Source organism: Xiphophorus maculatus, chromosome 1, assembly GCF_002775205.1.
Source record: "Xiphophorus maculatus strain JP 163 A chromosome 1, X_maculatus-5.0-male, whole genome shotgun sequence".
Classification (NCBI taxonomy): domain Eukaryota; kingdom Metazoa; phylum Chordata; class Actinopteri; order Cyprinodontiformes; family Poeciliidae; genus Xiphophorus; species Xiphophorus maculatus.
The window spans coordinates 9,592,432-10,737,853 of NC_036443.1; the positions used below are offsets into that span (position 1 = coordinate 9,592,432).

At 38.5% G+C, this 1,145,422-nt stretch overlaps 65 protein-coding genes, 1 long non-coding RNA gene, 1 other non-coding gene and 2 pseudogenes across 114 annotated transcripts; 24 read left to right on the plus strand and 45 right to left on the minus strand.

Moving 5' to 3' along the window:
- Positions 1-1,526: 1,526 nt before the first annotated feature.
- sema3g (semaphorin 3G) lies at positions 1,527-66,008 on the minus strand. The gene is made up of 16 exons (XM_014469164.2): positions 65,689-66,008; positions 45,298-45,458; positions 37,894-37,953; positions 31,166-31,285; positions 21,582-21,672; positions 18,388-18,504; positions 18,023-18,165; positions 15,910-16,024; positions 15,669-15,738; positions 14,921-15,065; positions 10,844-11,075; positions 10,123-10,214; positions 9,834-9,875; positions 9,513-9,738; positions 5,969-6,096; positions 1,527-4,926 (listed from the first exon to the last, which is right to left on the minus strand). Exons 1-16 carry the CDS (start codon positions 65,792-65,794, stop codon positions 4,420-4,422), a joined length of 2,355 nt encoding a protein of 784 aa, XP_014324650.1. The 5' UTR covers positions 65,795-66,008; the 3' UTR covers positions 1,527-4,419.
- A 31,338-nt stretch (positions 66,009-97,346) lies between these two features.
- On the minus strand, positions 97,347-128,695 carry LOC111609863. 3 transcript variants are annotated; one of them, XM_023340693.1, is made up of 20 exons: positions 128,466-128,695; positions 126,623-126,718; positions 124,849-124,944; positions 123,745-123,840; positions 122,871-122,966; positions 121,194-121,289; positions 119,507-119,602; positions 117,409-117,455; positions 116,139-116,807; positions 114,401-115,039; positions 112,550-113,185; positions 109,271-109,906; positions 107,815-108,429; positions 106,979-107,698; positions 103,534-105,340; positions 102,014-102,190; positions 101,102-101,278; positions 100,536-100,712; positions 100,166-100,212; positions 97,347-99,215 (listed from the first exon to the last, which is right to left on the minus strand). In XM_023340693.1, the coding sequence occupies exons 1-20, from the start codon at positions 128,501-128,503 to the stop codon at positions 98,698-98,700; spliced, it is 7,479 nt and encodes a 2,492-aa protein (XP_023196461.1). In that variant the 5' UTR covers positions 128,504-128,695; the 3' UTR covers positions 97,347-98,697. The 3 variants fall into 3 exon arrangements, with proteins under 3 accessions (XP_023196461.1, XP_023196467.1, XP_023196475.1); XM_023340699.1 differs by lacking the exon at positions 101,102-101,278; XM_023340707.1 differs by lacking the exons at positions 97,347-99,215; positions 100,166-100,212; positions 100,536-100,712 and having other exon boundaries at positions 101,170-101,294.
- Positions 128,696-135,705: 7,010 nt separating this feature from the next.
- On the minus strand, positions 135,706-152,651 carry LOC102235212. Its single transcript, XM_023340719.1, is given in 12 exon segments — positions 135,706-136,821; positions 137,133-137,179; positions 137,495-137,671; positions 138,533-138,709; positions 138,926-139,406; positions 139,409-140,656; positions 142,339-143,058; positions 143,174-143,815; positions 144,520-144,566; positions 148,946-149,041; positions 150,672-150,767; positions 152,405-152,651. Coding segments are annotated over 12 exon segments (4,287 nt in total). The 5' UTR covers positions 152,443-152,651; the 3' UTR covers positions 135,706-136,303.
- Positions 152,652-162,465: 9,814 nt separating this feature from the next.
- selenok (selenoprotein K) lies at positions 162,466-164,880 on the plus strand. Of its 2 annotated transcripts, XM_014469162.2 has the most exons (5): positions 162,466-162,572; positions 163,011-163,101; positions 163,792-163,866; positions 164,095-164,190; positions 164,419-164,880. In XM_014469162.2, exons 1-5 carry the CDS (start codon positions 162,554-162,556, stop codon positions 164,420-164,422), a joined length of 285 nt encoding a protein of 94 aa, XP_014324648.1. In that variant the 5' UTR covers positions 162,466-162,553; the 3' UTR covers positions 164,423-164,880. The 2 variants fall into 2 exon arrangements, with proteins under 2 accessions (XP_014324648.1, XP_005800180.2); XM_005800123.2 differs by lacking the exon at positions 164,419-164,880 and having other exon boundaries at positions 164,095-164,194.
- Positions 164,881-164,945: 65 nt separating this feature from the next.
- Positions 164,946-169,715, minus strand: actr8 (ARP8 actin related protein 8 homolog). Its single transcript, XM_005800122.2, has 13 exons — positions 169,442-169,715; positions 168,694-168,864; positions 168,493-168,603; positions 168,246-168,350; positions 167,968-168,141; positions 167,638-167,731; positions 167,110-167,242; positions 166,857-167,010; positions 166,597-166,692; positions 166,386-166,526; positions 165,964-166,276; positions 165,610-165,773; positions 164,946-165,319 (listed from the first exon to the last, which is right to left on the minus strand). The coding sequence occupies exons 1-13, from the start codon at positions 169,574-169,576 to the stop codon at positions 165,176-165,178; spliced, it is 1,935 nt and encodes a 644-aa protein (XP_005800179.1). The 5' UTR covers positions 169,577-169,715; the 3' UTR covers positions 164,946-165,175.
- Positions 169,716-171,537: 1,822 nt separating this feature from the next.
- On the minus strand, positions 171,538-176,978 carry il17rb (interleukin 17 receptor B). The gene is made up of 10 exons (XM_023327055.1): positions 176,819-176,978; positions 176,716-176,740; positions 175,799-175,915; positions 175,155-175,261; positions 174,877-175,009; positions 174,597-174,632; positions 173,929-173,958; positions 173,158-173,244; positions 172,500-172,771; positions 171,538-172,409 (listed from the first exon to the last, which is right to left on the minus strand). Exons 1-10 carry the CDS (start codon positions 176,909-176,911, stop codon positions 171,990-171,992), a joined length of 1,320 nt encoding a protein of 439 aa, XP_023182823.1. The 5' UTR covers positions 176,912-176,978; the 3' UTR covers positions 171,538-171,989.
- Positions 176,979-177,037: 59 nt separating this feature from the next.
- Positions 177,038-191,243, plus strand: chdh (choline dehydrogenase). The gene is made up of 11 exons (XM_005800166.3): positions 177,038-177,097; positions 179,331-179,437; positions 179,517-179,771; positions 179,914-180,144; positions 181,431-181,597; positions 182,231-182,382; positions 182,526-182,655; positions 183,804-183,938; positions 185,187-185,329; positions 187,513-187,615; positions 187,699-191,243. The coding sequence occupies exons 2-11, from the start codon at positions 179,355-179,357 to the stop codon at positions 188,115-188,117; spliced, it is 1,818 nt and encodes a 605-aa protein (XP_005800223.1). The 5' UTR covers positions 177,038-177,097; positions 179,331-179,354; the 3' UTR covers positions 188,118-191,243.
- On the minus strand, positions 190,920-263,015 carry cacna1d (calcium voltage-gated channel subunit alpha1 D). 14 transcript variants are annotated; one of them, XM_023330393.1, is made up of 50 exons: positions 261,381-263,015; positions 257,391-257,853; positions 256,737-256,842; positions 230,076-230,215; positions 229,225-229,367; positions 227,828-227,980; positions 226,634-226,830; positions 224,731-224,834; positions 224,450-224,619; positions 222,483-222,557; positions 220,722-220,809; positions 219,961-220,121; positions 219,617-219,842; positions 219,096-219,303; positions 218,807-218,927; positions 218,356-218,470; positions 218,187-218,241; positions 217,992-218,052; positions 217,183-217,330; positions 216,901-217,030; positions 215,439-215,498; positions 215,291-215,350; positions 212,574-212,680; positions 212,235-212,322; positions 211,967-212,074; positions 211,828-211,880; positions 210,899-211,045; positions 210,500-210,701; positions 210,228-210,386; positions 209,475-209,585; positions 209,223-209,300; positions 208,564-208,647; positions 207,109-207,150; positions 206,203-206,331; positions 205,475-205,540; positions 205,241-205,332; positions 204,984-205,143; positions 204,726-204,853; positions 204,518-204,614; positions 204,313-204,415; positions 203,934-204,035; positions 200,716-200,846; positions 199,270-199,386; positions 198,536-198,975; positions 198,163-198,189; positions 197,546-197,841; positions 197,127-197,239; positions 196,898-197,032; positions 196,056-196,241; positions 190,920-195,405 (listed from the first exon to the last, which is right to left on the minus strand). In XM_023330393.1, exons 1-50 carry the CDS (start codon positions 261,412-261,414, stop codon positions 195,112-195,114), a joined length of 6,813 nt encoding a protein of 2,270 aa, XP_023186161.1. In that variant the 5' UTR covers positions 261,415-263,015; the 3' UTR covers positions 190,920-195,111. The 14 variants fall into 14 exon arrangements, with proteins under 14 accessions (XP_023186161.1, XP_023186166.1, XP_023186183.1 ...); XM_023330398.1 differs by having other exon boundaries at positions 260,736-263,015; XM_023330415.1 differs by lacking the exon at positions 222,483-222,557.
- An 11-nt stretch (positions 263,016-263,026) lies between these two features.
- dcp1a (decapping mRNA 1A) lies at positions 263,027-272,609 on the plus strand. Its single transcript, XM_014469159.2, has 9 exons — positions 263,027-263,208; positions 263,542-263,582; positions 264,631-264,758; positions 266,874-266,940; positions 268,175-268,313; positions 268,985-269,083; positions 269,917-270,486; positions 270,584-270,802; positions 271,845-272,609. The coding sequence occupies exons 1-9, from the start codon at positions 263,077-263,079 to the stop codon at positions 271,923-271,925; spliced, it is 1,476 nt and encodes a 491-aa protein (XP_014324645.1). The 5' UTR covers positions 263,027-263,076; the 3' UTR covers positions 271,926-272,609.
- Positions 272,610-275,021: 2,412 nt separating this feature from the next.
- Positions 275,022-286,935, plus strand: tkt (transketolase). The gene is made up of 14 exons (XM_005800121.3): positions 275,022-275,128; positions 276,012-276,129; positions 276,496-276,609; positions 277,091-277,188; positions 280,105-280,296; positions 281,040-281,158; positions 281,807-282,003; positions 282,103-282,267; positions 283,237-283,393; positions 283,479-283,609; positions 283,691-283,774; positions 284,257-284,350; positions 284,453-284,575; positions 286,193-286,935. Exons 1-14 carry the CDS (start codon positions 275,022-275,024, stop codon positions 286,378-286,380), a joined length of 1,887 nt encoding a protein of 628 aa, XP_005800178.1. The 3' UTR covers positions 286,381-286,935.
- Positions 286,936-289,683: 2,748 nt separating this feature from the next.
- LOC102233907 (uncharacterized oxidoreductase At1g06690, chloroplastic-like) lies at positions 289,684-294,002 on the minus strand. 2 transcript variants are annotated; one of them, XM_023341493.1, is made up of 8 exons: positions 293,823-294,002; positions 293,589-293,681; positions 292,702-292,802; positions 291,922-292,002; positions 291,300-291,447; positions 291,018-291,097; positions 290,849-290,942; positions 289,684-290,681 (listed from the first exon to the last, which is right to left on the minus strand). In XM_023341493.1, the coding sequence occupies exons 2-8, from the start codon at positions 293,635-293,637 to the stop codon at positions 290,272-290,274; spliced, it is 963 nt and encodes a 320-aa protein (XP_023197261.1). In that variant the 5' UTR covers positions 293,638-293,681; positions 293,823-294,002; the 3' UTR covers positions 289,684-290,271. The 2 variants fall into 2 exon arrangements, with proteins under 2 accessions (XP_023197261.1, XP_005800220.1); XM_005800163.2 differs by having other exon boundaries at positions 293,589-293,727.
- Positions 294,003-294,083: 81 nt separating this feature from the next.
- On the minus strand, positions 294,084-296,954 carry nsun5 (NOP2/Sun RNA methyltransferase family member 5). Its single transcript, XM_005800162.3, has 4 exons — positions 295,803-296,954; positions 295,507-295,714; positions 294,636-294,800; positions 294,084-294,325 (listed from the first exon to the last, which is right to left on the minus strand). Exons 1-4 carry the CDS (start codon positions 296,716-296,718, stop codon positions 294,136-294,138), a joined length of 1,479 nt encoding a protein of 492 aa, XP_005800219.1. The 5' UTR covers positions 296,719-296,954; the 3' UTR covers positions 294,084-294,135.
- Positions 296,955-297,622: 668 nt separating this feature from the next.
- On the minus strand, positions 297,623-305,051 carry LOC102233398. 2 transcript variants are annotated; one of them, XM_014469147.2, is made up of 12 exons: positions 304,744-305,051; positions 303,828-303,930; positions 303,665-303,736; positions 303,466-303,558; positions 302,778-302,998; positions 302,545-302,665; positions 302,358-302,414; positions 301,986-302,239; positions 301,191-301,893; positions 299,991-300,233; positions 299,191-299,391; positions 297,623-299,012 (listed from the first exon to the last, which is right to left on the minus strand). In XM_014469147.2, exons 2-12 carry the CDS (start codon positions 303,927-303,929, stop codon positions 298,401-298,403), a joined length of 2,679 nt encoding a protein of 892 aa, XP_014324633.1. In that variant the 5' UTR covers position 303,930; positions 304,744-305,051; the 3' UTR covers positions 297,623-298,400. The 2 variants fall into 2 exon arrangements, with proteins under 2 accessions (XP_014324633.1, XP_023202451.1); XM_023346683.1 differs by lacking the exon at positions 304,744-305,051 and adding an exon at positions 304,256-304,729.
- A 1,453-nt stretch (positions 305,052-306,504) lies between these two features.
- Positions 306,505-323,296, minus strand: sgk2 (SGK2, serine/threonine kinase 2). Its single transcript, XM_005800120.2, has 14 exons — positions 323,032-323,296; positions 317,509-317,621; positions 317,348-317,401; positions 316,363-316,424; positions 315,247-315,304; positions 313,485-313,568; positions 311,092-311,223; positions 310,526-310,638; positions 310,406-310,442; positions 310,235-310,321; positions 309,935-310,030; positions 309,454-309,609; positions 309,071-309,160; positions 306,505-307,703 (listed from the first exon to the last, which is right to left on the minus strand). The coding sequence occupies exons 3-14, from the start codon at positions 317,360-317,362 to the stop codon at positions 307,548-307,550; spliced, it is 1,086 nt and encodes a 361-aa protein (XP_005800177.1). The 5' UTR covers positions 317,363-317,401; positions 317,509-317,621; positions 323,032-323,296; the 3' UTR covers positions 306,505-307,547.
- A 1,797-nt stretch (positions 323,297-325,093) lies between these two features.
- On the minus strand, positions 325,094-339,933 carry LOC102221907 (lethal(3)malignant brain tumor-like protein 1). Of its 4 annotated transcripts, none has more exons than XM_023331828.1 (22): positions 339,844-339,933; positions 338,218-338,415; positions 337,459-337,643; positions 337,047-337,173; positions 335,815-335,986; positions 335,376-335,514; positions 335,169-335,217; positions 334,794-334,882; positions 333,388-333,492; positions 333,085-333,223; positions 332,464-332,555; positions 332,009-332,160; positions 330,774-330,850; positions 330,327-330,430; positions 330,116-330,226; positions 329,818-329,959; positions 328,588-328,690; positions 328,002-328,190; positions 327,867-327,916; positions 326,077-326,234; positions 325,923-325,985; positions 325,094-325,819 (listed from the first exon to the last, which is right to left on the minus strand). In XM_023331828.1, the coding sequence occupies exons 2-22, from the start codon at positions 338,363-338,365 to the stop codon at positions 325,685-325,687; spliced, it is 2,529 nt and encodes an 842-aa protein (XP_023187596.1). In that variant the 5' UTR covers positions 338,366-338,415; positions 339,844-339,933; the 3' UTR covers positions 325,094-325,684. The 4 variants fall into 4 exon arrangements, with proteins under 4 accessions (XP_023187596.1, XP_023187592.1, XP_014324632.1 ...); XM_023331824.1 differs by having other exon boundaries at positions 339,855-339,892; XM_014469146.2 differs by lacking the exon at positions 339,844-339,933 and adding an exon at positions 339,525-339,543 and having other exon boundaries at positions 330,327-330,412.
- Positions 339,934-340,545: 612 nt separating this feature from the next.
- Positions 340,546-344,594, minus strand: LOC102221465 (serine/arginine-rich splicing factor 6). Its single transcript, XM_023331839.1, has 6 exons — positions 344,488-344,594; positions 343,950-344,110; positions 342,261-342,391; positions 341,965-342,167; positions 341,767-341,838; positions 340,546-341,666 (listed from the first exon to the last, which is right to left on the minus strand). The coding sequence occupies exons 1-6, from the start codon at positions 344,592-344,594 to the stop codon at positions 341,195-341,197; spliced, it is 1,146 nt and encodes a 381-aa protein (XP_023187607.1). The 3' UTR covers positions 340,546-341,194.
- A 799-nt stretch (positions 344,595-345,393) lies between these two features.
- Positions 345,394-350,710, minus strand: eif2s2 (eukaryotic translation initiation factor 2 subunit beta). Its single transcript, XM_005800116.3, has 9 exons — positions 350,571-350,710; positions 349,388-349,571; positions 349,156-349,262; positions 348,901-349,030; positions 348,715-348,815; positions 347,426-347,574; positions 347,272-347,328; positions 347,093-347,178; positions 345,394-346,683 (listed from the first exon to the last, which is right to left on the minus strand). Exons 1-9 carry the CDS (start codon positions 350,583-350,585, stop codon positions 346,508-346,510), a joined length of 1,005 nt encoding a protein of 334 aa, XP_005800173.1. The 5' UTR covers positions 350,586-350,710; the 3' UTR covers positions 345,394-346,507.
- Positions 350,711-352,572: 1,862 nt separating this feature from the next.
- On the minus strand, positions 352,573-359,193 carry LOC102220940 (charged multivesicular body protein 4b). The gene is made up of 5 exons (XM_005800115.2): positions 358,849-359,193; positions 355,210-355,387; positions 354,923-355,037; positions 354,374-354,500; positions 352,573-353,962 (listed from the first exon to the last, which is right to left on the minus strand). The coding sequence occupies exons 1-5, from the start codon at positions 359,030-359,032 to the stop codon at positions 353,901-353,903; spliced, it is 666 nt and encodes a 221-aa protein (XP_005800172.1). The 5' UTR covers positions 359,033-359,193; the 3' UTR covers positions 352,573-353,900.
- Positions 359,194-360,757: 1,564 nt separating this feature from the next.
- On the minus strand, positions 360,758-369,680 carry LOC102220519 (vesicle-associated membrane protein-associated protein B). Of its 2 annotated transcripts, none has more exons than XM_005800114.2 (6): positions 369,419-369,680; positions 367,758-367,910; positions 366,615-366,718; positions 366,328-366,408; positions 365,790-365,921; positions 360,758-364,974 (listed from the first exon to the last, which is right to left on the minus strand). In XM_005800114.2, the coding sequence occupies exons 1-6, from the start codon at positions 369,474-369,476 to the stop codon at positions 364,807-364,809; spliced, it is 696 nt and encodes a 231-aa protein (XP_005800171.1). In that variant the 5' UTR covers positions 369,477-369,680; the 3' UTR covers positions 360,758-364,806. The 2 variants fall into 2 exon arrangements, with proteins under 2 accessions (XP_005800171.1, XP_005800170.1); XM_005800113.2 differs by having other exon boundaries at positions 365,790-365,969; positions 369,419-369,679.
- Positions 369,681-373,239: 3,559 nt separating this feature from the next.
- On the minus strand, positions 373,240-405,272 carry gnas (GNAS complex locus). 2 transcript variants are annotated; one of them, XM_023331401.1, is made up of 13 exons: positions 404,288-405,272; positions 403,447-404,180; positions 397,274-397,346; positions 391,153-391,207; positions 390,912-391,031; positions 384,240-384,337; positions 378,543-378,597; positions 378,143-378,216; positions 377,930-377,988; positions 377,705-377,825; positions 377,007-377,137; positions 376,142-376,209; positions 373,240-375,189 (listed from the first exon to the last, which is right to left on the minus strand). In XM_023331401.1, the coding sequence occupies exons 2-13, from the start codon at positions 403,583-403,585 to the stop codon at positions 375,043-375,045; spliced, it is 1,140 nt and encodes a 379-aa protein (XP_023187169.1). In that variant the 5' UTR covers positions 403,586-404,180; positions 404,288-405,272; the 3' UTR covers positions 373,240-375,042. The 2 variants fall into 2 exon arrangements, with proteins under 2 accessions (XP_023187169.1, XP_005800168.1); XM_005800111.3 differs by having other exon boundaries at positions 403,447-405,272.
- Positions 405,273-408,549: 3,277 nt separating this feature from the next.
- LOC102232869 (piezo-type mechanosensitive ion channel component 2-like) lies at positions 408,550-450,502 on the plus strand. Its single transcript, XM_014469174.2, has 56 exons — positions 408,550-408,613; positions 409,516-409,611; positions 412,894-412,995; positions 413,182-413,227; positions 414,703-414,862; positions 414,950-415,163; positions 415,476-415,689; positions 416,778-416,955; positions 417,166-417,264; positions 417,434-417,475; positions 418,486-418,618; positions 418,867-419,021; positions 420,160-420,426; positions 420,869-420,977; positions 421,134-421,255; positions 421,651-421,710; positions 426,878-427,026; positions 427,116-427,280; positions 427,884-427,925; positions 428,635-428,667; positions 428,882-429,009; positions 429,327-429,502; positions 430,015-430,191; positions 430,679-430,843; positions 431,277-431,477; positions 431,556-431,760; positions 432,417-432,518; positions 432,603-432,768; positions 433,758-434,001; positions 434,141-434,237; positions 434,783-434,942; positions 435,426-435,515; positions 435,663-435,751; positions 436,134-436,199; positions 437,024-437,136; positions 437,269-437,389; positions 437,470-437,544; positions 437,660-437,826; positions 437,955-438,151; positions 438,272-438,430; positions 439,197-439,508; positions 439,629-439,887; positions 440,500-440,688; positions 440,779-440,986; positions 441,093-441,225; positions 442,220-442,367; positions 442,459-442,673; positions 443,317-443,475; positions 443,597-443,744; positions 445,174-445,362; positions 445,526-445,618; positions 446,035-446,204; positions 447,314-447,430; positions 447,996-448,075; positions 448,245-448,470; positions 448,800-450,502. The coding sequence occupies exons 1-56, from the start codon at positions 408,550-408,552 to the stop codon at positions 449,053-449,055; spliced, it is 8,250 nt and encodes a 2,749-aa protein (XP_014324660.1). The 3' UTR covers positions 449,056-450,502.
- atp5f1e (ATP synthase F1 subunit epsilon) lies at positions 450,342-451,996 on the minus strand. Its single transcript, XM_005800110.2, has 3 exons — positions 451,887-451,996; positions 451,427-451,548; positions 450,342-450,531 (listed from the first exon to the last, which is right to left on the minus strand). Coding segments are annotated over exons 1-3 (156 nt in total). The 5' UTR covers positions 451,919-451,996; the 3' UTR covers positions 450,342-450,529.
- A 957-nt stretch (positions 451,997-452,953) lies between these two features.
- On the plus strand, positions 452,954-457,992 carry LOC102219386 (PRELI domain containing protein 3B-like). Its single transcript, XM_014469172.2, has 6 exons — positions 452,954-453,076; positions 454,623-454,791; positions 454,884-454,973; positions 455,685-455,755; positions 455,917-456,019; positions 456,142-457,992. The coding sequence occupies exons 1-6, from the start codon at positions 453,045-453,047 to the stop codon at positions 456,256-456,258; spliced, it is 582 nt and encodes a 193-aa protein (XP_014324658.2). The 5' UTR covers positions 452,954-453,044; the 3' UTR covers positions 456,259-457,992.
- Positions 457,993-458,528: 536 nt separating this feature from the next.
- On the minus strand, positions 458,529-463,130 carry LOC102219125 (lipopolysaccharide-binding protein-like). Its single transcript, XM_005800107.3, has 16 exons — positions 463,019-463,130; positions 462,794-462,921; positions 462,395-462,506; positions 462,130-462,258; positions 460,955-461,110; positions 460,792-460,855; positions 460,617-460,677; positions 460,429-460,520; positions 460,150-460,326; positions 459,989-460,048; positions 459,716-459,883; positions 459,442-459,509; positions 459,313-459,355; positions 459,183-459,243; positions 458,948-459,024; positions 458,529-458,858 (listed from the first exon to the last, which is right to left on the minus strand). The coding sequence occupies exons 2-16, from the start codon at positions 462,891-462,893 to the stop codon at positions 458,781-458,783; spliced, it is 1,446 nt and encodes a 481-aa protein (XP_005800164.1). The 5' UTR covers positions 462,894-462,921; positions 463,019-463,130; the 3' UTR covers positions 458,529-458,780.
- Positions 463,131-463,637: 507 nt separating this feature from the next.
- Positions 463,638-469,178, minus strand: LOC102218865 (vesicular inhibitory amino acid transporter-like). The gene is made up of 2 exons (XM_005800106.2): positions 468,242-469,178; positions 463,638-466,485 (listed from the first exon to the last, which is right to left on the minus strand). The coding sequence occupies exons 1-2, from the start codon at positions 468,623-468,625 to the stop codon at positions 465,298-465,300; spliced, it is 1,572 nt and encodes a 523-aa protein (XP_005800163.1). The 5' UTR covers positions 468,626-469,178; the 3' UTR covers positions 463,638-465,297.
- A 6,452-nt stretch (positions 469,179-475,630) lies between these two features.
- actr5 (ARP5 actin related protein 5 homolog) lies at positions 475,631-482,191 on the plus strand. The gene is made up of 9 exons (XM_005800158.2): positions 475,631-476,020; positions 476,270-476,508; positions 476,624-476,793; positions 476,869-477,086; positions 477,359-477,523; positions 480,568-480,672; positions 480,865-481,004; positions 481,183-481,315; positions 481,467-482,191. Exons 1-9 carry the CDS (start codon positions 475,637-475,639, stop codon positions 481,788-481,790), a joined length of 1,878 nt encoding a protein of 625 aa, XP_005800215.1. The 5' UTR covers positions 475,631-475,636; the 3' UTR covers positions 481,791-482,191.
- A 3,416-nt stretch (positions 482,192-485,607) lies between these two features.
- Positions 485,608-491,206, plus strand: LOC102218605 (NADH dehydrogenase [ubiquinone] 1 alpha subcomplex subunit 4-like 2). The gene is made up of 4 exons (XM_005800105.3): positions 485,608-485,775; positions 489,116-489,201; positions 490,267-490,327; positions 490,446-491,206. Exons 1-4 carry the CDS (start codon positions 485,734-485,736, stop codon positions 490,500-490,502), a joined length of 246 nt encoding a protein of 81 aa, XP_005800162.1. The 5' UTR covers positions 485,608-485,733; the 3' UTR covers positions 490,503-491,206.
- Positions 491,207-494,389: 3,183 nt separating this feature from the next.
- LOC102232347 (serine hydroxymethyltransferase, mitochondrial) lies at positions 494,390-504,052 on the minus strand. Its single transcript, XM_005800157.3, has 12 exons — positions 503,905-504,052; positions 502,921-503,112; positions 500,793-500,872; positions 499,167-499,367; positions 497,198-497,279; positions 497,000-497,122; positions 496,765-496,904; positions 496,513-496,675; positions 496,230-496,329; positions 495,689-495,844; positions 495,410-495,517; positions 494,390-495,126 (listed from the first exon to the last, which is right to left on the minus strand). Exons 1-12 carry the CDS (start codon positions 504,025-504,027, stop codon positions 494,999-495,001), a joined length of 1,596 nt encoding a protein of 531 aa, XP_005800214.1. The 5' UTR covers positions 504,028-504,052; the 3' UTR covers positions 494,390-494,998.
- A 275-nt stretch (positions 504,053-504,327) lies between these two features.
- LOC102232093 (neurexophilin-2) lies at positions 504,328-509,867 on the minus strand. The gene is made up of 2 exons (XM_023341507.1): positions 509,674-509,867; positions 504,328-505,353 (listed from the first exon to the last, which is right to left on the minus strand). Exons 1-2 carry the CDS (start codon positions 509,755-509,757, stop codon positions 504,529-504,531), a joined length of 909 nt encoding a protein of 302 aa, XP_023197275.1. The 5' UTR covers positions 509,758-509,867; the 3' UTR covers positions 504,328-504,528.
- Positions 509,868-512,533: 2,666 nt separating this feature from the next.
- LOC111610054 lies at positions 512,534-512,647 on the plus strand. Its single transcript, XR_002753479.1, has one exon. It is a non-coding gene; the product is annotated as a U5 spliceosomal RNA (small nuclear RNA).
- Positions 512,648-512,984: 337 nt separating this feature from the next.
- On the minus strand, positions 512,985-519,695 carry stac3 (SH3 and cysteine rich domain 3). The gene is made up of 13 exons (XM_005800155.2): positions 519,358-519,695; positions 518,205-518,245; positions 517,434-517,512; positions 516,985-517,141; positions 516,778-516,875; positions 516,600-516,660; positions 516,349-516,446; positions 516,035-516,101; positions 515,795-515,844; positions 515,618-515,700; positions 515,444-515,495; positions 515,225-515,362; positions 512,985-515,122 (listed from the first exon to the last, which is right to left on the minus strand). Exons 2-13 carry the CDS (start codon positions 518,210-518,212, stop codon positions 515,015-515,017), a joined length of 999 nt encoding a protein of 332 aa, XP_005800212.1. The 5' UTR covers positions 518,213-518,245; positions 519,358-519,695; the 3' UTR covers positions 512,985-515,014.
- Positions 519,696-521,211: 1,516 nt separating this feature from the next.
- LOC111608611 (methyl-CpG-binding domain protein 5-like) lies at positions 521,212-538,062 on the plus strand. 3 transcript variants are annotated; one of them, XM_023333657.1, is made up of 13 exons: positions 521,212-521,440; positions 522,325-522,550; positions 524,274-524,413; positions 525,489-525,591; positions 525,948-526,119; positions 526,643-529,009; positions 530,471-531,438; positions 532,633-532,741; positions 532,869-533,008; positions 534,283-535,047; positions 535,240-535,292; positions 535,401-535,467; positions 536,423-538,062. In XM_023333657.1, exons 3-13 carry the CDS (start codon positions 524,298-524,300, stop codon positions 536,492-536,494), a joined length of 4,932 nt encoding a protein of 1,643 aa, XP_023189425.1. In that variant the 5' UTR covers positions 521,212-521,440; positions 522,325-522,550; positions 524,274-524,297; the 3' UTR covers positions 536,495-538,062. The 3 variants fall into 3 exon arrangements, with proteins under 3 accessions (XP_023189425.1, XP_023189440.1, XP_023189432.1); XM_023333672.1 differs by lacking the exon at positions 521,212-521,440 and adding an exon at positions 521,448-521,796; XM_023333664.1 differs by lacking the exon at positions 521,212-521,440 and adding an exon at positions 521,448-521,792.
- Positions 538,063-540,134: 2,072 nt separating this feature from the next.
- Positions 540,135-561,589, plus strand: LOC102231314 (kinesin heavy chain-like). Its single transcript, XM_005800153.2, has 29 exons — positions 540,135-540,766; positions 544,100-544,187; positions 544,308-544,381; positions 544,970-545,074; positions 545,206-545,254; positions 545,399-545,454; positions 545,571-545,658; positions 548,336-548,460; positions 548,561-548,665; positions 549,220-549,368; positions 550,294-550,442; positions 550,543-550,721; positions 551,097-551,165; positions 551,260-551,466; positions 552,038-552,184; positions 552,992-553,180; positions 553,314-553,431; positions 553,541-553,602; positions 553,986-554,095; positions 554,237-554,338; positions 554,554-554,614; positions 554,999-555,070; positions 555,713-555,817; positions 556,078-556,294; positions 556,390-556,564; positions 557,269-557,348; positions 557,440-557,479; positions 557,644-557,735; positions 558,810-561,589. Coding segments are annotated over exons 1-29 (3,144 nt in total). The 5' UTR covers positions 540,135-540,637; the 3' UTR covers positions 558,812-561,589.
- Positions 561,590-564,092: 2,503 nt separating this feature from the next.
- LOC102231058 lies at positions 564,093-598,081 on the plus strand (the record flags this gene model as incomplete). The annotated part of the gene is made up of 25 exons (XM_023339672.1): positions 564,093-564,248; positions 582,175-582,372; positions 582,463-584,545; positions 584,647-584,841; positions 585,131-585,251; positions 585,648-585,741; positions 586,119-586,205; positions 586,387-586,500; positions 587,173-587,271; positions 587,379-587,530; positions 587,809-587,947; positions 588,669-588,791; positions 588,878-589,075; positions 589,539-590,212; positions 591,064-591,498; positions 592,129-592,378; positions 592,485-592,574; positions 592,979-593,281; positions 593,365-593,535; positions 593,896-594,073; positions 594,165-594,293; positions 595,249-595,515; positions 595,642-595,874; positions 596,184-596,233; positions 597,022-598,081. Coding segments are annotated over 24 exons (6,519 nt in total), but the record flags the coding sequence as incomplete, so codon positions are not given.
- Positions 598,082-599,928: 1,847 nt separating this feature from the next.
- On the minus strand, positions 599,929-602,554 carry LOC102230795 (DELTA-sagatoxin-Srs1a-like). 2 transcript variants are annotated; one of them, XM_023340145.1, is made up of 4 exons: positions 602,518-602,554; positions 601,956-602,027; positions 601,640-601,742; positions 599,929-600,671 (listed from the first exon to the last, which is right to left on the minus strand). In XM_023340145.1, the coding sequence occupies exons 3-4, from the start codon at positions 601,705-601,707 to the stop codon at positions 600,245-600,247; spliced, it is 495 nt and encodes a 164-aa protein (XP_023195913.1). In that variant the 5' UTR covers positions 601,708-601,742; positions 601,956-602,027; positions 602,518-602,554; the 3' UTR covers positions 599,929-600,244. The 2 variants fall into 2 exon arrangements, with proteins under 2 accessions (XP_023195913.1, XP_005800208.1); XM_005800151.2 differs by lacking the exon at positions 602,518-602,554 and having other exon boundaries at positions 601,956-602,159.
- A 1,277-nt stretch (positions 602,555-603,831) lies between these two features.
- LOC102230536 (kelch-like protein 10) lies at positions 603,832-609,679 on the minus strand. The gene is made up of 5 exons (XM_005800150.2): positions 609,561-609,679; positions 608,842-609,328; positions 607,368-607,985; positions 605,672-605,821; positions 603,832-604,191 (listed from the first exon to the last, which is right to left on the minus strand). Exons 1-5 carry the CDS (start codon positions 609,677-609,679, stop codon positions 603,832-603,834), a joined length of 1,734 nt encoding a protein of 577 aa, XP_005800207.2.
- Positions 609,680-610,982: 1,303 nt separating this feature from the next.
- On the minus strand, positions 610,983-618,683 carry rprd1b (regulation of nuclear pre-mRNA domain containing 1B). The gene is made up of 7 exons (XM_023341092.1): positions 618,015-618,683; positions 615,360-615,489; positions 614,429-614,562; positions 614,189-614,307; positions 613,955-614,081; positions 613,152-613,327; positions 610,983-612,954 (listed from the first exon to the last, which is right to left on the minus strand). Exons 1-7 carry the CDS (start codon positions 618,163-618,165, stop codon positions 612,805-612,807), a joined length of 987 nt encoding a protein of 328 aa, XP_023196860.1. The 5' UTR covers positions 618,166-618,683; the 3' UTR covers positions 610,983-612,804.
- Positions 618,684-620,914: 2,231 nt separating this feature from the next.
- On the plus strand, positions 620,915-626,010 carry tas1r2 (taste 1 receptor member 2). Its single transcript, XM_005800149.1, has 6 exons — positions 620,915-621,099; positions 621,200-621,488; positions 622,581-623,345; positions 623,425-623,643; positions 624,335-624,455; positions 625,085-626,010. Exons 1-6 carry the CDS (start codon positions 620,915-620,917, stop codon positions 626,008-626,010), a joined length of 2,505 nt encoding a protein of 834 aa, XP_005800206.1.
- Positions 626,011-629,641: 3,631 nt separating this feature from the next.
- Positions 629,642-630,735, minus strand: LOC102230007 (transcription factor HES-5-like). Its single transcript, XM_023338914.1, has 2 exons — positions 630,597-630,735; positions 629,642-630,506 (listed from the first exon to the last, which is right to left on the minus strand). The coding sequence occupies exons 1-2, from the start codon at positions 630,663-630,665 to the stop codon at positions 630,096-630,098; spliced, it is 480 nt and encodes a 159-aa protein (XP_023194682.1). The 5' UTR covers positions 630,666-630,735; the 3' UTR covers positions 629,642-630,095.
- Positions 630,736-634,894: 4,159 nt separating this feature from the next.
- LOC102218095 (transcription factor HES-5-like) lies at positions 634,895-638,722 on the minus strand. Its single transcript, XM_005800103.2, has 2 exons — positions 636,444-638,722; positions 634,895-635,985 (listed from the first exon to the last, which is right to left on the minus strand). Exons 1-2 carry the CDS (start codon positions 636,498-636,500, stop codon positions 635,563-635,565), a joined length of 480 nt encoding a protein of 159 aa, XP_005800160.1. The 5' UTR covers positions 636,501-638,722; the 3' UTR covers positions 634,895-635,562.
- A 4,704-nt stretch (positions 638,723-643,426) lies between these two features.
- ubr4 (ubiquitin protein ligase E3 component n-recognin 4) lies at positions 643,427-694,649 on the minus strand. 4 transcript variants are annotated; one of them, XM_014469186.2, is made up of 106 exons: positions 694,520-694,649; positions 691,651-691,748; positions 691,424-691,527; positions 691,103-691,232; positions 690,820-690,965; positions 690,563-690,662; positions 690,328-690,469; positions 690,078-690,202; positions 689,494-689,618; positions 688,520-688,579; positions 688,189-688,379; positions 687,549-687,648; positions 686,234-686,371; positions 685,889-686,006; positions 685,361-685,402; positions 682,300-682,487; positions 682,023-682,179; positions 681,859-681,944; positions 681,573-681,742; positions 680,218-680,497; positions 679,532-679,655; positions 679,318-679,397; positions 679,077-679,205; positions 678,739-678,921; positions 678,338-678,460; positions 678,023-678,252; positions 677,797-677,915; positions 677,597-677,694; positions 676,877-677,034; positions 676,558-676,764; positions 676,349-676,450; positions 676,174-676,274; positions 675,543-675,930; positions 675,342-675,405; positions 674,982-675,173; positions 674,644-674,714; positions 672,990-673,182; positions 670,510-670,743; positions 670,206-670,376; positions 669,910-670,092; positions 669,306-669,464; positions 669,044-669,196; positions 668,739-668,966; positions 668,378-668,535; positions 668,087-668,261; positions 667,580-667,781; positions 667,262-667,425; positions 666,849-667,065; positions 666,486-666,699; positions 665,940-665,972; positions 665,603-665,666; positions 665,343-665,477; positions 664,978-665,152; positions 664,697-664,828; positions 664,078-664,199; positions 663,770-663,881; positions 663,487-663,617; positions 663,051-663,228; positions 662,340-662,444; positions 661,841-661,978; positions 661,290-661,458; positions 660,887-661,091; positions 660,275-660,388; positions 659,814-660,023; positions 659,573-659,722; positions 659,259-659,486; positions 659,090-659,168; positions 658,735-658,983; positions 658,459-658,627; positions 658,233-658,377; positions 658,000-658,085; positions 657,827-657,914; positions 657,369-657,562; positions 657,037-657,276; positions 656,816-656,954; positions 656,592-656,717; positions 655,854-655,982; positions 655,410-655,759; positions 655,154-655,244; positions 654,956-655,040; positions 654,506-654,633; positions 653,936-654,065; positions 653,679-653,839; positions 653,482-653,591; positions 652,762-652,903; positions 652,435-652,516; positions 652,179-652,352; positions 651,810-651,931; positions 651,094-651,291; positions 650,921-651,001; positions 650,709-650,796; positions 650,324-650,451; positions 650,024-650,131; positions 649,794-649,910; positions 649,187-649,377; positions 648,889-649,062; positions 648,678-648,777; positions 648,357-648,575; positions 648,166-648,279; positions 647,267-647,409; positions 647,061-647,186; positions 646,773-646,967; positions 646,450-646,674; positions 645,487-645,577; positions 644,964-645,126; positions 643,427-644,852 (listed from the first exon to the last, which is right to left on the minus strand). In XM_014469186.2, exons 1-106 carry the CDS (start codon positions 694,642-694,644, stop codon positions 644,788-644,790), a joined length of 15,591 nt encoding a protein of 5,196 aa, XP_014324672.1. In that variant the 5' UTR covers positions 694,645-694,649; the 3' UTR covers positions 643,427-644,787. The 4 variants fall into 4 exon arrangements, with proteins under 4 accessions (XP_014324672.1, XP_023193136.1, XP_023193134.1 ...); XM_023337368.1 differs by lacking the exon at positions 685,361-685,402 and having other exon boundaries at positions 673,035-673,182; XM_023337366.1 differs by lacking the exon at positions 665,940-665,972.
- A 1,155-nt stretch (positions 694,650-695,804) lies between these two features.
- emc1 (ER membrane protein complex subunit 1) lies at positions 695,805-706,626 on the plus strand. 2 transcript variants are annotated; one of them, XM_023332285.1, is made up of 23 exons: positions 695,805-695,951; positions 696,360-696,487; positions 696,591-696,656; positions 696,756-696,849; positions 696,937-697,065; positions 697,153-697,279; positions 697,385-697,534; positions 697,670-697,837; positions 698,156-698,227; positions 698,389-698,487; positions 698,644-698,740; positions 700,270-700,386; positions 700,558-700,566; positions 701,538-701,737; positions 701,894-702,043; positions 702,201-702,362; positions 702,522-702,641; positions 702,731-702,868; positions 703,461-703,634; positions 703,781-703,991; positions 704,098-704,182; positions 704,549-704,678; positions 705,730-706,626. In XM_023332285.1, exons 1-23 carry the CDS (start codon positions 695,860-695,862, stop codon positions 705,907-705,909), a joined length of 2,898 nt encoding a protein of 965 aa, XP_023188053.1. In that variant the 5' UTR covers positions 695,805-695,859; the 3' UTR covers positions 705,910-706,626. The 2 variants fall into 2 exon arrangements, with proteins under 2 accessions (XP_023188053.1, XP_014324653.1); XM_014469167.2 differs by lacking the exon at positions 700,558-700,566.
- A 212-nt stretch (positions 706,627-706,838) lies between these two features.
- On the minus strand, positions 706,839-717,899 carry LOC111608384 (ERBB receptor feedback inhibitor 1-like). Its single transcript, XM_023332303.1, has 4 exons — positions 717,712-717,899; positions 711,902-712,063; positions 711,464-711,543; positions 706,839-709,761 (listed from the first exon to the last, which is right to left on the minus strand). Exons 2-4 carry the CDS (start codon positions 711,946-711,948, stop codon positions 708,779-708,781), a joined length of 1,110 nt encoding a protein of 369 aa, XP_023188071.1. The 5' UTR covers positions 711,949-712,063; positions 717,712-717,899; the 3' UTR covers positions 706,839-708,778.
- Positions 717,900-726,605: 8,706 nt separating this feature from the next.
- LOC102217593 (putative oxidoreductase YteT) lies at positions 726,606-733,042 on the minus strand. Its single transcript, XM_023340108.1, has 14 exons — positions 732,899-733,042; positions 732,328-732,436; positions 731,338-731,422; positions 731,176-731,249; positions 731,032-731,091; positions 730,753-730,860; positions 730,549-730,605; positions 730,158-730,288; positions 729,893-729,947; positions 729,383-729,475; positions 729,142-729,276; positions 728,111-728,212; positions 727,461-727,622; positions 726,606-727,327 (listed from the first exon to the last, which is right to left on the minus strand). The coding sequence occupies exons 1-14, from the start codon at positions 732,910-732,912 to the stop codon at positions 727,199-727,201; spliced, it is 1,314 nt and encodes a 437-aa protein (XP_023195876.1). The 5' UTR covers positions 732,913-733,042; the 3' UTR covers positions 726,606-727,198.
- A 265-nt stretch (positions 733,043-733,307) lies between these two features.
- taf10 (TATA-box binding protein associated factor 10) lies at positions 733,308-736,627 on the plus strand. The gene is made up of 5 exons (XM_005800100.3): positions 733,308-733,704; positions 735,030-735,187; positions 735,420-735,484; positions 736,097-736,211; positions 736,326-736,627. The coding sequence occupies exons 1-5, from the start codon at positions 733,572-733,574 to the stop codon at positions 736,413-736,415; spliced, it is 561 nt and encodes a 186-aa protein (XP_005800157.1). The 5' UTR covers positions 733,308-733,571; the 3' UTR covers positions 736,416-736,627.
- Positions 736,628-737,283: 656 nt separating this feature from the next.
- Positions 737,284-752,300, plus strand: ppih (peptidylprolyl isomerase H). Its single transcript, XM_005800099.3, has 9 exons — positions 737,284-737,457; positions 748,258-748,322; positions 748,455-748,478; positions 749,496-749,540; positions 749,860-749,902; positions 750,621-750,713; positions 750,827-750,914; positions 751,018-751,058; positions 752,128-752,300. Exons 1-9 carry the CDS (start codon positions 737,392-737,394, stop codon positions 752,194-752,196), a joined length of 534 nt encoding a protein of 177 aa, XP_005800156.1. The 5' UTR covers positions 737,284-737,391; the 3' UTR covers positions 752,197-752,300.
- Positions 740,231-748,244, minus strand: LOC106699658. Of its 2 annotated transcripts, none has more exons than XM_023339284.1 (4): positions 745,131-748,244; positions 744,875-745,027; positions 744,396-744,551; positions 740,231-741,800 (listed from the first exon to the last, which is right to left on the minus strand). In XM_023339284.1, the coding sequence occupies exon 4, from the start codon at positions 741,759-741,761 to the stop codon at positions 740,652-740,654; it is 1,110 nt and encodes a 369-aa protein (XP_023195052.1). In that variant the 5' UTR covers positions 741,762-741,800; positions 744,396-744,551; positions 744,875-745,027; positions 745,131-748,244; the 3' UTR covers positions 740,231-740,651. The 2 variants fall into 2 exon arrangements, with proteins under 2 accessions (XP_023195052.1, XP_014324657.1); XM_014469171.2 differs by having other exon boundaries at positions 744,875-745,030.
- Positions 752,301-754,540: 2,240 nt separating the features above from the next.
- ybx1 (Y-box binding protein 1) lies at positions 754,541-759,520 on the plus strand. 4 transcript variants are annotated; one of them, XM_014469184.2, is made up of 8 exons: positions 754,541-754,813; positions 757,055-757,118; positions 757,401-757,434; positions 757,537-757,626; positions 757,739-758,077; positions 758,365-758,462; positions 758,751-759,037; positions 759,162-759,520. In XM_014469184.2, exons 1-7 carry the CDS (start codon positions 754,705-754,707, stop codon positions 758,989-758,991), a joined length of 975 nt encoding a protein of 324 aa, XP_014324670.1. In that variant the 5' UTR covers positions 754,541-754,704; the 3' UTR covers positions 758,992-759,037; positions 759,162-759,520. The 4 variants fall into 4 exon arrangements, with proteins under 4 accessions (XP_014324670.1, XP_005800153.1, XP_005800154.1 ...); XM_005800096.2 differs by having other exon boundaries at positions 758,365-758,450; XM_005800097.2 differs by having other exon boundaries at positions 757,739-758,014.
- Positions 759,519-772,092, minus strand: arhgef16 (Rho guanine nucleotide exchange factor 16). 3 transcript variants are annotated; one of them, XM_014469181.2, is made up of 15 exons: positions 771,960-772,092; positions 770,682-771,357; positions 769,949-769,994; positions 769,183-769,346; positions 768,879-768,935; positions 767,126-767,286; positions 764,547-764,699; positions 764,317-764,446; positions 763,623-763,697; positions 763,427-763,519; positions 763,198-763,349; positions 761,611-761,793; positions 761,232-761,302; positions 760,114-760,215; positions 759,519-760,027 (listed from the first exon to the last, which is right to left on the minus strand). In XM_014469181.2, the coding sequence occupies exons 2-15, from the start codon at positions 771,300-771,302 to the stop codon at positions 759,888-759,890; spliced, it is 2,148 nt and encodes a 715-aa protein (XP_014324667.2). In that variant the 5' UTR covers positions 771,303-771,357; positions 771,960-772,092; the 3' UTR covers positions 759,519-759,887. The 3 variants fall into 3 exon arrangements, with proteins under 3 accessions (XP_014324667.2, XP_023187438.1, XP_023187439.1); XM_023331670.1 differs by lacking the exon at positions 771,960-772,092 and adding an exon at positions 771,836-771,942; XM_023331671.1 differs by lacking the exon at positions 771,960-772,092 and adding an exon at positions 771,698-771,800.
- A 1,091-nt stretch (positions 772,093-773,183) lies between these two features.
- espn (espin) lies at positions 773,184-823,960 on the minus strand. 4 transcript variants are annotated; one of them, XM_023342160.1, is made up of 15 exons: positions 823,040-823,960; positions 817,576-817,769; positions 809,901-810,087; positions 809,564-809,746; positions 807,689-807,820; positions 804,668-804,923; positions 804,049-804,332; positions 799,623-799,784; positions 796,870-797,119; positions 796,136-796,189; positions 788,662-788,807; positions 788,168-788,530; positions 779,225-779,304; positions 777,768-777,779; positions 773,184-776,039 (listed from the first exon to the last, which is right to left on the minus strand). In XM_023342160.1, exons 1-15 carry the CDS (start codon positions 823,337-823,339, stop codon positions 775,892-775,894), a joined length of 2,751 nt encoding a protein of 916 aa, XP_023197928.1. In that variant the 5' UTR covers positions 823,340-823,960; the 3' UTR covers positions 773,184-775,891. The 4 variants fall into 4 exon arrangements, with proteins under 4 accessions (XP_023197928.1, XP_023197922.1, XP_023197938.1 ...); XM_023342154.1 differs by having other exon boundaries at positions 777,768-777,788; XM_023342170.1 differs by lacking the exon at positions 796,136-796,189.
- An 11,462-nt stretch (positions 823,961-835,422) lies between these two features.
- hes2 (hes family bHLH transcription factor 2) lies at positions 835,423-836,667 on the plus strand. Its single transcript, XM_005800145.2, has 3 exons — positions 835,423-835,549; positions 835,646-835,829; positions 835,943-836,667. The coding sequence occupies exons 1-3, from the start codon at positions 835,460-835,462 to the stop codon at positions 836,272-836,274; spliced, it is 606 nt and encodes a 201-aa protein (XP_005800202.1). The 5' UTR covers positions 835,423-835,459; the 3' UTR covers positions 836,275-836,667.
- Positions 836,668-843,259: 6,592 nt separating this feature from the next.
- Positions 843,260-844,299, plus strand: LOC102228967 (transcription factor HES-2-like). Its single transcript, XM_005800144.2, has 4 exons — positions 843,260-843,379; positions 843,466-843,561; positions 843,676-843,763; positions 843,862-844,299. The coding sequence occupies exons 1-4, from the start codon at positions 843,290-843,292 to the stop codon at positions 844,176-844,178; spliced, it is 591 nt and encodes a 196-aa protein (XP_005800201.1). The 5' UTR covers positions 843,260-843,289; the 3' UTR covers positions 844,179-844,299.
- Positions 844,300-845,355: 1,056 nt separating this feature from the next.
- Positions 845,356-906,677, plus strand: acot7 (acyl-CoA thioesterase 7). 5 transcript variants are annotated; one of them, XM_005800093.3, is made up of 10 exons: positions 845,356-845,679; positions 850,192-850,309; positions 851,388-851,544; positions 872,478-872,569; positions 873,674-873,788; positions 874,622-874,636; positions 874,814-874,900; positions 885,636-885,752; positions 891,561-891,745; positions 905,176-906,677. In XM_005800093.3, the coding sequence occupies exons 1-10, from the start codon at positions 845,633-845,635 to the stop codon at positions 905,272-905,274; spliced, it is 1,032 nt and encodes a 343-aa protein (XP_005800150.1). In that variant the 5' UTR covers positions 845,356-845,632; the 3' UTR covers positions 905,275-906,677. The 5 variants fall into 5 exon arrangements, with proteins under 5 accessions (XP_005800150.1, XP_023195855.1, XP_023195860.1 ...); XM_023340092.1 differs by having other exon boundaries at positions 845,662-845,719; XM_023340072.1 differs by lacking the exon at positions 845,356-845,679 and adding an exon at positions 847,935-848,340.
- A 5,420-nt stretch (positions 906,678-912,097) lies between these two features.
- On the plus strand, positions 912,098-947,213 carry gpr153 (G protein-coupled receptor 153). The gene is made up of 6 exons (XM_005800092.2): positions 912,098-912,816; positions 928,647-929,277; positions 935,914-936,343; positions 939,080-939,269; positions 941,322-941,506; positions 943,402-947,213. Exons 2-6 carry the CDS (start codon positions 928,904-928,906, stop codon positions 944,248-944,250), a joined length of 2,028 nt encoding a protein of 675 aa, XP_005800149.1. The 5' UTR covers positions 912,098-912,816; positions 928,647-928,903; the 3' UTR covers positions 944,251-947,213.
- Positions 947,214-951,118: 3,905 nt separating this feature from the next.
- LOC102228708 (transcription factor HES-4) lies at positions 951,119-952,246 on the minus strand. The gene is made up of 4 exons (XM_005800143.2): positions 952,149-952,246; positions 951,961-952,056; positions 951,786-951,867; positions 951,119-951,693 (listed from the first exon to the last, which is right to left on the minus strand). The coding sequence occupies exons 1-4, from the start codon at positions 952,194-952,196 to the stop codon at positions 951,188-951,190; spliced, it is 732 nt and encodes a 243-aa protein (XP_005800200.1). The 5' UTR covers positions 952,197-952,246; the 3' UTR covers positions 951,119-951,187.
- Positions 952,247-960,038: 7,792 nt separating this feature from the next.
- LOC102237349 (taste receptor type 1 member 1-like) lies at positions 960,039-964,410 on the minus strand. Its single transcript, XM_005800091.1, has 6 exons — positions 964,226-964,410; positions 963,674-963,971; positions 962,819-963,541; positions 961,629-961,835; positions 961,176-961,296; positions 960,039-960,967 (listed from the first exon to the last, which is right to left on the minus strand). The coding sequence occupies exons 1-6, from the start codon at positions 964,408-964,410 to the stop codon at positions 960,039-960,041; spliced, it is 2,463 nt and encodes an 820-aa protein (XP_005800148.1).
- Positions 964,411-966,750: 2,340 nt separating this feature from the next.
- LOC102228445 (taste receptor type 1 member 1-like) lies at positions 966,751-971,122 on the minus strand. Its single transcript, XM_023339814.1, has 6 exons — positions 970,941-971,122; positions 970,499-970,796; positions 969,682-970,404; positions 968,766-968,972; positions 968,526-968,646; positions 966,751-967,679 (listed from the first exon to the last, which is right to left on the minus strand). The coding sequence occupies exons 1-6, from the start codon at positions 971,120-971,122 to the stop codon at positions 966,751-966,753; spliced, it is 2,460 nt and encodes an 819-aa protein (XP_023195582.1).
- Positions 971,123-973,729: 2,607 nt separating this feature from the next.
- Positions 973,730-976,255, minus strand: LOC106699655 (annotated as a pseudogene).
- A 1,446-nt stretch (positions 976,256-977,701) lies between these two features.
- On the minus strand, positions 977,702-981,634 carry LOC106699587 (taste receptor type 1 member 1-like). Its single transcript, XM_023339694.1, has 6 exons — positions 981,450-981,634; positions 981,065-981,362; positions 980,237-980,962; positions 979,392-979,598; positions 979,002-979,122; positions 977,702-978,630 (listed from the first exon to the last, which is right to left on the minus strand). The coding sequence occupies exons 1-6, from the start codon at positions 981,632-981,634 to the stop codon at positions 977,702-977,704; spliced, it is 2,466 nt and encodes an 821-aa protein (XP_023195462.1).
- A 9,619-nt stretch (positions 981,635-991,253) lies between these two features.
- LOC111609930 (taste receptor type 1 member 2-like) lies at positions 991,254-994,402 on the minus strand. The gene is given in 4 exon segments (XM_023341410.1): positions 991,254-991,544; positions 991,546-992,154; positions 992,810-993,248; positions 994,365-994,402. Coding segments are annotated over 4 exon segments (1,377 nt in total).
- A 281-nt stretch (positions 994,403-994,683) lies between these two features.
- Positions 994,684-999,147, minus strand: LOC102224889 (annotated as a pseudogene).
- Positions 999,148-1,000,281: 1,134 nt separating this feature from the next.
- rer1 (retention in endoplasmic reticulum sorting receptor 1) lies at positions 1,000,282-1,006,650 on the minus strand. 2 transcript variants are annotated; one of them, XM_023340242.1, is made up of 8 exons: positions 1,006,563-1,006,650; positions 1,004,905-1,004,986; positions 1,004,709-1,004,813; positions 1,004,312-1,004,408; positions 1,003,992-1,004,070; positions 1,002,619-1,002,754; positions 1,002,079-1,002,133; positions 1,000,282-1,000,809 (listed from the first exon to the last, which is right to left on the minus strand). In XM_023340242.1, exons 2-8 carry the CDS (start codon positions 1,004,983-1,004,985, stop codon positions 1,000,799-1,000,801), a joined length of 564 nt encoding a protein of 187 aa, XP_023196010.1. In that variant the 5' UTR covers position 1,004,986; positions 1,006,563-1,006,650; the 3' UTR covers positions 1,000,282-1,000,798. The 2 variants fall into 2 exon arrangements, with proteins under 2 accessions (XP_023196010.1, XP_005815957.1); XM_005815900.3 differs by having other exon boundaries at positions 1,000,290-1,002,133.
- Positions 1,006,651-1,007,117: 467 nt separating this feature from the next.
- tp73 (tumor protein p73) lies at positions 1,007,118-1,032,466 on the minus strand. Of its 2 annotated transcripts, XM_023335366.1 has the most exons (13): positions 1,032,393-1,032,466; positions 1,031,410-1,031,560; positions 1,024,323-1,024,571; positions 1,013,932-1,014,118; positions 1,013,599-1,013,714; positions 1,012,750-1,012,859; positions 1,012,342-1,012,484; positions 1,012,137-1,012,225; positions 1,011,504-1,011,631; positions 1,011,061-1,011,215; positions 1,010,815-1,010,944; positions 1,009,290-1,009,383; positions 1,007,118-1,009,019 (listed from the first exon to the last, which is right to left on the minus strand). In XM_023335366.1, the coding sequence occupies exons 1-13, from the start codon at positions 1,032,449-1,032,451 to the stop codon at positions 1,008,618-1,008,620; spliced, it is 2,013 nt and encodes a 670-aa protein (XP_023191134.1). In that variant the 5' UTR covers positions 1,032,452-1,032,466; the 3' UTR covers positions 1,007,118-1,008,617. The 2 variants fall into 2 exon arrangements, with proteins under 2 accessions (XP_023191134.1, XP_023191127.1); XM_023335359.1 differs by lacking the exons at positions 1,031,410-1,031,560; positions 1,032,393-1,032,466 and adding an exon at positions 1,025,282-1,025,547.
- A 4,137-nt stretch (positions 1,032,467-1,036,603) lies between these two features.
- On the plus strand, positions 1,036,604-1,050,879 carry wrap73 (WD repeat containing, antisense to TP73). Its single transcript, XM_014475263.2, has 13 exons — positions 1,036,604-1,036,729; positions 1,037,277-1,037,364; positions 1,037,918-1,038,070; positions 1,039,542-1,039,658; positions 1,046,796-1,046,868; positions 1,048,121-1,048,224; positions 1,048,422-1,048,508; positions 1,049,109-1,049,243; positions 1,049,331-1,049,408; positions 1,049,488-1,049,590; positions 1,049,705-1,049,830; positions 1,050,059-1,050,250; positions 1,050,472-1,050,879. Exons 2-13 carry the CDS (start codon positions 1,037,296-1,037,298, stop codon positions 1,050,582-1,050,584), a joined length of 1,350 nt encoding a protein of 449 aa, XP_014330749.1. The 5' UTR covers positions 1,036,604-1,036,729; positions 1,037,277-1,037,295; the 3' UTR covers positions 1,050,585-1,050,879.
- A 385-nt stretch (positions 1,050,880-1,051,264) lies between these two features.
- tprg1l (tumor protein p63 regulated 1 like) lies at positions 1,051,265-1,056,595 on the minus strand. Its single transcript, XM_023341450.1, has 6 exons — positions 1,056,205-1,056,595; positions 1,055,936-1,056,027; positions 1,055,756-1,055,806; positions 1,055,504-1,055,629; positions 1,053,782-1,053,935; positions 1,051,265-1,053,277 (listed from the first exon to the last, which is right to left on the minus strand). Exons 1-6 carry the CDS (start codon positions 1,056,433-1,056,435, stop codon positions 1,053,083-1,053,085), a joined length of 849 nt encoding a protein of 282 aa, XP_023197218.1. The 5' UTR covers positions 1,056,436-1,056,595; the 3' UTR covers positions 1,051,265-1,053,082.
- A 2,502-nt stretch (positions 1,056,596-1,059,097) lies between these two features.
- Positions 1,059,098-1,062,361, plus strand: LOC106700244 (multimerin-2-like). Its single transcript, XM_023339398.1, has 7 exons — positions 1,059,098-1,059,358; positions 1,059,471-1,059,533; positions 1,059,624-1,059,707; positions 1,060,199-1,060,261; positions 1,060,865-1,060,948; positions 1,061,152-1,061,286; positions 1,061,366-1,062,361. Exons 1-7 carry the CDS (start codon positions 1,059,109-1,059,111, stop codon positions 1,061,647-1,061,649), a joined length of 963 nt encoding a protein of 320 aa, XP_023195166.1. The 5' UTR covers positions 1,059,098-1,059,108; the 3' UTR covers positions 1,061,650-1,062,361.
- A 736-nt stretch (positions 1,062,362-1,063,097) lies between these two features.
- LOC106700243 (complement C1q-like protein 2) lies at positions 1,063,098-1,069,096 on the plus strand. 3 transcript variants are annotated; one of them, XM_023330995.1, is made up of 12 exons: positions 1,063,098-1,063,420; positions 1,063,530-1,063,592; positions 1,063,987-1,064,433; positions 1,064,630-1,064,761; positions 1,064,839-1,065,777; positions 1,066,639-1,066,775; positions 1,066,868-1,066,909; positions 1,067,023-1,067,064; positions 1,067,181-1,067,222; positions 1,067,907-1,067,990; positions 1,068,223-1,068,354; positions 1,068,480-1,069,096. In XM_023330995.1, the coding sequence occupies exons 6-12, from the start codon at positions 1,066,715-1,066,717 to the stop codon at positions 1,068,761-1,068,763; spliced, it is 687 nt and encodes a 228-aa protein (XP_023186763.1). In that variant the 5' UTR covers positions 1,063,098-1,063,420; positions 1,063,530-1,063,592; positions 1,063,987-1,064,433; positions 1,064,630-1,064,761; positions 1,064,839-1,065,777; positions 1,066,639-1,066,714; the 3' UTR covers positions 1,068,764-1,069,096. The 3 variants fall into 3 exon arrangements, with proteins under 3 accessions (XP_023186763.1, XP_023186759.1, XP_023186751.1); XM_023330991.1 differs by having other exon boundaries at positions 1,064,839-1,066,775; positions 1,068,480-1,068,560; positions 1,069,016-1,069,095; XM_023330983.1 differs by having other exon boundaries at positions 1,064,839-1,066,775.
- A 43,263-nt stretch (positions 1,069,097-1,112,359) lies between these two features.
- Positions 1,112,360-1,116,373, minus strand: LOC102238016 (O-acetyl-ADP-ribose deacetylase 1-like). The gene is made up of 5 exons (XM_023341497.1): positions 1,116,187-1,116,373; positions 1,115,984-1,116,042; positions 1,115,783-1,115,895; positions 1,115,576-1,115,677; positions 1,112,360-1,112,399 (listed from the first exon to the last, which is right to left on the minus strand). Exons 1-5 carry the CDS (start codon positions 1,116,371-1,116,373, stop codon positions 1,112,360-1,112,362), a joined length of 501 nt encoding a protein of 166 aa, XP_023197265.1.
- A 14,705-nt stretch (positions 1,116,374-1,131,078) lies between these two features.
- On the minus strand, positions 1,131,079-1,134,601 carry LOC111608813. The gene is made up of 3 exons (XR_002752866.1): positions 1,134,501-1,134,601; positions 1,131,192-1,131,260; positions 1,131,079-1,131,098 (listed from the first exon to the last, which is right to left on the minus strand). It is a non-coding gene; the product is annotated as an uncharacterized LOC111608813 (long non-coding RNA).
- Between the last annotated feature and the right edge of the window lie 10,821 nt (positions 1,134,602-1,145,422).

A 1,145,422-nucleotide genomic window follows, 5' to 3' on the forward strand; every position in this document is an offset into this window, starting at 1 on the left:
CATGGACAGATAAGAAACTACAAAGGAAAGTTTTAAATCCATAACTTTTCAGGGTGGATTCTAGAGATTCCCTGCTGAACTAATCCCTCCGACCGTGAAGCCGTTTTTCTTCACACCTTTGGATTTCAACACCTCAGAGCCTAGAACTGATGCATTTTGCTGTACCATCTGGGTTGGTCAAATCGGTTTGTTTCTGGGCCTTTGGAGATACATTATGGTTAGCAAGGATTTTTCCACGGAGACTTCGTTCCAATTACTCTGCAGACACTTTGTGACTGCTTTGCCCTGCATATGATGAGCTGTCTTACTTTTTGAAGAATAAATGCTGGAAAGACAACACCTATGTAAAACTTATGAGTAACCATCTTGTGATGACACATTTGTGCTTACAAATTCATTTTTTATATCTATGAAATCCATTTATATTGACTCTTAAAGTCAATATAAAGGCTTGGCAATAATGGAAAAAATGAAACCATGATAATTTACTTCAGAACTTTTTCCACCTTTAAAAAATGTTAATAAAACACAAAATAAAACATCCTGTAACATGGTTGCATAGGCATCCACACCAGTAGACAATTTTTAAAGCAACTTTTGTCTTGAACACACATCCAACATTGATTATAGTGAGTCTAATTAACCAGAAATAAAATTTTACTGTCCTAATAAAACCTTTCAGACATTTTCATTAGCATCTTTTAGCTTCCCATTACTACACTCTGTAATTATGTAATTATGTTGATTTTTGAACTATTGAAGAAGAGCAGACAGTGTGAGGTAAAAATGAGTCAAGTCTGAGATTTTTAGAAGCTCACATTCTGTGTTTGAAGCCATTGGCAAGATGTGAATTGTAGTTTTATATATATATATATATATATATATATATATATATATATATATATATATATATATATATATACAGTATATATGATGGTGTTTGCTGAAGTGACAAGCTGCCATTGTCGGCTCTGTTTTCAACAGATGTTACAGCCCAATTAGCCTTCAATCACTCGTATGGGCAGACTCGGTGACTGGGTAACGTCATGGGTCAGCACTGGGGTCATATCTCTCCAATCACTTGCACACATGTCTGTTTGAAAGTCTTTTGAAGCTGCACACGTGAGATCTGGCATAACTATGACTCGAATCCTTGTACTGAAATATGCGTGCATGGTAATAACCAACATGTGTCAACCCACTTCAGTGTTACGTTACCTTTGCAGTAACCTAAAGATGATACTACAACTCTGCATGCAGATAACATCAGAAAAATGGAGGGTTCATTTTCTTTAATCTTTAGGTTTTCAGTCAACTGACTCTTAATACTTAGCCTAATGCAGGCGTACATCTTCTTAATTCAGTTCTTCTTAACTGAATTAAGACTTGTCTTGTAACTTGTCTTCTAACTAGAGTTAGAAGACAAGTTGTGTCTTTGTGTGGTTTTGTTCTCATTAAAACTCAACACCAGGAGGATGTTTATGATTTCTCATGAAATCATAAACAAATACAGGGTCAGCTTTTGATTTAAAAACAATCAACCTTTAATTGTTTTAAACAGTATACAAGTTTGTAGCATGCATGGTAGAAACAGACTTAAATAAAACATAAATACATATTTAATTTTCCTTTTCCACCCGTTGACCAGCTTACAAAGTTGTTCACAAAGTTCATTTTAAGACGAGTTTTTCTTTTCTTTATTAAAACTCTGCATTCAGTTTTAAATACAGACTTTCTATGAACTTCTAACTCTGGAAAAGAACACAAGCTTAAAAGTAAAACATCAAAAATAAAACTGCTTATTGAACTGTAAAAAAAATCACTGTTAAATAAAGACAACTAGATTTGTTCATGTCAACGACTGCATGACTTGACTATCAGAGCTAAGTGTTGATTTAGTCAAGTTCTGTTTTAAAATAGATAATTCAGTTTAAACATGTTCAGACATTATTTTAATGGTTACAAATTGAGCAGGTATTAGGTTATTAGATGGCAATAAATCTCGGCTAAAAGAAACAAAAAATCCAACAAATACATAAACTAAACTTATTCAATATTTAATTTAAATTTTTCTTTTTTCTTTGTAGTTTAGGAACACACTGATCGATATTTAGAACAAGCCTAAAGGTATTTTATGTGCTTTGTTGTGCTCTACATATCAGAATACAAAGTGTCAATACAAAGGAATAATTTGTAGGTAATTCAGAATATAAAAATGTACGAATTTTAGAAGTTTCAAAAAGAGTTGCATTAGATGCTTTCAGTACCTTTTTAAAGAAACCATTTTAACACTTTCCTCTGTTACCTAGCATTTTTTTCTGTTTCACCTTGAAAAACCATTCACTCAGTGAAGCCACAAAGCTAATCAGTATTACCTTTTTTTCTAATAATAAAAGTAACACAATTAGTACAGCATCTTCTTTATATTTACAGTAATGTGATGTTTGTTATCTTCATGCCATGGAGTTCTCCAGGGTTTTGCACTCGAGTCAAACAGTTTTCTGAATCATGGTTTTAATATGAAACATACATACTTGTAATTAATGTTATTCATGTATTAATGTATAATAAAGTGTTGTTTTTAAAAACATCATATCTAAGTAATTTTAAAGGATTGAGCATTTTTATTCTTTAATGCATTTTTAAGTCATAATCTCCTTTTCATGTATGTATTTTTATCATATCAAAGATATTTTTTTATTTTCATTTTCCATCCCTGCTACTCCACTTTTAACATATGCTTACTTTATAGTGGTGGATCCGAGCTAATTCCAGTCAAAAATCATATTTAAAAAAAAAAATTACACAACAGTAAATACATAAAGAATTGTTCTAAAAGTAACATTTTAAAATAGTATTTACAAAATAAAAAGCACAAAAACCTTGAGAGTTATGGTTTCTTGTCACGTCTCTGAGGACCTCAACAGAAAGGTGGAAAACAAATGACCTGACCTAAGAAACCATCGTTCTAAGGAAAAAGTCCCTTAAAATATTACCTCATGATGGACAAGATTAAACTATCACTGCATAAAATGGCAAAAAAAGCAAAAATTGTGAAAACAGATTTTTCAAAAATGCAATTAGAGAAAAAAAACCCCAAACAATTTCATTGTGATGAAAAGGGGTTCCTATGCATGCGAAATGATCTTATGATCTTATGCCAAAACCCTTAGTGATTTATAAATAACACTGCCCCATGTGTAATGCAATAAAGCAGCAAAACACAATGTAACGTCCATCTAAACACTGGAGCCGACTGGCAACAACTGTGTTCCAAGAGCTCCATGCAACTGGACAATGAGCTGGTCACGAAGTCATTTAAAAACCAAAAGAACGACTTGGGCTTCAACCCCCTTCTATCTGCCCCAAACTGGATCCATATCACTGTAGGCCAGCAAAGCCAGGTCCAAAGCTGACGATCGCTTCCAAAGGAACCAAAAGATATGCAGAACATCTCCATGCCGGATGCCACGGTTTGCTCGGTGGGATCCGTTTTTGGCCGCACATCCACAACGTTCACACACTTTTTGGTCTTCCTGTGTCTCCTACAGTCTGTAACCAAACAGTTGCCACAGAGAAGTTTCCATCTCTGTGTCGGCAAGTTGGGTTTTTTGATCTTTATCTTGTGTTTAAAGAAAAGTTCAGCCCACGGCAGTAAGAATGAAAGCATGCGTCTTTGATCCGTTGAACCATCAACAGTCGTCTCAGAAAATGTCATCTTTAGATACTTGAAGTTATGCATTCAGTGTTGTAGCTGAGTGAAATTTCAGATAATCTGAGTTTGTGAAGAGTATAGAATATCAAGCATTACATATATAACAGAACAAAATTCACTCAAGGATTAAACGTTTAGAGGAGATATGCTAATGTAAGAGTGTGTGCAGGAGAATTTCAGATGTTCTTCCAAATTACAACGAAAAGCTTGATATCAGCAAAACAATAAGTCATAAGAGTCACTAAGGATAAATACCAAACATGAAACAAGGTCCACGCTAAGCAAAATCACACCGACATGCACATATCTTAGAAATCTCAAGTTTGCAGTTTTCTTGGCGTAGAGGGTTGTGACAAAATTTGTCACTGTAACATAAAAACAGAATGATGCGAGTGAAGAAATTCTTGACGACTCTCACTTGAAAAAACATTCTAGGAATATACTGTAATATATAGTTCAGTATAAAGGTCTCTTGTTACCGTGTGCTTCACTGTCAAACACTCGAATGAATGAATTCATCTTTTTTCTTTGTTTTAAAATGAAAACATTCCATTTATTTTATGGCAAAAACAGACTAATCCACCAGATTCTCATACGCCGGTTGATTAGGTCAGGCTTTTAATTGGCTCCCAAAACCATCCTGACCCGAACCAAAAAGATCTTTTTTTTTCTCTTTGATTTCAAATTGTTCATTCTCTCCGGTGTTACTCTGGCCGTCCTCTGAGATCTCGTGGCGTCCGGTTGCGTTCTCCGGAGCCTTTACTGCGCGCCTTCCTGGCACTCTCCTGAGCTTGGCGGTATTTCTCCAACATGCTCTTGTGCTTCCTCCGGAGCTTGTCGTTGCACCACATCCTCTCGCAGTACTCCTCAACGTGAGGCAGGTTAGACGGCCCGATGAGCTGCATGATGTCCTTGAACCACGTGCGCGACTGGCCGATTTGACCCCTGCTGTAAGGCCCCGTGCTGCAAGGCATCCAGGGCCTGTGGTTCCCTGGAGACCGATCTTTGAACCCGTCAGAGATGCCCGCAATGTCACGGGCAATGAGCTCATCCACCGTGTCCGCCTGGAGGACCTGGAGGGAGATGCGGGCCAGGGTTTGGCTGAAGCTGTGCTCTCGGGAGCGGCAGATGTACACACCTTCGTCCTGACGGAAGAGATGACGAAACAGCAAACCCTGATCTGTTGACATCACACGATCATCCAGCTTCACCTAAATGGGACAGAGAGAAAATAATTGTTTGTGCATGTTAATCATCATATGAACAATATATTCTGCCTAATGTATGTTAAATTTGAATTTGAACCTTGATTTAATTTTAACAAAGAGCCAAAACACATGTTTGCTCTGCCTCCTGTCTGGCCTATACAATTCTTTGAAAAGTGTTGGTTTAAAGTAAAACATTGAAGATTGCAGGCAAAGCCCAACACTTCCTATTAATGCAAGCTGAGAAAATGTTTCATCTTACATTGAATGAGAACAAAAACAAGAACGTCGGCTGCTTCTCTTTCCGCAGAACAACTTGTAACAACAAGATCTCCAGAGATTTTTTTTCCATGTTTGTTTTCTCCTATTGTCCCTTTTATGTTTTTCAGATAACAAGTGAAACACTCCCTGCTGCCCCTATATAATTCACGCTTCCCGTCTCCCACATCTTCTCATTCTACCCTTCTGTTTCTCTAGCAGTAACCTGTTGCCAACTAAAACATGCAGTCTTGTCAGCTAGTGGCAGCTAAATGTTTATTTGCAGGGAACTGGAGAGGGGTAGTAATGCCTTAATACTTGAATGGCTGTGCGAGACATTCACTTGAGCTCAGAGGAGCAGAACCTCAAACGAACGAAAGGTTTCTGTGGGTGTGCTTCCACCCAGCAACATCATTTTCTAAATACAGCTTTGGAGGACTTTACAGTTTTGTGTTTAAGTCACAGTGGCCAGTAAAGACATTTAAGTGACACTTGATCCGTCGGCAGCATGTGGCTGTGGAGGGCAGAGGAGAATTCACTGTTTATCCAAGCGACGAGGCAATTGAGCATTTCTCTTTGAAATATAACTGCTTAATTTGAACCACATGTCAAATGGCTGTCAAATGTGCCAGCCACATTACTAATCTCACTTTTACAGGCAGTTGTTCAAACCACACAAAGGTTTCACCACGCTCTAACACTTTTTCTCTTCACCACCATCGCACGTGCATTTCATTTTGACACCTCTAACGTGTGATTTTGACCGGCTTGTTTATGCAAAGCGTCGCACCTCTTCCTTGCGGTCATCACGTTGGACAAGCCAGGTGACGGAAGCTTGCGGCGAGCGAGGGACACACTCTAGGAAGGTGCTGTTTTTCTCCGTCCCATACACAACTTTGTCCTCAGTCACGTCCAAGTCTTCTCAAAAAAGAAAAAAAATATAGAGTTAGAGAAAACTTAGACTGTCAGAAGAAGCATGACAATAAAATCACTTATGATTGAGAACTAAATTTCAATGAAAAAACATATTATTCTTGAAATTGGTTAGGCTTATGTCATGCAAATATGCTGGTGTTTCAGAAAAAAAGCCCATTATTTGGACTATAAACATAAAGAAATATGGGAAAATATTCAATATTTAAAAATGTTGAAGTATAAAAATGAAATCGGGGGCTATACAAAAAATTTTAAGCATTTAATCTCTGACTAAATTAAATTATTTTGTGACCAATTTTTAAAAATACTTACCTGAAAGAATTATACTGTGATTTAAGTACATGTATATGAAGTGATTTTATTTTGTAAGCATCAAATTTAAGTCAACAAAGGGACAAAATGGTAATGAAGCGGCTGCAGGAATTTGGAAAGGGATGAATTCACACAAAGCCTCTATAAAATCTCTCCTTTCACACTTTAACAAAAGTCTTCAGCAAGACAACTTGTCCACTAAGGTTCACTGAAAGGCTTAGAAAGAGGCGTCTTTCATCGCTCCACCACCAGACACTCAGGTGTGTGAACAAATACAGACATGTCTCTTTCTGCTAATTCTTAAATCACCATCATGTCTTTCCATCTGTTTTGAACCCTCTTATTAAAATTATAAACATTTCACTTGAATCCATTTTTATTGTTTTTTGGCTGTGGAAGGATTTAACAAGTGGAATCAGTGCTTCTGCCTCTTTTATCCTGTCAACTTTCAATAATCGTCAGTTGTTACATGAAGTAACATGTTTGACTTGGTTCAATCTCTAACTGTAAGTTGTTTCTCTCCACCTTTTCAGCTACAAATCTTTGCTGAAATACTTACACCTTGATTTTTTTTAAACAAAGAAGCAGGGAACACCAGCAGTTTGATGCACCAAAATACATTCAAGATCTGTAGTTGTGGTATCAGGTCTTCTTGTGTCTGATTTGCACCACAAAACCAGAACAACCAGCTTCTATGCAGTTTGTTTCGAATCTGCAACAAACTGCTGAAACACTGAGTTTCTTTAAATCCATCCATTTTCTGTTCACCCTTGTCCCTAATGGGGTCGGGAGGGATGCTGGTGTCTATCTCCAGCTACGTTCCGGGCGAGAGGCGGGGTACACCCTGGACAGGTCGCCAGTCTGTCGCAGGGCAACACAGAGACATACAGGACAAACAACCATGCACACACACACTCACACCTAGGGAGAATTTAGAGAAACCAATTGACCTGACAGTCATGTTTTTGGACTGTGGGAGGAAGCCGGAGTACCCGGAGAGAACCCACGCATGCACAGGGAGAACATGCAAACTCCATGCAGAAAGACCCCGGCCGGGAATCGAACCCAGGACCTTCTTGCTGCAAGGCAACAGTGCTACCAACTGTGCCACTGTGCAGCTGGTATGCTTTATTGTGTGCTTTATTTCTTTAAATAAAGGCAAAAACACCACATCTTTAAAGATGCCTTTAATTAGTAGTTGTCTGATTTAACACTGTCTGATTTATCATGAAAACGTGCCAATAAACATGACATGACTGAATGCTGTCAGCAATACTCTAAATGTCACTCAATTTTGAGGGTGTAATCTAGTGTGTTTTCAGGTGTAGAGGGGTGCAGTGAAAGATATGGGTGGATGCAGACATTACAGTCACACAGGAGTCTAACATTTACGTATATGGATAGAAATTCCTTTTGAAGTTTAATTTGCTTTCCAGAGGACAGGAAGATTGATGCAGCATCTTCTCTGCAACCTTTCATATCAGTACTACATTAATCGGAGCGCGGTCATGGAATGAGGTCAAAGGTTGGAATACTCCACTTAAGTACGAGTGGTTTTCCCTCAAATTTCTGTTTACACAAGTTAAATAACACATTCTCAAAGGCTTCCAAGTTTATCCTGAGAAATGTGGACTACATAAAACAGTCTGTGGTCTTCTTTTTATGAGCAAGTAAACAGTTTAGACTTGTGGCAAAGGAACACCGAAGAGATACGAGTCTGTTTAGAACTACCTAAGCAACACGTGGATTCTCGCTATGAGCAGAAGTCCAGACTGGTTTTTCTCTCTTTCGCCTGCCGTTCTGGAGCTTAGCTTAACTTTCCATAGATACGAGTGCGAACCCGATCGACCGGGGTTATGAGAGAGAACTATCTTTGTATAAACAAGTGTTTAAATACCCACATTACAATTAGCATAAAACTACCTACCATTTTCAATTTAGCTTGTTTCATTTTAAAAACAATTACTAAGATGAGACACATTTTGACTATTTCATCCAAAACTATTCCTAACCTGAGGAGATTTTAAATTATATTATTAAAACAGGAATTTTGTTTCTGGTACTTATCTAGTATTCAAGAAAAAAAATACAAACATTTAAAGCCGTCTCAATAATCATAAGAAATATATTTAATGGCTTTACAGCTGTCAAACTCTTCTTACATTTGTTAGCCAGCTTTGTAAATGTTTCCACTGATATTGTACGAGTGCCTGCAGTCATGCAATTCTGTATCTCTCTCCATAGATTCTCTGACAGATTCAATTTGGGAGTGTCGTTGGGCTATTTTACAATTTTTGCTTTGATTAAAACCAGGAGAAACACAATGGGCTTTTAAAAGATTACTTATAATCAATCAATCAATCACATTTTATTTGTATAGCACATTTCAGCAGCAAGGCATTTCAAAGTGCTTTACATCATTACAAACACAGAAACACAATGCAACATAGAATCAATCATTAAGTCAAGTTCCATCAATAAATTTGTAATTGATTACATTTCAAATACAATTCTAAACAGGTGGGTTTTTAGTCGAGATTTAAAAGAAGTCAGTGTTTCAGCTGTTTTACAGTTTTCTGGAAGTTTGTTCCAAATTTGTGGTGCATAGATGCTGAAAGCTGCTTCTCCTCGTTTGGTTCTGGTTCTGGGGATACAGAGCAGACCAGAACCAGAAGACCTGAGAGGTCTGGAAGGTTGATACAACAACAGCAGATCTTTAATGTATTGTGGTGCTAAGCCGTTCAGTGATTTATAAACTAACAACAGTATTTTAAAGTCTATTCTTTGAGCTACAGGGAGCCAGTGTAGGGACTTTAAAACTGGTGTTATGTGCTCTATCTTCCTGGTTTTAGTGAGAACTCGAGCAGCAGCATTCTGGATCAGCTGCAGCTGTTTGATTGATTTGTTGGACAGACCTGTGAAGACGCTGTTGCAATAATCAATGCAACTGGAGATGAACGCATGGATGAGTTTCTCTAGATTTGATGATTTCTCATAAATAAATAATTTTTGGTTTGAACTGTATCCAGGTCCAATAACAAAACCATTTTCATTAAAATCCACAAAGAGGAGGAATGCACACTTACCGCTAACGTTCTGATCCACACACTGCAGCACCGCGTTTCCATGTTTGACGTCTTGCCTGCGGAAGCGACGTTTGCTGTTTGGAACGAATCGTGCACAGGAGGATCCATCCCATGCACAGTAAGGATCTCTGGCAAGGCAGCACTCAGCACAGGCTTTCCCATACGTCTCACAGCGATGCAGCTTCACCTGCGCCACGCCTGCTGCAGAGCCCACATACAAGGCTTGCTGTGTGGAGGCGAGAGAAAAAGAATGAGGGGAAACACAATATGAGAACAGTTTCTGGAAGGTGACAGAGGTAAGAGATTAGTGTATCAACGCACCCTTTTCACAGATATATCCAGTGAAGTGATTGGGATTGGTATCTGAAAAAAATATATTGATTTGCAATTAAATTTGGTGGAAACAAAAAAACTATGTTGTAAGCTTTTGAAACATTTCATGAACGGCTGGTTCCATCCCCTATTTGTGCTCACATTTCCTACAGCATACATGACATTATAACTTAACATTAACCTTTGGAAATCTGGATATTTTTTTAATACAAAGCAAAGTAAGGTGCATACTATCTAAACGTAGAATCATTTGTATAGTTGTAGAAGTAAAACTTACTTTAAAGACCTGTAGCTCCTCCAGTGTGACCTCCTCTGCCTCCAGACTGTTTCCACCATGTAGGGAAATTACCTTCAAAACCGTTCCAACATCTTCAATAAAAACAGAAATATATTAATGTTCATACTGCAGGCGACAGAGCAGTTTTTCCCCATATATGGCCAATATCAGATTTTTTCAAAGCAGATTAGGTTCACTTTCATATCTGACACATATCGAACATGGAAACAGTTTTGCCCATTAAGTTACACTTGTTGAGCTAGTAATAATTTCACTTAGAAACTTTTGAATTGATTTGCACATGTTGACAGTGTAACATCAGTAGTTACTTCCATAAACGCAGCACATTGCATCTCTTTCTTCGTAACTTTCGTTCTTTAGTTTATTCAGGCCAGTTGACTGTTCACACTGAAGTCTGAGATCACCACACTTAAATTCTAATGCTAAAAATCATGCCAATACATCAGATCTTAGAAAAAAAAAATCCAAATGTATCTTAAGAATCTGTAGTGCGATGATAATGATGTCTGATCCTGTGTGCTACTTGTACAAGTAAGTATTTTAAAATTAAACAGATTCACAGCATAACTCAACTAAACAAGTAAAATCTGATGTCTGAAAACCAAACGTGCAATAAATAACCATATGCAAGTCTGCATTTTGAAAAAGCAGAAATTGCTTTTTAAAAATGCAGAACCTACATTCTGCATTTTGAGCCTACCTGTACCAATAAACATGACATCATACTGCCCATCCTCTGCCTCCACTCTGTCAACCACAATTTGTTTCAGCTTGTAAGGAATGTTGGCCTTCACCAGCACAGGCTGGCGAAGTGCCGGGAGCACCGGGCGCCACATCAGAGGGTGGCTGCGGGCGAACTGCAGAACAGAGTCAGGGAAGTCCTTTGTGCTGCCAAACTCTTTGCCGGGCTGGTTGGTGATTTTACTTGGGCACTGGACAGACGGGAAGAAGGGTGAGAAACAGACGATGAGCAAGAAGAGGGTAAAAGTGTTTATGTTGTTCAGGTTTTACTGGCTAACCTAAAGCATGCTGCAAGTGAGAAAGAAATGGACATGTCAAAGAAAAACCAACAGATGGAAGAGATTACCATGTTCTACTCCAATTACAAATTCCCACCATTTTACACCACACTGTAAGTGTTTTCCAAACAAACTGTAGCCTAATTATGGTCTTAAATTCAACTCAAAGAACCCTCATTACGAGTTTTATTTCATTGCAAAACTGGATAAAAGTTCATGACCACTATTATGGCTTTGTAGAAGCTCCAGCTTATGCCACTGTAGGGATAGGAAATCTAATGAACAAAGAATTTGGCAAAGATACTGTATCACTAAAATAATCAGGAAGGCTGAAAATGGTCCAAAAGTGAACATTTACGCAAGCTATTGGAGTTCTAGGTTTGCTCATATTGCAGATCTGGATTTCTGATGGGAGCGGCCAAAGCCTTTGTCATGCACTGCTACATTTTCATTAATCTTCCAGACAACTGGCTTGCATTATGCTTAGAGTAAAGGGTAATAATACTGGAATCATGGCAGACAGCTGGATATATTTATTCTGCAGGTGGCAAAAGCCATCAAAAGTGATGCCTCATTTGTCTTTTCTAAAGTTTCCATAATTTCACTCATTCAAGGAGCGCTATCTTTCCAAAAGCATTATGCTTTCCCACATTATTTTGTATTTCAGTCAAGTTTTACCATCATTTCAATGACTTGGTTTATTGTCAGAATCGTTTGTCAATTTCACATTAGAATGTTCTGGATGTAAAGGACATCAGGAATGCTGCGACCTGCCTCTCTAAGACGAGTTGTGCACCTTAAAATGCATCATGTCAACATGCAACAAAAAAAGACCAATTACTGCCGCCTGGCCTTGTAAACACATCTGACAAGAAGAGGCTTGAAAAAGGATTTCTATATGCTGCTTGGAGTTCAGGCCACTAAGCAGGCTTAACGCTTTTGGGTTGCATCACCAAAAATAATAGGTGCGGTTATTTTTTGGTACACATTTGACCCAAAAAGAAAAACTAGGATAAGAAAATTGCACTCATTACTTTTAAATCTGCGATTCCCAGCTTAAAATTTACTCCAGCACAAGTCTACTTTACAGTGAGACAATATTTTGTCTTGTGGGTGACATCTGGACATATGAGAGTGAGACTGGTGTTTTGGAAATTTGGTTTATATGTCAGAAATAGCACTTTCCAAATTCAAATCCCTAAAAGTGACAGCCTGGGGGTATAGTTGATTTTAAATAAATCCTTAAATGTGATTTTTATGTCAGAAATTGATTTCCAGGCTAAGTGAATCACCCATCAAACCTAACGGCTCTACATAGATTCAGGTCACTACAATGAAGGACTTTGGGGGAAGCAGAGGACAGTTTGTGGTTAAGAAGTTTCTACATCTAAAGCTCTAGCAGGTGTGCAGTAAAATCTATCCCAGCATATTGTCAACTAAAGGATGAGCTCTGACACATATTTAAACAATGTGCTATAAGCCAAAAAGCAGATGCAAATATCTCAGGAGGAAAAAAGACCTTAACTGCACTGGAATTTAAATTTTTAGGAGGGGCATAAAATGTATCTTTTACTTTTCATAAGCCTCAGAGATAAGAGCTACACATTTTTTAAAGTTTTAGTAAGATAAAATACTAACTTAGGCATACGTAATAGTTCTCTAGGATTAGATTTTTAAGATTGATTTAAAATGTTAGATACATATTTGAAAGCCAGGTTTCAAAGATGTCAAACCTTGGATACAAAACAATAAATCTCTTTTCTACCTCCTGCACCTCCTCACTATTTTACTCTGATTTACAGTTTTTTTTTCTTTCAATGTCTTCCTTCAAGTTTTTCCTCTTCATTTGAAGCCAAGACATTCCTGTTAATCAGGGAGTCGGTGGAGGAAAACCACAGAGGTGTCCACTCCGTTCTCACATTATTCATCTTCTTCCTCCATGCTCTTTCATTCACTCAGGTAATGAAGCAGAATAGCTCATGCGACATCGTTCTACGCATGCATGCCCGACGTACATGCGTGTGTGTCTGTGTGTGCAACAAGGCTGAGTTACAGCGATGTGGTTGAGAGCTCCACTCAGAGTCAGGATGTAATCCAGGACAGGGGGTCTGTGCCGTGTACAGTCACAACAGCTGCACTTCCACTTACAGTAGTTTACTTTACCGATATGGAAACTTTCCACACCTCATATATAATGTTTTTTATACCCCTTTCCATCACATAATATTTTTCTTCCTTAGTTTTTGTACATACTGTGAACCTAATAAACTATTCCTAGAGTTTTAGGCTACTTACTCAGAACTGGAAAAACAGCTTTGTGTAACTTGCACACGACTGTAGATTCATCAAAATCTGTCAGCATTTAGTTGCACCAGTGGTGGTGAAGCTTAAAGTGGATGTTTGAATAGGCGGGCTACCTGAACCGACTTGGATTTGTTTAACATTCCAAGAGGAAAAACTGGAGTAGGTTATTTAACTATTTATGACTGTCAATGCTTTGTTGTTATCCAGTTTAAGATACAAAGATTGTATTCAAAACCCCAATCTCAGAGTTTCGAAGCCAAATGAAGTGAAATTGTCATTTTTAGAAAATTTGAGCATGTGCGTATTTATCTGTGAACTTACTGTCAGTAGTTAAGAAAAAAAAGTCGATGATTGACTAAAGTGTATGTTGTGATGTAGCAGATGAAAGATATAAATAATTGAATTTTAATAATGTCTTAATTTCAAAAATTCTGATTTTTAACCTGAGTGTAAAAAAAAAAAAAAAAAAAAACAGTCGAAACACTAAGTATCTTTAAATCTAGACTGAAACCTAAAGACTAAGAGTTGCTTTTGAATGGTAAATAATGAAACATTAATCAACAATATCTGATGCGTAACAGCAAAATGTTTTGTTTCAATTGTTGACTGTATGTTCTATGACTTAGTATTTTTGTGATATGAAGCACTTTGAAAGGCCTTGTCGCTGAAATGCGCCAAACAAATAAAATTTGATTTTAATGTTTGTTTAATGAAGCAAACATACAAATTTAGTATAGAAAAATATTTCTATACTCAATCTTCCTTTTTCCATAATTAGTGACACAAACATCAAACCCCAGACTCTCCAACATTAGACAATAACCCTGTTCATCTCTCATAGTTTTGCATCTACAAAAGGCTTAAAGCTGACTCTGTCTTGCATTGGAAACTAATAAGGCCGCCACAATAATGCAGTAAACATGTTTAATAAATTAGAAAACTACAGGTCAATCTCTGCTGTATAAAACTTAATGCATTCATATGCACACATGCTTTTCCAACACAATCAATGCTCCATGCATAAACAATCTTTAAACCTGAAACTTGGAATGGCTTTTACAAGCTTTTAACTGAGATTTATGGGCATTGAGGTGCTTTCAGTTTATTGGATCACTGCTTTGCTTTAAAATGAGTTCCAACTTTACTCTTGATTATCAAACAAAACATCACAGTGTTTATAGTGATTGAACTGAGCAGTTTCTCACCAATTTAAATCCCCACCTTTCTACATACAGTTTACAAACATAAATCTTTAAACATTTAGATTACTGAAATTATCAAAGTAAATATAAAGGCATGTCACCCTAATGGTGCAAAACCCTTTACACTTTAAACACGTCAACTGTTGTGTATATATGTTTTAGTTAGGACTATAAATACTTGAAAAAGCAAGGTTTACTAAATATGAGCAAATCTTTACTTTCAAGTAATATGACTGTTGATCTATCACTTACAACTCCTGGTCTTGGATAAGGCATCCTGCCTTCATAGGGGCCCCACTGATAGTTAGGGCCCTCTTTGTGAGCAAAGGGCCCATTGAAAGCTTCTCTGATGTCAGCCATACGGTAAACACATACAGCAAAACCCTGGAAAACATTACTGTAGACAAAAGAAAATAAATACGTAGATTATTTGTATCATGTGTGGTTACAATCTAATATCAAATCTACACCAGTTTATAATGGTTAGATGATAAACCAACAGATACATGGGAAAAAATAAAGTCTGACATAATGGAAGGAGAAATCAAACCTATAAACAGCTGAACTCAAGTCATGGTGCAGTCATACTTATTTAAGATGTTCAAAATAATCTACAACTTAGTCTGGGCAGAGTTATTGACTCTTACAATAAATCACTCAGAGCAGTTTTGTCCAGCTGCAGTTCTCAAAGGGAGATATCCTGCAGAGGTCAGGTGTGTTTCTGCTCCAACTCAGCTGATTCAAATGGCTGAACTGCTTCCCCAGCATGTCCTGGCGCTGTAGAGGCTTGTTAATGACCCATTTATTTAACTCAGCTGTGCTGAATCAGGGCAACATCAAAGACATGCAGGGCAGCACAAAATGAAGACTGACTTTGGTCACCACTGAGTTAAGAGTCACAATCAGGATAAAACATTGTTTAGTTTTCAACCAAACTACCTAAGTGATCTAATGTCATTCAGTGGATGATAAAAACACATTTTGCTGCAGATGTGTTTACCTGATAGTGCTGAAAATTGCATAGATGTCCGGGTTTCTCTCATCCTTGGTCCGCAGCAGGAAAACATCCTCTGGTTCAAATTAGAAAGGAAAATGAGTGCGATGTGAGTTTGATAAGGCATCACCACTAAATATTTAGCTTGTTAAAAAAGTGGTGGGGCTAATGAAGGTACCAATCAAAGTTTCCAAATGTGTCAATGGAACTTTTGGTGCCTCTTATTTGTCTGTGCTTTTTTTCTCACCGAGCTGGTTGAAGTGTGTGTCGATGCCATGAGGTCCAGGAACAGAACAGACCAGCCTGGCTTTTATGAACGTGCTCCACTTATTGACAAGAACTCGTTGTCCTCCAACATCGTTCTGGTGAAAAATGCAGACAAACAACCAAATAAACACAGCTGGGCATTTATTTCCAAACAGACATTATTCGTCCTTTTGGTTTTAATTAAAGACCAACATGTTAGATTAAAGAATGACACATGTGGACTCAGTCTATAATTTCAGGGTTCCTCATAGAGGAATGCAAGGTAGGGATTTATCGGCATAAGAGACCCAATTTTAAAGCTGGAGATCCTGGTCAATCTCATGCACATGGTTTGATTAATGAGATTTTATAAAAAGTCAAACAAATTATGTGTCCTCAAACCAACTAAACAACATTTTCACAGATAAGTGCTGGAATGGAGAGAAAAGTCCAGAAATGAACAATTTCCAGATTACAAGCCGCTACTTTTTTCACATACTTTGAACACTGACAATGACAATGATCCGGCCAATAAAAGAATTTTCACCCACGGATTTCTAAAAGCTGGAGTGCGTGATGAAGAGGACAGCTCAAGCTCAAGTGCAGGATTGTCTCGAGACAAAAGAGACATCGACACCAACAACGAAAGACGGACTGATGAACAGTGTGACGAAGTAATTCTGAGGCTCTTCAATTCAGACTCAGAAAATGACTAAATTAGAGGTTGTATGACCTGATCTTCAAAAGGTTTGCATATATAAAAACAGATTATACTTCATATGCATCACACACTTTGAAAAACAACATGCAAACAGGATTGCGACAGCAAAATGACGAGATTAGCAGGCACAACGAATGCCTTCATGACTATGTGAAACACTTGCTGGTCATCACAAAACAGAAAATAATGGGAGAAGGGCAGGCAAATGACTCAACACCCACAATGCAATTTAAACCTGAACCAGACTGTTAATTGCTGTTTTTGCATCTAAATGCACCAAGCTTTATTCACAATAGAAGCACTGATGTATGCAGAGTTGTAAAATTTCCCTAGAAAGGTGTAAAACTTGAACTTCTATCTGTGATAAACAAAAAATAGCCCACAGTATTAGTGTGTTCAGTTTTATTTCCCTGACACACATGCAATTCAGATCATTTTGTCACAATCAGAATAACAGAAGATGTTCATGTTTACATTCACGGCATTTGCATTATTGATCTGCTTCCACCACCCGTCTCATTCGGATTACAAATTCATTCCTATCAAACTGAAACTGATCAGAATATTCTGATTGGAATATTATATGATGCATTTTTATTCCGATTGGTCATTTTTTTCTGATTACTGTACCTATGTCCATGTAAACGTACCTACTGCATAGTAGCTCTATAATAATTTGAATGCTCTTCAATTTAAAGCTTAAATGAATTTACTGTGTTGTAGTTCCAAAAACAGAAAATTACAAGAGGAAAGGAAAGAGAGGAAGATACAGAGATAAAAGTTTTCAAAGGAAGTTAAAAGTAGGATTTTATGAATATATTTTTCTTCTGACACAATATACCACTCTTCAGCCCTGCAGCTGTGTGCATAAGTGAATAAAAAAATATGGCTTTATGTATACTTTTTATGCTGACTTCTCAAGGCACATATGGTTTTGTAAGACAAATCAATGCGTGAAAGAATGTTGCAGGACTTGGAATGCGTTTCGAGTCTCTGGTTGGGAAATTTGACAGCTGCATGTAGTTTGGGAGAAGAAAACATTTATCTTAGTCTGAATATAATGACACTTTCACACTCCTGTAGGGAAATGTAAATATTTTGGGATAAATTTGTCCTTTCAACACAAAAGTTTTCAAGTATCATAATAAAAAGACTTAAGCATTAAGCACATTATCCCCTGTCCTGTAACATTATTTGTGAAGTAAATGCCGTTGTCGGGTTTTTAGATCTAATCACTGGCTCTTCAGCTCTGCTGAGGTATTCATTGGTAAATCCCAGAAGGACTTAACTGCTGGAAGAGAAAGCAAACTCACAGCAAAGCTCCTCTAAAGCTCAGAGCTGGAAACATAATCATTGACTGTCTCAAAAATAAGAAGCGATTATGATATCTCACCACACACACTCGTCCAACTCGTGTATGGATGGCCTCCTCCTTGTCCCCTCCCTCTGAGGCCTTCTCAGTGAAAAAAAAATACACTTTATCATCGTCCCTGTCATCGTTATCCGGGATGATGTGGGCAGCGATGAACCGAGGGTCTGAAAGGTGTAAACAGGAGGTTGAAAAAAGTCACAACCTAAAAGGAGAATCCTAATTTTAAATAGACTTTTTGACTTTCTATTGACATCTGCCACTACTTTATAGGGGGGAAAACCCCCTCAAAGTTAGCTGTTTTCAGTATCAGAGATACATTTCCATTGTCTTACTCCTAGATCACACCATTTGTGCAAGTTTTCAAAATAGATAAGTGACATTTTTACCATGAAGAAGCTTCTGGTCAGTCTCAGTTCTCATGGTGGTGCGACCTCCCATGCTCCTGAAGATCACAGAGTCTCTTCCAAGAAAATCTGCAGTCAGTCCTGTGTATAACTCACCACCTGTAGGCAGGCAGAGTCAGAGGTGGAGAGAGAAAGAAAAAAACATTTAAACAGCCAGTTTAATTTCTTTGTGTCTGAAAACCAAAACAATAATAGTTTGATATGAATCAAATCATGGATGACAGGAAGATTGTGCCCGGTGCAGTTAACCAGGACATGTGGACTGCACAGACCGTCACAACACCTCCAGAGAGTTTTGAGCCCTGACAAATAAACATGTCTGATACAGGATATAAAACAACATATTTCCTTCAAGTGAAAACCCAAACATCAAGTAAACATGGGTGAGGGGCTTGGAAGTAAACTACAGAGGCAAGGAGATGGATAAAATGGAAAAACTTAGACATGCAATTTTGAATGCATTCCTGGCCAATATAAAGTAGGCTATTGAGGTTACAGTCATTTAAAGAAACATGCAGTTGCAGACCTTTGCACATCAGAGTGACAATGCAGGTCAGAGTAGAAGCAGAAATTACAAGGTGAACATCACCAAATTTTTGCATTTTCCGATTACATATCTTAGTCATAAGCCCTCATCTTCTACTGCGGTGAAATTAAGGCACACTGTATTCACAACAGAGGAACTTCAGAGGACTGTTGTAGACATTGTTTTATGAATTAATGTTGTAGTTTGGCTTACTCGGTACCATCATCACTCTTCAGCAGCTTTATACTGTAATCAGTGGCCTTGTTCTCACCTTTTTTTCCCCTGTCACAGCTGTTCTCATGTTCCTCGATTTCTGATACTGAGATTAATATAAGAATGTTTAGCCACAAGCCTGAACACAATTGACTGAAAATATGAGAGCAATTATTTGAGCAAGTCTGTGTACAACTCTGTCTCTGACCTGTGAACATAAACATATTAAATAATTATGTCATTAGCAAATCTTCTGCCTAAACTGTTAAAATCACTTTTTAGATAATAAATTGTCATCACAGAGTTTTTCTCAAGAACTTCCAGCTGAAATCTCAGCTGTTCTTAATTTTTTATTTTTTTTCCCCCCCGGATAATGTTGAAACTGAATCTGGCCCACAGATTGCTTTTGTACAACATGGTGAAGAAAAAAAAACAAACATTTATTTTCTTTGGCAGTACTAATGCTATCAGAAACACACCCATTCTTCTTAAAATCGCAGAGACAAATACAATGTCTCCGTATAGCTTTGTTCTGTGATGTTATCTTATGAGCAAATATAGAAAGATAGACAAACTGATTAGTGCTGACCATACCACATTGTTGTTTTTTTTTAGAAAGGATCAAGAAATGTATCAGCTGAGAACTGATACAAATGAGTTTAACAGTTTAAAAAAAGATCAGAAAAAGATAAATAGTTGAAAGTATTGCACTTTGAAGCAATGCAAGCAATTTTAGTTATTAGTGGCACTGATTGCAATTGTTGAAAATCTTAAAGAAATCAATTTTCCGAGATAAAAAAATGGAACAAGAAATTAATTTTATTGAACACAACTTTGCTAGGAGGGCAAAAAAATAAATAAAATTCACTGCATCAGTTTTTTAGTCTTTCAATGAGTAATCTGAACACATCACCGTCTTCACCCTGCATTTATAGTTCGCATTATCAAACGACTCTGGATATATATGGACCGCTCTAAATCTCTCACTATTTCTGCAGTGAGCTTGAACATTTGTGTGCCCATGTGGCCACTGTATATGATAGCTGGGGTCCACACTACCAAATATTTGGCTCGGGTTTTAACATTTTCCTGCCAAAGACAAAGCATTGCTGGATGATTTCTGATGCTGGAATCACCCAGCTGTGCAGATGTATGCACACCCCGTACACACGCACACACACTATGCAAGCCTCCACCCTAAAAAGATCCCAGGATCATCTGTCACTGGCATAAATCAGTGTTCCTTCACAAGGTGCAATAAATACTTAATGACGTTTCAAGAGAAACACCCAGAATTGTTTATTCTAGTGGGGACAGTTTCAAAATGTGTGCGTTTCACCACATGTTAAAGCCAAGAAAGGTTTGCTTTTAATAAGGTTTGGTCTCATTGATATGACAAAGCACCTACATACAACATACGTAGGTTTATTGTAGGTGTACAATATGGTCATAAGTACAAATCTTTTACCTGTAAGTTCTGTCCTTAAATGGAACAAATCTTAAAGGTTTAAAGATATGACAAATGCAGGATATAAAGGTGCAAATGACTTGTATTTGGAAGTTGCATTTTCTGGTTTCAAACACAGGAAAATCTAATATGATGCCTACCAAAGTCAAAAAGATGGCACTCCACAGTCATCCCGAGTTCAGTATGCAGTTCAGTGCAGCACATACAAAACCTAGTGGTGTTGCAAGATGGTAGAAATCAACTATTTGCCTGGCCACTCAGATTAAGCTTACCTATAACACCATCCACTTTCCTTTAAATGTGAAACTATATAAATAGAGGTTTTAAGTCTAAATGATTTAATCTGCAATAGTTTCTCCAAACAGATGTCACCTGACACACTACCTAAATATTATTCAAGCAGTGTGTTCTGCTGTTTGAATGCCATTCAAGTAGCATATTTAATTTCCCTTTGGGATCAATAAAGTATTTTTAGTTGAATTTGACTTTAGTGGTTGCTGCAATGGAAAACATATCAATGTCACATGTCTAAATCCTGAAACCCTTTTTGCTTTCCAACAGCTACATCATGAACATTAAGTGAATGAGAACAGATCCAAACTAAAGTACAGTTAACTTTAAAGTAAAGCGAACAGGTGCAGATCATCAAGTCAGGCCCAGATTGCAAAAGTTACGTCAAGTCAATATGCTGACCAATTATATCATCATGTGTCTGTTATTAAAGGCTGCCTTTTAGAATACTTTAAACTTAGTTCAGACTGTTTATGTGCTGAAATATGAACAAGAGTTATTTATTTATAACGGGGTGGACTGGACTCACAGTTATAGTTGCATTAGTTTGCATCTCAATAAACCAGAGTCAGATATCACACCCCATATGGTCTACAGACACAGTTAACATTCCGCTATTGGTTCCATAAACAAAATAATAAGGTGATAAACACATATGGAAAATGAACTGTGACTTACCGCTAAAGGTGCTTGTAAACGGAAAGCTGGGGTCATGTGGAACCTTTCCTCGCCCACTCTCCACATTCAGTGGGTTCATGGTGAACACGTGCTGGGGAAGAAAAGGCACAGTTACAAGTGTGTAAATTAAGTCCAGCAGGTGGGCCCTGAGGAGAACTCTATCAAGCTGATATTTATCACAGCTCCAGCAACGCATGAGAAATACAGATTTACTTCATATGATTCAGATTACAGAGTTGAAATATTAACTGAGTCGTATATTCCTCACCAGCTCTTCCAAATGGAAAATCTTTTTATTGACCATCTACAAACAAGGTCAGCCCGTTGCACCACCTGAAACTGATTATCTTGTTAAGTAAAAGTTCAGCAGGTACAGCCGCAAAGCAGACAAAACGTATTCTTTTAAGACGGTACTGTAATTTTATTGTGGGGGAGGAGAGATTCTTCATCTTTGTCTCAACGTTCAGATTAGTCCAAATGGGACGTTTTGCAGTTTCACACAGTTTTTCACGTTTACTCGTCCTTTCATCGAACCCTCGCCTGTCTGAGAACGAAGGAGTCGTCTGAGATAAGAGGAAATTTAGGATTAGCGGAGCTGCCAGAGTCCAGACAAATTTCCCACTCAGTTCCCAGTGCAGTTCAGTCCTGGGAGACCTGACTGCAGAAGAGCCAGCTGGGTAATAAAATAAAATACTGCTATCAAATGAAATCTGCTGTTAAATTTTGAACTTTATCAACAGTAAAACATTTGTTGACAGTTGCAGATTTCATTGTTACACTTGAAAGGCTGCAATGGTGGTAAAATGTATTCTTGTAAACCCCCGAAAAACCAACAATAAGGCAAAATCATCTATTTCTGCTATGCTATGCTAGCAAGGTAGCTAATTCTTTTCTGTTTACAACAGAAAATTTTCCATTGGAAATATTCTCTTGTCGATCATGTAGAGTAGTTTTCAACAAATATAGAATTTACATTTTGAAATAAAATATCTAAAGATACATTTTAAATCTGGCCTTTCAAAATGCGCAGAAGGAAAATTAACCGGTAAGAGTAGATGAACTTCTGTAGGCGAGATCCTAAAATTGAGCAGATCAACAAAAACATTTACTACTTTTTACTACTTTTAAAAAGGCCAACATTAAGGAATAGCATAGATATAAACCCTGTTGAACATTTATACACTTTTGTTAAAAGTAAATAGATAAATAAATACAAAATACAATGGTATTTTACCATAGAGATTTCTTTTACAGTGTGGGCCAAGAAGTTAAATAATTTTTAAGAGCTCTACCATTTCTACCAAGAAAAGTGGTGAAGTAACCAGTGGTACTAATACCAGAAGCTTCTTATTCACTGATTTGCATTGTCCAGGTTATGGACATTGATCCATATAAGAAAGAGGTATCTATACTTGAGACTTTATGTATCATTTTGAAACTGAACGGATGGAAAGCCTGTGTTGAATTCAAACTTCTCTATTCAGCTCTTGGTTTCCACTGAAGTAGTATGTTGTGTGATTTTTCAATCCTGGAGAATAAAGATTGAAGTGCATCATTAACATAATATTCATGTTAATATTAGATCTAAACAGATTTGTATTTAAACATAAACGATCCATCAGTGCCTCCTTACGCAATGCTTGGAAAATTTAGGCAGATGCTAGCAACAAAAGCTTAAGTTTATTAATAAAAACAGAACCAAACACAAAGACCTGGGGAGTACTGGTTCTATTTTTTATTATTAATTTATCATTCTAGTTTTTCTGGTTATATATCTACATGTTTAAAACATTTTATTCTATTCCAAAAAAAATACAGATGCAACATTTTGCAAAAATACTCCTCCTTCTTCCTGATTGGTCCCTCCTCACCGCAGCTAACAGATGCAAAACCTCGACAGGGTTTTTAATTTCAAAGCCGTAACTCATGCTGCCCACTGCAGTAAATTATGTGGCACAAAGCTCAGCAAATCAGCGCACGATGAAAGGGGCAGAAAGGGAAACCTCAATGAATACATCCACAACAGGGCCAGGTGCAAAATCCAATGTGTTCGTGTCTGTCGACGTCACCCTCCCATTACACCTCATTAGGACCAACACTTACTCTTTATCCTGAACAGGATCTGTACTAGTCTCCTAGTGAAAATAAATCTGCCCACATCTTTTGTTCTGACTGCGGAAATGAAACAAACTTAATAAAATACTGAAGTGGTGGTGGGGGGAGGGGGGTAGACAGGGTCTTTTTGACTTAACTCACTGGTTGGTCAAACTGACTTAATGAACTCAGTCCACATCCTCAGACTGTGTGACTTTTTAGGTCAAGAAAGGGTCACTTTGAATAAAAGCCCTTTTGTTTCCAGTCTTTCTTCCTCCACTTCAATGCCACCAGAGTACCAGGCTGTCTGTACCAGAAACGTCTCGGTGCGATCAAACGCGGTCTACTTCCAGGAGAAAAGTAGGAATGGAAGGTGACAGGAGCAACTATAAAACTCTGACTTTGATTCAAACCCATGTGACAAATTAAAGTGCCCTGGCCGTGAACTCTGTTTCTCAGTCCATGTTCCTCTCATAAACAATAGAGCATTGTTACACGGTGGGCGAGTCCTTCACTGAGCAGAGATCACAGGGGAGATGATGACATTGAAGTCAGCTGCTTAAAAAAAGGTCTGTCAGAATCGGCGAACAATACGCGCAAAACCTATTTAGTTTTAGATGTGCAGCAACACACACACACACACTCGTGCACCCCAGCAGTACGTGTTGAGGAACATGAATGAGTCAAAGCGATCCGGCGCAGGAAAATTCCCTGGCAGTCTCAGGATGTTTAACTTTTTTTATTTGAGACATGTATAGCTTTTTAAGTGCTCGTCAAGAGGTTTGAACGACTTTTACAGGTAGTGAAGTGAATATGCAGAGCCCACCAGCACGCACAACGCTGAAACACAAGCTCGCACTGATTAATCTCTGAACTTGCGGTGCCTTGCAAAAGCGTCTAGGTCCAGACCTAAATAAACATACGAATCTGAACTCCAAAACAAGCCTCAAAATTGCTGCTCACAGACACACACCAGTAAAACAAAATGATTTGAAGTCATTTTGCAACATAAGCAGGTTCTGAAAAAATATTAGCTCAAGAAGACTGAATACAAATTTTCACCACACATTTTAGATTTTATTGGAAGAACATTTAAAAACAATTAAATGTTTACTTTTCATTTCACAATTATGTATTACTCTTTTGGTCTTTCACATAAAAACCACATAACATGCATTATTAGTGAAAAACAATCAAGAAAAACTTTGTATTTTGTCATCATAATCTTATTAGTCATTCTGATTCTTTTTTGTGTATTCAAAGATTTTATTATTATTATTATGGAAAAATATCTTGTCTTCCCATATGTATTTCTCCTTTTAAGCGTGTAGGGGTGCACGTGTGTGTGTGTGTGTTGGCTGTGTTTTGCTCTTTCGTATGTTTTTACACTGCTTATTTGCTCATCCCAGATGAGCAAGAGTCAAGTTTTCTAAGCATTGCTGCGTGTGAATGTCTGTGTCTGAATGTGTTTTCTCACGATGTTCCACGGGAATCGAGCAGCTCATTAGTGTGTCAGAGTCACTCGGGCCACACTCTGTCAAAACAAATACACACAAGTTCTGTGATACGTAGAAGGAAACATTCAGAGCTCGTTGTATTCAGTTCTGCCAAGCATAATACAACACAATACTGTTGAACCCCAACAGCAAAACTATTGAGAAAGGTCACAATAGACACAAACAGATGGTAAAAGGTAAGTGGAATGAACTTGTATAGTGGCTTTTCCACTCATTAATCCTGTTATTGCTAATTCCCTAATCTCTGCCTTACAAAACATCCTCTAGCTATACAAATTTAACACTTTTTAGTTATGTTAACTCTCTGTTAAAGTCAAATTCAGACGCCGCTCTCCACTCTGCTGACCCGTCGATTCATTAAGGTTCACTAGGACTCTATTCAGACGTGCATGCAGCCCAGATGTTTGAGTGCTAAAAGAGAGAAAACCTCCCAGTAGAAGTTTTACTATCGCAGTCTGCTGGACTTTGAATTCAGCTCAGTGAATCATGTTTTTTTTTTCAGCCATTTATGCTAATTCTGATGCTATGTTCTGCTGATTTTCTCTTTCCAGATTTACCCTGCCCATTCCCTCTCTGCTTTACTTTCTTAGTCCCCCACAGCAGTTTCTCATCTGTTCATTTACTCAACTTTGTGCCACTACAAATACCCCAGGTTTAAGTTACTCCAGAGTCAGATGATCTTTTGTTCTTGCTTCATCGACTGGCCTATGACGATTCAACCGCTATAGAAATGAACCCAATATGGCCAATTTGAACAACTCTCTATGTGCAAAAAAAAAGATGTGGCGTTCCACTTCTGTTCAAAGTGTTTATGGACACCGTGACAAAAAAAGGGCAAAAGGTCGTACAATCTGAGGCAAACAATGAGTTACAGAGAATAAGATACCTTTAAAAATATGAATTTCGAAAAAGCTAATTGTTTCCCTTAGAAAAAGATGCACCTCTTCTGAACTTTGATATTGGTTATCCTCAACAGATCTGATCTCTGAACCTTTTCAAAGCAGGATTTGAACAAACTTGAGATTTTTTTATAAGATGAAGTCTCACTAAAGCACATTTACCAAGCACATCATCCAAGAACAATGGGGGCACCAAGTCCATCAACACAGACCCTAATATATTTGTTTTTTTTTACCATGTCTAAAGAATGAATGTAGACACTCTTGGACTGACTCTTGTGATGATATTCACCTTTAGACATTGAACTCAATCAAACAAAGATCAGCCCCCAAAATACTGAAGACCAAAAACAGCAAAATATTAAAGGGAGGACAACCCGTCCAATTTCCAGTTTAGGATCAGAGAAAAAAAATAAAAGGCTGCTGTGGTGCGTGTCGCAGTAGAGTAGACACTACATGTCAGGATAGTCCTCGATGCAGCCATCAAGGGTTCAATTTACATTAGTCTTTAACCTGCTTTAACAATGTTAGAAATAACTTTTAGAAATATTGTTTGCATTTTTCCCTTCAGAATTTGAGCCGAGAAAAAGTTTTCAACAAGGAAACATTGAGCTTCAACTTCAGGAATTCTGAGTATGCAAACATTTACAGTATATTTCCCAACTCTTGACAGCTATTGTTTGTTGCAAAAATGTAACTCTTCTTTGTTCTTCTTTGTGGGGTTTAACACACAGCTCATTTCTTCTTATTTGTGTTTCAACGTCCATGTCTTTCATCATGTTTGTGTATGTTTCTGTCGGCTTCTCAGCATATTTATGTGCTCAGTTTGGTGCCATTTGTTTTGTTTGACCGGCTGTTTGTGTATGTGCGTGTGGTCTTGTCCTCCTCATGTCGTCACTGTGCGACGGAGGTTTATTTGTACGTCTGTGACTCTCCTCAGGCAGTCGTGTCGCTCACTGTGGGGACTCTAGCCTATGTCCATCTATAAGTGTCAGGTTGTGGTTAAGATCCCCAGAGGAAGGCCCTCACAGACTCACAGATGAATACCATATGATCATAATTAATTAAGACACTAGTTTTACAAAGACCTTTTGTAAATAACGGCATTTTTTTATTAAGATTTTAATTTAGTCTCATAACACAACCGTTACAAAAAAAACAAACTTTCTATGGCTTTGAAATCCCTTTTCTCTGTAGCCAGAAATTACTCTTGTCCATCATGTGGGTGTTTAGTGTTTAATGGACCAGAATGCTGTCAAACACACTCTTTTGTTTTTATCCCATAAAGATTCTGTGGGATTAGATAATACGGAATAACAACAACAAAGTCTCCAATACTAACAGATTTTGACTAAGCCGTGTGAAGAAAGGCCTTGTTCTTCACTTCTCACAGTTTTATAGATTTTTATGTGAAATTTTGTAGCATTAGACAACGTTGCAACAACACTGATTGCACCAGTGGGCTGATGTGAGAGCATTAGAAAGTGAATGGGTACATCTGCCCCTAACAGAGATGAAACGCCTACGAGGTTAAAGGTCATCCCACCCAGTGTCCAGTCGGAGTGCCTTGGAGACTCATTTCCTGGGAGAGGTCACACAAACAGGCAGTTGTGTGTTCGCCAGTAAACGATTGGTTCAATAAATGGACAGGCTACCTTTGGTGCTCTTCTGTCAAACAGCACAGTGCGTTTAACCCCTACCCTTTACTTTGTACACCACTGATTTCAACTACAACTGTAATATCTCATGGAAGAAATTCTCAGACAATACGGCAAGTTAGGGATTGGAGGAGGAGTACAGAAGACTGGTGGAGGGCTTTATGGAGTGGTGCAGGAAGAATAAATGTCAGCTCAAAATCACTAAAACAAAGGAGCTGTTACTTTCAGAGGGTAACGCCCTCATTACTTCTCATTTCCACAGATGGTAAGGATGCAGAAGTGGTCAGCACACACAAGTACCTGTGTGTACATCTGGACAAAAGGTTGAGCTGGTTAGCAAATACAGACAATACTTTTGCATGCGGTGGTATGTTGGAGGGGTGAGGAAAAGGGGACACTCAGAGGCTGGACCGTCTCATCAGGAGAGCTGGCTCTGTGGTTGGTATGAGCCTGGAGTCTTTTGAGAAGGTGGTGGAAAAGAGGAATTGAAGATAGTTCAGGAAATTACCACCCGCCTCTTGAACACTTTTTTTCTCCCAGTAGAGGAGTTCTCTCAGATTCCTGTCAGTGGGCTGTACAACTAAGAGGTTCAGGAATGTATTTATGCCAGTGGCCATTAGACTCCACAATGCTCTCCTGGAGGAATGGTGGGAAATGGGGAAATTCACTTCTTGATTTTTTTTTTGAGGAGATTTTATATGCTTATTGGCCACTTTATCATGTTTTTAATGCTTTTATGGATAATTACGAATGTGTGTGAGCAAAAGACTACCTCACAATTTCCTCTAGATTAATAAAGTACCACAAATTGACAGAATCCACTACCTGAGAGGACTAGACTTACTGTTGGAGTAACACACACACGCCCACACACAAGCTCGAGAGAGAGATAGTTAGCCCAGCCGAAGAAGTGTGAGATTCAAGTCTTTTTATGCACACTCTGATGGACAGAGCTAGAAAAATGGAAAGAACTTGTGTCAGAAATCTGCATAATATGTACATCATCCAAGAACAATGGGGGCAATATTTGAAACAAATACTTGTTATGTGTCTTTCATTCCCCATATAATTAAACAAGCCTATACATTTTTAAAATGTAGAAGCTTTCACTCATGTTTCCATTCAACTGTAATGCAAATTTTGACAAAATGTTTAAAACTTTAAAGGTTCTGAACAGATAACCAACCTTTACATGAAAGCCCTACCAGTCTTACAGGGATTCTGCTGATTTGTTTTTCTTCTACTATTCCTTGAAATCCACAAAGTAGAAACCACAATGAAAATGACAGATTGGAAGTGAAAAGGAAAACTGTACCAGAAAGGGAACACACACATGGATGACTAACTGAATACTTAAGAAAAAAATAATTTCCCTTACACAGCTCTACCAATGTCAGCCAGCCCTTCTCTGAATCCAGATTTTGGCCCCCTCCTGCTGGGTTGTAACAGGAGTGAAAAACTGAATTGAAACAACAAAATGCAGAATTGCTTTAATAGCTTCATTCATAGGTTCTTGTCCTTTATATGGCTTTGACTGTGAGTCGAGTGGATACGAGGAGGGACAGCCGGTGCAGTTAAAAAGATGTATAGAGAGGGTTATGCTGTGGCTGAGTCGCCCTTAAACAAAACTCATGCCAGAGCTGCCTGTTGAGACCCCAGTGATTTGTTCCCAGACCCCCAGTCTGTCTCAGTTTATTTTTCTTTTTCCTTTTGGAAACTGGAAGCAAAACACACTTCTTTCAAGAGCATTTCCCTAACAGAAGCACTTCAGTGCCACCCAGTAATTCTTCAGACTGTCCAAATATCTCACTTAGAAATCCTTTGTGTTTTATTATATTTCTATTCCATTATTTGATCCAACACACAATGCAGCATTGTACTTGACTTTGCTATGCTAGCCTAGAGTTTCCAAGAGTAAAACATCATCTCATATGCACCAATCAGCTGCTGCCCTTAAGATGGGTCATTTTCAGTCTAAATATTTCACAGTTGATGAAAAAGACAAAAAATTCACATTCAGGTTTCATTAATTCTTCCTCAGCTTTGCATATATTTGTAGGACACTTTCGTACTGTCAACGAAAGAGTCCTTTCATTCTGAAGCCTCTGTTTTTATGAAACACTCTGAAACTGAAATGATGTTCAACCCTAAACCTTATGAATTGCTGCATGTAATATTTGTTGTACTCTTTCTTACTCACCACCACATACAATAGCAGATAGTTTTGCATCCACAGACCACATAAAACATCACCACTTTCTTTAGTCACCCAGCAACCTGCGCACTAGCACAATGCACATAGCAGCTGTGGTGCCAAGAATGTAACAATAATTTTGTTGATGTTGCAACTTTGGGTTATATGAAGCAACCAATCTAGCCTCAAATTCTCTGATCAACATTTCATGCTGTGCCATGCTTATTCTCCCTTTCCCACTTCCAAGTGTCCCCAGGTTGCACCACCAAAACCGTTCTATAAATACTTCATGCGTAGCAAAAAAAAAAAAAAAAATAAACCTCTCACATCCTTCTGAGTATTATAGGAAACTCATTGTATGCTTGATGAGCCAGGAAGACCTTGTCTATTCCTGCAAAGGTCCTCCATATTCTGTTCACTTTTGAATTTTGGGATGTGGTTTTGGTACGATTTAGTTTTAATGAAATATTTCTACATGTCTATAAAATTACGTGATGTTACAATGTACTCCCTCTCTCATATAAAAACATGACACCATGAAAAAAACCTTTCCCTACCTTATGTGATACATTTCCCATTCAACTGAAGTGAGAAAAAAATAAAGCTACAATTATTTTATATAAATACTTTTGTTGATGCGTCTTTGAGTTAAAGATATTTGTTCTCTTTGCCAAAGTTAATTAAGTCCATCAGATCCTGAGGTGATCTCTACTCTACAGTTCTCTTCACATTACAACACAGATTTTATTTCCAAAAATGTAAAAAAAAAAAGACAAACCAAAAAAAGGTCAAACTATAATTTTTATTCTTAGCTGTCCACTCTTGCAGTACCTTGTATGTATTGTCCCTGAATAGAGAACCTGCACTGTGAAAAGTGTGTAAATAAAAGAGGCTGATTTAATCAAAAAGGAAGCAAATCTTTGACCTTTTAGTGTAAAAATGTGTTAAAAGCCCTATCCTTCACCCCAAAAATCATGATTGCTATTTTTGTGGAAATGTTGGTGCTTTTATCTTCTCTATTGAAGCTAACATTTAAAGTTCATTTGGATAATGTGATGTAGTACAGCTTAGCATGCATTCACCTAAACATGATTGTGTGTTTAGGTCATAGGCTTCCTCAAAAGTCCTGTTATTTGTTGCTCCATGTGTGTGCAAAGTTGTTTTGATTATATCCATCCAGACAAAGAACAGATGCACAACGTTCCTCCACTCCTCCACTTACCTCTCCTCTGTGGCCCACATAGATAAAGGCACACATGGGCTGGAATGCGCCGGTACCACAGGCCAATAGGTGAGTGCGATTGTACGGCTGCAGGAGGCGAACAAAGTTGGCACACTCCGTCTGCAAAAGAAATCCACACAGACTAATTAAAGCTCTTTTTTTTTTTTACATCTCTGACATGAGTATGTCATTAAAGCGTCTGAGTGCAGAAAGCCCTTAAGTGCTCGCAACATATAAAAAAGGAGGCTAAATGTTTATGGTATATCAACAGGAAACTTCTGCCCAAAAGCATGATGAAAGAGTGCTTTGTTGTGCACACAAACACATCTGGGAGAATAAAGGGAGAACCAGACAATAAATCAAATCATAGTGACTGTCATCAAAATGCAGATAAGCTGATTTCCATGGCCTAAATGATTTTTTTTTTTAATGAGGCTTATTGATCGCATATGTTTGCAGTGAAGGCCAAGAAGAATGTCATCTGATAAAATCTAAAAGTTTTCCAACTACTCATATTTTGGATTGAATTTTGGATGGCAGCCATGACTGGCAAAAAAAACAAAAAACAAAAATCTATGAAAATATCAAAAGAACTTCAGAAACAGAATGGATGCCTGTGTGCAAGCGTAAATATGTCCATACTTTTCCTCATAAAATATGACCAATGAAAACAATCAATCCAGCCTGCAGAATATTTTAGTTTCCTGTAAAGGTTTTTGGAAAAGCAAAAATGCCACATAAACACAGAAAATGACAGAAGTCTAAATCACAAAAGATTCAAAAGTTAATATTTTCCTGAAACGGCTAAAAAAAAAAAAGTGATGGACAAAAGGCTCAGATAAAAAAAATAAAAAATCAGTGACACAGCAGAACAGAACCTAAAGGCTTTCTGTCTAAGGATATAAGTACCATGATATTTCTACAAGGATTCAGATGAATGTGTAAGTATGGAGGAGCTATAAAAACAGCAGCTGACCAAAGGTTGTTTTCTACTGAGCAGAAATTGAATTGCCAGTTGTCATTTCTTGAGGTTAAGCAGATTAAACTCATTTGAGCACAACTGCTCAAGTATGCGCTTCGTGTGTGTGTGTGTGTGTTCCAAAATATTTATAATCAAAATACGTTTAAACAGTAAACACAATGAACTTGTGTTCTCCATACTGAAAATAATTACATTTGAGTAAAAACAGATTTTCATGTTTAAAAGTTCCCTTTGAAACACAACTGGTTACAATTACAGTTTATTCCATTTTTAATGTAATTATGTATAAAAGTACTATCATTACATTTAGCTTATTTTTACTTTTTCTTTGGATAAAAAGAGATCCATTCTGACTGTGGCTTTCAACTAATTTTAGATATTTTAAATAAAACATGTGCAGAGAAAAAATGCAAAGGAGACATTTGAGATTCTACCTTTGACTTGTTGATTTGGAAATCTTCAGGAACATTTCTCTAGTACATGAGGAAATTGATGCTTACAATTAGTAATGCAACCATGCATTTCAAAATGCACAATAAGCCGTTTAGGTTGAGTGTCAAAAAAGCTTTGACACTGATGGTCTGTCAACCAAAGAAGAAAACATTGGATTTCACTTTGTGTTTTGCAACAGGATGCACAAAATCCCACTGAGCTGAGTGGACCCAACATGCGTAAATCTGCCTCATGTTCAGCAAGAAAGTTGTCTTAGAAATCTTAGGTGCCTTGGAGACCAAAACGTGGAATGAAATGTTGAAAAGCTGAAATATGTCTCCAGCCTTCCACTCAGGGATTTGGGGTATTACAATTCTGTGTGGTCTTTCAGAGAAGAAGTGGCAGCAGAGGAAGGGTGGTTCAGCAAAAAATGAAGTGGTTTGATTTCTAACACACTCAACTCTCAACTCTTCTGGCCAGAATTGAAAATTACAGCATAAATATCTGGTGAAGACAAAGGCCAGCAATGTTCCTTTTATTTAGCTCTGATTATTAGGAAAGATTTGGGTGACCACAAATATTCCTGCACAGACATACATGCTACATTTTTTTTATGTTGCCCACAAAAACCACATTGGCATGAATAATAGTTCTAACAAGAACAATGTTGTATCCAAGACATTGTTTTATTCCTTTTTTGCCATTTCAATCATTATCATAAATAAATATGAATAATATCATATTGTCAAGTAGGTTTCCCCAGGCCTTTGCAATTTACAGCATGAAAAAGGAAGAAAATGTGTTTCCATCAATCACTCAAAAGTGCAGTTACATGTGAACACAATAAAAGTTCATCCCCTGATGTCTAAAAACAGTAAAACAATTGCTGTACATTTATTTTTTTTTACTGTAATTCCATCTTACTCTGGTAGAAGTGTAGATCCGTATGAGTTCACAGTGCTGCGTGGAGATCCAGATATAAAACGGCAGTGAAGCAATAGTGAGCTTAATTGTTTTGGATGGCAAAGAGCAGGCAAAGAGTCAGTGTGTAGTGAGGTTACATGGCAACCTCATTGCTGACGAAACCCAACTGTCTGGCCACATTCAATCATTTTGTGGAAGTTTGACTAACTAATCCAGTGATCTTGCAAACAGTGTTACAGTACTAAAGTCAAACAAGAAAAAAAAACAAACAAAGACTAAACCAAGATTCAATTTGCATACATGACAGCACATTGACAATTAAGGTGCATGTCTTTAAAGACTTTGTGGCAACTATGAGAAACGGCAGAGGTTGTTCCATGCTGAACTCTTGCTCAATAGACACTATGTTATCTTTTTTTTTTTACAAACTTCCACAGAAAGAACAGAGTGCTTTAGAAAATATACCAAAATCCGTCACCGAAACTGTATAGCCAGTTACCTGGGCTGTAATTTAATGATATAACACTCAATTCAACATCTGAAATCTGCATCTTTGGTTGCATTTCATCCTATCCTTTACCAATGTTTAGAACATTTCAGCATATTAATGTAAAACCAAGAAATATTTTAATCATTTACTTTAATCCAGTTTACTTATATACTATCAACAATTCCCACCAAAGTAATTTGAAGGCAAATGAGTTTAAGTTCAACACTTAGCTACATAGCATCCAATCATATAGTTATATTCACATCCAATTAAAAACTGTTCAAATCAGTCGTAGTTGTAACACAATATAGACTAATTCAGTTGATCAATTATTGCTAATTAATAGGAGGTTTTCTATCGAGCAAATCTCTCATTCTGGGCAACCTTATGGTTTTTTATTGGCAAAACAGTTTTGCAAGCAACAATGCTGTGCTCATTTTCAAAATGTCAATGCAACAGGAAAAATGCTGAAATTTTTTTAATCGCCGCTGCGAGGTAAAACTGTTCCTTTTTCGTCATTAATGAAATTCTTAGTCCCAGAGGTTCTGGCTGCCTGAAAAACGTACGAATAGTAAACAAGTCAATGAGAGAGAATTTTATCCACATACACATACAGAGTGATTTGGAGTGTAAACAACATGGGATAGAAAATAAGATTGATTCTGTAATGCTAACAAGAAGCATAAAAACAAATACATAAAAGTTATACATGTGTGAGTAAGGCTTGGACAGCAACATTGCTGGATGAACTAGACCATCCAGTTGTTTGGTTTCTACAGCTATTTAAGTCTGAAATGATGCATTTCCAGAGAGGGCTGGAGTCATGGCAGGAAAGTCTCTCAACATAGAATGAGATCATTTTTTCCAACATTCATAACTATCCCTATTGTGTTACCATACAAATAGTAATTTTAGTAAAGAAAAACTCAGTTGAGCAGGCTAAAGAGTTTTATTTACCATTTGTAATAATAGCTACAATCTTGTTTTCTAGTAACTCTAAAGAGAGAAACAATGAGAAAAGCTTCTGCAAAGACCACAGGTCAGCTTTTTCAGCATTAGTTTGTAAACAGACTTTAGAATTTGTGCGTCTAAAATTCAACATTTTATTTGTACATATCTAAATGTACTGTATAAAACTACCTGAGGACATTTCTTAAAAGTCACTACCATGGTCCACCTCTCCTTATGAAAGGCCTGCTGGTAAGAATTTGACTCGTACAACAGTAAGGTACTCACACACAACTTGGAACATGGGTAACCGCTGGGCTTTGCTAACGGTTTCGCTCAATGACCAGGATAACTACTGTTGGCAACACAAGTCAACGATTATGTATTTTTCTGCATTTTTGGATCTGAAGAAATATTGCACTGAATTGACCAGCTGTGCACAACTGATTCTTTGAGATACAAACAAACACATAGACAAATAAACAGTTTATGACCACAGCCATCACCAAATCTTAACGTTCATATTTCTGCAGTGTGGGAAGAAGCTGGAGTAGCTGGAGAGAGAACACATGCATCCATGCAGAACGCAAGGTTCTTGTTATTATGATACATATTTCTTATCATAATAATCGCTCCTGCCCCCAATAACATGAATATGAATATTATAATTGCCAACTTCTAACTCCGGTGAAGAGGCATTTACCCAAAAGACATTTTTCTACCACACATCACCCAAAGAGGGAACACAATGTAGCAGCTTTTCTGTGATGTTTTACCATAGAAATGATTGGATTACAGACAACAATAGTGTTTTCACTAAAAGATTTTATTATATATAAGCAATAACAGACTTTCTCTAATGTTTTTGTTTTTTTAATTAAATGTCATGGCTTATAAACATTGCAATATTACATTTGGGTAGGTACTACATTGCATTACGTGTCTAATTTTCTCCGCTAGGGAAAGGAATATGTGCCCAACACATTTTCAGTCAGCTTCCAAGAGTAACATGCAAATCAATGAAATGGAAAGAAATGGAACAGGGAGAACAAGGCAGAACAAGTTTAGCTGAAGTCACCAAATGCCTTCCCTCTGCCCGGTATTTATTTGTCTCAGCAGTGATTAATGATTGTGGCAGCTGTGAGGTTTTGACTTGGATGCCAAAGCCACGCCCCTGCTTTTTATGCCGCTGACTTTTTTTATGTACATAAATGCATGTACATGTTTTAAATATTTTAAATATATGTTTAAACCTACTATTAGCACTCAGACCAACGTTTTGTATACTCTTAGTGCCATGTAAGACTCCAAATATCTCTTTTACATCACAAAACACAAACGTAAAACAGAACAAGGTGAAGACCTTTCACCTTTCAACCTTCCTTCTGTCTGTATTAGACGTGCACAGCCAACAGACGGGCCATAACACAAGTAGACCAGCGTGAATCTGTCAGTGTTTGGTGTCTGAAACCCTTTCACTCAGTTTAAAACCAAACAACTGACAAAAACAGCATTTGTGAAGGAATGCAGAAAGACATCGACATGCACAGCCTTTTGACTTCTCTGATAAAGTGTTGCACCTCCTCTGCACACATACGCATCTTCTCCTACATGAGTCCTGTGAACAGCATATGAGAAATGCACAATAAAACTGCTGTAAGACACCCTAGACACCTGCCACTTCAAACAAAGCTTATAACTTATATGTGAAAGCACAGAGGACACACAAAGTCTAACTCGTTCCAGATGCGATGCCCGTCACACTTCTTGTTTGAGAGCAAGAAGTTGCAAAAATTTCATTATTTTTATAACTCATTCAGCGTGCATTCACTGTGCGACTAAAAAAAATAAAATAAAATAGTTGTAAGAATTTTGTTTCCAAAACAATTCTGAAACTTACTCTGGATTTTATTTGCACCAATATTTTTTTGCAGCTCCACAAGTTAATGGAGTTCAGATTTTTTACATTTTAGCATGTTTCCCATTACATTCATTTGTTTTATTTAATGTTTATGACATAACAACCGCACAGAGCTTTACTCTGCAGAGGAGCAACACATGACACTAGATATTGCAACACTTTGATGGCTTTCACAAAAGTCTGCCTAGCAGTTATCGAGTTCCATACATAATTATACCAGAGGTCACCGACGTTTGGGTCATGTTCTAGATCTAACCTAGTTTTGAAACGCTTAGTTTGAGAATTGTGAAATATTCACCCTGTGTCAACCTAAAAACTTAAACTTTCCTAAATAGTATTGCTGAAATCTTGTCTTGTTCTTGCGAGCGTCATCTACCATTACTTCCTAGTTGAAATAGTGCACATCATGCTGCCATGAGAAGGTCCAAGTACGGAGCAGTAATTTAGTGAAAAATCTGTGAAATGTGAAAATAAATAGCAATACTGTTAACAAAAAAGGTTGTTAAAAATCTTAGGAGAATCTGGGAACTACTGGGAACATTCCAATAAAGTATGCATGTTGGAAATCAAAGTAAAGAAAGTAGAGGTGGTTCAAATCTTTTACACATAATTACAGCACATTTGCAAGATATAGCATTGGGAGATACTGGAGACCTTACAATAATTGTTAAGCCCCAAGTTTGTTTTCTCTATTAGGTAAACTAGTTTCTTAAATATAACTGTTCCTTAGGAATACTTTAGAGGCCAGAAAGCTGTAGTTTTAGATTAACAGAAAATTAAACACTTATTTGTAATCTGGGTGAAGTTAAAACCTTGAATGCTTGACTGGGATATTGAAGACTCATTATGTTTAAATGTTTTACTCAAGACAATTACACACCACTTTGTGTTGTTTTTTTCCACATTAAACCTAATAAAATCCATTGACCATGTGGTTGTGACATGGAAAGATGTGGAAAAGCTCCAGGTGTTTTAATACTTTTACAACCTGCAATTTTTTAAAAGAAGTTGAAAAGAGAAGAAGTGCTTACCTGTTCCTTCCCTGTCTGAACGCAGTCTTCTCTGTTTCCAGGTAACGGGGGCCAGTAGATCTGTGAAGGAAGACAAACCAAAGGGACATTTAGGATGAAAGTAAGAGAAAAACAGAATTGGATAATTAGTAGCCTCCATCCATCCATCCATTTTCTGTTCATCCTTTGTCCCTAATGGGGTCGGGAGGGTTGCCGGTGTCTATCTCCAGCTACGTTCCGGGCGAGAGGCGGGGTACACCCTGGACAGGTCGCCAGTCTGTCACAGGGCAACACAGAGACATACAGGACAAACAACCATGCACACACACACACCTAGGGAGAATTTAGAGAGACCAATTAACCTGACAGTCATGTTTTTGGACTGTGGGAGGAAGCTGGAGTACCCGGAGAGAACCCACGCAGAAAGACCCCGGCCGGGAATCGAACCCAGGACCTTCTTGCTGCAAGGCAACAGTGCTACCAACTGCGCCACTGTGCAGCCCAATTAGTAGCCTCATAACAGTGAAATTATATTTCATTTCATTTTATTTGACAATATAGCAAAATGTAATTGCTTTGGGGAAGCAATTTCTAATTGATGGTAAATCAATCAATTACCATCAATTGACTGCTTCACCGCAACTTTCTGGTAAACAAAACAAACATGTACTCAGCGTTAGTATCATTAAATGGAAATTATTATCCAAAAAGATTAAACTTCAGATAAATCAAGAGCAATTTACTAAGTATGTCACATACATAAGATTTTTAATGAGCAAAGGGGGAACTTCATGGCAGACAAGCCAAAGCTTTATAGTACTACTGAGGTAATATTTGAAAATGGTACATAAAATTTGCAGGCTTGAAACTGATGTAATTTCAGACGAAGCAATAAAGTTTTTTAAGGGTCTTATTAAATTCTGTTCGGTTTTCACACCCATCTTTAGTAATACGGGGTTCTTTTCAAACAAACATTAAACCTGTATTATGATCTCATGTCCAGGATTTTTTTCTGTTGACAAATGCTGTTGCTCCCTGGTATGTGAAGATTATTGAATTTCCCTTTTTTTGTTCAAGAGTATGGATAAGGTTGAGAAACTGTGTAACAAGAATCAAAACTATTCTCAAAATACACTAAATATGACAAATCTGTTTAAAAAAAACCATGCAGATATAAAGCAGGATTTTCTATTCTTTTTTCATTTAGATTCCCACTGTAACGGTCCAAGAGGCATGAATGAGAAAATCTGTTGGATTCTCGGTGACGTGTGTGAAATGAAAACTGTACCCAAGACACTGAGACTATTCTTTCCACTGCTGTCTGCAAATGTTGTATTAATACTTGCTGTTTCTAAAAAGAAACGTCCAGGCCTGCCTCTGTTGATGTTCAGTGACGTGGGTAAAACTGTTGTTTTGTACCGACTTCTAAAGACAATAAGCATTGGTCTGGTCTAGTAGGAAACTGCCTTTGTTTTGGCTAGCTGAGATAAAAGCAACCAGAGGGGAAAAAACAAATGATCCAGACTTGCGTTAGGTTGGCTCACTGACTCCAGAATATGCATGGAGAACATGTGCATGTGTTTAGGGCTCCTGCCGTAGCTATAGGGACAGAGTGAGAATGAATCAGAAGCAGTAAAGTGCCTTGCTGGCCTCAAAGCTGAACCACATTCTCTTCTTGTACCAATTACACATGGATTTCATGTCAGCAGTAAAACTGTAAAGCACACTGTATATATTCTGACATAAACTTCAAAATCACCAAAATCCTCCCAGTGGACTTGGTGTAAATCAGAATAACTAAAAGCATCCACCCAAAATGGCATAAATCATTTATACTTTATGTTTTATTTGTATTAATAATGTGAAAACTGAAAAGCAAGAGGAACCTCACTGACCCAGCCTGGCAAGAATCAATAGCCCAGTCCAGAGGATCTGGACTATTGAGAAACGATTGCTTCCTGGAGGTGTGGACTGTGTTGAGGTTTTATATTTTATCCATTCGGCCGTGACGTATGTAATGTGCTAGTTCAACGTTAAGAGGCTTTCCACAAATTGCCTGCAATGTAAGCAACTGTCCTCCACTGCAAAGAGAGCAGTGCTGACCCGAACAAGGCGACTGTTAAATGTTAATTCAACATTTGGAAAAGTGGCCGACACGGACCGAACGGCTTCCTCCGCTTCCTCTGCTGTCATTGTTAAAACTACAGGCAAACTAAAACGTCACAGAAAATTGATGCTGTTGTTCACACTTCTCTTTCTGTTCACTGATTGGTCAGGTCAAAAATCGTCCAGAGACAATCTGAGTTAAGGAGTGCGAGTCCAGATTGTGATGAAAGCGAGAACTTTTTCCAAGAGGAATTGCACAGGAAGGTCATGGCCAGGATAATATCTACCATATCCGTTTAACAAAGTGGTGTCCTTAAAAACATGTTTCTGGTAGTCAGTCTCAACTATCAATAATTTAGAAATCTTTGTCTAAAAAAATAATTTTATATAAAACTAAACAGAGAAAATGTACATGGTTTTCCAAATGATTGTTTCAGTAATTTTATGACAATGCTTAGCGGCCTCAGCTGCAGTGATATTGCAAATTTGTGAAACTGTAAAAATTATTTTATGGTGAGAAATGTAAAAAAAAAAAAGATTTAGACTGAGCTGAGGTTAGGTTTATGTAATTTAATAATTACAAATTTAACCAAAAATTGCACAGTGGCGCAGTTGGTAGCACTGTTGCCTTGCAGCAAGAAGGTCCTGGGTTTGATTCCCGGCCGGGGTCTTTCTGCATGGAGTTTGCATGTTCTCCCTGTGCATGCGTGGGTTCTCTCCGGGTACTCCGGCTTCCTCCCACAGTCCAAAAACATGACTGTTAGGTTAATTGGTCTATCTAAATTCTCCCTAGGGGTGAGTGTGAGTGTGCATGGTTGTTTGTCCTGTATGTCTCTGTGTTGCCCTGCGACAGACTGGTGACCTGTCCATGGTGAACCCCGCCTCTCGCCCGGAACGTAGCTGGAGATAGGCACCAGCATCCATCCCGACCCCATTAGGGACAAGGGTGAACAGAAAATGGATGGGTTTATTTAAGCTGGACAGACCCATCCATCCTTATGGAGAAAGTGAAGAAATCATTATTTTTGGTTTCAAAATACATCGTTAAAGATCAAGGCTCAATTAAACTGAACGAGGCTGACAAACCTGAAAGTATGCAAGACATGTATCATTATCAAGACAAAATTAAATTTGATATTCTCATAAAGTTTAATCCTTAAACAGAATACACTTTAATCTTACACTTAAAACATTGACAGAATTTAGGGTTTTCAATAGAACCCTTAGATTAGATTACAGTGATGGCGTCTTTACAGGCAGCTGCAGTTCATCCAAAATACTGCTGACAGAAAATGGGTCACACCACACTAGTCTTCAAAAACCTCTGTTTCTCTAATTTTCTGTAAATCAGTCTGAATTATAATATTTGAATTGTAATATTTGAATGGTGCAGCATATCTCCATGCTTTACTTTATCATACATCTCTTTGAACGTGAAACATATTTGGCAAATGTCAACTTTCACTCAAATTCTGTATAGAAACTGGGAGATCTTGATTATGCTGTAATCTAATATGGCAAAGTTAACATAACCTTGGTCAGACAGTTCCATCTTATTATTAAAGGATTGGATATTCTCTTAAACATCCAATCTTCCTTTATGAGCAGATGCTTTTTTTTCTAAAACTGAACCATCATTAGGGATGATATGTTTTATGTTGAATGAAATGAAGTTAAAAATTGAGGTGGAACCAAATGAGTCAGCTCTCTAAAGATCTTTATTTGGCATGATCCAGAATATTCCATACTAATGTGTGTGTACGTCATTGCATCACTACAAGCTCTGACCTGGCACGATTTACTGATACTGTTATACTGCTAAAATACACCCGGCCCCAATTTTAGGTCCCAGGGGTCCAAGTCATTGTGTTGCAATATTCAATCCATTGTCTAAATCTCTGGGTTTGCACGCTTCAGGAGGCCAGCCACCCTTCACCTGCTGCTCTAGCTCTCATCATGCTTTGCTTCTGGCTCCAAAGCATGCCGTTTGATTTCAAGTAGTTCTTTAATCTTTAAAATGTATAAATAAAAGACAATCTTTTTAAACTACTGGCAACTTTCCAGGGTGAGACACAAACAAGTCATGAAAACACGCGGTCCTTTGACTTTAATCTGCTGCTGTAAATAAATTACCCAAAGATCAGTAGATCCAGAAACAATACTTTAACTTTCAGCCAAGATTAGAGCCATGATAATTGGCAATGCTTTAATGAACTCCATTTGCAAATAAGATACAACAAAGTAGGCATAAATCTCATCCCAAGAAAAAGAAAACTGACATTAAGTTTTGTCAAAAGCTGGGACCAAATTGCACAAACTAAGCATATCCTTTTCCTTTGGGTTAAAACCAAACCCAAATCTGTAATGAACAAAGTTCCAACAGTGGTACGATGTTGTTTGTTTTAAATATTGGACTGGAAGACTAAGACCATTAAAACTCACTCAAGAAATAAGAAATGCGGTCCTCCAAGGAGAGACTTTAACTTTCAACACGCCCTCTGCTTTTATCAACACACCAGTTCCAGCTCTGTATTGCTTTCACACCGAAAGGATTCCTGTTGAGTTGAGCAACGCTAAGTGAGCCAGAACAGATGCCATCACGAGAATCACCAAGGTAGCACAGTTCACACTATTCAGCACACGTAACCAAACACTGGGCAAAATAAACGAGTTGTCTGAACGTGGAAACATATAAAACGTCTGTGACAGCCAGTCCCGATTCCAGGCCCATGCAGGAAAGAAAGACTGAACATGTTATTTATGCTGCAATAACCAAAGGTATTATATTAAATACCACTGTGTACATTATAACACTGATGAAATGGACTATATCAAATAAACATTTTCATTGATTTACATGATATATTTTGGTTTTCATGGAAATTATGATATGGGAATTTAGTGACTTTGAATTAGTGAATAATTTTCTTTTTCCACATTTTTGCCATTGTTAAAGCAACATCTTTATGTATAACAATGAAAGTACCAAACATTAACTAGCTCCTGAAATGACAGCCACATGACAAAAGTCAATAAATGGATAACAACACAATAACTTTTGAAGCAGTTACATACGGTGGTTTTAAAATGTTACTATGTTGTGGTTCTAACTTCTCGTAACAGGCAAGAAGTGGCAGCAAGTGGAAATTTGATATCTCCTAGCAACATTGCTGAACATCTTGGATTATGAAAAAACAATGTTTCATTGGTAGTAATGCTTTGATATTACTTAAAGTACAAGTAGATTATAGGCCAGCTCCCCAACTGATTATAAATTTCCTTTTTTAGAAGGTAATGTTGATAACTTTTAAAACATGAGTGTTTTCTAATATTTGTGAATTCACTGTGGACTGAGAGACAAATCAGGAGGCAGACATAAGTACGTGATATATACTTTTCAGTGTATTTCACTTCTCTACTCACACATTCGGTTTGTGTCAGTCAAGACGTTTTTTTACTTGTCAAAAAGTGAACATTCACGCTCATGCATCTGTTGTTTCTGCTGCTTTCAGGAGCGCAGTGGGGATATCCGTTTTAAAAAGTTACCTTTGTTCACCACAAACCATTTATGGAACATATGTAAAGGCTGCACTATTGTAAGGTACAGTATGAAGACATGTAACATATGCAGCACATTTTCCCTTCAACCAGTCTGGAAGCACATGCTGGTGAAATTAAATCTTGTTTTACACTGAACTCATCAATTTCCCTGAGGACTTAGTCTTCCAATAAAAATAAAAAAGACTTGCATGCTATTCAGTACAAGTTTCAGGACTCCACCAGTAGTACCTCAGCACAGTTTTATTTACTCATCCATGAAATAAATTATATTAGATAAAGAAAACCATCTAACATGGGTTTTGAATCACTTACTGCAGTATTTGTATAACATGTGTCATAATATACATGATTCATAAATTTTATTATTTTAAAAAGTTTGAAAAACTTAAACTCTGATCTGACAGAGTTTAATCCACTAATCTTCACCTCTTGAGGGCTTTTTACAAGTAGGACATCTGTGGCTTGTTACTTGATTTTCATTTTCTTGCATACATACAAAATTTCTACATGAAATTTGTCATAATTTGTCACGTTACAACCACAGGTTTTAAGGTATTTTTATGGGATTTTGTGTGACAGACGAATGAAGCTGAAAGAAAAGGATACATGGTTTTCCCAATGAGTTCAATAATTTCAGAAATTTGAAAAATTTGAAAAGTGCTGCATGCATTTTGTATTCAGGATCTCTGAGTCAACAATTCAGATCCACCTACACCTGCAACTACAGCACCACATCTTTTCGGTTTTGGTGTAAAAAGAGCATTCATAGAACATTATCCCTGCTTACTCTTTATCCAATGTCAAGTGTGGTTAAACTTGATGTTACTTCTCCACTTCCTATTATGCAATACTTTGCACTGAGCTATCAGATACAATTTCAGTAAAATACATTAAAGTTTTTCTTGACGTTCAAGGAATTTGAAAACATTTCAAAAGTTTTTTGTTGGAAAACTTTTCACATTCATGCAAAAATGTTACATTACTGTACGGCTTTGACTTTAGGATTGGCTTGACAACAGTTTGTTAGTTTGAATACATGATTATGTAATATATGATGAATATTTAAACATCCAGACTCTTTTTAGAAGAAGATCTGCTACATAGTTTAACCTTCCTTGTATCTTTGCTGTTAGTATATAACAATAATAACTACTGAAATGATTTATGAGGAGCTTCCCCTTTACAGGTGTTCAGGCATCAGGAGAAAACATAAAATTTGACATAGAATTGGCTAGAAGGTAACTATTCATAGAGTAAAATAACATAATGCTAAGATATACAATGTTTATATGGTAAACAGAGCAAAGGAGGGATTGATGGACAACAATAAATTTACCATGAATCTGGGATTCTGCCATCCTTTGCTGTTTATCTGTAAAGTGATCTTTTGTTGAATTATGTTTAATATTTTCCACATTTTACCTATGATGCAACTGCACTAATATTAAATGATATGTCTGCTCGGGGTTGACCCACCACTCCCTATTTGTGCATGATTTATAGCAGAGTTCACTTAAACAGATGTTCTGTATAGAAGAACAGTTCTGGGGGGGAAAAAATACTAAACCCACAGTGTCTCATTACCCTTATATCATCATTCTACAGAGTGAGACCAGTTGCAGAATGACTGCAACTTTTATAAATAAGTGACTCAATGTGTATTAAATATGCAATACTATGTCAATCTTTACAACAGAAAACTTGATATGAACAAAAATATTCTCAACACAAACTGTCTAAAGCATACTGAAACCTCACCTCTTTGGATTCACTGCTGACGGGACTCAGCATGAGAGAGTACAGGACATCTTTACCTCCCAGAAAGAGCCGATCACGGTACTCATCAAGAAGGACAGCGCTGAGTGAGAGCTGGCCGTCATGGCCGCTAAAGATGGACGACCTGTTGGTGGACAGCAGGTCTGTAGAGAGAGCAGAGAAGAAAATAAGTTAGCTGGAGTGACACGGTTTGTTGTTTTGTTGTCCCTGTTGAAGGACAGAGGGACACATTTCACCACATGAAGAGTTTTCCCAAGCATCAGTTCCTGCTCTCATCACAGTGTTTGGAACACAAACATGCTCTCAGCTTTTGCAAGGAAACATGGATGCAATTATCTAACAGTTCAGCATATGATGCATCTTAGTTTTGGGGTTAAGAAGTTAAGTATCAAGCACTGAAACAATTTCCAGATGGTCCTCTTATATCATGTCTTATTTTTTTCATATTTCCCCATTTATTTTTATACTACCTTTATACTTCAACTACCAAATGTAACATATTTCCCTTGGTCCTACCACAATCAAACACTCTTTTTTCAGAGCCATCAAAATAGTCTAATTTAAATCCTAAGACAAAAAGTGTGCATTAAATAAAAATAGATACTTATCAGGTGACTGTTTCCATTAAATATGTAAGTGCTGTTGCTTTGCAAACCAAATCCCAGCTTTCTGTATAGAGTTTGCATTTTCTTCCCAAGTATGCAAGTTCAGTCAGGGTACTGCAACTTCATTTTTCAGTTGTCATGTTCCAGAGTGTGAGAGTAGACATATACAATGCCAACATGTAGTGTCAGTAAAACAACATCTTCCAATCATCCACAAGTCTTTTTGTTTTAAAGTTAATATCTGTCATTTATGTACAACACAAATAATAATTTAAAATCTAGCATTTCATATTGCATCAACCATACAGTGAAGCCCTTAAACACTTTTTAACACATGTTTCACATCTGTGTCTATCTCATCTTTTCGGCTTGCCTCTTCTCCTTAACATTTTGACTCCTTCTCTTTTTGTCAAGGTGAAGACATGAGGAGAAAAAAGTTGCGCGTGAGAAGATGTCAAGTGACTGTCAAAGCCCCGCTGACGGAGATGCGGGTCTGAATCGACTTTCTGCCCATCTCTCATCACTCATCTGTACCACTCGCTCGCTCAACCCAATACACCCAGGCAAACATGCTCATGCAAACACGGGGATTGTGAAAATGGGGCTCGAGTCACTCAGCACTCAGCAAAGCATATTGACAGAGAGAAGCTCGAAGACCCCGTCACACCTTGTCCGTCACTGCGGATCTGTTTTTAGTAGAGATCTCCATTTCTCAGCCTCACAAAGGTCCAGAGACATCAAACCTTCGCTGTAGGCTCATATTATTTTATTTATTTATTTCCCATCAATTAGCTTGTTTTAAAACATTTGATTTAGTGCATTAGCAGTCTGCCTTGTACCTCTGTGCAAGCGGCTCATTTGGAAGAGTCTCTCCAGCCACCACCAATTATCACAAGGTAAATGCAGGTATAGAGACTTGTAAAAGTAAACATTGCACAAAAAGTAGAGAAAGTTGTTTGGTCAATGTTATCTTTGTTATATTGCTTCTTAGCATCAAATCTGTTACCACTGTTTAATTTCCCTTGAAATGGGGCAACATTAGGGAAAGCATATCTGCGAGCTGCGTGGAAGAGTTGATTACACAAGTTGCTCCCATTAAAAAAAAAATCCAAATCCTGCTTACCATTGCAAAACAGCTTATTCTGTAATTTACTTGATAGGTGTTATTTATTGGTTTGGATGAAGACATGATAAGACATGAAAACAGTAAAGATGTATAAATATTTCAGCAAAACACTGCAACTGTTGGCAAAGAGAACCTTCTGGTGTAAAAAAAACAAAAGAAACAAAACTTGAGGTTTTAAATGGATAAAAGTAAACATTCAGCATTTGGTTAAAACTTATATTAGGGTGTGATGTGATAAATCAAATCAGCCAAAAAAGACACAAAAAAAAAACAACAGAAAAGCTAGTGCAAACATGAGGAAGTGGTTGCTATTATGTTGTGATAATGGCATTTCACACATTTCTAATATGTTTCTTATATATATATATATATACAGTATACTGTATATGTAGTTCAAAGCAGCTCAATTAAAATTGCTATCCAAATACCAAAAACTCTAGAAACGTCCTATCCTATGTAATTGGATACCAATTACAAAGACATACATTATAATAATTATTTCTTTATTAATAATTATATTAATATAATAATATATTATGTAATTATTGTATATATAAAATATATATCTAAATTCTTTTAGCTATTTTTTTGTGATTTGCATAGCAGTGCATAACTTGCTATGGACTATTTAACTTATTTATGATCCTGTGAAAAAAAAGTATAAGCTACATTGGTAATTTGTGTCCATACTGTATTTATCAAGTATGATGAAGCAACAGATCTTTATTATTTTATGTTTAAATTATGATCGCCATTATTAATATGCATAAAGTGGAGTGTATGTTCTTTTCACAGTTATATATATCTTGTTTTTCGCCTACAAAGACATAAATTATAATAATTATTTCTACAAAAACACCCTCGTTAGCCAGCAGTGAGAGGACGGCTTTATAGCTGCTGGCAACATAATAATGAGGATAAAGGAAGTAGGGAGGCAACAGGGATTTTCACAGTAGGAACAAAGCGAGTTAGAACAAGGACAGGAAAATTGGGAAGAACAGAACGATAACGTGGCTTTTGAGAGCAGCAGAAAGTCAGACAATAATGAGCAGAACGATAAAGACGTAGAGGAAATCCGAAAACAGAGAACTGTCTAAAGGATTTATTGGAACTCACAACATGAATCATACAGAAAGACAGAAAAGGAAAGCAATATTGACCTTACTTTGCCTCTGATGATTTGTCACTGCCCTTTTATCAGTCATTGAGTTTGTTTCACATATAGTTTTAGGGCTTACATTTTTATAATTCATATAAAATGTAATTGTGCTGAAGGAAAAAATTACCGTATGCCTTCACAATATCAGATGTGTACGAATTTTAGGTATGCCCAAGTATCAATAAAACCTCAGTGTTCTTTTAAAGACCGATTCAACATCTTAGATGTCTATGAATCTCTTCTTTGTGATCACACACGAGAGACCTCAAATAAAGGACCATAAGTTATGTGGCACATGAGTGGAGTTCAGTATTTTAAAGATTGAAGACAGTATTGCTGTTGGCATTTTAATGATCTGGATCCACAACCTTCCTCTGTTCTTGGAAAAGACATGCGATTACCTCAGAACGTTGAACATTTTCCATCCATCTTTCTGGTGGTTGTTTTGGATTGCTACACATCAGTCCGTTGTCATGTCATCTTAAATGTTTATGCCAGATTCTGACATAATGCAAAATCCCAAGTCTTAATGCAGAAGATTTTAGAAACATATGAAAAACCCCAAACCGTTTATGTGCTAAGCAGGCAGGTTTATTACTTCTATATAGATAAACTGCTGGTAGCATATCTTTTAGATTTAACTATGTTCAAAGGAAGTATTTTTGTTTAACAGTAACACTTTGCCTAAAGTAACACACTGTGAATGTTGTCTGCAAATAAAAAAAAAAAATACATGTGAGCACTTTATGTACTGGATTTATAGAAGATTAGGCTTCATTGCTAAATGTTTTGGATGATCCATCTATTTACCTCAGTGCTTAATTAAATGCTGTGTCTCTATGTAAACATTTCCCTGCAGATATACAGTTGTTGTCAGTCAAAACAATACAAAGACTGTCAGGTATGTGTGGCATGTTTCAGAAGATTGTGAGAAACAGTTTTTTTCACCAAAAACACAAACACTGTTGCCCATTTTCCAGCTGATGAAACATCCAGAAGATTAGCCATGGAATGTTAATATCCTCATCCCACTGTGTATCTGCTGTGTATTTCCGAGGCATAGGAGGATATGGTGCCTTATGTGAAAAACACTCCAAAAATCACCTCCGTATGCATCTGACACCACAGCATATGCAATTTGAGCTCAGTCTAAAACAGGCTGCCATGCATTTTCTGCAGGATTAATGTCCTGAGAAGCCATATGTACTGCACATATTTTCATAGTTTCCTATTATCTCATCTCACAAATATTTGACCACTTGGGAGCAATCAAAATGCATTGAACTTTTATTCCTAGATGGTTGTTTGGTCTTTAAATATGAAAACAAAGAAATGACACTGTCACAGATAAAGTCATTTGATGGTTGAAGCTACAATATGTAACTTTTATTTAAAAAAATACAGTTTCAACATGTTTGTTTTACTGTTACTGTCATGATGGCGAGGTTCTTGCTGAGTTAACTCCACTTCCAGTACTGTTTCCCTCAAAAATGTCTCATACTACACATACAGTGTCGTATGAGACACTGCAGGTGTGTCATACTAGAAGTATGAGACACATGTTTTGCTGCTCTTACTTCTCCCAGAGCTCCCAGTGCTAACTAGAAACACTTAGTGCTGTCAGTCGTGCCTGTGTGAGTTGCTTCTTTCCCTCCCTGCTGCCTTCTCTCTCTGTTATGATACAGCTTCTGCCTTTCAGCAGAGCCTGTCATGAATGCTAAAGCTAGTTAGCATTGCCACCGATGACGGCGGATGAAAAGTTTTTCTGTAATGGTGACGTGTCTTGCCGCAATTTCCACATTTAGGAGCACGTTCATGAGGTTGATTGACAGCGCCAAGTCCCTCCTCCTGTCTCTGATTGGTTGTTTTTGACCGGGAGTGATGCATTTCTTCAGATAGCAGTAGTACCACTTGGAGGAGAAGGAGAAGATTGATCTTTTCACAGATTATCTGTATCATATTATACTGTCACAATATGGTGATAGTTTTAGCACAGGCAAACCTTAAGGCAAAGAGAAACTTGTGGTTTGCACAAACCCACTACTTGTATAAACATTTGGTTAGTATGTTATTTACAACTTCCTTAAAACATCCAGTTACCTCCTCTTGAATGCCTTATAGGAGAGGACATTAAGTGGCTCCTTAATCAAACTCATGATGTGTAACTTTCATCTTTGTGGCATTTGTATTTATCCTAAACTCATTTGGAAGCATAAGCAAAATCCTCTTTAAAGTCTCCTTCTCTCCGGCTCCACCTGTAAATTTCACAAATCACTGATATATACATGTCCCTTTCTAACCAAAGCAAAAAATGTAAGCACATAAAAGTACATTACACACACACTAACACAGGATAAAAGGTGAGTTAACAGCTTCCATCTGTGGCTTGTTATCACTCCAGCAGCTCATCACTTCCCTGCTGAAGTCACACCATCGTCTAACATCTCACAAGCCATATTTCAACTCCTGCTGACTTTTCTTCTGCGCCTCTCTTCCTTCAACAATTCCCTCTTTCTCGTCTCCATCACGCTCACATTCATCCTTAATTCCCTCTCGTTATTTCTTGTCTCTTGAAGTTGCTTTAAATGCCATATCTGTAGTTTCATCTCTCCTGCCTGTCTAGATGTCGCCCCAACTTTCTGCCCTTTGCAACCTGATCTCTTTTCCTCCATTGTGCCATTTTTTTTTCTTCAACCATCTTTTGCCTATAGACCATATATAGCTGCAAAGTTCTGACAGCATCCAAGGTGAAACATCTGTCTTCAATGTGTATCGTTTCCCCGCAGGCAGCGGGCCAACCCTGCATCCACAAACAGCAGACGTGCCAAACCGAAGCGACAGGCGAGGCAGCATCTGGTTTCACTGTGTCCAACCTAAGCTTTTGCATCACCCCGTTGTGAGATCTGCGGAGATGTTTATGCAGTAATTTATGCAGCGTTCTGCTTAGTCAGCCTGGCCTGGTGAGATGCCTGTCAGAACTGGCGGAGGGACATGTGGACGTCTTAGTCACTTCTGCGGTCTGCGGTTTTTCTTTGATGTGGGAGCTTACATGATTTCACCATTACGCAAAGAACAATGAAATGTAATCAAACTTCTGAATGAGGATTAGAAGAAATGAGTTGTGATGAAAATGACACCAGCAAACATTTGAGTTTTCCTTTAAAATGAGTTGGAAATGTTTTCTCTGGAAACTCTTAGCCGCAGCTGATTTTTTTTTCCATCCTTCCTGTGTTTGTATAATCATTTTTCTCTGTGTAGGTGTCCCAGCGCTGTTATAAATGATTTGACAGTCCAAAAACATGCAGCTTAGCATCTCTGCTGACACTAGAGTTGGTTGTTTTGTATCCTGGATTCCTATATGTTGGATGACAACCAAATGCATTTAATATTAGTAATATTGGAAACTGATTAAATGTCTTCCCTTCAACTGTTTAGAGGTTTTCCAAAGCTTTCCCATATACAGAAAAGCTGCATCATTTTCAGAATGACAAATTTAAAAATGTTAACGATCAAACAATACTCCTGGCTTTTGAATTAGCTTTTTTATTATGACAATAAATAAACTGTTACAAACATTACCCTGACATCTGGTAAATGACTGTATTCTTCGTGTCATTGTTTGTCATGCTTGGGGTTTTAGCTTCTTGTTTCGATCTTATGTGATTTATTCTGAGTATGGAAACTTGGCTCCAGATTTCTCAATCTCCACATTGACTCTAGCTCCTTGTTTTCCTCACCTTCTGCATTCCCAATCAATTCAGCGTCATCCACTTTATTTTATTTTATCTCATCTTCCAGTATATACTGCATGTACTTTGGATTTTATTGTCATATTTTTGAATTTCCCTATTTTTTTCTCTTTTTTTTGTACCATCGAAGATACAGCATCTTTCCATGTTCCTGCACACGGGTCCAAAACTATTTATTTAAGCTGTGACACTTTAATGAATTCTAAAAAAAACAGCAAATAGGTATTTATGAGTCCATTTTATAGGTTGTGTCTAATTTGATTTAAACGCAATTAAAGTAATTGTCTTTAAAAACGTCTCAATGTCCAAGGAGGAAATTCTGTAATGCCAAAAAAAAAACAGTCTAAGAAATACTTACTTATTCTAAAAGCAAAAAGGTAACACAAAACTCTTAATCGTGCGCTGAAATCTCCAAAATACAAATTGTTCAGAGGCACAGTATAAGCTGTATTAAACCTCAGACAGGTTTACACCCATGCATATCTACACCTGCGTGATTGCTATCGGTGTTATCGTTGGCTTAGAAAGAGAAAGAGAGGGGGACACATCTGAAGCCTATTAGACCCCCTGCATTTCAAAATGTAAGCCAGACCCATGCCTCGCATGAATAAATAGGTCCCTGGTTCAGCCACATCTTTCCACATCAGAGCTGACAAAATTGGCTGTTTCTCTAAATATTACTCCTCTACGTTTAATAGTCTTGAGCTCTGACATGCAAACACACTCACGAAGTTTCATTAGACTCATTACACTGCTGACTGACTTCCCAGGGTATCATTAGATCTCGGTTGTATATTATTGCAGAGTGTCAAATATTTCTGGAATCTGCTGTGTGGACTAAAAACACTGCACACCCTTCCACTCCTTTTCATTCTTCTCTCCCAGGTTTTGTATTACCTTCCATCCGATACTTGCCCTGCTTGCATTATGTTAAGGTGTGTTTCGCAGAAGAAAAAAGTAAAGCATGCAATACTTTTTTGCTAGTTCTAGTGTTCCTAAATATACATGTGCAGTGCATTCTACAAAAATATTTCTTGATTAAGCTCCTCCTGCATTGTTTTCTTGCCATGTACCAACAAGGTTATATAGAAAATAATTTCTATATAACACTAAATGAGACAAAATTAAGCATTTTCCATAAAAAAAAGGCCCCGTCACATTGATAAAGTGTGGGTCACTTATGCTGCACCCCATTTTGTATGAGGCATGCTTATTGGGATGAAGGGTGTAAAAATGTGCAGTCAGCCACGGTATAGAAAATGTTACTGAACTAATGTTGGAATTATTGTTATGTTGAAATAATCAAAAATATTTCAGTTTCAATGATAAGTTAATGTCTGAGCTGTCTGTGGCATCAAATAGTACAGAGTTTTTTTTTATGTTAGATTACAGCTTCAGACATACAACTTTCTTTTTGAGCTGCAGTTGTTTCCAGAGAAAATACTTTTGTATTCAATGAGAACCAGAAGAACACTGGACTTAGATCATTCTGCACTGATAACGGATTCTTCAATACACAATTTTGAGATTTGAAAACTTTATTTATAAAAACTAAAAACTAGAGCTCGTTCTCTTTGTTTAGCCCACAAGAGCCAGAACGTGCCTTGTGACAGCTGTCAAATATATAGAATCAAACCTCCAAACAACAGAAGTCAATGGGCTTTCTTATGTGGTCATTTAAGGTCGGCTAGCCTTGTTCCTCATTCAACCCAGAAAGTAGCCATTAAAATAGATCTGTTAAGTCTACAACTGCTGACAACATTTAGCATAAACAATTACATCAAATTTCAACCTGTACGTCTCCATCTTTCATACACATTTTTATATGAGCAAATTTGTAACTTTTTAACCACATTTTTATCTTGTTTGTTTGGATGGAAGTCTTTGCTGCATCGATTCGGTGAAGACTGAATCAATAGACGATTCGGTATGTGTGTCTGTTCAACAATAATGCTAACATTGCAAAATATGGTGAATATGGTGATGAGCATATTTTACTCTGACATTTTACTCCTTAAAGTACATTGTCTTTAGTTTTTTTTTTTTTTTTTAAATGATGTCAGATGTCATTGTTAAGACTTGTGCAGTTGGCATAAACAGCTGTAAAACTTCAGCAAACAATTAGTCATTAAGATTTCAGGGAATTGAACTGGCAAGAAAACAGCAGCACATATAACTGATGACAGATTTAATTAGGAGATACCGTGCCAAGTTGCTCCTGCTCCTTGCAGGAGATGTCGCATGTCATTATTCATCTTAACCAGACACATGAGATCGTTTAACAACAACAACCATAACCACAAAGAGAACCATAACCACAAATGAAAAGAAGAGTTGAGGTTCTTGTCTTTTCTGACTTTTAATGTCATAATCGCCTGCTATTCTTATTACTCCCTCCGTCTATCTTTTTCTATATTTTTCTATCAGAAATCCTATATTTCTTTCCCCTTCTCTCACACACAAAAGACGTGCTGATGAATCCCTCTGTCCTCTAAAGATGCTTGCTGTTATTTGATCTTCTCTATCTCAGGCGAATTGACACACAGCATAGGATGTTGCCTCATCCTCCTCTAGAGTCAACCCCACCATCCCACACAGATTTACCATTCTCTCTTCCCTGATTTCATCATCATCATAATCAATCTTCCTTTTTCTCTCTCCTCTCTGGATTTGGTTCTACCCATCCCTCTCCTTAACCCAATCTAATCCATTTTCCTGCTCTTTATATCTCCTGCCTCTGCCTTTATTCAACCACTCTTCCTACCTCTCTTTCAAAATGATTTAAATTCCAGTCATTATAACCTCATCCTCACTCTATCACTGTCTTTGAACACCAGACATTTTATCCCCCATGTCCTTGCTCTCAATTTCCCTATGAAATATACCTCCTAACCTCTACATCACTCTCTTCATAATCCACTCTTAAAAGCAACCAATCCTCCATTGTTTCCTGATTTTCTTCTTGGACTTCAGTCTTCTAATTAACAACTTTACTCACATCCTTCACTGCCGCTTGATCTGAAGCCTTTATTCTGTCAGTGAAATCTGCTTTCATGTGCTCAGCCAAATCACCACCGGCCTCATATACACACACACACACACACACACTCACGCCAACTCAAAACAGCTCAAAGCAGATGCATGTGATATTCCACTTTCTCACTTCTTAGGTTTGGCTAACTCTTAACTATAAAACTTGAAACACACTTTTAATTGCAACCAAATCTGAAATCTGGTGTTAGCTTTTATTTCAATTTATTATGATCATAAATCATTTTTAATTTCCTGGCCAGCAACATATTCCCTATTATTGACATCTATTTTGCTTGCTCACTTGTATCTCTGTGTTTTCTGTGAAGGACTTGCAACCTGTCCAAGCGACATTTGACTGTGGTTTTATTTCTGGCCATTATTCAAGACACTGAAGAGGATTTTGTTTTTGATGTTTAGAGGGGACGGTGGTTCAATTGTTGCAGAGAAGGCAAAATGGATTCTTTAGAGATTAGCTTAAATCAAATAAAGGCTTGAAAAAGGAACAGTCTGTGTAATTAATCTATATCATGAGTTTTACTTACTGAAATAAATTAACATAATGCATGTTGTATTATATTAATTGAACATGTCTATGTACTAGTTTGACTTGCTCTTTCACATTAAACATCAGAAAAATTCATCTATCCTTCAAAACCTCAACAGAAAGGAGTGTCTAGAACACGTGTCAAACTCCAGTCCTCAAGGGCCGCCGTCCTGCAACTTTTAGATGTGCCTCTGCTGCACCACACCTGAACAGAATAATTAGGTCATTAGCAAGGCTCTGGAGAACTGATCTACACAAGGAGGAGGCAATTAAACCATTTCATGCCAGTGTTTTGTACCTGTGGCACATCTAAAAACTGCAGGACAGCGGCCCTTGAGGACTGGAGTTTGACACCCCTGAATATAAAAGTTTTGATTAATGGTTCAGTTCCTCACTTTGTGCTTTATGTAATTGAAAAAGTAGTACACCATGATAATCATGGTACAGTACAGTCCCTTTTCAGATGCCTCTGCAGAACCAATTGATTGCTAACTAAAAGAATGTTTTTGTTTCCGTGTTTGTAACTTTCTCCATCATCATTCTGTTTTTCATCACTTCACACTGGCTCTGTGCCAAAATGCTAAATGGCTACATAGGACTACAAAACGACATGAGACAGAAAGCCCCACTCTGTTTTGGTTTATCTGTCTGACCTTTAGCGTATGTCATGGATAAATTAATGCTACAATTATGGTTAACAAAAAAATCCCTTATTTTGACCAATATTAAACTAGTTGCATAACGTAATTCTGTTTGGAAACAGAGTGCACTTGTTGCACGTTAAAAAAAATTGAGTGTTCAGATTGTAGCCGTTAAACGTAATAGTCATATTTTATTGTCCATTACATTTTAACCTGAAATTAAAACACAGATTTGGGTAATTTAACATTTCTACACTCCATTGGCACAAGTCTTTGATATGGCTTCTGTCAATTTACTGACATTTTGTGGGGAAGCTAGGGATGATCCAGCCAACAGATTTATTTCAATCTGGGGACCATATGGTCTCTCTGTGAGTCACTAAAGAATTACACTTTGGTTTGAAAGCATTCCAGGTTTTTCGTTTGCACATGGACATGTCAGATTCAAAAGAGAACATTGTTTTATTTTATAAACTGATTTGGGTAAATTGCCTAATTTTCCTCCATTCTGAGATTTGACTTTTATGTCTGACACAAGCCTTTACTTAAACTGTGGGCTGATTTGTTATGTCAGTGATTATTGGAAAATAGTGAAAAAGTTCTGGAGGTTCTAGATAGGCTGGGCTATGTTGTGTTTTTTTAACTTTGGCTAAGAAAAGTTGTTTCCCATTTGACATTGGCTATTATTTTGGATTGTTTTTCAAGGCGCTTAATTATATTCCAAGAATATGATGACAGTAAATAACATGACTTTTTTTGACAGATATTTGAAAACAGACACTGAAAAACTTAAAGTAAAAAAAATAAATCCAATTAAACAGCTAATGTCACTTTTGTTGAGGACGGCAGACGCATTTGGTAAACCAAATCAGCATTGGCTTTGCAAATAGTTATATCATTATAAACGTCTGATCCTATCCTGTTTTGAATGTTTAAGAGATTTTAATTTTTGCACAACAAAATATAACTAACACTGTAACACTAGAGTATCTGATTTTTTAGTGCCTTAAAGACATGATGCAATGAAAAAGTAATGCTCCCAAAATGCCTTAACCATTTATCAAAGTAGCTTGATCATCTTGAATGCCAGATGCCACAGATTCTTTTGGAAATATAGAAAAATGTGTCCATATGGATACCACAGCTCTCATATGGCATGCTGCTGCACATGTGCACCAATGCTACAGAATTAATGTAACTGTGACTCAAACATCACAAATGTTGCACAGCAATAAGGTCATGCTGCCTTGTTAAAGTGAAACTTAAGAAATCCCTTATTGTATGAATAGCTCACTAATTATCTAGCACTTCAACCACTCAAAGAGCATAAAAAAAATTCTACATAGTTGATTGGGTAATGTGAAAAATTAAAGCAAAATGGTGATGTTATGTTATTTTTTCAGCTATGTATACATTTCATATCTGTATTTCAACGCTCTGAAACTGATCTGAAACAAATCCACAGTAAGAGTCAACAAGAGGGTCTTAACAGCATGATGTACTACACCGGCAAGCATGTGCAGAAACTGAAGAACTTTCTAACAACTCAAAACCTCCAACATTTGAAGACAGATAGTTATCAGGGAGCTTTTGAGAGCAGCTGAGAGTGAAGCTGGTGTGTTTCTTTAACTTTAAGGGTGGGGTAGAGTTTAGGGAGATTAGATAAATACTTTTTTTTAAGTTTTGAACCCTCCTTGCTCAAGGTCTACTACTGTGATGTGTATGGTTCGTGTTAAATTCACCACCAAGCTGAGGACATTTAGGTTGTTGTTGGCTACATGTGCAGCTGAACTATGTACACCCTTTTTTTCTTTTTAAATAGCAACTGAATCACAGTGGACAGCCATACATATTTACCAATGAAAAGAGATGGAAGGACTAGTGGGACTGAATGTACACATACACATACACACATGCACGTTTCACAGAGTGTTTTACGTTTACTTGGGGTCCTTAGTAATCTGCATGACAGATGGTCAATGCCACATTGTTGGGACATGAACTCTCAACCTTTGCCTGTCAAAGGGACCAGTGTTCCTCAGCATTCAGGTTGGCTCTTCTTTCCTCTGTTACTGTCTTTCCTACTCTTTCAATCTCCTACATTTTCCCTCCTTTTTATAAAACCTTATCTGCAGCTCGCTATTCATTTAGTCTTTGTTCTGTAAACTGCTTCATTTTTGCACCTCTCTCAACTATTTATTTTAGATGTTGTTATACAGTGTTGTTTGAAATGTAAAACAAAAAGATTTTCTTCCAGACTCAGAAATAGCCTAAACTAATATCAGCTTTTATCTGCCTTTATTCCTCACTGGGCATAAAAATAAACCATAACGCAGCAACATTTTGATGAACTGACAAAGTTAATGAAGTTAATGGGCGACAGTGGCTCTATGGTAGAGTAATCGTCTTGTGATCGCGAGGTTGTAGGTTCGATTCCAGCTTCCTCCTACCACATGTCGATGTGCCTCTCGGCAAGGTACTTAACCCCAAATTGCCTACCAATCTGCGTATCGGTGTATAAATGCGACTGGGTGATTGTGACTGTAGTGTAAATTGCTTTGAGTGGTCAAAAATGACTGGAAAAGCGCTATATAAGTTCAGTCCATTTAATGAAGGTATTTATGCTGTATCCAGCATCAAGAAAGCAGTCAGTTTTTTTTTTGTTTTGTTTTGTTTTGTTTTTAAGGAATGAAAACGGAGAATAATGAAATACCTGGAACTTGATGAGCAGGAACGTTCCATAGTTAAGGACAGAGATTTTAGAAGTTCAGAAGGTCAACATGCACAAGGAAAGTTATTCAAAACCGGCCAAACTGAAATCAACCAGTACATCTCTGCATTTAGAAAATTAACCAATTACACAGTCTAAATGGTTGTTAAAATCCAAGGCCGATTAAGTTTCATGGTCATAGTTCATTATAAGTGCTGCAATAAATAAATGCTGCATTGTCTGCGTTTTGGCATTGCTGTGTTCACATAAAGTTTGTTTAAGATTCATTTTCTGAAAATTTCTCCCAACATGAAATAAACCAACACATGCCATCTAAAATTAATCATTTTGGTTATGGAAGAAAAATAACTTGGAACAACTGACCAGGATTTTAAGGTGAGTTAAGGTTTTCTTTGCCAAGTTATGGGCTTCATCTAATTTTCTTTATAAACAAAAAGAAGTTGTCAGCAGTGATGTTTATTTTTGGTAAGCGTTGTAATTATGTCCCCAAATAATACAGAAAAAGAAAAGATAATCAGTTTCTGAGGATTCTGTAGTTCTTTTTATGCAGATCTCCTTGTTGTGATTTATTATTATGTTCTCCCACCTTTTCTTCTCAGCTTCAGATACAATACTTAAGCTGTTTTCACTCCAACTCCCTTTCCATCTGTCATCTCTGATCTGACTGTGTTTGTCCTCAGCTCTCTCCCACATTCGGTGTCGATGTTGTTGTCTTCAGTCGCCAGGCTGCCATCTGAGAGCCGTAACAGGAGAAATACTGCTGACACTCCACACAACTGACACTCAGATGTCTACATCAGATGCGTAAACCCTGAGTGACTGCAACAGTGTCACGGAAACTTTAAACAAACACATTCAGCAGCTCAGTAGACACAGATGTCAGTCTGCAAAGTCTTAAATAAAAAGGATCAGGAACACAATTAATGAGGCTCATCAGCAACAGCAGCACACAAACCAGAGCTTGGCTGATTCAGAAGCAGTAAACCAGCAAACCTAAATTCCCTGACAAGTTATATTCTGCTTTCTCTATACTTTCAACACTCTTTTCTTCACCACACAAATTATCTCATCTCACCACACCAAGTACATATTGCATATTACTGTCACCAGCAGATCCACAGACCAGATGAGTGAGACATCTCATGAAACCTGCATGGTTCTGTAATAGGAAACTAATAACAATGGTGTGTTTACAGTTTTTAAATAAATGGCCAGCACTAATAATTTGAGCGCTTTGAGCTCAGCTATGTCTCAGTTATGCACCGTCTTTTAATTTAGAATAGGATAGAATAGAATTCAACTTTATTGTCATTGCACTGTCACAAGTACAAGCAACGAGATGTAGTTTGCATCTATCCAGAAGTGCTCTACGAGATATAAATATTTATTTACAGATGTACCAGACTATGTATGTATGGACTATAAGGGGTTATAGCAAGAGATATGGGAGCTATATGCACAGATTATACAGAATATACAAGAATGTTAGGGAATAATTTAGCGCAGGTATCATGAGTCACATGTATTTACCAAGTATATAAATCAGTCTTACTTCAGTGTAACTTACAAAAATGAGCATATATTTTGTATCTTCTAGGAAAACCCTGTGAATCTGTTCAGTCAAACAGTGAGTTTGTTGTGATGTATCATGTTAAATGTCAGTGTGTGTTTGCAACACCAGATGAGCAATTTGGGCTCATTTCCACAAGAAAATACAGAAAGTCTGGGAAAGATGTGTAAAATAAACTTAATTCAAAGATGTAGGTATGTCCTAGTCTGTCAGTTTCCTGATGTATGAAAATCAACACAGATTTATTTTACTTTCAAGGCATGTTTTCTTGCCTTTCTGATTTTGAAAAGTTTTTCACAACAGACTTGTTGTAGCATTACTCTAAAATTAAATTTAGCATACAGTATAATGTTTCTAGTTTCATTTAATTTGATACAAATCTTTGGGGTGTGAATATCTGCAGCGCTAGGGATTTTGTGAAGCATAATTAATTCTTAACATTGGATTTTTTTCTTCACTATAGTGGGGTTTATGTAAATTTTTAACAGGAGGCAATGCAAATACATATAACTGTACATATTTTACTGTGCATATTTTCAATGCCTGCCACTAAATGTCAAAGTTTCTGCATTTGTACATTCAAGAAAATGCTTTGCCAAATATATCAAGCCAACCTTTAAACAAGCTCTCATTTTGCCTTTACTATCGCTCTGATGATAAACCTGATCACTATTTATTGGGGTAACTTTCTGCTTACCTGATACTGGCCTGATGTTTGGTCTGCCACCTGCTGTAAAAAGCAGGAATTGCATCATCATTACAGTTTGATGTGAGGACAGACCTCTGTACTGTCTAAATTATATTCAGACCTGGCAATTCTTTCGTTCTGCTTCTGCAGAACATAAACTGGTGTAGTTCCATGTATGACGATGCCAAAAAGAGGTTAAGAAAAGACAATGGATCAAAATTAGAATTAAACAATATATTTTACAAACAATAAGTTCATTTGAAAATTCAAAAAACAATGAACTTATTTTTCAAAATAGGACACCTGGCTTTAAATCAAGGAATAAAACTATACCACACATCAGGTTTCTTTACAATTCTGTTTTCTTTTTATGTATTTAGATTTTTAGTAATTATATTGTCTAATTTAGGTTTTTATGCACTTGACCAGCCCCCCTAATGTTTTATTTTAAGCAAGCAGGTTCAAGACCTAGAATCTTTCCTCACAAAATTTCTTACAGCTGAGACATCAAAAAAGAAAAAGATTGAACCAAGCCAGTTGGCCCCTGGATTTGGCTGTCGACTCTCCCAGCTTTTTCTCACCATTTTTCTTCTTTTTTGTTTTTTATTCTTTCATATCAGGTCTAAGACAGTACAAGGTTTGGAAGCACAAGTCAGCTGAACTTGAGAATTGCAGACAGACAGACACTGCAATGAATGATTGCAGAGAATGAGCTGTTACATTATTCACGGCGTAAAAGAGATGGATGAAGACGGATGGCGAACGGACAAAGAAAAGAGCAGAAAGATGACAGGGCAAGAGACGCCCTGCATTCCAGCAGGTCTGGGGTCTCCGTCTGACTCCTGGTGACGGTTTTCCCAGCCCTGCTGCCGAACAACTCATGCCCAGCGGTAACGGCGTTCGAACAAGGCCAACTGAGAAAGCACACTCATTAATTCAAAGGGTGCAAAAACAAACAGACCCCTTCCTTTTGAAAACCAGCGCAGTTGGATTAAAACAGGACACTGATGTGAGCCTTTGAGTTTTCAAGTACGCCCCCCTGTCTCCCCCCGCCTTCAGTGAGACAAAGTGAATATTGTATTGGACAGAATGTGTGTGTTTAAGACCGTGGGTGAGCTAAAAAGTAGACACAGACACTGTTTGAATGAACAAAAAAGGGAAAAAATAGAAAAAGTGAAACTGAAAGATGCATTATTACAGTGAGATAATCAAATATGAACTCATGAAATGCATAGAGAGGTCCGGTTATGTGCTTGACATATAAAAACTATGTAATTAATATTGAAATTGTACATAATCAGCTTTAAATTGAGTTAAAAGATATTTACCATCTTTATGGGATGACAGAAACAATTTTATGTAAACAGACCTCCAAACTAACTTTTTTTTTCAGAAAAGTCCAGCTTTACTAAAAGTGAAGGTGTCAAAAATGTAAATCACAACAAAGGAGGCACAAAGCACATGCACTCATACGGCTAAGTGGAAAAAACACTCGTCTTCCTGGTTCAACCTCAAACCACTAATTGATTGAAATGAGATAATGATGCCTTTTCCTTCCACTAAATTACTTCCACATCCTCCTGGCAGCGCAAACACCCCGAGTGTTTCTGAGAATTAAAACTGAGAGCGAGGCAACTAGTTGAATTCACAGTCAAACATATGCAAAATGATAAAGGTTTGAAAACAGGAAAAAGGCATTCATTAAACAGACAAGGAATACTGGAAGATAGGAGGAGATTTACGCATAAAGGCTACAAAAGAAGAGAGCTAACGCTAGGGGGAATAATGCATGGGAGGGCAAACTGAGAGGTCAAAGTAAAGGTCAATGAGACAGGAAGCAAAGAGCTGTGTGGTCACTAATGAGAATCTTCAATGCAAGAGCTCTTCCCACACTCCTCGAGGGGAACAAGTGGAGAGTTCTCTTTCATATGTAAGGCAGTTAGAAATTACATATGAAGTTGTTTAATTCATTAAAAAGCCATTTTAGTGTGAAGAGGATTTGTGTTTGTGAACGCAGTGCCTCAAAGTGCTGGCACAGAGGTTTGAACTTATTGTGCCTTAACTGGACCTGGTTGCTTAAGATAAAAAATCTCACTAGAGCTTCTGTTAATAAAAATGTTGTGTATATTTCAGTCCTGAGAAGGCAACCTTTAGTTGGAATTTTGAAAAAAATTAATCACATTTAATTTTTCAAAAAAACCCTATTTTTCATATGTCTGATTTTGGTCAGTCGTAGCTCGTCCAGGTGGGGTAACCACTGGAAGCTGGATGTTAAGTGCTCCAAGATAAACAGCTGGTGGCGCCAGTCAGTAACCACACCACAAAAAGTAGGTGTGATGAGGTTAGATGATTTAACAAGCGAGCAGCAGTGAAAGCCCAAGCAGTGGAAATTACTTTGATTTGGTGATAAAAATGTCATGTTTATGAATTGCATAAACAGAAATGATTGGTATCTATTTGCAGTGTTTGTTACAATCTGAATAGGTAAAAATGTCAAGACTTATTAGTGTAGTTATGCATTATACAGTGTTAAAAATGATTTACTTTACACTGTTACATCTTTTAACTTCAGTCTACAGAACTTCAGACCAGTTCTTCAATACATTGAAAATGTACAAAACAACTACAAACATGTTGAATGAACCATAACAAACATGCACTGATAGACTTTATACCAAAGGCAAAAAAATCCTGAACAAAAGCTCATACTAACCCATTCTCTAAGTTGGCCTTTGAGGATATCAACTTATTTTTTCAAACTCAATTGTATTTCCATATCAAAGATTTCCTCTGATGTAAATGTAAACAAATACTGAGTCCAGGATTTTGCAAAGGCCAAAGGAGATAGGATTTACCAAGACACTATTGTAACTTTGAAATGAGCAATTGTTGTTTTATTCACAAAAATCTAAGTTACCTTCCTACACTTAAGTCTTCTATTCATTCCTTGCCAACCCACTGAGCTGTTTATTTGCAGTGCGGGAAGACCAATAAGCTCAGATGGTGGCTTTTCTCCTGAAAATTGAACAGGAGGAAATCCTGCGAGATATCTTGGGCCAATGATAATTGCAGAACTGCTTCGGGTGAAACTGGATGAAACAATGAGCCAGACTTGGCAACAACAGTCAACAGTACTTACGCACTCTTAAACCAGCTCATTATCTATGAATGACTCATGGACAACAACTGTGTCAGATTAGAGGGAAGGAAACGATGTAAACTGTCCAAAAACAGACTGCATAGGCATCTATACCCCAGACATTAAGAATAAGGCTTATATTATATGGGTCGAACGATGACTTGAAACTGCCTAGAAAAAGTTAAGAACTGTCAAGACATGTAACTAAGCAATTTTCTGCATTAAAGCAAGATGGCATTTATAGGCTTTCAAAAAAGGTATTGAGGTATTAAAATGTGTCTACTTATTATAAAGATAATCAATAAGCACTAGATATTGGTACCATATGGTCAATATGCCTGCATCACTGACCCAACTTTAATCCCCAAGAACATCAGACGTGCCAGGTGACATTAAACACAAGCTTCACCTGTCCCGGTATATGTTTGCACTGTTGAAGTGACTATAATCACCACATTATGGTCAATGGAAATTCTAAAAATATGCTTCTAGAAATTATAATTTGTTTATAGGTAAGTTTCAAGGAAAGTGAATACAAACAAAGTTTAGTTTGACAGATAAAAACCTCGAGGTTGATCTTTTGTCATCAGTCTATAGCAGTCTGCAAGTGTACAAGTAAGTGGGTAGGGCACCAAAACTGGCTGCAGCCAAAGGCCCCCATCCTCCTACATACGTCCCTGATATGGTATTAATTACACCACCTCGTCAGAATGCATTTTAAAAAGTTACTCATTCAGCAACATTTCTAAGCTTGTTAAAAAAATCTTTTTTTTAGTTTATACTTTAGTTGATAAAGTAGACTTTTAAAATCGCTTCACCTTCAACAGATTTATTTATTACTCCCTATTGGGCAAACATATCGTCTTCTCATAAATTCCGACTAAAATCTAGCCAGACCAGTTTTATTCATAAAATTGTAAGAGCCGAATGAGCTGTGCGCAATAACCATTACGGCCAGTGCTTCTCCCCTCAGTGCTTGAAGCAGTTTAAATGTCAGTAAAGTTACTTGCTTCCGAATTCCGACGCGGTTGCCGTTCCTAATAAACTCTTTTAATAAGATGGTCGCACCCCGGTGGCTCTCACCGCAGAGAGGTGAAGCTCCGCCAAAAGCGCCTCCTCTGACTGCGCTGCAGAGCATGTGCTCCTCCTAAAGCGCGTAAACCTCCGAAACAGTAGCCAAATGAGCGACCCGGATTAAATGCTTCCAGCTTGAACCACCACAAGGAGAGGAGGAAAAAAAAAACGAAAACACGAGCAGGACATTTACAGAAAACTACAATGCAGAAATATTCCTTATCTGATGGACAGTTCTACCAATTAGTGTCACCTGCAGGAAAGCGCGCAAGCAAGTCAGGATAAAGAGCGTCTCTGTAATGAAAAAGCTTTACCTTTATGGGAGAGTCTCAGGCGCGGCACGTTTATTTTGGTCGCGCAGATGCTGGTGACGAGCAGCGCAACCACAACTTTGTTGAAGACGAAAGGTGTAAATCCCATAATTACTAACAGATGCACCTCTCCTTCTCACTGGGATTTTCTTAGACTAAACGTCAAAAGTCCGAAGGGAATTTTAGCTTGACCCTTCTCATCAAGGTGTTTGATCTTGAGGGTGTGTTAATTCCCGGAGCGTCAAAACTAAAGACGCACGCTGTCCTCTGTGTGGAGTGACTGCCGCCCACCAGAGCTGCCGAGCAGATTCACCGACTCTGCTCTGAATGCTTCCGCAGCTCAGTTCCCACAGCAGAGAGAGAGAGAGAGAGAGAGAGAGAGAGAGAGAGAGAGAGAGAGAGAGAGAGAGAGAGAGAGAGAGAGAGAGAGAGAGAGAGAGAGAGAGAGAGAGAGAGAGAGAGAGAGAGAGAGATGAGAGAGAGAGAGAGAGAGAGAGAGAGAGAGAGAGAGAGAGAGAGAGAGAGAGAGAGAGAGAGAGAGAGAGAGAGAGAGAGAGAGAGAGAGAGAGAGAGAGATTACATCAAATAGGCGAAAGGTGACTTACTTTGAAACGTTTAAAATGATTTGAAACAACACGTTTCACTGATTTTTTAAGAGGTTATATTGGCTCTAGTGTTTTTTATTTGATAGTGAATTGACTGGAAAATGGGTAGTGAGAGAAGGGGAGGACATGTTTCAAAGGTTGCCAGGCCGGGAATCGAACCTGCGACGGCGTCGAGGACCTAAGTCTCTATATGTGGTTTGTGCTTAACCCCTCCACCACCACAGCACCCCACAGTTCACCGTTTTAATAGTTTCCCTTCTCATTGATGCCGACTGCAACTTTTGGTTTCAATTTGACATTTTTATTGGTTTCAAAGAAGACATTTGTCTGTTCATAGCAAATTAATTAGCCATCTGATCGCTATGTGATAAATGAATGTAGAGCTTTCGTTGTAGCATCATAACCCCAATTACCTTAAAATTCCTAACCATTTCCTAACAAAGAGCTTTAGAGATATTAGTTTCATTTTCCTTCTATCACCTTGCCATGTCTGGTATTCATTTAACCTTTGGTGATTGTCCAGCCTTGTTTATTTCTTTTCCAATTGTTTTACACTTTTATATAAAAATCTAGACTACTGAAATGCACTGAAATTATTGGTTGGATATTTTTATTACATGTTCCAGTTGGAGATGTGGCATAGCAATAAGAGATGCTATTTACTCTTTACTAGAGTCTTTACTAGAGTTGCCAATAATAAAATAAAATAGAAATACACATTTACAGTTGTTGGATATTCATGTAAAATTTCTACACTTTTACTTTACTTTTCAGTGTTGAGACAAAATTAAATGCCATTGAGTTTATGGCAAAAAAATCACAACTTCTCGTGTGTTGCATGATGGTCAAGGAACCAAACACAGGCAGTGTTGAGTGTTGAAAACAAACTTTTCACATGGATGCCTTATGCTCAACTGGGACATGAAGCGTCCAGATAAAGTGAACTAAAGTAATGTGAAGCAAACAGGGCTCATATTATGTGAACGAGGGAAGTCCCACCTTCTAGCTTAGCTAAGTTAATAACAATCCCATAAATTCATGAGTTGTGCTTGAACAAAAAGGACAAAAAGACATCCATCTCGACATTACTCTCTCCTCCAAAATCTCTGAACAAGTGACCTTCTTTAACCCCTTCCTAGCCATTGTCACCATCTCAGGGGTTTAATTAAGTTGTCCCGTACCTTTTAAACACTCCCCCCCCTCATACATGCATCCCATTCACATGCAAGTCTATAAGTGCACACAGGGGTCACGGCAGAATGAGACTGAGCTATTCAAGGTATCAATGCTGTTGTGGCCCTGCTTCTTCTGGGAGCACTTGTTTGCAGCAGGAAAGAAACTCCCATACATGGTTTATACGGGCCGAAAGGCCAAGGGTGGGAAACGAGACGGGTGTGGCGATTTGCTGGGGACCCTCGGGGCTTCAAGTACCAAAGTGCTCTGCGCTTTTTTTGGGCTAACTTAAATGTCATTGGTTGTTGATGTGAGCTGTTATCATTTTTGAGAATTTGCCATGACATAGAGGACCTCTAGAGCCACAGAAAAGTAAGTTGTAGTTTCGAAGCAGCATCCAACAGGGCAACAAGATATCGGATGTCTTCTTAAAGGAGACCTTCCAAAACCTCTTGATGTAAATATTTATGTATCACTGAAGAAAATAGCTTCCTCCAGTCAAAAGAGACCACAAGTCTTCTTGACAATGGGTAGTAGCGCTTTACCCGCTGAAGTGATCCTTTTCTCCTTGAAGATAAGATTGTATTTCATCTAAACACCGTGCTTGCTGATGGATAAAAGATGTTGTTTCCTTCCAATTTCATCTTTTTTTTTGCATCTTTTGTGGAAAGACATGTTTGAAAGATTTTTTCCCATTTGAAATTCTTTGGTTTTAGGTTGCCAGAAACTCTTAAACATGATCTGTCTTGTCGTCTCTGGTTTTGACCCATGAAGCGATATAACTGATACAGAACAAAATGAGATGCAACTGAGAGGAAAGCCACTGCTTTGGAATAATAAACCCATATTCAAGATCGAAGAGGTATCAAGTGATGGAAATTAATACTTTTCACCTCTGATATTGTGACAAATATAAGTTCATAAGATGCAGTGCTCCTTTGACATCATGTGTCTTTATAAAGAAACACATTTCACCGTAATACCAGCTTAAAGTCTTTTCAGGTATGTGTCTTCCAGCTTTGAATATCCAGAGAATGCCCTTTCCTCTCTACAAAATTCTTCCGATTGGATAAAGATTTTCTATAAACACTTACATTTTACTGCCTTCTCAGCTGGTTTCCTATCTGGACGTTGAGAAAAACATCTTCAGCACTAATGTAGGTTTTGTTTCAAGGCCATAATTTAGCAGATTTGCAGTAGCTTTGTGTCGCTTTAAATTTTTTCATGATGGTTTTTACAATGCAATGTGAAATGTTCCAGGGTGCTATAAACAAGCTTTGTTGAAAACCAGATATATTTTTTTTCTCCTACTTGAGAATTGTGCACCACTTTTGTGTCGGCTCTTCAATTAAGCACTAGTAAAAATAAACTGAAGTCTTGTTGTTACATGAAAACATTTAAAAATGGTGAAAGTGTATGAATACCTTTGCCAGGCACCATCTATTAAAAGCATTTACTGAGGTACGTTTTGACTTTTCGAAGTAAAGGGCTCTCATTCCTCAGAAGCACAAAACTTGTTTGTAGAACAAACAGACGTGGGAACCCAGCAGAAGAGACCACAAACGGGGCAAGTGTTCAAGAGCTAAATAATTGATTGTAAAAGCAGCAGCCTTCTTGCCATCACTGTGAAGTGTTCCCTGCATTTAACAAAGGAGCTGCTGACTTTAAACGACGATGGTTGCCTCTTTCACCACAGCCAAGCTAGCTGGAGGAACATGAGCAGTCGGGATGATTAAGCAAAGTGAATTTACTTTGCTCTGATTTGCTCTTTACTTTCCTAACCCCGTATCTGACTTCCTCTATGTCATTTCTAATCACTGACAGCACTCATGTGGTTTCCTAACCTGCATGGTGCTTTCTCTTAAAAATCCCACAAAGGATCGTCTTGTGTCTCAGGCTCGGCTTCCAAGGCCTTGAACGACGAAATTCATTCTGAAAGGTGCGCCAGACTTTTTAGGAAATGCACTGAGTGCCTGAAGGACTTTCTTTGCACCTCTCTAAATTCTCCCAGAATTAAATTATGCTCTCCAAGCTGTCAGTAGTCATGAAACGTGAAACTCTTTACAGCATTTTGACGCAGTGTCATTCCGAAAAATCCAGCTGAAACATCTGGAGTGGTGATTGGAAATGGCAGCGTAGAAGTTCATGAATTCACAATGTGGGAGGTAGGGCAGAAATAATGAATGGAGAACAAATTTGAGCCACAATGCACCAAGACAGCTGGTTTGTTTGTGCAAGTGCCTCAGGATTCATAAATGTTTAAACATTCTTAGGACAGACAGGAAGAAAGCCATGTACAGTAACAGAGTTTTCCTGCAGACAAAGTAGAATGAAGTGATTCAGGGCAGGCATTGTGAGAAGAGGAGAAAGGCGGCGCCCTGGCACCCTGGACAGGTTACCAGGGCAGCACAGCACAGAGACACAAGGGTCAAATAACAATGGGCACACACAACACACACTAATACCTGAGGTCAATTAGAGAGACCAGTTAACCAAACAGTCTGGTTTTTTTAACTGTAGGACAGAGTAAGTCAGATTTCAACATTTTCTGTAAATGGCCCCAGATAAATAAACACAAAATAAAAAAAGCTATATTATAAATGTGTTATTTTTGCCCACTGCAGAAGAAACGAAGCAGTGGTTGAAGGAACAACTGTTTCAACTGATTGCAGCAATATCCAGCTAGGAAACAAGGACTGGGCAGTGGGAAAGATTGTATCGTCCAACTTCTCCCTACCTGGTGAGAAAAAAGTGACCCCACACAGAAAATGGAAATATTGACTTTCATGTGATGCTAAATGAAATGGAGCAAAAAATATTTTCATCTCAAAAGGTTTTGTTTAATTTAAATTATGTAAATTAAGAAATCATTTTAAAAGCCTGAACCTAAAAAACAAAATACAAAAGTTTTTCTAAAGACTCCTAATCCAATTAATCAAATAAATAGTCATGATTAGTTATCAGAAAACAGAAATAGTAAAAATTCTTGTTACTGGTCATATTACTCGTGCTTTAATTGTCATCACTCAGTTAATACTACTCGCTCTGCAAGAGTCTGTTGCAGCCTCATATGTTATATATTACGTAGCAACAAGGTTTACTGACTGGTGCTTTGACTTCTACAGCTTATTCAGTGTATGGAAAGTTAGTTAAATATCAAACAAAGATTCACTGTTTTTAAAACTGGATTAATCTAAAAATGCAAAATCAAGTTTTAAAAAAAATTCAAGCAGATCGATTTGCTGAAGTCTTGAAAATATTTACCCTGTTTGCTGCGATTCTTCTCAGAAAGAGAGAAGTAAAGTAATCGCTCGCCTCATTCTGCAGTGCCATGAAACTGTGCCAACCCATAAAAAAAGGGCATTATTTGATTGTATCAAGGAAACTTTGACAAAGAACAAAAACACACATTAATGGATGAATCACTGCCGTGAGCCAGCTCCCCCGGCTCACAGTAATGCCAGCCTGGGAAGCTGTCCCAGGCTGGCATTTGGCAAGAGATGGGATACACCCAGAAAGGCTACAATCTGATATGCTGAGGCCCATTAGACCCCCACACGCACCACCATAAATGAACCACACACAAATGTTCCAGCCAGTTAGCATGATTATACCAGTAACATTCTTTCTCTGCTGCAACAAATTTCAGCCATGTCCGAAAGCTGCTGGACACAAATTGCTGAAGGAAAATCAAATTCTCCAGCGTTAACACAACATTTTATTGAACTAGTGGTTTTAGTTAGTTATTTTGGCACTGAAATACTAAAATACATTCTTTACCAAAGACACAAAGGTGCAGAGTTTTTTTTATCTATTAATCGATTGCAGGTTTTTTTATTATTATTTTAATGCACAAGGAAATAAGTAAAGAAAATAAATGGCACAAGACCAATTTTGCTGTCATGGCTTGAGTCTGCAGTGGCTGTGTGCTTTTATTTTTCTTCTCTGCTGTCTCGTTTCCTCCCTCCCCCTCTTTGCAGCTGATATGTACCAAAGGCGAGGATGTTCCTGCTGGGCTGCTCTGCCACCTGTAAACCATCCTCTAATCAAGCCACTGTAGGAAGACCAGCAGGGTTTCCATTCAGTGCCAGATTGTTCCTGTTAGTTGGGGCAGTCCAACTGGGATAGCTGCTCTGCTCTTAGTGAGAATCTAAAAGTTACTGACCTTTTTTTTTTCTTATGCTGTGGTGTGTAAAGGAATGTCCTCAAAATTTTGGAGCCATTTATGTTTTGTAAAATAGAATGGCGTGCTTTTCTCCCCTCAATGTTCAGGTCTTGGCTCATAAACTGTGTTTCCATTACAAATTTGCGTAAAGCTCTGTCAATATTCCCCTAATGTAGAAAAAACTAAATTTAGCAATTGCTGTGTTTTCAGTAAATAAGAAAAGCGATTAAAATCACACATGAATAAGTTTGTTCACACAATAAGTCATTAAAAAAACCCACTGCACCATCATTCTCCTTCTACTTCTTGTCATCTTTAACCTTCCCTCGTAACATCTGACAGTTATTGTCTCATTTAGATTTAGTTCTGGACTTTCACTGGGCCTTTCTAAAACATTAGACTTAATCACATTTTGAGTGGAACCACCCACCGACATCCAAGCAAGGCATTTTGCAAGTAGACAAAAAAACCCTCAGTTTTAGTCTCCCCTGACTAGAGCAACTTCTTCACACGCCTGCTGTGTCCTATCTGTGGCTTTTCTATGGCTTTTCTTTCAGCAATTGTTTTCTTCTTACCAGTCTTCCATGAAGGCCAGATTTCTGGAAACCACAACAAAGCTGTCCTACTGAAAGATCCTCGCAGCTGTGGGACCAGCAATTGAACTGCATCACAGTGTGTAGCCAAAGTAGATTGTGTGTCTCCTCGAATATCATACAAACATTATCACGTTTGATATTTTTCAGTATTTTCAGATAAAAAAAAACAACAACTTGAAATTACATTACTCTTACATTTTGCAATGTTTTCCAGACAGGTTTTATTTAGCAGGGATTGTAGACTGTAGACTTTACTTTTACCCATAGCCAAAACGAACAAAAAAGCATCAGTCAACAAGGAACTGCTGTAATCCACAATTCACAATCACTGCAAGTAACTGTGCACATCCTTCATGTGATGGCACATTATGGAGAAAGCATCATGCTATAGGGATGCTCCTCTTTCTTAGGATCAAAAAATGATTCACGTGTTAGAACGATTAAATCGCAGTCGAAACCTAAATCCAATTAATGGATTGTAGCAGAACTTTGAACACTGACTTTCACAGATGTTTTTTCTTCCAAGCTAACAACTGCAAAGAACAATTTCCAAAAATTTCAGTCACCAGTCAAAGGCTGGCAGACTGTATTTCAGCAGCAATCACGACCTGCGACAAAATTTGGTTTCACAAAGAATCTTCTCATGTTATCTAAATAGACTGACATTTCACACTTTTCAGATTCCGTATTTTGGTTAAAATAAGCAATCATTTATTTTTTCTTTTCATTTCTTTAACTATATGTTGCTCTGTGTTGGTCAGTGATATAAATACCAAATAAAGTACAGTGGCGTTTATAGCAGTAATGTTAAAGCACGCTGACATTACTCAAATACTCTACATGGTGCTATATGACGTATAAGGAGAAACAAATTTTGATGAATGAAAGTAACAGCAAAGCCAATAGAATATGGGATCACAAAACAATAATGGTAAACATAATGCATAATGAAAAAACAAAGAAAGTGAACAGAATATGGTACAGGGAATGGTAATGTGGAAGGTCTCCAGAAGTGGAGAGAAACAGCAGAAGAAAGGAAACAAGTGAAGGAAAAATGTGGTTGGAAGATCAAAGAAGAATAAGGAAACAGGAGCGGGTTGATGGAGCCAAAAAAAAAGAAGAGAGAGAGAGAGGCTGAAATAAAAGTGTGGATGCAACCACTCACTCAAAGGCCTTTTACCATGTATGGTGCAAAGACGACCAGCATTTGGGGACTCGCTGCTTTTCCACACACAAAAACACACAAAGAAAAACTCACACAACATGCACCCTGTCAGGACCTTTAGGTGCCCCAAGTCTCAATTTAGACTGATTAGAGGTTGACCTTAGCAGTGAACTCCCACGTTTACACACAGTGAGGACTCCTTGCTGTCCTGATTAAGCTGTGACCCTGCCACTGACCACTGGATGCTAAACACTCCCAGACCAGGATGAAACACAGCTGACATACTTAAAAGACCACATGGGGGCTTCCATTCTGGGGAAAGAAAATGGAAACCCTGAGCTGTGGATCTGCATGAGGAAGTCATTTAAAGCTCCTTGTTATCCTCAAAATGGCCGTGAGCTCACTTAAGGTTTAGGAAAAATGAAATGATGAATGTTCTTGTGTTTTGAGGTGAGGAGTTTGATTTGGAATATAATTTTATTTACCACTATCTACTTCAAAATGATGTACTTGTTGAGTCAATAAATATTCAAATGCTTTTTTGTATGTCAGTAAAAGTAAACATGTTTTAAAACAAGCAGTTTTGACATTTATCGTGTTAAAACTGCACGTTAGAACACAAAGTAACAGAACGGTGACGTGGAAGGAGAATCTGACATGCTTTTAAAAGACTTCTACAAATAATAACCTCAAAAGTGCGGCATGCGTATTTAATACTTTGTTGTCTTTTTTGACAACAAAGTCAGAAAAGCTGTGAAGTATATGTAACACAGTAAACATAGAAGAAGGTATTCTTGTCAGATAACTTTTTGACCTACATGTGAAACAATGTGTGGCAGAAAAGTAGAACTTCAAATCACCCTGAACAGATCATCCCAAATTTGAAACATGTCAAACATAAAGTATTCCACAAGATTGCTGTCACAATTATATTAAAATATGGCCTAGTGAAACATTATGAATTGAACTATTAGTATTATGAAGTTTACATACTTCATACTATGAACTATGTAAACTGGTAATACTTTTGTAAAAAGTATTCATGTCAGTCATAGATGCATATTGTTTTTTTAATTATGCAGATTAGTAGCAATATACCACTTCAGAAGGATTGCGTCATGTCAACATGTGATAGGTTCTGTTATATATGTTGCAGTATGCACACAATCATCTTACTTTTCATTGGCGCAGCAGTTAAAATTCAGAACACGACAACTTGTTTGTTTCAAAATCCTTAAAAGTTTTTGTTGTCATGCTTTAATTATACTAAAGTAAATAAAAAGGTGAGCATGGGGAAGGTCATGCAACACATGTATTTTTCCATCCTGTTGTCAACATTTATTTCCTTCTGAGCTGAAACTTTAAATCCAGCCTCAATGAAGGATCTGAAAGCACTGACCCCGCTGCAGATAAGAAGAGATAACAGTGGCGAAATCTCAAATCAGAAACTTCTCCTGTCGTAACTTTCGTTTCCTTCGTCTAAATCATCCACTTTTTATCCCAGCCTTTTCCATCATGGTGCACATTTCTTCGGCTTCCAGCTAAATTCCTGCAAGGAGACGGACTACCAGTGGCTTCCTTATCACAAGAAATGTCGACATAAATTGCCCTTAATAGTGTGTTAGGACAACGTTTGCTGTTGCTAGCATTCCTCTGTGTGCAGCAATGTAAATCTATCCTCCAACAGAGATATACAAATGGGTTATCACTGTAATTCACAGAAATGTTTACTTTCAGCTTATCTTCATATTTGAATGTTAGAGATAATTATTTTCAGCTCTTGGATTTTCACATTTTGATCACCTTTAGTGTTATTTTTAAAGGTGGTAAACCATGTAATTGCTCTTTCATGTTTAATAAAGCTCCTGCTGTTTGTCAAAGCCTATTTGATCAATGCAAAATGTGTACAAACTAATTTAAAAAATCCCTTCTAATCATTGCTGTGAGTTGAGAACTCTTCCAGTTTGTATCCTCAGTATCCTCCCTGCTGTTCCCCTCCAATCTTATCACTCATCACTGTTTACTGTCTAGTCGAGCAGAAAAGAGTTAAACAATTATCAGCAAATTAAAGAAAAACACGCCGGTCGTGTGCGTCCACTCTGTCGAGACAAAGTGATGACTGTTGTGAGGTTCCCACAGCACGCCAAGGTCAGGACCCTAAAGTGGCTGATCAGTGTGATTGTGTCATGAACACACAGACCCACACACAAACACACACCGGCCACGGTCTGTGACCTGCGTGACCTCGGGATCACAGTGGCAGATGTTTTTCTGCTGATTTCTTCCATCCTTAACGGCATCCATCATCAGTGTCAGGGTGGAGGAGGAGGAAGAGGAGGAGGAATGCACGTGTTGGGGTGTGCGATTGTGCACATGCTGCGTCACTGGTGCTGAGTGATATGTGGTTTGTCAATATTTGGCTCTATTAAAATTTAGGAGGTGACCTGGGTGGTCGGAGTGAGGCCGCGCTCGTCCGCAAACGCTGGAGGATTAGACTCAAGAGGGAGGATAATGCTGGGATGAGTCATTCAATTTGAGAGATGTTGCATCACATGGAAAGTTTGAAAGAGGGTTTTTTCCAAAGAAGATCTTATAAAAGATTAGAACTAACAGTGTGGATCCATATTGCTTGGATCCACACATCTCTGAAATGAAACACCATCTTTACTAATCACTCAGTAAAGATGGCATCTGACCACGAGTGGTTCAACTTGCCAAAACAGAAATTATGTTGGAACGCTTTTCCTAAACTTGTAGAGACAAGTTCTTCAATATACAGTTCTTGTGAGATGAACATGGCTATTATCAGACATGTTTACTTTAACAGTCAAGTGATGCACTTGACCTGTACTTCTTTCAGGCAAGAAGTCAGGCACGCGCAAACACAAAGATTACACCATATTGTAGCCATGGTAACACAACACAACAACTATCAAGATGATTCTTTAAACTTCTACAAAGTAAACATCCTAATTAAATCCTAAATGCACACAAAAAAAATCTCAGCTGAATGCATTAAATAACATGTAATAACATTGTCATTCTCTATGAATGATGCTACAGGTTTAGATCTATGGTCTGTGTTACAATTAAACCATTTCTAGGGGCCCCTGAATGTCTGGAGGCCCCTGAATGTCTGGAGGCCCCTACCAGCAGCTACTGAGTTTTCTGCAATCTTACAATTCTAGATCTCAGAGATGCTAACATCAAAACATTATATAGAGTATTATAACCCCTTTGAGCTTTTTTTTTTTATCTATACAGCATACTGCAGCCAAGTTGTTCTAGAGGTTAAATAGATATTATTTGGGCTTAATTAGTAAAATGGCAGCAAATTTGCTTATTTCATAACTTCATAACCAGCAACCTTCTCTCCTCTGGTCTGTTTAACAGCTACAGTCTCAGATCAACTCAGACCTCCAGGACTGTCAGCAGCAGAAACAGAAACTTTCTGTTGCTATATTTTATATTTTATATTGAAGGCTCAATGACGAATGCACATGCTGGTGCATGAGAGAAATTGGACTACAGAAGTTGCAAATTGCACTAGCTAAATAGTAAAAGACTCATGCAGGGCGCCTTGTGTTGTAATACATAGTTCAGTTACAAATCACTCTTACAAGGCAAAAAATATATTAACATAATATATAATTATGACATATGTTAATATTTTATTGTTAATGTTGAATTGTTATCTTGATATAAGTCATTGTAAGATGTTATAAGTGTAGCTCCTGTTCTTTGGTGCCACAGAAACGTTGCCACATCTATGATCTAGTAATGCCCAGCATATGGAGATTAAAAACAGCCACCATCCTCCTGCTGTGGCTTCACCACAGGATTCAAAAGACTCTGTTTAATGTCTCTTAACCCTGAAACTGTACTGCCTTTCAAACCTCTGAATCAAACAGGAAAAGAAAACGTGTCACCATAAAATGTATGAGACATTATATTTCTTTCCATCAAACCTCCTTCAATTTATCACCATTAAGACTTATGAAAATAAGCCTGAAAATGATCTAAGTCTTTAAAACACTAACTGGTAGCTCGGCTGGGGCACAGGAAAGGGCTACGTGTGAGAGAGAGCTTTTACAGTTGATCATCTGTCACTTCCCTTTTCTACAGTTGGGGTGTGTGTGTATGAGAGTTTGCATGTGTATCTTTTTCCCTTACAGGAGTTCAAATTTCTCCTATGATGAAGATGAAAACATCACACCACCTGGGCTCCACCATCTGTGTTCTGAATACACCTAATCAGTTATTGGCATCATGACATAATAGAAGTGAGATTATGATTTATTTTTTTTATCCACTACAGCTCGACTCATCAGAGGATGCATTTAGATTTCCCCCATGCAGCTAACCAAAATTTTTGCAAAAAAAAAAGCTATCATTGCTTTATGGTAAAATATAGTGGGATGAGCCGACAGAGTGCAGCGCCAGACAGAAAGAGGATGTAAACTAAAACAGAAGGTCTAGTACAAGAAAACAGAAAAAAAAACATGAATTATTTAGGATTTTCCCAATTTGATTTTTTTGAAATAAAGAGATATAAGAAAAAACGTATACTCAAACCCAACATAGTTCAAGCTTTTTACTGTGGGTGACCCTTAAATGCCCGGTTCTTTAGGTTAAAACTGAGCAATGAGAAATAATTGCTTATATTTTTATAACAAATGACTGAATCCATTTTTGATTAATAATTTAAAAAGCGTATCGGACCTATTGTGTTCTCATTAATTTAATTAGGACACAATTTTGCTTATGCAGCAAAAAAAAACTCCTCTGAAGAAAAAAAAAGAGAAACTGATTCCTCAATAAATACTGTTTTGATAGTCTGATGGAATTGCTTCAATTCAAAATGACCTTTTCCCCTTCTTTTGCACAAATGACTTATAAAGCAACGACATCTGCTCCTACCCATTTGTTTCTCATATTTTTGTTGTGTATTGCATATTTTGTATAGCATGCTGCTTTTCGTTTTCTGTCCAGAGGCTTTGAAGGCCACTTGGGTCCTCTTGGCTATTTTACAGCTTTCACGTTTTGTTTGTAGCTGCTCCAAATTTCACTGACATTTAACTGGGGAAGACAAAAAAGAAATCGTTTACTGTGTGCTGCACTGAATTACCAACTTGAAAGAATCTCATTCTTCTTTATGTTGCTACAAAGGACAGTTCCTTTGGTGCATCGACCCACCATGTTTCTCATCACTCAGCCAGGTGCAACAGCTTGAAGTCGGCAATTTCTTTCTTTTAACAACACGTGGCTAGACAAATGATCTGGCCACCATTCTACCATGGAGAGGTCAAAAAGCTCTAAAACAAAATCTGTCATTTGCACCATCATCAGATTTTAGTGCAACTAAAGTGTAAGCATTCTAGCTAAACACCTGTTTTGACATTCCTATTTGTTGCAAAGTTAAATGGTTTCAAAATGGTTTTATCCTTGGTTTTGAAGGAACACTACTTGCCTGAATGACTTATTCTGCACTGAACAGAAAGTCTTATGGTCTGAGTTTGGAACTTATGAAGACTTAATTGTTTTTATGAAACTACAAAGAATTTTTCTTGTATTTTTTTGCATCAGCACAGCACAGATTTTGAATAAAACAAACTGTACTTTATAGATTGGTCAAACCTGGGCTGAAATATTTCACATTGATCTAACCTAATTCATTAATAATTTTGTTTTGTGCAGCTTGTTTGCAAAAACAATATGAAAAAGTATTCTCTTTCTAAAAATATATTTGGTTCCAACACCTTGGGTACTCATGAACTCAATCTTGGATAGCATTCATCCAAAAACACCTACTGGAAAGTATCTTCACATGCAAGTAAGACATTCTTAATTAAACCATTTAAATCCCCCCGGTTTATTATAGATAATACTTACTTAATAGTTACAGAAGCAAAAAAAGAATAAACAGACTTTTCAGGCAAACTTCAAGAGTTAATGTCGTCTACTCAGACACTGATTGTGTGTCCCTAAAGTTAATACCAGCTATCAATGACCTTCATGATTTACTTTCCCGCCCTTCACCATTTCCTTTCACTTCCACTTCCAAGCTCTTTTATAAAAGTCTTTCTGCTTCGCTGATGCCCAGCCGAGCAGCTACATCTTTCCTCTTCCCTTAATAGCCGACTCCGCCTTTCGCTGACCACAGACCAAACCAGCAGATGCTACTGAGCGTGCCCAGTGGAGGGTGATTTCAGGTTCCAATGGTTTCATGCTGGCAGATCACAGTTTGGTCAAAATAATAAAGCCAAAGAATTTGCTTCTTTGAGTTCAGCAAAAGTTTGAATTTCTTTAAGGAGTAAAGAAATCTGTCTGTTAGGACAATGTTATAAATTCCTTCTTCTGACACGTGTTGAATATTAATGATGTGGAGGAACTGAGTTTCTCTAGAACAGAAACTGTTTCTTATTAAATTATTTTTAAAAAGTCAGAAATGAGGGTAAAGACAGACAGACAGCAATCGTTTTCTAATTGGCTCAAAAATATTACTATGTCAGATGACTAAAGAGCAACTATTTTGTTTTGCTACATGGTTATGATGGCTTGTCTATGAACCCATTTTATAGCAAAATTACTCTATTAATCATGCAGCATACAAATTTGGCCTTTATGGAAAAGTGGCAAGAAGAAAAACACTGTTGGGTAAAAAAAAGCCAGATGAAGTTCCATTTAAAGGTTTTGTCACCAAATAAGTGGATGAAAGTCAGATGTGCCCAAAACTGAACTTTAATGCAAAGCTCTATGTTCACAGATACTTTACGTCCAATCTGACTGAAGTTGAGTGATTTGCAAAGAGGGATGGGCATCAAAATTCTCAATGTACATGTGCAAAGCAGGTTGAGACTTGTTTTGTATGCTTTTTCTGTGAATAGATATTGATTTTTTTTAAAAATGACAGAAAATGGTTGAATGCAAATGCACTCCACTGATTATTTTCAAGGAAAAGAAACCATGTAGCTGCTTTCTTCCTTCCACTTCACAGTTACTGTATATGCTACATTATGATGATCTGCAGCATGAAATATTTTCACGTTTGTGTTTGTAATGTGAGGGAGTCAAAAGTTCAAAGGATATGAATACCTTTGCAAACTGAGTACAGACTGACTGCAAACCAACTGTTACAAAAACCAAAAAAAATGTTATTTGATTTTCTGCAAAATAATTTCTTGTCAGGCTTGCTAAACAATTTTAACTTTCAGCCTGAAATTAACTCACTCTGAGCTGTGGTTTCACTTAAATGATAATTCTGGCATGTATCATACGTACATATATATACATAGAGTCGTCTTTTTTGCTAACATCAGCTGTAATAAAAAAAAAATGTAAACACACTCTCTTGATCTGTGACATGGCACTATATAGCACATCGTCAAGCATTCGCTGCACATTATATATTCTCTCATTTGTGGCTCCTGACAGCTGCCAGCTTTTCTCTCACAGCTCCATTACAGCCAAGATGTGTCACATTTGCTCAACGAAACTGTGAGCAAAAACATGTACAGTACCTTCAGACTGAAAGCCAGCAGGTAAGACTGTGAGCCAGAAGCAAATCACTGTGTAAACACGGCAGTCAGTGAACAAAGAGGAGCTTCAGTCACGAAGAGGGACGAGAATGAAAGCAAGCAGCTAAATTCTCAGTGACCATTTCAGTGACCTCTGCCGTAGTTTGATGTTTTGCTCTCCTGCTTCCATGAAGCTGCAGAGACTAATCTCCATAACATCAAACATAAACTAAACATTGTGTGCTGGATTGAAATTTTCTGCAGGGATCTAATCAAATGATTTATATGAAGTTGGACCATTCTGGGAAGTTTGGGTGGGTTAGAGTTTGAGGATTGTATTTTTCTTTGTCTTGTCTTGTGTCGCTTTGGTTTTTGTGAATTTGAACTTTCTATTTTGGGTCATACTGACATTTCCTTCTCAGAGTTTGTTCCCTGCTTTTAAACTGCAACACCTGTTTTGTGTTAGTCGTTCACCTTCCTCAGTTCATTCAGCTTCTGCCTTTCAGTTGTTCTTCTTCAGTTTTCAAGTCAAATGTTATAGAGCAGTACTTTCTGGCTTGAATGTTTTTGCTTGTGCTGAACCTTTTAGTCTATTATTATTATTATTATTATTATTATTGACCCCATTAGGGACAAGGGTGAACAGAAAATGGATGGATGGATGGATTATTATTATTATTATTATTATTATTTAAAATGTACAGAAACCTGGTTTAGATTTGAATCTTAATCGCTAACATCAGTGCACTGTTGTCAGATTCTTTCACAGGTTCAACTGTTTTCTGAAAATTGTTTTATTTTCAGAGTTGAAAACTTGAAGGCTTTCATAAAGTTAATTTGTCTTTTTGCATCTTCTTCCTTATTTCTTTATCCAGTTCACTATTTCACACTATCGTCTATTCTGGTAAATGGCTTTACAATAAATATGAATTAAACTAAAAGGACAACAATATTTTCATGTTTTTGTACAATTACAATTAGACTTTGAGTTTCCAGAGCCACATTGTTACACTGCAAGGCAGCGCATTTCATACCAGCATGAATAAAATCAACAATTCATTTGTCTGTCTCCTTTTTATTTTTCACTTGTTGCTTATTTACGCACTTGTTTTTGTTTTTCTTTTACCCTCATTTCTTTTTTACATCAAGCTTTCGGCAGAGTAGCATTTTCTTTTTGAAGGTTCAAAGTGTCTTTTTTTATGTCTTTGTCAATAGCTGGCTCTGTGACCCCTATTTATCTCACACCCCCTCTTTTCTTTAATCACAGAGTCACTGTCACTGATGTCTTCAGAGTTTCCTTCCTCTCTGTGTGTCTGCTCCTCTTTTTTGTTAATCCCCGCATCCCTTTCATCCTCCACATTTTCCTTTTTTCTGTGCTCATTAGTCTGTCTCAGTAAATTTCTCTCCCACATGCGACATCCACCAGACGCACACACCCGCAGACCTCTATCCACTTCTTGACATCCTTGTGCACACAGAGAACATTTAAAGGCCTCATAAACCTAAACATGTCCACATAGCAGTCTCCATAAAAACTGATGCTGGGCTACATATTTTAAAGAATGTGTCCGTTTAGATGCATTTGCTCTGTGTCCTGCATATAATGATTTTTTTGGTTTACATCTGTCAATTTTGTTACCTTGACTTTCAACACTTTACAATGTATTCATACCTCCTAAACCTTTTCAAAGTCAGACTCCTACAAAGTGTAATCTGATATTTTAATTGGGATGTTCACTTTTTTTTAAAATAATTGTTGTTGCAGTTATTTTTTTGATTTCTTATTTCTGATGTCTACTCACTGGTAACCAGCAGTACCAACTGCATGCTCCAGACTGTACAGATCCGCTGACATATTCAGATTTATTTCACCTGAGCGTCTGTTCACATGCATGCGAGCTTATAAAAAAAAGAAAACACTCTTGTTAAAACAACCTAAGCCTTCCATGATTTACGATTCATGTCTAAATCAATTATGTCTCCCATATCCCCGCGTCGCTCGTCTTTTACACTCTCAGTCATTCTCTTCTCTGACTTCACTGCACCCCTCATTACACCTAAAAAGCAGAGGTCAGAAGGTAAACGGGAAAGGCAAAATGAGTTTTCAAAGAAAAGAGCGTAGACAGGAAGCAGAGAATGGAGCTGAGAGAGACACATCACACTTGATACTGCAGAGGTAACAAAAACCAATATCAGTGTCTGGCAAAAGAAAGATGTTAATAGGGGAAAAAAATGTGGAAATGTTAGAAGTACAACTCTGCAAAACAAAAAGTTGGAATGCATGAAGTGTGATTTTTCTCCTGCTTTCCAAGAGAAACTAAACGTAGTGCTGCTGTTGACCTAAAACAATCTCTCCATAGATTTGCTATTCTGTTAGCGTCTGTACTGTTGCTAACAAAAGAATAACAAAGAAAATCAAGCAATTAATAGACAAAACAGCGAGACCTATTAAACACGCTCCAGTTCTTTTAGCTTTTTGCATTTAATAACTGTAATCAGACCAGATAGATTTACATCAAATTTTGAGTTGAAGTTTCTCCCAAAAGTAGTTTATAAACTAGTCATTCACTTTACTGATTTTATCAATTTAAAATAAGTACAGTTGAAAATGTTAAGGTTATGCAGCATTAAATTATCTGACATTACAATTTCACTACAATTTCACACAAAATGTAGGCTTACTTGGTATAAAGTCAGGCTATCTATAATCAATATCAATGTCACCCATAAAATCATAAGCGTGGAGAAAATGTTTGCAACAGGGGATACGAGATAACAAGATGGTATGTTCCCAGCTTTCCCAGGTCTTCAAAGTGTTGGTTAGTAATTCTGGTTGCTTCATGTTCAGCTAATAAAGCTGATTAATTTAGTCAACAGTCTCTGCCAACCTTATTGTACATATTATACTGTTTAGACTGTATGCAAAGATGTTGTTCAGCTGAGAAAACATCAAAATCTCAATATCACTCCTGTCAAATTCCAGTCTGTCAGCTTTTAGACGTCTCTCTGTTTCAACAAACCTGAATAAAATTATTTAGTCATTAAATGATTTAGTCATCAGCAGGATTCTGATACCTTCACTGAACTTCACTACAAAAGATTCAAACTGCTTGAAACGGCTCGTTTGTGTTTACCCCCTCTCCTTTTTTTATTTATTTCTTTCATTTGGTATAACCTTCTCCTTTCTCCCCCACAGTTTGTGAAATCTTTTAAGACATTTGTTTTGCACAAAGAAAAATACGTTTTTTATTGTGGTTCTCATGTTACTGTCTCTCTTTTCATCTGGCAGTTTTATCCAAAGTGTTTCTCTTAATCACTTTAATATTTTTGCACAATTAGAAGGAAAAATTGTCCTCATTTACATAAATAAAGTTAAACCAATAACAAAAAAACATTTCTATCGTTGTATTGTGAAATACATGATAATGTTGAATTGGTTCTATACCTTCCCACAAGCTGATTTTTATCTTAAGAAAAACCTGAACTGACAAGAAAATCCTGGTTTAATATACAGGCGGCCGTTTTAAAAAACGTTATCAAACACACTGTTCTCTGAACTTTGCAATAAAACTTGGCTGAGAAACAACTTGGACACACATCTGGAATAACTGTCCTTTTGAAGTCTAGATCTGATACAGAGTAGCTTAAAGCTTTAATTTATGGCTCCGAGGTTCCATAAACACAAACGAAGGTGTTCCAATAAGTGGTTTAAGCTCCAGCGTTATATTTAACGACAGCGGTTGAACCTCCTAAACATGAGTGTGCAATTTAATGAGCCGCTTTAGCCGCAAAAACATAAATCTGCTCTTATAGAAGGTTCTAATTGTGTAAATATGCATTTGTTTTCTCTGACGATGCGATGATTCCTATTATTCTGCCACTGTTGATGAAGCACAGACCACCTCTTTAATCCCCCTTACGGCCTCCACCCGCCCACCTCCACCCAGCTTTAAGTCTGGCTTTTTTTATTACATCTACCGTAACTCACCACCCAACCTGGCCTGTAACATCTTCCTCTTGTAAATGAAGCTTATTTAATCCCCTCTCTGAAGCCTGAGTGATTAATTAAATGCCACAGGACTAAAAAATGACATAGTTTGCATAGTTTACAGCCACTTGCTCTCACTGAGGCACACAAATCAAAGGTGCCTGCAACCACGAAATGCTCTCCATCTGCTCAACTTTTACTCACGTCTGTTACAAATTAAGCTTAAGTGCAGAGATGGAGATAAGGTGCTCATGTGGAAAAACAAACATAAATTCATCGTACATTAATCTTATTATATCATCTTTAAATAATGCAAGTTTTGGATAAAGATGTGGATTTGTTGATTTATTGCTGCGACATAAATTCAGTGTGTAACAAAGTAAAGACTAAACACAGAAACGTTGAAGGAGCTCACAGGTTCATGCTCGAGTTCTGTGGAGTCCCATTAAAGTCATTATTAGCAAATTTTACATCTAAGAATAAAATTACTTTCAATATTTGTGTGGCAAACATAACAGCTAGCTGTTAATAGCATTCCATCAGAGTCACAGTACAATCTGAAGCTGGACTCATTCCTTGGACTAGCAGACGAGACGAACGCTGAGTAGCCATGATGTTGCAGTGGAATGCTTCAAACTTAAAATGCGCATTTATCTCACCTTCTAACTCTTCTGGTCAGAAATAATTTTTAAGTCTTATTATCACTGAGAAAACCTGTGGCTTGCTGATCACACAAACCATGGATCTCTTCTTCCACCCTACGAGGAGGCTAACGCTGTAGAAGGCAGCTGATTCAGGCCTGTGACTTCTTCACTTTCCGAGGTTTCTACTCTTCCATCTGTTTTCTAACTTGTTGGGTTGGATTTTATCTGAAAGACAAGAGTCAGTTTGAGTTAATGAACATCAAAATAAATTAAATTCCAAAAAATACACACTTTTTGAATTGTAAAAACCTAAATAAAAACAGAGAGAGACATTTTTATGAAGCTAAATGTGGCAGAGAAATTATGCAGGACTTATGTTGGTCCTTTGACCAGCCTTGCCTGAGTGTTTTGTTATTCAGCATTTAATATGACCAATGTTGTGCTGTAATAACCTGGGCAAGTTCAAATCATGGCTTGCAGCAAGATTGTCTTTTAAAGAGGCATCTTTGCTATCTATCCATAGCTGGTCTATATACAAAGAGAATCCTGTGGTGAACATGCGCTTAGCCAAAGGCAAAGGCTCTTCAACACAGAGGGAGCTGAACTAACACTCATAAGATCTTCAAACTATATGGTAAAAGGAACAGTACACAAAAATATTCTAAGAAACTAAACAGGAAGAATTTTAGTCACTTGGCACTATTCTTTGCTCACTATTCTGACAATAGTGAACACAGGGAAATGAAGTGAAGATGACGAGACCTGCTGACTGCCGATACACCACAAGGAAATTATCGAAGCATAAACACAAAAGAAAAACAACAAAAACGAAATCTCATGCTCCATAAAATAATTCAGAAAGAGTGTATAATATATCTCCTAAACATGCCAAATAACTATTTTCAAAATGTCTAAATGTAAAACATCATGCACTGCTAATGAACCCTTCACAGTCAACGATTGCTTAGTTTAAAAAGCACCAAAATAGGAATAATAATGACTTTGTTAAACACTGACTTTGTTATAAACTGAATCATTTTCAGAAGTTGGATATACACAGCAAAAAAAATAAATAACTTCATTTGCTAAGAGAATAAAACACTTGAGGAAAAAACAATCTCTATGCAATGAGATAAAATGACTGAGGATTTTTCTTTGAGCCTCTGCCAGGGGTTTGCAGCTTGTTGCTGATCCTTAATATGTGTGACTACATCAAAACTTTTCCTATTTTACGCAGGAGAACAACGACTCTGCTTTAATCTTTCATTTTCCTTTTTCATTTTTTTAACATACCAATTGAATTGAGTGCCCTCCCTCACACTTGAACTACATTATTTTCGCTGCACTTATACACACTCACAGACAAACACACACACTAAAACCCGTCTTCGACCCTCAGGCTAATTTCCTATTTCCATGCGGCGCCTTGTCCTAATCCTTGGTTTGGCTTTGCAAAAATGGCTCCCTGAAGCTGAACCAAACATACACAAACACAGTCTTCAATACACAAACACCATCTTTAATACACAAACACACACAGAGATGGAGAGCAACCTTCCCATCAGCAGCCCTGAGGGAGCCCTAAAGGCCTTTATAACTTCTAGACACACATTAAATAAGAATAAATTAATAATATTCTACAAGAAAAGGAATTAGGATTCACTTGTTGGTCATTTTTGCATTAACTATGTACTGTTTTAAAGTGATTTTGAAATGATAGAAAAACTCAGTCCTGGAATGTTGGTATTTTGCAGTAATGTAAGCAAAGTTACAGGATCCATGTTTTTATATAAACATTTTTTGCATATAGTGATTGTTTATATTTTCTAGCTTACTCAGGTCTTATTTGATTAAAAACACTTTGATAATACATCTTCTTGAGTTAAGTTAGCCTTTATCATTTGCTTATAAATAATTCATTTTGAATTATATTTCACTTTTATAATTGAGTTTGTTTTGTCTAATCCTGGTGAGTTTTCACCAGGTATGTACAGTCAGGGTAGGCAGTCACCGGGTTAGTACCAAAAAGTAAGTACTTGTTTTCTCTCAGTCACCTTACAGACATTTTATCCCTTTAAGACGCCATGGAAACCACCGAGTTAAGTATTCCTTAATACAGATAAAACAACATCACTCTCTGATCAGGCATGTGGCTGCTTACGTGTGAATAAGCAAAGCATTTTGAATGTTTTTATGTTGATTGAACATTTTTATTGCCCAAATTATATAGTAAAGTTCAGGCAATACATTTGCTATGTCTAGTGATGGATTTATAAAAAGCCATTTTACAATAGATTTCTCTTCTACTGGTGCAATCTTCATACACAACCAAAAGTTCAAATATGCCATTGTTTGCAGCCTAAACAGCCTTTTATGCCATACCTAAGCCAGTTTGAGAATTAAAGGTTTTACTGCGCTGCGGTGTTTTTAAAGCAGTTTAATCATAAAAACATCCCGCAACATTTAACATCAATATATGAAGGGCCAACCCAGGTTGCCAAAGATTAATATCTCTCACTCGCTAACGCGATGAAATGGTTGTATGAAAACGGGGTCAGCAGGAAAAAGCCTCGCAAGTAACAGAAAACCAAAATTATTCAATAATCACATTTTATTTTATGCTAACAATACCACCATGCTATGTTTAATAAGGCAGACACGCAGTTGTTGACCCTGGAAAAGAGCCACACCTGCACAAAATTACGGACATGTGAAAACACTCATCCACACTGACGGTTTTTAACTCTCCGGTTATAAGTCTTAATCATAAGTCAATGGAGCAAGCAAAGAGGCAGCTGGGCTTGGCTGCAGCACATACACACACATTTAGTGTGTACAACTCATTCCACAAATGCAGACCAGTGGTGGGCTCCACAGACTCCCCGGGGACTCACAGATTAGCCTTGGCTGAAGCAGCTAATCCTCTCACATACCTACAAACGCATTTCCCTTTATTTCCCCTTTTCTTTCTTTTTTTTCTGAATGCACCTGGGAGTGGAGTGTGCTGAAAGCAGCAAAGATCGCACAATGATAGTGAAATTTATCATGTAATATTTTTAAAAATGTACACTCCAACAGTAAAAAAAATAAAAAGACACAAGCATATGTAATTTTTTACTAAAGTTTTGGTTTTTTATGTTAAATCGTGAAAATCAGAAACAGCATCTGAGATGGTAAGAGTCCAGTTTTAAAATCAGATGAGTTTATTTCTATACAAGAACGACTGAAATATTCTTTTTCAACACTGGAAAGCAGTCCAGAAATTGCTCCATTTCTTTACTGAAAGCAAAGTGAGGCATTTTGACAGCTACTTTTTTTTTTGTTCTGTACAAAAAAATGCATTTATTTATCTGCATTTTTAACAAGTAAATAAAAGCACCAAAGTTCATTAGGAAAGCTAGCGGTGAGTCCTAACCGCATACACCCCCACTCGCAGTAAATTCAGAAGAAGATGTCAGGAATGAACGCTTCTGACATTTGCACTCTCTGATGTCGACCCAGAGGAACATCTGTGGAAAATTCATGGCTGCAGCACATGTGTGAGGGCCGTTCAAACTTCTGTTGCTTTCAAACCCAGGAAATAATCATGTCCTTGACTTAATCACCCAAGAGCATTGAAAGTCTATGTTATTGAGCAGGGTATAAATCAAAAATTTAAAAACATCCTTTATTCACTTTTTTTTGTTGTTTATAGAGAGTTTTGTTACAGTATATGTATAAAATGTTTACCCATAATCTCCAGACTTGCTAAAAATGTTAACATGCAGGTGACAAACAGGTGATGTGTGTTTTTTTTTCATTCAAATAGCTGATTTCAAAATGTAGTGAAACTCTGCTCACCTATAATGAAATAAGGACTCAGAGCGCAACATGAGTTTCGGCCAGTATGTGTGCTTTGCAAAGAGCAGAGAAAATCAATCTCTGAGCAGGCATACAAAGAAAGACGGAGCAGTGGAAGAAGTCAGAGAGGTGAAGGGGTTTGTCTCAAGAGGATTCACTGAAACCACTCTGCTTTACCCTTAACCTCTCTGTTCCTGCTGCCAATTTATTGAAACCTACGTCAATAAGAAAAGAAAACTCTGCATGCTCATACGCAGATGTTTATTCATATGAGGAAAACTTCAATAACACAAAAAAGTTTAACGTTATAGATAGCCTTATATTTGATCATTTGGAACATAAATGTCAGAAGGATGGGATCTTTGCTGTTGTCACTTGGAAATTTGTAAGTTTTCCCTTCTGTAAAATCCAAAACTTTATTGCAATGTGATAGACCATTACAAATATTTACAAAACAGCAGAAACTCTGATATATTAAATGGAAAATCTCTGTGAATAGTTTATTTCAAGCTACAGACTCTAAATTAGATTTAGCTGTAGACTGAGTCATTAATTGTAGCAGGCTGAATGTTTGGGGTCAGACTGCTGGAAGATTAATCTTCTACAGTCAGAAATTCATGCAGCCGTCACACATATTTCCCCAAAGACTCTCATGTATTTAACTCCATTCATCTTACAACCAACTCTGACCCTGTCCCCGATGAAGAAAAACATTCCCACAAGCATGATGCTGCCATCACCATGTTTCACTGCAGAGAACACAGAATTTTCTTTCTCTTTTTTTGCCATTTCAGTCAATTTTTGTTTCTTCTGACCATAAGACCTACTGACAAATTCAAGAGACACTGTTTTCCCTACAATGCTCACTTTAGATAGGTTTTCTTCAAATAATTTTGTTCTTCCTTAGGTGAACAGCTATGTTATTCTCACTTATATTTGGAAAACACTTTATATACCATGTATAATTATCCCTCCACTTTACAATTACACACTGATTTCTGTTAGACCATCATGTAAAATCCTAAGAAAATGCTGTTATTTTGTGTTTGTCGTGTGACAAGATGTAAATACACGTAGGAGGTGTGAATACTTTTGCAAGGCACTATCAATCAACTCTTTTTAAGGATATAATCAATAATCATTCTTTTATAATATACTGGCCCATTTTATAAACTAGTCTTAAAAACAGCAATCTTGTTGATTTCATGTTCTGAAAGTGTAATTATTTTGTCAGACATATTTTATTTCAAATAATGAATAAATAGGTAGAAACTAGGATAAAATTTAACACGTTACAGTAATATTTATCTATTAACTGATAACTGTTTTTTCTTTAGAGAAATAAGCAAAAGGAGAATCATTGGATCCATACATACTTAACGGGACCTTTACCTGTTAGAAAATGACTGACTGCATTGTGCGTCTCACACTGGACAAAGCCCAAATAGATGAGCACCTGCAAAATTTCCATTAGTCCCAGAAGAGTGATAATACAAAAATAAATTCAGTTTAAAATGTGACGCTACTGTTGTGAAAAGTTTACAACAACCACACTTAATTCAGGCAGAAAGCTTGACAACACATAATCACTCCCCTGCTACAACTTTACCACAAGTATCCGATGGTTTTGCAGCAACTAAGCCTTCTGCAAAGTAACTAAGACGGGGTCACAAAGTCAGAGGTTAAAACCACTTTGGCTCCTAGTGGGAGATTTGCTTTCCTGAGGTTTGTATGTGTGTGTGAGCATGTCTTATTTAGCCACTTCAGCTCTCCATAAAAATCCTCTCCTCCTGCCGACCACTGGCTTAATATCCTGTGCGGTTTGGTATGTCGGTTCACACATGCTTCTTCTTTCATTTCTCTTTCTATCCCCAAGCTTTTTTATTCCCTGTCATGTTTGGGTTACTTACAATGTATTCCTTGTATTTCATTATGAACCAAAAAAAAACTTAATTTCCTTCTGTGTTCACCTAAATTCTTCTTCTGTGCTTCTATTGGTTAAAAAAAGACATTTTCATTCAGTCACTTAAATTCACTCTGTCCATTATTTACAAACTCCTGGGTCTACTTACAATGACTATGAAAACCCTGTGGCAAAATAAAAGCAGATTACAGTAGACTTTCTAAATTGAACAGAGAGAAAGGGAACTGGAGAAGGTCTACTTTTAAAGGATTATCTATCACTTTTAAACCCCTAAAGAAAGAAAAGGATACTCTTTTCATTTAAAGGGATTACCATTCTGTCCTCACAAATGGACAGTGGCCAGCAAGAAAAAGACCTCTAGCCACCCAGTGGGTTTGGTTCTGCTAACAACAATCTGTCCATTTGGCTTCAGGATTAACTCTCAACTCTTTCATTACCTATTTAGGCATTTTTGGAAAATCTTTTGTCAATCAAAACAAGGCTTACATTAAGATATTGATCCTCAAATGCATTATAAAGAGAACCTTTTCATTGATCAGTCTCATTAAATTTGGACACAACAGTTAAGCAACTTCATTTTGTAGCATTAGGCAGAATCCTGCACATCATTTCTAACAAAAATGTCTAAAACTGGCTACTAAGTAGTTTGAGATACTTTGTTACTGGTTCAGCAATTTCTAAAACAGTTACAAAACAAAAACAAAAACAGTAACAAACACTCATAAGATCCAAACTATTTGCATTATTTGGATCTCATATAATCCAAGTAATAGAGATAGTTATGCTCTTATTTTAGCTTCAGTGGCACACTGTTATTTTCAACTAAAACTTACAAATCTAAACATCAGTTTGTTTAATCTTACATATTTTTGTTCGTTAAATGGATGTTTTCTTTTTAAAGCGCACATGTTCTGACAAATAAGGAGTGAGAATAGGTTGCGAGATGACATGCATTGTGAGTTGATGCGTTTCAAATAAACTTAATGAAACCCATGATGCTGATTACTGGAATAGTTTATATATATATATATATATATATAAACAAAATTTCTCACAGAGCAAATACAGATAAGACATTGAAAAGCTAAAATTTCCAAAACAGCACCTTTATTTTTCAAAGACTGAGTGTAAAAATCTAAAATGTTCTGAGGCATATCAGTACTTACACAGTGGTTTACCTTTCTTGAAGGATGTCAAACTCCATCTCATGCACCTCAAAGCAGAAGTGGAATCCAGCCAGAGCTTTAACTCAACACATCAACAGGCTTAATCACCAGTGACGTCGTCGGGTTGAATACAGACAGTTGAGCGCTCCTGAGGCTTTGGATGAGTCTGACAGCTGCTTTTTATGAGGATTATTGAGAATGTGTTCAAGGATAGAAAGAGTGGGATGTCATCCACCGGGGCGATGGTGGAGGGAAAAACTATTATTTATCACTTAAATCATACCTGATCTGCTATCAGCAGAAACATTTTCACATGGCAGCATTTCTACACGAGTTAATGATTTTCCTCTGTCTGAGAAAAAGACAAAGTAGAAGAAACCAACATACATGGTTTTCGGTTGTCACGTCCAGTGCAGATGCATCTGCCTCATTCTTATTGGTTTATCATTTGTTGCTAAAAGATTGATCCCATTTCATTCCGGGTGCAAGTTCAACACATGCTAGTTGAAGCCACATCTGCCTTTTGTTGTTGCAAGCAAGGCCACAAACGGAGCAACAACAAAAGTCCTGTCTGAGTGTTGGGTGTGCTGTCTGTAGGTGTATTATTATCAAAACAGCCAAAGAAAATGAAACGTTGCTTAACTGCAAACAAGTTATCCGAAAAATACAGTTTGCAACATATGATGAGCAATCAAAATAAACAGCTTCTGCTCTCTTGTTGAATGTTGGGAGTGCTTGTAGTAATGTAGAAAAAATATTTTAAATTCAGAGGAGCTTTTTAAACTAAGCCTCCAAAACTAAGCGTCCGTTATTTTCGATGCGGCACAGATCTCTGTGTGAAACTATTAAAACCAAGATTGGGCTATCTTAAAAAAAAAATCACTTTTTAAACTTAACAAAGCACTACGAGTGAATCTGCTCTTTGTTGTCACAGCTACTTAAAGCATGAGACCTGTCAGAGAGAGCAAAGACAGAGAGGGGCAGATAAAAAGCAGAAATAGACAGGAGCGACGTGGTGGGGACAAAGACCAGCAGATTCCCAGGGAGGAGACAGGTGGAGATGGGGGAGCGGACACATGAGACGGGAGGAAAAGCTGGAGAGGACTCCTGACGCAGAAAGAGGTCGGCTGGGAGGAAAGCCTTGAAGGATCAGTCTGAAGCAGCACCTTCCTCATTAATCACTGCTGGAGGATACACAAGGGAGGGAGCTATAAATATAAAGTAGAAAATCCAGCGCTATGACAGGGTGTAAAGACTCTGCTTGAAAGCAAAAGAAAGGAATACTTATTACTTACATCAAAACGTTTCCTTCAATAGCTGCAGTGTAAAACTAAAGTGTAAGAGGTGAAATAAAAGCAGGAGAAAGGTCTGAAACTCGGGGAGAAAAGATCAGAGGACGAGGATGCATAGTGAAAGGAGAGAGGAGAATAAAGCTATAGAGGGAAATTGCAAAGGGGTAAAAGGATTAAAAGTAGGAGAACATAAATAAAGATGGAGGCCTCTTGGTATCCATGGAGGTAAATATGGAGAATCTCGTAATATGAGGCCTTCAGTAAAGGGTTCCACTTTTTTCTGCCCTCTTTCCTTCATTTCGTTTCTACTCTTCTCTCCCTCTACCCCACTTCCTCTTATCCTTTTGCTGGTCTTCTCATCTGTGCCCCTCTTTAGCACAACCTCTTTTGTCCTTTTAAGATCCTTTCCCCCACCCCTTCAACCCGCCGCACACATACAGGAATTAATCTGAGAAATTTACATGAGAAAAGGCTTTTTCAGAAGTTCTTATAGAGCCGATCAGAGGCAGAACAGAACTTATTGCCATGTCTGCCTTTTGACTCTTTCTTGCCTGGAAAACCATCAACAGGAAGATAATATGTGAAACAAATTAGTGTTGCAAATATATATGACGAGGCATGTACAGTATTAACTGTGACTGTCATTGATTTACCGCTGCCTTATTGGATGCTGACACGTCTAACCAGCTCCTTTGTTGATTACAACATCTCAGATTTACCACACAAATGCGGATTAGAATAAAAAATTCAATCAGATAAGAAATAATATATTTTACTGTTATTAGATTAATTAGTTAAGAAGAAAAGGAAGATATTTGCTTTGGTTATTTAAGTTGAATTACATTATTCACCAGAAGAGGGCAGAAAAGACTGTCTTTTGTAAAAACACAAAACTAAAAGAGAATATAATAGTCTTCCAACAACATTGAACAGTGAACTTTAAACAGACTTTACTGCTTTATTATTGTCCACTAGATATGAAGGTAAAACTGTCTGATTGGACTTTGATCTAAGGGTTCATGAATAGGTGTTGGTTTCAAAACTGATTGGAATATAAACAGTATGCTCAGTGATTTTAAATGCAGTTTTTGACTTAGCTGGTTGTTTTATCTTACTTTTAAAAATAAAAAAGACATGATACAAATGATAAGGGTTCACAATTTTATTCCTTCCCAAAAAATTAGGCATAATTTTATGAGTTTGAATCATAGTTGTGCAATTTGAAAACCCTGGGTTAATTTCTCACATTAACCCTCTCTTCCTCTTTTTGAAAATCTCATTTAAAAAAGAAAAACATCTTGGAAACCTTATTTGCTCATCCCATTCGCAGTATAAAATTAATTAATTTGGTTTGGTTTAAAGATAATGACCTGCCCCATCTCTTAGTTTGTGCTCACTGATTTTATGTGTAAGAAGATGAGATCATTTGAGGATTTAAAAGAGTTAATATGATTAGCAAACTTTAGAGATAAGTGAGTAACAGATGGGCTACTGTATGTGTTTGTAAAAAAAATTAACTTTGCAATCAGTAGGAACAATATGTGGGTTTAGAATAAGAATAATCAGAGAAGCTACTTCAGGTCAATACTATATCTAACCTTGTTTTGAGTGACTGCTACACTAATGGTGTTCTTGTCATGTTTACAAATGGCTGCCTTTTTTCAATAAATCGATAGCAAAACAGCCAGGGTTCATGTTAGTGTTTAGGGATTGGATTATCAATTTCATTTTGGATGTTATATGTTCATGACATGACCAATATAGTTTTCACTTCAGAAGATTTTTCAAGCCATTGAATTTATGGTAGGATAATCTAGTCAGATGAGCCAAAGGTGAACTATTGGGAGGTCATTACAAGAACCATGTTTGGAGGAAGAATGATTCTCCATTTCAGATAAAGGAAGTTAAACAGTAAATCAATTGTCTTGTGGCCATTTAAACATCTATGGAAATAACTGAAGGTCAGAGTGTGTAGGCAGGAAACTAAAACCTCTAAGATTTGAAGGCAGTTTGAGTGGAAGAATGGATCAAAATCACATCTTAATGATGCATGTGACAAAGAAAATGTCTTTTTATTGCCAGAAATGCTTCTCCACAAGGGATTTACCACTTTTCCTGAAGTATAAATACTTCTAATGGTTCCAATGTTTTACCCATAACTTAATTTGTGGACTAATTAGCTTTGATTTATTTGTATGTTTGGATTATTTCATGTTCATGTCAATAAAAATATTAGAAATGTATTTACATTTTTAACCTCAGTATTTCCTTACCTACTGTATTTTCACCTATCTATCTATCTATCTATCTATCTATCTATACAAACATTGAAGTGCTCATTCCCTACATCTTGTTTGAAACATTAGCAAGATATTGCTAGGCATTGAGTTATTATCTTTTCTTGAACAATTTTGGCTTTAACTCAGACACACAGACTCTTGGCTGTTAAAGGTTTTTGTTGTGTGTTTAATCTTGTCATTCCACAATATAACATTGTCACTAAACATTAGAAACCACACTTAGGCACATTCATATGCAAACAAACGCATTGTGATGTGTTCTCACACTCCTTCATTTTCAATTCAGACATTCAACCTTTCTCATCATATCAACAACCCAAACACTCTTCCGTTAAGTACATGCTATCTATAACCTGCAGCACACACTCTTTGTCCCATTTTTTTCATTTTTCTTGCCATCACAACTGAACTTGCCTTAATTTGGTGTGTCAGTGTGTTTTAACCATGCTCTCTCCTGCTGAGTGACAAATCTTTTCACTAAAGAGGCAATCAGTCAAGCGCAGAAACACACAAACACTCAGAGGTCGTGCATTCAATGAAGATTAAACGTCACAGTTGCCTAATAGGTCCAAATTCATTCTCCTCTGGGTTCCTTTTTGAACCTGAAGTCGATACTTGGATGGTAGCTGCAAAGTATGTGGGAAGTGATCTGAGCCAGACTAATGAGTTCGTGTGTGGATGCTACACACATAGCATTTCACATTTAAATGCAAACATTTGCTATAGTTAGAAGGGCAATCTGTGATTTGGTTTGATCTGCAGGGAGTCTGTTGTCACAGTGAGGTTTCCCATGGCTGGAGACTGAAGGGAAAATTCAGCATAGACCCAGTTTCAAGTCTGACATAGCAGCTGCTGAGAAACTTTAATACCTACTGACTAGATGTCATTCAGTATTTCACAATAAAATGAAATTAATATCACATTATTGTCACATCGGTGTGGGGCTATTTGTTGGCAATACAGAAAATACATAGATCAATGCACGTTGGTGCAATGATCCTCTCTTCAAGAAAAATGGATATAAAGAGAAAGAATCAATCCAAACTTTAAGAAAAGAACACAAATTTGTGTACATTTATAGTACAACTGCATATATGCTGCAGGGACTAATCAGACTACAACACCAAACACATCCATTTGTGAGCATAAAGACAATTAGATTACAAAATGTTCTCTTTTAAGATTTTAAATCTTTATGTGTTTTTGTGATACAGATTTTGTAATTGTTTTTGTTACCAACTCTAATATAAGTGACTGGTATGTTTAAAGACAACAAAAATCCTGGATCTGTTTTAACAAAATATATTTATTTTAAAAGCACAGTTCATTTTGGCAACTAAATCCAACTCGCAATGCTTTGTGTAAAGAAATTCCATTAACTATCAAATGCACAAAAAATTACACATTATTAACACATTTTTTAACAGATTATGAACATTGATGCCTGTAAAATTCTTCAGCTATGAAAGAATCGTGCAGCTTGATCCAAACTTAGGCTCTTCTTCTCTTGAATTGTGACATGGTCAATCTCAATATAGTTACCCCCTGCTGGCACAGCAGATGCATTACAGAAACTTGACTGGAATCCCAGACAGTACAAACAATATAAGAACAATGCACACAAAAAAATTTAATATCAGAATGTTCCACACAAAAAAAGACTATTTTTGTTAACGTGTACCCGTAGCTCCATAATGCAACATTAAAAAGAAAATGTATTGATTTATTACCAAATCCAAAATTTTTTAGATCAAACACATAGTAAAGGATTTATGTTGTATAAAACTAAATGTTTTCAGTGTTTTTCTGTTCCTCCTTGAACAAAGATCAGTCATATTACCAATATCTGGATCCAACTATTCAACTTTCCAGTTTTCCATGATTAGAAAATGTTTTCATTTAGACAGTTAAATATTTGAGGTATCCAGCGCCTGGAAAATGTTATTGTTCCAAAATACACAAACACAAACACACATACACAGTGCCTTGTAGAAAATTGCTATTTACTAACTACACATAGCACATGCTTGTATTTTCAAATATTTTAAACACAAAAAGATAGTAAAAATATTGTTTTGATCTCTGAACAAGTTAAATAAAATATATTAAACGTCTTAAAATTTTTTTAAATACATGTTTTCTTAAGGAAAGGAAAAAAGTTAAATGTCAGTTTTATCAATCAGCAAATTTGTTTTCAATACAGAATACAAAATATAATAAAAATATTCTGGATTTCATCAAATAGTTTAAATAACAGGCTTGTATATGAAATATAAAATACATAGGCGGATAAAACATAAAATTTCTTAAAATGCGTAAAAGAATTAAATTAAAAATTTGAATTGCATGATATCAATAACATGTATTTTGAGGAATACCTGGAATATGAAGTGATGAAAACTTTTCATTACAAATATATTGCAAAAAGATGACCTCACTGGGTCCAAATAATAAACATGCATTTTAAAACTCCATTTTGCGTTTAACTGTGTTGTCTTTGACTGATATGTATTTTTTTAATGTTCTGAAACCCTGAAGTGTAACAAATATGCAAAAAATTTAAACCAGGAAGGGGCCACACAGCTTTTCATATCGCTCTAAGTGCTTACAGTCTTTCTAACTTGTGCACTCATAAATCTACAGGTCACACAAAGTCACAGAACCTTTCTCAAACCAGAAGGCTGGAAATAGCTCTGCTGTGAATTTTGTTTTGAAAGTATGAATTAAGCTCCGCTTCTCTGATGATATACTGTAATAACTTAGAGTTCCTCCTTCCCAGTCAAGAAACACACCTATTTTTTTGCATGTAGGGACTTTGATTTCTTCTTTTTTGTTTTTATGCATGGCTTTGTATCCAGTCTTGGAGCAGAGCAGACTCCAGGACTTCTCATTGCATCCCAGACCACCATCACGGTTCCAGCTTCTACCCACATCTTTATATGCCACAGCAATTCCCACCACACCTTTCCATTCCACTTCCCAGTAACAAAGTTGGTTCAGGCCTTTATCACAAAATACCTGGGTCCTCTTGAACCTTTCATCACTTGTATTTCGCTGCTTCTTGACATCATCATCAGTTTTCACTTTTTTGTTGTTTTCAGCCAGAACAAGTCGTCTGCTTGCTGAGTTCTTATCAAACATAAGATCTGCACCATCTGAAAGTGTTCAAGAAGAAAATAAAGTAAGCCTTGTGAAAATTTAAACAATGACAGTTTCAGAATGTGTACTGTTTTTACCATAATGAATCCATAAATTTAAACATTAAATCTGGTAAATTTAGAGAATTATGAATCATTAAGTATTTTCCATCCATCCATCCATCTTCTTCCGCTTATCCGAGGTCGGGTCGCGGGGGTAGAAGCTTCAGAAGGGAGGCCCAGACTTCCCTCTCCCCAGCCACTTCTTCTAGCTCTTCCGGGGGAATCCCGAGGCGTTCCCAGGCCAGCTGAGAGACATAGTCCCTCCAGCGTGTCCTGGGTCTTCCCCAGGGCCTCCTCCCGGTGGGACATGCCCAGAACACCTCACCAGGGAGGCGTCCAGGAGGCATCCTGACCAGATGTCCGAGCCACCTCAACTGGCTCCTCTCGATGTGAAGGAGCAGCGGCTCTAGTCCTCCCGGGTGACTGAGCTTCTCACCCTATCTCTAAGGGAGAGCCCAGACACCCTACGGAGAAAACCCATTTCGGCCGCTTGTATCCGCGATCTCGTTCTTTCGGTCATGACCCAAAGCTCATGACCGTAGATGAAGGTGGGAACGTAGATCGATCAGTAAATCAAGAGCTTTGCTTTTTGGCTCAGCTCTCTCTTCACCACGACGGACCGGTACATCGCCCGCTTGATGGCAGACGCTGTGCCAATCCGCCTGTCGATCTCCCGCTCCCTTCTTCCCCCATTCGTGAACAAGATCCCGAGATACTTGAACTCCTCCACTCCAAGTATTTTGTGATTTCCTTATATATGAAGTCATATGCTATTTTTAGTATGCCCATTATTGCCTGTTAAATACCCTTCAGATGAAGAAGTTCTAACTTTCACTTTCAGATAAACTTGATTCATCTTGTAATACAAAAATGTAAAAGTGTTGAGGGGGAAAAAAACAGCTTACATTTACTCCAACCAGGTTTTAGTCGATGTTTTCCTTCATAGTCAAAGCTGTTGTAAGACAAGAAAGATTCATTTTATTTTCGAAAAAAAATCAGAAAGTCATTAGATAATATTTCATTTCTATTTTTTCCCAGTTATGAAAGCTTATTATTACGTTATTACACAATGTGTGTATTAAGTTTAATTCACCAGCTCTTGGACTATAACATTTATTTGCATATTTAGCCAAGCCTAGCAAGACAAGTTTCAGTGAGATCCCTCATAAATACCTGATTGCTGTTAAAAGGCTCTACTCAGACATGGTGCATCATTAGATTAAGTTATTTTTCTACAAGTTGCAGTACTAAGTAATGTCTGATTTATTTACTCACTTCACTGTCTCAAGTTTCTTGTTTGGATCCTCAACTATTGCATTGAGAGCCCTCATCCCATTGTCTCCAGGATGATTGTAACTCAGGTCCAAGTGTTTAAGAGATGAGAGTCTATTGGACTCAATAGCTTCAGCCAGAGAAATGCAGCCTTTCTCTGTCACCTGACATCCTGCCAGCCTGCACAAAGACACAATTTTGGATTAGAAATAGAGCTCAGCAAACATTTACAGTGATACAACAAAGAATAACAATTATTTATCTTAACCACAACACAATGGTGTTCAAACTGGAACCCTACTGGTTCCAGAATAGGAACCGGTAGGTTGAGCCACCGTCACCCTTAAGGAAAGACTTTCAAATTATTTAATTTATCCATGGGCTGCTAATCTCTCAACTTTAGTTTTATCCTTCTCAGTACTATTTTCATAGGACCGTTGTATTATATTGACACTTTACACAAACAAGAATTGTGAACAAATAGAATAACTTAAATCTTGGGACAAGCCAGTTTATAAACTCAAAATAGTAGCTAACTATAACACTGGTTGATATATTAAAAAACCTACTTGAGAGTCTCTAGTTTACAGTTCACATGTTTCAACCCATCAGCAAGTCGCTTCACTCCAGCATCCAGCAAATCATTATGACTCAGGTCCAACAATGTGAGATTTGAGGATGGTTTGGTTAGCACTGATGATGTCAGACCTTTGCAAGATTCTTCAGAGAGCTCACACCAACTCAGTCTGTAAAAAGATAAAGCTGTATTTAGGTTAATTACATTTGTCGAATGAGCAGGGAATGTTTGTGGTCTCTGCGATAACTTGAGTTTTTTAAAGACCTATACAAATGTTAGCTTTCTGGCCAGCTGCGTCCTGTGCTACATTTCTTATTACTGAGTGGCTATAACCACAATGTTTGTGTACAATGTTCAGCACTCAGTATGTGACAATGTAATGTTTAAAACTGCTCTTGAAATAACATAATAACACTGGAAGCGAAAGGAGTAACGTCGTGTCCGTGTCGTGTCTGCTTTCGTTCTTCCCCTTTACAAGGTTATCAGTAGCGAGCTACTAGATTGTAGCCACAGCCTCCCTGAAACAGACTGACAGAGGAAAAGCTGCCATGCACCAGGGCCACCAGGTCCTCTGACCACCACCAGTAGACAAGTCAGGTGATGTGTCTTAACCACAACCACAACACAATGGTGTTCAAACTGGAAACCTACTGGTTCCAGAAAAGGAAATGTCATCCTTAAGGAAAGACTTTCAAATTATTTAATTTATCCATTGGGCTGCTCATCTCTCAACTTTAGTTTTATCCTTCTCAGTACTATTTTCATAAGACTGTTGTATTATATTGACACTTAACACTAATAAGAATTGTGAACAAATAGAATAACTTAAATCTTGGGACAAGCCAGTTTATAAACTCAAAATAGTGGCTAACTATAACACTGGTTGATATATTAAAAAACCTACTTGAGAGTCTCTAGTTTACAGTTCACATGTTTCAATCCATCAGCAAGTCGCTTCACTCCAGCATCCAGCAAATCATTATGACTCAGGTCCAACACTGTGAGATTTGAGGATGGTTTGGTTAGCACTGATGATGTCAGACCTTTGCAAGATTCTTCAGAGAGCTCACACCAACTCAGTCTGTAAAAAGATCCATGAAAACAGTCAAGTTATTTTGACAAACCATGTGTGATTTTCTTCTAAAATAACAAAGGATCACAGTAAAGGAACAAAGTGTGAGTCTTGTTTTTTAAAACAGTAAAAGACAAGTTATCATGTTTGTGTTGTCAAACTAGACAAAGGCAAAAGCCCAAACTCTAATGTATAACATTAATAGTTTGTTCACAATGAAGAAAGTAACATGAAGTAATATTCTGAAGTAGTGAGGTATAGTAGACACTACTTGGAAGCAACTTAAATAGTATTTTTACAATAATATTTTACAGCTTTCTTTTATTGAAGAGGTGAAGATTATGATTGAGTGAGTTTGTTTCATCAAGGTTCAAACTGATGGAAGTATGGAAATTGTGTCATAAAGTGCGGGGTGTGGTGGTGAGGCAGACGCTGTAGACCCAGGTTGAAGTGAAAGATGGTATTTTAATAATAAATCATGCTCCAAACAGTCCACAAGGTTCTGGCGGCACGGCTGAGCAGAAGCCAGGGCTCACACAGGTAGCAACAGAAAATATCCGTGGCAAACAAACAGGCAGACAGAAATGACACGACGAGGACCCGACAAAACATAGAGACACAGGTGAGACTAAATACACAGGAGGTAATTAGGGAATGAGAAACACCTGGGAGTAATCAAAGGGAGACAGGACAACATAGAGACTCGGAGACACAGGAAACTCAAAATAAACACACAGAAAAGCACGGAACATGACAATTTGTATGAAGGTAAAAGTAAAAAGTTAATAACACTTTTTATATGAAACAAACCAAATGGATTATTGTGATTATTATTTCATTGTGAAATTTTTTTCCAACTAAATGACACAACTTGTCAAAGACCAATTTGACTGAATACCAGGTAGCTTTCAATTCTTTACCAAAGTCAGGATGAGTATCTGTTGTTGTGGCTTCAAATAGTCATTCTATTGAACATCATCTCATGCTTACATTTTGCTTTGGTCGCTATTTGACCGTAACTTTAATAATGTTGCTGCCCCTAATGAAAAAGTGCCTGCTAGTTTAGAGCTCTAGTTGTGATGCATTACTGTTACCACAAGAGAACAGAACTATAAAAAGCAAAAGGGACCTGCTAAAACAGTGTATGGCCTTGAACTTTTGTATATTTGTGAATTAGTTTTCAAATAAGCAGTGCAACATTTGCATGTTTTGTTTCCTGATGGGAGATTTTTAAAGCAGCTTCTGGAATAGTTATGAACTGTTTTTTGCATCAAAATCCTTAAACACTGAATAAATATGACAAGTGATAACTCACCAAAGGGGCATTTAACAGTTTTTATAAAAATACTTACAAAGTAGTGTTTGAGACTTTGACCACTGGCATCATTCCCAGAAGAACTTTCTCTGATTTCAGGTATTTCTTAAGATCAAACACTTCAAGGTTTTCATCTGATGTCAGCAGCACAAAGGTTAAAGCTGACCACTGAGAAGCAGTGAAAGTTTCAAAATGTTTTTCTTCTGATTTAAGATATTTTTTGATTTCTTTAACAAGGCTGTCGTCATTCAGCTCATTAAGACAGTAGAAAAGATTAAGGTTTTTCTCTGTGTCACTGTTCTCTCTGATCTTCTTTTTGATGTACTCTGCTGCTTCCTTACTAGTGACTTTGTGTTTTTCAGTCTTATCCATCAGATCTTGAAGTAGATCCTGATTAGATTCCAGAGAGAGACCCACTAGGAACCGAAGGAACATGTCCCAGTCCCCATGTTCACTCTCAAAAGCCTTGTCCACTGCTTTCTTATAAAACTCTGAGGCTGCTGAGCTGGGTTCTACAAACACATTTTCTCCTTTGTTATTAAATGAGTAGAAGACATGGAGAGCTGCCATGTACTCTTGAATGCTTTGATGGACAAAGCAAAACAATTTCTGAGGGTACAGCTCGAGATTTTCTCGTTTGATCTGAGTGAACAACCCAGAGAAAACAGCAGCTTTGGTTACATCAGTCCCACAATTGGTCAAGTCTTCTTCAGTAAAGAGAAGGTTTTTCTCCTCTAGGCCTTTGAAAGCAAGTTTTCCCAAAGATAGGATTGTTTCATCAATAGTTTTATCACAGAATGTCTCCGTTCCAGAGGTTTCAGAGGTTGATTGATCTGTATTATATTTTACTTTTGTCTGTCTGCGCTGGAGCAAAAGGAAATGTGTGTACATGTCAGTCAGAGTTTTTGGCAGTTCATCATCTTGATTTCTTTCAACAAAGTCCTCCAAAACCTTTGATGTGATGAAACAGAAAATAGGGATGTGACACATTATGTTTAGAGTTCTTGATTTCTTCACATATGACAAGACCTTTTTAGCCACATTCTCATCACTGAATCGCTTCATGAAATACTTTTCCTTTTGCTCATCATTAAATCCTCTCACTTCTGTCATTCGATCAACGTTTTCTGGAGGAATGTTGTTGGATGCTGCAGGTCGGGAGGTGATCCAGATTTGAGCATTAGGGAGCAAATTTCCCAGGATGAGATTTGACAACAGACCATTTATTGAGGTTGGTGTTGTGACATCACTCAATTTATTTGTTTCACTGAACTTAAGATCAAAACGACATTCATCAAAACCATCCAGAACAATCAGAATCTTGTACTTGTCATAGTCAGTTATTTCAGATGTCCTCATTGCTGGGAAGAACTGATGAATCAGATCTTGTAAACTGTGATCTTCATCTGCTCTCAGATTTAGCTCTCGGAATGGAAGTGGAAAAATGAAATAAAAGTTTTCTGTTGCTTTGCCCTCTGCCCAGTCAAGTACGTTTTCTGTTGCTTTGCTCTCTGCCCAGTCAAGCATGTATTTCATTGAGGCAAATGTTTTTCCTATGCCTGCCACTCCAACGGTAAGGACAGTCTTAATGTTTTGATTATTATCTGCAGATTTAAAGATGTCGCAGTATTTAATAGATGTTTCTTCATCTGTGGTTTTAAACTTTGCATCCTGAACCTGCATGGCTTCATTCTGAGCACGCTCTCCTTCTGTGATGTAGAGGTCAGTGAAGACCTCGTTGAGAAGAGCTGAGGTCTTCTCTGCATCAATCCCTTCAGACACACTGGTAAATTGATCTTTTAGTTCACTTTTGAGTTTTCTGTGACTTGTGATATCAGGCTTCTCTGAAAAAATAAAATGTAGGTAAACAAAAAAATATAGATTAGATACTTTTGAAACAATTTCATATATTCTTTTGACAAAGAATAAAACACACACAATAAAAGACTACTAATCGCAAACATTGGCCTGTTTCTGTGTGACAAACGAATATGTTGCAAAAACTAAACATGTGCAGTTTTCTGTTTATAGGGTTTTTATGTTGTGTTAATGCTAAAAATCCAACCACACTGCAGATGTAAACTTAAAACTACAGATGTTGCTACAGATCACTCAAAATCTATTTGGGATCATAGATTTTTGTCAAAGTTCTTGCTGTCATGGGTTGAATTAAAAATATGAGTTGCATAAAGCACTGCTTGCACATTTTATGGTGCAGATTGTCAGTGAATGCACCAAGAATGACTGAGTACCTGATATGCAAAATGTGCATGCATGATGTATGGACCAATAAACATCTGGAGATGGATTGTAACTCAATATAAATGTATGAGAAGTGTGTCATGAGATTCGACTAGTAAAGCAACGTCGATTGCTGAATGAAGTAACAGCGCTGCCTTTCAGCTTCCAACCTTGAAGAAACATCGATCTAAAGTTGTTGGTCCAACTCAATCAGCCTAGCTTAGAGATAGGCGTTGAAAATTACTTATTTACCTTTGTGATACAAAATTATTCATGAGTATTTGTGAATGAATATGTTGTGGTCTTTCAATTTGTAGTTGTTTAGTGATTTCTTGAATGATTTGTTGAAGTGGTTTGCACTTCAGGGCCACCATATTAAAGCAAAAAATAAAAAATGAAAAAAAGAAATACGCAGATATCGCCCAGCAATGCAATGTTTACTAATTAATGAATCGATCTTTGAATGGACTTGATGAGCAGTGGAAAACAATAGTATTGTCACAAGATCATAAGATAAATGAAGCTGAGAAAAAAAACAATTGATAGCCATGGCTTCAATTATATTCTTTCACAATTATATTTTTTTTATCTGATTTTCCTATTTTGTGGACATAGTTTTAATTATTGTTTCATTAATCTGTCATACGTAGAGTGAAATTTGTACTTTTTTAACATGTTTTTTGTGTCTGTTGGTTTTTATCAACTTGCTTTATTTTTAATAAATGAAACTTAACTAGCAGTGTCTTTTACATCCTAAAACCTAATCAATACACAGTAATTTCATTGAGATTTATTTTACATTCATAGCTCTCTGGAATGGAAAAGATTCAACCTTGAAACTCAGTTTGAAAAGTAACATGGCTAATTAGTTTATAAATGTTAATATAATTTGATATAGTTTTTACAAAAAGTCAAAAGTTTGTAATTTTACTGCTGAAAAACAAAACAGTTTAAATGTCAGAAAATACATGTAAGTTCAATCTAATTGTAAGAAATTTGCATCTGTTTTAATATATTTTAGATTTTTATATATGTGCAATTTCATACATGTTTTGATTGCTTTGTCACTTTGTTGCTGTTACACTGAAATTTCCCCACTGTGGGTCAATGAAAGATATTTATATTGTATTTTATCAAGTTACACTCACAGATACAGAATCAAGGACAAGCCAGAACAAAATGGAGAAAACATGTATTAGATGTAAAAGCACATGCTGCATATTCAGGAAATACGATCTTACCTCGTATTTCTGTCAGTCTGTCAATAAAGCCATCAGGGATTTTCTCAGCAGCTGGAGGCTGAGAGGTTATCCAGATCTGGGCCTCTGGCAGCAGGTTTCCTCTGATAAGGTTTGTTAGTAACATGTTGACTGAGGTTGGTTCTCTGACATCAGTCAAAGTTTTACTGTTTTCAAAGTCTAAACAATGTTGGTATGCATTGAGTCCATCCAAAATAAATACAGTATTTAACTGGGAATAGTCAGAGATGATGATATTTTTGGTTTCCTCAAAGAAGCGATTAAGAAGCTCAAACAAACTGATATTTTTATTTTTTATCAAGTTGAGTTTTGAGAAGTCAATAAGAAACAAAAGTTCTGCAGGTTTTGACTGGCTAGAAAATGGTCTTCTGATCCAGGTGAAAAATGACCAGGTATCATCCTTTTTAGCCCATTCTTTTATAAACTTTTTCATGTGAAAAGATTTTCCTATATCAGCTTCTCCAATGGTCAGCACTGTTCTAGTTTTCTCTTCTTTCACATCTTTGAAGATCTCAGAAGGTTGATTCACTTTTCTAAAGTTGTCCTGTTTACTTTTCTCTTCTTCAGAGCCATTTTCTCTTCTGATGACATGTTCTGTTGTTTTCTGGTTTGGATGACTGGTTTCATCTTTTTCGTCAGTGATTTCTTTCAGAAATCTATTTTTCAGACATGATTCTAACTTCTTTTGTTGCTCAGAGGTTTCTAATCAGACAAAGCAAAGTTATACAATGATGTAAAATCATATAAGTCTTGAATAAAGTCAACAAAAATGCATAGAAGCTAAATTAAGAGTAATTGATTTAGACGGATATTCTTACCTTGACAGACAACAGTTTTGTTGATATATTCAGAAGGAATCTTATCAAGTCCTTTTGGTTGAGAAATTATCCAAATACGAGCATCAGGAAGCAGATTTTCTTTCATCAGATTCGTTAGCAGCACATCCATTGATGCTGCTTCCTTCAAGTCTTTAACTTCGTTGTTCTTTATAAAGTCAAGGGGAAGTTCACATTTTTCCAGTCCATCAAGAATGAAACATATCTTTTTCTTGTCATCTTTGTAAACAAAATTCTTTTTGTTGAAGAAATCATTCAGCAGAGATTCCATGCTTTTTACTTCATCCTTCTTTTTATTCAACTCAGTGAAATCAAGGGTCACTAAAGCCTTTATGTCTTTGTTGGAGTTTCCTTTTGCCCAGTCGATCATGAACATTTTTGTTTGGAATGTTTTACCAATTCCAGGGACTCCTTTCATCAGTACAGTTCGCACATTTTTGGACATACCAGGAACATATGAAAACAGGGATTTGAGCGAGACTGGTTTCTTTTCCCCACTTTCAAACGTCACTATCTCAGAGAGTTTTGGGTCACTTTCATGTCGACCCACCTCCTCAAGAATTACTTTCTTCAGGTATTTTTCTTCTGTGGCATCTCCTATCATTGAAAAAATGTGATATGTGAATAAGAGAAATAACAATAACTTCATTTCTTCCTGACAAGTTAAACTCAGCTAAATAACAATAAGTTGCACTGAACTCACCCAGTAAATTAATATGTTTGTTGTGCACCTCCAAATTTATGTAACTCGCTGTGGATTGTGCACACTACCTTTCACTCAAAATGGTGTATTTGGAAGGTGCTCTTGGAAAGCTGGTTTACCAGTACCAGCATGTTTGTGATCTTTATAGGAAGGCTATCTTTTTGGAGACTATTGGAGCAACGTATGCATCAGGTATTAAAACTCCACTGCTTGCTCAGCCCAAATACACTCAACTCAAATCTCTAAGAGCGACTGCATTCAGGGTGAGTTATAGTCAATATTATAGAGATTCACATTGAGCACAGTGACGCTCATGTGAGTGCAAATATCTTTGTGAACAAAGAATATGCAGCATGTGATTTTACATCTAATACATGATTATCTCAGGATTATTTCCATTACTTTGAATTTGTTCTTCTGGTACTTTAGTTTTAAATTAAACAGAGTAAATCAAATCAATCAATCCTATTTATTCAGACACAAATATGGTCCATAAAAATAAAAAATAGAACAACCACAAAAAAAGTGAAAATAAAAAAATCATACCCTGCCATATAAAACTAAGGCGCCAGTGATTCAACAAACCAAAGAACCTCACTGAGCTTTGAACAAGATTGGTCAAAAATGATGTAAAGTTATAAAATGAAGTAAAATCATACAACTCTTGAATAAAGTCAACAAAATTATTATTTTGTATACAAGCTAAGTGTTATTGATTTAGACAAATATTCTTACCTTGACAGAGAACAGTTTTGTTGATATATTTAGAAGGAATCTTATCAAGTCCTTTTGGTTGAGAAATTATCCAAATATGAGCTTCAGGAAGCAGATTTCCTTTGATCAGATTCGTTAGCAGCACATCCATTGATGCTGCTTCCTTCAAGTCTTTCACTTCTTTGTTCTTTACAAAGTCAAGAGGAAGTTTGCATTTTTCCAGACAATCAAGAATGAAACATATCTTTTTCTTGTCATCTTTGTAAACAAAATTTTTTTTGTTGAAGAAATCATCAAGCAGAGATTCCATGCTTTTTACTTCATCCTTCTTTCTTTTCAGCTCAGTGAAATCAAGGTCCACTAAAGCCTTTATGTCTTTGTTGGAGTTTCCTTTTGCCCAGTCGATCTTGAACATTTTTGTTTGGAAAGTTTTACCAACACCAGGGACTCCTTTCATCAGTACAGTTCGCACATTTTTGGACAGACCAGGAAGATTGGAAATCAGAGATTTATTGTCTGTAAATAAATCTTTGGGCGAGACTGGTTTCTTTTCCCCAGTTTCAAACGTCACTATCTCAGAGAGTTTTGGGTCACTTTCATGTCGACCCACCTCCTCAAGAATAACTTTCTTCAGGTATTTTTCTTCTGTGGCATCTCCTATCATTGAAAAAATGTGATATGTGAGTAACAGGAATAACAATAACTTGATATTTGAAACACTGTTAAAAACACAATCATAAGAATTATTGTCAGAATTATTATAGTTATAGTCAATATTATAGAGATTCACACTGAGCACAGTGAGGCTTATGTGAGTGCAAATATCTTTGTGAACGAAGAATATGCAGCTTGTGATTTTACATCTAATACATGTTGGCTCCATTTTGTTCTGGCTTGTCCTTGATTCTGTATCTGTTAGTGTAACTTGATAAAATAGAATAGAAAAATCTTTCATTGTCCCACAGTGGGAAAATTTCAGTGTAACAGCAACAAAGTGACAAAGCAATCAAAACATGTATAGAGTTGAACATATATAAAAATCTAAAATATATTAAAACCGAATTAAGAATAAGATACAGAATGGGCAAAAATACAACATAAAATACTATGAATTATAAAGACCACCTAATCACAACCAGCAAAATGCAGCAAGCTGCAGAAATTATTAAACCAAATGGTAGAAGTAAAGAAAATACAAAAACACAATAAAATTGACAGTAAATTGATGAATTTTGTAACCTAAGAATATTTAGTTAAAAATACAAATTCGATTTTATCATTGTCAATTTTACAAACTATTTCTTTTCCCTTTCCTTACTTTTAAATGGATCAGCATTATATATCGTGTTTTAAGATACAATGACGGATTACTTAATTATTATTTAACTGCAAAGAACATATTTACCGTATTTTCCACATTATAAGGCGCAACTTCAATGAATGGCCTAGTTTAAAACCTTTTGATATATAAGGCGCACCTCATTATAAGGCACATAGAATAGACGCTACAGTAGAGGCTGGGTTTATGTTATGCATCCATTAGATGGAATTGCGCTAAAGGGAATGTCGACAAAAAGGTCAGTCAAACTTTATTAATAGATTACAAACCAGCGTTCTGAAAACTCCGTTCATTCCCAAAATGATTAACAGCTGTTTTATTATTTTCCCAGAGGTAAAGTCAGTGACGTGGTATTTTTGTGACAGTTTATCTTTTAACAACAGCAAGGTATAACATATAGTGTAGGGGAACTTTTCCTCGATTCAATAAACACGTAAAAAACAGTCTGATACTGTTACGGTAAATCAATCGTTAGTGCAATCACAATATATATCCACTTCCGCACCATTGATTCGTTCATGTTAAATTCTCTCGCTGCTGCTCTATTCCCGTGTTCTACTGCGTGACTGATCGCCTTGAGTTTAAACTCTGCGTCGTAAGCGTGTCTCTTAATAGGAGACATTTTGGGGTCTTTACACAAAGCCCAGCGAGCACCGCACACTTCTTCTTCTACGGGGGAAAATGAAGTCGGTGGCTGCTTACCGTAGTTGCAAGACCTGTTGTGGCTCAATATTGGTCCATATATAAGGCGCACCAGATTATAAGGCGCACTGTTGGCTTTTGAGAAAATTGAAGGTTTTTAGGTGCGCCTTATAGTGCAGAAAATACGGTAATTGCATTTTTTGTTAACCTTTCTTAGCTGGTGCTTAAGTATTAGCAATAATGTCTTCAAAATTTTCTGTCAACTTTTTTAGCATTTTTTAATACAAAAGCAGAGTGGGTCAATGATGAGCTGCTCAAGCACCCCATGTATAAAAATATTTATGAGGCTTTACCAGTTTAATTTAAGGGAGAAAATAACCTGGTCTACTTAGAAGATGTTTGCTTTACCATGATAATTCTTTCCTTATTTTACATCAAAAGGATTATTTCTATTACTTTTAATTTGTTTATTTCTAACATCTTCTGGTACTTAGGTTTCTAATTAAACAGAGTAAACCAAGTCAATCCTATTTATTCAGACACAAATATGGCCCATAAAAAACAAAAACAGAACATCCACAAAAACAGTGAAAATAAAATAATCATCCTGTGTTGTTGGGGATTTTTGTGGGTGTGTCTGTGTGGGGGCTTTCCCTTTAAGAGGTCCAGCCCAGCTGCATGTCATGTGGCTTTGGCCAGAAAGGCAGGCTAAGAATTAGATTTCACGTCACCCATGTGTTCAGGCAATCCAGTTTCATCTGCCTACATCTTTGCCCTGACCAAGCATTATGGGTAGGTTATGTTTAATATATTATTGTACATCATAATTTCTTACATAATCTCTGGTTTGTTGAGGTTGATAAATATTTTTGAATGTTTATTGTAAGTTTACGCTACTTTGCTAATTCATTTGGAACAGTATTTAATTTATTTACACTAAACTTACGTACATGTTTATAAAAAAGAATGTAAATGTGATGTATCCTCTTTTGTGTGTTTTAGTTTCACACTTCCTTGGATTCAATAAACCTGTGGACAAAAGGTCAACTTTCCTCAGAGTCTTTGTATCAGGGAAGAGTTTAGCTGTACGGTCTAGTTGCATTTCATGTGTTGAAGGCAGTGTATATACACTGCCATATAAAACTAAGGCGCCAGTGATTCAACAAACCAAAGAACCTCACTGAGCTTTGAACAGGATTGGTCAAAAATGATGTAAAGTTACAAAATGATGTAAAATCATATAACTCTTGTTTAAAGTCAACAAAAATTATTATTTTGTGTACAAGCTAAGTGTAACTGATTTAGACGGATATTCTTACCTTGACAGAGAACAGTTTTGTTGATATATTTAGAAGGAATCTTATAAACTCCTTTTGGTTGAGAAATTATCCAAATATGAGCTTCAGGAAGCAGATTTCCTTTGATCAGATTCGTTAGCAGCACATCCATTGATGCTTTTCCCTTCAAGTCTTTAACTTTTTTGTTGTTTACAAAGTCGAGAGGAAGTTCACATTTTTCCAGTCCATCAATAATGAAACATATCTTTTTCTTGTCATCTTTGTAAATAAGATTTTTTTTGTTGAAGAAATCATCCAGCAGAGATTCCATGCTTTTTACTTCATCCTTCTTTGTTTTCAACTCAGTGAAATCAAGGGTCACTAAAGCCTTTATGTCTTTGTTGGAGTTTCCTTTTGCCCAGTCGATCATGAACATTGTTGTTTGGAATGTTTTTCCAACACCAGGGACTCCTTTCATCAGTACAGTTCGCACATTTTTGGACTTATCAGAAAGTCCAGAATTCAGAGATTTATTGTTGGTAAATAAATCTTTGAGCGAGACTGGTTTCTTTTCCCCACTTTCAAACGTCACTATCTCAGAGAGTTTTGGGTCACTTTCATGTTGACCCACCTCCTCAAGAATTACTTTCTTCAGGTATTCTTCTTCCTCGGCATCTCCTATCATTGAAAATAATGTGATATGTGAATAACAAGAATAACAATAACTTCCATTTCTTCCTGACAACAAGTTAAACTCAGCTAAATAACAATAAGTTGCACTGAACTCACCCAGTAAATTAATATGTTTGTTGTGCACCTCCAAATGTTTGTAACTCGTTGTGCATTGTGCACACACCCTTTCACTCAAAATGGTGTATTTGGAAGGTGCTCTTGCAAAGGGTGAGTTATAGTCTAACTTTTAGAGGTTCACACTGAGCACAGTGAGGCTTATGTGAGTGCAAATATCTTTGTGAACGATGAATATGCAGCATATGATTTTACATTGAATACATGTTGGCTCCATTTTGTTCTGGCTTGTCCTTGATTCTGTATCTGTGAGTGTAACTTGATAAAATACAATAGAAATATCTTTCATTGTCCCACAGTGGGGAAATTTCAGTGTAATATTTATTTTCCTTTCCATTACTTTTAAATGGATCAGCATTGTATACCTTGTTTTAAGATACAATAGCAGATTACTTAATCAGGATTTAACTGCAAAGAACATATTTAATTGCATTTTTTGTTAGCCTTTTTTAGCTGTTGTTTAAGTTATAGCAATAATGTCTTAAAGGTTTACATGTTTTAAAATTTTCACACACTTTTGGACGTACCAGAAAGTTCGGAAATCAGGGATTTATTGTAATACAAAAGCAGAGTGGGTCAATGATGAGCTGCCCAAGCACCCCATGTATAAAAAATATTATGAGGATTTACTAGCTTAATTAAAGGGAGAAAATGATCTGGTCTACTTAGAAGCTCTTTGCTTTACTGTGATAATTATTTCCTTATTTTACAAATTGCGTCAGCTGTATTATTTTTATTACTTTTAATTTGTTTAATTCTAACATCTTCTGATACTTAGGTTTCTAATTAAACAGAGCAAATGAAATCAATCAATCCTATTTATTCAGAAACAAATATGGCCCATAAAAAACAAAAACAGAAAGACCACAAAAAGAGTGAAAATAAAATAATCATCCACTGCCATATAAAACTAAGGCGCCAGTGATTCCACCAACCAAAGAACCTCACTGAGCTTTGAACAGGATTGGTCAAAAATGATGTAAAGTTACAAAATGATGTAAAATCATACAACTCTTGAATAAAGTCAACAAAAATTATTATTTTGTATACAAGCTAAGTGTAATTGACTTAGACGGATATTCTTACCTTGACAGAGAACAGTTTTGTTGATACATTCAGAAGGAATCTTATCAACTCCTTTTGGTTGAGAAATTATCCAAATATGAGCTTCAGGAAGCAGCTTTCCTTTGATCAGATTCGTTAGCAGCACATCCATTGATGCTGCTTCCTTCAAGTCTTTCACTTCTTTGTTCTTTCCAAAGTCAAGAGGAAGTTTGCATTTTTCCAGACCATCGAGAATGAAACATATCTTTTTCTTGTCATCTTCGGAAACGATAACATTTTTTTTGTTGAAGAAATCATCCAGCAGAGATTCCATGCTTTTTACTTCATCCTTCTTTGTTTTCAACTCAGTGAAATCAAGGGTCACTAAAGCCTTTATGTCTTTGTTGGAGTTTCCTTTTGCCCAGTCGATCATGAACATTTTTGTTTGGAATGTTTTTCCAACACCAGGGACTCCTTTCATCAGTACAGTTCGCACATTTTTGGACTTATCAGAAAGTCCAGAATTCAGAGATTTATTGTTGGTAAATAAATCTTTGGGCGAGACTGGTTTCTTTCCCCCACTTTCAAACATCACTATCTCAGAGAGTTGTGGGTCACTTTCATGTTGACCCACCTCCTCAAGAATTACTTTCTTCAGGTATTCTTCTTCTTTGGCATCTCCTATCATTGAAAATAATGTGATATGTGAATAACAAGAATAACAATAACTTCATTTCTTCCTGACAACAAGTTAAACTCGGCTAAATAACAATAAGTTGCACTGAACTCACCCAGTAAATTAATATGTTTGTTGTGCACCTCCAAATGTTTGTAACTCGTTGTGCATTGTGCACACACCCTTTCACTCAAAATGGTGTATTTGGAAGGTGCTCTTGCAAAGGGTGAGTTATAGTCTAACTTTTAGAGGTTCACACTGAGCACAGTGAGGCTTATGTGAGTGCAAATATCTTTGTGAATGAAGAATATATGTGCGTTTTCATCTAATACATGTTAATATTTATTTTCCTTTCCATTACTTTTAAATGGATCAGCATTGTATACCTTGTTTTAGGATACAATAGCAGATTACTTAATTAGGATTTAACTGCAAAGAACATATTTAATTGCATTTTTTGTTAACCCTTTTTAGCTGTTGTTTAAGTTATAGCAATAATGTCTTAAAGGTTTACATGTTTTAAAATTTTCGCACATTTTGTGGACATACCAGAAAGTTTGGAATTCAGGGATTTATTGTAATACAAAAGCAGAGTGGGTCAATGATGAGCTGCCCAAGCACCCCATGTATAAAAAATATTATGAGGATTTACTAGTTTAATTAAAGGGAGAAAATGATCTGGTCTACTTAGAAGATGTTTGCTTTACTGTGATAATTCTTTCCTTATTTTACAAATTGCATCAGCTCCATTATTTCCATTACTTTTAATTTGTTTAATTCTAACATCTTCTGATACTTAGGTTTCTAATTAAACAGAGTAAATCAAATCAATCAATCCTATTTATTCAGAAACAAATATGGCCCATAAAAAACAAAAACAGAAAGACCACAAAAAGAGTGAAAATAAAATAATTATCCACTGCCATATAATCGGTGACGGTGATTCCACCAACCAAAGAACCTCACTGAGCTTTGAACAGGTGTGGTCAAAAATGATGTAAAGTTACAAAATGATGTAAAATCATACAACTCTTGAATAAAGTCAACAAAAATTATTATTTTGTGTACAAGCTAAGTGTAATTGATTTAGACAAATATTCTTACCTTGACAGAGAACAGTTTTGTTGATATATTTAGAAGGAATCTTATAAACTCCTTTTGGTTGAGAAATTATCCAAATATGAGCTTCAGGAAGCAGATTTCCTTTGATCAGATTCGTTAGCAGCACATCCATTGATGCTTTTCCCTTCAAGTCTTTAACTTTTTTGTTGTTTACAAAGTCAAGAGGAAGTTCACATTTTTCCAGACCATCAAGAATAAAACATATTTTTTTCATGTCAACTTTGGAAACGTTAACATTTTTTTTATTGAAGAAATCATCCAACAGAGATTCCATGCTTTTTACTTCATCCTTCTTTTTATTCAACTCAGTGAAATCAAGGGTCACTAAAGCCTTTATGTCTTTGTTGGAGTTTCCTTTTGCCCAGTCGTTCATGAACATTGTTGTTTGGAAAGTTTTACCAACACCAGGGACTCCTTCCATTAGTACAGTTCGCACATATTTGGACAGACCAGGAATTTTTGCAAACCAAGATTTATTAGTAAATAAATCTTTGAGCAAGACTGGTTTCTTTTCCCCACTTTCAAACGTTACTATCTGAGAGAGTTTTGGGTCATTTTTATGTCGATCCACCTTCTTAGTAATTTCTTCCTTCAGGTGTCTTTCTTCCTTGTCATCTCCTATCGTTGAAAATGATCCTTTGGTATTTTCACCTGTAATTTTTTAATTAAATATATGTGAGCAACAGAAATAACCATAACATTTTTGAAACACATGATTGACAACACTCTTCAGAATATATTTCCAGCAATAATCTGCTCTAATTAGTCATATTTCCTCCTGGCATCCAGCTGTTATCAACATCAAGCATTCAGAATTATAGAAAAAATCTGTATTTCTTCCCGGCAACAATTTAAACTCAGCTGAAAACTAATAAATGTCATCTGAGCAAATTATTATTAGTTTACACCATTGATATTATTGTCTTGAAACATCAACTATTGTAAGGGGCAGTAATCATAAGACCTGACAAATACTGAGTTAAGATTCACAAGATTTGATTTTTTTAGAATTTAAGAAGAGAAAAAACAACTTGGTTTTCTTAGAAGCATTAAATTTTACTTTCCAGTGGCAATTTTCTCCTTAATGTACAAATAGAAACAACACCAACAGAAACACAAGTAAAAACAAAATTTTACAATTAAAAAATATAATTTGACATATAACTTATCTCTTAAAAGTATGTATTCATTAGTCTCTAAAGCAAATGGACAGTTGGACTTAAAAAACCTTTTCTTTTTAAGTCATGCTCACCTGTGTCACCTGGTCCAGATGTTTCAGGTTGGTTGTCATTAGAAACACTGCAGACACAGACAAGACATTTAACTGTTTTGATTTACATTTATTTATATTGTTACGACTGGCTCAAGGTCATAACAATAACGGGAGACAATGCTGGGATTAAATTGCATAAAAAGGAATGTTTATTAACACAAACAACAATGGATTGAGGATGTCAGTATCAGTGGTGTAATGCAAATGCTTGGATGTGGTGTATGAGTGCATATGGAATTGTTGAAGTGCAAAAACAAAGACAAACTCAAATGTGCAAAAGGAGGGGAGCTGAGGCCTGGCAACAAAACACCACAAGCATCAAGGCAGAGCGGACGCTGAAGGCGACCCAGAAGGTGGAGACAGCCAGGTTTAAATGCTCTGTGCTCCAAATGAATAAAATCAGCAGCACCTGTAAAGGGGAGGAGCATAAAGACAGACAACAAGACACCTGCAACCCAACCCATAAGGCCCAGGGCCGTAACAATATGAACATGTGTTTAGTGATCATGTTTAAGTTAAAAGACTGGACTAATAATTTATTTTCACTGCCAGGGGCCAGGACTTTATCACATTAATTTTAATCAATTAATTACATACATTTTAATGTGTTAAAAAATTCAATGCAATTAATCACAGTTTTTTTTGTGTGTTGTTTTTTTTTTTTTTTACAAACAAAGTTTGCGACTGGAACATGAAGATATTGAAACCTAAAATACCATCTCAGTGCCAAACATGTTGCAGTAACCACAGATGTCCCCAATGCTAATGTCAGCATTCATAGTCCATATTTGTAAAGAAGTATATCTTCAAAGATGTGAAATAAATGATAAGAAGGATCCTAAAATACTTGAAAACTAAATGGGTATAATAGCACTTTGTAAGAATCTGGATAGGTTAATCTAAATAACGGATTAAAACAATATTATATAATTGATTTTGAGTTCATATGTCTGATCAAGAATTTAGCAACAAAAACAGTTTTTGTATTTAAAATATTTATTTTGGGGCGTGCCGTGGTGGCGTAGGGGTTAGCGCGACCCATTTTGGAGGCCTTGAGTCCTCGACGCGGCCGTCGCAAGTTCGACTCCCGAACCCGACGATATTTGCCGCATGTCTTCCCCCCTCTCCTTCCCAGTTTCCTGTCAGCCTACTGTCGTATAAGGGACACTAGAGCCCACAAAAAACTCATTGAAGAAGAGATTGGAGTTTGGTGCTCAGGCAAGCTAGAGCACAATAAGCAAAATGCTTTTTCTAAGACAAGCTCTAACAAATTGAAATCAGTTTTCCCATTATACATTTTTACAAAATGATTTAGATGGTTGAAGTCATCCTCAATCTGAAAATGTTTGAGAAAAACTGCAAAAACTAAATTGGTCAGTGTTTAATAAAACCAACAACAAAACAAAAACAGCTGGGAAAATAAGGTTCAGGATTAAAGATTTTCCTTTCAAAAACAGCAAATTGGACAGAATTAAATAAAAAACTCCTATTATTCAGTAACTTTATTCTGTGTTACTATATATTCTTTAATCTGTCAATTTGTTTCTGTAAAACTTACCAAGAAGATAAAATTAAATCAAATTAAGAAATAATTATGTCTTCAAAGAAAAGCCCTTGACCAGTCAGTTTATCTCAAAGCAGAAAAAGTGCAGACTGCAACAAACATCATCTATCAGTATTGGCCTTGATCACCTCAAGGAACAAGAAGCAGTCTGGAAAATTCATCACTGAATGAACTGCTGAATTTATTTTCTTCTAACACCATCACTCTCTTAAAGACTGACATGTTTTTCTGCTTTATTTAAAGTGTTCATACAAACTCATAAAGAACAGGTCATACGTTTTGAATTGAAGCTATCTACTTGATTTTTATTTAAATTATGTTCTGTTATCTTTTCTATTTTTGATTATTTTACAATGAACATAAAGCTCTTTGGATTAAAATAATTTTCAAAATCTCAAAGCTATGAACTATGTTTTGAGCAGAATTCACTGTATCACCATAACTATTGTACATTGTACTGTTTTTATTGTGTTTTACTAAGAAAATACATGAAATATTACCAAAGTGTCTTACCTTTGATCTTCACTGTCAAAGTTTGAAGATTCATCCTCGGATCTGTCACTTTTCAAACTCACTGAAGAAGAGTTCGAGGGTTGGTGCCAACGTGAGCTAGAAGACAAATAAAATGTCTTTTATACGACAAGCTCTAACAAATATAATGCTTTGCTCACCCGTGAAATGCTATTGTTGTTTCTATTTAATTAAAAATTATTGAATGAAAGTAATTAAATACTAGAGATAAATTAATAATAGAGTGGATAATTTTTATATTTAATCGTGCAGAAAAGGATTTTTGCTTTGTGCCAAATCAATTCAGGTCTGTTTTTTTTTTTATTGTGCTTCTAAATTACAAAGAGATCTAAATGTTTTTAATGCACACAACACTTGGTGGTAAAGAACAACGTCTTTTTTATTTCCATGTGTTTGACATCATTGGAAAACTTTACAGACTCTTTCAGAATCTGTAAACAACTCAAATATCAACTTGTTCATGGCTTGTTGTGGCCGTTCTCATTTTCTAAACAGCATCAGCTTTATCATTAGGATAAACAAAGAAAACAACAATAAGAACATTAAGAGACGAATATTTTTGCTTCAGGTTGTATATATTAACATCTTGTGTTATTGTCGGGGTATTTTCAAATTAGGTGTTCAGTGAGTGTTTGGGTTAATTCATCCTCAGTCTGAAAATTACTGACATAAGTAAATTGGGCAGTGTTCAATAAAACCAACAACAAAACAAAAACAGCTGGGAAAATAAGGTTCAGGATTAAAGATTGTCCTTTCTAAAACAGCAAATTGGACAGAATTAAAAAACTCCTATTATTCAGTAACGTTATTCTGTGTTACTATATATTCTTCAATCTGTCAATTTGTTTCTGTAAAACTTACCAAGTAGATTAATTTAAATTAAATTAAGAAATAATTATGTCTTCAAAGAAAAGCCCTTGACCAGTCAGTTTATCTCAAAGCAGAAAAAGTGCAGACTGCAACAAACATCATCCATCAGTATTGGCCTTGTTCACCTCAAGGAACAAGAAGCAGGCTGGAAAATTCATCACTGAATGAACTGCTGAATTTATTTTCTTCTAACACACCATGACTCTCTTAAAAACATGACCTGTACATGTTTATTGAATTACTTAATACATCAATTTGTGCCACTTATTTTATTAACCTTAAATGCACTGTTGTGTCTTGTAAGCTGTACATTTTTTGCATTCACAAAATTTATCTATATTTTATATAAATTTTTTAGTTTTTGTAAATGATTTTTCTACTTTTTTTCCCTCCTACAGCTTGAGAGACAACGCTGTCAAGAGTCAAACTCCTTGTGTATTTTACAAACTTGGCCAATAAACCAGATTGTGATTCTGATTTATTTCCAGTGCAACTTGTTTTATGCATGTTTTTCTGCTTTATTTAAAGTGTTCATACAAACTCATAAAGAACAGGACATACCTGTTGAATTGAAGCTATCTACTTGATTTTTATTTAAATTATGTTCTGTTATCTTTTTTATTTTTGATTATTTTACAATGAACATAAAGCTCTTTGGATTAAAATAATTTTCAAAATCTCAAAGCTATGAACTATGTTTTGAGCAGAATTCACTGTATCACCGTAACTATTGTACATTGTGCTGCTTTTTATTGTGTTTTACTAAGAAAATACATGAAATATTACCAAAGTGTCTTACCTTTGATCTTCACTGTCAAAGTTTGAAGATTCATCCTTGGATCTGTCACTTTCCAAACTCACTGAAGAAGAGTTCGAGGGTTGGTGCCAACGTGAGCTAGAAGACAAATAAAATGTCTTTTATACGACAAGCTCTAACAAATATAATGCTTTGCTCATCCGTAAAATGCTATTGTTGTTTTTATTTAATTAAAAATTATTGAATGAAAGTAATTAAATACTACAGATAAATTAATGATAGAGTGGATAATTTTTTATATTGTGCAGAAAAGGATTTTTGCTTTGTGCCAAATCAATTCAGGTCTGTTTTTCTTTTATTGTGCTTCTAATTTACAAAAAGACCTAAATGTTATTAATGCACACAACACTTGGTGGTAAAGAACAACGTCTTTTTATTTCCATGTGTTTGACATCATTGGAAAACTTGGTATCCACTCTTTCAGAATCTGTAAACAACTCAAATATCAACTTGTTCATGGCTTGTTGTGGCCGTTCTCATTTTCTAAACAGCATCAGCTTTATCATTAGGATAAACAAAGAAAACAACAATAAGTACATTAAAAGACTAATATTTTTGCTTCAGGTTGTATGTATTAACATCTTGTGTTTTTGTCAAGTGATTTTCAAATTAGTTGTTCAGTGAATGTTTGGGTTAAGTCGTCCTCATTCTGAAAATTACTGCAATAATTAAATTTCGCAGTGTTTAATAAAACCAACAACAAAACAAAAACAGCTGGGAAAATAAGGTTCAGGATTAAAGATTGTCCTTTCTAAAACAGCAAATTGGACAGAATTAAAAAACTCCTATTATTCAGTAACGTTATTCTGTGTTACTATATATTCTTCAATCTGTCAATTTGTTTCTGTAAAACTTACCAAGTAGATTAATTTAAATTAAATTAAGAAATAATTATGTCTTCAAAGAAAAGCCCTTGACCAGTCAGTTTATCTCAAAGCAGAAAAAGTGCAGACTGCAACAAACATCATCCATCAGTATTGGCCTTGTTCACCTCAAGGAACAAGAAGCAGGCTGGAAAATTCATCACTGAATGAACTGCTGAATTTATTTTCTTCTAACACACCATGACTCTCTTAAAAACCTGACCTGTACATGTTTATTGAATTCATTAATACACCAATTTGTGCCACATATGGTATTAACCTTAAATGCACTGTTGTGTCTTGTAAGCTGTACATTTTTTGCATTCACAAAATTTATCTATATTTTATATAAATTTTTTAGTTTTTGTAAATGATTTTTCTACATTTTTCCCTCCTACTGCTTGAGAGACAATGCTGTCCAGAGTCAAACTCCTTGTGTATTTTACAAACTGGGCCAATAAACCAGATTGTGATTCTGATTTATTTTCAGTGAAACTTGTTTGATGCATGTTTTTCTGCTTTATTTAAAGTGTTCATACAAACACATAAAAAAAGACATTACTTTCAAATTGAATCTATCTACTTGGTTTTAATTTAAATTATGTCCCGATATTGTTTCCATTTTTCTATTTTTGATAATTTCACATTGAACATAATGCTCTTTGCATTAAAATATTTTCAAATGTCTCAAAACTATGAACTATCAATCCAGCAGAATTCACTATGTTACTATAGCTATTGGACATTTAGCTGTTTTTATTATAAAAATACATGAAACATTACCAAAATGTCTTACCTTTGACCTTGACTATCAGAGCTTAAAGGTTCATCCTTGGATCCGTCACTTTTCAAACTCACTGAAGAATAGATTAGAGTTTGGTGCTGAGGTGAGCTAGAAATCAAACAGCAAATGTTATTTTTATAAGACAAGCTCTAACAAATCGAAATCAGTTTTCTTACACATATTTACAACATGATTTAGATGGGTTAAGTCGTCCTCAGTCTGAAAATTACTGCCATAAGTAAATTATGCAATGTTTAACAAAACCAACAACAAAACAAAAACAGCTGGGAAAATAAGGTAAAAACCTGACCTGTACATGTTTATTGAATTAATTAACACACCAATTTGTGCCACTTATTTTATTAACCTTAAATGCACTGTTGTGTCTTGTAAGCTGTACATTTTTGCACTCAAAAAATGTATCTATATTTTATATCATTTTTTTAGTTTTTTAAATGATTTATCTACGTTTTTCCCTCCTACTGCTTGAGAGACAATGCTGTCCAGAGTCAAACTCCTTGTGTATTTTACAAACTTGGCCAATAAACCAGATTGTGATTCTGATTTATTTCCAGTGCAACTTGTTTGATTCATGTTTTTCTGCTTTATTTAAAGTGTTCATACAAACTCATAAAGAACAGGACATACCTGTTGAATTGAAGCTATCTACTTGATTTATATTTAAATTATGACCTGTTATATTTTCTATTTTTGATTATTTTACAATGAACATAAAGCTCTTTGGATTAAAATAATTTTCAAAATCTCAAAGCTATGAACTATGTTTTGAGCAGAATTCACTGCATCACCATAACTATTGTACATTGTATTGCTTTTTATTGTATTTTACTAAGAAAATACATGAAATATTACCAAAGTGTCTTACCTTTGATCTTCACTGTCAAAGTTTGAAGATTCATCCTTGGATCTGTCACTTTTCAAACTCACTGAAGAAGAGTTCGAGGGTTGGTGCCAACGTGAGCTAGAAGACAAATACAATGTCTTTTATATGACAAGCTCTAACAAATATAATGCTTTGCTCACCCGTGAAATGCTATTGTTGTTTCTATTTAATTAAAAATTATTGAATGAAAGTAATTAAATACTACAGATAAATTAATAATAGAGTGGATAATTTTTATATTTAATCGTGAAGAAAAGGATTTTTGCTTTGTGCCAAATCAATTCAGGTCTGTTTTTCTTTTATTGTGCTTGTAATTTACAAAGAAACCTAAATCTTATTAATGCACACAACTTGGTGGTAAAGAACAACGTCTTTTTTTATTTCCATTTGTTTGACATCATTGGAAAACTTTACAGACTCTTTCAGAATCTGTAAACAACTCAAATATCAACTTGTTCATGGCTTGTTGTGGCCGTTCTCACTTTCTAAACAGCATCAGCTTTATTATTAGGATAAACAAAGAAAACAACAATAAGTACATTAAAAGACTAATATTTTTGTTTAACGTTGTATATATTAACATCTTGTGTTTTTGTCAAGTGATTTTCAAATTAGTTGTTCAGTGAGTGTTTGGGTTAAGTCGTCCTCAGTCTGAAAATTACCGCCATAACTAAATTGGTCAGTGTTTAATAAAACCAACAACAAAACAAAAACAGCTGGGAAAATAAGGTTCAGGATTAAAGATTGTCCTTTCAAAAACAGCAAATTGGACAGAAATAAAAAAAACTCCTATTATTCAGTAACTTTATTCTGTGTTACTATATATTCCTCAATATGTCACAAAATTTATCTAAATTTTATTATTTTTTTAATCTTTGTAAATGATTTTTCTACTTTTTTCCCTCCTACAGCTTCAGAGACAATGCTGTCCAGAGTCAAATTCCTTGTGTATTTTACAAACTTGGCCAAAAGCTATGAACTATGTTTTGAGCAGAATTCACTGTATCACCATAACTATTGTACATTGTACTGCTTTTTATTGTGTTTTACTAAGAAAATACATGAAATATTACCAAAGTGTCTTACCTTTGATCTTCACTGTCAAAGTTTGAAGATTCATCCTTGGATCTGTCACTTTCCAAACTCACTGAAGAAGAGTTCGAGGGTTGGTGCCAACGTGAGCTAGAAGACAAATAAAATGTCTTTTATACGACAAGCTCTAACAAATATAATGCTTTGCTCACCCGTGAAATGCTATTGTTGTTTTTATTTAATACAATATTATTGAAATTAAAGTAATTAAATACAATAGATAAATTAATAATAGAGTGGATAATTTTTATATTTAATCGTGCTGAAAATGATTTTTGCTTTGTGAAAAAGCAATTCAGGTCTGTTTTTCTTTTATGTGCTTCTAAATTACAAGAAGTTGTAAATCTTATTAATGCACACAACACTTGGTAATAAAGAACGTCTTTTTTATTTCCATGTGTTTGACATCATTGGAAAACTTGGTATCCACTCTTTCAGAATCTGTAAACAACTCAAATATCAACTTGTTCATGGCTTGTTGTGGCCGTTCTCATTTTCTAAACAGCATCAGCTTTATCATTAGGATAAACAAAGAAAACAACAATAAGTACATTAAGAGACTAATATTTTTGCTTCAGGTTGTATATATTAACATCTTGTGTTAATGTCGGCGGATTTTCAAATTAGGTGGTCAGTGAGTGTTTCAGTTAAGTCGTCCTCAGTCTGAAAATTACTGCCATAACTAAATTGGTCAGTGTTTAATAAAACCAACAACAAAACAAAAACAGCTGGGAAAATAAAGTTCAGGATTAAAGATTGTCCTTTCAAAAATAGCAAATTGGACAGAAATAAAAAAACTCCTATTATTCAGTAACTTTATTCTGTGTTACTAAATATTCTTCAATCTGTCAATTTGTTTCTGTAAAACTTACCAAGAAGATCAATTTACATTAAATTAAGAAATAAATATGTCTTCAAAGAAAAGCCCTTGACCAGTCAGTTTATCTCAAAGCAGAAAAAGTGCAGACTGCAACAAACATCATCCATCAGTATTGGCCTTGTTCACCTCAAGGAACAAGAAGCAGTCTGGAAAATTCATCACTGAACGAACTGCTGAATTTATTTTCTTCTAACACCATCACTCTCTTAAAAACCTGACCTGTACATGTTTATTGAATTAGTTAAATAAACATATAATTAATGTTAAATTAATTAATGTAAAGACAATTAATTTGTCTTTACAAACTACAAACTGGTGTGCACAAATTGGTGGCACATCAATTTCTGCCACTTATTTTATTAACCTTAAATGCACTGTTGTGTCTTGTAAGCTGTACATTTTTTGCATTCACAAAATGTATCTATATTTTATATAGGTTTTTTAGGTTTTGTAAATGATTTTTCTACTTTTTTTCCCTCCTACTGCTTGACAGACAATGCTGTCAAGAGTCAAACTCCTTGTGTATTTTACAAACTTGGCTAATAAACCAGATTGTGATTCTGATTTATTTCCAGTGCAACTTGTTTTATGCATGTTTTTCTGCGTTATTTAAAGTGTTCATACAAACTCATAAAGAACAGGACATACCTGTTGAACTGAAGCTATCTACTTGATTTATATTTAAATTATGTTCTGTTATCTTTTCTATTTTTGATTATTTTACAATGAACATAAAGCTCTTTGGATTAAAATAATTTTCAAAAGTCTCAAATGTTATGAACTATGTTTTGAGCAGAAATCACTATGTCACTATATCTATTGTACATTGTATTGCTTTTTATTGTGTTTTACTAAGAAAATACATGAAATATTACCAAAGTGTCTTACCTTTGATCTTCACTGTCAAAGCGTAAAGGTTCATCCTTGGATCTGTCACTTTTCAAACTCACTGAAGAAGAGTTCGAGGGTTGGTGCCAACGTGAGCTAGAAGACAAATAAAATGTCTTTTATATAAATGAAGAGGTTTGGTTAAATATATGCAATTCTGTGATTCACACGTCAAGTTCTGGCCTGTGGAAGGAATTTTCCTGGAAATGTATGGTGCGTTTTTTTGCTACACCTAACATTAAAAGTAAACATTGTAATGATACTGAAAAGGCAAAATGTTGGAAAAACTGTGGGAATGTATCTCCAGGACATTTTCATATTTTTTGGGAATGTATTAAGATTGCACCCTATTGGTCGGAAGTGATAAAAGAAAGCAATACTAAAATGGACTTAAATTTATGTTGTGATATTACTGTGGTTTTCCTGGGTAATTTACCTCAGGAACTGAAGAAGTCTGATAGATATCTCCTACTAATATTATTAGCAGGTGCAAAGAAAGCTATAACTCGCCGGTGGCTTGATGTGGAACCACCGTCATGTTTGGACTGGAAGGACATAATTGAGGAAATTCACGCAATGGAGAGACAGACTTTTTCATTAAGGCTTGCCACTTATAAATACAATAAATACTGGAAGAAATGGATTACTCGTCAGAGCTTGACACCAACTGTATAATTTATGTAATTACCTATTTTCTTATTTTTGTCTTTTCCTTGATATCACTCAACTGCTCCTGTCAAACTAGCTGCTCTGTAATTTTTTGTTAGAGGGGGGTCTAACTGTTCAATGTATGTATGTGTGTCTCTAAAACTGCAAAAATAACAAAAAATAAAGTTTAAAAAAAAATAAAATGTCTTTTATATCACAAGCTCTAACAAATATAATGCTTTGCTCACCCGTGAAATGCTATTGTTGTTTTTATTTAATGAAATATTATTTAATTAAAGTAATTAAATACAACAGATAAATTAATAATAGAGTGGATAATTTTTATATTTAATCGTGCCGAAAATGATTTTTGCTTTGTGCCAAAGCAATTCAGGTCTGTTCTCTTTTATTGTGCTTCTAAATTACAAAGAGACATAAATCTTATTAATGCACACAACACTTGGTGGTAAAGAACAACGGTTTTTTAATTTCCATGTGTTTGACATCATTGGAAAACTTGGTATCCACTCTTTCAGAATCTGTAAACAACTCAAATATCAACTTGTTCATGGCTTGTTGTGGCCGTTCTCATTTTCTAAACAGTATCAGCTTTATCATTAGGATAAACAAAGAAAACAACAATAAGTACATTAAGTTTAATAAAACCAACAACAAAACAAAAACAGCTTTGAAAATAAGATTCAAGGTGAATGATATTCCTTTCAAAAACAGCAAATTGGACAGAATTAAATAAATATCACTTATTATTCATTAACATTAATCTGTATTGCTGTATATTCTTCAATCTGTAATTTGTTTCTGCAAAAGTTAACAGACGATCAATTTAGACTAGGTGACAAAATCATTATGTAATCTCTTTTTTAACTTGTGTCACACAGTGTCTACAAACAAACTATGGAATTTGTGGGTTTTTTCCAAACATGACACATTAATATTGCTAAAATTATGTGTAATTTAAAACAACTTTTAGACAAATTGCTGCACATGGAAACAAAGTATGCAGACACAGATAATGGAATTGCTTTGCTAATTAGTCTTTCAACTAAACAGTCTTTAAGTTTTAAGATGTTATTTTTGAAAATCCAGAATAATAATGATGAGTTTATCATTATTACTTATTACTTTTTTGAGGACCTTTTTCAGAAAAGACTTAAAACAAAAAAGCTTCACTTACTTCCCACCTGATAAGATCCCATCGTCTTCCTCAGACATTTTGTTTTGGATCTCCTCACTTTTCAGTAGGTTTCTATTCTATCTTCATCCGTTACTTCATACTCAACATCTTGCTTCAATATCTTTCATTTTCTTCAAGCAAAAACACAGTTATAGATGCCTGAAAAGCAGCCATCTCTATGAAAAAGGAAAACATCTGAACTGTATGAAAGTCTTCTGACTTATGTTCAAAGTCGGTTCCAACAGTCACAAGATGTCTGCAAAAGAGAAAAGTTAATATTTAACAGCATTAGAGCTGTACAAGTAAGAACTTTGGTCTTGATATCAAAATCCAGGAACATTTCCTGTCATAAATCTTTCAGTATCAGAGTCAATGATGATTGTAAGCCTATAAACCACATTTAAGCTCAAAACTTCATTAACAAACTTCTTACAGGTCATGTCTTCTATAATCTCTTCCTAAGTATTTAATACATTTTAGTTCATGTTAAATTCACATCAAAGTGTGTTATTCTGAACTACCCTTGTATCAAAAATCTATATTATTTTCTGCTTTGCATTGTCTTAATGTTATTTTTCAGTGCCACATAAAGGATGATCAATAAACTTTGTTCTATTTCTTTAATACCTAAATGTGTAATATCTAGCTAATACAGGAATAATAACAACACATGTGCATAGTGGGTCTATGTTTCCTATGTCTTCCAGAAACATATAGAGACTGCAGTTTCAGGAGACAAAATAATACATTTAATTTTTTTATTTATTTATTTATTTTGTTCCAGTAACAATGGGACATCAATAATAAAATTAAAACCTTGGACTTGAAAGTCTCTTATAATTCTGGAGTAAAATGTAAATATGGAAGAAAGAAGTAAACAATTAATATGTAAGCACATTCTTTAAAAGTATTTTACTTTTCGGTATTCATACTTTTAAAAATAATCTAAAACAATGTAAAGAATACCAACACATCCATATCAGGCTGTATCTTTAAATTTACATCAAAAGCTCACACCTTCATTCTTGTGAAATGTGACCAACTCTGATCCTGGCAACTTTTATCATCTAAAAACTGATTCTGTCCACATTTTCTCCCTCCATCTTGACATGATTCTACACTCCTTCCTATAACCTGAAATGGATTTAGCAGCTCTAAACATAGCTGCTTTTGAAACATTATAAATGAAACATTAATAAACATTCTGAATTAAATTCTGCCACAAGACAAAATGTTATGCTTCAATTGTTGCCTTTGTCTTCTATGACTGTTTTTTTGTGTTTTTATGATGTAAAGCACTTTGAACTGCCTTGTTGTTGAAATGTGCTATACTAATAAACTTGATTAATTTATTGATTGATAGTATTCAGCAGGTTGTTTTCCTCTCAGCACAAAGACAGCACTCTTATCTTTATGGAAAGAGAGATCATGGTTCATGATAAGTGTCAATAAAATTATAGTATTAGAAAATACTGGGACAATAAATCCCTACAGATGTGTTAATCATTTCATTAGTAAATCACTACAATGATTTACTTATGAAATGATTTATAACAAAATGCAATAAGAAAATAAGTTAGCAGTACAGACACTTTTTATTACAGTTTAGATTGTGATGATTTTATTCTTTTGTGTTGAGCTTGTATGCATTTCTAGACTGTGTTACATTACCTTGTCCTCTATAATCCTATGTCCTAATTTATTACTTGAGAAGAATTATCAGAAAAAACTGCAGCAGGTTTTACATCCAGTAAATAAAATTTTATTTTGATTAAGTATGGAGTGCAAATGTAAGGTAAATTGTGATTATCTTTATGGTGATTGTTGTGTTTATGATATACTATTTGGAAGCTTGTTTTTTCACCAGGTTCCAGCTTTGTCTCAGACTTACTGTGGTTGACACTAGATTTGGTGTGAATTATATACATGACTGCCTCATAAGTTTTAGACAAATCTATGAAATGTTTGCAAGCTACTAGTTCAGTGGCTAATTAAGATGCACACCTATGTGCACGTCAATATGAACAAGCTCGAAATTTCACATGCACAAATTTTGCTGATGGCTTAGCTGGATGAGCGCAGTTGAGTTTCGAATGGATGGAATGAATGGAGAGGGAGTGACATCGCCTCCTGTGTCTCAAGCCTCTAATGCATTTCTGGCTTCCTGAAATTTTACGATCTGGCATCAGCATGATTTTTTCTAATCATGCTAATGTACTCGATGCTCACACCCTGCCTCTTGCTCTCTGCTATTTTCAAACTATCTTTGAGTGTGATGAGTGGCAGGGAAGGGGTGGGGTAGGGTTTAGTTAGTTGTTATTAGTCGCAGGGCAGTGGTACATGAGGAGAAGGATTGAGAAGAACTGGTCTAAGGTCTAAGAGCAAGTTTTCAGAACTCAGAGTTGACACTGTTTTGCTTGTCACACTGTGTCTCATTTTGCACAAGATTCCCAATAAACCTGAGTACTTTTCATTAAAACAGTGGCTGGATGATATTGTTCCAAAATACACAAAAACATGCACACACACAGGGCTTTGTAGAAAATAGTTATTTATTGACTAGATATACCACATGTTTATATTTTCAAAGATTTTAAATGATTTCAGATTTTAAAAAATAGTAAAAATACATTTATTGAACTCTCAACAAGTTAAACAAAATATATTAACAAATGTCTTTGAAAAAATATTTTTTTAAGGAAAAAGCCAGTTTTATCAATCAGCTATCAGCAAATTTGTTTTCAACACAGAATAAAAGGGTACAATTAAAAATGTTCTGGATTTCATCAAATAGCTTAAATATTCATTTTTGTTAAAATTGAAAATTTTCATGGCAAATTCAGAAGTAATAAAAACAGTCAGTTACCTTTTAATGTTACTGGTTTAAAGTAAAAACACAGAGGTCTGTCTTAACAGCAATATCAAACTCAGAGGAGAAAATATTAGTCACCCATTAAAGTCAGTAAAACACTCGATACCAATAGTTTTGTCATTGGCAATACTGTCAGAATCTGGAAACAGATACAAACATTTATAAAAGCTCCAGAGGTTTACTTTGATACTCCGATCTGTGAAAATCACTCCTTTGCACCAGGTCTCAGTGACGCCGTCTTTCGGGTGTGGAGAATGAAGGGCATCAGTGTGATTGGTGACCTATATATTAGTGGAACTTTTGCATCTTTTGCACAGTTATGTTCCGAGTATAATCTTCCTCCGTCAAGTTTTTTCCGTTATCTGCAGGTTCGGGACTATGTTAGGAAAAATGTATCAGATTTTGGAACTTTAATGAAACATGATACCCTGGAGGAAATAAATAAATTTGATCCTGTCAATCGAGGGGCAGTGTCACACTTTTATAGGATCTTTAATGGTATGCGTGTAGACACAACCAGGATTAAGAAGGCATGGGAGGATGAGTTAGGGCAACAGCGATCTGAAGTACTGTGGGAGGAGGGTTTGAAAAGTACACAAGAATGTTCTGTCAACGCCAGACACAATCTCATACAGTTCAAAACTATACATAGGCTCCATTATTCGAGGGAGAAGCTGAGCACTTTCTTTACTAGTGTGTCTCCAATTTGTAATCGTTGTCGGACTGCTATTGGTAACTTGACACACTCCTTCTGGTCATGTGTTCAGCTTCACTCATTCTGGAAGAAAATTTTAAATTTTTTTTCAACAACTTTTGGGAAAAAATGGGATCCAGAACTTCTTATTGCCATCATCGGGGTCTCCAGTGCTTTGCGACCAGCCACTAAAAATGAGAAAATGGCAGTTTTGTTTGGTACGGTGATTGCTAAAAGGTTGATTTTGAGATTTTGGAAAAAGGACTCCGTGCCCACATTTGATTTGTGGTTGGGAGAACTAGCAAATACTCTGCATCTGGAAAGACTGAGATATTACAACGAAGATAAAGTCAAATATGGGACCCCGTACTAAAATTCCTTCAATGAAAAAGTGTCTATTACAGACCTGTCACTGCTTAATACCCTGTATAACTGTCTTTTTTTTTTTTCACGCTTGTGGAAAGGTTTGGATCAATTCGTGATGTTTTTGCCATGTTGTCTTGATGGTGTAAGTGTTTAATGATGTGCTGTTTTGTGCGGGTAAGGAATGGGTGGGGATTTGATCTGTTATGTTAATTTAGGTATGTCCATGTATGGAAAATTTATGTATGCAAAATTTAATAAAAAAAATATATATATATATTAGTCAAAGACATCACAATTAAACACAAAAGTTTTTAAACAAATGTGTTTATTAAGGGAGAAAAACATCCAAACCTACATGGTCCTATGTAAAAAAGTGTTTGTCCCCTAAAGTTAATAACTGATTGAGCCACCCAAAGCAGCAACAATTAACCATTTACAATAACTTAACCCCTTCAGACCTGGATTTTTTCTAGTGGACCAAAACATTTTTACTGAGCTGATTTTTATTCCTCTTAAGCGTAGAAATAAAAGGGAAAGGAGATATTTTTCCTATCTCATATTTTAATATGTTTTTTTGATGTCCATTGTAATGGACATCTCGACCAAATGAGTGTAGAATGTCTTGAAAACTTCTATACTTTTTCCCATAGCGTTTCATCTAATTCGGCATGATCTGAACCTTTTAAACTGGATGTCTGCTTTTTTGTTTCACTTTGCATGTCTGAATAGAGAATATATAATACAAAATGTAGTTTAGATTTCAGTAATGTGTTATTGAACTTTCAAATGCATTGGCATGTTATTATTTGTAGTAATGTAAACGGATTGCACAGTTACCAAACCGTTGACAAAGCATCAGCTTGCTGGGGATTTTCATGTAATCTCTCATTTTTGATGAACACCCTTGAAGTAGTTTCAGTGTGGCACAAAGCACAGCTGGATTTTACATGCGTTACAGTAGAAGTGTGTTTTTTCCTGTGTATTATGTTTTTCTTGTATCTGGTAGACATTGACTTTTTTCCCAAATTTTTGTGTGGTACAGACAGACAATTTCATATATCAGGACAACAGCACCCTTTGACTCACCGTATAGCTTGAACACCTCTGGATGAGACACTGAAAAATTAGGACCGCTTTACTTCTCAATTTATCAACTAATTTCTGTTCTCACATGACTTATTTTCTATATCCAAGCACTCAAGATCAGATATCTCTCGATGTACCTTTATTTCAAGAAAGCCTGGGAGTTAATACTCCATTTCAATCTGGAGAGACTCACACAGAGAAGAAAATAGCAGTTAAAAAGATTTAATGGTACAATTTCTTTGGCGCTCGGACCCGGCAGAAGACCGTGAGCCGAGGATCACCGTGAGCAGGCGGTCTGCTCGGCGAGCTCGGGATAGTCTTCCCCCGGGACCGAAACTGGTGGTGGAGCGGAGCTCGGAGAGCACAAGGGATCCTGGAGGACGACCCTCATGGTGAAGGTGGAGATGGGGAGGAGGTGGGTCGAAGCACGGCTGACGAGCAGGAAGACCCCAGGGTAGCTTGGACTTTTGAAGGCGTCTTTGGACGATGATTGGCTGGAGCGGCGTGAAGCTCCGGTCCGGATTGGCTGCGGTCGGGCGTCGTGATTAGATGATGTGGTGAAGCTGGTCGAGTCTCCCAATTTGAATTTTCGCCAAGGCTCCATTATTGAAAAAATAAAATAACATAAAATCATTAACAAATCACAGACTGGCTATGAAATGCTCAGACATGCTTCTTTCTTTGCATAACACTGAATAATTAGATGTTGTACAACATACACAAACTTCTGATGTCCATTCAGCTTTTAAAATATCCTACGATTTCATGACAGAAAAAAAAATCAAAATACCTTCAAATACTATGACTGGAAATATTTAAAATTATACTGAGAGTATTTTTTTAGACTGCCATGAATATAAATTTATATTTTTGATGGAAACAGATGCTTACTCCTCCCCGTCTCTTGTTTAATACACATGCTCGTCTTGTCTGATGCCTGAAACACACTGGCATCAAGTTAAGAGTCTAAACTTCATTGTTTTTGTTTAACAAGAAACCAATCTGTAAGATCCATCATGCAAATAACAAATTCCTCATTTGTTATTGGTTTAATCCCAGAAAAATATCATGTCCATCCCAGTGGACAAGGGGTCTGAAAGAGTGAAAGTTTTACAATTGTGTAGGAATTTTGGCCCACTCATCTTTGCTGAATTGTTATAATTCTGCTGCAGTGGAAGATTTTTCACCATGACCAGTTTTTTTTAAGTCATAAATCCAAAAAAAGAAACAAAAGAGTGCCAGGATGTATATGCATAGTGAAATAATGAGCCGATCTGACTTTATAATTATGTTTGGACCAGCAATGAATTTCTATAAGACAAAATAAAATATCTGGGATCATTTGAGTTAATCAGAACCAGAATCTCGAGGTTCTCCATTTGCTGCAAACATCATTAGAGAGTTGACCACAGTTGTGCTCACGTCCCGCCCACAATAGTGAGGAACAGAGCAGATAATGGAAAAACTACCTGGGGTGAAACTGAACCACACATTAATCGGTTAATGCTTAAATTGCCAGTGGAAAAACACTTTTGATGAGTCGTCGCTATACTGATAGGGTAATTTTGTTCAGCCAGCCATTCCTGGGAAGCTTCACAGCTGTTCCATGTTTTCGCCATGTGAGGGTAATGGCTCTCACTGTGGTTCACTGGAGATTCACTGGAGTCCCAAAGCTTTAGAAATGGCTTTGTAAGCCTTTCCTGATTGGAAGATCTCAATTACTGTCTTTGTCATTTGTTCCTTAATTTCTCTGCATGTCGGCATGATATCCAGCTTTTAATTATATTTTTGTTTACTTCACTTTGTCAGGAAGGTCCTGTTTAAGTGATGTCTTGATTGGGAGTAGGTGTGTCATTAAACAGCCCCAGATGTGACAAGAGACAGTGAACTCAGGTGTATTGGAAATATTTAGTAAGGGTGGATGGCAATCACTTTCATGCAGGGCCACGTAGGTTTGGATTTTTGTGCATTTTGTGTTCACTTGTGTTGTGTTTGACTAATATGCAAATTGTATTGATGTTGTGAAACACTGAAGTGTAACAAATTATGCAAAAAAAGGAAGTCAGGAAGAGGTCAAACACCACACCACTATAGCTTCCACTAATTCATAATAAAAATTGAACTTGGATCCTTTTGCTTCATGCACATTCTTCATCCCAATTAGGGTTACAAGGTGGATGGAAAGAGTCCCAGCAGTAAGTGAATAAAAGAAAGTACTGTTGTTCTACTTAAAATAATGACTTTATTTTTTGTATTACATACAGTGTTAAGGTTGAATAGGTTCACAGGCATGAAGTACCTGACCACACAGTCAGAATTTTTTTATGTATACATTGATGGCTATGCAGACTGCCACAGAACTACAATATATGTCAAGTAGCTCAAACATATAATATAATTATCAGCCAATAAATATTGTGCACTCCTAATTAATACAATTTAACATTATTGTAATTTATGCCACAGTTTCCGATTGTATGCTACTCCAATCTATCAAAATTGCTTTGCACCTCAAAGACAAATCTAATGACTCGAGCAAAGAGAACAAAACTAAGACTTCTATATAATATGCTTTATATAATATGTTTTATGTTTGTGGTTAATGGGAGTTGTGAACTAAAATAAAAGTAGATTCTAAAGCATCTCTAAAGGCTAAGTAAATTTAGACTGCATATTTTGTATTATGTGAAATATGTAAATTGTTTAAATGTTGCGAAACACAGAAATGTAACAAAGAAATAAAAATGAAATCATGAAGGGGGACACCTTTTCATATCGCTCTAAGTGCTTACAGTCTTTCTAACTTGTGCACTCATAAATCTACAGGTCACACAAAGTCACAGAACCTTTCTCAAACCAGAAGGCTGGAAATAGCTCTGCTGTGAATTTTGTTTTGAAAGTATGAATCAAGCTCCGCTTCTCTGATGATATATTGTAATAACTTAGAGTTCCTCATTCCCAGTCAAGAAACACACCTATTTTGTTGCATGTAGGGACTTTGATTTCTTCTTCTGTGTTTTTATGCATGGCTTTGTATCCAGTCTTGGAGCAGAGCAGACTCCAGGACTTGTCATTGCATCCCAGACCACCATCACGGTCCCAGTTTCTACCCACATCTTTATATGCCACAGCAATTCCCACCACACCTTTCCATTCCACTTCCCAGTAACAAAGTTGGTTCAGGCCTTTATCACAAAATACCTGGGTCCTCTTGAACCTTTCATCACTTGTATTTCGCTGCTTCTTGACATCATCATCAGTTTTCGCTTTTTTGTTGTTTTCAACCAGAACAAGCCGTCTGCTTGCTGAGTTCTTATCAAACATAAGATCTGCACCATCTGAAAGTGTTCAACAAGAAAATAAAGTAAGCTTTGTGAGAATTTAAACAATGACAGTTTCAGAATGTGTACTGTTTTTACCATAATGAATCCATGAATTTAAACATTAAATCTACTAGATTTGAAGAATTTGGAGTAATTAAGTATTTTGTGATTTCCTTAGATATGAAGTCATGTGTTATTTTTAGTATGATCGTTATTGCCTGTTAAATACCCTTCAGATGATCAAGTTCTAACTTCCACTTTCAAATAAACATGATGCATCTTGTAATACAAAAATGTAAAAATTCTGAGGGAAAAAAACAGCTTACATTTACTCCAACTGGGTTTTAGTCGATGTTTTCCTTCATAGTCAAAGCTGTGCACAGTAAGACAAGAAAGATTCATTTTATTTTAGAAATATTGGAAAGTCTTTACATATTATTTCATTCCTATTTTTATTGCTATGAAAGCTTATTATTATGTTATTTACTACACAATGTGTAGTTTAATTCACCAGCTCTTGGACTATAACATTTATTATTTAGCCAAGCCTAGCAAGACAAGTTTCAGTGAGATCCCTCATAAATACCTGATTGCTGTTAAAAGGCTCTACTCAGACATGGTGCATCATTAGATTAAGTTATTTTTCTACAAGTTGCAGAACTAAATAATGTCTGATTTATTTACTCACTTCACTGTCTCAAGTTTCTTGTTTGGATCCTCAACTATTGCATTGAGAGCCCTCATCCCATTGTCTCCAGGATGATTGTAACTCAGGTCCAAGTGTTTAAGTGAGGAGAGTCTATTGGACTTAATAGCTTCAGCCAGAGAAATGCAGCCTGTCTTTGTCACCTGACATCCTGCCAGCCTGCACAAAGACACAGTTGTGGACTAGAAAGAGCTCAGCAAAATTTGACAGTTTTATATATATATATATATATATATATATATATATATATATATATATATATATATATATATATATATATACTGTATATATACAGTATGTACTATACATGGTTTAAATTGTAAATGGCCTGAACTTGCCTAGCACTTTTTCAAGTCCATTGGACCCCAAAGTGCTTGATGCCACATTTGGTCATTCACCCATTCACACACACATTCCACACCGATGGTAGCGAGCTACTAGATTGTAGCCACAGCCTACCTGAAATAGTCTGACAGAGGAGAAGCTGCTATGCACCAGGGCCACCAGGTCCTCTGACCACCACTAGTAGACTGTTGTATTATATTGACACAACATTTGACAGTGATACAAAAGTTCAGTATTTTATATTATATAGATTTATTACAAGGAATAGAATTTGTAATTTTGAATGGTATGGCCAACAAATAATGAGAGTCCGAAATATGGCTTCTCAAAACATTAGAATATTCCAGATTATTTTTTGATAATAAGTCATTTATTTACATTTACATCTATTTTTATCAAAAAACATAATCTGCAATAGTCTAATGTTTTGACACACCATATTTTGGACTCAGTATTTGTAGGCCATAATCTTTAAAATTACACTAAACAACTTTTATTGAACTTTAGTTTTATCACTTTCAGTACTATTTTCATAGGACTGTTGTATTATATTGACACTTAACACTAACAAAGAATTGTGAACACATAGAATAACCTTAAATCTTGGAATAAAACAGTTTATAAACTCAAAATAGTGGCTAACTATAACACTGGTTGATATATTAAAAAACCTACTTGAGAGTCTCTAGTTTACAGTTCACATGTTTCAACCCATCAGCAAGTCGCTTCACTCCAGCATCCAGCAAATCATTATGACTCAGGTCCAACAATGTGAGATTAGAGGATGGATTGGTTAGCACTGATGATGTCAGACCTTTGCAAGATTCTTCAGAGAGCTCACACCAACTCAGTCTGTAAAAAGATCCATGAAAACAATCAAGTTAATTAGACAAACCATGTGTGAAATTCCACGTTTGTCTTGTCAAACTACAATACCACCACTAACGGCAAAAGCCCTAACTCTCATATACAACATTAATAGTTTGTTCAAAATGAAGAAATTATTAAAAAGGATTATTCTGAACCAGTGAGGTATTGTAGACACTATATGATATAAAAAATACTTACAAAGTAGTGTTTGAGACTTTGACCACTGGCATCATTCCCAGAAGGACTTTCTCTGATTTCAGGTATTTCTTAAGATCAAACACTTCAAGGTTTTCATCTGATGTCAGCAGCACAAAGGTTAAAGCTGACCACTGAGAAGCAGTGAAAGTTTCAAAAGGTTTTTCTTCTGATTTAAGATAATTTTTGATTTCTTGAACAAGGGTGTCGTCATTCAGCTCATTAAGACAGTAGAAAAGATTAAGCTTTTTCTCTGTGTCACTGTTGTTCTCTCTGATCTTCTTTTTGATGCACTCTGCTGTTTCCTTATTAGTGTCTTTGTGTTTTTCAGTCTTATCTATCAGATCCTGAAGTAGATTCTGATTAGATTCCAGAGAGAGACCCACTAGGAACCGAAGGAACATGTCCCAGTCCCCATGTTCACTCTCAAAAGCCTTGTCCACTGCTTTCTTATAAAACTCTGAGGCTGCTGAGCTGGATTCTGGAGAGCTGCCATGTACTCTTGAATGCTTTTATGGACAAAGCAAAACAGTTTCTGAGGGTACAGCTCATTATTTTCTCTTTTGATCTGAGTGAACAACCCAGAGAAAACAGCAGCTTTGGTTACATCAGTCCCACAACTGGTCAAGTCTTCTTCAGTAAAGAGAAGGTTTTTCTCCTCTAGGCCTTTGAAAGCAAGTTTTCCCAAAGATAGGATTGTTTCATCATTAGTTTTATCACAGAATGTCTCCGTTCCAGAGGTTTCAGAGGTTGACTGATCTGTATTATATTTTACTTTTGTCTGTCTGCGCTGGAGCAAAAGGAAATGTGTGTACATGTCAGTCAGAGTTTTTGGCAGTTCATCATCTTGATTTCTTTCAACAAAGTCCTCCAAAACCTTTGATGTGATGAAACAGAAAACAGGGATGTGACACATTATGTAAAGAGCTACTGATTTCTTCACATATGACAAGACTTTTTCAGCCACATTCTCATCACTGAATCGCTTCATGAAATACTTTTCCTTTTGCTCATCATTAAATCCTCTCACTTCTGTCATTCGATCAACGTTTTCTGGAGGAATGTTGTTGGATGCTGCAGGTCGGGAGGTGATCCAGATTTGAGCTTTAGGGAGCAAATTTCCCAGGATGAGATTTGACAGCAGACCATTCATTGAGGTTGGTGTTGTGACATCACTCAATTTATTTGTTTCACTGAACTTAAGATCAAGACGACATTCATCAAAACCATCCAGAACAATCAGAATGTTGTATTTGTCATAGTCAGTTATTTCAGATGTCCTCATTGCTGGGAAGAACTGATGAATCAGATCTTGTAAACTGTGCTCTTTATCTGCTCTCAGATTTAGCTCTCGGAAAGGAAGTGGAAAAATGAAAAAAATGTTTTCTGTTGCTTTGCTCTCTGCCCAGTCAAGTATGTATTTCATTGAGGCAAATGTTTTTCCTATTCCTGCCACTCCAACGGTAAGGACAGTCTTAATGTTTTGATTACTATCAGCAGGTTTAAAGATGTCACAGTATTTAATAGATGTTTCTTCATTTGTTGTTTTGAACCTTGCATTCTGAACCTGCATGGCTTCATTCTGAGCACGCTCTCCTTCTGTGATGTAGAGGTCAGTGAAGACCTCGTTAAGAAGAGCTGAGGTCTTCTGTCCTTCAATCCCTTCAGACACGCTGGTGAATTGATCTTTTAGTTCACTTTTGAGTTTTCTTTGACTTGTGATATCAGGTCTCTCTGAAAAAATACAATGGAAATAGACAAAAAACATAGATTAAATACTTTTGAAAAAAATTATGTTATATATTTTTTTGACAAAATATAAAAACACACACAATAAAAGACTACTAATTGCAAACTTTGACCTAGGGATCAAAGTAGTTTTAAATACTTGAAGTGTACTATGACGAAAATCGTCAGTGGCTGATTGTGCAAACCAAAACAAATAAAAACATTAGTAATTTTACTATACTATAGATTCCCAGAAAGGATAACACAGAAAGTAGAAGCACTTCACAATGTGAGTACCACTTGTATTTTGCCATATGGGGTGGGACGTAATTAGTTACATTTACATCTATTGTTGTAATTACAGTTTGCCTAATTTGTCCTTTAAGTTGTTTACAAAACTTGAACTTTTACTTTTACTTGAGTTTGTTTTGAGTAAAGACACTCAGTTACATTTGAAATCATATATATTAATGAGTAAATATAGACAATAAGAAAACACCAGAAAAAACTGAAAGCTACGAGCTCCAGGAGGGGAGAGATCCGAACTTTTTCATGGCGCTTCGTTTTCTCAGTAAAACAACTTATATAATCATGTCAAGGTTGTAACTTTCAGTTTAGAAAGCTGGGTCATCTGGGTTTTCCTCTGAGCCTCGTGTTTTTATCCTGTTTTTATCCTATTCTGCCCTCTGAATAAGTATAAGCTAAACCTGCAGGCTTTGCTCTCCGATTATAATGAGACATTGAGTAATTACAAATAATTTCAGATTAAGTGTTATATGTCTGGTATTTTGATACTCTGCCCTCCTCATATGTTTCTGTTAGCGGTAGCTAATGTTAATGTGAGCTATGCTACTTTAGTTGTTCACAGCTAAGTCCGTGTATTTTTAGTGTCACAAATATTATTATTATAATATATAATAATATTATTTGTGTGTATTTGTGAATGAATATGTTGTTGTCTTTCAATTTTGTAGTTGTGTTTAGTGATTTGTTGAAGTGATTTGCATTTCAGGGCCACCATACTAAAGCAACCCGCATGAAAAGAAGAACAACGTAGATGTCACACCACAATGCACCATTTACAGAATAATGGAGGCACCATCTTTGGATTGACTTTGAAGTTGTTGAGCAAAGGGAAAAAATAGTATCGTCACAAGATCATAAGACAAATGAAGCTGAGAAAAAAAAATACAACTGATAGCAGTGGCTTCTTGTGGAGCACTGAGTACATAGATCTCTTTCAGAATTATATTTTTACCAGATTTGCCTGTTGTGTGAATGTAGCCTTAGTTATTGTTTCTTTAGTCACTTCTGTGTATAGTGGAATTGGTGATTTTTTAATATATTTTTGTCTCTATCTTACTTTTTATCAGCTTGCTTCATTTTTAATAAATGAAACTTAAGTGTCAGTTTCACGGTTACTTTTACAACCTGAAACCTAAGCAATACAAAGTAATTTCATTTTGACTTATTTAAAGTACATACATAGCTCTCTGGAATAGAAAAGATTCATCCTTGAAACTCATTCTGAAAAGTTGCATGGTTCATCAGTTTATAAATATTAGTATACTTTAAAGTAGTTTAAACTAAAAGTCAAAATTTTGTAATTTTACAGCTAACAGTTTAAATATTAGAAAATACATTTAAGTTCAATCTAATTGTAAGAAATTTGTATTTGCAGATCTTACCTCGTATTTCTGTCAGTCTGTCAATAAAGCCATCAGGGATTTTCTTAGCAGCTGGAGGCTGAGAGGTTATCCAGATCTGGGCCTCTGGCAGCAGGTTTCCTCTGATAAGGTTTGTTAGTAACAAGTTGACTGAGGTTGGTTCTCTGACATCAGTCAAAGTTTTACTGTTTTCAAAGTCTAAACAATCTTGATATGCATTGAGTCCATCCAAAATAAATAAAATATTTAACTGGGAATAGTCAGAGATGATGATATTTTTGGTTTCCTCAAAGAAGTGATTAAGAAGCTCAAACAAACTGATATTTTTATTTTTTATCAAGTTGAGTTTTGAGAAGTCAATAAGAAACAAAAGTTCTGCAGGTTTTGCCTGGCTAGAAAATGGTCTTCTGATCCTGGTGAAAAATGACTTGTTCTCATCCTTTTTAGCCCATTCTTTTATAAACTTTTTCATGTGAAAAGATTTTCCTATACCAGCTTCTCCAATGGTCAGCACTGTTCTAGTTTCCTTTCCTTTCACATCTTTGAAGATCTCAGAAGTGGATTTCACTTTTGTAAAATCTTTCTGCTCACTTTCCCCTTCTTCAGAGCCATTTTCTCTTCTGATGACATGTTCTGTTGTTTTCTGGTTTGGATGACTGATTTCATCTTTTTCGTCAGTGATTTCTTTCAGAAATCTATTTTTCAGACATGATTCTAACTTCTTCTGTTGCTCAGAGGTTTCTAAATATACAAAGCAAAGTTGTACAATGATGTAAAATGTGAATAAAGTCAACAAAAATGGTTACTTTGCATTGAAGATAAATTATAAATAATTTATTCAGACAGATATTCTTACCTTGACATTGAACAGTTCTGTTGATACATTCAGAAGGAATCTTATCAAGTCCTTTAGGTTGAGAAATTATCCAAATATGAGCTTCAGGAAGCAGATTTCCTTTGATCAGATTCGTTAGCAGCACATCCATTGATGCTGCTTCCTTCAAGTCTTTAACTTCTTTGTTGTTTACAAAGTCAAGAGGAAGTTCGCATTTTTCCAGTCCATCAAGAATGAAACATAAATTTTTCTTGTCATCTTTGGAAACTTTAACATTTTTTTTGTTGAAGAAATCATCCAGCAGAGATTCCATGCTTTTTACTTCATCTTTCTTTGTATTCAGCTCAGTAAAATCAAGGGTCACTAAAGCCTTTATGTGTTTATTGGATTTTCCTTTTGCCCAGTCGATCATGAATATTTTTATTTGGAAAGTTTTACCAATTCCAGGGGCTCCTTTCATCAGGACAGTTCGCACATTTTTGGACACACCAGGAAGTTTGGAAATCAGAAATTTATTGCTGGAAAATAAATCTTTGAGAGTGATTAACTTCTTTTTCCCACTTTCAACCATCACTATCTCAGAGAGTTTTGGGTCAATTTTATGTCTTCCCACCTCCTTAAGAATTACTTTCTTCAGGTCATGTTTTCCCTTGGCATCTCCTCCTGTAATTTTTAAATTAATGATATGTGAACAACAGAAATAAGCATAACATATTTGATACACATGATTGCCAACACTCTTCGAAATATATTTTCAGCAATAATCTGCAGTAATATCTCATATTTCCTCCTGGCATCCAGCTTTCATCAATAATCAACATCAAGCATTCAGAATTAATGAATAAAAACAATCTGTATTTCTTCTGGGCAACAATTTAAACTCAGCAAAAAGCAATAATATTCACTAAGTGTCACCCCAGCAAATTATTATTAGTTTACACCATTGACATTTTTGTCTTGAAACATTAACTATTGTCAGGGAAAGTAATAATAAGACCTGACAAATACGGGTTTAAGATTCATAAGATTTGAGGCTTTATAATTTAGGGAGAGAAAAAACAACTTGGTCTTCTTAGAAACAATTAGTTTTACTTTCCGGTGGCAATTTTTTTGTTAATGTTCAAATAGAAAGAACAGGAATATTTTGACAAAAGCAGGTAAGACATTAATCATTACCACATCAGACAACACCTCATTAAAATAACACCAACAAAAAAAACAAATAAAAACTACATTTTACAATTACAAAATATAATCTGACACAGAGTTTATCTCTGAAAAATATTAATTAGTATTCATTAGTAAACAATTTAAAGCAAATGGACAGTTAGACTTAAAAAAAACTTTTCTTTTTAAGTCATGCTCACCTGTGTCAGCTGGTCCAGATGTTTCAGGTTGGTTGTCATTAGAATCACTGCAGGCAAAGACAAAACATTTAACTGTTTTGATTTATATTTACTTAAACAGACATATGTTTACTAATTTTGAAGTTGAAAGACTGTTTTCGTAATTTATTTTTGCTAGAGCCGGGACTTCGTCACATTTATTTTAATTAATGAATTCTATACATTTTAATGCACTAAAATTTTAATGTAATTAATCACTTTTTCTTCCATGGAAAGGTAGCAAAGCTATTCAAACCTAAAATACCATTTTAATGCAAAACATGTTGCAGTATGCACAGATGTCCACAACGCTAATGTCAGCATTCACAGTTCATATTTCTAAAGAAGTATATTTTCAAAGAAGTGAAATGAATGATAAGGAGGTTCCTGAAACACTTGAAAGCTGAATTGATATAATAGCACTATGTAAAAATATGAATAGGTTAAATAACCTAAATAACAGATTCATATATCTATTCATTCAATAATTTAGAAACAAAAGCAGTTTTTGTGTTGAACATATTTACTTTGCCAATACATGGTTTTCAACAGACAAAATCGCAATGATGTACTTCTGTTTGGCAAAACACTTGCTGGCATCTATACGTTCATTGCAGAGTAATGATAACAATTGCATAAAACAGTGAAATGCCAGTCAGAAGATCCTGATAATGGCTCAACTATCTTTGATGTCCAACACCAGATAAAAGCAGAAATTTCTTGAATGAGATGAAAACGAAAAACAAGGAGACTAGAACAGAATCACTGGATAGATGCTTGAAGTGTGATGCAACACAGGAAGACATTTACAACACAAAACAGTGCTATTATTCAGTAACTTTATTCTGTATTAACATACAGTATATTCTCCAATCTGTCAATTTGTTTCTGTAAAACTTACCAAGAAGATACATTTTAAATTAATTTAAGAAATAATTATGTCTTCAAAGAAAAGCCCTTGACCAGTCAGTTTATCTCAAAGCAGAAAAAGTGCAGACTGCAACAAATATCATCCATCAGTATTGGCCTTGTTCACCTCAAGGAACAAGAAGCAGTCTGGAAAATTCATCACTGAATGAACTGCTGAATTTATTTTCTTCTAACACACCATCACTCTCTTAAGAACCTGACCTGTACATGTTTATTTAATTAATTAATACACCAATTTGTGCCACTTATGGTATTAACCTTAATCACACTCTTGTGTCTTGTATGATGCACTTTTTTTTGCATTAATAAAATTTGTCCATGTTTCATATTATTTTTTATAAATGATTTTTCTACTTTTTCCCTCCTACTACTAGAGAGAAAATGCTATTTAAAGCCAATCTCCTTTTTTTCTTCTCTCTTGCTCTCTGTGAAGGTGGACGTTTTTTTTCTCTGCTCCCTCCTTGCCCATGCCTGCCCTGCTTGCTTTGTTTTAGTTCTCTCTTTTCCTATATTTTTGGAGCCTTTCTTTGCACATCCTCCGCATCTACAAATTATGGATCTGGTCAACGGGTCTCTCAATGCAATTGATCAAATTATCTCAACGAGAAGACTGAGCACAGGAGAGCCCTCTTTGTCCTTCGGGGACACACCCAGCGGGATTCACCCTGGATTTATTCATGATAATAGGCTTTCTGCTGTTTGGAGCTTGCAGATACCTGGATTATAGACAAATTTGTGACGGAGTTGGCCGAACTAGTGAACACTCAGACTGTGAACAAAGACGTAGGTTGGATGTGAGTCTTGCTGAGATTTGCAGCCCAGCTGAGGACTTCAAAACTCACTAACGGGATGGAATCGATCTTGGAGAAGTTGGTAGTTTCTGTTCAGTGGAACGACCAAACTAATTTGGATAATTGAGAACTGAGATGTATTGGAGAAACTTTAGGGAAGATTGAAATTTATAATCTACATGACCTAAGACATTCTGTATCTGAATTGACTTTCCCCGTTTTGCCTTGGAAGGGCTGCATATTTCCAATCTCCTTGAAGATATGTAAACATAATGCTCCTTCTCAGTTCACCCCCTCCTGTTATCCATGCACCTGTGGAGCTGGGCGCTCCCAAGGACATGCCTTGATAATAACATCTTATCGGACATCTGCCGGGAGGCTGAGCAACGTGGTTTCATGGCCCCGTCATGTCACCGCCTTCACTCATGTTTTTGTTTTGACCATTATTTTGTCTGAATGTTGCCATGTGCCCTCATGTGTCCTTTCCTCTTTTTTATTTTATTTTGTTAGAAACTGCAGAGTACTCACTTTAACCAAGAAAAGGAATTAGAGCAAACTTGGAATCCAGAGACTCTAGTTTATTAGTCACTTTTTAGCTTATATTTTAGAAACTATCGAGTACTCACTGTTTAGATCAATATTAGATTAATTTTTAGATTATTATGCAGATAGACTCCTATTATTGCAACCCAGAAAAGGAGTTAGAACGAACTTAGAATCCAGAAAAAATCTTCCAGAACAGGAACATTTAGTTTTTATTATTACTTAGAAACTGTGGAGTACTCATTACTTTTACAAATTTAGAGCACACTTAGAAAGTCCAGAGATTATTTACTTAGATTTAAGTTAAGTTAGCAACCCAGAACATAGATTAGAACAAACTCAGAATCCAGAAAAACCACCTTAGCAACTACGTTTTAGACTCCTGTTCTTCCAACCCAGAAATGAAATTAGACCAGAGGATATTTATCTAGCAACCCTGAAGAGGAGCACCTAGTTTACATATTTTGGATCAACATTAGATTATTTTTACTTCTTTTGCTTTTTCCTTTGGTTTGTTATTTTGTTTGTATTTCATTTTAAGTCCTGTAAAGCACTGTGTATTGCCTTGTTGCTGAAAATGTGCTATATAAATAAAATGACCTTACCTTATCTTGTGTATTTTATAAACTTGGCCAATAAACCAGATTGTGATTCTGATCTTTTTCAGTGCAAGTTGTTTGATGCATGTTTTCCTATATTATTTATTGTGTTCATATAAGCTCATAAAAATCAGGTCATAATATCTGGCATTGACAAATATCTCACATCTATGATGGAGTTTTAGTGCCAGGCTAAGAATTTACTTTTTAAATTACGAGAATAAAGTGATAATATCATGAGAACAACGTCATAATATTGCAATAACATAATGCTCTGATCACCCGTCAACATCTGTTATTTTTATTTAATTAAAAATTATTGAATTAAAATAATTAAATACAACAGATAAATAAATGATAGAGTGGGTAATTTTTATATTAAATGGTACAGAAGAGGATTTTTGTTTCTGCCAAAGCAAATCAAGTCTATTTTTCTTTATTATGGTTTTAAATTACAAATAGCCCAAAATGTTATTAATGTACACAATACTTGGTGGAAAAGAACAATGTCTTTTTGATTTCCATGTGTTTGACATCATTGGAAAACTTAAAATCAGCTTTTTCAGAATCTGTGAATAACTCAAAAAGTCTCCTGGTCGACTTGTTCATGGCTTGTCGTGGCAGTTCTAATTTTCCAAACAGCATCAGCTTTATTATTAGGATAAACAAAGAAAACAACAATAAGTACATTAAGAGACTAATATTTTCGTTTCAGGTTGTATTTATTAATATTAATTGTTATGTTATTGTAGGGGCATTTTCAAATTAGATGGTCCTTGAGTGGTCCTGAGGTTAAGTGATCCTCAGTCTGAAAATTTTGAGAAACACTGACAGTAAATTGGGCAGTGTTTAATAAAACCAACAACAAAACAAAACAGCTGGGAAAATAAGGTTCAGGGTGAAAGATTTTCCTTTGAAAAACAGCAGATTGGACATCATAAAACAAAAACATCTATTATTCAGTAACCTTATTCTCTATTATTATATAATCTGTCCATTTGTTTCTTCACAACTTAATAAGAAGGTCCATTTACATTAAATTAAGAAATAAATATATCTTCAAAGAAAAGGCCTTGACCAGTCAGTTTATCTCAAAGCAGAAGAAGTGCAGACTGCAACAAACATCATCCATCAGTATTGGCCTTGTTCACCTCAAGGAACAAGAAGCAGTCTGGAAAATTCATCACTGAATGAACTGCTGAATTTATTTTCTTCTAACACATATTTTGTTATTTTTTTTATATAAATGATTTCTCTATTTTTTTCCTCTTACGGCTTGAAAGACAATGCTATCCAGAGTCAAACTCCTTGTGTGTGTACAAATGTGGCCATTTTTTCAGTGCAAGTAGTTTCATCCATGATTTCCTGCATTATCTAAAATGTTCATATAAATAACATAACAAGGCATTTCTTTCAAATTGAAGCTATCTACTTGATTTTTATAGTCTTGACTATATCAAGACTGTGATATAGTCTTGATGTCTACATCACAATAACTTCTGTATATGGTACATGTGTTATTGTGTTTTACTAAGAAAAGGTTACCTTTGATCTTCACTGTCAAAGTTCAAAGGTTCACCTTTGGATCTGTCACTTTCCAAGCTCACTGAAGAAGAGATTGGAGTTTGGTGATGAGGTAAGCTAGAAGACAAATATCAAAATGTTTTATTAGACAAGCTCTAACAAATTGAAACCAGCTTTCCCCTTAAATTTTAAAATATCAAGTTTAATAATCTGATTAAATAAAATATCTGGCATTGACAAATATCTCAAATCTACAATGAAGTTTTAGGGCTAGGCTAAGAATTTATTTTTTAAATTCTGAGAATAGGGTCATAATGTCATGAGAACAAAGTCAGAATATTAGAAAAATATAATGCTCTGCTCATATAAAAAAATGTTTTAATAGTACCTTTCTTTTGAAATTTAGGGTTTGCATCCCTTAGGATAATTGCCCATTTGGGCTATAAAAATGTCACTTTTGCATGAAACAAATGTTAAATTAATGTAAGTAATGAATCTACCATGTTTTTGCATGTTTTGCTTTTTTTTAAAAAATACCACAAGTCAGTATCAATTAAATTTATGTAGCAGTAATTAACAAATGTATTAAGTCAGTTTACAAAAAATTTATTTCAACCCAGTCATTCATACTAAGCGTGCATGTAGTGAGAGTGGATTCCTTTAACAGGAAGAAATCTCCTGCAGAACCAGAACCTGACTCAGTACAAGCAACAATCCGCCACTACCCTGAGAAACTCTGCTCTGAAATACTCTGAATTAATATATAATACACAGTAAAGTAAAATAATCCACTTTTGAGGGTAAAATAAGCTTCAACAAAATTTTAATAGGGAACATTTATAAATTTATTGACTCAAAATAAAAGAAAATTTGAGTGTAACTATTCCTCTTTTATCCCCCAGGATACAGACATTTTATGTCTGCTGGTTAAATGTAATTCATATTCTTTTCAAAAATATATATTAAATCACTCTTAAAGAACATCATGTTACAAATTCAAGTCCTTTCACATCAGTATGTATAGGAAAAAGAACAACTCATACATCACAATGTATATCTTTGTCCATGCGGTCTGCCATTTTGAACTTTATATATCCATATAAGTTTGTTTTTGAATGCTGGCATAGGGTCACATGACCTCAATATTCGCCCATTCCCCCTTTACATGTATAAAATGATGTGAAGTGCAAGTGGTTGATAGCCTTCATGTCTATAGCTTGTGAAATGTCTGTATCCCCCAGGACACACAATCTACAACAGATATTGTTATTGTTTTATTTTTTATGAATGATTTTTCAATTTTTACCTCCTTCACAGACAACACTATCCAGAGTCAAACTCCTTGTATAGATAACAAACTTGGCCAATAAAACAGATTGTGATTCTGATTTTTCTGAGTGCAAGTTGTTTGATGCATGTTTCCCTACATTATTTAATGTGTTCATATTAAATAATGAACTCATAAAGAACAGGGCATTACTTTTGAATTGAAGCTATCTACTTGATTTTTATTTAAATTATGTCCTGTTATGTTTTATATTATTTTTTTTTTATTTCTGATCATTTTAAAATGAACATAATGCTCTTTGGATTAAAATAATTTTCAAAAGCCTCAAAATCCTCAAAATCTGCTCAAAAGACACAGACAGTGTTTTTTGAGCAGAATTCACTGGTATATTACTATAACTAGTATACATTCTGCTGCTTTTTATTGTGTTTTACATGAACTATTACCAAAGTGTTTTACCTTTGATCTTCACTTTCAAAGTTCAAAGGTTCACCTTTGGATCTGTCACTTTCCAAGCTCACTGAAGAAGAGATTGGAGTTTGGTGATGAGGTAAGCTAGAAGACAAATATCAAAATGTTTTATTAGACAAGCTCCAACAAATATAAATAAATTTTCCCCTTAAAATACTAAGTCTCTGCAGAGCCCTGCAAACAACATCAGCTTTATTATTAGGATAAATGAAGAGAACAATAATAAGTACATTAAGAGACTAATATTTTTGTTTCAGATTGTATATATTTAAGTATTGTGTTACTGTGCGGGCATTTTCAAAATAGGTGGTCCGGGAGTGTTTGTTAGATGGGATAAGTGATCCATCCATCCATTTTCTTTACACTCTTGTCCCTATAGTGTGTTCGGGAGGGGTGCTGGTGCCCATCACCAGCGAGATATTTCGGGCAAGAGGTGGGGTATGTTGAGTCTATTTTAGTTCCTAACCTGCAAGGAATCAACCAAAAACACAAATTGCTTTTCTGCAGAAGAGGGGAGCAGAGCCAGACGCGGAAAACCTGCCATCAAACACTGTCTGTGATCAACTCTTAGTCCCCAACTGCCTTTTATTATGATTACAAGGAAGGAGGTTGGGCTTTTTCACACAAAGAATGGATCAAAGACCTTTACTACATGATGTTCTGGACCCTTCTGTGGACATGCACTTATAAAGCACGAGGCTGACCGTTACCAATCAGTTTCACAGGCAGCTGATAACCAAAGCAGCTGATAACACAGAGCTGTGTAAACGTTTCTAGCCTCCAGGCAAACATCCTAAAAACAGTTAATAGTGTATCACAAAAGAAAGGAGCCAAGTAAACAAACGGAATAATAATATGAAAACATAGCCTTTCAAATAAACTCATAAGTAAATTAACTCTGATAATTTTTCTAACAGGGTATACCCTGGACAGGTCTCCAGTCTGTCACAGGGGTTAAGTGATCCTCAGTATGAAAAAGTTTGAGAAATACTTGTGAGGATGTGGAATTTTGTGTGTGTTTTTAGTTTAGTTCTCTGTGTCTTCTTGTTTACCCCATGATTGTCCCCAGTTTTCTTCTGTTTTCCTTGATTACTCCATTTTGTGTTTTACTCCACCTGTGTCACCTGCCCCCTGGATCCTAGTCGTGAGTCGTGTGTGTCTCCAGCGCTACCAGTGTCAGAGTTTCTTGCCTCATTGCTCACCTGTGCTGCCTGGACTTCTGTACTGTTTGTGAACATTATTAAAACCATAATTTTTGCACTTCTACCTAGGTCCAGCCGCGTCTATCCTCATCACCAAAAACCACAATCCAGACAACACTGACATAAGTAAATTGGGCAGTGTTTATTAAAACCAACAACAAAACAAAACAGCTGGGAAAGTAAGTTTTAGGGTGAAAGATTTTCCTTTGAAAAATCTTTCAAAGATTAGACAGAATTAAACAAACACCACGTATTATTCAGTAACTTTTTTTCTGTATTACTATATATACTTTAATCTGTCCATGTGTTTCTGCAAAACTTAAGGTCAATTTAGATTAAATTGATAAATAATTACTTTTGGAACTAGGGTTACACTCTGTCAACAAACAAAATGCAGAACTTGTGGTGGGGTGGAGGGGATTCCAAGCATGCCGACAAATCCAAATGATCAGTTTACCATTCTATTTTCTCTTGAGAAAGTTTTTCAGAAAAGACTGAAAACAAAAAAGCTACACTTACCTCTCACCTGATTTCATCCCATCCTCTTCCTGAGACATTTTGCTTGGGATCTCCTCAATTTTCAGTAGGCTTCCATTTTATCTTTATCTGTTACTTCATGCTCAACATCTTGCTTCAATCTTTTTATTCTTGCAAAAGCACAGTCAGATACCTAAAAAGTTGCAATCTCTATGAAAAGGAAAACATCTGAACTGTGTGAAGGTATTCTGACTGAGTCAAAGTCGGTTCAAACAATCTGCAAAACAAGGCAAAACAAGTTAATATTTAATGGTGACAGAGCTCTTTGACCTTGGCAAGCAGGGCAATCTCTTAATGATTGTAAACCTATAAACCACAGATAATCTCAAAACGGCAATAGCAAACTTCTTATGATAGCCTACACGCCTTCTTCTGTCAGAGAGCTGCTTAGTACAGAGGATCGTAATTGTAAGTTTAATGACGGGGAGCGACAGGAGCACAGCAATGAGTTTAACGGAATGACCGTGACTTAGCAGCGCTGCTCCTCTGAAGGACTCACAATAATAAAGAGAAAAGCAGAAAAAGTCAGAGATCTGAGCTGCCGTTTTGCGCCGACAGTGTAAAACACCGGAACTACACAATATTAGCTTGGTGTGAAGTGAATTTGATTTTTCGTTTGAATTTAAAAGGATAATAAAGTTTATGATCAAAGTCTTTATAATTATGTTTTGGGCCATCAATATTTTTTTCATAAGACAAAATAAAATATCTGAGTTAATTTAGTCCATCACAACCAGAACCTCGAGGTTCTTTGTTGCTGAGTGACGCTGAAAATCAGCGGAGAAATAACCGCAGCTGCTGCACTCCAGACCGTAATACGGAGAATCTCCCCACTGGATTAGAACCGAACCGAACCGAATATATTCAGGCTATATCAGGCTGTATCTTTAGATTTACATCAAAAGCTCACACCTTCATTCTTGTGAAATGTGACCAACTCATATCCTGACAACTTTTATCATCTAAAAACTGATTCTGTCCACATTTTCTCCCTCCATCTTGACATGGTTGTACACTCCTCCCTATAACCTTCATAGTCTGAAATGATTTAGCAGCTCTAAACAGAGCTGCTTTTGAAACATTATAAATGAAACATTAATAAACATTCTGATGTGCAAGGCGACCACAATTCAAAATGTTATGCTTCAATTGTTGCCTTTGTCTTCTGTTTTTTTGTGTTTTTCTGATGTAAAGCACTTTGAACTTCCTTGTTGCTGAAATGTGCTACACAAATAAACTTGATTGATTTATTGATTGATAGTATTCAGCAGGTTGTTTTCTTGTCAGCACAAACACAGCACTCTTATCGTTATGGAAAGAGAGAACATGTTTCGTGATAAGTGTCAATAAAATTATAGTATTAGAAAAATAGCTGTGGACAAAACATTCCCACAAATGTGTTAATCATTTCATAAATAAATCATTACAATAACCATAAAATATTAAATTGCCTACAAGTGCAGGATTTACAAATAAGTTACCAGTTCACACACTGCTGGATCCTTTCTTGCAGAACTGATTGTGGTGATTTCTAGAATGAGTAACATTGCCTTGTCTTCTATAATCCTATGTCCTATTTTATTACTTGAGAAGAATTATCAGACAAAATTGTAGCAAGTTTTACAATCAATGAATAAAAATTTAATTTTAATTAAGTATGGAGTGCAAATGTAAGGTAAGTTGTGCCCATCTTTATAGTGATTATTGTGTTCATGATATTCTATTTGAAAGGTTTATTTCTTCACAAGGTTCCAGCTTTGTCTCAGACTACCTGTGGTTGACACTAGATTTGGTGTGAATTTTATACATGACTGCCTCATAAGTTTTAGATAAATCAGAGAAATATTTGTAAGCTACTAGTTCAGTGGCTAATTAAGACACAAACCACTTTATTTTATGTCTGGAATTTACAGGGTACGTAGTAGAGACACTTAACTGCAGATATTTAGACAAACCACATCCACAATAGAATAGAATAGAAGTACTTTATTCATCCCAGCAGGGAAATTACTTCGCAGTTACAGCATAGAGACAAGACACAATAACAACTACCACTGAGTAGTAGTTGTAGATAAAATAAAAAATAAAATATAACATGCTGTTAATATAAAAAGCAACTTAGAGCAGTCCTTGCAAAGATTCAAAAATGCAGATACAGTATGTATATGTAAATATATGTACAGCAAGTGTGCCACAGTGCAGTTGTGCAAAATTGGATTGATTAGTGCAGAACAATGATTTAGGTTTTATTGTACAGTGAGATGGCATGTGGCAGGAAGGATTTCCTGTATCTGTCCCTACGACAGCGGAGCTGGAGCAGTCTATGTGAGAAGGTGCTCCGCTGTCTGTCCACTATGTTGTGGAGAGGGTGCTGTTTATTGTCCATAATAGACAGAACCTTCTTCAGTGTCCTCCTCTCCACCACAGTTTCCAGGGACTCCAGCCTTAGTCCCAGTACAGAGCTTTCCTGATGATTTTGTCTAGTCTATTAGAGTCACTGGCTCTGATGCTGCTTCCCCAACACACAGCAGCAAAGAAGATGGCACCGGCAACAACACTGTGATAAAAGGTCTCCAACATCTTGCTGCACACATTGAAGGATCTCAGCTTCCTTAAAAAATAGAGTCTGCTCATCCCCTTCTTGCACACAGCGTCAGTGTTAGATGCCCAGTCCAGTCTGTTGCCGATTACAAGATAAAAACAATTTGTCCTCCCTTCAATTTGAAAGGCACATTCACATTTTTTATTGTGCTCATCACCACTTCCAGCTTTTTTGTAGACATGACATTGCCTGTTTTGGTTTTACTTTCACACTGAAGCTTATATCCATTTTTTTAGCTTCAATATTTCAATATAATCTATTTATTTTTGCTTCGATTTAATGCTAGACTAAAACCCATTCAGTTTCCTAAGTACAAAAACAGAATACTGCATCTTTCTTGGTCTTAAGATTGTTTTTCTCAATGTTGCATATTGGAGTTAGTTGTGTGTTTGAAAGCATCTCTTTCTTTATCATTAATAAGTTTTAACAAATCTCACAAATTATTTTTTCAATTAGTAAAGTAACATAAAGCAAAAACACAACATAGAAAACATGTGCTCTTAATGTAAAATAATACAGCATACACTGACATAAGTTATTAAAACAAGAGCTAAAATAAAAAGGGCTTGCATTTTTTTTAAAAAAATGCATATAAAAATTATATTTCACACAAAGTTACAGAGCCTTTCTGAAACCAGAAACCTGCAAAAATCTCCTTTGTGAATTTTGCATAGAAGGTGTGAATCAGACTCAGCCCTCCAGAAGACACATTAAAATAAAATAACTCAGCGTACCAACCTTCAAGTCAAGCAATACTGCTATTTTTTGGCACGGTTTAATCCTAACATTGAGTCGATCCGTCCCATGTAAGGCAATGCATTCAGTCTTGGAACATAGCAAACTCCAGGACCAGTCATTGCAGCCCAGACCACCAGTGCTGTCCCTTTCTCTACCCACAGTTTTATACGCCACTGCAATGCCAACCTTGCCTGTCCATTTCACTTCCCAGTAGGAGATGCATTTTAGGCTCTCCTCACAAAGTACCTGGGTTCTCTTAAATCTGCCCTCATTTTCTTGTTGTGAAACCCCATTACTAATATTGAGTATAGTTTTTGCTTCTTTGTTGTTTTCAGACAGAAGAAGCCGTCTGCCTGCGGTTTTTCCATCAAGTTTTAGCTCTGTAGCATCTGACAAAAATAAAAAAAATTAATTATTAGTCACTGAAGAGCAAATTGAACAAAATATCAAATAAAATCAAGATAAGTCAGGAAGATTGTTGAAAACATATGAAGGTCTGTAAAACAAAATAAAGCTAAAATTGTGGTGCAGCTGCAGTTATCAGGTTGTTGGACTGAAAGTGAAACTCTCCTTGCATTTCTTACTTCTATATAATTCTCTGGCCAGTTTATTATATCTACAGGATATCTGAGAGCTGCTTGGGATCATGTTAGTCTTAGACTTTGTTCTTGTAATTAATCTGGCTTTTCCTGCATCAGTAACAGGGTTGGAGTTTGTTACATCTAAATCTAAAAGGGTTTGAAGCCATGTCTTGGGTCTAAGAACTGTCTTGATTTGGACTTTTAAATTGGATTAGAAATGTTTTAGAGAATAGACTTACATTTCATCATCCCAGGCTTTAACCGATGTGGTCCATTATAGTCAAAGCTGTTAATAAAAAAAGAAGAAGAAAAAAGAAACACTCGGGGTGTGACAAATGATGCAAATGATGAAAGGTGGAAGTTTTCCACTGACTGGTACATTTTTGCAGGTGATAGAAATCCATATCTACAAGAGTAGCTCCTCCCAGAGCTGCTTATAATCTATATAATCTGAGATTTCACAGATTATCTCACTGCTTTACTGTCACGACATGCCGACAGTTTTAACAAAAATGTTGGAAACATTTGTATGTGTGACCCAGCTTTAAAGAGTTGTGTTGGTTATTCAGGAAGAGGGTATAAAAAGATGTGTAAAGACTGTGCATTAAATTGCTTGGGCTCATGTTAAAGGCAGAAAAATAATTGAATGAATTAATTTTGCTCTCATTGGTTCATGTCACAAAAACCTGGCATTTTTTACTGAGTATTTAAACTGTTGGGGCCCACAGTAATTCAGTTTTACACTACTGTATGTCGTTTTACACACCCCATCTGAACTGCTTTGTTTTGCATACCTTTCACTGCCCTTCTTCCGTCTCTGTCATCGCTGCACAGTAAGTTCTCAGCTTCCAGCACCTCCTCCTTTCTAGCATCAAGACTGAGAGACAACAATCAGAAGAGCAGCAGCTGCAGTGAAACAGGACAGCTGAGTGGCGCCACAGAGATATGTGCTTCATCTTCCACATGAAAGCTATTAATGTCTCACTAAAATACATTGAAGCTCTTAATGTCAGTTTTTGTTTTTTGTTGTTTTTTTTTAACGAAAAACCTCATTTTTTTTTAGATCTTCATGTATCATTGTAGACTGTTAATAAAAAAAAATGTTTAGGAAAATAATTTGGATATTTTTAACTCCTCATATCTTTACATTTTCAAGCAAATCTCAAAATGAAAAAACTAAAATTAATTTGAGTCTCACAATTAACATTTACAACTGGCCTCTTTATCCTTCAAATCGAATTTGAGGTAAATTTTTTCCATTAATGGATCCATGCAAGTAGAAATGTGATCAGTTTGACAGCGCTCATAGTTCTTACTGTACATGATTCCTTCAATCAATCAATCAAATTTTATTTGTATAGCACATTTCAGCAGCAAGGCATTTCAAAGTGCTTTACATCATATCAAACACAGAAACACAATGCAACATAGAATCAACAATCAAAATAGGACATTAAGTCAGGTTCCATCAATAAATTTGTAATTGATTACGTTTCAAATACAATCCTAAACAGGTGGGTTTTTAGTCGAGTTTGCATCCATAAAAGGTTTACCTGTTACACTCTTACTGTGTTATATGGAACAAAATACCTGTTGCTATTTTTATTCCCACTCACAATCACACAGTTTAAAACGATGTAGACAGCATTTTAATGGGCTTCCGGCACGAGGCTCCGTACTCCTCGTTCACAGAATTTCGAGCAGGGACTCCGCCGTCCCTCACGCTCCCGTCCCTCCCTTCATGCTACTGCTGGTTCTAATGTCCCTTACTCTTTGCAGTTGATGCATTTTTGCACGTCTGCGTGAGTGCTTCTGCTGCAGCTGATGTCTCTAGGCGTCTGAAAGTGACTGAGGTGTTTCTTGCGGAAGAATTTCACCTCGGAACCCCAAAGAAACCCTCTGCCCATTCATCATGAAGAATCAGGAACACACACTCATTCAAACATACAGTCAGGAGAAAAGAGACCAGAGGGAACATGTTGGAATGAATACACTTCATTTAGGTTTTCCACCATGATTCATGAGATCATGATGCGAATCAGTCTCCTAGAGCCTGAACCTTTGACCCCTGCAGCTGGAAGCAGCACATTTGGTTCTTGTTCTGAGTGATTATGTCTGAACAGTCTTTTCTTCCTTCACAGTACTCCATATCCTCAAATCTTCCTCGCCACCCCCTAAAATTTTCCTCAAACATTACAAGAATGTTGCTGTATCTGACATATGTCTTTCACTATGTGAATTATCTCCTTCTTAAAACAACCAATCAGAAATTATGCTAAGAAATCCCATTTTTCCCTTTTCTTAGTTTGTCCGGTTGCCTTTCCTGATCAAAGTTTGTTTACTTTCTATCATTGCCCACCGTATATCCTCAACACACAGCTGGGGTTCCGGTGATTGTTGTTTTCCTCCTCTAAACTAGAGGTGCCATGATGACTGAATTTAGATAACAGGTTTCAAACCAAAGTGATCAAAGGCGGCAGCTTTTAGACGCGTCTCTGCTTTAGCACACCTGAATCAAATAATAAGGTAATCAGCAGGAATCTGTAGACCACAAGAAGCTGCAAACTGTGGCTGGTAAGTGAACATTTCCATCTATTTATAATTACAGTCAGTACTTAAATACCAAACCACTAAAAATATTCAAATTCTCACCAACGGATGTCCACACTAAGGCTCCATATCTGTAGACACGGCTAATGTCACTGAGGAAGAGTGATCGCTTCAGGAGGAGGAAACTTAAAGGTTCTTTGTGTGATTGAAGAACTCTGGTGTCTGGACTGCATTTGGCCAAATTCTGTAACTTTTTTTTTTCTTTTTTGTGGAATATACTTTGACATAATAACAAGTGAGTTCTGGGGGGAGGGGGTTCGTGTGAGGTGTTAGAACCACCACTGTGTAGATTATATATGCTCTGTTGGTAAGAGACTGAAGGGATAAGACAGATGAGGGAGACAGAGAGTGTGTGAACTTCATGTTAATCATGTGAAGTGATGAGAGCGTTGAAAGTTTTTATTGTCAAAGAGCTGGCCCACTTTTTTTGAAAAGTCAGAGTGTGAAAAATACCTGACCCCGCTACTTAAAACTAATGGACTCATCCATTAAAGCCTTGTGAAAACACAGCCTAAGTGGAGGAGCATTAACTTCAGAGCAGGTTGGAATGCAGGGGTGTGTGTGTGTGTGTGTGTGTGTGTGTGTCTGTGTGCGTGTGCGTGTGTGTGTGTGTGTGTGTGTGTGTGTGTGTGTGTGTGTGTGTGTGCGTGTGTGTGTGTGTGCGCGTGTGTGTGTGTGTGTTTGAGCAGCAACTGATTGTCAAAGTGATAGATGAGTGTTTGTGTATTGTATGTGTACAGTCATGAGTGAAGGCCTGTGTGTGGATGGGTAAGGCTGTGTGTCTTTGGAGTTCAGTCTGTGGCAAAAAGATGAATTAGCCCACAAGTTATTCAGTTATTTCCTGTTTTAATAAATCAGAGAGCAGTGTGGGGTCTTTCACAGGCCCACTGTGGAGCTACTGCACTCGCATACAAACACTCACAGCGACATCAGTTGCTGTGGACAGCAAGAAAAGTTTTTCAGTTCACATGTTACTTAGTTAAATTAAACATTTGAACCACAATTTATTATTTGGGCAACATGGAATGTCATGAAAACAAAAGTTGAAAACCAGCCAAAGTAGAAAAGACGCACAAAGAATTAAAAAAAATAACTTGAAAATTAAATGTGATTGGCAATAAAAACAAGGGAAACAATTGATCCCTTCTCTATTTTCTCTTTAGAGTACTTAAATTACCTATAGGAGGAATTATGTAAGAATAAACTCATCATTTTAATTTGTGTTCTTCATGATCTTCCTTTCTTCCTGACCCTGGATGTTCTCCAGGACTCCTCTGTTCCTCACCCCTCCTGAGTTTCTACAACCTTTGCTACAGATGTGGGAGTCATTGGTTAAAACCACAACAGTTGCGAGATGTGGAGAGGAGCAACTGCAGGCCTAAAATCCCATAGATTTTACCGCTTAATTAAATGTTATCATACGTGACTGTGGTAATAAGGAGAAGAACCACAAAACAAATGCCAGAACCCGAACTGTAGACGCGAGAGTTTGCTTTGGAACAGATTTGAGCTTAATGAGAAGCACACTCTGGTTGAGATTGTGTTTTTCAGTCTTCAGATTAATTATATATAATTGCAGGTCATGCTTCTCTGTGGAGATGGATATCTGGTGCAGAATTTAGCTTTATGTGTGAGTTGGACTGTGATGGTCAAACAATCTGTGCTTATTTAAAGCAGAGCAACATCTGTGGCCTTCGATGACCTTTGGTTGATGTGATCCAGCCTTGTTGGCTTGTGTTTTACCACTATGTCAGTAGGACTTTGGAAAATAGCTCTTGTCTTAAGTATTTTAAAATCTATGAACTAAACATTGGCATGGAAAATTTTGCATGGATGTTACTGTTATTTCTTTTCTTTTTCTTTTTTTTTTCCAAAACAGAATTATACCAAAGGTTACAGACAGATTAGCATGAAACTTTTACCAGAGGTGGGACACGGCCCAACGTATATCTGGAGGTTGGCCCAGATCCGGAGTTCAGATCATTTTATTAACTTATGTATTTATTTTTCTACTGCCTTTGTTATCCATTGTCCTTAACCTTAAACAAAAACCAAATCGAATAAAATCTTGAGCTTTTTCCAAAATAAAACTTGGGCAATGGAAATGTCTAACTGATAAGGGATTCTAAATGCCTTATTGTGGAGCTTTATGAAGGGTTTCTACTTTAATAGTTTGCTTTAAGATGTGTATCAGTGCATTGCTGCTTTGTGTATCACTTAAACAGTATGTTCTGTGTTTGAATCAAGAATCATTTAGGACCAACCATAGGAGCCTCATTCAGCCAGTCATGATGGATAAATAAACAACTGAAGAATATATTTTTACCCTAAAGTCAGTTACACATAGAAAGCAGGGTACAAAAATACTAATAAATAAGGAGAAGAGTGCTCCACCCCTTTCTTGGCCCCATGTCCCTTTTCATTTTCTGAAAGTGATACCTCAGTCTGAGATGATGATCAAAACACTAAAATGCTGAGCTGTCAGTCTGGCATTACGCACATCAAAGAGAAAATATATCCAAGATGTGGAGTTGTTTCTTTTAGATTTATTCTTTCCCAAAGAGATTTCTGGAGAAGTCTGAAGAGGTCACAGAGTTCTTTTAAAATATAAGCACAGCTTCTTATTTTCATTAGTTTGTTATTTCAAAGCTGGACACTTTGGACAAAACATAAGATTCTCTTCAAAATTTATGATTTTTAAGTCGATCAAGCAGTGAATTGGTGCAGTGAATATTTGTACCTGTTTACAGTATCTGCTGCCCTCTCGTGGATGAAAGAGGAAACATTTGCAGACGGTCACAAGAAACGGGATTGGTAATTTGACTGTGTTTAATGTTTATCCCGGTGCCTATGCTGAAAGGAAACGCCAGAATGCTCTTTCACAAAAAACCAAAACACCCTCAGTCTGGAGTGGAGACCAGCCCTCATGTTGATTAGTGAGTGCTACCAAAATAACCACGGCACCATTCAGATGCACCATTAATTTAAAGTATTATATATAGTGTGTTGAATATGTTCCTATGAATGTTTTGCTGCCTGCACTTACAACCTAGAAGGAAATATGTATATGAGAATTACTTACTATTTAATTCGGCATTAGAAATGACTGTGTATGTGACAGTAGAAGAGGTAACAGATGTAACATTTAAGAATAGCACTGTCCACAACAAGGCCCATTTGATGCAGCTACTATGTATCTAAAGTGTTCTGACCAAATGTGTCACAATTAGTCAAGCAAGCGAGCCAGGGACTTAAAGGGGAAAGCACTGTGATGAAGAAAGCTGGCCCTGTTCTGTAAGAATATGAAAATAATACTAATAATATATATATATATATATATATATATATATATATAAGAAAATCAAGAATATAACAGACAACCGTGAGCATCTTCTTCAATAGATCGTATACAAAAGAGCTTCTTCTTTCAGAAAAATTGTGTAATAAGATGGAGAACAATTTTTGTTCTGCATAAGCTCCTCCCTTGCAGCTGGTGAAGGTTTTCCAACCGCCTAGTGCGACGTTGAACAGAAAGGAGCAGACCCGGAAGCACAACGCTAACCGTAAACACAGCTGTAAGGCTGTTTTGCCTTCTGAAAGATGGTGTACGTGTCCAACGGTGAGTGGATTGTACTTTCTTCACCACTCTTTTGTTAAAATAGAAGGATATGTGCAGCTTTGTATTGAAATCAAAACGTATACAGACATTTTGAAGGTTACGTAAAGGTTTGTTTTGGGACCATTAAGCTATTATTAGCTATGTAGTTCGTTAGCTTAGCCTGGCTGAGTTAGCTTAGCAGCTGTCAACTGACAACATGTTTGTATCTTTTATGTCACTTTCACATAATGAACCTCAAAATAACAAGAATTAAAAGACGTGTTGTGATTTTGCGTCTGTCATACTCCAAGTTCATTTTATGTAGAAAACACTTTAAGAGAAGTCTAGTTAGTGAGCTCCTCAGAGGCAGATAAAAGAGTAGTGAACATTTGCTGTTTTCGATCAAAAGTAATATTAAACTGTTTTTGTTTCATACTTTATTCTTTGTGTCACCTTCAGGCCAGGTCCTGGACAGCAGGTCCCAGTCCCCCTGGAGCCTGTCGTTCCTGACTGATATGTTCTGGGGGGCTGTGGAGTTCATCAGCCTCTTGTGAGTTAACCAGTCCAGAGATTTGAAAAGTTGGATATTATGTGAGCTTGATGTCTATCAGGTGTTTATTGCTGTTAATTTGTTTACAGCTAATAAAACTTAAGATTTTGTTTCTCAGAAAAATTTAACATTTTGAAAACACCAAATGCTATGTATCTTGAAACGGCAGATATAAGATGCAGAAGGTCATGTTCAAAGAACCTGGGTTTTTTTAGAGTACTGTATTCAGGGATATAGATAGAAAATTTGGTGGAAGAAAAAAGTGTCATTACCAGAACTTATTTTCTGCATTTGGCATTTCTGTCAGAAATTAATTTTTTATTTGGCTGTATGTCCAGGAGAACATATTTTCACTAGTGTTTTCTCTTTAGATGCAAGTCATAGCCATGAAAGTGCTTGAAATGCATCAATATGTGTTTATTGCAGGCACATACTTTTTGAGGTTAAATTAGTCTGTTGAGTTATGTACATAAATTAACTTTTTATATTTCGTGGGGATGCCCCTGTAAATGTAAAGATGAAATCTGGCCTTGTTCTTCCCAGTCAGTTATACCCAACTTGGTGCAGTATTGTCTTAATGAGGCACATACTGATAGCAAAATCTGTATAACACAGGTGTTGTGTTATAAGCAACTATCATACAAAGGTGTTATTTCATGTGGTCTGTTCTGACTTTTTGTTTTCTGCCAGTTTTAGGACAATACTTCACCCTGACTTGTCAAAGAAAGGAAATGTGGCTTCATCACGCTTCAGTGATGGCAGAGGGTAAGTCCCAGTAGTACTGTCATCTCACCACTGAAGCATGGAAACTGAGAATGGAACATCTGAGAATAGCTCTGCCACAAGAGAGGGGATTGCCAACATTTATTAAGCCAGTTATTACTTTTTCATTTGAAATGCTTTGAAACCTTACTAATTTACTATATACATGCAGAGATTGTGTTGATCACTTTTACACCCATGGATTTATGTCACATCTACTTGATTCTGCAGACCTCCAGGTCCTCCTGGTGGCAGAAGGCGGATGGGTCGAATAACTCACGGAGCGGGTCCCAACCCTCCACCAATGGGTGGAGGAGGATGAGGAAGGTGAGTAATAGTTTTTTCCTTAATAAAACTCAACACAATTGATGGTTAATTTGTACATTAATTTATGTAGTTTGTTGCTTTCTTTGCTTATTCATTAAGTTCTGGTAGCCACTGCAGAAATAAGTTGCTTTTAGCCTAGTGGAGTTTAATGTCCACTGTCTCCAAAAAACCTACGTGACATTTTAAGGAATATAAATAACGTCGTTCCTGTACATTTCTTCACTTTAGGTAAACGCCTGCACATACAGTGTGGGCGTGGGGCCCAGCACAGTGTCTGTCCTCTGAGAGCACACAGACGGTAACGGCACCGTGCTGAAGCCCTTCTTCATCAGCTGCCACTGCTGTTAGCAGTTTCTTGACGCCTTTCTGGGAATACCTACACATAGGAGCCGGATTGGTCGATTCAGCAGCTGTCTGCATCCCTCCTTCCCGTTTATGTTTTTCCTCTGCTTCTGTCCTTCCAGGTCACATCAATGTCTTACTCATTTAGGTTCTGGTCATCCTCTGGAATCACCATCATTTAGTTTCTTTCTTTTACTTTGTGTTTAAATAAATGATCTATACTGAGACCAAAACACACAAATGGCGTAAACTGTATAAAGCAAGGACGATTGTTTCTATTGTTTTGACTAAGATTTTACAATGTAGTTATTTTGTGAGTGGAAAAATAAAATAAATAAAGTAAAAATAGTTACGAGTTGTCATGTAGACACCAAGAGTTAAATTAAGAAATGATTTTCTTCCAAATGCAGTTATCATTTTTCTTCAAATGAGAGACAGAGTTTATTTACACTTCCTGCATTAAAATGGGAAAACAGGAATCTTTACAGAACAATGAAAACTCTATAAAAGACATTATACATCCTGGGTTATAAACATCAACCAGAGCAACTATACATACCAAATGATATTCAATTTGTCCCTTTCCTTGTCTGCCTTCTCATGTATAAACGGTGCGTTTTATCTTCAGGACCTCGGTTGGGTTTCACCAGACGAATGCAGCTCTTTCTCGGAGCATTCTGACACCGAAACGCTGCCACTCTCTCTGGTGAATCCACATCTCCTGCGTGGTGTCCAGGCACGCAAGCACTGCTCCGCCCTTCCATGAAATCAGCCTGGGGTCCATGTCCTTCGGCACAAACACACCAGTATATATAATATGCCATGAAACATGTTATATATTTCAGCAGCACTTCATAAAGTTTGTAAAGCGTTAAGTAAAAACAAAAGTCCGTTTTTGTACCATTATCTATTAAAATTTCAAGCAATAACTTAAAGTAGATATAGAATTTTAATAAGTTTAGAACAATCTATAATTATGACTGAATTTATCAGTGAATCATGGTTTGATAAGCACTTCAATGGAACTTTTAGGGTAAAGTAGAAAAAAGAAAAAAAGCTACATGTGGAGGTTATTACCTTTGGTCGTGTGATGACTTCCACGTTATCGACCAGCCTTCTGAAGGACGGCGGCATCTTGTTGATGATGCGATGAAGCAGGAATTCCTGAGCTCCGTGAAACATGAGCCCCCCGCCCACCACCAGGATGGAGCTGTACATCTTCCGTTTGGTTTCATCCGACGCTTCAGTCACAAAAATAAAAGCGTTTATTGCCTCTGGGGTATACTTTTTATATTCTATTTCAAGATGTTTTAAACGGTTTCCCTACAGCATTTATTTATGTTTTGTGATCTCATCCTACTCCCTTATTATTCAATCTTTCTACTAAAACATGTCATTCGCTTCATTTCACTCCTCCCACCACTTTCTCACCACAGCAGTCGATGCTATGCAGGATGGCCTTGTCCAGGCCCAAAGCCTTGCTTTCGAACTGGCTAATGATGGCCGTCTTCCTGGAGAGGTGAGTGGACAGCGACTCTTCCGCCTCTCCTGGACTCATCAGACACTCGCCCTGGTTTGGCCCCAGCTCCATTTCTCCAAGCATCCCTCCTCCTGCTGCACTCCCGCTCCCACAGCCTCTGGGCATGTCGGACATCTCCCCCATCCTCCCCTGACAGTTCAGGTCACCATCCAAACCTCCGCCTGGCCTGGAAACGGCCTTACGCTCAGCTGCAGATTTAGAGGACTGTTGGGGAAGGAAAAAATAAAAATCATACAATAAACAAAACAAAAGAACCAGCAATTATTTATCTGAATAAATGTAATTTCAACCAGTGTGTGGTAATGTGCGTTACCTGCTCCCCTTTGCTCTGTGTGGAGAGCAGGTAGTGTTCATCATGGGGATCTTCTGAGTTGCCTTGGGAACGGTGCTGTAGTGATGTCATTTTCTGACCAACGATGCCAAATGTGCTTGGGTAGAACAGACCCATTGGCGCCTACAGAGGACACCGACATGTTTTTCATGGCAAAATTACAGACTCATTCATCAACTTCTTATAACTGTACCTGTAATTTTTCATCCCCGAGTCGAATTTGGTATAAAAGAGCCGGGGCTTCTGGGAAACGTGTCTGAAATTCATGATCCTGTAACCCTGATATGTCCTGTTACGAACAGACAAAGATTGTTTTGAAAATGACTTCAAAATCCTCCATTAAAAAAGCTCAAGATAACAGACAGTACCATTTGAAAAGGCGACCCTGGAAGAAGAAACCGTTTCCCTCAAACTCTTAATCACTCATAAATTCTCCTCTCAACTAACACAGACCTGATCCAGATGACAGAATGTCTCCTTTAGATGCTGCAAGAGCTGACAGTCCAGCCTGTTGGTCAGCTGGCAGTCTCTGTAGGGAAACCCTGCCCTCTGCAGGAGCCAGAAGAAAGTGCGGGTCACGTCTGAACCGCCATAGGCCAAACAAAGCCTGTGGAGTGGAGGAGCAAACACACACACACGCATGAAATGCATGAAATCAACTATTTTCTGTTGTTTATAAGTTTGTGATTTGCAGCGCTTCCCCCACCTTGAGTTTCGATGGGACACTCCATCCTCAACACAGCAGATGCTGGTCTTCTGATCGCCCACATCCACAACACAAGCGCTGCTCAACCCGCTGCCGAATGTAGCGCACACCGACTCCTGGTGCGCAATGATGGCTGCAAATTACACATATTTTCACTCCATAAAGCAGAAACTATGAAGAAACAAACAGTTTATTAACATGTGTGCCTTGAGATAATACTCATACCTTTTCATATTTTGTCGCAGTTTTGTAAAAAATAAACAAATAAAAATATCAAGAATGGGTTAAAGGGAACATTATTCTATATTTGAAAAGCTCATCAAAACATACCCAAAAAGATTTGGTTAAAATCGAAATTTAGAAAAACCAACACAGTTTTTCCTGTCTTCACAGCTCTGTACTGCTTTGTATTGGTCGACTACACCAAATTCCAACAAGGCAACAGATTGTGTGACTGCAATGTGTCAATATGAAAAGGATTAAGGAGTGTGAAGACTTTTGCAACAGTAAATGCCCGGTGGTCAATACCTGAAAAGCCCATGTTATGTAGCAATATGTTGACAATTTCCTTTACATGCTGTCTGTTGTAGATGTCGGGGACCAACAGGATGCATCTGTAATACTAGAAGTCATGAACAAATAAAAAACAAAATCAAATGCTGATGCAGCAAAAGGAAGTTTTTCATCCCACTTTGCAAGGTTCATTGAGGTTAAAGCTTCTTACATTGAAGAACTACAGCAAAAATGGTACAAATTCCATCAATAGAAACCTTTCCTTATCAAATTTTCGTGTATTTCTTTCTAGTGTGAAAAGAATGCAAAGAAGAAAGGCATAAAGAGCTGAAATGAGAGTTTCACCTTCAACTCTTTTAGGGGAATCTCCAGATGCTTCTGAATGACGTAACTCCACAGCGTCTCCAGATCGGCCAGCACTGCGGTCAGAGACCCTCCAGAGCCAGAATGCACATTGAGCTGACCTCTGATCACAGGCCAGTGGAGGTTGTAACAGTCTGATGGATTCACATACAGAGCCTGTAACAAGACATGATCAAGATGGCTGAACAATAAATAAACCACCCAGAATTTATCAAACATTATACAGACACTGTATATTGTTTTTTTTGTGTCTATTTTACCTCCTCTCCCACCAGATAATTGGGATGGTGGCTTGTGTTTGTCCACTTCACTCTTGAACTGCTGTCTAGAACTGCTGGACGGATCTGACAGTTATAAGCCCTGGCCTGAAAACACAGACAGGAAGCTGAATCAAGTGACTGCCTCCCCAAACACCACATAATACAACCAACCCGTGTTGCTACGGCATCAATAGCCATTTCAAAACTTCTACCATTTCCGCACCAGTTGTACCTTTTGTAAACAAACCTGTTCAGCAGACACAGGAGTCCTTCTCACGCCGTTGGACATCTTCTTGGACCAGATGGCCTGGTCCACCATTTTCAGTCCATTCTGCCTCTGCTCGCTGCTCTCTGCCTTCTGTTGGCCATGAAGACAAATCGATCATATCAAAAACAGCCAGGTACGACAGGTGGGCGTTAGAATCATACCGGTTTAATGGTGACTTACATTCAGACCGTCTCTCAGCAGCCAAGCATCTTCATGCCTGGCCTGTCCACCCTGCTTATGTCGCCGCGCGATTACGTGAGGGATAATGACAGGAAGGGTGTCTGTGGCTCGGCCAATGCGAAGCGTTCTTGATCCAGGGTGGATCACAATGACAAAATTGCTCTGTATTTGCTATGAGACATAAAGGTGATACATTTTAATGTAAAATATAAACAATGAATGGTTGTGCACACAAAAACATTATTAGAAAAGTCACAAAGTCTCTGGTGCTTCATGGTCAGAAATCCATCCTAGCACATGTTGCATAACATATAGCTCAGTGTTAGAGCATTAAATAAGATTTAATTTGCCACTTATGGAAAAAAAAGAAATTTAAAATTATAAGTGTTCAGGGAATTTATTTTAAGTTTTAAAAACACTATTTACTTTTTTAAAGAAAATCTAAATTTGTTTGGATGACAGTGTTCTTCAGGACAAAGTTCTGAAGAGCTAGCTACATTTAAATCAGATGTCAAAACACACCTTCACCTTTCTTTTCTTTTAATTTTATTCTTAAACTAAGCTTTTACACACAACCCAAAACCAGAACAAAAAATAAATAAATATAGCTATTGTATTATAGCGTTATAAAAATTAATTGTTTTCAAAATGAAAAGTTATTTTTACTACTTAATAAAAGAAAACCAAACAGATAAAGTTTAGTGAAGTAAAATATTTTGATGACATAAAAAGAAATAAAGATAAATACTTCCTGAGCGGCTTCAGGGATCGCTGCAGGAGCGATGGGTCTCTTCACTCCGCGCTGCTGCTCCTTCTCTTTCTCCTTGTCCCGCTCCTTCTCCTTCTCCTTCCCGCTGTCCTGCTCTTTCTCGGCCTGCGTCATGGTCACGTTTTACATTTTAGGAAAAATGTATCTGGAAAAAGATAGACTGGTGTTTCACAAAGCGACTCAAAATGTAAAAACAAATTTCCAGTCTCGCTTCGGTCAGTGTAGGTTTTACTTCCGTGTTTTATCACGTGACTCTTCTTCTTCGCGGGGAGTTTTAGTGGTCACAGAGTTGCATTATCGCCATCAACTGGTAGAAAGCGTTGATTGCAATGACAGTTCTGCAAAAAGTGATGCACTTACCATTGGTTTTACTCTGATTACCATTTTCTGGAGCCTTCCTGTAATTCTCTCAGCTTTAAATTTGGAAAGTAAAAGTGGGACGCCTTATTCAACTGCATCCTTCATGTATTCTGTTAATTTATTTTTGTAACAGAATACAAAATACAACAAAAAAAAGTCTAAACTCTATTAAATAGTCGTTTTCTTAAGATGTTTGTCAGTATGGTGGTACTTTGAAAGTAAATACTGAGGTTGTTTGAAAAGGTTTGAAAATCATTGGATCAACCCAAACAAGCTAAACAATACCAAGAAGAAACATAAAAATATCTATCACTTGGTGACAAATAATGGAAATTATCTAGTGACATATATATATGTCTGCTTCAACCTTTTTATATCTTATGTTCTCTGCTTTTTCCAACACTCATGCACTATGTTTTCTGAAACAAAAAAACAAACTTTTTTTTTGTCTTCCTCTTATGGTTTTGATATTTTCTTCAGCTTTCCTTTGAAGATATGAATCTATACTAGTGTCTTACATTTCCTTTTGTCTGTCTTTTGTGCAGTTTCATTTCCGGTCTCTCTGGTACCCAAGCAAATGTGACTGCTTGTTCCTTCATCTACATTCTGTGTGATGGTGGCTGGTTCTCTAAAAAATATCAGATCTTATGTTAAAAAAGAAAAACGGGGGGGGGGGGGGGGGGGGGGGGGGGGAACTGTAAACTGGTTATTAATGAACTTGTGTCAAAACTGTTTCTTACATGGAAACTAAGAGGGTGTGTGCAGTTTTCATGCAATCTTACAACGCAATGGCCATCTGTCATCTGCTTTTACATAATGCATTCTACTGCTAATCGTGCTTTTCAATTTTCCATAAGTGCTAAACATCCTGACCTGGATGAACCTGAGGGCTTTTGAATGATTTCCACTTGTGAATAACTGATTTTGATATAGAATGAATCACCCCAAATAGTTTGGAAATGGCCCGGAGCCATTCAATTGTGTTGAATTTAATTCCTTCAGATTACAAACTGTTAAGCTCTCAAGTTTTACGGAGAACACACACTCCTGCTGACGAACAGCTTTTTAAAAATTAAACTACTTTAATCAAAAAACATACAAATATTCTTATTCCTACTTTTTCACATGTTGTAATACAACCACAAACTTCAAAGTACTGTATTATTGTCCTGTGCTGGTCTCTTTAAGAGTCAGGGTTGCCAATAGCTACAAACTATCAAGTTTTATTTCTACGTAGGATCTTGGCTCCATCCTCTGACTTCAAATGAAATTTAAGAACTGGAGATATTTTCTTGAGGATTCCTTTGGGTCCTCAAGATAGGTTACAGCAAAAAAATACAGCATGGATTTGTCTTCAACCCTCTTAGTTATTTTTACATTTGATTTCAATTCAAACTTTCAAATATTGTCACAGATTCTTGATTATAATTAGGGCTGCACTTTTACAGGGCTAACACACAGACATGCTCTGATCAAAACCCTTTTAATGAAGAAAAGGCATTCGCCATGTCAACATGTTACGTTGTATGCTGTGTTCAGGATCATGTGCAGTTAGTTTGCTGTCATACGTTCATTTTGGACATAGACCTACTACAAAATACTTCTTTTAGCAATGTCTTTTCTTCTCAAAAATCAGAAACCGTTAAGGATCTCTGGGGTGATAAGACTTTAGTATTTAGAGGTATCAAAGCAAAGTTAAATACTGATACAGAACTGTCTTTTCAATGTTTTTATTTGCAAAATGTTTGACAAACATACAATTCCTCTTCTGCTCCAAAATTATGCACCACCTGGTGTTGCTCCATCACATAAGTCCCAGTAAAACACAGAGTCTAGATGCTTAGAAAGGCCGTATGTTAAGAATTTCACAAAATATAACTTTGAGACAACTGACAATGACCAGCTCCTAAAATACTTTACACTATTTAGTAAATAAAAGTCAAGGATATATTTGCTACAATAACAATGACAGCAATATACCTGAAGGTCATGTTCAAAGTACATTCTTTTGGAAATTAACCCATTCGATTATATAAAATAGTGCTATTCTAACATTGAATAAAATGCTAACTAGGAGGTTGATATGCTAAAGATAGAAAAACAGTAACACAGACAGACAAACTGCAATATGAATCCTATCTTCATCTGCAGCTCGCCCTCAACCCTTTCAACAAATATCTTTTTTTAGGGTTCTGTCAAATATACCTGACTTCTTTGCACTGAGCATTTCTACAGCTTCCCTCAATTTCGTTGTGCTGCTTTGGCTATACAAAATCTTCTGTTTGAACAACAGCGATGATATCTTCTTCCCAACCGTCTTCTGAGAATGAAGGCTCTTGCAGAGTCCGTTCAAATCTTTCATCAGGCAGAAAGCCCTGCACGTCTGCAGCTCTGGCAGCAGCACACAAGAGTTCTTGTCCTTCTTCGCATGCAGCTGCACCACCCAGAACTTGGCCAGCTCAGTGGAACTCCTGGCGTGACTGGCCACCATGTTGAGAATCAGAGGGTAAAGGTCACCAGTTGCAGCTGGGATGGAATGTCTTGGGAGGCTGCTAGTGGGGGTGCAGGGTGCCGTTATAGAAGAGGGCTACAAGGACATAAAAACATATTTTATTATTTTTTTTACAAGAAGCAGAAGTGATGAGAGTTAAGGAATGAAAAGAAAAACACAACTCACAGTTTCCACCTGAGGGGAGACGATCAGGACACGGTCTGCACTCTTTACTTGTTCAGCTAACCAGCGCAGTGGACCAAGTTCTGCAATTTTTCCCTGCTGCCAGATATCAATCGTCACTCTGCAGCCACCGTGCCACTGCAGAAACTCAGCCAGCGCCACCACCGCCCGCTGAAAGGCCGGCGTCACCGAAGGATACACCACAACCACCGATACTGGAGTCATGGGGGCCTCGGGAAGGATTTCAAAAGCGGAGTACGACGAAAACATCTTATCTGGAGACGGACAGAAAGGGGCATTTACTTAGAGCACTGATGTAGTCAAAGCACACGTTTGGTGCCGATGCATGCCATTAATCAGTACTTTATGAAATTTTAAATCCAAGCAGCAGAAGTACGCTTTCGTGGTGAACCAAACAGGACAGACAAAGCAAGTCTGCTGAAAAAGGCTGCAGAAAGACTGACGTACTTTAGGTGGAAAGTGTTTTACAGTTTTAAAAGATACTGATATCTGATACTCTTTAAGGGAAGAGCATGTTTGCAAACTCAGACTTATCAGTGATTAAAACTGGGATGAAGACATTCAACATCTATATAGCTGTTTATTACTTCCAGTGCTTTTATCCCAACTCAGATTAGGTATAAATATACATTGTACTTACATATAACAAAGCAGGAAATCAAAATTATCAACGAGGCCACAACTCCAAAAACAATTCTACTGACAGTCTTAATTTCTTCATTTTGTGCTGCAAAAGAAGGAGAAGATATTTAATAATTTAGACAGAATGGCATTACAAACACTATAACACTTGAAATATCCACATAGCTGGGATTAAAACACTTGACATGGTGTTATTTGAGCTCAGTTATGCATTTGATATAGCTCATTATAACACACCAATTGATAGATTTGAAAATTTGTTTTTGGAATTGTCTGGTTCTGTGCTAAACCCGTTCAGATCACATTTAGCAGAGGAAACTACCTTGTGTTGGTAATTATAAATGTGGATGAACAAAAATCACCTTTGGCGTTCAGAGGTCACTGTTTATTTTATTATTATTTCCCCCTAAAAATGCAAGAAAATGATGCAAGAAGAATTTATGTTGTCTTGAACTCATATCTAACTTTTAACGATTGCTTAACGCTTGATATTGAGCCTACTATTACCTTAGAAACGTCACCAAAATGACTGTGTCCAGTCAAAACAGGACACAGAAAATGGTTCTTTGATTTTCAGTCGGTCAAGCTGCTGTAACAGTCTGGGGTTTGGTGTTATTAGCCAACTATTGAATGATGTCTTTTTCTGATGGTCATTTTTAAAGACATGTTTGAAAGAATAGTGATGCTTGCCAAGCAATTAAAAAAAACAACAAAGAAAAAAAACACACACAATTTTGAATTGCACTGATAAACAATACATTTTTCTTACCTTCATTATTCGGTGTTGTTTGAAAAGACTCTGCAACAGAAAGCAAAAAACATTCTCACTGTCTCCAGATTTCAAAACAATACTTTAAATCAATGTTTTCCTAACACTAATCCTCAAGGCATCTGCCCGGCACGCTTCAGATGTTTCCCTGCTTCAGCACACCTGATTTCAATTGATGGCTGATGAACAGGTCTCTGTTGAAAACCAATCATCTGCATCAAGTGTGTTAAAGATATTATTTGTATAGCTATTAGAGTCCTGATCCACACTCCAATTGGTGGCTGTGATGCACCATTACGTTACTTAGCAACCGCCAATAAATACTACAAGAAGAACGAGAAGAAGAAAAAGAAGGAGCGTTAAAGCAGGGAAACGTGCAACACAGAGAAGACAGTCTGCCTTGAAGATCAGGGTTGGGAAACACTGCTATAAATAAAATGCTTTTCAAAGGTAGGGGTATTATTTTATACATTGCAAAATGCCTAGCTATTATTTACCCTTATACAGTAAAGTTTCAAATTGTATATAAAATGTGTATTTAACATGCTGTGTTGTCAGCCAGGTATAGAATGGGGTCTTCCTGGCTGTAAGGATGATTTATCATTTAAAATGCTGCTGCTGACAACAAAGATTCAACTTTTGCTGAGCTTGACACTTGATTTGCTTACCCAAAGTTGCCTTTGTAGTACTCGGTGTAACAGTTACTGCAAAAAGAGAGAACGGTTTAAACATTCATTGGTTTAGATTTTTTAATATGGTAATTATTTTGTTTTTGTTTGCAGAATTACAGACAAAGTACCTCTTTCTCAGTATTTTATCTAATGAATCAGTGACATGTTAAAGGTTTTTTTTTTTTTTTTTAAAAAAAGATTCTCTTTGTTTCATTTATTCTTCACATCCAAATAAAGTTAAAGTTGCTGATATACATTCTTGAGAAGATTTGCTTACTTGCTGGTTGACGAGGTACCCAAATAGACTCTGATAGAGTTGTGGGGCCACTTCCCACTGGAGGTAATGGCTCATTATAAACGGTGGTAAGGAATGAACCATAACTTACGCCAACTAAAAAAGAAAACCATTCCTACAGAAGATATTTTATTTTAGTATGGACATTTTGGACTTTTTTTTAATTATGTAAAAAAAAATAAAAATAGTTGGACCATCATTGCAGTGTGTGATCATGCTGTTTGAAATAAACATCAGCTAGTTTAGTAAGTCATTTGTACCTTCTCCGACCCAGTAAGGTTCGCTTCAGTCAAAGGGGGATTATATTTACAGATGTGGGTCCATTGTCCACAAATGACCCATGTGCCCTCCAGGTGAATAATACTAGCTGCAGAGAAGAAAAAAAACTGTTTATAAACATGGTTAGAATTGATGGTTCACATTATTATTTCTTCATACGGATAAAAAAAAAAAAGCATCTGTAATTGAGAGTCATTTTTAATTCCCGTCTTGTCTTTATGGCATTACAAAGTTTGATAGACATGGGCCTCATTGACTTTAAGGTGACAGCATAGGCAGTTAGGCAAATAATTTATTTTATAAATTCAATAATTTATCAATTTTACATCTCCAAGTAACGCAAAAAACATCAGCATAAAACAAAACCCTACATGCATGCATCCATTCTGACATGTTCTTATAGGCTAAGAAGCCCATAGAAACTTAATATAACAACCTGTACAGATTCAACGTTAAAATAGTGAAATAAAATAAAATGCATTAACAATATACAGTGTACATAGTGGAGTGGGCAGTCCTGTAATTTGGAATTTAAAATGTTGAATCAATTCATCTTTACCTACATCTTAAAATCTGTCTTGAGGTAACGGTTTGTAACATCAAGAACAAGAATGTTTTTACCTACCATCAATGTTGATCGCCCAGCTTATGTTCAGCTTTCTTTCCTGTCCGACCGTCACCAGTTTCACTTTTAGGCCTGCCACCTGAGATGGACTGCCATTTAGCTCTGTTTTGGGAAAATCTAGAACATAGTGGAGTTCACAATAATCATGAAGGTTTCTAATACATTTACAGAAATCTCTGTGACAAAATATGTGCCAGCAATTTGACATTATTTTTATGTCTACAGTTTTTTTTTCCAAAGCTGGTCATCTGGGTAGACTGTGCTGGGGAATTAAAAACTTTTTTGTTTCATAATATAATGTGAAATCAGTGACACCTAACTGCTTTTGTTTTTATGATGAGCCAGCGATGTTTACTGTTCTTTGTACTGGTGATAATTATTATCAATGGGATTTAGCAAAATAAAAGGTAGATTATTTTTTTTTTTGTATGTGTAACTTTTATTAGAAACTAGATTGCGGTAGCTAGATTTCAGAGTGGATATCAACTATTTAACTTTGCATATAAAACCGACATTTAAATTATTGTTATTTGTTAATTATTGTCATTTATTTCACAATGGGATTAAAAAGTTGTTGTTTTTTTCCCCTTAATAAATCAAATCCATGGTTAAGCACCACATTTTGTATTCCATCAAGTTTCACATATGTGTGATATCAGATCGTCACAGGTTATATGACAATCAGTCTGGCCAATTGAGCAAAATCAAACATGAAAAGAAGTAATAATAATAATAATAATAATAATAATAATAATAATACTGCTAATAATAAGGATGATAATAATAATAATAAAATTACTACTACTACTACTACTAATAATAATAATATATACACAAATACGTGGAAATAAACACTGTGGGACAAAAGGACATTTATTTTCTAATTGTAATATGGCAGATGAATAACACAGGCTTACCGTAATGCTCCTCACACACAACTTTCTGTAACAAAATTCCAGAAACAATGTTATCAGACAATATCAAATTGATCAACAGTGAGTATAATGATGGAGAACTTACTATGTCGTGGGCTGCCCCCCTTGAAACGACGAGGCAGAGAAAAAACAATATGCTTTGCCACATGATGAGCGTCTGATCTAGAACATAAAACATAAAAACATACAAACATAAAAAATTAAATGAAGATTTTAGGAGCAGCAGTGTTGATGCCCCCAGCGGACTGCAAAGAGCTCTGTGATAAAACTGTCCAGAACAAGAGAGAAAACCAGCAGACTTAACCACGCCCACTCACATTTGTTGATTTTTTTCCCTCATGAACGGCTGCAGTGGAAAGCCAAGGTAAGGGCAAAATACAAAAAAAACTACTTAGCATGACGGACAATGATGCATTTTCATGTAGGTTGGTAGGAAGCGCCTCTGACTCTGGGTCAGCTTGATTAAACGTAGTTTCTGAATTCACATGCAGCGGTTTTCCCCTAACATCGAGCAGAAGCAGCTAACTAGCTGTTTCACAGTTTTTCTAAGCAAAGTTAGGAGTTTAATCTGTAAAACTGTCACCAGTGCTTTACACACTACTCAGGATTTGTAAAGCACTTTATTCGACTTTCAAAAACGTTTTAATCCTTAAAAAAAATGTACGTTTAATCAAATACATGATGTAGACCTATCGATTGTGTAGGAATAAAGACTGATAATAAATGTCGTGAAAGTAGCCTTTAGGAGCAAAAGTAGAAAATGGAAACTTTAAACAGTGGAGTTTGAATCTTAGGAAAGAAGTGTTTTTGCACATTCATGTTATCGGTGGATCTAGCGTGCTGTCATTGAGTGCCAAGCAAGCAGTTTTTACAATAAAGCACACTAGTCCTCTGTTCCGCGTTTCACCGCCACCTTTGAACTGAAAGCTGTAAATAGAAGCAGTCAGTCTGTGTTGCCATGTCTGAACAGAGGAACAGGTCTGCGCACAGTAATGACGCTCTTAGCACAATGCATTGAACTTGTGCAATTACAATTGTTAATTATGTGCTTAAATTAAAAAGACAAACAAAAAGTAACCCTTGGTCAGTTATTTAACTTGCGCTGAATATTAGTGGTGATTGTTGTTTATATTTTTATTATGGAAGAGGAACTGCTAGAGATGCTCCGACTTGAATTATCCAATTTTACCTTGATTGGTAGTCAGCAGGTCATGCGCTGAACAATCAAAGATATTTATTAAATGCATCAAAACTAACAGCTTCTACGATTTTCAGTCAAAATGATGTCTACCATTGAAATGGGAATTAAATGAAGATATTTATGAATGGTTCAAATATACTTCTACATTGGACTGATCTGAATCTAACCAAATGCATAGACATTGCACTTGAATTTCATCAAGGTTTGCTTTGGTACCTTTTGAGGAATCATTTTTTAAAGCCTCATTTTATTCTTATTCTAAACTTTTAAATCACCTAAAGAAGCTGCAGCACCTTTCCCCCCCTTAAAGTTTGACTATTTAGAAAAAGACAAAACTGGAATCAGTAAGAGTCAGCTGACCTAAAGAAAAACCAGACGTGGTAAATTCTGAGCAAGGCTTCATTGTGAAGGGAAGTATTTACAATAGTAGCGCTTTAAAATTTTCCTCACGTCTATGACCAAATCAGATAACACTAAGATTTGCTGATAAAGGAGTTTTGCACTGACGGTTAGCTCTTACGTCAAACATGTGAAACCCTTGGGTTTTAAAAATAATACATAATGGGAAAGTACTCCCATTACGTATCATTTGACCACTGTACATTCATTGGTCAAAATAACAGTGTTTTTCCCGTGTTAAAAGGCCCATATGATCAGCTCACACAAAGTGCAGTTATTTGATTTATAACTGCACTATATTTTCTGTAAATTCTGACATTGTTATGTCACATGTACAAAAACGCAATGGCCCAGACAGAGTAATCCTGCAAGACGTCAAAGTCTAATTTTCTTTTCTTTAATGGCAGAGTAAGTAAAAACTAACTGGAGGCTCACACAATGTACCGGAGGCAGCTACTGTACTTGAAACATGTCCAAAATTGCATAACGTGCTTCTGTATTTGTTTGCTTTAAGGTCCTTGGTACTTGGGATAAGCAGACCTGGCAACTACTTTCTGCAGTTAAATATTTGCAAGACCAGACAGTTTATTGCAGGTGCTGTAAAATTTTAGTGCAGAGTAAGCCTGTTTGCAGCAGAGTATCACACATGGTGAAATAATTGTCAGAACCTGTTTGACAGAAAAGGCAAAATGAGAACCACAATGATAAATCCATTGCTCAGCATTAGTCACAAATGTGTGAAGCTTGAGGTTTGTCATGCATCAATATTTTAGCCGGTACTAATACTAGAACAACAGGTATAGGAATTAAAGACAAAACAAGTGAGTTCACTGACCTTTGACAAATGCTGACTGTTGGGAAAAACCTATATGCTTCACTTGGGTTTTCCATTTGGCAGGTCTGTACTTGAAGAAACCCTCATCCCGTGTTTCAATTCTGCTTCAGTTTTACACTCACCTTGTGTCCTCTGCTAAATAATCATCGTTGTAATGTACAGTTCATAAAGGAAGCATCCCCCAAAATGCCGTCTTTGGCCATGATGGGTCAAGCAGGAGCTCAGAGACTTGCGACAAGAACCTGGAGAAGATTCATGAAGGACGGCAGGTGCTTTCTTGACGCACTTTTTCAAAAGAAATGGCCAAACATACGGGACTTCTTTTTAACCTCTCCCGCTCGATTGCAGATGTTTCACTACCTCAGCTTCTCACCAGAATGCTTCATCCTCACCTGCATCCAATCAGAAAACTCCATCCTATAGCTATGTGGTTATTGGGGCAGGGTCAGCAGGTTGCGTCCTCGCCAATCGCCTGACAGAAGACGCCCAGGAGTCCGTGTGTCTGTTGGAGGCCGGACCCAAGGACAAGTGGCTGGGAAGCTCCCGACTCTCGTGGAAGATCCACATGCCAGCCGCGCTGACCTACAACCTCTGTGATGACAAGTACGGTGATTGAGTATAAATTTAAGCAATTAGATCATCCTCAGTTTACGCCAGTGACTGATAAACCTTTGTTTTGATAATAATTCAGAGCTCAGAATTTTCTTTTAATTGTCCTGCTGTGTTTCTTTTCACGCCTCTTCAGGTATAACTGGTTCTACCACACATTACCCCAGGCCCAAATGGACAACAGGGTGCTGTACTGGCCCAGGGGTCGAGTCTGGGGAGGATCCTCCTCACTTAATGCCATGGTTTACATCCGTGGGCATGCAGAGGACTACAACCGCTGGCAGAGAGAGGGTGCAGAGGGATGGGACTATGAGCATTGTCTGCCTTACTTCAGAAAAGCTCAGTGCCATGAACTGGGAGAAAACAGGTACTATCTTCAAATGGCTTTATTTATTTGGTCAATTACTTTTTATTTGCATCCGTTTGACAGAATCTAAAAATGGGCGATATGATCTTTTATCATAAAGTGACAATGCATTTAATAAAATCTTTTTTTTTTATTGGCTGTAAATCTTTACCCTTATGCAATCAAAGCCACACAATCATGAGACTACTTTAAAAATAAAACTTACCCTTTATCAAAAAGACAACTCCACTACAGAGGTTCTATCAAGTATTGGAGCTGTGATAGTAGACGGTATGAAATAATAGTGTTTATTCATAATTGGCAGACATTAATTGAACATTTACTTTTGCTGTCATAGAACCAGCAATGGGAAAATAGTTTGAGCAAAAACAGTCTGAACATTACTATCAGTCTTAGAAAACATCATCAGGTTCATCAGTCTGATAGTATGAATACAGTATAATACATTTCAAACCCTCATAGAAAGTTCAACACCAGAAGCCAAGCAACTTCAGTCAATGGAAAAAAGTTTTCCTGCATGTATTTCATATATTCTAGGTACAAGAGGACACTTTAGATGTAATAGGCTTACTTTAATTGAATGACAACAAAGTCTGTCTATGTCTCTTTTAAGATGAACAGAAATGTGTCCAGAGTGTCAATGTGTCTTTGCTAACGGAAATTTGAAACTCCGCTTCTTGTTTTATCACGATTCACGTTTTTTCCCAGACGCTAATTACATAAGTTGTGGCAACACTGTTGCCACCTGTACTGGTGAGTGTGAAAATAAATTTTACGGGGGTGCAAATGAAAAGAAATGTGAGGCACTTCCTGAAGCAACAGCTCTTGTCCTGTGTGCTGTTTCTGATGCGCCCTTTATTCTTGAGATAACGCGTTTAGCCTGGACTGAGTAGGTTATCTTTTGTGAGTCACAGTTTGGTTTAGTTATTGTATTCTTAATATTCTCTCTTTGGCTGAAATGACAGGGCTTTATTCACAGCCATAGAGGGACTCAGGACTGTGCATAAACTACTAATTGAACTAATTAGTAAACATGTCCAACTTAAAGCAATTATCATTCTGAGATGAGGGAATCTTCCTTAGTATAGACATAGTGTCTGGTCTACATAACGTATGCTAAGTAGCTTTGTTATTATCAACATTAATAAGACAATTGTCTAACATTAATGAACATTTTTGTAGGAGAGGTGCTTATATGATACTCCCACACTTCCTGCTGGAGTTTGAAACCTACTAAGCATTTGTGAGATATTGTAATATTGTGTTTTTCCATCTTTGTATTGCAGGTACAGAGGTGGCAGCGGACCTCTTCACGTGTCCAGAGGAAAGACCAACCATCCCCTGCACAAGGCTTTTATCGAAGCAGGCCAGCAGGCAGGATACCCCTTCACTGATGACATGAATGGATACCAACAGGAAGGCGTTGGCTGGATGGACATGACCGTCTACAAAGGTAACAGAAACAGAGAGCAAAACACTTGAGGTTTAATAAAAATGATGGAAAGAGGAGTTAAAGACTGCATTGGTGGTACTGAGATCAGGTTAGGCTTAATACAGAAGATGCTTTAATTAACTAACCAATGAGCCTAATAACTTTATTTTTTGTAATTTTATTACAGGTGCTTGATTATTTAATAATCGCCCCAAATGTCCGAACATCTCATCCAATATGGTGCTTATGTAGTACGAGTACATTAGTAAGAGGGAAAACTTGCTAATGCTAACGAGATTCTAAGTGCTGTGAAAACCTTCAAGATCATCAGAAAACTGAATTGAAATGCTGAAATGATGTGTTCTCAGTGAGAAAAGAAACTTCATGATTGTTGCAAAATGTGAAATATGATCCTATATTTCATCTTATGTATGTTTTGGTTTAATTGCCATCACTGAAATGTTCGAAAATATCAGTAAATTGGCCACTAGTGAAAACCAAACTTCTAATCTAGAGCTAAAGCAAAATCTTTAGAACTGGGGATTGTATCATCTCAAAAATGGAGCGCTGAGCTGGGTGGAAAAAGTAAATACCACTAATCTCCAGGATTTTACTGCACAAATAAATCTTGTCCGAATGAACACATGTTTCCAGGGAAGAGATGGAGCTCTGCCAGCGCCTACCTCAGACCTGCATTGGGTCGGCCCAATCTGAAGACGGAGGTGCACTGCATGACCACCAAGATCTTGTTTGATGGCAAGCGTGCTGTAGGGGTGGAGTACGTGCAGAACGGAGAGAAAAAGAGAGTAAGAAGCACAACTATCTCACGTAATACAGTAGATTAAAAAAACCGATTAAAGATGTATTTTTATTTAAATCACGGTTACCATTTTTCATGCTTTTCTTCTTTACAACAGCTCACAGACTCAGTTTTTCCATTATTGTTCAGGTGTTTGCAGATAAAGAAGTGATCTTGAGTGGAGGAGCTATCAATTCCCCTCAGCTACTCATGCTGTCTGGTGTGGGAAATGCAGATGAACTGAAAGACCTGGGTATTCCTGTCATTCAGCACTTGCCAGGTGCGTGAAGTTTAAAGACTCTGTTGACTTTGCGATGGATGCATTCTCTGCTGGAGATTAGATCTTGATGCGTGTAGGATTTTGAGTCACTTTTTGACCTTTCCGTGCTTTGGTAACTGGCTCTAGTAAAGCTGAAGGAGGCAGCTGTTGCACAACCACTGTAACTTTACAAGCATGTTGTTTTCTTTCTCTAATAGAAAATGTTTTTCAAGTAGGTGGCTCAACAATTACTTGGATTGATTACCTTACAAAGAAACTACGGACTACGAGACTAAAATGTTTTGTTTGATAAAGTCAGCAATAGTGGAGCACCACAGGGGATTGTACTCTCGCCATTCATTTTCACCGCGTACACCTCCAACTTAGCCTGGCTATCGCCTTCCCGTGTAACTTCACTCAAAAAAAGATGTTGCTTACGTCACAGTCTGGGCTTTCTCTCACTCGCTTGGATTCCCTCTGCTAGATGTTGTACCAGACCAATCAGGGAACAGAAGAAGTGAATGATGACGTTGATTTTCTGCGCTGTTTTAGAATTGTAGTCTGCCTGTAGTTTTAGCAATGGCAGCGGAGACAGTCTGTGATGGCCTCGCTTCCACATATTGAATAAACATTAACAGTTGCCTCGTTCGGATCAGCACGTCTCTCTTCGTAGCGGAGGATGGTTGTTTACAGAGCAGACAATTTCCGGTAAGCATCGTAGCCTTGAATTGGCGTAATTCATACGTCAATTCAAGGCAAAGACGTTTGCCAATTCAAGGCAAACGTTAACTATTGGAAATTTAAAACGGGAAGCAATCGTTTCTCAATAGTCGAGATCCCAGACTATCTGCACAAGACAAACAGGCCTGGTTTTTACCAGGCTACCTCAGGCTTCAAGTTAGAGTCCTGCCAACTGCAGAAATGCTCAGAATACGTTTACTGAATGAATGAATAAGAAGCTTCTTCAGATTCACCGCAATACAAACCACTACTGAGAATCCTTTCTGTCCCCTGTCATCACTGTCAACTGCATAATAACTCTTTGAACAAACTTGCATATTCTGCCTTTCAGCAAAAACGTAATAAGATTATATTTATTGAAGTATTTCTTTAATTGGATTTGGATTAAACTGAACAAAAGCTTCTGTCTTTTTCACCCTGTTGTTCAGGCGTTGGCAATAATCTGCAGGACCACTTGGAGCTGTACGTCCAGCAGCAGTGCACTCAGCCCATCACCTTGTACAAGGCGCAGAAACCTTTCCACATGATCAAGATTGGCCTCGAGTGGCTCACTCTTTTCACCGGTAACCAAATTCACCTTGCAAATGTATTTATACCCCCTGACGTTTTTACTGTTTTATCACATTACAATTATGCAAAACTTTGATGCACTTTATTGCAGTCGTATGTTAGACGAAACACAAGTAGTTCTTACTGCTGAAGTGGAATTAAAATGATGCATGACTTTCAGCATTTTGCATTTTGTGCTGATCAGAATCTGAAAAATGACATTTCTACTTCACGTGACCAGTTTGCTTTTCTGTGTTTTCCATATGGCTTATGGCAAACCTCTAATGTGACTTGTGCATCAGCAGATTCATGTTTCGCCACCGTGCCTCATAACTGCTCAGAAATAAACAACGAGGAGAGCAAACAGCTCAACCGCTTGAGAGAAAATTATGGCTAAAACAGAATTATAATTGGCAGTATTTTAAGTATTTAAAACAAAAAAAAAAACCCTAACCAATACTTTACTTTACCGGATATGAAATGCTCGTATCGTTCTTCAGCCATATCGCCCAGACGTGGTGAAAACAAATGTAGGTCACACATTTCAAACTTTTATTTGTAAATGGTTTTGAAAAGTTCTTCATTATTTTGTCATTTTCTTTCCACATTAGCGCGGCGCACTACTTTGTGCTTTTATGTCACAAATAATTTCCAATGCCCTGCAGAAATATATGTGAGAGCATAATAATCTTGTGAAATGTACATATTTTATGGAAGTGTTTCCCGACCCTGGCCGTTTCAGATGTCCCACCTGTTTCAGATGTGCTCCTGCTTGAAACAAACCCTGAGTCAGATGTCAGGTGTATCAGAAACCTAAATTGGCCTCCGGTTAAAATCAGGCGTGCTGAAGCGAAGCACCTTTATTATACAAGGCAGTGTGCCTTGAGGACCACGGTTGGGAAACGTTGTTCTATGTTGTTTCCCAACATTATAATATTTTTGTTATTTTACCTAAATGTTTTGTTTATTTATAAAACTAAGACACATACAGTATATACCCTATAGGAATTTTTTTTTTTCAATTTTTACTCAATGCAATTCGCAGAATTTGCCTCAAATATAACTCGGTGTTTCTGTGAAATGTTCTGCGTGGTGACGAAATGCACTGATTGACAATTGATTACTGCAGGAAACCACCTTGTGGTTTGGCAATTAGGAACATTAGCTGTGCCAGACATACAGTTGGCAGACTTACTTTTTTTATCAGCTTTGTGATTGTGTGTTTGTTTTTTTTTTTTATTGTCTCAATCTTCTTCCCCCAGGCTACGGAGCTACAGCCCACTTGGAGAGCGGAGGGTTTATCCGCAGTCGACCTCACGTCACACACCCTGACATTCAGTTTCATTTTCTGCCTTCACAAGTTATTGACCACGGCCGGGTTCCTTCAAAGATAGAAGCATATCAGGTGCGACAAATAACAAATACTGTATGCTCTTTTCTTTTTCTTCCTCCTGACTGTGGGCAGTCCGGGCGGCCAAATTTATTCATTACTTTCATTTAGACTGCTATTAATAAACTTTATGCTAACAAGAGGTTGAAGAGACAAAGGATTAGATACAGAGTTCCCTTTACTGTTCCATGGAAACTCACATTAAAATCACAAACTTGGCTCGTCACAGTAATTTCTCGGGAAATGATTCTCTCTTCCAGAGAATTGAACCTCCCCACTAATAAGTGCCTTATACAAAGGAAAATAGCTGTGGGTTAACTCCGTCTTTCCCTGCAGATAGATCATTTAAGAGGAGACTTATAAAAATAAACAAATTCTACAGTGCAAAAGTACCTAAAATGAGTGAAGTTGTTTAAGTAGGGTTGGGCGCATTGATTCAAATAGATACCAAGGTGAGCATTGGTATTACTGTTGTTGTCAATACTGGTGTCTCTTCCAAATGTCCTGCAAATTTCAGAAATTTCCCCAGAGTTCATGCCAAATGCCAAACATTAAGAGCTTACTTTTTTAATATGACTCCAAGATGTCATACCTTTGTAATGTTTATACTAAAAACATCTGCTCTCTTTCAAATACACTTGTTTAATTTCCTCATAAGTGCAGCTTCTCTCCAACACTGTCAGTGCAGACGGCGCGTCCTCCCGCACCCCTCGACTCCTCGATCATGCAGGCTCACTTCACCCTCCCTTTGCAGAAGAGAGAATTTATCACTGTGGTAACACCATAAATTTACATAAACATATCAAAGCAGTTCACCCTCTGGTGAACTCCAAGATAAAACGTTGGTAAAAGTTGATCAGAGATGCAGACTGATTAAACTATTATCATCTACTCAGGCAGCTGAATAAAATCATACTGGAACTCAAAAATAATATATGTACCACAAACTTCAAATGTGAATATAGGATGAATATGCTCATCCTTTTGTGTTAATTAAAGGAAAAATGGTATTCCTATAGAGGTTACAGACAAACAGTATCCCAATAGTTTTGCATTGCTACGATGACCATGAAGGACCTACAAGCTCTCTCAACAAAACGGTTTTAAGAGTTTACTGAAGGCACTTCTCCGATCTCTGGGAAAAAAATCCTAGTAGTAAAGTTTCCTTATGAGAAAAAAACCCACTTACTTTGTATTTGTCTCTCAAAAGTAAAAAAAAAAAAAAAAGTTGCTGATATTTAGACACAAGTGGGAATCAAGATATCTTCAAATTGAAAAGAATCACTGAAGAACAGGACAGAACTACCAGAACTCAGGGAGTTGTCTCAGATATTGGTGCCAACATGGTCGCAGCTGTTTCACAAAGTAGGTCGGGCACGTTATCCATGCTTTGCACATCCAGAAACGTTTTAAGTTTCCAGAGCACAAACTCATCCAATCAGTTGAAGCACACTGGAACTGCGTATTCTACAAGTTTAAGAGACAATTGAGAAAAAGGAAGCAGTTGTACTTTGCTTTCTTGGGTACAGCTCACTATGCGTGGTCAGTGGTGGGGCTCTCCCTTGACACCCAGAGACCATTTGAAGAAGCAGCAAGAGAGAGATAATCTGAAAAACATTTGTCTGTCTCAAAGGTGATCTTCCTGATGGTAACATTACTTGGAAGCTTGACTGCATCTCATAAGGCTCCAAGGCAGCAAGCTAGCAGGTGTGCTGTTAGTAGAGTGATTCAGGAGCATTGAAGCCTTTTGGGGTCTCAGTAGCAGCCCCTACCTGGACACAAGATTTAAAAACTTTGGATCCAGGGACATGGCAAATGTCAGACATCAGAGATATGGTCAGAGTTTGACTCTCAGGTCCTTAGATGACAGCACCATCGCACAGTAACTCAGACAAGGAGTGTAACAAAAGTAAATATGTTGCTGTTCCTAAAATGAAAACATCTGTTCTCGACAGGGCCAACAGAGGTGACTCAAAAAATACTTTCTTAAGGGCTTTATGCACAATTTTCTTAAAAGAAATTAATTTAAAAAATCCCAGTATCACTTACCATTGTTGTGAAGTCCTATTTTCTTAATTGACTGGTTTTTATCTGAGTAAAGTATTTATTAAGCTTAATCTGCTGGAGCCTCTGCTATCCTGCCAACATCTCTAAAAGTGTAAAAGTCTTCAAAAATAAAGAATGTTCTCATGTCCTAGGTTCATGTTGGACCAATGAGAAGCACTAGCATTGGCTGGATGAAGCTGAAAAGTGCCAATCCCACCGATCACCCAATTCTCCAGCCAAACTATCTCTCCACTGGTAAGAACCGAAGAGGGTTGCTTGACTGAAATAGAGCAGAAGATAAAACAGAATCATGTGTGTTTTCTATCTGATCTTTGCAGATATTGATGTGTGGGAATTCAGGGAGTGCGTCAAACTGTCCAGAGAAATTTTCGCTCAGAGTGCCTTCGACCAGTTCCGCGGTCCCGAGGTCCAGCCCGGTCTCCAGGTCCAGTCGGACGCCGACATCGACGCTTTCGTCCGCCAGAAGGCCGACAGCGCCTACCATCCCTCCTGCACCTGCAAAATGGGGTCCGCCTCCGATCCGACGGCGGTGGTGGACTCGAGCGCACGCGTCCTGGGTCTGGAGCGACTGCGGGTAGTCGACGCTTCCATCATGCCCAGCATCGTGAGCGGGAACCTGAACGCCCCTACGATCATGATGGCGGAGAAGGCAGCCGACATGATCAGAGGCCGGCCTCCTCTGGTGGAACCCGGGGTTCCCGTGTACCAGCCCACGACGCTCGAAACGCAGAGATGATCGGCCGATTCGGTGATTTAACTATAACGATCTCTGAGGTGGGAGCAGCAGGGAATTTAATCAACAAAAATCAAAAAAATGTGACTTAGTTTTGTTTAACCTTTTACACTCTTTTTGAACTCCACAAATAACCCGTTGCGTTGACGTGAAGGATTTAGCGTGAAGTTCGATATGCAGGGCAGTCTGTCGGTTGGGACCAACACACTAAGATACATCATTCTAAAAGTAGACATTATTACAGCCTGCCGCGTAGCAGCTGTGCAGTAAATGCAAATTGCTCTTTGCAGAATCTAAACAGTACCTGGAAGAGCCTTATCAACTGAACACTTGCTCAGTGTTTTTGTTTAAATCTACTAATACATGAGGACGTAAGGGGAATGCTGTTTGCACCAACAACATGGTTCATCTCAACTTCACTGTATCCACAGCTTGAATTGTTTTAAGTTGAAGTATTAGGGAGCAACATGTGAAACACTAACAAAACAAAAAGCAGACTCTAAGCCATTTGGTTCAGCTTGAAATATTATTGTCATTATGATGTAATGCCTCTCCGATATGATGGTTCAGCTTAAGTGCAAGGTTCTGCCTTTCCTTTCTACCGATCAGCTTCCTCCCTGCAAACCTGCAGCTGTTCTGTTTAGCTCATTTCCTTAGGTCTGTTGCACACTGTTCAAGATAACAGGAAGGCAATCGCTTCTTAGTTTCTGTTCGAGTTAACCTTATCTCAAAAAAGGGATGTTTTTAGTGCAAGACATTCGCCAGTGTGCTCGCACGGTTGCTTTTGTGTTTAGAAAAAGATTGGTGCTGATTAGATTGGCCTGCGAAGCTGCCTACATCAGCATTTTTTATTTGAGAAAAGCTGGAACGACACTTGTTTTCTGGCATAAGTCGTAAAGGCATCATCTTTTTTTTAACCAAAAAAACCAAAAGCTTTAAAACATATGTAAAAGTGAAAAAGGAAGCGACTTAAGATTTTGTGAGCAAAAATAACTGCCTTTTTCAGTCTCTAACACTAGTAGATCTGTTTACACTAACGTGCAATAGTTGTTTTTTTTGTTTCTTTTTTTCTAGATTGCAGATGTTGCATTTTAGGGCAAAGAAGCATTTAAAGGGCAAACACCATTTTTACATATTTTCCTTCTCAATTGTGTTCAATTAATTTCAACGCATTTTTATACCGCTTGCTCACAACAGATTTGGTCTCAAGGCTTTTGCTTTTAATAGTTAATTTCATTTAAAAAAAATTATGTGGAGAAAAAAGTGAAGAAAATGCACCTGAAAGTTACAGAAGAGTAGTTTTGACACTTTTAGAGCACAGAACTGTTGCATTAATGCATGCCATAATATGCATCCAAGACAAAAGTAGAAAAGTGCAACTCTAGCTCCAAGATCAAGTTAAAAAGTGATTAAGATTTGTGTCATACAAGTCTCATTTTTTTCCCCACATAATCAGTTCGTGTCCTACTGTTCAGGAGTTCACCTACGCTGCTTAAGGTGCCTGTCACAACAAGCACACTGTAGACAGTAAATGACTGCAGGCTGATTGCAGTTACGGTAATTTTCTCAAATGTTATTTGGCCCCAACAAGTTACTCCTCTTTAATGCAGCACGTATCGTGGGAAATCCGGGGCAGATTAGCATAAATTGTCTATATTTAGGACTACAGCTACTTAACTCACTCTGTAAGCTTTCTGCACATAAACAACACGCGGTCACCTCTGTTGTCTGGCTGTCTAGAAAAAACTAAGTTGGAGCTGTGTCGGATCTTTATCCATCAGCTTTCAGTTGTTTCCTTGAGTTCGAGTCAACTTTGTGGCCCCGCTCCGTGACCCTGGGGAAAAGTCGAAACGCTGTTCGCTTCCGTAGAGTTCGCTCGCATTTCCTGCACTGCAACAAAAATGCCGACTGCGTTGTTATTCTGAGTCTCCAAAAAGTGGAAACGCATCCATTCCACGTTTTTATTTCAGGCCAGAAAAAAATATTTCCTCTGCGATTGCCTTGAGAGATTTCCATAATGGTTGTGCCTGTTTTACTGATCATGACTCAAAAGGTCCTTTGTATGTTTCGGGAAAATGTTTCGACATTCCTGATCCACTTAGGAAAACAATGGAAAATCCATTTGCGATTTAATGCCGGTAGACCTCATGTAGTTTTTTTTTTGCTCCCAAATGGCTCAGGCTAAACCTAAGATGTTTTCAAACTATGCAGTAATATTAACAGCTAATCATCAAACATGGTGAATTATGTTAAAATACACCTTGTTTCTCTACACTAAAAAACTTAAAAAACCCAAGTATACATTAAATAAAATCTATTTTTTGTATTGTTTTTGTGAATGATTACGTAGATCATCTTGTTAAAATTTATAAATGACTAATAAGGAAAATTAACGTTTTTAAACAATAGAAATATAATAAAAGAAATAGTTCCTATATTGCCATCAGTGTTGGTATCAAAGAATTTGTGATTGAAGTTGATGCATATTTGTTGTGATTTTTTTAATATCTTCACTAATATCTGAAGTATTGAATGAAATCAATTAATCCGTATTATAATCTACAATGGACCTTATTTACTACAATGACCTTAACTGTGTTAAATTGTGTGTCTTTGTTAATAATGCGTACTGTGACAGCTATTGTTTACACTATAATGCACCGTTGTGCAATGATGCATTAATCATCTTTTTTATGTTTTTTAATGACGGAATAAACATGTGAATCAGGAAAGGATATTTTATGTTAATATATCAAAGCTCTTCTTTATTATTATTTTTTTTCTGCATTGATTGTCAACAAGCCGTCCTGACCTTGTCCTCTTTATTTAGCAATTATTACAAAAATCAGCAGGTGCATCGTCATTTCAGGCAAAAAAATTCAAATGTACAAAACAAGGATGTTGCTTCTGTTGGTACAAAATCTAGAAGGTACTAATTATTATGCTACAAAGTAGATAAAGACAACTTTTAGAGTGTTTTATACACAAATAGGTAGAAAGCAGAAATCTTCAAGTTAGTTCTTACAAACACTATACAAATTGTTTTGTTGTTTTTTTTTTTACAACCTTTTACAGACTTCTGTAAAGCAGTGGCAAAGTAGAAAAAATAAAGCTAAGTTGCACAACCAAGCCTTGTGTTCTTTGTCACTTTATCTCCTGATAAAACTAAATTGTTGATGTATTCAGATACCTGTAATATAAATTGTGTTCTTCTGTAAGTGGATGACATTTGACAATTGGACTGTGGCAGCATCATGCAGCGTCGGCTAATATTTTGGCTTTTTTATAAAGTTATTTCTAGAAGCAGCAATTGATTAAAAAACTGAATAAGGTAAATGTTTGGTACAAAACAGCTGCTAACGTCCTGTGATAGGCTGGTAACCCAAGACACCTCACTACTGTAGGACAGGTTTGGAAAGAGAATGAATGAACTGCAGCTATTTAAGTAAATGTTTTCCTTTTACCCTCGATTATCTTAGTTCTTGAAAGTTTTCTGTTTCGCTAGGAACTTAAGCTTTCAAATGTCAGGGTTATTTTCCTGTTGGTGTAAGACAAACTGTGACTCACGGTCTTTAAACTCTTACTGCGTCTATCCAACCTCAGATAAGCAACGACACAATATTTGTTTTTCCAAACAGTTTGCTTGTCTCTACTGTTCAAGAATGTGCTAATACAATCCTGAAAAATGAAAGACATCAGCCAGTTCTCATGAATAAGTTGTAGTTTCTGCCCAATGATTCAAGAAGGGATTATTTTTGCACTTAAAAGAACTCAATATTGTATATTAGGTAAGTAAAGTTGCCTTTAAAAAGGTATTTTTGTAGAAAGATGTCGTAATATTCAATGGTAACAGTAAAACATTCCCACTATCAGTATAGTGGTGTAAGGGTAATGATTTGGGCATTTTTGTAGCCTCAGTACTTGGATACTGAAGTCACTGCTAAATCTTGGATGATTCTGAATACAACTGAATATGTTAAAAAAAAAAAGTGAGACGATCAGGAGGATGACTCCAGTGAATCAATTAGTATAAATAGATTAGTCAAAGTCTGGACCTCAAGCTGATTGAAATGCTTTCAGGACCTTATAAAAGTTATTGCATGATTTGATTTCTGCAAATATTGATGGGCTTAATTAATTATGTAATGGGAGAGTGGCCAAAACTCCTATAAAACAGCTTTAAAAGAAGATACAAGTTATTACAGCTACATGCCATCCTATTTGTTTCACACTGACTTTTGCGGCATGGTAAAAGTTTTTGTTAGATAATGTTAAGTTTTATTGTGACGTGTGTTGCTTTCATCTGAGGTTTTAACTGAAACATGTGGACCAGGTGAGGTCACTAAGTATTAAATTAATTTTTAATTTCAACTGTTTCTGTGTTGTTTCCCCCATTACTGCTATCCAATCGTAGGAAAAAGAACAAATCATATTCTAATCCAGCAAAATATTTTTATAATTAGTTTCAATTTTAATGTGGTTATAAAATACGTAAGTGCCTGTTGTTTACGCATGTGTGTGTCTACTGTAGTGAAGTGTGTGTAGCTGCGCACAGCAATCCCTTTGTTTTGGTCGCATCAGTAAAGAAGCCCTTTGATTGCACACATTGCTATTCCACAGCCCAGAGCCGATATCCGCAAGTTATTATAGCTTGGCGGTGCGTAGCGGAACATGCTGTCCGAAGTTGGAGCAAATATTCAGAAAGCCGAGCCTCACGTCATCCTGGAGCTGCGTGGTTCTCTTCTCTCTTCACAGAAGTGTTTGTTTTTGAAACTGCTTTCAGGGAAAAGCTTCACAGAAAACATGCCAGGGCTGAGATAGATGGATGAGCTCACCCCCGGAAAATGTTCAGCATGGAGATTTGTTATACGTGTCCTTCATCACATGTGAGAGCTATTCCACCTGATTTCACATCTGGTCAAAAAGAAAAAAACGTTACAGTGTGTGAAACAGCGTTGAAGTAAAACTCTTGCAGCTGTGGAGGCGATCCTGAATTGTTTCCGGTTAAAAATGGGTGAGAGTAAAAGAGTCGCATGCCTCAAGATCTGGTCAAACGGTTTACATTTAAGCCTTTTCTCATAATAAACTCAACTCCATCCTTTTGGGATGATTTCTGGGAAAGTGACAAATTGCATATTTTAGGATGCAGGAGACAGCGAAAGCAGTTTTCTTAAACTGTTTTATGATTTTTTTGTTTGGTTTTCAACACAAATAAGTATAAAGGTCAGGCAGGAAAGCACATAGAGTGGAAGGATATGCCTGAGGACAAAGTCTTTAATTATTGATATGTAATTTCCTCTTCAAATAAAAAATAAGAGAACAACGTTTAACCCTGAACGTTTCAACCTCAGCAGCTTGATTTGAATATAGAGCCCTTTGCAAAAGTATACATGCCCCTTGAACCTTTTCACAATTTGTCACATTACAACCACAAGCTTTGACAGGTTTTACAGGGATATTATATAAAGTAACGCATAATAATGAATGAAAACTGTGAGGCCAATATTCTGGAGAATCTGTTTCTCCTGTAAATACAGCTGCGGTTTGCTTCTGTCGAGTTTGTACATGTAGAAACTGAAATACGCCTTTTGTCTTTACCTGCAAGATACCTCAAGTTCATTAAAACTGGATAGAGAGAAACTCTGAACATGGATATTTACGTCACTGTAGCACATAAATATGCTTTGATCTAAGTCATTGCTTATTTAGTGGGTTTAATTGTATTATTATGGCGTCATTAACTTGATGTCCATGTCATGTTCTCATTTTATGTCTCTGTCAGAGGGAAATTTGTGCCAACACACTGACGTTTTTGTCCAGAGTAATGACTCTCAGTTCCGCAAAACGATTTCACATTCATATCCTCCTCACGATTCTTTTTCCATCCTGCGGTTTCTTCTGCCTTTTGGCAGAGCCTTGACCCTGACCTGTTCATTAGCTATTGTCTTATAAGATCTCATTGTACGCAAGATATATATAAACCTGACTGATTTTCACCTAACAGTGCTTGACAAATACATTTTTTCCACAACTGGAAACCCATTAACTGACTTCTGGAGGCAACCTGTTTTACTTGATTTTATTTAGGGTGTGTATGTAAAAGGGGTGGAAATCAAATGCACAACATACTTGTAAATGACGAAAACAAATGTATTTTATTCCTTCCTGTTCAAAAATGTGCATGGTTTTGTTGGTCTATCAAATGAAATCACAGTAAACTACACCGTGGTGTGTGGTTCTAATGTGACCAAATGTGGAAAAGGTGAAAGAGGCGTGTCTGCTTTTACAAGGCACCGTCTCAGCTGCTCCTGCTTTGTTTCCATCTAATTCAGATAAGCAAACAAAAATATATGTTTTCATCAATCTTGACCAATAAGGGGTAAAATCACACTTTTTATACACATAAAACGCAACGAATTGCAGGAATCCTCGGAAAAGCAAAGGCCCGATCAGTTTTTGACATCTATACTGCGAACCAGGCAGAAAGATTTAGAAATGCTTAGCCGCCTGAAACTATTTACACAACAATAGAATAGAAGTCTATTTCATTTTCCTGCTTGCGTGTGCAGGTGGTGAGTGGTGGCACATTTGCTTTTGTTGTGTTGGCTCTTCATGGAGTAAACAATGTGATTTACGGCCTTGTGTAATCCTCACTAAAGCCGAGTTATATCATCCTCAGAATCTAAAACCAAAAGTTTTGAAGTTTTATCCAACTGATGTCAATTAGGAAAACGGAAAACAAGTTTTAACGACTGGCCTGCCTTCCTGGAGGCTGGCGTGTAGATTCATGTCTCCTGATTTCAATTGCAGCAGTTTTTTGTTGTTGTTTTTGTTTCTCTATAACCATGTGTCCGCTTTAGCTGCAATCTACTAAGCAGGAAAAGAAAACAAGGCACTTTGCTCTCACGTTTATCCCCGTTTCTAATTTTCTGTTCTCCGCAGGGCCTGCTGAGATATACGCTAAATAAAACTAGACAGAGTCCGCTGCGAGTTGCTGCTATAGAGAAGTGATGCATATCATCTCGTCCGTTAGGTCCTCCTCACACTTCACAGCCACGTACTGCTCCTCGTCGCTGTAGTCCCTCTGGTGCGCGTCGGCGAGTCGCGAGTCTGAGCTGACGCTTTCCGTCCCCGCCACGTCGCCGTTACCCATGCTGCCGTTCAGCAGATTGCTGGCAGCGCTCTCCATCTCGTCGATGGTCATCTCGCAGGCGTCTGCGATCTCGTGTTTGGCCGCTGTCACAAACTTGGGGTCCCTGGCGTATTTCCCGAGACCTTCAGAGATGAGGACCTGAGTGGGATGCAAGAGAAACGGAAGATTATGATAATATTAAAAGACAGATAAAAAAAATAAATAATAATAATCTGATCAGAAGGCGAGAATGTGTGAAAGCAGTAAAGGTAAACCAAGATGGTGGAACTAATTAAATAGCTGAATTATCAAGCTTACTGAGGACGACAGCTGATTGTTAGATGGACAGTCATTTTCGCCATTTTATGTAATAAATTATCCTTCAGTAACGATTAAACCATGAGTGGATGATGATAGTAACTGTGCTTTAAGGTGTAGATAGAAAAAAACCTGTATGTTTTCATAACTACATGGTCCAAATTGACATTTTTAGTCATTTTATAATCTATATGTAGGTGTGAGATTTGACTGGGCCATTCTAAGACATGGATATGGTTTTATGTCTTTCGTCAATCTGGATGGATGTCTAGTGTTTCTGTAATGCTGGAAGGTGGACCAGACTGATAGATTTTAGACTTTGATAGATTTTTTTCCAGCACTGTCATGAATTTAGCTCCATCCATTTTTCAGTCAACTCAAGAAAGACATGTTGCTGCCACCACTGTCCTTCACTATAAGAAAAGTGTCTTTTCAAGTCACCTGCTGACCTGCCCCGAAGCTGAGCAACATTAAGTTACTGGTTTACTCACAGCCTCCACCAGACTGCTAGCGCTGCCTCTGTTTTGCAGGAAGTGTGAGCAGCTTTCTGCGGGTAGCTGCAGCCGTGACGGTGAGTGGCTACGGCTGGGCAGGCCGTCCTGGCAGTCGGTGTACCAAGAACTCCTCTTCACGGCCCCAGGGATGCTGCCCACACTGCCAGTACTGCGCCAGTCCACCTGAACACACACCTTACACACTTTAGCCTTTACAAAAACCGTAAGGCAACAGCAGAGATTGAGTTTTAATTTTAACAACAGCCAAAAACACAAGTTAATAATATTATTTGGTTTCAATGTATGAATAAAGATTTTTTGTTACAGTTTAAATTTCTAAACCCACACACATTTTCAATTTCTAAAACTCATGAGTTCCCTGGCTGTTTTTAGGACATTGTTTTCAGGGTATCCACAGGTTTAAGTATGTCAAATTTAAGACTTTTAAAGACCTTTTTAACGCCAGCTTAAATTCAATTTAAGACCTAATAGAACTGCAAACCCAGGGACTGGTCAAGCATAGCAAAAAATTTGGAATTTCCTGGGTTTGTTTGTGGCTCTTGGCAGCACTGTTTGTGCTTCTCACACTGCATACGGCTCTATACAAAAATTCACAATAGACGGAAAAAAGCTAGCTAGCTAGCCAGAGTACATTAGCAGCTAGATACTGGTAGCCTCATCCACCTCAAATCACAAAACGCAATATGGATGACACAAGTCTGACAGGAAATTCCATGTCTGAGATGAAAAAGTCCCAGACTTTTTAGACATGTGTGGACCCCCTGATTTTACATTTCACTTCTACAGCAATGCAGACGGTCGATCGGCGTCGACCAGACCTGTATGAGTGGGGTGTAGCAGGGGCCACAGTCACGGCTGATGGGGGAGGCGGGAGGTGTGGCCCACGAGCGTAGCGACCTGGTGGGAGACAGACGTGCGATCCTGGCGGCGTCCAGACCGGCTACCGCCATCACCTGAACGGGAGAGAGGAGACGAAACAGGTTTCTATCGGGGCATCAGCCACATTTCACTCGTTTCCAACTCCTCACAGTACAGGCGAAGGTGTACCTGCTGCTGCACCAGGTGCAGTGGAAGAGCTGTGCATGATGGAGATGGAGGAGCTTCATCTATGCTACTTCTTCTGCGAAGACACTCAAAGCTGAAGGTTGGTGTGTTGCAGGCTTAGAGGAAGCAAGAAGTGAAACTCTTTCAAACTCAGGGTTTTTGAGGCTGACATAGTCAAAGAACATATTATTTATTTTATAATGTCAAATAAAAAAGAGGAAACAATTAAGATTTTATACACAGAATAGTCAAATCAAATATAACATATGCACTGCAATTTACTATAAATTATTTTAAAATATATCAATTCTATAATATTAAGGTACTTGGAGTCAAATGTTTAAGTATTTGCAGATCTAAAAAATGTCAATCACTCAAACAGCTTAATGATAAAAGCAATATTAAAGTGAAAGCAGCTGAACCTTGGGGGGATGGTAAAAACCATCTCCTGGGCGACCGCCGGTCATCCTGGCATATAGGCTGCTTGTCGTCGTCACAGTAACCTTCAGACCCACAGTCGTCCCTGAAATGGTCCAAATCTCCGTCTGCAGCATCATGGAAGTCCGACTTGGATAACCTGTCCTTGGTAAGCATGATGTCGTCTTCGTGAAATTCCTCCCCACTGAAGTATTCCCCAGACGCCCGCTCTTCATCGCTGTCCCTGCCACCTGGCTCCTCTCGGCGAATGGTCGGGTGAAGCGCTCCGCCATTTTTTGACCTGTTAGTAAAATCGCACAGACGTACTGTAATTTGGGTTATTTTAAATTCCACTCATTGTACTGGACCCAGTTTGTTATTTGATTAAAGTTTCTTAGAATCTTTCATCTAGATTGAGTGGAGCCTGGCCAATTCTGGCTTACAGCCCCTCTGCACAAAGCAAATACTGTAGAACAAGAGGCCGATTTTTACCAGGCTAGATTGAGAGCAAAGATGTCAGATTTTATCAGCATGACTCCAAATTGAACCAAAACAGATTTGGCATCAAAAGTTGTGAAGTTGTAAGTTGTATGTCATTTCAGTGGCTGCACTGGTTACATACCTAATATAGGCCTCATAGTAGCGCGTCCTGATCCGTGTAAAGAAGGACGAGGCGATTCAGGCAGAGAAGAATGGTATAAGCAGAGCAATGGAAACGAGAAAATGTGAAAGTTTTACATTTTTTTCAACAGATTCAATTCTGGATTTTTACACAAGAACTGCAATCCGTCTTTGGTAGGTACCTTGACGATTGCACGATCAGAAGAATTCACTCTACAGAATAAACTGGTCATAATAATTTACCTCTTAGATGTATTTTTTAGTTGAGGTCAAAATAATAGTTTTATAAGTCTTAATGATGTTGGACTGCTACTATTTTGACCAAAGCTGTGAATACAGGTCAACTAAAACATAATGCTGTTTCTGTAACCCACCTTGTGGAGTGGGACTTCCACTGCTTGTTGTGCAATCCCCTGCTGTAAGACGTTGATGACTTATTTCTTGCTGAAGACGGGCGACATCTCTGCAATAAACACTTCTGCTGCCTCCCAGAGGACATCGAGAGAAGCGAGGGCACGTTGGCGTTGTTGAGGTTGGCGTTGGAGGGTATTGGGGACTGAGGGGAGGTGGAGTTACAGTGAGGGTAATCGTACAGATGAGGGGAATGATGATGGTTGTAGTGGATGGGTGAGGAGTTCATCTCCGTCTCTCCTTCCTTGTCGCTGCTGCTGGCTCTCCTGCAAATCTGAGTGGGCGCGGCAGAGGGAGTGCAGTAGATGGGCAGGATCTGTAGGGGGCGCTGCGTGACGGTAGTGGGCTGGGGATGATCCATGCCAACGTGGTTAACGTGATTCCCAAAAAGGCCGCCATTGCGCTTTGAGAAAATAACAGACATTAACAACAAAAAACAAAGACCAACAAACCAGATTACTTGATTGTAAATTGACTAATCCACTTTCTCTATTTTGAACAGTCTCAACCAACCATCTTATTTTTTACAATCAGACAAAGCGTACATTAAAACATTAAAGGAGACCTATTATGCTTCCTTAAACAGGTTAGCATATGGGCTGTACAAAACATATTCATTACATTTTTTGCAAACAGACAATATTTTGAATAACAGGCCTCCTTTAGAATACACATGATTTTTATTTGTGTTTTTTACCCGATAAATCTCCTCCTCTTCCTCTGCCGTTCCATCTACAAGCCCCTCCTCCTGTAGGTCACATGATATGGCTCGGCGAATTTCTGGTCCAATGTCGTGAAGGGTGCGCAAGCCGGCCTGCAAAGTACGAACAACTCTGAGATGTGAGAATTATGAATGTAGAGGCTAAAAAGTGGATTTAAATAAAGTTTAAGGAATAGTTTTATAGTAGGTGTGAGTACTATAACTTTAAGGCTACAGTAAAAGTTAAGCCTGACTTTACAGAATCACTTTAGAAGATTAGGAGATAACAAGCCAAAGAATTACTTTGACAAAAAAGACATTCCTGTGTGGGTGTGTTTGTTCGTCATGGAAAATACTGAGTGTTGATATTTGGAAACCTGCTTGTTTCCTCAGATCTGGCTATGTATTTATTGAGATACTTTATTTTTATTGCCACCATCTCCAACAATTAATCTGATTTAAGTAATCAGAGGCATTCAGTCGTTTCCATGGCTCAGCATTACTATTCCACAGTACAACCATATAAACTATTTTAATTGAAAGATTTTATTTCTTCTCTCCTTTTAAGGATAGCATAAAATGTTATGCATTAATAAAAAAAATCAATACAAAAAATTTTGAAAATTGTATGCCTTTAAAAAAAAAAATAATAATAATAATGCAAAGATTTGTGACTGTTTACGTTTTGGCTGTACAAAGATTTTTTTTTTAATGAATGAATTTTCATTAAAATAGTTCATGTTTAGTTTATCATTAAGCAAATAAAAATACCAACAAACCAAAAAAAATCACAATAAGTATGTTTTTGTGTAATTAAAAAAATAATAACTTTGTGACCCACGAGAAAAAGCACCAAACTAAACGCACCAAAACTACCAAACAGGCCACATGATTGTCAGTCATTATACGGTTTTTTAGCCCATTGTTCCAAGGAATCCCAAATCTGTGCAGCTGATCACTGACAGGGAAAGAGTTTCTCCATCGTGAGAATGGGACATGGTGGTGATTGAGGTTCCTCAGAATCTGTCAGATTTTTTTTCTCGTTGTCACGCTATGTTCAAAAGTTCCTTCTCATCCGCATCAGCCCAAGGCAAAAACAAACAAATCTTGTTATAAGACCTAGCCTTCATCATAGTCAGTCAATCATATCCTAGTTACCATGGAATAAGTTTAATGTAGAGTATTGTTTTCTATTTGAGAAAATAAATGTAAGAAATTATTTAATGCCCTAAAAATGTTTGTTTCACCTGAGCAATTAAAACAAAATGGAAAATTATTAAAACAAAAATGTATAACTCCACATTTAAATGTACAAAATGTTCTTAAGTGGGACATTTAAAAAGACACTACATTTAGGAATTCAATTAAATAACGTCATTTTTTTAATTATTTGATTTCTTTAGTCCCCATTTGCAAAAAGTTTGCAAAACTGTTTTTACTCACCTGCAAGGCCAGAGTGGTGTTCTCCCAAGACCTCCTTCCCACCAGACCTTGCTCTTTGCGCCTCTTGAATTTTCTGAAGTAGTCCTGTATCAGGAAGGTGGCATAGAACTTCCCCACTGTTACCTCGTCATCTAAGTGCACAGACAAAACACACCAGAAGCCTCCCACATCAGGACCCAAACACCTCAGCGCTGATATTCTGCTGTAAGCCGAGCCGATTCCAAACACACGACCTTCAAAAATACCCTGGAGTCTGAGAGGGACCAGAAATACAGAAATACAGCCTGAATGTGCCTAATGATAGTCGAAGCCACAGAGTGACGGATGCCAAATACAGAAAGTGTGTGTCTAAAGTTAGAGCCATGTGTTGGGGAATGCCAAGTATGGTCGTGGGTTGGTTCTGACTGGAATCCCATAAAAGAGTTTGTGTTTAAAGATCAACAGGGATTCTTAAACATTTAGCGTAAGATCAGTGCAGGGGTCTGTCATTTTTTTTAAATATGTGACCAGTTGAAGTAAAATCCCACTTTGAGAAGTTTGTGTCCACAGTCTTAATGTGACGCATTCTTACATTGTCGGTTTGAAGCAGACAAACCCATCATACACGCAAAGCTGGTCAAACATTGATCTTATTTTAAATCCACCAATTCTCCCCGAACATTTTGCATGACCAACGACACGCTTCGCTCGGAAGTGTCTCCACAGGAGATACGTAGGTAGCTATTTCTAGTTGTGTCCGGCTGACACTAAAGACGGGGTTTGTCTGTTGTGTTTGTTTCTTATGCTTACAATCTGTGTCTGTAATGAAATATGATGCATTCAGAAATATTAGCAGATTTTAGGCAAAGTTAAATTTAAAATGAGAATTCAGGCACAATGAAGAATGCACCTGGATACTGATGTTTACAATTAGTAATGCTAACATTAAGCAATAAATCAGTTTTTTTTTCAGAACAGCTAAAAAATCCCAATTTAGTAATCGTTTTGTGTTTGTTTAAAAATATCAGTAAAAGCTGGTGTGACTGCTCTCGCACACAGTTGTCCTGTTAATTGCAGTTCTTAAAAATAAATTCGAATCAATTAAATCCTCTACCAGTAGGCGAGAGCTTTATGAAAAACTTAAGACTAGAGGCCAATTAACAGAAATTGCCCGTAAATTGCCCTTTATGCACAAATACACTTAATCATCTCTGAACTATTTAATATTATTAAACACCGAAACGGGGAAACATTTTAGATCCATTCAAATTGTTTTGTACGACTTTCTCCAGTTTTTGTCTTCAAATATATTTGCACTCTAAAGTACTGTCTGTTTGCCATTTAGTTTGGTGGATCCACATTTGCCATTTGTCAGACTCATGCAACCTTTTCAAATTTTTTCAGAACATTTGGGGTTGTACCAAAATGTTTAAACCCGTCTCCAATGTACTGAACTTATTCTTTGTGTACAAAACACTCCAGGAGGATAAGAAAACCAATCGTTGTGGACAATTTCACCAGTCAATCAAGAAATCATGCCTGGAACATTCTACTGCCAAATAATGTACTGTGTTTATACAAAGAAAGATCTAATCATTTGCAAATGCATTTTAAAACTCTCCTGTTGCTTCATGTCATAGAAAAAGACAATTTGTCCGTCATGAATTTAAGAGAAAAAAAAGTTGATGTTTTTTTGGTTTTTTTACATTTCTTGGAGCAACATAATCTGCAGCAGGAAGCGCATGCAACAGCAGAGCACGGGGAAATCAGAGTCGGATCTACACTATCAATCATGACGGTTTGCTGAATGAACAAAGGATGTTCACCCCGGAGGAAGCTGTGACTACAAGCTTGTTCTATTTGCCATGCAGGGAGGCTCATCAGGTATGAGTCTGATTCCTCAGATAAGCTGTTGCTGAAGCAGAATGGGGAGCAGAGCGGAAAAACAAAACGCAGCTGAATCACGGTGGGTGGTAGAGTTCCCTTCAAAGGTTGTTGCCACCTTTCTTTGACCCTCTTATTGCCAGAATGGGGTCAAGCAAAGGTGACACATGGAAGTGGACGCTTTAGGATGGAAGTGTTTGTTACTTGAATAGCTTGAGAAGAAAAAGCGTCTCTACCTCACCTGAAACAACCAGAAAGAAACTTCAAGAGGCTCTGCTCAGAAAAAGAACCAATAACTACTGCAGAAATTAGTATGAGTCCTGTATTTTTAATTTACACTTAAGATAAGCCTTATCTTAAGAAAAAAATATCAGTAGTATTTCAATTAGATATTTTAGTGTAATATGTGCCTTAAAGTTTTAAAGTTACTCATTAAATTCATAGTGAGAAGAGTACATAAGCGACCATTGGTTCTTTTTCTGTACAGAACTTGTTGAAGTTTTTTTTTTTTTTTTTAAAGAGGTATCACTAGTTTCATGCCACCAGACCAAAGCAGAACTACTCCAGAGAGCTCAGGACGGCAGAAAGAGAAGAAAAACAATGCCAGCAACTGAAAGCAGAGAAAGCTGTGGAAGAGAGACACTTTGCAAAAAAAAAAAAACAAGCATAAGCAAAAGAAAAGAGAAAAAAGAGAAAAGGATTCATAAATTAAAGCACAAAAACATGCAGCATAACTGATTCTGACTAACTAAAGCAAACAAAGTGTGGAAGCCGCAAAAACTACTCAGACACAGGAAATCACTTTTAAGCAGAATAACAAACATGGAGAAGTTCCAGACACAGCAGATTTCTAACAGTAAACATTTAAGAGACGAGCTACAATAACCAACAATAAATATATCCAAGTAATTTGGAGCTTTTGATCAATTAAATGAACCCTTGTTTTTTTTATACAGAATTGTAAATGCCCAGAATTGATAAGGCGAGCGGTCAAACAGACTATTAGGATTGTGGGTTTAAAAATGTGTGGTTTCTCTGCAACACGCAGAGCTGTTAAATAATTATTACTGAAGGTATGTTTCTTGAGCATGTATTGAGAAAATTACAGAATCAACAATTAATTTTAACTAGTGACCCACATTTTATTTAAAAAATAACATATGAAAGTTGTTTGCTTCTGTTTCCTTTAATCATATTGCGTTATATTTGTTACTCCCCATTCAATGAATGTCATTATTGTTCCTAACAAATGCCCTGTCTATTTAAAATTTCTTTCAGCCCACATTTCACACATTTGTATGTTTTTACTTGACTGGGTCTCAGAAAGCGTTTTCCTGAGTGTAATGACCACTGACCGCCTGCAGGAGGCACTACTTGATCCAGCAGCTTCATGCTGGTCCTCTTCCAGATCTTCTTGATTACAGCTCTCAGCTCCTCGTTGGCTTGCTCCAAGTTACCTTCAGAGATAGTGAAAATGTTACAGTGGTAATAAATGAGTTAAAGTTACGAACACCGTCTGATGACAGACTCCCAGCTATTGAATTGGGTGGAACTGAACTCCCTCTGGTGGCATAACATGGATCATGCATCTTTCTAAATGAACAACATCATGACCTCTAACCCAACAGTTTTTATATTTGTTGTTATTGTTCTGCCATGCAGCAATAATCAATGAGAAAATAAAATAATAATAATAATTTTGCAGGATTTTGACAACCTGAGCTGTAGACTCACCCTCAGTCTTGATCTTAAGGGCGGTGCGGACTAAAGCAAACAAGGTGGCGTTAAACATGACGGTCCCGTCACTGTTGAGCGGCATGTTCATTGCCACCAGTCGCTGCAGCAGAATTCAAACTTCATATTAATTTAGACGCATCAGTGTAAAGGGAGGAGGGTTTTTTTTCCTGCAAATATGAGATTGTGAGTTGTATAAACCCACCTTACAGGCGACTCTGTGAGGACAGAGTTTGCCAAAGCCCAACGGAGGCTGGATCCTCCTCAACAGGGTAACCACATCAAGATGTTTAATCCTACCCCTAAGAACACATTACGTGAAAAGGAAAGGCTTTAACAGGTTCCAAGAATTATCAAAAAAATAAACATTCAGGAAAAAATTTTAATCAAAATGTTGGTTTTTTTGCCCTTACTTGGCTTCAGGATCATATTCAGACCATATCCTTTTAAATTCATCCAGATGGTGAGGGCCAAGAATGGACCAATCACGAGTCAGATAATCAAAGTTATCCATAATGACCGCAACAAAGAGGTTGATAATCTGAAACAAGAACATCCAGTATTTTTTTAACCATTTCATCAATTGCTTTGCTGTGAAATCTGGATGACTGTTTAGGTCTGTGGTAAACACATGACGGGCAATGGAAATGGTGAGACGTCCAGAGGAGTACCAGGAAGGCGCAGAGCATGTAGAAACTGATGAAGTAGATTATAGCAAAGTTGCTGCCGCAGGTTTTCTCCTCTCCCGGGTTGTAGTCGGACTCCGAGTCGCACAGCTTCCCCGGCAGACAGGCCAGCATGATCTCCTGCCACGCCTCCCCCGTAGCACATCTGACACAGGATAAGAAAAGTGACTTACACAGCTGCTACACATATTTACTTAGCATTGATAATGATTGTGCCAACCAAAGTTGCAAAATGTGCAAACCTGAACAGCATCAGGACGGCTTGGGGAAAGGTTTGGAAGTTGTTGTTGCGGTTGATTTGGGTTCCGTCCACCATTGCTATTTTTCCAAACACCTAAAAGCAGAATCTGCTTAAGTAAGATTCAAAAGCTACAGTAACAGATAGGATCTTTAAAAAAAATAGGGTATTTGGAACTAGCCATGTAGAGGATGAGAAAGTTTTTCCAAACATCTGTCTACATGTCAGACAAGGTTACCTGCATCCCGATGACAGCATAGATGAAGAACAGCATGGCTATCAGGAGGGCAACATATGGAAGAGCCTATTGTGGAATAAAAACAATAAAAAGTATTATTGAGTTTCTTTTCTGCAGCATTGTTAGAGTTTTTGGCTAAGCAAACAAACAAAATACTATGAAGTTACGAATTTAGACACAAATTGCAGAGATATTTTGCATGGCTGGACACATGATAACAGCTTTGTAGCAATAAGCATTCCTGCTAATCTGCGTAGATATGTTTGACTTTTACAAGATCCTAATGGTTTTTCAGAAAATAACTCCTTTTAATTATTTGTATAACCTAGGAAAAATTATTGACTTCCTTTTGCATTCACCTGAGGATTGTTGTAATTTCAGTCTACTGGAGCTGAGGGAGGGTTTAGATAAGAATACAGCGCTCCTCCATTTTCAATGTGTCAAAGGTTTTTGGTCTTAATCTTAAAGCTGAACCAGAAACATTGGTTTCCAGACTGCAGGTGAGAAACTCTGTGACAGTCTAACTCTGTCTAATTAGCACAGAGCAGACTAAGCATACACTGAGCTTCGTTTGATTGCAGGATATTTTTTTTGTTTCTGCGATAGCAGCTCATGTCCACGATTTTCTCTTCTGCTACATTTGCATTATATTGTTTCTACGTCACAAACAGCACTGATTGTGAGATTGCAAATACTTTTTCACAACTCTGCATGCTCTGAGACTTCACCTGGAAAGACTTGATGAAGGTCCACAGCAGAGTCCTGATTCCTTCCCCTCTGCTCAGGAGTTTGACCAGTCGCATCACCCTGAACAGGCGGAAGAAGGTGATGGAGATGCGAGCGCTGTCCTCTGTGTTCTGGATGTGAAGAGGAACCAAGACACCAATAAGCAAACGGCACTAGCTTGTGCCGCAGTATTTGGGGCTTCGCATTACTCATTCATTCATGCAGTCAGTGACACATGCACCCATTCAATATGCATGAATGAACTAAAAATGAGCAAAAAACCAACAAGGAGGTGGATCCAAAAGCTGTTAAGTATTATTGTCCTGCTTTATGACAACAACCAACCTGCATGCAGTCTTACTGAGAGTTACACCGCATAGCATTAACAGACCTGAATGACTTACACACAATGGCTGATTAAAACAGACAGAATATCCCAAAAAATACAGGCTAAACAAACCATGTCTTAAAACTACAACATGAGGATTGGCCTGGCTTTGAACTAGACAACCATGTCACACTTAAACAGAAATGGTTGGCAATCTGTCTTTAAGGACTTTAGTCAAACATTTGTAATGTATAACAAAAACCATCTCTGTGTTATCCTGTGTGCCATCATGCCATGCGCCCGGACAAGATGAGATGCAGGGTCGAAGTGGAACTTATGCCAAAATGCAACAAACCAGAAAGAGCCATAACAAGACTGTGACAGTGAGGAATACCGACAATTCAAACACAAACTGTAATACTTAACTTACAACAATTTCTATAATTCATAAAAGCATCTTGTTGATTTTTAAACAATCTCTTGACAAAAACTGTCACAACAGAACGATGTGGATGCTTTTGCTTTCAGATGACAACAGAGGGATGATGTTCTTGACAAAAGAGGTGGGGCTTATTCTTACCCCTGGATCCTCTATCACCTTGACAACAGGAATGGCTGCCGACTTGAAACCAGAAGTCTAACGTTAATTCGAGTTGCAGCTGCACAGCTTCAAACCATTCTTCACATTTTTACGCTACTTTTGTTTTCTGCAACATCTTTTCACATACATGACAGGCAGAAAACTTTTACAATTTATCTGAGAGAACTTAATCAGCAATGTAGAGCTTCTCATGCAAAAGCTTTGACACATCTAGAGGAACACCGAATATGTAAAAATGCCTTGTAAACACTTTTATTCCCCTTAAACCTTTTCATACTTTGTCTTTATGCACTTAAGTATACTTCACTGGAATCTTAGACCAACACAAAATAATGCCGTGAGGTGGAAGAAAAATAATACATAGTCATTATTGTTTGTTTGTTTTTACAAATTATGTATTATTTATCTGTATGTAGGGGACACAACAATAGTGTGGAAGAATTTGTTCTGTTAAGATTAAACTAAAATGTAACTTTTTTTGTCACTATTTGTGCCATAAGACTTAAACTGCACATGATCCCCATGGAGAAGCATGATGGTGTCAATATCATGATGTTGGGATGCTTTTCTTCAGGATGCAGGTCAGAGTTGGTAAGAGGATGGATGGAGCTATTTTCCTTCTAATTAATAATTATACAGCACTTGTAGTTTATTATGTCAGATTCTATTAAAATCCTATTAAAAGGTCTGAGGTTGTAATGTGGCAAAAGGTGAAAACGTTAATGAGGTGTGAGCAACCTTTACAAGGAATGGATTAAAAAAAAAACCACATGCATATCACAACTTATGAGTAAAAACATTTCATGGGGTAAAAAATGTGAAACAAGACCCAAATTGTGTCCTAGCTTTTGGTCAATAACTAACCCTGCTCTATGTGTCATGAAAGGCAGGCATGCTCTGGTGAAACATTCACAATTCTTTCTGTAGAATTTGTATTTCTACGCTAAATATCGTCTGCAGTGTGTTTATTCCCCCCAACCACTCACTCAGGATAAACCAACATTTAGCTGCGGACAAGCTGGAAGGAAGCATGAAACCAGCGCTAACATGAGTCACAGACCAGGACGTGGAGCGACCTTGCAGCAGCAGCAGCGCTGAACGTTGTTGCTTTTTGAAGGGAATGCAAACAAAAATGCTGATAGCAAGTAAGACAGTTGAGCTCAGCTGCATTCTAAGACAACTGTTCAAAAGAAAAACAACATGGAGTTTGAACAGATGCGCCAACTACTTATTATCGCCTCTCTTTTTAAAAAAAACAAACAACTGAAGTGGATATCTACTGTACGTGTATGTGTGTAGAATCTGTTGCTAACGTTGTGAAAATCCAATGAAAACAAGAAGAAGGTCGTGTTCTTGAATGCAACCCTGATGCTTAAACAAGGCGCTCCTGCAGGGAAACGACACAGAAAAGACGTGTGAGAGATGATTACTTACATTGATCTCAGTGATGGCAATGTCAACCACGCTACCCACAACAATTAAGGCATCAAACGTGTTCCATGCATCAGCAAAATAGTTCTGCAAGCACAGGCAACAGAGACACACAGAAAAGAGGATAGACAGAGACAAAAAGCAGGTTGGAAGAAAAGGTAAGAAAGGAAAGACGTTTGACAGATAGAAAGTACATCAAAAAGTTGAGCTTCAATAAAACAGGATGAAAGTCAGAGTCCTCCTGTCAGAGTTTGTGGGAGCCTTTAAAGTTCAGACAGCAGTTATTGTCAAAAATCCTTTTTTGTTTGTTTACATGAATGCTGAAGCTAAAAGAAGGAAACAGGAACATAGAATAAATCAAAAACATTTTTGGTTTCATAAGTATGGTTTCTGTCACTGAAACTTTTGCTTTTTACAGTGACCGACAATCACTGTAAAAAATATTCAGTGTCAGTAACACACTGAATATTCACGTGAAGGTTAAAGATTCTGACACACAAAAAGCCTTTATGTTTACATACTGGCCCACACAAAGATAGGACAGGAAGGAAAGGACAGGAACAAGGAAACAGGTTTAGGAAGGATTCAAAGGAGAAAAGCAGTAACATCTGGAGGAGCAGGAAGAAGGGCTGACAGAGCTGCGCAGTCTGACGTCTTTCTACCTGGCTGAGTATGATGTCGACTACACTGCCAATCACCACTAGAGCATCGAAGACATTCCAGGCGTCCCCGACATAACCCTGAATATTTGACATACACACCCAGCAGGGGGAGGGGGGGCGGAGCACAAGGGGAGGGAGCATGAGGTACGAGGAAAAGGCAAAGTAAGGGTTGAACATCAGACTATGGGGGGGGGGTGATTATAAAATGTTTTCTAACGGGAGGAAGCAGAGGGGACAAGATGAGACACTTACTCTGGGTTTGAAGGCAACGAGCTTCAGGATCATCTCCACTGTGAAGACTCCTGTGAAGACCATGTTGAGGATGTCCATGGCGTAGTTAAACAGATGAGACTGGCCATGGTGCTGAGGGGAGATAAGCTGACCATTAGAAGCATTCATTTGACATAGTTACAATCACAAACTGACCAATGCAAACGCAAGCACTGAATTTTTTAGGAAATGGTTTTTGTTTTTATAAATTTCACAAAATGTAGAATGTTCTTTTTTTTTTTCAGCCTAAAACAGAAAAGTATATTCTTCTGTTAAAATGGACCAGTAAAAGTCCAGATCTTGTTTTTGTCTCAAGACATAGAAAGCTGCTGGTAAAGACATCATCCAAAAGACTTGCAGCTTTGATTACAGCGAGAAGTGGCTCTACAAAATGTAACTCCTGCATGATGAATACAAATGCATGTTGGAACAAACAACTGCATTTATATGGAGATTAAACATAAAATGACTGTCCACCAATTGGATTACTTCTAAAGTCAACAGGGTGCACTGGAGTTTTATTTATGAGAATCACAATAACCGGGGCAGCATTGTGAAAATCATGTAACTTTTCCTTTTCTGGTTCATAATGTGTTATTTTGTGTTGGTGTGGCACAATGAAACCCCAACGACAAATAATAATTCTTATGGTGGCAATGTGACAAAATGTGAAGAAGTTCAATATTAATTCAAGTGTTTTAAATTAGGATGATAAATCCTACCAGGAGAACTTACCTGAATAGCCAGACACAGCGTGTTGAGAATGATCAGGACAAACATGACGTACTCAAAGCCAGTGGAGTTGACCACGTACCAGAACTTGTACTGGTAGGGATTTTTGGGAATGTAGCGGCGCAGAGGACGAGCTTTCAGTGCGTATTCCACACACTGGCGCTGTAGCGGTGTTCAGGGTGTTGCCAAGGAACAGACAGACAAACAGACTCGTGAGCGAAAACTAAAAGAGTTACCGATTCCTCTGAAGCCGATCTTCTTCAGCAGCCACCGACCTGGTTCTTGTCCAGCTCGCAGTTCTTGTACTCCTTCTCTCCCTGCTCCTGGAAGGTAACGATGACGAAACCAACGAAGATGTTCATCATGAAGAAGGCGATGATGATGATGTAGATGATGAAGAAGATGGAGATCTCGATGCGGTAGTTGTAGATGGGGCCCATGTTCTCCCTGTTAGAGTCGATGGCCTTGTACAGCAGACTGTGGGGACAAACATGATCCAGTTACAACACAGAACACAACCTGCTTTATTCACATAGATATTCCCCTGTGACACATCAGCAGTAACTAGATGAATACACGTATTTAAGAGTGCTTTAACAGTCACCATTAGCTTTGATAGAGCTGTAAATATCACTTTGCTTAGGTTTTTGAACCGACAGTGGACCAATACTCACGTGGGCCAACCCTCAAAGGTGGAGACGGTGAACAGGGCCATCATGGCCATGAGGACGTTGTCAAAGTTGAAGTCACTGTTGTACCAGATCCTCTCCTTCACCATGGGCAGAGCCGTGTCCCCATTGTTGTAAAGAATGTATGTCCCCCTATTTTAAAAACCATCTTTAGACACTTAATGTACAAGCACAACACTGTCCAAATCTTTTAAACTTCTCCTTGTTTTTTACTATTTGCTTCCAGGCAGCAAGATATTCTTAGAATATTTTACGATGGCTTTGATAGTTTTTAAGCTTTCTGAAGGTCTTTCATCATACTTGTTTCAACTTTGGCTGCTTGTCTATTCATTTCCTCTATTTTCCTTTGACCTGAATGTCACCACATGTCCACGGTCTGCACAGACAAGTGTGAGGGTAGATAAGCAGAGGACAAGTAAAAAAAAAAGTCAAGCTTAAAAAACAACTACAGCACTTAAATGATCTTATCTTCAAAATCATAACAATTTTCAAATAACAAAATTTGAGCAAAGACCTGAGACCTGAACGATTCATTAGTCCAGCTGATAATCTAATACAATTGTCAGCTGTTCAGGAACACTGACACTGACAGCCTGTATTATTTAAGGACTTCACAATAAGACGTTTAAAGGTCCAATTTAAAATCGATTCTTTGCCAAGTTCCCTTGACCATGTACCAGGACAGACCTTGACTTTAGCTGCCTTTTATGCCTGAATACTTAATATGTAAGAGTTTTTTGTGTGCTTTTTTTTATTTTTCAAACAAAAAACATTAAAACTGTTTCTAATAAAACACAAAATTATTATGCTAACAATTAGGCAGGAAAAGAGCCAAAAGCAAAATCATATCTTGCTCCTTGGAAGCAAAAGCGAAGTTAGAAGCTGCGACCCAGAAAGAGATGAGAAGAACTAACTTGCACTCATCTGGGCTGGACTTTGCATCATCTGTGCACCGGTAGAATTTACCCTAAAAACAACAAGGGTAACACATCAGGGTTTTACGTAAAATAATATTATGGCACAAATTTCATGCCTGGCTTTGTGCTCTTGTACCTTGAAGAGCTGCACTCCGATGCAAGCAAACATGAACTGCAGGAGGGTGGTGACAATCATGATGTTGCCGATGGTTCTGATGGCCACAAATACACACTGCACCACGTGCTGCAGAGGGACCAAGTTATGAACTGTCAGTTCAAATACACAGCTGCATCAGAAGCAGGGCCACAGGCATTCACAGAGACACTAAGAACACAGGGAGAACCAGACACACTCATGTGGAGAAACACACAGGCGTCAGGCCTCACTGAGTGTTTGTTTTTACTTTCAGGCCTTTGGCTCTGTTGATGGCCCTGAGCGGACGGAGGACCCGCAAAACACGGAGGATCTTCACCACTGAGATAGCAGAGGACCTGGGGAGGGCGGTAAAAACACAACAAAATGAGATAATCTGAAATACTACTCGGCAAATCAAGTAACCTTATTATAATCTATTCTGATTTTCAGGACCAACATGAGAGAAGACACGTTCATGTTCAGCTACAAGAAATATCTTTAGCTAAAACTCAAACTACTCAAATAAACCTACTGACAACATAGGCAAAAATGTGATTTTCACCAAGAAAAGCAAATCATTCATGCAGAGAGATGGGAGGATACATACTGAATACCAAAGGAGACGAGAGACACGCCGACGACCAGCAGGTCTAATAGGTTGAAGTAGTTCCTGCAGAACGCCCCTTTATGCAGGAACGCTCCAAATGCCGTCATCTAAACAAGTAAGAGAGAAAAATTACACCAAAATTTACACACAAAGACACAAACACAAAGCAGAGAAAACAACAGCTTGACCCAGGCTCATTTTTAAACTTAAGAAACAGTAAACAACTTTTTAAAAAATTCTTACATGTTTTATCTGCTGTTGGATAAAGCTGTAGTATGTAACTTTTATAAATAATATATTTTTTACATATTTGTCGAAACTGTCACAATGTCTTGACAGTATGGTTTGAGACAGATAACTCAGCTCCTTTGCCTTCTCCCTGTGCTCCCAGTGCTAACTAAAAATAACCAGTCAGAGCCAGGAAGCAGGTCTTAGCGCTGTCAATCACTGTGTTGTGTGGTGCTACTCATCCTCCCTTTCCTCCAGTTACATAATATTATTTTTAAAGCACATTTAGTATATTCCACTTTTTTTCTTATTAGATTTATTCCAAACTGAATGTGAAACTGAGTAACTGATTTTTTTTGTCACCACTCATTGTATTTAGAATAATCTAAATGAATGTATCGTTGATTATTACAATTTTATAATTAATCCTGTAACCAATTGCAGCAAGCAAGATATACCAAGTTAATAAAAAGTTATACTATTATACTACAGTCTAATAGTTTTAAGTTGTTTTATAGGGAACTTTTTAACAAGAAGCCACATAAAGTTCAAAAGATCCACTCTGCTGATTTCTGCAGGTTTTTGAAGCATAGAGTGAACACAGCACAGTGTTGCTACAGCTGTTGCTACACACTGCTGGTCAGCTGAGCCAATGAGGGATACTACACTTTAAAAAAAAAAGAAATTTGGCTATTGGAAATTGTTTCTGGTTGGGAAACTACAGTTCTGTGAAATAACATTTGCAGCCTCAAAGACTTCCTTGTTTTAGCTTTTTTGAAACCCTGATGTGTTTCACATCATACAAATTCTATTATCAGACTGAGATAATTTCAATAAATAATAAAACAGTTTTCAAATTATGATTTTTTTCTATTTATTGAGGATAATTTCCCTCGTTGTTGAATCTTGAGTTAACTGTGATTAAGAGTTGGGGTCAACCCCTGTGTTATCTGTAATATCACTGTTTCTGTAGCAGCATTTTTTCCCCATAAAGTTAATCAGATCATGTTGTACGTTTTTCGCACTTTTGTGTAAATACTGTGAAGCCTTGAAATTTTTGAACAGGTTTAACATACAGTGAAAATTTCATTCTGGTCCATGCTTTATCCACTTGGCTAAACAAATGCATTTAAATTGAAAACATACAGATATGCATGCATGTGCAGTTCTGCACACACACTCTGACAGACACATGTGAGCTACAAACAATGCAGAATATTGACACATGACAAGCAGAGCAGAAGTCCTTACATTTATTCACTACACAGATTAATCCTAACACTGCAACACACACATCCTGTTTTGGGCTATTAATCTAAAGCCTTTGCAAAGGAGAGTTACCTGACATGCAGCGAGGAACGAGATGGGGGAAAGGACTGAACAGTAACTGTGATTACCGTAGATTATCTCTGAATGTTGAATCATTAATTTTATTATCTGGAGAAATGCTAAGCAAAAAAAACCAAAAAAACATTGACTCTAATATTTAGTCAGGCGGTAAAGTAATTCAGTGCTACTTCATTGTTACAAAAAGTAAAAAACTACTATAATTTACATTTTTTTTGTTTGTTTTTTTTAAACGTTGAAAACTGTAATGTTGAATTACTGAAGCGATTTTATTCTGGAGATCTTTACTTACTTCTACACTTACGGCTACCCCTGATAAAGATGTAAAAATCCTGAAAATAAATGTATTTTCCTTCAGATATTCTCATAGTCATTCATTTTTCTTAATAATGTTTAAAATTAAATCTTAATTTGAGACAATAATTAGAAAAAATACCACATAAATGTTTACTTTTTTTTTTGCAACAGTGGGAAAATGAATCAGACTCTCAACAATTTATCCTGTGGGGAGCATATACTGGAAAATAAATGTATCTGTTATCATTTTCGTAGCATATCATGTCATTTTTAGACAGAGTATCTGGAAACTTTTAATTAAATCTAAAATTTTCTGATATGTATGATGCAACAAAAAAGTATTTTTGGCCATTTTTCTTTTCCATTAAAAAATAGCTACTTGTTTAAACGTGTGCTATTGTCACAGTGATTTTGTTCTGACATTAACAGGCTAATAACTGGAAATGCTCAAGATATCGCTGTGACATATCGAGCTATCACAGAGAGGTCGGTGTAAGGAAGACAAATTAATCTCTAGAACTGCAGCAAAAAAAAATCTTGCAGTCACCCAGTCTCTATTACTATTAACTTAGTTCAGTGATTTTGTGCACATCTTAATCAGGGGTGTTAATAATTGTGGACAGCGCTGTGGATAGAGATGATTAGGAAACATTGGCCATAAAGCAAATCATGTTTTTGACAAACAAAGGGACAAAAACTGACATAAAACGTGTCGTAGTGCTGTGACGACAAAACGAGCAGGCAGCCATTACTTTCCTAACATAAAAATAAAACGACGGGAGGAAGGACATTTGCAGCAAGCTGAGAGGTGCTGTTGAGGCGGCACGACAGTCGCCGTTGTTTACCTTAATAAGGATCTCAAATGTAAACATACTAGTGAAGACATAGTCTGCATAGCCTAGGATCTGAGAAGGCAATCAGAGTGACATAAGCACGCAGGGTTACTGAAGCTCTACCCAACACAGCACAGCACAGCACACACAGGACATTTACCTTCAACAGGATCTCAACAGTAAAGATTGCGGTGAAAGCATAGTCAAAATAACCAAGTATCTGCAAAAAGCAATGCACAAGTTCAAGTCATTGCAGGTCAACACACAAAGTGGTCTATTAAACACTTGTTGCTGAAAGATAATGTTGTTTAGACACATACAAAACAGAAGCAAATCCCCACAGAGTGAAACTGAACTGGGTAACATTTGAATGTAGAAGCTGTTTTTGTGATCAGTCACTTCATCGGTCATAGTGTAAAGGATATTTGAAATGTCTTGCTGCTGAAATGTGCTATACAAATAAAATTTGATTGATTGATTGATTGATTTTGATAAAGTTTGGAGGTAGCAGTTTGATTTTAGTTCCCGTCTGGAATTAATGTTGGGAGGAAAGGTCTGTGCAGTGATTTCAGGAGAGACAGATTTACTTTCTCCAATGCACAGCACAAAACCCCCAATGTTATTCATGACGTGTTCCTGTCACAAACCACCTGACAGCTCCTCAGAGAGTCCGTCATGGTGGAATCGGCTAATAATACCTGTCAGGTCCAATCACACCTCACTTTCCTCTCTATTCTGGCTTTTTAGGATCAAATTAAATTCTTGTTTTTAAGAGTTTTAAAGCCACTATCTCTATCAAAATGTTTACACTATCCAACTATTTTCTTTATACTTATATTTTTCACCCCTTTTGTAGAAAATAAAAAAACATCTGCGTTTTTGGGGTTTGTCAGGTTCCAATCAGAAACTCTGCATTATCTGTGCTGCACTAGCAGGTGGTGATGATATTTACTAGTTACTATGGTAACTAGTAAATAGAGTAGTTACTACTACTCTATTGCAGTGAGAAATCTTTTCATTCATCTCTTTTTTTCCCCGTTATCATGATGTTTCTGTCATTCTCGGAGAGCTTTCACATTTTCAACCATTACCATCTGTTTCAGATGTGTTAATCAAGGGCAGGAAAAAGTCTATTCAACGAGCAACCTTGCCCTGAAAAGTGTGAATGCATGACTGTGGATGTTTCACAGCTAACTAATGATTGTAGTCCTGTGATATTTTGATAATATGCTAATATTTTCCTGAAGGTTCCAGGTGTCATTGGGATCTTCCCACATTCAGGATCACCAAGTGCAGCTTGCTGCGGTTTAGAGAAATACAAAAACCTATCATCGCACCACTGATTGAAATTCAGAAGTGACTTCAATCAGTTTAATAAGGAAGGAAGCAAGACAAGCAATCTGGCCGTGTACATTGTTTTGAGAATATATAACATATTTTTGCTGCCAGTCTTCTCAACTGAAGCATTCACGTCAATGTAATAAACAACAGTCTAAAGACAGGCTTCATCCCCAGCTGTGCTTCTCCTGGCGTGTGGGAAAGTCCTCTGTGGAAAAGACTCTTCATTAGCTACAGTTAGCATGTCAAGCTTCCCTCACACAGCTCAATGTGGCTTTACGTACAATGTTGCGAGCGGAGAAGTTGCGGATGGGGTCCTCGGCCGCCAGGGAAACGGAGCTGAGCATGATGAAGACCAGGATCAGGTTGGTGAAGATCTGATGGTTGATGAGCTTATGGCAGAGCACACGAAACCTGCAGAAACAGAGGAGACAGAGGGAGGAAAATGTCAGATTGCTACATTTTAGGTTTTCTTTTTCTCTGTAGCACCTAAAATAATGGACTTCAGATTTGTTAGTTTTTTGAACAGAGAAAGTGCCTGTTCTGATTCCAAGCATCGGACTCACGGGTTGGTGCTGCTGAAGATGAAAAACGCACTGCCCTCCGGGATGGGTGGGGTCTTCTCCTTCATGGTGAGTTCAGAGAGTCGCTGGGGCCGGGGGCCCGGCGGGGCTTCAGGGAGGTTCCTATTATCATCATTATCTTCATCATCACCTGTAAAACAGTAGCTCAGTATCATAATGCTGTCTATTGCTTGCACCATAATAAAACTGCCTAACTAAAAAATATAGACATGGTTAATCACAAAAGTAAATATCTAGATTATTTCTTTGCTATATTGATTATATTGCTGACAAACTCTGTAAAAAGAAAGGAAAATCTGCATTTCCTGCTGTTTTTTTTCTTAATTTAATTATGTTTTCCATTTTATTTGCATTATTGATTACAAACGTTTATTTGTTTTTCGTCATTTCATTCCCTCGCAATTATTTTGTTATATATTTTCTGAGTTTCTTCTTCCTTTATCTTATATTTCCTGGTGCATTTTGTCAAATAGGTGTAATAGAAGTTACATGTCTAGACGATACCAGTGGATAACTCCTTTGAAAGTATATTAAAAATTATAAATTCTTTTTTGCTTAAACTTGATTAAAGTGACATTTAAGAAACTGGTACATCTTAACATTTAAAGCTGCCCGGTAAATAAAACATAAACCATTCTACTGAGGTTATTCGTTGAAAGCAGTTTTTTGATTTCAAAATGGTTGTTTCTAAAAAAATTTAAAAAGTACAGAGATTTGTGGTTTAAATATTATTCCCATTTATTGTTAAACTCAAACCAGTTAAGTCTCATCTGTCAAACGAGGTTCTTCACCTGGTGAGTCGACGGTCGTAAACGATTCTTTGTCCCCCTCTAACAAGGCCTCCGTTGGCATCTAGAAGATGTTTAGAATAATTTTTTTTACAGATTTCTTAATACAAAAAAGAAAAATATCTAACAGTAACAGATTAGTGCTGGGATTTGGTCATCTAAATTATGTGTGAGGGCTCAAGCTAATTTGCATTTTACCATTGTTTTCCCGTCTTCTGTTATTTCAATCCTCTTCTTCTCTGTGTTTGAGTCCCTGTTGGCAATGAATAAAGTTTAAAACCTCCAATGTATCTTTTTTTTTTTTGTAGATGGAAATAAAATTAAAAAAACTGTCAAATGAAGTAAAATATGTCAAATGAAGCCATACTTAACACTATTCTTTCTCTTTTTGGCCTCCTCCTCCTCTTTCTGTGCTGTGTTGAGGCTCTCTGCGTCAGCCAGGTTATCAACAGCGATGGCCAAGAACACATTCAGCAGGATGTCTGATCAAGTGAGTTACAGAAAAAACAAAAACACTTACCAACATTTTAAAAAAATCAAATGAAAATCTCCACAGGCTTCACGTAAATTGATCAGATCAGTTACATGAGCTTTTTTCAATTTGGTAAAGTTGTAATTTCAGCTAAATGTATGTGACCGAATATAAAAACATGCCACACTTATCAGATTTATATTTGTAAGAAATTCAACAATCATTCGTCATTTTCCTTCCACCTCATAGTTATGCTTTACTTTGTGTTGGTCAAAGTAAGTCCTAATTTCAAACAATGTGTGTTAATGGGCGATGTGAGTGTGTGTGATTGCATTGAGTAGGATACAGTTTCCACAGATGAAGAGGATGATGAAGTAAATGCAGACCACCATGCCAGAGGACGCCGGTCCACCGTACGCCATGATGCCGTCATACATCACGGTGTTCCAGTCCTCGCCTGTCAGGATCTGGTGAACAGCGTAAACAATATTAGGAGAATAACACTGAAGCAGCTGATTCTGGTCAAACGGCATTATTCGCAGTAATTATTCCCAGATATTGAAAACGAATGTCACAAGACATGCTTGACGTGTGATAAAGCCCTCGGTTCGTCTCTGATTTTCGCAAACACAAACCTGAAACACGGTGAGGAGGGCCTGGGGGAAATTATCAAATGTGCTTCTCTTGGTCACCGTCTCATCAAAGTTGAATTTGCCTCCGAAGAGTTGCATGCCCAGCAGGGAGAAAATAATGATGAAGAGGAAGAGCAGCAGCAGCAGGGAGGCGATGGACTTCATGGAGTTGAGCAGGGAGGCCACCAGGTTACTAAGAGACGCCCAGTGACTGAAGAAGACAGAGATGGATTTTAACTTCTTTCTTTTCCCCTTTTTTAATTTCTCTATTCCTTTTTTCTTATAGAGAAAAATAAAGTGTAGTAAATGGGGAAAAATTGCAGTTTGTGTACTGTGTCTTCAATCTTAAGCAGCTAAAACTGAAGCACGCTCTTACCATAAAACACTATTTGGTTTCCCTTATTTGAGTCTCTTTTCATAGCTCCATATGCCATTTTTTTTTGTTTTTTTTATTTCTACTTTTATTTGTACAGCAGATTTTAGCCTTCATGACATGAACAAATATTAGTGTAAAATATGCTTACCGCGTAACTTTGAAGATCCTGAGGAGGCGCACGCAGCGCAAAACCGAGATCCCCAGTGGAGACATGATGGCCAGCTCCACCAGGATGGTCTCCACGATTCCTCCACACACCACAAAACAGTCAAAGCGGTTGAACAGCGACACAAAGTAGGCCTGGAGCCCCAAACTGTACATCTTCACGAGCATCTCCAGAGTGAACAAAGCCAAAAGAACCTTATTGGCTACATCTGTAGGAGAGAGAGATAGAAAAGGGAATGCTTTTCGTAGAAATATAACGGTTGTAGTATGTTGAATTTCATCATGGTGAAAGTAAAGCAAGCAGAATTTAAAATGTAAAACTGACACCTTGCACTTCTGTTAGCCATTCGGGTTGGTTGTAGTGCTCTGACGCGATGGTGAGGGTGTTGAGGAACACCAGGATGATGACGAGCCAATAAAACGTTACGGATTTCACGGCCGCCCGGCACTTCCTGCGGCAGAAGCGGTTCCACCGTCGCCACTGCCGACTGACAGAGAATCAGTTTGAAATATTCTCTCCGTCAGCTTAGAAAACCTAAAGGGAAACGTTACGATCTACGCAACATGCAAAAGGATCATTTGTTAAAATCAAGGAATTCTATCAAATGCAAATACGAGTGGATCAGAACCGATCAGGAGCAGACGGCTGGATTTTAGGTCAACATGGAACAGCGTTGAATTGCTGGTGCCATCAGGGAAAGAAACGTACGGATGAAAACAGCAGGGATCAGAATGATTCAAATACGTGACCAGAATTGATCATGCACGATGAGAAGAAGAGCATAGCTGCCATGCAGCACCACAGCACAGTACTAACCTGCACTTTGATTTAGTTATTTTCTGACTGGTGGAAATAGAAGACAGGACAGTTTTAAAATAAAAATGGGAAGCACTGTAAATCTCTAAAACGCAAACTCGGCAGCGGAATCTTCTTCGTGACTTGATTTCCGACCGACTCGTGCTGCGTTTCAGAACTTGCTACCTTGGTGACCATTTTCCCTCTAAAGGGAAACTTCTGCGTCAGCTGTGAGCTACTTGATGAAAAACCTTTCGCAAAACTGATTTGAGGTGTGATGTGTCAAACTCACCATAGCGGTCCACAGCACAGAGATTTGTCCTCTTCTCCATTATGGTTGTCTGTGGTCGCCGACTCTGTCTCACTCGTGGGCATGCTGGCTGCAGAGTCACACACATACAAATGTAAAAAAAAAAAAAAAAAAAAAGAATTGCATGAAAAAGCTTATAAATTTTACGTGACTTACAATTTTATTTCATCAGCATTTTTTTTTTTTAAATAAAGCATTTTTCTTTTTGGCATTAATTCCTCCGTTGTTTAGCTGAGCAATAAGCTTATAAAAGATTTACTTTTTTTCAGATCCATTACTTTTCTGAAAACCAACATAAAATGAAACATTAGAAGCAAAAAACTGAGAAACACCAATTTCTTTTTAGACGTTGCAAGTCTCTTACTTGCATCTTCTCTGCATTTTGCATGTGGTATGCAGAGCCAGTATTGTGGTTTCTCTGACGGTCGTAAATTATTTGAAAAAAATAGGGGGGAAAAAAAGCTAAACTATCTGTGTGACGTCTTCACAACGTTAACAGGGAGGACAAATGGATCTAGCCTAGAATAGAATGTGCTGACTGTTATCAATTATTATAGATTATTACCAAATCAGATTAGCAGATTTTCAAAGCCAGATACTATATATCAGTTTATCACAAATTAGGCTGATCTCTAATTCCCTGGAATTGCATCAGAGTAGAAAAGTTATTGTTGCAGAAAATTTGTTTTAAATTATCATTGTCATAACAAATGCATCAGAGTGAAATAAGCTCATTAGCTATAAACCAAACATCTGAACGTCTAAACGCACTGTTGAATTGTAATGCTTTATTATATTTCTATTCTATATTGCGATATATGGTCTCTGCACTGCAGTAAGTGTTGGTTTTAATAGACATGGGAACAAAACATTTATAAAATACTGAAAATGATTCATGCATTCAGAAAAACAACCTTACTGATAAATAATGAACACGTTCGATACGACAATGAATGATGAGCAACCTTTACACTGACACGTCTGATACAATCCAAGTTAAATATAATTTGCTAAGTAAAATATTGGGGCAACATTCCAAAGACACATTTATGCCCATATAAAAAATATCTCACGCTAAATTTGTTTTTGTTTTCAACAAAATCACCACTTTTCTCTTAGAAACCCTTTAAAACAGGAAAATTGGAAGAAAATGCAGATGAGATAAGGAAGATCTCCATTTAATCCTCATTAGCCAGGACAGAACATAACTCCAGATATAATTGGGGTAAATTGTTCTGTTTCAAATAATTATATTTGCAGTTAATTATAACTGCTGAACCTATTTGAAGACTATTACACCTTTGACTGTGTACTCAAAACCAGTATGGCGGCTTTTATCTGTCTTTTATTGTAACTTTTCACCAGTGCTTGTACAATGCTTATAGAAGAGTTTACTTTGGAAGATTATCCACCTCTCAATAGACATTTCTTTTGCATCTGGTAGTTTATAATCACTTCAGTTCATTTATTTTATTTGCTTTTTTTGCTTAAAATATATTCTTCTTACACTAGAATATGACTTTAGCATTAAAGAAAATGATTATAGATGGTGATGATGATGATAGGGACCATGCACAATAAAACAGCATAAAGAAACAAAGTGCACAAAGCATCCAGCAAACCATGCCCATCAATGCAAAGACACTGTTCAGGACGAAGGTGAAATGTCTTCAAGAACACGCACAGGGGACAGATGAAGTCTTCCCGACGCTCCCGCGCTCAAGTGCACACAAATACATTTACCCTGTGTCTCTGTGGACTGAGAGAACCAGCCAAACTTTCCTTTCTTCTTCTCAGTGAGGTCAGCCAGCGTGACCCCTTGGTGTTATCAACATGCAGTTCACACAGCCAGACAGCAGAGGAAGCAGTGAGTCAACACAAAGCAGAACAAGAGAGAGGAATGAACAGCTAGAGGCAACTTCAGAACAAACTACTGATGCAGCTACAGTATCCAGAAAATCACTGGTAAACTACAGAAAAAAATACTGATGATTTAAATCTGTCCATTCTGTGGAGTATAATAATACAAATAATGACATTCCTTCACCAGTAACTGATCCACAGGTTATTTATGAGATTATTAGTTATTAAACAGTATTAGCTATAATGAAAGTCAATAAACCTAACTAGCCAGATCTTTCCGCTCATGATTTCTGGACACAATAACCACATATGACATTCTAAAACTGAGGATGATTAGCTGTAAACGAAACTTAAGTGAGAATGTGAAATACAGGAGTTGGGGAAGTAAACAGTTGTTAAAAACAAGAAAGATGGGAGTAAGAGGGGAGGAAGAGAGGGAACATCTGATGTTAGCGGCATTCTACACGCAGCATGATTGACAGCACAAAAACTCTCCTGCCACTGATTGGTTGTTTCTAGATAGTAGATAGTAGACTGGGAGAAGACGGATGAAATACATTTTTTACAGATTATTTCTATACCATACTGTCACAACATAATGACAGTTTGAACAAATATGTAAAAAAATATTTCTTATAAAAGTGACATACTGCAGCGTTAATTTCACTCAGGAGAGGACGGGTCAGGAGGGACTAGAGCTGCTGCTGCTGAGTCATCTGTTGTTAAGTGTGGTAAGAGATACAGGTACAAGTTAAATATATGAATATGTTGGTAATTTGTTTTCCTTCGTTCATAGAATGCTGGTGAAATGGAGGCAAAGCTGAGCTAATTATGCTAAATGGTTGATAATCTCACACAGTCTACCCACCTCTCTTGGAGAAAAACTGGGTTACACATTGACAGTCTTGTATTTTTCTCTCTCCATTTCTCTATTTTTTTATTTTTTTATTTTTTTGAAAACCTGACTTTATTATTTTTCTTGGCAGCATAGTAACCGGCACAGTCGTTCTTGTTTTCTGCTGAAAACTTCACTGTCAAGCACGCTAAGCAGAAACGAACCATTTCATGCAGTTCAGTGCAAATATGGATGTCTGCTTTTTGGTCTGTTGATTTTTACTGCTAAAAACTATTTTTGAAAACACAATATGATTAATTTTGTAATTGACAGGGCCCCAATTTTTTTTTATTTCTATGAAAATAAGTAAATAAATGAATAAATTGCAGAGGGCCCCCTGTTGGTCAGGGGCCCTTAGAATTGTCATAGCTTTTCCCCCCTATAAGGCGTCCCTGCAAGACACACACACACACATGCACCCCCACACACACACACTGCAGGAATCAAGGAGAGAACGTTAGTGTGTAATCACCACAACAACAACAGCAGCAGCAGCAGCAGCAGTGGTAAAAGCAGTGCAGATACTGGAGAACATGAACACTGACAGGTGAACAGACTGCAAAGCGCGGTAGGGCCATCAGTGCACAGAAGATGAGATTTGTATGACTTTTTTGCAAAAGAAAAAGATGGTTCCTGCACCATCCCAAGTTTATTATGTAACCGCATAATTACTGATTATATAAACAGGGCTCTTCCTTCATCTGTCTTTCAGATGTCCACAAAACAATACAACAAACGTGAAATTATCCAAAGTTAAGGTTTTAGACGTATTTTTGAATCCTCCAATTTAAACTTAACATGCGTTTGTTGAGTGGTGAATTGATGGTGAAAATTCACAAGCATTCAGTGACTTTGAAAGACTGAAGAAGAAAATTATGCCACAGTCCTGGGCGGATTCCCTTTGCTGTAACACACGGAGCAAACAGCAATCAAAAAGATCCTGGTAACTCACGATTGCGCTTGCCCTCCTCGTCCCCCTCCTCCTCGTTCTCGGGGTCGATGTCCTCGGCTTGCGTGATCCAGTCCAGGTAGCCCTTAAGGTCCTCCTCCAGCTGCTGCTTCTCGCGCAGCTTCTGGAAGTCGCCGCGAGCTTTGGCCTTTTCACGCTCTTTGGAAAACTCTCTGCAAGGAGAAAAAGAGACAACACACACGCCTGATTAAGATTAAGAAAGGTTTTGTTGTTTTTTTTTCACTTTTCTGTTTGAAAAGTGGAAAGTAAAAATGTAAACGTACCCACTCAACACTCCCAAGACCAGGTTCAGAACAAAGAACGATCCAAAGATGACCAGACTGACAAAGTAGACCCACGGCAGCTCAAAGCCCATCGCATCATTCATCTGCATTGGAAAATGTTTAATCAATGTTAGCTCACTTAGGAAAATCTTTGCCTAAGTATCTACTTGAGATTTTAGAAAAAAGAAATACACATAAGTAAAAATACTGATTTGGGATGATGTGTTATGATCTGAAGGTGTTTAGATTTCTGTGTTTCCGGTTTTGATCATTTCCTTATTATTTATTCAGATCTGGCTTCAGTTTATTCCTCTGTGTTGTTTCTGTTGTGCCTTTTCCTTTGTACATTACTTTAATGTTCCTTACATTGGTGCTTCTTTAATGTATTGTTTATGTTGGTTACAGGTTTTCATAACATTTTATTATATTTTATAGGCATGTCATATTATTCACTGTGTAATATTCGTCCTTCATGGAAATTGCTCAACTACTTACAGAGGAACGCAAAAATCCCTTTAAATCCAAAAATGAAGCAGTGATCAAAAATGTAATGGGACATCAAAGATTTTAGAAAAGTTACATAAAAGATAAATACAAAATATAAATAAACCTATTTATATTGTATTGAAGTAGTAACGTGTCTCTCTAATACATTTTAGTAAAAATCCAAACTTTAGTTTGATTACATTTATTTAATATTGAAAAAAGAATTTGCATATTAGGAAATAATTAACAGTTTTTTTTTATTGTTTTACATTTTTGAACAAAACTTACTGGCACCCCTAAAGAAATGTAGCTTTTTTTAATCAAAATCTACTTTTTCAAATTGATCAAAGAAATTAGGAACTTTTCATTAGTGATCTATGACCCTTTTCTCTCAGGCATAAGCATGAGATAAAATAAAATCTGATTTAATTTGGTCAGTGTTCATGTCATTATACACACAGATATGCTTTGGTCTTCGTAACTCAGTAAACTGCTTCAAGAAACCATCTACTAACCATAAAGCCTTAGCTTATAAAGCCATTGTTTTATTTTACACTATTAAACATGCATTTTTAATTAATGCAAGTTGTTAAAAAATGTTTTGTGATTTATAGTTCTAAAAGAAAATTCAGAAGTTGGAATCAGCAGGTCAGAGCTTTACAAAGTATGGCAGTGGAAATTATTTCTGATCAGTGCATCCTTGCTCCTGAACACACGGAAAATGTGCTTTTTTTTCCTTTTTCTTTTTTTTTTGTTTCTATTATTCACTCACAAAGTACCAAATACCCACCCACCATGTACAAACTGTTAAAGTTGGCCAACTCAAGTAGAACAGGTCGCATGGCACATGTAACATAAATGACCATCTATCCATAAATCAATTCTTTATTGTTTTAGGTTTGTCAGACCTTGTTCTCTCCAGCAACACAACACCAGCACTGAGATGAAATTGCCATGGCAACGCATACATGGAAAGAGCAGTAAAATGTGTGGAAAGGAAGAAAAAAGGACTATAGGAAGACAGCAGAGGAAAAGAAAGAGGGAGAAGTTCATTATTTCACAGATGAGGGTCGTCATGGGTAAATGAGTGGGAGGACTGAGATGAAGCTCATAGTGTTTTGGCTAATTAAAAGCCATTGCTGGTTTTTGCTAATGAGAAGCTGAGAGTTTTCAAGGGAGGCTAGCTTTTTAAATCGATGACACTTGTTAATTCAAAGGAAAGCCACTGTCCAGGCTGCAGCTCTGAAAGAAATCATTGTCATGTGAGTGTGACCCATGTGAGGTTGCTTAATGAGATTTTATATCGCATAGGCTTCAGATATATTTCAGTACAAACATTGTGATCATGCTTTAAATAAAAAGTCAAAAATTGGTGGCAGATTCAGGCTTCTGAGTCATTTTTGTAACATTCGATTACCCAGTAGAGAACGTCGGTCCAGCCTTCCATGGTGATACACTGGAAAACGGTGAGCATGGCGAACAGAAAGTTGTCAAAGTTGGTGATGCCGTTGTTGGGGCCTTGCCAACCCTCTCTGCAAATGGTGCCATTGACCAGGCAGCGGCGGCCGTGCCCTGAGACAGCGCACGGCGCGGGCTCCTCCTCTGCCAGGGCTCCTGCAGGCGAGAACACAAACACGTAGAGAGCACACCAAACGCTAAAGACAAGCCAAAACTGAGTCACTGTTTTACCTTTACAGCAGATGATTGGAGTGTAACACAGAGAGAAATGCAATCAGCATGAAAAAACTCCAAATCTCAGCCATTTTATTCATGTTCACCTTACATCATTGTACATCTGCATGTGTCTTAATGATTAAAGTTGACTTCATTCTTACTGTAAAAAAATAATTCGTACATCTAATTCAGGCTACTGCATATTTTTTGATGGAAACTTCTACAGATTTTTTTTTTCAGTTTCATTTTTAGCGATTATTGCTTAGCCTCATACAAATTACATATAACGTCATTAAAACTAACAAATTTGAGAGCAATATCAACGCCAAATAGCACATTGACAATAACATACCCATCTGACTATGAACATATTTTACATTTTGCATTAGGATAAAATACAACACTGTCCTGCAAAAGCAGACATATTGTTCAATCGGAAAAGCTTGGTCAGTTAATATTTTTCTTTTTTTAAAACAACTGATGCAATAACTTCATGAAAAATGTTCTCTGGTTTCACTCCCAGCTAAATAAAATAGATCACACATATGGCCAGATACTGTTTTGACTCATTTCAACTTTCCAACAGCAAGAATCTCTCTTACTCTGCTTTTTTTTTTTTTACATTTACACTTATTTATCTTTAAACATGAGCACATTTCTTGAATGATTGTGCTATTTTGTAAGCAATACTAAGTCAAAGAGTGAGCTTGTTTACATAATAGCTAGATATCTGTCATTTAATCACAGGATTTAATCCACCATCTGCTGTTGTGTCCTGTTCTCAGCTGCTTGTCACCATTCACATACAAGGTGCATTATTCCATTCATTCCCAGGGATTAAATCCTGTATCTGTGGTAATCTCATATCCTCACTATGTCTGTTTAGGGTGAAAGAAAGATAGAAGCTAACAGAATAATGAAATAAAGACCAGTTTACCTGATTTTATGACGAAGCAGGTGGCGTGCATCTTTCCAATGAAGAGCTCCAGGCCGATGATGGCGTAGATGATGATTACAAAGAGGACCAGCAGAGCAATGTGAAGGAGGGGAACCATGGCTTTAATTATGGAGTTTAAAACCACCTGTAAACCTGTAAACACACACATTAGTCAAAGTCTCAGCAAATCACAACTTTTATTTATTTCCTGATAATAAAAGTGTATGTCCGTTACATTTTTGACGGTTGGACGCTGTCATTATTAAAGTTCAGGCTACAGCAAAATTGCAATTTTATAAATGATTAATCTCAGAAAAGTTTTATATTGAAGAAAAAAAAAGAAAAAATAATTTCAAAATTGCACATCTAATACATTTTTAACATTCAATTTCTGAATCAAACAAATTTTCTGCTTTTTTCAAATACAAAAGCAAAAACAAAACAGTAAAACACAACAATAAAACATATGAAGTATTGGATCTAAATTACAAAAAAATGATCTGTGAATGAAATCAAAACACTAACTGTTGGAGCTCAAGTAAAATGTAAGACACACTACTGGGGAAATAATGATCATCCAAATATCAATTAGTGTATGAAAAACATCCTGCATGTAAAGCAGCTGAACACACATGAAAACTAACAGCCTGTTAAATTCCTCTACTTGCTCTCACAATGACATGATGTACACAAAAGCCCAGACGTTGTTTTCTGTGTCTAATTAAACTGCACAAACAAACCCACATAGACAAATATCAGACAAAAGCAGAGCTGAAAAACACATTTTCAGTCTAACTTTGTGTTTCCCAGCCATCCTTTCCTGCCTCAGAGAGTCAAATGATCCGCTGCCATGGAAACTAAAATAATGCAAACAAATCAGTGCACGTGCAAATGTACGGTCATACGTTTTGGAAACAGAAGCAGGGAAGAAAGCACCATCTTCTCAGGTTCCCAATGGGAACTGTAGAGATGCTATCTGTGCAAAATAACCTTCTTTTAAATACTGTATAAATAAATACATTGCGGAGATTTTATATTTGCATTTTTCTATTTTGGTAAGTATGTTGTCTTTTAATCCACTTTTATTGATTAAATTGTTTTATTGTTTGAGGTCAACAATGTGCTCCAGAAATGAAAAGTGTAACAAAGTTAGACTGACTAAGCTATTTCTTTTAACAATACTTTTTTTATGCTGATGAAGCTGAAGGCAACAGCACCTTTAGTTTTGAGTCTGTCAGGTCAACACAAACCACCCAGGTTACATTAGTCTGTTTACAAATCACAGTAAGATAGAAGGTGTCTTAAACCAAGCTTATGAAACACACTGAACTGTGTGAATATTTACACACAGTTCAGTGAACATTAAGGGCTGACTGAAGATTTCTGAATTTACTCACTGGGAACTCCAGAAACAAGGCGAAGAGGTCGAAGCACGCGAAAGGCTCTGAGGGCCTTCACGTCAAAGCCCCCTGGTTTGCCTCCAGTCTGCCCACCAGAGTCAGCGTCTTTGGTTATCATTTCCAGGACAACACTGAACAACCTGAGCATAAAGTTAAAGTAAATTAAATTAAACAAGGGATGGAGAGGTCAAAAGGGTAAAATGGCTATGATACAAAAGAGCTGTACATGTATGGCCAATTCATATCAGGTGTGTGATTGCTGTCAGACATTTTATTGTAATTTGAGAGAAACTTGTGTGGAGGGAAAAAACCCTTCTGGGTTTAAAGAAAACATTTTAAGTCTTAATCTAACAGGGCCATTGATCAGTTTATTTATCTGTTATGTACGTCATTACTTATTTACCTTTTTGATTCACAAATCAGCTGAATTTACACTTAAATCCCACATGAGCCAGGTGGTTTACCCACAACCTGTAACTCTGTTCAAAGCTGTGTGTGTGGATCTGCATCTGTGCACATTTATGTAACTGTACATGTGCCCAACGATTGCTGCCATCTGGAATTTGTTGGAATCATAAATGTCTAAAATGTACTTTGAAAACCACCTCTTGCTCCGGGTCTTTTGGTGTGTTTTTCTGCCAGCTTTGTATAACTAGAGATTTTTGGCTTAAACTCAGGCTGATTGAATGGGGAGAATTTGAGCATCCGCATTAAATTTCAGGTTCTGGTTGGAGGTTTGGGGTTATAATTGTTTGTGTTATAGTTAAGGATGGAGTAATTTAGAGAGAATGTGCATGCTGAAGGCTCTATGGATAACATATCCATAGAGTAAATGGCAGGGATCTTACCCCACAATGACGATGACAAAGTCCAACATGTTCCATCCGTTTCTGACGTAGGAGTTTTGGTGCATGACTAAGCCATAGGCAATAATCTTCAGAAATGTTTCTATTGTAAAAATGATCAGGAAGGCATATTCTACTGTTTCCTGCAGGGAGAGAGAGAGAAAAGAAACGGGAACAGGAGAAACATGGGTTAGGGTACTTTCTGAACATTAGTGTTGTTTTCATTAATAATGACAACAACAAAATTATTTAGCTGACGACCCTTTTTTTCATGAGGATAACGAGACGATGACAAAAAACAACATGGCTCTGTGATGACTTAAAATTGACAAGACGAAAATGTTTGTGCATAATCTGACAGACTTCAGGAAGAGAGGAAGCAAGGAAACAAGGAAAAACACAATTAGACAATGTCAAAGGGAATAAAGTCTAGAAATATAAATATTTTCCAATCTTTTCCAAACCTAAAAATATGTAATCAAATACAGACTCTTCCATGTATCTCAAAGTTGTGTGGGAACAACATTTTACTGTCTCACCTTCCCTTTATCATTGTCCTGTTTCTTACATCAGTGCTTTTTTTTTCACTTTCTCAAATATTAACTATCTGTTTCAAACCAGAAAGTTAGCAAGCTGGCAGGTAAAATGTACAACAAGACAAATGCATTGTTGATCTGAAGGACACAAAGCTGGCACAAAGAAGCCCAGTTACAGAAAGACACTGATGACTTCAGTGACACGCACACTAACTTCACACCCACTCTCACAGGCTGAGAGTCTTGCTATGGTTTGGAAACTCAAAGCTTCTATCAGAAAGGCATTGAGCCAACAACACAAACACATTCACAGAAGGACTGTAGCTGCATCGCAGAAAGTGTTTTTCAAGTTTCAGATGCATAACCATCAATTTCTGTAGTTTACCCAGATGTTCACGTTCCTCTTCTGATCTAGTACCTAATTCCTGTAATGAACATAAAGATAAAGAGCCACTTGCAGGCACTAAATACTCCTTCATTAAACCATATCCATTGGCCCTTTACTCAAAGTCATAAAGAGCAGCACTTAAATGGTAAATGAGTGAGTTTATTTTCAAGAAGCTGATAAGGCATCAGTTAATGACAAAACCTTTTAATGGAAATAGTGTTGTTGTTGATTATAACCGGGTAAATAAAGTTTGTCACTAAATATAACTGAATTAGGCAAAACAGCCATGAATCCAAAGGTATAAACAGAAAAAAGAAAAAAATCATTTGATTGAAAAAAAAAAAATAATAATAATAAATAAATAGATAAATAAATATAAGCATTTTGTTCTAAAATTAAATAAAAGTTTTTCTGTTACAGGTAATCTATCCATGCATTAGATCTGAAAAGTGTTCTGGCTTAAATAGCATTTTCACATCCAGTCACGTCAATTCAGTTTGTACTTTTTGTAATAAAAGAGGCTTTCAGGCACACTTTTATTTAGTCTGTATATACTCTGTGAGAGATATTTCAACATTTTTTATTATTATTACTTTCATAGAAATAAAAAAAAAGTAACAAGTAATAATCTTCAAGAATGTGAAACATCTTTTTTCTGTAGTGACAGCCATGAAAATGTGCAAAACCCATTATTCATCCTTCTTTCAGTCTGGATCATTCAGAAGAACAACTCAGTGGCTGTTTAATAATTGATTTCTCATGGGTGACTGTGTGTTTGACTCCTAAACGTTTACTAGCATTAACTGAGTGTGGCGCCACTGCAGCGGCTGGGTGATGACCTGTGAAGAACAACATAATTCAGAGCTGCTTCACACTGATAAGAGCCTTCACCGTCTGCCTCCTTTCGGCTTAACATTCTCGCTCCATCCGCTTGTTGTTTACAGAAGACTGAAATGTCCATTCTTCTGCTTGTTGAGCAGCTGACGGTCAGTGCTTGTGTGTGTGCGTGCGTGTGGGCGTGTGTGCGTGCGTGTGTGCGCGTGCCTCTTGAATTTGTAAAGCTGTGGAGACAAATGTGACAATGCAGCTAGATTGCATTATTGCAAAACTGTTTGGTTTGTATTTCAGTTTTTCATTACTCTTGTTTCTCACTGCTGAACTAGATCAAGTGACGATATATTTATTGAGGGGAGCGGGGGAATCCCACATTGAGAAATTGATTTTTTATTTTTTTTTTCATGGGATCATGTGTACCACTATCGCTGGCATCGTTGCCGATCAGACTTTGAATGATCCCCTTTGAGCAAGAGAGCAGCATTTGTCATTTTAGCTTTTATTTTAAGTTATTTACTGTAATTACATGCAGATAAATAAAATCCATGGAGTAAAATATGTAAGTCACACTTTTTCACCCTCAAACTTTACACTTTTAATTCTGTGACCCATCTTTTCAGGAACTGAACAAAAGAAGTAATTTTGTTTCTAACTTCTCAGCTCAGGAATCTTCATACTGTGCTGAGGGATCATTAAATCCATGGCATGGATTTTATAGGTGTAGGCAGAGACATGATAGGTTTTTTTCCCCTCTTTGTGTGTTACAAACCTCATGATGGGATTAACATGCATGACATGATATTATATAATATTATTAAAACCTTTACTCTTCACAACGCCATGGGGATATCAGGATGGCAGCGTGAGAGAAGCGCAGGCCTGAAGCTCTTTGATTATGTGTTCATTTAAGTCGACATGATGAATAAATGAACAGAGAGACAGATTGACGGAGCTCCTGCTTTCTGTGCGTTTCTGTTTCCTGTGAACTATGCGTCGACAAAAGAACGATACCCACTGTTTTTGTTTCCTGTGTCCTGGATCAGTGACGACCGTTCCCTCTGAGGTTGTAGTAAAAATAACGTTGCCATGGAAATCAGGCTTGTCTTGTATGTGGGCAGAGAAACAGACTTGAAATAATCAAGTGAGAGAAACTCAAGACAACTGCCCTTAATACAGCAAACTCCTTCAGTTAAACGCATGAGCGTCTCTCCCATTGAATGACGAGTCCTCTCATCTCGGGGATTTATTAGTCTTTTGTGGGAACGATCAATCTGACTGCAGTTTTGACAACTCTTCTTGGTAGAAGTGTTAAATACAGATGAAAATGGTTTGTTTTCTGGCAGACACCTTTACCTTCTGTAAATTATCACCAAGACTTAAGTCCATTATGAACTGGAAGATGCTGAAACATCAATGTGTGAAATGAAGAAAGGAGCACTTGCTCCAATATTATCGACAACAAGCGCAAATGAGATTTGCAGCTCAACATACTAACAAGCCAAATAGCTTCTGGAGCAAAGTTTGTAGTGAGGTGTGATAAAGACTCAGCTGTTTGGTCTCAATATGAATAAGTATATGTGGAGGAGTCAAGGCGAGGCTCTTTAAACCCAGGATCGCTGTTCCATCTGTCAAGCATGGTGGTGGCAGCATCATGCTTACGGTCTGCTTTTTTTTATCAATAAGAAAACTACCAATGTGTTCTTCAGCCTCACCTCAAATCAGCAGCTGGATGACTGAAACGTGAAAACTGAACACTGAAACAGGACAGTGATCGCAAACATATCAGAAGAGGTTGGGAGAGGATAAAGCAACTCAAGTTATTATCTTCTGGAACAAAACATGACCAAACTCTTTAGAAGTTACATAAACTATTTTAAATGAAACATATTATTTCTAATACAAAATAGATTCTTGCTGCAAATAGATGTCAGATTTTCAGATAGATTCATGCCAAATGCTCATAAGAAGTGTGAGGTTTCTCTACAACTTAAGTGACATTTAATCAAATAAAAATGGAAAATCCACAATGATTTCAAACTTGTGCATCCAATTGTTGCCTTCAAAATTAATTAAAGTGGCATGTTGCTAAAGAAAATGTTCCACAATGGAAAGATAAAATTAGACTGTCTTTCAGGGCAAAGAGGACCCCACGGAAAATTCAAATCAGTGCTCTACCTTTAAGCCTGGTGACTGCTGGCATACTGTTAACGCATTGCCACAAAAAATATCACAAAATTATGCTAGCAGAATGTTTTTGGCTTATTTTGTTTCATTAAAAACTGTAGCTTGTGCTGATATCTGTCTGTGTCATGAATTGTGGTTGAAGAATGATGAGGATGGAAGGGGAGGAAGCAGGTTGGTGCAATAATGATGATGGTTTTAATGATGAAATACAAAATCCAGGCAGCACAGGTGAGCAGAAGGCTAGGAGCTCAGAACTGGGGACAACTAGAATAACCCAAATTAACAGGGGAGACACTGGCTGACACGACAACAGTATTGGCAAGGAGCAGGGAACACAGGTGGGATTAAATACACAAGGGGTAATCAGGGTACACGAGACACAGCTGGGAGCAATCAAGGGGTAGACGGGACAACAGAGACTCAACTGAACACAGAAACCTAAATTAATACACAGAAAAACCAAAACATTACAGTCTGCGCTGCAGTTTCTCATCTACTCAGTTATTTTGAGCCAGATGCCACCGATAACAGAATAAGACTCAGACAATAGATTAGACACAGCTTAATTAATTTAAGGCAGAACAGTGTATCCTGCGAGCTCGAAAGTCCTCTGGTTTAGAGGTGGGACAAGATTGTTGGGTTGACCAAGATTGACAAATCCATCTTTAAAATGAATAACTTTCTAGGTAATAAACTGTCTACTGATAACTACTTCACAGAAAAACCACTTAAAATTGTCCAATATATCCCTTGGAAATTATTACAGGGGCCTACACGAATGTTAAAAAAATTAGTTTGGTTCATTATAGACCAAGTTACAGAGAAATATATTCCTACAGATGACTGTCTGTTATTAGAACCAAAAAACATTGATATGATTTTCACTCTTTATTGCCCCTCAACACTAAGAGGAACAGTTTTCGTCAGTTCGATGGAGACAGAGTTAGATGGTACGTTTCACCCAGAACATCATGTGTGTGCATCCAGAACGCAGTACGTAAACCCAGTCATTAAATCTCAAAATGGTAATTAAACTCTATCACTGTCGTCTCCAATAAAGACATGATGATAGCAGCAGTAGTGAGTTGCTTGTACTCTGCAAGTGTCACATTATGGTGTGTGAATCTTTGCAGTTTTACAAACAAGTGAATCTTTTTGCGCTCCCCAGGCACTTATGACTAATTAATTATTCAAAAGAAGGTTTTATTGTACATTTTTCCTTCACTTTTCTAAAGCTACAATTATGTTGTGTGTACAAACAGCTTGATCAATTAGAAACCTTCCTGTAATAAGATCAAGATCAACAGCACTGAAAACATGGTAAAGCCGAGCGTTTCAAAATGTGTTTTTTATTTAGTTTTAAAAAATCCATAAAGTTATCAGCGATGTTTATGTGCGCTCAAATGTTTCTCAGCGCTAAGCTGAACAAGATAGATTTTGTTTTTCTTTTTAAATCAGATACAAGGACAAAAGCTCTTGGTCAACTTCAGTCCTTTTAGTTTATGAGACGATCTTCCATAAGATTTATGCTAACATGCAGACATGTGTAATTGCCATGTAGCTCTGTATTTGAATAATGAATTATGCTACAGCAAAATGCCTAATTTAGAGACTTATGTAAAATTTATGAGCAGTTCTATTAAAACCAGTTTAAAAAACATGCCAGACAAATCCATACGGGAAGAAAATGAGCTCAATTTAGCAGATTTAAAGCGTTTAAGTAAAATTAACACGATACGATATGCCCAGCTTCCTCTCTGAAGAAATAATAATCAGTGTCTTCATTTTGTTAATTAGATCCAATTTCATGAAATCAAACATTAAGCGACACAAATCCGGACTCCTAGTTACATAAGGCTTCATACAACCTGACAGCACTACTTTCAGAAGTAGAAAGTGTGTGAGAAAGAGTGATTGGAGGAGACAAGGGTGGATGTGTTAACTGTACAGCTGCTGGTCTGCAGAATTTTATTTCTTTTTATAAAATTTTATTCTCTCTGGGTTTGCAGAAGATGGCAGTACATGAACATTTAGACTGCAATGTGAAAAATGGTCACAATGTCATTTTAAAGCAGACCAACTAATCAAGTAAGAGCAGAGCTTCAGATATTTTTAGCCATCTGCATCCATCCATCCATCAATCCATCCATCCATCCATCCATCCATCCATCCATCCATCCATCCATCAGAAGGCATCCTAACCAGAGCAGTTTTCATTTCTCTTTAGTAACTATAAATGACAGCCAAATACCTTTTCTAAATAAACAGAAAAAGTATCTACAGTAACGACACATTTTTGCAGTAAAATATAACAATGATTTTTCAAAAACACTTCAAAATTCCTAACTATTCAGGGCATGTGGTACAAACATTCATACGCAGCATGTCATTCATGATTGAAGTTATACCGTTACGCCTGGGTGACCTGGGTCTAAAGCCCAATAAACGAGGCGAAGATGATATTTGTCTGCTGCATGTTCCACAGACTGTGCACTCAGAAGATGTCTGCGTGGGATAGATTAGTGGAGCCAGAGACTGCTGACAATATTTATGCAATAAAACCAAAAACACCATGATTGAACTTTAATATAGTGCCATGTTGCTTAACAAACAAAAATGAACACCGACAGTCACCAGAGAGAGAAAACCAGAGTCAAAGGAATATTGAAGATAAATCACAAAGCAGCGCTCCGCCCCCTCAAAGATCCTTTACATTAATTTTATAAAACACATACATTTAACGCTCTTTATTTGTAATATTTTAAGATTGGGCTTTTACATCAGATTCTCTGTGGATTCCCGCTAATAACGTCACAAGCCTGATTATAAACATGCCGTTAAAAAAACAGCAAAACTTCTGCTGTAGTCAAAACTTATATGAGCGTGACTGTGCATTTGTGTACAATCAATCCAGAAGAAAAGCTGCTGCAGCCCCATGATCATCATGTCTGACCTACCTAACAAATCAGCTGGGAGCATCACATACACACACACACACACACACACACCCGCACACACCCCAATGCACACACACCTGCGCACACCCACACACACACACACAGAGCAGTCACACGCTCAGTCGATGTCACCTCCCTGGCTGATGGTAACATGAGCTGACATGATGCTCGATGCGATGAGGCTCCAGTGTGTCTGGTTTGTGTGTGTGCTCAGTCTAACCTTCATCAGCCTCACCCAACCCAACAGGTACTGCAACACAACATAACGTAGTGACGACATCAGTCCAGGTCACATGATGTAAACAAGACGTTATTACAAATGAACACAGTTTTAAGGTATCAATAAAAACTTGAATTTTATCACTGAATGCAAGGAAATAGGGGGGGTGGGAGGGGAATGTTGATAATCAATAATAAACAGCATGGTTGAGTCCGATAGTGCCTAACTTAGCTTTGACGACCAGAAATTATTTAGGTCCATTTCTTTGTGGAGAAAACTTCAAAGCTCCGGTTCTCTGAGAAGAACAACATCTCAGCTCAGCATCACCTTTAAAATAACATTAGTTGGCAAAACTGCTCATCTTCTGATAATAATCATAAGGGTTTTTATAGAAAAAGCAGTTCAGCATTTGTGCATGTCGTTATGAGGATGCAGAAGTGAGAGTGTTGGTGTGTGTGTTGGCGTCTGCACGGTTGTGTGAGCCATGAAGGTGAATCAGCCAGGCAGCCAGAAGCAGGCTAATCAGCCCCTATTATCCTGTGTTGCCTTTGGTTTTAATGAGATTAATGGGGGCAAGAAAGGCTCAGGATGGACTGCTCAGTGCTTCACAACACTGCCAGCAAATGATTCACTGATATCACCATTATGGAAGACATATTACACCCCTACTTCACAAGATGACACCATTTCCTGAGGTCCTAATGTAATCTCAGTGACATGGTCAAAATGTGACAGGTTTGCATTATCTAAGCTGTTTTAATATGTTTTAATATGGTCTGATCAGTTAATACACTGATCAGACCGACTGGATGCTGTAATTCTCTACAAAAAGGGAGCTACCTTGAGAGATTTCTGTAAGTTTAATTGTTTTACTGGCTATAATTTTTTTTAAAAAAAACAGCTGCTTATAGGGATAACATTTATTCTATAAAAAATGTTTAATTACCATTTAAGAAAAAATGATAAGTTCTTAAAAAAAGATAAATAAATACTTGAGAAATTAAATTTTGGAGTTACTACCAAAGTATTCAGCATTTCTAAAAACGGTTGTAAATGGCATAAGGAGAAGCATTGTAGCAATGAAGATAGTAGGTGCTTCTTAAAGAGACGGAGGCCAAATTTTATGGTGTCAAATTACGAGGTCAAATTTGATATGTGAAGCATTTTTATAACAAGTGAAAGTAACAGTTAGTGGATTGTGCTTTAATCAAGTAACTATAATTACAGCATTATGAAACTGTGCCTGAAAAATACACAACACTGCTTCTTTAAAAATTGTTTGTTGAAGATAGAATAGAATAGAATAAATTTTAATTTTATTGTCATTGCACATGCCACAAGAACAAAGCAAGAAAATGCTATTTCCATCCACCCAGAAGTGCTTTTTAGCAAGAGAATAAAAATATATATTACAAATGTACAGAGATAACAATGAGAGAAAGATATTCCTTCCACTATAAACTAATAGAACGACGTTTCTTATTTCAAACTTTGGAACCAACCTACCTGAATGTTTTCAAGCCTAAAGGCTAAAACCTATTTGCTTTTGAGTTTGTGGGATGTCTTCAGACACCCTGACATTAGCTTTTATTTTTAATTATGTCAGTTTTGGTATCCCTACTTTATTCTGTGTTTTTGTGAATAACTGTAGTACATGGGGTCAATTTAGCTACACAAGTGACATTCATTATCACAGCCTCTCTGTAAATTGCATCAATAACACCCCCAAATTAATTTATTGAAGCTTTTCTAAACAGCCAGTGGTGTTGTGAATGCATCACAATCCTGATCAGCTGATCTCCAAAACAAGAAGTAAGCATGAAGGTTTAGGGGCAATATTTAACAAAACCACCTGCTGATGTTAAAATACAAACAGTGACTAACAAAACCAAATGGGAAATAAACTTTATGAATCCAGCGACAAATACACAACTGTGAGTACAGCAGTGAGCGAAGCATTGATCTACTTAAACTCTGTAACGAGTGATTTCAGAATACACCGTGGGAAGATCCCAGATAAAGAGTCTTTGTTGTTCTGACACTCAGATGTTTCATCATTTTTTAAGTGTACTTATTGCTTTTTTTATTCTATTTGTTGGAGCAAGTTTTTTCCAAGACATTCTTTCTTCTGTTGCCATTGAAACAGAGGGTGGATATAATATTTATCAAACCTAAACTGAATAATTATACATTTGTAAGATATCTGCTAAAACGCACTTTGACAAAATATTTATCCTATAGGATGACTTGCAGAAAAGAGGCCATTTTGATCACTTTTTCCAGACATTATGGCCTCCACTTTAGACTGAGAAAAAAAACCTAATGAAGCCTGTTTATGTCAGATGAGACTTTTCACAGCTGATCTGCAAACACCTTAACCAGTATGTTAAGAACAAGAACTGTGAATTCTCCATAATCTTTAACGTAATCCACTGTGCCATTTGTTTTTTAAGCTCTGGAATAAAGAAGAAACAGAGAGAATAGAAAGATGTGATTAACAGTGTCAGTTCCTCATCTTGGTTCTCTTAATGTTTCTTTTTTTATTCTTTTTATCTCTCACAGATATCTCCTCTGCAAAACAAGATCTGTCCTCAGATTAACGGTTGCTGTAACATGAGCAGACAGAGATTCGTTCCCACTTGATAATTATCAAACCACCGAGTCATGGCTGAGAATCCCTTAATGCACATCGCAGGAAACGGCCGCGTAATGTGCAGAACAGTACATGCCGTGTAATAAGGAAAATGCGTTGTCAAGTCTATTTTATCAGCACGACTCTTTGAGTCAGACTGAATCTTTTAATTGAAATTAAATCAGCAGCTTCGTGTTCTTGAACTTTCCAGCTAGTTAATCTGCTTTTCCAGCTTCTTGTTTTTTTTTTTGTTTTTTTTTAAATCATAGTAGCAACACATGAAATAAATCCCCTTAAGAACGCTCGTGTTTGGTTTCAGGGAGTATCTGGAAAACTACTGTCTGTCAGTATTGAGATGGTGCATCAGTTGAGCTGGTTTGTAGCAAAAATGTAGTATGTAAAGAATATGAAGGAGAAAACAAAGAAAAAAATTAAATATCCTCTTTCTCATTGTCTACGGATAAACACTCAGTACTGAGTTGGTCTGGCTGCATATTAATAAGTAAGTCTTGGAAGATATTTACTGGATATGATGATTTTAGTCAACTTTTCAGGCACAACCTGTTCCAGCTCTCTAAGACATGATGAAGTTTGAGAAAAACTTTTTATTTACCACTTCCAAAAACAGCAGAAGAGATTTAGTTTGCCAAAACCTATGTAACGCAGTCCAAGACTTGTTGTCTCTGTGGCAGCATAAAGCCCATTTGAGTCACATGAGCTTGTCCACAGAAGAAGATGCCGCCATCACACCATTCCTTAGGAATACAAACATCATGAGCTTTTCACTATCAGGGCTTTTATAAGAAAACAAGAGAAGCTTAAGCAGTCATAAGACCAAGAAATACGTCTCAGGGTACAGAGAAACCGAGAACAAAATCACGTCATTCTGTTCTTGCACATCATCTTGACACATCATTTGGCCGTTTTTGTGCAGTGGGAGAGATGCACTGTACAATTAAGCACAACTTTGGGTTGATTTTTTCACATAAAGTCCCAAGAAAGAAATGTGTAAAAGTTAAAACAGCATGAATAGTTTTGCAAGACACTCTAGCTTGGTGATTTTAAAGCTTTAAATCTATGTGGTCACTGTCGTTGAGTTTTATCTTTCTTGAATGGACGGATGGATACTAAATTCATCTGAATAATTTAAATATTCAGAAGCAGCACACAGAAATGCATCTACAGACATATAAAGTAGACCAATTAGCACACTATAAATGTGGTATTTGAGGGAGTTAAAAGCCTAATTGACCAGAGAACAAAATATATTCTCAATCTACTCTAACAACAACCACTTGTCTAATCCACTTCCCTGTCTAACCAATGTAGTAACAAATGCAGAGTCATTTCCACAGAAGACAACAACTACCAACAGGTTTGAGTCAATAGAAGAGAGGGGGAAAAACATCAAGCTAGTGGGCCATCAGAGAAAAGATTAACTCTGACACTGGCCATGCAACTGTCAGATAAGGTCAGGATCAGACGTAATGCTGCACTGCTCAGTAGTAGTGATTAAAGCATGTACACGTTGCACGATGAAATGTTTACAGCAGCACTGCAGTCCACAATTATTTGAATGCTGTTTCTTCCCATAATAAAATGCAGAATATTGAAAGTTCATAAGAATATGCTTTGATGCTTTGCAGCAGCCATATTTCAGTGACTACAACTGCCTCACATTAAAATGTCTCCACCAAACAAAGATAAATTCTTCCCTAATGTTGGAGGAGACTTTGATCAACTTCTGTTATTACACTAACCTGATAACCTCATTCAACTAAGTAATTTCATTTCTAGTATTTACTTATCAACTTCTGTCCACATTTGTATGAACTCAGCCTCTATCCTATGTTATTATTTTCCAATAAACCCTATACAGTTGTAGGTGGAATCTATTTTTAGTCGAGGATGTTCATAATCTGAATTTCTGAAGAGTGAGCACGGCTACAGATACAGTCAAAAACAGTCAGCAGCAGCAACACTGACCACCAAAACCTAATCCAGAGCTGGAATTAGGACGAGCGCAGCAGCATCGGCATAATTCTTCACTATGACACATAAACAGTCTCAGATGTTTGACATAGTTTTACAAGACCTTGTGTTTAGGTAAGAACGCAAATTCAAAATTGAATGGCTTGAAACAGAGCACAGACCCTCTCAACTTGAAAATACACACACAAATGTGAACATTTTACATCATAGATTTTCTTTGTGATGCAAATCTCAACTTTAAAGTGTCTAAATGCATCTCACTATGTATTATTGTTATACTTATTGATTATACAAAATAACAAATACATTTATTAATCAAAAGAAATGTCATTAATAATTCCTACATCAAATTAGGAATTATTTGATGTAGGAGCCACAATCAAAAACCACTATATTCCGTCATGATTTTATTTTATTTTATATTTTTACTTAATTTCTACTGTACACTCCGGGAATCCAGCCTATATGTAAAAGTGGCAAAAAGAAAGCTATAGTCACATATATATACTGCATATAAACAAACCATGTAGAAGACAAAGCAGGTATGTGGAAGAAATGACCAAACTTACTAAACTTTGCAAAAACTTCAATAAATAAACATTTTGGCTTACATGTAAAATGCAGTGTGGAGGAAAAACTAACATTTCACATCATCTTAAAGAAACCAACACCAGGTTAAAACATGGTGACAGCAAGAAGTCATTGAGTCATTGAGATTGGTGGCAATGAAATGACAGAATGTAAAGCCTTCTAGTGGATTCTGTATTTAGGGAATAATGATATTGCAACTTTCAGCTGAACATCCTTATATTCCCCTTTACTTTATTTCTGTAGCTTCACACCTACAGCCCTACCTACATCCTCCAACACGCTAGCTAATATTTTCACTCCGTTTTACGATCACAGAACAGTTCAGGGGCTCTTTCCACCCTTCTACCTTCTTCAAGCTACTCTCCAGTCCAGTTTGACCACTGTCCAGTCCTTTGCGCTCTTTTCTTAATATTCAGTTGCTGTCAGTAAGCCTCTCCGCACCTTTATCTCCCCTGTTGAGAGCTTGCTCCGTGGACACTCCACTAGTCTCCATGGCCACAGTTGTCACAGCAGCAGGCTGTGCTGTATGTAAAACTAGGTAAAGGAGGAACATAATGAATATAAAGATGCAGGTTTTCCTCCAGACAAAAAAAAAATACAAGGTCCTAAAAAAATCCAAATTGAATGCTGTGATTTATCAGCTGAAGCTGCCGTCATAAGAACATAAACAAAGTGTCGTATAGATTTACGACAGTGAAACAAATGTGCTGCACTGTCATATATGACAAACAAATGTGCTGCAGTGAAGTAAGTACTTTGTTTGTACAGCAAGGCATCCTGATATTAAGAAGGAAACTGGTTTACGCTGGAGATTTAACTTCTCATTTATCCCACGAGCCATAAACCTGCTTAGCTGTAACAGATAATCTCCTCATCACATTTCCTGACCCTCCAATCTACGGGCTACTTTTATTTTTCATTTTTGACAGCTTTGTTTGCATTATGTCCTGTTTTCATTTCAGACGGGACATAAAAATCTCCTTCCAAGAAGGTGAAAGGACTGAAAAGGAGCCAATAAAACATGTTAGCCATGATGTAGTTAATATTCTGTGTGCAATATATATTAGTTATTCTGAAACAGTGACTGAAAGCTTGCATTATAGTGTTACACAATCAACAAAAATGTAGGTTTTGGTCATCATTTCTAAAAAAATAATAAAAATAGGCAGTTGTGCTGAGGTTGGTTGGGACTGTAATCTTTTTGGTCCTAAAATATTTTTTAATGTATGATCTTTTTTTTTCTTTTTAGGCCTTTAATCTTTCACTGAAATTCAATATGAAGAGCTTGTAGTCTGCACAAATCAATTTGGGTCAAGTCCAACAGGAGACTGATTCCGTCACTTTTTTCTGGTGCACAATGCCTATAATGCTTAGTGGCTGATTTCGAGAAAAATAAAAGTGACCTATTAAAATATCAGGTGTTCAAACTACAGTATGTGCTTGTAAGGCTATATATTTGTGTGGCTCGGAGAGTGTGTTTATGTTTGTGGCCCATATTTCCTCCAGAGGCTGCAGTCTCTTGGCAGTTGCTAAGCAGTAAGTCCTGCAGGCCTCCTGACATCTGGGCATCTGTCACCCTGCAGCCTTAAAACCTGCAAAGCCCCTGGGCTCCATTTGCAAAACGCAAACACTTGCGTAACATTAAAACATGCTCTCTGGAGCTGTGCTGTGTGTGCGTGGGCGTGTGTGGGGGTGTGTGTCCATGCTGTTTATTGAAAAATGCTCTCAAATAAAATCCAAACATGTTTAGTGTTTTATGGCCACTAATTGATTCAAAATGTGGCCTTTTGCTCCTCAAGCTGCAGATACAGAAATTAGTATTTTAATCACTAACCTCTGTATGTTACTTCCTGTTCTTTAAGGTCAAATGAACTGTTTTCTTATTTGCATGGAGCCTATGTTTAATACGCCACAATGATGAAGAGGAGTGACAGCTCAGAGAAGGAAGAAGATGACTCACAGTGATGGTAATGAAGCTGTATTATCATAAATGTCCAGAAGCTGCTTTACAGTAGCTACATACACACTCACACACAGAGAAATTCACATTCACCCACACACCTAGTTGTAAATCTGTCTCTCTGAGGACAGTAATTACAAAATTGATCCCTGTAGTCTACTGTCTTTACCTTAAGTATGAAACACAGAGCTCTGCAATCTGAAAAAAACCCAGAATTTTTCATTGTCTTGCCAAAAGTAGCAGGTCACTGACCTTCACACACATAAACTTCAGTGACATCCCATTCTTAATCCATGGGGCTTAATATGATGCTGGCCCAGACTTTGCCATTATAACAGCTTCAACTCCTCTGGGAAAGCTTTTCACAAGGTTCATGAGTTTGTTTTAAAGAATGTCAGCCATGCTTCCAGAAGGACATTTGTGAGATCAGACACTGATGTTGGATGAGAATCCAATTCATGTCAAAGGTGTTTTGTCAGGTTGAGCTCAGAACTCAAGCTAGTTCAAGTTCTTCCCCAGAAAGCTCACTCATTCATAGCTTCATGGACAATGTTGGAACAGAAAGATGATTTACACAAAATGTTCTTGTAAAATCTGAAGACAGTGTCTTCCTAGAACCTCAAACTACTCCTTCAAGAGGAAAATGATAGATAGGCAATGCATCTCCACATCATGTTTTTTGCTATGCTCAAAAGGCTAAACTTCAGATTTCATAGACATTTTATATGGTGGCTGCACAGTGGCGCAGTTGGTAGAGCTGTTGCCTTGCAGCAAGAAGGTCCTGGGTTTGATTCCAGGCCCGGGGTTTTCTGCATGGAATTTGCATGTTCTCCCTGTGCATGCGTGGGTTCTCTCTGGGTTCTTCCCACAGTCCAAAAACATGACTCTCAAGTTAATTGGTCTCTCTAAATTCTACCTAGGTGTGAGTGTGTGTGTGCATGGTTGTTTGTCCTGTCTGTCTTTGTGTCTCTGTGACCTGTCCAGGGTGTACCCCGCCTCTCGCCTGGAACGTAAGCTGGAGATAGGACTAAGAATGAACAGGAAAATCCGGACTGTAATGAGCGACGAGGTTGTTATGGGGCTCTACCAGAGCAGTGAGCAAACATCAACTCAGTCTCACAACAAAATGTGCAAACCTGCATGAAAGCCAAGAAAATATATAAGACCATAATCTTGGTTGAACAGTTTTAGACAACAAGACTTGATTAGGGGCTAAACATAAAAAAAAATAAAAAATAGATATATGTAAAGTATTAAATTACTTGGTTTGCGTTGAACAAAAACAATAAAATGTGACCTTCATAACAGGAACCAAACTTTCTACTGAAATATTGAATATTAAATATGGATCAGCACAAAAAAAAGTTTTGTTGTTCTTTTCAAATTATTGTAAAAAATATGTGTTTTATATATATATATATATATATATATATATATATTATCTGTAAATTTCCAACAAGCCAATTGTGACAGTTCTATAGCAGTGAGCTTAGGATTTGTTTGTTTTTTGCTTCACTTAACATCCTTGTCACTGTCACTAAAATTGTTTATGATACAGCCAACAAGAATTAATACACACTTTACATAAATGGCATGTACCCTTATCTTTTCCATTTCGAAGCGCGGCACAGGCTATTCATATCCCAAGAAAACAGAAAGCCATGAATTAGTAATAAAAAGTTCCCAATACCAGTATTTAGTTTAAAAAGTATGTTCTTATTTCTTATTTCATGCATATTCCTATTATAAGGGACCAAAGCTGGAGTGATCTTTTCCATTACCTCTGTGTCCAGACTGCTAGCTCATTGTTATTTTCCAGTTTTAATAAATCAGCCCTGATGTAGTCAGTGCTTTCTGTAACAGGACTTTATGGTTACTTAACTGGTGGCATAAACAATCTATTTTTAGTGTTTCACTTATGTTTACAAAGTTAATTTGTTATTCAGTACTATTACTCTCAAAGACAGAGGTTTACCAAACAGATAAACCTGAGATTACCTAATATATTTACACAAGATTCATGCATGAACCTTTTCCCCTGCCTGTTGTGTGGTAACTCAGTAAACATCTCTTTCTTTCTGCCTAACAATCCAAACACAAACCCTCTCTCACACACACTCTTTCCCCCACAAACATAACGTGACACATGGGCAGTGAGTGATCTTTAGCAGAGCAAACCAGCAGGGTAAATGAAGCCTTAAGAAATCAGATGATCTCCTTGTAACGTAACTGTGATGCAGTATGGGCTTCAACAGTGGAAATATTTATTTATTAATTCAGCAGTTTTTATGAGAAATATTGAAACAAATGAGAAAAATGATTACTTATCTCAACTGCAACAATTTAGCTCTACCAGTATTCATTAGAACCCTTTGGCACATCTTATACTCACTCACATATTTAAATTTCTTGTATTTATAGTGTAGAAAATACAAATTATGAAACATATCGTGTTCCGTCTGAATTCAGATTGTTGTAACTCTGATAAGATCAGTTTCTGCACTGAAAATGAAGAGGAGTGAAGACGGGGAACCAAAATAAACTGAGGTAGTGTCTGTGTGAGTAGACTCAAATTGAACAAGACTTTGTGGAGACAGCAATTGGTCTTCAGTTTATGGAAAATACATATAAAAAATTGATAATGAAAAAAAAAAACTTGTTCAAGATTTGACATAAAGGACAGAATCCTACCCAATGTCTGCCATTTCTAAAAATGTGCAAAAATCCAACATTTAATTGTTTTACTTTCCTTTAGTGAAAAAAATCCTACGTTATGAAAAACATGTTTTTAACATAATTATAAGGTCATAATGAATAGCAACCCTGACTAGTCCTATAAGTTACATGCAACTGAAGTACTTTAGGTTATCCAGAGCTTTAAAAATATTTTCTTTAGTAATCCATGATTCCTTTTTTCCCTGCTGTAAGAATGCAATAAGACAAAAAAAACTTCTTCTCTGTCACAAAATGTGAAAGACAAGAGAAGACAGTTAAATAAGGCTAATGTGTCTCCAACTTCAAAAGTAAGACAAAAAGTGGAGACTCTCATAAGCGTGCCTACATCTAGAGTTAAAATAAAATAACAGCTGTTTTATAAGTGACATACCCATTAGACGAGCATTTCATTCTAGGCACACAATGACAGAAGAATCACAAATACATATTACATTTTGCAAAAAAATAAAATCTCTCCTTCATTAAGGTTCTGAGTAGTAACTGTTTAGAACAACACAACCATGCAGAAGTGACTGTATTACAAAGTCCCATGTAAGCACAAGGATATTTATATGTGTCCTATTTTATAATTTGCAGCTTAGGGAAGATTTAGCCTAAATATGACACAATTCACACTCTGTCATCTACATAAACACATCCTTAGTTACATCCACCTACACACATACTTCATATAGACGCAAACACATAATCATGGCACAGTATGTTACCAAAGGTATCCTCTCGTCCCTTCAAACCATTGAACACAGACGTTTTAATCTCTTCCTTGGCCACAGATGTATAAAATCCAGCACATATGCATGCTTCTCAGGAGCTCCGTGAAGCTCAGCATGGTGATAAGATAGGACACGTCCTGTTTCATGAGGCAAGCTGTACATATTTGAGACAACTCTTAGTGGTATTAAAACAAAGTGGAAGTGATTGAGAATGACAGCAACTCAGCCACACTGTTGAGAGTCAAGTAAAATCAGAGAGTGGATTTCAGGTGTGTGGTGTAAAAATAATTTCTGATTGTGTTTCAAGATGTTTGTAGAGTAAAAAAATATAATTTATTGGCTTCACTGTGCTAATGGCAATACTATCCGATCCACAGGGAATTTAATCTCCCAACCTTATTATTGGGAAGTAAAAGGTTTTACTGTTACTGCACAAAAAATAGTGCTTTACAGAATATGTAACTATTTTGTTTTTTGCTTTAAAATATGTATTTATTCATTATCCATATTTTTATAGCAGAATTTTAAATTTAAAAACTTCATTTTTTCTTACCAATGCAGATTATTCTAATACAAGATGGAAAACATCATTTTATTTTAGCACCAACTGCTCACACCCACCCCTTTTTCTCATATTTATTCACAGGTTTATAGCACTTGACAAAAATAATTTAGCATCACATCCTGTGCAATGTTTCCCACACCAATGTGGAAAAGAAAAAAAGAAAACACTGGTGTCTTTTTCCTCTGCATTCTTTCACAAAGAACACTTTTAGTCCTAAAACTGCATTCTACTGTGAGGAAGAAAAGAAAACAGCAGAAAGAAACTAATAATCATCTAGTCAGCTGCAATGACCTTTGCTGGGATTCTTAAATATGTGGTTCAGAGTGAAGTATGATCTTATTGCAGAATTGAAGATAGAAATAAATGCAACAACTTGGAAGTCGCTATGCAGTCTGTGATGATCCATAATTGCTCAGGCCTCACAAATCAAATCTCTCCATCGTTCTTTACAACACATTCAGCCTCTTTCACCCACTCTGTCTCTCACACACACACACCAACACACGCCGAAACGCCACATGATCAAAAAACTGTGCTGCTTTACTCTCATTTCCCCTACTCTCTAAACCTTTAATCCCTCATGGAAAAAAAGAGTGATGCAACCTGACTTTCAACCCTCAGATTTACAATAAAACAGACAAAATTTGAACTTTGGGCAAATGCACAACAGTGTGTGTAGACTTGGGCTTTCTGTTATATATAAAAGAGGCAAACAAGCTCCAAAAGACAGAAAACCTACACATGATCCAAATCTGTGTGGGCAGATATTGAAAAAAACAAAAAGACACAGTTTTCTACTTGTTTTTTTCTTTTTTGTACGAATGGAAACCTCAAACATACAGTGCGTTGCCTATTTTATGCACATATACACACATGGTAGAGGAACTACTGTTTGAGAATAAGAAATCTACCCCACAGAATGAGAATTTATTCGTTAATCACAATCAAGAAATGTAAAAAAGTGACATAAAGTGAATCTTTAAAAATTTTTTTAGGATGTACATCTGAAAATTATACAAGTGCACAATTAATTAACAGCTATGACAGAGGTTATAGATGCACCCTGAACTTTTGCTTTACATTGTCTTACAACCACAAAGTTATTTGTAGGTTATTAATTACTCTTATTATTTTTTTTTTTTTATAGAACACCATATGAAAAATAATTGCAAAGTAGAAGGAAAATGACACAGGCTTTTCAAAAATAATTTTTATCTGTGAATTTGTATTCAGCCTGGTTTACTTTAGCCTTAAATCTAGTGAAACCACACGATACAGCTTAGAAATCACCTAATTAATTAAAAGAGTCCACCTTTTGGTAATTTGATCTCAGTGTAAATAGTGCTGTTCTATTACAGTCTCAGAGGTTTGCTGAAGAACATTAGCTAACAAACAAAATCATAAAGACCAAGAACAGAGCAGATTAAAGTTCAAAAGGAAAGATATGAACCTTTAAAGCAGAGTTAGGTTATTAAAAAACAATCTCAAGTTTTGAACATTTCACAGAGCTCTGTTCAATCCATCTCCTAACAACACAAATAGTATGACACGGTTGCAAACCTACTAGAATATGTCTGCCTACCGACTCTGAGACCCTGAACAAGGAGGGCATTAAATAGACGCAGCAAAGAAGCCCATAGTGACTGTGGAGGAGCTGTAAGCACAGTTCAGGAGGAAAGATTGTGCTAACAGGATAGCGCTGAGATATGTGCTCCTCAATTCTGCCCTTTATGGGTAAGTCGCAAAAAGAAAGCTGTTGTTGAAAGGAAGCCAAAATAATTGTCATTTGAAGTTTGCCACAAGCTACAAAGAGACAAACATGTTCAAGAAGACTGCAGATGAAAACTAATCTTTATGTTTATCTCTGGCATATTATGTGATGTGCATTGTCCCTTTTGAAATAAATAAACAACAAGAGGCTCTGGCCAGATGAGATGAAAATTTAACTTTTTGATCAACATCCATACCAAAGTGGTAGCATCCTGAACACACAACCCCTTGGTGGTATATGGTGGTGGCAGCAACATACTGTGTAGCTGTTTTCTACAGCAGGGGCAAGGAAGCTGTTCAGAATTGATGGGTAGATGGAGGAAGTTAAATGCAGGACAACACCAATAATAAAAAAAACCTGTCTGAGTCTGAAAAAGACTCTAAACTAGGAGAGAGGTCCTTCTTTCAGGACAACAGCCCTAAACAGCCCTGAGTCGCTCTGTTGGAATGACTCAGTCAAAGTCTAGAGCTAAGCCAAACAGAGGATCTTTGAACCACTGGTAGCAAACACTCTCCATCCAATCTTACGGGGTTATGGCTACTTTGCAAAGAGCAATAGAAAAAGTCAATCCACTCTCCAAGTTGGTAGAGACAAACCCTGAAAGATTTTCAGCCGTCACTGTAAAAATATTGAGTCAATAGAGATGAAGACAAAAGCACCACACACGTTTAAAACCATGTCATTTTAATTATCCTTTACTATATATGGTGACCTAATGTTAAACTGGCTTGAACTCTGAAATATATCCGAATTCACCCAAAAGCATGCCAGTAATAGTCTAATTTTCAGGTATTTTTCATACTAGATACACTTGAAGAAAGTCCATTTAAACTCAATTCTGTTACATCAAACATTCATCCTGCCCTTACTTTTAATATTTTTAAGTAAGCTTGTTACCATGGTTTTAACTTTATACTCTAAATTACCCAAAACATTATTTATCCTTTGATCCATGACTCATGCTGTTCACAGAAAGGCTCTCCCACATGCAGTTCAAATGAACTCTAATAATCAGCACAGACTCCAAACATGGATGACACATTTGGATACTTCACTCTATGACTTACTAACGATCTGATGAAACTCAGAATCAACCGGTCTTCCAACTGGTCAAACCCAGTAGATGACCCGTTCGTATGACCCGTTCGTATGACCCGTTCGTATGACCTAACCGTCATCAACACAGCAGTCAGTAATTTTAGTATCTAAAATACCAACATTTCTATATAACTTTACATTTTGTCCTTCTGACAAAGACAAAATGTTGGTTTAAATGTTTAGATATCAAATCAGATTATCTGATCGGTTACTCTGCACTTCACTTACGTTTTTATGAATCTGGTTTATTCGTATTCATGGGCAAATAATTTTATAAAGTTTCATCCTTGTTTGTTGTTGTTGTTGCTTTTCTTTGAAATTTTCAGTTGTTAAGTAAAATCCTGAAAACTAGTCAGCAGCAGCTCTACAGTCAAACCAAACAACCTCTACACACCAACCAGCCATGATAACACCATTCTACTGGCATATGTGCTTGATTTGACCTTTATTTAAAAAACAAAATCAGCCTGTTAGTCCTACGAAAAAAGAAATTAAGTCAAATAGACGGCAGAGTGAAAAACATAAAATATAGGATGTAGGTGAATTTGTCTATTTTCACATCCATCCATCCATCCATCCATCCCTCCTTCTATCAATCATCCCGCTTTTCCTCTCTGCCTCAGCAACCTCCACTCATTTAGGGACTACTAATCCACTGCCCAGCTTAATCCCTCAAACTGCTCACACGCACAGTTTCTCTGCCCTCCTGCACACTCTCTTTCTCCCTCACACTCAAAAACCCGATCACATTCATCAGGTATAAACACACTCCAGGAGAAGATCAGAATCGATCCACTGCAAACAGTTAAATATTATCTCTGTGTCGGCTTTTTTATAAGCCTAATGCTAACTGTATCTAATTAAAAAACCCTCATCATCTTCACCCATTACCAGAAGAACAATGCTGTAGAAAGAGCTCCGCTCTCAAATTATCTTGAAAGCAGATATCTGACACCTGATAGTTTAAACAGGTTTATCTACTATAAATAGATAGTGTATATAACTACACACACTGAATACTTAGGATCAGAGCTGTATGGGCAATCAGTCAAAATGTGCTAAGAACATGCAACATTATTGCTACATCTAGCAACTTTTCAGACTAGTCGAGTGAAGGTTTTTTTGGGGAGGAGGGTTTTAAATCAACTATCTGCAAATGTAGAAACTTGTTTTTGTGTTATTGGAAACTTGACAACATTGGCTAACAGTGAGAACTGCCGTGAACCCCTCCGTCCCCCGCACCTCCAACATGCTTACAGGTGGTCGGTCTGACAGCAGACCCAGCCTGCAGTCAGGGCAGAAAGGAGACCCACTTCACTCTGTTTCCACACTGCAATTGAATCATGAATGCACAAAGCTGCCAGTGATCCAGCTCTGGATTACAAAGGATGTAAATATAATATGAAAATCATTTCTCATGTTGCGGTGGCACTAAAATAAATCCCTAAATTTGATTCACACAGCCTCAGTCACTGATTCTCCTCCTCCAATGTGTGTGCCTCTGATAACTACTTTAGATTATATTTGATATTCTGCAAAATTGATCCTTGTAGCTTAAGGAAATATTTACATTATTAAATTATTTGTAGTTCTAAACATATTCAGAGTCTTCTTAATCACTTTTTGACTCATCAAGAGTGATAGTACTTTCTTCTACTGCACAAATCACACAAATCTGCAAATTAGGCAGTGATGTCATAGCAACTTCTAGCGACTTTTAGGACAGCCAAGAGCTATTTTCCATATTGAGTAGTTGGCAACAGTGGGATTTGATGGCGCCATGAATCATATGGTGCATTCAGTTTAGAAGAATGTCGGAATTTCCAACCACCTGGGTGGTAACATCAAATTGGAAATCTGCTGAAATTGAAACTCCAACTTGGATAGTTGTCATTCTAGGAGCAACCCCGAGTTAAACATCCAACATGGCTGCTGCATGTATAAACACAGTCAATGTTCCATGAAACAGTTTATTTGGTTCTCTTCCTGACTTGAACTCTCGGGTTTAAAAAACAAACAACTTTTAGATTATTTTTTGGGAAACAATTAGTGGATTAAATAATGAATCTAAAATTAAGTAAGAAGAGAAAAATGTTTAGCCTTCCAGTTGAAAAACTTAAATAATCTTACCAAAGTGCAGTCCCATCCCATTGGTAATAAATTCTAAGTAACGCTGTATATTTTGAAGAGAAGAAATTAATTATTGCTTTGACATCCAAACAGAAAAAAGACTATATAGCATATGTCTCTTACGTTTCATTAGACAAAGAACGTATTGCAAAATGATTATTGTTTTCCTCAGCTACACATACTGCAAATTGGGTAGTAAGAGATGAGTGTAGACTTGGGCAGCGTGAATAATCCCCATCTGTTGACAGACCATGAAACTGTGTCCGTCTCACTGCTTTATACACACACAATTCCCTCTGAGCCTAAGAAGGTTGCTTGCCAGATACAGTGAGGAAAAAAAAGGCATTGTATGTATTGTCTGTATGAAAAAAGCCTTCTGATGCTAATGTGAATGTTTGTATTAACTAATATCAGAAATTCATATTGCTCTTTCAGCAGGCTTAAATGAAAATTGTTCAGTCCAGTAAACATTTCCGAACCTGAGTTGTTTTTTTTGTTGTGGTTTGTTTTTTGTACTACCAATTTGTTGCGTGGCTAAAATGCCTTGAATTGACGTTTTCTGTAAACTGGGCTAAAAGTGATAGTTGTGAATGTCATCAGGACAAATGTTTTATGTTTGTTGATTACGTAAGATATTAAACATATCCTTTTTAGCCTGTCATCATTTAAATATCACATTCAAGATAGTCAGGCATCTACAAATATTGCAAATGATCTTTAAGCAAGATGGAAAAGAAAAGGCCTGAGGTCAACCACATCACAACAAATGTGTCTTAGTAAGTAGAGTGAACGTGACAACAGCAGCTGGCTAGTGCTACAAACATTGACGTTTTTCCTACCAAAGTAGTTCTAGTCTTTGGTTCAGGTACATGATGCATGTCAAACAACACAGCTACACTAATTTAAATTACAGAACAGAGATCTAAATTTTTGGAATAGCCACTGCCTCTGAAAAAAAAAACTACCAAAAATCATGTTCTCGCAGCAAGTTTTATGGCAACACTTCCAATACTTTTTATGGTGATAGTTTATGACAAGCATGCTGACTTAGTAAGAAAACAATTGAGAGAAAGTTTTAGATATTTTAGTGGCAGTGTATAAGGACATCGTTCTCCTTTAGCCTCATCCTAAATACCTTTGTGCTAATGAAGATGATGTGCTAGTGATGAGCACATGGAGGGGATACCTCTTCATTTGAAAAACTTTGTTACAAAAGTTGAAACGTGCAGCAGAAATCAAAAAGATACTGTCATATTACCTACTATCTTTTTTATTTCTGCTGCAAGTTTCATTTTTGTAAAAATGTACTGTTTCAGCTGGAAACAGTATAATAACCTGGCAATCCGTGATCTGGGGATTATGTAAATCTTGGTTGGAAAATAGACAAAAGAATAATAGCATAAAGAATCAGTAATTATTATTATTAATGCCCCAAGTAGATTTACATGTAAAAAATTATTTTATGCAACTATGAAGTTTGTTTCTCACAGAAAATTAGATGGGCATCACTCAAAAAATAATATAGCAATCTCAAAGGACAATGCATTTTGAAACAAAAAAAAAAATTTTTTTTCTTAATGCTGTAATAAAAAGTAAGTACAGGTCATTTTTACCTCTACTTAGTAATCAGAAAAAATATATATATTTGCACTCTTTTTATAACTGCAAACTAGCCTTTTATACATATTCACTGGTATTTTGATGATTTATCTTTAGTGATGAAAAAGTCATTGAGGTTGAAAGGACTACTTGCAATCGCCCAAATTATTTACTTGCTCAATAGTTTCTCTATGTAATTAAATTTCTGTCTGTCTGGATCACAACATTACTTCCAGTCAGAAGAAATGTGTCTTATTTCCAGAAGTATGAATAACTTTGGGTTAACTGTACATATGTTTCAAGTTTCAAAGATGATGATGACATATTGGTAAACTAATAGATTCAATAGACTTGCATGGTATTGTGTTGGTCTTTAAATCAAGTGCAATCTGTTTACTTCCACACATTCCTTGGAAGATGTACTCCGGCATTACATATACTGTGGCTTCAATACATTCCAGCTTTGTTCAGGGGATCTAAGGAAGGTGCAGCATCAGTCCAACCAGAATGTTCTGCTCAGTTCATTCAGCTGTGACACTGTCAACAACTCCCATCTATCTCCATCAAAAGTTCTTCCCTGAGAGACCCTTTGCATCTTTTATGAACAACAAGATGTGGACATTTCCCCATACAAATAGCCTCAACAGACTTTGAAAGTCAAAGCAGAGAGAGCTCATGGGTAAATAATAACAAGGCTTGATCCAATTTTAATGACCCAGTTTCAGGGACCTGGTTCAGACACCCGTGTCAGTGACCGTCATTGCAGAGACACTAATCCAGACCGAGCCTGTTAATGTTATTAGTCGCACCGGTGCTTTTTGCTACTACAACAGACAAGGAGGACCATCTTGGGATTTCTGTCCATAGGAAATTATTGTTTTGGATACGTGGGTATGGATAAGGAAAGCAATAAGAAATGCTGCTTCAGATACAGCTTAATTTCGAATCAGGATGTAACTTTAGCGTGTTACAAACTCTGAAACCAAGTCATCCATATTCATTTGAAAAGTAATAAAATCTATTTATTTGTAGTTTGAGGTTATAAAATTGCTATATGGTGGATAAAACATATAACGTTATTTCCATCTCTGATTTCCTCTTTGTCATGACACATAAACCACTTAGTATGTGTGTGTAAGCACATGCATGCAGGCGACACCTGTCTCAAGTGAACAATGAAACCAGACACATTTATTCAAGTATTTCCGGGAAATGTTCTGATGAAGTTCACACACTAGACCTATCACTTTCATATAAAAGCCAACAACCAGCATCAGGAATGCAGCTAATGAAACAAGGTGACACAAACAACAAGCAACCAATGTGTGTACAACATAAAATGGAAGATTTGCCATTTCAGTTGCACAGTCAACTCTGGCAGAGTCTACTTTTTCACGTCTGTGTCTTTGATAAAAAGACACAGACGTGTCTGACATGACGTGTCTAGCAAATCTGACACCTAACATCCTAAGAATGTGTAATGTCAAATTTGCTTCTGCATGGTCTCATAGTAGTTTGATTTAAAAGAATGCTCAAAAAGAATAAATCCATTTTATCACGTTATCTCCAACATTCCAGTATTCCTGTATATTCCAAATTGACATATCATTTTTTTATTACTATCTCCAACATAACAGCTTAGTAATTGGCAAAGATCTGTTTTCTGTACATTGGACTAATAACTAGTCTAATAATGGACTAATAATGCACAGCTGAAATCAGCTTTGTGATATACCTAGCATCTATAATACTACTCACCAGTTCTTGGTTTGTAGAGTTGGAGTCATCTCCAGGAAAGGGAATGTAGATGGCTAAGGCCACGCAGTTGGCGAAAATAGACAGGAGTATAAATATATCAAATGGTCTGAAAGGAAAATGTTAAGGAAAGAAATATTCACATTCACAGTGTCACATTCTCAGCTTCAGTAAGAAGTTATTTTTGAAGTCATACTTTTGGTGCTGCAAACCTATCGGTTTTATTGTCTTTACCAACTTTTTCTTCAATTCAAATAGCAATGGGGTAAAATAACTTTCAAAAGATAATAGGAGAAATTTTTACTTCAAAAAGTACTCAGTGTATGCAGCAGTAATAACCACCTGTCTCTTGGATATCTTTTTTATCTGTTGTTGGATATTTTGCTGTGCTTTGTTGCAGTGCTTCCTCTTCTCATTAACTGATATTGCAATGCCAGTCTATTCCCTATGTCATTGACTCCATTCACCGCAGTATTCTTTATTAGTCACTGCAAACAAAGCAACAGCGGCACACATAGTATATCCTGCAAAGTTATTATGTTCAAAGGAAAGACACCCACGGCTTCCATGCATTTTCCGGTTGAAATTCATTCAAATTCTAGATCATCTCTAAAGGTCAGTCTTTAGTGAATGTGACAATTCCTGACAAAAAGATACTTCCATTCCACCAGGCTGATGCAGGCCCTTCGGATCGGGTTATTGAGGGTGAGGCAGAACAACGCTCTGGGTGGCCGACTGTTGGTGGATCCTCCTTGCTTTTTGCTTTTGGCATACTGCTGTCTCTTCCTCTGTGCGAGTGAGCCAACAGGAGCCGGTCCAGAAGCGCAAGCCGAGGGACGTGAGTCCTTTTCAGGCGTTTCGACGTCATCTTGCGCTTGTCGAGCAGCAGTAATGGCGGCATGCCACGCAAGCACTGGGCTGACACCAGAACCAGAGCCACCCTGACTACTACTACTCGCCCCAAGGAGCCCACAAGAGGAGCCGATAGGCTTGCCAGTGCTGGCCGGAGCCTGAATGGGCTCTGGAGAAGGGAGCTGGTGGAGGCTGGTACGGCTGTCAGACCAGATCGCGGGAGTGTCACTGGAAGGAGTGGTCTTTCTGTTGCTGGCATATTGTGCCCCTGGAAAGACAGGGTGGAAAACAGACGAGAATGTTATGAGACAATTTGCAGGACAAAAATATAATAACTGATCTATTTGGCCACAAAGGACAGGACTATGTTTGGAAAAGTCAAGTGAAATTTTTAAAACCAATACACAAAGGGTCCAACACTGTGATGATTGTATCATGTTGTGGTGCTTTCTCACAGCCAACTGGATGGAAAATACAGAAGATTTCTTTGTTTCATCTCATATTAACAGCCTGACATTAAAAACTTGGAAAGGTAGGAGTTTTGGAACAAAAATCCCAAAACGCACCTAAAACTGGTCTTGACATGGCTGACTGACATTAAGCTTTTGAACCAAATCTCCCTCAAATCATACAAATAATATAAATGAGATCTGAAAAACGTTTTTTTTTAAAGAATTACCCTGACAGATTGTTGATGGCTACATAGAGTCAAGAACTTGCTTAGCCATACCTAGTTTATATATATATATATATATATATATATATATATATATATATATATATATATATATATATATATATATATATATATATATTTAGCTATTATTTTTCACTCTGTATGGATAATGTAAAAAGATTTATGATAAACAAGCTATTCTATTTGAAATTCATTAAAGCTTTTTATGAAATAAATTGATTACTGTAAATCGTTAAAGCCTCCAAATCAATGACAGTCAAGTATTAAGCTTTGAATGCCTCAGTAAAAAAGAAATCCAGTCAACGGAAAACAAACAAAAATCATCCAACATACCTTATTGTTTTTTTTTTATAAGACAAGAGCAAAATAAATGTTTGTGGCTTTGACGTTCTTGATGCGGACCAGTCACTTTGTGCGGCTTAAGGGATTATCTATACTTGAGTTTCCACATAAAGAAAGATGCCAGAATTTAAAATGGAAGGTAAAAAAATAAAATATAATTTAAAAAAACTGTCATCCCATAAACAACTAAATTCAACTTCTACACTGTGGAACAATTCTGTCTTGCACTACTATTTGCTAGAAATGTGCCCAAGCATCCAACAGGAAACAGTCCAGAAATAAGTTGGCAGAAAAGGGAGCAGAGGAGGAATGGTTCAAAAGGATTACAGAAGAGTAGGAGAGTGGGACAGCCGGCGTGACTGAGGGAGGCAGTCGTTAAAATCAATGCAGGCCACGGGTGAAAAAAGACAGTGCCCTTGACAGTTTGGTACACTCCACAAGAGAATTACACCCCATTCCTACTGTACAACACTGCATGTCACCAAAAGACAACATTCCTGGAAGAATATCTGTGTTCCCATCTGATAATCTGACCTATGCCAAAGGAAAGAGAGAAGGGTCAAAAAATGGATTTCTGAAAGTTTTATTAAGAATTTAAATTTGTTGTGTGAATAGTTGCAAATTCTTTGAAACTGTTCATTGAGAGTTGAGAGGTGTAGATATGGGCTATTTGATATGAAGTTCTATCAACGTTTAAAAATATTTTGGTTCCAGAATCCCAAAATGGTTTCTTTCATCCAGCGTTGTTCCCACTGGCATCTCATTAATGTCTTTTTAATGAGATGCCAGTGTAAAGTCTGGAGAAACTAGAGTTGATCCATACTTGACACGTAATCAAAATGAAACTGTTTTTGGAACTCACACTCAGCGTTAGGGAAAGTGAAAGCAATTTTAACACAAAAATAGTTTATAGATGAGGTAAAGCATGCCTAATGTGTATTTCTGACCAAAGATTTTAGTACCTGGAGACTTTAGGAATTGAAAGAACATTAAAAATGAGGAGAATCAACTCATATGGCCATGCAAAGAAAACAGATGTTACAATATAAGAATGCTGGCCAAGCAACATTCTTATATAATTTGCTAGCATGCATGATATATCACTATTGTCAATTATTGATTAAAAAAATTTTTGCATGCATGAATTTTTTTTTCTTACACTAAATGTAAGCATTTGTTTCTAAAGTAACATTTTTTATTAACCAAGAGGTTTTGTGTAACGTCAAAGTGATACCAACTCAAAAAAATATACATGTACATATTCCTTGATTTTGAAAATGACATAATTTTACTTTTATCTAAATTGCATGCATATGTATGAACTTTTTTTGAACACTTTTTTTGAACATCCGGTGCAGATGAGGATGTTGCGAAGGATGAATCAAACACATAAAAATCCAAACAGCAATAAGCCCATGGTAGAAATAGCAGTAATGATCAATATGTTATATTATTTTTTAAAGAAGAACTGTCACTGTTTTAAATAAAAGCAGATTATGCTACCTATTTTGTCTAAAATCTTTTTTTATCCCTTAAAATAATGTATTTTTACTCAACTTTGCACTGCTCTGAGAATCTCATTATATAAAAAGTCTTGACATATGTTTCCTTACATGATCATGTAGCACTGGAACAAACATACTGGAAAATGAGGAACAAACATGACTTCATCATGTTAGCTCAATTGAAAATATTTGATTTCTGGTTTGCAGCACTTTTACATTGCTTTATTAATTTAAAAAAAATAGAACTTGCTTAAAAAGTTTATTTAGCATCTCTGAGTTTGTTCTGCGTTGCATACAACTTTCAATTGATCATGGCATTACAACTAATAGAGTCAACCATTTTTTTCCCCGCTTCAATGGAGCTGAAATGTTAGAGCAACACTGAAGAAAATACTATTATATGCAAATAAATATTCTCAGAAATTCATGCTAGGAACCTATGAGCATCCTCTCAACAGGAGGCACGACTCGGATAAAAATCTGATAGGTAATGGGGACAGCCAGGGAATAAAACCAAACGAGCGCTCTCGCCCCCTCAGCGCTCCAACTCTCCTCCTGCTCTCAGCGCGCAGCAGCTTTTTTTTTTTTTTTTTTTTTCTTTTTTACCTTCAGACTGTTCATCCGCCTCTTGCATCCTCGAATCCACATCGGAAAAAATCCGTTTCAAATCCAACTCATCGTTGGAAGGAACCCCCCTGAAGACGACGAAGCGAACCCGCAGCGGAGGCGCTAACCTGAACTATAAAAGAAGATTTTCCGAGCGCAGAACCCTGAGAGGAGCGCCGAACATTTTCGCCACACATCCGGGTGCCTGCCTGGCTGCACACACTCGACGGCGCATCCGAGAGGACTGGCTGGCTGGCTGGCAGCAGCAGCGGCGGCCAGTCAATCCGCTGCTGTCAATTATTCTCACTGCGAGGCTGGGCGAGAGGGGAGACCTGTGGAAAGTTGGAGCGACCAGAACAGTGTGTGCGCAGAAAACGCGCAAGGGTGCAAGCCTGAGAGACTCATCTACATAAAAAAAAAAAAAAAACCACTAATTGTTTTAGACACTTTTTGTAACCTGAAGGAAAATACAAAGTTTACTCCTATACGTGTAAGAGTAGAGTTTTGGTGAAGGAGGAGGAGGAGGGGGGGAGGCATTGATGGCACTGGAAAACCAATATCTGGTGATCGTGGCTGAATTACGTCATCTACTATTTTTGTCTTTCCTTTGTAAATACGCACTTTGTTCCAGGTTCATAAACTTACCCCTCAGGGGTTTCCCCCTTATAATGAACGGCATTCTGTCACCTCGCTCTTCTCCCGGGCCTCATTGCGCCGTTTTCTGTGCTCACTCGACGGCGATGCAGAGGGAAATGAAATGTCCAGAGGCTCTGGTGGAAGGTTAGCAGTGATTGGATTACCTGTGCCTGCATTGAGGATAAAACAGTTTCACCGCAGAGGCGTAATCCTGCGATTATAATCCCTGCTCCAATGTTCCCCAGACTAGAGAAGCAGGGCCAAGCCAGTGGGCCTGGCAGTCACAATTTAATGACACTATACCTATTTTATCCCTCAAGGTCCTGCACTGTCACTGTTGTTGGAATTTCATTTCCAGTAAGAGGCATGGAATTTGGCTTATATTTTAAACAGCACTAACAATCTTTGGCTTGCTTTTTTATGTTTTATTGTTGAATAAGATGTAGCACTTCTTCTTAAAGATCTTTGGTGTAATAATAGAAAAAAGTGGTATGTTTTTTGTTTTTTTTAAAATCTTGCATTTACATTTTAGTGTTAAAGTAATTGAATTGAATATATTTTATGTGGACTACATAATCATTGAACAGCAACAGTGATATCAAAGCACTTCACAAGACAATATATCAAGTTCGTATCCAGTCCTGTCCTAATCAGTACAATCAAATTCAATAAATGGTTAAGTTCAGTCCAATTATGGTACATTTGGAACATCAATGGTACAATTACAATCAATAAAAGTAAGCAGTGATAAGCCAGTAAGATGAAATTTTTGGGGGGGTTCTCCATATGTTGCAATGCACTGAATAAGAATCATATTTAATGGCCAAGTTTGTGCTTAAACAGGAAAGTTGACTTCAGTTAGATAAGCTCAGCGTACATATGTTACATATACCGCTAAATATAAAAACTTTAGAGGAAATTTTAAAAAATTAAAACAGTATTTACATATATTATTATGTATGTTCAATATTTTTGGTTACAACTATGCAAATATGCACCTCTTGTTTTACAATAGAGGTTTCTACACTTAATCCATAGTTGTTCATTGTGTTCAATGGAGAGACAGTCTGGGGAAAGAAGCTACTCAGGAATGCTGGAACTTTTTACACCTACAAGGTGGAGCTTGTTTGTTTAATCATCATGAACAGATCATCCCTCTGTGTAGAAATTCATTTTTGTTGGGATTTGCAACATGCCAACAAAATCCACTGATAAGACTGAACTTGATTTGTTGTTTTAAAATACACTTGTATTAACAAGTACACTATGATACTTGCATGAGCTATCAATATATGTAACATATGCTTCAATAAATAATTCTGCCTCCCTGACTGCGCTGATTTATTTACATTATTGTTGTTTTTTTTAAAGTGCAGCAACATTACCCCATCATCGTCCTGGAATACTGAATGACCTTAAAGCAAGCAAACATGATGTCAAAAATCACGCTTTTTTTTTCTTACAAGATTAACTAAAAATAATCATCTACATACCCGATCAAATTACTTATTAATTTATATTTTCGTGTTATTTACGAGCTATGGAAAAAATAATAAGAAGGCATAAAACTTCGTAACAAACTCTGAAATTAAAAGTTATACTCATCTTTTGTGATTAGATAAAGGATTCTTCGGGGACATTTCTGGACGCCACTATTTCCGGTTGCGGCGGAAGCTACAAGTGTTTGCAGAAAATCCGTCCGAAGATGGAGACTTTAACTGCGGGACATATGATGAGCTTAGCTGCTCTACAGAGACAAGACCCGTACATAAACAAGCTGCTGGATGTTACCGGTCAGGTAGCTCTCTACAACTTCAACTCCAAAGTGAACGAATGGGTAAGTTTGGGAAGAATGGGCAAAGCTAGCTACATGTTTATGTAGCATAGTAGCTGTTCTCTCTAAAATTAAAATTGCGTAAAGACGTTTTAATAAATCATGTTAAAGTTTATCCAGGCAGCACTGGTAGACGTCGGATTCGACCCAGGTTCTTTTTCTTGTACTCTATGGGAAATACGTAGATTATCGGCGTTGTTAAGCTAACCGAGTCTCGCTAGCAGCGGCTAGCTTTAGCCGCTGCTTTTTTGTTTTGTTTGTTGTTGTTTTTTTAAGTCACCCGCTTTGGGTTTGCAATTATTGTTCCTGACTGAGACTGCATGTTTTCTATTTTAGGAGAAGACTGAAATCGAAGGAACACTATTTGTTTATTCGAGGTAAGAACACAAGATGTAAAAATGGTGTTTAAATGGAGAATCACGAAGGTTGTTTACTGGTGTTTGTTACGTCGCCTCAAGCTGTCATTTGACGTGTTTAGCAAACGTGTGCAGGCCGCGGTTCTTGTAAACAACAGGGACATGTGATGGAGTCGCCTACTCCTTCAACATATAGTCATTTGGAAAAATATACATGATAAAAAAAGGCATTTTCCTGCTTCAAGTGTACACAGACAGCATATTCCATGGTGTTATAACTTTTAGAACAAAGATGAGATCTACGGTGTCCCATTTGATACTTTTTTTGTTTTTCTTTGGCTTTGGAATAAATTTGTTGGAAAATCTCTTGTAAAGATTGACAATTAGTTGGTTTCCACATGCATAGAGTATCTCTGTGTGAAGCGATTTACTTCATATTATTTGGAAACATAAGGTTGTACTTAGATATTTGCATAAATTTTTGTTTTCATTTCATTCAATAAAAGCTAGATCGTTGAAAGCTAAATTATTTTTTTCCAGAACCTGGTAAACACGTTTATAGTGACATGATACATAAAACCTGCGAACTGAAACGCATTGTAAGTTTTGTCATGTCTTTAGATGTTTATTTTGTATAGACGTTAAATATAAAAAATAAACTTGCAAATAAAACGACTTGTAAATTTCCTGAGAAAATATTAGGAGTTCAACAGTGCACAAATTCAAACCAAGAGTTTTTGGTACAACTTTTTCTGTTTTGCACACATGTGTACCAAACAAACGCAGTGTTGATTTTGCAGTGTTGATTTAAAGCTGACAACACAGAGAAAGTGACTACAGCTGTCATTATAACTTTGCTGAATGATAAATTATCCCTGTAGTCATTGCGGTAAACAGAATATTGTTGTTTTGATATCATATTCAGATCATATATTTATATCTATGATAGCATAGTAATGCAAGTTTTAATTCTCAAAGACCAATTAGCTAATTTTGTAAGTAATACTTAACACTGAAACTGGAAAATATTCAACATGAGTGATTTGTATACCATCTGTCCTTTTTGAAGGTCTGCCTCACCTCACCATGGCTTCACCATCATGAATCGACTGAGTACAGAGAACCTCGTGGAGCCGATAAACAAAGATCTGGAGTTCCAGCTCCAGGATCCCTTCCTGCTCTACAGGAATGGCAACTGTGAGTGTTTTGAGGAAGAAAATATATACTAAGAGATTTCTCAGCTCGAACAGATCTCAAAGGTTCTAGTCAGTTTTAGTTTTTCAGTCGTCAGACGCACTTCTTGTTTCTTGAAGGGTCATATTGCACCTGATTTAAACTTCTTTTACTGAGATAACAGGTGTTGGAGTGACCAAAGTTGCTCAATAAAAGTGATTGCACAGTTCTGCTACTTGCAAGAAAAAAAATTTGCTTGTTTTGAAATATTTCCAGTTATAAAAACCGAGACTCCTGATGTGTGGACAATAAAGAAGCACTCATGTCTGACTGCAGACTTTAGAAAGCCTTTAGCTCAAATAATTAATTAGCCATCAAATATCAGCTTATTATTTTGTTACTATAAAAAGCAAACCAATAATACTTGAAAATTATGACTAACGTTTGTGTTTTTTCATTGTTTTGCTTAAGTCGGTCTCATAAAAAAAAAGACAATAAACAAATGTTATAATTTTGATTAGAACTGCGATAATGTTAGCAGCAGGACGAATATTTGTTTGTTTTTCTGTTAATAAAAACTATTGGATATTTGTTTTAAATTTCCTCTTAAATACAATGAAAAATGAATTTTTTGTCATCGTTACCATGCATTGATAACAATGTAAAAGATGAAGAGTCTTTTACATTTGTGTGTTTCTGTCAGAGATAATTTGTACCTAAAAGCATACACAGTCGCAGTCACTGGTGTTAATGGTTTACCTCTGAAAAGGCTAGACAAACATCTTCCCACCGTCCGGTGGAACATCTCTCGTCCGTTCTGCATGAAGTCATCTTTGAGTCTCCTTGAAGCATTGAGGAGGAAGACCTTGTTATTCATGGCCGTGGCTCGCCATGCAGCAACTCCAGCTTAGCTTGGCTGCTGCTGTCTTCCTGCATTTGGGAAAGAATCAAACCCACCAAACTCTGACTGCGGCACCAGACTGCTACTTGGTATTTATCTTACTGTAAGTTAGAGTCAGATCAGGGAAATGGAAAGTAAGAAAGTCCCTCAGATCTTCAGAAAGTAGCTGACAGCGCTGCCGCCAAGGTAATCTATGAGAAGTCTGAAGAGAAGTTTCATCAAGGCAACGAACAAAGAGTTGGATTGCTTCCCCATTTGTTTGCTTATGAGAAAAAATAGCATAGCCAAGGTGAGGGTTAAAGTAGACTGCTCCCCCTTTGGACTCGGTTTTCCCATCAGCCTCGCTGGAATGGACGACATGATGCAGGAACTCGCCGGGTTTCCAAATCTGCAGCTCCTCTTATCGCCTTACTAGAGAGTGAGGGTTGTTTTTGTAATTCCTCCTTGGTTTTGATCCATCAGTTTGCCTTGGCTCCAGATGTAGGTCTCTCACTCTGGTCTGCTGTTCATCTGCTGCTGTAAATGTGTAGCTGTTAGAACAGATTCCTGGGTTGTGATCTTAAGATGAATTGTACAAAGTAAAAAGTTTGCAGAAGGATAGTTATAAAAGAGCAGAGTCTCGAGAAGACAGAAGGTGAATTCCTCACAGAGATGGTGATTATTTGAGTCTACATTCAGTCCCTTTTGAGCGCCATTGAACTAAGTGCTGCAGGCTGTGGTGTGTGTTCAGAATTGAAGTATGCTGTTGGAGAGAAACATGGACTTTAAGACACTTGTTTACATCTTTTCAAATTCCCTCTGCTAGCAGGAGGGACCGCCGGGAGGCAAACACTTGGGTTGCTAGGCTAGCTCAGCCTCAGCAGGGTCCCTGAGTACATCAGCATTTTGTCACACACAAATAACAAGATTGTTCGGTTAACTAATTATTATTACTTTGGTGAAAGCAGGAAAACCTTCAGTTTCCTTTCAAGTGAAGTTTCTTACTTTTTTTGATGATTTTTTTGGAGTTTGGAAACTTATTCCCTTAAACAAATCTGAATGTTCATTTAGTCTTTAAATTATTAATTAATATGTTACTGATATGAAACAAAATATATGTCTAGATTTATGGCTCCACAGATGTTCTCTTCCGTTTGTCTGGTATTTTAAAGTGCAGAGCTTTGTCTAGTGTAACTCTTCTCCTGATATTCAGTCATAGTAAACATTCTCTAAAAGGAAGTGTTTGTGTTGTCTGACAGTGGGTATCTATAGCATTTGGTTCTACGACAAACGGGACTGTCACCGCATCGCCCAGCTGATGGTCAAGTAAGTAAGAATATTCATTTGTGTCTAATTATAAATAATATGAAACATTTTCCTCTTTGGTTGGATTTATTCAAGCAGTATTAACTCCTCCAGGTGACAAAAAAAACTTTTCTGTTAATTAGAATATCTTTGATATAGTTTTGGTGGGGTGCTGTGGTGGCGCAGGGGCGGAGCGCGACCCACGTGTTGAGGCCTTGTTCCTCGTGGCGGTGGTTGCAGGCTCGATTCCCGGCTTGGCGACTTTTGCCGCATGTCTTCCCCCTCTCTCATTGCCCTGTTTCCTGTCGAACTACTTTCAAATAAAGGCCACTGGAGCCAATAAAACCTTTAAAGAAAAAGAAATACTTTTGGAAATTTATCTGTATTGCATACAGAGTAAAACATTTGAAGCATTTATTTCTGTCAATTATGGCTGACAGCTAATGAAAACCCCAAATTCAGGTCTCCAGAAAAGGATTTTTAAAAAGTTACTCTGTTATTTTATGGCCGAAACAATCACAAGGAAGACTTCGTACTTGACAGATGTCCAGGAAACATCAACAACCTCCACAGAGATGGTAAACCACAAAAAGTTATTGTTAAAGACACTGGTTGTTCACAGTGCCCTGTCCACAAGCTTTATAGAAATGTTGATTTACTGGAGCTCTTGGCACTTGCCCGCACTTGCAAAAGTACCAATTCCAGCTATAATACCTGTTGTATCTTAGTGCTTAACCTGCCAGTAAACTTCCTGACCTGAATGTTATAGAGAATCTAAGCAGTTTTTTCACAAAGACAGTATGACATAACAAACGCAGCAATGCAGAGAAGATGAAGGCCAGCATGTAGCCATTCCATAGACCTGAGGCAGTAATTCATGCAAACCCTAACCAATTATTGAGTCTGTATACTAGAGCAGATGGGTGTACTTTTGAGCAGGATGACATTACTGTGTATCCCTGTTATGACGTATTGATCTGATGTAGTCATCTAAGTTTCTTAGAAACTGAGTTTTGTGTTTTAGTTCTTGTTCGTAACTGGAAATTAAAATGTAATTGAATCGCAGTGTCTAATGAAACTATTCAAGTTTGACATTTTCAACATAATTACTTGTAGAAAAGAGTGGAATCTTCCTTTATTTGCCCTTCAGTAGGACAATTAACATTCATCAGCAGCAAATTGACAGGCTAGTGTCAATAATAATAATAAATCATCAAAGTCATTCTGATTTGAAATGAATCTACCTATTCTCCAGGATTGTGAAACAAGAAGCCAATCACGCCCTGAGAAAGACCCCAGAGAGGGTGGATCCAGGGAGAACCAATGGAGTCGCAGAATCCCGACCCATCGACATCCTGGAGCTGCTCAGCAAAGCCAAGGAGGAATACCAGAGGGTGAGGGAGCACAGCATGTTACCTCATTGTTTCTGTTCGTCTTTACAGGATAACATTTTTACTGTAAAACTTATAAAATATATAGCAGTGGATGTCTTGCTTCTCCTCACTGAAACATCAACACAGACTTTTAAAAATATGTTTTCATGTTACTTAATATTCTGTGACATGGAAAAAAGTAGATTATTTTAGGCATAGCAGCTCCTGGACACTCTACTAAGGAGAGTGTTTTTTTTTTTTTTTTTTTTAATTTCTGAAAAAAAGAAATTGTCCTATTCTGTCAAAATGGATATAATGTCCAAATGCTGCCAGTAGGTGGCAACAACATTCATATCAATCTAAATAGTTTCTAAAGGTCTGAAAACTATTTAATTGAATTTAAACATTTCCCAGGTCTGGAAAAGCATCACAAAGAAAATGGAAAATATTAGAAAAATCAAAACAAAATTCTACAAATTATTTTTCTTTGTTCCATTTTCAACATTTTACATCTGGTACCAAATATATGTATATAAATGTAGCTTTTCAGCTGGTTATTTTTCCAGGTTTTAAATTCTGAACCCTATCCCATCCTTCTCAAACCTTCCTTTATTTTGTATGTGTTCCCCATGTTGGTTTTTGATAAACTAAACTTAAGTTTGTTAATTCTACATGTCTTGTGTGCTTTGAAGGCCCAGAGTGGAGAAACAGACGTGTCTGCAGAGTTAAATGTGAAAACAAGCATCAACAAGGCTTCAGAACCTGCACACAGTACACATCCAGCTGAAAAGGTAGCTCGTTTATTTATTTATTTTCCAACATTTGCATTTGGAAACACCAAAGTTATCTACCAGAGCTGGTTATGGTGCAGACTAAAGCCAGCCTTCTTGAGAAGTAATTCAATAACTGTGATCAAGATGGAGCAATTCTAATTCTTGAAAACATTTATTTAAATGAAAATAGCAGAAGTGGGCATGGCGTAGTGGTTAGCGCGACCCGTATTTGGAGACTTTGAGTACTCGACGCGGCTGTCGCGGGTTCGACTCCCGGACCCGACGACATTTGCCGCATGTCTTCCCCCCTCTCCTTCCCCGTTTCCTGTCAGCCTCCTGTCATATAAGGGACACTAGAGCCCACAAAAGACCCCCTGGAGGGGTAAAAAAAAAAAGAAAGAAAATAGCAGAAGTGACAAAAGACAAAAATGTCATCATCCAAATGGTGCATAAAGATCTGTTGTTTTTTATTCTACATATTTTTTCAATCTTATGTTAAAGTAATTCAAATTAAAAATAAAACAAATATGAAGTTATTTGAGCAGTGGCTCTTCAGATGTCAAGGTTGGATTTACACTGAGGTTAAATTAGATGCTGTTTAGATGACTTCTGGACATTCAATTTTTTGTAAAGGCTGCTGAATACAAGCACTCCACACTTTTCAGCATTGTATTTGCAAAAAAATATTTTGAAGCCCTTCATAATTTTCCTTTCACTTCACAGTTTCTCCTTGGTCTTTATCTATGAGATAAAATCTGAAAATCTGCGATTGTATTGTATTAATGCGAGTTTTGTTTATCTTGCACCGGTCACTGATTTAAGCTAATCACTTTGCACTGTCTACCACCCAGAGCTCTCACACCATGGTGAAGCAGATCACTGTTGAGGAGCTCTTTGGTTCTCCGCTCCCTAAAGAACATTCCGCGCAGAACGCCGCCTCATCCTCCTCCTCTGGCGACCTCCCTAGCGCCTACGTGCAGAAGCAGCCGTATCCTGCTGCAGCTCACCAGGCTCCTCTCCTCACCCAGCAGTTCTCAACCCACGACCCCAGCTCTAGCCAGCAGCCACACAGACCCACTCCCATCCCCGCTCCCTACACACTCAATCCCAGTCCTGTCTTCAAACCCATGGTCCCCATGCCAGACCCCCAGCCTCACTGCTCCGTCTCCCCTCTGCTGATGGCTCCAGCTGGATCGGAGCATCAGAATAACCTCACCGCACCCGCAGCACCTTCAGCTGCCTTTCTGGGACAGGACATTGTTAGCTCTCTCAAGCCAGCAGCTTCATCTGTGAATTCCGGCATCCACAAACCGATCCTGGCTCCCAGCTTCCTGCCGAGTACGCTGTTCCCCCCTCACAGCTTCCAAGAGCCCAAGAAGGACGTTTTCTCTCAGCCTCCCAAACTGATTGCGCCAATGTCTGTGAGTTCAGCTTTTTGCTGTTTGCCTCTGGTAACTGATGCTCTGTCAGTATTTGTTCTTAAACCACCCTATTTCTTTCTTTCTTTTTTCCTCTCAGGCTATTCCTATGAGCCCTGGTCTTGCTGTTCCAGGCTCAGATGCTTCAGTGCTGCTCTCCCCAAGCGCTTTCCAGCAGACTACAAATAAAACCACAACAGTACCGGTCATCCAGTCCGCCCCTCCGGATCCATCCTCTGCTTCTGGAAGAGCTGCAGAGATTCTGCAGGCCCCCTGCAGTAAAACACAGCTGCAGGACATTTTGATACACCTCATTGAGGTACTGGTCATCTGGAATGGGTCAAACGATCAAATTAAGAACAGTTTCTAGACAAGCTTATGATAACTGTCTGTTTATTGGTGCCTCTAGTAGCCAATAAACAATGTATTTTATTGCATTAGCATGTCCTCATTCTGAAAATACAAAATATGACTTTACATTTATTCAGCTGTGAAAAACAGGTTAAACAATTTTTAAGCAAAATCATTACAGCTACAGTTGTTTTTATTCTCACAAATCCATTTGAAACAATTGGACTTGAAACTTTTTTTTTGTTTTAATTTATGCTTTTTAAGGTTGATCAGAGTTTCTTGGAGCTTTTATTCGATAATTCACCTCTTCCTATTGCTTTGAATTATAACTTTGACACAGAGGTCTTCTTCCAGCCATATTTATCCCTCCATTTCACACAGTGAGCAGCACTGAAGAGAAGGTACAAATAATAATAAAAAAATGTCTTCAAAGCCTTGCTGTCAGTGACCTGCAGTAAAGAATTACCATCACAAAAATAAACAGTTGGAGTTTAATAAACCGGGATGGTCAGATGAAACTATTTGTTTTTGCATGTGTGTTCTATGTTTCTCAAAGGCACTGGGGACCTTAGAGTATGTTGCATTATGAACTCTTTAAAGATGAGATTTTTTTGGGGGAAATAGCCAGAAAACTGAAAAAAAAGAATTGCTACTGTTTCCATGGACACTGATCAAAACACATGACCACATCGGCTCAGTTTTCCCTTCTTCCATTGCCGTCTAAGAGAAGCCCACTGGACTCGATGGTCCAACCTTGTGAAAATTTGAAGTAAAAGATGAATTGCTTGTTGTTGGCAAACGAAAGGTTGTACACGGTATTAATAAATAAAATTTAATGTAGAATTTTGATGTTGCAAGTAATAGAGCTCAAATAAAAAGGAGGATTCGAAGAAAAGTTAGTGTAACATTATGCTACTGCATAAACTTTCAATGTAAGGCTTTTTAAAAGGGCTGCCACATTTTTTACACATTTTAATCATTTTACTTTTTTTTTTTGCTTCCTCCTCCAGAATGACTCGGACTTCCTCAGTGCCATCCATGACGCTTACCTGCAGAGCGTATCCAAGGACTTCAGCAGCATGAAGCTGTAGTCCGACTTCAAGCGGACATGATTTCAGTGTTAGGGCTTCTTTCTGGCCACAGAAGAGGACACATGATTTTGGGAGAAAACAAAGGATGAGCAGGCAGGTTTGTGACGCACGGCACACCACATTGTCATTGTCTTTTTTGGCAATGGTTTGTGTGCCAAGGATTGTTACAGGAAAGCCGCGCAATCTAACCCTGGAATCTTCTGTTACCCTGGATCAGTCGGCGGGTAACCGAGGCAACACGAAGGGGAGAATATTTCTTCTCTACGTCCCTCAGCCATACTTTCCAAATAAGGTGAATCTGGTTAAACTAATGGCCACTTCTTGAGGAAATCTGATTACTTACAGGAAAGGGAGGAATACAATGGATGTTTATTTACAAAAGTTTTTTTTTAATTTTTTTAGAATAAATACCTTCCTTTTCTTCCAAGATGCAGTCAAAGCAAAAAAAAACATAGATTATGAATTATTCTTTGAGCTGTTTTTTTGTTGTTTTTTTTTTATTCACGTTCAGTGGTAGAATATGTTTATAACTCCTAATCGCACAAAGCCCCATCTTTGCATCCTTTCTTTCCTCCATTTGTTCCTGTATTCTTTTGTTTTCATCCTTATTTGCTGTTGCCTCTCCTCCACCAGCTGAGCTCTCAGTGCTTGACCTTTGACCTTCTTGAGGGGGGGGGGGGGAGGGGGGGGACTTGCGCAATACACAAGAGATTCAGACCAGCACTGTGGGATGCTTAAGGAAGGTACTACAGAACTAGATTTATATGAATTTAAATATCTTATGCAAAAAAAGGGGGAAAAAAGTCATGTTGTTTGGATTCCTGTTTACATTCATCCTCCTATAATCAAAACACATAAGGAAAAGTTGGAGCTGAATTTTTTTTTTTTAACAACTTCATTCTCATTTCTACACGGGAGGCAAGTCGTTAAAGTTGGGATTGGACGAAATAAACTACTTTCATTTTTTGCTTACAGTTTGATTTCAAGTAGAGAAAAATCAGTTGAACTTCAATTAAATTGTTCTCTTTGCAGTACGAGACTACTGCACTAAATCTAGTGGTGAATCCTGACAGGAATAGTACATCCAGAGCGTCTAAGGCCCAAAAAAAGTTTATTATTCCAGAAAAACTTTCTTCACATCTGTAGTCACAACATAACGGGCATACTGGATCTTTTCCCCTCTAAAACTATGGATGTTAGTTTGCAGGCTCTGATTTATTTACCAAAACAAACAGTGAAACAATGTATTTTTGTAAGCAATATGAAAGTCTGCCATATTCTTTTTTTTTTTTTTGAAAAATCACAAACGTCCTTGGATAAATTGAGATTATATTAACTGCTACATACAGCACTCCTAATAAAAATAAAAATTAAAAATCTCTAAAATAAAATCATCTCTTACTGTATTGGCTTACCCTCACTGAAAAATGAAGAAACTTTTATTTTTATTTATTTATTTTTTAACAAAATTACAAGTGCCACACTTATTGACACCCCTAATAATTACAATTCTGACCAACTAAAGCTTTTTTAAATGTATGTCTTTGCTTTTTTTAATTGATCAGAGTGCCTAGGAAATATTCGTAGTAATAAGTACCTTCCTATTCCAAGACCCAAATTTTCTTAGTCACTGTTCAAAATGGGAACTAAGAGAAAATGCCTTTAAAGACAGAAAGAGTTGCAACTGACTGCAATAAATTCTCTGTTCTCCTAAACCCACCTGTGTCTGAAACATTTTGAAAATTTGAAAGCTGGATAAGGACCAGCTTTCAAATTTTGCAGGTAAAAGAAATCTAAAGTTCAAATTTGGATAACTGCAAGAAATTGGTGTAATAAATTACTAATTTAAAAAGAAAAAAAACAAACAATTCCCACTCCACTGTGTTCCTCGGTCTGTTACTACTGCAAACTGTTTTTAATACTTTTTTTTGCTCATCTTTACCAATAATTGTGGCGTAAATCCTTTGACTGTGACATCATGACTTGAATGCGTTTGCTATCGACATCAGCTCTGTACTTCGGTGCCGTTTCTTTTCTTTTTTTCATTTCTTTCTTTTTTTTAATTAAGCTCAGAGATACAAAGTTAAATATGTGCAGCCTTGAACAAACCAGATGTCAGTCGATGTTTCCGGTACGAAGTGGAAATCTTGATTAAATGAGTGCTTTTTTTTTTCCAGTCCATCTGTTCTAGGATTTCTAAATAAGGAACAAATATATGAACCAAGTGTCATATTTAAGATTTTATGATCATTATTTATCATTCTGGCCACAGTTGTGTTTCTTGGGTAAGTCATTGCAAATTAAATATTTTTTTAGGTTTGTCATTGCGCATAAGTGGACATTATACATATTTTGTGATAATAAAGTTCTGAACTCAAAATGTGTGCATATGTGCTGCTTTTTGTCTCCTTTAAGACATTACAAAGCTGAAGTCATACTGGGATTAGCCTTTGTACAAGGAAACATGTTAAGAAAAAAAAAACTGTTTTTTTGTTGTCTTTGTTTTTTACATGTTTTGATTGAAACATGATTAAGTCATGCTTGTCTTCATTGCTTTAATAAACGTTACACTTCTCCGTATTGTCCACCAGGTGTCACTATCGGCTTTCAGTAAACATCTGGATGGATGATGGCGCTTTTGATCTTTCGTCATGTTGTTAATAACTGAGAATCACAATATAGACTTCAGTGTAGTTTGAATCTCTGTAACTATTGAACGAGCTACATTTGAAGATCCGAGAAACACACTGGCGGATTTATGATTTCATTCCTGGCGCCCATATGAGTTGCGCCGCGTTTGGATAAACTACAGACCCATATGAGCCGCATTCATAGGCTTTGCTTACAAACACACCCCCTCCCTCCTCCGTACTCCCTCTGTGACTTTCTCACGCCGCACATCGCTGCCTCCTCTTAACCCCTGCCATCGTCCTATGCGCACCCATCATCTTCCATGTTTCATTCTCCTGAACTGAACATCTGACCTGCGGCTTTTTAACTCTTTGCTTGAGTTTTGTCCCGCTTGTGTGTCGCCGCTCTGCCTCTGCTCTTTCCCCCCCCCCTCCACCCCTGCCTCTCTTTTACTGCATCGGACAGATGGAGGACTACCACAAGCCGGACCAGCAGACGGTGCAGGCGCTCAGGAACATCGCCGCCCGGCTCCGAATCAACTCCATCAAGGCGACAACTGCAGCGGGCAGCGGGTGAGACGAGACGGCGGGGAGATTAAATACCGACCTGCTGATTGGAGCTGCGCTTTAAGTTGTTGTCACTTAATCAGAAATCACTGCGAAAGGCTTCGTGTTTTCATGTCGGAAATGTAATTTCTAAGTAATATTGCTGCTATTTCTCTGACTCTTTTAGTTGTTGTGCGCAAATTGACAAAAATGACAATTATTTCCTATGGATTTTGAGAACAAACACATGCTACTTTAGTGAGATTTTTTTTTCTTCTTCAACCAATTGAAGTCGTACATTTATAATATCAGATGGATTTGGGGGATTGGTCAAGCGTTTCGGAGGAATATTTGTGTATTTGCTTGCGTGTGTGTTTGTGGATGGGGGAAGAGGAGGGAGGACCTTGAGAAAATTTAATTGGTTTAATGAAAATGTGACATTCCAATTTGTTTGCAAAATTACCACAAGTCACTTATTATTTTTTATTTTTGGTGATCTTCAGCTACTTTTATTTAGTTTACTTTTTAAACATATAAAAACAGGAAAAATGCCTGTTTGGATTGCTAAGTTCGGTATAACTGGGATGATTTGCAAACAAAAGCCTAGTTTTTGTTGAACTATTATAGCTCTCCCATATCTTGGCATCATATAATGTACAGAAACTGTTCAGTTTCTCTGGATGTATAATATACAAAATGTATCAGGTGTATTTATTCCAGAAACCAATGGTGTGTCGTTGCATCATGACATAACAGGTAGCCTGGAAGGACGTAACCCTGTTGGTTATCTTCCTGCTCATTCTCATCTCCATGTCTGCATTTGCACAGAACATGTTTGTAGATTTAAACAGAATTGCTTTTATCTTTTTGGATAAAAGCCACATGTCTGAGTTTCCTCTTGTTTTTGCAGCCATCCCACATCATGCTGCAGCGCGGCAGAGATCATGTCTGTGCTCTTTTTTCATTCCATGAAGTATCGACCCGAAGACCCCCGTAACCCCAACAATGATCGCTTCATCCTCTCCAAGGTAAAACCAGAACGCCCATCTGCATGTAGGCTTTGCCCTGGTCTCCTGTGTAGAAACTGAAAGAAATGGCTCATCAAAGTACGTTTGCATCTCTTCATGTTAACCCTTTTCATAACTCCGTTTCAGATTTAACTATCAACATATTTGTATCCATTTTATTTCTTCATGTGCTGCTACGCCACACAGCACTGTTCACTTTCTGCGGATCCATGGTTCCCTAAACCAGACAGGAAACAAACACACTGAGCCATGTTTTAAACATCTGAGCCATGTTTTAAACATCTGTACCATGTCCACATATTTATTAATGATTACCAAGTTTAACGAGTGTATTTAGACGCTAACGTTTTCCCTTTGCCTCTCCAGGGTCATGCAGCTCCTGTGCTGTATGCTGTCTGGGCGGAGGTCGGCTACCTGAAGGAGAACGAGCTTCTGAACCTCCGTAAAGTCGACTCAATCCTGGAGGGCCACCCTGTGCCGGTGAGGTGACACCGAGTCCTGCAGGAAGAAAAAAAATCCATCCAATTAATGCAACATATCACTTACTTTCACCTCAAATTATCTGCAAACTGCTTTTTGTAATTACTTAGACTATCTTTTATTTTCACTTCTTTTTTTATGATGACGATCAGAAGCATTTAAGTGTGGCAAGTAAAGATTTTTAAAAAATCTGCAAGGGAGTAAATAATTTTTCTCTGTAGTGTATTTCCACTGATAACACTGCAGGCAGTAACAAATCTCTTTCTGTTTGGCAAACAAAGTTTGTTCTCTGCTGCAGACATTGTCAACACTGTTTACGTCGAGTCCAGACACTACAGCACCCAAACTCATCTACAGCACAGATTGGACCTCTGTCTCATGCTCTTGTTCGCTTGGAAAAGACAAAACAATCCATCCTCTGTCTCACTGAGCTCAGACTGCGGTACAGTCTAACTGTTTGTGTCGCCGTTCTTCCCAACAGAAGCAGCAGTTCGTGGATGTGGCCACTGGATCTCTGGGTCAGGGCCTTGGAGCCGCCTGTGGAATGGCCTACACTGGAAAATACTTTGACAAGGCCAGGTAACATCCGCAGCAACATGCACAGACGGAACAAGCTCACCTTGGCAACATTAAAACAGGAGTTTAGCAACTGGAGGTATAAAATATGAAGATATCCTGAAAGTATTAGAAGACGACTCATAAATCTAACAGATAAGTAAATGTTACACGAGATGCAGGAAAATATGCTGATATGCTGATGATGTGTTGCTATTTGAATTAAAAACTGCTGAATAACTTTATCAGAGTTTATTGTTCTATGTTTTGATCAGATGTAAGGACACACAAATTACTTTTACAATATACAATATTTTCTTTTGTGCAGACAGATATATTTATACATGTATGTAATACATGTAATGTATTTATACATTTCAAGCAGGTATTGAAATGTACCACAGCTTGTTCAATATATCCAACAAGCTGTGGTTGCAAATGTTTTATTTACTTTAATGAAATCCTAAAAACCCCTTAAAATCATTGAATGATTTGATTTGAATGCGACTTTAGTTCTTCTTTAAACATTTAACTACAAAAAAACCCCACAATATTCAACATTTTAAGAAAAAAACAAAACCAAAACGATGTCCAGCACTTGAATCTGCTCGCATGAAATTATGCATGACATCACACCCACTGCAGGGAGCTGTGCTGATGTGACATTTCAGCAAGATTTGCATCAAATGCTCCCTGACAGACCTGAGTCTATGGTGACATTTAGACCAGTGCAAAACTTCCTTTTGGTTCACTTTTAGGTCTTAAACTGGAAGAAAATGAATGATCAAAAAGGGGCGTGCAAGTGACAAAACATATTGATTCCTTGTAAGCTGTTAATGTACAAAGCTGCAATTATAATTCACATTAATTGATTTGCTGGAGTTTAAATGTATATTGCTCTTTGACTCCATGTAAAACGCCTTACAGAGCAGTTTTATTTAAACACTTACTCAGCTGATTGGTAACTGGTTTGGGTCGCTCCACGTGTGTCTCCTTTGTTCTGCTGCGATCTAGAAAGAATCGTGGATTTCTCTCCAACAATAGACTGCCGTCGCTTTACGGCCTCTAAAGGGACAAAACAAAAAAACAAGAAAAACAACCAAAAAACATGAAAATCTTTCACTTTCAATGATTTAAACCAGACTTAATCATTTCAGTCTGAACAGAACTGAAGGAGACCGTCGGTCTCCTGAGCACAACGGAGAGCCAAACGGTCGTTAAAGGAATGCCGAATGTCCTGCATGTTGCATTCTGTGTGCGCTCGATTGTTTCCGCTCTAATAATCACACACACAAAAAAAAAAAAAAACTCACACACACACAGTAGCTCCTTCGTCGCTCTGCCTCACCAATGTGCCACGTGTCCTCTCAAAAAAACACTACAGTAAAATCCTGAAGCTGTGCTCAGAAATAAATGATAGGTTTTTATTATAAGTTCGTTTTTTGTGTTTATATCTCATATGTGATGGTGAGAAACAAATGCTCTGTAGGGCACAAGACATACTTTTAATTCTCAAATATGTTACCACTTTATTGATGGTTTTTCTGAACATACTCTATACAATTTTTACTTGAAATTTGTCATTTTTATGATTACTATGCTTATGGTGGGTTTTTGCAGCCTGATTTTTATTTTGGTGCCTTATGAACTGTGCTTGATGCGCGTGGGCGAAGAGCCGGCACTGTGTGGACAAAACCTAATAAAAGAATAAATGACAGAAACACTGGGTTTGATTACTAAATTTAAAATGAAAACTTCTGAATGGGGACATCTACCAATAAACTGCACACCGTTCTTTGCAAACCTACCAGATAACGCATCACTCCGTAAGTTTTTGTACACCGTGTGAACTTTTCCACATTTTTGTCACAGTACTTTAGTTCAAACTTCTGTGTGTTTAATTGGGATTTTATGCAATACGGTCCGATTTTTAAAGAGTAAAAATATTTTCAAGCATCAGCGTTTCTTGTATTCAAAACTGAAAAAGCTAAATGTTTTTGTCTGTCTACATATTTTGTAGAATGACCTTGTGGTGCAAGTTCTGCTTCAGGGACTTTTCTCAAATCACTTTTGCACATCCAGGGATTCAATTTTTGTTTCTTGTTTTTTTAATAGCTTTACATGCCACACTTTTCAGATTTTTATCTATTTGAAAATTAAGAAATGAATGCTGTGCTTTTGTTGTGTTGGTTTGTGACATCATGTGAACCAGATCAAGGAATGAATATACTTTGATAATAAAGCGTCACAGAATGTTTTCACTAGAGGCGTCACTCTTCATCTCCTCTGTGGTTTTGTTTAGACAGCATGCGATGCAACACAACTCAGAGACGTCGCCACTGGCTGAGTTTGGGTTGTTTACAATAATTGCTTTCACCTTGTCTAAATCTGTTGTTCTCACCTCACAGAACCTGTGAGTAATTGATTTTTTTCTTTCTTAGTTTTAATTGTTGGAGGTGTCCAGAATGCATTTCAAATGCACTTGAAAATGCTCCAGTGTAAAAATAAATATGCTTTAATACATATAAATATTCACCGACTGTAAGACTTGTATTTATTTTAGATCTTGTTTCAGAAGCTGGCAGGTTTTCTCACTCTGCTGTCGGTTTCTCTCTCTCTTCCTCTCATCTCTTTCCACTCGTCCTCCCCTCTGTGCCACGCGTTATTTTTCTTGGAGCCCGTGGCTGGAATGCGTGCGTTAAAGCTGCATGTCTCAGCTAGACTTTTAAACAACAACTTATCCGTCTGACTGGAAATCTGTCAGAAGACGTTACGCCACAGAAACAACTACTGAGGAGGATCAGACAGTGTTGGAAGGGCGGGTGAAACACGGATGAACGTGTCTCACCCAACGTGTTTTTAGGGTCAGGAACAGGATTATGTGGAGATGTGACAGAAGTGATGATGATGATACTTCTCTGCATCTCTCCCTGTGTGTAGCTATCGGGTGTTCTGCCTGCTGGGTGATGGAGAGGCGTCGGAGGGTGCGGTGTGGGAGGGCATGGCGTTCGCCTCCTACTATCAGCTGGACAACCTGGTGGCCATAATGGACATCAATCGCCTGGGCCAGAGCGACCCGGCTCCACTGCAGCACCATGTGGAGAAATATCAGCGACGCTGTGAGGCCTTTGGGTGAGCGAAGCGTGAAGTGTCTAGGGACGCACAGCAGAAGAGAAATAAGCAATGTGCAGTTACATTGGTGACTTCATGCAATGTTGATGACTAACAATTATAAACTGTTTTTTTCTGTCTGCCGTGGATTCGTAACAAACCCGAACCCCAGATATTGAAACGTCTATACAGTTACTGGAAAAAGAACGTCATTATTTCCATCGTGGCAACAAGATTTTCTTGAAAAAGTTGCTTTTGGCAAATGCCTGATGTTCTGCTATTATGCTCATGCTGCCATAAACAACTAATTTCACAGAATATGTTGCAGATATAGAGATTTAATGCTTGGTTCTTAAATAAGTAGCCAACATTCATTGCAGTCCAAAAGGTTCTTCACAGTATGGAAATTCCCCCCTTTTTGATTGCAATAACAATAAAGTTGCAAAATAATATATAGCTATGAAAGCAAAAATATGATTTCAAATGAATATACTCTGGCTTTAAGAATCCAGAAAGACTCATGCAAGAAAATTGCATGAGTCCTCGTTGTTCCCCTTTAGGAAGCTTGACTTAATTTATGGACTTATTTGTTTTGGATTTTTTTTTTTTTTTTGTATGTCTGGATTACTTGGGCTGTTGCGTATTCGCATAGTGTCAAATTCATGTCAATAACCCCATTAGAAACTCATATTCTGAAGAATATCTGCATGAGTAATGCTTACCTTCTCTAATATAAACAGAGTTTATTTTCTCTCTCTGTCCAGCTGGCATGCCATCATTGTGGACGGTCACAGTGTGGAGGAGCTGTGTAAGGTGCTGAGTCAGCCCCGCCACCAGCCCCTCGCCATCATAGCCAAAACCATCAAGGGCAAAGGCATCCCAGGTACCGCCAAGATGTATACCAACGAGGAGGAGAATTACAATGTGAACTTGAAGTTACCGGAATGATTCAGTGATTTGATAAGGGGTAAAACTTACCTGGTTAAAGAGGTGGAAACTGAGCCTGATGGGGTTCGACGCGCCATCAGTGCCTTTAGCCTCCAATAATCCAGGCAGCTCTGTACGGCTTTAGCTGCTGCAGCTCAGTAATCCTCCAGAATGTGTAAGATACACTCCCAGCAGCCGCCCATTGTGCTCTTGTTGTGATAATAAGGCCAAAAGTGCGTGACCACATGTGTGTGAGCGAGAAAGCAGCATAAGAGTTATTTTAACGGCATAGTTTGCATTGAGAAGCTTTTAAGTCTTTACTAAGAAAGCTAAAAGTCTTCTGACCTCTTATTTTAACCCCTCAAGTTTGAAACGGACTGTCGTAACTTTGTGAAGTGGAAAATTGTTATCATTTGGACATCTGGACAGGCTTATTCCTGTCTGAACTTGGATAAATGTAAAGATGATTAGGGCGTTTTGGTTGCAGAGGATGCATGAAGGCATCCTTAAGGCCACACCATGCAAATATCTGACCTCTGGAAGCCTGCAGGCTAACTCCACGGGTCAGTCCTTTGTAATAAATCAGTGTTTATGTGTCTGTCAGCGGCTGAGGATAAGATGGGCTGGCATGGAAAGCCTCTGCCCAAAGACATGTCGGAGAGCGTGATCAGGGAGCTGCAGAGTCGCATCGTCAGCTGCAGCAAACGCCTCTATCCTGCGCCGCCCAATGAGGACACATCGCCCGTCAGCCTGCGCAACATCCGCATGCCAAGCGCACCCAACTACAAACCTGGAGAAAAGGTGAGATCTGTGATGAAGACCGTCTGACATTTGATTGGTGGTATTTTCAAGTTCCTCTCCACTGATTTGTGTGTTTTTTGTTGGGTTTTTTTTCACCAGATTGCTACGAGGAAGGCGTACGGCGTGGCTCTGGCCAAGCTGGGCCGCTACAACGAACGAGTGGTGGTCCTCGATGGAGACACGAAAAACTCCACGTTCTCTGAGCTCTTCAAAAATGAGCACCCCAACCGCTATGTGGAGTGCTACATTGCAGAGCAGAACCTGGTGAGAAATTTGAGGCACTTCCAGGTTTTAGAGGGGGGAGACTGGAGAACGGACCCCAAACAGTAACGCTGAACTTTCTACCACATTGGGAAGCGTTCCCACTGAACAATGCCTTCAGTGATGCAAGCATGGAAATTTTTTTAGTAAAATTGAAAGGACTGAAGACGATCCAGCCGAACTGAAAACACAGATTTTGTCTTCAGTTTGTTTTTTGTTCCAAAAACTGACAGAAACAAAATGAATTTCCTGCTCATGAAATCTTTTTTCACAAAAGAAATGATCTTTGATTTGGGGGAAAGGCCAATTTAGTCCGACTTTATTGAAAATCAAAGATAAGAATAAAGGAGTGTTCTTATCTACATTACAAAAATTAATTAGTTTAATCGAAAGACGAGGTAGTTTTTGTGCTTCGGTTCAGTCAATTCCTTTTAGATATCACAAAACTAACTAAAACTATTCCTGTGATTTAGAAAATTAATACACATTGTGTGCTGGTTTAAGACTTTTGCACAGTTTTACATGACAACTGTCTATGTAATTAAAGATTATGCAGAGGTAGTGCACATTTATGCAATATTGTATGCACACAAAGTAGTGCATGACTACGAAAAGGAAATGAAATGAAACATGACTTTTAATATATTTTTGTCGATGCAGTCGGGAGGAATTAACCCTGGGGGAATTAAAACAGTGATTCAAAGCTCTGGTTGAAAAGTCCATGCAGCAAAACAGCCATTATTTATACACTTTACAAATCTGGCCTACATAGAAGAGCAGGGCAAAGAAACGTGTGGACTGAGGTGCTCTGGTCAGATGAGAATAATTTAGAAACTGTCTGACAAAAACGCAAAACATTTCCTGAGAGTCTTTGTGTTGCTCTATAGATAAAATCCGCAACACGTCGTCACATTCTTTGCGTCTCCCCACCTCATTGCCTTTACCGCTGCCTCTCCCTTCTCTCTCATGCAGGTGAGCGTGGCGATCGGCTGCGCTGTGCGCGACCGTAACGTGGTGTTCGCCAGCACCTTCGCCACATTCTTCACCCGAGCCTACGACCAGCTCCGCATGGCCGCCATCTCCGAGAGCAACATCAACCTCTGCGGCTCCCACTGTGGCGTTTCCATCGGTCAGTTCCTCTCGTGCTGATTTGATTTTCTTTCCTTTTACAACGTGCCGCACCTTGTTTGAGAAGAAGCTTGTTGTTGAATTAGGGGAAGACGGGCCGTCTCAGATGGGCCTGGAGGACCTGGCCATGTTTAGAGCCATTCCCACTTCGACCATCTTCTACCCGAGCGACGGGGTCTCCACGGAGAAGGCTGTGGAGCTCGCAGCCATTACAAAGGTACTCGGATTTCACTTTTAATCAGTGGCAACTTAAAAACGGCGACATTGCCACAGGACAATGTTTTCTGGTTTGTTACAGGGTTTGTGCTTCATACGAACAAGTCGCCCAGAAAACAACGTCATTTACAACTGCAACGAGGACTTCCATGTTGGTCAGGCTAAGGTCTGGAGCAGCGCTTCCTCATCTCCGTTTCGTCTTCATTTTGTTTTCAATTCTTTTCTAAATACAGTGGAAACTGCATATTTACACACCTGGTGTAAAAAGACCGCCATTTATTTTCATATAATCTGCCACAAAATCAGATTACAGTGTGTCCTGCTACACGAAAATCATTTGTATTTGCTAAATGCTAACATAATCAGAGAAGAATACGTTTAAACTATTTTGTATTCTTTTTTTAACTTCAGTAGTTTACCTACACAAAGTTTACTATCCCTGTAAACAATCTGAGAAAGTCCAGATGATGATGACCTCAAACCTTTTGTAAGGTTCTGATTTCACAACATTTGGACTGAAAACATTTTCAGGCGAGGCGTCAGGAAGAGAACTGTGGACTTACCCTTGCTACTTTCCAGATTCCTTTGCACTTTGTGATCATTGGGAGCAGGTGACACTACAGAGTTGTGTTTTATGTTCGACTTCAGGTCGTGTATAAAACCAGTGATGACCACGTGACCGTGGTTGGAGCAGGAGTGACCCTCCAGGAGGCTCTGGCTGCAGCAGAAATGCTAAAGAAAGGTCGGGAACGGAAAACACGGACAGAGACCAACCAAAGGCAGCAGAAAATGCTAGATGACCTTCTGCACTTTGAAAAGCTTTTCTTCTTCTCCTTTTCATTAGAGAGAATCAACATTCGCGTGATCGACCCGTTCACCATCAAACCCCTGGACTCCAAGACCATCATCGACAGTGCCAGAGCCACCAGAGGACGCATCATCACAGTGGAAGACCACTACTACGAAGGTACACCATTTGTTTTGCTAGACACAAATGAAGCATTCTGGCTAAATAACATGTAATGCTGTATAATGTCAAATGTTTAACTTATCTTGATTGGCTGCTGTCATAATAAGGTAGATAAATACCCCCGTTTTTTTTTAAATGAGCTCATTTAATTAATGAAGTTCAGTATCTAGTTATATTACTGTGTACTTACAATTGTGTTCTGAATATTAAACAATGTTTACCTTTTTCTTTTTTTTTGCACATTTGACTAAAGTACAAACACAGTGAACGCCTCTGCATAGATATGGTGACTTTTCGTGTTTTTGTCTCCATCATGTTCAGTTCAAGTCAGAGGAGGAATATCTCTGGGTATTTGTGTTATTTGCGATACCCTTTGTGGTTTTACAGAAAACAAACTGAAAGTAGAGAAGAGAATGAAGGGGATAGTTCTTGTGGTAGGATGAGCGGAGGAACCAGGGTTGTCGCTGCTTCTTAATTTCAACTCTGGCCTTTGGGCTCCTGCCGACCTAGATAACAGCTGCAGCCCGACAGATACAATCTTTGAGAAACTGCTTCCCTTCCAGTCTCATTTTGTCTTCGTCGTCGTATACGTTTTCAGTTATCTTGATTAAACTGCTGTTCTTATCATTTATTTTATCTGTTTAGCTGTTAATGAATGGCGAGCAGAAACACGCATGTATAGCGTCTTGCAAAGCTACACACAAACCTATTTTTCTACCACAAACTTTGCAGATGTTTTTAGCATTTTAGCATTTTATGTGATTGACCAACACAAAATACCACGTAATTGAGAAGTGGGGGGGGGAATGATACACAATTTAGATCTTTTATTTTAAACAAAAATCTGAAAAGTGTGTCACGGGTTTGAGTTTAGCACCCCTGACTCGATACTAAGATTTTAAGGTTTTGTTATTCTCCCATAACATGAACAGAGCTGTGCTCCTTATTTGTGTTTTATGGTTTTTCTAACTTAACCCAGCTTTAGAAGTTTTCACATCTTATTTTTTTCTTTTGTGTCACAATAGAATGAGTGAGGTGAATCCATACACACACCACACTTTTCAGATTTCTATCTTGGAAGAAATGTGGAAATGATGCATATTTCTTTTACGTCACAGTTATTCCACTGCACTGTGTTGGTCTGTCATATGAAATCACAATAAAATACATGCAAGTCTGTGGTTGTAATCACAAAATGTGAAAAAGGTCAATGTTTCGCAAGCCACTGTAAACAGGCTGATATGGGTGTAGCTGGAAATAACGTTGCCTGTCAGGCTGAAGATGTTGCCTCTTTTCAAATCCATTAACTTTTTCTTTTCCAAGTATTAACAATATCTCTGAACAGGAGCAATAAATACAAGGAGTCAAACCAATTTTATTTATTTTATTTTATTTATTTTTTGCTTTGAGCACACACCCTTCTTTAACCTTAAAAGTGCGAGAACAAGAGTGAAAAAGTCCCAGGAGGGTGGTGTCACGCCTGTCACTCCGCCTCACATCCCTCCGACAGAGAAGTCGAGTTGAATTCAGGAGGATTTGTTGGACGACTGGAGCACAGAGAAAGCGATTTTGGGCGCAAACCGTCACTTTCAACTGGCTCTGCTCTGCATTCAGGTGGGCTCGGCGAGGCCGTGTGCTCGGCGGTGGTGAACGAACCCGGATTCACCGTTCACCGCCTGGCGGTCTCCCAGGTGCCCCGCAGCGGCAAGCCCCACGAGCTGCTGCGGCTCTTCGGCATCGACCGCGACGCCATCGCCCAGGCGGTGCGCAAGACGCTCAGCAGCTCTGCCAACGCCAAATAAGGACATCCGGAAGAGCGACATGGTAACTGCCGCTATTTAACCTGTGATCACCATGGAAACAAACAATAAACCCCTCACAGATAGATAGATAGAAAGAAAGACGGTGGGGCCCGTCCGGGTCTCTCTCACTCTCTAAAGAGCAAACAGAAGATTTTTGTCGGTAATTTGATCCGCTGCAGAGTTTTACCACCATCAGTCGGAGTTCAGTAAACATTCCTCCTCCTCTTTACTCACAGATATTCACTCCTTCACCCCGTAGTTCCCCTTCTGCCTCTACATTGAAAGTGCTGGTGCTGCTGTAGTGTTTCAGTAAAAAAAGCAGTAAACGTAGTTTGGAGTCGTGTATTTTTATACCGTATGTCACGTCTGTGGAGCCTCTCTCACGCCTCGGCCTCGGTGTGCTCTCCACCTGGTGTGAACGTGTAGATCTCACCCCACAGCCGGGTGGAGGAAACCTCGGGCTCGGTCTGTTTTGAGCACTGACTGTTTTTAACTCTTTCGACTCTGACTTTGGTTTGGACTGATCCACACAAATAAAGGGATGGTTTCTTCACACTCCGTCTGTCTGGTGTCGTCCTTGAGGCTTTCTTTCAAAGAAAAGGAAGAATGAGTGAGGTTTGCCAACCTTAACCGTTTCGGTAAAATAATGTATTCATCTGTTCTATTTGGTGGGAGGTGGGAATGTAGGTAAATAAAACCCAGGTTTTAAAATCGTCATGTTCTGATTTTTGCTTCTTGGAATTACTTAAATCTGATTCAAAGTGGTGAAAGAGGCAGAATGTGCCTGAAACATCTGATTAGCTCTCAAAATAGACTTTGTTTTATTTTCACACCTTTTGCTGTTACTAAATGATAAGGTTGTGAAATAAACGTCAGATGAAAATGTAAACATGCAGGAAGACACCAAAAAAAAAAAAACAAAAGCAGAAACGGAGCCACTATTTATGTCACCATCTGAGGTATCATAATTATTTTTTGGCAAAAGCTTTTCTGAAATAATGGGGTTTTTTAAAATCCTATAAATGCCTTGGAAAGAAACAAAATAATACCTGAAGAAGTTGTTGGGAGTGTTTTTATCCTCGAGTACTGAAGGCTGTAAAAAGTTATCAAAGTATTTTTATGCACTTGTTTTGTTCAGAGACCTGCTGACTGGCTGATATCTGCCCGATCATAAAAGCTCAAAGTTGCTCTGTTTCCTCTATATTTAATGCTAGTTAATAATTAAAAAGCATGCTAAAAGATTTACGCAGGCTGCAGCCGGTACCTGTGCATCCAAAAATAAGACGCGTGTCAAATGCTGTTGGTTCATTTTATTTACCAACAAATCAAATTTTGATGGCATCAAACTGTGAACACTAACATAAAATAGAGTGTATATAAAGTACTGATCCTGGTCTGGCTCCATATAAAAATAGGTAATGTCTGTGAAATTTCTTTGCAATTTATTTTTACACCAATATATTAGTATTAGCATAAAGTATTCAAAAACATTCTCTTACAGAGACGTTGAAAATCTTGTAATCTTCTGGTGCAGACAGAAAACTGCAACATATCATTTGCACTGATGACCCACCTGCTTCAACATGGATAATAGAAGAGCTGAGAGAAACTAGATTCCCTAAATTTGGAAAGAAACAAAAGAAAAAAAAATCATCTTGTATTTTGGAAATACAAACATTTTAGCTGAAATGAGCCCGTTTTAGCCAACCTGTGATAACATGTGTTGTTATACCTTAGAGTCTTTCTGCTCTCAACTCCAGACGCCAAGAGAGGACCTCAGGAGATGTGATGTGCAGGATAACCTTTGACCTCTGCTCCTACAGCTCAGCGGGGAGGGCGGTTGTCTGCAGTGTCAGCTGTGGGTGTGGGAGCAAAGGAAATAAAGCGGTCTGACAGATTGCGTGCGTGGATGTAAGAGTCTACCCACGTGGACTTGTGTTGCACCGACTGCACCTGCTGGGTGTTTCAGTCCGACTCCCATCTAAGCATCTGTCAGTCTGAATCCTCTGTATCGATGCAGAACACACACACACACACACGCACGACGATCCTACTGTCAAATTCACTTACATCTAAAATACATATTGGGCACATAAACTGATCACCTTAAAACATGACACTGTATCCTAACGCATCGATTTTGTGCTTAATGAACTTGAAAAGTTTTTAATCACAAAATCCACTTCATCAGTCAGGAATGTCTAAGTCTATAGATTTAATATCTACAGTCAAAAAAACCTAAAATACACAAACATGTCAGGTAAGACGATCAAAATAATCCAGAACATCTAAAGCTGCTTCCCCCATTCACGAATGGGGGAAGAAGGGAGCGGGAGATCGACAGGCGGATTGGCGCAGCGTCTGCTGTCAAGCAGGCGCTGTACCGGTCCGTCGTGGTGAAGAGAGAGCTGAGCCAAAAAGCGAAGCTCTCGATTTACCGGTCGATCTACGTTCCCACCCTCATCTATGGTCATGGGCTTTGGGTCATGACCGAAAGAACGAGATCGCGGATACAAGCGGCTGAAATGGGTTTTCTCCGTAGGGTGGCTGGGCTCTCCCTTAGAGATAGGGTGAGAAGCTCAGTCATCCGGGAGGGACTCAGAGTAGATCCGCTGCTCCTTCACATCGAGAGGAGCCAGTTGAGGTGGCTTGGGCATCTGGTCAGGATGCCTTCTGGACGCCTCCCTGGTGAGGTGTTCTGGGCCTGTCCCACTGGGAGGAGGCCCCGGGGAAGACCCAGGACACACTGGAGGGACTATGTCTCTCGGCTGGCCTGGGAACGCCTCGGGATTCCCCCGGAAGAGCTGGAAGAAGTGGCCGGGGAGAGGGAAGTCTGGGCCTCCCTTCTGAAGCTGCTACCCCCGCGACCCGACCTCGGATAAGCGGAAGAAGATGGATGGATGGATGGATGGATGGATGGATGGATCTAAAGCTGTTCACGATTTAACAATAAGAGGAAGGCTGAGCAAAAAAAAAAAAAGGCAGAGGAAGGCCGTCCAAGATATACATCACCTCTGATCAAAAAGAACAGAGGTCTGTCTCGTATTTGTAAAAAGTAAAATATCTTAATGATTCCTAAGACTTATGGAAAAATATATTATTTAAAGTAATAAATATGGATGATTTTAGTAAGCGCGTTACATCTGGGAGAAAGGCAGCAGGATACCAGAAAACAACCACTAAATTGATCAAACTTGGTCTGAGTCTGTTGAGTCCATGAAGTAAACCGTGTTTTACTGGTACAGTCGTATGTCACTATAGAGAAAAAAAAAAAAAAAAAAACAGTGATCATGCTTGGAATAAAATATTCCTTTATTACACATCATTAACAAACACATTTGGACATTTCTTATGAGAGTAATTTTTTGTCATGATCAATGTAAGATAAAGAGAGACAATAAAACTGACTTAAATGTAAAAAAAATAATATTCTATCACACAAGTTGAACATTTAATTTAATCCTGGACTTTTATTTTTTGTGATGGTGTAACTAAATAAGAGGCTTTTAAAAACATTTACATTATGCAGACATCAAAAAAAGCAAATGGAAAACCTTTTTATTATTTAGCATCCTTAGAAACTTGGGTTCATAGTGCTGTACATGAATTATCGCCAAAGAAAGAGGATAAAAAAAATACATCATGAGCAAAGAAAATAAAAGAGGGAAAACGCTCCGCTTTGAACAGGACAAAGTCTTGAAGAAGGAAAAAGAAACAAAATATTATGGTGAAATTTAAATATTGCAAAGCAAGTAAATAGTTGTACTTTTAAACAAATTCAACAACTTTATTCCCTGAGAAGTTTTTTTTTAATTCTTTTCTCCTCCTCCTCCTCCTCCTCCTCCTCACTGACCTGCCAGATCCAGTCTGTCATCCCGTCCCTCCCCCCCCTCATCTCCTGTACTCATCCCCACAGTCTCCTATGAGCGCCATCAGGTCGGTGGAGCGCCGCGTGATGCCCTCTATGGCTGCGTGATCCTCTGCCGTCAGCTGCAGCTCGGGGCTGCAGCTGCGCAGGCTGTCGCCGATGTGCTGCCCCGCCCCGGCGACGCCAAACCGACACCCGACAATGACTCCGCCTACGGCCGGGCGGTCCAGCACGTAGCGTGTGGCCACGCTGGCCACTGAGCAGCCGTGCCTCTTCGCCACTGTCTCCAAGGCGACGAGGAGGTCCTGGAAGAGAGTCCATCCACCCCAGGAGTCAATCATGTTCTTGTACTTGGAGAGGGAGGCGGTGTGGAGTTCCGCCCGCGAGCTGGGCTCCGCCTTCCCCGAGTAACGCTCAGAGAGGAGGCCGCCGGCTGAAGAGGGAGGAGGAGGAAACGGAGACAACTGAGCATGTTGAGTGTGAGGAGGCGGAGGCAGGTCGACATAAGAAGCAGCGACGGAGGACTGACTCCATTTTGGAAAAACACCATTTTACCATCGGCTGTTTTAAATAATTTACATCCTGTAAGTTGTGCCTCACCCAGCGTTCCATATGTGAGGAGCTTTATGTTGTTGGCCATGCAGAGCTGCTCCATCCTGGCTGCAGGTCGCTGGTCGATCAGAGAGTACTGCACCTACAGGCAACAGCAGCAGAGATGTGAACGAAGGAGAGGAAGGAGAAAAAGAAAATATGCAGGCCAGTGTGGTACCTGGTTGCTGGAGATGCAGATGCCTTTCTGAGTGATCTCCTCCAGTCTCTGTGTGTCAAAGTTAGTGAGGGCAAGCTCCCCTTGTAAATAAAGAGGAAACACAATTTGAAAAGGAAACTTATATAAAGAGAAACAAAAAAGCTGAAATTTTACCAATAAAAAAATAATTTTTTTATTCTCCAAATTCTGCTTTTCATCCAGCTCAGTTAGAAACTACATTAGTGCCATCATTATTAATTTATCTGTGTGATGAGCGCATAGGGAGAATGAGAGCTCTCATACGTAGGACTCCCTCCTTCTGCAGGTCAGACAGGTGTCCAAGAGCATCCAGGTATCGCTTGTCTTTGTAGTCCCACCAGTGAAACTGAACACAGTCCAGGGCGTTCACCTGCATGCGGCTCATGGAGCGCTGCAGCGCCTTCTCCACCACCTGCAAACAGAGCAGCACGAATGAATATTTAGCTGTAGCAATCAATCAATGCCCAGATCTAGACCCAAACAGGAATATGAGGCAGATGTAACTGCAGTGATTCTGGAGTGTAGTGCGAATGCACTCCACATTTTGAAAACAAATATTTTCAAAGTGTGAAAACCATAAATAATGTGTCATTCACCTCACAATTACCCACTACTTTATATTGGTCTACTATTTAATCCCAATTAAATTGCATAAAGTATGGTATTGTAATGTGACAAAATATGGAAAAAGTTCAAAGATCATGACTACAGCATCTATATGGGGTACAGACCCATATGGGTCAGTCTGTACCCCATATAGATGCTGTGCTTTGGACGGTACATTTTCGAAATTGTAAAATAGGCAGATAAAGATTTTCGAAAGATTTACACTGCCCCCTGGTGGATAACACTTGCATCACAGTGAAAAACAAGACAGACGGCTCACCCTGCGGTCCATCGGTCCTGGTCGGGGGACAAATTTCGTTAGACCCTGCAGAGCTGGAGCTGCACTTCCTGAGGATTTCAGCTGGAGATCAGAAGAAGAAACTTGAAATTACAATCGATGTTTGCACGTCAATTAGTTTTAATCCATTATAACCTTTTAGCTAATCTGATCCTGACAAACTCTTGACATATTTAAAATCATCCCAAAAGGGGAATATAAATGTTGGCAAATTTCTTATGAATAGCTGTAGGCTGTTCAATTACGTTCACCATGACCATGCTTCAGGTTAAAGGTCACTAATGGTCACTTTATGTTTACGTTGAGTGACTGTTTCTTTGATAGTGAGCAGTTACAAAATTATTAGGGGATCAAATACTTTCTCGCCCGTGTTCAAAAGACAAAGTTTGAAAATCTAACACAGATCTCCCACAGAAATTCCCACCATGAATCCATATTTTAATAATGCTAATTGAAGACTGTAACAGAAAAACATTTCTGGGAACACACACATCGAAGGGCAACAGCTTCATTCTGCAGGATCAGGATTTAACCTTATGGTAAAATTTGGACCAAAGCAAAAGTAGGAGCCTGTTACACTTCCATTTAGTAACTCTGTGATTAATTAAAATGTTTAAAACCTGCATAAACATCTCAGTTAGGTGCACGTTTTATGTATCTGATGAGATTACTCTATACTTATTTATTTATCCATTAAAGGAAGAAAGCTGGTGAAATTATACTGAAGTGGGATCATAAATTATTTGAAACGTCTGTGTCCACCTGGTTATTAAACAGTCCATATATCTCTTCAGCCGGCCCATAAATGTCTGCCATGTCGAATGTGGTCAGTCCAGCGTCCACATAGGCCTGCATGGCCTCAACTGGAGGAGGGAGGGCAGAAACAGACAGTTACCATCACAGCCACGTGTCCTTCAGAGATAAGCACAGAGCATGTCGCTACTGAAATTTGATCAAATTCATCAACACCTGAGCATGGCTTTAGTGTTACCGTGAGTCTCAAAAACACAATTACTGCTAAAATCGGATTTCAAAATGAGATTTACCAAACTTTACTAAAGATTTTTGGAGCTCTTTCAAGTCAAAGTGTGTCCTAAATCCATTCTAGCAATTAAAAACTAACTAAATAATTCATTTTTACTTGAAAGGTGGCCCAGAAGTCTTCAGCATATACACATACACACACATACACACACACACACACACACACACACATATATATATATATATATATATAAGTCTGAAAGCTTTATTATGCTTCTGAGATGCAGAAATATCTTTGGATAATTCATTGATTTTACTGCCAATGTTTAAGAAGTACACAAAATTTTATTTTTTGCCTTTCTAGAATGCAATAACACTCAACACTATATTAAAATTTTCTTTAAATAAGCGCATAGTGTATATATTTGTTTTAATGTAGATTGTTGGCGATAAATCAAATGGCACTAAATGCCCTTCTGGCATCTCAGAACTACGGTAATCGAAAACGACTCACCCTTAACGGCACCCATACTCTCTTTTACCTTAAGACCTGATGTATGTGCGCAGCTAATTTTCATACCGCATTCCTCAACTTCTCAAAAAATAATAATAAAAATAAATAAATAAACCAATGCAAGCTGAACATTATTAAATGCTGCGTTTACCTGCTTTGGTTTTGTCCACGGTTCCGTGAGCTCCGGACACCTGCCACATCCCGTTCAGGACTCGGCATATCTCCAGACCACCGGCCAGCCTCACTTTGGGAACCGAGGAGGACATGCTGTTGTCGGGACAGGTTTTTAACTTCTCACCGCGGTGAGAATAAAAACAACACAATTAAACCGAATTCCCATTGCAGCGACGTTAAAGGACTTTAACTTATAGTATATGTTACTTACATGATATGCTCTTGAAGTCCAGCTACACCCATTAAATCTCACTGCTCATGTACGACAAGCTCAATGTTCATTTATATATTACAAAAGACTTTGAGTAAGCGTTACAAAACATGCGGCTCTGTTAACCACTAGGTGGCGCCCTTTTGCTGGAAATATGGCTGCTATCCCCTGCTGGACAAAGTTAAACATATCTAAAGCCCTTCATTACATTAATAAAACTAACATTTTAAAGCATTAAATAACGAGTCAAAGAGCGATAACTTGAGTAAGAAATTATCTTTACTTCACATTTACACAAAATTTACTTCGAATGTCACTCTGCTTTGGTTGCTTTCTTCTTCTTCCTTTTTCTTTTTCTCCTCCTTTTCTTGTTGGATGAATCATTGATTTCTCCCACTACAGATGTCAGCATCCCCTCTGCATCCGAGCAGTCAGAGTTTTCCTCTGTAGCATCAGGTATTTTTGCATCAGAAGAGGGAGCAGGAGGAACACTCTCAGCCTCACTGTGACAGGAAGAACATCAAGTCAGGTTGTACGATTATCTTAAAGAGAAGCCAGCTTCCTGCCTTTTGATACCAAGAAATTAATGCAGCAGCTTATTATGACTTTTGTAACGTGTGATAAACGCATGTAGCTTATTTTGTTTCATAAACACAAATAAATATATAGAGAAGCAAATTTGTGATAATTTTCCACAATTCATTTGTGGCTATTACCAGATTAGTGAGAGGAAAGTTATGAAGAAAAACAACTTTTTCCTCAAAGACTATTTAAAAAAAAAAAGATCTTAAAAGCTTAATGCGTAATATTCACCTTACTGGAACTGCAGGTTTCTCCTTTATGCCCCTAGCATTACTAACTTTTTCCAGCAGGGCCACAAAAAAGCCATGTGTGAGAGTCTTGGTGGTACTGGCCCGTAAACACTGCGAGAGCGGCTCCAGTCCTCGTTCAGGCCACTGAGCCAGCAGCGGCACCAACCTGGAGAGAAAACACAAAAGCTGTTTTGTAAGGTTTAGCCCCAAATCCTTTATAGATTTATTTGGTTACACAAAATGCCAGATTCCATGTAGGATGGTATCAGTGTACCAGATCCAGGAATAACTGTATTCATTTCTGTGCAAGTCTCCTATACAATTTAAACAGTAGTCTATGGCTCATTGTTGCAATCACCCTCTCTAGAGTAAGTTACCGTAAAAAAGAAAAATAATAAAATTAATTCCACAATAAACATGCCAAACATTATTCGGAATCGGATTTGGGCGTATCTTCAGACTCTAACAAAACCATATGCTGAAAAAAACCAACATAATACAGTTTGGGTTAGCCAAAATGGTATTAAAAATATATAAATTTTGCATTCAAGATACAAAAGAAATATGCCAATATGTTCTACTCAGAACTCCTCGAGTCATGCTTTAGCTTCACCTGGTTCAAACTCTGTAAAGAAAATCTTTTATTAAGACCATTTCACGTCCAACTTTTAATCAGTTAATCCAATTCTCTCTTTTAAACCCACTTAAAATGACTGTTGCGACCTACTTACTTATTCCTTGAGAACTTTTAACAAAGAAGACGCATAAATTAAAGGAAAAATGTCAATACAAAGTAAGCAATGTTGTGGGGGAAAAAAAGCCCATTAAAAGGTGTTGGTGGAGACGGCCGCTCGAGAAGAGGGTAAAAATACCTGAAGTTGGGGTTCTGCTGCAGACAGGCGGCGACGACTTCCTCGTTCTCCTGGCTGTGGATGGAGCAGGTGGAGTAGACCAGGCGCTTCAGGCTGGGGAACCTGAGGCTGAGATTCAGGCAGCGCAGCTGGAAGGAGGCCAGCGCCGCCAGGCGAGCCTTTACCTCCTCCTGATTGGCAGGAGAGCCGTCCCGCAGACACACCATACCTGGACACCACAGAGAAACGTTTTGATTTGTATCGGTCAAGTTAGGATCTCGCCACATGATCGCTTCTACACAGAGACATCTGGGTACCTGAACCGCTGCAGGATGGATCCAGCAGGATGTACTCTACATCTTTATACTGTGGATCATCAGGGTCCACCGTTAGGAAGTCCCGATTGGCCAGCTGGTGACAGCTGACCCCAGCTCTGAGCAGCAGAGTGGACATGGTGCTCAACCGCTTCCCGTCCAGGTCAAATGCAAACAGCCTTCCTCTGTTCTTCATGATGGCTGCCAGGTGGCTGGTTTTGTTGCCAGGGGCAGCACAGGCGTCGATGACGTGACTGCCCGGCGGGGGGTGGAGCAGATAAGCTGGGAGGCAGCTGGCTTTGTCCTGCAGGATGATGTGACCTGCTTTGTACAGGAAGTGGTCATGGAAGTCTGTGTTAGGGGGGAACGCCAGGACCTCTGGGAGGTGCAGGTCCAACACAAACTCCTTATTCTTCAGGGTTAAGTTATCCAGCCTCACAGCCTGACCCAGGTAGGAGAAGCCCTCCCTCTTCAGGTAGTCCACAGTATCCCCCACGGTGGTCTTCAGTGTGTTCACACGCACATACCTGGGCAGCTGTTCCGCGGGGGTCCCAGCAGGGAGGAGGTCTTCGTTCCTGCTGACCTTCCTCCTCACCTTCATTCGGGCCAGCTCCGCCTGCAGGCGGGGCCGGTGCTTCATCATATTGGCCTTCCAGGTGCCGCCGCACTTCAGGCCCTGGCCAATCAGCAGGTCGTACAGCAGCACCTTAGCCAGGGGCATTTTCAGCTTGGTGAGCTTCAGCAGCTTGGTTGACTCGATGATCTCCTGCAGGACGGAGGAAAACTTCTGCGCCTCGCAAACCAGCGCGAAGAGCTGCTTGATGTTCGGAAACTTGCTGTCGTAAACCAGAGTCTTCAGGGCGCCCTGCTTCCGCTCGGCTTTCTCTAGGATCTCTGCGGCGGTCACGTACAGAGCCATGATGGTGAAAGGTCCTGTTACCAACACGCTGCACAACTTTGAGAACCTTTTAACAAGCTGTTGCTTATTATTATTATTATATATATTTTTTTTAGAAACCTGTCGCCTGGTTGTTCCTCCCTCTTTGCTTCTATGCCGCTGACATTAGGAGAAAACTGGTTTATTTTTCTCACGGGCTCGCAGCGAGCTCCTCCATGTTTTCACCACGCGAGGGGAAGGATCCTGACTCCGGAAGTAAAATGTGACGCATTGTTTCTATGCGACGTCACGCCACGCACAGCCAATCACAGGTGGCAGCTGAAAAAAAAAAAGTATTGTAAATAGAAGTTGCTTTAAAGCTGTAGTGTTAACTTTTGTAAAAAAAAATAAATAAATAAAAACAGTCACCGTGTCGTGACAGTATAAGACAGATAATCTGTGAAAAAATCTCCTTGAGCTACTACTGCTGTCTGAAGAAATGTACTGAGATAAAAAAAAACAATCGGAGCCAATAGGAGTGCATGCATGATTGACAGCTGTAAGACCCTCCTCCTGGTTCTGATTGGTTGTTTCTAATTAGCATTGGGAGAAGGCAGAGGAACTTGATTTTTTTCATATTATTTCTCATTCCATATTGTTACTGCGGCGACATTGTAAACTAATATGTACAAAAATATCTGTTTATTTTTGTAGTTTTTGTACTTTTGTAGCTACATGTTGTAGCTTTAAATGTAAATTATTATACATTTATAGCACTGATGGTTTATAGTTGACCAAAACTCCAAATTGGAATATTACAGTGGGAGGTATTACAAATATATATTTCTACTACAGAAATGTTACATTATTCCCGTGTTATGGACAGCCACTGTAGAATTGGAATATTACACAGTAAAAGTTATTGTCAAACAGAAATTTTTGTTTAACATTGCTTTATTTCCTACAAATACATTGTCACACATTTCCATACAGAGGCAAGGTCACTTTGCTGCTTGTTTACACAAAATGATTAAATGTCATTAAATTTGCAAACATCGCAGTCAGCTTGCATGACCACTGAACTTAATATAAAAACTATAAACAATAAAATTCTAATATCACCCAGACTGCTTTACAAAGGCTTGTACACATTTATTACAAAACACTATCTGGATTTTGCATACAGGCTACATCGACATTTCATAAATGAAGGCAGGGAAATGTAAGACCTTGAAAAGCCAAACATGTAAACATGAAAATATGAAACAGTAATGCATATCAGATATTTTTTTCAAAGTTCTTCCAGGCCTAATATGTTTATTTTATTACACCCATCCATGTCTCTCTATTTAATATTGCAACACAGTAACTGCTGTTTATTTGAGCAGTAACATGTTTCCTTTGTGTTTTCTAAAGAAAAACAGAAACAATTTAATCTAAACTGAATCTGGTTCTTACTATGGTGTCTAGTCTGCATATTCTCAGGTTGGAAATCTAAAATCATATTTCTGTCAGATAGAAATGGTGCTACTGAAAATGTGCACCAAAACTACATACAGATCTGAACAATGAATACTTGCAATAAAAAAATAAACTATTACTATTTCATTGATAATAACTTTACAGTAACTGAACACATCTACAGAATTCAAGCACATTTGATGTCTGCTTACTGCAATGTGGCAACTTTGGTGGTTTTTGGTGTTAAAACATCTGACAAAGCATCACTTCATCTTTGCCGGTATGGGAACTCCACTGACCCGACTGGCCGTCCTGACCTTCATAGAGTTCTTGTACAGCAGCAGCCTCTCAGTGGTGTGGGATGGGAGGCGGTTCCTCCTGGCCCTAACAATGCAGGTTGCCATTGGATACAGCCGGTCGAAGCCCCCGGAGGAGGCAGGAGCAGCCAGCAGCTTCTTAGCAATATCCTGCAGCTGGGGGAACTGAGAGGCCGACTTCCAGTACGCAAGACTGGAGCCGCTTTCACACATGGGTTCAGACAAATACACGTCGAGCTCGGAAACCTTCATAGTCTTTGCTGGAGGCTGCAGGTAGCTGAAGATGGCCTTGCGCTTGAGGTTGTTTTCACTGACTCCATCGCAGTTCTTATTAGAGCTGCCAGCAGAGGCCTCTGTTTTAACGTCAGCATGGCTTCCTTTTGCTCCGTCTTGCTTCTTCACTGGCTGATTACCGGTCTGCTCCTTGGTTTCCGTCACAGGAACAGGTGCTGATGCAGTCTTGTTGTCTAATAATGATGCTAAGATTCTGTGAGCCTCTGACTTTGAAGGAGGAGTTAGGAACCCTGTTTGAGTTTTAGCAGCGTCGTCAGAAAATGGCTGAAACAATGAAGGAGATGAAGCTGGTGTGAGTTTGCTATGTGAAAGTTACTACTAGATTTCACAAAAGTGCCTTTTAATACATCATTCATTCTTACTATAAAGAACTTCATTCATCCCAGGTCACCAAAAAGCAAATTATATAACGTCTGCTGGGTTGCCTGGACATAACGAGTACCTGTAGTTTCATTCTGGGGTCGAGCACAGTAGCGAGTATAATCTCCTTCTGGTAAATCACAGACTGGAAATATCCATGAAGGCTCGTCCGCAGGGCCTTGCAGAAGTGATTGTAGTTGGTCACTCTGTTTTCCAGCTTCTTATCCAGGCCAATGAGGGAGGGGATGATGAAAGACATGGTCACTCCGTTTCCTTGAAGAACCTGAGTTTAACAAGGATGAGAAGAATGTCAATGTTCTACATTTGGATTTTACGTGCTCGGCCAACACAAAGGTTACAGGCATACCGCTAAAAATCCAGAGCAACCAATTATGTTCAGCAGTTGCCTGACTGGTAATATTAATAAACAAAAACATTAATGGCAAGGTCAAAACATGTCGAGCACAATTACTGGGTAATTAACTCTTTATTATATTGCTGCTAAAAGAATTGTGTTCAATTCACCAGACATCACCTGTTTGACACAATGGATGAGTGAAATTCTGTCTCTCTTCAATTAATGTATTAATTTATTTAACATTTTTTGGAAAGGAGGCCAACATAACTTAAAGAAAGATCATTCTCCTCTGGACAAATGCTGGCAGAATTTGCAATAAAAAGATTGGGCAATAATTACCAGATGCTTCTACCTGAGATTCAAAATGTTAGGAAAGGTTTCATGACATTGCTATTGTACAAAGTTTTGCTGTAAGAGAGAACTTTGTAAAAAAAAAAAAGTAAACAATGTTTTCTGTTCCATCTCTTCACAAATACCTACTTGCACATTGTTACTAAGTAGAAAACAAAAACAAAAAAGATTACCTGCAAAGCCTCTTCAAAAGGCTCTAGGAGTCCCAGAATATCAACCACTTGCTCCCTCTTCACCATGATCAGAGGGGGGGCGGTGGAGGTGTCGGTGGCCTCTATGCGGGCCTGGGCCAGGATTGTCATGACGATGCTCCACGTCGTCTCATGCACCATACGCCGCAACGATAACATCATAGAGTTCCAGCGACAGTTGGTGGAGGAAGGACATAGCGACACGTTGCCCTCCTTCAATAAAAGCTGGGGGAAAAAATGCAAAGTAGCAGATTTGCTTTTGTAAAACAGTTTGAGATAAACATGAAAGACTTGCCAAAAATTCAAGATGGGGCAAATAACCTGACATAAAGTTTTGAGTGCTTCGTGGATTGATAGAAACTCTTCACAAAAAAACAACAACAATCAGACTCTTCTAAACTCTGGCAGCTCTTTCCAGGCACTTTAAATGAATATGCAGGTCCTGACCGCTGATCATTACTTTCAGCGAGGGCTGCTATTGATTATTTTAGTAATCAATTATTCTATTGATTAATCAAATCAAAGAAATGGGCACATTCTGCAGATTTTTTATTTAACCACTTAAGCCTTTATTACACATTAAAAGATTCAAATATACATATAATTTTTCTTTTTAAATACGAAAATAAACATTTTATTGCCTCAAATGACAAAGCATTTAACATAGCATTCCATTATTTTGCGCTGGATCGTTTGTAGCAAAGGATGCATGTGCCGCTAAAAACATGTGAAAAGCTCGCCCCTTCCTGCTTGAATTACATCAATACAGTGCATGGCTGATCTGTTGATTATTTTTGGATTTACCAATTAATAAGTAGATTTTTTTAAGGTGCTTAATATGAGATTTTTATTTACAGAATTCGAACCAGGTGAAGCTACAACTGTACCACCTGAGGAGTTTTGGGTAGAACATATTTATAGATGGGATTTTGTTTTATTCTAAATGCAAAATATATTTTTTGTGCAGTTTTGGTGTAATTACTACTCTGAGGTTGATGTTCTTTCAGTAAGTGGTCTTTTTTGAGTCTGTATTCTCAATTATTTGAGTACTAAATCAAAATGAACTGTTTCCGCCCTGCTTCAAGTGTAATTGTCCAAATATGAATGCATCAGTTAAGCTTGCAGTTGCATTAAATGCAGAAGAAAAATATCTACAAAATGTAATCCATGTAGCTCTCCTACCTCGCTCCAACAGGCACTGCTCCTGAAGAAAGCAACCACATTGTGAATCTGTGACAGCAGATTCTCCACCACTCTGGAATTTTTCAGGGCGTCCCGGATCACGGCCTGCAAAGATCTGACAACGCACGTGTTCCTGGTCCCGATCTGCAGCTTTGAAAACGGGGCCTCTGACTCAGACATCTTCTCTGACAGAAAGGCCAGGATGTCATCTCCATCTGGCTCTCGCCGGTTCGAGGAGCACACAATCTTGTAGTCACAAAACAAATTATTTCCAGCTAGGATTTCTTTGGCCTGGTTGGCAAGGACATAGCCGATGTGACGAGGGAAGATGCCGTAGCTCAGCAGAACGCCCTCAAGCTCGCTGGCCACCGCCATGCTGAGGTTTGTGTGGTTGAGGTGGCGGAAGGCGACGACTGGACGGCGAATTTGCCAAGACTCGCTAAAGTAGTGGAGTTGGACAACAAGGATAGGATCCTCCGCTTGTTTCGACTGGTCCCCTGCCCACAGGTCACAGGTCACATGAATGGTACTTTCACTGTTCTTGGTTTTGGCGAGGGAGAGCTTGAGGTCACGGATGAGCTGCGGCTTGATGGTTCTTTCCACGTCCTCGTAGAGCTGAAGGCCGATGATGCGCTGGGAGAGTTTGTTGTATTCAGGGCAGATGGTGCCCATTAACGACCTGAAGCCTGCGCCTTCAACAAAACTATGGACACAAGACAGAAAATTTTTCTTTTCCTCAAAGAAATGCATAGATCCGATTTAATCCAACGTTGTGTCATCTGCAGATGAACTTACCTGAGTGGCAGCATGTCTTCAGCAATCATCCTCAGTGCCGCCTTGACAAACTTCTTCTGGTCCACCTGCGTGGCTGAAGGAGCGACAACAGAGCTGGGACTAGAGCTGGAACTGCGGGACAGAGAAGGACAGGGGGAGGACACGTCTCTTCTTGGAGCTGAAGTAGGTTGAGTTTTAACAGCTGCCTTTGGTTTCACTTTGTCAGACTCCTTCTGCTCCTTCGCAACATCTGAGTTCTCTGTTCCCGTTTTGATCTGTACACAAGCGACGATAGTAAATCAAGCTGTATATTTTTAACACACAAAACCTTGAAATAGAACTTATACTTCTACATGACTCTTGACATAAAGACATGTTTTAAATAAAGCTTACCACAAGCTCAGGCGTCACTGGATCAGCATCTATTACAACGTCACATTTGAAGTCCACCTAGGGCACAACACACATCACAAATGAAGAATTAAGAAGCTTTTTCACAATCACAAACAATATTTTTATTATGAGCTGAAATGAACATGAATAGCTCAGTGAAGCATTTACTGATTTTAAAGTGTTTTACCTCTCCGTCCGTAAAATGCTGAATGTCAATGGAAATTGTTTCAGATACTCCTTTGTAAAAGCCCATGTCGGCTTTTCGTCTGATGGTGCCGTTCCAATGATTCTTGATGGCGTTTTCAGATCTGTTTGTAAATATAAATTAGCTTCTGAGTCTGCATTCGTAAAAAATACTACTGACAACTAAATCACAACATAAATTTTAAGCTGCTAACCAGTGTCAACTAAGTGACTCACCTTCCAGGGAGCAGCTTGGAGATCTCAGCCCACCGGTTACCCAGAATGCAGTGGGCTTTGTAGATGATGAGGTCTTCTTCTGCAGACCAGATACCCTTAGTAATTAGTGGGTCGAGGTGGTTAATCCAGCGTTCCCGACACTGTTTCCCCTGCCTGCCGTTTAAATGCTTGGCAATCGTCGTCCAGTTTTTAGTTCCGTACTTATCCACCAGCTCCAATATCTGCATGACGTGAGCAAAAAACAAAAAGCAGGAGCAAAGTTAAATCACGGTAGGATTTTTTTTTTAAATATAGAATTGTAGATAGAACTAGATTCTGCACACACAGACTGCAAGTCAAACACTTTATACCAAATCTATCCTGTTCCAAATTATAGTGATCTGCATTTTTACTGTCCTGTTTCACGATTCTGTTTGAATTTTCCACAAGGAATAAATAATGAACCCCAACAGAAAGATAACTGTTGTGTTTTTACATTCAACTTCAATATGAATCTGTCTGAAATAACTGATAAAGGATTGATAAACTAAACTAAAATGTGTGCTTAGAAGACTTTTAAACATGGGTTAAGAACATGAACTTTATTTAAGTTTCTAGAAGAGAAATCCAATCCATCTCTTTGGTGTGGAAGCTCAAGAACCTCATTAATATTTCCAGTTTCTAACAAATTCCATGTTCACTTTCCCACCTTTTCATCTTCCTCTTTAGACCAAGGTCCCTTCACTAATTCAGGATCCAGATGTTTATTCCAGCGAAGAATACACTGCAGTTCTGTTCGACCCTGTCAGGAAATATCAGGAAATATTATGGAGTTTGCAACATGACAAAACCTGGCTGACATTAAGATATTTGTTTTACTCTCTGATTTTGCTTCTAGGTGCACATACTGGTAAAAAACTAGCAATGGTTTTCCAGTCCTTTTTTCCAAAGTTCGTGACAAGGATTTTGAGGTTTTCATCCTGCATATCAGAGAGAACACATTTAATACACATCGTCTCATAGAGTCGAGAATAAAAGTGACGTTTACACCAACAAGACATTTTTACTTACTTCTTCTTGGGTCCATTTTATCTTACACTCAACGTCATTCTTCTTTTCCACTCTATCCAGACTAGTAACAAAAGACGACTTGCTGTCACCCTCCTCTTCCATTCTGCAAATATTTAGAATCAATAAAATAAACAAGATGTCTAAGCTAAAATGTCTTAGAATGAACAATATGCTGTGGGTGATATGAGGAACATATCATGCTTTATAATGTAATGCTTTATGAGCTGCTTTGTTGCCAAAGCAATTTGGCAACTTATTTCAGCTAGTTTTCGAGCAGCTACTAATTAGCTAAGTAACAAAGATTATGTTCGGTAAAACGACTTCGAGATAGAAAAGACAACAAATGCAAATATGCGCCAAAGACTACACTGCATGATTTATCAAATAAAACCTCTGGTGGATAATAATTACAAACGAAAAACACTTACGTCCCAACTCTGCTGTATTATTCGGCTGGAAAGACTCACTAACACATTGGTAAGAACGTTCAGTAGTTAGCTGAGAAACTTGAGCACCCCCAGCGGCGCGAGTCCGTTACTGCAATTAGCCTCAGCGCTACTAGTTTTATGAGCGAAAATTGAGCGTTTAGGATAATTTCGTTTAAACTTTTAAATGTAATTTGCATACACGATTGTAGAGCGCAAGCAGCGATCTTTCCACGTCTATAAAGACTACAACGGTGTTTAACATGCACAGCTTTCTACTGTGACACAAAAGAGCTCCGCCGTTTTCATTGGACGTGCCGTGGTGGGAGAAAACCACAACACTCACGCTGCTGGACGAAACGAGGCGACAATTACTCCAGTTTCCAATGAACAGACGAAAAAGTCATAACAATGTATGTGAAAACGCGGCTACCTAAATATTTAGCTCTAAAATAGCGTATATCAACATAAACTACAGTTTTCACACTTACCCGCGGGACGTGTCCCCTGTCTCTGTGTGTGTGTGTGGAGCTCGCTGCTACTTGAGCTGCAGTTCAGAGGCAGCTCGAAATGTTGTATATGCAGATACGGAGCAAACCCTTAGAGAAAATACGGAACAGCCCAACTATGCATGGCAAGTGGGAACTGTGCCAGATAACCGAAAGACAGACGAATCGAGACGCAACCTTAAAAGAGTGAAGATTTGCCCGCGAGTGAAAAACGAAGGTCTGTTCAAGAGCGCAGCTGCTGCACAGCTAACACAGGCGCCGGAAACAACCCACGTGACCAGCAGCTCGAAGCCATGCTAGCGGCTAGCTCATGTTGGTGTTCTGAATGTTAGGGATTTCACTGTGAAATAACGTAAAAGAAAAAAGTTAATAAGGGATTATTTTATTTAAAAGTGTTCTAAATGTAACATTTACTCTTTTGTAGCTGTAGAGCAACATTTGAACTGAATTATCTTTATTTATTTACTACAGGCTTTAATGTCTATTAAAAGCTACACATCGAACAGCTAAGCTAGCTCACTACTGCTACTGAATTTAGCAGTAAACCTTTTCAGTTAAAAGTGGGGGGACAGAAATAAGTACATAACAAAAGAAACAAAACCATTATCCAATACATTATAATTAATAATGAATTCCTATACTTTTAATTAGTGTTTGTATCTCGTTATAACAAAATGTAATGCTCTTTAGTTATAGGCTTATTAACAGTCCAACGTGTCCTCACCTTCATTATTTACCAAAAGTTATGTTTTTACCTAAAGCATCTTTTGAAAAAAAAAAAAGAGAGATAGTGTTTATTTACTTATTTATTTATCCAAAATCACTTATGGCAAAAAATAACTTAAGCCATTACTTAACGAAGGTGACAATTTAGTATCGTATAATTTTACTGCCCCCTGCCTGCCGTTCAACGGCACAGTACTTCAGATTTGGTATACATATACTTGACCACGTGCAAAATGTCTATGTGAATTAAGTATGCAATGCAGTGTTCTGTAGTGCGACTTTAAAAAGTAAAGTTACATCAGCTGGCGTCCAAATCTAGATGCCCGCTGGTCCAAAATGCTGTACAGCAAATAAATTGGGACAAAACACTGTTACTGTCATGATATAAACCTTTTTTTAATTCTCATCAGTAAAAAATGTAAACATTTACTATTTTCAAATAGTTTTATTGTTGTATAATCCATCCAAAGTATATAGAAGCTATACCGAGTGGCCAGTGGTCCTTCAATGATAATAAAAATCTACAAAGCTACAGTCAGTCACATAGTAGCTACTTTTTATGATTCTCTTTATTAAAGCAAGCCATAAATCTTGACTTAATATTGAGAGTATACTTCAAACCGTGATTTTTGTGTACCATTATGTCCTGGTAATGGTACACAAAAATGTTCATGTTTAAAGAACATTTTGTTTAAATGACTTAGGACTAACAACAACTTTAGGCCAAAAAATATTAACATATTGGCTTCCCTGTAGAATAATATTGGATTTCTTTTATTGTCTTGTCGTCAACACCAACTAAGAGCTCCTGGAAGTGTGGCCCACTTGTTTATAATGTTGGCTTCTCTGTTTACAACTATAGCTAAGGAAGAGCCAATTGGCACACAGAGTTACAGATTTAAACGTCATAGCAACACGTGTGCCTTGTGATTACTTAGCCATTTAAAGGAGGTAATAAAAGAGATATGTAGTTACTTCACCAAGAGCATATGGGTAGACAGAAAAACGTCTGACATGTGAATTTAAATACATATTTTTATTTTACATGTACAAATTAGATGGTTTATTTCACTTGGAATTATACATTAAATCCAAAACCTAGCCCCAATGATCACTAAAATAGTTATGGGAGAAGCACTTCACGTGTTTACACTGATCCATCAATTTTAACACATTGCACAATTATTTTTGCAAAGCAGTTACTGTACATTTACAGTATTCAGGAGTTACAATACATAAATATAAAAACCAGCTTTAATATTAATACTTCAGTGTAGGTGACTGCTACATCAAGTATGTTTTTGCTTGCAAATTAATGTAGACATTCAAGCCCGCGAACATAACCGTCTATTTTTGTGCATAAAAATATTTGTGATTATTACAGAAAAGAAGCACATTTACAATTGCTTCATTAACCTCACCAAACTCATTTCTTTTCAATAAAAGTTCACATCTTTGTTTTATAAAGTAACTAGCGAAAAGCCTGGAAACAGACTTCAGAAGACTGGTGCTGTGCATAAGTTTACCTTTGTTCCACTGTGCAATTAACCCATTTATCTGTAAATAAAAATCATACAATTTACAAAAAATATTTTTAAAAAAGTAGATTAAAAAAAACCCTTTTAGCCCACCAATCACACCAGAAATGAGATTTAAATTATACAAGCAAGAGTTGAGTTTCCTTTTTGATTTTCAGATATTTCTTGTCTTATATGATTATTTCTTATTTTTGTCTGTGTCCATTCAGTTTCTGGACATACTTAAGGAAATGCAGTGCTTTACTTTTTACCATAACATCTAAATATATATATATAAAACTAATCATTAGTCTACATCCAGCCTCAAGTGTTCCTTACGCTTCTTCATATGAAATGAACAAGGAAACATTTGCTGTCCGGATGCTCTGAACATCTCCATTTCCTGCATGCTCCACCTCTGAGCTATGCCAGCCTGGATTCTGTTACATCTCTGAGATGAAAACACAGAACAGCGATCGTCCCCTTTCTTTGACAGAACATATCATTTTCACTGGTTTTTCTGACAGTTTGAACCTTTTGGCCTCACAGGAAACTGTCCTCTGTGCCGACGAAGGAGAACCCATTGAAAGCGTTGTTGGAGCTGGTGCTGGCGTTAAACTCCGGGGTCCGACTCACCGAGCTGGGAACCATTTCCCTGGTGAACTCTGGATCAATGTGTTGGGTGTCGGCCGGGCCTCTCTGGGAAACAGTTTGATTGTATCTGATTATTATTTGCTTGATTTTTCTTCAATTTTCATTTCACTATAACAGATACAACCAAAGGCACGTTTTGGTTTAAGAAACAAATGTCCAAACAAGCCAGGCCCTTTGCAAATACACTAGTAAAATCTGTTATAAATTTAAAGAATCACTCAATTAATACTTGTCTGACAACATAATGTTGGCTGAAGGATTTCTAAGAGTAACATATCATGTTCTAATCGAAATAAATTCTAAAACTGATTTAAGAAACAGTCTTTGATTTGTCTGGATGTCAGGACTCTGGGTTTTTTGGGTTTGGTTTTGATCTTATTTATCATTATGTTTTAGTTCTCTTTAGGTTAGCCCTTCACGGTCATTTCAGTTTTATTATTTGAGGTTATTTAGTGTGATTAGAAATGCCTTGTTGTTTTTCTTATCTACAGCCCTTCTTAGTGTTTCTAGTTAGGTTTATTCTTTAGTTAGGTTCTGTTTTTCTTGTATGTCTGAGTCTGTGTCGAGCTTCTTTAGTGATTATAGTTAATTTTTATTTAATCGTTCTAGTTTCCCCCGTAGTGTTTCTAGATCTTATTTTGTCAGGTTAGGTTCATTTAGTCTTTCTTTAGTAATTCTAGTTAGGTTATCTCTTTGTTCAGATCTTCTAGTTTCTCTAGCTCTACATCCCCTAGTTCTTATTATTGATAGATCAGCCTTCCTTCTGTTTAGGTTTGTTTATGTTTTTCCCTCATGTCTTTTTGTCTTCTAGTTTATCAGGTTTTCTTTAGTATTAGTGTTTTTCTTTCGTTTTAGAGGTGTTTTCAGCTCTCTGGTGTTTCCTCTCAGTTTTTCCCCAGTATATCTCCGTAGCTTCCCTGTGCCACCTTCTCCCCGCCCCTCAGCTAGCTCCTGTGCCAACTACTCACACCTGCAACTAGTTATCTCATCTTGTTAGGTCCATTGTTCCATTTATTACCTCCCACTATTTAAGCTCCTCTATCCCAGTCACAACTCGCCAGTCCATCTCGTCACCCTGATCGTTACTACCCAGGTTTCCCTCACTGGATTACCTTTTGTCCCTCATGTTTCCAGTTTGTTTTGTTTTTGGATTTTCTTGTACCCCTGAATTTTGGATTTTTTTGTTGGTTGATTTTCTTCATTAAAACATCCACTTATTTCTACGTCTACTGCCTGCTATGTTTGGGTCAATCGCCACACCATGACACTGGAAAGGGTTTCAAAGCCTTTTAGGACCAACCATCAACAGATGGATAAAACATGATGGAACAGTGGAGAACCTTCCCAAGTCAGCCTACTAAAATTACTCCAGGAACACATAAACAATAGAAGTTTTACAGAACATAACTTACCACATTGGGGTTGTAAGGAGGAGTGATCCTCTTGTGATACAGGTCGTCCCAGTTGATTGGAGCAAAGAAGGGATGGTTCTTTATTTCTAACTGCAAAAAAACCCAAATGACAACAATGAAAAGATTAGCGGAAAAGTTATTTGTTCACATTTTTTTGAAATATATCTTTTATTGGAACTCGTTGACTTGACAAAATTTATCGGATACTCCATTAGGAGCATTTTTGGAGTCATTTAAGACTTTTTTCTCCAGAAGGAGCTGCTCCAGCTATGTCAGCTCTACTTCTGCTGGTCCTCAATTAACAAAGTATTGAACATAACTCCTTTTACAAAATCAAGACATATTTATTGCCTGCAGTTTTTTTAGGACAAACACACACTTACAAAGTCAGCAATCACTCCGAGTCGTCTGTGTGGGTCTTTCTGCAGAAGACCGACCAGCAGAGAGCAGACGACCTCAGACTTCCCCGGAGGGAGCGGCAGCGTCTTGTGGAGAATCCCATCGTACATTTCACCAACGTCCCGACTGTAGAAAGGAGGCTAAAATGGAGTGAGAGCTTTGATTAATATAATATATAATATTGAGGGTACAGAAGCTAAAGATGCATGAGCCACAGTAACAGAAACCTTTTCTTCTGCATTAATCACAGAAATAATCTAAGTTATGAAGGATACTTGAATACATCAAAAGTGAGTGATACCACAAAGGATACAATTCAAATTTTATTTTTCTGTAAATCATCTACCAGATGTTCAATACACACCGTGATGCAGGTAATAAGAGTTTGACACTATGGTCAAATAGATATGGTAAAAACAAACAAAAAAGTAAATATTTGGATCAGCCACTCATGAACACACATACCAAGCTATAGATCATCTCATAGAGAACGGCTCCCAGACACCACCAGTCCACTGTCCTGTCGTATGGTTCCTTACGCAGAATCTCCGGTGCCAAGTACTTCAGAGAAAGAGAAGAAATTCAAGAACAGGTAGAGGTAATCATAAAAGGAAGGAAAAGAAATCGTGCTGCTTCTGACATTACACAAGTTTCAGTCAAAACAACAACAAAAAAACTTGTTTTAAAAAGGAGTACGTTAACTTCTTTGGTACATTAGTCCTTCAATGTGAAATTATTATAGCTTTTCATGTTCTTGCCACTCACCTCTGGGGTGCCACAGAAAGTGGAGGTGGTTCCTTCTGGCTCAACGCCTTCTTTGCACAGCCCGAAGTCTGTCAGCACCACATGACCCTGCAGACACGAGGTACATGCAATCCTGAACTGCACTGAATATAACAGTCAAATGACATGAGCAAGGATCCGTTAGTGGCTTACCTGGGAGTCTAAAAGGATATTCTCTGGTTTTAAGTCTCTGTCAGATACAAGAGCAAAAGCCATGGTTACCAGACAGTTGCATTTCAAGACGACTAAGCTAACACGTCCAGTATGTCTGACCTGTAGACAATGTTAAGAGAGTGGAGGTAGCCGATAGCGCTCGCCACTTCGGCAGCGTAGAACCTCGCCCTCGGCTCCGAGAAACACCTCTCCCTCTGGAGGTGGAAGAAGAGCTGTAGAGGAAGATTAAATGTTTATTATGTAGTAAAAAAATACAGGAAGTGGTGCGGGATTACAAATGTGACGAGGAAAGGGAGAGGAATGGTAAAGAAATTTGGGAGGAACAGAGAGAGACGTCTTTAAACAAAAAATGGTGCAACACTTAGCGGAAAAACACCTGATAGGACTGTAACATTTCAGACAAAAGTAAAGATTTTGTTAAAAATGCTACTTGAATATAATAATTGAACATAAAATGAAAACATTGAGGAAAAGAAAGAAAATGGCTGGGGTCATATTGAGTGACAATATGAAATTTTCATAAAAGCAGAATATTGATGGGTTCTCTGCATAAGAGTGAAATGTCATTTAAAAAAATATAGATTCATTTTAGGACCTTTCTAAATCAGTCTCTACCTGAGTTCATCTAAGTTCAGTTTTGTTGTATTTGGCCGTCAAACATGTACCTCTCCTCCGTTTACATAGTCAAGCACAAAGTAGAGTTTTTCTGCGGTCTGAAAGGAGTAGTGGAGCCGGACCAGAAACGGGTGTTTCAGGCTCTTCAGCAGCACGTTCCTCTCTGCCATGATGTTCTTTTGCTAAAAGAGGAAGAACAAAATGACTGACATCTTCTGTCACAGTGAAAGAACGTCAGTATCTGCGAAAGTCAGACATTACTTTCACAAAATGCACAACAGTAACACAACAGAGAGCGATAAAATCAGTTTTATCTCTGCGTTTCCCTGCATGACGGCGCGGATGTTTCCAAATACGACCTGCATCTCATGAAGCCGTTGACCCTTCACGTCCTGTATTTAGGACACGGCTCATGACTCGGCCTCACAGTGTAGCAAAATGCAAAGTCATCGGTCTTTTCCTGTTTCCTGCTTATCACCGTGCTGTGTACTGTAACTAACGCGTCCAAGAACACAGCAAACGCCGTCGTCCAAAAGAATGCTTATGTCCTTCTCTTTCCTGGTCAGATTCATTAACCGATGAACTATTAATGGTCCTTGTTTTTCTTCTGCTCTTGTAGTTTTGTCTTTGTTAGTGGCAGATGTCAGTCGCAAGAATCCATGCTGAGCTGGATTCTTCTGGGAGTTGCTTCCCGTTATGAGGAGGCGTTTCCCCTCCACTGTTGCCACATGCTTACTCAGGAAAGCAGATTACTTGAAAGTCAGTGACTCGACGCGATCAGCTGAGCTTTGCATGGATTTCAGCATTATTGTGACTGACTGCATTGCTTTATTAATTTGGCGTGAATCTAAACAAATGATTGCATTAGTAGCATGTTGAATTAACTTTGTGATATATTGCTAAACAATTAGATGTAAATTAAATACTTTTATCTTGATATTTTTATATTTCTTGTAAAACAAAAGAAAAATGTTTAGTTTTTTTCTTCCAAGTTGATTTATTAATGAAAACGTGATCTTCTGGCTAAAGATCTATGAGTGATTTATTAGTTAATGATAATGTTTGTTTAATTTGCAACATAAACTGTTCATATTTTCAATTATTTATGATGTAATTTGACATTAGTAACACATAATGATGTATATGTTAGAGTGTCCAGAAAAGTCAGGTATATTTTTGTTTTAAAATGGAAAAATGAAGAATAATAAAACTATTTTTATAGTGGCATAAACTCTACCAGCTAGTAATGGCAAAATTACGTTTTACTCAGTATAAAAGAGTTTGCTTTGTGTAGCTCGTGTTTTATGTCATTTACGACAAGGCACAGGATTTAAATGAAACACTTTGTAAATTTGAATGACTACATTTTCTTTATTTGATGTAGATAAAGTTATTACATGTAATTATAAGCAAAGAGAGACATCTCCAAAAATGGCCTTTTGAAGATAAATGTTACCGCAGAGTTCTCAGAAAATGAGTTTAAGCCCTGAGAGAAGCACACAAACACTTCTATTACCAAAAAGACAATGTATCAGTTTAACTAGAGTCAAGCTGAGCACTCTGAGTGACAGGAGGATCTGGTTCTCTTTACTCGGATATTTTCACCGTGTTGTTCGACAAACACCGAAGAGTCCTGGTTTATTTTCTGTGGGCTGTAAAATGTGTCCTTTGTACGGAACAAGCTGCAGATTAGATTAGATACAGATCAGATCTTGCCGGGTCAGAACTCTGTTTACTAATAACTCTCACAGATACTCATCCACCCACAGACAGAGATTCCCATCTATGTTTGGTTTCCAACAGTCCTCAGCATTATTTGCTTTTACTGTTTAAATATAGTTCGTCTGCAATAGTAGCAAAAAATATCTGATTTAATTACAGCTTGAAGCTCTATCATGGGATATACAGTACAGACCAAAAGTTTGGACACACCTTTCTAATTCAATGGGTTTTCTTTATTTTCATGACTATTTATAAGGCAAGAAATCCCACTTATTAACCTGACAGGGCACACCTATGAAGTGAAAACCATTTCAGGTGACGACCTCTTGAAGCTCATCAAGAAAATGCAGAGTGTGTGCAAAGCAGTAATCACAGCAAAGGTTGCTACTTTGAAGAAACTAGAATATAAGGGGTATTTTCAGTTGTTTTACACTTTTTTGTTTAGTGCATATTTCCACTTGTGTTATTCATAGTTTTGATGCCTTCAGTGTGAATCTACAATGTCAATAGTCCTGAAAATAAAGGAAACTCATTGAATTAAAAGGTGTGTCCAAACTTTTGGTCTGTACTGTATTTATTTGAAAAGTGTATGATAACTTGATGTTCAACTTATATAAAGATGCTGTGCCTTTGGGTGTATTTGACGGTTGATTTGTCAGGATCAAGCTCAGTTTTAATAGCCAAACATACCAAGAGAAACATATTCAAATGGCTAAATTACCTCTTTTTTCTTGAGGATGATCTTCTTCTGCAGAACTTTGACTGCGTAGAACTTGTTGTCGGCTTTCAGCTTTGCAAGCAGGACCTGCATGATGGTTGGCTTATTAGTGGTTTGTTTAGTAAATACTTTGCACCAGCATCTCAGCACAATGACGTCAGGACATTTCATCAAACGTGTGCACCCAACACAGACAGCTGGGAACGCACAATGCTGAGAAATGTCGGGAGGGTTGATGCAAAGGAAGAAAACAAAAAGTCACTTATCTTATTTTTGCGTGATAAAAGAAACTGAAAATTATTAATTGGCTGAAATATTATATGACTAAATGAAAATAGGATAAAATAAAACAATAGCAAAAAAAAACGTAAAATCAAATAATATTAAAAATAAGAATAAAAATAATTTGTTTTGAAGTGATGAAGCAATAAAAATGAAGTTCAGGATGGGAATTTCAAAAATACAGAGTTGGGTGTTTTTCGTCTGCTCCTGGGTATCGATATGATCTTCTTAACCAGGGACTTCAAAGTGTGTGAAGTTGAAAGATCTGAGCAGAAACAATGCCTAACCCATTTATCATGTTTACTTGAAACTAAGCAAGGGTCCAGAGTGGGTGGAAAATATGCTTTGCCAGCCACAGGTTGAGTAAAGCATATTTTAAAGAGTCTAGTAGGGCAAAAAAAAATGGTAAGTTACTAAAATAATACTTTTTTATTTTTATTTAGATTAAAACATTTTAGTTTTAAGGTTAAATCGTAACGGCTTTGGTGTAGAAACAAATTTGGAAATCTTTCACCTACTGCACAGCAAGAGATTAAACCTCACTAAAGAAGAAAATTTGACAAAATGATTTAGAAAAATAAAAAATAAAAATCGGGGGTGAAAAATGAGCATCAGAGAACCCCAAATGTGAGAAAAGATAATAGAGGATGAAAAGTTTGAAGAACTCAGTCCTTCAAACTTTTTGTTTGAAGGACAGATGGGTCAAAATCTGTTAATTTAAAAACTAGTTTCATCGGTGCTTTCTTAAAATGACCAGCTCTTACAGGGCCAGTCAGAGGACAGGCGGTCCTGACAGAAACAGCTGAGATTTAAATCCAGCTGGGATTTTCAGTTAAGAAGAGATAAACCCAAAGTGGAAGTTTTACTGAAATACAGCCATGAACCAGAGGGGATGATCGTGGTATTTACTAGCTGTAGGAAACTTTTCCATTAGCAGATGATGCAAAAGCTAAAGAAGTGCAAAATAGGTTCTGACTGAGTGACGTGTGACGTCCATTAGATTTTATATTTCAAAACCTAATGAATGGCATTTGGCAAATGGATTGATAAGAACTGTGAGATTTGACAGTTCATGTTCAAATCTCCAAGGACTGAAAAGGTAAATTTCAGTAACAAATTTCAGATCGCTGCATTTCAGCTAGTTAATAAGTGAGGAGGCAGGAAGCACACTTTAAGTTTGAAGGCTCAAACACTCTGACTGTGGCTTGGATGTCAGTAGTTGGACACAATCTTACAAAATTAATTTCTCTCTCTCTCTCTCTCTCTGTTTCTTTTATATAAGTAGGTCAGGGTAAAATCTGTGCTCCCTCACAGATCATAAAACTATAAAATGTATTCATTTATCAGAACAATCAATAATTCCTGCAGCATGGCTTGTATTATGACCAAGAAAACATACCTGAAGGTTTGTGAAGAACAAAAAACCCCCAAAAACAATAGATCAGTTTAATAGTGCAGACATAAATAAGTGTTTTAGAGTTACCTTCCCAAAGGTTCCTTTACCAATGACAGCCAGGAAGTCAAAGTCAGTCGGTCTGGCACTAAAACAACAGGAAAGTCAACTATTAAATGATCTGCATTGCTTTGCACATCAGATTACACAACTTATTCTGAGGCTCATAATATGACTATTTCACAAAAGAGAAAGCACATGTAAAAATTAAAAAAAAAAACTCAATGTCAAACGATGTCAGTGGTGACTGTCATTCAAAAAGATCCAGTGTGAATCATTTATGAGGAACAAATGCATGTGAACTTCTGGAAGCAAATCTGAAGAGAGCAACTTTTTGGTTTTTTTACATTATGGGATACGTTTAGCACCGCAGCAGAGAGGTCATCGAAGAACGGCAGTCAAGTTTGATCTTGAAAGTACATGTTTATGACTCCTTCGAACGTAATTGTATAATAAAATAAAAAGCTCTGATAATATCAGAATTAAAAAAGAGATGAGTTGATCTGCAGGCGGCTGCCAAAAGTTACCACACCATGTTTTGTCAAAAGTTTCCACAGTGAGACTGAATGCGAGGAGTGGCCAGAAAACAAACGGACAAGCTAAGCAAAGATTCCTGAGGTCATGGAGGGTTATGTGAGCGCAACCAGAGGCTAGTCTCACATTGTTAAATGTTAATCTTGAGAAATAAATACCCACGGCACGGCCTCTCCTCCACAGTTTGTTAAAGATTACATTAAGAAGTCAAAAGGTTGCTGGAAAAACAATATCTTGACTTATGAGGTGGAAGCAGAACTGTTGTGGTAACATTTGACAAACTTTTTCTGTAAAACTTAATAAGGTTTGTTTGCTGCATTCTTCTCTTAAAGGTTTGAAATTCGTACATTAGTCATGAAATGAGACTCTTGCAGAATGCTGTATTGCTGATAGAGTTATTCTTTCAAAGAGAGGATCAGGTGAGACACTCAAAACAAAGTTTCACACACTTTTGCTGCCTGTAGGTAAGTAATATTGGATCACTTTCACCAAGATCATTTCACCAGCCTTGGTTTGTTTTAGTTGATCTAGTATTACAATTCCTATGGGTTAATTTGCAACTTAAAAAAAATAAAGGGCAACAGATGGTTTAATAAAAGCAGGGTTACTGACTGTGGGTTTGCTGAAGGTCCCAAATTGACATCATCAAGAGGAGAGGAGGGGGTCGACCGCAGCTGGAAAAATATAGAGAAAAATGCACATGATGCTTAAAATGATCAAAGCAAGTCAACAGATTATAAATAAAAAATTTAAAGAAATAAATTTTTGGGTCTCTTTTAAGGATTCTACATTACAACGTTAACTGTGCACTTCACAGAAAAGCAAATAATTTTAACCGCAACATGTAAACTGTCCATTTTCAGATGATCTTAGAAAAGTTTTACATTCACTTTCAAAGCTTTGTTTGATAGGAATAAGAGGAAGAAGAATATTTTTGTTCCACCTGTTTGGTTTGGTAAACACCACTGTGCTTTACAGCAAACAGACGACGGAGAATGAAACTAACACAGACTTGTTTGATTATCTACGTCTGTCAGATGACTCCAGACGGAAATCTTCTCAAGAGTTTGACAGGACAAACAATCTCCTCCGTTCTGTCGAACATTCTTTAAAAACAAAGTCATCTAACGGTCTAACATACCGAACAGATCATATACAAAATAACATAACCATATATTGATCAGGTCATTTCGAGACAAAATCAGTGCAACAAAATGATCTAAAACAAAGATAAGTTGTTAGATGCAAACACAAAGAACTCAGTCAACTTATTAATTCAAATATTAAAAAAAAAAAAAAAAATTTCGGTCAAATCTTCTCCATCATCAGAGACATGTTTCAATCATTGCTTTTGTGTTTCTTTCAACTAGGCATTTTCCAACAGTAGCCACAAGCTAAATAATTAACAACACAGCCAACAGATAATCCAGACCTTAAAAATGTGCGTCCTGAAACAGTTTGGTCTCGAGACATCTTGTTGAACAAAGCGGTTATTCTGAATGCTGATGTCTAAACCAACCTGCAGACATACTTCCAATGTCACATGCTCCAACAGCCTGCTGGTTAAAATAAAAATAAAAGCATTTGGCTAACTCACGTTGCAGTGTGCCATGGCTGATGTGTTCTCAGTCCACCTGGAGAATCCAAACCTGTCGGAGGACAGGACGGGTTCAGTCAACAGTCAACATGCCTTCCACCGTTTCTCCCTTCATAAATGTCCTTTCCTCCGCTTCCACTCTAACTTAGATGAACCTTGCCTTTTTTTTTCCTCGGCTGTCTGAGTGTGTTTTGTGCGGATGACCAGCTGCTGACTCCTGTGTGACAGCCTAAGGATCCAGATGAGCTGGAAGTTCTTGTTTCCCAGGAATGAGCTGGTGGAAAAACAGGAAGACAATGAGGGACATAGTCTGTATAATGGGTAAGCGTGTCCATTTTGCTGTTGTTGTGAGGACATCAGGGTTTATGCTGCAATACTGATTTTCCATTCTGAGCACATAATGTTGAAGATTACATCTTAACAATAATGACATTTTAACAATAATAAAATGAGGCAAGGCTTTTTCTGCTATTTGTTATTTTGTTTGTGTGTTTTTATCAGATTGGATAATTAAAGTTTAAATCATGACTCCTATTCTTGAGTATTTGCCATAAATCTGCCAGTTTGTTTCCATTGGTCACCCTTGTATTAACAATAACCTAAAGCTCAATTGTCAGATTCCATATTGTAGAGGAAGTCTCTGATGAATCTCTCTCTGTGATGACAAACATTGGCATCTTGGAGCATAGAGTTCAGTGCCAAACATATGCACGCCCACACACACACAGACACACACACATTAAATAAACTAGATTGATGTATGAATTGAACTTGTATTTGACCTGCAACTGCAGCTAACTCCTCACATCACACAAGCTCCCAAACACAACAAAAAAACAATCTCATACATAATAAAAACTAATTCTGTATAGTGTATCGACATAGCAGTAAATAAATGCCATAGATAACACTATTTTGACTTTGATAACCAGTATGCTCTCTTATTTTAGTAGATTTAAGAATAATTTTGCTTTTCCCTTTCTACTAAAGGCAGCCAGAAAATATTCTACATTTTTGTGTTGTGTTTGTAAACAGCATGTTACTGTGGTAGTTTAAACATGCCTAACTGGTCAACTGATTAGTGCGTCAGTCATTATTAGAAGAGTAGTGGTGAGATTTCGTCAGCTTTGCATTCTGAGAATTGGGGTTGGACAAACACTATTAAAAAAAATACAAAAAATTCAATTTCAACACCTTTACTAGAAAAATACTAATTAAAAACAGAATAGGTTACCATATCAAGCTACAAAATGTGTTATATATATATATATATATATATATATATATATATATATATATATATATATATATATATATATATATATATATATATATATATATATATATATATATATATATATATATATATATATATATATATATATATATATATATATATATATATATAGTACAGATCAAAGTTTGGACACACCTTTTAATTCAATGAGTTTCCTTTATTTTCATGACTATTGACATTGTAGATTCACACTGAAGGCATCAAAACTATGAATAACACATGTGGAAATATGCACTAAACAAAAAAGTGTAAAACAACTGAAAATACCCCTTATATTCTAGTTTCTTCAAAGTAGCAACCTTTTGCTGTGATTACTGCTTTGCACACACTCTGCATTTTCTTGATGAGCTTCAAGAGGTCGTCACCTGAAATGGTTTTCACTTCATAGGTGTTGCCCTGTCAGGTTAATAAGTGGGATTTCTTGCCTTATAAATAGTCATGAAAATAAAGAAAACCCATTGAATTAGAAAGGTGTGTCCAAACATTTGGTCTGTACTATATATATATATATATATATATATACACACACACATTTGGTGCTTGCTTCTCATAAATATAAACAAATCCCCTTTTGTAAATATCTTCTTTGCAGTAGCCACCTGCAATCGTAATATGGTCGTCATCAGCCTTAAACATCCGTTGTCCAAGCATCAGATATGTATAGAAGTGGATCAGCTCATGATCACAGCAGATGATGGAGGAAAGACTGTACAGCTGATTCCCCCTTTGTCCAGCAACGTCAATAGTTGCATTTGGAATCACTGTTGGATTCCAAGACCTGGGCGACCGTGGCAGAAACAAAACTATCACTTCATTATTACCGAGGAAGTTTTTTTCTCCTAAACACTGACTTGCAGCGTGAACAGCGAGTTTCCCTACAATAATCCACCCAACAGCTAAACAAAGAGGCAGTGCTGACGAGAGCTCTTACAGGCAGGACAACGAGGGGACTGATCTTCAAGAGGCCTATAAAATCTCCCTTACGCATTTCACAAGTTTTCTCACTGTTCGTTAACATATCCATGTTTTCATCACACAAACTTAGCCAGTGTAAAACAGCTTCCAGTAAATATGAAATTTGATAGTCGTTCCTCATGTCTGACGACAGCTCACTCTGTCTCAGTTCCACCTGAACCCGGGACATTTCCGGTGGGGAAAAATAATTCCCCGGATTGTGTACTGCTGTATGGATCAGACTGGCACATAATGGAGTGGCTGATGACAATTCAAAGAACTTTTGGGGATTCTGAGAAAGGCACTTTCTAATAAAACTCAAGTTTATTGATTACTGCCAGCTTTGAATACTGGCAGTAATCCAAAACTTTTGAATGAGTTGGAAAACATACAAAAACTGTCAACGTTGCTTTCTTCATTTCCGCTGATTTCATTCTTTACGACTGCAGAGCAAACTTCGCCAGCTGGAAAAGTTTGCTCTTTTGGAAGATTGGCGAAATCATTCCCTAGTACAGTGGTCTGGACAGCTCTCTCTTCCTGGCTACTGTCTTCTAGTGCCGTCTTCTTCAAAACAAAACCTGAGCTTTCGGACTCAACTGTTGTGGAAGTGTGCTTCCCAGCCGGGGAAGGCTCACATCGCACACCTGGTTGGGGATCATAGACAGTGGTATTTACAAAAGTTGGAAATAGCTGGCTTAGAAACCCATACCTCCTCCCTCCTAATGTGTTGATCAAATTACCGACTTTGCCTGAATTCACACCACAACTGTCATATGTAAATAGAGTTTCCCCTTCCACAAGAGCAATATTAAAAAGACGAAATGCTAAACAGCTTACTGAAAATTTAAAAATAAAGGCCTAAATATTCCTCTCAGGGCAGCCTTAAATATCTTTTTCTCTCAGGTCACATTAACCTAAGCACAAACATTGGCTGTGAACTGCCCCCCACTAGTGCATTAGCCTTTTCCCTAAAAAAGCTTTTAGCTATTTTTCTAATTTATTATCAGCACACTGAATGGAGGAAGCCAATGTAAGACAACATGCTAGTGATGCCCCACATGCCACTGACAGCATTTAGGCTAACATTAGCATTTTGGATAATTTTAGCTTATACACTAAGTCCATGTTAGTCAACAAACCTTTGATTATCCAGATGCTATTGACTATACTTTAGCTAAACTTAGCATTGATGCTAATTCTTAGCATCAGAACAATGGGTTCCACGCTTTGGCAGGCCTCGTTTAAATTTCTTTAGAAATTTTCTAGTTTGTGAATATGAGGCTTCTTCTTATTTCAATTTTTTTCCCCTCCAGATCCTACAACACTGCTGATGTTATAAAGACTAAACTGGTTCTTCATTTTTAACAAAAGCATGTGGAAACATGGCATGTTTATTATTTGGATTAATGGAGAAAATCTTGCAGCCAAATGAACATTTCAGACAGTTAAAAGTTTCAACATTAATTTCCCATTAAATATTATATTACATTGTCAGGCCAACCTACGGTGATTGATCATAATCCTTAATTGTCCTTAATTATAAATCTTTTGTTGCTTCCGTTAGGGAGAGATGCTATCCTGAGGAGGCAGTGATAGCAGTAATATGTGTAAGTATCTGCATTGAGTGCAAATACATAGTAGATGGCAAACTAATCTGCTGTAAGAAACAAGGCACAAACAGATTTACTCTGTTTTTGTTTTCTTTATCAGCCTTAAATACTTTTGATAAATTTTAATATCTGACAATGTGCAAATATAAAAATCACTTTTCAAATGATGAGTTTATTCACTAAGAAAAAAAAGCTATCCCAACCAACCTAGCCTGTGAAAAGTAATTTCTGCCACAAACCTAACTACATGCTCTATCGGTTTAGGAGGCCATCAAGTTTTTGACATAATAGCCAATCGTTTTTAACATCAGTGCGGAAAAGGTTTGACCCACCCTGTTAGTGGTGAATTCATCTATTTTTAAATCTTCATCTTGGAGTAATTGCCGGGAACTCCTGTGAAAAACCACCTAACTTTTCCAGACTGACAACTGTTAATGACTTTCTTTCTCCTTTGTTTATTTAAGGCTGGAAATGCAGGTGAGGTTCTGCTGAAGAGATTTCTTGATTTTACAAATTGGGCAAAAGTCAAGCTAGAGTGAAACTAAACAAAGCTGTCCAAAAAAGAAACATTCATTTCTGGCTTAACAAGTGAGGGATTAACTTTTTCTCATGCGGTTAGCTGATTGGTTTGAATGGTTTTCATTTTAACAAAATGAAATTGTCTGAAATGTTCTTTTTGTCTATTTACTCAGCCTGATATCAAAATGTCTTTTATAACCTTAAGTATTTCGGTCTGACAAAAAAAAAAAACCTAAAACAAAAGCAATATTTAAGGAGGCATATTTCCCAGCACTATAAATATCTATTCACCGATGACTTTAGTTGCTGCTGAAGCAAAAACAATGAAGGTGGCGCAGGCGAGTGAAGCAAAGTCAAATCTGTTTGGCTCCGTTTCAGGGGCCCCTCAATGGAGGCTCTGCAAATACCTCCAGCTACATGGCAACACGGTACACGGTGTTCTGGCAAGCAGATAAATAACGTAAATAAGGAAGGCTGAGCTTGATCCAATGACACGGGTGTTGCTGTTGATAATAAAATATGTTTATGTGTTATTAGGAACTCATCGGGACATGTGACGGCCATGTTAAGCAGCAATATATTCTTAGGGAGTTAATAAATAACTTTGGTGTGGACCTTTGCAACGTTGCAGGTTTTGCATGCGGATAAAAAACTGTAACACACACTAAAATCAATACGAAACATGCGCAAAAATATGGTCTCTTAGTGCATTTTGTGCACAATTTGCACAAAATGCAAATTTTGCATATTGTGCATAAGTGAATTGAGCAGTTAAACAACAGCATATTATGATATTACAATAGTGAGACTGGCTATTAGCTGCGATAGGAGTTTTTTAATCTTTCAATGATAAGCTGCACTTGGTCAAAACAACTCATCTGTAAAAATAAAATAAAATAAAAAACTAACGGGGAATCTCGTTGAAATAAGACATGAATATCGAGATCAAACTTTGTCGTAAAACATATAAGTAAAATATGAACCCGCGATTTTATTGCTACATCAGCTTCAAAACTGTCCATCAGACTTGTAATAAAAATATAATTAAAGGTGTGACAAGACTCTCTCAGGTGCATAAAGAGGAAAATGTGTAACAGCTTAAATTATGTCAAACATTACTAACACAAAAATATATTATTATTTTTAAAACTTCTAGGTAAAAACACAGATAATTAAGTACCATAATGTAAAATCTAAAAAAAAGGGTTTATCCTGTAGTCCCCAAAACAAAACAAACAATTCTTATTAGTCTTACAGGAACATAATAGACATTTATTATAAAGCGTAACTTTAAGTTTGCCTACCTGCGGTGTAGCGGAGCAGATGAGTGTGTTGGCCCTCTGCTCTTCAGCTCAGGAGTCTGGGGAGACTGAACGCACAACTCGGCCTGAGGCTCATCTGAGCGTGTCTTTTTGTTTTAAAAACATAAGGGAAGGTCAGCAGGTCGAGTCCGACGCAGTGAATCATTGATGAAAAGTTACAGAGTTTAGAAAGGGGCGAGGCGAAGTCTTCAGAGAAAACAGACCAACGCTTCCTAAGGCTGCGGGTGGATTTCAAAATAAAAGGACCGCGGCGCCGTAGCCTGATTGTCAACAACAACAACAACAACAAAATCTAAACAATGCTATTTGTTTGTTTTTAAGGGGGGAAAAAATCTAATTAAAGGAAATCTAAAATTCAAAGCACCCTGTAAACGTTCTATTATCAAAAAAAAAAACTTATGTAGCTATTTAACTGTTTTTAAAATGATCCAAATCTACGCATTAAGTAGTTTTGAAATAACAAAATTAAATCTATAAAAAAAATGCCCAAAACACTTTTTAGGTGCTGACGAAAGCTGTATTAATTCCAGCAAAGACTTAGCTATTTTAAAAGAATGTAAAATTGACATTATTAAAATAATAAGGTTGCATCTTGAGACAACACTTATCGATTCCAGATGTTCTTTAGCATTCTTGGTATATTTAAATTGCTGACTCTGAAAGAAATAACAAAATTTTTTTTATAAAATACAATTTTATAAATATATATTTTCTTAATTTTTAATTTTATCTTCTTGAATTTTAATGTTCCAGGAAACCATGACAGACACAATCTCTGATATCTGCTAATTGAAAAATAATAACTTGAGGGGAGAACAGTTTCTTGCCTTGTAAGCGGTATAACTTTTAAAAGGTAATCAATGAAATAAAGTCACACTCTATAAGACGAAAATCTACGCATTTATCTGGGAGCCTTTTCGTTTGGCCCTCTTCCTGCGTGAAGCGCCTGGCCCGCCGGCAGACAGCATTTGGTCTGGCTGGTTTATCAGCAAACGTCCTGGAACAAAACGATAAGCGGTGAAGACCAAAAGGGCGTGGAAGGAGTTGTCACCAACCACAGCCAACTGTTGACGACAACACGGCCAATAGGGGGAGATGATGCACGCAAACTCAGTTTATAGTCAATAGTATTCTGAAAGGAAGTGCTATTCCGAACGAGACAAGAAAGGGAGATTAGACAAAACAGGGTTGGATGTTTATTATTTTGGATGTATTGAATGGCGTCTGTGACTCAAGATTATCTTCATTTGCTCCCACACACACATACACACACGCCGCCCCCCCCCCCCCCCCCCCCCGCCACGCTCACGCACACATACACAAAGAAATCCCACCAGAGAGACAAACAGATATTCCGAAAGCCCTTAAAACATAAAACTCTTTTCACACAATTTCAACCTCATACAGTGTTTCAGCCAATCTCTGACACAAAATGTAAACATATGCGCACTCTAAACGGAGTGCCAACCACAAGTAAACCAAACATATGTTTATAGTGCTAAATGTGGATTTTTGCACTCTCTAGTGACGGCTTGTGGTGCTGTTATACCGTCCAGATTTTACAATTGTGCTCAAACGCGGATTTGTTTTTCGTTTTTCCATTAGGAAAAAAATAGGTTCAGATTTTTTTTTTTTTTTTCAAGTAGAGACAACAAGTCAAAGCCTGTGCTGTTTTCTAACTCTCAATGGAGACATTTAAGTACAAACAACTTGAACTTCTGATTACAAGTAATACTTGAGTTTCTCTGTGCATGAAACAGACTGACTAAAGTAGCTTATTTGTATGCGTTTAATTATTTTTATACTGTTACCAAGCAACAGCTAGGCATCTGTTTCTAAGCAGACCCCTTTGAATTTATTATTGCACAAAATGTGAAGCTCGCAGAGTCCTCACTATCCGGCCTCATTTACTGCAATTAACACCTCCTTCTTACTTTTTCTACCCACGTTTTAGACTGTCCACTTCTCCCTTCTCTTTCATTTATATACATTTATATTTCATTTTTATACAAGTGTAACAATTCAGGTGTTTTATCTGCGTTGTTGTATTTTATTTTAAATCGTGCCCCCTTTTTCTCGCCTCTGTTCAAATCTGGATTCCACGTAAACGTTTCGTTTACAATACTTTCTGCTAAACCCAGCTATTGTGTCGAATTTGATCTCTCGTACAGGAAGTCACTGTTTTTTCAAGTGCTGGCTTAACAATACTGCCATCAAAACACTTCAGCTTTGTTTTTCTTCCATTCATAGCCAAAACTGAGGTTCAGCTTGCACAGCTGTGCAGACTTCAGGTTTTAGTCAAACGCGTTACAGACGACAACTCTGTGACGCAGATGTCTTAGTGTTTGGCAACAACCGACCAAAGAAACATAGCAAACCGACCTTTTTCAACCATTTTTTTAAAACATCTCAGGATTCCTCCGTCAGCTGTACAAATGATCTCCATTTATCCAACCTTCTCAGCTTTGTTTCTATCCGATCTACTCCAGTCTCCCCCTTTTTCCCATCCCTCTCTCTGATGGGCACAAGACACCAAACACATGGAAAAACGTATTCAGGGTTCCTTTCTGACCCTGCTACAGAATGGATTTGGCACACGATGATCGACGCCTCGCTCCGGTGAGCGGAGGTGATATCACTTGAGCCCCTCGTCTGTGGTTTTGAACATGAGGATGGCGTTGGAGATCTTGAGGGCGGGCCCCAGCTTGATGCTCATTATCTTCACAATGTCGGTCTGGGTGAGCAGCAGCAAAGCTTCCCCGTCAATCATCTGGAGAAACACGGGCAGAGGTTAACGACAGGTTTTGTTTGTTGACAGTAGAGATCGGTGCGTTTTTTTGTTGTTTTTTTTTATAATCATTTGGTGGTCGTACCTCCTCTTTGAAGAGACGAGCCTGTTCTTCACAGCCAATCAAATTCTGGACGAACCTGAAGACCTGCAGAGATCCACCGAAGACATTCCGAACGATCAAAACAGAGACAGTAATGACTCCATGAAAAGAAAGGTGAGCCGTAACGTTTGCCGACCTCATCGACACTCCATGCTGCCACCTGGCTGGCATGGATGCCCTGAACGCCCGGGAGCAGCTTACAGTGCTGCTCCCAGCAGAGAGACAGAGTCCGGTCGGACTGACCGGTCAGAGCCGACATGAACAGGGACGGGTACACTCCCTCTGCGGACATGTCTGGACAAAAAGAACAAGAAATGGACTGAGGACTAAAACAAGCCTACATGGGTAAAAAAGGGCTCAACAGGAACAAGGTTAAAGATTTTAAAAATAAACATAAACCCTTTGACAAAAGGGTTTGCCCCACTAACATCTGAATGGTCTAATGTCACTTCGTCATTATTTTTGTTTCTTATAAGTCAATATTTATTATATGATTTAAGCTTTTTAAAATACCGCATTTGCTATGCAGTCTATATGCAAATGCATAGATATTAAATAACCAAATGCAGCTGTGAAGGAAAAAATAATTAACAATATTTAATTTCTTTGAATGTACACTTTATGATGTTTTTATTAAAGGTTTGCATTCAGTTGCAGCTCAGCAGAACATTTGCTCTTCTGACCCTCCACAAATAAGTGAAGAACAGGGTGTTCAGCGGTTAGAGATGTTAGACATGGCTAAGGTGACAAGCCTAATTTGTAGAAGTTCAGTTACTAGTATCTGTGCAGCCATCTGCAGAAAGGCCTTTTTGGAGAAACACATGTTTGGACACAGAAAGAAAGTAGAAGTTATCTATTACGTTTCGTTAGATAAACCTAAAAGGGTGTCTTATCCACAAGAAGCACAGAGAATATGTCCAAAGTTGAGCTGTGAATGTGTATGCAACCCTGCTCAACTGAAACTTACAGATAAGTAACTTATAGATTTTTGCCTGAGACTTGAGCCAGGGGGTGTGGCTACGTAATGTGTGATGTATCCTATGTAGATGAGGGGACGTTCAGCCCCAAGTCAGAACTCATCCGATTCTCACTGAGATGTGAGCTTTGTGTGTTTTCTCCAGATGCAAATGTTAATTAACGCTGTGTTTGTTTTCTCCTAAAGCTGAAGTTTGGTCTCAAATTTTGTGCAACTTAACACAGCCAGGTGAACAAATGAGAAAACCTAATGTAATATATTGAGTTCAAATGTTCACATGTCGCTGTCTAATCTTAATTTATGTATCTCTGGAAATTAATGTGATTTAATGACTATTAAAAACAAAAACTGACTTGGATTCCCTTTAATAAAAGATCAACAAAATTGTAGTTTCTTGATGAGAACAAAGTTAGGACACCCCACCACTGTTACTTGTTTTAGTTAAAATAACTTCACCAGTCTTTGACATCAGTGTGAGGAAGGTTTTCCTTTCAGCTGCGAGATGTTTGAGGAGGAGTTTCTTAACATGTACAGATTGTTTCAATTCACCCCACACCATCTCAGTGAGATGAAGATCAGGGCTTTGACTATACCCAGGATTTTCCATTACTTATTTCTAAGCCAGTCTTTGTGGATTTCCTAGTATGTTCTACGTCATTGTCATGTTTCTTTACAGGCGTTCTCACATTTTCCTCTGGGACTCTCTGGGTGTTTGGTGCGTTCTATGATGCTGACTTAGTTCCTGCTGCATCAAAGATTCCCCAAACCATCACACTTCCACCGCCGTGCTTCACAGTTGGCAGGAGGTTGATGACCTAGAATGCTGTCTTTGGTTTATCCCCCCAAAAATGTCCCCTGTTCTGGTGTCTAATTAATTCAGTTTTAGACACATCTGTCCAATGAATGCTTATACTGCTTAAATGTGGAAATAACAACAGACAAAACCTTACTCTGGTAGTCCCTCTGTTGGTTCTTTCTGTATTTGGGCGGACGGCCAATCCTTAAAACAAGAAAATATCTTTGTGACACTTGAATAAAACTTCCAGTCATTAGAAGCACACATATTTATGCGTACGGGTTTCTACCTGCCACGGTAATGAGTTTTCTTAGTCCTCTGGCTGATGAAGAGGTTTCTCTTGCACTCGGAGTCCGACAGGTCGGCCTTCAGCCTTCCCTGGTTGCGCTCGGCCAACGGGCAGCCGGATATGCAGTGATGGGCTGTGAACCGACCGGTCACATGACCTGAACCATCACAACCCGGGGTTGGGCACTTCCTGTTTCAAAGACAGAGCCCCAAATGAAAATCTGCATCCAGAGAAGTAAAAGGACTTGCTACATAATTTACTTTTTTTTTTTTTATCATTTCAGTTTCCACATCTAGACACTTAATGTTTGGTTATGAATCAATTTTTCAGATGTTGACATTTTTTAGATTTTAGAATAGAAAGAAATGGTTCCAGTGACAGCTATAGATATAATAAATATATTTACGTTTCAATTTTAATTGGTAGCATTCAAACAGATCAATTCTTACATTTATCAGCTCAACAATTTGCTCCAGATTCTTTTTTTTTTCAGTGATGTGTTATTATGCTTCAGCTCAAAGCAAAAAGTGTTTAAAAATGTGCAGTTTTTTATATCACTAGATGAGCAGGTTAGCTCATTTCTGACCTGTTGTGGAAACTATACTTGTTGGTTCTGGGGTGGCTGATGGGTTTGCAAGGGACCGTGGTGGGGTAGGTGTTCTGACCCATAGCAGGAGGCTCTCTCACACCTAAATGTTTACAAAAAAACATGGTGAATAACCACATAAACAGTGAACAAACGTGGTATTATCCTAAATCCTGAATGTGGCCCAGTCCTGTAAAGATCAATTTGTATCACTGAAGAGTTCTTCTGTCTTTGCCTTTTTTTTTTAACTCGAAAATGTTTCAGGTCATCAATTTAATATTCTAAAAATAGAAGCTGGGTGAAAACAAAATGCAGTTTTTACATATGAAAACGTAAATCTAAATATACTAACTGGTGACAAATATGTATGAGACCTCGCAATAAGGTATTTACATCACTGAGGAGGAGTTTTGGCCCACTCTGTTTTCCAGATTTGGTTTAATTCAGCCACGTCGCAGGACTCCGGATGACCTTCTTAGTTCACAGTAATGCATCTAAGTCAGTCTTGCAGATGTGGTTTGGATAACTACCCTGCTGCATAACCAAATCTCACTGGACCTTTAAGATCATGAACCAATAGCTGAACTTTCTGCTTCGGGGTTTTATGCTTCAAAGTTTCAGTTCCAGCAAATAATGCAAGAAAGCAACTCCAAACCATCATACTGTCATCACCGTGTTAAACTGACTTTAACAGGTCCCTTTGTCTAAAATTCTGTAGTTAGATTTTCACTAACTGTTCCATATGTTTTCTATGTACAGCTCTCACTATAGTTCACTGGAGACCCGGAGCCTTAGAAACGGCTTTGTAACACTTCACAAAATGACAATCTAAATTCCTTTGTTTCTCATCCCCGACTGAGACCTTATGTGTTGCTTTTGAGATGTTTTGGTCTGCTTCATCTTGTCAGACAGGTTATTTTTAAGTTGCATCTTCATTTTACAAGTCTGGCTGTAATCAAACTTTTGATTTGAAACCAAATCAAATATACGTGGTGAATTTATCACAGTTACATCAAGACTTAAAAAGGAGGAGTGGTTTGGGATGCTATTTCTCTTAATAAATGTAGTCATTATTTGAGAAATACTTTTTGTATTTACCAGATTACCTTTACCTAATTCCCTCAAATAGCCATTTTAGAGACAAAAAAGGTGAAAAGGGGAGACATCTGGTACTAGATAGAAACGAACATGCTTTCGAAGCAACACAGAGTCATAAGTTCCTGTTGTTACCATGCGGCTGCTGACTTTTAGCGTCCCGAGGAGGAACTTTCAGAGGGTGGCCAGTCGCTTCGCACCACCCTGCTGGGTGGATGTCTGGGTGATCTGAGTCCATCCACTCGTCATAGATGTGACTCCAACCATCATAATGCACCTGGGAAAGGAGAAACAAACGAAGTGAAGTCATGAGACAAACATTCAAAATGAACACGGCTGAGCCTGAAACGTCGACTGCAAAATGTGATGTCAAGTAGATCAATCAGGGTTTTATAAAATCACACAGGTGCGCTACTCAGATGAAGAGTGCTACCTTAATGCGATGAGTCTCCACTTCTTCCACTGTCGCCACTCTGATCAGACCAGGACTTCTCTTGTCCACGGCCTCCAGTTTCATCTGAGGCTGGAAGCTGTGAGGCGGCCTCTGCAAAACGAGTAAACGTATAGCAAACATGTCAAACGTATTCTAAAAAATAGAGAAGAAAAATAAGAAAAACAGTTGTTGCTTATCATTATATTCTCACCACTCTAAAGGCGTCGGCAGCCACAGCCTTGGAGCCGGTCTCCTCCAGGTACCGAGACCAGGAAAACTGTCCGGGATCGGGATAATCTGGTGCCGCAGAAAACACTTTTTATGGTGTGAATATGTACTTTTTACTTCCTGTCAACAACAACTGTTCAACAATTGTGAACAAAGCATGTCCAAAATTCATATTAAGACCTTGTGATATTTTAACTAGAACTTCTTAGAGCATACAGGGGGAAAAAAAAAAAAAACATAAGAAAATAATGTCTAGATGTAAAACGGATTTAAACCACATTTTCAGAAATCAGATCAGGTGCTTCATTTATGAAAGTAAAAGGTGAACAAAAAAATTGCAAAGAACATGAAGGATGGGTAAATGTGATTATTTTGGGTATTTGAAATTAGTTATAGATGTAATTATTACTGGTAATATTGTGCTGGTCACCTTGGGGCGGCGTTAGCGGAAGGTTCCTCTCCTGGCACCAACCAACAGGATGGATGTACGGGCTGCTGGCATCACACCTGCACAGGTTAAAATCAGAATGAACTGAAGTGCGGAAAAAAACAAAACTGCGTTGCTAGTGTAAGACAAGAAATTGTACTTTAAACAATTATCCACTGGCAGTCCATGTATTCTGTGTGTTGAAGATTCTGGTGGTTATTTCATGCCCTTAAATGAACCAATTCTTACCAAAGTATCTAAAATATGATGTGTACGTTTATTTTTTTGGTTGTATTTCTACAACCCATAGAAATGAGTAAAGAAATCTATAAGTGGACGGTCATTTGTCACCATATTTCCTTATAAACAAATCAAACAGGTTTCAATAATCAGTTGATAAAGCGTCACCTGGTGGGTATGAATTCATGCATGGTACAAACTGTCAATATAGAAAATTTTAAAAATGTCAGATATGGGATAGCATGAGGCCCTTTGAACCTTTTGCTGCATGTCTTTTCTACTCTCTCTGCCCACTCCCTTTCTGATTACACCGAGTTACAAAAAATATTTTTTGGAAGTTGTCTATTTTTTTTAACTGAATTAGGACTATTTTGCACCGCTGAATCAAAATAGTTACATCCATCTTTCTCAATCAGGTCAAGTTTTTATTCTAATTTGATTTAGAGAAACCCGATCCTCTGACTAAGTTGATTAAATTTTTGTGACATAATCAGTTCATTTCCGTTAATATTTCTCATCCAGAAAAGGCTTTAGGAGAAAAAAAGAGTGTGTTAATTAAATGTTGCAAACTTGGATTTCTGTAAACTGAATAGTAAACACTGATAAGGGTAAGTATATGTGAATTTAAAATTACGTCTTCATTGTGCAAAATTCTCCGTCTCTTTTATGTCCTGATTGATCATCAATCATTGATCCCAGATTCTCAGGAAACCGATTAATATGTGAGATCAAGTCATGCTTCTGACGCTCATGTTGCATCCATAGTTCAGAAAGTCGACCTGATTGAGAACAAACAATGTGATTTTTGGATTCAGCACATCAAAATGACTCTAAAACAGTTGAAAAACCCCAGGCATATTTTTTGGCTGTTGATCAGAGTTATGAATAAAAAGCCAATAGCGCCAATAAAAAAATCTTCAAAGGAAAAATGCAGATATAAAATAACCAAATGAGAAGACAAAAAAGGCCAAAATGACCTGCAGAGTCCAAGAGCTTACCAGTAGTCGTACGTGTCATCCCAGTTGTCAAAATGAACCAGAAAACGGTCGTCGACCACGTCTGTGACGGTTGCCACGCAGATGAGCGAGGGATTCATCCGGTCGACGGCTTCCAGCTTCATTCCTGTCTCAAAACCACACTTTACATCCGTCTGAGCAACGAGCACAAAGAACAGGAAGGTATCGGTAAGTGTTGTTCAACTTACAGACAAACACGTCGGGATTAACTAAGACAAATAAAAACAGCAAAGTAAAGGCAATTGATATAGAGATTTCTTTCTTATTTCAAGCACCACCATCTCTCTAAATTTCACAAACATTTAGTAACTATATCTTAATCCAAGTAAAAAATGCACAAGAAAAACAGAATTCAGTTTCCTGGCGCTGAACCTGTCAGCTCCTGGTGTTTGCAGCTCATATGCGCAGCATGAATCATACTGTGGAGTGGCACTTACCCTCCCAGGACTGGCAAAAAGTTCTTTGGGAGCAACTTGAGCTTTAGTCATCCTCAGATAGTTGGTCCACGTGAACTCCTCCTCCTTACAACCTGCAGAAACAACAGGGAGACAGGGACGGCACATGGAGCGTCAGCTTCCAAATCTTTAGAGGTAATTATCCTGTTTTTATATTTGCTTACACTGTAGCATGGCACTGCTTCTTTATACAAATTACTTTAAAACCTTATTTTTATACATTTAAGATGAAGGAATTGACAAATGCCAACATAGAAATATCAGCTACTACTTTGCTAACACTCACACAAAAGTATATTTATTCCCTGCCTTTAATTACTGGAAAAAAACTATTTCCTTATGTATCCATTTCAGCTGGTAAACTTTTTAATTTTTTTATTAGTTGAGTAAACCCCAAATATGGCTCCAATATGAAAAAATAAATAAATATTGACAGAAGGCTGCACATTTTGGCTAAATGTTTGAAAAAATGAGAAAACGCTTTTTTTTTTACAGCTGAATTATTTGGTCAAAATACAAAAGAAACAAAATAAAAAGAGTCGTGAAATTTCTGTGACCCTTTTTGGTGGACTGGTAAGGTTTACAGATGCCATGACCTCTGACCTTTTGGAGTGTGCAGCTTGTGCTCTCCCGTGCTCTCGCACCAGCCTGCCGGGTGGATGTCGGGAGAGTTGGCGTTCACCCAGAAGTCGTGGCAGTCAGAGTAACCGTCAAAATGGAGCCGCAGCCGGTAACCGCACACCTGCAGCGCGACACACACGTGAGAGCGGCAAAACCCGGAGGAGGCCGCCTGACCCCCATCCTGCTCTGACCGCTCCGTGAATGAGCCGCGATTTGTCAATCAACGTTGCTCATCGTGGACTTTGTGAGCGACAGTCTGAATGTATGATTGCACGTGTGGCTCACCTCAGCCACGGTCAGGACGAAGTACATGGAAGGATGCTGCGGGTCGATGCCTTCCAGCTTCATCCCCTGCTTGAAGCCGTTCTTCACAGTGGGGACGCTCTGCGCCTGAACGCACGGCGAGAACAAACTCGTCACTCACTTCAGCACAGATAAAAGATACACAGATAAAGACGAAATTGTTGGTTCCCCTGAGAAAATGGCATAGAAACCTTTAAATATGTTTTTTTTTTCTCACACAGAACAGTTTAGAAAGATGCAACCTGCCCCCTTTTTTCGGCAGGAGGAAAAAATCGGAGCAATCCCATTAAAAAAACCCGCAACTAAAGCATTTTAATTATTGTGAGTTAATTTTTCTAGGAGCTTTGGATTAGAAATCTATGACTTTCTGTTTCCCAGTGGTTGAAATAAGAGACGATTCAGAGGTCAAATTTCTCCAAGCTGTCGGCCGCTCGGCTGAAAGAGGAACTAAATTATCTTCCCATCAGACACAATGAAGGGGATAGCAAAGGAAGTAAAGAAAAGTCTCTACAAGCTTCTGACAATTTAAATGTCAAACTTTTTCAAATTCTTACATTTAACACTAAAGTTCTTCTTATTTAATATTTTAATATGATTTTCATTCAAAGAACAAATGTATTTCTGAAAGGGAATGACACAGACCGCCTCATAAAATGTCAAAAGATTATTAGTTTTCTAAAAACAACACACAAAAAAACTGAAAATGTTTTTCATTTATTCCCACTGACATTTTGTTGGTTTATCTTTAGTGATGACCTCATACTCCTATGTATGTAGAAGTCTTTACCTGCAGAACTAAAACTCAACGTTCATAATTTTACATCAAACCAGAGGCAGTTTCTAAAGGAGCGTTAACTATGAACACTATGTTTATTCAAGTTGATTGTTTTGTAGGGTTTTATTTAAACATAATTGTTTTTTAATATGCATTTTAATGTGACTTAGAACTATAAATGTTACAGTTCATGGCACTTAATAATAGCTTATATTTTTTTTCTATACAATTAAAGTCATAAGAAATAAAGAAACAAAACTGACTGCTGGAGAACTGCAGGAAAGAGTGAATCAGATTGGATTACATTAGATGCTATCTACATGCCAGCTGGCTGTTTAGCAGCTGCAGGGTAAGAACTCTGCATCTTCCTTGCCCAAACACACACATATGGACAGACACTTACACACACCCTCCACACCAGGACATTTAAAAACAGATTAAAAACACAAAATGCAAACACATTCTCTTTAAAAATAAACCCCCTCAAACTCCACAGAAATATGACGTAAGATACATCTAAAAGGTAAATATTTTTCCTGTATTTCCTCTTATTCTTGGATGAGTTGCTATATTATATTTATGCTACAAGTTATAAAAAGAAAGGGAAGGATACCTCATGGAAGAGCTTGTTGGGAGCAGCAACAGATTTGGTTTCCTCCAGATACTGAGTCCAGGTCCATTGTTCAGTTTTACTGTCTCCACCTTCTCAAAACAATATAAATCAGAGTATTTCTTTATGAGATGCATATCTGAAGATTTTGTTATAAGACTAAAATGAAACTACAGATAGAGAAGAATAATGGACATAGTTAAATATTGACTGGAATGGAAGAAGGCAGGAAAAGCGAAGGAGTCGGCTCTAAAAATCTTGAGTAAATCGCCAGATTAACAAATTATTATCCGCTATTTTATTCATCGTGTCATTTTGCAAATTTGAAACTTAAATCCAGCATTTTCAAGCACAAGAATGGGAAAAGGAAACAATAACCTCCTCTGATGAGTCGACCATCTGCTTTAGAATAATCCATCTTCTCATCCTAGAAAATATGTTTGAAATGAATTAAACACAGAAATTCTCTTACAGAAAAAAAAAGATATTTTATCTGAAAGAACATCTTGAAACCGAAACCTATAAATTCCCACAGGAAGCTTCACACTAAATGAAGAGTAAATAGAGAGCGAACTGCTGTCCCACCGTTCCCTCCATGTCAGAGTCTTCCTCGGACGGACTCAAGTACTCCTTCCTCTTCCTCTTCCTCATGGGTTTCAGGTGGTCTGGGTTCAGAGAGGAGACCCTTCCACCTGCAGGCACCTTCTCCACGCTGACACTTCTCCTAAGGCAAGTGAGAAATGTGATGCAAAAAATCAAACTTCCCTTCAGGAAACGAGATGAAGTCGTGATGAATTGCGCTGTTTTGTATTGAATTCAAATTTGACTAAAACGTGCTGAACTCATTAATCGAATGCGATACACTGGAAGAAAATTCATTAGAACTGATTTAACTGGGTTAGAATGAAGTAAATTTGATTAAATATGAATTTGATTCATGTGACCAGAATTAATTGCGTTGAATTTGCTTGCACAAAAAAAAAAAAAAAAAGAAAAAATCTCAAAGCTTGTTTTGTAAGCATACTTGTCCGAGACAGGGTCCCTGCGGAGCTCCTCCGCGTAGCTCCTTTGTGCTCTTGGATCGTGGTTCTGTTGCTCCGGCCCCACCTGGGCCTCGGGTTTGACAGGAACCAGCCTCTCTGGCTCCACAGCGGCAGCGGCTCTCACGGTACCGACAGGGACAGACACTTCTGGGGCTGAGAGGAATTAAAGATTCATATCCAGTTCATGGAAAACCGCATTTGTCTTGTTATTGCCGAACGACGTTGTGGACATGCAGCTGCAGCCTCTTGACTTCTCCACAGGAGCTCTGCTGCAGCTCGTGTAATTGTTGCTCATCTGCGCTTCATTCAGTGCGCACACGGTAGGATCACTGAATGGAGAAAATATTATACGTATACAGGAAATAGCAGCGTTTCAGTGTAACCAGTGTAACCGGCAGCAAAATGAAATACACTTAGCATTACGGAACAGTATTTAATGCTGGTTGGTTCAGTGACATAAGCCCATATTTAAATTATTTTGCAGCTCATTTTCTGCTGTTTGGCTCCAGACACCAGTCAGAACTATCTTTAGAAGCACTAAAAAATAAAATTAGTCAACTATAAGCAACATGAAATCTATTCAGTTTTATGGTTCAATCAGCTAGTTTTAACAATAATGCTGAGGCAGCATCCTGTTCACAGCAACCAGCTGGACGAATCACTAAATGGCTATTTTATTGCTTTATAAGCATTTAGACAATATTTACCAAATTCAGTTCAAATGTAAAATGCCTAGACTGGGCTTACCTCCAGCTGGAATATCCAACACAGGTTAAACTACATTTATGATCTGTGAAAGCTGTAATGCATTTGTAAAAATATAAAAAAGTGAACAATTCCCCTGGTATTTTTGATATTTACACCAATGAAAACTTTATTTCATACACTGAATAAATTTCAACTAGATTATTCTTCATGCATTACAGGCCTTTTAATGGTCTGCGAAATTGTAAAATATCTTTTTGAGCATTTATGTCGTTTTGACTGGCTGGGTTCGCACTCTGGATTAGTCTAACACAATAAAGAGTTTCCATTATTGTTGGCACAGCCAAATATTTACTGTTTCCATCCTTCCTATAAATATAAATACATCCCAATTTAAATCCTGGTTGTAATATCTGGTACATTTGTATTTTTATACGGTGTAAAAAGTGAAACATTTTCATTAAAATGCTGTATTTTGTCTTTGTTTCCAGTGGTTTAGTGACTCTACCTGGTTTGTCCGGAGGGCTTTCTGCCTCGATGGATCGTCCAGAAGTCCCTGCTGCTGGGTCAGTGGGGCCGCTGGTGGTCCCTGGGGTTATCAGCGTGCTCAGCGTGCCTACATCACTCACACAGAACTGCAGTGTGCACAGACGAGGGACCGTTTGTGAAAATGAGTCCGACTTTTGGCCTCTGACGCAGTCACAGGATGCGTAAAACTATTTCTGATATAATTCTGGCTCTTTCTGCTCCACAAAAAGATTCGATGAATCGCATTATGTAGAAAAGCAACTAACTAAACATGTAGAAGAACCTGCTTTTATTATCATAACTCCCTAAAAGCTAACATGCACCGGTCCTTCTGTTTCTGTTTCTCTGTGCACTGAACACTTCAAAGCATCAGATCAGAAACAGGATCTCACCTTGAGGTTGCTACTGGGCAGAATGGCCATCCCCTCCTTCCACTCGAGGACATGGACGATGCTACAAGCCCCCCCAACCTGTGCTGTCAGGGTGGGAGCAGCTATCTCATTTGGTCTGCTGCCTTTACCTGGGTTTGCCACAGCGAGGGCTTGAGTGAGTTCCACTTTCTGGTGACCAGGAGGAGCTGCAGGAAACACAACATGCATCCCTGTAAGTGCGTCGTTTCTTACTGCGATCAACGAAAGTAACCGCTTGGCGTCATGTCAGAGAAAGGATATCGCTATTAGCTAAAATAGAGATAATTGCGTCATGTGACCTAAATGTAAATTTACAGAACGTGGTGCGCAACCATGTAAACTCAACGTACAGAGCACAATATCAATTACTCTCAAAATGCAATCTTCTTCCCTGAAGATTAATTTTTCCGTTCATCTCAGTTTTCCATCGCCATGTGAAAACAAAAATAAAACTCTGTTCATTTTACATCACAAACAGGTATAATTTAAATCCAATTGAGTCCACTTTAATTTTATTTCATATATTTCAGTAACAACAGTAATAGTGGTCTAATAGTGCAATAGTGTTCGTTTCAAGAACTTTTCACAAACTGAAGGAAGAGCGGGTGGCGGCTAACGCTGCGTTTTCCTTTAACATTTTCCATAAAATGGCTGTTGTGCTTCTTTAACAATGTAAGAACCCAGCAGCATGAGTTAGATGAACTAAAACACTAACTGCAGCTCATTGACGTATCACTATACCTGGCAAGAGGAGAGCTGTGGTGGTGGTGGCGTGGGGCATGGCTCGTGCTTTCTTGGCGACATTGTCGCAGATGAGGATGGTCTCGCCGGCAGGGGAGGGCGATGGGTCAGTAGTTGTGCCGTCAGCTTCTTTGGATTGAGTGTCCATGTTTACTTTGCCACTCGTATTGGTGGCTCCCTGTTTCCTGTGTTGGACCGCTGGAAAGCCAATAAACAAAACAAAACAAGCACAACAAAAAATGTGTTAAAAGACTAAGAGGTTTATAATGACTTGCAAATTTTTATTATTATTATTATTATTATTATTATTATTATTACTATGAAAAAGTTTCAAAGCACTCAGGTTTCCAAAGGTTCAGTCTGACTGGAAGTCTCTGAGAATCAGATTCCAAGTCCTTTGTGGTAATGGATTGAACTGTAGGGTAATAATTTTACCTAACCATATCACTGATCAATTAACTTTGTTCTTTGGTTCTTGCGATGTTGTTTGTCCACTAGTGTTCTCAAACAAACCTCAAAAAACTTCGCAGAGCAAATCTGTCTCATTACACACAACTAGGTGACTTCTGAAGTGAGTTGGCTTCACTGGATTGCATTTAGGGGCATCAGAGCAAAAAAGGGCTGCATTCAAATGCATGCCACACTTTTTAGATTTATGTGAAACATGCCTTAGTGATCATTTTCCCTTACACTTCCCAAATTATCCACTACTTTATGTTGGGTCTTTGTCAAAATTTTAAAAAGGTCAAGGAGTATTGATATGGAATATCATGTTTAACCAAAAGAAAATCTATAATTTTTGTTCCCTGTTTTACTTTTTAAGGATTTGTTGACCTTAATCCATGTTGCAGACTGTGACAGATTTGATGCCAAAACTGTCTTTGAATGGTAGTCTGTTTACAGAAGCAACACTTATTAAAAAATAAAAATGAACCCAGAAATAACGGTTCAATAAAAATAATAATAATAAAAAATAACATAGTCAGTCCTAGAGGAACGCTGAATTTACTTTCATAAAACTACAAAACAGCCACGGCCATAATGACTTCCAAACAACCATCCATTACATCCAATAAAATAAGGCAACCATGGTGACACGCCAATATTTACGCGCAAGCTTTCAAGTTCACACACACACATACACAAAAATACAGCATTTCAGTTAAAATGGCGGAGGTTCTGAAATCCACAAACCAAAAAATTGTGGAAAACCAAAACACTAAGTCCTTTAAAACCCACAATTGTATACAAAAAAAGAACCTACCAATTTCGCCATAAGCATCTTTAATGAATTAGTATTATCTTACCCATACAACGTTAAGCATGTCGGACACCGTAGTAACAAAAATGCAGCAGCCTAGTTTTATTATTTTAAAGATTAAGTCTTCAGCCATAATTAATCAGATAATTGTTTCCCCCCCCTCTTATATCGAAAAGGCTTCTGGTTGAATACATCCACACCGTAAAAAAAAAAGGATGTACCTAATGGACATTTTAAAAATAAAGCAAACAAGCGCACAAACCGGAGCCTTTTCTTGTGAGGCGAGGTGAATAGTATTTCCTTGTCCGCTTTAAAATAGTTATAAATGTGAAAGTAAAGGCGTTGGCAACATTTAGGAAACTGACATTTGGCTTACCAGCGCTGCTTTCCTGCGGCTCCGGGGCTCAATTTGCGCATGCGCGCAGCTACAACACAGTAGCTGATCGCTTATTTATTTTCCTAACGACAGAAGGACTTCTTTAGCAAGCTCTCCATTTTTAACACTTCAGTGAACATATTCGGGTTTATCACGTAAACTGCTTACCAGTCTGGATAGTCTTATCATTTTTAAATAGACATTTGTTCATAGAACAGGATATTTTCACAGCCAGAGCCACTTTCAAGACAGACCACTTATATAATTAGCACGATATAGGTCACGTCAATACTGCAGTCAATTCTTTTTTTTCCAATAAAGCACGTCACATGTTCTTTTTAAGATCTTTAATTGAACATACAATTTAAAAAAAACATTTTATTTAGTCATTGAGGGGAAAGATAAACTGTTGGGACAAAATCACGATGCTGAATTCAGCTCGTCATTTCCGACACCAACAGAAATGCATAATATCCGAATTCAATTGTTTTAACCTGAAGAACTCCTGTACGAGAATCACACCTCAAACCAGGGCAAAGAAAGGAACAAGCGTGGAAAATAAAATGAAAAGGGCAGCACCCAGAGCAGCTATTGTCAGGAAAGTATATCAGCATTATTGTCTACTCTCACTCAATTTAACCATTGCCTCAATATTTCTAAGAATTTAGAGAAAAAAAAAAATACACCCTAGCAGAGCTTATGAACAATTTTATTAAGAAAAGGATAACCAACTACAATAACTACAACGCAAGATGTTCAAAAGTACAACAAACTTTTCACAATGCAATTATGAAGTTTAATGGTACACGCTCTTGTGTCCTCCCGCAAAAAAACAAACATGAAAAGGCCCATCAGAGCAGAAACTGCATCAGTATCCAACAATTCACTCATAACTGTGCACTTCATAAAACTTGAACATAAAAATGTCTTTATATAATCCGGGAAAGTAAGAATGATGGTAAATTGTACACAGTGTGCCACAAGCAAATTTACTGGTAACAGTGACCAAAGAATATTAAACGTTGTTCGTATAAAGCCAGAAAAGATTTTATTGAAAACAGACTTAAAATAATAATAAAAAAAATTAATCTGTGGGCTAGAAAATGAGTCTCAAACGGAAGACTACTCAAAACTTGGGATCAGAAATCTTTTACATAGGCAGGTTTCCAAAAACAGCCCTGACAATGTGCATTTATTGATGGCATGTCAAAACAGCACACTCTGAAGAGCAAAGGTAAGGAAGCAGAAGCCTGTGACACTGCTCGCTATTTACAGCATTATAATAAAACTCAAAAAAGACAACAAAAAAAAAAGGAGGAAGGGGAAAATGTTTTCCACATCTAATCTTGAGAGGCTGATCTAGATCGTGAACGAGACCTTGAGCGGGAGACTGAGCGGGATGCTGAACGCTTCTCTCTAGATTTAGATCGGCGTTCGTCTTCCTGTGGGGACGGGGAGCGGGACGCTGATTTGGCAGTGCGCTCCTCTTTACCGTTCTCTACAGGGGAAGCTGAACGGCTGCGGGACTTCTTGCTGTTGTCTTCACCAGCACCAACATCCATCTCCTTGGATCTGCTACGAGAATCCTGCTCCGACTTGACCTTAGAACGGCTCTTAGAGCGGGACTTTGATTTCCGGTCGGCTGAACGGGAACGAGATTTCTGTGAGCGCGAGCGAGATTTGGACTTATGGGATCCAGAACGAGATCTGTTGGTGCGAGAGCGCGATTTCCGTTCTCCCGACTTGGAACGAGACTTTCTCTCAGACCTCGAGCGAGAATGATGCCTTCTCTTGTCGCTACGGGAACGAGACCTAATGGGGAGAAAGAAATCATTTTGGTGAAGTTTTGTAGATTTGCTCAGATTGACAAAGACTCTTACAGCTGACTCAAAACATTTCAATGTGAACTTACCTCGAGTGAGATCTGGAGTGACTCCTTGAGCTCCTGTGGCTTCTGCTGCGGGAGCGGCGGTGACTTCGAGATCTGACGACAGACAAGAAATCAAAACACATGACATCTCAAGTGAAGTTTACTTATTTATTTTAAATCAGAAGCTTGTTTTCCAGAGAAAAAAAATTTAATTTTTTTGAAATCCACAGGTAATCCCACCTGGAGCGGCTGCCAGAGTAAGACCTTCGTTTACGAGGTCTGTCCTCCACCAATCGAATCTTTCGCCCATTGATGTCTGTGCCGTCTAACTTGTCCATGGCCCGTTTCATGTCAGAGTGAGTCCGGAACTCTATCACCCCTTCGTTGGTCCGCTCCTTGTGGGCGTCGGCATACGTCACCTCGCCTGCCTGACGCATGAAGTCCTTCACGAGAAAGAGACAAATGTAACGATGTGCTCACAGTTTCAGCATTCAACGCTTGACGAAGTAAATGAGAGAAGAAGAAAAAAGACTTACCTTGAGGTCTTGCCAGCTGCAGCGGCTTGACAGGTTTTCCACAATGAGGCGGTACTCTGTACGGACTGGAGGGCCATACTTGTCCCTTCCAGAGCGGCTCCTGCTGCTGCTGCTGCTGCTGTAACCACTACCTTTAGAGACGACAGCACACACAAACATGCTTTAGAACAAACTAAAAGTGATACGGTCAAGAAAACTACTGGTCTGGACTACCGATTGAAAACAGGCCAGATCAAACTGGGGAATATATTCAAATAGGAGTCCCTGAGATCCCTATCTCCTTCACAGAGCTTCAGATAAGAGATTTTAACAGCCACTGCAAAGACTCTTTAAAAGTCTGTAGCATTCAGATTATAAAGATGCTTGCTGCTGCAAAGAACACCACTGATTCTAGTACCAGCAAAGCAAAAGCTTTTAACTAAAGTGTATATCTTATAAAAATGCTTTGGCTGGACAGTGATGTTCTTTCAGACCATCTGAACCCTGTAACAAAAAGAGAGGAGGCATCCACATGGTGTTTAGTCAAGGAGGCTGGCGAATTCAATTGAGTCTAAATGATACAATGACTTTTCTAAGCATTTCAAACTGGTACCTTACCAGATGCTAGTCTGGTGCACCCTTCTTCCCAGTTTTGCACTTACATATTTTCTTTAGATTGTAAGTTGTTCAACTACAGCCGATCCAGTCATGTTTGCGGTCAACATAGAAACCAATGGCAATCCTCACCATCACCCCTGGTCTATTGGCAAAAGGCTGCTGTCATCATGGCTTCCGGTTAGGTCAGCCAAGGATCAAGGGGGCAAAGGTCACACACACATTGTAAGGTGAAAGCCAAGGCCAAACGGGACAGGCAGTCATCTTAGCCAGTCATCTTTAGCCTCAATGGACTCTCAGCCTCAGCCCGCAGCTGGACTCTTTCAAATTGAAACATCAAGGACTTTTGTTAATGTTTAATATATAGAAAAATATAGAGAAATGCCAAAGTTAGCAAATACACAAATTAACGAAAAAGTGTTAGTTAAGTCCTAACCTCCAAGCACAATGTACACAAGCTATATTGGTTTAAATAATGTAAATATGAAGTAAATGAGTCAAAGAAATATTAGAAAGAATTTTAACTTACAAAATGGATTCAGTTTACACTATGAAGAGCACTATGGATCACCATACACCCTGACCTGCAGTTATTTGCTCGTTCCCATCAAGGAGCCGCTGTTTAACGCAGAGCGGCCCATGATCAGGGGGAGCAAAAACTCACAGGTCAGCGACTATTAATGGAACTGAAAACAACTTTAGAGTGGGGTGGGATTTGACCTAAATAAAAAAATAATAAATAAAAAAAGCCAAAGAAAACTGTAATATGACCACAGATGAGTTTGGGAAAACAAAGTACTTCCTTTAGTCAAACTACTGCTTACATACGTGAAGAAACTAAATCTAAAAACTACAAAAAGTTCTAGATAATTTTTTCAGAGAAGCATGCACGAAATGCGTGTATCCCAGGGCTCTCAGTCAAAATTATTTACCTGGGAGAAAACATAAAATTAACAAATACGAGTCAACCAGACAACAAATGTTCAACAAATTTGATTGATCTATTGCTAAAAACTGTTCTCTTCGTACTCTACACTGGAACCTCACCCTGAAGGGAAGGGGGAAAGAGAATATGATGTAATAGATGGCACTTACTGCGCCCTCCGCCCCAGTAACCCCCACCGTAGCTATCTCGGTCTCGCCGTGGGCCCCGGGCATGCTCAACGATCACCCGTTCTCCGCACAAATCCTTTCCGTTCAGCTCATACACGGCATCGTCGGCATCCCGGTTGTCTTCAAACTCCACGAATCCATAGCTGCAGGAAAGAATGCAGTTCAACGTTAGGCCAGAGAACAACACTCCATCAAATAAGAGCAATTCAAAAACACACGACCAACATCAAGCGGCTAGCTCGGCTACCAAGGCCCACGCTAGCTCTCCAATGTAGAAAATACAAAGCCGCCATGTTGGCCATGCGACATTTGCTACACGGAGTCGCAAATCAGTTGATAAACTTAAGTTTAACAATGTCTTTTCGGTCAAAATCAGCACATAACCTTTTAGGAAGCTAAATTTACCAACTGAAACAAAGAAATTTCGCGTTACAGCATTAGCACTTCCTGCACTTAACGTCGTTCAACATTAGCGGTTCCAAAGCTACGAGCAACGTTCGCCTATTCAGCCAAAACTCACCCATTTTTCAAGTCGATTTCCATTAGTTTTCCATATCCGCTGAAAAACCGCTGAATGTCCTTTTCGCGGACGTGATAACTTAGTCGTCCGATGTATACTCGAGGCATGTTTATTTGCTATTTCAGGCAACTCTGTTCTAGACTGTTCCTCAGACCTCCTAGCGTCGATTCAGTTGCTTCTGTCACAACCTCCGTTACGACGGTCTTGCTCGAGGCCAAAGCCAGCCAATTAGAGGGAAGCTAAAGACTGTGGTACTTCCTGTATGGCATTTTCAAAATAAATGACCCGATATTTTCCCGATGTATTTGGTAGAAATGTATGCGATTCTCTCATTTTAAACCTTAAATGTTTTTAAAATGTGTTCCTTGCAGTGAATATCCAAACTTTAGAGATGTTAGAACAAGACAGTCAAGGTTAAGACCTAAATTCAATTGACATTCTCTAGCAACAGTTGAAGCCAGCTGTTCAGGCTTTGTTCTGACAAATCTATTAAGAACGGAAGGAAATGTTAGTCCTATTATGTGCAAAGTTAGGAGATTTAAATCCCCAAAAATCTCAAGTACACCGGTCCTTCTCAAAAATCTTGCAGTTGTAATTACAGCAAATTACAACAAATTGTCAACATTTTGTGTTGACAAAATGGTGAAGACAAAGGCAGATCACATTTTGGACTTACAGCATTCATAATTTTCTCCCTGCTCCCAGTTACAGTGTTGATTTATAACAGAAAATTCGAATAAGGTGTTATGAACACTGAAGCAATGGCTTGTTCCTGGATTTCTGGTCTTTATATTGGTGTCATTCACACCCCAATGCCAATATGTTAAATGTTACCCCAAAGAAGCAAGTTGCCCTCTTTTGATTTGCAGCCCTTTTAAATACATACAACACAATTAAAAAAAGTAATGACGAGGAGAGAGAGAACATTTTATTTCTGTAAAAACCCGGCTTTAAATTGACTAGTCGGACCTAATCCACATTAGGCTTATAGAAAAGCAGAACCAACATCACGTGGTCTGCAGTACACAAACTGACTTTATATTCTGGCTAAATTATGGAGTAAAACTCTGAACCAATTCTTAAAATATCAAGCAGAAAGAAGAAACCTTGACATTCTTTTTATTTTGCTACAAACCCAAGTAAGCCAGCTTTTTTTTCTCAAAATTTTAATTTCAAATTGCTCAAATCAGGTTGATAAAAACATAGATGTAATCTTTAGAAATCCTCAATGCAACAGAAGTACTGTTTTAGCTTCTTTGTTGCAACCTCAAAACAGTCATGTTCATCAGTTTGTTTGTTTTTTAGCCCAAACGTGTTAATTTTTCACTTTTGACAGTAAAGCCATCAGGAAGCCAGATTAAGAAAATTTTTCACAAGTTTGGCGTAAACTATAAATTAATTATAGTCCTGTCGCTTAGGTCATTTGTTAAATTGGGAAGCTGCACAGAAACCTAAACGATTTTGTGACTTGGGGCCAAAATACAAACTGCAATGGCTTTCAGTCTAGCTATGAGCCAAAGAATATATAGAAAGACATCAAAACTCTTATGTGGATCAGTGTAGTTTTAACACAATGCGACTGGCTGTGGTGTAAATGTAACCTTTTGTCTTCCTCTCTGGTATGTGTGAAGTGGGAGAGAAAAGAAAGAATTCAAGCTGTGGTCAATCAGGCTTTTCTTGAACAAAAAGAAATCACAGCAAATGGGTGGGAAAAAAAAGTTCTAAGAGCCAGAGGATTCATGGGCTAAACAACAAAACAAATTCATTCAACCCAATGATGTTTCCTGGTGAACATCACCCGTTTTACAGCACCTGAACCTTTTTCTGTTGCTTTTAGATGCATCTCTCACTCTCCCACCGGCCTGTACAGGCAAATGACAACTAAACAACAGCCAAACTCCCGCAGTTCGATTCAGAGAGTTCTTTAAGCAAATCAATGAGGGCGTCTCGACCCCAGATTCGGGGGAAAAGAGGTCATTAGAAGAGGGAGGATGGGAGTGGGCCCAGGTTTCTTGGCCTTTTAGTTGGCTTTGGCGCGGAGCTGCGCCCTCTTGCCCGTCACAGCCTGGAAGCCAGTCTTGATGCTAGCGACGGAGCAGCGGGAGTGGCACGTCTCGCACTGCAGAAAGTAAAGACGAGTGTCCTTCTGCAAGATGGTCTCTGGGGAGCGGCAGGTGTGACATGTCACGTATTCCTCTGCAGGAAGGAAAACAATAATGAAGAAAAAAACCCAACAACATTTAGAACTTCAGGTCACATAGCGCTTCATTAAACAAGATAAGAAACTGACTAGAAGGTAAATCCTAAGGGGTGCTGTGGTGGCGCAGAGGTTAAGCACAACCCACATAAGGAGGCTTTAGTTCTCGATGCGGCCGTCCCAGGTTCGATTCCCGGCCTGGCGACCTGTGCTGCATGTCTTCTCTCTCTCTTTACCTACTTTACTGTCTTAGCACTTTCAAATAAAGGCCACTAGAGCCAAAAACAGACAACCTTGAGACTACATTACCCATAATCCAATACCACTGTAGCTTCACAGTTGCTTACATTTGTAAATGAAATACAATTCAAGTTAGTTCAATAGTAAATAGAGGCGCTTCTGACTTACTGATATATCTTCTCAAAACATTTTCTATCTGTTTCTGTTGAAATCTGCCTTTGATCACAAGTTGGTTGTTTCCATCTATAGAGCCGCTGTTAACAGACAAAAAGATACAAATGGTTATTAAGTCCACACAAACACACCAGTGTCTGTTAAGAATTTTTAACAAGATGAACACCACATGCCTTGTTCCCAGCTCAGCCAGCAGAAAAGCGAGGAGATGTTTAGGCTGACGATGCAACCTGGGAGGAAGAAGGAAGAAGCATGAGGCCTCTCATGGGATGTTCACCAGCCTGGGTCAGTGAGGTAAAAACGACGAGGACGGTTGTTGTGACTCACAGTTTACAGATATCTGTGAAGTTGACAAAGGACGTTTTCTTGGTTCCCACTCGAACCACCTGAGGGGGCTTCATCACAAACTTCCTCTTCTCCCCAGCCACCATGTCAGGGTTTTTCTCCCTCATGATGTTGAAAACTCTGTTTAGGAGCTGGGATAAAAAAACAAAGCAAAAAAAAAACCCCACCTCAAACATTTGTTCATAAGCATCACAACAGCTATTGTTTAACTTGGAGTAGAGAACTGGTTTCTGGGTTTAGTTCCGTCCTTTTCCTAGAAAATAAACCCACCGATTGAGTGAGAGGTTGCAGTCATTAAGACTGCGTAATTTGACTTGGTTTTCTCCATGGAAAGCATTTCAAATACTTCTGCTTTTATTTGTGTCTCTTTCTTAGACATTACTCAGAAAGAAGCTGAAGGAAATAATGTTGCTACTGACTGTGCGTACCCCTCATGTTCATCTTTCCAGTAGAAGGTATTCGATAGGAAGTGTTTCTGCACAGGCCTGTCACGGTAACAAATTTTGTCAGACGATAAATCGTCCCAAAAGTTACTGCGGTAAAGGATAATATTGTTGTTTTGAGACTATTTTAATGGAATAGTGATGCAGAATCACCCTCTCAAAGATTAATAAGCTTTAAATTCTAATTAACATTTAACCACTGGAACTGGAAGACATTTCAAATAGCCGAAATAAGCAAAACAATTATTATAAAGTCTCTGTAGATAAAATTGTCTGTCCAAAAAAAAAAAAAAAAAAAAAAAAAAAAAAAAAAGAGCTAGATGGGCCCAACGCAAAAAACTGAAGTCTTGTCATCAAATGTTTGGTAGAAAGACAGAAAAAAAAATACTTTTAATAAATTTATTCCTTATTGTGACATGCCTCTTTCTGCACGTCTTTCATGGAATGATTATGTGTACCCAGGTTATTTTTCTTTTCTGAAGGAAGGCCTCCTCGCTCAGCACTTTTACCTTCAGCTGCGTTTTTCTTTTCTAGGCGGTGCTGCGTGTACTCAACTTCTTTTTTGTGTCTCTTAGAAAGTACGGCACATCCGGCGCTTCTGCTTTAAGCTGGGAGCTGATGCTGCCATCATCTAGCCACACTATTTGATTGTCCTGCCACGCTCTTCTGCGTTTCATCTCAGCGTTCAGTTGTCTGCAGCGTTCATACTGAGCCTGATTTGGGAGGCGCTCCTCCCCGCTGCTGCAACATGTTTGCTTTGAAGGAAGGGATTGATGCTAAGCCCACTGAAGCAATCGCCTGTGTCGTCTAGCTCCTGTGCCGTCTTACCTCGTCATACGTGTAGTCTCTTTCCGTGCCAGCCCACGCTGGACCCGTGGAGGAAATGAACGAAATTCCGTCATTATTCTTGCTCTCGTCGTCTTCCAGAGCTGCAGACACAATGTGCAAACCTTGTAACACCGAGCAGCCTGCTTTAAGTCTTCATAATTGGAGGAAAGCTGCTGTCGTCTGTACCATCGTCTTTTTCCAAAGCCTCTCCCTCGTCGAAGTCGACTTTCTTCGACTTCTTTTTTTTGCTGGGAAGCATCAAATCTAGGTTGTCCTCCTCCGGCGCCTCAGTTTGCTCCCCTTCAATTTTCAGCTCCTGGTTTTTAAATCAGTGAGAAGTAAAACTTAAGTTAAATGCAGAGCGAAAATAAGTAAAAAATTATTTTAAAAAAAGAAGGAAAGAAAAGGGAGGAGGTAAAAAGCAGTTTATTAGTGACTGACCTTTAATCCTTCTTCTATATCGTTCTCCACCCCAAAATTCTTCTTCGGTTTCTTCTTCTTTTTCTTCTGGTTGAAGAAGTTCAGGTCGTTCAAATCATCGGATAGTTCTAGAATGAGAAACAAACCGAGCTAAAAAAAAACCAAACAAACAAAAAAAAACCAGCCAAATCTATGTTTCGTGAAGAGAACTGTTGCATACAGCTGTGAAACGTAAAGCAACCTTCTTTCAAACCTTTTTTCCTGCCTTCATCTTCATCTATATCCACCTCCTTGTCCTCCCCGACCTCTGGCTCGGCCTCCTTGACTTCCACCTCTTTCGCCTCTTCTCCTCCCACGCCCTCTCCTCCTTCCTCGTCCAGCATGAAGGGCTTCTTCTTTTTCTTCTTCTTCTTGGTCATGTTGGGGTCGAAAATCATCTGAAAAGTGGAGGGGACCCAAATTAGGCACAAAAAAAATCTTGGGATTTCGAGTTTTCATGCCTTTGACTATCAATGTGAAAGTGAGCGGGGCTACACGCATCATTACCTTGTTACATGTCACTTTATTTCAAATATCCTTAGTATTTCAGACTTTAATTTCCAAAGCTCATTTTTTAAAGAACATTTTTATGGCATAAATAATGAAGTTGAGTATTTATAACCGGCAGATATTTCTGGTCAGTCTTAAAAGTACAGACTCTACAAAAACAAAAGAGACGAACAGACGTTTGAATGAATTGAAAGATGGACAGGCAGTTAGCTGCTGGATGGAGGGACGTATGAATAGAACAATAAATGACGAACAGATGGGCGGATGGAGAGATGAATAAACAGGTAGACGAGTCATCAGAGGGATGGCTGACAAAACGAACAGGTAAAAGTTTTAAGACTGTGTCACAATCTAGAGCTAAAGGCAACAAGAAAGCGTTAAGCGGCAAGAATGTAAAGGCAACATGTTACTGACTCAGTTTGGACCCAGTGGATTAACAGCTGGTTCATTGATTTTGTCTGTTTCAGTCGAGCCAAACTGAGCTACATCTGTGTAGCTGTTAGAAATGAACGGCTAGCAGCGCCGCTTCTGCTTAGCTAGCCTCTTTACCCGCTCAGTTTGAGCGACACAGTGGCAACGACACGGCGGATTCATTAGCTAAAACTAATACTAGTCACCCACTCGGTGCGATAAACACCAGCGCAGCATCGCATTTCGCTGCTTTTTCTCTTTTTTATTATTATTTTTTAAGGCAAACACGAGTCTGACTAGCAGGCCCTCTGCTAGCCCACTTTGCACCAGCCATGTGTGAGCTGCCGCGGACAGGGAGGGGAGCAACATTGCCGAGGCCCAAAGTCATCGATAAGGACCGATAAATCAACCATCTGATTCCTGCGAGGCTCCCGCCCCGACACTGACTGCAGACCGAGCGGTCTGGGCTCTCTTACCTCGTCTCCCGACATGTTTGCGGTCTGAACGACAGAAAATGTAGTCAACTTTTCTTATCCCTTGATCACTTCCACACGTCTGCTCAGGGATATTTCTTGCATCAGCGCTGGGCATCGATGCGCATGTGCGAAGTCGCCAAACCCTGACGTCACGGCAAGAGAGCGAGAACGCGAGAGGAGCGTTCAAGATCAAAACGTTACTCCGCACTCCTGTGTGTTTAGGATTTGATCGTTGTCGGGTCAGCAGAGCTATGTGTAAAAAAGATAAATAGATAAATAGATTTATGGACGGATGGGATTGATTTACCTTCCGTTTCCCTGTGGTGACTATTGGCATTTCCAGACAATTACTTTGTGTATGCATCTGTCCATCAGTTCACACACACAAAAAAAATCCCATCCGTCCATCTTTGCAGTCGCTGGGTCAGCAGCCTAAGAAGGGAGGCCCAGGCTTCCCTCTCCCAGCCACTTGTTCCAGCTCCTCTGGGGAAATCCCAAGGCGTTCCCAGGCCAGCGGTCCCCAGCGTGTCCTGGGTCTTCCCCAGGGCCTCCTCCTGGTTGGACGTGGTGCCCAGAACACCTCACCTCAGAGGCGTCCAGGAAACATCCTAACCAGTTCCCTGAGCCACCTCAACTTTCTCCTTACGACATGAAGGAGCAGCGGCTCTACTCTGAGTCCGTGCCGGATGACTGAGCTCCTCACCCTATCTCTAAGAGAGAGCCCAGACACCCTACGGTTAAAACTATTTCCGGCTGATTGTAGCCTTGACCCCATTCTTTCGGTCATGACCCAAAACTCATGATCATAAATAAGGGTAGAAACATAGACCGACTGATAAATCGACTGCTTTGCTTTTTGGCTCAGCTCTCTCTTCACCACGACAGACCGGTATAGCGCCCGCTGCACTGCAGACGCTGTGCCAATCCGCCTGTGGATGAAAGAGAAAAAAATATATTTTTCTTTTTTTTTAAATCAATGTTTGCTTTCCAAACATTGTACTTCATATAAAACTCAATAGGCCCAAATCATGTGAGTTGTATTATATTAATATTTTTATGAATATAAGCAATATTCAAGTATTTGAAAGACATGACATTACAGTCGACTTCCTTGGCCTTAATATAGAGTCATTGGCTCAAGGAAATATTAAACCCACAATGCATCAGTTCTTACCCACTGACAAATAAGACTACCTATTAATGTACTATAATTCACATTAGTAAAATAATTTCTCTTTAGTGATCGGGCACCAAAACTGGCTCCAGCCCAGGACCCACATCCTTGTAAATCCGGCCCTGAGTTTGACACGGTGATCTGGTTAACAGTAAAAACTAAAATTAAGTTAATTTCTGTTACTGTGTACAAATACTTCTTCCCTCTAATTTTCCAAACAGGATCCAATAGTACAAATTTGTTAAAGTAGTGCCAGCACAGGTGTGGGGAACATATGGCACTTAATAAAAGCAATAAATTATGGCATAAAATCAGTAAGTTTTTGGTGTCAAAAATTTCCAAAGAACCCAATAAACTGATCATTTCTTTTAGAAACAATAAATCATGAAACGCTCTAAAGTGTTTGTATAAGTGATGTTCCATTAAAGAGGCATTCATTCAGTTACCCAAGAACAAACTATGTGTAATCATTTTAAATACCAAAAACAAAATGACTTAAGTTCAGGTAAACCCTAAAATATTATCGCTACTTGCACAAGAGGTTGATTTTAGACTTTTCTTGCACTTTGACAATCTTCAGGTCTTTTCCAGTTCGCACAGAGTTGACCTCTGGTTGCCTCACGTGGGCGGAAACATTCCTTTATTCAAGCTTCAAAATGACAGGCAAAAAAAGGGGTGACAGCGGGAAGAGATGTAGCCTTACAATTGGAAAGTTTCAGGTTTGATTCCAACTTCCTCCTGCTATGCACATAGTGCCACTGGGCAAGACACTCAATCCCGAGCTTACCACTGATTTATATAAATGTGTGTGTGAATAAATTTGGTCCATTAACCATTCAGTGGTGTTTATTTAGCCATATTCTGCAACCGGAGAGATTTATTTCTTCTCTATTTTAGGTATTAGATGACTGTGACAATTGACAGAGATTAATCTTCCACAACAGTGAAGGAATTGTAAACTTTTAATGATTCTGCAAATAATATTTTCATCTGGATAAATAAAACATAGAAATGCAAACATGCTTTCCCATCTGTCCTTGTGTTTTTTTATTATTTTGTATGTAAAAAGAAAAAAAAAAAGAAGTTGTGACTAAAAAAAAAGAGATTCCTTTAAGCTCCAAAATGCAGATGTTGTGGATCGACTAATCAGAACTTCCATCTCGATGCAACCAATAACGTGTGACAATAGTTTATTATAACTACTATTATTATTATTTTTAACAATATACAATTTGAAACAAAACCCTTATGAGAAGGACAAAGACAGACAGAGCAGGATGAAAAGTGTTAGGTTTAACATCTCTCGTCTCAAGCCGTGCGGTGTGATCTGTATCGTGACTTCCCTTCTCTCTGCATGCTTCACACGACCTCAGCCGAAACCTCGCGACACAGTATATGAAAAAGAGGTACATTTGAGATATTTACACCAAATAACGAGAACCACTGGCGAGGACGCCTTCTGGGGCTAAAAACGATGACAGGAGGTAAAGAGGAGGGTCAGAGCCCCGCAGCTTCAGACAAAATAAAGAGGTTACGGTTCTTGCAAACCCACACACAGATTCTGGAGAATCCTTGCCCACTGCATGCTTCTAGTTTAGGAGTAATAATAATAGTAATAAAAAAAAAAAACCCAAAACAAAGCAAAGGGAGTTAAGGAAACTAAACATAATCAGGGAGTGAGCAACACAAATACAAACGTTGGAACAAGATCTTAATGGATTTAGCTTATGTGAAAATTCTCCTATCAGCCTGAGATGTTCTGAACATCTTGGCACGCCAATCAAACGCTGCTTCCAATGAAATGGTTCCACATGGTTGCGGGACAGTTACGTTTTTTTTTGTTGTTGTTTCTTAAATCAAGGGTAAAAACAACCAGGTGACACTGAGAGCCGACCTTCTCAGTAGGAACCAAGCGGCCCCGGGTTTTCACGTACCTTTAGGGGTCAAAATAATAATAATAAAAAAAAAAAAAAAAGAGAGGGGAAAAAAAAAAAAGTACAGCATTGTTGCTTAATTGTAGTGTTACACAACGTCAACTCTCCTCAGACACACAGAAAACACTCAACATCCGATCAGTTCATTCTATCCAATTCCTCGTTGTTCCTTCCTCTTCCCCCACCAATCAGACGCAGGTTCGATGTGATGGGATGCTGCGTTTACATCGCTTCTGCCCAGCGCTGCAGGTCCTCCATGTCGTCCTCGTCTTCTTCTTTCTTGGCTACAAGGTAAAATAAAAAAATAATAAAAAAAAAAAAATTAGGCATATGAAAACCAGCTCTATTGTTCAAAGTCGCAGCTTGAGACGTGACTGCAACAATTCTGTACGGTCTCTGGAAGTTTTCAATTCTTTCCAGATTTTCTTGCATTGGAATCAGCATTTTATCCCGTCATTGGGATCTTAATACGAAAGAACAACGATGAGTCCTGTGATGGCTTTTGAATATTTGAAAAGGGTACACGGACTCAGCCCCCCCTTTAACACTGACACCCCTAAATAAAATCCAGTGCAATGATAAACGACGGGAGACATCAGACGAACAGAAATGGTTTCCTTTCTAGATTTGAAGCCAGACGAACAAGCCTGAATCATAACCGTATTTAACTAAAGATTAAATGAAAGAAGCCTCACCAGGTTTAGAAGGTAATGAAGTAGAAGGCACGTTGGGGAGGGGCGCGTTCTCCGGTCCACCAATCTCCAGCAGGTTTTTGTCCAGCTCCTCTTGTTCCAGCTCGTCCAGCTCCGCCAGCAGCTCATCCTTACAAACGGGATCAACAGCAAAGATTAAAACCAACGCCGCCTCCCGCCAAGTCGCATGAGATTTAATCCAAAAGTTAAATCAAACATGGAAAAAGGGTGAAAGTGAGCGCAACGGCAGCGTTTCAAAAAACAGAGCATCAAACTGAGATTCAACCTGGTTCTCAAACAGGGAAATCTTGAATGAAAATCCTGAATCAGGATTCTTCGGGTCAGCTCACTGAGAAAGAACCCATTCAGAGCATCCTGGTGACTGAATACCATCAGCTATGTTGAATTACTCTATGAATCAGCGCGTTTATATTCAAGGCCAAACCGAGACAGAGCAATGCCACAAGAAACAGGGTTCAACTCCGTTCGGCGCCGTGTTGGCTGGTGAAACGGTTCCCTCCGAGTTCTGCTTCACCGGATGAACCGACTCACCTCGTCAAACTCCTCTCCGAACCCAACGGGTTTAGAAATGGCGTCGGAGATCTCCTGAGCCAGCTCCTGCTGCTCGGTAATGTCCTGCATCAGGTCGTCCACCTTGTCGATGTCCCTGATGCGACGACAAGAAAAGGAGGTCCGTTCACAAAAAAGGTAAAAGAAAAAAAGAGAAAAAACCCACAAAATAACATTTTGATTTGGTGGGAATAACAATAACAGCTCATCTCATTTCATCTCAGAAGTAATTCATTAATTAGGCCATGAATCGCTGCGTGTTCTCTTACATGTTTTCATGGGCAGACTTCATGGCCTTGGCGGCAAAGCCCATGTTTTTGAGCACTTCCGTGTTGGTGTTGGCGTTTTCCAGCGCCTCCCTCTGGAACTCGATGGTTGACAGCGTGCCGTCGATCTGGGCCAGCTGCTTCTCGTACCGCTTCTTCCTTTTCAAAGCCTGCAGCGCCGCTGAGGGCAAACAGAGCGCACAGAGGCGTCAGGATTGACAGAGGCACACACACGGATACACAACCAATTCTCGGGTGGTAGAATCAGAAATCATTTATTCCCAGAGAAGTTTTGCTTAGACAACCTAAAAAGGCATTTTAATTTAATTTTTTTTTATGAAGCAGCCTCTGATTGGACTTCTGTTTTTTTTTAAAATATCAATATATACGATTCTTTGCAATTCTGGCAAATTTGTGACTAATTATTGCTATCTGTGCTAAGGATCTGTTCAAAAGTGAGTTTATTTTATTCCCATCATTGCTTGTCACACCTCTACTTGTTATGAACTTTTTCATGCCTGTTCTGACTGTAAATAGAAGCAACTTCTCATTTATTAAGAGCAACTCATGATCTACCTTCCTTGACCGGGATGTTCTCTTGTCTTTTCCGATTTTGACAAGAGCTACAGAGAAATAGGTCTTTATTTTGCCACATTAGATCTACGTCCAGATTACTAATTATATGTTTTCAGATGCTGTGATTTAATTTTGTGCAAAGTATAAATTTCCTTTAGAAGATTTTTTTTTTCTAAATGTGGAAGTTCCCACATGTAGTAAATGCATTGAAATGTTGACCTTTTTCAATATTTCCAGTGTGAAATATACTTAAAACATAATGTCATTTTTAGAAGGTTTGTGTGGCACTTGTGGCCTTTCTTCGCAGTATTCAAACAAGAAATGGCCATTGCCTATAAATTGGGCGCAGTACCTCACCATGCCATTCTGGTATTATTATTTTCTGATTGTTGGCTTATAGTCAGTGTACACTTTATCTGGTCTATCAATAAAAAAAAACAACACCCTACCGAAGCTGTACCTGAAGCCAAATGTACCCAATTAGAATAGAAAGGACATCTTGAAGAAATCGAGACAGATATTTGTGTAGTAAAATTGAAGTCAGCTTCTACTTTAGACTTCATGGAAAAGTACCATAAAAAAAAAAGAAACTTAATCTCTTCCTGCCAACAGACACGTACTTAATGAAAGATTTTCCTTCATCTGGTTACAGATTAGTTCTCGCTGGCTTTTCTTCTTTTGTGGATTTCCCTCAAAGTAAGGTAAGTACATCTTGTACTTACTCACGATGGGTGGATTTTACTTTAGTACATGGACTGAGGTCAGTTTTGGTGTGAACTTGTATACTGCTTTGGTCGGTGTTTAACATCATGCCGAGTCATTATTTTAGACGATAAGGTGAGTCAACAACACATGAAACCTCCGTAACTCTTGTGATGATGATCTCACCTGACACTTTATACATTAGACATTCTTTGTTCACCACTATTGACAGGATTTTTCTTTATTGTAGAGTTCAGTTCCAGTGAAGGTTTTAAAATCTAGATAATAAATGTTAAATCATCATGTTACACATCTTTGTTCTAAACACAGAGAAACTGTGGTGTTTTCATTCAAGAGAGTAATACCAGTCGGTTCCTAGAGGTGATGCTCTATAGCCTGCTTCATGACCCAAACTCTTAGGATTACTAGAACCTAAATGAGTCAGAATCTAAAATTATAGTGTGTTCCTATGTTTAGCCCGGAGTCGTAAAAAGGATAAACAGGAAAATATGAAGTACTCTCACACACAGCATTACAACACCTGTACGTCATCCTGGGCTGAGTCATGGTGTCAACCTTTGTTGAGCCGGAGCAGGAAATAATTACAATGGAGGCCAAGCACTGAAAGTACTCAGGCCGGCCGCAGGTACCTTTTCATTTCACTCAGAACAAATGTTAACCCGCTACAACTCCTCCTATTGTCAGGTAGAAACATCAGGATGAACAACTGTGCTGTTTCTATTATGCATTTCTCCCAAATGCGAGCTTTCCTTTAACAATCATCTTGACAATAAAATGTTAATGAGCCAGTGGAATTCAGCATGATGAGAGACAAATAAATCCGTCAGCCAGATATTAGAATCAGTCAGTTTTAGCTGGATAAATTTTGATCAGTGATGCGCAGCTAGAATGCTGAAAAAATTTATTTTATTTAATTTATTTTATTTATTTATTAAATTTATTTTATCCCAGTTATTTATTTTAGTGCAGTTTAATTAATGCACTAAAATCTTTTCTTGGTTGCACTAACCAACAGGATGTTATTTAATGCACTAGTTTGTTAAATAAAAATCTGATTCAGATTCGATACATTACATCTGAATACTTAAAAAGGGGTAAGATGACCATCTCCAACGTATAACTACATTTCACAATAGAGTAGAAACAGCATGTATCGTCTTGCAAAGGAAAAATTGAGGTGTAACAGCATGATCATGATCAAATGTGAACCTTGAAGACGATGGTAAAAGTTTTTGGTTTATTAAGTTTTTTGCGCCAAGCCTCCTGTGGGTTAGCAACAGAAGTGAGCCAGTGGTGAAGACGAACGTCGTCCAGCCAACTCGCGATAAATTTGTACTTACCCATGATAGACGAAAAAAATAAATAATAATAAAAAAATAACTAGCTAGCTAACAAAGCTATATTAGCTGTTAGCTAAGAAGTTAGCGCTAGCTTCTACCGCCTCGAGAACTCGCAGAACGCAGCGCAGATGTGCGCGCGCACAAACTCAAACTTAATGTCCCACGAGACAAAAAAAAAAAAAAAAACCGACATATATGAAATTAAATAGTCAAAATGTAAGACCTGGAATTCATGTAAAGGCCAGCTCACATTTTCTCCACATTCATGCTTTAATTAAAGATACATGAATTTCAGACTTTTAAAGTTCCTGGTTCACGCAAGAGTTCTTAAGATAAAACAAATCTATAAACAAACCAATAACAACAGTAATAATACCATAATGCATAAGGCTAACATGAAAGCACATGTGTTTCTGTTGCTAAAAATCTTTGACGCAAGTGTGACTTAATGTTACACAATATTGCCATCATTATTATTTTTCAATAGTCGGATTTTTGTCCTTGCTTTCCGATACTTTCAAGGTTACCTATGTCAAAATAAAATGAGAGGGTCTTTATAACAGTGTGCGTAGAAGGTAGAGGTGTTGATCCGGGTGGAAACACGCCCACCTCCCTGACAGCTCTCGACCTTTGCCCTTAGATTTCGTGTCCTCATGAGCAATCTTTAAGGAACACCTTTGACCATTTTTTCCGGATTTTAAAAAGCCACTCGCTAATTCACCGCAAATATCATCACAGGGTTATGTTGAGAGATGAGTCTACATGGATGTTAAGTGGAAAAAAAAATGAACTCAACATAAATAAATAAAAAATACCAGCCTGTCAGTTAACCAGCTTTCCTGGGTGTCGACCTCAGAAAATAAAGCCAGCCAACATTTACGATGGCGACGTATAAGTTAGCCAATAATGCTAACGTGCTGGCTAACGTTTGACTTGTGTTGGTTGACCTGATATTTCACCACGAGAAGTCAGATAGTAGACGGAAATGACACCGTTGTCTCACCTCTCTTGTTTTTCGTGCCGTTTTTCTTTGCGATCTGCAGCTCCTGTTCGATCTTTTTCTCCAAAAATTCCTGTTTCTTCGTTAGCATCTCCTCCGTCTCACGGAGTTTCTGGATCGCCTCCTGTGCGCTCGGTCCCTTTCCCCCTTTTCCACCTCCTCCAAATATCTTGCCGAACAACGACATGTCTAGGCTGCTGCAGGTCCCTCGCTGTAAAAATGGCTAAATAAAGCAGAGCGTAGGAGAAACCCGGGCTCTGGAAAGGCCACCTCGCTAAAACCTACCCCGACACTTCGCCCAACCTGGAAGGATTGTTGATGTTTTTCTACTTCCTGGATAAGGCCCGATGACGTCTGTTGCTAGACAACAGTAGTGGGCGTCGCCTCTGGTCTCTCTTGCTCCCTCTGCTGGATAATTATCGCAACTGCTAAACAGACAAAAAGGTACACACGGTACCTTGAAAACGCATTCACAGTAGAAAAGTGAAATGAAACGTTTATTCACGTTAAACATTTCATGCGGAGAAGACACAGTGACGCTTCCGTGAAAAAATAAATAAATAAAACATAAAGAGTTTAAATGAAAAGAAAAAAATATCTTTATATAAATATACATCTGCAAGACAACACAAATTTAAGAAATATAAGCTTAATTGGGATACTATATGACAGATTTAAGCAAAGTACAGCATAATTGTTAAGAGAAAGATACATGGTGTTAAACAGTTTTGTACATCTATATTGGTTTGAAGGCATGTGAACATCTATTCCTACGTGAATTCATATTCAGACTGTGACTGGACCATTCCAACGCATGAATCTGGTTTCATCTAAACTGTGTCATTATAACTGTGATTGTTTGTTTAGGATTTCTGTCATTGCTAAAAGGTAAACCACTGCTTCCGTTGTTGGTTTATTTCAGCTTCTAACAGCTTTTCTTCCAGCATTAGTCGCATCAATGATCGAAGCATGTGAAGAACTTCACTTTTCTTTGTTAAGGTCAGTATTTCTGAATCACTAGACAGAAAAATGGCCTCCATGGGAGATTTCCCAAACCCAAACCACTGCTGACCAGAGAACAAAAAGCATAAATATATACAAAAAGCATATATATATATATATATATATATATATATATATATATATATATATATATATATATATATATATATATATATATATATATATATATTACCGTTATGATCTCCAAGACCTTAGAGAAAGTACTCTATGAAAAGCAAAAGGGGAACACTTTGAAAGGTGTGCATTCTGTTATACAAAATTAACATAGCATCTCATTAAAAAAGAACATTATACTGCCAAGCACAGTAGAGTAGAGTGTCAATCTAGGGCTGTCTTTCTGCTTCAGAGGCTGCATGATTTGTTGTGTCGGATGGGACCACAAATTCTGCTCTAGCAGAATGCAGAAAATCCTGAATGAGAACATTAGCGCTTCAGTTCAAGCAAACCTGAGTTATGCAACAGAACAGTGATCCAAAAACACTTGCAAGTCTGATTGGCTGAACTAAAAACACAATGAAGGACTTGGGAGTTCTTCCACAGTGCTGCCAAAAACGTGACAGCAGCTGCACTTCTTAGAATTTCTTTCATTAGGTAATTACTTCTGTCACACACAGAGCAGGGTTGGTATGAGTAGCTCCTTTCCCCTTAATTAATTAATAACTTAATATCTGTATTTACTCAGGTTATCAGTTGTTTCAAGATCTGAAACATCTGTTTGAGAGAAAACAATCACAGTTTCTACAAGTGGGCAAATCATTTTAAAGCACTAAAAGTTTACGACCCATTTATGACCCAAGTTTAAATTTATGACTTCACACACAGACTGGAATCCACAGTCCATTAGGGTAAACACACTCACACAAAAAAGAATCAGCTGGGGATGAGGGGAGTTTATGTACTGTAATTTATTATGATGCTACATGATCCATGGTTGCTCTTCAGTTCTTTTCTTGCTTTACTACATGTTTGATTATTTATATATACATACAAAAGAGTATCAGATGACTGTGTGATTACACTGCTGTGACTGCACCAATGCAGGAGTGGTCTTAAGCGCAAATACCTTTTATTATCATTTCCTTTAATGTAGTGCGTATTAACAGGTCAGTCCCCACAGACGGCCACGCCCCAAATATCGCAGCACCTACATCTTTTAAAAATAAAAAATTAAAAGAAAGACACATTTCTCTTTATTCTTCCTGAAACAGAACTGATTTATAAAGGTGGGTGCATGATGGTCGACATGAAGCAGCGGTTACCACCAACCGGAGCCGGATGGGAAACAGAAACAAGGAGATGAAGAAAACAAAACAGTTCAACCGATAAAACCCCAAGACTAAACTGGTCCCTTTTGAAAACACAGGCCGTGCTTGAATTTCCAAACTTAATAAATAACTATAAAACAGCAATCGTGATTCAGCCATTTCATGCAGGCTGCAGTATATTTGAAGATCATAAAATAACTTCTATAACAACACAAAAAACAAAGCAAAGGTGGACGAAACTGATTTTCTTAACTCTGGATTTCCTAGAAGTGAATCGGCCGAGTCTGCAGGACCTGCTGTGGATTGAAACCGTTTCAGAACTGATTCTAGACATCAAAGTAATTTATAGCTTTGCTTTTTTTTTTTTTTTTTTTTAAATAGATCACCGTGCATCTTAAGTTATTCATCACAATCCTTTATTAAGTAATAACTTTATTAGTGGCCCAAAGATTTAATTCGATTGAGCAGATTTCTTGGTCTGGACAGAGAGTAACATGATTAATAATTGTAATCTTTTTTTTGTTTTTTTTCAGTGAACATTCCCCATTTTCTGTTACAAACAGGAAACTCTTTGCAGCCCCATCACATTAAAACATCCACACACACACACAGCTTCTACTGGCTCATACATACAGTATACATATACTTATATATTTATATATATCATTTTTTTTCACTTCACTCTTTAGAATACAAGATACAAAGTTTGCATTCAGGAAAAAGAACAAAAAGTCTTTCAATGATTAATTTTGTTCTTCTGTCCTGCCAGATCATTAACAACGAGTGGAAGACACGTGATAACGGAGGTAAAGACACGAAAGTGAGAAACTTTCAGAATCAATGAAAGACTTTAAACATTCAGCCAGCATGAAGCCACTTCCACACACCGCTGCAAGATGGGGAAGATCCTTTAGGAAGCAGAGATGGACGGAGAGAAAAGATCAAATGCAGGGAACAAAAAAAATAATAAACCAAAAAGAAAACAATAAAGCCTGGGACAAAAAACGCTGAGCCTTGTGGTTTAACCGGGCCTGCCTTCCTTTGTTGACCTTCTACATTTAACTCCCTTAGATACAAACTTTATAGTTTGTCACTAATAACGTCGTTCTTTCTAATCATTTGGAGATCATGTACGACAACATTCTTCCTCTGCTGGTGACATCACAACAGGCAGAAGTTACCTGGTTGGAGTACATCCCTTTGTGATTTTCATCTAGTTTTTAACAAATTTACCCTCGAGGGCCCCGTTTCAGAAAGCAGGGTTAAAGAGCCCTGAGCAGAAGGTAGGTACTCTGAATAAACCTACCCAGATCGGTGATACTCTGGGTTTTCGGTTTCGGAGCAGGAGATATCAACTAGGCAACTCAATTCTGAGTCAAGTTACCCCTGAGTTAAGCGTCGAGCGCGGCCAAACGACGAAGACCTCATCAATGGAAGGCAAAGAATGCAATTCCCCATGGCAACGGGAGAGAAAAACAATAATGAAAGTCTGTATTTCTCACCAACAGAATTAAAAGTTTTACTGACGGTATAGAAAGAATATAAAAACTTTTTTTTTTTTTTTTTTAAATGGCAATGCTGTTGCAAAATTGCATTAGTTAGTGGGCAGAGAGTCAATGTGCGAGGTTCAGCAGAAAATATTCTTGATGTTATTTAAGTCACAAGAGGAGGATAATTTTATTTTTCTTAACAAAATATCAATATCTACTGTACTTTGAACACCTAAAACTACATGAATAGAATATGCTTAAAGTGTTTCTACAGTCTACATTTTTGCTTGTAGACTGTAGACTTTTTGCTACATTCTGCAATTCTGTTCTTTGTGTTGTGAGAACCCCACCCACCTGGGCTGCACATGGTTTTCAGATAGCGAGCAACTAAGTGTTCAAGTCACAATGATCTACAGTCCGGTAGTGGGAGAGCTCTTGTCTAAAAAGCTTCTTTATAAAACATCAAATTCATCTTAAACCTTTATTGATGCCAATAGCACAAAAGAGAAAAAAAGCTTATGTTTTATCAAGCGGCCCTGCCAGGGACTGAACTGCTGTGTCACCTGACAGGTGAAGACACACACCTCTTAAATTAGAAATCTATCTGAGGTGACTTCTGCTATATAACAGTTTAGATGCTATAGTAACATTTCGGACTGAATCCCGCTGGCACTAATAAGAATAATTAATGCCAATACTGAGCGGGGTTGCTTCAAGAAGTAAGCTGCGGTGGCAAGTTGACTCGGGACAACACCTATCTGGCTTTCTGAAATCAAAAACCCAGAATATGCTCATAGTTACTCCAGAACTTCATCAAGATTTCCACTTATCCTGCTTTCTGAAATGAGGCCCAGATGTAGTTACTTGCATTCTACTGCAAAACTTCCAAGATGTTTGGAGACAAACACACACATGTCCACACACACACACAAAGGGATGACTGGAGCGATCGAGGATTAAAAATACTTTTGAGCCAAATACCTTAAAAACACAACACAAACAAATATGTGGTAAGGATAATGCATTTTGTTAGGAAATTAGAACTTAAAAGACAGAATTCAAGTGCAAGCACCGATTTACAGAATTGCTTCATTGTCCACCTCTCCTGCTGAAGTCGCAGTAAAGAGCTGTTGCAAGGAGGTGTGGAAAACAAACCCAGGCTGAGCTTAACCAGTAAGGATTTTACCACCAGAACTGGAGCCGCCAAATTCATTTAGATTCTTCAAAAGCTGGGAGAAAGTTAGCTACTGAATCGGATGCAAACATCACGGTGAGTACCGTAGAGATGAATCACCAGGAAGACAGATTATAATCAGCCTGGTTCTACTAGTAAATCCCATTATGATTGTTAAAGTGCAGCCTAACACCATAATTTCAATAAACAGCAGAGGGAAGAAAGGGGGGAAAAAATGTAAATTAAATTACAGCCAGTTAAGAGCTTATGCGAGTTTACTTGTCTGTAAACTATGTTGGGTTGGCATGTGTTTTCAGATACTGCATGCTCTGCCACAGCATGTCATGATACTAGTCGAGGCATTGATTCTTTTTACAAATGGCTGACATGCACTGAAGTCAATCGATTGGAAAAATGTGAACAATATAAATAGATCCGTACCAATTAAGCCGCATTAACCGCCACCAACCTCTAAAGACGATCGATGGATCGCCATCAACAGGAGCGTCCATCATGGAAACCATGGGAACTCCGTCTGCCCCAGTCTAACCTTCAATTTAGTTTTCTTATCTTGTTTGTATTCCTCAGGGAGAACGTTACTATGAGTCTGAATTTACACCTAAAACCTGCTAAATGTTGCCCGATCACCACAGCGTTCACTAAAGCCAGCGGCTCTAACGTCAACCCTTATTGCCTGGTGTTAGGTCAGTCGCATCGTTAAAAAAAAAACAACAAAAAAAACCCCCATAAATTGTGAAGTCCAGCAGTGGAAAGTTATACTTTTTTTTTGTTTTTCCTCAGCTGTATTTTTATCATCATTGCACAGCTGTTGTTGAAGGAAGATAAACCTCTGGCTAGTAGCTTAAAATGTTAAGAAAAACAAGAAAACAGATCAACATAAACCCAGAAGAGATCCCCGTTGCCGTCATTGGTACGTGCCCTTTAAGACACGCTGTCCGTCCCTTCGTTCCTGCGTCCGTCCGTCCGTCACTGTGCTCAGTCTGTGTTTCTAAAGGACCAGCTTGCCAATGATGGCTCCAATCACAAAGAAGAGCAAGCACAATGCGAGGACGCGGGTGCTCAAGCCTTCATCCTTCGTCATGGCCGTGCTAGCCACGGTGTTGGATTGAGAAGCAGCAATTGGTGAAATCTTTCTCTTCCGCACACCGTCGTCCTCCTGAAGCAAAGAAGAAACACACAAGCTTACCTGGAGGCTGCAAAACCCAGAGACTGGAGGGGAAAAAACAAACACCACAAGAAAGGAAGGAGGACTGAAGAACATACAATAGGAAGAAAGGAACAAAAGTAGGAAAGACACAAGCAAGGAGGCACAGAAAAAAGGAGAGAAGACAGACAATTTGGTAGAAAGTAAGGAAAATGGAAAGAAGGAAAAAAAAGGAGGATATTAGGGAGATAAGAAAAATAAAGACCCAAGAACAAAGGAAACTGGGTAGAGTGGGAAAAAGGAAAAACATGAAAGATCCAAGAAAGAAAGGAAGGGCATAAGTAAAAACAGAATAAAGCACAAGGGGAAGAAAGGAGGGAAAGCACAATGGACAAAAGGAAATAAGGAAAGAAAAGAGGACAAAGAACATTTGAAAAAAAGTCAGGCAAGATGGAAATGAAGAGAGAGAAAGAAAGAAAGAAAAAAAATACAGAATACTGAAGAAGGGGGGGGGGGCAGAAGAAAATACAATAGGAAGAAAAGAATGAAAAAAATGTAATAATGAAACAAGGAAGGAAAGGAGGACTTGAAGGGAGAAGACCAATAATGAAGGACTTAACATTTAGACAATCGAATAGGGATTAAATACCAGCATTCCACCTATACTCTCATTGATATTTATTGTATAAATATGCATTTTCCTCTCAATTAAACTTGACCAAATATTTACTTTAGCCTTGCTGAGGCTGAGAAATATATTTTCCCTAAAGGGAGAGAGGATGGAATCGGCCTGAAACTGTTGAAGCCACCGTTTCAGCGCGTCTCACCCGGATCTGTTTGTTTTCTTCTCGTAGCCTCTGCACCTCCATCTGCAGCTGCCTGCACTCCTCCATGATCTTCTTCACCTCCCCGTCATCCAGGGAGGCGCTGGATGACTTGGGCAGCGCAGAGTGCTCATTCTTAACAGAGGTAGAGGAAGACACAGGTTTGATGCTTTCACTCTCATGCTGCGGAGAGAGAACGGGTGGGGGCGGCCGGGTGGAATGGCGGTGAGGGAGGAAGAAGGGAAAGTGGAATAAGGAAAAAAAGAAAACATGCCGACGCGGCGGGGAGTGAGATCCAGGCACAAGACGTGTATGAATACAAACATCATGTAATGAATGACTCGGGACACTGGAACAATACTGAAAACATGACAAAAATCTATTTCACTGACGTGTGACATTTATTGTTGAACTCATTAGAGAAACATCAGTTCCTCTCAGTATAGTGTGAATGACACTTATCTGTGTTTGAAAGAAATGTATGCAATGGCGAGCAAAAATATCTGAATGTGGAAAAAAACAACAACTAACTCTTACTTACAGTTTTGTCATTTCCTATAGGCATCTCAAACGCACATCTTAACTTTGAGTCCATCAGCTCCTCAGGTTTGGCCTCCTTCCACTGCAAACACAAACAAAGAGGATTCACTTGTCATTCAGTCAGACTTCTTTGATAGCAGCTAAACTGTTGTCCTCAACTCTAAATAACATCAACAGAACTACATTTCTGCACATTTTTATTTCAGGTGAATGTACAGACCGAAAGAGACAGAGACACGCTTAAATCCATCTTTAGGTTCGTGAATCAACTTCCAGCTTAATACTCACAACTCCTTCCATGTCGGTCATGTCTCTGGGAGCCAGAATGGACTGCACCATGAATTTATGCTTACTCTTCTCGTTGGGGTCGTACTCAAATGGCTGCAGCATGACTGTGGAGCAGAGGAGATGATGAAATACAATCAAAACTGCTCATATTCTACAGCTTGGAAATATATAGATGCCTTGTAAGGAAAGATTTTGAAATCTACACCACAGTGTAGCCAGACTTTTAAGACTTTTATAATAACAAACCCTAAATCTAACAGGAAGAGGACAACTTGAGGACACTGGAAACATGGGCTTAAAAGAAAAAAACAAACACAAATGAAAGCTCTAAACACAATTTTAAAAAAGAACTAACTTGTACTTTCTATTTTTTAGCCATTTGTAATCATCTTGTTGATATAAAATACTTAGTTTGTGTTAAAGTGGTCTAGCCTTTTATAGAGCTAAAGACTCTGGAGGAAAGTGCATCTTTATAAAAGGAGGCTAGCAAGAAGGTGTCTACAAAATACATTTAAAATGGTTTCTTTCTTATATTTTACACATAGATACTGTAACCCTGGTTTAGCCATTAGGTGTAGGAGGCTTTATGTCTGAATAATTCATAGGTTTGAGTTAAGCTGCTTAAAACACACACAAACACTATAAGTTCTAAAGTGATGAGATGAAGCTGAGAGAAAAAGCAATCACAGTAAACACAGCAACAGCTTTGAAACACATTCCAAACTGTTGCTGAATGTGAAACCATATTTCAGAAGATCATAAAAAATATTAAAATAAATATGGATCAAGACTTTTATACTTCCTGACGAGCTCTGCCATTTTATGTAAAAAAAGTTCCTGACAAAAAAGGATTTATCATTTCAAGACTTCAACGTAAAAGTTGTATTGTGCTAGTGCCTTTTCTTGTACCTTTGCACATTAGGTAGAAATCATATAGATATTTTAGTACTGTTGCAGGATGAAATGATCAATAAATACAACATTGTGTACTCTCAGTAGACTCAAATGTTTCTTTAGATAGCAAATGTCGCGTTACAAATCAGGTTAAAGCTCCATTCAGAACATTAAAACTTGTTACTAGTATGAGGCGTTGGCACAATTTTTCCACGTAAATGAAAAATTCAACCAAATATGTTTACAAACCAGAAACATTTATGGAGGTCCCAGAGTCAATGACGCCGCTGTTTGGACGCACACAGTATCTGCGAGGTGCAGTTGTCTTAACTTTGAAACAAACATTTCTGTCTGTGGGGTTAGTGAGCTTCAGCGTGGCGGTGACAACATCTGTAAATGGGCCTGCAGGGGGGATAGAAAAAACAAAACAAACCTTGGTGACTTGAGGGTATGTTTGTTAAATGTCATTGAAATGTAAAAGTTGGATTTTAACTATTGTGAAAAACTTAATGTAAACAATGAAGAAGATAGTATTTGAATGTCCATTAACTTGTAGTTATTCTTTCTCAAAGAAACCAATCAATTTGCTAGAAAAGGAAATCAGCAAGTAAGATATGAGAAATTAAGATTTTTCTCCATCCATATAACAACACAGAGAACCCCAGCATTTTCAGTCTATAAAATGCATTCAATAGAATGTAATGTGACGCAATAAATAAGACATGGAAACGCAGTTTACACACAGATGAGAAAGATCTAGTAAAACAACTTTGTTCTCAGTTTATTTTAAGCTACAACCAATATAAAAAAAAAACAAACTCCAGCACGATATTTTTTTATTCAAGTTGTATTATTATTATTATTATTGACCAAAAAAAAGACATCAGTATGTGTAGGAAAAAAACAAAATCACACTTTAATGATAAAGCCAAAACAGCAGCATCTTTAATATTTATGTTTAATGCCCCACCCCTAGTTGCAAATTGAATGCAGCAGAAAACAAACACGGAGCGAATCAAACACCTTCTGCTTTCTCTTGGCCTTTAAAGTCTGCTTCTGCTTCATAACTCTTGTTTAAAACTTCAGGTCATCTGGTGCTAACAACACTGACTGTGCAGAAAGCACTGCAGAAAGTTAGTGATGCTTTGTTAATACAAAGCATCACTAACTGTGTGTGTGTGTGTGTGTGTGTGTGCGTCCTCTCTAGGCTCATCTTAGCATTCAAGGATCTGCAACAATCAATCAGAGAGCGCACCCCCCCATTATACTGATCCAATGAAGCTAGTCCAACAATTTCCAGAGCAACAGGAGACAACGACAACCATCTGGGAAAACAATGATCATTAGTAAAACACACGCAACGTCTGATTTTACAACAAGCCCGATTAAATGCAGCAAATCAGGGAAGGAAATCGGGTTACTTAGAAATTAAGAGTGAACGATAAAGCTTTCAGTCTGGGCTTTCAAGCTTAGGTCATTGAGCAATAAGCATGGTAATGTGGCTAGGCAATGACAAACTCTTTGTAGAAAATGCTAGAATACCCGCTTCTTGGTGCGCATGTGTTCACAGCAAAGCCTGTTTAAACAACTGTGCTACACATTAGCCAACTTGTGAGTGTTTCACAGCATCGGAACATGAATGGTAAAGTAAAAGAAGCGTATAAGATTATTGTAGTAATGGTGTGGACGGCCTGTCCTGACGCTGCAATGACAGCTAGCAATTTACCCGGCTAGTCAGAGCAAATAAACGCCAACAGGTTAACCGTTTCATCCGTCACCAACTAAGAACAAATTTCAGCCATCTTGTGAAGACACAATGAGAAAACAAAACAATAAAATCTGACATAGATACTGGCTAACGTCTAGAGCTAGCTGCCTAACATCGGCCCTGCCCTCCGCCTTAGCGTTACCTCTGAATTTGAGTTCCTGTTGCGGCTCTAGCACCAGGACTTGTTCTTGTCTGGCCATGTCCCAGGACTTCTGTCTATTGTGACGGCGAGGACAACAATATAATACCACAGAAAACCTTTAGGAAAGAAAAACAACGGACTCCTGGAGATAACACAGCGGTCCTCTAAAGGAAGCACAATCACTCAGACTGATAGGCTTGCTGACTGAGTGCCACCGACAGCTGCTGGGGAGCTAACTATGCTAGCGGCGGCGGCGACTAGAGGAAGGAGGAGCCTAGCGTGGTGACGTAGCACGACGTTACGCTAACAGGAAGTCAGCTGTTTTTTTTAAAATTAAAATCTTTATTGAAACAAATATTACAGAACAATACAATAAAATACAGTGTAATATATTGACAGCCGCCACTGTGCAAGTTTTAGTACTGGTGGAATTTCCAATAGTTTTGATATATTGTTTGACCTCATTTTCTGTACTTCTAAGTAAAAATAACTACCCCAGCAGGGATTGCATAATTACAGTATTAAATCCTGTTTATTGGAATTATATTGCCGTATTTTGTGACAAAATCTTGATATGTCTTTAAATATCCATCAAGGTTGAGCAGTTGGGTGATTCTCTGAATTCGGTACATTTTGGGGTCTCAGGTTACTAAAACATATAGTACCACAAAAAAATGTGTTTTTGAACTATTCTATTGAAGTAATCTTGGAACCTCCAAGAAAATATGTCTCCCCAACTTATGCATAAAATCCCAAACATTAATACGAATTTCTTTGTCACTTAGGTTGCTTTAAGTTCAACCCCGTAACGGGACAATTTCATTCCTCTATCAGTATAACTCAATAACATGATTAAACTAATTCTTCCAATTCCTTTGAGATCACCTGTCCCTTGATTAAAATAAGTAATTGTAAATCATAGTAATTAGACTGATAAGTAGAATATGGCAACTTGATGTAAAAGCGCCTTTCATAAATCACAAAAATACACTTTAAAATAAATATTAAATCAGGCTTTTTTATATTTTTGACTCATTCTTTAAACTTTGCATACAGTCCAACAATTATTAGTCTAATATTTGCTGTTACTATATATATAAAAAACAAACATAACGTTTCACGTTACGGGGATGAACCCAGTGTAAAAGTTGACCAGACTGTAACGGGGTTGAACACACCGGCTGGCTTAAGAACAGTCCAAAGTTCAACCCCATAACTTTCTTTTGCTGTATTATGTTGCTTGTTTTCAGAAGGTCTGTTCATTTTCACAACATCTTGTGAGTCAGTATTATTGGGCTGCTACTAGGAGCTGCATAGTCGTTTTTCTTGTGGTTCAAGATTTTTGTAAACCTAATTCTGCCATGAAGTGCGAATAATTTTGGTCTCAGGTGCCAATGCTGACACTTGACGTGATAGAAACGTAGAAATCACGGTGCAAATGTCTGAGATTAACTCCACAAAAACTTACATTTCACTGAGGGCTCCAGGGGAGAGTTGTTGAGTCCAGTGTGTTGATGAACTGCATCTCAGCGCAGTTTATCAGCTGCAATATGGCAGACATGAGGGCCTTGCAGAGGACAGTGAGGGGAGCCAAGAAGGTCACTTGAGTTAAAATCCTCGGATTTCCAAGTTTAAACATCACATCACCTGCTTCACTGAGACATTGTACAGATTTCTCTGTGTAAAATCCTCATCAAGTTAAGGGTCACAAGACCAGCCATAAAAATGTAAATTGCAAACTTCTAAATCACATACCCAGACTCCCAGATCCCAAAGGAATCTGGGATTCCCTTTGTGTAGCTATATTTTCAAAACTTGAAAAGTATTAAATGCACTAGGGATGTTGAGCATAAAAAAAGGAAAAGATGTAAGCACTAATCTGAAACACTAATTCGAATAATTCGCAACATGAATCTTATTTGACTCGACTGTATATAACTGGAGGGAACTCTGCCTATTTGACTCAAATGTGTTGGGAGAAATTGGAGCTAATTGGAAATGATCAAATTTAAGGAACTGACTTTTTTCATTGTTTTAGTGTCTCAAAAAAAGAGATTTCTCCCAGATTAGATCTCATTTCAGTAAATTCAACAAGTTGAAGTCAGACTATCTACTCTCAGAATGATAGTTATATAGTGTATACATATCCCATTTTATACTTATAACCAATGAAAGCCTTCAAGGCAGTTTTTAACAAAAAAAAAAAAGAGAGAGGGAAGCATAAACACTATAAAACTACCTGGTAGACCGCTTTACCTTTACCTTGATAAAATCATCAACCTCTGGAAACTTCACAATGCATATCAAGCAACTTGGTCTCTCTTCTTCTCCATCCAGATTCTGGGGCCTTGATGAAATACAAAGTTTATTTTCAGCTGTAAAAAAGAACTTTGAATCACTGAATAACAATCCTGCCATTGTTTTCAGTCCAAGCGGAAGCTTCCGACTTTGTCTCTGATTCAGTAGAGTCTTACAGACTCCAGCAGCTGACGTTTATTCTTCCACACTTTTTCCTTCCACTTACCTTTCCACGATTAAACTTAGTTACAACACTCTGATTCTTGAGCAATACATTTTTGCTGCTTACCCGATTTGTGAAAGTTGTCTATTCTTTCATAAAACAAAAGTATTCTCAGAAACTACAAATCAAAAGAAAGTGAAATAAAACATAGAAATATATCTCTGTGTAATTAATCTATAATAGTTCCACTTTCTGAATTGAATTATCAGAATAAATGTACTTTGATTTTTTTTAATTTCTTGAGATGCACCTAAATATTATCCACCACTCTCCCATAGAACAAATTCAAAAATATGAAAGTTGTGAAATATGTTACACAGGTTTATGCTGCTGTGGTTCAAGAAAATCTGCTGAAATACTTGAATTTTTCTTTGCGGACTCCACCAGTGAAACCTTCGAGCGCCATTATTGGGGATAGCGCTGTGCTCCACAACTGGAGGCTCTCCCGTCAGAGTTGCACTTTGCATCGATGCTGGCTGAAATAAACAGATTCTGTATCTGAAGAGGAAACGTCGGCTAAACGAACGGGAAACTTCACTTCCCCGGGCACGGATTTACAGCACCCCTCCCCACTGAGCAAAATGAAGCGATAACGGCAAAAACGACAAATCCAGGTGGTGAGAGCAGAAAATAGCGGCGTGTGCTTCTTAGGTTAAATGACCGGCCTGAAGCCGTCTACAGCTGCAGGACAATATTTCTTAGAATTTTATTTATTAGAGCTCTTTGTCCTTAAAGTGAAATCAGGTTTAACGTGTACATTCAACAAAGACGAGGACACAGATTAACCAATAACGTACAGGCTGCATCTGCTTTGCAAAAACAAACTAAACCGATTTATTTTTGTCATATTTTTTTTTCTCTTTTTTTTTTATCATTTAAGTATTGTGAATCGGGTATCAGTCACCTCCAGTGCATTCTTTGGAAAAAAAAAAAGAAAAGAAAAAAAAATTCATTCTCTGCAATAGAAGACAAACAAAAGAAACCCGAACACAACTTCAGTTGAAAGGATTTAAGTTATAGCAATACGCACACTATCAAGTGTACAATTTGTCAAGGTTCATTTGATTCTAATAAAATACTTTTATTTTTTTTTAAACCCATATACATTTCATATATTTATCTTTTTGGGGTATATGGATCCAAAAATAGACATTTAAATCATAACGGGGGAACTGGGGGAGGAGGTGGGAAGGAGAGAAAGAGGGGAAGGGGGGGGAGAAAAGAACAAAACAAAACAAAAAAAAACTACAAAAGCTACACATGGTTTTTTCGTCGTCTCTGAGGAGGAAAAGCGAGGACAGAAAGAGCAAGATGGGGAAGATACGGAAAGGGGCGGTTTTAAAGAAAGACGAGGGGGAGAGAAAAGCGAGGATGGTGAGGAGTCAGGAGGAGGATTGGCCAAGCTATACAGCGCAGTATGACACCCACTTTAGCTCATTACACACGTACAGTCGTGATCAAGGCACAGGGATCTTCTAAAAGTTAATTCTTGTTTTTTTCTTTTTTCTTCAATAAAGTTGTACAAAATAATACATTTTACAGTCTGTACAAGAATAATAGTTCAGCAGTAAAGTAAAGACGTACGTACAAAGAAGCAGGAGGTGAGCGGGAGGAATGATGGGAGAGGAATGGCAGGGAGGCGCCGGGCGGGCGGGCGGGGCGTTGAACCACATGAATACAAAAAAACAAAACAAAACAAAAAAAAAAAACAGGGTGAAAGGGAGGGCAGGGGGGGTTTGCTGTCTTCTTTTTCCAAAGTTCTGGGTTGTTGTAACATTTCAGTTTTCACTTAAAACAAAAAACACTTTGAGGAAGGTGCAAATGGGAAGAGGTGAGGAACAAAAGAGGGGGTGAGAAACAAACAAAAAAAAAAGAAAAGAGAGTAGGCAAAACAGATAAAGAATGAGCACACAGGGCACAATGGCACTAAGTCTACACAGACAAAAACAGCTGTGGAGACAGTAAAACAGGATGAGAGTTCTTGTTAATTTATACGGTACTGTACTGTTTGGAGGATGCAGCCTCATCCTCTTTGATTCCACAAAAGTTGGCAATATTTTTTTATTTCTCTTTTCTCTCTCTCTTTTAAATTCAACATGTTCTCCTTAGTTTGGCTCCGCTGCCGACGAGGCAGAGTCGACTGGTGAAACGGCTCCGAAAGAGTCAGCGAGCCCCGAGCCCGGCGTCGTCTCATCAACAGCTCCTTCCCCAGCCGCCCGTCTCCTTCCTGAGCGTCTGTTCTAGTCGATCGTTTAAAACTCAAAATCTCACTCGGGATGAAGGAGTTGGCACCTCGACAGAGCCCAGCGGCCTGAGGACAGAACGGAGGATCCGCCTTCCTGAGGGCTTGCTGTCCAGAAAGCAGGACCGATGAGCCGGATCCCAAGATGTCTGTGAGCGACGGGAAGGTTTGGTGTTACACGGTTCAAGTTAAGTCCTGAGCACAGTGCTTGTGTGTGTGTTTTCTTAAAGTTTTTTTTTGTTTGTTTGTTTTTTTAAAATTCCATTTAGTTTTCTTTTTTTTTTTTATTTATCTCATTAGATACAGTGTTCTGCTGATCTACTGGTGACACATTTATTCTCTATTTGCAGTATTTCAACAGTTCTCTTCCCAGTCATTTTTTTTCTTTTTCTTTTTTAGCTCTCTTGGTTTTTGTCGACGCAGATGTAACAAAATCTCTAAGCTGTCCAGACTAGGCCGCTCTCAGGAGGGTGACGGGGGACAATACTTGACTTTTAAAAAAAAACAACAAAAAAACAAAACAAACAACAAAAAAAGGTGAGGAGCTCAGGATATGGCTGAAGCTGGAGGTTTGAGTCTTTATTTTACTTATATTTTCATCCCTTGAAACCCCTTCATCAAATCCCACATCCCATGGGGACGTTGCATCAGGGGTAAGCTCTGGGTTTATGGTGTGTTTACTGCACGGGTGGGTGTGTGTGTGTGTGTGCGTGTGTGTACTTTGGCCTCATTTTTTTGCAGCAGGCACTAACACACATCGGTGGAAGAGGGGAGTTCAGAGACCCAGTGTTCAGTGTCTTTTTTTTTTTTCTTTCTTTCTTTCCTGTTTTTAAATGGAGACGATGTTTTTTGGCGTTCCCATCACAACAGCTCGTACTGCCGCAGGTGCATCCGCTGGATGATGTCTCGACAGTCGTTGAAGACCCTGCGGATGTTTTCCGTGTCGACGGCGCAGGTGAAGTGGGGGTAGCAGTAGTGCCTCCCGTCCGCGCTCGCTGTGCTGATCCTCTGCAGGCGGTGCGAGAAAAACAATACAAAATCACTGACCTCTACTTGTACGCGCGCGGGGCTCGTTTCACATTTTCGAAATTCAAAATAAAGCTGATGTATCCAAAAAAAAAGAAAAAGAAAAGGATGAGCCGATTACAGAAATCAGAAAACTCTGGAGTGGAATAAATTAAGAGTGCTGTCCTTCGCTATACGCATCAGCAAGCGACTTCATATGTCTGGATATTCATAAAAAAAATAGAAATATTGTTCAGCTTAACGGTGGGCGTTTATCGTTTTGTGTCGTTTATTGTTTACCGTAATAAATTTCTCATCATAAATCAAATCGTTACTTATTTCAAACAAGTAAAATGTCAGAGAAAAATAAAATAATTAGGAAGAAAGAAAAAATATGTCATAATAATAATCAAACACAACAATTCAAAACTTTCATATGCAGTTCAAAGAAGTAGGAAGAAGACAACTCTTATTAAATCATATCCCCAGTAGACTCAGGAAAATATGTCCCACGTTATACATATTTACACATCTGATCTGATTTTATTATTACACAGCCTACACCATGCTCGTCTCCTGTATAAAGATTTTGATTTATCACCGTCATAATAAATTCCAAAAAACTGCCTGTGCTGTAGTTAATGTCACTTTTACTATTTCCTCCGCTGTTTGTTCAATGAGAGCAGAAATAAATACCATACGATTAAATGCAACTACGGTTTGCTGTTTAGTGATACAAATTCCTCTTTTTTTATGCGAGAAGTCTCCTAAAGAAGCATTTTACAAAGGGGAATGTTTTTCAAGAGCAGAACTTATGTTTGTGGAGATATGATTTCTCTACCATACAGTTTGCTAAAAAAAGAAGCAATACATAGTTCTCATCACTTTTATCGTTGGCACATAGGAACTCAAAATATCAGTTCAAGCGCAACACAAGTTCAGCACAAGGACTTACTAGGAACTCATCTCTTATGAAGTACTTTGCTCTTGTAACACGAGGATCTTCTCCAGGTTCTGGTGTCGCTGTCAGACAAAAGAGAAATCACAGATTATCTGAGGTTTCCACCTTGCGGGGATTAGGAGTGTGCACGACAGTGTGGAAGAACATCTTTTGACACATTGTACATAATGTGTTCATTATGTGCAACGAACGCATCTCCAAGTGTTTCGCTATAGCAGAAGTTTAAATTACAAGGTAACTTGAAAACTACATTTGCATAGTTGGTCAGTGACTGGGACACTCCTGAGCTCTCGACCGTTTCTGTCATGCAAAACACTTTCCAGAGTCAAATTCCTAATCCTGCCGTAACTATTTTACCAAAGGTTTTGGCATTTATACCAACTTTAACTACACAACATTGAAAATTCATAATATTTCAATTTAAACTACCAAATATTCAGGTTATGATATCTCTTTGCTTTTTTGCATTTTTTTTTCAGGCTGCAAGTAAAGACTATTTCTCTAATCGATTGATTAATCTATTGGTTATTCTGACAATTATTGGATAAATAAATAGGCACATTCTGTAGATTCTCTATTAAACCACCTAAGCCTTACAATATCAGAAATACAATCATTCACATCCTTTTTTGTAAAATAAGAATATAAACGTTTTATTGCATAACTGGAATAACAAAGCATTCCTTTAATCAATTTGAACTGGGTTAATATAAAAAAAATGCCAGCTAAGGAGTTTTGGGTAAAATATATTGACAGACAAAAGTGTTTTATATTTTATATTTGTATAGGTCTTTATATTTATTTGTTCAGGTGTCATTGTGCAGGCAGTCAAAGTCTGTGTCTGTTTCTGACCCCTTACCGTCATCAGGTGTAGTGTAGCGAGCAAATTCAGGGAAGTATTCCTCGATTTTAGATTTCCCTGCGATTACTTTCTCCGCGAGCAGGTCCTGTTTATTTAGGAACAAAATGACAGAAATGGTCCGCAGCCACCTGCAACAGCAAAACAGACCCGAGCGTTAAGACCGGAGTCCTACACAACCTCCGCTTTAAAACTCAGAGCTATTCCAGATGAAAATGTATAGCTTTTCCCAGGTCATTTTATTGTGACTGTGTGCCAACATTTCCTGCATACCTTCAATTTTATTCCAAATAAGTCTGCAGCATTAATCACAAGGTTCAAATCCAGTTCATAATCAGCTGACTGATCCCTGAATATTGATCTTGAGAAAGATATTAAAAGGCCAAAACGCTGCTGCGTAGTCAAATATTTCAAATCATACATTGAGTGACTCTTTAGTGTAAGAAAGATGAATCTTTGCCAATCTTTTCCCACCTGTACTGTGGCATTTTTCATATACAATTCAACTAAATAAATGCTCAGATATGTTGGAGAAAGAAATGTAAAAAGGAATAAAAAAAAGAGTTTGAACATTTTGAATCCTCCAAATTAAAACATGGACATAACGTGGCTCTCCTATAAATATGTAGCTAAAATATTTCACTAAAGTTGTGGTTCCTCTTTTGCAAAAGATAAAGTGAACTTTCTGTTGCCGTCACCTGTTGTTCCAGATGTTCTTGAAGAGGTTGAGGGCCTCTTGTAGTCGATTGGTCTGATTGTCCTCTCTGATCACCATGTTGTAACTGCTACTGGCCACTACAAAGATGATGGCCGTCACATCTGTGGACCAAAAAAAAAAAAGAAAGAAAAAAAAAAGTTGATTTACACATGCACTATAAAATAAAAAAGTAAGGCAAGAAGAAGGAGAAATTAACATATCTTACCATTAAAGCACTGAATCCATTTCCTGCGCTCGTCTCTCTGACCTCCAACATCGAACATACTGTGGAGATCAAACAAGACGCATCGAGACTTCAAAACATGCGCAACACTGCCATCATCTGGAGAAAGTGGTGTTTTTATCCTGATGTTCACCATGATGCAGCAAGAAAGTGTCTAGAAAGATAAATCTAGATCTTCTTGTTACTTTTACTTACTGGAAATTGACTTTGTCTACTTGAAATCTTGTTTCGAAGATCCCAGAAGTCAAAACTCTGCATCGAAGCAAATCCTGGGGGAGAAAAACAAAACACAAAATATTAAAAAGGCTTTGCTGCAAGAGGAGCTATTGCTGCCAATGGCTTCATGTTCTCCCTCTACGGATGATACAATGTTGTCGAATATGACAATTTAATTGAGTGCAACTGCCTATATAACTGGACTGGTGCGATTATACATTTCTGCAAATAAATTGGTGATCCTCAACTTGAAAATATATATTTTTAAATGGAGCTATATGTATAAGCTCACTGACACAGATTTCAGTTGCTTGGCAGCAACACTACATTTTTGTTGTTGAAATATGGAACAGCATTTAGAAAAGCGTTAATAACCCACCTGATCTGTTGGAGTGTAGTCATTCTGTTTCACAATCTCGATCTTGTCTAGAAAGCTGGAAGGAAACACGGACAGCAGGGTAAGGAAAATGATATTTATTTATGGCACAAAAATACATGTGTAATGATGAGGTTAGAAACTGTTCCAGTTGAACTGAAAATAAGGGCTGTATCCCAACAGTGTTCCCTCAAAGGCTTAGAGTTGGAAATTTGACATCTGCCTTATTTAGTTGTAGATAAATTTGGAGGTCCCAACTTAATTGACTTAAATACACCTTATATTTGCATATGTCTCCACTACATATACAAGCTAAACTCTCCTAGGTGCCTTGAGATTTTTGTTTGCGTTTTTCAAATCTTTTTTTAAATTGCATTAATGCAAGTCGGTGTAATGTTTTCCTTAGATTAAGTCAGCCATTTTGGATATCCATTTCATTATTGCATTTTTTTCTTAAACTCTTTAATGTTCCTTTTATACTAAAACTAGAGCTCCCCTTTGCATATTTACCATCACCGATTTTGATTCTAAATAATACACTGTAAACCAATTTAATTCATATGTTAGCTTATTTCTCCCACTTCACCAAGTGAAAGTACTTTTTGAATGCTGTAATTCTACCAAATTGGAAATATAAGATGACACATTTTTTTTATTTTGATGTGTTTTTTCTTATGCAAAAATTAGCAAACTAACCTTCAAGGTAGACATTACTACCGTAAAGGTAGTAATGAGTTAGACCTCAAATCTGTAATGCGAGGTCTAACTTAACAAAGACAAATCCGAAATTAGACTATTCCATATTTCTACGGGATCTATTTGATATCTTTTGTGAAGGTAAGCATTGCAGCTCAGCTTTATATTGGTCCATCACTTATCGTCCGTATAAAAAGCAAAGCAGCTTGTGGTTGTAATTTGACGATGTGGAGAAGTTCAAGGGGTTTGAGTGGTTTTGCACAGCACTGCAAACACAACTGGCAGTAGTTCTTATTTCACAGAAATTTGGTGGAATTAGGAAAAAAATACATAATCAACAAAAAAACCCAACAACTTCATGCTAATTTTAAAAGTAACAAAAAATAAAGAAAAAAAAGTGAGATTCTTTTATTTTCCAAATGTGGATCAGCAAGAAAAAAAAAAGGCAGGATGGAAGCGTAGTGGCGTCTGATTGACATTACGGAGCACATTTCAAAAATAGCTCCCTGCCACCCGGGCCTGCAGCGCCATAACCATGGAGACGCAACTACAGGAGCTATTAATAGTCTACCAGCTCCCAATCTTGTTCAGCTGGAGCTGCTCCAGAGAAAAGACAGACAGACGAATGAAGAGACGGAAGATGGAGGAGGAGCAAAAAGAAAATAAGAGCAGGGATCAGGATCAGTTTGTGTTTTTGTGCTGGACGTGTGAGCAAGAAGGGGGAGGGAACAAAACGCCGGACTGGACTATCTCAAACATGTGAGGGGAGATAAGAGAGAAGGAATATTGTCTTGCTCTTCAAGTCTTTTTTTTTTTTTTAAACAGAGGACAGCATATAAATCCAATACATGTTAGACTGAAGATGAATGACTTCATGCTGCAAGGCAGAAAAGGTGGAAAGCTGGTAGTCTTGAGCGGAGCAGTAAGGTATCCTCCCCGCCTCCTCCTTCTCTAGACATCCTCTTATCTGTAGATGACTCGGTCTCAGCCGTGCTTGCTCCCAAACACTAAAAACTGCTGCAGTTTCACCGCCACTAAAAACTGCTGCAGTTTCACCGCCACTAAAAACTGCTGCAGTTTCACCGCCACGCTCCCATTTCTGGAAGAGGCTTTGGAAAAACAGCTGAGAGGAAATGTCAGCAGCCGATACATTTTTACATTGGAGCTCAAGTTTCCCCCTCGCTTTGCGATGCTCCACGGTGTGAGAGACAAAACATTGGCAAAAATGGAAATTCACCAGTGTGGCTTCTGATATGAAGTAAATATTTGTGATTTCTGAATGAGGTCAGCGATATTTCAGGACCAACTCAATGCCGGACTCTCATATTTTAAAACAGAGTGTGAAATGTAATGAACAGAGGTGCCGACCTGAAACATCGCCCTCGTCTTTTGTCACTTCGATGTGTTTAAATGGGATTTTCAGACAAAATTACTGCAGAATTTTGATGTCTATGGGAACGTCAAAATACATTTTAATGGGGGTCGGTGCCTCATTTTGCCTTAAAAAAAAATCTAAATATTGTGTTCTTCTGTATTCAGCCAACTGGATCTTTTGGGCTCTTTCTATACTAACTTTGTGAAATAACTCAAGCTCAGTCAAATGGCCTGAAAAGTATCTGCAAACATTTACAAAGTCTTGCCACAGACTTTCAAATGGAATTAGGTTTGGACTTGGACTATACCACAAACAAGCTTTGATCCAAAGTAGTCATGTGAGTGCTTTGAGTCATTTTCCTGCCAAAGGATTGACCCCAGTAATTTGTGGAAGACTTCAAATAATGTTTTATAATCTAATTTAGCTTTAAACCTCTCCACAACTTCCTCCCTGACCAGTCTGCGGTATTCCTCGGTCTTCATGATGCCGTTTGTTCTCTAATAAACCTCAGACCATCACAAAACAGCTGGATTTACACTGGGATTAAACTAAACACCACTTACCAGGTGACTTCTGAAGGAGAGTGGTGGGCCAGGATTTTATTAAGAGTATCAGCGTAAAGGAGGCCGAATGCAAATGCCTGTAGCACTTTTCAGATTTGTATTTTTCTTTATTTTTGGAAACCATGTGTTATGTTCCTTCCACTTCACAATGATGCACTGCTTTGTGTTGTAATGACATTAAGTCTCAATGAAATATGTTAAGGTTTGTGGTCAGCATGGAAAGACACACACAACACTGTGTGTGTCGTCAGAGTGAAGCTGTGTCGATTTCTGGGGTTTTTCAATATAGTTTAGTTTTATTTCTTTGTGACTTTTCATCTGAATAAATTAGTTTTCAGTAGTTTTTAAGAGCGAGTTTGCTAGTTTTGATTAGTTAGTTACTGTTTGGTTTTAGCTTAGTTTTTATTAGTTTTAGTAGTAGCTTCAGTTTTTTCATATTTTTGTTAATATTTGGGTGCAGAATTCAAAAACGCCAATGTATTGTACTGTGATTATGTATAAATTGATTGCATAATGAATACTCAACAAGATTTTCAAATTTATTTTAAATTATTGTGGGACAACCAGCTGACTGGTGTTTTCTCCCAACTTTTGATGTCACCATTTTGCGGACTAGCACACGTTCTGCTAGGAATCGTATGGAGTATGGTAATGTGCCGACACTTGTGTGGGAAAAAAAAAATATATATATATATATATATATATACTGTATATTTCACATCAGTTCGAAAGGCTAATAAGTTGATTCATAAACATGTAAACAAAGTGTATTTTATCTATAATTTCAGTATTTTTGCTAGTTTTATAAATGTACAATACAGTTTCAGTTAGCTATAGCTAATTAATGACCATTTCTATTTATTTCAGTTAATAAAAATGATTTCTCAATTTCACTTTTTGTTATTTTGTTAGTTTGAGTTAACTGTAATAACCGTGGCTTCTACTAGATGCCACTGGAGGGTCGGATCTTTTAGCACCTTCATGTAAAAACTGAATAAATTCCACATTCAGCCTGAATGTTTCCTGTAGATTTAATTCATGTTTATCAAGAGGACTTCGGAGAAACACTGCGGACTGCTAATAGTGCAAAACAGGGTCACAGCTGTCTCAACAAAACATCCGACTGGGGTCAAAAGCACATCGAGAGAGCCAAGAAATTACAGAATCTTTCACAACTGGGTTATAAAATACACAGTACGCTTTATGTATTTTTATGCCTAATTATTCTTTGACAATTGAAGAGGGCATTGAAATAAACAAAGGGGACAAAGCAAAGATGCATCAAGCTTCTAGAGTCCGAACTCCAAGCCGGAATTTTTTTTTTTTTTTAAATACAGAAATTATGTTATTATCTATTCATGTCAGGAAAAATGAAGGAGCAGCACTACATCACATAGATATTCAGTCCACCATTAATATACCTCTGTCTTAGCCACAGTAATTGTTCCCATGATGTGTCAGGACTTGACTCACTCACATTAAACAGATTATTTTATTCTCTTTACGGTAATGGATCTGAGAAGTGAGTCAGCACATAAAGTCTGGTCTCTGCGGCGAGATTCGTCTCTAAAGTCAAAACTTAGCTGGTTTGGGTTAAAATTGGACAGGAACTGTGGCGAATAGTTTACAGGCAGTTGTTGATATTTGAAGATCAGATGACAGTATTAAGAGCTTCTGTGTTTGAAAAATATGAATATCATCCAAAAAGCTCAAACAGTAAGTCCCAGAGTTGATGAATCTGATATGAAAAAAATACAAAATACCTTAATAACTAAATATGTAAGAAAAATATTCAACCAGTCACTTGTTTTTTTGTTTTTTTAAATACTGCTGTGTCAATTTCATAGCTGCTTGCCAGATTAACATTTTTGTTTTCGCTTTAGCAATACAAAATTTAAAACAGGGCTTAAACAAGTTCATTTTGAGTAATTAATTAATGAATTTTAACACATATAGATCACTTTTTTCTTCTTCTTTTACATGTCCTGAGCGGAATGACTAAGGTTAGAAGATAAATGTAAACCAAATGAACTCGGTTTTAGAACAATATCTACAGCAATGAAATGAACAAAAACGTTTGGAGCAGCAGGGTCCACTTCCAGTCCCCAGGGGACCGGTCGCTCATCCTCCTCCTCACCACATCTTCAAATTTCACAAAACTCTCAGTACTGACCTTTTCACTACAGTTACTGCATGTCTGATGAATCCTAGCATTTAAAGATTCCAGATGTCTGAGCTTGATAACTGGAATAAGACACCACTGGTTACAGTAATTAGTGAGAAAAAACAACAAAAAAACCCAAACATTTTCCATAAAAACACAATCCTGACCATTAATGTTTTATCAGAGCATCTGTATAATTCTGTGACACAGAAATAAAATCCACTTCCAACGACGGTAAGCATACATAAAGTATGAATTTTCACCTCTGTATTTTGGAAGAGATGATAAAAGGATGTCTACACATTTAAATCAGCCAGAAAAACATTGAAATTTGTAATATTTGAATTATTGTCTGTGTTTATTTAAAAATGTAGAAAGAAGGAAGTGCTAGAAAGTTAAAAATGAACTCAAATGTGAAGGATGAACCATAATTATAATGTCCTGAACCTGGTGTCCTTTATAGCTTGCTCTAAATTGATATTTTTTTTATCTAAGTGAACATGAGCAGCAGTTTTTTTTTAGACTGTGACAACCTTTTAGAAATTTTCTACATTTTTATTTTTTGATTTTTAGTCAAGTTGGATTTCAATGATATGACTGAAATTTAAGAGTAACCGTAAATCAACCAAATGAATAAATATATTGTAGAAAAATATTTTTATTGATTTATTTATTTTTAATTAATCTCCGGGGACTTCATCCTGAATCAGTTCAAAGAACCACATAGATTTTTCTTAATGACGAGCAGCAGAATATGACTCTGAATGTATCAATACTGGTTTGTTCCTTTTAAATCCCTGCACTTAAGGGCCATTTCATTGCATTTTAAATAACTGCAGCAATCTATTAAAAATATTTGCAAAGTGGACGGCTGAAAAGTTGCGTCGCTCAAAGTTACTCACTATTGTGCGCAGTCGATTAGCTGATACTCGTTGGATCTCTCAAAGCACGCCCGGACGCCGTCATCCTGCCACAACGTCTTTGCGTGATCGTAAAACTCCTGAGGGGGAAGAGCGAAACGTGATGAGAGTCAGAAAAGGTTTCACCGTTTCTGATGAACAGATTTACTTGAACTACTCCATGCACTGAAAAATAATAAGAAGGAAAAAAAGCAAGCAGTCAATAACGGATATTTTTATGTTGGTTTAACGCAGGTGAACAAACAGGCTTGATCTGCGTGATTAATCGATGGCTCGCGTCGGACAGAAACGCTTCCTGTTTTAGGTCGTTGTGTTATGGTACAATTTGACAGATATGAAAGGAGACAGAAAAGGCGACAAGGTTGTCTGTTGTCCATGACGTGTGACTGAGATCAGTGGGTGCGCAGCGACTTTGTTGACACCACATGCAATGTACGTTGTGCCTGGGCGACGCCCCTGTACGTGCTTGTGAAGGTAAATAGTGGTGAAGGGGGAACAAAGTAAATAATAAACAGTATGAAAACAATAGGCCTTCGCAGCGCTTTGCTGCTCGGGCCTAATAAAAGGAACACCTCACATCTCTTAGAGTTACTGACAAACTGGCATCGCATATACACGTCAATTAAAAACATAATGGGCGTTCTGACGACACTGGCGTACCTTTTGAGAAAAAAAAAAAAAAAAAAGAAACCTTTGAGCAGGTATTGAACATACCTTTCATTAAGTTTTTTATTGGTCTGATTTGATAATGCTATATTAAGTGGTTTATTTCCATCAGCTGTGAGCAGAAAATCATCAAGAGAAATAAAAGATTTGAAATATTAAGATTTACAATATGCTTCAGTTCGTGTTTGAGTTAATGAAATTAATTACCCTTTTCGAGATAATTTAACCCATAGAATGGACATAACTAACATTTTATTTTGAGTTTCAGAAACTGCCTGAAAAGTCACAAAATTTGTTTTTATTTAGTCTTTTACCATTTCCAATATGATATCAGAAGTCCTGTTTACTCACTTGTCTTTTTACACTAACAGACATGTTTGAGCAAGGATAATTGAGGTCTTGTTTATCAAAGTCATGAATTAAGTTAAAGTCCCTCCTTTGAGCCAGATCAACAAATCAGCTTTTCTTCCAGTGAAGTCTAACCCGAATGAATGCAGCACAGAACTTTGTCTTGTACGTAAAGTTGGAAAAATATTACAAGGCCGGACATCATTTTCTAGCAAACTACTAGCACTCCCTGTCTTCTCCTTAAGCATTTATTTTCTTTGTGAAGAAACAAAAAGCATTTTTAAACATTGCTTTTTAGAATTTGTGACAATGTGCTACTAAGCTCTCGGAAACAGACTTCTTGGTTGACTTAAACTGATTTTGAATTGAAATTTGCCAGGACTTCGTGAAGGATTTCAGGCTCCACAATGCTGATGGCTACTAATATATATATAATACTAACATGTAAAAAAAAACAACTATTTTGTCTTTTGTGCAATAATTCACTTTTAGGGTTCTACAACAGAATAAATCAAAGAAATAGCAATCTGTATACTGTTTTTGTTCCTTACATGATAGATTAAATAAGAAAAAGTCAAAAAATATTTCCTATTTCTATTTCATGCCACAGTGACACAAATCTATTGACAATATATCATAATTTAACATCTCAAATGGTGCAATAGTACTAATACATTTCTGATTGGGCTATGGTACAGAATATAAAACAGTATATTTAGCCTGTTAGTACTGAATCTGCTGGAGGCAGGACATTGAAATATTCAACAAAAATATAGCAAATCCCAAATCTTACTAATTTTGTGAAACCCTAGGTAAAAAAAAAGTGCAAAAAAAAGTTAATAAATAAAAATAGTGGTTTACATTATTATGGTGCTTCTCATCATAAATATTTTGTATAATGTGACAAGCAGATGATCCCATGTATCACTCTGCCAGTAATCAGTTAAAAAAGCAATCAAAGAACAACAGAAAACAAAGGGACTTCATGTCTGTCCAAGTTATTTAAAGCTCTATCTGTTGTTCAGCAATCTGGTTCAAGGTTAAATCATCTCAGATTTACAAATAAAATGAATGCATCAGTAAACATGTTGCTCTCATAGCCCCATTAGCAACCACATCTAAACTGCCCTGTAATGATTAGTTTCTGTACAAAAAGTCTTGATTGTATCAATGAATCAATCAATCAATCAAATTTTATTTGCATAGCACATTTCAGCAGCAAGGCATTTCAAAGTGCTTTGCATCATATCAAACACAGAAACACAATGCAACATAGAATCAACAATCAAAATATGGCATTAAGTCAAGTTCCATCATTAAATGTGTAATTGATTACATTTCAAATACAATCCTAAACAGGTGGGTTTTTAGTCGAGATTTAAAAGAGGTCAGTGTTTCAGCTATTATACAGTTTTCTGGAAGTTTGGTCCAAATTTGTGGTGCATAGATGCTAAATGCTGCTTCTCCTCGTTTGGTTCTGGTTCTGGGGATGCAGAGCAGACCAGAACCAGAAGACCTGAGAGGTCTGGAAGGTTGATACAATAACAACAGCAGATCTTCAATGTATTGTGGTGCTAAGCTGTTCAGTGATTTATAAACTAACAACAGTATTTTAAAGTCTATTCTTTGAGCTACAGGGAGCCAGTGTAGGGACTTTAAAACTGGTGTTATGTGCTCTACCTTCCTGGTTTTTGTTTCTGTTCAGCTGGAGAAAGTTTTGGCACATCCACACATTTATCTGTTCTAAGCATCTGTTCAGTGATTGGATGGGTTCTGAGTCACACAGCTCTACATTGTAACGTAGAGCTGTGTGTCATCTGCATAGTTATGGTAGCTAATATTATTTCCTTTTATAACCTGAGCTGGTAGGAGCATATAAATATTGAATAAAAGGGTCCTAGGATTGAACCTTGGGGTACCTAAACATGTGACCTTTGACCTCTTTGATGAAAAGTTTTCAATTGAAACAAAGAAATCCCTGTTCTTTATGTAGGATTCAAACCAGTTTAGCACTGGACCGGAGAGTCCGACCCAACTCTCCAGTCGATTCAGTAATATGTCATGGTCAACAGTGTCAAAAGCTGCACTGAGGTCCAACAGAACCAGCACTGTGGTTCTGCCACAGTCCGTATTTATATGGATGTCATTGAACACTTTTACGAGGGCGGTCTCTGTGCTGTGGTAACCATGGAAACCAGACTGGAAGGAGTCAAAGAGGTTGGTTATAGTTAGGAAGCTAGTTAATTGTTTACACACAGCTTTTTCAATAACTTTGCTGATGAATGGGAGGTCAGAGGTCAGCCTGTAATTCTGCATTAGTGATTTGTCCAGATTGTTCTTTTTTATAAGTGGTTTGATTACTGCTGTTTTCAAAGCCTGGGGGAAAACGCCTGACGAGAGCGATGAGTTTACTATTTGGATCAGATCAGAAGCAACGACAGGCAGGACTTTCTTAAAGAAATGTGTGGGTAAAACATCCAGACAGCAGGAACTGGAGCTTAGTTGACTTATTATTTCCTGTAGGGTTTTATAATTAAGTATTTGAAATTGGGTCATTTTTCCTGCATTCGTTTTGTTTGGGCACAGCATTGGTACTGACTTTATAGTGGATGTACAGATTAATCCTCTGATTTTTTTGAATTTTCTCTGAAAATTGTAGAATATAATCTGATGGAACCAGGCTGCTACGTAATCCCAGCTCTTATGATTCAACCAATCCAAGCTGAAGCGCCGAAAATTCAAACATTTCCCCCTATACCTACACTACTGAACTATGACAATAAGTAACTCAATGGGATCATGTTACACACACATAACTCTCTCAGCGTGCCCACACACAATCCTCAATATGAATTCCAGTGGAATGCAAAACACACTTTCGCCATCCTGTTTTCTAAGTTGGAAACTATGCAATGCTCGTCAAAAACAAGTCAACCGACCAAACAAGTAACGCCAAACGACAACTGATGATGAACGGCAATAAATGATTGCCTCCCAACTGCTCAGCGTAGCAGCAACAGATGGGGAAGTGGAGGGCATCTTGTGGGCAAACAGAAAAAAAAAAAAACACAATCGGCCTATCAGCTCTATATCACCCAGTATCAGCGCAAGAACTCAATGCCTTCATGTCGATGAAGATCAGAAATCATAATGTCTGGTGAACATAGTTTTGACTTGAATATGATTTACTGGAATAACAATTTTGTAAACCGCAGCACAAAAACTCAAAGGAGGAACATGAACGAGGAAATGTTTAACCTTCAGCAGTTTGAAGGAGCTTAAGAATCAAGAAATCCCAAAGGTCCTCGCTGGCAACATGAAGTAGGCTTAACAATCTCGACAAGCAACAAACATATGGACAGATTTTTAACTACCTGTGGGGTTGACATCTATTAGATTGGAAGATGTTATAAACCTACTTCTAAAACTACGAGATCCCAGTAAACGGTAAAGACAATTATCCACAAATGGAGAAAGCATGGAACATTGGTGAACCTTCCCAGGAGTGGCTCACCTACCAAAACTACTCTAAAAGCACATCAACAAACTCATCCAATAAGAAACCAAACTAACATCTGAAGCTCTGCAGGCCTCACTTGTCTGGTTTATGGTCAGCATTTATGATTCAACAATAATATTTAGTCTCAGCTAAAATGGCTGGCTTAAGGTTAAACCACCGCCGACCAAACAGACCAAAAAGAACCATCTCATATTTACCAATAAGTATGAGATGGTCAAAAGTCAACCTAAGACTTTTGGAAAAATATTTTGTGAGCTGAGGGTGGGGAAAAGGGGAAATTTTCAGAAGGCATCCTTCCTGTAGCATCTTGATTAAACCTAAAATCAATTCAGAAGAGCAAGAGCAGTCAAACACGGTGGTGGTGAAAGTCCGACCATCAGTTTGTGATCCCAAGCTCAAATGCAGTTGGGTTTTGCAGCAAGACAATTATCCAAACCACAGTGGTAAGTCCGTGTCCTAATGGCTAAAAAAACCCCAACAAAACAAAACGAAAAAGAATTACATAAACATAAAGAATGAAATCTTATTCAATTGCTATAAAAATCAACTAAAGATTGTTAGAATAGAACATTTCACAGTTTCATGTTTTCTTAATTTGACGACTGTAACAAATGTGAACAGATAAGCGTCAGCTTCAGTGTGTGGCAGCATAATCATTTTGAATTTCAACAGTTGCAATTCACCAAAATATTTGGAGTGAGTTGCATTTCAATAATACATTTGGCTGTTTGCAGTTACTTTCAGTGTCTTTGATGCACATCTGATGTAGATTTTAGTGGCTGAGATGCTAAAGATCCTGAAGAAACGATTGGACACTATGATGATGGGGAAAAACAAAACTGCCAAGAGAATGTGACTTAATCACAATACTGTTAATGCTGTATTCAGCAGAAACAAAACATGCAGATGGTTTCCTAATGTTATGAAGCCCTGCTTCAGTCCACTCCTGCAGGGTGATATTGTACACAATGCTTTCTTTTTAACCAAAATAAAACAAAGTTGTACATTCACTCAAGGTCTGTGGTTAAATTACAGAACAGAATGAATACATAAAAACACGAGGGTGTCTTTTGTTCAGACAGTCAAGATCAGAACATGCATGTACCCAAAAGGTTAATGGAAACTCTACAATCCTCTTTGCACCAATTTCACAGCGGACTCTTATATTAAATTTAAATATCCTATGAGCCCTTGAAAGTATTAATACTGTAAAAAAAAACAACTAAACAACAATAAACAAGATGGGGATGAAAACAACAAGGCTTGTCTGCTGACAGGCTGCAAACAAATTCCAAGTAACCCACATGCTGCAGTGCTCTGACACTATAAAACTTCAGGTTTGACAACAAAAAGGTTTGCAGACACATCTCTCCAGTGGTTGTAACACAAACACTCCTATTTCACTGAGAGGTGAGACTGTATATTGAATTAGGTTTGGCCCCAAAGGCGGCTCAAGTTAGGCCTTTAGGCTGAATAATTAGTTAAAATCCCACTGGGAATACTGAGCCCACACAGAAACTACCCATGGGGTTGACCTCAGGGGACAGTGACTACTCAACACCTGGGCTGTGGGACTGTCAGCTGGGGAACTGGGACTAAAACACAAACACAGCTGATACCTGTGGCTTCTACAAAAAGAAGTTCACTACTAATCTCCGGAGATGAAATATTCGATAAAATTGTAGGTGAATTGATCAGCTGCACGACGACTAAAGCTGCAGAATCTTTATATATATATATATTTTTTTTACATCACAACACCGCAGTACTAAAAAGCTAACAATAAGAGCCGTTAACAAAAATGCAATGAATAATTAAAATTGTTTATCCTAGGGTTGACCCAGACCAGTTAATTCTAAAACATAGACTGAATTTCCAAATCAGCAGTAAGGAGACATTCATTTGATCCAGGTGTGAAGAAGGAGGACAGCACTATGTAATAGAAGCTCAATAATCCAATATTTCCCCGACAAGTGAATGCACCGTATAAGCAACAGACCTGCTACCATGTAAAACATGTTTCAATATCAATACAGCCGACACAAGAGGGAGATAAATAGAAGATATTTGTATCAGGAGTATATCCCGGTAGTGGGTGCAAAAGTTATTGTGCAACTCACCGATGGAAAGTCAAAGTCTTTCTGGTTGACGAGGTTGAGAACATATTCGATTCTGTACTGGTTCTCTGGACAGGCCAGCTGCACTGGTGGCGTCAGTGTGCTCATGGCTGTTACTATGGTCTGTCACAAGCACACAAATCCAGAATGAAAACACAAATAGAAAACAAAACATCAGATTATAACAAGACTTTTAAATGCTGAAGAGAAGACAGACAGAAAAGTTGTTCAACGAGTCACTTACCTCAATAGCCTCCTTAATATTGTTCTTGATGTCCTGAATTTTCTGCTTCTTTTCTCTGAAACAAACAAAACAGACATTTGTGTTAGAAATTGTGAGACAAAAACCATTAGAAGTTTCATATCATCACTTTCCTAAAATAATGAAAGTCATTGGTTTGGCTAAAAGTGATTTTTTTTTTTTTTTTGGCAAAAAAAACAAAACAAAATAAAACCTGCATGCCATTATTTTTCTTTTTAGAAAGATGACAATATGAAATAAAGCAATTCATTAAATTTTAAAACTAAGACTCCCAATTGGTCCATACTATAAAACTGGCATTCAAAAGTAATGTTAGAAGTTAGGAAATCTGAAAGTTTTACATTAAATCAAAGATTTAAAAAAAAAGGCGAATTACCTCATTACAGGCTGACAACCTGAGCAGACAACTTAACTAACTAACGTCAGCTTGTTGTACCAGTGTTGCTATTTGTTTTAGAACTTTTATGCAAATACAAAACAGTTTTTACTTAGTTGCAACATGAAAAACGTACGTAGCACATTCTCCGAGAGCATACATTTTTTTTTTGTCTTGCAAGCAATTCACTTGATATGTCAATATTTTAAACATTTTATGTCTTCAACAGAAAAATCCCACACGCAAAATTATTGAGGTAAAACATTGATTGGAAATATACGGTGCGACAGGAAAACTAACTCAAGTCTTTTCTCTTGTACTTTAATCCGGCGAATTTCAGCAGCATGTATGAAAAGTGCAGCAAAGGGAGTTGACAGGGCTCACTTCATCGCATCGCAAAAGAGTTTGTTTTTGATCTGGAAGGGTAAACAGACCTTCATCGCCACGCGCGGTGCAGGAATTATGTCTGTGCAATGTGAATGATAGCTGTGTGTACAAGACATTTGGGACTCTCTGTGATAGGAATGTTTCTAATAAAGGCAACCAATGAGCCAGTTTGTCCATCTTTCACCTTGAGCCTGCCAAGACAACAGGGCATTGTGTTTATGATGGCTCCACGTCAGTGAAAAGGGGCGAACGCTGCCTATTTCTTTCTTTAAACTTATGCGCTACTTTTACTGTTAATGTCAGATTTATGTGCAGAGTCAACGTGAACATAAAAAGGACAATTTAAAAAAAAAAGAGCAAAAACCAGTCAAACTAAAATGTCTGATGAATGTATACCACCAGAACAATTACTCTGCATTTAATCTAAAAGAAGGGATTATATATCAGGCCCAGTTTGCTTGTTCTTTATTGGCAATGCGCGATAAATCAACTAAAAAACCCGCCAAAAGAAATCCAAATGGAAAAGCCTAGACTGACCCTGTAATGACTGCTACTCTACTTTTTGAAAGCGTTGGTCACTCACACATACCAGACATTCAATATTTTGTTCAAGGCTCCTCTGGCATCAGCTCAATGAGGGACAAAAAATAAAGATGATTTCCATTTTCTAAGACAAGCCACCTGTGAGGTCACTGTGCGCCAATATGGGGAAACAGTGAAGGAGGGGACGCAGGACGATTTATCGGGTTAGAAGGGAGATTGAGAAGGCCCTGTTTACATTTTCAACCTGATAGTCATTATAAATCACATGATTGTGTGTGTTGTGTGTGTGCTCACTGTGCAGTGTTGAGTGTGAGGCTCTTAGCCTCTGTGTCTCTGCTTCTTGTTCTTTTTGTTGTTTTTGTTAAGATGTTTTAGGTTTGGTTTGTTTTGTGTTGGGATTCATCTGATCAGCTGCAGCAGCAAACTGCCCATATTCTTCTTATATTTCAGCATTATGAGTTTATGTCAGCTACTATGTGGAAAGCAATTTAGTTTTTGTATCACATCAAAGTATCACAATTTCAGTTAAGCATACTACTTTAAAGATTTTAATTTGATTGTGAAACGTCGACAACTTCTGTCGACATTTCATTGAAACATTTAACAGCTAAGATTTGACCCAATCACAGACCTTTGTAGCCAAACTTGAAAACTCAACAGTCAAGTAAAATTTTACGAATCTAAAGGAAATGAAAGAAAATTAAATTTATACAGTAGTAGAGCAGTAAACAGCACAACCAAGAAAGACAAACACCAATTTATAAAGAAATACCGCATTACAAATACTTCCTGTATACAAACTTATGCATAATCACTTTGAAATCAGTGTGTTCAGGAGTACTGTTGGCTTTCTTGAAGAACCCCAGCAACACTTGAAAGTCTAGAAGATAACTTGATTAGAGTTTCGCCCTGCGCCCTTCACCAGGGTCATAAAGGCCACAAGTTGAATGTATCAGTCCACTAATAAAGTTGTTCCCGACTATTTCAAGTATTTCAAAGCACTTTGGGGGTAGGAGAATTTTTGCCAGAATATTTTTGAACCCAGAAGTTACTTGAAGCTTCATCTGCCATAAATGAACAGAGCTGTATTTAGCAATTATCTCTACAATCTGAGAAACTTAAGAGAAAGTTTAAAAACTAGAAAATTTTTATTTTCCCTCAAAGGTAAGTGCGTGGTGACTGTTGTGTTTTTGTGCAGGTGCAGTTAAAGGCTCCCCTTGTTAAAACTTTTAGTATTTGCATATATATTGTGCCAGGGTCCCATTATTATGTTTACTGCTCTGAAGTCTGCTGGAATGAATCTGCATTTCCACATCTTACTTTTCGGTATTTTACACATTTAGATTTTTCTAATTGTCTCAGATGACATTTCAGACTCGTTTTGTTTCATGTGACCGAGGCAGACAAAATCTCAATGTGGTCAACTTATTAACAATTCACATGAATTAAATTATGCTTCTACGGAAGAGGATTAGGGCCACCGAAAAAAAAAAAAAAGAAACAGAATTCTGAGATTAAAGTCTCAGAATTCTGAGATTAAAGTCAGAATAATTTTTTTTAATTTTTCAGTTGCCCTAATCCTCTTCCGTATGCTTCTTTGTGTGAAAAGAACAAAACTTTTTTTTTTTTTTTATCTGATTTATGTTAACAAGTATTAAAATGTTTTTGGAGAATGATTCTATGACTTAACCTTTATTTCATACAAAATAATATATATAAAAAAAATCTAGACCATGATTTAAGACATTTTGAGTAGTGACTTGTGAATTAGTTTGGTTCTAACTTATGAAAATAGAATTTAAAACTGGCCCTTGCTAAGAGTAAACTTGCACAGTACTGCGAGTGTGAAATTCGACTGAAATAGAAACCCCCAATTCAACAATGTGAAAAAACCCCTCAAAGGCTGAACTTTGAGCAGTACATCTTCTTTCAACTTTTATTTTAATCTTTTGGGGCATGAAATGTATTGTTCATAGTCAGCTTTTGGATTCAAAAGAGGGTTTTTTTTTTAGCCCAAAAAGTTTCACACAGTTTTATTCCTTTGTTTTGACCACTTGAAAGCTCCAGTGGTGAATGCCTTGGCCAAAAACAGTGCAGTCATCACAGTTAAAAGGAACATGGAGATCTAAGTGGGTGTTTCATTCATTATCCCAAATCTGACCAACAGCAGATAGCAGCAATCTTCCAGTGACAAGCTAATTACTCTGACTTTACCACAACACTTCTTCCATTCACCTCAAATCTTTCATCGCTAGCACCACTCAACATTTGAGGTCCTAAATCAGCATATTTACGTCGTGCTGGAAGATCTGTGGAAATTAAAACCCATTACTATGCCTGACATGTGAACCCCCACTAGCAACCAGTCTGCTGTTTTGGTCTCAACAGATCTTCACTGACAAAAGTTATTTAATGTCACACATCTCACCCACACAGTCAGACACACTCATGCGTCAACAAACTTAGATGATGGTACTCCAGTTTATTGAATGTGGGGAAAGTTAGCTATTGTCTGCTGTCCAATTTGTGGTGTAGTCAAGTTTGCTGGACAGACACATCCATCCCTACGCAGGATGTGGACAGACATGTACGCTTTGTATAAAAACAGTGTTATGCGCACACAAACACTGTTCAGTGTTGTGGAGTCACACACTGGGTCATATGCTCTAGTCTGCCTAAGGTGCTGATTTTCTAGTCAAGCCTTGCAAAGATTCTTCTGTCCCGTCCAATACATGACCACCACCAGACCAAACCACGCTTAGTCAATGACACACAATAACTCACACACAAATTCCTTTTTGGCTCACTAAAATAAGCAAGACTCAAGAATGTGGTCTAGAAACAAACAAAGACGGGAAGAGATCAGCTTTCTGGAGAGATGTGGAAAAAAAAAGTGACTATCGGTTTGTGTCCAGAACTTTACAAAAAAGGAAAGATCACATTGTACAATCAGTGCGTCAGACTTCCCACAAGGTTTCTCAAAGCTGGGTTACAACCCATGTGGTAAAACACAAGTTAATCAGCAGTCATGGCAACTAAACATGAACCAATCCAACCAGAGCTATCACAGCATCAGCTCTAAAAACTGGCGATACAATTAGCCAGGGTCATCCAACATCAGTGTCTGACCTCCCAAATGTCCTCTTGGAAGAATGGTCCAAAATTTCCCAAAAGCACAAAAAAAGCCTTCCCATAGAAGATGCAAAGGTTGGACCAACAACATATGAAAGCCTATGGATAAACAATGGGACACCCATCAAGTTAATTTGAGTGAAGACAAACAAGTCAATATTTTCTGTACTATAGAACAGGGTACCTCAGAGTTTACCAAAGCATATAATTTTAGTGTTTTCTTGTTCTCTCTTTGCATTCCCTGTTTTGTTTTTATTGTAGAGGTCTCACTTACTTCAACTTCCTGTCAGGTTTTGGTTCTTCTTTTCAGGAGCTTGTACACTTTCCAAATGAAAACCGGTTCCAAGATGTGCATATTTTTATTGACTCTAAACTATATCAGCAGTTTATATTGTCACATATGAAGTGAAAATGTATTTGCCCTCTTAGAGATTTTTTCTGATTTTGCTTTTTTGTCATCCGACAAGACAGAGAAGAATTTAAAAAAACATACATATAAATATTTGAAAATGGAGTGAATACAAAATGTAATGTTTAAATTTGGATATTTTTTTTTATTTTTTGGAGGGGAGAACAACCTGGCCAAGCCGACTTACTCCTACATGAACTGTCCTACCGTTTGTGTCACCATCGGCATCAAAAACTGGAATAAAATTTCCATTAAAAAATGTAACACCACTGCAAAATATTATATAATTCAGGACGTTTAAGGTAATACTCCTGCATCACAATGGAAGCTAACTCTGGACTTTGACTGGACCAATTGTGATTCTTTTTAGCCAATTAGAGGTGGCTAGGATTATGGACCGGTGCCTGGGCGTTGTCCTTGAGGAGTTTCTGCTAAACAAAATTCACAGCGTCATTTTCCACTTCTTTCGTGTCACTCCACAGAACATTTTCTCTAAAGTCTTAGCGATCATCAAAGGAAGCTAATTTCGCCCCGACTCCTTCTTATTGTTGAATCATGAACACTGGCCTTATCTGAAGCAAGTGAGACCTGCAGTGCTTCAGCTGTTGTTGTTTTGTTTTTTTTATGATCTCCTGCATGAGTCAACAGTGCACCACAAAGTGAATTTGATGGGCGGTTTGTAAATTTTTTTTTTCCCCCACAAAGGACCACGCTGGTTTGGAAAGCTATTTTCATAACAAATAAAATTATCACTTACAAATAACAGCTTTTTGTATTTACCCAAGCTATCTGTATGTTATTAAAGTCTGTGTTATAATCTGAAACATTTAAGTGTGAGGATAAAGTAGCGCCTCAACCAAAGAAATTCCTCGCTGGTAGTGAAAATGCAGCTCATTGAGAGGAGCTGCCCACCTGTAGCTCACCTGGAATGCACATCAGACAGAAATTAGAAGAGCTTACAATTACTTAAAATAGCTGTTTATATAACGTGTAACTGTGCATAATCAGCTCTACTTTCTGGCATGTTACATGAGTTTTGTTGACTTAGGAGGCCACTTAAAAACTGAGGTGTGTTACTCAAAAATCCAAAAAAAGTTGATAGTTTTTATACATATAAAAAACTAATTTATTTATGTATTTATGTTTAGGTTGTTTTGTAATTTTGAACAAAAAGAGAGAATATTCAGCCCAGACATCTCGATGCACCGTGAGCTTTAGTGAACAGCAGGTATGGCTCGATTGTGAATCGTACTCACTCTGCATTGAAGCCGTTGACATGTAGGATCCTCATCTGTTTCACAATGGTGCTCTTTCCTGACTCGCCAGCTCCTGAGGAAAAAAAAGGTATTTTGTTTTAAAAAGAAACCAAAAAACCCTGTACATCTAAAAAAGCCACTTTCTAAAGATCAGCACAGATGTTTGAATTGTTTAAGCTTTTCATTTTATTAAAGGAAAATGCACCGTCAACTATAATTTTTTGGGACTAGTCCTGCCTTAAGTCCACATATTCAAATATTTCTGTGTTCAGACTGAATCGTGACTTTGGACTTTTCAAGAAAAATAACCAGGAGTCACAAAATGGTATGCAAAAATTAAAAAAAAAAACAGACCAAACCCAAGAGCGGACCACTGTAGGTTGATGAGAATCCAGTAGAATTGCGTAGGAAGGCAACTGGCCAGGCTAGAGACTGGGAAACCCAAAATCCTGAACCACTGATCTGCTAAAAGTATATTTAAAGTGGGGTAAAGGTGGTGAATGGCCACAGTGAACAGTTAAATTATTGATAATATAACAAAGTATTCCTGTCAATACACGAGTCTTACAGACAAGTTAAAGTCTTGCTGGAGTGAGTATTGGCTTGAGTGTTTTGTGTCTGTTTGACCACAAACTAAAATTAACGCTACGTGGTCCTGCTGGGACGTTGACTGTGCATCGGCAGGTCCCTACTCACTGTCTGCTGTCAGAACGAAACTCACATCTCCTGCTCTGTAATGTCGGCCCTGCAGAAAGCACAGCTAGGTGAGGAATGAGCTGCATACTGTACAGAAGAACCAGGTTGCAGCTCTTCTTGGGCTGACCAATGTTTTTCCTGCGTGTTGCTTTTTGTAAATGTCCTCGATGATGGATTAACTCCAGATTTTCAGAGTTTTCAGGCCTAAACCGTCTTTGATTTTGTTTAACAAAACCAGAATCACAGAAGTTATCACAGAGGTTTATTCTGCCGAGGTAGACTGCTTCAGACCAGGCTACAACAGCTAGGATTAGCTACGTGTTTTTAGCTCACTAAAATTACTAACTGTAAGTAAAACACTAATAAATATCAGGTTAATAATAAAGGATTTCTGACGGGGTGGCAATGTGTTTGAGGCGCACCTCGCCTCTCACCACCTGACCAGACGGGTGGAGGGAGGAGGGATGGTTCAACTTGAAACTCATGGGATGCATACACTCATAAATCAAGGCTAAAATAATTCAGCACTAAAGAATGGTGTATTTTGAGTGCAGAGGGCCGGGTCGCAATAATCCAAATCTCAAATGTTGAGATGAAACATGCTCTTTAAAAACAGGGATTAAAATCCTGCTAATGGTTTAATCAGCTCCAGCCAATCCCTGGATACTGACTACTTCACAAATGGGCAAATTAAAAACCAAACTACCTAAACAGAAGGGGAAAAAAACCCACCACAGACTGTTGGCTGCACTACATGTAACTGTAGAGAGACCCTTATATTCTCTGTTTTTATAGACCACAGTAAAGCCATATCCATGTATAAATTTATATATGCACAAAAGGTAAGCTAATAACGCCATGGATGTGTACGAAGTTACAATAAAAAGAAAAAAAGGGAACCAACTTTAATGGCACACATCATTGTTTTGGGTCTTGTCCCACTGTTCTAACGTCGCCACAACTTCCTCCATGAGAAAAATATCAGCTTGTCAAACGTGATCCCTTCTCACTGGAAACAAACTAATCAAACACTATGATTTTTAGATCAATCTACACAACATGATCAATTTTATAAAATAAGTAAAAACTCACACATACATGAACATATAACAATTGAATACTACATACTGACCTATTTAGGTTGTGGTAGTGTAACTTTCAAACTCAATCTTTACCCAACGGGTAAAAACTTCCTGGGAAAAAACAAAACAATAACCTGCCAAATTATGTCCATTGGGCATTTCTCATTTTAAAATTCTATACTTTGCATTCTACACTCACATTTCAATAATCTTTCCAACCACATTCTGGATATTTGATGAGAAAACATATACTTATAATTCAGATGTATTGTACATTCCTCAAATCATGAAAAAAAGCCTTTTGTCTTCTGATTAGAAAGAAAAAGGAGCAATTTTCCTACTTATTTGTTCCAATTTAGAGTCTCTATATGTCAAAATCAAGGCATAAATTATCCAAATAAATACAGATTCTTCTATACACAGTTTTAATTTTCTTTATTTCATTAGCTGATATTAAAAATCACTAATGTCTATACTTTTTTTAGGATGTAGACAGGTTCTGGCTGGAACAGCATGGATCCAGTTTAAGTTCCGATCTGAAAGGGAAATGGTCCTTTTTGGTTTCTGAAGTCTTATTTTTGGGCTCTGGAAATCAGCTAAAAAAGCAACTGAGCCATGTAAAAACATTAGTAATCATGTTGGAAGTCAGATTTAAAGGACATCATCTACATGGAAACAAATAAACATTTATTTTTCAAAAATTCACATATTTCTATTTTCAAAAACCAAAAAAAGAAAAAAAAAAAAATCTAAGTCTATTTTTCCCCACATACGTATTCTGACTAGGAAAATCACCACACCTGATTCTAGACTTTCTGAGGTAGCTTTTATGGTGGGATTTTTGGCCTAAGTGCTAAAATAATCATTTTTTCCACTCTAAACCAATAAATCTAAATATTCTGTAACAAAAAGTGCACACATCAACTCTAAAAAGTACACAAAATTGCTTTAATTAGGATCAGAAGCTACTTAATAATACAATAAAACACAATTGCAGCATGTTTTCATGCTGGCAGGCCTTCAGACTGAGAGCAACGGGCTAAAAAGTCCATCACAGTGCTGCCTTTTTGGCCTTATGCAATGGCAGTCACACTGTTGACAATGGTTCCTAAAACAATATCCCAGAAGGCCATGCAGGGAGGAAGCAGCGTCTCAACTGTGAAAACTATGAGGCCTGAAGAACAACCGCAAAATGAGAAAGAGATCAATAAATCAAAGGCTGGATCTCATTTCCCCCAAACTCCTCCTCTCTCCCCATTACTTGGTACTTCACACTTCTGGGTATATTCATGTAAAGTGAAATTAAATTAACCATTACCTCAATTAAAAATGATCAGCTGTCAATATACAATACTATTCTATGCTTGTTAAAGAGCAAAAATATGTCAGCAACTGCACACTTGAAACAAATCTGCTGTAATGCAACTAAATGCATTTAGAATGTACTGCTAGCACTAACAACGATATAGGCATTACAAAAACTATACAGCATAATTGTTCCAAAAATAGTAGACCTTTAATTGTTAAACATAATCGGGTATGTTTAACATATTGATTGACAGAATGTGAGTCAACAAGTAATAGACTTAATAAATGCATTTCTCCCAAAAGTGAAGCATCAGAACAGATGGAGTTTTTTTTTCTGTTATTTTAAACAAAAGAAATATGACACCTTTCACCCCCTTGTACTTTTTCCCCATTTAAGATGAAATGCTATCTCAGAAATTAATAGTTGCATGAATTCGGCTACACATTTTAGTCATTCTCATGATGATTAAATGCTTCAAATCGACAAATCCCTTTCTTGCTTTTTCCAGAAAGGATTAGGGTTTCTTCTGTTCTTTAAAAATTGAGATAAGCATCATTTTGACAATGATAGACCCGTGCCATTCCTTTTTACAATTTTTAAGGACCTTTACATGGTTAAAAAAAAAGAAAGAAATTAGGCAGTTTCAATCTGGATTTTCAATAAGTTTTTAGAACAATTTTCAAAAAGGTGTGTAAAACTAAATGATTGGCTGATTGGATTATAGGCACTAAAAATGGTTGACAAATAAAGCTGGGTGTCTGGGTTAACAAACACAATTCAATATAGAGTCCTGCAAGGTTTAGTGTTGGCACCTAAACCTTTTCAAGTCGATATTATTGAGAAGTGTGAAGTATCTAGTAAACCACAAGTTATTTTCTTTGCAGGTGAAAAACATTATTGTTCTGGGATTAAATCAAAAGATGTTGTAGAAATTAAGGTTTATGATTGGGTTAAACTCGAATTGTTTCATAATTTAGCACACTTAAAGGTATAAAGTATGATTTTTGTAAAGTGAAAAGAAGACTTGATTACCAAGAAAATATATGGAAATTCAGAGGGAACTATATTTGAAATCAGGTTTGTAGGAATAGTGCGAGATCATTAATTTATTAATCTTAAAGTAGACAAACACATAGCAGATTTGTTGTCTTTGCATTAAAACCTTGTTTTTTGCAAGAGTAAGTTCTTTGTAACACAAAACAGCAATTAAATGTTATATAATATCGATGAAGGGGATAATACCAACAGTGCATTCAGTCAAATATTGTGGAATTTAAATATTTTAATATTTTTACTAAATATAATGCTTGTAGTAAGTTATTCCCAAATAACTTGCAATAATTCTTAACAAACACGTCACATTAAAGATGTGTGAGCGCGTTTGAGAACACAGAATGTATTTCACTGAATAATCACTAATGTGAGGTAATTTGAGGCAGTTTGTCAATTCACCGCGCAAAACACAGAAAACAAAATAAAATGTTAATGCTCGGTACGCATCATAAACGAGAACATTTTTAACTTTTTCCATTCATAACCGTCTTTTTTGCTAGAGAACATAGAAACCCCCCCACCCAGAGAATATGTCCCCAAACCATATTCTGGACATGCTTATTCATATTTCAAGTTTGCTCTTTGTGAAAGCACCAACTTGGCATAAAAGCAATAAACATTCTCTGTATCAAAAAATGTTGCAAAAATGTTACAGTTTGCTACATGTGAAGCTAAATGCAAGAAACATATGAACTGCATTCAGCTGCCATATAAATGATGTGCAACAGATTCATGTTTCAGCAGGGGTAAAATTGGACTGAACTGACTGTCAAGTAGGTCTTATCTGTACAAAAGTGATAAACTGGATATCCTGTGGCCAAAAACTATTTCATGATGATGTTGCATGGATAACACTTTATCTTTATTGAAATTATAGGTTGCACGTGTTTATAGAAATCTGACTAAATATAGAGCTTCCGTCTGATAATGTTTCAGTGTGGAGTTGTAAAATGTGGGAGCATTTTATATTTATCAGCTAACTGGTTCATACATCGCAGTAGTTTTGCAAAGTCCAGACTTGCATAAAACCATTTCAGGCGTGAAAACACTTGCAGGGTTCCAGAACGTTTACGAACCTTTCCAGACTCGGCTGGAGTTCATAGCTCCTTTCAGTCTATTCTTAACGTATACATAAAAATGTTCACCAAAAATTTACAGCGGCTGTTTTTACAGGGATCAGACTCTAAAGGTGGAACTTGAAACTACAGGCATCGTGGAAAAAAAGAGGTATGGATGGAATATCAATACCAAGCTTGGGGATGCAAAGGACTACTTGGACGCAATAAATGGTAAGCTACAACACTTCAAGTGCCATGAATCAAAACTCAACTTTCCAAATACATATTTGGCAAATTGGATGGACATTCAGAACTGAAACAGATTCTAATTACAAAGACCAGAAGACCCTGGCAGAGGAAAAATTAGATGTTGGGGGTGAGGGGGAAAGCAGTAGGTTAATTGTAACTGATATCAGTGAAGTATTATTGATTTTGAAATGTAGTATTTTCCCAATATCTTGTTTCTTTTGATGGATAAATGATGGGCAGATAGATGGATGGATGGATAGACAAAAGGACAGAGAAGAATGGATGACAGAAAAGTAGATAGATGATGAATGAATGAATTACATGGGAGGACAGATGATGACATGATGGATAAAAATTGGTGGATAAGAGGACTTGATGGAAAAACTGGTGGATCTATGTATGGATCCAACTTTTTAGTGCAGTAGGATATAAAATATGTAGGGGTACAAATATGCTCTCCCCCCCCCCAACACTAATTTTTCTGACAGGTACAGCAAAGTAATATTGTGGCAAAAAGGCTTAAAAAGTTAAAAGTTTACAGCTGAAGGCTGTGAGTATGTGAAACCAAAGTCAAATTTCTTGTTTGTGCACAAAATCTTTGCCAATAAAGTTGGTTCTGATTTGGAAAGGCAATGGATGAAATAATAAAGAATAAATCAAATATCCATAGAGCTAATAAACAGGGATAGGAGGTAAAAAAAACCAAAAGGTGTCAGCCAAACTCACCTAAAAGTAGTAGTCTGTGTGTTGCTCTGTAGATTTGTTTGTCCTTTTGGAGCTGCTTCTCAATCTTTTTGTTTGCTTCTCTTTGTGCCTTCTCCTCATTTCTCTGGTCTTCGGTCTTACTGTTGCCCAAACAACCCATCTTCCCGCAAGACAAAAAAAAGAAAAAAAATGGGGGTCCAGGGAGGAGGAGGAAGAGGAGTGGAAGAAGTAGAAGTGGAGGGAGGGGGGAGTATGTAGAAACGAAAATAAATAAGTAAAAATTGTCTAGGTCCCTCGCTTGACCCTCGGATTTGGCAACAATGTAACACACATTTACGCAGCTATAGTTCTGAAAACTGTCCGTGGTTTAATTCTTGGATAGGTAATGTCTGCATAAAGCGTATTTTGCTGTCAGAAAAAGGGCAGGATACTGCTGCTGACGACACGGAGGCCGCCTTCTCAGTTAGCTTTCAATCCTCCTTTTTCCCCCCCCACCCCTCCTTACATTCACTTTAGCGTTTGTTTTTCTTCTTATTAACTCCCCCTCTCGACAAATTGGTGGGTAATTATAATCCACAGCCTCCGTTACGACGCCAAAGAGCGAGATTTCACCTCGAAAGGAGGCAGCGAGAAGAGCCTAATTTGCATCTCCGAAAGCCGGGGTCTTGCGTCTCACTGCTGCCCGTGACAAGGAGCTGAACTCGGCGCGTCCGAAAGGCTCGGCCGGGCTGAGGCGCTGCTCGTCTCCGCGTCGCCTTTGACAAGAAACATGTCCAAAGGTGTACACTTACACTGTTCTTTTTTTGTGTGTGTGTGTGGATTTTTCTCGCTCCCCGATGGCTGTCTTTGGTCGGGTACCCACCTAGTAGAGCAGCAGGAAGGGAAATAATATGTAGAGCCAAACGAGCTACATGTATGATATTCTTCTTCCTTCCGTCGTCATCCGGCTCCTTATCAAATCGAGCTCCCAACTCGCTGCGGTTGTCTTTCCGTCGCCACCTCTCACTCCGAAACGAGACCCCCAAATTTGTCCTCCTTATTTGTGATGGCTGTTCCTTGCTGTATTTTCTCCTCCAAAGGGCCTTCTCTCTCTCTCTCTCTCTCTCTCTCTCTCTCTCTCTCTCTCTCTCTCTCCCTCCCTCTCTTTTGTTGCAGAAATGTGTTATCAGTCCTTCACATCACCACCGAGTCTCTAAAACTGCGCACCGATATACTGTTTATTTTTTGAGAACCCAGATGAATCCCCCAATGAGAAAACCCCGATTTCAGAAAAAGGGTGGGTTAAGGACAAGAAAGAGGAAAAACGTGACCAAGATCCGAGAATCATTCGAAATGCATCCACGTTTCTTGCAGGTGAAAAAAAAAAAAAAAATCAACCCCCGCTGTCAGGCTTCAGTTTTTACACGGCCTCTAAATGTTTACACACCTACAGACTGTCACACAAACAGATATTTACAGATCGTCCTCCCCCCCCCCTTTCAATCCGAGGAGGGTAAACACGCCACAGGCTTGACACTCTTACATGTGCATTTACATTCAGAAAAAATAGGACGCGGGGCTCTTGTAGCAGCACATTCCCACCGTGAAAGGCCGCTCCTCTCCGCGGGGGTGCGCGCTGGACGAGGAAGGTGAAACGCGGTCCCAAGAAGCGAGTCTTCGGGGGTTGTTATTATTATTTTCTCCCTTTCTCTTCCTCCGAGAATAGTAGGCTACACTGAAGAGGCAGACGGCGCTGAAGAGACGCGGGGTGGGGCCACACGGCGCTCATTTGAACCCTGGGAAGGAAGGACCGACAAGAGGCGGAGAGGAGAGGCCGCTGCGCGTCGTCACATGGCCGGGGCGCGGAGCTGCGTCAGTGGCACGACCGTGCGCAGAAAACGGCGCCCTCTTCGAAGAAAAAAAAGGACAGCAACAGGGTGGGATCCCTGCTGACCAAGGGTCAGCGGCCTGAAGCGGATTTACATCCAAACAGCGGGTAATTAAATGCTGCGATCTTACAGGAATAAACTGGGAATAATGATGTGTTAAGGCTACTAATGCGACTTTTCTGTAAAATTGATTTAAAAAAAGAAATCCCTTATCATGTAGTTTGCCACCTACAGAACATGTTGTAGCCACTTTTTCTGGATCTTTTACTGTCATTCCTTATGTAATCGACATTTAAAAAAAAAAAAAACAACTAGTTTTCCCAAAACAGGCTCCCAGGAGCACATCCCTTTGATGACATCACATAAGGCATAAGAAGAGACTGACCACTCTTTCAGTGGTGTTGCAGCTGCAGCTGGTACTCACACTTCAGCAAAAAATTATCGTTCTGTTTTTCTTTTTGAATTGGGAGAATGTGTGTTACTTCCCAGATATTAACAAAGTCTAAACAAACGATTTTAATTCATGTAAATAGATTTGAGGCACAGAAGTTGAACAACTCCCTTTGCAAGGGGGGGGATCACTGGGCAGACTCACAAAAAAGACCCAAACCTTACCCGTTTGTCTGGCCATGCAGACGGTTTGACTGAAATGTCACTTCCTCCTTCCTCAAACCGCCACACCCCACTTTGCTTTAAGCATCCTCTGCTATTTGAATGGGAATAAATGCAAATGCCGGGCGATTGGCATCGTAAAAGCACAATAAACAAACTGTGCAACCTCAACCACCACGCCAGACAACCACAACCACAACTACATCAAATCACTGCTGATTGGGAAGATTATATAGAAAAATCACAGACGTAAGAACTAAAGTCTGTCACTTTAAATCTGTCTCCACTGAGCTGCATAAATAACTTCAGAAAAGGGAAATAAACTTCATGTCTGTGCTTACATAGCTTGTTGTTATTGTTGTTTTTATTAATTAAAAAAAAGTTGTGTCCTCTTTTTATTATTTATTTCCATTAAGTGGAGTTTAGCCTTGTGTTAGGCCTTTGTTATGTTTTTTTGTGTGCCATTGATACACCAATTTGGACAGGTCATGATTAATAAGTTTCACAGTGACTCCTATAACTTTTATGCAGATAACATTCAACTGCACTGCCCCTTTAATTCTGTAACCCCTTTCTGATGAACTTTCAGACAGACTAAGTTGTCCAATCATTGCTCCAGAGAGCATGATTCCCATCATCAGGCAACAGATTGGACATTTGAACTCTGCCATCAAGCCACACTTAAGGAATGTAGCTGTTTTTGACCAATTAATACATATTGAAAGGTCACTCAAAAAAACTTATCTGAAATTGTTTAGCAATTCAAAAATATTTCTATAAGAAGGCAGGTGGGAAAACAGGAACCTGAGATGGATATTCATGCTTAATTTTCTATCATCTAGACTATTTTAATTCAATTTCACATGTATAAATAAAAATAGCTCTTGGTTTTCTTCAGTTGAGCGCAAACTTTGCTGCAAGGCTCTTGATAAGAACAAAGAGCTCACATGAAAATCCTGGCTCAAACTGTCACGATGGTCAAGCTTCAAATAGTTGAGGCCACAGACTCCAACTCGAGCTCCTAAGTCTTCAAATTAAAATCTCTTCTTTTCTCCCAATAACCAGATTTAAATAATAAAAAAAAAAGTAAAAGGAATTTCTCTGTGCAGACCTGATGCACCTTGACTGGCAAACAAGCTTCCTCTGTTTCTTTGCTGCCTTCAGAGTCTGGACTCTGGATTTAAAAAGCAATTGATAACATTCCTATTCAAACTTTGTTTGAACATGATAATAGGGATTCGTTTTTAAGCATCTGCAGTTATTAGACAACAGATATAATCAGACACTGTTTTTTAAACATGGGGACGAATGAAGTCACACCTTCACAATTTTTTTGATCATTTCAGTTACGCTATCTCACTTTATTTTAATTTTTAATAAGATGTATTTGTCTGTAAATGAAACGTATTCTGAATAAAAACCGCAAAGATCAATAGTGTTCATGCTGTGAGGCCTATTGGACACTAGAGGGCAGCCTTTTACTTACTCCAAGATGGAGGGTCACAGATAATTTCCAGTGTTTTCCAAGGACACCTCAAAATCTTCTAAGCAAGTTTAATTCTTCATTTTAAGTTCAATCTGATAGATTATTTTTTTCTTTTTAGAAAATAACTTCTAAAAGTAAAATTGCCCTAAGATGCAGTTTAAAGACTTAAATATAAAACAATGAATAGTACATTGATTGTTTTCCCAGGGAAAGTCATAGATTACTCACTAAAAGTCTCTTTACATTGTTAAACTAACAAAAAAAAAACAAAACAAAACAAAAAAGTATGGTAAAAATGCTTCAGTTAAATGTTTGGCACCAATCAGTTTGCTAAAAAAACAAATCAACTAGAAAATGTGCTACATTTACTAGACAAAAACATACATATTTTAAGGCGACATGATCTTGTGATATGTATTTTATACTTGACATAAAATTTATGTTATTGATTGTCTCAGCCTGCATACAGTGATTATTCCTCTGTAGTCACACCAGTGCTTTAATGGCCTCACAGCCATGAATATTAGATACACTTCCCTTCAACCTATAGAGCAAATATGATGAGGCAGCGCGAGGGTCCATAAGAAAACAAATACAGCTGTTTGTCAATGTCTGTCTGGCCAGAAACATCGTTTTCAACGGAAATGAAAGCAGGAACACCCGCTTTGTGTACAAACAACATTTCTATAAAAGGTGCCCACGATGGATGTTCAATAAGTACGCTGTTTTAGGTGCTTTTATTTAACCGTGGAAGCAGACCTTTTCTGTCTGGTGAAAACGGAGGCTATCCTGTGTGAGAATATCTGCAATATGAGTTTAAGAGATGCAGCACATAATATGAGAGAGGTGAGGGAGGGAGTGGAGGGTGTGACAGAGATACGGGCAAAGAGCAAAAGGGAGTCACCATCAGCACCAGCATCATAAAGTCAAGGTTTTCTTCTCTGAGTCCTGCCTATTTCTGGGCTCCCGTTTTACCATTCCTGATACTGTCTGAGGGCGTCGCACTTTTAAAAGCGGTTTCAGAGGACGCTTTGACGGAGGTTCATTTTCTTCTTCAAAATGAGTGAGACGGTTGGATTTTTCCGTCCACCTTCCTGAAGCACTTATTTGCCAAGCGTTTTGTGTCTGAAGGAATCTACAGGAATCTCAGGAAGCAGCATGGCAGGGGAGCTTGTGGTTGGGATACTTTATAACTTATTACTACCTCTGCTTCTGCTGACTGGTGAGTGTTTATTTTTTGTTGTTGTTTTGCTTAAATTACTGCATTTTTGGCTGTTTAAGGTTTTAACTTCCAACCTGAGACGCTAGTTAATGGTGTAAACTTGATCAAATAAAGATCTCTCCGAGGTGAGCTGATAAAGAATGAGGCATTGAGAAAACACAAAAAGAAAGAGCGAAAGTTTGCAATGGAAAAGTCTAACGGCCATAAACTGATGGCTCTGGAAAAGCAATAACTTTATACTACAATCTGAGTGATTTTAGTGCGTAGCTTCATCTTCAGCTCTCCTTCTATGAACATCAAACTTTTTTGGGCTTCTTTTATATCGTGAGGTGCTTTAGATTACTTTTATTTTACTTATTGTTTCATTGGAAATAACTTAGCTTTTATTATGGTTTTTGAAAAGTAAATATTTTAACCAGTTCAGAAATGGTAGGCTTGTAATTGTTTTACTTCATCCTCTGCCATTGGCTCTTTTTGAAGAGTATCAGTATTCCTCCAGCCAGAAATGACTCAGGATCACACACAGCATCCGGACTTTTCTTACTCTTACTTTTAGCTGAAGAATGAGCATATGGAGACGCTAAAATGTTTGGGTTAGTCTGTTTTTGTGATTTACTCATTCTTTGGACATGCATTTCTTTCACATTTCTGCTTGTTATTTCTTGACTAAATTCCAGAGCCCTTTGGTCAATTTAGGTGTTTTTAAATGTGCTATGCAAACAAATTAGTCTTTTAAACACATATAAAATAATGAAAATAGGAAACTCCAGAGGAGGGATCATTTCAGGTATTTTCTTTTTTTATTCTAAAAGGAGTTTCCACTCCTTTTAAAAAGCTGCTCTGATAGGCCTAGCTGGACCATTTCTATCCAACTCGTTGGTTCTGTTTCCTTTTCTCCTCAGCTTCTTCGTTTCGCTATAATGGCCTCTCTGTGGTGTACTTTGTGTTTCTGCTCATCGTACCACTGCTGCCGAACCCGAGCCCGGTCTCCCTAAAAGGTGAGAGAAGCTCCTCTGACTCAGGTTGTATTTGAGATGTGGTGCATCTTTTCCCCAGTTTCAATTATTCATGTCTGAATTAGAAATTTCATCAAAACAAGTCTAGTTCTTCCACAGACACCCATGGTCATTTTAATCAAGAATGGCTTCAAATGCAGCATTTGGATTAAAATATGGGATTCCAAGCAGGTCCTATGTTTCATCTGACATATTCAATGGCATGCTTTAACGCTGATTCAAAGTAGACTCTGTCCAGCTTCAGGACTGTACACAGATTTTTGAATAGTTTGGATCATTTTCTCCATCATTTATTCTCTGAAAGCGTCAGATGAGACGCTCTTACCGCCTTCACACCATTTAAAATGTTGTTTTTTTTAGTCATTTGGTTTAACACGGCTGGCGGCTTTCAACATGGGTGTGTCCAGAAGCTCATAAAATGAGGACATGTACAAAATTATGTAAACATGTCATTTTGTACGTAATGCTTCTATGTACAAAGTTATTATTTGAAGCTTTTGTGTTTTGTGTCCATTTAAGATAAGTTATTTTAAAGCGCTCTCTTTTAATGGCCTTCGTTTTATGAGGTCTGTAGTGTTATATCTCCTTCATTAAATATCCATCTTTATGCTTTGTGTAAGCTTTTACAGGCTAATGATTAAAAATTTGTAGTTTTATGGAGTTTTATAATGCTATAGGTTAGTCATGATGCAGTCAATGAAAAATAGTACAAATAAGAAGTGTGACTTCTTTTTCTGAAACATCTGAAATTTGTGCTAAGCAATATGTGAATTCCTGTCCCACCGTCTAACGAGAACAAATTATTGTGTTATGTGATTTTTTTTTTCTTTTTTCATTGTTTGTCTGTTAATCACAGACTGTTAATCACAGACAAACCTTAAATTTCCGTCCATCCGTCAGTCATCGTTTCTTCTAATCCCACAGGGTTGAGTTAAAGGTTTGGACAAACATGCTAAGTTTTCAGCCCAAAAGATGAGTTAAATAATTGATGTCTGATTTCTAAAGGTGAGTCAGAATTTTTTTGAAGTGAGGATCTGTGAGGTTATTATCCCGCGTCTCCCTTACTTGTTGTACAGTGAGGCTATTGAACGTCTGATAATCTGACTGGACCTGTGCTGACTCAGTCTGCCATCACACACTGATTTGGGAGAACTCAGGTAATCTTCAAACAACTCTGACATCTGGAAAGTCCAGGAATAGACCATCTTTGCAGCTGCTGCACGATTGATATCTAACACTTTCAGAAGAGATGGAGCGGCTGAACAGATACGGCCTTCAGGCTCAACTGGGTTAGACAACATGGACGTACAGCACCAAAAATAACAATGAGATTGTAAGCTGTTAGTATCTGTCGGCATCTATTATCCTACTGGTGAGAACAGATTCAGTTTGAGTGCTTTTAATCTAATAAAGTCAACTAAATGGTGTGCATTTAAATAGTTTATTAGGCTTGTGCTGCCAACTTACCAGCTAAGATTATTTGAGGAAAACAAACTCTTTTGAGAGCATCAGCTAAAGTTATTAACACAACCCATTGATGGTAGCATTATATGCCATACATACAGTTTACCATCTAACGTCTTATTTCATTTTGTGATAAAGTTTCAGAGATCAGATTGTTGTGGAGCTAAAATAAAAATTGCTCTGTGAAAAATGACCTGGTAGACTGGGTCACAGTTTTCGGCCCAATATTTGATCAATTTTTTTTTTTTAACTTTTTTCCTAACAGGAGAAACCCAACACTTAGGTTAAAAGAAAAACACTCTGCAGCATAAAATCCTCAATGCACAGTGAGCGTATGCAAAAATACAACAATCCAGCACAGTTACTGGTTTGAACTTTAACACTTGCTCCCTCATAACTGTGTTATAATAAACTTTATACATGGACTTGTCTTATGAAGCAGATTTAATAGGTCAGACATGAGTGAGTAGGTCATGCATGTTCCTCATATCGATCGCTGCAAACAGATGAATTAAAGCACCGTTGCCCCTCCTTCAAAGTACTTTGTAAAGGGGTGAGGGGGAAGTGGTAGGAGTGACCGAATCAATTATGTATAGCCTCGTAATTACAGCAAAGAATTAAAAGATGTGATGTCAGCGATCTTCTATCTCCACCGTCACTGAAAAAAACAAACAAAAAAAACTGATTGCCTTTCAGCTCCACAGATCCCATATATTTTGCTCTCCATAATTCGATCCTGGACTAAGTGATGAAATGTGTGTTCATCCCGTGTGTGCGCAATGTGTTTTATTTGCGGGCCCACCTATAATTCACGGAGCGTGCGTGTGTATCTGTGTAAGCAGAGAGGTTTAAGTGAAACAATGCTTTTAGTAAAAATGGTGAACATCAACAACACATCTGCTGGCTCAGCTGCAGTTGAGCTGCGTCAGCGATTTGTCTTCTCTAACGTTCTGATCGCAAGAGTGAAACTCCAGAAAATCGATAAGGAAGGGTTTCATTTATCTGGATTTTCAACCAAAATCTATTCCGCCACTACTTGTTTTTTGACATGTAATGTGGTCTTAAATGAGGTTGTTTCACAAAGTCAAAATCACAGTGAGGAATGGTTCAACTATAAAGGTTTATTTTAAAATTTTATATTTGGATTTGATAGCTTAAAGCAAAAATCGACTTACCACAAATAACTGAGTATGATCGTAGACACTTTCTGAGAAATGCTTTAGTTAGTCAAAAAAAGGCACTCAGTTCCATAATGAAACATACAGTAATCACAAAAATATTCACACCCCTCAAACCTTTTCACATTTGGTCACAACTAAAAGCTTTAATGTATTTTAGAGGGATGTAAGTCTAAACAAATCTAAAAAGAGTGGGATTCTTAAGTCCCTTAATTAGTAATAATCATTTACCTGTGTGTGTAATTTAAAGGGCCGGTTTTATGTATTTTCCAGGCACGTAGCGCCATTTTATAGCACAATCATGTTACCGTCAGTTGTTGTATGCTGCTATGGTTATGACACCAACTTTGATCTTTTGTTTTTAATCTGCATTCAAATACTCTGCAGCATGTGGCAGAACACAGCACATCACCTTGAATACACCATCCAGACATTGAAGCATGGCGGTGGCAGCATCATGTTGTGGAGATGCTTTTGTGTTACACCGAAGGCGGTCAAAGTTGATGTGAAGATGGACTGAACTAAACACAGAATAGCATAAGTAGAAAATATTTTAATACTTTGCAAAGCACTGAGATAAAATAAAACAAAACATGTGTTCTTCTTCTTTTGCTCTCCTTAGGCAAAACGGGCCAGTTTATTCGGTTAATAATCTACGTCAGTGTAACCTTCCTGACCCTGCAGTGCTTCATGCAGATCCCTTTCAGCTACTTCCCTCCACATGGTAAAAAAACAACTTGTTACTTGTCTTAGTACATTTTTAAAACGCCACATATGCTGGAGATGATACTAAAACACAAGAACAACAAAAATAGGCAAACACATGGATCCCATGCTGTTATTACTGACCTTTAGATGAAACAGTTTTCCTAAGTTCTGCTCTTTCCACCATTTCCTTTGTTTTTAACAGTTGCTGGGATCTGGGAAGATGTCCTTTACCACTTAGGAATTGTGAGGTATGAAATACTTGACACTTGTAATTTCAAAGCGGTTGTGTCTTTTATTTTATATCGTTTACTCTCGTGAACTTCATGTTTTTCTATGTTACATTAAAGGTGAAGCAGCAGAACATGAATATTAAGTAGAGCAGCAAATCTGACAACAAAATGACAAACTACTACAGATTCTCTAACTTCTTTTCCTCACATTTTTGTCTGCAGCTGTGTTGCGCCTGTTGCATGTGATCTATTTTTGAATGTGGAAATATTGACGTTTAAACTTTTATGAATTTTATTTGTAGATAATTTTGTTCTTTGGTTACGCTAGCTGTAGGACTTGCAGTCGTCCATTTTCCTTTATGTCTTGCCCAATGACACAACAATTGAAACAAACTGAATGGGGATTTGAACCAGCAACCCACCGGTTATAAGATGAACTCCTACCAACATTGCCACCTTCACCCTTATGATATGATGTTTGGATTGGGGAGTTGCGAATAAAAATGAGAAGAATGGCATAATGGACTGATGAAGCCAGAATGCCTCTGCTTTTGCTATTTTAAAACAAACAAGTAAAACAAAACAAAACACACAAAATAATTAGATTAATTAATTGCCAGGTGTAGTTAAAATGCCTCAGCTGTTCATCAGAGTCTTGAGGTTACACGTGAAACTCTGTAATTGTTTGCGATGATTTTCTGAGGCCGAAATAAACCCACATACGTTCAAGCTTCTCTATGTGCTGCATCACTGGACTTTATGTGAAAATTGTCATTCTAGCAAATAGAGGATACAAAAGGTCATAAAGGTCACAGATACCGAAACAAAAAAATTTAACTGGTCATTACGGTTTTTTATGGTACTTGTATTTCCAAGGAGTGCTTATTGCGTACAATACACTTAATGCTTACATCAGCTTGTCTTGCTGCACTACAGCTTTTATTTTATGTTGACCTTTATTTAATCTGGATATAAGGCTCTGGAGATTTAGAGTGTCCCAGTGAAAACAGACAGCAGCTCAATACAGCAATAGTCACAACACACACACACACACACACACACACACACCCACCCACACACACACACACACACACACACACACACACACACACACACACACACTATACCCAGGACACGTAAGCAAGAGCAGCATAGTTGATCAACAGAAAGGCATAAAATCAGAAGCTTTGCAAATGACAAGTCATTCCTCGCTCGTCTGTTAGTGCTGTTTACACACCAGAGGAAAAAACAGAGGGTGCTTCTTCACCACACTAGTTAAGCGAGTCATAAGATTTTATTTTTGTATGAACCTGGATGGATGTATTTTCAGAATGGCCGCTTCCTCCAAAGTCTGAGACTTTACCATAAATCCAAACTCTCATTTTATTTTCGAAAACCTCGCAGTCTTGCCCATACACTTACAGTCCGTTGCGGTGAGATAGCTTCAATAGCCAGCTGTGTGTTTGCTGTGATTTATTTATTTCTTTTTTCAGATTCAGTTCGGTTGACACAGCAAACATCGTGCGACTCTTGGCTCCAGATATCGGCCTCTGCCTCTCTATCCTGTTCCTTCTGAGGCTGTGTCGAAAACTGCTGCGCCCCGGGCCCCAAGTCAACCTCCATGAAAATGGGATCCCTTCTTTACCCTCAGAGGTGTCAGCAGATCTACTTTCTTAATGACGCAATTGTATCAAAGTACCATGCAGTAATATTAGACTTTTTTTTTTTTTGGTCTTACAGGATGTGGAAACCTCTGACACAGAATCAGAGGGCGAATATGAGACAGAGGCCTCATCATTTGACAGCTCTGAGGAGACCACTCTGCCGGTTCAGTCCAGCCCGCCGCAGTTTGTTCAGAAGCTGATCATGTTTGCAGCAGGATTGAGGTTGCTGCTGTCAGCGATCATGAACACGGCGGGGAAAGTGGTGGTCACTCTGCTGCTGGGGCTGGCAGGTACATTACAGAGAAGACTTTAGGTTGTCTGAACGTGATGGATGGATGGATGGATAGATAGATTTCCAAATCTAATAGATTATAAGACCCTTTAAAGAATTAAATATCATTATTTTCAGTGTTTTTTAAGGATTTTTTTGGCTCTAGTGGTCTTTACTTGGTACCGGGTTGTGAGAGAGGGAGGCAGCAGTCAACGGCCCCGGACACAAACCCGTGACCTGTTCCCAAATTTCTAGTTTTTCACACATGGGCGTTTTGTCTAATTCCCCTCTTTTCTGTTTGCTTCCCCACTCTGTGTCCATGTGTCTGCAGGCATCGTACTGCCTTCCCTCACCTCAGGAGTGTACTTTGGGGTGTTTTTAGGACTGGTATGGTGGTGGATATTCAGTCGCTCCATTAGCATGCTGCTTTTCAGCTCCCTGTGTGTGATGATGGCCATCTTCAGCGGAGGACACCTGCTGGCTCTGTACCTCTACCAGCTTCCCCTGTCCCAGCAGTTTATCCCACCAGATGATGTTTACGCGAGGTAAACGTGATTAAAAAAGAATACACAAATGTGAGGTTGAGGATAAAATCAGGGGGAAATGTTTCTTTTTTGTATGTCAAGGTGCATTTGTCATTCAACCTTGTCTTTAGTAACTGAGCATAGGGGGAAAAAAACCCCACTTAAGAAAGATAAAATAATTACTTTGATTGATTTCATACACTGAAAAAAAGAAAACAGGTGACCCAACTTTTAAAACAATTAGTTCATTTGTTACAAGTACTCAACTGAAGTTTATCCAAACAAATATATTGAGTTTATTAAGTTGTCGTGTTAAACAAGCATAACTAATGTAAGTCTGACAAATGTATTTCAATTACATGTAACAAACTGTTTTAAGTTGGAACTCCGTTCTCTCAGAGGGTACTTACTCTCACCAGGTCAGAAAATAAAAATATCAATCAGATACAACGTTTTCTCTTGTGCCAATGTTATTAAACAATGTCTTATTGCTTTTACTGGAGTTTAACTTGTCATCAGCAGGCATTAAGAACTAAAAATAGCCTTCTCAACATTTATTGGCACCCCTGGTAAATAAGTTTAAAAATATGCAAAATAAATTCACATTTTACCGCAGCAGGAATAATCGCACACAAAAATATTTAGGAAGATCTGAGCTTTAATTTGCAGAGATCAAGAAATGACTGCTTTCTACAAACAAAGAGAGCTTTGGGGTGAAAGGGAAACAGGCCCACAGCATCACACATCCTTTTAATCTTTTTGCATATTTTTCTGCATTGAGACTTAACCCCCCCCCTCTCCCTTTCATAACAACATGGTGTAAAATCTGTAGCTGTTTTACTTCATTTTAATATTGGATTTAAAAAAAAAAGAAGAAGTGTCTTTATCCACGATTTAGAATTTAAACAGAGGATGAACCTTTTAACTCTGTTTGTTTGGATTAATCCACACTTCTTTCGAATTGCTTTAAGTCCTCCTCTGTCATAAATATTCACCTTGTCTAATTCCCCCCCCCCATATTTTGTTAATTCAACTGAACAAGTCACAAGATTTCCCCTCATTCTTTAACTTGGTTTCCTTCATCCTGTCGTTCTTCCGTCTCCATCCAGGTTGTTCGGTATGACTGGAGTTATCCGAACCAACAGTTCAACGCCCCACAGTCTTGGTCTGCATCCACACGTCTGCTGGCCTGACTTCGTCAACCCCTTCGTTCTTCTGCTGCTCTACTACACGCTGGTGGCTCTGCTGCACAAATGGGTCCAAATCACAGCGGAGGACTGTGACGATGTGAGGGATAGCTGTGGTTAAGTTCCAGGTTTATGCATGCATGCATGCGTTGCTGCTTTCCAAGCCTCTTTCCTCTGTCGTTCAATTTCCTGTTTGCTCGTTATCAATATTACATATTGAGTATTGTTTTTTTAACCACTGCTGGATCATAAACAATATTTACATCATATCAGTAGTTTATTAGCTTTTAATAGCTTCTTTCCATGTCAGGATACTGCTGACGTTGACAAATCTGACAACCCATTAGAAAGCCCTGAAGTCCCTCCGAGCTTTTCCAGAGTCATCTACATCGCAGGAGATAGGCAAGAGGTGACATGTAAACATCATTATTTGCCTTTTAAGTAACACTGTGTTGTAAAATAAAAAAAGTCAGCATTTCAGCCTGTAATGGTAGTTGTTCTTTATGGAAATGTATGACAAGCAGAATCATGCTCATACAGCGAATGTCACTCCAATAACTCACAAATGTCTCTTTTAGCTCTTGAGCAGCACAGATGAAGAAACCTATCTGCCTGACGAGGTAAACAGTTCTGTTATGTGTTTACTATATAGGCTTTATTGCCAAAGTATGTGGAGGTTTGCCTTCATACACACGATACATACTAGTATTTTATTCTTTACTCTTATACAGTATTAGCTCACTTATTCCAACTAAAAAGGCATCTTCAATCCTGTTGTTAAGGTATTCCACAAGGATTTGTGAGGTCAGACACTGATGCTGGATAACACAGCCTGCCTCGAAGGCTCAGGTCTCATTCAGTCCCAAGGTGTTAATCGGGTTGACGTCAGGGCAGTTCAGTCTCATGTTCATTTCATCCAGGAGCATGAAATTGCCCAAATTGTCTTTGAATCCTGCAGCATTAAGAGTTTCTTTCACTAGAGCTAAGAGGTCAAGCCCTGATAAACAACCGCACAATGTCAGGCTCCCACCATTAACCTGAATGCTTAACACAATGCAGTCAGGCAAGTATCATTCTCCTGACAGCCACAAAATCCATACTCCTGTATCGGACTGCCTGACAGAGGAACATGATTTATCACCCCAAAGAACTAGTTTCCATTTGTTTAATATTACAGCAGAACGCTTTAGACCAGTGGATTTGATACTTTGCGTTACACATTGTGATGTAATGTTTAGATGCAGCTGCTTTTAAATGAAGACCCATTTCAGGAAGCTTTGCTGCAGAAAGTGGTGGCGTTTGTTTTTATAGAGCAAACAGTATCCTCTGTGATTTCAGAGCCCAACACACTGTTCTTCCCAAGTACGTTTAAGCCATTTTTAAATACCAATAACACTGACTGTGTAACTTTCAGTGGCAAGAAAATGTTCATAAATAGAAACATTGTAGAGGTGGCATCCTGTTGCTGTCCCAATGGAAGAGACTGGTTCACCTGAACTCTTGTCAATTGGAGACATTTCAATATGTTTAAAAGTAAGCTGTACTGATCAATAATTTGATTACACTGCACAGTTGTTTAAAACTGTGTTTTTTATTAATCTCATAGGAGAATCTCCTTTTGTTCTTTCAGTCGATGGTTTTGATGACTAGAGGTTCCTGGCAGAACGTCCACAGCAACAATCTTGGGTGTCTGGTGGAGGAAGCCGGATACGTAAACTGTTACTCTCCGTCTCTTCACAAAGAAAACGACTCTCCTCTACCGGGTAATCACAGCTCAAGAAATACACTGCCTCAGGAAGAAGGGACGCGTTCAGGACGGTGCAAAGAAACATTTTCTGATAAACTTTTTGCTATTTTTTTAATTCTCTTAACTCTAGCCTACTTTTCATTCAGTCATGGAAAGACCTCCAACCTCGAGAGATGAAACAAGATGCGCAAACATAACACCTGAAAAGCCATTAAATTCGAATTTTTAAGTTTTATTGTTTTTCCTCTTTCTCTTTCACATTAGAGGCAGAAAATGACGAAGGAATGGCGGACAAGAGTGAGGAAGTCTCCAGGAGTCTGACGGAGACCTCGCCTGCCCCTTCGGGCCCCAGTGGCCTCGTTGTCTTCGGGCGTCTGCTGCAGAAACACAGCTACGTTAGCGCCCTCGTCATCATGATGGTAAAGTAGAGTCAACATGTGACACTTTACGCATCTATGGCTGTGATACACAACTACTGTTTCTCAGCAGTAGTGGAAACGTATCTGCAGCCATAGTAAGACAACCTGTGGTAATTACAGAGCTGTAATTGTTTTAGTGGCCCCACAGTGGGACTCACACAGATCAGTGGAAATGGAACTGGAAAGCCACTGGGAGAAATTGTGAATTAATTGCGTGAGCGCTTTGCATTAGACCACTCAGTCCGTAATGAGTAAGCAAACTACTCCACTACCAGAGCTGCAGAGAATGGCATTAGAGAAAATAAATGCAAACAAACTTATATTTCTGTAAGGACTAATAATTAATCACTCTTGTTCTCTTCATCTTTGCATTTCATTGCTCTTAACTAACCATAATGTAGCAAAGAAACACTACAAAGGTCTGAGCAAATAAGGTTTGGTTCAAAATCAATGAAGGGCAGAAAAAACAACTTTTAAAGAGTAAAATAAAAAAATCACATTTTGTCCTGTTGATGGATTGCTATGGCTTAACTAATAAGCTAGGCTACATGATTTGGGTCATTTAATCATGTTTAATTTCCACGTTAAGAAATTATTGTTTTTCACAAAATCCCGCGTTCACCAATATTTTCTACCTGTAAGACATTCAAATGAAAACAATATGACAGACAATGTTTTATAATCCTTTTCCAGTTGATCAGAGTGTCTAGAGACATTCAGGTAGTTATCTATGATTTCCAGTTTTTTTATGGTTTAAATATCACTGTGTTTTAGACACTCTTCAATTTTAATCAGGCAGATGTGTGTTGATCTTCATAAGTTAGGAAATGACTATAAGAAAATAGCTGCTTTCCAGAACTTGATCATAAGTTATGGTGTGTTTAATTTGTGTCTGGAGTCTGAGCATGTTCTCAATGTAAATAAGAGAACCAGTGGGATTTGCTAATTGTCTCAGATATAATCAATAATATCTTATTATTGATTATATAATAAGGTAGAATTTCTCTCTCTTTTTAATGTGTTCAAACGCTAAAAGAACATGCTCACAATTAGAAGTTGCATAGTAACCTGAGGTAAACCTGAGGGGGAAAAAAAACTGATGTAAAACTGTCAAACAACCTGATTCCTTTACATCTAGGTGTGGAGTATAACTTACAACAACTGGCTGACCTTCGCCCTGCTGGTGTGGTCCTGCTTCATCTGGATGATGCGAGACCGCCGGCGGTACGCCATGATGTCCGCCCCTTTCCTTGCCGCCTACAGCACTGTCCTGGTGGTGCTGGGCTTCCTGAGCGGGCTGCGTTTGAGCCGAGCCGAGCTGTATCCAGGGCTGCCCCCAGCAGTGATAGTGGACTTTGACCTGAGCAGCTACCATCCTGCACCTTGTGTCCACCTGGGAGCCAAGGTGAGTCATGACTCATGAGATCCATCAGTCTAAAATGGAAAAACTATGACAAACATGTATATTTATTTTGTTGAAGTTTTGCAGAAAAGACGAGACTTCCTTCAGTATTAGATGAACTTACTCTACGTTGCAGAACAATCCAAGACTTTTGCTAATATATTTTTGTAGTAAAGATGAAATACAAAAACAAAAATGTGATAAAAATGTGTCTGAAGTTTTGGCAACATCCTAATGTGAAGTTGGACATTTAAGCTCCCTTAATCCAGCATAATCAAACTTTTAATCGAACATTGTTCTAAATACTCTTGTAAAATTAAAAGTATTAACAGGTCGGTTCTGACCTCTCAGCTTTTCTGCCGCGGATGTCTGAAAAATATCTGAACCCAGTCAATAAATCCTAGAGTTTCTGCTCATGATTCGCTGCCTTCTTCTTCTTCTGCAGGTCTTCTACACCTTCAGCTTCTGGGTGATGTTTCGCCAGCAGCTGAAAGAAAGAAAAGAGGAACAGAAAATGAAGAAGGAATCTCTTGAAGACATTACAGTCGTCCCACGTAAATGAGCTTAAATTGCTCCTCTCAGTGTCTTTTTTGGACAGAAATGAGACATATAAAAAAAATTCATCCTCACATCATTCTGTTTAGTTTGTTGTAGTTCTCGCAAATATTCATCCTTTTTCTTTCACTTCTTTTTGATTTCCTTCGTCGCAGCGGAGGAAAGCCAGCCGTCACCACTGGTAGGGATGCTGATCTCAGGGGTCAAAGGGCTTCTCGTCAAATACTGGATCCTGTTCTGCTGCTCCATGTTCTTCATAGTAAGCTTCTCTGGAAAGGTGGGTAATTAGGTCATTATTATATAATAATTAATTTATATAATTAATTTGATGAAAGATGCAAAGGATTTTTTGATCCTATATTTTTTTCCTGGCAACGAAGTGTCTAAATAATTCTCTGAAGTAAAACGTAGATATGCCGTATTTTTTCAATGCTGTGCTCTATAATCTATAAACAAATTAATAGATGTTGCAGAGTAGCAGATGAATGCCCTATCTATCTATCTATCTATCTATCTATCTATCTATCTATCTATCTATCTATCTATCTATCTATCTGTCTGTCTGTCTGTCTGTCTGTCTGTCTGTCTGTCTGTGTATATATATATATATATATATACAGTATATGTGTGTGTGTCCAGTTAAACTTATTTGATTATTTTTCACTTGATCAGGTAGTTGTGTACAAAATCCTCTACATCGTCCTCTTCCTCCTGTGTGTGGTTCTATACCAGGTTAGTATATTTTATTATTTGGTGAATCATTATCATTATTATTTAATTCAGTATATTAATGTCATTGTTTAATTTAGCAGCCTGTTCTAATTTATAAGACACTGTACTGTAAAAATACATAGAAATAATCCTGAACAGTATCCTATTGTTGGCCTGAAGTGCTTTGCATTTAAATATAGTGTTGTTGAAGTGGTTGAATTAAAAGTATTTGTCTAATGATTACACATATTGATTTATAATGTGGCAGTGTAAATGAATAGAGATTGAAACTGAAGTATTTGTTGTTTATTTTGCAAACCTATGCAACAGTAGTTTGGTGGCACCCCTAAACGGACAAATAATCCTTGCTTTGTAGTCATGGTTCAAACCAAATGTTTAACCTTAAGCGCTTTCAAGGGTTTCATCAGACTTTAAACCTGTTCAGAAGGAACTTCCATGTGTGTTAACATGTTAACCAGCAGGTTAAGTGGATGTATTGGAGGGATATGTTGTGAAACATCACATCCTGTCACATCTTTGGAGTTTTTCTACCTGTCAGATTAAATTAATCGGTACAGAATGACCCTGCGTCCTGAAGTGAAGGGATCTTCATCAGTGGAGACAAAACATTTGCATTGTGTTGCATTAAATTACATATTTTGATATAGTCATTCCTGTGCTGTTTGAGTAGGACTTGCATAAATGTAAATGCTGCAGCACTGGTTCACTTGCTGCATTTATTGTGTGTGGGCAGCTGTGGCAGTCTTACTGCTGCAGATCAAATTATAGTTAGCACAGTGTGATCTCCTGTCAGGTTTATGTTCAGGTCAGGACATTTCCGAAAGCTAGTGTGGAGATGCCAGCTTGAGCAGGTTCTTTGGGAACACTGGGCCAAAGTGCCTGTTGGCAGATCCAAATGTCTTATTGTAAAGTAGAGCAATCAATTGTTGGCAGTGGTTTCTGCGAAATTTGCTGTCTCAAATTTTACCTGATGGGTTGCATCCTTTTTCTTTTTTCTTTTGTCAATGTCATTTTTATTTGTTTATCTATATAAAATATTCAGCTAAATAAAATATCTATATAAAATATTCAGCTGAATCAGTAATTAAATGCCAAATCTGCCGTCTGCTTGATATGGAATAAACAGTAAAGAACTTCATTAAACTATGTCTGCGTATAAATGATGTACAGCATTTTCTTTTGTTGTTGTTTTATGACTACCTAATTTTTCTATTGTGTTTAAAAGGAAGTGTGGGAAAACCTGCTCATTGTACAGCATCTGAGTTAAATAGACTACTACATCTGGACAGACTAATTGAATCTACACAAAATGGATTAGATAAAAGATGGACATTCTGCATTAAGGGAATGTGAACCTATAGCGGCCAATAAAGACATAAAGTCATGGTGCTTTTAGTTTTAAACTTAAACAGACATTTGAACTAGCATCAGTGAATCATCTAGCTTTGATTCTGCTTGAACCCCTGAAGAAACGCACACACACACACACACACACACACACACACCAACGCACACACAGAGCCACCGCACCAATCTTCTCTGCTGTTTTTCAGCTAAAAGTATCGATTATGACTGTCAAGCTCGTACGCAACCATTTATTTTTTTTTGCCATAGTTTTACTGGTTTTCCTCCCCCCTATTATGTTTCTGCTGACCTTTTAGAGAGACAGCGGGCACTTACTGGAAGGCCTTAATGGCTGTGGAGATTACATGAGACAATGTTATTTCTCTATTTGAACAACATCAGCAACAACCTGGTGTTTTACATACTCACACAGAGGGGGAGGCACCGGCAGAACAATCCGTTATGATGTTCTCATGTGTTTCCTCACAGGAAGCCCGTGAGCTCTGCACTTATATTCACTTACGGTGCTTTCTGTCATGTGGTGTGGTGCGGGTTGGTGAGGCAGACGCTGTAGACCCAGGTGGGATGAAAATGATGATTTTAATGGTGAAAATAAGTCCAGTAACAAGAAGCAGGCACAAGGAAACACTGACGAAACATAGACGAGGACCCGACGAGGAACAAAGAACACAGGTGGAGTTAAATACACGGGAGGGTAATCACAGAGACGAGACACACCTGGGAACAATCAAGGGGAGGACAGGACAACGAAGAGACTAAAGGACACAGAAAACTCTAAATAAACACAGAAAAACACAGATCCTGACAGTACCCCCCCCTCAAGGGCGGCTACCAGACGCCCACAAAACAAAAACACAACAAGGGTGGGCGGAGGGGCGCTGGACGGGGGGCCAGAGTCCAGAAAAACAAAAAAACAACCCACCATCGTGGGCGGAAACACAGGGAGGGCCAAGAGTCCAAAAACAACAAAAAACTACCCACAGGGTGGGCGGAGGCAAAGGAGGCGGGAACCACAGAGGCGGTCCGGCGGCCGTCCGCGGCGCTGGAGGCGGGAACCACGGAGGCGGTCCGGCGGTCGACCGCGGCGGCGGGAACCACGGAGGCGGTCCGGCGGCCGTCCGCGGCGCTGGAGGCGGGAACCACGGAGGCGGTCCGGCGGCCGTCCGCGGCGCTGGAGGCGGGAACCACAGAGGCGGTCCGGCGGCCGTCCGCGGCGCTGGAGGCGGGAACCACGGAGGCGGTCCGGCGGTCGACCGCGGCGCTGGAGGCGGGAACCACAGAGGCGGTCCGGCGGCCGACCGCGACGCTGGAGGCGGGAACCACGGAGGCGGTCCGGCGGCCGTCCGTGGCGCTGGAGGCGGGAACCATGGAGGCGGGAACCACGGAGGCGGTCCGGCGGCCGTCCGCGGCGCTGGAGGCGGGAACCACGGAGGCGGGAACCACGGAGGCGGTCCGGCGGCCGTCCGCGGCGCTGGAGGCGGGAACCACGGAGGCGGTCCGGCAGCCGTCGGCGGCGCTGGAGGCGGGAATGATGAGTCCCTGGGGCCGCCCACAGACGGCGACGACGAGCCCCCCGAGGCAGGCTCTCTGGTGGAGCACAGAGAGTCGGGGTCTCGGTCAGAGCACAGGGGGTCTCAATCGGAACACATGGGGTCTGGGTCTCAGGTGGAACACTGGGGGTCAGGGTCTCGGGTGGAACACTGGGGGTCAGGGTCTCGGGTGGAACACTGGGGGTCAGGGTCTCGGGTGGAACGCAGAAGGTCAGGGTCTCGGGTGGAACGCAGAAGGTCAGGGTCTCGGGTGGAACGCAGAAGGTCAGGGTCTCGGGTGGAACGCAGAAGGTCAGGGTCTCGGGTGGAACGCTGGAGGTCAGGGTCTCGGGTGGAACGCTGGAGGTCAGGGTCTCGGGTGGAACGCTGGAGGTCAGGGTCTCGGGAGGAACGCTGGAGGTCAGGGTCTCAGGAGGAACGCTGGAGGTCAGGGTCTCAGGAGGAACACTGGAGGTCAGGGTCTCAGGAGGAACGCTGGAGGTCAGGGTCGGAACGCAGGGAGTCTCGGAAGGAACGCTGGGGGTCTGGGTCTCGGAAGGAACACTGGGAGTCTCGGAAGGAACACTGGGAGTCTCGGAAGGTGCGCCGGCTGGAACGCCGGCTGATTCGGCCTCGGGTGCGCCGGCTGGAACGCCGGCTGATTCGGCCTCGGGTGCGCCGGCTGGAACGCCGGCTGATTCGGCCTCGGGTGCGCCGGCTGGAACGCCGGCTGATTCGGCCTCGGGTGCGCCGGCTGGAGGTGAGCCGGAGCGGAGCCTCGGGGCCGGCTGCGGGGGCGAGCCGGAGCGGAGCCTGGGAACCGGCCGCGGGGGCGAGCCGCAGCGAAGCCTGGGAACCGGCCGCGGGGGCGAGCCGCAGCGAAGCCTTGGAACCGGCCGCGGGGGCGAGCCGCAGCGAAGCCTTGGAACCGGCCGCGGGGGCGAGCCGCAGCGAAGCCTTGGAACCGGCCGCGGGGGCGAGCCGCAGCGAAGCCTTGGAACCGGCCGCGGGGGCGAGCCGCAGCGAAACCTTGGAACCGGCCGCGGGGGCGAGCCGCAGCGAAGCCTTGGAAACGGCTGCGGGGGCGAGCCGCAGCGAAGCCTTGGAAACGGCTGCGGAGGTGACAGCTCCGGAAGGCGACGAGGGGCCGGGTCCACCGGCGGCTCACGTCGCTGTCTCCGGGCTGACCGTGGAGGTGGCGGCTCCGGAAAGCGACGAGGGGCCGGGTCTGCCGGCAGCTCACGTCGCTGTCTCCGAACGGGCAGCGGAGGTGACAGCTCCGGAAGGCGACGAGGGGCCGGGTCCACCGGCGGCTCACGTCGCTGTCTCCGGGCAGACAGCGGGGGAGGTGTCTCCGGAAAGCGACGAGGGGCCGGCTCCACCGGCGGCTCAGGTCGCTGGCTTCCCGGACGAAGGAATCTACGGGGGCCATATCCTGGGGGTGCCAACACCAGTCTTGTCCCCCGGAATAGCTCCCGCTGCAGGTCGGCGAGGGCTTCAGCTAGCTCCCTCTCCTCCCTGCCAGATCTCCGCCTCCCTCCGCTCTGCCTTTTTGGAGGGAACCTCACTCCAGCTGGGTCCATGATGTAAAAATAGCGTGCCTCACCGTACTTTCTGGTCGGGTCCTACTGTCATGTGGTGTGGTGCGGGTTGGTGAGGCAGACGCTGTAGACCCAGGTGGGATGAAAATGATGATTTTAATGGTGAAAATAAGTCCAGTAACAAGAAGCAGGCACAAGGAAACACTGACGAAACATAGACGAGGACCCGACGAGGAACAAAGAACACAGGTGGAGTTAAATACACGGGAGGGTAATCACAGAGACGAGACACACCTGGGAACAATCAAGGGGAGGACAGGACAACGAAGAGACTAAAGGACACAGAAAACTCTAAATAAACACAGAAAAACACAGATCCTGACACTTTCAAAATAACAATCACCCCTTGAACTATTTTCACACTTTTGCGACATTAAGGCCACAAACTTTAATGTGTTTTATTGGTATTTTTATGGACCTACACAAAGTAAAGGAGGAGGAAAGTAATACATGGTTTTTATTTTCACTTATAAATCTGAGACTTCTACTCCTTGGTATTGAGAGCCTCCACTTAGGGAAACTGCAGCTGCAAACTCTGCATGCCACACTTCTGAGGTTTTATTTGCAAGCCCCCACCCCCCAAAAAACAGAAAAACTTTGTATTATGTCCTTTCCTTCAAGAAAACAAATGTTTTTCTTTCTTTGTTTACTTTTCATATTCTCTTCCCTCAGATCCGGTATGATATTTGGCGTCGGGTTCTGAAGACGTTCTGGGCGGTGGTGGTGGGTTACTCCATGCTGGTGCTGATAGCCGTCTACATGTATCAGTTTAGGAGCGTTTCTGCCCTGTTCAGACAGATCATGGGCATGTCAGAGGAAGGGTGAGTCTCACTTTTTTTTTTAAAAGTGTCACTTGTATGGGAGCCTGGATAATTAAAAAAATAAATTCATCTCCCTCTTTCCTCCCCAGACTGCGTGACCTGGGTCTGGAGAGGTACAGCACAGTGGAGCTGTTTGCTCGTATTCTGCTTCCTGCTGTCTTCCTGTTGGCTTGCATCCTCCAGCTGCATTACTTCAACTCTGACTTCCTCGCTCTAACTGACCTGGAAAACGTACCTGTTCGGGAGACTAGCAGGTGAGACTGGAATGAGACGCAGTTTAAACCAGGACGGCGCAAATGCTTTGAAACCATTAAAGAACCAGACCCACTTCTAATCTTGAGCAATCATTCACCGAGCTTTATGAGGGTTTTCCAAATGTTTTTCTTGGATATTGGCTTCCTCCTTTGCTCTTTTAACTCAGGTTGGTGGCTGCTTTATGAGATAGCAGTAATAATAATAATAGTAATAATAATAAAAACACTTCTGAAATGGTCAGGATTTAAAACTGGTCCAAAACTAAACTATGGAAGACATGCTGATCTGGACCGTTTTACAAAATTACAAGACTAAGTGGTTCTTTGCAAGTCTATGACGTCAAATGTTGTTTTACATTTGCCATGTAAAATATGGCAATGTGCATGTAACTGTACGCTGCGCACAGTTACACTAACCAAACCAGCATGAAAACATTTTAAACGTGCTTCTATAGCCATTGCTTTTTGAATTTACCATCTCGAGGTGACCAGGGACCCATAAAATGTAACACATGTAACCAGTTAAGCCTAGCCATATTTTTTGATCAGTCTGACCGCCTCATGCCTGTGGGTTCATCTAACGTCCTGTTATCTCTCCTCCAGACAGGAAGAACTCAAGAATTCAGTCAATATGATTGCAGACTTGTAAGAACCTTCTTAATTTCCTCCTAAATGTCTTGCTGTACTTAAGAATCACAGTTTGCATGACGTATTTCATGTCTAGCATAAAAGCCGGTGGAGCTGCTGGTGAAGCGGTAGAGCAGGCTGCCCTTACTGTACATGGAGGCTATTAACACTCAACGACGACGTCCAGAGTTTGATTCCCAACCTGAAGTCGTTTGCTGCTTTGACAGCTCCTCCTTTTCTCTCTGCCCATTTCCTGTCTGATTACTGCAAATAAAAGCCATAAGTTCACAAAACCTCTGAAAAATAATGTGTAGGAGTAAATTTCTTTATGATCAGACAAGTCAAACAAAGGTTGCTGTCTTTCAAGTCTACAACTTTAAAATGTTTGTGGCAGTAATGTGTTTTAAATTGACACCATGTTTACAATTTCACCCATACCCCCCTTTTTTAAAATAATGTTTATTTATTACTTGCCCCTTTTGTTTTACACTTTCAATCTCTTAAAGCTGCGTTGTAAAGGGACGTCCTTTGAAAAAAAATTGTTCCGACGAGAGACTTTTGAGAAAATGTGGTTCAGTTCTGAATCCATTGATTAGAACCTGTTTGTGACTGTAGAGTGTAACATGAATACTGCATAATTTTCAGAAATGAGTCGTGAAATAAACAAAAACAATGAGGTCATTTTGCACAGGCATCATTTAATGAGATGCTGTCATTTCCTTCCCAGCATTAAAGAAAACATCGAAAAGTTACAGAAAAGGTACGACTTTCCTTCAGATCCTGACTTTTGACTTCTGGATTAATTTATCTTTTAAATCGTTTTTGATATACAATATTTCATTTTGTCAGTTATTACCAAGGAGTCACTACTGTTTAATTACCTAAATAAATGCATTATTGAATACATTTAGCCAGACCCAATGTGTTGAGAAGAAATGTGTTTCTCTAAGTGCACATGCTCTGGGTTTTGACAGACTTGTGAAGGAGCAGACAGATAATAGTAGAAGTCAGGAAACTCTGGACAACATCGGAGTCCAGACACCCTCTGAGAAAGCAGAGGGTGTCTGGACTGCAGAGGAGCAGCAGGAGGCAGCAGAAGAAGGTAAATACTGTCCTGTATTCAAAAAAATCAACTTAAAACTCATTTTTGTGAAGTTTCGGGTCGGAGATTCCAGCAGCATTCTTTTCTTTAAGCATATATCAGCTGCCAGAGCTGCAGTCTGTTTAATTTATCAGTCGTACACAAGTCTCTCTGAACTCCTTAGTAGCTGGCTGCTGCGGTTTAATACGGTAATTTATTTTAATTCAGATTTTATTGGCTGAACGAGAGCCAGGACAAAATGCCTCTCATAGCGTTTTGGACTTAATGCATACGAATTGTCTCCAACGACTCCGTCTGCGATCCGTTTCTCCATTTAGAAACTGTGCCAAGCAGCCCGGAGGACAAGTGGGTCACGATCGTGGACCGGGCGAGCCTGCTCATCATCCAGGCGGCGTCTTTACTCCACCGGGTCCAGGAGCTGAGCTGGAGACTCATGGAGCTCCACAGCCTGAAAATCGTGTCTTCTGGCATCATCTGGGTGTCACTTCAAGAGGTTGAATGGATGTTAAGCTCGTCAATGTGAATTGCTTCCAGTTTTGGTCAGACTGTATCTGCTCAGTTCAGAAACAGCGTTATACAGAGCACCTGGCTGTAATATTTTAATGTCTTCACATTTTATAATTTTATCCCGTGTCAATTATAAGTCTTAATGTTCCACATTGAGATTTTACATGACAGGCCAACAAAAGTAGTGAATAATTGTGACATGGATGGAAAATGATGCATGGCCTTCGACAGCTGTAATCATACTGAGATTCAAAGTAACACAAATGGTTCCTCTGAATTTCAGTTTGGATCATCTTCACAAAGGAGGCTAGATTCAAATGCACTCCACACTTTTCAGATTTAAATTTGTGGAAAAAGCTTTACTTAATCTTCATTTACCCGACTCTGTAGACTTACTGTATATGCACCACTTTTTCTTGATCTATCACATAAAATCTAAACGAAATCAAAGTTCGTAGCTGTGAAAAAGGATTGATTTGACGGATTTCATCTTCATAGGTGTCCCTGATGAACTTCCTGTTCCTGGTCCTGTGGGTGTTTGCGCTTCCGTTCCCACGACTGCGCCCGCTGGCCTCCAGCATCTCGGCGGTGTGGGCCTGCGTCATGGTGGTCTGCAAGATGTTTTACCAGCTCAAAGTGATCAAACCTGTGGATTACTCCTCCAACTGCACCGCTGTGAGTTCACCTCACGTCAGTTTTCAAGTTCATTTCGGTCTTTCCGTCCTTCTCTCGTCCACTTTCTTGGCTTTCAGTTGGGCACGGATCAGAATCCCATTTTGTGAGGATTTAATATTAAGATTAAATTGTTTTATTTAATCTGTGTATTCTCAAGGAAAACATGGACCTCCAGAAAGCCCGGAGATGTGACGATTGAGTCAAATTTTCACAACCAGTTTAAAACCGCTTCCCTTTTGATGTTTTCTGCATTTTTCAATTTTTTAAAAATGTATTTATTTGATCTGTTTACTAAATTGTAATACATGATAGTGATAATCAGGACAAGAATACATAAAACTGCAAGTATGCGTCGAACCAAAATAGTTTTTATAAATCGTTATTCTTGTAAAAAAAAAAGTCAAGGTAAACTCCTTCAAAAATCAGCTTTTTTGTGTCTTAATATTTCTCTTGCTTTACTTTTTTGAACTCGATGTTGGGGTTTTAGGGCTTACTGGCCTCAAACGGTTCTGGACTGGACGATGGAGCAGATTTGAGGGGAAACCTGATGGAGCTGCTCAGGAGGTCCGTTCTCTACATCGAACCTGTTGACCCGGTCTACTGGTGCGGAGCTCTGCGGAAGTGCGAGGGGAGAATCCTGCCCTGTCTCAGGGTACAATCAATCAATCAATCAATCAATCAATCAAATTTTATTTGTATAGCACATTTCAGCAGCAAGGCATTTCAAAGTGCTTTACATCATTACAAACACAGAAACACAATGCAACATAGAATCAACAATCAACACACAGCATTAAGTCACTTTCCATCAATAAATTTGGAATTGATTACATTTCAAATACAATCCTAAACAGGTGGGTTTTTAGTCGAGATTTAAAAGAAGTCAGTGTTTCAGCTGTTTTACAGTTTTCTGGAAGTTACGATGAAATCTGCTTTCTGCTAAATTCCTTAATGTTTTTCTACCTTAAAGTTAAACAAACAAACAAAACAATATTAATGCCAATATGTTTTCAAAAGCAGAAAGGATGAACTTTGAAACTTGAAGTTTCTTTTGACGGACGTGGGTTGTTTTGTCCACGTTGTAGAACCATTTGATGGTACTCGGGTTGCTTGTTTTCGAGGCGACTGTCCATCGCCACCAGCTCTACTTTCGTCTCCGCAACGACCTGAAGCCTCCTCCCTTCAGCATCATCTTCCAGTTCATCACAAGGCAGCACCTGGACCACGGCGTCCTGCCCTGCGTCAAATACTTCATCAACTTTGGCTTCTACAAATTTGGACTGGAGGTGCTGCTTTTAAAGTTTCTAAAGTGCCCTTCACTTACCTGAATATGTCTGACTTCTTTCACTGTACTTGTTCCGTAGATCAGTTTGATCATAGCGGTGAACGTGATCGGTCAGAGGATGGACTTCTACGCTTTGCTTCACTCCGGCGCTTTGATAGCCGTGTTGTCTCGCCGCCGCAGGAAGGCCATAGGAGAGGTTTGGCCCAAATACTGCTGCTTTACAGCCGGGCTCATGGTGTTCCAGTATCTGCTCTGCATCGGCATCCCTCCTGCTCTCTGCGCCGGTACGCAAATGTGTTCAGTTTGATTTGAATTAGCGTTGGTTTGAATCCAGCTCTTGGACACCTGCTTTCAAACATGACAGAGTAAAAAGCATGTCTGCTGTGGTTTTATTGACAAAAATGTAATAAAATGATCTGAATTTGAAAGTGCAAAAATATCCATTGCTTTATTTAAAGGAGACAGTGTGTATTACACAACTTTAGTTGTTCATCATATAAATATGCTGGATTTAGCCAAACAGCTTGATTTTATCTCTATTTTTGGTCAGGTCAAATAATTAAAGAAATCAAGCACTATACTGCTTATATGTCTAAAATGCAAACTTTAAAACACATGTTTAAAAAGTAAACTGTGAACCCTTTATTGCACCTACATGTTTCTAATTCTTAACGCTGACCCTGGGTTTCTATTTACAGACTTTTAAAACAGCGTCGAGTTTTATAAACTTTAGTTGCACACATAAATCAAGAAGCTGTACACCTATAACATAACATGAAGTGGAAAAACTAAGAAACTCAGTGATACACAGACTGAAACACAGAGGACCCTGAAACATTTCAGGAAATTTGTCATCGGTTTTCTTTTACTTTGATATAATTTCATGCATGTCATTACATCAGCCATAATCGAATTAATTTCTTCTTGGATGTTCTGGCAGATTACCCCTGGAGAACTGCAGCTCACCCTTTGAACTCTAACGTCATAAAGTGGTTTTACCTGCCAGACTTTGCAATGAGACCCAATCCTTCCTTTATCTTCTGTGAGTGGATCTTTGCTTCTCGTTTCTTTATTTCCTCCTGTGTTTCTACGCACCAACTTCTGACCTCCATCTCTGTCCCTGCAGACGACCACCTTCTGCTGCTCTGCTCATCTCTGCAGTGGCAGGTTTTTGTGGAGGAGAACCGAGCCGCTGTGCGACTTCTGGCTGGAGACAACGTGGAGATCAGCCGCAATTTGGATCCGTGTTCCTTCAACCAGTTCGTACCAGTCGACAACTTCCTTCACTGCAGGTCGGCGTTGTTATTTTATGACGTTTTGTGAATCTTTTAAGAATGACGTCTCATCCTGTATCCATGATGTCAGTTATTAGCTAAAGCAAAATCAAGTTGGAATAATTTTAATATATTTTGTGTGTTTTTTCTGATCTTTGACATTGTGTTTTGCCACCAATATTGAATCAAAGTGTTGCTTTGCAATCTTCTTCTTCGCCTTACTTGACAACATCTGGTTAGCAGACAGTATCTAGTGGTTGAATCTGAGACCTTCTAACTACTCCTTGCTGTAGCTTAGTAATATTTTTCAGTTTGCTGAATGAGCATGGAGCTCAGAGGCTTCAGACTTGTTTACACACCGTTACCAGGGTGATAATAAATATTATTATCTGGCACTGTAGGCTGACAACTTTATTTGCAGAAAGTTGCCTTCACTGCTTCACTTAAGAGTGTGCAGATTTCGATTTTCTTCTTCTTTTATATGCTTTATGCACAGCAGTACATAAACAGCATTGAACTGAAATAGTTACTAATTACAGTGACTGGCGAAAATACAAAAATTGACATGGTATATTATGCGTTTCCATTCTTGTACTTTATTTTTATGCTCTGACTATTCTAGTCAGAAAACATTTTATATTCTATAAAATGTTTTTTTATGTTTTGCATTTGACAATGATCCTGTCGTTTTGGCTAAACTTTTTCAAACACTTTTAGTAGTATTGCATTATTTAATTATTTGTCCATGTAGTTTTTTTTTGTGGTAATTTTTATCCTGTTTGGTTGTAGAGATTTTCTCCTAGGAGCTTATCAAAATTCAGGTGATGCATCCTGGCCGATTTATGCAGTAACTTAACTGACGTTTGGATGTGTGACATTAAACATGAGCATTTTACTTTTTAGGATATTTGTGATCAATTTTAGATAATCTAATGACAACTTTCTAGCTTTTTTCAAATGGAAAACATGCAGGGGTGTGTGTGTGTGTGTGTGTGTTTTGTCTCCAGGTCCTACCTGGACATGGTGAAGGTGTTTGTTTACAGCTACTTCTTCTGGCTGGTCCTCTGCCTCATCTTCATCACAGGCACCACGCGGATCAACATCTTCTGCCTCGGCTACCTGGTGGCCTGTTTTTACTTCATGCTGTTTGGCGGCAGCGTCCTGATGCAGCCTGTCAGATACATCCTTCGCCTGTGGGACTGGCTCATCGCCTACACCTGCTTCGTGATCGCCATGAAGAACCTCCTGTCTGTAAGTGGCAACACGGCACAAACACAAGGTTCCCATCTTTGAAAGACAGAAACGGTACGGCACCGAATAATTTCAGACATGCAGCTTCTTGTTCTCAGATTCGTCAACCGGCTTTGACCCATTTATTTGTTTCCTTCAGCTTGGCGCTTGTGCGTATCTGGACAGCCTGTTGAAGAACAGCTGCTGGTTAATTCAGGCCTTCAGCATGTTCTGCACCATCAAAGGCTACGATGTTCGTAAGTGTTTGCCGTAATTACAAGTACAGTGGCCTGCTCACATTTTCATAGCCGTTTCCCTCCCACCCCCACACTTTTTTATGTTGCAAACTGTATTTTAATGAGATTTATTTTTGATGTGTTAGACAAGCAGAAAGTGGTGCATCACATTCCCTACTGGTGTGTTGGTGGTATTCGGCGTTGGGGGGCTGGGTACTCGGGTGTGTGTCAGGTCACTTTCCTTTTGGAAAGTAAACCTTCACCCCGGTGTTAAGTCTGAGCCGTATAAATATATCAGACATCTTTGTTAAGTAATTCCTTTACCATGTTTAACACAAAAATAGTTTGGGATATTTTAACTTTTAAAATAAAACAGACTTTTAATGAAAAGCTTGAATGTTGCTCTTTTAAAAATGTGCTTCTAGTCCAACAAACCAGCCTCAAATATTCCACTTCATTAAATACAACTGTGCTTAACACACATTTGGTTATGAATTGAGTCTGTTTGTGCCTTGAGACGACATTCATAGTCTGTATAAAATGATTTCCGTCTCTGTGCGTCTCAGCTGAGCCTACTGATGAGTGCGAGCTGCCGGAGGGCGAGGCCGGCATCGTCTGGGATGCGATATGCTTCACCGTGCTGCTGGCACAGAGGAGGGTCTTCCTCAGCTACTATTTCCTCTACGTGGTGTCGGATCTCAAGTCCGCTAAGATATTGGCATCGAGGTCTGAGTTTCAGTTATTTATGAAACTTTTATGGAGACATTTGCAACGTTTAAGCACACGAGAGGCGCTTGATACTTTAATAGGTTCATTATAATGTTTGTTATAAAAAAGCCCGCCTTTCCGTTTTTTAAGCAGCCTGTTAATATATAAGTAATTACTACAGTTTGCTGGCCCCCATTGTGAGATACAACTAAATAATTACTGATAATGTAACACTGGGTTTTACTACAACCTGCTGAAAAAAAGTGAAACAAACAAAAAATAATTAACTGTGTGTGTTAACTTTATCTAAAGTCATCTAAATCAGAAATATGATTCATCAATGTGTGAACCTCAGAAAACCAGATATTTTCCTCTAACAAGGTTTAGTAAAGAACTATTAAGAATCCACAATAATCTTCCAAGCTAGTAAAATAAACACACACACAGGAAAATGACGCCAGCAACAGTTAATTGGTGTTAATTTCTGTTTATCTCTCTAAGGGGCGCTGAGCTGTTTGAGGCCAAAGTGAAAAAACTGGTTGCAGCCAGATTGGAGATGGAGAAGAAATCTGTCGAGGCACTCAAGAGACAGTAAGCCTGAATAGGAAACGTCTATCAATCAGTTAATGGATGTAGTATATGATGATGACTGGCTTATTTCCTCTCCACTTCCATCTTTATCTTCTCGTGAACGAGTAACGAGGGGGTATAAACTTCTTTTTCCCACTCTCTCTGTAGGATGGAGAAGATTAAATCCAAACAGAAGCCAACTCCTGCTGCGTCGGACAGAGCGGAAGCGCCAGCGGATCCGGAGCAGACGGCATCAGGTGCTGCTTGCTTACATATTTTAGCCTGTAAAAGGGTAGCTGTCTATGTTACCATGGGGATAAGGTCTACTGGAAATATCTATATCCATATTAGATCCAGTTTCAGATAAGTCAATTAAGTAGATAATTTTTTTTTTAGCTGAATCCAAAAAGAAATTTTAAAAACCGATCAGCAAAATCTTCTATATTGGTTCTGAACTGGACTTTTTTAAATTGCTTGGTTGTTCCCATGATTCATTGCAGGCGACGCAAATGCAGCAAAATCTGAGTGTGTTACTCAGGTTTAAAGTCGGGGGATTCGCTGCGTTTCATTTTGACCATCTGTCTTTACTTTTACCGGTAAAATATAAGCAAATAACCAGAATGGACTGTTTATTTGCAGGTGACGAGGAGAACGAAAAGAAAGATGCAGGAAAATGGTGGAAGCCTTGGGTCTCTCGGCCTGGAGGTGAGCGGCGAAATCCATCTGAAACCTCCTGAACCTTTCCACATTTGGTCACTTTACAGCCACAGACTTCACCATCATTTCAGTAAATTGAACATTTTTTTTTTTTTGCGGTTTTATGTGAGACACCAACACAATGTAATAAAACTTGCTAAGTGTAAGGAAAGTTTGATACCACTAAACAAAATTCAATGCAACATTCAAAAGTCACCTAACTGGTAAGCAGAATGACCTTTACTGATGAGTGAGAAGCAGAAAGTTACTGTTCAAAGAAGTTCTCTTTTTAAAATTTAGATCAAAATCTTACTTTCTGGTCAACATTTAAAACACTGTGGTGTGAAATGCTGCACATCATCCCGCAGGCGGCATATTCCCACAGTGAAGCATGACGGTGGCAGCATCATGTTGTGGGGTGCCTTTCTTCAGGAGGGAGAAGGGAAGCCAGTCAGAGTTCATAGGGAGATTCTGGAAGAAAACATGTCAGATGCAGCAAAAATATGAAGTTTTTTTTTCCCAGCTTCATAATTATCTTCTACTTTGTATTGGTCTCTCATATAAAACTCTAACAAAATCTATATAAAAAAACATTGAAGGATGTCACAAAATGTGCACAAAATGAAAGGGTATGCATATGTTTTGTAAAATACATAGTCAAATTCTCAAATATCTTTACTTTTTTTTCCTTCTTAGCCTGAATCTTAAAATAAAACATGTATATGGAGTTTTGTTTTTGTCTGGTTGCAGAGGTTGTTTTTTTTCGTTAGGCTTCTTTATTCAGAGGGGTTTCCCCTGCTTAATGACAGTTCTGACTTTGGTACTGAACACAGTGGAGAACAACTGTGGCTACCACCTGTTTGAGAGCGACAGCGAGGAGGAAGAAGAAGAAGCTACAGAGATGAAAGACGGAGAGGAACCACCAAAGAAGAAATCAGCTTTTCAGGTAAACAGATGAAGCAAAACAATATGTTAAATTTTATTTTTTTAGGCCGTCACACACTGACAGATAAGCGGATAATTTTTCTGATGAAAGGAAACATAGAGTATCTCAGCAACCTACATGTTTATGTTCCAGTGGGCGTATAATGCCTGGACTACCAGCTCCAAATCGGCTCTGAAGGATTTAAAGAAAGAAAAGAAAAATATAAAGAAAGAGGAGAAGAAGAGGGCCAAGACAGAACTACAGAAGCAGCAGGGTGAGACAAAAAAAGTGACAATAACCAAAAGACTGGATAAAAAATAAAAAAAATAGAGATACAAACTGAATATTTTTCAGGCATAGACAGAGTCGATTCCAGTGAGGATGAAATTGATGAAAGCACTGTGGCGGAAGAGGGAGAAGAAGAAAGAGGTGAGCAGACCTGAGGGGGGCGTTGGTGTTGTATTTCTATATAACTCTGTTGTTAAATTAAAACAACGAATAGTCAAACACCGAATCATGTCCACGTCTCGTTCGCATCCTGCAGAAAACATCCTGCAGCGTGTCCTGAACACGCTGAAGTTCAGCTGGCTGTTTCTGCAGTCTCTGCTTGACGATTTGACGGACAGTCTGAACGACTTCTGCAAAGACAGCCTGGACATTTCCAAAGTGCTGCGTTTGGAGCGAGCGTTGCTCAACCAGCAGCAAAAGAAGGTGAGATGACAAAACATCAACCAGATGACTGTTAGAGTGAGAAAACACTTTTGCCCCACCTGGATGTTATCTAACTTCAAACTTTGTGCTGCAGAAGGGAAGAACAAACTCTATCGGTGTCTTTGCAGGGAAAAGAAGTGAGTCAGGAGAGCGTGAAGCAGTTTTACGAAACCTGGATATCCCGTCAAAACACGTTGTCATCTGAGGAAGGTCTGGACGCGCTCTCTCCTCCTCCGACCCCACCTCCCGTTCTCTCCTCACGTCACGCCTATGTGAAACTGAAGAGCCAGGCCTCCAAAATGTCCGCGGGAAGCAGCTTTGACAGGTAGACCTCTGGACACAGTCTTAATTTTATACATCTGCTTCTCTTGTATTTAAAAAAAACAACAAAAAGAATAAGAGGAAAGCCTCTGTCTAACCCCACTCGGTTCCTGATCATCTTCAGCTGTACGACAGATGAGACGATGCTGGGCTCCCGACAGCCAACGCAAGAGGAGCTGGATGAGCCTCCCGTTGCCCCGCCCGCTTCCCTGCTCCGACGGAGGCTGATAAAAGAGGCAAACATCGACCAGAGCTCCTTTGAGAACGACGTCCTACCACAGAGGTGAAGGAACGGGGATGTTGGACTCGCACTTTGGTCGAAGTACAACTACGATTCAAACTGTAGCCAAAAATAGTGCAGAAGCATCATTTCACCTCTCAATTTAGCAAGAGTTAAGGGAAGCATAAGCTAATATATTTGGGAGATCTCAAATTTTATGTATGATTTCATCAGCATTTCAAAGTCTAGCTACACTAAAAAACTTTAAAAGAGTGTCACTTGTGTTTAAAGCGTTGCCACAGGGTAAATTATAATAAAGCAAAAAATCAATAATCATAATCAGAATTCATTTTATTGTCATTGTGCACGAAAGAAAGCAGTACACAAAAATAAAAAAGCAGCTCTGGGTAATTAGTCCATAAGTAAATTTTTGGTTGGTTTGTTGGTTTGTCAGTTATATAGTACTTCTTATTTTTATTCATAACTAACTTATGAACATAAGTATGACAGAGTATTAGGGACATGCTAAGAAAATAAAAAAAATGAAATTACAAGAGTAAAGTCATAGTATTACAACTTTATTCTTGTAATATTACGATTTTGGTCTCATGTTGTTATGGCTTCATTCTCTTACTACTTTATTCTCCTAATACTATGACTTTATTTTCAAATTCTATAGCTTTATTTCCGTAATATTTCTTAATTGAATCAATTTAGTCTTGTAATTTTATTTATTTATTTATATTTTCTTTGTATAGCCGTAATACTCCGTTGTATTGTTGTGACTTGGTGGAAAGTTTGGGGGTTTTTTTGTTATTTTTTTGTAAAGCCAAGAAGATGACGACCATCAGCACGACGACCCAAAACAAGATGAGGACGTTGAGAAGGACGAAGAGATTAGTGAAAAATCGGATCAGGACCAAAAGGTAGAAGATGGAGACGACCAACAAGATCATCCAGACCTGGAGAAAGATGAGGTGGATGAAAAACTGCAGCAGAGAGAAGAGGGCGAATACCCCAGATATGTGGAGTGTGCCTCAATGACTAACCAACAGAGTGAGGAAGAAAAAAGTCTCGAGTCTCCTGCACCTCTGACTCAGGAAACCAGGAACCTCACAGCCAGCGAGCTGCTGCTGAACAAGTCAGTACACACAACAACCAGTCAAAAGCAAAATTAGAGGCGAAATCCAACCTTTAGCTTGTCTGTTACATAACATGAAGACTTTCTCTTCTTCCTGCCTCCTTTTCTCTGGCCCCGCAGCATGTTTGAAAACGAAGAGATCTCAGAGTCTGATAAGTTTTTCAAGACGTTGCCGCGGCCGGTGAAGCTGCTCTTCGCTCTCTACAACACCATGGTGTCCAAGTCAGAGATGCTGTGCTACTTTGTCATCATCCTCAACCACATCGTGTCGGCATCGTTCCTCTCACTCATCCTGCCCATTCTGATATTCCTCTGGGCCATGCTGTCTGTGCCGCGGCCGACCAAACGCTTCTGGATGACGGCTATAATCTACACTGAGGTAGGTCGCTGCATCGGCTGCCAACATGTTCATGTAATAAATAGCTTTTGTTCCATGCTCTCTAATTAAAGTGAGTACTGTGACCTTCATGATATATTAGTCAATTTGATTTTAAAATGAGCATAGAGGGCCTTTTTTCACTTTATCACAAACTTCCATGTGTTTTATTGGGATTTCAGGTGATAAACCCGCACAAATTAGAGCGTAATTGTGACATCAATTTGAATTGAGATTGATACTTGATTGTATTTCTTGATTATCTTTGTGCTGTATGTTCTATAATGTTCTCGATCAAACTTCTGAGGTCTTTACACACCAGCTGGATTTATGCTGTGATTAAATGACACACAGGCAGACTCTTATTCACTTCAAATGTTTCTTCTGAAGACAATTTTTGCTCCTAAGTTTTATTTGGTTTAAAACAAATAACTTCTATACCACAATTATGCTCTGCTTTGTGTTACTCTCTCAAATATTGAAGGTGGTCGCTACTTAGCACAACATGAAAGTTGAAATGCTTTCTCAAAGCACTGTTTGTTTGTCAGTATTCCCGAAATTCTGCCTTTAATAGGCCAATAACCTGTTTGGATTTGTCTCTTTTTTCTGTCCCAGCTTACAGTCGTAGTGAAGTACTTTTTCCAGTTTGGTTTCTTCCCCTGGACCACGTCTGCTTACAGAGGAATCAACGCAGACCGGCCCTTTGCCCTGCCAAACATCATCGGGGTGGAAAAGAAAGATGGCTACGTCCTGTTTGACCTCATCCAGCTGCTTGCTCTGTTCTTCCACCGATCTATTCTGAAGGTAAGTCCTTCTTTTTGCTTAAATAGCCCCGTCTGACAGCGTCGACGGCAGTGAGCTGGGTAGTTCTCATGCCTCTCCGCAAACCCGCAGTGCCATGGGCTGTGGGATAACAAGGAGGTGGAGATGCCTGACTTCTTCAAGAAGCTGAAGAAGAAAGTGGACAAGAAGAAGATGACCGGAGTGGATAAGACGGGGTGCAAGGAGAAATCGTTGCGGCGGCTGAAGTTCCTCCCCATTCAGGCCTCCACCACCTCCATATTCTGCAGACAAAAGCAAAGTAATTCTGAAGAATCTGTTGGTGAGAAAACATACATTTTGCCTGTGAGCTGCCTTTTACCACAAACGCATCTAAAAGTTTATTAATGTAAGTTTTCTTTGATTGTTGTTTTTTTTTTGCATTGAAGAGGAGAAACCAAAGAGGCAGCGCAGCAAGAAGAAGAGGGCGCAGCATCGCACCGCTCCTCTGTCCAGGAAGCAGCGGATCAGACAGCATATCAGAGAGACGATGCTGCAAGCCAAAACCGCCTGCATAGAAGTGTACGTTGTTTCTCTATGGGGCTTTTCAAAAGATATTCTCACTTTGTTCACTATTTATAGTCCGGAGGTTTAGTCGCATTGAATTACTGCTTTTATTTTACGAACTGCTCAGAATTTGGTGACTTTACGACAACATATCTTAATGCATGTTAGTAGAACCTTATGTGATTGCAGGGTTTCCCCCACTGTATTATAAGCCTGGCGGGCCACCAGGCTTTACTTGTGCCCCCACCAGGCTAAGCATTGCTTATTTATTTAAGTCTTTTTAAAATGTTTGCCTTTTTTAAGACTTTATAGTTGGTGTCCTGGTATTAATCTTTCAATAACACATAATTATCGAGTGATATTTTAAAATTTTCTGTCAACCTTAAACATTTTTTAACTCAAAAACACAACGGGCCGCTGGATGACTGACTGACCCAGGGCCCAGCCACCGGGCTTAGCAAGTTTTCTGGGGGAAACCTTGGATCGGCCAAAACAAAGTATTATTCAGTCTATGAAAATTAATATCTAAGCATTTGCATTAATTTGTTACCCGTACACAGAGTGTACCGGTTCCAAATGTGAATTTTTACATGAAGAATAGGGCGCCATGATTAGATCTGACCTTTTTTTTTCTTTCAATGCATGGATGAAAACTAACACGGGACCTGACCATGAAGACACAATCCTCCTTACCAAACTTAGTGATGGCAGCAGCATGCTGTGGGTATCAAGATGGACGGGGAAGCTGAGATCACAGTTAGATGAATAGGGATGAAAACAGATGCGTGCCACACTTTTCAGATTTTCATTTGGAAAATATTTGAAAACTATATTTCTCCTTCCTACTCACAATCTTGGTCTGTCATTTGAAACCCACCAAAGTACATTTGTAGTTGTACTGAGACTGAGGTGTGCGAGTTTACCTAAATATGTACTTATTTTTGTGAGGCAGTGTTTTGGAGCAGAGCGAAGTGTGACATCTCTCTCTCTCTCTCTCTCTCTATTTCAGAGCTCTTCACATCTATCTCCCCATCAGGCAGTTCTTCTATGACATCATCCACCCTGACTACAGCCCCGTGTGTGACGTCTACGCCCTCATGTTTCTTATTGATGTCGTCAATTTCATCGTGACTATATATGGATACGGGGCCTTTGGGGTACACACATAAGCACAATTTTCTACCATATGCGGTTAGGATTACACAGGATTCTGTGTGGAACATCACCCAGTTTTTGTCTCCTCTTTAGAAATACTCTTCCTCAGTGGACATCTCAGAGACTCTGTCAGAAGACCAGGTTCCCGAGGCCTTTCTGGTCATGCTGCTCATCCAGTTCGGCACCATGATTGTCGACCGCGCCCTGTACCTGAAGAAGTCTCTGCTGGGGAAATGTGTTTTCCAGGTTGTGCTGGTGTTCGGCATACACTTCTGGATGTTCTTCATCCTCCCCGGAGTCACAGAGAGGTTAAAGCTTTGTTTTTCTTCAGACTAATTTACTGGGATAAAGCCGATTAACCTTCGCCATAAACTTAGACTTGGCGTAAAGTTGTGGGCTATGTTTAAAAGCTGGAAATCAACCAATTTTAAACCTAATATGTATTCAGAGTTATGAAAGAAACTTGATAGCAAACAGACAAGCGATACGCTTCACTAAGGAACATTTCACCAAATATTAGAGGGTGTGTGTGTGTATATTAGATATTGTATTTATAATGCCAAACTTGAGAGGACAAGAGGAAATCCACAGTACATTCCAACTCGTGCTTCCAACTTTTATTTTGTTGAAGATAAGGTGCCCAAATTCCGCCACGCCGAAAAAAAAATTAATTCAGTAATTTTAAGCACTATAGTCATGCCTGTAAGCTAATCACCTGGGACGTGTAGATTGGGTTTGTATTGCTTTAAGAATGTATAAACTCCTGAGAAAGACACAACTTTAAAAGCAAAGAAAGGAAGGGACTGGACTGACATAAATATCACTTTCTTTATGACAACCTGAGTCTGTTTATTTTCTGTCATAATAACCTCAGACAGTGAATCTGTCGCTTGGTAATAAAAAGACGCCGTTCAGATGGTTGATGTCTCTGCTTATCTCTGTCTGCTCCAGGAGGTTCAACAGCAACCCGATTGCTCAGCTTTGGTATTTTGTGAAGTGCATCTACTTTGGACTGTCTGCCTATCAGATCAAATGCGGCTACCCAAACCGCATCCTGGGCAACTTCCTCACCAAGAACTACAACTACCTCAACCTCTTTCTCTTTCAGGGGTACGATTTCCTTCAGCAGTTACCTCAAGCATAAGTAGAAACATGGTAGCTTTTAAAATATATCTGCTTTTTTGTTTGTCTGTTTGTTTTTTTAAATGGCTGCCTGACCCTCTCCTTTCAGCTTTCGGATGGTCCCTTTCCTTACTGAGCTGAGGGCCGTGATGGACTGGGTTTGGACCGACACCACTCTGTCTCTCTCCAGCTGGATTTGTGTTGAAGATATCTATGCTAACATATTCATCCTCAAATGCTGGAGAGAGTCTGAAAAAGTAAGAGAGTGTGCCTTGCAACAGCATCCATAAGCATCCCCAAATTTACATGAAATTTATTTGGATTTTGTGTGACAGAACAACAGGAAGTAGTGCATTGCTGTACTAATTTTGCAAAGAATGATGGATAAAACTTTCAGCCTCTAAATGTCCAAACCTGATCGACACACATTAAAAGATTTGCAGTTGTAGTGAATGCATGCAACTGCATTCACTGCAATACATTTACTTACAGGATATACAGTATGTACACCGTGTTCCAGATTATTATGCAAATTGGATTTAAGTGTCATAAACATAATTTTTATTGTTGTGCTATTAAATTTATAGATGGTATTGTGCGTCATGGCTCTTTGAATCACTATAATTAATTTCAGAGAGCTGGTTGATTAGTTTGTCTGGTGAGCTCAATTAAAGGAAATCTACTTAAGAAGGATGTTCCACATTACTAAGCAGGCCACAGGTTTCAAGCAGTATGGGAAAGAGAAAGGATCTCTGCTGACGAAAATCATCAGATAGTGTAGTGCCGTATGACAAGGTATGAAAACATTAGATATTTAACAAAAACTGAAGCGCCATCATTGTACTGTGAAGAGATTTGTGGCTGATTCAGAACAAAGATGGGTTTGTACAGATAAAGGCAGAATGAGAAAGGTTTCTGTTAGACAAATTCATCAGATTAAGAGAGCAGCTGTTAAAATGCCCTTACAAAGCAGCAAACAGTTATTTGAAGCTGCTGGTTCCTCTGGAACCTCAAGGTGGAGGATCCTCCAGAGGCTTGTGGTGCATGAACCTACTATTGGGCCCCTAACCAGAGATCACAAGCAGAAACAATGTGCATAATAATTTGGAACAGTGCATTTTGAGTTTTTTATTTTTGAAAAAAATACTGTTCTCATGAGGAGCTTTGTTCAGTAAAATTTGATCTATACTGTAATAGTTCATGACTTGAAAATCATCATTTGCATTGACCATTTAAGAAAATCTGAGAAAATATCCCTTGCATAATAATTTGGAACACGGTGTAAAGGGACTTCATATGTATCAGGTTTTTATTGTTAAAAATGAAAAATAACTTTCTATTCACAATCACACTCTGCTTTTCGTTGCTCTATCAGACGAATCCTAACAAAATTCATTGAAATTTGCCATTAAAATGCCAGAAAATGAAAAAGTTCCTGTGGTATGAATACTTTTTCAGGCACTGTAGGTCACAGTTGCTATGGTAGCACTAATTTAAACTTATATGAAGTTATGAGTAAAAGTGCATAAAGCAATTAATTGGAGTGAATAGACATTGTTTGTCTCTTTAAAGAAACATCAAATACATTCTAGTAGATTCATATAATGTGATGAATTTTTAAATGTATTAGTCTGTAGGAGTTTTAATCTACATAAGGAGAAGCTAAACAGCTGCACAATTTTCCAGAAATTTCCACACCCTCCAGGACAGAAGAAGAAGAAAGTTGTCAAATATGGGATGGGTGGCTTCATAATCTTTGCCCTGATCAGCATCATCTGGTTCCCACTCCTCTTCATGTCTCTGGTCCAGTCAGCGGTCGGAGTGACCAATCAGCCGGTAGATGTCTCCATCCAGCTCAGCATCGCAGGATATGAGGTCAGCACCAGCTGCGTCTGCTAAGACTCTTCCTGCGACACAGAAAAACTTAGAAGCTGTTGTTTTACTGCCTCATTTGAAGCGTGACTCGGCTTTCACGCACTGCGCACGTTCGTATGTTGGTAGATAAACGTCTTTCTCTGTCTGGTGTGTCTTTTTGCAGCCTCTGTTCTCCATGACCGCTCAGGAGCAGAACCTGGTCGCCTACACTGAAGCCAGATTCAACCGACTCACAAAAGTTTATGCTACTCATCCAGTGAGACATGTTCACTTCACTGCAAAATCAAACAAATCCCCTGCATGGGATGACGAGCAGAGGAAAATTCCACAAACCAGTAGAAAACTGACTATACCAACTAGGAAGTACCATACGTTTTTACTTTTTTGTGATCAACATTGAAAAAAAATTTATTTTAAACAATAAAAAAGCAGATCTAATATTTATTTAAATATTCAGCACATCTGTCCAAACAATATTAATCCTGTTTGAGAAAAGATGCACAAATCACACCATAAATGCATTTGAAGGATGTAGATGAGGATTTGATTGTCTACGTTGAAAATTAACAGTGGCTGATTTATTTTTTGAAATAAAATTTGACATTTCGCATCTGACATTTATTGAGACAATTTAGAAGGTGTAAGTCTGTTCTCTCTCACTATGCGTTCCAGGGTGCCATGCAGTTCCTGATGAACTATGAAGCCAAGGACATTGTTGCCGCTAAAATCAAGAGCGATGCCAGTCTGCTTTGGACCATCAGCCCAGCCAGTCGAGCAGCAATGATCGAGGAACTGAGCAACTCTTCTCACATATACATGAGCTTACGCTGGACACTGCTCAGGTTCGACTGCGCAAATACACACAGTTGCTTTTCCCACTGTGCGTACTTGTATTTCATTTGCAAACGCCTGGATTTACCAAAGGAGAGCTTACGGTGGCAATACACCTCAGAGATGACCTTCTATATTAAACACATAGCATAGTTTTGCATCAGTTCTGTTTTGATCAGTGTTGTAGTTTGACTCAAATTTCTCATTTTGTAGCATCACCTTTCTATTCCAGTCTTTCTACAAAAAATTAAACCAGTTTAAAATTGGTATTGCCAGCAATGGTGTACAGCAACTCTCTCTTACACAAATACTTTTCAGTCCAGATCAAACTACTTTTAACCCTTTAATGTCAATACAACAACAAATGTCATATCACACTGTAAAAATGAAATTGTTTAGTGGATGCATTTAACTCCCCATCATCATATCCCCCAAAAATTTTTTTTGCATAGATTTGACATTTTTATACAGAACTTTGTTAAAGAACATGCATAATATTCAAGTAAACTTAACTACATGCAAAACTCATAATTTGCACTTAAACATCATGATTAATGTTTGATTGTCTAGAAGAAGAAGAATTACTTTATTCATCCCAGCAGGGAAATTATTTCGCAGTTACAGCAAGAATTTTTTATACACAGATTAACACACACGACAGGAGCTGTGTCTGCAGGCCGCCAGCTGAGCCGGCGCCATATTTGAAGGAGGACATGTGGCAAAGGTCGTCGGGACCGGGAGTCGAACCCGCGACTCTATGGCCTCCAAATGTGGGGCGTGCTAACCCCCTGCGCCACCACAGCACGCCCCATGTCTATATTTTTGTTTTGTTGCTGTTTCTGTGCCTTTAATTACCACTGCAAAGCAAATTTTCCCTCTGAGTGTACTATTAGTTTTACAGTAAAATCAAAATAAACTAATTAATGTTGTTTGTTCACGTCTTCTATAGGCTCAGTCTGAGTAGACACTGGTGTGATTTAAAGGAGACAAGTGGGGCTGTGTGAATTAAAATCAACATCAATTGGTATTAAAGGTGTTCAGAAAAGTGACATCTTATGTTACCAAACTGCATACCTTACAGATAATTGTTGTTTGTTGCTTGTGTTGCTCTCCTCCTCAGGAATGCGTCCATATCAATGAATGTCGAGGCGGTGGGAGAACACACGGTGAAGTTTGACGATGTGGCGTTGAGGGACGGGATTGTCCAAATGCTCAAAGGCAACAGCAACAAACCTGTGTGAGTCCCTCTGTCTGCACAACCGGCTGGACTTCACTTGCTTTTTACCCTCTTCACTGCTGTTCTGAAGTGAAACTTTACAAGCTGAGGTGCTTTTATATTATCCCGACACTCCAGCATTACCGTTTCTTCAATAACCACCAAAACTCCCTTTCATTTCACTACTTTGGATGTTTTTCTCACTGTAGTTAGATGGCAAAAAAAATGGTCACAACCAGATTGGATTGGTTATGTACAGCCCTAAACTTCTTTACATCATGATAATTTATTATACCGACTTATCTGCAAAAAGCCAAATTCCATACATCATAATATAATATCTATAAGTACAGGCATACAAAGACAGTTCATGTGAGTAAAACAGTCTTTTTTTTTTGTGGCAAGAAAAAGGTAAAGGTAATTTTATTTATATAGCACATTTTCAGCAACAAGGCAACACAAAGTGCTTTACAGGAATTAAAAGAAAATACAAACAAAATAACAAACCAAAGGAAGGTGTTGATCCAAAGTAAATAAGCTCGATGCTTATTAATAAAGGTGTTTATTTGTGTCTTCTTTCCTGAAGGATGATTCATTCTCTTCTGCCAAAATACATACGAGGTCCCAAAGGACAAGAATCTAAAATGGCAACCAGGATGTCAGTAGGTAAGCAACTGTGCACTGAGAGGGGTAGTGGTCATTTTGGAATGATACCTCGCCCCGGAGAATGTTGCTTAAGTTTACGATTTAGGCCAACACATGGTGCAATACTTTATTTGATAGTTATCTGGTATGGATCTAGAACCTCACTTTCTCCTCGGCACGTCTCCCTCAGACTCATCCGAGCGCTCGGACCTCCGTGGACTCGCCTTCTTCCGGCCCATGTCCATCAAGCTCCAGCAGGTCAACGGCACGTCAGACAAAGAGGCGGGCCAGTGGTGGGTGGTGGAGGAGTGCTCCTCGGTTCTCACCTCCAGCGAACAGAAATGCCACAACATAGAGATTGTGGTGTTCAATGATAAGGTCAGCCCTTCAAGTCTGGGCTTTCTGGCCGGACATGGGTAGGTAGCAAAAAAAAAAAAAGATGTGGGACTTGCTGAAAAATACACTGACACTTTTGCTCCCATTTGCTGAGAAATAATGATCTGTTGAATCAGACTTCACACATTCAATAGTATAATCTGGTCAATGTTTATTTGTATTATTAATCAGGTAGCACATTAACAACTAATCAAATTCCTTGGTTTGGCTGTGTTTATTAGATTGGATGATTGAATAATTCAAACTATTTTTGATAAATAATATTGCAGTTATTTTGATTTAGAACAAACACAATGACATATGATTCTTAATTTGAAGCTGTTTTTTTGCCTTTCTTTGTTGGCTGCAGAATTGTCGGCCTGTACATGTCGGTGGTTCTCGTCATCGGTAAGTTCGTCCGGGAGTTCTTCAACGGGATCTCTCGCTCCATCATGTTTGAGGAGCTGCCCTGCGTGGACAGAGTCCTGAAACTGTGCACGGACATCTTCGTGGTGCGGGAGACCGGAGAGATGGAGCTGGAGGAGACGCTGTTCGAGAAACTCATCTTCCTCTACCGATCGCCAGAGACCATGATCAAGATGACCAGAGAGAAGAAAGACAGCTAGGACTCAGGACGCCCACCCTCTGTTACTAGGGTTGAAAGTGCTCACTTTTTAGTGTCTTAGGGTAAAGCAAAGACATTAGTTGTAGTAGTTAGTAAGAACCGCCAAGCGCACTATGCAGCAAGACTATCTTTTCTTCAGATTTTCCAACTTGTACATGTCAAAAGCAAAAATAGCACTTAATACAGAAAAGATTGATCTCAAAGTTCTGAATATTTTTTTATAAGGACTTCAATCCTTTCCCAACAAAAAGACTAACAATCCAAAATATTGTAGTCTTGTATTGTGGGATACTCTTTGCTCTAATATTTAGGTCTTTGTTAAATTTCAGCTGAACTGGTGTAGAAGTTTTTGAAGTAGGCTAAAGCAAAAAAAAAAAAACAAAAAACGTTTTGTGTTTCAATCTATTATCAGTGTAATAGACACAAGCATGGATGAATGTAGGCCATGATTGCTGCACTTATCCTCCTGATTCACACAAAATTAAATTTACATTTGTTTTATTTTAGTAAGATTAAAAATACCCCTTCTATATGAAAGTGGTATATGGAGTAAATTATAGAATTTTAGATACATGAACCATACCAGGTAAGGGCAGATGTTTTAATCTTATGTCCGGTTAACCCGAGTTGTAATGGTGCATCTACACCAATACAACTTCCATGGAATAAAATTATCTAGTTTGAATGTTAAGATTCAACTGACTTTACTGGCAAAACTCTAACAAACTGATGCAAAGTGTGAACAAAGATTTCAAATTTTGACTTGAAACCTCCAATAGCTGGATTTTCCAACTTCTTAATTTTCTTCTCGTCCATGCTTAATAAAACTCTGGAGAAAGTTAGACCTACTGGAAGAGAAGGGAAAAATGGTCACTGATGTTACAGAACAAATCAGACTTTAACCATGCAGGAGGCATTCACAACAGAACCAAATGTCTAAGGTAGCCACTTAGAAATTATGTATTTAACAATTGTCTGTGCAACTTAATAATTGGTCAAGAGTCCCTGTCTACTGACAGTTTACTTTGCAGTGCATGTGTGTCTGATGGTTTTGGGTTCAGGACTTGATGGTATTTATTACAGGATATTACAGATCCTTAAACTCCAAACTTGGACAAGTGAATGGATTAGAGCACTCATGCCTCTGTAAATACCACATTTCTGTACATGTCCATATACACTCATTAAATATTAAATACCAAAACTTGTTACACAAAAATCTCTCAGCATCTTATTCTGCACCTCTTGACTACATGCACCAACTGAAAATCAAAGAGGCAAACAGGATTCAAGGTACTCATTTTTAATTACAAATGAAAACGAACAATTTCATTCAGGTCCCAGTCTTTAATGTGACATCTAGATGTTTTCGTACTCTTCTTCTCCCTTTCTTCTCCGTGTTTTGAAGGACAGGAGGGCAGCAGGGCCTCGCAACCCAGGAAAAAAAACAAAACTATTTACACCACAGTTTCACATCCTGGGAGGAAACAAAGGAGAAAGAAACATTAATACGTATCCCCTTGAAAATCTACTTGACAGACGAGCCTTTATTTCAAAGATGAGCAATGTATTAGTTGTGCACCTTCAATCAATAAAAAGGGCTAGATATTGCTTTTGAACATCCACTCAAGTATAATAAGTTTCCAATAATAACCTTTTTCACAGAATTCAAGTTTTCTGAGACACTAAACTTGGGAATTTTCTTTACTTGTAAGCCACAATAATTAAATGTGCAAAAAATTGAAAGCTTAAAATATATTACTATGTGTGATTAATCTATCAAACCACCGTTCTGAGAGACTACTGGAATCAAATACTGCCCTTTTACACAATAATTTTTTAAAATATGTACTAGTAAGTATTTCACCCTGTCGGTATAATGAGAAAAGATCCTATTTTTTGCTTTATTTATAATTGCAGGTCAATTAACTGACTAAAATATTTCTAAAAATTTAGTTTCCTTGACATTTTGTAGCACAAATATATTTTAAAAAATCTATTGAAGGACTTTTTAGCAATTATGGGTCAAGTTTTCAGATTAAATTTAAAGAGAAATTACAAGACAATTTCAGATCTTAAAACATACTTTTAGCCTACACACAGGAATTTGGCATCATTTTAATGTTATATTTGTCAAGCAAATCTGAAAGTTTTGCTCACTACCAACAGACAGCCCATGAATAATACTAATAATTGCAATTAAAAGACTTGGGTGGGTAGAATGCATCGTTGAATGATGTGGATTTCACGATGACTTCAAATTCTGCTGTTAGAACCTGAATAAAAGCTGCTCGTTGTTACCCTGCTGGACCTAAACCTAACATAAGGATGAAAAGAACTACTCTCCAGCAGGTCGTTTTTTATGAACTTACATGCTGTTTTTGGCTTGATGACTTTGACGTTGGCTTCTGCGGCCTTCAGTGCCTCGACTTTGAACTGCGGCTTCAGCGCAGCCCGCACAGCGTTGGCGCAGATAGCGGAGAAGCGGATGTAGCTGCATGAAGGACACACCGGTTAGCTTAATGCTAAACAACATATGCTAGGTCTAATTATGACCGGAAAAGTAGTTCCATCTGATTCAAGTCACAAATGCACCTAAAAGAGCCAGTCAACATTTTCGTTGACAGTCTAACTCTAATTAGAACCCGTGCAAATCGGAAGGTTAAGCATCAAAGCTAACTGAGGCTAATAGCATGGAGCTGAACTACAGAAAAAAATTAAAGGCGAAACAACAACTCTTAAAAATACTCTTACTTGTACGAACAAGTTTATGGTACATATCACGGTTTCTAAAGAAGCATCCACTAGATAAATTTAACATAGTCTTATTACCTCAGGCCTGCCTGTCTCCAGTATGCAACCATTTTGACTGCTCCGTAACTTCAAGGACAGGTCGGGAAGGTGCGTGATGACGTCATATTATATACGTCAGGACTTCTTTGTCCAATCGGGAGCGATTCGGGAAGGGATTGACAGAGATGGCAGCCACACGTCCCTAAACAGAAGCTCTCTCAAACGCAGACAAGACAAAGATCTCTTACAGAACTAATGCCGCTTCATGCAGTCCACTGACTGACTGTAAAATATTACCTTAACACATTTATTAATGTGCAGTGTTACGGGCCGCCCCATACAGTCATACTACTGTTTTTTTCTGCTATGATGTGAACCAACAGTTTGTAATTTAAATCGCATATTCTATTCTATTCTATTCTATTCTATTCTATTCTATTCTATTCTATTCTATTCTCATAGTATTTCATTTTATTTTTCAATGCTTAATTTTATTTTTAGTATTATTGATTAATATTATTTTAAAAATGCATAATTTGATTATGTATTCATTTTTTTTTTTAAAATATGGCTTGTGTACATTCGTGCTTGTGTATATCACTGCTAGATGTAAAAAAAAAAAAAAAAGTTTACTTCATTTTTAACTTGAACCCATTCTTTTTTATTTACAAACCCTTTGCACTGTTGTATATATAAATGAGGTTAATTTTGTTTTGACTGATTGAGATTGTAAATACATTTAAAAAAAAATCCAGACTTAATTTTATTTTAGAATGTCGCTACATAAAGAGTGTTTATAAACGCCCAGTTTTCATTTGAGAGATATTGAGATTTCTTTTTCATAATTTAGAGCAAAACTACTTAGCTATGCTATGACCCTTATATTGAAGACACATAGAATTTATTTTTGGCAGAAATCTTGAATTTAGACTGGATTTGTATAAAACCACATAGTGAATAACTATAGCCTAATTATTTTTAATCCGTTAGAGGAAAAAAAATGGGAAATTTATTAAATAAATTGTAGATTGTTCTAGATAACGCTGTGAAGTATGCAGTTCTACCACCAGGGGGCAGTATCGCTGTTCAGCTAAAATCACCCAAAGCAGCGCTTTAGTCGCCTGTCGTCCTTCCTCCTCTCGGTCACGCTGTCACTAGTCACCGGCTCCTGAGCTTCTGACGGAAAAGCCTGTAAAAATGAAGATCTGGGCGTCAGAGCACATTTTCAAGTAGGTGCTTCTCTTCCTGCCAAGATATTTGACCAGCCGTACGGGTTGCGGAGCTACGTTTTTGTCTATTGTGTAACCAGTTTGAGTTGTTCCGTCTTCTTTTTAACCGCTACCGTTGTTAGCTTCTTCAGCTAAGGTTGCGGAGAAGTTAAGTAACTCGAATGAAAGCGGTTTAAAGTGCCAGTCGTTTGTCAGTCATGTATGTTGCCGCTTATAATGGCTAGCATGACATACTTTAAGCTTTTTAGCGTATGAAGTGTTTCTTGAGTGGGACTAAACCGATAGTTAGCCGAATTAACACACCGACAGCTTTAGTTTTCTATTCTAAGCTCTTTTTTCCCCAGTTTTTGTTAAGTTTCGTCACATTGTTTAACATTAGCTGATGTTTTTGTGCATTTTGCTTGAATTCGGGTGGTTTTCACATAGCGTTTTTTTAATTTTTACTTCCCCCACGGCGGCCAGCTTAACATTATGTACAGCATTATCAGTGTTGCATAACTGTTGGCGTGATGCAGTGTTTGCAGCAGAGGCGCATCCATCAAATAAGCAAGGATTAAATTACACTCTGATCCATTCAGGAGGCTGAACTGATTTAGATGCAGAACAATGGTCTTGTTTGTGTTATTTTCCATTTCTAGAAGTTTCTGGGTGAGCTGCTACGTAGTGATGCTGTGAGTCTGCGCAGTGCGCAGGAACGCCGCCCTGCTGCCTGGAAACGGCCAGTCGGGCTGCGATTGATTCAGTCCTGTGTTAATGTGACATAACTATCTTTTAGTAGACACCTTTTTTTTCCAGAGCAAAACAAAAATACTATTAGTGGATATTGATAGTTTTAGATGTGTGCTCTTATGTTATCCAGTAAATATAATGTCAAACTGAATTATTATTTGACCGATTAGAAAATATTCAGAAAATGTTCAGAAAAAAATATATATAAAAAAGGAAAAACAGCAATGCAGAGAAGAAGAAAATAACATCCTGCAAGTTCTGAAAAAAAAAAACAGTGCAACATAAGCATGGCACAAATTACAATTGTTGATATTTAAATATATTGTTTAAAATACATACCCTTTGGGTCAATTTGTACCCACACATTGCAAATGTTTTCCTTCCATTTTTCTTTTTACTCATTCACAATATGCAATTATCTTCCCCTCTATATAATTTAATTCTGATCTCTGCTTGGACCTGTCATTTCTCTTATGAAATATGGCCGATATGGTCAAGCTAGACAGGGAGTCAGCTTCCGGTCGATGTTGTTTAATTGGACAAACACAATCACATTTTCAGACATTAGGTTATTGAAAATCTTATATTGGTTTTCAAATCAGTTACAAAAATTACCCCTTGCTGGTATGAATTAATGTATAAATGCTGTTTAAAAAAACCCTCCCAAACTCTGTTTCATACCCATTTGTTTAATCATGGTGTAAATTCTTTGCTTATTTTAAAATAGTTTAGAAAACTGGATAGTGGACAACAACTCAAGTCTTTTTGAACACGTTGAACTGTAATAAACATAATCTCTTTCTTTCCATATTACCAGCCACCCATGGGAGACGGTGACCAAGGCAGCGATGCAGAAGTACCCCAACCCGATGAACCCCAGTGTGTTTGGTGTTGATGTTCTGGACAGAAATGTTGACTCAGATGGACGGTTACACAGCACCAGACTCCTTAGCACAGAGTGGGGGCTTCCCGCCATAGCAAAATCTGTATGTCTATTCATCTATGAGACACTTTTGACTTAAATCACATTCCAAGTTCTTCGGTCTGCATCAGGCTTGACAGGTGGCTTTGCTTTCAGATCATTGGAGTAACAAGAACATGCACGTATGTTCAAGAGCATTCGGTCGTGGACCCCAAGCAGAAAACATTTGAGCTGCAGTCAACAAATGTAAGTAGTACTGATATGAATGTTAGAGGAACAAATTAATGTATTCAAGCTTGAGTCCAAAGTGGGATTAGATGAAAAATAACTCAAAGGACCTCAGTTTTTGTTGGCTGCTGGTCATTTAAACCCTTCACCAGTTTGCAGCCATGTTCCCTTTCTTAATATTAACAGTATTTTAGTCATTTGTGTGTACTTTTTCTCCAAGTTGACCGTTTTGGTGCATTATGGAATTTTATTTATTTATTTTTTGAGAAAATTGGAAAATAGTAATAAAGAAAACCCTAATTACTGCAGTTGTTCTACTGGAAGATGCTTGACATATTGTTGTAAAAACATTTCTTAGTTTAAAATTATAACATAGTATGTTTTTGTTGCAAATAGTTGGCTATTTGAGTAGATTTAGGCATTCAGGCAATATTCAAGTGATACAAAAAGTTTACTGCACAGGTTTGACATTTCTAATGTCGATCTGAAGTGACGCATAGTTGGAGGTATTGGCACTTCCAAAAGAGTCGGGAGCAAAACTGCAAAGGTAAAAAATGATCAAGGGGAATAAAGACCAGCATCTGTTTTGTTTCTAAGACTTTTGGGGGTAGGAGCAAGCGATGTTAGAAAATGACTCTTTCCAGGCTCTCTCGGATGTAAATTTAATTGAGATGTGTTTCAACGTTTTGCTTTTTAAAACCATTAATTGCATCTGTTACATCTGCCTAGATCTCCTTCACTAACCTCGTATCTGTCGATGAGAAGTTGACATACAAGCCGCACCCAGAAGACCCTGGAAAGTAAGTGACTTAGACTTACTTGTGTATACCGTAGCCAGAAGCAGTACATCTGTCCAAAATATGTTATTTCTCACATGTTTGTCTTAATGTATATAATCTTTATAACAGGACAAGCAGTGATGGTTGTGTTTTTTATACAGTGGTTTGCTTTGTGCTTTCAGAACAGTGTTAACTCAGGAGGCGCTGATCAGTGTAAAAGGTGTCAGTCTGAGCAGCTATCTAGAGGGACTCATGGCTAATACTATATCTGTTAATGCCAATAAGGTGAGTCTGCTTTTATTTGATCTTTTTAAACAAAACACCAAAACAAAGTTGTCTTAATGTTTCTTTTGCATCAAAAGTCTTTGTTTCCTGTTGTTTGTGACTTGGGTGAACATCTGTTTCAGGGTCGGGAGGCAATGGAGTGGGTCATCAGACGGCTGAACACTGAGATCGAGGAGCTAGCAGCCACTGCTCGTGGCTCTATGCGTGTTCCCATGGCAGCTGCTGTCACAGAAAAATGACCTCTGGATTTCTTTTTAGTTTATTTTCTGCTTACTTCAGCACCATTAACTGACAGACTGAAACATGTCCTCTTACCCCCTCTAATCTGCCAAAACAGCCTAAAACCGACCGTCCAGTCCTCTGGTCCCACACACGCTTGTCTGGATTTTCCACTAGAACTTGGTCTGTTTTTCCTCAGCAAGTCTGCCCCGACCGTCTCCACTCGTTTCTGAGGAGAATACCAGGGAACCCTGAGATGGTTTAGAAAAACAGGGTTGATTCAGACTGAACTTGAAGCTCACAGGACTGTTGTTTTGTAGACGTGGAAGTGTTTTTAAAAATGATTCACACTGTGCCTACACATCCACCCAGCAACGCCAACTTTACCGTCCCCCTCGTTTTTCTTCGGCTGCAACATTTTATTGTTATTTCAAGGCATTTTTAGACCTGACCACTTCATCCAGTTCTAAAAGCAGACAGGTTGAAGGAGTAACTGGAAGTTAAAAGTCTCAACAGCTGTTCATATTTTGAGGTTACATTTCTCTGTTTCCTGTGTTTTGTAACAGTGTGTTTAAATTGCATCTGGTCTTGTTGTGGTACTTAAGAGGTGGAGTTGGTGATAGAAAAGGCAGGTTCTCTATGTACTTGTAGAAATCTGACACTGCAGATGTGCTCTGATCCAAAGCCAACCATGAGCAGAATGTGGCACTGAAACTTTGTTTCTTAGGAACAAAGCTGCTTGTTCCTAAGAAACAAGTAGCTTTGAGCTTCTCTAAATGATTACAATGTGATGCAGATGCTAGTTTATCAGCATAGTTGATTGGTCTCCTCTTTTACAGTCTTTCTGATCTATTTAAAAAAAAGATTTCCTTCCATTTTACAGTGAGGATATGCTGTTTGGTTTACATGTTACAATTTAAGAATGTTCATATTTGAATGTTTAACTTATTTTCAGTATGTAAACTTTATAAGTGGAAGAAGGTCCCAGAAGCCTACAAATGTAAAATCGAACGAGTGGATTCAGTGTTTTGCTAATTCTCACTAATGTCACAGGAGGATCTCTGCACTGACTGTGCCAACATCAGTTAAAATGAACTTTACTAATTTAATACCAGCTTATGCTTGAACTTTGTGACATTAACCTCTCTGTATGCTTTGACCACTTCATCTTCCTGTTTGTAAATGTCAGTATTTTTATTCGTTGCGTTGAATACTTGTTAAGACTGTTGAACTGCTCATTTATAATATGAAGCGGGTATTTTATTCCGTTTTGGTTCTGACTGAATGGAGGAGACTCGTATAAACTAAGTGGATGTTATGTCCGTCTACTTTAGCACTCTTTATGGACTTCCTTCCTCTTCTCACTGTAAAATTTTAATTTGTACAAATGGAAGTTTGTTTAGACTAAGGCTCTTACAGAATTCAGGTGAGAAACATTACCAGTCTACAGTTGGTCCGATCTCATTATCGAACGCATTCTGGGCTTTTTCACTCCAGTTACCAATTCAAAACACCTTTTTTTTTCATATTTTACAAACTGTTTCCATCATGTTATTCTCCTCTGAATACAGTATCTTGTTTCATAAAAGTAGTGGGGGTTTTTTCTATGGGAACATTTTAACATCGGCTGTAAATACTCATAGACTCATATTTATATTTTCATGGTGCTACATTCCAAGAATGTAAATGTGTACCAGAAACAAGAGTGAGCACTGGATTGTTTCAAAATAAAAGGGATGTCATTGTTTCATCAATGCTGTGGAATCTACTTTTTTGAATTGTCTCTGTACTATTTTAAATAGATGATTTGTAATGGTTTCTTTTTAGCTTGTAAGAAAATGTTTTTAAATTTGTATTTAAGTGGAATTTTAAAATTAATCCACTCTAATAAATTATTTCTTCACAAAAAGCAGTCCTAAAAAATGACAAACGTTAGGAAATACAGAAAAAAAGCTGCAAGTAATGCAGCAAGTAGGTTTCTAATAGTTACTGTGGAGACTTGTTTACCCAAACAATGATTTTTGTTTGGGTAAATTTTGCAATGATTTTCTAACAAGATTAATAAGATTTGGAGATTTATTTTCTTCTATCTCAGTCCAGCATATTGGCTAAAAGAATCGAGCTCTATGTCATATTTATACCCTGGGAAAATGGAACATTATATAACATTTTTAATTACAGTATTTTAGCATTTATGAATGAAAATAAAACAGTGTAAATGGGTTTTTGATAAACTTAACCAAGAATGTGAAAGTTGCTGTGTTTGGACAAAAACCATGAAGAAACTATGTCTGAAGCATATTAATATTTATTGCTAAACAAATACAGGCAGCATTCTTCCAGTTGTTGGTCAGTTGTTTTGCTGAGCACCAGACAAATGGGCATATTTTGTACATGTGTTAATTTTCTGTTTATGTGTTAGTATGCATTGGGTAGCAAGGTGTGGCAGATTCAGGTTTATATTCCAGTCAAAGATACATTTCTCTCATGGAGAGAGAATAATTTAGATTTTGAGTGTGAGCCAAGAACAAAAAAGAATGTTTCACAAGTATGATGTTGATAAGTAGGAGCTTCTGTCTGTTTGCAGAATCTCCACATCTGAATAAATGGCTACAAACCCCTGTTTGGAAAAACAGACAATGATCAGTCAGACAAAAGACTTTTGTGCTAATCAAAGAAGCATGAATGTGTGTTGGATAAGTTGGTTACCTTCTGCATTTTCAGGACTGTGTTGACCAGTTGTGCGTGTTTCATTCTTGGTAAAATGGTCCCTTCTCTCAGTTTTGCTGAAAAAAAAAAAAATTTTATGACACAAATGCTTAACGGCATCTAATCTAAATATTTAAAATACATTTATTTACATCTATCGCATGTAAGACTTAATGAAGTTGAAATCAGTCATGAGATCATGAGCTGTGAGCAAAGTGTCATAATTAAAACTTACCATTCAGTTTACTTAAGGCCATACCCATCCCACTCCTTATTCCATTTTCCAAAGCATCAGTCTGCAAGCAGAAACATGGCATATTGCATTATAACCAAAAACAAATGACCTACTTTTTCTTGCCACTTACCTTAAAGACTCCAATTTCGCTTGGCCCCAGTGTCAAGGTAACACTAAAAGGGAGCAGTGTTGTTAATTTTGAGAGACGCTAAAACTTTGGGTGTCAAATATTTCATTCTGATACATATTTAAGGCGTACTTATTCAACTTCACGGAGCCCTTCAGCTTTCCGTCAGCAATCATCATTTCACTGGTGAAACTTGAGTCCTTGGAAGGAAAAAAAATATGGGATGATTAAATTATTTATTTCTTTTGAGTTAATCTAGCTGATTGGCATGCGAAATATCAGCAGACTGAAAGCAGAAATCAGTTCATATTTGAGTAACCAACACTATTGTGTAAAATTAGAAGGCAAAGGTGCATAAAAGAATTCATTTGGTCATTCTCTCAAGTAAAACAGCACAGGTACTTACAATGTAGAGTGTGAACAGAGGGACCTGTGTACCATTGGCTTCAATGGCAGTGGCCTTTACACCAACGTGGACATCCAGAATACCAGAGCCTGGCTGGAAGGAAAACATTGGAGCCTGTCTGGCATACACCTGAAGATTCATCAGCAAACCTGGATACATCTTGGGAAGCTGGACAGAGAGAGAGAGAGAGAGAAACGTTTCAGAGTACTTAGTTTAAAGGAAGAAAACTTAATTGATACTCCTATGCGACTAAGTCGGAACAGACAAACCTACCTGAGGGATGAACGCTCCCATTGATGAGGTATTCAGGTGGAAAGGAATACATGGCGGTATCTGAAACCATAAACCATGAAGCATCGGCAAACCAAGAAATCTGTGACTACAAATTCACAATATTTTCCTCCTCTGCTCTCTCTCCTTATGGCAGCACCTACCATGCTGTCATTGATGAGGGCCTGAAGCTCCCCTGCTGAGAAGTACCCAAATGAGGCAGAGTTCAGCGTGAACTCTGATATGCCCACTGACAGCATATAACCTGGCAGCTCAGGCAAGATGAACTCCTGGGCCACAAATGGAGGCTCCTTGTGAGTTTTGATGCTGTTGAACTCCCCCTTCAAATGAAAAGATCACACAATGTGTCATAAAACATGAATACATGTTCACAATGCCACACAGAAACAGATCCTGAAGGTAAGCTGGTTGCCCTAGCTTACCTTTAACCCTAACTTCATATTCGAAGGTTCAATGTCAGGGACGCCAGTGAGGGGGACGTCAAAGTTAAGAACTTCATTTACGTCAAAGGAAACTGACACAACATAAAATGTATTGTTTTAATTCAGTCAATAATCTTGAATCGTTCAATTAAATTTGAAGAGATTCTATTTAAAGGATGTTGCAGTACCGTTCATTGCCTGTAGATGGTGGTCTAAGTCCATGATGGAGTTCTCAACTTCAGGACAGACCTGAGTACGAAACAAGCCACTGTTCAACACGACAAACAAGCTAATGTTTACAGTGTGGTCAGGTTATATACATAATATCAATAATATGCTTAAATGGCTTGCTGAAATACATACTTGACTTTGTATCCTCCCAATGATATGTCCTTTGAAATGCTTGACAAATGGCTGGAAAATCCAACTGTTGACATAAAAGAAGACAGATTTGACACCCTGGCATCTTAGTGGGGTAGATAAATCCCTTTGTTTTGTTTTTTTTTTCATTTTTTTTTCTCTGTACCTGGCTCCACCGTAGAACTGCATGGCCACATCTCCGACCGAAGCTTTACAGTAGATGCTGCTGACAGACAGATGCCCCCCAGCATCACTCCCAAGCTGCACTGCAGAGGTCACGTCGATGTTAAATATAGCCATGTCAAATGATCCGCCGTCATGTCTGGAGATTTAAAAGATGAAGATCAGTGGTGCTGCTGCATAACTCACCAAGGTCTAGTGAAATACTAATGCTGTTTAGCAGGTTTTTATATAAAATAATTAACGTATATTTGATTTTGAGCATGTGTATGTAAATAACTTATGTCTCTCCCCCTGAGAAAAAGCATGATGCTTCAACGTGTGGCTAGCCTGTTCAGGGTAATGTGCAGTGTTGGTTTTTCACCAAGGTCAAGAAGTTGCATTCTGGTGCCATCTGAGCAGAGATCCTTCTTCCATTTTTGGCTGCGTTCACTAATTGGATTGCAGGAAGCTGCAAACAGGGATTTTTATGATAGTCATGTTTTTTTTTCCTTTCTCTTGAATGAGGGAAGAGATCTGTGACCAGATGGATACATCTCCGTCTCAGGAGTCTCATAAGGTCATCAGATTTTATTAAGGTGTGCGATGCACACACACACACACGCACACACACACACACACACACACACACACACACACACACACACACACACACATGGAGGCCACACTTTTCAACTTTTGTTTTGCGAATTTGATAACTACTCACAATATGCTCACAATAATGCACTTCATTTTCTCAGTGCTATAATTTTGCTACTTGAGGCCATTCAAAATCTAAATCTTGCCAAGGCTGTGTTGAATGTTATTTTCTGTTCTAATTTTTTTGTGCTGAGCTTGATATGAAAGAATGAGGTGGAAACAAGAAGTAAAAGAAATCACAGGCTTCCTCATTAGAGCGAAAAGGAAACATAAGATATTCCTCAATTGTTTTAAGATGCCACTGTGATAAAATAATTTCCTGGTAGAGTTACAAAAGCAATGAAGACTGCCTTCCTTTAAACCAATCTGGCTAACTAATTGGAAAAAATAGATTTATTTGGAAGGTCAGGATGTCTTGAAAACTGTATCCTATGGAAGCACCAATGCAACGGGTGTTAGGGAACGATGGGACATTCGTGTTCTAATCAAAGCGTTGAAGGTTAAAAAGGAATCAGAACTTACATCGCACCAAAACTAGTCCTCCACTCTCCAGTAAGAGCAAAACTGAGACCTGCTATTGATGTCGTCAAGCCTTTCTGCTGGACAAACTCTACGTTGGGCTCTGGAAGATCACACTGTTTTATAGTCACACTAAAACACAAGAGGAAAAGAAAAAGGAGTGGAAATGTACATTGAAGTCAGGGATATCTGCAGGTTATATGGACGAAACATGGCAAACCAGTAGACATATGAGCTGTTTCTTGTTACTGTGAAAACATGATCCTACCCTGATAGTGTGTAGTATACATTTCCGATGTAGATGTTAACGCTGCCACTGATGTCAGGAAAGGTTATTTGCTCCAACTCCTTCTGAACCCATCCTGTGCCCTCATGTTTTCCTGCAACAACAGCACATGAATAGGATGGTGAACAAACTAAGCTGCTCCATCCAACCATCCATCCATCCATCCATCCATCCATCCATCCATCCATCCGTCTCGTACCATTTCGAGTCAAAGGGTGTCGTGACAAATTTAAAGAAATATTTGAATAATTGGAAAGATTTTAGGCCTTTCCCAGAAAAGCAGCGGATGTTTTGTTATAAAGTCAATGATTGTGATGTAGTCAATGGCTGACAGCAATTGCAAGCATATGGGTGGTTTAAGAGCATCTCACATCCCCTTACCGTACTGAAGCCCTTTGTTTGTCAGGATGACTTGTACTGCAGGGTTCTCTCCACAGGCACACGACAGGAGCACAAAAACTACCATCACACATGGAAGCATTTTTTTTCTTCTTCTGTGCCTCCCTTACCTGTAAAATGACAAAAGAAAATCACTTTGAACAACAGCTCAGCCTTTCCGGCATATTTCGAAGCCTCCGGAAAGCAAATGTGACATGAATAACATACCTGAAACGAGGAACAGATGGCGGACGAAGTTCTTGCAGAAGGATTTTGATTTCTGTTCGTACTGTGGCTGCAGACAAGTGAAGACATGCGACTTGTACTTCCTGCTCTGCACTAATGAGAAGTGAAACTGGCTGACACCTAACAATAGCAGGGGGATAGTTGTCTATGACGGTATGAGGAACTGAAAGTAACAAATTTACTTTTCTTGTGTAGCTTCTAAGCTAAGGGGTGTAGGTAATCTCATCAAAGGTACCTTAACTGTTCAAGACTTAAACATAAACTAACAGAAAATTATATTTTTCCCATTCCCGGTTTTTACACCGTCAGGAACAGTAGGTACGATAATAATTTGGAAGAGTTCTTTATTATCCTTCAGATGAAAATAGTGATTGTTGTTTGACTTAAAATGTCTGTGTTGTAAAGCGATGGGGATGTTTTGCTTCAATGCAGTAGATTAAACTATTAGGAGTTTATTGAACTAGAACACACTAAAACTGTATTCTTTGAGTGCTAACACTACAAAAAGAGGAAACTTAATTAATTAACCATTCAAAACAGAATTTCAAAAGTGTTCTGTGGAAACGTGAATGACTCTAAGCAATGAAACATTAGAGTCACCAGCCATAAAATATTTCATTTATTTACCTCTTAATTCAACAAATACTCTTAATCTCACACACCATGAGTAGTTCCAATAAATCACAATGAACACGTTCAACAGGAACAGAATATTATCAGACACGCATTTTTTTTGTTGTTTGTTTTGTAATATTACACAATTAGGATCCACTTGCCTGCACTTGATTTCACTCCATCCAGAATGACACTTGAAAGCACAGAGGAAACAAACGAGGACTTCAGAACATAAAAAAAGAAGAAGGAGAAACTACGAATCTTGACAGAAATGTATTCATTCTGTTTAGACCACTACACAGAAGATATTCATGGTTTATAGAGCACCATCTGATCTGATGAGTGCCTGTTGTTTTCTCTGATTATTGATACCTATAGCAGCTCAAAAACCAACAATAACATATTGACTTCATTGTTTTTCCACATATTTCATTCCTCGGGTACGAACACTGACACACTTACTGACATTTTCACTGAATCTTTGCATAAAGATCGACACATGGACAGAGTCTTTAATGCCCTCTTCTTCTGGTGCGGAGGTTGTGTCCTCTGAATGAAACTCTTTTTTTTCTGGAATGAGCAAACTACTTTACACAACACCGATTAGGAATAACATTATGACCCCCTGACTAATAGTGTGTTGGTCCTGATTTTTACTGCCAAAACATCCCTGACCTATAAAGCCATGGAGCCTTGAAAGTGAACTGTGGTATCTGGCACCAAAATGTAGACCGTGGGGCTTCCACGACTTGGACTTGTTTGTCCATCACATCACACAAACGCTGGACTGGATTTAGATCTGCTGAATTCAGAGGCCAAGTCAACATCTCACAGGACATTACCTATAGCATCGCATTGTCTTTGCTTGCCTTCTTTCATTATGTTAAACTTTGCTAACTGTGGTACAAGTACTACTGCTGGTTAAAAAAAAAAACAGTTAGCATTAGCGATTGACAAAGTAAAGACCAAGCGAGTTCAGTTAATGTAGAGCCAATAAGTCAAAAGGGTAGTTAGAACACACTGACCTTTGCTTTGTTAAAAGGGAAGTACAGTGGAGGAAATTTCAATAAGCCTAAAGCAGAAGGGAATGAACTGAACACTGAAATATAAGATTGGGTTTCAAAGGCAACAAAATCGACTTAAATGTGTTGTAGTTTCAAATTAGAAAATCAGTACATGTTCAAATGCTGGCATTGAAACATTTGAACCAGGCTACACCTAATCAACACACAGGGTTGTCGAATCTCCAATGACTGCAAATGTATAAAGGCAATTAGGATACAACTGACTGATAAGCTATTTATTTTAATTTAGTGCCTGTGCTGCCCCATTTCTAAAACCGCCCTGGGCAGCTATACATATAGATGACGTCAAATCTAACTCCAGCTGAAAGCTGGAAACACCTCACCAGAATTTGGCCCACCTTGAGGGACATATCCCACCCACAAACAGGAACAAAGGCAATGAGCTGATCAGTGTCTTTCACCTCACTTCTCAGTGGTCATAATGTTGTGCCTGATTGGCGAATAGAGTTCTTTATTGCACATTATCACGAAGGCAAAAATAAAAAGATAATACATTTCACACAAATTATTCTCTTTTTAATGTCCAGATGGTCAACCGTGTGTTTTGAGCGCTTTCCACTCTCAGTCATGTATGTCGTACTTGTAGGCCTCTATGAGCCCTTCAATGGAGTGGATGAAGCCTGATATGGCACATATGCCTCCAATAACAAAAATGGAGACATCAAAGAAGACGTGGTGCCACAGAAGGTTTCTCCACTGGAGCTTCAGGTGGAAGAGGCTCGGTAGGAGGAAGCACAGGCCTGCACCCGTCAGGCTTCCAGTTAGACCCATCAGCAGGGCAAAATGCGGAACAAAGACGGCCATGAGCAGGGTAAAGACCACCAGGCCTACTCTTAAGCCAAGACCCCAGGTTTTTAGCTGCCCACCGGGGCCATAGCAGTCAGGAAAGAGGGCTCTGCCGCCGTCCTGGAACAGTGACTTCTCCAGGACTTCTACAGCTGCAAAGAACGGCAGAGGGTAGGACAGGAGCGCCTTAGCGACAAGGAAGAGGTTCACCACAGCCCGGATGGTCGAGGGCAGGTTATCTGTGATGACCTCTTTGGTGGCGTCCGCCCAGGTCAGGTAGGCCACCAGGGCGAAGAGGCCCTTGAGGACGCAGGCTGCGATGTGGGTCCAGTCCATCATGCAGTGGAACTCGCTGGGCTTCTGCATGTTCCCCTCCAGGGAGGGCAGGAAGATCTGGGAGGTGTAGCTGAACACAATGATGCCGATGGAAATGGGGAACTTCTTCACGTCGATGTAGAACTTGACCTTCTCCCACGCCCACTCGCGTGCCCTGGACAGACAATAGGCGATCACGAGGACGTTGATGACGAAGTGCGCCAGCGTGCACAGGAGGCTGAACTTGGAGACGGCCTTGAGGTTCTTCAGGAACGCGCAGGGCAGCAGCGCGGCCGTGGCCAGCACCGACCAGGCCTTCTGGGAAACTGGGAAGCCGGGGAAGCTGTTGTACATCAGGTTGCCGCTGACCACCACGTACAGGATGCACGTCATGACCAGCTCGATGATCTGCGCCACGTTCACCACGTGGCCGCCGAGTGCGGGGAAGCGGGGCGCGCAGCAGGCGTTGGCGATGTCCACGTACGAGTCTCTGACGCGCACCTTGATGCCGTCCTCGTTGTCCTCGTACAGGCACGCGATGAGGATTTTGCCCGTGTAGCAACACACCACTGCCGCGAAGATAATGAGGAAGAGGCCGAGGTATCCGCCGTGGAGGATGGCGTACGGCAGGCCGAGGACGAACATGCCCTGCGGACAGAGAAGCGCAGCTCAGCGATAATAAGCGAGGCCCCGCATCGCAGTGACAGGCCGATCAGCCCGGGCAGGCGGCGGCGGGCTTATTCACTCAGCTCCCATGTTACATAATAACGATTAAAGGCATTCATCGAATGGGCTTTAGAATAATAATAATAATAATAATAATAATAATAATAATAATAATAATAATAATAATAATAATAATAATAATAATAATAATAAATGCAATCTGTTAATGAACAATGCTTTTCCACATCCCATTCGGCCAGCGCCACGTCGAATCGTTCAAATGTTATTATTATTTTTTATTTCTTTGACTGTGATTGTAATTTGATGGAGACGCCGATAAGCGCGCCTCGTGGCAATCGATGTCAGCCAGGCCCTGCCTGAAGCTCCGCTGATAAAAAGATTTGAATAAATAAACCGCGAGAGCCGCTCACCGCAGTGGGTTCACGCACAAAGCGCGAATGCAGCGTGAAATTGTTCTGCATTTAATTAGGACCAAAATCCACCCCCAGTTTTCTTTTTTTTTTCTCTCTCCCTGCTTCAGTCCTACAAAAACAACGTATTTCAATCTTACATTTCCGACTGTCTGAGAATGTTTCAAAAGTAAAAATGTCAAATCAAGGTGACTTCTTTTGTCCCGTGGCAGGCCTTAAGCCGCTGCGTGCAGAGACGATCCTAGTAGGTTTGGGGCCCTAATCAGATTTTGATGTGTGTGTGTGTGTGTGTGTGTGTTTTGCTTTATGCTTTATGAATCTAACATAACCACTATTAAGGAAAGCATATACCAGTCAAAGTATATAACACTTTTATTCAACAAAAATATAACAGCACTTGATGTCTCAGTGAATTTGATTCTGTACATTTCAATTTTTTATTTATTTTTTTGTTAATTGTAAATGATCTGAAATAAATACTCATCGCTGTAAATTTGCTTACAAAAACTTAAAAAGGAGTGACAAAAATCATTCATGTAATTGCAGTCTTGCAATAAGAAGATGTAAAAAAGGAGAGATAATAAAATAAAAGACAACATAGTTTCACCCATTAGTGTACTGTTATTGAAGAGATTTTTTTTTTGCTGTAACTAAATATGTTATTTGAAAGTACAGGGTTGTGTGATCATTTATTGCACATGGTTTTATTTTTCAGTCATGTTATCTTAAATTAATATTTTGGAACATCTTATCTACCTATAGACACTGTAAAAAATACTCAATGGTAAGTTAATGTATGTACAGTTGTCTTTGATTTGTTTCGTTCACAGCCTTTTATGTGAACTTTACATTTTAAATTGTTTTGCTTGAATTGAGTTGCAAGTTATAGAGGCCTACTCATAGGATAAAGTATATCTGTATTTTTGATGTTTGTTACCTTAATTCTGTTTTTTTTATTTTTAATACCATCCCAAAATGTTTAATAGAGAAATCCAAACATTGTATTTCGCTGACGTTGTAATTTTATATTTTCTTTTCTATAGGCAGCAGAAGACTAAACACCTAAATAATTTACTCAGAGAAACTGATGAGACCAACTAACATTTAACATTCTGAACGCCAGGATTACCTCTGCTTCACTCATAAAACGTTTTTAACTCTACACCTGACCTGTGGGATGAAGCCCCTGCACTGTTGTAGTGGGAGCTGCCTGCCTCGCCTATTCCTCGGGCTGGCTGTGAGCACATGTAACCCCCTCCCCATCCTCTCCAACCCCCCGCCGACTCACACATGGGTGATAAAAGCACCTGAATGGCATTGGTGACGTTCCATCCAGCTTCCCATGACGTGATTTTGGGCTTGTCCTCCTCCAGGGAGCCGCCGCTCTTCAGGGTCGACTGCCTCGGACCGGTACCATCCCTCTGGTAGCGGGTGTCCCCCTCCACGTCCCCCTCTCCCTCCATGTCTCCTCCTTCCTCCTCTTCCCCCCGGAGGACATCCATCTGCATCCCTTGCCTGTAGTCGTAGTCCAGGTCGTCGCACTCTGCAAAGCCCAGACCCTCTTCGTCCGTGGCGGCCTGGAAGCCCAGCCGGGCGAACACCCCGCTGACCTTGGCCTGGGATTTGTTGGACACCGTGTGGGCCGCATTGGTCAGTTTGTTGCTGATCTTGTGTCGGATTAGATGAGCCATTTTTTTTTAAATTTTTATTACTACTTATCCAAGATCAATTTGTTCTTCACTTCAAGAAATCTGACAGATTACCCCCCTCCAAAAGAACATGGAGATCGATGTTTTCGCTCCTACATAAAAATCATGCCTGTTGGCCTTTGAATGTCGTCGCAGCTGCTGTTCCCTCCAAATCGTTAGAAAAATCCTCATCCGCTTCTCTTTGCTTGTCCATCCATGTTACTCCATCAGAAATCACCTTCCCTCATAAAGGAAGAAAAAAAGAAGAAGAAGAAGAGAAGAAGAAGAAGAAGAAGAGAAGAAGAAGAAGAAGAAGAAGAAGAAGAAGAAGAAGAAGAAGAAGAAGAAGAAGAAGAAGAAGAAGAAGAAGAAGAAGAAGAAGAAGAAACCAACACGCGTCCCGGATGCTCGTTAATTGTAGCGCTATTTTTCCAAAGAGTCTTTTCAGTTTAGAATCCAGCGTCTGATGCTGGAATCAGAAAGATGCTGGATTCTCAGCATCAGCACCAGAGAGAGAAAGAGAGGAGGGGGGTTGGGGGGGCGAGGAGCGTGCACGTGTCCGCAAAGAGTGCCACAGCCCTCGCGCTCCCGACTCGCGCGGGTGGCAGAGAGAGAGACGTTTATTCCCTCGGCGAGAGTTTAACGACAGAGTGATCACGACCTAAAATAAATAAATAAATAAATGAATTATATATTTATATATATGTTAAAAAAAAAAGAAGATCCGGCCTGTTGGAGGCAGAGCTTCTGAATTCCCTCTGAAATGATGCATGAATAATAAAAAACAACAACAACAACAACAACAAAAAACACCTGCTACCACAATGTGATCTGGCGGAATGGCAAAGACACCTGCCACCAAAAACCAGCAGGTGACTTCTTTCTAAAAATGTAATTCGGGGGAAAAAAATTAAAAAAAGCTTACAAATGTCCTAAAAATTATTTAAGACGATAGCCTATAAGACAAAAAGAAGGGAAAACCTCAACGTATCCAGTTATTTATTTTTTATTTGTTACGAGTAAAAGCAACATTTTCTCTCTCTTCCTCCCCTCTGACCCGCGGAGCTGCAGCCTAACATGTGAAACCAATCTGAAATTTGTGAAACGAAGCGCGCACCACCCGACAGCCGACACACACGGGCCTCGGTATTATCAAGCAGGTTCGTGTAGCGGGCCACATTTTTGTGCAGAAAAACAAACAAACAAACAAACAAAAAAAAAAAACAACCCCAAAAACAATAGATTAAAGGCATGGCGTTTTGGTCAGGAAGACTTGTTTTTACATTTGCAAATTGCGGAAGAAAGCAAAGCAGAAGCAGGATTGTTGATTCAAATGGGAACCATTTCCCATTTGAATGGGAATGAACCATTTATGTATTAGATTTTATGTTACCCATATATATATATTATATATATATATTTGCGTTTAAAAGGCAAACGGATCAAAAAATGTTTTAGCGCTTTGAGAATTTTTTTAAATCTAATTATTTTTTATTTTTCTGCCTTATGACTTTCCTGCCCCTGGTCAGACCAGATGAGCTCTCTCTCTTCGGGCTGTGAGGGGAAGCAACTCGTTGCTGACATGATGAGCCTCCTGCAGCTGGCCAGATGCGGAGCTCCGGCAGCACCGCGGACAGCTCCACTCTCACATCCGACTCGTCTGTCTTTTAGCGCTCTTAAACCGCTAATTCAATAAGCATTCCGTGTCATTTGTGTAGGTTTTCGTGTTGTGGGCTATATTTTTCTGAATGTGCACACAGAAAACAAGTCAGAGAGGAGGAATGCGGTTTCTCCCCCACCTCAGCTCTAATCCTTGCAAGTAGGAAGCACCTCGTCTTTGCCTCCCTAATCTGCTGTGACAGGGCTGAGCAAAAACTGTCATCCGGTCTTTGCAGTCGGCTTGCAGAAATGTACCCGACTGTGGCAGGGAGCCAAGAAAAAACAAGGGGCTCGTCTTTCCGTTGCTAGTTGAACAAAATAAAAATAAAATCAAATAAAGATGCAGGACGTCTTTATAAACCAACAAAATTTCTGTTTCTGACTGAGCCTTTGTTTTAGGTCAAAATTGTTCTGGCACCAAGAGAACGGAGTAAAAAAAAAAAAAAGGCTAGTCAGTGCGGCGGGAGAAACACTGCAAGACAAAACAAAAAACAAAAAAACACGCAGCATGGATGAGAGGTCTAAATTTAGCAAGAGGCCGGAGGACAGAGAAAGTTCCGCATATTTTCATGCTTGGCTTGGGCTGCTCTGGCAAGCTGCTGTTCGCGCTCGTGTTTGTTAGTTTGTGTGGGTCATTCGTGTGTTTGAGGATATGAGCGGATACGCGTGCGTGGGACGGCGGAGGAACCAGGGAGAGTCCTCGAGGCGTGTCTCCTCCCCCGTCCCCCCCGCGCATAACGCGCAGAGTCCCCGGGCCCACGCCGCACGGGACAGAGGAAATGTCACACACATGCAAACACGCAGAAAATAAATAAATAAAAACGTGCAGATCAATCTTATTTATGAGCATGTAATGCGACAAGGGACTGGAACATATAAAATACAGACATTTGAACATAATATACAAAAAAATTAGCCTCACTGCTGAAAAACACTTCCTTTCAAGAATTTCTGACAAAGGCCTTTGGGGTTAGTTTGGTGACTGTGGCTACAAACAGGAGGATTAATTCACACTCCGCGTATGCAAAGAAGAAGGAGTCTTCAGTGGGTGTGCGTTAAGTGTTACCGTGTGCGCGCGCGCGCGTGTGTGTGTGTGTGTATGTGTGTGTGTGCAGAGGCTTACAGCCTCCACTGACAGCCGTGCAGCGCTGACTGAGAGCAATAATCTCTGATAGTTGCCATGGCCACTGTAATTGGACTGTGTGTGTGTGCACGTTCAGATTTAAGGGGGGGGGGGGGGGGGGGGGGGGGGGTGATGCGTGGAGGGAGGAGATTTTCACACTACAAGGTCTTTTTTGTGAAGAAGCTAGAATTAGCCATTTCAGTGAGTTTTGCTAATTTTTCACAATTACATTTTAAAATTTTAGTGATTGCCTCCCACACACACACACACACACCCAGGTGAGTGTGTGTGTGTGTGTGTGTGTGCAAGATGCAATGTTTGCCTTACTTTCTCACTGGATTCCATTGTTTTAAACTTTTACACATGTGCATGTGAATCAAAGCAGTTTCACAGATTACTTGGAACAGACGACATTTGATTCAAGTGGCCTGTAGTTATTCAGCGCTTTACTGTGATGCACAAAGAACCAGTGTAAAATTGACTGAAAATTGTGCTTGAAACACACACGCAAAATATGCACAAATACTTCAACTCCTATAAGTCAAGGCTCATGATCCTTCGGCTCCTGTGTGAGCTCTGGATGGGATTTTTCTTCTTCTTGGTTCTTAAAGACGTAACTTTCAGATACTGTCCTGCTGTGGACTTTTAATGGACCTGGCAGTTCTTGTCCTGCACATTTCCTCTTTTCTTGGACTTTACTTGCACTGTGTCAACAATATAAGACCTAAGCTAAGATGTAATTAACAAAAAAAAAAAAGAAAAGTGAAAGAGCATCAAAAACCTTTTGTTCTTTAGAAGAACAAAAACCTGTTCTTCTAAATGTGATAATATTTATATTCATTCAAAGGAATTGCTTCTTTTTTTTTTGCTGCCTTCCTTCAGTTTGAGTGTCTCTCCGTCAATACATTTTCCAATAAATCAGATACTGCACAATTCTTTTACTCAGTTTTCTGAAACCAAAATGCTCTATGTGAAAAAAACACTTGAGTGTTAAAGTAGGTTGTCTTTCTGCATCATGATGTTTGTTTTGAAGTCAAAACTGCTTCACTGATTTAAAATAACTGGCTCTAAAATATAAACATGGCTACCAAGAATGATGTTTCTCTCTGAAAAATGAAAATAAAAAGTCACAAGGCTTTTTTTACTTCTGCTTCCTCTTTTTGATTTAACTGCTGAAAGGGAAACCTTTCATGCTTGTGGAGTGCGTTGGCAGACTTTGTGTGACCTTTACACAAAGTTGCACAGGAATTTATTCAGTAACTCAGACAGCTACCCTTTATTTTTGTTTATAAAAGCAGTTTATTTGTTACTGGCTCTAATTAGTTGTTAGTTGCTACCTGGTAATGCAAATTCACAGTGGATTATTATGACAGGCGCATATTTGTAGATGGGATTAAACTCCCATCTACACGGGTGACTGAATACAAATGCATGCCACACTTTGCAGATTTTGACGTCATCATTCCTCCATTTCACAGATATGTGCTGCTTTGTTTAGGACCAAATCAAATCCTACTAAAATGCAAGAAAACCTTGTTCTAATGTGGAAACAATGTTTTTGCAAGGTAGTGTAAGTCTGAGAAAATTTCATAATACAGATTTCTCTTCTGTATTCATGATTCTATTACAAAAGAATCGAACGACATGCATGATTATCCCTGTCAGCTCTTCATCTCTGTAAGAGGACTCTTTCTATGTGGGAGAGAGGACAGAGAAAGGTGGAAGGGGGTGTTGGAATCAAAATGGTGTACCGTCAAAACCGTAAAATTTGAATAAATACAAATAGTTTTACTGAATACTTTGAACTGGAGTAACGGGTAGAAGCTTCTGAGTCATTTCATCAGAACTGAGCCTGACATGATCCCCTCTCTCTCTCTCTCTCTCTCTCCTCTTCCTTGTCAGAGAGAACCAGCGGTCTGCTCATTCCTCCACAAAATGGAGGCTGCTTGGCATCATGCGTGGCAGTCCCCCAGTGCTTGTAGGCTGTTTGTTCCCTCGTGCCTCATCACCGCTGCCTGGATGACAAGCACAACAAGCAGAGAGCTGCGAGCGCTGTACGCAGACAGCAGCACCATGTCACGTCCTGCCGCCCCGGAGGAATCAGAGCCTCCATATGTGTGTGTGTGTGTGTGTGTGTGTGTGAGTTTAAATAGAAAGTAGACAGGGTGTTTTCTTTTTTTTTTTTTAGTTTATGTCTGCATGCATGTATGTGTGTGTCTGTGGGTGGGTGGAGGGTAAGATTGCAGTTGTGAGTGTATGTGCATCCATGCACGTGTGTCTAAGAGGGTTAGGTGACCCAGATCTGCTTATTAGCATCAGGAGGAGAGGGACGCAGTCACTTAGAGCTTTGTGCCTGAGCAGTGAACTGTGCACGGGCTTCAGTGACACAACATCATGCCTCATACTGTAACCGCCCACAACACACAGGCACCCACCCACGCATAAACACACACACACACACACACACACACACACACACACACACACACACACACACACACACACACACACACACACACACACCTACACACACACACACACACACACACACACACACACTCTTCTTCCTTTTCATCTTGCCTCTCAATATCTGTGCTATCTAGGAAATAAATCCATCCAGAAAACAGAAACAAACATTCATTTCTTGCCATCTTACTTTTATCACGTTCATCTAATAACACATTTCTAGATAATTCAATGGTTAAAAATTCAGAAAAGATTAGGGATGTGTGTAGTTATTGTTAAGTTTGTGATAAATGGAAGTGAAACAGTGTGTGAACGCACAACAGTTCTCTTCAGAAACATCTGAAGCTTCAGCCCTTTACAGCCGAGACCAACAGTAATTCACTATTTGAAAGTATTGGTAAAACATGTAATTACTGCTACTTGCAATCTATAACCTAAATGCAAAGGCTGTTGTGAGATAGTCTGCACTATCTCACAACCACAAATCCCCAAAGTCTTGTACAGGATTTAATCTGTAACTTCAGTTTTTGCAGTCAAGATGACAATGGAAGTGGAAAGTAAGGGAAAAAAACGTGTAAGAAAAAAATCTGAGTTTTAAGAAAGAAATATCTAACTTGAATATGGTTGTCCATATGAACTGTAGAACTGTAGACTTCCTTACTGAAGCAGACCTCTCTAGTACCAAAAAATAATCAGTTTCTCTGAGTCAAATCTAATTCAAAAAGGTTTGGTGCGACCTCTGGTGGTCAAATTTAATCATTACTGTTCCAGGCCACATTATGAGTGAGAAAAAGTAAAAAGTGACCTAAAACCCTGGAAACAAATGCATTTTACATTGCAGTGACATATTCTCATGATGGAAAAGAAATTGCAGCCTTCAGTTTAAGTACATTTACTTAAACTACTATCCTGTTGAAATACAAAGTGCTGGCAGATTTCACCAGGTTCGTTTAGAATATATCTGGTATTTCAAAGAGCTTAAACAGGCCCACAGCATCACAGATCTTTCACCCTAACAAATATTCTGTTTTTTTTCATTCCAAATTCACCCAGTGATTTTGATTAAAAAACCTAAATAACACCAAACACGCACCTCCACTTACAATCATTGAATTTAATGAATTGAGGAGGGTTTTTTAATCTACCTTACCCTCCTCTTCCTGAGGAAAATATCATATAATAGTTTTGTGTCATATCACATTAATTTCCCAGAGAATCTACGAATTATTGGAAAAGTAATTAGACTCTCCTAGAATTTCTGCTTTAAAAAGCATAAATGAAAAGCAGATTAATTTAACATTACGCTCTTAGACTCATCCCATGAAGTGATAAAAGATACTTTTTTGAAATTTTTGTCGACAGAATTAAACGTGAGTTTATTGTTTCAGGTAAAACAATTTTATATATATATATATATATATATATATATATATATATATATATATATATATATATATATATATATATATATATATATATATATATATATATATATATAGAAAACATTTAAGCTAATTTAATACATGGAAGTCAAACATTTTGTACAGAGCCCGACTGGTGAGGTGGGAGAAAAAAAATACAAATAAAAATCGTGGCCACGACCTAACATAACTCGTGGGAACGACTTCATATTTCGTGGCCACGATTTTTATTATTTTTATTATTTTTCCCCCCATGTCACCAGGCGGGCTGGAAGCAACTGGGAACTAATGGTTGGCAACATTTGGTTTTAACACGGGTGTATTTTGCTGTGACACATTTCAAACATGGCTTCTAAAGATCAACCGGTGTGTCAAATCTTCTCCTTCCAGGACTGTAAAATGTCCCCAGACCCAGTCTTCGAGCTCCCGGCCCAGTGCGTGACCCCCACGGCGGCCCCGATAGTGATAGACAACGGCTCCTTTCAGACTCGGGCCGGCTGGGCGGCTCCGGCGGCGGAGTTCGACTCTCCGCGGCTGCTTTTCAGGTCGGTGGCGGCTCGCAGCAGAGGGGCCGCCCGCAGCGAAACCCAGATAGGGAACGACATCCCGAATCTGGAGCCGCTGCGGTGGCTGCTCAAGAGCCAGTTCGACCGCAACGTGGTGGTGAACTTCGAGATCCAGGAGCTCATCTTGGACTATGTTTTCACACACCTGGGGCTCAGCTCGGAGGTCAGGGAAACACAATGAAACTCAGTGAAAATGGACGAACTGATTAATTGGTTGCAATTCCAGGAAACATTTTGTGAATACTTGTCATTTCAGAATAACTGAAATTTTCAAATAATATTTGCATTCAAACTCACACTTTTTAAAAAAAATTAAAACATGCCATTTAGATTTTATTAATACCTTTATTTCTTCTGCATAAATTGTAAAAATGAGTTTAGCTGAATTTGTTTCTGATTCTCTCACATCTAGGGCAGTGTGGAGCATCCCATCCTGATGACAGAGGCCCCCTGCAACCCACTGCACTGCCGGCAGATGATGTCAGAGCTGCTGTTTGAGTGCTACCGCGTCCCGTTTGTGTCTTATGGCGTGGACGGCTTGTACAGCTTCTACCACAACAACAATCAGAGGAACCTGCAGCGACCAAACACCGGCATCATTCTGTCCTCTGGCTACCACTGCTCTCACATCCTGCCTGTCGTCAACGGCAGGTGAGCCTCAACACACGCAGACATCATCCTGAGTACTTCCACCGTATTTTGACTGTATTATACTTACACTTAATGCAGCCTTCCCTGTTTCACCTGATGCGATTTTTGATTTCAGATTGGACGCTCTGAACTCTAAACGTGTGAACGTGGCTGGAAGTCAGGCGGCTTCCTACCTGCAGCGCCTCCTGCAGCTGAAATATCCAGGTCACCTCGCCGCCATCACACTGAGCCGCATGGAGGAACTGCTGCATGGGCACAGCTACGCTGCCGTGGATTATCACGAAGGTACAACACAGATTGACGTACCCACATCTTATTCTTATGTATTTATTTAATCCCTTTGTTGTTTCTGGTCCACAGAGCTGGAGAAGTGGCGCTGCCCGGAGTTTTATGAGCGGGAGGTTCACCGGATACAGCTTCCCTTCTCTGGGAAGGTGCCAGGAGGCTGCGTGAGTGCGGAGGAGCGGCAAGAGAGGCGAGCTCAGCAGCTCCGAAGACTTCAGGAGATCAACACTCGGCGGCGGGAAGAGAAGCTGCAGCAGGATCAAGAGAGGCTGGACCGATTTTTGGCCATACAAGTAATTGTTACTCTAAATATGTAAAAAAAAAAAAAGTTTTCCAACTCTTTAAACATATTTTAAAACTACTTTCATTTATCACTAACAAAATATGTGGCTCCTCGTCTGTTTTATTGTTATTATTATGATTTAATAAAATCAGTGTAAACATACTTTGCTTACTCCATGGTTTCAGCACTGCAACAAGCAAAAGTCAAACAAACTGTGATAATAAAAGCAGCCATTGTTGAGTCACTGTGCAGCACAGAGATCATAGGGCACTGTGTGTGCAGGAGCTGCTGGAGGACGGCCTGTTGGATCAGTTCCACAAAAGCCTCATGGAGCTCAACATGGATTCAGCTGAGGAGCTGCAGTCGTACATCAACAAGCTGCAGCTTGCGGTGGAGCAGGGGAGGCTGAAGCTGCTGCAGAGCGACGGAGGGGAGGGGAAGATGGAGGTACGGCCTTTTCTGTTCAACTACTGATTTATCATTTTAAGTCTAGTTTGTACACAGTAAAAACACACCGAAAATTCAACTAATTTAGGAAATAAACATTTTATTGACACTGATAAAGCGTTAGTATAGCTTTCTCAATGTATGTGTGATCTGTTGTGGCAAAGCAAAAAAATATATACTTATGAAGTTAACATGTGAAAAGCTAAGCCCTTTCTGTTTGGCTTAACATCAATGCAGTATATGGATAATCTGGTGACTATTTATTGGATCAACCAATTAATACTTGGATAGAAAAGGTGGTTAGTAAAACTTCAACCAGCTAAAGTCATGCCACTTGAGGAGTGTGGATTACAGGGGCGCCGCCAGGACTCTTGAGCCCCATGACAAAACATTAGATTGGGCCCTCTCCCCCTGTGAAACTACTGTTACAGTTTCTTGAGTCTATCTGACCCATCAAAAGCATCACAATTTTAAAGGCCTGCAACTGCCTCGCTTTCTTTGGTTCAATGCTGATACTAGCACAATATTTACTGCTAATGAGTTTTACATGCCACAGTCCACATACTGCATGTAAATAGGTTGCTTAAATTTTTTATTATTTAGTTTTATCTCATTGAAATGTCTCTTCCCACTTGCAACAGTCACAGACAACGTGCAAAATATACATAAAACAATCCAGACTTCTCAAAAAAAAAATGCTGTGTAGTTGCATTTTATTCAAGCTGCAGTATGTAACTTTAATAAAAATAGGTTTTCTCTATATTTGTTAAAGTTGTCACCATATCGTGACAGTTTGTTACAAGACAGATAATCTGTGAAAAGATCAATCTCCTCCACCTCCTCCCTGAACTACTGTTGCTAGCTAAAGTAATGCACCGTTCTGACCAGAAACAACCAATCAGAACCAGGAGGAGGGTTTAGTGTTGTTAAGCAACTTCATTCACTCACTGCTAAATGTGTTAATGGAGGAGAAACAACTTATTGTTACAGGAAAACTGTTTATCTGCCGTCACTGGTAGCTTTGCTAACTAAACTGAGCATTCACAATTTGAATCTGCATAGCTCTGTGCTATGCTAGCTGCAGCATAGCACAAAGCAAGGGGGAAGGAGGATGAGCAGCCAAATGAGATTGTGATTGACAGCGCTAAAACCCGCCTCCTGCCTCTGATTGGTTGTTTCTAAATAGCACTTGGAGAAGGCAGAGGAAATAATTTTTTCACAGATTATCTCTCATGCCATTCTGTCATAACACAATGACAGTTCAAACAAATATGTAAAAAATAATATTTTTTATAAGAATTACATGCTGCAGCTTTAATTTCACTTAGGAGAGGACGGGTCAGGAGGTGACGATATGTATCTGTAATTTAAATGCAAGCTAAAGTAAAACTGTTTGGACTGACTGCAGTCCAGACAGGAGGCTGTTTTTTTTTTAATCATTTTATAAAGATTGTTTGAATTTCCGTCAGCAGCAAATATATTGTTTTGTTGTGTAATTGTAAAAAGAGCAAAGACACAGAGAAATCCCTATAGATTCCCTGGAATGATGCTAACTAGGTTGTCATTGGATACAGTGTTGCTCACCTTTTTCACTAGGACAGAGGTAAGGAGTTTATGTTGGTATCGGGGATTAGAGCTGCTGCTGACTGATTCACCTGTTGTCAAGTGTGGTAAAAGGTACAGGGACAAGTTAAATATATGAATATCTTGGTATTTATTTTCCTTAATTCATTAAATGCTAGTGAAATGGAGGCAAACAGTAGTCTGTAGCTAAGCTAACTATGCTAAATGGTTGATAATTTCACACAGTCTTCTCACCTCTCTTGGAGGAAAACTGTTACAAATAGACACTCTTGTCTTTTTCTCTCTCTAATGTATTTTTTTTTTTTTTTGAAAACTTGACTTTATTATTTTTCTAGGCAGCATAGTAACTACCACAGTCGTACTTGTGTCTTCTACTAACTGCTGCCTATATATATTTAAATATATATATATATATATATATATATTGTGGGGGGGCCCCCTGTGGTCCAGGGACCTTAGAATTGTCATAACTTTTCCCCCCTATATGGAGCCACTGTATGGATATATTTATAGACAAAGGTTTCTATTTTTTATAAATGCAAAATGTTTGTATTTTTGTACAGTTCTGGCTTACTTACCTCTCTGAGGGTGTTGCTCTTTCAGCAAATTGCCATTTTTTCAGTCCCTATTCTCCAATTAACAATTATTCGATTTGGAAATTAGTTGATGATTATTTCAGTAATCAAATAATTACAATCCTAGTATGTTTTCTCTTTGTTTGGATGTGATTTATTGAATACTCAACCTTAACAAGATCAACAGAAAAAGTCGTCTGCTTCATAAGCTTTAAATTTTGCTTTGAACATCATAAAGGTTTATGCCTGGTGTTTCAGCTGCTCTCTTAACATGAGCTGGACACACGTCAAAGACAGACAGGAGTCACCAGAAACGGATGCAGTTCACTCTATGTTTCAATGTGAACATCCTTCTAATGGGTGGAAAACCCCTTAGATTTTAGGGAGAATCCAACTTTGTTAGCTTTGTAAGATAAACATGATACAGTTTTGAACATGTAGATGAAGCTGGGCCTTGATTTTTCTTAAAGTTTTGAGTAACTTTACTTCCTTTCTTTAATAAATGAAATAGTAATGTAAAAACTGAATTATGTATTCACTCAGGTTATCTTTGTCTGATTAGTTTGATAAACTGAAACAGAGATGAAGCACTTTTTCTTTGCACTGTAGATAAATAATCGAACCATGTTTTTGTAAAATGAGCAAATTCCATATTTCCACTGCTTTGCGTTACAGTGAGTATGCAAATGCTTGGATAGGTAAAAGTCAGGAGCACTCTTAGTGATCAAGCTTCATCTGTAGTCTAAAAATGTAGATGATCCAGTCTTTTTTTTATTTTTATTTTGTTAAGACTCCTAATGAATGTGCAGAATTTGTTCCCGCCTGCTGCAGTGGATTATCTGCGGCTGACATGACGCCTGAGGCTGTTCTCTCGCTCTCTGCCAGGTGTCGGAGTTAGAGCAGCCGGTGGATGAAGGAGACGGAGTGGCACTGATGGATTCAGACTTCCCCGAGGACCCGCTGTCAGAAAAATCCGCCGGCGTCGTTCAGGTAGTGGCACACCGACACTGTAGATTCTCTAATAAATACATGGGAGCCTCATTAACGCTGTGCTGACGGGCCGGAGAGTGTGGAGGAGTATCTGCAAGTAAACTTTTAGTCAAGTTTTCTGCTCATGCTCTGGACTTTGCTCCGGAAAAACAGATGTTGGGGCGAGACTTAAAAGAATGAGCTGTTTTCCAGCCCGCCTTCAACATGGCCGAGTACCACCAGCTGTTTGTGGGGACGGAGCGGCTGCGCTGTCCGGAAATCCTGTTCCAGCCTTCTCTGATCGGAGAAGACCAGATGGGACTGATGGAGACATTGCAGTATGTCCTAGCAAGGTAAAAACACAATATTACAGATCCACTGCAGTAATAAAACACTCCACTGCTTTGCATTGCAAACGGGTGGCCAATAAGAACAATTTCTTTTAAAACAATGCACAACAGGGTTTTATTTTATGGAAATGCATACAGTTTTATTGGAACTTCACATATAAATTTGTTTTACCACAAACAGATACACCCCGGAGCAGCAGGAGGCGCTGGTGAGCAATGTGTTTCTGACGGGAGGGAACATGCAGCACCCTGGCATGAAGGAGCGGGTGGAGAGGGAGCTGCTGGCACTGAGGCCATTCCAGTCTCATTTCAAGGTTAACATTTCAAAATGTCTTTTTAAAATAATGCAAATCATGTTGTGACACATAATGCAGATTTTGATGAGCATAATTGTTTTGAATTGAAACCGGGTGAGAAAAAAAATCTACCGTATATATAATAATCTAATTTTACCTGCCTACACAGGTAACCATGGCAACCCGGCCAGGCTTGGACGCGTGGTACGGAGCGCGGGACTGGGCGTTGGAGCATCCAGCCGCAGCAGGAGCAGAAGGCTGGATTAGCCGGCAGGACTACGAGGAGAAAGGAGGCGAATATCTGAGCGAACACTGCGCCTCTAACGTCTTCGTTCCCATGAAGCTCGCCAAACCGGTTCCTGTTCGTCCCGCCGAGCCCCCTGCGGCTCTTCAGACCCTGACAGGAGCCTCAGCCGCCTCGGCAACCGTTACAGTCGCCCCAGCTCCATCCTTATCCTCAGATTCTGCTGACGTCAACATGGCTGCCTCCTGAAATGAGAAATATTCACTGAGTGCAGTTTGGACTGACGTGATGCATTTATTTTTTATTTTGGTTTGATTTGGTAATCCCAACCTTTGAGTCCTTTGCGGTTGGACTATTGCATTATATGACAAATGTTACTCCATATGTTTTGCAGCTGTAGTTTCAACCAAACATTGCTACATCTTTTTCCAGCGTTATAATTTTAGAGTTTTCCACAACGACGTCTCTCATTCAGACTTTCCTTTTTGAGTCTTTTGTAAATTTGTAATTAACGTCTGTAGAAATGCTGATCGAAACCTTTCATATTGAATGGTGATCACCTTTTAAGGTCTAGTTGAAACATGTATTTCAATATTTTGTAAACAAAAAAACATGAGCTTTCTTTGTTTATTTGAATACAGATTTTTTTAAGTAAAGTTGAGTCTGTTTCATCACTACATTTTTTTCTCTAATCTAACCTCTTTTCCTTAGGTTTTCCTTTTGTCCATTCATCATGTCTGTTTTGTGTTTAGTGTAAACAAATCCTTTCATCAGAAACCCAATTACTTTATGTTGCAGTATATTCTTGTTTCCACTAGATGGCGAAAAGAAACATACAATGTTATGTCTTTCCTTGTTGATATATGTAAACTATTGTATAACACTGACCTTTATGTTTGCATTATAGAGATCACTAAATGTCGCATTTCTACTTTTCCCTATAGTGTAAAACTTATTAAACTGTCTGATTTCAATGTCATGATGTGCACAAGCTACAGAGCTTAGACTGGTCTTCCTGGCCAGCGTGTGAGCAGTCCGGTAAGTGCGTGGATTTTATTGCTCCTTGGTGACCGCGCAGTGCAGCAGGCCTGAGTAGTTTAATAGTATTATGTGGGAAGCCGTGTCGGGGATCAAGGTTCAAACCAGCGCTCGGCCTGCTCTGTTTCTCCTCAAGTAACAACATGGCAGCGGGCGGCGCGCATGCATTCAGAAAGGCCCCGTTCCCACAGCAGGGGCTGATAGGAGCCACGGCGTGCCTGCGACTTCCACAGGATTGGTTGAAGATTAGCACAAGGGTTAAAATGGGAGAAAAAAAAAATATAGGAACATGTTGAAATCAAACTGTATAACTGCATCTCTAAAAAAAAAAAAAAACCCACCCTGATGATGTGTAACAGGTCTCCGCATTTTTATTTCTCCCTACTAAAGGATGATGACGTGCAAGATGTCCTGTCAAACAGCATATTTCCTGCTAGGGCCAATCAGCACCATCATTATGTGTTTCTGGACCATGTTTACCTCACGGCGCAGGGGGGAAATACCTCACTGACTGGGGGCTTGTGTTTCCAAACAAGCCTGCTGCCACCGCGTTGGCTGGTGTCCAATTAGGAGGATTTGTTTGTGAGCTGCAGTGTTGTAGGTCAGCAGGAGCAGCAGACGGGATGAGCCAATGTCCCGCAGACCTGTGGCGGAGGAGAGGGAAAATAAAAGTCCAAACTCTGAATCTGTGACAGATACCACTAAGCTTTTTCTTAAAATAGCCAAAAACTCAAATTTGGTTTGTTATGGGAAACCTTGTCATTGTCGTGAGTCTATTCACATGTTTGCGTGCACAGACTGTGTGCATACATTTGACTCTTCAACTGGTTGTCTTATTGGCGGGAAAGAACAGTAGTGTTTCAAATACTGGAATATGCAGTCGTGCCTTGCGGTTTTCTACATTTTGCAGTGTATATTGTAGTCACAATATACATTTTTGTGATAGTCCAAAACCAGAGGTGGGTAGTTACATTCACTTAAGTAAATTTTTGAAATAAATGTGCAATTAGGAGTAGGTTTACACTTTGAGGTATTGCCTCTTTTACTTGAGTAAAATTTCTGGATTACACACCTGCAATTTGTTAAAGTGAAACTTCTCGTTTCTACACAAGCTTAGTTTTTCTAATGTCATTTTGCACATATTTGCACTTATCTTTATATTTTTGTCTGTCTGATTAGATCATTTTAAAAAACATTAAACCACATGTTACTCAGTAATTGAGTAGTCTCTTTACCAAATACTTTTTTACTCTTACTTGAGTACTTTCTTAGATGGCTCCTTTATACTCTTACTAATTTCTTGCATTTTTGGGCCCTATGCCGACCTCTGTTCAAAACAGTCATACTTAATTTGCAAAGCAGAAGAAAACAACACATTTTTCTATATGTTTTCTACACATACAAACCTGAAAATCATCGTGCCTGTGGGTACACTATCACTAGAGATAGTCAGGTATCACTATCTTAAAGTGATACCCCAAAGAAAAACCCTGTTCATCTTAGTAACACAGGAGATAGGTCACGGAGAAAGTTGCAAAGATTTCTAAAAGCATTTAGGCTAAAGTTAGAAACCACAAGAACTCCTGTGTAAAGTTCTCCACAAGCCATGTGAGGACAAACTTGCACTAAGCATCAACCTGAACACGTAATTGCGCGCCATGTCGAAACATGGTGGCGGCAGCATCATGATTTTCTTCGGCAGGGACAGAGCTGATGCCAAGTCAAAGGAAAGCCTTTAAGAGGTTGCAAAACGCTTGAGACTGATTAAAGTGATAATCAGTCACTTTAATCAGTCTGGAAGGTTCACCTGCAAGACATTTTATTGTGAACATGATCCTCTGTATGTGTGAATAAACTAAACTGGAAAATAAGAAAGTTATAATATTTGGCAAAAACAATTGCCAGATTCTTCTTTCTGCATAACAAAACTTTGCTGATATTGATTGATTATGTTCCTCACATGATCAAAGCTGCTGCTTTATTTTCCAGATCAGTCCTCTGTGGACGCTGTGGGACGTCACAGGCTGGGATGAAACATCTCTAAGGGGCATTTATGAGACAAATTGGATTGCATTTGTCTTCACATCCAATTAAACTGATGCACAATGAATCGTAGACACTGGTCCATTACGCAGACTGGGAGGACAAAGCGTGTCTCTGTCTCTGAGCTTTTGGTCCGATGGGCTCGTTTGGCTTCTCCTTTGTTTTTAAACACTGCATGCAATAAATTCATATAAAGTATGATTTCCTTTTACATATGTTTCTTTTTATTTTAATAGATGCTCTGCATCTTTTCTTGACAAGCTAGGCTATAGCTGAAGCACCTGTTGGGAAAATTTAAATTTCAAATGCACGAGAGCTGCAAATCCTGTGTTGCGTCCCCCGCCCCTCTCTTCTTCCTTGAAATAATGGTTACTAAGCTGTGTTGCTATGTTACCAAACACTCAGAGTTTGAGTAGGTCTGCGGTGGCGCTGACTGGCTGTCTGAGAAGCCTGAAAAGGCGCAGAGACGGTGACCGAGTGTCCAAGACGACAGCTGCAAACATGGAGCATCCAGACTCAATTAGGAGGAGGGCTTCTGGGGAGGATGCAACAATATCTGACCAGCCTGTATTTTTATATTTTATCAGAGAAATTCTCATTTAAAAAAAAATAATGTGTTGCTTAATTCCTATGAGAAGCTCTTGTTTTTGTATCTGATAAGATTTCAGACATACATTAATTCCCCCCTGGCCTTTGAAAGGAAACTCAATCCTGTTTCATTTCCTCTACTCGTCTCCCACAAGACCACAAGCAAAGAGATGGATAAAGTCTCTCTGTGCTTCCTCGCTAAAGCCAGCTGAGCATCTGCCTTTTGCTGGAATAACAAATCATCATGTTCCAGGGAGATGTTCATCTTCAAACACGTACAGCGTTTAGAAGGGTTGAATCACCCAACAGTAGCTGTAATTAGATGAAAAAGGCCTCTTTCTCATACCCCTGTTTCCTCCTCCTCTTCCTCCTCCCCCTTGTCTCGCTCCATATGTAGAAAGCAACAGATCTTAATCCCGCCTGTGCACGGCCACGAGAAGCTGGTGGTTGGCCCGAACTGTCGACTCTGAAAAACTTTTATTTTATCCTCTGTACATATAGAGACCTGTAAACTGGAGCACTGATGTTCCGGGCCGTGGCTGAGCACGCAAAGAGGCACCCTGGGGTGAGTAAGCCTAATTTCTTCCTGGTTTGACTTTAATGTTCTTATGATGTGTGGCGATTTAAAAAAAAAAAAAAAGAAGCTATTTTTCTCTTTCTAAATTTCATTGGATGACCCTTGTTTTGAAAAACTGTGAAAGGAAATTCAGCCACACGATGTTTATCACATGAGTTTAATGAATATAATTAGCATTTTGTTGTAATAATTTTGATTACAAAAGTAAATGTGATTGTGGTATAATTTTAATTTGTTTTTGGCTTAGATACACATCCATTCTCTTTTTTTTTATTAGATTACCATGTCCAAATCATAAGTAGGTCAACTTTTAGATCGTTTCTACTGGCCTTTTCTGCTTATTGATTTTCAGCAAAAATACTGCAAAATTTGATTTACCTTAGTAAATTTGCAGTCAAATGTCACTCCCTACTGTCCTTATTCCTGTACTTAGCCTGCTTATGTAATCACTTGCAATGCCACTCATTCATTAATAGGTTAAAGCAGGAAAGATAAAGAGAAGACTAATTCTGTCTCTTCTAATCTGGAGCTCTCATTCAGTCAGTTACGTCATTCCTGCAGCCCGTTTTAAAATCAACTCAAAATTAGAGAGGATTAAGGCACCAGTCATACATAACACATGAAAAAAAATTATTCAATCTCCCTAATTATCTGACAAAATCAGATCAGCTACTGGTGTAAAACCTTTCCTCAAAGACATACGTTGCTTCCCCCACAGGGGAGGGGATTATTTCAGTCTTTTTTATCCATTTCCACAAGGGCTGACAGAGTGTTAACTTTTTGTCTCTGGTCTCCTTGGAGAGAGAGAGAGAGACAGAAAGAGCTACAGAAGCTGCAGAGATGAAAACCTGAGCTACCAGAGCTCCTCAGCACCGTCTATCATCTTGGAAAACTGACAAGCACCAAGACAGAAACCGCAGAGAGTAAAATCCCTTTGAGACTCCGTAAACCTGCCTCATCAACTTCACACAGACGGACGGAAAGAGACAGACGGTTAGAGTCCAAAAGTTTCAGTCAGGGAGACAAATAAAGACATCAGTCAGACAAATACACAGATGGAAAGAGTGAAAGATAAGCAGAGCAATATCATTATGAGAGTGGTGCATTTTAAGAAATCTCTGTCACAAAATGTCTGCAATTCAGAAAATTGCAGGATGAAAGTATAAGTAAAGAGGAATGAAGACAATCTGAGTTAATAATATAAAGTACATAATAATCATCATTGGGTCGGTCACCCAATTGATGATTTTTTTTAAAATCGTAAAAATCTTTATATTTCCGCCATTGTACATTGAAAAACCCATTGAAGTTTGACCTTTCATGACCAAAGACTCTTCGCTCTCCTGTCCAGGTCAGCCAACCTGCTGGAGTTCATTATTTTATTAAACTAAACTCCTGGTGTAACTTCCTCAAATCAACTTTCCGTCTGCATTGAACTGTCTTACATTGTGGGGTCGTTAGTGGCTCTAATCCTCCTTCAGGATCCATTTGGCTCACATTGAGATCATGTCGGATTGACGTGAGTCAAGCTTTAACTTGTGGTCAGACTTCCTGGAGGGGTTAACAAGCTACCTGACGTCTAGCTGATGGTGTCTTCCATCCAATTTGTGGACATTTCTTTCTTTTTTAGTACATATTGACTGGAAGATGTTTCCATTTCACGTTAAAGAGACCAACTAGACCAGCTGTTGCCAAACCTTTTCAGATCCTCATCCCCGAAACTACAGCAGACTTTGGAATCCAAGCTAATGTAACTAGACAAGACTATAAGACAATTAAAATTTAAATACATGTTGTTTTTTTTAATCTATTTCTAAATTGACAAATTAAAAAACGTAGATTAAAAAAATGTAAAGACAAATGTATAAGTATAGTAAATACATTTCTATTTTTGTTGTCTATTAAGTAATAAGAGTGTTTAAATACATTTAAAATCAAAATGTATACCTGACATTTATTTTATAGCATATCATTAATGTTATTCATTAAATAAATGATAGAGTAATACATATTGTTTGTATTCTATGGTACTAACATTTGTTATCATTATTAATTATTCATAACATTTTCATTTTAATATTATTGACGTGTATGTTAATATGTAATGCAACATTTTTTATATGAAAAAGTAAAGCAAATGGAAAAATAAAATCGATCCTTTTATCTTAAGATTAATGATTAAAAAAAACAGTTGTGGGAGCCAATGGGCTAGTGTTCCCATTGCATTCTGGGTAGAAAACAGAGATGGCTTTTGGTGTGATTTGAAGAAGTCCGCCTGTCCAATTGAGGAGCTAGCCGTAACAAGAACAACTGCAAATAAAAGAAACAAAAGTATTAAAATACCCTCGGTCTTCTGGAAACATTATTTTTCACATTAAAATGCAGCACAGGCGAAAATTGTATGACAAAGAAGTTCTTGTTCTTTGGGTTTGTTGTTTTCCCACAGACCGTCATTCAGAGTCTTACATAACTTCGTTCACTGGGATGACAGGAGGCGATGGAGCAGAAGCGGGTCACTAATTAATCAGCAGAGCTGTGATTGGTCCGCTGCCCACATCACCTGTCTTACAGTTCCTGTTGTCCTCACCTGGAAAGGAGCAAACCGGCTGCGATTTTCTGATGAACCTGGAAGGAAATGACTGGAGGATATAATCAGATTTTTGATTGGAAAAAACTTGCCATTAATTGGACTGTCAAATTAAGGGTTTAGATGACTGAGCTGAGTCACTGCAGTATTTCCTTCTCTTAAAAAGATATTTGTGTGGCTTAAATTGACAAATGTGATTTTGCTCTTCACATGAGATCGCAGCTGAAAGGACTTGCTGCTTTTCATCACATCTAAATTTATTGAACACGCTGTTTTGAAATGACTTGTTTTTTGACAATTTTTTTAAAAATTGAAACAAAACTGTTTGAATGAACTCTTTTTGACTCCCCCCCACATTTTACAATGTTACAACCACAAATCTGAATGTGTGCCAGAGTTTCAGAAAAATAAGTAATTCACAGCTATGCCAGAAACCTAGAACACTTAGGCTTCTTTGTATGTACATGTTTAATTATTTGAAATTGCAATAACATAATACATACACCACATATAGCTCATAGTACATATTTATGGTTTCACATCCATAAATATTAACTTTTCACAGCCAGTACACATTCAGGTTTCAGGGGTGGGTTCTGATCCGATGTGTTCCAATGTCTAACTGTATGAGCCTTTTGTCAGGTTATGCTTTGTCATCGATAAAATAACTTTTTTTACTTCTTATATTAATTTTTAATAGCAAAGAAATAATAATTGTTGGTTTTATCTGTTTGTCTCCAGCTAATCCCCCAGTTCTTCTTTATCTGCCTGGGAATGGGTGGCGCATCCTTATATCTTATCCGGCTGGCCAGAGGACCACATGTCACGTAAGACTTTATGAACTTTTGCAGCAGTGTTGGATAAAAATAATAATTAAAAAAACAGCCTGCAATCCTCACTCGCACTCACACTTCGAAGTAACCAACACAAGTTTTGTATAGTTGTGAAGTAGAAGGGAAATAATATGAGGTTTGCAAAGATTTTCGCAAATAAAAGAGTTTAAGGTTTGTCGGAATGATAAGAAATGTAAGTTTCTGTTTCAAGTTCTAATTTGGATTTAGGTTTGGACTTTAACTAGGCCATTTTCAACTGTTCCATTAGCTCTGTCTGTCTATGGTTGTTCTCCTTCTTCCTAACTTTCTCCCTTACCTCTCCTGCTGTGTTCCTTGATTTTTTTGATGCTATTTATTCACAAATTTTTGATAACAAATCTTGAAGCATTCACAGAATGTTTCATTTTCATGATTTAGAAACACAATTAAATTACACACAGGAGAACCACTTAGCAATTGCATCCTAGCAACATCCATGGTAATCGGTTGCTCCAGATTTTATTTAGGGGTATGGAAGAATAGAAAGGACATTTCATGGCACTGTTAATCTGTTTCATTAAACCTAATGTACAGTAATACGTTAATGTTTGTGACTGTGGAGTTTAAAATAACAACAACAACAACACATGCCGTGTCTGTAACAGTCAAGCTGACACCAATCAGACTGCATTAGCTTCAGGCCTTTTTCTGGACACTTTGTCAGATTGCGCACCTTCTTAATCGGTGATCATTATTTATGTTTTCTGAGTAAAATCTATTCATTTTCAACCAACTCGATCAGCTTCAGTGTCATCCTGAGACTCTGCTCTGGTATTAGCTCTAAACCTTTTAAGAAATAGCTTGACTTATTGCTTGCTTTTGATGAATATATTTGTTCCCCTTGATCCAAGTCTTGCTGGATTTGCTTTTAGTAAGCATTTGGCTTAATGTCTGGTCTTAGCAGGTCTTGCAACATGTTTGCACACCACTGTTTATTTAGTTATTTTTATGGTTTCTTTAAAAACAATGGCGGTAAAGATTTAAAGAGGATAAAACAATTCCTTGTTTTTCTGGATTTAGCTGGAACAAGACAGATAATCCTGAACCATGGAATAACCTCGACCCCACATACCAGTACAAGGTAATCCAGATCACACACAAACATTAGCTACTACTTAGTCCACACAAGTTACAGGGTAATTATTTTGCTGCAGCAGCAATCTTCTGTTTCATTTCATGTTTATGTTCTTCTTCTGCAGTTTGTGGCAATCACCACAGACTATAAAAACTTGAAGAAGGAGGGTCCTGATTTCTGAACCGTACAGCTCAGAGTCAAACAGGAAGAAACGAAGATCCGGATCTGGACTCAAATTTCTTTCTCTCTTTGTCTTTTCTGACATCAGCACTGCGGGTTTTGGGTGAACCCAACTCTTAAATTCAGATGTTCGGTTTTAAATAGCAGCTGCCTGGTAAATGTAACAGCAAACTATTGAAACTGCTTACTGTAAGATGTAACACACACAGACCTTCTGCCTGTGTTCGTCCCATTTTACATTACGGCTTATTTTTCATAGTCATACTTACTTCTAATTTTCATCACTGACCGTAATTATCTCAAGAACATAGCCTTGTTTTGGAAATATTGTTTCCACTTTAATTTTCACCACATTACATTGAAAACAACCAGGAAAAAGAAAACATGCATTAATCTAATTACTTTGTAGGTTTCCAGATATTCATCCTAAATGTAAATAGCATGTAAAATATGCAAAGGAAAAAATGCACCGAAACAACCCTGCCTCGTTTTTCCTCTTTATTATCCCAGCGTTTTATAGAGCAATGCCGTCCTGCCCTCCAGCAGCAGTCATTGTGAGCAGAGTGTTTGCACTTCATAACCAACACATGACTGTAAGTTCAGCTGTCACTAAATTTACCAGTGATTGCGTCAGTTATGAAAGCATCGGGTGCTTTAACCACATAATTATATTCTTTCAATAAATGAACCTTTGATTGATGGTTGCCGAAGTGTTTATTTTGTCGTGAGTCGTCTCCACATAGTGGGCAGGTGATTGTTGTTGTGCGCCTGGATGGAAGTGAGAGAGATACGGATCTTTTTCCACACACTGCACTGTCGGCAGTACGGCTGTCACTTTGCAGGTGAATGATGCTTATTCAGTGGAGCCACCTTCAGACTGTGTGTGCGCGTGTGCATGCGTGTGGGCGTGTGCATGCGTGTGTGCGTGTGTGTGAGAGGGAGACATGTAACAGCAGCCCAGTGTCTTTGATCAGTGACAGGATTTTAAACAGTCCACCCCTGTGTGGCATCCTAAGCTCAATACTGTAAATGTAACCTGAGCTCACATACATAATAACACAAGCACACAAGTACACATACATAATAATGATGATAATAAATCCTAATGAGGGCTCAGTGTTTGACGAAGCTATCATCATTGGTACTTCCTGAAAAGGGGAAACTTGAACGTAAGGAAAGATGATCATGTTAGTAAACCTATTTTTTAAAATCAAGCTCCAAATATCAGTTTTTTTGCTGTTTAATACTCACATCCAATGTCATTTCATCCTTTACTTTCAGGATTTTCATCTGGCATGGGATGTTTCGTTGTGTCTCTTTTCACTGAATATGATGTTCACATCTGACTATTTACAGTCAGATGTGAACATCACTTCATCCATGTGATCCCACTGAATATGATGGATTCAGGTTTCTTCTCAGGTGAATTGAAGGTTAAGCAAAACAAAGAATGCTAGAACTTAAAGGGACAGTATTATGTATTTTCCAGCCATACAGTGGCATCTTATAGCATGATCCAGTATCTATGTTACCTTCAGTTGTTATAAAAAAAAAAGTTGTATATATCAAAGATGACTTAAAATAAATTTGACCTTGTAATTTAACACCTTGAAATTGGGCTTCTGTCTCTTTAAGAAGCTTTTGCTGTTCCTGACACTCCTGACAACCTTTCTTGCACTGATAAGTAGTCCCTCTGATGAGCTCAGTTCCACCAGGTGTTTGCTAATTGCTGCTGCCGCTAGTTTTAAGGAGCTGAATGGAGGAGGTGCAGGAGAAGGATGTTCTGTGGGACGGGAGCTTGACTTGGACACTGCAGCTGTGAGGAGGAGCTTTGTGGAAAGAGGAAGCGTTTTGTAAGAGCATACGTTTAGGCATCCCTGAGTGGTTGCCATGGGAGAGTCAAGGATTTCTCAAACACGCGTGAAAAAAACACTCCAAATATATTTTTGATGAGGGAATAACATTATCACATGACATAAAACTAAAAAAAAAAGTTGAAATAACATAACACCTCCACCACTCCTCCGCCTTTAAAGGTTTAGATTATGAACAAAATTAAAACCACCTCACCTCACAACAAACCCTGTTTCAATAATAGTAAGCCTAATACCTTGAATTGAGCAGACACATGGTTTCCCTGACGTTTTAAATGCATTCAAAATCTCACAAAGACAAGTTGTCAGGTCATGAGAAAAAATTCAGCGAGACGAGGCGGGTCCTCATTTATTTGTGCTGTGATGCTGCTTGTGCGACGGTCAGAGTGTTTGGGGGTTTTCTGACGACACAGCTGAGAACTCGACCCAACCTCGCCGACCCTGAGTTCAGCCATAAATCTCTGGAGACGATACACATTCCTCTGGCAAAAATCTTCAGCTGGAAAAAAAACAAAACTGGAGAACAGACAAAAAAGCGAGTTGGAGACGTCCGACTCAGAACAAAAGTCCTTTCAGTGTTTTGCTGAGTGAGTGCTCAAATATTTAGCATCAGAAGTTCATGTTGTTGGCTGGTTTTGTGCCACTTGGTCAACCTCTTTGTGTGTGAAATAAAGTTCCTAATTTTATCAGAAGGGGGATAAAATTAGAACATCTTAAGTGTTAGAGCGAATAAAGATCTGAGGAACAGTGGGAATCAAATGTATAAATAAGCAATTGTTGAAAGTTTAGTGAGGACAATGAAGGACTGATGTCCCATAGGACTCTCATCTTCTCATTTTTACAACAGTCTGTTTAATCTACAAATGATTGTCAGTGTCATGAGTAGAACATAAAATAAGCATCAATGTTCTCTGTCACATAAAGTCTTCGACTGTTTCTGTTCATAGCAAAGCATTTGACCTCATATTTTTTATTCAGAGTTTTCCAAATCGGGACATTCATGAAGTCTGAATGTTGGTACTTCTTGATGAACCAGAAAAGGAACAAACTAAAACATAAAGGTATTTTAAACAAACAAAAAAAAATTAAAAATGGTTTCTTTCATCTTGAGAAGTTTATTCAGCAACTGTCTGACACTATCACTCCTTCGCCCGGAGGCTCTTTAGAGTTTGTGTTTGTTCGAATAACAGATTTTGGCTTCCCAAAGGCTCTGGGTGAGGATCAGCTGAAGTCTGACTGCAGTAAAGTTGTGTTTTTGTTCCTGCTGTTTTAAATTGACTTTGTTCTGTGACTTTAGTCTCATTTGTGCTTAAAGACTCAGACATAGTTTGATACAGTAACACAGTTAGCTCTAAAGTTTTCGTTGTTCTCCTTGCAATATGCTGTAAAGCAAATCCACAGCATGATACAACCTCCACCGTTTTTTAACCATGGATGGGACCGCTAGCATAGCATGTTGTCATAGTTACCAAGAGATTCTGGTTTTAATTACACCATTATGTCCTCACACAGTTATGACAAGGGATTCTGGGATTTGGGGAAATTGCATTTTAGCCTCTAGACATATTTTTTAGCTTTTTTCATTTTTGATATATTCACAACTTGTGATTCAAAAAAAGCAACTCTAAATACCCTTAATTTTTATTACTTTTTCTGGCAAATTATTATTATATTTTTATGTCTAAATATGTTGTCAAATCCATACTGACAATTTGTGGTGGACACTTCCTTTGATTTGAAAAAAACACACCAAACAAAACAGGCATGTACAAAGCAGATAAAAAGGTTGATAAAAACCTTCTGAAACAGTGACTCCAACCTTTCCGACACATTTCTCATCTTGTTCAGAAATCACCTTTTTTATTTTTTCATTTTTTCCTACTATATTCCCTGAACACCAGGCGGAAATGATGGCAGGAAATGCCAGCTGTTTCATTCAGATCATTGTTTTTAAGCCACAGGAGACGCTCCCTTCTTAAATTACAAACTATTATCCTCATATCTAACCCAGAAATCCACATTTACCCTTGTTTATTTTCTTTTTGCAATCACACATAATTTCCTTCAGACGTCGCTTAGTAACAATTAAGACTGGAATTACTATGTTACTCACAAAATCAAGCCAGACAAAAACAAATAACACAAATTGTTGACACAACCTACTGTCTGGAAAGACAGTAGCTCCTTGGAGCTGTTTCTACTGAATCCAATACATCTGATTTTAGGTCCAACCAAATGTAACACGAAAGCTTTCATTTCTTATTATTTAATTTGGTCATCAGAATGTCTTAAGAAAACAGTTCAAAACGCAACGTTGTGCAAACTTGATTTCTTGCTTTATTCATGTCTGACTTTGATCAACAATTATACTGAAATGCTTTTCTTCACAGCTGTACATCAATATTCAATGCATCGTTTTGTACACCAGCCATTAATTACCAAGGCCTCAGATGAAACTCTTTCATTAAAAAGATTGTGTTTACATTTTTCCATCATGAGCAGAAAACTCATCAACAATGCGGCGTTGATCAAAATAAAATGGTGACATTCGTATGTTACAGCTCCACAGGAAGTCGACAGAAGGTGACGTCGCTGGAGAGAAGCCCGCTTTGCGTGTCCTCTTTTAGTGATCTGTGAATCCTGGCATGGGGAAGGGTCTGGCAAATAGCTCCACCCGATGGCGGAGCTCTGCAATGAGCTTTACTGTGTCAGGGTCCTTTAGCAGGAAGGACTTGAAGCTGGCTAAGTTTCCTGATGGGAGGAAAAAAGAAATGTGTAAAAAAGTGCCAAAAAGAAATGTTACGGTACTCTACAATATGTCAACAAGTTGGTCTTCTTAGTCTTCTTCAGTTCAAGATGAAGTAAAAGAAAATTCAGGAACTGAGCTCAAAAAGTAAATCCCATGATTCATGACACAGAGTGATGTGTTTTGATCGTTTTTTGGGTTTTTTTGCTCTTAAATTAGATTTTTCTTTTTCATTTACGAAGCATAAAGTCTCTTGCCCAATTAATTATCACAGCAAAACTGTCTCACCAGTTTTCTGCTTCACACTCAGAGCGATCCGAATCCCTTCATCTATGAAATCCACAACCTTCTCAAAGTCTCCCTCCTTAAACTGTCGAGAAGTCAGAGCTGGAGCTCCTTTAGCAAAAAATATTAAGATAGTAAGCAAAGTGAAGAAAAACAAACAAAAACAACAGCAGAAAATAACCCAGTATGCATTAGAATAAATGTACACAAACTTCTTTACTAAACAGGAGATGCATTTTCTACATCCTCAATATTAAAATGAATAATCATGAGTTTGTTTACCGAGTCTGAGTCCTCCTGGAGTGAGGGCGCTCTTGTCACCCGGACAGGTGTTTTTGTTGGCTGTGATGGACACCAGCTCTAGGACCCTCTCTGCTCGGGCTCCATCTATCCCGCGAGGTCGAAGGTCAACCAATACCAGGTGGTTGTCGGTTCCGCCTAGGAGGAGGAAGATGAGAGCGAAGTAGGGTAAGTGCAAGTCAAAGCTTCATTAAGTCGATTTTTACAGAACACGTCTGACTGAATAAAATGAGCCGATTCTTCTCACTTCATCCGAACCCTTTTTTGCTGACGCTGGAAAACACTAACTCTGCCTTGTTAAAAATTCCTTTTCAGTGACGCTTCTTATGCATTCAACAGTAAAGTGAAAGCTCACTTTAAGAAGTCAGCAAAACAAAAAAAAGCAAATTAGTGGGCTGTGAATGACAAAAGGGGGCGAGTGCATGAAGTACCTTCAAAGTGCTTATGCTATGTTATGAGAGGCATGGAAGCAGCCAGTTTCATGTTTCTTTTACACGTCTGTTAATGTGTATGAAGCGTTCACCTGACACCAGGGTGTAGCCTTTCTTCAGTAGAGCGCCGGCCATGGCTTTGGCATTCAGAAGGACCTGAGCGATGTACTGTTTGAACATGGGAGTGGAAGCCTGCAGAGACATGAAATTATGCTGCGTGAAAAAAGGAAAATACTGCACTTTAATGTTTTATTCATGAGCTGCTGAAATTCTGCCGGTTCTTAGGTTTGTTTTCTCCCAAGGATTTTCCTCTCTAATTATTACGTTTATTACTGGACATGACTGAATATCGGCGACTAAAACAACCATCTGGACCTGTCTGAGGGCCACAGCCACTCCGGCTATGGCGTGGTTGTGCGGTCCTCCTTGAAGTGATGGGAACACCGCAAAGTTCACCCTGTCCTGGAGGTCATAGGGCACCTCTCGACCTTTGGCGTCCACCGACCGCAAACCTTTCCGGAAGAAGATCAGACCAGCCCTGCAGAGCGGAGACAGGAAGCCGTCTGACTGTTCGTCTTGATTCGTCATAATGCTGTTTGAAAGCTGCATTAGATGGAAATTTGGTACCTCGCTCCTCTCAGGGACTTATGGGTAGTGGTTGTGACCAGGTCAGCGTATTTAAAGGGAGTAGGAACGGCGCCAGCTGCCACCAGACCGCTGATATGAGCCATGTCAGCCAGCAGGTAGGCGTTCAGCTCCTCACACAGCTGAAACACACACAGAGACCGTAACAAAACGTTTCTCAAAAACCTGGTAAGTTACTACAAAGATTTTCGTTGAAAGACATACAATTAGGTCGGACCTTCTTCATGCGAGCGTAGTCGATAAGGCGAGAGTAGGCGCTGGTTCCTGCGATGATGAGTTTGGGTCTGAAGAGGCGGGCTGTCTTCTCCAGCTGGTCATAATCAATCAGACCCGTTTGAGGCTGAGGTCGTAGCACAACACTTTGTTATTAAAAATCCTTCACAAATTTACTGTCTGAAGTCTACCAAGCACTCACATTCAGCTTGTAAGGCATGGACTCGAAGTAGATAGAGGTGGCAGAGATTCTCTTGTTGTCAGTCATGTAGCCATGGGTCAAGCTGAAACACAGCGGAATAAGATTACAACACAGACTGCAGCAGTAAATGTTTTCTCACCAGTCTGAATCGTCACATATCCTCAGAATGATAAATATTATTCATATGTTATTTCAGTTTATGGAAAGTCTCTTTTTCAGATGTTGCTTTGGGATTAGTGTATCTGTTTTATAGAAAGCTACAGAAACGCCCAGAATGGCCAACTGCAATTCTCCGCAAGGAGAGACAATAAAGATGGTGCTTTAGTCAGATAAAGCCAAAATTAAGCTACACTGTCTACAATAAAACGCTACATATGGCCGAAAACAGACGTTGCACGTCACCCTGAAAACCCCGTACCCATAGTGAAACATGGTGGTGGCACCATCATGCTTTTGTCAGCAGGGACAGGGAAGCTGGTCAGAGTTGACAGTGAAGTGAAAGGAAAAAGCTAAAAGAAAAGCTGATAGAAGCTAAAAAGCATTCCACTGCGGAGCAGGTTCAGAATAACAACAACCCCACACATACGTACGGCCAGAGCTCCAACGAAATGGTTTACATCAAAACATACTATTTAGTTAAAAGGGTTTAGTCAAAGTCTAAACTAAAATCCAAATGAAAACATTTAGTTAGAAAAATATCAGACATTCTCCAAAATGCTTTCAGTGGAAGATGGTTCTGCAAGGTATGGATTTAGGAGGGTTGAATAATAATCGCTCTTTTACGATTTGTTTTTGTGAAAAAAATGCAAGTGAGTATTGTTATCTGTCAAGCTCACAATTTTACACTGATCTGTCTTGGTCTGTCACATAAAATCCTAATAAAATATGTTGATAGACTAAGACTTTGTGAGACGATCTAAGCAAAAAAAGGACTGATCCATGAGAGGAGCAAATTTGTTTATTAAAACAAAATCTGCTACAGTAGGCTTATTATTTGCTACCACCAAAGATCTTCAAGCATTGACCCCAGGTGGGGGTAACTAAATGTAAAACAGGTATTTATGTTTCTATGGGTGGGAGGTTTTCACCAGAATCTTCCACTGGGCTTTAAAAAGTGGGCATTATATCACAGTATTATAAGTTGATGCTTTCATTACAATTAACTAAGAGCATGAAAAATATACGTCTGGTACATTTACGGAAAAGTTAATTAGTGTGTATTCTGCCAAATACATTAAACTGGATATATTTAATGTAATAGCAGAAATCTATTACTGTGCCTTAATAGCAAATATATAGAACATTATATAGAACTGTCTCTTCTGTCTTTCTGTTCTTCAACGCCCGGCCAGCAATGGTATTAACTTTACGTGGAGCGCCTTCATTTCCTTCTGTTCCGTGAGTGTCTGTGAAATTAAAATGAGCCCATTTCAAAGAGAGTGTCACCGTGTGACAGCTCCAGTCTATGAGACCAAAAACTTTAATCACACTCAACCTCTTCTTGACGTTAAGTCCAAAAAACAACGTTCACTTTCTTGTAGGAAATACCCGCTGGGCCAAGTGACGCTCTTTTGTGATACTAATAACTAAAATGTGGGAACTAATAATTGCAGAATCTGTCAGACTGGTGAGAGAGTCTGAAGCATGAAATGAAAAAACTGAGATATTTGAATAAATAGCTGTAAATTGTGTTTTAATGGGAGATTTGCATGTCTCAGGGATTCATTTGGGAGTTTTTTACATGATTGCACATCATCTAAACAGGTAAATATTTGTGTAATGACATTGTTTTAGCACATAAAATATTGATGTTGCAGATTCCTTTCTGTCAAATTGTTTAAATAAAATGTATTTCTTCTCAACGGGATTTTAACGTGACAGCAGGATTACAGGCGTTGCTACTTTTTCACAAGTAACCAAATCTCCTTTTAGCGGAATATCATTATGATCAGGGAGCACATTTACTCACTGTCCACCGTCCGGTAGGTCCAGGCCCATGATTCGGTCATGAGGCTTCAGCACAGAGGTGTAGGCTGCAAAGTTAGCTGGGGACCCCGAGTAGGGCTGGACGTTGACGCCCCACAGGTTTGGGTCCAGACCGAAGGCGGCGAGCGCTCGTCGCTGGCAAAGCAGCTCAATCTGGTCAACAATCTCTGCACCGCCGTAGTACCTGAAAGAGACACACATTCACATGCATTGACTTAAGTGTTTTTTTTAATTAACTTCTATCATTACTTATTAAACCAGCTTGTATAATTTATTAATTATATTGTTGCATTCAACTTATCTACTTATCTGTATCACCATGTTGTACAATATTGCATCATAAGACACAATCTAAGTAGCATCAAATGACTCCCCAGTGTAGTGAGTGATAGTTTGTTATGTATTGCCATAAAGTGACAGTTTATATTTAATCTTCCTGCATTGCACAAATAATCATATGTCATATTAGTCATGCAGATAATGCTAAGTGTAGCATTTTTAATGTAATAGAAATACATGACAGGAAAGGAAGTGTTGCTATAAATGCGCACAGAGGTTGAAGAATGTCACACCTAAAGGTTGCCATAATGTGTACCTGCTCTATTTATAGTTGAATAAGAATGTTGGAGATGAAATGTTTAAATTAAATAATTATATCAGCTATAGTCGATAGCGCAACCTCTATAAAGCAAAGATCCATATTCTGGGTCAAACAGGAACACTCCTGTCTACACCAGAAAACGATCGCTTGACTAAATGAAGATGCTTTAAAAGCCACATCAGAGTCTGTGCAACATCAATTGAACAACATAGTGTTGACTAAAGTAAAAAAAAATTACTTCTTTGTGTTAATGTACTTCTCTCTGTCTACTGTAAAACCTTAGACCCACTCTTCTGACGTCAGGGGCCTGACGCTGAGCAGAAACATCATGTTTGTTTAACGTACTTTTGAAAACTTTGTTTTTTAGTAAAATCTTCCATTGGTAGTTCATAAATTTGCAGTGGTTAGAAAGAGAACGCCCTCCTGAACATTTACTTTAAATTTGATAATAATGATTAGGGTTGAGTTTTTTTTTATTTGGCAAGTTGGGGGTTCACTATTTGAACATGTGAACATTTGTGTTTATCCTTTGTGTTTTCTGGGAAGAATCCAACTCTATCCTCTCGCATCCGTTTTACGTAGCAAATGTACAAAGTTTATTGTTGGAAGATAAACTTGAGAAAACCTAAACAGGTGGTTGGATACCTGCACAGTACAGTGTGCTGCATTGCACGATGTTGCAGTGCACAGTGTTGTTCCTCGTAGCAGCGCCGCATGATATTACACCATACAGTTGTCTTCGAGATGGTGTCGTGTCAAAAACCGTATTGCCTTCTCCACAAACGATTGCATTACATCACTGCTGTATAATTTAACAGCATCTCGGACCGGTGAGGGTTTGTCAGGTATTCAGAATGACTCTTCAGCAAAAAGCAGTCCACTCTATTCCACTTTCAAACTTCATCCCAATAAGAAAAACTGAAAACTCGACCTGACAAAATGACGTGTATGTATGTTTTTAGATGATGATTGCAACATATTATAATTGAGTTGTGTTTTGGTGCTTACCGTTGCCCAGGGTATCCCTCAGAGTATTTATTGTTCAGACAGGAACCCTGTGCCTCCAGGGCTGCACGGCTGCAGAAATTCTGACAGGACAACCAAGCACAGTGTCGGCATCCGCACATATGCCTTAAAAAAAAAATCTGAACAGACTATCCAAATATAGCTTTATTTACCCAGAGAAGGCTTTACTGCCAGAGACTGTGACCACTATATAAATTTAGCTCCTTCATGCTTTTGGATTGGCTTTCCTTTCACATGCAAGCTAAAATAATCCCCCAAAAAACAATGACTTTCTGTGTTGCAAAATATAATGGATGATAAAATCTTACTTTGTGAATTCTTTTGTGGGCCTCCCATAAATGGCTGTCTGAAGCTTTTTTATATATATAAGAGGAGAGAAAGCTGCAGAAACAGAACTGAATGCAAATGATTTTTCCTCCTTCTGTCAGTTTTTTCTCTTCTCCCACTCTCACTCCGGCTTATTTTTTTTACTTTTTTTTTTTTTACCTCTTCCTCTCCCGCATCCTCACCTCCTCCCCCCCCTCCTCCTCCCCCCTCATCCCTCTCTGTAAGTCTTATTATACTAAACCTGTCACTGTTCAGGGATCCCTCAATCATCCCAGAGAGGTTTAAAACAAGCTCCCTGTCTGACACAGAACTCTTTCTGTGACATTTTTGAAACACTATCCTGACACACAAAAATACACACTCATACTCGACTTCCCTTCCTCCTCTTCTTCGCCTCTCAAAATGTGGAGATCAATAAAGAACACACATGGGAAAGCTAATGGGATAATATGGCATTGATCTAAAAAACACAGGAAGTTCTCCTCTGGGACTCGTCCTACACTGGTGAATGACTGACATCACTCGCTCATTAAGATGACAATCTTTGAGATATCAATGTGGATAATAAATGTTTGGGCTCATAACTAGTCCATAACGCAAGAAACGAGACTTGGTTAATTTTCTACAACTTCAATTTGGATTAAATAATTTTGAAGAGAAAATTGTTTCAGTTTTAGAGTTAGCAGTTCCCAGCTTAAGTTGGACGTTGCAGATACATTTAGTTTTTCTGCTTTTTGTTTCACAGCTTCTAGTTCAGACTTCAGTTTTCCAGGTAAAATCTTTGTCATTAGTTTTACTGACAGGTGACAGTCAAATTCAAGATGAGGAAAATGAGTAGATTTTTTCAGTATTGTTTAAAATTGATATTAGACATCCATATGTCCAATTTTGTTACAAAAAAAAACAATCTAAAAAACTCACAAGGTTTTCAGTGTTCGGTGGTCAGTTTTCTTTGCTGGGAGAGAAGCCAAAATGAATCGAACTGAAAGGAGAAAAACTGTATGGTGATTTTCTAAATGTTGTTCTGTGTGGAGTTCAGCTGTCAAACCCAGTTGCTTCTCCAGCACAGCTTTCACACACACACCCCCAGACCCCCAAACACCCACACACCCCCGCACGCACACACACACACTTACTGGATTCCAAGCAAAGAGCAAATATTTAAACAGTTCTGCAACAGACTGACGTCCATCACGTTTTACGTAAAAAAAAAAATCGATAGTGAATGAGTTCTTGTCGTTTTTCTGATGTTAGTCCTTGTCAACTCCAGATTCATAACTTCTAAAGATCTATATGAGTTTCTGTCATTTCGCTTTTTTGTTTGTTTGTCTAAACCCTGGCATTTCTCTTAATTTTGCTTTTGTAACCCCATCAAAACTGTTTTCTGTCATCTTGTGTCTGGCCCCAGAGTACCGTGTGTTACTATTCTAATATGTAGCATTTATCTGTATTTGAAAGGAATTTACTACGGTAAGGCAACATGAATTTGTGCATAACTGTGAACTGAAGTTCACAGTTCAGCTTGTACTGTACTGTGGACTCCAAATGCACATTTAAGTGCATATGTGTTCAGCCCCTTTCACTGTGAGACCACTAAATAAAATCTATTCCCTTTCTTAATTCATGTGTAAAATTTGATTGTAGTATAAATTGTTATTGAACCAACGTAAAAACCCCACTAAAGTACAATAAAGCGTATGTTTTCTTTGTGGTCACTGTAGATGCACTCCTAGCTATTAGTTGTCTCTTTGTTTTTGCTCCTCCCTTCTCTCTGCACTCTCACCTCTGACGCGATGAGCTCCAGTCCCCGACACTGCCTGTCCTTCTCCTGCTGCAGGAGACTCCACATCTCTGGGTCATCCTGGGCCAAACCTTCCTGCCCCGTCCATCCGCCGCCGCTGTGCTTCAGCCTGCATGGCTCTGAGGCGACCTGCCCCTCTCTCCCCAAACAGCCCGAGACTCTGAGGAAGAGGGGCTTCAGCATGACACAAAGGAAAAAGAACAAAATTAACTTTGTCACTCACTAAGAAAACATGTGCTTCTTAAATAATGAACGTTAAATGTTACTAAGACCTTCAGCAGAAAGTCACAACGATCCTTTGTGTTTGTGCTGCTAAAACGGAGTGTTGTTTTTTTTTTTTTTTAAAGAAGTGATTTTGGCATCTTTTGAAATGCTCTTGAAGGCTGAGCTTAGGTGAAAAATGCTTTCATCACTTGAAATTATGATACGCTGCAGGAAGGGTTTGAAAGAATGACTTAATAATGTGTCTTTTGATGTTCTGAGCAAAAGCCATTAAGTGAAAGGCTGTGCAAAAACAAATGCGCTATTCAGCAGGGCAGTTATGGAAATCCTTGGACTGGAAAAGTCTACGTAGACTGACCACCAGGATCTTGTTTGTTAAAGCAGGTATGCATACATGACACTTTTGGAACCAGGAGCTACTTCGCCCTTATAGCTAGTTCAGTGCTAAACCAGAAATACGCACAAAAATAGGATTCTTATATCTATTCGTTTGGCATACGCTTTGCAAAATAAAACAGACTTCGCTGCTTTTTGTCACTTCTTATGACAGACAATGAAACCATGCATGTTGCATGAAGAGAGCTCTGGCAGGGTTGAGATGAACTACAATGGCATGCTGACCTAGTTTGCAATATTTAAGTTATTTAGTAACAACCGCTCCAATGTGCAGAGAGGAAAATAAGTCCTTTAGATAATATACATTTGCATCGTTGTGCAATGAATCCATCAGACAAAATTACTCACCCTCAGTGTCTGCCGCAATGACAGGGAGAGCATGTTTGTGACAGCAGAGCTCCGGGGAAAACTGGAAACTTTGAAGGTGCAAAGGGTGAACGCGCAATCATTCTGGACCGACGCCAGGTACATGCGTAGTCTGTCACTGATAACATGAAAAGTGCATTAAATCTGCCTCTGAATTGGTTCTCTTTAGTCTAGATGACAAATGGAGTCAACAGATGCTTCTTAACACGAATCAGTAAAGAACATAGTTTCCAGATTAGAGAAAACACAAACATCCATCGGTGTAATTGAAGACAATCTTAGATTTATAAATATATACATTGTATAGAATAATGAAATCCAAAGTTTGACTTATCAAACTTAGGAGCTGTAGAAAATGGGAGAATCAAGTATATCACTAACTTTTCTTTTAGGAAAGACATGTGGAATAATGGGAGCAGTTTCATGTTAAAACTATTTACAAAGTCACACTGCTCTCTTAAACCGCTTCAGTGGGCATTTCTAGTCAGAAATGATTCCAAAAGCTTTCAATTTCAGAATCCCAGGATTTCTTTTTTCTTTTTTTTTTGTGGTTGTATGATGAATATACAGTATAAACAGTAAATGTTCCAGCTGTGGAGTCTCTGCTCATCCGAGGTGCTGCTGGTTCTGCTCTGCCTGAAAGTTGTGATCCGGACAGACCTTCTGCACCAGCCTGTAGTCCGTGCCAGTGAAGGCGATGAAGATGCATATGACCTTGAAGGGTTTGGCGCAGATCCATGCTGCCTGGGACTGTGTGTTTTCCGAGTAGCAGGTCTGCCCTGGATCGTACATGCACGGCTTGGTCTTCTTGGACCGGTTGGTTCGCTGGTACTCGATGCGGCAGTTGAGCTCAGTCACCATCATCATGTCCCGCTGATATTTCTGATGCTCAGTAGGAGCGGAGCTGGTGGACGACGGGGGAATCAGATCTGGGAACAGGACAGAGTTTTTATTGGGGCTGCTGTCGACCGCACCATCGAGAACCTCCCAGCCCACTGCTTTGGATGGCGGGACGATGCTGACGGATATGTTCCCCAGACGGGAAGAGTTGTGCCGGAAGTAGACGCTGAACGTTCCATTGATGTGGTCCACGATTTTTCCAGTCACCAGGAGGCTGAACTTCACGGTTTTCACGTTGAAGTAGAAATCCCCCCAGCCCAGGATCTTCTTGGCCTTTGTGGAGGTTTTGGCAGGAGGCTTGGATTTGGGAGGAGCGCCGTACAGATACTGGTCTGGAGCTTGTGAAAAGTTCTGCGGCCAGCCGTAGGGGCTCAGCGCGCCGTATGTTTGGGTTTTGTGTTTGGTGGAGATGATTTGTAAGTCTTTGGATACATGTTTAACCTTCAGTGCTGCTCCCTCGGGTTCTTCTCCTGCGCCAGCGGCCCTCCATTGTTTGCTCTTTAGGCTTAGAGGACCAGATGACTCCTGTACCTGCAGAAAAATATATTAGATGGATTATTTGCTCAACAGTTGACTGACCCTATCAAAAAGCTGTAGTTGAAACAGTTAATGTTTAAGTCGAGCTTTTCCGCATTTTGCCATGCTACAACCGGAAACTTCACTGGAATTCATTTGGATTTCATGCAATTTGTCAATACAAAGTAGTGCATTAAGGTGAAGTGGAAACATGGTTTGGGTGTGTATCATGCAGGTACAGTAAAATGTGCAGTAATACCTGATCATTAAGAATATCACGGAAACGTTTATTTATTTCAGTAACTCAATTCACTAAGTGAAACACCGTATGCAGATGAATTATTTATATTTTTAAGCCTTGTTTCTGTTAATCGTGATGATTTTCATCTGACAGCTAATGAAAATGTGACATTTAAGATTGAAATTTATGACATTTAAGATTGAAATTTTACATAAACCAACAAAACTATGTATTTTTTTATACATGAAAAGCATGCTTGATAGTCATGTAAGAATTATTCATTTAAGGGCACTTTTAATTTGACAAATGTGCCTCAGTGGAAAGCATAACTAATTTATTCAGGCATATGCCACATGCTTGCTGCACTTTGGTACATGAACTGAAATCAAGTGAAATAGATTTCAACTCATTTTCCATAATAAACTACCTTGAAATAATATAAAAATGATACAATACAGACTTACCCATCAGGGTGACCACAAAAGAAGAACAATTTCACTGTAAGTACACTAAACACTATCAAATAATCGATTAAAATAATTATTTCAGTCTCCTCTAAAACTGCTGCTGATCAATAAGTTATTTCCTTCAGGCAAACTGGCATGTCACAATCAAACTGCCATTAACAAATTATAATCTGTTTTCAGTTGTCCTTCAGCTGGGCCCCCTGTTAAAACTGTCAGTCATCCTTTCTGTGCAACCTTGATGATAGGCTACATCCAGTAATTTATTTATTTGTTTGAGAAGGACCTTTTTAAAACCAAATAAATAACTAAATAAGAACGATGAAGCTACTTCAGCATATCTTTAGTCAGAAGCGACGCAATATGTTGAAGAGCTCCTTCTCTCCTGTCCCCTATTCATCTTCCTCTCAATCATTCATTCTTATATTCTAACATGCTCATGAATGGTATACTTGGAATCATTAGGGGACTAAGTATAGCTTTATTATATTAAATTTCCCCATCCCTGTCCACATCATCCTCTTCATCTACTTTTTGAGGTTTATTAGTAAATCCTGTTTAGATCACAAACTCTTTTCTTATTTTTCCTCCAAGGAGAAGAAGAATTTACTTACACGGGAAAGGCGTATTTCTAAACTTATCTCTTCGCAGCTGTGTATTTCTTAGAATAGCAGGCGCCTCAAATGTCAGAAGCTATGCTTATTGATCAAATTAATATGTCAATAACTATTTGACAAACAATAGCAAAACGATCTGTGGCGGAGGCACGGGGAGAATTCAGATCAGCGTGTTCTTCCAAACAATAAACGTGATTTTGTTTCGTGTCACCCGTTATTTAAAACACGTAGGCTGTTTAATGTCGCGGCCCTGTTTTCGGGAAGCAGTGTTTACTTCAGGGACGCTCAGAGAGTGTTGGACTAAAACCAGTCCTGAATAACATGGCAACAGAGAGAAGTAGTTTTGTGATCTTCTGTTTTCACACGAAACAAACATGTAGTGTTTTTTTATTTTTTATTTTAACTAAACAGCTAAAAATTATTAAACACTGAGCACATCCTATTGATAAACCAGCTTGGTTTGAAGTAGGCAATCTCCTGCTATAGGGTCTAATTAACACACAAAATCCTCCAAAAATAATCCCTTAGTGAGGGTGTTACTGTGAGTAGAGTCCCTGATACTGACCACACAGCAGCTACGCAAAACATGACATGTTAGATACCACAAATGTACATCAAGGGTATAACTTGGGCTGAAGGACCTTAAGTCTTAAGTCTTTGTGGATCCAAAGCTCAGTTAGAATATATAGTGCCTGCTTTGTCACAGAACAATAACAGGCTTCAGTCTATTTTATAAGAATTTTGTATGAAGGATAGGGATTAAGATTCAGTTTTACCCAATAAAAATGTGAAAACTGCACGTATAGTCACTGTGAGTTCATACTTTGCAGAGCCATTCTTTTCTGAAAGGAGATGTCAGTCTCTGCCTGCTTCGCACATCCAGAGACTGACGTTCCTCTTCATTCTTCTTCCTAAAGGACTCAAGCTGAGTCTGATTGGATAAAGATCCGTTTTCAGGGTCTGGATGTTTTCAGGGTCTGTTTTCAATTTGTTAAAATTGAAATCGTCACAGAGAGGCCTCAAAACTTCTGCTGCTCTGAGTAGAAGTCGCTGCAAGTCAGTGGATCCATTTACAACAAAATTAAGATGAATGCAGGAACCTGGTTGATGAATGAGAAATGATAAGTGGTTTTTTTTATTATTTTAAGAAGATTGAAAATTTTACACTTAAAGATATAAAAGATATAAAAGTGTCCATATGCACTAAAATCATTCAGAGGGCTGCAAATGGCCACCGTGCCTCACTTTGGACACTCCTGATGTAATTTATTCCACGTTCAGCATGGCTGTGAGTTCACAGTAATCTGAATCTTTGGTTTTTTTGCTAGTGAATTTTCTGTTCTTGTAGGCCAGAAAATGTTTAGTTACCATCTGAGCAGGACACATTCTTCCACATATTTGCTCCGTGATTCGTAGAAAGGCTTTTAACGAGACTTCTTATGATTTTATTTGAACAATTATGAGATTTTTCTTGCCACTCTTCCTAGATTAGATCATTGAACAACCAATATTCATCCTGTCAACAGATTCGCCTACCTGAGCTCTTCCTTTGTGCAGCTGCTCCACGAACTTTGTATCTACTTCTCTAATTAAAGCTCTCTTTGTTATGCTTTCTGGTGGACGGCAAGTTGCACAACACTGAACAGTGAGATGTCCAGAACTTGGAATATTGCTGGTCAATCACATAAAATCCCAACAATATAGATTCAAGTTAATGGGATATAAATACTTTTGCATTTGGTATTTAACAAGAGGTGCAGAAGGTTCTGCTCAGCTTGTTTACATCGAAGTGAAGAAGGAAAAAAAAAAAAAAAAAACGAACGAAAGTTTTTGGCTCTTTGCGCCTCTACTTGAGCCCGCACCTACACCTGAGTGTGCTCCGGCTGTGCCTATTGTTGCAAGCCTAAAACCTATGTGCTGTTCTCACCTAGCCTAATTGGAGCTCACAATGTGACAGCCGTGTCACCGGCTCAGTGTCAAGATGCCAGCACAATGACTGCGACTGAGCAATGGTGGAGAGGAGAGGATGCAAGCACAACACTTGCAAGGAGGCACCAGCAAAGGTAAAAAAATAAAATAAAATAAAAATAAATAGCATTGAATTAAATTGCTAAAGAATAAAAAAATAGTGAGCTGAAGGCATTGTTTTATCTAAGGACGGGGAGAATATTCTTGCCGCTGGCAGGAAAATCCTTAATGTGACAGTTTTATAAGCATAAAGAAAACATAAAAACAACAGCCTTCAAACCCTGAGGAGCTTAAACTCTTTCAAAACCGAGAGACCCTCTGAAGTCATTTGCTTCACCTTTTACAGCTCAAAATGACGTTGCTTTGAGCTTTTTGCTTTTTTTTTTTTTTTTTTTTTTACTTAGCAAGTTCGCCGGTGAAGTTAGGTGTTACAAATTATTTGTTTGGGCAGAAAAATAAATTCAGGAGTGCATAATAAATTACAGCTGCACCTGGAAGAAAATCACAAACAAGAGAGCAGGAGCTGCTCAGAGGAACTGTGCTGTTTCACAGAATAATGAACCATGCCCTATGTGACAAAAACATGTTTATGTTTTTACTTCATTCTGTCAAAACAGCATTTTGAATTTTGCAGCAAAAAAATAAGAAATAGAACAGAGGATTGCCACAAAATCTGAAAGTTAAATGCTACGAATAAAGCAATTTAAATATAAAATTTGGCAGACTGACCAGATTTATGAATCTCTATTCAATACATATCATGTTGTATAAATACACATATATTAAAGAGATCATAAAGGTTATGATTTCAGCTTTCAGCACAAAAACAATCCCTAAGGAGAGAGAGAGAGAAAAAAAAGAAATCTATGGAAATTAATTCATTTTTGGAGGCAAGAAGATGAGGAAACACATTTGCTGGCAAGAGATGATTTATGACCTCCTGCTTGTTTTCCCCAACGAGGAGAACTTCAAATTTGAGTTACACTGCAAACAACAGCACTTTGAGCAAATAACAAGCTCAGCCTCAGCTGCAGAGTGGACTCACCGCGCAGGGAAGGAGCCACAGACAGGTGATGGCAAAGTTCAAACAAAGAGCCCTCATCCTGCAGCAGCAGCACCAATCGTCCATCCACAGAGCCGCGGCGTGTCTGTCTGAGTGATTTCCTGAATTAAAGCCTGCACTCTCACTTCCTGGCTGGAGGAGACTCTAGAAATCCTCCAGATTTGAAGTGAATCCGCTTCAGCTCTCCCCCTCTCCAGCGCTGTGCCTCTTTCTCTCTCACTCCTCTTCAGCGCATACACACACACACACACACACACACGCCCACGCATGCCTGCACACACACATGCAAGTCAAACTTAGCAAAAAAATCTTCTCCCAAAAGAAAAGCATTGCCTAAGCAACATTTTACCCAGTAAGTATAAACCTACTGCCGAGTGGTTCCACACACACACACACACACACACACCCACACACACCAACACACACACACACACACACACACGCACACACACACCCTTCACCTGCCTCCATGCTCATTTTCAGCACCTGGCCGGCCCTCATTATGACTCATCAACCCGAGGAAAGGCTCTTTGAGGCAGGCACAGTTTGACAGCCATCCCTGCTGTCCCCACGTACTTTAGCCGCAGGGAGGCTGACAAAATGACAAGGGCTTTCTTCAGGAAAAAATATATATATGTGCTGACAACTGGTGAGCGTCACTCCTTCAGTTTTTCGCTGGCAATTCAAGCCAACAGATCGCCCACCAGTACTAACCGAACCGAGGTCCTAAAGAAAGATCCGTAATGAACGTGTGTGATAACGCTAAGTAGCTCAACGTTTTCTGGCCAGTTTGACACTCTTCATGTGCCCTCCTTATGTATTTACTATGGATTTAAAGATGCAAAACAATGCAAAAAAAAAAGTACATGAATCTCAAGCGGAAGAAACTTCTTGGTTTTCAAGGATTTTTTTCTACAAATTTCAAACTTGTGGCGGTTATTTGCACGGCTCTTCCAGCTTTGCACATCAAGACCCTTAAAACTGTACTTATTTTTTACTGCATAACTTAGCCTAAGCTAAGTCACACTAGATGAAGAGAGTCTATGGACACCAGTTTTCATGTTTTGCCACAATATGAAAGCTGAATTGGATTCAGGTCTCTACTTTGACTGGACCGTCCTTCCACATGAAAATGTGCTGATCTAAACCCTTCCAGTATAACTCTGGCTGTTTGTTTAGGTACTGTTGCCCTGCTAGGAGATGAATCAGCCTGATTTCCAGGATTGCTCTGTATTTAACCCCCATTCTTACTCAATCAACCCTGACCAGCTGCCCTTGTGGTATCAGGGGCGTTGGGGTAAAATGAACAAATGCCCACTTCACTTTTCCAATTTTCATTTCCAGAACTTCAAAAGAACAACTACTGGTATCCATTTTCTTCCACTGTGCTGCTGTGTGTTGGTCTATCAACTAAAAATATCAGTCAAATACATTGAATCTGTGCTTGGAATCCTACAAAAGATTGAAATGTTCAGGAGAAATTAATACTTCTGCAGGTAGATATGATCCAATGTCGAAACTATTTTTTATGAAAGTTTTTTAAATGATTCAACTTGCAGTTTGAAAATGATTTATCTAATCACCTCATAAATATTTTTGAAGTTTCAAGCCTGTATTAAGCAACAGTAGGCAGTGGTGCTGTAGTCATTTGGCTCGTGCTGTTAAGAAGAAATTTCACATTAATTTAATTTCTTCAATGAATTATTTTCCCGTTATATTATAAACATTTTATTATTTTCACAGCAAAACTTATTGCTTGTTGTCTCATTGGTCTGATTGTCCTGTAGAATATAAGAGTAAGGATTAAAGATTGTCACAATGAAAAAGAAAATAGGATTAAACATGCAGTAACTTGGAATCTATGTACTTTTTAACTAAGCTTTTAGAAAGTGTCTATAATAGCAGAAAAGTTACTACAGTATAATAACTAACCATTTAGTAAGAAATTGCTGTCTGATTTCACTCTTTAGGGAGCTTAAAAAACAAGCTAAACTTCAAAAGACCCTCCTGGGAAAGTCATTTTAATAAATGTTTACAGAATTTAAAAATGAAAACGGAAGGCGACGAAGAGATCACAGCATATTGCCACTAGCAGATGTCGCTTTTTTTTTTCCATATGTAAATAAACAGAAACTTCAAGTTCTGTCGGATTTCCACTTGGTTTGTGGGCTTTAGGTCTCGTGCAGCCGTCGAAACAAAACACAACAAAAATAGTGTGGTGATATTATGGCTGTTTGTAACACACCACAGTCCAGTGTGTTACAAATAGTCTTTATAATACTTTTTCATATTTTCACTAAACTACATATGTTTTTTTTTTTTGTTTGTTTTTTTTTTTAGAAAGACAAAGGGCAGTGTTTTTTCTTATTTGACATGAAGATCAGAGACATTACAAATATATCCCCAAATTGTTACTTGGTTACTACGGAGTCGCTTGCGCATGCGTACCAGCGTATGCAGGTTACATATAAAGCGGGAAGACAGTAACATGATGATACTATATCTAGAACACCACGGCGTTCAAAAGTTAGGCCACGTTGTGCCTAGTGGAAATCCCAACCAAACTTTCATTATGCTATGAATAAGAGTAAACAGAATTAGCCTTACGTCACTCTTTACCCACAATGCAAAGCGCCCGCAAGATTATTTACATCGTTCTATTTTACTTTACTTTGCTTTTAATTCCTTTTTACTATTTTCAACGTAGCGATCAAAGCTGAGAAAGTGAAGTGTGTGTATACATTTTCGCAGTGTTTACATTTGCTCAGGTTGTTTTAGGAAAACCGTCAGTGAAAAGGCTGTGTCAAAGAATGCCGTCCCGTTCCGGCGCTTCACTCGGCATGCACTCTTGTTTCTCTTCAGATCGTATAAATCTTTCGCCTTTTACTAAAGATTTCCGTGGAGAGGAACAACAAGAGTTTATCCCAATTTTTTGACGCCCTGCGAAAGCGGGGCACTCTTTGCTTGTGACAATAAAACTACTGAAACTTGGATATTTCTGACTTTAGTTGTCAGTGACCACCATCTTTGTGTGATTAAAATATTATATACATGTTGTAATGACTGCAAGTGACCGCTAGATGTCACAAGTTCACTGGTTCTTTGTGGTCAATCTGTGATACCGAAAACAATTAGCTGAGAAATCTCAGTTTTAAGAATAACTTAAAACTGTAACAACAGTGACCGTCAATATCAGGGTTTAGTGGTGTAAAAAAAATGAGGAAATTAAATATAGCAGCCAAGAAGTGCATTTGCTTTCCGACTGCTGCACAATTAATCAGAAAAACAGGACACAAAATGGCAAAACTTTATTTAACATACAAAGCTTTTTAAAGTCTGCTAAGGGAAAAGGTAGAGTCATTAGGATCGACAGCTACGTTTTAGACAGTTAATCACAAATTACAACACAATACTTGAATGGTATTGGAAAAAAATATATAGGGTTTTACTATATGTGAAATTAGTATCTTTGGTCTTGCCCTGTTTGATAAAACATTTTTCTAGTCTTAATCTGACATGTCTTTCACAATTCAACTGAAAACAAACAAAAGAATGACTGAAAAATATACAAATTAAAAACACTATGTTGCACCCCTTGAAGAACTTTTTATTCAAAATCAGCATTTAGTTTTCTTTGCAATGAGTCGATCAGTAAAGCACCTATTGACTTGGCAATATTTGCATAGTAAATCTCTTCTCATCACCACTAGCATGGGCACACTGACTGGTTTACAGGGATGTAGCTCCAAACTCAGCAAGTTTCAATGGACTGCATTTTTCTGTCAGAACCAGCATTAAATATTCAGTAACTACCATAACTCGACTGTTGGATCTGACTGAATTAACGGTCTTGATCTCGTCCCACGTACATCAATAAGCTTGCAGGGTCTAGATTAGGATGCACAGAGCTTTATTAATCCCCCAGGAACGTTCCTGTGGAAATCACATTCAGTCAAAACATTAGACTCCAAAATAAACAATGAAGCGTTAAGCTGAATTTGGCTTTGCCCAAAACTTGCTTTAGTGAATAAGTTTTTAGGTGTTTTTATGTTCATAAAATCTGAAAAGTGCGTTCTTAGATAATCAGTAACAAATGAAGACATTTACAACAAATTTGAGCACCACTTTTTACTTTTTCAACCTCCTACTGGTTGTCCATGCACACACCTTCATCTCCTATATTATTTATGGAAAACTACAATGGTACTCTGCTTTTTTTCTACGGCAACACTGGTGCACCAAAGCCTTGAAATGAAATATTTAAACAGAGACTTGGTGATCCTCAAATAATACTCTTTGCTGGAGTTTCCCAACAGTGATAAAAAATCAAATTTTTTTACGTCTCTGACCATTCCTTCTCTGTGTGATGACAATATCAACGTAGGTTTAATAAACCCACCAATTGTAGCTCTTTCATAGTAACCTTGTTTTGTGGTAGCCTTATTTTTAGTGGATCAAATGACGGGGATAAGATTCCAGTCAGAATAGGAAATTTTAAGAGGCGATGCTAATAACTTGTTTGACCTGGACATGGATTAAATATTTTTATGGCAAATATTATACTTTATCCCTATGCGTCAGTGTTTTCTTTGGCTTTTTTCTTTTTGAGCCACTATTGTAAATGTATCAGTTAGACTACAGTGTAAAAAGTGAAAACTCTCTTGATTTTCCCATTTTGAAGAAAAATACACGTCGGTAGCACTACATAGTAAACACCCTAAAGAAAGAGAAAGTCATGAATAAATAAAAAAAAACTTCATAAATTTATTCAAAATAAAGTTAACGTTTTCCTAAAATAATTCAATGTGAAATTATGTTAACTCAAACAAAAAATGTATTTCTTTTAAGTCTTATTGAACACCTTTATCAGTCAGTTTTATAGGATACAGTATGTGCAGCTATAAGGTTCCTGAACAACCCTGTATACAACATGAAATATGTCTACATGTTTTTAATGCAATAATTTAGATTTAACTGAGACTTGGTGCCTATTAAATGTATCTAAAAGGAAAAAAATAAAATATATTTATTTAATCTCATAGACAATCATGGACAGGCTATCTGCATTAGCTTCTTCATCTCTAGAAAGGTAGTTCCATTCTTCTACTTGTTATTAAAACTTGAGCTTACACAATATCAGCAGGCAACGCTTAAATGCAAGTCTGTTCTTAACACAACAGTCTAAAATGCTGTCGAAGAAAATAATGAAAGGTTGTTCAAATAATCAGCATGTCAGCAACAGAAATAGATCACAGCAAACACAGTGAAAGAAAACTTAAAATTTTTTTGTAGATCTTTTTTTTTTCTTGCATGTTGTTGCACCTTATGTGAAGGTGATCTCCTGAAGAAGATCTGCAGGGAAGTAGCCCAGCTTGCGTCCTGTGCTGACCTTCAGGTAGCCAGCTTTCTCATCTCCTTTCTTCACTACGATCTAAAAGACAATTATCTTCTTTTATCATTTTGTGTCTTTCTTTTTATTTTAAAGATGTGTCACGTTGTTTGAGTGTGCACCCGCTAAATTCTGGAAACTTACCTGATCCTTCTTGAGTGTAATTTGTCCCATTTCTCTGTTGCCCACAAAGGAGCGGGTCACCTTGAAAACCCTTTCAGACGCGCGCACTTTAATGAGGTAGTCGGCAGGGAAGTAGCCGGTCTTCTCTCCCATCTTTCCCTGATGACATAAGGAAGAATGTCAGAGTTCATCTTGACAGCAGCAGAGTGTTATAAATCTACATGTAGGATTGAAACCCACCCTCCACCACTCTTCATTGGAATCGTCCAGAACTATGATCCGATCACCAGGGCTGATCAAGTCAAAATGGAGTTTTGAGCAATTAGGGTTGATTTATCAAATTCCGTCAACGGAAAGTGTCTCATTACTTATAAAATGAATGCATTAAGACTCATTTAGATCTCTCAAACATACTGAAAGTCAAGGTCGTCTTTCTCGATGGCTTTGAAGCGGTAGAGAGCCAGGTAGTAGTGGGACCCAGTGAAGGTACCTTTGGCCTTTTGACGAAAAGCACAGACGATGCAGCAGGAGAGAAACGATGAAATTATTTACCTCCAGCTGCAGGTTGAAGAACACGGAGTTTGCTCTCACCTTGTCATCTGCTTTGTCTCCACCTTTTTCTTTTTTATCTTCAGGCTTCCCTGCATGAACACCAGAAACAGTAACTCCGAAACAGGGGTTGATTTATTTTTTTCTTTGACATCTACCCTGTGTGTCTCTGAACATTACCAAAGTAATCTATTGTTAATTGTTTGAACAAGTTATGATTGATGTCCTCTAAATTATCTGTGGTATTCACTATGTTAATTGACATCATAATTTTAGTTTTACCTTCTCCTTCTTCGTTTTCTTTGGGTTGTTGGTTTTCTTCTTCCTCCTCTTCCATCATCATCATCATCTAGATGATACAGTAAGTGAAAATCAGCATGCTAAACAAAAATGATCATTTATTGATGTTTCAAATTTATGTTTAAATCACTTAAATGTTAGTGCACCATTTACATCTTTAACAGTGCACTGAATGTGGAGGGTTCTGTAAATTACAAAGAAACGTAAAAAAAAAAAAAAACTACCTCTGCTCTTGTTTTTTTTTTTTCTTCTGTGCTTTTGATTTTTTTTGATTGAAATATGGCCAAATTACTCACATTCTTTTTGTCGTTTTCATTCTTTTTGCGCTCCTTGTTGGCCATGATGACACCAACCCTCAAGGTATCAAAGACGGGGTCGTTCCGGTTCGGGTTGTCTGGTATCAGCACATTATTTTTAAACCAAGTTACAATCATTTACGGTAGTCATTTCACCAATCAGTTTTCAGTGTGAGGGTTCCTTTCCCCAAGTCTAGAAAATGTATAATCTTAGGAATGAACAAGTGCAACTTAAGCTTTGAAGGACTCACTTGGGTCTGGTTGGTCACTGCTGTACAGAGGGGAGCTATAGGCCCGTCTGAAGCCTGGTGGCTGCAGAAAAACACATTGCTTGATTTTTTTACACAACTCTGTCTTCACTGGTGCAAAGAAATTAGATATTTGAATTTGCTGTGTAAAAGGCATGCTGGATAGTGAAGAAAAACCCACAATTTTTCCAAAGCATTTCTGGAAATCGACGTAGTGCTGACACGAATGATGGATGTTGGTCTTGCAGTTCTTGCACCTCAGACAGAATTTGTTGTTCACTAGGTGATGTGCAAAGGCATATCAGTGAGGAGAACCTGACAGCATGTGGTTGTAGCAGTGGTTCAGGTGCAGAATGTATTATGAGTTCGTCTCCTGCATAATACATACAAACAATCATGCGAGCACAGACGTCACAGAACTTGGGCTTCTTGCAGTAATGGTCCTTAAACTTGTGGGGTTTGTCATTGATCCGAATAACAGGCTCTGGAGGAGGCTCTGGTTCCTTCTCCTCTACCTCCACCTCCTCATCATAGATGAAATAGACCTGGAGAAACAAATAAAATCCTGAGGTAAGTTTTTATGTCCCTTATTTCAGGCTGGGTTTGGATGTGCAGTGACATTTGGAAAGATGGCTTTATTTTTAAAACTCCCCATTTCTGGTTTGGTTATTAGAAGATTTTTTTCCCATCAAAGAGACAGAAAAGACACGATGAGTTCAAAATCTTAATGTTAAAAATGCCGTCGAACTGTAGTCCTGCCTCGAGGTTGGGGCTATTTTAAACACCCTGGGAATGCCCCTGCTAACATTGGTTGGTTAGCATGGTGCTACGACTCACAGTGTCTCCATCTTCCCTCACTACGTTGTCAGGAGCTGGAGGATTGTCATGAATATCCACAGAGTTTTTGTCATCCTCCCTAACACACAGACACACACGTGCACACACCCCCACAAACCCCCCCGCACACCCCCCCCACACACACGCACGCACACACACAAAGGAAAAGAAAGGAAAAAACAAAAAAGGTTCAGATAGTAAAGAAAAGTTTGTTCAGCTTGTCAGAAAACAAATGCAAACATCAAACTGCCTAAAGTAAGACATTAATGTAAAATATGACTTAAGTCAGTGCTATTTTGTCATACATGCAGGCAAAGAAATACCATTGCTAACTTGGCTTAATTTTAATGGCTATTTACTCCATTTCTGAACCAATTTTGATATTTTTATTTGTAAAAAAATTTTGTTAAAAAATGTGTCATCTTCCATCCCTTTTGACAGTTGTACCCTACGTTGTGATGGTCACTCCCAATAAAATACATTGAAGTTTGTGGTCCTAAGGGGGCATGCATGTGAACCTAACCCACCGCTAACACTGTTGAAAGTTTGTCCAATGTCACATTCAAGAAATCAATGTATGTTACTTTGTACAAGCTCCACACCTTTTCAAAATAAAATCTTACATAATATGTCTCTTCATCTAAACATGGAGTTGCTTTATCTGTTATTGTGTAGAAGAAGACTAGGAGAACTGAACTGAGTGTTTAGCTGTTGATGAATATGGATATTAAACGGCGTGCAGGAGGAGAAGCATGCAGGAACTGTACTCACTGGTCCATGGTGCAACGCTAAACTTGTCAGTACACCAAAGTCTAAAAGAAATCAGAACGATTTTATTGCTGCACTACTGGCCGTCCCATTCAGGATGCATGTTGATTAATTAAGCAACCACAGTTTTGATCACGGCTTCTAAATGCTGTGCGTCTCATGTTTTGCTATGAATGATTATATTTGTTGCATGAGCCGTAGACATATACTGTATATCAGGGGTGGGCACTCCTGGTCCTCGAGGGCCGGTGTCCTGCAACTCTTAGATGTCTCCCTGGTCCAACACACCTGAATCCAACAGCTGAATCTCCTCCTAAGTGCAGTCAAGTTCTCCAGAGTCCTGTTAACGACCTCATTATTTGACTCAGGTGTGTTGAAGTAGAGATGCATCTAAAAGTTGCAGGACACCGGCCCTCGAGGACCAGGAGTGCCCACCCCTGCTGTATATAGTCAATGCATGGAAGAACCAGCTGCCGATTGACTGCCCATATGCATAAAAGCAATAGAAAATATGACCAGGACACAACTGACAGACATTATTATTACTATTTTCATTTTGTTCCTGTTCACCCCCATTTCTAATGCTGCCCAGGGAATCTGCCTTCATACTTCATATAAAAAACACTACTATATACAACTTAAATGTGATGAATGTTATTTAAAGAGGATGACGTAGTGGAAACCAAATGTAAGCCCATGAAAAATATCACTTAACTACACATGAACGCATAATTTGGTCAAATAATATTAAAAACAGTTAAAAGGAAAAACCAAAGAACCACTTTTACCATAAAGTGAATACTCCAACTCAAACGCAGAAGCACCAAACTGCAATGCACCGTTTACAGTATTTATAGCAATCACCTGAAGGACACAAAGTGTTTGGGGGCATTGGTCTGCTTAAACTGAACTATTCTTGGTTGGTGAAATTTGATCTCATCTCAACTAAATTTGGAAGTTGCTGGCAGTCAAAAAAGAAGAAGAAAAATTACATTTTGAAATCCAGCACTGGAGAAATACTGCTTCTATGATCGATAGGTGTCAGCTGGACTTTCTCATGGAAACCAAGGCAAACAAACCAAAAGATCAGAGCCTCTTTTGGTCTGTAGAGAGATATTTTAATAAAAGAATACGACATTTAAGCTGAAACACTTACCTTTAGTTCAAAGTTGTACAGATCACACAGAAGTCTTCACCAGCTGGTAATGAGTCGTATTATTAGTTCGGTGTGGTTGAGTCTAAGAAGGAAGTTGACCAAAATGTTTCCTCTCTACTCAGGGACTCAGGATTCAGTCTCTGTCTGTAGTCCCTCTGATGTTTTCTTCATGTAATTTCTTCTCTGATTCTCGGCTCCCTCTGTGACTCAAACTCTCGTAGATTTGGGAAGGTCTTTGTGATGTGTATCCATGATTTTCTGGGTGTAATTGTATGCACGGCAGGTCTGAGCCCTGCTATGTGAAGTTGATGGGTCGGAACAGCTGAGGACCTCAGACTGAGCACCAGCGACGATGGAAATCAGATACATTCTCTCCGAGTGGCGACATTACATGCACGCACACACACACACACACACACACGCACACAGCTCTTTTATCATTCGTTCACAGGCCAAAGAAATACACACAGAGGCAAGTTCAGGTATTTATACATAATTATGTTTACAAGCCGTGCAGTCATAAATGATTTGAACGTTCCGTAAGAAATTAAAATAGAAGTAATGCTCAGAGAAATTAGATTTATATTTTTTATGACACCACAACAAAGAATATGCAATCTTTTCTAAACTATCCCCATATCTGGATTTCATATTTATTAATTTCATTTTTTTAATCATTATTATTTCATATATGTACTTATGTACTTATTTGTCTATTTAAGTTTTTTTTTTTTTACCCAGTTGTTTATGGTGCTCACCCAATTCTAAATACAAAAATAAATCTTTATTGCTTGAGGGTTTTTTTATTTGAGCATTTCAACAATTAAACCATTAGTCAATGCAAATAGGTTGGGAGTCCCACAGTGATTTAAAGACCATTTTCTTGAATTTTACCAAAGCTGTCTCAGTGAGTTTAGCAATTCCCACAAAGTTAGTAATTGTATTGTGCTAATTCACAGCAATGAAATCCAAAACCTATTTCTAAAAAGCCTAACTGCGGATTAGGCCTGACAGTTAGCCTCAAAGACAGAACGGTTTCTTTTGTAGCAATATTCCATGTCTTGCACCTGATCAAATAAATTTGAACTAATAAAATAAATATTGTTTTTCATCCATCTTTACACTTCTGTGTAAGACAGAAAAAATTTGACTTTGTTAGACATTCAAGTCCTGATGAGATAACATTTTAACATGGCCAGTTTACCAGTTTTAACATGATGTGTAAACACTTTTAAAGTGGGAAAGATTGGCTTCCACTCAAATCTTTAAAAGCCAATGTAATTTTAAAGTGTTTGACCAAAAAACCAAACAAAAAAAAAACAACAACAAAAACTTACAGATGCCATCCCCCAGTGAACAATGAAAATAGTGAAAGTTACACAAATGAACAAAATCTTATATAACACACAAATATTACCCAATAAACCATAGTCTTAGTGTACCTCTTAAATATTGCTTTATGAGGATACATATCATTGATTTTGGCATAACTTCATGCTTATGTTAAAAGGTTCTGGTCTGATATGTGTCAAAATCTAAATGTCTGTATATTTTGTGAATTCTTGATACTTCTATAATGCGTCCACTTAATTTAATGTATTTTTTTATTCTTTGATGCCGACTGTACTTTTTAAAACTGCATTCAATAAGGGTAGTTTTTTTTTCTTCTTCTTCTTCTGAGGAAAATCAAAAGCGACACAATGAGCGAAGCGCTGTTTAGGAGCCAAAAGAGCCGGTTCTCTTTGATGAGAACCGGCCAAATGATTCGGATCTCAGAACAGAGCCACAATTCACATCCCTGTTCGCAACACTACAAAGGTCCCGTTGCATGTTGGGTACAATATTCCTGAAGCACTGAATGCGCATGCTCAAAAGAAAACTCCATTATTTTTGCTCGGAATTTGTAAGAAAAAAAATATACAGTGGGTAACTGTGAATTGGGGATTACATGGGTCGTTATGTTTTGTCGAAATAGGTTTGAATGCACCGAGAATTAGCAGAAGGGGAGACCAAAGTAAGGATTTTATAACTGTGGAGCGGGAGCGGGACATCCCTCTGTCTTGCTGGGACACTCCAGAAACAAGTAAATTTCACTCTGTTAGCTCCTACAGCTAGCCTTAGCAGGGAGCGTTAGGCGCAGTAAAATGAACCGTTATTGCCCTTTGTTTTTTTCTTAAGCCGGACTGGCTGACTAAATCCTGAGAGCTGATTCACCGCGCCAATACGTGGTTTGGGTTATGTAATCATCTAAATTTACAATTATTTAATAAAAGTATTAATCGTTTTTTGAAACATACTCTCTCCAGTTCTGTGGCTAACTGGCTAAGTCTTAATTTGAGCCCAAAAAAGAGGCAAGACTTCAAAACTTGGCCAACACACAGCTTGAAGCAAAGAAATGTTGTTCAGCAAATATTGACGTTAGCGGACAAATGCCTGTAAGTAAGTGTAATATAATGTCCAAATTATTCTTGTTCTTATTGTGAGGCAGTTTTGTAAGCGGGTCAGTTCATGTATCCGTAGCTAAGAAGCAGGAGTTACGCATCGGGAGTGTTTTGTGCTCCTGACAGCTGTCACGACAACAGAAGTGGATTTAGCCTGTTAGCTTAGCCGTTAGCTTACACGCTAGCTGCCGTGCATTTACTGCAATATTACAAATTTATATATAGTTATAGTGCGAATTTAGGTAAAGTTTAGTCTTCGTGCCAGGTTTTGTCTTATCGTTCAAGTTTGTTGTTGGTAAGGCAAATGTTCACACTGTAGGCAACCATTCAATAAACTAAGGGCCTAGCAAAACACGCCCTCATACTTCAAAATAGCCACAGCTCGCTCTAAACTTGTACAATAAGTTCAGTAAATTAGATTTAATAATTTTTCAGCCATGGCTGGACGAGGAAATATTTACTGCACCATTTACTTTACCCCCTCCCCCTGCCTGATTACATAATCCACCTCCACCTTTTTTTGCAGGCTCTTCTTCTTCCTCTAAGACCCAAAAACTCTCATGTGAGTTGAACAGATTGATTTGTTGGAAACAACCCAGAAGTTAAGGATCAGCCTCACAGTGGTGGAAATTCCAGTTGTTTTGGACAAGTCAGGTTTTACGGGCAGAGTGAGTGCTTCTCACCCACCAGCATGTACATTGGACAACGGATACCTTAGCCAAAATAGATCCTGGCTTCCCGAAGATGACAAGGTATTGAGCATCTTATTATTTTGTTCTTTATTTGTCTTGCAGTTTTTAATAGATAGTTTACTGTCATTTGTGTGATATCTATATTTTCTTTGGTGTGGCCACACCCACTAAATAGGGAACACACTGGGTTCTACTCAGTCTAGACTGTTTTTAAGAAAGACTGTACTTCTTGAAAAACAATAAGCAAATAATTAAATGTTGGAAGCTTTTGTTTTGGTGTGTGGAAATGTCTAACTGATAAAAATAAAACCCACAGAATTGCGCATACTTTTGTGCTGTTTGTATTTACAGTCCTCCCGACTGGACATGGTCAGGGACGAGACTCTCGAGATATTTTAGCCTTGTGTAAAAATAACACGGTTGCACTTAATTAAAATAATGCAGAACATATTCTAACTTCTTTCTTTAAAACTGAAAAGCAACACACTGCTTCTAAAATGTCACTATACATTTTAATATGATTATCTATTGGCATAGGACACAGAAGAAACATGCAATATGTAAAGGTTTTCTTGTAAATGTGCTTATTGGTTTGAACATTACACTTCCTTGCTGTTCCGCTCCTTATTTGCTGGTTAGTTAGGCCGCTTGGCTAGCCGGTCTGCAGTTGAATGCTTAACAGACTTGCAGCTTGTAGAGTACTAGCTGTAGTTTTAAAAGTGTTATCCTTCTCTTTTCCGCATCCGAAGTCTGCTAGCTGTCTTTCAGCCAGCAGTGCACAGCAACAGCTGGGGAGGGGCATCACTGGGTTTGAACTATGCTCTTTACAGATGGACAAAATCTGTTCATTTTGACATTTCAGTGGTGTTGAAATCATAACAATTTCTAACCTTAGTTTACCTTTAACCTATGCCTGCTTACGATTCAGTTGATCCAGGGTTTTTGTGTCAAGGAGCTAGTTTAATATTTTCAAGAATAATCACATTGTAACTTCATTGTATGTTCTTGAAACCTTGTATTACAGCCTTTCGATTTAATTTAGTTCTGATTTTCATTTGACTCTTATGAACCATGAAAAATTAGTTCCACAGATGCACCAAGATGGCTCGATGTTACTTCCTGTTTGTAGATATTACTAATTGGAGCCACAAAACAAAATTTCAGAGTTGTAGAAGGCAGAAAATTACTTTGGTTGTTTCAGGAAGCACAACATTTTGAACTGACTGCTATAAATAGACGTTTGGTCGACACAAGAAATGCTGCAGTAGACGGCTTGATTTTGTGCTCTTAAAAGTTGTGTGTGAAATGAAAATAGTGAAAAGACTTGTACCTTTAGCTTGTACATACTGTGTTTATTTTGGGAATGTGGCTGAAATGTATTTACCTGTACCTGTGCATATGAAATAACGCCATACGAATATAATATTTAACATAGTTCAGCCATGGCGTAATTTTTAATGGCTGTAAAACATCAAAATGAGTTTGAACTGACTCTTTAAACCGAATTGTTTAATTTAAAACAATTCACTCTTGCTTAACTAGTAGCTGGTTCTGAAGGCCAGTTACTTCAGAACTGGCCTAAAATGTTGTGAAGTAAAAGTGAAATACAAGAATAAGAAAATGAAACTGTCAAAAAAAATTAAACTCAGGTGACTTTAAATTGACAAATTTCTAGCAATGTTTTTAGTTTGCGGTAATTAGATTTCTAGACATTTAAAATTTCATCCGTTTAAACTGCCATTCGTCTTAACGGCTTGTGGTAACTCTTTGCTGCTTTTACAAGGTGCTGGCAGGACGCAGCTACAAAATGATGGGAGGCAGTGAGATCGCCAGCAGAGACAAGGATGCGGTCCACGTTGCTGCAATACATGTCCCCATTGGCTGGCTTCGGAGAGCGGAGAGAGGGCAGGTGACCTATGTCAGGTGCGTTGGGTCATTTGAAGACATGTAGAACAGAAGGGTATGCTTATTTATTGATGGAATGCAACATTTTTGAGACGCTGCTAATAGACTCTGGAAATCTGTACTGTATGAACTTTAAGCAGTTAGCTTGCAATGTCATTGATTTGTATGTAGTTTATTCTGAAAAATTATCTTTTGTTTCTTATTGTAAGCTGGGGGGAATTTGAATGGTTGAAGTTTTACAAAAGAAACCATGTATCAATGTTTCTGTTACTTTCTCCAGTTTCTTTTAACCCACATTCCTAAATTAACAACGGTTTTCATTGTGTTTCTGAATCCTTGAACAGGCCTAAATCTGTTTCTGTTTCTCATTCATTAAGTTAATAATCAAACACAATAAATTTTATTGGCATTTTAGGTTCCACATTACCATGACTGTGTCCCATACTGACTCACCGATGACGCTCAGACGTGGCTCAGTCTGTCACTCCTGTGTGTTTTATGACAGTGGTTGGTTTTTCTGCCTGCAGGGTAGTCTGCTCCAGCGTGGCGATGGCCAGGTTTCACAAAGCTGCTGTAATGCTCTAAAACACTTCAATTAAAAATCTAAGAACTCTTCTGTAAACCTGCATCTTGCCTCTTCTGAGGACATTTTTATAGAAGGAAATTAGCGTAGCAGGCCAATGCTAGCTTCCCTCACTTTTGTAGTGACTCTTGTGATTTGACTTGCAAAACGTACTCCTGTGTTTTCAGGTAATTATCGTTAGCTAAACTTACCAAAAGACGTTTCTTTTCCTTCATACATTTTATCACTAAAATAAATATGACCAGAAGTTTTTTTTGGAAAATGTGGTGGATACTCTGGAAGAGTCAACAAATTCCTTGATGTTGCCTGTTTTGAAGCTGATTTCTTCCTTTTTTTCTGCTTTGCAGCTTTTACAAGAAAAAAGACGAAAATGGCAAAGTTAACTTAACCTCATTTGCATTGATTCTGGAATCGCGTTGAGTCTAAAATTGAAATAAGGCTAAAAGAAAACTCTTCAGCGCAAGTCAGTCTCTCGTTGACTACTAACATTCTTTGCCTTCCTCGCTGTAGTCCCAGTGGCACCACCCTGTCCACACTGGATGAGGTCAAAGCCTACCTGCTGACTGATGGCACCTGCAAATGTGGTCTGGAGTGCCCACTCATCATTCATAAGGTAGAACTATTATTTTAGAGTCAGTTTAATGCATTCAATGCAAGAAGGTTTGGCAATTTTTTTGGTCTTTTGGCCTTTCGAATGTTACAAAATGATTTTTGATTCTCTGCGTTCAACTCTGAGGGTGTATCTAAAATACCAAGACATTTATATCTACATATAAAGCAAAAGAACCACAAATACCTTTTTAATTTTCTTCCAATTTATCTGACTGGTGCAAAAACAAAATAAAAATGTTCCTGAGCAGGAATGAAAAATGCCTGCTATACTTCCCTCAGCTGTGATTATATTCCATGCATGATGTTTGTCTTTAACTTATTAATCATTTCATCCTCCTTTTAACTTGTGTCATGCAGGTTTTCAACTTCAGTGTGGGTGTGAAAGTGGAACAGAACAGTCAGCCGTCATGTAAAGCAGAGCAGGACATGACCAAATTGTGCAATCACCGCAGGAAAGTGGTGGCGATGGCTGCTCTGTGTCGGAGTATGCAGGCCTCACAGCTTCCATTCACCAACTTTCATCATCCAGGTAAACTTTAAAGCCCTAGAACGTCACACCTGGGACAAGCTGCTATTTTAAGGAGACAGACAAACCTACTAAGTTTTGACTCACAGGGACAGATGTTTTTTTCTGTATAAAAAAAAACAAGCTACAATTGTTTTCCTTCCAATAGAACTCCTTAGAATTAAAAAGCTAACAAAACTTTGAAGGATTGTAGGAAAGTTATAGGAGTACAAATATAAAAACTTCCCCCATGTGTCATTATATCTGAAATGTGAATTCAGGGAATGACTCTTCCAGTGATGTAGCGCTTTTGATAATGCATACCTCTTATGGACACCAACTAACAGATTCTTGTCTTGGAATTGATCTGTTTAGAAACGAGAGACTCATGGTCCTTCGCTGTCTGAATGATCTTTTCCTTTTAGAAATGAGACCATATCAAGGGTCAAGCTAGACAGCTTTTCTAGTGATCAGACTCATCACTGAGAACGCTGAAGTCTTGTTCATGTTTGACATTAAAATTTAAACTGTGTGTTTTTTTTGTCAGATGTGACTCGAGGGGACAGTGGGGATCCAAAAAAGGAACATTCAGAGCGCAAAGAGGACGAGCGTGGACTTTTTTATTCAAAACACAATCCAGTACCAACTCGGGGGCACAACAACCTTCACCCAAACCCTTCCCCCAGCCCCAAATCCTCCCATCACTTCATCTACCCTTACAATGGTTCCTCCCCTGTGCCGAATACAGGCACAAACTGTCATCACCCCCTAGATGCTTTTAGAAGACATCATCATCATCCTCCTCTCCCAACAGCCTCCACTGCTTCCACTAGCTCTTCGTTTCCACCTCACAGCCCTGCCCAGAGGTCACCCCACACACCCACGCCTCAAAACACCAGTCAAGGTCAAATAACACCCAAAACCCCTGACACCCCTAGCTCTCCCTGGTTAGGTCACCTGTCATCGCCTCCTCCCTCTTCCCCTATGACTCTTGGAGGAGTGAGAGGAGGACAGACTCATTACCCTTTAACTCCCCTTTCTCCATCTAACTCCTTCTCTCCCTCGGTGCACCCCATGGGTTTGCCTTCTCAACAGCGATCCCGCCACCCGTCTGCCTCTCCTTCCTCTGCGTCCGAGCATGGAGGAGGTTCCACGCCGGCCGAAGGAGGAGGAGGACTGATGGGAAATAACTTACCCCACAGGAGGAAGTCTGCCTCTTCCTCTCCACACTCCCCAGTCCCCTGCGGATCCCCTCTTCCCAGCCCCCACTTCCCCAAGTACAAGCTGGAAGACATCTTGGAGCAGTTTAAGAACTCAGGCAACAGCAGCACTAACAACCACCACATCCTGAACCCCACTAACTCTTCTTTACCCACCAACCAAAGCACCAGTCACCCACATGCCGTTTCCTCAAAGCCCACCAAGGGCACCGTGACTCCGGCCGACAGTGCGAGACCAAAAGGTTTCGGTTTGAGTCAGTCGGCGCCCTCTAACTTGTCTCTGGGGCCGCTGCTGAATCACCACTATAGCCATCAGGGCAAGCTGCCACACCCAGTTTCGTTCCCCGCCAGTACCCTGCTCTCCGCAGCGGCCAAGGCTCAGCTGGCCAACCAGATCACCCAGGGCTCAAACACATCCAGCAGCGCAGGGAACTTGCACTCCACTCTGGATGTGTTGAAAGAGGCCCAACAGCAACAAAAGGTAACAAACAGCACTTTACATAACAGCATCGCTTCCTCTTCCATCGCTTCTGCTAGGCTTCCTCATCCCTCCCTCGCAGCGGCTTCTGCTGTTCTCTTTCCCCCGTCCCAAACTCTAGCCCAGTCCCTCGTGTCCTCCTCGCCCCACCCACCCCTGACAGCAGAACGGGGCGCGGCGCACAGGAAGAGGCGGCGGCGATCCCCCACAGTCGTTGGTGCGCTGAGAGACATGCTGCCACTCGCCAACGGAGTCCGAAAAGCGGCAGCCGACGAGGCCGCATCTGCTACGGTTATCAACCTTTCCTCTTCTTCCACATCCTTCCCCTCCTCCTCCTTCTCACACTCCTACTCTACCTCAGTTGTGCAAAATCAGAGTACAGTCACATTGGAAAACCATCATCCCAGCCTCCCCAGACTCTCCGCTCCTCCGGGACATCTGTCCACGTCTCCTCTGCCAAACGAGACTCGGAGTTTCACTACAGCCCCCACACCCATGCCTCTTAGCATAGACCCCCCAACCCAACCGCTGTCCGCTTTGTTACACCTGCTCAGCGTTCAGAACGCGCAGGCTACTGCGTCACACTCGGCCTCAGCTCCGTCAAGACCTGCCGAAGGTGGTGGACACACTAATGAACCGAACTTGAGGCAATCCCCACCTTCTACTTCTTCTAATGCCAGAACACAACAGAGTCGACCCGTATGCCAAACAGATGACACTAATCTTTTACCCCTAGTGCAGCAGCCCCTTTCTTCCCCTTCCCCCTCCTCTTCTGTCACATTACAGTCCCACTCTCCTCCACAGTCGACTATATCGACTCCTCTCCAAAGAGGCTCTCCTTGTAAGTCAAATGAAGTTTTTCAGAGCAACTCTGACCCGTCTCAGCGAACTACTTCCTCTCTCGCCGACACGGATCAGCCGTCTGACAACTACATTCACACGTCAGACTCGCTTTCCCAGGCGTCTTCGTACACGGCCTCTCCTCCGAGAGCTGTCGCCGTGGAGACCGGGAGCAGCAGCCCACTAACATCAGTGAACCTGAATCAGGCAGAAGGCAAAGCTTCTGCAGGAGTACCCTCTTCTCCGAAGCCTCTGGATCTCAGTAACCACGTCCTGGCTCTTTTCTCTGCGTCCTCCACTGTGACTCAGGAGGAGGGGGATTCCTCCAACCACGCCGCCGAAGATGATGCGTCTTCCACAGAAAACCCTGCAGCAGGTAACGTTATATAGTCAATCTGCGTGTTTTTCATATAGTACGCATTGTTAAAGTGTTAATGTTCCTTGAAATTTTACATTTTGTGTATTTTGGAGGATTTTATGGGATGGAGCAACAATGTTGCGCATAAGTGTGAAGTGGACACAAAACGATAAATGTTGTAATAGATTGTCTGGACTTTGATTGGGCCACTCTAAAACTTTATTGTGCTTTGATCTAAACCTTTGATTATACCTGTAGTTGTTTGTCTAGGAGTGTCCTGCTGGGAGAAGAGCCTCCTCCCTAATCGCAAATATTTTGCAGCCTCTAACAGGTTTTCTTCCAGTTTTGCGACGTGTCCATCTAGTTCCACATCAACTTAAACCAGTTTAAATGTTTGTGATGAAGAAAAGTCTCCCCTCAGCATTATTCTACCACAGCCATTTTTTACTGTGGTGTTTTCCCAACACACGTAGCATTTTACATGTGCAGCAGATCAGAAAGTTTCCTCTTGGCCTCATCTGACACTGTCTATTCCTTTTATCAAGAAAGCCAAGATTAAAATGCACAACTAATAGTTATATTGTCAATAAATTTGCTCATCTGAGCCTTAGATCATTGCTCTCTAGACCTGCACAAAATATTGAACCATTGTCGTAATATCAGCCAGTTAGTATGCTTGATATATTTGACCAGGCTTTTAGATGGTCTTATCACATGAAATCCCAATAAAATACATTGAATATTGTGGCTGCAAAATATCAGTGTTTGAATACTTTTGCAAGATACTGTAAATAAACTTGCAATGTATAGTGAATAACTATGTTCAGCAGTTTGCAGTAATTATAAAATGTAAACGTATACGTTGTTTCTCATCCTTATATTATTTAGCAGCGGTATCAGTTCGCTAAAAGTTCAATACTGTTTTCAGTGGCATTTTTGTCAATGCTGCTGTCTTGACGCTGTTTAAAATGTTTCATTCTCTGTGCACTGCAAAAACACAAAATCTTACCAAGTATATTTGCTCCAGTTTCTAATGCAAATATCTTGGTACACTTGAAATAAGAGAAAACTAACTTACAAGTAACTTCTCAGCAAGATATAGGAGCATGTTATAAGCCAATAGTTCCTTAATTTTGATGAAAAGGTTCTAGTTCCATTGGCAAATTATTTCTCTGAAAACATGGGGAAATATCTTGTGATAAGTGAAATAATCTGCCAATGGAACAAGTACTTTTTCATCAAAATTAAGAAAAAACTGACTTAAAACAAGCTCATATTTTTTGCTGAAAAGTTATTTGTAAGTAAATTTTGTCTTACTAAAATATTTGCACTAGAAACTAAACCAAAAACTACTTGGTCTAGTTTCTTGGTAAAAATTTTGTTTTTGCAGTGTAAGATGTCTTTAAAATTCCTCTTCTTGTTTTTTAACTCAATCTGAATAAAAGTTAATACTTTTGGGGGCGGGGGGTTTCTCCACAGTACAAGTGGAACATGAACATTTAGATCCAAAGACGCCTCCAGCCTCCACCAGCCCCACCTTCAGTGTCACTGCGCCCCACGAGGGGAGTCACAGTCCCGCTAGCTCGACCGGTGTGGGAGAGACCGCAGCTCCATTAGCGCTGGCGGAAGCTTTTCCCTTCATGAACCAGGAGCAGCTGCTTCAGCTGCTGTCATCCACAGGAGGTTTACCGTCGCTCTTGGATTCCACAGTCCTGGCATCATTGCCCTTAGGGGGGCTCTGGCTGGGAGGGCAACATGCGCAGTTACCTCCCGCCTCTGTTACGCCACAGCCACCACTGAACCTCGCAGAGCCGCACCAACCAGAGCAGCCGCATTTACTAGTGCAGGAAACGCAGCAACAAAACCAAGAGCAGAAGCAGCAGCAGGTTAACAACAACCCTTTGTTTCCTTTGCTGCCCCTGTTGAGTAGCGGGCACGGGGAGCTGCCGCTGAACCTTCTGGGCCTGCTGAACCCGCTCGCTGCCTCGGCGCCGTCTGCAGGACAGGAAGCAGACCTAACAGAGAGATCAAGTCTTCAAGCCCTGCTCATGGCCTCTGTTCTGGTCGGGCAGCAGCCCACCTCCTTGTTGCCTCTGTCGGTGCTGGGTCACCTGAACCAGATCAGCTTGGAGGTTCCGATTCAGCACTCCCAACAGATCCCCGGCACGCTGGAGGGGCTCAGCCTCGATAAGACCTCTGGCCTCCTCGATCCGACCTCAGGCCTCTTAGACATAACCCACGGCCTTCTTCCTCTTACCACCGGAGCGGAGAATCCAATCCAAGCTCTGCAGTCTCTGCTCCTTCCTGCCGCTCTTCCTCCACCCCCTGCAGCCTTCCTGCCCCTCAGCCCCGCTCTGCTCACAGCTGCCCTGAGCTCTGCTGAGCTCCACTCTCCTCCCAACACCCAGTTAGCTCCTGCACAGCAAACCCAACATACCCAGCCTCAGGTAGGCTCCGACCTCCTGCTACCTCTTTCTACTCGGCTCATTCTCAATTAGGGCTGCAACTAACCTTTATTTTAGAATTTGAATTTATTGTTTGACACCATACACATACAATGTGATTAAAGTCAGCTCCAACAGTACAAACAATGTAGGAAATATATGCAATATAAACATAAATATGGTGATATTTACAATATTAAATCAGGTAAATGCATATATACATTCACATATACATATACATTCAGTTACTGATTAATCTAGTGATTATTCTGATTCATCGGATCAAAAAATGGCACATTCTGAAGATCTCTTATTTAACCACTTGAGCCTTTTTTTAATATTAGAAAACCTTTTTAAATACAAAAACAAATATTGTCTAAAATGCAATAACTGAATCTGAACCGGGTGAAACTAATAGTATGCCTAACTATATACAGTACATATTAAGGTTTTGGCTTAATCACTGCTCTGAATATGTTGTTTTTTAGCATATGGCCTGTTTTAGAGTCTGTATACTCCAGCTAGAAATTCATTGATTACTAAATTTGTTGACCATTATTTCAATAATCGATTCATCATGATTAATCCGACTAATTGTTTCAGCCCTATTCTCATTAACCTTCAAAATCCTGGGATTTTATTTACTTAACTGCTCTGTTGTAGTTCCTGTTTGTTTAAAATTGGAAATCTTAGTATCTGTTTTATTTCCTTAAGATTTTAGTAAAAAAAAAAAAAAGATGAGTTTTGTTATAATTTCTTGATTCCAAGAGATGTAAATGAAAGTATTTTAAGATTAATTTTCAGCGTTAAACCGTTTGTGGGATGTTTATACAAACAGTGCTGGTGAATCAAAGTAAAACAGAAATCAAGTATCGTATGAAATATAGTAACTTCAGGCACCACCTTTTTGTCTAAATAGTAAAAAAAACCAACTATTTAAATATTGCATTTTCAGATCTGATTTAACTTCTGGTACCGTTTTATAATTGCCACATCTGTTCCAAAATGTTAGTCATCAGTGATCAAAAACAGAAATTATATGTTTTTGCCTAATCAATTAGGATGGAAGTTGTTGGAATTTATTATAGAATCGTCTTAATAAAAATCTAACTTTGGATTTTCAATATTTTGATAGTTGTCTTTTTTTCTAAAGATGTTGAAAGTGTACCTTGTTCTGTACGATGCTCTGCTATGCAGGTACCCACTGATACAGCTGTTGACACCCTCATCCCAGTCTCTCTCCAAGGCAAAGATAATTCTCTCCTCCAACAATTACTTCCCACTTTGCTTAACCCATCTATGTTAGGTGAGTTGGTGTCTAACCTCCGAAATGCTCTTTTTTATTTTATTTGATGTTTAAGTTTAGAACATTAAGCATTTAGCTAGTTTTTTCAGCAACTTGTGAGCAACCCAGTGCCTTTGTGTCTCTTTAGGAGACGTTCCCGGGATCGCCGGGCTCCAGAACATGGTCGGCCTCGGAGCGGGTTCCATTCTTTTGTCCCCAGTTCAAGCTTCTGCTTTGGGTTTGCTGCAGAGCCCTGATGGAGGAATCAACTTACTCAATAACATCCAGGTAGGTTATTGCTGTTATTTAGACTTCTGACATTGGGTGTTTTTGTTTTGTCAGCGTATCGCTGCTTGTGTTGCAGCATTGCTCTTGTTTATGACACTGAAACCAGACGTTTTGCTACACATGCATAAAAATATAAACACATGACGGTGAACCGACAGACTTTAGAGCAAGTCATAATTTCTTGACTTAGAAAATGCAGAAGGATAAATTGCATAGAATTGGTAAATTAGACTTGTATGTAATTATGATATAGTGGCAGCTAAACATTGCACTTGTGGTTGAGGTAAAGTTTTAATAAATCTGGCAATTTGATGACTTGTACCTGGTATCACTGCTGACTGAATATATCGAAAACAGATGTAGCCTCTAAGATTGAGAAGGAAAGTTTTTCCCAGGTTTGGTTGAATCTTCAGTTCCGCAGCCAAACTTTGTTAGCATTATGCAAATAGCAGTCTATGTATGCATGCCGTCGAGAATGTGGATCCTCTTCTTAATTGTGAGATTATTCAATGGGGAAATCATTCTCTGTAATGGTTGGCAACCTATCTACCTCTACTGCTTCTCTTACCTCTGGAGTCCCACAAGGAATCATCCTTGGTCCCTTAGTTTTTTTTCTCTCTACTTGCTGCAACTTGGATCAAACGCAACCTGTCCTTTCACTGTTATACAGAGAACATGCAAATATATCTGCTAGTAAATAGCAACAGCAATTAAACTCTTACTACTTTGCTTGCCTGTATTTCAGATACTTAGCAGTAGTTGGCTCACATTTTTCTATATTTAAACAAGGACAAAATTTAATGTACACTGTTTGAGAAGAGTGAAGTAGCTGGCCTGCAGGCTGACATCAGTGCCAAAATTCAGCTTGAAAGCCCAAAGATCAAACCAGGCAATCTTGCAGTACTTTGTTCTGCCTTCCTGTTACCTACTGAAAGTCTCGCTCTTTCCCACAGCCTAAACTAACGCCAGACATGTCTCAGTATGTCATAGAAAATGTTTTTTTTTTTTTAAGTATCTTTGTCTCTATTTTGTCCAGTGTTTTGAAGACCTTATTAATACTGAATAACACAAAAAATAACTAGCAGCATCCACACTGAAGAGTATTGTTCTCTGCAAGGCTTGGTAGCCTTTAGTATGTTGCCTTTACTGACTAAAAAAGAAAAAAAGATTTTTGAGTTCCCGAGTGGACACTCTTTAGCGCCTCTCAAGCCACATATCGACTTTCTCTCTTCTTCTTCTTTGGCTGTTAACCATGTCGTTTGTTTCCTGTCCAGCTGAACCTTGCGCCTCCCTCAGACGGAGAGAAACCCGGCTCTTTGCAGGAAACCCAAAGACCAGCCTCACACGAAGGTTTACCGGCCAGCGAAATTGCTCCTGAAGTATCTCCATGTCCTGTTTCGGCTCTGGGTCCTCCTCCTGCTCAAGAATCCCCTCCGCCCGCTCAGAGGGGGTCGGAGGGCAGGTCCGTCATTGACCCTTACACCTCTTTCATGGACACCATTTATACCTCTTTTCTTCAAGTGAGTGCTAAAGAACAGGAAGACGGGGCTCAACTGGGGCCGTCAGACCCTACTTCACCCTTCTGTGCCTTACCGCCGGTTTCTTTCCCCCTGGAGCACCAGAGCTTGTCCACTAATGCCCCCACTCTGCCCCAGGCGAGCGCCCCCATCTCCCTGAGCCCACGGCGAGCTTGCTCGCTCCGCAACCCGGACTTATCACGACTCAGCCTGGAAGCTTCCGCTCATTCTCCGGCCCAGGGGACGCCCAAGCCAACAGAAGACGGGCCTACGTCCCCGCTACAGAGGAAGCCAGTCATAGAGGGACACACCCACCTAGAGCCACCTTTGCACCCCATATACTTGGAGGAGGCTAAGACGGACTGTACTGGTCCGGCAGCAGCAGTTTGTCCATTCGTGGAAATGGGTGTGGACAGGCAGGGACAACGTCCCCACGCGGGATACCTCAGTCCCAGAGACGGACGCAGTGAGAGGACCAGCAAAGAGACAACGGAGACATTGCTGCTCACTGGACAGGGAATGGTAAGCGGTCATGTCTCCTGCCTTAAGACCGAATTTATGTTCTGGTTCTGAATTATTTACTTCTGAGCCTCTGAAAATACTTTTTATATGGACTTTAAAAAAGGTGGTAGAGATATTGTGATTAAATAGAATTGCCACCAAGATATAAATTCATGATAATGTTGTAATCTTAATCCGCGGTTCTGCTCCAAGGATCAAGCAGGGGCTGCCGGGGGAGCCAGACGAGGAAGGAAAAGAAAACAAACGTAAGTTCATCTTGGACATTCTCTGGACACTTTGCTGCTTTAATTTAAATATTTGGAGTAAGTCTTGCTCTCAGTAAGCTTTAACTGTTGCGTTTCTTACTTCGATAGGCTTCAGAACGTGTTAGAAGATTTCAGAGACATGGATGCTACAGCACTAGAGGAAACCAAGGCTACAGTAAGACACACCTGCCCCTCTAAGGCTGTTTATCAGAACAACCATGTTTTTTTAGAAGTTGTATTGTTAAGTAAGACTCTTTCCAACATGTCTTATTTAAATGTCTTTTATTCCTATAGAAAGCAGAATTAACCAATCAGGTGTTTATATAATTTAGTGCAGAGAGTATCTTCCACATGTTGCTTTTCCACCTTCCCCTCATTGAAATGTCAATTGATCCCACTAAAGTTTGCATAATAATATAAAGTTTACGATTTTATTGAGTCCCTTGACTTTGCAGCAACTTGAGGAAATCTACAGTAAATAGAAATTCTTCTTTTTAAATATCCTTCATGCTGTTTGAGCTGTTCAATGCATCCTAAAAACCTTAAAGGAAATGACATTCCTTTCCACGAGGAGCGCATTTAAATTTCTGTAAACACTCCTGTAAATAATTTAAAAGTCCCCACAGTTAGAGTCCATAAATCATGTTTTATGTACACAGCAATTAGGTTGAGTTTTGATTTAAAAAGTGTAAATGCCATTGGAAAAAAAAGACTTGTTGACTTTCATTGTTGAAAAAATGTTTGCTGTTTAGATGAATGCGGGTCCAGTCTGGCTAAGTAGATTGGACTTAGCCAGACTAAGTCCAATCTACTTAGCCAAAATAATCTGAAAATAATCCAGACCTGGAGCACGAACATCAGAGTTCCCTGTAATATTTGTCCTTTTTTAACCCATTGTTAAATGACATCCTTCCTCCTTTGAGTTCTTCTTCTCCTTTGCTTCCTTGTGTCCTTTCTTTGTGTTTTTTTTTTTTAACATGTGAAGGACTGAGAACTTTGGATAACTGAGTTTGGAAAAACTGCATTTTTATTTATTTATTTTTTAAAAGAAAGATGTGTCGTCACTCGGGAACAATTTGTTACGTGAAGAGTTGAACGTTGCGCTTACATGAGGCTTTCTCCCGTTGCAGGCGGCGCTCCTGAAACCCGACAGGTCTGTGCGTGGCAGGCGGAGACGAGGTACCAGATCTCAGAGGCAGTGACTAGTGGAAGAAGACATTCAGCAGTAAAACGGTGTCCAGGCGCCTCCCGACACACCCCATCCATCTCTCTGCTGTCGTCTCTACTGCTTCGAGCATTTTAGTGGGAGGGGAGACAAAACAAAACAAAAAAAAAACAAAAACAACTGCACTAACGGGATGCTGTCGTCGGGTCAACTTGAGTGTGGAAACCACTATTTAAAATAACACATAGGAGAAAGATATAGTCAGATGAATTTATTTTTTAAAACTGTGTGGGAGGGAGGGGGAGATTTTTGTGGATAGTTTTTTCACTAGATTTTCTCTTAAGTCATAAAACAACGTCTGGACTTTGTGATCAGAGACCTTTCAACTAGGTTGGCGTTATATCAATGAAAAACAAACAAGTACTGTTTTCTTCTCATCAGTGTGTTACTATGAGTCAGGATAAAGCCCGTCTACTTGAATGATGTTCTGTGTTGAAAGTGTGTCTCCACGTGTGTGTGTGGGTGTGTATGCGTGGATTTTTGTCTTTTTGTGTGCTTGAGCGCGTGCTGTTGCTGAGCCCCAATTGTGTTTGTCAAAAATTTGTTTTGGTATCAGTATAGAAGAACCAGTCTCTCATAGCTGTTGTGTTTTTAAAGCCGGTAGTTGTATTTGAGAGAACATCTTTTTAAAGGTTTGAAGGAAGTGCTGAGAAGCAGTGAGAATGAAATGAATCTCTTTCCTCTTGAACTCAGATTTGACGTTGCTAAGGAAATGGTTTGGGTTTCTTTGGCTGTTTACATCAACCACAAAAAAAAATACATAACCGTTCATTAGCTAGAACTGTTTATTACTTGTAAGAATTGCTCATAATTAATTGAGACACAATTTAGCATTTTTTTGTACACTATTCTAAATCTTTGTTTTTAGTTACTAAGCCTGGGTCTCTGTAACTTCCTTCTGAAATGACTGAATTAGTGAGGTTTTTGTAGATCCACAACAAATCTTGAACAGTTCATGATACTTGAGGTGCATTATGTGACTTCTTGGCGACTCTAGTTACATTTCACGTATTATTAAAATGACATGTAGCTACGGTGCGATGGAGAGTATTTCAAAGGCCAGCTCCCATCCACGCATTGCAGATCTAAACATTTGCACAAACTTTGAGGTTGTGGAAAGTACTGTATGTCTTTTTAAAATTGGAGAAGTGGCTTGCAAGGATAACGAGACGGAGCGTGATGGTGTCCGTGAGTGTGTGTAACTGTTGAGTCTGTGTGTGTTACTGTGGACTTGGAGTGATGCGTTTATCCTCGCTGTGTTTCCTCATATCACTCTCTGAGCTCTCCTCCACTCACTGCCCTGCCCCAGGAGTTTTGGCATCTCTGTCTGTATTTAAAAAATATATATATATAAAAAGAAAAGTGAAAAGAAAAGCAGATTATGCAATTTCTATACTTGGACATTTTGTACATATGTACAGTTAATGTGTTTGATTTTATATTGTCAGAGAAACACCAGAGAAAACAATTGTGAATTTTCTTGGAATTGTAATTATTTTTCTCATTCTACCCCTTTTGCTTTCAATACCTATGTTTAAAAAAAAAGAAAAAGGAAAAAAAAGACGATTAAATTGTGGACTGTAGCGTTCTTTTTTTATATGGGAGTCATTTTTTATTTAATATTAAACTATTTACACAAAAAATGTTTTGCTTTTGTTTATTTCTGTTACTGATGAGTGCCATAAATTCGAGAGCCGTTTTCCTTTTGAGTCAGATTGTGGAAGCTATGATTGGAACAAATGTCTTACCATAGATTGATAAATATTAACTTTAGAAGATTTCAATATCGGTTGTATTATCGGTATTAACTGTAGGTAAATGATGCATTTATATATCAGAATTCTTCTTACAGTACATTGCTGTGTTATCTACAGTACAGACCAAAAGTTTGGAAACAACTGTGTGTCCAAACTTTTGGTCTGTACTGTATATCTCTTTCATTTTTGCGTTTGTCATGCTTCTCCAAAAACCTTAAGAAATTCTTGAGGCTTTTATTTAATAGACCAGACCAATCATGAAATGGAGGAATACATGCTTTCTCCTTCAGATTTTTATCACTTTTTTTTTTTCAAACAAAAATTTTAAATTTGAGTAAAATTTTGGGGGGCTTATAAGACTTTGGAGTTTACACTACATTTCGCTCAATTTTTTCCTCATTGCTTGCTTTTGCTTTTATGTGACTTGTGGCGAGTTTTTGTTTTGTTTTTTTGTTCCACAAACGACAAATTTATGGAGTATATTACTAGGAGATTTTGCTTACATGAGCTGTGGCTCTCTGCAGCTCCTCCAGAGTTACCATGTGCCTCTTTTAGCATCCCTGCTCAAGATCCTCTCTGCCTGGGATGACTTTCTTTGTATTTGTTTCATACTCTTTCTATTTTCAGATGATGGATTACAGCAAACGGTGCAAAAGGAAAAGTTTGGAATATTGTTGGTTGCAAAACTGCCTGACTACAATGCACACCACACTTTCCAGATAATTTTTTTTTTTTTCCCAGTTCACAATTTAGAATAATTTTGTGTTTGTCACGTGAAACCCCAAATCTCAAATTATATCAATACTTTTCTGAGGAAGTGCAAGTCCTACATAAGTCAGATGAACCTGAGCCACCACTGTCTCAAAGATTTTTCCAATAATAAATAACCAGGTGCTATTTATTATTTATTACCATTATTCTGCTTCAAAATAAAGTCTTGTACAATGTACGTTTACCATGACCACGTCCAAAATAAACAATAAACTAACCACGAATAAACAAACATTTTTGGTTTCAAAATGACAGAATTTGGAAATGTTCTAGATGTGTGAATACCTTTTTAAGGCACAGCATATCAGAAAGTCAGTTTATTTTTCTGCCGTACTCACCTGGAGCATTTACGCTTACATACAGGATATACTTTAGCAAAGAAATCGTTCGTGAAGCAAATCACAACTTGAGAGAAACAGGCTAAGATCTGAATCAAAGTATATTGTAACACTGTCAAAATTATTGAAGTTTGCTATGATATGACAAAATGTAAAAAAAAAAAAAAAATTACAATTGCTACAAATACTTTTGGAAAGCATTGCTCCTATTTGAAATCGTGGCTGTCTTCGACAACGCTCCAAGTGATGTAGCCTGAGCATTAAATAAACCCTGCAAGCAACTGATCCAGTCTGCTAACCTAAACCCGTCTTAAAGCAGTCTGTCCAACATTTTAATGGGCAGAGTATGTCCTCAAGCTTCACATTCCGCTGAATCATATTGTCTCATCATCAATCATTGTAATACATCTTCAAAGTGAGGCTCAGTCATTAACAATAGCCTCTCTCCGCCCAGAGCCCACTTTTAATTATTTATTAATTTTTTCAAAGTGACTTCATGAGATCAGAAAGATCCAGAAAATGGTTCTGAAGGATGATTCATATATTATTAAACTTTTTTTTTTTTTTTTTTTGGTCTCCTAATCAGTGCGATGCTCCTCATCTTGGCTCCGACTTCCTCTTCCTATAATGATGCGGCTCTGACTCGAGATGATGCTGAGGCTGTGGGTACCGCTTTAAAGAAGCGGATGCTGACCACGCCCTTCCGCGAGCCACCGATAGAGGGCGCCGTTTCGATCCCAAGCAGGCCGAAAGAGCAGCAGCTTTTTACCTCACTGCCCTTCCAACAGCATCTCACCTTCAGCCGGCCACACGCACATCCGCCGACGCCCCTGACAGAGGCCACCGGAGGCAGGAGACACAAGCCGCGTCTGGAAGAGAAAACCAAACGGGGCGAAAGCGTTCAACACCAGGGCCAATTGATTTAATAATGTAGGGCTTGTTTTTGCGGTTTGACATCTAATTTAGCCTGCCCGCTTCACTGCGACACAGAAATCCCGCATAGAGCTACCGCAACCTTCTCCTCGGCTTGTCAAGATCAACCCGTCTTGTCTTCGTACCTTCCCGGACGCAAGCAGTCGACCTCTTCCGCGAGTCCGTTGCTGTTTGCGTTTTTTCTTTTCTTTTCGGCAGTCAGATCAGGCCGCATCTGCTCGTCCGTCCCCGCCCCCCCAAGCCTCAGCAGCATCTTTCCAGCAGCATCATCATCATCATCACCATCATCCTTCTCATCAACGCCACCCTCGAATCTGCGCAATGGCCGACGTACCAGCGGAGTGCAACATAAAAGTGCTGTGTCGCTTTCGCCCCCTCAACCAGTCCGAGATCGTACGCGGGGACCAGTTCCTGCCCAAATTTCAAGGGGACGACACCGTCATCGTGGGGGTGAGTGAGGATGGGGGAGCCGCTTTGTTGCAGGCCCTTCATCAATAAATCACCAGCCGGCGCGACCCATCTGTTTGGGTCGGAGCTCAGCTGTTAAACGTGATGCAGCAGCAGCAAATTACAAACGCAGCGCTCCTTTCTCTTATTCTGGTGTCTATTGCATGACAAAGCGCAAAAGTTTAGCATTCATGTGATGTTTCTGAAATGCGCACGTCGGCCTGTTGCGTCAGCTGACTGTGGTCTGCGTGGTGCTTAGATTGTTCTAGGGTTTATTTTTGTTTAAATGTTGCGATTATTGCAGCGGTTTCGTTGAAAATCATTGATTCTTATTAACGAAGAAGAAATACGGAAGCTCATCTAGTTCAGCTTTGCCTACCTTGCCTTAGTGTTAGAGGCCCTGGGTGGTGTATTGCCCCCACCCCTCTACACTGACAGTGAACACATTGCCGGGTAGCATGTTTACAGTGCAATTCAGTAGTGAATTTTGTTTTATTTTATTTTTAAAGTGCACTGAAGAAAGAAAAGATGTAACTTCTGCCATTTTAAAATTTGGGTTGATGACATCACAAGAGGCACAACAGTGAGTGAGTTCCTCATCAAGAACTACAAGCATGCAGATTTACAAACATTTAAAAGGGCCAAACTGACCATGTTCCGCTTTCATATGGCTTTGGACCCATAAAAGAAGAAGAAGAAGAAAAAACATTGTCACTGTGCACGTAAGCCATGAAGGAAGACTTTATTTTTGTCAGTTTACAATTTTTATGGAGATAAACTGTCCCAAAAACATTCAAGCATAATATCTAATCTTATTAGATTGTACATTATTATAATCAGAAATCTTTCTATGCTCTATTTTGATTTAGTCATTTTCTAACCCTTTGTGGTCCAGACAACTTTTATGAAATATGACAAATTTTGGCCCAAGCTCTTACCAAAAATAACTAACTTCTGGTTGCAGATATTATTATTATTTATTATTATTAAGTATGATCCTGGGTTAGACAGGGATTGCAGAAAATGTCACATTTGCAATAAAATATGACTTTGTAAATATAATTTTCAATTTTTGAAGATGAACTTTGGTCAACTAGTGCATCATGTGTGAATTCAAGAGCTCTCTATGGCCTCCAGGCCAGTAGGGGGCTCCAACCAGGAAGTCATAAAGTTCTCCTTTGGGTCAGGCTGGTTTTCTCTCTAAAGTAATGTTACATTTGGACAAGTATTGACCACAGGAAATTGTCTACAAAGATTACACTGATGAAAACTATCAGCAGAGGTTGCATCTTTTTTATAATAGTAATGTAGTCTGCTTAATTCTGCATAATAATACAGTTTGAGAAACAGGTTCTGATTAAAAGCATGGAATGAATCTGGCTTGGAAACAGACTGTAGTTGATAGTTTTTTCTATATTTTAGTCTATAAGTAATTTTAAAAACATGGCAATATTTTTGGAAAGTGTCTCTACTTTTTTTTGATAATTGTTTATCTCTTTAAACAGACAAAGTGTAGATGCCATATGTACTAACAAAATTAATTAACTCAGCAGAATCTTAATGTTGCATGTGCTTTACATTGTTCACTCGTGGCTGCTGCATACGTCAAACATAAAAGGGACGCAAATAAAATAGAGTGCCTAAAGACACGTTCCAAAAAATGAGAGGATAATGTTGATTTAGATTCTCCTGTATCTTTGAAACATAACATGCAGAGCGACAAACTACGGTGAAACTATATCCAGTGATGAATGCAGAGATCTCATCTTGACCTTCCTTTCCTGTGTTGGCATTAGGTTGGACACTAGAGCCAGAAACCGATCTGTGTAATTGCCTAAAGAGCAGATCAATAATCATTCAGAGACAGCATGCATTACTGCCTGACCTGGCTTTTCATGTCTCTGGCTTTTAGCATCTGTCTCCTCTTGGGTCTTCCGATAATTCTTTGTTTTTATTTTCTTGTACTGTTTCTTTAAAAAAAAATCATCCTCTTGGCTTTCTTTATTGTCTCTCTTGTCTTCCTTCATAAAAATTTAGGGAAAATTTGGTTTCCCTAACGCTTCCTTTGGAGAGTGACTGTCTCTCCCTCGTAAATCACTCTGACTTGCAGGCGGACTGCAGATGAGTCAATTTGCTAATGATGAGAAGGCTGGCCTCAGGTTCAGATGGGACAGTGATGGAGGTTACTGAGTCACTTACCAGTGTGTCTCACAAAGGCTGCCTACATTTGATGCGATTAAATAAAAAGTATATCATTCTGGATTTAAACAGCAGCATATGGATAAAAGTACTCTCAGATAAAATGACACCAGTTTAAGAGTCAGTATTTGTTTAGAAGGTCTGTATTTTACTCAGACATTAGCATCTTGCTTGGAAAGATATATAAAAAAAACAACTAGCAAAGCAAAAAAAACAAAACAAACTATTCCTGATTTATTACTTGTATGGAGAGTAGAAGTGATATTGTGCCATATGTAGAGTTTTACAAACCAAATAAATAATAACAAAATGATTTGGAGATGACATTTTAATCTGGCTTCAGTATGTAAATTTATCGATTAGCACAGGTAGCATCACCTAAACAGTCGTCTTTCCAAGCGTATTCCAGGGAATGTAGATCTTCGTCTTCTGTCTGAAATTCACAAAAAGATGCCAACATTCCCAAATCCAGCATTTCCATACCAGACAGGACAGGTTAAAACAGAGAAACTGTTTTATCCTGTTAGCCTTCCTGTTATTTGGTGCAAAACATGCTCTCTTTTGTTGGCCGAATGTACTGTAGATGTGTTGTGGAAACAGATGATTTCAACATCTCTATGTGCTGAGACATTTAATAACTGCATAAGGAAATTACTAAGTGTTGTCCATGTCAGCCAGCAGAGTTTACATGCTGTGTGTTGGTTGTTTGGACAAAGACTGTGTTTTTAACTATAGTGGTGAGTAAAAAATCAGGGCTAATGAAAGTGAAAATCCTCAAATTCCAGTCCGCATCTCATATCTCAGTCCATCTTTATAAAAAGATTACTTTAAAAAAAAAAAAAAAAATTGCAGCAGCATGTCCCTTTGCTTCTTGTACTTTATTTAGCTTCAGTTTTACTATGAAATCTACTGAAGACAGATCCACATGGTTTTGCTAAGGTTCTTTTGAGCATGGTCATGTCAGAAGTGTTAATTATAATGCGCACCTATACCGGCATGTCGGATTATCAACAAGTTGTACAGAACCTAGTGTAAAACTACAAAAAATATGTTTAGCCAAAATGTATTTTCCAAAACATTTTCTTCTCTGATGGCATTTTTAACTGTTTGCTTTGCTTTTGTTTTGCTTTGTTGCAGGGGAAGCCGTATGCATTTGATCATGTGTTTCCAACCAACACCACCCAGGAGCAAGTCTACAATACCTGTGCCAAGCAGATTGTCAAGGGTATGGTCAAACTGAGAAATATATCCACTGCTAAATCTACGCAAAATATTACAAATAATAATAATAAAAAAATAAAAATCTGACAGTCATTTATTTGTCGTTGTGTCTTTCTACGTGCAGATGTGCTCAGTGGATACAATGGCACCATCTTTGCATATGGACAAACATCCTCTGGGAAGACTCACACCATGGAGGTCCACATTATATTATATTATATTATATTATATTATATTATATTATATTATATTATATTATATTATATTATATTATATTATATTATATTATATTATATTATATTATATTATATTATATTATTTTTTGTGTTCTGTGGAGAAAATTTGATATTTCTCTTGCATGATTGACTGGCAACAGTCCGTATCTTGTTCAGCGAAAACGGTGGACAGAATAAGACAATTATAGAGAATCTAGTTAAACTGTTTTTACATTTACATGACACTATTTATCCACTGCTTTGCTTTTGGTTCTGGTTTGTTTTGTTTCTGCTCCAATAGATGGAAGCTGGACAATGGTTTTAACAGAAAATATCTATTTATATCTATTTTAACAACTGGTTATCTGTTGTCCTGAAAACAAGACAATAAAAAAATTATTTTTATCACAAATCTTGCTATTTTTATATTAAAAATTGTTATTTGTAGTGTTTTAAGAGCGTTATTGTAAAAAGAGCTTTCATCAACACTTTGATCTGGACAGTAATGGCCGTCTCACAACTTCTCAATGCTATTTTTTAATCTGTTTTTCATCTGTTTCATCTGTTTCAGGGAAAGCTGCACGACCCTCACCAGATGGGCATCATTCCTCGCATTGCTGAGGATATTTTCAATCACATCTTTGCGATGGACGAAAACCTGGAATTCCACATCAAGGTCTAATTTTAGAGTTGCTACATCTTGTGTCGTGAGCATTTCTTGTTTAGGAAGTGTGTCTTAATTAGATGTGAACTTTTTTTACCTCCTTTTTTATTTGCTGCCCCCTTTTTCTTCATTTTCTACATCAGGTCTCCTACTTTGAAATCTACATGGACAAAATCCGTGACCTGCTGGATGGTTAGTAAATAGATATTGAAAAGAGATTAAAAGAATAGTTTGCTAATGTGAAGAAGTATTTGTTTTATTTATTTTGTTTTCTTTTGGCTATAAATGTCTAAATCGAATAGATCTGATGTTATTTTCACGTTTCGTTTCTTTTAGTGACGAAGACCAACTTGTCTGTCCATGAGGATAAGAACAGGGTTCCATATGTTAAGGTTGGTAACAGAGATGCTCTATTTTCTTCCTTCTAGGTTCTAAGTGAAACACTGGCTGGATTATTTCGTTATTACGTCAACGATAACATCTCTGCCTCATTTTCTCCTCCACTTAGGGATGCACTGAGCGCTTTGTGTCCAGCCCTGATGAGGTTATGGATGTGATTGATGAAGGCAAAGCTAACCGCCATGTTGCTGTGACCAGTGAGTATCAGTACAATCCCATAAAAAACATTTATACATACTATAAGTGACGACTCTTTGAGCTTTATCACATGTTTTATATATATATATATATTTTATTTTACAATGCAACCTCAAACTTTAATAGATATTGGACTTTTATTTGATAGACCACTGCAAAGCAGGATAGACTGTGAAGAGGAGGGACAAGGATACATCATTTTCATAATATTTTATGAAAATATTTGGTTTGTAGGGATGAAAATCTGAAATTGCCATCACTCCCACCTCCTGAGTTAATACTTTGTGGGACCATGTTTTACAGCATTTGCAGTTTGTCCTTACATTTTAAAATCATGCTGTACTTTGTCTTGGTCTGTCACAGATAATCTCAATAAAACACATTGAGGTTTTTGATTGTAGTGTGACAGGATGTGTTAATCATTTTCATAATGTGACTGTTGTGAAGATCTGTATTTGAAGAAACACTGACGGCTCCCACTGTGGCCAGTGTTATTGATAATAACGTGTTATGAGTAAATGATGGTCAAGTTTCGGTGGCCCAACATGGTTCCTTGTAATGTCAGCTCCTCATTACAGGAAAAAAGGACTAGACAAATAATATGAACTGAGATTTCAGTCAAAAGTTAATCCCAGATACAGAAAAATGATATTTCAAAATATAATTTTGAAATATTTATTAAAAAAAAAAAAGAAGAAATTACAAAAGTTCTTTGTAAATTCAATCCATTCATCTTCTAAAAAGAAATAAGAGAAGAATCTGGTGCTTAAATCCTGGAATGTCAAACAGGTGAGTGAATTACTGGGATGCATGACATCCGGGATGGGAACAGGAGAGAAGAGCTGTGGGAAAGTGATGAGTGACGACACAGCAAACCTGGGCCGAACACGAAAGAAATGATTACGCAAAAAATTAAAGAATAAAGCAAGAGTCTAACACAGGGACACACAGGACAAACAACCATGCGTACACACACCAAACATGCATGCTTTCTTGATGGAAATGAAAACATGCACAAACATACCTGTATGCGGTTTGAATTTGATGAAAAGATGCAAAATTTTAAAATGCAGTATTGTGGAAAGTCAAGAAAAACAAAATTGACCCCCCAAAAATACATAAAACCAGAGCCAGAGAAAATAATACTTGAACATCCCTCCTTAAAGGTTACAACATTTTCAATAAATGGGACAATTGTGCATTTTGCTTTATTTTTGCACTTTTGTCACTTCAACCCTGCAAATTCATTTCTCTGTTCTCTAGTTGTTGTTTTTGTCTACAGGTTAGTGCAATATCACAGGCTTATAATTAAAAACGATAATTTACCTTTATTGTGTTATATTCAAGTCTATAATTATTTCAGATATCGGTGTAAACTGTTTTCAGTATAAATGCTCTTGTATTTTTGTACTTTTTCCTGCTTTGGTTACAAACAACATGCTCAAGTAGAACATTTTGTCCAATTATACACTCCCTACAACCATAAAAAAAATGATTTAAAATGTCTGTGGTTTTATTTGCTCACTCACGGTGATAAAACAAAAGGCAGACTGAAACAAAAGGGGGAAGCATCAGAGGAGCTTTGGGAATCGGTGCATTTAAGACACACAAGTCTCAGACTTACAACAATCTCCAACATGGAGGGAGCTGCACGCGAGCAGAAGCGGCTCTCAGGTTTGCTGTAAGCCGCATTCCTGTGCAGCGCCGGGTTGTCCGGTTCCCGTCGCCGCCTGCTGACTCACGGTGCTGCAGAGTGATGTTGCTGATAGCAGCCTAACGGGGCCACAGTCTGCCGACGCTGAGCTGATGCCCTCAGATATCTGCAGAGAAACCTGAACTTTCAGCCTGTGAGGCGGTTCGATCGGGAGAGTCATTTAGCAGAGTGCTGCTCATTTATCAGCGGCTCGCTGTGAAACGGGCAAATCCTCCTGCTGCGATGTTGACCGCTTTGATCGCTTTGAAACTAATTGTAGGGACATTTTTAATTATTTAAAAAACGACAGGTTACCGCTTACACTTCAAAACACTCTTTATTATGAAGAGCTTTGTGTCTTTAAATTAGATGCTTACATGGCTACCGTGTAGTAAAGATAATTAAGTTGCCTTTCATTCAAGTCTAATTACAACAGCATAATCTCAGACTCAATCACTGGCTTCTGTTTTCCAACTGTGACTGTTCCGATATGTTTTCCTTTTATTCTTTTCCAGAAAATCGATTTTTTCCATTTTAATTGGTTGGAGGGGGTCAGGAGAGGACACCATTAATGTCAGAACCCCCAAGGCAATAACTAATTTGCCCCATATAAGAATAATGTCTGTAATTGTCTATCACATAAAATCCCAATAAAAGTTGAAGTTTGTGGTTATAACCTGACAGAATGTGATAAAGTTGCAAAGGTTATGACTAATTTTACAAAGAGCTTTATCTCGGGTAATAGATAGACTGGTGGCTACACATTATAAGATATGTCAGGCCCTGCATTTGTCGACTTTCTTTATTAAAAAGTTAGTAACAATGCACCATATTTCAAATTTGTCCAGTATGGGTGCTGGTTCATCTTGTTCTTTATTTTTGTTTCCCAAACTTAAATGGATCACTTTTAGTCCCAATCGCCAAAAATCGCATTGTGATTTTCTTAAGTATTTGCTCTGTGTTATATTTTTGTCTTTCTCCAGATATGAACGAGCACAGCTCTCGCAGCCACAGCATCTTCCTGATCAACATCAAGCAGGAGCACGTGGAGACGGAGCAGAAACTGTGTGGGAAACTCTACCTGGTGGATCTGGCTGGCAGTGAGAAGGCAGGAGACACATGCAGGACCGACAAATATTCAACAACAGTGAATTCTCACCAAATTCAGAACGATGATTATTCTTCTTCGTGTTCGCGTCCCCCTCCAGGTCAGTAAGACCGGAGCTGCCGGTTCTGTCCTGGACGAGGCTAAAAACATCAACAAGTCTCTTTCCGCTCTGGGGAATGTCATCTCTGCCTTGGCTGAGGGAACGGTAACAGCATTTGTTTCTGTCTTGGTTCCCTGTTTGCCATTTCTGTTTTTCTCTGTTTTATTAAATTGCTTAATTAAAAGACAGACAAAAAAAGAGAGATTTTCTCCTCAATTGTTTTTGTATAGAAATGATCAACCTGTAAGCTGAAAGATTCAGTTTTTCCAAGGTGTTTTAGGACAGAAGAAAATGAACCAGTTTTACATTTCCATTTGTTCAGTTAGATGTGTTTTAACTCAAAGAGGAAAGAGTCTTTCTGTCCTGCTTGTTGGCTGAAGTTTTCACTCCGTCTTTTCTTTTCCTTTCCTTTCCTTTACTTTCCAGCAACACAGATTTTTTCATGAAATGCCAGAACCATACAGCATGTTGTCACATTTGTTGGCTAAATAACTGTCAGTCTGTAGCTCCTGTTTCAGGCTCTGTACTTGTTTATTTAAAATAACCAAAAAAAAAAAAAAATCAGTCTCTGTTCTTGTTCTATATCTCGCTTTTCTCCTGCTCTTTGTCATTTATTTATTTATAGTCTTTTCTCTTCTCCGATCTTTCATCTCCTGCAGAAAAGTCACGTTCCGTACCGCGACAGCAAAATGACCCGCATCCTGCAGGACTCGCTGGGCGGGAACTGTCGCACCACCATGTTCATCTGCTGTTCTCCGTCCAGCTACAACGAAGGGGAGACTAAATCAACTCTGATGTTTGGACAGCGGTAGATACACAGTCAATTCAGCTTCAACAATAAAAAAAAAGAAAGCTTGCATGAAATCGTCAAAAACTGAGCTACAGTAAATGGAAGAAGTTAAAGAAATAGGAATACATTTAAAATAACTACTTTAAATTAATGCTACTTTCATGCTAAAGTTTTAAATGTTGATTTTCTTTTGTTAGACAGTATATTTTTCTCCACTTATGTACTTACACTTTACAAAACATCTAATATTTTTCTAACTGTTAGTTAGTTTTTACAATCTAAGCTGAAAAGATTTTAAAAAACACAACTTCCCTCTGAGATTACTAATGTTTCTTTTTTCATTTTGATTCTGAAAGTCAGAGAGGCGAAGAACATGTCCTTCACTCTTCAGATTAAAATGCATTCTCTGTGTTTCTGCTAAAGAAAAGGCACAAAAAATCCTTGTGGGACAATTTTCAAATGAAGTTTGGACAATTGTTAGACTCATCCATAATGACATATTAGACATTTTATTATATAATCATGGTAAACCATAAAAAATGTTTTGCACAGGAATGAATCAGGACAGTGAAGTCTTTTGGGCATGAACTAAAATTCAAATCATTTGCTCTAGATAGAAATACCTTTTAACATTTTCCCATAAACATATTTAAATGTTGTCACATTGCAACAACAAATTGATTATATTTAAGTGTTATATTGTGTAAACCAACACAAAGTTGCACATAAATGGGAACTGGAAATAAGATATTAACTGTTTTTGTTCCTTTTCCTCACCCTGGATTTCACTCATCTCTGACCCTATGCATGTCCAAAGCATCATACTGTGATGTTACAGAATGTGGAAAGAAATTCTTATTTATATATTAATGATAAAACAGTCTTAGTAAAGCAATTCTTAATTCTAACCTGCATTTATTCCCTGTCCTTCTCCTGGTCACAGCGCCAAAACCATAAGGAACACGGCCTCCATTAACCTGGAGCTGACTGCCGAGCAATGGAAGAGGAAGTACGAGAAGGAGAAGGAGAAGAACAAGACGCTAAAGGAGACAATTCAGAAACTGGAGACGGAGCTCAACCGCTGGAGAAACGGTGCGATTAAGTGCCGTCCTCTCTTCCAATCAGGCCGTCGTTTTGGCTGCATAAGTTCTGATCAGACCCGAGATGCTACATCGTGTCTTCTGCTTCGTAGGAGAGGACGTACCTGAGACTGAGCGGACCACGTCAGACATGGTGACTCGCATCGAGACCGTGGAGGAGCGCCCCATTCTGGACAACGACACCTCCTCCATTGTGGTTCGCATCTCCGAAGAGGAGCGGCAGAAGTATGAAGAAGAGATCCGCAAGCTGTACAAGCAGCTGGATGACAAGGTTGAAACCCACAAACTAAAACAGTGCAGCGTCAGTTAGTTGCTATGTAAACTATGTTAGTTTTATGTTTGAGTAGACGTGCAAAGCTGCCCTCAGAATTGGTATTTAAGACTGATTATGTCCATCCAACTAAACTAGGGAGCATCAGTCAGAGAGACCAACAAGATCTGTGTGACTCTATACACATTTGAGTCCAATGATTCAATTTTTTGTAATTTTGCTACATTTTACTGTCAACAAACTGGGGCCCAACGTGGGGCTCGAACCTACGACCCTGAGAGTAAGAGTCTTGCTCTACCAACTGAGCTAGTCGGGCTCAGGCAGGTATTTTCAACATTTCAAGGGTCAATATTCATGATATCATGTTCGTTCCAGGATGATGAGATCAACCTGCAGTGTCAGCTGGTGGAGAAACTGAAGCAGCAAATGCTGGACCAGGACGAGGTGAGAAAACGTTCCCAAATGTCCTAAATGATCCGATTCTGCCTTTAGCTCTCAATACGTTCTGTTGTATCTTTTACCATCTTCATGCCGGCAGCTCCTGGCCTCGTCCCGGGGAGACGGGGACAAGGTTCAGGCTGAGCTCGGCAGGCTGCAGGTGGAGAGCGACTGCGCCAAGGCCGAGGTGAAGGAGGTCCTTCAGGCTCTGGAGGAACTGGCCATTAACTACGATCAGAAGAGCCAGGAGGTGGAGGAGAAGGGCCTGCAGAACCAGCTGTTGGCCGACCAGCTGTCCCAGAAAATGGTACGTTTCACTGTGACGCAATTGGTGGAGGGAGTCAGATAGAAGGAGAACCGAGCTGAGAGGCTGGAGGGGGAACAGAAGGTCCATTCTGGCCACGCTGCAACAAAGAGACAAGCAACTGTTACAGTAACACAATTTCAGTGGGTGGAAAGCAGTGCAGAAATTTTATGAAATTTAAATATTGGATTAGAAAAATCTGTTTATATTTTAGATATGTGGAAGCTGTGTTTGTACTTCTGTTAGTTTTTTTTTTTTTAAATGAACGTTTGTAAAGAAACGTAAAGCAATTTCACCGTCTTTGCAAAATTATCAGTTTTTTAGTAATAATCTTTGTTACTTTTCACCATAATGCCTCTATGGTAAGTGATTCTGGTAATAACTCAGCGATCCCGAGTCTGTTGCTTTGTTCAAAGCCCAGTCTGGACCTTTTTTTGAAATTACGGTCATTTTTATCAAGTCTGCAGACCCATCACTCACTATTATAACAAGTATCTAAATACAATTTCCTGGCTGGAAAGATGTCCATTCTAGCTCTACGGTTGACTTGTGTGCTTCTCCTTTTCCCCCCCAGGCGAGTCTGATGGAGCTGGAGGCGGAGCTGTCCCGTATGCAGGAGGTGAGCGGTCAGCAGAGGAAGCGCATCGCCGACGTCCTTAATGGACTCATGAGGGACCTCAGCGAGTTCAGCACCATCGTCGGGAACGGAGAGATAAAGCTGGTGAGCACAACTGCAGAACTGGAAGTTCAGAAACGCTCAGGTTTCATGTGGAGGTTATGGAGGCAGATTACCTTAAAAAGTCTTAAACTCAATTATCTCAGTTACAGGCTTCAGTAGACTAAGGTTCTCCATGATAGATTTTATTTCAGTCATACATCTACAATCATCCTTTTTGTTTTTTTTTGGAAAATGCTCTGTGGTGTTAATTTGTTTTATGTGCTGGAGTTTTGCCTCAGGAATTTGGTTGTTGTTCCCCTAGTTTGCAAAAAAAAAAAAAAAAATCCCAATCCTTCAGATTTTGAGGACAGTTCTTGATTCTTTTTGAGTTCAGAGATTTTTTATGTCAAATTTAGTTCTGACTCATCCCTTCCAAAACTTACTTCTTCCCTTCATGAAATGTTTCTTTAGTGGGTTTGTGTTCTGACTTGCCGTGAAGCAACTTCAGCTTTGTCGCAGACGACTGTTAAGTTTTGGATAAGAACATGTAGAACTGTTCATGTTTAGAAAAGCTCAGGTTTTATTTATAGGAAAGTAACCCTTTCACTTTGGGTTACAACGTTCTTTTGTTTTTAGCAAACATATCTTGTAAACAGTGGCCCAAAACTTCAAATTTAGTTCCCCAACTGAACAATTTATTCAATTTTTCACTGTAAATATAGTTCTTAAACCAAAATCATAATAGTAGAATTAAAAAAAAAGTTTTATACTGAAGTAACTATAATTAACTGAGAGAAATTTTGTTGTGATTGCCTTCTCTTTGTCCTGGTGTAAAATTGGACGAAAACCCGTTCATGTTTGTTCGCGTAGCCTGTGGAAATCAGCGGCGCCATCGAGGAGGAGTTCACCGTGGCCCGCCTCTACATCAGTAAGATCAAGTCGGAGGTGAAGAGCATGGTGAAGCGATGCCGCCAGCTGGAGAACATGCAGCTGGAGTGCCACCGCAAGATGGAGGAGACCGGCCGGGAGCTCTCCTCCTGCCAGCTCCTCATCTCTCAGGTGCCAACGCATGTAAATGTTGAATTAAAATAAAGAGGAATAAACTGAAAAAAAGAAAAACCTGGACAGATGGTTGAAGGGGTGGAAGGGTCTTCACGGTTCATGCTGTTGTTCGTGTTTTCTGTTCGTGCAGCATGAGGCTAAGATCCGCTCTCTGACTGAGTACATGCAGAGCGTGGAGCAGAAGAAGAGGCAGCTGGAGGAAAGCCACGACTCCCTGACCGAAGAGCTGGCTAAGCTGCAGGAGCAGGGTAACAGGCAGCACAGAGATCAGGAAAACCTGTCAGCAAAAGAAATTCTGCTTTCTCGCTTCATGTGGCTTTTTTTTTCCTTTTTGCTTGTTTGCCACTGAACTTACAGATAACGCTGTGCTTGAGGAGAAAGATGGAGAAAAGGGTGAGATCGAGGATGGAAATACGAAGGTAACAAAGATTTTACCTTGTGCGTTTAGGAGAAAGTTGGTGTTCTTTCCTGTAAGAAGGTTTTATTTTTATTGCTATTGCAACATGACTTTTATACCATTCTTAATTATGATCTGAGGATGGAATTAAAAACTTTTGTTCACGCAAAAGGAAAATTTGGAGTTCTTAGACCAATTTCTTTTAAGATTTATATCTTAATCTTAAGATTTATATCTTAATTCCTTTAAACCTCAAATAAGTTTGACTCAAATGACACTCCTGAGCTTCACCTGCAAAAAAACTACACCAGATGTTTTGATTTAAGTGTGTAACGTACAGACAGCACAGACATGGTCTATTGTGAGTCAGCATCTTTTAATGCGCGTGGTTTTCCCAACTTCCAGAAAGCGCTTCGTCAGCAGGGGGAATCTCACCGCGGCCTCCATCACAAGCAGCTCGCCCGCCTGCGGGATGAGATCAACGAGAAGCAGAGGGTCATCGATGAGCTCACCGAGTCTGTCATCATCTATTTTTCTTTTACCAAAAGATTGTCTTCCATCCAATCTTTTATTTTAAATAGTTATTTGCTATTTTACCTGTGTTTCACATTGAAGGAACTGTGATTGAATTTATTTTTCGTTTCCCAAAACTTCAGTCGCAACTCCAAGCTGGAGCTGGAGCTGGCTCAGGTGCGTGCCGACTTCGATCGCCTGAAGAGTCAGGACAGCTGCAAGAGCGAGCGCCTGGAGGAGCTTTCGTACGTATCTGGGAGTTTCAGTTTCACTAAAGCTAGATTCGGATTAAAGTCATAATCCTGATGTTCATGAAAAAAGAAATGGAAAAAGAAAAAATCATGACCATTTAGGATGTACATGAGCATTTATACATATGTGAGGTCAGAGGGGATTGATCTGAGTTTTTTTCCAGCCAGGACCTGAGAACTGAACGGATGCTTTTACTGCTTTTTGTTAGATTCCTGCATGAGCGCCATGAGCAGACCAAACAGGACCTGAAGGGTCTGGAGGAGACTGTTGTGAGTAAAACAGACACGACTCTCCATCTACTTACAACTCCCAGAGTGTCTCCCTGAAGGACGACACTGTATACGTTTTGCATAACAGAGAAATAGTTGTTTTTACCGCAGGTCTGCAAGACCAAAACAATGCATTTTTTTAATCTAGCAGTTTTGTAGTTTTTACAAGCTTTTCTTGTAAAAACTACAAGAACTACATCAGTCCTCAATTGTTGTCATCTGGGCAGACAACAGTCGTGTGATTGGTCCAAATTTTGAATTGGGCGAGGTTCACACGCTGAAATGCTGCGGTGAGAGAGACTTATGAAGACTTTCCAGAGGCTCTGCACTTGAGTTCTCTCTTATGGAGCATCTGTAGACTTTAACCATCTTTCCGTCTTCCAGGCCCGCGAACTCCAGACCCTCCACAACCTGCGCAAGCTGTTCGTTCAAGACCTCACGTCGCGGGTTAAAAAAGTAAGGAACTCAGCACTCAAGAAACCCGTGAGCTGCACGCGTCTCACAAAGACTTGCGAACATATTCATACGTCCTGAAATTCTTTACATTTTGCCACATTACGATGACAGATTGCACATTTTTTTTTACTTGAAAACGATGTGATAGATCAACACAAAGTAAGGTATGATGGAAGGAAAAGGATTCATGGTTTGAATATTTTCATTTTTAAAACATAAATATGAAAAGCAGCAGCTCAAGTGGGAGAAAAGACTGCTGACATGCTTTATGGGAAACAAAGGCAATATTAAATGAAAATAACTGACCTCTAAATCTCTAAACACATTACAATCCTGAATAAAAAAAACTATTTTAAAGGCTGAAACTGTGGCACAAAACAATGATAATATGTTTTTTTTATTAAAAAAGGATGCAAACTATTAATTGTTTATCTTCCACTTTTCAGTTATGCTTACTTACTGATGTGACAAAATGTAAAACCTAACGCAGTATGAACTTTTGACTTTTTGAATATTTTTACACAAATATTAAAAATATACTGTATATTGTCATAAACAGACAATCCATCAGCTCCCCCGTTAAGAAACTTTCCCTTTTGATTTTCTCTTGTTTTGCTTTATTTTTTATTTCTGTCTCTGCAGAGTTCCGAAATGGAGCCTGATGATAGCGGGGGGTCTAGCACCCAGAAGCAGAAGATTTCCTTTCTTGAGAATAACCTGGACCAACTTACAAAGGTTCACAAACAGGTGAGAAGCGCCTAGAAATGAGACGGGTTGTAATAATAAGCAACGTGATCCTGTAGATTGGAATTACAGCTAAGAGAAGACATACAACATTAATACAGCAGGGTTATTATGATACATTATTGCTATTTTTTACAAACACACAAGTAGATGAGTTTGAAACTAATAAATGAAGATCTCTGTGAACTATTTGTTTATATTGGTTCTGTGCCTTTAAATCGGTTGTATTTCATCCTGTTTTCGGTTTCTCTCCCCCCCCCCAGCTGGTTCGTGACAATGCAGATCTGCGTTGTGAGCTTCCAAAGCTGGAGAAACGTCTTCGGTCTACTGCTGAGAGAGTTAAGGCCCTGGAGACTGCACTGAGGGACGCCAAAGAGGGCGCCATGATGGACCGCCGCCGCTACCAGCAGGAGGTGGATCGGATCAAGGAGGCCATGAAGTCTAAAATCGCGCTAAGGCGCCCCCATGCTGCACAGATCGGTACAGTTCTCTCACTTATCCTTCGCAGCACTCAACCGTGACGGTGTGACTGCGAACAGATGACAAATCTCATGTGGCGCTTGTCATTCCAACAGCAAAACCAGTGAGACCAAAGCAGGTGCCTGTCTGCTCTCCCACCAACCCGTTCTACGCCTACATCCGGGCCACCGAGCACACCAACGCCTACAGCAACGCCCTCTTCCAGGGCAGCATGACACCCAAGAGCTCCTCCAGCATCGACTGCAACCTGAACTCTGTGCAGAGCAACACGTGAGTTAAATACTCCCTCAATCTACGCCGTCTTTGACTGGAGCACTTAAACGTTTTTCCATATTTCTCCATGTTTAAACCAGAAACTGCAAAGTCGCCTGCGTTGAATGTGACAGACCAACACAAAGGTGGTAATTGTGAAGCAGAAGGAGAACGCATGATATTAGAAACATTGTTTATGAAAGTAAAGCACATTTAAATAAAGAGGTTCAACCAACGTGCTGCTGTTTAGCATATGGAATAAAATATGTGACACCAATGTTTGTAAGAATGTTTTTATAAGAGACTAATGTTAGAGATTCAAGAATGGGGCAGAGCTTCACTGTCCAGTAGATAAACAACTGAAAACATGCAGACACAGAAACAATGAAATCCCTTATTCATGTTTTAGAATGGCCCAGTCAAAGTCCAGCCATAAATCCTCATGGAATATATATGATAAAACTTGAAAACTGTTCTTATTAGAACTTTCAGACTTTCAGAAATATTCCAGTAGCTTGTGTTGGTCTGTCAGGACAGCTGAATCAGCAAAATACTCTGAAGTTAGTGGTGATTATGTGACAAAATACTATCAGATACAAGGTACTACTTTGTAATACCTTGTACATAAAGACGCACAGAATCAAACGAGCTGATTTTGTGCTGTGAAATGAAGAGATCTCGCAGGTTACCTCGTTTAGTTGCAACGTTTTGCTGTTTGGCAGAGTTTCCACAGCTCTGGGCTACAGAGCAGGGAGATATAATGGAGATGTGCTGGAGTCCTACCCACTCAACATTGACAACGGTAAAATAAATAAACAAATAAATATCTCAACTGTTGTGGAGCTCTAATTGTGTTTTCACATCTTCTTAAACTCCTGATTTTTCTCCAACAGGAAACAGCATCAATGAAACCAGAGACATAAATGACAACAGGTGAGAGCTCAAAGAAAATATTCACCGTTTTATTCCCGTAAAACAACAACAAAGGTTTTTAATCTTTTTTTTTTTGTTGACGGCTTTATTAAAAGTCAGTCAGCTGACCTTTACGCAGCATTGTTCAGATGAAACACACAATGTTTTTGTGTCTGCTTCATCAGAAGTGACGTTCACTGTGGCAGCGAGGTGGACGACTCAAACAGGCACAACAGCATGCAGCAGCAGCAGCAGCAGCCGCAGACTGCTTCAAGTTGTAAGTTTATATGAATGTAACCTTTAATCTAACAACCACATACCTGATCCCTCACTCACTTAGAATTTTAGATTTTGTTGCATCCACGCACTTCACTTTCTGCATAAAGTGATATTAAAGGACAGAATTCCTGATGTTGTCCAACTAAATACTTTTCCCCTCTCAGCTATCAATGTAAATAAAACTGCAGTGGATGCAAACCCAGTAGAAAAAATACTTCTGTTCTGTGTTTGGTTTGGCTTTTGCCACTAAAATTAAATCTTGTTGTTTGTTTATTGAAATTGTAGCTTTTTCTCCCCCCCATCACAATTATTCTACTAAAATCGATGACATTATGTGGAAATATTGAAACAACATTTAAAATATCAGCCAGGATGCTAAAGCTTGGGCACAGATTGATATTCTGTGCCCAAATGGGCCAAAATTCCAGCGAACTATAGTAAGAAGCTTGTGGAAGAATAAAAATATCACCAAAATGATGCAGTATAAAGGCACTTTGATGAATTATTAAGGAAATGTGTGTAAGACTAAATGAAATTGCATGCCTTCTCTTAAGCTAAAAAGCTCTTTATTATTTTGAGTAAGCACAAACTTAATATTTAATATTTAAATATTAAGTATGAACTGTATTACTCTGAAGAAAATATCGCTGTTCTAAAGAAAATATAGCATACTGGTGAAGAGTTTTTCTTTCATAGCTTAAAAAAAATAATTTTATGCATTAGATTCACATACATTAAGCAAGAGAAAGTAATCGAAGACTATAATGCATCTAGAAAAAATGTGTTTCTGTGGTCTAATGAGGTCTTACATGCACTTAAACATTCTGGGATTTTGTATTTTTTGTGTGCTAGTTTGAGACATAAAGAGATTTCTCTGATAGGGACTAATGACGGGCATTTACTTCTCTCTTCAAGTAAAGCAATAGGCTAAATTAAATGTGTTTCTCTGAGATTTAAACTGGAAAAAAATACAGGTTGCAAAACAAAACTCAGTCCAACATAAAACTACCCAAATTAAATGATTATTTAATGTTCCTTCCTGTTATTAATCTCTATTTAATTGTCTTTGCAGAGCTCAACCAAACACTGTAACCCTTGCAGGACCCTCCCGTTTCGTTTGCATGCAGCCTCTGTGACCTCCGTCCACCGCATCACCACTGAAGATGAAGATGAAGAACCGTAGCCTTGTGGTAGATGAAGCCCCCTCCGGTTCCCACGGTGACCTTTCTTGCTCTCTGTTTTGGGCTTCAGTCCCTTCCGGTTCAGCCAGTGCTGAGCATATTCTCTCAGGCTCTGCTTTATTCAGACAGCCTAATCGCAGATGAATCTAAATTATTGATCCGTGAGTTCATCAAGATATCACTGCCTGAGGTGGCTGAACCGAACTAGGACTGGACCCAGATTGCTCGATGCTCACACTTTGTAAATAGTAGTGCTGTATACTCCTGTAGTTCTTTTTCTTCTTTTTGTTTTTGACCAACAACTGTTTGTCCAAATTGCCACACTTGCTCTGCCCCCTTGTGCATATTTTTTTCGCCACGCGGGTTTAAAAAGAAAAAAATGGGAGTGACCATGAATCTTTTATTCTGTCGTGAATAAGAGCATATACCAGTCGGCTGACACCTCAGTCTTTTTGTGCATGCCGCTTAAGTTTCCTGGCCAAGCTTTCAAATCTCTCTGCATGTGTCCTATATGAAGCTGGTGACGGATGCAAGAAACGAGAAAGGAGAGAGGGATGATTTCCCTCAGTCCAGATCTTGGTGTCAGTGCTGTATGTTTCCTATCTCAAAGTAAATCTCAGTGCAGATTTAAATCATTGTAAATTTAAAAAAAAAAGGGAAAAACACAACAAATATTCGAGTGAATCCCAGCTCAGACTCGCAGTTGCATTGAGTGGATCTCGACTGATTGCTTTGATAATGCTGCAGCCGTACGATGGCCGTCCTTACATTCCCTGCACCGCTCGCACACTTCCATATCCCCTTTACCGAGCCTTAACATCAACTGATACTTCACAGTCAATTGAACTCGCTGGCATTTGCATAAAGTACATTTTTAATTACTACCTCTAGAGCAGCTTGTTGTTGATGAATATCTTTCTTTTCAAATGCTAATTAAAAAAAGCTGATGCTAGAGTTTCTACAGACAGTTGTAACTTTAGAATAAGAGTACGTATAAGTAGATTTTGACGTATTAACCATAGCTGTAGTTTTCGTCTCATGCCGGTTCATAAAAAAATAAAAACAGTTTTATTTCCTCAGAGCTTGGCCGATGCAATGGTGTTTGCAAAAACAGCCTATTCAGCTTTAAAAAGACACCATGAAACTTTGTTGTCATTCTTTGTCACAAGATTTGACTTTAGATTTTTGCGTACATCCACTCCCAAATGTGCAGAAAAGCAGAGGCAGGTTTTTGGGTTTTTTTTTTTTTACATTTGACATATGGGCAGTTGCCCAGGACGGCATTAGAAAACGAGCGCACAAACACCATATCCACTATGTAACCTATTTATCTGTTTGTCGCGTTCTTAACAAGTTTTCTATCATTTTCTTACATGTGCAATTAAATGAAAATTGGTACCTCCACGTTGTGGCCAGTCCTGCTCGCATTGGGACAAAAGGGTTTGTCTGCTGTTGGTCACTTTGTGGCCATATGGGCACGAGCTGTTCTGTGACGCCTTGTTTTCCTAAAGTGGTTGGGTGCTAAGTTTGGCTTTGCACGACTGGGGAATGAAACTGGAACCGTTTCCATGGGTGTTTGTATCATGGAAAGCAGAATCGAAAGGGAGGAAGTAGCAGTGGATGTGGGGGGCGGCAGAAGGAAGTGAAGTTTCCTTTAGAGACAGTATGGAAGCTGTTACTGGGGACCGAAACATTTAATGCTTCAGGTTTTATTCCCGACTGAGCAGCCACTAGTCTGGGACTTTTTGAAGACGTTGTGTGTCCTGTTGTTGTTCTTCTGCAAAATCCTGACCAGCCAATCAGGATAGAGGAAAGCAGCACTTCATATAAGTGGGAAACAAGTAGGTGTTTGCTGTGAATCATTGTCTCAAAAAGGAAAGGAAAGAGTTAAAAGGAAAAGTGAGCAGCTAAACACCCAACCACCTTCTGTCTTCTTCAGTAAATCTGACAGAACTTTAGAGTTTAATTAGCCAAATACACACACAAAAAAACAAAAAGCAGATTTAACAATGCTCAAACATTTATCCCGTGTAAATTCCTCCGTTCTTTTTCATCAAATTACCGCTCGATCTGATGCTCTTGCTGGCATTAATAACATCTCAGGGCTTATTACACGCATAATCAAAGCAGGCATACATCACCGCCATTGTCTTCCTCCTGAGCTATGTGATTGCTGATGAACAATCAATCCGATCAGTATCAGTGTATCCTCCTTCAGTCTAAGCAAAAGAGCGAGGTGACTCGTAAGATTGGAAAAGATATGTACATAAATCCAAATAAACACGCCTCCGTTCTAACTCATAGCCTTTCAACCCTGCAAACCTTCAATCTTATATCATATTTACATTTTTTTAATAGATCTGCATTAGAAAGATTGTGTAATATGTCATCATCTGCTGTTACACTGTCTGAACTCAACATATGTACGATACATGTGCTATATATTGGTAAACCTGTAAGTAAAAAGGCGCATCATGACATAGTAGGATGCACGCTGACCTCTGTTCAGAGAAATGCTCCTTTTATTTGTTTCTGTATGCTTCTAATTGTAGTGTCGACATGACTATGTGAAGAGTCACCTTGCAGAATATCTGTAAATATAGATTCATCACTATGCTGTATGTAAATCTGTGTGTTGTAGTAAAAAAGTTCAATAAAACTGTAAAAACGGTGATTTGGTGTCGTTCTTGTTCACGCCGTGGTGTGGATGCTGCACGATGAATGTGAGAACAGATGGAAATGGCGCCATCTCGTGGTTCATATGGTTAAGGTGCAAAACTTTCAGATTTTATTGAATGAACTAGGAAATACTGTCATTTCTCCTTTCTGGGTAATTACTTTGTAGAGCCACTGTATGTAGTCTCATTCAGCTTTACACTATAAGAAATGGATTCTTTCCAGTTTAAGGTCAATGAGGTTGAATGAGTACAACTTGTGATCATCAATTTTCAGGTCGGCCCACAAATTTTGATACGTTTTTAGGTCTGGACTCACAAACTGAATGATCTAACCCAGGGGTCTCAAGCTCCAGTCCTCGAGGGTCGCAGTCCTGCAACTTTTAGATGTGCCTCTGCTGCACCACCTGAACAGAATAATTAGGTCATTAAGGCTCTGGAGAACTGATCTACACAAGGAGGAGGTAATTAAGCCATTTCATTCCAGTGTTTTGTACCTGTGGCACATCTAAAAACTGCAGGGCAGCGGCCCTCGAGGACTGGAGTTTGAGACCCCTGATCTAAGCTCTTATTTTGTATCTCTGACAGGATGTTTAGTATCACTGAACCTCAGTCTCAACCTTTTTTTTTTTTTTTTGCTGGCTGTAACATTTTCTAACAGGATTGCTCTTTCTTTCGCTCCACCCATTCCCCACCGACTCTGACCAGCTACCCAGGGGTGTCAAACTCCAGTCCTCAAGGGCCGGTGTCCTACAGCTTTTAGATGTGCCACAGGTACAAACCACTGGAACGAAATGGCTTAATGACCTCCTCCTTGTGTAGATCAGTTCTCCAAAGTCTTGCTAATGACCTAATTATTCTATTCAGATGTGGTGCAGCAGAGGCACAACTAAAAGTTGCAGGACATTGGCCTTTGAAGACTGGAGTTTGACACCTGTGAGCTACCCTGTCCCTGTTGAAGAAAAGCAAAGCATGATGCTGCCATCACGATGTTTCGCCATGGCGATGTGTTCACATGTGTAGCTTAGTTTTCTGAATTAATTCTTTTGCATACAAATCAAGTCAAAGCAAACATTTGTTCTGCTCAGCTAACTTTTAAAAACAGCCTTAGCGCAGTGAGACATTATCTATGTTCGTAGCGAAGGGTTAAAAATATCGTCACACAAACAGAGGGACTCCTTGTCATCTGGAAAATGCAGTTATTGCACATTTTCCAGTTCATACAGGGTTTCTTGAAATGCCTAAACAGAAATTTGCAAGTCCTTTCAGTGACATCATTTCCTGCTCTCTGGCTTTATCGCAACCTCTGACCTAAACAGGAAATTGATGTGAAATGATCTAAAAGTGGAGACTTGCCAAAGAAAAGCTGAGATCAAAGTAACGTCAACGGCAGAGAAATTAATGAATTAAGCTGCAAGCACTGAATACACAATAACCACAGATTTAAAAGGTGCTAAAAAATATAAAATGTACATTGGTGGTGTAGTTATATGGACTCTTGCTTTTGTCAGCGTTCACAAAATACTGCTGAGATGAAGTAAAGCTTTGCCTTGAAAGGTACTTCCTTTGTGTTATCTTATAATAAGCTCCACTACATCGTTCCCACGAGAAAGGAAGCAGTGATGTAAACAGCAGTGGCATGTGAAGCATCTTCAGGCCACTGTGGGGTTTAAGTAAATAAGAAGGATGCAGATTAGCTGCTCGGTAGCCTTAGTTCATATGACTGGAGTTGAATATGAGACAGATCTTTGCTTCTTTTTTTAACTTAAATATTATTCTTGGTTTATAACATACTGCATGGATGGATGCTTATACTGTACAAGAACCAACTACAGTGACTATCTAAAGCAACAATGAGATGGAAAAGTTCGCATTTCATGTAGATTTGATCTCATTTTAATTTTATTTTTATTTTATATTATTATGACATTATTGAGAAATCCATAAATATTTTTGGACATGTACATTTTAAACAAAATTGTATTTTTTTTTGTTGTTGTTGTTTTTATTAAAGTTTTAAGAGGTGTCTTTTTCTATTCCTGTCACTGACAAACATATTGGCTGTATAAAAATGAATTAAAATTCAGATATGCATTTAATTTGAAGAATTTCAAATTTGTACATCTAATTTTAAAAAAGAACAACGCATAAGCTGTATGTAATTTCAAAATGAGAAAAGAACAGTTACTGTTACGAAATTCACACCGATGATGATATGTAGAGATGTGAGTCTAATATACAAAATACAAGAACATGATGGCAAAATAATCTGATCCATAATCTAATAAATAAATAAATCAAAAGACCTTTAATCACACTGATGCATCTATAATTTCACCGTCATATGTTGCAACCGAGATGTAAAGTTGACACTCAGACCGGCTCGGTAATTAACAGTATAGTGTTCAGCTTTGACAGTAATTGATTTTGGGGTTCGTGCGCATGCCCGCTGCGCGCTTCCGCGCCGCTGGGGGATCGATCGACAGCAGCGGAGGCTGAACGGACGGCGACAGTCCGCGGCAGGCAGGCAGGCAGGCAGGCGGTCAGTCAGTCAGTCCCCCGTGTCCCTCATCCCGGTGGACGGAGCTCCGCCAGCAGCGGTTCCTGTCGCCTTGCGGGGTTCACTGCAGCGCCGCAGAGGAGCCAAGCCACAAGGTAGAGACCGTCAATGAACGAGCTGATGGTTGTTTCTCTGCAAAGCTGGAACATCGTCGTTCACAGTGTTTTACAGGCAGGGAGTTGCTAAACTGAAAGCTGCGGCGCTGAATTGCTTAGTTGGTAAAATGACAGAAATGATGGTGACAGGCTTGGTCTAGTATTTAGGTTTATTTAAGATTTTGTGGACAGCCCGGTTATCAAATATTTAACTAATTTGGCTTGAAGGTTTCACTAAATAATTTCCACCCCAAAATGTCTAACTTAGAGCAGCTTAAGTTAGAGCTCCAGAGCAGCTTGCCACATTTAGAGAGTACTGCAGTATCCCTGCATGTAGTTACTTACAGATGTGAAGCTCTTAAAGTCTGCACATTTAGGCTTTAGGTATATAATTCCTTAATATACAGGAATTATTTAAGTGTATATTAAGGTGGTTTCTTTCGCAATCTTGTCTTATTTACTGTAATCAATAACTACAGTTGATGAAATGCTGCTTAACACATGCACTGAATTTATATCACCCGATACTAATTACAAGTCACTGTTATCCTGCCAAACCCACTAGCACTCAGAGGATTGGATTTCACTTCAGCAAAAATCAATTACAAAAAAGGGTTGAGTGAGCAACGAGGTTGATGTTTTTAATCAGAAGCCATGGAAGGGGTGATAATCCTCGCTGCTTTTATTCTTCTGGTCAGTCCGATCAGTTTTATAAACCCAAGACTGATGATGTGATGACACGCAGACACCCTCACACGTACAGGACCCTGTGGTTCGGTGTCGCTGGTGGGTCCAAATGAACGTGGCTGAGGATTTGATACCGGGTGTTCATCACTGCTGCTCAGGTCTTCAAGGAGATATTTGTGAGTGGAAGTGAGACTTGTGAAATGGGCACTGACTTCTGCTATATCCAAGTGTCTGCAGACTTCTATTTATTTTAGACACCACTGTGATTAATCATGTCAGAGAGTTTAAGAGCGTTGGATGTTGTGCTTGGGCTCTTACAGTACTTATGTAAGCCTTAATTTGGCTAAAACAAAACTAGAACAATACACATCACAAACAGGTGTGGTCGAAGAGTGGGAAGGTTTTTTTTTTTTATTAGTTTTTATTAATTAACAAAAATGTTTTCAATGTTGTTATTTTTGTAACGTTACTGAACCCAAACTGGAAACCCAACTGATTTTGGATTTGAAATTTGTGCAATTTGCATCGGCAGCCAATCGTAAGGAACTGAATTGGATCATTTTGGGGTTAAATGTTGAGTCTGAAAAGAAACTCATGTAAAACGATTCAAAAACATGTTGCAAGTCAGTCCGCCCGTGGTGTTCGAAGGCTGATTTCTGATGTACCGTCCGTGTGACCTGAGCGCCGTGACTTCATTCCTGCAGCCAGCTGTTACTGTCAGTCTGTCTGTCTGTCTGTGTGGCAGCGTCTCCTCTGCTTCAGGTCTCCTCCTCTGCTGTGTGGGCGAGGTTATAAATAAGAGGCTGCAGGCTTTTTTTTTGCATGTGTGTTTTGTTTAACCAGCTGCCAGAGAGGCCTGTTTGCCTCCTCTGACTGCAGGTGTGCTCCGTGGCCTCTAGATGATGTTCTCGAGCCTGTCCAGCCGGAGCCCGCCGCCTGTTTTTTGTGTGTTTTTTTTATACCACAAGTGTTTTTGTCTGTTTGCTTTGGATCAATGTCACCTGTTTCCTGTACTCTAGCACTCTGTGTCTAAATGTGCTGCCTCAAAAAAGCACTCTTACCACTTGAATGTTTTTTTTTTTTTTTTAGCATTTTCACACCACAAGACTTTATTTAAAAGAAGTCATGCATTGCTTTTAAAAATGTGCAAGATAAAAACTGAAAATTTATCGCAAACACACAGAAGCTGGTCAAAGTTTATGGGAACATGGGTGGAGTTAAACGCAGGGCAATCCTGTAAGAAGCAGTGCTAGAGGCAGCAAAAGATTTAAGACTAGAGGTTCACCTACCAGCAGGACAATGATCCCAAATATTCAGCCAGAGATACAGTGGAATAGTTTAGATAAAAACATTTTAATGAATCAGAACTTTCAGAACTGAAACCAGTTAAAATGAGTGGATTCGAAGGCACACATATCACGTTTCCGTCTGCTTCGTAATTGTTTGCTACTTTGTGTTGGCCTGTCAGATAGGATCCCAATGAATTTTTGTGGTAAGAAAACATTCAAGAAATATTAAGACTTTGTTTTTTTTTTTTTTTTTTTTTTTCCAAAATAGCTATAAGAACAGCACAAATGTGATTTAGGATGCAGACGAAGAGAGCCAGTGTGTGAAAACATACAATTCAAGGTCTGTAAACTGTTTGCTTTACTCGGATGCCATGGATCTAAATAACAACCATGACTGGAGGAAAGTTTTGGGAAGAGGTCATTTTAGCTGTGAGCTGGAACAGATTGTGAGAAAACAAACTGAAAGTACTGTGCATAGAGAAAAGGTTCAGTAACTCATACTTTGAGGTTTTTCTTACTTTGAGCACTTTGGAAAAATTATACCCTTGTGATGTTTGTGTCTGACAGCGTCCTGGTTTGGACAGACGTGAGCGTGGGACGTTGTTCAGCTTGGACCGGCTGTTTTTAACTTATTTGTCCATTTCAGCCCCATGAAGTAGGATTGACTGGTTCTCATGTGTTTTTATCCACAATTCTTCTTTAAATGTGTTAATTTGATGGTAATAAATCATTATCATTATTTTTTTTAGATATTTTGAAGGTGGAAGATGTTGTGCATTAAGCTGAAAAAAGCAGAAAGATGACAGTTTCCACATTAAAAGTTAAAAAGAAATTTATGGGGGAAACATTTATAGAAATTAAAGTCTACCAAATCCATCCAGCATTACATGTCTGTGTATTGTGATTCAATGCTTGTCTCAATTCAAGGTGGTTCTAATTAAGAAAATGCTTTTAACATGTTCATTGTGTTTTTACAATAGGTTTTTACAACAGTTCAATAAGTCTATTGGCTTTGTGAACCATAAACTATGTCTTTAAGAACATTTTATTAGTGTAGAGTATGGTTGCACCGATTGCAGTTTTCTGGTCGATTGCTGAACTTTCAAAAAGCTTAACCTGCCAATTCTAATTTTTACCGATACCAATTTTTTTGTCTGAAATGTTGCTCAATATAGCAAGAAGGTTGTTGAGTTGGTAACAGTGGGGTCAATATTGTTAATTATAAATGTGCAGACATAACCTGGTGGGCCGGTCTGTCAGTCAAACCTTTCTCAAAGAAGAGCAAAAGAAGACAGTGGTTGATTCTGAGATCTTTGCCAAGCTAGATAAGATCGGTGGATAGGATCAGCTTCATATGTAAAGATTGGCCGATCACAGATCTCCCAAAATTAAGAAAATCAGCACCGATAAATCGGATGACCGATAAATCAGTGCACCCCAGCTCATGTCTAATCAGTATAAATATTTAAGATTTGTGACTAGAAGTAATCAAAAGCATCCAAGAGCACTTTAAAAACGTATTTGGTCTAGTGCTCAATACTTCTAAATCTAAAGTGTGTTTGGATTCCAGCCGTTCACGGTCATATTTTCACCACTCTCCATTTACTGGACATGGAAGAAAGCAAAATAAAAGATCAAACTAATTCAGTCACAAGTGACAAATGAACATTTGACTTTTTCAAATGCTTCTCCCTCCACAGATAGAAAGGCGTCCTGGGTGGTCAGCCATTCTGCCCACATAAAAAAAAGCCTGTGTATCTGTCTGGGTTTGCTCTTAGGGAAGTTAATTGATTCATATTATTAAAAATGGTAACTCTAGGTCAGCTTGGAGTTACCAGAAGCTGCTTCATATAACATTGTATTAGAATGTCCAATAACTAATAATCTATTTTAAATAGAACAAGTTTAACTCCACCCCTCAAGCTTCTTACCTGATTTACAGTATGTCCCTCCCTTTTCAGCTCAGATGAGTTCGTTTCTCTCTTTAGACAATACCGCTAACTCTCTGATCTACTTTCTGTTTGCCATTTCATTTGGCCAAATTGCTATTGGTGTTACATGTCTGTGCCAAATGCAAACACGCACAAACACTATATGTTTAAAAAGAGTCGAGTCAGCCTCACAGGCCATTGTGAATGACCTAAGCAGCTCGTGTTGATTGATGGCAGTGACTGGTGAGCAGCAGGGTCAGCTCCAGAGGAGGCCCGTCGGGAGCCACACACTCACTCAGACGTCTAAAATAGACTCTCCACCTTCCCTCCCCAATGGGCCAATAACTGAAACTAGGGTGATGAAATTAAGAAATAAACATTACTAGAAACACTGCAGGGAGGCTGAAATAAGAAATAACTAGGAGTATAAAATAGATATAGTCACAAAAGAAGGCTCGAAATGGACTCAGACAAACAAGGACAGAGCCTAAGGTAACTAAAGAATAAACCTAACTAGAAACACCACAAAGGACTGAAAATAAAAGCAATAAGAATTCTAATTACACTAAATGCCTCAAATAATAATGTCAAAAGGACTAAACTAAAGTGAACTAAAACATAAAGCTAAACCAACCCCAAAACCCAGTCCACACACTAAGTTACTAATGAACAAAACTAAAAGCTTGTAAATATGAGTCTGTGTGTAATTCATCTTTATAATGTGTTTTACTTTGATTTACTGAAGTAGGTGACATTTTCAATCATATTCTAATGTGTGGAATATGACTGTATATGTTTGCCCTATGATGGACTAGCGACCTGTCCGGGGCGTGCCCTGCTTCTCGCTTCATGGCCGCTGGGCACCAGGTCTTGCGACACAACAAGGAGAAGTTGTATAGAAAATGGATGGACATTTGAAGTTGAAAAGATATTGAAGATGCTCCTTCCTCAGTCATTTTTTTAATGCAGAACAAAAAGCTGAACACAAATGCATCTCACACTTTTCAGGATTATGAAAAAAAAATCTGTGTCTTATTTTAACCCTTTGGCTCATAATTACTTTGTTCTTGTATTTTGTGTTGCTCCGTCACATAATTCCCAATAAAATATAATTAAGGTTGTGGGTGTAATTTGACCAAGTGAGAAAAAGTTGAAGTTGAATACTTTTTAGAGGCATTTAAAAAAAAAAATCAAAGACTTCTAAATGGTCAATAATATTTTAAGTGCCTAATGAATTGTATAATTTCGCCTTGTGTTTGTTATTTTGGGACTGAAATCTGTAGATTGTCTTCATGTGAGGCCAAAATACAGATGAGTTTACTACCTATGTTATAACACATCTCTCATATTTACATAGTTTAAAACGGAGTGCACAAATGACAAAAACAGCCATGATTACTATTTTAACTACATAAATGAGTGCAAGCATCAGTATTAAGTCTCTTACAGTTTATATAGACAGACTTCTTCATGAGTTTAATGTGAGTGGATTTAAGATTAGCTGTGCTAAGGGAGTTGTACTTTTACACCACAGAAAAACAAGTACCTTGCCAGCAGTTTCTGCGTTGCCTTACTCACCTTGGAGAAATTGAACTTCCACTTTTCTTAAGAAAATATTCATAGGAACAAAATGGCACAAATAAGTTTTACTTTACCTTTGCTTTTACTTTTATTTTACTGTTATAGGATGAGTAAGTATGGGAACCCAGGAAGTGAAAGGAGAGATCTTGCAGAGATGAGAAGTCTGATGCTATAAAAGTACCAGGGGTTGCCAGAAATTATACTCTTAACTCTTACAGCTGAGTGTTAAATGTATCTAAGACGGGTTGTTGTCACCTTAAAGAACCGTAGGTAACCCTGTGAAGGCTGACTAATCCAGCATCGTTTAATTTACTGGCTGGTTTCCCTGAAGAATCCTAATAAAAACTGGAGACAACTCTGTCACTGAATTCCTGAGAAGATTTAGTGTCTAAAGGAAGCCTCACCAGAGGGCAAAAAAGTACATTTTATTATCTTCTTTGCACCACTGTAATTGGATGACATACATGGGTGACTGTCCTGTGGGTTTTATTTAAAAAAAAACGCTAAACAAACTCAGTTACTTTTCAAGCTGTCAGTCAAATGAACTTTTGACCCTTGCTTGCTCATTGAAGTAAATGCATCTCCAGCTATGCTAACTGCTCTACAGAATGGTAATGAGGTGTTAGGTGCCTAAGCCGGAGCTCGGGGCGAAGCATGCTCCGAGTGTTGAAGATGCTGGAGGTAAAAATAGAAGGCCAAAACTGGAGGTGCATTTGTTTCCATCGGTGGCTGGGATTAGCCGCTTCAAATCTCTCCACTCAGTTGCACCAATGCATGAAAGGGTGCACAGCTTATTGAACTATGCACTGACACAGTTTAACTGTGGCAGCAGCAAGACTGTTGACTGTCGGATTATTGAGCGTGCTTTATCGGCTGCTTTCGTACGTTGTGTGGTTCTTGATATGACCCAGACATCCTCACTGAGGATACATAGAGTAAAGATGGAGGAAAAAAATACACAGAAAAAAAAATAAAAATTGCAAAAGTGTCAAAATCATTTGCTGAAAGATTTTGGCTCTTTCCCTTTACCTGCTTTGTTTTATCATTGATGCCTCCATTCAGAAGTTACAGGTGTGGGTTAAGGCGTGCCAGTCGGTAGAATTTCATATCTCTGAAATTTGAAACAACACTGCTGTATAAAAATAAGCCGTGTTTCTACACGAACAGACATAAGGCTCCGTATTTAATAAATTAATAATAAAAACGTAAAAAAGATAATCTAATTGCTTTGGTTTAACAATTTAATCAACATATAAAGTTTTTCCAGCTAAAATACAATGACATTTCAGCTAAATAGATGTGAAATAAACTACTGCTAAACCCCACTACAGTTCATAACAGTTTTCCGTTAAACATGCTCATTGAAAATGATCCTGTTTTGCCAATTTGCTATTTAGAAGGTAAAGTTTGGAATCCAACAAGCTCAAATAAGTTTAATCAGTCAGATTACTTGCTTGGGTAGCCAGTCTGCAGTCAACCTGACAGACATGCCGCTCATGGCTTTCCAACTATAGTTTAAGAACAGCGTCGCATCACTAAGAGCCCCTTTAGTTTTGTACTTAGTGTTTTTTTTACAACCAAATTTGTCATTTATATAATGAAAGGAAAGTTTAAAGGACTTTAAACTGCAGCAACTGTTTTTAAGAAAATATCAGCTGTTTTCAAACCACAGGTTTTTAAACCCTCTGCAAATCTTAATGTAGGCAATCAGTCCATTCATAGTTAAATAAACCATATATTAATGTTGAGATTGATGCCAGAAGCACATCTGCTGCATTTCTCTCTATTTCACCAATGCTGTGACAATAGCAGAGGGGCTTAGTAAGGGATGAATTGAAGTTTTTCTTCCTAATTTGAGGCTTTTTCTCAACTTTTAAGGTAAATACTAGAACGGACATTACGGCACACTTACAATAATTATGACTTACAAACTTTATGTCTTTGTGTGACTAAGCAAAAGCAAAACACAACAGTGGCATTCGATGTGGAAAAGTAGTTGAAAGTAAAATATCAAAGAGAAATAAATTCTTCTTACTCAATATCCCATACATGACTGCAGACTAAAGCACAAATAAATACGTAATCCGTAAATTAGGAGAAAAACACAAACATAGAGTAACCATTTGTCGCAGAGATACTTAAGATAAATTTTTAATTAAACAGAATCAGTTAATGTTCAGTATGTTGCGGGACAAAAGCTTTACCACAGTTAAAGAGTTTGTTTCTGTGTAATGTATCATTTTTTTCAAATAGTAAATCGTTTGACATGTTATGTATCATTATATCTACACTAAAGTTTAAACGGGATAAACCAAGAACTCCTTCTAAGGCCTCAGTTTGCAGCACTTTCAGTGGTTACAGGGTATATCAAGAATTTTTAAATTAGTTGCAATCTGTAAAGTTGCCACTAGATGTCACCTAGTTCCTAACAGTCCTTCTTTCCTGTGCTTATACCAGCTTATTTTGTTCTCTGCATCTCTGTCTGCTGGTGAAGTGATACAGAGGTAGGATACACCCAGGTCAGGTCACTCACATCTAACAGCCTCTTCCACATACCGGTTGATCTAGCGTGCAATATTTTCAGGCTGTGAGGTGGGAGGTTGAGCAACCAGTTTGAAACCACACATGAATATGGAGAACACACAAACTTCCGACATATCCTTGCAGGATTTTAAGTCTGGACCTTCTTGCTGTGGTGGCAGTGATGCCAACATCTGTGCTCGTCCAGCCGCTTCCTCACAATGCTTCTTAACATATTTTTGATCAGACAAGCAGGCTTTGCGCAGATTATAATTCATGGTGAGATTCCGGATTAATAATATGTGTATGGGATTGAACTGTGTATGAAAGGGATTTTGCAAGACAAACAGAAAGAGAGAGAGATGGAAAGATGAGGACAAGGACGACAAGGCCCTGTCTACGACCAGATGAATCAACAGCTTCCCTCCTCTGGCGAGGACACGCTCGCTTTGCTCAAGCCTAATACCACCGACATGCTGTCACGCATGAGCAATTTTTTTTCTGTCCCTCATCTCCCTGGCGCTTTTCCCCCCCTTCCATCCATTCTCTTTGTGTCTTTCTCTGTCCCTTTGTGACTTTTTCACATTGGCCTCGTTAGCCAGCAGATTCACTGCAGAGCCTGAAGGAGGGCCCTGGAGAGGGAGAGAACCATAGCAACAAGGATAGCCCTTTGTAGCAAATTAGACTACTTTGACTCAAGTTTTTTTTCCCCGAAAGCTTGTTTACAGATAAAGCTAACACTAAGAACTTGTGCGTCTTAGATGAGCAAATTGTTTTCTTGCATGGCTGAAATTTCCCTCGTGAAACAGACAGTTTTTGTTTTAAGAACAGTTTACACAGTTACTCAGTGACAAGAAAAGGAAACAAAATGTGTTTAAATGTTATTTAGAGATTTGGTATCCTAATGTCCACTGGCCTCTTATAAATTTCTGGTAAATTTTGTGCTTTTGTGGTTTTTTTCAAGGCTATGAAAATAGCAAAGTTTCCATCGATGGGACCTGTCAACATAGCTTAACAGCCATTCAATTTTAACTACACCTCTTCTCAAGGTGCCTTACAGATATGTTCAGACATTTGAAGCTTTTCACACAAAGTCAAAAGTTTTGAATAGATTTTATTGGAAATTTATGTAATAGACCAACACGAGTGGCACATAATATTGCAGGGAAGGATGATTTTTGCTTCAAACAAATAAATAAAAAGATATAAGTCTGAAAAGTTTGACCTACATTCAACTGAAATCAGAAAAACAGCTGGAAGCTGACAGAAAGTCTCCATTTATTGGACTGAGCTTGGGCTATTTAGTGAGTCTATGCAAAGCTTATGGACAAAAACAATCCAAAACGTGTCATTTTCCTTCCTCCTAATTATTGTTCTTTATTTGTCTGTTTTATGAGATCCCAATAGCCTGCACTAAAACCTGTGGGCAAAGCATAAAAAATGGTTCTACTCCAGAACAAAAAAATTTTTCTGCTACATTGCTGTTTATTTGTCCTTTGTTTGAGGTCATAGTTTTATAGTTTGCCTTTCTGTCTCTTAACAGAATCCCTCAAAAAGTTATGTTTGGTGTACCTGAAATTTTAATCGGTACAGAGATGTGACTCAACATAGACTTCATTAACTATTGATGTTACTCTGGATCCAATATATTTTTTATTCAGCCTTGGCAAAAATGCTTCCTGTTTATGTTATGTTAGCCTAAAGAAATAAAATGCTCTACATACAGACGGGGGTAGAGTACTGGAAAATTGCAAAACATTTTTTTTTTTTAATTATTCAAAGGTCGCTGCAGTAAATGTAACACAAAGCAGTGTGGGTGAGAGGTTGATGGGGAAAATGTGCATTGTTTTCAACATCAATAAGAAAACATTTTAAAGTCTGGTGGATGTTGTTGAATCCCTTTAGTCTGAAATCCTTACAGAAAATCAGAGGCAACCAGAAACCTGCAAGAATATAATGGAGCAGAAGCTGTTTTTCGTAGAGGGAAAGTTACTTTTTTTTTATCTCAACATTAATTATAACATTATTTTTTGTCTTCCCCGAGAAATGTGAAGCATGAAGTTGGTCCATGTGGAAAAAGTTCAGTTCTGTGAATCCTTTTTTGTAAGGTATATCTAGAGACAGTCTGCTTCTTCCTGTCTCTCTCTCTCTCTGTTAATATTTGGCCTCACTCCCTCTCTGGACAAACATTGCAGAGAGCACTTGAGGGGCTGTGAGAAGGAAACAACCACAGAGAGACAGAAAACAGAGAGCATTCAGAGAATCGGAGCGCACAGGGGGAAGAGAGGGAGAGACACACAGAGTCGTTGTGGACCGGCTGAAGACTCGCCGATTGCTCATCAGCCCGCCGTGACTCAGCCTTGAACGCGTGTCTGAGCAGAATGGATTTCATTTGGGTTCAGCTGCCTCTGAGCTCTGCGGACGATTTTCACTCCTTCTGGATTACATCTGAAAAAGCAGCCGGTGTCATGAGCGGGGAAGCCAGCGAGCGGAAGGGAAGATGGTAATGTCACTGTTCTTCAATGTGAGACATGATTACTTTCATCCTGCTCTTTTCTCTCTTTTGTGGTTTTTACTGATTAACTGAAGCAGCTACTGTTAAGAGTATAATTAATTTGCATCTTGAGATTATTCCACAACTCTGCTCTTATCTCCTGAAGATGTTTATAATTTTCAGCTGTTGCAGATTAAATAAAAACGGCTACAAATGCATTATTCCTTAATCAAAACAGTATAGTTGACATATATAAAGGGAGACATTTTATACTGTTACATTTAAGTTGATACTTTCTCACACCTGAACAATTTGCAGCAAACAAACAAACATGTTTTCTACATCCTAAATTGCTGACAGGTGAAGTTCTGCATCAGAAACGTGACATTCTAACACCACGTCTCCAAACATTGGTACCACAGAGGGATTTGTTTAGTGTGTCCTGACAAGAAGCTCTTTATGCTCTAACACCCGTGTACTCTGACCACATTTCTGCCATAGCTAACACTCACTACTGCTGCTCTGCCAGAGCAGCCTGACTCAAGGTGAAGCTCTCAGGTTACCCAGCATTAGGCCTGGTTTTACAATCCATCCCCTGTGCCTCCTTCCTGCTCCTGGCCCTACAAGATGTGACTCATGCAAATACAAGCAGAAAGTATTTTTTACTTTTTTTTTTTTTTAAAGTATGGGTGTCTGTCTGAAATGTGGATTTAGATTGTAAGCCTGAAGGAATGTCTCAGTTTGATTTTGTCCATTTCAAGAAAAGACTCAGACGGACGTATTTTCATTCCACGTCAGAGAGGGTGTGCCTCATTTGTGCATAAAGCTGAATGTGTTTTCCGCTGACAGGCTGCTGGGATGTTATGAAGGGAGTTGAATTTTAAATTACCCGCCCAGCTCTCCCGTGGGTTTGACTTGGCAGGAATCTTTGTGAGTTTTCCCACCTTGCTTCCTGTATAAGTTTTCCGTGTCGTCGAAACCAGGGGTCCATTAACTCTGTTATTCCTGTTTTCTGAGTGACTTCAATGTCTGGGTGTTGGTTCCCATGTTGACTAAGTTGTACAAAGCATCTCCTTTTCCCTCTGCAGAAAGACAACTTGTCCTGTCTGAGTGATTCGGTGGAAAAAAATACACAAACAAAAGTCTGACCCAAATTTCTGCTAGTAAACCTACAAATCATCATCTCCCCTTTACCTGGATTACCATCATTACCTTCATATACAATGTCTTGCAAAAGTTTTAATCTCCTTCAGTATTTTCTTTCCATTTTTGTAACCTTATGACCACAAACATCAACATGTTTTATTGGAGTTTTGTATTATGATACATGGTTTTCACGTTTTATGAGATAAAATCTGAAAAATATGGCTGACATTTGTACATTTGTTTTCATAATAGCTCAGTCTCAATCAGACTCAAATTAAGATTTTGCCTCTGACTTAACATTGAATTTAATTTTGGGCTTTGACTGGGCCATTCTAACACATGAACGCTGTAGTTACTGTGTTTTCTTCAAGGGCTTAAGTACTTACGTGTATTTGTTCAGAGACAGCACATTGTAATTAGTACAAAATAACTGTTTTCCAGCCAGCAGGATGCTGTAACATCAGTGTGTTACAGCACACTGATAGAGATCAGGGCAGTGCTAGTGTTTTGCATGTAAAAAGTTTAATTTATTTCTCATTTGACCAGAGCATCTTTATGTTTGTGCCTCCTACGTGGCTTCTGGAAAACTAGAAATGGGACATTTTGATAGTTCTCTTTTCACTTTCCTTCCACAAGAGTCAGATTTGAGATGTGCTTAACAAATATTTGCCCTGTCTCTAATTCTCTCCTCTGAGTTGTGGATATATCTGGTGTTACCATGGGCCTCTTGGCTACTTCTCTGATTAATTCATCTTCTTTTCCAGATTTTGTCTTTGCTAGGCCTTGAGATTGGGACATATTCTTTCCGTTTATGGACAGTCCCTGCATTGTTGTGTGACATGTTGGTATTTGTTTTGCAATATAACCCATAAATGTCTCCATGACCTCATCACTAACTTGTCTGCTTGGTCTTCATGATGCTGTTAGTTCACTGATGTTTTCTCACAAACCTTCACAGAAACGGGCTTATAATGAGATTTAATTACACACTGGTGGGCTCTGTTGTCCATTAAAATGACTCCATACCATAGTAAAGGAGGTTGATGTTCACCAAGCTTTTTTAATGTGTGAAAGAATCAGAAAACCATGTATTATTTTCTTCACTTATTATGTGTGACTTTTTTTGGACTATCATATAAAATATATCAAAGTTTTTAAGTGACAAAATGTAAAAAAGTTCAAGGGGTATGAATTGTAAAAAAAAAAAAAAATCAAACAAATGTCTAAAACAAATGTATGATTCAGTGTTTTGATGTTTGCTTGTATCGAAGTTTCAGTCGTTTGTCATGAAATCTGTGGGTTAGAGTTACATTAAGCACAGCTGAGGCCTAATTACAGATGAGACGAGCATGTCAGTGAAAGCTAAGCTACACTTTCATATAATAACATCTCTCACATGAACACAGACTACGTACGTCAGCCGTGCTCATGGTGATTTTTAAAGACGGCTCGGCTCATTCATAATTCCCTCACGTGTTTTTGATGACCCACACTGAACCGCTGACCGATACTTTACGGCCACTTTCAAATCGCTCTGCTGATCGAGACCGTCATGATTGGTGTTTGTCTCCCGCGAGCCCCGGTCTCCTTATCCCACTGAAGCTGCTAAATATACCGTCTGGCCATCGCGGAGCCTCTGTGGTTTTGTACAGAGGATTTATTGGCTTACGCCAGTGTAATTTGGCTTGAGCCGGAGAGGAGGTGACATCAGGTGTGTTGAGGCACAGAGGGATAATATAAGACTGAAGAGTAAAGACAGTGAAAAATTGAGGATTTTTGACTTTTTTTGTTGCCGTTTTCTTCAAACGTATAGTTTATAGCTAAAGAGCTCATTGTTTTACCAACTAAGTCCATTCATTCAGAAAAAAGCTGGAATTTGAGCTTTACAGAGTAATCTCTGCCTGCTGTGTGTTTCTAAATAGCAAAATAAATAAATCCCAAATGATTTATGTCAGAAAAGGATATCTTTTGTCTTTTGATCTCGTACTGAAGCTGTGATTAAAATGAACTGATAAGGAAACTGATTCATTTTCTAAAACTAAATGTGAATGTTTAACAGAAAAATCCACATTACGGTTGCCACAAGGCTTTGTGTGCAGCTAATCTGTTTACTGCACAATTGAATTTCACCTTAATATCACATTTGTTGTCATCCATAAATGTGTCATTTTCTGTGAATGATGCAACAGATCAGCAGACTGAAATCCTCCTGTCTGAAGAGAAGAGTGTGTGTTCAAGATGTTGAGGCAGTGTGTTTGCTAGCAAGCTAAACTACTGATGTCAACAATTTATAACGCATTTATGACTTTTACTCAATATTCAGTTCCAATGGCCTCTTAAAAAGAATGCAGGATTTGTGGTCACATATACAGTCGGTCATCCATACAGGGACCTTGCATAAAGTGTTGTGAAAAACTATTTACACATTTTCTGATTTCTCATTTTGAAGAGCAGTCAAAAGAAATGGCCATGCTTACATCATTGGTTATCTAAAATGGAGATGTTGTTTGTGGACAGATGAAGATGATTACTTTTCCTTTGCTCTGATTGGAAGATTTTAACACTCTGGTCATAAACAGATGGTCCTTTCCTTCGCATGTCTGCTGTCTATTGAAAATCTCTTTCTTTCTTCCAACAACAGTCAAGGATTGGGTGCTTCAACTCAGATTGATAACTGTTATTTGTTTGATATTTGTTATTGTTGAAAAATGTGAAAAAAACTTCCTTATATAACTTCCTTGTATATCTGATACAAAACAGTGAAAGAGCTGAAAGCTTGAACTAATTTAGCTTTTTAAACAATCTGTTTTTTTTTATGTTAGACATGTCCTTTATTCTGATGAGGGGCAACTTTAGTTGATCAATCTAGTCAAGTAATTAATAGTTTGAAAGCATACCGTGTTGTTTATTTGAAAAACAAACCATATTTGCAGATTCATCATCCATACCAGAGGACATTATGCTTATTTTCAGCCTGTAAAGCTAAACGTAATGCTGTTTAAGAGCTTAATGCGACAATGAAATGGGAAAAGATTTGCTCCTTTCTTTAAGATGCCAGCAGTTCTCCCTGTCCTCTCTGCCCAGCAGCAGTGAACTCGATATAAACAGTTTGTGTAATCCAGTGGGGAATCAGTGGGTGTGAGCTCAGATGAAAAGAAGCAAATATCAACACAGGAAATTGATTCTTCTTGTGCTTATGTAAAGTTGATCCAAGTGTTAGAACAGTGGTTTCTAACAGGGTCTCACATTTTCTCATGCAGTCACAGATCCAAATTTTGCCGCCAAATTCAGCTGATTTTTGTTATTTGTTTCGTTGTTAACGTGGCGATGTGACTTGAGTCAGTCCTTCCTCCCAGCAGAGCAAACGGGTCTGGCTCCTGATTATGATGAATCTGCTCCTGATTCTGGCTCTCTTATTCAGATTCACGTTGTCGGGCTGCTTGATAGGTCTTTAGCATCTTTAAAAAAGTAACTAGCAGAGTTAGCACTGCTGGCGTTACTATAGCGACAGCCCACAAGGCATATCTTCTTGAGATTTTAGAAGAATGCTGCCAGAACTTGATGTATTACAGAAAAATTGAATTTTCTCTCATAATTCAGAATGTATAAGAATCAATCTTCCTACATTTCCTGTCACTTTCCAGATGACAATGATTAAACTGAAAACGATTAAGTATGCATTGAAAACATTCAAAATCTCCATTATAAATCTCCAAGTCTGCATGCAAACTTTCTGGTTTTCTCAGTCCAGGTTTGCTTGCCCGGACTGGAGCCGGCTTGACATCAGAAATGCTCACGGACTATTTTTGTTTCATAATGATACTGGACAGAGATATTCAAACTGTCTAAGGCTGCAGCGCTGAGACATCTTATCCACAGCAATGTGAGGGTCGTAATTTATTTCAGTGACTTACTGGGAAGGATCTGTGTGCTTTTGAAGCCAAGTAGTTCTGCATTAACAGCGGTGTGCTGCCAGGACAAACAAACAAACAAACTTTTGGTTTCAAGTGCAGAAATGCCTGAAAAAATGTTTGTGTTCCCCTTTGTGGGTCAATACAGGCTGTTTCTGAAGAAGCAAAGTGTAATGTTGCTTTCCCAAGGAACCAGTGAACACAACTCTAGATATAATTTCACGTAATAAAGTTTTTCATGCTGGCTAGTTTCTTCTTACTTTGTGGGGAAACAAATTAATCAATATTTCTTTTGGGGTTTTTATGTCTTTTGAGGCCTGGAGGCCAGCACAGGTTCTGAACAAACCCAAAGATCATTTACACCTCGGGCCGCCGCTGACCCAGATCTATCCGACAAGTCATTTCACTAATGGGATGACAGAATTGATGACTGAAGTGTTTTTAGTCCTGTGGAAACAGTTTAATTAAAAATGTATGAACTGTGATCTATATTTACTTCCACTAAGCTGTGTGTTTCTGAGCTGCCAGCAACAACCGTCACCATCCAGCCTTCAGTTGACGTCCCCTCTCCATCATTTTCATAATTGCTGTCCCTGTCTTTCTTGTTGACGTTACGTTGATGAGGATTGTTGAGGTTTGCCCCAGCGGGGTGTGGCAGAAGCCACCACAAAGCTCTGCGTCAGACATGTTGTCCCATGAGCTATGGGGCCTGAGGATAATGTCACGGAACGAGATTAGATTACAGAGGCGACTCGCCAGTAAAAGAAATGTTGGGACTGAAAGTGTCTTGCAAGACTTGTAATCTCCATTGAATATTTTCACAATTTGTAATACTCCATCCCCGATAATGCATTTTACTTTAGTTTGGTTGTGGTACTCCAACACAGTGCATAGGTGTGAGAAAAAAGAAATACAGTTTTTGAAATATTTTTAATTGTACAAACACCAAAATGATAATGCTACATGCTATTTTGTGATTCTATCTCAAAGATAACAGGTTACAGGGAAGATGTAACTTAGACATGATGGACGTATGGATTTGACTAATTGTGTTATTTTGTTAGCTTATCCAACAGATTTAGCTTAAGAAACATCTCTGGTGTTCACTTACCATTACTGTGTCTGATTTTATGAAAATCTTACACTTTGCATGGGTAGAAAAACAATCTTCAGGCCATACATCAACGTTCTCACATTCTGTTTCCTGGAGTCAGGTTCTCCTTCTGAAAGCCACTGCTCTGGTCTTAGTGGCGCTAAATAAAGCAGGACCTAAATGTGGGGTGGGGGGACCGGGGGGGATGCATGAGTTCAGGTCAAAGGAAATGTAAAACCATAAACCAGAAGTGTAGCTGTGTTTACTTGAATATTTGTCCTCAGGCTGGCTGCCTCCGCATTGGAGAACAAGAATTACTTGAATGAAGCCTTATCTCCTAGAGGAGTTTGATAATGAGGCATTTCTAGTTTACTCTGAAACAGAATTATTTAATGAACTGCATGTTTGCTGCTTAACACTACATATTACTGAGACCTCATAGATCAAATGTAATTAAATTGGTGGGTCAGAATAGAAGTGTGATGTGAAACTTAGCCAAAATCATGTAAAATCAAGTTTTGGCATTTTGGCAGCAAGACAGTTAAACGTGCTTTACATAATAAAAACATAATGTATTAAATCGAAAAGAAACATTGTAATGGCAAAATGAAGAGAAGTAATAACATTTTGAAATCCAGGCTAAAATTAATAATCTATGTTCACTTTTTAATCAGACAAGCCTAAACAAATGGGTTTTTAAAATTGAGCTAAAAAGAAGAATTGTATTTGAATAAAATTAGTGAACCAGGTAAACATCTTCTGGCTACTGATAATAATAATGTGGATATGTTCTGTTAGAATGAATTAATTTGATTTAAATATACAATAAAGTACCCTTCTAACACTAAAATTGTAATGAAAAAAATTCCAAATGTCCTGCAATATTTTTTGCAAAGAGATAGAAATTTGTGTTTTTTGATGTACATGTCTCCAATTTCACGTAAGTGATGACAATGACGACTTTTTACGCCACTGTTAAAAGTGTTCACATTAGGCTCTCGACTATGGCAATCTACTGGATGGTCATTAAATCAATAACTCAAAATACTTTCAGAAAATCATAAACTATTAACTGGAGAACTTCACTTAAATAGTTCATTTGAATATCTACTGGGTAACTTGGTGCTTCATCAGCTTTTTATTAATAAAATATTGAGTGGCTGCTTTGATGTTTCTGTGTTCAGTTTCCAGGTTTGAGCAGCTGACATGAAATAATATGCTGAATGTAAAAAATAAATATTTGGAGCAAATCTTGTTGAAATTTTCCTTTTCAGAACCTTGATTCTGTGGAGGGATCAATCCAGCACCTCCTCTCTGCGTTGTATCCCCCCTATGAAGCCACCGCCCCCACTCTCCTCAGCCAGCTCTTCCAAATCATCGACGGCCGCTACCAGAGGGATGCCCTGCGCTGTTTTCTGGACTTCCTGGTACCGGCCAAGCACATTTTAGATACCGTGCAGCAGGCTGCATGCGTAAGTTATTCGCTGAGACCGTATCAACAGAATATGAATCACTTCAATTACATACATGTGTAATAACATCATCATGTTGTCCACATTCAGGCTCAATACTCCAATGTGCTGTTCCTCTGCGAGGGCTGGCCTCTTTGTTTACGTGACCAAGTGGTCGTCCACCTCGCTCCCATCGACCCTTCCCTTCTTCAGCCAGGCGACTTTTACCTCCAGGTGACGCCATTCTGCGACCAATCAGCTCGCATCGTGGTCTGCAGCTTGCTGAAGGAGGAGGGGCTTGCAGTGGAGGTGGTAGAGGAAACCCCGGTCCCTGAGACGTCCTATCCTTGTATCTTCAGCTCTGGCTGGTTGGATGAGATCAACCAGGACCGCCAGGGGTCGCCGCTCAGACAATGCCTAGTCGCTACTGAACGAGGCGTGGTGAGGTTGCCATGGGAGCGGGTAGCTGTGCCTGATTTTGTGCAGCTGGCACGTTGTGCTGGGAGTAGCATGGCCTCTGCTGCTCCGTCAAATTCACCTTTAACTCCGCCTCCTCCTCCACCTCTTCCTGATTCGTCCAAGACTTCATCATCTGATAATGCCTTCTTCCCTCTTTCCTCTTCAAAGAAATCTGAGCAACTTAATCCTGTGACTGCTAGTCAGAACTCAGGTTTAACATCTTCCCCAGCAGCTTTCTCGGTGGAAACCAGGATATGTCCAGCAAAGCACGGCATTGCTGTGTCACTTTGCCTGGTAGACGCTAGAACTTCATCTTTGTCGCATCTGGTAAAAATTAAAGGAAGTGAAGCAGAGCATAAGCCAATAGGCTGGGTGTCCCCGCATACATGGGATAGTCGCTTTACTGGGACAAATCAAAACGCAACCGCAAAAACAGAAAAACCCAGCCTCTCAGGAGGTAATATAATTGACTTCAAAGTTGGGAATAAAGGTGCTGTAGCTTCTGAAAATATATTGGAAGATAAACAGAGAGACTCTAAAGCACAGAGAATGAGCAGACATGAGCTAGCAGCTGTTGCAACAGGGGACTATATTGATATTCTGCAGGCCAAAATGCTCTTCGATAAAGATTGGTCATTGACCGAAGAACAACAAAGCATGCAAATGCACACCAAAGCACAAAAACATCCAAATTGGCAAAATCAGCCAATCATGCAACCATTCAGCACACAGTTGGAAGTAAATTCTCAGACAAAAGCACAAGACGTATCTGGAGACGTAGGACCTCAATCTGTTCGTGACCATTCCCTGAAGGAACACCCTTCCTCCGACTCCCTGGACTCCCCTCAGTGTATTCGCACTGTGCGCTTTGCAGAGAAGCCCTGTACCCCATGCTTGGCCAGACGGCAGGGTGGGAAGGTCTCCAAGGCTCAAGAGCTGAGATGTCGATACAGAGACTCATACCAGGCTGCCATACAGAACCCTGTCACCTTTGGGGCTGAGAATAACAGAGGGAATATGCCAGCCGTGGTGGAGGAGGACACGGACACCTCACAGAGCGCCGACAAACTGAGAGCCAAGGATTCATGGAGAGGTGTTCAAGACACTAGATGTCATCCTGGAAGCTGTAATCAGTCTCCTGAACAACTAGGTGGGGATATTTGTAAAGAGTCAGGGGAAATAAACTGCGTCCCGTGCAGAAAACCAAAAGAAATAAATGTCATGCCCTATAATGATGGCAGAGTACAATCTGTCAAATCTTCTGGCAACTTTCACAGCACGAGCACAACAAATCCAACATCAGAAATGAGGACACAGACTACAAACGTTCTGTCAGCTACTGATGATCTCAGGTACCCGGACAATTTCAATAAACAGCATAGATCGAAATTTAGTTCAGCTGAAACATCTGAGATCCACATGCCTTTCAACCATCTTGAAAGCCATCAAACCAGACCCAGTTTGATGACTATGGCTCCAAACTTTAAGTCTACCCCAGCGCCACAAAACAGACGAGACACCCACCCAGACAGGAGATGTTCATCTCTCTCCACGGCGGTGGTGGACACCTCGGAAAAGTGTGAACTGATCATTGTCGAAGGCCAAAACGTCCGGAGAAAAGAAACCTCTGAGCCTTGCGCAGAGATTCCTCAGCTGCATGTGGTCAAATGTAAAAACAGCACAGCCTTCAGGCTGGTTTCACCGAAGATCAACAGAAAGAAAAATCCTCTTCCAGGTAAAGAACTGATCTTGCTTTCATCATCGCAGTTTGAAACATTTTTAGCACATTATTTTTAACGTGTTAATGCAACACGTTAAAAATAAAATGTGTTGCAGTTGCAGAGCAGCTTGGCACCAGAAGAATCAATAGTCATGAAACAGAGAACTCATCCCAGATGACTCCATCATCCTCCACCGAGACCAAAAGGGCTTCTCGGCAAGCGTCTGCTCGTCCCAGACCGGACCACCTCCCTCTGGGATCACCAGACCCCAGAGCCCATCCCGTTTACTCTGGGTTAGCCTCTCTCACAGGTCATTTAAAATTTCTTACTGCTTTAACCACAGATATAAATTTTTGTGCATGCTATAGTTCAACACCTCTAAACAAAGGTGACCAACAACGTTCACATTACAAAGTGAACACTAAATGTATTCCAACACATGTAAACAGAATTATCTTGTGTCGCATAGATGATAAAATACCGTCTACCAAAGTTTAACCAAACACCAATCAGTCTTTTAGAGATTGGTTACCTGATTCAGGTGAGGCCTGACTACATTATTTGACTCCACAACTTCTGATTCGCTCCCTCCACTGCAGGCTGCAGAGACAGGACAGGCCGGGCGATCGTTGAACTCTACGGACACGATCAGGGATGGGAGTCAACAGTAACAAGCCACGAGCTGTTCCAGATGCTGCTCTATTTCTACTCCATCACCAGGTGAGAAAGAAGCGTCTCAGATGGTGGAACCTGAAAAATAAACAACATGGGAACTGGTTTGTTGCAGACACTCGCTCCTCATTTTTGGTGTTTGTCTACAGTGGTGTCAGTGTCGATACATAGTGCTGTGGTCAAGTGTCTACACGCAAATTTTTAATAAAACTTATATGAAAACTATTTCATGTCAAAGCTGATATTTCTTTTAAATTGTCTTATTATCTTTAGAGAGAAGCCTCTTATTTCCTGTTAGTAACAAACGTCTTGGTTAAATAATAACACTTTGGAATCAAATTTTCCAGGAGTATGAATCATTTTTGGACTCTATTGTAAGTTTTACCAGGACTTCATGTATGTCACCATCAGTCCAAAAGCGCCTTTGTTTGTGCCTGTTTGCAGAAAAGAAATCAGAGAAGCCGGAATGACGCTAATATTTGATGCAAGGAAAAAAAGTCCTCAACCACAGTTCTACAAAGCTCTGATGGCCCTTCATGTAAGAAGCACACAAAGTATATTTCAGGAGAACGCTGCAGGTTTAACTACTGTTTGCATGGTAGTATGTGACTGGAGGGCCACTATTAGCATATAATGACTGGTAAGTAATGTTGGGCATGGCTAATGTGAAAATCTTTACAGCCTGGAGTAAAAATACAAGTTTCAGGTTACGCAAAAGTCACACAAAAATTTAAACTACTAGAAACATAAACCATTATCTAATTATTAAACACAAAACATTCTTTTTTTTAAGAGTTTATTTTAGGAATTTTACCAGGTTGACTATTGATGTTGCTTTGCATTTTTTTTGATTACCTTAATTCAACAAAATTGCTAGTCCATTAAAAGGTTGTACCTTGTGTTAACCTGTTGCAGGAGTGGTCACCTCGTGCTGTGAATAGTTTGGTTCTGCTGGTGGACAAAGAGAACAACCCTCAGCCAGAAAGGTGTCCCGGCATCCAGGTTGAATTATTTCATCCAAACACACTGCGTTTGCATTTTCTGCTGAGGATGTGTGCTCAGAATTGTCTTTGAGCCTTAAACCACAGAGAACATCACAGAATGGATATAATTTGAGGCATAATGTAAAAGGAAGTGATATAAAGATAGTCAGTTTAATTGTATGTATCTAATATTGATGCAGACTGATTTGGTGACATCAATGAAAGCGTTACTCAAGCTGGTGGAAGTGAATCAGTTGAGCTTCGGTCTGGATGGCACAGCTCATGGCTACTGTGACTGGTTGGAGCTGCATCAGGTAGGAATCAAATATCATATGGCAGCTTTTGCTTTTCTGCTCGACTTTACCTATAAGTAGGGAACTTATGCTTTGCTCTGGATATGTGTGTAAAAAAAAGTGAATTTATTTTTTTTCCCAACTTATTTTCTTCTTCTATTTCCAAAGAACATAGATCTAATGTCTCCTAGTAAATGCAATGGTTTTATGTTTTTTCTTTGACTTGTCAAATCTCACTCTCCTTCAGTTTTAACATTTTACTCATCAGCATTTTGGTTTTTAACTTGAGGATTGAATGCACACACACTACTTGTTTAATCACCTGTTTAATTATAGATAAACTGGACCTCAGCTGCTTACTAATATATACAATTTTAATTTGTACAAAGAAAATCAAGGTACCAAACTGTACAATCTGGTCTTTATAGGTAACTCAGTGTAGTTAACAATTTGAAGTGTTATACATTTCAAAGAAGAGCTGATCTAAGTTACTCCTGATGACAACAAACAAACCAAAAAAGTAATCTAACCCACTCTCCAAAAATCAAAACCCAACTACAGTATCAAAGTTAATATTTTGTACTTAGTGTACGTATAGAATATCTAAGTGAAAATGTGCAGGAACCCTATTGTTGTCTTTCTTACTGGTGATCATTCATTCATGCATCGTCACATCTTATCTTTGATTTTCAGAGACTTTTCCCTTTCGTTAACAATCTCCACGAGGTTTCCAGCCTGTTACTGAGAGCCATCAGTAAGTTAGAGGAACTGCGGATGACCGAGACGGTGCAGGTAATTTTACACTCCATTCCTTTCCTCTCAAAGATCCCATTATGGCGAGTTTTGTAACTCAGTGTGAGATAACTGTTCTATGGACACATTAATACTCTGGCAAACAGGCTGTACAGCAATGCATGATGGACCAGAGGACTCTGATGAGGGACGTCTTGGAGGACAGTCGATTGGTCGGCCTGCAGAGGGAGGGCGGGGCCATCCTGGCTAGGCTGAGGAAGGAGAGTGACTTGAAATACCCTCACTGTGAGGACCTTAGGTACCCAACAAACATCATGTTGTCGCTTTGAACTTCTACAGAAAGCTATAGAGTCCAGCTTTACTGTGAGACCATGAGATCCACTTCAGATTTGAAGAACATTCATGACAATCAAGATTTTTTTTTTCTCCAAGTCAGAGTCACCAATGGTCTTTTCTTTAGTCCGTAAAGACAAACTGAAGTTGTGATCTTGAGTTTGTAGGAGTGTCTCGAATATATCTGTAAAAGTTCAAAAATGTTCTTTCAACAACTTGTAATTGTCTCTTTTCTTTCTAAAGTGATGCAGTGGACTCTGTTACCAGTCTGTACAACTATGTGGAGGAGCAGGCTCACATCCTGGTGCAGAGGACGAATGTATCACTGGAACATCTGGAATACCTGCTGCAGCTCAGGGAAATGGAGGGACACTTCATGCAGGTCTGTCATGTTTTTCTCATGATCTCTGATTTTCATGTATGTCTGAACTCTGGTAATATTTACAGTGCTGTACAGAAGTTGCATCCAGCTATGATATACATGCATCCCATGTTACTTTCAAGGCTTAGAAATGCTTTTTCAAGGTTTGAGTAATTATTCAAGAAACAACTTTTTTATATATTGATTCTGTTATAGGACTGACTTGATATTTGATTTTATTTTATTTTTTTCAATGCAGAATTAGTTCGGATTTTTTACGTTATTAGTTATAGCGCTTATATTTTTACTATAGTTCAGATGAGCGTTATAAATGCCTTCTAGAACAATAAAACGGGACAAAAATTTAGATATTTAGCCACATTGACAAGAATATTTGGATGAATTAAGGTGAGGCTTTGAAATCCAAAAACACTGCTACAAACTGTTGAGGACGGTGGCGGTACCATCATGCTGTGGGGAATTTCTTTTATTTTTCCGTCAGCCTTACCGGTGGACGATATTCTCAAGAAGGAGAATTGGTTATTTATACAGTTTTCTCTTCTAGTAACTACTGAGAGGCTGTAGTTAACTAAATTGGTCATAAACTGTTTTACATGTTGTGTCATTTCTCATGCACAAGGATTATAACATGTTAGATTACAAACATTCAAACAAAAATGGACCTGAATAGATGTTGCACACTTCAAAATGCTTTCATCTGAATAACAACTTTACTCTGCAGATTCAGCAATGGTTCGCTGTAGAGGGAGAGCGCCACCTAATGGAGGCTGAATCAGTCGAGGGCTCTGGAGAAAGAATGGAGCAGATCCTTAACAGCTTCACTGGCTTCCTAATTGAAGCTAGCGTGAGTTTAAATCTCCTTCATGACTTTCTTTTTGTCTCTGTGTTTTCCTATTCCTCCCTGAAGTCTCTCCGTCCTTCGTCCTCCAGGACCGCAGGCACCACGCCATGTCCTTGGTGTCAGAGGCAGAGAGACTCCAGCAGAGTGGGCTTCCCTACCCAGAGACGGCGGCCTTCAAGACCCTCATCGGCACTTTCCAGTCGGACCTGGAGGACTTCCTCTGCAGGGCGGAGGCATGTGGCCGAGAGCTGCAGATCATGGTCAACATATGTGATTTTTGTGAGCAGGTAAGATGGAGATGCTTGAGTGCCCAGTGCAAAATGCTAAAACACAAAATCTTACCAAGCAATTTTTTGGTCGTCTCTAGTGAAAATCTGTCAGTACATTTGACATAGGACAAAACAAACTTACAGGTAACTTTTCAGCAAGATATAGGAACTTTTTTCTAAGTCAATGATTCCTTAATACTGATGGAAAAAGTACTAGCTCCACTGGTAGATTATTTCACTTCTAATAAGGCAATTTCCCCATGTTATAAGTGAAATAATCAACTACTAGAAATATACATTTTTAACAATATTGTCTTATTTTAAGTGTACTGAGATATTTCCAGTAGAAACTAGACCAAAAATTATTTGTAAGTCTTTGTGTTTTGCAGTGATTTAGAGTAAGGCATACATATTTTGTAACAAAAAGAAAGGTAAAATTTTATTCTGTTTTTGTTGTTGTTGTTTTTTGTTTTTAAAACAGGCTGTGGAGCTTGCCAACGAGTGCACTGATTATTTGAATCTTACTGAAGCCAGAAATCTCACAGTCCAATCCCCTGAAAGCGCCTCATGGATCAGTCAAACAAACACTCAGCTGGTGCAGAAGCAAAGCAAAGACCCCGTCCTGAACGCCACATCTCTTTGCCAGTCCGATGTCCAGGCTTCTCCTGACCGACTGATTCTCCAGTCTTTCCAAGAAAAGTTCCTCCACTTCAGCCCGGAGAAACTCCACGAGGTGAAGGTCCACGCCGGCTCCCTGCGGGGATCTCGAGGGATGCACGTCTGGAATGCTGCCTGGCTGAGATTTCACGAGGCCCAGCAGCAGCTCCAGGAGAGGATGCAGGAGCTGGAGGAGCTTCGCCACCAGCCGGCAGATCCCAGCAGCCGTTGTGAGGGTCACTTTGTGGATGTGGTGAGCACCAACATCCAGACGGCCTCTCCGGGGGGACAGAGGTTGGTGGTGCAGTCGACCCCGGGGCCTCAGCGTTCTCAGTGGGAGGGCATCTTGTCAGGTGCAGAGGATTTGGGTAAAAGGAGGCCGGTTCTGGACAGCAGCAGCCCTAATCCAGCAGCAGTAGCCTGCAGTAACATTACCATCATACCGGAGGGCAGCAGTGATGCCGGGACAAACCAGGAGTCAAAGCAGTCATCTCACAGGTAATGAACTTCCTGAGGGCGCTACTTTGACTTTTAAGCTTTTATAATATTGTCATTTTCCTAAAATAATGGCTTATGACATTTTTTGCCCAATTTTTAATTTTCTTTTGCCAAAATCACTTTTATTAAAAAAAAAAAGTTTCTTTTTCTTTAATTATTATTGCCATTAACACAAATAATTGAGTTCAAGACATATGCAGCTTGTGAAAAAGCATTCAAAGCCCTGAAACATTAGCACCAAAGTCCTCAATACTTTTTACTGGGATTATATGCAATTGACCAATACAAAGTAGGGCATAATTGTGAAATCTGAAGAAAATGATGCATAATTTTCAACAGCTTAAACTGTTTTTATTTAAATTTAGTGCAAGCAGTGGCCTTTAGATGTCAGCTTTGTTACTAAATCTAGGTATAAACTCATTTGTTCTATGAAAGCCTCAATGTTTGTTAGAGAACAAACGGCATCATGGAGACCAAAGACCACAGCAGACAGCGGAGGCATAGAAGTGTTAATGAAACAATAGCTTCAGCTTCAAACCGTTCAGTTTATCCTCTCACAATTTCAGTTTCTCATGGTTCAATATTATCTTATCTGTCAAATCGAATAAGTCTTGATTTAGGATCGAGTTACATCAGTGTGAAAAGATGTTAAAAATTGTTAAAAAATGTTTTAACAGTTTGTTAACAGGTAGCTTTATCAACATATTCTGCCACACCCGGCCCTATGAGGACATAGGGCCTTGATGTAGACCCAAAATGAAAATGAGTTTGACTCCATTGTGTAAGGAGGCTGTAGAAACAGTGAAAAGTAAAATATCACCCGTTTGTTGGATGGTTTCATTCTTAAATAGGTCAGCCAGGAGAACGGAGAGGGAAGCACGAAAGAGACACACAAGCAGAGCCAGAAGCGAGAGGGATGCCGCCGCTTTATCTCAGTCCCACCCCGTCGGCTGCCAGTGGTTTCCATGGAGACGGGGTCTGGGAGCGAGGTCGGTGAGCCAGGACTCGTGCGCCGCCAGAGCCTCGGCCGCTGGCTCCACACCTGAAGAGCAGGGGCCTCGGTCGCCACCGTGCTGCTCCCACCGCGGTCAGCCATCTTGCCGCATCCTGCAGGAAGCGCAGAAGTTCCAGATCTCTCGACATGGGAGCTTCTGCTCAGACAACTCCTGCATGAGCGACGGCGGCGCTGCTGGGGCCGAATGCTGTAAACACTCCAGCCTGCCCCCTGAGACGTATGGGAGAGCGTTTTGTTTGTCAGGTCCACAGGAGAATGCCAGCAGTGCTCTGTAAGTTGACTGTCAATGACTTTCCTTGCCTTTCATTCTTACTCTCTTACTCTCTGAAGTTTAATGAACTCCTTTCCGTCCCTAAGCTGACAATGAGGAGCTTCAGGTACTCTCTCCTTGTGTTTTTATTGTTGAATTTTAATTTATCTTGTATTTATAAAATAACAATCTTATCAAGTTCAATCTCCAACGCTTCCAGGTCTGTCAAGTTAAAGATTCAAGTCAAAAGATGTACTGTCTCTTCCAAAGTATCCAGAAATTTGATTAGTTTGCAGGATGATCAACTAATATTTTGTATGTATCAAAGAGGCAGAAAAATGTTATTTTTTTATTTTGGTCTTATTTATCAGCACTGTTAGCTGGTGAGGAATTCATCAAAACTGTAAATCAATAAGAGATGGTGTCACTTATAGAAGACATTCCTCTAACTGATTCATTTAAAGTTAGCAAAACAATTACAGAAGCATCTGTTTGGAAGTTCCATATGAACAATTTCTATTCTGTATCTTAAGAATCAAAACATGATTTTAAACTGAATTGACATCGTTTATTTTATCGAAGCATGCTGTGTTTCACCCTTTACGCCTGGTTGAAGGTAATGGATTTTTAAATTCCCTTTTGTGTCACCAGGAGGGTGCAGCATGTCATGGAGGAGCTGGTTTTTACCGAGAGGGAGTATGTGCGCTCTCTGGGTTACATCCTGACTCACTACCTCCCCCTGATGGACAGGTTGGACATTCCTCAGGATCTCAGAGGCAAGAGGGGGATCATCTTTGGCAACCTAGAGAAGGTTTACGACTTCCACAGCCACTATTTCCTCCCAGAGCTGGAGGCCTGCGAGAGGCAGCCGGCCATGGTGGCCCGCTGCTTTCTCAGACACGTAAGAAATTTAAAAAAAGTCTATCTCACTCACTGTGCAGTTTTAAGAGTTTTGTACGATTGTTTAAATTTGTTGCGACAATAATCCTAACCTCGGCTTCCTGCAGAGTGAGAGTTTTGGCCTGTACGCCTTATACAGCAAGAATAAACCTCAGTCAGATGCGCTGATTCTTCACCGCCGCCATGACATCTTTAAGGTCAGTTTAACGTATTTCCTGCCTGTTAGTAAGTTTTGATACAACACATTGTGAAAACGATGGGAAAATTTTACAGAAATCTCTTAAGATTAGGCTTAGAGAACTGCAGAAAACAATTTTGTGTGACATAAGCTATGCAATTACACAAATGTAACTCAAAGTAGGTTTTTTTGGCTCTTCACTAGGAGTTCACTGTATGAGTCTACTGTTTTGTGTTGCATGTAATTTCTCAACCAGAAAAACTGTTTCTCTTTCAACTCTTTATGTTTTTTACTGGGCTTTAAAACAAAGCTACGAATAGTTTGCACAACTTTAGAGCGCTATTATTCACAAAGAGTTTATGAGGTGTTTTTAAAGCATGCTATTTTGCATTTGAAACACCTTTTCTTTTGGGGGGATTTCAGAAGAAGCAGCAGGAGCTCGGGGACCTCATGGATCTGTCTTCCTACCTGCTGAGGCCCATCCAGAGGATCAGCAAGTACAGCCTGCTGCTGCAGGACATGCTGGCCTTGGTTGGACCCTGCAGATCGAAACAGAAGGACGCCGCTGTGTGCGCACACGGCGTGTGCGGCCTGGCTGCACCGGATTCGACCTGCATAGAGAGAGACAGAGAGAGGAGTGAAATCCAGGCTGCTGCACACCTGATTCAATTTCAGATGCGTCATGGCAACGACTTGCTCACCATGGACGCCATTCAGGATTGCGATGTGAGATATTAGCAGAGCAGAGCGCTTACGCCTTGACTGCTGGCGTTACACGACATCAACAGAAACTTTGTTTCCTTCGTCAGGTCAACTTGAAGGAGCAGGGGGAACTGATCCGCCAAGATGAGTTCACAGTTTTCTTTCGGAAGAAGAAATGCGTCCGCCGAGTCTTCCTCTTTGAACATTTGATTCTGTTCAGCAAAACCAAGAGGACGGATATTGGAAATGATGTTTATGTCTGCAAACAGTCATTTAAGGTTTGTATACGCTAGCTTAAAACAAACAGCTGCTGAAGTCTTCACAGCCTACTTGTATTAAATTTTGCATACATGATATTGTGAATTTTGCAGTAAAACGCATGCCATTGTCACACTTTACCAGTAAAATTGGAACAATGCAGCTTCATAAGAAAGCCTAAAAATCTTTTCTAAATAATTCCCTGTTTTATGACAAACTTTATTATTTTAAGCATTCCTTCCCAATCTAAAGCTTTTAGTCTCTGCCATTTAAATTAGAATCTTTACTTTGCGCATATTTCTCACATTTCACTATCACTGGCAAAGACCTATTGGCACAGGGATCATTTATCTGCTCTTGTGTGTGTGTGTGTTTTCCAGACTAACGATATAGGAATGACCCATAACTCTGGTGTGAGCGGACTGTGCTTTGAGATCTGGTTCCGCAGAAGGAAAAGTGAGGACACTTACACTCTGAAGGCCTCAAGCACTGAAGTGAAGGAAGCCTGGACCACTGACCTGGAAAGGATTCTGTGGAACCAAGCTGCTCACAGTAGAGGTGTTTGTCGCAATATTAGATTGAAATACATATTTAGAAGTTTATTTTAAAAAAAAGAAGTCCTTTTTAAAAGCTCATTCTGAATACGTAGTTTGTGTTCCAGAGCTGCGTTTGCAAGAGAGAGTGTTTATGGGAACGGGTCGCAGTCCTTTTATGGATATTCAACCCAGTGATGCGGCGATTTGTGACCGAGCCGTCAGCTGCGTCCTGCCTGGGAGAAGTAAGAAGTTTGCACCATTCAAAGTGTGTTATATTTTAAATTGCCCTAATCCTCCACACATTACATCTGAGAGCCTTACAAGAGCAGGTATATAATGGCTAATACTGTTATTTTGTAATATTTGGTTAATTTGAAAGTTTTATATTTGGGACATAAAGTTGATGCATTTTTACATGAAACTACAAAATCATTGTTATAAAATTACATCTTAGACCAGTTTAACTAAATTGAAGTAAACATTTGGTGAAAGCACAAGGACTTGGTGAAACTTTCAAAGCTAGGTTTTTGTTCAGAGTTTGTTTATTAGGATAGGTGAGAAGACACAGTGTCTTGTAAAGCCTTTAACACATTGCAAGTCTTAACATCTATGTATTTTATAGGAGTTTCATAAGATAGAAAAAACACAAAGCTGTAAAGTGGTGGAAAAATAGAAAATAGTTTTCGGGAGGAGTTTTGTACAAATACAGATCTGATTTAGAACACAGCAGGCAGATCAGGGATAAAGTTGTGGAGAGGTTTAAATTATGAAACAATATCCCAAATTTTCAACATCTCACTAACCACTTGATTTAAAAGTAGAACAACTACAAAACTACCAAGACGTGGTTGTTCATCTAAAGGCATAATCACAAAGCCAGACAAGAGACCCGTGGTAACTCTGAGGGAGCTACATAGATTAACAGCTCCATCCTGTTAACAGGCCATTCATTATTAGTCTAAATATGGCCTTTACGGATGACTGACCAATAGTTGGCCTTAATTAGGAGAACATCAAGCTAGCAATTTGTAGTCTAATTAACTGGCTGGGTTCATGTATGAATGTAGCTGTGTATCAACAACATGTCAGTGAAAATCTGTCCCATGTTGTCTGATTATTTTACCAAGTAGAAACCTAAATATATAGTGTAAAAACCTGTTATATTCTCATTGATTGCATTTATTTGTGTGTCGTTAGTCCCTGTGGCGTGTTGTTCACACAGGGGCTTAGATTATCCCCGACCGCACTCCATTGGCTCTGGTAGCACTGCCTCCACCACCGTAAGCCAATCATCTTCTTCCTCTGGCCGGGGCTCTCTGCCCCCTTCTGGTTATCTTGGGAACACCAATCCAGGAGTTGGGTCATCCCCTGAGGCTGTGACTGAAAACGAACTCAACAGCCATCATCTTCTTCAGCACCAGCCTCATCCTCACTGTGATCAATGGAAAACTCACTGTCCTCTGAGTGAGTTTATTGCTCAGGTTTAGATTAACATCTTTTGAAAGAAGTTATAAATTCATAACATAAGTGGGTCGAATTTAATATTTTTAGGCATTATTATATTGTGTTTGGTGCATGTCTGTGTTTCAGTCGACAGCACTGACTCCTCTGGAGAAAGTATGAATCTGTACAGCAGCCCAGACCACAGCTGTCTGTCTGCTATCAGCGGAGAGGTAGTGGACGACTCTTCGTCCGTGTCCCAGAGGTCAGAGCAGAAAGCAACTCTTTGTCGGACCCCCAGCCTGAGGAAAAACAGCTCCCCTGCAGTTACCAGAAAGAAGCCTGGCATCCCCCCCAAACCTCCACATCTAGCTAACCCTCAGGTAAAACTGAAGATGAACTGAGCAACGTTGTGAAATTTTAACACCGCTATCCCGATCCCTGAAAAGTGTCTTGAATATAATTTACATGTACGGCTCTGACTAAATGAGCTCCAGGTAACTGAAGCTACCTGATTTACTTGAACAGTTATGAATATTTGCATTCATTTACTAAAAATATACAATTTGTTTATTGAAACATCTAAGTTCTGTAGTAGACATTGTCCACAAAACATATCCACAACAATTTAGGTGCTAATATAACGGTATTATTTTCATCTTGATTAAACTGAACTGTATTTTTCACTGCAGGGGAAGCTGGGAAGATCAACAGAAGTTTGACCTTTATTTCTAAAAAGAAGGTAATGGTCATTTAACAACATAAATTTAACATTTAAAGGTTAAAATGTTTTAAATAAGAATTAGTGGATAATTTGCAGTCTGATACCAATTTGTAAATCACCAAAGGTATTACAAAAGTAACAATTGAAACTGTTTTTAACATTGTACGTTAGCAATTAGATTGATTAGCACAGCTAGCCAATGATAGATTATTCATTTCCAAATGAATAATGTAGAGTAAAATCAGTAGTGTAAGTCATATAGTAGTTCTGTCCATATTCCATGTCACCATTTACTGAGGTTAAAATGTCAAAGAGGAAAAAAAAAACTTTGCCATACTCAGTTCCCTTTATGTTATCTGCTCAAAGTTTCTCTCTCTCATTCCTTTTCATTTTGAATAAACCACTGACATGCCTCAAGTTGTCTTAGAACTGCAAGTCTCTTAAATAGCTTATTTCAGCTTTCTGAAAGAATTATTTTCTGTTTCTTGTGAATTATTATTTTTTTAATCACCTCACTTTTTTCACTCCGCAACAGCTAACACGGTGTCGAGTTTTGTTGCTAGCATAACGTTTAAGTTCCCAGCCAATCACAAGTCATGTATTATCAACCATGGGTATCTCTGATGTAAATCATGTTCTATCCAGAGCAATATTTTTATAACATTTGTTTATTCTCCAAAATGGCAAATAGAAATTTATTAATTTGTAATAATAATTGAGACTTGTGGCTTTAGAAGGTTTCATTTCATTTTATCATTTAGAAAAAAGGAAGGGAGGTGTAATTTATGCTTCTTTTTTTTTTGCAGATGAACAGTCAATAACATAGTTGATGCCTGCTGCAGACTACATGAAGACAGAAGGATTGCATTCATGGAAACATTTCCATGGGCTTCATAGCCATTATTTCTTATCAAAAAGACTGTATTTTTTAATTTATTCATTGAGTCGGTTTTGGTGTCTCAAATCTACAGATACAGCCACTGTGGGATCTTGTCATGCACAATTTTTGCAGTTCTATATTTGCGGGGATCAAATAAGTTTATTAAACAAGTTGGAGTCACCAAGTCCAGCACTCTTATCCAAGGTTAGCTTGCTCAGTGTTTACGTCGGCCCACTGTCCAGACTGAAGACATAAAGAAGAAGTTGACCTTGAGTGGAGTTAAATATGTGGACATAGTGCTGCGGAAAACCTGAAACCGCTTGGCAGATTTTTTGTAATAGGATTTACCAAATACACAGTAAATGTTTGTGCTTTTTTACATTTCTATTTGAAGGTTTTGTTTATGTGATGCCTTTCAGTATTTAATGCTTGTTCCGACGTTGTTGTGAATGTCTTTTTATCTTGATCTTTTGTCTTCTTCTGATGGGACAGACCACTAGCCTGCGTGTTTGAGTCGTGTTATATTTTATAGACGCATCCATAAAGACTGGGCTGACGCATTATCTTCAAGGAGGAAACTCAAGCTTCTGCAGAAGAATGGACAATTACAAGACAGCAGTCAAAACCCAACGGGATCCACAAATCAAATCAATTTCACCTAATTTTTGGAATTTAGTTAAGTGTTTGTTTTTTCTTCATATTGTCTTAAACATTAGCCAACTGTTGTAAACTTGAAACTGTCTGGATTTTGTTTGGCTGTTTGTACAAAATGTACACGTGCAAATTATGACAGGTATATTAGACCATCGTTTTCATACTTTGTGTTTTATATCACTTATGTGAATGTCAGTCTTTTTCTGTTTTTTCAGTTTTATACCCCTTTATTATTTCTTTTAACTTTTGTAAGCAGTGTCTAATTTGAATGTCAGGTTTCTTCCCTCTGAATTTAAAAAGTTTGATTGCAATAAAATGAGAATGTGATAAAAGATGGGAGCTGATCCCTTCATTTATCTTTTTATTAAACTTCTTTATTTTAACCCAATGAACTGTAATGAAACCAAACCGGACTGTTGGCACGTGATTCCAAAAGCTAGGCTGCAAAGACACCAAAAGCACATCATACTGCTAATGAATGACAGCAGTGGGGTTATTTTTCTTTTTATCAAAATGGGGCTGTTGTCAAGGATGAAAATATAACTGGGTCAAAAGACCTGTTAGGTTTGACCACAAACTTTCACTGAACATGAGGCACTGACTTAGTCATGATCATATTCACACATATAGACCCCCTGCATGTTATTGTTTACATAAGGAAATTTTGCGCATGCGGACAACGCTGGGGGGCAAAAAGACCTTTAACATGTCATCCATAGCCGCGCTGCTGGCGTAGAATAATTCCCTTAACTCAATCAAACTTGGACACGTAGATATTATTAATTTTGTGCTGTGCTCCACACAAAGGGAAAAACCTTTAAAGTATGTGTTAAAGTACAGAAGCAAACAATGTCTGGGATCATGAGCGCCCCCTGCCATGAGGCAAGAGAACTGCCTGCATCACCTGGAATCTGTTCTCTGTCGTTTCTGATCGCTCCTCTGCACACGAAACACGTTACACACACAGTTGGTGACAAAAAAACACTGTACATCACATAAATAAGCTAAATTATGGAAAATTAATTCATATATTAAATGTTTTAAACCATTTTATTGGTGACGTACAAACAGGAGGAGCATGCTCTCATGGAATGGCATTCAGTGCAGTTAGCGAGAGGTTGATCAATCCCAGGTGAGGCTCAGCTCGCTGCTGCCTCACCAACTTCGCTCCCGAGCATTTGAATGGGGAAATGCAAAAATTCAGAGATTTTGAAGAAAAAAATAATCAAAATTGGTTAAGCTAAATGAAAAATAAATACTTCATAGTACAAACCACAGGGTGAAAAGAGCAATATAAATGATTTTATCCTTATATATTTTTTTCCATGACCGCACATCACTGAGAAGTACGTAATTTAACTTTTCTCACCTGCACAACTAACAGTCCAGTATGGAGAATGACATGTTTCTCATGGAATTGCTACTTGTCATTATAAGGCTTAGTAAACATCTTGCAGATGTTAAAACTGGACTGTCTGACCTACACACAAAGCTCTGTGTGAATTCAAAAGCTAACCTTGCACATCACAATGAAAACATGAGGCTATCACCATCCTAATGGAGGCAGATGGTGGCTGAACTCCTGCTGGAGTGTTAAGCATTCAGCCAGCGCTACAGTGAAATAGTTTGAAACAAATCAAATCTTCGTGTATCAAAATGGCCCGGTGAAATGTCAGGCCTAAACTTTGTGTAAACACGTAAACATTTCTGTTCAGAGATGACTGAGCTTGAGATCATTTCAGTCTCTGGATGTGGAACATGAAAACAAATAAGTTCCACATCGACACCAGTGTTTCTACCTGAGGTAGATCTAGAGAGGTGGATTTGTGTTGTGAAGCTTAACGTGAACGTAAAGAGCTGCCTTTCAGCAGAGTAAATATACTATCATGGTGTTTTGTTGTATTTGAGGAAAAAAGCTCAATCTCATTTACACATCTCATTTATAAATTCTTAATTATTAGAACTTGTTAGAAACCTAAAATAAACAGTAACCAGATAATATTCTGATTTTTTAAATTATTATTATTATTATTATTATTATTATTATTATTATTATTCAGAAGAATGACTTTATACTCTTGAGGAGAATTATGAATTAAAAATTCATACAATCAGAATCACAAGAACTTTTGTGCATTTCAGCCTGTGGTGTGAAATGAGGAACACTCGATTTTCAAAATGAGTTTCTGCAGAGTTTTCTTTGATAATAATTTTCCCACATCCATATAAACAGGAAAGATGAAGGTGACTGTAGGATGGTAGAAGTTATATAGAGTTTAAAAGTGTTACATCAGACAAATATAAAAATAATTACAGAAATGTGGGCTTAATGGATGGTACATTTAAAACCTGAGAAAAAGGATTTAATGTGACAAATGAGCCTCAGCAGATATTTGCTCTTAACTCGAAGCACCGCTTTCAGCTCTATCAGTGATTCATTCATTTGTTAGGAATACAGGTGATCACATCATATAGTAAGTTATCAGATCAAATACTTAATACAATCCAGTGTCACTGATCTCCACTGTCAGGACGGCTTCGCCCGAGTCTGTCATGGAGGCACTGAGAATAACGTAGTCACCCTCGTAAAAAAGGCCAGGCTCGTCAGCCTTTCCTCTGACAAAGTCACTCTCACCTCCATTGTACATCTTGTAATAAAGGCTGTGGTCGCATTTTCTACCTTTATTAAAGATTCCCACAGCAAGCCAGTTGGAAAAAAGGATTCTGTCATAGGGCACGGAGAACATGACGGCCATGATGTGGTTGTAGTCGTTCAGCTCGGCATTGAAAAGGTCGAAAGTGAAAACACCAACAGCGCCGCTCGCCAGGCCTGTCGTCTTGTTGAAGCGAGCCTTGACGGCAGAGCAGGGACCGACCATCGGAGGGAAAGAGACCTGGCAGAAGCCGCTCACAGTGTAGACCCTGTAAAATGGAGACATAGAAAAGCAGATTTATTTGTATTTATCTTGTTGTTCTCGTAAAGATAGCTTACAGGGTTTATAAAAATCTATAGAGAAAAGAACAAAGAAAACCCAAAACATTTACTTAAGAAAATGTCAGGAACTGCAATGTAAGACAAATTCTCGCTTTAGGTAAGGTTTTATCTTATCTGAAGCCGTTTCATCACTTTTCTGCAGTGATGAGCTGGTGTGTTATGAGATCACTGGAGCCATTCACAAACAGGCAAACGTCTTCTAAAATTATGACTATTGTTTACATCAATATTCATTATTGATTGGGTGTCTGCCCAGCCAGGCCAGAACATTTTGACAAACCTCTTAAGACTTCACTGTCGTACCCTCATTTAAAGTTAATGCCTCTATTAATGTATATTCAAGTACACTAAAAGAGGCATTATCTAAACGTCTTCCAAGTCACAAATTGGCAGACTTTAAAATTCCTTAGCTTGTCTGAAATGACTCCAACATTTTTTTATGAAACCGCCTAATTTAATTATAGTTTGTAAGCTGCATTGTGGAAATTGTTCAAACAGCAGTGCACGTTTTTTTTTAAAAAAACACCCTCTAACAAAAGCTAGGCGATTTCATAATGTAAACAAATTTCTTTAATTCCTTTTGGAGCAGGAGGCCAGCAACGTCCAGAGGTCACCAGTCCAGAACCTTTCAGACGGATCCCTGGTCCAACACAGCTGAATCAAACGACTGAATTACCTCCTCAGTAAGTTCTTCAGAGTCCTGCTAATGACTTCACTCAGGTGTGTTGAAGCAGAAACAGATCTGAAAGTTGAAAATGCCTGGCCCTCGAGGCCTGGGGTTGCAGACCCCTGCTCCAGACATTTCAGTCGTAGTGGATTGACTTGTTGAACTAATAGAAATTAAGCCTAAACAGGTTTACTTGACGAAAAGGGAGTTATAAGAGCAATGCATCACCTTGGGTTGGAAAGAGTGTAGGAGTTTGTATTGTTCCTGATCTCAACGGAGCAGCGACGGCGAGGCATTGTGTTGAGGTAGGTGAAAGGTGACCAGACTGGGGCTGTGACATGCAGACAAAAAACAAACAAACATAAAAACATTAGATTGATAAAGATGGATTTTTAAAACCTACAAACAAAATAACCAGCGGGTTGGGAAAAAAGTATTCATCCAGTAAGTTTTTGGAATAGATTTAATTACATCAAATTACAGCTGAAAACACATGTCAACAATTTCACCATCTGAAACAATTCTGATGCATAGCTTTGCTTACCTTCAGTCGATCCGCTTGTTGCAAAGACAGCCGGATGATTGGAGAGAATAGGTCGGGTGTCCTGGTTTTAGCCTGAATGTGAAATCGCACCGCGTCAGCTCATCACAAGTGAGCTCTTATTGACTCCACTAATCAGGACCTTTAACTCTCATGCTTGGTATCTTCAGTCCTTTTCTACGTGTGACCCTCAAATTACCACACTGAGTTGGAGAGTGATTCAATCACAGCATGCTTTGCTTCGGTCCGAGTTCTGTTTTGTTTAAACGCATAAGTTTCTATGTCCCAAAGAGTAAAGTTGTAGAAAATGATTGGGATTGGCTGATTTTCAGTAGCTCAGTTGAGAGCTTGACCTTTCAACCATAAGACTATCACATTGTTGGACTTCTGTTAATCAGAATTTGTAAACTTTTAACACACAGGTTCTTGATAAATGAACCAGTGAGTTAGTATTAACTTGACTCTGGTATCACTGTAAATACTCACAATTGGTTACATAGAAATACGTAAGAACTCTCCATAAAAACATTTGCCTGCAACAAACTACTAAAATGACAGTTCTCACTTTGTGGTGACAAGACGAAATCTTGGGAAACAGTGGAAATTCCCACCCGAACGCTTAGAGTTTAGTCAACAGACTGATATCAAGCTGGGAGAGACCAGTTAGTGACCAGTTAAAGGTCATGAACTGGACAGAAGTCAAAGTCCATACAGAAAGACTTGGGAAAAGTCAGAAATGGCATTATTCACAGACCAAACAAAAAAAAAACAGTAAAGAGTAATCAACTACTTGAACACATATGAGGGAGAAACATTTTGCAGTAAACTAAACTAAACCTGGACATCCTTGTAAATGTATAGTTTATTTTAGAGCTGTGCAAATTTGAGACTGAGCATCCTGGATAAACTTTTTAAGAGGCCAACGTGCAACACAACAGCTTTTCAGTTAATACAGAAAGAAATTACAAACGTTAACCTTGGCTAGAAAAGTTCAGTTCAGTGTCTTTCTTAGAAACAATCTCAAAATGACAAAAATACAAGGTATAAAAATTATTTATTATTTATTATTTAGCCTACAAGAAAACTAAGAATGATTATTACAACATTTTCAACCTTTCGTGCAATTAAAGATTTCTCTTGCAGTTTTCAAACCAAAAACTGGTAGACCACATTCATTTAGCCTGTTGTGAAAAGAATATATGATCTGAATCATGTTCCAGAAGCAATTTAGTCAAACTGTAGTTAAATTTATTTTCTTCAGATTAACAATAAAGGCAAAGGAAATGGCCCACAACAGAAATTCACAAAGCATTGTGAATTTTGGTTGAGGGTACCCACAATTTTCCATTTAATCTGTTTGTGGTTCACATAGTCACACTGTAAACAGTTTTCTGATGCTGAAGCTGCTCCTACATTGTTCTTTATCTCACTTTACATGTTTGTGTTTTAAAGAAAAATACATTTTACTATAGGTCTAAAAATGAGAAAATTTAATTGATTTTATGAAACATAAAGACCGTTCACTTCTTTGAATTATGTTGCTTCTGATACAGTCCCAGTTTGAATAATGCATGTGTACTGGGATCAAGGGCATATAACTCAGTGTTCAGACTGAATTACATGCACTCACTCAGTAGCTAAGATCCCACAACCTCACTTACTCTTAGTATATTTTTTCCATATTTCAAATAACCACTTGGGGCTTAACACATGCCCCTTAGTAGCCAAAAAAATAAATAAAAAATTAGGTCATGCTGTCAGTTTCGCTTTCAGTTTCAAACAAACCCTTACACAAACTATGCCCTCAACAACAAACACAAAAGCATAATGGCTTTATGCAGAGAAATTTATTTGAAAGAATATTTCAGGTGGATAGATTTTATTGCTCCATCTCATCTTCCTCTTCGGTAGGTAAATGTTGGCGCTGCATAGAGTTAAGAGCGGCAGCATATTTAGCCATGTTGCTGAGCCCGTTAACCACACAGCAGCTCAGTGCACTGCGGGACGTCTTCATGTCGTTGGCACTTAGCCATATGTTGGTCTTGATGTCATAAAACTCGACATTAGGGATGGTGGTGATGCCACCGAAGCCTCCCGCGACAAACAGGTTGTCGTTCATCACGGAGATGCCAAAATTACTGCGGGCGTTTGGCATGCTGGGCACACTGCACCAGGCGTTGGTGGAGGGATTGTAGGCCTCTGTAGTGTTCAAACGTGACACTCCATCAAAGCCCCCAACCTAGAGTAGAATATTTGATAGGGATATGTTTACGATGTTGCAAAACCCAAGTGGACAACTGGTTTTGTCAAAATAAACAGTTAAATTGATTTTTTTTTTTTTTTTTTCTGTGATAAGTCTGAAAAAGTTGGGTCAGAGTCAACAAATGTCTTTTTAGGCTGTTCAAAAGAGAATAGCACATCTGGTGATGTTTTTTAAATCATTTTAGTAAAAAATAAAGAAAGCTGAAAGTGTTAATCAATTTAAAACTTGTCTAAATGTGTATTTATTTCAAGTGTAAAGATAGTTGAGACTTTGTAGTGTTACCTTCTGTTGTTATTTTTTAGATATTAATAAGGAAAAGTCTTACAACTTGACAGTTTATGAATACAGAGTTGAAGTGAAAAATTGATCCTCCCACTAAAGATAGAGATCTGCTTGTTGTTTACATAAATTAGATCGACATTATCTTTCAGACTAAAGCAGAAATAATGTATCTGGAGTACATCATCAAAAGGAAGTATCGACTGATCCTATGCATATATAAGAGTCAACAACAAATATAACATATACATAAAAGTATGAAATATCAATGCTTTGGAGAAGCAAATGCTGTCATTGAGAATTTCTGTTTCAGATAAGTTCAACACCTGGTTTTCTAACTTGCACTCAATAGCTCAACACTTTGATACAACACTTCAATCTCTTGCTCACACACATCGACCAATCATATGGCAGCAAATCAAGGCATTCATGCATCTCACTTTGGTTTTAAAAAGAAAAGAGCAGCTGAAGTTCAAATTAAGGATAAGAAAGTGCATTTAATGGAGTTTGAAGGTTTCTTGTAAGTCAGGTTTCAGTATTTTAGCAACTGCTGATCTACTGGAATTTCCACACAAAACTCTTTCCACAATTAATAGAAAATGGCTAAAAAAAAAACAAGGAAAAAAATCCAGTGAGAAGCAGCTTGGTGTCTGAGATTCAGAGGACACTGGACCAACAGGTTTAAGAGGGAAGAAAGGCATAAACAACCAGCTCAGTTTTTGATATGAGCCGTTTGGGCAACTGCCCAGAGTGGCATGAGACAGGGATGGTTTACAAGCATCAGACAAAAATAAGTAATTTGAAGGAGGCTTCAAACTGTTTTAAGCACTTCCAGTCAGTGGGGAGTTGGCAACCCATGCCTGCTGCTGAAAATAGGGAAATATTTTTATGTAATTTCTGTGAGACTTCACTTCATTTTAGCTAGTTCAAGAATTTAGATGATTGGTTTGGGGCCGGTAGAAGGAAGGGTTTGCCCAAGTCATTATTTGTGCAACGCCAACCAAGGTACATGGAATACCATATCTGAATGCACACCTTGTTAAACCTTGAAGCAGATGGGTGACAGAAAACTAGGCACCACTCCTGTCAGCTAAAAACAAGAAAGTGCAAACGTGCTTACCAAAGTTTGATATTTCTGCTGAGCTCAGTGCTTTTGTTTCTGCTCCACTGTACTCACTGCAAAGATGTAGTTAGCATAGGCAGCAACGCCGACCCCACTACGCCTGCTGCTCATGTTGGGAATCAGGGTCCACTGGTCTTCGTCTGGGTTGTAACATTCGGCTGTGGATAGACACTGTATCCCGTTGAAGCCGCCGCAAATGTACACCTAGAGAAAGTGGAAAATGAATGGTGTTTGGTTAAAATTATCAACCTGCCCTCTGAAATTTCTTGTGTTTTTCTAGACTGACATCTAGCAGTACAGAAATTTTCCATTTCCCTTTATTAAAAATGAGAAATTACTCAATAATTAATCAAGTTTATTTGTATCACACATGTCAGCAGCAAGGCAGCTTAATATCATGAAAACATAAAAACACCAGCAACCAATTGTGAGACCAGTAACAAACATTACATTTTGTCAACTGCCATCATTGAAATGATCAATACACATCAAATATGTTGGTCAATGTTGCAGTGATTATGGTTCAAAGGCAACTCTAAACAGGTGGGTGTTTGGTCTAGATTTAAAGTGAAACTCAGTGTTTCAGCTGATTTGAGGTTTTCTGGAAGTTTGTTCCAGATTTGTGGTACACAGAAACTGAATACTGCTGAATGCCATGTTTGGTTCTGGCTCTGGGGAACCAGAGCAGACCAGAACCAGAAGACCTTAGAGGTCTGTAAGGTTGATATAACAACAACTGGTCATTAATGTTTTTTGGTGCAAAGCCGTTTAGTGATTTATAAACCAACAAAAGTATTTTGCAGTCTATCCTCTGACCTACAGAGAAGCCAGTGGAACTGGAATGATGTGCTCTATCTTCCTGGTTTCAGTAAATTTGCTCAACAGAAACACACCATGTTCGAAAAAAACAAAAAGTTTCTCACTAAGATTACTTTGCAATGGGATGTGGGGGGTTTTCAGACCCTATCCAAATAGATGTATTTTGCAAAACTGTAAAGGTAACACTTTTATTCGCATCACACAAGTCGTGATCAACAACCGGATGTTACTACTGGCAAAAACGACAAAGAAGATGACAAGAAATAGTAGGAGGATAATATAATATTCTTCAGGTGATAGAAGGCCAACTTTGTAACTGTCTTTATGTGGCTCTAAAGGTTCAGATCGGAGTTCATCACCACACCCAGATTTTCTGCCTTCTAGCTGGTTTCCATCTGTAATAACTGAAGCTTCATCCTGACTCTTGAACGTTCCTCTTTAGGTCTAAAGATGTTGACTTCAGTTTTGTTTCTGCTCAGCTGGAGAAAGTTATGGCATATCTACACATTGATTTCTTATAGGCCTATGTTCAGTGCCTGGATGGGTTTAGAGTTACCTGTTGACATGGTAATATAGAGCTGTGTATCATCTGCATAGTTATGATAGCTAATCTTATTTCCTGTTATAACCAGAGCTAGATATTGAATAGAAGTGGTTCCAGGGTTGAACTTTGAGTTACCCTGCTTGTGACTTCCATCCTATGCAATGAGAAACTACCTATAAATGCAAAGAAATTCCTATTCTTTATATGAGATTCGAACAAGATGAGTGCTGGACCAAAGAGTATATAATATGACATATTCCACTATTGCTCATGTTGGCAATAATGTGATACAAACAGTCTGAATTACCCAAAGTTTACCAAATAAATCTTTGCTGTTTTCTCTGTGCTAGTCATAAAAACCCAGAAACATAAATTAGTGCCACCTACTCTGCTATAAAGGGTTGCACAACTGGCATCACTCCTCTGCTCATGCATGGAAGAAATAATAGTCCACTGGTTGCATTTTGGGTCATAGCGTTCAGCAGTGTTTAGCCGTTCCTGTCCATTGTAACCTCCTAAAGCATATATGTAGTCATTCATCACTGTCACACTGACAAAGCACCGACTGACATGCATCGGTGACACTTCTTCCCAGTTGTGCGAGGTCAGGTCAAGTCTATGCACAGCGCTGAACTGCTCAATACTGTCAAAACCACCAACACAGTAAATTGATCCATTGTAGAAGACAGCGCCATGATAAGCCCGGATGGTTTCTGTGGTATAGGCCACATCTATCCAGCGATCACTGCGAGCATCGTAGGCTTCAATTAAACTGGTAGGGCTGCCATCAGTCCAGCCTCCTATGGCCAACAGGAGAGCGGGCGGCACCCGTGGGATTGCTAAAGATGGGTAGGCAAAAGATCTGTGGCTGGTCCTTGACATGTGGTCCAGGATGGGGTTCAATGTCTGGAAGAGCATAGCTCGACATTCTGGATTTGTTTTCACCAATTCACTTTCATTCACATGTTCTATGAGGTACTTTGGAGACATCCAAGCCAGTCTGATCTGCAGAGAGACACAAATACATGAGTTGGCTAACATTGCGTAAAGCATGGCCTTTCCAGTGCTTGCAACAGACTTAGCTAGTACAAAAGAAAATGGGAACCTTTTCTAGTTCACTTTCACGAAATGGCTTCAATCTATTTTTCTTTTCAGCCAAAATGTGTAGCTAATTCAGAATCGAGGACATCGTCTCACCATGACATTAATAGTCCTTAACCGAACCCAAAATCAATCAATCTCTCTCTGTCTGTCTCTCTATGTGTCTATGTGTGCATGTGTATATATACGTGTGTGTAGATGCTTTATAAAATAAATAAATACAGTATATATAGTATATAAGTATATAAATACAGTATGTATATATATATATATATATATATATATATATATATATATATATATATATATATATTTTTTTTTTTTTTTTATTATATTATTTTAGTTTTATTTTATTAAATTAAATTAATTAATTTACCAAGTTAATTTAGGTAACTGCCTATCTATCTATCTATCTATCTATCTATCTATCTATCTATCTATCTATCTATCTATCTATCTATCTATCTATCTATCTATAGATATAGATCTATATCTATAGATATATATATAGATCTATAGATATAGATCTATATATATATATATATATATAGATCTATAGATATAGATCTATATATATAGATATATATATATAGATCTAGATATAGATAGATCTACATCTATCTATATCTAGATAGATAGATGTAGATATAGATAGATCTACATCTATCTATATCTAGATCTATATATAGATAGATGTAGATCTATATAGATATATCTAGATCTAGATCTAGATATATACATATATGCCCACCACACTCACCTTAGAAAAAAGTAATGAGCTGTAAGTTTTCCGTTCCTTGGGCGCATGGGCGAGCCATTTGAGGATGGCTTTGTATACCGTCTTCTCCTGCTTTACAATGAGCAAGTCACTTTCAATGATTTGAACTAGCTGTTGTGCAGAGAGCTGAAGGAAATCTGCGCAGGTGTCAACAACTTCTTTGAAATGACTCAGAGTGTATAGTTCGGACTTCTCTCTCAGTTCTGGGTGGTAGAACGTATCTGTAAGCAACCAGATGCTGAGACAGTTCTGTGGGTTCAGCTGCTTTTCTAAATAATCACTACAGGCTTGTAAAAGGCCAGTCATATTGTAACGGTCTGCTACTACGAAGAGGTCCAGTGCATTTTGTCCTGTCAGAAGAACATTGCCTGTGTAGGCAAACTCGATAATAAGACACATTAAGCTGGTTGACATTCCAGGGATGTCAAAGGTCACACAGTCTGGTGTTGACCAGTGGCTAAACAGAGCTCTGTGAAGAAACACAACAAAACAACTAGTCATTGGACTGAAAATAAACACTCACATATTTCCAGATCATGTAGTGTATGCTGAATCCAAAAATCAGGATAATCACAGTTTATTATTAAATGTTCCTCTTATCTCTATTAGGCTTGTTATTCTTACTACTCTCTGTTTCTTAACAAGCCGCCCTATTTAACTTTTTAATGTCAATTCTGCCGTATCACCTGCTAAGAGCTTACCTGAAATATGGGCTACATTTGCACAAGACGACCTTGTGTACATAGAATTCACCGCCATCCACTCTGATCACTGTGTCACAAAGCTGCTGCCTCATGCAGAGCTTGTTATGCAGTGACATGTTTTAACCAATATTTGCTCCCTAGGATTAAAGACCTTTCTACTCTCCTCACTCGTGGACTGATTTCCTGCAGAAACAAAAGGCTGTGAGAATTTCAGAACTCTCACAGGGTCTGTCATTTCAATTTCTGTGACGTCACATGAACTAGTCATGAGAATTCCAAAGGTAACCATTCCAAGGATAAATCCAGCTGTCTGTATTAGATTAGTTATGTTAAAAATCGGCCATATAAATGATTTCATTTTAGATAATATCATATTAATTAGCTGGGAAAGTAGATATCCTACCAATCTACTACTTAAAGCTGCAGTATGTAACATTTATTTCAAAAAAAAACTTTATTATTGAAATTGTTATGTCTTGACAGTATGTCATGAGACAGATAATCTGTGAAAAAATCAATTTCCTCCGCTTTCTGCCAACTAGAAACAACCAATCAGAAGCAATGGGCGTGTCTTAACTGCAGCTCCTCCCCCATCTGACTCCTCCCCTTTTTGGCCCCCTTTCCCCGCCAGCAGATTTCTTGTTGTGAATGCTAATGCTAATGCTAGCTAGCATGGCCACCGATGACGGCAAGGAGGGATTGGGGGAGATTAATCTATTCAGATTATCTGTGATGATTTGGTGACAGTTTTAACAAATATGTACAATAAATAAATAAACATATTCTTTATGAAAGTTACATAGTGCAGCTTTAGCTCCTCTCCACCCATTCAAACTGAGGATAATGAGATCTGTTCTGCCCTCCATGACTCTTTGAGGGCACCACAGTCCATTGACTGCTTTAAGAAGAGTCTTCTTAGCAAAATGTAAACATCTAATTTTCCTAGATGTTTACTTTAACCTTTACTCTTCATATTTTTTTATCCATTTAGTGGTTTTGTTTTAAGCTCTTTGTAGCCCTTTGAGATTTCATGATGGAAAGGCATTCTAAATAAAATGTACCGGTATTATTATTACTACTACTATTATTGTTATTACTTTATCCACACTTACCTATTGCAGTGGCAATACATGTATGAAAACCACGTGAAACCAATTTTATGTTTGCTGAACAAACACTGCAAACAATACAAACTCATATTTCGGTTACGATATAACACAAAGTGGGAATCTTCAAAATCAAAATATGTATTTGTAAATAAAACTAACACAGTAACAGGCATAGATCAGTGAACCTAATTAAATATAAAAACTAAAAGCTGATGGTTATCATACTGTGTAAAAACTTGTGCCTAGTCACAAGCCTTCACAGCCTGTTTTTCGTCTGAATGCAGTCATTAAATTAAAATACACCACAGGATTTGTTCAAATGGTTCCACTTTATTGGCATCCACTGAATCACTTTCCTTAGAGAAAAACCACGTCTCCTTTCAGGACTAGCATTAGAGAGAAACACAACAGCCGGATGGTAGGAAAATATTGAAATACTATCAAGTTTAGAAAATTGGGGGGTAAAATGTTACCAGGATCCTTTCTGGTGTACAGTAGTTTAAAGTTGTTGTTTTTTTTAAAGCCAAAGACATGTTTATGACTTTGGTCTGGAAACAAATGAAGCTGCTCACCATAACTTTCTCCTTTTTTTAAAAATATATATATATATATTTGTGCTTCTGAAACAGCCAGGAGACTCTGCTCAGAGTTCAGTAAACATTTCTCACTTTCACAGCTTTTCCAAACCCCTTTTTTGTAAAAAATGGTTTCCTCTCCGTTAGCGGGAGCCGTCATGTTCCACAGAAAGCATCGACTAATTTATTGTCTATGATGAAAAGTCAAAGACGTCTGTGTGTGTGTTTTTTTTTCTGGCTGTGGATGACCCCTCAGAGATAGCCACATATAGTAGCCGTCACAGAGAACAATTAAAGATAATCACACCAAACGGAATAAATAAAATCAGAGCAAAATTTCATTCTGGCCTTAATTTCAATACCAAATCCAGTTGCTCCTCATCGCCACCTATCCCAGCATCCCTCTCTTCATCCCTACACCAAGACATGAATTCTCTCTTATTCCTCTAAAAAAATATCTAATAAAACATAAAAAAGGGACTCTCATCCAAAGGGAAATATTTTGGTATTTGTTTTAGGCCTTCGAGGCTCAGAAATTCAGTACGGCTGAGGATTAAAACAAAACAAAAAAGCTGAAATGGTCCTAAAGGTTATTTCCCAGTCAGACGAATTTTAAGCTCCTCTGCTCAGTTTCGATAAGTGAAATTTATTTTTTCCCCCCGTATTTCCAAACTCTAAACATGCAACATAAGGCCTTTGTTTCCTTTCAGAAGATACTGTATTTTTAGGTTTTAGCATTTCCCAGGTATCGTTTACACACAAGCACACACAAAACAGATTCTTTGAAAGAAAACTTTGTAATATTTTCTCAGTCCAGCTTGTTTTAGCAAAACTCAAATCTAACACATCAATGAACTTAATCAGATTGATCGGATTTCTAAACCTAAAAACACACAAAAAAAGAATACTTTTGGGTTGGACACTGTTTTTGTTTTTGTGAAAAACCAGAAGACTAGAATTTATCTTTTAATTTGTTCATTTCTATCTGGATGGTTTTACTCAACACATCTGGTTTAAGCGGACTTAAAAGTGTTACTAAACTTAAGATATGATGTAACAGGTGAGAAAACAAAAATCCACCCCTGCTGAGCCCAACATGATCTTTTCACGCACCAAACTGCTTATCTGGCCGAGCGTTGATAAAAAAAAAAGCCTCCAACCAAAAGGCAAGAAAAACAAAAAACAAAATAAAACTAACGAATGTTATCCTCTTCAGCCTGCAGCCATAACCTAGACCAATTGGGGAAACGCATCACATGTGATGAGGCTTTAACTGAAACAACCTTTCACCGTTTAAAAGAAAATAAAAACAATCAGGAACACAAACTTCCGGGCTGGTGGCAGAGACTCCTTTCGGGCAGAGTCTCTGTTCTCCTCTGCTTCTCTTCTCATTGTCTTCTAGTCCAGTTGAGTTTAGCGGGTGGACTAAGCTGCTCGTCTGGGAGAACATGTGCCGCCAGTGTTGGAGGCAAAGCCAGGAGCGTCCTTGTTACTCAAACACGGGGCTGAGGTCGGCTGAGGAGGGACGTTGCAGGAGTCTGTTCAGCCTGGCAGCTCTCAGTCGGTGGAGAAGAGGTCTCCGGCGGAGGGGAGCGGAGCCAAGCCGCCGGTGACGTTGGGCAGCAGTGACAGATCCGGGAGGCTCTGGATGTGGGACTTGAGCTCCTTTCTCACCTGAGTCACTCGCGCCAGTTTCTGTTTGTACTCCTGCAGCAGAAGAAGAGTGGGGACCAGCGTTTACTAGCGGCGCCTCAAAAGGTTTTCTTTCATGAGAAATAAAAATATTTCCGGGAATGTAAACCGTCCAAAACGTTTGCGGCAAATCAAGAATCTAAACACTGCAAATTTTTAAAATAGAATAGAAGACAACAGATTTTTTTTTTTAAATAGATGTTGTGCTTTACCTCCAGCTTTTTCTCCCTTTCCACTAGCGCCTCCTTCTGGCTGCTGATATATTCAGTCAGCATACGGGCGAGCTGCCTGCGGTCTTCCAGCTCTGCTGCCAGCCGTCCGTTGTACTCCGCCAGCAGCAAACACGCCTCGTCCACCGTTTTTGACAGCTTGTCCGCCGCCTCCTTGTCTGAATAGGAGGTAAAGCTGTTGTTGACTTTGCAGAATATCTTTCACCGAGTTCATTTCAGTTTAAGCAATGCTAAACTATTTTTTACCCATCTCTTATTCTCTAAAGGTTTATTTGATTTTTTGCCCTTTATTCCTCAGCATGAATTGGTCAAACGCCATACAATATTTACTCCAATCTAACAACATCAATAATTAACCAATTTAAATTATTTTATTCAATTACATTTACTTATTTATTTTTATTTTTTGCAATTAATTCAAAACACCACATGCATCAACTAATTGTTTAAGCACTTGCTGTCCAAATTTTCATATTCATTTGTCTTGCATTTGCCACCTTTAGCTTAAATCTCACTAACTAAACCTTAGAAGAAGAAAAAAAACTCGCCACTTTTGCCACTAAATTTCAGTCACAACACTCAGCTTCATTGTAAAATTACAATGGAGCTAAGAAAATTGAAAAACATAAAATTTCGAGAATAAAGGTGTTATATCTTATTTGACTTTATTCTTGTAATTTTATTAAATTTTTTTCAAAGTACAACCCTAATACTCTGTTCTATAATGTAAATAAACCCGATTTAAATATATATAAATAAATAAAAAATAGTTTGTCAAATTATACCAGTAATCTTCTCTAGGAGGGAAACATCCTGAACTTCCTGTGGAAGTGAGGCGATCTTCTGGCGCACCGCTGCGTCGCCTGATGCGGCGTTCTCCAAGTCCTGCAGAGCTTTCACCAGCTCCTCTGTCTGAAAATGTTAATGATGGAAAACACAAGGAACAAATCAGGGGAAAAAAAAAAGAAAGATCAGAAGCGTTATCTGATGCTGTTACTGTGTGATGCCAGCGTTCGTACCAGCTGATTCGCCGAGGAATCCGAGTTGCGGGGAGATGTGTGGTTTCTGTAGTCATCGTCGTCATCCTCTTCATCCTCCTGGATCTTCTGATAACTTCGTTTTACAGCCTTTTTCTCTTCTGCAAATAAATGACACAGAGCAGAAATGTGCATTAGATTATATGCATATATAAACGTAGTGAGGATGGCTCTATATAAACATAACTATGAAGCAATTATGTCATTATTAAATGATCAAACCTGAGGGTCTGGGGCTGCTGGAGTCCTCTATGGCCAGTTTGAGCTGCTGAATGAAATCACCTCTGTAGAGATTCCTCTCCTTCCAGATGTTCAGCAGCCTCTCCATTTGCTTTTTACAGCCGTCATCCACTTCACTGCAGAGAGGCAAGAAAACAGCCAAATGGAATAACAACAAGCTTTAAAAACAACAAGTGTTTTTCAACTTATGTCTACAAAAAACATTAAGAAGCTATATTTGAAATGTTTTTCGAGTTTATTCCACTTATAGAGTTTGAACAAAGGGAACAAGCTACATTTAAGCGTGAGACATCAAGGCATAAACCTGGACCCATGCAGGTTTATGTCAGTGCTAAGTTTAATTTGTGATAAAAAAAAAAAACCTTATTGATTTTCGTTAATTTATTTTGTTTATTTATTTAGTAGGGACAATGCATATTAACAGACATTGCTATAAATGTGCCAGAATTAGCCAAAAGGTTGTTTTTCATCTGCTGTTCCTGAACAACGCTCAATTTGTCCTGCTAAAAACAAACTAATTCTGTCAATAAATACAAGAGGAAAAACCATCAATACAAACAATAACAAAGAAACTACAGCACAATTATCATAAAAAGTACAAGAAGTAATTAAAACTAACTCAATCTTTCATTTGGATGGCAAAACACCTTTCAAATCTGGTTTCACAATATTGTATACAGAATATTCTACTTCAGTATAGGTGAGTAATTTTTTAGAAAGATGCTAAAATTAAAATCATTTGCAGTCAGTCCAGTTCAACAGCAAAGAGTGGAGTGATTATTTCCAAATGATCCAACCTAAAATGTTTATCATCCACAGTTGATATAAAGCCTCTGACTTATCACTGCTCACTCTAAGAAACTGAAGCAGAGTATGTTTCTAGAAAACATACAGATGACTTGTTGAAACGTACCTTGCTACATGGGAGCAGGCGTCCACAAGGACAGACTCAAAGTCTTTGGTGAACTCGGGTCCTTTCTTCTTGCTATTCTGGATGACGTCATTTGCCAGATACAGGAATGTCAACTTCCTGTTGCTTTTAGCTAGAAAACACACAGGGAAATATATTTAAAACAACCCGTTTTCTAATCAACGAGGAAAAGTCTCTTGATACCAATTAATAACATGTCAGCTCATTGTTTGATTACTGAAGGAGAGTGATTTGTGTGGTCATAATGCTTGATTTTCTTCATAAAAATAACTTTTAGTTTTTATCTGTCCAGCAATTAAATCCCGGCCTGGACCGTTCTGGAGTTTTCATGCTCTCTGTCCATGTGAGACCAGTTTCATAAAAACACTACATGTACAAATAACCACCTGTTGCAACACTCAGGTAAAGCAGGAACTGGCATTGCAGGGTTCATGGTTCATTCCCAACGGAGCAACAATCACATAAAATGACAACAAAGATAAAAACATCTGCATTAGGATTAAAACTACATTAAATATTGCCTGGATACCAAAATTTTACTTAAAAAAAATTAAAGAGAAAGCCACAAAAATAGCAACATGTCACAAGACAGGCATAAACTTCAATTAGTTGGATATTGACAAGGTTTTTACACTTTGCTTTTAAGAAATATGCTCTTTTGTTTTATTGTTACGATGCATAGCAATGTGAAATCCCACAGTTGTTGAATATTGCAAAGTTACAATTACTTGTCACAAATAAATTATTAAACAGAAGCTATTACACACATTTTTTTGTATTTCCATTTTGGCCTCTACCACTTCAAAAAACAGTCCAAGCGCTTAAAAAAAACACTCCCCTGGTTTTTGGCAATAACTTATTGTATTTTAGAGTCTGGAAAATGAGTCACTAAAAAACCTTTGAAATCACCAGGCACTGGCCCTCACCTAGCGAAGCCCAGCCTGTTACCTAGCAACCTGAGCGAAGCCCAGCCTGCTACCTAGCAATCTCAGAAGCCAGGCCCATCACCTAGAGCTCAAAATAGGCAGAACTGAGCAGAAAAAAAATCTCATTATCTATGAAGAATTTTGAGCAAAAAAGTGTAATGAACATATTTTGTATATCTGTTCAAGGCAGCATAATAGATCACCTTTATCTTTCTTCAGCATCCTCAATCTCTTCTATTACTTTGTACGTAACTCGTTCTACTTCAGCTTTCTATGCACAAGCATCTAAATCATCTGAATCTAATTTAGGGCCATCAGTGTTTGTCCAATTTGTCTAATTTTACTGTATGTTATAGGCATACCAAGAGGAAATATAATAATGCAAGCTATTTTGTAGCTCAGTCAGGAACCTTCAGAACTAAACATAATATATAAACCTGATTCTGGGTGCCACATGGCTCAGTGGTAGAGCAGGTGCATTAAATACAGAGGCTGTTGAATAAAGGCTACTAAAGTCACAAAAACTTTTAAAAATAAAAATGGGGGGGGGGGGGGCTTGATCTCCTAATGTGGCACAGTTGACAACTTTTTGAAAAGAAAATCACAAGGATTATATGTAACATCACATATTTAGTTGGATGATGCCTGAATTACTTTTCTTTTTTCAATTCAAACTTAAAGACCGTGCATATATTCGCACATGTAATGCCTTGCAATTCAGCTTTTATACACTTCCTCACCTTGCAACCACAAACTCTTTTTTTTCTGAGAGATGGAGTTGAATTAAAATTATACATAGAGTTCATCCATCCATCCATCCATTTTCTGTATGTCCTTGTCCCTAGTGGGGTCGGGAGAGGTGCTGGTGCCTTTCTCCAGCTAACGTTCTGGGCGAGAGGCGGGATTCACCCTGGACAGGTCGCCAGTTTGTCACGACAAACAACCATGCACACACTCACTCACACCTAGGGAGAATTTAGAGAGACCAATTAACCTGTTTTTGGACTGTGGGAGGAAGCCGGAGTACCCGGAGAGAACCCACGCATGCACAGGGAGAACATGCAAACTCCATGCAGAAAGAGCCTGGGGTCGATTCCCGGGACCTTCTTGCTGCAAGGCAACAGTGCTACCAACTGCTCCACTGTGCAGCCCACTTAGAGTTCAATATAATAAAAATAAAAAACTTAAAAGTGTGGGAGGTATGAGTAATGACCCCTTTGTTAACGTTGTTACCCTTAATAAATACTAATGTGACCAACTGCCTCCTGACATCGCCTAATTAATAGAAACCACATGTGTAATTTGTTCTCTACATAACATGGTTATTCTATGTGAAACTGACACACCAGACAGTTTAAAACACAATAACATGAGTTTTTAGCATCCCAATGAGAACTGTACAATTTGTCATCTAAAAAATTAAAGGTATTTAGCATTTTGCAGATGTATTACCTAAAACCCCAACATAACTGTTTTATCTGACATGACCCAATATTTAAAAAAAAAAAAAAATCAAGGAATATTCAGGCATACAACTAGCGAGCTGATTTCTCTGATTTACATTAGGTCAAGTTTAAGAAAATCTAATTTACAAAACCTTTGATTAACAAGTCACAACCTTGTAAATCACGACATCCATCAACCTCAAAATTTACTAAAAGTGTACCTAAAGCTACAGAAATATAAGCAGCAGTGTGTGTGCCCGTCTCACCCTTCTTCAGCTCCCGGTGCCACACTTTGACGATGAGGCCCGAGTGTTTGCGGTGGTGGATGATCCACAGAGACAGAGTCTGGACGCTCTGCTGGGAGCTGCTCAGCTCCGTCAGCTTCTTCTCCAGGGCCGACTCGGAGAAGGACGACATGCCGACCGCTTCTTCTGTTCCCGCTCCCAGTATAAACTGACCCCGACCTGCTCCAAAGCAACTGAGCTCCGAGCTATTTTGAAGGCGCTCGCACAGTCATCAAAACTGAAGTTGCGCAGCTTAACTCGCAGATCATCGGCATCAGAGCTTTGTGCTCTGAACAGAGAGCTGTGTTTCTAACGTTGTTGCCGCTCTCAAATGACTAAATTAAAGAGAAATGCGGCGAGGAAAACCAGCAGGAGGAAGCTGCTGTGCCTTTGCAGACAGTTGTGTTTGTTTACAGGAGGCGCTAACGTTAGCTAACAGCTAAGCAGCTATCTGCAGAGAAGTGAAGCGCCGAGCTAACCCGGTGTAAAACAAGCCCGCGTTTCTAAAACGTTCCTCTACAATATTTCTAGCACATCGCCGTAAAACGAACAATAGCAAAAGACCGGGTAAAAACTCACACTCTGCCTTTGGTCGCATAAACTCATGTAAAAAAAAAAATGGCTCGAAAAAATGGCAACTTGCACTTTCACCCCGTCATGTGCGTCGCAGGCAATAGACGTCACTGGTCGGAACCTAGCAGCAACCTGATGGGTCCGTCACACTCGTCAGGATTCTGATCCTGAAACTGTTATTCGCCTCTTCTGGCTTTCCATTCATACCGAAACGTTTTGGGAGATGTTTGTCGGTTTATAATCGATAATATATATAAAGATTTTTGTTTTACGTTGGGATAACATTGTCCTTGGTTTTCACAATTATTCAAGAAAAGAAGGAAATAATTATTTTTTAATTAATTTGATTGTATTTTTCAGCAAAGTTTTTTTTTTTAATTCACAAATGTAAATTCAATAGAAAAAAATCCTTACTTTTTGACTTAAAATTGACCTACTGAACTACTTTCAATTACTATCTCATTGAAGAAACTGCAAGGCATTTAAAACACTCAGTTTATAGCTTTAATTTATGATGTTGTAATAACTCCTGGCTGCTGTTATTACAAATTTTATATGCTGTTCTTTGTATACTTGTTGTACCTTGTTCTTTAACTAAGAAAGAGAATGTAACACTGACCCAATCTTAAAAAAAGAATCAAAAATCCACCCAATCTTGTCATGTTTGAAGAAAATATTGTTTAAAGGCTACAATTAGAAGTGCAGCTTTCTAGATGTAAACTATTCACATATATTTTGGCTTTGTACAATTCTCGAGAGATATAATATGATTTTGGTTCAAATAACACATTAACATACCCAATTTTCTGGGTTTTGCGGGGAAGCATGGTATTAGGAGGAGAGTCCCTTTGGCAGCTTGTTAAAAAGTAAATATAAGAAGATGGTTTGTAAACAAAAACTGGAGTATTACGAATAAAATATCTGATATGGAGCTGGGATTTCAGAATAAGAATAAATTGGTTAGATTGTTTCTCACACTTTTGTTTTGTTTTGTTTTGTTTTGTTTTAGAATGCTTTAAATAATTCAAAAACAAATAATAAAAAAAGTTGTTCAAAAATCAAGTTTGTTTTACCAAAAGTATCACATATCATTATGTTCGGACAGATGAGCTCATTTTCATAGACATTTGCCTCCACGACATCGTGGCTGAAAAAAAGCACACTATCCCAGTCAAAACAGTGGGTTAGGGATTTGGAGACAGGTAATCTTCGGGCAGATTGTATTCCAATGCAAAAAGCGTGTTAAGTAATTTGAGGCTACAATATCATCCAAAATGCAAACAGATCTACACCTCTAGTCAACATTTCTCTTGTGATGTGCCTTAACGGGATGGCAGAAATGGAGCAGAAACAAAAGGGAAGGTTCTATTCACAAAATTCACAGTGATTACAAAAACATTTCGGGCATTTGGATGTCTTAAACTGATTGTTTCATGTTCATCACTGTACAATATTTTCACAGTTCTACTAAAAGTACATATAAAACATGAAGGTAATGCTCAGATACTCTATGCTTTTACAGTTGGTCAGTTACATAAAATGTTCATTTACTTCATTGCGCTGTCTCTCAGTTTTATGTAAAAGCAGCGGATAATAAGAATGGGACTACAAATGGGCCATTTGATTTCCAGTTGCGCTCTCCTTTCTCTAGCACTGCTGTCCTGGGTTTGAATTACGACCTTGGTTCTTCATGGAGTTTGTACATTTTCCCTACGGATGTGTGGGAAATCACTGGGTACTCCAGCTTCCTTCCGCCGTCCAAAAACATAAAAGTTGATTGGTTGTTGTCAATGTACTATGAGGGCATGATTATTTGTCCCATGTGTTTTTATTTGCATAAAGACATAGATTTAAAGCTGTATTTTTCCTTACAATGTGTCAAAGAAGTCATAGTTCCCCTTCACCAGAAAACCAGAATCAGCAAACAAAAAAAGCAATGCATGACTCCACCAGAAATATGTTTCTTTACAATTCTTCACAACCAAAGCAGAATTTCTGACCAAAATAATGAGTGAGAGTAGAATAAAAGAAAGTGTTTTTCCTCTGTCAAAACCTTTTGCTGTTTTTTTTTAGACTTTTTGCATGTCTCCAGCTCATTTTCATGAGGGGAAACGCTACAGTCTCACAAACAAATTCAATATGCAAACAAGCTTCTTTGAATCTGCATTCCCTTGAAAGATGCAAAGTATTCCTTCCTGTCACTGGAGACTTCTCGCTTCAGAGGAGGCCTCTTATAAATGAGTGCTGCTTCTTTTCATATAGGCTACATGAGTTTTGTCATCAGAGGCGTTTGAGCTGAGTTTTGAACAATGTTTCTTACTGTCGTCCTTTCCCTGGGCTGGCTGATGCTGCAGTTGGCTGCTGGGGAGCTAGATTACGCCTCTCAGGCTGAGGGGATGCGGCTCCAGGGCGACTTTTCCTTCGCAGGACTCTTTCCCCTCCATTACACTGATGTGTCTGCTAACGGTCTGCCTGCTTTGGTTCCATGTGATCAGTAAGCATTCAGTCAATACTTGTCTTCATTTACCACCAACAATTTTTTAGTTTTTTTTTTAAATTGCTCTTGTTTTTCTCTTTTTTTCCACACTTTTCAGAGGAAGACCTAATAAACACGGGTTTCACTTGATGCAAGCCATGAGATTCGCTGTGGAAGAAATCAACAACAGCTCCGGCCTGCTGCATCTGCTACCAGGAGTAAAGCTCGGCTACCAGATGTACGACATCTGCTCTAACCCGGCCAGTTTCCTGGCAACGCTGGACCTGCTGGAGCAGCAGTACCAGAACTTCAGCAACACTCAGAGAGCAGTTGGTGTGATTGGACCAGACAGCAGCAGCAAGAGTTTCACGCCAGCAGCTCTGCTGGGGGCTTATGTGATTCCACAGGTGGGAGTCTTAATATTTGTGGTTGTGCTCATGAAATTTACATGATTTATCTCTTTTAAAGACCTTCATTGTCCTAACTTTTTTTTTAGAAGTACTTTTAGGATTTCTTAGTTTTTGCTTTTTTGTTACTCTTAGACGATTCAAATAATTAGACAATTTTTAACACCAGACAAATATAACGCAAGTAAAATACAAAAGTAGTTTTGAAATAATGATTTCATTTATAATAGGAAAACAAGCTATCCAAACAACCTGACTGTATGGGGGGAAACAGTCTCCTAAACATAATTGGTCGTGCTCACTTTGCATCAATATAGAGGACGTTTGTCCTGTTGTTCGTTTGTTTTAATTCACCATTAGAACATTTTCTAACATTAACAACCTATTAGGTAATTCTGCAGCTCCTCAATCAGACTTTGACTAGGTAGCATAAGCTCAAATGTCCCTGAGCTCGAGGTCAGGAACTAATGGCTGGACATTCTCCGTTGAGATTTGCTGGTAGAGATTAGAATATATTGTTCCAGGTCCTGCAGCAGGAAGTAGAGCCAGACTGTTACACTGTCTCCAATATGTTTGATTGTTGGTCCTAGTTTTAACGTCTTAAATGCAGAGCTTGCTTCTCAATTTGTTGATAACAGCTCAGTGTAAGTTCACTAAAGTCTCTAAACTTAGAAATGACTATTGGACCTTTTCCAGACTTGATTTTTCATCTACTCTAGAATTTCTTTAGATTGAGGCATGATGTGCTGCTTTTGAAATATTTTAATCTACTTTATGGTACTTTAAGGCTTGACTGTTAATGTCTGACAGTAATCAGGCCTGAGTGCAGATAATGAAAGGAAGCCAAAAACAAGTTAATCACTGTTGTTTTATGTTTTAGCAACAACAGTCATTGGGCTGTATTGCTTTTTTTCTTGATAAATGAAATTATTATTCTGTTTTCCCTCACATAGAATAAAATTTGTTTGATGATCTAAAATATTGGAGATCATCAAAATTAATTATGACAAAATAGCAAAAATAAAATGTAAAAAAAAAAAAGTCTGTAAAGCCATTTAATATAATTTCCCACATCCTGATTGCTCACTGTAGATCTCTTATGAAGCATCAAATGAAATGCTGAGCAACAAGGAGATTTATCCATCGTTCTTCCGCACGATTCCAAGCGACAAGAACCAGGTGGCAGCCATGATCCAGCTGTTGGTCCGGTTCAACTGGATGTGGATAGCTCTTTTAGGCAGCGACAATGACTACGGACTGCAGGGCATGCAGAGCCTGTCGGAGCAAGCCCCTCACCACGGCATCTGTATCCCATACCAAGGAATCATCCCCACGGCCTCCAAAGACACGGTTCAGACCATGAGGAACATGGTGGACAACATACTGAAAACCAAGGTGAACACCATCGTGGTGTTTTCAAGCAAGACAAAGTTCCATGACTTCCTCCCATATGTGCTGGAGAGAAACATTACAGAAAAGGTGTGGATCGGGACGGAGGACTGGTCGCCGTCCACTCTCATATCTGGGATTCCTGGGATCCAAACCATCGGCACTGTGCTCGGAATCTCGGTCAAGGATGCCGCCATTCCTGGATTTGACGAGTTCCAGAAGAACACGGTCGAGATTTCAATGCAACGCGTCAACGGAGAGGCCAATGTGACCCTCGGCGGTGCCAATGACTGTCTGCAGAGCACAGACCTGTACTCTCTCGCCAGGAACGACTTCTCCATGGATAAATATGACCTCACCTCCTCCTTCAATGTTTATAAGGCAGTTTATGCTCTAGCTCAGGCTCTGCATCAAGCTCTTGGCTGTGATTCTGCAGACTGCAGCAGGAGAAGTGTGACTCCACCAGAGGTAATCTGAAGCAAACATCTCTTTAGCTGAAACATTTAACCAGCTGCTGAGCTCTGTGTCTTTGTCCTCTCCTCTCCAGCTTCTGGCGCAGCTCAGGAAGGTTCGATTTTCTCTCTGCAACTCTTCCGTGTATTTTGACATGCATGGGGACCCACCCACTGGGTACGATATAGTGTCCTGGGTTTGGAGGGGGACGGACTGGTCTCTCAGAGTGGTAGGCTCCTTTGCACCGGACCCCATCGCCCTCACAGTGGATGCCAGTCTGATAGAGTGGCACGGCAAAGAAGACTCAGAATCGGTACGGCCAACGATGTTTCACGTCTTTCAGTTGAAATCGAATGAGCTCTCAAGCTATAGGCCCAGAAATTTCAGCCCGCATTAAATAAGTCAGTTATGTTTGTTGATCGGTGCCGGGTCACTCTGTAAAAAAAGACAATGAATTAAATAAATAAATAAATACCAAAATAATATTATTTATTTACTTATTTATCTTGGCAAAACTTTGTGAGTTTCAAGTTTCACGGCAGTCAGACCATAAAAATTTAAGAAACATCTCAACTTTAGCATCAAATAAATTATTAAATTAAATCATTCAAGTTCTCAGATTCAATGCAATAAACTAAGACTGTTATTTCTTCTGTTGTTTTCATCATCACATTTTCTTTTCTTGTTTTCTCATTTTCTCTTTAACCATCAAATCAATAATGAATAACAATAACCATAGTTTACTATATATTTTAGTATTTTCACTCCCCTTCTTTATTGTTTGCTCTTTCTTAATAATGGCTTTGTTACAGAGACAAATAAACAAAAAAAATATGTTTGCAGTTCCCACCTCCATGTGCGATTTAAACCTTTAGATTTTAATTTAGTATTCTGCAAGCAATCGTGCAGCTGTTCTTTTCTTTTACTCCTGATGTTGTGTCTTGTTTCATTTATATTTCTTCAACAAAATAATTTCTTTTCTTTTCCTTCAAACCGTGCTGGAGGTACCCGAGTCCTTCTGCTCTCCGCCTTGCCCAAAAGGTCACAAGAAGCTGCTGACAGGTCAGCATGCCTGCTGCTTCGACTGCCAGGCCTGTCCCTCTGCCACATTCCTCAATAAAAGTGGTAATGCACACTAAAATGCGAGGTTTTAGTTTTCTGCATAATATCCCATTAATATCTGTGATCTCATTAAACAAGACGGGTCCAGCATCAGCTAATCTGCATGGTTGATTTGATTTTTATAGAATAGATAAATAAATTTAGATGCAGTGCAGAGAGAACCAAATCTAAATAAATTAAAATCTGTGAAATAGAAACATTAGCACCATGATTATTTTTCAGTCTATTTTTTTTATATATAAAATTGCTATAGTTTGAGTGGATTGGCTTTATTTTTAAACACTTGGAAAAGGAAGATTTACTGTTTAAATAAACTGTTCAGTTTTATTATTTATTGTACAAACCGAATACATTTACCTTTTCACTGTACAGTTGTTGTGTGTGCTTGAATGACCAGCAGGTGGCGCCAAATTCACACGTTATATTCTGACACTAATGCACAATTAGACCAAAATTAGATCCTCCTTGAATTGTTTATGAAAATGTGTACAAAAGAAGACAATGGTGCTGATGCTGATGCAAGTATGCTTCTGTACAAGTTCAACATTCCAGTTTTTTTCTGACTTTCTCTCTCTCTCTCTCTCTCTCTCTCTCTCTCTCTCTCTCTCTCTCTCTCTCTCTCTCTCTTTCAGACCTGACAGATTGTCAGGCCTGTCTGCCGGAGCAGTGGGCCCCCCCATCCAGTGAGGAGTGTCTGAACAGGACGGTGGTACAGCTGGACTGGGACCACCCTCTCTCCATAGCTCTCCTCTTCTTCTTGGCCACCTGCCTCCTCCTGACCTCCAGCACGGCCGTAATCCTCCTGCTCAACCTGAACACACCGGTGGCCAAGTCCGCCGGGGGCCGCACCTGCCTGCTGATGCTGGCGGCCCTGACGGTCGCCGCCCTGAGCACCTTGTGCCACTTTGGCCGGCCGTCCCCGGCGGCCTGCGTCCTGAAGCAGCCTCTGTTCACCATCAGCTTCTCTGTGTGTCTGGCCTGCATCGCGGTGCGCTCCCTGCAGGTCGTCTGCATATTTAAGTTTGCGTCCAAGCTGCCGCTGGCCTACGACAGGTGGACAAAAAAGCAGGGTCCAGAGGTCACCATCTTTCTGGTGTCTGCCACTATCCTCCTCATCTCGGTGCTCCGGGTGTCCGTCGACACTCCACAGCCTTCCCAGGACCTGCGGTTCTACCAGGACAAAATTGTCCGGGAGTGCAGTAAAACCCTCTCTGTCGGCTCCGGCATTGAGCTGGCGTACGTCTCGGTCCTCAGCGTCCTCTGCTTCTCTTTCAGCTACATGGGGAAGGACCTGCCGGCCAACTACAACGAAGCCAAGTGTGTCACCTTCAGCCTGATGGTGTACATGATCTCCTGGATGAGCTTCTTCACCCTCTACCTCATCAACAGAGAAACCTTCACCATGGCGGCGCAGGTGTTCGCCACACTCTTCAGCGTCCTGGCCTTCCTGGCTGGATACTTCCTCCCCAAAATGTATATAATCATTCTGAGGCCCCAAATGAACACCACAGCACACTTCCAGAACTGCATTCAGATGTACACCATGAACAAAAACTGAAATGGGCTCCAAGTCTCGAACCCTTCCACGTGTTATCAAATGGCCACAAACTGTAGTGTGTTATATTGAGATTTTCATGTGGTAGATCAGCACAAAGTAAGGCGTAATTGTAAAGTGACAGCAAAATTGCACACAGATATTGATCATTTTTGACAAAACATCAGGGAGAAAGGTCAACAGAAAGAACATACCACAACTGTGGTAACACCAAGAAACAGTTTGTCAATAGAGTTCATCTGTTGTTTATAGCACAGATTTTATTTTACCATTATTTTTTTTTTAGTTCTTGTGTTTGAGTAACATCTTTTAAACTCCAGATTTTGACAGTACTGGTGTAAAGTAATAGAATAGAGCTTCGACTTATTAACATTTTACGATGTTTGGTATGATAAAAAATAAAATTTTATTAATGTGCTGAGAAAGAGTTATTTTATGTTGACTCTGCAAGAAAGACAATCAGCAGAAATTAATCTTGTAAACAATGAAGGGAAAATGTTGGGATGAAATTAATAAGATTGAATTTGGTCACACAATTTTGTTACTGTGCAGAGTAAAATATGAAGATGTCAGTGTTGTCATGTGACTGACGTTCCTGTGAATCTGCCTGCTCTGGGATGAAGTGAGCGTATCTTATCCACCAATGTCAACAAATAATTTTAACAAATTTACTCCTTTTGAGTTCAAGTCAGACATTTTTCTTTCTTCATTTTCTAGCTAGTGCATTCTCAGAAACATACAGTAAGTTTCTGAGTAATATATCTTTTTGTGTTTTGATTCAGAGGAAAACATTACATTTAACATCACAGCAACACATTTTGATGTTTCCCTTTGGGATTGTATGTAATAAACACACACAAAGAAGTGCATACATGGAAGGAGAACAAAAGGGATACGTGATTTTCTTTACTTTTTTTGTTGAAATAAAATCCGAAAAGTGTGGCATGCATTTGTGTATTTAAATTCTGTTAATATCTCATCTGTCACTGCAGTAAAAGCTTCAAGTCTGGTCAGCTTTTAACATTTTTGCAAAAAAGAAAAATAAATAATGAAAAATAATGAAAGAGAAAAACATTAGCAAATCAACAGAGACTGGAAGTTTTGCCCTTGAACATCAACTTTCAAGTCTTGTAACAAATTTTACTTGGATTTGCATCTGGGCTTTAACTAGGACACATCTTGACACGTGAATGCACTTCATCTAAACCACGATTAGGGTTACGTCAAGTTTTTTTGGAGCCTCTGACAGGATTACTTTGTGTTGAGTCCCATTCATCTTACATGAAACTCTGACCAGCGAACTTGAAGAAAAGCATAATGCTGCCACCACCATGTTTCACTATGGGTCTGGTGTGTTGTGGGTAATACAACATTTGCTTTCCTGCAAAACTTTCTGTTTGCTTTTCTGTTTTATGAACTTCATAAAACAACTGAAATTCAATTAAGATAAAGTCACCTACTTTAGATAATTATATATACTGTATATAAAACACTGTTTGAGGTTGTAACGCACAAGGGTTAAGCATAGAAATAGTTTTTATTTGATAAAAACAAGGATAAATGTGATAACGTTGAAAGGGTGTGAATACAAGCAACAGGAAGTTAAAAGAAACCAACACATTTTCATGAAATCTTTATTCTTTGGCTGCTCTGACAACTAAAATGACATTTTCTGTCGCAGCAATTTCAAACTGCAGCCGCGCATCACGTACCACGAAAGATAAATGCTAAATCTGTGTATCTGTGTATGCGTGTGCGCTCGTGCGTGTGCACTGCTGGCTGCTGTGTGCGAGGAGGGAGAGATGAAAGGCCCCTTTGTAGCAGGGAGGTCAGCACTGTTGACCAGTAGATGTGTGAGTAGAGCCCCAGCTCAGCTTTCCCACAGTCTGTCCTTCCACTCGCAGCCAAAGACCCTCCGTCAACAATCGAAGTGTGCCACGGCTGAACAAGCAGGAGTTTTATTGTCGCAGCGCATAAAGGCCAAAGCTAAAGGCGCTCTGGAGTTCACAAGTCTTATTCGCGTTTGGTTCTGATTTTAAAACAGAGGAAGTTAAAAGAAAAAAAAAAAGCAGTATGATTTTATTTTTAACTTTTGCTGTTCAATGCTAAAAAAACATAATCCTATAAACATATGCAAAGGGGACATTTGTAATAAAAAATAAAGACTCTAAAGATGTTTTTCTTTTCCAGCTACAACTTTTGGCACCGGCGCTGTCAGGCAACCATGAATGAAATGTGTTTTGCTTACAAATTTCATTTAACTAACATTGCAGCAGATTATTCCACAGCAACAATCAACGAGTGAGTGATTGTAATCTTTCTCCTAATAGCTTCCCACTGGATGACACTGATGGATCAAGCTCTGCCATTATTATTCCCTGGATGCCTGTCAGGAGATGCGCCCTGGATTCCCCTGAGTGGCTGCTGAGGGTGAGATAAGCAGCAGCTCCTGATGAGAGGCAGGCAGCACATCGGTGCAACGCTGACTCATTTATTGGGGACGGTTTTATCTCTACTGGTCACCTTGAGATCGCCTCACCTCTCTTTAGTGATGGGAGTCCTGGTGATTCACGCCAAAGCTGTTGCTGCAACACGTGGCTTTGTCATGCTGATATTACTCCATGAACAAGAAGCAGCTCTTCCAGAGACATGAAAGAGGACGTCAGTGCACTCCTCTGTCCACAGCGACGGGATGTCAGAATAAAGACGACATCAGAGTGTTAGAGATTATATCTTTAGATTCGGACACTGCAAATGTGTGTTTGTCATTGACCAGAAGAGTTATTTTATTTGTCTCAGTCTCATTATAGAGGCTCTAATATCTAAAACATTTCCTTGAAATATGTTGAAATCTCAGACTGAAAGTGAAGGAATATTGGTTTTGTGTTGATTTCGTCCTGTGTTTTTAACAAAGCAAAATTAGACTCAGTGATAAAACCATTTTTTTGTTTGTTTTTTGGTAAGCAAATTCTTATCTAAATGACTTTATGTTTCAAAGAATTCACAATGCCATGCTAGCTAGCTAGCAAGATTCAGATGACAGTAGGAAGAGAAATAGGCCCACAGCATCACAGGTCCTCCATCATGCTTAACAGTGGGAAAAACGCCATTGTGCTGCAGTTCTGCAACCTTAAGCTCTGGAGATTTTTCTTTTACCACCCATAGCAACCTGCTCACTGTGTGTGGCTGCAAGGTAAGTCTGGTTTCTGTGGCAACTTAATCTTTAATCCTATATCCTCATAAAAAATAATAATAATCCTTTTCCTTTGGGTGATTTTCTGGTTTCCTCTAATGAGTTTTAGTTTTATAGAGCTAAAATAACAGCACTCATGTTTTCAAAGATTAAAGCTAGGAAATATAAACTCAGTTACAATTGAAAGTTTGTGCAATTAAACATAACCTGGTTTTCAAGAAGAATTTGGTTCCTCTCATGCAATATATACTGGATTGTCATCACTGTAGTATAAAAGCTGCCTGTTGCTAATCTAGTCACCTGAGGTGGAAGTCATTTTAAATAGCTTATCCTTTGTAGGGACACCAAATAGTTAGCATTGAAGCCTAAAATCTATTTTTCAACATCACAACATCAAGAGTGATTGCATCTTTTTTTTATTAATTGTCACACCAGCTTGAGAAATTAAAAAACAAAAAGGTCAAAACCTTGAAAGAAAAGTATTAACATCAACATCCAACCAGACAATATCAGTACATACATGCACTTGTGGGCTAATAACTAAAATTTGGCATAGAAAGTTCAAAACAGAAGAGAAATATTCTCAAAAAAAGGCTGTCAGTAACACACAGTGAGGCAGAAACATATACTGTTACATAAAGCAGACCCAAGATAAACTCCACCGGAGTAAAAAACAATCACATCACAAAAACACAACTATGTCACTCAAAATGAATCCTCAGTTTTTAACACGAAGAAAGACAAATCAGGCAACAAGAGGGAAAGCACATTGCGTTTACTTGTCCATCAATGTGATGAGACAATAAATGAACCCACGCTGAAAGAGCAGGATGGAAATAAATTTCCTACATAGTGAGGGAGAGATCGGCTCCCCTCAGGTCTCAAGGAAGTCTCTCTACCACGGCCTCCACACCGGGCCTCTGCTGCTGCTGCTGCTGCTGCTGCTGCTGCTGCTGCTGTCCGGCTGCGAGTCGGGTCTGAGCGGGGAGCAGCTGCTGGCTCTCTGTGTCTGATGGAGCGTCTGCTCTGGCTGCCGGAGGACCTGCTGAGGTCCGGCCGAGGCCTCCGTGGTTGAGCCGACGGACAGGAAGTGAACCGAGTCCCTCAGGCAGCGGGAGTAACTCTGACAGAGACCCGACTGCAGCTGCTGCCTCAGGAAGCTCACCGTCATCTCCAGGATGTCGGCCTTCTCCAGCTTGGAGTTGGGCTCCTGCTTGTGGAACTCCTTCTCCAGGATGACCTTGAGCTGCTCGATGCAGGTGTTGATGCGGTCCCTGCGCATTTTCTCCACTATGGGTTTCCTTAGCTGTGAAGGAACAGGCAGACGGGTAAGAAACCTGCTTCAGACGGGGGTTTCTGCTTTCAGAATCACAAACAAAAACAGTTTTCTACTCACTTTTATGTTGTCTCTCTCAGACATCCTGAGGTGGTGGATAGAGGAGTAGCTGTTGGGGCAGGGGGACATGTCTGCAAGTGAGCTGAGGTGCTTCTCGCAGGGCAACACGCTTGGCTCTGATTTCTCTGGAGGAGCTTGCTCCCGGTTTTATACTGCCTCATTAGCATAACAAAGCCAAGCGGTTCAGGCCGGGCTGGGGTTCCCACACTCTGACCAGTGGGACTCCCAGCTCCACAATGGAGGACGCGTCAATAAATCAGAGAGAGAGAGCATATCTGTGCCTGGTGTGGTTCCCAAGATAAGCAACAGGTAATTAAAAGTGTATCAAGGGGTCATCTGAGAATTTATCAGGTTAGATGGAGATTTTTTTATTTATTTTTTTGGAACACATTAAAAGAGATGATGATCACGCACATCCTTTGAATATTTCCTTTAGAGTCTGAACTGTTGGATGTAGATCATGTGTGTCTCTTTACCCCAAAAACTCTCAGTCTTCAGTTAGTTGTTATTCTGCAGGTCACAGAGGAAATCTGTTGTTGACCAGGCCTCTTGTTTTTCCTGCGGGTCTGCTGCAGACCCAGTGTCAAATTATAGTGTCCTCAGTTGGCAAGACGAGTGGGCTGGCCGTGTCCCCCAAAGGGCCCGTATGACTGAATGGCCCCAGATGTGTGGCTGGCCTTGTGTGGAGCAGTCTTCTTCCCAACATCAGGGTGAATGTGTGCAGCTCCTCCAGGATCCTCTGGGAATGTTAATTGATCCTCCGTCATGAGACAAACAGGAACCCTGTGTCTGAGTCCATCTGGGGACAATTAAGTCTACTGGCTTCTGGTGAAGAGTGTTTTCAGTCGCCAACTATAGCTATTGCATATTTAAATATATAAATATACATGTATATTTATAAAGGTGCACTAGTGGTACCAGAATCATTACATTTTTAGGCATAATACTAGTGTAATATGAGTCAGATACTGTACCTTATTCATGTCCTATTTACACTTTAATGACATTACAACCAGAAACTTCAATGTATTTTATTGGGATCTACTCTGACAGATCCATGTTGTGTATATCTATAAAGTAGAATTAACTTTGTCTTTTTCATGTAAAACTCTGAAGTTGTTGTGTTGTTTCTGCATCTGCTTTCATCCCAAGCCACTTACAAATTATAAAATAGCAATGCGGAGAAGAGTGGCTCCCATTTCTTCAGACTCTTTGAGTCGGCACTCTGCTTTGCGTCTCCACCCGCTGAAATGTTTACACTTTCTTTTTTTTTGCTTTGACTAGGCCATTCTAACACACACAAACATGCGTGTTAGATCTGTTGCTGTCCTGCTGGAAGGTGCACCTTTTTGCTCCAGTGCCAATTAATTGTGACCTCTATCAGGTTTCCCTGTGCCTGCTAAAGAAAGACACCCTCACAGCATAATGCTGCCACCACTTGTTTCTCCTTGTTGAAAGTTAAATTTGGTATCAGTTCACCAGAGCAACTGCTTCTCTTCATTTTTTTGTGTGTCCTGTACAGGAATTTTGGCAAATACCAAACAGGATTTCTCAAAGCTCTCCGTCATCTCGTCATCTCATCACATAAAACGGCAGCTTACTAAGGACATCGCTAACAGATTCTTCCCCACCTGAGCTGTAGATCTCTGCGATTCCTCCATTGTAATTGTGGCCGTTTCTGCCGTCTCTCCAACTGATGTTGCCCTTTCCTACATAATAATGGTACTCGACTGCACATTTCTTCGAATCAGAGTGTGCTATTTTTAATAACTGTATTTTTTATTTTATTTTTGACCTTGTGTGAATTTGCCTGCTTCCGTCCGTCCAGCTGGCACATCCTAATTTCCCCCCATTGATGGTGGAACAACAAGCCAAAATGCATTAGTTTTAATGGGCCGCCGTGTTTTCAGTTTTTCAGTACTCCTTCCTTTTTCAGGTGACGGACTGAACACTGAGGTCAGACCTTCAAACGGAGGGTTATTGTTTTATGACTCTGCTTTAAACTTCTTCACAACTGCTTCCTTAAGCTGTGTGGGATGTTCGCTGTGTCACAGCTGTAGTTAAACTGAGTTTAAGTGATTCACACATGGAGTCTGTTTACTTATTGTGTGACTTCTGAGTAATCTGTGGCACTGAATCCAAAGTCCTCCTGATTAGTTTGAAAATCTCATAAAGATTTAGCGATGCAAAGAATTGCTGGTGCTTAAAACTTCCAAGAAAGCACCAGCCTGACATGTATTTGTGTAAAACTCCCAACCTGCTATTTCTGCCTCCTGCTCTCCTCCCTTCACGTTTGCTTTCGATTCATAACATAAAAAAAAATGAGGCTACTGTCTGTTCCCGTCACACCTGACGTGTCTGTGCAAAATCAGACCTTCCCCCAAAAGGTTCAGTGTTCACCACACTGTTGCTGGAGCTCTTTGTCTGCAAGTGTGTGGGAAGATGGGTTCCCCTCCCACCAGCGGCCCGAGAACTCCGAATTCCTGCCATAAAATCCCGTCCATCACTGAGACCTGCGGCGGCGCGGGGCTGCTACCCATCAGCCATCTCTCTGTGAGTGTGGTATCTCCCGTTTCCCACACTCTGCGCCTATTCACTGGCCCTGAGATGGGGGACAATAGAAGTGTGTCTTGTTACACATCACATTAGCTACGGTGTTTGATCTCCTGTTGAAGGGGAAGAAGGGGAGGGGGCGGCTTCAGCCAGGCCATCTGGCCTGGCATACTAGACCCTGAGAAAGTCTCAGGCAGGCATGCCACACTATCCACAACTTCTGCACACAGCAAAAAAAAAAAACTGTTGTGAAAGACTTTAGGAGCACTTGAGACATAATTCAAGCTTCGGGCGTCACACCGCGACCGGTGGAACAGAGGAAAGTGGAGCGTGTGACCTGCAGGGGAGTCCCCGGCCCATTTCTCAGTTTCTAAAAACGCCTGTTGGAAAACAAGGATGGACTAAACAGGGTATTAGCAATCCCTGTGAGAAATACTATAGATGGGACAGTATGCAGTATATACAAAAAATGCAATGCTGGGATGTTTTTTCCCTGCTTGTAGGTGTATGGGTGTTTTAAAGTCATTTTGATCAAAAGTCTTTGGTTGTTTATTTCTGTCCTGTCCCTGCATCTGGTCACCTCAGCACACTGTCCAGATAAAGGATGCAGCGTAGAGAAGGAAGTGTGAGCCAGGCTTAAATTTACAGTCAGTAGACGAGCAAAACTGAGTGCCAAATGTGAGAAAATGTAGAAAGTAAATAAATAATCAGGTTATATTTTCTTCTTCATTCACAGACATTGCAGTATTCTTGCTAGAGTTTCGCTCAGCCTCCTATTTTCCAGCTGAAAAGGCCAAACAGTTTGACCACTTTAATAGTTAAGTTGCAGCTTTAATTATTCGTAATGGTGGTTTTTCCACTTTTAAATGTCACTTATTTGACTGATTTCCTTGACTGATCTGACTTCCAATGCCTGACAATTACTACAATGATCATTTCCAACTTGTTTAAATTGATTTTTTAACGTGCCTTCTTTGAAGTTTAGGGACTTTTTGAGAATCTTCAGAGGTTTTGTGGGAAACAAAAACTTCCTGAATTGTTTCCACACATCCTTGACCAGAACATGAGGTAAGAAGAGACACTTTTGAAGCTGGTAACATGAATGACACGTCACAGAACGAAACCTCAACCCCACCAAGCCAGATGCGCCACGAAGTGGACGACTCAGGTAGAGTTGTTGGTCCCAAGTATGCAAACAACATGTATCTTAGGTTAATTGTCGTGAGGTAGCAAAAACAAAACTTTATTTCTAGTATTCCTTGTTAAATTTTTTTTGATTGACAAAAGTTATATCTGACATTTGAATTGTTTTATTTTACTTCTTTTGAATTGTGCTAAGACCTTCAACATACTGAGAGAAAATAAAAGCAAAGACCTGACACAGAGGCAGAACAAATCTGAACATCAGACTGTTCAAATTTATAAGCTTCCATCAAGAAAACGTTTTTCATGTTATATCATTCCTGTCTTGTAAGTTTAACTCATTACGTCTACTGTTGAAGTATCTCATAAATAAAGAATTTGATTTAAATCTCAAATTGCAGGGAATTCCTTTTAAAAGCCTCTTGACCTGTTCCGTAATCGACTGCGATTTGACCTGCTGATCGTCTTTCAGGCGAATGTTTGATAGATGAATCAGATCCAAGTCAAGACAGCCGAAGGTGATTTGATAACGGGAATAAGCTGAAACACGGCATATAAAATAATGATTAAAATTAAGACAAACACTGACGGTTTCTGTGTTTAAAACTTCATCAGAAGTTGATTTATTTCACATTTTCAAATGCAAACTTCTCACAGAAGCAACATGAGAGACTGTTTCAGTAAAGTCTGAAGCGAGAATAAAATACCTTTGTAAAAGGCATCAAGTAGAAGATGTGAAACATCTATTATGGACGTCATAAACAGACAGGAAACAGAACTTCCAGTTACACTCACTCAAATAAAAGCCAAACAATGGTTACAAATACACGTTTTACAATCCCAACAGGATTACAGTAAACATGGATCCACTGGCTCGATAAAACTTCATCAACTGCAAATGATGAAACATATAAATCGCTGGTACTCAGTATCGATACACAGATTGTTCCGGCAAATGTCTCAGACACTTAAAGAAAATAAAACCAACATGGTTCAAACGGCACAGCAATGGCTTTCCATTAACGTTCCACTCAGGAACAGAGAAGCAACTAATCACAGAGTAAGTCTTTTGAAGGAACGAACACACATGGTGTGGATATTCAGTACAACCCGACTGTTTTCAGTCCTTCCATGGGAACACCAGCACAGTTTCACTACACAGTTAAACTTGTGCCCAAGGTTGAAGGAAGTTAGACTCCAGGGGAGTCTTTTACTTTTCTGTCCATGACGTTCACAGACGTAGTGATCTCTCTCTCTCTGTTGGGAGGTTTCACCAGGGTCTCCACAGAGAGCCGCCGGTCGGGCCCAGCTCCTTGTTGGAGCTGACCCGATGGAGGGGAGAGCCTGGTGGAGAGGGGCTGCTGAGGCCGTTCCTGCCGGACGCCTGCAGGCCCTGGAAGTGGCCGAGGAGCAGCCGGTGAGCCTGAGTCTGGATCTCGCTGCGGGACAGGAAGCCGACGGCCTCCTGGACGCAGCGGGAGTAGCCGTCCCTGGCCGTCATGGGGCCGGAGGTCAGGTGCTGCTGCTGCTGCCAGCTCCTCAGGTACGACACGGCCATCTCCAAGATGTCGGCCTTCTCCTGCTTTGAGTCCGGCTGCTGCCGGAGAAACTCGGGACCCAGCAGGGATTTCAGCTGCTCGATGCTGGTGTTGATGCGGTCTCTGCGTAATTTCTCCACCATCGGCTTTCTCAGCTGAAGGACAAAGAGAAGACAGCTGAGTAAGTTTGAATCACTTTATATCGTCACTTTTCAAGGTAAGCAAATGAGGGAGTCTACGGTTTTTTCCTTATACAAAAGAATTCTTATTCATTAAAAATCCGAAATGTTAAAAGAGTTTTGGTGTACTAAAATAAATTTAAAACCTTTTCAGGCTCAATTGAGCTAACACTTGCTATACTTAGCCAAGTTACAAAACTTAAATAGAAGCTGATTTTGGTGCAGAAAAACTGACCGTTTAGTAAAAGTCATGATTCTACCTTGGTTATAAAGAAAGCTTTGATAATTTACATTGGAAGAAATTTTTATCCTGACTACAAGTTTCCATCTGCATCAACCGCCTGAGCCGGATCATTCTAGAATGCACAAAATCAGTCCAAGAGTCACAAAAATTTTGGACACCCCAGGTCTAAGCTGTTGGAGGAGAGGTTTACCTTGTGAGCGGGAGTCAGGTGCTCCTTGCTGGCTTGGCCGTAAGCAGTGGGCGCCATCGCTGCAGAGTAAGAGGAGCGCTTTCAGCTCAGCGTGAAGAGCCGGGTCGAGTCTTGTGCTGCCCCGTCTCCGCCACTCCTGTCCCGTATTTATACACACACATCTCCATATGAATGTGTGAGTCTGAGTCCTGTCGGAGTTTCTCACAGTCCCCGGAGCCAATGGGAGCGCTGGGAAGGGCTTGAGGGAGCGCAGGGCTGCCACAAGCTCAATGAAGTGTTTATAGCCGTGGGGACAATGAGTGTGCCTCTGGGGAGCAGGTGGAGAAATGGACCGCGAGAGAAAGAGCCCCGGGGTGGGGGTATGGGGGGAGCTGGGAGAGTGACCCGGCGCTTGTGTTGATATGGGAAAGTGGTGACCCCAGAGGGAAGCATGCCGCTGTCTCATGTCGTCTCCACTGCCACGTAATTGCAGACAAAGTGCCTCCGCCACCAGGCACACGTGGGTGTTACAGAGGGGCCAGCCGCTTTGAAAAGACCCAACATGCGGCCACTTCCACCTGTTGGAGGCAGCAAACCTCCCCGGTGCTGCCGCGCAACAGTTGGGACGACGCAGAAATGCCTAAAGTAAAAACAGGGAGGGGCGTCTCTGGAAGGAAGAGAACCGGCTGAGTAAAAACAAGCATTTATAAACGACTGGTTCAACCGAGGGTGTAACTTTGTGTTTTAGTTGGTGAGGACGAGGTGGTGCCAGGCCTGCTGACGCTCCATCAGTTACTGGAAGCTCTTTTCTTTCTTAGTGCCAAGAATAAAGCCAAAACTTACATGTGAATACAGTCTTATTCAATAAATTAGGGTATACGTCCTGATCAGGCCTGTCAGATTAATTTAGAAAATAACCTTTTAGCAGGTATTAAACCCACTTTGAAATATAAATATGTTAAAACGGGAGGAATCTATTTAATCTATATGATGTATTTCACTTGGTGATGGAATTAACAAAGGAACTTTTCAGTCATGTTCTAATTTGGGAATAAGTATTTGCTCAATGCTTACCTACAATTTTAAACAGTTTCATAATTCAGTAATAGTTTTTGTGAAGAATTATCACACAGTTGCCTTTTATTGCCTGATTTTTTATCAAGTGCTAAAAACATCAACAACATGAGATTCTGTTACAATCAAAATGTTATTAAACATTTCAAAAGCAGAATAAGGAACTTATGTGTAAACCAAATGAATCAAACTTTGTATTTTTCAATGATGTGATTCTGACTCCACAGCTGTTCCTCAGTTGGTTGGCAAAACCTTTGTCCTGCTGAATTACACATAGCAGATGAGATATGATGTGTCTTAAATATAACAAATATTAAAGACGCAAAACCTTTTTTGGGTCTGGTTGGGGCATTTCGTGAGTAGAGAGACCATCGATGTTTCTGGATTCTATAAAATGTGGCTTAAAGCTGAGATTCTGATGTTTGGATATGTAAAAATATATATTCTTTCTGAAAATAAATCTGTAAATAGTTTGGTTTCTGTCAGTTCTGCAAAGATACAAGAGAGAACAAAGCTAATTTCTCTTTTACAATGGCCAATAATTAAATGTTACTTAATTGTCGCTGCAGGAGCCATGATTTAAAATTTGACGAACTTTGGCTCTTTATGCTTTATGAAATATTTCATCCTATTTGATGACTGATCTGAATATTGCCACGTTCTCCGACCAAATGACATTTCTCCGACCAAATGTCTAAAAACGGGTGACTATTATAGCTGTGTCTGAATTCAGGGTCTGCGTCCTGAAACACCAGACCATAAACGCCTCCACTCCTGATTATCTGTCAGAAAATCTATGTGTCGCCTTATTTTTGTGTTAATTGAACCGAAATACTCAGAACTGCGTAGCAGGACTAGGATACATGATGAAAGTTAAGCTCGCATAACTAACCTGCTCCCCACTTCCTTCACATAGTTTTTTAATTAAGGCTTTTGACTGACCTGTGAAAAGTGATTCCCTTTGGACTTTGTCATCTTCCTTTCATAGCGTTTTCAATTAATATCAAAACGTTGCCTCCCTTTTTCGGATTCTTTGCTCGATTGTGTCATTTTCCACAACCACAGGTATTCCTGACTCGACGTAAAACAACGCGTATGGCGCACTGCCACGCACAGTAAGTCACGTGATGTCCACGAGGATTTACCGCTTACATTTTACAAAGGAATTTTAAAAAAGCATTAATTGGCTGTTATTGCTTTACAGCGCGCAGCTGCTTCCGAGTTACTGTCCGGAAATAGATGCAGGCACAGGTGTCAAACTCCATTCCTCGCGGGCCACCGTCCTGTAGTTTTTAGATGTGCTACAGGTACAAAACACTGGAATAAAATGGCTTAATTACCTCCTCCTTGTGTAGATCAGTTCTCTAGAGCCTCAGTAACCTAATTATTCTATTCAGGTGGTGCAGCAGAGGCACATCTAAAAGTTGCAGGACTGCGGCCCTTGAGGACTGGAGTTTGACACCCCTGTAGGACATACTGGTGGGGACATGTCCACACCAGTCCTTCAGGAAGTTACGCCTATGGGTTCAACCATTGTTGGGGCTCTTTGTTCAAATATTGGTGTATTTTCATAATTAAGGTCACAATAAAGGAAGTTTCAGTGTGAGGAGAAAAGGACATCTACAAATGTTAATTCTGTGGTTTCATGTATTTTTCACAATATTCACATCCTTTGAACTTTTTTCACATTGTCACATTAGAAGCCCAAACTTTCACGTATTTTATGTGGATTTCATGTATCAGACTCACATAACCTGATCCAAATAATAAAGTGGTTCTCAGTTCATCTTTACAATCAATCAATCATCAATTAATCAAGTTTATTCGTGTGACACATGTCAGCAGCAAGGCGTTTTACATAATAAATAAACAAAATTGCAACGTTATAAAGAATACACCAGACAGTCAACAGTTGAACAGACATTGCATTTTGATGAGTGCCGTCGCCACAGTCACACACATCAAATATGCTGGTAAACCTTTCATCTGTCATGGTTGAAAAGCAATTAAATACAAATAGAAACATGTAGAGTGGTGTGCAGTAAAAATATTCCACTGCTGCGGTTCCGGGTTTGTTCCATCCATACATGTGGAGACTGAAGATTTTTCCAGTCTTTGCAAAAAAAAAAAAAAAGCACAAGTTCATTAGCAGTAGATGACAAACATCTCTGAATTTTTGTTTTCAAGTTTAGGCCTTCAGCTTGACCCAGCTTTGACAGACAAGACAAGGTTTGATATGTGAAGCAGACCTCAGTTAAAGTCATGACACAACAATCGAGATTGGAGATTAAACACTAACAGAGCATCTCATAAAGCCTTTCAGAAAAAAGAGATAATTACACCATCGGACAAATATATTTGTGGTAAATCCATTAAAACTCAAGGGCTTATGAGTTATGTAGCAGCACATCTTTCAGGATATCATGTTATTATTGTCACTTTAGGGGGATTTTCCTTGCAGCAAGGTGGGAATTTTTAAAACACAAACAGAAAGGCTGTTGTTGTGTTGTTGCTTACACAACAACATTGACAAAACAGTAAAAAGTCTTTGCTGACAGTGGAGATTGTGTCTCTAATTAAGCAGCTTCAAGTTGTTGTTTTTTTTTCAGAAACTCTGATGTTGGAATCAGACTTTGATATACTGTGACTTTTATAGGTCACCATCAGCTAACACTTTCAGCTCTTCTCCTTTACTTACCGGAGTTGACTCTTCTGTTAGTCCTATTTCTCTTCAGTCCTTCACTTTTCAGGGGGAGCGAGTTAAACATTTGTATCAAAAACTCATTTTGAGCTTAAAGTCTTTCACATGACCAGTATTTCAGTGTATCTGAAGAGAGTGAAGTGTCAGAAGAATGCTTCAGTTGTTAGCTTTCCCGCTCTCAGCACACGTCAACACCCCAGGCACACACACACACACACACCCACACACAGGTTGATCAGCCTGCCGCTGGCCACGTCTCGGTCACACGCTCCCTTCCTGCCTGTGTGGAACGTGGGAGCTGCTGTGGTCCCAGGCTTCCCACACTTCAGCATTAATGACTCCAAGGCAGGCTGCACAAAGGAAGTGTGCCCCGTTGAACAAAGACCGAGTGACCAACCCACCCTTTAAACCACACACACACACACACACCAAGGAAGGCAAGGTTGTCAACAGGGCTTCCAGGCACACCATCTGGATGGATCGAGTGCTTTTGTCGGTCAATCAAGCATGAGAGGCGCTCACCGTGAGAACTGGAGAGGCTGAAATAGAGACGAGAAGTTAAATGAGAAGATCAAGTGTGTGTGTGAGCTGAGAAGCTTTCTAATTTGCTTCATCAAGATGGTTTTTAGAAATAAATGTAGGAAAAATTGGGCGTTTTTCTGATTTGTAAATAATTGCTTTGCTAGAGGTCAAATAATCAACTAAACACCAAGAAGTTACTATTTTAAAAACTTAGCATGTCATTCTTTACTAAATAGACACTTGTAAAACAAAATACATGAGGAAAAAGTTTGTCCTCCACATTCCCACCAAACATCCTCCCACAATAAAGCATCATGGGAGCCACCAGAGGTTTCTGAAGGGCCCCTCCCAGCTGTTTCTTCAGATTGGGGCCTTTGTTTATCATCGTTCCAACTAATTTATTCACTTTCCATTGTCACTGCGTTGCTTTTGTGATTGGTCAAACGCGGTGAGAACCAGCATGGCATTAAATGAGTGGGAAAGTTGGCGTGAAGAAGTATTTAAAGGAGGAAAACCTTGTTGGTCAAAATCATAACCTTGAAAACCTCTTGAAGGCCCTGAGCTAACATCTGACCGAGCGACCGTCATGAGGGATCAGCGCACGGCGTAAGTTCATTTCCTGGACGTTTAGCTTGAGTTGATGTTGATTTAGAATTAGAAAGTATTTTAGATGGTATTAAAGTGGAGATCTGATTTAAAAATGGGGAGGAATCTATAAGAATCCCAAAGCAATAGCATAGTTTGGAAATCTGCTTTCAATACTCCAACCCATTCCTGTGATGAATTTAAAAAATAAAACCCAAATGTTTAAAATGTAATCCCATTTCTTTTCAGCTTGTGTAAGATGAGCCTTTTGGAAAGGAAGTGCACAAACAAAGCAGCTCAGCTCAGCTCAGCTCTGGAGAGCCAGCTCTGTGCGGGGATGAGCAGTCGGGACGCCTGGGACAGGCTCCACTAAAACACTCTTCATTTTCCAGAACGGCTCCACCAGAGCCTGCAGGGAAGTCATGAAGCTGCTCCCTTTTTCTTCTGCTGAGGACGTGATGCTGCTGTGCTGCCAGTCATGAATGGACAAAACTGATGGATTATGCAAAAAATATTTTAAAAAACGGTGATTTTGTTTGGAGCGTCTTGAAGATGTTTCACTCAGGGGGAAAAAACTTATTTTTTTTAAAAATATTCTTTTTATTTAGGTTTATTCACCTTATTAGGTTTAAATTGTAAAAAGCATAAAATAAAATAAAACTGTGACTTTAGCGGTTCACAAATGTGCATTCTTTGCCTTAAGCGTCCTTTAATGTGGACCGCGTCATTAAGATTGTTTGATTTAAGCTGAAAGCCATATTCTTTTGATTAAAAGGGTCATTTTTATTTTACAGAATGTTTCGAGACGGTGTTTATTGTGTATGAGACACGTTTTTGCCCAAACCCCCCCAAAAAGATGCAAAATGAGCCATCATGTGCAGTTCTGTCTTTGTGCTCGTTATGGAGCGCTACCTTTAATCTGTTTAAGATTATCTTGAGCAGCTAATTCTGAAGGTAAAGTTAAGATTCACATTTTTATTTTTCCCAGATGTCATATTTGACCTCATCATGCATGTTGGAGTGTGTCGCCCTCTAGAGGTAGAAATAGAGAAGTGACGTTGGGATTCTAGTTTGCAAAGTGTCTTGATAACGTTAGCTTTGAAATGGCGCTAAAGTGAATTAAAATGAGTGGAAACGCCCCAGTGTGGTTTTCCCAGCTGTTGACTACCTACAGAGAAAACTACTTCTCAGTTGTGATTATTTGCAACAACTTGATTGTCAGACGTATGAAAAGACTTTCACTATCTGGACGTTTTTTTTTTATGGTGGTACAAATAGGAGTAAATACGTAAGGTGTATTAATTTAAATAAATGTGATCCCATCAACGTTACTGAATGTAATGATGGTTTGTCCACATCCGTAAATTATTTCAGATTATGTTTAGGAGTTATAAGTAAATGTAGAATACTGCGAAGAACTTCAAATGATCTTTCTACAGCAATAAGCCACCAGGAGCGCAGAACAAAACACCCAGAGCCTAAATAAATGTTCATTACTTCTGGAATGTTTCTACATTTTGTCACAACTGCGAACTTTAATGTGTTTAATTTGCAATTTGAGGGAGAGAGAGAGAGAAAAAAGTCTGTTCCACGTCACAATTAATTCCTTTACAGGTCTGATAAATGTGTGCAAAACGAACTCAGTCCATCATGAGTCAATGCAAGATGAATAGTCAGTGGTTCTCAAGTTTGGCCGCACAGATTCTCCCATTCATTAGAGGCTGCACTTTGACTGGGCCGTTATGACCCAAGTTAGTGTTTGACAACACATTTTGTATGTGGGCCAAAAAGTTTATTTTGGACTCATCTGACTAGAGCATCTCCTACCTTCTTCCAAATAAAACACTGCTGACCTTAAACAATGACTTTCTTCTGGTCGATCTGCCTTAAATTATTTGTTGAGTTCATTACCAACACTTGTCCTATCAGCAGTTCCCCCCACATGAGCAGTGGATCTCTGGAGATCTCCAGAGGTATGATGTGTCTTCTGACAAAAAGTGAAAAGATTTAAGGTCCATGAATATTTGTGCAGTGCACTATATGCGGTGACATAGCTCCGGTATGAAAGGATTTCTTTCTAAATGTGGAAACAGCAGCCAAAACAGAAGAGGTTACCCTTGAATCAGACTGAAAGTATTACAGCTTTATTAATTATACGCTAAATTAAAAAAAAAAGCAGACATTCAGCAACAGTTTAAACATTGTAGCATTGGGAAAAGCAAATCAATGATGAACTGGGGAAAGTGTACACCATGCATTTAGATCTGAAGAACAACGACAGAGTTTTCTGTCATCTGAAAGTGAATGAGATGCTGAGATTTACTTCACAGAAATTTTGGTTATCGTCCAGAGAGTGTAGTCGGTTAATTTGAACATCTAAATTCGAGAGTGGAGCGTGGCCTTAGAAATGAAGGAAGCAAAACCGAACAACAAAATCATAAGAGGAAAGTGTTTAAAGCATGTAATGCAAGTCTGTTTTATTGTCATTTTAGACATTTCTGGCATCTCATTGCAACAGATGGAATCTTTCATGGACTTACTTCAAAAGGCAGAAAGCATATGGAAAAAATTAAATCAAAATTTTTATTTATTATTTTTTTAAATCCCGTTTCACTTCTGATGTTGATAAAACAAACCCAAGACATTTTCATTCTCCCGACCGTCACTCAAATTTCCAGTTAGAATCCACATAAACTTGTAGACTTAACAGCAGAGGGAAAATGACAGGCACTGCAACCGTGAGACTATGAAAGCACTCTGTCGATTTAAAACCCCCGACCACAAACCAAACTCCAAGCAAAACAAACAAAAACAAAAAACGGAAAAGATAAAATCAAATGCCACTCGTAATATGAGCCGGGTCAAATCCCAAAAGTATTTCGGTTCTTCTAATGTCGCACCGTACGGGGGAAGGGCTCCAAGGCCAAAAGCTGAATCACCCCAAAACAGAATTCACAAGTTCTTACTGTCAACCAAAAAGATCCACGTCTGAATGTGAAAATGCTGTTGACTTGCTCAGAAAAAAAATAAAGAAGAAAGAAAAAAAGAGACAGAAAAACTTTCAGCTTTCTGACAAGGAGAGCGCACACCAGAAAATTCACAAAATTTCTAAAAAGGTCATTTTTAGTCGAGCTTGCTAAAAAAAAAAAAAAACAGGATCATGACTTTAAATGAAGACTTCAGCAGTTTCAATCAGTCCGACAGAAAGTAAATTCTGTTTTAGCGCGTCATTCCCCTTTTAACAGCGGCGTCTTGGTGGTAGAGGTGTTTAATCTGTTTTTGTAGACTACACACAGGTTTTGCTTATTTTATTCTGAGATGTCATATGGGTGTGGGAGTTAAGTAGGAAGCATGGCGTAGACCAACTGCATGTGTTCTTTGTGTCTTAGAGTGTAGACCTCTTAGTTTTTTCTTCTTTTTTTTTTCTTCAAGTTGGTAGCTGTATCGATTATATTTGTCGGGTGTTAGAGGGCTGTGGTTGGTTCAGGGCAATGAGTTCAACACATCCTGCAGGAAGAGGTCTGGCTCTGGGATTTCAGAGAGGAGACCTGGAAAAGATACAAACGGTTGCAAATTTGAAACACTTGGGGAGGGGAAGAACTACTTGGTCCAAATAATTTTGTAGTTCTAAAATCAAACGGGAGTGCGTTTCCACTGACCTACAACATCAAAAAACTCAGACATGGACTCGGCGGGCATGAGCTCATCTTGGAAGGCCCTGAGCACCCGCTCAGAGGCATCGTAGATGGGCATGTCGTTGTGACGGACATATTCTGCCAGCGAGAAGGACCAGCCCCCCTCTGTGTTGCTGGTAGGTACTTTCTGTTATCAACATAAGAGCACAAAAAATATTTGTGATCATGTTATGAGGAAACATATCATAGATGGACACAGGCTCACGTAGAAATGAAGTCTTCTTGAATACTGCCAGATATGTCTGCTAGAATATTATCTTGCTTTCTTTTATGCTTTGTACTCCCTTTTTTACTTGGGGGGGGGGGGGGGGGAAAGCAATGTATAATACACAAATCAAAATATAACAAAGTTTTACAAAGCTGATCTTAACGCCATTTCATCAATGTTTTAACAGCTTTTAGTGAAAGAAGTAAGACAAAGCGAAGAGAACAACGCTTCAGGAGATGATTGTTTTCAGAAGATTTTAAAACATTAGTGGACATTTACCCTAAACATGTCGTAGACGAGATCCACCAAGCCCCAGAAGAGAAGAGGAGAGCGGTACACTGCATATTCCTTTGGTGTTTTATCTGTGACTCTGGAAATTAAACAAAAAAAAACAAAGAAGAGGATTAAGACAAGTGTGAAAAACTGTATGATTTTATCTTTATCTTCAAGATAATGAATCAATGTTAGAAGTAGGGCTGGATTGTAACATAAACAAATGCAGTTCCTGCAGTTATCCAGCCATCCATCCATTTTCTGTTCATCCTTTGTCACCAACTCAAATCTAAACCTTTTTAATGTTGACTCAATAATCCCACTACTAATGTTAGCATCCACACTTTAATGGTCGCCATAACTAACAACATGCGCTCCTCTTACAACAGAATGAAGAACTAGAGTTCTCACCAAGCCTCCTATTACCTCCCATCCAACACATGTGCAGTATTACAACTTAACATTTAAGACCATTACGAGTGGAATTTAAGACCTGTATCTACACCCAAATGTAAGAACTTCATCCAGCCAACTGGCAATGAATTTGCATTTACCCATGATAGACGCAAAAAAGAAAACTAGTTAGCTAGGTAGATAACAAGGGTGTGTTAGGATCAACATATTTTACTTAATATTTGTCAATATATGTTAGTAATGAGTTACCGGTAGTCTCAACCAAAAATCCCACGAGAGAAAAATATACATAGAATATATGATTACATAGTTCTATCAAAACAAAATATAAGGCCTGTGATTATTTCAAGGCCAACCATAGTTTTTGTTTAAATGAATTGAAGACATTCCAAGGCCTTCATTTTAGATACATGAACTTAAGACTTTTTAAGCCTGCGTGAACATTGTGAAGTGAAACAAAACGCAAGACTGCCTCACTGTCAAACGTATGCAAGACCACATAATAAAAAACAAACCAAAAAAAAAACTGGACCGATACAGGGGAGAGGGTCGTACTTGTTTGTGGAGACAGCAGAAACTTTGCGTGCATGTGCGGCGACCAGTAGTCTTCGAAGGAAATAAACCCGTGAGCTCCTCCACTGTTCAGGCGGCAATATGTGCATGGCCAGGATGGTGAAATAATGAGGTCCTTCAACCTCATAAGAGCTTTCCACCCATTTGTCGCTCGGCTGCTCCTGGAAACTCTGCAGATTCTTCTCTTCTCGTGACGTAGCCCTTGTACTGAACAGACAGATCTTAAAATGAGACTCACTGTTTCCGGCATGAAGCTGGCAGCAGAAACACCGAGGTGATGTATAGTTGTGAGGTGTAAAACGTACGTGTTGAGAACATAGAGCACTGTGTGGATGATGTAGGGGATGAGGTGGATGTTGCTCTCGCGGCCCCCGCCTCCTGTGTCCACGCTGAACGACTGTTCGGTGGCGAAGCGCAGAAACAGCAGTTTGGTGTCGTGGATGTTGAGTTGGTACGTTGGCTCCCGCTGACCCGTGCACTCCTGAAGATATGTGTTGTGCCTGCGTGGTAGACACGGTCGGTCCAGAACAATCAAGCTGTGATTCAATGAGAAAACATCTAATCCCTCAATGTCAGACAGAGTCGGATATTACCTTGCTAAGCATGTGGCAAAGGCTGATTCTGGCACATGAGGCCCCCAGACGGGCAGCAGTCCGTTGCACTTGGTGTTGGCATTCTGGAGAGCAGCGCTGTCCCACTCTTCTCTCCCACGAGCCAGCCTGATTGGAGGAACAGCATTAGGCGTTTGCATTGGAGTAAATCAGAACGGACGAGGCATGAGAGCAGAGGAGGAGGTTACCTGACGGCGGCCAGGTGGCAGTCATAGTGGACTATGTTAAAGTGGGACACGGTGCTGTAGCCCTGCTGCTTGCGAGGCTTGTTTTCAAATTCCTCCAAGGCCACACGCTTTGTGAAAGTGTAAATACCCAAAACTTTGGTTGGCTAGTGAGAAAGAAAAAGAGAAAATCTTAGTGAAAACTGTTATGCTAGCTGCTCAGAGGGGCCAAGCAGATCATTTAGCCAAGAGTATAATGTTGCCAAATTGTGCTTTGCATAATGTTTCCATCCAATGAACTTTTCCTGCTTTGTAGAGTAATCATTTGTATGTCGTTACTAGTTTTCCCACATCTAAAGAGTGAAAATATGGCCCGTTCCTTTTTGGAAAGTCCAACTCCAAACTTAAGTTCCTCTGTGAGTAAAATATTCTCACAGCAAAACATTCATGTTTCACTTTTGCTCTACTTGGTGTTTGTCTATCGCATAAAGCTCCAATAAAATACATTTAGGTGTGTAATGTGATAAAATGTGACAAGGCTCAGCAGGTCTAAATACTTTTGCAAGGCAGTGCACAGAATATCGCAATAATGACCTTACACAATGTAGCATGCTTGTCTGTCATAAAAACGCTGATGAAGCATCCAGCCTCTGAGGAAAAATTTGCTTGCGTGTATTTTAATGAACCAAGAGGATTATTTCAGGTCTTTATCCAGCCTGCACACCAACAGATCCAGTGAACTTTTCCCAAAGCTTTAAGTCTTGTAACCTATTAAGATGCAGCACTCAATAGATCTTGCCAGAATTCTTTTTAAACCCAATGTATAGTTCTTAGCAGAGCAACTAGTATGTGAATGTTTGTTTGCTCACACCATTATATATTTTACTGTGTTGCGTTTAGGACCTGCTGGATGTGTCAGTTACCTGGAACTTGTAACCCTCTCTGCAGATACAGCAGGTCAAACCTGGTTCCTCAATCAGCTCCTCCATTTGCTTCAGAAGTGAAGTTTTTGTGACAACCTGCCCCTTCTCGTTGGTCTGAACGGCAAACACGATGAGATTTAACAAAACTACACTATTCACACAACATAAAAAGAACTGGTATCTGAGCCTACCGTCATGCCTAGCGTTCCCAGAGCCTTCTGCCTCATGGCCATGGCCATTCGCTTCTTCTCAGCTCGGGTTTCCCTGCGGGCTGCTTCAATCTTCAGGTTGACGTCGCGGTGTTCCCGCAGAGCCTCCAGAAGGTTCTCCGCCAAGGTCCCAATGCCTTCGTCACTGGATACCTGCTCCAGCTTGTGCAAGTTGGTTATTGAATCTGTTCCTATCAACACCTGGACGTAAAAAAAAAGACATTCATTTAAATTTGAAGGAAGGAAGGATGGAAAAGTATTATTTGTCAAAGAGTTACTGGAGATGTATTTGGTCTTGTGTACCTGTGTGGGTGGATGCTGCACAGCCAGACCACGAAGCAGTCGGAGGATGAAGGGTAGCGCTGGTCTAGAGAGGAACTTCTTCCAGACATCTGCATCCAGACTGATGAAAGCAACGAAAATTTTGTTTTGAAGATTTAGGATAATACTAAATAAAATCTGAGTTTTTAAAAATGACCATCTCCAGATATATATATAGCAGAAGGAGACCTACTTTTTGGCATTTGGGATATGCTTCTTCATGTAGTCCAGTGCACTCTGAGTGATTCCTTTCTGGAGAATGAGGTCTTTCAGCTGATGGCCGTTGCTGTTGTTCTTGATTCCTGCTGCGATTTTGCAGAAGCAATCCAAAAACACTTTGTCTTCTGCACTGTGCTCCTCATCATACCTTAGAGAAATATTACAGAAGTCACGTTTACAAAAGTCACCTAAACAAGTGTGGTTCAAGTTTATGTTTTTTTTTTTATTTTTTATTTTTGCATGTCTCCCAGTGAAAGTGGCACATTTCTCACTTGTCGAAGCTGCAGCACGGTTTGAAGCGTTCCACCAAAATCTTCATCTTCTCTAGTTCACCAAAGGAGAGAAATGGGATGATGCGCAGCAGACCCTGCAGCACGCTGGGGTTCGAGCGAACAAAGGGAGTGTTGATCTGGTCTAACAGCATGACAAGCTGGTCTTTGTCACCTGTGAGCAGAAGGTTACCCTGAAAAAGGAAATCAAAAAAAGTTAATCATATAATTACTTAATGAGACAAACATTCATTATAATTTTTCTTCATGCAGTATTAAAGTTGAAGAGAAATACTTGGACTCCAATAAATATGAGCTAATAATGCAAGTTGGTTCAGACTCTGTGCCAGTAATATTTTTGTTGTTTAACGCAGCAGAAAATGCTTTAGTTGGAAATGAATATGTTCTGCTAAAATCATAGAAAACTACAATTTAGTTTGATTTCTATCAAATCATCAACTCATTTTTCCCTTAGCTAGATACAGTATCCACCATCAAGAGTCCAACTTTATTGCATATTAAAGGATTTATGAATATTATACAATCCTAATTCAAAGAACACGAATATTTTGCTAAGCAAATGGAGGCAGGTGACACTTTTATATCTTACCTTGTCTTCTGAAATCTCTGCGTTGGCTTCATCAAGAATGATCTCCATAATGCTCAGAACTTGTTCGGCTATGGAGGCTCCACCGCTGTCCTTACTCTCCTGTTCTGCTACCAACGCCTACAAAAACATTAAAAAATTACCTTTCAAAAATATTTACAAATAGCCTTTAAAAACGCCAAACTATTTAGATTTAATGATTATCTTATCAGATTATCTGCTGTCAGACATACCAGGTTTAGAGTTCCCAGCATGACGTTGAGTGTGTTCATCTCTGGTTTGACCAGTTGTTGCCGGTTGATCTTTACCTTCACGCAGTAACTGAACAACTTCAGCAATACCTGAGGAAACAGAAACACAAGGATCAACTCAGCTGCTAAAACATTCAATATCACAACTGAGTTGCCAAGTTTAACTTTACTAAATTATTTAAACAGCCCCTGTTGTAATCAATTTTATTTATTTTGCAGACTCTTATGCATCACTGCCTTAAAAGGCTTCAACTAAATGCTAAGCTAACAGGTTTGGCTTACAGTTAGCAGATGTCTTCCTTGTTTAAAGTCTTTGATCCCAGACAGTCGGTTGAGCATACACTCCAGTCCTCCGCACTGAGCCATGACTCCTGCCATCTTGTACACTTCTTCGTCGTCCTCCTCTTCATCTGTAATCAAATGTTTCCCTTATTTGTGAACAATAAAGTGGACGTTCGACCTGTTCATACAGATTTAATTCCAAATTAAAAGTTGGATTTAAAAAAAAACTATTCTGTTTGAGGTTACATCTCTGGAATAAAAGACAACTTATATATATATTACCAGGGCTACAAATAAATGTTCCGAGCATTCAGGATTAAATTATAAAACAAGAGTGCATGGGAACATTCTGTGTAAAGGACATGTTAATAAATAAAAATCTAACCTGTGGTTGAGTCCAGAGACTCTATGAACTCCTCAGTGGCGTCTCCGAGCAGACCTCTCATTCGATAAATGATTCTCATTGGCTCACCCTTTGGGGGAAAAAACACCAGGATCAAGGTATTAAATATTACTGGAATATTTCAGACCACAAACTTCACATAAAGTCAAATGTGCATGCTGGTAATTAACTGAGAAAAATGGAGATTGTCTCACCTCATTGGTCGGGCACCACACCTTCTTATAGACCTCTGCCACTGAAAGATCTAAGCTGATGATTTTGTTGTTGACCAGAAGCTGTGAAAACCAGGGGAGTGCCAAAAGAAATTTACTTTAAACCTTCTGATAAATAAAAAAGTTTGATAAAAAAAAAAGAAAAATAACTTTACCTCCATGCCACTGTCGTCTTCAAGAAGCGCCACAAGGTCGCAGTCCTGGCAGATCTTGTTCTTGATGTCCCTCATCAGAGGGCCGATGCCCGGCTCGTTGCTGCTGTAAGGGTTTCCTGGCATGCGGCCCTGCAGGAAGTCTTCCTGCTGAGGATCTTTTTCCAGGGTCACAAAGAACTCCGTCACCTCGTTCTCCTCCTACACAGGAAACAACAGATCAAAACACATCAGCTTTAACAACGTACTCAGCTAGTATGTTTTATAGTCATGAAATATATATTTTCTCACATTTTTAATGTCTCATGCATTTTTTAGTCTATTTTTAAAGTAAAAATAAAATATGTAAAGTTCATGTTTAATTTACTGCAGATATTTCTAAAGGAGGGTTAAAAAACAAAATCTGCAAAACCACAGATAAAAGAAAAAAAAAAAAAGAGTCTAATGGCCCGACTTGAGTGAGAAACCAAAGAATGAATGGATGGATGGATAAAAGGATGGATACACAGAGAGATGGACGGCTGAATGGACCGAGGGACGGATGGACATCTTAATGGAAAAATGGACAGATACAACAATGCTACAGAGACTAAGGTCTGGATATGCAACTATGTTTCCATACTTCTCAAGACTAGAAAAAACTGATCACATTCCAAATTTTCTCTCAGGTTTATGGTAGTTGTATTTATGCTAATAAGCGAATGATAATGTGAACTTACCGGGTAGATTATGCTGCACAGTCTCTCAAAAATGAACACAGGTGTTCTGTAATCGTCTAGGTTGTACCGCTTTGCTGTCTCGATGCAAACTGCCATGAAGGCTTTGGTTTCAGACTCTGTACCTATCGGCAGGACAAGAAAACCATTTTTATTGTTCAGAACGTTAAAAATAAAATGTCTGCTTATAAAATGTGTTTTGGGGTCAGTCATTTTAGATAAAGAAGACCAATTTGATTAACTTAAAATTGTTAAATGTTTAAGTGTCAAATCCAAAGATTTTATGCTTAAAACACACACAAAAACATGAATAGCAGCACATTTTGTGGGGAGGGTAAATTTTCGGTCTGTTTATGTCGAGTCTGAGCAGACCTGTCGTCATGTCCTCCAGCATCTCCAGCAGCATGTCCTGAGTTTCATCGATCAGCTTGGTGCGCTGCACCACCAGCTTCCTCAGACACAGGTAGCCATTCAGCACGGTGCCCACCAGCCGGCTTTTGAAGTGCCGTTTAATGGACTCCACCTCCACAAAAGAGGACAGGAGTCCTACAGTGCAATAAAACAGAAATTACTATGACAGCAAACAAACGGTACAGTGTGTTAGAACACAAGATGAAGGCAAGCCCACCAGTTAGGCTCTTCAGAGCATAGCCTTGTTGTAAGTCTGTGCTCAGAGTTGCCTCCTCCAGAGCCAGGAGGTTAGCTATTTCCTAAAGAAAATAAATGACAAAAATGGAGCATTAAATTAGAGATTCATAGTGGATTTGCAAATATAAACATAAAATAACCTGATTTCAAAACTGCAAAAATCTGAAATCTACAATGCACATTTTTGTCAACTTTTTTAGTTTTGGGTTACAGATTATCAAGTAGCCACACAACAATTAACAAAAGCAACTCTTGAAAAGGTTTGAACTGTTATTTTCATTTTTCTATTATATGAATAATGTATTGCCTTGGTGATAAGATTTCCAACGTAGGGCAGAACGCCGCGGGCGGCCAGGTAGACCTTCCAGTGTGTTGGCTTGATCAGCTTCTGGTACAGACCCAGATATTCTGCTGCACACTCTCCAGCCACACTCAGCTCGTCCAGGTAACTGAAAAACACACAAGAGTACTGCCCATATTCACAACTTATCTTTCTCTGTAAGATTAATGTTTGAATTAATATATAAATTAAGACTAAAATTTGTCTGAAAAAAAACCCCACACCAGCTAACAGTATTTTTGTGTCACTATAGCTTTAGTTTGCACACAGGATTGTGTTTTTAAAACATTTTTATTTTTTTCTTTGTCATACTTTCACAATTTTAACACATTCAATAATTCTAATGTATTAGTATGTTTTATATTTTTATTTGATGTACATTATTTTCTATGTTTTGAAATGTTAGGTTCTAATGTTTTTTTTCACACTTTTTAAACTTTTTTACTTTCCATATATATTGAAACATATTTAAATTGTCTCATTTTTAATATATAGTTAGTCATTTACATGTTTCTCTTAGTACATTCAATTCTTTTCATCATTATCTTCACTTTTCAACAAATTGGTAAACATGTAATGGATTTTTCACTGGTTTGGCATAGGTTACAAATGGTCTCTCTATAAAGAGCTTTGCATATTGTATGATATGATAGTTAAGAGTTGCACGGTTTGTGTTTCGGTTCCTACCTGGTCAGCAGGTCCAGGACCTGCTGCTTGCGGCTGGGGATTGTGGTAAGAGCTTCCACGATAGTGCAAGCAGCCTGCCTTGCAGCCTGGGTGGCTGGTGTAAACAGAACCTGCAACAAGCAATAAATTCACTTTGTAAACTAAATTCACTCCAGTAGATATTTTAAATCACATTCGCTACCTGAATAACGTATTACCTGCCGTAGCCAGTTGTTATGGCTCAGTTTGAGGAGACGAGGGAACAGGCCTTCACCTTTCCTGGATCTCATGAACTGCTTCCACTTCCAGACATACTTCTCCTGCAGATACTGCTTCCTTAACTCTGCTTTCCCCTGTGGCTTCGACACGGCTTCCTGGCCTGAGTTAATGCGAACAAACCAAAGAGTGAAAGGTTCATCATTACAAGCTAGCTCATAACCAATGTACTGAGTGTTTGTCCAGATAAAGTACTTACATCTTGCAGGGAGGCACTTTTTCCAGGCATCATAAGATGCTTTGGGATCCTTTTTCAGCCAAAGTTGAGCTTGAGCATGAATTTCGTTGCTGTAGGGCCTGACTGTGGTCAGAGACTCAGTAGCAGCATCCTGTAAAGAAGCAACAAGCAAAAAAACTGTAAAATGCATATCAAATACACAGTGAAGATCAAAGAGTCCATTTCAGACAGAAATGAAAACAGCTTAAAAGTACAATATCAACCTCAGATGAAAACTCATGTTACATTTGAGTTTTTTAATTCCAAAATTAGTTTATTACGTATCCTACAAATAAACAGCAAACAGCTAAAATCCAGAAAAGCTTTACAAAATTCTGAGGATCGGTAATCTGCCAGAAAACTTCAATCTCTGCATTTTTTTCAAGCCTTCCAAAAAACGTGCAGAGCTTGTCTTATAGATCATAACTTCTCAACAGTGCAGTCATTTCCAGGTGTGAAAGTCAACCAACTCAGATTATTTTTTTTTTTTTTACCGTTTTAATCAAAAACCCAAAGCAGATGAAAACAAGACATTAAACAGTTAATGTTTACCTTGTTCTTCTTGCTGGTTGGTGCAGGAGGCTTTATCAGCTTTTGCAGGATTCTTAGGCACATGAGTGTGATGTTCTCCACAACTACAGGTGTCTTTATATTAACAGACATCAGGAACAGGCTGAGAGCTAAAGAAAAAAAAGAGGATATAATAGGAAAACAAAAAATCAGACTGAAGCTTAACTGACCAAAATCTGTAAACAAATTATCTACCATAGAGAGTTATAATGACTATGAAAACCAGAAGTAGAAATCTCATCTCTGCAAAGAAAACTTATGAATCTTACAAAAAATTCAAGGTAAAAAGCTGGGGGACCTTTTTATATTGCGGCAAAATGAAAAACTATAAAAGTCAAAGAAAACAATAAGATATTTTATTTCAATTACAAAAAAAATCAGGATGAACTTTTAAATTAAATAAAATAGTTCTGGATGAGAGCTCAGACTTACCACAACGCAATCGGAGCTCCCAGCATCCTCCCTCCTTGGAAATTGAGTCCGTTAGCAGAAGCATCTCGTACTGCAAATTACTAACCTGATGAGAACAAAAAAAACTATATTCAAGATCAATCTGCATAGCACTAACATAGATTTAAACACCTTGACCTAGCAGCTAGATTATGTCCAAAGATGTGTGGGACAACCTACCAGGTCAGGGTTGGCCCAGTGACCTTTGAGGGCAGCTGACACCTTGGCGATGATGAGGTCATTCATCTGCTGAGTGGCCTCTGGATGATCTCTGGAGCATGAATGTAACGATGTAGAAAGCGAATTAACCAAGTGTTTTGTGATATTTAAAAGTATGAGAATCAAGAAGAAAAATTTTATTTTAAGGGTGATTCAGGGAAAAAAAATAAAAAAGATTTAGCAGTTCTACTGAAATATGACAGATACAGAAACACACCTGGTAAGAAGACAGATCAGCTGACGCACTTCCTCCCTCATGGCTGCTGTGCCTCGCCGCAGGTTGTACTCAAACAACTCCCGGATAAGACCCTGGAGGACGAGAATCTGCCGGAGAGCAGGGTTCGTGGCCAGCGCACGGAGCAGCGTAATGCAGTGGCCCGTGACAGCCGAGGCACAGCCGTAGCACTTGGTGGAGGAGGTGTGGCCGCAGCCCAGCACAGACAAGGCGCGGTACTGACTGGCGGTGAAGGTGGGCTGATGGCTGCTGCTGCTCCGCGACGACTTGGTGGCGGCCTCTCTCTGCTGCAGGTCGTACTCCAGGAGCTCTTTTCGAGACGCCAGCACTTTCTGTAATAAAAAAACGTAAGGCATACCATTAAGTGGACAAATAAAAGACAGGATTTTTTTTGTTTTCAGTGGGACATCAGTTTTTCTTCCTGACCTGTATGATCTTGGAGAGCTCATCGAACGACGTCTTGCAGTCTCCACTGTACTCCTGAGCCAGCTGCTGAATGTACCGGTTTACATTAGCAGAGGACGCACCGAGTCCTGCACCTGCTCCAGGGTCGTCCTGCAAGGTGGAGAACATGACGTCAAACTGTACAAGCCTGAAATAGATGCTTCATCACAGCATCATTACAATGTTATCTACATGTGCAAATGTAAATAGTAAAAATATTTAGAGATTGTTCCCTATTTCTTATCCATACAGGAGCCCTGCAAAAGTGTTCCATTCTTTTCCTCATTTTGTCACATTACAACTGCAACTGTTACAGATTATAGTAAAATGGATGGAGTTAAATACGGGGACTTCTGGAAGAAAACCTGTTGGCACCTGCCGAGGTGAGAGACTGGGGGCAGAGATTAACGATCCACAAGGACAAAATCATTAAATGGTTTAGGTCAAACTATATTTATCTGTCATAACAGGTCAGTCGAAGTTTAGACTTAAATCCAATTTAGAATCTGTTGCAAGGTTTGAAAATAAAGACATCCAATCTAACAGAGTTTGAGCTATTATACAAAACAACAACCAGTCACACCCCAGTGCTACTTTCTGTTAATCACATAAAATTCCACTGGAATATATTGAAATTTGTTGTTGGACCATGAAAAAATGTTAAATGTTTGTACAGTGAACAGGGGTTCACTGTAATCCATTATGTATCTTGTGCTTTACCTGAGGTTTCTCTGGCGCTGCCTCGTTGACTTTAGACAGCAAGCTTTCCAACTGAGGCCTGTGGCCCATCAGCTGGTGGTAGACTCGGTCCGCTTTGTCCAGCAGGGTGTTGATGTTGGTCACAGCCTGTAAACACAAATACAGTATAGACGGTTTTCACAAAAGCAAAAACATAAAATTCATTTGGGGAAAAAAACATTTTAGCTACTGAAACAGATTCTTGCCTTTTTCCTGTCCTCTTCATTCTCTATGGGATCCACTGCACAGCATGGTTTAGCATACAGCATGAAGTCAAATCGAGCATATTTGCAGAAACCACATGCATTGCACAGGAAAGGGTCTTTTTCATCGTAGTTTATGGACCTGAAGACAAATAATGAACATTTACGATCACAACTTGAGGCGCCTGCAATAAATCCTCCTGCTGCAGGAGAAAAGCGCTCACCTGCACTTGTGGCACTGGTACACATTTTCACCGCAGTTGCCGCACACTCCAGGGTTAGCGGGCACGGAAGCACTGCAGCGTGGACACTGCAGGGTCTCGGTGGAGGCTTGGTAGTTCTCGTAAAAATCGGAAAACTCGATCATCAGGTTGGAGGCGACGATGGGCAAGGGGAGGTCGATTTTCACCTCAGTTTGTCCAGGAGTCAGCTGAACTTTCTTTGCTTTGTGCCAGCGTGCCGGCCTAAAGTAGACAAGAAAGATCAAGATTACAACTAAGTACCATTAGATATTTAGGATGATAATATGAAGTAGTGGGTGTTCCCTAAAGCATACTTATTCTTCAGCTCCACAATAGCCTGGACAGTCCTGTTGTTGTAGTAGAGGTTGATGGTGCGGACCATTTTGGTGCGTTTCAGATCACCGATCTTCACTGTTACTTTGCTGATGGTGTGGCTGCCAATTAGCTTCACAACCTGCTGTGTGGTGGTGTAGCGGGTGTCCACTTTGATAGATGATAGTTTGATATTCTAGAGGCAAAAAAAAAAAATCATTTAAAAGAACTTTCATGTAGAATTTTTTTGTTTCTTATTAACTTTAGATTTGTTATACTGCGTGAATGAGCTTGCCAAGAGTGCTATAATCTAAGCTAAAAATTTTACTTATCAGCATTAGAGAAGTTGAACTTAAGTACAATTCATAGAAATCTTTTTAGAGTATAAATATGGGAAATGGATAGAAATAATTCTTAAGACTCAGAAGAATAAATACTATTCTGTGAGTTTTTCACTTACTGAGAAGGGAACTTCTGGGTTGTTGCACACCAAGCAGGGGTCACTCTCAAGATAAAAACCATCAAACTCCACCAAACCAGAGAGAGTGCTTCAAGACAAAACCACACATATTCTGATTTAAAGATATGCATAAATGGTTGAGTTGGTACAGAAATCTTATTGCATGTTCATACTTATAAATGTTGGAGTTGGGGTGATTTGTCAGGATGTGGTTCTGTGCTCTCAGGATTTCCACAGCTTTCTGGGAATATTCTTTCAGCTTGCATATAAAAGAAACAGCAGATTAACAAAGACTTTCAATTTTGAATCACTGAAACAGCACAACTGTCGTCTTGTAATGCTGCCATTTGTCAGATTCAGACAATACAAACACACCAGATATCTAAAAGAGTACTTAAAACCTAACCTTTTTCTCCGTTTGAGGAGTTTTGAGAGAGAAATATCCTAGTAGGTCAACAAACTGGGCAGCTTTGCGACCATATGCAGGAAGCTCTGGCCAGATGGCCCAAGTCAATTCGAGCAGCAGCTCCTGCTGAGATTTACTGGAGTTCCTGTGCAAAAATTTACATAAGCCAAATGCAAAAATTGCGTACTTTTGTATTCGATATCTAAATGAAAAGTTTCAACACTACCTGTAGATATGCAACGCCAAGCAGTGGGCTTGCCAGCGAACAGCAGAGGAGTTTGATTCAAGGAGGAAGCAGCGCAAGAACTGGATTAGAGTCTCTTTGTCTGCGAACTTATTCAGCTGACTGACCAGGGCCATGCACAGCTGATCTTCCTGGCTGCTGACGCCATCGCCTGTGATCAGGAGGGAGAGATTTAATCATCAGATTCTGCTGATTATATGCTTAAAAAACTAGGAGCGCTGGAGATTTGGACACAGGTTGAAAATCACTACGTCTTACTCTCTTTGTCTTTTTCCTTGTCTTCCTTCTTGCTTTTCTTGCTGGAAGATTTGCCTTGAGAGGACTGGGAAGCTCCTCCCTGACCAGAACTGCCAGAGCCGCTTCCGGGAAAGGAGGAGGAGCCAGAAGAGGAGGAGGAAGCAGCCAGCACCTTGCTGCCACACAGGGCACAGGACAGGAGCTGAAGCAGAACTGGAGAAACGCCCTCATCCACCAGGAAGCTGACCTGGAGCAGAAAGTACAACACGGCTGGACGGCGAAGAGCATGACGGGAAAGATCAGAGACACAAACGATGTTAAAAGCATTGGCTTCAAAATGTTTGTTTCCACTGATGAAATATTTAAATCAACTCACAGTCATCCTTCATGCAAAACTTCTGCCAGTTGATTGTCCTTTGTGTAGCAATTTCAGCACATGCTTTGAGATGCTCCATCTGCAAAAATAAAAGAAAAATAATTACTTACCTAACTAACCTGAGTTAAACCCTAAAGAATGTAGCATATTGGGAAAAGAGGGCACTAACCAGATTGATGAGTGTGTCATATTGTAGAGCTGAGCCAGATGTTGCGGTGACTATTCCTGCCCGAAGGAAGATGCCCTGCTCTTCCAGAAGCTTTTTGATGCTGCGGACATGCGAGTCGAGCGTGTGCAGATCGCGCAGCTGCCGGTATTTCTCTTTGGAGCCACAGATGAACAGCAACAACTTTCTAACTTGCCTCCTGACGAACGGTGTCTGTTGGATCATCAGATACTGAGATTACAGAAGAGAGAGATCAGGATTATTTGATGCGAAGATGGAACGAAAAAGAAATCCAAAAAAAGCTTATGAAAGCTCACTTCTGACAGATAGTAGAACCAAGAATGATCAAAAACAGGAGGTGGGATCCGAGGGTTTGTATCAGCAATCTTCTTTATCTGATATGGCAGCCGGAGCACCATCTCAGTCAGTAACTGGGAGTAGGCTTCAAACACGTCAGCGGCATGTCCCTGGTAGCAGAAATCACAACTCATCAAAATGCCACCATCAAAAAAAGTGATGCAGGATAAACACAGCTAACGTTTGCTGCTATGATGATACCTTAACATATTGGCGAAGGAAAAATGGGCTCATGTCAGGGGGTGAGGAGGCTGTGTGAGGGCGAAGGAGCTGACTAGTGGAAGTGGGTTCCTCTTCGCCCTGTTGATTTTTCCAGAACTCCAGGAGCGACTTGAGCACATGGAGACAGTAGTCAATGGAGCCCAGGCTCAGCAAGGCCGTTGCTGTTGCATTGGAAATCAGGGAGGACGACTAAAACCGGAACAAAAGGAAAAATTATACACAATACTTTTCGCCAATTAAATCCCACAGTACAATTTAGCTATGTTCTTTTCTGATGGTAATTTTTCTAATTCAAAAAGGGTCTGCTCTGTCATTAAAGTAAAGAAGCGACTCAAGTCCTCGCTCAAATAAGTTCATCTTGGTGTTGCTCAAGTTTTCTCCAATGGATACTGATTTATTCTCAAACATATCTATGAAGCTGCATCAAAAAGACATCGTACCTCTGAGGAGGATTTGGACCCAGACTTGGTTCGTGACATGAAGACGCTCAGCAGCCTCATGATGACCAGGTGGACTTCATTGATTGTACTTCTCTCATTCTTTTTGGACACATCCTGCAGAGGAATGATACTGATTAAGTAAACCTATTTACATTTATGTTCCAAAAAACAAACAAACAAACAAAAAAAACAGATATAATTTTGAAGAGATCCACCATTTCAACCAAAAATGTTGTAATACCTTTGATGCATCAGGTGGTGATAACTACATTAACTACATGAAATTTCAAAAGAACATCCTGAGAATGATGTTCCTCTAAGTCATATAACATCTTCAGTTTACATTTGCAGTTTAAACTGTTCCTGGGTTGCTAAAGTGTTTAGCACAAAAATCAAGCGCTGGCATGCAACAGTTCTAATCATCTCTGTCTTTCCAGTTCACACAGATTCATAATAGGCAGAGGTTGCTTTTTTTACGTCTCCACTCTGGGGGGGGGGAACTAAAACATTTTCTATAGTGTTTTATTTCACAAGGCTCTGTGTGTATGCAGGACCCAAATGACAGAGCATGTACTCCTTGCTAATTACCCGTCAGAGACTCGGTGTAGTTACCTTCTTATGTATTCCAAGCTCAGCGATGAGCTGCGACAACAGGTCGTCTAAAGCACCCTTATCCTTTTCATCCTCCCCATCAAGGTCCGATGTCAACATTAGGATAACTTGCATATATGGGATGGCTTGAACCCCACCAACATTATGGAGCTGAGAAAGATGCTGCAGCAAGCGTTCCAGTAGCATCAGACGAACCATGTGCAACCTAATGAGAAAAAAAAGAAAAAAGAAATCACAAAAGAGAATTTAATCTGCTTTATGAATCATAAACTCTCCCTGATCAAACTTACTTTCTGTCTGGTAGAGGTAAGACACTGGCTGTTCAAAGTTACTTCACACAGTCGCACTCCAAACCCTAAACAACACCATACAACCCACATAAGCCAAAATTCACAGTACTAGCCTGTTGCTTGTGTGGATGTCTCCCTCAGTCTCTGCTTCTCCCTCTGAGCCTTCGCCTTCATGCTGTGCTGTTGTGGTGCTGATGGCTCCAGTGCTGGAGCTCACACTGCCTGGACCTACAGGGTGGCCCTCCACTGTTGTGTCTCCGTATGCACTGCTGCGTCCGGACACTGTGCACAAGCATGTGGGGAGGGGAAAAAACATGACAATGCAAGCTAAAAACACAACAAACCACAAGGAAAAATCTCCAAGAATCAAGGAATTACTTATTTTAAGGGACTTAATTACATGGTCTAGCAGATTGCATTTTCTCAACTTTAAAATGTAGTACAGAAACATGGAGAGAAAGGAGCGGTAACTTATTCAAGTGTTCATTAAAGATAAGACAGGTGATCAGAGGACAAAAAAAAAATGGAAAAACTTACTGGTCTTGTATGTACCAACTGTACTTGAGCAGAAATGTGTTTTAATGGATTTTCTACAACTAATTTAAGGCATGCATGATTGTGCTCTTACTAAATTAGACTGGCCTAATTTATTCAAATAACCCACCACTGTGCTCCCCTGCTACAGAGTCGATAGCAGAACCCCCACTCTCTGAGCCCACACTGCCTCCGTGCTCAGCTGGGGAGGTCCGCAGCGTAGAGCCGTCAGTAGCAGCTGTGCTGCCCTCATCATCTGATGCCGGGGCTGAAATCATAGCAATAGCTGTAACAGTAAATACACCGCGGTCATCTGGCCAGGATACATGATCTTTGTTTTTACTTGTTTACTAACAAGCAAAAGACACAATCAATGTTCTTTTCTACACATGTTACATGCAACATGATGTGAAGATACAATGTCAGAGTGGCACAGAACAGTGGTAAAATAAAAGATGAAGAGATTCAATTAAAATAATAAAAAGAAAACTATAAATGTGTTGAGATTTGAAATTACATATTCAACAAAAAATAAATTCACAGTGCTAAAACTGTGAAAATGCAGGAATAAAAACTGAGTAAAAGCTTTTTCTGCTTTTTCTCCAGTTCTGGTGGAAAGGTCTTCTTACCTGATGCCGTCGTGTCTGAAAGGGTTCCAGCATCCAGAGAGGATGAGCTCGGAGCCTGGCCAGACAGGCCGAGGCTCTGAAGGCCCAGAGCACTGCTGTTACTGCCTGAAAATGACAAAAAGTACATTTAGGTGCTAAAACACATAATAAAAGAGGGTTTAATGACAATATAAAAGGACAACAATTATATTTAGTGGTATGTGTGTTTTCTGTGAACAGCTTCAAGACGTTACCCTAAAAACACATGTTCACTGGAAAAACACAAAATCTTACCAAATATTTTTGAATCGAATTGAATCGAATTTGAATATAATGCAAATTTCTGAAAACAAGACTTGACTAGCTTACAAGTAACTTTTCAGCAAGATATAGGAGTTTGCTTTAAGTCAATAATTCCTTAATACTGAAAAAGTATTGGAAAATGATTTCACTTATAACATGGAAAAAAGTCTTATGAGTGAAATAATCTCAGTGAAACTAGAACTTTATATTAAGGAATTGTTGACTTAAAACAAGCTCCTGTGTATATGTGTGTGTGTGTGTATATATATATATATATATGTTGCTGAAAAAGTTACTTGCATGTTAGCTTTCTTATTTCAAGTGTAACAAGATATTTGCACTAGAAACTAGACCAAATATACTTGGTAAGAGTTTGTGTTTTTGCCGTGCTTATATTACCAGGTTTCTAAAAGATAGATTGAAAATTACCTTGTTGGTCCTGCTGAAGGCTGAGCGCAATGGCAAGCTCTACCATAGTTTCATCGTCAGCATCAGGAGGGATGTCGAGCATAGGAGGGTATCCCTCGGCTCCGGCCAGCAGAGCCTCCAGAGGAGAAGGATTTCCATTGTTAACATTTTCTGCTGATTCCAGGACCATTGACTCAGACTAGGAGGAGAGCCACAAAAAAGGCCTTACTTCTGCCCAATAAACAGGTTTAAACTATATATGATAATATAGGGTCTGTAGAAATGCATGGATATCAGTCTGCAACGAAAAACTAGGTTGAAAATTTTGAAGAAAAAAAAAAAGACATGTTAAGGTAAAGTTATTCATATTAAGTCATAAACATTTTTTTTTACAAATAAAAAAAAGAGAAAAGTGATACAGCGATCAGATACATTTTTTCATCCCGTTTATTCTCACCACCATCTCAAAGTCTCCATGATCCACTTCATTCTGCTCCTGGCTCTCCTGTTGACCTTCTTCTCCTCCAGTCATCACAGACGATTGCATTTTGTCATCCGGATCATCGTCATCGTCATCATCCTTGTCTCCTGACCAAGTATGAATCAGGAAGCTTTAGAAAACTAGCTACACCATTCTCATAACACTCGTTAGTATAGATAACATAACTGTAGGGGAAGTTATATTTTACAACACCTACATGAAATCAAAAGGACTTTGTGTTTATCTCTGGCTAGCTTACCAATAGGTGTGTTAGAGCGTGGGGGCGATGGAAGTGTCACATGGCGGCGTTTGTTTCTTGGCCGCAGCACTCTGATCAAAGCCTGCTTGCAGGAAAAGCTCACAGCAGTGTCCTAATGAGTTTTCCAAAAATAAAAAATAAAAAATTACTTCATGACTTTGTATTGCTCTTACAAACGATTAATACAACAGCTTGTGTCTTAACCACATGATTAAAAATAAGCCCATTGAGTTAAATAAAATGGTAGTCTCAGTATTAGGATGACCGATCGTTTGTGATACATAATGGCAACACATTGTGCTACTTACCGGACACAGTAACATCTGCATGTAGATTTTGGAAGCTAAATTGATGTAATCCAGTTCACATGTGCAGTAGGCATGTATGATGTCGATCAAAGCATTAACTGTTGCTTCCACGTGTGTCAGGCCTTAGTAGGAATAAGGAAGATGTAAACACAACACACCCTGATATCAGAAATCACAATAAGGCCAACAGATGCTCTGCACCAATAGAGAATTTTGTCCTTCTCAGGATGTTAAATTCACATAATTCTGTTCTTGGAGCTTGTTCTAAAACACTTTTCCTTGTGTTGTTTCAGAGAAACATTCTGACTAGTCAGGAAAAAATACAATGACAAATGCTGCACTGGAATGGACCTATAAGAACAGGAACTCTACAGTAGAGCTGTTGTGAAGTATGGAATTTCCAGGTCAGGAAGAACATTGTTTTTTTGTTGTTTTTTTTTTGCTATTTCAAGTAAAAGAATAAAAAAAATGATCTGTTCTTGCAGAGTAGGTATAAGCATAAAGTATAAAGCAGTACAAGCAACTTAAACATTAAACACACCCTACGAATAACATGTGACTTGTGCAGTTAACAGATGTAATGCATCTGAAGAGTGGCGTTTATAAGGTTTACACTTACCAGGGAGGCAAGCAGGTGCGAGAAATGCATTCTTTGGTTTCTGGGAATGGAGTTTCCAGAAGTTATTCATAAGCTGAGCGATGAAGTTACAGCTTTCACCATCCATGTGCTTCTGCCCATCCTCTGTCGAGTCTAATTTACAAACATATTCAAACAGGAATTGGTCTTAAAACTCCCATTTATTTTTAAGCTGGTACCTCAAAGTTTGTTCAAACCAACTTGAAAAGTACTGTTCCCTAGTCTTGGAAAGCAGCTTTTGATGATCAAAAAAAGCTTCTTACCAGAGTCATGGTGCAATGACTTGCTTTCTGTGAAATGCACCAAGTTGTTGGGTCTCATGATTGCAATAGAGCGTGCAGTGATCACAAGCCTCTGGAAAACATCTGGGTCAAGTTCTTTTCCTTCACGGCTGCAACTGTTCAAACACTGCACAGCGTTACTCAGCAAGGATTGGTCCTGGCGAGACAAGGGACACAACGCAGTGCAGAGTTAATCATCGCATCGGTAAATATTTAGTTCCTTCTTTTATTTCGCAAATTAAATAAAATGACAAAAGAATGGGAAAATATTTAAAAATGACTAAGGAAAAACACAGCAGGTCACTGCTGTTCCGCAAAAACATGTTTCATCGTCATTTCTTCCTCACCTTATGGTTGTGGTAAGCAGTACGGCTGGTGTGCAGACTAGCCAGAAGTCCCTTGGTCTGCTGCTGGACACCCGTTGGAGTCGGCATGGACAGAAGCAAAGTGGCCAGCTCCAGAGCAGCAACCTTGTTTTTCTCCTGGAGAATTAAAAAAATTTAATTGACCACTTTGAAAAAACAAGAGTTAAAGTAGAAGACTAAGTTTTATTCTAGCTTGTCAATACATTAAAAATATACATATATGTATAATTTTTCATCTTTACCTTTTCATTGGATGAACCTACTGCAAAGCAGTTTTCCAATGCTTCAAGTGAGCTGACCACCAATCTGAAATGAAAATTGAGAATTATTTCTGCTTCTCCTTTAACCAATTTAAAAGAAAAACTCAATAGCAATCTTTCCTAATCTAAATGCCAAACAACACAAAATGCGGGAATAAATTCAGAGAAAGAAAAAGACAAATTTGTTGCAAGCGTGAGGATGTTGCATGACATGTTTGCAGTCTCAGGCATGGACACACAACGTGGCACACGTGCACAAACAAAACAAAAACAAAAAAAACCCAACATTCAATCAAGCAGAGAAAGGACAGTTACTAACCGGTCCAAGGTTGATAAGGACTCAGTTTCAGAACTTTTTTTTTTGGGGGGGGGAGCAAAAGGAAAAGAACAAAATCAAGAGTGAGGATTACAGAAAAAAACAAGTGTAATTAATGATACAGCTGAACAAAAGAGAGGCATGCGAGAAAGGATGATCACAAGAGCCATGCAGTATTGAGAACCCTTTTGTCCAAATAGAAGCTTGTACTTTATCATGTTTCACTTAAACACTAATCACAACAGTAAGAAAGGGCAAAAAAAAAAAAATCAATATGATGAATGTTTTATCGTGATTTACATGAGGGAGGCCAAGAAAATAAAAATTATTCTGAAAGATTTGTACAATTTTTCTTTAAATAAATCTTCAACGCAAAAAAAAAAAAAACTCAAAGGGATCAACAATCTATATTTGAAAAACCTACTGCTGCTGTGAGAATCATTTTTAGATTCCAAATGCAATTAGAAAGGTTGAGAGTTTTGATGTTTTTTATTTGATGGGATTTAGAAGAGTAAAACTGATCGAAGCAAACAGTGGAAGGCCCCGTACCTCTCCAGCACAGTGCCACTGGTCGTGGTTGGCGTGGCGATGTCGCCATCGGAGCTGCTACTGCCCTGGTTGAGGCTGGGGCTGCACACATTATTAACCGATCCCGAGAAATCTTCTGGTGGATCCTCGGGCCAGCCGAACTGCTCCTTGGTTTTACCGTAAATTTTTACAGAGTCAAGCATGGTGACTCCTGCTGGATCCACGGAGGCTCCAACTAGAAAACAAAAAATAAATTTTATTAATAAATAAAACCTGCATGAGAAAACTACTTACTGGAAACAGCTCAAAGTATAAAGCTGTATATTATATATTTAGCAAATAAGTTAAATATTTTCGATGAATCTCCCACATCTATAATCTTACTGAATATGGACAGCTTCTTGTCAGCCTGCAGGGCCTCCTCTCTGGTGAAGGGGAAATCGAACCAGCGGGCTCGTGTCAGATTTATCTGCATGGTCCGGCCGAAGACCTCCACATAGGAAGGAGCCCTCTCGATGGCCTGAGTGCCCACTTGCACTCGCATGCCTGTCATCACCATTGAAGTGTTGTTGTTCACCACTTCCACAGTAAATCCCCCAGGCTAGAGAGAGAAAAGACAAAGCAAAGTAAGACTCTGCTCTGAATTTTATGTTTGCAATATATAGCAAACAGGTAACATAAATCATAAGCACTCCAGGTTGCTGACTTTTGCAACAGCAGGTTATCAACACAAGGTAGAACTACAATAATATTTTGCACTTTTTCTGACAGATTTATGAGTTAAAAGGAGTATTTACCTTTGTGTTGGCCACATACATCCCGGTGGAGTTGAGCCGGTGTTTTATCTGCTGCCCATTGTACACCTGCAGCAAGTCATTTCCCCCAAACTCCACCTCTGTTAGTTGCTGATTGTGTTCAAAGAAGTCCACTGGGAACGTCACCTGACTGGAGGTCCGAGTGGCTTAAATATAAGAATGGCATTGACATTAGATTTCAGTCGTATTAATAGGTCTGGTTTTTTTAACTCAACGTGACATTTCCGTCTCAATACTGCAGTCCAATCATTTTTGAGTTTAGTGAGATTTCAAGCAGTCATTTAATGCTTTTAAACTCACTTGCAGCAGCAGCTTTGCGCTTGCGCACTGGCTTCATGATGCTGATGCCACACGTTGGCTGCAGAGACGGCTGGAGCCAATAGGACGTGTTGTCAACGTTTGCCATGTAGATTCGCAGGCTTCCGTCCTCGCAGAGAAGAATCATTGTTGTGCGCTGCTGCTCGTTGCTCGCCGTGTGTCTGATAGCAACCATGTCCTGAATCTGGGTAGGAGACGAAAGAAAAATATCCAAAATAGATTATAAATAAGACAGTTAGACATTATTTACAGGAGCAAACATGATTTCTGTATTTACTATTTTCTACTTCCAGAATTTCTGCATATCTTGTTATCAATACGTCACATTTTTTAAAAATTGTTTTTTATTTTTTCACACTTATCCAAAGCTAAATACTGAAATCAAATTCCATATCTGTGTAGACATTTTCAGAACCCTCTTGACTTCTCCTCTCAAACTTGCCTATAAATATATTTGCTTTGCTGCGCAGGACAGTGAATGGACCCTACCTTCGCTTTAGCCGGCAGAGTTTTGATCTCCTGGATGAGGAAGGTGTCGGGTTTAACCATGATCACCAGCGGGATTCCAGTCGTCTGTTGCACACAGCAGACCAGACCCGGATGGTTCATCACCTCGGACCACTGGCACAGAGCCGGGGACAACTTGCTGCTACCGCCGTTGGAGCTAAAAGAAAAAAGGACGACAAGTATGTCAGTTCCTCCAGCTAGTTTTGATATTTACTGGCATTATTTCTGTGCCAAGAAAATAAGAAACGATATCTACTGTCAAGCAAATGTTACCCTTTGATGTTGATGGGAAAGAGCCTCTGCACTTCAATAGTGCTGCGGCTGACGGTGGCAGCGAATGATTTTCCCTGACTGTAGCTGAAGAAAAGCATTTGAAGGACATGGGAGTAGTAAACAGACACACCACCTCCTGCCACCTGCCCATTGCTGTCCTACAATCACAAAGAAAAAAAAGCAAGAATTTATCTCAATTGCTTTTTAGCAGCTTCACAAAAATCTTCAATGTGACTAAATGAAATGAAAAGATCTTAAGATAAAATCAGGTTTTTTTCTTTTTAAAAGATATTGAGAGTGCAAAATAGTTACGTTTGTTTTTTTTCTTGTATATTTTTGTAGAATTTTTAATTCAACTTACTTTCAGATCATCATGGGTTATTTCCAGGACATTTGTGACATAGAAAGGCCCATGCTGGGCACTGCTGGATTCATCCATGATCTGAGTGTACATGTAACCTGCTGAGGACATGATTACAATAATGTTTTTTCCCTCTTCGTTGAAAAGGAAGGTCGCATCGCGGATCTTGGAACTGGGGAGCAGGAAGTAGTACATGGGGCTCAGGGCGTCCACCGACAAGTCATAGATCTGTTCACAAATAGAAAGGAGTATAAATTTATTTTCCCCACCAATATTGTTTTTAAACCAAATTTGCCATGACATACCTTGACAAAGTCAGCTGTGATTATTGCCAGCTCAGTCTGAGAACCTGGCAGCCAAATGGCTTTGATGATGAAATTGCCAGTGGCCAGCTGCGGATGCAACACCAGGTGGTCAGAGACGGAGCCTGTACTGCTAAATGTTAGTACATGGCAGTCCTGGAGAGATTGAAAGAGCACTTTAGTGAAATGCTGAATTGCAAAGTAAGCATAACGCTTAACTTTTTGGATAACTTTGAGTGGGGAAAAACAAGTCTAGTTTCCTTACCTTTAGACCACACACAGCCAAGTAATCTTCATTACAAGGGTTGCCTGTGAGACTGAGCACGGTGAAAGGAACTGGGGCGGAGGCCAGTCGGGTCAGAGTTAGCTTCCTCTTGCTAGAGTCAGCTTGCTTCAGAAGTGTGGACAACTGCAGGACTGTTATCTGTCAACAGGGAGTAAAAAGTACAAAAAAGAAAAAGAGATCATCTGGTGTGCTACTAGCAAACCTTCCGCAATCAAATAAAAGTTTATCTGCAACAATATCTAATTTACTAGATTTGTAAAACACAGCTAAGAAATACATTCTTATAAATATGTAAAAGTACTTATTAGCTTTAATACAGATTGATTGTTCTTATTAGACTTTTGTGTATTTAATGCCCCATATTAAACTGCACCAGCTAATCTGATGGCAACACTCTTCTTTAACATTTAGTGTTGATCCAAGCTGTAGTTTTCCATCTGGTAGAACTGATTGCAGCTGACTTTCAACCAAGAGAGCCCGATAAGATTTTCGTTTTTATTTTAACACAATGAAAATCTATTTTTAAAATTTGGTCACCTGTTTGGGCTTGACGCTGTTTCCAGGTTACGACTGCTCCACTTACCTTCCCCTTTTCGTGGCTAACTGCAAGATGCTGTCGGCGGCCATGGGGTGAGGAGAGGACGCACATGGCGACCCGACGTAGGACATGCGCACTGATGAGCTGACGTATTGTTTGGCCTTGATCGCCGCTGTAATTCATCCTCACATTTTCAAAAGCTCCTTCCTGAGAACCAAGTGTGGGCACCTGAGAAAAAAAAAAAAAAAGAAATTTTCGCCCTTATGTGTATCTACATAAATTTTAACTATCAGGACATTGAAGTGTCTTCATAAACACTTTCAGCCCTTTAGTTATCGTACCATTAACTGGTCCGTCATCTCAACATTTTTATCTTGAGTGTGCAGTTCATTCAAGGCTTTCTGGGCCCGGCTGCTGCTTCCTACAGCGGAGGCTTGCTGGAAGTTAGTCTGGATGGCTTCCATCAAAAACATGAGCATTTCAAGTATGACGGCAGCAGTGGATGATCCCATCTGTCGCAAAAAAATGGGCCAAAACCACAGGTGTTGTAATGCACATTGAATGCACAAATAAATCTAGAGAAAATATAGGGGCACCACACTTGGGTATCATATGGAGTGAAACAAATGAAGAGATTTCTCTAACCACTTGTGCTAGCAACTCTTCCTGGCAGCCCTCGATGGTCTTGCAGACACTGTTTTTCTTTGGTCTTTCTTCATCACTGGATTTGCCATCACAGATTGTGACCTTGCCCTTTTCGGATGGAGAGGCGTTCTGGTGTCTGATGGCGCTCTCAGGCATCCGCATCTCACTCTGGAAAGCTGATGATTCTTTCAGAGTTGAGCTAATGCCACTGCTGGGGCTGCGCTTCACCAAAGCCTGTGGGTAAAAGTAAAACCAGTGAAAACTCTTTATAAAGTTGAGATTTAAAAAAAAAAAAAAGCTATAATCAGCAGAATGCTTAGTTTTAATCAATGCACACTTTGGTATTACATCATACACAGCTATTTCAACTTTAAGAGCTTTACAGTTAGGTTAATTTAAGTGTTTTCATGTCACTAGCTCCCTTAACTTTTTAAGCATTCAGTAAACAATCATTTGAGAAATGGTGATAGGTTAGGGGTTGAACGACTACATATTTTTTAAGGTCGACTACATCATGATAATAGTCGAGTCGATGTCGACTAGTCGCGGTGACGTCATAGTGACGTAAGCGCAAAAACCCTTCACAACTACTTGGAGGCTTTATTAGCTATTTTCACGGCAAATATTGACACCCCCCCCCCCCCCCCACACACACACACACACTCTCTCCCCTTCTCCTGCTTTTACTAAGTCTATTATGGAGATTCTTCGTGAGCAGCGGGGAAAAGTTTGTTGCACAAAGTCGGGTCTGACTTTTTTTTTCTAAACACCGGCTGATGCTGATGATCTCTGGATAGTTACTATAGGAGTCAAATTATCACACTGACTACATGGAGCTTTTGGAACATCACAAGCCAAACTTGTTATGAACGGATCCCGTTTGGTTACAACTGAATTCAACGAAACCACCTGCTTCTCCTCCGCCCGATGCGCGGCAGGAAGCTCTGCTGACTCAGCAGATTGAACGATTTAAGATATTTTCTAGTCAACGTCAACATGATAAAAGTCGAGTCGATGTCGAGTTGACTAGTCGTTGTGACGTCATAGCAACGCAAGACGCAAAGCTTTGGAGTAACGTACAGGCTTTATTACCCGTTTTCACGGAAAAATACGGCATTTATACAGAACAGCAACAAGTGAAACAACAAAACATCGGGATAGTTTATGATAAATAATAAGTTGCTGGGAAACCAACATTCAAAAGGAAACGCACATCTTTTAGATGGCATGTAAAAACAATAAAAAGAGGTGGCGCGGGGGCGGGGGTAAAATAAAGTTCACTCGCTGTCAATATTCTCTTCGCTAAGAGTTCGCTAAGAGCACATTGTCATACAAGGACCCAGTAATTTCTACCTGTTTGACAAGATGTGGGTTTTGTCCTCGATCTGTTTTGAAGACGCCATTTTGTAGCCAGTGTTCTGTCAGATCAGCTGTCAGAGTGTCATACACTCTGACAGCTGATCTGATGACACTTCTAAGCACGAAGTGTCATTCTTAGCCCGAACTCACGGCTATATATATGTCAGACAAGTATACACTGTCATTACCAACTACAGGCTTTTATTTAATCAGCAGCTGTCATTACCACAGATCTTTATTTAATCAGCAACATAACATCATAATGTATTAGTTAGATCGTCGTGACAAAGACACTCGCGAGCGGCTAAGTGACATCCTTAGCGGGAAGGGGGCGAGTTTTAGACGGCTTGTGTTTTGTAGTGGACTGCAGCTGCAACTCCATCTCCTTTTAAAAACACTGTAAAACCACAAATATGCATCCATCTACATATCATTTAAACTAATGTATTAACTTATTTTTCTTCTGTCTTGTGACGTATACTGTGCTGTCAGATCAGCACAGGCTGTCACCACCGGCAATCACATGACTGCGACTAGTCGACATGAAATGTAAAAACTCGCGAGACGTCCTAGAGTCGACTAGTCGACTAATTGGTTCAACCCCTATGATAGGTGGACACAAATTTAGTCCAAAATGCATTAAAAAGCTCAGTAAAACTAGGCTGTTAATAATTTTCTCAGATTAATAACCTAAATTTAACTTTAGGCATGCTAAGAGCATGTATTGTTACCTTTCTAAAACATAAGAAAACTGTGTGCAAACAACCACAAAAGTAAAATAATAATCATATACATGAAACTGCACCAAGCTCTTATTTACAATTGTAACAGACATTGAAGCAGACAACACAATCCACAAACAACACTGCAGGTCTTTGCTACTCCACAATAAACAATAAACACAGAAACATGTAGTGGATGGCTTTCTCTTCGCATGCACATTTACAAAACCAACATTACAGGTTAACTAGGAAAGCTGGGCTTTTTGCTACACGCTAAAACATAAGGTCAGGCAATTGTAGCATTTAATTCTGGCCACAGGTGTGGACTAGCTATAATCCTGATCAAATGAAATGACTGGATGGAAGTCAATGGGGGAATGACTTGCAAACCAAAGTTACCGCTGTTGTTCTCTTCCCATGATGACCTGAGGTATTCGGTCTCACCTGGCAGCTGCCATCCTCTTTGGCACCGCAGTCACAGAAGAAAGAGCCATATTTGGCATAGGAGATCTCATGGTCTTTGTGACAGACCTTGGCGCACACTGTGCACACACCTACCCCATCTACCATCTTACAGGTATGACAGTGGTACCTACAATAGGAAAAACAACAGATGAACGTCAAATGTCTGGTACATTAGCGCAGCAACTAGGCATGGGCCGGTTAACGGTATTGACGTGTTCTGAGGTTTGAACAAGTTGCGATTTGAAACACATTAAAATGTTCTGTCACAGGGTCACTACTGTCCTGATAAGGAGATGACAGAGGAAGTGTTTTCATTAAACTGGTTCCAGTGCTTGTGCTTGACTCTAGTGCTAGTTCTTGTTTCCACCAGGCCAAACTCTGGCTCTGGTCCAGCTCCAAACTGATGCTGGTGGTCAGCTAAACTTTGTGAGCTGCATGTTAAAAGCTGTCTTTTGGTTTGGTCTAATTCTTCAATAAAAACCCTGTAAACAACACAATCATAAAATGTCATATTAGCATCAGAATAATAAACTGTTTATTGTCGTCCCCCATGTAATTTTGTAATCTCGTCTCTGAAAATAACTAAAGGGATGCATAAGCTGTCGTAACAGCTGATTATTTCTACTGAGTCCATAAATATTACTTCAGACTTTGTCTGTCTTTGAATACTGCCAGGTTGTGAAAACAAAACTTGCTTTAAAAAAATAAACATTTTAAAATTTTCCAGCGCTCCTTGTGCAGATGAGATACTAGCTAAGTAAGACTAAAGCATTTCTCTTGATAAAAACACAGTTAATATTTCACAGCTGTGACATGTGGGTATGTGTTTGAAGAAATGTGGGGATAATTAGTTTCATTTGTGTTTTTGGACTGTCTCCGTAGTTTCATTTATTTCACATACACACAAAAAAACGCAGGAAGGGAGGTCATTTACTATGATGTAAAGACATTTCCCTCGCATGACTCTCAGTCGTGAACTGGCTTTAGCACCAGTCCTGGTTAAATCCTAAACCCATTTTCTATGTGAAAGTGCTGGTCTGAGCAGAGGATAAAGCAGAACAGTGGCAAAACTACAGCTGGCAAAGCTGCAACCATGCAACCTGCATGCCCATCAAGCAGCTGACCCAAACAGACCAACATTAAATAGTATCACTTTGTTGTATTTAAAGAGCAGAATACCAAAGAACGATATAACATTTTTGCAGAAACCTTTTGAAAACTGGTATTGTATTTAATGACCTTTAGTCTACATTTATGCTTTAGTTTGAAAATAATCAAAATAAAAAATCTTAGCTATTTCATAATAAATGCTATGATTAATGCTACATTGTGCATCAAGGTATTTTCACTCAAGGTTATCCTACCATGAGAATCTCTTACCAGCCAGTGTCTATTCACATTAATATGATAAAGATAAAGGCCTGGTGAGCGATAGATTGATAGCTTGCATTATCTTGACAAACAAAAAGTTTGAAGTGTGAAAAGATGCTTGGCAATTGTTTAGGAAATGTAAAATATATGGATTACAATTTCAAGTTGTTTTGATTCAAAGATAAGAGCAAACTACTGGATACAAATTTGTCTTTACCAGTGCTGGTTCATGAACTCCTTCTGAGTTATGGTGAAGGTGCAGAGTTTGTTGCAAAGTGAGTCTTCATCCTGTCAAGCAACAACAACATGTTTATTTCTATGTTTTGTTGTATACTGTACAAATAAATAATTAATCTTGCTCAGAGCAATAACGTGCTGCAGAATGAAATAAGTGACAAAAAATGTTGAAATGTTTTTAGAAATTAATGACTTTTTTTTTAAGAATACTGTGCACTCAAAGATGATTTTTTAAAAGATAAAAATAAACCATTCGGATACAAAAGTTATGCTACTATTATTATTCAATAAAACCGGAGCTGAAGCATGACATCTTACAGAGTCTTCTGCCTGGGAATCGTCCTCCTCCACTGCCAGCTCCTCCACCCAGTCCGAGTCCACTTCCATTGCTTTCTCTTCTCCCTCCACAAGTAGAGCCGAGGTGCCCTGACCGCTGCTTTGCCTCAGGGCGTTCATCACATCAGCCAAATAGGAGATTATGTGGCACGAGCATTCTAGCATTACGGCATGCTGAGAATGGAAGATAAGCACAATATCAATTAAAGCTAGCACATGCTTGAGAGCATAAATACAATAATTTTAAACAAATGAAATAAATATAATCAATTAGAACAATATGTTAGACATTTGGATGATTCACAGAAAAAAAGTTAAAAAAATAAAATAAAAATGAATTACCTTTCCATGAGATAAGTTGGTGCTAACTTTCTCCACCACATTCTTTTGTGTCAAATACTTTTTGCTGTAAAAAAATATACATTTTATATTAATGTACAAATACTTGTACATTGAAACATTTCAGGTATATGCAGTCACCAAACAAATACATTTCCTGAAAAATTTGGAAGGGCCCTTCAGTGAATAAAAGTGGCTCCTTACCACCTTGTCAGCCAATCGATCGCCGCCCGGTGAAGCTGCAGGTGACCAGCCCCCTGCCCTGCACTGGCCAGAGTTGCCATGATGGCCATGAGCTCAGGGAAACCCGTTCCATCTCCATTGGTCAACATATCTGTTGCCATGGGAATAAGTGTGCTGAGGAGGACGGTGCAGACTCCTTCGCCAACCTGACTGTTGTCACGCACAATGTGAGTGGTGAGCAGCTGCAGCAGCTGTCGGTTTTCCTGCACCACTTCCAGCTGCTCCGTGTCCTTGGGCGGCGTCGCCGTCATGCGGGTCAGCCAGGACTGCAGGCGAGACGGTTCCACACAGGCCAGCTGGGCCAGAGAACCACACAAACACAGCAGGCTTGGGTTTGGGCTCTTCTCAGCTACAGAGAATAAAATATTAATTACATTACAATTAAATTATTTTCTTGTTATTTGGCTTATGAGTTAAGATTTTCCATTTTTTCCTCCATTTGTTTCATTTAGGCCTAAAAAATTATTATATATTGTAAGTTCTTGCTTTCCATATAGATATTAAGACTTATTTCAATTTCTAATTGATCAAAACTGAGCATCAAGATACCTGGTTGTTTTAAATTTTAAATACATTCTGACAGTAAACTTACTGAGCTGGAAGAGCTTGGTGAAGAATTTCAACACTCTGTTACAGAACTTTGCAGACAGGTTTTCATTGGCTGTGGCCATCATAATCTGGACAAGCTCACCACTGAAAAAGAAACACATCATGTTACAGAAGAAGATGCTACATAAAGCTACCTACGGCGTCAGCAGAACCGATACCTGAATGAAAAGAATTCCTCCATCGCTTTTCGAACCTGGCTGCTCTCAAGCTGCTTCTCCAGATACTGCAGGCATTCCTCAAGAACCGACTCATCCAGGCCACTGAAAATACATCAAAGACCATTTCTGTTTGTATTCATCAACAACACAACAAAATATTTTCGTGATATTAAAAGCGACATGAATGAATCCTATCTCCTGTTGCATACCTGTGAGGGTCTGAGTGATTTGCAATGATATTGTAGCATCCTGTGACCAGACGCTCATAGATGCGGGCTAAGAAGGCGTCAGACTCTGCCGGGCCAAGAATGCGCTCCAGCGAGGTGCTGCTGATTTCTGCTACGCACTCTGTGCTGCTCTCCAGCAACAGGGGCAGCAGCGTGCTCACAACCTGAGTGGGATTCAGCTCTTCTGTACTAAAAGGGACGAACGACCAACAGTATTAAAAGGAGACGGCTAACAGAAATCAAGTCCTATTAAAACACTAAAGTTTTTTTAATTTTAAAACATAAAGAAACTGCAACTTACACGATGAGGTCACCAGTGAGGCGAACCAATGAGAGAAGGATGTGTTTTAGAGAAGAGGCCAAAGGCAAGGACTGACAACTCAGAGTCCCCAGATGAGCTGCTTGGATGGCACTGATGTAGCTCTCGGATGGGATGGTATCATTAGCAAACGCATTTCGCTGAGAAAAAAAAAAAGATAACATTTATTTCAGCAATAGAAATATTTGATACAATTTTTATTTAATTTCCTCATTTATAGATACATGCAAATGCACTGTATATAAATGCAGTAAGTTTTAAGTCAATCCTGTACTCTACCTTCCCTACTGACAGCTTTTTAGTGCTCAACAAAATTATTAATAGTCATCAGTATAGTGGGCAAACTATCGCATCATCTGAATTACAATATTAACTGTTCGCAACAAAGATATTTTATTGTCCATACCTTACATTGATGGTTATTAAATCTTTTGACAACTAAAAATCTGAAAGGTGCGGTGGACACACATATATTATGCACCTCTGGGACTTTTTATGATTGGATGGAGAGTGTGTGTATGAAAATACATTTTTAATTCCTGCCTTTCTACGAGCATAAAAGACAACTGTTTGACAAAGCTAATAAAAGGTGAAGCTAACATTTATATAATGTGACCAGATGCAGCATAAAGATCAACTTAATTAAAAAGCTCTGGCCAAAATTGAACTATATAAAAAAAAACAAGAAGTTTCTTCACTTACCCATGAGCCAATGTTGGGGAACTCATTAGTGTGGACGCTGTTCCAAGTCTCACATACCGTTTGTACAGCTGATGGCAAGTTCTGCATCAAGTTATGACCTGTAAAGTTTAATTTAAGATTAGGTTAAAAGTAATATATTACACAGAGTTGTCAAAGCAATTGTGTTATTTGCCTGGAGTTCCAAAAAATTAAAAACATACCCAGCAGGTTGGCCTTGCAGCGCGTGGAGCCAATGGACAGAACTGCAGCGTAACCTTGGAGCTTTGCATCAGTCAGCTTGTTTTCACCTTCCTCTGGGATGTTTAGCAGGAGGTAGGATCTAATAAAAGTTAAATCAGACTTCTTATATTCTTTTAATATTTAAGAAAATATGATTCAAGAGTAAACTTGAGCAAAGAATGGCTTCCACAAGTGGTTGATTCTTACCTTGTGAAGGCAGTATAAATGTCTGTGAGCTGTAGCGTAGCAGGCAGCAAGTTTTTTGTGACATCGGAGGACTTGTGGGCATCGGCCTCGATTGCAACCTTGGACAAATGCTCGTCTAATGAAACCTGGACTTTAGAGATGACTGCATCCAGAGTATAAATAGCTTGCAAGGAGGGCAGCTGATGAAGTGGAAGGACGACGTTCGGATCAACACTTGAAAAGGTGGAAATCTGAAACAGAATATTTTTGTCAAAGGGAGACTAGTTGGTATAGAATATTGTTTAAGGAACAAAGAGAGATGGTAGTAGTCAATACCTGTCTGGCAATGTACTCCTCTGCAAGCTCCACATCATATTTCACAGTGCTGCACTTTGATACCGTCGTCTCAACAAGAGATGCTGCTTGGTCTGCTTTCATTCCCTGCTTTACCAAGTGCTCCTGATGATGCAGGCAGAACAATGCCACAAAAACCACAAGTTAATAAAGATAAATCAGCACAACTTTAGTGTGGTGCAATACATTTTTTAATCCACAAATAAAATGTCTCTGAATATTCATCATTTTGGAAAACAAAATTACATTTTCAGTTTTAATGACTAATTTAAAGTGGAAAAAACATAAAAGTGATTATTAGCTAATGTCAAATGACACATACTTTTCCACAGTGACTCTTCTGCTTTTAAAACAAGCAGTAGTACTTTCAAGCTGAAACGAACCTTGATCCAGTGAACGTACGTAGACACTCGCAGACGCGAGGACCACCGCAGCGTATGCAAGATGTCACTTTCACTGGGGTCGCTGCAGCCGGTCTTCAGCTGCTCCATGAAAGCTTTGGAGGGTGGTAACACTCCCAGGATTCTCCAGAGTACCAGGAAGTAGTACTGAAGGGAGCAGGCCTCCTGTGTCGAGTTCAAACAGCATTAGGTGACGATGTAATGAGCTTACAAAGTCATCAATATGACATATTTCTTAATGGTATCTCAAATATTATCATAAAACTTCAATAAAATATCACCCAAAGCTTGTTTGCTCAGCTTGGACATGGTGAACTCACCACAGGAGTGATTGGTTTGCTCTCCTGTCTTCTGGCTGTATCAAACTGAGAGCCTGCTTCCAGGAGTGAGACCAGCCACACATATAGCTCATCATATTTAACTGCTCCACTGACCAGCTTTGGAAATACCTGACAAGATAAACAGTAAGAGGCTTCATTAACTGGTATTTACAGTAAACTGTATTATTAATAACTGTGTAGATTTGAAAGGACTCAGAAACCTTACTAAAGTTAACTGTACCTTACTATCCAACCTGCTGATGTCATCTTCAGATGCCTCAGGCGACAGCACACAGTAGAACTTGGGCTGAACATTTGAATCTTAAAAAAAGTATTGAAAATGAATTTGGAGTTAGAAAGATTTACTAATGTAATAGCAGTATAATAAATCAAAAGGTAGAGCAGCTTCATAAAAAAAAGGGCTGGAAGAAAATTAAGTGATTTTTAGGATTTACCTGCTGAACAGTGTTTGGCCCAGTTCTCCTCCACCTCTTTGAATCCATAGTAAAGTGGGAGACTACTACGTTTTCCACCTTCCTGAATAGAACCAGATGGCGGGGTGAGGAGGTTGTACTGCACCTGCAATGAAAGTTCATCAAACCGTTTTATTTTTAAACTAAGTAAAATATTTTATTGAAAAGAACAAGGTAGGATAATTTTTGTAGAAAAGGGACATGTAAAACCATAGATCCTAAATGTCTTAATTTCACCTAAAATGGAAAAAAACAAACAGAATTTATCCCCCAAAATTGTATGAACTGATTGCATTTTTAAATCTAGAAATTACTTTTATTTATTCCCAGGAACAAAAACAGTTTTCCATACTTTATTTCTAGTTGCATTTACTATGAAATTAAATTAAAACAAAACAAAAAACCACTTTGTATTCTAAATAAAATTTTCTCTATTAAGGAGATTCAATTTGTTGGTGAAACACTTGCACCAAACAATATTAAATAAGAATCTATCTGCAATGTACTGATTGGACAAATTTGTCCCACCATCTTAAACTGCAAAATTATGAAAATGTCCTGAGGAAAAAAAAACTTTGGGTACTCCAGTCTAAGACATACATTGATCCTTAATATTTGTAAAATCTGCGCTTTCAATTAAAAAACAATTAGTTAAATAAAGTATTAACCTGCTCAAAAAGGTACAAGGGAGCTTTGGAGTAGTGACGCATCAGGTAATCAAAAACCAGTAGCAACCGGGCCAGGTTGAGGGGTACCGCCTTCAGCTGGGAGTCCCTGCTCTGTGCCACTTCAATAATGGCCTGGGTGAGCATGGCGAGGACCGACCGTCGACCGCGCTCAGACAGATTGTGGAAAAGGAGCAGGAGCAACTGGAGGTGTTCCACATTAAGGTCGTCCTCTGACTGGACAGAGCCCTGGATGGTGTGCTGTTTCAGGGTTCCTAGAAATCTGGAATAATGACAAGTAAAAAACAGGAGAAGAAGAAAAAAAGAGGGAAATAAGCATGAATAAACTGGAATATTGTGATGTGTGATTACAGAAATAATAAACCACTGAGTTATGTCTTTATTTTATTAAACATTTAAACCTTTTTATAAACATTATTGCCCAAAAAAATTTTTTAAACTGCCTCTAATTATGTTTTTTTTGATTATGCATTCTAACAGTATAGCTAAGTGTGGTAATGACACAGGTGAACTCCACCTGAACACAATTATGGACAAAATCAGCCATTTATTTTGTTCTTACTTTAAAGAGTAAATAAAACCAATGAGTCAATCAGAAAGGTCACAAAGCAACAAAATTGCTTTAAAAATCTTCTAGTTGTGATGATAATTTAGAAGAATTCAAATTTCAGAATTTCTGAAAAATTTAGAGAGACCGATTAACCTGACAGTCGTGGTTTTGGACTGTGGGAGGAAGCCGGAGTGCCTGGAGAAAACCCACGCATGCACAGGGACAACATGCAAACTCCATGCAGAAAGACCCTGGGCCGGGAAGCGAACCCAGGACCTTCTTGCTGCAAGGCAACAGCTCTACCAACTGCGCCACTGTGCAGCTCAATCTACATTTTATTATGCAATGTAAAAAAAGGAGAAAACAAAACGAATAAGGTGCAGGACAAAATTACAAATTCTTAATCATTCCTTGCTAAAATGATTTGAGTACCTCGATTATTAAAGTTCCTCGAGGAAAATTTACCTGCCTCGAAGCTTTGTTAATTTATATTTTATAATTTAGCGCACCGTGTTACAGCTGGAACATTATTTGCATGTGCAGAGCTCTCACTTACGCCTCTGAGTTGTTGACGAAAGCTAAGTGTTAGCGGCATAACGTCCAATTTTCAAGTTCGGCCCATGGGGATTTTATTGATTTATGATAATGCCTGGGTTTTCATCATTTTTGGGGGGCCAATAAACATCCTTAAAATGACTGGTGCGATGCCTGGAGTACGGCAGCCTTGTAAATATTTGTTTACAACAGCCCTAATATGGACAGATGAATACTTCTATGATGATCCAACCTTTCCCAAACTTTCATGCACTCCGGCACATCTGGTTCTCCCTGCACGCTGGCTTTGTGTTGCCAGATGAGGAGAAGTCTGGAGAGGACGGACAACGACTGAGGGTGAATGTACAGAGGCCAGGGCCCTTCTGAGAAGGGAGCAATACCCAACTGTTGCAGGAGGGTGTTCTGTGAATGACAAGATGCAAAAAGAAATTATTCTCACCAGCCATTACTTTTTACTTATAAGGTACAAATGTCCCATAATCTTTAGGAAATGGTAGAGCATAAAAAAAATGTCTTGCCTGCAAAACCGGAGATGGAAGATCTGAGGTGACTAGGGTGTGGTTGAAGTGGTACAGAGCTAAAGCAAACACTTCATCTGAAGAACCTAAGAAACAAAAACATGACACTCTTTTTCATATTTTGAAAGCTATGAACAAAAACGTGTATTTTTGGCAAAACATACCTTTGACATCTTTATCCACGTCTTTGATGATGCTGGCAAGCGTCGCCATGTGCTGCTCTGTAAGAGAGACGCTGACGTAGTTGCGAATGAAGTTGTTCCTGGACTTCAGCATTGAGGTGGTGATGAAGTTCAGAATGCTGGAGGCCAAACTGAGGAACTACAAGAACAGTTATGACTCAGAGCGGCGCCACAGGATGTCGTTAAAAACTAAAACAACTATAAGCTCTTAGGAAATAGACCAATTTTATGAATATTTATGAAAATAGACGTGATTTACCATTTCAGGATCTTTCCGACCTGCTAAAATGTTGCCGTTCTCGCTTGGATTCTGCTTGCTGGGGCTCTTGAGTCTGGGTGACGTCTCCAGGGGCGGGGGAGGAGGAGGGGGTGGAGGAGCCACTTTGTCTTTGGTTGGTGAAATGGCCTCTTCAAACCACAGTCCCAGGATAGGTTCACTGTCGTCATCTGCCAAAGAAATTCAGGTAATTTAACCACATTGCTTCAAGTGAAACTGAAAAAGAAAAAATGTTCCACATCAACAATAAGCCATTTGTGAGGGTACAATAGAAAACATAAAAAGCTTCACATTGGTTCATGACATCTTTAGCAACACAAGCAGTGGACAACAGCCAAGGACCAAAGTAAATAGTGAATACTTTTTTTTTTCATGTACTAACCCTCATAAATAATCACAGAACTAAGAATAAGGAGGAATTTATAATTGAATAGAACTGCATCAGATTGCAAGAATGAATTATTTTTTTTGCTAAGCTAATGATAAAATACAACTGTATTGGTTTCCATGTGTTGCATATTAAAGCAAAAGCAAAATATTGAAATTAAAGCTATATTTCTTGACCTTAAATGTTTGAACAACCAGTTCCATAGAGTAAATTCTTAGTTTTCTTTCTTTAAAATATTTTTTTCACTCTCAGGTTCATGTAATGTTCTGTTCTAAAATCTGTTAAATAGCAGCTTCTGATTGAGCACATTCTTATTCATGCATTTGTGACACAGGCAACATTCAGACAAATGATACTAGGGTCACATTCCAACACTTTATGCAGAATACATATCTTGTTACTCTACAAGGCGACCTCTAGCTCACAAAAACGAAAACATCTCAGTGTCGTATTATTAAATGGGGGCATAATTTATAAGACAAAAATGTGTCAGGAGTTTAGATCTGACATAATGACACAAAAAATATCCATCAAGTGTGATAGACTGTTGCTGATTTCACTTTATGAACAAAAACTATGCTTTAAGTTGGTGGTCAACATCTTAAATGTTAATTTTAGGTTACTTATCAGGCTTATCATTGTGTCTAATCAAACATTTTTCCGTCTGTGTAAAAGGATGCCTAAGCTGCTCAGGCAAACAAGTTCCTTTAATGACTTTAACCTCAAAGTTCAGAACAGTAAGGCTGTCACACAGCTGAATGTTTACATATGCTGTATGAAAACATAATTGGTCCCTTTCTAAATCAGACTAAATGTTTATTTAACCCTGTTACATCCATTTTCTTTAGTATTTTTAAATTAGCTAAACAGGACATTTTTGTCTGATTTCATTTCAGGAAAAAGGGTTTTGTTCTTTTTCTCCCCCTTTTCTTAAGTGTATGGAAATGTCTGTTTTGAAATCTATAAGTTCATTATAGTCCTTTTCATAGAGCATTATGTTTTAAGAAGATGAGCTGTGACAAAGAACCTCCCAAGAATTGAGTCAGGAAAATAACATTTGTTGGCTTTGATATTCTTGCTAAGGAAAGAACACCAAGTTAGCGATCTTTAGTATGAAACAGTTGCTGAAACATAAAAAAGGCACAAAAAGATATCTAAAACTAAACTGCATTTCAAAAAGAGTTAAGCCTGGTTGCCTCTGTTCCTAATGTAAGCATTCAATAGTTGTTAACATACATAAGGCGAGTTACTATTAGAGTTCCTTTGGAGACATAATTAGAATCAGACAAAGATGGTTTCAGCAGGTCAGAGCTTTAAAAAAATGAAATAATTGAAAACTGGCCACAAATCTTTGCCCCTCACAATTTTAACAACAAACAACCTGGTAAATCCTATCCACATAAAAATACGTCAATTAACATACAAATAATTTCACCACCAACACAAACCCTTCATATTTGACAATTTAAGCCTCAATTTACTCCATCATGCCAAACCTCTCGTCTGTCCTCTGACCCACAACACACAAAACATTCAAGCCTGTCAGTGATGCTACCCAACAACAGTGAAGTCATTTCAAGACAGAAAAAAAAGAGAGACAGCTTTTATGTTTTTAAAAGAACATCACATCAAGCTGTTCTTCACATCTGCATGCAAAACACATAAATCAAAACTTTAGGTGACAGCAAGATGAAGCATTTTGTGTTTCAGACCTTCACGTACAACTTAAAGTGACTGTATTCAAGAATGATACCAATATTTTGATGTGGGTTCTGTTTTATTCAAGAGTCTAGATCTACCTCAATAACAACAAAAGGTTAAAATTTGAAAACTAAACTAATGACAAGTCTGCGTTAGAGGACTTGTAAAGTCACATTGGCTTTGGTGACTTAACTGCTAATTTTTTTTTTATCTTGAAATGTGACAAAAAAATGATCAAATACAGTTCAGGGCTGCATTAGGCAACTAGGTTAGTCTTTGCTCATTATTACCAATAAATATAAACAATAATAATGCAAGTTTCAAACCAGAGGCTCTGATTAGTTTTTAGAAAACATGTGTTGTTAAATATCAACAGACCATGCAATTTGAACAGCATTATGCAATTTTCCCAGTAAAAATCCAGGTTATGTTTTATGCTCTGATAATAAACAAGCTGTTCTTCTGTCACATGCTGTTGGGGAAAAACAACAGGGAGGTAATCATAGCCGCAGATTGGAAGAGATAAGTGCTCTAAATATAGATAGCAAAAGAAAAAGATTCCAAGCATACAAGAAGCTTCACTCTTTCACTGTAGATTACAATACCATTTACTTTCAGTTTATCAGTGAGCTCTAATGATTGTTTTAGTACTAAATTTAACAAGCACCCACATTTAGGAGCATTGGTATTATCCTTAGAAAGACAGCGAGCCACAGATGAACCTCTGACAGAAACAATGCGAAATAGCTGATAAGAATCACAAGAAAATACTATTTTTATAGTATTTTTTTTTTTTTACTTTTACATGGCTGTTCATCTCTGGCTTAATCATTTTAGAGGATTAGGTTTATAACTCAAGAGTTTAATTTGTGTAACAGAACAAAAAAAAGAAAATGAATCTAAGACAGCGATGTGGACACCAAGTCTTTGACCTGAGGACAGAAAACTGCTGACCTGAGACACAAGCTGCACTTGTCTTCTCCTCTCTTCTCTCTGCTGAAATAGTAAACACTGTCAACTAAACTGGCATTGTTTAAGGAAGGGAAGAAAAATGAACATCACTGTGTGCATATATGCATTTATCTTTCACTGCTGCTATTTCCTGACTGACATTTAGCTACAAAAAACAGCTTTTTTATTTCTACAATATCCACGCTCATTTGACCATTTTTAATCTCAAAAATGTACTTGCTGTAGAAAACTTTTTCTGTATTTTCAGATAGTAAAATAATGCAATTACCCACCAGAATTTATAAACAAAAGCCCCCTATTTTAAACAGCAAAACATTTCCCTTCATCACAAAAGTCTCCCACAGTATTTTATTTTTCCTATTATGCATGCAAATACTCTGCTGCTACCCTATGAATTAAAATTCCCTCTGCGTTTTTGCAAATTTAAATTGCTTTATTGGAATATATTCTAGCATTTGTTAGGCCACCTGAAGTGTTGATGCTTTTCCTGAATCCAGAAAAATAAAGTACCTTGGCTGCTGTCCTCCTCCGTGCTGCTGAAATCGTCTTCATAGTAGGTGTTTGAATCTGTCGAAGCACTGGCATCACTGCTAACTGAGCCCTTTCTTTGGCGCTGCAGAACACAAGCCTGGAAAAAAGCAAACACATCAGGGCCTTAACTAGAACATCTAAATAGTATGTGTGCTTTATTTCTGTGTTTTGAAACAAATTCCCAACAAAAACACAAAAAAGAAAAATGTTTTTTAGTTTTAAATGCCAAAATACTTCTCTGATTACAATGAATCCTTTTAGCTACATTATGAAAACCATCAAATTTATTCCCCAAGTATTTTCAAACTACATTATAATCTGCACCTTTTTGTAAGAGGTGGAGAGGAGGGTGAAGAGAAGATTTGTCAGAGGAACAGAGTCGATGAGCCTTTGGACCCTCTGGATTGAAGTACTTTGTGCCATGATGCTGAGCTCAGCTGGTGGTCCATCACTTGCCCACCCCTGCAGAAAGGGGGAAGGTGTTTATAAAGAAGAAACATTATTCACAGTGTTTAGCTGTATATTAAATTCTGCATATGACATATGTTTCTAAGTAGTGTGACAAAATGTTCTACCACTGAAACTTGATAAATCCTACTAGGAGTCTGTGAAAACTAGCTTGACTGGATTGAAAACCTGCACATCTTCATTATGTTGGCTGTTAAAGATGGTATGTGACTTGGCAAGAATTACAGAACATTCACAAACCAAGAGCATTAAAGACTTGTGTAAAACATTTTAGCCATTAACACTGACAACCAAGTGTTAATGGCTAAAATGTTTTCAGAAGATGCTGGGTCAATTGACCTCTTCCTACCTGGCATCCCCATTTCTCACTCCCATGTTGCCACTTGTACTCAGGTTATTGGGTTTCTGTTTGTCTATGTATTTGGATGTTTTTGGAAATTATTAAGATAAATAATAAAACATCTGGTATAAATTAAATGTGTATTTTCTGTACGCTTTACATAGTCTCTATCATTTGTGATTCTGATCCACATTTGGGTCAGTTTATTCTAACAAAACATGAACTAACATAATCCCTGACTAAGCCAAAAATAGTGGTGAGTGATCTCTTGTACCGCGTCTCGTTACAGTAGAATATAAATAGACAGTTGAAAATTATTTTCAGTCATTGGTAGTTAAATCAAGTACGAAGAAATCCCCTAGTAACACATCAAAACATCCCCAAGTTGCTCCTAACTTTATCTAAAAATGACCAAAACTGAACAAGTCCAAAAGAATTAAATGACACCTTTTCAGAGCAATTACTGCTTTCAATTTTGCTGTACACAATAAGACTATCAGGCTCCTAATCACTTTGCAACAGTTAAATGTCATTTATTAGTAACTGAAATTTTTTTTAAGGAAAATTCACTTCAAATTAAAATAGTTTTGCCCCCGTACAGAACGTAGAGCTGTTTCTTTACCCCAATTAATCAGGTGTAAAATGTCGCATTCTGGAGGTAATGGATTCTTAAAATGAACAAAATTTGATTATTCATGAATGCTACTGCTGATAACATCACGGCCTCATAAATGTGTGATAAAAAAATAGCAGTACAATTATTTAATGAGAGATGAACTCCTTCTAACAATACAATAGGAAACAACCCTGACCGTTGAGAACTTTACTCACCCGGTGCAGAGCCTCCACTTGCAAATCCTGGAAGAGCGAGGTCAAAAGTTTGATGGCGTGATTGGCCAGTATCACAGACAATATTCCAAATCCTTGGTGTCTTGAGAAAAAAAAAACAAGCACAAAAAAAGAAGCAAAAATTAATTTGCACACCCAAACTGTTTATAAAATCTTTAAGTAGTTGCTTAGTAATTGCTTTTCACAGAATGAATTTCTTATGAGACCTATTTACCAGAATTATTTTTAAGAATATATAGAAATTGGCCAGAATCAACAGTAAGAACTAAACAAATATAAAATATTTAATAAGTTCCAGCACTTATTAGATATTTCAGCAATCAAGCTCTTTTAATAATTGCTGACCAGCTTTTTGCACGTTTCCACTGTTATTTTGGGGGATGAGCTCTAAATCTTTGAGACCTGAGGGATTCCTCTCCACCAACTTAATATTTAATTCCCTCCACAGATTTTCTGTCAGCCTCAATAGGGACACTGGTTAAATCACTCCAAAACATTTAACATTTTCAGTCAGCAGAAACATGCTTGTAAAGTTAAAAGATAACTGAACATGGGATATTAAGTCATGCTGGTCTTAACTGTACACTTATGTATTTATTGTATTTTAATCATTTAGAATCACCCTTTGCCAGGGCCAAGTTTTGGCGATCCTGCGCCATCCTTGGTGCGAGCAGCAATATCCCGGACACGCAGAGCAGCCAGGGGATCCTTCTCTTTGCCTTTGTCTGCCAGGGCGGTCGGGCTCAGGTTCAGAATCAGGTACAGGCTGTTTAAGAGGCACCAGGCTCCAAGCAGCTGGAAGTTCTGATAATGCTGAAGTACAGAGAGTCACAAAATTTTTCATCTTTTCATAAATTGAACATAAAAAAAGGCATTTATTATGTAAAGGACAGAAAGTGCAGGGCACATTTTTCTTCAGCTGTTCTAGTTTTCTAATCAAACCTTGTCCTCACCTCTCCTCCAGCTCGGCGGGAGTTGCTGATCGCTTGCCCAATCATTTCATAGATCTCCAACTGTTAGAACACAGATTTTGTGTTTGTAATTTTTTTAATATGTTTCAAAGGGAAAAGAGAGCAAGAGCATCAATAATAGAATACAAACATTTTTATTTAAATCTCTGCCATTTCTTTACATGTAATGTTTGGCCCAACTAAATATAATGTTTAGCTATAAAATAGTGTAACCTAAATTAAAAGCCTTTTTAAAAAACATTATTTAAATTCAAAATATACATGATTTGCAATAAATAACATTTTTTCCATTTAGATTGGTGTTTTTGAACTCTGCCAGTTTATCACTTTTAAGTATTTATTCAAGTGAATTACAACACAAAGCATAAATAAATGGATCAATAAATACATAAATAAAATTGATTCTGAGTAAAAGATGAAACGGACATTGTTTCTTTGTTCTTTAGTTACACTCTGATTGAGCTCATTTTTCTTAACTTCCACTTATGTCAACACACGACATCCACATACACCAATTTTTCCATGATAAGTAATAAGGCCTTACTTTTATTTCTTTTTGTCATGTTGGAGGTGACATTTCATACGTAGAATGCATAATTTAAAGTGAAAGGCCTTATTTATATTTCAAAATGTTGGACACAAAAAACCAAATATTTTTAGTAAAAACAAATGCACATAAAATGTTTCTAAATTTAGAAAAATAAAAATGATCAAAACATTATTTGATAGATTGAAAAAAACATTGTGGCAGCCAACTTAAATATTGTTCAACCATAAAATACAACAAAATGTGAAAAATCTGGATACATGCTTAAACTGAGATGTGCAAATGAAGACAAACTAGACTTTTTGTGTTAAAAAACACACACTGATCCATTCAAAGAGCTTTAGTTTTTATACCTAAACATTGGCAAAACCATCATGAGCAGCAATAATTTTGTATTTCTGGCACTTACACATTTCTGAACAATTGTGGCAGCGTCATTTTCATAGTCCTCTTCTTTGGTTCCAGTAGAGGCAGAGCGAAGCTGCAATCCGCTGCCCACCTGAAGGATTGCCATGCAAGTGGCCACACTCACACCTACAAAAACCACAAAGTACTTTTAGATTCAGCAATTCAATAAAAAACAAACATACAGACAGATGTTCATAACAAAGGAAGGTTGTGAGGATAGAAGGAAGGTGGGTGGGAGGGCAGAAGGAAGAAGACATCAATAAAGTCTGGAAATGTAAATAATTCTTCACACTTTTATTTTTCTATATTTATGCAGACCAAAATAGACACTGAAATCAGAAGACATTTCTGTGTCCTTTCTGTCATGTCTTTGCAAAAAGCCTGGTTGTAGTCAGTTGATGATTGTGGCAAAGAAACGTCAGCACAATATTTAGCATGTTGGGTCTATTGCCTTAAAACATTTGTCTGCTGAAGTTCATACAAAACTTGGCTCTCAGGTCAATCTTTATTTAGTTGATCAAATTTATAAAAGACTGAACTAGGAGACGTTTCGCTTTATTTTTACCAAATACATTTCATACCCACCAGCGTAAAGACAGCTAAGGGCCAACACAGTCATATCCAGTAGTCTTCCTGGGGTCAGAGGTTCCAGTACAGGAAGGGACAGTGTGTCCAGAGCCATGGTGACATCAATCACCAGCGAGTGAAATCTAGACAGAAATTTCACATAATTTTATAAGGCAAAAAAAAAATGTAGAGAGTTCAAAGCATACATAAAGACATTTCTATAATTCCAAACTAGATAATAGACTAGATTTAACGAACAAGTACGTACCCATTGCGGACAGCAGTGGCATCGGCCACTGTAGCCGGCATGATGAAGAAAGAGTTGGCTGAAACAGCGTCTTGGAATCGGTTGATGTAACGTAGAAAGTACGGCAAGTTTAAACACACCCGTAGTAACTTTTCAGACCCACCTGGGAGACACAAACACAGGGTCCAAACACACTGTTACAGCCAATTAGTCAAAACCCAAGTTACTGCACTGCATCTGATGGGGAACTACTGACCAAGTTCCTGTAAGCTCGACACATTCTGAGAGACAAACGCATTCTTCATTTTGGCCTGAACAGCTTGATCTGTGGTTTGGTCGTCTGAGTCACTCTCAGCCTGCAAAGTTTAGGGATTTGAGAAATAAGTATGTTTCAAAACAGTGACAAAGCAAATAGGTTTAAATCAGGAAATTCCCTACATAGAACAAGTTTAATATGGGTTCATTAAATATCAATTTGGTTCATTTTAACCATTATCAATTGATCGTGCTGACCTGCATGTGCGCTGCTGATGGTGAAGCCAAGATGGTGCTAAGATCCGGGTTAAAAACCGAAGTCAACTGATTAAAGAAGTTCATTTGCACTTCTTTTTGTCGAAGTTCAGGACTCACAACACTAGGTAACTCCTTCTGATCTTCCACTAGAGAAATAAAAGATGACACACTTTTATATTAGTCACAAATAATTTAGACATTCTTTCTCTAATGGGATTTTGCTTCTTTTCTTCCAAAGAAATGTATGTTTTTTGATGACCTTTGTTTGCTTTGGGATACTCACCGTCTGAGAGGGTCTTGATAGTTTGAGGCAACTTGGCAGACTTCATCATAGCAGTAAATGTAATGATCTCTGTGCGATCCAGCCTGCTGCAGCCAGTGCAAAGTCCTTTTATTAGAAGTATCAGGTGTTTCTGTAGAAGAAATAATACAATGTAAGTGCAATATGCAAACAAAAATTGGATAAATGAACTTAAATGTTAGTGTTAATTTATACAGAATTAAAGTGGCAGATAGAAGCAGTCTGTCTCTTTAGAACAACATAAACCACTGAATGAAGTCTGAAAATGTACAATTTTCTTCCTGCACTTTTTCAAAATCTGACCTGTGATACAGCACATGCTTCATCTGGATTCTCCAATCGCAGCAATGAAAATTCAATCAGTACTTTGCACGCTGCAGCCACCGACAACAGCTGGTTTCTTGGTACTAGAAAATAAAAACAATATAATTAGTCAAGACAGCAGAAACGCAGTCAAATTCGTTCAATTTATTTATTTAGAATGACGGTGCCTTATCCCTAACACAAAATAGAACATTACGTATACATACTTTGACCACAAACTGTGGTGATGTAATGTGCAGAAAGAGCCACAAATGAGGAGTAGAAAGGCTCATATTGTTTGTCGTGGTGAAGAATGTCCGATTCACTGCAAATAAAAGGTGGAACAGCATGTAACAAACCACAAGACGGAAATTTGTTTGGAAATTTACAGCATCTTCCCTAATTTGCAGTCATGAATCTACCTCCCTCAAAAAACTGTAAAAAAAAAAAAAAAATACTGTCTTTGTTTTGATGTTTTCATGAGATGTGATACAGCAAAAAAACAAACAAAACAATATCCATTCCAAACAAAATTCTGAATTACAAAGTTACACTAAGGATGCAGAAACCTCCTCGATGGTTTCAGCAGCTCAGGTTGAGGAATAATTTTTCACAAACTTTATGGTTTGAAGTTGGTTACTCCATAAAATGGAGAATATAATGCTACTGCTAGAAAACTGATTATCCACTTCGTCCTTCATATTTGAACAAATATATAAACAGTTAACAAATGATCACGAAGGCCAGGGCTGCACAATGTTAGGAAGACATGCAATAATTTTGATCAATATTGCAATAATTATATAATACAACATTTAATTAAAAAGTGTATTTCTGTTTTGAGCTCAAGCAGACCCCAGATAATTAGTAGTCTATCCAGCTACTGGAAAAAGAATTAAAGTTAAATATTTTCATCCAATCAAGATTTTACAGGAAAGGTTGCTTTATTCCGACATTTCCTGTTTTGGCATTGAAGCAACTCAGCTTTAGTTTATTAATGACCTTTTAAAACTAAACTGCTTTAAACAACAAATGTCACAAAATGCATAGGTACCATAAATGCTTGTAACTTGATTAACACTTTTACAGTCCATGAAGTTCTTTGCAGTATGTATATTGTGTACAGCAATACTGCAATTACAAAATATTTCCAATGATTTTGTAGACTGAATGTAGTCCCGTGTTGTCATATTACATATATTACTGAGATGTAAAACTCAGTTCCAAATAATATAGTGTTTGTAGTTAGGCAGTCCTCTTCAACCCACACAGCCTTTACTAGACAAAATGATTAAACACCTACTTTAACTGTTATGTTGTAGGAAATTGGTTGTTGCTTGTGATTCTTTATTGTGTCAAAAAACAATTCTCTGTGCGGAGGATTAGATTTAGCCAAAACCATGTTGCTTGTAGCTCTTTGACCGAGCAACATTAAAGTTTTATAAGCTTCTGGGCTACAATTTTTTTATTATTATTTTGATATAACTTTGTGGTAAAATGTAAAAAGTAAAAAAATGTTTAAATCTTTAATTACTTTGACTATTAAATAACAGTTAGTCATTAGTGCCACCTCTCTCAATTTCTAAAAAAATAAATTAATTAAAGCCCCTGGAATATTGTTTAAGTACAACATTCCTTTTTATGAGCTTGAGGAACTTTAAATTGGTAAACCCTGACTATCTACAAATATGACTGTTCATTTAGGCCTTCTTCGTAATGAGAAAATAATGAGAACGTGCCATTCAAGTGCAGTGGAAGTGGGTTGATTTTAACTCCGAAAATTGTAACAGTTCAGGTATTTTACACGAGACAACTATGGCTGCAAGAAAATCACGCTTAGACAAATTACTTAAGTGTCAACGAAATGAAATCACATTTGTATACATAAAAGTGTTTCTGACTGCTGGTCATTTTGTCACTTTGCCATCTTGTTACCGTCACAGTTTTGGTCAATTCCCATCAAACATAAACAGCCGTCTCCTTCAAACATTAACTTCTGATACAAGAACAGCATCAGCAGCAAAAGTATTCAGTCAAAGAAATCTTTACACAAATACTGCAGAAACATAATACAGGAATATTCTTTGAGGATATGTTACATTCAGTCCCAAAAAGCTGTCAAGTGAATCATGAAAGGAGGCAGCGGATTAAACAACGATTGTTTCCTTTTACATCAATACTCTCATAACTTGAATTTTTAGTACTTTTTTGCCTGCTTGGGGCCTTGAAAAACAAACGGACTCAAAGAGCAGAATACACCAACTACAGAAAAGTGATAATGAAGAGCTTCGATAAGAAACTTTCAGTCCACGCTGCAGACGTCACGGCACGTATTGACGATTTGTTTCTGAGGAAAATGAAACTCTTCACTCCAAAGTCCCGGGGTGCATCGCTGCAGGTTAAAACTCTCTCGGGGTTTCAGGTGACAGCCTGGCTACAGCTGTACTGACTTGACACTCACTCAGCGGTGATCCCGCTGACGTTTAATAGTCAAGCTAATGCTTTCACAAACAATATGCCTAAAGCAAGTCACCTGAAGAAGCAAAACTAGCCGAGAAAAGCTGTCCCCGCCTACTTTTAGTCAAAACAGAACCACTCAGCAGACCAAATCCTCAACCTTTAACAGTTTAGCTAATAGTTGCCATATCTGCGCTTGACCGTACTATACAAGTTCGGCTTCAAACCCCAGTCTGGTTCAACTTGGTTACTTCAGCTGACATGGTCCAATGTTACTCTGACAGCAGCGTTTCTACGTTACGTTAGAGTGCAGAGTTGAAGGCCCGCGGTTAGCTAGCTAATGATGAAGCATATTTTAAAAACGCTACACTGCGGCACTCTTGAGCGTTTACTGAGCAGCAGTGGTATATTAAAAAGAACGTATACGCCTTTGAAAGGCAAGCGTCTCAATTTGCCGGCAACGTATCTGTCGGTACAAGCTAAAGCCATTTTAAACAAGTTAGAAAACGCTAGCATGTTGGCTTCAGTTGGAGACCAAACTCGATACCAGTGCAAGTTAAGCTGAGGCTACGTCCGGGATGAACACGGGCGGTTTGGTGACAACAGAGACAAGTAACACGCTGACATGTAACCGGTTACCTGTTAATTATAGAGCCAATTAGCTGAGGTAGCTCCTTTGTTTCAAAAGCGGTGTATGAAGCTGATAAAAGCGGTCGCACTGCCGCTGTCCATTCGTGCTCCCCCTCTCCTCCGCTCGACGCCATCTTGAAATCCCATAGAAAAAACTAACTGCTGAGGAAGAGGCTGTGAAGGTAAATCACAGGGGGCGCTCCGCCGCTCAAAATTACCTCAAATATGCGTTATTTGATGTGTTTATATTATATTTCCTTTCGGTTCAACTTTGTGTCTTGTACAAAAATGAATGCATATAACTTTTATCTATATAATGATACAGTTATCTTTGCTGGTTTTGTGTTGTAATTTGATCTGGCTTGATTTATGTCTTTGTAGTGCCTGTAATCATTTAAAAATGGCACACACTGCATCCATAAGTAGTACATTTGTATGCTTGCGATCATATAAATAAGATTTGAAGTTCCTTTATAAAATGAAAAATAAAATAAACAATTTATCCAATTGTTCTAGGAATGATTCAATAATTTATTATATGAAAAAGATGAAAAAGTTTATAAATTGTTTGAGCATTTATTGTATTTAATTATCTCATAGTTCTGACGTTCATAGTTCATAGTTTTTTTCTGTAGCAAATTATTTATTTATTGTACTAGTGGCACACATTGCATATTTTTTGTCCTTATTGCAAAAACACATTTTTCAGCTGTAAGAATACACTCATCTGTTTGCAAACCTTAAGACCAGTTTTTGTTTGGATTGTTGTATACTTTCTGAAATGCTTTCTCATTTTTGTTTCCATCAAATCAACAATGCATGTTTTGCTTATGTTTCCAAATAATACTAAATGTACTTATTGTATGAAAGAATGTGACTTTTCCCCTTTTTGATTATTGGAAAGAAATATCACATACAATGCAGAATGATAAATATTTGTTTGCTTAACTAAATATTCTTAGGGTACAAAATTCAGATTATTCTTATATTAAGTTTTCTTTGTTCAGTAATGTTTGCCACTTCATATTTTGATTTGCTGGTTGTCATTGGTTGTTATTTATCCAAATGCATGTGGTATTTGCAAGGACCCGTCTGTGATTGACTGGTGATGTGGCCAGCCATGCTTATTTATTTATTTTACAATTTCTTTATTTATTTCAGTGTTGGACTTTTGGCTTTCAATACAGTTTAAGTTTGAACCTCAAGTTGTCATGTCCATGAATCAAGCAAAGCGGTTATGCTTTGTACTTTTTGACCTGTTGGTGGCAGCACTTCCGTTTTAGCAGGCAAATAGTGAGTCTGACCACTTCCGACTTCCTCCTTCCGTTGAGCTGGTCAAAGCTGCTGCAATGGCAAAGCTAATCTTGCTTTTGCTGAAATTATGTATTTTATTCTTCGTTGTTGATGCTGTATTTGAGGATCAAGTAGGAAAATTTGACTGGTAAGAACAGCCCAATGGGCCATGAAAAATAACGTTTTTCTAAGACATTTATTCTCACAATTTGAAGATGCTAATGCTAACACCTGTCAAAGCCATTAGCTTCGAGTCGGTGGGTTTAGTGAGCATTTTCAGGAGAGGAGACATTTTAAAAGGAAAAAAACAATCATAACGATTTTTTTAAACGGCAGGTTTATAAATAATATTTGGAAACAACGAGCCACTTAAGCACATTTAGTAAAAGAAAAGTAGGTTGATTTTTAAACATAAGGAATCATAACTAAATTCATTACAAGTTATACATACCAGTGTTGGTCATAACAGTAGTTATTCGGTTGCAAAGGTGATAATAGTTAGTTAATTTAAGTTAGTTAAATTAACAATAAATTCTTTTTATTTCTTGATTCACAGGAGACAGCAATATGTAGGCAAAGTTCGCTTTTCTCATTTCGACACACAATTGCAGTCTTCCAAAAAAGTCCTTGTAGCAACAGAGAGTAATGTTTTTGCAGCGCTAAATTCCAGGACAGGAGAGCTTTGTAAGTATTTTTGCAGCCTTAAACAGACGCACCTGTTAGCTGCCTTATATTCTCATCTTTTGGTCTTAAACACAACACACTCCCCTATCCATGTCTGATACAGTTTGGCGACATGTGGACAAAATTGGTCCAGAGGGAAACATCGATGCCCTTCTGCACCATGCACAAGGTTTTTATTTCTCATGTGTTTATTCAGTTTGAGCTTGAGATTTTATCCCTGCTTATGTTAGCATATTCACTGTTGATGCAACTTGTTTTGTGTGCTTAGATGCGGTACTAGTGGTTGGAAATGGGCGCATGTTGCGCTCCTGGGACGTCAACGTTGGTGGTTTAAACTGGGAGATGTTGCTGGACACTGGCAGGTGAACACCTTTATGGTTTGCAGTTGTGACATGTGAGATGGTTCATGTGGATTAAACCCTGACTGTTTGTTTTTTTGTTGTTTTTAGTTTTCGATCAGCATGCTTAGTGGGGCAACAAGGAACAGTCAAACATGTCGCTGTTTTGAAGAAAACTGTCATCTCTGTCCATTATTTATCCAATGGGCATCAAAAATGGGTAGAGAACTTGCCAGAAAGGTAAAACATTCTATTTTCGTGCTATTTTTTTATTGTATCAGCAATATGATCTTTATTATTAATTTTATGTCTTTTTTTCCATTGCAGTGAAACTGTGGATTATCAAACTGTGTATTCAGGAGGAAATGGTCAAGTCTTTGTGTTGGGAATTGTTCCCCATTCCCATATCACTATTGTTGTTTACAGCATGGAAGATGGTGAGATAATCAAGCAGGTAACCTTTCATTTATTAAAACTTGAATGTCTACCATGTAGATGTCGCTATGAAAGAAAACCTGAACTCAAATTTGCTTCTTTTTTTGGTTTGATATTGTTCCAGGTCTCAGTTGAAGCTCCATGGCTTTCCAACATACCAGCCAGCTGTGCAGTGGTTGGTCAGGGAACGTTGATGTGTGTAGACTCAACAACAATGTCCCTAAATACACTCGACTTACACCAACAGCTACAGATGACCCAGATCCCCCTGCAGGTATCAAGTAAACCAAAACAAAACTCTTTCAACTCTATGAAATATTTGCCTCCCTGCTTCCGTCTGTGTTTATTGTCTATATTAATGCTTTTTTTCCCCTTCTCCGTAACTTTTCTATCGCTTGTCATATCACAGTCACTCGGACTTGAAGTGGACCCAGACTTTCATCCATCGCTTGTGTCACACCAGCCCAACCCTGCCCAAAAGCCATTATCAGAGTTCTTCCTTCAGCTTGGGCCTGAACGTTATTTGCTTCTGCAACTGAACAACGGGCAGATAGTCACACTGAGAGATTTCAAGCCTGTATGTAATTGTTTCTTCATATTTCATTTTTTGAAAGATTTATCCCAGATTAATTTAGCTCAATTGCAGCCCAAGGCAACTTTGGGTCGAGAGCCTAATTGATCTGGATGGCTTGAATGATTTTTAGTATTGTGTTTTCTTGACTGATTCTTGCACATTAAGAATTCCATCAAATTTTATATTGAAATGTATTATTCTTATACTTTTATCTTGACAGGGTTCTATAAGATAAAGCATAGTAATTTAGTAGTAGTAAATTACAAATTAGTAGTAATTTGTGAGGGAAACAGTTAGTGACACATTTTTTTAAATTTATAGGCACTGCTGTCTTCATTTGTGACCACTGGAGAGAAGACGGTCGCAGCTGTTATGTCACCCAAGAATAAGACAGTAAGTTCATATAGGATTGCTCTCTCAACTCAATCTGGGTGTAAATAATGTATATATTTAGCTTAGCGAATTACAATAAATAATACATGAGAAATGATTAAAGTTTTTTTTTTCCTCAAATTAATAGTAAAAGTAAGTGATTATCTGTTACCTCCCCACAGGCTTGCAGCATCAACCTCTTTAGTTCTGACACCGGGCGCAGACTTCTTGACACAACTCTGATCTTCACCGTGGATCCTAACGGAGGAAAACCCGAGAGGGTGAAACTTACTGTTTTTCTTCCCATTGATCTTTATGTTTCATTAAGCAGCAATAGTATCAAAAGTTCTCTGACTATAATCCAACCATTAGTGTGTCATGTTTTGGAATTTAAAGAATCTTTTAATAAAGGTACTCATTTAAATTCTGCCCTGCAGCTGCATGTCCAAGCATTCCTGAAGAAGGATGACTCGGTTGGCTACAGGGTCATGGTGCAGACAGAAGACCACACACTGACTTTCATTCAACAACCAGGTACGGTGAAGCAAGCAAAGTGGGCTCCATCGGCCTCCAGTATTTGCTGTTTAAGTCGTGCAAACTGTTCCAACTATTGTTTCATAGTGCAAACCTGCCTGATTCTCTGTTTTATCATGACTTCCCCTGTAATAATGCAAATAAAGTCAGCAGCTCTTTTAAAATGAGGATGTTGATGTAAGTTGAGAGTTAATTTTCTCTTGAATCAGGGTGTAAACCAGCGTAGAGATGCCCTTACAACGCAACTCGACTGTTTCATCAACAGTGAATAGTGTTGTTTATTGTTCATTGTTTAGGATCCCCATTAGCTGGGCTTCACACTTCCTCTTCCTGGGTCGAGCAATAGAAATCATTAAAACAGCTTTAACATACTGATCAATACAAATATGTAAAGGTCATACAAAATGTTCATATATTTATAAAATGTTCAATAATTATCCATTTCAGTTATAAATGAAATGGGTACTTTGCTCCTAAAAACTGTTGTAGCTCTAATAATGTAACTCTAGTTCAGCTAAAGTTTCAAATAGGGACCAGGCATCTTGTTTTTAAAAGAGAATGTGCCTGCAAGGTTTAACAAAAATTTAAAAAGTCATCTCACTGTTTGAACAAAGTTTTTCATGAGGAAGCCTAATCAAAACTTTGATTAGTTTTAACACTGAACCTGTTAAAGGTTTCAGTGGCACTGAAGCCTATTCCAGCAGCCATCTGGTGAGAGGTGGGTCCACACATCGCTGGCGGGGCCAACACAAGGACAGCCGCTTTCGCTCATGAGCAATTTAAAGCAACAATTTAACCCCACATGCATGTTTTTGTACAGCAGGGAAAAGCGGTACCCATCAATGTATGCAGAAAGAAAGTCCAAACTCCAAAAAATTAAGGCCACAGCCGGGACTTGAACCAGCAAGCTCCTTGCTGTGAGGCAGAAGGTCAACGGGAACAATGAACAAAGAATGTTTTATTGTGTGGAGCTTGAATAGATATAAAAAAGTCAGGATCACACACTGTACTGAAGCATTTTTATCTCCTCCCACTGTTATTCTCTTTACAGGAGAGTCTTGCTTGTGAATGAATTCAGTGTTCATTGTAACGGCATTTTCACAGTGTTCCATTTTCTATTTCTATTTTTTAAATAACATTTATTTTTGCCATATATTTGCTTAGTTAAAAGAAATCAGATCTTAGAACTAGACTCTGATTAAATATATTTGCTTTTATAAGAATCCTATTCCGGTGCAATGGCGGTATTTGGGTTTTTAAGAATTGGTAAGTGTATGATCCTTCTGGAACACGAAAGTAAGTAGTGAGCCATGCTTTGCGTCATGATGACGCTAAAGGTATTTTCTGCCTTTTAATCATGATAAATAATTCCAGACCCACACATTCCTAGTGTGTAAATAGTTCTGACCTTTTCCACAAGGGAAAAAAAAATTACCATGTTGTTGGAAAGCTCTGAACCCTGTGTTCTTTCACAGGGTGTGGAAGGTAGAATGAGTGACTGCAGACTAGTAATGAGTCTTGTTTTCCAGGGCGTGTGATGTGGACCAGAGAGGAAGCCTTGTCAGACGTGGTGACAATGGAAATGGTAGATCTTCCTCTCACTGGGACACAAGCTGAGCTCGAGGGCGAGTTCGGCAAAAAGGCTGGTAAATGCTTTCATGTTCATCCAAGTCTTTTATTTATTTATTTCTCCATGTTGGCTGGTGTCCATTTCTAACAAGTAGCTCTTAAATATAGCTTGCGATTGTGACTCACCAGGTTGGTTTATTGTTTTTACTCTGGTTTTATTCTGTCTTTATTGCTGCGTGTGGATTCAGCCATTCAAGGTAACCCGTCTCTCTTTGTAACGTTTCTTGACCGTCTCCGAAAATGTTAGGTTTTAAATAATGTTGTGTTAATAAAAGCAAATTCTCTTCTGCATTTGCTGTGATGGAGATGGGATTTTTAAATTTATTTTATTTATTTATTTATTTATTTTGTGGCCAATTTTTAAATCTGTGCTAAGGCTTTGGTGTGTCTAGCCTTTTAAGAACGGAAAAGAAAAATAAAGCATTCACAAATACATTTCACTTACCTTCTTGCTGTGAGAGGTCATCAGTTACAACAGGATCAGATATAATGTCATGTCATTTATCTGTACTAACAGTTGCTGAAATGATTTACAAAAGCTTAAAAACAAAAATAAAATGATCAGTTGACATTTTAAGCAGTCTTTCACCTTTAGTATTCGTCTATCATCACTAATAACACGGCGTTGGTATGTATTTCCAATACAATATAGTTTCTTACCCAACTCTGAACCTTCATAAGAGCTGCCGGCTGTGCCATATTCTGACTAGCCTTCCTGTTCTCTTCTGAAAATGTCTTGCTCTCTCTTGGCAGCTTTAATGAACCAACATGTTCTAGAAAATAGTTTTCTTTTTCTTACATCGCAGTGTGATCTCTGTCTTTAGTTTTATGCACCTAACTAGTCTGGAAAGTAATCATTTGGAACCTTTGTCACTTAGTTAAAGCATCCACTCCAAAGATGGTTGCTGTCAATTATGACCTGGTAGCACTTAGCAGCATGGTCTGTTCACTGATTGAAAAAAATATTGGATTTTTAAGCTTCCAACCACCAAGCCAGCTGATTTCTAAGTGTTTTTCTGTCCTGTGCCTTTTGTTTAGTCGTCCCTATTTTCCAAGAAGACCATTTTATCTTGTTGGTTTTAATTTAGTTAAAACATGTGAACAATGGCTCTTGACACTTAAAGAACATCTTTACAGAATATGTTTGTTCTTGTTCTGATCTCTCTAGATGGGTTGTTGCCGATGGTGTTGAAGAGGCTCTCCTCTCAGCTCATCATGCTGCAGGCCTGGATCGCCCACCTCTGGAAGCTGTTCTACGACGCCCGGAAGCCCCGCAGTCAAGTCAAAAATGAAGTCTCCATCGAGAACCTGTCGAGAGACGAGTTCAACTTGCAGAAAATGATGGTTATGGTAACATCGTCTGGAAAGGTAAAGCTGGAGAGACTAAAAGCTCACCTTCTATTATTCACCTTTGTTTGTTTGTATTTTCCTTGCTTATTATTTTGCTGTGCACGGTTATCTGTACAGTCTAAGTTCAGGCTAAACAAATCAGAGCTTTCATCTCGTTTTTCTGTTCCTTTTAAGCTGTTTGGGATCGACAGCAAGACGGGTGGAATTTTGTGGAAGCATTACCTCGACAACGTCCCGAAGAATGCTGCTTTTAAATTAATGGTTCAGCGGACCACTGCTCACTTCCCTCACCCTCCACAGTGCACATTGCTCATCAAAGACAAGGTATCTAATGAAACATTGGCACTTACGGTGAAAAAGTTTAATGGTCAGTCTCAATATCTTTTCTTTTATTGTTCAAAGTCTCTTTAAGTTACAAACGTCTGATTTCTAGTTTTTGTTTCACACATTTTTGTTTTGTCGGGGCTTTTTTGGATCACAGGACACGGGTCTGGCCACACTTCATGTGTTTAATCCTATTTTTGGAAGGAAAAGTCAGGTCACACCACCTGCCCTACCTCAGCCAATACTTCAGTCACTCCTTCTCCCACTTATGGACCAGGATTATGCCAAGGTCCTGCTGCTCGTCGATAACCAGTACAAGGTCAGATCAACACCTCAAATTGTCCTCCACACCTCACGCACAAGATTATAGTCACTGTGTCTTCAGTTTAGAATCGCAACATTTTGATGAAGGCCATTTTCAAAATGGCCTTCATCAATTGTTTGTTTGATTGTTTATTGTCCATTGTTTCTGCTCCAGGTTTCTGCCTTTCCTTCAACCAAGAACGTCCTGCAGCAGCTGCAGGAGACGGCTTCATCCATCTTCTTCTTCCTCGTCGACTCCAGTCAGGGAAGACTCTCTGGTTACAGACTGAGAACGGCAAGTTCTTCTTTTCACATTGTGTTGCATTCTGAAATAATGCTCCAGTAATCAGTGAAAGCTAACCGCAGTTATTTTTCTGCTCTCAGGACTTGTCAACTGAGCAGGTCTGGGAGGTCGTCATTCCAACAGAAGTACAGAAGATTGTCTCTGTTAAGGGGAAAAGGCCTAATGAGCATGTGCACTCACAAGGCAGGGTGATGGGAGACCGCAGTGTGCTCTATAAGGTACAATAGCATTTTCTTCATGATTTAATTGCAATTTGAACGAGTTCTAAAATAGCTAAAATCGCATTTCATTTTACCAGTGTGAATAAAAACGACTGTTGTAACATCTTGTAATAAAGTAGAGTAAAAATCTCAGTTTGCACTCAATATTAATCAAGATGGTTACACAAACATAAATGGACCTCCTTATTTTCCAACTCTGTGTAGTTATGTAAAAACTATATATTTAAAAAAAAAATCATATTTCCACTTTTATTTTTATAGTAGTTGCTTATCCATTTATCTATTGATATTATACTCCCTACTCAAATTTACACTGGAAATTACTCAGTTTATATTTAAAACATTGGAAGAGACATCTGGAAATAAGAGTACGGGGAAAGTATGAGATTTTTATATGAAAAGGTTTGGGAGCATTCATAGGAGTAGTCTTGGATTGTGAGGTTAACTAATGTAAATTTCTATCTTATTTATACATACATTATCTTCTAATTAATAGTTTAATTGCTTTGGAGCATCTTTTTCCTTTTTGCAGTTCAAAGTATACAAATGCAAAATGGTATCCTTTTCATTTTTTACTTTCTTTTAATAGTACCTGAACCCAAATCTGCTGGCTGTGGTGACGGAGAGCACAGACGTGCATCAGGAGCGCAGCTTCATCGGGATCCTGCTCATCGACGGTGTGACCGGTCGCATCATCCACGAAGCTGTTCAGAGGAAAGCCAGAGGACCCGTTCACGTTGTCCACTCTGAAAACTGGGTTGTGGTAAGCCAGGATGGATTTCCAAATTCCCAAATGAAAAGACTCGTCCTTCGTTTTGCAGATATGAAGCCGCAGCGGTTTCAGTTTTGGTCTGTCGCATAATTAATGTAATGTTATTCACGTTTCCCCTTGTCTGTCAAACGTAACAGTACGAATACTGGAGCACGAAGTCTCGCAGGAACGAGTTCTCTGTCATCGAACTTTACGAAGGAATGGAGCTTTACAACAGCACCGTCTTCAGCTCGCTGGATCGGCCTCACGCCCCTCAGGTGCTCCAGCAGTCTTACATTTTCCCGTCTTCCATCTCGACCATGGAGGCCACCCTGACTGAGAAAGGCATCACCAGCCGCCATCTGCTCAGTAGGTTTCAAAACTTATTCTTTTCCATCCTCTCCAAATTTAGTCTTGGTGAGTAAAACCACAATATTTAACACTTCTGAAACATTTTTTTCTCCGTTTGCCACAGTTGGTCTGCCATCTGGGGGGATTCTGTCATTACCAAAGATGTTCCTCGACCCACGCAGGCCTGAAATAATATCTGAGCAGAGTCGGTAAGTCTAGACAGATGTGGTTTAACAATGAGCTGATTTACAGTGCTTTGCGAAAGTGGTCATTCCCTCTTTTTCTTTTTTTTTTATTTACATTTTGTCACATTGTGTCCATGCAGTTCAATATATTTAATGTGACATACACAAAGTAGTGCATAGTTATGATGAGGAAAAGAAACTAAACACACATTCTCAAAATGTCTTTGAATAAGAATCTGCATCGGAGGATGAATACAATCACGGTTTTCATCCCAATTTACAATCATTCACAACTGTGTGTTGGTCTAACACATACATGTTGAAGTTCAGTGGGTTTCCCGAGGCACTGACATTAACCTTACATTAACCTGTTTCCGACTCGATTTCCAGGGAGGAAAACCTGATACCGTACTCACCGGAGCTGATCATCCGCACCGAGTGGTTCATCAACTACAATCAGACCGTGGGAAGAGTGCGAGGAATTCACACGGCCCCGTCCGGACTGGAGTCAACCTGCTTGGTGAGTCGAATGTTACATTACAAAACGTGAAATAAAAATGACAAAGGCTGTGTTTAAGCAAAAAAAATAAATCCACCTCTGAACTTTAAGTTGCCAAACAGCTTGCAATATCTTCTAATTCCCAGTGTGTTTTATTTAAAAGAATGTATTTATTAAGTAAGGTAACACAAGCCTTCTATGGAATGCGACATGATTCTTTTTAGGAAAAACAATGTCTGTAGTATATTTTGTAGGTCTGTAAAACAGCCAGAATAAACCGTAACTAAAGAGATTTTAATGATGTGTTTGGAAGTTTAGGCGACTTAATGCCTATAGGCAAGGTTGTGTCATAATGCTGCGCAAATGGAAAAGTATGGATATTTTAATTTGGGTAATTCTTTCTGTGTCGTAATGATGGTTTTTAGCAATACATATGATTTTTTTTTTTTTGAAAGCGTGTTTATTTCACTTGAATTAGTGCCACATTTGTAAGGAAATGTTTTTTTTTTTGAGTTGAGCTGCAAATTGAGTGGGCTTCTCCCTAGAAACTTTTTTTTAAATCCTGCATGTTGAACCCAAACAGATTGTTCTGCTGTTGACTCTTATTTGGTGGCATTAACTGGACTAGATGACTGAAGTCTGGGGGGAAAAAAAGACTCAACTTTATTAAGTCATTTCAGTTGTGAGTTGTGAGATAAAACTGTGTACAATAGTCAAGAACCTCCTCTACATGCTGGTCACCAGCCTGGTCACATACCAGGATGGCGTCCATTTTCTTTGCCACAGAGGTAGCTGTTAGACTCTAGCATAAACATCAAGTCAAGGCTGATCCTACCATAGTTAGGATCAGTCATTCCTGACTGAATTTGTTTCCTCATCTTTCCCTCCAATAATTTTAAAAATGTTTAGTCGTTCTTCTCTTAATTCTTCGTTTTAGGGCCTTTTTTGTTTTAGTTTTGTACCATTCTATTTCTTTTTTTGTTTGTTTGTTTTACGTTTTAGTCAATGACAATAAAAGCACTGAATATTTTATTTATTTATGATTCTTTTTTACACGTTTTATTCTTTGCAGGTGGTGGCATACGGTCTCGACATCTACCAGACCCGCGTGTATCCCTCCAAGCAATTCGACGTCCTGAAAGACGACTACGACTACATGCTCATCAGCAGCGTCCTCTTTGCTCTTTTCTTTGCCACCATGATCAGCAAACGCCTGGCAGAAGTCAAACTGCTTAACCGGGCCTGGCGATAAAGCCATCTCATCGAGTCCTGCATCAGAGAGCCCTGCGGCTGCACGAAGGACCTCGCTCCGATGAGACGAGACTGCTGAGGCCGTGCCTGTAAGGGAAACACAAAGGCCAAAGTTCAATAAGGCCCTTAAGGAACTGCAGGGGACGGTGGGGAGGGGGGTGAAACAAAGGGGTAGAATAAGGTTTTATGTGTTTTATGTTTTTTTTTGTGTGTTTTCTAACTTATTTTGCAAAAAGAAGAAATGACTCCATAATAGAACCATTTTGTTCCTCCCCAAATCACTTTAATTAAATGTTGATCACATAACTAATTACAAATGAATTTAACAGAGTTGGGTTTATTAAATTATGTTTGTCAAAGTTAGGTGCTTATATTCTAAAAAAAAAAAAAAAAAACTTTGCATATGGTGTATACTTCAGCAGTCCTAATGGAAAGTTACAGTAAATTTGGAAGTCAGAGCAGAAATGCAAGAAAACTGTTTGTGAGCCCAAGTGGTTACTTTAATATTTGTTTTTTTTAATCTGCAAAATTGCCATAATATCCTGTAGTTTTGGTTTGATAGGAAAGCAGCTGAACTCTGAGGCAAGACCAAGCAAGGACAAGATGATCTGTGGTCAGTCATTAAGATTTCTAACAGAAGGCGCTGTTATAAAATTAGAGGAAAATGTAGACTTCATTTTTCCCTGTTTTGATCCATTAAAATCTTTCTGAGAACTCCCGTCTGAATATTTTCCTTTCTTTCCAAAGCCTTCCAAGCTGCTGCCCAAAAGATTGTTGAAGCGTTAAACTTAAGACACTTTCCAAGTGGAAATTATGCAGATCAGTCTGTAGGCAGGACTTCATGTTTTTGCTCACACTTACCCACCCCAACAAAACATTCAGAGCCCCTATTTTATTGGCATCTGGTAGAAAAAAAAATCAAGAAATAAGTTACACAATGAATAAGTTATTTATTTCATTAAATAAACCATAAAACAATATTACAATCTGCAGCCTTTCAAGGGCCTGAATCCATGTTGAACCTTTATAAGAACTTCATAAAGTCGGTGTAACAAAGGTTGTAAACATGAGTCTGAACTTCAGCAGTGTAAACGTAACTGGATTTCATCCACAAATCTCTGTAAAAAATAAATCCAACGCGGGTAGTTACCATGTCAACTAAACCAATGCTGGCAAAAAATTTACATATGGGAATAAATTATCATAAAGGTGAAATTTGATTTGAACTAAGTAGGCCTCCTTTGTCTGGAAAAATTAAATAATAGGCAGAAGACCTAAAGGGGATTAGGATAGTATGTAGAAAGAAGCAACTCTTAAAAAACCCAAAAAACTAAGTGAAGTGATTCCTTGATCACATTTCATTTGAACTTTAGGTGTGAGTTTTTGTATTCAGATGTCTAATTACATCTTTTAATGTAATACGTTCTAGTTGGAATGTGTGCAACAAAAATTCAAAAAGTTAGGTTGTTGGATGTTAAGATCTGTTTGCCTATTTTATCAAATAGGCAAAATGATCAAATCAGAACCTGAAAATTATGACAGAAAACACTTCAAGGTCTCTTCTGATAATAGGCTGTGTTCTTCACTGTCAGATTTAGCATCAGTCCGAATGTTTAAAATGATCTGAAAATATTACATCTGTGAATATGTTAGACGCCTTAAGTAGAATTATCAGGAAAAAAAACAACAACTTGTGCGAACAGAACATAGGCACAAGCCCAGCTTGTACCTTTAATTATGTGCTCTCTTAAGGAAAACAGTATTGGTTGAGGCTGGTTTTAGTGACATTAGCACAACTTTGCAATAAGCACTACTCAGTAATTACACATTAAAAAAACTGCAGGACAAATATATCTCAATAAAATAGAATATCAGGTCATGAAAAGTAATCTAACTGTCATTACACATAGTGATATATTTGAAATGTTTTTGTTTTTATTTCGATCATTCTAGCTTAGTTAATGAAAACCTCTAATCACAAACAGAAACAAACACATGAAAAATATATCAATCTGTGGGTAATAACTACAAGTTTTGTTTATTTAAACTAAAAAAAAAAAACAACTGATGACTTTGTAATTAATTGAGAAATACTTCTCAGTGAAAAATGTTAAATGAGGTAAGTGTGTTTCCTCCACTACTAGAGAAATACTGAGTGCCGTACTTTATTGTTGTAGGGTTGAACAGTAAAAATGTCTCTTAAAAATACTGACCGGTAGGATATTCAGTCAAAAACAAATCACAGTGAAACCAAAATAAAATAAATGAGTGACAGATGATAACATAAGTACAGCAGTGTATCATGTACACAATAACAATGTCAGTTAGGCATGGGTCAGTGATGGTATCAAGGTATAGCTTGGTTTAAAACCGTTAATGCTAGAAGTTTCTGTCTCATCGTTCCTGTGGCTTAAAGTCATTTTAATGAGAATGAAGAGGAATACTGGACGGGTCGTGTTCTCCTACTTGTTGATATCGGCTGACTGGACAAAGGCTACTTTTTTTTCTTCTCATCTTCAATTCTAAAGCTGCTTTTTAAATTAGGTGGTTTTACATTGAATTACACCTAACAGGTATTCTTTGCTGTTATTTTCCACATCACACCTTGATATGATGTGGAAGCATTTTGCAAATCAGCATTTTTTACATTTATTCACAGTTTAACAGACTCCAAGTGTTACTCTATAAAGAATGGCAAAAACATATAATGCTCTCCATAAGAAGCTCTTAAAAGCAACCAAATGCATACCTTTTTTCATATTAATACCATGATACAGTTTTTCTTTTTACTAAAAGTTATGCCATAAGACAGTTTTACTGGCCCATGCCTAATGTAAGTCACTTGCTTTGCATTACTCATTGGAAGGTGTCTATCTTTTCTGCCACACACATCCCGTCCTGTTGGGCTCGCTCAGGAGCCTTCCCCGTCTCTCGGCGTGAGTGTGCTGCCCCGGCGGCAGCAGGATGTAGTGTGTGGTGCTGGCCTGTTTGCCGTCCTTCAAAATGGGAACGATGCAGGGAGAAAACTGTGCCACCGGCAGGGCCCTTTCACTCTGCTGCCTCTGTACGGTCTTGCTCACATAATTTGGATTAGCAGCGAAACTCTTCGTGATGGGCATCATGCCGTTGATGTATATCCGGAGACTTTTGGGGCTCGGGGTGCGCGGCGGGCAGGGCGGGACCAAGGGGACGCGTGGGGGGACCTTGGGAGGCTTTTCGTCGTCGTTGGCGCTCGCTGGCTTTGAGGAAGCTGAGGGTTTAGGCGGGATGGGGATGCGAGGAGGGATTCGAGGTTTTTCAAGGAGGACGGGCGGATAACTCATATGCAGGTCAGAAGGAAGACCCGAGCAGGAAAATCGGTTTCTGGAGGATGGCTGGGCTTGGTCTGACAGTTTGCCTCCAATAGAAGACACCTCGTGCTGGTTGTCTCTTTTCTCTTGAGCAAATTGATCAAAGTTTGCTGCAATTCTGCTTCCTCTGCCCAGTGGTCTGTCCTCTCTGCTTGGCCAGGAGAAAGCGATGGAGTCGGATCCAGCAGACCTCATCCCCAGTGAGCCCACCTGGTAGGCAAAATTTACCTGACCACAGTTTTTGTTGCTGCTTCTGGTCATCGCCTTTGGGCAGCTTTTGGGCAGGAGGCGCTGGCGGTCGCTGGCAAAGAATTCGACCTCACTGTCTGCAGCTTCATCTGACATAAAGTCCTCAGGGTCAGGCAAAGGAGGGAGGGGTTTGGCCTCTTTCTGGCGGCCTCTTCTCTGGGACGAAGGGACCACCTGGTCTCCTTCGCAGGGATGCGGAACATTAGCCGACGTTAACCGGTAAGCATCGGAGTAGAAAGCAGGAAACCGGGTGGCTGTGGAAGGAAAGAGACACAAAGCATTAAACCAAATTAAACCCCCAAACTGCCCTTTAACTAAGAACTTGTCAAGTTGATAGGAAGTGTCTGTTATCACTGTTTCTTCCTGCAGAGGAGAAAGAAAAAACACCTGAGAGGAAGAAACATGGAAAAACAACCCACGGTGAAAACAGATAGTGGACAGGAAGCAATTGTGAAAACACCCGCCTAACCTATCGCCTTCTTCGTCAAACATCAGCCACAACACCCTGATTAACACAGGAACTGTCATTATCTGCAAAACGGGCCATAATCTTAACTAAGCTTCCCATAACCTTCTTTTTGGAAACATCCAACGTGTCCCAGACTGCGGGAACAGCTGGTGACCCAGGAGCGATATCGTCCCTACTCTGACATGAAACTCAGCTCCGTGATGCCCGACTCATTCTCCTTCTGAGACGTTTTTTTGGGCCAAGTACGATTTAACTAAGGAATATAATCTCTGATGCTAATAAATGAAAATAATACATGTATTTAACATTAAACTGTTATATTTCAACTACGCATATTTATTGTGAAGTAACAATTGCAAAGTATCTAATGTTAAGTTACAATAATCTATGCAAAAAAAATAATATACACTTGTTGACTCATGTGGTTGAGAGTGTATAAAAGACTCACACTGAATATAACACAATAATGTAAAAATTTAGAGAAATTAAACTTTTAATTTGATTGTGTTTAATGAGTATGAAAAAATAAATCCCACATAAAGAAATAATTGCTTTCAACAAATATCACCTTTGTTATATTTGAAAAGTTTAATGTAAGGGGCAAATCAAATTTTTATCCATAAAAATAAAGTAAAATAATTTTTAACATGAAATACTTTAATAAAACAAAGCAGGGAAAATCTTTAATAATAATAATAATAATAATAATAATAATAATAATAATAATAATAATAATAATAATAATAATAATAATAATAATAAAAAAAGGTATACCATTTCTTGACTTTTTTGGGCTGAAGGTTTTCTATTTTGTGGGCCCACAAAATGTATTTAATTTATTACCAGCAACAAAAATGTGAACTTTCTTCAAAGAGCTTTGCTGCATTCAGTTTAACTTAATGATCAGGTGTGCCCAACTCTGTTTTTGAGTAAAAAAAAAAAAAGGTCAGAATCTCTACATGTTTGAATCTGGATGTTTGCAGCTCTACCTAAGAACATGGCAAATAAACTAAAAATACTTTGTTACAAATTACAAAATGTTTCGATTTGCGTTAACCTCGCCTCCTGGAGGGCCCAAGCTAAATTATTCCAAGGGCCACAAAAAGCCCCCAAGCCACACTTTGTACACCCCTTTGGGAATTATGGATTAATAATTACATATTCCTAGAGTCTAGGATTTTTCAGCTACAGCGGTATAAATATAATGCTAAACAGAAGTCCTTCCCTAAATCCCACTTAGAAAAATAGGATAGTAGAGACCTTATGTGGGATTTCACTCTCTTCTCTTGCGACAAAAATCACTCAAATCGAAGGTTGTATTTTTATTCAGGTTTTCAGTGTGAGGTGATGCTACTGCAAGGAAAGATTAGCTCTTGTTGAGGCTTTTCACACCGGGTGTTCCAATAAAAGTGGAGGGCGCAGCAACCCGTTGTATCTTCCTCAGATACGGTTCAGCAAGTTAAAAATAACAGTAATATCTGACTCACGGTTAAACTCCCTGGCCGTTTGTTGCTGCTGAAGCTCCGTCAGGTTGTGGTCCATGTCAGCGCTCAGGCCGAAGCACACTCTGCAAAGCAAAGCAGCCTGAGCAACCCGTACAGATTCATGTGTGAGTGTGTGAAAGATTCCTGCATGTAACCCGCTGTCAATCAGTTATTTCATGCTGAATGACAACAAATATGCATGCAACAGAAAATATGTTCCAAATAATTGTTACACTCAACATTACAGGTTAAGTGAACCCTTTAAACATGTTTTATGTTACTGTGTTACTTTGCTTTCAGCCATGTTGTTTATTTTCTCTGTGCAGCACTTACAGAGGAACTTGCTTTAGGGTTTGGGTTTTTGGGGTATCTTTCCAAACAAAGCACATAAATATACTTTTTTTTTCATTTTTCTGTAATATTTAATCAACATTTGTTTACCCGTGCAGTTCTTGGCGGCCCCAGTAGTTACTTTGATTTCCTTCCATGATGCGGCAGAAAGGGTGTCCCTAATATTCAAAGGCATTGATGCGAAGCTCCGACGCCAGTTAGCTCCATCAAACCCATCGCAGGTTCATTTTAGGCAGCAGCCGCAGCAACAAGCTGGTGGGAACACACACAGACACACTTGTTAGAGAAGATCTGGTAAAAAAAAAATAGAACAAAATAAAAAAATCAGAAATAAATAAACACTCTTTCATGTTTAGCTTGTGGGCATTATCTTTGCTTTGGTTTAAACAGGATTTACTGGTGTAAAAAGGCTCATAACAAAGCTACATGAACTGGGTGTACCGTTCAGTCTTCCACCCTGAGCAACACGCCCGGCAATTAAAAGTGTCATCATCTTATCTGATTAAATACTTTAAGAGTAGTGGGAACATGAGATTAGAATAATAAAAATCTTTAGTAGTAATTAAGTAATGATTTGACTCGATGGCAGCTGTGCAGGAAGCTGAGTGTTTTAAACGAGGTAGCGCACAGCGCTGCGAAAGAGTTTTAAACCACAGGTTTTCTTTGAAATTTACTTGTAGTATTTTAACGGTTTTCATCAATGTGCTATATTTTTTGCTGCCATTTTGTTTATTTTCTAAGTTTCTGTTGAGTCCTAATTATAACAGTACGTATTTGTAAAAAAAATATTACACAGGTTCAACCGAAAAATGGTACATGTTAACAACTTTAATAGTTTGTTTTAGTTGTTTCAACACAACAACAATTATATTCAAATCTTAATCCAGTCAGTTTAAGTAACGGCAACACAGTTAAGCGTAATGTAAAAAAAATAAAATAAAAAGCTTAATTGCGTTTTACCAGGAGTTCTATTTAATTTTCATCACATTACAGCCAGAAACATGAAATTATTGGTGTTGATTGATTGATTTTATGTGATCAACACACCAGATAGGTCGAAGATGAAGAGTTTGAAGCAGTGCTTTGTCATAAAACAATCTCCTAAGCTTTAGACATTTCACAGCTAACTGTTCAATCCATCATTTGAGAATAGAACAAATACGGCACGACTGCAACATGGCCAGCTGGGCTGGAAGTCAAGAAACATATGATAAATCTCTGGAGGAGCTGCAGAGATACGCCGCTCAGCTGGTAGAATCTGTTGACAGGACAAATATTCATTCTGTTTGCCACAAATCTGGAATTGTGGCAAGGAGAGCGTCATTAGTGAATGAAAGCTAAAAAAAAACAATTGTTGAATTTGTAGGTTGCCAGAGTTTATGTTTATTTTTAGTTCGTAGATGTGCAAAGCTGGCTTTTATTTGTAAAGAAAAAAAAAAGGGTGACAGCCTTTTCCATCCGCTTCCCATGTACTTTCCCATAAAAAGTACATGGGAAGTCTGTACCATTTTGTAAAGACAAAATTAAAAACTTCCTAAATGTATGGGAATCTTTAGCAGACACGGCAAAACAACACATTCAGGAATTTGTTGCAACTTGAACTGCCATCAAATGTGAGTAAGTCGTGTTTATTTTCAGTACTGCACGGAATGTGCTTGAAAAATTTGAAAAGCAGACAAGCGTAGGAAAAAGAGGAGCAAGCTGTTTGTTTTGTGTCGACTCCACACTCGGTACATCTTACGTCAGAGGCACGCACACACTAAAAAAAACTCAGAGAATGAAAAAAAAAAAGTAAAAAAAACTTTGGAAGCTTTGCAGAGATAATAGTGAACTATTCATCATGTCATGTTTAAAAGATAACAGGAAAGTCTGGCTCTTTGTGCGACACTGCAGATCTGTACACACAAATACAATCCCTCTTTTTTTTGGCACAAGACACATTAAAACATACTGTACTTGTGACCAATTTTATGGAAACGACTAAGGGAAAAAAAACTGACAACAGCCTAGTAAATGACTTCAGTCTGCTGTAGCAGCTGCTGAACAGTATGTTTCGCTTTGTACTCTCAGGCTGTTGCGCAACCTCGGGTCAGATGTGTGTGAGGGAGGGAGAGGCGGCTCTCCTCACTCTCCTTCCTCTCTCCCTCTCTCTCTCTCTTGGACCATGAAACACGGCAGTATCCGCCCGCTCAACAGGGGCTAATTGTACAGCATTCCTCTGATCCGGACTCACAAACACAAGCAAAGTACAGTGATAAAACAGAAAATTCGGTTTGATCCCAGGAAGACAGGAAGTCTTATTTGGTTGTTTATGAAATCTGTCCAGGAAAAAACATCCAAGTCAAAGTACTTTTAAAATTGTTCTATCCCACCAGAAGTTATTGTCCTATTATTGGGATTATCTAATCCTTCTTGATGTCAAAGCATTGGAAATTTACACTTAATGCACTATTAACTGCAGCTAAAGGAGCATTTCACATTAATATGAAGCTATAAATTAATCCCACCTGACCGAAGGTCAATACCTTAACCATCGCATCGTCCTTTAAGTCTCACAGTCCTGCTTTGTTTCACGGCCCGTATCAGACGTCTGAGAGCCGAAGTGGGAAGCAAACCATTCGAAACACGCAAAGTTAACCCCACACAGACCAAACAAAACATTGGCTCATCTGTGTGTTTGAATATTAATATCATTCCTAAACCAACCCGTCTGTGGCGTCATTTCCATCCGAGAGCCTCGGCGATGGAAGACGCTGAACAATTAGGAATTCTGTGGGCAATTACTCAGCATCCATGAATGGAAGCACTCTCAGCCGTGAATGGGCCTTTGTGCAACCCCGGTGGAGAGTCGGCCAAGCCTGAAAATACAAGTGAACTCTCCCATGAGGTTAGGACGAGAGATCCGCCATGGAGACGGGCCGGCGTGGCCGAAGCATGAGCCTGCGCCGCGCATGGTGAATGTGCGTGTTGGCTCACGGCGAAGGACGAGGAGCAAGTTGGGGGAAGCAGTTTGTTTTAGGTCGTGCAGGAGCTTGATGTGCTGTCCTTGGCGGGCACCAACTTCACATTTGTCAGGCTTTTCACCGGTCAGACGGGTATGGATGAGCCTATTGTTGCAGTGTGTTTGCACAAATGATGTGCTTTAAATCCACAAATTCATCAGTGTGTGGTGAGAGCTTACCAACTAGCATGAAGTTTTTATAGCCACAACAGCAATAACAAAAAAAAAATTTGTCCTTAGCAGCCTCACCCACAGCATGATGCTGCCACCGCCATGTTTCACCATGGGGATGGTGTGTCACCGTAAAAAAATAAATAAATAATCGTCTCTAATTTACGGTAAAATACCTTACAATTTAACTGTAAATTATATGGTAAGATTCAGAATTTTACCATATTTATATGGTGAAATTCTGGCAACCACAGCTGCCGGTATTTTAGAAACATTTTTATTTTACAGTGAATGTGCAATGTTGGTTTTCTGCCACACGCACAGTGATTTTGCCTGTGTTAACTTAATTAAATTTTTAATTTTTCATCTGACCAGAGCACAGGATTGACAAAGATTTAAGAAAAATCTAATGTTTTATTGTTATTATTATTTTTTAACCAAGGAAATCAGATTTAAAATCCACAATGAAAATACTTCAAACCAAATTAAAAACTAGAGCTGGCTTTATTAAAGGTTAAATAAATGTTGCAGACTCCCAACAGTATTCTCAACATCAAGCGTTTTTTTAATAACATATAAGTTTAGGTAATATCATGTAAAGGTTACATGTCCAAGCCAATCATGCATTATCACTTTAATTTTTAAAGTGATAATGGTCGGTACTGTGTGTAGCAGAGGATTAATATTACTCTCACCACACACAGACCTCTAAATAAAACTAATATTCTGATCCATCTACTACATATGACACAATTTTACTTTCAGTTTACACACACAAAAAAATGTAGAAGGCTCAGCCCAAGTGTGTCATGCAGTTTTAAAGCACATGAATGAATTCTGGAACCTGATTACCCATTGTAAACCATAAAAAGTGTGGACACGCCTGTGGTGCCGTTCATAAAGTCATGTACGCAGAAAACAGGTCATAAAATGAGCGGCCCTGTTTTCCTTTTGAAAAAGATTTCATGAAGATCAAGCCAATGAATATTACAATTTACAGCAAACATGTATATTAAACAATATACTATAGTTGTATAACTATTGTTATTAAATTATGGTATCATACCCGTCGGTATAGGTAATTCAGCATTAATTATTTCTAAGGTAAACTGGATGAAATGAACTTATGTAGTTGGACAAGAGTAAACCAGGAACAGTGCTGGTGGCCACCTATGCTCTGTTTTATTTATGCAGTTTGTTCACTAACCAGGCTAACAGCTATTAGCAATCCAGGATAATTTCAATGTATTTTTCATCAAATCGTACTTTGACACTGTGGCATAATGTTCGCTGAAGAAAGTTCAATGGTCAGTAAAATACAAATCGCAAGATGTGCAAAAGAACTGCTTACTGCAGCCAGCCATCATTTTACATTCAAGGCAGCCATGTTGGTTTTTGCAATGAGGGTTGGTGACAAAATTGTCTGTGTATATATAACTATTTATATATATATATATGTTTTTTTTTTACTTATAAGGCGCTTTTATTTGTTTTCTAACTTCAGACATGAAAATTTAAACCTACAAAAATACAATACAATACAAGAAGCGTATTTTAACAAAGTCAGTCAACCAACCAGGCAGTACAAAGTTTAATAATGTTTCTTCTTCTATATCTAAATCTCATTGCTTTACTGTTTTATAAACTGAGACAGAGCAGATAGATAGATAGATAGATAGATAGATAGATAGATAGATAGATAGATAGATAGATAGATAGATAGATAGATAGATAGATAGATAGATAGATAGATAGATAGATAGATAGATAGATAGATAGATAGATAGATAGATAGATAGATAGATAGATAGATAGACAGAGCAGATAGATAGATAGATAGATAGATAGATAGATAGATAGATAGATAGATAGATAGATAGATAGATAGATAGATAGATAGATAGATAGATAGATAGATAGATAGATAGATAGACAGAGCAGATAGATAGATAGATAGATAGATAGATAGATAGATAGATAGATAGATAGATAGATAGATAGATAGATAGATAGATAGATAGATAGATAGATAGATAGATAGATAGATAGATAGATAGATAGATAGATAGATAGATAGATAGATAGATAGATAGATAGATAGATAGATAGATAGATAGATAGATAGATAGATATTTTTTGGGGGGGAAACGTAACTTAAAAACATTTTTGAAACTTAATGTATTGGTGTATCAATGAGATAGAGTTTGTAATTGTAACGTGACAAAATATAAAACTGTATCTGAACAGTTTATCTGAATAGTTTTACACAGCCATATTATTTTAGTAAATATATAATTATGGTTTTGCAAGCCATTTCGGATCTCTTCAGCGCCCTCTGTCGGGCCCAAAGGGAATTGGTTGCCTTTCAAATCAGTCAGTAATCCAGTAGCGGGACAGCAGGACAGCGGAGAGTCCCTCTGGACAAATCACCTAATCTATGTGGGTTATTAGCGTTTTCGACACATTAAAAAGAGCATAATTTGAACTGCAACTTTGTATAAACGCTCTAAATCCATTAAAAACTATTTTTGAACAGAGGATGTTTTCTAAATTAAATTCCCGTGAGCAAAGGGGCTCCCTAAATTCACAGCGTAAACTAGCTCAAGAAGACAACGTGTTCTTTTATATTATACACAAGCCTATGTAATTTACAGTCACCCTTTTTATTCAACTATAAGTCCCAGTTTATCAGCGGTAAAGCAATCGGCAAAAACTTAAAAAATCTTACCAGAAATAAATCCCGACTATGTCTCCATGACGTAGACGCGTCCTGATCGGTCCTTGCTTCTCCAGATCGTTCAGAATCAGAAGTGTAGCTGTTGTGGGCCGGAGTCCCATCAGAACCGAGCCATGTGCAACATCCTTCCTCTGTCAACAAGGCAGGGAGGTGAAACCGATTTGGTCAGAGTGACGCAGTTTTTCATAACTCCTTATAAATGGATCCAACACCCTGTGAGCGTTACTGTAGCTCCACCCATTGCTGCCTTAAAGGGGAAAAATCTCCCTGAACATGAAACATTCCACCATTCATAAAAAAAATAATAAATAAATAAAAAAAAGAAAAAGAACTCACCAAATACAGTTCAAAATGAAAAACATTTGCTCGGTGAGATTCTTCAAAATGCCATATTTTAAATGGGTTTTCATTTTTTCGTCTTCAAAGAAGCATCTTGCTTCAGACCTACTGTATATCTTTCTGTTTAATCAATGGGACAGAGCAACACAAAGTAGCAGCATATAACTGTGAAGCAGACACAGAAGCTTTATTATTTGTATATTTAATTACAAATAAGAGTTCACAAAAAATGCATTTTTATATACATTTTTGAATAGTTTAAATTATTTTGTAAGACTGCTCATAATGACAGGTGTCGGTCTTCTGGAGGAAAGACTTTAACAGCTTTGCACATCTAGAGAACAACATTTATTCCCAGTCTAATTTGTAAAGTGACTCAATCTGTGTCCGGTTGTTTTCAGAGTGTCTGTGAACATTCATTTTGAATCCTTGCAACAGATTGTCAACTGAATTTGGGGTAGACTTTGACTAGGCCATTCTAACACGAGAACATACTTTGAACTAATCGAACATTGTAGCTGTGGCTGTTTGAGTGTATTTTCAGCCTCAAGTTCAAGTTTCTTCCTGCCCTGTTTGTAGCTCCATCCACCCTCCCATCAACTGTGACCAGAATTGCAATTTTACCTTCTTTTTTTTCTTCTTTTTTTTTTAACACAGTTCAAGTTTTTTGTAGATTCTTGCCTTTTAGAAACTGTCCAGCAAACAGAAGGATCATTCGTCAGCTCATTCCCCGCTCTTCCTCCCGACAGCCGGCGATTCTTCAGCAAATGAGCTGTCTACTCACAGAAGAAGGTCAAAGGTTGTGGTCTGAAACCCACTCAGACATCTGAGGAGCCTGATTTTCTTCCTGCCCGCCTCCTCCAGCTTGTCAAACCCCAACCGTATAACGATTAGACCGCAGAGAACAGGCAAAGAGAGGGAGTGTGTTTCAAATCACTCATAATAACATAAAATCCAATGCGTTTCGCTGGAAAAATAAAGAGAAATGGGAACTAGAGCGTGTCGCGCTGCAGGAAGCGGTGGGTTGCAACAAAGAGCTGCAGCTAATTAGAGGCAAGAGTTTCATAAGCATTTCTCCTGGTAGATGTTGCATCCGTCAGAATTCGGCAACAATGTGCGCGCAAGTGCCGTAAACGTCAACTCAATGGATAAGAATTTTAACTATTTAAACCTGCAGCTGTTGTAAATGAAGCATTTTTCACGTCTTACTAATGCGCGTGTCACATAAACAAAGCTCTCGTGTGTCACACTTTAGTCGCAGCGACCACTAACAGGTTTATCGGGGCTAAGAGCGTTGGGATTCAAAAGAATGTGAAACTCAGACAGAGGACAGGTTGACCGTGACTTTGAAAGCAGCACCAGGCATGTCTGCCTGCAGTCTGTGGTGCTGCTTCTAATTACTATTACATGTTTGTGCACAGCTGGTTCCTCCATAAGAGAATTCCCTGTGTCACCATGTCGGCAGATCCACCTACACAGACATATTTACCACAGAAAACACATGTTAACACCTCCTTCCTTCATCTCCTGTTCCACCTCAAGACATTGTTTATTTTCTGACCAGATGTAAAACTTCTTTCATCCTCTCTTCCTTGCAGGGAAATCCTATCTTATAATTTATGTTATTATATATTTTTTTAAATGTTCATCAATATCTTCATCAATATCTTCGGTCAAACTGGTCCTTAAAAGGTTTGGGGGATAATAATAAGTGCGGTGGTGGGAGGTGCTGCAGATGTGGAAGGTGGGCTTCTTACAGCACTGACAGCTGTGAGAGACGGAGATCTGTGAGAGCAGGAAATGATTTGACCTCTGCCCTGGGAGGTTGGCTCACCCCAACAACGACTCCCACAGCTTTCAGAATCCAGGGTCACCACATGCGCACACGGAGGCCACCGGTCAAAGTGGAAAACATTCAAAATCATCTTTACATGATGACATTTGAGAAATAACTGTGCACATTTTTTAAGGATGAATGCTTTTTTTTTAATTTAAGAAGACAAATACGTGTAGAGGAATGCAATAGTATTTATATCCTTTGACTTTTTTTTTTTTGGTCATATTACAACCACCATCCTTAATGTAGTTTATTGGGGTTTGATGTGAAGGTTTGTTAAACAACAACAAGCAAAAACAAAAAAACATCAGTGAAGAAACAACAACGACATTCGAGCACAGCCAACAGGTCAGGGAGAACGTTTTGGAGGTCTCAAACACACCAAGACCAGACTATCTACTTTCTACTGGCGGGACGAGGAGGGCATCACTTGGAGAAGCAGCCAAGTAACTGCTCTGGAGGATCTGCTGAAACCTATAGTTCATCTGTGAGAACAGAACAGGACAGCTATTAGCTGGGACTTTCGAGTTGTACTTTGCCAGAAGACAACCTTTATTGCACGAAACTCCTCCTTGGAGTTTGGCCAAAGTCATATAGGGGAAAGAAAGTGCTCTAGTCAGTGGAAACCAGCAGAAAACCTCAAAAACATTGAGGTGACAAAATGTGTTTGAGAAGCTTTGGGGCTCCAATGGGAAAAAAACAGAGCAGTTTCACCACTATGTCACACCGAGGTCACAGGTCCAACCACGCATCTCATTGCTCAACATGAAGTCAGTCAAATTTATAAAACTATGAGTCTTCCTTTGAGCAAACACATCATCTGGGACAGTGGGTGATTGCCTACCCAGATTTCCAAACAGCATGTGGTGAATGCATTGTGTAGGGTTATGATTTACATTGCATACACAGGTTTAGGTCCTCAGTCATTATATGACCTTATATGGGCGTACTTAGAGTGCTATTGCAATAGAGCAGCGATGATCGGAGGATTTCATTTGATGCTTCTCCAACACTTTTAAGGGGTGCTTTGATCCAGCTCCATATTTGGAGTGTCTGTTGCCCTGAGGATTTATTTATACCAATGGTTCGAAGTCTGAAGCTTTGTTTGGTCCAGATCAACAAATCAACTTTCCAGTTTCTTCCAGGAAAACACCTTTCTGTGCTGTCCTTCAGCTTCTGTCTGCGTAAGGAAACACAAACACAACCGGTCAACTACGACATGAAGGCTTCAGAAACAAGCCAGCATCAGCAATGCCAACTGATTTTTTTTGTCCTGTGAAACCGCTCTGTTGCACCGAGTCCACCCACGCGCTCTCCTACGCAGGTCACATCAGAACTATTTACTGATTTATGAAATGTCTCTCATTGTACAACACAAATTAGGTTAAGGTTAAGTAATTTTTTTGTTTGCTGATTTTGACATTTTCTTTTCCTCCGGGAGGAATGATGCACACCTTTGTCTTGCTTGTTTAGTTTTACCTAAAGTTGAAATTCACCACGTTTTGCATGGCTGTGAGGATACGGTAGTCATATCTTGACCACAACTTTCACACTTTAAGTTACAGAATGGATGTACATAAAAAATGATTTTTTTTAAAGATGGCTCTGGTCAAAAGGGACATGTTTTCTGAGCTCATAGACATGTCAGAAACTGAAACTTCAATAAAAACTGGTTATGTTTTAAATCATATTAAAATACATTAGACTTTGTTGTTGTAATGTGCAGAAGGTAAAATGAACATCAGAGAGCAGCATGAAAAGATCATCTCATAACCTGAAATTTAAAACTAAGGGCCCAGGAATCCCACTGGGCATCTGAACTCTAATTCTGATATACAAAACTTGTCCACAGTCCCAGGAAATTGAACTTAGATTGTAATTTGGACTTTCTTGGTCTTTCACCTCTTTTTCTAAGTAAGATGTTGTTTATTTGGCCTTTATGAAGCAAGGCTCATCCAGCTGTGTTTTGAACTTGTTCCTGTCAGAGTACATGGGATGAGACAAAAGTCAATATTTGAAACATTTGCAGTTCTGACATTGTGTCCTGAGAGCAAAGTCTGGTTGAGTCAGACCAAGATACGCAAAGTCTACTTCAGGACAGCAGAAACTAGTCATGCACGATAATGTCTTTGTTTGATGTTTATCTACAGCGTGTCTGTGTCATGATTGGTACATGGTATGGTAAAAGCCCACTGATTTCTCTAGAAAAAGACTGGTCAGCACAGCACTCAATAACCCAAAGTCTTCAAGCATGACACAGACAATCTTCCAAACTCCTTCTCCTTTCTTCTCCCACTCCAGCCCTCCTCCTCCCCTTTCCGTCTCTCGCCTCACTTACTCCAGCTCTGCCGCTTCCTGTTGAGTCACAGCCGGAGCCAGACTGTTCCATGTTTTACAGCTTACTGCGCCCCTCTAATCTTTCCTATTACACTTCCTCGTTCACGGTGCCTCTCTCACACAGAGGAACTGTGACGTTGAGTGGAAATCGCTGCCTGGAAGCAGCCAGAAGGAAAGGAAAATCAGGTCAGAAGGGAAGGGGGGGTGGGTGGGAGTTGCATCTTCCTGGCAACGGGTACTGTTTCATGAAGCAAACTGTTTGGAAAATGATAGGATAAGCAGCTCTGCAGATAAATCACCACCTCATTCGTCACAACCTGTCATTAGCCTTTGTCATCAATGGGAAAAAATTTAGCTTTAGGCAAAAAAAAAAAAAAAAAAAGAAGAAGAAGAAGGGGAGCAGTGAAAAAACCAGCAATAATCCAAAAAGCCTGTTCACTGAATTGGAAGACCTTCACTTTCTGCTTGTGTGTATTGGAAGACGTTTCAAAGTAGGAGGAAGTGATGATGTAGTGGGGTTAGAGCTCGTGTTAAACATATTAATGGCCTGCCTGTGTGTGAAGGAGGGCTGAGGGAGGGCAGGGCACAGGGAAACGAAAAGGCTTGGAGGTGGATGGGTTGAGTCACTGAAAAATGCAGCTGCTGACTCAGTTTGCAAACTTGTCTCCTGGACAATATCTTTACCATGGTTGTGTGTAACCTGTTAGCAATGGAAGGGAATTCTTTCAACCAGATCTGTAAAAACCTCAGAGAGAGAGAGATAAAATCTCAAATATGAGTCAGAAATGTGGTCTTTTTTGATTTACTCTGAGATTTCTCGAAATTTCCAGCAAATCACAGTAAATGGAAAAGTAATTCTCCACTTGAAGGCGTGTCTGTTCACATCACTCCTGTAATCCCATTCTGGCAGCAGGTCAAAGTTTTTTTCTGATTCAACCATTTCGTCACATTTCTCTACACACCCTTCTTTCCAAAGTAATCTTATAACTTGGACAATACAATCTTCAACACATTATGATCCCTCCATGAATATAGAGTGCGGGATACAATATGGAGTTAGTCATCCTGCTTGTGTTGCAAAGGTCCAGAAAGGCTGCTGTTGACATTATGATGTTCACAGGGTAATTAAGGACACCTCCCTCCATAATGCAATGTCACGTCCTGATAACAATCTGAGAAGCCATTCAATGGTATCGTGATGTGCAAGAATAACATATATCAGTAGTATAAATCACTCTAGGAGGTTTAAGGGTATATTTGCTCAATAGATTACACCGATTGAAAAATGAAACCGATAGAGACTTGGCCCCACACCACCCAATTGAATTACCTTATTATCTTATATTATAATATAAATTTATGTTGATTACATATATAAGGTGCTTAGTCCATTTTGCTTCCTAAAAACATCTCAACTGGAGCTGGACTATCATATTTATTTAATATGCCTTTTACACCAAAGAAAACTAACTAACTAACTAACTAACTAACTAACTAACTAACTAACTAACTAACTAACTAACTAACTAACTAACTAACTAACTAACTAACTAACTTTCAATAGGTTCCACAAAAGCAATCAGAGATAAGTTACTAACATGTATTGGGAAGTCAGTCTGTTCAGGATTTAGCACTGCGCTAAATTCATTTAAGACACATTTTTACGTTTTTAAATAGTATTTAAACTTAATGCCGTACATTGAGTTGACTAAGCTGGTTAAATTTTAACCAAATGTGACACAAGTCAGCGGTTGACTTACATGGAGGCCCTGTCTCCATCTTATTGCACTGACCTTAACTCAGGCAAGTGAGGTCTGCAGACCTTTACATCCTGGATGAGTCTTTGGTGCTCTCGGAACAATTTCTGTTTGCCACTCCTAGGACGGTTCAATAGTCTCCTGTGTTTCCTCAGTTTGTCAATGTTGTCCCTCACAGTGAGTCATTAAAGCAGAAGAAGTGATAACCTTCGACACTGACTCTGTTTCTCACCTGTTGTTGAATTTCTGTGGATCAGGGCTTAATGACCTATTTTGACCTACTTCATGTTCTTAGACAGACACTCACACATAATTTGACTAGTCTGGACAGCTTATTTCCTTTAATAAATTAATTAAATCAGTGGTTTAACTTATTTTCTCTATGGATGTTGTATCTTTGTCAAATATTAAATTTAGTTTAACTGGAAGAATTTAAGTTTGATTTTATTTTTAAAGGAATAAACTGGAGTGGGGCCTTTGAAAAATTAGATGCAGATTCCCTTGAAATGCAACACAATTACAACAAGTGATTTCCTTTCTGGAGTTGCTGACTGGGTCATGTTTTCAGATTGTGGAATGTCAAAGGAAAATGACAGGACAAAGGAGCGAAGCACAGCTGGGAATCTGCTGGAAACAAGATATTACTCAATCCCACATGTCACACAGAAAACAAACTACACACGGTTAGTGAAAATTCACTTTAGAATCAGGTTTTTAATGCTTTATTTACCATGAGAAACTGACAGCTTCCCGCTTTGTGCAATTTTTGTGTATCTTGCTTGTAATACCATACAATTGTTAGTAAAGGTATGACTTACAACTAGGAACAAGAATCTGTGGATCAGCTGGTCACAGTCATTTAGATATTACATTTTACATGTAAAACCTTTGCTGTAAAAGTTCTTGCAATGTAATACAACTGAGCTGTGAAATTATATATAAAACAATGCTGGGCAGTGGTATGAAAGAAGAGTCAGAACAATTCCTACATTAAGTTGAACTAAATCCCTGCCCAGAGGTTTAATCTGAGAAGCTGGAGGTTCTGGGAAATGTGCCAAATTTCTGTACTGATGTGAACAGACGATGTGTTATAATTTACTTTGAGAAGTTAAGTGATACATCTCACCATCTCATGGATAACAGAGGTGCTTTACAAAAGTATTCATACATTTGAAATGCTTTGATTTCTAAAAATAGTTTATGGCACATAATTGTGAACCAAGTACAGTTGCAACTCTTTTAGGGTATACCTCGACCAGCTTCACACATCTAAAAACAAATATTTCTGCCTTTCTTTGCAAAATAGATTTCAATGGAACTCAAGAGTGTCTGTAAAAAGCTACTTTCATTTTGACATAAATTTCTGATTGAATCGAGATCTGAACTTTGACTGGGTCATTAGAGCACATCAATATTCTTTCATTGAAACCATCCCATTCTTCCCCCTGGCTGTGTGATGAGGGTCGTTGATCACGGAGCATCATAATCCCTTTAAACAGATTTTGTTGCCAGGATTGTATTTAGGTTTATCCATCTTCATACCAACTTTCACCCTCTTGACCCCTCCTTACTGTAGAAAAGTGTCCCCACAGCATATGGGGAAAAAAGTCCAAAAGTCATGAAAACTTTAGCAGACACTGTACATTAAAGGTAGTGAATACATAGAAGTTAAAACAGAATACTGGGTGGAAAACAGGTACACCCTTTTAATTTAATCCTACAGTAGAGTGGTTGACTTAATGAGAAGAAATAAGATATGAATCAGAAACCCATTTACAGAGAACAGAAGGTCATTAAGCCTTCTGTTCTCTGCTGTGAGCAGATAGGTGTGTTGACTATGCTGCATTAAAGCAGTTTGACTGCATTTCTGTCTCTCTCCTGTTTTATACATCAATGTTATTGCCAGTCTGGGTCATGTGATTAATTTCACATTTTTTTAGAGGTTCTAGTGATCACAACACCACTTTTTCCTGCTCAAATTTAGCAAACCACTGTCAACGCATTTAATTTCAACTCGTCGATTTCAGAGATGTAAAGTACAATAGTGACACCTAGTGGTTGGAGTGTAAGCCTGCAAACATTGATTAGACTGGGTGAGAATTAGGAACTGCATAGACTGGCGACCTGGCCAGGGTGTTAGCTGGAGATAGACACCAGCACCCCACCTCACCCCACTAGGGGCAATGGATGGATGGATGGATGGATGGATGGATGGATGGATGGATGGATGGATGGATGGACGGACGGATGGATGAAGAATTAGGAAATGCAAAGTTCAGGGCCAAGTTAAAGCCCAGACCTTGATCTGATTGTGATGGTGTGGTTGGATAACATTTCCACAGACTGAGGCATAGACTGGTACCAGAGCCACGTATTAGAGGATAGGGTGTCCTAACTAAATCAGTAAGAATGACCTTTAAAAAAATAAAATAAAATTATGGAGAAACTATTAAAAAAGAGTACAAATTGAAGACTAAATTAAATGAGATTAAAATCTTTGTGGGAAATGTAGATATCTGGGCATAAAAATTAAACAATTCAAATTTAAACCCTGCAGAAACAGTTTATAAGCTTTGTTAAAAAAAACAACAAAAAACTAATTTCACTCACGCGACTTGGATGCAACGCCTGAGTCAATTTTATTTAGCCATAATGTATTCATTGTTTTTAATTCTCTTTAAACTTTAACATAATTTTACAAAATAATCAAAGACCAGAATACTAAGACTATTACCAAGATAACCCAAGAAACAAGCAGAAAAAAAGTTTGATGTCGTTGTAAACAGTGACTTGTTCCAAAAGCTTCTGTAGAACACGAATACAATTATGAACCGAACCAAGAAAATCACTCAGTTCCCAGAACATTCATACAGAAGCTGGGAAAATGGCAAAAAATAAAATGTAAAATCAGAAATTTTATTGTGAAAAGTGCACAGACATTCCTGCCCTGATCATTTCAGAAAACAGCAATTAAAAATATCATAACAAAGCAAAAATAATTACTTCCTCAGTCACATAAAGCTTTGTTAGTTGTGTGTTCATTCCTTGAATATCAAAATATCCCATTTATGACAGTAGATTCTATTTCAATCAACAGAAAATATTCAAGTTATATTCCACACACGATTTGGACCCTTTTAACTCTAAATTCTTTTAGTAATTTGTAACAGTTCTATTTATAAGAACTGAACAGTGACATACTGCCGCTTCACAGTCCAGCGCTGTCTCCACAGTACACCACCCTGCCCTCCACCCTCGATCGCTCCGCTTCAAACACAAGCAAATGGCTGATCAGAGTCTCCTCGGGGCCGGATCGAATCATGGACGGATCGTTGTTCTACAAACACAAGCAAATATCAAACGCTAGAGACAAAGTTTGCGCAGACTTGTACCCACAGAAACACAAGCTCCTTCTGAAAGCTGAGGTTTTTATTGAAGAGGAATGTTTTAAAAATGAGAGCGATGCTCACAGCCACCGCGGAAATAAAAGCGTTCATGAGGTGGTAGTCTGCTCCTCCATGCCCACTCATGCCGTAGTGTTCGAGCGCTTCGCTGCTCGCTGTGTGCTTTGTGGATCTCTGGGTCAGGAATTCAAACACGCATATTTCATTGCCGTCATAAGACATCTCGCCCTGTAAGGACACAGTTTATCAGACAGCAAGAAAAAAAAAAAACACCTTTATTTCAAGACTAACTTGCAAGCAGACTAAACGTCACTTTGGTTACAATAGTTGGGTACTTTTTCTTTTTGTTATGTTAATATTTTTTGGGCATTTCTTGTGATAATCCAACACAAAAGTATGCATGGTATCCAAAGCTTTTGACAACACAACTGATTGCCATCATGACCTGAATAGCAAACAGACTTCCCCTGTGTGTAATCTCATCTCAGCATAAATCCAGCAGTTCAGTAAAGGCTCTTGAGGTGTGTTAGAAATCATTAATGAATAAACAGCAGCATGAAAACCGACCAAGAAGCACAATAAACTGATCAGAGAGAAAACTGACAACAAATGTTCTGAATAACAAACCAATAGCTATTGATACAGTTCATTTCTTTCAAGGGTGCAGCTGACATTTAGGAAAAATGACATATTCATAAGGAGGACTATACTCTTACTTTGCTGCCATATATAGTTGTTTTTCGTTGGCAGATCTCCTTAGTGAAAGCCACCATAGAGAACGCAGCCGTCAAGCCCCCTTCAAACTCCATGTTTACTACCTGCAAGGACATCACAGATAAACATAAAAAATAAATACTTAAGCAAATTTAAGAAAACACCAGGAGTAGTGTTAATCGGAATAAGATTACAACCCATACAGTCCCTATGAAGTAAATTTAGCTGAACTACTTTTGTCTCTCAATGAACAGAGGGAATTGTATCTGTTGTACAGGAGGAATACTTATTTTTGCAAAAATAATCATCAAACTTTGTCATTACTAATGTTTCAGTAAGTTGAGGAGATATTACACTACTACTTAAAATGGGTTGTGATGGGCGTGCCGTGGTGGCGTAGGGGATGGCGCGACCCATATTTGGAGGCCTTGAGTCCTCGACGCAGCCGGCGCAGGTTCGACTCCCGGACCCGGCGACATTTGCCGCATGTCTTCCCACCTCTCCTTCCCCCTTCCTGTCAGCCTACTTTCGTATAAGTATAAGGGACACTAAAGCCCACAAAAAGACCCCCTGGAGGGGTAAAAAAAAAACCTTAAAAATGGGTTGTGATTTTATTTGGTTATTGATTTGGTAAAATTATGTCCCTAAGCTTTCATTTAATCTTGGTTTTAGCAGAAAAATTGGTGTCTGAAAGGCCACGCAAAAAAACATTGGATTCTGGAAACCGTCCTGCTGCCTGAACGCTTCTAATTTCTGGGAAGGATTTTTCGGCATGGCTTATGTTAGCCTCTGACTTTTCCCAATAGAAATACAGGAATACGTTGCGCAATATTCAATCCTGTCTCTCCCTTAAACAAAAGTAAGAGATAAAAGATGGATGGACTCAAGTTATCTAACATTTTTGCTACAATTTTTGAGGTTTCAAAATGTAGGAGTCCAGTTCGACACTGGAGTTTGGTAACAAAATATTTTAGATAGGCGATACTGGGAAAGTAATGTACAATGTTAAATGGAAATGAGAAGTTTCCCCAACCTGGTTACTGCAAACATCATTGTCACACTCATAGACACATCGGCCATATGGTCCACTCCTCAGTGCTTCATTTACTGACTCGACGTCAGGGAGTGAGTTTGGGCAGATGACTGATACCGGCCAGCCAGTGTGACCCTACCACAAACACATACACATGTACACCTTTTTTTTAGAATATGCAAAGAGAGTGAAGAATTCCTTACTGCAATAATAAAGTAAGCTACTCGTGAATTATGTTTACCTGTTTCACTCTGTCCACGTAGATTTTGCATGCCGAGTACGGACAGTTTCTTTCTACTGAACAATCGACGCAACGATCTCCAGCACCTGTTGGCTGATGAAAAAAATGACTGAGCTAAGATTAATTTTACTGGTATTTACAGAACACAGCAGCTGCAATGCCAAAGAAACAGTTTGTTTCATTTTAAACGGGAAGGAGTCAGGGACAGAACTCAAACCTTTTGCTTAACATCAAGAAAAGAGTAAAGGGAGAAAAAGTATAAAGAACCAGAAGAACTAATCAGGAAAAAGAAAGTACACGCCATACACATGGAACACAAACAAGTCTACAGAGATGGAACTACAAATCATCAATAAAGTTTTAGAAAAACAGATTAGAAGTGCGCCAATTTTAAAAGCTTGACAGCTTGGCTGCTTTCTACATAAGCAGCTTTTAGAGAGATAACACAACAGACATAAAGATATAAACTGAGATAAAAACTGAGCACAATTACTGATAGCGTAGACACACCTTATTTTCTTTCCGGAAGTGGCTAACAGATCCAAAAGATGTCACTTTTACGCACCTGTCAAGGACAAAAGGTAATGATTTATCTTCAAGATATGAAGCCCCCAAACTTGAAGTGGTGTAAATAGTGACAAGATAACTTGAAATGTAGCATCTAATATATTATAATATGTCAGTATATTGCTCAATTTGCTAGGGGACCAAAAGTGTGTTATGTTCTGAGCAGCAAAAAACCCTGGTTTATCATTGACTGCTGGTTTTTGCTTACCTGCGGGCTCCAGCCCAGTGGTGAATCAGGTCAATATCATGGCACGATTTAGCCAGCAGAGCAAAAGAGCTCTCTGCTTCATTCCTCCAGTTCCCTCGAACAAATGAGTGGGCAAAGTGATAAAACCCAACCTAGAATGAGAGTTTTTGAAACGGATGATGCTTTTGTCTTCTTGTGCCACATGCAAAGCAGAGATTTAAATTACTTTTGTTAAAATCTAAAGAAGCCAACGAGTTCAAAAGGTATTCCAAATTTCACACTGATCTTTACCCATCATGCAATTAGGTGACTCCTGACTTATTCGCAAATGTTCCTAAAGAGTACATAAGTAACAGTGTGTAAATGTGGTTGTGTGGGATTGGGAATATTTCTCCAGTGTTTGCATTCTTACTGGTTCTAAGTGCTGTATGTGGATCACGTCCCCAACAACTCCGGCATCTATAAGCTCCTAGAAATAAATCAAAAACCTTCAAAAACTACTTTAAAACCTTTGCAAATATGTATATTGTTCAACAAAACTAAACAGAAGCAGAAACAGGAAAAACTATAAATGATTGAATGGGCTAAAGTTCCCATATTTTAATTACAAAACTACCTTGATCTTGTGAATGAGTGGATCATATCGGAGAACATGACCCACAGACAGCATCACATCAGCCTGAGTGCAAGCCTCCACTATGGCTCTGCAGTCCTCTGCAGTTGTCTAAAGGTTTACAATGAGAGCAAAAGTTAAAATGTAGGGGGGAAAATAAGTGGCAATTTTATTTTAAAATGAAAATTATAGACTATAAACACATCCACAGTGACTGAATGTTTAATTTAGGGCTATGAAGCAGACCTTTTTATTTATTTATTGTTGTTAATAAACACTTACTGCCATTGGTTTTTCCAGAAGAATGTGGTAGCCTTTTTTTGCAAAGGCAACAGCAGGATCCTATGAAACACAAACTTGTTAACAAAAACCTCGCCATGGATGATAGAGAAATTTTCCAAATAAACACACCTAAGGTATACACACCTTATGAATGCGATCTGGAGTGCAAATTAGCACTGCGTCTGCAAACCTCTCTCGTTCAACTATGTTTTTCCAGTCTATTTTTTTTTAAAAAAGGAAACAACAATGGTAAATTTCATTATCATTAAAAAAAATCCCTTAAATTCAGATTTATTAAATACTCACCTTCAAACACGTTTTTATCCTCAATTTTGTGTTGCTGTTGCATTTTGGTGCGGGCAAACTTTCTCGGATCAGCCACAGCAACAACCTAAACGTTTCATTGTAGACCAGAGAAGAAGGATTCTTTACTAGGTTTCAAATCAGAAAAGTATTTCAAACATATTTCCAGTTCTATATATGCTTTTTAACATTTAACACTATCATCCCTCAGTAGCTGATACAGGAACTGGACTGTTTGGGACTGAAGACCTCTTTATGTAACTGGTTGCTGAACCTCCGGACAGGTTGTCCAATTCGGCAAAAAAGTACTATCAATGTGAATATGTGTCCTCAAGGATGTGTTCTCGGCCTCCTACTATGCCTTACTTTGCTTTGCTTTACTAGGTGAGTCTACTGGCCTGGTGGTGCAGAGACAACTGAAGTTACCAGCTGCGTATTTGTCTCCTGCCCTCTGGAAGGAGAATGAGGAACTCCCTCCCAGCTCTCCCCTTTTTTCCTTATCTGAGTTTTGCCCCCCAAAACCCTGGACACTAACCGGACAGTTTAAATACCAGGCCACACTCTTTATACTGTTTGTTTTATTCTCACTACATTACTTATCATATCAACACTATGTTTATCTGAAGAGCTGCGTTTCTCTCCGTGTTTTGTTTTTACTGCATTTTTAGATTTTTATGTAAATTGCTGTTTGGACTATTTTAATTCTGTGCACGTCTATATGAGTTTGGACAATAAAGTGAAATTAAATGAATCCTCCCCGGCTCCCTCCCCTATTTGTTACAAGTCGGAAATCAAGCAGCAGAAGCCAGTAGTTATCAATAAACATTTCTAAATTGTTTTTACAAGAGCAGCTTTCATTGTCAAGTTAATATTCAATGTTACTGCAGCTACTAAGGCATTTTTTTTTTCTCTCAGAAGTTTCAATTTTTTTAAATTTCTTTATTATTAAACACTAATACCAAACAATGAGTCAACAAGAGGCTCTCTCCTCACCTTCATGCGTTTAGGATGAATGGAAGCAAACTTGGCGTAGTTCTCTCCTCGACAACCAGCTCCCACCACGATCACATGGACAGGTGAATACATACTGGACACCTGTGAACTGTCACACACAGCAAAGCTTGCAAACACGTCTACCCTTGCCTGTTGTTTCGTCCAACAAAGATTCACGCAGTCTTACTTGCACGAAAGATTTTAGCAGGTCTGATTGCAAAGAGATACAACTGTGTGTTAATTTACTGATGATTCCCTTACTGACCAAAAAAAATTAGGTGACCCCTCCTACCAGTCTGACTTGCCTTTCATCATTATACTAGCCAGCTTAAGAGCCAGCAGTATGAAAATGAACGGATCCAATGACCAACGAACCAAATCTTTACAAAGGTACTATTACTGCTAACTACATTACTGTTTAGCTTGGTTGTCATTTGTAGGAAAGTGTAAAAAAAAAAATTAAAACTTTGCTGGCAAATGCAGGAGGAAGTGAGGCATATCCGCAGCCTGTTAAATTACACACTACATTTTCTGGAATGTTGTTAATTTAACACAAAGTTGGTCTTTCTACCTGTTTTGTCCCATAAAAGTTTCAGGTCCTGTTAGATTTCTTCTGCGTTGGTCCACATTTGCAAATAAAGGACACAACTATGAAAACATACGGACAAAACACTCCTACTGCTTCCTGGCGTTCGTTTCCTGACGCCACCTACTTTGTCCACGACATTTGTCTGCTGCATTCACTGTACAAGAGTGTAATAATCTAAAAATGAAATTTCTGTTTTTTTGGTCGTAGATGTACAAAAATCTATTGGATTATGATAAAAAAAAATTACTTTTAACGCTATTTGTAACTTATAAATATATATATTTTTATTTTTTATAACAAAAACAAATAGATTAAGTGGAAGAGGCCAAGATTTCTACAACCACAAACGCAACCTCTAGAAAGCTTCGGCTAAATTCGACAAAACCTCGAGTTTCTCCGGCAAATGCTAACTGGGTGGTCACGTGACAGAACTGTAGCATGACCTCAGCTTTCGGATAGACGGCAGCAGCAGACAAATCTATTTAAGACCTGGCTTAAGTTATTTTGATTTTGTCAAATATTTTTTCTTCAGTTCTTAAACTTTAATAAAGAACTGGGGTTGCAACTAAATAGCACAGAGTTGTTGTTTTTTTTCTGTTTTTAGACGCCTTCCCGAGCTAGCTTACCGAGGGCTAGCAAGTTAGCAAAAATCGACATGAATATAGACAACGTAAATCAGTCTGTTACAAGTGGAGTCCCAGCTACGACCTCTTCAACTTCAAGTAACTGCATCGCAAATGACAATGCAACGACGAACGTCAGCAGCATCCCTTCAGCGACGAGTAATGGTAACGTTTCGTAACTTCGGCTAATGTTTATGTTGTCTGTGCTGTACTGGGTTTGTTTATCAGTCTGGATGTATTTGTGAAGTCATTTAGCTTTACAGAAACCTGAATTTATTCCAACAACTGTCCTATATATCGAAATCTAAAACGCTCAGAATATCAACTCGAAGTAGAATAAGTCTGATTGAAATAAGGTAACAATTTTAAATCACAAAGGGAAAATGAATCATCTAAATGGAAACTAAGAATTTTATAAACATTCTAGAAATGTGGGATTTGTGAAAACCTTTCTCTCTCTCTCTCTCTTTTTTTTTTTTTTTTTTACTATTTTGATGTACTTCACTTGGCTTGAAAATAAATTAAACAACGTCCAGAATGGAAAAACTACATCGTCCACACGGATCATTTTGAAACTTTTGTTCTAATTCTAGTTTTTAAGATAAGAAGCCCAAAGAAACTTTACATAGCATATTCTGAGTTTATTACAAATCGAATAAGGGTTTAATAATTCAGTCTTTTATAGAATCTGAGAGTCTAGAATATTTCTACTAATATTTAAGTATTGTGGTTTTATATTCAGAAAGTATCATTTTAGATTTGACAAGTTCCAAAAAAGATTTCACAAAATGTCTCATTGTATCTGTCTTTAGTGTAGAAAGATTCAGTTCAGGTTTGACCTTTCTAGCTGTTGTAGTTTTTAAACTGGACCCCATGTAAGATAGATGAAAGGGGGGAAAATTAAATCAAACAACAAAATAGCAATTTTCAGAAATAAACTTATTTTCTAGAATCTCTCATAATTATAAAGAATTCAGTTCAAGTCTTACCATTTTAAGCATTTTAGACTTTGAACTAGTTCTGACCAACTATGCTCCAGATTAATTTGAGGCAGTGAAATGGTCTCTCATGTCAAAGTGAATGCAATGAATTAGCTTCAGCATGAAGTGTGCATTGATGGAGTGAATTCCTTGGCTTAATAATTGGTGATAAAAGTATAACAAATTCATTTGCAAGAAAAAATTATCTAAAGTAAAACATTTTGCTCCATAATTGTATACAGTTAGAGATCAATATTTCCAAAAAGTCCCAGCATCATCAATACAAGTTTTGCAGGAAAAAAAAGGCTAAATGGATAATGTAAAAAGCTAGTTACAAGTGATTAGATGCAAATTAAAATAGTAAAATTAAATGTGTTAAACGTGGATAAAATAAACTTTCAAAAGGGCCAACTGCTAATTGTGACATGAAAAGAGCTGATTTTCAAGATTCCTCCTGCTTCTTTAGAAAAAATAAAACTGAAATATTTTTTTCAACTTTCTAACTTCCAGCTGGAGCTTCAGCCGCTGTGGCGACGCCGTCCACAGACTCATCGGTCTCTAACGGGGTTTACCTTCCGAGCGGAATCACTAATGGAGACATAAGGCCTGCCATCTCCACCACACCTCTGGCGGATTTCCTCATGCAGCTGGAGGATTACACTCCCACGGTAAAGACAGTCGGCTTTTATCGAGAACACACATCCTCATAAAAGGTCAAAACCAAGCAGATTTGTGGGCTGATCATGGCAGAGTAACAGCATGCAGCATTGGTTATTTATTCATGATCCCATCTGAGAAGATGCACCCTGTGATCCTTGTCATGTTTTTTACATAAGTTAAATTCATTCAGGTCTTGTGTAAATACATTTGCTAAATTGTTGTTTGTACATTTGGTTTTAGATTCCTGATGCAGTTACAGGATACTACCTCAACAGGGCAGGCTTTGAAGCTTCTGATCCAAGAATGTGAGTACAATACGCTGGGATTCCCTGCAGGAATTTGGCTGCATCTTTTGTCACTCAGATCTCAGGCTCTTGGTTTAAGGCCTGAGCACCATTATAAAAAAACAAACAATTATTACTGCTGTTGTCAACAGTAAATTTGCTTGCTAAAGAAGTTTTTGTATTAGATGAAAATTGGGAATTTACCATCTGATTTTTTAAAAATGATTAGTGGAACTAAAATAATATGGTTGTAGAGTTTTTAGTTCTCTATTTGTAGTCACCTACAGTTGCCATTGGAGAAGCTTTGCATCCCTCAAGAGTTGTATTTCTGGAGTAATTAATTTAGCATCTAAAGCAAAAGCAGACACAATACACATCTCTAAAGTTTTCTTTCCCAAAATATTTACCAGACATCACGTTATTTCATTTTTTTTCTACTGTAAAACTCCTAAACCATTTGTTTTCCAATTTTAGATTTGATTAATTTAAAACAAAGGATTTACAAACTTCTTCTCAGTCTTTAAATATGCAATGAGCTTTGAGGTTTTTTGAACACAACTCCTGTGAGCTTTTTAACCATTGAAGGCAAGGATTAGCAAAAAAACGTAATGATTTTCTTTGGTACCTTTGCAGAATCCGCCTGATCTCCCTTGCTTCTCAGAAGTTTATCTCAGACATTGCCAACGATGCCCTGCAGTACTGCAAAATGAAGGGAACTGCTTCCGGAAGCTCCAGGAGTAAGACAAAGGTGAGCACTTTAAAACGTAGCACTTTAAAATTTAAGATTTTCAATGATGCTGATGGAGGATGTTGATGGCTGTTTTGTGACTCCTCTTTTTTTCTCCTTTTTTTTGTCCCATAGGATAAAAAGTACACACTGACAATGGAGGACCTGACACTTGCCCTTTCTGAATATGGCGTGAATGTCAAGAAACCTTACTACTTCACATAGAACTCATTTCATAGACCTTTTTGATTGTTGTTAGCAATGAGTGTCCTGCTAGCCTCCTAGAGTCTTTTGCCAGCTTTATTGACAAATGTTTTTTGACCATGGTTTGGTACAGCTTTATAAAATCTTAAGCTTGTCAGTTTTTGTGAAGCTTCCTTTGCATTTAGTTAAATTGTAGAATTTTGTCTTATGATGAAAATAAAAATATTTCCAAAAAAATACAATCTTTTTTTGAGTGGTGAAACTGTTTTTAAACCCAATATGCATTTTAATGTAAACAGAGCAAAGGTTAAAATCTTTGATGTTGACAATACACTGACAATACATTTAGTGCTTCCTTTTGTTATGATCATAATTGTTTTCATCTAGCATCAAATGAAGATACATGTGTAAGAAGTTATCCTGAACAACCTCCTTTCTTGCGTGAAACTGCACTTGTGAGAGAATATGTCCACTGCATCTGGTTCTACTTAATTTCCTTTTTTATTTTTGATCAACATTGGAAATTGGGAGAGAAAGCCGGGGAAAGACATGCAGCATTTTAAATATTTTTTAAAAATTGCAGGCAGAGGGATAATCAAGTTGGTGAGTTCAAAGTGAACTGCAACCAAACTATGTATTTTTACCGAAACCCCAGCAGTTATGTCATGTAAATACTATTGAATAATATGAAGTTTAATTCAAATTAATGGAGTTTAAGTTTTATTTGGAAAGAGTGCTTCTAGATTTCCCCAAAATTACCAAGTGTATTTGCCTTAAGTTTACTTTTGCTACCTTATGTGACCATTAGAGGGCACCCTGGTGCAAGCGCTCGCTTTCGCGCTCGTCTCTTGAGTCGCAGTATTTATACTGTCTCTCGTGAGCTGCCGTCTTTTTCATCTGCGCATGCGCTGTATACTCGGACCATTCAAATGATTCATGTGTGAACTTCATATATGTTTTTTAATTTAATAAAGCAAGCAGAGCACAACAAAAAAAAATGTCTGTCCAACCCTCCAACCCCAACAACCCGATTGTCTTCTTCGACATCACCATAGGAGGACAGGTGAGTTTAAGTTCCCCGCTAACGTTGAGTCGACGTCACTGCTATTCACCAGCCTCGACTTAACGTGACTTTCACACGTTAAGTTATGAAACGCTGCTTTTTAATCTGCGTTAAATGAATACTCTAATTCAGTTTCTATGCGTATTTTTGCAACAATTAGCGAGAGCCCGACATACTTTCTCTAACAGTTTCTCGTCTGCTGAGCTAAATGTAGCTTCGTAAAGCAGACAAAGTCAGCGCTGTAGTTGTGTGTCCATAGCTACACATGAAAAAACGAGACATTTGGAGGCTTTACTAACTTTTGCCTCAAAGGTAAATGTGCTTTCCAACGTGTTATTAGACACTATACCTGTGAGTCGCTATACAGCACCCTAGCTAGTAGTAGCTTTCATTGCCCTGTTCTTTGTCACTGTAATCCCCTTTACTGCATGTATACATTAAGGTTTATTCAAATAAACAGGTAAGAGAAGATCAATTACTGCTAGAGCGAACATTATTAATAATCAGCTAGAGATTTACCAATCAAGTCGGCTGATGATTCTCTCTTATTGGTGATGGGCAGGTTAAATGTTGAAACATTTAGTTTTGTTTGTCCTTGTTCAATATATGCATGGAAACCTCCCACAGTTTTGGTAATATATGCACCAACTTACCACTTGCACCTTGATTCACTTTTGTTGCTTGGGAGATATTGTTTAATTCATAAATGAAGTTAATCTTGTAATTCCTCAGTTTCTGTTTTGAGAGATTCAAAACAGAACTTGTCCAAGAACCTGCAGCACAGTTTTGTTCCACTGTAATGGCTATGCCGCTTTTAAAAATGGTATTTTCCATGAACAGCCTTATCAGTTCATCTATAATATAGTCATTTTGTGATTTTCACAGTTGCACAAAACTAAATTCTATCTATTTTCATTTATTTTAAAGTCAACTTTTTTAAGAAAACAATTTCCTACAAAGTCTGGCACTAACATCACTGTGTTCTAAACATATATATGAAAAGTTAGACTACGCATTAAAATATAGTTTATACATCATCAAAAGAACTTTAATTTGATTTCCTAATGAATTTATGGTATCAAGGGATTTTGCAAATTTCTATTTAGAGTTGAAGTATTTTGTTTGGCTAACTTTTGGCTTCCAAGCTACTTTGACACTTGGGATCTATAAGATACATTGTGTAGCAGCCGTAGTGTGTGTCACAAAACATATTTTGACCTTTGGGTGACACTTTTAGAATCAGGGCACAACAATACAACATCCGCCCAAACTTACCTGGACGATTGCTGAGTCGGGTGAAAAGTCCAGACCTCCAGTTGTTACCTCGGCGCTTTACATTTTGCACAGTATATTGTCACAATACAGGGTGGGGTTAATAACTGGATGAGGGATAAAAGCAACACACACTAACATAAAAAGATATTGGAGGATCTGTCAAAGTTTATTGTAGACCATTTTCAAACTGTATCTAAATCTCATAAAGCACTGTGTTTTTTTCCCTTATTGTTTTTTGTTTATTTTGTCAGTAATATCTAGTCCAAAATATAGTGTCTATCAAAATGTACACTCCCCTCCATTAAAACCCTTGGTTTTTAAAATAAATTTAATGTGGAATTTAAAGTAAAAATCTATCAAGAGAAATGAATAAAAATATAAAGTATTGCCTGGGAGTATAGGTGTGCACAGCCTGACTTTGTATAACCGCTTTTTCTTTTAATTTTAATCTTTAACCTTTGGGTACACACCTAACATAAAGCATATCAAACCTGTTCAACCAGAAAAGTGCAGCTTTCTGACTGTTTCTCATCCCTACCGCTCTCTGTTGTGGTTGACAGTGCCAGGGATGATACTGCTCTTAACAAGGAGCGGTATCATCCGGTCCTTGTGGCAACAAGGACATTTACATTTCAGCATCGTAGCAAGACTACATCTAAATGTACAGAAGAACGTCTTCATGACTGAAGGCTTACGTCTTTGGAATCGCCGAGCTAAAGTTCAGAAGTAAATCTGACAGAGAATCTTTAGGTTCACCTGAATAGAGATTTTGAGAACTTTCGCATGATAGAGGGAGTAGTAGGTATTGCCAAATTAAAATGTGGGACGTACAGCCTTTTACGACATATGATGAATACTGAAGTTGAATCAAAAGGTGCTAAGGTTATGCACAGTTTTGCAACCAAATTGTTGCAACTTTTTCTATATATTTATGCGCCAACATAAAAACATGAGCCGCTATTTGATATAATATTGCTTATGTGGCCAATAAGCAGTATTTACCGTTATTACATATATTTTACTACCCATTTGACACCTTGAAAAAAACAATCACGCTGCTGACATCATCACTGCTGCAGTTAAACTCCCCACAATTCAACGTTGCATCACTGCCACATGACCAACCTCCAGCCTCTCCCTTCAAAGGCAAATGGCAACAAGATGGAAAAAAATATAGCTTGTTAATATTAATCCAGTTTTACTTATTGAACCAACACCTGCATGCTAAAAAATGACTAATATTGTCCAATACTATTGTTAAAGCACATATGTTGTTAATCCCTAATATTCTATTTTTTGTTTTTATCCTTTCTGTCTGAGTTGTTTTTCAGTTGAATTATACAGGATACATCTTTCATTAAAGGTGCAAAAAAATTCAAAATTCCTCATGCCCATTTTTTGCATCGCAAAGCTTAATCTGTTAGCAGAAATGATTTATACTCCTTTTAAAGTATAAATAGTATGCTATGGTAAATATAACTAAAAGAGGCAATATTTCAGAAATTTTTTTTATTATTTTTTGACAAACATGTATCAGTAGAGTCCATAAAGTTAAAATAAAAGAAGATAAAGTGATCTGCTACATTTTGTAGTCATTGCAAATTTCCCTCCGTGCACAGTAAACAGTTGCAACATTTTGCTGCGAAGATCAACTTCGCAGAGTTCGGGACCAAAATGGCACCAGTATCAGTAGGCATGCAGTGAAAAGTTAACAGTTCATTTAAAGCTGCAATTAATCACCTCTTGGCTTCTGGAGAGGACGATCTGTGGAGATTCGTTTCTGAGTCTAGCTTTTGTAACATTCTGCCATGAGCAGGATGGAGTAACAACCACAGAGTCCGATCACTGATCGATTCATATGCCGGAGGACTGTCATTTAGTCTGCATTGCTGTGTTGTTGGGCGATTTATTTATTTTTTCTACACATGAAATGAACTGCTCTTCTTTTCACATGGTGCTTTAAGCACAGCGGTAGGTGGCAGAGACCGTCGTATATCTTTGCTTAAGTGCCAGTAAACCTGCCATAAGCACACGTCCTCTGGTAGACTGCTGTAAGGCCCCTTTGTGTAGCTCTTTGCCCAGAACACCAAACCCACCAGGAGGCTGTTGGAGCACTCCAACCACAGAAGGTTTACTCCGAGGTGTGTGGGTACTCCAAGTCCGCAGATCAGGCAAGAGACAGACATCACAAGATATGGCATCCAGAACAATATAAAGCCAAGTGTTATGCTGAACCACAGAGGAGGCCTCGTCAGGCTGTTCTCCTCGGGATATTCCTCCGGTCTGGTTTTTGTTTCTGGGTTGGGATTCCAGGTTGAAGTGAGGAGCAGATCGCTCCTCACGTTCTGCTGCTGCTCCCGTGCTTCAAGCATCCTGTCGACTTCTCTCAACCACTGGGGAATTCTGGACCAAAATGGCACCAGTGTCAGTAGGCATGCCATGAAAAGTCCGAAAGTAAAGGTTGTGATCACTGTTGACTCTGTTACTTTACAGAGAAGCACCTTTATCTCCCCCGAAGAATCCAGTTCCACCAGTCTGGCATAATCAGAGTGAAGTGAGTTATGAATAGCAACCGCCCAAACCACCATGGTCAAGATTACATTTCTAAATGTTTTCCATAACACTGAGACATTGCTCATAAAGGTGTCGTCTAAGCAGTAGTCGATAAAGCCGAGGATCAACATAGGGAGTGGCAGAGCTCCGTATGTTGTTGAGGCTGTAGCCAACAGGAAGCAGGTTGACGGCAACGACTTCTCTGGGCCGAGAAACCAGGCAGCTCCCATTAACAATGTAAGAAGAAAATCAGCCAGCAAAACGGACAGGCTGCAGACGCTTAAAAAGTACATATACTTTTTCGGGCTGCATGAGTAAAACACAGCTGTTTCCAGTCCAAACTTGATGAGCAAAAGCATGAAGTACTTGTTGGTGACGTCTGTGTATTGGTTGGACGCCTCATCCCACTGCTCGATGATGGCAAACATTTTCGCAGTTAGACTGTCCTCCAAAGACGAGGAAGACTCCGGAAACATTTATGCGACGAGTCTGGAGTAAAGGTGCTCCAAGAAAATCTGCAGAGGACAAAACAGAATCCTTAGATGCATTTCTCATGAATTTAAGACTTCTTAAAATACTGTTGAGTTGGAGGTACTTTATTCTATGTCGTAGTCAGAAAGGACAGTCTAATGGAGATCATAAGCAACAAAAACTGATCATTTATAAACAGTAGAGACGTAAAGATCTGTCTTTTTGTACCGATCCAGTGTTTTTATTCTCAGGAAGAATTTTCTGCGTGAACGTTTAATTTGATTTGTTTTATTTATCCCAAAAACAGGCAATAATTTTGATGCCTATAGTGTGAGTTTTCTTTAATGCAGTAATTGAATTCCTCATTCTGTTATTGATTGGTACCTTTCACTTTTAATTCCTCATGATTCTGAATTATTAGTTTTTCTGTCTGTTTATATGATTGTACATTTCTGATAATGTCTTTCCGTTTCTCTTGCGGTTAAATGTCTTTCTGTTTTTAATCTCTGTAAAGCACTTTGAGTTACACAACACAGCAGCATCATTCTGTACAAACTATTTATAGCAATTTTCCCCTATTTGATTTTTTAGATAAATTTTTAACCAGTATCCTTCACAATTTTATAATCAGCAATCATGATTTACAGGATTATTCATCTGATACCTTATTATATATTAAAAACTTTTTCAGTAATTTATAGAAAGTGTTGCAGCTGTCCAAAGGAAATATTGATTCTGATGCTTTGCTCATACCAAACTCTCCATCTAAACTGATTTTTGACTTTTCACGTCTCAAATGTAAGAGGTCTCTTTTGGCCCTAAATTATCAGATAAATTTGTCGTTTGTAGTCCGTGGTCCTTGGATTGCTGCTTGTTGGGCGTTCCTCACCACCACCGTTTAAGACAGGTTGTGATTAACCATTGCAACAGTCTTGTGGTACACTTGACCTGCTGACACACGAGAAATTAGTGTAAAACCAACTTGCTCCCTAAGATTGGCCCTGACTAACTTTTTGCTTGCATACAGTTACAGCGAAATCCTAAAAAAAAAAAAAAACAGATTTAATCGTCTCAAATTTAGGCCGTAAAATTATTTTGGTATGCCTAACTCTTCCATCAGTATAGGTATTCAATTTTATTTAGTTGCCTCTTAAGATTTTATCTCCATTGCTTTTTTCGCTGATGTTTTTTGTTTTGTTTTGAGAGTTATGTGTATGTGATGCAGGTTGGCAGGCAGCCCTGTCTGAAGGAATTTGTTGCTCGCCATTCAGCTGTTCTCACATCTCTTTGAAGAAAAGAGACTGCCTGTGTGGGGAATTAAAAAGCACACCTTCACCGACTCCTTCAACAAAATGTCTATTTGATAGAGTTTGCTATGAAACATTATTGCCAGGAGCCATTATGATTGTTACTATCAATGGTTACTTTTCTAAAATTGCTCAGTTAGTCCCTTCATCAATTTGTACCAACACATTGCCCCATTGCCCTATTGTGCCTTCCTGTTTCTGTAAATATAACAGCCAGAAAAATATATCACTAGCTAATACGCTCTTCATAATGTCACGTTCTAAACATTTTTGTAATTGCGACATAGAAGAAAGGAAAATTCTTTAGCTGATGCCCATATCTTAATGATACACTCAAAAATTATATATACTGTTCTACATTTTATTAACCAAAAACATATGTCTATGTGTCTTCCAAATAAACAAATACTTAGATGTAAAGTACATCCAGTGTTCGTGAGCTGTTTACTTTTTTCTAACTGCCTAAATTCTTGCTTGCAAGGTTATCAGAGAAAAATTAAGTTTGATAGTAAAGATAGTTTGCTACTAACAGTGCTCACTCAATCATGTTTGTGCAAATACAATATGACAAAGACCCCTCTTAATACATGTGTCTCACTGATCAAACTTTAAAGCCCCCAAATTTTAACCATGGTTAGCATGAAATTAGTCATAAATTTAGCTAACTATGAACTCAACTACCAGCTTATTGGAGTAACTTATTTCCACTTTAAACTAATTAACAGTATTTGACCAAATGTCTTCACGGTTGTCAAAAAGTAAAAGTTTTCTTTTGTAAATGATCACGTATCACTTGCAGCTCTGAATGGCATTTATTTAGTTTTGGATTGTAAAGGTTGCAGACCCCTGCTTTAGGCTACAAAGTCATACCACGATTGTCCGGAAATTTTTTAGAACATCAGATTTAACTTGCAGAAATCCTACGTTTCCTCCTCTGTTAGAAAATACCTGCTATTAGCATGTGAATAAACATCCTGGCTGATTTCAAGCTGTTAAAAGATTTTCCTGTTTTTTGGGGGGGGTTTTTAAACCTGTTGTACTGGAAACTAGTTGAGACAATTTTTTCTTTTTTAAATGAATCAGACTTTTCTTTAGTTTTATGCATGTAAAATGCCCTTCAGTGTTCCTTGCCACCAGATCTGCACTTATTGCGTTTATACTTTTCCCTGTTGCAGCTGTTTGGATACAATCTTTCAATTCTTTCTTAACACCAGTATCGCAATACTTGTCTTGTACACACATTAAATTTTAGCCTTTGCCTCATGCAGATCAAATACTCAAGACGCTTTATGAAAGGCAATAAATGTCATAATAAAATTAAATGGTGAGTACCTTTCTGTCCAGGGTTATTCTTTCTTTAGTTCGGTGAACTTCAGCAGATAAGCCCGTCCAGCAGGATGCTGTTCATGCTGTTCTGTGAATATTGTCCTCGAGTGGAGTAGCTTCCTTGAAAACTGCTCCTCCTGTGGCTCCACCTTTTCATTTTTGCTGCAAAAGATCCAGGGACACACCTTTCAGGTTTTCAAGGAAGCCTAAATGCGCTTTAAGTAGCTCCTCTATTATTATGATTGTTTTTTTCTTCCTGTAGTTTGTAGCTCATGTCATCAAAAATAACTACCTGGCTGAAGTCACTCCCTGTGTGCACATTCAATTGCACAATTACTTTATTGTTACAACATAATTCCTAGAAAGGAGACTAGTTTTGAATATTGGAAGCCTGCGGTTGCTTCTTTGAAATATTGTTGTCCCAACAGTTTTGGCTTAAGTTGTTTTTGCTCTGTGTGTCTTGTTTGCTCTCTGTGGGAATCTACCTGTTTTGCTTTGAGCGTTGTTAAGTAGGGACGCAACTATGGCAGGATTCCTGGAGTTTGAGTTCTGCAGCATGATAGGTGAAACTCTTGTTCTCCCTTCGGTACAGCACACCTGCTGCCTCTTCTCAAATTCATCCTCTTCCTTTTATCCTACTTCTAGGAAGAGACAGAACATCTTGAATTTCTTTTTGTCGTCAAAAGATCGGCTTTCTTTAAAGCAAAAAACTGTCTTTAATGTAAGGTGACTAAGTCCTACCTTCTGCGGACGTCAGACCGTGGTCAGAAAAATCCTCACTCAGATCAGAAGCGCCGTGTTTGACATTCGTTCCGTCTCGACATTTCATCTGCTTTATGCGTTTGCCTTTGAGCGTTAAAGCGCTTTGTACAGTCTAAACAGCAGCAGTAGGAAATCAAATAGCTTTTTTGTCTGAGTTATTTGCATTTAGTGGAGAGAGGGTTGTCACCAATGTCGTCAGGACAAATCTCTTTTTGTGTGCTCGTACTTCTGTGTGAATTTATTTATACACACAGACACACACATTGTATTGGATGTCCATGGCTGTCCTGCATTGTCCAGTTTCCTGGGGAAGAGAGAACTAAGCTGCCCCATACATTTGCTTTTTTTCTACACACATGTACAAAAAAGTAAAACAAATATGTTATGTTTTAAAGTTTAACGTCAAGACTGTTGGGTTTTTTCAGTAACGTGTTCTTTAGGTTATCGGTTATGGCTTGTAAATTATATCAGAACTGATCAATTCTCCTACATGTCATTTTAATTGTGGCGGCCGGTATCTGCAACTAGTTCTTGTACTTTTAACACTTAGTGTATGACAAACAAGTCTGGTAGAAGGTCAAAATTAAAAATTCTTCAATAAGCTGGTTGTTTAAGTTTGCACACCAAAGTATTTTGTGGAGTTTCTGATTGAAATTCAGCATTTGAATCAGAAGTAGTTCCATCTCACTTCTTCACAGGGTAATATTTGTCCCCAGTTCTTTGAAGAAATTGTACAAATTTATCACAATTTCAAGACGTTTCTTGTCCACAGCTTTTTTCCCCCAAGTGAATCCAGTTTGTCTGTTGGGTTTAATTCTAGACTCTGAATTACTGTGAAGCTCAGAAATTAAGTCCTTTCTTATCTTTAGCTTTCTAGCAGACATCTTGAAGTTTTGGCTCTAATCAGACGTTATTGATTGTTTGCAGAGTCATATACCTCCACAGAAAACCCCACTTCAATCTTGAAAAAAGTAATCCTAGATCATGATGATACCACAACCATACTGCACTATGAGTACAGTTCTCTATTGGTAATCTATAGTGTAGTTTCTCTGTTCAACGTACTTTTTGGAATTGTGGAGAAAAGTTTAATTTTAGACTATAATGCATTTCAACAAGGCTTTGTAAGATTTAACCCGACTTGGATATTTTCTTTGCATGAAGATGCTTCTGTTTGGCCACTACCAAGTCCTAACAAGTGGAGAAAATAGGAAATTGCAGTCATGTTTCGAACTCATGTTCAGTCACAGTGGGGGGATATAATAATCTTTGGATAATCTTTCACTGAAGGAAATGTAAGAGACAGAATGTAAAAAAGCAGACTGGCAGCAGTTTCAGCTTCAGCTCCCTCCAAAGATGTTCTATTGAATTCAGATCTGGAGACGGGCTCAGCTGCTCCAAGAACTCAAAGTGCTTCTTAGAAAGCCACTCCTTAGTTCCCCTCCCTGTAGGTTTCAGGTCATTGTCACGCTGAACGATCCAGCCACAACTCATCCTCACTTCTCTTACTGAGAGAAGGAGGTTTGTTGTGCCACAATAAATTTACTTTGGTTTTCTTTTTATAACTATTATCAAGTGCCAAACCCAATTGCTAACCGAATTAGTAATTCGGAGTAATGATTAATAGGTTAGGGCACCGCCCGATTATTAGAAAGATAGCTCCACCCCTGTTAATGATTCCCTGACTGTTGAGGCGTTGTATTTTAAAACAATACATAAAGGAGTGACCCATTCTTGTTGTATATGTGTATAACAAGTCCAGCACACATATATAAAAAAAACAAACAAAAAAACACTCCTTCTCAGTCTTGCAGTTGAGATGAAAGTTCGCCTGGAGCAGCGACTCCTGTGTTGTCTTCTCAGGCCAGTGGAGGAGCAACCCCTTCGTCAACATTATCAGGGACTTCTTGGGAATCTGTAGCTCGTTCCAATCCTTTCTTTCAATAGGTGAACAAACCAGGTTCAGAGTTACTTACAGCCACAGTTACTGGATACACAAACCAAGCCAAATAATTAATTTTGGATCTAGGGTTTTTTTCAAAGACGCAGTCTTCTACCTGAGCAGCGAGGTCAAGGTATCACGTGTGTTTCCCTCCCAGTCCCACCTAGTGGTACGGGAAAAGAACAAAATTCTTCTGCAAGCCGAAGATATATGACGTCATCAGGATGCCAGCTCTGATGCCAACATTGGGTATCTGATACCATGTGTGTGTATTTGTATTCATAAAACTTTTCCGATACTACAGAGCCCAATACCAGCGTGACTTTAGTTTCCTTTCCCTCTAACAAACAGTATTACTGGTTCTTTGTGCTTTAACCCAGGAAGTGGCGATGGTGCTCTATAAACTGAATGCCAGCCACATAAAATGATGAACACGACAATGGCAGCTGAGCTGATCAAACCATTTAGTGGCAGCAAACCCCCTGCCCTCTTCTCACTACAGCTCCTCTCCAACAGCAGAGCCTGCTGTGAATGTGTAGGCTAGTTGGCCACTGATGATGTTTTTCCTGTTTAGTTTCTAGTTCCTAGTTTCTGTCGAGTTTCTGCCTCCATATGCGGGTTGTGCAGACTTCCCCTGCACCACTATGGCACCTCTCTCAGATGTTTTTTTTCTCAGTTTTAGAGAAGCATTCATAATGTTCCTGTTGTGCAATATTGTATCTAATTGTTGATAGCTGTGTTCACGGTACCATGGTGAAGGGATATTTTCTGCTCTTTTTTTTTCTTACTGATAACATTGTGTAGCGAGATTACTTTGATCCATTGTAACTACTCTGAAACTGTGACTTTAGAAAAAGGCTGTAAATATTTGAAAAACCTGCTCAGTAGCTGAACTTAATCAGATTAACTATAATAGATGTTGGCAGTGTACCTAGAAAAAGATAAAAATTGAACTTAAATCAAAAGCTGCTTTAATCAAGATTTGCAGAGTTTAATGGCTGCCCATTTGCACGACTGGGTTATACCTGCGTTTTCGACATTTTCAGTTGACCTGTACAAGATGGAGGGGATACATCTACACTTTTGAGATCCACTGAAACTCAATGCCATAGCTTTATTTGCTGTCTCATCCTTTCACTCAACATTATCTCAACTGTGCGGCAGGATGTCGGACGGATGAAGGTAGAGCTGTTTGCTGATGTGGTTCCAAAGACTGCTGAGAACTTTCGGTAAGGAACAAGCTGGTAGCACATCACCCCTGTAATTCATTGCTTGTGGTTTGGGTGTATACAACATATGCGAACAAAATTCAGGCAGTGGATTTTAAACTTGTTGCTAATGTTTTCATCCCTTCCTCACAGGCAGTTCTGCACTGGAGAGTTCAGGTAAGGCAGCTTCGCACACGACACAACACCACATCCATGTGGTTCTGCATGCATTCATTGGCAACTCTAAAGGTAAACGATATAAAAGGCCTTACAGGGAATCCGTCTTTTATTAAAATAGCAGGTGAACATTTTTCAAAATCTGATATTTAATTTTCTTTTTTTTTTTGGCCAAATTCACTTTTGGCAAAAAATGACTTAAATCATTATTTTTAGGAAGGTGACTTTTTTTTTATCCCTGTTTGTCAATGCTCATACAACTGCTTTTTCCATAGAGCACACAGTCCCACCTGGAGTATTTGGTACTAAAAAAGCACAGTTCCAGTCCCCAGAGCATTTAGCAACTCAACACGTTTATTTTTGATGCCAGGGAAAAAGCATTTTCTACTTTCTTCTTTCATCATCCTCAAAAAACAATTGGTTAACCAGTAGATATCTTTAGGTTAGAATAATAGTACAAGTATATTTGTAGTTAATGTAGCTTTGGCTTCATTTAATATAAAAGGCAATACAGAAATGAAGAACCTCTCACCAAATAAATCCTGTTCAACAAACAGTGTTTCATCAGATAATCTAATAATCTGATTATGTTCAAAAATTGTGTCTTGATGTTAGTGAAGTTTAATTTAACTTCTTTAATTTGCCTTTTTTTCAAACGTCGTATATAACAAGAATGTTCCTAAGACACAAGACAGAAACTCCTAACAAAAAGAGCAGCAGTGTAAGGTGTTTAACTGTGAAGTAAGAAGTGTCTGATTTAAGATAGTGATCCTGTTGACTTTTCTGTGACACAATCAAGTATCTTCATTCCCATCAAAAAAAAAAATTCAGTTCTACCAGCTCAACATAAACGGACACAATGGAATAGATAATATCAGCTCCATAATAATTCATTGTGAGTTTGCGGAGTCACATAAAATTATTCAAACAGCTGCAAAAGGCACCGAAACCATATTTTGGACCACTCTGGCTGAATTTTTTTAAATTACATTTCTTTCTCCATCGTTTGCGCTGCAGGAAGGATGGCGTTCCAATTGGCTACAAAGGCTGCACTTTCCACAGGTATGTGACAGAGCCAAATGATTGCTGGTTAAACTACTGAAACAGAAGAAAAAGACCACACCTCAGGCTTATGCACCCAGGTCTTATTGGGTTATAATAGTTCTTATGCTTTTTTTCAATGTATTCATTGGGAATCTAAGCTGTCTTACAAAGTGAAGTTTGAGAATATTAAATTTAAATCTTTTTGGTTATTTTTATTTTTCACATTCACTCCGGATCTACAGTCATAGTCATTGGTTTTCTGACTGAAGGCTCTTTGAATCAAGCAGCTCAACCTAGTTCACCTTTTTAGTACACCTTTTTCTCTGTTTACCTCCAGGGTGATCAAAGATTTCATGATTCAAGGTGGAGACTTTGTAAATGTAAGTACATGCACACACTTCCTATTTTCTGGTTCAAAATCCTTGCATTTTGTGTGGAAGGTTTTAATTAAGGCGTAAGTAACCCCAGGTTTTTATCTTTTCTGTTGTTTTGTTTTCCACTGTGCTCATTACTAGAGTATTGGTGTAAAACCTATTATAACCCTGACCATGTCGAGATGGGATTTCCTTTAGTAATACCCCAACTTTGTGTATAATCCACTGGGAAAACTGTTGTCATATAGTAATTGTCATAGTTGTCATGTATGTAATATAGAATTTGTCTTTGAATTGACCTACGTTCACTGAGTTTCTGTTGAATCCTTTTTAGCCTATGTGTGCTAAGCTTAACTTACTCAATCTAAAAATATAAAAGTTGAAATTCATCAGTAACATCACTTTTTGCAAGGTTGAGAAAACTCAACCAATTTTCCTCTTTTTTTTTGTATTACAGAATCAAAATATCAAGAACTACTCCCATTTTGTATTCACTCTGTTAGAAGATTTGCTAAAATGTCACATTTTACTCCAGAAACGGACCCATCTAGAGTCAGTATCGATTACAACTTAATTAATAAAGATTGCTCTTAGGACAGAAAGAGGACAGTTCGGTCTGAGCTGGATAAAAGAAATTTGTCTCCCTCTTGTGGTTCTGAAATGAATTACACTTTTTTAATCTAGACAGACTTCTAAAATAGTTCCTGTTTGTCCTTTGCTAAAGGGCGATGGTACCGGTATCTGCAGCATCTACAGGGGTCCATTTGCAGATGAAAACTTCAAAATGAAACATTCTGCTCCTGGACTTCTATCCATGGTATGTGTGTTGGTGAATGCTATTAAACTATTTTTCCATCTTCTGCAGAAAGAAAAGCTAATTTGATGCATTTAAGTGAGGTAATGTTTCTGTTCAAATGATTTCTAATTCAGGCAAACAGCGGACCGGGGACAAATGGTTGCCAGTTTTTCATTACCTGCACTAAATGTGACTGGTTGGATGGGAAGCACGTTGTTTTTGGTGAGTCACTTTACAAAATTTACTTATTTACACTTATGCGCTCATCATTTTTTATGCGAACATAATTCCAGTCAGGCTTACACCAGATTCTTGATTGTTTTAGGAAAAGTGGTGGATGGTCTTCTGATCATGAGGAAAATTGAGGTAAAACTTCACAAAATACTTACTTATTTTTGTGCCTCTTGTCTTTCATCTTTTTAAATTAAATACTGGATTTCATACATAAATATGCCAAGTTTCTGGCCAATAAGAGCTGTGTTGTGTGTCAGTGCCCATACCAATGCATCTGCATGATCAAAAGCACTGTTTGCACTACATAATTTTATCACAGAAAAAAAGAGCTAAAATTACTAATTTTACTTTTAAGGAATGTCACAACAGAATCACTGAGCAATTTAAAAATGCACACATATAAAAAAAAAAAAAAACTAGACCTGAGTACACAGATGTTGTTTTTGAAGCATATTACGCTTACAATAAATTTTCTCACTAGTATTCCTCTGACAAAGAGAGATGGAAGACAATATTTTACCTTAACAGAACTACATAAAGCAGATCTGCTGGAACGCTTTCAGTTTCACATTTTCTTCACATAATCGGAGGAGGTGCCAGGTCATTCACATATAATGTCCAAGTAATGAAAATTTATGAATTTCATCAAACCCGTGAAATTAGGTTTACCTAAAATGAAAAGATGACATCATACATTCTCAGTTATAACGAGACTCCAAAGAATTATTTAATTGGTCAACTTGAGATCTGATAAATGTGAAAATATTATTGGATTTAGAAACAACAAACATGCAACTGGTAAACTGTTTGCCTTCAAATTGTTGAAATTCATCTTGGGCGGATTATAAATAATTTTCATGACTTTCATGGTAATTCTCTTTTACTTCCATTTTAGTGATGTTTTTTTTTTATTTGTGACTTTGAATGATTCTAGACCAGAAGCTGTTTTAGCAGAAAATAATTACTTTATTCTGACTATTTAGAGAAAAATTTGAGGTTTCCAGCCATGCCGAATATGCCAACCATAAAATAGCGAACTGTAGAAATGAGACGTTAGATTCGCTGAAACGTTCAAAATGTTCCCTCTGTCCCAGACGAATTTGATGATTCTGAGGCACAAACTCTTCACCGATTATTGATGCTGATTGTCGCTTTTTAGATTTAGTTTTAATTCTGAGTTTGTTATTCTCCCCTCAAACAGAACGTCCCCACTGGACCCAACAACAAACCAAAACTGCCGATCCTCATCGCTCAGTGTGGAGAAATGTGATGTTTAATTTTGAAATACATTTTGTGAGGCCCAATGAGCTTTTTCTTTCTTTTCTTTTTTCGTTTTTTACACAAAAAATGCAATAAATTGTACTTTTCTAATTTAGATGTTCTGTCTGGTTTATTTCCTAATTTCTTCCTTTCCAAATTTTAAAATATTTTTTTACAATCCATAAAACATTAGAACGGTGTTAATCTGTTCAAAGCAGTTTTTCTTTCACATCTATAATTCGTCGGAATATAAAAACTTCCCCGGGTGGATTATGAACTTGATCTCGGTGTTTGGGTGATATGTAGCTGCATGGACACACACAAAGGTGTAAAGTTGTACTCTGAGGAGATGCGGGATTAATGTCAACCTTATCCATGGAGCAAATTAGAGCACACTCTCCAGTGCCAAGCAATCCTCTGTTGAACTTATGGCTACCCCTTCTATCCCAGCCAAATCCAAGCTTCAAGCCCCCCTCCCCCATACTCCCCTTGAACATCTTTCTCTTGGCACAAAAGGATCCTTTCAGATGGAGACTCTCTTCTTATAGAGGCAGGAAGAGGGTTTTCTTTTTTTTTTTTTTTTTGAAAGGAGGTTTTCTCCATGGGGAGGCTTTCTGAGGCTCATTTTTGTGTGTGGGAGAGAGAGCGGAGCTCTGCAGTTTACAGCAGAGCTTCACACGTCGGCCTTTGCTTGTAAATGGTGCCAGTGGAGCTTTAATTACCATGACAATGTTTGTGAAGGGGTGGGAGGGTAAGCGGGTACTATTGGCTGTTCACTCTTTGCTAGAGAAAAAGGAAGTTTTCTCAACTCACACAAGATGGCTGACTTTTATCATTTATACTGAGTGGAAAAATTAAGTCATTAAGTCATTCTATCAACTCTGAGGTATGTCAGCTTTTGTTTACTTTTGCAATGCCTTTCTCTTATGGTGGGTACTCCCATTTCTCTGTTAGGAACGTCATTGGAGTCAAAGACATCACTACAACAGATTTAAGAAAGTACAACACATGTTAGAAGCAGCATGCAAAAATTCAGCCTGGGCTGAATATGTTCTGCAGACTAAATTTATAGATTGAAAATCTTGAGCAACTCCAGTCTGTTAATGAATGAATGAATGAATGTGGCTACAGTGTCGTGCAAGAGTATTCACAACCCTTTGAATTTTTACACATTTTGTCTTGTTACAAGCTCTTCAATGTACTTTATATGAAAGCCACACACAAAGTAGCACACGTTAGTAAGCTCTTTAATTTGCAACGTTTCTACAATTCTTTAGAAAGAAATCAGAGAAGTCTGCACACAGCAGTCTGTCCATTTTATTCCAATGCTCCAAAATGTAATCTAGTGCAACCAATTGCCTTTAGAGGTCATTTAATTTGAAATTGTACTCCAAATATGAGTTTAATTATAACTTGTCCTGTTAAGGCTTAAAAAAATCTTAAGAGAGCATCAGAGATTAAACATTAACACGAAGACCAAGGAATACACTATAAAGGCCAGGGGATAAAGTGGTGGAGGAGTGAAAGCAGAATTCTGAGGGGGGAAAAATCAAATGCTTTGAACATCTCAAACTGTTGCCATTCACCTTACCTGGCTGGCCAAGAAGGCCACGGTTAGTCTGGAAGAGCTGCAGATATTCACAGCTCATGTGAGAAGAATCGGTCCCCAGAACAATAATTAATGGTGCATTCCACAAATCTGGCCTTTACAGAAGAGTGTAAAAAACAAAATAGGTTGTTGAAAGAAATATTTAAGAACCCCTGCTAACAATTTGTGTCAGTCTACCACATAAAATCCTTGTCAAATACATTTATGTTTCTGGTAATGTGACAAAATGTAAACTTCAAGGGTTGTGATATATTTGATAGTTTGTGTATACTGAGTTTAAGTGATTTGGCTGTATAGTGGTTAGATGCTTCATAATGCTGCATAGCTGTTAATTTTAAGGGCTGTTTATAAGATGGTAAATCCTGTCATTAATTAAAGGGACTTTAAAATCTTTCATGCAGATTGTTTTCTCTGTTACTTGTGCATGCAATGTCTGGTTTTGTACTGTTTCTAAATGTGGTTAGTAGCTTCATTTAATCCCAAGAGTTTAAGAGTTTGGGCAATTATTGTACCACGTATAAACAACGCTGCAAAACTACCTGACAGACACTTCCTTATTGCCATCCTTACCTGATTTGTGTATGTAGGGAGTGTTGAAAATTTTCAAGTATAATCTCCTTTTAGGAAACCCTTTCATGACAGTTGTACTAGCCAATTAAAAACACTTTATGTTAGTCGTCACACATTCCAGCCAATCAGAGGAAGCGTTGGGCGGGACTTCCACGGTGAACATTCCCCGGCACATCTACACGTTCTGCCCAGTTCGATCGGCAACGGGAGCGGAAAGAGGAAAGCTGAGAGCCCGAAGGCAGTAAGCCCCCACCACCGCCGGCCCAGGTTACCATCTAGCACCGGGAAAAATAGCAGAGAGCCGCCGCCGGCTGAAGCCATTACCAACGAGTAGTAAGCATGAGCAGCGAGGCCGAGACACAACAACAACCTCCGCAGCCTGCTGCGGATGCGGAGAGCCCATCCAGTCCGGCAGCCGCAGCTTCAGCGGGGGATAAGAAGGTCATCGGTAAGGCTGCCAAAGCTAGTGGAGCTAACTAGGCTGCTAACGTGGATTCTGTTACAGTAGGGCGATCCCCACTGTCACCACTACAGACTGCCGTTAAATGTAACGTTAATGGGACATAAACGTTAAGTTCCTCGGTACCGAACAGAATGGACAGAAATTTAACGAACATAACCACCGTTTTCTACCTTTTCTGTTTTATTTAGAATGTTGGCATCATATTAGTCTTTGTATTTTCCTCTTCGGCGATGTCAAAAATATTTTTCGTGTAGTAGCCGAGCGTCAGTGTCGGGGGAGATTTAAGAGTTACATTTGCCGTAGCTTTTTATTTTTTTTTTTTTTATGAAAATCTTTTCCGAGTTCTGAAACTAGCCGTTTGACACATATCTGTTGCAACATTTTTCAGAGGACTGTCAGTTGTCCGAGAGCTCGTCGCTTTAGTTCGAGGATCCGAGCCGTGCATTCGTCGGCCTCCCTGCGTCAGATATCCGCTCGGCAGACTCGTCCATCCAGTCGGCCGTCACATGGACGGTCGTTGGGAAACGTTTGTAGCCGTTACCAGAGACCAACGTGTTTATGTGGAAACGGAAACGCGGTTCGCAGACGTTAGGTTCTGCGGGCTAACGGCCCGGAGGTTGACGCTTAACGGCTGCGGATAATTACAAGTAAATTTTGCCAGCTTGTGTTTATTATTTCACATCGACTACACAGGCTAGTAATGTTAGCTGCTTAACCATCCCTTTGTTCACTCGAAAAACAGCCTGCTGGTTTCACTTTGAATTATTTTTATCCAAAAATATTCACGACACAAAAATTTGTTCCTTCCAACTGGTCAGAATGCCAGATTAACAGCAGTTTACTAACGTATATAAATATATATATATGTCAACGGTCATGTCATTTTAGGTCGATTTTCTGCGCTACCAGTCTGGCCTACATACTTCATCACCCGAGCTAAAGATGCTATCCCTAGCCTAGCCGGCTAATAGCAGCTACCTTCTAGGCTTTAAAGGCCACCCCCAAAAATGTCCGCCGTGGGTTTCCACTTATTTCCCCCTTTGGTGGTGTTTTCGTTCAAACCAGCGTAACATATCGAGTCGCTTTTATTACCTGTTAAATAAAAAGTCGGCCCAAATATAAGTTGCCTTGCTTGTTATGTTAGTTTCTGTTTGCTGGCTCAACTCCAGCCACATGGTTCAAAGCCTCTCTCAGCTACATTGCTATGCTAACACATCCGGGTACGGTTCTACCACGTGTGACCACTCAGATCCTGGGTTGTGTTTAGATCAGGTTAAACAAGAAGGGTACGTTAGCTCGGCGACGGCAGACCAAACAATTAAACAATAATGTGCGAGTGAACACGACTAGACTGGAGGAAATGTAAAGTAGATGTAAAGATTTGATCATTTTCATGTGGACCAGAACAAAAATAAATAAAAGCGCACACTCTTTTAATATAGGCACCCTGACAATACTTTTAAACCCAAGGCAATGTTTAGGAAGATATAAGATTTTTATACTTGAATGTTCCGGGACCATTTTGAATATATTTTATTAGACACCATTAAACACACACAATGAGTGTGTATGTTCCATATATGGTCCTCCTTAGCACATACATTGAAAATAGGCAAGAGATTAGACTAAATCGGTAACATTTGAAGGCGAGGTATCCTGTCTTATTTTTATAAGCAGCTGGGAGGGGAGGTGGAGGATCTATTTTTGATAGAATAAATGATTCTTAAAAGTCTATTTTAGTGGTAAAGATCTGAATATATAAAATGTTAGCTATGGAGGGGGGAAGAGAACTGAAAGTAGATATTCTGCTTTTTGAAACGTGGCTGCTCTTGTGTAACACTGGTCAACACTTGGCGATCATGGCTGTTAGTATTAGTCTGTCACTGAAATGCTTCACTAAACAGCGCACAACTAAGGTGTGTATAATATTACATCCTTAAATGAACACATGTTGGGTTCTCCCTCTACAAACTTTGGCTCATGCCTCACTCCAAGAGCAGCTGGTGCCGGGTATTCCCAAGCATCCAGGTCTATAATAAGAATGGCAGTTGAGAGTTAAATATAACGTTCACATAATGCATGGCCTTGGTTAGGTTTGTTCATAAGCCAGTCACCTGTTATCAAAATGTTTTAATTGGACTCAATAAGTAGCAGGTGTATTTTAACTCTGTGCCAGAAGAAGATCAGGCTGTCTAATAATCTAGATTGTTTTTAATTTCCTTGCAGCAACAAAAGTCTTGGGTACCGTCAAATGGTTCAACGTCAGGAATGGATATGGTTTCATCAATAGGTAAGCGAGAGCTGCCCGCACCCACCCACCCGTTCTTCCAAGAGATTTCTAATATAATGCCTACGAGTGGCTGAAAGATTGTTCTCAATCCTATTAGAGTTTTGCTTTGCTCACAGAGCTGACCAGATTATGTTTTCTGCTTGTGTCCATACTGTCGCCACCTACAGTACTACATTAATCCTTGCTGGCTTAGTTCAAGTCCGTTTACAGAGACATTGCATTGTGTGGCTCAACAGGACATTAACTTCTATGATTTTTGTTTTGTTTTGTTTTTTTGTTTAGGAATGATACAAAGGAGGATGTCTTTGTACACCAGGTATGTTTTAGCTTCTTTATTTCTACCTTTAAAAAAATATAGATTTATACATATATATTCACAGTTACACAAAGTTCTCATCCAAGCTCTTTATTTTTTTAGACGGCCATTAAGAAGAACAACCCGAGGAAATATCTCCGCAGTGTGGGAGATGGAGAAACTGTGGAATTTGACGTAGTTGAGGGAGAGAAGGTAACCTTTTCTTTGATTTATTTATTTCTCTATAAAATGTAGAGTTGGTACCTTTGCTTATAGACCAAAAAAAAGCATCACATCACTGAAAAATGTGTCCCAATGTATCCAGGGAGCAGAGGCAGCTAACGTCACTGGCCCAGGAGGTGTCGCAGTCCAGGGAAGCAAGTACGCTGCAGACCGGAATCGCTATCGGCGCTATCCACGAAGGAGGGGCCCTCCCCGCGGCGGAGACTACCCAGAGAACTACCAGAGCGACGAAGGCGAGCCCGGCAGCGGAGGACGCGACAAGAGCAGAGAGGGGGGAGAGAACGCCCCCGAAGGAGACTCGCAGCAACAGCAGCGCAGACCAGGTTACCCTGGCAGACGGCGCTACCCGCCATACTTTGTACGTAGACGCTACGGCCGTCGGCCCCCGTACACCAACGCACCACGCGGAGAGATGACTGAGGTACGCCGCCAGTGGGCTACTCTCCTGAAGCAGGCACCCAGTTGATCAATAACTTAAGTCTGAACTCCTGATTTTTGTTCCACCCTCTCCTCTTTAACAATCACGTGGTTGTGATCAACAAATCTTGGTGTATCGGGGGTCTTGGATGCTCTCAAATAGGCCCCACATTTCTGCAAAATTGATATGACACAAAGTTCCACATTTTCATTACCAAGTCACCATGTTCTCCTCTGAAAGTTCTGAAGGATTTTTTTCTTTTGTTTCGGTTTCTTCTTTGTGCCCCTCAGGGAGGTGAGGGTGACGAAGGCCAGGGAGGTCCAGACCAGGGCAACAAACCAGTGAGGCAGAACTACTACAGAGGCTTCCGACCAAGGTTCAGACCAAGGTTTGCATGTGGGCTTTATTGGCAGAGGATGGTGGTAACAGGATTGAAACGCTTTGCATGTGCTGGTGTTAAGTTTGATTGCACTAACAAAAAAAATGACATTAAAGAATCTCACATAAGCTGCCAGTAAACGACGCACGTCACCAGAAAAGTGACATTATCATCAGAAATTGCTTGCTGTGTGTTGTACATGTCTCTAGAACTGCATGCTGTCTGTGTAACTGTGTGGTGTTGTGTTTTTGAGGGGTTTTTTCTACTTGACATTTAACTTCGTCTTGCGCAACCTAGGGGTCCCCCCCGTCCCAGACCAGTGCGGGACAGCGAGGAAGACAAGGAGAATCAGGGCGGCGAAGGAGGCCAGAATCAACAGCCCCGCCAGCGGCGCTACCGTCGTAACTACAACTACCGCCGCAGACGCCAACAGACCGGTGGCAAACCCGGCCAGGAAAACAAAGAGGCCAAGACAGGAGGTGACCCATCTGCAGAGAAAACGTCCGCTCCCGAGGCCCAGCAGGGTGGGGCTGAGTAGGAAAAGACCTGCACACCGGCACCTACCATCTTGTACCATCGTCCGGGTGAGTTTTCTTTTCTTTTTATTTTTTTTTCTCCACTTGACACATTTGTCAACCATGTTGAATGTTTGTGCAGCCCTTGTTGGACTCAGTTTCTGCCTCCTGTTCTTGTTTTTTTATTTTACAGTTTTTCGTTTGTCAACAAGAAGAAACATCAACCAAGATCTGAGCAATAAAGATTTGACTCTAAGACCGTCACAAGCTTGCACCATGCATTTGACCAGATTACCACTGATTGCCTGCAGAATCTATGCAGACTTGTGTTTTCTTTTCCCATTATTTTTATGTGACAGCTACAAAACAGTTTGGGGAAACAACAAATGTTTTTCTAAATATGTCCTAAGTTTTTACACCAAATGGTTTTTAAAGATGAAAAAAAAAATGAAATTTGATATCTGGTCAGTTTGACATTTTTAAATAACTTTTTATGTATTCAGACATTTTAACAAAATGCAAGCTCAAATAAATCTTCAGAAACCAGGAAAACTGTTTGGAGTCTCTTTATTTTTCACAAGTATACAGGCTATGAACATTATCAGATTTATTTATTTATTTTTTTTACAGCATGAAGTAGATGTTTAAATTTGAGTGTCACGTTTTGTAAGATCTGACCTCGTCTTCATTCCTTTATACTCAACCACATTTGGCACCATTTGAAGAAATGTCAGAAAAATGGAGGAACAAACCCCAACATCTCGTGTGAGGTCGGTGTTTGCACATTATGCTACGTAGGGAACAGAATCTCAGTCTGTGATAATGGACTTCCAGGGCTTAGAGTAACTCATCATCAGTGCAGTGTATGTGTGTGTTAGCCTTCAACAGCGTCTTATTCCAGTGGCGTGCTGCAGCCGCTTCAGACGTTGGTCTCCTTACGCAAACGCTTCATTCGTTGCACGTTGCTCTCCATGGCGGTGGGATCTGTGATCTCCGTGGCGCAGTTGGCAGGAAACCAGCCTCTCTCTCCGTCCCGCATCCTCTCCCCATAGCACCACTCTAGGCAAATCGAGATGTTTGTGTTCATTTCAAAAGACACGAGCAGAAGGCGACGTAAAGACCGAGCCCAGCTGCGACGGCCTCACCTTCTTCCTTTTGGAGAACAATGACGACCTCCGCCTGTCGCAGGCCGAGTTCGTCTGGTTCTTTAGGCATGTGCGTTTTGGTGACTTCATACTGCGGCAAACCTGAAACACATTCCCGTTGAACAGGAATGTCAGCCGTTATGAGCTAAATGACTCATTGATTGATGGTGAATCAATTTAGCAGGTGCATTTCTATTGCAATTTAATTGAAAAAGTGAAACAAGTGTATTTTATAGATTCTTTCAGCAAAAGGTGATAAACTTTCAGGATTTATATGGTTTAATTTAGATAACTCAATAAGAACAAGGATTTTACATACAGTGATGTCATACTAATGAAACATATGTCCATATATGCATATATACTTATATATATGCACTTAATACATTGAAGGTTCTTATGAATGAATTACTGCATTAATGGAGGACATCAGAGGGAATCAGCTCCTTTTAATAGTAGCTTTCAGTTGTTTGAGGTTTGTTTCTTCTTGACACCATTTGGGTTTAAGTTAGTCCAGTATTTTAATTTTTTTTTTGATATCCACAGTGATGCTCTGGTCAATAAATTGTATTGACACCTTTAGCAGTGTGAGCAGCTGGGAAATCCTTGGAAACTAAAAAAAGCAACTCTACAAAGCTTCTCATTAGTTTTTCTTTTCGACCATAGCCAAACATTTATGCATTTTTTCCCCCTTCATAATAGTCTAGTGTAATAGTTAAGTCTTTTTTTTAAGTAGGGAAGAATGTTTCAAAGATGAAATAGTGTCACTGTGACAGCCATAAAACATTAACAGCATTGAAATGACATAATAAAAGCATCCCGTTAAAATGAATACATATTAATAAAAGGACCAACACCACTGGGAGCAGACGTAATGCTGGAGCGGAGAGCTTGGGAGAAGTGGAAGTGAATAACAATAATTTTGCTTTGAATGCAACTCTTTTTCTTTCTTTCTTTCTTTCTATGAGGCAAAGCATATTACCCATCTGTTTAGGATTTAAGGGGTTCATAATCTGCATAACAACAGACTAATCATCTGCTGAAACTTCACACGGATTCCTTGGGAAGTATATTTATATATTAAAATTCCCATCTGTAATCAAAGCATGTAGTCTTACCATCTGTGCAAGTGAAGACCCCTTCTTGCTTCTGCTCTTTAAGAGCAGTGATCCATCGTGCCCGGTCCACCCTTGGCAAAAGAGAGCGCAGGAATAACAATGAAGTCTGTTTCTCGTAAAAAAGAACCACAGATGTTACACTATCTCGAACTGCAGCTACTATGTTGTCAACAGAGGGAGCCAAACACAAAATATGTGGCTTCTAAGAAATACAAGTGGACTTGTATAAGGAATTGTTCAGCTGATATTATCGGTACTATTCACTCTGTAGATCTGTGGATAATCATTCTAGGATAAAACGATGGCCTTAATTTCAGAAGGCCCTCCGCCAAAGTTTGGTTATCAGCAGGAGTTGAAGAAATCATAAGGGTTGCAGTACCTGGAGTCAGCCACCAGAGAGATCTGCTCTAATTTCCCCTCGCTGTTCTTGCTCATCCGCAGTTTAAAGGAAAGGTAGTTGGAGTTGCTTTTGCTGGGCGACGTCCGTACATCGGCGTCTTCCCCAAACTCGACCTGGACGTTATCCAGAGTGGCGTAGTCCAACACCACGAAGCTCTCCTCACTGCAAAACAGCAACGTCAGACAGGACACAGCGTGGCGAAAGCAACATTTTTCTCGACTCTCCTAAAAAGCCTTGACTTGTACATTTTTCCCTCCTGAACACAGATGTCACAGAGATGACTTAAAGACATTTTAATGACTGCAGTGTTGTGGGCAATTTCTTTGTCTGAGCTCACATTGTTTTCTCCCTCCCTAATTCAAAACAGACAGCTGAAGTCAGTCAAGCTGACAAGCTGAATGCAGGAATAAAGAATCTGAGGTATGCACGCACTCCTTTCCCTGTCCCTTTACTCTCCTCTTTCCCGATGTTCCCTGGAAGCAGCTGGAACTGTTCAACTCGCCACAGGGGACCAAGACAACCAAAACATCCACGGAAGACTATCAGCTGTAAAATGTTGCCTTTAGTTGCTCCATATGTTCCACTTTTTTGTAGTTTGGTGTGATAAGAGTCAATTTCTGATTAAAAAAAAAAAAGTACCAAAGTGTATTTTTCATAAATCCACACTTTGTGGGACACAGAGCTAACAAGTGCTTATTCTGCTTTTTACACATTTTGTCCTGCTACAATCTGAACTTCAATGTGCTTTCCTTTGATTTCACCAACATAATTAAGCTAAATTATAAAAAGCAAAAAGAAAACGTTTCTGAAATTGTAGTGCACAGTTTTATGCATCCCTTGCAGGTGTTTGATGCACCAACTCTGGACTTTTAGAGAGACACTTTTGCCCATTTGTCTTTTCCAGAAAGCTCAAGCTCAGTTCAGAAAGGATGGACAGCATTTGTCTTCTCACAAATTTGCAGTCAGATTTGACTGGACTTTAAGTAGGCCATTCTAACATGCTTGTTTTGATCTAAAATACTCAAGTGAAGCTGTGGCTCCATGTCCATTTAGCTCAGTTTACTTTGCGCTCAGCCTGTTGGCCAAAAAGGTGGCCAGTTTTGGTCTCACCAAAGCATCTTTTCACTCATCTTGTATTTAGTTTGTGACAAAGGGGCAGAGTTGTGCAGCACATTGCTAATAGTAACCTATCCTATCAACAATAGATGTGTTTATGCTGAGACCAGATTACACTCAGCTCAACTTTGTAAACTACTTAGATGAATTGGTTCCACAGGATTTCAATTAGGGGCATCAAATTCATGTCATACTTCTGTGATTTTATTGTTTTTTTTAAAATGTAAAATAATTTTTAAACTCACTTCACATATTCTGCTACTTTTTGTAGGAACAGCACTCACAATTCAGACGAAATAGATGAATGTTTAGGATTTTAACGTAAATTTGTGTTTTCTCGGCTGCTGGAAAAGCTTTTTACACCTTCTGACACAATTTCCAAATGTATGCTAATAATATTGCGAGTGTTGGTTCGAAGACGCTTTGTGTTTGTAAAAGACTGCCACTCACGACTTCTTTTTGGTGACGATCAGCACGTCGTTGAAGAGGAACAGGTAGTAGCTCCTGTTGGTGAAAGCCCTCCACAAGCTGAGCTCTTCGCTGGAGACGGCCAGTTCGCCGCGCTTCTTCAACCATCGCGATGCTGACACCAGAGGAAATGGCTGCGAGGACAAGACGACGATGGATACACTTATCCGAATCGAGCTGCTCACAACACAGTGATGGCTGAACGTCCGACCTTTATTTTTCCAAACTCCATCTGTTTTTGGATGGTGTACATCTGCTCCGTCCTCTCCATCCGCCTTGCTCCGTCGTTGCATTCAGTGACCAACTGTTCACACGATAATTGTAGCACAAACAGTGATCAGAATCCTGTCAAAACGGATAAACCTGCGTGGACACGGTGGCTCTTTGAATTGGTTTAGCATGCGAACCTTGCTCATGGCCTTCAGCGCCCAAACGGCAGCAAAGTACTCCGCCGTCTGGTCCTGAGTTTTCTGACAGATTGTCTAAGGATGAACAAGCACACAAACAGAAGAAAATAAATAAAATGCTTCATAGCCAAATTACATATGTTACAGTGGAATACAAAAACTTAGATGTCCTTTCCCAAAATTTGGGTTATTAGAAAAAAATGACAGAAATAGTCCCCCCAAAAAATGATATCTAAGGTAATATAAATAAATACAAAAAAACAGTTTTCAAATGATAATTACATTTATTATGGGGGGAAATATGATCCAAACCAACCTGACCGTGGCTAAATAAATAATAATAAAAATATCTTGGCATTTTTCAGCCTGAAGTGAGTGAATTTTCATCAGTGCAGACAGAGTGTACGCACAAACACGCAAAAAGTTTTGTTCATTGAAGGATTCAAGAATTGTCAACAGAAATGCACCACCAATGTGTGCAAAAATCTTGTAATTGTACTGTATGTATAGTTGATCATTTCTTCTCACACACACAAAAAAATTAATTTTATGGTTTTTATACATAACTTAACATCCATGTTACGTTTTTTTTTTGTAATTCTTTGTTTTGCTCTACTGCTAATAAAAAAAAAGAGCACAGTAATTCTTGTTTTAGAGTATTGTACCGTACGACAAAAGTAAAGACCGAACTGACATCAAGCAGAAGTGGTAGTCTGGTCACACGCTGCATGGGCAGGATGAGAAACGAGAACATGGGAAGGCCTCCACATTCACTATTTCTCTCAATTTCTTTCAGGGTGTCTTTGAACGCAGAGTTATTATTCCTGTGAAACACAAAAATAAAAAACGAAAATTAAGTTCAGCTCAAATTCATGCGCTGCTGCATGAAGTCATTGGCTTATTCGAGGTTGTTCCGCCACTCACAGCAGCTTCTGCAGCGTCCTCTGCTGAAAGGTCTCGTTGGAGCAGTAGACGATGTAAGGAGCGAAGTGGTGTGCTGCATGGTTCTTAACAATGTCGCTGATGTCCCGGATTACCAGCTGCTCATTGTGACGTTGTTCAAGATCCGTAAAGAAGCTAAAATTCGTAAAAGAGGCAGGTTAATGTTGAGGCAAAAATGAAGTTCGGTTCTTCTACAGACAAATCAGCAGAGCAGATGACAGCAGTTTTATTCCTAATGGTTTGGTCACTTCTAGATCTAAATTTCAGGGCCTACATGAGTTACTAGGAGACCTGTGGTTTGGGTGTGGAGCAAAGGATGTCTTGCAAAAGTCAAGTTTAGGAGGATATGGTCATCTTCCATGAGGGCAAGACAGAAAGCATGTGGGAGAAGGTGCTCGGATCAGACCAAAATGTTACTGACGCAGCCGATCACCCTGAACGCACCATCCCGGATCTGAGCTTATGAGAAGATGGATGAAGCCAGTCCTGGGACTAAAACTGCTGGAGGACGAGAAAGTCTTGATAGAGCTGAAGCTACCATGGATCAAAAACATAACCATGTTAAATTCAGAATCAACGATAAGCCTGAAAGTGATGTAGATATATTTTAAAATATGAAAACCATGAACCATGTGCCTTTCTTTGCACAGCTATGCACTACTTTTTTTTTTTTTTAAATCACATAAATTCCAAATAAAACACACTGACGTTTACAATTGCACATAAAATGTAAAAGAGTTCAAGGTGTGTTATAAACTTTATAAACCTCAACATGCATTGTGTAACTCAAGGTTTAATATTACATACATTGGTTTGAAAGAATAGCTAGCAACTAAAGCTCGTACTGTTGCTACGGTTGGAATGACATTGGTCACAACAGTTTTTGACAGTTGTTGCAATACATCAATGAAGACTAAAAGATTTACAGAATCACAAATCTGTTAAAGGCTTTCTAAAAAAAACAGACAGAACTCTCAGTCTTGTCCCTTCTAACAAAAACGTGTAAAATGACACCAAGACAAAAACAGCCCCACCCGAGGACCCAGTTACTCGACAGTTTCCCACACAGAAACTGGAAGTCTCTCTAATTTATCCCCATAGATGCTTCCAAGGTATTCTGTTCTTTGGTTTCGCTTTACTCGTTAGGGCGTAAATAGGAGAAAATGTATTTCTCTTCTCATTCACAACGATGTTCTGAATTTCTACTCTTATTCAACTTGAAGTACGAAACAACAAACAAAGCATGCCAGTGTAAACATCATCATTTCAAAGCTCAGGAGTACCAGTGAGAGCGGCAGAACTAGTTTGGCCAGCGTGTCTGAACACGCTAATGGAGCCTACAGGATACTAAAGACACGCTGAGGGCAAATACTTTTCCTGAAACTTCAAATCAACCGTTTTTTTTAATTTTCCCTTTTATCTTGGTACAATATCCTCAGCTGAGAACATAAAAATCACTCAGTGAATGGTGCATGATTCGCTGGGTCTATTGTTCCTCACTTTCTTATCAGGTCATCTGAACGCTGATGAACATTGAGAACTGACGGCTACTTCAGCTTATTTTCAAATATTCTGCAGCACAACGTAATTGCTCCCTTACAAATTCCTCAGATTTTTTTTCTCGCTGCCAAATCAAAAATGTTTCAGTGAATCAACTTATCAGTTTTCTAAGCAATGAGAGCCATCCAAACCATCGCAGGCCTACTGTATGTAGTAATATAATCACCTCTCTCAATTAAATTATACATTAATTATGATAAACTACATGTTTTGGTTCAACTTCATCAGCCACACCTAGACCTGATTGGTGTAGGATCAAGAAATCTAATAAGAAGTAGGCTTTAGGGTCTAAAGAAAAAAAGGCAAAAGTGGAACTTTTCTGGATTGTGTGCTTATTGTTACATCCGGCATAAAACTAATACAAACTGCTTTGCTGCTTCAGGTACCAGACGACTACTGGCATAACCAGTAGAAAGTCTGCTGCCTAGCAGAGAATCCTTAAGGAGAGTCTGCCGCCATCACTTCATGAATTCAAGGTCAAGTTCTCTGGGGTTACACTGCTGGAAAATAATCTCAAACATGCCAGGAGAATCCCCTTCTGAATGCCTCAGAAAGAAAGGAAGGTTCTGGATTTACCGAGTCAAACTCTGCTCCGAAAATCCCACTGCAACGCTGTGGCATGACATTAAACCAGCTGGTGCTCAAAAGCCTCTCAATGTGACTGAATGAAACAGTTCCACTGAGTGGAGCGGGCCCAAAGTTCTGCAACGTAAAAGTCTCACCAACAGTTAATACAAAAGCTTATTGGCTTGATTAGGTTTCAGTTTGAAATGTTTCTCACATATGGCGAGGTAGGTTTGTATTCTCTAAATATATTAAATCACATTTTCTAAACTGTATTTTGTAACTGTTGTGTTTTTATTTTGTGAGATCTTAAAATCTGTTTAATGATATATATAAGTGAGAAGAAACTATATAAAAAAAAAGAGAGAAGCAGAAGAAAACAGTACGTCTTTAACAGCACTTATGCAGTACAGTAATCGATATGAAGACCAACCCACCGTTGGCTGGCTGTGAGGATGACGGATATGTTGGAGAAGAGGTGGTGGTGCTCCGTCGTCGTCATCGTTTTCTTCAACGCTGCGCTGTTCTTGAAGTGACGTACCAGGATGCCAAGGCTGTGCAGGTATGAGTGCTCTGAGGTGATAATTTCAAAAATGGCCTGTAAAACAAACCACACACACACAGACACACACACCAAGTGTTGTGAAACCAAAATTATGTTGCAATAAATCTTTCATTTCAACTTAATTGTTTTTTATTTTTTTTGCGTGATTGGCATTTTTCTCAGCTTCCTGTTTCAACGCCTAAAGAAAAGGCAGCCTTATATTCTGCATTTGGATGTTTCACGTCATGGCAAAACGGTGTTTAGCTGCTAGATAGCTGCAGGGCACTCTGGCTCACAGAGACTGTTTGGAGACAAATCACATGCTCATAACACACCTTGGTCAACATTTCTACTTCTAAAGGTCAGGTGGCTCGGAGAGGACCAAAGGGCATAAAGACGACATTTTTATGTTCTGTCTCAAATGACATTCAAACCTCAAAGGAATGCGCCAAAACTTTTTTAAGTTGAAATACTTCAACTTTTTGAGCACATTTCTTTAACAAAAAAAAAAAAACAGGACGTGTGAGACGACTGAAGGTCCCAAACAGCAAACTAAGCACCTGTTCAGAGGGTTGTAAAAGCACCATTACACAGGCAGGGTGTGGCTTTATTCAGCAAGAGCACAGCACACAATATGGACCTTGGTATTAGCATCTTGGGCTAGTGGAGAGGACACATTGCAAAAAAGAAAAATCCACCCACACAAAGTTTTACGTTGCTGAAATTGACAGTTTCGGCTTTTGCTTTAGTGAGGAATGTTGTGTTTTGAGTTCTCACTCAGATGCTTCCTGAACGCCGGCTACCCACTTCTTTGTGCTTCTTGGGCACCACGAGAATGAGTTTGAACTTGCTGTTAACAGACATTATCTGCAGATGTAGGATAACAGATCTAATCGGTTATTTTTGGCTTTAACATCAATCTGACACTCTGCAAATATCGCTCGAGAGTCGGACAAGATTTCCCACAAGTACGGTTTTTACAAATCTGTGCGTTTTAAAAAGAAAACGAACAATTGCTACCGCTGTGAGTTTTATTTTTGGGTCGATCTACAGCTTCGGTCAGCCGGTTCAAACAGGCCTGGAGTCCAGATGTTTCTCACAGTTTAAAAATTACAATTTTTAAACTCAAAAACGAAACCTTTAAACAATTTTCACACAAGTATTATGTGTATTATTTTGTGACTGGAAATAATTCCAAACGGCTTGCAGCCAGCTGAACACCAGTGCTCAGCAACAGATGGATAAAGATGCTTTCCTCTCTATTGGCTCCACATTTCTGGAAAAAAACCTGTTCATCTTTAAACACCTCATTAAAAGGTCTATGATTACAGAATGAGGGAAGAATTTTGCGTTTTTAAAAAAACAATACGTTATCATAAAACGATTCGATGCTGGTCACTGGCCCATGCATGTCTGCAAAAATCTGAAATAAATATAACACGGCAATTTGTTTCACTCATGTCATCTAATTTTACATATATGAACGTTGGGAAAAAAAAAATCAAAAACGTTTAAATTAACCGTTTTAGAGACAATGACGTGTCCCCTCTTAGAGCCTTGTGCACAAGAAAATATGTAACACCTGAATTCATCCGCTGTGTGCAGCAGGACAGGCAGTACAGGAAATACTTAAGACACAATCTCACCTCTTGCCTCTTTCTCTCCTGAGGTGTGATTGTTGACAGAATACCAGATTCTTGCACCTTTAAAAGACACAAACAGAAATCAGACGTGAATCCCCAGCCCGTTTGCCTGGACTTTTCAAATAAAAGTGCTTTTAATACGAGTCAAAATATACATTTTTAACAGTCTGACATCAAGAAAACAAACCTGTTTTGCATTTCTGCAAAAATATGAAACACTGATAAGTAGAAGAATGCGTAATTAAGTTAAGTTCTTATCAGAGTTCTTAGTCTCGACTTGATTTACTCTGCAAATCTGAAGGTTCACCTGAGGTAACTGGCTCCAGGTGAGGTGAGCTTGCTTATAGCTCTTCATCACGATGCCGTGGTCCTCCGCTGGAGGCTCCACCACAACAAAGTCCTCCAGCAGCTCGTCCTGCTGGGTGGAGTCCAGGCCGCGCTCTCTGATCTCCTGGTACAGGCATGGTGTCGCTGGGGAGGGAACGGTCATCAGCAGAAAACCATAAGGTCTCAAGGACTTCAAAAACACAGCCACGAGTGTCAAAACACGAGTTGTAGGATGGCTAATAACAACAATGGAGCTTAATGTTTCTACTTACGCCATGTGCAGTTTAATAAAATTCAGTTCTGAAGGCTCTTTAGAGACATGTCTCGGTTAGTTTGGAGCAGCTGACTCAAAAAGTATATTAGAAAAGGAAAAACCTTTTAAAACTCCTAAAATCAGCAAAGACGAATCAGAAGGGAAAGGTCAAGTATCCACCACTCAGGACTAAACAAGTGTTTATCATGCCAGGAACGGTTTTCCAGTTCTGTCCCTCTCTGCTGCCTCAAGCTCTTTTCAGAGACTTGTCACTTTTCAGAGACTTGAAAAGTCATGAATTTGAAAACCCATGAATTTGGGTTCATGGCAACCCAAATTCAGATTGCCATGAAAGTTTTTCTGTTCAAGGAAGTTTGCAATGAGCAAGTTTTACACAAAAAAAACGTCACATTTCAGTTATTTCCCAATCTATTTGTTTTCCGGGAACCCGAATTAGAAAAAGCAGACAAGAGTGACTCATGAGTGGACATACCATCTTTGAATGATCCACGCTGGTTCCTCTTTCTGCCCAGGGATCGCTAGAGTGGACACAGCAGCACAGACTTTATTTCAGTCATGAATTATGGGTTTTAGTCACAGACTTGAATAGATAACTATTCTAGCACAGGTTTCAGAGATCTGTGCTAGAATACATATGGTTTCCACATGTTATGTAAACCTTCTATACTTACTTAGATTTTAATTCATTTTAAAGTAGAATTACAAAAGTTCACCATGAGTTTAAAGAATATGTCCCTTGTGACAATGGGGGGTATCGTCTAAAAACTTCTTGCTGTACTAACCTAGATCTGGAAAATACTTAAATTAGAGACTTTTCCAGATCGTGCACAAACTCTGGATCTCTGGTCCAGTGAGAAATGAAAAATTCAACATCATCACAAGCGCTTTTGACGACTCTGGCTGTGACTGAAGAATAGAGCGAAACTAAATTGACGAATTGGTCCAAATCGCAATAAAATGTCACATTAGTTTTTAGTTTCTCTAAGCAAAAGTATTTAAATATCAAGACTGCTGGAAGATCAGTACCTCCAACTCCCATTTGCTAGGGTAAAAGTAAGCTGACAGACAGTGTAAATAAAAAGTTTCTCTAGTGGGTTAAGTTGTGGCTAGATTTTAAGTTTTAACAAGAACTTCTTAGTGGCAAAAATAAGGGGGAAAAAAGCATTTTCTGTTTCATTCATAACATTTTGGTTGACTGTCTCTACCTTGCGTCTATTGCTGAGAGAAGGACCAGGACTGCTTTCTCGGTTTTCATCAACAGGTTTCAGAGTGGTTTTAGGCGCTGTCTCGGATGTCATGGCATCAATGTCCAGGCTGGTCACCGCCGCCCGATATGACTTGTTCCTGCGGTTCCTCCTGAAGGCAGATCCGTCTCCATCACTGTCATAGTCGTCCCAGGAAACCTCTGGCCCCTGCGCTGAGTGACGGCTGTGGTTTTCGCTGTTTGAATTCTCCCGTCCCACTGGGAAGGTCACCACCGTGGTGTGGTGACGATTCTTGGGTCGGCTTGACACCGCTAAGCTCTTGGGAATCAGCTGGTGGGTACCTAGCTTCTTTGCTGCAGGGCTCTCTGTGCTCAGAACCACCTTTTGGGTCTCAGGCTTCTGTGCTGCAGGAATCTCTGTTCTCAGAATGACCTGCTCCGGTACCACCAGGTTGTCCACCTCGTCTTCCTGTGGGGTGGCTGTTTCAGACTGGAGTGTTCGCAGGCTTCTCGGTTGGTAGCCTTCATCTCCTGGCTCGTATATATGAAGTTCTGTGGAGAAGAGGGTCTCTATTTTAGGGGACTTGTTGTCCGTGCAGTTGTCTGACTCACTGTGGGACATGGTGTCCTCCTGCGGGTCTCCTCAGTTCTTCAGCACCTACAGCATTAGGGGGAATCTAAATAAGAAAAGCAAAACAAAATGTAAGATATTAAACCTGGATTGCCTCTGGAATAATGTATGGACCAACAGATGTATTAATAATCTTCAGAGACCTTCTGACATCTTCAAATCTGACCAAGTTTTCAGTGGAAATAAGTTACAAAGTCATATGAAGGGACTTGACCAGTGACTCATGTCTCACTCCCACTCACATAAAAAACCCACACACATATAAAACTTCTCCTTCCACTGTCTTAAAGTTACAAGAAAATGAACTCACACCGTTTCTAATAAATGTTTCCAGCCTGCTCAGCCAGGAACTGATTCATAAACCTATTATTAAGTAGACAACCCACCTCTTTACATGTTGTGACAGCCATGCTTAACCATACAGCTGGAAATTAGATCTGAGCGCAGTTTTCATGCCGCACTAACCCTGAAAGTAAATAAACTAGTAGCTTCATGCGAAATTCCTGTTAACTCGCAGTACTTACTTTACAAATTCAATGTCGCGACACAGACGGATTAGTTTGTGGCAAGGGGGAAAAAATGTCCGCCTCACATTCCCCTGGTTAATAGATGCGGATTGACACGCAGTTAAAAACAAAGCGTCTTTACCTGTGAGAGGTGCACCTCAAACTCCAGCTGTTATTCGGCTGAGTGTGTGTCATGCGGCGGTGCTGCTGCTGGCGCAGTAGCGGTCAGACTGAGCAGATACGCGGCTGTATTCCTCCGCCGCGCTGCTCCTTCGCTCCTCCGCCTTTCTTCTGCTTACGTCACTCCAGGTGAGCGCCAATCAGTTACCGCTGAGCGACGCTTTTCTTAATAACAAGTCCAACAGGAAGCAACTTCGACAACTTAGATGAAGCTTATTTGATAACCCGCCAGCAACTTGACGACAAACAATGAGGATTACGCTTTAGAGAAAAAAATGGAATTTGACTTTCATTCCAGTTACTCCAATTTCTCATTTCAAAAATATGATAACAATAATATGTCTCAACTTTAACCTCTGAAATGTCAATACTATTTTTTGTTTGCTGTTCTCACCTGACTAGTAAAAAAGACGGCTCTTTGTTACCCCCTGGTGTTAAATAACATGTACTACACTCCATATTTTTTTTGATGTTTTAGGATTTCACTGCAGAAACTCAATCTAACAATAATCTTAATAAACACGCCCACTCTTTGGATACCTCTGCGATATATACTGGATTATTTATTTTTGTATGTAATTCCCTGATATTTTTTGAACCTGGTGTGAGGTTACTTTGTCACTGCATGTTTCTAATTCACACAAACTTTGCTTTGTGCCTTCTTTGGCAAAGGATTAGATGTTTAGATTTACATTTAGAAGCTACAGCTCATCTAGCAGCTAAACTTTTCATTTAATTTTACATTAATTCTCCATCAAGACTGTAGCTGACTATCCAAAAATTGGTTTCTAGTATGGCACATGTCTGATTATTATTATTTTGCAACTAACTAGCTTTGCATGGATGCAAAGTTAATTCATGCAAAGCTTAACTTTGCATGAATTACCTGAATCTTGTAGTACAAGTAGAATTTCTGTACAACCAACAGTTAGGATCAGATGTGCAAATTTATTCATACTTTAATCAAAAGACTTGTATGGAAGTGTAGGTGTGAGAAACAGTGTTGTAAAAAGCATTTAGATGATACTTTTTTGTTCCAAGAGGATGAATTATGTTGCAGCGTTTTACTTTTCTTGCACTTTGTTGTTTCTTTGTAAGAACAATAAATCTAACTAAATATATTTGCAGAACAAATTTCAAAAACATCTCAACAAGCAGAGGAATAAATCAATGGAAACACACAGGCTACGTTTAAATGATCTGAGGTTTATTCTGCTCATTTTTATCAGTCTGAAGTTATTATGACAAGAAAAGAAGCCAACATTCTACATCCAAGCGAGGCTGGGACATGTAATATCATGAAATCTGGAAAAAATAAAATGACAAAAAAATAAAATAAAATCTAAGGGTCACTATGTACAGAGTTTATATATTAATATATGTATAGAAAATTAAATGGCAATGACGTACATTATTTTAAATTTTAATATCATATGGCATCTGATGAGAAGTGAGTCAGAATATTTCCAAATGATCAATCAAACCCGACCAGATGAATTAAAGAGATTATTTGTAATGATGAGATTACAAAAAGGGAAAAGAAATTCATTAAATGTAAATGCAACGATGAGAGCTCTATTTCAAAATATTTATTTTCTAATGACCTTCAAACCAGTGTACCCCATTTTTTTCAGTTTCTAACCCACACAATTATCGCATCGCTGTTTGATATACACAAACATAACTAATGACCCATTTAATGAGTGTAGCTACAAAACAGCCTCAACTATTACACTATTTTTATCCATTAACAACTACAGATTTTATCTTTATTTTTTTATTATAACTTTTAAGGTAAAAAAAAAATGGAACAAATAATTATTTTTTTAGTTTAACTTAAAGTTCTTTAGATAATCTAAAGACCACACACTTGGTGTTTCAAGACCCATATTGGGGTCCTGACCCAGACTTTGGGAACCACTGCTTTAAACAGATTAACACCGTTCTAATGTTTTATGGATTGTAAAAAATAGTTTCAAATTTGGAAAGGAAGAAATGATGAAATAGTTCTCAGGCTGAACAAAAGATCTCTGAATGTCTAAAAGTGAATCATACAGTACTTTTTCAGACGTCTTCCTCATCTTATATATGCGACTGGTTAGTGTTCATTTTGAACATGCACATCAACTCAGCTAGCTAGCAGTGTAGTTTATCATTAGTGAGCCTGCCTGTGGACTCTGTGATGTGTAAGCAGATCTGTTCATCAAAGATTCATCCTGCAGCTCAGTGGGACGGAGGCAAGAAACAAGCGGATGGGTTCGGATCAGACAGCTGCTGTAAATCGCAGCGCTTTGTCTTATTTTTTGGGCGAGGGGTTTCCATCTTAGATTTCCGGTATCCTTGTTATTAAACATTAAAAACATGTTTGATTCTTATAATGCAGCGATTCACAAAAAATTCACAATCATGATTAAACAACGTAGTTTGACATTCCGGTCACGTTAAAACATTATATTAATAAAATCGAGCTTGGTTTTATTTTTCTGATACAAGAGCTACTAGCAGTTGATTTAAAATTATGCTATTTATTATTATTCCAGATTCTTTGGATAATGACCTTGTCGAATGAACATCAATAAACTGTTAGCTTTGAGGCGGAATATAAATGAAACAACCGGCGGTAGTTTCTGCCAAAACACTGGCAGAATATTAAAGGGATAATTCAGGTTTAATGGAGGCTCTACTAAGAGGTCATAAGAAATGAATATCTTGCCCGCAGAAGTCACAGGGATTAATGTCTATTTATTTGCATTGAGTGGGTATTTCAACAGAATCTGATTAATATTTACATGGGAAAACAGAGGTAGGAAGTGGTCTGCTATCAAGGATTTTCCTGTCGGAAATGAACTGCGTGGAACATGCAAAGCATTTCCTTAAAAAATTACTTTTTATGTCACCAGAGATGCTTTACATTTTCTGTTGGATTTCCAGCAGGAAGATTATTGGTAACGCACGTCCTCCAACCTCAGCTTCCTGTTTAATGGCCTGTAATTGTAAAGCGCTTCATCAGGCCCAGAGGACCCCAGGGCGCCTCACACTACCTTCAGTCATTCATTTGTGTGTAAACAACCTTCTAATCCAAACGTAATGATAATTTAAAGTATAATAGTGTACCTTCTCCTAGACCAGCTAATCATGATTTATACAAAATGAAGCGACTGAGATGGGAATCTAAAGCAGGTAAGATATCAACTGTTTATGACCTTCTCAGAAAACCTCGGCTTTAAACAGCTGAACTATCCTGTAACAGCACAATAAGTGCATCTGTGTGCTTGACACTAAATCTTATGCCTAAGACGAAACATCGATGGGACACTACTTGTTCTTATTAATTGGCTGCTTATTGATTACAAATTAGATATCTGAACTACTTCTCTTTCGATTACAGTCTGAAAAATAGACAATTTCTTAGCAACAACAGCCTCATATGTCATCTGTTTCATCTACCAAAAAACTTAAATCTCCTACGCGACACATCATCCAATAATTAGCAGTTTTGTAGAAATGTAAGTATACACCAGCTGTGATTTTGACTTAGTGGTCTTTAACAAGTGCCTTAGCAAAGAAAATGAAAAAAAGAGGGTCAGTGCATGTCAGAAATGCTTTGCTAAACAATCATTTGTGTCCATGAGACTTTTAGTAAGAGGTGTAGGATCAACTCTGCTGTGTTTCACCCGAGCCGAGTCTCAGAGCTTGTGTGGCCAGGCAGCAACCGCAGAAGCGGGCCTCGGTTACTGCGGGGCCCCGAAGAGTGACACAACAGAGTTTCAGGAGGGGGTGGAGACGAGCTCTCCTCACCTCTGTCTGTTCGGCGTGGGGTTAAAGAATGGAGGAGGGAGACATTTCGGACCGAGTGTGCGAGGGCGCAGAACGCTGCAGGGAAAACGGTCCAGTTCACTTTTTGGCTATGTCCCCTTTCTTCAGAATGATCTGCCGCTGCCAGGGGGCCAGCTTGGTCTCATCGTAGCCCATGGTCCGTAGTCGCTCCAGCTCCTGCTTCTCCTCGCACTCCTTTGCCTGTTTGGCCTGCTGTTCTGCTTTTCTACAAAGGTCACAAACAGCAATTAGGATGGCATTGTAATTTTGATTAACAAAGCAGCACAATATTTTACCTAATTGCTAGCATATACTGTACATATTTCTTTCTATGTTTTACACAATTACTGAATAGTACAGCTGTACTATTGTAACTTAGTACAGCATTGTAATTTAAATTCATTAAATTACAACGAATTTAATGATTCATTGTAATTTTTGGAGAAACCCAGTCAGAGTAAAGATTGAAATACTGTTAAGATGCTGTGACATTATCTCAAACATGTTTAATGTGGCTGATTTAAAACCATTTGGCATAATACGGTTGTGTAACAGCTTCATAGTAAGTGTTGCTCCAAGAAAGAAACCACCACCAATTTTTGTTGGGTTGGGTGTGTTTTTCTTCTTAATAAATGATATCATCACTTGAAAACTGTTTTTGGCATTTTCTCAGGTTAGTATGGGCCAACATTAAAGTTTGTTCAGCAATATAAGAGATTTAACAGTGGGCCAAAATGCCACACGAGCTACAAATTTTCAGCAATCTAATCCCTGACCAGAAACAACTTTTGACAGAGTTGAACTAAACTGAGAGTACACATACATTATGAATGTATATTTAACGTCAGGTACTCTTTAAGAGTTAAAATCTTTGTTTATTTATCTTGCATCCACAGGATTAAAGTTTCCTAAAAGAAAATACTTCCTGTTTCATTGCTTTGAATCTGTCAAAACTGTGTTGCCATTTGGTATTTTTAATAAAGGCCACTCAATAAATGTATACACATCTCATCTTTGTGACAGGAAATGTTCTTAAAATCCAAATTAAAGAAAGATTTTTTTTGTTGTGTAAATACAGCTGTGGTATATTATATAACAGATGAGTAGCGATAATGTTTTGGACTGAAAAGGAGCAGGGATCCAGCCCAAAGCTGCAAATTAGACAAAGTCTGGCTCCTAGGATGCAAATGACAAAGAAATCAGGGATGAGTCTTTTTTTTTTTGCAAAGCAGCAGGCCACATTTCCTTCTTGTCGACCTTCTTCATGTCAAACAGTGCTGACCGAAAGAAATAGCCATAAGCCAAAAATGAACTCTTGAAGGCACTGAATTAGGTAGAATGAATGCATGGATAAATGTTAATGTCAATAACTTACAGGCTGACCTCTAAATTAATCATTCATTGTAAGTTCCTTCTAATTGGCTGCTTAAAACCTCTGCTGAGTTTGCAAATGACAGAAAACTACAACTCCGTGTTGTGCAGGTGTACTTCAGAGCAAGTTGCAAAGTTCACATAGGGAAGAGCTTAAGTTTTGTTCAACTTTAAGATATTCAGCTGATAGTGCACTCCAAAAAAATTTCCTGTAATAATCCTCTGTTATCCTATCCCTAACATAATGCTGAAAGAATAGTACACTTTACCTAGTTTTTCGACCTGCTGTGCTTAAATAGATCCAGATTTGATCTGGCATCTTAAACACCAGCTGAATTATTTCTTCTTGTGTTGTGAATTATACCGTGAAGAAACAGCTGCATTTCTCTCAGTATTTGTAAATGTCTGTAACATTCATTCATTGTGATTTATATAAGGTCATTATTTTTGACTCGACATTCAACGTGTCTACCCAAATTTGCAAACAAAAAATGGATTTCATTTGTTTTGCACCTCAATCCATTTAAACAGTTTATTTTGAATGTTAAAATCATTAGTGTGTGAAGTAAAAGGAACATCTTACCTTTTTTGTTCCCTGTCACATCAGGAGGTCAAAAACAAAAGAGAAAAGGTGTAAATATCTTGAAGCAGTGAACAGGAATTATACAAGCTAGTTTAATATCACACAGACACAGCTGCAGGATAAAGTCATTCTATCCAAAATTAGAATATGACTGCAGCACTAACTAGTGCCCACCTACCTAAATTAGGTATTCCTAAACTAGGAATACCTAATTCCTTTTAGGTATTACTAAAAACATGAACATCCTGGAGTTAGTCATCAAATAAGGAGATATAAGCAGATTTCCTGCTTTCCACCGTCTCTACTTCCTGCCTCTTTAGGGGGAAGCTGAAGCAAATTTGACTAAAATTTAGCAATGCAAAGAGAACAAGTGACTACATCACTTCTCTGCTTTAACACGAACACTTAATGCAGCCAGAGAATGAGAGAAATCATTGCTTTTTAGTTTGTGTTGAAATTTAAAACAGACATTTTATGAGGTCAGGATTGTCAGGAGTGTTTTGCTTGAATAGAGTCGGGGTATAAGGATTTAAATAACATTAACAACATCAAGGACCTTGTCATTCACATGCAGAGAAAGCAAAACGTATATTTCTCACAACTTAAAAAAAAAGCACGGTCAGCACTGTCTGAAATCATTTGAAAAAGAAATAGTTCACAAATAGAGTGGATGTCCACTTTAAAATACTCAAGATATTTTTATTTACATAACTTCCCTTTTTCTAATAAATGCTTAAGCTCTTATGGGGATTTTAGAGAGAGGAAAACTCCTGAAGAGAAATAAACTTGGTTTCTTGTCATGTAAAACTAAAATTTGTAGAATCATGCTTTGTTGACTATGTAGATATTCCACATATAGATGCATTCACTGCATTTTGCGTGTTGAATATTATTTATCAACTGTGTTTTATTACTAACCGTGCTTTCTCACTTATCTTCTTGCTAATGCTAATGCAAACTTGCTCAGGCTCAGATATGTGATTCATATTTGAAAACATTCTGAGTGTGTCCTCCTTATTGATAGAAAAAGAAGGAAATTTAGCGATGCTAATTCCATGAGTGCCAGGAAAAATCTTCACTCTGAACTTCATCTACAGAGCTTTACATCACTGGAGAAAAGTCAGTACAAACTGTGCAATTTATTTCTCAGCTGTGTGATCTTTGTATCCAACCTGTGTTGCAACTATCTTGGCCAGGTCTCTTGAGATCACAGGGAGAAACACACGGCTGAATAATTAAAGCAAACGAATGGATGGCTGAGCTCGGGAACAAAATGGGACTTCGCTGTTTGATGTCATAGCAACAAAGGCTGCAATCTACTTCAATGAGAAAACTGGTGAAGTGAAGTGAGGCGGCTACATATTGGTCTTAGAAACATTTCCAGAACTTAAGAGTGTGAAACACTGTAAAAAAACAAAAAAAATCAACAACTAAAAACCAACTGCCTTATTACTCACCTTTCCTCGTCCATTTTCTTCTTCATCATGTCCCTCCTCCAGGCTGGCATTGAAGCCAGGCGCTGTGCTTCCTCTTCAGCCTGTGAGGACACAGAGAGGGTCCGAGATGGGGGCAAAAAATGGGGACCCAAATCGGTCAGTTGTGGCGTTTAAACTCTGACTGTATACCTCATAACCACCAAACTATTTTTAAGGATCACCAGCCATGCTAAACAGACGGCCTGTAAGATCTCCAAATACATGTGACACATTCAATTGTTTATGAAACAGTCGTGTTTTTTATGTTTTTGGCCGTAGCTAAAACTTAGGGAAAAAAAGAAAGTAGGACATCTTGAACAGGAAAACAGCAAACTCCAGATTTGATGTAGCTGTAAAATTAACAGAATCAAAAGTGATAATAAACAGGCAAATCTGTGAGACTATCAGTGGTGCTGCTGATGTGTGTATTTGCTGGTAAATCCCTGCTCCGTGCTGAAAGAGCAGGCATACGCCTGCAGGGAGAAACTGTGATGAAACATGAATCCAACGTCTATTCATATTTCCAAGTACAATTTCCTAAACAAAGGGCCATTATAAAAGACAAATACTCAACAAAGGACCCCTCTTTAAACAGTTGGATAAATTTTCAGAAGCAAACACACCTCACAATGTCTACTTCCTCTCGTGTTTTTGTTCGGAATACGATAAAGGCTATTAAAGGATCACATCGCTGTTTTACCGAATGTTTGCATCGAGAAATAAACGTAACTGGATCCTTTTTTCTCTTTGCGTCTGTAGCAGAGGGTGGAACAGGAGGAGAGGAGAGGGCAGCAGTGTTAGATTTCTCATCCTCGCCTGAGATACGTTACCCTTTCCTTTCTCAATCCTTTTACTCGAGGATTTCGCTGTAGCTATGGTGACTCCAGGTAACATTACCTGCTTCATGAATTTTTAATAATTCCCTGGGGAATTATTGCAAAGAAAAAAAAGAAGCTGTTAGAAATCTTTTTAAAAAAATGTTTTATTTATTTAGAATTTGATCAAAATAAAATAAATTGGTCAAAGGGGAACTTTGCTAAGGCTGGACTAAAATGGCTCCCTGGTCATTTAATATTGGGTTGGCTGTGTAAAAGACTGAACACAGCAGTTTATTTGTGCTAATGGTTTCAGTTCTGATGTTGATATTAGTTCAATTTAAAATAAAATGCATATAAAGTTATAGTCCGCATGTACTAAAAAGAGTGGGTTAACTTTCTAATATTTAAGCAGTACTACAAGAACTATTGTAATGTTAATGTTTGTCTTTTGGAGCACCAATTATCTTGGGTTAACACAGAAAGTCAAAACATCTTCATATCTTCAGGTTTATGGGGTAGGAGTTCTTAAGTTCCTTACTTCTTCCTTTTCGAGCATGTTAAGATTATTGTGGTACAAAATGTGTCTTTTGCATTCCTTGTTCATGTGTGTGATTTTATACTTGTATTGTGTTTGAAATAAATAAATAAAAATAAAATTTATATCTTGCTACCATGAACACAGGCTATTTTTTTAAATTTTTCAAACTGATCTCAATCAATCTTTCTTTGGGCTTTCTGATGGTCTTTCAAAGATTTTCTCTAGACTTTTGTGGTCTTTGTTTGTTTTTGTTTTGTGTGTTTTTTTTTTATAAATAATTTCCAATCCAGTAGAAGTTGAATATTCTCTTTTGTTAAGGGACTTGAAACATTTTTACCTATTTTTTTTAGTTGAATCAATGTAACATCCCAAAGACAGAAAAACATACACATAAGAACATGCACTAAAATGTTAGCATAGCTGACAAAAAAAATCTATTTGCTGAAAATTTGGCCTGGATTAGATGCTTCTCCGAGGAGTGTAGGGTCTTTTCTTCTCCTCATGCCTTTTAGTGGCTAAATACGATGAAAGGATCACCCTACGAAAAAGGGAACTCTCATGATCCAATACATATATAAGGAAACCTCCCCATGACACTTCAGAGAACATCCACAGTTTGCCTGCCTATTGTTGAGATATGGGCCCAGGTTGGTGTGAAGGGGGGACAAAAATAAAACAAAAAAATCGAATTATTAGGACCACTTTAAAAGATTATTAAGTAGCTCCTTGAAATATGAATATATTTATATATTTATTACTTAGTAATACCATAAAATAGAAATATAAAAAGAAGTTGTGGTGTTTTAGATGTTTTTAAACTGTTATGTAGATTACATATACAGTGGCTCCTTAAAAGTGATGGGGCTTAAGGACCACAGCTGCCTGTGAATAACTAAAATCCATGAACATCCCATGAAGCCCCTTTAAAACTGCCTATTTTTATATAGTTCACAAAATATACCTCAATATGCAACAGAACACACAATGGAAACTATCCTATCACTAATGCAGACGCGAAGACAGTCTTCATTATTTCCACTCTTGGCGGTGCAGCCACCAGGTGCAAGTACTAGCATGTCAAGTGGGACTGGTTCCATGTATTTCAGCTTCCCAAGCTGCATTTTCTTTTGAACATTTTAGATATGCGCTGCAAAAAAATATATATCTGTGAACAGGCAGATTTTCTGCTAATAATTTGGAGTTGCGTTCCACAGAAAAGTCAGTGAATTGTGAACTGTAACTGGGCAGGGATCCACTTTAATCCTCATTTCTACCGTTTTATAATTGTCCTACAACTTCGATCTATAATCAATATTCTGTAGCAATTTATCATTCCAACTAATATGGATTACTGTCAGTACAGACTCTGTAGGTGTTGCAATCCTTAAAATCAAGCAATCAGTACATAAACTGATGAATGTGAATGTAGCTCTTAAAAGCAAATGGCATTTAGCCTGAATGACTTCCTTTTGAGCTGTGAGGTGATGCAGATTCACAGTAACCTCCTTATGGCTCTTGTAAGCCATGGATAGCATGACAGCAGGTGGCACTAAGAGGGTTACATGAAGGTAATCTTGATGCCACAGAATAGACACTATGAGAATATCGAAGCCACTGGCAGATCACTGGAGGACTTCACACGGAGGAACCGAGTGTCTAAAAGATCTCTGTCACTGGAGTCACAGTGGATCTGTGAGGGAACTGAGGTTTGCCCCTACTAGGCAGTGCTTGGGGAAAACAATTTAGAACCTGTACATACACAAACATTTTCTATAAACTTTATTTCTGACAGTAACGTAGAAATCAGGTAAAAACACGATTCAGTTCCAGAATGTGAAAAAAATCTGTGAAACACATCTTAATATCAGAAACAACAAACCAAAACCCATAAATACTAAGGAATTTATACAATCTTCAATTTTGAATGTTTCGAGAGTTAGAGCATTGAATATTAAACTCTTATATTAGCACACAGAAATCTGTTATCAAATTTTAAAGATCATTTTCCCTACCACAAACCACAAAGTGCTCTTAAACCTGGACAATAATATCTGAGTGTCAAAGTAACAACCAACTCATTGAGCAATTTCTATCAAGAATAAAATTATATGTTTTTATATATATTTCAAAACAGATTTTGAACTTAATGTTTGTATTTTTAGATAGAGTTTCTGAAAAAGACAAAACCACAAAGCTGTGTACAATATGAAAAAAAGAAAGTTTTTACCACACAGATTTTATTGCAGCTACACTGTCGCTCCAGTTCATTGTTTCACGCCTGGTTTGTACATTTCTGCAGGTGGATTTTATTCAGGATTTATTGCAGCGTACTGTTTGTTGTCCTGAAAGTCAGACCTGGAAATGATGCCACATCAGATCTCATCATATTCTAGTTATAAGTCAAATAAACAGAGATGCAAACTACTGGTAGCAATATACACTGATAAACATGTATTTATCTCCATTTTATTACTTCAAACAGTAAAGAAACGTGTTAACAAATGGTTTTTTTAAAAGAACTCCTGATGCCATTGGTGAAATGATTAAAAAAAACTGTCAGATGTGCTAAAGTATAATTAAATACCTTCAACTTGACCTTCACTATGATTTTAAATGTATACATGATGTTGAACCTGAGGCTGATTGGAGAGCCGAAACTTTCCTTTTTGTAATTCAGGGGGGTTATCCTCGAAGTCTGGCTGAGAGCTCAGAAAACACAACTTACAGTTTCAAACACAATAAACTATTATTTTAAACTAAGCTTGTGACTAGAAATAAAAATAGTGTATCACAATTCTGTCAAGGTGATGATCTGTTTGGCTGTTCTGTATTATGGACTTTTTTTTTTTAGTAAAACAAGCGAGCTAATATATACTTAATGTGTTCAATGAGTGTTATTCCTAATATTTCAGAAATTATAATTGTTTTCATTAGTCATGTTGCAGACTAATGACTGACATGATTAACTGAATGTTGGGAAGGATTATTTTGAAAAATAGAGCATGGCAGAGCTTCTCCCATATATGTGATCACTGGATTATTACTGAACATCCTCTCAATTGTGACTGGACAGTGCATCTCAGCAGTCAGCCAATCAGCTGCTGGGGTCTTGGCGTTACTATCAGGAATGAAGTTTCATATTATTATTATTATTAGATAGAATAACAAGAGGGGCCATTGGTGGCTCAAGCATTTGTGTCTTGCGACTGGTGGAAGTACTACAATAGGACAAACTATTCACAACACAGAATAAACAAATCACATTTGTAAATGGCAAATCTCTTATTTAAAGATTATTTTGAGATCATGGCTTCATTTAAAGCTCTTTATTTAAATGTTCTCACTTGAACTAGGTTCAGAATAAATTGTCAGCTCTGTCTCTCCATCCAAGCATATACAAATGGGAATGTCAACACAACCAAATGAAGGCTATTTGCTGTAGTTTAATCCCCTAGGTGACATGGCCTAAATGCTAACGCTCCCGATTAGTTTCCCTTTTCGGTAGGTTGAACTGTGCAGATTAGCCTCTCAGATCCAGCACCATCTCTGGTGGTGGACACTGCAGTTAGATGTCAAAAAGCTCCGCTTCCTTCTCCTTCCAAAAGGCAAAGCTTCGGTCGATGTATCTGATAATTTCCTCATTGCTGAACTCTTTGAGCTCATAAATAACTTTAATCGCATCCTCAGAAGTTTCATCTCTGGGTGAAACTTGATCAACGCGTGGTTCTTCTGTGAATCTAACTTTCACAGGTGGAAGGTCTTTCTTTGGTTCTGATCCTGCAGTGTCCACGGAGTTCTGTTTTACCTCCACTTTTTTTGCATCAGATTTTGGGTCCCTCTCCAATACAATCCCAGACTCATTTGAAGGCATCTGCTCATTGGTTGTCACAGTCTCTGGAGCATTGGCCTCCAATGAAGTTCTGTTGTCAGACACACCGTTCTCGGCAGCAGTAGGTGATACTGATGGAGGAACATCTAATTGGGAGGCTGGAGGAGATGGTTGTGTTGTCACTGCAGATGTTGTAGACTGTGGATTTGGAGTTGGGGGTGGAGGACAGGTAGGTGGAGGTGGGGGAGGATGCAAAGGTGGAGGTGGGAGGGATTCATGCAGTGCAGAGATTTCAGGAGATATGGAATTTAGAGATGCCGTCATCACACCTCCCCCATCAGCCACGTCTCCGAAATGCTTGAGTTTTATGTCCTCAAAGCCATCCACCCAGTCTCGTTTCCCACTCTCGATTTCCACCATCACTTCCTTGTGAAACTGTCTTATAACTTCCCACTTGTGGCTGCCAAGGCGGTCAAACATCTCGTAGCACAAGAGGTGGCGGAACTTCCGCTCCCTGCGAGACATGTTCATTTCAAGTAACTGGAAGTATCCAAGCATGAAGAGGTCAAGGGTTAAGCTCTCATAGCTCACAGGGGAGCCGTTGAAGTGTGGCAAGAAGTGCTCCGGCCAGTAGATCATCTGGGCCCGACTTAGCCTCCGGATCTGCCGTGACGGGACTTGGCTCATAATTGATCTCCAGTGGCCAATCAGATTGCCAACCACTTGCTTTGACTTCATGAACATAATCATCTTATCTTCCTCACTGTGCATTTCATCACCCATTTGAGCATTGAACTGGCTGTAGTCCTCACAGCCCACATCCAAGTAGTTTCCCCTCCTGCCTGTGTACTTAGTCCGATAAGATTCTGAGATGGTATACTTCCTCCAGTGTTCAAGGAACAAAAGGACGATCCTCTCCTTCCTCATTTCGATGCACTCCTGGACATAGCTTAGATCAGTCTGCACCTCCAAGCTTCGTTTTAGGTGATCGTCAGTTAAAACAGGGTCTGAAGAAAGAACCTGGTTGAACTCTTTAATATTTGTTGGAGCCATTGCCTCAGAGGAGACATACAACGGAGAAACATAGGCTACAGTAACAACTGGTTCTTCAACAAGTGGTAAGACAGATTCTTCTACAGGTGGCAAAGGCCCATTGCTTTTATAGTCAGGAACTGTATTTGCAGAGGAAGGAACACTGCTATTGCTGGTTGGCTCTAGACTATAACTTGACTCACTAACCACTGGCAGTGACATCTTGCGTTTGTAAACCCTATCCGATGGGTCATTTGTAGACGGTGTCTGAGTTTGAAGCTCATAATTGGCCTTCAGGTTCTTCACAGAAACTCCCCACTGCTTTATCTCCCTTTCTACGTCTTCTCTTGTTGAGAAGGACTGGGATCGCCCAATATTTCCAGTGCCAACAGATGTTTGACACTGGTCTGCAATAATATTTTTTGCTTCTTCTTGAGAATTTCCGGAAAGAATAAAATCTAAAATGTCTATCTCCTTGCCTCCAAGGGTGGCAAGGAGGATCGCCATGCTCTTGAGCAGAATGGAGATTTTGCTGCACCAGGCTGGGAGATCTTCAGCTTGCCCATGCACTTGTTTTGGATTGACTGAGAAATACTCCTGATTAAGAGCAGCAGAGACTGGTAGTAGCTGGTGAAGCTCTCGCTCCAGTTCTTCCAGTTCCTTCTCAACTTCTGACATCTTGTGCATGACCTGCAGGTTCTCAATTTGTTTCTCAATTCGATTTAGGTCAGCTTCGGTCATCAACTCCCCAAACGGCCCTAAAATGGCATTGTGGACGTGGGAGTAGTGCCATTCCTGAGGTTGGTAGTGTCCACTTGACGCAAACTAAATCAGAGGTCAAAGGAGACCGACAGGACAAGAAGAAAAAAAAAAGAAGGAAGGAGGGTTTCCTTCAGCAGGATGTTCCTTGTTTCAAACACGCTTCAGAGCAAATCCATTCCAACACACAGGATTTACATGGATTTAGTGGTGCAATGGCACAGCCTCATTACGGGCATTAAACTCTGTGCTGTAATTTAGAATCAAAGCAAACAGAGAAACCATTGTTCTTTTTGAATGAACCAGCAAAATTAAATGCTGAACCGACCATATTTGCAGAAACTCAAAATCAGCTTTGAAGTTCCCACGTCTCTATTGCTGTCCTTCGGGACATTGTACACCTATACAAACTATTATTCTAACACCATCAAATCCTATTTGGGCCCTGCTACAGGTACAACAGACACGTCAGTCCTCCCAGCAATGGAGAAGACCGTAATCGGTGTGTGAACAGTGCAATAAAGTTAAAACTGCTTGTATTGGTCATTGCCTAAGGAAAAAGATTACTCTACAGCAATGTATTATCGGCCACCTTGGTAAAAATATTTAAAAAGTCTTAAAATCAAATGAAATGAAAGCAAAAACAAGAGACAACATTCCTCAACTTTTAAACTATTACTAAGCATTTTTTGTACATAAACATTTTATCATTGTCAAAATGCTCTTTTAGGGACTTTGATGGCACTGGTTGACCTGTAGTGTGAATGGGGCCCATCATCACACCACTGAATCTGCATGTAAGGACTTGAAGCCACAGAAGGCCATCACCAAAACACCAGCTCACACTGTGTATAGTTTGGTCAAGTGTCTTGATGCTGTGACGGCTGATGTAGCCAAGTTTTAATTCACTTCACTTCAAAATAGCTCAGCAACGTCTATGAGTAACAAAAAAGTCATGCAAAAGTAAAAAAAAACACTTTGATAACTGGTAAGTACACGTGTTAAGGCTCTAACCTGTATTTTATTTAATGTTTATGTGAAGACACATATGGATTTATTTAATTAAACCTTATAAGATAAAATGTTGGTCTATCCCAACAAAAAAACTCTAATGCATGCATCACAGAATGACATTTAAGAGAATTTTCTTCCTGCTGGATTATGCAAGAGGCAAAAGTGGCAACCTGTGCTTGCAATTAATAATGAATAAGTTAGAAATAATTAATTTGTATATAACCAGAGTCTTTGTTATGTTATCTGAGCCTAACAAGTGTTCAGATTGTGTCTGTATGACTTTCTAATCAGTACCATGTCTAATGATACTTAAAGGTAACACAAGTCAAAGCTATTGAAGACAAAAAGATAAATGCTGAATGTTATCAGTTGATAGGAGATGTGTGAAAAGATCATTTAAACTGGAATCTGCTTTAAGAAGTTTCAAACTGCCTAAGAGAGGGTTCTCAATTTCCAGCCCTGGCAGGTCAACGTTCTGCTGCTTTTAGGTGCTTCTCTGGTCCAACTCACATGGATGAGATAACTATCTCTGTCCTCAGCATGCAATCAGCTCCAACCCAGTCCTGCTAATGACCAATTAGTTCATTCAGGGCTTCTGAACCACAAACGTATCCACAAGTTTCAGGACAGTGGCCCCAAAGGGCTAGAGTTTGAAACTTCTGCTCTAAGATAAAACCTTTTCTTTGGTGTTAAGAAAGTAGTTTTTATCTTGATTCAGTTACACTCTTCATGCACAAACAAAAAAATTATCATAAAACATCAAACACTCAAAGTACTATCCATCCCGTTTGCATCGTAGTTATAAAAATGCCAAGCCAATTTTATTTTATTTTATTTTTTTTAGCATTTTTCAAATTTAAGAGACCACAAAAGGGATAGTAGAAAGACGTCAAAACACCTGTCATCTGGGCACAGCAGTCCGGCACAACACCTACCTTGCGTTTGTACTCTTCCTCCTCCTGCATCTTGGCCTGAAGCTTCCTCACCATCACCTGCCGTTTCCACTCGGGGATGGGTTTCCCCTGCTCATCATGAATGGGCACCAGCGCCTCAATGTCGGCGAGGCTCGTCTTCCTTTCCGACTCCGGCTGCGCCGCACCAGCTCCGCCGTCCCCATTGACGACGGAGTTGGAGGACAGCTGCTCGTAGCTCGCAGAGCCTGACATGTTCCTGGAACCAGTGGGACTGGGACTGGGGCTGGGGCTGGGGCTAGGGGTGACGGGCGGGCTGGATTGTGGAGGGGAGGGTGGTTTGGTGGGTGGGGTAGATGTTTGGGTTTCTGGAGGTGTGGTGGTTCCCTTAAAGGAGATGAAGACACTTATTACACATCACAGTCATCCAAAGTAATTGTAATATCTGTGACTGAACTACTGGAGACATTCACCATCTTGTAAATGAATTCAAAAGTGCCAAAAAGCTTTGGACCTACATTGTTGCCCGTCGTCCCTGTGTTGGAGAACACAGTGGTGTAGCCTTTACTGTGAGGCGTGGGCTTGAGGCTCTTTCCGGCTTTGATCTCTGCCAGCAGCTCTGAGTTGTCTCCGGTGGGGGACATCATGTTGAAAGATTTTGTGCCTGCGGACAAAAGGAGAGCGCGGACGAGTGAAACCAGGTAGAAAGACGGATGAGAGCGAGACAGATCCACTAAAGAGAAAAGAGACACTGGGTGGCGTTTCAGTGCTTAAATATTTTATCCAATCAGGCAGATAACAATGTTGAACCGGAGCATGTTGAACAATGATGGGAGGTCAGTCGGGTCATCATGGATAAGCTGGACATGCATATTTGTTTACTGAGGTTTACATTTATACTGTATGTGGGTCCGCTTGAGACATGTCTGATTAGATCACTGTTTCCTTAGCAACAGCTGGACCAAGCTTGGATTAAAAGGTAACCATAACACAAAACCTGGTTACAAACTTACTTTATGCCTTTATCTAAAGGGATACAATCAGGACAGAGCTACAAAATACACAATGTTCCTTTTTTAATACGATGCATACGGCTTGTAAAAGAGTTTTAGAGAAATGCTAATAAGAAGGATATCAAAGCTAGCGAATAATTATTTTATTCCTGTTTTGAACAGCAGCGTTTTACACTTATTATGCTTTTTTAGTTCGAAGAAAGAAATTAATCTCCCTCCCTCTTTTATCGCCTCATGCTCTATGTACGTTGGGTATTTCTACATTGAAGAAGGGATTTTGATTCGGTTCACAAAGTGAAAAAAACAAAACCAATGAATTGTTTTGGACAGGCTACAGCACTGGTTTAATTAGAAATAGACTAGAAAAAGACTAGAATAGGATGTTTTTCCACTAGACTGCCAACATCGGTGGCAGGTCATTTGGAAACATCAAAATCCTATCGTTTTCAGTCTGGAAATGCGCCACACCAGGCCATGCTAACAGCAACGATCTTAAGTTTGGAAGTTGAGAAAAAGGCTCAAAGTTATCCATTTACACTTTCAGGGTGTTAAAAAAAAGATACCAGAGGAAGAACAAAAGCTGCAAGAAGATGTCTAAAAGGGAAATGTTTTCAGCAGAGGCATGTAACTACAACTACAACACAGAAATAAAACAGGCTTTGTTTTTAAAGGTTTTCGGGCAGGAAAAAAAAAACTGTCCACCACATAAAATTGGCAAAGGAGTGAAGTTATGTGGGGACAAACTTTACTAGATAAAGCTCATCTCATAATTATAAGTAGATGTTTATTCATTTGATTTTTAATCTCTGCTTCTTTTCAACACAATAGATTTGGAAATGTTGGCTAGATTTTGGAAATCTAAGTTGAGGTAATAATTTACATTCTCAGGGGAATAAACACAACTGTTACAATATGTTGCTAAAGCCTGTTTAAAATTTTAACTTTGAACCATTTTGCATGTTTTAAATAAGCAAAGTCCTGCTTTACAGGGACATTTCTGTCACATTAGAGGCCTGTGTGAGCTACCTCATCACATTATGAATAATAAGAACATTTTATTTCCTGGAAATAAACATTTTTGAACGCTGGTCATCAGTTTTTAAAGAGAAATTTGAATCAGCTAAAATAAGTATTGATAAATCAAAGCTCAACTAAAGCCAGATTTCACAAAACACAAAAATCAGTCCATCTCTAGCTTTAATCAGAAAAAAATAAAATAAAATTATGATAGAAATTATAAGAACATGCATGTGTAGCAAAGTTGTCAGTTGTCTTGATAAAAAAAAAAACCTTTAGATTCATCTTTCACTGACACTAATCCATTTGTGGTGAGAGAAAGATATATTCATGGTAAAAATAAAAAACAAAAACTTTTACATAAAAGATTTTCTACTGCTTTATTCTTGTACATTTTTTGTAATTTAATAATTATATCAAATCAATCTTGTCCTTAACTATATTTAAGGGTTATTATAATACTCTTATCTACCAATATCTAGTTTAGCACACTTTAATTCATTTAAGCCTCAAAACTGCTTTCAATTTAGTATGAATGGGATCTTATCAGGATCCAAAGAGCCAGTCACAGCCTCACCTGTTTTACAGAACGTTAGCCTTGAATGTAGGAAATGTCCTTAATTCCTCATTGTTTACCCAGCTTCTATTTGCAGAATGGATAAAAACAAAAGTCCCTTGGTAAAAGTGTTCCCTGTCGAGGCGACCACAATGGTTTAGACGGACACAAAGACTGGCTAGCGTGCCACCCCTCCTCACGCTCGCCCGCGCTCCCTTTCTCCCATGTAGGAGGAGAGAACAGCTTTCTATTAAAGACCCATCATTACAGTTGGGGGAAATCTAAAGGAATCACCAGTAACTGAAAGTGACAGCAAGCCACTGGAAAGCTGGCCAGGAATTAACGCACAAACACACGCACACAGAGAGGCCGTCAAATCGTCGGCTAGTCAGTCGACTCGCTGCCAAACCAATCCTCTCAAAGCTCGCACACAGTTCACTTGGCATTTTGTTACATCTCATGGGATATACAATATGGAATAAAAGAACCAGCTGATTTGAGTTGATACGGTGTTTGAATCTGTTTAACTTTTCAAGTTACAACCATACACTTCACTGTACTTTACAGAAGCTTAATTGGTGGATTAACACAAAGTAGTACATAAATCAGAAGAAAAATATGGTTTTCAAAAATCTGTAAAGTGCTACATGCATTACTCTTCAGCTACTTTCCTTCAATAACTCTAAATGAAATTCTTCAAATGTTCATTATGCAATATGTGGATTAAAACTAGCACTGCAAAAGCGAGTTCAAAGAAGACCAGGGAATAAAATGCTAACACAGGAACCCTGAGAGGCTAAACCACCACTACACCAGTTTTCACGATGTGGTAGTGCTTCAACCAAGAGAGGGAGGCTGATCAGAGATAACATGAGCTTTGTAAAGGGAAATACTGGTGGAAAATCTTTTAGAGGTGGCAAAAGACCAGAAAGGTTCCCCCTCCAACAAGATACCAACCATAAACCTTCAGTGGAGTGGTTTCGATGAAAGTGTTTGGGTGAGTTAGAATGGCGCAGGTAAAGTCCAGACCTAAATCCAATTGAGTAAACACAGCTAGACTTAAGACTTTCAAAGCTACCAGAGACATGGCTTGGAAATTGGTATTTCAAACAATTTGTCTCATGAGGGCTGATAACAAATGTACACCAAAAGTTTTAGATTTGTATTTAAAAATCTTTAGAATAATAATAATAAAATATTTTCTATTTGGCCACTTCATGCTGGTCTGTCAAATAAAATCCAATGTAAGTTTAATAAAATTTGTGGTTGTATTTTGACAAATTGCAAAAATGTTCAAAGGCTAAGAAATTGTTTGACAAAATGCTAAGCTATTTAAATATAAATAGATTCAAAACAAAGAATGATGACAAAAACCTCATACCTTATGCCTCTCCTGACAGGTTGTTATTACAAAGATCCAGGACCGTTAATAGTCCATATCCAAGTGAGCTTTAACGCACTAAAAATCACACTGAAGTTACACTGGTGCATCTGTTTGACTTTATGATAAAGCAGCTGTGTCTCTGCGGACAGTTAAAGCCAGTTTAAAAACAGGGTGGGGATTCAGCAGGTCAGAGTGATATGTGGACAAGGCTGGAGGAGTGACAGGTGCACAATGTAAGAGAAACAGCTTCACCTAATGAACATCTCGGTACGCAGGGCAGCCTGCTCTCAGTTCAGACTCACACTTTAGATCTGCATGATACATAGTAAGTAGACATGGGGAAGTTTAGGTGACAAACTTTTTTGTGGCCATTTCTTGGACTAAGCAGATGAGCAAACAAATGCCTTACTTGAATGAAATGACTCAATGTAGCCCAGTCAAACTGGAAGTCATGGTTTATCCATTTAAGGATCCCAGACAGTCTGCTTAAATGAATCTGATATTACCATGCTATCATTGAACATTGCGATGACAATGTCAATTGCAAATTCTCCTCACTATGTTTGCCTTTTTCAATTATCACAATGCCTCCACCAAGCTGCCTGAATTTTAGTGTCTGATCAGGAGGTGGCAGAAAGGACAGAGATGCCCCAACCATCAGAGGCCATAATCTTCAATACTATTTATAACGCAGCAAAACTAGAGTTCAATGAAAATATTAAATGGAGATAATCTTATAAGACCTGTATTTTTATTGGATTCAAAACGTTGTCAAAGAACATGCAGAACATATTTTTAAATTTTATGAAAAATATTCTGTTATAGTCCAAAGACAAAATAGAAAATTGGCAGGTCAGACCTGAACGAAAACCCCCAATTTTTTATGGACCAGCAAAAGTCGGACCGGTTAATGCAGGGCACATAAATCGTAACATGACACCAGATGTCGCAGTCGCTTGCATTTACAATATGAAACGGATTCATGCGGTGATGAAGGCAGCAATTCAACATATGCATCTAGTCTGTTAAAGAGCAGCCGCAGCATATCTATTCAAGGCTCTTCATTTCTATGGCCTCCATGTGACATTTTGTTGTCTGATCAGAGGCTAGAAACAAATCCTATATTTCCTCAGACCACACTGCTCCTTCCAGCGTCTGAGATAAAGATGCAGGGTGTAAAAACTGTCCCCCTCTTTCCTGCGGTAAAGAACTACAGAACAAAAGAGTTTGACAAACTATGCAGGCTATCCGGCCAGCCACCTGCCTCTCTGCGTCACCTCAACAAGAAAAGCAGTAAAGTCATTTTGAGCTTTTTGTTGTTCTGGAATGGTTTCATTTTATGACTATAAGAAAGGACACATTAATAGGGACACAGCCCTCTTTATGTCTAAGCAGTTTATGGGTATTTAATTTATTGGATAACAGAAGGAGCCGAGTCAGACCAGACAGAAAGAAATTACAAAGTTTCAGTACTACAAATCTGATGTTAAATCAAGTAATTAACACTTTACTGCAGCTGGTATTCAGTTTTCCTTTTTCTTTAAAGCTAAGAATATATCCTTGTTTAAGAAGATGTGCTTATTCACAAGCTGGAATCATTCAAAATCATCCTTCTTTTAAGGATTTCCATTTTACGTCCTCTTTTCCTTTCGGTTTTAGAACAAAACCGCATTTCATAGTTTCGTTGTACATCATTATGGGAGAAATATTTATCTCTCAAGTTTTTGTTAACTGTGGTGATAGATGAGTTAAATAAAATGGATAAAATTAAAGTGTGCAAAATAACCCCATTAATAATTGAGAAAATTATAGATAAATTAATGAAATAAGTAGTTTGAGCCTCGTATGACTTATATGATTATTAAATAATCTATTCGTTATACAGCACTTCCAGTGGTCTGATGTAAAAAAAATTATCTAGATTGAGGTACTTTACTATTGTTATTATACACATTAAAATTACAATTCTGTAAGTTGAATAATTGAACAATTAAAACATTGTTTTTACCTCCTTTACCGTCCTCCTTACTCTGCATGCTGCAATAACAAGTTATTAATAAAACAATTATTTTTTTACCACAGAATATTGTCCTCTGCTGAATAAATGTATCCAATTAAAAAATTTGATTCTTTTATTTTTTCTCTGTTAAATCATAAAACTACAATAAAATGTGGAGGGCGCTATGAATAAACTACATACAGATGATGACTTAAAAAAATGACTGAATAATTAATTTATCACTTCAGAAAAAGACAAAACTGATGGTTTCTTCTTGTAAATATTGAGATCTATATTTGACGAGCTTCTGTGGACAATCCGTCTAGCTCTTATTTTGTCCCATGGTTTTCCAACTCAACTTTTGAATTCAGTTTGAGGAGCTTCTTTGTCTAAAACGTTAAAACTATTTAATTCCATTGACTATAAAATAAAACCGGCACATTTACTGGGAAAGTCAGGAACACTGGTCGGATCTGTTTTAGTAAACAAGAGGAAAAAAGTGCAAAAAAAATAAAAAATTCAGTCGTGTGAAAACAACTCGGTTGCTCTATTACAGTCTGTATGTTTGTTTGTTTTTTAAAAATTTTTAGCACCGGATACTCAACAGAAATGCATTAAATCATGTGATATATATAAACAACAAAACCAGAAGAAGCTTTTTTGCAAAATGTAATAAAAATGCATTATCTGTCAAGGAATAGATTCAGCTATTGACTATTCAAAGTTGGAGTTAAAATCAGAATAAAATCTTTTCAGAGGGTTTCCACACACAAATAAGAAATTTGACTTCTGTTCCTCACGCTACAGAGTACAGACAACATTTATATAAACTTTAAAGGAAATTTAATAAAAAAAAGGATAAAAGGAACAGTATACATACACTTATTGTACGTAGTGACATTTTTTCACATAGAGAAAGCAGGAGGGGGGGAGTACGGTTACTGTATTTTAAATATGCCTATTTTTGCTTCAAAGCAGCTTAGCTGATGCTTTTTCACTGGGGCTCATTAGAGAAACAGCCTCAGGAAACAATCTAGTTTTTAAAAATAAAACTCTAAAGCGCTAATGTTACGGTAGAAGTCCAAACAAATTGTTTCCAGGATAAAAAACAATTTGTTAGTGGCCTTTTTCCTGACCCTGAAACTGTACAAGTCATATTTACAAGAGCAATCTCCAGCAGGAGATAATAGCACCTCATGATTCTGATAAGAGACTTAGAGTTCTCCAAAAGAATCTGAAATCAGACGTTTTACGATATGGACAATGGTCTACAAGTGGAGAACATTCGAAAAAACTGCAACTACACCCAAGTTCGTCCTGAGAGCAGACTGCAAGATGCTAAAACAAGTCCCCAAAACCTCAAAGTGGCCAACACAGAACCTGAAGCAAACTGTTGCTACTGCTGATGAGAGAGGTCAAAGCAGACTGCAGTTTCATGCAAGATGCACAAGGAACAAACATTTACTCTCCAAAGAAAACAAAAAGCCCAGATTGAAAGTTACCTCAGAGGCAGAACTTCTAGAATAGGGTTCTTAAGGCAGATGAATAAATAGAAACTGTGCAGTATATCCACAAAATACTGTCTAAGGATGAATAAATGTAAAAATCCTGGACCGAGTCAGGAACCTGATTAAATTGAAATGTTCTGAAGTTGCTTCAGATGGGCTCAACGGTCTGGAAAACTCTCACACATCTCACAGCTGAAGGTGAGGAGTGGGACAAAGTTTCCTCAGGTCGATGTCGAACCTGGTGGAAGCATCTCACTGAGGTTGTCGCAGCGAAAGAGGCCAACAGCAGCTGTGAGAAGTTAGGGTGTCCAAACTATTCCTCCACTCAGAAACCACTTTTTTGCTCATATGTTTTACTTAATGAGCAGAACGAATGCAATTAAAAGACGTTTTGTTCCAAGAAAAAATGTCTTAGTTTTTTTTCACATGGGTGCATCTATGAGGGTACTAAAGTGGATTTAAGGGTCTGGGAAGATCCTGACATTTAGCAGGTGAAAGTCTCAGTTTGTACTTACTCTTCATCTGTCTAAGCGGCCCTCTGTCTGGGTGGGACATAGAGATATTCCCGCCTTGAGAGCGTCGAGGAAAAACCGCGTCAGGCAATGAGAGAGGAAGAAAAGACGAAGACATGCAGAGGAAACAGTGAAAGTGGAAAGATGTAATGAAAGAGAAATAGACAGAAATATTTAGGAGGTAAAAGCATGTTGACAAATTCAATCATCACATCGTCGGATTTATTTTATTTTATAAGGTGATAGTTTTATCTTGTTACTCTTCCGCTTACGTTCGCTTTATGGATGAATTACTTCTCTTCATCCGGCCATTACATTCGAGCATCGTGTCATCTGGATTTTCACCTCATATTTCTGCAACAGCTACTGAAGACTGTTCACAAGCAGTAAGTTTAGCAACTTCTCATTCCTAACGTTTCCTACAAGCAGAGCGGCGCGAGGTTAGTGAGTTAGTGAGACAAAGTGATATCGGGCAGAGGGTCACTTAAGGAAATAACTGAACTCTAAACCAGATCTCAGGGTAACGGGACGCCTGCATCGTTAATTTACGATCTGCTTTTTAGAAGGCCGGGTTTGAACGCCGCTCATCTTCACCTGGGGTGATAAATTGGATAAATTGACACACACGCACACGCACCCCCGCACACATACACTCTCCGCTTTCTAGGAATAACATGGTAAAAGTATGCAAACAAAAAAGTGGAGAGTCTTGAAGAAAAACAAAAAGAGGCACTCACTTCCTGATGAGGAAGATGGGCGCCTGTTGTCGGTGGAGGTGGGGGCGGAGCTGGGGGCGGTGTTGCCGTTGTTCTGGGTGGCTTGTGCCCCGGTGGGTAGCGGAGGAGGAGGAGGGGGCGTTGGCATCGGATTGCTGGGGGGGAGAGGAGGCGGTGGAGGCGGCTGTGGAGGCGACACAGATTCCTCTGTGGTGCCATTTTCAGAGGTGGGGGCGGGACCCTCTGTAGGCTCCTCCAATAATACCGAACCCTGAAGGAAAGAGGAGGAAAATGCAGATGATGTCAATGACATGACACATCCTTAAAGTCATCACTTTCCTATGGTTTATTGTTGGTCAAAGATCTTCAGTAATCATCGTTTCTTGGAGCGTCTTGTTGAAATTCCCACTCAGCTTTTCACATTTCTCATGGCACAGCCACAAAGCTGATTTTGAATTTTTATTAGTAAAGAACTGATATCGTTAGATTGTTTATTGGAATATATCACGACATTTTGTGGCACTATTGTGATAACAATAAAAGTGACAATAAGAACTATTTATGATTTCTTTTTCAGGTAAGTGTATTGCTGAGGCAGCAGTTATAGCCTCAAAAACACAAAGACGGCTCTTGAAAAACATTCCCATTTGTAATGCACTTCTTTAGGACACCAGTGTGATTTGTGTCACTAAACTGCGCAGAGTAACAGCATTTAATCATATTTTCAAATTTATTGATGCATCAAACAAACAGTGGAGAAAATGGTAAAACTAACAATCCCGACAGTTTTAGATGTTTCTAAACATCATTAATTGGAGTTTATTGTGACAACAATTAAATAAAATCGTATTATAAGAAATTAATCATGACAAATGATGAATACTATGATAAATCCCCATCATCCCAAATTCTTCATATTGATTAAATAAGTAGTAACTAGTTATGCCTTGGTTGTGAAAAAACATCAACATATTTTGAACCTGCATGATGAAAGTCCTGTACTTCTGGTATGAGGTGTAAAACTGTTAAATTCTTGCAAAAGCTGCTGCCGGGGACAGATGTACGCCTTGTTCTCGTTTCCTAACCAGCTCAGAAAGATACAATACCCTCACACGTATAAAGGAGCTAATATGACCTAATCCCACAGGGGGAAATTCTGCATGGAAAACGGAGCGAATGGACCATCTGCCACTGCAACTGATAGCTCTGCACGCGTCGGCACGCTCCAAAACCATGCTGGAACTCAGCTGGAGGCGAATTAATGGACTGTGACATCTAACTGGATTCGCTCCCCCTCCCCCGGCACGCCTCAGACGCGTGCTCATCATTGTTGCTCCCCTCACTTTCTAGGCCTCCCAGGGGAGTTGAGGTGGAGGAGGAGAGGAGCTGGGAGGGGGGACGGCATCCAGATGGGTCATGGCGGCACGTGCCGGTTCCCTTGATTAGCCCTTCCATCTGCTGGGGTCCTCGGAGACAGGGAGGGGCCCCTCTGGGGCTCTAATTGGCTCAATGTGGATTATAGCATGTGTCCCCCCCCAAACACCCGCCACTCCTGATACTCGTGGGAGTGTCGGGTCTCTCCAGGGACATTGATCATTGACTCCAGCTGACTTCATTCATTCATCCTCTTGTGCTTGTGAAGTTATGTGGATGCAAACAGGTGGTTTAAGCAGTCATTTACTAAAATGCTTCAGTATTTATCGATGAACCCAAATTAAGACTTAGAACTGCACATATTCATACGTGTAGTTTTAACCAGAACCTGTCATTTTGAATTAATTGTTTTGTTTTATGGGATTTCTTGCTGTGAAACACAAAAATACACCAGAAACAGAGGCCTGACAAAGAAGCATGTTTTTTAAATTACTTTCTATGTGTAATTTATCTGGAATAAAATTTATTAAAACAATTTTACAGGCAGTGTTTAGGGGCTTTAATAAATAAATAACACAATTTTCAATGTGTGTTATTAAATTTATTTACTTTGATTTTATTTAGATTTTTAAATTTGGTAATTATCAGATTTGCCTCTTTCTTGTTTCGAGTGTGTAAATTCACATTTAGTAATAACAATATCAATAATACCTGTACAATATTTTAGAGATAAAATACTAAATAAAATAATTTATATCAGTATGCGTTCACTTTTACAACTATACACTTTGCACTTTTGTATTTAAGTATTAGGAATATTTTACTGTACAGAATAAAAAAAATAGATCCATTCCATTATGTAATCTATTTTTATATCCTACTATATAAAACTATATTTGTTTTTATGTACTGAAATAAATTATTACTCATAGAAAAAAGTTTAAATTAGATTTTCGTTGCTGTTTACAGGAAGCTTCATGTTAGGTCCCATCGTTCCAGTGGCGGTCATTCGTTTAGCAAATGACGGCTGTACAGAACATTTCCACGGAGGGCAGAGACAAGAGGTGGTGGAAATGAGGAGCTGGAGACTGGAAAATAAAAGGTCAAGACAGTAAAAGGTTACGTAACACACAGAGTGGTAACGCTCAGGCAAATACGGCCCGTCAGTGTTGTAACCTTATGCTGATGCGCATTCGCTCAGCTAAACCACACCCGAAACTGACCTCACGCAGCAACAGCATGTCCACGCTACCCTGTACGTTGACAGAACACATGCTAAATAGATACGTTTTCATTTTCAGTGAACAGAAATGACGTGGACTTTCTGCATCCGCATGAGTGGAGCTTTGAGAAATCTTGTTTTGAGGCCCTTTCAACACATTTAGATGTTTTCAACTTGCCTCCTCGTTGGGCGCCATGCCTTTGCTCCCACGGGGCTCCGCCGTGTCGTTGCCCAGACTCTTGTAGTAGTCCCCAGTGCTGGGCTGTTTGTTGAAGCTCCTCGACTTCCTGTTTGAATCCACTCGCCGCAATTTCTCGTGGCTCTCCCCAGGAGTCAGGTGCTTCACAGATTTAAAAAGACAAACATACATGTCAGTTTAAAACTCCCCATGTATGTTGATTTTTTTCCCCCAGATGTTTTTCATACTGTGTGAAAAATTAGTCCATGTTTGTGAATGTGTGGGGGTGGCAGGAGGAGAGCTGAACACCAACAGAGTACAGTGTATTTACTCTCTTTTATTGCTGGATTAGCTCTCTCGTGGGGACCAAAGCTGCTTTATTTGAATAGCAGAACAAGGCTCTAATTTAGCCCATGTAAAGCCCTGGCATCCACTCTATGTTTCACCATCCACAGCCTGTTGGGCCACGTCCAGATTTTATAATGAAGTGAAGGAGAGAGCAGATCACTGACTTAGCCACGTTCGTTATAGGAATGTCACTTTCTGCTTTAAATTTGTGTAGAAATCTGGATTTCTGATAACACGACAATCAAATATTCTCAATCACAGTTTTTCCCGTACAAAATGTACCTGACAGGCTTTACATACTTAAAAGCTTCAGTGGGGAAAATTTTCCATTTTCACATGCCAGTGTGAAAGAATTTTCTATTTCTTGTTGGTTTCCGAATATGTTTCCTTCATGCAAAAAGCTTTGAAATTTGCATAAAGTTATTGCCTGAGAACATAGCTATGCAACAAAGGTTCCTGATTCCCATATTTTACATGTCTGTGTTTCTCAAAAAAAAAAAAAAAAAGTTTTGTAAAAAAAAAGGATACAAAAAAATTCTAAAGGTACAAAAATCTGTTTCGAACACTAACATGAAAAAGATATGCAAGTTTTAAAGCAAAAAAAGCTGCTTTGCCTTTCAAATCCAAGACTCGGGAACAGATTTGTATTTATTTACATCCAAAAGGCTGGCACACAACTTGGACTTTTCTTTTCTTTTCTTTTTTTTTTGTTTCACTTAACCCAAACCAGCACCTCAAGTGTCGGGACGTCTGACTTTGACGTGAGCAGAAATAATTGACAGCTGACCCCTGACCTTCTCTCTTCCTGTGCACTCTTGTGTTCCCGAGTTCCTACAAGCTTCTTTAATTGTGTTGACTCCTGTCTGCTGTCAAAGAAACGGTCCCTGAGCACTCATCAGCAGGCGGGGTAAAGCGAGCCCGGAGAGATGCAGATGGATCGTCGTCCCCCGGGGAGACGGGTCGACAATAGCAAACGTACAAAGTGTTTTGCAACAACCCCCCCTCCCTCCAAACTCCCCCCAATCTCTCATTTACGCCGACTCCTTTTCCTTTCATCGCACATACCTGTCTGTCAGCAGGAAGTGATATCTCGCTTTTGTTCATGTGTCTCCTTATGTTTTTACATTTTATTAGCGTGCAGAACAATATCGAGTTTGTTCAGTCTGTTTGTCGGACATGCACGTTTACATGTCGTCAAACACGGGGAGGCAATTTGCGTTGTAAACTAAGATTGCTTCCGATGTATATGCGTAATTTAAAACAAGCTTTTTGTTTTAAGCAGGAAAACCTAAACAAGTCTGATTTATTGCTCAAACGTAAAACAGCTGAAATATGCAAATTGGAAGGAGATAAGAGATAAGGAGAAAAAGAAAAAGAAAAAATTTCCTCAGAGAAGCAAACACACTTTACCTTACTGTTAGGAGTCCACTGTTTCAGCGGCTTTCTAGTTTGGACCGAGCCACATTCGCGCAACACCAGCGGAGCCGACGGAGAGCAGCTGTCACCAGATCCAGCGCCTCACCTTCTCTCCGCTCAGAGTCTACGCCTGTCACTCTACCTGGACCTCTCACTTTACCCACAGGCCTCATCAATAACCTATTGGGCCAGCTCAGCAGGGGCTATGATGTCACCACCGTCCCGTTGACTGACCACACCCCGACCCTGCCCAGTTCCGCTTATGCAAAACACAAACTCCCATGTGTTCCTCTGGCCGTTGCCTTCGCCACACGCAAATCCTGAGAGGCTTTGGGATTATCAGAATATTCAGTGCTGCCTTCGGTGCAGGTGCAAAACCTCTCGGGAATTGCACTTGCAGCAGGAATACTGCCATAATAAAAATCTTCTGATGGGTTGCATTCCAAAGAATTAAAACTTGGACAGGCGTAGCAGTCGTGGTGATTAGAGGTGGTTTGTATGCTGCACAATAAACCTTTGCTTTGAGTCAAATGCAGACAAATGAGTCGAGCATGGAGCCGTCAACAAAATCCACCCGAGGCTCACTGTAGTGTTAGCATGCAGGTGGATTGGTTTTCACTGTTTGGTACACAGAGATCCAATTTGTGTGTCTTTTTGTGCACATGTGTGTGCCTGTGTTCTGAGAGCCAGACCTTATCTAAATTATTAAGCCGGGGCGCGCCCTGAGCTGATCACCTGGGCATGGAGGGGAAAGGGGGCAACACTAGAGTTTCATTAAACATCTCCCCTGCAGGGTCACACAGAAACACACACACACACACACACACACAAAGAGCTCACTATGGATACATTCTATGGGAAAAACTTTGACTCACCATTTATAACTGCAATGTGATCTATTTGCATTGCAGATGCATACACCCTGCCAAAGCCTAAGCACATTTTTTTCTCCCCTCAAACCAGCTGGCTATGCAACTTTTTAGCTTCCTGCTGTTTGCATATAAATATTCATCAGTCATTATCAACCAAAGACTATGTATTGTTTCTAACAATTTTATCCAAGTACAAATGAGAAAAAAAATAACCCAGTAAATCAAATATAGAACAAGAATTTTGTTAGAAATTGTTCAATTGAACCTTTTTTTTTTACATTTTATGCGACAGACCAACACCAAACAGCAAACATTTGTCAAGTGGAAGGGAAAAGATTATTATTCTCAAATATCTTTTTTTACGAATAGGAATCTGTAAATTGGAAATATATATTCACTGACAAGCCAGGTAACCGCCAAATAAGTAGCCATTGGGGTCGTGGTAACTCTACCTGTAGAGATCCAAAGCTCAGTTGACAAGACTCCTACTAGTTTGAGCAAATGTGTTTTGTGAATCGTATATCACCAGGTGAAATCTCTGAGAGCCAGGTCTCATTTAAAATCATGCCCTGCATCAAAAACCAGAACTTCAACAGGAAGACGTAGATTAATCAGTGCATGTTTCAGATGGATCAAGAAACCTGACTCAAGTGATGGTTGGTTATCAGAAAATAAAGACGCACTTAGAAGCATTTGAATCAGTGATGTCAAAGTAGGGACACGTCTAAAGCAAACCGAACACATGTCCTTCATGACTGTATGTTGGCATCCCTGGTTAAGAGCAAAGCATATTTCTCTGGTAGAATGGTCCAGTCAAAGTACTGACTTTGACTGGAGTCGTAGTTGGACAGTGAAGAGATATATGAAAACTAATGGTTACAGACACGCTCTATCCAATTGGACTGAATTGAGATGTTATGAAAGGAATAATGGACAAAAGATGTGTTCAGTATGCACATGTGCAAAGCTGCCAAAGGCATATCCCTAAAAGTACAGCAGCTGTAGTTTCAACAAAAGACAATTTTTTAGGAAAGAATACAAACGCTCTCCAGATTTCTATTTGTGAAATAATTTGAAAATAATGTCGCATTTTCTGGTTTCTGCTCTGCCACAGCAAATTTTAAATAAGACATGTTGAACTTTTTGGATGCAACACACCAATAAGTGAAAAATCGTAAAACGCTTCATCTGACAACTACAGTGCCAGACATGGCATGACGACAATCAGGAAAATGCATTTCTCATGACAGAGTCAGATCAACCATTGCTGTATTGCTAAATAAACTCATTTACATCTCTGTCAGAAACACAACTCCACAACGTCTGTATAAGCAAACCAGCAGAAGCAGAAGAGACATTTATATCATTGCCTCTCAATACTGCTGCTCCTCTTCAGACGTTTGAGTCATCTGTGGCCAGATTAATTAGTGTAATTCAAATCAAACCCATCACATTGGGCTTCATAATGTGTCAGATCAGAGGCCCGGCTCGCTAACAAGCATCTTCTGTGGCCTCGTTAGCCGTGCTGACACAATAACATCGTTGTTGGCTCATCGGAGAAGGCACACTGTTACAGAAGAGCTGCAGTCCATTTCATTAAACCCAATGGCGGGGGAGCAGCTAATTGCCAATTTATGACAAACACATGGATCTTCTGGTTTCTCTGTAAAGCATATGCTGGTGATTAAAAATAAAAGAATGAAAATATAATTTCTTGGACATGTCTGTTTTTGATGTCCAGAAACTTTACTGAAAAACTGGAAGCAGGCTCTTGCCAACACCGTTCGTACCTCCTTTTTGCTGCTTTTGCTGTCCACGTGCCGCAGGTTGCTTTTCACCTTCAGGAACTCGGCCGACTGAGGCTCTTGCGGGGGCGGAGGCGCCGGGTAGCTCGGAGCTGGAGGGAGATCTGGAGGAGCTTGAGGGGGAGGCGGAGGAGGATAAGTCGGAGGAGGCGGAGGGTTGGGAACACCATCAGCTCTGATCTCGTTCCTGTTGGCCGTGTCGGCGCCGATGTCTGGGTTCAGCATGTCCATGTAGGCCTGCATGTCTGAAATGGCGGACTCTGATGCACCTGTAAGAAGATGGCGGTCTCACAACAATTCAAGCAAATATTACGCACCGGTACCGGTTTTTAATTTGCACAGTAAAGCTGAGATCGGGGATCCTTTTATTTGCAAGCGGTTTAAGTGTGACTGAGAAAAATGACTGGAGTTACTACATAGAACTAAATTTATGTAGACACACCACTAGGGTGCAGCACCTGTATATAAAGCACCTGACATGTCCCCAAGTGAAACAACTGTGTAAATTGAAGGCAGTAACCAAACAGAAACATTGTAAAATATTAAATAAATGGATGGACAAATAAATAACAGTTTTAATCCCGTCATTTAAAATGCCACAGACCTTGATGTGCCACTGTGTTTAGCTGGGTGGGAGGTCCTCGAGACATTGTAAGGCTGCTTCTCTTCTCTCCGGTGCTGGACTGGCTGGAGTTGGCAGAGTCGTAGTTGGACAGTGAGCTGGACGGCGAGCCGATGTCGAAGGGCGCTGCCTGGCTGGCTGGAGGCATGGTGGTGTTAGGGGAGGAGAGGCCTGAGTCCAGCTGCTTGGACTCGAGCTCCATCGAAGGGTCTCGAGACAGAACCCGATGCTCCACACTCTGTCGCAGGATTATGAAAGAAAGCGTCACTGTACAGCGGCTCGCACTCACACCCGTTGGACTGTTTCAGATTTTGTCCAACTGAAACTTTAACAGGTTTAAATGAGATTGTCTGTGATGGATCAACATAAAGTAGCGCGTTTAACCACACTTCGGATTACAGCACAAGCACATCGCTAGAAATGAATGACTATTTTTCCATCAATTCCAACTCTGCTCCTGCAAACAAAAAGCATTTCCACAGCACGGTTCTGCCACCACCATGCTTCACAGTGTTTAGGATGATTTGCAGTGTTACTCTTCAGCCACAGAAGGAATTTTGATTGAAGAAAATGTTATTCTTGTCTCATTTGTGATTCAATTACACACCAGTAAATCCAAGGCAAATGGTTGCACTTCGTTTTATTTAGGGGTACCAAATTAAAGGGAGCTGACCACCATGAATCATTTTTTTTCTTTCAATTCAAGATTATTCCCTGCATTGGGTTGGCCTGGATTATATCAAATTAATACTGAAATTTGTGTTCGTAACATAAAAAAAAAACAACTCTATATGACTCATTTAATTAGAAGTTAATTGTTTGCCACTTAGTTCTATTTTACAACACGGAACAATTCTCATCATTATGAATTATCCATATGTTCAGACATCAGTTCATAAACCCTATTGTCTCTCAGGCCCTAGTGAATTAAAATGAGGAGAAAAGCATTATGAGTTTAATTACTGCACAGTAGTGAAACTTCTCACAGCTGATCAGAACAGCTCCGGGGCTTTTGTCTTGTCCCAAAGTGCTCGACTCGTGTGGCTAAATGTCCCTCGTGACAGAACAGAGAACATGAGACAAAGGAGATACGTCTCCCCTGCACTGTTATAATTACTCTGCATGCTCTGGGACTTCAATTTGCTAGCAATGTAGGATGCTGTAAGTCAAAGAGTAAGTTAGTAGTTAGCTGGAAAACCTGGAATAAGTCAGTTCAGTGAAAGCTACTTCTTATAGTCTGTGTCACAGACTATTCAGTCTGTGAAACAGATTTGTGTCAGATTCACAAATAACAAAGTACAGTAGGTTCATAGAATGCCTGCAATTAAATTAAATGCAATGAAAGTTCCAGGACTGACTGAGTTAAATCTCTGTTTTGTTTGAATTGCCCTCACATGTACCCCACCGCAGACACTGCCTTATGTAACAGCAGCCATATTGAGGGCCCTGTAAATGAACTTGCACTGCCTCATTCATTGTGTAATAATCCCTTATTAAAGACCCAGTTTTAGTGAGTACTTGTAAAGAATGAAGGTTAGTGCAGTGTTGTGGAAACTGTGAGAAACAAAGTACGCTCTTCACTTTTTGCTGCGTTTTGCCTGATTAACGTTGCTCAACTTCGGTCAGTCTACAGACTGGTACAGTAAAAATTAAGCCATCAATTTTCGGCAGACTGTTTACAGAAAAAAAGTGTGTGCTCCTAGCAAGTCTTTATACCACAGTTCTTTACACTTCTAGTCTACACATGCACTAAAGTACACACGCAGGTCTAAAAAGATACATACATTCAACTAAACCTCTCCAAGTGGCGCTGAAGGATGAAAAGTATTTTCTAATTTAAAAAATCCAAGGCCTGTTAAAATCTGGTCAGTGATTATGACTTATAGCCCCTATTAGTTTCTCTTCGCATAGCGAATGTTGAAGAAGAGTTGAGAACATTCACAAGTTGGGAAACTTGTGAGCATTCTAGTTGGAGCCATTTCTACAGTAATGGACGTTTTAAAGAACAGTCATTAGAGAAAAGCGAATTAGTTAAGATGTTCAGGAGCACCCAGGAACCACGGAGGTCCGCGCCTGACACCAGCTGGAAATTTGTTGAACACTAGAGTCACGGTGACGTGCTGAAGCAAGTTTTACGTTGCCACGGACGGAGAGGGTATTGACAAAGAAAGGCAGCCCTCCTCCGAAATCGACACCTTAAACCTCACCTGACATTTGCAACTGCCTGCTTCTGGAGAAAAGTTTTACTTTCAGACAAACACATATTGAATTGTTAGGCCACAAGGACAAGAAATATTCTGGAGGAATCAAGATGAAGCTTCATCGTGCCACCTTTGTTGTAGCATCATGCTGAGGGCTGTTTTGCCCAAAAGCGAATGGAATAAGAAAGATGTCAGATTTTCTTCAATTTCCTCTCAAATCAGCAGCTAGGCAGCGAACCTGGGACACAATCTGGTGTTCCAACTACACATCTAGACTGGCTGTGTGTGCATAAACTGGGTTAGTATTAAGATGCTGCGTTCCTAGAGCTCCAAACTCAACTCTTTGGAAATGTGATAGTCCTTTGTGGATAAGAGGAAATTTACACCATCTTTGAAATCCAGTTTTTGTTTTTAAAAATAATTTTATGTTGCATAGCTATTTACTTGGGAAAAGAAATAAACATTAATTAAATAAATAAGCCAAAAATGTGCCCATGATAATGGATGTAAATTTCTTACCAAAACAGTTTACATTACTTTTGTGTCTATAGTTTGTTAAAATGAAAGTTGTCCAGCTCCTTGAAGCAGAAGCAGCGTTATCATGTACTTATGCTTGTTATCATTGCTGAGAGGTTTGTTTCACAAAGTGTATTTAATTATTTAAAAATAAAATGTGTTTAGGCTTGAAAACCAGAGGAATTTTATTACAAACATCTCTTCCTAGACAGAGAGAGATCACCTCACAGCTTGGCTCGGTTTGCCAGTGGATCAGGGGTCAGGACTTGTTAGCCACAGATCTTACCATGTTTTCCACTGTGCGCAGATACTTGGCACACTGGGAGTGGCCGTTGTATTCAGCCAGGTCCGCAGCTGTGAAGCCGTCCTGGTCCCGAATGCCCAGGTCCACGCCGTTTACCACAAGTATCTGACAGCACTGAAAGAGGACAGGGTCAGTTAGAGGAGGAACAAAACTTCAGTCAGTCTGGATTACTGATAACAAACTCATCAATGTAATTACCTCTCAGGTAATTGGTCTTGCACAAACAGTGGGAACAGTTTAAAGTGCTGAATGAAAATCTAGAAGGTTTAAATGTGGACCACAGTGCTGAGAGACACTGAGAAAAAAAATACAATACATTTTTACAGTTTCCCAAACTGAGACAACTGTCTTTGAAATTTCAATTTAAACATGCTGTTTAAATGAACAATACATTAAAATAACATGTAAAAAAAAAATCATTTTTTATTTTTCTTACACTGAAAAACTTTTCTGCCACCTTGACTCATTGTAGCAACAAATAATGTAAAAACAGATAAGAACATATTAATTTAATCAATTTAAATTTTGCGATACTTGGAATACAATAACAATAGAGCAATAAGTTGTTATGTTATTTCTGAAAATAAAAATCATTTAATACGATAATAAGTACATAGCTCTTGATGGTCACATGACCACCGTTGTCCTCCTAACATTTGTGAATACATCTAGGAAATCAATGAAAATAAATCATACTCTGAACAAAGACGCATCACAAGAAATTATTTCTGATTGGCTCACAATGACTGAATATGATAATTCTGACATCCACTTTACCTATTTTTGATAAGCTAAAACATCTTTTAATTCTAACCTCGCAGTCCTACAGTATGTATGGATTATGACACGGCTGTTAAACCTTTTCCACATTTTGTCATGTTGCAGCCATGAACTTTAATACATTTCACTGGAGTCTTATGTGATTAAACCAAAGCAAAGCAGATCATAAGTGTCAACTGGAGGAAAATGATACACTATTTAAGCAAAATTTCAAATAAAAATCCCAAAAGTGTGATATCCACATTATTGGTTAAATCGTGTCATATCCATTCTGTCCTGTCGTGAAGGTCTTTTGGGAATTTCTCTCAACCAGCTTTATGCCACTAAAGACTGAAAGACTGGCCCGTTCTACAGTACAATGCACGTCACTGGTCCTGGAGGCTAAACCTTCACCGCACTGACTTTCATCACCTTCTTCCACATTCTTGTTGTGTACCTTAAATGAATTGAAAGTCATTTCTGTATCCTTTTAACTTTCCCTCAATGTAGGAAAGTGAAAGTGACAGACAACTCAGCTTGTACCTGTTGTCCCAATGTGCACACGATACTTTTAGTCATGATCAGTACGCACATGCGCAGAGCTGCCTCAGATTTTCACACGATATAGTTTGCTTCTCTGGTATAACAGCTCATGTTGTCTAAGTATACTTGATGTGGAGCTGGTTAATAAACCACCTGGAAGAGAACTACTTTACATCCTTCACAATGGTGAACATTCAACAAGCAGAAAGAGCCTTTGTGCTGGTCTATCTCACAAAAAGCATGTGATATCCGTGGAAGTTTATGGCAAAATATTTACGGGGTATGAATACTTTCGAAAGAGCAAAATTTCAATCCAGAGTTTTCTTTGAGGCTGACCATAAAAAAATTTAGTCAAAACAGCAGGTTACTGAGGTGGGGGTAAAAACCGTACGCTATACCTCATTTATTCAAAACAGACAGGCTGTAAAACCCAGGATGGATGAGAGAGCGCAGAGAATGAAAACATCCTCTACTTAAATACTCAGATCATTCTTTTGTTATTCACATAATGAGAAAAAAATGAACTTTTCAAGAGAGAACTTCTGATCGCCCCACCTCCAGTTCCCCATTCTCCGCTGCGTCGTGAAGAGGGGTCCCTCCCCAGTTGTCGGTGACTATCTCTCCTCCATGCAGCAGCAGCCAGCTGAGCACCTTTGCATGGCCCCGGCTGCCTGCGAAGTGCATGGCCGTGGCCCCGTCGCCGTCCCTGTCCGCCAGGCTGATGTCTGTGAAACTCATCTACAGGGTGAGAAGACAAGAACAGACTTCACCGGTGTTCATTGTTTTCACTACTCTTAGTGTAAATGAGAATATGTTGTTAACAAAAAGAAAGAAACAAATAATGCTGGGTGTTTAATAAATTTGAAAGGATCTGACGTGCATGTCAACACACCAGCCAGACGATGACGGTGCTGTGGCCCATCTGAGCAGCAGCATGCAGAGGCGTCATCCCGTCGTTGGCTCTGATGCTCGGATCTGCCCCACAGTCCTTGACCAGGTATTGGACGACCTCCAGATGACCCTCCTGGCAGGCCAGGTAGAGCGGCGTGGCACCATTCTTGGTTTGGGAGTTGACGACACTGCAAGTAAATAAAACCAGCAAGCAATGAAAAGTCATGGACAGCAAACCTGAGAACTGCTGCTACATTTGACCTGAAATTAATGTTTTAACAACAAGTCATTAAAAAGGTGTTGGACAGGGAAACTTTACTACTTCATAGTTATTTTAAACAAGATTGTGCTTTTCCCCCATGCACTGGTAAATGTCTAAACATCTAAAAAGAATATCAGTTTAAATATAACCAGTGGTTTTATTTCTTTTGTCAATGTTCTGGTTCTAACATTTAATGCAGCTGTGGCGCATCATACTTACTGGGATTTTATGTCATCAACCACAACAAAGAAGCACATTATAGTGAAATCTATCGAGAGAAAGCAAAGTTTTTCAACATTTTTCACAAAGAAATGTGGCGTGCATTTTTTTTCAGCTCCCTTGATTTGATATTATGTTAGATATATATACAGAACCACCTAGACCCATCATTTCAGCTGCGTTGTTGCTCCAGCTTCATCTTTTAGGTCAATGAAAGTCATTGAACTGCCACACCAGTTTCAAGCCTTTAGCAGTGTAATTGGTAAATGGACTGAATATATATTAAAGTTTTGTAGTCACACTGACCACTAAAGGCACTTTACATGACAGCCACATTCACCAAGTTATACTCACTAACATGCACAGATACACAGATCAGTAGGACACATAGGGACCCTAAGTTAGAGTTAAGTGCCTGGCCCAGAGACCCTTTGCTGAAACTGAACACTATCCCTAGCCCTACAACTTTTTGATTGCGAGTTAACTGCTGAGCCTCAGTGATGGCCTGTTTTTTTGTATTTGCAGGTCCTGCTAAGCTTTGGCAATCAACCTGATTAGAATTGGCCAATCCTCAAGGATCCTTACAGCTGACTGAACTGCAGATGTTTTCTCACACACAGAGGTGGAGTGAGGCCCTGGTTCCTTTTGGCACCACTCAATCCATCTGCTGACCTGCTGATGCAACGGAAGACACGCCGCATCATGTTAACAACTTAATTCAGTAAAATATTTGCTTGGATTATTATCTTTAACGGCCAATGAGTTGGATTAAGACAGCTGCATTTTAACAAGTTTTCTACCAGGATTTTCCTGTATTTATGCTATGTTCCAGTTGTACTAGGTACTGGGAGATTCTGCCTTTTCTGCCAGAAAAATCGACTGGAACGCCTTTCGAAGTCGGATTTCCCACTGAGAAACTAGGAGCAACTCCATCTACCCCTGGTTACAATTTGTAAGGCCGACTTCGTGTTTCAATATGGCCGCTCCTCGCATCAACAGTAGTAGGATCAGAGTGAATCTAAAATTATCTCAGGTCTGACATCAAACTCAGCTCAGAGTTATGACTTCCCAAATAACTGGAGCGTAGGATTACCTCCATCCATCCTCTAATAATCTCTAACCAGTTTCCCAGCAGCATGATCCTGCCACCACCATGTTTCGCAGTGGGGATGGTTCAGGCCAATTAGGTTTCACTGCATTTAGAGACTGTCATCAAATCCTTAGGTCAGTGGTTTATATACTTGTTGTCAGGACTTCAATTGTTGAGTAGTAGCACTGCTTTATCCATACTTTAGACAATAATCTTGAATCACATTTCATTTCATCAAGCAACACTTTGGGGATAATTGAAAAGTGTGTTTTCTCGTTGTTTCAGCGATTCTGTCTATTCCAGATACGAGCCCTTGCTGGAAAAAGGCTTTTCAACATGCAATCCCTATTTTTAGCTTCAGCTTTAGACGAGTACGCACGGTCTGACTGTAGGTGCAAAACACCTTGGTCTGTTGCTAAAAGTAGACAAGCAGGCAAGCCTGACTGAATCTCATTCCTTGTTTTCTTTTTTCCCCAAAGGTCCTTAGCCCAGCTCTCAAAGCAAAACTATCCAGCCCTCGTGTCCCTTCTTGTCCCAGATATTCTCTGTCGCAGCGGGATGTCACGGAGGAAACGAGTGCTTCCCGACTAAATCCCGTAAGGTCGTACTTTATTTGGACTCTGACAAATGAGCAATGAGTCACTTAAGAGGATTATCAGCCCACTAGCTTTGCTTGACTCGCAATGTGCCTAACTAAATGTTGCAAGTGGAGCTGAGCCACTACATAAGAAAGCTGAAGGGCTACGTCTCACCTTTGCACAGGCTGCAGTTAAATCATGCCAAACGAGTGGTTTTAATATCAGTTAGTCTTACTCTGAGCTACAAAAGATAAATATGTACTGTCTGTTAGAAGAAAACAAACATTGAGGGCCTCTTTGAATGATTAAGTGAAAAGTTCCACGTAGGAACAATTAGACAATAAATATTTCAACACAAGAAAAGGAAGTCGTCTGTGTTTCTGTCGTCAGGAAGTGATCATGTTAATGAATCTTTCATTGATGTAACTAAAGTGGGTTTCGCTCACATGTTTTTCTTAGAAGGAGAAAAGTATATTTCTTTAACTAATCCTATTCACAAAACTTCACTGTGCTAAAGGTCACATACTAAAGCAACCAGGATCAAACTCCTCAAAGTGGAGAGACTTAGGAAGTGAAAAGGTGCTTCTGGAGAAGGAGTGTAGATTTCAAAGGGTTAGGAAAGAGGTTAGTCCATTCTCCGACACAAGGCGCACCACCTCAGCAGGGACTGTACAGAAAACTTGTCACACTGGAGTCAGAGACATGTGATATATTTCCATTTCAGCTCCAGTGAGCATTTTGCCCTGGTAATAGTCTGACCACTGTACCTTTCCTTTCTGCAGTAACAAAGACCATGGTTGTCTTCATTACAGTAATGTAATTGATGTCCTACAAATGGCCCTCCTGGCTAATGAAGGCTTTTGACAAGCTCAGTGTTTACCCCCTATTGAATAATGAAGAGTTTTGATGGAGAAATGGATGTTCTTGCAACATGTGCATCTCGCGTGTGTCTGTTTTATTGGTTATTTAAAAAGTGTTTTAAGTGTTTTAATGCACAGTTTTGAAAGTTTATTAAAGTTTCTAAAGGCCCAGGTTTTCTAAAGCAGGGACATTTTTCAAGTCAGGTGACAATAAATAGAGATTTGCACAATTAAAGTAAAGTTTTGTTGCACAAGCACCATGCGTGGTACCAACATCCAGGCCTACTGATGAGCCAGCAGTGAAGAAAAGTCACTTGTTTTAGCTGCTGAATGCGAAAACATTCAGCTTTCAATCTTATTTGGTGTACATTAATATCTAAACCAGTAATTTATTAAATGCCATGTGGTAAGTAAAGCAAACCGTTTTCTAATGAAGTCCAGCTGATTCTATACTGTTGGTGACATCACAGCAATTCCTCAACCTGAACAAGCAGGAAAATGTTTTTGGTCTTTGGTTTTTTTTTTCGCCACAGATATTTTTTAGATTAGATTAAAAAGCATCAAATGATGCAGAATGACGCCAAATATCAACAAAATACATATCTCATGTACATATTATTTAATTTGTGAAGAAATAAACAAAGCCAGGACACAGTGAAGTATTACAAACATATACCTTCTAATGGTTTCCCCATATGTAGAAGTTATATGGGGAAACAGAAAAAAGTAAAAACATAGAGAGGGAAGGACACAACTTTTTGACAATGGGAAAGAGACTAAACTCTGAAAATATTTTTTTTTTCACACACTTATTTTACTCTTTCATATTTTTCCAGACCTAGAAAATAGTGAAACACAATTAAAACAATTTCCAGATTCTCTATGAACTCTGGTTTCACTACTTTTTGTGTAAGAGATTAAAATCCTCTACTTTCACGTGGAGGGTGTTAAATTTGTTAATCTTAAAGTCAACTCTATGAAGAACTACAATTAACTAAGTTTCTATTTTGAGAAAAATCAAGAGAAAAGGAGCCATCAGATAATATGTTTTCTCAGTCCCCACTTCTGATGGGGCTTTAGATGGCTAACTTTCTGGATTATCTCAACACAGAGCGATGTCCTTTTAAACTTCATGCTGGAACCGACTCGAGGCCAAAGATCTTAATCTGCACTAATTGATTACATAAAACGTCTGCAGCTTCCCACTTACTAGCTCTCTCTCTCTCTCAGTCTTTCACCATCATTCATCCACTTTTTGTAATGAGGCTATCTTGTCAGGCACAGCACATTGAGCTTTTTGTTTTGGCTCACTGGGAGAGATTGGCAGATAAAATGCTCATGTAGACGCAGTTCACAAAACTATCTGGAAACACAAATGCAATGACCCATCCTGCAACACGACAATATGAAAAAATATGTGACAAAAAAAGGACTGCATTTATTTCACACTAAGAGTTTTGTTCAGAAAGGGTGTTTATGGATGTGGGATCAAAATTTTGGTCTTCGCTGCAAGTTAATATTTGTGCAACATTTAATTGAAATTTAAATTGAATTTTTGGGGACAAACTGATGTCAGATTTGGGGACAAGATTCTAATCTACAATTTAGTAAAACCAAACAATACAACTGAAATTACATCCTGTGCTCCTTTTACAGGACAAATTGCAAACCTGAGCATGTAATGCTTCTTTTTTTCAATAATTCTAATAAATAACAATTGTATCTAAATATGGGAGAGGAAAATGATCTGATTTTAAGTTAGGCACGTAATAGATTAATTAATTATTCATTAGTTTATAGTAACTTTCCAGGTGCCTTAAGAGGAAACATGATGATTGACCTATTTGTGTCAGACCAGTAGAATCAGGAAATCCCTGAAATACAACCTGTGTGACACTATGGAGTAGGCCAGAGTAGCTCAAAAAGCAAAACATAATGCCTTGACCTGAAGACATTCAAGAACAGATGAGAAACTAGGAAACATCGTAGGTTTTAGTTTTTTTATATTTTTTAAACTCATATTCTTCCTTGTTTCTCGGCCTGTTTCCTGTGTAGTTACTGTCAATAAGAGCCACTAGCATCATAGCAAAAAGAAGAACCAGGGAAACAATTGCATCCACTGGAGATCTCCAAAGCAAAAACCAGAGCTGACCACAAAGACCCATTATTCCACACTTCCCAATAAAGCATCTGGATTATTCCCAAGACTTTAGGGAAAATATTATGTTGAGAGACAACGGTGGAACAATACTACTGCTGTTCCAACACATCATTTCAGAATCAGAATATTATTATGACAGCCAATCACAGAGGTAGTTGTGGTTAAGATCCTTTGTTGTGTTTGGTGAACTGAAACCTAATCATACTTTGGGTTATGCAGGAGATAATGAACCAAAGAAACAGCAATAGTTACACATCTGAATGACAGAAAATAAGAAAAAGAAGAAAAAAAACCCAAAGGGTTTGTCATAATTTGGACATAAATCTGACTGAGATGCAGTGGCTGAATTAAAGTAACTGTTTGCTAAAAAGAGTTGACCACAATTCTTCCATGGCGATATAAAAAAACTTATTTCCAGTTAACACCAATGCTTTGAAACATGAAAATGTGACAAACAAGCCAGCACTGAAGAAATCAGTGGGGAGCAAATACTATAACTATAGTAATTACAGTACTCCAAACATTTTCTAGAAATTTCTTGTCAAATCTGCAGAATGATGTCTTTGTTGGCATTTTTACTGTCATTAAGATATTCTGTTATGATTGAAAGTGAGACATAAGTCAAAATACAATGCAGAAAACGGAAAACACCAACAAGGTGTTGTTGTTTACCTCGAGTGTATGTACTTTTATGCCCTGCAGTCACACTCTCATTATGTTACACTATAATTAGGCTGCTTGTTACAAATGCAATGATGTAACCAAGACAGTCCATGTAATCTTTGTGATCTTCCAGGTAGAAATGAAACAGCAATAACTGTTAAAACTCAGGGATGCGTGTTTGCACATCATATTGAAGTCTGAACATTAAACTTCATCTCCACTGTACATTCAGGGCTGGAGGCTGTAAAGCAGCGCCTCCATACAAATGCATTTGTTTCCCTCATTATCTTATCGCCATTTGGTGCTTCTGTGTGTCGCCGTGGAGACGATGGTAAACACCAGCAGTGGGAGGGGCGGCGCAGAGGACTGAATGGAGCCCAGCTATCAGGGAGCTGCAATGTCTCTGAGGAGCATTAAATTTTCAGCAGGTATGTACCCGTCTGGGGTGCATCCACACAATATTGGAGGTACAAAACGCGACACAACCTGCCTTCTCCCTCTGAGGGCATCAGTGTATTATATTTGTAGTAAGAGGTCATGCTTTTGTTATATTGTACTAGAAATAAGAAATAAAATAAATGTGATTATTCTTCTAAAGCTGTAAAAAAAAACCCATAAAAAAACAGGCATTACAACTATAGCCGGTTTTAAATGCCAGCTAAAATCCTTGAGTAAATTTTGTACATCAAATATTCTGGATTCAATAAATATTTGAAAATGAACACATTGCATGATCCATTTAAACATAGAAGCCTATAGTGGGAATGTACCAATCAACTGGCAAGCTTTCCTGTGATTGTTTCTTGTTCCGATTAATAAGTGTGTTGGATAATGGCTGAATGGATATATGACAAACTCACAAACTGAGTTAAAACACCTCAGTTTGTGTTTCTTCCTTAAGAAGAAAAGTGCTGCTGGTCAAAGTTGATATCAGCATGCGAGGCCTTAAAGAAAACAGGAAATTGGTATTTGCCAGAAAATCCCTGATCAGTGCAGCTCGTGTTTCAAGCGCTAGATCTGGTCAGATGCTGAAAAAAGCGAAAGACAACGAAGCAGCTCTGACCATTTGGCCATTGTTTGGCCAAGTAAAACGTCACCATTACTCACCGTTTGTGCCCCAATAAACCAGTCAAATAGACAAACCTATACAACTTTTTATGTAAAACATAATATATACATTATTAACTAATATTAGCCAACCTGGCTAGTGAACTCTACTTGTAAGACTAGGCTTGAATCTTTCCTTTTTGGTAAAGGTTACAGTTAAATTGGCTTAGGCTATCCTGAGCTGTCTATAATTATGCTGCCAGAAGCTTAGAATGCTACTGGGGCACAATGGCCACTTTTTCTCACTTTCTTCTGCTGCTGCTCTCCACTTTGCATTATTTGCTGTTGTTTCAACTGTTAACTTTTTGTTTTCTCTCAGTTTCTTTCCATAGACGCTGCGTCTGGTCTGGAATTTGTCTTCCTGAAGGAAGGGCATCCATGAGATAACACTGCCATCAATTAATAGTTTTTCATCTCCTGCTATTAACTTTTTACCTTCATAAACAAAGAAAATAATCCTTTATCTGTTCATCTGTTTCTTTTTGTGTATAGCTAAGCGTCACATTTTATTCAAAAAGCACATTTCGGTAAAAAGTGTGTAATTCTTTGGAGGGTTGCTGTATGTCGTACCCACACTGGTATTGGCCGCTTAGTCCTGTAAACAAAGTCATTTGTAACCTCTGCTAAAAATATCTCTGAAATCCCTCACATTGCCCAGATTAAGTCACTACAGACGAGAGGAAATGGGTAACTTCAAGAGGAAGCATTTTAAACACTGTGAAGAGACGAGTCTTACTTTGGGCTGTGTCCCAGTAACAGTCGGAGAGAAGCCAGATCTCCCTTGGCAGCTGCATAATGAACAGGTAGGGCTCCTGTGTCGGTGGAGGCCCCGGGGTCCACTTCACCGCTTTTCAGCAGCCATTCGGTGAGCTCGTGGTGACTGAAGCGACATGCAAGGTGGAGAACCGTGGCTCCAGAGCTGTCCTTGTCCTGCAAATCCAAACAGATGGAGAAACTGAAAAGGACATGCACTCACACAGTCTTCTTTTTTATTTTTTTATTCAAAACATAATCTGTTTGTGGAAGCCAGTAACATCTAGGTGATCATTGCACATCTGTTAGAAAGACTGAAACCAGCTACCAATGTAATGAAGAGAAACAAGGTATTTAAAAAAAGGAACTAATATCTGAGTTGCTTTGCAGAAATGGTTCGGCCTCTGTCCTGTTCCAATTAAAATTCTTCCTGGTCTTGGATGGATCTGACTCTGAATTTCTACATTGTTTGGCACAATTTTACTGTAACATGGCAGTAAACAGAGGCTCTTTTGAACCTTTTCACTCCAACAGAGCTGATTCACATACTCTGACTGTTGTGTTTTAATTGATGTGACATGTTGAATATCCCACATCCGATTTAAACCTGGTACTTAATTCTACATCGCTACCACTTGTGACTCGTGTGAATTCCTTCCACAGTGTATTATATATTTAACTAAATGGCATTTTAACTGTCTTTTTCTTCCAAGTTGAAAGGGATCTGCATGTCCTTCATATCTTCTGTGTTCTCTTTGTAAATACCGCCCTAAATACTGAAGCAACTTTGGGTCTTTGGAAATTAACTCTAAACTTCTGATAGGCATAAAAACTAGTGGTTTTCAGAAAGTATTTGTTCTTTTTACAGATCTAATCCGATTATATTTTTTGTCACATTTAAATGTTTCTGGTCATCAAACACATTTAAATACCAGTCATAAATAACATGATTAAACACAAAATGCAGTTTCATAATCACGATTTAATTTATTAAGTAAAAACAGCAATCCAAACCAACCGGCTCCGAAGTGAAAAGGTTTTAGTCCCATAACAATCAGTGAACCTTGGTAGCAACAACTGCCGTCAAGCACTTTAAATTACAAGCAATTAATGTTTTACATCACTGAGGAGTCCAGCCATATTTGAGGATTTATAAACATGAATGGCCTGTTTAGTGTCACAATCCAACATCACAGTCAGATTTAAGCGCAGAGTTTGACTAGGCCACGCTAAAAACGTATTTCATTCTGAGCCATTCAGAGGATTTGCTGGTGTCCATTGGATTAATGTCCCACTGCATGACAAAAGTATAGACAAAAGGCCTCAGCTTAAAGTCACAAAGGGCTGGCCAGGCAGTGTCCTTCAGGATATTCTGAGTGACATCAGGATCAGAGCTCCACTGGTTACAGGATGATATTCAAATAAAATCATCCAAACCCAGTAAAGGGCAGTGGAAAAATAAACACATCAAAAAGGAAAACTAGAGCCAAAATATAGTAAGAGCATATAGTGAATGGTAAGGAGTAGATCATTATTAAAGTACATTATTAAAGTACTAGACAGTGATACATACAAGATGTCAGAAAATATATTGTATCTTTATGCAAGATGAGTAATAATGAACAAAAAGAGGTAATCGGGATAAACTTACAAGAAAGTGTGATACCCAGTTCCAAATTAAGCTGCATATTTCCAAGTAATTTCAAATTTTTCAGACAAATTTTCAGTGTGATGTTTCCTACAAGATGCTTAGAAAGAACACGTGATGAACATATGAATGGATTGGTCTTCTTGTCTAGATAATATCAGTGTTTTCAGTACACAGCCATCTCATTGCACCCCAAGACTAAACGTTGACTCTTAACTTTTAGCTATTTCCATGTTACTTGGGATCTCTCATTTATTTCAGAACAATGCAAAGCAGTGCAGAATTTGCTTATACTTTTTACGTCACAATATTTATTAAGACTCCTTGGAAACCCAAGCTGGCGCTCTTTATTGACTGGGATTAATTTGCATGTACTGGAAACACATGCTGTAACTGAGTCAGCATGGGGTTTAATTCATCATGTGAGGGTTTAACCACTGTAGCTCCAAGCACTCTTCCATAGTTTACTAACTGAGCTAACATTCTGTTTTTGTGACCCTCATTATACACTGTCAGTGCTGTATAAGGGGTATTAGGAATGCAAATCAAACTTTGCATATCTCATTACCATGGTAACATCTGACTGTGTAACAAGGTAAGTTTCAATCTAACAAAGATGGTCATATTTTAATTTGATTCTAGTCCTGAATGTATACAGTCAGTGCCACCTGAAAGTATTCAAACCCTAACCCTACTTCACATGTAGTTATAAAACAGACTTGCACTACAACTGATGTGAACATAGCTTTCAAACAGAGTTGGTTGAATGAATGATTTGAAAAAGATCACAGCCATCTAACGTCCAACAGCTCACCATGCACATCAGAACAGATACCAATCAATGAAGCTGAAGTACTGTAATTATCTGCAGATCTACCAGACCAGATCTACCTGCACAGTCCTTTTGGGGAAGAAGTCAAGAGGATTGTGCAGCATTAAATGCTTTGAAAAGCACTGTGGTCGTCTCCACTACTAAAAAATATTTTTAAAAAATGGAGCCACCATTATCCTCTTGAGATCTGGCAGCTAAACAAAGTCAGGGAAGAGAGATGATTGAGGACCAAATGATCACTAATGTGAAGCTCTGTTGATCCCTTAAGGCAATCAGAGAACCATAGTTAAACCATTGCTAATGGACTCCACCAATCTGTCCTTTATGGCAGAATGGCCAGATGGAAGCCAAAAAGGTACATTCTAAACCATTTGATTTTCACCACAATGCACTTCAAAAATTGCCAGACAATGAACAACCAAGTTTTCTGATCCGATGTGACCAAGATGAAACTTTTTTAAAAAGTGAACCCTAAAGGCTCAAACATACTCAGGTGTACCGAGTGTATTCTGCGGCCACTCAGACCTCAGTATAGTGAAGTACATCTGCGTGCTAGAGTGCTAAAGTACCATGTGTATAGAAAACAAGGCCCTGCTCTAACCCGGATAACACCGTCTCAACTATGGGAGCCATCTTTATCACCACTAGTTGGTGGTATTTCATTTTGTGTACGTACAGATTATGGTAGATGCAGATATGGTGTTCTTTAAGGTAAAGTATAATTCTGTTCAGGTGTTACTAATGAGGAGAGGCAAACAGTGTTCTTAGTCTAGAGGTCTGGTGGATTGTCTTTGTTCTAAATGAAAATATCAAAATAAATGGACATCATAAAGGAAATAAATTATGATCATCAGTGGAAACAAAGATTGACATAGAGAACTTTAAGTGCATGTAAAAACAAAGCCTACTAAAAACAACAGCTACAAGCACTGTAAGACATATGACTTTAGTTGCAACACCACCTGTGAAGTATGTTGTACTGCTTGGTGTTTTTCTATGGAAGCGGTCTGTACAGAGGGTTAGATGACGTCAGCAAGGATTCTTCAAGAAAGCGTGCTCTAGAGTGATCTCAAACTCAGAGTAAGGTGAGCAATCATCTTCTAACACAACTATGACCCAAATCCAACTGCCAGGACAACAAAGAGGTGGCTAAAGGAATGCGAATGTCCTTGAGTGTCCCGAGTTAAATCCAGTCGAACATCTCTAGACAAACCTAAAAATGGCTGTTTACCAACACTACCCAATCAGCCTAACCGAGCTTGAAAGGATCTGCAGAGAGTAGAACAGAATACCGAGCTTGTAGACACAAACCCTAGCTAGAAGACTTTAAGTTGTAAAAAAAAAAAAAAAAGGTGCTAATTTCCTCATTAAACACAAAAATCTGGTTTTATTTAATTTGACTGCGCCAACTTATTCTTCTTCTAATGTCTTTTTTCTTTAATTTCTGGTAGCCGCTCTTCTGTGTGCGTGACCAAAATTACAACAATGCTGAAGAACTTTTATATAAACATTTGACAATGTTTGACACAATAAAACAATTTAAGCAACAAACCCAAGAACATTTTAAAAGTCAAAGTAGGCTGGTATCTAAAACAGTTCAGGGCTGCATAACTAGCTTTCCTGCAAATGACAACAGTACCCACATGGACTTCTATAGTCATATATTACAGTATGACCATCTGCCCAGTGAAAGGGCTCATATATGTTATATTAAACCTAGTGTCTTAGGTTGTTTGTGTGACCTTCAAAAGTCAGTGTGGCAAAGTAAACATCTTGTAAGATGATAGTACTCCACTAGTTACTGCATAATTCATCAGTGATTATTTACATTTTGCAAGAGCAAAGAAAAAAAGCATTGATGAAGTAATTTTTTATATTCAACAAACAACTGGTTGTTCAGAAGATCTCTCAACAGGAAGCAGAGAAATTGCATAGTTTAAGAATGTTGGGGCTTGCATGCCATAAGTAGTTTTTGTAGCAATAAATAGAAAATCTCATGTAAGCTACAAACCAGCACTAAGCACTCTAACACTTGAAACCAATGTCCTCAATCCATGGTTGTCAAACTATGGTGCAAGGATCACTAGTGGTACTTGAACTGTCTTTAGTCGTAATCACTATGGCATCAATTATTTTGTAAGATAAATTTGTTGTGAAGCATCGACAATAAGCTCCAACAGCCATAAAGACTAATTGCTCATGCTTGATTAGTCATGTCTCAAAATCAGTGCAGTGGGGAAAAAAATTCTCTGAATTCCCAGTATGAACTGAAGCGGACCACAGTGAACCAGGAGCAATTGCTGGTTGATTTTTATGCTGTGGTCTATTTACTATTGAAACTTTAATTTGGGTGTGGGATTAAACCAATTTAAGTGACTTCTAGTTCAAGTTAGAAAGTCAAAGGGGTTTGTTAACATACTGTATGTGCTTTGTGCCCAGTATAATTACTAATAGCAATTCAAGCTGATAATAGTGTGTTTCTCCATAGCTGTACTTTCAAATCTTGGTTACACGTTTGCTTAAGGATATAAAATAGTGTGCAAAAGTTTTAATGGTATACAAATGATCAAAATTGCAAATACACTGTTTTTACTGCTGCAATCACCAAGCCTTAGATGGAGGGTCAACATATTAGAGTATGAGGTCAGTTTTTGTTAGAAACCTCTGACATTCCCACTTGGAATCTGACGTCTAATCTGGCTATTCATTAACTCTTTTCAGCTTACAAAAATGTGGAAATGTTTTCTTCAGAGTAACATTTTAAACCACATTGTTCAACCACGACTGTTGTTAACTTATTACAAAAAGTTTGAAAGCAACAACAATGGAACTGGATTGTAGAGCGACGTACCTCTGGAGCTGATGAGCTACTATTTTGACCTGTTATATAAACATAATGTAGTCTCCCATAGAGTTAACGCCAGGTCAGAATAAACATAACTGAGAGGTCTGGTTCAGGTTACTCACCTCCGGCCGACACCCCCCCTGGGTCAGCAGCCACTGTAAGCAGGCCAGATTGCCCGTGGCTGCCGCATCATGGGCCGGACTGGCCCCGTTGTTTGCCAGGCAGTTACCCTGCAGCCCTGCCTCCTCCACCAGAAAACGCAGGCAGGTCAGCTTCCCGGCCCGGGCTGCGTGGTGGACCGGCGAGGCCCCCAGAACATCCTTCACGTCGCTGCTGAGAACCTTCGCTGCTAAGAGCGTTTTGAGCGTCTGCACGTCTCCCTGCCTGGCTGCCGCCAGCGTCCTGTCGCCCTCCACCACCATGGCTGCAGCCGGCTGCGGGTTAGGCGGCTCCGTCCCTCGGCTGCCTGCTATGACCCCCTCCCCCTCCCTGACTCAGTTCACCGGGCGGACAGGGTTAGCAGCGCTGCGTCCATAAAGCCTCTGAACATGTCAGTCAGCGGGTTAATTCTGCGGACAAGCTCGGTTATTGCTCCATGGGTCTCTATAAAGCGACGATAAACAGCGGAATCCGTCCCAGAAATAAACAGATGTCATCTTCTTTTACATACTGGATTTAAAAAACTCACTGCATCCTACGCTGTACGAACTAACCTCTGCTTTGCTGAATGAGTTATCCGCTTCAGCTCTGACAAGCAGGATTCTCCTGAACACCTGTTGCACAAGATCTTCTAAGTCCTATAAACTATTTATATTTTGTGTGTTTACTTTTTTCTACCTGGTTAATGTCTCCTATCATGTGGCTCGAAGAGTCCTATTGTTTTTTTTTTTCTTCCTTCAAGCAGATGGCGACATGGGACGGAGCGCATGATAAATAATCCAGCACAGGGAAGGACCGCTGAGCCTGTAACAAGTTGCTGCTCGCTGAAAATCGGCTCACAAATTAAAGGAGCAGAACGGAAAAGCTGCTGGAAGTTCGGTAATTCCCGGGCGGTTCAACGGAGGAAATGATGAACCACTGGGATGCGTGTCCAGCTTTACCTAAATGCTGATTTAAGACCGGCGTGTTTTTTTTAAAGCATCCAGTGTCAAAAGCTCCATCAGCGTAAATTTTGCATTAAAATGTTAAACACACGTGATTTCCACATTGAAGATGTCCACCTGGTGGTTTTCTGTGGAACTAGTTTGAAGAAGGCTAATTATCATTATTATTATTATTATTATTATTATTATTATTATTATTATTATTATTATTATTATTATTATTATTATTATTATTAATTTATTTATTTGTTTTACAAATAACATCCATTAAAAGCAATCAACTCCCTGAAGTATTAAAAAGTTACCTGGATTTATTTTATTTATTATTAACAACAATGCTTCTGTCTTTCTGTTCCAGATCACTACTTCATTTTGACTGATGTAATATTTTCACATAAAATAGTTTAACCAAATTCAGTTTTCTTTACTTTGTATTTTTCCACCCAAGACTCTCAGATTACAATTTATAATTCTCCTGACCCTGTAAGATTTTTTTTCATTGGTTACTTTAGGCCACTTCAGGACTCTGTGCACTATATCTTACCGATTTGACCTGAACTAAGAAATATAAAATTGACATTAACAGTATTTAACTTGCATATAGGTGTTATTCCATTGTTTTCAGTAAGTGAGTATTAGTATAATTTGAGTTATAGTATCTTACAATTTCCCCAGAATTTAAAATAACATGTTGTGAACCCATTATTGGAATATCAAAAGTATTAACTGTGAAAAACCACCAACTCTGCAGTGGCAGACTATCGGTGGGTTCAGATATGATAAACTGTTACAAACCTTTACCAGCCAAATTATCTCATCATTTGAATTCTGTGTTTGTCAAAGTAAATAAATACATATCAGTGACGTGCTTAGTGTTAAATTTATCAGCCAATACTTGGGTAACATTATAAGGCCAACGGGGGATACAGAGGAAGCCTAACATTTAATTTCAAATAAGTTTCACTTTAGTTAACTATTTGTAAGACATTGTAACCAAAGCAAAACTATACATTGCAGAGGTAAGTACAAAACAGCAAATAATTGGTTTAAGGCATTTAAATTTCATCTGTTTGCAGTTACAATTTAACCCCCAACCAATTTTCACGTTATGTTAAATATTCCATCATGTTTTTACAGTTATGTGGCTTTAAAATATGCACCAAATAAACATGTATTTATTTTTTATGAACCAATCTTGGCACTCACTAGTATGTGCCCAAGTTTGAGCTATGTGCTGTAACGGAAGTAATTACAACTGTAGTACTTTTCCTCACCAAATGGTGGCAGGAGAGCTCCATAATCTGACACGCACCTGCAGCCTCTACCTGTGAAGGTGTTTGAGGGTCAAGTCATCATTTTAGCTTCTATTAGTTCCTGTCAACCGTTTCACACATGCCTCGCATATGAGGAAACTTAGAAAAGGACAGCAGATGTGGTCTCTCACGGTGTTTCTCAGCTTTTGAGCTTCTGTGTTGTAAAAAGTAACCGTGAAAAATATCTGCTGCCCACAAGCGGATGAGAATCCAACCGATAGAAGCTGATGAAACACGGATGTAACATTTCAAAGACCAATAAACTGTTTTATGCGTTTACACAATGAATCTCTTGTGTTATATAGCATTTGCTATTTGCGTTAATTTATGGAACCATGCAAGTGATTTTCGATTCGAGACTCCGACTTTCTTTGAAAACCTGTCAAATATATCGGTTTACACACATTTCCTTTTCATTAGAATAAAGGCAGTTTGCTCGCGTGAACGTCATTGAGTTGAGACTTTCTATTAAAAAGTGAAATCTGTGGAAAGTGCGCAAAATTAGACCCATTTTGCAAAACGTATGAACAGTACTATTGGCCTCTTTTCGCTAATTACTGATAAACTGTTGTCAATATTTGAACCAGCAGCAACCAAAAACAACATCTCATCTCTTCGTGTTGCCTCTGTGAGTGTCAGATTAGTCTGAATTATTTCTCGCCCCCCACCCCAACCCCCCACTCGCCCAAACTGCTTTTGTGGGATGCGGCTGCTATCCGTGTGGGCGTGACGGGAGGTGGAGTGGAAGGTGGTGGCGGGTTTTTGGAGAGGCTCGTGCCTGGCGCGTGCCTCCTTATCCCATCTGTTGCGCAGCTCCAACTGTCACAGACACCGCGCGGCAATTTTGAAGGAGCAGGGTGGAGGAAGGAAGGGGTGGGGATTCCCACGAGAGGTCTGGTAGTTACAATTCCCCAGAGGAAGTGGATGATGAAGGACCTTTAACAGGCTTTAGCGGAGGCACCAGAATGAAATAAGCCGCATTTACACAATCTTCTGTGAATGACAGAACATTTAATAACAGCAACATTATAACGTGTTGGTTCAGACATCAGTACGGCACTGCTCCCAACATATCAAATAAAAGCTAACTTTTCATACAGCTTCTGTTCCTTGCATTAGGTTTCTGTATTTTTTAGAATATATGTGTATATTTTTTTTTGGATCAGAAATAAAAGGCACAATTTGCACATACATTTTTGTGCTGATGTGGAAGCTGGGATTTATTCCGCTTTCCTCATATTCTTATTACTTTTGCTGTGTTTGTTTTAATGTAACTGTGAGCCAACGGCATGCAGCTATAAAAGACAGTTGAGTTTTTTTTATAGATTCCCGTCTGTTTTGTTGCTCTGCACTGGAAATGTGTCCACTTAGGAACAACTAAAGTGTTAACATATTCTATTATTATGTATCTTTACCCAAAAACATGCTTTCTCTCATTATAAATCTCAAACAATTGATTTTTAAAGTAAAGTCTAGTATCTTCCAGCGAGTTCAAAATACTTGTTTTTTTTTCTCCACTGCATCGTATTACAGCACATTGTGCATATTTGACAGTCAGAGTCTGTCTCCTAAAACAGAATAATATTGACTCAAGCATTAAGCTGCATGCGGTGCAGCTGCAGCATCTGATGGCTGCTGTAACTTAGTGTTTAATCGAGTGTTGTTAATACTGCAGTCTTTTCCCAGCGGCCCTCAAAGAGCTTCCCACAAACTTTGAACCAGTCAAGAGCTAAATCCCTATTGAACTGGAAAAAAGGTGGTGGGTGAAGGGGCGCGGGGAGTGTCAACGGTTTTTTCCCCCCCCCCGGCCACCATGAGCCTGGGAAAGCTGGGATATTTCTCGCACGCGTCAAACGCGCGACTGTTATTCAAATTTCACTCGTGTATTCAGGCGTGGGCCCCACGTCTATTGTACGTTCGCATCTGCTGCTGCGCGGGAACATTCAAATCAGGACGCTCTCAGCTCAAGTTCGGGTCTCTTCGACGACCCACGTGGTTTCTGGTCGCGGCATAAACACTTTGGAAACCGACTTATATCCAGCCGTTAGATACACGGCCATTTCAATTATTTTTGAAATCTTTACTATTTCAGAATTTAAAGCAGGCCTGCGACGTTTCACCATAGTACATAAACTAACACCTATACATTGCCTAACTTATTTGATTTCATTTTAATTTTATTTGAGTGCGGTCAAATTCACCTAGCGATAAAATTGTTTGAAAGACTGACGGTAAATCTCTCGAGCTGCTGCATATCGGCTCCTCGCGCCTTGACCCGAACCTCAGCTGGCAGGCGCGTGCCGCGCAGTAATTGCTTTTGCGTGGATGAACTGGGACGCGTGCGTGCAGTCGTCCATCAGCGTCAGAGCAATAGGTTGTTATGATTTTATGTGCGACATGCATTGTTCTGGGTTCATGGTGTATAGTCCATGTAAATATAATACGAAGAAAGTAATAGAAATCACGACAACATCTTAGTTTGTGTTAGAGAATATGCAATACGTGTAAGCGTGAGGCCAACATTTAAGTATAATTGCATTTCATTTGTTTTGAAAAACCTAACCCTTCATGAAGCTGCAAGATTCTCACAGACGGAAATGAACAGCTTTTAATTTCCGCCCATTTATTTTAATAAATGGGCGGAACTACATCACAACATAAATCCCTCCAAAAAAGAAATCACGCCACACAAGACAGGTTTTATTGAACAGAAAAAAGACACACAAAAGAGAAATATTCTTTATTCATACATACATTTTAAGATCCTTCCTTCCTTCCTTCCTTGGACTTGTATAACAGTTTTTTCGTTACATATTTCTGATTATTTTAAGATGATTTGGAGCTGTTTGTCTTATCGACATGAGGACATTTGTTCAATTGGAGCCATATTAAACCGAATTTATGAGTTTTCATCCACACTCAAAACTCCGTCACATCTGACCTTAGTTGCCTTTTTTTTTTTAAATGAAATTAATAAAAAATGTATTGTAATAGCTCTAACGGGAGTTTTACGGCTAGATATGTTTTTCCTTAAATGTTCACAAACATGTTGTAATAAACTTAAGTAAGAATTTTAGATTTTGTTGCAGATACGCAGTGAGTTAATATCTGGATAAAAAAAGAAAGAAGAAGAAGAAGAAGAAGTTTTGTTTCTTTTTTTCCAATGATATTGAGCAAACATTTTATAGATCTTAGGACATTTATATGTCTAACACAGAGACCTCTTTTGTGTCCTTGAACTCACCCTTCAGAAACGATGCTTCTCAGACAGCGACTCGGTCATCCATGCTGCAGTGAGAATAACTATGGTCAGACTTGCTCACACCCAGACAGACCCACTAAGAGCGGGCAGACAGAAACAGGGCAAGTGGTATTTCTAAACCAACATCAACAGTTAAAATTAGAAACAACACCAAGACAATTTGTCAACATCAGAAAGCATGTTTAAAAAAAACAACAAAAAAAACGTGTAAAATTGTAAATATAGGAAAACGTGGAAATATAGTAAATATTCACTGAAAACCCCCGAGAAAAGCGTCTCTGTTTAATAAGTAAGGAAATGAAATGGTCGTTGAATCAGAATCAGAGATTGAATTGTTGTGCTAACATGTGCATGTAAAATTCAGTGGGCAGGCTGCAGCTTATATGTGTGGTTCAACATGTTATGATCGATGTTAGCACATAAAAACCCAATATCGGTATTCAAAAAACAAGACATTCATCAAAACTTAAATGACCTTATGCAACAGTAGTGAGTATGCCTTAAGTACGGAGAATTATAACAACTCAAATCACCAGCAATATGATGACACAAAGTTTGCACGCGATTAAACAGAATATTGCATTAAAGTGATATATATATATATATATATATATATATAAACATATACCAGACGTGGCGCCGGCGCTGCTCAGCTGTCCGTGTCCTGCAGGTCTCAGTTGCATTCAGCGCCCTTTGCACACCACGAGAGTTCTGGGTCTCAGTGACAGGGACGCTGCTCTTTGTGGGCGGAGACTCCGTTTCAAACCACGCCCACTGCTGGGTTGAGCCTTTACGCAGAAACACACGACATGATCAGGTTTATTATTTTTCTTAGAAAATTAAAATAAATAAATGATGCCATTTTTTTTCTTTTGCTGATTGTTTCAAATCTGGCGGGTGGCTGTGCGTCAGCTATGATAGCGATCATAACAAAAATTGTAGAAGTCTAATATTGCATAATTGAATTTTGCACATTGAAAAGCAACATCATTAACATTGTTGCTTTCATTTTATGCTTTCATTTATTTTAATGTTGCTCATCTAAAGGTTTACGATTTCAAAAACACCTGTATATTTTTTACGTCGCTTTTTTTTTTCTTTTAATGCATGATCCCGTTGATTTTCCCTCGGACAGCTCTTAATAGCCTCTGTGTCTCTGTGACTTAAAAAATAATGTAGCGGAGAGGAAAAAGCCATCTGCTGCCTTTGTTCACCCTGACTTGTGGTGTCCTCGTGTCTCCCTCATATTTTCCCTTAATGTTGAAAACTCCTCCTAAGAAACCGCTCTTCACCGCACCGGACTGCTCTTACCCCTAATATGAGACATAATTTAACAAAACAAAACAAACAAAAAACACAAAGAAGCACTGTCAGGAATTTCACAGTCAAAACCACAGTCAGGTCTTGCGCAACAGCATCAGCGGAGTGACCGACGGCGTCTGGAGCGCGCTCTGAGGCGCAAGGATGTCGGGGACGGAAACAGCAGCTATTGGTAGAGGCCCATGCGACGCTGTGAGTTTACCTTCGGAGACTTTGAGGAGAAAAACAAAAAGACATAACAAATGTGCGTGACCAGATGTGAGCTTGGAGCTTGGCTTTTGGCTTGGCGAGGCTTCATTGGCCATACAAATCCTGTCTGAGCCATCGAATACTGCGCAAAAAAAAGTTCTCCGCCTCTACATATGGAAACGACGCTCAAGGAAGACGCTTTGCGCTGCAGACGGCTTCATCTTTTGAAATTGGAACAATGACAAAGGGTCCAAAGAGTGACAAAGCGTCTGGAAATTAGTTTAGATGTTCCAAATAAATTCCATCCTGTATTTTTTCCACTTTGTGTGTAAATTGGATAAGGAAATCTTCTCTTATACAATGAATGCTTGTATGACAGAATTTGGTCAGAAAAATATAATCTTCCACCGGCGAAACGTTTTTAAATATACGTACTTTAATTGTACGCAATTCATTGGTCTTCATTTCTATGAGATGGAATAACTCCAAATTACTGGACGCACTACCATTAGATTTATTTTTCGACGTTTTACTAAAATGGCAACTACATCCATCTATTCTAAAATCCCAATTTATAAAGCACATTTAAAACAGTAAATTTGCCTAAATACTGTACATAAAAAATTAAAAATAAATAAATTAAAAAAAATTAAACAAAACAGACACTTAAAAGACTCAAAAATAGAACACTGACGATATAAACCCATGTCAACTCACAGCTGATCAAAAGCAACTGAAAACAGATGTTTGAAAACAGGAAGCAGGGATGCCGTGTCTCACAAAGGCACTTAGTTCCAAAGTTTGAGCGCCATTTCAGAAGAGTCTCCATCTCCTTGATGTTTTATGAGACAAAGACGGAGCAAAGATTGAAAACAATCACATGTCACTGTCATATCAGAATATCACAAATATCAGGAGGGGGGGGGGGGGGGGGGGGGCAATTAACAGAAAAACTCTTTATTTCCGTCCATGTGGTGACAGAAGCATTATGAAATTGAGGTTGGTTCAAGCGTCTGAAGCCCAAGAACAAGTTCCCTTCCAAAAATGCTTGTACCTGATAACGCCTTTTACTTTAGCTCACATGACAGTTAAACAACTCCCATGCTCTTTTATCTTTCACTTTTTGTTACTATTGAAGCTACAGGCTAAAAGAAACTAAAGAACATCCTGAAGAACACCAAGGACACAGAGGACATTCCAGGGATATAATGTGAAAGACGTTTGAAACAGGATTAGTTTATAAAGCAGTGTCTCAAGGTCTGAAGATCTCACAAAGTGCAGTTCAGTTCATTGCCTGAAATGCAAAAAAATGTTGCAAAGGAAAGATACACATGTCCCTGTATCTTCTGCCACCACAAGAACTGACAACCAATAGACCAATGGATCTCGATTGATTTCTGTGGAGGAGCTGCAGGAAGCCACAAATCTAGGCTTTATGAAGGAAATTATTGTTGAAAACAATAAAAGAAGTCTCATTTGTCAGGCATTCTGGTCAGTCAACACCAAAATTGTACAGTTTGCCCTATGAGCATAACACTTTGTTTGGGGGGAAAACACAATAACCTTAGCATTTAATTCAGGTGTAGTGAATACACATCTGAAAAAAATGTAGAACTGAGGCCTCCAAGAACTGGCCCATATGTTAGTGGAAGATATTGATCTGGGAGGACGATGCTAAAATTGAGCATTCTTTTCCTCCGAGGTCCAAAATGGCAGTTGTGAAGGAGAGTACATGAAACAACCTTACACTAAAAACAGTATCTCCAAAATAACCACAGTGGTGGCATTACAATGCTGAGGGGTTCATTTTCTTAGCAAGAACAGGGAAGCTGCGAAAGACTTCAATGGCCTAGTCAAAGCTCACACTTAAATGCAATTGAGAATCCATAGCCAGACTTTAAAATTGTGGTTCACGGACATTCTTAATCCAATCCAAACCAATTTGACCTTTCTTGTAGAGAAAATTAGCAAAAGAAATTCACCCTTTAGATGTGAAAAGCTGAATGAGACACTATTCAAAACGACGGTATTTTGATTGATTGTTGGTTATTTGGTATGTATGTATGTTGAGTCTCATACAAAAATAATTTGCCAGCGACATCAGAGCTGAGCCTCCCTTTTCATTTCTTGAAAATGTTTCGCTCTTTATATAATAGGTTGGTCCACTTATGAGCAATTAATATTGACTTTGATTTATTAAGAATCTTTTGAATGCCGTCTGCTTGATGCAACTGAGAAAATAAAAAGAGGTTTTTGCCTTGAAAATACTGTCAAACGTCAGCACCATGGAAAATGGTCACCAAAACAAAAGAAACAAAAACATTGAAGAAAATACTCTGCACGTTGAAGTTCCTCTTATCAAATTTTAGTCCAGTCCCGTTTACCGTTTCCGAATGCAGATGTACTCCACTCTCCTCAGAGTTTCTTCTTATGCAAATTAAGAAACGCGTGTCATTTTCCTTCAACTTTACTTAAATTATGTATTTTCTGATGGTAGCACACAAAAAACCCCATACACTGTAATTTGTGGCTGCCACATGACAAAATGTGAAAATAGGTAAGTTGTATGTTTGACAGAGCACAAACTCATAATCTGACTATAATTTAAAATGTTTTCAACAATTGTTCGCATTAAGATAAATTCATATTGGCAAAAATCACCTCCTAACTGTTTTTCCTTGAGTATCTTTGGAGGCAAAAGTAAAGCTTTCCTGTTCATTCTATCGACATTACCGAACTTCACATTCATTTGTAACCTTTTGCAGACTCCATTATGTGACTCACACTCTCCTTTATGTATATTATATTATTTCCTTTATCTTATCTTACGCCGTCATCATAACTGTGGAGGTCCTTCTTATTCTTTTTCAGCAAGTATACATTGAAAGTTAATTTCCTACTTTCACCCCTCATCCAACTTTTCAGTCCCGAGCTAAATTCAGACGCAAATGTTTCCCAGACGCTTCAGCGCCATGTGGAGGGTGGTGGCGGCGTAGATGTTGGCGTGGGAAGCCTGATGTTTTTCAGGTTAAAAAACTAAAAGTCTGGAACCTTCTGCGTGGCTCTGCTGGGAGGCCGTCCGCGTCATCCCGGAGACCATAGACTCTTGTGGTCGTCACGCCTCAGTGGCGCTGCGGCTCGTGTCCGTCTCATGCCGAACTCACACAATCTAAACGTACCAAACTGAAGGGCAGGACTTTGAATGTTCTGTTGCCGAGAACTGCTGTTTCTTTGAACATTGTTTGATCCACGGTCCAACCCTGAAAACGAAGTAGGCCTAATAATTGATGTAATAATTAATGTTTCATTTGTGATAATACAGTCTGACCAACAGCGTTTTTGAGCTCCTCATTTTCCTGATTGAAAGCTAAAAGTAAAATGCACATTGGATTAAATTAATTCTAAAAGAAATTCAAGATATCGCTCTCCATATTTCCAGATTAACTGATTCCACATGTTTTCTGTCCGTACTTCAACAAAGGATCACTTCGCTCCAGGCTTGCGCAGATGGATACCGACGCTGAAACCAAGACAAAAAAGGTTCCAACCGATGCCCCTCTTCCACGGTTTTTTTTTTTGGGTCTTATCTGAAAGGTCCAGTTCCCAAGCAGACAGGAGAAGATGGCAGTTATTTGGGGGCCCCATGGGGCAGGGCGCGTGCAAAACCCCCTATCTGTAAGGGCGTGACAAAGACCAGCATCATCTTTACCTCTATAATGACATTTTTGAGCATAACAACGATTTGATGTCGAATCGCTTATGAACACATATTTAAGCACTGTTTCACTGTTAAAGACTGTTGGCTTAATTTAGTAGGCGAATGTTGCGCGTAAAAATGTAATTTGCTCCATTTGAAGATTAGATTACGCATAAAATTATGAAGATTTTTTTTTTATTTTATTTTGTGAAATTGTAGCCGCAGACACTAGATCACGGGTTCTTGTAAATATATGACCTTAGCAGTAAAATAATCGAGGCACAATAGCGCATTTGTTACTGTGGCGCACGGAGCCGGAGCCTGGATGCTGACGGCGGGAACATGCATCAGGGGAGCGGTGGAGCGGAGGCAGACATGGGGAAGAGGGAGGGAGAGGGTCTGTGGTTTGGGAGGGTGGGGGATGTCATGAGGGGAAGGTTCCCATCTGTTGCGCCCATCGTGGCGCGTGCCGAACGCGTGAATCCCACCGTCAGCTCCGAGTCTGCGTCACCAAAATCAAAGATTAAGTTAAACTCGTTAAATCTTTTAGGAAAAACAAAAAAGTTGCGTCGTCTGAAATATTGAGAATTTTATTGAGGATTTGGGCTCTTATTGCGCGTTTATATGTTTTACGGAACATATTTATGAAGATATGCTTTGTAAGTCTCCCAAATTTAAATACTCACCTTTAACCACTGCACCAATAACTGTGTTATCTACATATTTTATATATATATATAAATATGTAGATTTTATATTTTATTTATCGTCTCCTTTTCAACATACACATCCGTGAAAGTGCAAATCTCTGTTCGTTTTAACTCCATCCCGTTGATAATTGATCAGGCTCTTCTGGGGGCCCATAAGCAGATGTTAATCCATACATGGCGTGGCTTGGGTATCTGGTTCCCTGTTTGTTGTTGTTGTTGTTGAATAGATTAATCTCGTCACTTTAGATTCACATTTGGCTTTGCGTGTTTTGTTGTGGCGGGACGTAAACTGACTCTAAGCACATAGTATGTCAAGTATCTCACATTCACGCTTTTATCGTTTTAATCTAACTTTTTAATGATAAGCATCCAATAAGGTAGCTTTCTGCTTTCAAAAGGATACAGTTTAACTGGTTCATTCATAAACTACGAGGTAAAATGAAATATCAGCCTATATAGATAATTGTTACTTAAGTCCCAATTTTATTAACAAAAGGCGTGGGAAAGAAAGCACATTTTCTAAACAAACTAGTAAACTGAGTTTTTAGACCTTGAAAGCCAGAAGCATTTCGGTTACAGGGCTCATGTGCAATTTGATCTCGGTGGGACGATAAAGCTTTGAATTCAAACAAATACACACACACACACAAAACAAGAGAGGGAAACATGCGTAACGAAACTCTGCATACCAGTGTACAAACGCGGGTCCCCAACGGGGACCAGATGGTCAGACAGCAACTCTGCTCATTTCCCCCAAAGGCATGGACTCCCCCCAACCTCCGGCCTCCTCCAAAAACACTCCCACCCCTCAAGCACAATAGCTTGCGTTCCCTCCCCTCTGACGCCCCGGAGCCACATAAATAGGAGGCTCTCCAGCACTCTGTCACACTCGAGCTCAGCTCCTCCAGGAGAAAGTACAAACAAGCACAACTGCTACAAGCGAACGAAATGAGTCCGAGCATCTCGGCCGAGGCTGGCCAGCCTCTTCCTGCGCGCTCCACTGTGGCCCAGAGAAAACAGGCCCACGAACTCAGAAAGGTAAGAAAACGAGAGATTCCGAACAAGCAGTGAGCACTCGGAAAATGAGATGAACGAAAGAGCTGTGAAATTTACAATCATTGTTATTCCTACCAGACTTTGAAGCCCTTGCTGGAGAAAAGAAGACGCGCTCGCATCAATGACAGCCTCAGTCACTTGAAGAGCCTGATTTTGCCTCTTGTTGGCAAAGACAACGCGCGTTACTCCAAGCTTGAGAAGGCTGATATTCTGGAGATGACCGTGCGCTTCCTCAGAGATCTTCCTTCCTCTCCGGTCAAAGGTGAGCGCCATAACCCACTAAGAGGCTCTATTCCACTGACCTAATTTTTTCTCTCGAATATTCTTCTTGGTGAAAGCGGCCCACTAATCAAATCTCCAATCTTCTCCCTCCAGACTCTGCAGACAGTTACAGAGAGGGTTACAGAGCCTGTCTCCAGCGGGTCTCCGCTCTGCTGCCCAAATCCAGCCTTGACCAGGACGCGTGCCGGCGCGTGAACGACTTCATCCAGGAGACCATGTCCAGCACAGTCACACCGACCTGCCTGAACTGCTGCGCCCAGAGCTCCAGGACTCTCCCTCAGATCCAACACAGACTCTTGAGCCTCAAGTCCAGCTTCAGCTCCAGACTTGAGAGCCAGTCCCGGAGCGACCTGGGAGCCGAGGCCCCCCTCCGAGCGCAGGCCCTCCAGCAGCCGGTCAGCGCTGTCATGTGGAGGCCTTGGTAGAATCTATTGGACATTTATCCCATCTTTGTCAAATTATTTTTGCCTGTTCTTATGTTTATTGTACGCATTTCGTCGTTCTAGCACTGAATAATCGACGAAACTGCTGTGCATATGTAATGCGCTAATTTTGCTTTTGACTCTTGTCGGCGTTGACTGCCTGAAGGTCATGAAGCACAGATCGCAAACAAACTGAAGTCTATGAACGTTTTAGAAAGCAATCCTCTTTGGGGTTCCAAAAAAGACGGGTGGTAGACAACACATTTGTAAAACCCCAGGGGTTATTTATTTTGGAGGGTTGCACTGTGGACTTGAAGCTATTTTGGTCTGTGCAACGGAACAGTCTGTAAACACTATGTGTTCAATATAAGTATTAATTTCCCATTTGTCAGCTCAGCTTGCCTGACATTTGTGATATTGTTTTCTGTAAGATGTGGAATAAATGTACGCTAAACACAAATGACTGTCTTGCTTTTTTTTTTTTTTTTTTTTTTTTTTTGCATTAGATCAGATGTGTGATTAACCTTAATGAGAAGATTTAAGAGGGGGGAGCGGGGAGGAAGAAAAAAGGCGCGCAATCGCAGAAAACCAGAGATCAGAAAGAGCAAGCGGGTGCTGATGAGCAGCTGGCCTATTGTTGCTGATGGAATAGGCGCCTCTCTGGTTTCCGCCAAAACTGTGGGAAGATGCGTGTGGAGGGAGCCACTCTGAGAACAGGAGCGATTCCAACTTAGGAAACACAAGCAGCCATTGTACGTCTCAATCCTCTTTGTTTTAGAAGCCCTTCATTAAAATTAATACATTTATATTTGGCTTTAAAGCCACAAGTAAGAGGAAATCTAATGGCTTTAATTTAACATGAGTTAAGTTCAGAAAGCAACTCAGCCAATATTATATTGTATATGAACCATTTATTTCCATATATGGTCTAAATTATTGCGTTAGTGCACGTGCACTGCAAAAATGATTTTCTACCAGTAATGTATATTGTGTGTCTTTAATTTCACTAAAGATGGGAACACTGTAAATTCATTACCGCATTTTTTTTAATTATAAAAAACAAACAAAAACGTGATGAGAACTTTAATATTGAGATTTTCTAAAAGATAATCATGGTTATTTAAAAAAAAAAAACTTTTCACATTTTGTCACATTACAACAAGCTGAAATACATTTTATTGCTATTGGTATTTTATTGGGTTGGTAATAGGAGATTAATGTGGACATTTTTTCCCCTCACAAATAAAAAAATGTAAATGTTGCAGTAGTAAACTTCAAACTTTCAAACCCGAACTAAGCAGGCTAATTCCCATCTTGGGAAAATGGTTTAAAACTTGTTCATCCCAAACACAGAGCCAGGATGGTTAAAAGTAACCTTGGTAAAACATTGTTTGTCCTTTCTCTGACACAACCCATCAAAAAATCCTCTGCACTCTGCTGCTACCACCTGCATTTGTATTTAGTCTCCTTCACAAATAATGTCCCAAACTTTGAACGTCTCACTGTTCAATCCATCGGCAGATGAAGAGTATGACCCAACCGAAGAGGAACATTAGCTAATCAGTCAAAAGATCTAAAGTAGCTCTGGAGGAGCTGCACAAATTCACAGTTTAAATTTACATCGGAAAATCTGTCTACAAGGCAGCTTAGTTGTGCTCCACATCCTGTTCTTTGGCAAATAGGCATTGTTGAAAGAAATCCATATGCAATGTTTATGATTAAATGTTGCAACAAGCCACATTGACCACACAGCTGAATGCTGATGTTCTGGTACCATAATAGACCTCTTGGTATGCATGCAAACCCATCCATCCATTTTTTGTCCCTTAGAGGGGCCAGGAGGGCTGCTGGTGCCTATCTCCAGCTAACATTCCTGGCGAGAGGCGGGGTTCACCCTGGACAGGTCGCCAGTCAGTTGCAGGGCAACACAGAAACAGACAGGACAAACAATCATGCACACCTAGGGAGAATTTAGAGAGACCAATTAGCCCATGTTTTTGGACTGTGGGAGGAAGCCGGAGTGCCCGGAGAGAATCCACGCATGCACAGGGAGAACATGCAAACTCCATGCAGAAAGACCCCGGGCCGGGAATTGAACCCAGGACCTTCTTGCTGCAAGGCACCAGTGCTACTAACTGCGCCATTGTGCATGCAAACCTTGTGGTATAAGTCTACATGTCACTCTGAAAACACTGTCGCCTCTGTAAGAAATGATAAGGGAAGTGTCACGCTGTGGTTACTCTTTACTTCAGCAGGGACAGGGAAGCTGTTCAGTTTCTGGTAAGGTGGATGGCAATAAATCTGCAAGCCTGCAGAAAACCTGTTAGAGGCTGCAAAAGACTTGAGTCTGGGCTGGAGGTTCAGCCTCCAGCAAGACAACAACCCTAAGCATTCAACAAAATCTACAATGGTTATATGACCCAATGTTAACACCTGAGGTGGCCTTATCTGGACAATATGTCACTCAGCCAAGGTTTGTGTCCTTTTTTACAGCCTATGCTTCCACGGTCCTGTAACAAAATAAGAAATGGTCTGAGAAAGATTTTGGTAATTAAGCCTCCTTTTTTGAAGATCCACTGCGCAATCCTTTTATTTCCAAGCTTTTAACTAGAGTTTGTTAAAAGGTTGTCTTTTATGAGCTTGGTTGTCTTTTATGAGCCTTTATCAGCTTAAAATACACTGATATATTTTCTACATAACATATGACAAAAATACAAACTTCTCAAAGGTGGATGTAGAAAGCTTTTTTTTGTTCCAGATTCAGACTGAGTGAATCTTTGTACTGAGCCATTTTGTTCTACAAGAAAAATGACTTACTTCAACAGATTGAACAAAACAAGGCTTACATTTCTGTTTCCTGTTGTGGAATGGTCCAACCAGTGTCCCAGCTTGGATTTGGAGGAGCTAAAGATTAGGGTGATGGCATGGAGACCATTCAACCTCAAAGACCTGGACTTCCTTACCAAAGTCCTCGGGATACCAGTGGAAACGTTCAAAAAGCTGCACTGCTGTAACGGCAATCAAGAACTTTTCACAGCTTATTGAAAGACAATTGTCAAAATGAAGAATTTTAAGCCAATTTCAATGAAAAGAGATTTAAAAATAAAAATAATATTCCTTTTACATTATTTTCTTGTCTTTCAAGTGTTTGTTTTCTTATCAGAAACAAACATTGTGGTTGAATGAAAATTATCCCAGACTAATCCAGCCACACTAGACTGGGTCTAGTGGAGGAGTTGACAAATATGAAAAAACACATATTTTTTATTAAAGTTATATGAAACTATTTAGCATTTTTTTGAGAAGTCTGGATTGCTTCATGTATATTTTGCAAGTTGCCTATGACTGTTGCTCGTAGGGAGAGATCTTTCAGTAATCTAAATGTGATTAAAAAAAATTAAGCAACCTGTTTGCATACTGTATGCAGATTGTTGCATGTAAAATTCACGAGCAGTAAATATTGTGCTAGTATCAGTATTGGACCAAAGAAAGCAAGGCAAGCCTTTAAAATTGTGACGCTTTTGATGGTCAAATAGACTCAAGAAATTGTAACAGCCTAAGATTCCTGGGGGTGTACCTGGATAGAAGCGACAATAGGTCAATATAACAATGTAAAATATATTTTCGTACACAAACACAAAACTGCAATACAATGTCTTTTAAAAAGTATGCTTCTGAATGCTAAAATCTTATTTGGGACTAAAATCTCACTTTGTAAAAATGAAATATCAAATACTTTTTGTATCATTTTTTAAATATCCAATATGATTTTTTATTATAAGCTTGCTTGCTGACTTATAAAGATTATCTTTCATATAAAATAATTACATAACTGTAAGTAGGCAAGTTGTATTTTGCAGTTGAGCTTTAGCTTTTCCAACTAAAGAAGAAGTTTTTATATCTGACGCCTACAGTATGTATATACATATTTGGTAGATATTATTCTTCCAAAATGCTCGATCATTATTGTCCACTAGTTCAGTTAGTGTAAAAAAAATCCATTACACGCAGTTTTTATTCTCTTGCACCTGTCCATATGAACATCTATTCTATATTTCTGAAGGAGTTGATGTCATGTTTATGACGGTAAAAAAAAAAAAACGACCTAAAACTGCGCCTTTTTTTAATGGGAAGAAAAGCACTGAATCTGTATGGCGTCTCTCTCCCATCACGCTGCGGTAAAAGTCACTTGCTCTGGAGCTTGTGTTTCTTAATTCCCATGATGTGTCGCTCCACGGTCAGACAAAGGCTCAATGTTATCCCGACCGCACAGATGGGTTCCTGACGCCGAATTTGCCTGAAAAGACAAAAGAAGAGGGCTCTCATCGTAAGAAGAAAACGGAGTGGTGCTGACCCTCCCACCCCCTCCCGTCTTTGCCCCCGGTCCCTCTGTTGCTGCGGGGTTGGTGTTGAGGGTGTTGGGGTGGGACGCGTGCAGCAAGTGTGCCGCTGGTTTCCAGGAAAGGGCTTGGCTTTGTTACTTCACCACAAAATCCATCCATCCATCCGTTTTCTTACACCCTTCTCCCTAGTGGCGTCGGGAGGTGAGGGTACCTATCTCCGTTGCGGGCGAGAGGCGGGGTTCACCCTGGAGGGATCGCCAGCCTGGCGCAGGGCAACACAGAGACATACAAGACAAACAACCATGCACACACACACACCCACACCCACTCTTAATTTTGCTCTTTAAGTGTTGTTTGTCTTGTATTTGAATAGTTTTCTACCATAGATTTTCAAAGCTAACTTCGGTAAATGCTGTTATTTCTGTTTCTGCTAAATGTTATCCTTCCACTTAACTTTGCATTAATATGCTTGGACACAGCGCTCTGTGAACATTTATCTTCTTCAATTTTTTGCATCTTACACTTGTGTAGACCAAAACGCAGTGCTAACAATTCTGTATTGTCGATATACGTATGTTTTTTAAATCGTCCTCTTATCGTCTATTGAATTTGTTTAAGCTATGATCGTCAACATGATCTTCACCATTCAACGTTTGAAATGTGTTTGTAATAAACTGGATCATTGAAATGAATAAACGTTTGATGTTATTCTAATATACTAAGATGCACCTGTAAGAAAGAGTCAAATAATTGTAAAATATAGATATTCAAAAGAAATTAATCGAGGTTAGTTTTATGTTGTGTCGTGTAAATTCTATTAATTTGAAGATAAAATACTTGGCCCATATTGCAATGACTGATCGTTGCTTACGATATATATATTTTTTTGTCACCTTTAGTGTCCACATAAAACTGAAAATGTTCAGAACCGTTGAACACGCTTTAACAATAGCTTGGACGCCGAAAAACATCCAAGACTGGCATCTAAGGAAGAGTAACATGGAGGGGGGGGGAGTGGGAGAATCATGACACGCCAGCGAATGGCGTGTCATGATTGGACCGGAATAGAACGGACCTATGAGATGCGTGCAGACGGAATACCCAAGCCAAAACTGCGTGGAGATCATGTGTCTTGAATTTGAAGTTTGGGCTGGGGGTGGGTCGCCGTGGGTGAGGGGGTGGGGGAAGGTGCACGCGCGTGTCCCACTGCTTCGGGTGAGAATCGGTGGGACCGAGAGCCACGACGCACGAGATGAATGGGGGAGGAGAGATGGTGGTGGTAAAATGGAGGTACAGGGTGAGGGTGGGGTCGGGGATTTGTAACAGACAGCCATCTGGTCCCCGTGGCGCGTGCTGCGCGCGTGGTTCCCCTGAGTGCAGAGGCATTTGATGGGCTGTCGTGTCGCTTCAGTTTTTATTCAAAACCAGAAACACTGGTGCACACTTCAGATGTTGGTTTGCAGAGAATTGAAAGAGACACGTCGCGTACTCAACGAATACTTCGTGTCAAACTCGACTTAAACTTTCGCAAAATTCAAGTTCTGGAAAAAAAAAAAAGAGGAAAAAATCAAAATGGTGTAATTTTATTTTAAGCAAAAGCTGTGGTAAACGAACACCCCCAACCCCTCTTTATCCTCCGATTTTTCGGCCCCCACCTTTCTGCTTGAAGCGGTAGCTGGAGTCGGACACTCCCTACAGGTAGTGACCCCCCCAGACCCCCAGACAAAAACTGCATAAAAACGTCATATGGATTTGCTAAGCTATTGTTGTCAAAGTATAGGAGCAGATGTTATATAAAAGTAGCGTGGCTTGGGTGTGTGATCGGAGAAGGAGTGTGTGTTTGAGGGGATCATTTTATAAACACACAAACCTGACCCCTATGTGAGTGATGCACGTACTGCATCCTGCTATGGTCTGGATTTTCATTCAAAATACATGGAACAATTTAAACTTTGATATTATAAAGAGGACCAGAGAAGATCAGAAAAAGGAACATTTAGGGTTAAACGTAAGTATAATCAAATTACACCAGAACATGCAGCGATTCAAAAGTCTTATCTATGCGTTATAGAAATATAGTTTGGAAATACGTGTACACAAATTAAAACATTTTATCTCAAGTTGCTTATTGTTTATGTCAAAACTTTGAGAAGCACCAAAGCTGTGTTTTGTTTATATTCTTAGCGTGCGCAATTACGCACTAATATTAGAGTTTATGTTTAAAGAATGAATCGTAAAATAATTCAACCACTAAACATAAACGAAAAGGTGGTGTTGATGTCTGTTTGGGAGTTTTGAAAATTTGTTTCTGGTAGGTAAATAATCCACCCTATGATTTGCAATGTTGTGCGTCTTTACGCACTGATTTCTCCAGCTTTCTGACGCAGCTTTTGTTTGGTTTATGTCTGCGGATCAAATAGCAGACACGCAATTTATTTTGACATGTTTTAAAAATTGTGAACAGATGGTTATCTTATTAAATTCAATGCTTTTGTGTTGTTTTTTGTCGCATACTGGCCAGTCCGGATCGTTTGAGTCGGCTTGGGGGCGTACCCGTGACGCACGGAAGCCGACGCCTCAGACTTGGATAAATACCGAACCGTCAGTCCGTTAGAGACACATCCTCCCAGATCTAGCTCTTGAACGCTTCTGTGGTTCAAAGACGACACTGAGAAATGTCTCCAAACACGATCTATGACGCTCTCCAGTCATTTTCTCCAAGGCTGACTGTGGCCAAAAGGAAAGAGGCTCTGGAGTTGAGAAAGGTAAGCTAAATGACTGGATTTTCTTGGATCAGCTCAAAATTTTAGCCCATATGAATGTAAACTCAAACTCTTTGCGTTCTCTTCAGACTATGAAACCACTAATGGAAAAACGAAGGCGCGCCCGCATCAACGACAGCCTGAACCACTTGAAGAATCTCATTCTTCCCCTCACAGGCAGAGACGTAAGCCTCTCCATTCTACTGTTATCATACGTGAAGTTAAAATGTGGCTCCAAAAACTCAAGATAAGTTTGAGCTCTGCGTGTTTAACATCCTCTTTTGTGTTTTTCTTAACAGAAAACCCGCTACTCCAAGCTGGAGAAAGCCGACATCCTGGAAATGACCGTGAAGTTCCTTAGTGACATTCCCGCTGTTAACGTCAAAAGTGAGTAAGAATTATGCGCCTTTAAATCTTTTTAATCAGTACTTAAGCCCTGGGCTCCATTTGTGAACACCGAAACTCACGTTTATTTGTCTTTTCAGGCCCAGCAGACAGCTACAGGGAAGGTTTCAAAGCCTGCCTCCAGCGCGTCCCCGCTCTACTCCCCAAAACCAACCTGGACGAAGAGGCGCGCCAGCGAGTCGAGGACTTCGTCCAGAAGTCTATGTCTGCGAACAGCGCGCCGACCTGCCTGAAATGCTGCGCCCATAACGCCAGGGCTTTCCCTCTGCTCCATCAAAAACTCCTGACTCTGAAAACGTGCGTCAGCGCCAGTCTGGAGAGTCAGCCAGCGTCAGCAGCCGGCCGAGCGCAGTCAGGCCCGCAGCCTGTCCGCGTTGCTGTGTGGAGACCGTGGTAGAGCTCCGCAGTTAAAGATCCCTCATCTTTAAAGACGAGGAGTCTTTAATCCTGCTATTATGATGTGTTACCGTTAAGTTGAATTACTTGTAAATACGTATTGTTCCTTAGAACTTATTGTTGAAGTGGTTTGATTAAGTATTATATACTTGAGTTTTGCGCGCAGGTCCGTTGTCTTGTGTAAGTTGACAATGTTAGACAGTCGTATTCTTCTTAAATCCGCATGTATGTATAAGCTCAATATTTAGTCCTCCCGCTGGACTGAATGATGAAGGGCTATTGAAACAGCCCTGTAAGACCCAAGGGGTCATTATGTGTACGGATTTGCACGAAAGACTTCAGAGTTCTGAGTCCAGTGCAAATGAACTTTGTAGACATTAAATGTCTCTGTAAGAGTATCTTTTTTTGGGGACGTGCTGTACTTGTGCTGTTTGCAGCACCTATTGTGTATATGATGTAAATAAATAAAACTACGATGTCGTGGTTACGTCTTGAGTTGTTTTTCTCTCTCTCTTTGTGCACACTTAGTGGAGATTCGCTTGCTGCATTAAAAACAATGAATGAAGGAAAAAATAAAATCAATATAAAGTATATATTTTAAAAAAAATTAAAGCTAAAATTAAAGGGAAACTGGATTTGAGAGCTAAGAAAAATAAATAAATAAATAAAAAGACACCATAAAAAGGATTTAAAAAATCCTATGTTCTGGTTTGTAAGCAGGTGTAATTTTAATATATTGTGCTTTTCACCACCCTTTCCTTATTTTTAAAGCTTATTTAAACAGTTTTTATAATTTGGAGTTCGCTTTCATTTTTCTAACTACTGCATATGTTATTGAGGGAAATGTATTTCATCTGTTGAATTTTAGTTGTGTAAAGCGCACCGACTGATTTCTTTGCCTGTTAAAAAGAGACTCTATAAATAAAGATTGATTAATGTAACATTAAATATTGGTGCCAATATAGCATAGAATGTGAATCAACATGGGCATTTTATTGAATAAATAAATAATTAATCACACTGTGTTATGAACACGTCTGCTGTGGGACCAATGTTTAGTCCAAACGCGCCACCTATAGACATAATAAAATGTAACACTGGTGAGGGCGATGTTTGAGCGGTCTCTGCTGCCCCCCTCTGGTGAGTCAAAGTACTGACATAGTTTCAGTTTCTACTGCACAGCGACATCTTATTTCACCGGCATATAAACGCCATTCAAGTTCCCTTTACTGTATAAAGTGTAAACCAAGCATATGGACTTTGTTAAAAATATTTGAATAATCTGGTCAATATTTTTGGCGGTTTCCGTTACTTTCCCCTTCGAAACGGTCCTGAAAGAGACACGGTGACCACAGCAGCCCTGGAACGCCGCCGTGGGAGGGGAGGAGAGTCTGCCTGATTTCTCTCCGTATCACGCAGGAACACGACAGCCGGCAGTCCAGGGGAGACTAAACCATGTCGTCGCCGGGGATGGACGAAGCATCCTCCCTCCAGTTATGCAGGTACGACGTCCATGGTTCATTTCCTAATGCGGGATTGAAGGTAAGGCTAGCTTGGTAATGTTGAGCACAGCCCTTTTTTTTTTTTTTTTTTTTTTTTTCTGCTCGCGCCGCCGTGTGACCGTTTGTTCACCCGGATGATAACCCGGATAATCCGCCGCTTGGGTCTCATCCTAACACAAGGTGTCCACTTCGTCCATGAAAACGCTGCCTTTTTTTTGTTTGTTTGTTTTTTAAAGTCAGCGCTCCACAATATGTATTCCGCTTTGGTTTATTATAACCCTGCGACTGGTGTCTTAAGGATCTTAGCTGTGTGATGGCCGTTGCTCGGCCGTTAACGCGCTTCCTCCTGGGCAGGAAGCGCTTTAACGGCCAGAGACAGCTCGCTGTAGCCTAACAGCAGAAATAAAGGTGCGTTTTTAAGAACAAGAGATCGATATCTCCTCTCCCGTGGTTCCTGCAAAATCTTTGGACTTATGTTTTTAAAGATATTGTCCAGATGATAGAAAGAAACAGTTATTCAGCAGACTGCACTGTAATTGAATGCTAATCTAATAGCCGGTGTATTAAAAAAAAAAAAAATCCTTCTATGAATAAACTCACCATGTAGCTATTCTCTTTCGCCTGCAGAGGGCGCTACACAACTAAAATATTGTGTCTCATATCTGAGGTCGTCGCATCCCAGTCTAGCATCAAGCTAACCAATAGCATACAGTTTCATTGTTTAACCTACTAATGCCATTGGGTTTTTACATTGTGACGGTAGATTGAATCTTCGTTATTACGGCAATTGAATCAAAATAAGTATTTCAACATGTTTGTCAGGTAAAAACACAAATGTCAATGTATTCTACTGGGATTTTAAGAGAGAAATTAAGACTAAGATTTATGGTGTATAAAGGCTTTTCCTTAGCAGGGATTTGGAAACTGGTTGGAGTTGATGAGGGGATGGATCAATCGAAACAATCCTGTATGAAAACCTTTTTGAGAGCAGCAAAACAATTGGCACAGAGACAGAGGTATGCAAATTCAAGTGTAAGAGTGGCTCTGTCAAAGTTCAGAGTTCTGTCTAGTTTAGAATTTGTGGCAAGTTGTGCTTGGGCTGTTTTACAAAGAAGAATGTGCAAAGATTGGAGAGTTAACCCAGCATGCTAGAGGTGCAAAGCTGATTGGAAGATTATGCCACACATAATCTTACTAATCCCTATGCAATACGTTGTATTGGTCTATGACATAAACTGTAAAAGAGGTATGAATATTTTTGCAAGGCACTGTATACTGGCCGTTTTATGAAACACCTTTCTCAGAAAATAAACTTAAGAGTACTGATTAGGATACATGATTGCATCCAGTTTAACAAGTTTAAAGCAGTCAGAACTTGAAACATTTCAGCTTTTAAGCCTGCAAAAGCTTTGAAATGATTCATGTACCGAACATTTAGACGATCAAAGAATCAGTGAAGTCACATGTGTATAGAATGGCCAAAGCTGATCTTTTGCGCTTCTTTGAATCTTTCTTTCTACCATGCTGCACAACGTCGTAGAGCACTGCATGCGTGCTTATTTTAGAAAGCAAGAACATTTCACATGCGGGTGTGGATGCAAATAAGCAAAAGTAGTTGGCTTGTTTGGTTACAGGGAAAAGGAGAATAGCCTAAAAGGAAATGCTTTGTTGTCAAAATACTAGAGACATTTATGGGTTGTTTTTTTCCTCCTGATACTGATGATAACTCTGCCTTCTTCACTCAATAACTGCATTGTTTTTTTTTTAAATAATCCAGTAATGAAGCAGCTAATTTGTTTGTAAAATCAAAAGTTTCATTCTAAGAAAGGCAAAAGACAAATTGCTTCAACCTTATTTCAGTGCTCTAGTTTCAAATCTAAATGAAAAAAGCTTTTCATATGAGAGTAGAATGACTGCTACAACATAGTAAAAGGCGTAAAAACAAACAAAAATACCCAAAGCATTACTCTAAGAGATAAGGTTTTGTTTTTGCCGTGAATTTTATTAACCACATTTCAACAGGAAATTACAAAAATAATCGTAAGGCAGATCTCCAAGAACTATAGGCCTAACAATTCATAAAAACCACTAAGAAGTGGGTAAATGTAGTAAAAAACTACAGTGTGCTGAGTTACACAAGCATTAGCTTGAGGGTGTTTTTTTGTTTTAAAACAAAATCTTCAAAAACCAAAGACATTTTAATCTAGATTTACAAAAGAAAAATAAATCAAAATTTTTTTCTTAATGCCATTTGAAAATCTAGGCTCCTTTTTACTATTTACTATCAGCTACTGTAATTACAAAACAAATTGTGACCAACGTTGCGTAATTTTTTTCATGTCACTGTGTGATGTCATCGTTTGACACATTTCCTGTTCTTCCTGTCCTGACGACGTCAGATTTTATTTGTCTGTTTACCCTGCATGACATCAGTTGTAAGAACGTTGTCAAAACCTGAGAACTCAGTAGCAGGGAGGCTTCCAGAGAGAACAGAGTCAAACAAGGTGTGAAGATGGATTGTACAGGGGCAGCAGATGAAGTGGACAAAACAGTAGCAGCGATGGAAAAACGGAAGCCTAGTCAAAGTCAACCAGGCTGCATGGACGACTGTAAAGATGTGGGAGCTGGATGTGAGCTGGTAAAGAAATTCCAACTCAGCAGGTACTTTATTGCACTGAGAAATACAGTATAAACTTTTTTTTTTGTTGTATTCATTTTTTTTTTTTAAAACTCGCTTAGCCTATTCATAAAAAGAACAATTTAAAACATTAACTATTCACTGATCTTAAGTTTCAAACTAGTTTTTACTTCATATCTAAACCTGTTACAGCATCCACACCACCACTGATACCACATACTACTACTGTTAAAAGTTAATCAGACTCATCAGGTTTCACAACACTAGATTTTATTGCCATTTTATTATCTCATACTTATAGTGTGCATAGCTGTGAAAGTCACTTGGCTTCGTTCTGAATCATCCATTTCCAGTGCTGAAAACTAGTTTTCCCCGCCCAACTGAAAAATGTTTTACAGGTAGTCTTCTGCACTCATATGAGAAGCTGAGTGAACGGAGTGTTTTATGGGAACTAAACCACATCACAATAAAAGATTAAGAATGGTGTTATGGGGTGGATTTCCTTTCATTATGAATTGCTTTCTTCTGCCGTTGAGCATTACTTACTGTCTGATTCACAGGATTAGTCGGGCTTGTTAGACCCGTTCTTTAACTTTGACAAATGTAAAAGAGAGAACAGGTTTTCATAGAACTGCAGGGGATACTTTCCCCATCTTTATTGTTTTCTAGCAATGAAACCCACCAAGGATCCAACAATCTGTTGCAGTAACCTTTATCAGTCTCAGTTGTGACTAATCACTTACGGCCTGGCACAGTGCCAGTCTCACAAAGAGAAACTGGCACTGTGCCTTTTGACTTGATCCATGCTAATTAAATAGAATCAAGAATTAGAATTATCACTGTATGATAACTTGAGAGTAACATATCACAACTTAATGACAAGGAATTTGGACTAAAATGTAATACAGCAGTGTATAGCATGCCATAATTGGATGCTTTTTTTTTAAAGGAGAAAAAAATAAATATTTAATGTTGAAAAAACAACACTAAATATCAGCTGTTAAAGAAGGTTGCAATCTTATTATCTAATACTTGAGCAAAAAACACACAAAAAAACACGACAACAAAACCCCAAAACAGATGGTTATTAAATGTAGTCATAGTTTGTGAATGCTTATTGCAAAAATCAAAAATGCTTGCCTTGTTCTTTGTAGAGTAACACTGTCATAACAAAGTGATTGCTAACTTCTTAATCAAGCTGTCCACTGAAGGTCACTCTGAGGTTGACTTTTTAACAGACTTTAAAGCGTGTGCCCCTTTACTTTCCATAACAACACTGTTTGTGTTTTTCACCATGAAACAGCCAAATGTGCCTTTGGCACTGTATTAAATGAGGGAAAACTGTATTAATTTTCTTTCAGCCAGTTGACCGGAAGTGTGCAGAAACAAGTAGGGGAGGGGGCATGATGTATTCCTCTGTGCTCCATAAAACTGGAAACAAATGGGGTCATTCTGGCCCTTTTTACGGCACCTCATTAAAAATACCCATTACCAGCATGACGGAGGTTTTTTTGCATTTCTGAAACCATAATTGAATAAAAGTTTGGTATACCTTGAAACTGGTAACTGATGTCTCAAGACAGCATCATAACAGTGTGACTGACTTTATTAAATAAAGACAGCATTGTCCATCAAAATGGACAGGCCACATTAACAAAACAGAAAACTGCGTTTGTATAACCTTTAGCTATTTAGATTTTATGTGTTGCGTGGATGCGTGTTGATTTTGAGTCTTTCTGCTTTTTTTTTTTTTACCTACCTTTAACTATAATGCCAACAATTGTAGTGGGGTTCTTTATCTTACCCCAGAATTATTTATTAATGCAGACATATTACCACCAGATTCAGACACTTAGTCTGTTGCTTTGCTGCAGGGTTATGCTGCCAGATGACGCCAATATTATGGGTAACGTTCACGGCGGCATCATCCTCAAGATGATCGAAGAAGCTGGAAGCATCGTCGGCACGAGACACTGCAACACACAGAATGGAGTAAGTACTGACCATATTTAGTCCTCATTATTTTTATTCCAGTAGTACAGTATTAAATCCAGATCTGGAATAAGTTCCTGCTTCCATATAATTGATAGAAAACAAAAAAATTAGGAAGTCCTCTCAGCCCTGAATCCCCATAGTGCGTCACGCCAAGTTCAAGCATGAGATTATTAGCAGCATGACGCTGCATTCTGTTGCACAGACTGTGAATACCTTTATCATTTGTTCCGATCTCCCATTTTGACGGTACATTGAACACAACATCTCATTTCCTGTCTGCTACAAAATGTTAAAACAAAACATTTTTTAAAATTTATTTGAGATATCCGCTTTATTTCAGATTGCATTAAGTGATCCATATTGTGGAATTTCACTGTCATGGTTGTACTTTTCACCTGGCAAACTTTAGCCCATGTTTGCTCTAATTATCATCTCATCTTCAGTGATGTTCATATTAGATTTTGATGACTAAGTTCATGTTTAAATGTTTCAAAGATTAACAGTGACACAAATACATTTTCAAAAAATCTCTGTACACAGCTTTAATCTTTGATCAGAGAGAACAAAATTAGCTGAACGTCAAATGTTAAAGGCTATGTTTATATGAGCATAGGTAGCTGATTAAACTAAAAAAAAGAGCAAAATTAGAAATGCATGAAACTCTACTTAATTTGACAAAGTTTTCAATTGTTTTCTGAGCCAATGAAGGTAAAACAGCTGGTGAATCACCATAGCTGCAGACTGAAACTGGAATTCCAAAGTTTTTATGTTAATGTTATGCAAGCTCATTTACAACTAGACATTTATTCTGTTTTGAACAGAAGGTGAGTTGGTGGTCATTTATGTTGAATTTTGGATGATAAAGCCCTCTGACTGCCAAGACAATCTTGGGACATAGAAATCATTATTATTAGTTGGACATGGTGCTTTGCTAAAGCATACTGGGATGATACAAGATGCCTTCCAGCGTTATTACTGTAAGTTGATTATTGTTTAACTGCAACATGAGGAAAAATGACTTGTCTTTTATTCTTCTGTCTGCAATTATGCTAACCTTTCATTTCCTTTTCTGTAGGACCGATGTTTAGCAGCTCTGGTTCGGGTGGAGAAGACGGAGTTTCTGTCGCCCGTGTTCATCGGCGAGGTGGTCCACGTTTCCGCCGAGATCACTTACACATCCAAGCACTCGCTGGAGGTTCAGGTCAAAGTCATCGCTGAAAACATCTTGACAGGTGACTCGACTTAACACCGACATTCAGTAAAAAGGACATGACCATGCATGCCATCAAGTAAAGGTCAGAGACACCTAATGCAAACCGCCCCATAAATCCCATGCTGCTGTACACTTTAACAGAAATGATTGATTTTACGTTCACTGACGCTTCATATCTTTGTGGTACTATAACGGTCTTGCAGGGGATAAAAACAACATGAAACTGTCAAGCACTAAAGGATTTAAAAACAGAAATACAGCATGCTCACACAAAGGCCCTCCGTCTGAAGTGAGATACAGATCAGGATAAAAGCGGTGAACAATGGCAGTTTGAGCCTTTCACAGCTCAGGAGGACCTGTATTTTATTTGATCAGCATTGTAAAACTTTTTGACCGTGAATTTCATTCTAGGAGAGATGGGAGGATAGATGAACTTTTCATGATAAAAACCTATTATTAAATTTTCTATAGCTGCTCTGCTTTTCATGGTTTTGTAGGTTGGAGTTTATCTCTGCAAGACAGGAAGCAGGGGGACAGATTGAACCAGATTGTTAGCCAGAAATGTGAAAACGTGCACTCCCTGAAAAACGCGTTAAAAAAATGTAGTTAAACGGCACCGTTGGTGGCAATTTTGGGTGAACTAACCTGAGATTTATTGACAAAATCTTTAGACTTCATTTCTTTCCCTGCAAACATGCACAGCATCTTGGAAGACCAGTAAAGGCATAATCCTGTACGGACCAAACAGAGTTGCACACAGTGAGCCAGAGTTACTCAATAGTGTTTGGGCAGTGCATGAAAATGTTCCTTTTTCTTTCTGAATAGTTTGTTTGTCAATGTTCAGAATTTTTAGCAATGAAATAATGTGGACGGTACAGAGCCCCTAAGGGACACTGAAGAAAAAAAAAAATAAACAAACGTTCTGGTGTGCATCAGATAATATCTCATGTGCACCAGAAAGTTTATTTTTTTATTTTTTCCTTCAATGTCCCATTAGGGGCTCTGTAAGTGCATACAGCACAGTTTTACCAATGTTTGATCAATAATACCCATTGAAAAGAAAGAAAAAAATAAGCAAATAGAGAAAAAAAACTCTGTTGCACTTCTACCCTAAACCCACATGAGTTTTATAAATGGCCTCAGGGCTCTGTACAACATGTTCAGCCTTACGGTTTTAAACGTTCATAAATATTTTGTAGAATTTGGATCTCATTTTCATCTGAGCAATGTTTATATTTACCTTAATTACGCTTCGCACAATATCATATCCTCGTTATTTTGATTTATCCCTTGTGTTTCTACTGAGAAGGTTGAGAGTCTCGCAGTTTAAGAAATTCAAATAGTATATTTTCTTAAATGTTTTTTTTTTTTTTTTTACATAGCATTGTTGAGATCCTTAATGTGGGGGATTTTATTTGTCATCTATTCATTCACCATCAGTAGTTAAAAAATACCATGTTTGTTCAGTAGAGGGCAGCAAATCATACTTATTGTGTTAGTAACGTTTCTAGATATGTAAAAATTGCCTTAAAATAACTTGAACTGTTTTAACAAGATGCTGCATTCTTTGCACTACAGATTATTATTATAGGCTACATAAAACAAAATTTGCTTCTGCAAGCAGGCTTGTATGAAGCTGCAGGAAAATTAATATTGACCTGCGTTTTATATATGAATCTTTAAATACCATCTGCACAAAAAAAATGCAGGCTGAGCAGCAACAGCCTGTATTTATATAAAGGTATGTTTTTTCTGCATTTACGCATGAGACAAATGTTTATTATTCAGCTAATTAAGGCAGTTTTTGAACACATGGTTGAACTTTGACGAAAAAGTTGCAAATACTGCTGATTTTGCAGATTAGTTTCAAATTATATGTAGTGCTTAAAGGGGGTAAGAAAAAGATGCAGAGCGCAAAAGATAGAGAGATCTTTTTCATGCGGGTTAAAAATCTCAAAGAAATATTTAACCCGCAACTTTAAACGGCCCCTTTGTGCGCGAACATTTTTCTGTTTAATTTCGAGAGGGAGAATGAAAAAAAGCAAACAGAGGGAAGCAGAAAGGCAGATGGATGTAGGAAACTGGCAGAGGGAATTTGAGCAGAAGAAGAAATACTTTGTAAGTAGGGAATTATGGTATGATAGATGAGAAAAAAGGACTTGAGAGAAACAAAAGAAGTATCCCCTAGACGGCAGTTGCCGTAGCAACTGGCTCATAGTGGTTGGTTGGCTCGTTGCTGGGCCGAGCGCTCATTGATGGAGGTGGAGGCAGAGATATGAGGTGACAGGTGGAGAGTGGTGGGCATACAGGCAGGCATCTGCAGGGGCAGTCCACTGTGGCCTTGACAGAAAGGACCCCTGAATGGCAAAAAAAAGAGCTCATGGAGTAAATTCATTCAAGACATGCACTGAGGTTCAGAACACATTCAGTCATAAAATATTGAGAACATTTAATGTCAGAGAAAGTACCCTAAAAATACCAGGATGTCCTGTTGCATCTGGTGCTCATTTTTTCCTGTTCTCACCCACAATCGTCTGCAGAGTCTTGGATTTATCAAAGTGCCTCTCGCACTGTTGTCAATAATTATGAATAATTTTGAACGGCTAAGAGAACAAATCGATAAGCATAAGATTCAAATGGATATTCTAGCTCAACATCCATCTTCATGACATGGTCTGTATTTCATAAACTTATTGCCTGAGAGTTTGCAGACCATCTGCAATCACTTCAGTGTCATTATGACTCACTTCTATCTTGCTGCATCAATCTAGTAACCCCCTGTTGCATTTTATGAATTTATAATATAAAATAAGTATTAAAAAATCAAGTAAGCCCAAATGCTCCTCTAATATTGTTGTTTTTTTTTTTTTTATCTCTGAGTGTTTGTGTGCATGTCTAAAATCTTTTGAGTTTTGAGAAAATTTTGAAGTAAACTTTGTGAACATCAAATGCTGTAATCTGGTTTTGAATGTGAGATGTTTTATGTGCTGCTGTCTTTTTGCATTATGTGTGGGTATTAGGATGAAGAGTGTAAATTTCACTATTCTACTGCATTTCTTTTACCATGATGTTAACATCTAGTTATATGTTTTTCTGTGCATTGAGAATCAGCTGACCACCCAGGAGATCAGACAAGTAGTAAAATAATTAGCTAAATGAATCATAAAGCAGGTCAGGCTGCTGTCAGTTAGAGCCACTCCAAGTTTTCAGCATGCGAAGGTGAACCTCAATAAGTGTAGCATAAGATTAATGCTGTTATTAGACTGCTGACTTTTGTTTGAAGTCTGAAATGAGACAGGTATCTTATAAAATATATTATAATAATGTAAAATAATTATTAATAATATTAATGTATTTTCTTTTCCCAGCCAATTTAAAAATGGAATATTGAAAAAAATGTATACAGAATCCTTCTCAATAATCAGCATAAAAGCCTTTATTGGCTTTACAGCAATCAAACCCTTATAACTGCTCACTAGCTTTCTGCATGCTTTCACAGTATCTTTAAAGATTCATCCTTCACAATGTGCTTTGAGGTTGGAAGGTCCTATATACACCCCTATTTTGTTTAGGATGTGTAAATTGGAATAACACATGAAATCCACAGTCTCTCACTGCATCATGACAATGTTAATTCATTTTTCTACTTATGTCACCATCTAATTTTTTCATACTTAATGATCACTTAAGCATCTTTGGCTTAAAGTGAATTTATCTATACCCCTAACTCATCAAATATTTATTAGTTGAATTAAACAGAAAATTGGTTGTGCCTTGGCATGTTCTCCAAGCATTTGGCATGCTGAGGCAAGCAAATCATTGTTAATGCAGATAGAGCATCTGCATAATGTAGGATCATTTGTGTAATGTAATGAATGAATGCTATGAATGAGTTTCTGCTGGCTATTTGTTTTGCATTACACACTACGCACAGTGTCTGAGGTGTCTCAGGGCTTGAGCTGCTGAATTTCTCACAAAACAAATGCATAGCAAGCAAACTGCGTACGCTATAGTATCAAATGTATTATAAGAACATGTGGGAGCGCTTTATAATTAAACTTGCATATGCTTTTATGTCATTGAAGAACAAGGCAGACATGCAATGGACCTTACCAAGCTCCGCCCACAACCGACCCACGTGACCGCAAGTCTCACAAGCAAAGCCTCGCAGCAACTCGATTAGTGCATCATTTCTACTGGATTTTCACAATATATCAGCTACTACAATGGACAGAGGAACTAACAAGTTCATGTCATCATTTGGGCGGAGGTTACTGGTTTCTCAGTCACAAGCTGGTTGCAAACCTGAGGCCAGCAGGTGTCAGTCAGTTATGGTAGATCTGAAATTTGGTTTGATGACCTCAATATGAGAAGCTACAGACTGATACACTGCCTGGCCAAAAAACAAGTCGCCACCAAAAAATGGTCACACTCTCTAATATTTTGTTGGACTGCCTTTAGCTTTGATTACAGCCCGCATTCGCTGTGGCGTTGTTTCAATAAGCTTCTGCAGTATCACAAGATTTATTTCCATCCAGTGTTGCATTAATCTTTCACCAAGATCTTGTATTGATGATGGGAGAGTCTGACCACTGCGCAAAGCCTTCTCCAGCACATCCCAAAGATTCTCAATGGGGTTAAGGTCTGGACTCTGTGGTGGCCAATCCATGTGTGAAAAAGATGTCTCATGCTCCCTGAACCACTCTTTCACAATGTGAGCCCCATGAATCCTGGCATTGTCATCTTGGAATATGCCCGTTCCATTTGGGAAGACAAAATCCATTGATGGAATAACCTGGTCATTCAGTATATTCAGGTAGTCAGCTGACCTCATTCTTTGGGCACACAATGTTGCTGAACCTAGACCTGACCAACTGCAGCAACCCCAGATCATAGCACTGCCCCCACAGGCTTGTACAGTAGGCACTAGGCATGATGGGTGCATCACTTCACCTGCCTCTCTTCTTACCCTGATGCGCCCATCACTCTGGAACAGGGTAAATCTGGACTCATCAGACCACATGACCCTCTTCCATTCCTCCAGAGTCCAATCTTTATGCTCCCTAGCAAACTGAAGCCTGTTTTTCTGGTTAGCCTTACTGATTAGAGGTTTTCTTACGGCTACACAGCTGTTCAATCCCAACCCCTTGAGTTCCCTTCGCATTGTGCGTGTGGAAATGCTTTTGCGTTCACAATTAAACATACTCCTGAGTTCTGCTGTTGTTTTTCTTTGATTTGATTTGACCAAACGTTTAAGTAATCGCCGATCACGATCATTCAGGATCTTTTTCCGACCACATTTCTTCCTGGAAGACGATGGTTCCCCACCATCCTTCCAGTTTTTAATGATGCGTTGGACAGTTCTTAACCCAATTCTAGTAGTTTCTGCAATCTCCTTAGATGTTTTCTCTGCTTCATGCATGCCAATGATTTGACCCTTCTTAAACAGACGAACGTCTTTTCCACGACCACAGGATGTGTCTTTTGCCATGGTTGTATGAGAAATGAGGAGTTACTCATTGCATCAGCTGGGGTTAAATAACTTGTTGCCAGCTGAAAGATAATCGCCTATGCAGTACTTATCCAATAGGAGGCTTGTACCTATTTGCTTAGTTAAATCCAGGTGGCGACTTTTATTTTGGCCAGGCAGTGTAGGAGGAACCAAAGAGCTCTGTAAAGGTAAAGGCAAATCTTCTGAAGTTGGGATATAATTAATTTAATTTCACATAATTACCACGGTAGAAGCCATTTGTTTGTTAAAATTGTATGAAATATATTTGTTCTATTTGATGTTTGTTGTGAATGACGTAAACTCACAAACGAACGAGGTAATTAGTCCAACATTTAGAAACTACAGCGACTGTAATGTGCCACAGCAAAGGTAAAATAACCCGAACAGGTGATCAACTCAAAACTACTCCTACCTTTTTACTCTCTCTTTGTAGTTTAAGCACACCTGTTACCGTGGCAACCGCCTGCGCCCAGCAAGACGAGCAACGATTACGTTAAAAACATAACATTCAGTCCGTTACGATATCAAGTTTCCAGGCTTGATATTTATGTCTCGATTATTAATCAGCGCTTCCCTGAACACAGCGATGGTTGATTGACTAGCTGTACTTGGTGCTAACGTGGCTAACACGAGTAACAGTTTAGTCCAAAGCCTTTTCTGCTAAAATAAAATCTTTAGTGTATGTCAGATACAGACACATTGCATATTGATCTGTTTAGCTAACGTAAGACTGTGTAGCAGGCAGGCTTCAAGGTGTAGAAGTTGTATCAGTTCTGCCTTTATGCTTTACTTAGCTAACGGGAAGCTAAGTGTGTTTGTGAGACGGCCACTCACGTGACCACGTAGAATGGGCATCAGCCAATGAAAAGCGGCCCCTCTGGTAAGGTCCATTGGAGATTAAATGTGGAAACAACATTAATGTTTATTCAACATTTCATGCAAAGAATATAGAAATGACAAAGTGAGGAGTTTGAGCAAAATTGCTACTGCAGTTGATAAACCCGGTAACTTTTCAACTGTTCTTCGTTAACTTGACATAAATAGGTTATAACGATTTTCAATCAGTCAGGACTTTACGCTGACACTAGCCACATGCATTGCAGGTAGATTGTAGTAAAGCATTGATTAATGCCTGGTTTTAAAATTAGTTAACTGAACTTGTAGCCATTATTTTGTGCCCATTGTTGGACATCACACGGCACGATTGAACCGATCGAACCGTTATACCTAGGATTTCTGTGGGCTAATGTGTGATCTCTCAGGTATTGAAAATGGGCCGACAATCGGCCGATAGCTCTAAGATCGTGCAAGATAAGATAGTGTGTGCTGGGCATTACACTAAGGAAATGAGGAAGGGGGTTCAATGGAGAGCACCGGAGCTGAGCCTTTTTTCGTTCAGTGTCATCAACAGAAAGAGAAAAAGATAGAAAGAGACGATAAAGCCGATAATTAAAATAAGGTTGATAGTTTTAATTTATCATCCGATTAATTGATTTATCGTTTATCGCGACAGGCCTATTAGGTCATTTAGTTTTACCAGTGTCCCTCCAAATTAGTTCCTTCATTTGTACCAAGTTTCTTAATTTGTTCTTGTGTGCATTTGGATAGATTTCTCTTAGATCTGTTAGTCTTTTTCGCCCTTGGTTTATAGATCTTTTTGAGTTTTAGTTCAGCTCTCTTTATTCTCTCTCTGTTTCCCTACTTTCCTCCTGCTGCAGTTGTTTGGATTAACTTGTGTTAACACTTAGATTCTCGGTTTCCATTCAGTTTCTCTCTCCATATTCTGCCTTCTCCAAGCTCCCTGCTCTGATTCTCTCCCAGCTGTTCTGCATATATTGATTTTACTCACCTGGTTGTAATGCCACAATCACATATCTGCTGTTTTGGTAAATTGTAAAAATCCCAGTGGAAACATGCAAAAAGCTCCTCAGCACCTATTGGAAGGGTTTAATTTCTGTAAACCAAATATCTCATTATAATGAGATAGTATCTCAAAATAATGAGATACTATCTCATTAGTATCTCAGATACTATCTCATTATTTTGAGATTGATGCTTAAAATAATGAGATATCTCAAAATATCTCATTATTTTGAGATACCATCTCATTATAATGAGATTATTATTATTTTTCTTTTAACAGAGTGGCGGAAACGTATGGAAGCCCGTTTCCACCACTTTGTTAAAAAAAAGATAAATTATCTTATTATTTTGAGATTGACGCATAATAATGAGATATCTCATTATTTTGAGATGGTATCTCAAAATAAGATACGATTTTGTATGTTATACAAAATAGTATTATATAGTATTATATCTACAAAATAGTAAAATATCTTATATTTTGTATCTTATTATACATTCTTATTTAGTATCTCATTATTTTGAGATACTATCTCATTATAATGAGATTATTTATTTATTTTTTAACAGAGTGGCGGAAACGGGCTTCCATATTGTATTGACATTTTAATGCAATACAAAAAAGTTTTTAAAATAAAAAAAAAAAAGGGGGTGCAGACCCTGAATTCGGACACAGCTAATATCAGTGTGGTTGTTGGAGGACTGAGCTACTTCCTCATGGGGGCGTCATGTCAGTCCTGTGTGTTTCAGTTCAGTTAGAAAATAAAAAAAGTGACTTAAACAGCAACTCTGACAGATCATCAGTAGAACGGTAGCTAATCTACCACATTGATCACTTATTAATAATCTTAAATAAACATCAAGCAATAAAAACATAAAACTGTAATGGACTGCATATTCTGTTTTTTTGTGTGGCGATATTAATATTACTCTTATTATTATTAAAAAACATCCATTTATTATCTAGTGTGAACAAAATCTTTTTGTACTGTGGGAGGAAGCCGGAGCACCCGGAGAGAACCCATTAATCAATCAGTCAATCAATCAAATTTTAATTTCAATCAAAGTTTTTTGTCTTGGTTGGTCCATGTGTCCAACTGTAGGTTGCCCAAGTACAACGTTTCACATTTGAATTAAATTTTTACATTGAATATATTGGAACTCTTCCCAATATGGTTTTATTACTTGGCAGTCTCAAAAAACATGGAAGTGGTTGGCTCCTTTAGACTGGCAAAGTCTCCAGCAGGCGTCCCCGTTATTTTGATATCGTCTCTGAATGGGTATAACAAAAAATCATGCAATGTTTTTCCAACAAAACTCCCGCCATGTGTTTGATCCGGTCGAGACCAACTGCAGTTGACATATTTCTTCCCATCATCTTGTGAGATTATTACCTTAATTTCCTTTCCCCATTTCCTCTTTATGTATTCTGTATTCTCATGTTTAGATAGCTGTATGGCATTGTATAACTTAGAGATAATTCTGCTGTCTGATCTGGGTTTAATTAGTGTTAGAAATACCTCCATGAAACTGGAATCATTTTTTCTCAACACCTCTTTAAAATTTCTATTAAAATAATGTCTCACCTGCAGGTACCTAAAAAATCCTCTTTTTCCAGTCCATGATCCTTCTGTAAGGTTTCAAAACTCTGAAATATCCCTTTGTGGACAAATGAATAATAGGTAGTTAAGCCTTTTGAGATCCATAACTTGAATCTGTTATCATTTCTATTTGGTGTAAAATCCGAATCATAGGCTCACCTCCTCATAATTTTAGAATCGTCTCCTGTTCTGCAAATTTTAGCCAATTCCTGCCAGGACTTGAGAAAGCTATCTGTTATGGAGTCTTCTGGGATCTGCTGTTCTTCTTGTAACTTATAATCACTAAGTAGGGCTGTTATTGGGATTCCTTTTATCGTCATACCTTCTAGAGGCATTCAAACTGCGTTGCAACAAGGTTTATCTGTTTCACACCTGAGCAATCGTCTCCTCCTTTCTTCACGATATCTTCGTTCTTCTTCGGCGGGGTCGAAGTCGAATGAGATGAGTGAGATGGGTGGGAGGGGTTTTCGGATCCAGGGAGCTTTGGGAGGTGTGTCCCCTACGACAGGCTTCTTTTCCTGGGTCTCTTTGTTTGTCGCTGACAGATCTGACGTTTCTGAAGATCTTTTTTCTTGCCCGAAAGTATTGAACAGGTAGATGGTGTAATCCACGTTCTCGTCTTGAGAGCTGCTACTATCAACTGTGACACCAGGAAATAGTGTGGTCACTAGTTTTCTCACGCCAGTCGTTACTAAATACCCAGCACCAAAAGACACTGGAAAAAAGACGGCGGCTGTTAAAAGTTTCTCCATATTAAAATCCTAGTAAAAGAGAGCGAGGGGTTGAAATGCTATCTGTCGAAGTGCTGTTTGTAAAATACCTGATGTTTTGAGATGGATGCATTCATAACCTCAGATATTCTTTGATCTATGTCATAGATCTATGTCATAGATGTCGTCATAGCTACAATGAGCTCACTGTAGTTCTGGGGAAATGTCTTGCTTCTGAACGTTGCTATGGAAACGGTCAGATCAGTTCTGCATGACTCAAACTATTAACCCTTTGCAAGTGTATATTTCAGGAGGCTGGGGATTAAAACAGGGATTTTAATAGTTAAATATTAAGTTTAGTTTGACAATAGTATATTAAAACCAGTAATTTAAGTAGGTTTTTTTATCATTCTATCAGGTTTAAAATTTTGAATCATACTTGACTTAAAAATATCTTGAAAGTAAAATTAAATGTAACTTACAGACATTTGCTGCTGCTGCTGTTGTAAAATGTGACAAGAAATTTTGCCCGCTTGAAGAAGAGCTACAAAGAAATAATTTTGGTTTAATCATTTTACACGTTAGCATAAATATAGAATAAAGAATGATCCCAAAGAAATGATGCTGCCGCTCCATATTTGATGGGTTGTAAACAACCCACTCCAACACATTTGTTCTGTATGGTGCGGAAATGTCAGGATCTGTGTTTTCTGTGTTCATTTAGAGTTTTTTGTGTTCTTGAGTCTCTTCGTTGTCCTGTCCTCCCCTTGATTGTTCCCAGGTGTGTCTCGTTCTGTCATTACCCTCCCATTTATTTAACTCCACCTGTGTTCCTTGTTCCTCGTCGGGTCCTCGTCAATGTCTAGTCCGTTCGTTGTCAGTGTGTCCATGTGCCTGCTGCTCGTTGTTTGGACTGAGCTTTCATCATTAAATTCACCGTTTACCTTACCTGGGTCTGCTGCGTCTGCCTCACCATTCCCTACACCGCACCGTTCCATGACAGGAAATGTAAGTAATAGACAGAATGTATTGTCTTCCAGCTTTTTCTGTGTAATTGAGAGCTTGACACCAACAGCAGCCCACACTGCTGATAGCTGGGAAGGAGATGAATGAGTCCATTTCTATGCTCTCCTGTAAACTGGTTATGAGTCTGTTGGTTTTTTGTGTATTTTAACTATTAAAACTGGTAAACAAATGTTTATATCTGTTTTTAAAAGAATAGCAGCTTCTCTCTTATGTCTCCATCAGATGACCAGCATTAGCAGCTTTTGGTGACATTATTATTAATAATAATTAGATTGTTTTTGAATACGATGCAGGATTTAAAATGAACTGATGAAGATGGTCTATGTGTCAAGTCTGGCCTGGGAGGGATGTCTGTGGTTACTTTCTGGACCTGTTACCCCTTCAACCCGATGTGATAGACTAGCTGTGCAAATGTCTTTCCATGCAATTCAGCTTGATTCTCATCTCCCTTCAGTACTCTGTCTGAGATTTCTCCCACTGACCTCGGTTTCTCCAGTAGGATTTCAACCAGGCCAATCGGCGAACAGAAGGAGAAGTTGTGAACGATGATATCGCTTTTCTGGTCTCCTTTAGTGTTATAATCTGCTTGTAGTTTTGTTCACTGACTCCGCAGTGAACAAAGTCTTTCAGTCTGTGTTCGCCACTTCTCCTAGCATTGAAAAATTAAAGTCGGACCAAGAAGAATGTTCAAGATATTTTATTCCTGGTAAAGATGCCATTTGGCTTGGCATTTCTATTTTGGATGGTTTGCATTTACCATTAAGCTTCATGATTCCTTCATGATTGAGCTGACACATTTTATACGTCACGGCCAAACGCTAGCAATTTGGTATTGTAATCTAATTCTTTGAAACTTGAAGTTCACACCTCTATTAGACAATCATTTCTCAGTAGCCCAGGGTCTATAGACCCGGTGTATGAAGCAAAGCGTAAATCAAGGAGCTGGGTTTTTCCAGGCTAGTGGGACACAACAGATAGAAATTGATCTTAAGTATGTGTGCATAGATGCGTCTTTGTCAGTGACCCTCGGGACAACCTGTGAACAACAAAAACATTCAGCAACCATGGTAACTGCGGCCGTCAGACAGTAGAAACCGATGCCAGAGAACGTTGGTGTGGTTTGTTTTGAGTTTTAGCTGAAATTGTGATTTGTGGAATTTCTAACCGTATCAGAAAAACATTTGTTCTGCTTCTGGTGTGATGTATAAAAGAAAAAAAGACAAGCAGCACAAAGCTTACTTCAAGATATTTATTGTTGTATCACTGTCATCACTGATTTACATAAAATGTAAATTAAGACAGAGATCATCTCAAAGCAGAAAGGGGAACAGTATACAACACATCAAACAGGTCCTGTGCAAAAACAAGGTAACAGAAGTTTTCCTGACTACATGACTGATAAAATGTAAATTTTTCTCACATATATATTTATGTTTATATATACTCATTTATTTGGTCTCATTAATCACAACTTCATGGAAAACACCAATTAAAACTTGAATCTTGTAGCCCAATATCAGTTTATGATGAAAAAACAGTCAATAAATGATCAGCGTTTTGGAGATTTGCAGTGTATTTAGGATTTAATTAGGAAGTTTACTTAGTTTAAAGAATCATCTTATGAATATAACATTTGTCCTCAGATGTAATAAGATGCACCAACAGATGCAAAAAAACCCCAGACAGTTTATGCAGGATCATTGGCTCAAAAGGCATCGTGTCACAGTGTGAATCTCTGTCCTCTAATCAAGCTCACTGTGTCCTGTCGGCTCTGGCTGAACGCAGAAGGAAGAGGAAACTGATATTTTCACAATATATCAGCTACTACAACGGACAGAGGAACTAACAAGTTCATGTCATCATATGGGAGGAGGTTACTGGTTTCTCAGTCACAAGCTGGTTGCAAACCTGAGGCCAGCAGGTGTCAGTCAGTTATGGTAGATCTGAAATTTGGTTTGATGACCTCAATATGAGAAGCTACAGACTGATAGGAGGAACCAAAGAGCTATGTAAAGGTAAAGGCAAATCTTCTGAAGCTGGGATATAATTTCACATAATTACCGCGGTAGAAGCCATTTGTTTGTTAAAACTGTATGAAATATATTTGTTCTATTTGATGTTTGTTGTGAATGACGTAAACTCACAAACGAACGAGGTAATTAGTCCAACATTTAGAAACTACAGCGACTGTAATGTGCCACAGCAAAGGTAAAATAACCCGAACAGGTGATCAACTCAAAACCACTCCTACCTTTTTACTCTCTCTTTGTAGTTTAAGCACACCTGTTACCGTGGCAACCGCCTGCGCCCAGCAAGACGAGCAACGATTACGTTAAAAACATAACATTCAGTCCGTTACGATATCAAGTTTCCAGGCTTGATATTTATTTCTCGATTATTAATCAGCGCTTCCCTGAACACAGCGATGGTTGATTGACTAGCTGTACTTGGTGCTAGCGTGGCTAACACGAGTAACAGTTTAGTCCAAAGCCTTTTCTGCTAAAATAAAATCTTTAGTGTATGTCAGATACAGACACATTGCATATTGATCTGTTTAGCTAACGTAAGACTGTGTAGCAGACAGGCTTCAAGGTGTAGAAGTTGTATCAGTTCTGCCTTTATGCTGTACTTAGCTAACGGGAAGCGTGTGTTTGTGAGACGGCCACTCACGTGACCACGTAGAATGGGCATCAGCCAATGAAAAGCGGCCCCTTTGGTAAGGTCAATAGGCTGATCTGTTTGGCCTACTAGAAGTGGAGCTGAATCTGGTGATACTTTCCAACATGACCTTTTAACCATAAACTGAGGAATTAGGGATTCAAAAATGGTTAGTCTATGACAAAGCCACTGACATAAATATTACAAATTGCTACTTTTAGAATATTGGAGGCCACCATTTTAATGTCTTTAATAGCAAAGATCATACTGCGCATATTATTAGGTTTTATGAAAACTGCAATGATTTCCAACCATTCCTATGCTCATTATAATGAGAAAAGTAAACAAAAATGCTTGTATAAACAAATAAAAAGTGTAAATCCTTTATCAGTATTATGTAGATAGATTAATACTGATTCAGCCACTGGGGTGACTTAATCTGTATTGACCAAAACACAGCATATGCAATCACAGTCATTCCTATAACAATAAAACAAGTTGTATACAGTTCTAATCATAGTAGTTTTAACACAAGGTAGTAAAACAAATATTCCAAAATATTTACAGAGTACAAGAGGATCCGCTGTAGCTTTGTGCAGAATTCGGTCATATGTACTGAATAGGAAGTGGGTCATGTCTGGGTGTATGTATGGACACACGCACGTGCTTGTGTGCATTCATTCAAGCTCAATGTTTGAATGCATCTTTTTGTGTTCAAGCCTTAGTGATATGTGCCTTGTTTTTGGTGGGTAGTCATGTCTCCCAAACATGTAATAGCTGGGTTTATTTAACGATCTTCACTTAGATTCATCATTTTGTGACATGTGCACTTTACATATGCAAGCGCGTGTTTTTCATCAGCGTTTGGCCCTTTAAAAGGTTCCTGCGGGGCCAAGGGAGAAGAAGAAGAAGATAACGGGAGCAGACATTATTTGCTTCTGTCATGTCGGCTTAGTGTCAGGCCTCACACACTGTGGCCCAGTCAGATTTGGATGCGCAAGTGGATGTACCTGCACACAGGGACGCACGCGCGCACGTTCTCCATCGCGTCGCTGATGCACGCCGACAAGTGGGGAGTGCTGGGAGGAACAGGGGGCACACGGGGAGCCTGAAATGCTGACACGTTTGACGCAGGGAGAAAAAAAAGTCGCACTTCCACGCATTCTCACACCCACACGGCTGCACTCTGAGCAGACATCGCCCTTCTTAGTAAATGAAGCAGGACTGGCACCATTTTACACATTCGGGGCCAGACTTGAATAAGTGTATTTTCATGCAGAAGTTTGTCATAACTGAGCATGCCTTTGTACAGCTGTGAGGGTTTTGTGGTTTAGTGGCTGATGAGTAAGACTTGTGTATATAGTGTTTTTTCGTAGATACAGCTTTGTGTTTATGCATTCATGTTTATTGTCTATGTGTGTATGCCTGCGTGCGTGTGTGTGTGAGGCGAAGCATCCAGGTTCCACAGTCAGTCAGGCAGCATCTCGTCAGGCGGGCCTCGGTCACAGACCCCCAGGGTAAGACTGCCTACTGTGGGCACGAGCCGTGATGATTGTCCCCGCTGGGGGATTGCACATGCGCACTGACACACGCATGTGCAGTCACAGTCATGCCACAGTGCTTAGAGATTTTCTTGTACCCACCCATGTACAAAATTGTCTCAGGACACACGGATACCTCAAGTGAAGTACTCACACCTTCTAAAGAACTTCATGCGCACACAGCACCCGCAGCCACCCAGATCTGCTTTGCACACATGAAAAACACAGGTTGTTTCTATGAATAGAGGCATTTGGGCTTTGTGTGTGCATGCACCTTTAAGTACAGGTTTACATAAACACATAATAACCAGATTATGCCCCCTCAGTACACACATAGCTGAGAGAAATGCATTGTGGGTTGAGGCTTAGTAAGTAGCCTGTCAGTGTGACAGCTCTTGGTCTTGTAACACAACTACAGCTAACCCGTACTGTTTGTTTCATGCTCACATGAGTTCATTTAATGTAAAATTGACATTAAGGTTTGAAAGACAAAGGACTTTGGTCAAAATGCTAGTAACAGTACACCATCAGACCTTTCAGATCCTTAAATCATCCTCTGAAAAAGATGAGGACACCTTTAGAAGCCTGGGTTTTTGTAATAGATTAGAGTGTATTTTCTGGTGAGGACTCAGTTATTCCACATTTATCTCAATGTAAAATGGCTAAAATAACACCCAGACGTATCACATCAGTAGCACATGGTTAGAACATCATTACTCAGTGATTTACCATAGGTATACCCTGTTCAAACCTCAGACATTTTGTTTGTTGTACTCCTGACTATTTGAAGTGAGAGTGAACACTGAGAAAGTGTTCAGTCTCCCTTGAACTAGATCAAAAGAGCTTTCTGAAGCCTTCAGAAAGAAGATTATATGCTATGGGATTTAAAGAGGTCTCAAAAGGATTTGAAATCATCCATTCAAGTCTGTGGAAAATAGTCTACAAGTGGAGGATATTCAGAACAACTTCCAACAAGCCCAGGTCTGGTTGTTCAGGCAAATTCACCCTGAAAGCATTCTGCAAGATGCTAAAAGAAGTCTCTAAAAACCCTAAATCTAGTCATATTTTGAAAAAGTAAACCCCTACTCTCTAAGAAATACATGAAGATTTTACTATAATTTCCTGGGACATTAACAAAGACCAGGATCTCTGGAATGACAGTCTTTGGATAAATTAGTCTAAATTTGAAGGATTTGGACACAGAACACAGAGTAAGTTTCAGGTTTGCAGGGGAAAAAAACTCATAAACTGTGAATAGTGGAGGTGAAAGGGTCATGGTTTGGGGATACTTTGCTACAGCAGGACATGACAAGCTCATCAACACAGAATGCACCATCAATTCTGCTGTACCAGAGGGTGTTTGTGTTCTGGAAAGTCAGGAGTCAAGTCAAAGTAAAAGTCTCGATACTGTGGGGCCACTTAAACAAGCTGTTCATGCGAGAATCTTTTCTAGATTCTCACAGGCGAAAGTCAGGAGTGGAGCAAACTTTCCTCAGACCAATGTCAGAGACTGGTAGAAAGCTACAAAAAAACATCTCACAGATTATTAGCTAAAGGGAGTCTGGGGTGTTGTGCATCTTCTATTAAAACATATTTTTTTTAATGAGTAAAACAACACACAATGTTTCACCCTCTGCCCCAGAGCTCTGAAAGATGGAGGAAATTTTTGGACAGCTTTGGTGCGGGAGTACACAGAATATGCTCGATTTAGATTGTGAAGCTAATATTTTCTTTATCTTACATTGATATCCGAAGAAAATTATGAGCAAGAAGTAAATGGGCAAATCCCTTGCACATAGAAAACAAATCTTAGGGCATATCCGAGATTTGCAACAGGAACTGCAGCAGAGCTAGTGTTAGGATGAACTGCTCTGGAGTTCATCAGCCGTAGAGCTGTTTTTGTCCCGCAGTCCATGTAAATTTAGTTCAAGACATTAAGTGCTGACAAAAGTATTCTTTTTCTTTCTTCTTTTAAACATCTAAAAGCACTCAGATAGCCTAAAGTATACTGTCATGTTTAAAATGAGCATTGGAAATTCACAAGAAAAGCACTGCCATTAAACTTTTCCTGCCCACATAATTAATCTCTTCCTATCAGGCTGTAACATCTCACAGGGAGAACATAGTAAACTTAAACGTAAAGTAGGAGCCTTGGCACAGTGCAATGGAAAAATCTGTGGGTTTGATCACCGGGACTGAGCACCAGGAATGATCCTCTCTGTGCTGTATCCAATCCTGGAACACATTGTCCAGGATGGAGGACGAAAATAATTTTTTTGTTATTCCATTGTGGAAGAACTAAGAGTAGGAGACAGGGGGGAGGGGGGCAAAATGGCAGTAAAAACCCTTTGAGGGGAAAGAAACAGAGGAGGGCAAGAGGAGCAAGACCAGAGATCAAAGACGTCCAGGTAGCAAGTCTGATCAAAGTGTTTGAGAAGAGAAACATCCTTTTAGGTATTTTTCAGGAAAAGTAGGATGCCATGATTGATGACTTAAACTTGGATTAAAGAGGATTGAATATGGGATAATCCATGCCGGAGGGAGTCTTCCTCCACATAAGCACCGGCCCTTTAAATAGCCTCTCTGTTTAGTCTTTGGTGTTTTGCCTTGTGTTTGGAATTTCTTCTGTGGGAGCTTGGATCTATCTGTCTTTTCATTCTTGTTCTTAGTTCTTCTCTGAGTTGCCTTTTTATATCGGCCATCTTTGAAATGGTCCTCATCTTAACTACTTGGTTCTCATTACTGTACACTGAAACAAGCAACTAAAGCAATTGTGATGGTGGTTAAAACATATATGAAACAGAACTGGTGTTAACTGTTGTCTAGACTTTGAAACTGGAATTGCTTTTAAATTGTAGCAAACGTTTCTGCCCTTAGCCCTGCCAACTAACATGTTGATAAACTCTGCTTCAAAATTCAAAACTGTCTCTTTAAAGGAGAAATGTGTGTTTTTATAATAATCAGGAATTGAGTACGTTGCTTAGGGATTTTTTTCTGTCTTTTGTTCATGGACTTAAGTCTAAGGCTAGCTGTGTCTCGTCAGACTAAGATCAATTTCAAAACCAAACACACTCAGTCAGTGGAAATTTCAGCGAGCAGATTTGTGAGACTTCTGTTCCTGAAAGGAATGTAGCCAAAATCAGTTCTATAATTTATTTAGCAATCCTAAATAAGTGAACCAGCTGCCTGTTCTGCCATCTCTTATGAGTATATTAATTAAAATTTCATGTGATCACACGTAAAATCAAAACTAAACCATACTGGAGTTATTTTCTTAAGAACAACACAAATCCTCGTTTTCAAGGGCAGTTTTTCCTTGAGCCCATAAGATCTAACATTCCTTATCATCTAATGCAATAAATAATCCCCCAATCATAACAGGGAGGAGGTTTTGCTATTTCATTGGGGATATGGTGAGGGATAAAGGAGGGAGTCAAGGCGATGCCATGCTCAAACATCAACATTGTCTTCATGTGCTGCAGAGGGATTTAGCATTCGAAGCCAGCTCCCTGGTTCCACGCTGGTCAGAAAAGGTCATCAGTCGTTCTGGGAATGCTTCGTTCTGGAGATTTCTCCCTTCTGTCTTTCTTTTCACTCCTCGCCTTCTTCCCTTGATTGTGAGCACAATTCACTGAAAACTTCCAGCAGGAGCTAATAATAGACCGGAGCCGCTCAGTCCTGGGTCGAGTCGAGGATATGTAAATATGCCTCTCTCACTCCTGTGGGCAACTTCCTGGTTGTTGGCAAGGGTTTGAGCCAATGGAAGAAGGAGTGGGAGAGAAGCACGGTGGGCATGGCAACGAGGCCCAGCTGCCTGCTCAGTTAACTTCAGTGTACAACATAAGCAGTGACCTGTAGGGTACTCTGTTCTCAAGAGTCTTTTGTCAAATGCCTAAGCCACAGCCCTTGACACCAAGATGACCACAGGCCACATTAATAGCGCTATTCCTGATTATTTTCAGCTTAGCACTTCTGTCTCTGAGAGAGAATGTATTAGAATCCATGTGGCTGAAATGTGCATTAAGTTCTGAACCACTTCACATTAAGACAGCCATTTTAAGTAATGTGTGAATACTTTATAATAAGGTTATTAGTTTGGTTGAAGCCAGAGATGTCATCTCTGATCTAAGTTTCAGATTGACATTAAAACCTTCTTTCTGGACATTAACTATGCAAGTAAATGGGTTGAAAGTTAAGGTTGGGTTCAAAGTGTAAATGGCGTACTTAAAACAAATATTATTCTAGTGTCACAGTATTCTCCCATCATTTTTTTAGACTGCCTAGTAGATTGGTTATTACCATCATCGCATAGATGTCATCTTAGCCTAGTATGGTAATATTAATGCTATCATGGTATTTAACATTTGAAACAAAAACAAATAACATGGTTGTTGCTTTGCTTTTTACATTATTAGTATCTTCTACAATTTTTTCTAATAGACTCAAGCAAAAATGTATGTGTAAATTTCGGAGTTTTCCAGTGCTTATTGTGCAGAATATTGTAGGTTTTTAAAGATCTTTTCTGTATGGAGACATACAAGCTGATAATGACTGGTCTAGTCAGGGGACCAGAACATGCAGCTAACCTGCCTGTATTGTTCATAGCACTGGATGGTGGTTCTACATCTCTTCTTCCAGTTGTAGTTTTCATTCAGTTAAATGTTTTGAAGGCTAGGGCTGCAAAATACATTACCAGTACACAATGTTTCCACCATGTCACCTACCTGGCATCCATCTAGCTACATAATTTGTCCAAATGCGCAGAGAACCTGGAAATCACAACCCATCAAATTTTGCTTACAAGTGCAAGGTACAATTACAGTCCTTTGCACTTGTAATTGTGCTTACAATATATTGTGCAGCTCTAGCTTGTACGAACCTCTCAGATTTCATCCACACATGAACACATTACTATCGGAAAAGCTGATTTCTGGTCGGATTCTTATTTCTGTAATCTACTGTGTGAGTTGGATAGCTTTCCAGACCAATATCCTTGAATTAATCGTGAAATTAACCTGCAATCTTCTCAGTCTCGAGAGTCCAGCTGTGAGGCATGTTAGCGGCGTAATTGATATGAGTTCTCTATAATGCAAAATAAAAGGCTGTAATTGTTATTTGCCCTGATGAATCTAGCTGGTTGTCCATTAGCTACTTCACCTATTGGTCTGTTATACTGTTATATGAAGCTGTTCACTCCAATAATAATTTGGTTATTATTGTTATGACTATCGTCTTCATTAAAATGCCTTAAGTGTTGGGGCTAAAATGGGTTATGTTGCAGATGCATTTGTTTGTACATTCACAAAAGTACTTATTATTAAATATAAGCTCCATAGTTCAAAGTGAAAATCAGCTACTTGGCCACAAGTTAAAGATTAGAATAACTTAAGAAGGTGATTCCCTCTTACTTCGTGTTTTCCCGTGTGTGTCATAATTCCAGCACCTTAAAATAGACCCTCTCTCTCTGTTTGTAAATTAAGTGATAAAGTGTGGGACGAATGGAAATCGCTACAACAACCTCTCCACCTGATTGCGTCGATACGTGATTTCAGTGAGTTTCTCGTCCTAACCTTAGGCACAGACACAGAACTGGAACTGCTGCATTCAAGCTTGAGGGCCTTTGTTTGGCCTCAGTGTAAAACAACATGAGTATTTGTTGGGAACATTTATTGTGTGGAATGTCATGGTATTTAATGTGTTCTACACTTGTGGGATTCACAGTGTATAAATTATGCAGAACCTTGTGGTCACCAAACTTGGTCTAAAGGATCGTTTCTAATCTGAATGGACGTGAACAATTGTCTCTGAATCTTTGTTCTCTTCGTCCTCTTTGTTTGCAGCAAAAGCCGGATCTATAAAATGTAACAAAAGAACGGCTGAAAACTAAATTGGCCGTTGCTTTTTGTGTAGAGAGTGGATGTTGCTCCATTGTTCCTTTAATAGAAAAAAACGTGTCAGAACGTCTTGACTGCCAAAAACAGCTGGAAGCTGCCCTGCTGACATAACTGGACAAGAATTCACTCTGTTCTTTCTTGTTGCAGGTGCAAAAAAGTTGGCCAACAAGGCAGCGCTGTGGTACGTCCCCTGTTCTCTGCAGAATGTTGACAAGATCACAGAGGTGCCTCCTATTGAGGTATGTTAAAGCTTGTCTTAGTCAGCTTAGGGCTTTTGTTCTGGGCTTACATTCTGGGGTTGTGTTGACCCCAGAATGAGAGAAATAAGTATCTTAACTCCAGTAAATAGCAGTCTTATTTAGGTTTAGAGAGTTGGGGGAAGATGATGGAGGAGCTTAGCTACCAGTAAACCAAAGTAGGACCTATTCAGGAGAAACTCTCTCCCCGAACTCTCCAGGAAAGATTTTCTAAACTCTGTCACTTTTGTATGAAATAGTTGTTCATTTTTATGTGTAAATTTAATTTATCAATGTCACAATGCTCTCACTATGTGAGCTATATTTTAACACTTAATATGAAAATGTTATAAAGTTGATCAATTTGGTCTGACACGAGTTCCTTTCCTCTAACTAGCAGTTCTTAGCTAAAAATGAATTTATCATAAAAAGGAATGTAGATTTTTTTTTTTTTTTTTAAATTGAAGTTTTGATAAACTTGCTAGCATAACTTACATTGAAACATCTGCTGTTGTGTTGTAGCTTTTGCATTTTTGGTCCTTCTGGGCCATCATAGAAGTTCTTACACTGAGGTATTATAAAGAAAATGGCTTTGATTGAATTAATAGCCTAAAAATAGAACTTTTATGGCAAACTTCAACGATTGCACTGGTTTTGAAGTAAAAATGCTTAACAAAAGTAGACTTCTTTTGTGGGAGTTCTGTCAGAGTAAAATGGCACTATGAGGTCTTTGTGAGCATTGTTAATGAGAAGAATATTAAATTCTCTTTTGGATTTCACAAGGAGGTTAGAAAAACATTTATTATTCTTATTGGGACCTTCAGTCATGCAAGGAAACACTGATCAGTGTTTCCTCATCAAGTGAAGCTCTTGATGAGAACCAGGTTCACTTTGTTTTTGCGCAGGAACAACCACCAGCCTTCACTAATGCTTGGTAGAAGTTTGTGCTGGACAAGACAAAGAAGTAAAGCAACAAAGAAATAAACGTTTTCCTTTAGTCACATATGTATGGCTTCACGACGTTTCTGCTAATATTTGACAAAAGATATACAAGTTGAATAAATCAGAGCATAAATATGTTTTCACTGTATGTCTTCTGTGTTGCAGTATGCTAGTGCAGAGAAGGAAGAAGAAGGCAGGAAGCGCTACGAAGCACAGAAAATTGACAGAATGGAGACCAAAGCGAGGGGTGAGGAGGCGATGCCGCCTCGACCAAACCCAGGTACGCTGCAGCTGCTTCTACCTGTTCATGTTAATAAATCAGGTTTCTTACAGTCCGGAAAAGTCTGGAATTTCATTTGACTTTTTAAGTTCTGAATAAGTGTAAATAGAAGAGAATGGAATCATACTTACATTTCTGTCCCTATCCTGTAGTCTAGATGTTTGTTGTTCTTTCTTCCTTCAGTCCTTCCTGAAGCCTGACTTTTGTTGATTACTGGCAAGATTAATAATTGTATTGTTTTGAAATCATCACAAAGTAGTGAGAATAGTGGGAAGTTATTTATGGAAAAGCAAGAACTTGACATATAGGAGAATTAACTGTTTATCATGGTACAATCTGGAAACAATATTCAAATTCTTTGTTGCTGTGCAGTTCATACAGCAATTTTGATCAGTGGTTGTAATTACGTGAAGAACAAAATGGAGAGTTCAGCGCCATGTAGAATGCAGTGTTCAGTTTGTGTTTCCATTACGTTCTCTTTCCCAGATCACTGCAGTTGTAATGACATCCAGACCATGAAGTGTAATACAGACATACCTGCAGCTGAGAAAATATGTGGCACTGAGTGCTGGCGTGGGAATTATTACTCCTAACCCTAACCCTGTGATCAAATTTGAGTCATATTACTAAAGAAAACAAAGACAAAAGAAAGAGAAATCAGATTGTGAAGAAAAAAAAAAATCTTTCAATGTTAAAGGGTTGTGCCACAGTTTTACCTTTTATATGTATAAAACACAAATAACATTAAATGTGTTTTTTATAGACTTATTTTTGTGCTGCAATTTAAAATATTGAACTGTTATGCAACTCTTGTCATTTTTGCTGAACCATAGAGGATGCAGCAAAGGGTAAGTGAACAACATCAACACGTACGATGTTGGGAATGTTGGTCAGAAATCAGGCATGCCTTTCCATTTATGGCTTGAATTTGGTTTAGTTGTTTTGGGAAAATATATCTTTTCGATTTTTCCAGAATTTAGTTTGTGATAAGATTTTGTTTGCATGTTTTTGTGTCCACATGGCAGAAAGGCACACAGTCGGCTTCAGTCAATCCAGCCTGATCCATTTGGTGGGGCCTTCAGACTGCACAGTAGTTGACTTTGTTTATGGTGGTGAGTTTATGTCTTTCTTGTGTTGCTTTTAATACATGTTACTAACAGGACAGTTTGTTCTGAATAATGTTTTGCTGAGATAAAAACTCAGCTTTACTTTACAATGCAAAGAGGCACTCAACTGGCCGTAGGAAGGGTTTACTATGTCCCCTCCATGGTTTGTGGGAAACCTTAAAGAGAACTTTAAATGACTTTACTTCAACAATGGTTTTCCCAGTAAAATACATTGAGGTTTTTAGTTCAAATGTGGCAAAGTGCAGAGAAGAATAGCATGTGGAAATTCCTTTGCTATTATGCAACAATAGAAATTAATTCTTGAACAAAAGTGTTATGAAAGAGCAACATAAACAACAGAATGTTTTCTTACACGTATGAGTCACAGGTCATATAGGGCAGGTTAAGAAAGAAATTATGTCCAAATTAAACCTCAGTAATTTGGCAATACCTCTTCTCTGCTTTTTGCAAATACTGACTGAGTCATGTGTCTTGCATAAAACCAACAGTGTGCCAGAACAAAAAAGCAGTACTTTCAGGTCAGGTTGGAGGTCCTGCCTGTTGTGAGGAAGCTGAGAGCTGATGCAAACCAAGTGAAATCGAGGAATGTCCATCATGACGCTCTCTGGTATCTTTGAATACAGTTAGGAATCAGTGGACTTTAAAAATGTTATTTTGAAAGTATCTATTTTTGTCAATTTTGAAAACTGCTTTGGCATTAGACTTGAAATCGTTCCTAAAGCAGATAACATGTACGGGACAAACCTAAATATATTCAGTGAGATTTTACATGTAATGTTTACAAATCTTGTCTACCTGAAACAAAAGTGACTCTTTCCTCACAATATTTTGAATGGGTGTAGATTAATTCCTGATAAACAGCTAAATTATTAAACTGAAAGATGATAAAAAAGCAGAGAAGAGAAGCAAAGTGAAATGAAGAATCTAAATTAATGTTGTATGTGGACTTCTTTTGGCTATATCTATAAAGTTTTAGACTGCACAGAGGTGCTTAAAAGGAATTTAACGTCTTTTACTGCATCAATTTTCCAGGGAGATCATAATAATTAAAAATGCTGTTGGGTTTTATCTACTTTAACTGTAAACAATGAGTGTTGAGCGTGATTTACTTAAGTAACTGCTTGAGCAGCTGTAGTTCACTGTTAACTGCAGGAGAGCGCTCAATTGTTATGAGAACAGCTGAAACGGGGATGGATGAAAATAAATTAACAGTGAAGAAAAGTAGGACAGGAGTCTGTAGCAGTAGGAAGATAATAAGGTGTTTATAACAAGAAATTATATTGTGTCGTTTGCACTTTTCAGTGCTTCAAGTTTGTTATATAAAATGTCTAAAACTGCAGAGAACTTAATTTTTAGTTTGTAATATTTAGATGGATCAGATTTTTTTTCTTAAAGGGGTTTTCTTGTGAAGTTACGGGTACTCACTATCTTCCCTCTTTCCCTTTGTATCTTCTTCTCTAACCAAGCTGATAGGACAGTGTAAAATAAGAACATAAATACATATCCAGATTTGTTGGTGTAACTTCCTGTAGCCATCAGTCGGACTTCTAGTGATTCTAAAACAGAAACTTTCTTGGATGCGTTTGTAGCAAATCCAAAAATGTATTTTCCAACACAAAGCAGATGCTTTCTGTTAGCTGAAGTATATTGTTTATGACTGGATGTTTGTGCCTCACCCTGCCATTTCTATTGAGGTCAGCTATGTTGGGAGGCCATGAGCCCAGTCAAGAGGATGAACAGAAGAAAGATGTTGACTAAGAACAAGAGGAACTGAGCACTAGACAGGATGGAAAGAAGGATCATGGACAGAAAGATAAACGTTGTAGATTCATGGTTGCCTTTTTAATTTTGAGGGCTCGCTAGTAAATGTGTCCAATTAAAATCAAATATGGTAAAAGCATTCAGGTAACTTAAAACACACACACTCGCACGCACCCCCCCCCACACGCACACACACACACACACACACACACACACGCATTCTGTTGACTCTTTCATGCCATTGCTCGTTAGGCAATGTACCCTGTTTGCTTGCTGCTGCTTTCGCTACACTTATTTTGTTTACATAACCAAGTCAGGTCAGGGTGCTCGCTCTCTCTCTTTTCCTCTCGTAGCTCCTCTTCCATCCCTCCACTCTGCGAACGTACTGTGTCCTCAGCTTAGAGAGCCAGTGGTTCAACAGTTATGTCATGGTCACCAACACATGATAATCCAACTGTCATAGTGCGTTATCTTTTGTTTCGCAGTTGTTTGGGCTTCTACTCGTGGGTGGCTTTGATAGTGATTATTTAGGAAGATTATATATTTTTTCTAATTATGCAACATTCACCTTTTCCCCATTTTAGGAAAAAGAAAACAGCTGAAACATTGAATTATCCAAAATAAACTTCCTCCTACAAGGTTTTAAATTGTGATTATTTTTCAGAAATGCGGGGACAGACTCAAAAACTATTTGTATTAAAACGCATGATAGATTAGATAGCCACGTATGGTACTTAATATAATGAAATGTGCCATATGATCTAACATGGTCTCTGGATGGAAAGAATAAGGCTGAAGACAAATGTGAAATGGTTGTGATCTCCAGGCCCTGAGGCAGCGCTGCAATAAAAATAGACATGATTCTGTAAGTGGAAATCGCTGCACAGGCTCAGGAGCACATCAAGTTTATTGTCACCGAACACGGCTTGTTGCTGCAATCCACTAATGTAAAATAAAACCCTGTCAAAAAGGAAAAAAACCTTATTTAGCCTTGAGTTTATTTGAGATGGAGTGAGATACAGACGTGTCCTATAATTAAAAGCTAAGTTTTATATTCTATGTTCAAAAATCTGCTTTTGTGGTGATCTCAGGTGTAGTTGCACAATGTGTCCATGTTTTACAGCCACTAAACAAAACATTCTGCCAGAGAACACTTTGCTTATTTCAACAACTTTATGCCGAACATTGCTTATGTTAGGATATGGCTGATGTAGTTCTGAAAAATGCATGTCATCAGTTCACAGTACGTATTTGCATTATTTAAGATAAAAATAAGTAATACTCTCATTGGGTCACTTCTGCAAGATTACTCTTGTAAATTCCTTAGAAATTCTAAATGTAGGTGGCAACTGGACTTTCCTCGTTTCTTGAAGACGTTGCGCCTCTCATCCTTCTTCAGAACTAAAGAAGCTAAAAAAAAAACGAACACAAAAGAAAAATCCAGAATTTGAATCAGCTTAGTTATTATGGAAAATAGCTAGCGTAAAAGTACAATTATTTGTTTCGTAGATATTAGATTGTATATACTTGCAATTATGTAGTTTACTTTGTTAATAATTGTAGAGTGATTAATAAATTATATTTCCTCTTCTAAATTGTTAGATTGTCCATGTTATGTTTTTCAATAAATATTAATTATGAAATTATAAGAAATCTCTCCAACTTACTTTATGAATGCAGTTGTGAGAAACTCAATAGAAAAGTTTGTCAGATGAATAAATTTTATTGATCAATTTATTTCCTCTGAAGTTGTTTGGATAGCTGATAAATATTCTCAAGTAAATATTCCCTACACAGTAGGGAATATTTACAGTCACACAAGCACAGTCAGATCTGAAAGATCAGAACATCTTTGGAAACACGGCACATGAGTTTTTGCTCTGTAGCCTCAGTTTTACATCTTATCAGGCGTCTGTAAAACTATATACAAGACAAGAGGCAACCTGGAGAAAGACAGGCTGAATCAAAGTTTTTTTTGTAACTGGAAATTAGAATTTGGCCTTAGGTTACATGTAGCCCTAACACAGTTTGTAAAACTCTAAAGAACATTAAGAGTTCAAGGACTTTGACATTTTTTTCTTAAATGATGGACGCCTGGGGACAGTTATGAAACATCAGATGTGTCTTGAAATATTCCAAATAAAAGCAAGATCAGAACATAGAACCCCACAGAAGTCTTGAGTCCTTCTGCCTTTGCTCTCCTTTTTTTTGTGTCTATACCTCTGCTCGTTATCTTTTGCTCTCTTCTTCCCCCTTCCTCCCTTCGTGTCGTTAACAAGCGTGCCACCTGTTTCCATGGACACAGCAGCTGATCGCTACATGTGCGCTAAAGCAACTATCTACAATTCATTACCAGCTGGATTGTGTATTGTAGAGTTTTACAGGCACAGAAGTGACGTTGCCAGTTCTTAGGATGGTAAAGAGATAAAATTTAGATATTTTGTTGTGAAATTTGATGAAGAGAGCGCTGCTAAACCTCTGAACACAGAGCATGTGCTACTTGGTGTTCTGACATCTGTTCTCTGCTCTGGTTGTTGATCAGGGAGCATTTAAGCATTTCAGTGCCTGAGGTGGAAGTAATCTTGTTTGTCAAACACCAAGTTAAAAAGAAATTGTAACAGAAATAGCGGTATTACTTATGGCAACATAGTTAGATGACTTCCTTAAAACACTGGCTACTTCTAATAAAGAAATCATGCGTGTGATGTCATTTCATAATGATTTTATACTCTGAGTGTTCCCCAGTAAGTGGAAATAATGACAGAGGTATACAGAATATATATACAGTATATATATATATATATGTTAAGTTGTTGTTGCAACTTATTTAAAAATAAATAAAAAAGTACAATTTATACACATAAATATGTAGTTTATTCAGTCCAATCTTGGGAGACAGAATAATTACCAATTACATGCATTTCATTTTGATTCTGTTTAGAAGACAATGCAGTCAGGATTGTCTTCTATCCAACAATCTTTAGTAGTTGATTGAAGATACTGTAGTGATTAGGTAAATGCACCTATAAAGGGGGATTTACGCCCAGTGGGAGGACTAAAGACACAAATGGTATCGTTATCGAGTTTACACATCATGTTGTCATGACAGCTGCAGAAAAACAGAAAGCCTACTTTCAAATTTGCCTCAACAAAAGGAAAACAAGCTATCTATTGTGCACAATGCAATAAAAGAGAACCTCTGCACCAACCCATCTGTTTGCATTCTAGATTAGGGAATAAAACAGAAGTAAATATTCTGTTCCTTTATGTTTGTAATGTGTGATGCTGGTTTCAGACAGGTTGACTGATTTCAAATACTTCTTACTTTTTTAGGGGTTGTCAGCTCAGACAAGCTTTAATTAAATTAACTAAAGACCCAGCAAACCATGTTTAAACCAGCTAAAGAGAGATTCTGTTTACTTGTGCTGAATGTTTGACATAGAATCAATGAAAGAGAAAACCACCCACCTTAATTTCATCAAATTGATTTAACACATCCGTAGCCGATAGGCAGATGCCACAAGGAAGCCTGGGTCCTGATTGTGGATGTGAACAAATCTTCCCCTGACAACATCATCCAGTACACTAAGATGTTTTAGCAAGTCTAAAAATGCAATAATAGGCTTATTTAATAAAGTTGATGTTATTTTTTTATTTTAAAAAAAATGACAATCTGCTTTTTATCTTAAAAAGAAACACAAGCACACACACGCTGACACGCACACACACACCCCGACACGCACACGCACCCCCCGACACACACACACACACACACAAAGAAACCAGTTACGGTAGTTTAGGTTTAACAAAACACAGTGACTAGTGCCCATTTTCTGCAGCCATGTTGGGTTTAGCTGGAGATAAAACTCCTGGGGGCATTGACATAGATATTATTATTCACACCAAGACATCTGCTCAAACATTTTAGCCAATATTAATTGGGACTCTTGAATAAAAAACACATATTGCAAATAGTTTAAATCATTGAATGGATTGATTTGAATTATTTAAAATAATAAACAATATAATTACCGGTAGCCAGAATTTAGCTTTAAACTTCCACACTACTGCTTACACTTTTCATCAATGAATGCAAACCAACTTTTTCATATTTTACGTTCAAGTTCCACCTTTCTGAAGTTATATTCACAAAAGAGCTGTATTTTATGTTGACACTTGGTTTTAGATGTAGTTACAATGTGAAAAGCCTTTTTGCTGATCGACAACGTGTTTAACCCGAGAAGGCAGTGAAACACATTTGTTCAACTTCAACGTTAAAGTTTTTTTTTCCCCTCCACGGAAACATGCTCAGCAGGCAATTGTAATCTTTTTTTTTTTTTTTTTTTTTTTTTTTTTACAGCCACCAATCACAGCTCATTGCACCATCTTGATTGGTGATGCTGGAGGCAGCAAAAAAAGTAAGTCCAAAGTGCAAGTTGCTGCCAGAAAGTAATAATTTAAGGCCACTCAGATGAATGTATATTTTATTACAGTATCTTGGATCTTTTTTAGTCTGGATAGGAAGTTGAAAGATTTTTAGAGAAGATAAAATTGGGAACTTGAAAAGTACCCAACAGATCAATGCAGATTTTTGGAGGTTGTAAAGCATCGACTTGGAAAACAGAAAGCAACCACATATCTTTAACTATATCAGTTTTAACTTTTAGAGTACGGACCTGCAGCATCACATGACCTATGCCATCAAAGATATACACAGTTAAGAATATGCTTAAATCTGACATTCAGCTATTTTCTTTGGTTGCCTTTAGTAGATTCTTCATTTAGTTAAGAAGTGACAAATCCCACTTTTTACCAATAGGACAGAAAATGATCTCCTCCTATAACATTTAATAAGACTGAAGGATACTGGGACAGGAATTCTAGACAAGCATTCTTTGCAAAGAATTCATGTTGAAATGCACATGCACTCAGTATTAAAGATCTGCTACTTGTTTCAACAGTTATTCACTGTAACCTAACCTTAACCCTAGCACTTTTCATTCTTCAAATCCACCAGGACTGTTGTTTTTATGCCAAAAAAGCTCAGTGTTTTTCTCATTTGACCAAAAAACACAGTTCCAACTAAAGTCCTGGCACGTTTAAGCAAATTCCATATATTTGAATGTGTGATGGTAAGACAGAAAAGGCTTTTTCCTTGCATCACTCCCAAATGGCAGGTTAGCACATAGATGGCGTCTGGTAGTTGTTATGGTAACAATGTGACCCCCGACATGCCACTGTTTGCTGCGGTTTTCCTGATCTGTGGAGAATGTTTTTCCTTTCTTACCATTCTGCCCAGTGTGCACGGGGGACAAAAGATACATCCTCCTCCACCTGAGTGCCGACGAGAAATGTGTTAAAAAAATAAAACTTTTGCTATGTACTCATGATAATTGTTGGCAATTCCTGTGTTTTTCAATGCGAGATTATGTTACTGCAACAAAAAGAGGGATTCTTTACATGGCTTTTTAAACTTTTTACCTTTGGAGCCAATAAATATGGAAGATGCTGCTTTTCATGAGGTTTCCAGTTAATAAGAAAAGTCATCATGAGCTTAATACGATTTGCAGCAACCTAAAGCCACATGCAGACTTGTTAATAAGCTGCCTGCTGTTTACTAATGTTTACCTGGAAGCGGGATATGTTGGAGCAAACGCAGCCTATAGGAGTTTTGGAGGAAATGTGGGTGGGATTCGGTGCATTGCAATACCGTTAACAGGAGCAGTTTCCATAGAAACAGCTCATTAGGAGGCAGTTTGAGCTGTTTGATACCGTCCGTGATTAAAGGACTTGCTGGGGAGGGAATGAGCATGACGGGAAGAGATGGAAATTCATCAATAAAGATTGACATAGAACCAAAAACAAGAGAGAGAGGAGAAACCGAAGCATAGTGATGAGAGAATATATAAAGGAACTGAAGTTAGTCGCACTTTGCGGAAGGTATTCCTTGTAGTGTAGGGTGTTCTGTATCTTAGCGAGTAATGAATTAAAAAGCTTGAAGTCAGAATAAATAGTTGAAGGGCAGGAAGAGCTGCCTTGAAGACTTCTTTCATCATAGCCCGTGGACAGCACCGCACTCAGGTTCTGGGAAATAATCACAAGGCATCTAATCACATAGGTATTCTGCCTTGTGGCGGACTGGGCTCCACTGGGGACTTGGTTGCTAATTGTCCCCTTTTCCCCCCATTTAGAGTGAGCTGTCTTCCCTCTTCACACACACCACCGCTACCCCTTCCCTCCGCCTTTTTGTGTTCCCACCCTACGGCAAAGAGAGAGTCATGAGTGCCATGTCATCCAGTGAATGTGTAACGTCAGGCCCAGGGCTGTCTTGGCCTAGGCTGTCCTCGTTTGCAGTCTCACATTGAGGATTACTTCAACCTTCTACTCTGACTGTACAAGGAGAATGTTTTTTGCAGGAGTTGCATTAATGCTTAAGCCGGCGGTAGTGATTAACAAAGACAAGCATCTACGGTTGTTCAGGACAGCATTGTCCTTGACTTACTCTGTTCAAGCATTTTGGTCAAATGTTTTTATTGTGAGCAGGTTCTAATATGGAATTGTAGGGTCAAATATAGTAGACTAATTTGGTGCATTAAGCAAGAATGTAAATGGCGATGACTATACATTAAGGTAATAATTCTTGATGCTGCACCTTTTGTTCAATTCAGTTGAGTTTATTTGAGTCATATAACTCCAATTCAAAGCCTGTAATCTCAAGGCACTTTAAATTAGATAAAAAATATCTTTAATCTAATCATGTATACATTTCAGTTGATCCAAATAATCAAACAATGCAGTCAAATTGGTTAAAGTCCGGGTTTTTCAAACCAATGCTAATTTGCAATCCCTTGTAACGTAGTACCTTTACTTGCTGTCATCATTTTGTTGAGGTCACCAACCACCACCTTTAAATGTTACATTCGCAAACATGACCACTCTATGTTTTGCATGTGCTACTCACGTAGGGGATATTTTCCATCCTAAGTGAGATCTCATCAATTTTCTAAACATTAGTGGAAAAGTTCAAAAATATTTCCTCAACAGACTCGGGAAGGTATGCATGATGTTTTGCTGCATACAGAATGGGGGAGTTTGCCACCAATTTGAACTGTGAGGTGATAATTTTTGGTTGACAAGTTCATTTTCTGTTTTGAAATATCTGGTCATAAATTTGAATACATAACCAGAGTATAACTCCTAATGGATATACTTTAAAAATGCTGTAAATTGGTTTAAAGATAAGACTGATGCTGGATGTCAAATTAATTGCATCTTTAAATCTTAATCAGCTCAGTGGACCCAGTTTCATGGCAAATGCAAAGCAGCACATTTTGTTTATGCTCCCACACACTTGGCTGTCTTAAATAGAGCCACACAGTGCAGATGGTATATACCTCAGGGAACAGAATCAGCCTTCAGCAAGCATCCTTATTGATTTTCTGTAACATAAAAGATACATAACGCAGCTCAGAAGGAACAGTCGGGGCGGCCGAAGTGTGTGGCGAACGGTCTGACTGTCTGTAAATGAACACACATTCACAAACAGACACGTCTCACATGCTCACAGACTGTCTCTGAGAAGCAGATGTCATCCTCTTGTTTTTCCCTCATCTCCATCCCACCCACTCCATACAACGTGTCCCACTTTCGGTGAGAAATCATCAAACAACTATTTCCTTTACACATGTCGCCAGCTGCCAGGGCTGAGTGTGTGGTATGGGTGTGGATGTGTGAACTTCTCTGCTTCCACGTTCTGAAGTAATTATTGGTAGGCTTTAACTCTGGTTTCCAGCTCAGTGATTTAGACTAAGATCTTTAAGCCTGTAATTTAGAGATGCGCAGATATGAACTCTTGGGCCTGTTAATATACGTAGCTAGTATGGCCAATGACTGATTTTATATTGCCTAAACAAATAGCACATAGTCACCACCTTTTTGCTTCCCCCTTTCTAAAACACAAAAAAAGAATAAAATAAATGCTGGTTTTTACTCATCAGAACAATACAAAAATGTTAGAAATAGACTAACATTTGCCAATAAATGATTTTCATATCCCTGCCAAAATTGTAGTTCCACCTAGTACCATTCTTGAGGAGAAGGAGTTAGCTAAAACATTAATGCAAGAATGATGAGCTATCAAAAATTAGAGATAAACTGATGCTAAACTTTTTATTATAAACAAAAGTTGATAGTTGTTGGACTTCCTAGACTTTCCGGTAAGACTCAATAGGTTCTTTGAGATTTCTGGAGAACTCTGCTACACACACTCCACTATGAAGTCCTGTTAAAGGTCCTATAAGTTAACCAGTGCGATTGTATTTGGGTTCCCACTTAAGTCCATCTCAGAAATGTCTCTTTTGGTGAAAAAAGAAATAGGCTGGCAAGGTGATCTTTGAAGGCGTAAAGCAGCAGCCACATGCACTGCTCAGGGTATTTCAGAAACTTCTGATTTTCTGTGATATTAAACCTCATGATCCATCTTTTAGGTTTACAAAAAATGGTGCAAAGAAAATATCCAGCAGGCTACAATTGTGTGGATGAAAATGCCATGTTAATGTCAGAGGTCAAAGGAAAATGGGTAGATTTCAGCTTTGACATTCAGGTGGAGAGCATTTATCCATCCAACTTTGCATTCACAGCTCAGGCTGCTGCTGCTGGTGGTGTGGTGGTGTGGGCGATGGTTTCTTGGCATACTTTAGGCTCCTTAGCACCGTTTAAGCATCGTTTAAATGCCACATCCTACCTGAGCAGAGGTTGGTGTCAATATGGCTATTTGTGTCTTTTATTTCTTAGAATTTCAAGCAGTTTGATTACTAAATCAGCCTTTTATCTGGTCGAATGTGTAGCAGTACTAATTATATCAATGAAGAAATTAGTAAGGTTGTTTTCTAAGTGTAATGAAGTGCACATCTAAAAATAATCATCTGTGAAAGCTTCTTTGTGCTTGTGTTTGATACAGGCGTAGCCATGAAGCTGATGGACGAGGTTGCTGGAATTGTTGCCGCTCGGCACTGCAACACAAACATCGTCACTGCTTCTGTGGATGCCATCAACTTTCATCGCAAGATTAGGAAAGGTAAGAATAGCCTGGTGAATGCACACTTGGATTTATGTCACTCATCTATTAAAGTAGTAGTCGCGAAATGATCCGCACTATTTGAATCTAGCAAGTTCAGCAACTACACTGGATTAATAGAATGGGTAGAGATTCTAATTTCGCTTTTGAAGTTTAAGGAGGAAAAATTCAACTTTGCGTATTTGACACGGTGCTGGTCATTTTGACACTTTGCCTTTTTGCACTTTTCATGTGAGTCAAAGGTTTTCAAATGGTTTCTCAAATGCATTTTTCTAAAGCATGAGGAATCGCATTTATCTTGAACACTATGATTTTTGCAGAAAATGGTGGCTTTTATATGCGGCACCTGTGGTGTTTGAATTGATGCCATTTGGAGAATCATTGCTTTTATGGAAGAAAGTCTAAATAGACAGTTGATTTTATATCAATGACCTAGTTTGCATGACCAGATCTACTTAAATCTTTATGCTTTGTCCTGTGTTTGAATTAAGTTGGTCAGAAAAGTCAATCGTAGGTATGAGATATATATATGTATATATAAAACGCATATAAGTGTTCCACTTTCAAATGTATGTCAACAGTAATAATGACTGCGTATACTTCTTTCTAACCAATACAACTAATGGAAGAAACATTAAAGAATAAATAGTATTTTGACTTTCAGACTGGAAAATAAAGAATTTTTTACAGACCCAAATGTTTATTAAGGTACAGAACCATTTCAAAAGCAGCACATGCGGTTTTTTCTTTCTTTTTTTTTTTTTTTTTTACATTTTTGCTTTAGACAGAACCTTGTCTAGACATCCAGTCCTAATGTTCAGATGTTGTGATCCCCCAGGATAAAATGTTAACAATAGACTGGCTTCATCTCTACCCATTGTTGAATTATGAAGTGGAAAGGAAATGTCACAGCTCAGCACGACTGTGCCAGCTCAGCTTTGCATTTACAGTACACGTGTTTTCAACTACATCTCCTTCATTCAAGCAGGATAATTCACTTGTTGTGTTGGTTTTGTCAATCAAGGTCTAAGGATTTAAAAGCAGCAGTGTGTAGGGCCTGAGACGTTGAAAACACTGGGAAGAGGCTGCGGAATAAGCTGAAGCGGTTAGAGGTTTCAAGCAGGATCGGACCGTCTCGTCACCATTTTTAGAACTTGTTCTCTGCTTTTTGTTCAATGTTTCACTTCACAAAGAACTGCATACAAATCTAAAATATGAAAAATGTGTAATCTAATCGGTACAGATTGTTTAAAATCCACATGCATGTCCTCTATTTCTAGCTGTGCCAGTGTTGCTCTGGTGTGCAAATGTATCTGCACATTTGTATTGATCTTTTCTAGATGCTTTTGACGAAGTAATATCATTCTTAAGATGCAGGAGGTCAAGCAGGGTATCAAGGCGGCTTGGGTATCAGTAAGTACCCAAGCTGCAAAGAAACTTGAATATTTGATGTTATTCCTGAGTTGGCAATGTCTATCCACTAATTTGCATTCATAGTCTCTATGGTAACCATACACCTGCTGTGCTACTTTGGGCTTTAGCTCAGATATAGGTTTTCCAGTAAAACCTGCACCGACCTGGACTGATTGATGTTTGTTACCAGTATTGCTAATAGATCAAGTAGGGGAAAAAACACAGAAGTCTCTTGCTGGGAGACATGCTTTGTTTGTGCTTACAGCTGGAAACAAAACAAAACCAAAAAATCATCCTATTATCCAAGTGACAGAAATCAACTGGAAAAAATAATGTGCAGTTATTTCGTGGAGGTCATCTCTAATGCCCAGCTAATGGCTCTGCTGCTCAGACTTTGTCTTCAGCTACATTACAGTTTGTGCGAGAGGGACTACTGCGAATCAAAAAGAAAGCATTCTCAACGGGTCACCGACTATATCTGCTCAGAGTTTCTCCATTTCATATTGTGTTTTGTCTTTTTTATCCATTTTCCCAGGGTTCAAGCATCAATGCTAGTTTTATTTTAGCCTTTTATGACAATGACCAGTAACACATAGTTCTCCCTACTCTTTTGGGCAGTCATCTTGATGGTTAAGCGAGCTGGTTGAGAATGATTTCTATGCTGAACACATTTTTTGAACAGCTTTGGAAGTTGAACAAGAAGATGAGCTTTAAAAAATAAGATGTTGTTTAGGCGTTGATGCAATGAATCCCTGTAGTGAGTGTTTTGGGGTTGTTTAGTCCGCTTTAATCAAACTTTAGTTCATTTGCCTAGAAAATCTTGTCCGTTTGGGGAAGTGTCAATGCGTAATCGAACTCTGATGTGAGCCAAGAAGAGCGGTCCATCTAAAAACCTAAGTCTCACTTTGGTTGATTTAGAGGGTTTGCCATTAAAATGTAATTTTAATTTCTTTATTTCATTTTTTTTGGGGCATTTCTTTTCCATTTTAAAATAAAATACAGCTTTGTCTATTCATAAGATTTTCAATAATACGTGGAATAATACAAGAGTGGAACCTAATAAAACAAAGCCCAAAAACACCTGCCTGTTTCACAGCTAAAACCTCAGAATCACACAATATCCAAACCAAACTCTCTACTAAACGTAAAGCAACTGTAATGTCAGATTGAAAAAAACAAACAGTTGTTATTTATAAGCGAGAGAGATGTTTGATTCTACCCATTGATGTCCCGTGTATAGTCACCGCTCTTTTTTGTGATCAATTACTACAAAATAGCCAGAGGTACAAATAATGAGAAGAAATACACAAAACCTCAAAAGCTGAATGTCAGATGAAAGGACACAGCAGGAGAGGGAGAGAAAAAAACAGCAATGAACATGGGGATAATGACAGTGTTTCATCTTAAAACCTTAAAATTATGTTTTTGTTTCATTTACCTAAATAAACATGATTTTGCTTTTACGCTTGTGCAGTTTGGATGTTTGATGCTTTTCTTCATGATAAACACTAGAGTCGAGATGAGAAAGTAGTGGAACTTCAACCAATTTAATACTCTAGAGAAAAAAACATTTTTGCTTGTTGTTCATAACATAAATGTTACTAATACAGACTGTACCAAAGAGGGCAAATCTTTTATTTCGCTCGCTCAGCTCAATGTATACACCTTTAAGCTTCTACCGCAGGTTTGCTGCATCAGACGAAAACGTGAGCTGACCTTCAGAGCTGCACACATGCAGGATGTTTCTGCATGAATCAATTATTAATCACTAAGGTCTTTAAAAAAAAACACACACAGACCCATCATCAAGACTCATTTTTGTCATAATGCCGTTGAGCAGATCTCACTTCTCTCTGCTGAGCTGTCTACATCTGTGCCAGAGGCGATTTATCTCAATGAGACTGGACTCGGTCCTGGTGGTGACATCCTAAAACACTCAAAGGGGCAGATGACAAGGGGGAAAGATAAATGGCTTCAGTGTATCAGCCCGTCTACTTGTCGCTACTCATCCTCATATACAGCCATTGTACTACATCACCCTTTTACAGTTTATCTAGGAAAGATGTTTTTGATCTGGATGTCACAGTTAATATATCATCTTTTATATATCCACGGTCCTCAGAACCAGCCAGGTTTTAAATTAAGTTAGCGAAAAAATCTTTTTTTTTTTTTTTTAGCTGTTCAAACTACAGGCAGACAACAATTCTACAAGAGCGCAGAAAATCGACGTCATTGTTCACAACTCCGCCTTCTGTTTGCTGACTGACTCGATCAAAAATTGACCAAAGAGAATCTGAGTCATGAGGAGACTAAAACTATTAATTCAACCCTCTTATTTCATTAATGTAGCCATGCATGTCTGATGAACGGCTGCATTAAAGACAAAACAAAGAGAGACTGTGCTGGAAGCACACATTTTTGGGGGGGCAGAATTGTACAGGAAGGCAATGGCCTGCCTAGATAAAAAGCTCCACCAAATAATTGTTGTTTTACCAATTTTCTACCATTTTTAATTTCTCATTATCCACTGTTCCACCAAAAAAAATAAAGATCAGGAGTACCTAAAAACATTGTAGTTAACAAGCGCAATATTTTGATTAAAATCACCAGCTTGTGTGTTTTCACATTAATAGCTTTTTCCATAAGAAGAGCCTTTTTTGCATTCTGTGCTTGAGTAACATGTCTAAATTGTTTCGTAAGGCGATAATATTTGTTTCTTTTATTACTTGGGCTTTTTATTGTTTTATTAGCAATTCAGTATTAAACCAGGATCTTTCTCAGCCTGCAGAGATAACACCTTTTCTCCTTGTCTCTATGGCAACAGTGGTAATAATGGAACGCAGGCACATCAAAGAGAATAAAGGAATAGAACCAGCCATGCTCAGTTATAGTGGTAGACTGGTTCTCCTACTGCCCTGTGGTGACCTGAGAAAAGAGCACATTTTTCAGAGAGAAAAGCAGCACAGATTACATTTGTGTGAGCAGATGAATGAATAAACTCTCCTCAGCACTTGTAAGACTGGCCGTCTCACACGTCTTGTCAGTAAAGTTTCCTCCTGCTCCAAATGTCCCACCGTCTCGCCTCTCTGCAGGCATGCTGCTGAATTTTTGTTGAGAATAAAAAATTTCCCCCTAATCCTCTCAGCCATGCATAACAGCTATTTATCTTAAGTATTTAGCTTCATGCTTTTCTAAAAATCTTCCCCCTTTTGCAAGGTGTATCTTTGCAACACTGAATGACAATACACCCGGTTATCTACAGGAGCCACAACTTGTCACTCAGACCGATGGTTGATGGAATTGCTGTTTGGATTGATGAGAAACGTTAACACATAGCATGCAGGAGTGAGAGAGAGAGAGTCTAAGTGAGCTACCTCTTATCCATATGAGGTTTATCTTCAAGAAGGTGTTGTATTTTTTTACTTAAAATGCAGAACAAACTTTTTCCCATATCAGTTTAACATAAGACATCCTTTTAAAAAAGTTTACATACAGGACAATCAAGTGGAGAGGCAGCGAATCGGTTGCCTCTCCAGCAGCCGATTCGCTTGTGGAGAGGCAGATAGGAAATATCGTGCTGTCTCAGCCTTCTTCACCTTCGTCTCGCTTGACAAGGAAAATAAACGGTGTATGGTCCAGTTGGCAGCCCTGGTCATAGTGTCTGCACTAACTATAACTAGCTATGAACTAATCGTGCAACCCTCTCTGAAAGGGCTCAAGTTTTTAATTTAGACTAAATAATTTATCAGATTTCTAACAAAACCAAAACAGAAATCAACAAGTTATCCACTCATTTCACAATATTACATTGCAACCAACCCACCGTGTTTGCTACAAGCTAAATGTTGCGTCATTCAGTTTACCTATGGATGCAACATCGTCAGCCTCCTTCAACCTTTGGTTTGTGTTTGACTTCTCTGTAAATATTGTATTTATTTATCGATGTAGCAAAGCTATTGCGTATGCTGTTCAACTGTCAGAATCCTATGCAGTATCCCTAAAATATAGTTTGTGAGTGTTTTATGGTTGGATTTGGGCTTCCCACCTCAAGTAAAAGAATAAAATTGGAAATAAAAAGTGTTAACTTGCTAAAGCTCAAAATGTTTATGGATCAGTGTAAATGTTCTTAATTAAATGTTCACTCAGTGTTTTTATGATTTCAAGATTTACTTTCCTATATGAATGGGTGTTGCTGCTCCTCCTTTTTTGTCCATTGCAACTTATTATGAAATCGGACAACAAAGTACCTGAAGCGAGTAATGAACACCTGAGAAACAAAAGCGATTTTGAGATGTAAAACTAAATCGCATCGAGAAATGCTATATGTACTTTGGTATTTAAGACTAAAACTTGGTAAACCAATTTATTCAATGCCCTTCTCCTTTTCTCTCCAAGGTTGTGTGGTGACGGTGACGGGCCGGCTCACGTTTGTCAGCAACAGGTCTATGGAAATAGAAGTGCTGGTGGATGCCGATTCGCTGATGGAGAAGCAGATAGGGAAATATCGTGCTGTCTCAGCCTTCTTCACCTTCATCTCGCTTGACAAGGAAAATAAACCGCTAAATGTCCCACCTCTAAAGGTTGGTACCAAACAGTTGTTGTTTTTCTGCATTTCAAACCATCATTGAAAAAACCAAGAGTCACAGTATCACGTTTCAGTGGTGTGGCTCAAAATAAAAGGCAAAAGAAGTTTTATTTGCCTTTTTTTTTTGCCTACTAGATTTTACTGTGGAAAAAGATAAATTGACCCTAAATTTTTAGTAACACATCATCATTTAAATGTATGATTTCTGTCTTGTTTATTTTGGACGCTGATTGCTTCACTCTGATTGCAACAAGGTTATTATTGAAGACGGTGGAGCATACGAACACCTCCAATCTAACCTTTTGCTTTTCTAACTTAGCATGGAAATATGTTTGCTGTACATACTGCACTCTGCAAGAAATGAAAAGAGTTATTCTTTCTTCTAGAACTATAAGAAGATAATGGATTATTTTCCTTTTCTTTTAGCTTTTTCTTAAAACATTTACCTGGACAGAACTTTTTCCTTCTGTGCTTTCAGACAGCTAATATGTTGTTGGTCAGAAATTTTAAATGTTCATGATTGCAAGTCTGAAGTGGTAGAGCCATTTTGACAACGTCCTGGGAGTTCTGCTCTTCAGTTTCATTAGAAATGTTAAATCTTGTGGCCAAAAGGAACTTTGTTCTTTTCCCACCTCCAGTAAAATAATAAATTTCTCTACTCTAGTCTTTCAGAATAAACACAGTCCTGTTCGGAAGACTAGACGAGAAAAACAGAACACAGATCCAATACGTTTTATTTCAGTCAATTTGGATCAAGTCTTAATCTGCTTTATTTTTGTGCTTCACATTTTCTCACCTGTTTTCTGACATACAGTTTCTTGTGTTCTATTTCCTGCTCATCTCCACATGTTCAGAGCATTACTCAGTGACTTTATTTAAGAGCACTATGTTTTTATATCTAATTTGGCTTCGGGGTGATCCAAAGTAGGTAACCATCCACTGACCTGGGCAGGATATATTAGCCAAAACTTCCCTCTACCCCAGACCAGCCTTCAGGCTGTAGAGCAGCTGTCGTGCAGGGATTCCTCTGTCATGGAGAACAGGACAGTAAGAAACGCAGGTCAAGAGATCCAGTCTGGGTCACTGAGAGGTCCAAAAAGATGATCCAGGCCACAAAGTAAGGCCCTCTGATTATTTTATTAAGACAGAACTCAAATTTATTTTACTCAAATTAATTTTTTTTTAAAACTTCAGCAAGAGGTCAAGAAAACCTTTGCCTTTAATCACATTAAATATTGTTCTGAACGTTTATTTCAAGCAGTATTAGTTTTCTCATTTGTTGCTAATAGCTAACTGAAATGCAGTTGTAGTTAGTTATTAAGAAACCAAATTGTAAACTCTGATTAGGGTTAAACTTCTAATTAAATTACAAAACCTTTACACATTATCTTGCTCTGTGAGAATTTATCTTTTTGATTGATTTTTTCATTAGATACAATCAGATATATGGGAGCCTGATTGATATTTATTGAGACTTTTTAAAAGAGACCTTTTCTCTTTTAAATCACTGGTACTTTGATACAGTTAAACATACACTATTAACCGACTGCAGCAAAGGAAAAAGTTTTTAGTTATTACCCAGATCTGATTTCTGAGAATTAAAGGCCGTTATTGCTGAAAACAGTCCTTATTGTCAGTGACTGTCTGACTCAGCAGTTCTGTGAAAGAGAGGGATGCTGTTTGCCCTGGCTCTGTGCTGCATGGTGATCCTAACCCTGTTTATTATGCAAACATTATGCACACGAACCATCTGTTTTAACCCGATGTATTTGAATTATTTCCTGGCGCCACTCACCCGCCCTGACTCTCTCTATTATGATCCTTTGAAATCACGTCCAACTCTTCAGAGAGATGTGAATTCATCCTGTCAGCGTGTGATATTTAAACAAGAGAGGGGTCCTCGAGATCCTGTTCCAAGAAACAAACAAAGGGTTCAATGGATTGCAATTAATTTTAAATGTAATATTTATTTTACTGTAAATGTGTATTTGTGTCATGATTCCTAATTTCATAATTCAATAATTACTGTTTTTGTGTTTGGTTGCAAATTTCCCCTGTCTAGTTTAGTTTGTTTCAGGTTTGCCCAGTGCTATTGGATTAGATCGTTCCTTGTGATGTTGTGATGATGCTTTTCTCTTTGCTTTGCAAGCCCAGAAACAGCTCACAACAGCGACATGAGCTGAGTAAGCAGCTTCAGAGAAATTTGAAAGTCCAGCAGTAGGTCATTATTCTCTCAAGTGAACACTTGAACCACATTTACAAAGTTAGTACCTGAGCTCATCATTAAACTTTAAGTATGTGTGGCTCGCTGCAGAAGCCAAAGAGACGCATTAATAAATGAAGCCAGAGCAACAAAAATGGTAACAGGCTGAAAGTGAAGAGTGAATCAGATTTCTATCTCAAAATCCATTCTCTCTTCTTAAACTAAAATGTGGTCTCTGTAAAATCTCCAAAAAATCTTTAAGCTTGAAATTGTAATTTTAAATGCGAACACAATCAAAGATTTTCTAAAAGAAAGACAAACTTAGCAGTGTTAATATCTGTGTATTTCAAAACATTTATCTCAGATTGGTTGTCTAATAAATTCTGCATCGACTCTTTGGCTATAGACATCCAGTAGAATTTGAAGGTGGACAGTTATTTTTAAAAGGTGTATTTCATCCTGCTACATCTTTTAGTTTTCACTTGTGTCCTGACTTGAAGCTCATGATAGTTGGATATACTTGTAAGATATAATCTACGCTCTGGTATTGGCCAAGGAGATGATCATAAGTTACTTTGCAGCCTGACCTTCTTGTTCTTACTATTTTATGCCATGCAATCACATCTCTATCACTTTTACACTGCATGCGTCTCTGCTTCGCTCTGCACTTCACCATAGTTTAAAGCATGGACATTGTTCTCTAAATTACACTTGGAAAGTGCTAGCAGGCTTCCAAGTCAAAGTAAACAGTTTCAGTGAATTTATTTAAACTTAACTCAGTGTGTCACTGGATTATATCAATACGGTAATGACGCGATTCAGAAATATCCGACAATAAGTATAGACTCAGGAACCAATAAGCACAAAAAAGCTCATGCATGATAAGTAACATTAGTGTTGACTCCATGCTTAAGCTATCTGGCATCACTGTCATTTTTTTGTACCCTCATCCTTTATCCTTGGGTTGTTACTTTGCCTGAATTCTGATTTCCAATGTAAAGTGGTTTTGAGCAGAGAGATTGTTTCTGGTAGATCAGGAAAAATCTGCCCCTTTTGCTTTTTTTTTGCTAGAAAACAAATTTTCTCTTTAAAACAATTTCCAGTCACTTTCAGCTGTTTCATAAGCTTCATTATCATCCATCTTAGGTACTGTTTTTCATTTTATATGAGTACAAAGGTTCTTTTGTTTTTCAGGAAAGTATTTTGAAATTACTTGCGTGCTTTAAAATACACGAAAAGGCCAATTTGGATTGATTTATGTTTTATGCTTTAAAGATTCCTACATCTTCCATCTCAAAACCATCATACTTGCCCTTTATATTAAAAAGGACATGCTTAACTACGAGACATCCTTCTCTGGTGATGCAGCAGGTAGATAGTAATGATCATCAAACATGCGTCTCCTGCAGGTTGGCCTTTTCAAAAGCTCCGATGTTTCTTCCTATTTCCATTTCACAAAACCAGCCCTTTAGTTCGGCCATTGTCTGCCTCCCACCTCTGTGCATTCATCACCAGGTTTTCCATCTCAAACAGGCAGCTCGCTGTTTGGATTTCAATACTTGAAGATTTCAGTAATAATATGAACCTTTGTAAATTTTTAGAAAAATAGTCATTCTAAGGAAAATGCAACGTTATTTTAAAAAAGTCTATTCAACGCTAAAAAAGGAGACCTAATTGGATCCCTTACTGCTGACGTAACATGCCAGCTTAACAAGAAGAAGAAGAATAGAGAGAAATTTGCACAATGATGCATACACTGTATGTACCTTGAGTATAAGGAAGCTGCCTTAGCAAGAGCAGATCTGTACGTGTGAGCCTTGGCTCCATGTGAACAGATCACTGAGCACAAATGAGCGAGAGAGGAACGCCAAAGCTCACTCTGTGCTATTTCCAGCTTTCTATTTACTGTGGGCTTTAACATGGCATGAGGTTGACTCAAAATGAGGGAGCGTGCATTCAGTTTCAATCAGTAGGAGCAAACTATTCACATGTCTGGATCGTCAGTGTCAACCTGTCAACTTCATTAACATCCCTGTTTCTTTTAAGAGTGATGGTATCAAGCCACAAGATCTAAAAATGCAGTAAAGACATTAATTTGAATAAAACGAAGGATGAACAAATAAAGACAAACATCCCTGCTGTTTCTCCTGAATGAATTTCACCTAGGACTACTTTAATGTTGTGAAAATGGTCACCTAATAACTTCTGTAGAGGATCAAATGAAAACACTAAAAATAAAAAAATATTACTTCTAAAAATAAATAGTTTTCTAATCAATTTGGCATGCCATTAAGGACAATAGCTTTTCCCGTTTTTGTGCAAAAGAAAAGGAGAAAAGCCTTCCAGAATTTTCTCCTCACTTAAAGCTTTTCTGTATGGTTGGTTGAGCTGAGTGTTTTATAGCCACAAGCTGGTTAGCATGGGAACTGATCTGTTCTTAAATAGTGAACCTTGGATTTTATTCGGTTCTCCAGTCAACCATCAAAAACAGACAAAATGCTTCTGATGACTCGACTTTGTGGTGATGGAACAAAGTGAGGCAACTTTGCTGTCCTGCAACAAAAACCAAAGAAATAAGTGTTTTTAGTCTAAATGCAACAAAATTATGATGTAATTTAGATTGTACAAAAAAAGATTTTTTTTCAAACTTTTATACCAATCTTAGCTGTGCTTCAACATTTGTGTGTGCTACAGTTTAATAAATATAATGAAGCTGCTTAGCTGATCCAGCTTTATGTCCCATTTAGAAGCAGTTACTGTCACATGGCTGTCTGAACACGACAGAGGTTGATCTGCCAGCCCTGCTATTAGAGCTAAGCGGTCTTCTGCCTGCAACTCTACTGATCCCAACATCGTTGTTTCTTATCATTCATTACTGGCATGTTAGAGGACTTTAGTGTTTATAAGACCTGAATCTGTTATCAAGCTCTTTGTTTTCTCTTCAGTTTGTGATCATTATCTTACCGAATGATGTACATGTTTAAAATTAGCTTTTTATGCTGGCACCAATCACTTTTTGGTTCATTGCGTCTGCATTAATGAATAATGGGCTGATATAACATTACTTTTCCACTGTTGTAGGACTGCAGTGATTGGCCTGAATCCATTTACCTTGAATTCTGGTTGACTGATTAATTGTTAAGCCAATTAATTTGGTGTAGCGATTTAAACCAACTTCCTTACTGAACTCGATTTTCAAATTGATTCTTCTTGGTTCCACTTAGCATTTTGATACTATAAACTGTTAATATACAGTATTTAGGATGACTGTGGGATAACATGCTATTAATTACCCTTAGATAAAAAAAGCTGTCATATGGATTTTGTTTCTTGGGGCTATGACACCTGATAGTTTCCTGCTATTATTATAGGAATTGATTGTTAACCTGTAAACTGAAACCTATCTGCTTAGAAAGTCTGGATTGAGTTTCCAAGCACACCTGTTAAATTGATAAGCTTATGGTGTTACACTGAAGAAGAGGGCATGCTTGTTTGTCGAAGGTCATAGAGTAAGGGTCTTTTGAAGTTAATTTAAATGTGTTGAATCAGCTGCTCAGCTGATTCAGACCAGTATTAACATTGATGCAAGTTAAATTGAAATGTGTTGGAGCTCTCACCCACCTGTAATAAACCGTTGGGTGAGAGTAATGCCTTGTTCAGATGACAAGATTTTTACGCCATTTTTTGTCCCGATTTTCCGTTTCAAACAATCTTATTGGGATTATTGGGAGACATTTAAGATCATCTTAAGAGATATTCCTGCCATGTGTGCTGTACACATGGCAAAATTTGTCAAAAAAAACAACAAAAAACAACATAAAATTGTTCTTGAAAAGGTTAAATTGTCTTTTCAGGTTATTGCCTTTTTGCTATTGCCATAAACTACAGCTCAAGTGGAACTGAGCTGTTTGAGAAGTGGTGAGAAGTGGCCTGCCACCACCATAATTATTTAGGTATACAATTATCTGCACTCCACTTTTAACTCTGAAGCCTTTCCATTGTTTGGGAGTCTGTTGTGCAAAGCTGTGAAGCACTTTGCATAACATTTTCCTCTTATTTATTTTTAGTTTTACAGGACAAAGACAGCAAAAGCAAAATGAATTTGAGAGTTTTCAAAGCTACGAATTTGTATATCAGCAGCAAATTGTTTTGTTGTGCTGGAATTAAAAAAAAAAAGATTTTAAAAGGAACAAAACCAAAACATTTCTCTGAATGTATTTATCTCAAAAGCATGTTTTCCCAGCACAAATAGAGGGAGGCTTTCCTCCTCTGTTACTGCATGTATGAACTTTCCAGTTGCTTGCTGTTGCTTCCCATTTAGTCTTGCCTCTTTCAAAGATCTCTTTGCTGAATCAACTTCATAAATGCCACAAAATGTCCTCTTTCTTTGGCTAATGCAGGAGTAACAGCTCTCTCTCTCTCTTTAACAAGCTCACATAAAAATTCAAATTGAAAAGGGCTCAAACCTGTGTGGATATCACCGGGTCTTCATTTCCTGCCGTGTCCTATAAAAGGATTGAATAATGTGGGGCGGTCACACATAATGAGATTCAGCTTCTGTTTTATCTCTCTGTTACTGTATTATCTGACTTTAATTATGAATGATTTGCACAGAAAAAAAAGACATTTCCCTTTCAAGACTTTGATCAGTTTCATTTCACTCTAGAGCTCCACTTGTTTTTCTTTTCTCTCCATCCCCCACATTCTTTATTAGTCTAATCATTAGATTTCTTTCCTCTTGGGCAAAATATAACCAACCCTGAAAGCTAAAAACAAGTGTCACACCATCCCTGCTAAAATTTTTATATCGCCGTGGCGGTTTTGAGCCAGTTGTGTTCTATAAATAGCCTGATCGAAAGGCCTGCCTCTGCTATTTTTAACTGCAGGTGCTTTTCCCCCCTCATTCTCAAATCCTTGGTGTCTCTCCAGTGAACTCGCCGTGGTTACTATCTTTAGATTTTCCTTTTATAGCTCAACACTGGGGGGGCGGTGAGGGACTATACAAGAGTAGGTGTGTGGAGGGGTTAGGTGGGGCGGGGGGGTTTGCGGTAATGTGCGTGCACTGCTGGTAGCGCCGAAGTGGGGCATGAGGACAGCGTGAGCACAGAGGGCTTCAGGGACTGTCTTCACAGCAGTACCCTTGAAAAGCACTGAAACGATTTATGCGTTTGCCGATCCAGTTTGGAAATAAATGAAAATACCTTAGATCTGTACAATGTTTTATTCTCTTATGAATTTGAAAGGTTCTATTAAGCGATAGGGTCAGTATTTCCTCTGCAACTGGAACGAGGCTGGCTGCTGATGTCTAATGAATAAATTAAGCACATTCATCCCTTTTGAGCCTGCAACAGATTTATCTCTTCTCACCTCTTTTATCCGTTTATCTTTGATTTTCTTTTGTCATCTATCCTTCCCTTTCAGTCTTCCTGACTCTCTTCAGATTTCCCACTTCCCTCTCCTTCTCCTTCCGTCCTCACGATACTCTTTTTTTGTTGTCCTCTTCATGCTTCCTTGTTCTTCATTGGCAGAGATTCAGCTAGCCTCCTCTGACACAAAAACAAGCCCAGTTCTCATGGCAACCTTCTGTAGTCCACATGAAACGATGCACATTTACTTCTAGATGCCCACCATTCTAAACGGCCACACGTGGGTTAACGGGTGCACTCACACCAGAAACTCCAGTAATCCAAAGCACAGCACAGAGACCACAGAGCTGTTTGTTCTCACTGAAGCAAGGCTCATGAATCTGGAGTGGATGATTAATTATGCATATAAGGTTTTCAACATACCTTATTCATGAATTTGCAAAGATGCTTAAATATTTATGGACATGCTAACAAATCTAAAGAAAGTCTAGTATAGGCAGAGTGTTTAAAGACTTGGCCGCTATTTTCATAAGCAAACTTTTTTGTGATAATGCACAGTTTTAGTGTAGACACCCAACGTGTGTTGCATCTTCAAGTAGGACACTATTTGTTATAGAGAGAAGGATAAGAACCTTGCATGGGGAGAACATACGAACCCCATGCAAAAAAAAAACCCAGGCTGGGATTTGAACCCATGACTTTGTTGCTGCAAGGCAATAATTCCACCATGCAACCCTTTCAGTCAATTTATTTACTGTCAAACAGTCAAACATTTCTCATATTATTCAAAAGCAGTGTTTTGTTAAGGAATGCAGCTAGAGATGTGTTTCTTTTCAGTAACGGTACAAAGATAATAGATCCACAGGTGGTTAATGAATTGTGAATTTCCACAGCTGGATTTCACACACACACACACACACACACACCCACCCCCACACGCCAACAAGGCTTCGAAAAGGAACACTTGGAAAGCTCTGCAAATGCTATTGTGTGCATTTGGGCCAATGACGTCACATGAAGCGGTAGGACTCGGCACTAGGTGGCGAGGATCAACAGTAAGCAGTGAGCTTTGGCAGTAGGCTCCGTGGTTCAAGGTGATCAGCTTAGTAAACACCACTGCAGATGGACGTGGGCCCAAATTCTCAAGCCTTTCAGAAACTTTCTACAGAGGAACAAAACTCAAAACAACAAAAAAAGGAGAATATGATGAAGACAGAGGAAGAAATGCATTATTTGGTCAGTCTCTTGATTCCCAAACCCTGACTTCTTTAAGATTATCCAGTTGGTTTATTTGAAACATAAAGTCATAACATTGCTAATGCTAAAATAATACATTAAATACAGATGACATATATTTATTATATTATAGGTACTCTGAACAAAGTTCAGAGTACCTACCTGTTCACATGACAATTAAATATATTTCTTTTAAGCTAGAGAAATTTAGAAAAATTTGGATGTCTTTTGTAAAGATATTACAAAAAGCGTGAATGCGACAGTAACGCTTGACTGGTACAGAGCTACTGCGTTCCCTCTGGTATTTTCTATGGTGTTTTGTAAAAATAATCAATAAGTGAGTGAATGAAAAAAAACATTGATGGATGAATGGAAGAATTGTATACTTTTGAATGTGTAATTTTTTTTTTTTTCATTCATAACTCACCTTGAGACAGCAACTGTTCCTGCTAACACGGCAATGCTGTGGCAGCGCATACAGTTGTGGCATAAAAATACAGAAAGGATGAAAACGCTTAACTAGTTAACTTTTTTTCTTTCAGGCTGCAAGGCGGTGTAGCTTCACTGGTGTAAACTTCTTCTGTGGTGTAGGTTGCGACATGGTGGGGCTAACTGCTACATCGAGTCACTTTCAGCAGTAGTTTAGTCGTTCTGCAGCTCCCAGTGGAGTATTTAATTATTACAGGAACAATTTGCACAAAATAATCACAGCGGGTCTATGATTATAAATTCAAACTATTCCTCCCTACCCTGATACTCCTCTCGAATGGATTCCATGCACTATAAAAAGCAAGCCATTGTATGGACAAAACTCTAAGCAGATCAGTGGCAATGAATGCCATCTCTTCATCTGATTCAGTAAAAAATGAACAGAATACATTAATAAATTATAAAGCACCCCTGTCAAAAATGATTCAAAAATACAGTGTGTGCTTATAAAGGGTGAAATACACTATATTAAATATAAACAGTGCATATGACCAGCTTAGGTCCAAAACTACAATTGAAGCTCTGATGAGGACCAGGTCAGGTGACCAAGACTCCGGATGGCAGCTTCACCTTAAAAAAAACAAAAACCCAAAAAATAAAAAACCCACATTAAACACGGCAACAAGCAGTGATAAAAGGGCTAATCAGTTCACTGGTGTGCAGTCGCCATAGCAACTTGATCGGATCATGTTAAAAACACAGATGTTGGTACTGATGTTGTTTTTTTTCATGTTTTTATGCAGTTGCTGTGAAACTTGTTCAGTGTTCCTTTATTTATCTCTTTATAATCTTTGTGTAAAGCTCAGTTGTGACGGACTGATCGTTGTAAAGATGGGTTTAAAAACATTCACCGTCACCATTTAGCAAAATTGTTTATTTCACACAAAGTAATCAAGGTTGCTTTACCAATAATACTATTTGTTATTGCTGTAGGTCCTGGTTGTCAAATGTTGCTAAGCAAAAATAACACTAAGTATTTGATAAGGTCTGCTAAATGGATACTATTTGTCATGTAAGAGCAACGGCTTTACTGGGAATATGTAGGTTTTATTTAATGCCTATTTCAGCTCTCATCTATTTACAACTTTCCCCAATCTCTCACTCCCGCCTTGTCTTGTCACCAGCAATTATCCAAGAACCCAAAATAAGCACAGTCAAGTGTCTTAATGACTATCAGCCATTTACACTATCCCTCATCATCACCAAGTGTTTTTATACTCCTTTTTTCAATTTCTGTTCCATTTCCCTGTTAATTTGACCAACATTAGTCTGCCTACCAAGCAAACAGCCGAGGCAGCGATTGGCTCTCCATACATGGTGTGAACAGTACCACACCTACAGTAAAAACCACATATTTACATACAACAAATATGAAGACACGCACATTTTTTCTCACTGCCTAAAGTTAAATCAGACAAGACTTCTCGTGTTTTTGGTTAGTTAGCAAACCAAGATGTTTTTGCTAAATGCCAAACATTTCAAGAGTTTTTTTGTACCTGAATTTAAGTTCAGAAGTCATCATATATTTGGGCACTATTAAGGATCATTCTCTTTTAATCTGTATAACTTTGGTCAAACTTCCTTTCACAAACTTCTCACAATAGTTTGCTGGAGTTCTGGCCCATTCCTCATGGCAGAATTGGTGTACGTCAGTCAGGTTTGTAGGCCTGACTTTTTGTAGGCTCGTACACACCTTTTCAGATTTACCTACAACTTCTTCAGAGAATGATGGGCTGGATGGTCAGGCATTATCCACGTAATACTGAAAATTGGCACAACACAAGGTGAATCCTCAGCCTTTTTCTCTATGCCTTTACACCCATGATCTCTCCCAGCCATTATATAAACACAATCATTCAGTTTTTCCTGATTACCGCCACTTTATGGCTAATGGAAAGTGATGACAGTCTATTGGAAGGAGGTTTTTACCACTGACAGAGTGGTTCTCTTGTATTAAACTGAACAGAAGCATCTCTAAAACCACATAAATAGCAACATGCTGAGAACTTAGCACACAGAGCGATGATGGTTGAGAGCTTTAAAGTTCTCTGATTACACATCTCAACTGACCTCAGCTTGACCACACAAATGTCCCATCATGTGGGAGAATGCTGCACAGAGACCGTGCTTCTTCTGAACCCTAAAGCACCGTCAGGATTTTCTGACCACTTTCTGTCGGTCAACAATAGAGAGCCTCCTGACCTACTGCTGCACAGTATGATTCAAAAGCTGCACTGGTCTACGCAAGAAAGACCTGCCGAGAGTAGTAAAGGCAGCAGAACACATCAGTGGCACACAACTCCCTCTTTTCAGCAACTTTCCATAGTGACTTTCTCTACAGAACAGCCTCTTCCATCTCAAGACCCCTCCAAGTCGGGACATAGTTCACTCCATAATCTGCCATCTGGTAGAAGAATAAAGACATATTAAAAACATACTAACAGATTGTGAAGCAGTTTGTTCCTCCGGCCTGTCAATAGTGAAACTCTGCCTGCCTTCCTCTTTTTAACCTCGGCCTTAAAGGTGAAGTGTCTCACTATCATTATATACAGTACATAACTAGTTTTTTTTCCTGTTTGCACAATATTTATTTATTTTTTGCCCCAAAAAGAAGTGATAAACTTGCTGATCTTATGAACACTCTTCAGGTTTGGTTGACAAACTTGGTTAAAAACAGAATGAACGGACAGCGTGTCCGATAGTGTACATTTGCTTAAAATGCTGAACTGTGTTGAAACTCTGTCTTCCTCCCTTTTTGAAACCCAATGAACTGGAATTATGCATTACTTTCAGCTGGATGGCAACAAAGCATAACTGGCTGAGCAATATGTTGACGGTTATATAACTGGTATACGGCAAACAAACCTAAAACTGCAGCTGCATTCTCCTCAACCTGTTCTTCGATGATATGTTCACGCAGGTGTTTGTTTTCTCGTCACATCGGAGTCATGATCCCCAGTGACTTGTACCTGCTAGGTTCTTGTGGCACAGTTGTTACCAATCTGCCAGGTTTGCACCTCACCCTTGAGACTGGTATCTGCTTTTGAGTTTGCAATCTGAGTGTGTCCTCAAAAAGAAATTGATCTTAACATACAAGTTCTGTTTGCTGTTTGTCATGTGAAGGGACACAAGAAACGTGGAAGAAGGTTTTCTTGACAGAGGATTCTAAAAAGGAACAATTTGCCTGACGTGCAAAAGACTATGTTTGGAGGAAAATTAGCACTGCGCATCACCTTCAACACATCATCTTCAATGAAAATATTGCTATCGTATCATCAAGTGGGAATGTTTTCCTCTGGCAAGAACAGTGAAGTTGGTTAATGCGAAGATGGACACTGGGCGATCCTGCCCAGTATCAGCAGAAACAGTCAAGAAAAATATACCGTCTTTGTTTTCTCTCAATCATCCTCCACCAGCTGCGTCCTGTTAGGGGCTGGTGCGAATTTGGACTATTTTGCAAAGGAGAATTTGAAGAGGGGGAATTTTCCTGCTCTGACGTGTAAAGCTACTAGATATGTTAAGGCTAGAGCATGCAGAGCAAAACTGGATTCCACCAAAAATCCATTCCAGGGGGGAAGAGTAAAAAAAATTTTTTACTGAAAGTTGTGTGAAATACTGTGAAATTTTGAAAAGCATGTCTTACTTTCTTTAAAACATTTATATAGTGGATTTAGTTTCATTACAAACAACAAAGCTCCATGTGTTTAAAGTTGTTGGACAGGATCTGAGGGCTTTGTAAGGAGATGTCAAAATAGTCATTTCTAATTTACATTTACTGTAATATTAACATAAAGGTTTGGTGATCTGTCAGCTTATCTGAATTACACTGTTTTCCCACTGCCTTGCTGTTTCATACGACACTAGAGCCTGGTACCTTACAGAAACGCCTTTAAACACTTTCAGATGTGTTGATCGCAAATGTCCTCTGCAAACTTTCTGCGTCTGATGCAGAAAGACCACTTCACCGAGATGATGAATGGTGATTGCCAAGCACAGGGTGGTAAATTAGATCAGAGCTTTCGCGCCTTTGCATAATGTTACGGCAGAGGAAACACTCCTGTGCAGACTAATGTGAAAGTGACGAATGCGCATCTTAAAGCAAGTCTTTTGTCCTTGTGCTTTTGTCTTCAGATCGAAGGAGACGATGAGCAGAAACGTTTTGAAGAGGGCAAGTCACGTTACCTCCAGAACAAAGCAAGGAGACTTGCGGAAAAGGAGCGTCAGCAGTGACACTGTGGCTCAGCAGAAACAAAACCCACACAGTACACACACACACGTTATGATGGAGTTAATGCCTCTCTGTTATTGTAGCCTGTTAAACCGTATTCTGTGACCCTGTTTTGCAGCAGCGCTACTCACCAAAGTGTTCCCAAATACATGTGTGCAATATCAATATAAAAGTAATAGTATTTTCTTTTTAAGTTTAAGGAGAGTTTTATGACTGTACTGTATGTAAAATCTATTTATTACTGTTTGTATTAACTGACAGTGGGATTGTAGAAATACCATATTGTTTTGCAGGAATATCTCTAACTATACAGATTTGGCTTTGATGTCAGCCCAAAGTAATACTGAGAGTGAAAGGGAAATGATGAATAAGTGAGTGAATAAAAAAAAAAAAAGAGCCAAGCGTGAGTCGGGGGCTCTCGCAGCGTGCCCTTGCGTGTTTGATGATAATTATGTCATTGTCTTAGGCATGTCTTGGCAGAGAGGGCACATGCCAGCCATCTTTTCAGCACTGTGTCTTTCACAGAGTTCATCGGAGCTCAGGGGTTTTGACTCATCCAGCATCTCTTCCCCCACCTCCGTCTTCTTCTTCCTCTGCCTCCTCCTCCTCCTCATGCCTGTCACACTCTGACTTCAGCCCGTGTCATGCTCGCATCCGTCTCCATCTCCTCGCAACGTCGCCTTCTTGCTCATTTACTCTATTTATCCTTAAGGCTCTTCTTCTATCCCATCATCTGCCCGCCTCACTCTCAGTTTGCACAGATGAGATATGAAGATTGCTTTCGGCCTTATAAGAAACAGAAAGTATTAATATTATATCGCTTGGTGCAGAAGGTAAGATCGGGACAATGAATTATTCAAGAGAAGAGTCCATGTCCATGTGACTGTGTCAAAACTGAATTATCTTTCCAGTGAGAGGACTACATACAGTCTCCATTAAAAGAAAGAATACCCTCTTTCTATTCTATGCTTATGTGTGAATACAACAAAGAAAACTTGTTTCTAAAACAATTTATATCAAATTTGGATTGTGGAAACCACCCTCATTAAATATTAAACAACAATGAACAACGAAATGGTGACATTTCGTGATGTTCAGTTAATCAGGCATAATTAACCAGCAGTACTTACCTGCTGCTTACCTTATTAAGTTGTATAGGATTAGCAACAGAGTACTTAGTTTTTCACACACAGCTTTTAACCCTTTGGGTTTATTTTTGTTTGATAATTAATGTGTTGAATCTGTTGAGCGATTCTCTACAACACAAAACAAAATGTAGAAACTCAAACAGCACACCATATCCTTTTGTTAGTAACGCATTCAATAGATAAGACTATTATTGAAAGCATGTTTTTTTCAATAATTAAAAAAAAAAAAGAAACATATTATTTAGATTAATTACACATAGGTGGATGTTCTGTGAATGAGGTTCATTTTCCACTTACAGCTAATAAAAAATTATATAAAATTTACATATTACATCAGACCAACAAAACACCTTAAAAAAAACAAATGTGGACTTAATTAAATGTTATTTTCAGAAGGAGTACAGACAAATGAGACTCATTGGGATGCATATTCTAAATGGTTGAATATATAAATATTCTGACATATATAACATAAAATTGAAGGAGGGTGTGCTGTCTTTTTTTACCATGACTGTATTTTTTAATTGTCAGCTATAGAAAAGCAATTTAAAGAGACACAATCAAAAAACTTGGATTTTATACTTCTAAAAAGTAAAAGCAACATTAGTTTAATCATGATAAATAGCTTTCAAGGCTTCTAAATCCCCTTCTTTGTTTGTGCACAGAAACTCTCTTGTCATTGGCTCTTGAAGGTTATTGTTTTTCCTTCTGTCCCTGCAGCCCGATCAGTATATGTGCTTTTCATTTCCCCTGCGAAAATAAAGTTAGGCCTGAGCTGCACTGGGGGTGGGAAGCGTGAGGGGGGGGGGCATATCTATTTTTAACTCCAGTGAATCGCAGGCATCTTGTGGGAGAAGAACACAGGGAGGGAGACACAATGTTGAAATGACAGGATGCTTTTCACATGGCAAGACAAGACCTCCACGAAATTTGAGCTGATTGGAAGACATTTGCATTATGCACAACATACTGTGTGCACGGGCGTGCATGCCGGAAAACTATTCTCATCATTTCAATGGCCATTTCTGTCTTCAGTCATTTCAGTTGGTGGCAGCTTAGAAACTATACTGTAACCATGGTTACTTAAGTGCAAGATTAGATTTAAAATGGAAGAAATTACCTTATCATGGTAAAGCAATCTGTTCAACTTCCTGTACACGTAGCAGGAAAACTGCTATTGGATATTATAAAGTGCGTCCTCACAGAATACCAAGAGAGAATTTACATCCATTCACTTGCAATCTTCAATTTACACTTCTCACTGTAAAGACAGTGACCCCACCAGAGGGTCCATGTTAAACTGCTTTTCCCACAAGAGAATACGAGTAATGAATGAGGACGAAATGCTGATCTCGCGTTTCCGCTCATGCCTCTGCATCCAAATCAGGAGATAGCGGCACACTCGCTGCTGTATCCTGTACCCTGGAGAGACTGTCAAGGCTGCTTTTATAAATGATTCTCCGGCACAGCAAGAAAAACCATTAGGGAACGCAGAGGAAACGATAAATGACCCAGGGAGGTGTTCAGAAACCTCATGCATTTATGAAGCAATGAAATCTGGGACCCCCCCCCCACCACCACCACCACCCTGGTAGTGCTTGCATTCAGGGATTGCTTTGTCAGTCATTTTCTTGCTGCAGGGACCTCAGCTTTCACACATGTGAGACAAAACACATTGACCTGGGTGGATTGTGTGTTTAAATCTGACTCGCACAAATACGTTTGTCAATATTTTGTGTGAGGGAAAGATTCCCTTGGAGTCGCTGGTCGATGCTGCAGATACTGAAACACGGAAAGCTGCACACAGAAGATAATTTTAGAAAAAATAAATAAATGCCTTTTTATGAGAGAATCGTCTTTTATCCATCCTTGCACACCTTCACAAAGCAGAGAAAGTCAGACACCACGTGTTATCTAGGAGCGGAGCCAGCAGGACTTCCCTTGCAGAAGGGATGACGTACCACTCTATAGCTTGTTTGGTTTAAATCTTTCTTCTTTACTGGAAGTACTTCTAAATTTGATTGCCTTCTCACAAACGTTTTTTCACAGAGCACAAATGTCTCTGAAAGAATGGAAAGCACAGCCACTACAGCGACTGGTTCTGACTATTAAAGATTTGCTCTGATTATTAGGGGTGTACAAAACATAAAAAAATATTCAGTGTCATTGAATCTTATATTGTAATTGCAAAGGACTACTTAGGCCCCATACCATTATAGGCTATAATAGTTACACAATGCAGTGAAAAAAGTAATTTCCCCTTTGCAAATTTCTTGTTTTCCGCTTTTTGTCAGTTGAAAGTTTTAAAATCATGAAGCAATTTGATATATTTAAAGACAACCAGAGCAAACACAAAAAGAAGTTTTCAAATTATGATTCAATTTATTAAGGTTAAAGTCCATCCACACCAACCTTCTAATGTGAACCAGCAATTGCTCTCCAAACATAGCAGCTGTGCAACTCTTGGTGGCAACAATTGCTGTGAAACGTTTCTCATAACTTGCAATGAGCCTTTGCAGCTCTGTGGAGGAATATTGTCATGTTACATCATCTCAAGTGGATTTCAGCCCAGCCTTGACAAGGCCATTCCAAGGAAGGTTCACCACTAATCTGTGTTTTCTCTATGTGTGCATGACAGTGCTCACTGTACTTCACTGAAGCCCAAAAGCCTCAGAAAGTGGACATTTCTTGGTTCTACTGGTTGAGTTGTAACCAGGCCTTGGACTGGCTAGTGAAAGTCATCCAATTATGGAGGAAAATTATTTCACTATCACACATGGTTCTTATGAACTTTTATTGCAAAACTCCATATTCATCCAGACCTTTGGCAATTTTAGAAACTAGAAGAATTAAATGTCTGAAGATATTTCTTTTCATATTCTTATTTTCCTTTTACATGCACATTTAGTCATTGAAAATATCGAATTCAAATTACATACTTTTCAAGATGGAACAATGTATCAAAAGTTAAAAATTAAACATCAAGATGAGTTTTTGGAAGGGCTAGGAACTCAAGTGCATCATGCTGATGTGGATTTATTGGACAACAAAATGTGAACGTACAGAAAACACAGAGGAAACTCGAGACACAGGAGCCAGGAATTAGAACAACAGCAGAAACTGGCAAAGAGTAATGAAAACCAGCTAGTTTAATGCTGTTGACGTGTGATTGTGACGTCAAAGGGAGGTGAGAACATTTAGCAGCTGCTGAAGAGCAAGGATAAGGACCTGGGAAGAAGAGACTAATGACAGCACAGAAAAATGAAATGACTGGGGGAGAACAATCAGCACTCGGTAAACAGAGCTAAATGTAGAAAATACATAAATAACTCAGAATACAAAACGCATATAGACAAAACTAATCACAAAGTCCATGGGATGATGTCCTAAAATATTTTCAGTGTAATGTCAAAGTACCATGATGAGTGGTAAGTTTTCTCCAGCTGCATTAATCTTTTACAAAACAACTGCTGCACCCCTCCCCTACCTGCTGCTGTACACTGATGGCCACGCGGCTGAAAGCAGGCTACAACACTTTGTCATTGCTAACGTGGAATACAAATTCCTATGATGATCCGTTTCTGTTTTGAATAAAAATTACAGTGTAAATACCCCATTGTTTTTCTATATTGCCAGGTATTTATATATTTTTAGTTTGAATGCGTACTTTGTTTGCTTCTCTCAAGTCATCATTACAGCCATATTCATGTTCCATGTGTTCCTTATACTGTGCAACACTACTATATGTGTGTCTAATGGGAGGTTACAGCTGAAAGTGAGAGTGGGGGCAGCCTGGTGCCTGTGGAGCCAGTGGGCGGGAATGCCTTCTGTTACTTTTTACTTCCAGGTCACCTACCATCTTAGAAAGTCCAACACTTTCCCCTTGTCAAGTTTAAATAAAGGACATATGTCAGTTTATGGTACAAAAACAAAGCCTCTATCGTACTCAACAATGGATATTAACCTAATGAATGTTAACCTTAACCGAAGCACTTATCTGGTTACCAATATATTTAATTCAAACCCATTTTTCAATTACAGCTTCATTTTTATTCGAGCAGTACAGGCAGCTCTTTTTAGACTCGTTTTACTCTGACGACTGAACAATGAACATTTTAAAGGCACAGAGTGCCAGAGAACATAGGTTATTATGTTCAAATTTATCCCAGTCTTTTTCAGAAAAGAACTTGTGAAGACGTGTTCCAGATTTTTCCGGTCTCATCATTTGGCGTCAAAAGACATTTTACTTATTTTTCTTATCCCACCCTCCGCAAACTCCCATCTTTCAGCAGTCAAAGTCAGCTATTTTAGATTATTTACTTGTTTTGAGGTTTCTGTCCTTAAAAACAATTTCCCTTAGGTGGAATTCTTTTAAGAAACCACTAGTAGAAGTGTGTGTCTAACAACTATCTGTCAACACTTTTTCACCATTAAAAATGATAACAGTATATAGTTTTTGTTGATGCCCAGTGAGTGATTCAGAGTCATCAGCAAATGCAGTGATTTATCTGGTTCTGAATGCTTCGAGAGAAAAAATAAAACAACAGTAACTATAACTTCAATATCGATGCGAAGAGTCACCACACATTTGGACATTTCCAATACTATGGAGACACAGTCAAGCCTAAATATTGTGTACAAATCTTTGTATGGTAACCTGCTAAAAACGCTGTCCAGTCCCTTTAAAAAGCATTTGGTCCTTCAGCATGAACAACATAAAAAACATCAAAGATACATTCAGAAAAGCACACACAAAGTTAACAGGAGACAAAACAGAGGTAAAAAGGTAAGAAACAAGATGATCTAAAAGAAACTGATGTATATGTATTGGTAAGGGAGGAAGACTCTAAAGTGGTAAAGAAAGCATAAAGATGAGCTAACAAAACTATGAATATAATGTTTTGCATGTTAACAGCCTGTGCAAAAATTGAAGAAAAAAAAAAACTTACGAATGTAGTCCTGGACGCTGCACGGTACTGCGTGTACAAACTGAATCAGCTGGGGATTTACTAATATTTTTCCAGGAGGCACTTCACAGGAAAGAGTTTGTGTACAGGATTGGCAGCTCCCAGGTGTAGTTGAGTGTGTCATAAGCCATCTCTTTTAATGAATGGGAAGCAAGAGATTGCGTGTAGTTCATCAGACTGTTCCTGAAACAAATGAAATAATCCTCATAATTGTTGCAAAATCCACTGCACTGGGGACAATTTGAGTTTCTCTATTTATTAAGGAGATTCTATCTATCTATCTATCTATCTATCTATCTATCTATCTATCTATCTATCTATCTATCTATCTATCTATCTATCTATCTATCTATCTATCTATCTATCTATCTATCTATCTATCTATCTATCTATCTATCTATCTATCTATCTATCTATCTATCTATCTATCTATCTATCTATCTATCTATCTATCTATCTATCTATCTCTATATATATATCCTTTTCATTGCATGGGTGCAATCTCAGCCCTGCGGGCGGAAAACTGCTCTAACTGAATCATCCAGGGACGGAGACTTATATAACAAGTCCTATAATGTCAATGAAAGGCGCATGTAAAAGAAGCATGAATAACATGGAGAAGGAACATGTATGAGTTGATACAGGGTTTAATGCATTAGATCATTTTGCAATTACAGAGGCGACCGCTAAATCTAAACACTGTAGGCCTATTTAAATCATTGGTTTTCTCCGAACATGGGAAATGAAGTCCATTCATAATTAGTTCACAACATTTTATGTTCGTGATGCTTACAGTTATTTTTCGCGAAAGCGTCAAAAAACAGAAAAAATAATAGAAAAGAAAGAAATCAACAGCTCTACTCCGTCTAAATGAGGATCCTGTGTGTTTTTTTTTATTCTATGAATTATTCCTTATTGCGGTTCACTCCCACGGCCGCGGCGTGTCTGACTCACGAGCGCGCTTCCTCTGCCGGGAGCGCGCATCAGTCATGCCTCATCCACCGCGCGCCTCGCTTGCGTCGGAGGGCAAAAGAAGAATTTTGTCTTTTATTCTGTAATTATCTCGCTGTCGCTCCGCTCGGCGCTGTTTCCAAAGAAAAACCGATGTTTGTTCTTTAAACGAGCCAAAACGGCTCGATATTCTTTTTATGTTTTTGCCGTCCTGTGAATGAAACAAAAAGACTGGCAAGACAAGGAGTAACTGGCTCCAGCTGCGGTGCTGTGGTGGGTTTCCTTTTTCTTTGTAGGTCATTCTCTTAACTTAATGCTGTCGACACTCCCGTCACTGTATACAGCCTGAGGATTTAAACGCAGGAAAGCCACTTTAAGGCACTTGAACTGACGAGACGAGGCGACCGCCTTTCATTCTTGTGGGGGGGGAAAAAAGAGCTGCTAGGAGACTGATCATCCTGTGGAGGAAAAAAAAAAGGTAAGATAAAACTCTGGTAGCTTATTATGTTAATGCCACACTCGATGGTGATTAACCCGCTAATTCATAATTGATGTTAAGCAAACAAAAAATAACGAGGCTCCATCCAAACAGGTGGTGTTCTGAAGCAGAAACAGCTCAGCTGCTGGCGAAGAAAGTGAATGTGAATGCAAATGTTTGAATCAAAATGTGGACCTTCGTTGGCCGGGCAGGTCTGACCTATATCAAATGGCACTAGAAACAATTTCGGACCGAGAAGTGGCTTGGTTAAAAGATGAATGGCACGCAATACATACTGTAGGTTTAGTTATGGGATTTGGCAGCTTAATTAAATGAGGAGCATCAGCTACAATAAATGTATGTGACCTTATACTAGTAATTACAGAGAGGACGCTGAGTATTGACGGAACACCCACCAATAAAAGGGGGCATGTAACCTAGATACACCAGTGTACCTATTGTCTAAACTGACATTAGCATAAAAAAAAAGCCTTCTGAATGTTTTAGAAATCATAAACGCTATTACAGGTATCAATAGGACTTGTAAACTTAATTTTAGAAATGTGTTAATCCTATTTGATGTCAGCCGTTTTTATATTTTTGTGATTATATCCATTTACAACATTAGACTGCTTAGTACAAAGTACATGGGTTGATTTTTGTTTTTGCCTTTTAAGGAAGTTTTAACTTGAATTTAGGTGGAGCAGGTACTAAAGTTTAAGGGTGACCTCATGCTCTACACGCATGTGGAACAAGCATTGCCTTAGTATTTTCTAATGTACAGTGACTCCCAAAGGAGCACTGTACATTAGAAACGACAAACAATTTCAAAACCTTTTCCGAATATGATGTGTCACATATCCTACACAATTTTAGCATAAAGTCCCCATTTTTTCCAAACACGCTTCTTTACCCTCAGCACATGCTCAATGGAAAACTGGTCAATCACAAGCTAACACATAGCATCATAACACAACCCACAAAATGAAAGAAAGAAAGTTCAATCCCGCCTTGACCCGCCGAAATATTCATCACAATATCCCGGAGTCCAAGTTATAGTTCAAACCCAAAACCTCTAATGGTTTCTACCATTGTTACAGAAAAACATCTGTCCTTCCATCAGTGAATTTCCTAGCTTGTTTTTTTTTTTTTTTTAAACAAAGACATTTAGGATTCCTCACTTGAAGAAAAGGAGGTTCATGTTTGACCCACTTTATCAAAACAGTCTTCCTTGCCACCATTAGAATTTTAACTTGTTGAATCAAAGAGTCAGGAACATTACCAAGCAAGCAGTGGAACTAGTGGCACGTCTTTACTTATTATTACTTATTTTACTGATGCTTTAAAAAAAACCTGGATGATTTCCACAGACAATGGAACTTCCATTTAGGACAATTTGGGGAAACTCCGCTTTTATGCTTACTGTAACTATATGACGAGATATAAACACGTCAAAAAACTTAAAAACTTTTTTAAAGGATTAGGTTAAAAAGGCAATAACCTAGTTTCATAAGTGTGTAAACATCTAAATCCATACTATGTTTCAGTACATTTGGATTCAATTTCAGTTTTTAGTTTTATTTGGTACACACTGAACATCAATAAATTTAATCTGATTAACCTGAAATAAAGTTCAGCTTTCCTCATAGGGTTGAAATAATATTTCCATTCTCCAACTAAATCAATGATTAACGTAGCACTTATAAAGGACCAACACCACCTCCTCATACAAATGTATCAGTCAGGAGCACGATATAAAAAAAAAAAATCCAGAGTTTTCTACCTACCTCATAACTGTCATGACAAGAAAACATATTGATAAAACTGATATTGCGACATTTGAATATTAACTGGTCAAAGAGACTGACAACAATCCAGAATGTGTTTGATGTGACAATAATATCACATGGTGAAACATTTTATATCAAGTCAGAATCATATTATTCCAAATGAAATGTCCCATCCTATCTAAAAGTTTCTAAAAGCTTGTGAGAAAATGTGTTATATTCTGATTTAATCCAAGTTGATTTTTGGTTCACAATTCCAGAGAGCACATTTAAGTCCACAATTATTCATACCACATGGCATTTTTAGAGATAAAACCATTACTCAATCATGACATTTGTTTCTGATTGGAAATTAGAAGTGTATTTCTCAAAAATGAAAAAACAATGTTAAAAGAAGTACAATAAAAGACAAAAACATCTGGCTCATACATTTTATTTAAACATTTATATATATTTCTCTTAATAACCAACAAAAAAATCAGTTGAATAGAAAAACCTTTATTGGCATTTCAACAACCAAAAAGATTTTTTTTTAGCTTGTTTACGCTGGCATCTTTGATCATCCACCTTGTGTAATAAGCTCAAGATGAATGTCTTCCAGTCAGAAAACAAATTCAAATATTACTTAATATGTAAAGCGTATTGAAAATGTTGGATGTAGCTTGCACATGAACCAAGAGTGAACAATACCTGTAGGGGAGAATATTAGAGGGTTTTATTTTCAGCATTATTCTAAGTTCAATCATAAAGCCAACACAACAAAACAGCTGCTTAATGAAAGGAATATTAAAATCTTGGGATTATTTTTGACACTTCAGAACTGACTCTGACAAAGCATTTGTTGTCACATGAAGTAGATATGGACAAGAGATGTTTCCAAAGTCTGATCAATTTGGTGCAGAAGAAAAAAACTGTCAGGTTGTGAATAGACTTGAATGAATAAGAAAACCCGTCAGATTACAGCCACGACCCTAAATCCTAGATCACATTACACTGGTAAAATTCTTAGAAATTATAAATCGCTGTCCTAATATTTCACAATACAAAAACCTGACATTTAGCTGATGTGTACACTTATGGAGCCACATCATTTGACTGATCATGAGCCGTCGGTTTATTTTGACATTAGATTTAGCACAGGTCACCACTGTACAGAAAGCAGCCACGGCACTCAGTTCACTGTCGGGGAAAAAGAGCTGCGGCCTGTGTGCGACAGTTTTTGCTACACCAGATCTCAATGTTTCGCAGGGCAACTGTGACATTTTGTTTGTCGCACGTTCAGCTCTGTCATTTGTGACCACGTTAGGCTGCGTTCACACCTTTCCATTCTCCATTTACCAACAACAAATCAACTGTTTTCGTCTAGACAGATTTATGTTATATTGTAATGGCAGCATTACGTAAAGAGCAGACTGAAATGTTATCTCTCCTAGAAGGGTGAGGATATTTACATCTATTTAAGAATATTCCATATGCAAACGGTGCTCGACAAATGTGTTCATACCACTTGAACCTTCTGTCAAGTTTCAATTTACAAACTTCAGTTTGTATTTTTTCGTTTGGAACTTCATGTGAAACACAAAATATCACAAAGAAGGAAAAAGAAACCCATGAGAAATCCCAATTGCAGCTTTCGCCACGCCAGGATAAGGACACATCAAAGATGTGAAAAATGTACTCTGGATAGATTAGACCTAAACTGAACTTTTTAACCCAAATGTAAAATAATGTGTGGTGAAAAAGTAACGCTGGTTATCACCCTGAACAAACCATTCTCCCAATGAATCATGGTAGTGGCAGAATCATGCTGCAGGAATGCAGAAAAAAAGCATAAAGACAAAAAAATGGTTAAAAATATTGCCATGTGTTCTTGTCCACTTCACAACTGAACTACATTTTGTTGGTCTGTATCATTATACTACTTTAAAATACTTTTAGGGTTGTGGTTGTAATCTGACAAAATGTAAAAACCTTAAAAGGGAACGGAGCCTTTTACATCCAGGTACTTTATCTAATTTGTCATTCATTGACACAGTTGAAGGTAACTTTGTAAACAAGAAGAGGGCTTCAGGGTTGCATTGGTAATGGAAAATTCAGCTGCACACTGTGTAACAATTGGCTCATGTTGTTCAGAGGAGCCATCATCATGTTTTTTCTATGATGATGAAACCTGATGGATTGTGGCCTTTAATGGTGAAGCATGATTGGCCTGGTACAATTTTTATTTTTTATTTTTTCAAAAAAATACTGAATGTTGCATATCATTTTCATAGTGGTAACTTGCTAGGTTTTAAAGATTATACAGGACATTCTTGGCTCTGAAAGTGGAAGGCTAATGGGAGCTACAATCTCAAAGAGGGTCCGATGTTTATACAAAGTTCTTTCTAAATCATTGCTCTGGGCCTGTTATGTAACATTTTCTGATAGACAATGTCCCATGTGGAAGTATTATTTCACTTATCAAAATATCACCAATCTAAACTACATACAGTTCAGACAGAAATTTCCACATGTGCTCATAATTTAAAATATATTCTCTCTTTCATAAGCGTGTCAGGATTATGTCAGTGAGTTAATCTTCCGTTCTTCATATGCTTTAACTCTTTTGTCCTCGTAATATTTATTAGATTCAGCAAAAAAAAAAAAAAAAATTCAGTGCTTGACTTCTAAATAAAAGGCAAAAGTGTGCTGGAAGTTTACAACAGCATTTGATCTATAGGTACAGACCCTGCTTTGGCTGATAGATGAAACTATTTTAAGAGAGCTTTGAAAAGCAGGTAGAATGAAGCCCCCAGTATGAATGCTTGATGATACAAATGGCAATAAATCCCCCATAAATAAGAATGTATTAAAAAATCCTGAAACACAATCTTGCTAAAAATACAAACATTTCTGATAATTAGGTTATGTGTTTTACAAAAATCATGTTTGAGATAGTAATTGGACACATTCCAATAATGTGTATTATTTGAAAAAGAAATTACACTCAACTAACGATGATGGTTCCTCCAGCTTTATCAACTACATATTGTCAGTATATAAGGCTGTGACTTAAACACATAAATGTATTAAGGTTATGTGTGTAAATAAAATGGATAAAAATTGTATATGTGTGAGTTAATTTAACTAGCTTTTTCTAGGTAATTGTTGTCTGGATGTTTCTTACAGAATGCAGCATAGAATCACTGGACATGCTTAGGTGATTTACATTTCCTAGCAAACGCTGTACAAAATCTGTACTCTATGAAAATGTGTTTGTGGTGATTTAGAGAAATTTAGTTGGTGATATTATGCCTGCATTTAAAATTTCCACTTTTATATAACATTATTAATTCTAATCAATGTTGTATAAAGTAGATAAAGATAAATCAAACTGGTCACCCATTTTCTATTGACACCCCTGCCAATTGTTCACTTGGTTTAGCAATTAGCATTAGCATTGCTTGGTAATGCAGAATATTAGAATGTTTTAAATACATTTTTAATACCTTTTTTTTGTTTGGAGACTTCAGCTGAGCGGGGCTGACACAGGGGCTCAAGTCTGGGTAGAGAGCACGCTGCCAACTTATTCTGCCACCCTGCTGTGCATTAGTGAAATGCTGTGATTAAGTGGAAGGGGCATGTGCTCACAACATGTTATTGTTGTTGTTTGAGGTCTTAAGTATGTGCGCTTCCACATTTGCTGTCTGCTTTCATCTGCTGGGAGCGTGCTCTGTTACAAGTTTGCATTTACAGAGAGCAGTTCTCGACGGGAAGATCAAGATGTGCAAAATACACAAACTTCATTCAAACTTAGAGTATACATTTGTGTGTAAAAGAATTTTATTTCTAGTTTTCCACTCTTGTTGAAAGAAAATACATCTACACCACTGTCATAAAGTGCTACTCTAGTAAAATTGTGGTTACTTGTACTTCTGGTAAAGTAAAAACCATAGTTAATTTAATCTATTTTATTTATGCAGCAACTTTTAAAATAAAAACTAAAAGGCGCTTCAGTTAAAAGGGAATTATTGCATGGCAATCAGTAAAGGTTTGGAGATCCTATTAGAACGGCTTCCATGTTTTGGCTGTATGTAATCCAGAGAGAGAAGTGTTAGGAAGGCTAGTGAAATTTTAATTTTCTATGCACACAAAAAAGCAGAAATAACCATTTCCAGCATAGTATTATACTATATGTACAGTTTAAAAATATATTTAAACGAAAAATAAGAGACGGAGCAAAACGTTTGTGTGTTGCAAATAATAAACCACAGTTAAAAGTAGGGCTGTCCTTTTCTGAAAAGTAATACAAAGATTAATGTCATCAGCATTGGTAGAGAACCAAGTTATTACTGAATCATCTTAAAATATATATGAAGCAAATAAAGCATAAATAAAAAAGGCCTCAATAATGTTAAACCAATTCAACTATAATACTGTACATATAGAAAATCCTGTTGCATTTTATCCATTTCAGTGTAAAACAGTTGCTACATTTTCCTTTACACTTGCCAATGATTGCTGTTAGATAAACTAATTTGTAACTACAGGCTTAATGTGTATTGTATAAAAGATGAGTGAACTCAGATTCTGCATTAGTCATAATTCACTCTTATTTAATCACCTTTTAATGTTTCCAAGCAACTCATGCAGAAGGATAGCTTGAATTGTAGGACAATATTAGCTTTCTATCATCCTGTTCTGATTTGCTGGTATTTATGGAGCTGCTAGTCTTATAAGTTTTATGTCCGAATAATTTAATATTGGCAGAGCGGCACTGAGATACTGAGATAAAGTGGATTGTGCTGGTGATCTTTCTTGGCTCAAAGGATTTTTTCTTGGCCTCATTATAAATAGATAATGAGCGCTCAATGTAAATGAACAAGATTGATTGCATATTATTCTTTGAGGGTCAGCCCAATCCTTCATGTGGTGAAGAGGAACACTTCAACACCGTGTGAAGGACGGAACAGTAAAAAAATAAAAATAAAAAAAGGTTTACAAGGTTGTTTGTTTTGTTTCAAGGAAATCTTTATTTTTATGAGGCACTGGACTAGGCTACTATGGGTCCTATCATTCTATTCAGAGCAAATTTGTTTATTGATGACAATATTTTTGGCCTTCTGCTCCTTGAGCTTATTGAGATTTGAGCTTTTAACTTTTGCTTATAATAGGACAGGCTAGATTTGGAAATTTCTGCATTGAGGTAATGGTCCACGTTACCTAGGGAACAAACATGGAGCCTGCCTTTTACAGTGAGTCATGCTAACTGAGCTTAGCGATGCTAAGCCCAATTAACTAGCTGAGTCCTTTCTCGCACATGTTGTGTGATGTTATGTGGTCTGTTCCTGATATTAATAATTAATGAATATTCACTAAAAGAAGGCTGGAGAAAATATTTTGAATGCTGTTAATTAAATTTTTTTTAAAGAGAAATGGTTGTAGGATGAAATTAACATCAACAGGTTAAAGCTGTGCTGGAACTGGAAATCAGAACATAGAGCTTTCAGATATAGATTTTCTATTCATCTTTTTGGCTACATAGTTCTAATATATTCTCTTTAGGTCTCTAAATGGAAATAGTTCAACTTTTCTGACAAAGATGTTAAAGTTTTACACATTTTTTTATTCTCTTTCGTGCTTCACTTTCATAATTACAAATGAGATCACCTGATGCTTTCAAGAGGAGAAAATATTAATATGCCAGTAGCAACTTAACAGCTTCAGGATCTTAAGTTGAAAAACCAATAGATAATGTCCTGTTGGTTATTTCCAGTTTTCACTTTTACTCTCTGTTCTTTTCCTCTCTTGCAACAAATAACTGTGTTGCTAGTTTAGCCCAACTTGAATATATTGTTAGTCTGTAAATGTCAGTGGTTTACTCTAATGCAGCCCCACCTCAGCACAATCCCATTTCCTGTGTTTCACTGTTGGCACTGTTCAGCCAGACATTGCCATATTCTTGGTGAAATCCCTACTAACAATGTTCCAGCTGGTCCATACATTCAGTTTGTCCTGTTCTTCTTTATTTTATTTTAAACCCCATTGTGCTCTATTTATCAGCTTCTTTCCATGGTCATTGGCAAAGGTAAATGTTCTTCTCTGAGATCACTTCCTTATTTCTTCATTGTGAATCAATTCTCTACTAGTATATTGATTTTTATCCCTCTGACCCTGCTGTCAGCAGTCAGGTCTGTATGTAACGTTACCCCCTGATCTGTCTAAGAAAGCTTTTAGTAAGTGATTTTCTGGAATAGATATTCCTCTGGGGACTGCCACATGTTCATCTCTTATTCAGTCTATTTCTAAATTAGTAACTGGATGTATACAGAGATATATATATATATATATATATCAAACTTTAGATAGTTTCAAGCGTTTAAATACAGGAGAAGAACCAGGAAGAATTTATTGTGCCAGCAGGAAATGACTTTGTATTTTTGCTGACTGTACTTTCAGAGTTAATCACCTGTCATGTGTAAGCATCAGAGATGTATTATCAAATACTGAGCCTGTACTCTGGGGAAAGCAGCAATGCTCCATGGAGCATATTTTATTTTCCTCTCTGACGGCTCTATAGAAGTGTGGTTGGCTGGCCAACAAGGCCGCCATGAATCACACTAGACACTAGGGCATTTATAAAAGCTTTACTTTACTGTTAAAAGCAGGAAGGTGCAAAGATTCCCTCCTGACACACTGACCAAGTGTTAGCTGGCGTAGCATAGATATCACCAAGAAAAAGGGGACAGCTTAATTACCAGTCTGATTTTCTGCAGATACCATTTTATCCTTTATTTTAATAGATAAATCCATCTTCATGCCTGCCAATATTTGGCTGCCCAAGATTCGATCTCATCCTCTCTTTCTAAAATGCTTATAGCATGAGGTAAAGAAACAAAAGAGAAGTGTTTGTTCCTTTTATCACCATCCAAAATATGACTCATGTGTAACGAGGTAAGTTTGTGTGCTGAAGAATAAAGACACATTTTGCCCTGTGGCTGTTTTCACAAGGACTCCCCGATGTAAATGGTGCACATCTTACAGGCAAAGGCATTATGGTGATAAATGATTTTGGTTGCTCCCAGGAATGAAGTAATGTGGTTTGTTCGGTATTTACTGTAAACACACAGCCACTACCTGATGTGCACTATAAGCTCCTTTATTAAAGTATTTGCCCCCTTACAGATTTTTTTCTGTTTTGAAAGTCACATTTAAATGTATCAGAGTAAAGCAATTACAAAATACTTTTTCTACATGATTTCTGGAAAGTTGAGTTAAATTTCACTAGTAGCACTAGCATTCAGAAGTACTTCATGTAAAGTACTGACATGAAGTACTGTCTCAATCATAACTTGATCTAAAGAAATTCAAGAACGGAGAACAAACAAAATCATTGGCGGCCCCGTTAATATAATCTGGTTAGTTATAAAGCCGATTTGAAGACTTTGGGACTCCAGCAAATTGCAGTGAGCTATTACCCCAAATGAAGAAACCAAAAAACATTGGTGAGCCTTTCCAAAAGCACTTTAATGACTCATGCTGGAGGACATTAACGGACCCACAACAACATCTAATGAACTACTTCCCTAACCTCGGATAAGGTTAGTATTTGTGATGCAACAATAAGAGAGAGGCTTCGCAAAAATGGGAGAGTCGTAAGGCCAAAACCATTACTGACCCAAAGGCCTGCCAAAAAACATCTTGACAAAGATTTTTCTGCAAATATTTTGTGCCATAATTACACCAAAGTGGTACATTTTAAGATATGTGTCAGGTTGCATGTGGTTTAAAACTAATATTTAAACAAAGAAGATGCCAACAGTTAAACAGTTCGAGTTGGTAGTGCGATGATGTGGGGTTGCTTGTTATTTCAGAACCTGAACAACTAGCTGTAAGTAAGTGAAGTTTATTTATTAATCACTTTTCACGGACACAAAGTGTCGTACAACAAAAGTCAAAGTTGTACAAATAAAAACAAAAATGAGAAGCACAATAAAACATGACAAAAACCCAGGAAAACAAAAGAGTAACTTTTTTCCATCATTTACAGCAATTGGCTGAATGAGGCTTCATTTTACTAGAAGGTCAAATACTCTGACTGAGAGATTGTTTTTGTGCAGATCTTTATACAGGTTCAATACTTTGTCTTAATGGAGGAGTAACAACATTTTATCTGCTCCACAGACAAATAAAGAGCAAATGGACCAATCTGAATCTGCAAAAAACATATAACTAATAGGAACATTTTTGATTTGTCCTTGAAGGGAAACATCCAAATGGCATAATTATTGATAAAAAGAACTGTTTGGTAAAAAACGAGCCAGTTTCATAAGGTATATATATTAACTACAGCTTCACTTTCATGCATTGCTTTTCATGCCGACAGTTCATGAAAGTTAGGTTACATGTAAAATGAATTACTATTAAAATGCATGACCCATTTCTGTTTTCCAATCTGTGCCTCTCATTTAACATTCAGTGTCTTGGTGTCAGAGAGAGAAAGTCTCCGTTCTGTGTGTGTGTGTGGGCGTGTGTGTGTGTGTGTGTGCACGTGGAGTTGTCAGTGCTGATTTCCCTTGTGTAAAGGACAGATTTGGCTTGAAGGCCTGTGGGATTGTGGGCAATTGAGCTGTTAGCTTCTGTAGTTAGAAAGACCGTCAGTCAAATGGTTAAATAAAACCTGAGCTACAACTACTAGTACTGCTGCTGCTCCTCCTGTCCTACCGCAATACTTCTTTGAGAAGCAGGAAAATAATATTTTGATGTTTTTGGGTGGATTTTTTTTTAAATTTGATTAAGCCTCTTTTGGTTGAAGGTTTCACAATGTATAAAATGATGCTGGCTGGATCTGCGTTTCTTACTGGGTTGTTGGCAAATCAGAATGCGGTCGGTCAATATCCTTAAAATTACCAACATGGGCCCTTGTGGGCTTCTTACATTTAGTTTGAATTGGAAATTTCATCAGTTAATCATGAACTGTATTGTCTTCTACAGCTCATGTGAATTCAGCAGAATATGAAATCCTGTGAACCTACTGGCCTGGTGTTTCTGATTTTTCGCCGTCTATTTTTAACCAGCAACAAATGTTGTTCAGGTCAAAATAAAATACTGGGCATATGTGTGTCAAAGATGTATTTAAATATGTTAAAGACATTGACTCATCTTTAACATTGAGCTTAAGTGTAATGAAGTAGTTCCTATTTTGTACTTGACTATTAGCAGTTCACTTTATCCCTGGACATTAAAATACCAGTTGTACACATTCAGAGAAAAACAAATTGGACTTGTGAAATATTTTCTCTCTATTGAATTTAAACCTATCTGTGTACTTCTTAAGCTGGCTGAGTCATCCTGGAGGAAGAGTTTCTGATTTTTCCTCTACTCTCTTCTGCTTTCCAGGAAAGGTATATCTCTCTTTTATTCGATGTTTAATGTCTGCAGACATTATACTTTGGTGAAACAGAGGCTAGTCAGAGCAGGGCTAAGACAAAAGTCGACTTGTGCCATGTCAGAAGAGCTTCAATATAAAAAATGTCTTCAAAAGTGTCATACTTCATTCAAATCACCCTGAGTACACCATGAAGAGCTTTCAGCATTAATTAGTTGGATGCTCTTTTTTTTTTTTTTTAAATATGAACCTTTAAACTGCCATTGCTTATTAGAGAACGATTTCCATGGAATAAAATAGAGTTGTTTTAACAGCAGAAACCTGCTTTTGCCTTTCCTGAATAGCAATTAGATTGAACACGACTTTCTGCTGGTGTTGGTGTCTCTGGTCGTTAAGTACTAACCTGTCACGATCTTTCATATGATCCCTATTCAATTCTAAAACTTCTGCTGTGATTAGATTTTAGATAAGTTCATGAACATATGACAAAGATTGTACCTGTAATGTTTAATCTGTAAAACAATTTGCTTGAATGAAGTTGCACGTTATATATATATGAATGAATAACGGCACCGCATGTCCTTCAGCCAGTAAATATATCTGTCTGTGCTCAGTTGGAGGTCTGAGAAACTCAAGACAACTAATAGAAGCAACAATAGTTTTATTGTTGTGAATAGCTTCATCCAGTAAATGTCTCATATCAGTGAGTAATCACAGACTAAAACAAATTTAGTCATACTTTCCATAGTGCTTTTGTTCTGCGTGTTTTTCCTGCTGGATAACTCCTGAGCAGCTGTTACACAGAAAACACGTCAAATAGACGGAGCCCATACGTCATTTATGTAGAAGACAGAGGGGGAAGGGCAAATCTCACTGTTTCTCAGTCTGTGTTAAATTCCTGAATATGAGAACTATGGTGATTGTCATTACACTCAGATGAAACCAGAAAACACTGAATTAAATTAGTCAGAAGCTTATTTTTCCTCACTGTGAAGTCAAAGCAAACTTTTCCATAGTTATCTTATTGCATGTACATTTCTTACTTTGAGGAAAGTAATTAGGAGTTATGTAATAAATTCTACCTCATTATTCTTGCATTTAGCATGTAGTAACAGTTTTGTTAATCCTAACTGATCAAGAACAATTAGTCCATGAGAAAACAAAGTTCATGTGGTTTTTTTACACAAATATTTGGTCAAAAACCCTTCTTGATCAGATCTTATTTGAGTTATCAGCTCTACCTCCATTATGTCCTTTACGCCCTACCTTACTGCTTCGGATACCTTCTCTTGCTCTGCCTCTGTGTTGTCCAAGCAAAGGAAACAGATTTATTGTATTTCCCTTATGTGATATGTTGGGTTGATTTGGGTCATGTTGTGACGCTTGCTTCAGTACTTATTTGATTCAGCACTCTTCTGTTGCTCAGTCCATTCCAACCACCTGGAGATTCCCAAATCAAAGCCATGAATCATTCTTTTCATATCCAAGACTGTTTTTGAAGGCTGTGGATACAATGTGTGTTGCTTCATCCTTCTCTGGGTAAAATGTGCTTCTGTAAAGGCAGCAAAAAGTGAAAAATAAATGAGAAGGGGAATATATTGAAGCTAAACCTTTGGATTCTCTGAACTTTAGAACCTTAAAAGACCATATATGTATAACATTAGTTTTAGTTCACAAAATAATGTGAACTAAAATTTTACAGTCTATTAAAGGGCTCCACCAATCGCTCATACTTTCATTTGCATTTTTGAGATTAATAACAGCACAAAGCACATATGTTTCAATGCTCAAATGGGCATAATCTTGTAATCTGCTATATCTATCATCCTTTTCCTTTCTGTATGTTTTATTTCTCAGAAAAATAACTGCCACCTGTTTCCTGTGGTTAGTCTTTATTCTGGAGAACAACAGTAATTGAGACAAAGTCAACGATCTTATATACAAACCTGCTGTAAAGAGAAAGAAGTAGAATTAGATCAGTGGAAATTTGATCAGGGTTCCCGGTGACACAGTTGTTGCCATTTTCATCATTCCTTCTCAGGGGTCCTGCCTGCAGCATGTCAGTGTTAAGACAAGCCAAAAGACAGGAAATGGATGTGACAACAGGCTCCAGCTGTGCCAGGCACTTTTCTCGTCACTCTGGGGGGAACCAGCGTTTTCCTCTTGTGATGAGTGTCATCAGATGTGTTGTGGTAGGCTGAAAAAAGATCCTTGTACAGATTAGATTTTGTTATGTTCTTCTTGTAAATATCTGTAGCACAGTATTAGTTCCCCTGTGTTGCTTTCCAACCCCTTTGATGATGATCGGTAATCATTGAAATTTGATGGACAAAAACTTTGATAATTAGTTGTTGTTCTTTTTTCAGTAACTGAACTGAATTCTACCTCCTAGGGTTTCTACCTCTCTTTGTCCCTCTCCCTTTTCCCTTGACAGCTAATTCAGGTAGTGGTTAAACACTCCCCTGAGAAATGAGATACTGTGCATAGAATAGAATACAGGGTTTGCCATAAGTTTCCATACATAAGAGAATGTAAAATGTATATTTCTTTTGTATTTCAGATACCCAAGAAGATGCGTTTGACAAAAGAGCAAAGAATTGAAATTATACTGATGGCTGGATCGGGAAGCAGTCGCATGGTTGCACAAAACTTTAACAGAAAACATGGAACGAGCATCACACACGACACTGTGGCAAAACTTATTTGCAAGTTTCAGAAAACTGGAAATGTTGCAGATCAACCACGAAGTGGTCCAAGACGTGCAGCAATTACACAGAGTCCCACAAAAATAAAAACAGGTGTCCAATATAAAATGTTTATTTTTTCTATGTATGGAAACTTATGGCCCACCCTGTAGAATAATCCTCTACTTGTGGGGAGAATTAAAGTGTTGGCAGCAACGTGACAGGCGAATGGAAGCCCACAGTTACATGTAAAAAAATTAAATAACCAATAATATTAAAGACAAAGTAGAAACTGTACCATAATGGTACTTTATGTGGTGAGAAAATGCTACAATTATGAATAAAAGTAGATGTAAATTATTTATAACAAATGTATTTGACCATTAAGATAATGTTAAAATTGCAAATCTGGTATGTAATTAGTTCTTCAGTTTACCAGCTGCTGGGAGAAACGACCTCTGATATCTTTCGTTGCACATTATAGATGCAACATCCTTTTGCTGTAGGAGGTTTTCAGTGCTATAATGGTCTTATGCATGGGCTGGAAAACATTCAGAGTGATGCTATTTAGTCAGAGTTCTCCTGTTTGGCGCCACCTACACTGGGTTGAGAGGACAGAGGTGGCCTTCCTGCTGTTTCCTCTCAGCTGTTCATAAGTTTTGTCAGCAGAAAAACTCGTACAAATATGTAAATTTTTATGTGTATATATTTATTTTGATAAGACACTGCCAATATGCGTTTAATAATGATACTGTCTGACGTTTTAAAATGGCTAGCTTACTTTAAATCAATCCTCAAATATGCATAACAGCATAATGGTAATTAGTCTGACTGCAAGTATACCAATGCATGTTGACCTTCGTTATGCTATTTATTTTTCAGCTGGCCATGATTTGATAATTAACATTTATTGTCTAAGATTGTTAAGTACCTTTAATCTGAGTCTGTTTTGTTGAAAACTGCATTTCATTTAAAGTGAATAACAACAGTTATGAGGGAATGCTACACAGAAAATGTTTTATGTAAAAACGGCAAATGAAACGGATGCATAGAAAAGCAACATGCCCAAATCCACCATCACTGTTCTTAGGCAGATTGTTACCATGTTTTAATCCTTCCATGATCTTTGGTACCTATATTACCCCCATGACAGACAAACAGTTGCTGGATATCTCATCCATTCCTTCAGGTGTACTAACCTGATATACTACAGGATATTTATATGCAAGAAAAACATTTGACTGATTGATTCTTAGTGATATGTTGCAGAAAACTGCAATTAACATATAAAAGGTGCTTCATGAGTAAGAAGGGTTAGGTGCATGAATAAACTCATTTGGGTGACTATTTATGTGTTTGCATTTATTGCTATTTATAGTCATAGACTGAAACAAAAATATGTTGCCGTTGGTTACACATTTGCTTTTCTGTCTATTGTGGTATGTAGGTTTCATTAAGACTGCATAATATTAGGGAAATTATTATTAAACACTGCAATGACATCAATTGTGAATAAACCTGTTTTCTACTATCACGATGTTCTTATACTGAACTTTATCTTCTCAGTCAAAATCTTTAAAAGACAGTACCATGAAGGCCAATGAGAATCCATCCAACTGGTAAAGCATTTAGACTCCCTGATTGTGAAGGAAGTACAGCATAACACTACAGAACGTTGCAACTAAGGTGTATTTTGATATTATAATGATGATTGAAATTTACTACACTGTGCAGGCCTAGTTTTTCTTTCATGTATAAGTGATTTCATAAGGAAATCTATTATTCCCTTTATTGGATTTCTGTAGGTTTTATGCTCTTTATTAAAATCTACGTCACTCACTTTAAACAAAACAAGCAGCGCAGGGACAGTTAAAACGCTGCATTATGAATGTACTGATGATGAGTGTTGTGTATTTGGAGGCATCGTCATTCAGTTCACAGATTTTGTACCAATCTGAATTTGATCTTTGTTCCTTCTTTGTGTCTCTCCAGGTTTATGCATGTAAAAGAACTGGCTCAGCTCTGCCAGCCCTCTTTTCTGACATCCCACTGTGTCGCTCCACAACCACCACATTTGCCTGCTGTCCTCAACCCATGGAGAGTACACGCCCACCCAGATAGGATGCTGGCCTCGTCCGACGCGCTGCGTCCCCTCCTGCCCATCGCCACCACCTCCTTCTCCTTACGTGTACCTGCTCTTGCCGACGCCTCCTCCCAGCCCTTCAGGCCGCGCCCCGCCCCGCACCAACATGGTGGATGAGATGACCACTATGAAGGATGACATCATCAATGCCAACACGCTGGCTTGGCTGGTCTGCTCGGGCGTGTCCATCCTGGCCAACACTTGGAGCATTCTTAGCGTCAGTGCTAAGCAGAAGAAGTGGAAACCGCTGGAGTTCCTCATCTGCACCCTGGCAGGGACACACATTCTCAACATGGCCATCCCCATCACCATGTACTGTGTCATAACGCTGCGGCGGCAGCACTCTAACTACGAGTGGAACGAGGGTCTGTGCAAGGTGTTTGTCTCTACCTTTTACACGCTAACATTGGTCACCTGCTTCTCGGTCACCTCGCTCTCCTATCACCGCATGTGGATGGTCCGCTGGCCAGTGAACTACAGGTATGACATTTAATTATGAGACTAAAAAGTCCTACAGCTGTTTCAGATTAAACCAAAGTCATAACACAAATTAAAAGACTAGCTCCTGTTTTTCATATTATAGATAAAACGGCCAGTTGTTGTTTTCTCCTTTTGTAAAATTGCCCTTTATGGAAAGCTCCACTTGTTCCCTCTGGGGACATTTATTATTAGAACTATTCCCCGCAGAAGAAATGATTGCCTTGCAAACTATGTTTGGAGTATCCTCTGACATTAGAGTGAGAATACATATGATGGGTGGGCCACTATCCAAGGTACATGTTCATGTTTTTTGCATTAAGATTGGGAGGAACTCTTGCACTGGACATTTCATTTTCATTTCCTTTTAGTCTTTGGTTTAATTGCATTTATATCGTCAGCATTCTTATGGCATTAATCTGTCTGGTGCCCGACAACGGCGCCACTGTATCCTCTGACCACAACCAGCAGGCAAGGTGGGTGTGCTGTCTTACCCAAGGACATAATGACTGAGACAAACAGCCCAGGGATTCAGCCAGCAATCTACATGACCAACTTTTACCACTGTCGCCATATATTTGATTTATCAAACAAATTGGGAATTTATGGATTAAAGAGATTATTTGTTAGTGAGAGCCCAAATAGAAGTTATAAATTGTTTCTGCGGCTGATTCTTGTTAGTTTTCTGTAAAGTCACGACTCTCCTCAGGTTTTCATAAACTATTCAACATAACTTCCACGATTCTAAATTTTTACACAAAACCCATAACAAACATCTGTCTTTTATTTTCTCCTTTTTTAGGACAAAAATAACTCTGAAGAAAGAGCTGCTATGCCTGCAGCAGGCTGCCTACTGACAGCAAATTCAGTCAGGAATAATCAACAGCTGCCACAGATAGACATGGTACCTGTATTAGGGATATCAGTCAAATATCTGATCCAAGAACGCTGTTGGTATCGCTCAAGCACTGATACTGGGCTGGATCAGTCCTATCTCTATGTGTAAACATTCATATAAAATATCTTCAAACTATAAGTATTAAACAAGATAGTTATAAACTTTACAGTTTGACCATATACCCAAAGAAGCAAATCTCAGAAGATAAGGTGTCATTCAGGTCAGAAATGTTAGACTATTGTCGCGGATTTCTAAGATAGGACGCAGACAGACTTGTGCCATCTGTCAGCCTGTGTACAGTTTGCGAGTTGAAAGGATCGCATCAGGTGAAATGTCTTTCCTGCCAGCATGTTAGCTGGTTATTTGAGGTAACACCGTGTCAGGCTGTCTAAACAGCCAGTATCTGCCAGCTCTAGTTTCCACTTTCACTTGGTTTTCTCACAACATATGATATTAACAAGAAACAGTGAATAATAATAAAACCGAGGTTCACCACACTTTAACAGCATTAGCACTATTTTCGTCTCGTTTCGTCTCCCGGGACGTCTGCTGTTCACACCGAGTCACATGCTTTAAACAGGACCGTGTCTTTATTATATCAGCATTGGAGTGCTGCACTAAAATAAGAAGCTGATTTAATAGAACGACGAGGTTGATTTTTAACACACTAAGGTATTTTGAATACAGGATGATGAAAAGGTGTGTAGTTTGTAAACCATACACCTTTGCATCCCAGAGGTCTCATCTTCAGTCTAATTCAGCTTTTATTCAACATTTGCATATCTCAGCCTTATAATATTCTGTGAAAAGATTTTCTAATATAAACATAACGTAAAGGCTAAATAATAACAAGTTGTAGCTAGGTGTTATTCTACAGATTACATGCACAGTGCATTTTGTATCCTCCTGAAAGCCTAACCATGGTGCATCTGGTAAAGAGCAGCATTATGTTGGCTCCCTTTTCTTCCCTGCTGGAAAACAAGTGATTGCTCTGCCAGTGGCAATCAACCCTACAGATGCTCGGTCTACGGTCAGCTTGGCAAGTTTTACACACAAGCAGCTGCTCAAAAAAAAAAAGTGCTCACTCTTGCTCTCTGTATTACCCAGTCTGTTACCACTATTGACTAACACACACACACACACACCCACACGCACCCCCTCCCCTCTGCGGATCCACATGGTTTTGCACAAAATGCTTTCATTTTTTACTTTCTCATCTTTATATGTCCCCTCTCCAGATTTTCTTTTTGTTTTTAAGTTAGTTTCAACAGTGATATGGAGGAAGCAAAGTTCCAGACTTGGGCTGTGTAATTAGTGTTCATCTTTCTTTTAAATTGCTTCCCATTCACCCCGCTGAGCAGGCCTGCCTTTTCCCTGACATTAACATACGCCGAAGCCCTAAATTATGAGTTCCAGCTTTGGATTTAGGGAGGTATTCTCATCACCCTGTGCTCACTATCTCGTGTAAGTTATTTTCCTCGCTCACTCTGGTAATAGATTCATGCAGCTTGGTGACGTAACCTCCCCATGTACCCCGGGCACATTCAGGAAAGGCTAGCATTACTCACTGTGACAACAAGATCTACTTGTTTTTGCAAAAAACCACAAAAAAAACCACAGTGGAAAAATAGAGGCAACTGCTGCCCCTTCTGTGTTATTTATGTTGCCACAGTGCGCATAGACTAAACAAGTTTGAAATATTTTTAAAATCACATTTTAACCTGATAAGAATGAAATGCATCTTCAGAGGATAATCCTGAGAAGAGGAGACGTAAAGGCGATGTTTGCTCTTAATTCCTTTGGAGAGGCTGATGTGGCGTTCGGCTGAAAGAGCTTAAAGAGAAAAGAGTTTACTTTAATTAGTTATATGAGGCAGAAGAAATACTTTACTTCAGCCAGGCCATTTTTTAAATCAATTTATAAAGCTAGTGTTTTATAAACTGAAGTGGTAATGTAAATAAATAGATCAAAGATTATTTTATAGTGTCTAACTGCAGGGAAGCCTTGACATATGTCCTTTATGTAAATTAGTGAATCTTCTATTGTGCTTATTAAACAGTGAACATTCACATACAGTTCAGAATAAGCATAACCTTTAAAAATCTGTAATTTTTAGACTGCTGGACCACTTATCCGGCAAAATTAGTACAAGACAGAAGTGGTAAAATTCACTGTCAGATTATTGTGATCTACTCTCAGTTTTCATAAAGCTTTCACCTGCAGTCAACCAACTTTAACTGATTATATTTTCTCTTTAAGAACTAGTCTATCAATATTTTTATATCCTGCACGTTCCATGACAAGCAGAGGTGAAAGTTCAACAGGATAATTCAGAGCACTTTTACTATAATCATTTTAGCCTTCTTGTTTTCTGCTAAAAGTCTCATTTTCTCTTTCTTCCTCACATCCAGAATGAACTACACCTTTATTATGTAACCAAAAATTGTTTTCTTTTCATAGCTTCTTACATCCCGGCTTACTTCATTTTTGAATATCATACTGAAACTGGAAATATTTAAATTTAGGCCTTCTTCACTTTGTAACATCAGTCACCATCTGGAAAAAGATAAAACTTTTAAGATTCTGATGTGTTGGTAGCTGATCAAAGCCAATCGAAGCTTCTCCGAATCCCAACTAGTTCCTTGGTTCATGCAATGAAAAGCTCTCATTAGGTTGTGTACATGCATCTAAATTGGTTAATGCCAATAATTGTGAAAAATATTTAAGTACAACATTTTTGAATGGCTAATATCAGCAGCAACTCACCTAGAAAAATACAACCTTAACACTTTTCCTGGCCCTGTTTTATTTCTTAATGACAGATTAATTCTGACTCTGAGCAAAGCAAATGAACTTCCTGTCTTTTATCTTCTCTCTCCTCTTAAACTCCAAGTCAATCTGCCTTTATGTGAAATGTGAAAGTGGGAATTGCGGAGCTCCTGCTGTTTTAATTTGTTGTTGTTGGACTTGCCATGGTTTTACTTTGTAGTTTGTACCTTTTTTTCTGGTTTGTTTGTACTCAGGGCTCAAGCTAGATGCAAATCTGTCTCATCGGTATTGACCAACAACATAGATCATAAATAATTCACAGTGGGTGAAATAATAATGGAAAATAAAGGTTTGTGTGAGGAAAACTGCTGTTTCTATAACTTTGCTAAGTGTTAGCTGCTTTAAACCAATTAAGGTTCTTTATTAAAAGAGATTTATAAAATGCTGTTGACGTTTCAAAATCTAGCATTTAGTAACTTTGCATTAAAACTTTCAACTTGGGCGTGCCGTGGTGGCGGAGGGGTTAGCGCGACCCACATTCAGAGGCAACGTGGCCTCGAGGCGGCTGTCGTGGGTTCGACTCCCGGACCTGCCGACGTTTACCGTTCCCTCCTCTCCTTCCCCCTTTCCTGTCAGCCTACTTTGAAAAAGGGAAACTAGAACCCACAAAAAAAAAAACTTTCAACTTGCCTGTTATCTGTAGAATTTCTGCCTGTTTCATAGTCAAAAATCAGCTAATTCCAGTCACCTATTGATTTCTTGGTTCATCTTTATATCTTTTCATACTTTTATGGCGGCAAAAAGCACCAAAACAGCCATTTTTCTGCAACTATTCATATTACAGGAGTTAAGAAGAAGCTTATGCTTTAGGATTTTCTGCAAAAAGGCATTTTCTCCAGCCAGGCTGTGTGGATTGCACAGCCTGGCTCAGTGCTGTTGCAAAATATTTATTGTTTTTAGGAAAATATGGAAAAATACAACACAGGCCATAGTTTTAAGATGGATATGTCCTCCTGCTAAGTGCACCAATAGCCTCACCACCAGAAGACAAAGAGAGAGAAAATTCTTCATTGTAGCAGCGACTTGGCGGTGAAAGGAAATGGAAATTCTCTCATGCTGAAAAAGACCCAGATGACAAATGGACCGAAGGAAACTATCGGTAAAAAATTGATTTCCTTCCACTTTCTTCTCTGCTTTGTCCAGGCCATAACTGTTTTTGATGAGGTGCTGTTTTAAACAGATCTTCAAGTGGTTTTTGAAACACCTTTTCAATTTCAACATTTAATTTACTTAGGTGGGAAGATGTTATTTTTTCTGACTTGACAATATTTTGACAATTCTGAGGACATTTTTTGTCTCCATAATTCATCATATTTAGCAGTAAATATGCTAAATGGTTTCTAAAGTACAACCAATGGACTTTTAATTGTCAGATTTAGCTGAACTTGGCCTCAGCCGTTTCACATTTTCTTTTCATTAAGTCGCTTTTTTATCGACTTGGATGTACGCCTGGCCTTACAGTGATGCTGATTTGCAATGTGTCTTGTAGAGAAGAGAACATTTTGGGTCAATCCTGACTGGTATTTGGAACTATTCATAAACTCACCCACCTTTACAAAAAGCTGTTCTGTGTAAATAAACCTAACCCAAGATTTGATGTTGCCACCACAATATGCACTATTAATACGATCATCCTTTAAAAACGTTCAATGTTATTCTGGTGCCAAGCTTACCTTTAGGAATTGTAGCTAAAAGTTCAGGTTTTATTTTAACAGACTATAATGCATTTTCCCAAAAGGTTCTGGGAGATTTATTTGGGAATGGATGTTTACTGTGGAAGAAAATCTTTCTTTTTCAACACCAGACCTTAGTCCAGAATATGGAGATACCAGGAATGTCAGGCAATGATGTTGCTGACACAGATACAATCACATGGAGGGAGTAAGTTTCGTGAATGAAGCAGTTCAATAGCGGAACCTGAAATTCAAGAACAGGCTGGCAGCAGCAACAGAGGATCTGACAATGGAGTAACTAAACCAATAGAAGTTTAATTATTGAATGTTTTGCAGGTGAGAACGTGGAATGAAAGGCTTTGGGAGAAAGTACTGACTAAGAAAGGGAACACAAAAGCTGAACACTACAATAACTAGAAATGCAAACAAACCTCAAAAGAGTAGAGTTAGAAAACTATATTCAAAGTCCAGGTCATTACAAGGAGATGTTCACATTTAGAACTAAATAAGTAAATTGTTAGTCATTTCTGCAGCCGCTTCAATGTTGCTGTCTGCCTCTTGGCAGCTTTGTTGACCTGTTTCAATGGATGGTTTTATTACAACATCTAGTTTATTGTCCCTGTTGCCTTACATTTGCTCCGTTTATCAGTGGCTGTCTTTCTTGTTGAACAGTGTTTGCATAATGCTGTGGATTGTTTTTGCATCCTAGATTTAAATGATGTTTGCTTTTCAGCAAAATACAGCTTCAGCCAAGAAGGAAAAGGAACAGATGCCTGGAACGTCTCACTAGGACAGCTGAACTTTGTTAGTTTACTCATGTTCACTATAATTGATGGCAAGTATGAACACAAGAAGCCTGAGAGTTGAAACTGAATCAAAGGTGCTTCATCAAAATTTTAGTTTAATGGTGTTCACACTTAAGCAAACAGGTGATTGTTCAGTCTTCCATTTGATTGAGGTTAAATGTGATTTAAATTTGAAATAAGTCAGAAATAATGTATCAAAGTCTAACATTTTAGCAGGGTTTTGTACACCTTTGTCAGCTTTCCAGGCATACAGTAACTGCGGTAAAGTTTTAGCAGGAATACCTCTGAGATTTCTCTGAGAAGACGAGACTCACAAGCTTTAAACTAATAAGCTGCAGGACTTGTGGAGCAGAACATAAAGCGACGGCCAATTTAAGCTGAAGCCCTGACAGCTTCGCTGAATTGAAACAAAATTCTTTGCTTATGCTTCCAGGTTGAGTAACACCAAAAAGCAGGCGGTTCACACAGTGATGGGTATCTGGATGGTGTCCTTCATCCTGTCCACGCTCCCAGCAGTGGGCTGGCACGACACCATCGATCGCTTCTACACCTCCGACTGCAGATTCATTGTGACAGAGATCGGCCTGGGCTTCGGCGTGTGCTTCCTGCTGCTCATCGGTGGCAGCGTGGCCATGGGCGTGATCTGCATCGGCATTGCTCTCTTCCAGACCTTCTCCATTCAGGCGGGCCATAACGCCGACAAGAACAAGTTCAATGTCCCGACCATCGTGGTGGAGGATGCTCAGGGGAAGCGCAGATCATCCATTGACGGATCAGAGCCTCTCAAGACTTCGCTGCAGATCACTTACCTGATCAGTGGCATCGTCTTCATCTACGACTTCCTGACTGGCTTCCCCATACTGGTGAGTTTATTGTAGGTAGTGGCTAAAAGGTTAGATGGTCAAATTTGAGCTCTCAATGGAAAATGGAGCCATGTTAGTCAGAGAGACAAAAAGAGTGAAAATGTGGCTTTGGAAAGTATTTCCCCGTGATTTGCGAGAATAGTTTAGATTTATGCAATTCCATAAATATGAATCACACTGCACGGTATCTGAAGGTGTTGATTTCAACAGACAGGCATATTTCCTCCCGGATATCCCTTATTTTTATCTGTCAAACCATCTCTTCCAGTTTTGTTTTTTAAAGCACTTTTATTATATATGAAGAGATTGTGACTTTGCTTATGCAATCTTGGGTAATGTTGAGTCAAAGTATGCCTGAATCTTGAGTGAATGAGTAAATAGTCTTTCACATTTTCCTTATTCAAAAGACATTTAAAGTTCTCAAAGTTGGGTGTTTACTGAAAGCTATGGGCTTCTTTTTTTCTTGTATCCTCAATGAACCAGCCTGGCCTCCTGAAAGCAAGTTAGTTACAGTTTGCTAAATTAACTTTCCAGCAGTAATTTACTTTTTTATAAACAATAAAAGCTGCAGAAGGCACAAGAATCTGGTCAGTTTACATGCTGCTTAGGCTATGTCTGTCTATGTATGCCATCTGCTGAATATTTTTTACAATCCATAAAGCTTTCTAAAATCACATCATGTCTATCTGAACCAAAACAATTACAGTGTTTCACAAAGAGGACATGGATATTTGTTCCTGTATATTGAGAAGGAATACTGCTGTAATTCCCTTTTTGAGAACTTGCTGATTACACACCAGACCTATTAAGTAAACAAGCATTGTAAGTACTATCAGTTTATTTGAAGTGTCTCAATCTAGAAATATTCTTCCTCTTCTTCACATGTGTACATTTTGTGAAGATTATTTGTATTTTGACATTTTGGATTTTGGAGACTTTGAATTATTTTCTCTTGTTAAGTTGTAATTGTAACGTATAACCAAAACAGCTCATTGCTAAATTTTCTGCCATGCGTCTGCTGTGGTCCTCTAAACTGGAGAGGAGAAAAAAAAACTCGCTCAGCCAAATCAAGGGCCTCTTATTTGAACAGCTCAACATTCTTTTTTTCTATTTGTATTTTCACTAGACCTCTTATTTTTGTTGCAAATGTCATCATGACAAGAGGCTAAACTTTGGAGTCTGTGTTGCAATTTTTGGTGCAAGATGAAAAGCGTTCTCAGTGCATAGCAATAATGTAGCATTACGCTGAGATAGTTTATTTCAGTATCGGTGTTAAAAATGCCTTTTTGCTGAATTATCTTGAAGATGATCCACTCATTTTGTTAAAAAAATAATAGCACACTTTACAACAACAACAGCACTGCATTGTATATTGTTTCATAGAGTTGAATTACTGATGAAAGATCATGTTTCTAGTGCAGCGAACGAAACAGCGAGTCTTCTGGTTCTGATCTAATGAGCTATTTAAATGCATGGAAAGCCGTTCACACACAAATATACTGCGTCTTTGTTTTGGAGTGCATGGAGTTACATCCAGCCTTAGAGAGCCCAGAAACAAAACCATATGCTCGTACAATATCTGCGGGTCTAGATGGGATTTGTTTTGATGCTAAGATCAATAACTTCAGGGTTGCATGTAAAAGTGATTTATGTGTATATCCATTTGAAGTTTGGTAAAATAATCGCACACTAAATGATTCTAAACAAATTGACATACTGTATGTTTGATGAAAATGAACAGATATACTATATGTAAACTATAAGCCTGTTTTGTCTATACTTAGTTGTTCTGCATCACTCTCTAATTCTGACAGTACTGAGCACCTGTTAGAAATATTTATTGTAGCTCCCAGAGGGAGCAGCCACTAGTGCAAGGACTCATTGAACTATTTAACTATAAACTATATAGTTTATAGTTGTTGTATGAACAAAATGTTTTGCCATCTGTACTTGGCTGGCTGTTTGGTGATGGGTTTGGCCAGAGCTACAACACCATGAGCGAGACTGCTGTTGCAGTCAGTGGCCTCTGTTCAATGTTAGCTGACTTTTCTCAGTCTGTTGAACAGATTGAGTTTTTGTTGTTTTACATGAAAAGAATACTAATAATTGTAATCACCTGCGAGCCGTGATTTCTGTTGATGTTTTTGTGTGTTACGTGTAATCTTTTTTATACTAACACTGAAATGAGGCAATGTCCCTTTAATGCTGATGTAAATTGTTTGTGCTCCATTACTTCAACTTTACAATCTAGTAATGTCATTATAGATGTCTGATAAGACTGTACAGTATATCACAAGTATTTTATTGTGCAATAGTCACACCATAAAGGACTATTTGGAGTGCAATAAATGTCAGCTAATAATATACTCCCAATTTTTATGAACTTGCATTTTGTACGCAGAATGGTCACATTGGACAAAAAAGACATTGGTCAAAATCCTAAAGATCACAGAGTGATGGAAGCACAGATAAGGAAGAGAGGAAATAGGAAAATAGCCTGATGATATTGTCATCACAAAATGTACAATTATTGCCACCAACACAAGATTTCCTAATATCATGCAGCCTTAACGCCTGACCAGAGTGTGAGTATCATATGAGTATTTTTATGCAGCTCCCTCAATTTTTCCCCTAAACAGTTTTCTGAATGTTGCTAAAATTGATAGCATCATATTATTTGTGACATTAAAAGCCTAACTGCAACTTGTAAAAGGCTTTACTTTTTGTTCTAAAAAGGTGGTGAGCTTTGCCAGTCTGAAGTTCGACCGCTCCTATAACTGGATGGTGCTGTGTGTGCTGTGGTGCTCCATCGCTCAGTCCATTTTGCTGCCCATGTTCCTCTGGGCTTGCGACCGTTACCGGGCCGACATCCGTATGGTGTGGGAGAAGTGTGTCGCCATCATGTCCAACGATGAAGTGGATGAGGGTAAGTTATTGTAAGGCATCTCCCTTCTGCCCCGCCTCCGTTTTTCCCTCATTTGCACCTGCCCAGTTGATGATGTTTAAAGCCTTTTTTAATTAACTTGGTAAATCAATGAAGGAAAGCTCTTTACGTACATGTCTAAACAGCTTTAGTCTAGAGTAGTCCAAAGAAAATTTATATCAAATTGCTCATGACTAAAAAGAATGAAAACAGAATATTTGCTGGGAAAAATGTTAAATGAATCTGTTTAGATGAAATTATTGCTGTTCAGTCAAGAAAAGAAGGGAACATTTCTATTTTTGTTATTGATTAAACGTCCTGGATTACAAGCTCATGTATGATACAGCTGGAAACCTAAAATGTTAAGCAATGACTTTGCGGAGCGGCAGTGATGTGTTGCTCTATGCGCCATCTTGTCAGAAAAACAGAACAGTCACACAGACACTTTCTCTGCCATCTCTTTGAAAAGACTTTGAACTTCAGCAACTGTTTGATGGAAAATTTCTGTGATTTTGAAGCTATTATCTCAAAATCACAAATTGTACTTTTTTTCTGTTTTGTGTACTTTTTAAGTGTGAACATTTGCAAATAAGTTTTGTAAGCAGTTTTAATTACTTTTCTTTAATCTGTACATTATCTCAAGTCACAGGTGAAATGTTATCATGTGACCTTTGTTATGAAATAAAAACTGAAAGGACAAGTGTCTGTGTAGCTTTATAAAGTGCTCATAACTTTATTTTCTATCATGTCTGTATTTATGCTTTAAAACTGCTACAGATATATGAAGCTACATTGCTTAACAAAGCATCTGTTTGTCTTTTTACTGTAATGGTTTAAAATGGGTTATCCTCCCTTGGAAAGATTTTCTTGAGAGGGCAACAGAATAAATCATTCGGTTGACAGCTTTTAGTGAAAGTGAACCAAACGCTGTTAAGCTGCATATTCATGTCATTTTGATGGTCATATTTCCCTCAAGTCAGGAATAAAACAATTGGGTATTGGTTACAAACCTAAAATACATTGAATTAATGATTTTTTAATGCTTTTTTATGTTTGTTTTCTTTTCTTTTGCTTTTCTTTTGTCTTTGTGCAATGATAAGTCACCTGCTGACGGAAGTCATTTAAAGGCACACACACATTAAACGACACTTAGATAATTTGAGAAAGTCTCATGATACCTACCTCTTTCACAACATACTAAAACAAGTATTTACTACTTAGTTCAACTCGATTTAATTCAGTTCAGTTCAAGCTAATTCATTTGAATTCAATGCAGCTTAAATTTCCACCAAGAAAACAGACACTTCTGCAACATCTGGTTCTAAAATGAGGTCACATGATAATCATGCAGCAGGTGGAAACATGAACTGGGCTAAAAGTTTCTCCCCCTGTTTTTGTTTAAACTCAACCCTGTCTGAAACCCTCCTGCCCCGTTTCTAACCCTCTAGACCTTCTGACCCTTTTTCTCTTTTTGACACCTTTCCTGAGAGCTGAAAATTGTCCAAAGGGAGTCCTTAAAAACACAAGGCAGTTCATATTCTGTGTGATAATTAACACTCCCAGTTCTCTGTTTTGTTTTGTTTTTCTTTTTTTCCAGAGGGCTTGCCATGTATAACTCATCACAGTTGTATGTATAAGAACTGTTTCCTGTTTCCCAAAGCTACTAACTTTGCATGCAAAGCTGCCTGTGCAAATAGCAACTTTCATCCTCCATCCATTTGGCCAACATTTATCCTCAAGATCATTTTATACCCATCTTCAATTGATTTGTTGTGAACATAAAGACAGTTATTGTGTTAGAATAATAAAAAAAAAGATTTAAAAAATTGCAACAATTCTGGTTTTGGTTTTGAATTTCACAAGCAATTCCTTGGCTATCTCTGCTTGGTTCTTTGCTTGTAGCTTACATTCCTGAGAACACACATAGGAGAAGTCAACAAATCAGAGAACGATTGAACTTGTTTCTCCTTTCTATTCGTCTGTCTGTCTGTCTGTCTTGTGTATGGAGTTCGTTGCTCTCTAATCCTGACGCTCGTGCTTTTCTGCGCTTTGCAGAAAACAGCCAAGATGGAGGAATTCATGCCGACTTAATATATGACAGACCATATGACTATAGCTCGGCGCCTGAAATCGTGACGATAGACCGTAATGCCAAGTTTGAGTTCTCAACCTTAGAAAGGGGGGTTCTGCAAGGGTATCCATTGAGGGAACAACAGGAAGATAAAATGCAGTATTTGCAGGTATATTTATTGATTTCCTTCATTTCTTTTTTTTTATCAGTTGAATTAATTTAACTTTATTATTGAATGCATGGTGAAGTGGCCTTGTATGCCTTTGCAGCAGCTTGATTGAAATGGTAATAATTGTGATGCTTTCTCTCTGATTTGCAGCAGGTTTTATTTTTTTGGCCTTTTTTTTGTTTTCCTAGGGTGAATCTAAAATATTCTCACGCTGACTAATGTTTGGTAAATATGACCATCAGTAGTCCCATCAATACATTAACTGTGCTTCATTTACCAAGTACTATGTCCTAGTCATGAACTTACAAACAACATTACAATATTGTGGAAGAGGGTAAGAGTGTAGTAAATGACTTACCTTCTACATTTCAGGATTTTCCTCAAGCGATATAAATGTCCGCTCATGTCCTGCAAAATAAATAGCATTGTGTTCATTCAATCCAGCTTCCATCCCAGTCGGATGAAGAGCTGTGAAAAAGCTCATTTTCAACCTGCATCTGCAATAAAGCTGGAACTCGCAGCCTTCCAGGGCAGTTCAACAAATTCAGAATGAAAATATTTGCTTTGATTCAGGCATTGGCTTCATTTTGAAAATAGCCTTTTACTTTCTCTGATTTCATATCACCTTAACGTGGTTTAAAGTAATCATAGTTTGAACTGTCCTAAAAGACTGTAGTGGGGATATGTAACGTCAAAGTCAGCAATTCCCAACCATACAATATTACCTCTTGCAAAGCATCTGACAGTAGTACTGTGTCATCTTTGTGTTATTCAGTAAAAATAAAAAAATAAAAAAGTATCATGAGGTCTATTTTATACGTATCTGTACTGCAAATCAATTTCTTTAAATTGGCCCAATACATTCGATGTCCAACATAAAAGATGGGCACATCAAACGCAACATTTAATGTGTTTTTGACCTGACTGGTTAAGACGTCATCAAAACAGAGATGTATACAGTAGCCATCACTCCATTATACCAACTCGGTGCCCCGTCCATCATCTTTTGTCCTTTGTTTACATCAGTAGATCTATTTTGCTGTGCAGTTGTATTAGACTGTGTTGTGTGCCTGCAAAAAAGAAAACATAAACTTGTTGTTTCAGTTACAGGATGACTGACTGAACTTTGACTCAATCAACTTTATTACATTGTTTCTGAAGTAGCTCAAGTGTGACACGTGTCTACAAATCCTTCTGATTTTGATTAAATGTAGCCTGAGCTTCACAACTGCAAGGAGTCTGATTAGCAGAATAAAGCCTCTTTGGCTTTATTTGCTCTGTGTCCATGTTTGCCTGTCCGTCCTGCATCTTCACTCATTCTAAAGCTTGTGCTGCCCTCTGCTGTCCAGCTCTCTCACCTTTAGAGTTCAATGCTACTGTATCGTCTACTGTTTAATTCTCTGCATTTACTGAAAGACGCCACAGGGGGGCAGACTGATATCAGTCTTGAGGCTCTTGACGTGATCCTGACAAACCCACTGTCTTTGAATAGTTGTCAGAACCCAATGTGAGTATAACAAGTAGGAAACCTTTATAAGATAAGATTATAGAAATAGAATAACTTTATGCTAACATTTTCTCTTAAAATGAGGAAATAGAAGCTTGAAATTGTTACATGTGGGATTTAATTTTGAGTCAGGGCGCTATGCAGAATATAAGTTGTTTTTGCCTCATTTATTTCTGATCACAGTAAACAGCCTCTAAAAATGGAATTAGCACTAATAAAAATCTTTACATAAAGCTGATAAATCCTACATGTATTAATCTATATTATTGACAAGGTTGATAATGATACATAGTGTGTTTACCATATTTTTTGCAGCCAGTGTTATATTTTATGCATTTTAATGTATCAGTCTTTATTATGAAGGGTTTGTTTTGTGTCTTTCCTCCAGGTGCCCCCTACAAGAAGATACTCCCACGACGAAACAGACATGTGGACCAGCGACCAGATCCCCTCATACCTGCATCGATGGGGCTCCACCGAGGACGTGATAGTGACTGCCCACTACAGCTCCACCTTGCCGCGCCGCGAGAGGCGCAGGAGCAGCCTGGTCTCCTACCACGAGGAGAGCCACTATCATCACCACCCTCACCGCAAGCGGCGGCGATCTGAGGACAGCATGCACTCCCTCAGGCACCTGCCCCGCATCGTGTGCGGCGGGGAGCGCTACGAGGACGAGCTGTGGTGCTTCAGCCGCGACGAGGTGATTAACTTTATAGACGAGACTCCCGTGCCGAGCCCCAGGAGGAGCCCGCGCCGCACGTCCACCGTCTCCCTCATCCCCAACGTGTACGAGCAGCACGCCATCATCCTTCCCCACTTTCCACTCACAGACTTTGAGCGGGAGCCCCAGGCACTCAGGCGGACCTCTGAGCACAAGAGGAGCAGCAGCAGCAGGGGCAACTCGCCAGAGGGCTCCCCCAAACCGGATTGGTCCCCTGGTAAGATGAGCCACGGGGCTTGTGGCTCAGGGAAGGGCTGCAGTAAAGGCCAGCGTGACGGGGGACAGCAGGACAGAGGGGGCTCACCCCGACGCAGAGAGAGGAGTGCAGGGCACTCTGGCAGCAGGCACAGGACAGGTGAAGGTGCCGTGTCCAATGCTGGAGCTGATTGGCTGAAGCAAAAGCACCTCATCAAGGCTGAGAGTAAAGGCAGCACAAACAGTTTCCTAAGCACACCTTCAGCATCGTCCTCGGGATACATTACCTTTCACTCTGATTCTGTTGGCTCCACCACCTGAAGCAAAGCACCCATGTTGATATAAATAGTAGGACCTAATATCTAATTGAAAACCTCGGTGGGTTAAGAGAAGTGACAGGCTGGAACATATCGACCTTTTTACTTGTGCCATTATTCAGTTTTCTTACCTACCAGAGATAAGCATCTGCTAATCCTAGATGGCCTTAGGAACTTTGGACCTATTTTTTGACAGGACCTTGATTTCATGTGTGGGCTGGTGACAATATTGATCTATCCAGCTATTTATCTGTCACAAAGCAAAATCTCCAGTGACAAACACTTTTCTGCCAGCACTGACACAAGGGAACAATTTTTAATTGGTGTGATCATTCCTGAATCTTGTTTCTGTCGTTTGGCGCTTATAGGAGGATAAAATATTTTCATGTGGATTGGTAAGGATTTTTTTTTACTATGTTTTCTTTTGTCTTCTTTTAAAATCTTGAACTTGAGTTGTGTTTTACTTGGCCTGTAATGTATTTTTGTTGTGTGGTACGAACACAAGCTTTCCTGAATACAGTTCATTTTCCTTCAGCTTTGCTTAAGTGCAGGAGTCATTTCAGCTTCTTTCGTTTTTAAATTACCAGTCACCACATAAAACCTTTTATAAAACATTTTTCACATAAAATGGAAAATGAGTTTTAATCCCTCTCCATTATTTGCCTAATTAACGGTTTCTGTGATCTTTTGAAAACGTGACGACCCATCCTTTATAAAAAAGTAAAGAGTTATTTTTAAAATAGAATTCAGATGTTATGTAAATATGAAAAACATTGAATTTTTATGTTTTGGGGAATTTCTGTTTATATGAAATATTTCCTCCCAAAGGTTTATCTTACTTGACTTTGGTGATAATGAGGCACAGATGTAGCTCATTACACAACAAACTGCTTTTAAGACAAATATGCAAGTTGTGTTTTCTACTCCCCCTCAATAATCTGACTTCACACCATGCTTTGATTCAGATGCACTATACATTTAGTTATTTCACATAAATTTAAAAAGATGAAAAGCACAAATTATGAACTATAACATTCAGCTTATAAGTGACCTGGTTCTCCTGGGTGACATGTGAAAATGAATGGGCTTTGGAAGGTTTTGTCAGGCTAATGTTTCTTTTGCTTAATTGACCGGACTCTGCAAAAATAAAGTGAAGATTAAATCAAAGTTAACCCCTATAATTCTTTAGAGGGATGCTGTAGCGCCTTGCAGAGACTCGCATTTTATCTCATTACAACCACAAACCTCAGTGTATTTTATTATTTTAAGAAAGACCAACAGGAAGGCCAAACATGCGAAGATTTTCCTCCTGGACTGCTCTGTTTTTAGCACCATGCATCTTGAGGTAAAAACGCTCAAACAGCATAATGCCGCCACCATAACGTCTCACTGTGAACATTGTGTGTTCAGCAGAACGTGATGTGTTAATATTCTGCCACAAATGGTGTTTTTCACACAAGTAAAATAAAAAAGTAAAAAATCTAATTAGTTCCCATCTGAACAAGACTTTCTTTAGACATTACAGTTCTTATCAATCCGCAGTCTTCTTCTGAAGGCAGCTGGGAGCACTGGATTTTACTTACGGGTGTCAAAGTATTAAGGGACCTGAAATGCATACCAAATTTTTAGATTATAATTCACGTAACAGAAATTTAAAAAATGTCAGTCATTGTCCATCCACTTAACATTTACACGCTACTTTGTGTTGATCTGTTGGGCAAAATTTCATAAAACTAAGTTTACTTCTGTGGTTGTAATGTGGTAAAGTGTCTTTAAACCTCCTCAAGGGGCGGGAATGCTTTCACAAGTGACTTGACGATCTACGTTTCTTATTTTAAATTCAAATTTTCAGAAAGTAAAATGCACAATAATTTCTAACATAGCAAAACCTTTACTAAAAATCAACCATGTGTTTCTGCACAAATTCCAAATAAATCAACAAAAACTACATTTCATCTCTTCCAAAGTGATAATTTGCTAAACTAATGCAATGAAGATAGTAAGTAGAAGACCCAGTTGGGAGCTTTGGGTACTTGTGGATAGTAACTGTGAATGTGAATGTATTTGCACTAATAAAGTGCAGCTTATTAAGTAGGCATGAAGAACTGAAAGGATCCCCTTTTGCACCTTTATTTGTCATAAAATTTGTTTTTTGTTTTACTGTCATCGTCCAAATGAATAAAGTAGCACTGATTGGGCATTTATGTTTTTTTTTTTTTGTTTTTTTTAAAAAGCAGCTTAGTTAAAATTTTGAGTGTTTCTTACCAATTTCCGACTATTCAGTCAAGCAACTTTGCTTAAACCTGCTTTCTTTGGGAAGCAAATCACCTCACAGTCATATTTTGCTGTGGTATAGGTATATATACATTTTTTTTTCATTTCATTGTGTTTACAATATTAAACATTTTTTGTGACATATTCAAAAGTTTATTACTGAAATATGAATGACGTTAAATGTTAGTTTTGTTGAGTTGATGACTTTGTTAACATGATATGACTGATTAAATTCACATGAAAACACCTACGAGTTTGTGTGTAGAATCGTTCTAGTTCACTGGACTTGGAAACTGTTGATCTGATGATTAGCGTCTGGTTCTAAAGCCTGGATGAACATGAAATCTTAGAATGCTTTAAATACTGGAAAAAAAATAAGGATCGTCTTATTTTTTTACCTGTTTTAATCAAATGTTGTTAATAATGTTTTTTTGGGCGTCTTAATGGATTTCTTTCTTTTTTCTCATACCTTACAACTCTTTCCTAATAATCTTTATTTTGATTAATTTTGTGAAACATCTTGTTTGTTATTTTCTCTTTTGTTCTTTGTATTTTTATTTAATTAGTCTTGGTCTCCGTTTTGTTACAATTTCAGGACTTTTTACAGTTTCAGATGCAGCCTTTGGTGGTACACTGTAAAAATCCATTTTGGAGGGTATTAAGTATTAGCCAATAAAATGATTTAAATCTTAACATGGTGAGGACCTTGGCTAAAGTACTTGCATATCTTTCAAAACTTGCATTTTTAAAGCAATCTTATCATATCGAATGTGAGGATTGTAAAACCAATTACAGTTTGGAACGAGGTCTAGACTTCATACTTTTCTTTTTCCTGTATATTAGGTTCCACACTTGTGTTCATTTTCTGTTCCATGAGACTTCCCTAATCGTTAATTTGACTCAACAATGTTTGGTTGTCATGATTACAAGCCCAGGTGATCCCTCTTCCTCCAACATCCTCAATAGTTTGTAATATTTTTTCTGAATATGCAGAGTTTGGCTTTTACATAATGTGATGCTGGGCACCAGTCAGTCCAAAAGGAGTTGTTCCTAAACTTCAAACACAGGTTATGCCACCATGTTCTCTAAAGATAACTGTAAGGGTAGCCATCTTTTTTTGACACAGTCATTTCGGCTTATTTTTTCATAGAGGACACAAACTCCCGTCCAGGCACGTATTTTAATGACCAAACTATGGAATATTAATAATATTAAATACATTGAAAGTTTGTTTTGTATATATTTATTCATTAAAAAAAGCATTTTTATTTTTAGACACACTTGCCAAAGAAGAAGAATGTTCAGGCAGGTGAACAACAAGGACATACAAATAGATGTTCAGCAAAAGCCAATTAAACAAATGATTTAAAGTTTACGCATACAAAGCGACTGGTTTGAATTGACCTTTCTCCTGTTGTGTTGATGTCCTGAACAAGGTACCTAATCCCCAGGTTGCCTGCTCATCTGTGTGTTGGTGTATGCGTGTGTGTGCAAATGCGATTGTAGTTTAAAGTGCTTTAAGTGATACTATATGACTGACTATTTTCTTGTTGTTCTGTGCAATGGGAGAAATTTTTTTTTTATTTTTCCAATGACTTGTTGGCCTTTTCTCTGTTTATGCTTCTGTCTTATCATTTCAGACATTTCTAACGGACTGCTGGCCGTGTGGACTTGAAAGCATTTTGGTGAATTTGCACCGACTGCCCTACAGGTGGCAGTGTACGGAGTAACACGCTGAAATATGCCAGACAAGACAACTGCTTTTGGTGTCCTCTGTGGGGATCACTTTGCATGATTGGCATGAACTATATCACAGGTTATTAATCTAACTTACTGATTTAGATATGATTCTGATAGAAATGTCGAATACTATTGAATCTGCAGCCAGGTGAAGGTGAAGTAATCCTATATGCTCTTCAGCTGGACTCAACCTGGAACTGAAAGTCATCATTACTCTCTGCCCCCGATGTGTGGATGAGTTATAAACCCTGTGTCGTCGTTACCCGTCATGATACTTCAACTGCTAAAACTGCGCCTTCAACGGCATCGTTTATCCGCAACAGGCCACAGAAAGGAGCGTCTGGAGCGCACTTCATCCACGTCTGGCCCGTTAGTTCCGCCCGGCTGACCGCAGTCTCATGCTAATAGAGGATTCTCTGCCTCCCTTCAGTTCTCATGTGCGTCCCTATTCTGGTGGCGCAAACTTGGAGAGTGAAACAATGTGTGGAAGAGTTCATAGAAGTCCTTAGAAAAAGCTGAAGTGCATTCAGTGAGCTCGTCACGTGACCCTCCCTTTATCGCCTTAAACAAACTTTCCTGGTGCCTCTGGCCCCCAGAGGGCAGCTTTGACTTTGATGATGCGAGCTTTCCAGGCTGAGTTTTTAGGGGACGAATCAATCAAGCAAAGGGTTAGCACAACGGATATATTTCTCGAAATGACAATTACATTTCAATATTTTGGCTTCTACTTTTCCATGTCCTGTTTTATTACGCACCAGCTTCGTGTGGGAGGCAGATGCGTTATTTCAGTTTGCGCCATCTGAAAGAGCTTGTGGGCGTTTCTGCGATTCTCCTCGCTGTAAGGTGCCATCCTTCCCAGGATAGAGAGACGCTTTATGACAGCCCGGCCCAAGCAGCGGGAGAAAACTAAAGAGCGCTTTATGGGAGCAGACTGATTAATCTGCGGTGTTAAAGACACCTGCAGACCGCAGTCATCGCGCATCAAATTGATTTTATTTATTTACTTTTTCAGTACTGTTATATTTAAACGTACACAATATCATCTGGTTTTAAATATTGACTCAAACTCCACGAAATTACACTCTTTGGAATATGACAAGACTATGTTGCGCTTTTTTTTTGCGTCAGAATGCAGAAATATTTACGAATGCATAAATATCAAACTTTTGTTCACTTGTAATAACAAGTGTTAGTCCACACATTACTGACTTGTTCCGCCCTTAGTTTTAAAATGTTGATCTGACTCAATGTTGCAACCAAATCTGTGGAGTCTGGGATTAAATGCGCCATTGTCCCCCTGCAGCCACCGTCTCCAGCTCCTGTGGACTTTGATGAAGGATCCTGGCGTGTAATTCGCAGCTTATAGCAGAAAATCGCCACGCTGTCCGACAAGCGTCCGATTTCCCCGCTCCTGTTTCGGTACTTATGCGTGAAAGCGGAGGAGAATGAAGCAGAGCGTCCACGTCCGATGCGTTTCATGTCATACTTTGTTTTTTTCCCCCCCTTCCAACTCTGGGAAGGAAAAAAAAGTGACTGCGCGGCAAGGACAGAAAAAGCTCCAGAAGAGCCGCGAAAATGAAGGAAAACTCTGAAACTGAATTTTGATGATGTTTTCTAATATCCTGATCTTAATGGATTTCTTTCTGTTTTTAATACCTCACACCTCTTTTTAAAACTAATCTTTATTATATTGTAATTTATTTTGTGGCGCATCTTGTTTTCGTTCTGTTCTGTTTAATTCTTCGTATTTTTATTTCTTTTGTCTCGGTCCCGGTTTTGTTCCAGTTTCAGGACTTTTTTCAGTTTCAGATGCAACCTTTACTGTCAAACTCCATTTTGGAGGGTATTGTTTAAATCTTAATCAAGCATGTTATTTTGAAATGGTACTAGATAGTACTAGATATTGCTTTCTTTACAAAAAAAAATAAACAAATCCTACCTACATTGGTTAGATCAGGATTGAAAACATCACCTTAGTGAAAGTAAAAAAGAAAATAAAAAAAATCTGCCTCAAGACTTGAGCGTCAATTAATTGAAACTTAAGCTAGGATCTAGTTTTGACTGAGAGTTTAAGTTTAGATCCGCCTTAATGAATGATAACATTATATTAAAGTCAAACTGGCTTGAAGCTGAACATTGTCATTGCCATTTTAGCTGCGACTCTCAAAATAGGTTCCTGCCTAAAGGCCAAATAGGTGCATCACTATTTCAGAAACTTTTTTATGTTTTAGTCACAGATCGGTTCTGTTTTTGTTTGTTTCTTTTCGGAGAAATACAACTAACAGGAAAACAAATGTAATGATTATTTAGAGTTTACTTGGGTACCATTTAACTGACTTTAGGTGTCTTTATAGGTGATAAATTAGTTATTACCCAAAGAATTACTGAGCGAACTGAAACAGCTTTTTATCTTTTCTGCAGACGCAGGAAACTTTATTTTGTTTTGTTTTTAGATATTCGACATCTTTTAGTTCGGTTTGTCTTTCTTTTCAGAATTTGGACCATCCAGTTTTCACTTTGTGCTGCTGTGTTGCTCTGTGGAAAGTACAACTCTGGGACCTGATCACAACGGAGTACAGCTGCTTATGTTTATTGGTGTTCACCTTTTTAAAATATTCTCATGATTTTTCTGACCTCCAAATAAGTGATTTTACGACTCGACTAATAAAGGCTCAAAATGTCTTTTGTCATTTTCTTTTTTTAAAAAAAGTTTTTGCACGATAAACTAAAAACAGTATAAACAAAAAACAAATTATGTTTGGTCAAAGTTTGATCACCTTCTCTTCTTATTTCCAAGTTACATGAACAACTCAGTCAATATTTCGACAGTTTTATTAATAAAATAATACATAAGTGAGCTTAACAACACAGTGGTGAAAATCTACAGTGCAATCATAAACATTCAGTGAGTGAGTTTCCAATCGGCTTCACCAGGGCCGCCACACATGGCGCTCCGTGTTCCCAGCGTCAAGCCGTGGACTGGCGCACTCAGGGTTCCTGTGACGGCTGCTTTGCGTCTCTATGTTTCCCGTGGGAGCTTTCTGCGCTAAAACACGGGTCTGTTTGGCGTCAAATAACTTGTTCGTGTCCTCGATGGCTAAAGAGGAAACCGTGTGAGCCGTTCGGAGTTTCGGAATTACAGATCTGGTCGGGTTCCTCTCTCCTTCGTGTCCATTTGCGCTCGGCAGCCGAAGCCTCCCCGCCGCTTCCTCCTCCGCCGCCGCCGCCGCCTCAGGTTGGCTCGGGTCGCTGTCCGTGGTGCTGGACGCTTCACCTCCCCGCCGAGAGCGACACAGCTTGTTGGAGAGCTGCGACATCACCCAGCGCTCACTGCCGCTCAGGTGATCAGCCAGCAGCAGGTACTGGTTGACGTTTGCCAGGCAGTTCCGGAAGCCCAGCTGGTAATCAGGAAGCTCAGAAGCACCGGCGGAAACTGCGGCAAATATCGAGGTGGAAAGAAGAGCTGAATAATTTCTGGAAACACGTTTTGCTGCTTTAATAACCCAGATTAAGTCAGCGACTCACTGCTCTGAATCTTTTGGAGGCTCCTCAGATGTTTCACCGTGAGCTCTAAGATGTCGGCTTTCTCCAGCTTGCGCTTTCGAATCTGAGAAAAAACAGTTTGGTAGAAATCGTCACGTTTGGATCACTCGGGTAAAGTTACATCTTTTAGAAGCCCAGACATGTCGCCCGCACTCACACTGCTGCTGTAGTAGCTCTCCAGAAGCGACTTCAACTCGTCCAGACACTGATTTATTCGCGCTCTTCGCTTCTTCTCCATGAGAGGTTTTGAAACCTGTAGAAAGGTCAGGCGCAGGTTAATTTCTACAGCTTGAGTCTTTACGTCCCACCCCGCCCCCCTTCCATCGACTTTCATTATATCTATACCTTGTTTCCGGATTTGCCCTTTTCACCACATTCTGATGTTGCCACCATTCTTTTTTTTTTTTTAGTCCAGATTTTTGATTTGCTCTGCTTGAAGTGAATTTCTTTCCCTCTCCGCTGCCCTGAGCGGAGAATCCGGGGAAGCTTTTTATAGGCGCACCCACTTACCATGTCAATACAAACCATCCCGCCTGTCTCCTGCTGCTCAAATGAACATCAATGGCGTCATTCACCAGCACAAGCCAACCACCACCGCGGACCAACACAACAAGAACAGCAAACATTTTAAAAACTGTCTTAATTTATTGACACAATCAAGCAAGAATGATTGTCTATATTTAACTTTATTGTTTTTTTTTCTCTCGCTCCACATTCTGAGTGTATTTTTGTTTGAGTTGTATATGACACTCAAGATAAAGAATTCATATTAAAGCGTTTTTAAATTAACAATGAAGATCTCACATTTGTATTCAGCTTCCCAAATTCAATCATTTGTGGGGCTTTGTGCTGCATTCACATCTACAAGATATCCCAGCGCTGAACTTCCAGAAACTGATTTATTTGTTTATTTATTTTTCGTTTCACGCGCAGAAAAATAAAACCCATCCCCACAGCATGATGGTGCCACCACCACATTTTATAGTGAGGGTGATCGGCCACGTGCCGTTTAAGTTTTCCACCACAAACAGTGTTTTGCACATGTAATACTTAGGTTGTTGATAAAGCAGCGCGCCTTTACGCGTTTTCAAGCTGCAAACAGGTATTCTTGTGACTTTGTCTAAACAATGCATTCTTCTGTCTTTCATGTTTTTCATTAATGTTTGTGGCACACATGACTGTTCCCGTCTTATGCAAGACTGGGTATTTTTGCGCATAATTGCGGATAATTGTATCCATCAGGTTGTGCAAACTAATGGAAAAGTAGCACAAGCTTTACTCACACGAGTAAAGAAAGCCCGAGTTTATATGAAATAGGCACAAAAGCGGCCTACAGATCAAGCAGGCAGATTGAAGGTCGGTCTGCTACTGTATGTTTATCTGCACACGTCCAAAAATCAACGTGTGGGGGCGCGAGAAGAAAAAAACACACAGAGAGAGAGAGAGAAGCGTAAAAATGATGAAGGTAACCATAGCGGCTGCAGAGAGGGAAGTGTTGACTCTTGCATTCAGGCTTTTATGTGTGAGTTTCAGGCCACCTGGTTCAAGGCAGCACCGTGATAATTCCCCACCATGTCCACACAAGATTCTGATTTTCTGGTGCGCGCTGATTGTAAAAAAAGAAAAAAAAAAAAAAAGAAGAAAGAAACAAAACTTCTGCATCCGAAGAATGCTGTTATCAGTCAAACTCCTTTGCTTTACACCCAACAGTAGAAACGACGAAAAATAAACAAACGCAACACCTGCTTAAGTTGGAAAGTGAAACGTGAACTTTACGGACGTTTTCTGATTTCTTTGGGACTTTTCGGATTCTTTGGCTTTTGTGCGTCAGCAGTTTTTTGTCTTCGTGGCATGCGGGTTCGGTGAGGCACCGAGGAGAATTGCGGGCCGCCCCCTCGTCCTTAGACTCTCGCCTCGCGATTTGCCACACTGCTCTCTGAAAGGGGTTAACTCTTGGGAAAGCCGAGCCATTTGAAACAATGCGCTGACTTCAGGCTCGAGGACGCGCTCCGTGCGCGCGCCCACACAAGACCGCATGAAAACACTTCAGTGTGTCTGAGCTCATAGATACCGTCTCACTTGCAGCGCCAAAGTTTAGAGTCGTGCTGCCAATGTTCTCAGAGGGGCATAAGGAGAACTATCGACGTTTTACTGCCGCGCTAACCAAAGAAAGTTGCCTTAAGCACGTTGTAGAAGAACGTTTTATTTTGATTTGGCTTTAATTCCCGGCTAGACTGCACTGTAAAAGTTGCATTTGGATGCATTGAATATCAGTCATTCAAATTATTGACGTGAACGTAAGAATTTCCACAAACGCGGTCAACAAGAGCTGGATCACAATGTCATTGTGATACTTTAGCAGAGTTCAGTTTTGTTTATTTAACTCTGCTAAATATTTGAAAAGAGACACAAAGCCACAACTGCACATTAGCCCTTAATCATAAACCATTTCTTATTTCTTAGCCAAATGAAAGAAGGTCGTTTTATGGGGTTTATGGGATCAAAGACGTTCCTCTCCATGCAACAGGAATAGATTTTTTAAGAGTTTCTGTATATTTCAAACATTTCTGTTTACATGTGGGACTCGACAGATCGAAGCTTCAACCAAATCCCACTTTAGAAACGCTTGGACTCCAACTGATGCATAGGGCTGTCGGTCTTTATTTTAATTACATTTAAAAAAACCAAAAAAAACCTAATTGAATAAAAACCGAGAAATTGCCTGCAAAGGCTGTGACGCTATAACTCAGTATGAAATCTGTTCGGGATGCTCTGGTCTAAGTAGCCTTTCTGGTGGCTTTTTGTCCCGGCGTTGCGGCCCATAATCATCGTTTTCACGCCTGTTTTTTTTCTTCCTCCCGCACAGCACCGTGGAGAGTTGATTTTGACGTGCAGTCCTATAAAAGCAGTTGTTGCATCTCTTGCTCCCCCCCCCCCCCATATTTTTTGCACCCCTAATTACAGGCTTCACCTCTGATTACTCGCTTTAATTTAAATTAGTGTTGGGTTACTATTAGTGACCGTTTCCAAAGCGTGCCCTGATGACTGCAGGAGGCTTTAAGAAAAAAAAAACCTCTTGCAATTCTTGCACATGGTGTTGCGCCACATCTATCCATAAGAAAAGCGCAGCAAGAAACGCGCGCGTCAAATGGAGACAATAATGTGAGTTGCCATTAAATGACACGCTAGGTGTATGTTTATAAAAGGGATCGGACCTCTTCTCCCACTGTCACTTTTCAGCCGCGGGTCATTCATTAACCCGGCCGGACCTTTGTCATGGATTCCCGCCGGAGGAGACGCGACAAAACCGCAGTAATAATTGGACTGTTTGGGGAACTTGTTAACAACAATTAGCGCGTCAATTATGCAATTACTGCAATAAACCGCTTCCCCGCCGAAAAGAAAGCGATGCATCTGCAAGTCAATGGCTACAGGCGAAGCCCCGACCGTCATTAACAGACGAAAGCAAAGATTTTAGCAGAAAACACGCGGAAACCAACGTGGCTCTTTACACCAGGGGTTGGCAGACTTTCCAACCCAAAGAGCAATATTTATCCCTCGACATAGAATTTGCATTAAACGTCCTCGACAACGTATTTTACTACATATATGAAATAAAACATCTTGAAATCGCTTCGGTCGGGCGGATGGATAAACGGATGGAATAATTGGATGAAGAAAATGTCAAGAAGTCCAAATATTTCCCCCCAATCTATACATCTTACTCTAAATTTATTTAGATCTGGAAAATACTTACCTGGCATACAATAAAACATCGGGTTTCATGCAAAGTTATGTCTTTAATAAAAAGAACAATGGTCATTTTTAAATTCCCCTTTAAATCCATTGTCCATTTAATAGAAGCCATTTTTAGGCCTCATCAATTAGCAGCCTCATGTTCTCCAAAAACAAGGCAAAACAAACAAACAAAAACCTTTAAACAATATTTATTCATCAAGTATTTTATAAAGGTTTTAGCTTATAATATGTTTTCAGGACACTGGTAAAATATACGCAAACTTTGGGTCATAATTTGGCTCGCGGAGAGCGGAGCAAATCGATGAACCGCCTTCCATTGAGCTGAACTCGAGGTGTGACCAAATCCTCATTGTGCACACCGGGGCGTCTGTATAAGGGAAAGAGAGAGAGAGAGAGAGAGAGAGAGAGAGAGAGAGAGAGAGAGAGAGAGAGAGAGAGAGAGCAGGTACATGAACAGGTGGACTGGGAGAAAAAAAACCCAGAAAATATTTGGAGGATTTCAGGAGAAGCCACGCGACGGACGCGTTGGCGAAACTCTGATCAAACATCAAATAGAAAAAAAAAATAGCGTCATGAATTTCTATGGACTGCTGCCCGGGTTATTTAAAGACTTCTTATTTTGGAGTGGCGACACAAAGGCCGCTGTTCTCCTGTGTGCGCCGGGGTTAGCGCATGAAAGGAGCAGAGGCCGCACATTAACATCGCTTAAGGTTTTTTTTTGTTTTTTTCCCCCAAGTGCCGAAATGAACTGACCAGCAAAGTAACTTTATAACTGCGCTGGAGGATGAAGCCCTTTGTTGGCCTCTGAAATGAAAGACACAAGAGCTTGACTATAGGAGTTCGCCATTGTTAAAGACTGAAGCACATGGGCATTGATGCGTCTTGAATTGCAAAACATCTGCCATTTACTCTGAAGGAACAGAGCAGGATTTGAATGAGAATACCAGAGCAGGTTTTTGGTGCACTGCATTCAGTCGCGCGTAAGGCGGCAGCCGCAAGAGCAACGTTTGATTTTAACACGATGATGAAATTACTTTGTCTTTTAGCTTTACGGCGCGGTGTCTTCTGAATTTGGGCTGTAATGATGTATAGCTGCAGAACAGCACTTCATGAGCATGCAACTCAGGTGTCATAATTATGAAAGCGATGTGTTTTATAGGTCTAGTTTAAATTTGCTGTTCATAGAAATAAATACCAAAATACACTGAGACCAAAGCGTTTGAATGTCAAACGCCCGTTTCACAGTTTTCACAAAATTCAGGCATCGTGGGATCCCGCAGGGCTCTCTACTGGAGCCAGGATGGTTTACTTTACATATCAATGATGTTTGATGATTATAGAAATTTAATGCAGGGACAAAATATATCAGCCTCAGAGCACAGAATTACATAATTGTTTAAAAATACATGGTAATATTGGTATACTTAATGTTTTTTATTTTTTTTTAGCTTTTGCTTAGAAAAAGAAGAAAAAAACCGAAATATATTTTATACTTAAGCATTCAGTAGAAAAATGTGAACTATACGAGTTAATAAAATGACATGCACAAGGATGACTGGGTTGCCAGATATGTTGTAAAACAAACATGACTTAACCCCTTAACTGGCGGTATCCCGTCCATGAGACACATCTATTGTTTGAATACTTTGCCTTTTTCGCCGCCAGTTAAGGGGTTAAGTTCTATTAAAAAAAGATAATAAAAGATCAGATTGCATTGTAACAAAACTGTCCAGTGTCAGTTGTTACTGATCCATGTCTGTTGAATTAAAAGAAGATTATTTTATGCCAAACCTTCTTATGATCACCAAACGCAAATTGCCTTTGGTATCCTAAAGTGCGTTTTTTTTTTTTTTGGACCTAAAAGGATGGACCAATTGCAGCTCGACCCTTTCCCAGGGCTTTCCCCTTTATCTGCTCAAAAGTGGGAAACAGAAAGCTACAAGTGAAAAGCCGCGGGGCGTTCCTGCGAGTTTCCTCGCTCTATATTTCCTATTAGAAGAAAAATGTGTGCTGTATCAGCAAAAACGCAAAAAAAGAAAAACAAATCAAGACAAAATGAAGAACAACATTATTTATTATACATATAACTGATCTGGGGCTGCAGCAGTTCTCAAAGCCAACACGTTTTTTAAAAATCTTAGATTAGATACTGCAGGTGCTTTTTACATTAAAGCATAAACATTTAGAATTATTAAAATTACAGCACAATAAATAGTTGCATTTTCTCTGTGCAATGTAAGTTGTCAAAATGTTACACAGCGTAGAGACTTTCTAAGATGATAGAAATGAAATAAAGAAGGTCACCAACTAAACATTTGACCGCTTCATGTAACATTGCCCTGTAGATTGTGTCAGTCTAAAATGTTGCTAATCGAGGCACCACCGTGTGTGGCTAAAGTAACTCTGAAATTGGTATGAAATTGTCAATTTGTAGGTGTCAGCGTCCCGCTCTCTAGGAAAAGTGCCATATGCCATGTTAAGTGGCACTTTTTTTTACCAATTCGTTCCTAGTTTCACGGTCCGTCCTCCCATTTTCCCCTCTTGCCTGGAAGCTGAAAAGCCACAACAAAATGGCAATTTACGCACCAGGACTGCGCCCCCCATGAGTCCCCTGCGGCAAGCCTCTTCCGTTTCACTTGGAGGGGCAACTCTTCCACCCCCAGGCCAACCGAGCATCTCGGCGTGAAGCTTTTACTTTTTTAAAGGGGGGGAATAAAAAACCACAGGTTGCCTCAGCTCAGCACTTTATTTCAAAACCAGTTCTGAGTAAACCTGGCAACAGGAAGCACACAGGGTTTATCTTTATACCAATTAAATCAAGAGATTAAAAACAACAACAACAACAACAACAACAACAACAACAGATAAATGGACTTGGTTTGAAGGGGCTTATCTCTGAGCTCCAGCTTCATATTGACTGAAAATTTAAGGGCCACCAAGCGGAGTTTGCGTCTGCTTAGGGCCCCCTGCTGGCACTGACGTTTGATGTACACATAAGTCAATTTCTTCTAGGTTAAATAACCTATTGATAATTATTAGTCATATTCTGAAAATAGTTTATATAAATTACTGAACAAATTATTATTATTATTATTATTATTATTATTATTATTATTATTATTATTATTATTATTATTATTATTATTATTATCAGTATTGGAATCCTCTGTAGAACTCACCACACTGGTATTTTCACAAGTTAAATAGGGGACCCCTTAAAATACCTGAAAGCCTCATAAAACTTTGACCAGACTCTGGAAAAGGTGGATGTTGACCTTTGGTAAATAAGTGACCTTAGTGGTTCCCTCTGATTTATCCTTGTTAAGGTGCCCAGCCCTAAGTGTTGGTGTAGCACTGTGGCTTTTTCTTCAAATGAAGAATCTCGACCAACCAGATTGCATAATTCAAATCAATACCTCTAGATTTCCTGGGATCAAGGCAACAAATGCCTCAAGATGACATTTGTTGTGAATTGGCAGCAAATTCAACTGATTTGCATTGAGCCAAATCAGAATATTTACCTGCACTGAATTACATTAATTAGATTTTCATTACATTTTATAGTTATGCAGTTTCTGCAACTCCCATTTAAATGGAAACAGTTTCCTGTTTTAGAAATATAATGAATAATAATAATAAAACACAGACCATAGAATGAATGTCAACAAATATACACTAATGATGGCTTTGGCTGCTGCTACTGGCTCTACCAAATGCTTATACTATCTGGCAGCAAAATATTGGTTTCCATAGTCACCTCATGATTTCTCAGGATGAAATATTTAAAGGTTTTAACAGATTGAATGGGCTTCCTCAGACAGAACTTTTCACCACTGAACATTATATCATTAATCTTTGATTGTTCTCTGCTATAATCAAGGCAAAATTGTGTGTAAGTGAACCTGACTAAATGACTGAATTGTAAAGAAATTAACTGGAATGAGCAAAAAAATATTGATTTGGACTCTAAAGATGAATTTGACCAGTTTGTCTTGTAAAGTACCCTGAGGTGGAATTTGTTGTAATATGGCTCCAAATAAATAACTATAGATGTAAAATAATGCATCTATTATTGGACTTTATTTTCGTAAACAAAACAAGAAAATCAACTGGCAGACACACGGAAGGATGGTTGTTTAGCCTGCTGCATTAAAGTGGCGCCCTCATGTGGTTACAATAAAAATCAGTCTCAACAATATAAAAATAAAAATGATTGTCCAACTCGTTTTAAGTTCTGGTATTAAGCAACATAAACGTTACTAAACAGTGCCATTTCATAGCACAATAGAGTAACTATGTCACCTTCAGTTGTAAAAACATACTGTATATATCAAACATACATTAAAAGAAAGTTGACTTTGCAATTTGTCATGTTGAATTTAGTCAGATTCACTGATTTCTCAAACATACCTGAAGTGTTGCTTTGATTCATTCATGTACAGATGTGACTGGCGCTGTGACACTTAATGAGAACGTCTACTTGCTGATTGTTTTGGTGTAGTTCTGTATGAGACACTGAAAGTACTGCGGTGTGTTTTTGTGGGACTGAAAAATAATGATGTAACATTTTGGCAGAAAATACCACAACAAGAACGAGTAGAGGCTGCAGAGCACTGCGAGAGCGTTCAGAGACTGGATGAACTTTCCGTGGTAGAGCATATAAATGGTAACAAACAAGATCCAGGTGAGGATCAGCAGCAGCAGGCAGAAGGTTATGGCTTTGGCTTCGTTGTAATTCTTCGGAAGGTCTTTTCCCATGTAGGAGAAAATGAAGCAAAGGCAGCTCAAAAGGCCGAGTAAAACGAAAGAAAACGAGGTTGCTTCTAGATTCAGAGAACAGAAAAGCACAATTCGGTCGTGGTTCCACGACGTTTCGTTGTAAGGGCTGGGAGAATCGTAGGAAAAGCTAACAATAAGTAGCAGGGCCTGAGCTGTGAATGCGCCAGTGACGAGCAGCCATTGGCCGTGATATTTAGTCCACCATCTTTGGAGTTTGGGGAACTTGGCAGCTATTTTGAAAATACAAACAATCTGAAAAGAGCGCACAACAAAACATGCCAGACAAACTGTGAAGAACAATAAGAAGGGCAAGTATCTTAAGATGCACGAAGCACTTGTGGGTTTGTCGAAGTAAAAGAACACACTGATACTGCACAGAGTGAGGCAGCCTAAAATCAGGAAGCACATCGGTCCTCCAGCAGATCTGACAACAGGCGTGTTGTAGTTGAAGGCGAAGAGAACAGATATAGCGCCACTGAGGCCCACTAAGGTGCCGGCTCCAACCATGATCAGCACCGCCCCCATGTCTGTGAACTGTATGTACTCCACCAGCCGCAGGTTGCATGATGTACTTCCTTCATCAGACCACTCTGTCTCCTTACAGCTGATGCAGTTGTACGGATCCTCTAAAAATTGAGACATGAACAAATTAAAATCGCCTTTAATAAAATAACTCTGACACAGTTGAGAAGTGATAGCTGGTATAAAATCTTTTTCATCATCGATGATTTTCTTGCATTGCGGTTATAACTGACATATGTTTATTGAAAACAACCGAAATGTTAAAAACCAAATAATAATAATAACTCAGTAATTCCACATCCTTGTATGTACCTGTAACATTGATGTATGTTTCATTTGGACAGATTTCACAGGTAAAGCAGCATCTGTGGATGTAAGTTTGCTTTCTTGCATATCCGTCTGGACACTCTGGGGTGCAAAGAGACGTGGGAACCTGTTTAAGGAACAGCAAACAGACAAAAAATGAGCACACGCAACTTTCATACAGCATTTTTTTTTGTCAAAATGTTTAGTTTACCTTTTAAGGTGGCATCTGAGAATAATAATTAGAACAATCTTCACTCTATTCAGCAAGTTTATTTAGCTTCCAGTGAATACGCTAGTTAATGTTTAGCTGACTTATTGAAAAACTTGATTCTCACATATTACTGCTTTTACCATCCATCCATCCATCCATCCATCCATCCATCCATCCATCCATCCATCCATCCATCCATCCATCCATCCATCCATCCATCCATCCATCCCAAACAAGAGAGAGCTTACTTCTTTATTCGTGTACCAGATGATTTCGGTGCTGTTGATGTAGAAATTAGCTGTTGGATAAAATTGATAAAATCCAAACTTCTGTGCATCACCAGTACGGTTCCAGAAAACGAGGAAATAGAGTCCAAACTTGAGGTCACCATTTTCATCAAACTGAATGGTGTGGTTTAGCAGAGTGAAATTGGACTTCTGGAGCGCTGCTAGAACCTAAAATGGATAAACAATAGTCAAATGAATATTTCCAAATTTGTACTTAATTAATGTATTTTTTCTCCAACTACATATCAAAGTCATGAAAAAGTTTTTAAATGATTCACTGGAATATGTACAAGATTCATGCACCAGACTACTATCTTTTTAACAGTTTTTCTTTATCACACAGGTATTAAAAGATACCTTAAAAATTCCACATTTATTAAATGAGGGGATAAATTTGACTGAAAAAATTAATAATTTTTGAGCAATACTTTTTGAAACCTTGCAAAAAACAAAATAAAACAAAAAATTTCCCAACAATCCACATATTTATTCCGGTGCTTTCATGAGGATATTACAAAATAACGAAATATAATAATTTCCTAAACTCCCTTTAGGTTAACTAAATGTTCTAAGCGTGTTATAAGAGCTTCAGCTAAATGACAGAACACACTGAACCAGAACATACCAAATACAGAAACAATGTGTGAGCGAATTAAACATGTAACACTTTCATTTAATTATGAACACATTTGTCTCTTACACAGTTTATTTTTCTGATCTGGATGCATTGTCTGGTCCTCAGCTCTGTCAAGGTGCCAACACAACATAGTGGGCTTTGACTAGGTCATTCCAACCACTTTAGTTTCATTTCTAACGGTTTTGGAGATCTGCTGTTGATCTATGGATCATTTGATAATTTTTGGCAGCAAATTATCTCTTTGAAAATTTATTACAGCAGGCTTCAGTTTTGCAACAACTTTTATTATAACTGTCTCACAATGACTGTAAATAAAAATGGTGTTTCACCCACAGACAGTGAAAGTATGACCCTTGACCCCGTCAGTATCCTGTTTGCACATGAGATTTATAAAATAGTAGATTGTAAAACTTGGGTTAATATCCAGTTCCAACAACCAATAAGCTGAGTCGTATGACTATGTTTAAAGGTACAACTAAACGTAAATTGCTGAAATGAATGATCACATCCTTACCATGTTTGGATACACTGTGATATTACTACACCCCTCTTCTTCGCACTGTAAGGTCTTGTGCAGTGCATGAGCGATCGCATAAACAGCAGAATAAACAGGAAAAGAGAAGGACGGGTCTGCCTCTAGGATAGTTTGTGCACTCCAGTCACTGCAGTTGAAAACCTGATTGCCACACATCTGCTGCCCAGCGTAGCCACACTCGCTCTGGCCCTTAGCAGAATGGATGAAATCACCAAAACCAGGAACTGTCACTATCGGCTGGGCCACACCAAGCACAGTTCCAATGTTTCGTATTTCTTCCATCTTAGGCAGTTGTTTATTCAGAGACCATGCATCATTTGCTATCCAAACTTTGTCGGTGACGTTAAAGTGGATAGCTGACTTGATGAGAACTTTGGCAGCCACTTCCGCTGTGAAGACAATGATTACATGTATCCTCAGCAGCTCAATGTGTTTGAACAACCTAGAAAAATTAATGTCAGCGTTGAGGTCTTTGGTGTACGCAATGCAGATGTCAGTGTCCCTGATCCGCTTCACGAATAAGTCAAGGCCGTCGCTGCCATAATCATCGGCAGTGTAAAGGAAAGCGACCCAGCGCCACTGAAAGTGCTTCAGAATGGTAACAATCACCTCTATAACATCGCTGTTGGTATGCACTGTTCGTAGGAATGACGGGAATTTTGCTTTCTTTGAAAAAATAGAAGTTGAGGATCCATAATTTACCTGCCAAAGAAGAGTTACAGAAAAATTCAGCTTCACCAGTCGAAAAACACAGTGACATTTTAATCTTAGCCCAATACACCTGATATTGTGATGATAACTTGGCCTATATAGAGATGGTGATTCAGTACTTACCATAGGAATGAGATCCACCATAAAAAGCGGGGCTACAGTGAGGGATTGAGTGCTTGTGAAAGGACCAACCACTGCTATCACCTTGGACAGTTTTGTGTTTGGCTCAGCCCAAGGTTGGATCTGATCATTCACTGAGATGAGTTTTAAAATCCCTGGGAAGCTTAGCGTGTCTGAGCAATGGTCAAACATCTCGTAGCCCAGAGTCACGTTTGGAAGCAGGCTGGTGGAGTTGTTAATTTCTTCTACCGTGAATCTCATCAACTGAAACCTCCGATAACTTGAGATACTGAAACACTGACTGAGGACAAGAAGGCAAAGTATCAGGACAAACTGTAATTGCTCCAGAAAATTATATATTTAAATCATCACTTTCAAACTGCAATTTGTATTTATTCAAGTTATCTTTGTCAATAAATGTATTGTCTGTGTAGTTAGTCCAACACGTACTTTAGTCACATTGAGAGAGTATATTTATATCATAAGCCAATTTTAAAATGCTGCATCATTCTTTCGTTATTTTCCCTCGTGAATCATTGTCGTAACTTAACTCACGTCGAGCAGTCCAGAGCTTCTGGTCGGAGATGGCGACCAGGGCCCCAGGCGAAATGAATATCAAAGAGTCCACCTATCAAAAAATTCCCATCCAGACGAAACTCTGAGGATGGAGCGGTGCTTCGAGTTGAAGCATGCAAAAAAGTTTCAAACAGAAACACAGCAGCAAGAAGAAGGTGTTTCATTTTGGCAGCCCTCCTCGTCTGCTGTGGGCTACAGTGAGAATTAGCTCTGTTTATAGTTTGCTGTGATAAACTGGTGTCGGTCAAGCCGCTGTCATTCCTCTCCACGCATGAGAAAATACTTGACATCTGACTAACGCAGGCCGGTACATGGTTGAAGGAGTTCTTACAAATCAGTATGCAAAAGAATCATGCTGGACATTTAACATCAAGCAACAACAAGCAAGTTTAATGATTCAGTCAGGTTATAAAGCAGTGAAAATGTTCAGCAGCAAATGTATAAGTCTTTATATTGACAAAGAACATTTCCTTTACTGATTTGATAGCATTGAAGCCTGTTTTCATCCTAGATGGTCAGTGGATTTCAGATCCACTGTATCATTTATTAAATACTGACATCCAGTGCTGTCTGTTGGACATTACATGAATATAAATTAAAAGGTAGAGCTTGGCTTGCTGTTGTATATAAAAAAGAAATGGCCAAAAGACTTAATATAAACACTATGGGTATTGCAGGGTTAGGGTTTGAAAACGTTGAGTGTGTTAAGAAAGTTTACCAGAAATATTTGATAGCTCCAGACTGATTTTTTCCTGAATCTTTACACGGTTTTATTTTTTCATTTATGATTATTCAGAAAATCAGGCCAGTTGCAATGTTAGTACATACTGCTACATGATTCAATATTGTTTCATTTAGTTAAGTCAGGACTGACATACTTATACACAATACTTAAATGCAACATACCACTTAATGAAAATGTTCTTCTGATATGCTACTTCCATCTAGCATTGTCTAATAAACTGTAATGTGTTGCAATCTGTTCATTCACTTTCAACACCTTTTGAAATAAAAACATATCCGAGACGCCGTCTCATTGTTTGTAGATGCATTTTAACAAGATCAATCAGAATAGAGACACAAACAGAGATGCAAATGAATTTAACCCCGGCTCATTGGTCTATGTTGAACTCCACCTCCTCTTACAAATGATCCCTGCATAATTTAAAACTAAACCACTGAGCTCATTTGTTCGAGGAAAATTTGCAATCAGACCACAGACTAAAGTGATTGATAGACAGTAATGTTGCCTGAATTTGAATTCAGGTTGGCAGCTCGTGGAAAGGCGGAACAGCTTGTCCCCTGTGGGCGGAAGGGATGGGCACTTACTGAGCAAGACGGAACAGACATGTAAAGGAAAAGATAAAATATTTCTCCACAAACAGAAATCTGAATGGAGTTTCTAAGGGCAGGTATAAGCAAAGAATAAAGCCTCAAAAAGGTGAAAAGTGGTAATTTTATTCATTCATTTATGAGTTTTTTTGTGCAGCCTTTGTATTCAGCTGCTATGATAACATGATCAGACTTGAGGGAATCTATGATAATTTTATTCTTACTTTTCTACAGGAGCTGAAAGGTCAGACTCAGGCTTGTCATCAGTCTGGAAACAATCACCAGTTGTCCAAACAAGGTTCTGAATATTTACTTTGGATCCAAGGCTTCTTCAAAGATGCAGTCCAATACTCCCCATCTCACCACACTGTTTCCCTGCTGCAAAGCCCCTTCCTCTGGGAGCTCTGTAGAAACAATGTTGATGCAATGCATTCTGGGATTTGGAGTTTTTTGCCAGTCCCTGTATGAAGATCAGTGCTTGTCTTCCAGTCATGGCAGGCCCAACAGAAAAGAACACACACATGCACAAAAACAGTGGAGCGGTCAAAATTGTTGGTAAAATGTCTCCGTTTATTGTGTATTGGTGGGTGAGTACAGTTGATACTGAGGAGAATCATCAAGTTCTATCACAGATTTGTTTTATTCTTTTCATAAAATTCAGATCACACACATTTAATTACCATTCAGTGATGTTTGCATTTAAACATTACAACTTGGGTCAAACATTTTGGCTTCTCCAAACAGGTTGCTTGAAGTTTGTCCCATTCTTCCTGACAGAGGTGTTTTATTTGCCCTAATACAGGTTATCTTCTTCGCATACACCTTTATAGGACTGAGATCAGGATTTTGTTATGTTTACACTGAAGTGAAAAGTATTCCTATTTACATAAAGCAATGTCACCTTTCATTGTCTAAGTTAGACAAAACACTGACATAAAAACTAAGAGAGTCACTCACACGCATTTACCTTGAATTGATGGACCAAAGACGGAGTGAACACAACAGCCAAAGCCTGTCACTTGTCTCCTAATTTTATTATGCTTCTCATGCTTGTTTTCATATTTTCTATAGCTAAACTGAGATTCATGTTGTACAGCTCTTTGTGACTTGAACAGTGAAAAATGCTTTATAAATAAACTTTATTTACTTACTTAGACTTTCCTCTGAAGATGCTACTGGGAAATAGTTTTGGTATAATTTTGAATAAGACCTTGAAAGTATTTCTGTGTGTTTTTATGAGCCTGAAAAATCATGATGTGACATTTTGGGATGAAATACCACAAGAGAAAAGAGTAAAGACTTGACAGAACTGCCAAAGCATTGAGAGTGTGGATGTACTTTCCACGGTAAAGCAGGTATTCAGTAGCAAACACAATCCAGGTGAGGATCAGCAGCAGCAGGCAGAAGGTTATGGCTTTGGCCTCGTTGTAATTCTTTGGCAGGTCTTTTCCCATGTAGGAGAAAATGAAGCAAAGGCAACAAAGCAAAGGGAGAATAATAAAAGAACAAGAAGCTACAGCGAGATTTAAGTCACAGCTCAGAACAATTTGGTCCTGGTACCATGATGTCTCGTTGTATGGTCTGGGAGGGTGAGAAGAAAAGCTAATGAGAATCAACATGGCCTGAGTTGAGAATGTCCCTGTGATGAGCAGCCATTGGCCGTGATATTTTATCCACCAGCTTTGGAGTTTGGGGAACTTGGCAGCTATTTTAAAAATGCAAACAATCTGAAAGGAGCGCACAACAAAACATGCCAGACAAACGGAGTAGCACAGAAGAAACGGGGCATACCTCAAGACACAAGAAGCATTTGTGGGCTTACCAAAGTAAAAGAACACACTGATACTGCACAGAGTGAGGCAGCCTAAGATCAGGAAGCACATCGGTCCTCCAGCAGATCTGACGACAGGAGTGTGGTAGTTGACGGCGAAGAGGAGAGCTACAGCCACAATGAGACCCAGCAAGATGAAGGTCCCGGCCATTACCAGTATAGCTCTGCTGTCTGTAAAGGGAACGTACTCCACCAGCCGCAGGTTGCATGATGTACTTCCTTCTTCAGACCACTCTGTCTCCTTACAGCTGATGCAGTTGTAGGGATCCTCTGTTTTACAGTAGAGATAAACAGTCAAAAATAGCTAGAAGATTCTAGACAGGTTCAATTCTCTTCTGTTTTTAACAAATTCACTAACAGATTCAAAGGCAACTTTGGTCTTATAATTGACTGAGTGAATACATTTACTCTGGTTGTATCATGTTCATTCAGCTTTGTATAATTTGACCCAAAGATCACTATGTGAAGTACATTTTTTTGCTATTGTATAATTGCTATCACCATGAGACCTCAGAAAGAATCCTGGCTTATATCATTTGCTGGTGAGGCAACTGGACAAATTAACTATTAATTTTGTAAGTAAATTAAGTTTTACTTGTACAAGTTGCACAAAAAGCAAAACAAATGCATATAGTTTAATAAAAATCTACAGTTTAAATGTTTTAGAAGACTACCAATATGTAAACTTTGGCAAATTGTAGAAGAGCTTTTAATGAGTTGGTTCTGTTCGCAGTTAAGCCCAAATGTATTTATACCTCATTCAGACTGAGTTTTAAAACTAAACTCATTCAACTGAGAAGTTTGGAATAGTGGATTAGACATCTAACAAACTCTGTTAATGTAAAATACGTTTATCAACATTGTAAAAAAAAACGATCAGATTAATCAGATATTATTTAAATTTTAGTTTAAAAATTGCAAGAGTCAAAATACTTTATACCATTTTTAATAATCAATGTAAAATCTTTATTGGCATTAAAACTATAAACCCTTCTTATTATTGCTGAGCAGGTTTTTGCGTGTTTCCATGTTGGCGTTGTGGTGATTTGCTGTATCTTTGGTGAATTTTGGGTTTGATTGTAGACAGAAACAATTCTTACATTTCAAGTCATTTACCTGTGATGTTGACATATGTTTGAGGTGGACATATTTCACACCTGAAGCAACATTTATGGATTCCAATTGTTTTTCTTGCATATCCTGTTGGACATTCGGGGGAACAAATTGCGATCGGAACCTGTGCAAGACAGCTCATTAGTGCAGCACAGGGGAGCTTTATCATCACATATGTAGAGCAGTCATCATCCACATATGAATCCCAGTCATATGAGTGTATTACTAATAAAATAAACTCACCTCTTCGTCTGTGTGCCACTGAATTTGGGTATTGTTGATGTAGAAGTCAGGAGATTGGTTAAAATGGTAGAAGCCAACCTCCTGAGCATTGCCACTGTGGTTCCAGAAAACTATTGAAAAGTGCCCAAAATTTGGGTCTCCATTCTCATCAAATAGGACACTCTGGTTCAGCAATGTGAAGTTGGACTTCCTGAGTTCTTCTACCACCTAACATAAATTGTGCAACATACCAAGAACTGTCATCAACGTACAATCGTGATGAACTTTGAAAGTGGTTAGTGAATCACATTTTGAATCACAAAGCAATGAAATTAAATGCTACATCAACTCATTTCAAAGTACTTTAGGGTTTAGACCATCACAAAACAGCACATGATCTTGAAGTAGATGATACATGACTTTCAATATTTTTTGCAAATAAGAATCTGAGAAGACATTTGTGCAGGCCAACTCACTCTGACTCTCGGACTGGAAAAGAGAAACGTTTGAGAAGAGAAAGACCGGCACTAAAAAAGGCTGTTCTTCTTCAAAGTGTTGAATCAGGGACCTTAGTACAAATGCATTGTGCACATTTCAGATTTTTACTTGTAAAATTACTTTAAGAACACGTTTATTCCATTTCATTTTTATGTATTTGTTTTGTGTTGGGGAAAAGGTGCGAATAAAAAAAGTGTAAATTTAATTTTGTGGTTTTAATGAGACAAAAACGTCAACATTTTCAGAGATGTAAATCCTTTCGGACAACACTGTGAGTGCAAGTAAAAATTATGCAAAACATCTAAGAAGTCTAACCCGCGACATTTGCAATTAGTTTTGCGTCAACCAGCGAAATTATGTAACTTTAGGAAATGGGGATTGTAAACAGGGGATTCTTCAACAAATTTCTGTAAACTACAAAAGATTAATGTATACTTACCATAGATGGCTGCACTGGTATAGCGTCATCACATCTGTCAGTTTCACATTGTAGGATGTTATGTAAGGCCCGGGCAACAGCATGCACAGCGGAATACATCGGGAAAGAGAACGACGGATCTGCTGCAATAATTTGTCCAGCAGTCAGATTTCTGCAGATGCAAACCTGATTGCACGTCTGCTGCTCGGCATCTGCTTTGATTGCCTGCCCTACCGTAGAGTAGATAAAATCATCGAAACCAGGAATTGTTAGCACTGGCTGAGCAACCCCGAGTACAGTTCCAATATTTCTGATTCCCTTCATGTTGGGGAGCTTTTTGTTTAAAGACCATCCGTCATCCGCTATCCACACTTTGTTGGTGACATTCTGCTCAATTGCAGTTTTAATGACGGCTTCGGCGTAAATCTTTGGCGCGAACACAATAATCACATTTAGGTTTTGTTTCTCCATCTGTTTGAAGACTAGTGAGTAATCAGTGTCTTCAGCAAGGGCCTTGGAATAAGCCAGGCAGATGTCGGTGTTTTTAATCTTTTTAATGAACATCTCCAAGCCGTCGACGCCAAAGTCATTGTTGCTGTGGAGGAAAGCAACCCAACGCCAGCTGAAGTGTTGAAGAATCATGGCAATCACTCCCACAGTGTCCTGATTGGGGTGGACTGTTCGTAGAAAAGACGGGTATTTGCGTTTTTCGGAAAAAACTGAAGCAGAGCTGCCATAACTGACCTATTGAGAAATCATACAGAATAATGTTTAGTGTAGAATTGGTATATAAAAAAAGTAACTAATAACTAAGTGAAAGGCATGCAAGGATATTTACCACAGGAATGTGATCCACCATGAAAAACGGTGCTATGGTCAGGGTATGTGTGCTGGTGAAAGGACCAATCAGTGCTATCACTTTGGACCGATTCTTTGATGGCTCCCGCCAAGGTTGGATGGAGCCATCGACGGAGATGAGCTTGAGGATATCTGTGAAGCTGCGTGTGTCCGAGCAGTGGTCAAATAGCTCGTAGCCAAGGGTGACATTTGGCAGCAGGGTGGTGGAGTTATTTATTTCCTCAACCGTGAATCTCATCAACTGAAACCTTCGGTAATTTGGAAGAAGGAAAATCTCCCTGTGGGAAAGGAAGCCATGAACTGACGGAGGTGCAACAGATGTGCATTTCTTTATCAATGATATTGTTTTTAAAAGAACAAATGTGCTATCTTCTCAAAAGAGTCAGACTTACAGACTTTATTAATGAATTGATGCTACTCACCTAGAACAGTTGATGGCTTCAGGTCTTTTCTGTGAAGGAGGTGAGCTGATAAAATGGATGTCAAAAAGTCCACCAAGTAAATAATCTCCCTCCAGTTGAAACTCTGAGTGTCTCATTGTGGATTTTGTGATGCCTTGGAGAAAAAGTCCCATCATACACACGGCGGCAATAAAATGTTTCATGCTCACGATTTATGTTTGCCGGTCTGACATGAACTGTCAGTGGGTTTGTTAGACGCTAGTGATGCTGAACCCTATTCATTTCCATGCTTGTGGTAATAGAATTTATTCTGAGAAATGGTTGAAGGAGAATTCACAAATTAGCATGCAAAAGCATTGAAATTTACTCCTGAGTTTTCACAGTAAACCAGGGTTTGAAGTTTAATTCCTGTACCAAAAAAAAACAGATGTCACTTGTTTACATGTTTCCTCTTTTAGCTTATATAGGAAAATTTCAATTTAATTCATAGTTAAGAACATTTTCAAACAGAAAATCTCAGTCAGTACAGTAACATGACAGCACAGCACACAGATGGCAGAGATGAAAAATAACATAATATCCCCTTGTGTCTTGTGTTCAGGGTAATAAGCATTGTCTTAGTTTCACCTCCTTCAAAAAAAGAAACATTTTATACACACTTCATTCTGCTCCTTTTACAACCATGAAGTTACACATGCTAGAATGACTTACTTTGCTGTACAAAAGGACTCATGGTCCTTCCACTTATTTCATTTAAGATTTTGCCTGACTGGCTTTTTAACATGTTCTTTGAGGTTGCAACCTGGTAAAATAAGCTGAAGTTCAGGAAGCAATAAGACTTTTGCAAGACGTTGTCCATATCTAAAATCTAACTTTTGCAAATAAGTCCTCATGTTTCAAAGGACAGGAGTTTATGCAAACATGTTGCATATAATAAACTCTTATCTTTATATCTAGATGCACGTTTAAATTTGCCCTCTAGCCCCCCACTACCTCCCACACTTTATCAAAGAAAAGAATTAACTATTTCAAATGTGAGTTTATGTGATGTATTTTCTTTTGTCCTCATTAACAAACTAAAAAACTGACTTCCCTGCTCTTCCCTTCGTGTCTTATTTCTGTCTTTTCTTCTCTGTTGGCCAGTTGCCCCTTTCAAAATGTAAATGCAATTAAATGAAATTGTAATCAAGCTCTGATATGCATAAACCTTACATTTGACCTTTTTAATGTAAATTAGTAGCCGAATCAAAAATGTTATTTCAATGTTACCACCCAGGCTAGAACAGAATATTATATGATCTGCTGTTTACCACTTTTTAATCTTTGATCTTGATTTTGTTTGTGAATAAATGATGTATTTAATGCCACAGATTGTGTTTTATTTCAGTTTGAGTTTGTTCTTTACTTCTGCCAGAGCCGAGTGGAGAAAACCCACACATACTGAAATATAACAAGACTGTGAAATCTGAAAAAAGTTGCCTTTGCGATTCTTAACCACAGTATCATTAGTACCATAAGAAATCCTTGTAGTTAAAAAATTGCAGACAGACAACTTTAACATAGAGGGAAATTCTGTATTCTTGTAGATTGAAATGAAAGCAAAAAATACAAGAAAATCAAGAATTTGCAAAATCTGGACCTTTACTTCTTTATTACTTGGATCAAACATTTCTAAACAACAAGATGTTTAGCTTACATAAAAAAAAATCTCTTTAAAGAGAACAAAGTTTAACCATGAGAGGATGACATGATTTTACATCAGGATGATAAAATCTGACTAAATCGCTTGAGCTTTTGTTTGACAAAGACATGAAGAAGAAAATAAAGCAAACAGTTATTGCTAATAACACCTATACAGTGCAGCATGTAAAGTGCAACATAGTTGTCTAATTAGATGTCAGAGTTGGTTATTTAAAAAAAGTTTATTTTAACTTTTATTTACATATATTACAATTACATTCCTTTTCTGTCCATTTAAAAAATATTGAAGTAAGCTTGATTCAATATTAGCAATTTCTAACAGAAAAATCACACTGAACTTCTGGCTTTTACAACAATATCTCAATGCCAAATGCAGGTTTAACTCAATATGGAGTAAACATGTTGTGCCATACAATAGAGAATATCTGAAATGTCTCAAAAAAAGGTTTCAGACTTGCTAAAGTCGTTGTAACTACATACTATAAACTACGATAACTATAAACATTCAGTTTACCTTTTTTTTTTCGTTTCTATACAAAATTTTCTTGAATATTTGAAACTGTAAAACAGGTTCTTTAAATGTTATTTTAAATGATGTCATTTTCTTTTGGTCAATTGGTTTCTATCCATCTATCACAGACACTCAAAATTGGATGTTCAAACTCAAAGTTGACTTTGAAAGTTGTTGTTTTGTGCCATCTGCTGGAGGTTTAGTGTAAACACAGGTGAAAGCCGATATCAGCAGTCAAAATAACAGCATAATAGTAAAACAATGTCAATATTCTAACAGAAACACAAACATTTTAATTATTCATTGGCAAATCTTTACAAAATGTACTTGGGAGCTACTGTTTTAGTTCTGAAAGGAGCACAGTTTGCTTCAAAACTATACATTCTCCTCAGTCTATTCCCTTTTTTTATATTACAAACAAAATTAGTGTGATCTATTGTGATTTTTTTGTGATTGTTAGCCATGAACGTGGCAGCAGGAGAATAAATTCTGCATCTGTGCGACTCATTACAAGGCCTCTGCAGACCTTGATAACAAAACAAGCCAGACAAAGTGTGTAAAACAAGAGAAAGGGGAAGTAGTCGTAGTACTTTATTATTCACTTATTTCCTTGCCATATCCGGCTGGACTTCAATGTCACGATTGCATTTATTAGCTCCACACTGTAGAACATTGTGTAAGGCATGAGCAATGGCAAACACAGCAGAATTACAGGAAATGAAAAGGATGGGTCCATTGAAATGATGTCCTCTGGAACTAAGATTGTTGCAGTTGCAGTACTGATTACAAAACCTCTGTTCTTTGGCCACCTGGCATTTGGTAGAGTAAATGAAATCATGAAAACCAGGAATTGGCGACACTGACTGAGCCAGCCCAAGTACAGTTCCAATGTTTTTGATCCCTTCCAACCTGAGGAGCCTTTTGTTTAAAGACCAGGCGTCCCCTGCTATCCACACCTTGTTACTGACATTCAGTTGTATTGCTGACTCAACAAGAGCTTCGGCTTCCAAATTGGTGGAGAAAACAATGATGGTGTTTAAATTCTGCTTGTCCAATCGTTTGAATATTTGAGCATACTCCGTATTTTCATCGAGGAACCTTGGCGTAGGCCAGGCAGGTGTTGGTCTCCTTAATCGCTTTTCTGAAAAGCTCCAGTCCATCTGTGCCAAAATTGTTGTCACTGTAGAGGAAAGCAACCCGGCGCCAGTTGAAGTGAGCTAAGATGTTAACCATGATATCTATGATTTCTTTGTTGGAAGGCACTGTTCGGAGAAAAGATGGAAATCTGATTTTTTGAGAGAAGGCAGAGCTGGCAGCGCCGTAGCTAACCTGTAGAAAGAATAATAATTCACACAGTTTTGTGACAATAACTTTACAAACTATACATTTAAACTGTTGGTTTGCACTGTTTATTTTATACAGCAATAATAAAGTAAAGCCTACCACTGGGATTAGGTACGACATAAACAGTGGGGCTACAGGCAAGGTGTTGGTGCTGGTGAACGGGCCGATCAGAACAATCACGTTGGGATTTTTGGAGAGATTCTCAGGTGATTTTCTCCACGGCTGGATCATGCCATTTTCTGATACGAGACTGAAAATTACTAGGAAATTCATTGTGTCTGTGTTTTTGTTTTAGTTTTCTGAACGGCTGGAAATATTCCATGAAAAGTTAACTATTCTCTGCGCAGTTAGTGTGGAACAAAGTTACAGTGAGATGACTGACATGATATCAGGTTAACCTCTGTAAAAAAATAAAAAAGTTAATTTTTTGTGAAATTTTCCTGGACCAGTCGATGGCTTCTGGTCTTCTGAATCTCTTGAAAGGGAAATCCTCTAATGTCGCATTTCCATGGGCTTTTTAGGCATGGCTTCACACATCAGATATAGATATCTTGAAATGATTGGTGGACAGTTAACAAATGAGCATGCAAAGAAAATCCCAGTAGTTCAGGAGTCTCTCTTATTTCTTCACAAGCAAGTTGGAAGTCACTGTCAAAAAGGTCATCCTGTTTTAAAATCTTTTAATCAGATCTCTGGTCTTGTTTATTAATTTGTATAATTTAGATAACTTTAATACCTCAACTGGAACATCCAAGATTTGCCAATTAAAATATTGGCCATGTGTGCTGTGGAACAAAAAACACTTTATTACAACTTGCTTCAATACAAAAGCAATTGAATATTGGATACATACTGTATGTTTAATGTGGTTAAACTGAGAAAGTCGGAAGTCATGCTTACAGATTTTGCTTTGTTCTTAAATAAACATTGAACATTTTTTTAGTCTCTAACAAACTTACAACATATTTGTGAAAATGCAAAAGTTTCAGCAGTATCACTAAGTGTTTGAATTCAGGATGAATTTCACATAAGGATCAGATATGAATGAGAACAATAAAGCTGCTGATCGAAGTCTGTAAGTGGTTAAAAGCAAATGAGCTCGAATTATTTGACTAGTTCGTCCAGGTGTCTTTAGCTTATGGTAAAATGCTACATCCTCTTACAAATGAGCTTTGCTTGACTTCATCTTTGGCCACACAGATCATTTGCAAGACCTCTGTGGGAGGCAGTGGTATTTTGCAAAAAACAAGAGCAGGAGTCTATTAAAGTTTGAATTTACGTCAACCTGTTTGTAAAAAAGTGCAAAGAGACAGGTGTAAGGGTGATTTGGGGGTTTTGACAAAAGTTGTACAAGGAGGACAATGCAGAATTAAATACTTTGATTTAATTCGAGTTCACATGTTTACACTAATAACTAGAATCGCCTTTTTTCTAATTATGATAAAGTCAGATGAGTTTAAGTATTTCTCTTTTAAATAAATGTTATAATGTTGCCATTAGAATGCATAAGCTCACAGCTATGTCAGCGTCTTATTAATAAAACAAATATGATCTTTAGTCTTTAATGTCGTTGTGTAGTTTCCAGCCACATAGTGCCATCATATCGCACAGTCCAGTAACTATGTTACCTTCAGCTGTCATAAAAATGCTGTATATATTTCAGACATAGCTAAAAGAAACTTTAAACGTCTCTGTAATTTTGACACCTTGAAATTGGGCCTCTGTCTCTTTAACAAGCTCTTATTATTTTCAACATCCCACCTTTAGCATTTACAACCATTCTTGTGAGCTTTGATTGAAAAGTAGTGTGTATGGTAAGCTGAGCAAATACACATTTCCACCAAGTGTTCGGTAATTACTGCAGCCGCTAGTCTAGCTCAGTGGGGGAGTCAGGAGGGAGGGCTGCTCTGTGAGCCTGTGTAGAAATATTCCCCACATGGTGGGAGCAAGCTTTTAGGCATCCTGAATGAATGCCAGGGTAGATTCAAGGATTCTTCTAACATGCATGAAATAATCAACGCAACACTCCAGGTGAGTTTTTGATGAGGGAATAACATTATAAAATGATACAAAGCTTTCAAAAATGTAAATTTTAGATAATAACCCCCCTCAATGGGTAGTAAGTTGCTAACAGAGTTTAAAAAAACATGGCAAAGATGTGATTTGATACTTTCTTTTCAAGATGGAAGTGCCCACATATTGTTAGTGATGCTTAGCATTGATAATGATTGATGATTGTGACTGAGATAACAACATTTATATACATGTAAAACTACAACAACATACTTCTGATTACCCCCTCCAGCTCATAAACATGGCAAATCCATCAGTCCGTTATCAAAACCTACTTAGCTGTTGTGGTTGTTTACCAATTCCTTTGCTTGTGCATAAACTAAAAGAAGTGTGCCAAGATCTCAGCCATGCAGTTCGCCTGAATTCATTTTAAGAATGGATTGTTAATCGTTTGAAAAATATGATCTGCTTTTTCTTTGTGAAGTCATTTGACCTATTGAGTAAAAAAAAAAAAAAAGAGCAGCTTCTAGAGAATAATGAGGATGAGAATATAGCTGCTATTTTAATAGTTAGTACTTCTTACTCTGTGATTCATAACATTGTTCAAAACAGAGGTGACATTTTGCCTTCTGTTAGCGAAACATGAAAAATTACATAACAAACACAACAAACCTACTATATATTTTATTAAGTCATGTTTACAGGGATTAAACATTGGAACAACACACAGAAATATTACATAGATTATTACAGTAGTATGTTCGGTTCACTACAGAGCGTTCTGAGGTTTTTACAATCTGACTCCATTTTATTTTGTGCTTAAATCATAGTGTAAAAATTTGTATCTGAATGCACATTTTAAGGATTTATATATAGACATTTTAAGAGTAGAGAGGTGAAAAAATACTAATGTAAGATCAAAAATCTAATGAACATTATAGTTATCCCATGTAGGTATCTATTGGTATATATTTAAATATGAGAAACAAAATAAAAGTCAGCCAACAAGATATTTATCAGCTGGAACAATTCCTCAAAATCATTTGAAGACCGGCTTTACTCTGCTGTGTTTGCCATTGCTTTACATTAATTGTCTCACCCACTTATCTAAAATGTTTGCAAAAGAAAGATTATAACAGTATCACATCACTGAAAGAAATTTCTGCAAAATAGTCATCAGCTACTGTCTAAAGCAGAACATAGTTGAAGGCAACTACTGGCTAACTGTTTTCGTATAGTTCTGGATGAGACCCTGGAAGTGCTGTTGAGTGTTTTTCTGAGGTTGAAAAATAATAATGTAGCATTTTGGAAAAAAATACCATAACAGAAACGAGTAGAGACTTGAAAGCACTGCCAGAGCGGTAAACGTGTGGATGTGCTTTCCATGGTAAAGCATGGTTGTAGTGGTGAGGACAATCCAGGTGAGGATCAGCAGCAGCAGGCAGAAGGTTATGGCTTTGGCTTCATTGTAATTCTTCGGGAGGTCTTTTCCCATGTAGGAGAAAATGAAGCAAAGGGAACACAGTGAGGCGAGCAAAGAAACAGAACCAGATATCGCTTTGAGGTTAAGGTCACAACCGAGTATGATTAGTTCTGTGTAGGAAAACACATCGCTGTAAGGCTTTGGGGGGGCAACAGAATAGCCAATGATTAGCAAGACAGCCTGTGTGACGAAGGCCCCACTGATGACCAGCCACTGTCCGTGGTATTTCATCCACCAGCTGAGGAGTTTCGGGAATTTAGATGCGATTTTGAAAATACAAACAATCTGAAAAGAGCGGACAACAAAACCTGCCAGACAAACGGTGAAGAACAACAGAAACGGTAAAAACCTTAACACACAAGATGCGATCGTGGGTTTGTCGAAGTAAAAGAACACGCTGAGACTGCACAGACTGAGGCAGCCTAAAATCAGGAAGCACATCGGTCCTCCAGCAGATCTGACAACAGGAGTGTTGTAGTTGAAGGCAAAGAGCGCAGACATGGCTACCGTGAGGCCCACGAAGGTGGAGGCTCCGAACATGATCACTATGGCACCACTGTCTGTGAACGGTATGTACTCCACCAGGCGCAGATTGCACAGCGTGCTTCCTGGGTCAGACCACTCCGTCTCCTTACAGCTGATGCAGTTGTAGGGATCCTCTGATGTACACAAAATGAAACCACTCGGTCAACAGGGCTGAGAAAAACTCTAAATATACATTTGCAGCTTAAATACAGATACCATCTTTCTTTCACTTCCGTTTTAAACAATACTTTATGAATATCAAAGAGAATTCAAATGTTTCTAGGTTGAAAAATCTCCTACAGAAGTTTAACTTACCTCACATCTGAAGAAGCCTCTGTTGTTAATATGAGAACTAACCCTGTCAAATGCCATGCATTTTTCAAATAGCGCACGAAGATTCGTCGACTTAGATTTTTTAATAAAAGTATCAAAAACATAAACAGTAGAAGCTTTTACCTTCTCCTACTTTTTAAAAACATAAAAACTTAGAAGTAGAAGCTTTTACCTGTAGTGTTGATGTAAGTCCCATCTGGGCAGATTTTACAGTGGAAACAACATTTATGGATTCCCTCTTGTGCTTTTGAATACCCTTCAGGACATTCTTTGGAACAAAATGACGCTGGTTCCTGCACAAATTAAACAAAAGGACAGAGCGGTAGGAGGTGGGTTATTTATGCATAGAGTGGAGATGTGTATGGAACAATTTATATATAAATCCATTATTTAGTTGGATTGAAATGAAAACAGGATACACACTATATTATGGCTTTCCCTTTTAGGGGTGGTGTTTCATTTTTGTTCACAATATTATTTACATGCCTCTACATCTCTACAGCCAACCAAGTTTAATGCTAGGAGCAGTGCTTCAATTTTTGATTTGAAAAGTCAAGGTTACCTTCCCGTCAGAATGCCACTGAATCTTGGTGCTGTTGATGAAGAACTGGACAAATGGGGGGAACCTGTGAAACCCGACCTCCTCTGCCTCACCACTTTGGTTCCAGAAAACGATTGAATAAGATCCGAACATGGGGTCCCCATTCTCGTCAAACTGAACGCTCTCGTTTATAAGTACAAAGCTGGATTTTCTCAGTGCTGTTAAAACCTGCATTTGACAAGCAAAGTTTGGATGCAGTCACTGCTCTACCTTCGTATTTAAAGTGTGGAATGAATAAGGTGAATTCAAAGTACAACAAATGTTTAGATACGGCTTGATTTGAATGACACCTTAATTATTGTTGCATTGACAGTTTTATCGTATCCAAAAAGTGCAATGGTTGTAAGAACATGAATTTGTCATGCCATGGTTTTAGATATATAGTTTTCATTCTAGGATTTAACAACCAGTAACATCAACCAAACACAAGTACATTTAGGAGATATATTCTAGATTTATTCTAGAAAAACAGTTTTCTAGAATAAATTTGGATTGGTTTTCATAAAAAATTGCAACAATACATGTAGAAGTTTGTTATTTTAATATGACAAAATAAGTTCAAGAAGCCTGATCTACTTTCCAAAGCCCAATATCCCGACAACTGATTAATTATTTTTAGTACAGTTTGTTAACATAATTATCCTTGGGGCTAATCTTGCTCTGATAGAAAGTGTGTGTACATTGAATGATGGTATTTATCCAGATAAATAAACATCAACAATTAATTTGTCTCTTTCAAATGACTTCCAAAACCATAAAAACTGCCAGATAAAAAAATTACTGTTGTATGTTTTCTGCATACTTACCATATATGGTTGCACTGATATAGCTGTATTACACCTGCCCGACCCACATTGCAGGACATTGTGCAAAGCATGTGCAACGGCATAGACAGCAGAGTAAACAGGAAAGTTGAAGGACGGGTCTGCGTTGATTACATCTGCAGCAGTTACATTGGGGCATTCACAAATCTGATTACAAAATGTTTGCTCATCTTTGTCATCATGCTGAGACTGTCCTGTGGAGGAATAGATGAAGTCATTGAAACCTGGTATGTTCATTTTTGGCTCAGCTACCCCCAGAACAGTTCCAATATTTCTGATTCCATTTTCTTTGGGGAGCTCCTTGTGCAAGGACCAAGCATCCCCTGCTATCCACACTTTGTTGGTCACGTTTTGCTTTATGGCTCCTTTGATGAGAGCTTCAGCAGTCCATTCAGGAGCAAAAACAATGATGATGTTCACTCTTTGTGCCTCTAGCTGTCTGAATAAGAGAGGATAATCTGTGTTTTCGTTGAGGCCTTTGGTGTATGCCAAGCAGATCTCGGTATCCTTTATCTTCTTCATGAACAAGTCCAAGCCATCTTTTCCATAATCACCCTCACTGTAAAGGAATGAAACCCAGCGCCAGTTGAAGTTCTGCAGAATATTATAAAGCACTTCAATGACATCTTTATTGGGATGGACAGTCCGTAAGAAGGATGGGAAGTTCTTTTTTCTTGAGAAGACAGAACTAGCAGCCCCATAACTGACCTGTTTTATGAAAAAAAAAAGATTTTTTTTATCTCAAATGTACATCTCGTCATGCAGTTATATGTTTTTTTCTTAGTTAAAATCAATAGTATGAAGCCTTACCATAGGAATAAGATCCGTCATGAAGAGTGGGGCCACTGACAGAGTCTCTGTGCTTGTATAGGTGCCAACCACTGCAATCACTTTAGAAACGTTCTTGCTCAACTCATCCCATGGGTAAATGAAATTATTTTCAGAGATCAGGTTGAAAATGCCAGGAAAATTCTGTATGTCTGAGCAGTGGTCAAATATTTCATAACCCAGAGTTACGTTTGGCAGCAGGTTAGTGGAGTTATTGATTTCATCAATGGAAAATCTCATCACCTGAAACCTCCGATAACTTGACAGGATTAATCGTTCACTGTCAACAAAGGAAGAAAAATCAGAGTAAAATTTCAGAGGGAAGGTTGATCACATCTTAAATCAGAGCCAAGATTACTAAACCTACCTTGAGCAGGTAATGGTTTCTGGTTTGTAATGAGGATACGCTCCACTGACATGATGAATATCAAAAAGACCCCCCATCAAATAATCCCCATCCAACTTGAACTCTGAGGCAGTGACTACATCAATCAGGAGAGGCAGAAGACATCCCAGCAGATGCAGATGAGCAACCGCCTGCTCAGCTTTCATAATTACAGTATGCCTCTTTCAGCATAAAAACATAAGCAACTTTTCCAAGAGTCACTGCTGGGGACGGAGCTACAGTGATCCAAGAACTGGAGATGAATGAGGTGTCATAAATGCATGGCTGATGGCTAAAGGAGAATTTACATATCAGCATGCAAACATTCTCTAATCCACTTCTGCATGCTCCCATAATGTAAGCAACCACCATGAGCCACAAAGTCCACCACTTTTATGGTGAATCAATCCAAATGCAAGTTTACATTGTGGTAAAATCCACCAAATTTCCTTATGTGTTCCTCATGTTGAATGTTCTGAGTGTCTGCATATGAATTCATTTAGCCGAGAAGAGATTTAAGAAGTAAAACATCGATTCATTCTTACAAAGCCAACTATTTTAATGATGGCAGAACTACAGTAGGTCATAGCAATACAGGAAAAAGAGGCAAGAACATCATTGGTTAGTGTGTTGATGGCTGTCTTATATTAATAAAGGAAGGAAAATAAGTACTGAAGACACCAAACTTTCCTTAATAAGCCTAAAACAAACAAATAAGCAAAAAAATAACAATACAACCAAGGCAACATGACACTTCCTCATGCTGGCAATTAGTTACATTGCTGTGGGATATCATCCCATTCTTCAACAAGCATTTATTGATAGTTAGTGAGTTTGGATAGGTCAGTCTCTCTGGCACATACAGGACCTCTAAGATTATCCAGACAATGTTTAATGAGGTTCTGGTCAGGACTCTTAGCAAATCTCTTTTCTTTTCATAAGTTATGGCTGTACGTAGTCTCAGGCCTGTGTGGGACAGTGTTGTCATCTTGAAGGATAGCGCTTGGTCTCACACTATGGAGATATGGGATTACTGCAGGTTGCAGAATCTCATCTCAAAATCTCTCTGCATTCAGATTTCCTCCAATGTTGACAACCCCTGTATTTCCAGTCAAGCCGATGCTTTAAGTGGAGGTTTCTGCTGAAAACTTCTACCTAAAGCTGTTTCCCTTTCAATTCAGCAGTCAGCACAATGTTCTCCTTGTCTTCTCCACATTTAAAATTTATGATCGAATTGTAGATGTCGGAATCTTCTTCATCTTGTGCAAACACGTTTCAACATCAGCATAAATGTAGCAGTGAATGGCACTGATGGCAGGCCTCCAGGCAGCTCAGTGAGAGCAGACACCGACTGTGTTAAAAGTCCGTCTGTTAGTTTAGTTTACTACATTACCCAAGATGCATCTGTTCATTTTGTGATTCCGTTTCACGTAGTTGAGTGGCTTGTTTTTCTGTGCTACTGTGTGGCTCGGTGGCATGAAAGTGGCATCCGCTGACATCCACCATCAACCTATCTTGGGTCCTTTGTGTACGAAACCTGTGTGCGTTTTTATGATGTAAGTGTGCAGTTTCATGTTCTATATTTGTGTTTGTGTCGGTTGTTGGCCCAGGAGGTGATGGCGTCCTCGTGTTTCTCTGGCTGCCGACAATGCAGGCGTTTAATTATGATAGCGCAAGTTATACTATACTTTACCAGATACATATTGTTATTGTATTAGTATATGAGGGAATTACCATTCATTCCATGTGTTCTGACGGTTTTTGTCATTTGTATGTTTGTTGCATTTACCCGACTGTTCATTTGTAGTGTTGTGGTGCCCTCCAGTGGATTTCTGTGGTGCTGCAGGCCATTTTCGTCCTGTATCTATGTGTATCTGTGTTTTGCTTGCATGGGTATTAATATGTACCTTTATTGTTTTCTGTTTCAGATGACCACACACACACACACACACACACACACACACACACACACTCATATACGAAACATCAATAAACTTTTGAGCTGCACCATTGGAGTCGCCCTAGTCCTTCTGACCGAGGAAGAGTCGATTGACGAGAGATCTGGATTTAGCGCCTGTTTAGACGCACACAGTCTTCTACAAGTGGTCCTTCGAGCCGGAGTCTCGTTGGTCGAATCAACAACATGGCAACTTCACAAGACAACGCTTCTCAGGAGAAAGGTCACAAGCATAGTCCCCGTCCACGCAGGAGCAGGAAGCTTCCGGGACATCTGGCAGAGTATGACCATGACCTACCTGATCCAGAGGAGTCAGAGTCGTCAACAAGCAGCAGCTCAGAAGAACCTGATAAGGATAAGAAGCAAAGATGGGACAAGATGGAGGCAGTATGGGGCAGCGTTTTAGAAGCAATGAATGAGATGCAAGTCACTATGAAGGAGACCAGTGGTGCATTAACCAAGCGTGTGGAGCAACTAGAGAGAACATGTAAGTCATGCAGCCCTCTCCTACCACACAGTCACGCTCAACAACATGGTAGAGCAGAATCCCTTCCTGCATTCCTACCACATCCTAGCAGTGTGGATACATACAGCAGTCACACCAGGGATCAGTTGAACATAATGGCACCAGCAAGGCAGGACAACAGAACACCTGTAAACCTACTAAGACCAGTAGAACCTGCTGCATCCTTCTCATCTCTAAAGGCAAGCCCCAGGGTACAGACAGCACCATGGCCAGTTCCACAGCCAGATGTACTTACAGCACCTCCGCATATGCTCCAGTCACCATCTGCGTCCCAGCCTTGGACGAACACGGCCTTCCAGCCTGTAGGTCAGTCTGTACCTTCACCTGTTCCACAGCCAAGAGGCCCTCCGGTTTATCCAGCGATCCAGCCAGCATCGTTACCAGCTCCGCCTCCTAGAGTGAACCATGTGATACAGCCTGCTCTACAACCTGACATCCAAGTATCACAATCCATGCAACCAGTTGCACCCTGCACCATCATACAACCTCGCTGCAGCCTCCGCTACACCTCTGCATCAGCCACCAGAGAGAGTGGCAGCACAACAGAACTACAGCCAGCATTATGCAGTTCCACCTGCTGATTTTCCCAGACATTACTCTGTTGCCTATCCATCACCTCCAGCTGAATACCAGCCAACAGCCTCCCTACCTTCAACAGCAGAAGTCAACCAGCCAAAGCTGTTGGAGATGATTGTGGCATCATCATACGGCATCCCAAAGCCTAGACTGGTAACATTCAAATCAGGCCGAGAGAGTGAATTTGCACTGTTGAAGAAAGGATTGGACAGCCTGCTAGGGCCCCATGCACACCTCACAGAGGATTATAAATATCACATCCTGCTGGATCATTTAGAGCATCCATGTGCTCTACAAGTTGCCAGGCGCTATATTCACGACCGCACTCCCTACACTAGTGCAATTCGAGCATTGGAGCAGAGATATGGACAGCCTCGACAACTAATCCAGAGTGAACTCAGTGCTATCCTTAACTGCTCTCCTGTTAAGGCCGGTGACCCTCAAGCCTTTGAAGATTTCTCCCTGGCAGTGTCTAGCCTTGTAGGTCTCCTCAGTACTATGGATGATGTAGCAGCCAGTGAGCTCCAGTGTGGTTCACATGTAGACAGGTTACTCACTAAACTCCCTCCTAGTTACAGAGATAGTTTCATCGAGTACTGTATCACACGTGGCATTATACGCACTGGTAGCAGCCGCACATACAACATGTATGACCTCTCTGAATGGCTCGAACGCAAGTCCCACGTTCTTCAGCTATCCAGGCAAGCGACTCAGCCTCAGTCATCAGACAGACCACGATTGGAGAGAAGTAACTTCAGAGCACCCACAGGATCTAAAGCACAGAGTAAGTCTGCATCCATATATTATGGCTCAGATCCTGCTCAAATACAGCCAAAGGCAGACACTGTGAATCCTTCTTCCCCTTCCAAGAAGAAACAGAAGTTTAAGCCATATTGCCCATACTGTGATGGAACAGAACACTACCTCAGTGGCTGTGTAGACTTTAAGAAGCTAGACCTCACAGCTGTCGCCACTTGGCTAAAGGATAAATCCAAATGCTGGCGCTGCGGCCGTAAACACACTCCAGAACAGTGCACTCTGAAGAAGCCGTGCACAACCTGTGGAGAACAGCACTTATTAGTGCTTCATGACCTGGCTGAGGCTAGAAGGCGGGACCCTAACATCCTAACAGTCAGTACCAGCAGAGTATTTTTGGGTCCTGTCAGTCACTCTGGCCGTGTAATGCTCAAGGTTGTGCCCATTCAGTTACACCATCAGATGAAATCTCTAGACACGTATGCTCTCCTCGACGACGGCTCAGAGAAAACCATCATACTCCCAGCTGCAGTTAAGTTATTAGGCTTATCACCAGAAGAGGAAACTCTATCTCTGCGCACCATCCGTCAAGATGTGATCCAGATAAAGGGAGGCAACGTCTCATTCCAGGTGTCCCCGAAGGCCCAACCAAAACTGCGTTATAAAATAACACAGGCCTTTACTGCTCAACAGCTCAGCCTAGCTGAACAGTCGTGTCCAGTGGAGCTCTTGAAGGAGAAGTATCACCACTTGCAGCAAGTGCAGCTGGAGGGATTCAAGCAGATACAGCCTCTTGTGTTAATCGGTTCAGACAATGCTCACCTTATAACTCCTGTCCGTCCAGTCAGGCGTGGCCCAGCCCGTGCTCCTGTCGCTGTTTGCACCAAGCTGGGGTGGGCCATCCAAGGTCCAAGTAGTAGTATGCCTACACAGCAGGGAGACATGCACTGCCTGAATATATCATGCCTTTCTCCTGCTGAGGCCTTGCATCAGGACGTTCAACGTCTGTGGCAACTAGACGCTCCCATACACAGACCTGAGAAGGAGGTCACACGCTCAAAGGAGGACAGAGAAGCCATAGCCATGTTAGAGACTAAGACCATCAGGATGTCTGTAGATGGCGTGGAGAGATATGCCACTCCTCTGCTGATGAAGAAGGACTTCCCTCGGATGCACGTCCCTCCAGAAGTAGTTAAAGGTCTGCTGAGGTCCACAGCGCGGAAGCTGATTAAACGTCCGGACCTGGCCCACACATACAACCAGGAGATCAAGAAGTTGGTTGATTCTGGTTATGTGGTGAAGTTGACTCCAGAAGAGATTCACAGTTCTACTGAATCTTGGTACGTGCCACACCATATGGTACACCATAACAACAAGGCTCGGGTGGTCTTTAATTACTCTTTTGAGTTCCAGGGCACCGTCCTAAATGACTACCTCCTGCCAGGCCCTACACTGGGGCCTACACTACTGGGTGTACTCCTCCGCTTCCGTCAGTATCCTGTGGCAGTGAGCGGAGACATAAAGGCTATGTTTCACCAGATCCGCCTGCTCCCTGAAGACTGTCCCCTGCTACGGTTTCTGTGGAGAGATGGTGAAACAGAGAGGCTCCCAGATGTATATGAGTGGAGAGTCTTGCCCTTTGGGACAACATGTAGCCCCTGCTGTGCTACATTTGCCCTTCAGAGACATGTGAAGGAGCATCAAGACACTCATAAGGACATCTATGAATCTGTACATACAGCCTTTTATGTTGACAACTGCCTGCAGTCCCTCTCTGACCCACAAGAGGCCAAGTTGCTCATCAACAGGATGAGAGAGTTGCTCCTCCAAGGTGGATTTGAAATAAGACAGTGGGCCAGTAACCTCCCTGAAGTGGTTGCCCATCTGCCCAGTACGGCCAGGTCAGAAAGCTGTGAACTGTGGTTGAATTTCAACAGCCTTGATCCACAGGAGTCAACATTGGGTCTCAGCTGGCACTGCCCAACTGATGTCCTGGGATACAAGCATCGCCCAGTGTCCTACACAACTGTCACGCTGCGCAATATTTATAAGGTGCTAGCCAGTCAGTATGACCCATTGGGTTATATCTGTCCTTATACCACAAGAGCAAAGCTCATTGTGCAGGCCCTGTGGAGTACAGAGAGAGGATGGGATGAGCCCATAGAAGGAAATCTGCTTCAGTCCTGGATTGAATGGGAGGAAGAACTGTCTAATCTTCAGCAGATTAGCATCCCTCGCTGCTACAGCCCGCACAGCATCACTGGTGCTACAAACGAGGTTCACATCTTCTGTGATGCCTCTGAGAGATCCTATGGGGCTGTTGCCTATCTGAGAGCCACAGAGCAACAGGCACACATCTCCACCTCCTTCATCATGGCACGCTCAAGAGTTGCACCCCGCAAACAGGTGTCGATTCCCCGACTGGAGCTGTGTGCTGCGCTGACCGGAGCCCAACTAGCCAAAGTTCTGCAGACTGAACTCTCATTACCCCTGCACTCTATCTACCTGTGGACGGATTCTACTACAGTGCTGCAGTGGATCCAGTCTAGTTCCTGTAGGTACAAAGTTTTTGTTGGGACTCGGATTTGTGAAATACAGGAGTTGACCTCCTCAGAGCAGTGGGGGTATGTGAACTCTGATGAAAATCCAGCTGATGACATCACAAGAGGGAAACCACTGTCAGAGCTCACTATCTCCAGCCGCTGGTCACAGGGCCCACACTTTCTCACACAGACTCCTGACACCTGGCCAAAACCCCCAACAGAGTTCCCAGATTGTGGCAGTGAAGAACTCAGAAAGACTGCTTTCTGTAGCTTCACATCTATATCTCAAAATCTACCAGATCCTGCACAGAGCACATCATTAGAGGACCTGGCTCTGGCCACTCACCAATCTCTACATGGGACAGCTGCCACCTCCTTCACTGCTGCTGAGCGTCTAGAGGCAGAGACTCAGCTGCTTCGCTCTGCACAGAAGGACAGCTTCCCAGAAGAGGTTCGAGCCCTCCAAGCAGGTGACTCTGTCCGCTCAACCAGTCGTCTTAGTGCTCTTTCCCCTGAATATGACAGCATCAGTGGACTGATCAGAGTTGGAGGCCGCCTGCGCCAAGCTATAGATGTAGACCCCGACAGCATCCATCCGGTTGTGTTAGCTCCTGATCATCCTCTGACTCGTCTCCTCATAAAGCACTACGACTCCCAGCTGCTTCACCCAGGTGCAGAGAGACTCTATGCAGAGATACGGCGCACATATTGGATTCTCAGAGGTCGACAGGCCATTAAGAAACACCAGTACCAGTGTGTGGACTGTAGGAGATGGCGCGCCTCACCTTCCACACCAAAGATGGCTGACCTTCCTTCAGCTCGTCTGAGACTCTACAAACCCCCATTCTGGTCTACAGGCGTAGACTGTTTTGGGCCCTACCTAGTTAAGATTGGACGTCGAAGAGAAAAACGCTGGGGGATCATCTACAAATGTCTGACCACTCGATGTGTTCACTTGGATCTCCTCCCTAGCCTTGACACCGACTCTTTCCTGATGTCATTACGCAGGTTTATTGCTCGCCGGGGAAAGCCGTATGAGCTGTGGTCCGACAGAGGCACCAATTTCCGGGGAGGCCACAAAGAATTGCAGAGCGCCTTTGAAAACATGGCCCCAGTGTTGCAGCAACAGTTAGCCAAACAGACCATCAACTTTAACTTCAACCCGCCGCATGCTCCTCACTTTGGGGGAGCCTGGGAGAGGGAAATCAGGTCAGTCAAATCAGCTTTACAAGTTGTCCTGAAAGACCAGGTTGTGGCAGAGGAAGTGCTTCTAACAGCTCTCATGGAGGTTGAAGGCATCCTTAACTCTAAACCTCTCGGTTATGCCTCCTCTGATGTGGCTGACCCGGACCCCATCACGCCAAACCTTCTGTTAATGGGGCGGCGGGATGCAGGATTACCACAAGCAGTGTATGGTCCTCATGATGCCCTGTCCAAAAGAAGATGGCAACACAGTCAGGTTGTCATTGATCATTTTTGGAAACGCTTCATCCAGAACTACCTCCCAGGACTTCAGTTAAGACAGAAATGGAGGAAATCTACTGATAATACTGCTGTGGGACAAATTGTGATGATCGCTGATTCCAACCTTCCCCGAGGACTATGGCCTGTCGGGACCATCGCCAAGGTCTTCCCTGGGACGGATGGCGTCGTTCGAGCTGCTGAGGTGAAGGTCAAGGACAGTCTCTACATTCGCCCAGTAACCAAACTGGTGGAGCTTCCTGAAGTGCCTGAAGATTTGGATCATCCTTCCAACTAGCGGACTTTGTATGAGTGTATTTGTTGCAAATACAGTGGCGGCTGTTAAAAGTCCGTCTGTTAGTTTAGTTTACTACATTACCCAAGATGCATCTGTTCATTTTGTGATTCCGTTTCACGTAGTTGAGTGGCTTGTTTTTCTGTGCTACTGTGTGGCTCGGTGGCATGAAAGTGGCATCCGCTGACATCCACCATCAACCTATCTTGGGTCCTTTGTGTACGAAACCTGTGTGCGTTTTTATGATGTAAGTGTGCAGTTTCATGTTCTATATTTGTGTTTGTGTCGGTTGTTGGCCCAGGAGGTGATGGCGTCCTCGTGTTTCTCTGGCTGCCGACAATGCAGGCGTTTAATTATGATAGCGCAAGTTATACTATACTTTACCAGATACATATTGTTATTGTATTAGTATATGAGGGAATTACCATTCATTCCATGTGTTCTGACGGTTTTTGTCATTTGTATGTTTGTTGCATTTACCCGACTGTTCATTTGTAGTGTTGTGGTGCCCTCCAGTGGATTTCTGTGGTGCTGCAGGCCATTTTCGTCCTGTATCTATGTGTATCTGTGTTTTGCTTGCATGGGTATTAATATGTACCTTTATTGTTTTCTGTTTCAGATGACCACACACACACACACACACACACACACACACACACACACTCATATACGAAACATCAATAAACTTTTGAGCTGCACCATTGGAGTCGCCCTAGTCCTTCTGACCGAGGAAGAGTCGATTGACGAGAGATCTGGATTTAGCGCCTGTTTAGACGCACACAGTCTTCTACAGACTGTGTGCTGGATTGTAGATAGCTGTCAGCCGTATCATCCTGCTGAAACGCTGACATGTTCATTTTTTTTGTTTTTTAAAGTTTTTATTTGACGTAAAGGTTTTACAGGGCTGGATGAGCTTGAAAGTTCTCACTTAGCCTCTTTAGGTGCTCTGATGTCCTCCCAAAATCCAAAATTGTGTTAGGTGATTGGCTGAACTAGACTGATTGTATTGACTGGCAACTTGGACAGATGGACAGATGGACGGATGGACAGATGGATGGACGGATGGACGGATTTACAAGTAGAAATGAGTTGTCAATGACGTGATGTTGCTGCTGCATGAGGTTACAATCAAATTCATACAAATGACTTGATTCATTCAACCAGATAATTTTGGCTTATGGTGAAAAGCTACATCCTCTTTCAAATGAGCTTTGCATGACTTATCCTTTGGCCACATTGATCATTTGAGAGATTATTTCCAACAGCTCTATGGATGGCAGTGGGCATCAACAAAGAGCTTCAGCCTCAGCACAGTATCAGAGTCAATCTATTATTGACCCTGTAGGGAAATTCTTACTTGTAGCCAGGTTAAAAACGAAAGAAACACAGATAAAATCATCGTTTTGGAAAGCTGATTTATGGAAGTTGAATAACTTTAAAGAAATCAAGAAAGGTTAAGGTGAGTTTAAAATATGGATTTAAGAAAGTCATTATTCTCTCTTGGCTACAAAAAGCGATTGTAATTTAATGGTTCCTAAACACTAAGGCACAAAATCCTCAACCAGAATTTACAAGAAAAAGGATTAATAGAACTTTAAACAAACATAAATCATAATTTTTTCTCCTGAGATGATTCTGACAGGTATGTCAGAATACATGTTGTCTCTACGACTCAGTTAGTCATACAGAACCACTGACTAATTGTTTTGGTAAAATTTTGAATCAGACCTTGGAAGTGTTGTTGTGTGTTTTTGTTGGGATGAAACATAATGTAACATTTTGGAAAGAAATACCACACCAGAAAAGAATAAAGACTGGACAGTACTGCCAATGCGTTAAATGATGAGACATATTTCCTCTGGTAAAGTATGCTTGAAGTGGCAAAGATGATCCAGGTGAGGATCAGCAGCATCAGGCAGAAGGTTATGGATTTGGCTTCATTGTAATTCTTTGGGAGGTATTTTTCCCATGTAGGAAAAAATAAAACAAAGGCAGCATAATGACGACAGAAAAATCACAGGGCCAGACATTGATTTTAGATCAATGTCACAACCTAGAACGGTTTTGTCCAAATATAACAATCGATCACTGAAAGGTTTGGGACGGGTTATGGAATAACTGATTAAAAGTAGAACAGCTTGTGAGACGAATACCCCACTGATGACCAGCCACTGTCCGTGGTATTTCATCCACCAGCTGAGGAGTTTCGGGAATTTAGATGCGATTTTGCAAATACAAACAATCTGAAAAGAGCGGACAACAAAACCTGCCAGACAAACGGTGAAGAACAACAGAAACGGTAAAAACCTTAACACACAAGATGCGATCGTGGGTTTGTCGAAGTAAAAGAACACGCTGAGACTGCACAGAGTGAGGCAGCCTAAAATCAGGAAGCACATCGGTCCTCCAGCAGATCTGACAACAGGAGTGTTGTAGTTGAAGGCAAAGAGCGCAGACATGGCTACCGTGAGGCCCACGAAGGTGGAGGCTCCGAACATGATCACTATGGCACCACTGTCTGTGAACGGTATGTACTCCACCAGGTGCAGATTGCACAGAGTCCTGTGTACATACTTGTATTTACCAGGGACAAGAATAATTTTTAGCTCAACTATATACTTGGAAAACTGGTATCAGCCAGTGGTTTGGTTTTTAACAGACAGTTGCTTTTGTAGTCCTTTGGGAAAAATAATTTCCTGCCGCTGCCTTAACTCACCGAAGCTCTGTGTGTAAACTATAGTGTTGATACAGGAAATGAAACTGTGCAGCAGTTATAAATTCCCAGAGAACAGTGCGGTCTCTCTGGGGTGCAACTTCATGAAGTTGGTATTGTGAGTGTGTAATTCCCCTACTCGTGTGATTACATTGTTTATATTTATTGTTTGAAAGTTGATTAAACTGAAATTGTAGCAACACACATTGAATGGTTTGGTATAAACCCAAACTGACTCGGTTCAGCTTTTGTAAACATCTTCAAAAGTACCTTGTAGTAGTACATCAACTCCTGAGGAGATTAGCAGAATCACCATCTTTAGCAGCTTTACTCAAACTGAACTCATAACATTTTTCAGTTTATAATGAATATCTTATTCACTCCAGGTATAATACATGAATCAAATTAATGTTTTATTTTGTATAAAATAAAATAAAAGAACATTTGTAATTAGAAAAATATTTTCTATTTTAAAATTTGAATTAAATTAGTTATGTAATTTATTATAAACTCACCATGTGTGGTTGTACCGTTTTGTTGTTGTTACACTTGGCATCTCCACATTGCAGGACAGTATGTAAAGCCTGAGCGATGGCATTCACAGCCGAGTAAACAGAAAAAGAGAAAGATGGGTCTGCATTGATGATATCTTCGGCTGTCACACTGGTGCAGTTGCAGACCTGATTACAGAGCTTTCCTTTATTTGCATCTTCCTGTTGACACTGGGCTTTAAAAGAATGTATGAAATCACTGAAGCCTGATATTGTTATTACTGGCTCAGCAATCCCAACTGCAGTCCCAATTTTTCTGATTCCATTTTCTTTAGGAAGCTTCTTGTGTAAGGACCAGGCATCCACAGCTATCCACACTTTGTTGGTGACGTCGTGCTCTATGGCGGCCTTAATGAGGGCTTCAGCCGTCCATTCTGGTGCGAAAACAATCGTGACATTAACCCTTTAGTGACTAGATTAAAAACTTTTTTCTCATTTGGTCTGATTCTTAAACAGTTTCAGACAGACAAGAAAATAAGAATTAAAAATACATGTATAAAGGTATTTAGGTATCCTTATCAATTACTATTTTTTATGGTCAATGGAATATGAGACTCATTTCCTACATTCACATGAAACCCATGAAATAATTTTAAAATAATTGAAATAAATAAAATAATTAGTTTATGAAGCAACATTTTTAAATCTTGACAACCAGCCAAGACAAAGAAAGAGAAAAATGACAAAACATTTGGTTGTATGAAATGTATTTATTGTAATGTAAAAGTAGTACATGTGTAAATATAGAAATGTATGCAAATTTTAAATGTAAGTGACTGAATATCATGCAGAATTAATTAATTGTTATAAACATTTATATTTTAAAAGAACTTTGGAAATACAAGTTTTAGATGTCTAGCATTGCTTGAAACATCTTATTTACATACACCTGACTACAAAAGATCTCATTAGATATTCCCAGGAAGCAATAAAACATGCACCTCGGTCACCTACAGTCAAACGGAGCTATTTCCTTTCTTTATCACTGCAAGTTAGAATACATGAAAAAGAAAAAATCATTCTGTGAACACACCTTCTCTTTACTGTAACAAAATCCTTTCTGAAGTTTTCACCAAAAAAGTTTTTCATTAAGATTCATTATATTTCATCCAGCTTCCCGTTTCCTCAGATCAACTGCTCCGTAAAGTGCAAAAGGCAAAACGTACAACACTTTGTTCCCGTGTGGTAATTAAAAGTACTTTATAAATAAAACTAGATTCCAGTAGCATTATTTGATATGAATCTGTTGACAGAAGATTTGAAGATAAATTAGTTGCTTTTTCTTTAGACAAATTCAGCAGAGAGTATCTTTTGGCTGAGATAATATTTGATAAAAATAGGACTTTCAAAACTCATAAAGAGCAATTCAAACCAGAAAGAGCGTTTTCAGAAGTCTCGGAGATGATCAAGGGGCTATTGGTTAACTATCTTTGTGTAACTCTGAATGAGACATTGGAAGTACTGCTGGGTGTTTTTTTGAGGTTGAAAAATGATGATGCAACATTTTGGCAGGAAATACCAGGACAGAAAAGAGTAGAGACTAGAAAGGACTGCCATTCCATAAATAAAGTGGATGTACTTTCCGCGGTACAACGTATAGACAGTGGCATATATGATCCAGATGATTATCAGCAGCAGGAGACAGAAAGTTATGGATTTAGCCTCATTGTAATTTTTTGGCAAGTCTTTTCCACAGTAGGAGAAACAAAAAGAAAGAATAATCAATAATAAAATTAAAATCAGAGAACCAAACACCTCATTGAAATTCCTGCCACAGCGTTGGATGATTATGTCTGGATGTCGCTCTGTGTCAATTTGAGGATGTGGGGTGAAAACAGTCAAGCCAATGATAAGTAAGACTGCCTGAGAGATACAGGTCACACAGATGACCAACCACTGTCCTTTGTATTTCATCCACCAACTGGGGATGTTAGGGAACCTGGCAGCTATTTTGAAAATGCAAACGATTTGGAAAGAGCGCACAGCAAAACAAGCCAAACAAACGGTGGAGAAAAATATTACTGGTAAAACCCTCAAGACACAAGAAGCTGTTGTTGGTTCACCAAAGGCAAAGAACACACTAAGACTGGACAGAGCAAGACAGCCTAAAATCAAGAAGCACATCGGTCCTCCGGCAGACTTGACAACGGGAGTCTTGTAATTAATAAAGAAGAGGACAGATACGGCTGCGCAGAGGCCCATGAAGATCAAAGCTCCAAGCATGACGACCACAGCGCCACCATGCGAGAGAGGCATGTAGTCCTCCTGCTGCCGATAGCATGAAGTACTTCCTGCTTCAGACCATTCTGTGTTGTCACATTTGTGGCAGGTGTAAGGATCTGCTGTTGTAACGATACAGTACATAGACAGTCAGCAAGTAAGGGCTAAATTAACTGAGATATCATACCACAGTCTTATTTTGTTTGTTCAAAATTATACTTTTTACAAAAATATTTAAAAAAATAAACTGTGTATTCAAAATTTCAAAGTTAAAGGTTGAATATTATTGTAGCACAAAATGCATTTAGCCAAAAGGACTTTTCATATTTGGTAAGTTATAGTAATGATTACAATGAGGCACCATGTGGAAGTTGATTTAGGAGCCCAATTATGGTCCATTACATTAAAAAATTTATTTAGAAGCAATTCAATGCATGAAATGTGATCCTAGCACAAATATCAAAATATCAAAAAGGTATCTAACTATATATGTATTTGTCAATTCTGTGAAATATTTGAGTAAATCTGAGTATTAATGTAGTTTCCCTTTTTTCTATGTTTAACATTGATGCAGAATTAGCTACTTCCTAAGTACAAAGCTTTTTTGTATTAATAAGACGGTCAGCAGCCTTCCTTTTTTTCTGTTGCTTTACATTTGATAGATGAATAAAAATGAGAAGTTGTTTTGCATGTCAGGATTATTTACCTGTGCTGTTGATATAAGTTCCACTTTCGCATTTTGTACAGCTGAAGCAGCATTTGTAGAGTCCTTCTTGTTTTTTTGCAAATCCAGCATCACATTCTTCAGAGCAAATCGACTGCGGCACCTGTTCAAGTCATACATCACGAAAGTAAATATTGCGTTCATTCAACAAAGAGATGAATTTGACAACCATGAAGCAATTAAAGCTGTATGAATGTAATAAAAAAACACTGTCAGGCTTCAGCAGAGATCATTTTCAATGTACGTAGATATCACACAAGCCAGCTGTCACCATAACTATGATCACCAAGGTACTCCTTTTGCTCCCTTCTGAACATTTGCTTGCACTAAAAATGGAAGTCAAACATGTATTTTGGGGATTTTTTTCAGGAAAATTTAAAAACCTACTTACAGAACCATTTCCATGCCACTGAATTTTGGTCCTGTTGATGATGAACGGTAAAGACGAGTGATAACTGTAAAGGCCAACCTCCTCTGGTTCTCCACTTTTGTTCCAGAAAACTATTGCATATGATCCAAAGGAGGGGTCACCATTCTCATCAAACTGAACACTCTGGTTTAGAAGAGTAAAGTTGGTCTTCCGCAGCTCTTGTAATATCTGTTGGTAGAAATAGACCTTGGATTATTTACAGGTTTCTGTATGTGCCATTAATAAGATAAAAAGTATGGATAAAATTACACTATTCTAAGTAGCAAGTGTTTATAATTACAAATGGCATTGTAAACCTTTCCACATTGGTAGATCTTAATAATTTTCTCCTTTCGTCTTTTGGAGATCTTTTAGCCTACTTCATGTTGTCTGCCAAGTTCTACTTACGTAACCAGATCTGGGTATGGCTCATAAAGCTGACCACTCCAAAAATAATCTATGATTTACCAAAGGGTATACATAGATTATTTTTTAAAAGTTTACATTTATTTTTATCTGATATATATATATATATATATATATATATATATATATATATATATATATATATATATATATATATATACAATATTTGTTTTTAAATCTGAAACATTAAATCTAACAAAATGTGAAAACAACAGATGTGCAATGAATTTTTTATTTCTGGACAGATAGATTTTTAAATTAAGTGCATTTATTTATAAAATATAGTTTTATTATTTATTTATTTTATATTTACTAAAATATTTATTTATTTATTTATACTTAACTATATATTTTTTTAGTTTTTAAGTTATATATATATATATACTTACCATATGGGGAATTCCTGTAATTCTCCTGTTGCACTTGCCAGTTTCACATTGCAGCACAGTGTGCAAGGCGTGGGCAACAGAATACACAGCAGAGTAAACAGGGAAATTGAAGGACGGATCTGCATCAATGATATCTGCGGCAGTGTGATTACTGCAGTTACAAGCCTGACTGCAAAACTTTTCTTCCGTACCATCTTCTTCCTGAGTCTGGGCTCTGAATGCATTGATGAAAGCATTGAAACCTGGAATTGCCATTTTTGGCTCAGCTATCCCAACAACAGTCCCAATTTTCCTGATTCCATTTCTTTTGGGAAGCTCCTTGTGTAAGGACCAAGCATCTCCCGCTATCCACACCTTGTTGGTGACGTCATATTTTATGGCAGCCTCAACGAGATCTTCAGCCGTCCATTCTGGTGCAAAAACAATCAAGACATTTACCTCTAGTGACGTAATTTGTTGGAAAACCTCATAGTAGTCTGTGTCATGATCAAGGGCTTTTGTGTAGGCCAGACAGAACTCTGTGTGCTCAAGTGTCCGAATGAACAAATCCCGGCCGTCTCTGCCGTAGTCGTCGTCAATGTGAAGAAATGAAACCCAGCGCCAGTTGAATTCTCGCAATATCCTTAGAACCACCTCTATCACATCTTTATTAGGATGGACCGTTCGTAGGAAAGACGGGAAATTATTTTTCCTTGAAAAGACGGAACTGGCAGCTCCATAACTGACCTGTTGAAAGAGACACTTCAGAACCTTCAAGTAACATTGCACAGGACATTTCTCAGGTTATTTAGAAAGTATTGAAACAACTGGCACGCTTACCATCGGGAAGAAATCCATCATGAAGAGCGGCGCAACACTCAGCGTCCCTGTGCTTGTGTAAGAGCCGACCACTGTGACCATTTTGGACGTGAGCCTCTGTGAGTCATTCCAAGGCTGGATGAGACTCTCGTCAGAGATGAGGTTGAAAACTCCGGGGAAGTTCTGTGTGTCTGAGCAGAGGTCTAATATTTTATAGCCGAGCGTCACGTTTGGCAGCAGTTTGGTAGAGTTGTTGATCTCCTCTATTGCAAATCTCATCAGCTGAAACCTCCGGTAACTTGACAGGATGAAGGGTTGACTGGGGACAGAGAAACGGGGTAGAGCAACATTCATGATTCAGACCCAGTTTTGGTAGATAGTATTTTTTACTTATTGGGTTGCTGTGGAGGAAATTCTTGATCAGATTGGAAATATCAAAGAAACCAAATCTCACCAGAAAGTCAAGCTAATCAGAGCAGCCCTTGTTCCATAAGGTCAGCGGATGCTTTTTCCGTCATCAATCACACTTTCTTTGAAAAGATGCGTCTGTATCAACTCAGTAAAACTAAACTTTCACCCATATGCTGCAAACCTGTGCTTTTATAACAGAGTTAAGAATGGTGCAGTTGACAGCTGATCTCACTAAAGAGTGAATGAAAACATAAACTAATTAATCCACTACAGTTAACACTATATATTTCTAAGCTGATATATGTATAAAAGTCGCATGTTACAATTAAAGTGAACCTGTTGTAATTATTCAATTTAATTCATCATGTTAGTGTGTTATTGTGCTGACAATGCTCAAAACTTTGACTCTTTGGCATTAAAGCCAGCAGACCTACAGGTTGGGAGAGTAAAGGAAGGTTTAATAAGTAATCTTTTCATCAACTGCTGTAAAAGTTTGGATATTGAACGTAAACAACTGAAGGCAGGTGACAGCTTTGCAGATCCCAACTGTAAAATTTTGCCTACAAGGATTTTGTTCAACATTAAATGTTGCAACAAAATCCTGGGAAAATCTAACATTAGCATAAAAGGGGCAGTTATAACTTAACAAAATGTTTCAAATGTGCTGAACAATTTAAGTAACCTTTGCTAAGTTTCGTCTTGAAAATAAAAAAAGGCATAAACAAAGACTAGAAGTCTCACCTTGAGCAGGTAATGGTTTCTGGTTTGTCGCGGTGAAGCCCTTTACTTACATGATGGATGTCAAAAAGTCCACCTATTAAATAATCTCCATCCAGCTCAAATTCTGAGACTGCATCAGCCTCATTCAGGGAATGCAGGATGCACCCCAGCAGACAGAGATGAGCAATAATCCATGTCATTTCCATGCCTGTTGTTTGCCCCTCTGGTGGAAACTCTTTTGTAGCCTCTCTTACATTTCCATGAAAGGTGTTATTCATGAGTTACCTTGCATACTTTTCATAAGTCTGGGATGATGGAACGCTCATAAACACTCAACTGTAGGATGAGGTGAATTAACAAATCAGCATGCAAAAGTTGTTTTATCTGCTTGTTGCTACATCCTGGTTTCTGAAACAGCTTCTCCTGTGAGGGCAAGCTTAATGACACCATCATGAAAAAAATCTACAAACTGAGCCAGTTCCGTTTTCAATATACAAATAACATGCATAAAAACAAAAAGGCCTCTCTCTTGCATTTCTACACAAACCATTGCAACAGAATAAGGGCTTTTTTCAGACAGGATGTTTATTCCCAAGGTGTTTTTATTTCAGTAATTCAAATGAAAAAGTCAAACCTCGGAGCTCTGCCACATATGGGGTGATTACATCCAGTTACAACTCAGATTAGGAGAAATTGACAGTATTACATAAGACCAAAAAATAAACACATTAACTGGTTTTAGACTATGTCCATGTACAGTGTGGACCACTGAGAAACAGTCCAGGTTCTTTTTTGTGCCATTTCTAGTCCTCAAGTAGCTTGTAACCCATGTTCTGGATACATCTATATGTGGTAGCTTTAGCAGCATAAACTACACCTGCAATCCTCAACTTGTTTTCCTAAAAACTCTTAAATGGGTTTGCTTCACCATCCTCTTGAGGAATATGAAGGTCCCTGTTGCTTGTGCACCTTTTTTATTACACTTTTCCCCCCCTTCCACTTACCTTTCCTCTAACATGTTTGGATACAGAAGTCTGAGTTTTTTTTCAAGCAAACTTTTGTGGCTTATCTTGCTCATGAAAGTTGTCCAACAAAGTCAACAGTCTCCTCATTCTTACCTAAACCATATTTTTTTACCGATTTTGTTGAATTAAACAACTTTTCACTTATATCACAGGTTATTAAGATGTGATATAAGTGAAAATATATCACAATTTTAGTAAATTTGTACTAAAATTTTTAAGAATTTTAGTACAAACATTCTCAAAATACTGGGATTGACTTCTTCCTTGACCTTCAAACTATTTTACCCAAAACCATTCGAAATATGAATCCAAGACACTTTTGTACTGTTCCGAAGGGACACAGCCTCTTTAATAGCATTTGGAGTGGAAAAAAAAAATTACACTTCCATTTTTAAAATCAAGTTGTTGTTGTTGTTTTTTTTTTACTGTAGCACAAGAAAATAACATGCAATCCATGAAAAACATTAAATTCAGCTCAGAAACCCAATTAACCAGTTTGTCTTTCATCAGTTTTAGGTGAAACAGATTTTCATACGGGGAAATAACAAGGTGGATGAATGAAAAAGAAAAGATTTCAAAACAAAAATTATATTTTAAAATATATATATACTGTATATACACAAATCCAGACAACCCTTTGAAACACAAACTTTTTTTTTTTTACAGGAAAATGTTTTGATCCCTTACTACATACAGTGTAGATCAGTTTAGTATTGACAAATTCTCAGCACTTTGTTAGGAAAGGAAAAAAAATCAAAAGGTTCATAGAAAAATGTATGATCGCCACCAACTTCATCCATTTGTTTTAATAAAGGGTGTCAATCAGTTGTCCTATGTTTCCTCTGCAAAAGAAAGAGAACAACAGTTTGCTTGGAATGACTGTAGCTTTTTTTTTTTTCCTAAGGTAAACGCAGATCATAAAGGACAACAACGGCTAGTCTACAAAATCTAAGTCAAACTCCATTTTTGGAACACATGGGAAAATGCTCCAAAGAGAAAATGCCTTTCGGAAATTGTTTACTTCAATTTTAATTCAGACGGATGATGTGCTATAGAAACTGATACTGGTTGTGCACATTGGAGAAAAAAATGGTTTGGAATATCATTATACGGAATAAGTCTGACACTATGCAAATTTCTGGTATTTCCCATTTGAGGCTTAATGTTGCAAACAGAAACACAAATATGAGCGGGTTTACGGAAGCAGACTACAGGAGAATAAAGATCAGTAACACCATCCTTGAGATATGCATTCATAAATGTTGAGTGGGCTGTCTGAAAATGAGTAAAATATATCTAAATACTTAGCCTATGCAACAGTTAAATTATAATAAAAATGAAAAAAAAAAAGCAAAAAAGCATGTACCAAACCAAAACAGCCACTCTGAAATCACACTGAATTAATTTTAAGCGAGACATTCACACATTTATCTTTTTTCTGCCCATCATGAATGCATATTCAGATGAAGTGTCACTAAAAACTTCTAGGCAACTTCATTTAGTATTTGTCCAACACACTTAGCAGAGCAGCAGATACTGAGATCCAGAACATTTATCATTAAGATTTCTTTTAAATCAAATTTCATACCTAATCACATTCTTTTGCAAACAAACTTAACTGATTAATAATATACCACTGAATGTGTTACAAATAAGTAGGGACAACATATGAATTAAAAGTTGTCAGACTAAGATGGGGAGATAATGCGGCACTGAAAGATCCACAATTTTGAAAAATTACTGTAATGTCAATTTAGTTTAGCTTCTACTTGATGAATATTTATTCATCTGATGGGGTCAAAAGGCAGAACTAAGTTTTAACTACTGCTTAAAAAAACATTTTTTTTAACAAAAGAAATTTTGGGCAAGTGACTATTTTTGATCCGTGCTGCTGATAACTTCATCCAACACTGTCAATTACGGATCCAAGCTTAAGATTTTTTATTGTTATGTTTCAATGTTACTGTCCAGCTTACAAAAAAAAACGAAAAAAATAATCTCTAATCTTCATCACTCCCTTCTAGCTGTGATGACTGCGTTTCAAATGAGACTGAGGCGAAGGGTAAGTTGGAGTTTTTAACTAGCAAAAGTTTTCCCTGTGTCTTCCTTGCCTTTATATGTCCTCTTCCCGTGTGTGAAGGGTAGGTATCTGTACTTGATCATATGCTACAGAGAAAAGAGCAAAGAGAGAGAATTAGAGACAGGCAGGTTCTGATTAAATGTTTTCATGGCACAAAGAATGGAGATGCACACTTTTTGTCAAACAAATAAAGCAATCATTAATCCAAACATAATAAACACCAATATTTTAAAAGGTCATGTGCAGAAGAAGAGCTGTAAAATAATATTGCCTGTAATGTTAAAGAATTAATACTGTGGCTTTTCCAAAACAATTAACTTCACTGAGTTTAAACAGGTATATGTTTTGCTTGTTTAAACATTTATGACTATATTTTTATGTTCAACATAAGTCTGCATTGTTCAGCTAAGTTGTCCTTCTCAGCCATACAAAATATTTTCTGCCCAGCCCACAAAACCCTTACAATTGACTAAGGTTATCTTCGTTGCTGTTATTTCAAATGTTAATTTTATCCATTATCCCAAACATGCAACCACTTCATACACTCTTTGTCTTTCCAGTTGTGGTTTACCTTAATCTGCCTCTTCATGGTGATGCAAAACAGCATGATGAAGTACATTACGAGTATTGGCCAGAACACTGGAACATTGAAGGCATCGAAAAACGTGCAAATCATGGCGATGACGATGCCTTTTGTTGCAGAGTGCCTGTTGCCAAAATCAGAGGAAGAGAAGACTTCTGTAAGTTTTTAAATGTTAAATTTTCAAATTTCTAACATTAAGACAGTGTTGCGGAAAATTTTATTCAAGGTAATATCTTATGTTTTCATTAATCTGACAATCATGTCATGATATGTTATTAGTTTTATGCTTATGAACTTGTACCAAACTAATCTTTCTGAGCTTCACACTAAAGGTTAGCTGTTACAGAGTTGATGTTCTCTGCCACTGTAAGAGAACCAGACTGTCTCTCATATGTTTATGATTCTCTGACCAGGACATATGGTGGTGAAGAGCACGGCGGGTGTATAGATACAGGTGGAGCAGAGACTCGTGCAGATAGATGGAACACAGCGGGCTGCTGTTGCTGAAGCTTAGCACAAGTGTCACTTTACAACAAATCTAATCTGGATATGAACAAAATGCTTTTAAAACTGACATTCAAAGCACGTCACGTGGTGGCTAAAGGATAACTCAAATCATTAATAAAGTACAGTATGTTACCAATCTAATCTTAATGAGCAAAAATGTATAAGCTTCAATCATGATTTTTTTCCACCAAAGCAGTTCCAGTGTTTAACCAGGGGTGTCGCTATAGACAGTTTTTCACTGATTCTATAAGAAAACCAGACTAATTTTCCAAAACCTGAGTAACAATGGAGGGATATCATTGCATCACTACGCAATGATAGTGCATAGTGATAGTGCATAGTGACTTACTGATATCAATCAGTGTGTCATACAGTTTAATCACACAAATCTAATTATTTATCTCTGTATCTATGCCATGTTGCCAGCCCAGTTAACATGCAGAGTGTCAAAGTTTAGCACTTTCTTCTTAGTTGACACTGTTGATCAGTACCAGCAGTGTTGAGAGTTAAACAGGTTAATTGGAAGCTTTATTAACTCCCCTTGATGTTTAAAGGCTGAAGACATTTCAGAACTTAGTTAGAAATGGCTTTTATTTGCAAAAATATTGGGGAGGGAGGGGCGCCAGTAGAGTTGTTGCATCTGGTTTCAAGTCATAACATCTATTGAAATTAGTCTTGTAGTGTCTAAATTATTTATGTTCAAGTTTCACCCGTTTCTACTGAAAGTCATCATCTTCTGGAAATGTTGTGTGTTTAAATCTGTTGCCACACAGATCATCCTAAAATAAAACGTAATTTGCCCATCCCTGTTGGGCAATCACAACACAAAGCCAGACCTAGAGCTGAACTCTTACCAGAATTTAAATTCAGGCAACCTCCTGATGAAAGGGCGAAACTCCTCGTTCTGCTTGGTCGGAAGGGATGGGCCCTCATCTACAAGAGAAATTAAATTACACGCTGCATTCCAAAGGCTTTAACAACGATCCAAAACAACAAACAGGATATAGAAAGGGACTTTGTGGCACTTATTGATACTGAAACCAATTTTGCAATAAAATTAAATTACATTGGAATCACAAAAATCTATATTGAATAAACACAGCAGATACTTTGTTTATTACAAAAAACACACAACACAAAAAAAACCCTGTTATGAATATAAGTGTCCACTTGCCTTCATCAAGTAAAGAAGGATCCACTTTTGGCGACAGAAATGCAATGAACAGGTTGAGGTGGTAGATTCCCAAAGCGTAAGTTACTATATACCACCCCTGAAAATCAACACAAGAACAAAACATAAAAAACTCCGGGAAAGACAGACAGTTTGCTAATCAAATGTACCCCAACCGATGATCACAGGACGCTCAGGAGAAATAGATTCTCATAGCCGTTTTCTTGCAATCAAGGTTTTCTCAAGGTGAATATGGATTTTCAAAGTATTTTTAAAAAATATACAAGTAAAAATCCCAAAAAGGTTTTAATGGTAATACATGTGTATGGAAACAGGAGTTCCTTTTAATCAAAACAACATGCACATTCTGATTTTTGGAGAAAACAGGGATAATAATCACCTGTAGTATGTACACTCTGATCATGTAGATTGCAGTAAGTAGTAGAGTGAGCGCCCATCGCACCACATAGAAGGGTGTTGACTTGTCAAGCCATGTCTGATAGACCTGTTGAAAAAATGAAGGAATTTTTGTCAGCAAATATGCACAATGCCACTAACTTAATATCAGTGACGTGTGTGAACTAAATGATAGTCACCGTTCCAACCCCAGTGAAAAAGGCAGCAACTACAGATGGTTTCCCATGGATTGATTCTCCAACACTGTCCCCTTCTGACATCCTGCCGTAAACCAGAAAAAAACATTTTCATTATGGGAGGTATTGGTGATTCATATGAATGCTACTGGTCTCATCGCAACCTCAAAAACAGCTTTTCATTTGCTCTTGCATGCTGCAGATTTGGTAATTGTTGAAAATGTAAACTTACCCACATAATAATTATTTATAAACATTTTTGTTCCAGTTAATAACAAAGCCTAAATGTTGAAGTTTGCTCTCGCAAAATGAAAGTTTGATTTACCTTCAGAGGAGCTGAATTTTATAAATAACCTAGCATTAAGTTTTCAAGTACCTATATTTCAAATCTCACTTTGTCTGATACATCATCAAGTGATTGATTAGCTACACAAGTCCAGTTTCTATTGACAAATGAAATTTAACTATCATGGTGTATGTCACAAGAACATGATCTTTTGGCTGAACAAGACAACTACTCTGGGTCGTTCGCAACATTTGGTGATTTTAGTGTGGTCTGAAGGTACTTTTAATGTTCATTCAGATTAAATTGTTTCTTTGACATACAACTCCTGTGAAGGGTTTGCTGACATACCCATTGTAAATACTGGTAACCAATCCCTTGAGAGTTTAAAGTTTAGCAATAGACAGACGTGTGGGAGAGACTAGATTATGGAAAACAATGTTGTAAATCTAACAAATACGACTTAAAGACAAATCTTTAGAGTCTTACCACGAGTTTATAGTTGAATACTGAAAATGGTAATCAGGAAATTAGTTGACTGTTGAATAGAGAATGGCTTCTGTTGCTATTGCTAGCTACCAATTCTACCTTCCTGAAGCTTGCGTTTACGTAGTGTATTGCTTATTAATATCAAGAGAGAAGTATTTGCAGAGCAGCTAAATAATATATTATTTTAACTAATACATTTTAACATTAACATATAAGCTGATTTGAAAAACCGTGGGAAACTGTTCCTGGTTGTGGCTAGCAAAGATTTGTTTAATTACAAGCTAACCAGCGCTGGGTTTTGTCGATGTAAACAGATTCACAGGGAATGTACATGGAACAAGTGTGAATGACATTTCACTTGTGACATAAATCTGAACTATCCGCATTAGCTTAAAAATTAGCTCTAGAAATGGCTAACTAGACATGTAAATGTACGTTACCCTTTGGTCCAAATTGTAGCCGGTATGGGTTATGTAGTTCTTGTAAGAGCCTACGCTACTTACAGTCGTTCATAAAGCAACGTCATCTACCTACATTTCCCACAATTCCTAAGCAGAGGCAATTGCAGCACCTCGAAAGTACGTGTAGTTCATTACGGCTTCTTGTTTAGTGGTGGGAGCCTGTTAAAAGGCTACTAAGAACTACAAATACCAGCAGTGAATAAGAAAACTGGACAACTCACTTCCTGTGATCCGTTTCTACGTTACCAGCGGTTTCGAAGCTAGTTTATTTTAGCATGTTTAGAAAATCAGTTTTCTCCAGTCAACACGTTAATGTTCAAATAATAACGAAACATTTTTACGTCTGAACACCAGATGTAGTCCATCTTACTGCGGCTCGGTGGTGCTGGCAATTATAACGAAAAACAACAATGACAGTAATTCCTTACCTGATATGGCCTCTGAGTCACTACCCGGCTCTACCTAGCTAGCTACACTAGCCACTTCTCGTGTGAACACGTCAGTACTTCCGCGAGCACGAGGGCATTCAAGTATGGCAGGCCGATGTAACATATAATCACCGACCTCAACGCTCATTCATACTTTCTACTCCGCCTGTCGCCCAATGGCTGCTGGAAAACGACACCAGCACCCCGCCACCCCCCAAGGACAAGGGGCGATAGATGATGGATGGGAGGATTCATATCTACTGGTGAAACTTTTCCCTGGTCTATCTTCTTCCACCTAACCCTATCACACACAAAATGACCACTAAGTTATTAATATTTAACTTGTATAAAATTATTTAACTTATATAATGTTAAATAGCTTGTATTTAATTTGTTAAATACAGGTTAAATACTCGTTGCCTAACTTAAGGACCAAATCTTAATTTGCTATTTTCAGACATTTGCTTTATTCATTGCTCTATAAAAATATTTAATTATGGATATTTGCACAATATCACTCAATATGAGAATGAGAAAATACTTGAAAACTTGAGATGTGAGTTGAAACTCTTTATTAATATGATAAGGAGAGACATTAAGGAGGGGAAATATTTAAAATTATGATTTAAAGAAAAACACTGTGTTTAGCAAAATACACTGAAGAACATCTTACATCGCTTTACAAAACCAATACAAAAAAGAAAGGATATTTGATCAGAATATTTAAACAAAACATTTTTTATTTACATTTTTGAAATTCCATTTACCTAATACTGATCATTTGGACATTTAACTTTAAAGCATTAAAGTGCTTGTTCTTAGACCATGCAGTGGTGACTGGGTGACATTATGTTTCTCACTGGGGAGACTTCAAAAAGAAGCCATTTTCTAAGGATTTTAGAAAATGGCCGTAAATTAGGTTTTTATTTTGGTGCACATAAATGTGATGGTATGAAACAATTTTTTGTTGTTGGTTTGAAATCTACAAAAAAAAAAAAAAAAAAAAAAACTGGAATGGAGTCATAAAAAAGAACCATAAAGACACACACACAAAACTTTGAAAAAGTCTTAAGCCATCTTCTTTTCTTCTTAATATTTTTCCCTTGAGTAACTGGGAAACTGGGAATTCCATTAGTAAACTAAAAGGGTTTTGAGAAAAAGTTTTCAGTCTTTGCATAATTGAAAAATGGTTTAAGACTATTCCATGCTATTCCTGCAGTAGTCAACATATGGTGACCTTGCCCTGCAAGGACTTTCAAGCTACTCTGAAAATGCATCTTGATAAACAGGGATCTTGTTCTTAATTTATTATTTACACAACAAATTAAAATCCAGTCATTTCACTATAATACTGTTTCAGAAGCTTCGTTTCTTCCTGCTGTTTGTGAGTATGTTACTAAAATAAAGGACAAGCACAGTATTTTCTAGAGCATATTAAATAGTAAAAGCTATAACACTTGTTAACATATACACAAGTAAAGCTGAAGCCAACATAAATGAACAACATATTCAACTAAAAGTTATTCATGTTGTCATAGTTAATAAAAAATACATAACTGTGGTATTGTAGCCATAGCATTGACTTACTATTCAGTCCTAAACATTTGGTTCATACAGCATCATTTAGAATCTAAATACCCTTAACCACATCTATTCCAAAACATTTACAACATACTCTATATACATTTGTACAAGTTAGGAAAAAAACTGAAAATAAATAATTTAGTTGAGAAGAAATGATATGCAAACAAACAAAAATACCCCGTAAAACTTGCAAACTGGTGGCTGACTTTCTACATGTGAACATTATGACGGAACAAAATAGTTGTAGGTTTAAAAAGTCATGATTATATCTGTAATTTACTTTGCATGTGTAGAATTGTGTGTGTTATCCTGGGGAGGAAAATGATTTTTAAAGATATTGAGAATAATCCAACAATTCAAAAGGAAGTTAATTCTCTGGGAAAGATCCGAACTCTCGAAACCACCAGACGTCCTGATGGAGCACATAAACAAGCAATTAATTATGTTGACATAAAAAAAATAAGTGCAGTCTCAGTGAACATCGCTCTCCATGAATTCCTCCTTGATGGAATGCTTGCTTCGGGACTCTTTGCAGTCAGGCATGTCAAAACCAAAGTCAGCCCATTCATCAGGAGCTGGGGTCATCCCAGATGGCCCCACAACGCCAGGCCTATTGGGGATTGTGATGGTGTGGCGGACACGAAAGTGCACAGCCTCCATGACCCGCTGACGCTGCAGCTCCCCGCCTGCCGCCCCGATAGCTGCCATCGCCGAGGCTGCCATGTTGCTGCTGGAGCGAAGCAGCTGCTGGCCGTGGTATTCGTGGTGATGGGCGGAGTTGGGAAGTTGATGAACAGCTCCTTGTTTCATGTCCTGCAGACCTCGCCAGATTGCAAGGCGAGACTGTTCAGGTATCTTCAGAGCACCTAAATCCTGGGGAAGGCACAGACAAGAATGTAAGAGAATATAAAATTGTAATAATGCAAAAGCACAAAGCAGAAGAATTACAGTGCCCTCTTGTGGTTGAATAAAAATATGTGTTTATGGGGACCGACAGCATTTAAAACAAGTCTCAACTATTAAGCAAATTGCAGGTTTAGTGTTTTTGTTGTGCTGTGGTCTTTGCTTGATTTCTTTTTCTTTTCCTATAAGGCCAAATCCGTAAAGGTGTGTCAGGTAAATGATTAATTTCAGAGTAGTTACCTCCATTGTAAGGGTTTGGAGATGGTAGACAGACTGGAGGCCTTGTGAGGTGAAGTACTCAATGAAGTTCTGACAACCCAGACTGGTGAGAAAACTGTATGGAAAGAAAAGCAGGGCTTCTTAGACCAAAACTACAGCTGAAGGAAGAACTAAAATATTAGCATTAATTATTTAAACACTATTGTAAACTATAATTATTCCTTAGCAGAACGAGGAACATCGAAACTTTAGCTTATTGACTACATTTGATTTAATAAAAGACTGTCAAAGTACATGATTTTTAATAATTTTGTGTCAATTTTTCTTTGATCAATTGTTTATCAATAATTTTTTTATTTCTGTATTTATTTTGAGACTGAGTGACAGATTTACTGCACAACTCTACTATCAAGTGCTTATGCAAGGTTACACGGCATGATAGATGCGGTGGAAGCAAGAGCATACACATGCATTTGTATTAATGATTCATGAGGACATTCTTGATTTGCTGAAAAACCTTTATTATAAATACATGAAATGTTAATACAAAGAGGTTGTAAAAAGAGTTTGTCTGTACATTGTAACTGTTCAAATATTCAAAACAGTCCCCCGAAAAACCAAAAGGATGGTGTAGCAAAACTGTCAAATATATCTTAAAGACCAGGGACTGCACTGACACATTATCCTAAACAAAATATATATATAAAAAAAGAATGTGGGGGGGAAAAAAAAGCTTTAAATTAATACAACTTAAACATTTCCTTTATAGAAAAATAGCAGTAGTGCATTGCAAAGCCAGACTGTATACACAGTGACAGAATGAAGGATTTTAGATCTAAGTTTGTAACTAATAACAAATCGTTGCTGTCGGACAAAAAATTTCATAACTCCAAAAAAATTTACCTTTACAGGAAATATAAATGAATTTACATGTGACATGTTCATCGACATATTTCAAGAATTATCAATGGAACCACAGAGAGGAATGAAGAGTGAGCAACTGAGTTGATTCTCACAATAAAATCAAAAATAGAGATACAAAGTTTTTGCCCGACAGCGACAAAATGCTATTGCAGGCATAATGAAGGTCAACACCTCTTGACCAGCTTTGCTACATAAACAGACATTTTGATGTTTTAGGTTCGTGGTCACCGCAAAGCATTTTAAAAGCAGTTCTGAAGTTGACGCAGAATGCTAGACAATACGATGGCCAAATTATGGGGTGAGAAATAATAATAATAATAGAAAAAAGAACAAATGTATATTTTTAAAAACTGGACCTTCATTATGGCGGCAGTTATAAGGTATAGAGATTTGCATTGTAATTGCAAGCTTTTGTAAAGCAGCCATAATTACACCAAACTGTCTACATTTAGACATCACCTGGCAAAAAGTAAACTTAAACATGGCCAAAATAAAATAAAAAAAAGTAACCACTGAAGCATCAACATCCGACTATTTCACATTTAACCCAACAAGTGCATCTGACTGCCGGCTGGCCTTTTACAGTTGGCTAAAGAAGGAGTGTCACTGCAGGGTGAGGTACCTGACAAGGCTGGGGTCAGGGTTATAAGGTGGCGGGCTGCAGTGGGAAGCAGACACTATATTCTGACTGCTGTGGCCACTGTTCATGTCACCGTTACCCTGCATGTGGTTGCTGTTGAGAATGCTCTGACCTAAGGGGAAGAGAGGAATGATCAAGAACTGTGTCTTACTGGGTTTGTACTGGATGTGCCAGAAGTCTAATGGCAGATTTTAGGACAGATCATAAAAGAGTGTTGCAAACACTTACCCATGTGAGCAAGGGTGGGGTTGGCGTTGGGATGCTGCTGAGGTTGGTGCCCCACCATCTGGTTGAGGGACTGTGTCTTTCCCAGGCCACTGTGTGAATGCATCTTGTTCATATTGGACAACGGAGAATAAGAGGAGGGGGATGCTATATGGTTCCTGTTGGAAGAAAATAACAAAACGAAGGATAAATTGAAGTTTTATATTGCATACTTAGATGACTTTATATTTTTCTTATCCCCAAAGAATCCAGTGTGGTAAAAAGTATCAACAAAACCAAAATCAACCAGCATGTTTAATTCAACAATTAAATAGTAAAATGTCTCAGGAGCATTTACACATTAGTTATGACATTTGTTTTTGCACCAAGCAGTGCTAGTGAACATTTTCTTCTTCAGTCATAATTCATGCACAGTTGTAGCATGTGTATGTTTTAATTGAACTCACGGTCTCTGCAGCAGCTGCTGTTGTGTTTGTTGTCTGTAGGAGTCCACCAGTGGCTGCGGTACCAACTCAACCAGCTCCAAACTGTCTTTAATCTTCATCAGCAGCTCAAAATTATCCCGCCCACGAACCTGCACGCAAAGACAGCATCAGCGATAATGACGATCAATAGTCAGTACCATTGACAAACTACTGTCGCATTTAAGGCGCGACAGAATCCAGTTTGTACAGCAGGGGGCGCTAAAACCAAGCAAGAACTAAGCGGAATAACTGAGCTTGAGACCTTTCCTATTGATTGATATTTATGAAACGTGTAAATTCCTTTAAAATTGTGTTTCTAGCTTTAGGTCAGCTTGCTTCAACTTTATGCTGGGAATGTTATAAATGAAATAATATTTAAAACTCCAGAACAATTGTTTTCTGTGTCATAACAACATAAAATGAGCTTGATTCGAAATCTGTGCCTCGCTCTGATTTTGTGTAGAAAAATAAGGCAATCAGAAATTAATGTCTGCGATGGCTTGTCTATTGCTGGATTAAATTTGATAGCTTACATTACTAAAAGATCAGATACAGACAAAAGGTTTTAATTTATCTTTAGTAGTAAAAGGAAAAATCTGTCAAAGTAATTCTTACAGGAATATAGTAAATCTCTTCCTCTCCATGCCGTCTTTTTCTTATGTTGATATGTGGACTGGAAATATTTGGTGGACTTTGTTTAAAATCTGCAAACATCAGAAAACAAAGTCATTCAGGTTTTAAAAACTCAAAAATAAAAACACTCTTGACTTTTGAAATGTTTTAGCAACACATAGAGCATTATTCATTTTTATCAACTCACTGCGCTTGTTGGCACTTCCGTTTTTGACCACGCTGTCATTCAGGGCCTGTTGCTCCCTGAAGTGGTCCTCATCTGCTTTGCGGTCTCTGCCAGGACATGCGCATATCCGACCCTCAAATGATCGTCTGCCCAACACCTGGCCACTGCAGAGATTATCACAGAATTGAACACGTTTGTTGGCAAAACTTTAACTGGTCCAATATAAATTGAATTAAAATGACAGAAAAAGAACTGAAAAGTTTCTTTAATGTTCCTCTGCTCTGCTGTAGACCTGTCAACACTTTGACTTTTAAATAATCATCAAACGAGCATTTAGACTTTTAGACATTTAGATCAACACATCTAAGTCTAAATGCAGTGTAATTTAAAAGAAGAGCTATTGTGGGGAGTCTTGTGTCAATTACTTACTCTCTGGTTTCCAAAGTAATGATGATGAGAATTGGTCTCCTGTTCATCCCACCCACACAGCTGCTGTTGCACATGAAATTGTAAAGGATGGTAGTAAACTCAGTCCCAACCTGAAACACAGCACAACATATTTAGGCTAAACTGCCTTAGTCTGACTGACACTTTCAGCCAAGTTTCAGAATTGTTATTCCTCAAGCTATTACTTTCATAACATTAATTAACCACCAGGGGGAGGTGTTGTAGTGCACTTTGATGTGAGAAGAGACAATCGTGCCTTTTATTGCCCTCCACAGGTGCAATCACAGACATGATGATGCCTGTTCATGTCTGCACACGCCCGGACCCTTTATTTATAGATGTGCCTACTTCGAGGTACTTGTGTGAAATTCTCTTTTTCTCTGCAACGATCTTGACTAAGCGACTTGAGAGTTTTAACTTGTTTCTAATTTCAGTAGAAAATACAAAAGCATTCAAATGCCACCACATATTTTCACTTGCTTTTTTTCTTCCATTCCTGTTCATTTAACATCTGTGTCTTTCCTGTCACAAGAATTTACTAAGAGTACATAACTTAAAGAGGATATGTTTTCAAAGCTTTTAAATCACAAGTCCATTAGAGTGTTATGTTTTCATTTTGTTATTAGACCCCTGTTGTCTGTCCAACACTGTGAGTACATTAACATCATTCAGAGAAATCACAATGAACATAAAGTTTCCCTTCATGCAGATAATGTCTTTCTATTTATCTCCAAATTTCTTGACTGTGTGTTTTCAGTTCTCATCCATCCAACTAAATGCATTTCATCTCATGTGTGTCTCACTTATTCACAGAAATGTTGAACCACCAACCTGCGGAGCTTCATAGGGCACAAAGACACTTTGTCTGCCAGTGACTGGATCATCCACATGCTGACAAAGGTTGTTTCCCTCTACTCTGATCAGGTGACTGGCTGGAGCTGTTTGACCTGAGGGGACCGTAAGCATTGAGTTTGTTGATTTACATCCAAACACAGTGTATTCAGTATAAATCCCTTGAAGTGACTAATGTGACATTAACTCAAAATTAATCTATTGAATTCAACTAATAAACAAAACTGAGCTTTTTTTTGCTACATTTCTTTTACATTTTGCATAATACAAGCTTTACATGTCATGTGAAATGTAAAGCTTGCTTAATTATACCATCATTGAATTCCCGTCCAAGTTCGTGGTTGGGGCACCGTTTGACGACCTCTGTGACATGCTCTGCCTTTTTGTAGACTGGCATGGCTCGGATGATGCTCCCATGAGGAGGAGAGGACGACACCTTGATCTGGATTGGGCAGGTTTTGGCAATTTGACAGTAGAGCTTCTTCAGTAAAGGAGAGTACTAAAAAACAAAAGAGATACCAGAAGTTAGTCCCGTGGAATAATAATAGTAATAATAATATTGAGGTTTTTAAGAAAAAAAGAAAGGAAATTGAAAATGAATGACCAGAAATGAAAGTGCTTTCTAGACACATATTCTGGGAACAATTCAGCTGATATGTTATGCTAACATGCGTAACATGATAGCATATTTTTCTTTCTTTTTGAAAGTAAACTTGCATCTTACATTGAATGCATTTTCAATGTGAAACTGTTTTACATGCAGTATAAGCAACAGTCACAATGATTGCACAAACACACGATATTATAACAGCCAATGAATGAAATTAGCACAGTGCACTAAAAGCATTTTTGTCACAAAAATGTCTCAAAGTGCAGAGAAATTAATTCACTGATTGAAAAACGGAATGTAAGCGCAGACAAAACGACAAAAACAAAAGAACGTGTCTGACACAAACACGAACAAGAACAAGATTCTACAGGGAAAGAAACAAACAGAACTGTTAACCAATTACCTGAAAATTATTTTAAAAATATGTGATCTGATGTAAGCCTATCACTAGAAATAAATTACAGTATATGCCTGACTGGATCTGTTTGTGAACCGCAGAGGTCATACTGTATGACCAGAAGTATATATATATATAAAAAAACAAAAAAAACAACTGGAAATCAGCGGACTAAAAGAAATTTTTTTTTCTCTTAAGTCATTCAAGTTGATCTCTCTTGACAAAAACAAGTAAAAAGAAAATATGCTGATCTATGTTAAAGCCAAATCTTTTGCAATCCCTTAGTTTACAATCGTCTGCACATGTACACGCATGCATGGGAGAGTGTAAGTGCCAGAAACACGTGCATAAAAATACTTAGCAAGAAATAAAACAGGCTCAGCATGCCACAACTCAATCTACAACCTTCCAGGATAAAAACCAAGAAGTCTGTTCAGGCTTGTACAGACATGCTGTGATGTGCTAAAAAGCAAATAAAATAGCACCTCGCATAGGAGAGATAAAGTATGTGCAGCTCTAGATCTGTAATGTAGCATACAAAAACATGAGGGTGGAACCTTGTTGTTTTTCATAGATGGAAGACAAGAAAAATAATAGAACCACAGAATTAATAGAACCATTATGTAAATGGCTCTGGATGAAATCTGTAGATGTAAAATATCAGCTGCGATTCATCTTTACCTATTACTTTACAATGATAATCGTTTCAAAAGTGAATAATTTCACAAATTCCAAAAATAATAGTAGTCACTTTACATTACATGGACCGGTCTACTGTTTCATCTTGGAAGTGGAGTTTTATGAACAATACATTTTTGAGACATTTTGGGTCTAATAGCAGATGTAGTCTAGAGTGGTAAAGTCCTAGTGACACTTATTATCTCAAAAGTCAGATTTTTGTATGAGCAGGGAAAACACCGCTTGTAAAGTTTACCAGGTTGAGCTGACAACACTCTTCTGCGTCGACGCTCTTTCTCCAGGAAAAATAGTAAAAAAAAAAAAGGATAAATCACAGAAACATAAACTTTTTTATAGGAAACCCTGGGAAATGTGAAGTCATGTCTACATTTCATTCAGACTGCAAGACAGGGGAAGAGATGAAGACTTTCAGCAGGCAGCAAGAAAGCTTAACGTATTACTGAAAAGTCGCTGTGCTTTTGAGCTTTTAACTCCATCAGTCATTGGGTGAGAGGTGAGGCACGCCCTGAACAGGTTGCCAGTCCGTCACAGGGCAACACACAGACACAGAGGATAAACAACCAACAACACATATTCTCACACATAAAGACTAACCAGGTAACCTAACAGTGATGTTTTTGAACTGTGGGAAGAAGCCAGAGTACTTGGAAAGAAAGCAGGCATTCACAGAGAGAACATCCAAACTTCAGGCAGTAAACCATCGACTAGGATTTGAACGCGGGGTAACACTGGTTACCCTGGGTAACACTGGTTACCCTGGGTAACACTGTTACCAACTCCCCATGCATGCAGGCTTTACATCTTCTTATTTTAAAATTCCTCAAGTGCGATTGGAAATAGGCCACAAAATTCTGATCGCTGCATATCTCGTCATTGTCCAGCCACTGTTGAAATCCTTGATGGAAAGCTAAACACTGGTGTGCCTCATGGATGCAATGATACATTGTCTTGCATCCTCTGCTACTGCTTAATGCAAAGTATTTCCTAAAACTGGATATTGTTATTTGCAGCAAAAAATAAAAACACACAAAAAAAACAGGTTCTTTTGTTTCCTTAGTTATGTTTTTTAGTTATCCAGTCATAATTTTTAATTTCTTCACCACTTTTTCAGGCGGAGGCCAGAAGGAGATTTGGTAGTCATCGAATCAGCATAATTAAACTAACTTATGCTGACTTATGACGGGTTGTTCTAAAACAACAGCCCACCCATAAAATGCCCTCTTTGCTAATTTCACACACATCCATATACAAAAGAAATACACAGGTAAGAGGGGGCTGACAACCAAACTGCACACACATGCCCTTAGCCATGAACAATGGCAACGATGAAAATACCTGTGCACAACATTACTCCATTTAATTTTCCCTAACAAGCCTCAATACTGTGAATAAATATGTTTAATTTTATTTACTGAATTTTGAGCTTTTCATGTTACTGCAATCACTCATGCATGGATAAACTATTGGTTTGCTTTCCGACAGAAATTAATGGAACATAAATGTGAAGGATCAAAGAAAATGAACCTTCAAGAAATTATAAAGCGCAGTAAGTTAAATAATAGTTGATGGACATGATGGTATCAGATGTGATGACTGTGTTCTACGCTGTATAGAAATTATTTTTACTGATCTTAAAATTAACAATAAATTAGTTTTTATGGCTTGACTGAACTCAAATAAGATTGTAATAAGTCATCAGTATGTCTTAAGACTTTGTTCAACTGGTTTTGTTTTTCCAACAAAGTCTCTTTATATTTCAGTATTTTTTTTTCACACTTCCAGCATTTAAATACAATTAATTTCATTTCTGTATGTTTTCAGGATCCCCCACATGATTTAAAAGACAATAAGGAATCTACAAGAAAAAAAATGTAGTGGCTCATATAATGTGAAATAAAAAAAAGTGCTTTCGTCATAGAGCTGCTGCAATTCACTGCTCCTTAGACTCTTATGTGTTCTGCAATGTTACATATGTTATTTAAAGCTGATTTCAGCAGCAAAAAGTTTTTTTTCTTACTTAGTCTGACCTAATATTAAATGTAATAACTGTAAAAAGGGAAAATAGTAAACATTTCTGTGTTTTTATCCTTCCAGAGTATATTTTGCTCCTTACTGTGGTCACCAGTATATATACTGCATATACTCTCCCCCACACACACCTACACACGCACTCACACGCAGGATAATTATTGTGGTAAAGAGCAAGCAATAAAAAAAAGGATCTGCGGTAGCTCCTGTATCTTCATGTACAAACAAGACATTACGAGTGATGACTAAACCAAGCTTTATTTCAGATCACAGAAAGTACTGAACGGGAAGAGATAAGAATATTGATTAGTATTGGTAAAAAGAGGGTAAAATTAGGATAAATGTTCTTTTTTCCTTTTGAATTATCTTAATACAAACAGTTCCAAATTATAGTCAGCTGACAAACCTGTCACAAATGAATATGTCAATAGTTTCATGTAAAATTTTCTTTTTCACCCACTGTGCTGCAGATTTATTCTTTAGTACAATTTAATACCAACAGAAATTGTACCAAATTAAGCTTTGTTGTTCTTTTTGCAGCATACTGTTCATAAAACTGAAACAGAGACATTTATAATAGCCCAGAAAACAAACAAACAAAAAAAAAAACCGGTCAGTTTTATAAAGCGCTGCCACAGATTGAGGAATACATCCTTTCTTCTGCATAGAGGACCCCTGTAGGCAGGTCAGGACAGGATCCTGCAGACAAGGTGATAATTGCCAGACCATCATCCATGTACACAAGCAGCAGCATGCCTGTTGCAAATTCAGCTGACAAATATTTTAAAAAATCTTGTGCACCTTCAAACTCACAGCGGCATTTAGAATCGCCATAGAATGTGGATACTTTACATATCCACATCGTCTAGAATGGCTTTTTTTCACTTGCTTTGTAATTGTAAATCAAAATGGAAAAGAGACTATTTGTAGCCTTAATGAATTATTTTCTTTTCACTTTTATGCTTTACACAAACTCTGACAGAAAAAAATATGACCAATTTAAAATAACATTGATGTAAAAAATTACTTTACGCAGACTGTGTGTTCTTTAAATCAATTTGCATTTCATAAATCATTTACTGCATTTCTGAAAACCAAAAACTTAGTCATTTTGAGGAATTTGAATAACATCCTACAACATGCAGTGGGGGCAGCAGGAAGCAGCTTCCTGGAGTGAAACTGACCTGGCCACCACAGTCTATCAAATGTAAATGGTAGTAATAAAATACTGATTATATATGTGGTTAAGTGCTAACTTATTCATCCTTCTGGTAAGTTTAGATTTAAAAATTTTATTCAACCAAGGACATTGTTTCTGACATGAAATGAGAGAGGGATCCTAAAAGAAATATTGCAAAACTATATAAAAGGAGTTTTTTCTACATTTTATTTAAAAAAACTGTATGCTGACAATTATTTTACTAAATAAGAGATTTCTTTTAACTTAACTCTGCCAGGGGTACAAATATATCTATTTGCTCTAACAACTTTTTAGTATAAATTCCCATATTTGTTTGATCTGTAGATTCTTCTCTAGAGGCCTACACGTGCGTATCAAGTGAGTTTTCCCAGATTTTCATTGCTTGGCAGGGAGAGCATGGTGATGTGGCTGTGAATGATGTATTTGGAAAGTAAGGGAAGGAAGGATGCATTGTGCAGGACTTGTTGGGACCTGCGTCCTAACGGAGAGACGCTAATAGCTGGGAAGAGGAGCTCCTCACAAGCTGTAGTGAAGTACATGCTGGAGCCTGCATTTCAGCCGCATCACACACACACACACACACACCCGCCCCACACATCCCACTCCCATCAAATGCGGTTTTCACGCGCACAATCACACTCGCGCACACGCGCACACATGCTGAGTCTGAAAGTATGGAGAGCGGTCTTGTAATTTGACAATGCTGAGGTGTTAGATCTCATTTCCAGTCGCGGTGACGCTCGTCTGCATCCAAGCGAAGGCATCATCTTTAAGAGGCAGGAGAGCGGCAGAGTTTCAGAGCTATTATCACTAATGTGTGTTGTCTTGACTAGACAAGGAGGGGGGATTACCAAGCTGGCTTAACATGGGCTTGGATGGGATTATGGTGTGTGGAAACATTATGAAAGATGGGTGGGGGGGAAGAATCGGTTCTTCTGTTCTCTGCCCTCTTTTAATGGTGGATCCGTCGGTATGTGGCCATAAATCTAACATTTCGTCACAACTGCAGCTGAAGACCTGAGAGGAAAGGATTTAACAATAAAAGCTTGATGCAACAGGTAGCTCAATTTCTTGTAATCTCCAAAAGCGATGCCTTGCCACCCAGTCTTAGTGGGAGGCAAAGAGCTGGGAAAAGAGGCAACTGATTATAGTCAATATTCCCCTGCTGGCATTCCACTACCTGAGGCTACAAGGAATGAGCATAGACTTAGATGGTTGACTATATTTAGCAATGTGACTATATGTATCCAACTTTTCTAAGAAGATAAAAAAAAATAATAATGAAACTCTAATCTTTGACTGTCTCCTTCCATTAAAAAAAACTGTTATTCTTATATTTTCTTTCCAGACCTGTAATTACAGAATATCTGTCATTTCTTTCTACTTACTGTAACAGTAACCTGGCAAGTATATGCAAAAAGTGCTGCTCCCAAAAATAAAACTTTTTCAACAAGCCTACATTTTGTCACAAACCACAAACTTCAATGTCTTTCCTGAGATATAACGTCATATTCCAACTAAACATACTGCACAGGTACTTGAGAAATGTAAAAAAAAAATATTTGGTTTTTAAATTTTTCCTTACTAGCAACAATGAGAAAAATGTATTCAGTCTCCTTTACTTTGGTGCTTTTATATAAAATTCAGTCCTCTGAATTGCATTCAGAACTCAGACCATTCCCACTTGGAAACATGGTGGTGGCAGGATCATGCTTTGAGGATTCTTTTTTTTCAGCAGGTAAAGGGAAGCTGGTCAGAAATGATTGGGAATAGAGCTGAATAAAATGGCAGTGCTAAGTCACAAGACTTCAGACTGGAGCAGACAGACATCTTTCAACAAGCAGAGCAACAATATAATACGTGAGATCAAAGCAAATTCATGTGCGAAAATGGCCCAGTCAAAGTCCAGACCTAAGTACAAGTTAGTATACGCTGCAGGATTTGAAATAGCTGTAACTCTCCATCTGATTGACTGAGCTTCAGGTATTTTCAGGAGCGGAATATATTAATGTCTAAATATACAAAACTATCAGAGACAACAGTCATATTCAATGAATCAGAATATTTATTTTCCTGATGAGACTCATTTGTCAGATAAAAAGCACTTTTTGAAAATAGCAACCTTCAAGAAGATATTAAATATGCTTTTTATGAAGTATTAAAAGGTTTTTTGTTATTATTCTGATGGAATATTGTGTTTTCATTCCATTTAACCAGCAAATCATCATAATTAGCAGAAAGAAATACTGAAAAACATCAGTCTGTGTCTAATTAATTTAAATAATATGTCTGAATGAAAGTTGTTACTGAAAGTAATTAATTTTACAATAGTATTCTAATAATATTGAACATGGCTGCACCTCAAAAGACCTTCAGAGAAAGATGGTTATAAAAAGCATCGACTCGAGGAGGTTGAATACAAATGACCAGCACTCAGATTTTACGTGATTTGCAAGATACACACAACAAGCAAAATTAGGTGCGATGTTACAATTGTCTAATTTTTAAGATATTAACAAGTTCATAAAGGGACAGAAAAAAAAATAGCTCTGCTGCCCTATTTTCCTTTTGGAACAGATCATTTGTAGATTTATTTTTTTGCATCTAGAATTGTTTTAATTTCTTTTAGTTACATAGTCATGTTTGTTCTGATATATTTACATACATTTATTAATTAGTGTCTGAAAAATAAATAAAAGAATAAAATGAATAAAGTTCTAATTTACAGTAGTGTTTGAAACCACGTGTCAGTTTACTGCCACTTCATGATAATGTGCCACTTTGGGTTAGTCCATCCCATAAAATCCCAATAAAGTACACTGAAGTTTGTGGTTGTTATGTGAAAAATATTTTTACAAGGTGTAGACACTATTGGAAGAGACTACATATGCTTTCTTTTTGCTTAGCAGATTTCCATAAAAAATTCCTAGCAGCAAGTTTATTTGGTTTTTAAAAAAAAAAAAAGTTGCTTCATAGCTCAAGAAGAGTTTTTTCATCCTGATTTTGCTTCTCCAATTCTACCGCCAAGCCCAGAAGACAGAGCGAAGCCTTATAAAAGACTAAATCCCTCACTCTGATCCCCTTGTTTAATGGCAGTGGAGGCACTAAAATAATCACAGGTTATCTTCTCAATCCCTATTTTCAGTAAAAGTCATTTTCCAGTCAAACACTCCTTTGTGTCTTCTCTTGAGATGATAGCAAAGCAGTTTATCGCCTCAAAGAAAAACAAAAATCAACCAGGGAGAACTAAGCATAAGGAGAACTAATGCTTTTTTCTCTGAGCATCAACAAGTGCCTTTTGCCAACATTACACAATGAAAACCGACATTTTGAAAGGGTTTCAATAGTGAATTTATGAACTTATTCAGTTCATAAATTCCAGGTTCAGCTGGAGGTTTCTTTCTGTCATGAAGGAGTTGTTCCTTTCCTCTGGCGCCATTTGATCAGGAGGAGGGCATGATGCAAAGTGAGTAACCAAAACCACAAGTCGGATTTCCTTAGGTTGACAACTTTGTACCAATTGGCATCACAAAACAAAAATTGACTGCATAACCAATAACTAGGTTCAAATTGGAATGTATGTGGTTAAAGTTGAACCTGATGATTGGGTTGAATTAAACTGACCTGATGCTTTCTTTTTATGAATTAAACTTTGCAAAGTTTTTAAAGAAGACATTTGTTGTAAACTTTAATGAATAATTAAAGCTGAATTGAAGCAAACTGAATCGAACCTTATAGCTATGTTAGATCAAACAGACTATCTTTACTTTGCTCACAGAGACGTTTTGTGAATTTGATGTGTTTTAGGCACAAAACTTTGTGTGAAGTCGGGGTCAGCAACCTTTACAAGAGATTCATGTTTACTGCAGAACTTTAAAAAAAAACATTTGGCTGAAGATGTCAAATATCAAAAGAGTCTACTGAACTGTGTGAGAAGAATTATAACTTTAGGAATTTTTTATTATTCAAAGTAATCTGTGTGTTTAGCAGGCTGGTAAGCGCATCAGCAGTATAAGGAGCTTAAGCCTATTCACTTCAAATCCCCATAAAATATTTGCTTCGTTTGCTAGGAATAATTCTTTATTATCTCTATCAAGTATCAGACGAAAACACCAAATTTTAAAAGCAAACAGAGGGATCTGCTTTTGGCTCATTGAATTATTTTCTTCCAGTTCATTTTTTTTATTCTGTTGTTTTTGGGTTATGTGAATGCAATGTGGTTGAGAAATTTAAAGGAGACGAAGAGGATAGGGAGACAGAATTTATCAGAGGATAGAAAGGAAAACTTTTGGGCGCCAGAGGTGACAACCATGAGCGCATGCTAAGACGGGGAAGAAGGAAAAGACAGAGAAAGAAAAGTGTCAGGTCAAAGACCACTGCGCTAATGTCCAAGGCAGGATCTTCTTACATCACCGAGGACAGACTGAAGGAGTCCATCACGCATGGTTACTCCAAGCAAACACACAGCCCCCGAGGACTTCAGCCTCACACACAGTGTGAGGGAAGAGCGGTTTGTCTCTTGTTTCTCTTGTTTCAGGGAGGTCAACTGTGTGACAGTCGGAGGTGACACCTTTCCAGCGAGAGGTTTCTCAGTGGTTTGATGACAAATTACGCAGCTCCCATTTCACCTGTCTTTCACCACTGTCACATCACCTTATGCTCCTTTATGCTTCTAATGTAAATATCCTCGCTTAGGTTTCTCTCAGGAAAGTTCCTCAAAGAGAGATGACAATCAAGACTTTCTTGGCCGACTTCCACTTTTTTCTGGTCTGACGTGTTGATTTCAATTTTTGCAGATTTAATATTTTTTACTCTAAATAAAATACAACAAAACAACAAAAATAGGTTATTAGATAGTTAGTAGCTTCGAATAGAACAAACATTAAAAAACTAATTTCCTTTTTCCCCATTTAGATCTCAAAGAATCTGTCTGAACCTGCGCTTCAACGCTGCTAAACTAAAATAAATAACCATCAAATTACATACTGTTGGTTGTTGGTTTATAAGCAGAATATAGTGAGAGTTGACACACTTCATAAGCAGTAAAGAAAAAAGATTTACAGATTTGACGTGCTGATGATTGTCTAATTCCAGTCTCTGGTCGATTGGTACTTATTCAAGCTCTGCTACTGATGGAACATTTTTCACACAATGTGTGGATTATATCAGTAATACATATGTGATGTTGTCCTAAGCCTATGTTTGATGGAAGGTTAGGCACATCATCAGATGAAGATCTGTAAAGGCTTGCATGATTGATTGTGTTCGGCCTTCCCTCTATCCCTAAAGTTCGGTTTCCCACGATGCATATCTCAAAACGTCCCAAGTTTGATCGTGTTAGTCTTTCATTATTATTACTACCATGTCATCTGCACCAACATATATTTACTACAACTCTTAGATGCATATTAAATGCCATTATTTAAATATTCTCAAAACTATAACAGAATATGTCAGTGTCACACAATTAAGACAAAATGTTTCTAAGCAGTTCCATTGGACGAGACTTTCTCTGCTGTGCTCATCAGGCAGATTTCTAAAAATTTTAATAGAAGACAAGATAAATCACTGGACCCGCTTTTGCCTGCACTCAACACGCCTGCACATGTGCGGGCTGGGGTGAATGTGTGAGAATGAGTGTCTCCGTGTGAATATTGATGAGTGTGTGACTAACACTGAGACAGAAAGAGGAAAAAAAGCTCCTGCATGCACAGACAGGGAAGCTGCATGTCAAGGCCTCAAACGTGTGTGTGTGTTTGTCTACTCACGGTCCATGTGGCGGACTTGGCGGTGCTGGACTGCTGGAAGGACACCTGGAAGGCATGCGGCCCCGGGTAGTCGGTGTTGGAGGGGATTGCCGGGGCAGGGGACAGGCCCTCAAAGGTGGAGTTGGGCTGGGAGTAAGGCGAAGGGGTGGGCACGGCCGACGAAGACGTGTTCTCGGAGCTGTAGGGGCTGGCGGACGTGGCGCGGCTCCCCAGGCTCTCCATGCTGCTGCTCAGCAAGTTGTACTGGGACTGGGGGGAGAAGCCAAGAGGGAAGAGAACGAAACAGGTGAAAAAGGGAGGGAGCAGGAAGGCAGAGGGAGGACACAGCTAGAGGTGCGAGAGAGACAGAGGTTTTGGAAGCTTAAGGGAGGTCAGGTTACAGAAGAAGAGGGAGATCTATGTGTGATGCTGCATGTTTAACTGAGTAGGTTTCCCACATCTGCATTTTTGGTGAAATGTACAGAGCATTTGTACAGAGGTCCTTCCTGCAGCTTCCTTGTGGTTATGTGACACATGTTGTACAACATAGACATAACAAGGTCTGCCTAAATGCATGCCCTTTCCCATTTTTTTTCTCTCCAGCGTGTTTACGAAGAGCGATGATGTGCTGTATGTAAAAATAAGTGTTAATGACTTCTTTTAGGCCCAAACTTGGCTGTACATAAACTACCTTAGTTTTCTGGCATAGGATGTCCATAAAAACACACACAAAAGAATAATTTTTAAAAATTATAAACATAAACAAGTTCACCCGTTCACTTTGCACGATGATCATTAACAGTAATTTTCCTGCTGTACCTTCAATAACTAGAACCCATACAATTAAGTGAAAGTAATAGTAAAACTAATCTAGATTTTAAAAACAAACCCGATTTTTTTTGTTTCTGATTTAGACACGTCAAAAAACTGCATTAGAAAAACAAACTACCAGCCAAAGAAAACAAAAAAAGAAATTTTACCTTCTTTTTCACGTAGTACATCCTCTAGAGCATTGGTCTCATTTATCAAATCTTCCGCCAGTCAAACGTCCAAACACAACAGAGCACCGCAGAGTGCAGGAGCATAGCCTATAACCTCAGACCTCAAGCAAGGTGTGCATCAGTGGACATGTTCTACCGCACACTCAAGGCACATGTGCTGCCAGGACAAGGGGAAAAGAAAAGGTGAGGACTGGTGTGGAGAGAGAGGAATGATACACTGAGATGAGGGGAGAGAAGCGGAGAAGGGAAAGAGGGATGGGAACCCAAAAAATGGTACGACATTCTAATTATGGCATGCCCGGACATAGACGGCAATGCCGGGGCGCATGTACACACATGCTCCGAAACACCTTGTAAAGGCCTACTCTAAGTCAACACTGTCTGGTCTGACATCGAGAGCAAGATACAGGGCGTGAGCGAGGAGAGAGAGAGAGAGGGGAAAAAAACACACAAAAGAACAGAAGTTCAAAGGTCACAACCCCCACCTTCCTGCATTGCAGATCAATCTCACTCTAAATAAGAATTTGAATCGGCTGTATTGGTGAGGTTTGTGTGCACAAACAGGGAATTTGACTTTTTGGTTTGTGCACACAAGCCTGACTAATACAGTCAGTAACACAGTCAGGTGGTCAGCACTCTCAGAAGAGGAAACTTCCAACGGCTTTGCAAGCATGAAATAAATAATGTTATATGTTTCACATAAATTGGAAAGTAGACAAAAGTTTCAAGCTTTAACTGATGGACTTTAATTTCTCAACTGTGTGTTTGCCAAAATACCAAGTGTCGACCAATTCACAGTTTTTATTTTTCAATTAAAGTGTACCATATGGACAGAGTGAATTTATTCTTTTTTGTGTGAAAAGACATTTCAAGTTCTTTAAAATTGAGTTACATGTGTTTCATTGAAGAGCACATTTTTCAACACGTCAGTTAAATAGCATTGCAATAAAACATGGACCCAAAAAGCCTGTGCTGTATTTGGTATATTAATCTCTCTCTTTAAATACGAACTTAAAAACTTTTTTCTTTTTCTTTTTATCTTTCTTAACGATGTCTTGGAGCCATGCGATAGACTGGCGACCTGTCCAGGGTGACCCCGCCTCTCGCCCAAAACGTTCACTGGAGATAGGTACCAGCACCCCTCCTGACCCCATTAGGGACAAGGGTGTTAGAAAATGGATGGATGATGTCTTGGACTGCCTGTGCTATAAATACGCTTGCCAAATCTTGCCTTAAGAATTATTATGTTAACTACATGAGCCAATAAAATGAGTTGTTAAACAAAGTCAATAGTACTTGAAGATGATTGTTGGTTTCTGATGTTTCATTTTAAGTTTTATACAGACTCAGGAGCATTGCATGTCCTGTTTAATGCACTCATATGTCATGTGCAGTGCATTGAAAACGTTTAATGTCCCGTGAATTATTCTTCAACACACATTCATCCCCAGCCTGCACATGGTTCTGGTTGTGGCAGAACCAATGCTGTGGGGATGGTTTCTTCAGCAGGGACAGGAAAGCTGGTCAGGAAACTGCAAGAAAACCCACTCACAATGGCCTAATCCAAGTACAAAGTTAAATTCAGAATATATGAGAAGAATTTCAAACTATTCTTTGTACTCAAACTCCACTCAATCTTTCTTAGATTGAGCCAATTTCAAAGAAGAATGGCCAAAGAATGGAGAGTCTGCATGCACAAGATGGTGTTGAAACCCTATAAAATATGTGGAGCTGTTCTTAGAGCGAAACGTGGCTTTGTTCAATATTTACTCAGAGGGACTGCATACAAATACACAGCCTACTTATCGGATTATTTATTTGTGAAAAATGTAAAATCATCAAATGTCTTATTTCTAGATTGCTCACACGCACATAAGAAATCCAATTAAATCAAATTTAAGGTTATAATGTGACAAAGCAAAATATTGTTTTCCTCCTTGATTACTTCCTTCCTTCTTTTTTCCTTCCTTTGCTCATTCATTTATTCAATCATTTCTTCCTTAACTTTTTCCTTTCTTTCCTTCCTTTCTTTCTTCTTCCTTCCTTCAAAAACAATCAAATCCTGCACACTCACTGATAAAACAATTTAAGGTACTGTGATGGCCAAATCCATGGCCACACTCCTTTGTTGGTAATTCTTTTTATGCACAGTTTATTTTTTCATATAAACACAACAACACTTTAGTTTCAATAAAAACATTTATTAGTTGATTTGAATGCATTCGTTCTATTTGTTAGCGCGCACATTTAGTTGGCATATGTATTTATATCAACTTAAAGTTAATTTTGTTTGCTTACGATTAATTCTGTTTGTTTTCCTGCTGGTACTTACCTGCCTTGCAGTTGCCAGACAAAGGATGGGAACCAGGACTCAGCAGGCTTACATGCTGATTGGACCAAACCACTAGTTCCTGCTGGCAGGGGGAATTTGTAGTTTCTTTATTTAGATAAGTTTTGTATTTAAGTAAATATTAGTATTTAAAGTTTAATATTTTTTGATTTTCATTTTTGGGTCTTTAGTTTAGCCAAACTTAGCTGCACTGTTATTTGTTTTTGTGTTATTTGTAATTGTATTCTGTTTAGTTAACCTATTGTGTCTTTATTGGTCTGATCAGCCAGTATATAAACCCCTGTGTGTCATTTCTTTGTTAGGTCAGTTATGTTTGTTTGTGCAGCCAGTTTGTTTAAATTTTTTTTTGCCTGAGTTCAGTTTTGTTTCTTTTACCTCTTTTATGAGCTCAGTTTATCTTTTGTTATTTATAATCTTTGGGTTAAAATAAAAAACCCTATTTTTCTAATATGTCCTGCGACTCCTCCTGTTTTTTAACTCGGTCCATCACAGGTACCATAAAGAAGGCAACTACTTTTTTACATGTTGTGGCTTTAAGTGAGCTAAAGTAAGACTGTATGCACTTTTCTAGACATCATTGATTAACCAAACATGGTAAGCTACTGTTGACAATTTTTCAAACCAAACAAACAAAAACATAAAAACAGAAAAAACAGGACTTTTCCATTCCATTTCCCCTTTATAAGATACACTTATTTCAAACTTTGACTCAATGCTCCACATCTGTCTTATCGTTCTATCAGTAAGTGGAAAAAACTAAATTCAGTCAATGTTCAAAATTAAATACAAACTATTATTAATTCACCAAAGTGTTGCTGCTTGGATCCATACAGCGACAGATTGAGTGCTAGGTATGTGCTGTACAGATAAAGTCAGATTCTTAGAAAATAATGACAAACACTGCAACTGAAAAAACACATTTGCAGAGATAAAAATTTTGCTTTCTCGCACGTCCATCTAAAATATATGACAATTAGCATTTATACTGATGTTTGCCTTTCTTATAAGTGGGATGTATAAAGTAATTGGGATGTCCCCCTAATGTCTGTTTACAACCTAGCTCTATTATTAAAGAAGCTTTCTGGGCACAAAAGAGGTCCAGGTGTATGTGTCAACAGCAAAAAAAAAAGAAAGAAAAAAAACGTATTTCACACACCCGGACACACACACACACATACACTCCCAGGTGCGCTCTGTGTTAATACCTGAACTGAATTCACAACAAGTTGAAACAAGAGCTAAAGCCTTCGCTGCAACTGTGTGAGCAAATGTGCGTGTGTTCATGTGTGTGTACGTGATTCCCGTCCCAGCATCATGCGATCTTCCCTATGGGCAGTCATCCTGGCTGCTGCCACTCAAAGCCAAGCTTAAAGGCTCAAAACACTAAGAGACCAGGATAAGCCTGCTGCAGCTACCTTCACTTGTCACAGTGAATGAAACACAAAAGGTCCAGGATAAAATAACTGTTACCTATTTTTACAGCCACTTATTATATCAAACCTTGTAATGATATAAAACACCACGGCCACTTAACATGTTCAACAATAGAAGCCAGCATGGTTCAGTCGCATCTATTGGAAGGAGGTTGGAGAAAAATGAAAGCTTAGCTGCACAAATGAACAAAATGAAAACATATAAACACTACCTATATTTGTTTAACTTTCCTGATGGAAACACATGGTATACAGATGCAAGGATAAAGGGTGGTTAATGCAGAAGTGTGTGCATCAAGGTTTCCCCCTGCTGGATATATGAGGCGAAATGCAAAAAGGAGACTTCAAATCTCAAAGTGCTGTAACTTCATGTAAAACAAGTAAAATGTGATATCTAATTAGGGCCATTATGGATGCAAGAGAAGAATTAAGAGTCCCTGTTGTGTGCTCTTCTGTTACTGTCCATCTGCTTTAAAGTTTACAGTAATAATTGTTGTCTTTCAATCATTTCAAACCAATCATTCTCCTCTGACATCAACAAGGCAATTCATATTTTTTTTTCTTTTTCTGGTCATTTTCTCTAAATCAGATCTAATGCTCCAAAAATCAAAGTTATGCTGAAAATCTGCAGTCGGTCAGCAGTTTCTGAAACATGCAGACCAGATATCTACTCCAACATTAATGCCACTTACTAAGCAACTTAGCTTTTCTTATTTGACCCTTCTGATCCCCAGTTTGCATTTCAAGCGATTCTGTTCAGTAAGTCTCAATACCTACATATGTTGATTGCTGGAAATCTGATTGACTAGTGTTAAAAAATGAAAATATTTGACTAATAAAGTGACAGGTAAATAGGTAGGAACCAAGAAAACAAGAGGCGGTCAGATTTACTGCCTTCTGCTGTTTCTCTTGCTCAGGTAAACCCCCCCATCGGGGAAACATGGAGCAGGCGGGTCCAAACTGTACCAACCTATCTCTTAATACGGTTCTCATAATTTTACCTGGTTAACATAAACTAAAGCAAAGCACAAGAAAATTTAATGTTATCCCCTCGGGAATACCTTTTCAAATACAGTAGAAAGTGTTCCAAATAAATCTTTTAAAAATCACATTAAATCATATTAGAAATGACTGTTAAATATCCCAAAGCACATATTAAACTTTACTTGTTTTTAAAAGCTCAAACACCATAATCAATAAAAATCAAGTCACATCTCAAACATTTTTTCCATCTATGCTATTAGTGAACACTTAAATATAGAGATAATATTCAGAAGACTTTAGCAATACAATCTTCTGCATAACTGTTTTCAAATAAATCAAACTCAGTTTGCACTGTTGTAAATGTGCATCAACTCACCACATCACACAGCATCGTTAGGCTCCTGACAAGATAAACCTGCCTCTGCAACGCTTCTGTGGTCAGGTTGGACCGTAACATGTGACCTCTGTGCAGCCAGGTGACCTTTCTGTGCAGCCGGACATGATGGAGGACCGAAGATGCCCTGCCTCTTCCTCCTCCACTTCTCTTTCTCCACTTGGCCTTCTTTATTTGCCATGCGTCTAACAACAATCCAACAACAAATTCTCGCCCTGCCCCTCTCTCTCGCTCTCTCTTTTTTTTCTGTCATGACTGTTCATTAACCAGACCGACAGGTCCAGACTTGCCCACTTAAAAATGACATGAGACCAATATTCAAAATCGGAAAGACACAAAGCAGAGGTGGGGTTGGAAATCGGGTTTTGAGACAAAGATTCATAAAAGTCACAAGATGAGTCAAGTCAAAATGAGACCTGCAATTATTTCCCTGTATTAAAAAGAGATTTGCTGTTTATTTTTTCCTCGTGAACGTGAAGTTTAACAGGTGCCACCTGCCGAGCAATCACCTGCAAACTTAATGTGCTTGCTTGTTAATGCATCTGCACACATACACACACTACCCAACAGATGGGTAGTGTGTGCTCCACAGTGGAGCAGCAAGGGGCACTGTGGGATTTCATGATCCCTCCCTCAGCACATAGACACGCACACACCCCTACATACACACACACACACACCCACAGACCACCCCACAGTCCCAACAGATCGCTCAGCAGAGAAACAGAGAGGGAAAAACCTGCTGAGGAGAGGGAAACTATATAGGTGGGAATTCTCCCTGAAAAGGAGGGAAAGGTGGAAAACACACCAAAAGAAAAGGCTAAAACTGTTTATGTATAAGAGCAATAAGCAGGAGAAAATATTATTTTATTTATCTAAAATAATCTTGCAAAAAACAAATTAAATTATATGCTTCTGAAAACCAAAGCAACACTCATGTTCCTACCATGACATTGTCGTTCATGTCTCTGATGTGATAGACGTCCATGGAGACCTCCGCACAGTTTCGGTGATTCCCTGGCGTGCTGGTAGATGGAACCGGGTGCTCACCTCGCTGGCTGCTTGGGGGAAGCTCATAATAGGTGCTGTCTGGCTCTCTAGGTGGACAAAAATATCATGAATATGAAATGTTCACGAATAAAGTACATTTATGAAAAATTCAACCTGTAGCCTATTTACTTTCACGAAAACAACAGGGCTACTTTTTTCTTTATTTTCTTCAAACATGTTTTACAACCTTAAAGTATTTTAAAAATTTGTAATCAGCGTAGAAGATTTTGTGGCAAAAAACATTTAAAATAATTATTTTGTTTTACATATCTTGAACAAGAGATTATAAAATGCCGTCCAGGATCCTGGGTAAAAAAAACAAAAAAACACTGGTTTTAAGTAGCAAATACAAATCTTGAATAAGATGCTAACTTTGGCATTACCAGTCTGCTGTGATGTAAAGCCATGTTTTATTACTATCTCAAATCAATCGGTAGATATCATAATATAGAATGGGAAAACTATCTGAGGCACAATTGAAACATAACTCTTTTTTCCAACTGTTCAAGTCACCCCTTAACAGAATGGTTCCCTAAGTGGTGTGTCATCTCACAAACATCAAAACTCTTATTAAAACACTACTGGATTATTAGAATAATTCGGCTGGTAATGTCATTTATTATAAGCCTGGTTTATGATAAAAACCACACTTCTTTATATTAATGTTTGGTTGATTATAGAAAGCTAATAATTAACCTTCACCATCAGAAAACCTTTGCATCACAACTTAAAGTGGATGCAACATACGTTTGTTTTTCACCTCATTGGGTAATCTATAAAATGAATTGCCACAAAAGCAATGAGTTAAACTGAAAAAAATAGATTGCTTTAATAAAAAGTATGATCACAGAAAGCAGTCATCAGCAGGTGCTGACTCACAGAGAGCTCCACAGGTGCTCCAATGTGCCTCCTTCCTCAACAACAGCGGACTGGGACATCTTAAAGGACGGGCAGTTTGATGAGGGGCAGATCGCACTGCGAGCCACAGAGATATTTCATTAAGTTTGCATAATGAATGGTGAATATCTGAAATAATAATTGAGTAGGAATGCACGGATAATGCAGAAAAACACAATTAACATTCAAATCTCCGAAACAACCACTGGGGTGTGGTTATTTTATGGTAGAGCAATTTTGCTGTGAGTTATTTGCAAAGTAGAATCAAAGCACTTAACTCATGTAGAGCTTTGAGACACAGATAGTCAGAAATATAAATTATTTATCCACATCAATCTTTGGTTCATCATAAACGCCTTAAAAGAGAAGTTTGGTGGAGAGCAAGTCTAAGACTCTTTATAAAGGGTATTACAAGTGCTACTGTCTACTCGGTCCATTCACCTCTAAAGTCTGAAACTTGTTTTTGGAAATGACATCAAGAACAACTAAACTGTAGGGGTGCACCGATTTATCGGCCAGCCTATTTATCAGAGCCAATTTCCCTAATTTTGAGAGATCGGCCAGTCTTTACATATGAAGCCGATCCTATCCACTGATCTTATCTAGCTTGGCAAAGATCTAAGAATCAACCACTGTCTTCTTTTGCTCTCCTTTGAGAAAGGTTTGACTGACTGATCGGCCCACCAGGTTATGTCTGCACATTTATAATTAACAATATTGACCCCACTGTTACCAACTCAACAACTTTCTTGCTATATTGAGCAACATTTCAGACAAAAAAATTGGTATCGGTCAAAATTGGAATCGGCAGGTTAAGCTTTTTGGAAGATTGATAATCTGTGATAAACGGCCAGAAAATTGTAATCGGTGCACCCCTACTAAACTGTGCTCTATTTCCATCATTGGTAATTCTTGCGTGATTGCTGCTCTCACTGAGCCCCTCCTGTGTCTGAGACGGAGACAAATATTGAGCTACTTTTGAGGGAAAACTACATTTCTTAATAAGGTTCACAAACCAAGAGTTTGCTTAAAATAATCTGGAGTAAGTTGGAAAAGCGAGTATTTATTAATTGTATCTAGATGCTTTAAAAGTATTGTGTTTTTTAAAAACAGAAAGAAAAAAAAATCACAAACTGAGTTTTTAAATGTCTGTTCAGGACCGATCAATCTAGTTTACATATTTCAGATTTTGAACTACAGATTATCAAATACACACTAGATTTCTTTAAAAAAAAAAAAAAAAAAGTAAGCGCTTAATTCACCAATTGCATTCTTGAATAGAAAACACCTGCAGCCTGCAATGATCAGTGGACAACAATGACAGACACCCGATGAACTGTCCGTGCCAATAAACAACAGAACATTTGCTTGATTAGCAAGTGCTAACTTCTTTTGCATACCGCCTAGTAGAGAAAGACGCTCTGGGCGAAGAGCCATACCAAGAAGATCCAGCGCCGTGCTGTCCTTATTTTAAGTTAAGTATAGCTGTGGTGGTGCACGGCCTACTAGATAAAGTGTTTAGCGCGGTAGTTGTTACACAAAGTTTTCGTCGAATGAAATAGTGGAAGGGGTTCAACACACACGGGAACACAGAACGCCTTCATTCCCGTGTGATTGCACTCATGTAGCCCCAGCGAGGTGCCACAGGGCGCCAGGGGGCCTGAGCGAGTCCAGACCTGCCTCACTCATCGCCTTTTCCATTCCGAGGGGAAGCCTATCCTCCCCGGTTTCTGCACCGCATCCTCCTGTCCTCTTTTAATATGACTCCATCACACACATGGCTCATGGCAGAAACACTACTGCGCCGCCGTACCACTCCACTTTTGGATCACACTGAACAAACTGGTTTTTATTACTATTTCGCTCACTAATAAGTAGGCCTATAGGCCTATATCTCTTGAGTTGTAACGTCTTTCTACGTGTTTCCAGCGGCCTACATTTGATAAAGTCGCAAAAACCAGGCTTACCGCGAGTGATGACGATTGGATGTCTTGACTTTTCGTTTAGTCTCCAGTTTGAATATGCAGAAATTGATCGCAGTTAAGACAGGCTGGCATCTTGGTGGGCATATTTGTTTGTGAAAGTTTATTAAGAGCCGCGCAGCAGCGTCGCGTCTCGTTGGGAACCACAGGATCTGAAAAATACGCACTACAACTAGATAAGTCCCAAATCTTAATGATTTAACAAATTCTCCGAATTGCTAAAAGTGACTATAGGACAGTCTGTACAGGACACAGTCGTCTTTACTTTGGTCTTCAGCGAATCGATTGCAGATATGGAGCTTCCTCGGTAAACATCCGCGAAGACAGCTGAGCCAAAAATTATTTTAGTGGGTTTTTTTTTTGTTTTTGTGATGATTCAAAAAAAAAAAAAAAAAGAAAAGAAATACCGACAAGGTCTGAAAAACAGTAGCAATTGGCTGCAGTAAATTCCCGCTGTTCCAGCAGGGATCTGCCGCCGCGGACAGGCGCAGATCGGATTGTGAGAGCAGGTGGTTTTGAAAAAAAAAAAAAAAAGTATTATCAAAGAGAAAGAAAAGGTTCTAAGCGCTCTTTGGCATCATAACTTTCATAAATAAATAAGTAATTAAATAAATCAAATGATCCTGCATTAATATTTTTACTGGACGTGCACATGTAATATTAATCAAAACACACTGATGAGCTGGTGAGTAAGTAAATAAGGTGAATTCTCCAAATACAACAACAACAAAAAAAGGCGGGCAGTTTTTAAATTTGAAAATAAATTAAATATTTCAGTCTCTTTAATGTATGCTGGTCTTACGCAGAAAATTTTTAACCGGCCTCTTTGCGTCTTCACTCCACGGTTACAGCGACCATGACAACAAACATGGCTTATACGCGCACCTTCCCTTCCCAGGGGTTATTTAGTGCGAAGGAGGAAAAAAAAGCGGTCTCAAATGAGAAGAAATTAAATTTAAAAATTGTTTTAGATGCAATCAAGTTAGGCCCAAGTGAATTATCTCACTTTGGATCATTTAATGTGCTGCTTATCTTGATGTAAGATCTGAGCGCGTTTGAAGTTATTCATATTTTAATGTTGTTATGAAATGTGGACGTTAAATCCCAGCCATTATTTATGTAAGCTGTGTCTAAACTTCTATCTCAGGTATATATTTCAATAAAACAAGTTACCCTAGATTTTCGTTTATATCTACTTTAAAAGTCCACATCTAAAACGACGCTATTACTTCTATTATTTGTGATGTTTAACACAATCGGATGTATTTACTGTTGCTATGAGACTAAGCAACATAAAAAGGCTAAATGCGCACTATATGCAGTCCTTATCAACAGCTATCTTCACCACAGTTATTTAAATAAATAGCTTTACATTTAAAGGGAAATTAGCTTTCCAAAAGTCTGTGGTTTTTTTTTTTCATCTTTTCTTTTTAAGTTATTTAAACAGAAGTTGAAATATGAAGAAATATTAGGCCTACCTGAAGGTTACGCTTATTCCGATCCAAACAACCAGGAATGATATTGCACAGAGAACCAGTTTGTTTATCGAACATGCCAAGAAAGTGACCCTCCATAAAAAATGGCAACATGGAAAAGGCAAGCAAACAAAACATATATCGACCGAATTTAGCTCTGATAAGAGGGAAAGGACTTCATTGACTTTTCAGAGAAGCTTTATGAACTGGAGAGAGGAGGGAAACTGATTTGCATCCTCTTCAGAGAAGTGATGGCTTCGCTGATCGACACCGAAGAGAAGGAGGCGAAGCGTCTTTTTTGCGCTGAGGGAAGCAGAGAGGGGGTAGCGCGGTTTAGGCGCACACAAGCGGGAAAAAAAACCTTGTCACCTTTCAAGAAAGAAAATAGATGTAGCCTAAATAAAACCTGCTTAATTTATTTGTATAGACATGTTGGGTTTGATATATAAATTACGAAAAGCCATTAATCAAACCATTTAATATGTTATACACATGAGGACGGCATGAACACTGTAAAACAAATTAATAGACTGCAAAAATTTTTTTAAAAATGGCCTTTTCATGGGAATAAAATACTTCTGACAATACGTTTCTTTATATTTGGTCTACATGAGCATTTTGACTCGGGCAGAGAAAAACAAAACAAAAAATCTTTTCTGAAACTACATTTCCCATAAGGCGTTTCGGTGAAAGGGAGCGCTGATTGGACAGCACCGGCGTGTCATTTGACGTTCATAGAAACAAACCCAACAACAGTTGGATTAAAAATGTGTGAGCGCAACGCTTTCATACGAAGAAAGAAACTCTGAATGTCTGTACAGCTCAGGTTTTGCCAAAGGAAGCGATGCTGCTGAAGTTAGCAGTAAGTGTTACTAGTTTGAATATTGTACGTGGTTTGTCTTCACATTAACCGCTAACTAGTGCTACATGCTAGCAGTGAGCGAGCCCAGGTAGAGCTAGTTTAACGGGATTCCTAATAGTTTATGTTTGCAGTTCACGTCTTCATTTCTACTGTAGTGGTTTGTTGACAAATAATATTTTCATTAAACAAGAAAAAAGAGAAATGGTTGTACCACCGGGGGTTGATGGCGCTTTTATTCTGTGTTTTGACAGCGAGTCAAAATAACGTTTAGCTTTTTGTATCGGTGCTTTCGGGTGTTATGTTTAAAAACGGCGTCGTTTTAGTTTAAATTTGAACGTAGTTTACGTTTTAATGATTTGGCTTATTTCGAGAGAAAAACTTTATGTTGCCTGATGCATTAAGTGTGGTATTTTTTCCGGACTTATGGCGCCATCACGCGGGAGTAGGAGAAAACTACAATATCAACTGTGCGCAGTTGAAAATGTGAAGGCAGATCTCTGTGTGTGCTTTTAAGGTTGAATGCAAACTCTGTGTTATCTTTTTATAGGAACAGTTGTGATTGCAAAATGAATTTCTCCGAGGTCTTTAAGCAGTCCAACCATCTTTGCAAAGTTTCCCCAGATGGAAAATATCTGGTGAGTCTTTGAGTTGAATTCTTTTATTGTTTTATGGTAAAGCCGCGTTTACAGTGGCAGAAGTATCAATAAATATGTAGAGTCTTATGTAGAGATGCACCAATCAGCACTTCTCTGGCAAATGACAATTTCCAGGTTTTTTATTTAGGTCTGACTTGCTGAAACAGATTTTGTTTAGTTTCTGTAGTTTCTGTATTATTAATTAACATTAACATGGTTAATGTTAATGTTTATGTTTAACATTAACCGTGGAACGTTAAACATAAAGGAGAAAAATATGCTGTACGATTTTTGATAAAGGCAGTAGTTTTGAGTCTAACAGAAAATGGATTAATTATAAGTTTACACATTAAGGTATATGTAGCTGGCCTTAATCTGATTTTTAGAAATTCTTAGCTTTGTCTCATTTAATAGAAAAGCTACCAGATTTTTCATTTCAACATTTGATGTGCTGATCAAGGGGTATCGTCTGATTCCAACCTCTATCCAATTGATTGTGTACCTCTGATATTATGGGCCTTTTCTTCTACAACCTTTGCTTTTTCTTCCACAGGCTACCTGTGTACAATACAGACTAGTTGTGAGAGATCTTAGCACTTTGCAAATCCTGCAGCTCTACACCTGTCTGGATCAAGTGTCACACATGGAGTGGTCCTCTGACTCTTTGTTCATCCTATGTGCTATGTACAAGAGGGGGCTGGTACAGGTAACAGATACAAGTAGAAGCCAAGATCCAGATTTAAGTTTAGCAATTTTTTGGGGGGTGTCTTGATATGGTTTGCAGTTGTAGAATATTTTTTAAAGTCACATTCTGAAAAGTGGTTGCTAAAGTCTGGGTTGAGTCCCACTTGAGGCTGAGAATCAACAAGTTAGGGTATTGGGATTAAACTAAAAAAAAAAGCCAAACATATAATGCTGTACATTATATAGCAGACAGTGCTAGCAAATAGATATAAATCTGGCTAGTTATGTTCGTGTTGTCAATGTTTCTTTTTAATTAATATAATTTATAGTAAAACAATACTTGAGTATGGGTAGAAAGCTTAAAAGTTTGGCAACCACTGTTTTAAAATTCATTGAGTATCATAAACATGTTACTGATTGCTATGGAAATTCTGTTTTATTTATTTATTTTGCCACAAAGTTAATCTAATAAGCAAACAAAAGATAAATGTTCACAATTATTTCTTCCCCTTAAAATCTTGTGGTGTTTAGTGTGACACTTAAAAACTGAAATCAACACCATGAAATGTATCTTTTATATAGCAGTTGTTAGTTGTTGTTTTGTACATTTTCTTTAAAATTATGAATAGGCAATAGCCTGTTAAGATGCGTTGTTTGTGATAGTTTTCTCCATACAGTTTATATAAATTAGATTAAAGTAATTTCCCCCTTTTTAAAAACACATTAAAAGATAGATTTATAAATATAGGATGCTTGACTAACTTTCCAAGGCTTTAATTATGATTTTGTCTCCTCTGGAAAATTATTAATAGAGAACACGTCAGTGGTTTGTATTGGTAATTTTATTAGTACCGGTAAGTTAGTAATATTTTATGAAAAACTAATTTAAGTTTAAAAATACTAAAATCCTTCAACATCACAGCCAAAGATTGGTGCTTTTTTTATTTAATACACTTTTTTTTAAGATAGGATTTAAAGTTATTCACTCAAATAAAAGGTTAAAACCCATCTGTTGCACTGAAACACAAAGAGATGAGTCTTAGGCTTTTAACATTAGCAAATTGGTCTTAAAATGTACAGTGTGTAAACTGTATGCCTCTGACATGTTACTCAAAGACTCCAGTCTTATTTTTGATTTCAAATACTTTTAGATTGTGAAAAATGTATTGTCAAAAAAACACCCCAGAAACAATAATCACTGGAATCAGTCATTTGTTTTTAGCCAAAAGCTTGGGAGAAATTGGGTGTCACTATTCTAGTGGAAATAATTTTTCTTTTCCTTGTGACCTTAGTCGTGCTGAATATAGTGGAAGCATCTTACCTTTGAAAGGGCATCCAGTGCCAGTCTTTCATGGTTTCGAACTTTCACTTGTCTTTCAAAGCTTAAAATCAACGGTTTGAAATTACCGGTGTGTCTATAAGAACCGCTACGATAACTGCTTGATGGTTATTCTTCTGCCATTGTCTTCCCCCGGCTGTGGCGTCGTCTTCAGGTGTGGTCTCTGGAACAGCCGGACTGGCACTGTAAGATCGATGAGGGCTCAATCGGACTAGTCTCCTCACGCTGGAGTCCAGACGGACGTCACATTCTCAACACCACCGAGTTCCATGTAAGTGTGAAGGTAGTTGATGCACGCGTGCATGCATCTAATGCAAGTGTTTTTATGTGTGCGCTTGTTTGGTTTCAACTGTTGCTGGCTTGTGAGGAAGGGGAGACCTGAAAATAGCCAGACACCAGAGCTTTCCTTGACTGCCTCTACGCCCCCCTGACCCCCACCTGCTGCATGTATTCAGCCTGATTTCATTTCTCCCCTCCTGTTAGCGTCCTGTCATACATGAGTCTCAAGTACCTTTAACACTTGGGTGAAATGTGTGCATGCTCTGTTATGATCCTAGCAAGCAAGTTCTTATTATAAACTTACAGTGCTAAAAAAAAATAGAAGTATAGTGAAATCACTTAATAAAAATGCCAGCTCTGAAAAAGGGGCCACTCAAACGTTTGTATTCTTTAATTTTTAAATAATTGATTTTATTAAATAGAGTTGGCTGGATGGATCCATGATTCTGCTGCCTGTCAGTAAAGAAATCAAGTTTCTTCTGTGAACCTTTGAGAATTCTTGACCATAGAATCCTCAGCAAGTGTTTTGATGCTTACGAAGAGTTGGTTTTCTCCCAAACATTTACGAATCTGAGTGTCTGGTGAAATAGTTGTTATTCGCAAACACAATCTTACTCTAAAACTTGAATGTAAAACAGTTTAGATAAAATGGAGAGATCAGCTAATTGAAGGCTCAGCAGGCTTTTCTTCTCTTTCTCATTCTCTCCCTCAACTCATTAAAATTCCTCAAAGGATTTTTTTTTTGTTAAAAAGCTTCTGGAAGTGTACTGCGTTTAATGTACTTATATGTAGAAAACACATGCTGACATCTGATGTTTTATAACCACTATGTGTAAAGTCATTGTTTTTTTTTTGTTCAGAGCTTATTTGTCGCTGCTATGAGACCCATCCTTCCTCGTCAAAGTTTTAAGATGATTCTTTAAGATTTAGCAAATAAAAAGGAAATTATTTTATCAATTTTCTAACTGGCAGAAAGCTTTAAATTATTCCAAAGTAAGTCCAACATCTACACACTTTTTATACAAAGATTGCTGTGGGCTTTAATATTTTGTTTATAGGTGAACTTTTCAAATAATGATGTCAGAAATGATCTCAACTTCAACCCTCCATACACCATCAATAAGCCGCAAGCAAAGCAGAATAAACCACGATGTGAGACACACAACAATATTTTATGATGGTAGATTGAATCAAGTTGATATCTCCGACTACATAACTACATTCTTAACTAAAAACAACCAGAGAAACGCATACAAAGGGAATTGTGTTTAGGCTTATGTTTATGCAGCATGGTGCAATTTGTCATCTCCTTAGAGATGGGGACACTTTCAAAATGTGAAAGTGATGTAATAACTACATAATATCTAAGACATGTGTGATGTGTGTTTATTTACATATTTGTAACGAGATACGTTTTATTCCACTCCCCTAAATACTTGGAATTGGTTTGATTTATATTTATCTCAGCTGAGCTGAGATGCGATTGATTAGCATGAACCATTTAGCAGAAGTTGGACACTGCCGAACCTAAGAGGAATTAGGATTTAGATCTTGAGTTTTGAATTAAAACTTTTTTTCTGTCACTCATCTAGCACATAAACATGTTCCACTCCTGTTTAACCAGCTCAACTGCCAAAAACAAAGAAGTCAGCAGAAGTTGATTGCACATTAATAGAAGTTGGCAAAACTACACCAACTTCTATTTATGTGAAGTTGGTGTAGGATAATAAAGATGTGTTTGGTTATTTTCTGTGCGTCCTAATTCCTGTTTTATATGGAGTCTAGAGCAAGCATGTGTTTATAAAGGGTGAGAAAACATAGTAGCTGTCCTAAGACCATGTGGAATATGACAAGGCACCATGATAGGCCATGTCTGTCATGCTGAACCTGACTCCAGGACTCAGTTGACAGGTGTTGAGGTGCAACTACGTAGTCCGTCTGGTCTAGAGAAGGGTGCAGGGAGTGCAAGTGTCTGTGGTGTTAGTGCTTTGTGTCTGTTTGTGTCTTCCAAGAAACAAAACAGGAGTGGGTGGAATGATCCCACCTCCTGTAAAAAAAAAAAAGAAGAAAAAATAGGACTTGAGAAGTTTGATTTTGATCTGCTCATTTCAGATTTGCTGATATGTTTTAATTAGAGATGCACCTATCTTGCTTTTATTGGTCAATATACAATTTTTATCTTAAAATATCATTTCCATTTATTCATCAGGAAATGTTAGTCTTTCTCTTCTTTTTGCTGAAGTTAAACCAAACTGTGTCACAGAAAACGCATATAAACACACAAACCCTGAGTTTTAAGTTGATTTTCTTTTCTGTAATAATTTTATATTGGACATGCCTGTCATTTTGATTTAAGCAAAGATAAATAAAAATGGCATCACTAACTTAGACAATGTGGGCTTTATAATCAAAATGGCTGCACCAAGGGTTCCTGTGCATTCTGGCAGAGAATGGACTGCCGTTCAAGTTCAGCTCTGTAAAAATATGGAAAAATTATACATGAAAAGTCAATATTTCTTGAATTTTTTCTGCATTTTAATCTTGAAAAGTTAAATCCCTCTATTAGTTCATCGACCCATACATCTGTGGAGTCATACATTCAATTCAGATCAGATTATTTATATAGTTTAATTTATCACTACAGTTAATATTAATTACTACTTGCGCCACTATCATTAATGTCATTGGGAGATAAAATTGTTGCAATTTTTAACAATTTATTTGTGCCTGACCAACAAAGCACACAATTTAAGAAATATGATCTTGAACTTTTGTTTGTAACTTTCATGTTTTCATGCTATTCTTCTGCTCTGCCTGATTTAAAGCCTTTGTTATGCTCTTAATCTTACATTGTTCTGGATTGGAAGTGATGTGACTTTTCAACACTATGCTGCAAAAGTTTCAAAGAGAACGGAACTGTTGATTGCAGTTAATAAGCATGAATCATTTTTTAGCACTCTGCAAATTCACTGTTTCAGACTAAATGGTTCATAAGTTGCTGATCTGTATCCTATATAGCTTAGCTACACATAATTAATACTGTGGCATCCAGAGGGTATTGTTCTTTAAACATTCCATGGTAAATAACTAAAGATAGTTTGATTAATTAACGCTTCCTTACTTACCATGCTGTCGTGCGAAGGATGTGCCAAACAAACACAAAGCAAGAAAAAAAACTGATAATTCCAACTTTGCCAAACAGCCCACTGAACTTACCTTCACCCCAAATCAGGATTTCATTAAGGCAGTGCCAGGCTGGTGTTCGTGTCAAGCTTAAATTTCAGCTCCACTCATAAACAGCCTGCTATATTAACTTGTTTAGTGACAGCTGCCTGTGCTTTGCATCGTGCCTTTGTGGAAGTGTTTGTGCGTCTATGTGCTGGTAAATCTGCTTGGTGTTCTGCTTTTGTTTTTCTCTTTTAACCTAAACCAAAATACCTCACTATTTTTGGTATTTTATTTTTTTTTTTTGATCACTTTCCTAATCTGGGAGAAAAGGATGGGTCCACATCGAAGACTTACTAAGAAGTAACTCAGCTGGAAGTGTTGCATTTGCTTGTCTTCTGTAAGTTTTAAGTTCCAGTCATTTGCCTGAATACCTCACAAAATCCCCCTCCAACATCACTGTTTATCTTTATATCCAATAAACCCAAGTCGGAAAAAAAATTTATAGCCAAGGAGAGGCATGAGGGTATCTTCTTTTAGGATTTTTCACATTGTTGAGATCAGATTAGCCAGGATGTTTTTGGCAGGTTCAGCTGAAGCATTACTTACATGTAACATAGTTGGCAATACTGCTACTGTAGACTGTAAATGTAGGCAGCAGATGGAACGCGGCATGGGACAATAACGCAGCCCATTGCCTTTGTAGGCCACGAGAGGCCATGGTTCCTTGGTAAATTCATGAGACGGTAACTGGAGATATGGTCTATATTGGTTTGAGATAGTTTTTTATGTGGAATGCCCTCTGTCTAATCCTCTGTTGACAGATAGGGTTATCCAGCATCAGGTGCACTTTCCTATTCTCCAGCCCTCACACAACCATGCAATAAAATAGATGATAAATTTATTGCAGACTTTCCCCATTTCCTGTATTTTCTCACTGAGTTCTTTATTTTTTAAACACATGGTTGGGTTAGGGTAACCACCGGACCACCGATACTTCTCAAATCCTATCCACCCACTTTAAAACTGCTCCTCCAGGATTGGTGAGAATACCTCATTTTAATCCTAGCTTTACTGACTGGTTCTAATTGCATTCCACCACACAAGCGAAATCATTCCCCACCTATTTTGCTCACACACACACATTTTTCCCTCCTCAGTTTAAAGTTACACTCTGTTCTGGTCCTGATCACTCTGCATTGCATATGTGGCGGCCTCGAAGCATTTATGTGCAAAGCATGTGGGTGTTTGAGCGGTGTTGACTCTGGTTGTTATGGCAGCTTAACGGAGGGGAAGTCCAGAAAGTCTGCTGTGAGATGTTATTGCAGGGTCTACACAGCTGGTTGTCCAAACTAGCTGACTAAACAGAAGGGTCAACACTTCAGTCCATTTCAGTGACAGATTTATCCCATGTTCATATGTCTGACTGAATGCTATAACAAAAGGTCTTCATTTCAGAAGTGTTGTTAAAAGTTATAGACTCTAAAAGTTAAAATTAGGGTTATTAAGAATGATCATCCAAAAGAAGAGTTGCTTTCCTGTTTTTTTTTGTTTTTTTTACCAAGTAAAACTTACTCTTCTATTAATATTGAATTGTCTCAACCCTGTTTGTTATTTAATGATTCTTAGAAGATTACCAGCAGAAATTGTATAAGTTACAACACTGAATATTTAATGCAAAAGATTCACTTCTGATACTTTGGATATGACATGTCACAATACTATTTAAGTATATTTAAATATTGCCCCAAAAAATGACAACACAGGTTTGCAACCACATATAAAAGCTTGATATAAACGTATTATGCACTGCATAATAAATAGACATGTTTCTGTTTTCTAATAGCCATAAGTTGCCAAAAATATTATTTCTGGGAAACATTTAAAGTTTGACATAATTTTTTTAAATTTAGTTTTAGTCACAACCTGTACATGCTAAGTGAAAACAAACAAAAACAAAAACAACACTTCTCGGTGTCCGCTAACAACCAGGGAGATATTCTGTAGTAAAACATCATCAGTTATGGCCTAGCCACTTTGGAGTTATTCTGTTTAAATGATCATTTTTGAGGATCCAAGCTTTTAAACGACCTTATTCAACTACTTTCCTTGACTATAATTTAAGTGCCGCTTCCTATTTTTTTTGCTCATGAACGTTGCTGAACTGAGATATGTGGATATTTGAGTGACTGTTGTCAAAACTGACCAATTAACACGTGGTTCCTTGTCATGTCGGCTTGTGGTCATATAGTTTTTCTTCGCTGCAGCTTTACATCTGTCAGTCTGCACGCCACTCGCAGCTACACAACTGTTAATTTGTCACACTTGTAGCGGACGTGTCTAACATTAAACCATGGAGCAGACAGAACAGAGTGAGCCAGTTTCCTGCTATGTATGTATGAACTCTCATATATGAGTTAAATGATTGTAGACTCTACTCTACTTCCAATCAGTATATCCTCCCTTACTGTTCCTTTCAAATTTTACCAATTTTAATCAAATTAACATGTTTAAAATCTTCTAACAAAATAGATATGAGACAAAGTTAACTTAAATGAATAATTAAAAAAAATGTTTATTTGATTTAATTTATTTTGACAATAAAGGAATCCAAGCTAACCTGATACTGTGGAGAAAAAAAAGTCAGTTCCCTGGTAAATATTAAATCATGAATTAACATTCATAAACCAAATTGTATTTGGTCAACTGACTTCAAGTATTTTCACTCAGGTCTGAATAAAGCCTGACCTGCACAATCAAGACTTTATGTCAATAGAACCTGTCTGACAACAGACTGAAATATTTTAAAAAGCAACACATGTCATCCGTATGTAAAGACCTTCTAGAATGTATGAGAGCAATTATCCAGAAATGGGGAAATCCTGACAGTGTGATAAAACTTCCTTGGAGTGTTTGACCTACCAATATTTCTCCAAGAACCTGTAGCGTTCTTTAAAAAAAACAAGAACAACTTAAAAAACACTTTAGACATCACTTTCGTCAGTTAAGGTTAATATTCATATTTCAAATATAAGAAACACAATCCCCTGCTAAGATTTTTAAGAAAATGCATAGGAAATATGGCCGTATGAGACAAAATTAGTGGAACTCGTAGAAGATGTAATGATCCATTACATCTGATGCAAACAAGTACAATATTTCAGAAACAGGAACATCAGACCAATGGTCAGACATGGTGAATGTTGGTAGTGTGACAGTCAGAGGTGCTCTGGTAATCCATGACCCGAATAAGCGGCTGTAATTGACGAGGCCATGAATTCTTCTCTCTAGCAAAAATTCAGAAATAACAAGTCTGCAGTCCTTGAATGGCTTTGAAGAAGAAAACTTTTTTGAAGTGGACCACTGAAAGTAAAAATATATAACTGACCGAGTCAGTTTGACATGATCTCAAACGGGCTGCTTACATTACAAATTGTTCAAATATGACAGAATGAAAACAATAAAAAAAAAATAGTGGGCCAAAATTTCTAAAGTGGTGTTCAACGCTAATTGCTAGTTATCACACATATTTTTCAGTTGTTGCTGCTTTACTTTACATAAACAACTATTAGAATTATTGATTATTATTTCTTCACATAGGACCAACTTGGTTTGGAAAACCGGATTCCCTCAATGAGTTAAATCACAATTTGCTAAAGCTAAAGTTTGTCCTTACGTTGATCATCTTAGTCTGGTGTTAAGACATAATTTGCTCATCTCAGACATTTGCATGATTGTGGGTAAAAACATCTTCAAACCGCTGTTAAAACAAAACAGTCTTGAATTTGAGCAGCTTCTGTCTGTAGCTGGCTTGACACATTTTCTGAAGAGCTTTTCTCATCAAAGATCAGACTGTGAATTACATCTGTCTTTACATGTTGTAAGATAAATAAATTTGTGTTTTTTAGAGTATGTTTTTACTAAAATCAAACAATTCTTGTGTTTTTTGTTGCTGTCGTGACAGCTGAGAATTACCGTCTGGTCCCTCTGCACGAAAGCCGTGTCTTACATCAAGTATCCCAAGGCATGTCAGAAGGGTGAGTATGGGAGTGGTATTATGAATGTTTACAGTATGTACTGCTATAGTACCTGAGGACAGGGTCAGCTGAGTGCCTTGACATACCTCATTAATCACTTACTGCTCTTTACTTTGTGGCAAAACCCGGGATATGGCCAAAGTGTGGTCGTCACTGGTGACAGCTGTGCTCCCTCTTCAGTAAATGGTGCATGCTCTTCATAACGGCCCTGTCAGCAACTACTGGATATATGATTGTCTCGGTCTCTACTCATTTTCCACATGTAACGCTATGCCCCTCTGCAATCCGTTTATCTTCTGCACTGTCATATAAATGATTCGGCTGCGGTAGTTGCATGCCGCAGACTCCATGGTGCCAAACAATCAGATAATTACATTGCATCAAACACACAGAGTGCATATTCAGTGGAAAACATCGGCCTCCGCTGTTATTCCAGTCGGTAGGTTGAACTGTTTATGTTAAATAGGAGAAAAATCTTTGGATAGTTTGATTGTATTTTTCATCAGTAAACTGTCAACGCCGTTATATAATTTATTACCAGTGAACACACTTGGTATTCTGCTAACTGCAGCTCTTTCAGCAAATTGTCATTGCGATGATTATTTTTCAGTAAACAAGGGGTGTTGGGTTTTTTCGACTAAAACAGCGCTCAGGCCCACTCTCTCTCCTGACGCACTTTTGAACCAGATCAAAGTTTAAAAATAATTTTATTTCCAGGCGGGACAGTTATGCTGGTGTTGTTTTCACCTTATGACCTGTGCATTGCAGCTTGGGGAGTGTCTCTTGGTGTGGAACACTGCAGCTCGAACTGAATGTTGCCACTTAAAGGGATAGTTTAAGAGTTTAGTGGGGTTGAATCTACTTGCGAGTGGTTAGTATTGGCTATAGAAGGCAGCAGCCATTGTGATCAAAGTTAGAAGAATCATAGAAGAATACTTGAATTCATCTGTCCATTGTCCAGCTTTCACTAGCTGCTGGACAGCAATTGAGCCTGTAAAGATGAATTAAATGAAAGCAAGGATAACCTGTCTTTCTATGAGATGTTTCCTGTGTTAACCATCTTTAAAAAGATGCAGAACTTTAATTTCTGGCCAATCAACAATCTTTAAAATGTCTGACCTGCCAATACTGCTTTTATTTTGTAATTATTTTTTTTGTATGAAAAGTTGCTAAATTTAAGTATTGCTCTACCATTTTAAGCAGACATTAAGAACCGATATGAAATCTGGTCTTGTTGCTCTCTCACCCACAGGAATAGACTTCAGCAGAGATGGATGCTATATGGCTTTAGCTGAGCGCCGTGATTGCAAAGACTATGTTAGTATATTTGTATGTGACGACTGGCATTTACTCAGGGTAAGCAGGACGCCGCTTTGCTTTATTTTTCTTTTGAAAAAAAAGAAATTGTTGATTCCATCTTTGCATAATCAACTTTGTTCATTTGTATTTTGTCAGAACGTCTTAAATTGTTGTTTTGTGTTGTACTTTGGTTTCATTGTTTCTAATTTTGTTCGTATTATATATTTAATTCATTTTTTTAACTTATTTTACAGCATTTCGAGACTGAAACTCAGGACCTTGCAGGATTGGAATGGTCTCCCAATGGATGTGTGCTAGCGGTGTGGGACAGCTGTCTAGAGGTCTGTTCCTTTAAGATTCAACAGCTGAAATAAACTAACTGTATTAATGGCAAATATAGGTATGAATCATTCTTGCTTCAAAGCATTAAAAAAGCAAAAGTTACCAAAGGCTTTTTAAAGCTGCTGATTGTGCTCATTGAAGTTAGACTGGTCTGTCTTCCACTTTTCCCAGTGAACAAAATTTAATTGAAATAAAAACCTGAACACACTGTTGATTTGATTTGATCTTCATATGTATATGTGTGTTAACTTACACACTTTATTTAGCCTATTACACCATCTTTAATCCTGCCCATTTTGAGAACTTTTGTATAACTCAGACATGTTCAACATTGTTGAATATTTCATAAAGACCTTTTAAAATAAACAGCTGTTACTATTAGACATTGTGATGAAGAAAGCATCTTATTGAAATTTGTTAGAAGTCCAGTGAATTGTAGATTAATTTTGTAATGACTCTGGCTTTAAACATTGTTTTTATTTTAGAACGTGAGGACAATCTAAATACTCCTACTTCATTCTTTTCAAATCTTGAAGCTGCATAAAAATGCCAAACACTTGTGGCAGTACCTTAGTTTATTAATTGTTTCTTTTCCACAGTATAAGGTTTTGCTATATTCCTTGGATGGCCGGTTGCTGTCGACCTACAGTGCCTATGAGTGGTCCCTCGGTGTGAAGTCTGTGTCCTGGAGCCCCAGCAGCCAGTTCCTGGCTATAGGCAGTTATGATGAGAAAGTACAGTTTGTTAGAAAGTGTCAACATTTTTTATGCACCAATGGTCATTATTTGTAGATTTCTTACTATGTTTCTTATATTTGTCAGGTGCGCATCCTCAATCATATTACATGGAAGAAAATCGTACAGTTTGAACATCCTGCAACCATTGACAACACGAAAGCTGTGAGTATTGATGATGAAATTAAATACTTTGTATTTTATTTTTCTTATCAAGCTTATTTGCTGCATCCCGTGTCCTTAGATTGTGTATAAGGAAGTGGAAAGAAGACCAGCCATGGTCAGCGATGAGCTGTCACTACACAACATCACAATGAGCCCCACGCTTCTCAGCACCCAGAGCAAGTGTATGTCAGCAATACTCATTTATAAAAAAAAAACAATATTTGATAAAAAAAAAAAAATCCCAGTTGAAGTATGCTTGTTTGTTTACAAAATCTGATTTGTTTTTCCTCATCCAGATGAGATCTGCCCCCTGCCTGTCCACATTCCTGTGGTCAAGCCAGAGCCAGACAGAGCTAATCCCAAAATAGGTGTGTCTGTTCTGGCATTCAGCTCAGACAGTCGCTATCTTGCCACCAAAAATGGTAAGTATCGATGGCTGGGTTTTTTTTTTGTTTTGTTTTTTTTTACTTCATGGTGACCCCAGTAAACTGTGTGAAATGTGTTTATGGCTTCTAAATTATTCAGTAATATATCCTTATCCTTAATATACCTTAATATATCACACTCAACTGTTTTTCACCCTCCTGGTATTTTAACACCATTATAAACAGAGTGTCTCTGAAAGTTTATGAGCATTTCTGTCTCTGTAGACAACATGGCCACTGCCATTTGGGTGTGGGACTTGCAGAAGATGAGCCTGGCGGCTGTGCTGGAGCACACATCAGCCGTACGCTGCATTATGTGGGATCCCCGTCGCCCCCGACTGGCCCTGTGTACCGGCAACAGCAAACTTTATCTTTGGTCTCCAGGAGGCTGCGTTTCTGTTCAGGTTCCTGCTGAAGGTATCACACTTACTATTTAAAATGTCACTTTATTCGTTAAAATCTCCAACTTTTTGGGTTAGCTATTAGCTTGGGCTATCTGTGGAATAAGACGTCCTCTATAAACTTTGCAAATACTATTATTTTCAGTGCTTACTGTTATCTTTGACAAAAGCTTTTCTCTGTTTTTTTGTACGTGTTTAGTGATCAGTTACTCCTTTATTTTTTTTTTTGTCTTTCAGGTAGTTTTCATGTCCAGTCCCTAAACTGGCACTGGAGTGGTGACTCTGTGATCCTGCTTGGGAAAGACCAGCTGTGTTTGTGCTATATGGACACTGACCACGAAGAAGAGTAAAAGTCACAACATTTACTCCAGAGTTGGTTCAGGTCTAATTATGTACTTGTAGATCAGTGGAAGCACTCCTGGATATCTCTAATGCTGGATTATAGCAGCTGAAAAACCAAAACATTTGCAAAACCTGGTGACATTCCTACTCCTTCAGAAAGCAAAAAACTTTTTAAACTAAAAGATACTAGTTTAAAAACCAGTGCTAGTTTTTCAGCACTTAGCCTTAAACTATTTGTGTACATGTTTCTTTGAATGTTTGTACTTATTCTAAATACATTTTTGAAATAAATACTTCACAGTTTCTTACTTTGATGGATCTACTTCGTAAACTGTAATTTTCAATTATCTTCACATAATTAAAAATTATGTGAAGATAATTGGAAATTACCTTCACATAAATAACAGGTTAATCCTAATAGTTTTTAAGATCCAAACTGAAATTAATATTGGTATATCTTTTTGTAAACCTCAGGTTTTTTTTATAAGCATGAAGCTATATGACCTGCACCATGAACAACCTAGCTAGTAGCACTGACAGAAAAAATCTAAATGGTTACATGTGAAACTATGAAAGTCCATCCTGTGTGGCTCAACAGGCTGGGGCCATGAACTGTGCTGTACTATCTCTGAAAAGGGAAGAAAGCAATACACTTCTTCTGCAACCAACAATAAGGAACCAGATAAACTGTCATTACAAAAACAGGAACGTCTTTATTACTTTTTTTCCGTCTTGGCTGGTGAGCTGCAAACACGGATCAAAAACGAAGCCTCAAAACATTTTTAACAAGACATTTCTCTTTTTAAATAAAATACTTTTCAACTGGCATACATGAGACATTTTGTATTAGCCTTCATACATTAATTTTAAAAATCCAGATAAACATTTATTTACAACTAAGCATAGCTTATTGTGCAACAAAAAAAAAAAAAGTCTGTCATGCAAACTTGCCATGCAAGGACCATGCGCAAGGACAGAGAAATGTGCTGCGAGACAAGTGTTTAGGTTTGCTTGTTTTGAAATTTTGGTTGGACAGGCATTGGCCTAGATTTAAAAAAAATGAAGTTATTTGGATAAAGGGGGAATTTTCTACTCACTCTTCTCAGGCACATCTTAAAAATTGTCATTGTGGATAAAGTTTGGATTCTGTGTTTGTCTATGTTGGTATGAAAATGTCAGTTCATTCTTCTTGAACCATATTTTCACCATTTAAGGCTTGGTGAATCGGTTAAGGTGAAAGCCTGGCCATTCAGGATGTTTCGGTAGGCAACTGATGTTTTTGGCACAAACCATTGTTAAATCTGGACCTGACAAACTGAACCAGTTTTAAATCTATCCTACAATAGGCACCAGACGTGTGTTTTTTTACTGAGCATTTTTATCTTTTATCTTCTTTGAAAAAAACAAATGTAATCGCTGATACCTTGTTTCCCTAAGAATTCATGCCCATTTCGTTCCAAGTACTCCTTGCATCATGTCTGAAGAAATGCTGCTACTCTCACTTTGCCATGGATTGACGTTACTTTGCTAAATCTTTCAATCATCTCAGTGGTTCCTATGCAGGCTTAAAAAAGTTTTGAATTTCCTTTTGGTATTTTACAGGTCTGGGTAGCTGTAGAAATAAAATAAAAAAAGGCTATGGATCTCCCACACTATCCTGTTTCAGCTTTTGAAAATGTAAAAGCCTTAAATTGTGTTAAAATAGAACCCATGATTTTTTTTTATTACACCACTTTAAGGCATTTTTCAACTTGCCTTCATCGAAAATGGCCAAGTTTTAATAATCTGTTGCTCAAAGTTCTTCAGGAGGAAACTTGGTTACTGGAAGCAAAATATAAAGGAAAAAGATCAAAACTCCTGCATAGAACACCAGTAACACATCCTTGCTCCTTACTCAAGAAAATTAAACAACATGTAACTTTCACTGTGCGTGTGTTGTTGATGTAGAGAAGCAATTTATTAGTTAGCCTCCTTATTGTGTCCATCATATGACATAATTGGCAAATTCCCTTTTGGAATAATGCAGCCATTGAGTTCTGTACCATATAATGTACCAAGTCTAATGCTATTGTTTTAACTAACATTGTTTCATGGTTTGCTGCTGTAGATAAAAACTCAACCAAAGCCAATTCCTGATTTAACCCATTTAAGAGCAGAAATGACAACTAAGTTTCAGGAACTTACTAAACCTACATGGTGTCTAGGAGTTTTGCAAGTTATCTTACTTAAAGCGTACGCTGCAGAGTGGGGAGTTGATCTGCAGATTTTTAATGGAAAGCAGTGAATAGAATGAAACGGAAGTCATTACAGCTCCAACTGTCTTTTACCTGCTGCAGGCTGACCACATGTCTCCAACACCAAATTAAGAAAGTGTGGACATGTCACGGGCTCGACTGAGACACACACACACACACACACACACACACAGGCAAGTTGTATTGAACTGCAGCTTCTGTCAGACAGTGCAGTTTAACAAAGACAGACGGGGAGAAACTCCGTGAGAAACTCAGAAGCCGATTTTGCCGCGCGTCATGGAGTAGCCCAGCTTCGCTTCGTTGTTGATGAAAGACATGATGCCCAGATAGGTCTCGATCAGCAGGGGTCTTTCCAAGATCAGGACGCCGTTAGCCCGCCCGGGGATGGGGTGCTCCTTGTGGGCTTTCTTCACCGCCTGTATCAGCTGGGCTTTGAAACTGTCCAGCTGGGGAAGAGAAGAAGTGCATGAAAAAGGATCAAACTTGTTTGTAAACTTTTGAATTATTGTTTATATCCTTATCAAAACTCAAAAGAGTGGATAATAAATAGCACTTAAGCTTTATAACCAAATGAGCTCCATTTGTTGCATATAAGATTATAGATGCAGAAAAGTCCAAACAGCAGCACTTACTGACCAGTGCTGCTGCCTTGTCAGTAAGAAGGGGGAAAAAAGCAGCTTTGAACTAAGCTATTTATGCAGATTAAGGTGGTATGAATGAATGGCCCTTTGTTCCGGAGGACCACTAATACCACTAGGGCTCTGTTGTTTTCAGCTGGCCTGTGACTGGTGGAGCTGTTGTTGCTCAATGTGCCTCCAACAGCAGCTAGGTCACCGGTGAACACACTCTGTGTTAGATTGCATTTCAGGCTGCCGTGCTCCTCAAAGTGAACCTGAGGATGCACTTATTATGAAATCACTTGTTGGCCAGCTTAGTGAAGCAGATCATACCTGGCAGAGGGAGGACACCTTCTCATCGGCGCGGGCCATGGGGTGCTCTGTGAAGGTGGCGTAGGGCATGTCTGTGGACCAAGGGTTCCAGCGGTTGAGAAAAGAAGCCCGAGGACGTTTGTCCCACTGAACGCGAATCCCGTAGCCCTCTCTTCTGCAAAACAAGTCAGTCTGTCACAGTAAGCAATAAATCAATTCATCGCATGGCAAAATTAAAGTGAACGCATTTGTCTTTTTGTATCGAACCTGGTCTCTTCGGTCTGGTGCATTGGTCTCAACTAGCCCTTTTTTTGGACGACAATTTTGTTTACTGAGGCTTCATAATTGTTGTTATGTTTATTTATTTTGAATGTTTAAAATGTCTCCCAGTTCCAGTGTAAAATGTTCCTCAGAATTTAAAGTTTATTTTTCTTTGAGAATGTGTTCATGCATTATTATGCCTTTACCATTATATTACTTCCAAATGGTCTCAAAACAACAATATTATCATTTATCGCAATAACTTCTGGGGCAATTTATCATCCGACAAAATGTGTAATCGTGACAGACCTAGTCGGGAACAATGCAACTTTTTAAGAAAGTTACTTTTTTGAATTATTTTTTTTTACTAAACACTGCAGCATCTTTAAGTAGCTTTTATCTGTATCTGAGTTTTCCCTTGAATTTAATGCCTGAGAGATAAACTGGTGAGACATAACATAAGCAGAAATTACAAGAAACATTATCAACACTGTTTATGTTGTCAGATTTTTACTTGGAAAACATTCATAGCACAGATGTTAGCTACTAGAAGGCAACAATAACATATGGATAATTTAAGGCATTGGAACCAACACCTGTTCTCTTTGGCTTGATTGCACCTGGATGGCGCTAAATTTACATGTGGACACATAAATTTAGTTCAGTAATCCAAACACAAACCGTATCAGACATTCTAGACATTTCTCAATGATAAACGTTTGATAAGCAGCCTTGTATTTTTAGCCACTTTTAATTAAAGGTAGCAGATGGTTAATATTCTGGCTACAATGTTGAGTGAAATTTGATTCATTTAATCTTATCAATAGAGGAGATACGAGGAATTCTCCCTTCTTCAGTTCTCAAAGTAAATCACACAGCAGCAAAGACAACAACATAAATAATGAATGAATCTTATTAAAAGGTTTTCATCAGTCTGTGTCCACCTGGTTTGTTTCTTATGTTTGTGTAGATTACCAACTGGAGCTACTGTCTCCTATTCAGTTTATCCTTTCAATCCACAATCTACTTGGGTTGCTTATGCCTTGCGAAATAGGGGGGGGTCAAAGTTCACCCTTCAGTTTTACACCACCGATGCAGGTCAGGAGGTCATCACAAACTCCTCGTGACTATTTGACCTACTGATGGCTGACAGCAATCACGATGTGGCGTCATTATGCGTTTATCTGCATGTGCAGCGAGTAAAGCAGATCTAATCAGGCAGGACGACAGTCGTGCTTAAAGCTGTCCTCTTGTTTCCAAACCAACCAAGACAAAGGCGAGAGCTAAATCTGAACCCATCCAACACGAACATCCCAGGCTGTTTTTTCTCTCCTTTCTTTCCTACAACATCCTGACTTGTCAGAATTCATTAAGGAGAAATGTTGTCACTGTTTTGACCGACTGGTCTGATGCCCGTTTACTTGACGCAAATAATATTTTCATGAAACAAAAAAAAAAAAACAACAACAAAAATTGACCCACTTGTTGAGGGATTTCGGTGGGAATTCAAACTCCCCCACAGAGATGGTGTCTACAGCGTTGAGGGATATCCTGACAACTTGCTGACACAGCAGATTAATGAAGTCGTACTTGCACACCAGCAGAGACCTGCACACACACACACACACACACACACACACACGCACACACCCACACACACACACACACAAAAACACATTTTCTGTTTACACATCCTAAAACCACGCAGTCAGCATAGAAAGCCGATTTACTCACCTATCGGTTATTAGAACAAGTCTCTCCCTCTCGTTGTTCCAATGGTCTACTCTGCAGAAACCCCACAAACAAACACCCGAATATGAGAATGTATGTTCGGCTGTTTGTTTCTCATCGGCTGATGATGCTGATGATGGTGATGGTGATGATGATGGCAGGCCCGGGCTGATGGATACTCACTCTGCCAGCAGCCAGACGCTGAGCACCTCCCCGTCCTCGGATGGCAGCGCCACGGTCCGGATGTCGTTCACCGCCTGCTCGATGGTACCTGGCTGAGATCAGCATCACACAACAACCGCCAATCATCAGCATCGCCTCAGACAAACCAGCATCTCTGTTTTGTCCTGCTGCGCTGCTGTAAAAATGCTGCACTGGTAAAACACGTCAGTTTAGTGGCGCTTTGTCGGCAGTTTTAAATGTAAGTTATTTTGCATTTACATGCCGCTTACCCTGAACACGAAGTAGTCCTTGACTTTCGCTTGCATCGTGGGGTTGTGCACGTGAAAAGGCGTGAGCGTTTGCAGCGGCGGGCAGCAGGCCACGGAGGCTGCGTGTCCGAACCCCCGTCCGGCGGCCTCCGGAGGCGTGAAGGCGACCTCGACCCCCTCCTCGGTCTCTGCGGGGAGGAGAACCGCAGCACCCGGGCTCTCCGGATCCACCGTGTCGTTCAGCTGGAGCATGGCGGAGGAGACAATTTTGGAGGAATTTTCCTGACAACCAACGCGGAATTTCACATTGGAAAATGGATTTCCGAGGACGCGGACTCTCCCATTGCGCACGAATGTTTTGATAGTCGGGGGGTGAGAAGGAAGCAGTTCCGGCTGGTTTCCCGTTTCATTTCCTTCCTCTTAAAGGGACATTCATCCAGCTCACTGTGGATAAACGACTTAAACGACTCTTGCTGTTTTTCACAAACATTATGTGCATTCCATGTATATCATTATCATCATCCACGTTCAATAAGTTCAGTATTGAAACAAATATATTCACCTTTATTTCAGATAAATGTCAGATAAAGGTCCATTCTAGAGAATAACATGTAAGCATCACTATCACAGAAGAAGAAACTGTCACAAAGTACATATATGGTTAATGATGTACATGTTTCCGTGTATAATACCGATTCGTTTTATAATTATGAATTAGTGTCTTGTCTTAAAAACGTGTTTTTATTGATAAAAAGATATTTGAATATGTCGTAAATTATCAGTACAGCTGGAACAAAAGTTACGTAAAAAAAGGGGGGGAAAAATTGTCTTAGAGTAACAGAGATGAAAAAAATAGTTGTTGTTCTTAGCAAACAAAAACAACCTTAACATTATTAACGTGCAATAATTAAAAGAAGCCACATTTTAAATGAGCTTATACTGGGTAAAAAATAATCACACAAGTTTGATATAAGGTCACGACAAATAGCCCCCTCTAGTGGAGGACTTTGATAACTGCTACTGCTTTATTTCTTCACGTGTTGTTTTTTGAGGAAGGACACAAAGAAAATACTCGGTTATCAGCAGTTTATCACATGTCTGATGCTGCTATCTGGTAAGTGTTGGTTTATCAGTCTGAGAGCAAATAAGAGCTGATCATTTATACTACTGTTATTGAGGAAGCACAGAGAGAAAATAGTCCTTATCACTCATCTATCCGCTCATGGCACGTTACTGGGTTATAACATGATAATGTCACAATGTTTGTGGTGGGATTTTGTTGTTGTTATTAATCACACATTATAACATAAAACTCTCAGAAATGTCAGAAATGTAGGATTCTCTTATCAACCATTTTCACTAAAGCTGCATTTGAAATGAAAACATAATGCGAGTTGGAAAACAGCTCACTTTCTAATTATTTATCTGGAACTATTCCAAAGAACTTGTTCTGATGTCAGCACTGGATGACAATGTCCTGCATAAGTGTTTAATATAGACTTGTGCAGATAACTGTATAACAAAGTCCATCTTGGTCAGCACGTGTGGCATTGTAGTTTTTATTTTTTTAAACCATTAATACCTAAACTGTCCATGAGCTGAGGAATGTACATGCTTTATACCAGTCTATACCATTGAAGTGTATAGATGTTCAAATCCAGTGTCTTGAAAACTTTTTAAAACAATATTTAGAAATTGATTTATCCAGGAAGCCATCGCAGTAACAAAAGGAGTAACAATAATTGATCAATTTTCTAGTTTTGGTCAGGACTCTAGGAACAGCAATGCAGAGGAGTTGATCTTCCTGCTAGATTTTTCTATACACAGCTGTAAAGACACATTCGCTGTAATCAATTATTTGTATTGAAATGTCTCTTTTCAACATTTAACAAAAATCAGGAAGATCACCTCTGTTGGATTGTACAGTGGAAAGAAATACATATTAATATTACATAACAGAGAATTGAAGCAATGAAAATATTTTGATGTCAATGTTTCTTTGCAAATAAAAAATTTAATCATATTTTTTCTTCAATCCAAAGATGAGAGAACAGGAGGAGTGAAAAAGATTAATACAATCTAAAACAACTCCATCAAGGTTTGTCACAAATGAAAGAAGATATTTAAAAATAAACTCTGGGTTTGTTAATGGCATCAAAATATGACTTTTGTGTCAATGTTTGAAAATATGAGTCAATATTAAACTGAAGCAAAAAATAACCATTGTTCTGTCTTCTGTGAAGAATATTTCTCTGAAGATTTTAAAGTGCTTTAAAACTATATGGGTTTGTTGCTTGATATTGATCACCAGTTTAATTGAATGCTAATTCTCATTTTTTATTTTGGAGACAAAAACAATGACTGAATAATCAGGAGGGAGAAGATTTTGCTCCATTTACTCATTTACTGATTGTTGTGTAAGGAAACATTAACAAGGACTATAAGCCACAGAGGCCATGTGGTAAAACTGTGTATCATCAGTTTTTGTGTATCTTCAAAATTGTAAAATTTTTTATAATGTTCTAAGATTTGCTCTACATCACATTCATACCAATAAAACAAGTTTTAAAAAAGCATCTGAGTTAAGTTATTGTTATAAACATGACTTTATTATGTTTTCCTTAAGACTTTTTCCTCCAAGATATTATTTCCTTGAAATTGTTTTTGTACAAAGAAATGTAGAAAGTTTGTATAACACTCATGGTGATCGCTCACAATGATGTCTCATTTTTCCCTTGATACAAATTCAGATCAAAGAATAACCAGTATAAAATATTTTCAAGTCTTATCACCTGTACGTTTTTCTAAAAAAAAAAAAAAAAAAAAAAAAAAAAGTTAATCATTACTCACTGATAATAAATGCAATATTTAAGGCTTGGGTTTCCACACAACCCACAGACTGACCCAAGGAGACTGAAACTAAAAATGGAGATGACAAAATTTTTTCCTGCATTGTTTCTGATCTGCTTTCTCTCCACAGCTCAGCTCCAAGCTGTGGCCGACAATGAAATTATTTCACATTTAAGACAAACTGGATCACAGGCAGCAGATGCAGGGAATCTCTCAGACAATCAACTAACTTTTGCACAGGACATCCATGCAGTGCTGAGAGAGATGAGCGCCTCACTGGCTGAACTGAAGGTGGAGATGAGGTACCTACAGAGAGATTATGAAGGTAACACAAGTACAGCATTTGGAATAATTCCTTTCAAACATTGTGCTAATATGTTATCGTTAACATAGAAATAAGATTATATTTCACTGTTTTCTTTTTATTACCACAACAGCTAAAACGAGAGAACTGGAGCTGCAGAAAGATGAATTAGACAAGCTGAAACAACAGTACCAAGGTATTTATTGTCCAAGTAAATAAACTTAAAGAACAAGATCAATTTTGCTAAGCTAAATAACTCTATATTAACTTCTTATTGTATTTCCAGCTCAGGCAGGAGAGCTGAGCAGTGTTAAAGCCCTGGCAAACATCACTGAAGATCAAGTGGAGTCTCTGAGAAGAGAAGGAGAAGGTTAAAAATCCTTATTGAACACTCATATTATCATATCAACAACTGCCAAGGCTCTCATTCTTCATAATTATATTTATCTAAATGTCTCTTTTTAACATATCGGTGACTAAGAAACAAAAATCAGGAAGATCAGGATCCCTCATACAACAGCCGAAACACTGAGTTTCTTTACATCTAGACTAAAACCCACCAGTTCAGAGTTGCTTTAGTATCATAATAAATGAAACACCAAACGATATTTTGATTTGTAATGGCGGCACTTAGAAAAATGTTGAGTTTCAAAGGTTGATTTTTGTGTTTTTATGATATTAAAGCAGTTTAAACTGCCTTGCTGCCGAAATGTGCAATACAAATAAACTTGACAGACTGGCCAAAAATAAGATATAACGGAGAAATGTAGCAACAGAAATATTTGGATGTAAATATTTATTGCAAAGTCAATTTTTTTTAATTTTTTGTCAAATTATGTTTTTTCTTTGATCCACACACAGTTAATACGAAAGGACTGGAGGTGCAGAAGAAAGAGTTCGACAAGCTGAAAGAACAACACCAAGGTGTGCCAATAAGTAAAAAAATCAAAAAGAAACTATTATTAAATGTATCAAAACAATACTTTTCATGTCAGCTTCCGTGATTAAAAATATTAGCAAATATTAAAATGAAGCAAAAAACAAAAAGTTTTCATTCATTGTGAATAATAATAGTCATAAGAGTTTTATATTTACATTAGACCTGCAGAGCTGACAAGAAGGAATCAACAAAGACACCAAATGTCTTTTTTCACAAATATTAAGTGAATAAATTTTACTTTCTGTCTTGACAAACCCAGGATAGTTATTGTTAGAAAAATTATGTTCTGTTATCATTCTTACATAAGTAGTTACCAGTTTGCCCTTCATTTATATGTGTGAGACAGAGCTAACCTTTCTTTAATCCTTAAAACATGTTATTTGAAGATGGTCTTCTGAGAGTTTCCTTAGTCGTAAGCCTGTGTTTGTTTATGCTGTGTGCCCCCCTATGTAGAGATTCCTTAGTCGTAAAAAATACCTATCAATTATTCTGTCTTCTGTGCTGTTTCTGGATAAATGTAGAAGGAATCCAACAAATAATCTTTCATTCATATATTGATAGCAATTTTTTGCTTCGCATGATTCCAGCTCATGCAGAGGAACTGCTGAGAGTTCAAACCAGGGCAAACGTCACTGAAAAGCAGGTGGAGGCTCTGAGGAGAGAAGGAGAAGGTTTGTGAATTCAGAAATAAATTCACTATGGCATCAATCACATTTGGTAGAAATGTTACATTTGTTTAAAATAAATAATGCATTGTTATTGTCAAAAATCTGACCAAATTTTTAATCCCACATTCTTCTTTTTTATCCAAATCAAATCAGCTTACAGTGGATAATTTCATGGTGGATCCTAATAATTATTTCCTGATTTACAGTGAAAAAAGTGGCTTTCTCAGCTTCCTTGTTGGCTTCAGGCAACCAAGGAGAAACTGGACCATTCAACACACGCACACCGTTGGTCTTCAGACATGTTGTTTCAAACATTGGAAATGCCTACAACCCAAATACAGGTACCTCAGTTTACATTGTTATTATTATTATTATTATTATTATTATTATTATTGTTATTATTATTATTTTGCATTTCAGGTTTTTTCACAGCTCCAGTCAAAGGAGCCTACCACTTTGAGTTCTATATCTTTGGACATGGACATGCTTCATATCCTGCAGCTGCTGGGTTGACCAGGAACGGAGAGCATATTTTTATTGCATATGAACATCAGCCTTCTCATGGTGCTAATTCCGCTAATGGTGTCACATTGCTGTTAGAGGTTGGAGATGTTATATTTTTGCGCCAGTGGCAAAACTCAAGGATTTATGATAACATATATTGTCACACAACCTTCAGTGGTCATCTGCTTTTCACCATGTGAGAATCAAGCAGTGCTGATCTTCATCATCATCTCTACAACATGTCAGAACTGACACGGAGCTACAGTGGTGTGAAAAAGAGTTTGCTCTTTTCCTGAGTTTCTATTTTTGGAATGAGGATGGATACTTTTTATCTTTGAAAAAATATATCTTTTTTTTTTTCCATCAACAAAACACAAACTTAAGAAAATTCTTCACTGCTTTTTACTGTTTCAGCAACAACGAGGACGTGGTTTGGGACTTAATTACCGAGAAAATTGCAGATTACACATCTTTATATCTATTTACTTAATAAAGTCTCTACAAAGACCAAAACAATATATATTAAACCAGACCAAATGTTGCCAAACCAGCTTTTTTCTAAGATGATACATGAGTGTGATTAATGATGATGATGCTTTTATTGAGGAGGCGATAAGAGAAAATCCTCTTTATCATTTGGTTTATAGGATAAAGAAAAGGTAACTCTGGCTTTGCCTTTTGTTGTTTGTCTTTTTTTGTGCAAAAAATTAAGTCATTACAAATCTTAGAAATATTCATAAATTCAGGAATTTCTTTGCAATAAGAGCTGTATTGTGGACTTCCTGAAATGACCCACCGATTGTAGTAGGATAACTTCATAATAGATATTGTGTTACTTATAAAATGCAGGTCTGACTGTGTGACTGAATCTAGGTTTCTAGTGTACTCTGGTTTGTGGCCTCATTGATTTAAGTGCTGATTTCTAATAAAAAACAATAACAATTTTGTTTCCTGCCTTTTGCTGGAAAAGACTGTGGTGAGTGTAACCATTAAACTTAGACATTATTTCTCAGTGACTGCAAAGCATTGTGGTCATGTGGTGACACAGGAACATCAACATGTATCACATCAGCATACATGAGTGGGAAGAGATGTTCTTAAAATGCTTTATCTGAGCTAGGAAGAGTACATAGATATTGTAATGTGGTGTGACACCAGAGCTTGAGAAACTCCACATGTGGTTTTTGTTTCCTCAGAATTATAGTTGCCAAGTAAATGAAGAGAGTCCAGGACTGCCAAATACAATTTAATCCAGTTGTTTAGTACAGTACCAGAGTTTGCTATGTAAGAAGGACTATTTTGTGTCAAGAGCACAATTGTTTTTAACAGAGAGGTGCTCAAGTTACTGTCAGAAATCTATTTAAAATATGTTTGTCCTTGGTTCTTATCATGGAGAGAATTCTGTCCTTGAAATGTAAGAATTTATCTTCATTTTTTGTAAAGAGAAACATTTTATAGTTTTAAGAATGAAAATAACACCAACCAACAACACTAACAACAAAAACAGACTAATTACAGAAAAAATATTCTAAATTCAAAACTATGGTTTGTCATTTGTTTCAAAATATTGTGCTTTTTGATTTTACACGACAAGTCCAACGTATCAAGCCTTATCACCTGCAAGTGTCTGTAAAAAGAAAAAAAAAAAAGGTAATAATTAATCAGCTATAGTAAATGCAGTATTTAAGGTTTGGGTGAAGTGAACCCACAAAGCTGATCTGTAGAGACTGAGCACAGAGATCAAAATGTTTTTCCGAGCATTGCTGCTAATCTGCTCTCTTTCCAGCGCTCAGCTGCATGCTGCCGCTGAAAATGAAATCAGACAAACTGGATCACAGGAAGGAGACGCAGAAAATCTTTCAAATAATCAACAAACCTTTACGCAGGACATCAACGCTGTGCTGAGAGAGATGAGCGCCTCACTGGCTGGACTGAAGGTGGAGCTCAGGTGCTTACAGAAAGATCATGATGGTATGTTTTGAAACAGAAGAATATCACAGGGAATTCCTACTTTATATAACTAAAATGTTTGCATAGAAATAATGATATTGTTCACAATTTTGTCATGTTGTCCTAATAGCGAAGGTGAGCGAACTGGAGTTGCAAAAGACTGAGGTGGAAAAGTTGAAACAACAGCACCAAGGTATTTATTACAAAAGCCTTCATGAGTAAAAGTTAGACATCAGAGGTAAAATCCATTTTGTTTAACATAAGCATGACTCCTGTCTAGGTTTTTTAATTGATAATTATTCATTTTATTCTAAATTTATCGGAGATACAATTGCAAGTACAAAAGTACAAGTGTATCTATGGAACATGTGTAATAACAACAGCTTCAAATAGTAATAGACTAAAGGCAGATTTTAACTTCTATCTGTTAAAATCTTCACTGACAGGGAGAATAGATTAAAACTATTATTCAACCGTGCTGGCATGAAAATTCAATTATGCATTAAATTACAGAGAAACCTAAAGAAAATATGTTTAAAATGAGAAGTGTGGCATCGGTAAATAAACACGCTGTCTTATTTTTTCAGAAAAAAATAAAGAGTTGGACAATCTGAAACAACACTACTAAGGTATTTAAATACTGATTATATGTTATCTATGACATCATCTTGTTTGCCTGCATTTTGCTAAATCTAGCAAATATAACAGAACTGAGGCAAATCAAAGTGTCTCTTGTGTGTCATGTACTTATAACCACTTAAATCTTAAGGAAAACAAGACAACTAAAGTGAAACGAATATCTGTTTTTTTCCCCTAGGTAACAGGAAGGGGTAACATAATAATAATAATAATAATAATAATAATAATAATAATAATAATAATAATAATAATAATAATAATAATAATAATAATAATAATAATAATAATTACTGTGGTTTATTTGATTTCAGGTCAGGCTGAAGAACTGCTCAGAGTTCAAACCAGGGCAAACAGAACTGAAAACCAGGTGGAGGCTTTAAGAAGAGAAGGAGAAGGTTTGTGAATTTAGAAATAAACACCCCAAGTTAACAGTCATATCTGTTAAAAATTTTACATTTATCTAAAAAAAATAATACATTTCTATTGTTAAAAAGATAGACAATTTTTTAATTCTTGTTTTTTATCCAAATCAAATCAGCTTGCAGAGAATAAATTCATGCTGGATCCTAATATTTACTTTCTGTCTCACAGTGAAACGAGTGGCTTTCTCAGCTTCCTTGTTGACCTCTGGTTCAGAAACCTTTGGACCATTTAACACACACACACCGTTGGTCTTCAGACATGTTGTTTCAAACATCGGAAATGCCTACAACCCAAACACAGGTACTCCAGTTTACATTATTATTAATAATAATAATAAGAATTATTATTATTATTATTATTATTATTATATATTTCAGGTTTTTTCACAGCTCCAGTCAAAGGAGCCTACCACTTTGAGTTCCATATCTATGGACCTGGACATGCTTCACATTCTGCAGGTGCTGTGTTGACCAAGAATGGAGAGCATATTTTTATGGCATATGAACATCAGCCTACTCTTTATGTTAAATCTGCTAATGGTGTCACATTGCTGTTAGAGGTTGGAGATGTTATATTTTTGCGTCAGTGGCAAAACTCAATAATTTATGATAACCAAAATCGTCACAATACCTTCAGTGGTCATCTGCTTTTCACCATGTGAGCAGCAAGCAGTGCTGATCTTCATCATCATCTCTACAACATATAGGAACTAATGTGTACACTTAGCTATATATACATTTCTTACTTGTTTTTAGAACTTCAGTTTTTAGTCACATCAGTAAATGCAATGATTGCGACTTTTAGTCAAATGTATATATTTAATTTCAATCGGACTGTGTTTTGTAATGTGTGATTTTTGTGGTTTATTGTGTGTTTGTCTTTAATTGCTATTTTATGCACAGTACTTGGATCAACAACTATTGTTTGAAAACATGTTTTACAAATAAAAGTTTATTGATTGAACCATATTTTAAACTGTATGATTTTGTTTGTTTAGTAGAAACTTAATGTTCATCTTATATTTTTTTTCAGAAAGCAACATTGCCCGTCTGTCTGTGAATGAAACGATCTATCTATTCTTTGTGACCAAGCACATTTTGACAATATTCCACTGCAGACACCGAACAGGCAACTGCATACTTTTTACACATTAAATATTTTTATTTCAAGAAATGTTGTGGATAATGTGAACTTCAGATAACAGTTATTTTTCGTAGCCTCCAAATCCTTCAAGAAAACGACAGAAACAAGAAACAACTCAGTCTAAAGAGCAGAGTGGAAGCATCTTAGAGTGCAATCAAAAAACTGAGGCTGAGGTATGGCAGGCCATTTAGGACAAAAACTACGTTTTCTCTCACACACGTTTATACACACACCCTCATTACCTTGCACTCTCACATGATTGTTGTGAGATACTCACAATCAGTAGTCAGTTTCATGACGTAGTCTGCTTGTGGGGAAGTAACAGTAATCTAATTGCTTGTTTTCTGGATTTGTAATCCCTTACTTTACTTGTTATCCGTTGCTGCACTTCACTGACTGTAACAGTACAAAGACTTATTGAGCACTGGGGCAAGGCAGAGGAGCTGTAATTTTTAACAGATTATCTGAGTCATAACATACTATCACAACATAGTGACAGTTTTAACAAATATGTAAAAAAAATATTATTTTTTTAAAATAAAAGTTGCATACTGCAGCTTTTAAGGACCAGCACAGGCTGCACAAAAGTGTGTTCAGTCCCATGACCAATTAAATATGTTACGCATCAATAGATCATAAATACACAAGTAATAGAAATGGATGTTCTAATATCAGTTGCTTCCAGCTTTAAATTCTTTTTAAAAAATTAAATGTTTTTAAATCTTGAGATTTTGTTAAATGTTTAGCTATGAGAAGAGTGTGCCAGTAATATAATGCTTTTGACCAAAGGTTATGCCTTTTTATTGATCAAACCCAAGCTAACATCTGTTGACTGCACAGACTTCAGACAAAAGATTTAGTTAATTATTTGTCAGCTGCTGTGTATATTTAAGGCTCGGCTCATCACAGAAACCACAAAATATGATGTTGAGAATGGAAATGACAATGGTTTTCTCACTGTTGTTGCTAATCTGCTTTCTCTCCACAGCTCAGCTACAGCCAGAGTCTAACAATGAAATTATTTCACATTTAAGGCAAACAACAGATGCAGGAAACCTATCAGACAATCAACAAACTTGTGCACAGGACATCCATGCAGTGCTGAGAGAGATGAGCGCCTCATTGGCTGGACTGAAGGTTGGTATGGAGTATCTACAGAAAGATAATGAAGGTATGTTAACCAGAAATCACTGCTGTATGAAACTGAAGTCTTTATATTAAAATAATCACAGTTCAATGTTTTTTATTTTACTCCTGCAACAGCCAAGACAAAAGAACTGGACTTGATAAAACAACAATACCAAGGTATTTATAAGACAAGTAAAACGCTTAAGTTATTAAGAAAAAGGAGAATGTTTAGCATAAGAAGGACATTATATTAACTAATATGAATTATCTGTTTATTTTTACTATTTTAGAACAAGTTACAAAAGTAGGAAATCTTGAGCAGCAGTACCAAGGTATTTATAAGACAACAAATAAAACCCTGATGTTATCACAAAAAATTTTAATGTTTAGCATAATAAGGACGTTAAATTAACTAATATGAATTGTCTGTTTATTTTTACTATTTTAGAGCAAGTGACAAAAGTAGGAAGTCTTGAGCAGCAGTACCAAGGTATTTATAACTTTCCTCTAACAATAAATTATTTTATGTGATAAATGACACACTAAGACTCTTTTCTCAAATGTTTAGAAGCAAATATAGCTGATTTATTTAAACAATTTTCAAAATCTCAGAAGAGAATAGAAAAAGTTGTCTGACACCAGAGCTATCAGAAATTTGATTTGACTGCTGTAGCTTATAGAGATGAGACAGTAGTCTTTGTAATGGACCAATTTTTTTGCTTTCTTGATTTGTTATGCATGAGAGTTATGTTTTCTGTTTACAGCGATAAAGTTGTACCAAGATGTGACATTGAAAGCGTGAATAGATTCTGGAAGAGACATGTAAAACATGATTAAAATATTTTTACTAACCCTAAAAAATCTCAGCTACTTAAGAAGATCGAGGCGCTATAGGGCTTTATTATGAACCTGAATGTACTTGGAAAGACAGCCAGGTGTCCATCTGTGTCCCCAGATACTTAAAGCTCTCTACCTGCTCAATCTGCTTTCCCTGAGTAATCGGTGGCATAAAATGCTGAGATGTTGTTGCTGCTGTTTTCCTTTCCACACAGCACAGCAACGTCAAGAGACCAGAAACTGCTGTGAATTTGTGATGTCAAACTATTACTGTGAAAAATGACAGATAATATATAATTTTATTTTACATTTCATGTTTGTTTTAATACATTTTCAGCTCAGCTAGGAGAACTGATCAGCGTTAAAGCCAGGACAAACAACACTGAAAACCAAGTGGAGGTTCTGAAGAGAGAAAGAAAAGGTTTGGGAAACTCAATAATATTCACATAAAAACATTATCTAAACATGTTATGCAACAAAAATCAAGTTTTGTACTTTTGTTTGATGTCCATTAATTGTTTAATATGTTTAGCTTTTATTAATTAAGACAATAATTTGTTAGTTTTGATTTGTTTAATTTGTCAAACACCAGATTGTTTTTTTAAGAAGAAGTAACGGCTTGATCCCAATAAAACTAAGTTATTGTCTCGTAGTGAAACAAGTGGCTTTCTCAGCTTCCTTGCTGGCATCAGGTGATGGACATATTGGACCATTTAACACACAGACACCTCTAGTCTTCAGACGTGTTGTTTCAAATATTGGAAATGCCTACAACCCAAACACAGGTACCCGATTTTATGCAGAACTTGATTCTCTTAATAATCCTGACATGCAGTTGGTTGATTGATTCTTTATGTGGGTATACGGAAGAAAAAGTTCAATAGAAACATTATTTTTATATGTTCCTCAGGTTTTTTCATTGCCCCGGTGAGAGGAGCCTATCACTTTGAGTTCCACTTATATGGAGGTGGACATGCGTCACATGGGACAGGTGCTGTCCTGGTCAAGAACGGGGATCCTATTTTTATTGCATATGAACATCAGGCTTCCTACTCTGTTAGCCCATCTAATGGAGCCACATTGTTGTTAGAAACTGGAGATGTTGTGTTTTTGCTTCACAGGCAAAACACAAGGATTTATGATGACCAAAATCATCATACCACCTTCAGTGGTCACTTGCTTTTCACTGTGTGAGCAGAAAGAAGTCCTAATTTTATTTCTGCCTCAGAAGTGTATAATAATATATACATGACTTTTTATAACTGCATTAAATTTTTTTATTGTCTTTCATTTTGCCTTAAATTTCCACAATAATTTACCAGCCACAATGGTTCTAACGATTCTCTTTCAATTTTTTCTTTTCTTAATAGAAAACACACAAAATGCAACATAGAACTTCAATATAGTTTTATTGAAACATTTATTGTAATGTGCTGTTTGTTTCAGATCAAAATTGTTCACTTTTGGGCGTGCCATGGTGGCGTAGTGGTTAGCGCGATCCGTATTTGGAGGCCTTGAGTCCTCGACGCAGCCGTCGCGGGTTCGACTCCCGGACCCGACGACATTTGCCGCATGTCTTCCCCCCTCTCCTTCCCTGTTTCTTGTCAGCCTACTATCATAAGGGATACTAGCACGCAAAAGACACGAAAGAAAATTGTTCACTTTTAAATGGACTAGACCTGAAAGTGTTATTTGCAGTCTTTAATAAAATTTCTTTTTGAATAATAAAAATAAATGCATACAGTTGTGTTCGAAATAATAGCAGTGCCTCAACAGCAGCAAGAAAATCACTGGTTTTATTAACATTTCAAACTCTATACCCCAGATAAGTTTCTGGGGGGTAAAATAAAGGTATAGAAAACCAACAAACCCAACAGGACAGCCATGCATACTGTGGATTCTGTGAAATTGAATGATTAACTGAAAAGGGTGTGTTCAAAAAAATAGCAGTGGTGAGTCCAATTAGAGAGGGCATCAATTAGGGAGGGTATTCTGGGAAAAAAGGGTGTTAACAGGTGATCCGTATTTAAGGATCAAGACAACTGGCATGCTGGCTGTGCATTTCTCCTGAAAAAACAATGAAAATGGGTCGTTCCAGACACTGTTCTGAAGATGAGCGTTTCCTAATAAAAAAATTGATTAAAGAAGGGAAAACATACAAATAGGTGCAGAAAATCATTGGCTGTTCAGCTAAAATGATCTCATATGCCCTGAAATGGGAGCAAAAAACTGAAAAACGAGGAAGAAAAAGAAAGACAACCCCTCGAATGGACAGAAGAATAGCCAAACTGGCGAAGACTCAGCCAATGATGGGATCCAAGAGGATCAAGCAAGACCTTCAGTTGACAGTGAGTACTGTGACAATCAGAAGACGTCTTACTGAGGTTAACCTTCCAGCAAGAAGCCCCCGCAAAGTCCCACTGCTGAGAAAAAGACATGTGCAGAAGCGTTTACAATTTGCCAAAGAGCACATTGACTGGCCTGAAAAGAAATGGCATAATATCTTGTGGACAGATGAAAGCAAGATTGTTCTTTTTGGGTCTAAGGGTCACAGGCAGTATGTCAGACGCCCTGCAAACACAGAATTCAAGCCACAGTACTCACTGAAGACCATTAAGCATGGTGGTGCAAGCATCATGATATGGGGATGTTTTTCATACTATGGTGTTGGTCCGATTCACCGCATACAAGGGATCATGGATCAGTTCCAGTACATCAGGATCCTGGAAGAGGTCATGCTGCCATATGCTGAGGAGGAAATGCCTTTGAGGTGGACCTTTCAACAGGATAATGACCCCAAACACACCAGCAAGCAAGCAAAAGCATGGTTCCAGATGAACAAGATTCAACTGATGGAGTGGCCAGCACAATCCCCGGACCTTAATCCCATCGAAAACTTGTGGGCTGACATAAAAAGTGCAGTGCATGAGGCAAAACCAAGAAACGCTGAGGAATTGTGGAATACAGTGCAATTATCCTGGGCTGCAATACCTGTGGAACGATGCCAGAAGTTGGTTGACTCCATGCACCACAGATGTGTAGCAGTCATCGGAAACCGTGGTTTTGCAACAAAATATTAGTTTAGGATACTCAGCTAGGTTCACTTATCAAGAATTTCTTTGTTTGTACAGTACATTTTTGAGTTTCCAAGGAAAGATGGCAACACTGCTATTCTTTTGAACATGCCATTTCTTACTTTATTTGAAATATTATTATTATCATTTAAGTTTTGATGACTTTGCGCAATTGTTTTGCTTTGGAATAGAATGTACTGTGTCCCCAATGTATCTGTGTTCATTAAAGTACAATTTCTTTGAAGAATTTTGACATTTACTCATTTTTCTAAAGGCACTGCTATTATTTCGAACACAACTGTATGTTTTTGAGTGACCACAGAAATAGAAAATCATTGAACCAGGAACAATTGTTTTTTTCAGTTTGTGTGTGTTTTTAATGTGGTAAAATACTTCAAATAAAGTTACCCAGATTTTAAAGTTATGCTAACTAAGTTCATGGTTTAACCAGGGTACCTAGCCCCTGCACTTCAGTCGTTAATGTGTGTGTGGAACTCTTAAACAATCAGTGTGACTCTTCTGACTTTAGTGTGATAGGTTAAAAACTGTCATGCCTTTCATACAGTACCAAAATACTCTATAAAGATGTTATTCAGAGGTTGATTTCATATTAGAAGAGTTGACAGTAGAAAGGTTTAGGATCAATATCTTGGGTTAGTTTATATGAACCTAAGGCAATTGTAGCAGCTAAAATCCTGTATTTTAGGTTACTGGTTGCTGTTGTTCCTGATAGGGGTTGGTTTTACTCAATCAAAATTCGTTAGGCCAACCTTCATTTTGATTTATAATCATAAAGTCATTTATTTTCTGTACAGTGTCCATTGTCTTGCCATTTTCCTTTAGAACAAGATAAATCAGACATAAATCCAAATCAACCCGAATAGAAAACTGTTTGTTCCTTCCCATTAGCAACACCTGAACAGAATCACACTTGACCTTAAGTAACTCCATCCCCCTTCAGACATACTCAGAACACTAAATGAAATATGCTCCACCAGTGGCGATAAACACAGGAAAAGATAAATGGCTCCTTCAGCAACATAAATACAATAAGAAAATTGTGAAAGTTATTTTCATGTTGTATTAATGTACATAGAATCTGATTCCCAGAAGACATCAATGGTATTCTGGGAGAGACATGTGCCTCTTTAGCTGAACTAAAGGTTAGCATGTTATACAGTAGAGCCCTAGGAAACATGGGGATTCTTTTTCTTTTGAGTTCTCTCATAAAACTTTTGTGTTACCACGCAATAATGTGGCATAATTAGTTCATGGGGCATAATTGAATACTGTAAGCCTTTCTTATAGTGGGGATTATTATCTTGGGGATTTAACTGGGGATGTAATTATGTTAGCATGCAGAAATGTGAAATATGTCATCCTATTACAACCCTAAGAAATACATATTAACATTGGCATAACAGAGAATTCAAGCAATGGAAATATTTGGATGTTAATGTTTCTTTCCAAAAAAAAATAAAGAAATCATTGTGTTTTTTCTCCAATCCAAATCAAAATATGACTTGTGCATCAGCCGGAATGACTGAAAATATGCTTACATACCAAAAAAACAACCTAAGTGTTTTTAAAAACATCTCCACAAGTTATTATCATAACGTGACTCAGTTGTGTTTTGCTCACTGGCTGAACTGAAGGTGGAGATGAGGTACCTGCAGAGAGATTATGAAGGTAACACAAGTACAGCATTTGGAATAATTTCTATGAAAGACTGTGCTAGTATGTTAGTGTTAACATAGAACTAAGATTATATTTCACTGTTTTCTCTTTATTGTCACAACAGTAAAAACGAGAGAACTGGAGCTGCTGAAACAACTGTACCAAGGTTTGTATTAAACTATAATTATTAATAATAATAAACTAACTGATCTGCATCTATTCATTGTCCAAGTAACTAAGTTTAAACAACCATAGCAGTAGCGCCAAGGAACATATTAAATTATAGAGGGAGATCTGGAGATGGACAGATAATAAATATTAGTGATGGTAAAATGCTTGTTTTTATTATTATATTTCCAGCTCAGGCAGGAGAGCAGAGCAGTGTTAAAGCCCTGGCAAACATCACTGCAGCTCAAATGAAAGCTCTGAAGAATGAAGGAGAATGTTAAAAATTGTTATTGAACACATTATGATATTATAGGGCACCCTCATGCTACAATTGCCAAGGCTTGCATTCTCAAATGTATTAAAATGTCCCTTTTTAACATATCAGTGACTCAGAAACAAAAATCAGGAAGATGGGGATTCCTGTGGACAAAGAACAGACTAATATGTCTGAACTTATTTTTTAAAAGCCAACCAATTTTTTGAATGTGGTCATTGACCAGCTTTCAGGATGTTTTTATATTTCGCCGGTCATGGTGCAATTAGCTAATAATCCGAGAGAGCTCTGGTGCCTCATGAATAAAAGAGCGCGCAGTTTTCACACTAAAACTTGGCGTACGGAAAAATTTAGAAAAATGCGGAGCACAAAAAAAAGAAAAAAATCGGATGAAAAAGCCGTGCGCACGCACGTGGCCGCGCACCTTTCCTTTATAAATCCTAATTTACGGGAAACAGCGCAGCTGCTGGCACCCATAAATAAATATGTAAATTAGCAGTGACGTGCGGTCAGGGGAGGCAGGTGAGGCAGAGCCTCACCAGCCATCATGGAAAGAAAGAAAATATATAATCATAAAGTAATTTAAATTGTTATATTCATCCGGTGGTTTGTACTAAAAAATATTTATTTTTCATGTAGCTTCACCAATTTCGATTTTTATTTGTTCAAAATCGCTGAATTTTCTTATTTTCCCATTCAAATGCTTTGAAGCGATGCCGGTGAGGCAGCAGCGAGCTCTGCCTCACCTTGGATTGCGCAACCCCTGGCTCTGCGCTGGCTGCTAAGCGGAGAGAGCATGTTGCTGTACGGCGTCAATAAAATGGTTTAAACAAATTTAATATGTGAACTTATTTCCAATAATTTAACTTATGTATATAATGTACAGTGCTTTTTGTCACCAACTGTGTTTGTGTAACGTGTTTCGTGCAATGAGCGATTATAAACGGCAGAGAACAGGTTCCAGGTGAGGCAGGCAGTTCTCTTGCCTCATGGCAGGGGGCGCTCAAGATCCCAGACGTTCGTCTTGTTCACTCCTCAACTGCCGAGTAAGTGACAGCGAGCTAGGCTAAACGATTCGGGAAGCAAGTCAAGTGCAGCGATAGATTATAATAGAGATAGTGATTTTTTTCCTCTCGCTTATCCCGACTTTCGACATGGATGACTACATTACAACACTAAAAAAGTTTTCTCAAGTGGACTTTCAATCGAAGCAGGTAAGACAGTAATAACATTTATTTTGTTTTGTTTTTTAAGGAAATGTGTGTTTTGTGAGCTATAGTTTATGTGTAAGAATGCAGAAGTGAAACATAACCTGTAAACTGCTGTCAATCTATGCATCTATTTGCAAATCTGATTCTGATGACGTCAGTGCCTCACCAGCTATGAACCTCACCGCACGTCACTGTAAATTAGTATAAATACCCGGAAGTCTGCCACCACGTGACAACGTCCTTGGGAACGTCCTTGTTTTAAGCAGTATAAGTATTTATAATAACAATAATTATTATATATTTTATTTAAAAGATGCTGTGAGGGCACATAATGTCACCTCACAAAAATAAAAACCTACATGAAAAAATTTTAAAAAATCCAAATTAAGATTGTGCAAATGCCTATGTGAACAGCAGCGCGTTCAGCCGGGATTTAAACACAGACAGCGTGTCAGAGAGTCCTTTGAGTGGGGAAAGTGGACGTTTATTCTAAATAGTAGAATCATGTGCATGAGTTGTACATTTACAGAATAAAGAGGCTTTATGTTCATAAGGCGCATTCACTTGAAAATACTGAAAGATGACTGCAGCTGGACCGGTGTCGGTACCGCACGGCTCCTTCTTTAAGTTTTGTTCAGAGAGCCTGGGTGATCAGTCTGAGCAATCTAATCTCATAAACCATCATCAACATTTCCCAGCAGATCAATATGATCTCTGATCAATCGCTCCTTCTGAATCCTTCCATTGGCGAAGTTCTCCATCAGAGCCAAAGCGCTCCACAATTACGCGGCTCACCTGTTGATTAGTCAAACCTGTTGATTATTTTTAATCAGCAGGTTTGAGTTAATCTGCTGATCCAACCCTGTTTTCTTCTTCTAGGGAGAATAAAATGACCCCGCAGATGCATTCCATGTGTGTGCGTGTTAGTTTATTGTCTAAGGATAAATGCGGTTCAGTTTCATCGTTTACTGTTAAACAATAAAATATTAAAATCATGAAAACCATCGAGTTTGGTGCTTCTTGGTCTAAATAACACAGAATGTAGTCAGATTATTTAGGTGAGTTTTGACGCTTTGTAAACATAAACCATAAAAAGTTCGCGTGACTGCCGCACATTTTCACGCCAGCGAAAGAGTGCGCGTATATTTACGCAAACTTTGACTCAAAGTAAATTTTTATACATGCCGACTTGTGTGTAAAATATGGCGCCGCACACTTTATGCATGAGGCTCCAGATGTTTCATATTTGACTTTTGAGGGTAATCCTTGTCACGAGATACAAAACCTGCACAATATTATAAAGACACACTGTTAAAAGTCATACTCTCAATTAGTCATCATAACGTTTTTCTATAAGTTACTTCCAATTAACATAATGAGTTATGTCATTTCAACTTAATTTCCCGAGTTATTGGCATTTCAACTCGAGGATGTGCGTCAGTTCAGTGAAACATAAATTTAAAGGTGTGAACATAATTTGACAATCCGAGTTTTAAAATGGTAACCGGATCTTATAAAAACTGATCACCAATGGCAATATTAATGCGAGATACAAATAGTGCCGGAAATTCGCTCTTTATCTGATAAGGGACTAAATATGATGTAAGATTTAGTCAGACTTTATAAAGTTATCCATCCCAGTTAGAACTGCATATCAAATGAAGAAGAGGAACATCACCGGACCAGATTAAGGACGTCGAAAGCAAAGTCGCGGATGAATACCATTTTTTCCAAGACCTCAGTCCCAAAGGCGTTCAAATTCGGCGGGAGTTTTTTTTGAAATGCGAAGCGAGCTGGAGTCATAGTAAGGTAAGCTTCATTTGTCGTTTTTTCTTTTTTTTTTGTTTTGATAATGCCACCCATTTTTAAAATATATTAAGAGCTAAAAGTTCGTGTCTCTGTTACATGTTTAAACACAGGACATAAAACAACAGCTTGCTAATTGTCAAGTTAGTAGGAAACTACCTCCAGCGGCAATTGCAGATTAAACTGTATTCTGAATTTTACAGTAATTATTTATCAAGCCTTTGTCTTTGCTCAGTCTGGGCATGTGCCCAAGAGTATAGCATATCAGGGAGCTGCGGTGGCTTCCAGATAGTGCAACACATTCTCACTCCCGACTCGTCATATATTGACGCTTGGGCAGGTTCCCTCGTCGGGTACCCCGTTCGCGTCAATAATTGACGAGAAGAGTTCTCTCATTGAATGCTGTACGGCTCCCTAAGCGTCCAAAACCCACGATCTAGGAACAAATACGTTAACGAGTCTGTTCAAAAACTGGAGAAGTAAAATAATCCAGCTCCGATTTACGCTGTCTAATCTGTTAAAACCTTGCTCTGAAGTCAGTCAGAGAGGATTCCCAGGTCTAATCTTTGCGTAGAGGTGACTGAGGGAATATTGGGGAAAACTGAAGCAATAAAAGCGAGACTAAACCACAGAGATTTCCTTATTAATTGTCTGTCTGAATATTTCTTTTCGTACCCAAACAGCAACACACTACAACAGTTCTGTGAACTCACGAAATCCCTTGCAAAAGTATTCACAAACCCTATGGAAGCCTGTTTCTGCCATTTATTTATTTAAAAATAAATAAATAAATAATCTCATTATAATGAGATAGTATCTCAAAAAATGATATACTATCTCATTAGTATCTCAGATACTATACCCCATATTTTGAGATTGACGCTTAAAATAATGAGATATCTCAAAATATCTCATTATAATGAGATTATTTATTTATGTTTTTTAACAGTGGCGGAAACGTATGGAAGCCCGTTTCCACCACTCTGTTAAAAAAATAAAATAAATTATCTTATTATTTTGAGATTGACGCTTAAAATAATGAGATATCTCAAAATATCTCATTATTTTGAGAAGGTATCTGAAAATAAGATACTATTTTGTATCTTACACAAAATAGTATTATATAGTATTATATCTACAAAATAGTAAAAAATCTTATATTTTGTATCTTATTATACATTATTATTTAGTATCTCATTATTTTGAGATACTATCTCATTATAATGAGATAATTTATTTATTTTTTAACAGAGTGGCGGAAACGGGCTTCCATATTGTATTAACATTTTAATGCAATACAAAAAAAATTTTAAAATAAAAAAAAAAAAGGATGCAGACCCTGAATTCGGACACTGCTAATATCAGTGTGGTTGTTGGAGGACTGAGCTACTTCCTCATGGGGGCGTCATGTCAGTCCTGTGTGTTTCAGTTCAGTTAGAAAATAAAAAAAGCGACTTAAACAGCAACTCTGACAGATCATCAGTAGAGCGGTAGCTAATCTACCACATTGATCACTTATTAATAATCCTAAATAAACATCAAGCAATAAAAACATAAAACTGTAATGGACTGCATATTCTGTTTTTTTGTGTGGCGATATTAATATTACTCTTATTATTATTAAAAAACATCCATTTATTATCTAGTGTGAACAAAATCTTTTTGTACTGTGGGAGGAAGCCGGAGCACCCGGAGAGAACCCATTAATCAATCAGTCAATCAATCAAATTTTATTTGTATAGCACATTTCAGCAGCAAGGCATTTCAAAGTGCTTTACATCATATCAAACACAGAAACACAATGCAACATAGAATCAACAATCAAAATAGGACATTAAGTCAGGTTCCATCAATAAATTTGTAATTGATTACGTTTCAAATACAATCCTAAACAGGTGGGTTTTTAATCGAGTTTGCATCCATAAAAGGTTTACCTGTTACACTCTTACTGTGTTATATGGAACAAAATACCTATTGCTATTTTTATTCCCACTCACAATCACACAGTTTAAAACGATGTAGACAGCATTTTAATGGGCTTCTGGCACGAGGCTCCGTACTCCTCGTTCACAGAATATCGAGCAGGGACTCCGCCGTCCCTCACGGATTTTTGTGCAATTCTTTTTGTAATTCTTTTTTTATTTAGAAAGAGAGATTTCCATCACATTCGTTAATTACAGCTTTACCCATCTAAGATTGTACATGAGTATACAACCGGAGAATCCAAGTGATTTTGTCCATACTGCCTTTCTGGTATTTTCTTTTACAGACTATTACTAAATTTTGTTGTGAACAATAACAAAAATGAACAGAATTGAACAATAATGGGGATTGCACCATCTCGAGCAATAAAAAAAACACAAGAACATACAAGGGCAGGGCACATAGTTCTCAAGAACAATCAAATGAAGTCAGATCTAATTGGTTTTACATACTCAGTCCAATTGGTCCAGATCTTATAAAACTTTCCTTTTTCAACTTGGAGGGAAAAAGAAATCTTTTCCATAACATAAATCTGATCAACAATTTCAATCCATTCGTCGATAGTGGGTGGGTCTGGTTTTAGCCATTTCCTTGTGATGGCTTTCTTACTGGCTGCCAGTAGTATAGCCAGAAGTTTTTTCTCTTGGTTGGTCCATGTGTCCAACTGTAGGTTGCCCAAGTACAACGTTTCACATTTGAATGAAATTTTTACATTGAATATATTTTCAATATGTTTGTGGAACTCTTCAAAATATGGTTTTATTACTTGGCAGTCTCAAAAAACATGGAAGTGGTTGGCTCCTTTAGACTCACCAAGTCTCCAGCAGGCGTCCCCGTTGTTTTGATATCGTCTCTGAATGGGTGTAACAAAAAATCATGCAATGTTTTTCCAACAAAACTCCCGCCATGTGTTTGATCCGGTCAAGACCCACTGCAGTTGACATATTTCTTCCCATCATCTTGTGAGATTATTACCTTAATTTCCTTTCCCCATTTCCTCTTTATGTATTCTGTATTCTCATGTTTAGATAGCTGTATGGCATTGTATAACTTAGAGATAATTCTGCTGTCTGATCTGGGTTTAATTAGTGTTAGAAATACCTCCATGAAACTGGAATCATTTTTTCTCAACACTTCTTTAAAATTTCTATTAAAATAACGTCTCACCTGCAGGTACCTAAAAAATCCCCTTTTTCCAGTCCACGATCCTTCTGTAAGGTTTCAAAACTCTGAAATATCCCTTTGTGGACAAATGAATAATAGGTAGTTAAGCCTTTTGAGATCCATAACTTGAATCTGTTATCATTTCTATTTGGTGTAAAATCCGAATCATAGGCTCACCACCTCATAATTATAGATGCGTCTCCTGTTCTGCAAATTTTAGCCAATTCCAGCCAGGACTTGAGAAAGCTATCTGTTATGGAGTCTTCTGGGATCTGCTGTTCTTCTTGTAACTTATACACTAAGTAGGGCTGTTATTGGGATTCCTTTTATCGTCGTACCTTCTAGAGGCATTCAAACTGTGTTGCAACAAGGTTTATCTGTTTCACACCTGAGCAATCGTCTCCTCCTTTCTTCACGATGTCTTCGTTCTTCTTCGGCGACGTCAAAGATGAATGGGATGGGAGTGATGGGTGGGAAGGGTTTTCGGATCCAGGGAGCTATGGGAGGTTTGGGGTTTTTGTCCCCTACAACAGGTTTCTTTTCCTGGGTCTCTTTGTTTGTCGCTGACGTTTCTGAAGATCTTTTTTCTTGCCCGAAAGTATTGAACAGGTAGACGGAGTAATCCACGTTCTCGTCTTGAGAGCTGCTGCAATCAACTGTGACACCAGGAAATAGTGTGGTCACAAGTTTTCTCACACCAGTCGTTATTAAATACCCAGCGCCAAAAGACACTGAAAAAAAGACGGCGGCTGTTAAAAGTTTCTCCATATTAAAATCCTAGTAAAAGAAAGCGAGGGGTTGAAATGCTATCTGTCAAAGTGCTATTTGGGTGACTCTCACGAACATGGTCCAACTAGTAGCAAAAATTTTGTTGTGAACAATAACAAAAATGAACAGAATTGAACAATAACGGTGATTGCACCATCTCGAGCAATAAAAAAAAACACAAGAACATACAAGGGCAGGGCACATAGTTCTATAGTTTTATAAAACTTTCCTCTTTCAACTTGGAGGGAAAAAGAAATCTTTTCCATAACATAAATCTGATCAACAATTTCAATCCATTCGTCGATAGTGGGTGGGTCTGGTTTTAGCCATTTCCTTGTGATGGCTTTCTTACTGGCTGCCAGTAGTATAGCCAGAAGTTTTTTCTCTTGGTTGGTCCATGTGTCCAACTGTAGGTTGCCCAAGTACAACGTTTCACATTTGAATGAAATTTTTACATTGAATATATTTTCAATATGTTTGTGGAACTCTTCAAAATATGGTTTTATTACTTGGCAGTCTCAAAAAACATGGAAGTGGTTGGCTCCTTTAGACTCACCAAGTCTCCAGCAGGCGTCCCCGTTGTTTTGATATCGTCTCTGAATGGGTGTAACAAAAAATCATGCAATGTTTTTCCAACAAAACTCCCGCCATGTGTTTGATCCGGTCGAGACCCACTGCAGTTGACATATTTCTTCCCATCATCTTGTGAGATTATTACCTTAATTTCCTTTCCCCATTTCCTCTTTATGTATTCTGTATTCTCATGTTTAGATAGCTGTATGGCATTGTATAACTTAGAGATAATTCTGCTGTCTGATCTGGGTTTAATTAGTGTTAGAAATACCTCCATGAAACTGGAATCATTTTTTCTCAACACTTCTTTAAAATTTCTATTAAAATAACATCTCACCTGCAGGTACCTAAAAAAATCCCCTTTTTCCAGTCCACGATCCTTCTGTAAGGTTTCAAAACTCTGAAATATCCCTTTGTGGACAAATGAATAATAGGTAGTTAAGCCTTTTGAGATCCATAACTTGAATCTGTTATCATTTCTATTTGGTGTAAAATCCGAATCATAGGCTCACCACCTCATAATTATAGATGCGTCTCCTGTTCTGCAAATTTTAGCCAATTCCAGCCAGGACTTGAGAAAGCTATCTGTTATGGAGTCTTCTGGGATCTGCTGTTCTTCTTGTAACTTATAATCACTAAGTAGGGCTGTTATTGGGATTCCTTTTATCGTCGTACCTTCTAGAGGCATTCAAACTGTGTTGCAACAAGGTTTATCTGTTTCACACCTGAGCAATCGTCTCCTCCTTTCTTCACGATGTCTTCGTTCTTCTTCGGCGACGTCGAAGATGAATGGGATGGGAGTGATGGGTGGGAAGGGTTTTCGGATCCAGGGAGCTATGGGAGGTTTGGGGTTTTTGTCCCCTACAACAGGTTTCTTTTCCTGGGTCTCTTTGTTTGTCGCTGACGTTTCTGAAGATCTTTTTTCTTGCCCGAAAGTATTGAACAGGTAGACGGAGTAATCCACGTTCTCGTCTTGAGAGCTGCTGCAATCAACTGTGACACCAGGAAATAGTGTGGTCACAAGTTTTCTCACACCAGTCGTTATTAAACACCCAGCGCCAAAAGACACTGAAAAAAAGACGGCGGCTGTTAAAAGTTTCTCCATATTAAAATCCTAGTAAAAGAAAGCGAGGGGTTGAAATGCTATCTGTCAAAGTGCTATTTGTAAAATACCTGATGAAAGAGATGAGCGCCTCATTGGCTGGACTGAAGGTTGGTATGGAGTATCTACAGAAAGATAATGAAGGTATGTTAACCAGAAATCACTGCTGTATGAAACTAAAGTCTTTATATTAAAATAATCACAGTTCAATGTTTTTTATTTTACTCCTGCAACAGCCAAGACAAAAGAACTGGACTTGATAAAACAACAATACCAAGGCATTTATAAGACAAGTAAAACACTTAAGTCATTAAGAAAAAGGAGAATGTTTAGCATAAGAAGGACATTATATTAACTAATATGAATTATCTGTTTATTTTTACTATTTTAGAGCAAGTGACAAAAGTAGGAAATCTTTGTCAGGATCTGTGTTTTTCTGTTTATTTTGAGTTTCTGTGTCCTTGAGTCTCTTCGTTGTCCTGTCCTCCCCTTGATTGTTCCCAGGTGTGTCTCGTCTCTGTGATTACCCTCCCATGTATTTAACTCCACCTGTGTTCTTTGTTCCTCGTCGGGTCCTCGTCTACGTCAACGTCAATTATTCGTCAATGTTAGCTTCTGTTACGTCAGTGTTTCCATGTGCCTGCTGCTCGTTGTTTGGACTGTTTTCTTCATTAAAATCACCATACTCATCATTCCTGGGTCCGCTGCCTCTGCCTCACCACCTCAACACCCGCACTTCATGACAATCTTGAGCAGCAGTACCAAGGTATTTATAAATTTCCTCTAACAATAAATTATTTTATGTGATAAATGACACACTAAGACTCTTCTCAAATGTTTAGAAGCAAGTATAGCTGATTTATTTAAACAATTTTCAAAATCTCAGAAGAGAATAGAAAAAGTTGTCTGACACCAGAGCTATCAGAAATTTGATTTGACTGCTGTAGCTTATAGAGATGAGACAGTAGTCTTTGTAATGGACCAATTTTTTTGCTCTCTTGATTTGTTATGCATGAGAGTTATGTTTTCTGTTTGTAGCGATAAAGTTGTACCAAGATGTGACATTGAAAGCGTGAATAGATTCTGGAAGAGACATGTAAAACCATGATTAAAATATTTTTACTAAGCCTAAAAAATCTCAGCTACGTAAGAAGATCGAGGCGCTATAGGACTGTATTATGAACCTGAATGTACTTGGAAAGACAGCCAAGTGTCCATCTGTGTCCCCAGATACTTAAAGCTCTCTACCTGCTCAATCTGCTTTCCCTGAATAATCGGTGGCATAAAATGCTGAGATGTTGTTGCTGCTGTATTCCTTTCCACACAGCACAGAAACGTCAAGAGACCAGAAACTGCTGTGAATTTGTGATGTCAAACTATTGCTGTGAAAAATGACATCCATCCATCCATTTTCTGTTCACCCTTTGTCCCTTATGGGGTCGGGATGGATGCTGGTGTCTATCTCCAGCTACGTTCCAGGAGAGAGGTGGGGTTCACCCTGGACAGGTCCACAGTCTGTCGCAGGGCAACACAGAGACATACAGGACAAACAACCATGCACACACACACTCACCTATGGAGAATTTAGAGAGACCAATTAACCTGACAGACATGTTTTTGGACTGTGGGAGGAAGTCGGAGAACCCGGAGAGAACCCACGCATGCACAGGGAGAGCATGCAAACTCCATGCAGAAAGACCCTGGCTGGTAATCAAACCCAGGACCTTCTTGCTGCGAGGCAACAGTGCTACCAACTGCGCCACTGTGCAGCCCTGTGAAAAATGACAGATAATATATAATTTTATTTTCAGCTCAGCTAGGAGAACTGATCAGCGTTAAAGCCAGGACAAACAACACTGAAAACCAAGTGGAGGTTCTGAAGAGAGAAAGAAAAGGTTTGGAGAACTCAATAATATTCACATAAAAACATTATCTAAACATGTCATGCAACAAAAATCAAGTTGTGTACTTTTGTTTGATGTATATTTATTGTTTAATGTGTTTAGTTTTTATTAATTAAGCCAATAATTTGTTAGTTTTGATTTGTTTAATTTGTCAAACACCAGATTGTTTTTTTAAGAACAAGTAACGGCTTGATCCCAATAAAACTAAGTTATTGTCTCGTAGTGAAACAAGTGGCTTTCTCAGCTTCCTTGCTGGCATCAGGTGATGGACATATTGGACCATTTAACACACAGACACCTCTAGTCTTCAGACATGTTGTTTCAAACATTGGAAATGCCTACAACCCAAACACAGGTACCCGATTTTATGCAGAAATTGATTCTCTTTATAATCCTGACATGCAGTTGGTTGATTGATTCTTTATGTGGGTATACGGAAGAAAAAGTTCAATAGAAACATTATTTTTATACGTTCCTCAGGTTTTTTCATTGCCCCGGTGAGAGGAGCCTATCACTTTGAGTTCCACTTACATGGACTTGGACATGCGTCATATCCAACAGGCGCTGTGCTGGTCAAGAACGGGGATCCTATTTTCACTGCATATGAACATCAGGCTTCCTACTCTGTTAGCCCATCTAATGGAGCCACATTGTTGTTAGAAACTGGAGATGTTGTGTTTTTGCTTCAGAGGCAAAACACAAGGATTTATGATAGCCAAAGTCATTTTACCACCTTCAGTGGTCACTTGCTTTTCACTGTGTGAGCAGAAAGCAGTCCTAATTTTATTTCTGCCTCAGAAGTGTATAATAATATATACATGATTTTTTATAACTGCATTAATTTTTTTTATTGTCTTTCATTTTGCCTTAAATTTCCACAATAATTTACCAGCCACAATGGTTCTAACGATTCTCTTTCAATTTTTTCTTTTCTTAATAGAAAACACACAAAATGCAACATAGAACTTCAATATAGTTTTATTGAAACATTTATTGTAATGTGCTGTTTGTTTCAAATCAAAATTGTTCACTTTTGGGCGTGCCATGGTGGCGTAGTGGTTAGCGCAATCCATATTTGGAGGCCTTGAGTCCTCGACGCAGCTGGACCCGACGACATTTGCCGCATGTCTTCCCCCCTCTCCTTCCCTGTTTCTTGTCAGCCTACTATCATAAGGGATACTAGAGCACGCAAAAGACACGAAAGAAAATTGTTCACTTTTAAATGGACTAGACCTGAAAGTGTTATTTGCAGTCTTTAATAAAATTTCTTTTTGAATAATAAAAATAAATGCATATGTTTTTGAGTGACCACAGAAATAGAAAATCATTGAACCAGGAACAACTGTTTTTTTTTCAGTTTGTGTGTGTTTTTAATGTGGTAAAATACTTCAAATAAAGTTACCCAGATTTTAAAGTTATGCTAACTAAGTTCATGGTTTAACCAGGGTACCTAGCCCCTGCACTTCAGTCGTTAATGTGTGTGTGGAACTCTTAAACAATCAGTGTGACTCTTCTGACTTTAGTGTGATAGGTTAAAAAACTGTCATGCCTTTAGTACAGTACCAAAATACTCTATAAAGATGTTATTCAGAGGTTGATTTCATATTAGAAGAGTTGACAGTAGAAAGGTTTAGGATCAATATCTTGGGTTAGTTTATATGAACCTAAGGCAATTGTAGCAGCTAAAATCCTGTACTTTAGGTTACTGGTTGCTGTTGTTCCTGACAGGGGTTGGTTTTACTCAATCAAGATTCGTTAGGCCAACCTTCATTTTGATTTATAATCAAAGTCATTTATTTTCTGTACAGTGTCCATTGTCTTGCCATTTTCCTTTAGAACAAGATAAATCAGACATAAATCCAAATCAACCCGAATAGAAAACTGTTTGTTCCCATTAGCAACACCTGAACAGAATCACACTTGTTAAGTAACTCCATCCCCCTTCAGACATACTCAGAACACTAAATGAAATATGCTCCACCAGTGGCGATAAACACAGGAAAAGATAAATGGCTCCTACAGCAACATAAATACAATAAGAAAATTGTGAAAGTTATTTTCATGTTGTATTAATGTACATAGAATCTGATTCCCAGAAGACATCAATGGTATTCTGGGAGAGACATGTGCCTCTTTAGCTGAACTAAAGGTTAGCATGTTATACAGTAGAGCCCTAGGAAACATGGGGATTCTTTTTCTTTTGAGTTCTCTCATAAAACTTTTGTGTTACCACGCAATAATGTGGCATAATTAGTTCATGGGGCATAATTGAATACTGTAAGCCTTTCTTATAGTGGGGATTATTATCTTGGGGATTTAACTGGGGATGTAATTATGTTAGCATGCGGAAATGTGAAATATGTCATCCTATTACAACCCTAAGAAATACATATTAACATTGGCATAACAGAGAATTCAAGCAATGGAAATATTTGGATGTTAATGTTTCTTTCCAAAAAAAAATTAAAAAAAATCATTGTGTTTTATCTCCAATTCAAATCAAAATATGACTTGTGCATCAGCCGGAATGACTGAAAATATGCTTACATACCAAAAAAACAACCTAAGTGTTTTTAAAAACATCTCCACAAGTTATTATCATAACGTGACTCAGTTGTGTTTTGCTCACTGGCTGAACTGAAGGTGGAGATGAGGTACCTGCAGAGAGATTATGAAGGTAACACAAGTACAGCATTTGGAATAATTTCTATGAAAGACTGTGCTAATATGTTAGTGTTAACATAGAAATAAGATTATATTTCACTGTTTTCTCTTTATTGTCACAACAGTAAAAACGAGAGAACTGGAGCTGCTGAAACAACTGTACCAAGGTTTGTATTAAACTATAATTATTAATAATAATAAACTAACTGATCTGCATCTATTCATTGTCCAAGTAACTAAGTTTAAACAACCATAGCAGTAGCGCCAAGGAACATATTAAATTATAGAGGGAGATCTGGAGATGGACAGATAATAAATATTAGTGATGGTAAAATGCTTGTTTTTATTATTATATTTCCAGCTCAGGCAGGAGAGCAGAGCAGTGTTAAAGCCCTGGCAAACATCACTGCAGCTCAAATGAAAGCTCTGAAGAATGAAGGAGAATGTTAAAAATTGTTATTGAACACATCATGATATTATAGGGCACCCTCATGCTACAATTGCCAAGGCTTGCATTCTCAAATGTATTAAAATGTCCCTTTTTAACATATCAGTGACTCAGAAACAAAAATCAGGAAGATGGGGATTCCTGTGGACAAAGAACAGACTAATATGTCTGAACTTATTTTTTAAAAGCCAACCAATTCTTTGAATGTGGTAATTGACCAGCTTTCAGGATGTTTTTATATTTCGCCGGTCATGGTGCAATTAGCTAATAATCCGAGAGAGCTCTGGTGCCTCATGAATAAAAGAGCGCGCAGTTTTCACACTAAAACTTGGCGTACGGAAAAATTTAGAAAAATGCGGAGCACAAAAAAAAGAAAAAAATCGGATGCAAAAAGCCGTGCGTACGCACGTGGCCGCGCACCTTTCCTTTATAAATCCTAATTTACGGGAAACAGCGCAGCTGCTGGCACCCATAAATAAATATGTAAATTAGTATAAATACCCGGAAGTCTGCCACCACGTGACAACGTCCTTGGGAACGTCCTTGTTTTAAGCAGTATAAGTATTTATAATAACAATAATTATTATATATTTTATTTAAAACATGCTGTGAGGGCACATAATGTCACCTCACAACAATAAAAACCTACCTGAAAAAATTAAAAAAATTCCAAATTAAGATTGTGCAAATGCCTATTTGAACAGCAGCGCGTTCAGCCGGGATTTAAACACAGACAGCGTGTCAGAGAGTCCTTTGAGGGGGGAAAGTTGACGTTTATTCTAAATAGTAGAATCATGTGCATGAGTTGTACATTTACAGAATAAAGAGGCTTTATGTTCATAAGGCGCATTCACTTGAAAATACTGAAAGATGACTGCAGCTGGACCGGTGTCGGTACCGCACGGCTCCTTCTTTAAGTTTTGTTCAGAGAGCCTGGGTGATCAGTCTGAGCAATCTAATCTCATAAACCATCATCAACATTTCCCAGCAGATCAATATGATCTCTGATCAATCGCTCCTTCTGAATCCTTCCATTGGCGAAGTTCTCCATCAGAGCCAAAGCGCTCCACAATTACGCGGCTCACCTGTTGATTAGTCAAACCTGTTGATTATTTTTAATCAGCAGGTTTGAGTTAATCTGCTGATCCAACCCTGTTTTCTTCTTCTAGGGAGAATAAAATGACCCCGCAGATGCATTCCATGTGTGTGCGTGTTAGTTTATTGTCTAAGGATAAATGCGGTTCAGTTTCATCGTTTACTGTTAAACAATAAAATATTAAAATCATGAAAACCATCGAGTTTGGTGCTTCTTGGTCTAAATAACACAGAATGTAGTCAGATTATTTAGGTGAGTTTTGACGCTTTGTAAACATAAACCATAAAAAGTTCGCGTGACTGCCGCACATTTTCACGCCAGCGAAAGAGTGCGCGTATATTTACGCAAACTTTGACTCAAAGTAAATTTTTATACATGCCGACTTGTGTGTAAAATATGGCGCCGCACACTTTATGCATGAGGCTCCAGATGTTTCATATTTGACTTTTGAGGGTAATCCTTGTCACGAGATACAAAACCTGCACAATATTATAAAGACACACTGTTAAAAGTCATACTCTCAATTAGTTATCATAACGTTTTTCTATAAGTTACTTCCAATTAACATAATGAGTTATGTCATTTCAACTTAATTTCCCGAGTTATTGGCATTTCAACTCGAGGATGTGCGTCAGTTCAGTGAAACATAAATTTAAAGGTGTGAACATAATTTGACAATCCGAGTTTTAAAATGGTAACCGGATCTTATAAAAACTGATCACCAATGGCAATATTAATGCGAGATACAAATAGTGCCGGAAATTCGCTCTTTATCTGATAAGGGACTAAATATGATGTAAGATTTAGTCAGACTTTATAAAGTTATCCATCCCAGTTAGAACTGCATATCAAATGAAGAAGAGGAACATCACCTGACCAGATTAAGGACGTCGAAAGCAAAGTCGCGGATGAATACCATTTTTTCCAAGACCTCAGTCCCAAAGGCGTTCAAATTCGGCGGGACATTTTTTTGAAATAAGGTAAGCTTCATTTGTTGTTTTGTATTTGATAATGCCATCCATTTTTAAAATATATTAAGAGCTAAAAGTTCGTGTCTCTGTTACATGTTTAAATACAGGACATAAAACAACAGCGTGCTAATTGTCGAGGGCAGGAGTTAGTCAATGCAGACAAGCCTAGCTAAACGCAGTATGCTACTCGGTTGCGCTTATAGAACTTTTCTTAAGAGAAAATACAAGCAGCTACCACGATTTGTGTATTGTACACGCCCTCAGAAACACATATGTGGCGCTTGGTCAAAGTTTTGCATTGACGTGCTGACTGCAGGTGAGTTAGCGGCTTCAGGAAAGACTGTGCGTCTGTAATTAGTCGTGTTCCTTGTCAGTAATTAGCCGTGTCCTTTGTTTCATGTGTTGGTGCGCACCTGTGTCCCGTTTCTGGTTGCCGGTGAAAAATGCAATTTCACTGTTGAAGAGAGGAAACTACCTCCAGCAGCAATTGCAGATTAAACTGTATTCTGAATTTTACAGTAATTATTTATCAAGCCTTTGTCTTTGCTCAGTCTGGTTATACAGGTTATACAATTAAAGTATTGAATATCTTAACTTAACTTAAAAAAATTAAGTACATCTTAATAAAAGCAACAGCTGAAATGTGTTGGATTTAATATCAAGCCAAATGATAAGTTATATTGCCAAAAAATATTTAGTAAATCCAAGTCAATTTTACAAGGAAAACTTATTTTTATTTACTAAATATCTGGGGGAAATTGATTCCTATTTACTGATAATCTAGGTGAAATTAACTTATATTTATTAATTAAATGGGTGAAATTGATTTAGATTTACTAAACATCAGCATAAAAATTATTTGGATTAAGTAAATGATATAAAATGATATCAACTCGTATTGTAGCACATTATTGCTTAATTCAACACATTAACACTGTTGTTCTTATTTATCTGTAGCTAAAATAATTGATAAATTTTAAGTTTTTATTTGTATCATAGGACTTTAAATCTATTCAATAATATTGAATGTTACTTTGTTGCCATAATTTTTCTGTGTCTAATTTACCCAATATCCTGACCAAACTTGAGTGGCATCAAAAAACAACAAATTACAATGCATAAAACAGCAGCAGCATTTATTTGTGCAACTTTATAAAATGTGTTTATCCAGCACCCAACAAGTGCAAAATTCCAAAATACAACAATAAAACAGAGAAGGGGCAATACATATCAGTATCAAGTCAAAAACATAGTGCCACTCTGCTCAAAGTATAGTTAACGTGATTTTTTAGAACCATCACATCAACAACAATCAACTTGGACCAGTTAAGCTTGCTTTAACAATTTATTAATCACATAAGAGTTCACTTTATGTTTAAGAGGCATGCAGAGCACAAAACAAGTATGCACATAAAACTTACCTGGGGAAAACACGACAAGATGTGAGAGATGTGCAAGACCTTTGAGGCATAAAAACTTCCATTTTCTTTTTTTGTATGTTTATGCTACATCTTGTCACTGTGTTGGGGCCCTTGGCTCCGTGACACTTACTTTCCTTTTCGAAAAATAAGTTGAAAGACAGAACTGAACAAAAACATATTATATAAAGTGCAAATGAAACACAACAAAGTTTTGCAGTCTGCAGATCATCAGCCTTCAGTGGTGAAGCCTGCATGGACTCTCCAAAAAGGCAATAGTGGATGCTCTATGCTGTATAAAAGGGACAAGGGTTCATGTGACAGACCTGAACAGATCCAAAGCCATATAACAGGCCGCACTACCACATATGAGAACAAGGGGTCAGTCCTTAGAAAGGGTGGTTAACTGTAATGTACTGCAAGAAAAAAATACACATGCAGAAATCCACTGAACTGAAAATTACCCTAATTTTAACTAACTTCACAGAGAATTTCACAAAGTTTTGCGTGTTGGTTTTCACAGTGACTTGTCTATTCCCTTTTGTTTAGCAAGGGTCCGTTTTCTTAAGCCAGTAGTTTATTCCTGAGGCTGTTCACTTTTGGGGAGAGCTTTGAACTATCCAGCCCGAGGAGAAATTTCTGAAACACTTCAAACGTGTATCTGAGCTCCTTTGGATAGGCAAGATTCACAGCATACGCCAACCCAACAAGCAGGGAGCAAGCCCTTGGAAAGTTACCCAGAGCAGTTAAAATTTTCACGCCGTCCACCACGATACCGATGTCTGGATCCTCTGACGTGTTAGCTTTGATGTTGTAGATCTTCAGGCTTTGAACAGCAAGGTCCTGTGACACACTGTCTTCATCAGCATCCTGTAATAGCAAGATCATTGTGCATATTAGACAGTACAGCCAAAGGAGAAGGTTCCATTTCCCAAATTGCTTACAACTGTTTGGACAAGAAAATCTGGAGTTTGTCAGCCGTTGCTTGTAATGCACTCTATTTATGTCAGTGTTTTAGACAAATCTGAGATAACACTAAAAAAAACGCACATAATTTAAAAATGAAAAAATAAATCAATCAATCATAATAATATGTTATATTATTTTAATATAATCAATTATACAATGATGAGCTGAACAGTTACAAATATTTCTAAATGAAGTTTCTGAAATTAAATCAATCCATTACACTATTATTTCTTCCTGGCACTGTCTTGATGAATATCTTATTCCAACACATTCTCACTCCCGACTCGTCATATATTGACGCTTGGTAAGGTTCCCTCAGCGTCACATATTGACGCGTCGGGTACCCCGTTCGCGTCAATAATTGACGAGAAGAGTTCTCTCATTGAATGCTGTACCGCTCCCTAAGCGTCCAAAACCGACGATCTAGGAACAAATAAGATGACGAGTCTGTTCTATTTTTGTAAAAGGCACACAATTCGTGCATAGCGGATGCATTTGTAGGTTTTTAACAATTTAGTTAATTTTACTTCAGTTTTAAAAGATCCTCCGGTTCTCTGAAGCCGCGATTTTATCTACATTGCTGTTTATTTTTTAACAGCAGACACGAATTACACCAGTTTCACTGATTTCATCGTAACTTCGTGATTGTAAAGGACATAATATTCTAATTTTTACACAATAATAAAAAAAGAAAGGAATACGTATGTTATTTGGAGTTTATTAGGTTACAGATAATAGCGGCATGCACCTCCGAAGTCGTTTGCAGTCCATTAATAATAAAAAAAAGAATTTTAATAAAAATGTTTAAGAAGAGTGAGGGTGCATTTCCTTTTGTGATTACATGCCAGACGGTTCTGTAAACGTTTGATTAAAATAAAAATAAGGACAGATCCCACCCGTCCATAAATCTAAGAAGAAGAAGAAGCTGACGTCATCGCATGCGACATTGGACCCCGGTGAGTACAAACCTGAATCTGTCAGAAATGGTTTTGTATTATAAAACAAAAGAAAATACTACAGAATGTTAGAACAAGAGCACAGACGATAATCTGCGTGACTATTGTGATGGCTCACATTTCTCTACACATCCACTGTTTCAAAAGTCTCCCAATGCTTTGCAAATACAACTTTACTATGACGATCTGGAGACAGCAAACCCTTTGGGATCAAAAACAAAAATACATAAGCTTGGAGCTATGTATTTTACCATAAGGAATTTACCAACCAGCTGCAATTCAACACTTGCAAATATTCATTTATGTCTTCTGTTCAACTCAATTGACAGAGAGGTATACGGATTTGACAAGATTTTGCAGCCACTTTTAGAGGACTTGAAACTTCTTGAAGATGATGGTATAACATTAAAGTTAAATGGACAAAACCATCACATTTATGGGACTGTCTGCTTGTTAACAGCAGATAACCTTGCACTGCATACTCTTGGTGGTTATTTGGAAAGTTTTTCTTCAAATAAATTTTGTCACTTTTGTATGATTGACAAAGCAGATGCACAGGGTATCTTTGATGAGGATAAAGTGGAGCTGCGAACAAAAAATTATCAGGACCATGTTGAACTACATGAACCTAGCAAAACAGGTGTGAAAGGAGACTCTTGTTTGAATAAGCTGCGGTATTTTCATGTAACAGAAAACTCAAGTGTTGATGTCATGCATGATGTTCTTGAAGGTGTAGCCCCCCTAGAGGTTAAACTAATGCTGCAACATTTCATTCACGTGGAAAAGTTAATTACATTGGAAGAACTGAATGACAGAATTTCAGGTTTTCATTATGGAAGTGCAAATGTAAAAAATAAGCCAAGTGTCATATTGAATCTGAGAGCTAGCGAGAATCCTGTAAAACAGTCGGCTTCTCAAATGTGGTGTCTTTTGCTTGCCTTGCCCTTTTTACTTGGAGATCTTGTGAACAGAAAGAGTCAACACTGGAAATTACTTGTTTTATTAAATGAGATCTGCAGCATTATTTTTGCACCAGTGGTTACCAAAGGGCTTGCTGTGTTTCTAAAACAATTGATAATTGAGCATCATACTCTTTTCAAGCAGCTGTATGAGAAAAATCTCACACCGAAACATCATTTTATGATACATTATCCAAGGATAATGGCTCGTTTTGGACCTCTGTCTAAACTTTGGTGCATGCGATTTGAAGCAAAGCATAATCCATTCAAAAGACTTGCACATGTTATGTACAACTTTAAAAACGCTTCAAAGACATTGGCTTTCAAACACCAGGTACAACAAATGTATCACTATAAACATTGCTCTCTCATCTCTAAGAAAGTCGCTACAAAGCGCCTGCTCCAGCGTCCCGATCACAAATTATAGTCTGACAAATATTTTTCTTATACTGATTGATGGTGAGCTCCGCAATTGTTCTCTGTTCATTAAGTGGAAAATGTCAACGCACCAAGTGCTCAGGTGCGCATTACGACAGTCTGGATAAGAAACTAATGAACTGCACTCTGTCCTTGGTCGGGGGCACCCGACATATTATCTCAATGAAGTTTTTACTGGTTTCGATTTTTAGACTACCATTAGCGTAAGTAGTGTAACTATTTATTTATTTGGCGTTTGTCATTTGATGTGTGATTAGTTTGAGCGTAACGGTGGAGCTGCGTGCGCATTTATTGTCCAGCGCACTGCACTTGTTACTGTCTTACCCACATCTATGCTTTAATTTCTTTCCTTCCTCAAAGTCAGCTGGCTAATAGATAGGACTAAGGAAAACAAAACTTACCCTTTCTCTTCTTGTTTTCAAATAGGCCACCCTGACTTAACGAGATGGCATGGGCAGCAGGTGATTCATATGAATGTTGATTTGGCTGGTCTATGGGAGAGACAGATGGCAGAGTAGGAGGAGAGGCAGGTGGAGAGGTGCTTCTGGCTCTTTTCTTCTTCTGGAAAGCCGGAGAAGAAGGAACAATAGGAGAAGAAACAGGAACCAGATCAAGCACAATCACAATCTCTTCCTCAGCTATGGTCTCTGTTGGTTCATAGACCAGGTTCTCAGCTTTTTCATCAGCCCACTGCTCTTTGGGTGAAAAAACCTGCTGTTCCGTGGAGGTGTCGGGCTGCACTGGTACAGACGTGGCTAGGAAAGACGTAATTTTACAGAAAACAGAAATAAATATTTATAGACACATATCTTGCTCGCTTTCTGTGGACTTGATATAATGCACTACAGAAGTACACACACTCTCACACACGTACATGCATTACCTTCAGGGAGGAGAAATTCATAAGCCCTTTGCATCTTCTCAAGAAAATTATTTGTAGTAGCAGTGGGCTCCAAATGAGTAATTACATCTGCTACCCACTTGCTTGAAAACTTATCTTCCTTAGCAAAAAATAAAATAGGCTTATAGCCGAAAGCATGAAGTTTGCGAACCTGCAATTGATAAGAACATGTTACAAGTTACTAAAACACACCATCCTATTAGAGCAGTTGTTTTTCATCATGTTGCTCATTAACAGAACTTTTTCAGTCTAAAATTTTCTACTTACTGCAATTTCCGCAGAATCAATTATGCGGGAAACATTTCTGTTTTTTAAAACTGTTTCCCTCCACTGATCATTGAATGTCTGAACCTTTTATTTTATTTTTTTTTTTGGTGTAAAGACTCTGGTGGCAGGCGACACAAGTTTTTCTGTTTGCCTGATTGGGCGTTTGACACTGTGCACATGGCCTGAATTTGGGGCATATCATACTTAAAAAACACTGACAAAGAGCAAAATAGAATGCAAAGACTTATGATGGACAAACAAAACAAACAAACAAACAGAACTGTTGACAAATTACGTGAAGAACAATAGACAAATTAAGAACACAAAGATGACGAAGAGATATGACAAAAAGATGACGTAGAGATTTGACAGACGTGGCTCTTAAAAGTGCCCTTTGTGGGTGCTATGAATGAGCAGAAATGTATGTCAGATGAATATCTCAAAGAAGAACCTGTTGACATAAAAACAAAATAAATGTTCAGATTTCGGAAGTTATTTATTTCAACGTAGACAGGTGGAGAGAACTTTGGCTGTAATGACCCAAGTTCGTTTTTAATTCAAATGCATGACCTAGCTGCAATCAGTGTATTCAGAAAACCTTTTAGGATCATCACAGCCTAGGGTTGTTATAGCAACCCTCAAATTATACAACAAACAATTCTGTGACTCTATCATGGCTAATTAAATGTATTAAGTGCAGGTTCAGCTGAACTCTCTGGGCTCCAAGAGGCTAATGTAGCTAGCTTCCCGCGTATTTTTCCCGGCAACAAAAATTAAAAAAAATACATGTTACAAACGTGTCCAAATGTCTTCAACCATTCGCGGCACAGTCCTACTACCATTAAGTCCTACAACTGCAATCAGCAACTTTATAACGTAACATTCTGTAGTATTTTCTTTTGTTTTATAATACAAAACCATTTCTGACAGATTCAGGTTTGTACTCACCGGGGTCCAATGTCGCATGCGATGACGTCAGCTTCTTCTTCTTCTTCTTAGATTTATGGACGGGTGGGATCTGCCCTTATTTTTATTTTAATCAAACGTTTACAGAACCGCCTGGCCTGGAAATGGTTACAAAGCTCAAGGATTTATGATAACCAAAATCATCATGATACCATCAGTGATCGCCCTGAGAGCAAGAAACAGTCCAGATTAGTATCAGTTATATCACATAAATACACATTTCTTTATTTCATTTCAGAAACTTTCAGAAGTTTAATTTCCTTGCATGTAAAAACTAAGCAGGTCAAGCAAAATGCCATTAAACCTTATGGACTAACTGTGTGTTTATTTTACTTAAATCTAAGACAAGAAAATAAGAAAGATAAATATATATGATGATATAATGATCCACATTTAAAACATATATACTGTATATGTTTTAACGAGACATTAAAATATTTTTCTTTAAATGTGTGAACCCAATTGCCCCCTACATGACGGACGTCAACACAAAGTAATTATTAGACTGAGCAAAAATCTTATTTCTGTAGCTTTAAATCAATTCAAGAGTGAGTTATTGGCTATTTTGTCTTTGCAGGTCTTATTGTTTTGACAGTTTTCACTGAATATTCTATGAGCATTTTGATGAATAATTGAATAAAAATGTTCTATATAAATAAACTTTCTTGGATTGAATCATCACTCAATGATCTGAACTTACATTTTTAACATTTTAATAAAAAAGATTGTCATATTAGTTAAATATTTACGTCTCAGTAACACACACACGCTGAGACCTTTGTGTGCCATGATCAATGTAGTGTCTGAACGCACAAAACACATTCAGTTTAAAAAGGAAGTTCATCTATGGATCCCAGAGGAAAGAAGAGACAATACGGCCATGACCCAAACAACACGTCAACGTGGAACATGTGAATGTCACCATATGTTTACGTTGGAAAATATGTGTATAAAACAAGACGCTGTCCATAGATCGGGAGGGACTTTATTGGCTTTGTCCCTCTGACCAGTCTCTGAATTTTGGACTTACATTAATATCAAAATTTTGGGATTACTTAATATGTATATGTATTTGGATTGTTTAATAAATTTACTTAGGCGTACTATAGACATACTTCAACTCCCTCTTTGGTTATGGGAATAAAACACAAATGAAGATTAAAAATTTGCCAACATTTCTGTTTGTTCTTTTGTTTGTGTGATCAATCATTAACAGCTTTACTTTGTCAGCAGTGATAATAAACCTCTTTGTTTCTCTTTGTTGAACTTTATGAGTTGACCCACATTTCAGTGATGATAGTAATAACATTTTTATTTGTTCTTTTGTATAATAAATCATTAACAGCTTTTCTTTCTCAGCAATAAACTTGGATCTATGTCTTCTTTTAGTGAGAATGAAATTACCCCGCAGATGCAAATAAAAACTGTCAATCTTTGTTGACAGCTGATCTTGAACTTTGTGTTTCCCACATTTCATTGATGTCAGTAATCTGGTTATTTTGTCACTAAATGTTTAGTGAGAAAATGTTCAGTAAACTGAACAAACCTTATCATGTTCAACAGATAAAGTTTTCATTCTAACTACAGTGTTACTTCTAATTGTCCAAAACTTGAGATTCAAATTAGTAAACTTCAATGCTAATCCATTTCAATCCATTTCGCTAAGTTTGAAACACTGTTGAGTCAAATGAAATGTTTTCAAAATGCCATATTTTATTTACCGGTACTTCAATTAATGGTTTTAATATACTATTGTCAAACTAAACTTAATATTTAACTATTAAAATCCCTGTTTTAATCCCCAGCCTCCTGAAATATACACTTGCAAAGGGTTAATAGTCAGATCAGTTCATGCAGAACTGATCTGACCGTTTCCATAGCAACGTTCAGAAGCAAGACATTCCCCCAGAACTACAGTGAGCTCATTGTAGCTATGACGACATCTATGACATAGGTCTATGTCATAGATCAAAGAATATCTGAGGTTATGAATGCGTCCATCTCAAAACATCGGGTATTTTACAAATAGCACTTTGACAGATAGCATTTCAACCCCTCGCTTTCTTTTACTACGATTTTAATATGGAGAAACTTTTAACAGCTGCCATCTTTTTTCCAGTGTCTTTTGGCGCCGGGTATTTAATAACGACTGGTGTGAGAAAACTTGTGACCACATTATTTCCAGGTGTCACAGTTGATAGTAGCAGCTCTCGAGACGAGAACGTGGATTATTCCCAATACTTGTTCAATACTTTCGGGCAAGAAAAAAGATCTTCAGAAACGTCAGCGACAAACAAAGAGACCCAGGAAAAGAAACCTGCCGTAAGGAACAAACCTCCCAAAGATAACTGGATCCGAAAACGCTACCCACCCCTCACTCCCATGCCATTCATCTTTGACCCCATCGAAGCAGAACGAAGATATCGCGAAGAAAGGAGGAGACGATTGCTCCGGTGTGAAACAGATAAACCTTGTTGCAACACAGTTTGAATGCCTCTAGAAGGTACGACGATAAAAGGAATCCCAATAACAGCCCTACTTAGTGATTATAAGTTACAAGAAGAACAGCAGATCCCAGAAGACTCCATAACAGGTAGCTTTCTCAAGTCCTGGCAGGAATTGGCTAAAAATTGCAGAACAGGAGACGCATCTAAAATTATGAGGAGGTGAGCCTATGATTCGGATTTTACATCAAATAGAAATGATAACAGATTCAAGTTATGGATCTCAAAAGGCTTAACTACTTGTCCACAAAGGGATATTTCAGAGTTTTGAAACCTTACAGAAGGATCGTGGACTGGAAAAAGGGGATTTTTTAGGTACCTGCAGGTGAGACGTTATTTTAATAGAAATTTTAAAGAAGTGTTGAGAAAAAATGATTCCAGTTTCATGGAGGTATTTCTAACACTAATTAAACCCAGATCAGACAGCAGAATTATCTCTAAGTTATACAATGCCATACAGCTATCTAAACATGAGAATACAGAATACATAAAGAGGAAATGGGGAAAGGAAATTAAGGTAATAATCTCACAAGATGATGGGGAGAAATATGTCAACTGCAGTGGGTCTCGACTGGATCAAACACATGGCGGGAGTTTTGTTGGAAAAACATTGCATGATTTTTTGTTACACCCATTCAGAGACGATATCAAAACAACGGGGACGCCTGCTGGAGACTTGGTGAGTCTAAAGGAGCCAACCACTTCCATGTTTTTTGAGACTGCCAAGTAATAAAACCATATTGGGAAGAGTTCCAATATATTCAATGTAAAAATTTCATTCAAATGTGAAACATTGTACTTGGGCAACCTACAGTTGGACACATGGACCAACCAAGACAAAACACTTCTGGCTATACTACTGGCAGCCAGTAAGAAAGCCATCACAAGGAAATGGCTAAAACCAGACCCACCCACTATCGACGAATGGATTGAAATTGTTTATCAGATTTATGTTATGGGAAAGATTTCTTTTTCCCTCCAAGTTGAAAGAGGAAAGTTTTATAAGATCTGGACCAATTGGACTGAGTATGTAAAACCAATTAGATCTGACTTCATTTGATTGTTCTTGAGAACTATGTGCTCTGCCCTTGTATGTTCTTGTGTTTTTTTTATTGCTCGAGATGGTGCAATCCCCGTTATTGTTCAATTCTGTTCATTTTTGTTATTATTCACAACAAAATTTAGTAATAGTCTGTAAAAGTAAATACCAGAAAGCAGTATGGACAAAATCACTTGGATTCTCCGGTTGTATACTCATGTACAATCTTAGATGGGTAAAGCTGTAATTAACGAATGTGATGGAAATCTCTCTTTCTAAATAAAAAAAGAATTACAAAAAGAATTGCACAAAAATCCATGAGGGACGGCGGAGTCCCTGCTCGAAATTCTGTGAACGAGGAGTACGGAGCCTCGTGCCAGAAGCCCATTAAAATGCTGTCTACATCGTTTTAAACTGTGTGATTGTGAGTGGGAATAAAAATAGCAATAGGTATTTTGTTCCATATAACACAGTAAGAGTGTAACAGGTAAACCTTTTATGGATGCAAACTCGATTAAAAACCCACCTGTTTAGGATTGTATTTGAAACGTAATCAATTACAAATTTATTGATGGAACCTGACTTAATGTCCTATTTTGATTGTTGATTCTATGTTGCATTGTGTTTCTGTGTTTGATATGATGTAAAGCACTTTGAAATGCCTTGCTGCTGAAATGTGCTATACAAATAAAATTTGATTGATTGACTGATTGATTAATGGGTTCTCTCCGGGTGCTCCGGCTTCCTCCCACAGTACAAAAAGATTTTGTTCACACTAGATAATAAAAATGGATGTTTTTTAATAATAAAAAGAGTAATAATAAGGAGCGGCAAATAGTGGAGCAATTCAACTCAGGAAATTAACCCGCTAATGTTTCTTATTTTTCCAAGAACTCCACCAACAAAGTGGATTAATGTGGGGCTTTCTACTCATTAAACTGAGTGGGGGATTTCTGCGTCCAACGTGGCAAAGCTGCTAATTCACTTTCTGCAGGAGCGGTTTGAGATGTGCCAGCGCATCATTCCAACCCGTTCTCAGCCACTACCAGCTCTGCTTGGACAAAAGAAAAAAAAAAAAAAGAGGTCAAGCCTGCTTCCCGCTCCCGCTGTCCAACACAAACACAGCAAAGAACACAGACAGGAAGCAGAGCCAGCCAAATCCTCAAAATGTTTATTAGAAAAAGTCTTTCTAAAAAACGGAAGAGATAGAGAGAATAACATATCGGTCTCTGAAAGTGAATTCGTTAAGCGGAACGGCGATACCACGAGGTTAATAAAACACCAAGCGCTGTGTGTTTCACAAACTCGTGGGAAATTCAGAACAATACGTGCCATTTTCCTTCCTTTAAAAATTTTATGAGTCGAGTGAACTTTTAGCTGTTCTCTCGTTTAACTCAGTTTTGCAAATCAGAAGACTTGACGCAGGAGCAGCCATGTTTTTGAAATGTTCAGGATTTTATGATTAAACATTTATAGTTTAACTAAGTCTGTTAATATTTATAATCTGTGATGAACTGGACCGACGGAGATAGTCATCAGCTCCTCCACGACCTGTTATTAAATATTGACTATCTTAGAAATTAAAATGCACCCATATATTTATATTAAAGGTGGCCTATTATGCTTCATTGAAAAGGTTGTGATAGATCTATGAGCTGTAAAAAACATGTTCATTAAATGCTTTGATGATAAATTTAAGGCGTTTTAAGCCTTGTGTCACTTTAAATCTAAATAACCTGCGTCTGGCCACGCCCCTCAACTCAAGGTTTACACTCACATGTGAAAATGGCTGCAGACAGGTGTGGATATTAAACAACCAACAAAGTCAACAACAAAACACTTGTCTTTTCCAGCAGCCATTGTACAACGCATATAGCAATAAAACCAGCTGACCAAATGTGCTGGAGCTCAGCTTTGGTTGCTAAGTAACAGGGTTGGGTTTAGCTGGGGTTGCGACATGAGGGGCAGCGCTTGCTGATTTGTGACGTGACTTTCCAGAGGTTTTTGAAACGGCTCATTTTCCAGACACCAAAAAAAAGAATAAATTATTACCAAAAAACAGCTGGTGTTTTTCTTCTCAGCACTTGGCCTGTTTTTAGAAGCAAACAGTGGAAAATGTAACGGCTGTTGCAATGCACATAAAGTCAGAAAATATATGTTCGGTCAATGATTTCTTTGTATTAAATGACACTACTTGGAATAACTGTTATGCTGTTCAAAAGCACATTTACTTTTTCTTTGTAACAAAAAAATGTGTTTCCAAGTTGACCCACAAAAAGCGTGTTCAATCCTGCCTGCAAAGAATGAATCATCTGATTCTGCTATCGACTCTTGTTTGGAGTTGTTGATGGGGTTGGGTGAAAGTTTGAAGAAACAGGACGCACACATAGTCTCCTCTCAATGTCTCTGCATTGAGATTGACTGTAGGGAGGACAAGCCTTGGTTTTCCAGTGAAGGAGACGCCAGCCCTCATCATCACACTGCCTCCACCAAACGCTGCTCAGCTTCAGCAAAGGGGATTGGGTGAATTTTTCATGGCTACAACCCAAACACTAATTACTGATGCTCAATGAGATTTGCCACCAACGTAGCACCAATTAAGATGACATAAATAAGTGTTAGAATGAGTCATCTAACAAAATTTCAAACAAAACGTGTCTGTATGGTGCAGAGTAAGGCTGGGCGACATGGACTTAAAGTTCTATTGTGATATTTTGTGGTAATTTTGTGATAATGATAAAAAAAAATTACAATAAGAGCTAATTATTAATACGTTTTTAAGTAACTGTATGGGTCTGACTGTGTGTCACAGCAATAATAGCCCCACCAACACAAATACGGCTCTTGGAAAAACATTCCCATTTGTTAAACGGTTCTTTTAAAGCACTAATGAGATAAAGACGAGGAATCTGCATCGCTAAATTGCATATAGTGACTCCATTTAATTATATTATCTAATTTATTTACATTTATTGATACTTTCATTGAAGAAGCAGTAATAGAAACTAGTAACACTAAAAATGCTGAAAATTGTTTTTAAAACATTTATTGGATAAGTCCAAAGTTTTCTCATGATATGAAGCTTATCACGATAAATGATAAGTGACATGTTTATACTAATATTTGTAGCATATTAGTCGTTGACGCAGCCGTCCAGGGGTTTGATTCCTGGCCTTGGGACTGTTACTGAATCTCTCCCTCTCTTTTCTCTCTGCCCATTTCCTGCCTGAAAACTGTAAGTGACGGCTACTAGACCTACAAAACACTTTTAAAACCCCCACAAAGTTGAGATACGAAGAGCTAACAGCCGTCATGGCTGCACTTGAGCCTCCTCACTAATTAGCCCATCTCCTTCGCTCTGGGTCCAGGCCTCCTCCTCTCCTCTTTAGGGAGAACAGTTACCTGACAGGAAGTCCTGACAGCTAATCGCTACGTTCTCACAGTTCGATCAGGGATTACCGACAAATGCCAAGCAGGCAAACGGCGAATGCTTGCTTTAAGATTATACAGAGTCTTTGATTAACATATAAAAGATTATTGTCAAGATCTCATGACAACATTGACGGTTTGTCAGAGTCGCTGTGCGGACAGAGAGAAGTATTGATCGTCTCTTCAAAGGAGAGTATAATCCTTATGAAACGTACACGTTTTATGATCCCGTTTAATACAGTAAGAGGCCTGTAATTCTCCCAGCAGCTTAGAGCTTACACCACGCCGATCCATTCACGAAGAAAGGAGTGCGAGACATTCTTCTGGCTGATTAACAACCCCAGTCATTGTCCTCTGTAATTACAAAAGAAGTCAACAGCTCCATGGCTTCCCGTTCCAATCTGACTCACATCCGCGCTCTCTCTGAAGAAGACAATGATGGAATAGATGAAGAAGTGAAAGAGCTGTCTGTACTGTACGTTGGCAAAAAGGTCACACTCTCGCTCTCTGCTACGCTGCAGTTCCTGGTAACAGAGACTGCCATGAAAGCTAGGGCTAGTTAGCATGGCCCACGATGACGGCAGATAAACAGTTTTCCTGGAACGTTAAGCTGTTTCTCTGCCATTAACACTCTGGGCAGCGTGTACACGAGCATAACTGACATCACTAAGACCCTCTTCCTGGTTGTGATTGGTTGGTTTTGTGGTGTGTTTCTTCAGACGGCAATAGTAGCTCAAAGAGGAGCTCAATTTTTTCACATTTTATTTGTCGCGCTTTATTTCCATCGACCATATAATTGTGCAAATTGGAATTACGACAATAAATCTGCTGAATGGAAACACGGCAAGTTTGAAAAAAAAAAACTCTCTTCTTCTCTGTTTCGATAAAAACAAAGAAGCACGATGTGGTTTTTTGGCTATCAAAGTTAGTATATCTGCAATGGAAACAGTTTTTTCGCATCACACGAATCGTGGTCAGCAACAGGAAGTTACTACTGGCAGAAATGATGAAGACAAGAGCAGGAAGTGGTGGATGGTGCCACATGATTTTTAAATACTTGACACGCGTACAAACTTACTCGTGTGTGTTATTAATTGCGTTTCTGCTTTGATGGCAATTGCAAAATTGGTCTTTTTTGACATCAACATTTTACGCACATTTGAAATGGAAACATGGCTACTTACAATCAAAACCATCAGTAAGTCACTGATGGTTTTAACAAATATGTGGAAAATATGTTAGATCCAGTAGCCGGCTAGTAAGGTAGATACGTACGTCAGGTGGTGAAGAGCTACTAATTCAGCAGTTCAAAAGTTATCTTGGTAAGAAAGATCAGACAGTCTGTACAGATAGCCTTCCAGACAGACACACGGTCTGTGTTCAGGCCGGTCGGGCCGTCCGTCAGCCTGTCTCCCGGTGGCTATTCCGAGTCCGCCGCACCAACACTGTGCAGCGGTAGATGGCGAATGATTGATGACACGATGAGCGTAACAAACGATCTGCTCCGATAAGTGCGGTTCTGTAGCGGCGCACCGACTGTTACGGCTCGCAATTAATGACTGTAACATTTAACTGCAGCCGTAATATCATCGGGTAGTGCGGATGGAACCGCATTAAGACCCATGAAGATGATGGCGGTAATTTACTTTCAATGATCTCCCAGCGGGGCATCACTTGCGACGTTATGTTTTATCCAAATTGGGGCAGCTGTGTGTGCTGGAGGTTGCGGAAGCGGGGTTTACGCTTAGAAGGTCGAAGGTTTGGACGACGAAGACAAGATGGAGGAACCTGAGTGAAAGAAGAGGTTTCTGCTGCCAAAGAGCTGCTCAGCTGTGAAGAAGAGCCTTAAGCGAATGTTCAAACTTTAAAAAAAAAGAACGAAAAAAAGAGCGAGAGATTTCGTCCATTTATAAAAATGTGACTCCATACTGAGGACATGGTCCACTGAAGGGTGACAGATATCCGTACTCCCTGTGTGTTAAACCGCAGCGGCCCTGCAGAGCCAGGCACTTACAGCGCCGGGCCAGAACGCGGGAAGCAGAACTGTGTACTCCAAGCCATCACGGCTAAAAGTGCCAAGTGCCATAATGCTACTTATGCTTCTCTATCTCTCCATAGAGCAAATAAAATGCCAAAGAAAATGAAGGAAATGGCAGCTCCCTGGATGTGACAGCAGATTTTGTTTGCATATATTTCTAAACTTGAAATATTTAAGAATACCAGCATGCAGAGAGCAGCCTTTTATTTAGGATTTTCACTTTGAAGTGCAGGAAAACACATGAATGTGTCTGAAGTCTTTCTCTTTATGTCTCTTTCTTGTGATTTCTTCCTGTGCACACAGTACCAAGCATTCATTTGTGCATCATTCAAATTCAAAATGACCATAGATTAATTAGGATTTTGTTGTGTTAACTTATTATCACCTTATCATCTATGGCTACCGAGCACGTATACATGCTATCCACTCTGCGACAGCTGCAATTGGATATTTAAAAAAAATCTTTGACTCAGTGGGAAGACAGAAAACAAATGCAACACACAACATATTTCATATCAAGACATTAAAGTTTGAGGTTATAAATGGGACAAATTACAAAGCTGGTGGCACCAAAACAATAAGTAAAATCATAAGGTCGTCATATGAACCATGACGACATCGTCCATTTAAACATAAACTATGTACATGTAGCCAACGCAGGACAAACAGGGACATACGTTTGAAATCTCCAGTATGTCAAAGTCTGCTGACATAATGGTGTCAGACTGCCATTATGACTGAACAATGAACTTGTTTTCTGAACAAGTTCATTGTTCAGAAAAACATGGCTGCATAGGTTTTTCTGGTTCTGCAACCGATTTCAAGGACACAAAGTATCATATTTAAGACCAATTTGGTGCAGAAAAGAGGAACCTGCATTGTTTTCAAGAATAAAATGCCAATGTGGAAACTAATACAGAAAAGGCAGACATTTTAATTAAAGCAGCCACCTTGTACCTTTACTTTCTTTTTAAATGTGAGCCAGTTTGACGATGCAGGAAGTATTCAAACGGTGTACTATTAAGGAAGAATAATTAACATTAACTTTGGACAAAAAGTTTGGCTCCTTCTTCCTTAAAGTCCACGGATCTCTGGCAGGCGGACTGCGGCTGGAGGAAGTGAAACCACGACACTGCGCGTTGCCGTCACAGATCACAGAGTTTAATTCCACACAAAATAACGCATGAATCAATTAACAAAGCTGCAGAGATATAGAGATATATTCATTACCTGTAACAGGAAAAAAATAGAAAAAAGAAACACAAAGAAACAAGGGGGGCAAAGACGCGTCTTTGGAGAAAGCTTTTTATGCCAAAAGCAAAACAGTGGTAGCATTCTGAATTTTTAACGTTTACATGAAGTTTTATACTGAGTGGGCGTTTCTTCAATTTAATATATTCAACTAAGGCGTTCCGCTCTTTAACCAATTAGAAACTCCCGTAGGAACTACAGGAAACTTGAGAAGTCTCCCAATTTACAACGAAGTTCCAAAGGCGTCTGGTTTCTATCGAGAGACAAAGGCGGACCAGTTAATCTTGGACGATACCAGGTACGAATGTCCCCGGCGCCTCTCTTTAGTAAAACTAAATGACCTAATAGGCCTGTCGCGATAAACGATAAATCAATTAATCGGATGATAAATTAAAACTATCAACCTTATTTTAATTATCGGCTTTATCGTCTTTTTCGGCCTTTTTCTCTTTTTGTTGATGACACTGAACGAAAAATGGCTCAAGTCCGGTGCTCTCCACTGAACCCCCTTCCTCATTTCCTTAGTGTAATGCCCAGCACACACTATCTTATCTTGCACGATCTTAGAGCTATCGGCCGATTGTCGGCCCATTTTCAATACCTGAGAGATCACACATTAGCCCACAGAAATCCTAGATATAACGGTTCGATCGGTTCAATCGTGCCGTGTGATGTCCAACAATGGGCACAAAATAATGGCTACAAGTTCAGTTAACTAATTTTAAAACCAGGCATTAATCAATGCTTTACTACAATCTACCTGCAATGCATGTGGCTAGTGTCAGCGTAAAGTCCTCATTTCTATATTCTTTGCATGAAATGTTGAATAAACATTAATGTTGTTTCCACATATCATCTCCAATGGACCTTACCAGAGGGGCCGCTTTTCATTGGCTAATGACCATTCTACGTGGTCACGTGAGTATCACAAACACACGTTAGCGAAGTACAGCATAACGGATGGGAAAAAGATGGCGGCAGCGTAAGTCACCCTGTGCCATGCTCTCAGTGCTAGCATTCTTATTTTGCAATTTTCCTGAGTATACGAGCGCTCAGTTGAGTACTTTTCTACTTTGTAAGTTTAAAAAAGTAAAAAAAAAAAAAAAGTACAGCATAAAGGCAGAACTGATACAACTTCTACACCTTGAAGCCTGTCTGCTACACAGTCTTATGTTAACTAAACAGATCAATATGCAATGTGTCTGTATCTGACATACACTAAAGATTTTATTTTAGCAGAAAAGGCTTTGGACTAAACTGTTACTCGTGTTAGCCACGTTAGCACCAAGTACAGCTAGTCAATCAACCATCGCTGTGTTCAGGGAAGCGCTGATTAATAATCGAGACATAAATATCAAGCCTGGAAACTTGATATCATAACGGACTGAATGTTATGTTTTTAACGTAATCGTTGCTTGTCTTGGTGGGCGCAGGCGGTTGCCACGGTAACAGGTGTGCTTAAACTACAAAGAGAGAGAGAGAGTAAAAAGGTAGGAGTGGTTTTGAGTTGATCACCTGTTCGGGTTATTTTACCTTTGTTTACCTTTGCTGTGGCGCATTACAGTCGCTGTAGTTTCTAAATGTTGGACTAATTACCTCGTTCGTTTGTGAGTTTACCTCATTCACAACAAACATCAAATAGAACAAATATATTTCATACAATTTTAACAAACAAATGGCTTCTACCGCAATAATTATGTTAAATTAAATAAATTATATCCCAGCTTCAGAAGATTTGCCTTTACCTTTACAGAGCTCTTTGGTTCCTCCTATCAGTCTGTAGCTTCTCATATTGACGTCATCAAACCAAATTTCAGATCTACCATAACTGACTGACACCTGCTGGCCTCAGGTTTGCAACCAGCTTGTGACTGAGAAACCAGCAACCTTCGCCCAGATGATGACATGAACTTGTTAGTTCCTCTGTCCATTGTAGTAGCTGATATATTGTGAAAATATCAGTTTCCTCTTCCTTCTGCGTTCAGCCAGAGCCGACAGGACACAGTGAGCTTGATTAGAGGACAGAGATGCACACTGTGACACGATGCCTTTTGAGCCAATGATCCTGCATAAACTGTCTGGGTTTTTTTGCATCTCTTGGTGCATCTTATTACATCTGAGGACAAATGTTATATTCATAAGATGATTCTTTAAACTAAGTAAACTTCCTAATTAAATCCTAAATACGCTGCAAATCTCCAAAACGCTCATCATTTATTGACTGGTTTTTTTTTCATCATAAACTGATATTGGGCTACAAGATTCAAGTTTTAATTGGTGTTTTCCATGAAGTTGTGATTAATGAGACCAAATAAATGAGTATATATAAACATAAATATATATATGTGAGAAAAAATTACATTTTATCAGTCATGTAGTCAGGAAAACTTCTGTTACCTTGTTTTTGCACTGGACCTGTTTGACGTGTTGTATACTGTTCCCCTTTCTGCTTTGAGATGATCTCTGTCTTAATTTACATTTTATGTAAATCAGTGATGACAGTGATACAACAATAAATATCTTGAAGTAAGCTTTGTGCTGCTTGTCTTTTTTTCTTTTATATATCACACCAGAAGCAGAACAAATGTTTTTGATACGGTTAGAAATTCCACAAATCACAATTTCAGCTAAAACTCAAAACAAACCCCACCAACGTTCTCTGGCATCGGTTTCTACTGTCTGACGGCCGCAGTTACCATGGTTGCTGAATGTTTTTGTTGTTCACAGGTTGTCCCGAGGGTCACTGACAAAGACGCATCTATGCACACATACTTAAGATCAATTTCTATCTGTTGTGTCCCACTAGCCTGGAAAAACCCAGGTCCTTGATTTACGCTTTGCTTCATACACCGGGTCTAGACCCTGGGCTACTGAGAAATGATTGTCTAATAGAGGTGTGAACTTCAAGTTTCAAAGAATTAGATTACAATACCAAATTGCTAGCGTTTGGCCGTGATGTACACTGCCTAGCCAAAAAAAAAGTCGCCACCAAAAAATGGTCACACTCTCTAATATTTTGTTGGACCGCCTTTAGCTTTGATTACAGCCCGCATTCGCTGTGGCATTGTTTCAATAAGCTTCTGCAGTGTCGCAAGATTTATTTCCATCCAGTGTTGCATTAATCTTTCACCAAGATCTTGTATTGATGATGGGAGAGTCTGACCACTGCGCAAAGCCTTCTCCAGCACATCCCAAAGATTCTCAATGGGGTTAAGGTCTGCACTCTGTGGTGGCCAATCCATGTGTGAAAAAGATGTCTCATGCTCCCTGAACCACTCTTTCACAATGTGAGCCCAATGAATCCTGGCATTGTCATCTTGGAATATGCCCGTTCCATTTGGGAAGACAAAATCCATTGATGGAATAACCTGGTCATTCAGTATACTCAGGTAGTCAGCTGACCTCATTCTTTGGGCACACAATGTTGCTGAACCTAGACCTGACCAACTGCAGCAACCCCAGATCATAGCACTGCCCCCACAGGCTTGTACAGTAGGCACTAGGCATGATGGGTGCATCACTTCACCTGCCTCTCTTCTTACCCTGATGCGCCCATCACTCTGGAACAGGGTAAATCTGGACTCATCAGACCACATGACCCTCTTCAATTCCTCCAGAGTCCAATCTTTATGCTCCCTAGCAAACTGAAGCCTTTTTTCTGGTTAGCCTTACTGATTAGAGGTTTTCTTACGGCTACACAGCTGTTCAATCCCAACCCCTTGAGTTCCCTTCGCATTGTGCGTGTGGAAATGCTTTTGCGTTCACAATTAAACATACTCCTGAGTTCTGCTGTTGTTTTTCTTCGATTTGATTTGACCAAACGTTTAAGTAATCGCCGATCACGATCATTCAGGATTTTTTTCCGACCACATTTCTTCCTGGAAGACGATGGTTCCCCACCATCCTTCCAGTTTTTAATGATGCGTTGGACAGTTCTTAACCCAATTCTAGTAGTTTCTGCAATCTCCTTAGATGTTTTCTCTGCTTGATGCATGACAATGATTTGACCCTTCTTAAACACACTAACGTCTTTTCCACGATCACAGGATGTGTCTTTTGCCATGGTTGTTTAAGAAATGAGAAGTTACTCATTGCATCAGCTGGGGTTAAATAACTTGTTGCCAGCTGAAAGATAATCGCCTATGCAGTACTTATCCAATAGGAGGCTTGTACCTATTTGCTTAGTTAAATCCAGGTGGCGACGTTTTTTTGGCCAGGCAGTGTATTGTGCTTTTTGATTTTACACGACAAGTCCAACGTATCAAGCCTTATCACCTGCAAGTGTCTGTAAAAAAAAAAAAAAAAAAAAATGGTAATAATTAATCAGCTATAGTAAATGCAGTATTTAAGGTTTGGGTGAAGTGAACCCACAAAGCTGATCTGTAGAGACTGAGCACAGAGATCAAAATGTTTTTCCGAGCATTGCTGCTAATCTGCTCTCTTTCCAGCGCTCAGCTGCATGCTGCCGCCGAAAATGAAATCAGACAAACTGGATCACAGGAAGGAGACGCAGAAAATCTTTCAAATAATCAACAAACCTTTACGCAGGACATCAACGCTGTGCTGAGAGAGATGAGCGCCTCACTGGCTGGACTGAAGGTGGAGCTCAGGTGCTTACAGAAAGATCATGATGGTATGTTTTGAAACAGAAGAATATCACAGGGAATTCCTACTTTATATAACTAAAATGTTTGAATAGAAATAATTACATTGTTCACAATTTTGTCATGTTGTCCTAATAGCGAAGGTGAGCGAACTGGAGTTGCAAAAGACTGAGGTGGAAAAGTTGAAACAACAGTACCAAGGTATTTATTACAAAAGCCTTCATGAGTAAAAGTTAGACATCAGAGGTAAAATCCATTTTGTTTAACATAAGCATGACTCCTGTCTAGGTTTTTTAATTGATAATTATTAATTTTATTCTAAATTTATCGGAGATACAATTGCAAGTACAAAAGTACAAGTGTATCAACAACAATAACAACAGCTTCAAATAGTAAAAGACTAAAGGCAGATTTTAACTTCTATCTGTTAAAATCTTCACTGACAGGGAGAATAAATTAAAACTATTATTCAACCGTGCTGGCATGAAAATTCAATTATGTATTAAACAATTCCTCAAATAAGAGTTAATGAATTTTAGAATCGTTTCACACAGTAAGCCTCCCAGGAATATGGTGGAAGGTGAGCTGGCTTTGCTGTTGCCTGGCAACATAGCATACATGACATTATTCCACTGATGTAATCTGATGATGCCAAAGTGTTATGATGTCATAAGGGACAAGGCATCTGTCCCTTATGACATCACAAGGAACAGATGCCTTGAATATCCAGACAGGTCTGAATCAAACTTGCAGAAGTCAAGCAGCAGCAGCTCGGACGTTGGGTTTTCCATATTGGATTGAACAGTGCATTTTTTCGTAGCTTTTGTGATACAGCCAAAATGCCGCCAATTAACACTTATTTTTTAACAGAATGCGAAATTAAAGAAATGAGTAGAGATGAATTGATCGTCGTGATTCTGGATTTCATACAAAGGTTTAAAAAAATAGCTAAGAATCATCGGAGTAGAACCGCAGTGGAGGAAGAGTTGCAAGCAGCTCAGGAAGAAATTGTGCATCTAAATCAGAACATTGGTTCACTCAAGAAAAAGCTAGATGAGTCTCACAGACAAAACAAAAACCTGATCTGTAAGACAATCCCAAAGTTACAAAGAGAGATAAAGAACCAGAGGTCCCACAGGAATCAGTTGTTGATTGAGAATAAAAACTACCAAACTAAATTCAAAAGCCTTCACACCTGTTTAAATAACCTCGCGGACTCAAAACTGCAGCTAGAGAGGACGTTGGCAGAAAAAAGAGAAGCGATGTCTCAACTCACAGCCTACAGAATGGATGTTGAAAAGCAGGAAAATGAAGTGGAGAAACTTCAGTTTGAATTGTACAAAAAGAACAACTATGTTGACCAGAAGAATATTGAAATTAAGAGAGAAAAAGAAAAGTCCAGAAGTCTTGAGGTCAAGATAAAAGATCTGGAAAAGCAGTTGAATGAGGCAAAGAATCAAATGAAAATTCCTGGGAATAGACTTTCAAAAACTCTGGTGGGAGATGCATATAAGTATGAACCAAGTGCCACGTTTTCTGACACCGTATTATTTCAGAAAAAAGTGCAAAACAGGGTATTAGCAACATATGAGAAGGCAAGAGCTATCCAGGAGGAAGAACCCTTGAAGAAGCAGGCCGAGAGCCACTCAACGCTCTCAGCCTTAAAACAGCAAGAAAGCGTAAAACTACAGGAAGAAGACTTACGACGACAGCAAGAAGCCATGGGTAAAGAAAGAAGTTTTCACCGCACAGAATTTGATTGTAAAAGGCTGAAGGAGGAAATTCAGTCCTTAAATGGTCAGATACAGGCACTGACTCAAAGCAGGCATAGGGACCAAGAGTGCATTAAAAATCTCACTAAACAAGTGAATACGATGAAAACGAAGTATTACAGGGAGAAGAAGGAATATGAGGATTTAAATAAATCCATAAAGAGGAAAGAGACAAAGGTACAAGGTAATATTGCTGCGGAAATGCCTAACAATGAAACACAGACCAACGATCAGCAAGCCAAACGTCTACCATCCATTGACGGAAAGTCAGTTTGTGGAACCTTGCCTCTGGGTGGAGGCAGGTTAAATCCAGAATCGAAAGAAGAGAAACTGATAACAATAGAAAAGTTAAACCTTAGCCCAATACCGCCCAGCAAAAAGAAGCTTGAAATGCCATCATTTGCACTTGCAGGCAGGAAGATTGTCCTCAGAGAACCTGAGCAGAGAAAAAACAGTGGTCAATCAGGCAGGCGTGCCACAGTTGATGGGAACGTTAAAGTTCCCTCATTAGAGGTTAAAGGCAACAAGCCATTATGAGGTGCATTTGTGAGCATCACATACAAGAGGCGTATACACCTTGGGGCTGGGATGCCTGATATGCATCCCATCTCTTTAAATGCAAAGGTTTTCTCCGGGTGCTCCGGTTTTTCCTACCTTCGGGGAAAAAGTGATTGGACTAATTGGTTTCTTTTAAATTTACCTTAGTCTCTCACTCACTAACATTAGGAGACATTCTTTAAATGGACACACTTTAAACTCAATGCATAGGTTTTCTCCGGGTGCTCCGGTTTTTCCTACCTTCGGGGAAAAAGTGATTAGACTAATTGGTGTCTTTTAAATTTAGCTCTGTGTCTCACTCACTGACTGTTAGAGATACAAAGAATATGAACTTATCTAGTTCAGATTCTTAATGCGTTTCTTTTTAGCACACACTCCTTACATGGCCTCATAAAATGGCTTCCAGTCCTAATGTTTCTATATTTTCTGTTTTCTTAGTCGTCTTAATTTTGAACAGGTCATAGAATATGATCAGTCTCTCTAAGCTGGAGTGTCTTCCTGTTAAAAGGGAGTTGTTCCTCTCTACTTGACTGCTCAGGATGAGGGACGGTAACAACTATCAATTGGATAATTGGATGAATGGATTGATGATTGGATTGGATGCAAAGTTTTTCTCCTGGTGCCCCGATTATTTTGACTATTCAGGAAAAGAAGTTTTTAGGCTAAGGGTGTAACTTTGTGTTGCAAGTTGGTGGGAATGAAGGGGGGTTAGAGTGCTGATGCACCCACAGTCACTGGACGACCTTTTCTTTTCTAGTGCTAAGAATAAAGCCAAAACTTACACGAGAATGCAATAAATTAAGATATGATGTGTCTTTAATATAGCAAATAATAAAGACGCAAAACCTTTTTTGGGTCTGGTTGGGGCAGTTAACTCTTTATTTAGTTATTATTGGATTCTATAAAATGTGGCTTAAAACTGAGATGCTGATGTTTGGATATGTAAAATATATTTTATCTCTGCTAATAAATCTATAGTTTGGTTTCTGTCAGCTCTAGAAACAAGAGAGAACAAAGCCAATTTCTCTTTATAATGGCCCATAATTTAATTTTACTTAGCAGGAGTCGTGGTTTAAAATTTAACAAACTTTGGCTCTTTATGCTTTATGAAATATTTCATCCTATTTGATGATTGATCTGAATATTGCCACGTTCTATGAACAAATGATGCAATTTGTCCAGGTGAAAACAGGGTGTTTTTCATGTCAGTCTGTCAGCTTAACGTCACACGCAGTGACGGTTCAATTAACACAAAATAAGGTGAACTGCACACATTTTCTGACAGATAATCAGAAGTTCACGGGCTTAAGTAGCTAATCAATTCAGATCAAACATCAAATAGGGCGAAATATTTCCTAAAGCATAGAGGAGCCAAAGTTTGTTAAATTTGAAACCATTTAATGGTTATTTTTACAGCAAAGTAAAATTAAAGTACTGGTCATGTAAAAGAGAAATTCGCTTTGGTTCTCTCTTGTATCTTTACAGAACTGACAGAAACCAAACTATTTATAGATTCATATGCAGAGAGAATATATACATTTTTACATGTCCAAACATCAGCATCTCAGCTTTAAGCCACATTTTATAGAGTCCAGTAACATCGATGGTCACTTTACTCACTGACAGCCCCAAACCAGAGCCAAAACAAGGTTTTTGCGTCTTTAATATTTGCTATATTAAAGCAAATATACTCAGCAAATACACATTCTATAAATTAGAATATGACTGAAAAGTTTCTTTGTTAGTAGTTCCATCACCAAGTAAAACATTATATGATTAATTAGATGTTTTAACATATTTTTATTTCATAGCATGTTTAATACCTACTAAAAAGTTATTTTCGAAAGGTACTATTAATCTGACAACCCTATATATATATACTGTATTTATATATATATATATATATATATATATATATACACACATATATACATATATAAATATATATCTTCTTTTAAAGTTGAAGTTTTATATATATATATATAACTTTAAGGTTTAGTTAGAGTGCAGTTTTACCTTGTTGAACATTGTTGTTGTGACATTGATTTTAAATTACTCAACGTCATGTGTATGAATTGTTTTTCTAGCTACTTATAAGGGTGTTTTCTACTGAGCTTAACTTTGACATTGATTTTTTTTTGTTTGGTTTTTTTTTTTGCTATTTGATGTTGTTTCTTTTGTTTGTTTTTATGTTACCTTTTTTTTATTACAATAGTTATTCGTGATTTTTTTCGTATCTTCATTCGTTGGTGTGATGCCTCCGTGTTTATCCTGGTTAGCACATTTACAGAACCGTCTCCCTGGCAAGGAGGGGTTGCAAGATAAGTTTTCCTACCTAACACAGTGATATTGTTGCAGGGTTGAGTAGGTGTCTGCCGGTAGGTTTTTCGTATCTTGTGTATATGTGTTTGTTTTTTATTTTTTTTATTATTTTTGTTTTAATTTTCATTTTTTTCTCCTTTTCTTACATCTTCCAGGATGGTTTTATGTTGTATCTTTTAACCTCGGAGGGAAATGATGATTAATATTAAATATTACATATTTACTTATAATCAAAAGGGGGGAAATGATGTGGAAAAATTACAGTTAGGTCACACCTGCTAGTTGTATTGCTATATGTTTATTCTAAGTTCTGTATATTCCCACCAAGTTAAAGCTGTTTTGGTTACATGCACAAGGTTGGACGTTGTTTTTCCCCAGCTGCATGGGAACCAGTCTGTTTCCCATGCTTTGGATCCCTTATCCCTTTCTATAAAACTCATGTGTTGTCTCTGCCTGGCAGAGCTTTCATCCAGACTTGCTTCATTACTGATTGTCCTACAAGCTCTCTGTATTGTGCACAATATATGAATAAACCTGACTGAGTGATTTCACCTGAACAGTGCTTGGAAATAGTATTTTTTTCCACGACAGTTTCCTTATTTATTGTTTCCTTAAAACTGTTTAAGGAGTGTTGATTTCATCCAAAATTTTAAGACATTATAAAGGATTTAAAGTTAAAAACCCCCCAATGAAAATGTACTACATGGCATGCATTTGAAGCTTTGACCCAACACAGTGCTGTACACTGTGATGGAGATATTTGTCTCTTTAAAGATCTGTTCCAGGATCTTTGACACCTTTGACCACAGCAGCTGGTCCAGGCCACAGCCAATTCTGAGGGGGAGATGCGAAACAAGCAAACTGTTTAATAATTCCCAATAAAGAAGAAGATTTAAGGGTATTTATTATAGTCATTTATTCACAGTAGTTCCTACAAACCGAGGTATTGATATCCTATTGACACCATTTTCTAAGCAGTGAGATTTCATGTCTTCCAGACTCTGTCTTAGGCTGACATACGTGGGTTTCTGGCTGGCTTTTTTCTTTGTGATCTGAGACACATAATAGGAAAGATACAGTTACCAGATTAAATAATGAAAAAACTTTTGGTCCTATGCAGTATAATTGAGGTACGTTTACCAGATAGTAGATGAAACGTTGATCATGTGTCAGGACAGCACACTGCCCCGGACGCTTCTCTATTAGGACATACATAAAAAATACAAAAACAGGATATGATTTAGCACTTGCTGTTGAAATCAGACATTTGAACAAACTGCAAAAAAAAAAACATAAAACATTTTTTTTCCAAAACAAAGATTTTAGTAACTAGTCTGACTCACTCTGCTCCTTTAACTCTGAGACTCGACCAAACTTCTTCTTGAACATCACAGCTATGCCTGCTCCCATGCAACAGTCTTCACTGATGCAGTGGGCCAAGGATTCATCGCGTGGACAGGAGAACAAATCTCCGGTGACATACTTCAATGTCCAGTTGGTTGATTGATAGAGTTCCTCAGTTTTGCCCATGGTCATACTTTCTTCAAGCACGACTTGGAGAAAACTATAACCACAAAGTACCAAGTTGGTAACAGTGCTTACTACAGCCTTGCTTATCCCCTCTACATGTGGCCCCACACTAGGCTGTGTTTCATTGTTCCTTAAAGCACCACCCACTTTAGCTGAATTTTTTTTTCCAAATTTGTCCAGGGGTTGTTAGTCCCAGTAAACTACAATAAGCTGGATTTTCTGTTTGCCTCAAAAATAAATTTTGATGTTACAAAAAATTAAAAATACCAATCTTTGCTTTCATCCACCATAAAACATTGCTCATCATTTCTCTTCAGTCCAATCCGATGGTCAAATTTCAATTCAGTTGATTTATAAAACGCTAATTTACAATAGGTAATCTCAAAACCATTTACAAAAAAGTCATTTCCATTCTACTTATTAAACAACGCAGCAATTTAAATGTATTAAAGTCAGTAAAAAACAAAAGGTTTAGTTATCCGAGTTAAAAATGCAGAATGCATCATGTCATTGACTCATCATTGACTTGACTTGTTGATGTGCTTCTCCTTCTTCAAATTACTTTAACCCTACAATGACTGAATTTATCCATATTTTCAGGGGAAGCCGGTGGAACCAACATGTACATTTTCTGCTTTCTATCTTTGTTCTTTCTTAGACTAGGACCACCACAAAATGAATAACCTCGCTGATTGAACTCTGAAATGAATGAAAAGTCATTCAGTTAATCATTCAGTTACTCAGAATCAGCACAACATTGAGTCGTTCCGTCTTTAAGATGACTTGAACAAACTCCTCACTGTTGAATCCGTGGTGTTGGCATCACTTTATTACAAATGATAGTAAATAATTGGAAATATAATTTTACCAAGATAGAACTTAATCCGCTATTACTGGACACAACTGGAACTCCATAAAGTTTTGTAGTAAAAGTCACATTAATACACAATCAGAGCGCATCATGCTAAACCGATCCTCTGCAAAAATACAAAAAAAAGAAAAACAAACAAACATTTGTTTAACATGTCAGAATTTTAGCTGAGTGAAGCTGACACCCCACCCACCTCAAAAAATTCAGCAAATAGTCTGAGTGGTTAGTGCTCCGTTAGTGCAGGTTTGTGCCGTTAAAATTTTCGTTTGTGCAGCTTTCGTTTTTGAGATATTAAAAATTATAATTTAGGTCATCCAGAGTTCACCATCCCCCCATGTTGCTCCAAAACAAACCAAACTGGGCTACTTCGTTAGTGCTCCGTTTGTGCAGGTTTGTGCAGTAAAAATTTTCGTTTGTGCAGCTTTCGTTTTCGAGATATTAAAAGTTATAATTTTGGCCGATGACGTCACCATCCCCCCATGTTGCTCCAAAACGAACCAAACTAGGCTACTTCGTTAGTGCTCCGTTAGTGCAGGTTTGTGCCGTTAAAACGGACGTTTGTGCAGCTTTGGTTTCTGAAATATTAAAAGTTATAATTTTGGCCGATGACGTCACCATCCCCCATGTTGCTCCAAACATCAAAATTTTTGCTTTACGTCGCCGCCACTATGTAGCCTGGGCCACAATGTTACCCGAGGATTATATTATACAAATGATAATTTCAGATAACGATATTATTATTATTTTTACTTTTTTCTAAATATACCAACTAAATCTGATTTTACTTTATTTGGTGCTTTCAGAGTTTAACATTCACGCGATGACATTCACCCAATTAGGGGACAATTAATTTCACCTGCTGCAGGCTGTACATCCTGTTTTACTTCTGGTTCTCTTCCAGCACATTCCTGTCAGGTAAGTCTTGGTTTCAGTGTCGTTTTTATGTAATAGAGGTTGCTGTATTTTTGTAGAAAGGGGACTATTTGCAAGAATTCATGGCATAATCAATATAGTTATAGTAAGACAATATTTCTGGTAATTTATTTTTTTTGGTGATGTATAAACTTGAATACCTTATGGTTTGCTAGTGACACACCCAAATATCTGTATTGTGAGGCAAAGGGTTTCTATCCTACTTGAGAACTAATGAACCATGAAAGTGACTGTTTTGAAAATCCAATATAATTTGACAGTAAAATAAGAAACTGTGTTGATTTGAACAATGAACTTTAACAATTCAAACAATAACAACAACAACAAAAACAAACAGTGTCTTGATAATTGGAAATTAATTTCTCCTGTCTTGAATAGACAACTCCTTTCATGTGAACATGTGAACTCCTTTCAGAAACATGGCATGAAGCTATTTGCCTTTGGTCTGGTCTTCAAACTTTCTCCCCCAATTTTCTTCCCTCACAGATCTGCTGTGTATAGCACTGCATGTGGTAGTATTTTCTGCTTTTCAGATACTGTCTTCACAACATTTGCCAGGTCATCATAAAGCTCCCACACAGATGGAGCTCTCTGGCAGTATGCAGTATAATGTCCCAGGCCATCTTTGGTCAAGCTTCCCCTGAAAGCAATGACTGCTCTCAAAGTAAGTGTTTTTCCTTGGAGAACCATAATGGAGGGAAATTCACTCAAGGCGAATTCAGTTGGATTTGGAAGGTCAGTGTCAATCCATGTTATTTCTCCAATGCTGTAGCTGTGAGTAACGGTTCCTGTGCAGAGAACATTTCCTGAGGTACTGGCTCCTGTTTTGAATTCAGATGGACATTCTGATTCATTCTGCAGTGGTCGGAGGCAGGGAGACGGTGGAAGCAAGAGTCCTTTTTCTACTGAAGTGCCAAGCTGAGCCATGCCAGAATTCTTCAGGACAGAAATGTCAGGTGAAACAAATGGTACTTCCCTGGTCATTCCTTTGTTTAGGTAGCAGTATTGTGAAGAGCAGTGTTTTCATAGGTAAACGCTTGATACATTTCTCATTGTCTTCCCAATAACAGTGGCAATATTACACTGGGCATCGATTTGGTGGGTACCAGACCTCAACTGTGTTTTTGCAAACATTGAACTAAGCAGATCTGCCCTCTGCAAGTATGTCTTTGGGGTCACACCATCTGTAGTTATGGATTTCACCAGCTGCAAGAGTGTGTTATCACTGTCATTCATGACAACATTTTGAAATGCAGCGCTGTCACAGAAAGTACAGCATAAGCACTGACAAAAGGCATCAAAGGAACAGGTGTTTAACACAGAGAGAGACAATTTCCCAACTTTAACAGGCTGATGCATGTTTCCATTTTTTAATAATCCCACTTTCACTCTTTTGGCCCCAGATGATGAATCTGCATGGAGCCATTCAGTGCAGGAACTCAGGTATGAAGTCCTCTTCCTCTTTTTGGGTGGAAGAATTTGTCCTCTCCAATTTTCAACCACGTTTTCATCTGCTGTGGAAAACTCTCTGGTGGCATCAGATTCCATTAAATCGCTAGAATCCATTTCTCTGTTACCTTCAGCATTGTGGGTAATTATGGATGCAGGATTAACTTCTGCATCTTCTGCTGATGCAACTTGTTCCTCCTCTTTTTTTGCTTTTGCAGAGCAAATCCGCATATTTCCTTCGATGAAGGAAAGATGCCGAGAAATGAAGCGATTGACTCGCATGGGTAAGTTCTCATGTTTGAACAGGCCATGTTTTACATTTTTGAATTCAGCTTCAACATTGGCTGAGCTTGCTGTGAGGCTGGTGCTTTTGAAGCGTGGAACCATTATTCCTGTCCACAGTGGTAAGTAACTTGCAAGTCTTATAATGTGTGGCACAATCTCAGGGAGGAAATGGATGTTATCCCTATCCCCATTAGCTGCAGCGTGTGTCCTGCTCTCCTCACAAATGTTTGACACCCAGTCTCGTAGGTTAGTCTGGATGTCATCACATGGATCCACTTGATGCACTTCCTTTGTGTCTTCATCTGGAATGAGGATGGAGTCTTCCGCAATCTCGGCTTTCAGGTATTTTTTGCACCTCTCTGATTCAAGAGGGGTTCCAGAACTATCATCACCTTCTGCCTCACTGAGAGCCACAACAGTGATGGCATGTATTAACTGCTTTGCATGGTCCAAGCTTTGTGCTTGAAGAAGCTTTGCTATTCCCCTGACAAAGAAGTCTTTGACACGGTGTGACTTGTTTTTCAGGCAGTCCCACTGGCAGACCATCTTTATGCAGTGGGCAACATCAACCCTGATGTAACAGGGAGGACGTTTTGCAGACTGGTTCCCAAGTAGCACATGGAAGCATTCATCAATGTATGACTTCAGGTTAGAAAGAGGAGTGAAGGCCTTCACCAGAGCACCAAGAATAGCCAGGGAAAAGTCACTCACAGCTTCCCTTGGTACAGCTGCGCCTGCACGAAGCCATTCTGTCAGCCATGTTGCAATTGCATTAATGTCATGCCTTTCTGATAGCATTTGTACCACTGGGACTGAGCAGTTGTCTCCCCTCAGAAACACCTTGATATAAGAAGATGTGGCCAGATGTACCATTTAGTCGTGCCAGTTTTCTGACAACTGAACCAGTTGCATCAAAGCAAACTACTGAGGGACATTTTTTGGTCAGTGCCTTATAAACATGTATCTGAGTTTGACTCCAATAGTGACAGAAGAATTTATCCAGACCAATATCTCTTATACTGCCACTGTTAGGTGTGCTATACTTTAATAACTGCAAAGACAAAATGGGGTCTTTGTCACCTAAATCCAAATCTTTTCTCTCCTGCTTGGCTTTTCGTAAGGTTGCCAGGTTTGGAAGGTGACTTGGCTCGGGATCTCCAATATCCATCAACTCTGATGCCTTTGCTGACCTCCATACAGCTGGTTCCATCCTACCCTCACACAACTCTTTTGAAACCTGTGCACGAAGGGTTCCTGACATGAATCTTTTGGACTGGCCAGTGTGCAGGGAGATGTCGGCACCTTGGATGGAGCACTGGAGCACCATTGGGCTGTTGACCGTTGGCTCTCTGTCACATGTCATTTTAACTTGGCCTTGACACTCTTTACAGAAGCCTTTGATATCAATGTACTTACTAGTGACAGTTGGATAAACTTTTGCTCTTTGGAATACAAATGTACATGTGCTTTTCAACTTTATCCAAACCAGATCATTAATTATGTGACTCCAAGTGCCAGGTTTTAAAATTGTGTATTCCCTTTTGCCAGATGATGAAATCTTGTCACTGTATTCAACTCTTTCTGGTATAAATTTAACCCATTCTTCAAATGGAACTTCAAGCTGAAAATCTGTAAATTGTCCAGTAGAAGTTGTGTCTGAGTCAAACTCTGTGTCCACGGGGCTTTCAGGATCACTTTCTTGATCATTTATTTCCAAGCATGACCAGATGTTTTGTCTGTTTAGTTTTACAAATGTGTACAGGGCTTTTGCAGACATTTTATTTCCCAACTGCTGACTTAGCTCTCTGTCCAGACAGCGGCAGCTGGAGTGGCTATATTGCCGTTTTCTAGGATAGCCTCTTTTGACTTGCAGAGAACTGCGAAGAGACTCTCTGTCCACTGCTGGCTGTCGAGGCATCTAGTTAAAAAAATAAAAAGACTTTGATTAGCATTGCTCAAAATAATAATTCTGGTCTACATAATTTCGAAGAAGCCACAAAACATTGACATTCTAGCAGAGGCTGCACAGTTACAATAGTCTTGAACTAAAAAAAGTTAAGTTAGCTTTCCCAGTTTCTCATTTTTACTATTTTTTTTTCTTTCTCCGAAGAGTTTTTGCGGCGCTAGTGGCTCCTATTTTTTCCACAGTAGGCAGACAGGAAGGAGGGTGAGGAGAGGGGGGAAGACATGCGGTAAAGGTCGTCGGGACCGGGAGCCGAACCCGCGACGTCCTCCAAACGTGGGGCATGCTAACCCCCTGCGCCACCACAGCACGCCTCTCATTTCTACTATTTAAGCAAATTTTTTTTTACAAGATAATTTTCAATAATGCATTGTTACTAGTCTTGTGAATTGGCAATTTAAGTACCTGTTAAATTTTTATTTCCCTTTGGAATAAATTATGTTTCAACAGGTTTAAAAATTCTGGACTTCAAATATAACTTGTGAATTTAAACAAATGGATATGTAAGCTATCCATGCATACATCCTCTCTGCTTTGCATTGAGTCAACATTTTATATGAAACCTGAACATTAATTTACTTACCTTGTTCAAAAATCAAAATCAGGGTTGGAAAAATTCCAAAGATGACTCTTTCAAAACGATTTCTTTCAAACTGCTAGAATAATTTCAACGAGAGGCTGAAATTACACTTGCTCTTCCGCAAAAACAACACTCGCTACAGTGTGGGTGGAGCCAATCACAGTTGACGTTGTGTGAGGACTTTGTCAAAGATGGCAAAACATTTTACGTGCTTTTAAAAATCCTTGAAGCCCACGCATATACATTTAATGTCAGAAATTGGATGAAATGAAACTCGTTGCATTTAAAATATATTTACTAAATATTAAGTACATTACTTGGATGAACTTTGTTGAACCAATGACCCTGCCATGCACTTCCGGTTTAACTCTGCAAAAACTTTATTTGCTCAAGCAACTAGCATGTTAGCTATGGATTTTTTGTTGTTGTTGTCGTTTTTTACCCTTTTGCTGCATAATCAGCAGAAAGTAAGTCAACAATGTGAATATAATTGTTGAAACCACCTCCGAAACCAAAGCACAGTTGAACAGTCGTACAAATACACACATTACGTTACGGTCACGGCCGCATGTCCTGTCTTGACAGGATTCATTTGTTGTGGAGAAAGTTATATTGGTGAGAAAACATTACTATCTAATAACATTTCTTGAAATGAGACAAATTTCTTCTTGTTCTAAATCTTTATTGAAGTTCAAAACAAAAGAAGGTACACATTGTACAACAGCTGCAAATCTGCAGAATTTAACTTACACAATAACATCGAAATTAATAACCGCTTGCTTTGTGGTTATGTCCAGAGCAGGCCACAGTCATCAATTTAGGTGAAGTAAGTTGGCGTATGAAAGAAAATTATGTAATATCTCATGATGAGCAGTAGTAGCCCAGTTTGTTTTGTTTCGGAGCAATATGGGGGGGTGGTGAACTCGGAAGACCTAAAAAATAATTTTTAATATTTCAGAAACCAAAGCTGCACAAACGTCCATTTTAACTGCACAAACCTGCACTAACGAAGCACTAACGAAGTAGCCTAGTTTGGTTTGTTTTGGCGCAACATGGGGGGATGGTGACGTCATCGGCCAAAATTATAACTTTTAATATCTCGAAAACGAAAGCTGCACAAACGAAAATTTTAACGGCACAAACCTGCACTAACGGAGCACTAACCACTCAGACTATTTGCTGAATTTTTTGAGGTGGGTGGGGTGTCAGCTTCACTCAGCTCAGAAAGCTAACAAGAAAGAAAAACACAGAGTACAAGCGATAAAATTGTTGTGTTATTAGATGCAGGTCACAACAGTTGGAAGTGTACATTTTATCTTTAGGATTTTATGTAACACCGTACTAATAAGCTACATTATTGTTGGTGAATAATATCAGCCATTACCACTGGATCTGCTCTTCTCTTGTTCTGCAGCCCCTGGATGAACAGGAACAATTGATGTTTGTTCGTTCTGTAGGACACAATTTCCCTTTAAGGAGAAAAAAAATATCAAAGTTTAGTTTGTTTTACATTGTTGTTTTTCAGCACACGCAAATGATAGAGCACTTAATAAATTAAAATAAAAGTTGTTCATTTACATTATATTCATTTAGACCAAAAAGGAAAGTTATTAGTTATAATTTACAATTCAGAGTACAATTCAGTTTTTAACGAGATCCAAATTTTTTTTAAGTTTTGACAAACCTTAAAGTGTCTTCAGCTCGTGGAGCCGTTTCAGTGAAGTTAGCGTTCCTGGAGGGAAACTCGCTGCTGCTGTTCTGCTCGGTCAGAATGTTGCTGATGTCAGAAAAATCTGCTGTCATGTCATGAGCAGAAAAAAAAATAACAACCATGTTTGCAAAAAGACGTGGCATCGTATTTTCACTTAAGACTTATAAAATAGCTTCATGATTTTGGTTATGCCTGTAGAATTTAAACTGAGGTAACACTGAACAATAAATCGTTGGGTAAATAGTTTGAAAAAGAGAAGATATTAAAGACACGCTAACCTAAACGGCTGCAAAAGCAACCATTGTTGAAAATGAATCAAACTCACGTGTAATGTTTTGTCTTAGTGTAATGTTTCACCTCTCTGCAAAACTTTGAGTCACTAAGCTTTATTCTGTTTTAAACCCTTGCTATTTGGTCAGTTTGATTTTAGAAGGGGAACAATGCCTTTTTAATATAACAGAAACATAAAATCTAATCTTTTTACATCTTTAAGATGACTAGAACAAGACTTACTGTGTATGCTGAGGGCGATGAGTTCAGCCAAAAGTAAAACATTCAGGATTCCCAAACAGACAGCCGCACGGAGGCAGAGCCTCTCTTTGGAGCTGCTCCAACCTTAACAAAAACCTCAACCTTAACAAAATTTAATTCAATACATACTAAATTTCTCTGTAACTTTGTTCTTACCAGTGTGATTAGATGCAGTTTTTCCAACAGGTTCCATATTGACGTAAATTTCCTCCATCGCTTCAGACTCTGTTGGCTTTAAACATTGACTATAAAATCCACTGCAGTAGTGGAACTAAGTGGAAAACTGTGGGAAAGAGATGAGATGTCTGGTGTTCAACAAAACACAAGGTAAACGTATTTTAGAGATAACAACCAAATAAAGAAATTCATGAGCGCAGATTCAATATTAGTTTCTTAAATATCTTACACAACATAAAATTCTTGAAGGTTTCAATAGTTTCATAAGTTCATATTTGCTGATTCGGTTCTGTATCAATGAATATTTATTTATCCTTTTTCTTTATTTTCCTTCAGCTTGGTTAATCCTACTCATAATAAACACTTTACACTTTTCCATGGGTGAAAACATAATTGACTCTTTCCATCTTTAAGATGACACAAAAATTAAAAATAGTTTTAAATCACGGATATAAGGATGAAAAAATACATCTGATGTTATGATGTTCTTGCTTCATCTTGCTCCTGCAGATGGCTGTGTCCAAAAATATTTCCTAAAAGCTAATAAATTGTTGGAGCAGATGACTGGTTCCCTCCTTGGTCATATGGACCTAACAGTTTTACAGGTCTCATGCTGTCCTGATAACTAGTCACAGCCTTGCTCTCGGTAAAAACAACTATCATCTTTGTATTTTTCTTTCTAAATCCTCTTTTAACCCTGTTTCTTGTCCAGTAGCAGAAACACTTACATTAAGAAACCGCAGGTGTTGAACTGAAATCCTCCTTTAGTCCAGAAAATGTAAAATCCCTGAATTGCATTATTACAAAACTTGTATAGCCTGAACAAAATCATTCACAATGATGCCAGGACAAATTCTGGAAAAGTCTGGACAAATTCTTTAACTGCGGAAAGATAAAAGTTAAATTTGAGCAGCCTCACTTAGGCCTGTTTACTGTCTGTCACATGTTCTTCAGAAGTACGTGTACAAATGAACATTTACTGAAATGTTTCACACTAGCTAGTGTTACAGAAAAAAAATCTATAAGAGTTTAAAATTTAAGTGATGAAGGAAATCACAAACTCATAGTCAGCACTGACTAATCGTTCTACCATAAAATAAAGCAGTAAAACAGTTAAAACTCTAGGTTTTCTGTAGAGGTATGTGTTCAGTCTTACGGGTGCGCACACACAGATGGCAGGGGCTGGGGTCAGCCCTGCACCCACACACACACACACACACACACGCACACACACACACACACACACACACACACACACACACACACACATCCAGAGTAAGAGGGTAGGAGTCCTTATGTCCTACACACACACAAACACACGCACACACAGATGGCATGGATAAATCTAAACTTATCTAGGAAAGGTGACAATCTATGTGTTAATCTTGATACTGACGATCACTTATTGTTTTTTTGTGCTCTAATTGTACTGTACTTTAATTTGCTCACAAGTGGTCACAAGTGCCACTGGCACACAGATGGAGTGCTGCAGATCCTGAGAGCTGATAGCTGATAATCAATAAGCATGGTGACCAAAGCCCATCTAGACGGTTGAGGTCTGTGAGCTGGTGTTTTAAGTTGTACTGAAAATTTGTTTTCCGAAATTATTCTCAATCATCTAACGCTTATTGTATTTCTCTTAAAACTCATAATGTTTATTCATTCTTTAATTATATTATTTTAAAACACAGAGGTCAGAAGGTGAAGGAATATCGGATGGGGTTTGGGGATGGGGGGAGGGGCATCATGTGACCGGAAATTAAAATCAATTAATGATTACTTTTGTTGCAGCTTGGACTGGGGCGGTTCATCGTGGGTGCACACACGGTGTTCCTGCTTCAGTTAAACATTCATTCTAACCTATTTTTAGCATTAAACGTTTTCCCGGTTCTGTTTTCAAGTAGGGTGTTTCCGGATTGTGGCGTGCCGGGAGGGAGTCACATGAGGTGGTGATGTCATCAGAGCGCACTGGGTGTTGTCTATTAAATTGAGTATTGTATTTTGTTTACAAGTTTATTTTATTTATTTATTTTTTCTCTTATTATTATTATTATTATTATTATTATTATTATTATTATTTTGTATACTTTACAATCTTCAAACTGATTTGAAGTTTGATTCAAATCAGAATCAAACTTCTGATTTGAGTTAGAAGTAATTAGTATTTTTGCTAGTTTGGATTGTCTGTGGGCGGAGCCTGTGGCTTTAAAAGCAGGGCTCTGCTCCACAGGAGGCCAGTCTGTGGTTAGACTCCTGAAGAAGTCACGCTGGAGGTGATGGACTACTGCAAGTGAACACTGGTAAAAAAAAGTCTGTAAAATAAACAGTAAAAATCTGTGAAATCATGACAGAAAAATTTTGTAAAGAAAAACGCAATGATATTTTGTTCATTTACCAGTATGATGTTGTATAATGTAGAACCGAAAATTATTGTAAATTTTAAAATAGAAAATTGCAAATAATATTGTATTTTATTGTGGAAAACACACATTTTGTATTTTTAATGGAAAAAGTTGTATCCTTCACAACATTTTTACATTTCAGCAGTGAAAAACTAACATTTACATTCTGTGATTATTAAATCCAAATGAATTGGAAGCTAGCTTACCATTTTTTTTTTTTGCTAGGGAGAAGTAAGTTTGGGCTTCCCTGTTTAAGCTGTTGCCCAACTCCAGATAAGTGGAAGATGGATGGACAATGAAATAAATGAATAAATTAATAGATTTGGAAATTAATGTGGAATTACGTAATTATGATTCCACATTGTTTACTTCCAATTTTGTTTACTAGTTATCTATTTATATTCACTTGTGTTTTCCCACTTCTTTAGATTGTCATTTCCTCTTTAATTCATTTACTTATTCTTTGTCAATTTTGATTGGATCATTTCTTCATATTTCACGACTAACGTGGAGGAAACACCTGAATCAACAAGGAAGTCATGTACTTGCTTATTGGTACATGTATTTTATTTATTTTTTGCTAACACTGGATTTTTTACCTTCACCGTTGCCATTATAAGCTCAAAGTTCGGCTACTAAGAAAGACAGAGATCACCGCTTTGTGCTCAACTTCTCCCATTCGCTCGACAGTGCGGTCTGTTCTGCTCTCTGATTGGTCCGCTTACCTGGCGCCTGAAAGCTGTTTTGAACAAGTTCGTTCAACGGTTCTCATCTCAGAAGAAGCTGAATTGTGCTCAAACCTCGACAAAGAAAAGAACGCTGTTTCCCAGCCAGTATACCTAGGTGGGCCCCATATGGGATAAAAGAGGGCTGTCATATGGGTCCCAAAAGGGTTTGTCCATGGTGGCCCCACATGGGTTTGCCCAGGTAGATTTTAATGGGCTCTGACTGGGTCTTCAGTGGGGCCCAGATGGTTAACTTACACGAGGCCCATCTGTGGCCCACTAGGGTGCTTTCAGGAATATTTATCTGGGCCTCAACTGGGTCTGAACTGGGCTAGAATACGGGTAACAAATTAGTAGTTCCACATTTTCCATGATGGGCCCATATGCTTTAGCCCATAATGGTTTACAGGCCCTGACTGGGTTTTCAGTGGGAGCCAGATGCCTTAATCCTTATAGGAACAATGGGGTTGTTCTCACCTAACCTTGAAATGAATAACATTCATAGATATGCAGTCTTAAACAAACCAAAGTCCTAAAACACTTTATCACAAAATTTGTTTAAAGAGAAAAAAAGAAATTTCCTTTGGTCAAGGCTTTTTATTTTGTAATCAGAAGTTATTTTATACCTCAGCAATAATTAGAACTTAATTAAAGCAAATGGTGCCACAAGCACAAATGGCGCTCTTAAACAACAACAACAAAAATAAATAAATGTAAAATCTACAAAATTGTTCACATGGCATTTTTGAACAACAAACTTGTTTACTGGTACATACACACACATTTCACAAAACCTTTTAGAATAACCTGCATGCATGCTTACACTTGAAAGCTTGCATATTATTGTAATTGTCCTTCTTGGAAGACCTGCCCACCAGAGGGAGAACTGGCAGCCTCCCTACTTGCTCTAACTCTCCTATTCCCACCTCTGTCACGGGCTCCAGTGAACCACTCTGAGTGCCTTTTCCACATCTTTATGTGTGAGTCCAACGATGGAACCATTTCTTTTAAGTGCCCCTAAAATAACAAGCAAAGGTAGAAACTGTATTAGCGTTTTACTTTAGTACAATGTAACATTCATGACATTTGCCTCTCCCCCCTCATGGGGCAAAAATGCTTGCAAAGATCTGCCAAAATAAAAGCACTCGAGTCTTTATGAACACACACTAGATTCTTAGTTCAAATTGAAAATATCCATCTATATCTTTCTTATACTGATATAAGAAAGGTTCTATAGTTATTTTGTATTGTTTGAAATACAAATATCATTTAAATTTTTGTCAGCTATCAAAGGTTCTTGAGTGAAAGAACACTATGTGAATAAAACCAAAAGATTACTACAAATAAACAAAAGGCATATGATAAACAAAATAAATTAACAAACGTTTAAGGAAAAAAAGTGAAAAGAAAAGTTACTCTGACCATAAAAACTGATATTTACCATACACAACATCAAAGAGACGCAGGTCCCGGAACTGGTGTTTCCCATGTCAGCCAAACAGGTTGAACTGGACTGCTAATTCATGGGACATCAGGAATCACATAGCCCGTCGTATTGCATCATCCAAGGATGCTCCTCCAATTTCTGCAACCATGGCAACCTTAAATATAATGACAATTGCAAGACAACATTTGAAAATCAGGATACAATTAAGTTTTTATTAATTGATTTGTTATTGTTTCACACATATATAGCTTATATGCTTAATTTTATACATGGACAAAATGCCAATTAATTTATGCATCAATTTAAGGGAGGCCTGTCGCAATAAATTTTTCTGGACAATAAATTCCCAGAATTACTGTGATTAAATGTTTTACAACCATTTTCAAATAATATAATAGTAAGAACACATTCTCAAAGATTGATAAACTTTGAATTCTAATGAACAATGAGCATTGCAACTGGAAGACAATTTAAATATCCAATTATGAAGTCTTTGTAAACAAATGTGTACTTCAAAAAATGGCAAGTTGAGACCTAAACACCAGACTGAATACTTGTCAAGCAGTTTTTAGTAGAAACAGAAAAATTATAAATTATGGGAATTTGTTTTAATTTATCATGTCATTAGTTAATTGCTTACTGCAATGGGGCTAATTTAATGTTAATTTTTAAGGAACAAAATTTTAACTTACAACTCCAGACATGAAGTCTGAGTCACCCAGCTTCTCATTCATGCCCAGGACATCATTGATTGTACACATTGGAAAAACAGCTCCTTCAGGTGGTTCAACCGGTGGTGAAGCAGATTTCTGTCTCAGCAAGGTACTCAACAACTGTCCGTGTAGTTTTTGTGTTTCTCTAACCTCCTCAAGAATGTAACCAGCCTAGTAATCATAGCCTCTCCCAAGCTGGAGCTGCTCAAAGAAGTCCCAGGACTCATAGAAAGACTTGCAGTTGCGCTTCTCAGATTTGGAGTTGTGCTGAGGCTTCTCTTTCTGGACACACCGAGACTACACACTTTTGAGGCAGATCCAACTGTGGTAAGTTCCAAGGGAGGAGAAGGTGGAACTTCATTCTCTGAGGAGTCCACACTGTCTTCACTTGAAGAAAATGTGCCCCATTTGTGGGAGGATCTGAAATGATAAATCAGAATTTAACAAGTGGTTAAAGTTGGTAAAAAAACAAAAAGGCTACAGTCTAGTGAGCAATTTAACTATTTTATTTCAAGTTAACTGTGAGAGATACAGAAATAAGATCCAAAAGATAAAACGTTACAGTTGAACCTATGACAACCAATACGGTTAAAAAAAACAGTAATCTAGTTCATTTAAAGTAGGAATGTGGCAAAATCTATAGTAAAGCTCACAAGTATTAGCATTTTTTCCTGTGTAATTTTCCATTCTTACAAATATGTTGTTCCTTTAAGTCCTGAAGGATGAGAAAAAAGTAAAGCAAAGAGAACCAAATGGGTAAAGGAATAGAGAGCGGCTCAAATGACAACTAGGAAGACAGAAGATTTAGAGTTGTGTGTTACATAAGTCCCTGTTCCACACTAACCTTCTACGTCGCTTTTCTGGGATATCATTATCTGTTTGAAGATCTGATGTTGCTTCTGCCCTTGCAAGCTTTTGTCGTGCTTCTCCATAGCAGTCTTTAGAAAAGAATTTTTAAAAAAAAGGATTAACACATTTGTAAATCTAAAGCTCACGTTTTCAAAATTTTCATACAAGTAAATGTTTGTCACCTGCATTTCCAAGAACACGCACACAGCATATCTTCCATGAAGCATCTGGCTGTAGTTGTTGCTTTACTGCTTTAGTGACATTTATACCAAGGCCTGCTGGCCAGAAGCACTGAACCTTGTTTGCATCAGTAAACCAACATGATGGGATAATATCCACCAACTTCTTTCCCTCTGTTGATTCTTCAATGAATTCCACGACGCTGAAGGACCTGCTGGAAGTTCATATTAAGTAAATTAGTGGTCATGTAACTGAGGAAAAACAACATGACCGTTCCGCAAAGGAAGGACTACCAGTTTTTTTGTCAGGCTTGTCACCGGTACACCATAAAGATGGTCAGAAAGTTGTGTCATAGTTCTGATTCCTAGACAAGATGAATCAATAGGGTATCTGCAGAAACAGTCTTGTTGTTCATAAAATTGACACACAGTGTACATGGCTCCAGATAACAACTGTATTATATTCCTTATTACAGCAACTCTGCCCTCAACATCAAAACAGTTATCTCCTACACAACATGATATGACGGTTCCCTCATGTCTGTACTGCCTGAACTGCATGTGAGCTGGAAAGTCTGGGAGAGTTGGACCACATGAATGTGGAATTTGAGCTTTACTCTGTCTTCCATCTTCTCCCAGAATGGGTTTTTCAGCTAAACGCCAGACGACTTGTTGGAGAGGGTTTTGGGGTCTTCGTACAAGTCGCTTCAATGTCCCAAGATAATTTTCAAAGGGAAAACATGAAATATTGTCCAAGGCACCATATTTTCTGGCATCATCAACTAAATGTATGAGACAGTGGGTGTTGTAGACCAAGTGTTCTGTTCCATACAACTTCGCAAAATTGGTAACATAACACTTCAACAGTTTTCCAGCATAGCCACAGTATTTACAGCACAAAACAGGACTGAGAAGAAGTGTCATTGCTATTGAGAGCAACATAAAGTTGTTGTACATTTGTGCTGATAGTCGTCCTTGAAGAACCACTGGCCCAGTGTACAACAGAAATTGTCTGAATTCTGTTGCCTTCCATTGATTGTAGTCCATCAGTGAATGTGGTTTTCTAGAAAAATTTTTAGGAAGGTGATCTCTCACTGATTTCAAGTGATTAGAAATAATTGAAATGGTAACTGCAGACAGACGACACCTTAAAGGTCCTTTGATCCACAAACTTATAACTTTTTTAACATGTCCTAAACAAATCAGATGCATATAGTCAAGCACAAAGCTTGACACCATTCCTACACCAAGCTGCTGCAAGGGTGAAACTCCATGATGGTGGTCTTCATCTGTCAAAAGTTCAAAAGTTCCATCTGTTCGTAGAGGTGCTGTATAATCAGGAAACACAACCTTCTTATCCATGTAAATTCCATGCTCTACACAGCGTTCACAGGAGCTGTAGCCAGAATGACCTTTGATACATTTCAAAAATGCCCCAGCAGGTGCATCACAGATGAAGGCATCTGGAAGTGCAACATTAAAATGTTTTCCTCTGTAATTCAAACCCTCTTGAGTTATTGACTTCAGGTCTTCAATAAACTCTTTCAGGTATTTCGTGACAGAGTCAGGCTTGGCCACGCCTGCATACAAGCCAATGATAAACACACCAGATTTTGGAAATTCCTTAATCATGGCCAAAATAGGCCACAACCTTTGAACTTAGGCCACCATTTTTGAACTTTTGAAGAGTGGTAAGCCATCAATGTTCACCCGGAGAGTCAACGTATCAACTGAAAGATGAGAGTCATTTAAAAGCTGTGAAGTTAGTGTCTTAACCAGTCCAAAATGATGGTAAATACCATGTCCCATTTCTTTCACTTCAAAGGTTTTGGGAGTTGACAAAAGACTTCTAGAATCCTTGGGTAAATCCAAACCATAGTGCACTAAAATATGTAGCAGCTCTGTCAATGCACTGTGTGAGATATTTCAATTTGCTGCCCAATCAGCAAGCTTTACTTTAAGTGTACGTGTGCGATCAATTTCTTCAGACGTGCTGTTCAAATCCATTTCAAAGCTACTGGCAGTAAATTTTCTTCCAGCAACTGATTGTTCTTCATGTTCATCTTCAAATTCTGCATCAGTCTCTTTTTCACTCAAATGAGCTTCAAAGTTCCACTCTTCACTGGAAATCTGGTTGTCCACTTCCGAAGCATAATCCAAATCAGAAAATGTGCCACTTTTGACCTTGAAGTCTTCCAAAAACTTTAAATGCTCAGAAACTTTGGCTTTAATTTGTCTTCTTTTTGTCCGAGAACTACGATAATAATCCATTTTTTTAAATCTGTAAAAACACAAACAAAGCACACTTTCAGATGGCTATTTACTAAGGAATGATAGAATACTTGTCTAAAGACTGAAATATAATTTTGTCTTTGCCAAATGCTTTTTTATTTAACACAATAATTAATCATAAGAATTTTACTATTAAAGGTACTTTATGTGTTAGTTGAAATTTAAAAGGTGATAAGCAAGGACAAATTGAGTTTTCAGGATGTAAAATTAGTATGGAATTAAAATTTATATTTCACAAGAAGTGCAACAACCAAACAACCTGAGTAAAGACAACATCCCTGAATCATAAAATAAATGTATGTCTCAGATGTCACAGTTTTTATGATACTAATGCAACTGGTTATCCAGTTATTACTCAGTGCACTGCTTATTCAAATATTGGCAACAAGTATATAAATAAAAAAAATACTTGATTAAGTACATAATTAGCAAAATCTAGAACATAATTCAATTTTGATTATAAATTTAAAGATTGTTTCAACACTGATTTGTGTCAAGGGATTTCTTTATTTTGAAAATTTATAACTTGCATCATGTCACTCTTGCACACGCCACTGAGAAATATTGCATTTGTTTCTATAAATCTACTTAAAATTGCTTTTTTCTACAGATCACTTAATTTCTCCAGACAAATTTGAAAGCACATTGACAAAATTAATGTTAAACTCATTTATAATTGCCTTAGTGTCATTTAAAGCATTATCGATTAGATCTTTTACAGTGGCAAAAGCAATAACTTAACCGTTGTTAAATGACTCATCTTTCAGTTCATATTTTAATTCTAAATGTTAACATTCATGGGGTACCACTCTTCAGAAGTGGTACCCCACTTCTGAAACAAACTCTGGTACCCATGATTAAGGAATTTCCTAAGTGTAATGTTATTATAGAGTCTTATTTACTGTCAGTTTTGGCAGAAGTAGTAATTTGTACATAAAGCTTGCCTGATAAAATGGTTATAAAATTGCAACAAAACATTTAATTCCCAAAACCTGATGAAAATAAAAATTATAAAACTACCTTTTTCAAATCGTTGATGGGTGATCTTCACAGTTTCGTGCTCTTCAAGTCTGCAAAGAAATATATTTTCATAATGCAGTTAATATAACATTTGGGCTTCTCCAAAAAATAATATTAAGGCAAAACAGCCTATGTATAGAGCAGGGGTGTCAAACTCCAGTCCTCAAGGGCAGGTGTCCTGCAACTTTTAGCTGTTCCTCTGCTGCACCACACCTGAATAGAATAATTAGGTCATTAAGGCTCTAGAGAACTGATCTACACAAGAAGGAGGTAATTAAGCCATTTCATTCCAGTGTTTTGTACCTGTGGCACATCCAACAACTGCAGTTTACCGGATCTCGAGGACTGGAGTTTGAGACCCTTGGTATAGAGTACTCACTGTAGCCATTTAATGTAAACACTGAACAGTTTCACTAATGCAATTATCCTCATTTACTGTGTATATTACTGTGACAAGACAGTAGTATTAATCCTAAGAGCAGTTTAGAAATTCACTAAGAAATCATTCCTAAAATATTGCATGTATTAAAGAACAAGAGCTACACTTAAAATATTGCAAAAACAACAAAAATAATTCTTCATCTTTCAATCTTTGATGCAGGCGTGGCCACTGAAGATTACTCTATAGAACATAAAACTGTGCAGATTGAAACAAACTCTGGCAGAACAAAACGCTTTAAAGTGTCACTTACAAAATAAAAAAAAGGATTTAAAAATATTTACTATACCTTCATCCTATTTACAAAAATAGCTTTTATGCTATTAAAAGTCACACTTGTCTATATAACCAGTGTCCTACTTATGCATATTGCACACATCTATGTTATTCTTTAGCACTGTTTGCTTTTTCATGCTATGATTGCTGAAACAAAATATCACAGACATAATATTGTATGAGAAAGTATTAAGAAATCGTTAGTTTTGTTACATTTATTGTTAAAGAAATAGATAATCAAGGAATTTTGATAAACCTATAAGTCCATATTGCCCATCCATATTCCACTATACTTGCACCGCCTCTCTATTTTTAACCCCAAAACTCACTTCATTATTCCACAATACAAGTGAAAAATAAATATAAATATTCTGAAAATCAAGTCTGCGAAGAAAGTGAGATACTTCTTTTCTACAAGTGAAATGTTTCTTTTGAAGTGTAGATGTGACTTGAAAAACCACACTGTTTGCATCATTTTCAATATAAATACAATATATATATATATGTAATACAAATGCAAACTTCAGCATAAAGAGATCTGTAGACCACGAAGGAGGCGGGGCTTAATTATCCAATTAAGAGCATAGTTAACCATAGTGGAGCATATCAAACTATTCAGTTTGACTCTGTTCATTCTGGTTGGTCTTGGTGGTCGGAGTTCTTGTTATTTTCATTAGAAAATATGGACCCTAAGCTTTTTGAAACCATTTTTAAATACAAAGTTCATGGTTCTTACAAGAGTGGTTTTTCAAAGGCACAGAAAGCTGAAATTCGTCGCAAAGCAAAAAACTACGAAGTTGAAGGTCAGTATTATTCCGAAGTCTTCTGTAATTGTATCTGTTCTTTTTCTGAATGTATTACTTTCAATACATTCTTATTGTTTTTGTTATGTGAATAGAATGTTAACAGTACAGTCTACAGTGTTATCTTTGTTTTTAAAACTACTCAAAGCATTTTTTACTAAGGGAAGAAATTTAACTGAATTATATGGCTTGTTAGTTGTGAGTATACAAACCAAATGAAAGTTTTGAATTTACATTAATTGCAGCATTAAAGTGGAATGGATATGTCTAAGTCGATATTTTGTTTTGAATACTGTTACTTTGATATGGCATATAAATATACTCTGTGTTTAAAATAAATTTTTTTTAAAAGCTTTTTGAACAGTATTAAGGAAGGAAAGTTATTTGGTTAGCTTAAGTTTTGGAAACAGCATGGCTCTGCTTTCCCTCCTGTTCGCCGGGTCGCGAGCGGATGTCGTCACGGCTGGCAAGGAGACGGCGAGGCACAATGACGTCACAGAAATGCAGAGTTTAATTCAATAGAAAACACCGTATGAATTTAACAAGAAAACTTCAGAGTACACAGAAGTACATTCTTTACCTGAGACAAAAGAATTAAAAGAAAAAGAACAAAAGCGCTTTTGGAGACAGCTGATGCTTAAAAGCAAAACAGGGCAGCTGTCTGAATTCTTATTACTGAGCATTCCCTTTTCTAGTGAAGGCGTTTCTCTTTGTTAATATATGCAAATAGGGCGTACCTCTGTTTTGACCAACCAAGAGCTACCTTGGCAAATACTTAGACCTTCCCCTGAGTTTTAATGACAAATATCAAGAGTCATTTTAGTTATTAAAATTATAAGTTATTTTCACAAAACCTATCTTGCTCCTCTGCAGTCAGCTTCTCCAAAGATTTGAATCTTTACCTTATCACAAACAATAATGAGATAGAAGTCTTTTTCATCCTGTAAAACATAACATTCAAACCATTCCCTTTTGGTTTCCGATATTGTCATAGTTAGTACATTTTCAAATACATTCCATTTAACTAGATTAGTACTTGTAACTTGGGTAATATATTTTAATCTAACACACTATTGCTATTAATATTAAAAGGTATATCAGAAATTAAACTAAGTGTTTTCCAAGATTCCTAAGTTGTGGTCAACTCCAGATGCAACTCTGAGCTCCTGAGAAACCCCCGACCTCTGACCTGCGAGCCGGGGAAGATATTCTTTATGGCCTCCTAATTTAAAACCTTTCAAGAGCTTTGTGTTTTATGGCTGGTCTAAATTACAGCCTTGCCAAAAGAATGTTTATCTGTGAACTCCTGCCTTGCATCTGCTTTTGTCCAAATGGAATGCTGGTCTACTTAAACGCACATGGCATTAGCTTAACTATATTAAACCATCAAAAATAGCCATGATTCCTTAACAACAGACTTATTTACATATAACATTTTTCCAAAATAAGTGTTTTCTGTTACTTATTTGTTGGTGGTAGGACAAGAACTGTTGTATGTGAAAGGCCAGGGAAGAGATTTAAAATTAAAAGTTGTCTGTGGTGCAACAAAAGCCAACGAAATCTTCTTGGCTTTCCATGCAAGTGCCTCGGGAGGTCACACTGGCCAAAAGAAAACACGAGATGCCATAGCTAGACGCTTCTACTGGCCTGGAATGACAGCAGACATAAACAAATGGGTAAAAACACATATAAAATAATTGAATACATGCCTAAATCAAATGTGTGTGTATATATATATATATATATATATATGTAAAACTTTTCAAATGCTATCACTTCTGCAGGTATCAGAGTGTGAAGTGTGTCAGTCTGCAGGGTATAAAATAAAAGACACCATTGAACATACCCCAATAAAGGTATTGATAATAAAATAATTAAAGGAATATAATATGTTACTCTATGCTGACAACCATAACATAAGGCTGAATTAAATGTTTATTGTTTAATTTTTTCATCTTTCCATTTAAGGTTTCACATCCTTTCGAGCTTATTGGAATGGACCTTATAGGGAAACTAAAAACCACAAAAAATGGATATCAGTACATCTGTGTGATGACAGATTACTACACGAAATGGACTCAGGTGTACCCAATCACCAGTAAAACTGCAGAAGAGGTCACTACACAGATTCTTAAATTTGTTTTTCAATTTGAAGCCCCTAAAAGAATTCTGACAGACCAAGGCACAGAGTTTGTCAATTCGGTAAAGTTGTATTTCATCAAAAAAAAATTTGTTAAATGTGGCATGCAGTTTTTGACTTATGAATTTGTTATGGTTGTGACAGATACATAAGAATGTCTGTGAAAAAGTGGGTATTAAAAGGAGTCTCTGTGCACCCTACCATCCACAAACAAATGGTTTGGTGGAAAGAATGAATGCCACTATCCAAAGGTAGCTGATACTCGTCGACAAGAAAAGTCCCAATTTTACAGGATAAATCATATTATAATATCAATTTTAATCTTTTTGTCTTCAGGTCTCTGTGCAAACTTGTGGGGTCGAAACCAGAAACCTGGGACGAGTATCTCGATGCGGTCATGTTTGGACTTAGGACCAAAAAACAGATGACTACAAAGTTTTCCCCTTTTTTTCTTATGTTTGGACGTGAAGCTCGATATCCGTTTGAGATCCCAGAGAAATATGAGGTTTGAAACATTAAAAGTAAAATTTCAATTGTCTTACAATAACACGTCAATTACACATGTTCTTCAAGTCAGACATTGATGTGTGTTATAGATCAACAACACTGTTGAGCAGGTTATGGAGGAAGAGACTGTGACAGAATGCATAAAGCATTTGGATGCCATTAAAGAGGTCATTGAGGCAAATGTGACCAGATCAACAACAATGACAAAAAAAAAGGCTGCGCTCAGCCAGCAGAAACGTGTCATTCAGTGTAGGAGAGTTGGTTTTGAGGCAAAATGTGAGGAGTCAACAAAGAAAAGGGGGTAAGTTGGAGCCCAACTTTCTTGGACCTTTCAAAATATCAGCCCTCCAGGGAAAGAGTGCTGACCTTATTTCAGAAAATGGAGCACTGTTTAAAAATATCAGTATCGACCATCTCAAACACTTCAAACCAGAAAATCCACGAATTCCACATAAGATGACCACACAAAAAACAGAAAATCCAACATCTGCTCCTCCAGTCCCTCCGACCACCTCTCCTCCAGCCTCTCCTCCAGCCTCTCCTCCAGTCCCTCCGACCACCTCTCCTCCAGTCCCTCCGACCACCTCTCCTCCAGTCCCTCTGACCACCTCTCCTCCAGCCTCTCCTCCAGCCTCTCCTCCAGCCTCTCCTCCAGCCCCTCTGACCACCTTTGCTACAGTCCTTCCAACCACCATGTCTGACACGATTTCAACAGGTATAATGTCATGTGGAAATTACATTGACCTTGCATAATTTAATCAGTGTTAGAATGTGTTTTGATATTTTCAAATTTTTATATAAAATAAGTAATCATAAAATCTACATTGGCATCATATTTTACATGTTCTTTTGTATTTATGACTAATATTTGTATTTCTGAAATATTTCTTAGTTTTAAACAAGGTGTGGGGAGGAACACATAAAGACACATGTGTCCTACTGTCGAAGATTGGACCCTACAAATTATTTAGCTCGGACTTTGCCAGAATTTGTCCGGGACAGGAGCTGGAGAGTGAGGTACCTTAATTTCAATAAATCAATGGATGGATGGATATCACTGTCTCTGTCCTGCTAGATCAGGCTTTCAAATGCACTTATAATAAACTTTTAGAGAAGCTATGCATTAAACTTGCTCTTTTTAAATATGACTCTTTTCAGGTTATTAAGGCCTACCTACATCTGATGGTTAATAACTACAATAGGAATCATCAGGAAAAAGCCAGAGTAATTGACAGCTTTGAAATGTCACGGATTTGGCTCAAAAAAGTTCCAGGTTAAAGGTTTGTGTGGAAAACCTTTTAAATTTGAAATTACATTTGATATTATGAAGTGTTATAATTAATTTTTCAACTTTTCCATGTAATTTTTTGTCTTAGATTGATCCAGAAAAGTTCAAGATAATAGTGGGTATTGTTAATGAAAGTCACCATTGGATGCTAGTGGTAAGAAGCAAATGCTTTTTAAATATTTTTTTACTTATTGAAGGACATGTCTTTCTTTGTAATTGTGTGAGAACAAGAAAGACTTTTATAAAATGAAATATAAAATGATTGGAAATGTCAATAAAACTATAACACAAATACACCGAAAGTCACAACAACTGATTTTTATTCTTTAAAGTATTAATTGAATTGGGCACTTCTTAATTTATATTGTTACTGAAAAATCCTGAGTTGGGCATTACCTTTTCATCCTTAGGTAATTTATCCACTTGAAAAAAGGACAGTTTTCCTTAACTCACTTGGAGAGTCCCAAAAGGATGTGAAGAGGTGCTTGGAAGCAACAAGGTGAAAAAAACAAGAACAATTATTGTTTATTATAATAAAATATGTCATAACTGGATAACTAGAATGTTAATTTAACATTTTATCCTCTCAACAAGGGCATTTATGAGAAGCAAAGGGATGAAAGTCTCCAGGTGGAAATGTGAAACTGTCACCCATGCCATCCAACAAGACATGGTTTCTTGTGGTGTGTTTGCACTTAAAGTAAGTGCTGTTTATATGGTAGTTTATGTTTTTGATGTGAAATAAAGATTAATATGAAAGTGGTGGTCTAATAATCACATTACCATTAAACTAATGCTATTTTGCATGAGTAGACCTTTTAAGATGATGAACAGCTTTGGCTAACTTAAGCTGTGCATTTCTGCCTAAAATATAATGTAGTCAATGAATTCTATTGCTTTATTACATGGTTGATTTATGTTAACGACAATGGAAAGAGTCTGAAATAAGTATAGCAACAATATTTAAATATTCACAAATGCCATGTCCTGTATATGACAGTATAATACTTTGACAAATATTTTGTCTTTATAGTGTGTCTACTGTTAATCTTCTTTCTTTTTTCCAAAAATCATATTTGTCTTTACAGTTTGCAGAGTGCATACTGGAAAACAAGGACCTGAACTTTCCATCGACAGCAGAAGCTGTTAAAACCATGCGACTCGACATTTCTTCCACACTTCTTTCTGAATCAGGTGTCTATTTGAATTTTTTTATTCAGTTCCTATGTGTGTGGGATAAAATGTTGTGTGTAAAATCATGCATGGACCAAAGAATTGTTAGGTTAGCTATTTTATCTAACTAGAAATATTAAAATATTGAACTTTGCAGATGTGTGAAGTACAATCGTGTTAGTGTTTATATCAAATTCAATTAGTAAAGAACATTTCAATACACCTGGCCTTGATCTCTATCAAATAAATTACACATAACAATGCCCAATGTAAAACTATTGATGCAAAAAACAAAATTAACAAACTTAAAATTGTTCTAGGATACAATTACACTTTTCTTGAGTAGCTTTAATGTAACATAAAAAGCAAAAAGGATTTGCAGTTTGTGAAAGTACAAAACTGGAATGAGATGTATCATGTGAACCCTTATATTCATTACTGTGTTTCATAAAATTAACATTTACAAAATGACAACTTTCACAAGATATATATATATATATATATATATGTATGTAGACATATTAACATTTTCTGAATGCCATTTTTATACTTTCAGTCGCATAAGTTGGAGGAAATTATAAAAAAGTAAACACTAAGTTATACTTTCTTTTAGTTCTTTAATACCTTAAATACATGTGTTTCAATTCATGAGTAGACAGCCACCATGTGATCCTGCCTAATATACCAATATGATGTGCAGTTTTTATTACTTGTATTACTTTATGAGACCAAACATTATCAAAAAGGGATGATTAGACGACTGAGATACACACAGAGGATTATTGTTGTTCAACTTTCTAAAGAGCACTAACAAATGTAATTATTTAAAAAAAAAAAAAAATACCATTAAGTTTATTTTATAACATTGGTTTAAAGTTGCGGTTTGTTTTTCTGTAGAGTCAGTGGAGAACCTCTGCAGACACTGTGGCAGTGAGGACAAAGATCATTTGTGGGTAAGACAACAATGTAATGCATTGAAAAATAAATTCAAGCAAACCATATACCATCCTTAAAATAGTTGCAAAGTATTTATATATACAAAAAAAAATTCATAATAAAATAAATAAACACCCAAGGAAGGTAAGTGGAAAGTTGTTTAAGTTTTTTTTTAAGTACAGTCATAAAACATTAAACACAGTTGCTTATGGTCCTAGAATTTCTTTACCTCCATACATGTCAGGAACAGGCTGTCATCTCCGCAAATATTGGGCTACCAAGCATATATAGATGATTAAGAAGAAGCTTTATGTTGACAAAACCCAATATAGCTTCAGTAAAAAGATAAGGACCTAAAAACATTCTTTATGTTGAATATTCTTTGTTATTACTTGACCATTTTGATTTTTTTATTTACAGATCGCATGTGACAGATGCAACTGGTGGTACCACCAAGACTGCATTAACTTCAAACAAACCAACACAGACTACTGCTGTGAAATGTGTTTGTAGATTTAATGTTTGCAGCAATATTCATCATAAATGACTGCAGTTCAGTAGATTAGCAGTTTAAACTTGACAATTTTTTTTCACGTAACTGGTTTTCCAAAAATTGCTGTTATGAATATTCTTTTGTTGAATATAATAAAATATTGATTTAATTTGTATCTTAAACAAAAATAAAAATTGTTTGTGCATGCTTTACATTTAGCAAAGTTGTAATGTGAGATTTATTTTCTTCAGTATCCTTTTAATGGTTATCATAAAGAAATAACATTTTCTACATGTTCACATTTGTTCCCTCATCTGCTGGTATGAGTTTCACATCAATAGGATAAAGTTTGAGGAAAATAGGTAGGGCATGGAGATTTTGGCAGACTAATAATAGGTTTTCCAAAAAATGCATCCCCTGCTAACTTGGATAAATAAAGAGTTTAGAGTGAAATAACTTTTTCTACAAAATCACACTTGTTCTATGAACTGCTGATATAAGTTTTAAATCAATAAGATAATATTTGAGGAAAATAGATAGGGCATGCATATTTTGGCAGGCTCGACATCCATATTGCCAAAAAATGCATCCCCTGCTAACTTGGATAAATAAAGAGTTTAGAGTGAAATAGCTTTTTCTACATAATCAGAGTAGTTGTATGAACTGCTGGTATGAATTTCATAGCAATAGGATAAAATTTGAGGAAAATAGACAGGGCATGCATATTTTGGCAGGCTCGACATCCATATTGCCAAAAAATGCATCCCCTGCTAACTTGGATAAATAAAGAGTTTAGAGTGAAATAACCTTTTCTACATAATCAGAGTAGTTGTATGAACTGCTGGTATGAATTTCATAGCAATAGGATAAAATTTGAGGAAAATAGGTAGGGCATGCATATTTTGGCAGGCTCGACATCCATATTGCCAAAAAAATGCTTCCCCTGGTAACATGGAGAAATAAAGAATTAAAGAGGGATTTCACCTTTTCTACATAATCAGAGATGTTCTATGAATTACTGGTATGGGTTTTATATCGATAGGATAATATTTGAAGAACATGGAGAGGCCATGCATATTTTGGCAGGCTAATAATAGGCTTTGCTGTACATGCATCCCCTGCTTACATGGAGAAATAAAGAGTCAAGAGTGAAATTACTTTTTCTATACAATCACACTTGTTTTATGAACTGCTGGTATACATTTTGTATCAGTAGAATTATATTTGTGGAAAATATATAAGGCCTACATATATTGGCAAGGTAATAATTTGCTATGCCAGAAAATGCATCCCTCTGCTAACTTGAAGAAATGAAGAGTTAAGAGGGACTTCACCTTTTCTACGTAATGACACTTATTCTCTGTGCAACTGCTATACGTTTCATATCAACAATAGACAGGGGATACAAATATTGGCAGGCTCAGTCATTAAAATGCATCCCCTCTACATTAATATGCTAGACAGTTAAGCATGATATAAAATGTTCTACATAGTGGGCCTCTGTTTTGTAATACTTTAAGCTAATATGATGTTAAAAGAAAAATCGGGAAATTTCAAACCAAATGCGGAGAGCATTTTCTTCAGACACTGACTGAAAAACGTTCGACTCATTTGTCTCAATAAATGTGTAAAAACCGTATTTATTTCAATTAATCTGCGATATAAAACCCACCGTTTTAAGGCTGACATGTTTAAGAAACGTGATATTGTTACGAATATCTTTAAAAGTTTCGTCTTCGATCATATTTCAGTCCGTTTCCTCATTAAAATGCGAGAGTTTAGAAAGATGCGCGCTCCCGCGACAGGGGATGCAATTCTCGGCAGGCATGCATTTCTGGGCATAACACCTGTCCAGCTGATCCCCCAGGTTACCAGACATAGCTGACACTCGTCTAGCCATCGTAGATGCCCCCAGTTGGACGTCGGAGAGAGTACAGATTAGATTGGTTCCATTTTTGTCATCTTTAAGTACAGTGTTAGCTACTATCATCATTGCTTCTTTGACAACTGCTCCATCTGAAAATGCCTTCTTCTTCTTGATCAGAAAATGTGTAGCTCTGAACGAGGCTTCGGTTGCTTTTAGTGACTTTTTTTCCCGCCCTCGTGAAAAAAGATTGTTGCTTACCCAAAGCTGCCTTTAGCTCACTGGCTTTTTCTGCACGTACTGCGCTTCCCGGTGGGTAGTTAGCATGGTAATTTTTGTGACACGTAGTGAAATGTCTCTCAATATTGTGCCGCTTTGCCGTCGCTACGGTCGCCCCACAAATGAGACACACGCAGGTTTCTTTCACAACCGTAAAAAAGAACTCCTTCTCCCATTCCTCGTTAAAGTGATAAGTTTTCTTTCTTTTTTCAGCCATATTTTTGGGGAAAGAAAATGCATTCAGCACCCATCTTCGCTGTGTCCGCTAGCCTACGTTCCATTGGCACTGGTTTTCTCATGCGCACAATACTGACCATTGAATTAGAACTAGAGTAAGTCAGAGTTCACCCTAACTTTTCTAAACGTCATGTATAATGAGGATATTTTTAAGATACTGTCATTTTTAAAGCTATATAAATGCAAGTGTGATTAAAAAAAAGAATAGCAACAGAATAAAAAATTTTTTAGACACAGCTCACTAGTGAGTTGTCCTATTTTTAGAACGGGCTTGCGGGCGACTCATGTGGTCCTTGCGGGCGACCAGGTGCCCGCAGGCACCGTGTTGGTGAGCCCTGGTTTAGTATGACCCGCCTGTCCACATAAGTAACAAGTGGGTTTTTTCCATTGACCTTTTGAGCCAAATCTCTCTTTTTCAGGTAGCTTACCCACAGCTGAAACTGGTTGGGCTGGAGATTGATGGCCGCCATCTTTTTTCCAGCTTTGA

What these genes read in the sequence shown, in the direction of transcription:
- LOC102218095 (XM_005800103.2), bottom strand. Translation starts at nt 636,500, where the DNA reads ATGGCGCCCACTGCTTACGGCCAAGCCAGCAAGGAGCACCTGACTCCC. An exon ending in ACCTGACTCCCGCTCACAAG is followed by an intron (nt 635,986 to 636,443) that starts GTAAACCTCTCC and finishes TTTGTCCTTCAG; the next exon opens with CTGAGAAAGCCGATGGTGGA.
- tkt (XM_005800121.3), top strand. Translation starts at nt 275,022, where the DNA reads ATGGAGGACTACCACAAGCCGGACCAGCAGACGGTGCAGGCGCTCAGG. An exon ending in ACATTGCAGAGCAGAACCTG is followed by an intron (nt 282,268 to 283,236) that starts GTGAGAAATTTG and finishes TCTCTCATGCAG; the next exon opens with GTGAGCGTGGCGATCGGCTG. An exon ending in AGCTCGCAGCCATTACAAAG is followed by an intron (nt 283,610 to 283,690) that starts GTACTCGGATTT and finishes GGTTTGTTACAG; the next exon opens with GGTTTGTGCTTCATACGAAC.
- cacna1d (XM_023330393.1), bottom strand. Translation starts at nt 261,414, where the DNA reads ATGCCGTTCATTATAAGGGGGAAACCCCTGAGGG. An exon ending in ACCTTTGAGGGTTGGCCCAC is followed by an intron (nt 210,702 to 210,898) that starts GTGAGTATTGGT and finishes TTGTCCCCACAG; the next exon opens with TCTGCTGTACAAGGCCATCG. An exon ending in CCTTCATCAAGTCTTTCCAG is followed by an intron (nt 205,541 to 206,202) that starts GTGAAGTCTCAG and finishes ATTCCACAATAG; the next exon opens with GCTCTTCCATATGTTGCCCT.
- LOC102232869 (XM_014469174.2), top strand. Translation starts at nt 408,550, where the DNA reads ATGGCAGGGGAGCTTGTGGTTGGGATACTTTATAACTTATTACTACCT. An exon ending in TCGCAGGAGATAGGCAAGAG is followed by an intron (nt 417,265 to 417,433) that starts GTGACATGTAAA and finishes TGTCTCTTTTAG; the next exon opens with CTCTTGAGCAGCACAGATGA. An exon ending in AGACATTACAGTCGTCCCAC is followed by an intron (nt 420,978 to 421,133) that starts GTAAATGAGCTT and finishes CCTTCGTCGCAG; the next exon opens with CGGAGGAAAGCCAGCCGTCA.
- LOC111608384 (XM_023332303.1), bottom strand. Translation starts at nt 711,948, where the DNA reads ATGGAAGGAAATCAAAGTAACTACTGGGGCCGCCAAGAACTGCACGG. An exon ending in GGCCGCCAAGAACTGCACGG is followed by an intron (nt 711,544 to 711,901) that starts GTAAACAAATGT and finishes TTTGCTTTGCAG; the next exon opens with AGTGTGCTTCGGCCTGAGCG. An exon ending in AACGGCCAGGGAGTTTAACC is followed by an intron (nt 709,762 to 711,463) that starts GTGAGTCAGATA and finishes TTCCTTCCACAG; the next exon opens with CCACCCGGTTTCCTGCTTTC.
- LOC102231314 (XM_005800153.2), top strand. Translation starts at nt 540,638, where the DNA reads ATGGCCGACGTACCAGCGGAGTGCAACATAAAAGTGCTGTGTCGCTTT. An exon ending in ACGACACCGTCATCGTGGGG is followed by an intron (nt 540,767 to 544,099) that starts GTGAGTGAGGAT and finishes GCTTTGTTGCAG; the next exon opens with GGGAAGCCGTATGCATTTGA. An exon ending in TCGAGGATGGAAATACGAAG is followed by an intron (nt 553,603 to 553,985) that starts GTAACAAAGATT and finishes CCCAACTTCCAG; the next exon opens with AAAGCGCTTCGTCAGCAGGG.
- hes2 (XM_005800145.2), top strand. Translation starts at nt 835,460, where the DNA reads ATGAGTCCGAGCATCTCGGCCGAGGCTGGCCAGCCTCTTCCTGCGCGC. An exon ending in AGGCCCACGAACTCAGAAAG is followed by an intron (nt 835,550 to 835,645) that starts GTAAGAAAACGA and finishes TATTCCTACCAG; the next exon opens with ACTTTGAAGCCCTTGCTGGA. An exon ending in TCCTTCCTCTCCGGTCAAAG is followed by an intron (nt 835,830 to 835,942) that starts GTGAGCGCCATA and finishes TTCTCCCTCCAG; the next exon opens with ACTCTGCAGACAGTTACAGA.
- LOC102238016 (XM_023341497.1), bottom strand. Translation starts at nt 1,116,373, where the DNA reads ATGGGCAAAACTGAGGAACTCTATCAATCAACCAACTGGACATTGAAG. An exon ending in AATAGGATATCAATACCTCG is followed by an intron (nt 1,115,678 to 1,115,782) that starts GTTTGTAGGAAC and finishes TCTCCCCCTCAG; the next exon opens with AATTGGCTGTGGCCTGGACC. An exon ending in ATCACAGTGTACAGCACTGT is followed by an intron (nt 1,112,400 to 1,115,575) that starts GTTGGGTCAAAG and finishes TTCTCTGCTCAG; the next exon opens with GTTCTCTGAGGACAATCTTC.
- LOC102221465 (XM_023331839.1), bottom strand. Translation starts at nt 344,594, where the DNA reads ATGCCTCGAGTATACATCGGACGACTAAGTTATCACGTCCGCGAAAAG. An exon ending in GCAGCTGGCAAGACCTCAAG is followed by an intron (nt 342,168 to 342,260) that starts GTAAGTCTTTTT and finishes TTTCTCGTGAAG; the next exon opens with GACTTCATGCGTCAGGCAGG. An exon ending in TACTCTGGCAGCCGCTCCAG is followed by an intron (nt 341,839 to 341,964) that starts GTGGGATTACCT and finishes GTCTGTCGTCAG; the next exon opens with ATCTCGAAGTCACCGCCGCT.
- tp73 (XM_023335366.1), bottom strand. Translation starts at nt 1,032,451, where the DNA reads ATGTCCCAGTCCGCTGTTGTTGAGGAAGGAGGCACATTGGAGCACCTG. An exon ending in GAGCACCTGTGGAGCTCTCT is followed by an intron (nt 1,031,561 to 1,032,392) that starts GTGAGTCAGCAC and finishes TTGTCCACCTAG; the next exon opens with AGAGCCAGACAGCACCTATT. An exon ending in ACATGAACGACAATGTCATG is followed by an intron (nt 1,024,572 to 1,031,409) that starts GTAGGAACATGA and finishes TTCTCCCCCCAG; the next exon opens with TCCCAGTACAACTTGCTGAG.
- LOC102220940 (XM_005800115.2), bottom strand. Translation starts at nt 359,032, where the DNA reads ATGTCGTTGTTCGGCAAGATATTTGGAGGAGGTGGAAAAGGGGGAAAG. An exon ending in AAGTCTGCCCATGAAAACAT is followed by an intron (nt 355,038 to 355,209) that starts GTAAGAGAACAC and finishes TCGTCGCATCAG; the next exon opens with GGACATCGACAAGGTGGACG. An exon ending in TTCATTACCTTCTAAACCTG is followed by an intron (nt 353,963 to 354,373) that starts GTGAGGCTTCTT and finishes TTTACCTTGTAG; the next exon opens with CCAAGAAAGAAGAAGACGAG.
- LOC102232093 (XM_023341507.1), bottom strand. Translation starts at nt 509,757, where the DNA reads ATGGACGATTGGTGCTGCTGCTGCAGGATGAGGGCTCTTTGTTTGAAC. An exon ending in TGTGGCTCCTTCCCTGCGCG is followed by an intron (nt 505,354 to 509,673) that starts GTGAGTCCACTC and finishes ATTTTTCTGCAG; the next exon opens with GTACAGGAGTCATCTGGTCC.
- actr8 (XM_005800122.2), bottom strand. Translation starts at nt 169,576, where the DNA reads ATGACGCAGGCCGAGAAAGAGCAGGACAGCGGGAAGGAGAAGGAGAAG. An exon ending in TGCTGAGAGACGGTCTGAAT is followed by an intron (nt 168,604 to 168,693) that starts GTAAGTCACCAT and finishes CATGGCCAACAG; the next exon opens with AAGGCAGAGAGCAGCGAGCA. An exon ending in TTCCCCTAAAAGAGTTGAAG is followed by an intron (nt 167,732 to 167,967) that starts GTGAAACTCTCA and finishes CATGACTTCTAG; the next exon opens with TATTACAGATGCATCCTGTT.
- LOC102228445 (XM_023339814.1), bottom strand. Translation starts at nt 971,122, where the DNA reads ATGAAACATTTTATTGCCGCCGTGTGTATGATGGGACTTTTTCTCCAA. An exon ending in GAAGCCATCAACTGTTCTAG is followed by an intron (nt 970,797 to 970,940) that starts GTGAGTAGCATC and finishes CCTTTCCCACAG; the next exon opens with GGAGATTTTCCTTCTTCCAA. An exon ending in TACCAGTGCAGCCATCTATG is followed by an intron (nt 968,973 to 969,681) that starts GTAAGTATACAT and finishes AATTTATGTTAG; the next exon opens with GTGGTAGAAGAACTCAGGAA.
- atp5f1e (XM_005800110.2), bottom strand. Translation starts at nt 451,918, where the DNA reads ATGGTTGCATACTGGAGACAGGCAGGCCTGAG. An exon ending in TGGAGACAGGCAGGCCTGAG is followed by an intron (nt 451,549 to 451,886) that starts GTAATAAGACTA and finishes TCCTTCATGCAG; the next exon opens with CTACATCCGCTTCTCCGCTA.
- LOC102228708 (XM_005800143.2), bottom strand. Translation starts at nt 952,196, where the DNA reads ATGGTGGCAACATCAGAATGTGGTGAAAAGGGCAAATCCGGAAACAAG. An exon ending in AGGGCAAATCCGGAAACAAG is followed by an intron (nt 952,057 to 952,148) that starts GTATAGATATAA and finishes ACCTTTCTACAG; the next exon opens with GTTTCAAAACCTCTCATGGA. An exon ending in AGAGCTACTACAGCAGCAGT is followed by an intron (nt 951,868 to 951,960) that starts GTGAGTGCGGGC and finishes GTTTTTTCTCAG; the next exon opens with ATTCGAAAGCGCAAGCTGGA.
- taf10 (XM_005800100.3), top strand. Translation starts at nt 733,572, where the DNA reads ATGAATATAGACAACGTAAATCAGTCTGTTACAAGTGGAGTCCCAGCT. An exon ending in TGGAGGATTACACTCCCACG is followed by an intron (nt 735,188 to 735,419) that starts GTAAAGACAGTC and finishes ATTTGGTTTTAG; the next exon opens with ATTCCTGATGCAGTTACAGG. An exon ending in GAAGCTTCTGATCCAAGAAT is followed by an intron (nt 735,485 to 736,096) that starts GTGAGTACAATA and finishes GTACCTTTGCAG; the next exon opens with AATCCGCCTGATCTCCCTTG.
- chdh (XM_005800166.3), top strand. Translation starts at nt 179,355, where the DNA reads ATGCCGTCTTTGGCCATGATGGGTCAAGCAGGAGCTCAGAGACTTGCG. An exon ending in TACAACCTCTGTGATGACAA is followed by an intron (nt 179,772 to 179,913) that starts GTACGGTGATTG and finishes ACGCCTCTTCAG; the next exon opens with GTATAACTGGTTCTACCACA. An exon ending in GCCAAACTATCTCTCCACTG is followed by an intron (nt 187,616 to 187,698) that starts GTAAGAACCGAA and finishes TGATCTTTGCAG; the next exon opens with ATATTGATGTGTGGGAATTC.
- il17rb (XM_023327055.1), bottom strand. Translation starts at nt 176,911, where the DNA reads ATGTTTTATGTTCTAGATCAGACGCTCATCATGTGGCAAAGCATATTG. An exon ending in GGGGGGCAGCCCACGACATA is followed by an intron (nt 176,741 to 176,818) that starts GTAAGTTCTCCA and finishes ATTTTGTTACAG; the next exon opens with AAAGTTGTGTGTGAGGAGCA. An exon ending in GGTACCTCGTCAACCAGCAA is followed by an intron (nt 174,633 to 174,876) that starts GTAAGCAAATCT and finishes CTCTTTTTGCAG; the next exon opens with TAACTGTTACACCGAGTACT.
- ybx1 (XM_014469184.2), top strand. Translation starts at nt 754,705, where the DNA reads ATGAGCAGCGAGGCCGAGACACAACAACAACCTCCGCAGCCTGCTGCG. An exon ending in GGATATGGTTTCATCAATAG is followed by an intron (nt 757,119 to 757,400) that starts GTAAGCGAGAGC and finishes TTTTTTGTTTAG; the next exon opens with GAATGATACAAAGGAGGATG. An exon ending in ACGTAGTTGAGGGAGAGAAG is followed by an intron (nt 757,627 to 757,738) that starts GTAACCTTTTCT and finishes CAATGTATCCAG; the next exon opens with GGAGCAGAGGCAGCTAACGT.
- acot7 (XM_023340072.1), top strand. Translation starts at nt 848,192, where the DNA reads ATGGATTGTACAGGGGCAGCAGATGAAGTGGACAAAACAGTAGCAGCG. An exon ending in ACTGCAACACACAGAATGGA is followed by an intron (nt 850,310 to 851,387) that starts GTAAGTACTGAC and finishes CCTTTTCTGTAG; the next exon opens with GACCGATGTTTAGCAGCTCT. An exon ending in TCATCGCAAGATTAGGAAAG is followed by an intron (nt 885,753 to 891,560) that starts GTAAGAATAGCC and finishes TTTCTCTCCAAG; the next exon opens with GTTGTGTGGTGACGGTGACG.
- wrap73 (XM_014475263.2), top strand. Translation starts at nt 1,037,296, where the DNA reads ATGAATTTCTCCGAGGTCTTTAAGCAGTCCAACCATCTTTGCAAAGTT. An exon ending in TAGGCAGTTATGATGAGAAA is followed by an intron (nt 1,049,244 to 1,049,330) that starts GTACAGTTTGTT and finishes TATATTTGTCAG; the next exon opens with GTGCGCATCCTCAATCATAT. An exon ending in TCTCAGCACCCAGAGCAAGT is followed by an intron (nt 1,049,591 to 1,049,704) that starts GTATGTCAGCAA and finishes TTCCTCATCCAG; the next exon opens with ATGAGATCTGCCCCCTGCCT.
- emc1 (XM_023332285.1), top strand. Translation starts at nt 695,860, where the DNA reads ATGGCAAAGCTAATCTTGCTTTTGCTGAAATTATGTATTTTATTCTTC. An exon ending in ATGTTGCTGGACACTGGCAG is followed by an intron (nt 696,850 to 696,936) that starts GTGAACACCTTT and finishes TGTTGTTTTTAG; the next exon opens with TTTTCGATCAGCATGCTTAG. An exon ending in GACTGGAGTCAACCTGCTTG is followed by an intron (nt 704,679 to 705,729) that starts GTGAGTCGAATG and finishes TATTCTTTGCAG; the next exon opens with GTGGTGGCATACGGTCTCGA.
- LOC111609863 (XM_023340693.1), bottom strand. Translation starts at nt 128,503, where the DNA reads ATGTCTGAGGAAGACGATGGGATCTTATCAGGTGGGAA. An exon ending in CAAAACTGTTCTCTGTCAAG is followed by an intron (nt 115,040 to 116,138) that starts GTAAGAATATTT and finishes TTTCAATGATAG; the next exon opens with GAGATGCCAAAGAAGAAGAA. An exon ending in CAAAACTGTTCTCTGTCAAG is followed by an intron (nt 113,186 to 114,400) that starts GTAAGAATATCC and finishes TTTCAATGATAG; the next exon opens with GAGATGCCGAGGAAGAAGAA.
- LOC111608611 (XM_023333657.1), top strand. Translation starts at nt 524,298, where the DNA reads ATGATGGGAGGCAGTGAGATCGCCAGCAGAGACAAGGATGCGGTCCAC. An exon ending in GCTTAACCCATCTATGTTAG is followed by an intron (nt 532,742 to 532,868) that starts GTGAGTTGGTGT and finishes GTGTCTCTTTAG; the next exon opens with GAGACGTTCCCGGGATCGCC. An exon ending in TGCTCACTGGACAGGGAATG is followed by an intron (nt 535,048 to 535,239) that starts GTAAGCGGTCAT and finishes TTCTGCTCCAAG; the next exon opens with GATCAAGCAGGGGCTGCCGG.
- dcp1a (XM_014469159.2), top strand. Translation starts at nt 263,077, where the DNA reads ATGGAGACTTTAACTGCGGGACATATGATGAGCTTAGCTGCTCTACAG. An exon ending in ACACTATTTGTTTATTCGAG is followed by an intron (nt 263,583 to 264,630) that starts GTAAGAACACAA and finishes TCCTTTTTGAAG; the next exon opens with GTCTGCCTCACCTCACCATG. An exon ending in CCAAGGAGGAATACCAGAGG is followed by an intron (nt 268,314 to 268,984) that starts GTGAGGGAGCAC and finishes TGTGCTTTGAAG; the next exon opens with GCCCAGAGTGGAGAAACAGA.
- tas1r2 (XM_005800149.1), top strand. Translation starts at nt 620,915, where the DNA reads ATGTTTCTTACTGTCGTCCTTTCCCTGGGCTGGCTGATGCTGCAGTTG. An exon ending in GCTTTGGTTCCATGTGATCA is followed by an intron (nt 621,100 to 621,199) that starts GTAAGCATTCAG and finishes CACACTTTTCAG; the next exon opens with AGGAAGACCTAATAAACACG. An exon ending in GAAGTGTGACTCCACCAGAG is followed by an intron (nt 623,346 to 623,424) that starts GTAATCTGAAGC and finishes TCTCCTCTCCAG; the next exon opens with CTTCTGGCGCAGCTCAGGAA.
- LOC102230536 (XM_005800150.2), bottom strand. Translation starts at nt 609,679, where the DNA reads ATGTCACTGCATAACAAGCTCTGCATGAGGCAGCAGCTTTGTGACACA. An exon ending in GTGCAACCCTTTATAGCAGA is followed by an intron (nt 605,822 to 607,367) that starts GTAGGTGGCACT and finishes CACTTTCTCTAG; the next exon opens with GTGTACATTTGCGGCGGCTT. An exon ending in ATGCTAACTACATCTTTGCA is followed by an intron (nt 604,192 to 605,671) that starts GTGAGTACAGTG and finishes ATTCTACTCTAG; the next exon opens with GTTGGGGGCTTTGATGGAGT.
- rer1 (XM_005815900.3), bottom strand. Translation starts at nt 1,004,985, where the DNA reads ATGTCAGAAGGGGACAGTGTTGGAGAATCAATCCATGGGAAACCATCT. An exon ending in TCCTTCTTTACTTGATGAAG is followed by an intron (nt 1,004,071 to 1,004,311) that starts GCAAGTGGACAC and finishes TTTCTCTTGTAG; the next exon opens with ATGAGGGCCCATCCCTTCCG. An exon ending in CCATGAAGAGGCAGATTAAG is followed by an intron (nt 1,002,134 to 1,002,618) that starts GTAAACCACAAC and finishes TTTTCTCTGTAG; the next exon opens with CATATGATCAAGTACAGATA.
- LOC102217593 (XM_023340108.1), bottom strand. An exon ending in TTCATCCTAAACGCATGAAG is followed by an intron (nt 731,423 to 732,327) that starts GTGAGGAGAGAG and finishes TGAAACGTTTAG; the next exon opens with GTTGTTGCTGTGGCTGATCC. An exon ending in ACTTCCGGAAAGAAAATAAG is followed by an intron (nt 729,476 to 729,892) that starts GTGTGTCTACGC and finishes TTTTTTCATCAG; the next exon opens with CCAACAGGTGCTGGAGATCG.
- LOC106699658 (XM_023339284.1), bottom strand. Translation starts at nt 741,761, where the DNA reads ATGTTTCCGGAGTCTTCCTCGTCTTTGGAGGACAGTCTAACTGCGAAA.
- LOC102219125 (XM_005800107.3), bottom strand. Translation starts at nt 462,893, where the DNA reads ATGCTTCCATGTGTGATGGTAGTTTTTGTGCTCCTGTCGTGTGCCTGT. An exon ending in AAACAAAGGGCTTCAGTACG is followed by an intron (nt 462,507 to 462,793) that starts GTAAGGGGATGT and finishes CTGTTGTTGCAG; the next exon opens with GAAAACATGAGGGCACAGGA. An exon ending in GCGAAATTGGAGTCTTTAAG is followed by an intron (nt 459,244 to 459,312) that starts GTAAGTGGCAAG and finishes TTCTGCTTGCAG; the next exon opens with ACTGATGCTTTGGAAAATGG.
- LOC102230795 (XM_023340145.1), bottom strand. Translation starts at nt 601,707, where the DNA reads ATGCCTCGCCGTCGCTGCTCCGTTGAGATCAGGAACAATACAAACTCC. An exon ending in TACACTCTTTCCAACCCAAG is followed by an intron (nt 600,672 to 601,639) that starts GTGATGCATTGC and finishes TCCATTTTACAG; the next exon opens with GGTCTACACTGTGAGCGGCT.
- LOC102233907 (XM_005800163.2), bottom strand. Translation starts at nt 293,703, where the DNA reads ATGTCCTCCTCGGTTCCCAAAGTGAGGCTGGCCGGTGGTCTGGAGATA. An exon ending in ATGGACTGTTTAATAACCAG is followed by an intron (nt 292,003 to 292,701) that starts GTGGACACAGAC and finishes TCTGATCTCCAG; the next exon opens with CTGAAATCCTCAGGAAGTGC. An exon ending in TCTGCATCTCCAGCAACCAG is followed by an intron (nt 290,943 to 291,017) that starts GTACCACACTGG and finishes TGTTGCCTGTAG; the next exon opens with GTGCAGTACTCTCTGATCGA.
- gnas (XM_023331401.1), bottom strand. Translation starts at nt 403,585, where the DNA reads ATGGGTTGTTTGGGCAACAGTAAGACCGAAGACCAGAGAAATGAGGAG. An exon ending in ACTACACTCCAACAGATCAG is followed by an intron (nt 378,217 to 378,542) that starts GTGGGTTATTAA and finishes TTTCTCCCCCAG; the next exon opens with GATTTGCTTCGATGCAGAGT. An exon ending in ATGGATTCAGTGCTTTAATG is followed by an intron (nt 377,826 to 377,929) that starts GTAAGATATGTT and finishes TTTGGTCCACAG; the next exon opens with ATGTGACGGCCATCATCTTT.
- LOC102218865 (XM_005800106.2), bottom strand. Translation starts at nt 468,625, where the DNA reads ATGGCTCATCTAATCCGACACAAGATCAGCAACAAACTGACCAATGCG. An exon ending in ACGTCACCAATGCCATTCAG is followed by an intron (nt 466,486 to 468,241) that starts GTGCTTTTATCA and finishes CTCTGTCCGCAG; the next exon opens with GGCATGTTCGTCCTCGGCCT.
- LOC106700243 (XM_023330983.1), top strand. Translation starts at nt 1,066,526, where the DNA reads ATGATGTTGAGAATGGAAATGACAATGGTTTTCTCACTGTTGTTGCTA. An exon ending in TCTTGAGCAGCAGTACCAAG is followed by an intron (nt 1,067,065 to 1,067,180) that starts GTATTTATAAGA and finishes TTACTATTTTAG; the next exon opens with AGCAAGTGACAAAAGTAGGA. An exon ending in TCTGAAGAGAGAAAGAAAAG is followed by an intron (nt 1,067,991 to 1,068,222) that starts GTTTGGGAAACT and finishes ATTGTCTCGTAG; the next exon opens with TGAAACAAGTGGCTTTCTCA.
- LOC102237349 (XM_005800091.1), bottom strand. Translation starts at nt 964,410, where the DNA reads ATGAAACACCTTCTTCTTGCTGCTGTGTTTCTGTTTGAAACTTTTTTG. An exon ending in TGGTGGATCTCATTCCTATG is followed by an intron (nt 963,542 to 963,673) that starts GTAAGTACTGAA and finishes CTTCTTTGGCAG; the next exon opens with GTAAATTATGGATCCTCAAC. An exon ending in TCACAGTGTATCCAAACATG is followed by an intron (nt 961,836 to 962,818) that starts GTAAGGATGTGA and finishes TATCCATTTTAG; the next exon opens with GTTCTAGCAGCGCTCCAGAA.
- rprd1b (XM_023341092.1), bottom strand. Translation starts at nt 618,165, where the DNA reads ATGTCGTCCTTCTCCGAGTCGGCCCTGGAGAAGAAGCTGACGGAGCTG. An exon ending in GCACCGGGAGCTGAAGAAGG is followed by an intron (nt 615,490 to 618,014) that starts GTGAGACGGGCA and finishes TGTGTTTTCTAG; the next exon opens with CTAAAAGCAACAGGAAGTTG. An exon ending in ATTCCTCGGCGAATCAGCTG is followed by an intron (nt 614,082 to 614,188) that starts GTACGAACGCTG and finishes TAACATTTTCAG; the next exon opens with ACAGAGGAGCTGGTGAAAGC.
- nsun5 (XM_005800162.3), bottom strand. Translation starts at nt 296,718, where the DNA reads ATGGCTCTGTACGTGACCGCCGCAGAGATCCTAGAGAAAGCCGAGCGG. An exon ending in TCCATCCTGCAGCGGTTCAG is followed by an intron (nt 295,715 to 295,802) that starts GTACCCAGATGT and finishes TGTGGTGTCCAG; the next exon opens with GTATGGTGTGTCTGCGGGAC. An exon ending in CAGCAGAACCCCAACTTCAG is followed by an intron (nt 294,801 to 295,506) that starts GTATTTTTACCC and finishes TTTTCTCTCCAG; the next exon opens with GTTGGTGCCGCTGCTGGCTC.
- gpr153 (XM_005800092.2), top strand. Translation starts at nt 928,904, where the DNA reads ATGGTGGATGAGATGACCACTATGAAGGATGACATCATCAATGCCAAC. An exon ending in CGCTGGCCAGTGAACTACAG is followed by an intron (nt 929,278 to 935,913) that starts GTATGACATTTA and finishes TTATGCTTCCAG; the next exon opens with GTTGAGTAACACCAAAAAGC. An exon ending in ATAAAATGCAGTATTTGCAG is followed by an intron (nt 941,507 to 943,401) that starts GTATATTTATTG and finishes TCTTTCCTCCAG; the next exon opens with GTGCCCCCTACAAGAAGATA.
- eif2s2 (XM_005800116.3), bottom strand. An exon ending in GGCTTTGGAAAAAGACGATG is followed by an intron (nt 348,816 to 348,900) that starts GTACAGACGACA and finishes TTGTGTCTGCAG; the next exon opens with CTCTGGAAGACGACGAGAGC. An exon ending in TTCACAGATATCTGTAAACT is followed by an intron (nt 347,329 to 347,425) that starts GTGAGTCACAAC and finishes TCTTCCTCCCAG; the next exon opens with GTTGCATCGTCAGCCTAAAC.
- LOC102232347 (XM_005800157.3), bottom strand. Translation starts at nt 504,027, where the DNA reads ATGTACCTGGCGTCGGTCCAGAATGATTGCGCGTTCACCCTTTGCACC. An exon ending in TGGAGCTCATCGCGTCAGAG is followed by an intron (nt 500,873 to 502,920) that starts GTGAGAGTGCAG and finishes TTGTCCTGTCAG; the next exon opens with AATTTCTGCAGCCGTGCAGC. An exon ending in CCATGCCTTACAAGCTGAAT is followed by an intron (nt 497,123 to 497,197) that starts GTGAGTGCTTGG and finishes CTACGACCTCAG; the next exon opens with CCTCAAACGGGTCTGATTGA.
- LOC102220519 (XM_005800113.2), bottom strand. Translation starts at nt 369,476, where the DNA reads ATGGCCAGACAAGAACAAGTCCTGGTGCTAGAGCCGCAACAGGAACTC. An exon ending in TGACCGACATGGAAGGAGTT is followed by an intron (nt 366,409 to 366,614) that starts GTGAGTATTAAG and finishes TTGTGTTTGCAG; the next exon opens with TGGAAGGAGGCCAAACCTGA. An exon ending in CTATAGGAAATGACAAAACT is followed by an intron (nt 365,970 to 366,327) that starts GTAAGTAAGAGT and finishes CTCTCTCCGCAG; the next exon opens with CATGAGAGTGAAAGCATCAA.
- LOC102230007 (XM_023338914.1), bottom strand. Translation starts at nt 630,665, where the DNA reads ATGTCCCCCTGCCCCAACAGCTACTCCTCTATCCACCACCTCAGGATG. An exon ending in CTGAGAGAGACAACATAAAA is followed by an intron (nt 630,507 to 630,596) that starts GTGAGTAGAAAA and finishes GTTCCTTCACAG; the next exon opens with CTAAGGAAACCCATAGTGGA.
- actr5 (XM_005800158.2), top strand. Translation starts at nt 475,637, where the DNA reads ATGGCTTCTAAAGATCAACCGGTGTGTCAAATCTTCTCCTTCCAGGAC. An exon ending in CTGCCTGTCGTCAACGGCAG is followed by an intron (nt 476,509 to 476,623) that starts GTGAGCCTCAAC and finishes TTTTGATTTCAG; the next exon opens with ATTGGACGCTCTGAACTCTA. An exon ending in AATCCGCCGGCGTCGTTCAG is followed by an intron (nt 480,673 to 480,864) that starts GTAGTGGCACAC and finishes GCTGTTTTCCAG; the next exon opens with CCCGCCTTCAACATGGCCGA.
- LOC102233398 (XM_014469147.2), bottom strand. Translation starts at nt 303,929, where the DNA reads ATGGAAGAGGAGGGTGACAGCAAGTCGTCTTTTGTTACTAGTCTGGAT. An exon ending in CAGTGACGCCTGAGCTTGTG is followed by an intron (nt 302,240 to 302,357) that starts GTAAGCTTTATT and finishes GCTTGTGTACAG; the next exon opens with ATCAAAACGGGAACAGAGAA. An exon ending in CTTTTGAAGAGGCTTTGCAG is followed by an intron (nt 299,392 to 299,990) that starts GTAATCTTTTTT and finishes TGTTAAACTCAG; the next exon opens with GTTCTTCAAGGAAACGGAGT.
- ppih (XM_005800099.3), top strand. Translation starts at nt 737,392, where the DNA reads ATGTCTGTCCAACCCTCCAACCCCAACAACCCGATTGTCTTCTTCGAC. An exon ending in ACATCACCATAGGAGGACAG is followed by an intron (nt 737,458 to 748,257) that starts GTGAGTTTAAGT and finishes ACTGTGCGGCAG; the next exon opens with GATGTCGGACGGATGAAGGT. An exon ending in TGATCATGAGGAAAATTGAG is followed by an intron (nt 751,059 to 752,127) that starts GTAAAACTTCAC and finishes CCCCTCAAACAG; the next exon opens with AACGTCCCCACTGGACCCAA.
- espn (XM_023342154.1), bottom strand. Translation starts at nt 823,339, where the DNA reads ATGGTGGTGGAGGGCGACAGGACGCTGGCGGCAGCCAGGCAGGGAGAC. An exon ending in AAACACAGTGGCACATCAAG is followed by an intron (nt 804,333 to 804,667) that starts GTCTGTGGCATT and finishes ATCTTCTTACAG; the next exon opens with GTGCATCAGAGTCCGCCATT. An exon ending in AGGAAGAGTACAAACGCAAG is followed by an intron (nt 779,305 to 788,167) that starts GTAGGTGTTGTG and finishes GTGTCCTCACAG; the next exon opens with GCTGAAGAGGAAGCACAGCG.
- arhgef16 (XM_014469181.2), bottom strand. Translation starts at nt 771,302, where the DNA reads ATGTCCCACAGTGAGTCAGACAACTGCACGGACAACAAGTCCCCTAAA. An exon ending in CCTGGAGCCAGTTACCTCAG is followed by an intron (nt 768,936 to 769,182) that starts GTGAACCTTCAG and finishes TGTCTTTTAAAG; the next exon opens with GTGCAAGAATCTGGTATTCT. An exon ending in TGGAGTTTGGAAAAATAAAG is followed by an intron (nt 763,350 to 763,426) that starts GTCGGACGTTCA and finishes TTGTCCTCGCAG; the next exon opens with CCATTTCCTCTGGTGTCAGC.
- tprg1l (XM_023341450.1), bottom strand. Translation starts at nt 1,056,435, where the DNA reads ATGCTCCAGCTGAACGACACGGTGGATCCGGAGAGCCCGGGTGCTGCG. An exon ending in AGGACTACTTCGTGTTCAGG is followed by an intron (nt 1,056,028 to 1,056,204) that starts GTAAGCGGCATG and finishes TGCTGATCTCAG; the next exon opens with CCAGGTACCATCGAGCAGGC. An exon ending in CTTGTTCTAATAACCGATAG is followed by an intron (nt 1,055,630 to 1,055,755) that starts GTGAGTAAATCG and finishes GTGTGTGTGCAG; the next exon opens with GTCTCTGCTGGTGTGCAAGT.
- LOC102219386 (XM_014469172.2), top strand. Translation starts at nt 453,045, where the DNA reads ATGAAGATCTGGGCGTCAGAGCACATTTTCAA. An exon ending in GCGTCAGAGCACATTTTCAA is followed by an intron (nt 453,077 to 454,622) that starts GTAGGTGCTTCT and finishes CCATATTACCAG; the next exon opens with CCACCCATGGGAGACGGTGA. An exon ending in TTGAGCTGCAGTCAACAAAT is followed by an intron (nt 454,974 to 455,684) that starts GTAAGTAGTACT and finishes ACATCTGCCTAG; the next exon opens with ATCTCCTTCACTAACCTCGT.
- stac3 (XM_005800155.2), bottom strand. An exon ending in CTGTGCTCGCATGATTGTTT is followed by an intron (nt 516,876 to 516,984) that starts GTATGTATTATG and finishes CACATCACCTAG; the next exon opens with TGAACAACAAATTCTGTCTG. An exon ending in TTACACTCAAGAAGGATCAG is followed by an intron (nt 515,123 to 515,224) that starts GTAAGTTTCCAG and finishes ATTGTCTTTTAG; the next exon opens with ATCGTAGTGAAGAAAGGAGA.
- LOC102228967 (XM_005800144.2), top strand. Translation starts at nt 843,290, where the DNA reads ATGTCTCCAAACACGATCTATGACGCTCTCCAGTCATTTTCTCCAAGG. An exon ending in AGGCTCTGGAGTTGAGAAAG is followed by an intron (nt 843,380 to 843,465) that starts GTAAGCTAAATG and finishes CGTTCTCTTCAG; the next exon opens with ACTATGAAACCACTAATGGA. An exon ending in TTCCCCTCACAGGCAGAGAC is followed by an intron (nt 843,562 to 843,675) that starts GTAAGCCTCTCC and finishes TTTTCTTAACAG; the next exon opens with AAAACCCGCTACTCCAAGCT.
- sema3g (XM_014469164.2), bottom strand. Translation starts at nt 65,794, where the DNA reads ATGGGATTTACACCTTTCGTCTTCAACAAAGTTGTGGTTGCGCTGCTC. An exon ending in TGGATATATCTGTGAAAAGG is followed by an intron (nt 9,739 to 9,833) that starts GTGCGTTGATAC and finishes GCCTCCACACAG; the next exon opens with CAAGCCTTGTATGTGGGCTC. An exon ending in GTGATGACCGCAAGGAAGAG is followed by an intron (nt 4,927 to 5,968) that starts GTGCGACGCTTT and finishes TGTCCCATTTAG; the next exon opens with GTGAAGCTGGATGATCGTGT.
- LOC106700244 (XM_023339398.1), top strand. Translation starts at nt 1,059,109, where the DNA reads ATGGAGATGACAAAATTTTTTCCTGCATTGTTTCTGATCTGCTTTCTC. An exon ending in TCTGAGGAGAGAAGGAGAAG is followed by an intron (nt 1,060,949 to 1,061,151) that starts GTTTGTGAATTC and finishes CCTGATTTACAG; the next exon opens with TGAAAAAAGTGGCTTTCTCA. An exon ending in TGCCTACAACCCAAATACAG is followed by an intron (nt 1,061,287 to 1,061,365) that starts GTACCTCAGTTT and finishes TTTGCATTTCAG; the next exon opens with GTTTTTTCACAGCTCCAGTC.
- sgk2 (XM_005800120.2), bottom strand. An exon ending in GGACCTTCAGCAAACCCACA is followed by an intron (nt 315,305 to 316,362) that starts GTCAGTAACCCT and finishes CTGTTGTTTTAG; the next exon opens with TGCCAGACCGACTGACTTTG. An exon ending in ATATCCTTTTAGACTCCCAG is followed by an intron (nt 310,322 to 310,405) that starts GTAAGCCACTAA and finishes TCGTGTCTGCAG; the next exon opens with GGTCATGTGGTGCTGACAGA.
- LOC102221907 (XM_023331814.1), bottom strand. An exon ending in AGGGACCCTGTCTCGGACAA is followed by an intron (nt 335,515 to 335,814) that starts GTATGCTTACAA and finishes CACTTGCCTTAG; the next exon opens with GAGAAGTGTCAGCGTGGAGA. An exon ending in CCAACAGAGGGACTACCAGA is followed by an intron (nt 326,235 to 327,866) that starts GTAAGGTTTTGT and finishes CTTTTTGTCCAG; the next exon opens with ACATGTCCGCAGAGGGAGTG.
- LOC102218605 (XM_005800105.3), top strand. Translation starts at nt 485,734, where the DNA reads ATGTTCCGGGCCGTGGCTGAGCACGCAAAGAGGCACCCTGGG. An exon ending in GCCAGAGGACCACATGTCAC is followed by an intron (nt 489,202 to 490,266) that starts GTAAGACTTTAT and finishes TTCTGGATTTAG; the next exon opens with CTGGAACAAGACAGATAATC. An exon ending in ACCCCACATACCAGTACAAG is followed by an intron (nt 490,328 to 490,445) that starts GTAATCCAGATC and finishes CTTCTTCTGCAG; the next exon opens with TTTGTGGCAATCACCACAGA.
- LOC106699587 (XM_023339694.1), bottom strand. Translation starts at nt 981,634, where the DNA reads ATGAAAGCTGAGCAGGCGGTTGCTCATCTGCATCTGCTGGGATGTCTT. An exon ending in TGACGGATCTTATTCCTATG is followed by an intron (nt 980,963 to 981,064) that starts GTAAGGCTTCAT and finishes TTCATAAAACAG; the next exon opens with GTCAGTTATGGGGCTGCTAG. An exon ending in TATCAGTGCAACCATATATG is followed by an intron (nt 979,599 to 980,236) that starts GTAAGTATGCAG and finishes TGTCAAATGCAG; the next exon opens with GTTTTAACAGCACTGAGAAA.
- ubr4 (XM_014469186.2), bottom strand. Translation starts at nt 694,644, where the DNA reads ATGGCGTCGAGCGGAGGAGAGGGGGAGCACGAATGGACAGCGGCAGTG. An exon ending in GCCACTGCTGTCCGCAATGG is followed by an intron (nt 690,203 to 690,327) that starts GTACGTACTTGT and finishes ATTTCTGTCTAG; the next exon opens with ATTTCACTCGCTGGTGATTG. An exon ending in CTGCTTACCACAACCATAAG is followed by an intron (nt 665,153 to 665,342) that starts GTGAGGAAGAAA and finishes TTGTCTCGCCAG; the next exon opens with GACCAATCCTTGCTGAGTAA.